Genomic DNA, 1,153,433 nt, shown 5'->3' on the forward strand with positions numbered 1-1,153,433 from the left:
TTTCTGAACAGCACTGCAGTGTATGCCTTCTAGGGCAAGCTTGCTTTTAACAACACCCAGCAGATGCTGCAAATGTGTCTTTTGTGTTAGGCAGGGGTTACTTTATCTGCATGTTGGCAGCCGCAGAAAAGGGATTAGCTGAGAAAGAAAGCAGGAGCGAGGGAGCTGGATGTAGGCAGCTCCTGGTCTTGATTTCTAAACTTCCAGGTGGCCTTGAACCCTTCTTTCCATCGGAGGGTTTCCTTGAGACAGGCGAGCTGCTGGGTGGTGCCCCCGAGTGTGAACAGAGGAGCTGTTCTCACCCTGCTCTTGGGAAAGCTGATTCAGTGAACTTTTTGTTGTTACCTTAAATTACCTCTTCTGTCTGCCTCCTGATGCTAATGGATAGATTTTTAAAAGAACAGAGTATAGTGTATTTTCAGTTATGTTTGCACTCAGTTATGGATCTTGGAATCAGCTAAATTTGGCAGAGTGCAGCAGTTCTCTTAATGGTGTGACTCTGGGTGTAGCAGAATGAAAAGTAGGGTTTATTCCCTGAACAAGCACGGCGGGATTCGCTTGCAGCCGGCCCTGTCCTGCAGGGCCCCGCTCGGAGCCGCTCCCTGCGCGGACCCGCAGCGCTCCGCGGGTGCTGCGGCGGTGCCGCGTCCGCAGCCCCCTCTGGAGCCCCGCTGTTCAGGGAACTGCCACAGGAGCCTCGGCATCCCACACAGCGCCCTGTGGAGCTCACTGCATTGCCATTTTTCTTTTCGGGGGGGGGGGGTTATCTTGTAGAAAAAATAGAATTGGCCCCCCCCCGTACCTGGGGGCTGCCCCGCTGCGGGCGGCCCGAGCAGCCGCGGCTCGGCCGCCCTTCCGCGGGGCTGTACTGGCTGCGCGCCCCGCTCCTGTCTCCCCGCAGCGCTACCTTAAGGGGCTGGTTGACATCAGCCGAGTGGGCTGGGCGGTGTGGGTGGGATTTCCTGTGCTGGAGGTCAGCTGCTCCCGTCCCTCTCCCGTCCCTCCCAGCCGCCCGGGTCCCGCTCTCCCCGCGCCGGAGGGACCCGCATCCTCCCGGCTCCCTCCTCTCGGGTTGGATTTACATAGTGATGTGTAAACTACAGGATGCCCAGCAGCACTGGAAAGAGGTTTAAACCTACGAAATACATCCCGGTCTCCACAGCAGCTGCCTTATTAGTGGGTTCGACTACTTTATTTTTTGTTTTCACGTAAGTACCGCTCTGGCGGAGGGGGGGCCCGGGCTGGGGCCGCCCGGCGCGGCGGGGGGAGGCGGCTGGGCTCGACAGTCCTCCAGGCCCTGCCGCTGCTGGTCCTGCTCCCCGCCTGCCTCCTGCTATCCCTGCCCGGCTTGCTTTGCAGAGGCTCACGATCTCTCCGTATCATAAAATGTGCCTGATAGTCTGATCCACCATTTCATGGCACGTAAAACCCCATCAGCCTCCCGCAGCTGCCGGCTGTGTGCATCAGAGATGCCAGAGCCCCGCAGCCCCTCTGCCCGGCTGTGCAGGGCTGGTGTACGGGAGCGGAATGCAGCCCCGGCCGCCGCGCTGCCGACAGGCGTGGATCCAGCCTGTGTCTCAGCTGGCCGGAGTCTGTGCTCCGGGAGGGAGAGCTGGCCTCTCCCGTCAATCTCTCGCGTGTCTCAGGGTTTATCCGGCACAGCCTTTTGAAGTGGAAGGAATCCTATTCTAAGCATTACCGATTTTACATATTTTTATGTAACTGTTCCTGAAAGCTTGAGGAGCTAATGAACAAATTTACATTTGCTTGAAGGAAAGACGAGGAAACTTTTCCCCTCTCTGTTTCTTCTTCTCTCGTTCTTTTCTCCCTTAAAAGCAGAATGGAGCTGCGGCTGTCGGCTTGCAGCTCTCCTGTAGTTATATTAATATGTGAGTGCTGTGGTGCTTCGGCTGTTTCCCTGTCCGTACACTCGAGTTCCGTGGCTCGCTAACCCTTCCTGTGCGGGGGTAGCGGCACCCTCCCTGCAGAGGTGTCCGTGTTTCCAGAGATGCCACAGAACTGTGCTCTGAAAGGAAAGGAGCTTTGACTAAGCTGCTTTGGGGAAGGTGAAAACATGGATATTGCATATTAAGATTTATTGTTTCACTTATTTTGGAACTCTGTTTTCCTTGTTTTGCCGTTGCTATTTTTTAACCAATCTTAGTGAAGCTGTTGGAAGCAGAAGGCTCTGTAAGAGTGGGAGTATGTGTCTGTGCCATTATCTCTTGTGGTTTGGCTGTGATATGATTCTCGATGTTTCAAAATGCTTGTCACTGGTATGGTAATCTCAATGTAGGATTTCAGAATAAAACGTAAATGTTGTTTTGTCTAACAGTTTCTTGAATCAGAACAGATTTTGACACTGAGTTTTGCTCTTGACTTAATGTGCGTTGATTTTTATCCTTGCTTGTTTTCAATGCATTTGATATAGTTTGGTGCTCACAGGCAAACACAGGACAGAAGTTGGCTGTTGTGATGAACTTGGTTGTCACTGGAGTGGTGAATATTAAATGGTAAAAAAAAAAGGGGGGGCCTTAATGTCAGCATTTATTTTTCCGGCTGCTTGAGGAATGGATGTATGCTAAGGTTGTTTTGGAAGCTGTATGTTTGTTTTCATATGATACTTCCAGTGTAGAGCTGCAATAGTGATGTAAGACTTTCCTGGTAACACAGTTGTTGTTGAAACATCCTTTTGGCAGCAGGACATCGACTGAGATGTTCGTTTTACAATTTGTACAGAAGAAGCAATTGCCTCTAATGCATTATCAAATCTGAAACTTCACTCTGCTCCCTCTGTTATCAGTGAATAATTACATGTAAAATGAAGTATTTTGAGGATCTCTCCATATTGTAACTTGGCCTGTGTATCTTGAAGTGCTAGTAAATTTTTCGAGGATTGTCCCAGACATACGTTCTCTGCTGCTGCCAAGTCTTGTGTGTAATAAAAGTAACACATAATTGAGCAACTGTTGTCAGGCAGAATCTGAAGTCCTGTCCATTCAAAAATACTCAGATGAATTTGTATGGGGTTGGTGTTGTTTTTCATGCTGAGCAGTGTTCGTGTAATCTATCTTTGTTGTCAAGCCATATGCATGTGATTAGTTCCTTTTGTGTGGCAGTGGGTTTTTTCCCCCTTCCTGAGCATTTCCATTTTTTATCTTTTTTCCACAGGCAATGTTTTATCTCTTGAAGATCTTTTTGTTGTAATATGTTATTAAAGGCTGAGATAGACCTGAATTTTCAGGTGTGTTGATTTCTTCCACTCGTTTGATGTTGGATACAGCTCTGATATGCAGCAGTTGAACCACTGGCCTGAAATTGTTTTAGCAATTTTAGCAGTGCTTTTGATACAATCCATGCTTGTTTGTCATATCACAAGAACTTAATCAGATGAAGATTTACATGTGTTTACATTAATTAAATGTTTATATTAATTAATGTTTACATTAATTACTTATTTGTGTCATTAAGCTCTAAGGCTGCTGTGTCTGTTAATGAAGTAACCTGTGTATAAATACATGAATCTGATGATGGACGGGATTCCTATCAAATTTTGGGTGCAGAACACCTCAGTGGGATGTCAGGGATTAGAACAACTTCAGCGCAGTGGAATTGAATAGTAGAGGACAATATGTGTGGAAAAATTCAATAATAACTATTTTTAAACCACTTACTGAATAGAAAAAATAAGCTTTTTTAGGGCACTGGAAACATTTCTGAGTAACACGTACAAAAACGGCCTCTGACTTGGCTTTTTCTCTAGACACGTTTGTGGTCTCATGCCACACATTACGAGTGTCTTCTGCTGGATGAAAAGCTCTTTGAACTTGAAGGCCAGGGTTAGCTTTTTAGCAATGTGGTCTTTATTTTTAGCTTTTTTTCCAAACACCTTTGCTAAAAAGCAGCACATGAAGAGTGTTTGGAATACCCAGTGTCTGCTATTAGTTCATCATGGTGCTGATCACTGGTACTGGTATACTTTAGGAAAATTCCATTTTAGACTCTCCTTTATTTTTTTCCCTCAGCTAAGCATTTCGGATTCACTGTATCACTGCTATATTTCTTCTGGTTTTATGAGGGAGAACTAAACTATTTAGCTATTAAGATTATTGCCTGGAAAAGCAACTAAATATTGAAGTTGTATTATTGCAGGCTTTTAGCACTCCATGTGTGTTCCTTCAGTAGTAAATACAGTGTCTGAGTAGGTGGTCTAATTTGTCACAGTGGGAGAGTAAATAAGCATTAACTCTAAGCATTATGAAGGAACTTATCAATAAAGTTGTATAGAATGATTAAATTAATTTACTTATATGAGCAAGTCAAATGGTGTAATGAAGGAAGAACTGATTCTTCTTAACATAGGGCAAATCCAGTGATTCAGTTCTAGCAAACCTGAACTTATTTCTACTAAAATAAATTTTTCTTCATATTTCTCATAAGACATTTTGTTAGGAGTAGCAATTTAACCTATTTCAGTGAAGTCTGGGCTCTTATGCCTTGGACTACCAAGTGCTGTGATGTAAATCTAATGGTGTTCATTCAAAGACCCTGAGTTTCAAGAACTTCCCACCTTATTTTAGGTTGTACAACTTCAGTGTTAGCAGAGAATGCAGCTTAATTATCAGCAAGCAGAATGTCACCTGTGAACAGTTGCAGTCAGTGATCTAAAAGGACTTTTCCAAAATTATTCTGAAATTATTCTGGAGCTAGTAACTCTTCACCTGCTTAAATTGGCTACTTACTGTAGGTGTTGGTGCTGAGAACTTCTGAGATAGTTCAGCAGCTGCAATGCCTGTATCTTGAGATTACACAGCCAGCTGAAAGCATATGGCTTTAAGGGGAAACTGTGGCTCATTTTAGTAAGGAGAAAAATGCTCATCATTCTCTCACTGAATATTGTAGGCCTGAAGTTTCTAATAAAATACCCATTTTCAGACTATTTTCTGTAGCATACAGCCTCTTGAGCATCTTTGAAATACAGTGGAAACATGTAATTCATAACAAAGATCTAGGTGCCACTGCTTCTCTGATATAATTGTAGTAACACTGCTGTATATTATTTCTTTAAATGGGATAATAAAATGGGTAGTTTTCTGGGTGAAGTGAAAGCACAAATAAGGTGAAAACTCATTCAGTCAGTACTGAAAATACAAACTACTTTGTTCTTAAGAGTCATAATGGGAGATAATCATAGGTACACACCACAGACATCTGCAATTGGCCCTCTAATGCAGTCTGTGGCATAGGGAGTCTAATATTAATAGCCTTCAGGAAACAATTGAGGAGTGATAAATTGGTGTAGAAGGGCAACTGAAGTTGAAGTCACAGTAGGGATGGAAAGAAAATAGAGAAGTAGCCTAAACCTGTGCTGTTCAGATGGCAGAAGGAGGAAGAATGGCTGGTGGACTGTGCTCTATAGCAGGGCTGCTGGATTTACCTTAACAGGGAGGAAAGCTTGGTTCTGGTTGATGAATATGTAAAGAAAAATTGGTGCTCTCCCTACATTTGGATATCATATTACTGCATTTCATGAACTGGAAAGACTCAGCATTTCTGCAGTTAGACATGTATGAATCCAGATGCACTTATGATAGGTAGCACCCCTTAAATATGATAGGATGCACCCCTTAAATCATAAGCACTACCCCCTTCCTGCAGTTATCTGATCCTGCACTGGAACAGCCCTAAAATAAACAGGTAATAGCACTTTGAAGTTTAAAACTATCATAACTATCCTGGATGTTGGTTAATGAAAAGTAGTGATATGTGTACCTAGAGTTCTTGAACTGTCTGTTAGATCTTCTCCTCCCATGATTTGCATTTATTCACAGAGGGAAAAATCCAGTCTGCTGTTTTCACTTGGGTTTGTTAAGTCACTAGCAAAGGCCAAGCTAATAGAAGATCATCTTTGCTTTAGTGAATTTGATTTGTATCCAAAGATGTTTTCCTTGCCTGAAGTATCTAGTTCCAGATGTGCAGATGTTCACTTCTGCCAGTTCAGTGCTCTGATTTCAGTTAGATCAAATGATAAAGTATGATTTAAAATTTATATTGCAGATGTTACGGGGCTTCATCTGTAACACAGGTGTGTTTTATACCAGCCTAGAGGAAATAGAAGTGAATGCTGAGAAGTAGATGCACAATAAAGAGAATAAAGATAAAATTGTAGCTCAGATTGTTTTATCTTGATGTGCTGCTGGACAGCATGAATTCTGCTTAAGAGTGTGGTCTTACATCCTTCTTACAGTTTGGCTTCTGCCCAATAACTTGCTGAAGGCTGCTTGAGGATTTGGGAGAGCTCTGGTGGCAGTTGCTTGTGCTGTGTGACGCCAGAAGCTCCAGGTGTGCTGTGGTCTGTATGGAGCACATGGAAACACTGCCACTCTACAAATCCACTTCCCCCCATCCTAACCAGATGGTCAGATCAGATATCCTTGGCCTTCTGAAAACTTTGGAGCACAAAGCTCCTCTACCTTGTCTGTTTCTAGCTAGGGGTCCATTTGATAGTGGTAATGCTAATTATGAAACAGAGCAAATTCCCCTCTCCTTGAACGTTCTCTCCACACCATTCTTTGCTACTTGCAATATTAATGTATTTCTGATTTTTCTTTGATCTTTTTGCTTTCCATATGCCAAACCAAGAAATCACTGGAACTGGTAAGGGAGCAGCTTCACTGACAGCCATGCAGGTGACACTGTACAGGGAAAAAAGAATGTGCAAAAAAGTGTGGATTAGTTTAATCAGATGAATTTTAAAACTGTCTTCACAGTCACATACTGATTTCAAGCAGTGCAGTTTGGCCTCCTGAGATACCTTAACATTTTCCATGTTAAATGCATTTTTAATGGCAGGTTTTTCCTGTCCACTTTACCTGCAGTCCAAACGCTTGCCTGGTTGACCTGAGTCATCTCAGTTGTCATGTCTGTAATCTTCTGAAAAATATTTACTTTGGTTATGACAAGGAAATGTCCTTTTAAGCTGTGGCAGTTTCATCTTGCTATGAATTTTTTGGAAATAGAATCTAGACAAACTTGTCATTCTAGATAAGATGGGCAGTCTCAAAAGGAAAATATATTTAACTGAAGTGTGAAAAGTTTTTGGTTTATTTTTTTAAAGCCATAAGAAGCCTGAGTTTTACTACTTTTAGCTTGTTAATTTTATGATCTTTGCTTCCAAGGGCAGTGATCTTTGCTACCAACAGCTAAGTTGGCAGTATAGGACCTTTCTGAGAGCTATTAAAATTCATTCCTTTAGGAAAAAACTTGATATTTCTTATCAGTGGGAATATTTTATTCTTCCTGTAGTTTGAGAAAGTAAAATGGAGAATCATGTTTGTTGAGGGCAGTAAATGGCACATGTTCAGCTGTGGATGCAGAGCTTTCTGCAGCCGCTGCAGTGGCATTTCAGTGCTCACTGTAGATCCACTTTGAAAAAGGCAGAAGAGCTATTGGAATGGAAGTTATTGCTGTATGTGGGCTACAGCTGTAGTCAGTGTGTGACTTATGCCAGTAGCAGCCTCCTTTCTATCTTTCCTAATAAGCAGAGATTAAGGTCATATGGAAATAGGAATGAGAGTGTCTCAGTTAGATCAGGGTGGGCCTCTCAGCCTTTGTACAAGAATATACAAGCAATTTTTCTTTTTGTCTAAAGTCCTTTTCAAGATGGTAATTTAAATACTGTCCTTGTTTGTCCAAGTATGCCACATGTGTATCCTTTTATAAATAGAAACAATCTCTACACGATTGTTCAAGCTCAATTGGTTTGTTAGTAGTGTCAACTAAGGAATGTTATTGCCAAAACCACAAAACTTAAACTGAGAGATAAATACATGTGGTGACCTTGGAGATCTGATTTTTGAGATTCATTACCTGGGATAGTCACTAATTATATACATAACATTATTGTGTAAACAACTTATTCTGCTACTAGCTGCTTCTCAGCTGAAATCAGCTGCAGGGCCCTGTGGTGTGGGGATCTCTGGGGGACCTGTGAGAAATGACCTGGAACAGGATTTCTGTGCTCACGTAGTGTATAAGCTACAAGGAAACTTTTCAAGGCCAACAAAGGAAAACCGTGAGCTTTGTTCAGTTTGCATTGGAAGATGTCTGAAATACAGCAGTAAAGTGGTGTAAGCCAATTTAGAGCATGAAGGAGATGCACATTGGAGTGGGAGAGAAGTATTATAAAGCTACACAAGATACACTTGTGTAATCAGTGCAGAAGTGGAACACTGATTTACTGTCCTTTGGTTCAAGCCAGTAGATACAACACTCATTTCTCTATAATCCAAGAGTAATATTCAATTTGGCTGCACTGTTACAGAGATACTATTAGTTGATCATTTGTCATTGGGAACAGCTAATGAAATTGAGAGGAAGAGGCATGGGGGTTGAGACAGAAATGCTGCAGTTTTTAATGGAAATTCTTTTGTTCTTTTGCAAAGAATACCATAGATTGGAAAAACCTACTCAGCCTTGATCTTATTTTACCATGGAGAGGCAATTTTAGGAATCCTTGTTAGGTGACTGGAAAAATTAATTCCAGTGAGTACACCACAGTGTAGTAGTGTCTACTACATAAATCTTCAGCCAGTAATCTGTATCCAGAAAGAGGATTTAATTAGTCACTGATTGGTTTTTTGCAATTACTAATGCAATTTAGCTAGACTAGCTTCAAAGCTGTCCAAAGTGCCAAAAATTCTGCACTCTAAACTACTGTGCAAACACTAGTGGGTACCTGATCCTTTGTTTTTCTCAGGATGGATATTATGGAATAAACTGTGCAGTAACCCATATTTAGATATTGCAGTGGTTACCATGGTTCTTTGTGGAAGTGTAAACACAGAATTTGTGCACTTCAAATGTGAAATCCTTATGAAATACCTGTACTCTGCTGCTGTGTGTTGAGATCATCCAGCAACAGAAGACAGGGGTGCCAGGTACAAGAAAAATCTCTCTTGAATTTGAAATCTAAACACCAAAGCAGCTGTTTCCAGTGTATGTGTGCACCATGAAATGACTAGTCCCCAGAAAAGCTTGGTACACTCTCAGATTAAAGTAATTGCAGAATATTCTTAAATGAACAAATTACTTTTTAAGTCAAAGCCCAGCTAAGCAAACTTGAGACTGCTTAAATATATAAGGGCCTTCATAAATAAAGCCAGACAAAGCATTACTCTCCAAGGATTCCTAAAACTAAATTGGCATTTACATTAGCTCTTATTCATGTCTTCAGGGAAATAATGTAATGTAATATCAATATCAACGCAATTTAAGTACAGTTCTGGGAATAAGGAAAGCTTGGACATTTCTATAAACAAGCATCATTTTAATTTAAACTTGGGTCAATCATAGAAATGATTCAAAATGGAAAAGTTCAGCTTAAAACTTTTCTTCTTACTATGATCCCAGTCAGCAAGTAGAGGTAGGTATTTTCTTATGGAAAAACACTTCCTCTCCCCCTTTTCAGCCCGTTCAGTTTCAAAAGTTTCTTAGGATTATTTTCATTGTGTATAACATCCCTTTCAGTTCTTTCTCATGAGTGAGATCTCATTTTGCATGTTTAGCTTTCTCTGAAGATTAATGTTTGCCCCAGCAATAAGACTCTCCAGATGTGTTATGATCTAATAATGCTGTGGTTAACCCTTGTCTGCTGTCAGCAGCTTGCTGAACCACCTCCTGTGTTTTACCAAGCCCCAGCATTTGATGATGCAGTTTCCTGGCTCCAAGCAGCAGGAGCCATGAGTTGTGTAGGTGGGCAGCTCTCCCTCCATGGGGTTTGTGTGGCACTGGGCTCAGGAGCCACTGCCTCGAGACTTCCCTGTGGAACCACACTGTTAACTTGGCTTGTCCTCCAACATTCCAAGGCACAATGATGGAGCAGGATCTTGAGGATGTCTTTATGGTCATCTTCTCAGACCTGTGGCTTTGACCAGGAACTCTAGATCTCTAGGTTCTTGTCTAATTTCTCTGTTGTGTGGTACATCTTTCTTTTCTCTTTGAAGCTGGCTTTGCACATACTGTATCTTTTGTAAATGGTTAATGAGTCTTTGTGGCAAAAACAGTAAGAGCATCAACAGGCACTAGATTTGTTTTAATTACTAGGTTTTGAGAATTCTGTAGAAAGGTATATAAAATGGCTGCTTTCTGATACACTGTACAAGTCAAACAAGGAGATATGAAGCCTTTGAATCTAATGATGTCCAAATCATGTATGGAAGTTGTAGCATCTGCAGCTACAGAAGGAAGTTAGTTTCTGCTACAGAAATTTCAGTGCAAAGACAAGGCAGGATTAAAATAACAGGACTTTCTGGGTGCAGCCATTGAATCAATGTGATATTTTTTTTACTTGTGAAGCAAAGCTTCTAATCCATGTCTAGATAGTTTTGTATCAGAAATGAAATGCCAGGACCGTCTCAGCTCCTCTTGGCAGAGCTCTGCTGAGAATGTTCCCTCATTTTACATAATCTATTAATTTTGAAATCAAAGCCAGTCTGTATGAACAGTGCTCTCAAAACTCTGGTGGTCAGTGGAGGAGGACAGGCAGATACAGGTGTTTTACAATATTGGAAGGGTTGGTTCCTTGAAATGAAATGGTTCTGGTTGTGTCATCTTTGTGTGTTTTAGAATAAGGCATTTGTCAAACAGATTGCAATGATAATAAGATACAAGGTCTTACATGTGGCATTGAATTTGACCTGCTGATGATAATAAACAGGTTGGAAAACATCTGCTTTCCTTCCCTGCTTCAGTTGAGAAGACTTTGCTGGGGCAAAGCTGTGCTACCTCTAAGAAGTCTCTATCCCTACTGGTCTCTAGTATTGCAACTTGTGAATAAGGTCATCAGTGCTATGATCCTTGTTAACATCTTAAACTGAGGCAGAGAGGCACTGTAAAACTGGAGTGCTGGTGCTTAGCAAGTTTTGCACAAATGTTCCAACTCCAGACTGAAGCCCTGTCAGCCCAAGACTGAATGGAGATCATTCTTTCAGAGAGGACTTCTGAAGATTTGCTTAATTCTACAGTTTTTACTCCTTCTAATGTCATTTTGGACCATCCATCATGCAGCAAGACTGTTTTGTTTCTTGGACACTGCATGAATGTATGAATAGAGAAATACATGTACTAAAGCTTTGTTGTCTCTCTTTAAAAGTTTAATGGTAACATTGTAGTCTTTAAATTTTTATTTGTATGTGATTCCACAATGAGTAGTTACTTTTGCAAGTAATTTTTCTTGCATTGTATTACAATGACTAGTGGGATAGAGCTAAACATGATATCTATGGTTTGAGAACTGAAAAATTAATGATTTCTCCTCTAGCCTGTTGTGTTTGATTTATAATTCATATCTGATAGGAGACATTCTCTTCTGAGCCAGCTATGATCTCTCCATTTACATCTAGAAGGGGTATTTTTAAATTCTTCCTGTGGTGAGTGCTGGGGGGTTGTGAATTTTGGGCACTGGAGTGCTCCTGAAGAAGGTTTCCAGACACACATTTTCTCCACCTCTCATTTCCCACGAGACTCTTTATCCTCTCTAGGATCTGGCCCCAGGGCTTGTGTTGACCCCAAACGTCACAGCTGCTGTCACAGCCCACTGCCATGACCCATGACTTTTGGCATAACCCAAGTACATGGTTTACCTTTCAGAGGCACTTGAAGCAGAAGGAAATGGAGAACTATGGGGGTTTTAAGTGTCCTGAGTAGCTGCTTCCAGCCACTCTGCCTCTCAGGAAGAGGCATGGCTATGGACTAAGCTATGAGCCCTTTACAGAGCACATCTCTCACTACCTATGTTTGGTCTTTTCCATCACTCTGGCTCTTCCTGGGCTTATGTGGCTGCATCCTGTGTGTCTCTTGTACTGGATTTTGTTTGTTTTTTGTTTTGGTTTGGGGTTTGTTTGTTTGTTTGTTTGGGTTTTTTTGCTGTACTCTATCTCTCTTGACAGGTGGTCTCAGAAGTTCAGTTTGTTCAGGTGGATAAGGCCCTTTTGCCCAATACACCCACAAAGGGTGATCCACTGCTTGTTTACCCTCTGAAATGCCAGAGCAGAGGCCTTACAAGATGCAATTCAAAATCTAATCCCATCTGTCGAGCTGGGGTGGCTTTTAGGGGCTGATGAAACAACTCTTCTGTATTGAAACTGTACGTGCTCTCAGTGGGCCACTGTCTTTATCATGACTCACACATATTTGGCATCCTCTCCAAAGAAGCTGACCAATATTTCTATCTTCTTCCCCACTAAGAAGTTCTGTATTCTTGGTGAATTTATTTGCTCCAGAACAATAAGCTGAGTCGCTGGCTAGTCAAAAGGGAAAGAGATGTGTAGCAATTTGCCAGTAACATTGTCCTCCTCTGAACACAAGAGAGCCCTGTTTAGTGGAGTGAGGCACTGATCCTGCATTTTTGTGATTAATATGTTTAGTGCTTTTGTTTGTGTCTTTGAGAATGACGTTATTTATTTTTGTTGCTTCAACTGTTTTGGAAATGAGAAAAAGCTATTTTGAGTGCAATATTGACTTGGCATCATTTAAAAAGTGTCTCTTCTTGCCAGTTTTTTTCTTGGTTCCCTAGAAATACATTGCTTTTTGGGCTGCTTCTGCCATTGTGTATGTTGTGAAAAGTCTCCAAAGCAGCACACTATGCATGTGGATGCTTGCATGTCTGATGAGGGATTGATTCCCCTGGGCATGTGAGTCCTGCCAGCTCCTCAGTTAGAAAACTTGAGGTTTTAATATACGTTCTGTCTTTTAGTCCCAGTTTGGCCTCTTCTTTTGGAAGGCATTTCTTTTCCTTTTTAATAAAAAAAAGCTTGCAATTGTATTGAGCTAGTTAACTAAACAGCCTGCATCTAATTCAGATCTCTCCTCTTAGCTTCCTTCTCACTTTTTCTTAACTGTGCCTACTTAAATAACCTGATGAAGCTGTGTAAGAACTACTGAGATGGGTTGAAGCCCATCTAAAGCTAGAACCTGAATCTGATCTCCTGACCTGCCCATTAAAATCTCACTGCAAAGTGATTACTCCAAGATAGTCAAGGGACTGACTGCATGCTTGGTTTAGATCCCTTGGAGGGCTCTTGGTCCTCCTGGCTTGGCTGATTGTGTTCCTTCAGCAGCCTTTAGCATGCACGTGTCCTGGGCCTTCCCCTTCTGAAAGATGACTGTCTGTGGCCCAAGGACAAGATCCTGTTCTGTAGCTCTGAAGGGATGAGCTTTTCAACAGGAGAAAAGAATAACATTCGTCAGCTTCCTCTTGAAAGCATCTGAATCGTTTTGGTTGAAGCCTTAATTGGGACAAATACTTTGCTTGAAGGGCAGAGATGGCAGAAAGGTTGCAGCCTAACAGTTAATTTGGCAAACTGATTCAGAATGGAAAATATGCAATACTGCTTTATACCTGTGCCTTTTCAGTTCCATCAACAGATATCTAAACGTATTTCATCAGCTTTTCCAGTGGCTGCTAGTCTTCAGATGCTTCTCTTCACTCCTTAGTTATCAAGTGTGTCTTTCTAAATTTCAGGAAATACTGAGTTTTCCTTCTGAAAGTCAGTTCTCTTAAATCTGCTTCTTCCATAGGGTGACAGTCTTAAAAATGCATTGTTTACTCTTTTTGTTCTTCTGAGTTCAGAAAACAGTGATTTAAAGCTAAATTATCTCTTTTAGAGGACATTTCAGACAATTTGCAGTCTGCACCCATTGAAATGGTAGGGGGCGGGATGGAAAGACAGGAGAGTATAAAATAGTGCTATGATCAATTATTGTGCAGTAGGCAAGGATTTCTTTCATTCCCTCCCCCTCCCTCCCATCTTATGTATCTAAGGGAGAAGTTGCAGGGTGAGCAGGGATATTCTGATTTCCATGGCAGTAACACAGAAGGAATTTTCTGTTTTCTCCAAGAGTACACAAACACTTGACTATCACTTTCCTGACATTACCTGTGATATTTTGAAGGCTGTTGGAGAGGAGTACATCAAGGGAGGCTTAGACTGCAGATTCTTACTCTGTATTTGCCCAGCCTTGACTGGGTCCATGTTCAGAAAGCAGAAACCTATCAAAAGTCAGTACATCTACACTGAATTTCCAAATTACTGTTAATATTCTACATGCAGATTAGCTTTCCTCTTGTGCTTATTTACCTGTATCTTGGAAATAGTCTTCTAAAAATATTAGCAATAGATGAGTACAGGGTGAGTGCTGCGCTAGGCACACTTAAAATGCTCTCATGTATACCAAATCTAAAATTCTTTATTTCAAACTAAAGAAAATAGAAGGGAAAGAAGTCAGAACCCCTAAGGGGAAAGTACTGCATGTTCAGGTCTCTTGTCATGGCCTATTTGATTTATAAATATTAAAAAAAAAAAAAAGTTTGTGTTCTAGAGCTGTGTCTGGTCCAGTGTTCTTTGTTGTTCTCCCACAACGTGACAATCATCCAAAAAGCTTGTTTCCATGCGGCTACCATGGGGCTTTAGGTGCATTATGATATAAATGCTTATCTGGATATAAACTGTCAATCTCCATATTTGGGTGAGCCTTAAAAGAAGGTTCAGGCACAAGAAAATAGACTTGTTTAGTGACAGTTCCGCATCACTTTACTTGCCATGTATGATCACCCTATCAAGAGCTGCATCCTGCTGCGATGACAGTTTGCTGGAAACTCTCCACAGATTCATTGGAAGTTGGCTGAGTCCCAGCTCCACAAATTACTGGTCAGAAGAGAGTGTTTGTAGGGCACAAATCTATCCAATTTGTAGTGTTGATTTGATTCTTTTTTTAATTAACACTTTAAAAGTGTGTCAGCAGAGTGCCAAAAAGACAAGAAATGATCAGCTAAAACACTTTATTGCAGCATATGATGCTGTTCCATATTATCATGGAAACATGGCACTTAGATACAGAAATATTTTATTTCCTGTTACTTTTGTTCATTTTTCAGTCAGCAGCAATTTAAAATAAACGGTCTTCAAAATAAATGCTTGGGTTTTGCCCTTTTTTCTTTTTACTTCTTGATTCTTATCTCCTTTCCCTGTATTCTCATTAAGTCAAGTATCTTATTGAATCTAAAGCTAAAAAGTTGAATTTTTCTTTTTTTTTTTTTTTTTGTGAGATGCTTTCTGTCTTATGTTTCTGGCTTGAAGAGGTGATTGGCAGGAATTACATAAGGAGTACACTAGTCTGTCGTCCTTTGGAGATCCTGCAAGTACAGTCAGGATTAATAAAATCTGACTGGCTGTTTTTTGATGAAATCATCTTCCTCTCTTTTTTTTTTTTTTTCCCTTTTCTTTTTAAACTGTTGCTTCCTCAGTGCTCTGTGTGAGACCTGTCACTCCTCCATCCATTCCTTCAGTCTTGGATTGTGAGGGCAGTGAATGTCAGCATGAAGGATCAGAGCTGGTGCTGACAGCAGTTTAAATGCACCCTTGCTTATGTTTCCTATAGAATCGCTGGTTTATAGCTACACATGCTGGAAATATTCTGTGCAGGGAGTCTGTTCCAGGTGCTGGAGCCGTGGCTACAAAGCAGAGTTAGTGCTGTGTAAGGGCTTCATGCTGCTCGCAGCCCAGCGTGGAGCAGCCTGGGCCCGTTCCCATTCCCAGCTCTCCCTCTGCCCTGCCCTTCCCGGATGGCCTCGGCTGGCTGCGTGCCCGCCCAGCCGCTCTGGCACTCTCCCCCTCACGGGACGGACAAAATGGGATGAAAAACCTCGTGGGTTGAGATAGAGACAGGCGTGGGTTGAGATAGAGACAGGGACGTCACTTACCAGTTGCCATCAGAGACAAAACAAACTCAACTCAGGGAAAATTAATTTAATAATTATTAAATTACATTTGGATGATGAAAAGCAGGATAAAACCTGAACACCTTCCCCTTATACCCTGTTTTTTGCAAGCTCAGCTTCATTCCTCTATTCCCGACTCCTTTACCTCTTCCTGCCCCCGAGCGGGGCCGAAGGGCGGCGCAATGCGGGCTGTGGTCAGTCCGTTTCAGCCCCTCTCTTGCTCCAGTGAGGCCTCTCCATGGGCTGCGGTTCCTCTCTGCTGCCGTTCCCTCAGGGGATACCCCCTGCTTCAGCACAGGCTCTGCCACAGGCTGCAGTGTGGATTTGCTCTGTGCTGGCTGCCAGGGAATCCAGCACAGCCACTCCCAGGGACATTCCTCACACTTTTCCCCTCACTCCAGGGACATTCCTCACACTTTTCCCCACACTCTGTGCAGGTTTTGCCCTTTCCCGAGGTGCTGCGGCCTGGCTGAAGGCTCCCCTCACAGAGCCCCAGCAGCCCTCAGCGTCTGGGAACAGGCACCCAAACCCTCAGAGTAAACTTTTCTACATAGATGTTCCTGCAGTTCTACATTTAAATGAGTCTTTACATACAGAAGAAGGAGACTGTTACCAAAAAATACGGATTTGACCTTCATCGTCCCCACCTGTACCTCAAGGTCAGTCAAACAAGTGGGGAGGAAAATGGATTTGCCAACTTTTTCTGCCTGTGAACGACTTGTTTTTCAGTAGCGCTTAACAATCTCTCTTCAGGAAAATTGCTGAATGTCAGAGTGCAGCAATAGCTCACTCTGATTTATGAAATTCCTCAGAATTTCCATTGTGATTCTGTGAGTCACAGTGTGGCTTCTTCAGCTGTGACTCGAGGATCCTCCATTTGTGTGTTCCATTGTAGTTTCTCTGTCATGGTCTGGGGGTTGTTGGAGGCCAAGCACAGGACACAAAGCCCATCAGTTCTTGTGCTCTACAAGCTGCTGGTAAAGAGGGTTCACTGGTGGGAGGCTGTGGCTGAAAACATCCCCACACCAGGGACTGGGAGTAAGTAATTAATTCTGTGTAGCCTCATGAGCCAACTGCATTGCTGCTGAAAAGCCTTGTCTCTCCTGCTAATCCCTGAGAAAACTTGATGGGGTTAATTTTATCCCCTCTTAAATACTGGGGATTGGTTATAGGGCTGAGATTTTTAAAGGATTTCTAGAAAATAGCTGCCTCTTCTCTGGGGACTAAAAAAGGTTTTAAGATGTGGAAACTTCCCACACTAACATCCATGTAGTAGGACGAAATGTGAAACATTTACCACAGTTTTACAGGGATATGTTTGGGTAACTTTGGCAGCTGTACCCTATTATTGGAGACTACATAGGAAGAGCCAAGGAGAAGTAATCATCTTCTGTCAGGAAAAGTGACTAGGTCAGAAATTCTGAGAAATGAAGTTTCCAGAGCAGAAATACTAAAGCTTCAGCCCAGTTCACAGTTGTCTCTTTTCCTGTCCTGGAGCACTCCATCATAATTGCCTTTGCTCATAATACACCTGTCAAGAGATGACACTGTTATGCATTTAGCTTGGTAGTGTGACAGCAATGCGTTTTGCCCTGCCAGAGAAGAGGTGGTTTGTGCCCATCTTCTTGCTCAGGTCTACCAGCTTTTTTCCCCCCTAATTTAGAAATAATGCCAAACAGTAACACACTGCGTGTAAACCAAATTGACTGTCCTTCCTGGGCCCCTTTAAAAATACTGGAGAACTGCTTTTAATGCCACTGTTTATTTTGGTACAGCATCCAGACTGCTGGAAGTGTGTTTATAGCACAGTCTAACAAGCTGAGGCTCCTCTCTAAGATTTCAGTGCCTCATGGCTGGATAGAAAAAGCCAGTGCATTCTAAATATGTATTTGTGTCAGACTCTGGCTTGCAGTAATAGTTAATGCCACCTAAGCTAGGTTTGAGCAGCAGTTTTTCCTTAGCACATGATAGAGTGATCCTTGTTACTGTGGTGCTCATTAGTCACACTTATCAACACCTGTGGTTGTGAGCATCACCAGTTGCGTTAGGTCATCTGTATTTAAGCTTGATCACTTGATGAGAAACTATTTTAATTTGGTGTCTACCTGTGCAGCACAAATTCCGGGTTAACTTTGAAATCTCGTTAATGTTTTAGTTGCAAGAAATACAAGTATATGAAAATAGTGTTATCTACATAGAACTGAAATTATAACTCTGCTGTGAGTGCCTGGAGCAAATATAAGTGAGATATAAGCTGCTCTTTACTGTGCTGATGGCCTTTCAATCCACATTAATGCAGTGGGTTTAATCTCCTACTCTTCACACTTTCTTTCCCAAAGGAAGTGCCTTTAGCTTGATGCACAAAGACTTCATTAACTGGAAGACAGTTTTGAAAATGTTTTATTTCTTATAGAAATATCTTCCACACAGGGAGAAAGATTGAAACATAAAATAAATTATAAGTTTGCTTTGAAACACAAGAATTATTCTCAACATTGAACAGATAATCCTGCAAGAGTGCAAGATTGGAGTTGTTCAAACTTGCTGCTTGAAGTCGTAATTTGTTTCCAAATGGTTTAAAAGCCAGTTTGCCACATCTGCTCTCCCTGCCTGTGTGAATATCCTCCTGCCCCAGTTATTCATGGCTGGCAAGGAGTTTGGTGCTCACTATCACTTTTTTGTCCGGGCTCAGACCACTGAACTTGTCAATTCTTTCTCACAGCCTGGATGATACAGAAGAGTGATCATCCTTTTCCCTTGCTCTCCCAAATCTTAAAGCCACTGCAAAAGCTTTGCTGTGGCTGATAGTTCACTGACATAGAGTATGGAGAATTTTGCTTCCGTGCCTGTTGGAAGGAACCAAACTTTTCCAGTGTGCCTCTGAAAAGTGCCTCTCTCGTGTTCACTTTTAAAATCTCATGCAGTCCCAAAGCTAATATTAGCAATGAGCTTTAAAGGCTGACTGGAGATGAAAATTGATTTGGAGTATAGAATAGCTCTTCTGTCAGTGTTTTGGCCAGCCCTGTGTACTATGGCCAGTAGTTAAATCTTCCGGAATTTCCAAAGAATGTAAGCATTTAAATGATTTACAGGTTATTAAAAACATTGTTATCATATCATGACAGCATTTTAATGAATTACTTTTTTAAATTACAACTGGAACTAATATCTGCTGGAGTAGGGGCTCCTTCAGTACGTAGCAGAGTTGTTGCCAGGATTATATTGAGTATCTGAAGCCCAAATTGTGTGTAGTGAGCCTAGTTGGCTCATTCAATAAGTTATTAGCATAAAAATCCTCCTGTAGCAAACTCATCCCGGGCTTTCGAAGAACATTCCTGTTCCTTATTGACAGAGTGAAGATTGTTTAAGCAGTTTGGGGGTTTGGAGAGGAATGTCCTTGTGCATGCTTTGGCAGCCCACTGGCTGTCTGGGGGGTTTACAGTGCTCAGCTGTGTGCTGCAAAGTGCTCGTCTTCCTCACCACGCTCCTTCCCCTTTCCTGTGCTGAAACTGCTCAGAGAGCAGCAGCTCCCCTGAGGCACAGCCCTGGCTGGCACCTGCTGCACCTGCTGAAAGGAAGGACAATATTGCTTAGGGATGACTCACAGGAACCTTAAACCTACTCTGTTACAAGCAGGAATTGCAGCTTCCTGAGGCAGACACACATGATTCCTGTGTACCAAGTTGCATCTCAGGCTTCTGGCCTTTTCTGAGCACCTGGCAGTGCCGCAACCCTGTTGACTCGTTCTGGTGTGCACTGGACTATCCCTGTTTCACCTGAGTGGGTTTTGCTTAAGCAGATGAGGCCCAAATGAATACATTTTGGGGAGGAGTGACTGGGAACCAGTGGGTGTTTAATCTGTGCTTTTTCAGCAGTGCTGTTCCTCACAACAGTGGTTTTTGCTGGCTTACAGGACAAACCTGCACAGGAGAGAGGAGGGAGTGAGAGGTAAAGTGAATCTGAGTGCTTCGCTCACTGTTCTGGATTTTCATTTAGCATTGGCAGTTTCAGAAAGGTGCTCAGGGGCTGGCAGGGAGATTTTGCTCCCCAAGGAACGAGGCATGAGAGACCTTCATTTGAAGTCTTTGGGCAGGAAGAAAGCAAGTCTGTCCTGCTGCCTCCTGTTTGTTTTTGGGGTGGAATGTGATCCAGAGTGACCAGAGACAGGTGGGCAGTGTCAGAGGTTCAAAAGAAGAGGCTAATAAATAATCAGATCCTAAGGCTTAAACGTTTTTTACACACATGCCAAGCTTTATAAAAAGCCTGTCCTTCATTAGCTATTTTAAAACACATTAGAAAAATGAAGTGACTCTCATGTGCCTGTTGGTGACTTTAGTTCTTTGTGTATACAAGCAATTTCATTGATTTAAGGTAGTGCAAAAGAGTATTTGAAATTTTAGTGGAACTGATGTGTCTCTTTGTGTCATACTGAAAGAATTATGAATACTTGAATGAGGAAATAATGCAAAGGGCTGAAGTTGTCATGGTATTTAACACAAGAAAGGAGACCTAGTTACAGTATGGGGTTTTTGCATACCTGGTCTGTCACTGAACAGCAAATACATACAGAGCAAATTTTTTTTTATTTGGCTCATTTTCTTTCATCTGCAAAAAAAAAAGTGATAAATTGCACTTCAATGATTACCAGTCTCATTCCTGTAGCTGTGTGAACAACTAATCTTTGTAAGTGGATGGAGAGCAGAACTGGAAATTCTGTGTTGTAATTTGCAGCTTCTTCGATCACTGGTGTTTACTGCATGATTTTTATATTCTAGTTACAAAACTTGAAAATACAGGTTCTCAAAAAGTTATGTTCTTAATAAAATGTGTAATTCACTTGCTGGTAGTTTGTCTGTCCTTTTTATCTCCTCTGTGGTGAAAGGGAGTAAGTACTTGGCCTTGATAAACTCTTGTGCCAAGTGTTCTTTTGAAAACAAAAAAGATATTATGGCTCATAGTTATTTTCAGCATAGCCTTGTTTGGAAAGCAAACAGAACTTCAAATTAAGTAATTTCTCTTCATAGATTAAAGACATGTGAGTTTTCTTCTCCCCTGTATATTGCCTACTTGTTCAGTACTTCAGCTTATACTAAACTCTTCAGAGCCAGGATGCTGTTGGGCTAATTAATGAAAATGGTTTTCATTGATTGCTGTGGAAAGAAAAGAATGAACTGGTTTAATTAACTCAAGACTATGCATATCTAGAAGAGTGACTATTGATCTGCGTGTGTTTAATTAAAATAAAGGACTTGCAATTTTTGCAGACCTTGTCACCTCACTCTTTGAGTAGGACTTCAGAGTCTGGGTGTGCCCTTTCACAGCAGCTCCATTTGCAGACCCTCAAACTGCAGCAGCTGGGACTGGCACCTGGGCATGAGGGAGCAGAGTACACAGCTCCAGAGAATCACAGCAGTGTGAAGTGATGCTGTAATTTCTGCTCTTTGTCCTCCCATTGGAGCAGCAAGCTTGTCTGGAAATGAGATGACTAAAGCTGTAGGAAGCCACTGTTTGTGCTATGTACTACTTCTAAAATAGAGCACTTTCAGAGGGGGAACCCTTCTGTCTGACATTCCCAAGTTTCTCATAGGTTAATGAGACAGGAGATCCAAGGTATTATTTAATGTCTCTTTTTACTGTTTTTTAGCTTCTGTATTTATTTAGATCTGTCAAAGTAGCGCAGATCACTTATCCAAATCAGAGCTTTCTGTGTTGCCACCAAGACTTGCATTGGATCAAAAACTGCCCAGCTTTCTACTGCTGGACTAAAAATAGTAGTTGTAATGTAGTCCTCTTAAAAGCAAGTACTTTCAGAGGCTTCTTAAGCCCTTTGTCAGTATTCCTGTCTCTAAAACTTGTTTTCCTGGCTTCCATCTGGAAAGCTTCCAAAAGTAAGGAAACTGAACAAATAAAATATGTAGGCTGTGATTCTAATTTTTGCTGGCCACTTTGGGTACTATGTGAATAGGAGGGAAAACATGCAAAAACAAGACTTCAGGCAGTGAAATGGATTTGGACAGGAGTGGCAGACAGAAGCAGCCAGTGGAATTACTAAAAGCTGTGATAGTTTTTGGAACATTGTTTATGATTGCAGGTGACTTATCCTGTGCTGCTTTTGAAAAAGGTACCAGACCATACGCCCTATGGCATCCCCACTGTGTGCCAGCACTGATGGTGGCTTTCATCAGGTGTGCTGTTGTGCTTCAGTTCCTGTGTAGCCAATAGCAGAGAGGGTTGGTTCTGTGCTCTCTCTGCTGTTGGCATCAATTTTTTGTGAAACTGTGCCCTGAGTCTCCCTTGTGCATGAAATCACTGCTTTGAAATTTAAATTGCAGGTTGCAGTGTACCTTAATTGTAATTATCCCCAACACTTGCACTGTGAGACCTGAGGTTTAGTTCTGGCAAATTTGCTGTTTGGGTGAAGAAATACGCTTCACACCAAGGGGTTTTTGTGTGCTTAGGCTAAACCAAAATGATTTAAAAAAATGTTTTGCTATCAGAATCAGAAGTTCAGCAAGACTCAACCTTAAGGACTTGAAATGGGACAGGATTGCTTTTGTGGTTGGACTTTTTCTGCCTCTACAAGAGCAGTGGGGTTTGTGTTCATGGGCAGAGTGCTACAGTCTCTTGATGTTCACCCTCACAGGGTATGACTGGTGCCTAGGGCTTCTGCCCTGCCCTGTGGAGGCAGCTCTGCTCGCTGAGGAGGAGACGTGGGACTCTTTGCCCAGGTTTGGATCCTGCAAGCAGCGGAAATGAGGGCAGAAGCAGATGTTTCAGACATAGTCCTTTGTTTTCTCAGTGCTTCTAAGGTGGGCAGTCAGGGAGCTGGGCAGGGGAAGGGAAGCAGCCTGCGAGCACTTGGGTGAGCTGGTTTGTCACCTCACAGTGACTGTAGTCTTGGTTTGTTTGCAGAGCGGTGTCATCTTGAACTTCCAGCGCTGAGCAATACCAAGTTCATGTTATGTTGGAGGTGCCCCTTTCACTGTCAGTGCCAAGGTCCCTGAAAAGTCAGCTTCTGGGTGACACACAGCATTTTGGGTTCCCATCTGCAAAATCCAAATGAGATGGAGAGATGATAACAACTCCTGGGGTGCTAAAATGATAAATGCTGATGTTAGCAAAGCACTCATATGAGGTTAATTATAACAGAACATCCCAGAAGGAGAACAATTCTATATTGAGTACAGAATGTGCACGGCATGCAGTGAGTATGGCCTGAGGCCACATGTTGGTGGGGTACAGTGATCCTGAACAGTACCTGCTCAGCCAGCATGCAGAGCAGCAGCAGCCCTCTAGGGAATACAGGCAATAAAGAGATTAAATTTGGCCCTCTTGTTACATGCAAGGGGCTTTAAAGATTCATGGACAGTTTTATTCCAGCAGTCCAATTTTCTGAGCACTTGCCTTTATGCCAGTGTTGTCACTTGAATGTATTTAAAAAATATGGTGGTGAATATGAACTTACAGTGTCAAGTTGCAAAAAGAAGTGTTGGGCTTGGGGCTGTTTTTTTTTTCCTCACTCAATTAATCTGAGGAAGGTGAGAAATCCAATATTATATCTATAAAGTGGAAAAGCTTAAAGGTTATAAATAACTTGGGTTCTCTTGGATTGATCTGGACTGTTTCAATGCATTTTTCTTCTTTATTGTCAAAATCATCACAGCTGATCTTGGAGCAAGTAAAAGATGTTAACTGCATGCAGAAATATTTGGAAAAATGCTTGCTTCCCCAGGAATTACAGTAAAGTCTATTAATCTTAGCCTACAGCCTATTTTTTCAGATAAAATTATGGGTTTCAGTTTGTTGTGGTCACATTTCTGCAAGACTATCTTGGATGCTTCCATCTCTCGCTTCTAAAAAGGGATCATATGATGTTTTAAGCAGTATCATAAATATAAGTCTTATTTTTAAGAACAAAACCTTAGGCCTCCTTGCGTTCTCCATGATGTTTAGTATTTCACAAGTTTGACTCTTTTGCAATCCTTTATGACTTTACAAGTTGTGGTTTTACAGATTAGAGTTCAAAAACTGGTGGATTTTTTATAACTTCAAATGGATTGGGTGAAAGTAATTATTATTCTTTGAAATAATTACAAGCATGGCAACTATTTGAGGCAGAAATAACTGGGATTTCAAATTCTTACAGGCAAAGCTGCTAATCAATCAAATAAATCAGTCCCTGATGGGAAGGGGAGAAGGAGCAATTACCATGTTTTTGTAGCACGATAAAACAAGGAAGATATTGAGTCCTAAAAGTCCTACTGCACAGATTTAAGATACCTTTTTTCCTTTAGTACTTTTAAGAATTAGGGAAAAAGAAGAAGCCAAACTCTATGTCTCTCAGGCTTTGAGATAAGTATAAATATTTTTCTTGTCTAAATGTAATTCTCTAAAAATCTTCAGAATTGTTTTTAGAATAAAAAATGTAGTGTGTATGAGAAGACTAAACAGGCTAAAAATCTGCTAACATTTTGGGTTCCATGAAATTCCATTCTTTAAAAATGGCTAAGAAAGGAACTTTATTCCCACAGGAATCAAACTGGGGTTAGTGGCAGCAGTGGGAAGGGTGGGCAGGAGTAGAATGGGAGGCCTTGCCTGCTGGGAAAGTGGTTACAATTCCAATCGGGAATAGTATAATCAAAATTTCTTTATTCTATAGCAAGAAAGAAGCTTGGGAAGAAAAGAAAACAAATTGGTTTATATTTAGACTTCTTTAAATCCTTGTGTTTGTTGGTTTGCATTGTGAGAATTGTGGGTTTCTGTCTGTATTGACAGCTGTCGCCTCCGTGTCTCCTGGCTGCTTGAGCAACCAACCATCTTCTTAAAGCTTGTTCATTTCCCAGAGGGCAGGAGAAAAATTTTGGACCATTTATTTTGAAAGATAATTATTGCTTTAAGCAACCGCTTAAAATTGACACTATTACGTTGATTCGAGTGTAAACATATGAAAAATGTTATGATACTGAAAAAGAACATTTAGACTGAGAACGTCTGTTGTGAAACAGTCACAAGTTTTAAATCACTGTTGCTCTAGTAGGAGTCCTGTTTCTTTTCTCTGTAGGATTATGGGTAAAGAGTTCAAATTTTGATTGTTAGAACTCAAGCTAGAGGAACAGTTCAGGGAAGGATAATTCTACTGTGGGACGACTTTTCTTGGAAAGAAATCTTCCAGAATGAAGCACAATATTCTGTAAGATGCCAAGCCACCCTTTCCATAGCAGTGGATTTTTCAGTTCAACTCCTGCATGTCAGCAGTCTGCTGTTAATCTAAATTTCATATAAACTTTAAATCTGGTTTGGCTTTAGCAAAAAAAAAAAAAAGCATAATGAGCTTTGGTCAATGTCAAGATGATCTCCAATACCAAATTAAGCATTGCTTTGACTTCAGAAGGGTTTGTAATAGTTTCGTGTGTTTATTGCTTGTCCTCCTCCCTCTCATGTAATTTGTTTGTTGAAATGTAAATGCCCTGTAAGTGTTGAATCATCTCACGAGAAAAAAAAAGCTATTCTAGCTTCTTTTGACAGGGGAAGGGGAGGAAAAAGGAAGAAAAAGTCTGCACAGTCTACACTTAGGAAAGCATTTTTTTTGGCAAACTTTTCAAATGGAAATGATGCACATGGATCCTTCTATCTGCTTCCTGTCTTTCCGTGCTGGGTACTGGATGTGTAGAGTTGTTTTGAAGTTCAGCGCCACTTAACCCTCCCTGCCCCCAGTTATGCTTTTTTTCATTAAGTAATAATTTACAACAGGATACGATGAGGTTGTCCAGTCTGGCCACGCCTAATCTGTGCTGGGACACACTGACTTCATTCACGGGTAGGTGTGGTGGTTATTAGACACTTTGTCACCGCACCCTGGAGTGTTTTATTGCAAACATTTAAGTGGTTCAGCTAAAGGAAACATCCCTTTTTCTAGCGGAAACAAATGGCAACTTTCTACCTCTAAAAGAAGTCATTCCAGGAATGTGTAGTGTAAAAATTTCGCAGCCTGGAATAATCATTGAACTTGTACCAAATATACAAAGAATTGCATGGCTTTTTCCATTGAGTAACAATGTACTGCAATATTTTAAAATAATTATCTTGGTTTGTATGGTTCCAAATTTTCATCAGATCTTGTGTAGAATGGCTGAAAGGAGGGCTCATACTTCTTTTCTTCGTCTGGCATGCAGAAAGGCTTATTTTATTGTGTGAACTTCTTTGTGGGCAATCCAGAAGGGAAACTGCAGAGCTTTAGAAGTGGAAATATTTTACTTTTTGGCTGGTGGGTTGTTCATGACACAGAGCAGCATTGGAGGGTAAAAACAAATAGAGCTCATGTGTATTTCTGGTGAATACCAATGTTAATCGGGTTTTAAACATCAGTTCAGTTTACAACACTCTTTTGCTTGCTGTTAAAAGAAGCCTCTAACTTAATCAGAAATGATAAAAAGAAGCTGTTGTGCCTTGCAGAGCAACAGAAATGTCACTGATGAATGACCAGTCTGAGGTATTTTTAAATTCAGGCTTGCTGGAGGGAACTGAACTTGGAGTCACTTCCAAGTAATTAAATTAGAAGGAAAGACTTCTTTAAAAATAGTGTAAGGGATGAACCATATTAAGATGTGCTAGTTTCTTACTGTGGATGCAGCTACGCTGCTGAAATGATTTCCCTGGGTTATAACATGGGGAATTGCTTAATACTAACCAGCTGGAGGTGTGATTTCCTGTAAAAGTAGGAAAGGACAGAAAATCTAGTTTAAAGCTGATTTGTGACCTTGAGGAAAACAAGATGAGACAAATGATAGAATTTCAGGAAGTGATGAGCTGCTCATTCCAAGCACGTGGCCACCCACAGGAGATATTTTCCTCTGTCTTTTACTCCATGCTTCATCTGCCTTGTTGTAAGCCAATGCTGAGGTTCCAGAACAGTGCAGGGTAGCTGGGCAGCAAGAGCTTCAGTCCCCCTAAAGCAAACTTGCTGATCTCTCCCTGAACTGAGTTTAAAGCATGATAGGAAGTTGGGGATAGAGGCACAACTGATAAAATTCAGTGAACTTGATAGTCTTGATATCTTGTAAAGAGGAATGAGAAGGGAATGACACTGTCTGACAAAGCTGAGCTGTGATGATGGTCGTCCTGGAAAATGTTGTGTCTTTGTAATAATTTTTAGAAGGGGCTGACAGCTTTGATGGCAGGGAAATCTTTCATTTCATTTATTTCTGTCATCAAAAATCTACTTTTGTTGATGCCGTGCTGAAATATCCTTTCCCAAGTCCTTACATCTGTAGTCTCCTTTCCCAAAAAAATTAACACTGGAGAGAGAACATGCTAAACTGGACTGTCTTGCTGTTTGTCACAGATCAGTCCCATTTCTTAAGTTTTTGCTTATAAAATAAGATGTAGAAGCCAAATATGTTTGCCATGCACATTTGGCATATTGAAGAAGCTATTTTTGTTCTGAGTGGAGGAGTATTAAGAAATCGTGATGGAAAATGTGGAGAGGCAGCAACACTGCAACTGCTTTGAGGCTCAGTAGTAACATCTATGTGCTGGTGATTTCTCTGCATTTATCTACATAGTGATTGTGGTCACCACCATTCTAAAGCATCCCTTTTCCTTGCAGTTAGTTTTTCCCAGCTGCCAAACTATTTCATGTGTCCCTCTCAATGGGAAATCCCTTTTCCTATGCAGGGAATGTAAAAGAAGCCAAGGTCTGCTCCCCTTTCTTGCAGCCATGAGGTGATGTCCAGCTCCTGTGCTGCACTTCTTCATCAGAGGAAGGAAGTCTCCTCCTCTGTGTGAGTCTGCCAGGCAGTCTGGGGAGGAGCACAGCAGAGGATCTTGAGAGGCATTCCCCTGGCCAGTTTTCTTTTCAGGAACCTCGAGGCTGGAGGAACTAAGCAAAAGATGTTTGCATACACCTGGAAGATAAGATCTCTTGGGTGCTGTGTAGTATTTTGGATGATTGACATTTTTTTAATGCTGGAGGTCCTGTAATGCCTGAGTTTTGGGCAGTTTAATTAAAAAATGGACTCTTGGCAAAAGTGGCTGTCTCCACATCAAGTGTCTGGGCTGCCTACTTGTAAATCACAGACATTTCCTAAGCTACCAGCATTTAGGACAATTCATATCTTTCAGTTCTCTTTTTATTTTTATTTTCTTTTTTAAAATCACTTTGTACATCTTATTTCTCCATAAGTGTAAAAATATTGTCTGGAGAGCAATAAACAAATTAGGAGCTTCTCTGTGCTTGTATACAGTAAGGCAGGAAATGAACCTCCTAAATGTGTGTGCAGGTGTGACCATAAAAATGCTAGAATGCTATTGTTCATTGGAAAGGAGTTATTCTGGTGAAAACCCTGGAGCACTGGAGTGGTTTGGAACCAAGAAAAAGCTGAACTTGGCAGGGCTGTGCTTTACAGCCCCGATAGCCCTCCCTGCCCCTTCTCTGGCTTGTTTCTCATCTCTGGGTTACTGATGAAGATTTTTTTCCCCTTGAGTTACTGGAAGTGGTGCGGGCCAGAGAGCTCATCTTTCCTCTCCACTTGTGAATTTGCCTTATTAGGAGGTAGTCACAGAATTTTGTACAAGTGTGTGACTAACTTTGGACTCCTTTTTGTAACGCTTTTGTCTATAGAAACAATTAAACAATTCCTCAGGCACAAAAGAAGGAGGACAGGCATGCTGTTTTCCTTTAGTCCCTTCCAGTGTGTCCCTAATAAAGGACTTGACCAAAGCATTTTGCATCGCTGTTATACAGCCTAATTGTGGAAAGGGTCTGATTCTGATTGTAGTGAAATGATCCCCCTCAAAAGTTGGCAAAAGCAGGCTGGCAGCATCTCCCATTTAGACTTGAGTTTTCTCTAGAAGACACTGCTGCTGGACATGCTTCATTATGCTTAGAGATGCAGCTGCCAGGCTGTTTCACCTTGCATATTTCAATGGGAGAACTTTAAAGTGGTTTTAATACCTGCACAAATTGTGCAGGTAAGAAACTCTCGCTCTTTTTGGGGCTAAGACTGAATATTTTGTGCAAGGGAACAAGAGCTTTATAGCAAGAGCAGTTTCTCTGGCAGAGCTGTAGAAATAAGACAGCTTAGCAGCACTTTTTTTTTTTTAAGTATGCTTTATAAAACATTTTCTGGAGGGAAACTTCACATCAGCAGTGATTTATCTTCCTCTAGGGGAAGGACTAGAGGCAGTGAAATATTTTGCTGTTTAATATCCAGTGGAAGAAATGGCTTCACTCTCATACTCATGATGTTGTGCTAGTATCACTGAGGTCATATACCTCTGTGCCAGCCACTGGGCGAAGTTCATTGTGGGCTCTTATGGAAGCTAAACAGTGTTTTTTCTCTTTTGGGAGGATATTCTGTCTAGTCTTTGGCACTTGACTTTGTGTTGGAAACGTAACAGTTCCTTCCTAGTGCACACATGTTTTACAGTAATATCCTATTCTTTAGGTATGGAGCACAAGAATGTGTTTGCAGGAAAAGGCCCTGCCTTAGTAGGACTGTAAATTATGTGTAAAGGTGCATTATGGGGAGGCTGCTTTTTCAAGATTTCTAACAGACCATAGTTGTAAAGCTTTCTAAACAAATAAAAAGAAAGGCACTCTGTATAAGTGGAGCCTTTTGTCCAAGTTACAGCTTGGAGAAATGTTTCATTGGGATGCTAATTTTAAAGGATTTTTAAAATTCTAAGTTTTCAAAAATTTTATTTGTATTAATAAGTTCTTATTTATTGCTTCATTTTAATTGCAATGCTGCAGTGAATATGTTTATAATAGTCCTAAAGAACAGATACACAAAGATTTTTTGTGTATTCCCAAGCTATAGTGAGGGGATACCAATGAATCAGCCAACAATTGCCTTGGTTGTTGCTTTTTCAGTAGGAACTTTGAGAATTTAGAAGCTGTCTGCCCTTACCAAGCAAAGTATGTATTTTGAAAGCTCTTTTTGAGCTTTGATCAGCAAATGGTGAGTTTGCTTTTGGCCCAATTAAAGGTCTGATCCAAACCCTACTGAATTTAAGTGGAGTGATTCCAGTCATTTTGAAAGAGTTCTGGATCTGGCCCATAGTTTTAGCAAAGAGATGATGAAGGGCAGTACCTCAGCATCTGTCAGTTCTTTCTAGCAAGGCCGCATCTGGGTTCTTTTGTAGTTTGCCTCTGCTTTATCTTAGACTTCAGTTCCCCTCCTGTGGGCCAGGAGCCCAAGCTTCTGTTGTTTTTTATACTCATGTCCTTCCCCTCTTCTTGAACACCCATCATGAAGCAAGCAGGACAAAGTACCGGTGTAAAAACCGTAAGATCTACCAGACTTTGCATGTTTTGGCTTTCTTTGTGTGTTTTTCTTAAGTTTGTTTTTGCCAACATCTCCCTCCTGTGTCTCTCACATATTTACTGTTTTTCTGAGATACTGGAGGAGTGTTTTTAACAAAGAACAGCATAGATGTAGCTACAAAACTGGCAATACATTCCCTTGCTGGAAAAAAAGCTATGAAATGGTTTGCCCAGATAGGATGTTAAGGGAATGATTTTTCCTTTTCCATGGTATCAGTTTGTCTTGCGAGTATATTGTAAGTGGGAGGATGTGTTTAGGACACATGTTTTAGGAAAATGTATTCTTATCTGTGTAGGCCTGACTGACCAGGCCAATTTCATACTCCTGATAGTTTCTTTGCAGTCAAGTGGATTTGGGTATGAATTAGTGCATGTCTTTAGTGTACATCTGAGAACTACAATTTCATAAGGTTTGAATTGTATCAGAGGTGATGCTGGAGCACTGGTGGATATTCTCACACATGTCATAAGTGTTTAAACAGCGTTGGGTGTAAAATTAGCTTACAGATGTGTTGGGCTGAGGAATCAAGAGCTGCTGATGCCTCACTCTTCTGGCAGCCCTTGTGATTACTGTGCTTATGTAATGCTCTTTGAGGGAGACACTGTTGCATAAACACCTCTGCATTGCCTTGCTGAAGGTTACTGCTTTTGAGCCACTCGTTCTTAGTACCCTGCTCAAGAGTCTATTAGGCAGGATTAAGATGTGGCTTTGTACACTTGCTGTTCAGCTGCTGGGATGTTTGGAGGAGTCAGGTGGGAAAGAAGGGGACAGAATGCAGAAAATATCAGAAAATAGCTGCAGGGAGAAATTACTGCAAATTCATAACTGTAAAAAACTGTCAAAACCTTTAAATAGCTTGCAGGGCCAATAAAGCAAAGTAGAAATGCATTGCTGCAGAGCTCAGTTCCAGGCAGCCTCAGTGTTACTAAAGAATGAGGAGTGATCCTGTCCCTTATGTCTCTCTTTGACTTAAAAAAGATTGCTAGATCCATTGGTTATGGCCTAAATGGGCTGTGAATAGGACCCCATTTCTTGTGGTGATGTTTCTGGAATTGAAACACTTCAGAAAATGTAATTTTGGATGCCTTTTGGCTTCCTGGGACTTGTGAAGATGCTTCAGTAAGGGTTTGAGGTAATTGGGTAGGGAGCTAGGAAAATGAACTTCTCTCTATAGTGTTTTTAATGGTTTATGCAGCGTTAACATACATACATATGCATATATATATATATATGAATGAAATATATACATATACACATATATATGTAAATAAAAGCACCCATGATAGAAGTAGGACAGTTATACTTTGTTCAGAAGAGTCAGCAGTTCAGTTTTTTCCTCATCCTGTGCAGTTTCAAAGCCATCAAACAGGACCTGCATTTCTCTCTACTTTGTTTCTTCATTGCTGTGTTTGATCCAGCACAGTTTGTTGTTCCCTCCTTCTGCTGCACCTAAATGGATTTTTACATAATTTGCGTATGAGGGATGTGTGAGTGAAAGCCATGTCCAAACAAGAGATAATGTTTTGAACTTTTCAGGTGTTGGACTAGTACATTGAAACTACTCCAGGATTTTGTTTGGTTTGGAAAAAGAAACTGTGGGGTTTTTTTTCTCTTAGTAATAAAATCTCCAGGGTGAATTTTGATGGCTGAGGTCTGTTTTTCTGAGTTTAAGCATTCAGCCTGTGTAACTGAGATTTTTGCCAAGGCAACTGAAGCTACTGTGTTGATCCTATGGAAAATTTTAAAGTGAGGCAGTACCAGAGTGTTACAGGTGTGTTCAGGGGCTCATCCTTTTAATGTACGGTTTGACTTTGGTCCAAAGGGTAAAAGAAGATGTGGGTGTCTGGACAATATGCTGGATAGGAAACTTGACTGAAAAAGCTCTAACACAGTCATTATGTTACTGGACATAGTCAGTAATTGTTTTTAATACCTTTATTTTGGATTGTGCTACAGATTACTTGTTCTTTACCGGTGGAGCTAATTGGATCACTGAATGAGAAGGATACAGAGAGAAAAGAGGAGTAACTAACAATACCCAAGTTGGCATGTGCTGTGGACTTGCTGTCTGGTTGAGGAAAGGAGTGGAATCCATTGAATGGATGCACACAAAGCTGTCTACCAATGGCTGGGAGCTGCTTAACTGCTAATCCAGGAGCTGCATGCTGCTGGCTCTGAAGCTGCAGGCTTTGCTTGGCAAGCAGATTTAGAAAAGAATGGGACTCTTCTTCTGTCCTTGAGGATGGACACATGCTCTTTATCATGGCTATATTGTACCAAGACTGAGAAATCAATTCTGAAAGAGGAGAAAGAAATTTGCGCAGACTTAAACTTGTAGTGGAAGTGTAGGAACTCTACCTGTGTAAAAGATTAGAGGACAGTGTGCACCTGGAGCACTGCTTGGTGGTGTTCTTGGTTGGGTAACTTAGGACTTTCCAGTCTCTCAGCACGTGCAATGGCCTTGGGGTTTAATTGTGCTGTACTTGGGAAAAGGCAAGGCTTTGGCCAGACACTCAGCAGAACCATAGTGAGAGGTCTGGGCTGTGCTGCTGGGGGAAATCCTCTCCTGCTCAGCTCTACTCTGAAACGGGCTGCTTGTAGATATAGAGGGAATAATTCATAGTGAGAGGGGATCTGGGAACAAGTTAGTTTAAACTCCTAAGCCATTCTTGTCCTATCCATGAGAAAGTGGTATTCAAGCTTCTGCAAGAATTGAAATCACCTATAAATAATGGGATAGGGTGGCTTAAATCAGAACATGTATTTCTGTGCTGACAATGCACAGCATCTGCTTCTGCTTTAAGCAGGGACTGAAGAGACTTGGCAAAAAAAAAGCCTTTGGCATCACATGCAGGGGGAGCTAATAAAAGGCTATAAATCGAGCAAATATATGGGCCTCTTCACATTGACAGTTGCCTTTGAGAAAGTAATTAAGGATGGGGATGAAATTTTAAAGAAAACACATGCACTGGGAGACTTTGAGTGGATCTCAAACAACAGAAGAGCAAAGAATGTATCAGTACTTTCTTGTGGAGTATAAAATAACCAGGGTTTAGAGTTTGAGCTGGAAGTCAGAAATTTTGCCCCAGACTCTGCTGTCTGATTGAGGAATGGCTTAGCCTATGGTATGTCTTCCATTTCTGATGAATCTTTGAAGTGAACTGTGTTGCTGGATAAAACACATGGTATTTATGTTTCGACAGCAAAACAAATACCATGTATTCATATGCTTGGACACTAATCTTTTGAAGAGAAAAACAAAACCCAAACTCAGCCGTGATAAAATCTTGGCAGCAAAGTAGACCCAGATGAACTGTATTTTGTATGCAGTACAAAAAAGCTTCAGTTTTTTCTCCCCCTTCTGTGGCTGACTGGCCTTAACACTTTCCAGTAGATAGTTTGCAGTTGCTTCCAGGTTGTTTCACAGGCTGTAGTTATCTTTGTGATTACATTCAATATTCTGTCAGTGATAAAATTCCCCTGATGATTTTAAGGAGAGTCCGTGAATGTGAGATGCTACAGGACAGCTAAGCAGTGGAATTCCTAAAGAATCACTCTTGACTATGATTCAATTTGTTTGCAATCTGTCCTAAAACTCACCAAGACTGTATATGCTTCTACAGTGGCTTTCTCAAAAGGGTATTGTTTCACGGGTAGTAATTTCAGGTGGGACTGCAATGAAGGTGGTTGTACTAGACAAAGTTATAGTTAGAGAAAAATCTGCAAGATTGATTTCTCTTTTCTGCTTTGGCAAGAGTGTTTTTATTCAAGCAATAACTGAAATAATATTGAGCAAATTTGAACTTCTCGGGATCAGTGGGAAGAAACGGTGAGAGAGTGGGAAATGGCTCAAAGCCACCTCATGTTCTTTCCTGTATATCCCTGATATAATCAGGGCTTTGAGCTGAAGCCTTGATTTCTAGAGGTAGGAGCTCTTCTAGAGGTCTTTTTCTGTAGAGAGCTTTTCTCAGACTGCTGTGCAAGGCTGATGACATTCCAAGAAAAAACCCTGCATTAAGGAAGGCATCAGCAATACTTGTGCTTCTTTTAAAGTCTGGGTTTCATTTCTTTAACTCTTTGTCATGTTCTAGCCCCATTATTTCCAGTGGGATTTAAATAGACTTTTCACTCTAACACAGGGCAGACTTGCTGGCCTTTGGTTAGCAAAAAGCAGGAGTTGAATTAATATCTTTTCTGACAGTACCTTGAGAGTTTGAATAGCCATTAGCAGTAAATGACTGGTAATTACTCTGGCTTCCTAACCTAGCAGAGACCCTGCTGCTGTATTAATCTCCTGGCTGTGGAATGCAGCAGAACGGTGTTAGGCTGTGAAGGCTGCCCTGTGCAAAGCTTGATCCAAATCTCAGTCAATAGATGAGCATAACCAGCTGCTGCCTTTTGATCTGGAGAAATGCAGGACTTCATTGGCTCAATAGCAGGTTATGCTCTCTTTAGGTACCAAGTAATGTTATTTCTTCATCAGATTTCTGTAGAAGAAATTTGCAGAAGAAATTTTGCAGTTTACACTGCTTGGTACTGGTCTAAGGAGAGACTTTACAGGACTCCTGTATTTTCACACAGCTCTAGCCTGGGAGCTGCACTCCAGAGATGTTTCAAAAGGAGCTCTTTTCAAAATGTGTCTTTATTGTGGTGGCGAAGTTCTGCAGAAGAGCTCAGGAAGGTGTGTTAGTGGGAAGGATTTGGTTTAGAACTGCTGACCAGCTTCCCACTGTTTCAGATCTTAGTGTTCAGGAAATCAAATGTATGCTTTGCTTTATGAGTCAGCACAATTGAGGCTGTATATCATTTTATAATGAACCATGTAATAAAGGAATGAAAGATCTCATCTGCAAGGAGTGCTATATTTAAAAGAAGGGCTGTTGGTCAATTTTAGTACATTGAAACAAACCTGTGGATACTTTTTAAATCTGCAAGCTTCATGCAAACATCCAGTTATGCTCTGTAGATCATTTGCTGGCCAGGGGTGTTTTTGCTAACACATTCAAGATGGGCATTTGGCAGTGTTTACTTTGAACTGCCCGCATGGCTGAAAGGCCGAGTGCTTTATTACACATCTCATACTGGGACTGCTCTCAGTGCTACCAGAGGCGTGTCAGTTTTTCTGTTGGTAAAGTTGCTAGTAAAAGTCTTGGAGTGTGTTTTGGCCAACTAAAAAGTATTTGAAAATCTTGTCCAAGAAACAGAATAGTGCAATCTGTTATTTTTGTGGGATGGTGGGTGGATTTACAATGCAGTTGAACCAAATAAGATCATGCATAAGCTTCTGAGTCTCTGTAGTAATTCTGCTTCCTTCAGAGCTCAGCTTCTGTTTTGTCTTTTTGTAAACCTTCTCAAACAGTAGGGATTTAAACCTGTTTTTGGAATTGAAATTATCAATTTAGATCTGGGAAAAGCTGATCCAACAGTAAATTGGTGTCAGTCGCAGCCAATGTGTTCAGACCAAAGGCTCTGACTTATTTACCTGCTGAGACCTGGACCACAGGGAATGCCAAGTGTTGCAGAGCTGAATCAGTGATACACTGGAGTCATAACACCAAAATTACTGCTTACTTAGGTATCTGTATATATAAATAAAGAGATTTAAACTTTTGAAGCAGATTAGAGTGACCTTTTAGGCCATTTTTCAGTGGTACTTATGAAGATGGCTGGGTAAGATTCTACAGAATATTGTATGTGTGTTTGGGTGATAGCAAAATAAATTCTTATGGTTTTGTACTTTCTCCCTCCTCTCCCTACTCATTGGACTTGAGATCTTGAAAAGTGCTCAATAAATCCTTATTAACATCTCAGATGTTCTAAAGCTTAGTCCCAAATTCTGTGCTTCAGTCTTGTACAAGAGTACCCACAGCATGCATCAGTTTCTCCAGAGAGAATCTGTATCTCTGTACTGCATTCCTAAAAGACTGGAAATCTGTTTCTAAATTCCATAAAATACCCAATGGGCTTTCCTTGACACTAAATATTGATCATACACATAATTGAATATTCTATTTCTGGAGTTTATGTCTGAAACAATATAGAACAGACTGCCTTAGTTTAGCATTCAAGTATTGAAAACTTGGCCTACATTTTGAAACTGCAGGCCTCATTTCCCTAATATTTCCCACAAAATAATGCAATAACTTGGGCTTTTGAAGCACGTGATACAAGGTGTGATCAGATGCAGTCTGCCTAATGTTTGCTTACTTACCCCAGCTGTTTCCTTTCAGGGACAGGACACTGGTGGACCTAATTTGTCCTTCCCAAGAAGTGTGCCTGCAAAATACAAAACTTCCTGCATTAGGTGATCTGTACAAAGTCTTTTGCCAGCAATGTCTAAATGCAAATGTAGAAATTGAGAATTTAGTGAGTCTTACTAGCTGAAAGCTGAAGTTTGTTTTTCTGTCAATAAAATAGGTTATGCTCATCATAAAATTAGCTGTTACCAAGTGTGCCACGGTGCCACTTTTGAAGGAAGTGCTTGTGGTAATTGAGTGTTGATGTTCTGAATCACTCCTCTGCTTGTACCCCTCTTAAAGCACAGGAGAGAAAGGTCTGGAAAGGGAGGCAGCATTTAGTTGGGTGGACAGAGTTTACAGGATAGATACTGAAAACGCAACCAAACATGAGAGGCAAACACCTGAGAGATTTTCAGATGGTTGATGTGGGTCCAGTAGGTGTTAGCACATTGTCCTGCTAAGCACAGGTGAGTAGTAAACCCCATTCTTTCTACTCGCCACCTGTTTCTTTGAGTTTTTTTTCTTCTGTCCTGCCTCCTCTACAGGAAAAACCCAACCTTTTGTTGATGGGAGTACAGCAAACAGGAAGCATTATTTCCCCATTTTCCCAGGAGGTGATTTACTCATGAGCAGTAAAACCCCAAACTGTCTGAACTGCAGGTTTACCCAGATCCCGGAGTTGAGTTCAGTCCTCATTTTGATTTGTAAAGAAAAGCATTCTCTCGTGGAGAGGGTTAGGAGACATCCTGCCTTGCATGGGCTTTCATAAGAATTGAGATGCATTTGAAATACAAAACAGATACATCTGAAATACAAAACATTCTCTTTTCAAAGTATCTTTTCAACTGTGGATAAAAGTCAGACCTGATGGGGTGGATTAGCTTTATCTAGGGTGAGATTTACTCTTCAGCCTAAATACTGATGTTCTTCTCCTCTGGATTTCCTGGGCTTCAAACTGAACTCAGAAGAAGAAGGATTTTCCATAGGTGGCTGCTGATTTATTTTACCTCCTCTTCAGAGCAAAGTGCCACCCTGTAAATTCAAGTGGATAGAAAGTGCATGGTGAATTGATTGTAATGGGGTGTTTTTCTGCTCTCTGCTCTTTCCTCTGTGCCTGTGCAATCCAACCAGGCTTGCAACTGGTTCAGAGCATGTCAGTTCCTAGATTCCATGGGGCATAAGGCAGCCAAGCAAATAGTACTTAAATCTACCCAGTGATTTGTGTCCCCACTTAAACTGAAATTCTCAGTGTCAGGCCTTTAAGCTGGAGGTTGATCAAAACCACCTTTGTTTTCATGTTGAGTTACAGGGTCAGTCTTACAGAGCTAAGTTTTTACACCGCTAAAATGCAGGTGCTAGGCATATAGACTTATATTTGAATTAATTACTTCCATTTGTCATATATTGGCTGTATAAGTCAACAACAAAATAATGAAAGGACCTGTCCAAAGCCTTTAGGGAGCTCATTTAATGTCTCACGTAAATATTGACTTATATTCAAGTAAGTGAGTATAAAATAAACAATAAACCATTTTCTAGATTTGTGATTCAGTGGCCAGCTAAAAGAACATAAGATTTTCATGGAGCTTGATGTTCTGCATCCCAGGAACTAGAGATCCCAGGGGTGGGTTGCATCTTTAGTATGTGAGTCTGTGTTTGGTGCTGTTGGATATTGAGAGGGTAAAACAGTGAAAGAATGCAAAAGAAATATCACCAGTTCATGATCATTTGAAAATGGATTGCAGTTTTGAGGCCTAAATTTGACAATGTCCCTTTATTAAATATAATCATCATTTATCCTGTGCCTAATAAGAGGTAGAATATGCCATGCTCAGTGGATGTAAGGCACCAAAGAGAGCCATGAGGGTGTTGTTATGGATGTGAGAGGTGCAGTAGGTGGGATTTGAAGATGCACAAAGCACTGCAGATAGAATGAAAAATCCATCTGAATAAGCAATGCAGTTAAAGTCATTTGCACCAACAGATACCAGTGGTCAGAATGTGCTGGTTTAGAGGCTCCAGAGTCATGGTGACACTGACACACAGGGTACCAACGTTTCAAGGTTCAGGATAAAAGACCAGTGGAAGAAGGAAGCCCTTTCTTTACAGGGGGAGCAAAAGTAGCTTAGTAAGCAAAACAACTGCCACGAAAAGATCCGTGACCGTCTCCTGCACGCTTGACTGCAGGTAAGAGAAAGCTCTGAGATTCTTTCAGAGAACAGTAATATCTCTATATTTTTAGCTGTCATAAATGGTGTTCAGGTGTGGTAGAACTGAAGGAGAAACAGCCGAAACAAAGAGATATTACAGACAGTTTTGAGCAATATGTAAATGGTTAAGCTGAGGGACAGACACTTAGAGAGACTGTAAGGAACAAAGGCTTTGTAGTGGCTTGAGTGCTTTAAAACCATGGGGGAAAGAAGCGGCTGTGTGTATGTGTTGTAATTGTTTATTGAGCAGAAACTGGCTGTTTGTAGTTAGTACCTCTCAATGGAACTCTGCTTCCCAAAGACCTAAAAGCCTTTGGAGCTTAGAGCACATGTCCTTCTGGGAGTTGGGAGCATTAGAGAGCAGTTGGAAGAGAGTTTTGTCTGGGAGCCTGGGCAGAAGGAGGTCAGACTTGTGTTAGTCCCTGTCAGTGTGATACAGCTGCAATTGCTGTCTCTGCTGCACTTTTCAAATGGGTCCCATCCCTGGGCTGTGTGGCCCAGGGTTGTGCACACAGTGCTTTTCCATTTGTGGTTCCATGAACAGCACTCTTTTTTAAAGCTGAAGGCAGAAATGAGTGAATGCAGCTCCAGATGGGAACTGACAAGTTTGAAAACATGTCGGCATGTGTATATTTTTAATTTCAAAGGCATCATGCTAGCATTAGAGTTTCTTTAATTCTAGAAGTAACTCTGTAGAACTATACAATTCCTAAACATCTCTGCCATAGAACAGGCATGTTGGCAAAAACACAAGCTCCTGTGAGCCAGTTAATCTGTGATGAAGGTGAAATATTCTTTTTCTGGTCTTTTGGACTGATCAGCCACTTATTGAGGATGTTGTTGTTTGGACTTATTCTGACATTAGGTACATCAGTTGCAGAGAACTGAGGAGGAAAAATTTATTATGGATACCTAAATAATCTTGGCTTTTGGAATTCAGTCCACAGAGTTCGGTAAGGTTGAAACTGAAGATTAATCTAAACAGATTCTATTAATAGTGGTGCTGCTAGGAGACTGAGCCTGAATTCTCTGTACAACAGCTGATGTGTGCTCTGAAATATGTTTGGTGTTGGTGCTTGAGATGTAGATTTGGAGGTGGGAAAGATTCTTAATGCAAGCTTTCCTCACATGGGGATTATTTTATTTCCTAGTTGACTCTACAAAGTGACATTGCCCTCCAAGGCCATTTTTTTGCCAGCAGGGATGCTCGAAGGGAATGGAGGGTGTGCCTGCACTTTTGATAATGGAAGTCAACATATTGGACTATTTACAACTGCTTCTCACTTCCACTGTTCTAGACTGACACAATAAGCAGCAGCTCTGGAGGTCGTATCTGCTGTGCCTTGTGTTTTGGCAGGAAGGCAGTGAAAGGTAAGATTGAGTGCTCAGTGTCTGTGAGTATTTGAGACCTTAGGAATGCCAAAATGTACGTTACAGTGAGGTATCTAAACAAATAGACATCTGGGTTCAAACTTCCCTCCACACCTACACTCGATTTGCTGAGCTGTAAGCTAAAGTGAAATCTGAGTGCCTGATTCCTACACAACATCTCTCCTGAGCTGGAAAATATTTGGTTAAATAAATTGTTAAATAGAGTGCTATTTCACAGCAGAAAGAAGGATTTTTTTTTTTTAATTTACATACCTAGAAAAATGGCTGATGCTGCTTCATCATGGCCTTCACTAACAATGGGTTTTGTTTCTTTGGTATAGTTTGTCAGTGTCTCTGCATTACTGCTCATGTGCCATAAATCTTAGAACAACGACCTGTGATAGTAACTGGTACAAAATGTCTGCGTCAGTGTCTCCATCAACTGCTTTCATCTTAGTGAAAAGAACAGAAGAAAAGAACAGAAATAGGCTCTGCTGTAGTGATAACCCGAGGTCCTGAGGCAGCCATTGCTTTCTGACCTGCTTGCACAGTTTCCTTCATAAGGAGACCCATTTCCAGAGCACAGCTTTATTTCAGGTGGGTGGAAAGCCTGGAGGTGCTTGGTTAGTGGCCCCTGGCAACTGACCCTGCAGGCCTTTGCCTTTTCTGCTGGGATCATTTTATTGCCTTCCTGCCTGAGAACAATGAGCTTTTAGTTCTGACACTTAGTGAGATTAGATGTTATATAAATGGCCCTTATATAAAATGCAATAGAATGGTAAAATCACCTAATTAGTAACACACAAAGCAGACTACATAATTGCATAAGAAGTGAAAACTACAGATGTGAATACCTGGCCATGCTGTGTGGTGTTATTGTAGGAAACATAGTTATAGTTTCTGGTTTTTTTTAATGAAAAATGTTTATTGAGCAAGTTCTAATCATCTAACTCTGCAGAAGAGATTAAACCAAAATTCACCTCAAAAGATAACAGAAACTACTAACATACTGTTAGGCCAGGTTTGAAATGGCTTACTAAGGGCAAGCTGTGTCCAGGTGGATTCTCCCTGATGGTAAGAACTAACCTGCCAGAGGTCTGGTGCTGAAAACCACTGAATGTTACAGTTAGAGTTTGCGTGCTGCTGGGATGATTCCGATACTGGTATTTCCCAGCTTCACAGATATCTGCAAATGTTACATTCCTAGTTTCTGCTTTTAAAAAGACATTCCTATTGAGCAACTTCTTATCTCTCTTTACTATTTTTGGTATTCCAACCAAAGATGCCCAGATTGAACTTGAATACTGTATAAGGCTATTTACTCTATTTTGACTGCTTCCTAAGGAAATGCCAGGATCTGGTAATTGCCCTGTCAGCTGAATAATTTCTGAATTCATTGGTCAGCTTTCACATTTGAGAAGAGAGCTGGAAGCCTGGAACAGCATTGCTCTTTCTGAAATGGAAGGGTGACACAAGTGAACATTTCTGCTCAGGAGGAAGCAGCAGCATTTAGCTGTTGCACATCATTTGGCAGGAGCTGACCAGTGAGTTGGCCAGCGTGGACAGATCATCTTTACTTAGACTTGTCTCTTTATATATGAACTATATATACATATATTTCTAAAACAATGGGAAGAGCTGTAAGAAATACCTGAGCCTGTCAAATGAGACCAAATGACAGAGAGGAGACTACCTCAAACCTGAAACACATTTCCTCTGAAATACAGCTGTGATCCTTGGGTTGTTTTTCTTTGGGGCTCATCTCACTGCTTGAAGTCAAAGAAAACAAAGTGCTGTTTGATTTGATATTATTGCTGGGAGGAACTTCATGGGTCATCAAATCCAGCACTATGAAAAACGTGCATTCAACCAAAAGCACAGTTGATAGATGTACCTGCCCTTCATCTTGTGTCTTGAACTGCTTCAAATTTCTGATAGCTCAGATGTCTTGCTTTGAATGAGAATGGACTATTTTACTGTTGGTGCTAAATTATGAGCTTGCTGGCTCTGTCTGCCCTGAGCTTTACTGTCAGTGGCACAAGAATGCTGGAATAGATAAGAAGTGATGAATGAGTAGTTCTTAGGGGTTTTTTCCTAAGCATGTGCTGTTGGCTGCTGTTAGAGGTAGGAGCCTGAGCTTGCTGAACTCATGCTCTGCTATCAAACAAGTGTTATTTTCTTAAGAATTTTGAAAATCCTCTCTCCCTCTGAAGCAGAGGAGGGGAAGGAGGGGGGTCCTGCATGACTGGGCTGCTGTAATGCATCATGCTGGGGCCAAAGAGGAGGAGGGCTGCAATTCCAAGCAAAGCATTCATGTTGCCTCATGTTGGCTGCCTTCACCCAAGGACTGATGGCTGCACATCGTTCCTGTCAGCAAAACTCCACTATCCCTTGGACTTTCTCAGGGAATCAGCTTTGGCAAATGGCTTTTTCCTCCATCATGCTCAAGTGTCAGAGAATATCTGTGGAAATGGGAGGCTGCTCCATCACACTCATATTTTGAAGGAGACCTGGAAACTATGCAGAGAGATGATCAGAGGTTCATTACCCACCACCTTGGAAGCAAAATGTTTGGTTTTATCTTTAACTTTGCAAAGCTGTCTATATCTTAAGCAGAGATTCTGTTGTTTTCTTTGAAAGGCATGACTGAATGTGAAAAAGACTGAATTGGGACCTGTGTATACAAGATTTAAGACTGTAAATGTTTGAATCTACCATCTATCTAATATCTGAGTTTCTAGAAGGATCTCTAGATTTCACTTGTGCCAGTGTGACCAGTTTGAACATCTGAAATTGCAAATAAACAAGTTAAGCTTGGTGCTATGTTTTCACCATAAATAGTTTCTGAGTTTGCTGATTTATTGGTTCACTGCTCTTCCTCCCTCCTTGATTAATTTGAATGTCTAAAATTTCCTGACTTTAACATTCATGAATTAAAAAAAAACCCCTGATCTTACAAACACTTGCACAGACACACATATGGGGTCACTTTATCTTTTGACATTAGAGCTTCGTGAGCAGTAAAAACATTGACATAATCCTGGTGCATCTGTTTCTAACTGGATGATGAGTCCACTCCTGATTTGATAAGGAAATAAAGGGAAGCAGTGTTTTGTATTTTAATATCCAGGGCAGATATGAGTGGAATCATCTCTCAAACTTTTATTTTTTTTCCTTTGTAAATATTCCAGTTTAGTAGGTTTGGGTCTTAAACCTTTCCATTACTCCTTAGGGGATTGTATTGGATGAGCCTTGGACAAGGAACATGTGATGCTTTTTAATATTGACTGGTCTTGAAAGCTCCTGAATAGATTAAATGTCTTTTTGCCTTCTTAGAGATGGCCTCCTTGCCCTTTTTAGAGTTTGGATTTAATCCAAGAAAAGGCTAGGACTTAGCTCAGCTGCAAACAAAACCTGACTATGGCTGCTGAATTATGAATTGAAACTTCACATAATGGAAATTTGAGGCCCAGTAGTCTAAACATAAAAGTTGCCTTGCAGTATTGTTTTTGAATGAGTGCAGGTAGTTTTGCTGGTTTTTTTTCTGCATAGCTTTTGCTTCCCTTCCTGTTTCATTCTTACTTGTTTTAATACCTAATTGTAGGCATACAATATGTAATTAAGAGGCTCTGGTACAGGAAGCTTTCAAAATGCATGTGAAGTTTGGAAAACATATCTCTTTAACTTAATGTTTAAGGTGCAGTGTGATAAGGGTCTAAGAGAATGACTGCAAGAATATGTAAATGTGTATATAAAATCCAGCCAGCTGTAATACCTTCTTGTCCCCTATAATGTTCAAGGGAGATTTTAATATTGATTTGGTATTCCCAAGTGCTAATTTTGGCTAGAAAATGTCAATATTAATTTAATACCTTAATGTTTCTGTCTGTGTTGTCATCATAGCCTTGAATTACTTCCTTTACTTTCTCCACTCTCAAATTTAATATTGAAGTAACTCAATGTTTACTTCATATCCAGCCCTTACTAGAATGATACAGGTGTACATGCCCGCAGGTATACCTGAAAGTCTGTGCAGGATCTGGCACAGATGTAAAAAAAGGTACAGCTAAAAGGAACAATTATCTTGTTTCACCATCTCTCACCCATGGGCATTCCCATATCCTTGTTGATTTTTCTGAAACGCTGATAGTTTTGATCTAATGATACCAAGTACAGGATTCGATGTTTTACTTCTTGTTTTCTTCCAGTAACTAATTCTCCTCACCCATAACTTGGTATCATATTTCTAATTTGTCTTGCTTGAACTGTGCAGCAGCTTCTGGGACTGAGCCCCATTGTGTCAAGAGTCCTTTAGCATCTCCTCAGGATTACTTCTTGCTGTTTATAATTGTCACTTCCCAACAGAAAGCATCTTTAAAGCCTCCTATAGAAACCTTTTAGTTTCAACACAGATTTTTTTCATGGTGGCTTCTTTTCTGCCACCTTCAATTTTCCAATGCAAATTTGAAAATTTGGATACTGTGATTTGAACGTAATACATCAGTGGTGCCACGGAATCACATCCTGACTTTCTGTTTCCTTATTTCCGAAGGCTGAAGGCTCTGTGAGTCATTTATTCATTGTGCTGTGGCAGTGGCTGCTCCTGAGTCACTCACCTGCCAGGATGCTGAAGTTCTTTAAGACATCCTCTTTGCTGGAGCAGTTGCCTCTGCTCTGTGTTACCAGAGGTGAGGCTCTGTCTCTGGCTTTGCCTGTTTTAACCGATGTCGACTGAATATGTGCACATTTTTCTTTCTTCTTTATACTTTTATTTTTTATTTCATTCTGCCAATCTATGTGTTAGCAGAACATTTCTTCCAAGGAACTGGTTATATCTAGACTTCAGCATTTTTAAGTATCTGCATGAGCATTTGACTAACTCTGATAAATGCAAAACCAAACTAAAGCAATTTCATTCCCCAGTGATTTTATACTGTCAACTACTTTGAGATCTGTCAGTTAGCCAGCCCTTAATCCATTTAGCATGTGCTTTATTGACACGAGCCAAATTTGTAGTCAGAATATCATGTGGTGTAAGTCACGTGCCTTGAAAGTCTTAAGTACTCAATCAACTCTACCAGCCAAATATGTGATTTCAAATTCTGAAATCAGGTTTGTTTGAATATTGGTATCATAAACACCTTGAGATTGCCATTAGTTGCATTCCTGCCCTTTAATAGAAACCTCTGCAAATTTTTCAGTTTTAGTCCCGCAGTGGTTTGGGACCAATGAGGTTCCAGTGGCCAAGGCATGGAGTTAGCAGTCATTTCTTCTGGGAGCCGAGGAGAATTGCATCCAGTGAGATTTACATTTTAAAAGGAACTCATTACAGGCTGAGTATTGGTTTATGCTGTTAAAAACTGCAAACAGACTGGAAAATTTGGAGCTGATATATTAAGTGTTGGGTGAGGAAAGTGTTTCAAATAGATCACAGGCTGCTGGCTTCCATCAAGGCATTGGTGACTCTTGTAATTGTGCTTCGGTGTTCCTAGTGCCTGTCAGAGGTCAGCATCTCTGAGAACAACAGTGTTTGTACTTGATGTCTTTGTTTATGCTTTGATTCACAAGTCTAGTTTCTTCTTGTGTTTTCTTCCGTGGAAAGAGATGCTGTTAATTAATGTTCCCAGATAGGAATGCCCATCACAGTTTAGCTAAACGTAGTATGCACTTCTTAATAAGAATGCTGATCACAGTTCAGCTAAAATTAACATGCATTTCTTAAATCTTAGAGCTCCTTGAGTGGAGAAACTGGCCTGGCCTTGTAACCAAAAATTAAACTGGGGTTACTGCAGATTCAGCTTGATCTCTTGCTTTAGATTCTCGAGTTCAGTGGCTGTTGCAGCAGCTTCCCAGGACCCAGTATCTTGGGAAGAGGATCTCACTGTTAACATCACACACTGAGGGTTTGGGAGGAGAGGTAGAGCTGATTTGTTGAGATAACTTTTCTGCTTGAAAGATAATATTGAGGAAGTTTCAGAATATTCTAAGGGCTACCCTCTTTGCAAATTTATATCACTTTACTGTAATTTCAAAAGAAGAATCTGTTGCATTGTGGGAACAACGTCATGGAGTTTAAAATCAAGTCTATTTTAGTTTTGCATAAATCCATCCTTACTAATCTTAATCTGCCTTTACTAATCTTGCCAACCTTCTGCAAAATTGGAAAAGGCTGGTTCGAAATCAAAATGGTGCAAACTCGAGTCAAAACCCTCTTTCTGAAGCCAGCTGGTGTGCAGTCAGCATCCTATATGTGCTTCTGATGGAGCTTCTGATAACTTGAATTATCCATGACTGATGTCTTTATCACAGCCTCCATGCTGTAAGGTGAGGGAAAGCCATCTGCTCACAGCAGGATTAATCCAATTGATGGCCCATGAACACAAGCTGCTGCTTCATGGATCTGCCTCTCTGAGTGATGGGAGAGGCCGTTGCTGTCATATCACTGGAGAGACAGACATGTGGCTCACTGCACTTGAAAAAAGTCCCCCAGGATGCCCAAGCTTTGTTTTCTACATCAGCAGCAAAAGAAACACTTGTTCAGGGTGTTCTCACCTACGGCTTGTACCTCAAGAAAACAAGACTGGAACTAAACCCCATAGTATGCTCAGTATTATCTCAAAACTGAACCATGGATTAAAACCTACTTTGTTTAAGGAGTATAATAAATATTCATTTTGGGGAAATGGCAGTCAGAAGACTTAAGTCAGCAGAAGACTTAAATGCAAAAAAAATACTTTGTGATTTCTTCTTTTTCCTTTTAGTTGCTTTGAGCTTTTCCTTTAGGCTTTCATTATTAACAATGAAATAGCAAACCTGCTCAAGGGCGGAATTGTGCTCTGAGAATCCTAAGTGTGGTTATAAAAACAATTTTTTTCCTCCATAGTATACCAGATAGCTTAAATTTTAACCCTGTAAAGCAGGATCCATGAACTGGCCCATATGAATTTTTGCTGATAAGGCTTTGAATTAATCCCATTTTGTACAGACCTGTGGTTGCAGAAGCTTAAGGAAATTCATCACAGTTACAGATTGTTTTCCAAGTAATATCCTCATGGACTATGAAGCCTATCATTTTATGATAAATGCATAAAGGTTTTGCTTAACTTCATTTTTGAGCCACTCCATCTCTAATCTCCGTTGCTCAGTTTTTAAGCAGGCTTTGGCAGCCTGGCTGAACCTACAGTAGTGCTGACATTGAAATTGCACAGTACCAGGTGGGGGGAGGGACATGAGAGGAGGTTCACTGTAGACACAGCTTGGATTTTTCCTCCCCTTTGATACAGCTGAAACTCTTACTTCCTGCACAGACAAGCAGTCAGCGTGATTTTTGAATATTTGGGTAGAGGATAATATACAGCAAAGTAATTCCACTGTAATCCCTAAAGATGGGATAACAAATAACATCCCTGCTGTACAGGCAGCTAGAATTATTCAGAAAGTGTAAAGGGGCTTTAATGTCGTGAGGAGCTGCCTGTAAAGGGTGCTTTTGAGTAGGCACATCTGTAACTTTGCAAATGAAATCAGAGGCAGGCACAGACGAGGCTGCTGGGTTGTTTGCTGTGCTGAGGAGGTGACTAAGCATCTGCAGCTGCTGGCAGGTGAGCTCAGAGATGCAGGTGGGGCTTCCAAGGCCGCTCTGCAGAACAGGCCTTTGCTCACAGTGATGGAGGCATTGTTACCACTGCTCGTTCCAGAATAATCACTGTTGAGATTACAGCTTAAGTAAATATTTTCCTTTATATTAGCGTTATTATCTTTAACCTGCCTAGGTAAGGGGGAATGACAGTAGTTCTGGGAAGAGCTGTTGTGGGGAACTGGCTCTCAGGTATTCGGTTCAGGGCTGTTCTGCTCTGTGGGGCTGTGCCAGGGCTGAAACGGGGGCAGCAGGGGGATATTCGGGCCAGGATTTAAGCTGCCACTGCCAAAATCTGGGCCAAAGCATGAATGGCTTTGATAATCAACATTTCCATTTTAGGCGTGGTTCCCTCTTGCTTACTGTAGCAGCAGATACTAAAGTTTGAATTTCTGCAGGTTGAACTATTTTGAGATAACTGCAAAGGGGAAGGATTGTGTGAAGAGATACTGATATACTGTTCTTGTTTGTGAGTATGCCTGAGGAGGGAACTATCCAAACATTTTTTGTTATCTGTGGTCTGTAACATGAATTTGCATTACATATCTGTCTGTGAGGCAGATGACAAGCTTTTACTAAAAAAAAAAACCCTAAAACCCGCCCCCCCCTCCTCCAGATCTTTAATCTGTCTGATTGTAGCATCCATCCAAGGTAGTGTTTGTTAAAAGTGATTGTTAGTTGTACAGGAGTGTATTGGCCTGTTCCTTTTTTCCTGGTTTGGGTTTTACAGCCTGTAGTGTGGTGTTAAGCTCTGGCAGCATGGGAAGCGAGGAGGGTGTTGGCAGGCAGGAGCTCCATTCAGTTTCAGATAGCCCAAACCCCCACCCCAGGTTTATTTATCTTTCTACAGGCTTGTTCATATTTCTACAGGTTTCTGTCCATTTCCTTACTTCTTACTGTCATTTAAGTTATTGTATTTATGCTATGTAGGCTTATATGACAAATAGCAATGAAATGAAGTTATGCCCATGTGGGTGCTGTTAATTTCAGTTATAGTCACTGAAAGGCTATGAAAAAATTTAAAGGCTTGGGGTTTGTTTGTTTGTTTTTTCCCCTAAGAAGGTATAAATGAAAAGTGTACCTTCTAAACAGATGGATGTGTGAATGATGAGGAGGTAATCTGATCTATAAATATAAATGGAATTTTGTCTACTGGCTTCAGGCCAAGAAGCAATAGGTTTAAAAATAATTTTAAATCAAAAATCCCTGCTTTAACTTGAAAGTAGTTTTTCCTCTGAACAGAGTATTTCACAGTGAATGACCAGAGAGGCTCTTGATGAGAATTGCTGTTTGACTGAGGAGCTCTGTGAGGCATGCAGATCTGGAAGTCGCAGCATGCTATTCAACCCTTGTTGCCAAAGTTCTGCAGGCCAAATTATTCCCAGTATGACACCTAAAAAACTTAATCTGTGTTGATATGTATTTCCTCTTACAGAGCTCTTTTGCAACTATGAATTCAGCTGTGCTGGGTCCACCTAGCCCTATATCCTGTCTGTGACTGTAGACAGTAGCAGTTGCCTGAAAAGGAGTGTTGGAACAAGCCAGATGAGATGCTTGGCCAAAATACTGTCCCTGATTCCCACAACTGCAGTCCAGAGTGCTCTTAAATCAGCAGTGGTGCCTTCTTTGCACAGTGTCAGGCAAGGATCGCAGAGTGTGTTGTGTGTTGCAGAGAGTGCGCTGGCGGCGCAGCTCGTGCCAGGGCTGGGGCTGCCAGCTTTTGGCTCCTTGTGTGGAGGAGTCAGGAGATCCAGCCCCAGCTGTCTCCATGGAGAAGCTGTGCTGGTCCCCAGCTGGGGAGGGACAAGTCTGCTCAGGTGAGCGTGTGGCTCCTTCGTCACCAGCAGGGCCTGGGCAGCAGTCCAACACCACAGCTACTAGGAACAGGCCTGGGAAGGGAGTTTGCTTTCCTGAGCTCAAGCAATGTTATGCTTTGGGCATAACTGAAGAATAATAGGTTCTTAGTCTAAATAATTGTTGTAAGAAAGCTAAATAAGTTAAGAACACCTGTATCAAAAACTATTCAGCTGAAGCGGAGAGTTGAAATATGCTTAGGAAAAGCCTCCTCAGATAAAATAAAGGGCAGCAGATGTTATTAGGATCTGTTTTACTATCACAGAAGTGCTGATCCCAACTCTCCATTGCATTTCTTTGCCGGTGCTTTTCTTCTGGGGAAGGCAGTGAGGGTCACATGAACTGTGCTTCCTGCTAACAGCCCCACTGTTGAAAACTTAAGAGAGCTTTTCAATTTGCAGGCTTCTGGTGAAAGGCTCTGATCTGCGTTACACAATCGAGCCTCAGTTCGTGCGTGTCGGAGGCCGGTAGCTGGTAACATGTGGGCAGCTCCAGTCTGCCTCTGAAAGGTTTTGTTCAGTGTGTGCCTCTGCTCGGCCCCATCAGGCCCTTGCTTTTCAAAATGTTAAGTGCTCAGCTTTGCTCCAGTACATTATCTCACAAATCTTCTATTGTTTGGCCCTTTTCTGAAGAGCACATTATGTGTGGTGGCACAAACCAGGCTAAGCTGTGTCTGCAGTGTATGCAAAGGTGCTCTGGGCTGGAGCTGGTGCCACCCACCACTGGGTGGTTGGGTTGGGGGTGCTTTAAACTTGTTCTTCTTGGCCTAAACTTGTCAATGAAAGCATAAAGTCCTATGGCTTTGTTCACTGGGGACAAGCAGTGACAGGTACATAATGTTCCTATTCTTGGAGTTGTCAGATGGAAGGGAGCTAATATGATAACCCATAATACTTCTGTGATCTTGAGAGATAGCTGTGCTTATGCATCTGATTTCCACTGGAGAGGGTTGGAATAAAGTAAAACAATTCCTGTTAAGGCTCAAATCCAGCCTAGCCAAGCTGCAGAGTTTTCATCAAAGGCAGGAAACAGATGGATGGGCACAGCTGCAGGAGGAGCTGCACCTTCTCTGGAAAAACTACCCAGGCATGTGCTACAAGCAGGGACACCAGGACAGAACTGCTGTTCTGCACAGGCCCTCAGCTCCGTGCTAGTGGATGGATGGTCCCACAGCCCCTGCAGCTCAGGGAGATGCCATTTTGGGGAGGAACCTGCCTGGCATTTCTCCCAGCTCTGTACACTTGCCTGTTTCCAGGATTTGCTCACTGTAGTAGAAGAAAAATGCATCAAAGACTTATTTATGTTTCCAAGTAGCATTACCTCCTTTGCAGCAGCACCTCATTGCCCTGTGTCCCTGCTGAATTCTCCATTTTGGAGTGGACAGTTGTGTGATAAAGAGTTCTTGTACCTTGGTGGGCTCACAGAGGCAACCAGAGAATCCTCTGGGATTCAACACGCTGGGGTGTTGTTTCTTATGTTCTTTGTGAGGCAGAAAAGAAAAGAAGGTCCAGCACCACGTCCCTGGTGTGTGCCCAGCCACTCACCCAGAGCCATTCTGACAGGCAGTCATTGCTCCTGTGAAAAATGACTCTGTGCATGTTCTTTATCTGGCACCTTCAGGCCTTGACTCCTCCTCTTTACTTGGAAGGTGCAAATATTTACATCTCTTCCAGAACAAATCTGTGTTATTGTTATTTAGAAGGTTTCTTTTCTTAAGCAGTTTAGCTTTTTTCTTCTTTTGTGTCGTTTTTGCCAAAATCAAAGATTTTTCCAAGCAAGAAGCCTATGTAAGCGCAACTGTGGTAGTGGGGAGAACTTTTCTTAGCATGCTTTCCCTTTTCTAAAGACAAAAGAGCCTTATTGAAATGTGCTTCCTTTCTGACTGCTAATGGCTTTTCCTTCCTTCCTCCTTGAAATGATCTTAACATTCTCCCATCCTGTTGGGTATAAATTTCAGCCTGGACTGTTTTCCCTGTAGAGGTGTTGAGTCACTGGCCTTGAATGGGAACCTGTGATGAGGCAGGGAGAAGAGAGGGCTTGGGAAGAAAGAGTTTTTCCAGCAGTTTGGTGGTACATGGAATGAATTTAAAAAAAAAAAACAAGGGTAAGGGGCTGTTCATTTTAGCTTGGGGCTGCTCATATACTCTTTTCCTCGTTTTATTTCTGGATGCTTTCTGATGATGCATCTGGATAAATTCCAGGATATAATACACAAAATACATAAAGGAAGAGCTGGTTCCTGCTCAATAACAATATTCCATTTTAAGCTGTCTCAGGTTAAAGGAGAAAAAATATGATGCCATATCACTCAAATCCATTTGTCTCCTGGAGGATTGATGCTGAAATCTTGTTTCAAAGGCTCTGTGTGGGAATTACGTCCTGAAGCCTGGATATTCTCCAAGGCTTAATTAAGCTTATTCATAGAAACCCTAAACTTTATGAACTGGACAGCAGATCTCTAAATTTGGCTCTAAGTGCAGAGAGGGTATTGTTTCTGCACACTCTGATTAGCAGCACTGAGCACAGACATACATTTTGGAATAATTAGTAAAATGGACAGGAATTAAATACAGCTTCCTATCTGTATTTTTCTCTCTTAAGTAAGGTTGTATTCTGTGTGGTGTTGGGTTGTGTCATGTGGGATGTATCTTCTCTCTCTGTCTTCCATCCAGAAATTCTTTCTGATCTAAAGTCCACAGTGGCAGATTTGAGACAAAAATCTGCATCTCCTCCCATATCTTCTTGCTCTGCAAGATGCAGAAAACAAGGATGAGCAATACCATTAAACCAGCAAGAGTAAGGTTAGGTTAGTGCCTCTCAGAGAAATCTGAACCCAAATATCTTTGTTGCTACTATTATCTATGCTTTGGAGGTTTCTTTTGCCCTTTTTTCCTCCCCCAAGCAATATGGCTGAGAAATTAACTTCTAAAATCAAGACTCAAATTATTATTGTAATTACTGTAAGGTATCTGAGCTTGTGTGAAAGCAAATTATTGTTCAGTTGGCTTAAGCAAAAAAGGGTGGGTTTTTTGTTTGATAGAAAAGGAGGTGAGACTTCAAAACCAGTTGAAACCAATGTGTACTGCTGCTTTCATGGATTCGTTTCATTTGCAGTCCTCCCTCTGGAGAGCCAACAGTGCAAGAGGGTCACAGAAGTGGTTTAGAGGACTTTTTTGGTGGTGTTTGAGGGTTTTTTTAAATTGTTCTGCTTTAATTTCAGATCATTTTATAGGAGATAAGACTCTTCAGCAATACTTCCTTTTTAGAAAGCTGGCATATAGGTGAAACTGAAGGGTTTGCTTGGGGTTTTTTAAGAACTTTACTTTGAAGGAATAGTTCCTTATTTTTTGGTATTACTTAGGTTTTATTAGGATCAGGATATTTTTTTACAACTATTCTCAGAGCATCTTAAGTAAGTGTGAAAAAAGCTGAACAGAAGTATCATTTGGACAGAGCGAGTTGTATGCTTTGCTGTTGTCAGAGTTTTGTCAGTGTTGGGGCAAATAGCAAAATGTCTTCTGTTCAGAATTTTGTCTACCCAGAATTCCACTCAGATTAGTTTTGAAACTTCCTTCTCAAAGGAATTTAAGAAAAAATATCCTATGTGAAATTAAAAAAAATTTTTTGTAGTGTTAACAGATAGAAATGTTGATTGACTTTATTTTTTTAATGTAAGTCATAACATTTAGACATGTAAAAATATAAGTGCTTTTTAAAATGTAAAATAGCTCCATGAGACTGCCTAACTCTCTGTGCATGACATCTCCAGGCTGCTGAAGTACTGTTTGCTTTGTTAGTGAGATGAAACAAGGATTTGAGAATGAAAGACAGTCGTGGTCTGGAGAAGCAATTGTTATCAGTGAAATTTGTCTCTTGGAGAATGAGGCTGTTAGAGCTGGAAACTTTGGCTTTGACATACTGGAGCCCATGTTTCACGCAGATGTGCAGGTCCTGTTCGGATGACCAGGAGTCACTACGGATTTCAGTGAGCTATTTCAGCTGCCATCCTGCTTGAAATCATGCACCTTCCTCCTGTCTGTGCTTAAATAATGAGGAAAGAACCACAGGCTGGAAAGCAGTTTAACTAACCCAGGTTAAAGAGGCTGCAGTTTGGGATAGCTGAGGTCTCCTTACTATGGCAATTGCCTACCTAATATGCAGAGTGTGAGTAAAGTGTCATTACAGCTTTCCCAAGTCTTGCGGCTGCTGACCTGATATTGGAAGATTTTAATCTAACATAGAACAAATCATCATCTTTCATCTCTCTGAAAGCAGCACTATGCTCTGTATCTTTTATGTTTGATCCTTGCAGGCACTTTGAATGTGTATCTTATGCCCAGTATCCTGCTTTTGAATCCGCAGTGCAGTATCATAGCACTCCATCTTTCAGTGAAAGAGCCAGCTGTAGGATGAAGCCTAGGAAAAACCTCGGGGTTACACTCTCTGTCTGAACTGCTTTAGAGATCAACCCAGCTGAATTCTAATTTAGAGAAGAAAGCTTCCCATGCTACATTTGCACTGTAAACATTTAGGGAGGTTTGTAAGAGTTGAAGTGTCCTTTAGGCTGATGGTTCTGTTTTTATGAAAATTTTGTTTGTGAGAGCCCTTGAATACACACTAGGGAGGAAAGAGGTGAATAGAACTAGACCACAGAATTCTGAATCTAGATAACATCATCTATCAGGAGACTAAACTTCGTAATTAAATATTGAACAATTCTATCCAAGCCTTTTCACAGCTTAGGTTTGAAGTTCAGTAGTGTGGTGCTAGCTCATCTTGAATCATATATCCATCAAAAAATTCAAGGTCAAGAAGACTCAGATCTACCAATCAGTTCCTTTTTGGTTGGGAATGCTTGTAAGAAGGCTCTTATTTAGTGTCTGACATTGGAGATTGGAACTGGAGTGGGTGGAGGGATGGAGGTCCTTACAAAAACATCAGACCAAGCAACAAGGCTGCTTCCCTGAGGAAGGACACAATGGTGTTTGGCTGCCAGAGTCCTGGACAACTGCTGGCTGAGCAGTTTCTGAGTGGAGATCAATGCAGGGGATTCCCATTCTGTATCTTTTTATTGAGCACAGTTCTATGGGCAAAAGTAATTTCAGCAAATCTAGGATGATTTGAGTTCTTTCTCTGCCCTTTGGCTTAAGGCTGTAATTATCTGTAAACTGAAAACACCATTGTAAAAATCCAAAATCACAACCCTCTGTAACAGGTCGCCAGCCTGCCCCTAAGGAAGTGGCCATGTGTGAGAGGGACAGGTCTGTCACCTGGGCAGGCAGCAGGGAAGTCTCATCGACTCTTCGGTGAATGGCAGCATCCTGAGATGTCAGGCTCATTAGGGACATGCTGCTAATTTGGTCAGGCAAGGGCTGCCAGGCTGCATTGTGTGGGGTTAAGCAGCGTGAATAGAGCCCCTAAGCAAAGCTGCTGGAATCTGCTTTTGTGTTCCCTTTGGAAGCCTGTCCTCTGCTGTTGGCTTCTTTTCCAGTTCCAAGTGGCCACGTGGAGTTTTGGCACGGTGAGTGCTGTCCGTAGATGAGTTACAGATTGCAGAAGTGATCCAGCTTGTGCTGAGAGGAGTTACCCAGCTTCTCTTCTCAGCTGCTTTTGCATGCATACGCTTAGAATGTCAATTCACTATTTCGTGGGAGTTAATTAGAAATGGATTAAGCCCTTTCTCTTTAAAACCCAATTTGAACTGCTATAGGTATTTTCCTTATCATCCCTGCTCACATGTGCTAGGCACTGCATATATAGCAATTAAAGTTTGCATTTCTTTTCTACCGTCAAAAGGTAACCTTCCTCCCCTTCCCACATGCCATGGAGTCCTGCAGGTGGGCTTGCCGGTCTGTCACTTGTGCCTTCCACACACATTCCAGTCCCTGGAAGAGCTGGGAGGTTGTGGACTGACCCTTTGGACCCAGGAGATTGGTGTTGGGGAAAACATGCCCCCATGCAGCCTGGCTGAGTGGGTGTGCTGGCTCTATGTGTCCCTGGCTGGAGCGATTCCTCATGGGATTGTTGTGAAAGGTTGAGCAAGGAGAAGAGATTGTTTTCATTCTCATAAAGGGAACAACCAGATTGTCTCACTGCTGCCTTTCCCCAGCGTGCGTCAGAATATTGTTAATTTAGGAGTTGGAACCCAGTGGAGGATTTTCTGATTCTCTACCATGTGTTTGCCTTTGTGACTCCAGTTTCTCTCTCATCCTTTGGGGATGTTTTCCCCTGACATTTTCATCCTTACCAGAACTTATTTTTGTTTCTGCCAGAGAAAACACTGAAATTAATAGTTTTTGGTAACCATTTTCTACCTCTTCATCTGATCGATCTGATTTTGTTAAGGCTGAGTCAAATACTCCATTAAGAGTTTCAAATGCTCTCAGAACTGAAGCAGGAAGAGGTTTCCCAGGAGACTGACAGTGTGTGCCTGTGTGGAACAGACTTGGTGGGGATTTGGCCAGTGCAGTTCCCTGGCAGAGCAGCACAGCTCCAGCACTTCTGTCACCAGATACCTGGGCTGGGAATAGACACCTGCTGGGTCAGGTTTTTATCACACTGGGGGCTGCCCTGCCCTCCAGAGACAAGGGGAATTCATGCTGCCTGTTCATGTACAGGGATATTGATGTAATGCAGTGCCCCATTTTGGGAAGCAGTGTTTTTCCAAGGGTGGAAAAATGCTGGCTCTGTGGGAGGGAATACTTCTTGCAAACAAGCACTGAATTTCCTCATTTTACTTTACTAGGGATTTCTTTTAGAAAATAGGGCTGGAGGGGGGAAGTTTGGAATGATTCTGGGAAGCTTTGACTCAGAAAGGGGAGAATGATTCATATTATTACTGTTGTTTATTAAGGAGAACAGACCATGAACCTGATCTTTTACTTATCTTTGGAAACTTAAAGCACTTATGCAGTGACCCCAAAAGAGTTTGTGGGTTTGAACCAAGGTCTTTCAACATAAAAGCTAAATCCCAGCTGTGGGAGCTGGCCCACAACATTTTAAGAAGATTTATTCGTATTACCTTCATACTTGATAAATATTTGAATATCCTCAGTGCATCCCTTCTCTGTTTGTGAAATGGGGCAATAAATAAGTCTTGAAACTTGACCCTTTCTGTGCTGTGACAATGGTCAGTTTATCTCTGGTTGTTGCTGGAGTCTTGATGTAAGAGGTCATTCATTTGAGAGTCAGTCTAGTTTTGATGGGGAGAATTTGATTACTGAGAAAAGCAATTTGTTTAATAGCAACGTTTTTTGTCTTTTTAATTTGGAAATAAACATTTACTTCTCCAAAAATAACTTTGCTGTTAATAATCAAAACCTAAGATAGTCAAAGGTGTACATTAGAAAGAAGGTTTTAAGCTCCATCTTAAGATAATATTGAGAACTGTGAGGTAATTTATGTTTGTGTTTGTATTCTGGTACTATGAAAAAAAGATAAGTGCAATCTAAGCAATGTTTTAATTATATTTGGCAAGAGGATTTAAATAAGGAAAAATCAAAACTTGACACAGTCTGTGTCCCACTTGTAACTTCATTCTTGTACTTCAGAAGGTAGTATAACTTAATCTTTTAGCTAATTCCTTAGGTCAGTTCTTTAAAGAATCAGTCAGACAAGGTTCTGTCTATTTTATGAAAATGGAAAGGCCACACTGTGGCCACACAGTTTTATCTTCTCCACTTGTAGTATCATACTGTACACCCCTAATACTTCTGGTTGTGCTGCCAGTGACTGAGAGTCCGAGAAGTTAAGAGAAAGTTTTAACTTGTAGGTTTTAACTTTTAGAGTTTGAGACTGGAACAAATATCTCCATTATCCTCCTCAAAAATCCTGTTAGCAAAGCAGTCCCATCATATCTAAGTTACTGGCTTGAATATTGCTTCTATTGTCTGTTAAAGTATAGCAGCTTAATCTCAGCAGAGACTGAGAAAGCATGCGAAGACTTTGCTAGCAAGAAAAAATGGATAGAAAGGACAAATTGTCACAGCAAGTATAGAAACTTGAACTTAGACTCTATTTTACTGCACTGGGGAAGGCAGAAGTCCTCAGCTTCCACAACTGAATCAAACACTTCTGACCAACTCAGCATCCATCCCAGAAGGATTTCCTTACAGGCTCAAGAAAACTTGACTTATGTCAATTGGAATAAACACACTGTGCAAAGTTAAGAGATCTCCAAGGCTTTGGATAATCAACAGAAATCTTAATTATGTTCAACCCCAGATAAGAATTTATCAGTAATTACAGGCATTTAGTTGACCTGTAAGCAGTCCTGTGAGTTCACCAAAAAACATTCCTTGGCTCATATCTATTAGTGGAGTTGAAAGTTTTCTTTGCTTAAAGGTCCAAAGTAATGCCGATCACACGGCATGGAAGAGATGTGATAAGGCATGGAAAATCCATCAGTGTTTTCTTCATAAAGCTGCAAAATAAACACATTGAACTCTCCTGTAGTCAGTTTATGCCTGAAATCATCTTGTCCTGTGTCCTGTCAGAGAGTCTGAGTAACTGTTATGGTAGAAATAAGATCCTCTGTCAGGATTGTAAATACCTTCCAAAACTGAAAAACAGAGAGCCATGCACTCGAGCACTGGAGTCTCTGGGTGCCATTACAGGGAGGGGTGTGTAAGAACAAACATATGTCAGACATGTTGTAGAGGTTTCCTCCTACTGGGCTTGGACTTCGTAGCTCACTCAGGTTGCCAGAATTGAACACGGTGCAGAGTTTGTGGCTTTTGTGTCGGATTTCTTAATGCAGTGCCTGATGTACAATACTGCAGCAAAATACAGGGATCTATAGTTACCCTACCACGTGGCCTGGCTCCTGTCCTTGATTTGACCTCTGGAGCTCTCCTAGGCTATCCTCGTCTCCCTCCCCAAATCAGCAATCTCTGCATAAAGAAAACGAACATCAAGATCATTCCCAGCAAGAAGTATTCTCATAATAAGACCAAAAGCTCCATTTCATGGAAACATTTTGTGAGTCAGCATGCTGAAATCCACAGTTCAGGCAGTACATCCCAAAGATCATTATTAAGTAGTGTGGTTAAGAACTGTTTTCCTGGTGACTTTGCTGCTTGGGCAAATCTCTCACAGGTGCAGCCTATTAGGAAGTCCAGACTGCTTCCTATAAACAAGCAAGCCAAAACAATTCAAAGGACAGCAATGATCTCTTGCCTTGCCAGCAGGGAAAGTCCAGGAGAAGACTTGGACTTCAGTAGAAGTAGAATCTGGGCGGGGGGTGGGGGGAGGAAATCCATAGTCTATAATGGGATTTTTTGGAAGGACCCATTTATTCTGTACAAAATTGTCCAGTCAAAAGAGCTGATAAGTTTAAGGAACAAGCAGAAATACCCAAGGAAAAGCTCAGGCAACCCAGCCTGGTTATTGAATTGAATGCAGCCTTCTCTTTGTATGGTACAGGTGGGCCTGAGAAGAGAATTAAGTCATCTGCTATGCAACATGCATACTTTGCCATAGCCAATTTCACCTGCAGCAGCCAAGACTGATTGTTCAAGTGGGGTAACTCCAGCATTTGCAATCTGAGAATGCAGCCCCCTTTTTTCTTTCTTTTTCTTTTTTTTTCCTTTTTTAATTGAAGATGATCAAAAGAACCCAAATTACAGGGACCTTCCTCATCTGAGAGGCACAGAGTTTGGTAAGTAGATCTTTTTGACAATTCCCTTAAGAACACCCCCAACTTCAGCCCGGTGGTTCAACACTGATATGTTCCTCTTTTCTCCTAGGAATGAGAATTCAAGTACTAGCAAGAAGGTAAGCTGTGTAGTGAGTTATTACAAATTTCACATCCATTCCAAAAAGAGTCTTCCTAGAAATCCTTTGAATATGAAATTCAAGTACTGTTTGAAGTCAGTTGTCTTGGAAAATTTTCTGGTCCTTTTTTTCTACCCAGTTCATGTAGAATGTGATAATTTATTCTTTTGTTTCCTTGGCTGAGGGGAATTCAGTGTGTATTTTTGCTTCACCCCACTAGTTTGAGTGATTCATCATGCCTTCCAAAGTGATTACATGTCCATCAATCCAACCACAAACCCGTTTTTGAAAAATCCTTGCTGCTGTTATATGTACTGAATAAATCCCAGCCAGACTACCTCAAATATATGTTTCTGTGACACAATAAAATGATTGCAGGGATTATAGCTCTCTGTAGCTGCAACTGAGAGCTATTTCAACACTGAGCAAATAACCAAACAACCTTCCCATTCCCCACCCCACTCAGCAAAACCACTGCAGAGTTTGTATAACCTGTATTTGATCTTTTTCTGCAGCATCCAGAAGAGTCTGTGGAAGCAGCTACCTGGAGCAGCCCTCTCCCTGTTTTCCACCTGCAGCCTCATGAGCCTTGTCTCCAAATAGCTGCACTGGGCCTTCCTCCTGGCACTGAGTACTCTGCATGTTGTTAAACACTTTCCCATCTGGTTTTGGCTCTGCAATGGATTCCTCCTGAACCCTGAAAGCAGTGAATTCTTTTGAATGAAAATGACCTGACTGAAGCAGAATGCAATTTGAAGAGTCTTCCACATGTTAGTGCTATATCCTGGAAGCCTCCCTTCAGGATTAGGGGTTCCTCAAATGCTTCAATGGCCAGGGCTGGCAGTGCTCTCACAGGCACAGCGCCTCTCAGGTGGCCTCGTTGGCTCTGGTTTTACCTCAGGTTATTTTCACTTCTCTTTCCTCAGGGCTGTCTTTCCTCATCAGCTCCTCTTCTTCCTCTTTTACTCGTGGGTGTTGCTCTTCAAGAGCAAATTCTCATAAACTTACATCGTGGTTGCTTTGGCTCCACATTCTGCTCTTTGTATTTCAGTATTACATTTCACTTGTTATGGTTTATTTTTAATCAAACCATATCACATTACTTTTTGGGCCACAGAAGCGTGTTTGACATGTTTAAGTTGCCACTGTGAGGTTCTTCTCCAAACAGAATTCAAACCATTATGTTGCAATCTGTACCAGAGCCTTTCTAGCAGCTGTGTTTATACAGTTTCTAGTAAAATGGGTCCCTGATTAGGATTTTTGAATAGCTCATTCACTGAGAAAATGGTGTTTTGAACCAGCTAAAGCTATTTTAAAAATTGGGATAATATATGATTAAAAGTTTTGGTTTGAAGAAATCAGTGGCAACACCCTGCCAAATTTTAGGCCCCAAACATCATCACCATTAGTATCGTAAAGATTAAGTTACTGGATTTTAACTGGGCAGGAAGTGGTTTTCTTTTGCTTGTTAAAAAAATTAACTGAAAAGGACATTTGTCACAGATTGAAAATTTTATGTTCAGTCACCCCAAAATTGTTGAAGTTTGGTACATTAGATGAAACTGAAGACAAGTTCTTTTTTTTGGAATTGTCAAGCAACAGTGATTTGAGGGCAACTTGATGTAGAATAGAAGCTGAACATGAGGCAGTTCTGGGGTTGCTCCACAGTTACCAAGACGAGCAGTTTGAAAAACCAAACCCCATCCTCAGCTGAGTGACACTGACACACAGCACAGACTCTGTGTGTTGGGCAGGTGGGTTTTCAGGAGCTCGCCTGCTCCTTCCATGCCAGGCAACCTCCTCAGGAGGATGGAGAAGCAATAGCTGCTGTGGCAGCAGCAGTTTTCTGCAGGGAACCCTGCAGGCTCTTCCTCCCACTGGTGAGGCTGGGGGGAAAAGCTTCCTCATCTTTGCTGTTCCCCACGGTGGAGGTGGCAGCTGCATTCCCACAGTTCTGCAGGTTTGGTTGCTTGTGTTCATGCTGCAAACACTGGCACTGTACAAAACCAGTAAGTGCACATTAAGGCAGGGAAACACAAGTGCTGCTTCTGCTCCATTAAACTGGAGCTCAGGATTAAAGGACCAAAAGCTACTTCGACTGACAAACTCCACATTTAAATGTTTTTTAAATCGTAAACTAAGAGCAAAGATTTATAAGTTTGTGTCATGATCCATAAATCTAAATCTTGTCCTTTGCCTCTAGACAAATGGCTTGTAGAGGAATTTGTAGGGGTTTGGATAAGTCTGGGTTTCAGCAGTCAGCCCTCTTAAGTCAGACATACATGAAACATCTGTGATTGTTTGAGGAATTTGGCTAACAATCATGTACTTAAATCACATTTTCCCCTTTGAAAGCTGGAAATGTCCATGTATAAATTAGACACACAAGCCACATAACTCTGCACTTGTGATTTAGACAAGGTATCGACCTGCTGTTACCTTGCAAATCCTACTGCAAGATAAGAGCAAGTTGATACCTTGCTATGGGGAAAGAGACCAGCTTAAAGTTCTTTAAAACTGTGTGCCTTTTTTGTGCCCCAGAATAAAATCTAAGAGCTTTAAGGGAAGTTGCTGCTAAATGACAGGCTACTTTAGTGTTCAGAATTTGCCAGTTAGCCAAAAGACTAAGACTGAAATCAAAAGGTTCTTTGAGTAAAATTATACAAACCCTCCTTTGCAGGCGGAATTGCTGAGTTACGTGTGTAGTTGTCACATGCTGGGCCCCTGAGTACATTCACCATGTAGTTGTGCAGAGTCTGTCTAGAATCATCTCATCCTGTAATGAGATCATGAGAATTCAAAGCATATTAAACTTAATCCTAGTTTTCAGGATTATACCCTATAAATTTAAAATTGTAGAGTATAAAAAACACATAATGTTCTTGACTGCTTATTATAAAAAATGGGGCCCAGCTTATTGTGAACCAGCTTTGGTTCTGCCACTGAAAGCAGAATTTGGTGAAGGGACTTCAGTGGGAGATTCAAGCTGATGTCTGGTGACCTTTTGTCAAGCAGAACAAATGATTGCTGTGTTTGCTAGAATTGTATTAGTGCTGGATGCTTCTGGTACAGCCTGAGCAAATGAAGTTTAAAAGTCTGGCTGTCTATCAGCAAACTTTGCCTTTTGATTGAGTCTGTGCTGCAGCATGGACCCTCCAGGCAGGAACTGAGGCTCTGCTTTATTTGATGCCAGGTCCTTCAATAGTTCCAGAAAGTAATTTTGCTTGTAACAGAAATGCATGATGAAAACAGACATAATCCTGAATAACATGTTAAAATCAATTCCTGTGTGTCAGATTCCTGCATAGCAAATGTTCTTTGGTACACACAGGAGTTGCCTGGACAACCCAAGGAAAAGGCTGTCACACACATACAGGCTGCACCTCTGTGAACTCCGGCTCTGGAATGGCAAAGCAGAGCTATCAACTATTTAAGCTTAACCTAGCTCACAGTGGACACAGAGCCAAAGCTGGGCAAGAGAACACCCCCCAAAAAAGAGAAGCCAAAATTTGCAGCTAGTCGTTGAATAACCTCTAAGAGCTAAAGGCTACATGATTCTGACTTGACCACTGAAATGCTGTAAATTTACTGTGGAAGTGCCCTTGGTAGCTTTGAGCTTGAAGATGTACAAGATTTCTTAGCAGCACTCAATGACCTGTCTTGTGTGATGCCAAGCATTTCCATGTTCAGCTCCCTGCTTTATTCTAAGGACAAGCTTAGTTGGTTGCCAGTAGTCCTTCTGAGGCAGAGGTTTTTACTGGGCCTGATTGAACAGCATCACACTGGAAGGAAAGAAGGTGGAAGGATTGTCTTCCCCAAAGCCATTGCTGGAACAAAAATTACCCACACTGGCTCCAGTATGTCACTGCTGTGGAAAACAGGCTTATTGTTTTCTTGCAGCTCTTTCTGCCACCTCCTTTACCCTTCTTTCCTTTCTGTCTTCTGTACTTCGGCCTCACTGTTCTCTCCTCTACGTCTCCCCCTGTTTTCGCTTACTGTTCCTTTACACATTTAATTCAAGGCAGTCAGTTCTAAACGGGGTTTTTGCTTTATTCCCTGGGAAACATCTATATCCTTTCTGTTCCCTAACCCAGGGGCTTTTTTTTAATGCCAGCATTGGTGCATCTCAGCCAGCTGCAAACTTCCTTCTCCTCCAGCTGAGCAAGAAGTTGATAGCAACAGCCTGGGTGCCTGACTGGCCTCAGCTGAGCATCTCCCCTTTGGATATTCCTGGTGGCTGCTACCATGCTCCCCCCTTTATGGCCCAGTTTCTCTCTCAGTGCTGAGGGTGGCAGGGAGGGTTGGCACAGAAAGTGCAAACCAACCTGGCATCGTCCACAACTTTATTTTTTAATACCTTGAAGAATATAGGTTTCCTTTTAACCTGTTTGGAAGGTATTCTTGACATCTGTGGGGTAATGCAGTGTAGTATTTCTCTTGCCAGCCTATCTGAACCGTTTCAGGAGGTTGTGGCTGATTGGCAGCTGTCAGTCACTGGCTGGACATTGTCAGTGTTTTGCTTAGACAGGCTGAATTGCCTGATACAGCTCTCTGGAATGTAGCAGGAGGCAGTGCAGCATTTTCATTTAATTGCTTGTGGAGATAGCTGCAGGATTGTGGTGTCAGAAAATATTGCTAAATCTCTGAGGATTTCTTGGCATTTTGTTGCCACAATAAAGTCATAGTTGTCACAGTGGCTTAGTACAGCCACCAATATATGTACACTTATTTATGCAGCTTGAAAATGTAGTGCAATAATAAAATACTCTATTTAAATTTCTGTGACTTGCATTCATTTGAGTCTTCTTATGCTACTTTCGTTTTTCACTGTATTGTCTAAATGCATATTTCTTATATATGAAATTTATAAAGATGTTAAGAAGAGTTGTCAGTAAAGTCACATTTTGCAACCAGTCTTAAACATGATCCTGCTTGTGGGTTTGTGTCTCTGCTGTTTTTATTACCTAAGCATTTCAGTTTTGGAAATCCATATTTATAAGGAATTTGTTCCACAGTAGAATTGCCATGGCATTGTTAATACCAAGATGACAAGTGGCCTGAAAATGAAGCGTTGAGCAAACACAAGCAGTTTCCAATTTAGCTTTTTTTGACTGTCCTGAAGCCCAGCCAGTCCATGTTGTGGAGCATTTGCAAAGTAAGATTAATGCAGTGCAGAGCTGCTGCTGAGTTACAGGAAGGCAGTCAGTTGAGACCAAAAAATGAGGTTCCCGTGTCTCCAACTCTCCCCTAGCCAGTCAAAAGTTTGCTTGCTTTGAGAATCTGTTTTTCTGTGTGTCATAGTTGAAACCTCCATGCTCAGGGTTATGTTCACTATATGCAAAATATTAGCCTGCAGGAGGGATGGATTTTTCCAGTAGAAATTACCTTAGTTGCACAAGTGTGAAAAACACTTGCTTTATATGGTGTTTTTGAAGATCCTTTTCTCACACTGTATTTGTGTCTGTTCCTCTTGTCTCCAGTGAGATGTTTCACTTAAACCATGATGGATAAGTCAGAAGAGCATCCATCCTGTGAGCAACGTGGAGTATATTCCAATTATCTTCTTACCCATGTCTGTGGGACTAAACCATGAACATCCCTGCCAGGTTGCTCTGTCATTCTGGCCCAAACAGGACTGCTGACATGAGTAAAAAAATTCAATGGGATCTTGCAGTGCTGCTTAACAAAGTCATGGGCACACTGGTCATGGTAGGGTGTTATTGGAGGAGCTTTCCTCATGCTTATCTGTGCTTTTACTCCTTTCATTTGTCATTGCCTTGGTGCCTCTTACTTCTGGGTTTTTCTTTAGGATTAGTTTTATGTCTCTATTAGGTTACATTTGTGAATTCACTGCTTTTTCTCACAGAACTTAAACTGGAGAGAGATGTTGAGTATGTCTTACAGAACAGATGTGAAATCCAAGCTAATCAAACTAATCTGATAAAATGGGTTTTAGAATTAATCTAACATCAATCTGCTGCTCTGTAAAAAGCACACATCAGTAGTGCTTATTGTCTGTAGCCATAAGAGAGGGAGAAAAAAAGTCCACATGCATTCAGCTACTGCATCAACAAAGACTCTCCTTAGAACAGTGAACATGATAATCACAGTGCAGTGTGTTAGCCTAAACTTGCTAATAAAGGTTTGTGCTCAGACCCAGCCTCTCTGAGAATGGAGAGACTGAGCTGAAAATCATCCCTGGAAACCTGTCAGATTTGTGAGTTGGGTGAAGAGGAAATAAAATATGATTTTTAGGCTGTAATGAAAGATGGCTTTGGAGGACATGTGCATGTGCAAGGAGCCTGAGGGAGGAAGTGGAAGATAGGAAATTCTGCGTCTTTGAACACTGACAAATCACCTGGCTTTGCTTAATGATCTGACAGCATCTTCTCACCAGCTGCATCAACATTTGGGCTATCCATCACCTTTATAGATTCACAGCATTAGGTAGCACAACTCTTCTATCAACACATGATTTTTCCTGCCTGGTGAGCTGCAGAAAAGGTTCTTACAGTTCCTTTGGTAGAGGAAGCACACAAACAGGCAGGTAGTACTCCATGTCAGATTATGGGATTTATGTCTCTGAACCACTTCTGTCTGCCACAGCCATTTCAGATTGGAGACATTGATTCCAGGTATTTTGTCATTCTACATCAGAGATTTGGTCAAAGTTTTCTTCTGATCAAATTATTTGTGTCTTCATAAACTTGCCTCTCAGTAAGACTTCTCAATGTCCCCTGTGATGAGTTTAGGAATGACTGAAGATCATAAAAAAAAATGGAGAGGTTTTCATAGAGATAGCATTCGTTTGGGGAAGCAGTGGTATCTTTACCATTTATTACTGGGAAGCAACTTTGTCATCACATTTGTTGGGAGGCAGCTGTGTACAGCTGCTGGATGGAACTGGTTTTTGGAAAGCTGGTTTATAAGAAGTGACATTCATCACTGATCCACTGAAGGGCCTTGGTGTTGCCAAGACTAATGGGTACACTGTAACATCAGCAACCCTATTGAAATAAAAAATTAGGGGTCTGGATTTAATAACTTTTTAAATGTTTTTGTATGAAGGTGGTGTTGATGGTTCTGGTGGTGATGTTATATTGGTCGTTCACGTGATTCGCCCTAGATAGAAACATAGATCATAGAATTTGGGAAAGATCTTCCAGCTCAAACAACAGAGCCAGCCCCTGCTGTTTATAGTGTGGAGTTTATGTCCTGTTCTCTAGCACAGCAATGGTGAGAAGCAAGTCAGGAACATGTTCTGATTTGACTGAGCTAATGAGCTTTTTTGTTTTCATTAATTTTATTTGCATATCTGAATTTGCCTAAGAGAGACCGGCTAAGCAGTGTTTAAATTAAACTTTACCATTTGCCAGAATAAAAAGGAACATTGTACAAATGATGATAAAAACTACAGTTTATGCAAGTATCAAGGAGGACTTTGGCACAACACAGTACCCTATGCAAATATTCTTAGTTGAAAAGGCATTGATCCCTTTCCAAAGGGCCAGCACAAATCTTTGAATGGCACATAACCCTGCTTTTGAGGGAGCAGGTGCTTAGCAAGCCCTGAGGATTCTGATTTCCAAACTGTACACTGCATTGATCATGCAAATACCTTAAAAACAAATTTCCAGACTCTTATTCTCTTACAAATTTGCTATAAACTCTGTGTTTTGTGAATTTAGATGTAACTTGTATGGCATGCAGAAATTCTGCAAGAGCAGGATCATGTCATTCTGGTACTCAGCAAAATCATCTTTAAGCTGGGGTCAAACCAAGCTGTAATTGAGGATTGGCCAGGTCCATTTGCCAAGCTGCTCATTTTGATCATTCATTGCAAGACACCCTTATTTTGTAAAAATCCTTTTGTTGGTGAAGAGAGCAGGCAGGTTCTATTCTGTCCTCGAAGAAGGTGGCTTGGTGCCAGTGTCAGCAGCCAGCAATCCAAAGTGTTTTGTTTAATCACAAGATTAATTTTTCCTTTTATTGGCTTTTCTTTTCAATATCACCAAGCATGACATGTTGTAAAACAGAAACAGTGGTTGAACAAGGGTTGGCGAGCATCTCTGAGCCCCCTGGCTATGTTGATAGCAAAGTGAACATTTGGCTTGGTGTGCAGCCATTAGAGACTCCCAGGAAACCAAACTGGGAGAGCTCTCTTGTCAAGGCATGGGCTGTGTGCCTGCTGAGGAAGGAGGGAAGGGGAAGCAAGAGCTATGCTGGGGCTCATGTGCTTTTCCTCCTTTCACATTTCAAGCATCCGCAGTTTCAGTAGCACATCAGACACCTGAGTTTTTGTGCTGTAGATCCAGTCCATGGGTGGTCTGTGGTTCCATTAGAATGTATTTATTTTAGCCTTAGTGTGGCCATATGCAAGTTAACTTTTAAAAGGAAATGGCAGAGGATCCAAATCAAGTTAAAGATTTGTACTCATCTCACTGAACACAAGGGCTTGTGCCTTGCATTGAATCATATAGGAAAAAAATTACTTTTTTTTTTTCAGAAGGATGATGTTAGATTCAAAACTTCTTTATCCTCAGAGTTTTCAGCAGTGACTGGATTAGCATCTCTGGTGTTCTGAGCCATCATGCAGAAATCTGGCCATGGGTGGGAATGCTTATGGTGGAGAGGCTCTGTCTGTCTGCTCCTGTATCTGCAAACAACCATGTCTGTTCATCTTTATTCAGGGGACTCTGGTGGTCTGGTGGTCTTGGAATGGAAAATTTAGCAGAGTTTGGTGTTAATGCAAGAGTGGATAACTGCTTGGCAAAGAGTTGTGAGCTTCCTGAACCCTGCATTTTGAGGGTTATTAAATATTTTAAAACTTAGATGCTTCTGTTTTTCTACAGTCTGTATTATAACCTGTGAATGAATATTGTATTCCCAATAGTCAAAGACAGATGATAGAACTTTACTGGGTTTAGAGGAAGGTAAGTGCACCTTCAGGGTAGTGTCCCTTTCAATTAAGATTTCTGTATAATAATTTCAGTATAATAGCATGGATTTGCATGTACCTTTTCCAGCCAATTTTGATTTATTAGCTTTTCACAATCAAACAACAGGGCAAACTATAATGTTAATCTCCTGTATGAATAATACAGCTGCTAAAAGATCAGGGACCACTTCATGGTACAGGCAGATGCTGGTAATTTGTCAAGGTCAGGCTCCCCTGAAAACAAAGGTTAAAAATTGCTGCCCTGACCTATGGTTGTTCCAAGTTCCCCTGCCACAAGAGCTGCTCCTGTCTATTTTTTCTTCTGCTAGAGATCTTTCTGCAGTGAAACTGTTCCGTGATTTATAACCTTGTGAAAAGATTTCAATAACTCTAAAGTAAAAATTTACAAATGTCCCTTCTTCGAACAGACACCATGTGGCAGCTCTCAAGGAAGAGACCTAATTTTTTGTTTCGAGGATTAAACTTCTAAGCCCCAGTTTCCACTCTTTTGCCTGCTCTCTCAAGGAGCTGAGACTTGAGGGTGGGGGGATTATGTACTGTTATGCATTTGTGTAAATATAAAACATTGACTGGAAATTGCAGGAGGAGACTGCAACCAAACAGCTGTCTTTGCAAATTTAATATTTATTGCAGAGTTATACAAAATGCCTTATTGTTTAGAGCACTATTTGCCTTGGGCATTGGCTTAGGCAGACGCGTTGGCTGAAAAGAATTTCCTAACTCCCTTTTCCACACAACAGAAGATTAAGTAGATAATAGCAACAATTGGCTGTTTTGATCTGGCCTTGACATATGTTCCAAGCATCTACTTCATGATTCAACTACATTATTTTTCTCTTTCATGGCTGCAGCATTTTACTCCTACTTTACCATTGCTGCCACTTATGAGCCATCAGGGGCTTCTTTCTGAGCCTTCTTTCTGGTCAGAAGTAAACAGTTGTAAAAGATTCTTGCTGCATAGTGTGTAAATTCTTTATGCACAGGGAGTATTCCTGACACATTATTAGTATGCAAAGTTTTTCAGAGTTAAGAAAAAGCTCCATTGAATGAAACAAGTTCAAATCAAAAGTTAGAGGAATTGCTTGAGGACAAAGGCCCAGAAGAGTTGTGGTGCTCCATGGTGATGGTAATGAAAGTGGGAGACAATGAATGGCAGAGTATTTCTGTACAGAGCTTTCCCCTGACGTTTCTCTGGCTGTCCTCATGCACCATCTCACCGTGTGCTAGGGAGAGGCTTCTGATCAGCAATATAAGTGGGTCACATAAGTTTCCTGCATCTTGCCAGGCCCCCAGGCAGCTGTATTCAAACCTTTTTCAAAATGCTTACTTGGTTTCTGAACAGAATTTATCAGCTGGCAGGGAGCAGTGGTTTAACTAGTTCTCTCCTTGATGCAAATGGAAGTTGTAGGAAAAGCTGTAGAAGTCCTGCTTTCCTGTCTGTGTGCTGCTCTGTAGACAGGGCCAGCTGGTACAGCAGGATGTTGGTGACAGTGTTGGTGCCCATCTTCTCTGGAAGGCAAAAGTTTGAGGCTTCTGTCTGTCCTTTTGACCAGGCTCAAGGCTGGCTCCAGCTGGTGCTCAGCTCCAGCTGTGCTGGAAGGTAGTTTTTTGATTCCTGTGCTTGTACTACATCCTGTTGCTGTCAGATCTTGGATCAGAAGGAAGGGATGCACTTAAACCCAAGGACAATTGTCTTCCTGTGTGCTTAGGCACCATGTTAGTCTCTTAGTCTGTTTTATGTTATCAGTGAATTGCAAAGTCCACATTGTAATTGGTTTAAATGAGAATATGGAGTAGGGTCTGACACAGTGGAGTTGCAGTGAGTGGTTGCCAAAGCTTTGAGGGGCCAGACTATGCAGCCACATTAAGACAGGACATAACTGGAAGTATCTGAAAGTTGAGGGTGTATCTTTCCTTGACCCATTTTCCTCTCACACAGCTGTAGTGGCAGGAGATGAGGGAGTACTAAGTGATTATAATACCCACAGCACTTTATGTGTTTCTTTATGCTTATTTAGTTGCTGTGTGTGAGTCTCTGAGCAGTCTGCACACACTGCAGGCACTGCCCCTGTTTCAACACAGAGCACTCAGTGGCCAAGAGCTAAGGTCAGTTTTGGAGAATCTGCCACAGTGTGGAAGATGCTGAGCAGCAAACTAGTAGAGTTGCTTCAGTTACTGAAATTAAAATACTTAAGCAAGCAGACTAAATAGGCTTCTGCATCTGCATTGCAGATTTGCACTGACCTGGTAGATCGATGCTAGGCTTGGCTGTGCTAATACAATTTTTCTACCAGACTGCAGTTAATTACCCAATACCGGCTGGCAGCATCCACTTGTGAGGGTGTATCCACTCTGCAGAGATGGGATGCTTAAGGAGCAAAACATTTCAAGGTGACTCTCACAGCCAGGCCTCCACTTGAGAGTGTTAGAGTACAGGAAAGTCCATATAGCACTGGAGACAACAACACTGATGAGCTAAAATTTATGGAAACTGAAAATTGAGAGGAAGGTGCAGTAGCACAGTGTTACAGTGTTGGCTTTCACTGAGTATATAGAAAATGCCATCATAAAGGACAAAGGTAAAACATGTTTTTCCTATTCACTAGAAAAAGGACTTTGTGCTTACTGAAAAGTCCAGAAATTTCCAAAACCCAGAAGTTTCCAGAGAAATAATGAGCAAATTTATGTGTCCTTTGTGAAAACAGTTTTTGATCCAGGAGATGCTGTTCTTATTATGCCTGTTAGTCTTTGTGAACTTCTGTGAAGTCACACTACAGTTAGACTAGGTGTCAAGCCAAACACAACTGTTAGTAATATTGTTTGCACACAAAGCAAGGTGTGGTGTTAGAAGTAGTTTTCAGCAGAAAAGCAAATGACAAACAATAGATTTCACTTGTAGAAAAAAAAAAGAATTGGGTTGGTTCAGCCAACAACTTTGCTAGTTATAATAAAAACTGCCTGAACAAACCCTGTCCTTTCTGATGGAGGTTATCCAACAAATCTTTCACATTGTTATCAGTCTGCAAATCAACTTGACACAGTCATTGGTTCCTATAATTTGAGATCAGGTGGTAACTGCTGGATTTTAACTGGCTTAGGACCCACTAGCAGAGCCCCTTGGGACTGGCACTTTCACCGTTTGCCATGGCTCTGGGAGGCAGCTGCAGGTCATTTACTCTGCCTCCTGAGTCACAGTCAGGGAACCCTTAATCCAAAACGAATGCTGGAAATTGTCCCCTGTGGACCTGGCAAAGTCATCCAAGCTGAAGACAGATGGGAAATTACAACAATTTGCAAGAGAGATGTTCCAGAGAGGTTCTGCTTTTCGTGCTTTGTGCTCCTAACTCGGGGAGGGGGAGCTGGAGGTTTAACTCTCTTGCAGACAACTGTGAGCCTGTGTGCAGACTGTTCTGGAGCGTCCAAGCTCCATGTGGTGTGTGTGTGTGCATCGTGGGGTGGTGGAAAAACAAGTCACGCATTCTCTAGCCTGTCACCACGGGCTTTCTTCCTGTTTGAAGGGCGCTGAGCACTTTAAGTTCTTTTCTTTGTCACTGGCTGTGGTGTTGTAAATGAGCAACACAAGGCTGTGTAATTTGAACAATTCAACGCCCGCGTGTTTGTGCAGGCGAGGGCTCGCAGTGGAGTCAAACACGTAGCAAACAAAATCCTGGTAGAAAGGGAATCTGTTCTCCTTGGCTGCTCCTCCCCTCTGCCCAAGCAGCCCTTCTGCCAGAAGTGCACACCCAGGTTGGCTTTTCCGAAGGGCGCAGCGTTGCTGGGATGGTTTAAGTGCAGGGATACAGTTAAACCATCACTTAAACCATCACTGAGAGGCCCCTCGGTGTCTGGAGCGCTGGCACAGGGGCTCCAGTGGAGCACACCCTCTGCACAGGCTCTGCTTTTTCTACATCTATTAGGATGTTCTGAATTCACTTTAACCCCTTTTTTGTTTTGCTGGCACAAATTGAGAATAACTGAAAACAGTTCCAGTTCAAGGCAGGGTTCTGCTGTCTTGGCATCTGATCTTATTCAGAACAAGGATACTTGCATTTTCTTGCTGGCTGTGTTTACTCTATCTTTAGCATAACCATATCATTCTCTCTAGCTGTTATTTTTTTTCCAACATCCACAAGAAATCCCTGGTTAAACTAAGCCATGGTTATGTGAATTTGAGAGAAGCAAGGAATACCAAAGGAGTTGCTGCATAGCAGTTACTAAAGAAACAAGGCAGATGCATTTTCTCATCTTGCACAGTTAAGACAACTAACATGAAGCTTTTATTTTCTTTCTAATAACCTTCTGGAGGAGGGCTGTATTCCCTACAGCCTTTGCAAGCATGGAGTTTTGCAATTCAGAAATACTAACAATTCCTAAATAATTATTAATTCGGCAAAGCTGATTGCTTTTGTTCATGGCAGGAAGGGATGCAGTCAAACCCCAACCTCCAGATGTCCCAGGGACTGTGGTTTGCCTTGAGCTGTTGTGGGGAAGGAGAAGAGAAAATATGATGCTTTAGAATTTAAATACGGAGTTAAACTGCTGTATGGCAGTGCTCCATTTTGAGGGAAAAGACAAGATCCAAACAATCTTATGTTTAATTACAAAAAATCAAAGCAAAGCACCATGAAAAGCAAGCACATTTGTTAACTTGTCAATGACTTGCTGGATCTGGTATTGTAAAAAAAAATAAAACCTGCTGATATCTCTGTCTGTTGTTGAACAGCAGATGTTGACGAGCTGATAAAATGAGTGTGTCGCTCATGTCCAAGGAATAAACAATGTTGAAGGCTCTTTTCCTCTCAGTAGTGTGTGGAAGCTGGCCTGTAAGAGTGGCAGAATTAATATCACAAGCAAGCTTTGGGAGGGCTGTGACAGAAGATGAGGAAGAGGATGGGGCCCCACTCCTCATCTGCATCTCCATGCCCAACCTTCAGCAGAGTAAATCTCTTGTTTAAGGATGGACTAGTCTCTTGCTGAGAGTCATTCATTTCAGCCATTCTTTTAGTAAATCTCTGTCCCTAGTTGGTGAACCTCTCTTGGGACAGGCTATAGTCCTTTCCAGTTAATTTTTATTGACATATCTTTGTATTGTTTTAAATGGAAAACTTGCCAAAATTGCTGAAGTTAATGTTAAAAGTGAGGTGTTTCCAGAGGGGGGGGAAAAAAGTGCTGAATTGTGGAATATATAAACAAACTTATGAAAAAAATAACCCCCAACCAGGTCACTCGAAATACCTGACTGTGCTTCTTCAGGTAAATAAGCAAGAGCCTGTTTTTAGTCCATTGGGTGAGTGAGAAAAATATTATCTGGATGACTCAAATGTGCACCCTGGAATTAAAACATTAAAAAGCCACTCTTCTGGCTCTGGAAAAGAAATTGCTTTTCATATTCACCAAAGGGTACTTCAGGGATTTAACTCCCCAGAACATGGTTCATTTCTACTGTGTTCTTGACCTGTGGAATCAGGTGCACTGTACTACAATTTCAGAAATTACAAGGTTTTTTTCTTCAAAGATTTCCTCAGAGTATGAATTGCAGCTCTGTGCTTGAATTTTCTGATTACTCTGATTTTCTTTTTTTTTTTTTTTATTTTGTGCCCCCCAGTCAAAGGAGATGATGGGGAAGTTTCATCTTAGCAAGCTTTGCTTATGTCTCTGTGGCTGTTCTCCTGTGATGTGCAGCTCCACACTTCCCCTGTCCACTTTGACAGACTCATCTGCTTTTAAAGAGGCAGTGAGGTATCCCAGAGTTAAAGAAGTTTTCTACTATAAGCCAAAATTAGTTGCTGGTGGTTTATGACTTTCAGGAAATATTCAAGGAAGAAAGGACAGGAGGGATAAGGGATTCATTCAGAAAAACTGAACAATAAATTATTTTCATTGCACTGTGTTCAGCAAGAACTAAATGTTCATTTTTTTCTGAAAAGCAGAATGATGGTCCCTACTCTTTAAATCAAAGGAAAAAAAACCATTAATTAAGAACTTAACAAAGTTCAGGAGCAGCTGGATATTTTAAAAGTACACATATTAGTGCAAGCTATTGCCACTGGAAGCAAGGACAGAACTCCACAGACAAAGCATCCTACAGTTCAGATCTGTAGGCAGACCTCTTGCTTGCTTTAAAATTTGGCCTGGAAATTTCTCAACAGTTAAATCATAAGATGCTTGACACTCCTCATTCTCGTCCCAGCTGGGAATCTGGAAAGTGTAATGTTTAAGCTGAATATTCACTTTGATTCTTGGAAATGGGAATGAGTTACATCAAGAAACTGTTTCTTTTTTTTTATTTTTCTTTTCTTTTCCATCTCTGAATTGGTTTGCCTATTGCATGTCATTAGCAGATGGTGGCACATAGGTCATTTCCATAGTCTTCTATTTTGGTACAGGAGCTGCTAATTGTCCCATTTTGACTTGGGAGAATTAAGCTTTGTTAATGCATCTCAGGTAATTGTAATTAGCTTATGTTCCTGAATTATGGCCACAGAGTTGGAAGGGTTTTCATTCATCACATCCAGTGCATAATTGTAGCTTTTCTAGTGACTCTGTGATTCTGCCAAAGAAATGCACCCCAAAATGGCAAAACCCATGAGCTTTTAGTGAACAATGAGGAATTAATAGGGAAAACAGCTACCCTGTGTCCACTGCACTGTGTGAGCAAGCTGTTCTTCTGCCTTTAAAAGTTCTGAGTTTGGGGGTATAGTCAATAATAGAAAAGTAAAGCAGTGACACTTCCCCACCTTTGTGGCTCCTGGGGGATCCTCGCCTTGTGCACTTTGGAGTGGGATTGACAAGAAACAAATCTATATACCAGCCTGAATCCCATTTCCCTGTCCCTGTAATTAAGATGCTATCCCCTCATAGGATGTTTTCTAAGAAAGTAATTTTGTTTTCTGTCATCCTGAATTGAATACCTGTGCTCCAGCACAAATATTGGAAGACTGGCTTTATATTTTGTCTAAGCTGACAGAGACACTTAGACCTAAGGTGGTGATGCTGCTAGGTTTCATCATTTAAATAAAAAAAAAATTACTGTTAATGTGACAGTCACTGTGGTCTGTTTTAGGTTTTTATTGCTCCCCAAAAGCATTTTGGTTTTTGATGGGTTCTGTAATAAGATTTTCCCTGCAGGAGAAACTGCCTCCAGAAGCCTGCCCTAATCCTGTTAGATGGTAAGCAGAGATGTTTCAGTCATTGATGTGCAGGCAGGGGAGTCTTGGGACAGTGATTTAATAGTTTGAGAAGGCTGTGACTGTTCCCTCTTAGTTTTTCTTCTTGGTATAGGTTGAGAGAATGCATGGGAAGAGCCACGAGTCCTCTGCATGTGTCACCTTTGCCCTGAGCCTGGGACATCTGTGTGCAGCTCTGTGTGCCCATGGGCTTCCAGACCCGTGGAGGCACCTGAGAATGCCTTTGAGTGGCCACACACCCAGATTAAAGCAGCAGCTGCATGGTGCTGCTCTGCTGCAGGAGGACGTGTGGGACTGCTCAGTCATTTGATTTAGAACAGGACAAAGGGAGGGAGAGAAGATGAAACAGTGTCTGAAAGTCAAGGAGATCCAAGGAAAGGAGAATAGTTCCACAGAGGGAAGAAAAAGGCAGATTTCTTGTAGAGCTGTTTAGAAAAAGGCTCTTTGGACTCTGCTGCTGCCTGGGGGTGTCCTTCCCAAAATTAGAAAGGGGAATGAAGATGATGTTGTTACTAGGGGAGGGTGGAGATAATGAGAACAAGCTGAGTTTGATGTGTTTCTTCATTTGATGAAAACAAATGAAGAAATGTGTTTAGTTTTGTACCATTTCCACCAGGTTAGGCAGTGGAGTTGTGGTTTTGCACCCTTGGTTTGGTTTGAACTGCGTCTATCTCTCACTTGCAATGTAGTCTTACACATTTGCTTGCAGGCTTGTGTGCCCCACTACCCTCTGCTGGAAGAAATGAGGATTTTTCGCCTCTGTCGAGCCCCAAAAGAGTCCCAAATCTCCAGCAGAAATAGGCTGGGAAGCAGTTTGGGAGGACCCCAGTTCTGCCCTGCTGTTGCTGGCATCCACCCTGCAGGGAAGAGATGTGGGGTATAAAAATGTGTGGCTGGATTTCAGAACAGTGCATGGCCAGGAGAGGTGTGCACGTGGTGTCTGTGGTAGTAGGGGGCTGAATGGAAGGGGTGTCCTGGTCTGTTTTGTTACCTTGGCCATAAATGTCAGGTCTGTTCCAGTTTATGATTAAAGGTGTGGCCAAAATAGGCTGAATCACTGATGATTCTCCTGTGATGTCCAGTTTCAAAAGGTGACTGGTACCTTCAAGCTGGTGGCTTGAAGAATGGGTGAAACATCCCAAAGCAGGTGGCCACAGAAGCATGTTCTTTCCAGATGCAAAGTTTTAGATGTTGAAACATGACAGTCTCTTATATTTTTCTTAAATCAGCTAAAATAATTTTGATTTTTCATTCCCTGCGTAAAATCTTAATATATTAAGGCTTTGTATCTGCTGTGCAAATGTTCTTTTTCAGTGTAGTGAGAATGAGGTATAAAAATGTCATGCTCCCAGTTCAGGTTTCCATAAAACCCCTTCAAGAGGATATTCCAGAGGGAAATTAAAGATGGGATTCTAAGAGAGACCTTTGTTTTATTATTATATATTTGCTCCAGTACTTGATATATGAGAATGTTTACACTTTCTACCCTATCTTCTGTATCTATTTGCAGTAGAGGCACCTTTATCTCTTTGTTTTGTTCATCTCTTCTGTAAAATATGAAGTCCCTAATCATTTTGGTTCACACAGGGGAAGCCTGCAATAACTGTAGTAATTTTGCTGCTCCATATGTCTAGAAATCTTGAAACAAGAGAGTTCAGATTGGAACTGGTTTCGTTTCCCCACATGGGCAAGCGATTGCATAGATGAACAGTCTTGTGTAGCAGCTCTGAAGCATGTTATTCAGGCCGTGGACAGGTATTGTTTCCAGATTTCAAAGGCAATACAAGATCCAGACAGGTCTGCAAGCACCTCTGGTCTCAATTAGTTGTAAATTTCCTGAACAGCATTTTCCAGCCTGGAAGAAATGTAACAGTTATCACCCACCTGACAGGATTTTCCTGCCCCTCCTTTGTCCAAGTCTCTGAGTGCCCCAGCTCTGAAGAGCAGCCGGCAGATCTGTCAGAGCCAGCTGGGTTTTGGGTACACTGGTACATTTGGGTACATTGGTACATTTGCCCTGCCAGACACCTGGGTGGTGGGGGCAGTGTCAGACCTCACCTGCAGTGGATGGTCCATCCTGTCCCGGGCTGCTTGTGGGCTCCCTGGCAGGGCCGGCTGGGCTCTCACTGCTGGTTCTTGGAGGAGTGGCACCTGTGGTGGAGGGATGAGATCCTCCAGTGAGATATTCCCTGGCAGTGCCCACTCCCCCAGGCAGCCCTGTGACTGCACCAGGACACCCAGGCTGCCCAGGATCAGCCTCAGACACCTGGGCTGGCTCTGCTGGTGTTCCTGCTTTTCTTCTTTTCCCCTGCATTTTTGAAAGCACATTGTGTTACCCTGTTCTCTGCTAATCCACCGAGGACACGATCACAGAGTTCAGAGATCACACTGAATGCTTCTTATGCATATTGGCTCATTGTTAACTTAAGTGGCACATACTTTAATCTAATAGATGCTGTCTTTTAGTTAGGTAATTGCTCCAGTAGCTGTAAAGGGATGGTATCTTGTGAAGTTTAATTTCTTTCTACTGAGCTCATGTGGAAAAGGAATAGCTAAAAAATCAAATTAACTTTTCAACAAGGGTAATATAGACTGCCTTTTCACTGATGTCACCACCTCCCTCCTTATATCATAATATTTCTTGTTTCTCTCTCTCTCATCACCACATACTTAAAAAGAGCTGCCTTGTTTCCAGTACCCCACTATCATGAACTCAAACGCTGAATGTGTACTAGAAGTTCTGCCAGTCTGTGGTTGGGGAATACAGTGAGCAAGTGTACAAATCCTTGAGTGCCAGTAGCTGGGATCACCTCAAGGGTCTGAATTAGGCTGCTGATAATTTAAACTTGTTTTAAAAAGCAACTCTGTAGCAGCAGCCCACCTTAGCTTTCCACATTGCTGGACTCATGTGTATTGAGAAGGATGAAGACAATAGAGAAACAGGAGAACATCCTTCAGCCAAGGAGGAGCTATCCTGTGTCTTTTTTCCAACTTGGGATCTGGCAAATGCAATTTCTTCTATCCAACCAAAACCTGTGTTACTGATTGCTGAGAGGTCTGGAAGGTCACAAGAGTCACTAGTGGTGACCAAATAAACCATGTTCTTCATTGCTCAGGGAAATGGAACTCTGGAGGACTCAGGATGAGGTGCTGTCCTTTTTAGCACTGCTGTAGTCAGTGTGACATTCATTTCATAGTTTGATGTTTACAAATTGGAAGCACAGGTTTGCATTCCACATGGTGTTTTCAAAAATGCTCAGAAAAACTCAGCTTGTGTAGCACTGTGTGTCCCTTTCAGACCCTGGGAGGCATCTTCTGCCCTCCCTGGACAGTGGCTTGGGCAGCTGGACTGTCATTATTGCTGGAAGTGGTGCACATGGGGGCACAGACAGGGCAGTGCAGCCTCATGCACTGAGGACTCTGCTGTGTTATGAATTACTGGTTCATACAGCATCTTTTGGAGATAATTCTCTGATTTCCCATTTAGCAAGGCTTCCATGGCTTGCCGACTCGCTTGTGTGACCTTTGGAATGGGCTGGAAGTCGCTCAGCTGTTGCACTGCAGCATGCCTGTGGCCAGCCCTGTGCAGGCAGGGCTGCACAGGAATGTTACTGAGTAGCAGTTCCTTCTTTTGCTAACCAAGTTGATTTAAAACTTTCAGTGTGACAGGCAACTAGTGTCTCTCCTGCTGTGGTTATTTTGCAGTTACTCCTTATTGCTCTTCTCTTCTGTCATGACCCAGTATCACCCATACACTCAGCTCTGTCACTGGCTGCTGGGAAAAGCAGAGTTCATTTCCAGCTGCCCAGCATGGTATTAATAAAAGGTTGATGTACGTCTGAGAAGCCCTGCATTACGCTTCTCCTTGCCCCTTCCAGCATTTTAGGCTTTGCAAAGTCCAGGATTGAAAAAGCAAACAAAAGCTGTTTTGTCTCTGGATTTTTGAATTCACCCCAGGTGCCTGCACCCAGAATCTGCTCTGATTTGCCCAAGCACTGGCAATTGGCTCCTTTCCTGAGGCACCAGAGCATTCTCTGCTGCTTGGAGTGATGCTGCTCACAGCCCATTGGACACTTGAAGTGCCATGAAGACCTTCTGCCTCACTTTGCTGTGAGCATCATCCTTCTCCTTGTACAAAAATGTTCCTGTGTGCCGTGTTCCTGAACTGCAGCCTGGCTGCACCCCAGATCAGTGTGCAGTGGACACCTTCCTTTTGAGGTGCAAACCAAGAGCTGGGTATTTCAAGTGCTGCTGCACTATTGCAGCATATTCCTTTACAAGCACATCAAAACCTCTGTCCTGGGCCTTCCTGTAGTCAGTAGGTGCAAACTGACTCTGAGTAGGGCCTTAACTGCCTGCAGGACAGTGCACATTTCTGAGCAGGATTTTGCTGGGCTGCTGTGTGAGCCCAGCCCCTGCCTGCCCAAGCCCTGCTCTGAGCAGTGTGAGTGCAGCTCCTGGCAGTAGCCAATGGCTTGGCTACAGCTGGGCTTGCTCTTTCAGGTTCCTGGGCTCACTGAGTGTGCAGAGAGCATCTCTGCAAGGCCTCAGCACTAAGTCCAGCCCAGCCCAGGCCAATCTGCTGGCTGTGCACGTGGTGTGAAGTCACACAGTGTCACAGCTCACACAGCACGTGCTGCCCACTGGCTGCAGGGTCAGCCTGTGCCTGGACTATAGGTCTGGGGTGGCTGGACAGCTTCTGAATGTGAGGGTGATGGGTGGGTTTGCACCTCTGGTGGTCTCACTCAGATTGGGTTATTGGTATTCTTGTTCCTTCTCTGTGTTTCTCCCACATCAGTTCACATGACAGTACTGGCTTTTCTCGGATATTTGGAGACCGTTAAAAAAGGGAGGAAGGGAACATGATCCAGAGCTTTCAGGCAGCTTTGGGAAAAGAGTAGATTGTGTTTTACTTTGGGGGTGATGTATAGCCCGGATAAGATTTTTCACCAAGGACCATTACATCTCAAGTTGGCTTTTTAATTGATTTAGCTCCTCTGATCTGTGAGTTGCCAGACATGAACCACTAGCCTTTGGATGGAGTCCAGAGTGTAATGGAAAGTTCACTGAAACCCCATCAGCTCTTGTTAAACCTGAGTGAATTCCAGCCCAGCACATTTCTTGTGAATAATTAAACACATTTAAGCAGGTGATGGATTTGAACCTCTGTCTCTAGTGTTCATCTATTTCAGTGAGCAAGGGACTCATGAAATTAATGAGGTTTTTGGTGGTGGGATTTGGGGTGATTTTTTGCCTCTTCTGCTGGATAACTGCACCTGAAAACTCAGGGCAGATGTTTTGGTAGGTCCTATTTATCACCAGCATGAGCTGTTCTGTGTAGCAGTCAGCTCTCATCATTTACTGCTTTTCAGTAATAAATTTTCCAGTATTTACTTGTCCTTTTCCCATTTTTTGGTAACATTTGGATTTGTTATCCTATACTTTGATATCACTTTCTGTCAGTACAACTGCCATACTCACAGTGAGAGTGTAGTGCTATGGCAACGATGTATTATCTGCAGTCTTGCCAATGAGTAAGATATGGTGCAGAAATTAGTTCACTTATCAAAATCTGATGTGCAGAGCTGAGCAAAGAACCTGGCAGTCCAGAACCTCCTGCTATTTTCACAAGACTTGCTGTTCTGTTTCACATTGGTTTTGACACTCACATAAATTCTCTCTGACTGTTTCCAGTGATGCCTTGTTAAATCTACAGATGTCTCAGCACCTTGGAAAATATTTTTAGACGTACAATAATCTTCACGCTGTCTTTGATAGTGACAAAAAATGGAAAATGAGCAATTTTTTTTCTTCTGTTACTATTCCAGAAAGGTACTTTTCTGTGATTTCGGGATTGGAAAAAGTATATAAAAGTATATAGAAAAATCTCGCCCAGACTGGGAAATGTGAGAAATGTTTTAGATTAACACTGCTAAAGATTAAGAGAGCTCTGCCCTTCTCTGCTCTGTGGTGCAGACTGGGCCATGCACAGCCTTCAGGATGTGTCTTGCACCTTCTCTGTTCCACATACAAACTGGTGGAATGATTTTTCACAGTACAGTGTTTACATCCAACTCCAAATCCTTCCACAGCGTGGGTGTTCAGAATCAGACAGTTGTTAGCCCTTTCATTTATGTTCCAGCTGATGCAGTGCTGGTTGAGGAGGACTTTTACCTCTGTGGACCTGTCCCTGCTCTGGTGTGTCCTCTCAGCCTTCCTGACTGTTTTGCCTTACAGGGTAGGGCAGCTTTTGGACAGCCCAGGGTAGGGTAGGGCAGCTTTTGGACAGCCCAGGATGTTGGTTCCAGCTCCCAGGGTTGATATTAGAAATGTTAAATCTTTGGTTAGATGATTAGAAATTGTTTATATGGATTTTGCAGTGCAAATATGTTCTTAGCAGTCAGGGTTTGGCTAGAAACTCTTGGAAAGGAGTCAGGGACAGGCTTCTACAGTCTGTGGACATTGTTTGAAAGTTTCCAGTGAAATTAGTACTTGTTCTTAGTCAAATTATGTTTGCTTGTTGACCCCTCTTATCTAATTAGTCCCTACTTTGCTGAGCTGCTTCTGCTTGCATGCACTGAATCAGCTATTCCACATTACTCTTTTACTGCTGTAATGGCAGAAGTACCTTTGAGCTAAGAGATGCTTTCTTTTCCATGTTGTTACCCCATGCCTTGTGATTTGTGGAGAAATAAATTGTTTTGTTGTGCATCAGCCATCTGTTTGAGGCTGAGGGGAAGGATGTGTGGCAATCTCAGATCAAGTATTAGGTGCAGCTGAGCACCCAATTAGACAATCCTTGAGGGTCTTCTTGTTAGGTGTGGATAAGTGTCCAAAGCTTGGATGCCCATCTCTTGAGGTCCCCACACCTCTGTGCACTGCACAAGCAGCTTCAGGAAGGGGCAGGGTTGTGGCCTCCTGCCCCGTGTCCTGCTCCTTGTCTCTGGCCTCCAGACGTGCTCACGTGTGCTTGAGGTGCTGCAGGCAGGCTGTAAAAGGAGCCAGCCTTGTTTGCTGGGTGAATCACAGACCCATCCTCACACCACTGCCCTGTTCAGGGGAGGCTGCTGGGTGCCCAGAGCTGCCTCCAGGGACACAAACACCACAGCCACCAGCCTGGCCCTAACAGAGATCTTTAAAACTTTCAAACTCTCTGCCCTGCAGTGGGGGAGGTGATCTAACAGGAGTTTGGTCTCATTTGCAGAATATGTAACTGGGGTGGCTGGGGGGGAGTAGGTGACTTTTGGTGGCTTGTGGGCCAATGTCAGAGCCAAAACTAGAACCTAGTTCATGAAATCCCAGACTCCATTCTCTGTGGCCTGCTGTCTCTCTAACATTTTTTTAATGAAAAATACAAAATCTTAATTTACAGCAGGATTCAAGAAAAATGTCCTATTCAATTACTTAATCATAGGTGAACTATAATTGTAAGACACAAACATGTCTTGCTACAAAGCACCAGGCAAAAAAGCAGACAGGATTATTTGTTGTTTAATTTAGCAGAGGAAGGCAGCTGATCATGCTAAGTCTATCTGACACATAGCAAGTTGTGTGATCCTATTTGTTAATCTTTTTAACTTTCCGTTTTATTAGGATAGGGTTTCAAGAGCAAATAGGATAAATGAGATTAAATCTGTCACCCTGAATTACTCTCCACTGAGTTATGAACAGAATCACTCTGTGTCAGAGTAGTGTAATTATGAGGGAAATGCTGCCTGAGTAATTGTGTGCTTTGTTTGGAAAAATTTGAGATCTGTAATTATCCCCAGCGTGCCATGGTGGCGTGTGCTGGCTCTGAATCTCTGCAGTAAACAAAGCCAAGGGAAGTTTCTCTTTGGAGCAGTCCTTGGTGCAGTATGGCTGGTACCTGCAACATTACCCTGCAGGTCTTCTGGTTCAAGGGAGGGATCCAAATTAACTTGGAATAGGACACACATTGTACAATTACTTTATCTCAGAGAAAAATCTGGCGGTGCTCCATTAGGGGATTATACACAGGTACTGGCTCTATGTAATTCATGTAGCCCTATAAAACTTGTGGTACCCTTCCTGATATATAATTCCACTGTGAGATGAGTTAAAGACACAAAACTGTAGCCTCTTGAAATTTTGGGTTCACCAGCCAAAGAAAGGTTTAAATTGTACGTGCTGTTTGTCTGGATTCACAATAACTTCTGTTAGGAAAAAGGAAAGGAAAAGTTCAGCTCTAATTGTTCCTATATAATAGGCATAATTGCTGCTGGAAATAGATCTCCTGGAGAGAGAATATGCACAAAGTAAAAAGAAACTTGCTACAGGTAGGTCCTGCTTGAACACTTCTGCAGCTTTCTTCTTGAGGCAGAGGGGCAGAAGCCAGGCTTTCACATGATGGATTAGTGATAAAACAACCTGCTAGGCTCAGATTAGAATTTCTGTTATTTTGCCAAAAATCATATGTGCATTAGTGAGGGGCAGGGAGGCTGCATCATTTTGGTGAATCCTATTGGAATTTTTTTTTTCAGACCTCTTTACAGTTATGAGCCAGGACTTGATCTCCACATCTGTTTTTATTGGCCAGTCTAGTTTACAAATGAGGCCCCTTTTGTCCCATCTAATTTTATGTAATCTGTGATGCTGCATAACAATTCTGGGAAGAAGAAATGGAAGGATTGTGAACTGACCTTGTGGCTAGTATGTACAGTGACTCACTCTATTCTTTATTTCAACTTCCGTGAAGTCTTTTCAGATACGCTGTTTACCCATTAAATGAGCTGTGCAGTTTATCTTATGGCTAAAATTCTTCCTAATATTTTGATATATTTGTTGGGAACATGACAAAATAAATCACAAATGAGAATGTTAAAAAGTGCTTACATTAATCATCTGAGACAGTCTCTCTCATTATAATCTCGTTCAGAGTAACTAGTTATCTGCAGAAAGGGTTTCCTGTCCCTTGTTTTGCCAACCTACGTGACTTCACTGCCAAGGACATCTCTCCTCTATGCTTGACAAGCAATGGGTAACTTCATAATCTTTCTCTGTGTAGGCAATTTCTTCATGGGAAGAAATTAAGTCAGTCATGCCCATTACTGAATCTAATTTTACTATAATTTAGAGGGAAGAATTCTTCCCTGAGTAGAATTGATTTTATAACCGCTTACTTCAGGACTTATTTTGCTTTCCTCCAGAGATGTGGCAGAAACTGTTGCTAGTGGCAGGCCTGCGGTTTGCTTGGCAAGGTCACTGCAGCAGCTCCTTTCCTGGCAAGTGAGAAACTTGTGCCTTGCTTTGGTTTTCAGTCATCAGCATCTGCTCTGAGGCAAACTAAGCAAGGCATCGAGTCAGTATGATCTCACTACTTGTTGACATTCCACCTTTTGGGAAACATAAGGTTCCTAGGGTAGGTACCTCCTGGAGTAAAGCTGTCTTTGGCTGGTTTTTTTACCTTCTCTCTTAGTCAGCCTGGAGGTTTGGCCCTGGCCACAGACGTGTCTTGCTCATGGCTTTACAGTTCATTCACCCTGGGTAGGACTTGTCCATCTTTTCCTCAGTCCAGGCTAGGCTGAGTGAAGCACACGCAAGGAAAGGTGCTTTTAAAAGCAGTTTCAGCAGTGCACTGATAAAAGCCCAGCTGTGAAGAGGTGGGGAGTGCAAAACAATCTCTTTTTGCCTGCCCACGAGGAAACAGGAGGAGAAAACGTGGTGACTTCCTAACACTGGTCACAAGAGCACGTTTGACAGTGTCCCTTCAAGGTCAGTAACACCATTCTCAGCTGTTCAAAACAGCCTCTTGGTAGCAAACCCAGTGCAAATTCGTGGAAGAAGGGTGCTTGCTTGTTGTTTTCTCCTTGTTTGCACAGGCTTCAGCCTGGCAGACCCACCTGTAGATGTAATGCAGGCAAAATACCAGAATACATGGGCCAGAGTGTGCTTTATGCTAATGGCAGCAGGCACTGCTGAATGTCTGCCTGCTCAGCAGCCTTGGAAGAGTCCTTGGCTGTCAAGACAAGTGGAAATCTAAGGAGCAACTCAGTGAGGGGTCTTTTTTTCAATTAGATACTTTGACCCACATTCTTATTTATATTTGCAAGCGTCATGAGATTGATCAGATTTTTCTCCTCAGTGGCTCTGTAACACCAAACCTCCTCCTGCAGACTGGAGAAATGAATTTGGTGGAGTGTTCCGAGGTTGTGAATGGCTGAGTGAATGCACACTGCTTGTGGTGAAGCTGCCTGTAAGGCAGGCTCTTTTCTGCCTCATCATGCCCTTCTCTGCTGGTGGGAAGTGTTCTTTGCAGTTTGAACAATTTTCCTCTAATAAACAGGCATTTCCCCATCCTCTTTCCAAAGTCTCCTACTCGTTCTCCTTTACCCTTTATCTTCAGTTCCTCTCAGTGACACTCACTGGTAAGCAACAAATCTTTCTGGTGCTTCTGAACATTGTTCACATGGCATATGCCATCTACTTTCTTTTTGATACTGCATTTTCTGCTGACACCTGCAAAGCCTGGTCTCACAAAACTTTCCCCCAAGGAGAGGTTTTGTAGTGTTGGTTCCGAGTGTTGAAAACCATGGAAGCTTAGTGAAAAGCAAATGTGATTCTCTTTGCCCCTGCTTTGGGGATCAATGGTTTGAATCCTATTGTGCATTACACCAGGGAAAATTGAAAGTAACCCCAGCTGCAACAAGGCAGTAGAGAAGGTAAAAGAATTGCAACAATGGGATGAAGCTGCTACACAGAGTAGTAAAACGCCAGGTTGCAGATAAGACAATAGGGTTGCAAAGCCCAGTGAACAATCAGGGCTTTCTGTGCTCTGGAACAAAGCAGCTTTACAGAGGGTGTTGCAGTGATCACTGAAACTGGCTCCGTGGAAATTTCTGCTACATTGCAAATTCAGCCTTGCTGCACGGCTGGGGTGGCCCAGAGTACTTCTCTGTGTGATGGTAGTGAGTGGGAAGAAAACATGTGTTACACCTGAAAGAGCCCTTACCCATAACTTTTCTTCTCCACAGGTGCCCCTGGTTGACAAAAGCCATCTCCCCAGCCATCCCAGTGTACAATGGACTCGTTTTCTTGTTTGTGCTGGCAAACTTCAGCATGGCAACTTTCATGGACCCTGGAGTTTTCCCACGAGGTAACAGAAATGGGACTGTTGCAGGGGTGGGGGGGAGGGGGGACATGGAAAATCCAAGCCAAAGGAGGTGCCAGGTATCCAAACACACAAGTTGCTGATTAATCTTGTAGACTTTATTTATTTCTTTGCTGTACTTGACTGTCATTAGGGGTGGGATGGCAGTGAAATGCTGAGTACCCTCCAGCTCCCTTCTGAGCTCCTGGGTGTCCTCACACTTGCTCAGACTGGCACTCGAGGGCACAGGGTTGTGTAGAACGGTTCTCCTTGGATAGCTCTCCTGAGTGATGTGATTTTGATTGCTATCCCCTGTGTCATGCTGGCACACTGGATTTAAGTCACTGTCTTCACAATAGGTAGCAGAGCATGGCAGAGGAGAGAGGCTAAACTTCCTGCAAGTTTCATCAAAGCAGTCCTTCCAGAATACCTTAAAAGAAATGCAGAAGCATTGAACGCTAGAACAGATAATGATTAAGGCTTGCCTTAGAGTGTCTAAAAATGTATACATTTAGAAAGATATTCCTGCTTAAATTAGTACTGATTCACAGCTGATTAAATAGGAGAGAGATCACTCAGCTTTTGTAATGGGAACCACAGTGTAGCTATCTCTTTTAACACATCCTAATGAGAGAATTATCACCTCATTTTATCTGTCTTCCAATAATTATTCACATGCAGTTTGCAGCAGAGACTGCTCTAGGCAGTCTGTCTAAACCAATGGATCTGTGCTGTCTGCAAGCTGTGCTTCTTCACCTCTATTCACCACGTTCAGTGTCTGTTTTGAATTGCTACCTGACAAGAGCAAGGTACCAGTCCTGCTGGTTTCCCTGAATAGCAAGGCCAGGTTTCTCCAGGTAGCATGGTGTAATGATGAGCATCTTTCTGCCATTCCTCTCAGCTGAAGCTTCTGAACCCCTGATTAAGTGTTGCAGCACTCCAGTTAAGGGAATTATTGTGTGTAAAGGCAATCTAAGGCAGAGGCAAGATTCAGTCACTTGTGTAAGATCAAGTGATACACTGTATAGATACCTAAAGCTACAAATGCTCGTGATTTCAAAAGAACTCACGCAGGTAGAGTTTTAAGGAGTTTCCTGGACTTGTTAGTTTCTTTATCTCAGCAGAGATAGCAGTGGTTAATTAAACATTAAACATTATCAATCTGAGAATCCAGTGTGTTTGTGCAGGGCAGTTCCCTCAGGGCAGAGCTGGACATCACCAGGCCCAGGGAGTGATCAGTGCTGAGTGTATTGTCAGTTCATACCTTCCTCTGGGCTTCTCTCACTTCCTTTTGCAAACGAGTTCTTCATTTTGGACTTTGCATTTAAGGAAGAAAGACAAGGGGAGATCAAACAAAAACTTGGTCATCACCTTCCCTCCCATCCCATTTCCCTTTACACAAGGGAGTCAGGAGCAAAGCAGGAAGGGGAGGAGTTCCTAAAGTTCACCCCTCGACTGTCTCTCACTTCATTTGTGGCCTTGGCCTTGCATCTCTGTGCCTGGGCTTTGTCAGGAAGATGCTGGGAGCAAGGGGAGAGAAAGGCATTCGTCCTGGGAGAAGGTAATGGAGTAGGAGTTTAGATGTGTGAAGGAAGCAAACTGGTAAGGGAAAAGATGGAAAAGACTATAAATACCAGTGCTGGGAGGAAAGAGGAGCAGATGTTATTTCAGATCACAAGTGTGCATGTGAAAAAAATCTTATCACCACCCCACGCCGCCCGCAGAGCTGCCAGCGCAAGGACTTCAGGAATTGTAGGAGTGACTTAAAATGAATACACAATCACTCTATTTGCTTTCTGCTGTTGAAATTAGGTTTAGTCTTCTTGGTTTTCAAGCTTCTTAGCACATTTCTGATAGTTAGGAATTTGAATTACTTCAAAACCAAAACAACAAATAAGCAGTACAAAAGCTGAGACTCTAGTGAAATCACACAATTCCTTAAGGAAACCACCAAAAATCTGTTGAAAAATATGAGACTTGGCTGCTCCATGTCAGTGGATCAGTGTATGAGAATCTGTGTAGTAAGATACATTCCTTTGTCAATGTATTCTTCTGCTCAGGTCTCTGGAAACTGGAAATAAGCACATTTCTAGCTATATTATATGAGCTTGCAGGTCTGGCAGACAGAACTTGGCCTGTGGGGGGAAATGATAAAAGTTGGGCTGCAGAAACCCAGCTTGTTGAAGAGGAGCTTAATCAAACTCACAGCTCTGTTACTCATTTTTTAGGTTTTTTGGGGTTTTTTTTTTTTTTGGTTTTTTTTTTAACTTGTTGGCTCTCTGAATCTTTCTGGTATGAATCAGTATTGGCTCTGTGTGAGTGAATTTCTGGTAATACACCAGAATGAATGAGTAGGAAAGGAAGTATCAAGTAACTGAATTTGGGGCTGCCTTGAAAAATCTGATTTACAGTCTAGGCTGAGACTGGCAATGTTCTTGCTGGCTAATTATAACAACTACAATCGGCTTTCAGTATTTTTGATGTGGATCTGTTTTGTACAAACTCCGTGTTTGAATTCTGCAAAAGGAACATGTTTAAATGCATGTAGGTATATATCACGTACAGACTTTTTGTCTGCATCATCAGATTTTTTATAAGAGCTTCAATGGTTTGACTGTTCCAGTGTCTTTTTTTCATCTGCCCACATGTATTATATGGCTGGGGCAGGTTTATAATGGTATTGGAGAACCTACAGACTGTATTTATAGAAGTGCCTAAGGGATTTAGAGTCTGGCTCTCTCTAAGAGTCCCACTGACTAGTTAGGAAAGAAAATTATAGGGAATGGTGCCAGGACAGCACTCTGCTTCCACGCACAAACATGATCCAGAGAATACTCTTGCAGATAAATACTGTAGCTGAGCCAGATCCCAAGCTCATCTAGGTAAAGGGAGAAATTCCCTCTGAAGTCAATGGAAATTGGATCATGATAACACATCTAGAGAAGATTTAATATAGAACTGCATGACAGTAATTGATGCTCCTCTGGGACAACATTATCAAATTCCACCTAATTTGGAGCCAGTCAACCAATGCCAGCTGCGCTATAATGTTTAACCAGGTGTTAAATAGATGTGAACTTCTTAGATTTTCTGTCAAGAGGAAACAAATAAAGATCACAGGAATCTAGAATAATATTTTTTCCTCCCAGTATATATTCGTCTGTTCTAGACTGGGGGTTTTTTTGTGTATTTATTTTTAAACGGACTCTTTTCTTAAAGAGGGCAGAGGGGATAAACCATCTGTCCTCTGCACTGTCCCCAGTAAGGGACTGTGCAGTGTCCCTGTGTCCCGGGCACTGAGAGGATCAGCTCTTTACTCCTTGCCCTCTGCTACCTGCACTAACTCTGAGTTTTGCGTTGAGCAGCAGACGAAGATGAGGATAAAGACGACGACTTCCGCGCGCCGCTGTACAAGAACGTGGAGATCAAAGGAATCCAAGTACGGATGAAGTGGTGCGCCACCTGCCACTTCTACCGCCCGCCCCGCTGCTCCCACTGCAGCGTCTGCGACAACTGCGTGGAGGTAACGCTGCTGGGCTGCCCCGCCCGGGCTCTGCGCTTGCCTCTGCTGCTGGGAACAGCCTGCTGGGCTCCCCAGAGTTCCAGTTCTGGGCAGCTCACGGCTGCAGCCTCCCTGGACTCCCACTGGGCAGTGCCATTCAAAGCACAGCCCTCAGTTATGTGTGTTACAAGTGCAGCGATGCTTGGTGTCAGCCCTGTCGCCAGTGAGGATTAAAATCAAAATTTAGAATGCTGGCTGCATCTTCCTTGAGGTAGCTAAGGGATTGTGAATTTAAAAAAGGAGTGAATGAGAGAGTTGGGGCTGAATTCTAGAGAGCAGGAAATTCAGAGTGAACCATTTCAGCTTTTCATGTGTGAGCTTAAGGTTCGTCATTTAATTTGGAGCAAACTGGTGCCTACATTAGTGGCCAAGCAGAAGCTTCAATGGTGTGTGAGTTCAGGAGAGCAAAACTCGGAGTTCAGCAAATGGTTCTCCAGTCAATAGAAGGAGCCCATGTGTTTTTCAACCAACCCAAACTCACAGCATGAACTCACTCATGTTTCTAATGTTGATTGCTCTGAATTAGGGGACTTTCTTAATTCTTGTTACCTTTAGGGCACCACACAGGATTTTTAAAAAATAACCCTAAACAGTAAGATGTGCTTTTGGGCTATAAGTGTCTCCCAGACATGTAGGTACAGAGCACTGTATTCACAGCAGTGTATTGCCAGGGGACTTTTTATTGCTGAGCTAAAAATTCTACTTCTAAAGGATCATTTCTGCTGCAAGGTCTATTTTTTTTCAATAGAAAGATGAAATCTTAATATGTCTAAAATATATTCAGCTGTGCCATTAAAATGAAAGGAATTACTAATCAGAAGGGGAAAAAATACCAGAGTCAGCTGGAATGCTGTATACACTACCTTTGTCCTAATCCTCTTTGCCATAAGCAAGGGAATAGTCCCAAAGAGAGCAGCACAGTTACCAGTGAGAGAAAGGCTGCCTGGATTTATCTTGTGTCAGTCATATATCTAAGTTATAATTATCTGGAAGCAGTGCTGTGCCTTGTAACCATTGATAAATAGGACAAGCCTGGAAGGCTTTAGAAGGATGTGGGATTTTAGAAGCCTGAGAGTGAGGAGCTGCTAAGGTCCCTGGGTAGAGGGAAGTAGCCACAGCTGTTTGTAAGTTGTGACACACAGTTTGTTTAGACTGCTGTGAATTGTTGCATAGAGCTGGATTTTTGGTAGAAAACCTGAATCGTACTAGTTACTAGTTTTAAAACATAAATGTTTTCACTAATTCTAGGTTCTGAGGATTGTTTAGATTATGATAAATTCTTGGTTGTTCCATGGAGGTTCTTTCTTCCACCTTCCCCGGTGGCTCAGCATAAAAATTCATTTCCAGGAAATGAAGTTTTCTCAGAAAAAGATTGCTCAAAATTCAGTGGTATAAACACTTGAAGTTTCATGCTGATGTAAGGCCTCCATGGGAGTCAGTTCTGCAGCAGAAATGAAAATGGGAGAGAATCCAAAAGGAACCTGCATAAAATAGCAGAAGCAAGGTGACTCTGGCTAGCTCTCCACAAGTTCTATTGATAGGTCAGCTGAATGTTCCCTGCTATTCTGGTGCACAAGTAAAGAGCTCTGCTTGTAATTAAATTACTATTGCTGTGAAGGAATGCAGGCAAAAAGTATTAATGACTTCTGAATCGATAAATCATGGCCTTAAACATGTTTTATTGATTCTTGTGATGCTTATTTCTACTCACCTGTCATATTCTGGAAGAGCTTTGAGACAGTAACAGGAGTGACTCTGCTGGCTTTCCATGTAGGATCCACTCAGTGTTGTAGTTCACATGTTTTCACTGTCAGTCTAGAATGTACAATAAAAATTATTTTTCCAGGTATAAAACTTCTGAACCAGTTTGATAAAAATTAGTAAACAGCAAAAGCAGATAACACTTGCAGAAATAAAACAAATCAAAACTTAAAGTATGCTGTTACCAGAGGGACCCAAAAATGAATCTGTCACAAAAGTAGTCAGATTTTTGTTTTCTTAATTGAAATGTTTGCAGTGAGTACTTAACACAATTTCATAATCCACAGGTATTTTGGGCTGCATACAGCCAGGTTTGCATAACAGACAGATGTTATGTCAGCATCTCAGATATAGTCTGAAATGATGTTAATATTTAAGTTGCCCCGTCATTTGCTAATGTGCTTTGAGAAAGCTGTAGTCCATTTTTTTGTATTTTGTAATTTTTTTGTGAATTGTGCAAAACTTAGAAATACAAAACCCCCTGTGTCATCATTGAGCAGTGCTTAAAAATAGCATTGCCACAAAGTGAAGAATAAACAGTTCATTTGTCAGTGCAATGAATGTGTAATATCTGCTCTGAAGAACACAGAGGTAAGAAGGGTTTATTTCTTGCACCTGATCTTGTCTTCACGTCAGGAATAATCCCGTTGGAGACAGTGGATTTACATGCTTACAAAACTGTGTAAAGGCACTTGGAGGGTGTCTGTGGCTTGCCCTCATTATTAAATCTCCTGTTAAAAGGGATCTGACTTTGTAAGGGACTTTGGACTTGTGACTGAGACAAATAGTTAGGTTTGGATTCATGACTTAATGAACCTGTGCATAAGTTTGCTTCTGTCTGATCCTGCTGTTCTTTTTCTTTGTGACCTGCTTGGTAAAAAGGTACTTTTGTGTTCAAAATGGACTCATTGTTCAAAGTGGACTCATTCAGTGGTGTATAAATACTGAAATGTGGGACAGGGCATTCTGCAGCCCTATTGCATCTTCAAACCATTCTAGGTTATAATAACTTCATTGTAATTGACTCATGCTAAGGATGATAAAAAATGAGGGCTTCTGCTGCTAGCAGATAAATAGCCTGTCCTTTATGATTGATATATCCTTTCTTCAAACCTTATAAACACTCAAGTACCTCTCCATTCATGGAAAGAGAAACAACTTGGTCCTAAAAAGTCTTATAAAAGAAAGTCAAGCATTTTGTAAAGCTGCAGAACTAGTCTGATGTAATTTTATATGACAGTGGTTCAGATTCATCTCCAAGGCAATGTATTTTCTTTCACTGTTTGGATATTTTTCCCTATCTCTCCCTTTCTTTACAAGGATTTTGACCATCACTGCCCATGGGTCAACAATTGCATAGGACGGAGGAACTACCGCTATTTTTTTCTCTTCTTGCTGTCCTTAAGTACGCACATGGTTGGAGTGTTCACCTTTGGGCTCATCTTCGTGCTAAACCATATGGAAAAGCTGGGAGCAGCTCACACTACCATTACGTATCCTTCCTTTTGGTCTTTCCAGACTCAAGGTGACTGAGGAAAATGGGCAAGAATGAATCTGAATATTTGTTCTCAGGGAGCTGGTGGAGCCTCTGCTCATCCCCCACTGCTCTCCTGTAAATGAGCAGTGCAGGTTTTCCTCTGTTCCCATTGTACCTGTGTGAGCATGGATTGCTCCAGAAACTGTAGGTGACCCTTTGTCTTTCTCAATCTTTGTCATGACAACCCAGCAGAAGGATGAGCTACCTCCTGGAATTTTACTTACAACCCAAGTGTAGCTCTCAACTGCTGTTTGCTGTGTTTAAAACTCTGTTGCTGTGCTTTGGAGCAAAGTGTGCTCTGGAAGTAGCCCCTTGCATGCTGGTGTAACACGTGAATTCCTGGCTCTGAGGGGTGATACTGCTCAATAGGTTAGTGCAGAATATTCTTTATAAGGTAGAAAGGTAAAGCCAGAATCACTGAGTTCACCTTACTTTTTAACCATCTCAAGGGTGAGGACCTAGGCTAGGAGCAGATGGACTTAACTTTGAGATGAAATTTAGTTAGACCTTGCTAAAGGTGAGGAACACTCTACTCTGCACTCATGAGACCCCACCTGGAGTGCTGTACCAATATCAGAAGGATGTGGAGCTGCTGGAGCAAGTCCAGAGGAGGCTACGGAGGTGCTCAGAGAATCCCTCTGCTCTGGAGACAGGCTGGGAGAGTTGATGTTGTTCAGCCTGGAGAAGAGAAGGCTGTAGGGAGACCTTAGAGCCCTTTCCACTGCCTAAATGGGCTCCAGGGGAGCTGGAGACAGACTTTGGAAAAGGGTCTGGAGTGAAAGGATGAGGGGGAGCAGCTTCAAACTGAAAGAGGGCAGGCTTAGATGAGATATTAGCATGAAATTCTTCACTATAAGGCCCTGGCACAGGTTGCCCAGAGAAGCTGCGGCTGGCCCTGGATCCCTGGAAGTGTCCAAGGCCAGGTTGGACAGGGCTTGGAGCAGCCTGGGATAGTGAAATATGTCCTGACAACAGGGGAGTTGGAGCTAGGTGATCTTTACGGTCCCTTCCAACCCAAACCATTCTATGACACTGTGACACTCCCCTATTTTTTTTCTCCTTTTCCTCTCCCTGTCTTTTTCCCTTCACTCATCCCAGTTTCTTTAACTCTTGGATACAGAATGGCTGTCATGTGTGTGGCTGGGTTATTCTTTATCCCAGTCATTGGTCTCACTGGCTTCCACATTGTTCTAGTGGCCCGAGGGCGCACCACGAATGAACAGGTAAGAAGCAATCCTTTCTCCATGTTTGTGGCTGAGCTGTTGAGGTGGGAAGGAAAGTCAGCAAGTCAGCTTGGGTAAAGTTGAAGATGGTCCAAATCTTACCAGTAATGCTCTTATTGGAGCTTTTGTGAAGATCTAGGAAGGTTGCCTATTTTTTTGTTTTCAGATTTTTTTTAATACACTGCAGACAAAGGTTTCCCTTTTTTAGCCACAGAGTATCACCCCAGGCTTATTTATTATTTAAAAATCTACTCATGACCTTGAAATAGGTTTTATATGGTAAGTACCATAAGTACCATCAAGCCCAGAAGTTCAAACTTTATGAGTCAGACTGAACAATCCATGAGATTGAGTGAAAGAAAGAAAGGAAAAGATTGAATCATTTGCACTCTCTCCTGGTATTTTGAACTCCCCCAGCAAGCCCTCACTGCCCACAGTAGGGTCTGAGCTAGCTCTTTGTCTCCCTCTGTGTCTCTCTTGTTCTCAGGCAAATGAACTCACACACACACACAGTGCTGTTGGACCCAACTTGCTTTGCTTCTCCAAACCAAGTTCCAACATGACACCTTGTGCCAAAAAGGCTGTAAAACTCCAGTTCCCCTGCAGTTGCTCAGTGTCCATGACCCACAGTCCCTGTGGTTGATGCAGACCTGCATTCATGTGCACATTAATGGCTTGGTGTGGCTGGTAGAGATCAGAGTGATGGGATCAATAGCAGGTCCCTGCCACCCCAAGGACAGTTTGCAGGTGTGACACTGGTCTCAGCCCTCATCCCAAGGCTCGTGAACTCTGTGCATTCCAATGCTTTACCCTTCCACAGCTCCAGCTCCAAAGTGCCCCTCACATCTGGGTTTTTTTCACATTTTTCCCCACCATACTTCTTTTCCCTTGTGGTTTGGGGTTTTTTTCAGATGGGTTTTTGCTGCCCTTGCCCCCATGGGTGCTCTGCAGCTCCCACTGCGCTGTGTTGGCTGTCCTGGGGGCTGCTGGCTCCATGCTGTGGAGCTGTCTGGCTCCTGGGCAGGCTGTGAGTGATGAAAACATCTGTCTGAGGCCAGGCCTTCGTAAACTGAGATGACATTGTCTCCATCCCACAAGAGACAATAAAAACTCTTATCCAGAAGAGTGTGGGAGGTTTACATAAGCAAGGAATCTGAAGTCATCCTGAACAGTTGCCTAACATGGCCTTTGAACAAAGCAAGCTTCCATAGCTGTCATCTTCAAATGCTTTTCTCTGTCCTGCTCAGAATCATCTGCTCTTCATTTTAAAATTAATTTTGGCCAAGTATTAGATTTGATAGTGCTAATAATAGTAGCATGAAACACAAGGCATTTTGATCTCATAGCCCAAATTGTGGTTTGCCTTAGGCTCGTCTTTGTGCAGTGATAAAAACTCTCCATGAAAATTTTAGGCTGAAAAAGAAGGAAAAATTTAACTTTCAAAAAATGTAAAATTTAACTTCATATGTTTGTGACTGCACAAGAATTTAGAAAAGTTGAGGATTTTTCTGTGATCAAAATAACCATTGGAAAATGTATTCTAGCTTGGTTTGGTTTCCTGAGCTACCAAACCACTTGAGATTTATTACATCTTCCCATGCCATTTTGAAAATTAAATATAATCTGGTCTTAATTTCTGCTTAGTCATATGTAGGGGTTATCTGTAACTGAAAGGATGGATGTTCCCAGCCCTGAGGTCCTTTCAGAGGAAGCATATCTAAGTAATTAGAGCACCAGACCAGGAGAGATGGATATGAGATCTGCTCCTGGCTTTGCCACTGTTCTAAAACATTCTCTTTTCTCCTGCAGTCTCAGTGCTGATTCTCTTTTCTCACACTGGTAGTTATCTACTGTCAGCTTTGCAGTTGCAATGTGCTCAGCTCATCTTGTTCTGTTTTCCCAGTACATTTTATAGGCCAGTGGTACAGACATTTTTGGGTTTTTACTGTAAATTTTGGTGTTTATTCGTTCTGGAGTTTGCAAGTTCTGAGCATTCACAGTAGGCAGACTGTGATTGAAAAGTGCATAGTGGCTGGGTTTAGATGTTTCTGAGCTTTCTGAATGCCTCTGAAATTCTTTTATGGAATAAAAATAACCCATAACCCAACATCTGCTCATATTCTGGTATTTTTAGTTTCTGAATAGAGTAAATAAATACCCTTCCTTCTTAGACTGCTTTCTAGCAGTGATTTTCAAACTACTTTAGAAACCAAACTGATATAATTAGTACTGTAATCTGTGAGTTGGAGAAATTTTATTTTCATACTGTGTTTGAGAAAATGGGCACAGAGATATGAAATACTTTGCCAGCATCTGGCACAATTCAGCATGAGCCTAGGATTGAATGCAGATGTGCCAAATGTCCCAGGCCCATGTTTTCATCAAAAGGTTGCTCTTCCAAATCTCAGAATTTCCAGCCTCTCTCTCGGCCTCTTAAAGAGCTTTATGTTATATCAACAAGGCCAGCATAATATATTGCAGAATCATTTAATGTTGTTATTTTATGTGCAAGTTATTAAAGTATTTCTGGCGCTCTGTAAACTTGTTGCTAGATCAGAACTATGAGCTGATTAAAATGCTTTACTTGCAAACAACAGCAACAGCAATGCTTTTAATGGCAACCACTATTAATCTCCCTGGCTTTATTGGTATTTATCCCCATATGGTGACTTTTGAGCATGTGCCTGTAGAGTACAAACTCTTTATAATGCTTATGAAGCCTTGAATAGATCCCGCCAGTCTAATGAGGCTTGGCTTTTATTAAACCTGCTCGTTTACAAGCAAACATTGTAATCACCAGGGAGTTCCTGGCACCCTCCCACATAAGGCAGTGGTTTGTACTGATTGCAGCTCAGGATGGGATCTGAGAGAGAGGAAACATTGCTCTCATCCAGCATTTGGGAACGTCGATTCAGCTTTGCTGTTGGTTTGGAGGGGACTCGCCAAGGCAGAGGAGGGGAAGTGATGGGAATGAAAGAGACTCAAACAGGATGTCTGGCTGGGAGCAGACACAAATCCAGGGCAGGAGCAGCATGGAGAGGTGAACACATCACTTTGAAATCCAGTCACATTCAGCAATGTCCTTTTGGGAAGGATCTTGAGTTGAGTGCCTCCTAGCTGGAATTAGCTGACAGAGGTGGTGTGTTACAGCTGGAGTGAAAAAGTGCAGCATTCAGAGAAAAACTATCTGTTTGGGAAGGACAGAGGGGTCAGACTTGTTCTTGGCTTTCTGAGGTTTGGATGATGACTTTTATATAACCAGAGGTTTGAGCACTGTCCTGAACATGTTTCCAGGTGACAGGGAAATTCCGTGGGGGAGTGAATCCTTTTACCCGTGGATGCTGTGGAAACGTGGAACATGTGCTCTGCAGCCCCTTGGCTCCCAGGTAAGAGAAATGCTCTCAGCTGGGAATGAGGAAGCAAGAGTCCCTGTTGGGACAGGGGGAGAAATGTGCTTGGCTGGGCTCACAAACCAAGCATCATTGATGGAATAAGAGGAAAGCAAAGCAAAACAGTCCTGAAGGTAGAGCTCTATGATAGCTGCTTCCCTGTTGCATGGCTGTAACCTGTAATTTACCACCCTTATCGCAGAAATACTTTTTTGGAATGAGCTTGTCAAATTTTGTCGAGCTCATACCCTTGTCTGCACCAGCTTGTTTATCCAGGATTTTGGTAACAAGGTAAATATCCATATGTATATATTGCCCACACTACTTCTTACACTGTACAGGCAATGTCCAGTCTGCTAGGGAGAAGGAAGGATGCTAAAAATCACCCTTTCTCCTTAAGACTTAAATCTAATGTAAGGCTGCTGTGGTTTTCAATCTCACTGGCACTTTCATTATCATAAAACAGATTATCAATGAGATCTACATCATGAAACTTGAGATTTTATTTATGGCTTTCTATTTTTGGGGAAATGGAGTTATCGTTTCACATTTTGAAATCGGGATCTTAATGCAGTAGATCAGATGGATTATAAATAATTCTAGGTGCTGAGCTGTCCAGCCTGCAAACATGTTCATAATCTTACTACAAGACTTATTTGAGCCTTTTTGGGGTGTTGAACAATTCCAGACCCTGACACTCTTATCTGCCTTTTTTTTCCTCTTTTTTTATACAACAAATAATTCCTAAAGGACTGTTACATGTGTTAAAGACATTGGAGTAGCTGCTTCTCAGACCTTCCAAAACATGGAAATCAGGTCAAGGTGGATAGAAGCGCTGGGTATTAAATGCTGTGAGACACTTGTGACTTGTGTTCCGAGAGGGGTTGTGAGTTCTATCATCATGGCTATTCACAGAATTGTAACGAGCAGAACATTTGTGTTCGGGAAGACCTGGTCAGACTGTTCTGTATATTGAAGGTCCCTGAGCCATCACTACTAGAATGTCCTGTTCACTACATAAAACAGAGAAAGCTGGTGTGTGTATTAACATTTAGGCATTGTACAGACACTGGCCAATTGCACTTAGAGAATTCTATTCCACTGGAGGGAAATTAGATATCTAAAATCAGCCATTTCCTCTTAGATTTTTTGCTTCCTGTAGACTTGGCAGTCTCTTTTACCTCCATTTATTTTAACACTAAACATGCTACAGAAACAAGTCACCATGTGGTAAGTTAGAACTGGCAGCACATCATCTTCTCCATGGTAACTCCCCATGTGCTGGGTCTTGTTCCCCAGTCACTGACTCCCACCACAGGGCAGCTGTTTCATGTTACCTGGGATGATGTAGTCAGTCACTTCTGTTGGTAGCAGGTCTCTCTTGCTCTCTTTGTTCTCTTGTCCATTAGTGCTTTAAAAATTGCTGATTTTCTTAATGCATCTTCTCCTTTTGCTCACTAATTTATTTTTTTTATTGCTGCTTAATTCATTCACTGCTGCTTTCATTCACTGAAATAAATGGAGGTTCTTACCTAGATTCTGACACATTCTTAAATCACAACCTGGAAGTGGGAAGATTTTTAAGCCTTTTCTTAGGTTATTGTTTATTTTAATGATGACTGTTGCACAATTAATCAGGTACGTGGTTGAGCCCAAGAAGAAGCAAGCTGTGAGTGTGAAGCCTCCTTTCCTGAGACCGGACTTGTCCGAGCGACAGATCACGGTGAAGATCAGCGACAACGGCATCCAAGCCAACCTCAACCGCAGCAAGGTGAGGAAATCTCCCAGCTCTGCTTTTGGAGGGCATGGATTGAGCATTATCAAGCCTGGGAATGAGTCTGTCATTGACAAATCTCTTTGAGATGAGGCAGAAGCTGGAGTTTGAGTCCTTGTCACATACTTCGTGCTCTGAAAGTAACGCAGGGTCAGTAACAGCAGCTCTTGATCCAGTAACAGGCAGCTCTGGCATGGAATCCCTCTGGGCTTCTTTTGGAAGAGTTGCCTGTTCTTTGCAGTAGTTATTTTCTGTCCCAAGAGCTGTCACCTCTTGGTGTTCAAATTAATTTTAATGAACTCTTGTACCACCAGACCAGGTCAGCTGTTCTGCTTCAAAGAATGTTCTGAGCTTCCAGGCTGCAGGAAGGCTTGTGGGCCAGGGCAAGGAATATTGACTCAGAAGCTGAGTTCTCTCCTCTTTTCAGTTTCTCCTGGCATGAGTAATAGAGAAGGATTTATTTAGTCCCATAAAAAGTGGTGGATTCAAACGAAGCCAGCTTGCAAGATTTTTGTGGATAGTTCCTTCCTTTGGAAGTAACTTTGGATAGTCACTTGCTGAGAGCTACCTGGAAAGTTGCTGAAAAATGCTAGAAAGCACTATTGTCTTTTACCACATATTAATTAGCATGATGATTATAGTACTTAGCCTGCCAAGCAGACCAGGATAGTGCATTTAAAATTCTACTGGCTGGTTATGACAATGCTAATTTTACATGTGACAGTCCTTGCCTGCAGTGGATGCTGAATCCTGTTTGTCATTATAGGTATAGGTCATTCTGGTTCTTTGGTACATCCAGCACTCTGCCACATGCTGTTATTTAACCAAGTTGCATGTAGTGATTGATTTTTTGGGATCATTTTCAGTCTAAAATCAGCCTGGAAGGTCTGGAGGATAAGAGTATGGATGTGCAACCAACTCTCCCACCCAAAGGAGATCCAAGCAAGTACTCTGAGCTAAAAGGGCAGCTGGGCACCAGTGAAGGTATAGTTGCATGATCAGTATTTTATTTTTATTTATAAGAAACTATTTTAGCCTCTTCAAAATGTTTCATGTATTCTTTCAAAACATGGGATCTGGGTGAAGGATTTTTTTCTATTTATAAGATTTCCAGACTAGGGGAATTAGCAGCAGGAAAGGGAGAGAAAAGCCAGCTTGAAGTGGTTTATTCAAGCCTAGGTTGAATTTTTCATGTCAGTTTTGCAACTTCTATAAACTCTTTTAAACCCCTTAAATCAATTTTTTAATTATAATTGACTAAGGAATCAGAAATGCTAGGCATTGCAGACTGAATTAGGCACGAAATTCTTAGGCATTGCAGACTGAATTATTTCATTTGTAAGAATGTGAACTTTATGCTTTGATACTATTAAAAAACCCTTTTTTTTTCAGACGGAACTAGTTGCTGGATTCAACCCAAACATTTAGTATTTCAAATTAGGCAAAATTTCTGCTCACCAAAACATATCATCCCACTCAATATATTGTGTCTTGTTTCTTCTTCTCTGTAGATGGCTGATCTGGCAGCAATGTGCTGTTACTGCCATAGGGACCCCATTGATTTTGGTGGAATGCTACACAAAAGTACTGCAAGTTCTATTCTCTCCAGAACAGCTCCGTTTGCAGAGCACGATGGATGGCAAGGAATTATGGCCGACAGCTTTCTGACCACACACATTTTAATAGAAAGTACTTTTTTTTTTCTTTTGCAGAAGGTGGCCTCTCACCCAAACTCATCAGCCCTCCCACTCCTGCCATGTACAAATACCGACCAGCTTTCAGCAACAATCCCAAAGTCCACTACCACGCCACGGCCGAGCAGGTGAGCGAGCCCGCGAGTTCCTGCTCCCAGCTAGCGCCAGGCACTGTGGAGCTGAGGAGGAATTCACTGCAGGGCTCCAGTGAGTGCCAGAGTGTAAAAGTAAATAACAACACTTGGCACTGTTGTGTGGCAGTGTATTATTTTCACTGTGCTCCTTATGGAAACGTGTCTGGTTTCACAGCTTCCCCCTGCTGACACGTCTGTCCCGCTGCCAGGCGTGCACTGCTGCTGCTGCAGTGTCTCAGCCTGATCCTGGGGTGCTGAGAAGTGTCACCTCCCGTTGGCTTCTCCTGGCAGAGGTGCCACCTCACATTCCCTTCAGAGAGAGCTGGGCATGCTGAGTGCTTCCCTTAGCCAACACTCAGTGTACTCACTGATTCCTTAAGATGTCAGCTTGCAAAATAGAAAGAACTTTTAAAGCATCCCAAGAGATATTTTAGTGAAAATTAACAGAAAACTCCTCATGTTTATGTTTGACCTTCCTTAGCACCTATTCAGTGCATTTGGATTATATGGAAAAAAAAACACCTTCCTAACTCTTGGCATCATTTTCACCTATGAAGAACACTGAGGTCCGAACAATTAGACAGATTTTCTGTGGAATTTTGACAGTTTTCTCTTTTGCTTAGAAGTTAGGAAACTTATTTCTCATGGATTTATTGCAAATATTCCTTGGCCCCCAAGACCTGAGAACAGTATCTGGAAAATCACTGGTCTAACTTGTATATTGGCAATAGGTGTCCAAGTCTTCTCGCACCAGTGGAGACACCCTTAAAAAACACAGGCCACACACACAGTGCAGTTTTCTCAAAATTAATTTCATCAGGTCCTTCAGTATCACTCCTGGAATAACAAGAAGGAGGTTATAGGAAGGAGTATTATGAAAGAAGTAAGGAAAGGAAAATATGGTAGATAAAAACAATTGACTGTAGCAACACTGTAATAAGACAGAATGTTCCTTATATGACAAGGAAGGCTTTTCCTGAATCCTTCTCATTTTGAAAAGAAAGATGGTGATAGATAGTGGAATTCCAGCTATGACCAAGTTTAAGTTTTAGTCTTGCTGCAGTAATGGTAAATCTTATTCTCTGGATTTGTCCACTTAATGAAGAAACGAGTGGCTTATGAGAGGGAACACAAGAACAACAGTGTGTTCACTGCGTCCAAAAAGTTTAATATCCTATCATTTTCATTTTATTACATGAAAAATGGCTTGACATCCAGTTCAAAATACTCTATTTACAGGCATCATCTAGCAATTTTGAGCTGTGGAAGCCACAGCATTCTGAGTCATAATGACAAAAGTCAGAGAGCCAAGGAAGGTAGGCTTGTTGTGTTCATCCAGAGATGCAATATAGATACAGGGCAGGTTCTAATTAGGCCAGGACTGGGCAGTGCTGTGAAATGACAACAGGGAACAGCACCTTCACTCTGAGGGTTGCTGTTTCAATCCTAACCCAAAACAGTGCTGTTGCTGTTGCTGACTGGTGCACAAGCTCTGGGGACTTGTTCAGTTTTATAGTAGTCACAACTCTCTAGTGGTCAACGGGGAGTATCATAAAATGGGGTTCACGTGGTGAGCTGATAGGAAGGCATGGATTTGTCTGCCAAGCCTAAGTAGGAGGCACAGAGGGAAAGAGGCTGGGCTGTATGAGGAATGCCAGGGTGTCTGTTCTGTATCAGTTCTTCAGCCTGACAGTGTAATTCTGCTTTTGAGCAGTGAAAGCTGCTAGGAAAGAGGCATTGGGACAAAAGGATAAGTAGCACAAATATACTTAAAAGCTACGTCATTGCTCTCATCCTCCTTTACAGGCTGTCACTTGGTCTCCTTTTTCCAGAGAAGGCCAAATTTAGCACCATGCTCTAGAAGAGAGTGAGCTGTTTTGCATATTTCTCTATCTTCTAGCTGAAAGAAAAAAGCTTTTTAAAAACATCCACAATAAACCCGGGGTTTGTTATTCCATTTATTTTTTTCAATAGTTTTCCTTTAAAAGAAACTAAAGAACAAGCTGTGCCAACTGCATTTCTGATTAAATATGTGATTGATAATAACTCTCTGTTTGCAGAGCCAGTGTAGCCAATTTATTGTGCATTGTGGCAAACTCTTCCTTAAAAATAACAGTGAAAACTGTTTGCTTAGCACAGAATGGCATTTTAAGTGAACAGAACTCTGAGCAATTTTCACAGAGTAAAACAAAGTAAAGTCCTATCTATTTTCAGAGCACATAAATAAACTATGGGCTTTGTTTCCTTTTTTGATGTGGCCACTTTCTCCTACATAGGCAATAAAAAAGATAAAATTGCTTCATTTAGTTGTCTAAATGGTGGGAAGGAGTCTCTCTGCTTTAATTAAGGTTAAGTGCCTAATTTTGAAGACCTATGACCAGAAATTCAGAATTACTGAATATTCATAGTGCAGAGTAGAGTGGATAAGAGTGTGCTGGTCCCCAGCGTGTTGAAATGAAGCTCAAAGTATTTCTGTCTCAGCACACAAGACCAGACATCCCTCAACTCAAGAGCTATTTGTAGAAAACGTGAAGTGCAGTGCTTTTTCCAAGGGCAGTATTATCAGATAACAATCTGATTTACCTTGACTGAGACTTGAGTCTCAGCTTGGGTCTCATTCAGTGTTTTCACTGTCCATGTATTAACTTACTTTTTACTGTCAACGTTATTTAGCACTTACTATGAATAACTCCTCCTTGCTTCTAAGGTGCTAATCCATATGTGGAACAGGAGTCAGGAGATTTTTTTGTAATGAACCTGGGCTGACAGTCAGAGGGAAGACCTTCAGCTCTGTTCTTCCCATGCACTCACCAAGAAAAAAAACCTGTACTTACATGTCACTGGCTTCTGTTTCTCATACTCACCTCTGTTTTAGATCACCTTGCAGGAGGGACACAGTCAAGGGGCTCTGATAGAAGAGGATGGCAGGAGCCTTGATTACCAGTCCGAACCCAGCTTGGACATCCCCAGCTACCGGAAGAGCTCCCTCCACAAGACCTATCAGTCTTCCCCACTCCAGATAGATTCCTTTGCCATCAATTCACGATCCCTGAGCCTGAAATCTGCTGGCAGGAGAGGGACAGACAAAGTGCCCCTTCATCCAATGAAGTCTGAAGGAGCGGCTTCCACCCCTTACAAAAGCATCTTCTCTCCCAATTCCCTGTCAAACAGAAATGGGAGTCTTTCGTATGACAGTTTGCTGAACCCCATGTCTCCCTCGGGGAGGAAGTGCATTGCCCATTCTGCAGTCAGCTCTGTTGGGTACCACTCCCCATATTTGTCAGCCAAAATGTGCCACCTCCGGGGCAGCGAGCTGCAGCGCCAGCCACCGCAGAGCTTCAGCCCGGTGCTGGGCAGCCCAGCCCCGCATCAGCGAGACCCCTCCCCGGTGCGCTATGATAACCTTTCCAAGACAATTATGGCATCCATCCAGGAGAGGAAAGAGATGGAAGAGAGGGAGAAGCTCCTCCACTCGCACCCTGATTCGGTGTTTGCAGACTCAGGTGTCTATGACACGCCCAGCTCCTACAGCCTTCAGCAAGTGAGCACGCTCTCGGAAGACCCACGCAGCATGGCCATGAGATACGGATCCAGGGACAATCTGATGGCTGCTACCAGCTTTAGCACAAGGAACCCTATACTGCAGTCCTCAGTGTCTTCACTCTCAAGTGCAATGACAAGAGCCCCAAGGACTTCCACAACCTCTCTGCAAGCTGATTTAGCCAATAATAATGTGCAGTCCCATCAAGCACTACAGGGCAGGGTGAGCAATGGCTCCTACAAATCCCCAGGCCACCAGGCCCCATCGTCCCCCACAGGGATGCCTAGGTCACCCTCTTACGGAGGCCCGAAGGCTGTGTCGTTCGTAAACACTGTGGAAATTACAGAGGTGCAGTCAGTGGGAGCACAGAGGTATGTATTGCTTGAGGGGCTGAGAGCACTGGGAATCTGCTTGCGAGCAAGGGCTGGAGCTGGAGCTGCGCTGGAGGCACACCCTGATGAGGTGTTTGCTGTGGGCCATGATGGGAGGTGGGAGATTTGTGGGTGCTCTTCAGTTCTGTCACACCCCCACAGCAACCTCATCATGACAAAATGTTTGCACTTCTGCTGTACCTTGAACTGCAGGTGGTCAGTTTTGCTGTAAATTCATAGTGATACGGTGCCATAGCTGAACTGGGGAATTATTTCCGAGGTGTGAGGCAGATTATTCCTCCCCTTCCGCACGAAAGGGTGGAACTGTTCTACTTTGCAGCCTGAAGGGGGGCTGACCCAGACATTGCATGGATACAGAGGCAGAGCTGGGACCCTACTTGTGCAACATACCCTCCACTGAAGGAAACAGGCTGAGATCCTGGTGCTTGGCATAGAGAGTCTGTATTTAGCCGTGTTGAGTGTCCATAGTACCTAACTGCTGATAAAAGCACAGAGCTTCATGATATTACCTTAAGGGCTTTCTGCTTCCTTCCTTTCTGTGAGAAAGCATGGAGAGAAGGGATTTGGTGTGCTGAAAGCCTCAGCAACTGCCACCTGAGTAAGATGCTCAGCTGCAGCTACTGCATCTGCTTCTGTTTTATTTCTGGAAGCCATGGAGCTTGCAAAGCTTGAAGAGATCATGATCCTGCTGAGGATGCGGTATTTCAGCTTAGTTGGGACATGGAGGGCTGCTCTTCAGAAATATCTAAGTTGCCTTTGTATCTGGTACTTATTGTGCTGTGCTGGCCTCTGGTTAAGGTCCCAGGTTTCTCTCTCCTGCTATCCAACAGTTTTGGAAAACTTGCTGAAATGTGGGAGAACCATTATTGTTGATCTCCTGAAGTTAAGTGCAAACAAGTTGTTTCAGAGATGAGCAACTAAGTTGTGTTTACCTGGATATTTAACTGGAAAATGTTTTCTCTGAGAATTTTTTTTCTGATTTTAAAACAGTTTGGCGTAAGGTCAGTGGTGAGCAGTGGTAACAGTTAAACTCTTCTGCGTCCTACAAATGCCTGTACAATTAGTTTGGAACAACAAAGCATTTAAGCAAGTAATTAAATTAACAAATATTACTCAGGCGTGGTCCACTACCCTAATGGCCAAATTAATTCTCTCATTTCAGTGGCTTTTCACTGAATGCACTGGCTTCAACCAGCTTGCTCCCAGGCTTGAATATTTTGCAATGCTGGGAACTCAGGGTGACAGGGGTAATTGTTTATTCTGAATGAAGCCATTCTGTATCACACTTTGTCACTAATATTGCATCTTTTGATATTTCTTTTGATGCAGGGATGACATGCAGTTGAAGACACCTCACAGTAAAATAAATGGACAGCCAAAAGGAATAGCCAGGTTGGGTTCAACATCAAGTTCCCAGGGGACGCCAGTCAGCCCTGCTAGACACTCAAATGTTAAGAAGGTGTCTGGAGTTGGTGGAACAACCTATGAAATTTCAGTGTAAAATAAAATGAATTAAAAACAAAGAGCCATCCACTCAGCCAGCCATGAAGCTAGGAGCACTGTGAAGACTCAAACAACAACAAAGAAGGAGCAGCAGCAGTCGGCCACTCTCCTTTTCTTGTTTTGGGTTTGTTCTGTTTTCATCTTTCTCTTTTGGCCAAAAACCAGCTGCAGCCTTATTCTTGAGGGAATAATAAAATTGTGCAGTCTATCAGACTCTTCCTGAACCGACAGGCGGGAACTGGCTATGACCTAAGACCACCCCCGAGCGGAATTCCTTCCTGCAAGAGAGCGCTAAAGCCATTGTGCGTGTGTCTGTCCAACCACTCTGTTGTGTACCAGTTGTGCTGTGAAACAGTTCTGTCAGCCAGGATCAGTCAGTTCTCCCATGCCCCTTCCCAGTTCTTCTGGCTAGCGATGTGTCTGGCAGGAGCCAGAGGACCAACTGCTGTTTTCCTGCTGACATGGAAAGTAGGGTTCCTGCACTGGGCAGGAGCTTCTCCTTGTCCCCCTGGCACTGCAGCTCAGGTTCCTCCTCGTGGGAAGGAACAAGGCAAGGCCACTTGGGCTGCAGACACCGTGTCTTCTTTAAAAGCCTCCCTGGTCCCGGATGGGGGCAGGAGAAAGGATAGCAACGGCTTCTCCCTGTCTGCCATTGGCCTCCCTGTGTGTGAAGCTGTGTGTGTGTGCGCGTGTTTGTCTCCACGGAAAAGGACTGCAACACCAGCGAGGATCTGCCACTCTGACCTCCTGCTCCCTCTGTGTTTGAAAGGCTTCTCTGACCCAGCAACAAAACCAAGCAGATAAAAAATGAAATGTTCAGATGGAAACATATTTTAAACAGTCATCAGCTGCTTTCCCTGCACCCTCCTTACCTGTTGGATTTAGGCAATAACAGAGTTTACTGCCTTGCCCTGGTGCCGTCAGTGTAATCCCGCAGCAAGGTTATCATAAGCTGTCGAATTTACAGTGTGTGTAACTGAGCCAAGCGTGCATCTAAAGGATATAAATTTTCTGTCTGCCTAATTACTAGCACATTCCCTCTGGTCTTCAATACTGTTAGACAAAGGATTTTCAATTTGGGTTTTCCCCCCCCGGGGAACAACTTTTTAAAATAATATCAATCAAATCTATTTAACATTCTGAGGTTTCTTTTTCCTGTCTCCAAAAAACTACATTTACTTTGTTGGATTTAAAGACAACTTTACCGTAAAAAACAAGAAAGAGGTGCATTACTTTTGTCAAAAATATGAGGACTCTGGCAAAGCTAATTTTGGGACAAATGGATTTTTATTTCTCTATTCCTTATCTCCTTTTCCTTACCATTCAGTTACCACCTCAGAAGTCAAAAGTACTGAGATCTGGACCAATGCTGACTAGCCAGATCATGTGTGCAATTAAGAATATCCTGAGCAACTGTTGCCAAAGTCACTAGAAATTATTATTTATCACTGAGCCAGTCAGCATACAAGACCTTGACTTCCCACCTGGTTCTCTTGGTGAATAGTTTTGATTAGAGATCTAAATCCATCATTTTTCAGGATATTGTTTCAAGGGGTTAAATCCTTTTCAGTCCTTGACTATAATGGAACACTCTCCAGGTATTTGGTAGCAATTCAGAATGTGTTCATAATATCTTATTTGTTTTCATGTATGTTGAGGTTAATTATTCCAGAAGGCCAATATTGACCGTAATTTTGCCTGGTTACGATTTATATTTTGATTTGATTAATCTTGACATCTGCTGCAATACATGGTTATTATGTCCCTTGTATATCACATTATTTTTTGGAGACAAAGGTTGAAGAGAACGTAAGAAAGTTAATCATCTCTCTGTGTAATGCTCTGTGTTGCCTGAAGGAAGAAACATGGAAAGCAATGCATCTGCAGTGGGCTAAAGTTCTGAGAAAGTGAAGTAGAAATCAGTGTGCATTTTATTGCCTTGGTGATATTTTAAATGCCTGGTGTTGCAGAGCAGAGAAGCAATAGTCTTTCTGTGCAGATTTGCTCACTGGCATGTAAAACATTGTCTTTAGTTGGAGGCACCATGGTACCAGAAGGATGCTGGCAAACTGGATCAGGTATAGATGCAGCAATATATATTAACTGGATGGGCTGGCTAATGAGAAGATTTGAAGGGCTAAAACATGCCACTGGCTAAGCAATGAAGTGGAATTTGAGTATGATAATTTTACAAATATGTTACTTAAAAGTTGGAAAACCAAAGGCAAATCCAAGGGTTGTCACTGGTAACCAATGGTCTACATTTAGAATGGGGCAGAAAAGATGGAGAGGAAGGGGCAGTGAATAGTCTTCCAAGCAGAGTTTTGAACAAACTGTTTAGGACAGTCAAACTGTATTTGGACAAGTCATTAAAAAATTTCGGTGAGAGGTGAGTCTGTAGGGACAAGGGGTAGACCAGATGGCCTTACAGATTTCTTCCATCTTTAACTGTTATTAATCTGCAGTCTACCCTGATGTTAGCTCCTCAGGAAGATGCAGTACTTCTTTAAGGACTGGAATTCACTCTGGTGCATAGAGTATCACAAAATTACTTGTTTTTAAAGTATCATGTATGCCATATGTAAGCCCTGGAAAAGAGGGGGTAGGAAACACATGGGATTAGGGAGTGAGACAAGGGCACATTTTATCATGTATCTTTGAATACGTACATGAAATTCATGCAAGCAAGGCTGAAAATTTGCACCAATGTAATATTTGAGATTTGCATCCCAGTGATGCTCCTCTTTGATCGTTCTTTCTCTTGCATTTATAAATGAAAAAGCTACTGAGGAACTTGAAGGGCCAAAGAGCCTTTGAAGTTAACTACATTAGTTCATGAGAGAATTTCTCAGTAAGACTAAACACAGTATTGTGTGTATAAAGCACTAATATCCAGGGTTATTTTGACATAGTTCACAAGGGGTAAGGGAGAAAAAAAGGATGCACTGTGTCAGTACAGGTTCAGCAGTAAGGATTATGTATTTTGTGAGTAGTTTTGCCCACAGTTGAGAGACATTCAACTTTTTCATAGGTTTACAATGGTACCAAAGTATTGTTTGTTTTTGTTTTTTTGTTTTTTTTTTTCCTTTTGAGGTTTGCATTTAATTCAGTGCACATAGCCTGGAGTAAATGATTCAGATTTTCTGAAAGAATAATCTAAGCAGAACTGTTAACAGGAGATTGCATGCAGCAAATCCAGCCTCATTTCCATCCAAGGCACTGAACCTGCAGCTATTTACTCATAAATGTAAGTGTCTGTTCCATAGTTCCTGTTGTGGGACTGGGGACCTATTTATTAAATCTAATTTTTGAGCAGAATCCAGCCCATATTAAAGCATAGCTCTTTAAGCAGTTTACAGATCAGCAGTAAAGTTCTTCTGTCAAGATACCCTGTTTTTACAGACACTGCAGGCCAAATCTTCAGCTTATGTAAATTGGTGTGGCTCCATGAAAGCTCATTTAATTGATTCTAATTTATAGTAGGTGGGGATCAGCCATGAAAATCCAGCACGAGTTAACACATCCTGTAAAGTAGCTTCTTTATTTTTGTCATGCTTATTTCATGTTTCAAAAGTCTTAAATATTTTCAACATGTTTTTATTTGTAACTGTGGATTGTATTACTTATTTAAAAAAGAGCAATAGGGTTTTTAGTTTACGCATCAGTTTTCATTGCATATTGCATTTTATTATCCGTTTGTTCCCTGTTCATATGCTCCCATTTAGCCTCCAGGTTTTCATTGTAGTACTTTTCTGCCTTGAAAAGTTGGATCTCTATATCTTTAGTTGTATAATGTATTGAGTATTATGGAATTAAATGTACCTTACTACATGGGTGGGAGAGAGAGAAAATATTTTTACTTGAAGCCTTAATATTTTCTTTTTTTACTACTTTGTTTGTTGACCTCATAGGAAAGTCTGAATAGCAAAGACTTTGAAACTCCGGGCCAAATACTGCACTGACAGACAACCAGCATTTGGCCCCCATGTCAAAACTGGATGCAGACATAACCTGAAGTGAACAAGGAAAAAAGCCTCAGGGTGGCATATTTTCCTGAAGATCATTAATACAGTCTCAAAATATGTCTGTAAGCAAGTACATTAAAGAAGTCTTCAAGTCTTGAATTTTTAAGAAAGGTGATAGCAGGAACTGCCCTAATATCTTACATCTGGTTGTTTTTGGTTTGTTTTTTTTTTTTTTTTAATTAAGCAAAACAAATGCATTTACTCAGTTTGGTTCAGCCAGCTCGGGGGGTTGCACAGAGCTCTGTGTTGGTAGCCATGTGCAGCACATGAGCTGTGGGGTGTTGCTGTTCTAATTCTAACCAAGCATGATGTTGTGTCAACTCGGCCCACGAGGATCCCTCCCGGGCCTTACAGTGGACGTTCCTCAGATGATGCCTACTCTCCTACAAGCCTAATATGGAAATTGCAATGTGGTTTTCTTTGGACTATATCTGTGGTCCAGACTAGAGATATATAGAGAGATATATATATAGTCAATATTTTTTTGTGTGTGTGGGAAAGATGGGGTCAAGCTTTTCTGTCTCTGACAGTCTGGAAAGTTAATGTCGAACCGTTTTTATGGTCTGTATTTCACCTGTTCTGCCACCTTGAATTGTTGGAATGTATCCGTGCAGGCTTTGTGGAGCTCTGTCTGTAACCTTTTTTGTGGCTCTCGTAATACATATATATTTTTTAAACCTTTGAGTCACTTCAGTATTTTCAAGTGTCTGTTTCTGCCTCAGCTGCATTCGTTTGCTGAGGTGGTTCACGGTGCGCTGCCATTTCTCACTTCCACTTGTGCAAAACCTGAACTGGAAGAGCAGAACTGGAAAGGCCAGTTCCAGTGCAAAGGACAAAACTGACAAAATATTAAAAGAAGTAACTGCACGTTAAATCTCATTTTCAAGATGCCTATGGTAGAGTAAGAGATATGGTGAGTCTTTAAAAGAGTGTCTCCCAGTTGTGACCAATGAATCATGTTTGGGAGGCCACAGCAAGTGGTCCATGTAACGGCACAAAATGAAGTTTTCTGTACTGTTTAATTAAGTTGTGGAGTTAATAGGGATCCTGTGGGCCAGCACAGTTTTGAATCACTGCCACAGAGTAACTGGAAACATTTTTATATTGGTATTTGTTGAATACATTCTGTCCAGGTCATGTGGGTTTATAAATCCCAAACATGCGCAATTCTTAATCTGTCTTCATCTGTCTATCTGTTTCTAGTCTTTGGAAATATGTCCATTTGATCTGTCAGACTGTCTTACAACACACACAGCTGCCAAGCCCTGCAGCTGCTGCAGGATTTTTGATGCCATAATTTGCATATATAGGCTAATTGCATTAAGCAAGGATCCATTCAAGCGTGTTGGTTATAAATGCCAGTCATATTTGTGTGCTGTTGTGTCCTCACGTGGCAGAGATTACCTTTTATATAAAATGGCCCAAACTGTAATCACCACGCTCCATGGATGTTGCCTACATCAAGCAGGATTATATAAGGCTGTGATCTGTTTCAATACATTTTATTTAAAGATATCTTGACTTACAGCAATCTTGGTTTTCCTCTCTCTAAATAATGAGTAAATTTTCCAAGTTTGTATTTCATTTTTTCATTGTTGTTATTTTTCATTCTGCAGGACAAGTTTAGGTTCACATTTTGGAACATAATAAGGAGAGACAAAGGAAACTATTTATACAGGTGAATATGTCTTTTAAAAAGAGAGAATCAGTTTTACAATAAATAGATTAGAATTACTGTCAAAATTGGTTTTGTTCATCTTGTCACAATAACTTGAAATTTAACATAAGGCTTATTTCACAGCCAATATCTCTAACCCTGAAATATTTTTTTAATTGTTTAAAAACATTTCAAATTATATGAAGAAATATGATCTACTTTTAAAGATTAAAACAGTCCTGGAGAAGTGATGGTACATTTTACAGTGCCTTATATATATGTGTATATATTTATATGTATATATATATATATAATGCCTATATGTATATAATGTATATGTAACTGTGTACATAGAGTCAGGTAAAACTAGTTACAGGTGTCTCTCTCTGATATATTTTAAATGGAACTGATCTGTCTTGATAGAAAGAAAATGGTTGTAGTAGCACCAAAATACAAAACCAAAATTACTTTAAAAAATGTAAGCAAATAAAGTAGACTGGAAACAGTGTTTCTGCCAGTGGTTATGTTCCAGGCTATGGAAGACTGGAAGACAGATACACCATTTTAGGGGATATTCAGAGAGAAGGGAGGCAGTGCTGGAAGCTTGGAGAAAGTAGACAATATGTAAGAGCAACTTACCTTAAAATTTGTGTTGCCATCCTGTTCACCTTTTACACATCCATCCCTTGTGTGGATTTTTCAGACAGTAATTTATAAAGCACTGACATAGTCTGTCCATTGATATTGGATGTAGAATACCCCTGGCCTGGGATGGACAGTGAGCACTGTGGGCAATGCTGAGGTTTAATAACATTTCTAGACTGTGTTAAGATGTTCTGTCAATCTGCTCCTCATTAATGGAAGTAATTTCTGCCTTTGTGGGCATGGGCCAGTTTGATCAGACTACAGAAGGGCAGAAGGGCACAACATGGCTTAGGCAGCAGATTCTGCCACACCAGGAGCTTTTCTAGGGGTTTAGTTGCATTGCAGAAAAAAGGAGTACCACGGGTAAGTCTTTTATTTTAAAAAATATCCCCTTTCTGCAATGAAATTCTTTTATGAACATCAGTAATTCAAAAACCTTTCTTTCAGCAGACTTGGTGAAGTATCTGCCATGTAAAAGCCATAAAGGCTGTGTGCTGCCTTCTGAGGTTTATTTCACGCCTTTTAACTTCCAGCCTCCACATGGGGCTTGGACTATCTATCTATATCTTTAATATGGGGTACGAGCAGGATTTTCAAGGATTTATTTGAGCATTGTCTGTGTGTGTGTGAAACCCTCCCACTGAGTTCAGTGGTAACTGAAAGAAATAATGGGAAGGAATTGTGTGGTTAGCCAGAGAATTGGCAATGCCTGGAACTCTTTAAGGGAAAGTTGCCTTCCATACAAGTGAAGAACTGTCCTTTACTTAGCACTGTTGTTTTGGAGCTAAAGCATGCTCCTGGGTTTGGCTTCAATAAATCTTACCATTGCATACAGCCAGCCATGAGGACTCAAAGTAGGGCTTTCAGCACCAAAACCACAAGATTTGATACCCCAAATGAACACCTAAAATGAGAATTCCTGCTTTCAGAATAACAATAACATATCGAGCTCATGGATGCCATGCCTAGCTCCCACTGCTATCTTACTTCCCCTGAAATCAGTAGTAGTTTTTCCTTTAATAGTGCCTCATTATACTTTACATGCCATTAGGAGTGGCACCCACAGGAATTTGCTCTCTGCTGTAGTTCATTGACATTAGGATTCTTCAAGCCTCTGACATGGAGCAAATAAAATACTTGCCATGGGTTTTGTTTTGTTTTTTTTTTTTTTCTCAAAACAGCACAAAGGGAAAAGTGGAATTTCATAAACACATCCCATTCTAGGGGTCAACTCTATTTTTAATGGAACTTCTGTCCCTACTCCACAGAACAGAGATAGTCTTCACAGAAGCACTTTTGAGTGGCAGGCAGCAAGGAGGAATTTGGGATTAGTGGTGGAGCAGCAGTGTGGGCTCTTCTGCCTTCTGGCTTGTCCTTTCATGCACTGTGCAGGGGAGTGGCTCCTGGGCAGTGGTTTCCTCCTACGTTCACTGTTCCCATGGATATGAGGTGGATGGCTCCTGGTGTGCCAGTTGCACACTCATATATCTTGAAAGCCTCTTTCAGTTACATAGGAGCAGAGCACATGGGGATCTTTGGGTCAGAGCTGACTGTGGAAGCTCATAAAGTTGCATTATATTCTGGTTCTAGTCACGGGCACAGGTGGTTTAGCAGAATACAGCTTTGCTGTCAGCTTTTTCTCCTGTACAGTCATTGGAACAGATGGTGAAAGGATTGTTGAGGGTCTTTTTTAAATACAAGCAAGGCTACTTTTTCTTAGGAAAAGCTCTTCTTGTAGAAACTGCAGTGTCTGAGTAAATTCAGTGAGTAACAGCATAATCCATTTTTTGCAGCCTGTATATTATGGATCCATCTGGCCTTGGGATCAGCCCTTATTGTCTCATTGACAGATACCTAAAACAACAGACTTAAAACCAGAGAAGTAAGTTGTTATAAATAGGTGGTACTTGGTTATGACTAATTTTTCGAGCACACTGTGACATAGTGGAGACAAACTGCTCTGTTGTTGGCCACAATCTCCTCCATCAGAACTCACATGCTTTGCACTGCTGTTGGTGGGAGCTCCTCAGCTTCCAGCTGTGACTCACAGTGACAGAGGTACCAGCCAGATGTTCTTCTCCAAACACAGGCTGCACGTGAGGCACAGGAATGGGCTTCAGGCCTTCTGGCAGCAGTTCCTGACTCCACTGCAGATTCCTGCTGCCTCGTTTGTCTTTCTGTGCCTCTTTGCTCCATGTTGGATGGGGATGTGAGTTCCTGACTCACAAATGTGTTGTGTTTGTGAGAGGCTCAAGCCCTACTGTTCTGCAATCAGCTCTGTAGCTGAAGACAGGCAGATGCCTCCCATAGGTATCCTGGAGCAGTAGGAGCTATCTGGGGCACATTTAGCCTCAAAGGAAAGCATCACTTAGGTAGTGTACTTGAGGAGGAAGTCTTTGGGTGTTTGTGATGGGTGTTTTTGACAATAATCTTGGTATTTCACGCTGACTTTGGCAAGCTGTTTTAGTAAACAGATAAAGACATTTCTGCCTTGATCCTTCCACTGACTCCCTGCATATTTCCCTATAATCCAAAGCCTCTGCACATTACCGACACAGCACAATCCTCATTCCAAGAGACCATATGCTTCATTGCCTTAAGCAGTTCTGCTCTTCCCTGCCTGCTTCTTGGAGCAGTGGTACATGTGTATAATAATATCCAAAATGACTGAGCAGAAATGCAGTAAAAGAAATGGCTGTAGCTTGGGAGTGACCTCGAGAAGTGGGGACACTGGGATGTGCTGGTGAGGCACAGAACACATCAAGAGCTGAGTTCCACAGACGTTGACATGTCGTGGGCAGCTGAGGAAACCCAGGCTTTCACATCTCTTGAGGGCAAGGACTGAGCTGCTGTGTTGCCATGTGAAAAATGTTACTAATTTCTGTCTTTTTTGTGTCTCTTTTAGTGTTGTACAGAAGTACGTATCCATTTATCTACATTGTCAAATTAACAGCACATAAAGCTAGTCAAAGAAGGAATAATGTCTATTAGTGCACAAAATTATTCCTTTTCTAGTATGGTCTTTCACTCAAGGAGCAGGAATAAGATGGAAATTATTAATTCCTGAGATTTTAACACAGGAAAGCACATCCTGATTTAAGGAATAGGAAAAATAGGTGTGTCCATGTGTAAACAGAAGTCACATCAGTTTATTTAACTGTAAAGGCAAAAAAAAATCGTTCCCACTTATACTGAACAACAAAATAGCTACATTTTTAAAAACATGTAAAAACCTTTGTATGAATCGTAATAATAGAAATTTAGTGTATTTCTCCCTCATTTTAACAGAATTTTTAATATGGTTCTCTATGAATATTTTCATTTCTTTTTGAGAATAATATTTTTATTATATATGTACTCAAATTCTAGGGATATTTACACAGCTTCTGTTTATGTATCTCTGAAGACCTGGATGCTGCAGGACTGCATTTCAGCAGTGTGACACAAATGAAGGCAAGAGTCCTTTTTGGGCATAAGAGACTTGGGGGTGTGCTCTCTGCTTTTGGTTCAGTTCTATATGTATAAAAATACATACACACTCTGCTTCTATTATTAGCAATCCCCTGCATGGGTTGGGAAAGCAACGCTCTCCTTAGCCTGGGTTGACATTACTTGATTTTTGAAGCTGAGTTCCTTGGATGCTCCATGACTGCCTAATCCTAGGCTTACGGATAAATTAATCACTTGAATCCTACAACTAGTGACTTGAATAACTTACACTAATGTGGTGCTCAGACTGGCTCAGTGCAGCAGGCTGATTTTCACCTGAGGGTCCTTAACATTTCCCTAGGAAATGCATGAATACATTAGTGGAAATTTGATGGAATAGGTTCAGTAACATAATTTGGAAGAGAGGAAGAACCACAATGCCATTTTGTCTGATCTATACCTATAGCAATTTCCAAGTTGTTACACACACAGAAATATACACATACATTTACATATATATGTATGTGCCCAGATATTTATAAAACCAACCACAGCCTTTCAGTTGTGTGTGCTGTGATTCATCAGCAGCAATAGTTTTTGGCAGGGACATAATTTCAAATCTTCTGCTGAGGATGCCTGCCAAGACATTGTTGGACAGAGATAGGATGAGGAAAGTTATTTATAAATGGGGATAATTAGGTCCCGTGCTTATTAGTGTTGAGGATGAGACAGAAAGACGGCATGTGTAGTAATGAGTATTGTAATATGAGAAGACACTCTCCATGATTTTCTAATTGTTGAGAGAAAAAAAATTGTAAAAAACCCTCTCAGGTGAAATAACATCATTATGTGCTGCTCCCAGCTACGAGATTCAGACTTGGAGTTCGTGTGCTATGCTGTAGGAGAGGTCTCAGACTAGTGGAACCTTGGAATACTTCCACAGGATCCAGGTGCTGACTGTCACAACTGAAATGAGATTGTTTCCTCCATCCTGGACTTCACAGTTTGTGTTCAGGCGAAAACAAACCCTGATCAGACATAGGAACTGCATTAGCTCCTTTTATGTGGAAGCAGTGCTCACAACTGCACCGTCAGAAGAGAGCACTGTGCTGCCTGGTGCTCTGCTCATCACCTCTGTCAGCAGAGGCAAGGCTATTTCTGTGTTCCAGCAGTCATGTAGATGTGTGTTACATCCCTTTTTTTCTTCAAGAGATACTGTCACTGGGACAAATTCTCCTTTCCACTGGTGTTCTCCCTAGAGGTATAAATCCAGTGAGCACAGTGTGAAATTCCTCCCTGCGGGGTCTGGAGGGCACCTGTGCTCACACAGACTGCACAGCACCCAGGACAATGCTCTCAGCCAGTTAGCTACAGAAGAGTGGTCACACAGTGAGTCAGGAGAATAGCCATTAATATTAAAGATTTCTTAGCTCCTGGCTTTGTACCAAGCTTACTAGATAGTGTGACTAATGTGGAGGAGACACTGAAGCACACATCTGTGTTGAAACAGTTGAATATCCCATTAACTTTTCTTACTTCCAAGCTATTTGGACTGGTCTCACAATGCTTGGGATTTTTATGGCCTGAAGCTCCTGCATTCTCAAGTAAATGGTTGCTCTGGGGGTTTCTGAGTTTTTCATGAGAGGTGAGGGGAAGAAATAGTCTTCAGCATTTCAGAAAGAACCTTGAAATACAAAAAATGGAATCTCTCCAAAGGTCATTATTTCCCTGCACAGTGTGGGGTTTTTTTAAACTCTGGCACAATACTGACAAGGTCCAGTGCTTTCAGAAAGATTATTCATGTATTTTAAGGTGGGTGCAGTGTAAGCAAGTTCCTGGCTTGGCCTGGGCCGTGGTCTGTCTGAAGGGGGAGTGGTGTTGGGAGAGCTCATTTGGCTAAATCGCTGCCACAGCTGTATTTCTGCCCTGTGGCCAGCAGAGAATGTCACCTGTGTGGCTGAGTATCTCCCAGGCTCTCCAGACCTGGAGCTAGCATCACTTCCCCTAAAACTATTTCATCCCAGGGTTTTGCCTACACATCCTCAATGCAGCCTGTATGTGAAAACACTGCATTTAAATGCTGTTGCCAAAAAAAGAATCAGCAGGGTTTAGACAGTCTGTGCCAAGCTCATCTCTAGGGTGATATTTCTGAAGTAAAGCAGGGAATATCTAAAACAGCTCCTGGCAGAGAGATAGGAAAGAATATTTGAGGGAGCTAGAATTTTGCCTTTGTATTTCTTGTAAAGCATTAAAGGGATCCTTAGAACTAGAAATCTCTTAAAGTGTGTAATTATGTACGTCATGGTGTCTCAGATGGTTCTGCAGGCAGAGCACTCTCTTTCCTGCTAAGGGAATTTTGCAGAGCAGTTTTTTTTTTTGTGGTTTGCAAGGGCACCTAAAAGCAGTGCTGGGTTTACAGACTGCAGTGCCTAAATATTAAATGCTCAGTAGTGACAGTTGCTATCAAACACAATAGAAGCCACCACTGTCAAGCCCATAACAACTATTTATTTTTCTGTCTAAAACAGAGAAGTAAAGGAAAACGCTGCAAAGGGAGATCAGCTGAACCTTGCAAATCAGCATGTGCTATTGCAAAAGCAAATTCTCACTTGCTAATAAGGATTAGGAGAAATGCCTGAGTTGTTTCATTGTTGGGAGCTATCAGCAGCACCTGTGCTTCATTAGCAAAATCAAAGTTTACTGTTATCTAAGACAAAAACGTTGGGGGGGCAGGTGGTCCTTGAGGCAATAATATCAAATCCCCTTTTGTTTCCTGGAGAATGATTACAGTGAAATACTTTGCTTATGTTTCCATTCTTTAGACCATCTGTTTCAAATTAAACCCTTCTGGCAGGATACATCATCATTTATTAGAGCGTTACATTAGATAATGCAGTGTTAGTATGGCTGTTATAAACCCTTAGCTTCATGAGCGTGGCTTCAGGGACAGAACTGGGGTGTTTACTTAATGAAAGGGCCAGAGACTGTTAATAAAACTGGTTTCCCAGCTCAGAAATGATTTTTTTTAATAGGTCTTTCACAATTACATTTCTGGTGTGTCTTGATCTGCAACTCTGAACGCGTTTGGTAGAGTGAAAACTTGTGCATTTAGATGACTGAAAGCAAAGGTACTGAGAAGGACTTGTCAGAAACAAACTGTGAGACACCTAAGGCTGGAAACACAGTCCCTGCACAGGATGGGGTGACAGCCATTTCCAGAAATCTCCAATGCCCTGTAGCATCCAAGGCACACCCCCTGTGATTCTAGAGCACACAAAGATCTGGCAGGTAATACCCCCCCCATCTGAAGGAATTTTCTGCATTTTCATTGTTGTCCTCTGTAGAAACTCTTTTTTTTCTAAGCTTTCCTGCAGAGGCAAAGCTTCACATGCCAGTAGACAGAAGACTGGCCTTGGTCCTAGAACTGTCCTGTCACTGCAGTCTCAACCATTTGGGGACAGTTTAAGAAACACAAAACCTTGCAAGGAGACTTTTTTTTAATTCTCAGTCCCAGTGTACTGAAGAGGCTCACTCACTCCTTACTAAAGGAGTAGGGAAAAGGATTCAGTCCCAGGAAATGAGCAGTTCTTTATCGGTGTGTTTGAGATACTACAGTTACCACTGTTATTAAAAAAATTCTTTCAATCTACTTCAATTAGAAAGATGGTGACTGTGAGAGCAAAATTAAGAAATAGATTAATCATTGATGATATAAAGACTTTGTATGCTTTAGATGAGGCAAAGCCTGCTTTTAAATATGCTTATAGAGAGTGTGCCTGGTGAAGAGGACAAGTCTTTCATCTTAAAAATGTGCTTCTCATTTTTTTTCTGGTCAAAGGAAATCTGAAAAATCCTCTAGTAGGTGATTCACACCACCTAGATTAAATTCAAGACCTGAATCACTGCTATAATATATACATGTAGAGTTTCTTTCATCCCACAATCTCCCAAATTTTTGTGCTGTATTTAACCAACACAGTATTTGTCCTGGTTACCCTTCAGTGATGCAGTCAGATGCAGTCAGGAAGCCAGCATCTGCTTCAAAATTATTTTTTTAACTAATCAAATCATACTAACCAAAGTTGCTTAAAACCGGTATTCTCTCTTGCTCCATTAAAAAAAAAAAAAAAAAAAAAAAGTGAATTTAAGTAGCATCATTTTATAACTCAAAAGTTTAGTGTACCATTTAAATGTTGCAGGATCTGAAGCAGGCCAGGATGACATCAACATTTCCTTTAAGAAGGCCAGCAGTAAGTCCACAGTGTATGTCTGAATACATGTGGTTCAAATGACATAATGTTAACTTTTTTCCTCTCTCTGTTGTTCTTTCGAGAATAAATTTACACTTTTTTTTTGGTTTATTTTTTTTGTAATAGTGGGAAGGTGATACATAGTGAGTAAAAATTTTTAAGGTCATGAAAGAGGCTTTCAAAACCACATTTTCCTTGTTTCAAATGCCCTTTTATTATTCTGTTTTGTCTAAAGAAAAAAAAGCCTGAAAGTTCATAAACTTTTGCTTGCCAGTTGTAGGCTAGAGACCTGCCTTTGCTCTCCCTCCAGCTAATGGTAAAACATCCAAACACTGACTCATCCCTGTGCTGATCCAAGTCCCCTCCAGAGATGAGCTGTTTGTATTTCTGGTGAAGTTAACCCCGAGGGCTGCTGTGGGCCTGCTTCAGCCACAGGGTTTTTCTGCCTGCCTGGGGAAACCATTTGTTGGGCCCCACCTGTGCTGACCTTTCTGGAACCTTTTGCTGGCTTTCTGACTTCTCTTTTCTTTGTTCTGGTCACAGCACAGTTCAGAGGCTGCCCTAACCTTGGGCATCCTCCTTGAAGGTATGTCTGCATCAAACCACAGAAATGGGATAAGCCCCTGGGAATCATCCCTGAGGATTGGACCTCTGGCATCGGTAGCGCAAGCATTTACTGTTTTCACTAACAGAATAATTCCATTAGTGGGCATCAGTAGATTGTTATCCTCTTAGATGGATTTTCTGCTTACAGATGAAATACAACACAATAAAACTGGATTAAAACAGCAGCAATATAAATACATATAAAAAGAACAAAGAGCAAGAAGCTGGGTAGTTATTGATGGAACACAGGACTGTATATTCAAGCTAGTGGTAATCTTCAACAAATTATTTCTGAGGTTTTCTTTACCTAATTGAATTGCAAGGTTTAAAAAGTGGTAAACATAATCTGATTAATAACATTTTTGGACATGCCAAGGAAAATCTAAGACGTCAAAAGACTTTTGAACATAAATTGTCTAAGTGTATTAGTACCTAACCCAAGCAAAAATAAACTGCAGAATGGAGCACAGGCACAGGAGATTCCTGATGGTGAAGTGTTAGTGCAAAAGAATGACAGCCAAAATGCAGCACTGAGGCAAACAATCAATATTTTCCATTTTCATTTTCTAGCATAATGAGATTGCCCAGATGTTCAGCAATACTTTTTTTGTGCTGGGGAAACAGTTTTGACTATTGCTTAATAACAGTCTGAAACTTTTCTGGTGGTGAGCAGAGCTCAGCCCTGGTGCATTTGGTGACACTGTCATCCAGAAACTTGCCTGTGTTTATTACGGGGATTTTGATCTCAAATGGCAGGTCCTTGTGCAATCAATGCACCTCAAATGGCTCTGAGATTTCAAATGGAACCATAGGATTTTAGAATTCAGTTCAAGCTACTGAGAGATTTATCAGGAATAGTTTTATTTGTCCGATCCGGCTTCAGCCTGTCCCTGTCCCCAAGTGAGTGATGCTGTCTGGTGCAGTTTTTTCCTTCTTTTGTGAGATGCTGGAGGTCAAATGGGATTCAGTGAGAGGGCAGGCTGGAGAGGAAGACGTAGGACACAAGTGGGAGCATTTAATGGAGAATAAGTATTACTAGGGACAAAAGAGAAAAGGCATTCTGAGAAAGCATTTGCACGACTGTGGGAGACTGAGACCTGGGGAAAAGGGACCATGCTACTTTAGGAGGAATTGGATGTGAAGTTTTGAAACCAAACTTTTTTCTTCTGGGCTCTTGGTAAGAAAGAACATACACAGTATAAATACACACACCTGCTTATATAATAAGATAAACTGAAGGAAAAAAATTAACATTTTAAAGCTATGTAAGAAAGAGAAAGCTGAGTATCTTAAATACAGAGAATGAGCAGGCAAGAAGGATAAAGGAAGGTGTATAGCAGATTTTCATCAGGGTCTGATTTACTTATGTGACCCCTAGGAGCCACTGTCAGTCTGTGAAATGCCCCAGGGCCAAAGGACCTGTGCTCCAGTCAGATGTGCCTCCTCTGCATCTTATGTGTGTGAGACAGAGACACGGAGTGGTGGGCAGGGGAAAGACACTCCACAGGGAAAGCTGGAAGGTGGCTTAACTTTAACAGAAAGACCATTTTCTTTTGGGCAAGCACAGCGTCCTTGTGTACCCCTGCTGTTGGTGCTGCAGGATTGTGAGCCTGTTAACTCTGGGCTCAGGGGAACACATCTCTGTGTGCTCGGCAGGGGACAGGCTCTGGTCTCAGTGGCTCTGGAGTCACTCACACTGGCTGAAATTTGGCAGCTGGAAACTGTCTGCCCAGCTGGTGTGCCAGTGGAATAGCAGGAATAGTACTATAGAATTTGTGGTGTGGGGAATGTGGGAATGGAGTTGGAGCTTCAACAGGTGGACAGAAGTGGTAAGAATGCATAATTAAATAAGCAAAGGCTGGATAATGGAATCTGTAGAATCTGCTGGCATCCCAAGATTCACATTCAGGAGCAGTTCTGTCACCATTTGCAAACCACTGAATCTGACATGTAGAAACCAGTGCTGAATTTGGGATGTCAGCTCAGAAAAAGGGGTCTCTGTTCTGATTCTCTCTCCCTGAGGCCTCTGTTGTGAGGTTAAGACAGCACCATTGGCCATCTACAGGTAATTAACATTCCAGTGTGAGTAATTAACATGCAAGTTCCACCTGTCTTTCTTCTGCACAAGGCAATGTGTGGAGCTGCAATGAGCTCTGGCTTCTGAAGGGAGTCTCCATGTGAAGAGAGGAGCAGCGTTCAGGCCAGAGGCACAAGATGGTGGGAAGGGAATGCCCAGTGGGTGCTGCCAGCTCAGCTCTGCTGAGTCCACCTGGCTGGTGACCACTTTTATTTCCCAAAACGCAGGTTCCTGGTTTCCAGTGCCAGGGCCCCAGTGCTGCCTGTAAGAGATCTATTCCAGTATGACAGAATCACAGAGTCATTGGGGTTGGAAGGGACCTCTGGAGATCATCCAGTCCCACCCCCCAGCCAAAGCAGGGTCACCGAGAACAGGCGACAGAGGAATGCATCCAGGTGGGTTTGGAAGGTCTCCACAGGAGACCCCACGACCTCCCTGGGCAGCTGTCCCAGTGCTCTGCCACCCTAAACGTAAAATTCTTCCTCATGTTGAGGTGAAACTTCTTGTGTTCAGTTTAAGGCCATTGGTCCTTATCCTGTCACTGGGCACAAGTGAAAAAGTCTTCAGACTAAACAGGCCCAGCTCCCACAGCCTGCCCTCATAAGAGATGCTCCAGACCCCTCATCAACCTTGCGGCCTCTGCTGGACCCTCTCCCGCACTCCTGGCCTTTGTTGTACTGAGGAGCAGCTGGGCACAGTGATAAGTCTCAGGGCTTGTAATTAAATATGACGGACCCGGCAGTGCCGGGTTAGTGGCTGGTCTCAATGTACAGGTCTTTTTCACCCTGAAGGACTGATCACACCAGGCGATTAAACGAGGCAGGGCTGGCGGGGATCCCCGGGGATCCCACCCCTACACGGTGACCCGCCATGGGTGGAAACCGCTTTGGGAGCGGCCAGGCAGGACCAGCCCCTGAGCCAGGCCTGAGGCGGGCGCAGCTCCGCGGGCACCGCGGCCGGGGGAGAGGGGCCCGGGCGGGGCCCGGAGGGTCTGTGAGGGCCGGGGGGTCGGTGGGCTCCGTCGGTGCAGCCCCGTGCTCCCCGTTCGCGGAGGAATCTTGCCCCGCACCGCGCTCCGTCCGGGGCGGGGCGGAGCGGGGCGGGCTCGCCGGTGAGGGGCACGCGGCCGCCCCGCCATGTCGGTCCGCCGCGCCCTGGCGCTCGCCGCCTGCGGGCTGGCGGGCGGCTCCGTCCTGCTCTCCGCCGTCGTCGTGGGCAAGCAGCCGGCCCGCGGCGGTGGCGATAGCGAGCCGCGCCCGGGGGGTTCCGTGCCCTCCGCCGCGCCGCCCGGCTTGCTGCTGCTGCCGCCCACCGCCTCCTGCCCGCCGACCGCCGGCTGGATCGAGAGACCCGCGGGCACCGGCAGCTACTGGGACAGCAACTGGGACAGGTGGGCGCGGCCGGGCTGCGGTGGCGGCGCCGCCTCCTCGCCCGGGCAGGTCGCGGCTGTGGTGAGGGGCCGGAGGGATCCGGGGAGCGGCGGGAGCTGCCCTGAGCCCCTCTCCGGAGCCCCGCGGGCCGGGGCAGGGCCCCTCGGGGGTCGGGAGGCCCCGGGCCCCCGCGGGAGCAGCCCCCGGCTCGACGGGTCTCGTTTCCCGGTGAAATTGCGTGTGGTGACCTGCTCAGAGCAGAATCCAGCTGAAGTTCGTGAACACCCATGGAGCGCTGGAGCTCTGGTAGGGTGTGCGGGCGCTGGGTTTTGTTCGGACAGCTCGGAGACTTACCCTGTGCAGATCCCTTTATTCGGATGCTTTCAGCCAGCGAGACTGCCAAGCCTCAGGCTTGTGATAAATGTAAGCACTGGGCAGAAGCCTGCCTTTTTTTTTTCTTTTTTTTTTTTCTCCCAGCCATGCCTCGGTGTTGCTGTGTGTCCGCACCAGGGTTTTTCAGCTCGGCAGCAGCTCCCTGTGGTGCCAGGCGCTCTCGCGTGCTGGGCAGGCAAGGCAGGGGCCTGCTGCTCATGAAGCTGCCTGGGCTTAAATCCTCGTCAAGGCAGTGTGGCTTGGAACCCAATTCACTCATGTTCTTCAGCGTTGAAACACATTCACACAAGGGTTGGCTACATTTTTTCTGAATCTTTAATTAGAGTGTGCAGATATCTGCGTGGAGCTTTGGCTCATTTGGCTTCGGTCTGGTAGAATTATCTCCCAGGGAAGACTTATGTCAGGCTCCAGTTTAATCATAGTAAATCCAAACCTAAGCACTAACAGATTTTTATTGTATAATGCATCATTTTGGTTTTTGAGAGGCTACAGGATCAAATGCTCATGTAAATAGGGCTATGTACACCCCAGTGATAAAAATACCTTCATTAAATAAGGTTACAGCTGGTTACAGAATTATACCGTGGGAGGTACTAAAGCTGCTTGTTTAACTGCAGCTCCAGGCCTTCCTGGTTCTGCTAAATGGTTGATTTTCGTCAAGGATTCTACAGTACTTTCAGACTCAAGTCATTTTTTTAAACCAATCCAGGAAGTAGAGATTGTGCTTTAGGTTACAGAGCTGTCACCACTGCCTGAGCAAACATGGCCAGGTGATAAGTCCTAGCAGGGCAGGATAGCGAATCACCATTCACCACAGTGTGCAAACAGTGGCAGTGGAATGTGTTACTTACCCCAGATCAATTTGTTTTCTGCTGCTTGTGGTCTACCAGTTGTGGCTTAGGTTGTGCCTGCTTGAAATCCTAATCTTGACTTTTGGATGTTATTGGCAGAAGCAGTTAATGTGCAAAGTTGTTAAATGGCTTATAAATACACAGAGTATCTGACCACTGTGCTTTGGGGCAGGGATTGTTTAGAAAGTCAAGTCTTGAGCAGATAACTGCATACTACAATATTCTTGACAACCAATGGCTTTTCAAGTTTGAAACAAAGAAATGCAAATATCAAACTTGTTCTTGGTCTGACAGAGTATCACACATGGAGTGTTGGTCTCTGCCCCTTGCAGAGGAATTGTGCAGTTCAGTTCTCAGGACAGATCTGGTTTCATTCATGTGGAATACCTAATGGCAGACATCAGATGAGTTATTCCCCTTGCTGCTTTGCTAATGTGCTTGAATTGATTTTAAAGATTTTTTTTGTTTTCCTATTGTATCTTGCCAGCAGTACAGTTTCCAGTGAATCAAAAGTATCCTGTGAAGTAGCAATAGAACTTGTTACTGGCCTGTTGTTTCACTTTTAATGCCTTGCTGAGGAATTAGCAGCTTGAGGAATGTGCAGAGCCTCATTGTCTAATGGAAATCATGTGTTCAGCAAAGCAAAATGGAGGCAGGAGGGCTTTGTACAGCCAGTCTTGCTGTGAGAAACAGGTGTGGGAAGCAGCAATTTTCTGTGAACAAATTACTTTGTCCCAAACTGAATAAAAATTCTTTTCCATTAAAAATTTGCCCTCAGATAAACAAGTTTAATACTGGAAGGAGTGGGGTGTGGTGTGAATAAAATACACTCTGAGGTGGAGTGACGTAGAAAAGGATTTGCATGAATGGGGTGGAGGACCAGTGCAGAGAGGGCCCAGGCTAACGTGGGAAGGTTTGGGCAGGGTTTGTGCTGATGGGGCAGGGTTGGTGCTGGAGGTGGGAGGTCTGTAGCACTAAACCTGGGAGAGCAGAGAGAGGGGGAGATCCCTGTCCTCAGGAGGAACCGGGTCAGCTCTCTGGGTGCTTGTGTGCACTGTGACAAGTGGAAGAGAGATGAAAGTGGCATGAGGGGAGAGAGTGCTGAAAAGATGAAAGGATAAAAAAAACACTCCAGGCTGAAAAATAAAAATTTTACTGGAGAGACCTGATGTGACCTAGTTTCAAGCAGAAAATAATTCTCAATGTGCACTGCAGAAGGTTGGAGTCTTTCTAGGATGTTGTTGCAGGGGTGATTTTTTAGTCATTTGATATAAATGGGATTGATAAAATGCAAATTTTGTAGGTGTTATCACAGGGCCTTTTAGATACAAAGCATTTTCTTTCTTTAATGGTCAGTCAGCACCTTTTCTTCTTTTCCTGGGTATCCTTCCTTGTTATTTTTTCTTGTCAAAAACCATACTGTTATACCCTACAGGTTTTTCTGTTGCTCATTGCTTTTTTTTCCCCCAGTAATTAATTCAGGTGGCTGGCACTAAGTGGCAAATTTACTTTTGTCAAGTTACGCCCTTTAACCCATAACATTAACTTTTTTTTAAATGCAGGTTTTTTTTTTTTTTTTACTTTTCAAAGGTTTGAATCAGTTTCATGATACAAGTGGCTAAACTGTCAGTTCTTCAGCTATGTCTGGAATAAGGCAAGACTACATATCTGTAAAATTCCCCTGCCTCTCAGTCTCCCCCTATCTAAAAATGACTCTTTCAATGTGTTTGTTTAGACGGGAACCACTGGCTCTTATCAACCTCAAAAAGAAACATGAAGAAACTGGGGAAGAAGAGCTTGCCTCTCGCTTAGATCACTGCAAAGCAAAAGCCACCAGGCACATATTCCTGATCCGTCATTCCCAGTACCACCTGGATGGCCGGGCTGATAAAGACAGAACGCTGACCCCACTGGGTAGGTATCACTAGCAGCATCGTGCTTTGCATTTTGAGGAAATGATTTTTTTCCCTGATGAGGTCAGTAACTCAGCACTGGGTCTTGCTGCCAAACCTCAGTCTACTTTCTGTATTCCTTTGTGGCAGAAAGATGTCATGAATAAGTTTGTTTTCTTCAGTTTTGATCCAAACATTACTGTGTGATTTAGAGAGTTATAAACACACTCAGTTGTAAAGACACTTGTCAAAGGGAACTCCAAATTATCTTAAGGTTCCTGTAGCAAACTTTTGTGCCAGCTGATGTAATTCCTAAGGGCTGGGGCTTTTAAACTTCACTGAGATGGATTTTTCTTATGTTTCTCTTAATTTAATCTGCTGATTTATTAAAAAGGAAAAGTCTCTGACTTTCAGCTGGAGTGTTTGTAATTAAATGCATTGCACTTTTGCTGCTGTCACTGTTTCTGAGAGTACTGCTAATCACCTACATGAAATGAGGATAACCTTTGTGTTAATCTTCACTCACTGATCCTGTGACTAGGTCTCAGATGCTAATTAGTATTACTTTTAATAATGTACTTGAAAAGCAGTGAACACTTCCTTCATGATATATTTGCCAACACTGTTTTCAGAGGGGGAAGAATTATTACTGTGGACTTTTTTCCCACCCACATCTCAATTATTGGTGTGCAAACAGGAGTGAAATGCTAATTGCAGGCCTCAAGTGCTATCTTTAACTGGTAACAAAGCAAAATGTTAATCCTGTCTCATCCTGTGCCTTAAGTAAGTGACTTAACCTGTCTGGTGTCTTTTCACCTGCCTGCCTGAAAGGTGGGCTGAACCTTCCTGAGGCTGCCCAGGTGCTGTGAACTGTGCCAAGCTGGTGTTGCCTTTGTGAACAGCAGCACACTTTCAGGCCTGAGGGGGATTGTTGCTTCCTGGGGATGGGGCTGGCAGGGATATTGAGTACTTCAGTGAAAGTTGCTGAGTAAGTTTGGGGTTTTGGATTTTTTTTTCCTAATTGAAACAAAGAATTTTTTTTCCTACTGATGCAAGTATGGCTTGAAATTGTTCAACCAGTAAGCTTGGCCTGAGTAGTGGCTCTGATGAAAATGTTTTCCAGTTGCTTTTTGAAAGGAAAAAGTCCAGCATCGATGTAGACCTTTTATGTCTGCTGGACAACTCTCTTGGTAGTTTCTGTGAGGTTCCAGTGTCACCAGTTTATATAATGAATGTGCTTTTTAAAAAGGTCGAGAGCAGGCTGAACTGACTGGACGCAGGCTGGCAAGCTTGGGATTAAAATTTGATCAGATTATCCACTCCTCCATGACTAGAGCAACTGAAACAACTGAAATCATCAGCAAACATCTCCCAGGTAGGAGACTTCCCTAAATTTTTCATTGTCTTCTGATCCTTAAAACTGCTTCCAGTAGAATTCTAAGCTTGTCCTTAAGGATGAGATGTTATTTAGCCATTTCCCAGCCCTGTGTGAATGTCTGTATTTATAAAGAAACCTACAGCTGTAATTCTGCTTGTTTCCAGTTTATCTTTAAAAGTACAAATACACTTTTCCAAAGTGAAACAGGCTTCTCGTCAGTTGGAATAAATTGTCTTGCTGATGGCAAAACAGTTTTGTTGGGGAGATTACTGTTGGGGAGTAAGCCTTCCTCAAAGAAAGACCGTGAAAAATGTATTGATTGGAGAGTTGTGGGGCTGTTTGTAATGGCATGTGAGCAACTTGTTTCTGAATGTGTACCTAATATTCCAGGAGTCAAAAAAATCAGTACTGATCTGCTGAGAGAGGGAGCACCTATAGAACCAGACCCTCCAGTCTCCCACTGGAAACCAGAAGCTGTGGTAAGTTTTTCTTTGAAGTTTTTTTTTTTATTATTATTATTTATGGTTTGGGTTTTTTTTCAGTATACTCTGTATGGACAGTAGCGATAACTTGCAGTGTTTGAGCTGATGTTTGTTATCGCAGCCCTTAGATAACTGCATTCTTTCCTCCTCAGTAAGTGTGCAGAACAGTTAAATAACCTGCAGTCCTTGAGCGTTAGTTCAGCCCAAGCGTGCAGCCAGTGAGCAGGAGCTGGTGAGGAGGTGAGGCGTGCGGGCAGTGCTGCTCTGAGCTGTGTGTAACTGTGACCTCGGTGCCCTCAGCAGTATTACGAAGATGGAGCTCGGATTGAGGCTGCTTTTCGAAACTTCATTCATAGAGCTGATGCCAAGCAGGAGGAGGACAGCTACGAGATCTTCGTGTGCCACGCCAACGTCATCCGCTACATCGTCTGCAGGTACGGCCCGGCTGCCCTGCTCTCCTGGGGCTGCTCCAGGGAGCCTTCACTCTAACACGGCTGGCTTGTGCCACCACTGAGGGAGCAGATGTGTTGATTTCACTTCTTTGAAGTGTTGGAGATCAGTGCCTGCATTGTGAGCAGCTGCTTCTGCAGCTTCATCGAGGTACATTTGATAATTAGAACACTTTAATTCTAAAGCAAAAATGGCTAAGTCAGTGAAACTTAACCTTTTCTGTACATCTGGACAGTTACTTAAATTCCTGTATGCTTCTGCTTCCATAAACCTGAGGGTAGTGCCTGTTGGGAAAGATTACAAATGGATGCATTATTGGATGCATCTCTTTGAGGTGACATGAATTTAAGCTTACATAATTAAAGATTGATTCCGTTTTGGGAATTCTTTACTAATGGATATTTTTGAGTTATGTTGAAGTTGCATTAGTGTGTTTTTGCAGTACCATCCAGTATTGGATTAAAGGGAGAGGGAGAGTGGATCTTTCCAATAACATCAAGGTTGTTCATAAAGGAGAAAACAGTTCTGGATATTTGCCTGTCTCTGTATCCAGTCAGCTGAGTCTATTTTATTCCTCTTGCCCATCAACAAAGCACTGTCTGTAAGATAGTTTGTTGTGAGCAGGACAGATGTGATTAAACTTTAATCTGATCAATACCTACAGCAGTTTCAGTTAGCTTTTTTTAGCTGAGCTAGGTAAATACTAGCCTGTCTGCTCTGTGGGCTGCTTTAGAGCTTTTCAAAATTGCTATACTTATTGATCAGGTAAACAGGCTATTCCTTCCTGTGCTAAAAAATACCACGTTGTTCCTGCCAAGGCTTATCTGAAATACTTACATACCTTTTCTCTTTGCTGTTGCCTTCCTCTTCATTTTTGTATCTCTTCTGTGCCTTTGATTGCAGTCAATCTGATAGTACAATTGAACACAATCCATGTAACATGTCCTTCAAATCTAGCTTGGCTGCAGCTGGTATTTAATTTTTTGGGCTTTCTACAAGACTGTCATAAGAGCCAAAACCAAGTTATTCCTCAGTATCAGAGGCAAAAGCTGTTTGATGCAACATGGTATTTTTTCCAGCTGTTTAATACAAGTGATGGAGCTCCTGAGGCTGTTGAGTTAGGAAATTCCGAATGGCTGCAGGCCAGCTGTGATGCTGTGTTTCTGTGGAAGGCACAGGGTACTTGTCGTTGTCCATCCTGGGGAATGATGTAGCCGATGCAAAGTAGTTCCAGTGAATTTCTTCCCTAGGGACGTGCAGGCCACTGGAGGCGCTGCCTTGCTGTGCAGGTGTGGCCGAAATGGAGTGTGACAGTCACTGTTTGCCACATCCAGGTCCTCTCTGCTCGGCCAGTCCTTGGGTGCTGAGCCAGCTCTGCCTGTCCCACCTGCACAGCTTCTGTGGTGCTGCAGCCTGGCTGGGCCATGCCCTGCCCTGTCTGTGAGGGGCTGCTCAGAGCACTCCTGGCAGCCTCACTGTTGGAGCTGCTGCCTTCTGTGCACTTGAACTAATCCTGTCAGCAGTAATCACACCCATCTGCTGGACTCTGCTTCGCCAAGGGCACTCTTGGCCCCGCTCCAGTTACCAACGCTGCGGTTTTACAGCTTTTCCACAAGAAAAGGCTTTTATCCAAGGCTGACTGGGGGCATTGGTATGCAAGCTGCACAATGCCCACTAATTTTGAGTTTCCCCTTCCTTCTCCCCCTATCTGGGACAGAAGGTGATGCTGTGAGGGCTTGTTCATCTCACTGTTCATAAATTACTAATCTATGTGTTTCTGTCACCAGAGCACTGCAGTTCCCCCCGGAAGGTTGGCTGCGACTGTCTCTCAACAACGGCAGCATCACGCACTTGGTGATACGGCCCAACGGCAGAGTGGCCCTTCGAACACTGGGTGACACAGGTTTCATGCCTCCCGACAAAATCACACGCACTTGAGTGAGCCAAATGGATACAGGGCTGTCCAGGAGCTGCCTCTAGTCTCTTTGCACTAGCACATTCTGCTACAGTACCACTAGATTTTTATTACGTTGGGGTGTGATGCTGTCTTAAAATGTCCTTTAGCTCCATTCCTCCTTCATATTCATATCTGCCTTTCAGTCCAGAAACGAAGAAACCTTTGTAAGCCTGAACACGTCCAGTCCTTAAGTATTCCCCAAAACTCTAAGCTGAGCGTGGAATACAGGTTGGATGTCTGCTCAGCAGTTGCAAGAGCACTGACTTTTCCCTCACCCCGCTGTGAATTTCTCTAACCAAAGCTTGCTCCTGTGGATATTTTTCTTGTGCAGGAAAGCGACTGGTGTGGTAACAGCCTTGTATCACACTGCAGCTGAAACAAAAGATGAGCCAGCTTGTTCCAGCTCCTGCAGAAGTGACAAACAGGGAATTCTGCTGTCCAAAGGACAAAGGGATAAAGCTTCAGTTTTTGTAAGCTGTTGAGTGTGTATGTTGATGTTGTGTCAGTGTTCCCCTCTGCCCCCAAAAAAGCCCATGTAAACTGTGCCTGGAGGTTATGAGCATAAAGGAAAGAGGGTAAAAAAACCATTTGCCTCAGAGCTGTGGTGCTAGAACTAACTGCTGCTTATATTAAGTGTTCCACCATCCTCAGGATGTCTTTTAAGATGTTCTTTAAGAATATTTTTCAGTCTTGTAAAGCCTTTAACCAAAACATGGTCTGGAGAAGGCTGTTGGGATGAGACTGTAGCAGTAAGATGGGAGGAAAGGAAAGCAGCAACCTCCTCAAAGTGCTTTCAGTTACTGACGTATTTTTGAGTGCTCTTTCCCATTGATTTGTGTTTGTTGATACCTTACTTTCAGAGTAGAGCAATACCACCGCTGAGTTCAGGGTAGTGATGGTGCAGGTCAGAGGTGCTGCAGCACTGGAGCAAACTGCTGTTGCCAGAATGGTGAGCAGGTGGCCATGGGATGGCTTGTCTAGGGTGGAGTGTACAGGACAGGCATGGGGCAGAATGCTTCAAGGGCCTCCTCCTCTGATGCTGCTGGGCCTGTGCGAGGGGAGGCCGCAGGAGCATTCTGAAGCTTGCCGGCTGCCCTGAGCCAATGTAGGAACTTGGCTCGGTTTATAGTGGGACAGCAGACATAACTAAGTTGTTTGACAGGTTGTCTGATCAATAACGATGTTGATGAGATGCTGAACTTACTCCTATCAGAGCTGTATGAAGCATAATCAGGGCACACAGCCTATGGAGAAGAGGATTTAAGGGCTTGATATGGAACTGCTGCTACATCAGGATAAGTTCAAGGAACAGGGTAGGGAACAAACTGATTATTGTGTAGTGTAAGATGTGGGGGGCAAGAGGAAACCATCATGACGTATCTCTCATTGTACAATGAGAATAATTTATCAGTTTTTGTCTATTAACTTTTTTAAAGTTTTGAATAAAAGACTTTGTCTGTCTGTCTTTCCTGTCTCTTCAGCTGAATGGCTGCATGGGCAGCTGTAGCAGGTGTGGCTGGAGCTCTGCAGGGACTGCTGGTGCAGGACCTGGTGTGTCCCAAACTGCTCAGGGCAACAGCTCTTTCACCAACCCCCTGGAATGTAGACTGGAGGTGGGAGCCAGAGCAGTTAATTGTCATCAGCCTCAGAGCTGCCCGAGAGCAGAACTGCTGTAGCCCAAGCACAGCCCTTTGCTGTGTCACCACCCCGAGGAACCAGCACCTGTGAGATGAAAATTCTGTGATTTTTAGTGTTGTGTGGGTGCACATCTCCTTCTACATCCCCTGTGTCAGTGCACGAGCTCTTGGTGAGCAACCAGAGGACACAACACCTCTTTGCACAGGTACAGAAATTAACAATAGTTTTGGTGACACTTGAGGTGGGTGTGGAAAGTGTGAAATTTAAAATTATGTCTTTTTTACCACAGTCTGAGTTCCTGTCTCTTCAACACCGTCAGATTCTTCTTTAAAGTCTTTGGTGGTGTAGTCCATTGTCACATTGTCACCAAGACACACAAAAGCTGCAGTATTGTACAAGCAAGGCCTGGACAAGCCAGTGAGTTGCCCTGTCATGCCCAGCTCCTTCTCCCCACATCCCATATTCAACACAGCTATTCATTTCAGCTATTCGTTTGCTTTTAATAGAAAGTGGGATACTTCTGTATTTTTAACATGACACTTTGCTAATTAAAAAACAACCAACAAAAACACAGCTATTTTGCACCTTTAAAAGTGAACTTTTGGCCAAGAAAACACAATTCAAGCACTATCACTCTGATTTAGTGTCTCCACAGGCTCAGTGTTGAAGGGCTTTCTTCACAAAATCACAAATGATCCAATTGCTGCATAAATTGCTATTTTTGTCATAGCTGAAGTAACATTGTTAGAAAAATGACCTCTTAAGTGAAGTACAACTGGACTAATGCACATTATATAACACAGTTAAAAAAATACTCTCCTGACTGGACCAAAACAACATTACAAAGTGAAAGGCAAGGGTGTGGTGGGTGTGTGGGGGGTGTCTGGCTACATGTACATACCAGTAACATACATTTAAATATTAAAAAAATTAAGTGAAGCATAATAAAAGTAAAAAGGACATAGAACTAGAGTGTCAGTCTCAGTCTCCTGGCTCAGTAACAACCTCTTAGCAAAAGGGCAACGCTGCTGTACCACGGCTCTGAAGGACCAGGGTGGAGAACAGCAGCTGCACCCACAGCAACTTACCCCAGCAGTTTGGCTCTAACATGGTATTAGGCAATTACATCAGCTGATCAATTTCTCCAGAATGATAAAGATGTAATTTACAATAAATTATTGAAAAAACCCAACCACCCAGAAAAAAAAAAAAAAGCCAATCTCAATCCTTTTGGAGTAAAAATTTATGTATGTGGGATCTTAAAATATTTTGCAACCATGGAGCCTGCTACATAAAAAGAGTTTTTTTTTTAAAGACAACAAAAAACCCTTATGAAATAAGTCAGTTAGCATACTTAGTAGCAGAAGGTTATGTTTTTGGTTCTGGGTTTTTTTAAAACATATTTCCTGAAGTATGACACCCCCCAGGCCCCTGGTACTTGTCTGGAATATGATTGAATGAGAGGCATTTATGTAAAGTAGCTCTTCCTAATGACCAGCTCCATAGAACTAGGTTCAATTTTAACAAAGAGCAAAATAAGCCTTTTTTTTTTTTTTAAGAATAATTTCTAAAAGAGGAGTCTCTCCTCCCATGGAGAGCTATCGCACCAAATAATCCAACTTAAGAGACATTAAAAGACATCCTGTTCAGAAAGCCCAGAGAAAAACTGTATTTTATCTGCCCATAGTAAGTGGATGCCACTTTTTTTTAAAAAAAACTTCCAAAAGAACAAAAAATTTAATTAAAAAATATATTACAAAAGGCACTACTGAGCTTGCAAAAGCATTAAGTGCAGTGTTTAGGTTTGTACCAATCACGAACCTGTGAGGGTGCACAGTTTGTGTAGAACAGTCACTGCCCTGTGAGAGCCCCGGGCTCTGGAATGGCCCCCAAGGGGTGGGACCCTCCTGCCTCCCACCGGTGTTTGCTCAACTCGGTGCCCTTCTCTTCCAGCCCTGCCAGATGGCTCTGAGCTCTCACTGACTGTGTGGCACCAGCCCATCCTAATCCATCCCTTCTCCCCAGCACAGTCCTGCAGAACTTCCTTTCTGATCAGATTTATCTTGTAACAGTGGATAGGTCTTTCTTCTTTTTTTTTTTCTTTTTTTTTAACCTAGAGAGCTGTTTCTGGAAGCCTTTCATGCAACATTACAAGCACTAGGCTTGATATGGAAAACTCTCTGGAGTTTTGAAAAGCTTTCTTATTCTCAGCATCACACTGTCAAAACAAGTCATTCTCACAGAAGGCTGCAGAATAAAATTATTGACTGCTGTTACAAAAACTCATTACCACATCAACACTAGAGACACAGTAAAAGCTCAGATTTCATAAAAATATTTTGTCCTTAGTCCTCTCTCTTTACAGCTGGGAAATAGCCACCTCCTGGGCCACTGGCTACCATGCTAATATATTACAAACCAGACCATTACGATAAAGTGTCTTGCTGGTAAATTTGCTGAGATTATTGCTGATGTGCTTTTGTGTAGTAACTAGTCAAATCTGCTAGTGTTAACAGCTTCTCTGGGGAAAAAAATAACCAGCTAATTTTTAAGCTTTTCTTTTCCTTAAATCTTCCCACTACCACTAAAGGAATCCCAATAGTTTCTACAGTGCCCTGTTTCTAAAGCACTCGGTAGATCTCAGTGTCTGTAACAGCCTCAGAACAAGCAGAGACTCGAGGGTCTCTGTGCAAATCTGTGCACACACATGGACAGACAGGTGACGGTGGCTGTGGGTATGAACTGCCCAGCCCAGCTGGCTGCTCCACACTGCAAAGCTTTCCTCGCATTCCCAGGCATGTTTTAGGCTTTTCCCCCTGCAAAGCAGGAGAATGTTTCACTTTCTGCCATCAATCTCCTCTCCCACATTCTGTTTGCTGATGATGCATTTCCTCGACTATCCAAGGTCAAGAAAGGCAGTTGAGGGCTGTGTGTTCATTACAATGAGGATAAGTAGTGACAGCAATTACCACCACTGCTAAGGACAGTTCAGCCCACCGTGGTACTGGCAACAAGGGTTAATTCAGCTACTGGACAACTGCACTCCAAACTTCTTGCTTATCACCAGTAACAATCTACCTCGTATGTGGCATTAAGACATATACTCCATTGTTTAAACATACAGTTGTCCTCAATTGAGGAAAAATAAATAGCTGAGTACAAACCTCATGTCACCTTAGTAACATTGTAGTTTTTCCTCCACTCTAACAATGAGAACAGAACTGAAGTCCCAGCATGAGGAGCTGCATTCTAGTGGGCAGGAGGCTCTGCAAAATAGCGCAGGACGCAGGCGGGGCTGTAGCGCCCAGGGCTCCCGGGCTCCGGAGGGAAGGAGGCAGCGCCGCCGTGCTTCCCCGGACTTCCTGGTATGGGACTGCTTCTTCCTGAACTGGGGTACACCGAAGCATTTGGAAGGCCAGCAGCCATGGACTGGGACTGGAATCTTGCCTTCAAAGCTGGACTCGGCCAACTGAAAGAAACCAGAAGTCATTGCACACGTTTTAAAGGAAACTGCAATAATGAGAGCAGCACTTTCACTCAGAATCACTTTTGATCTCAGAACCAGTGCACCAGCTGAGAAAAATCCTGTCTGGTAAGAGACAGGTCTGGAAGAAGAGAAGGAAGAGGAAGAGCACGAAATATTCCATATAGATGTGTTGTTTAAATCAATAACATAATTGCTTTCAAAATGGCCTGATGACACACACCATCCTTCACAGGAACAATTCTTTTGGACTGGGGTAATAAAGGGTAAAAATAAAAACACTAATAAAAAGATGCCTAAAGATATTAAATTCACCTTAATATCCCTCAGCGCAATGTAAGTACCACAAGGCAACAAACACAACATTCCTGCACTGCACCAACAGCAGGGATGAATGACAAACCAACAGCACAACTATCACCGAGTCCACTGAAGGATCCAGGTACCAAATCAGTAAAATGAGACACTGGCCAAGTGGAAAAGTCACATCTGATTTGTCTGTGGAGACATGCTCAAGTTACTTGGAACAGCAGCAGAACGGAAAGAACATGACTGCGGCATCAGGAAACTCCTTATCAATAGACACCAGTCAAAAAAGGCTTTGGTGATTAACTTCAGAACACAGTTAATTCTGCTGAATTTAAAATATGGGTTTGGGGGCAACAAGGCCTGAAATTCTGCTATTCAGGCTGACCCGCTAAAAATGTACTTCAGCTCCTGTGACTGAGTTTGCAGCAATACCTTTGCCTGTCAGATGAGGAGTAGGATTGCACTGCGTGTTTCCATTTGTAAATCATTGGGAATTTCTGGGGATCAATCTCTGCTCCTTCTAAAGCTGCTAAGACATCACCATCCAGCTTCGAGGGCTGCTCCCTAGAATGGAAACAGAACTAGATGAAAACACAACCATGTATTTATTTGTTCAGGCAACGAAACACCCCAATTCCAACACAGTTTTATATCAGCAAAGATATTGTCTGTGCAAGTAAGAGTTAAAAAAGGCAATTCTTACCCAAGAAGGAATAACTTTAAATTGTCATTTGTGGGTGAAGTCTTCGAAAGAAACTTCTGGGAAGAAAGTTCTTGACGTTGCTGTGGCTCCCTAGTCTGAATTCCAGGTTCTCTGGACACTCTTTCCTTTTCTAATGGTATTTTGTGGTCTGTCCTTAACTTGGTCTCTCCATGTTTTCCTGTAACACTTGGCTCAGAAGAACTTGCCAGCGACACTGCAGAGTAGGTCTTGTCCAGAACACCCTCATTCTCAGTTTTTTCAGTGATTTTATGAGATACTCCTGCAACCTCTTGTTCTTGGAATGACATGCTTTCAAATTCTGACATCAAATTGGAAACAGGTGACACGAGGCATTCTGACCCATCATGCAGCTGCCTTCTGTCACTGATGATCCTTTTACTGGACACAGGACTGCAAAAGCCGTTTTTGCTGGCAGCAGCCCCCTTCTCATAGTGCCGAGGGTGAGCTGAGGTCTCTATGATGTTTCCTGCACACTCCATGGACAGGATATCACACTCAGCATCTCCAATGGCATCAATGCTGGGCTCCTTGGACACCAGAGAGGGGCTGATATTTCGTGCTGCATTTTGTCTGTTTTTAATTTCTTCTAAGCTCATGTCATCATCATCCTCATCCAAAAATGCTCCAACAGAAATGGAATTGCAGGACTTTTTGCTTTTGCCTGTAAACAATTTTAACAAGAGCAACACATAAGAAGACTTTAAACAGAATGTCAAGTCCATAAGCTAGGAAAAAAATGCACAATCCTTATGCCTTATTCTATTTCCTGAAGACCTCTCTGACTATATGTAACATCATGAACTCACCTGACTAAAGCTACAAATGTAAAATACACACATGGCAAGCAGTGGTCTAAGGTATAAAAGCTTTCCTGGGTTTTGCTTCTTGTGTCTTTTCAGGTTCACAGTTGTAAAGAATTATTCTTTTATTTTTAAAATGTTATTTATTCCATATCTGTGGATTACAAAATTCTACACTTTAAGATGAATGCCCAAATGCTCTGAGTGAAAACATACTGAAGATAGAGGTTTTCTTACAGAGATTTCATTCAGGGGCTACACTCAAACTACTTCACATGAAAGATAAAGACTGTACTTCTACATTCACAGTGCTGTGGGCTCCTTTTCTGATGCAGTAATCAGACTCTCTGGATAACAGATGAATAATAGCAACCACAACAGGTGAATAGTGCTTCCCCTGGGCACCAAGCTTTTTCTGTCCCTCTTCTCCCCGGGTACAACCCATTGTTTGCAGCATTTGCCCTTTTCTTACCAGAGGGATGTGGAGTTTTATATCTATTGCAGGTTTCATTTTCCCCTGTTTCTGGCTGAGCCTTTTCGCTCATTTCACGATGACTCAGGTACTCTTCTAACTTTCGCAGCCCCTCCTGGGAAGACAGATCAACAAAACAGCCCAGAAATTCCCAGTATTCAACCCACGGGAACCCCAGTTCATGAGCTAACTCCCTGCAATAAATAAAATAAAACGAATCATTTGTGAAGACATAAATATCAGTTTGACAACAACTTTTCAGATTACAATTTAACAGCTACAAACAGGAGCACAAACGTGCAACCAGGCAACACAATCCCACCACAATCAACAGTCTGCAAAAGCACAGACACATCTTTAGCAATCAAAGTATCACCTCATTTGTTCTAAGCATTTTTCACATTTCATCTACTATTTTTACAGTTGGCAGCATAAACACTGCTATCTTTAAGCTGACTGTATCTAGACATCAGACAGAGAAGAATCCCCAGTGATACTGCATGCACCAGCTTTTTCTATTTGGGAATGGGAGAGGGAGGAGGAAGTGAGGGATTATTTTAAAGAATGAAATGCATCAGCTTTTAACAAAGTATTTTTTCCATATGTTGCTGACAGAAGGTATTTTAGGTGCAAGGACACACCACATGTACAGAGCTGTTATAAAACAGCAAATTTGTATTGGGATCTTTTCATTTTGCTCCCTTTTAACAATCCCTCCCTTTCACAGAACAAACAGGCTATCCATAATTTTAGATCTGACAAATGAGGCAAGAAAATGTCTGTGAAAAGCATTCCATACATACCATCAATAACAGCTAAAATATCTTTATTGCCAAAGCTAAGAAAGCCAGGTCTCACATTTTAACTATCTTATTTACACAAAAAAACAGTAAAAATCAAACTGTAAAATATTTCATGAAATTTTTCTGCAGTAGCTTTTGCCCCAAGATATTGTGCAGTGAGCAATAACCGTACTCTTGGCACATTCTTTTGCTTTTACATGCTCTATTATTAAGTTTTTATATTGACAGTCTTTTAGATACCTTCCAACTCTTTCAACACCTCTCTCCAGATCAGATTTCCTGACATTGTGAAAGAAGCCAGCTCTCTCTCGAGGTGGAGTCTTCCACAGCCGGCGAAATTCTTCAGCCTTTAAAAAACAGGAATAAATTCAAAAACTACCCCCCACAGTATGAACTAACTCAGTGCTGGCTACACAACTACCTACAGGTCTAGAAGATCTTCAGCTGTTTGCTGTCCACAAGTGCTGCTCAACTCCAGCTATGAAGGATCTCACACTGGATCTAAAGTTACTCCTTTCTCTACTGGTGGTTACTCTGATCTCTTAAGTGCTCATGAAAGAGAAGGACCATCATGTACAATCATCTGAAAATCAACTGCACAGACACCACATCTGCCTGGTTTTAATGTGTGTGCAGCAGGAAACAGAAGTGTCTTGTGATTTTGCCATGTCATTCTGTTTAATTACAAATGCTTCCTGGTCATTGCTTTCTAGGATGCAAATGGGATATTTTTCATGTACAGACTTGCTACATTTATGTACAGACTTGCTTCTATTATTCTTATTTTATTAGAATAAATTCTTGCTGTCTATTTTGAAATTGGAATGCCTCAGGGGAAATTTTTTCCAAAATCCTGCACTTCACTTTATATGACAAAGATCACCACGATGACTAAGAATTACATTCAGACACTAAAAATTCATGTCAGCAATCAAAATTATGAACTGTTTATACCCTAGAGAATATTTTTTGGAGTATAAATTATATTTAAATTTCTGTCAGTTGAACAGAAAATTGATCAAGAACATTTAGAGGAGAAAAAGCATTAAGCATTTTGGCAGAACTCAGTCTTAAAGAATGCAACCATCAGTCCTCCACTGTATTTATTCACTGTTTCTAAAGCTGTCATATTTGCAACATGTTCACATTAAATAAATGAGTCAAACACCTGTAAGTTTGGAATATATTTAACAGATATCTAGGTATTTCTTCTGAAAACTGAAGATTTTGCTTTTCCACTATACAGACAATACATTTCCAAAACCATCCCAACACCTACTACTTGGTTGTCACTTTTTCCATCTAGAAAAATATATGTTAATTCAATAAGCAGAGGTTAACATCCAATGGCAACTTCTAGAAATGAGATAACGATACAGGTAAGGTTTTAAAAACTGATTCATAGCTGCTTTGAAAGGCTTTGCTTCAGGTGAGAAAGTTACAGCAATTATCTGTAAGAAATGAAAGGTTTGCCAAAGGTGCTCTTTGAATAGATTTCAAGAGGAAAAAGAAAACCGATTTTGACCGAACTTCTATTCTTCTTATTTATACCACATTTCTGTTTTCAGCAATAAAAAAAATATTTACAAGTTTCAGTGCTTCTCCATGGAGGAAGATCCATCTCCTCAGCAAAGAGAGAGCCACAATCTGTGCCAGGAGCAAGCTACACCACACAAGGAACCCTGTGGGGATCTTCTTTATTCATAAAACGGATGAGTACGGGCATTGGAGCCCCAGGGAGTTCTCTCCTTACCTTTGAGGGGCTCATGGGGCCTGCAAAAGCCCTGATGGACAGCACTGGGTCTTTGGGGCTGCCAGGGTATTTAGGCCAAGTTCTCTGGGGGCCGTCGTCCGTCTGGTCGGGCGACCACGGTGCCCCAATGACCGGAGCTGAGGAATTGTCCTCTGCCCTCAGGAGTGGGACATAATAGCGACCTAAAATAAATCATACAAAGCCTTCTCATTCAGTTTATGTTACATCAGCCTGCTGCTTCTTCCTGGACTACCAATGCACCCGTACGCTGAACCAGCTGACTTTACTTCATTTGTAAAACCACTTGGAATTCAGACTCACTGCTTCAGTGATTACAGATCACATTTATGTGTAGGTTCCCTTCTCTTTCAAACACACTTGCAATAATCCATAAAGCCCTTCCCTCAGGGTCTTTAACATTTTTCACAACCTCCTTTTGCAAATGTCTAAACACACACATGACAAAACTGAGAAAGTTCTGCATCAAGGAAATTATAAAATGACAGGACTCCCCAGCGTGACAGGTACATCTCTTGCCCTAAAAACATAAAAAAGTTTTTAGATTTTTTAGTTCAGTCTTTGAGATTGAGCACTGCTCCAGGCTTACTGAATCAGGGCCTTGCCTATGTTACAGAGCCATGAGGGCAACCTTGTGATCCATACATTAAGAGTTCTGACTGTCATTTAAAAGACAAGAAGTTCTCTGTCTCTGCTCAACGTTAGAATTTCCCCTTGGTTTTCAGAGCACTGTACAGCAGCATCATTTATGAACTCAGATCTACAGAAAACAAACAGAAGACAGCCAAGAGCCAAAATACACGCCTGATATAGTACAAAACTCGGCATACAGACCTTTCAAGTACTCTCTTATCTTTTCTTTCAATTCAGCAGATTTGTTCTTGCTTCTTTCACAAACTACCTGTTAATAGAATTGTACTTGTTAGGGCAGCATAATAACCTCACTGCACGCAGCAACGTGTGTTCTCCCTGAGCAATCACATTACTGGCCCCCACCCATCTCACCCAGTACTTTCAACTCATAGTTTCACTAAAATACATCCAACTTCATCAATTTTAAAACTTTTCCACAGACACAATCAGCTTAAAATATTTTTAATGTTATACAGAATTGACTCCTTAATTATGACACTAGCACCTTAGCCTTCTGTCTATGGTTGTCAGTAATGTCTGAAGATGAAAAATGCTGATCAGGATAACATTTCTGGGTTTGCTGTGCACATGGAGAGACTTACCTCTGCTGGAGTTTGATCGTATTTGTTTCTTGGATTTTTTACAATGGCTGGGTGCGAGGTAAGCACGTTAACCACATCCACATTCCCAAACTTGCAAGCAAAATGCAACGGAGTATCAAACCACTGCAGTGGGAAAAAGGGAAAAATTCACATGCACTTAGAAAGATTATAAAGGCAATACCACATATTTAATTTTGAGACTGAGGAAAGTAAATACATGTCATGACTAATTATCTCAGCTCTGAACAAATCTGTTCCCACCACAGTGCAGAATAATGATTACCAAAACCCAAAGAACTCATGGACAGCTTCCCTTCTCTTTCAGCCTCCCCTACACATCCTTAACCCCTTCCAGTAATAATAATAAAAATGATGATGATGATAATAATAATAATAACAATAATAGTAATAGTAATAGTAATAATAATAATAATAATAATGTAAGGCCCCCAAATCCTACCATTTTATCTGGAGTGTTCAGGTAAAGGTCAACAATATATTGGATGCGTTTCTTCAACATGACATCGTTATCATCTGGGTACATCAGCCGCATAAATTCTGGATTTTCCAGAGTGTCCAGCAATAACTGGCAGATAGCAGGCTGATTCTCCTTGGCAGCAACATGCATGACATTGTACCTACACCCTTCCTGGAAAAAAAAAGATCAGTATTAGAATGAACCTCAATCTAAACAGTTTTCTTACACCCAGAGATGCAACTGATTTAACTGTGAAAATGCATGGGTTCCTACACTGAGTTTAATATGGATATTTTTGTAAAGACTCATCTTTACACCCAAATTACTCTTATAATTAATGGAATTATTCTTACACTCAGAGCCTTTATTTAAGGAAAGAATGTGGCAAAAAGGTACATTAAAATATTACACACTAAATGGAGGTAGGAAGTTCATTTTAGATAAAGAGCAGGAAAATGGGTATAGATATAAAAATTCAGCTGCTTTGCTATATTACATAAAAAATTCTCACAAAGCTGGTCTGATATAAGTTGAAGTAAGATAGTCAGTGTTTGCTAAATGGCACCTTACACATGGTTTTGGAATTTAATAGAGGTGCTTAGGTAAGCAATGCTGTAGGAACACCTAATTACAGCCTTGGCCCTACCCTGGTCCTTAAATTGAGTCTGTTTTAAAAAAGATTGCAATGACTTGGAGGAGACCAAAGAATAGAACAGAAGACAAGACTATTCTTGCACCACTGAATACAACTATCCCTCCCATGAAGAGCAGCACACTCAGTTCCTTCAGCTCTGCTGGAGCAAAGGGAGTTCTCAGGGTGACTTACAGAGAAGTGCCCCAGCTGCTGTCAATGAAGAGAGAAACCCTGCCCTGGGTGGAACGAGGTGTCTTGAAGGAGGAGCAGGAAACATCACTCCTTCCACTTCTGCTCTCAGCCCCCAAAAGCTACATCACTAAACCAGAACACAGATTTTCCTGTTTTGTTTTGGTTTTTCACCTGTACAATCGTTGGGTTGTCTCCTGACCCGATCAGGTAACGAGGGTTACTCCAAATAAGGTCTGAAAACGTTGCTGTGTCTCCTTTCTCCACAGCTTTCCGAAGCTTAGCTGTGAGATCTTGAGTCCGTGGACTTTTGTAGCTGTTGGCTCTCTCCTTATTCGCAGTGTCGCTCTCAGGGGAGCACAAACCATCTATCAAAACATAGATCACTTCTTTCTAGATACATTCTTTCCAGTGATCACCATCTGCACATCCAGACCATTAAAAGTATGCTTTTAATCCAAACCACGTATTAATCTGGCATCTTTAATATACAGGAGTAAGGAATCTGATCTCAGTAAAAGGACATTTAAATACACTAGTAGTCAGTCATAGGGAGGGAGAGGAAAATGATGAATCAACTTGTAAAACTGTTCCAGACTTTAATAGGGACAGGTAAACTTTGTAATCACCTTATTTAAAACTTTGTAATTATTTTAATTAAAACTTTGTAAAGTCTGCTCCTATCCAAATTTAAAAGCAAAATTCAGCAAGAAACAACCATTTTCTGATTATTAAAATTGCTTCTGCAGTTCTGTAACTCCTAAATCACTTTAATCTAGCAGCTGGGAACACTGTGAAATATGATCAGCGCTTACCATTTTATTTCTGAACTAGCAAATTTACTTAAGAATTGAGTACAGTTTTAATATACTGTGCAATTTTACCAGCATCTTACTAAACCTGAAAATCCTGAAGTCCATGAGTAAAATTGAATCCTAACAAATATGACCATGGAATACTAAGCAAGGAATCCATGCAGCCCATTACCTACATTTCTACATTTAAAATAAAAGTTATTTTAAGCTTCAATTTATTTAGTGCTTCACCTTTGAATTTTTTCTGTTATTAGTGTATTGGTAAGGCAGTTGTTGCTTCTCTCACACACAAAAAAAAAAAAAATGCTATCTATTGCATCTACTGTAGAGAGATGAAGTTCCCCACTTACCTCTGTTAAATGATCCCATTTTCACTGGAGACAAACATAAAGAGGACTTGCCTGGAGATGGGAAATAATCACAGATTCCTTTAGCAAATTTCTCAGCATCCTCTCTGTTTGTAAAAGCTTTAAAACGGGAACCCTTAATCATCTTAACAGCCTGGAGAGCTTGCTTCCTATCTTCATAAACATGTATTCTCTCTGCAACAAAGAACCACCAAAGTTATGTTGTTTCAATAATCTCGGATTTCAACTCCTAGACAGATTACAGAATTTCAAGGCTATCATTCCAGCGTTGGTCTCAGATAATTTCTCTTCCAAACATGACATAAAGGTCTAAAGTCCTATTAAATCTTGTCTCTTGGAAACTGAGTAGGCACCTCCCACACACTCCAGGTAATGTCAGGTGATCCCATCAATCAACACCCTTTTAATGGATGGGCCACCTTCAACAAAGCATTTCACTTCCAGATGGAAAAGCTAACTCAGAGCTTATTCACCCTGCATTACTTTTGATGCTGCCTTGTTCAGAAAGGCCAACTTTGTAACTGATCCACAACTTTAAGATCTCTACAGAGAATCTTAGATAATAAACAAATCCTTCTCCTTCTCCTTTAAATGATATCGTTCAAATAAGGCTATCTTAATGTACCTTTTCTTAGTAAGAATTCTTACTACTCTCTCAGAGGAAATGATCCTGTGCACTACTCTACTCCTGTCAGGAACAGAAAGGAAAATGTGAAAATTTTTAGAAGAGATCATTTAAGCTTCAACTGATGACAATATAAATAGTTTTTTGATTGTTTATTTACAAGATTACTTTTTATTCTTGAGAGGGATCTGAGCTACACAGGGCAGAGGATCCTCATATGTAGGAACTGTAATGGCAAACACCTGGGATGTCCTGAACTGTTGTTTCTTTGCCTCAGAACAAACACTATTTATAGGAACAAAGGAATACTTCAAACAATGCTTACAATACTAATGCAGTGGTGTTGAGAACACCTGTTACATAAAACAATTCTACTCAGACGTGCCTGAAATGCCTATCACTGGAAATAAGGGAAGTGAGTATTTACCATTCCTGGCCAATATGTCGTCATAAACTGGGCAAACACCGTAGAATAGTGGAGGATCTCTGGACGGTGTCTGAGCAGTGATTTGTGAATCAGCACCACAGGCTGGAGCTGAACAGTTCATGTGTGTCACAGCATCTTCTTCTGGAGGGTTCAGACCCACACAGTACCCAAAGTCTACCTCCTCAGAAGCACTTCCATGGCCGTTGTGATTCACTGGGACATTCCCAGCAGCCTCCTCTGACAGAGCAGACCCTTCCTCCTCCAGTGCTCCTTGCTGCTCCAACAGTGCCTGAGCCAATTTCTTTTCAAAAATAAACCTTGTAGTTGCAGTAATGGGGCCACATTTAAGTCCTGCTCTCACGATCTCTTCTCGAAGCTCATCGTGGCTGAGCTTCTTTAATCGGGATAATATTGTATCCATTGTTATTCCACCTACAGGAAAGGCAGAAAAGAAGAGGAGAAAAATTTAAAAACCAAAATCTTTCTTCTGCTACTTAAATGGGGTATTAAAGCCAAGGAAAAAAATGCCTCTTAGCAATTTCTTCTGATTCTGAAGAGATCCTTGCAGTGCAGAGAAGACAAATTTTCAATTTTTCAATTCAATGTTTTAAGCTACCAGACCCATAACAAGTTTATTTCCTCCTCTCTCGACTACTTAAAATAATATTTACAGCTTACATTTTGTTCTTGGTAGTCCTTTTTCAATTTTTTCTGGAGTGAAAATTCAATCTAGAGCATTTACTCATTAAAATTTATGACAGGCTGAGAAATATTTGATTCCTGACAAGAAGGCACAATCTATTTGTGCAATGCAATACAAGGACACGAGCACCACTCAGCCCCAAGACAAGGGGCTGCACCTCCAGCTAAAGGCACAGAACTATTTCTAGTGTTTCCCTAGGACTTTCTGGCTGACAGAAGTCTAGGGGACAAGCACAATGCAGCAACCAGGGCAGGCTTTCTCTGGCTGTGATGCAAGGCTGGAAATATGTACACAGCATGTTGTTTCCCAGGCCTGCTTTGAGAGCAAACAGCCAGAAGACAAAAACAACTGATCTTTTCAGATCTCCCTCTGCAACAAAAAACAGAAGCTGGGAGAATTTCTCCATTTCCAAAGGAACATCCTTCTCTCTGCTATGATACAATTCCCCAGGCTCACGTCCCTCCATGTAATCCACACTGACAGCTTCCACACTGGTCAGCAAGAAGATACTAAAGCCAAGCTGATGCCAACACAAATTCCTTGCTCTGAAAAACACAGCTGAAAAATACAGGATTTGGGCAGCTCAAAAACGTAAGAAGCTTTCTCATTATTTCATCAGTGCTGCAGCCATGTACCTGCACGCAGGCTGCGACTCCCCTGGCACACCCTGCTCAGGAAGGGAAGCTCCAGACAGGAATGATTCAGCTGTGCTATTCCCTCAGCTTGCCTTCACTCCTGCCTTGTGCTGCCCCCTCCTCCAGTGCTGAGCCATTTCATGAGGCTTGGACTGCTTTGAACAGGGTGCATGGCCATTTTAGTACTTTATTTTCACTTTTAGGTTTCCTCCTCAGTTAATGAAACTTAAGACTACTTTTCATATACTAAAAAAACCCAAATGCACACAGTAAGTTTTTGTAGCTTCCAGCAACAATACAGCACCACATTAAGTTTCACTGCAATCTGAGTTAGAACAAACACACTCCAAATATTAGGAGACACTATGAAAATGTACTTAATGCCAAACTTCAACAGTCCTTCAATTATTACAAGTCAACAGTCATGTGAGTTTCAGGGCTGTTTCCTTGGAGGGACATTTTCTTTGAGAGCTGTCTCTTTTTTATGAACATCTTATTTTGAATGTCTGTGGTTAGAGAACAACATAACCTCAGCCCTGAAGATTTCACAAGTATTAACTGGAACCTCACTGAAACAACGAGAAATGAGAGTATTTCCAAGGAAAAAACCCCACCAAACAGCAGCAGAGCCACAGCTGATGCTGCTGAGCCACTTCCCCAAGGGACTGTAGTTCCCCTGTGATTCCTGAGCTTCCAAGCAACCTCACTGTTTCAATTATCTGACTTCCCCACAAGACTACAACAACAGATATGAAAGATCCTCTTCCTTGTTTTTAATTCTTAATCCTCTATTTTTTAAAATAAAATTTGATACCAGTATGTTTTAATCAAGGGATGTGCCCCTAAGGCTATCAAAATATCCAAACTTGCTATTCTAGGGATTTTCCTTTTGAGACTGCATAACTGTAAAATTACAAGAAAGATGAAAACTCAGGGGTGAGAAAGTTCATTGCAAAAACAGCTCAATGAAAACACTTTGAGCAGTCAACATAATGCCTTAAAGAATTAGCTGAGAAATGCTCCTATTTTTAGGGTTCAGAACTAGCACAATCATTGTGCAGAAGAGCAGACCTGTACGTATATATAATTCATGTATGGAGAGTAGACAGGAACATGCAAAAATCCTTCCTGCCTTACGGTTAAGCAAAAAAATGCTGTGAGGGAGTGATTTCTCATGTTTTGACAGAACCTGGTACCTAAATCTTAGTGCTCAAAATTTTGTCTGTTTAAAAAAAAAAAAAAAAAAAGTCATTTCTTTTGTGTGTCTATTACAACTCTGGCACAGCTGAATCAAAATGAGATGGCAAAGCAGACCATTCACCAAGCAGTGAAGAATCAGGTTTAAGATCTGCTCTTAGTATGAGGAGTTTTCTACAGGGCATTTGGTGTGGAAAAAGGGAAAACACTGTTGGAGTGATAACACAGAATTCTCACAAAATCCATTTGTGTTCTGACAATGAGATTTCAGCTAACTTAGATAAGCATTATTGGTTTTTAATTTCATTACCTATTTTAATCCGTCCAAAAGAAAATGTGTCACTTGCAAAGCGGAGAAACAGCAACTGCTCATATTGAGACAATCCTTCAACCCTTTGTTACGTGCAGGTGCAAAATGAGATTATTTGAACTGTAAAATGTATTATATAACTACAAATGATCCAGAGCACAGCCAGCACTGAGGTTGCTACCTCTTCTAGTTCAGCATGTAAGGCCTTACGAGTTACCTTTGCAAATATGAGTAACTGCTTTAACAACATCATGTTCTAGGGTTCTTCCAAATCGATCAAAACCTACAAGAATGGGCAAGAATCGTATTTTCCTTTATCTCACTGGGTCAGAATGAAACAGCAGAATCTGCTTTAAAAAAAAAAATTAAGACTACAGCCATGACAGAATGAACGACTGACTTCTAAGGATGGCAGTATTTTATTTTACTCTACTACCCTCCTTAAGTCTTTCAATAAATGAATAATATAAGAAAAGTACTCTTTTTGGCTGTGTTCTTTTTTCATTTATTTTTTCCGAGGCAGGAATGGAGAGTCACATCCTGTCTTTGGCTGTATTCGGCTGATAGGATTTGCATATGTTAGAGCAACCGCGGCTCCCAGATGGGGTGATTTGTCTGTACCGCCTGTGGGCAAATGAGCCACCAGTTATGAACTACGTGGCTGAAAGGGAACTGCTGAACAAACTTGAAATAAGCCACGGGAAAAGAAAAAAGGGAAGGGAAAAGGGACAACTTTTCAGGGAGGAGAAACGCACAGCTACGTCTCGACGCGGGCCGGGAGGGGATGCGGGAGCAGCAGCAGGGCCGCGGGAGCGGGGCCGGGGCGGGGCGGGCAGAGCCGCCTCTGCCGCCGAGCCGGAGCCGGCGGGGCCCGGCCGTGACAAAGCGGGAAGGGGAACGGGGCGGCGGGGCCGGGCCCGGCGGGGCCCGCGGGCGCTGGGGCCGCGCAGGGAGGCGGGCAGGGCCGCGCGGCCTCCCCGGGCGGTGCCCGGTGCCCGCTCCCGGCCCTCCCGCGGGGCGAGGGGCAGCACCATCCCCCGGCCTCCCCCGAGTCTCTCACCTGGGCGGCTCCCGCTGCAGCGCTGGCTCCCCGCGGCGAGCGGCGCCGGGGCCGAGTGGGGAGCCGGGGTCGCGATGGGGGTCGGGGAGGAGATGGCGGCCGCCGCCGCCGCCCGCCGGCCGCCCGGCCTCCTGTCCCGCAGCCGCAGCAGCCAGCCCACGGCGCCGATGACGGCGCAGGCGGCCAGGAGCTCCCAGCACGGCCATCGGCCCCAGCCGGCTCCCCACAGCGAATCCCAGCCCGCGGCGGCCCCGACCCACCGCTCCATGCCCGGCCCGCGGCCCGCCCGCCGCACGCCGGCCGTGCCCGCACGCCCTCAGGGACGGTACCTCCGCGGCCTCGCGGCTTCCACCTCCTCCGCCCCGCGCCCGCCCCCCAACAGACGCGGCGGCGGCTCCGCCCGGCGCTGACGGGGCTCCGCCGCCGCCCTGGGCCTCACCGTGACCGCGGCTCCGCTCGGCGCCGCTCCCGGGCGGCGGGGAAGGGCCGGGGAGGCCGGGGGAGCGCGGTGCCGCTTCCGCCGGAGCTCCGCGCTGCAGCCGCAGCTGCCGGGCGGGCGGGCGCGGCCCAAGGCCGGGACGGGCGGGCAGCGTTTGAACTGCACCAGCCCTGGGGACCGGCAACGCACAGGCACTTCAGAGGCCGCTGTAGAAAGGTTCCGTCCGGAGATTAACCTTAAAATGCTGCCGCAGCCTCGTATGAGGCATGCAAGATGGAAAACAGAGGGAGCAGGAGGCCTCTGGTGCATGAGAAGAAAACAATTCCCTGCACAGATGTGAACCAGCCCTCCCAGCAAGTGCAACATTCCTACCTTTGGGGTACAGGCACCTGTGCTATGTGCAGTGCAGTCACTTGGTGGTTTAAGTTGTTGTCCTTAAAGAAGAAATTATTGCTTTAACTCACCCTGTTTAGTATTGCGAGGAAGGTACAGGAATTTCTCTCCTCATCATTTTAACTGGCTAAGTTAGAACGAAGATTACATTTCTGCATTGTTCTATTTTGTACACTCAAACTCCTCAGGCTGATAAATTCAGGCCAAGGAATTGTGTTTCTTCCCTGATGAGTTCAACTTACCGAGAAAAAGAAAATATAATGGAAATACAAACACAATGAAGTTTAGCTATGTGAAAAATCAATACACAATAACGTTGTCCTTCAAAATAAGATTTTTTTTTCCCTTAAAGGTGGCTCCACAGCATATTCAGGATCCCAACACAAAAATTACTGTCGAAAATTGAAGAGAAAATGGTAACTCTTTTGAAGCAGAAACAACATGGGGCCCTTTAGCAAAAATAGTTTATTGCACAAAACTTTTAAAGGAATCCCTATGCACATAATTTTTATAATCAACATGCTTTGTATGATCATAAACATTAATTGTACATAGTGTAACTCCCCCAGCCCCTGGGTTATCCATTTTTCAAGAACATGGAATTATTAACTTCTATCTTTACAAATACAGCCTAAGCAGACATTACTGAATGTCATACATGAAACAGAACCATTCCATTTACAATATCCAGAACATCTTTCCCTCTCCTAGAAATCTGTGCATCTGTATTGGAAATGAGGCTGCCCAAGACCCAAGTGTTGCTCATTAGCAGGAGGCAGAGTGATCAGAAGATAGCTGATGAGCATTAGTAATTCCTCTGGACAGCAATTGCTTTCACAGGAAAATACTTAAAGGCTCTGATCACAGCAAGTCACATGCAGCTATTCCCACTGTCCCCACGAAGTTAATAAAATGTACATCACAAGCTTCTGCATCACCAGGAGTGAATCTGTCCTCTTTAAGGTAAATTTATATTGGTAATACCACCTGTCCCCAGCACACCTTTGATGTTGTCACAGCTAACACTAAAATAGCTGTGCCACTGCAGTTCTGTCCCCTGAGGAGGAATGTATAATCCATGACAATATGAACACTAGAACATTCATCCTGGACATTACTTTACACGGGTGAAAGTCCCATAGATTTCTGCTAGGATATTGCCTGAATAAACAGTATGGGATCAGATCCTCCCGCTGCATGAGTGGATAGGGAGCTCAGCTGATCCCAATACAGTGCACAAATATTTCCAAGAAATCTGGAAGACAGCAGAATGGAGCATTATGCAATATTCAGCAATGCCAGAGACTCAGTAACATTTTATTCTATTGTAGGGTTTGCTGGTCTCGGTTGTGATATTTTTTTTAAATGCACAGTTATTCAAGAGCCCTCAAAAACTCAACAGCATCTTTAAAAAAAATGCTGCACCATCTACCAGCTTTCAGCACTGGGGAACACTCTCACATTGCAGTGACATTTCTCCTTCATTAACTAGATTTGGTTTAGTACGTAGCAACCACTGAAGAAACACAGAAAATACATTCTATTGCAGTGCTTGAAAAGGTAAAATAAAATTTTAAGAGATTATTTTTCAGATTCTCCTGATTATTTGGCAGTGCTGTGACAGGCAGAGGGGAGACAATTTTCATTCCTACAGCTGAGTTATTTTATTGCCTAGACAGCAGTGACCTGAAGCTTTGTAGACTGAGCACGCTCAGCCTCAGGGTGAGGCTTTTTAATAAAGCAGCAACTATTTCTCTGGGTCATTAAAATCATAGTTGATGAGCTTCAAAGAAATGGCCTTGCCTTTATCACACACTGAATGCTCCTTCTAGAAGACCTCCCAAAGACTTCTGTAACTTCACTTAGTACCTCACCAGATTTAGACCCTCTAAAGTCTCACTGTCCTTCATTTAAGTAAATGACACGGTGTTTGTAGAAAAAGCACATGGTGAATGTAACAGGACAGTACCCAGTGTCCAGGTACTGCCAGCAGCAGCTGGGCCAGTGCAGGAATCTAATCCACAACAGCTCCCTCATCTTGGAAAGGGAAACACACATCTAAGGCTACTTGATTGTGCAAGCTCAGATGTCTTCAGGAGCTAGTGAGAAACTGCAGCAGGATGCAGAATGGACACAAAAAGGAGAGCTGACATTCAGAACAACTAGGAAAGTTTCTAAAAATTCTGGCTTCTTTGATACCAGATAAAACCTTTATCAATACAACCACTGCTGAACTAACAGATTAGAACATGGTGGATTCTGAACTGTAGGCAATGTATGTAATAAAGCGAACAGCAACATTAATGCTGCACAAGTAGTATTTTAAATCCTGGACATTTGGTAGTTTCTTGAACTGAATATATTATTCATTACAGTTTGTTGTTTTTTTTTTCTTTAACAATACTGTGGTTTGTTTTTTTCCTTCTTTGAGCTTAATATACAGGCAACTTCAAGAACATGACAACAGCGAGATAATTAGTACCATTTACTCTACAAAGCAGACTGCAGCAGTGTGCAGACATGTCTTAAGCTAGTTTGTAAAGCTTTTCATTTTGAATTGTTTGGTAAATCCATCTGATGGGCATCTAATGCCACATCAATGCATTTCTTCCTTTACCAGTTGCAAAACCTTGACTGTCAGCATCACTTGACTTTGATCCCAATAAAATCTAAGTTAAAATCCAGTAGCTGCAGGGCATGAAATCATTCAGTAAAAACACTTATAGTGCAAAGTGTTCAACTGGACTAGAGCTTGAAGTGAAATCAGACTATGGATAAATATAAGTGGGTTTGGGAGTTTTGTTTGGTTATTTTTCGCCTTACTGCTAAACAAAATGCAATATCCTTCCCCCTCCTCTGCAACAACCAAACCCAAAAACAGCGACAGCCTCTTTGGAAAAATACATGAACTAGAATTTTTTTCCCCCAGCCTTTGAATCCACTTGTACTTAATAGATTTTTTTTTTTTTTTTGGTGAACGCCAAACTACAGTGGATATAATTGACTTGTTTTAAGGACAAAAACATTCTAGTACATGAGTAACCACTAAATCTTCCAAATACCCTAACACTGAATTTTAGAGCTTGTCACTGCACTATGAGCCACATGGAGCAACGGGACCAAAGATGAAGGACACTGAAGTGAGCTGCTTTAAAAATAACTTAGTCAAGGTGCTCTGCAGAGGGACTGCCACAGTACCAACACTTCCATTCACCCTGGACACCTTGGAATAGAAGGTGCAAAAAGTAGAGGGAGTGTGTGGGAGAAGATAAAGCTATTAAAAAAAATAATTTTATAGGCATTATAATTATGTCTTTTAAAGTAAAAATAATTACATATCTAAAAGCTCTGGCTTTAGGGGCTCATTTCCCTAAGCCATTTGTACAGTATGTCAAAGAAGAGCAAACTTAAACGTAACATTAAAACAAGGACAGTAACAAAACCCCTCATTGTAGCCTTAACTTACAGTATATAAGCATATTAAACCAGATATTCAAAGTCAGAAAATTATGATTTTTTTCTTATGTATATATATATATATATATATTTTACACACGTACTTTTAAATGGGTGTCTACTTCAAAACTTGAAATAAAAAGGTGCAAAGTATTTGTGCAGTGAAGCAAAGCTCACTACTGGCCTGTGACTGTAAGAGAAAAACATCAGCAAACGTGCCAGGCAAATCTGCCAAAGATACCAACTGCTCTGTGTTGCTTGTCTTTACAGTCTTGTTTCTTCTGCTATAGGTCAGAGGTCATCTTCAAAACTGGAAATGGTTTACAATAACTTATTGTCCTTCAAATACAGATATTTATAATCTGAATTTCAAGAGTAAGAGATTATAGGAGGGACAAGAGAATACTCAAGCAGAGCCAGTTCTCAACCACTGCTAATGGCTGAACATGAGAACCTATTTTTCTCTGTAGTTTGGCTACAATCCAAGATGAGGGAAAAATACATCCTACTCCCACAAATTAAAAAAAAAACACAACCAAACAAGAAAACCTAGATGTTACATAATTAACAGTAATTCCTTAACAAACTCACCCAGATTGAACAATTACATACTTGAAACCAGATGCTCCTCTTGACCTCATTTTAAATCTTCATCTCAATCTCTTACTAAACCCTCAAATGAGCTAGATTCACCACTTGGCAGTACCCAACATGACAGAATTGTTTCAAACAAACCCTTAGAATAGCACATTCTGCATTTACTATTCCATCAGTTTCTCAAATCAGTGCCCTTTGCTTCTAAAGGCAAAAGCACAACTCTGAACACCATTTAAAAAAATGAAATAAATAATTTTTATAAAGATTTGTTTATATTCTTAAAGCAATAGGAAGAAAGACAACTGATGAGGAGGTTATAGTGTCAAAGCTTCCTTGTCACTAACACTACAATTCTCTTTCTTTTCATCTGCAGTAGGAGTCTCCTGCTGGTCTGATGCAGTTGTAGGACTTGTAGACGTAAGGTCCATTAACTTGCCCTCAATCTGAGTCCATGAAGACATTGATTCATGTACTGTAATGGTGTGTTCCTCCATCTGGCGCTGAAGACTGTCCATTTCTTGCCTTTGAATGTATTGAGAACAAAAAAAGCAAAAATTAGCAAGCAGAAAACTGCTAAATGCAAGACCAAAAAATTACTTTTCTGATTCTTGATACCTACTCCAAGACTACCTAAGATATAGCTGTATACAAGAGAAAGAAATCTACAAGAAGCTTAGGAACTGTCTTAAGAGCAAAACAAATATAATGTGCTTAATTTAAAAATATTAATAGCTGGTTTTGATTTTTTCTGCGGTGTACAATTCAGGATGGACATTTTATTTAGTTTACTGTAAAGTATTCTTTCACTATGGCAATGACCATATAAGCAAGCACTTACAAAGACAGAACATTCTACTGTCCTAAATATAGTCTCAATAAATAATTAATTTTACAAATCCTTTTTTCCTCATGGTGGCAGCTGGCTTCCTGAAAACATTTTTAAGATTCCTTAATGTGGTTTAAAACAACAGGCCATACTTCAGTTGCCGAAGACAGCTGTTCAGATTCTTTAGAGGCTCCTTGCTCACAGCTGTTGGTTTCAGCAGCTCTTCCAGCAAGGCAGCAGGCACTGGACAATCAGGAATCTTGACTGGAGTCACTGGATTGGAAGAGTTATTCTCGCCTTTCAGTTCTTTCCTCTGGTAAAAGGAAAAAAAAGGAGTCAGAAACACAATTTTATTTCATCAATATAACTTTTCCCACCTAGAAAGAGTCTCTGATCGCGCTACTGGTGCACATCTGCACTGAGGAGCAGGAATCACAGGCACATTCATGTTAGGTTATTTAAGAGCATTAGCAGAGAACTTTCCTGTACTTTACAAAAAGTGTTCTTTCTATTTAAATACCTTCTTCATCTTGCCATGCTTCAGGTCCAACTTCAGCTGCTGGTTTTGCTGCAGCAGTGACTTCATGCTGTTCTTCAGTTCAGTCACTTTAGCCTGCAGCATGAACTTATCCTTCTGAGTCACTGACAGGTCTTCCCTCACCATCTCCAACTCAGTCTTGATGTTCTAAATGGGAAGAGAATCAATGTGATGTAGAGAAACAGCACGAAAGTTCCAGCCAACTAATGTTTTTATAATCTTTTCAGTTTCCAGAGGAAACTAGAAGAAAAAAAAACAGCAACACTATATGAAACTGTTTGCTGTTTGAAACAAATTTGCCAGATTTGGCAAATGGCAGAAAATCAGAGGTTAGGTTAAAAGAAAGTCAGTAGCCTATTTTAATGGCATAGAAGTTGAAGAGCTACAAAGGTAACAGTACAGTCAAAATAAAAATTCAGAAAAAAGTGTAAGTATGCTTTTAAAAAATAAAAATATAGTTTTAATTATCCCCCTACAGCAATCAAAGTTTCCATCCATCAGAATTGGCTCGATTAAATACCTGCAAGACAACTTGTATCCCTTCTAACTCCTTGTGGCTGCGCTGTTCAGTCATGTCCAGCTGCTGCTTAAGTGTTTCAATTTCTCTTTCTTTTCGTTCTACTTCCCACTTCAGGTCTTCCACCTTCCAGGGGAAAAAAAATATATAATTGGAATTATCTACAGGTGCAATCAACCACAAAATCCGAAATATATTCTTATGTCTCATGAAAATCTTCTTAAGAAAACCTAGCAAAACTTTATTAAATATGCTGAAATAAAGGCAAAGTCATACCATGCAATAGAAATACAGATAAACACAGTAAGTGTTCATTTTTTACCTCTTGGCTTACTAGAGGCTGTTCACTAAGTTTGTCATCCAGGTTTTTCTGCAGAACTTGGAGCTGAGATGTGGCTTCTGCCAGCTCTTGCTGGAACTGAGATACCTCCTGGGAATGTTTTTCATCCTCTACCCTGCACAGCAAGATTAACAGACACAGCAGTTACTCAATCTGCTCTTTAAAACAAGAACCTCACTGGGTTAGCCAGTTAACTATAAATGACATGACTGTGCATGGAACCTGGTTAATCACAGCTTTGACTGAGGGCTTTGCCAACACATTCACAGAGCAAGTGTTAAATCACAAGAAGATTTTATGAAAGATATGTATAAATATTAAATATTGAAAAAAAATTTATGAGATTCTTGAGCACCGGTAATAGTCCAATTACAAACAACAGATTATGCAGGAAGAAAAAAAACAAACCAAAAAACAAAACCCTGTCAGCAATTTTGCTTTGTTTCTGGAGGAACAGAGTTAGGCTTATATCCATTTTCATGTAGGTCTGATAGTTTCTTATAATTTAAGAAAAAATTTTATATATGAGCAAACTGAATTTTGATACACTGTGGAACATAATCCATAATCAAATTAATTCTCTATGTAGTTCCTCAGGGATGTAAAAGAAAAGAATAATAGTATATATATATATATATATATATATATATATATATATATATATATATATATGCAATGTGAAGTAGTAGAAGTGTGTGGTCAAAGAGAAAAAAAAGCAGATAGTGAAGCCTAAAAACAGTGTACCTCAGGCCTAACTGAATTATAAAGAGAGACAAATGCAAGTATTTGCTCAGAGTCCAAACAAGCATCCATGGTCAGGTTCTGCTGAGGAACATTCAACATCCCAAAGGGGCAAACCCAAAAATTCACTGATGTATGGCTTTTTGAGAGGATTTGTTGTAATTACTGTTCTATTTGAGACATTTACTTACTGCAGCTTGTCCACCTCAGCCTGCAGGGCCTGGACCAGCAGCTCTTTGGCGTGGAGCTCCTTCTTGATCTCACTGAGCTCCAGCATCGCTGCCCGGTGGTGTCGCCGGTTATGGGCTGCATCTGCTTTGGCTGCTGCTTCCTAACAGGACAAAAAGATGCAGTTTTACTTTGTTTTTTCTCTGCAGGTGAATCATAAAGGGAGCTTAACACAGGACACAACAGAGGAGCCATCAGGTGATCTTTCAGCCACTGGCCATCCTGACAGACCTCTGGAGGAAGCAGGATGTTACAAAACATAGATTTCATTTCAATATACTTTTAAAATACCTTTAAATTGCTTTGTAAGTAAATAAAAGATGAGCCATTACCTGCTTCTGAAGGGCTTTAACTTTTAACTTTTCCTTCTCTAGGGAAGCCTGTAAAGCTTGAATGAGTTGTTGCATTTGCTGATCCTCTTCCTCTTTCCGCTTTAAGACTGCCTGAACCTGTAACAAATCACAAAAACAAATGCACACTTTGTGTGGGCTCACTGGAAGTAGAGGAAATATAAACACAAGCCAACACAGGGATTGCAGAACAACTCTCTGCTGTTCATTGATTACTCTCCACACAGTACCTTCAGCCTTACAAGTAGCTATGGTTAATGGCAGCTCATTGCCTATGTCCACATGAATGTATTGGAATAAAAATTATTTATCTCAATGAATCCATATGTAACACATGTGGATTTGGTATGCTCCAACTAACTACACTTTATTGCAAATATTGTAGTGCAATTTTATTAATTCTTTTTCTAAAGAAAACTCTTTTTAGTGCCAAGTCCCACTTCTGATCTCTTGTCCAACCCCCATATTGATCCTGCTATGCAACACGCGGGGGACCCAGAACTGAAGAAAATGCACCAGCTTTGTATCATCCAAGCCAACTCCCTTCTGAAGTTATTGCATCAAGAAGTCAAATACCTGTAGATTCAGTTGTACCAAGTCTGCCTCTCTTTTTGCTAGTGCTGTTTCGAGGATATTATTGTGTTCCCGCAAAGCAGCGTTGGACTGGCTGAGACCTGTAAGTTTTCCACGTTCATGTTCCAGTTCAAGGGCCAACTTCTTATTCATGTCTTCTAAACGTTTTATCTTCTTCCTGAAGCCTCTAGATTCCTGAAGCTATAGTCAAAGAAAAACAAACACAACAAATCAACACACAACTCAAACAAACATAACCAGCTTTGTGCTACTATTATAAAAAACTGTGAGTTAAACTCATTAAATATCTTGTTTGGGAGTGGGATTTCTTTTTTTTTTTTTTTTTTTATTTTTTAAATGAACATTAAAAAATAAGTTCACTTTGGTATTTTTTTCCTGTTGGAAGACTAAAATGCTTGCCAGAAAGAATCCAGGAGTACTGTTCAGGTGCAGATCCAGAGCAGTTGATATATATAATTTTTTTGTGCCACTCTACAACTGAACACCATCACCTGGCCCCCAGCGTCACTGGGGATCTATGACTCCCAGCAGTTCCAAAAGCGAATGGTTTATGTATCCTCACTGTCTCATGACCAGACACAGCTGATATCTACTACAGGAACTACTCTTCTCTCTCATCCTCTTTCCCTATAGGACAATGACTCATGAAACCACAAAGAACAAACACAAGGCAACAAAATTTGCGCGTACCACTGACATGATGTTTCCTATCCATGATTCTGATTTTCTCCACCATTGGAATAAAATTTTGGTACTAAAATTTTTCCCCGTCTCATAGGCACTGTTTACTGTCATATGCCCATCTACCAAGCAAATTCAAGCAATCACCTCATCCTCAAGTTCCAGCACTTTCTCTCTGTATTCTTCAAGCTCCTGGCTGGTCAGTGAAATCACTTCTTGCAACTCTTTTTCCAGCATCAACTTACTGCCACTCAGAGCTCGCAGTTCTGTCTTCAGAGCTTGAATCTTCTCCTAAAGACAAAGGGGTCAACGTGATTAGTGCATCACCCATCTTCAGGAGTCACTTCTGCTTTGGCTAAAAAGCCTGCTTCTCTAGCAAATATGAAACAAGGTGCTAGTGTTTAATTTAAAGGTCTTGCTCAGAGTTTTCCACCTCTGCATCCAGCTACTGCTGTAGGTGTATTTGATATCTTGCTCCATTGGTTCAAGAAATTGGAGCTTGCCTTAGTAAATTAGTTTTCTTGTTACAGGCCTAACATATATAAATAAGCTATGGCTACCTTGAAAAACTTTTAGCTGTCTATGAGAAAAAAGCAGTAAGAGCTAAAATCTTGGAAAACTTTCAGATACTAACCCTTAAAAAAAAATTAACAATTCCACCAAAAAAACCAACCAACAATAAAAATTTAATCAGTAAATCTAGCTTGCCAAATCACCTCTCAAACATAAAGAAGTTCTCAGTGTTCAGAACCCTGACATCATGCTCTTATTTAGCTTTATTTTCCAAATATTTTCATCACTTCAGGGTGAAATAGTATTCCAAGACTTATAGCTCTGTCTTTGTACAAATGGACATCTGTCAAAGGACATCTGCATACCTGAGCAATCTGGTCATTCCCACCATCAGTAATTTGTGCTTTTAGTTTGCTCAGCTCTGCCTCAGCAGATTCCTTTGCAGTAAGAGATTCCTGCAGCCTCCGACTGAGAATGCTGACTGCATTCTCATAGGCTTTGTGCTTTGCTTTCATCTCTTTCTGAGCACTCGTCAGGTCTGACCCGAGACGCTTCATTTTCTGTTTCTGCTCTGTAATGGCCCTGGTGTGAAAGGAAAACACCAAGTAAAAACAAAAGCTGCTTGACAAATAGTACTACAAGATTAATTTTTCACATGACCCAACAAAACCCAACATCTGAAAGCCAAATACGAAAACCAAATGCTGTAGTTCTTTTGTCTGTACTAGAAGAACACTTACTTTTTTGCTTCTTCTTGCATTTGTTCTACTTGTTGTTTTAATGCCTGATTTGCCTCAGCAAGAGATTCCATTTGTTCCTTATCAAACTGCAAAGACTTAACAGGAAAGAAAAGAAGACCCATGAGTGTAAAAACAAAAGCATGTTTGCTGTGTATGTTTGATTATAAAAGAAAAATAATGAAATTTCAAAATTACTTCCATCTCTAAATATAAATTGCTCTCCAGTCCCCAACATTCTCTTTCCCTTTTATTTTCTCTTTAACTCTTTCCTTTGAAGCTACCACTGTTAACACATATGAAGAGTGTTTGGATCTTGTTCTCAGATGGAGCTCACTGTAGGACCAAGGAACCTGCTTCCACATCAGTCTTCTACCACTCCTGTAGTGCTTCTCCCCACTGACTTACATGAGATGTTAGTAAGCAGTCATGCATTTACAGAATTTTGGTAGGTATATGTTGAAATGTCTAGACTATTTTAAATATATAACCAAGAACATTAACTTGCAGGTGGCCATTCTGTTTCTTTGCAAAGTTAACAGACACAGCAGTGTATCCTGGATGTACACTCTCCAAAGCCTTACACCTTCCATACCTGTAGGCGTGTTTCCATATCATCTCGTTCTTTCTGCACTGACTGCAGATGATTTTCTAGTTCCACCATCTGCTGGTGAACCTGAGACACTTCCTTCTGTAGTTTTGAATGCTCAGATTCGAGTGACTGTTTCTCAACTTGGATTCTCAGCAGCTCTTGTTTTATCTCCTTCAGCTCCGAGTCCAGCCGCTTCTTTGTAGCTTTCAGCTCACTGATGAGCTGGTCCTTGGAACTCGCATCTCTTCGATAAGCTTCCACCATGACCTTGCACACAAGAGTTTCAAGAGGACAATGTCACCTCCGTTTCAGCTTTGCAAATTTTTTACTAATTTACTAGAAAGTATTTACTGATATTCTTTTAGGTTGGGGGGGTGGAGGTGTCATGCAAACCAGCACCAGCTTTTGTAAGATATTTACTCTGGTTCAAAGGCTTGATATCAAATAACAGTTCATATTAGCAGTTTATTAAATGAAAACCTCAGTGTCCTCTGCAGTAAGGGATACTCTTCTTCATGTTCTTTATGGAAACTGCATTATGTGCCACTTTTAAAAACCAAAGTGATTGTAAAAAAATTACCCATCCTATGCACATAATTAGGAATTTTGCCATGAGAAGAGGGCTTAACTATGACTGACAGTTTAAACAGCCTTCCCAAACTTAAATACAACAAGCTAAAACAAACTTTGACATTGGATTAATAAGCAATCAAGCAGCAAATTAATGGTGCCACCTTATAAATAAGACACATATATGTGCAACACCAATGACATATCCATTTCAAATTACTGTTTCAGAACTGTGTAAATTCAGAATAAAATTTGCAGTAAACCACTTATTTACCATCTAATTACTGAAGCAACTATTATTTTTCAAAACCGCAAGGAAATGACAACACTTGAAGATTTCCATGAGTGCTTTTGCAAAAGCAAACCTAATCAACAAATCAAAGACAGATTTTCTATGGTGGATCACCTGGCAAAGGCCAAAGCCCTATCAAAGCATGCATTTGTTGGTGGATCAGCTTTCACATTAGTTACAGATAGAAATTCAACTGAAAGTCATACATTTTCTGTATTTTAATGTCACAAAGTTCTGTGACACAAAAAATAGATCTAAATACCCTCAAAACCTTCCCAGAAGTACATGCCTTCACTGTAAAAAAAAAGGTGTATTCTTTGGGTTAATGTATCTGAAATTTCTTTGGTTTTACTTACCTTCTCCTTCAGGAACTGTTCCTTCACTTTTTGAAGCTGTTTTTTGAGGCTGGCATTTTCTTGTTGCAGATTTTCCACCTGCCAGAGGGGAAAAAAGCAAACATTGCTTTATGTGCCAAATGTCATATTATACCTGATTTCTTCGGTGAGCTTATCTGTCTGATTTGTAACAATTACCTAATCTAACAAGGATCCTGTTTCTGACTAAGTATCTCATTGGTTAGATAACACAACATTTTATACAGAAATACACTCACTAGGTCACCACACTGCGAACTACATTACTGCACAACAAAGATGTTTGACCCACAGTGCCACAGAAAAGAGCACACTACAAGTTACTACCCAAACTGTGACCTGTACTCCAAATTCTTGTGTTTTAAAACTGGTAAGATTTCAGAAAGATCATTACCTGGCTTGATTTGACTGCCATTTCTTGCTTCAGCTGCTCCAAGATTTGTGATGTTACCTCTGTACCTTCTCCAAGGCGTGTTGCCCCTTCATCAAGTTGCTCTTTACTTGCTTTTGCTGCCTGCAGAGCCACCTCCAACACAATCTTTTCGTTCTGCAAATACTGGATGGTGTCATCCTTAGAAGCAGCATCACTCTGGAGCTCTTCTAGCCTGGCCTTCAGTTCATCATACTGTGTTTGCAGGTCATCCAGGGACTGCTCTTTGGTGTGTAGTGTCTCCTGGGTTAGAGTCAATTGCTTCATCAGGTCGAGGTGTTCTTGCTGCAAGGATTCAAGCTGCAGATCTCGCTGATGCAAAGTCAACTTGACCTGACAGGAAATATTTTAAAATTAAATTAATACAAAACAAAGATTAACTTTGCAAAAGCACTCTAATAAAAATCAAGTATTATATTTAATATTTCAGCCTGTAGGAGAAAATAGCAGAAGGTGAAAATATTTTTCAACTTTCCTAGGCCACTTGTATTTGCTCTGTTAATTGTATCAACTGCCTTGTTACCTTATAGGCTAAGCAATCACCAGAATGACAAACCTAAAATGTTCATAATATTCACTGTATTCGAAAGTTTTACTTGAAAAATGTGTCCACAGCAAATTCAGGTAAATTCAGCATTATTAATACCATATCATTACATGGAATATAGTACTGAGCTATCACACATTTCATGTCACTGCAGCCCTTGACATGCTGCCAGCATAAGGTTACAAGTTTAAAGCTGGGCTCTGTGAGTGTAAATGTATGTAATGATATCCTGACTGCCTAACAACTTTGAACATGGATCTGTGGTTTTTGTCTATGCTTACAATAATCACATACTGAATTCACAAAAAAACCCCAGCATCTGGCAAGACAGTAGTTACGAAATTTTTAAAAAGTATTATTACTGACATGGTTGGAAAAAAGGCCTTTTCACCTGGAACAGAACGATTTTAGTATGCACTTCATTTTTGCAGCAATCTTTCAGGTTTCAAAAAGAAGTTTGGAGGTCAGCATCTATTTACTATTGCTTTTTCTGCCAAACCAGTATTTCCCTTGGAATTCCTGGGAAGTTGATTAAGAACAGTCTACCTGTTCCAATTCTTGCTCCAATGTTGCTGCAGAATCAGCCATTTTCTGGAGCTGTTCTTTCTCATCCTCAAACTCCTCTAGTTTTCTCTGCAAGTCTTCTTCCACCATGGTTTTAGCCTCCTGGATCTGCATGAAGGCAGCTTCCTGATCTAACATGTCAGCCTGCATAGAAAAAGCATGGAATCAACTTCTACAGTGTCAATGGAGGGGAAGGAGTGGGAAAAAAATAGGAAAAGAGAAGTAAATTATCAAGAAAATTTGTAGAGGAAAAACACAACAATAATTCTGATGTCTGCCTTACACACCTGTATGCTTTTACTGAAGTCACTCATTCCTATACTTAAAACACCCTGGAGTAATAGTGAATGTCTTGCATACTTGTGACAATATGAATTCCTATTAATTAACACCTTGTCCTTTCTCAGTTGATGAGCAAGACATGAAGAAAAAGAATCTTTATTAAAATGAAGCTGTCTGGGAAAATTCCAAACCAAAAGGGATTCCTTGGACACTGTAGCTACTCAGGAAACAGTCCTGTCATTTATACAAGCTGTCAGTAACACTGCAGATGGGTGCTTCCACTAACCTGCTGCTTTACTTTCCTCTGAGACTCAGAAGCAGAAATGTCACTGAAAATCAGGGGATTTTAAGGTTCTAAGAGCTTTGGAAGTGACTGTACTGCACTTTAGATTTTACCCAACTTTTCTTACTGGAGGGAAGGAAGGGCAAACCTGATTACTGAGCAATTTCACACACTTAAAAAGCACATTACTGGTTTAGATTAACTTCCAATTAAGTTTCCTCTTGAACAAGTTCATGGATGGGCAAAGGACAACATTTACATTTGCCTTCAAAGTTCAATTAAAAACAAATACCAGAACTGAAAATGCAAGTATCACCTTTGAATGGGAAATATATGGCCTTGTTCCCTCTAATTGTTCATAATGCCATACAAATTTATTTGCTCTGAAATATTTACTGCTTTTATAATGCAGGGTTTGAACCAATTAATACGAATTCTATGTTACTTTGCCAGAATAACCTTGATTTTGCAAAACATAAATACACAACCTAGGCAGAACATAACTCATGAATATCATCTACAGCCATACCTCAATATTTTGTAGTTGTGCTGCAATACGTTCCTTTTCTTTAATGGACCTGTGCTGGGTTTCAGTCAGCTGCTGAGACAGGGCCACATTCTCTAGTTTGAGATGTTCCAACATCCCTGCTTGAGTCATCTGCCCAGCCTAAAGGAAGGAAAAGAAAATCACAGATAATACCAACAAGAATTTAAGAGTTTAAAGGGGAAAAAAAAAAACCCAAAACATGTTGAAACTGTGTGTGCCTTATTTCAGCTATTATTTTCATGGCATTGGTACAGTCAGGCCACTGCAGAAGGCCACTAGGTTGTCCTGTGGATAGAACTGACAAAAAAGAGATTCTCAGTTCTCCCATATGCAATAAATCACAATACCTGTATATTGGCCATCTCACTCTGCAGCCTGACACGGGCCTCCTGTGCCAGGACCAGCTGCTGCTGGTACCACTGCCTCACATTTTGGAGAGATGTGATTTCTGTTTCAGATGCCTTCAGCTTGTTGGTCAGTGTGGTCCGTTCCAGCTGCACCTTCTGAAGCTGGGTCTGCAAGGAAGCCAACTGCTGTCGCAGGTCATGAACTAGGAAAACAAAAATAAAGAACTTGGACTAACACACCCCATTGTGCTATTTTTATGCACACTTTTCCAAGGATTATTGCTGTATTTGTAATTTTATCTATTTTTCCTTAATTGTTGAACAAAAGCACATATGCCTAATTATAGAAAGATTGGCTTTTCCTGCCAAAGTGCTCGAATCCAAAGTACCAGGTCATAAGCAGAATAAAATTAAACTAAATGAATCACTTCTGTAAGCATTCACAGTTCCTTAGAGGCAGAAAATATGAACTAACTAAACATCAGGAAGTAGGTGTCCTGGCACATAGAGTCATCATTACAAATCAGCATTTGTACAATTTTCCAAAAAAACAACTAGGCCACTGTCTGGACTAAATATTTATGCCTCCCTCTCCAGGCTGACAGTGGCAGCTTGCAAACTGTGACACTTCTGTGACACAAAATCAAAACCAAACACCTTAAAATTGAGACCATTTTATTAATAAACACAAGTTTAAATTTCTTCTCCTTGGACTTCATAATCAAGTTGGAATAAAATGATTTATGGAACAACACATTTTAAAGACTGACATTTTCATCATCCCACCTGTACTGTCTCTGGTGAGAACATTTTTTTGCATATCTTCAACCTTCTGCAGGAGTCTCTGGTACTGCTCCTCTGCTAACTGCAAATCATTGTTTGAAGAAGCCAAACTGGCATTCTTTGCTTCCAAGGCATTTTGCAGATCAGCCATTGCTCGTTCCAGATCCCAGCAAGACTGCTTTAATGTGGCCACTTCTGAGCTCAGGGATTCCTGCTTCTGCTGGCTGTTTTGGCTGTGCTCCATCTGTGCCTGAAGCTTCATGTTCAAAGCTGCAAGTTGGGCTTGTAGCTCAGTCTTCTCTTTGAGAGCCTGAATGTGTCCAGAAAATCAAAATGCAGGAGTCTCATGAGAAAATATATTGGTGGCTGACTAAAAAAGATGCCCAGCAAAGTGGCTTTGATAAGGCAAAGACCAAAGGACCAATGCTCTGGAGCTGAGATTCCCCATCTCTGTCCTCATCTCAACCCATGAGCCTCTCATTGTCATTTCTTCTCTTCCCTGGCCAGCTGAGGAGGAGAGGGACTGGCAGCTTTGGTGGACACCCGGCATCCAGCCAGGGTCAGCCCACCGTGGCATTCTTTTAAAGTACCTCATTCAACAATGTTTTTACAAAACACAACTCCACAAGTAATAACCAAGAGGTTCTTGAAAATTAATTAAAATCTTATTTTGATTTGCTGAATACAGAATTCCAAATTCATTTTCTACCTGATTGGCTTCTAGTGAGAGTGCTTCTAGTTGCCCTTCAAGTCTCATCTTCTCCTTCATAACCTGCAGCACCTCGTCATGAGTTCCTGCGATAGAGCTTTCCATAGAAACACTGGAGACAGAGACAGCACAAGCACAGTTACAGGGTTAGAATACAACACTTGTCTAGTTGAAGAAAAGTGGCTCTGAAATTAAGAGGTACTCAGAATCCATGTGGCTCAAACTGCAGGACATTTTTTCCGGTTTATGAGAGATTCAGAACACAGTGTAACAACCTCTGATAATAAGAGAAAGAAATCATATTCCTGCTAAGGTTTTATACTTTAGCTTCCTGTACTTGCAGCAACTAGAATCTAGTGTGGCACCATATATTCGTTATTTTTCAGAACTGCAATCACTGACTTCATCATATTCTGTATTTACAGATCTCATTTTAAGCAGACAACTGGACATGATGGGATCACAAAACCTTCACGGTTATTCTCATAACTGTCTGCTTTAATGTGCCTGAAAAATGCCATCAGCTGCTGCAAAAGAAGGAATAACAGGTATTTGGCATAAGGGATTCCTTATGCTGATTCCTTGCTGTACAGCCAAGGCATCTGGAGAAAAAGATCTTTTCTCATTACCATAAGAAATAAATCTAAGCCAGAATAATAATCAACAACTGATTGTACACCTCAACATATTTGGGCACGACACTTTATTCCAATAAAGTGGGGGGAAGTAATTTCAAAAGTAGGACATATAAAATATGCATCTGCAGACAACTGATAAAAAGCACACATTGTTAAGGGCTTCACCAGTTATGCACTTGCTTTCTGAATCAGTTTAATACCTGTCATATACACATAAGCTTGGGAAACTAAATCTCATTCTCAAAGGGCTGAAGAGGATAAGATATCTAGGACAAGACTCTTGGCATTCCTTAACTATGTGAGGTCTGAAAGGTACATGCAGAGATGAGGAAAAAGACAATACTAAATATCATTGAGACAGTCAAGTCTGTACTTTCAGATTGATAGACAAAGGCTCATGAGTGACTCGGTGAATGAAGTCCTTCTATACAGACAGAAACAACTGTGTGCAGTACATTTAACAGAGCCAGTGGCAAAAATATCTTTCTCCAAAGATATACTTAGTAAATAGGTACTCAAGTGAAGTGACCTCTCAGATTCTTTTAGAATTTGTAAGCTACTAACAGACTCAATAGCAGTGTAAGTTAAAACTGGATCTAAAGTTAGTAAGAAAGAAAAGCAATAGGCTGCCTATTCCAAGAAAATACCATTAACTAACAATAGATATTCTTACCTGCTGGAAATACTGTCTCTCCTGCTCCGTACCTCTCCATTAACTTCTTGCTCTTGGGCCTGATGCTCCACTGCTGCAGCCTGCAGCACCTCACTGATGGAAGGAAATTGCCCCATTGCTTCAGGATGTATCTTCTGGCCATTTATTGTATATGGAGTGTCCTGTTTGCCCTCTGCATTCTGCAAACTGCTATAAAGCCCTTTCCCTGACACGCTGCTGTAGGTAGAGCTGTCGCTCTCATTTCCATCCAGCCTCATTCCCACTTCACTCCCGTCAATCTCTGAAATGCTGTCTCCTGCCAAGGAGGAATTCTCTACTCGATCATCCACGTCAGAGGGCAGACTGATCTCAGACACAACTGATGTTGGGCCACTTCTGCTTTGCATCAGAGCCCCCCCAGGTAAGTCAGTAGCCACAGAATTCCCAGTAGCATTTCGAGCATCTGAATCTTCAGTTCTGTAGTCAGCCAAGGACCGGATCTTGCTGGCCTTAGATTTTGAGCTTCTTCTTTCTTTTGAGGATGCTGGAAGTCCCAGGCTACCCAGCTTTGGCCCCCTGGGGACGCTGGTCCGCAAAAAGGAGTATTCTTTTGTCATTGCTACAGTGCTGGCTCTTGGCAGGATTTCTGGATTTAACATCAGCTCAGGATCCAGGGTGCTGGAGGGACGGGTTTTGGATGTAGACTGACTCGACTAAAAGAAGCAAAGAGTCAACAATAAATTCCAGAATGTTAGCTTTGAAATAGCATCAAAGACTTATTTTGCTGTAACTAAAGATATAAAGCTCTACACTTTTACACTGATATTAAACATACGTCCTTTCATAAACAAGGTAAATTATACCAGCAATGAACCCTATCAAGCTTCAGTATATAGATGTTGAAAATGTTAATGTGAGACTCCAAAAGGCAACTGAAAAATATAGGCAAAATTGAACATTTAGGCTACTCTAAGTTTGGTGTCTGTTTTTCCCTCCCCTATTTTAAGTAGCACAAAATGGTACATTACTGATGAGGTAACAGAACCAAATTTTGCCTGTCCAGAAGACAAAAATGCTTTCTCTCATTTGAGAAAACTACTGAATGTTTTAATTCAGGGAATAGAAATGGTAAAATTTTCAAGCTTCTCAACAAAACACAATCTAGAAGATGTGTTGTGAAGCACTCACTCTTTCTTGGTGTCTCTTCACTCGGTACTGTTTGAGCTGTTCTTCCAGACGCCTTCTTGCCTGAAGTCTGATTTGTTCTTCATTTTCCAGTGGCAGTGAAGACTCTACTGAGCCTGTAAGGGAAAGGCATCTTCACAGTCAAACAGAAAACTCCAACGCAGATAAAAGGGATGCAAAAGATAAAAGCCCCTTCTACCATCAGCAACATGCTTCATGCTTAAGCAAGGAACAAAAGGAAAGCCCACTGACATGCACCTCAAATGACCCTCTTCAAATACATCCTTGTGTAAGCACTGATAAAGCCTGTGGACTTCCACTGCTCAATTTGCAAATGCTATAGTTCCTCCACAGATGGAGGAGATGACAAGAGATTATACAACAAGAAAAAAATGTTGCTGTCACTTAATCTCACCTGTCCTGCATTTCTGACAGTACTAAAATTGTAAAACTAAGCAAGACCTACACAGTCCACTCATTCCCTACAAATAGTGGAAAATGGTTCCCTAGATATATTTTCTTACCTTTTATTAACTGACATTAAACCTTAACTCACATTAAACCTTTCCTGTAGTATAGTAAGACTTTTAGAAACCATAATATAAAGACTTTCCCTTCTTCCCTGCTTCATTGTTCTTCTCTCCTTTCCTTTTTTTCTTAGCTTAAAATCACCTGGTTCTGCTGTTCTTTTTTTTTAATGTCACCTGTTACTTCTAATAATCAAGAAGATTAGAATAGCTTCAGCCCCAGAAAGCGTGAATTCCCCTCCAGTGAAGAGCCAGTTTTAAATGGTAAGGCACGTGCCTTAGCTGTAGCAGAGGGTGGTTTACTGAAAGAAAATGAATTGAAGTTCTAAGTAAAAGTTTACTGCAAAAATGAAGTTTAGTTCAAGCTTAAATGATGTTACAGAAGTCCAGAGCCAGGCTCAGAGTATAAAGCTTTATGCAGCAAGAGAAAGCAGGGGCACCATCATAAACAGATGCTTACACAATTCAGTTTCTTGCATTGGAAGACTTAGTTTGAGAGACTGCAAAGCTTCTTTTCTAAGAGCTATGCCCTCAGCACTAGTTCCCTGAGACTTCCTTAGGCTGTCATGGAAACCAGTCACACCTGGGGATGACTCTTCACCCTGCTCACTGCTGGTAGGATCAAAAGATCCAGGAGAGTCAAGGCAGAGCGACTCTGGCCCATTCTGGCAGGCATCCACTTTGCTGTTTATCTCCAGACTTCCCTCTTCATTTGGCACTTCGTTGATGTTATTACTGTTAGCTGGAAAAGAAAGTTTTACTGAGCTACAACTTCAAGCCACTTAATTCATCTTCACAGCTGCACCCAAATACAATGCCAGCACTACTGCCTCTACATTGTATGAATACAGAAACTGCTACTGACAGCAACTGGCAGGAGACATTTCAGAGAGGATTTCTGATTCTTTACTTTAAAAGACCAGAACAAGTACTTTTCATTTGCTTTATTATGTTGCCCTCAAGCAGGACCTCAAAAGTCATCATAAAACATATCTTCAAAACTTCACAGAGGTTTTTAAATCTTGTTAAGTTTAGAAGCATGAAAGACCAAGTGTAAGGAACTCTGAGGGGCAATCTACTACAAGTAAGCCTCAGCAGCTGCAGGCCTGTGCTGAATGATTCAGCTCTTTGATGTGCAGCTGGGCACTGGGGAGAAAGCATCCACCATCCTGATTTCCAGCCTGGCCCAAGCAGTTTCTCAATTTTAAACTGAGCTTACGTTTTTTCAAATAGGATATATTCATCAAAAGCACAGTAGCAAAGCTCATATGTATCAGATAAACCAACCAATTAAAATGCACTTCAAGAACCACTTCAACACCAGTTTTATGCCCACTTACTAGTATTTTTCTTTTCCAGCAGGAAAAATGCATATTCAAAACCAGATAAACATTTCACAGGTTTATACTCTGGATTTCTCATTTTATTTCACTTGGCTGGGGACTACTAACATTTATGAACCTGCTGTTGCAAAGAAAACATGTATCTAACTTTAAATTAATTGTTGTATATATCAAATGAACAGAGCACTGAAACAGCCACTGCCTTTCTGTTCATTCCCACACCATGTTATCACTGAATTAACTGCAACCCACTGGAATAATATGCAAGATTTAATTTTTTTTCCTAAATATGGTGGGAAATATTTGACACTTATGATCACAAAGTATTTGCAAGTGCAAAAATCAAGTTCCCACCTCTGCAGTGCATCTTCCCTCAAGCCAGCTCAGTGAGAACCAGCATAGAGGAAACTGAATGAGGAAACTGAATTTGGGTAGATATACAAAGCTTTCAGACTTAGGCTGCCAAAACTCCTCAGCTCTAAGATTAGAATAAAATACTTCTGAGAATCTTATTTGTCATGCAGACAATATTTCAGGCCATTTAGCCTTAATCACTTCTCTGATTTAGATCATCATGTCACAAAAACAGTTGCAGACATGATGGAAGGGGTGAGTTCAACAAGGATGTAAAGGAGGACAGAAGGAAAGACTGCTTTTTAATGACTAACATTTTAAAACTAGAATATTAGCAAAACTGAATTTGAAATAGGTGTCAATGCTAAGAATAGCCACAAGAAGCCAAAAATAAGATTACAGGTCATACATTCAGAAATACTGTTTCTGCCCATCTCAGAAACTGCATCAGGTTTACACTTTATTCACATTTTTTCTTCCCAGCAGTGAGTGGTACACATATACCAAATGGATGCTGGAGCAAAATTCTGGAGGAATGGTTTCCTGTCAACTTCCTGAGGCCAGGAGACACTCAATATCTAAACACTCCTTGAACTAAAGTAATTTAAAGGCAGTAGTGTTAATACAGATGCAGTCTTTTTAGAACAATGGGCAAGAAGATGCAATTAGAATAAAAACAGTAGAAAGACACACTATCTATTTGTAAGTCACAATTTGATTGTCCAACACAGGAGATGACAGGAATGTGTGATCTCCAGCTTCAGAAAAGATGAACGAATCATCACCTAACTACACTCTGCCACTCTGATAACAGGCAGAGTAAGAAAAGCAAATAAAGTGTCAGGGCCTCCTCTGCTGCCTGTGGCATGGTGACAAACCTGTGCTACCAGAAGGCCCCAGCCTCACCACGTCACCCCCTTCACATAAGGAACCACTGTGGTTTTGTGTATCTAGGCAGCCACAATGTACACACCTCTCCACCCAGCCACCCCCACATCTTATACACCAACATATCCTCAGGCTCCTGCCAGGAAAACATGGAGATTTCAATTCAGGGCAGGGAAAATACTTTCACAATGAAAGCAGTTAAATACCGGAATGGGCAGGGAGGCTGATGAACCTCCCTCTACAGACACTTTCAGAATTCAACAGGACATGGGCCTGAGCAACCTGATCTTGCTCCAGAACTAGGTGTGCTCAGTGCAGCAGGTTGGACTAGATAACCTGCACAGCTCACTTCCAACTCAAGTTTGATTCTATAATCTACTCAGATACTGGACTCTAAACAGTTTCTCGTAAACAGCTGCATGATTATTTTATTATAGAGCTTGTCTGTGCATAAAAATTACTTTGAGATAAACTGGAAAGTACATGCCAGCATCTCTCTTTCATAAAGGGAAGCAGAGTCAGACGTTTTGGGTTTTGCCTAAGTGATTTAATTCATTAGGAAGATTTCTTCTGCCAGAATAAAGTACTCCAGTCACAAGCTTACTCTGGAACAGTCATTTCAGAACTGATCGTTCTGGAGAGTTTCAGGTGTACACTCTTGGAAACATTATCTGAAGGCAGGCTGACACCCTGAACAATAAATACTCACCTGACAGCTGATAGTATTTAAGTTAATAGTTTTGTTTTGCTTTCAAAAGAACAAGTTCTACAGCTTAAAAAAAACAGTTTTACATGCACAAAGAGCCATAGACTTCACCAAACTTGCTTAAAACTGCTGTACAAAAAATTCCTGACCCCAAGGAAAAACTTCACCTGAACAATAACACAGATGATTATATATAGCCTGGGTAAGATAGGAAATTATTTGGTGCATATTAAATAACTTACTGTTAATTTCATCTGTAGTAACTAGCTGTGACTTGGTTTTACAATCTGAAAGTTCTTCGGAGCTGCTGGGAGCCCCATTACTGCTTCTGCTCTCCAAGTGAACATCCTGCTGGACAGATGAGGAGTCCATGGTAAAAATGATCCAGATCCCTGGAAAGTTCTTCTTCTCAACAATTTGCCACCAAGTGAACTACCAAGTCCTGTTTCTCTCCATCAGCAAGAACAGCATCAAGGTGTCACCAAGAGCACAGCTCTGAGCTGTCGAGCTGTTGGTGTGCAGCAGGCAGCTGCTAACTCCACATCACGGGAACAGCTTGCAGCCAAAGTCGTAATCACCAAGGAGCTGCATCCTCTAGAAACAAAATGTAGTGAATTTACAAACATTTACTAGAGCTCTGAAAATATGAGTTAAAAATAAAGTAGTGCCCACAGACAGAACCAGGACATGCGGTAACAACAGAGACAATGAAATACAACCAAGTATCCAGATCTGGGGATAAAAAGTGATCTGTTTATGCTCACTATTTTAGTACCACTGATACACTGCAAAAGGATGCAGAAGGATTTAGGCAAGACAGCTGATTTAGAATCATTGTCCCTTTTAATGGAAAGATCTCTTTGGCCTGTGCTTTAAGAATAAAGCCAGTAACAGACTAGTATTCGCCTCTGTAAATTACAGTATATATATGCAAACATGCTATATATTTAATTTCAAGGAATGTGTTTCAATATATCTTGTTAAAATGAAGTATGGAATTCAGATTTAACTTTTTAAAAATTAAATTACATCATTACTGTTTACTTGTCTACAGAATAACAAGTATGAATCACTGTACAGACTCTGAACTACTCATTACAGCACAAGCTGGCAGTCAGAACATGGCCTGGACTGCAGCTCAACATTGCCTTCTCCTGTGACCAGCCAAGAAAAGCATTTCCAAACACAGTTTATGGAATTTGCAAATGATTCTTCAGGTATTCAGATCTAACTTCTGAATACTTAATCTAACCTCTGGGAGGAAGGGGGGGGTGAGGGGGCTGTGGTTTTGGAGAATGTCTAATCAGGAATATTTTGACTGCATTTTTACATGAACACAAACATTTTTGACAACATTCCTTCCATATCACCAGGGAGCACTTGTGTAACTGCTACTATGCCACACTGCCCTGGTCACCCTGCAACACCATCATCACCTCCAAAATGTTACTGAAGCAGCAAGCAGCTCAGGATACATAGGAAAACACGGTTATGTAGGTGATCCTTGCAGAGGTGAGCTGTGAAGGAGCAGAAACCTGCAGCACCTTTCCACCAAACAAAAAAAAATTAATACCTTCACTGTGATTTGTTACTAATTTTAAAAGATTTTCAGTATAATAAAGCTTTCAATAAAACTCCTATTAGTGCTACTGTACTGTAGCCGATAGATGCTATGTGACAGGTTACCAAGAGGAACCACAGACAAAAGGCAAGCAAGATTCTGGCTCCTCACACCTTGTCAAAATCCAGCCAACACGAGATGATTTGTTTTTCTTATCATAAAATGCGTTTAAATGATAAAGGTGATGAAGAATGGCTTTCTCTTGTACCGCCCATTCCCAATATTAAACGGAAGAGTATTCTGGCCTCCGAGTCCTTTTGTATCCCTGTGCTGCGCACAAGCAGACACACACACACACATAAATGTAGGCATGCCACGGGAACACAGCAATAAGCCCATATGGAAAGAGCTGTATAAAAGTCACCGATTTTGCTTAAAACACGAACAGTCAGGACCACAGCGGGTCCCGGTCACAGACCGGGAGGCACCGGCAGACACGGCCGCGGGGTCTCTGGGCCGGGCACGTCCCTGGGAGCCAGAAGAAGCAGCGGGAGGCCCGGGGCCGCAGCTCATGGAGCCGAGCCGAGCCGAGCCGAGCCGGGCCGGGCCGGGCGGTTCCCCGGTCCCCCGGGCAGCCCCGAGCACCCCGCGGCCTGCAGCGGCCCCCACACCCCCGCCCCGAGCCGCCCCCGCCGCCCCCATCCCGGCCAGCCCCCGCAGACCTGAGGCCGCCCGCCCGGCGCCGGCTCCTGCCCGAGACGTGGCGCTGCCTGCGCCGGGAAGGGGCGGGCGGGGCGGTGCAGCGCGGTTCTCCCTCCGCCGCCGGCCCGGCGCTGCCGCCGCTGCCGAGCGCGGGCCCGCGGGCCCCACGGTTCTGCCGCCCGCGCGCCGCCGGCCGCGGCCCCCGCCGGGCACAGTCGCGGCCGAGGCCCGGGCGCTCCGGGGCGGCCGCGGGGCCGCCGGGCCCGTGCAGAAGCGGCGGCTTTTCCAGACGGACCCTTCCGGCAGCGCACGGAGGGCAGGGAGGCACGGAGGGGGAGCGGCTCTCGGGCCGGGCCGCCTCAGCGCCCGCCCCGGGCTGTGCCGGGGCACTCTGAGGGGCGGGGAAGTGACCGGCCGCTCCGTTGGGACCCTGGGGCCGGCAGCCATGTGAATACATTAAAATTAAGTTGTGCATGAATTAAAAACTAAAATTTCTTTGTGAAGGGGGTGCTCCCCTCGCAGCCTCGTGTATCTGCATCATTCATGTTCCTGCATTAGCGTTGCCTTTTACAGGGTCTGAGTCAGGAGAGCCCCGTGACATGTCCTGTAGATGTCACGTTTTCAGCGTTCCCGATTGCCCTTTCCTCATAAATCAGTCCTTAGAGTTTCCAGCGTCTTTCTGGAGCCGGGCATCCCACAAGTCCTTTGGGGTATTGGGAGCTGGTGCATCGGAGCACATAATTTCATAATGAAAACTGCTGCTAATGTCATACTGCCACCCTTAATATAATCCCCAGGTAAACAGTGTTCGCTTTGCCAGATATTCCTCTGTTATCAACCTTTCCAAATTCTCTTTATTATGAACACGAATCCTCTGAGCTGTTTCTCTAGGAAGACAGGAGGCTGTTCCACAAGTCAAGAAGGTTGATAAACCAAAATACCAGCATGTTGTTTGAGCTGCAAACCTGTTAACCGAGTTCCTGGATATTGCCAGCAACTGGGTGTTTTCCTGCATACATTACACAGCCCTCTAGGTATTATTTGGAAGAGACCATTACTTTATAAACTAAGTCAGGAAGAGGACTGTTCTCAAGTGCAAATGCATGGATGTAAGAGAGGCTCCCAGCGTGATGATCAGAGGTATCCAGATAAGTGGCTCTGGATTCACAGGACAGCCTCCTGCTGTTCTGCTGCCGGAGCCAGATGCCGGTATGAAAGGGCAATCCCGGGCTGTGGCTCAATACCACATCTGAAGTTTGACCTTCTTGGCTGCGTGCACGTTTGGCACTGAGCTCATAAACCATATGTGGCATTTGAATGCGTGAAGGGGAGCTGAGTGAAAGAGAGCGAAGCTCTGCTGAGGTATGAGAGGAAACCCTGAGAATTGCATGCGTGAATTGCATGAGTGTTCCAAATCTTTAGTAGGGACCTTCACTGGGTACTCTTACACAGAAGATGTCAAAAACAATATGGTGAGGAGGACTTGAATGCTTGATCTTCATTTGATCTGGTTTTGATTTTCTTGTAAGAACGTAAGAGCTTGGAGTTTTGCCTCTCGCAGAGAACTCAAAACCAGAAAACAATAACTAACAGAAAGCTCAATTGTTGAGTCACTGAAGTAGCTTTTCTCTTCAGTTGGAATATTTGTCTATGTTTGCTTCTTGACTTTGATCCCATCTCTCTAGAAAAGTGTAATGCTTGGGTAAAGCTCCAAAGTATCTCTTTTTTACTTGCTACTCTTCCACATATCACCAAAGCCCCAGCTACAGGAACAGCCACTTGTTTGGAGACTATTGCCCAAGAAAGGCACAAAGCTGCAACAGGCTTCATCAGGCTGGCTGAAAGTGAATCCTTCATACTGAAAGATGTCTATAATCAGTAATGTAATTTTTAGCACAACAGAGGAGTGTTGTGGTTTAAAAAGCCAGAAAAAAGTCAAACACTATCACAAAAGGAGGCCTTCAAGGGAAGGAACTCCTGTAAATTTGCAGGAGACAACTTGTATAAAGTGCAGTCTCTGTCTCCAGCAGTGAAAGAGCCCATGGCTTATCCCAAAGCCTGTTAGAGTTCTTGTTGCTGAGCACTCTTTAATTCTTCAGGAAGAAAGTTCAGAAGGTACCACAACAAATTCTTTAACCACAGCCAGCTGCAGCATTATCTCATCCTGCAACTAGACTGCATACAGGAGCTGCCATGCTGCCTTCTCTCCAAATGAGCTCTGTCACACCTTAATAGAAATTGTCTTTTTCAGGGCCTTGTTCCTGAAAGGGGAAGGGAAATTTATTCATATTTCCTCTGAGGGAAAAAAAAAAAAAAAAAAAAAAGTGGCTTATAGTGCAATTAAAGAGATGACCTAACAAAATTACCAGAGAATACGGGCCATTTGTAGAGTTCCTGTCCAGCTGGCTAATTTTGTAACTCACTGCATGAGAATTGCACTAGTGAAAGAAGAAGAGTCAGGTAGGAGAGAAAGGCTCCATACTCTGCAGGAGCAGAGGGTGGCACTGTCTGCACAGCACAAAGCCCAAGCATGGTGCTTTCCACTTACAGTTTTTATAGCTACAAACACGTTTCTCTAAATATTTCCTTAGGGAAGTTCTTGCTCTCTAGCCACTTACAACACAATGTTCCAATTCCCTGTGCTTGCTGCATGTTTTTCTGCTTATATATTTCTATTATTTGGTGTCACTCAGTCTGCAAAAACTTCATCAAAAAAGAAACCTGTGCTAACCACATAAAAATAGCTCTATTGCTGGCAGATTGCAATCAGACTCAGGCATCCAGCTCGCCTCTCACACCCTCTGAGGAAAAGTATGGTTTTGTATTAAATACAGACCATGGAACTAGAATGCAGGTCTTCAGAAACATGTTTTATTAGACATTGCCTTAATATTAAATTTATGCATTTTGTTTACCCATAAATTTTATTTATACATGTGAAACATTTTTACAGCATTATACCTAAGCAATTTTTAGCATGTCTTTTCTAGCATGGGTAAGTATTTAAAATGTTGCTTTCCTGACTCATTTCTATAAACAGTGAAGACAGATGCAACTGTGGTGTGTCTGATATAACAACAGAGCTCAGAATGGATTTAATCAACCTTTACTGTACCTAAGAGAAAGCTGAGAAAGCATAAAAAGCCATGTTGTGTAACCATAAGGTTTGCATATGGGAGCTCTTGCGTCTAGGGAATAAACTAAGATTTAAGGCCTTGTTACTGAAAGTATCTTGCCAATGCCCTCCTCCTGTTTAAATCTGGATTCGGTTTGGTCACACCAGCTGTTTTGAAAAACAGAAACTGCTACGAGCTGCATTCATTTCTGTGGGACGTTCTACAATAGTCTCTCTGGGCGAGGAGAGTTACTTTTGGTATCAGGATGCCTTGATATTCCAGGAAATTAATTCAGAAAGTTCTTTCCATGTATCTCTGTGTGTGTGGTAGAGAAAGAGTTGATGGAAATTACTGGGGTTTATTTCAAGCTCAGATTTCCCACAATAAGTGATTTTTGCTGCCAGTCTGGAAGCAGTAAGTTTCTAGGTTTTTTTTTTTTCCCTGGAAATTACTTTCCCAGCCTGGAGCTACTGGTTAAGAAAGTGCTGCCATTACACACACAAGTCCTATCCACTGACTTCATAAATGTCACTATTCTACTGAAATTGGTGCTTGCTTCAGCATTTCAGGAGCTCTCAAAATGGCATGGTACAATAGAAAACATTATCCTTGGAAGGACTTGCTAAAAGAGCATGTAAACCCTGAAGTTTTCAACAGGGAGTCCAACACAGAGAACAGGACATTTACTTTCTTAAAGATATCTCAGTGACTGTGGAAGAGGCTTGGCCTTTGTTCAGGGATGTGCACAGTTGTTGCCCTGTATCTCCCCTTCCCTGATGTGTGGTGAGAATAGGCTACAGCTCTGATCTGTGTGGCAACTCTGTGAGATGTGAGGCTGTGGGGAGTGGGATGCGGGGAATAAAGACTAGGCAGGAAACAAAGTGCCTTTTACCCTTCTGTCCTTTCTTGATCCTCCCAGTAAATCCTCCAGCTGCCTGACACATCTGTCTAACAGGCAGCTGTGACACTGGGGGAAGGCAGCTCACCTGGAAGAGGTTGGCAGGTACCATTTGCAAGCCTGGCTTCGCAGTTGTTACCTCCAGTGGGCAGTCAGACACCTTTTGGAGCCAGGTGCTCCTGGCTGCTGTGGGAAGTTGTTCAAGCCCATACAGAGTCCTCCTACCTGCTCACAGAAGGAGATCATAAATATAAAACATAATCCTCATTAAAAATATGGTTTGAAAAGGTCAACAACCTGAGCTGAAAATACTTTATGAGCAGACTACTGTACGTTTGATCCTTAATTCTAGATGCTAAGTCATTGCTAAGCTGTAGTGATGAAATGTGGTGTGGACAGGTTCTGCTAGCAGAGGGATGCTGAGATAAGGGAACAAAGACATACTGACAGAGCATGTGAGGCCAACAACAGGGCAAACACAAACTTGAGAAATCAACATACAGCTGTGTCTGTGCTACATGCCCAAGGTCTACAGCTTGGAATGGCAGTGTGGCCCACAGAGCACCCTCTTTGCCTCCAAAGGATTACAGATGCCTGCACTCAGATGACCCCTGGAAAGGAATCCAAATATCAGGGGTGTAAGATCCTTTAAACAAGAGCTGCTAGACTTGGACTCGTTCTTTCCCTTTCATTTAGATATTTTTATATTATTATTCCAGCAGTGTCCGAGCAAAGAAGGGTTTTGAATGTCCTTTTCTGCCAGCTAGTCTTTGACTTACATCCTCAACAACTGCACATCAGCATAAGGAAACAGCAGATGGAATCTCTGCACTTACTTCTTGTCACACTGAGCCTTGTGGAAAAAAAAAAGTAGATTTCTTGTTTCAGGGATTTTTCAAAGCTTAACAAACATTTATGGTGACATCGCCCTGAGATTTAACTGTGAGTGTTGAGAAAAGCAATGTGCCACAGTGCTATGCTACAGAGACCAGACTGCCCTTCAGGCAGAAGTGTTCTGCTCAGAAAAACCCTCCTGCCAAGGATGCCAAGTGTCCTGGGTTTTGTGTTTATTCAGAACAGATAAAATGTAGTTATAAATTCTCTGATATATGCTTTTTCATCTGACAGGTAACTCAAAGAAATATTACCCAGGAGGAGAAAAATGTAAATTCAAACACAGGCAGTCACATTAAATAACTGACAAGGTCAGAGCTCAGGAACACCCTTTAAAAGAGGTTGCCCTGAAAAAAAGGAGGGTAAAATAAGAATTGGTCACACAAAGAATTATTTGCATCTTCTGCTTTCAGTGCAAGAAGTATAAACAAGCCAATTAAGCTATCAAGACATTCCTTATGTGTCCTTCCGTAGAAGGGCTACTTCTAAATTAGCATATGTACATTTCCCAGGGAGGCAGCATGGTTCCTGTGGGCAGTGAGCAGTCCTGTCCCTGAGCCTCCCTCAGCCTTAGGCTAATCATGTTGTTACTTTTTGTAGGTGTTCAGTAAAGGCGAACAGGCAGCTTCATTTCACGAGCACTGGAAGGATTAGGTGGAGATCTGTTTCACTTCTTTGGGATTCAGGCATTATCTCCTACAATCAGGACATCAAACCCACGGAGCAGGTGAATGGCCTGGACTAGACATGAGGTCAGTGCCAGGATGCATTCAACACAAGACTACATTTATGAAAAAACAAAATTTATTTGACCCCAGCCCTTCAACTTCATTCTTGTTATATGCACCCGCTTGGACACCAACTGAAGGTGTTATCCATTTTTTCCCATTGATTAAATTGCTGTCTGACACTCACTGCAGGATGTGGTGTGAGTCAATGGGTACAGGAGAATGTAAACCAGAAAGCTGCATCAGAAACAAGGAATGTCCCTTGCCCTCCTATCACCTTCAGAAAGGTTAAGTGGCTGCTGTACCCTGGCTGCTGGTTTTTGTGCAGGTCCTGTGCTTTGGGCTCCCCAGGATGCCCGTGAATATTCCTTTCCCGTCCCTTGCTTCGTGCTCAGATGAAGCCGTGGTGCTTTTAGCTTGGAAAGACCTGAGCCCTTTTCCCATTTCTCATTTCCCATTCCTCTGACCGTTCACTCTCCTGACTGGGCTCCAGGGTCGGGCAGGGGACTGGAGCAGCGGCCGGGTGCGCTGCCCAGGGCAGCCGCCCTCTCCAGGGCCAGCACCGCAGCCCCTCCATCTCCCCCGGCCCCGCAGGAGAAACTTTTCCCGCAGGAGCCCGCTCCCGCCGCTGCTCGCAGGGGCTGAGCTGCCTCCAGCCCGGCGGCTCGCAAGCCTGCCGAGGATGCAGCACCCCGGGGAGGCTGCTCGGACCGGGCTACCCCCGCTCCCCTCCAGCCCGGTCCCCGCCCGTCCCCCGCCGAGCTCCGCGCCGCAGGTGACCCCCCGGGGGAGGGCAGGGGCCGGGAGCGGCCGGGGGAGGGGGCGAGGGGCGGGGAGGCCGGGCTCGGGGGGTCGCTGTCAGCGGCGCCGCTCGGGGCACGGCTCGGCGCGGCAGCTGCGCTGGCTGAGCGCGGCGCGGCACGGCTTGGCGCGGCTCGGCACGGCGCGCCATGCTCCGCAGCGGCCCCGGCGCGGGGCTCGTCCTGGCGGCGGCCGCGGCGCTCTGCCTCGGCGGGGCGGGAGCCAAGGTAACCCCCGGCAGCGGCGGCACCGGCCCCCGCCCGCTCCGGGCAGGGCAGCGCGGCAGCGGCGAGCCCGACGGGGAGGGGGAGCCCCGGGAGCCCCGCCGGGAGGAGAGGAGGGACCGGGAGTCCCGGGGCGAGGGGTGCAGCAGAGCTGCCGGCAGCCCGGGCGAGGGGTGCGCCGGTGCTCCCGGGACGAGGGATGCGCCGCGGACACCGGCAGGAGGGATGCAGCGGGGCGGCCGCGGCGGGGGCGGCTGCGGGTCCCTTCGGCCCCTGCCTCTCGGTGTTTGGGGTGTGGGGTTGGCCGGGGACTCGGCTCGGAGTGCGAAAGGCACCGCGAGACGCGATGCTCCGGGACTCCGGATCAACCCCACCGCTCCGGTACAGCCGGACTCGAAATCCGGTGAAAGCCCAATGACTACGGATTCCCAGCAGAAAGGAGAACGCTTGCCCAAAGGCATCCCTGCCACGGGCACAGCCTGGCTTGGGGAGTCCAAACCAAATACCTGGTGCTGTTTTACAGTGCCCGCTCTTGGCACCTCGGCTGGAGCTGGGGGAGCAGGTAAACTCTGCAAGTGACAGGTACAGCTCCCAGGGCAGGGATCCGGGCAGAGCTCAGAGCAAGTGGGCACGGGGAGCTGAGAGAGGCTGAGCACGGGCGGCACCCGAGCTGCGGTGGGAAGGCAGAGGAGGAAACACCGAGCACCCCACAGCCAGGGGCAGCTGCGGAGCAGTCGCTCTGAGCTTTGGGAAGGATGAGCAGTCCTGGTCCCGCTAAAGGGAGCGGGACTTTTCCTGTGGACCCTGATAGAACCACGGTTTGACGCTTCCAGTAGAGATTCTCAATTCTATAAAACATGAGCCGCTAGAGTATAAGAAAATATAATTCCATACATTAATGTCTTGCTACATATATATGTATAAAAATATAGAAAACATATATATATAAAACATATATATATATATATAAAGAAAAAAAGGTGTGGAGTTGCTTTCTCTGATGGCAAACAGCATTATAATTCTGCCTGATAAAGTCATTCCCTGCCACAGCACACAAACACACGTCAATGACTGTGGTTGAAATGAAGATATTTTATCTCACTTTGGTATCCTAGTGAAGATAGCTACAGTGAGAACTTAATTAAGCCACATTTCTGGCCCTGAAATAATAAATTTACCAAGATCTATTGAATTGTATGGTTGTAATTGTATGGGGCTTTGTATTTTGTTTCTCTTTCAAGTCAGGATTGCATTGCAGAATGCAAGCTTACCCTCATCCAGTTGCATACCTCTCTTATTAAACTACATAACTTGCTTGCTTCCCTGAATTATTGCATCCTTCCTGTGCTGCTTCTCTTCTGCCTTTGCCTGTACAGTCATGAGGAGCAAGTACTGGCCGTGTGCTGTGCATTTGGGGGTGAAAGGCAATGGTGGGACTCTGAATGCATCAGCAAGCTCTCTAATTTTTGCCATTTTTTCTCTAATGTTTCCTAGTCAACTTCAATTTTTCTCTAACTCTGAAATCAGGAGTGTTTGATTTCACACCAGGCAGTAACTCAAGTATTGACCAAGAGCACTATAGAAAAGAAACTGCCTTCTCAATGAAGAAGCAGCAATCTCCTGCCTGCTTTCCCCAACTTGACTTCTTGCTGTGTCAATTATTCTTTTGATCACATTGTTTATAGGCTCTTAACATACTGGACAATTTCTTTTGCAGAATGAAAAGCATTTTCTATTGCTTATCTTCCTCAATGTGACAGGGAATTCTGTGTCCAAACAGACGTGTGTGTACATCTCTTGCTCCCTGTTTTTATTATTTCTTGGAGTAAGTTGCACTTGCTCTTCACTCATCAAGGACTGCACTGTGCTGCGTAGGCGTCACTATTTTTATCTTTTTGGCTACACTGATAGTGTTGCTATGCTAGTAAAGAAATATACATCCCACTCTAAGTTAGTGGTTCAAATATAGTTCAATTTATCAGTTGAAAAAAGGTATTCAACGATTTATGAGAATTTTTTTGTCTTCTGGCTTAGAGTTAACAATGTAAAAACACAACAGAAACTCCCTTGGCAAGGGCAAGTTCTGAATGAGGTACGGGGAACTGAATTGTTCTTTTCATCCAGGAAGGTGGTCTCTGCCAGTAAGAGCTGAGAAAATTTGTGACGCTGTGAGGTAGCGTGGATGTTTGCAACATGTTTTGTGGCAAAGTAGAGCTCTCTCTGGAATCCTTCACCAAGTACTACAGCAATTTAGAAGTAGGAGTTAGATCAAATGAAAGAGGGTTTGAAGATAAGGTGCATGATGTTTCCTCCTGCATGTCTGTATCAAATGGAACAAGATGTGCAGATAAGCGGCTTGTTTATCCTGAAGGAAGAATGTAAGCCTGATGAAAGAGTAACACAGTCAAAATTATGTTTCTGTATGTCCATTAAATATTATCTGCTTAATCAAATCTCTATGGAGGAGTTCTCAGTGCCATCCTTCATCTGGTATTCTTCTGTTCACTTGCTGGCTTAAATAAAAAAAATCAAGCCTTTCTTGTTCTGTTTAAGAGAAGAAATCTTAGCAATCCTAGACCCTCTAGTGAAAGTCTTAGTCCTTTACCCAGCAAGAACTATGGCAAAATTCCTGCTAGTTTCAGAGGGAGCAGGATCCTTCCCAAGATCAGTGAAAGATTAAAAAAAAAAAATCAACTACTAAAATATGCACCTCAATTAGCAAAGAATGTGGCCTGATTAGTAAAGTGTATGAAATTTCAGCTATTAAATTCTACAGCCCTGATCAACAAAGCACGCTGCACAGTTGGCAATGTATCCAGAATCTCAACTACTGTACTAGTCTCCTACCAGATCAACCAAGCATGCAGCTGAATCAGTAAATTATGCAACTGGAGCAGCAAAATATGCACTTCTGATTGGGGCAGGAGGATAGGAAACGTCTCAAACGTTTTAAATTGACACACAATAGGTCTGTCAGTGGTCAGCATCTGCCTTTAGAAAAGTAGGGGCAAAATAAATAACTTTTGCTAAGTCTTTCTGGACCCTTGCTGGAGTGGAAAATTACGTCCCTCAAATAGCTCGGTGTTTGTTAGCAGCAGTCCCATTCTGTACCAGATGTACTGCACATCTGGTTCCAATCCCAGCAGCTGCCAGGTGTGGAGGTTATTTTAGTAACACTTTAATGGGATTTTTAGGTCCAGGTAGCTTTTGCTTTATTTCTCACTGTACAGCACTGGGCATGCACACCAGGCTGTTTTCCTGTCTCAAGAGATGAAGCCAGTCAAGACAAATAAGGCACCTTCAAAGAACCTGAAAGTTTTGCTGGCAGTGGACTTAATATCTATTAATCTCTTCACTGTTTGTGAAAGCATTTTGTGCTTGAGGAGCAGAGAAATGATAGGTCTTTCCTGTTTTCTTTGTATCTTGATTAATTGCCATAACTGCATCCTATTGTGTTTACAATGTATCTTGGCAGATCAGATGTTTACCATGCAGAGAGTTTGGATGTTTGGCCAGTTTGGGGAGCAGCTATCTTCATATATTCTGAAGCAGTAGAGCTGTTTCTCCCTAGCCTCTGTGTACGTGCCTTAAAAATCCAGTCACAGGGGCTGGTTCTGAACTTCAGAAGCTGTTTTTTCTTTAAATTATTAATTTTTCTTTATACAGAAGACCTGCAGGTTGTCCTATTTTAATAAAAAAAAGCAGTTTCAGGGTTTCTATAAACCACTTTTTTTTTTCACTTTTTTTTTTTTTTTTTTTTAATGTCTGGAAGTAAATGGTGTTAAACTGCCTGGCTCAAGGAAGGCGTGAGAATTGCTTTGTTTTATTGTACTGTTCACTTTAGTACCCAGGAGCCTGAAACTTTATTTGAGTCTAAAAATTATCTGGACCTGGGCTTTTTTGTTGTTTTGGTTAATTTTTTTCTGGCTTTGGTTTGACTTTTTTTGGTTGTTGTTGTTTTGCTGGGTTTTTTTTAATCCACTAAATTTGGTTCATAAAGCTGGCTTGCATTGGACTTCTTATTTACCAAATTTCTGCCTCATTTCCAAGTCAGTTCAATGAATGATCCTATTTAGTTCTTTTTCCTGTTTAAAATATTTCCTACTGAGTCCAGAGCAGTGCCCTTAAAACATAATTGATTTGGGTCATTGAACCCTTATTTTTCATGCATGTTAGTTTACATCCCGCCACTGGTCTGACTGGTATTTAAATTAGAAAATTGCAGGCGGATTTCTTCTAGAGGCTAAAGTTCACATGGAGTCTCTGGCAAAATAAGATCCTGGAGTACATATCCCTGGAACTGGGCAATGATTTGTAACTCTTTTTTAATTCTGTCTGGCCTGAGTGTTATAAATCTGGCGCTCGCTTGTTAGCTTCACGCTAAGCAGCAATAATGTCCACAGTGTTTTAGTCCTGATAATTCTAATTACGGAAGCACTGGAGAAGCTGAAAGCTGAGAAGATGGACAAGGCTGGCCTCAAGTCCTGCACAGCACAGGGGATTCTCTCTTTGTAGAGCTGAACCATAATTCTCGTTCACCAAGGCCAGCAATGGAAGCAGCAGCCAAGGTAAGAGAAACAAGACAGTAGCAGAAGATTTCTGGAATTGTGTGGGTAATTTTTGCGCAGAAGGATCTAAAAGACTGTTGTGCTGGTAGAGATACAACCATCCTTGAGGTGAAAACTCTGAAATATTTTTTTTCCCCTTACTATCCAAGAGGTTGGAGCAAACAATCCTGTTGCACTGCTTTGCAAAGACCCAGCAAACAAACTTTCCTGTGGTAACCAATAATTACTATTCTCTCTGCTTTTTTGTGTGACAGACCAGGAATGGTGGTAAAGTATTCAGGTCTATTTCTTCCTGCCTCCCTTTCTTCATTAAAAAAAAAGGAACTCATGGCATATTTTGTACCAGAGAGTGGCTACCCAGCAGTAGTGTAGCTAGACCAGGTCTGGTAAAGCAGTTCTTGCCATTACACACTGTCCTTTGTATGCACTGATATCCCAGATCTATAAATGATAAATATTCAGCGTGGTGTTTAGATATTTGCTTGAGTATGGGAAGTAGAACATAGAAAAGTCCTCTTCTTGTACAAATTCATGGCAGGAGAAGAGCGGAGCAGGGACAGGGCACTGAAGGGACTTGCATTAATATGTGTAACAATCTTACAGCTGTAGGGAGAAGCCTGACTGTCAGTCTTGGTTTTCAAACTCAGTGTTAAAACATTGTCATTCCTCTTACAAGCTCTCAGCAGCAAATGGCCCCATGGTCCATTTTGAATAACCTTACTCATGTCATTGCCAATGGAAAGGAGGTTCCAGTTTTGAGAGGAGCAAAGGCTAATTTGCCTGTATTTCCTTTCTAGAGTTCTTGGAGCCCTACTGGAGATCACAGAAGTAATCTGAGATTTCAGGAGGATTTAAATCAGGCCATAAGTACTTCTGGCTTGGATTAGTAATGATGTGCATTGAGGACAACATCTGTATTTGGGTTTGGGCGGAGCCCTTTCATGGTGGAAGAGTTGGTAATACTTTTACAGTACCTTTCATCAGAGCATTTCAGAGTTTCACAAATATCTAATTACAGAAACTATTAAACTAAGTGAAATCCTTGGTCCTGGGGGAGTACAGGCAGTACCATTATGCTTCAATAGAAAGCAGGGGTGGGTGGTGTTCAAAGTGGCAAAACAAAAGCAATTTTTCACATGCAAGCCGTAACCTGCTACACTATCTCATTTTCATCCTGTGTTTTACTCCTCTCATTTCTTTATATTAGCAGCCAGGTTTCAACACTAAATGAGCTCAACAAAATGGGCTGCCACAAGCCTCCATTCAGAACTACTGTCAGCTCTTAGGAAGGGATTTTGGAAGTTCATCCATCTCTTACTGATCTGTTTTTGTAGTATTTGTATTTATTTATTCTGTTAAGGTGTAGCAGGACTTAGCGAGGGTCAGGTGCCAAGGAGGCCAATAATGACAGCTTCCTGGGTACAGGAGCTCTGGGATGACATGCCTCTGAAAGTCCAGGCTGATCCAAATCCCAGAAAGTTGGTCACTCAGCCTTTGCAAGGACAGTGTGCCTGCTCTGTACTGTGCTTCATTTGGGATTAGCAGTGGGAGATCTAATCCATTTATTCTACTTAAGTCCTTCTCTCACCTGGTCTTGGTTAGTAAATATTCCACTGTTTAGAGACTGCGTTTTTTATTAAAGGGATTTTTTGACTGAAAATGTGAAGCCTTTACTGGTAGCACTGAGGCTCAAAGCCCAGGCTGCCCATGCCCTTGACTTCCTCCTGTGCTCTAGATCTGCATGGGTGGGCACTTCAGGTAAATCTGAGCCTTCACTATTTGAATACAAGGGCCCCAAGGAGCTGCTCATCAAGACTAACTTTAAATGCGAGCTTAGCAGGCTGAACACTTTGATTTGCCTCTAAAATCAACAGTAACTTATTCCAGGTTTCCTGGTTGGAACTTGAATGGGGAAGAAGAAAGGATGTCTGCAAAGCAGATTTATTTAGGAAAACAAAGGGCTCACTGGTTGGGACCCTGTAATAACAAACCCAGGCTAAGTTTTTCCTCTGTCTGCAGTATCTGTGATAATTTTTTCAGCTTTCCCCCAACCCTCCCTGCTGTGCCCTCATGGTCTCTCCTTATGTGTAAGCAATAAAGTAAAATTTACAAGCATCCTGCTCTCTGAAATCCTGGCAAAGACAGGGTCTTGGAAATTTCCCTTTCCAGAGTGCACAAGCAGAGAATAATCCTGGGAGAACAAGGTGAAGTGCTGCTGTGTGTTTACCATCCAAAAGTAAGGATGAGCACTCAGACCGTAGCAGACCCCTGGATGCTCCAGCTGCAGCTGCAGCAATGGCTCATGTGGAAGCCCAGCTAAAAAGATTGCATGAAAGGGAGAGGGTATTTCTTTGCTTGCATTTGGAAGATCACTACCAATGTCTTCTGCACAAGCCCTCCCACCTGCTAGTGACATTTAGTGACACAACAACCTGGCTCCCAAAAAGCTGGGATAACAGCTCTACAGCAGTAATGGTGACACAGAATATTTGCAGGTTTGGCATTCACATATGGAATGTTTTCTTCTCCATATGTTTGTACAATAGGCTTCCAGCATGTGAAACATCTGAAGTGTCTGAATGAAACAATAGGGTCACGTAGCTGGAAGTCCAAGCACAAACAGCTCTTCTTTTGCCAGGCCAGTTTACATGTACATGTGTGTGTTTTGTTTGCTTTTAAAAGTCCAGGTTTAGTTCCAGTTTGCTGGCCCAGGAAGTGGCCTGGAAATTTTGCCTGGGATTGCCTTTCAATTCTCCTTTCTCCTGTTTCTTGTCCTTTCAAAATGAAGCATAACAGTTTTGGGCACCTAATCCATATGGATTTCATTATTTAAATCTCCCCCATGTATTTGGGAGGTGATATAGATGAAGTTAATTTGGGAACATTCGTTTTACAGATTCCTATGGATATACATAACTTGTTCAAGGGTGTTCAATTTTTATGCTGAACTCCACAAGTAAACTTTTACTGCAGGACTATAGCTTTTGTTTTGTTATATATTCCATCTGGTTACCAAGCAGTAGAAAACAATCTGACCATGTTTTCTACTCTTTAATTTGAGCTGCTTTAAACTGCTCAATTTATAGAAAATGAAAACCAGATTGATGTTCTGGAAATTGCCCCATCACCCCTGCCAGTTCCCACCAACCCTATCATTTACTATTAATTTTTCTATGGTGTGTTGTGTACACTTTGTTAATGAGAACTTGCTCCAGTAGAGAATAGACCTATGTGACCTATTAAAGCCCTGAAGCAAATGGCCATGGCATCTTGAACTCTTCATTACACTGCCTTACTTTTATTTACCATGGTCCCATCATATTCAGGATTATTTGCCTGAGGAGACACTCTAAATGATGTCTTTGTTTCTCTTTCTAAGGCTTTACATTTTTTTGTATGTTTGAATGAGGGTATTTTCTGAAAAAGGAACCCAACAAACTAGAACATGGATAGCAGCTTTGTGTAGATGAAGGATCTTATTTGATAGGGCATCTTGCATCTTTGTTGGAGAATCTCTATTTGTTTGCTGAGTGTCCAGTCACAAGAGTTAGCTTTGTTCTTCCCCCCCTGCAAGGATTAGTCTGAAAGGTCCACAAGAAAAGGCTGAGAATTCCAGCACTCCCTGGTGGATGTTATGTCAGATATGTTGTATGCTTCCTTGGGATAAAAGCTGATGTTGTGATGAAAGGGGAAAGCCGATGTTCAGACTGCTCTCCTAGGGACATGGATCACATTTGTTGCATGAGCATAGCACAGTAAATTTATGAGACAGTTATGAGAGGTTTCTGCTTAAAATAGTTCTGCTTTCTGGGTGTAATGGTTACAATCCCCAAGGGAACATTGCCTAGTCAAGTGGGTCTTTCCAAGCACTGGATTTGCGTATTTTAAATAGATTTTTCAAATCATTTGATAGAAAAACAATCTGGCTTTTGTCCTTTCAGACTGAAATGAGAAGAAGGAAATTAATATTGTAATGTGGGACTGCAGTCAAGGTAGAGAAAAGTTCAGAATAAGACTTGACACTTAGTTTCTAGTAAAAGCACCTGGATGTAAATTAAATTAAAGAAAAACCTATGCCTTGGCCTAGGTCTCTTCCAGAGCATTTCTATCTGTATTTCACACTCCACCAACATTTTATCCTCTTCATAAGCATGTCTGCACCTTGACATGTAACAACTATTGAGTAATCAGTGAATGCTAGGATTGCTCCTGTAATGATATCTTAAGTCTGAGAATCTAACAGGTAGCAAATGTACCCATGAGCTGCCAAGCCCAGAGAAAAACTATTTAGCATAAGCATTTCTAGCTCTAAAAATATAGATCATAGTTGTAACTTGTAAGAGATCTTGTAGGTGAATCCAACTCCACCCTAATTAGAGAATTGAAAGGGGAGAACTTACTTAAACTTCTGCCTATTTGTGATGTGGTGGAAAAGAACAAGAGTTATTTTCAGTGTTCTGAGACTTCACCTCTGAGCTCTTATGTGGCTGAGTTAGCAATGAGCCTCCTGCAGTCCCACCTTTGCTGAGAGAGGGACATACTCTTCCAGAGGGCTGTTAAGACCATCTCTGTCTATTGCTCTGAATCTCCCTCTGTAGGAAACAACTCTGGCTTCTGCCTGCAGAAGGAAATGAGCTAAATTAGGCAGCATTCCTTGCACCCAGAGCTGGGTGTTCCTCATTTAATATAGGAATCTTGCAGCAGATACTCAAAAAAGGTCTATGGCTGCTGCAGAAAAATCTGCCCACTGCTCATAACTATGGTTGGCATCTCTGGCCTAATGAGGATGAACTGGTTTTCCTTCTCACCAGAACCTCCCAAAATCAGCAGAGCATTCTGCTGCCTTTACTCTGCATGCTCTGAAGGCAAGCACAAAATGTCAATGTATGCTCAGGCTGCCTATACTGCTGATCATGCTATGGAAAGCTGGGCTGTTCCATGGGTGATTGTTCACAACACAGCCCCTGCTTGTGTCCCTGGGAACAAGCATTTTTTTGTTGTTTGGGAACAAGCATCTCTGGAGTTAAATGAGGAGGGCTGTTGTTCTCCACAGAGCTGGAGTGCGTCGCTGTGCCTGGTGGTTGTCGGAGTGCCCGTGTTTGTTTTCTTGTGATTTTCCTTTTCCCCACCTCCTGTTCTGAGCGAGGATCAAGGAGGAGGGATGGTGACCTCATGGTGCAGTTATGCAATCTGCCAGAGCCAGGTATCAAAACACACTGCAGCTGTGGAGCTGGGACCTCGCTGTGGCTGGGGGCCCTGGCCTCCTGGCTCTAATGAGATCACTGACCTTCTCCTGCCACTTCTTCTGCAGCTGCTTTGATTCCCAGGGATTTGTTGTGGCCATGCCTGCCTAACGGTTTGGAAAGCTGCTGCAGGGAATGCTGCATCCACAGGCCGGCGCTGGGAGCTGGCCCTGGAGACCTACAGCAGGTGAGGGTACCCTGAGCCCTGCCAGCCTCTTTCCATCCCAGCAGGGCTTATTTCCCTCCATCCAAGGGTATGAAAACATTCCTTCCCCCCTGATTATTGTTTTTTTCGTAGAAAGTGAGGAGAAGGTTGCCTGTTCTCCAGTGAAATAAAGCAGTGCCTTCCCAGCAATCTCCTTGTGATGCTTGAGCTGCAGCAGAGTCACATATGGGAAGAATAAGGGAGAATAGCATGTCTGCAGTCTGAGGCATATTTGGGCCTCCAAGTCCTCAAGTCTCATTCAGACTTTGCATTCTTTGCTCTAATTGCTGAACTGCATTCCTGCTTCCCTCCCCTACTCTTCTAGCAGTATTTTTGTTCTCCTTGTCTCCTTCAGTAAGAGGCTTTCACAGCCTCCTTCCCTTCCTACCTGCATATTTGTTCTCTTCAAATGTCCTGCAAATTATTGAAAACAATAGAAAACTCAGAGATAAATGTGAGAATAGGGCCCCGTGAAGCTGTCTGATGTGTGCCAAGAAGGAATACAAGACAAGTCCTTTTCCTGAAAATGGGATTTGCAGAGTGGAAATGTCACATCCATAATCACTTTCAAGGGGTGGAACTGCTGCTGCCCACCACTAAAATAACAGAGCATCTGTTAAAAAATGTGGCTTTGGTTTTGCTTAAATCCAGCAGGTTGCACTCATTTCAAGAAGTTTTAGGTCCTCGTTTAAAAACATGAGTGCAACTGCTCTGGTACCATAAATGTATTAAAAGCAAATGTATGCTCAGCCCAGCTTGAGTCCCTCACTGAGCCCTGTTCAGAGCTTGTTTGTGTGGATGGCCTCAGGGAGCAAGGAGAACACACATGTGTGCAGAAGGTGGCTTTGTGTTGGGACAGGGATATGGGGAGGGCAAGCAAGGTACTCTCAAAGTTGGTGGAAACTCTTTTGGAGATCAAGCTGAAAAATAATTACAAATAAAGACTAAAAAAAAGGAGACAGGAGAAGGTAATAACTAAGCAAAGTGTCAGCAATATTTGTTGGGCTCTGTCAATCCCATGTCTGATCTGCTTGTGCTAACTCTGCTACTTTCAATCATCCAGAGACACTCGAAGAGTTGCTCTAATGTGGGATGAGAGAGTCTCCTTTTGCTCATGCTTCAACAGCAAAGGCAATTTGGCAGAGAGGAAAGTGGCGATTCCAAGGCATTTCTAGGAACTCTTGTACTGCCAGGTGGAAAAAAATAGGTTAGATGTGCTGCAGCTGTATCTAGACCATTCTAATGGAAGAAAATAAACCTTGCATGCAATGATGAGCTGAAAATGCAAAATTAAATAGAGCACTAATTTTCCAAAGTCTGTGATTAACTTTGTCCTGTGCTTGGAAAAAGTCCTACCAGCTTTGATCTCTAGATCAGTCAGCTAGTGAAGGAAATGTGGTCATTTCTTAAACCAACAGACTGGAGTTTTCTATTTCACTCTAGGGATAGTCTTTCCTCAGATCCTGTATTTGATGAGCATCCAAAAAGCTCAGACTTCCCTAGCTTGGAAGTACTGTGAGAGGAAAACTTGGGGCTTTTGCTGGGAACCACAAGAATCGTATTTCTGGTAGCTTTGCAGGGAGTTCCAGCCATGTCAGCAAGCAAAGACTTGTCTTTATTTTGTTTTTCCCTTGTAAGCTGGAATTGTGGAATGACAACTTTCCCTTTTTCCTTCTCATTTTCTTCTTAAAGCCCCAAGTTTAGCATTTTCTCCCTGCTCTGGCTGAATGTTTGGGCCACTTCATAATTACCCCAGGTGGCTGGCTCTGTTCAAATGTCCTCAGGAGCCCGAGTGATCTTTAACTTGGAATGAACTTCCAATGTTTGGAAGGGAGAAGGGGGAAGTAGCTGGGATGCCATACCTCTCCCTCTGTGTTTTGAGCAAGATGTTGGTGTAGCCAGAGTTTTAAAGAGGTCCCTTGGGCAGGATAAATGTGAAGGAGCTGGTGAAGGAGCCTTGAAGCGTTTCCAGCTCTTTGAAAGAAGCACACGTGTGTGTGCATGTGTGCACATAAGATGTTTTTAATTTTGGAGGGGTTAGTGATCCCAAATAAAGCTTGCTGGATTTTCATCCCACTGATGCTATGTTGAGCTCAGAAGGCTAAATTTAATCATCCATGCTGAACAATCTTGGATTCTAAGACTGCATCCATCTCTGTGCAGAAACTATTTGCTTACCCCTGTGGCTTCTGTGGAATCAGTTGTAGGCTGACCAGATAAGGCTGCTGTGGGATGCCCATGCACTGTCTGTTCTGGCACTAGGCAACTGCAGTGGATTTTGATTTTTAAATTAAGCAAAAAAAAAAGCTACCTCTAGAGGAGTTCTTTCTTTTTTACTCTTAGAAGTGTTTAAGTTGAGGGGCTGTTTTACAGGAAGGGACAAAACAGAAAATAACCCTCTGATTCAAATCATGGGATCATAACCAAATATCCTCTCTTCAGAATGATTTTTTAGAGGGCCTACGATCTGCATGAAAAGCTGCTATCCTCACCTCCACTAATTACTCCAGTACTAGTTTTTTTCCTTTCAAGCAAAGACCAAAAAGCCCTTTTGCCTGGATAAGGAGTTAATACACATCTGTGCTTGAAAAGACTAATAAATGCAGCACTTCTTAATGTTCAGTCAGCTGGAAATATAGTGGATTATTCCTACGCTTGTTTCTAAAAAGAAGTGGAAGTGACATTTTTAAATCTGCCTGAAACTCGAAATACATGTGAGAAATGCACAGAAGTTGAGATGTGCATAAAGCATTAATGAGGACAAAGTGGGTTATGAACTTTGCACATCATTTCCTTGCAGGCCTGCAGCTGGGTATCTCTATTAGGTGAGGGTTTTGGCCCCAAGGATGTAGTGGAAATTCAGTGGCTCAGCTGTGTGTCCCTTTGCTGAGCTTTGACTCTGGTTATGCACCACAAGAACTTGCTATTTCTTGGGTATTTTATAAAAGAAAACAAGCTACATTCAATAGGTCCCAAGCCGGAGAATCTGAGATCGTGCTCACAGAGGAATATCAAACATCAAGATAGGATGTTCTCCTTCCCCTTCTTTGAAATAAATACACTTTAAAAATAAACAGTCTTTGGGATGCAAGTGAGACAGTGTCCTCTAGGATGTGGCGACCAGCAGCTCCTTGTAACCAGCATTAACATGAATGAAGAAAGAGAAGCAAAATCTAAGAACACAACTGGGCTGAGGATTTCCCCACCCAGGGCCTTGCATCACTTTGTTTCCACTTCTCTTCAGCAGGCCTTGTATCTGTACAAGCTGAACCACATGGCCATGGTCACCTTCTCTTCCCAGCTGCATCTCACGGCATCCTCCACGTTCCCTCTGGGTTCCCAGCATCACCTCAGGCCAGCAGCGCTTCTCTCCTGGAGGCAGGACAGGGAAGCTTGAGAAACCAAGCCATGCCTGCTCCCTGTGGTTGAGGCAGGGGCTGGTACCCAGCACTGAAGAGGCTGTGGGCCAGCTAAAGGCTGCCACAACTTGCCATTCGTGGCTTTTTGCAAGACCTCTGCAGGTTTTGAGCATGGGGTTGCTCTGAGCTGCTGCAAGAACTTGTCCTGTCCTGGCAAAGTGAGGAGCCTGCTTCTAGTCCAGCTCCAGCCTGGTGCCTTCTTTGGCAGTAATTGTGACTAAAGGGTGATAATTATATTATTAAATTAAATTAATCTTGTAGAGTGGGATTCCCTTAGAATGTGTTGATTCCCTGACAGTGTTCTTACAGGAAGAATGCAGAGGCTCCAGGCCTACATTTGTAGGTGTTGTGTGAGTGGAGAACAGAGTTAAGAGTTATATTATATATCAGATGATGATAACTACTCTTCCCTGTGAATATTCTTGGGTGGGCCTTATGGTAAAATCCCATCTGGCCAAAACAATAATTTTCTCCTTTTTATGCATGGGAATTCTGCTTTTCATCAGTGCCTCCTGCTTCTCAAGAGCTCTTTGATGTACAGAATCCAGTTTGCAGCAGGGACACGCTGGCTTTGTGCTGCACCCCTGTAGAACACAGCAGGGGCTTCTCTGTCTTGGGGAGCTGGTGCTCCTCAGGAAGCAGCTGCTGGTGTCTGCAGTGAGATTCCTGAACAGTGTCCTGCAGTCACTTCTGTTCCAACCCAGCACAGCTTTATGTGTAAGGAAAACTCCCTGCAACTGCATCACACGTGGGTTGGCTGCAGTTGTGCTCCTCAGGGGGCAGCAGGGAATTCTCAGCACCACCGGAGCACCACTTCCACTGTCACCTTTGAGGGACAAGCACCAGGTCATCCTTGTACTCCTTAGCCCTGTGTTTCCTGGTGCAGAGGCTTTATAACTCCTTACACATGTGTATCTTAAATAGCTCAAAGCTGATGTCAATATTAACTTCTCAGTCCAAACACCAGCACAGGAGGAGGTAAGTACATGACAATGGGGCATTTTTTAGTAATGGCACAAGATTTAAGCTTTTGAGTGGGCTGTGTAGTGTCAAAGGGGGAAATGCAACATCTTGGCATGTTCTGAAATAGCCAACCATTGTGTCTATGGCCGAGCAGCAGTAGCTGAGATTTGAGTTACTTCTAAACATACTAAATGCAGTTCCCCAGTTCCCCCAGTACAGAAAGCTGATAGGATTTGTCTGACCACGATGGACTGGAGGTTCAGTTCAACACAACTGTTGGAAGCATTTGGAATCTCTGGCCAGAGAGGAAAGTACTGGAAAGCAGACAAACAGGACTGGTAATCTGGTTCTCCCCGCTCATAATTCATCTAATTCGTGTGGGCATATATCAAATGTTGGTTTTAAAAAGACAACAACCTATCATTTGCAAAGATTAAAAATGTGCCAATTTTTTTTGCATGCATCTGTCAAAAGCCCACAAGTCTGTAGCTTGCTGCAGAAGGGAACATCTGTCTCTAATTGGCAAAACTCAGGGTTCATAATGGGTGATTCAAATGAACAAAACCATTTTGTCATTCATTCAGTTGGGGATTATAAACTAATCAGAAATCCTTCCCCCTCCCCTTCCCTCAGATCTATCTTGCATTTCCTCTCCCTTGTGGGTTTTTTTCCCCTGATCTCAGAGCAAGTCTTCAATCTTTTTGGTCTCACAAGCCATAATAAATTAACAATTCCCCCACTGCCACAACCTTTCAGCCATATTTCTGGAATTCACACATTGCACTTCCCCCTCTGCCCAGATTTGGGAGTGCAGGGCAGCTCTTGGGGTTTTTATTGTAGCCAGCTGGTGGCTCAAGAGGCGTCTTGCATCTGAGACTCCTTGGATGTACACAGAATGTGCAAGATATTCCTCCTCAAATGATGACAGTTTGACAGATCTGAGTGAAAGTGAAGGCAGGAAAGGGAGCTTATCCTGAGGGTGGGGGCGAGGGATTTGTGGGGGAGGCACTTCCCCATTCAGCACTCTGGTGCTGAATCCCAAGGACCCTCTGATCTGGTGGCTGCAGCTCTGGGGTGTTAACAAAGTCTCCTGGTAGTAGAGGAGGGGCTGTGAACGCCTCCAAGCGCCTTCTCAGTGTCTGAAAAAAGGCAACTGGATCAGTTCACATACTCCCCAAAACAAAATCTCAGCCCTCAATCACTGCTAATTTAAGGAGGCTTGAGCCAATCTGTGATCCTCCCACATCCAGGAGTGCCACCCTGCGAGAGCAGCAGTTCTGGTGCGCATTCTGCCTCCTAAACTGGGCACATATTTTAGTGCAAAAGTTAGGTGGTGTTTACTGTTTCTTCCTATGCAAATACTTGTTTAAAAGTGAGCTCAGAAGATTAGTGTGGAGCAAAGGCAAGACTGCACTGGTATGCTGGGATGAAGGGAAGGAATACAAGAGAAGTGTCAGAAAATCCCTCTATTCTTCCAAGTGTAAGAAGCATCCTCTCCCTGAGGAAAGAGGAGCATATTCACTGGAAACCAGCAAGTTTTCAGTAAAATCCAAGTGGCAACAACTGTGTCTACAATTCTGATGGGAATTAGTAAATGGATCTGTTAGGACCTGTAGCCTCTTAAATTGACATAAAGTTTTGCTTTGCTTGTTTCCCCTGGATTTTTGTAATTAATTAACTAATCCAGACTGAACCCCAATACTTCACCTCTTGGAGAAAAGATCAGTAAATTTCTATTAATATGTTTTGGTTTTATATGTGGGACTCTTAATGCATTAGACAAAGAATAATATGTGTGTGGCAATGAATGTGGTTTCTTTTCCACTTGAGACTTCCAGCCATAATCCAGCCCAGGTGCCTTAAATGAGCAGCCTGTAGTTTATTCCACTATAATTAACATAAGCTTTGATTTAGATGACACTTTTACAAGTCAAATATTGGATTCCAAGTTGAATACAGAGCACAGTTTCCACCCACATTACTGTTTTGGTCCTTTTCTGTGGCCATCCTGCATCCACCCTGAAACCCCCCCAGAATATGAGCAGCACCTGCTGGAAAACAAAGGTTGTGCCTCGTAGAACAGGTCTGGCTTTTTGTTTCTATTTAGGAGCTTTTAACATTTGGCATTGCATTTTTTTTCTTTCCATTTCAATATGAGCCAAGGGGAGGGACCAAGAGAAAAAAAATCTGGAGTATTTTGATCTTTGTGGCTTTATATGGACTTCATAAGCTTCGTTTGTTCTACTGCCAAGTTCCTTTGTGTTTAAATAGATAACAGACCAAGACAACTAATCATTTCCAATAAAAAACCACACCAAACCCAAAGCATTCCCTTTCTTTTCCAATTAATGCTCGTAAACCCATGCTCCTGGACCAGGCTTGTGACTTAAGCACTTCTGTTTTGTTTTTTTTCTTTCCCTTTTCAAAAACAATTGCCTAAGGCACAGACTGGGCTCTGTGCTCTGCAAATTTATGAAAGAACCTTGAAAAAAGTCATGAGAGTGGCTTTGGGAGAAGGTAGTTGTAAATATGATGTGCAAAAGCAGCCTCATGCACCTTTAGAAAAGCAGAGAATGGTGGTTTTTATGGCCACCATTTATGGACTTCCTTCCTCCTTGGAGGCTGGAGGCTATTTGTGGAGAAGGAAGAAATAGCAGATTTACATGGAACTGTCACTGTGTTATGTAAAATGCATGTTGGTTGCTGGTTTACTGGTGAGAGTGGTATCTGCTGTCACTATTTTGAGAAGCTTTGCACTTGAAAAAGAGGCAATTTGTCCAATCAAAAGCAGCTACATTTTACTGAAGTAAATAAGGCTGAATGTCCTTGAAACAGAAGATGAGTTGGTTGGATGAATCATGGGTGATCATCAATGCAAAGGTTCTTTTTTTACATGAAAACGTTTTTGTAAGGAAAATAACACAGAGTTTTAAATGCTGTGACACATTTTTCCTTTAGCTTCTTAAGGTTTTTTCTCACACAACCAACTGTTTAGGGCAACACATTTGTGTGGTCAAAAAGTTGTATGTTTGCCAACAGCACAAATTATCAGTAGTAGGAAGTGAGAATTATGTGAATTACTTATGTGGGTTCTATTTCTCTTGGAGGTTGACCATCCAATATGCACTTCCATAGTCTCTAAGAGTGGCTTCCCATATTAGATTGATGCTCCACAAAAGTAGGAGCTAAGACTTGCACAAGCTTAATGAATTTCCCTCTCTTGGGGGTATCTTAAACCAGTCTCTGAAGGGAAAGAAAAGAGCTGGACCTTCCATTGGTCTGGCAGACTGCATGCTGGGTATAATCTATGGCAAGATGTAAGAGTCTTTGTTTCATTTCCCAGGTGTATTACTCCTGTGGTGCAGTGGTGGAATCAATGGAAAGAGGCCTGATTTTGTCGCCAGGTTTTCCCAACAACTACTACCCGGGGACACACTGCGTCTGGCAGTTTTTCATTCCCATGAGGACCCATCTCATCTTGGAAATATTTGACTTTGACATTTTTGAGAGCTCTAGTGAAACTCCAACCCCCTGGGATGGCTTTTCAGCCCCTGCTACAACAGAAAATCAGGACATGCCTTCTCTTGAGGAAAACCTGGACTTTGCTGTCCACACCACAAAACCTCCTCTGCGGACCTCGACATCAAAGGCAGCTCAGAATCTGAGCAGCCCTGGAGACCAGTCAAAGGACCTTGCTGGTCACCTGGATGAACTTCCAGGAACCATCTCCAAAAAAAATGAAGCCAAACAAGCATCTGAAGAAAACCAGTGGAAGCAGATGAAGGAACCCAAAGCAATTTCCAAGGCTCAGCCAGAGGAGCTGCCACTCCCTGTGGCTGGTAGTGCCTCAATGCAGAGGCAAAATACCAGTGGCCTGGAAGCAGGAGAGGATTTTGAAGGGAAGATGTTGCTTGCCCACCTAGCTGCTAGTGAGAGAGATGAAGTCACAGCAGAGAGCTGGACACTTCCCTCAACAGCACTGCCCATGGAAATCTCCTCCAGCCCTCAGTCAGCAGGGGATGTATGTCCCCATGATGTATTATATGTTTCTGATCTCATCACCTTTTCCTCTCGCTTCTGCGGCCCAAATTCCCCTGTAAACAAGACCATGGTCTTTGGTTCATCTCTGGAAATGGTCGAGGTTATCATGGAGCTGATCACCACCACGGACCGGGGCCGAGGCTTTGCGATGCTGTTCGAGTACAGGAACATCACTGACCCCAGCACTGTGGATGCTGTGAGGCAGGAGAGGAAGGAAAACATGATGGTGCTGGCAATTGTAACAGGGATTGTTGTCTTTGCTCTCGCTTTGCTCTCTGCCCTCTGCATAGCTTGCAGGTAAGGTGATGCCAGAGCCTTGGAAGCATGTGATGTTACGTGTAGGGAAATGACCAGAGAAGAGTTACATTTCCAGAGAAGAGTTACCTTTCCTTTGCTCTGCCAGCTCCTGCTGTCCTCCAAATATGGTAGAGTGGGTACAGAGGAAATCAGTGCCCCTCACTGCTCCTGCCCGTGGCTCCTCAGTTTTCTTTCCTACTTCTACAGCTCCTGTACCTCAGATTTATTTTCTTTTTCCTGCAGAAATACCTGAATAGTCAGGACTTTCCTGGGCATTTTTTTGTTTCAATGGCAGTGGGGCCTTTGAATCTCAGCTTTTGGCTGATGGACAAATTCAGCAGAGAAAGATCATCCTTCCCTGAGTCTCCTGAGCAGTCTGAGCTGACAGTCACTGCATCTTTTCACAGAGATCCCACAGTTTGGCTCTAACTAACCATCACTAGCACTCTGCAGAAAAGTAAATAATAACCAAAGTATTACCACATAGAATTAAGATTTAAAAATATTTTCCCATCTGTAGCATATTTTATCCAAGAGACTGTGCAGAAATTCTAAATCCAATGCATTCAGTATGTTCAGAAGTCATCTGCACATCCCTTTGGTGCTGGGGAAGAGCCCAGAGCCATGCTGCAGTAGCTCTCATTGTTCCCAAATGCAATCCAAAACAATCCAGTCAAATGAGCTGATGGTCAGGCTAGGTTGTGGCTTTCCAGGTCCTGATGCTAACTAGTTAAATGCTAACAGTTACACAAGCATGCCTCTCCAGTCAATTGCTTTTCTTTTATGTATTTCTTTTCTCTATATCTATCCAAGGAACACTTCTCCGCCCCCCAGCATATGTTTGCATTTTTCTAACTCCCTAGTGAAAACATTTTTGTAGAAACCGTGATTTATTTCTCTCCCTTCCAACAAATTCAAAACAGAGCCCATTCTCCCCAGGTTTTTGTCAAAATAAACACCGTTTTCCAAATGATTTGACTTCCATGAAAACATCAGGTAAACTGAAACAAACAGTGCCCCTTGCAGGGCTCCACTCTGGGCTGGGAATTGGCAGGAGTGTTCATTTCCCAGAGCCATCAAGCAGCTGCTCTGGTTTCTCCCTTCCTGCATCCCCTGCCTCATCCAGTGTGAATCCTCCAGCCCCAGAGTCTCAGGATTGCCCAGACACTCTCAACACTGGGGCTGGTTTGGCAGAGCAATTTGGTTTTCCTTGTCCTGATGGAGGCTGCATTTTGCAGCTCTGGCAGAATAAACATGAAATGCAGGCCAATCACGCTGGGCACCAGAGAACATGGGCACAGTGGTGAAGCTTAAATATCATCTCTGTTTCTGTATACATAGAAATTCCTGCTTTAGGGATCTGAATTTTTTGTAGGTGTAAGAGTTAAACTTGCATGTACTACATCTAGCTAACCTTTTTGTTTTTAAAGAGCTTACAGAGCACTAATTTAGACCACAATTTTTTGCTAGCTCTAAAGGAAAAATCTGGTGGAAAATGTCTTCCAGATACCAAATACTTTTTTTTTATACCCTTGCCAATCTTCAAAAGAGACAGAAACAGGCTCCCTTTGCTATGGCAGCAGTCTGGGCTGATACACATGTTGAGTAGGCTGTTCTTGCTCCAATACCCCTATTTAATTTCACTGTAACGATCCATGAAGCAGAGTATTATTCAGCCCAAAAAGTGCACTGGCAATCTGAGGCTCCACTGGCTGAGGTTTCCCCTGCAAAGCCTGTTTAGAAAGTCAGGCCATGCTGCTCACACTCACAGTTTGGCTTTTTGTTTGTCAGATGTTTACAAAATAATGTTCTGCTTCTGCTGACCAACAGAAAAAACAGTCCACAGGGCTTCAGCCCCACACACCAATGTTTGTGTGTTCTGGTCGCTGGGAACACTTCCTACAGGGGTCCCTATGGCACAGGATTAGGCTTGCTTCTTTCAACACTGGCATTTCTGCCTCTTCATTGCTCTGCAACTCTTTCTCTTTTTTTTTTCTTTCTTTTTTTTTTTTTTTTTTTTTTTTTTTAAGAAGATACCTATACCTCAGCCAGCTATTGAATCGAGACTACCCCTCCTCCTTTAGCCTCTTGACAGGGTGTTTACTATCCCAGCCTCCTGTATTCCCTGCATGCTGCTCCTGGAAGCCTTGATTACACCACTCTATTTGTCAGACTTAGAGCGTTCAGGTGAGACCAGGTGGAAGTGATGCCATGACCTGTGCTGAGTTACCTCACCTGTGTTGCACTGGAAGAACCTTTTCTCCCTCTTCACTGTGCTAACTGCTGCAAGGGTATTGGTCTCTGGCTCAGAACCACTGGCACTGGTTGGAGCTTGCCTACAGCTGGCAGCTGTGGGTTTTTAATGCAGCTCAGAATAAGACTGCTGAGGCCATTAAGCACTAAACTTCTTTTAGATTGAGCCCATCAAGCTCTATTTTATGCTTCTTGTCCTAAATAGGGGCTTGAAATGAGTTGTCAAATGTGTATTAGCCACAGTCTGTCCTCACTGCAGAAAATGTCAGGGAGACGTGGGGTGGGCTCAGGGGGGAGATGAGGCTGCTTTACCAGTGCAGCACACTCAGAACTGGGAGCAGCCCCCTGAGGCACAGGGACACTGTCCTGGCTGGACTGGGCACTGCAGGGGATGCCAAGAGGAACCTGGAAGCTCTTGGCCTTGTAAACTTGCCCTCAACTTTCTTTTCTCTTCATACTTTATTTATTCCTCTGGTACCAGGTTCAGCTGTTGATTTTTTTTTTTTTCCATTTCTATCTGTTGCTCTTGCTTAGCTAAAAGTAGCAGGCTCTGCCTTGCCAGGAGTAGAAATGGCCTGGGATGGGCTTGGCACCCGCTGCCACTCCGGTGCACCAAGTCATCAGCAGTATCTGCTCAGGCTCATTGCATTGAGCAGGGCAAAGCTCTCTGGGGAAACTCCAAGTCTCTGCCACACTGCAGCTTTTGTTTTCTACTTGGGGAGGGAATGAAAGCTTCAGTTGTTAGTTGGCCAATAATTCTAATTACTTTTGGCCATGAAGCCTGGCTCGAGTAATGGGGGATTTTTTATTTTCTTTCCCAAGCCCCAGGAACAACAGATACGTCCATCTTATTTAATTTTAATCCTGTCCCGTGCAGTCAAACTTTCCCTGTATGGTTGCAACCCATGAATTGCAGCTGCACTTTACACCTGCATCGCCTCCCAGCCCTTGAGTGTGCAGTGACTCCGCCAAGCCTTCAGTGTTGCCATCTCTCCCCACACAAGCCGCCCTGCCCGTCACTGCCTGCTGCCCACCCATCACCTGGGGTGAGAATTTGCCGTTGCAATACCCTGGGTTGCATCCCATCAGTCAGTGCCTAATGCTCCCCCGTGTCTGCATTGTCCCCTGGAGAACCATTGGTCACAGGCTACCCTTGTTTCAGTCATTATCACCAGTGCCAGCCTATCTTTGTGATATCTTTGTCTTATTCATCCAAAAGATTATAACACTAGTTGTTTTGTAATCTCAGTTTTAGTAAAAACATGGAAAAACGGTTAAGAACATGCATGTGTCTCCCTTCAGCCAAGAGGCACGTTCATCCCATCATCATCTGCCACGGCGCTGCCTTTTACTGAAACAGTCACACAAATGAGCAGCATCTGATGCTCTCTGCTTGCTAAATATAACCCAGTATGCAGCATTAGCTATGCAGATGAGATATTCTGTCTAGCAGGACAAGAGGGATGTCACTGCCCAGACTGAAGGATCTCAGTCCTGCTGTTCAGTTACTGATGTGGAAGGGCAGCTGTCAGGGGGGAGCCTGGTGGGACTTGGCAGAGGTCTGAGCTCTGCTGCTGCTTTGCAGCGAGTAGAGGAAGAGGATGACAGCTTCTTCTCTTCTTCAGCTGACTTTCCACCACATGAGCATATCATTTTCTCCCCTTGCTTACAGGCCTTGCTGCCTTGAGTCTTGGCAAGTATTTTGGATGCTCATAACCTGCTGGGTTCCCCTCGCAGGATGAGCAGAGCCGAGAACTTTCCTGCTCTGGATCTTTAACTCACTCGAGGGCTTGTTGTTGTTGTTGCTGTCTCTCCTTTTCAGGCAGAGAACGTGCCCCAAAAGGAGCTCATCCAACGCATGCAGTGACCAGGAGGTTAGTGCTCATGGCTTCAGCAATTTCTGTTTCTCTCTTTCATGTTGGCTGTTGCACTGTTTATCTGACGATGTTTACTGGGGCATGTTCTGAGTTGTAGAACAGGATCCAGAACTCCACTGTCGATATCAATGAGCTCCAGCTGGTGGTGCCAAGCCGGGAGAATGAAAACAACAACCACTCTGTGAGCCGGGAGCAGGCGGGTGAGTGCGGGGCGTGGGCCGCAGCGGGTCAGGGCACCCCGCGCCCCGGGCCACTCCATCGGATCCTTCCTGCCCCAGCCCTCATCACTGTCTCACCCAAGCACAGCTGGAGAGCTACTCCACAGCAGAAAGCCTTTGTTCTGGGGACTGTCCCTTGCTGCTCCCCCCTCCCTGGTCGGGTAATTCCCCTGGCAAGAGCTCACGCAAGCAGAGCTCCAGCACGCTGCCAACACAAGCTGTCACAGCACATGGCACTGCAGAGACACTGGGTTAGCAGAGCAAATGCGTTGGGTTCAGGCTGCTACAATCAACTTACACAGACCCATAAACTGGGGAAGAGATTGACCTGCCCTGGGCCTAGCTTTGTCCAGAAAGGATGGGTTTTACGATGCTCAGATTGCCTCTGGCCAACTCCAGCTCCCAGAGCTCCGTGTTTCCGTGGGTCTGGATGGATGGAGGTGCTTTGGGTGACATTTACCTCACAGTGTCCTTCCTGGAAAAGGCATCCCAGCCAAGCTGCAGAGAATGTCACGTGCTGCAATTCTGAGTCACAACACATGAACTGTCCCAGTGCCCCTTTTGATTAGTGGAGGCCAACAGGGAGGAACTTTGTGCTGTGTAGTGACTCACCATCAGGTTCCCAGTGAACCATCAGCCACTACACACTCAGCTCTCACAAGGATACCTCCATAAAAAGCTAATCCTGTACTCCCAGCCAGGACAGCTTCCCATTTCCTTCTTGAGGAGGTTGTGGCCAGAGTTCTCCTTGCCTGGACCAGATGACAGGCCTTGGGGACACACGCAGACACACATCCCCCCCTCCATGGCAGTCCCTGGAGCATCAGGCTGCCTGTAGGAGCAGATTCACTGGGGTTTCACCAAAAGCTACAGCTCCCAATATTAGCAGGTATGAGTAAATAAAAATAAATAATGAGTTGAGCGAGTTTGTAAGTGTCTGATCTGCAACATAACCTCATGTGTTTAACACAAGGAATTTCAGTTCATGTCTGTTTTTATTAGAAAGCAGACCCAAGGGTGTTTCTCTTCTCCTCTTTTGTTTTGTTTTTAAAAGCTTGCAGTTTCAGGAGAGCTGACTGTTGACTGGAATTTTGTTCTGGCTGGTGCAACAGCTAGCCAAAGGCTGTTCTAGATTGCCTGGTGAGGGAGGGAGGAGTTGGAAACAGATGTTTTGGACTCTTGCAAGCAATCTTTATTGATTTTCTTCCTTTCTCAGTGACTTCCTGCCGAGGCAGCACAGAACGGTCTCCTCAGGACACTGACCCAGATGTGCCCTCCTCCATCTCTGCAGTGACCACTGAGACTGGGAGTGATGAAGTGTTCATCATTTCTGCTGGACCTGGCACCAGTGGGCTGAGCTTTACCACCTACAGGATACAGGTACATCCCCCAGCATCTCTAGCAGGCTGCAGGATGTCCCTTTTGGACAGCACTTGTCATACCTGTCCATTTTTGCCTAATGCCCACTTTCTAGAAAGGCAGGGACTGAACCAGGCAGTTCTCCTACCCCTCAAGCTGAGCTGCCATCAAACGATGTGGACTGTGATCCCCTGAGCCAGTATCTTCCCAGCTTTGGGAAGAGCAAATGCAGAACCCTACTGGCAAATAATGGAGATGTTTGCCAGCAGACAGTAGGACCAACCTGCAGAAGTGTTAATTGGCAAAGCTGAGGTTCCATTAGAATTACCACCTGTAGCAACTGAAAGACCTGAGAGTCAGACCTACCCCTGCCCACTGCTCCAAGTGATCAGGGAAGTTACTCAGCTCCTCAGCTGGGCAGAAAGTGTCTCACCAAGCTGATGTGAAAATTAACAGCTGAGGCTCCAAAAAAAATCAAATACTTCAAGGGAAAGCACTGAGGTCCTCACAAATTCACAGACAGAAACCTGAATTGATTCAGCAGGTTCTCTCTTATTTTAGCTCTTTCCCCTGGACTCCTGGTCCTTTATTTGTCTAGAAGCAGATGAGGGCTCAGAAGCCTCAGGTCTGGCTGTCACCTCTTCTACCTCGAGTGAGTGCACACAGAGCACATCCATTGCAAGTGTCTGCTAAAGCCTTTCCCTGGTCAATACTCTCTTCTCCAGTGCCCTGTCTCTTTTTCCCACTAGAGGATAAACAACCAGCACAAGGAACTCACATGCCCAGGACAGGCTGTGTAATACTTCTGTCACCGTTTACAAAACAAAAGCATTCTGTATCCCTGCATTTGATTAGGAAATTAGCCAGGAGGCCAGGCTGGTCAGGATTTTCCTACACTGGTGTAAGACACGTGCTGAGCTTTTCCTCCAGCTGGCCATGCTGATGAACAAAAAGAGGGAAAGAAGGGAAAACAGCTCTGGAGCCCTCCCTTGCCTGAATGTGACCTTCTGTGGAGCAGGGCACTGGGAGTTGTAGCCAGACTGGACACCCTTGAACAAACACCTGCACTCCCCACTCCTTTCCAGAGCAGAGAGCTTCACCTGGTGGCAGCCCCACACACATCCAGCTTCTAGGCAGGAGGGAAAACCATTTTCCTGCCCCTTTTCCCCACTTTAGTCAGAAGGAACAAATACATATAACACCCCCGTTTCTATTCTGACATTGCTTCTGCAAGCAACCTTCAGAGGGCATTTATACATAAAAAAATAAAAGAGCATTAAAACAGTGAAAGCAACAAAGAAATAAACACATTAAGTCAGAAAGCATCTCCTCAGTGATGCCCATGCAGCACACAAGTGAGGCAATACTCCCAACCAAATTCCTCAAGGAACCAAGGCTGGAAGCACGGCAGGACCTTTTGAAAAGCTCTGGGCCTTTCCCCACAGCTGAAGACCATCCTCTCCAGGGCTGTGGAAATTGAGCACAGCAGAACAATGACAAACCTGCACTCCAACGGGTTCTCATCAGGCCGCTTGATACTGAGGGCTCCTGGCTGTCAGATGTGTTTGCAGTTGAATTTTGAGGTGTGTATTTTTAGGGTGTGAAATGCTGCTGGCCAGCCAGCCTCCAGCCTCACAGAGGATGTGGTGTGTGGCTTTGTGGCCAGCACCAGGCAGTGGGATGAGATATCTGCTGGAGCACAGCCCGTTCCTTGGCAGGAGCTGAGCAGTTATCCCCTTGTGAAAACATGTGTGAAATCCTGAGCCTTCACAGCACAGTGAATAATGCCAGCAGACTCACCTCATGCAAAATGCTTGACTAGAATTTGTTAAATTATAAGGAGCTTTCATTAAAAAAAATTATCTTGACCTTTCCCTGAGCAATTGTGTCTGGCTGCTTGGTCCTGTGCTGCCCACCAAGTGTGAGCCTGAGCTCAGCTGGGCCCGAGCCAGTGATTAAATGGCTTTTGCTCTGCAGCTTTTCAAACCTATTTGAAGACACCAGTCCTGTGTCTTCACAGGGAAGGGAAGAGCTAGGAGAACAAAAAACCCCTCTGCTTGTGACTGGTGTGAGGAAACAGAGGGTGGGATGGCTTTTGGGGAGATTCCAGGTGTCCTCCAGTAGTCATGGCTTGCTAAATCCCCTTTGGTTTAAGGCATCATTCACCCTTTGGCTGACTTATGACTATGATCTCTGACTTCTGATCAGACACTGCAAGTTTCAGATGCAAAGGTTTGAGTTAAAAGTATGATCATGGAAGTTTAACAAACATTTATTGCCAAAACATTTTCCAAAGTTTAGAAAATACACTGTTCATCTTCCCAGTTACTTCCAGTGTACCTATCTCAAAACCAGAGGCTAATTTTTGCATCAGTTTGGAGGTATTTATAATAATATTAGAAAAATAAATCCTAAGACAGCCTGAAGGGGCCACTAAGGAGAAGACAGGTGGATTAAATTTTATAAATAAAGATTGTCCCTTTAATAAAATCTTAGACTAGAAGCTTAATATTGAAACCAACTTATCCAGAGCCTGCTGCCTCTCCTGGCTTCCTACTGAGTTTCTTTTTCTGATCTAGTGCTAATTTCTTGCCTCTCTGCCCATCCATTTCCAATATGACACATTCACTAAATAGTTTCTTTGATTTGCAGAAACTCGGGAGATTCAGATTCTCAGAAATAACAAATTACATGTTTCTGGTTTCTCAGGATTTTAAAATCCAGGACACTGTGGGATTTATTTCTCTTTAAGGACTGTGTAAACTTTGGAAATATGGATTTTGCATTCTTCTCATGACAACCATATTCGCACAGCTGAAAATTAAAAATATGTATAGAGTTGTGTAACGGGAGGCTTAAATAACAGGTGAAGTATTAGTAAGAATGAAAGGAGATTCACAGGAATGTCAGGAATTCTCTAACTTTCCTGGCTCTAAGCTCATATCAATACTAAGGACAAAAATTGGGATTTCAAATGCAACACCACAACTCATAAAGTATGGAAGAGCAGTTTGTCTATAGTTTATTCCCATGTCTGGTCAACTCTGCTCATTCCCAGGGCTGGTGACAGCAGTTTAATGTAGTCTCACCTTCTGATGATGCCAATTTTACAGCTGTCTGGATGTCTTGTTCTGCTCCTACAGCATGTTGTCCACCTGAAGAGCATTTTTTACGTGAAATGCAAATCCCCTTGGCTCCAATCCAGTTCTTGTGCTTCATGTTCTATTCAGCACAGACACCGAGAACAGATTATTTCCCTTCTCTTTATTTTTCATTATTTTTAATTCTTCCCTTACATAGGATAAAGAGCACCACTTACTTCAATCTTTTCACCCAAAGTTTGCTTTTTTGAGACTTCTGATTCTCTTCTTGCTTGCTTCTGGAGTTCTTTCAGTAGGCTCCACCCCCCTTAAGTTTTATTTCCCCAGACAGACACACCAGGAGCCTTCCAAGAGCCAAGCAGAGTGGAAGAATTCTGTTTTACACAGTGAAGTTTATAACTCTGCTCTGTCAAATACTTCCAGTAAAATTAAGCTGTAGATATTTCATATATTTAGTGAGGGTTGTAGGACTATATCTTATGTCACTGAATTTTCCCACTTCAGCTTTAAACCTGAAACTGGGGGAGCAAAGTAAAACTTTCCTCCAGTGTGGGGGTACCAGTTGTGGGTTTCTCTTGGTCTGGATTGAAGGCACTTGAGATGGTAGTTCATGTTTGGACTCAAGTGTTTATTATTTCTTAGCAGTAAAACAGTCTCACTTCTGTGAGTTTGGCAGCTTTTCATTAGAAGGCACAAAATGGCCAACAATCTCTGGTTACGAGGTCTTTTAAGGCTAAACTATCCAATTAAGAACTGACCCCTAGATTCTTTTCTCTTTTAACCCAATAACTGATCCCAAAGAGCCTGCAATGGGGACTTTTCTGCCCAGTTACAAAATGTCACCCAAACCCATGAAGAAGAATGAAGGAGAAGCATGAAGAAGAAACCCAGGAGCACCCTGTGCCCTCCATCTTGCTCCCATCCACAGCATACTAAAAATCCCAAACCCTCAATTTCCCACCAAGTGATACACCAACACTGCTCTCTACAATCTATTGCACACTTTTGTGGATTCCAGTCTATCTTGAAGCCTAGGAAACTTTCTCCATGAATGAGGGTCAAAGTCAGTGCTCTCCTGGGGGTCAGGGCACCCCAGAGCAGAGAAATATTCCCAGTGCCCTGGGTTTCCACACTCCTGGGAAGCCAGTGAGCTTCAGGCAGCACACTGGGAGAACAACGAGGAGAAGTTGCATTCCTGAGTCCTCTGAGAACGACTGAGTCAATCAGTCTCTTGCACTAACAGCCTGTTTTTAAAGTGTTTAAAAAATGTTTTGATGCAAGATGCCTATAAACCATCTTTGTTTACTCTTTTCAGGACAAAAACCTGAAAAGAAGCGTCACAAGCCCGGCCTCTGTGTCAGACTGGCTGAGCTCCCACCCCACGGCTGCAGGGGCAGAGGCTGCTGAGAAGGGGAACGTGCAGCTGGAGAATCCCTGTCCCAGGCAGCGCACCTGGAGCGCCCGCACCTTCCACGACCTCCTGGCTCCAATTCCACAGCTGCAGAAAAAATGGTGCAGCTGGAGCACCAACAGCCCCTTCACAAAGCTGGTTGACAGCAGTGTGAGTCCTGCAGGGAGGGGAGCATGTTGGGGTCTCAGCTCCAGTATTTCCCCACTGTTCACTGATGGAACACGTTTTCCCCTTGGCCAGTGCCTCACCTCTCTGTCCTGCAGTGCAAACACATCTCAGTCCATCTTCCTTGGTGTATGGGAAACTCTCTGGCCTAATTATATTGTAATTTACCCAGGCTTTCCTAAAATATTAAGCAGCTGTATTTTCCAGCAGTTGGCACCTGGTTAAGAAATTATCCCCAGTCCAGAAAAACATTAAAAAATGCCTTCAGACAAGATTATCTCATTGAGTGTTCTGACATGTGCTTTTTTCCCCCTGGTTATGCCTTGAATTTATTATAATTGATGTATTATTATTGCACTGCAAGGAACCCATAGGTGTGGCAGGGATATCTGGGTCTCACTGACTGTAATCATCAAACCAACAGCTTGTTACAAAGCTAATAAAGGATGTTTCTTCCTTTTTAAGGTAATAACACGGGTTTATCCTAAAGAATGCATCTTACCTCCAAAATAACCAGGAAATTTAACTTTTAGTTCTCTCAGGATCAAAGTTTTGAGAGAGAGCTGCTTTTCATGGCATGTCTGCTAATTTTTGTACTATTTTGTGCAGGGTTTTTCTACAGCTGCAAGACCCCAAGGTGTGCCAACCAGGAAAGTAATCTCAGCCACTGAGATAGAGGGAGCATCAGAGACTGTTTACTCCGATTCATCTGCCAGTAATGCCTCATATCCCCTCACTCTGTCTGCACAGAGGCAGCGAAAGCTGACCTCCTGCAATTTGAAGAAATCCAGATTTGGAAACCCTTATTTTGGATTTTTAGCCAGTTCTCCTGACAGCAAACATATGAGGTCCTTGGATCCCTCAAGACATCTAGGGGCAGCATCTCCAGCTAACAGCCAAAGCCCCAAAAATCTTCTAGAGAGCTCCAACCCACTGAAAATCAACTTGGTCAACGGTTCAAAAACAAAGGAGCTGATGGTAGAAACAGATAAAAACAAACCAGTTTTTGTTATTTCTGAAGAAGGGGATGATCAGCAGCCTCTGGTCCTGGCGGAACACCTCAGTCAGTGTGGAGATCACCTGTCAGAGCAAAATGCTGCGTATGCTCCAGCCGTGCCAGAGAAACAGCCGGCGGTTCTGAGTGCGGAGAGGAACAGCTCTGCCCCCTTCACATCGAGCCTTCCCCTTTGGGCTAAATCCCCCACTTCATACAAAGGCCATGGGAAGGCCCCCAGCTCCTCCAGGGACCAGCAGAGCTCAGCAGGTGGAGATGCCAACACTACTGAGCCCTCACAGAACTGCAGCACCCCCGCTGCTCCTACGCTGTGCCAAGCCTCAGCCCAGTGATGTCCTCGGAAAGACTGAGACATCAGTTCCCAAAGCCAGAGGGAACAGGGACATGAGCAGAGCAGAAGCTGTGTCCAGCAGTTGTGTGGCAGTCACATATGGCAGCTTCGTTGAGAGCAGTCTTTGCTTCCCACGTGTTGGGACTGAGATACAAGGATACAAACCACAGCACAGCACCGATGCCACCTCCCCTTCAGCTCACCAACCTCATCTCTCTTCTCCTGCATGAGACTTGGATGTAGTTTGTACCAGAAAGCATCCTCTGAAAAGGTACTTCAGACTGCAGAACCCCTTTTCTGGGATGGGAATGAAAGTAACCGGGGGCAGTCACACCGTGGTTTTTATCTGAAATGTAAATCAGTCCCCTGTCCCTGTGGCATCACTTGAGTCTGTCTGTTGGGAGCTCTGAGTTAGCTTCTGTTTATAGCTCTGCCTGTACAATCCAAGCCTTGCCAAGCCAAGGGTAGGAATTCAATCATGCATGTTTGCATACAGTTTTGTAAACTTCATTTTAAGTATTTCATAACTTCTGCAGTCTACACAAAGCTTACCAAGCATTAGCAACTCTAATATTAAACAGCAAGATTATCTCATCTCCTAACTCTTTAGAGAAGTGTACAGACAAGCTGAGCAACCCAATACCAGATGCTTGTTCTATTAAAGTCTGATGTAGCTTTATCTTTGCTAGGTCTACATAGGCTCAGAACACCTCAGTCCACTACATTAAATGACTCCTCATGGCAACGGGAGCATGTGTACAAAAACATTGAAATACTAGGAATAGTCTTCAGCATCCAACACTTGGATATTTGCAGCTGCTCTGATCCTACATTCACCAGCTATTTATTGCTGGTAACGCACATTGACTAGAGAACTATTCCCCTTCTTTTAGCAGGCAAGACTTGAAAGACAAAATTAAGGTGGGGCAAACTTTGAGTGCTCACTTTCTTTAGAAATTAACCCGACATGGCTGTGCCTCCCTGAGTACAAATCCAGGGCATTCGATGGAACACTGAACCAAAGGGAAGCCTGCTAGTCCTATTGCCTTTAATAACCCCATCAGTATTTTAATTTCCTCCTGGTGATATTTTCCTATCTTTGCAAAAGACTCCTGCATGCTCGTCCCACAATTCAGAATTGTTTTTCTTTCTTAAATGAAACAATTCCCTCTTGAAGCTGCATTTTGCAGCTGAGACAGCACATTGTTTTAAAGCAATAGTATGTCATAAAACAGGTGTCAGAAAGAAATCTTCTGCACAAGTCTTCCCCTGTATTAGCTGCAGTGTGCATCCAGTTATCTTAATCCTTCTCTGTGAAGGCATTTAAGACTGATTGCTGAAATATTTAACTGAATTATTTATGATTTCACCTGCTGTTACAGCTTCCATTTGCCTCCTCTAATGTCTGAGATATGCAACACACGACTATAGGTTTTGCCTTAGATTTTCTCTGGGTGTTTACATGTCTACCTAGACATAGAAGCTGTGCAGCTGGTAGCAGTGGAAGCAAAAACACATTTGCCCTTTAGCAGTTGACTCAAACATGAACAGCAAACAAGTCTCTGCCTTTATTATTTCCAGACTGTGTTCAGTGCCAAAGTCTGGCTCCGTGTTGGTTGGTTCTTTATTGGTGGGTATTTTTTTTTTGTTGTTGTTGTTTTAAATTAATGCTACTTGATTCAAAGGGAAGAGATTAATATATTTATGGTTTTAAAAATATTTAGAAGTCTTCAGTACTCTAACAATAACTTCCACTGCATTAAGTTCATATACATCTTAATTTAATGTTCTATTACATTTCTAAAGTTTGAAATACTAAAATCTACTTTTGAAAAGTACTTGTGTTCAATTATTGACAATAGTTACATTTGAAGGGCTGGAAAAAAGCGGCTTTTTCAATAAAAGCATGTTTAACCACTCATTCCTATGGTGCAACAACACTTAATTTGTTTTGCTGAAAGCCTGAGTTGTGCCTCAGAGCACCAGGAGAGCGTGTGGGGTACCCCAGTGGTGGCAGACACAGAAAAGCAAACACTCCTTTTTAGATCCCTCCCAATTTCTCCAAGGCTGAAGATGAGGTGGTTGTTTACACCGACCTCCTCCACTACCTGTTGTGTAACCAAAGCCCAGACTTTGCTCACCAGGTTTGTCTAACTGCTGCCAGAGGAGGCTTCCGTGGGAGTTTGTGTTTCCTTTCAGATCCATCAGTGCCTGCTGCAGCAGCATATGGGCAATGATCCACGGGACTGCACCAGGCACCCTGGCTGCAGCATGGCTGCAGCATGGACTGCACCAGGCACCCTGGCTGCAGCATGGGCTGCAGCATGGGCTGCAGCATGTATATATACATACCTGCATGGACTGCACACACACAGATGTGTGTATATACATATCTACATGGACTGCACACACACATACACGTGTGTATATACATATGTGCATGGACTGCACACACACATATATGTGTATATATACATACATGTATGGACTGCACACACACACACACGTGTGTGTATATACATACATGCATGGACTGCACACACATACATGTGTGTATATACATATATGCATGGACTGCACACACACACATACATGTTATATATATACATACATGCATGGACTGCACACATACACATACATGTGTATATATATACATACATGCATGGACTGCACACACACACATGTGTATATATACATACATGCATGGACTGCACACACACACATGTATATATATATATACATACCTGCATGGACTGCACACACACACACGTGTATATATACATACATGCATGGACTGCACACACACACATGTATATATATATATACATACCTGCATGGACTGCACACACACACATGTGTATATATACATACATGCATGGACTGCACACACACACATGTATATATATATATACATACCTGCATGGACTGCACACACACACACGTGTATATATACATACATGCATGGACTGCACACACACACATGTATATATATATATACATACCTGCATGGACTGCACACACACACATACATGTGTATATATCCATGTATACACACACACATTTGTGGTGAGAGAGGCCCTGCTCCTGATGAACATGCAATGTTGAACACTGCTGCTTATTCCCTGAACAGAGGTGCCTGATTTACCAACTATTTAAAGGTGATGCCTTCTGGCACTAGAAGATGCTGAAGCCCAGGGCCTGCAGGTGGGTGCTGCAGGTACCCCAGGGGAGACTTCAGTTCCTGACCTGCCTTTTGAAGTTTTGTTTGATTAGGGGTTTTTTGGATTTTTTTTTAGGCAGATCACTTAAATTAACTGATAAAAATGTATTTATGTTATATTTTGTACCTTCAAAAATGTATAAAATATTTTCCTCCTCTTATAGCTAAAGCAACTGTTTTGAAGATCTCATATTTTCTTTTTTTTTCCCCCAGGAACACAAACAGCTTCTACCTAAACTCTTCCAAAAAGTCACAGTGCAGAGTTAAGAAATTCTGAAAGCTCTGGGTGGGATAAAGCACTTTAATACTCTCAGCTGTAAATATTGACTAGGATTAGTTTTTAAATAGTATTACTTATGGCATTTATTTTGTTCCTAACAGCTATTATTACTTTGGAGAGCTGTGCTGCCACTTTTAATGACAGAAAACCTCATCCCTCATGCATGGGCTTGGATTCAGTTTTACCCCTGTGTAGTGCAGGGTTTGCTGCGTGATTCTGTGCTCTGTAAGCAAGCAGCATGGGATAAGCACTCCACTCACTGAAGAGGGGGAAATATAATCATTCCAATCACAATTGCATGGGGAAAAAAATGTAAAAAAAACATTATGGAGCTAGCAAAGAGAAGTATTATTTTCAACAAAACTGAGTAATATTTACCTTTATTCTTTTTAAAATTAATTATTCTGGAATATCCTATATTAAACCCTCTAGCCAATGTATTAGGTAGACTAAATAGAACAAAAATATGTGGGCATTCCCTATTTTTCACTGTACAAACAGTGCTTCAAAGTAGCTTGAAGCTATACAAGCTGACAAGAATCTGGTGTGCTGAGGTTCTCACTGTCAGGTACTTGAACTGGTTGGGAATGGAGGCTGGGAAAGGGAAAACAACACATTTAATATCGAGGTAATGCATTCTAACTTGGAAGATTTAGAATAGCATCTAGCAAGAAAAACCCACCTATAACTTAGTAGGAAAACATGAACTGAGGTTTCCTTTCACAACTCTAATTTTTGTTAAGAGCAGTTGGTTGCAACTCTTTCTACTCAGAACTGTTTTGTTGGGGTTTTTTTTCCCTCAGGAGGGTGGCACATGAGCCCCACATGTGCCAAAACACATTTGACTCAAACAGTCCAGTCAGTAGATTTTATTCTAAACAATTAAAGATTATTTTGAGTTGCAAGGGAAAAGAAAAGGTAAGTCCTAAGCCAACACTTACCTAATGAAAGCAAGTGAAACTCAGCAGCACTGAAAAGAATACCCAACAGAGACTAAATACAGCTTCAACATATATTCATGGTCTGTCTAGAAATGTCTTTGATGTTAAACCTCATATGGCACACTTAGCATTTTTTATAATTCATTTCCTATGGAAACTAATGAGCTTAAGGGTGAAATTACCTCATTGAAAGTCAAAATGGAAGTGTGAAGAAAAGAAGGATGACCTGGAAAGCAGATTTAGAAGCAATCTTTGCATATTAAGCATTGCTGTGGGAAATAGTATAATTAGTTTTCTTCAGAACTTATTCCTTGGAATTGTATAAGTGGTATTTCAGCTCCCAAACATCATGCAGAAAGAATGTTAGATAAAATAGGTGGAAAAAATGCAAAGCCCTCACATGTTCTTAAAATCAAGATTTTTTTCCCTAACTTTCAGTGACTGTTGACTTATTTTTAAGAGGGCAGACCATAAAAAATAAGGCTCCTTTCCAGCAGACTTCTAAGGGGCCATATGAAACCAGATTTTCAGAGCATAATTTGGAATAAGCATTCACTTCCCAAATTCCTAACTCCTTTTTCTTGAACCAACTTATTTCCCTAAGCTCTTGCTGCAGGCTAAGCCATCTGCCCTACACAGTTCTACTGAAGACTAGAAATTGGTACCAAATGCATGTGTCTTGTGAAAGAGCTAATGGTTAACCTTGGACTGTCAAACACCAAGTTTTTCCTGTTAAATACAATGAAAACAGTTTCAGAATTCAAGCAGAAATTATCCTGTAGAGTTTGAGTACCTGAGCCACTCCAGGGCTCGAGGAGCTGCCAGTGGCCATACGTTTGCTCCCTTCAATCCCACCAACATTTGTCTTTTTTCTTTATGCAGAAAATGCTTGAAAGAGCTTTGGCTGTGCCAGACCTGATCTCTCAAGAGTGCATTAATCCCAAATCAGCAGCTTCCTCAAACTAAATTAGTTACAAGTAATTTGTGGACATAATGGAGTAGAAATCATTTAAATCCACCCCTGCAAGTGCAAGGCCAGCCAAAATTACCAGTTTTACAGGCTATCAGCTCATCTTTCTGGGGCACTGAACAACACCATGTTTTCACTTTTACAATACTCAAACTGAGTTTGAGTTTCACTTAAATTTAGCCTGACAGCTGGTTTAAGAACAGCAACATAGATTAGCTACAACATTAAAGGGTATCCAGCTTCAAATACGAGAATGGCAGCAGCACAAAAATCCTGGGATGCTAAACTGCAACTTGAAGCTTAGCAACTCTGGCATCACTGTTTTCCACCTCAGATACAACAGGGTGCAGGAAGTCCTCCTATTTACTCAGCAAGGCTAAAGTTCTGTGCAGAAAAAGTTGTACTAACAGTAGTCATTTGAAACCTTATAATTTATACAAGTGTAATAAAGATGAACACAGTATTACAGTAATTTCATCCAGGCTGCTGTTAAATCAGGTGGTAAAATACTTGTCACTTCGGGGTTTATGGTGTTGCAAGAAACTGAAATAGTAACTACTTTTTAAAAAGTAGCAAGCTTTTTAATTTGTAAGCATCTTGAACTTACTTCTTTTTAATTTGTAAGCATCTCTTACTTCTATTTAATAATCTCTTGCTCATACAATTTATTATACATCCTGTAGGGATACTGATGATCCTTTGCAGTATCATCTGACACTTTTAAGGATGTTTGAGAATGACATAAAAACTCATGTCATTTTCAGTTACTACAAGTTCAGGGATGGCATTTGCTTGTAAAATCTCAACATTCAAATAACTGAAAGCTTCAGTGAGTATTAGCAAGTGTTGCATACATCCATTTCTGTGGTGACAGTACATGCCACAGAAGAAACACAGACAACTTCAGAAGCTTTTTTTTTCTTTTTTTAATTAATAACTTCTTAGTTCAGGAAAAAAAAATAAACCACAAAAGAGAACTGGAAGAACTACTCTCCACCTTCTTTATAAAAGAACTTTTCTCGAAGAGACAGACTATATACCTTGTTCACCACTATGTCAAATCCTATCATAATCACCTTGGTTTCCACATCTATTCTACCACATTTCATGCTCAGCTTCCAAACATCTCTTATAAAGGAGGTGGGGATGTGCTTTAGACAGGTTAAAAATATGCTGCACCTTTAAAGTATTTAAACAATTACACCAAGCATAGTTCATACATTTATCACATTAACTATCACCTGGTAACCATACATTTAAAAAGGTCTAATGTAGAGTATGTAATACCCATGACAGATACTCTTACTTACTTAAGAGCATATAAAAATCAGGATTTATTCACCCTCCCCATCTGCAAGTCAATTTCTGATCTCTTCCTGGTACAATATAAATGACAAAAAAAATCCCTTCATTCCATTGCACTACTGCAACCCTATATGCATAGAAAGGCAGATTAATTACCTGTGACAGGGAAAAGGAAGAGGGGTTTAGAAAAAGAATTTGAAGAACATCTACTGCACACAGGTACTTTAGATGTTAAGCACATGAGTTCTGCTGTTTGGGTTTTTTCCCCCATTTTTTTTTCTTATGGTCACACAGTACACCCCTAAGCAAACATAACTTGAGTAAGTGCAAGTTACTCCTGACCAACAAAACTTCAGCACAAGAGGCTTGAGCACCAGCACAGTGACAAGGCTGTGCTGAAAGCCCATCTGGGGTGTGGGAGTGGTGAATGAGAATGTAAAGCACATTTCTGCATATAATGTGCAAAGGCTTGATCTCCACAACTGCACTCAATTTGCTACATGCACAGCCAGAGATGAAATGAGATCAAAACCAGCTGGGAATGGTTGTCCTGAGAAGATACAATAACCATTAAAAAATCTAAACATAAAATACAAATACAGAAGCAACAGAACATTGTTAATACTAAAAGACAGAAACACACTGTTGTTGTTAAAAGAAGTTTCAAGTAATATTCCAGATCCAATTTCAATCCTACTCACAGGAGAAAATGCCCAGAGATTAGGAAGAGAAGTCCACACCAAAGTGTATTTTTAATAGCATAAGGGCATGGTCAACAGACCCATCCTCGCGACAGCTATTTTCAAAAATAAAAAATCTAAACAGAAAGACATCATTCTAATTAGCATTCATATCAAGATGTGCATTACTGGAAATAGTTGCTTAATTCATTGCAACCAGTAGACACGATGTGCTGCATCATTTGTGCTCCATTATATCACAAGATACTGTGTGTACACTTTTTAACATCCAAGTATAAATCCTGCTCATAAAATAAGGCATACTTAAAACAACATGGTCTCTACAGAGGTAACTGTGTATGCTTTCTTCTCATTCTGCTTCACTCTTCTAGGTATGATGAGAACAAAATTGGTCCCAGTCGAGGTTTGTCAACATTGGCAACCAGATTATGGTCATATCAATTTGTAGGGAAGGGGGAAAGTTGGGATTTCTTTATTTTTAATGACACTTGGGACATCGCATGAATGAGCTCTGCAGAAGGCATGAAAACAAAATCTACATTTCCCATGTCAGTGACACCAGTGTGCCCCTTCATGATCCCTATCTCTATCCCTATCCAGAAATGCCTCCATATTGCTACAATTTGTCCAAATTCACTCATTTTCTGTAAGATTGTTCCTTCCAGTAAAGCTGCTATATTCTGTTTTAAATGATAGCTTTTTCTACATTTTCACCAGTGTATGCATGCTGGAGAACAGCTGCATTGCAGAGGTACATATTTAGCACATGGTATCAAACCAAAAAAGAAATACAAAAAAGTGAACCAGTGTGTCCTACTGGCTGCTCTATGTCAAAAGCACTGTTTGGTCTTCTGATATAAAACACTACAGAAGTAATATTAGCAGATGTCTGTTCTGCTTCAAGTATTACCCCAACTTTTAATGTGATCTTCCAATATTTGTGCAATTCTTTTTGTAATTTCACGTGAATAAAAACACCAACGTGTCTAATCTAAGAAAGGAAACTACCTCCACTGTAACACTGCACATACGGTAGAAGCTTGAAGTTGAAACAGCTGTTTATTGGATGGATTTCTTAAAAAGGAATATTAATGTGGTTTCTAGCCCAAATGCAATGGGTAGCAACAAAATATTGGACTACCGCAAAATGCAGTTACAAATATACACTGACAATATCCTTCTTAAATATTAATGGCTCTTGAAATACCCAGCAGATACTTTTACAAAACCTCTCTATTTTAAGTCTAACGATTTTTCTTAGTTTCTTCACAAGTAGTGCAAATACACTCCTTATTCTTAGGTCATCCCAAGATATGGCTGGTTTTTGTGAGTGTGATTGGTTTGTGTTCTTCACTGAAGTGACACAGGGACACTGTAGTCATGAGCATGGAATGCAATGCTTGCTGGACTACCTTGGAAAAAAAAAAATCTACCTTATTCATGTACAGCTGTAAAATTCTACAAATTAAAAATTTCCCATCAGGTTACCTGATGGAAAAGTTAATGATTCCCTGCTATGGGGGAACTGAGCAGATCCCCTGAAACCTTAAACTGTACAAGCAGTGTAACAGGCTTTTGTCCCCTCTCTACAGACTACAAGTTTTCAGTTCTTGAATCTTGTTTGCTCACAAATGTGATTGAATTTCCTAAAATAAAGAAAAACATAAGAATATTAAAATGTAACAAAGTTCTCAGAAGTCCGGCAACAAAAGCAAGTCAGCATTTTGCACAGGGTATTTTAAATGTTAAACAGTCTAAAGCAGACCATTTACACACTAAAATCTCTTTTTCAGAACCTGTTTAGATCATACTTTACTGTCATTTCACATGTAACAAGATTTTCAACATCTCTGATGCCTAATTCTCATTAGTTTTATTATGCACACAGAAAACCTGTTATTAAAAACCATTTCTCTATACTTCTGCATACTTCAAACCCAGAAGGCAATTAAAACAGGAATCAGTGATTTAATTTTCCCCTGCAAGGTGTTAGTAACTTTTAGTAGACAGCATTACACAAGTCATTAAGAACTAGAATTAACTAGGCTATCTTTACATTTCAACATAAACACATTCTCTGAGTGGCTTAGAATCTTCTGGAAAGAAAAAAATTTTCTCAGCCTGTATTATGTAAGTTTTATGGGAATGGCAAACCTGTCTTCATGGATTAAACAGATAACAATTTAGTACCAAGCACTTCCTCCCACTTCTCAAAAACACTTCTCTGTTCCTTGTTTTTCTCTTGCTTGGGCCATGCAGGCCCTCACACACAACTGAAACAGAAGCTGGAGTGTTGAGTGTGTCACTACATGTGGAGGAAATGGTGCAAAGGAGACCCTGAATTTCCCCCTCAGCTAGATTAGATCAAAGATCAGAAAAACCTTGCTCACATAATCTAACTACTTAGTAGAACAATTTAGCTCAATTAAAAAAATTAAATGTTATCTGGATATAAAGGAGTGGTATGACAGGACTGTTTGCTTTTATGGATTTTAGGAACTAAGAGCAGCAGGCAGTAAAGTTCTAGGAAGGACTAATGCTTGGGGAAAAAAAAGAAAGAAGGAAAAAAAAGCAAAAAACCCCTGAGTCATTTTTATTCTAGATGAAATTATCCACAACATGAACAAAGATGACTGGTGAGTACTTTGATATTGAATTAACGCTAACATTTCAAAACAAAATCTCCTCTGGGAACACAGACAGTCCTATAATGTGAAGTTACAGATAGCAGTGGTACTTCAAATTACATCTGCAACTTAAATCCAAAATTATTTTTGAAAGCTATTTGGTAAAACCCTTGAATTTGTAAGAGACTGCAGATTAATATTTTACAAGTCTGTCTTATGATCTGCTTGCCTGAGCTGCACAGACTGGTTATTTTCAACCCACAGTACCTGAAATATTAAAGGAATTATGCTAAGCGGGTATGTACATTGCAACATTAGAAAGATACTGCAGAATCTTCTATTCATTAAGGCAATTTCTCAATAAGGGGTAACAGCTCCTCTATTTTAAATTACACTGAGAATTTAGAGAATTATTCATAAGGCAAGAATGATTTTTCAACCCTCCCTGAAACCAGTTAGTTCTTAGGAAGAAAATTTTCGTTTTGTTTTATGAGTTTTTAATATTTTTTTACTACATGTGCAATTTTTTATAAGAATAAAACTGCACTGGCCATCAGAGGCCTTGATATTTTTATTCAAGAAGCTTGATTTACTTTGGAAGGACATTTCTCACCAGATACCAGGAGTCCAAGGCTGGTATGAAAACTCTTGACAAGTAGAGGGTTAATCTCTTTTCAGACTCAGTATTTAATTTTTGAGGCATGCAAGATTCCTTGGGTCAGAGATGTAAGACCTAGAAACTCCTCGGGAACCTGCTGTGGCTTATGTTACATGCTCCAAGCTGCTCCTGTTGCTAATTATTCCCACCAATTGATCCCTTCAATGGAAGCTGCACTTCACTAAAAGAATCCTTCCACCCCAGTGGGTGGAAAAACAGACTCAAGAAGTGTCAGCCATGGGTTACATCGACTTACAAGCGCTGGCACTGCCCTTGAGATGCACGGAGGGCTCATTTCAAAGTTGTGTTAAGAACAAAAATGACAAAAAATTCCCCGATGCTCACCCAATCCTGCTTTATGCTGCAAGTTCTGGCATTTGAAAGGCTGCATTTAGATTGTTGTTGGCTTGGTTTTTTTTAAGAAACGCAAAGCAAAATCACCTTCTAAAGGGTACAACTTACATGGCGTGGTGTGCTTTGACCTGAGTTCGACAGTTGCGTCCCCAGTAGCAATCAGGACGTGACGTGACAGTCACTACAAGAGGAGCAAATGAAATGCTGCATTTATTACAGAAGTCATTAAAGTGACCCAGATTATTAAGCCACTGCTAAAGGTGGTTACTCATCAGAAACAACACATGATTGGCAAGAAATGACTGTAGAACTATATTGTTTCATCATTCTGGAAACAAAGCAAACACTCTGTGAAGGACAAAAAATTAGTTTTTAATGTTAATACAGACATGATGAAAGTATTTGCTTCTCAGTGCTGTCAACTGAAGTTTTACCATTTATTTTATTAGAGATGGACTAGATTAGACACTCAGCATTTGTCTAGATGCACTTCCATATAAAAGAAAAATTATTAATTTGGGTAGAGTTTGCTGCTTGCCTCTGCCTTCACATACATTACAACTCAGCTGTCCAGCAGCTGAAGTGAAAAGCAATGCTAAGGGCAAACCAGGTACACAATTTTTGCTCATTATGCACAGCAGCAAAAGCAGAGTTCTCAACAACTTAAGACTGGGAAGCTGTTGTTAACAGCAAGAACTAAGTAATATTTAAAAACGAACTGTTGGAACAGCTTCTGTCCCAAACAAATTTAGGTCTGAATGAGGGACAGTTGCTTGCATGCCATTTTATACTAAAATTGTAAATGCAAAGATTTCAGATCAGTTTATGAAAGCATTCTTGTTCCTTGTTGAGAGCTGGTAAAATGTTAAATTGTTCAGAAGATGCATCATTTTATGCATTTAAAGGGGAAAAAATTTAATTACAGCAATTGGTTCCTATATTGCTAATTGGTTTACTATATTCTGATTTTACTGAGTTCCTCTTTTCACTCTGCAGATATACTTATTCTACACATGAGAAATGATACTGAAAGAAAAGGTTCCATTAGGGAGTCTGAAAATAACTATACACAAGCTTTGCAGCTGACAAGTAAAGCAAGGAACTAAGACATTAGCCCTGCCAAGTGCCAAAAGAACACCGATACAAAGATAAAACTCATGTTAACTCTTTAAATTACTTTTTCCCTCCTTACTGTGCAAAACAATCCCCACCTGGCAATTCAGCAACAGGAATATTCTGCCTGTACTGGTAGGCAAGTTCTCGAAAGCTGCGAAGGCCACAACAGTAGCAAAGCACTGTGTTCCCAGTAATTCTGTAATCTGGGGAGAAAACCAGTTTGTAAAAATGTAAAGCTTAATAAATCAGGTTTAACTAAAGAGCCAGGACTGCACTGGTTCTGTACACAGAACTCCAAACTTCTTGACAACGTTGCTGAGTTACATCCAGACAAGGAGTCATGCACGTGCAGACTGAACACAACACATACCTGACAACATAAAAACTCCTCTTTGAAGAGCTAAGAGACTTTCATTTAACATATTTTTCCATGTCAGACCCCTGGATGCCAGGTAATCCTGAAAAGAGCAATTTTAAGTGTTTAATCTAGAAATCTCCAATCTTTAAGAGTAAGCAAGCCATTTATTCTCAAATATTTCCAAATCTACCAGTAACTACATTTTCAGAATGGGTTTATGCTGATGACAAGTAAAAATAAAATACCTGTAACTTAATTAGCATGATACATTCAGACCACCAATAAAACCTTCCACTAAGTATCTTTTTTTCACCTCTTCACTTTTGCCAGAAGTTTGCAAATAGATTCGTTCCAGTCACATTCTCATTTCCCTCAAATCAAGATTCCATCCAGTTTACCTAATTTAGGCAACCCTGTTATAGTATGGGCAAAATATTTTCCATACAAGTTAGTGTGAAATTTAACTAGTCTGGGACAAAACATTTAATAATCATTGCTTTCCTGGCATGTTTTTATTTAATTATTTTTCTCTTAAACAGTATTTTGGATGATCATTTAGAGCTCATTTAATCAGCCTTTCAGAATCAGGTTCTGCAAGTGACACAGTGCTGCCACTGTAACTATTAGGCAGCACATCACTTCCATTTCATTACTGAGTACATCTTAAAACTTTGCACATTTGTTACTATCACACACAATGACTTTTAAACATACCTTTAGGATATCTGATTCATAGTGGTTGTTATTCAGGACGCCATCTAAACACTTATCACCAAGATTTATTTCTAATCAGAACGAGAAGAAGAAGAAAAGTTACTATTTCTTGCCCAAACCCTGTGGCCCTCACACATTTTCTGAAGATTCTTCTGTTTCCTGAAATAATATGCGCAGGCTCATGTGAGCACCAAGTACATGACTGCATTCAACATGTGCTAATGCATGTGATTTGTAGCTTCTAGTGGCACAGACAAGATACTGAGATTTTAAAATTTCAGCTTCAGTCCACAAACACTAGCAAGCTGCACAAATCACCAGTGCTAATAAAGCATATTCTATTAGCTCCAAACTGCAGCCAAGCCATTGTAACTGTTCTAATTTACTTTTTTAAAGGTCAAAAAGCCTTGAGTTTCACAAGTCTGCATGTTTAAGAGGGCAAGATTCTTTTCTAATCTGATACCATCAGGTGTTCAGTGCTTTTGCACTGGTTTGTAGGATTCTCCTACTAGACTGAAATACAGCATAGTTTTTTACACTGGAAAGAACTGTGCTCGGCAAGTGTAGTTTCTAACCCCAATACTGTATGAAGACACAAAGTTAAATCCTCTCAAAGTTAAGACACGTGCCACTTCAATTTTTTGTGTTTGTGATGTGAGGACAGAGGCCTTGCTTCTCTTTGCATGACTGTGCTACAAACTAGTCTGTCTCTTAAGTTCATTAAAGTTCAAGACAGGCAGACATTACTGCAAAGTGAACAGGCTGATAAGCAAAAAATTACTCCACAATACCACAGAATGGTGCCAAGCAGCCAAAACACGCCACGCGAGTGCAGCCCCAGTACAAGTGACAGAAGGGCTGCAGACAAACTGTGCCTGTAAAATAACAAAGAAAACCCCTGTAAGGACCTGAACACAACAGAACTCAACAGTTACCATTCTCATAAATCAGCAACAACAGAGCCCTAATAAACTTGGTTTAAAAAAGGTACAACTTTCTCAATTTTTTCAATTTCAATGAATTTAAAATATATTCTTTAAAGGACTAATAAATTCTTTAAAGGAAGATTCTTGCATGCTTTCACTACAAGTGTCCAAATAAAGAAGATTCATATAAAAAACAGTCTTCCAAGTAAATTTAAGTTTAATAATAAATAAGGAGAGGGTTCTGTAGAAAATAAAATAAAATGTGTACACACATTGCTGAGGAGCAACATGAGGATTCTGTTCACGCTCTGCTCTACGGTCAGGCATTGGCTGAAAGCAGCAGGTGCATATTACATGACTTCCTTGAGCAGGACACACGTACTCCTGAACAGCTGGATGAGTTAAAAAGGCAGGAAAAAAAAAAAGATGGAACAATTTACACAATTGCAATTTGGATGAGGAATCTTAGGGAATATTAACAACATAAAAATCTTGAAGTAACAAGCAACCTTTTTACAAAGACTCTATGAAGCAGCAGGAAAACAGCATTCAGACTTCTGAACTGCACAAGTATGTAAAATATTTCAGTATATAGAAAAGGTTAAAGGTTTTCAACCATCTCATCAAGCATCAGCAACCCATTTTGGACAAACACAGCCAAACGCTGTATCTGCAAAGATGTTGGTGTGGAGTTGTTCTCACAGTCCTGTGAGAGGGAGCTTGCTTAGGTCTAACTTAGTTCCCTGTTGTAGCACAGCTCATTGCTTAGCTCAGGGGAGTTGGAGATGATATTCAAGGGTCCCTTCCAACCCCAGCCATTCTGTGATTCTGCCCTGAGTGTCTGAGTTGCAGTATTTTAGTGCTGCACTGCTGGGGCAATGTGACACTGACCTGCAGGGAAGTTGGCAGAGGTTGATGGAGCATCTCCCAGAGCCTGCATTCCTCCTGCCTCTGTCTCCTGGCCTGTGCCAGGCACAGTTGGAACAGAGTGTCTTCGGTACCCTGGGCACTGTCTGCATACTATATATGGCTGACTGAAAGAACAATATGAAATTATACCAAACAAATGTAAATACAACTTTCATCATTATGCTAGACAAGGTTGGTCAGACTCTCAAAGTTTAAATTTAGGATTTCATCCTTCAGTAACAGATGAAAGTTTATGTTACTCAGTACCTAGCTCTGCTGGAGTTGTGACAGATAAAAACTTTGGGTTTTGTAGAATTCCTCAAGAACTTTTAAATAAAAGGAAAAGGAAAAAAAAAAAGAGCAATGTGACCAAAAGAGAGAAGAACAAAGCTGGAATAGTTATCTACAAGAATCCTTCTGTTCCTCTGTAGACATTGAGCAAAAAGTGTTTGCTGTTGAAAAGAAAGAGGAAGTATTTTGGTACTTGGGAATTCCTAGAGTCAAGCACCAGCTGCTTTAGTACCATACACCAAGTGAAAGCAGCATTCCAGTCACATAAGAAAGCACAATAATTGCAAATACATTCATAGAATCATGGACTGCTTTATCTCCTGATAAGATCTTAGCCAGAAACCTGTCTTTTTTTATTGCACAATTCAACATAGAACTGTTGGTCACAAACTGAATCTTGCTGGATTTCTAGGAAGTTCTTATTTCTGGTGATTGCTCAAGGTTCAAAAGGATGGCCAGCAAAACTACCGAGTTAATTACTGTCAAGAATGAACTTAATCTACAAACAGATTCTGGCAATGATCATGGAAATACTATCAGCAATACGAGCATTTGTGAAACTAGCTCAGTTTGTGGGTCTGTGCATTCAAACACAGGCACACAACTTAAAAACAGACATACCTGATATCTGAGGATTCACTATCTACATCAGACAATTCCAGTAAATCTTCAGAACTTCCTTCCTCATCTGAAAAAGATCTCCGCACCTTAGGCTGCAACATGTCTTGAGTAATTTTGTTTCTGGCATCCATGCTCCGAACATCATCTTCATTGCGACATTTATCTGGCACGAGAACCAAATTCAAATTTCAAGAGAAAATAACACCTCACATCCCTTATCTGCACTCTGCTTTCTTAATGCAGTTACCATTATTGTGTTTTCATTTCCATAAGACTTGTTTTTGGATGAGAGAGCTCTAGATCATCTTAGTTAAATTCCCCTCTCTGTTAAGGAGGTCCAGTATCAGGCAACTTAAGTTTTGTTTTCAAGAGGCCAGGATCAAAGTTCATCAAATCCACATTTAAGTATGTTTTTCAAAAGTATCCTACTCATGATTAAGTAACAAATTAAAATGAAGCATTCTTAGCACACTCACATTATTAAATCACCTTCTACAGGTTATTATGTCATGTTAAATACACTTGTTTTCTGACAAGCCATGTTAGAGAAAACAGCAGGGTAGAAAAGCACACAGGTATTTCATAGATAACAGTGTGTCCCAACATCAGTTATGCAGCTCATGTGTGAAATCCATTGGATTCTGCCACAGACACTGTTCAACTTGCCTGGATGCTGAATCAGATAAGCTTCAACCAAGTTGTTCAATATATGGTTTTTACAAATACGTTCTACTGGACAACGACAAGTTGGACACAAAGAAGATCTTTCCATCCATCCTGAGTAGCAGGCAGCACAAAAAGTATGCATACAAGGCTGCAAGCTGGAAAACAAAGAAATGGGGTCAAAATACAAATCTTTCATGTTTTTCAGATGCATCCATTTCCCTGAAAAAACTATTTGGCATTGATTTGACTATCTACATAGGGTAGGAAAAGGAAAATCAAGAGGGTCTGTGAAAATGCTGATTATCCTGACCTCCTCAAACAGCTGTCACTCAAGGTCTTGCATTTTTACCACATGATGAAAGCTTTTGTCACTCTTACATACCTTACACAGTCATGCAGCAGTTCTTGGCAGATAATGCAAGTTAACGTCTCTTCCATCTTATCTGGTTTCACATTTGATGTTTTTGCATCTTCAGAGCCAATTTTAATTATACATTCACTTGGAGCTGCTGGTGAAAGATTTGGACAAGTATCTTCATCTACAAAGACAGAAGGAGATAGATTTTAAAGCTTTTTTTAACTTATTTTTATTCAAGTATTAAAAAAAATCCCTGAAAGATCTGCACTGATTCACTGTTCACTGGCAACAGTCCCAAAAGAGGCTCTTGCTTTACACACTACAGCTTCTGCTACTGGAGACATTATTTTCATGGGACCAAAAATCAAGTAAGTGAGACACAAGAAACAAGCTGAAGGACTGATGACAGCTGCTGTAATTCAATTTGGAGTGGTGGGGGTGAGGGTTAAGTTGCAGAATACTATAATATACTAGCCTCCTTTTAGTTTCTTCTTAGCAGGTTCCAAACCTTCCTCCTCCCCTGTTCTTTGAGAATCTGATTCTGCGTTTTCTTTGTCAGTGATTTCTGGAGCAATTGCAGAAGCTTCAGCATTCACATCCACCTTTTCATGCTTGGCATGCAGTGCTCTTACACACATGGATTCTAAGATGGGGAAAGCAGGCACAGGAGTGACAACTGAGGACTGTGATCCTATAAAATAAAAACAGAAACACGAACATGGCTGCACACAGCTATGGGATGTGTGAAAACAAAAGGTACTCAAACCCTGACGTGGCACACACATCAATCCAAACATCTGAATAGGAAAAAGTGGAGCAGAAAAGCAAATCTGCATAACTTACTAAACACACTCTGAACCAATCTGCTAATTGGAAAACCTGGGGGGAGAACAACCTATTAGTTGTGTAACCCTACTTAAAATCCCCATTCCTCTTTCAATTGGAGAGTATTTATTCTTAAGACTATTATCCACATCAGGTCTTCCTGACAAAGATGCCAGGCTGGGTTATGCAATACTGATCATACGTAACAGGTTGGGATCACAGCAAAGGGAAAGCTTTGTTTCCATAGGAGCCAATGAGGTCCCAATGAACTGCTGACAAATGCATCCAGGAATTCTCACAATTCCTTCACTCGTCCATCAGGATGCCCTGCCTGCCCACAGACAGAAAGTTAAAATGCACATATCCACCTGGTATTTTCACTAGAACTTTACAAAGCAAATTCTAAACTGAGATAGGGACAAGAGATCAATCTGTTTAAACTAAAAACTGGACTAACAGTTGATGAGCTGGACTCGGTGATCCTGATGGGTCCCCTCCAACTCAGCATATTCTATGATCGTATGATCAAACGTCACTCGACCCCAGCCTCACCAGATGTAGACGGATTATCCTGCTGAAGAGATGCAGACTCAACCGGAGAGGTAGGAGAAGCATTAAAGAGGTTTGATGTAGAAGTAGATGGCTGTGGTTCCTCATAGCAAGACTGAGTAGCTGACAGTGATGAGGTAATTTGGGTCTCATCATTACTTCTTCCTGTACTTGAGGTATCTTTGGTCACATGGCATTGGTCTTCTACATTAACTTCTACAGTTGGAAAGGGGGAAAGGAAAGAAAAATATCTTTGTGACAGTCACCACATCATGGCTTCAAAATTCCAAGAAATCAAACTCTCTCAAGAGTGTTACATCAGTCATTGGAGCTTAGCTCCTCTGCATGGGTCTTTAATTACTTCCTTACCTACTGCTTCTTGAGTTGCATCATGTTTTGTGTTTAAGGATTCATAAAGATAAGCAACATCTGAAAGAGATTTAAAAATATTAATCATGCTCTTTAAACAAAAATTCACTTAATCCCACATAAACAACTTCTATTCACAAGTGGCTGCATCCCTAAAGTGTCTGACAATGGAAGAGGCAAATGAGGGGTCACCTCAATAGTACCATGTTAATACTCCTACTTAGGAGGCAATTAGGAGCAGCACAGCAAGATCTTTTCTTCCCAGGAAACCAGGCAGAGCAGCTTTTGTGTGACGTTTAACTTGTGCCAGCCATGGAACCAGAGGCTTAATCATTTCTTAAACCTAAAATCTGCTCTGTCAGAACAGACTGTATTTTTACTGATACTTGAATCAAAGTTCTTCGAAGAAGCTTATTACTTCTGAGCTCACTTCTCAACCTCTTCAATCAACATTATTTCATTTCTTTGTGAGATACATGAACTCTCAAAAATACAGACTGGGACATGTCATAAGTTTCAGCCAGAAACTAATTTAGAATCTATTAATAAAGCCAACTGGATAATATCCTTTTCTTTTCAATCTTACTTGAATTTAATATTGTTCCAAAAATTCCTCTACCTTGCTACCTTTTTGTCACCTACAACCACCTACAAGCAAATAAGACTGTCTTAGTTGGCAGCAATCCTTTTTCTGATCAGAAGTTAAAATATTGTCCCCTTCAGCAGGACTTAGACTGGCCAAACAGGCATGCCCTATCCCAATTTTTCTCTGTGTTTGAAATGGACAAGCTGAAAAAGCAAAACTGGAGGCTTGGTAATTTAACTGCTTATTAACCCAAACGGAAATCAGTGATTCAGTTCATTGCCTGGAAAACTCACCCAAGTGATTCATCTAAGTAGCATCAAGTGCAATAGTGCCAACTCAGAAAGGATTCGTGAGAGAAACTCCACAGACAGAAAAATACAGCTTATCACTGCTTCATGTAACATTGACACCAGACAGTATAAATCTGTCTGTATATAAATTAACAACAATTTCATAAATGAAGTATTTAAACAGTGCGTATGTATCTAGAATTTTTTAATTAACAGTTTATATCTTTATTACTGTATGGAAATTGTAAATACAGCATTGTTCCAGGTTTACCAATTCTACTTTCACTGTAGGGCTCTCCCCCCCATTTTGCCTCTTCCCTCTTTAAAACAAAAAAGCCAACCTACACACACAAACCAAAAAGCTTCTGCAGCCTTTCCTACTGGTGCTAAAAACTGTTTCACTGGGATATATAAAGTATCACTAACTACCCCTGCAATTTGACTTCTAAAAGAAGCACTGGACATGTGATTAGAACCTCATTACTTACCATTCCATGCATTAGTTCTACCAAAATTACTTCTAGGCACATTTAAATTTCAGACAGTTGCTCAGATTTGTCTCTGTAAAAACTGGCACATCCATGACCTCTTCTCTAGAGACTTGTTTTTAAACACATTTCTCTTTAAAGCAGAACTACTCAATTTTATTATACAGATATTTCTTTTCCCTCATGACTCAAAAGAAAATGACTAAGCACACAATTTAAAAAGTATTATTCACTTACTGTTCTCTGGCTCATTTTTTCTGTAAACAACATAGATCACATCCCCAGTCTGTAATGGGTATGTCTGCTTCTTAACCACTTTCAGTTTATTAATTACTGTTCCATTAGTACTGTAAAGAAAAAGAAAATATAACTTAGCATAAATGTTTTCATAATTACACAGGAGAAGGAAGGGAAAACACAAGATACATTTACAGAGGAAAAGCTATTGGCTACCCCCTAAAAATGTAAGCGGACAAAAAAAAACTTTTTTAAAAAAAGGAAGTCTAACAACAAAAAAATTCTCCCAAAGACAGAAATGCAGAGCTACTGGAACTTCAAAGCTCATTTGCAACTACTGGTAAAGAGAGGGCAGCTGACAGACAAAAGACCCCTGATATTTGGCCAATGTCTCCAAATAATTAGATGATTGTTTCTGTACAATAGCATTCACCATTTAAGTATAAAACCAAAAGGACAATATGAATTCTATTCAAAAAGTTCCAGGCTGTGTTTTCCATTTAATACTGGAAATCTCCTGAGATGTTCTGTGACAAAGGAACTTCTCCTGTACTCCTGTACAGTCACGGATGCCAGGCAGTGTTAATTTATTTGCCCCCTCCTCTTTCAAAAAGGAAAAAAAACCCTAAAATTGTGAGGTTACTTGGACTGTTTGCAACTTGAAAGTGAGAAGTTAACAAGGTGAAAAAAAGTGATACATAATGAAAGATGAATTGGAATGAATTATTTTGATATTGATAAAAAATTCAATACTTGTAGAAGAAATTAAACTAGGGAAAATGAAAATGCAGATCATTGCTGATTAATTTCTTTATCCCCTTAACTATGGGTGATGTTGTACACACAAGCCATTAATGTTTTATAACCAAGTCAAGTTATTCAAGTACTGAATAATTCCAGCTCACTTGCAGTAAGCATCCTTCAGGGCTGCAGCCCTCTCGAATTACAGACTTCTGCCACTCAAAATCTCAGCAACTGGTACCAAATATGAATGAACAGAAAATAACTGGTTTTTTTCTGCTTTTCCCTCTCTGCAGAGCAGCTGCAAGAAATAACAGCAAAGCTCTGCTGCCATCTCCTGGAGGCACGGCCCATGCCCAGGGCACAGCAGACTGTCCCTCACTGCAGGGGAGTTATCTGGAAATAAGCACCTTCCCTCTCCTCTTTCCTGACACAGAAGTATGAATTCAAAGTTCAAAAGCAAAAACAAGCCCTTTGTCTTGTTTGGCCCTTTGGAAGCACTACAGCAAGTCGTGATCAAAGTATTAGTTCTTGGTCTTGCTGCTGCAGCTGCTTCCACAGTCTACGTGGCTGAATCAACTAACCCAACATAAATGAGATGCTACTTTAAACTTTCAAGAAATGAAAAAAAAAAAACATTTGGGCCACACTGATGAAATTTCAAGCTTCTCCTACAAGCAAGAAAACTATTTATAGCAGTTTTGACTATACAGATGACTCGGCTGTAAGACATAAGCACTGAAGAACCAGCAGAACAGAGAAATCACTAAATGACTGCCAAAGGTTAGCAATTAAGAGGAAAACAGAATTTTAGTCACTCTGTTAAAAACAACACTGATTTTTTACTTCATACTGATGGTAGTGATAACATTTTAAAAAATTATGTTGAAGCAAAAAATGTATCTCCTTCAATTGCCAAATAAACAGTTAAGTTTACACCAACCTCTGAAACCTGTCAGAGGTCCTTTAACAAAACTAGGAAACATCAAATTTGACCTCTCAGTTTTCCAGAAGGCATCTCCCATCTGCCCCAAGTGTTCTAGACCTTCTTTTGTAATAAATCAGCTAAAATTCAGTGAAAGACAAGTCTTGTTAGTTGAATTTAACTTCTACAGGCAATGCCTAGCCCAAACATTTCACTAAGCAAAGGGGGGAAAATGTCACAATCATGTATTTTATGAAGTAACTCTGTCATGACTGCTGAGTTCCAAGATTGTTCTGGGGGACAATAACACAAGGTATTTTTGGGGAAAGGAAAAAGCCCAAAATATCACACATCTAGTAACCACTCAGGCTTGGTTTCACAAAGCAAGATGCAGAAATAGCTATGCAAGACCCCAGTCATCAAATTGACCACAGACAGCCAAATCTTTTCAGTTCTGTAGTTACACAGACTTCAATGAGAGCTGACTAATGAATTATTTGGCACCCATGGACCCAAATGAAATAGGAATGAACGGCTATCACTTAACACAGAAAAGCATAAGCTTTTCTTCAATGCATTAGTAAATGAAAGCAGTTGTATTTATCTCTCAGCCAGCAACCAAAGGGAAAAAATTATTCAACTATCCCAGATAATTGTATCAGCCTTTTACTTCCAATTCTAGGCTTTAGCATGAGGTTTTTAACAGATATGGTGACATTCCAGATTAATGTTGTGGGTAGACACACATGATAAATTATAACTTTTATACTTTATTCTGATGTTTCAAATTAAGCTCCCCATAAAATAAGTAGAAAGTACAATGAGAATGCCAAATATGAAGGCCATTCATTAGGACTAGATACTGAATTGATGCCAACTGGCTGTACCATTTTTCAAGTGGAGAAGAAAAACAGTACTATCAGATATAAAATGTGTTGTGAAACTATGTCACAAAAGGTTCCAATGTCACTTTTTCAAACAGTTAACGAAAAAAATCAGGCCTTGACTCAATTCCAATATGGTTGATGTCTCTACAGTTTCATTAATGAACCATAAATTCTGTTTACTTCCCAATCCCATCTGCTGTGCAGAATTGATATGAACAGCTTCACTCAGAACAGGGCTACTTTTGAAGTAGATGAATGATCTATGTGTTGTAAAAAACTTTCATATCCTTCCAAGAAAAATGCCAGTCTAATAATTTCTAATATTTATTTGTATCCATCCAGGAAAAGAATGTAGTTTATGTTAAAGCTTCTGGGTTAGCAGTTATCTGATATTAAAGTACATATAATCCTGAACACACTGTAAACTGAGAGTTTTGAATTCTCTTAAGGTACAGAACCCTTCTGTATTGTAATTCTCCACTCTTTCAATGTTCACAGACATAGTTTTGACTGGAGGGTGAAGAGAATTCAGTAGCAGAAGGGACACCAGCACTAAGTGCAGATCAACCTCTGATTTACCCATAGAAAGGGAGTATCTGCTTTCCTGTCATATGAGCATCAGCCTTGTCTAAATAGTATCCTGATCAGAAAGATCACCTACTAAGAATCTTAAAAGGAAAAAGCCTACAAAATAACAAGAATTACACTAGTTGCCTTTAAAATTTCTTTTTCAAAATGGAGAATCTTACAACTGCTTTTACTGGGAGAAATCCAACTGCTGCCTCCACTGTATTAGGTCAGCTTGTACAATTTGTTTTCTTTCAAGCAGTATAAAGCAACTAGTGCATGGTTTGGAAAATAAAGCAGAAACACATCCCAAAAAAGGGCGAGTCTGAGTATTTTATTTTACTGTTTGCTAACTCTTGGCTTTTGTTACTTCCAAACTTTTATTTACTCAATAATTTTGAATGCTCTACACATTTTCTTTCACCTCCAAATTTTGGGGAATTCTTTTCAAGTACATTCAAGAACTCATTAGGCTAACAGAACACAAAATGTTGGCTGTCTACATATATTTGATTAAATTCTTTGGATTAGGCACAACAGAGAAACAAAGTCCACTTGGTTTGACTGTCCCACACTCACTGCCTCCTTCAATGCATTCCTCTTCACCAGAAAAATCTGAGCTTGACCACAGCAATGTTTCCAAATTATTTTCCACTTCAGAGAAGAAGAAGCTGACCTTGCAGTATTTTTCTGTGACTCTAAACATCTGTACTGCCAACTCAGACATTCAAGAACCATCTTCTTTCAGGCTGACTTTTTGGGACTCATCTGCTATTTGGCACAAACATTGGAAGACCCAGAAGAACCAGAAGAGTCTTGGGCAGGGAGTCATATCAAACCTGTTTGGTTTCTTGATTCAGCAATTGGCAGCCACACTTCAACACAAGAGGGGGAGCACTCAGGGATTTACTCTTTGTTAGAAACACAGAAGTGTAACAGGCACAAGCAGCTCCCTGGCAATGCTCCGTGGGTGCAGCCTTTCTGCTGTACTACCTTGTAACAAGCCTCACCTTTTCATGAATATACCATAGACAAAATTAACTTTAATTTGGCTTTGCTAGTATTCAGCTGGCTGCACCTTCTGCCTCAGGGGGTGGGTAAGGGGAAAACAAAAATAGGCAGGAATGTTTCTGCATCATGTACAATTTATTTAGCTTGTTCTGTCATAACATTGGTCTAAACCAACTCTGCCAGGGACAGTTTCTCAAGTGAGATTTATAGCTACACTCTGAGACTGCCATGATAGGCAAACATCGTTTGGTTTGTTGTTTGCAACATCCTGAAATTTAGGATTATACTGGAGCATGACAACTATAAACCTTTCCCAGACATCCCAGTGAATCTTTTTTTCCCCAAAAATTTAGCATTCTGTCCTACAGTTTCTGGGAGTATAAACCCTACAGGAATCTATCCTGGATCTATCCCTAATTACAACCTTGAAGAGGAGAGGAAATACACCCTTATCAGGTTTGCAGATGACATCAAAGCAGGGGCAGAGCTGGGGGCACTTTGGAAGGCCAGCAGAATGTGCCCATGACGTACAAAGATAAACAGGAAAGTTTCATATTTGAGGTTGTGAAGGATATCATGTTCAATCCCTGTTTCAACCCTGAAGGCAATTAAATATGTTGTTATGGTCACTCAGGGTTAGTATCACCTGCTGAGCTTTTGACTAAAGTCCCTCCAAGAACACTTTGAGAAACCAACCTTGTATCTTCCAATGACACTTGACCAGACTCTTCATCCACTATGATTTTACAGTGATCTCCAGACACCAACTTGTTGCCAGGGAAAGATAAATCACAGCCTTAAAAAGAAAGATTTTCCAGCAAGCTTAAAAATACACATTACACAGTCAGATCAGCATTCTACATGGCTATAAATGCAACATAAACTGACATCTGCAATAGTTCAGAACTTCTGCTGTCACACAGGCAGCAGCACAGCCAAGAGTGAGACACATAACTACAAGGAGTGAGACAGCCCCATGTGCTGATATAACCATTTCAACCATGTGAAGATGTTTCAGTTCCCTTCCCCCCCATCCTAGCCCTCAAAGATGGAAATCAAATCACAATTACTCTGTTCTAGAGTGCTACAGAAATATCCACACATATCTGAGGTGCTCAATTTAACTCCCAAAGGCACACTTGTCACAGCACTCACTTCTTTTTCCACATCATTGTAATACTGTTTCATTGGATTTAACTTCTGTTTTGTTCTGGTGTATTGGGGGGAAGTAGTGGGAACCAACCAATAACTGATTAAAAAAATATTTAAAAATTCTTATCAGTGTTCTATCTTACAGTCTTTTGTTTGTTTTTAAACAGGAAAGTTTTCCTCATCTCAGTTGACAACATTATTATGTTAACAAAGCTGAAGAGAATTACAAATCCAGGACTAGGATTTAGGGATACACAGGAGAAGAGTCATGATGATGTAATAAAAACCTTCCTACCTCCAACTCAAGGACTCTGAGAAAATCTTGTCTTTTTAACATTGAATATTCAAAGCAACACTCAAGGTTCTCTCACAAAGCACTAGCTTACACCAAAGTTATAATTAACAACCACGATTCCCCTCCACCTATACACACTGTGAATGAACTGATCTCAACAGATCCAGCAGGAAAGCAGCAAGCACTACCTCATATTGCTATAAAGTCACAATGTGGTATTCCAATAACCATCCATTTAACTAATCCATTAGCAAACAGCTATGGAAAGCTGTTTGCAACTGAACAAGAAAGAATTCACCTTTTTTTTCTGCCAGACAACCCTCAAACAGACATCAGCTTGAAGAATTTACCCACAGCTTAATGATAAACAATCTCAATAGATATCACCAACTGTAAATTTGCAAAACGTTTTTCCTTCAAGACACTGTCTGCCTTTCTTACAGAGCTATAGCATCTGGTGATTGTTCACAGCTATTTACAGGAAGTGACTGATCGGCCGAACAGCCTGGACTGATGAACAGGAAAAAGAAAATTAGCACTGCCAAGGCAGCACAAAAGAAAGTTAAAACACTTCAGTCCTTGTTTCAAACACTGTGAGCATGAAATCCTTTAAAATAAAGGCAAATGGTACAAGTCCTAGACTCTGGGAATAAAGCTTTCAAATCGACTCTCAGAGAAACTTTCAGTACTTGCTGGCAGTCTTTATATGGTCAAAAGAATTAAGGGCTTTTATGTGGGTGTTTTCTTCCCTGTGAAGCCAAAGCATTTTGCATTGCAGTTCCAACTTATTTTAACCACAGAAACGAAACTAGAAAGTAAACAAGACTGAAGCACAGAAACTTCTGAATCAACAATCGGGTTTCCTTATTTACACAAACTGCCACAGACTACCTAAAAGGCACACTGACTTTAAAACGTGTCAAAAGTTACTGAAAAAGATCACCATAAAATTACTTATTCACACAGCTAAGAGGTAAATTGGGAAGACGGGGGAGTCTGGCAAGCACCTCCAACAGCTGGAAGCACCAAACCCAACTAGTTTCAGTCCACCTCCCAACGCTGTGAAGGCCAGGAGGAGGGATGGCTGCTGTCCCCCGAACACCGCCCCTGTCCCACCTTTCTTCCGCCCAATGGTCCATTCTCTTTTCAGCAGCAGGACGTGCGGCTCTGCCTCATCAGCACCCAGCCGGATCAGCTTCCCCCAGGGCTGCGGCTGGCTCTGCTCGCCTCCTTCCGACTGCTCCATTTGGATTCACATCTGACAAACAAACAAAGCGAACCCAAACCCCATCACCACACGGCACCCGGGGCGGCACAGCGCTCCCCGGCACCCCCGGCACCCCCGGCACCGGGCCCTGCGCGCCGCTGCCCCGCAGCCCCTTCGCACCCCCGGGGCTCCCCCGGCCCCGCCGCTCCCTTTGGTGCGGCGCCGCAAAACCCTCCCTCCGCCTCGGCCCCCCGCAGCCAGCCCAGCGCCTTCCCTGCGCCCCCACCCCGCAGGGCCGCTCCCCGCCCGACGGGGACCGAGCCGGGGGAGCCAGCGGGGGCGGCCTCCGTCCGTCCGCTGCCTTCCCTGGAGCGGGGCGGGGGCGGCCGGCGAGGCCCGGGGGTGCGGCGGCCCCGCGGCGCGGCCCGTCCCGGGCCCCTCACCCCAGCGCCGCGGCCCGGGCGGCGGCTGTCAACAGACATTGCCCCATCAGCTGATGCGGCCGGGGCGGGCCCGCGCGCCCATTGGCCGGCGCGCCGCGCGGGGCGGGCCTTCCGCCGCCCGCCGCCGAGCCGGCCGGAGCGCCGCCGCTTCCGGTGAGGCCGCGCCCCGCGCCGCCCGTAGGGAAAAGCGTGGCTGAGGCGGCGGCGACGCCCCGGCGGCCATCTTGGGTGTGGGCACACACCTTGGGTGTGGGCGGGCCCGCCGGCGGGACAGGCTGCGCCGCCATCTTTGTTACGGGCAGATCGGTCGCCTCACTGCGACCGTGTGTGCCCACAGCCGGCTGAGGTGGTTTCAGCGGTCTCATCCACTAAAGAATTGTTGATTGGAACAAGAACTCTTGGATGTTGAGCAGGCATTGGCTTGCCGGCAGCGGCTAAATAAAGAACACACCCTGCTGGTCCAGGGCCAGGCTTTAAAAAGCAAGCTGGGACTGAGGCAGGGTCCGGGGCCGCTGATGAAGGGGTCACGCACGGAGGGGGCAGCCCCAGTTTTGCTCAGGAGACTCTTATGAAGTAAACCCCGGCATTGTCGGGGACAAGAGCGGGGGACAGAGCTTTCCGAACTTTGAGACTCGTCACTTGTCTCTTTGTTACCACATCGACCACCTCATTGCCATGTCCACTGCTTGGTGGTCCTTTGTGTAAAACAGTATCACTGCTGTGCACTTGTTGATGTGCTCGTTTATACAGGTTTTGTTTCTTTTTCGTGGGACATTTGTACCACGTGCACCATAATTTGTTTAGACCAATTAGCGCCCTGTATAAAGTGGCTGCCTGGCCAAAGGAATTGTGGTCCTTTTGCGCAGCATTCTTCTAGCGACAGATCTCTTTATTATATTTATCTGAAGGACTCCATACAGTTTTATTTTCATAAAAACAGAACAAGAAGCTGAGCTATCCGGGACGTCCCTGCTTCTTAAATTAGTCATCTAATATATACAGAGGCAGTGGCACCTTTTTTTCCCCTTCACTAAAAAGATTCAGAAGTTTGGACTAAATGACAAGACGGGGAAGAAAAAAAAAGAAAAAAAACCAAAACATTTGTTTTGTTAGGGTTCTGAAAACCGCAAAGCCCAGAGCTCCAGGCACACTGCAGCCGCAGAGGGCATGCCAAGGGGAACAGAGCAGCCACAACATGGTTGCCTCCACAGCTTTATCCTTGGAACCAGCCTTAGCCCAAGGCTGCTTTTACTGCTTGAGCTCTCCGATTTTGGTTTTTTACCTCTCCTGGAAGCCCTGCAGATCCCCTTGGCCACAGAAGTTTCACTGTAATGCCAGCCTGTGCAAGACATCTGTACAGGGCCACTGATAGAAGCAAAATTATTCAAATACTGCTGTGTTTGGATCTGCAGTTTTGACTGATACCTAACATAGTATTGTTCCACAGTCCCAATCACATGAGCCCCAGGTGAGGAAAAAAAATATAAGCACACGAGTCAAAATTGATGCATGTACTTAAGAGCTTTGTGTTACTGACCTTAGTCTATAACTCTTCCCTTAGTAATAATACTGTGAAAAAATGGTTCTTTGAGACCTGAATGTCTACATTCCTCCAAAAGGATTTGTCTGTAAAATACCCTGCTTGCTTTCAACTTTGTCCTCACTGAGGAATAGAGCCTTTTATACATTTCAAGAGAGGCATATCAATGGAAGTTACAATCACTCAAAAGCATTGTCATGGTGCTTCATTTTTATTACTGCTCACAGTGACTGGTAATTGTTATCTCTGAGTGGCAGAGGAAAACACCAGCACATGGGAGATGCAACTAACAACCCAACAACCAAATCTTTTGTGTAAACTGTAGCATTAGCTGAGAGAAGAAGTTGTTTTGTTATATTGTGGCATTGAGAAGACGTATTTTTCAAATATTCCTGCCAAGAGATCCCTCTGCAATCATACCAAGGAATTACTGCACCTCAGTGATTGCACAAAGCAAGCACACAATTGGTTCAGCTCCTGCAGCTCTCCCATAGTATCCATGTAAAAAGACAGCAAGTGAAACATACAGCTAGCTTAACGAGTCCTGTGTGGCTAGGAGACTCAATTAAAATTAAATTATACAACAAATTAGGTTTTAAATGCTGCACTGCTTAGCCAGCCAGACAAATAATAATTAGAGATGTACTGATCTGCTGTGTGCAGTTGACTGCTGTAACTGCTCTCCATGTACACTCACCACACTTCCCTCCCAGCTCATGGTAGTTTTATACCACATTCCAAATAATCCATCTCTCAACAGCCCCATTTTGTACTTGTCACCCTCCAGAGCTGGGCAGAATGGAGAGGATCTCTTTCTAGAGATCACCTTTCCCATCTGTTCCCTCAGTTAATGTTTGTTTAGCAATATACCTCCCTCTCTTCTTTGTTCCTAGCTTTGTTCAAGCTCATTCTAGATGGAATCAGTTTTCAGGCTCTGAACTGTGTAGGTACAGATATACCAGGAGAAAAAGAAGCTACAAATATTACTTCTTTTTCCCCTACAAGTAGTGATACACAAACCAGCAGTTTGAAAATATGCCATCATGGATGGAGGGGTACAAGCTAGAAACTGTCACCTCTGATGCTGGTTCTAGCAAAAGAAATTTAGGGCATCCTTACAGAGTACAATATAAAAATGAGTTCCGTTGAAAAGGACCTGAAGGCAGCTACCCAAATCCTACTGTAAATGTTCAAATGCATTTGTATTGCATTAATGTTTGAAGCTCTCTATCACCATGTAGATAACATTCAGAAAGACTGGTGCTGTTTAATTTTCTCCTCAATTTTTTTTCCCACCTCTGGAGGAAGCATTATCAAATTCTTAATATCAGATCTGGAAAAAGCAACTTGGAAAACATATTTCATTATTAAACTAATAACTATGTGTTCTGCATGGAAAATAAAGTATTTAAAATCATCCTAAGCCAGCAAGAGTAATGCTATCCCACAGCCATCTTCAGCTGTGTTTTCTGACCACTGGCTGCTTGTCTGTAGGTAAGGAAAAAACAATTTTGTAGTGCAAAAGAAAACATACCAAGGACATGCTTTTACTCAAGCATTTTCCCAAATACTGATAGCCGAGTCCTGCAGATAATCTATGTTCCTGCTATGCTGTAAATGAGAATACACTATTAACATGAAGGGTTTTCCACGTCAGGCAGCCAGCCCCAGATTTCTTCCTTATATGTGGTAGAGAAAGGAAGGCAGCCAGAGACATCACATGCAAAGGAAAGAAGAAAAGTGTCACTTATGTCCTTTTTCTTATGCTTTTCATCCAGATATCCATTACTGACCACTGCTAGTGTTTGGGACACTTTCAGAGTGGGGAAAACCAGCATGGAATTACCCATGAATTGCAAAGTTAAGCAGCAATGAGTCTAAGTACCTCCAAAGGAAGGACTCCCTGGGAAATTAAGAGGACCTTCCAGGAATGCAGTTCCCAGGGAGAAGATCCTCTCACCAGGGACCAAGGGACCACAGCTGAGTTTTGTTGCTGGGGGAGAAGGAGCAATGAGGAGAGGCTGGTCTGTGCCCAACTGGCAAACACAGATCAAAAATAGTGCAGCTGTTGTTCACACTTCCCCAGTGAGCTTCACTGGATGCAGCACTGATCAACAACACTCCTAGTTGTCTCTGAAACCATTTTGTAAATGCAGCCAGGTATTTCCCAAAGAGAGCTAATAATAATAATAATAATTTAAAGCAAACCTTATTGACGCTTAGAAATTGCTAACAACTATTTTGTTACATTTAAGTAGAATTTTAAAGCTGTATAAAGACATCTTTTGGCATTATTTACTCCCTTCTCCTCAGGCTGGTGGGGGAAAGCAGTTCAAATTCTTGAACTGAACATCAAACTCTGTAGGTAGCTTGCAAGCCTCAGCAGATGGTCTCTTCTGTCTAATAAAGAAAGCAATTCCTCTTGATTTGAAAAATGGAACTATCCCTAATAGCCTTAGGTTTTACAAGACGTGGGTTTGGGTTTTTTTTGCAGATCCAGGCTCAGCCCTACAGTAAAGTCTTCCCCCATCTTACCTGACAGGAGCCCACCCTAGCCACAAGCATATGGGCATACATTTATTCTCACTTTTGGACCAGATTTACACAGACCTTTTTGATGGTTCTTCTTGTCATTTATAGCTGACAGTCCAAGTTTTCTTTTTGATCACGGAATTCATGAAGTTTGAGAAATCCTCCAGCATTTCATCAGTAAATCTTAGATTGACATGTTTAGTCTAAGGAAGAAGAAAATTGCATGTATTATCTCAGGATGAAAAGCTGCCTACAGAAAAATTACATTAGTACTTCTGCAAAGAATCTGTAGAAAATTGGGAAAATTTACAGTCTGGTTGCAGAATTGATTGCATCAAAGGGGGTTTTTAAAATATTCCTTTCCTTTGAGTGTTTTGAAATATACTTCCTCCAGGGGGTGCCAGATTAACACCACTGGAAAATAAAAATATGTGAATTATCCACACCAAGGACAGAACTGTCCATCCTGCACATTTCAAAGTACCTCGTGAGTGATGCAACCCTCCAGTCTGAGCCAAAGGCTCCAGTGTCCAGAGGGAAATTTTTCAGCTGTTCACTTGTAAAACTCTCTTGAAGTCAGAAACTGCTGACTGGTCCTACAATTAATGTCACACACATGTTCTGCCGAGTTCAGATAGGCTACATCCCTCAGAAAAGAGCTTTAAGAGTGGCTGAGTGGAGAAATACATCCATCTCAGCCTTTGAAAAAAAGAGACCTCAGGGAAGGAAGAAGTAACAAATGCAGTGGCAGCTGTATGTAGCTTCAACAAGCTTATGAATAAGGACAGAAACCTGGACACAAGAACTAAAATGACACAGAAAAGCTGGAGAAAACATGGTCAGGAGTGTCATCAGGTTTTCTGTAGGTCTGCAGGGAATGTCAGCTATGAGTAGGATGTCTGTAAATGTCATTAGAGCAGTGGAGAAGTTTCACTGGCCCAGAAAATAGAAATCTGTCACTTAAAACAGAAACTTTGCCTTGAACAGGCGACTGCTTTACTCTTAAGGAAACTGATCTAATCACTATTTCCAGACAAAGGAGCAAGAAAAAAAAGAAAATTGTTGAGAAGTCATATAATAATATCAAAACCTTTTCAACATTTCACTGCTCATGTTTTTCTTTTATCTACACAGCAGCTAAAATAATCACACAGTCAAGCCATTCTGGTTCCCACAGAAATATTACTGAAAAAGTGCCTGGTTATCTTCTACTTGACAGTAAAATCTCTGCTGAATAAGTATTTAAGGAGACAATTTCTGTGAGGCTCCAATACTAAAAGACAAAATCTCTGAAATATACTTAATTTGACCTCTTACAATTTTACTTTTCTTACTTTGAGATTAGCAACAACAGTCCAAGCTAGCAGTGAAAACCAACATAATTAATCCACAATATCACATAAGTGTGGACATTGTCAGAATGAAAGGAGACCCTGAATGTTATATTAATCCGTTATTAGAGTGATGTTGGACCCAGGGCTGACAGTTAACACCCTACTGAGATGCAGAAGAGATGCTTATTCCAAAAAATCACCTCACTCAATTCTCAGCTGCTTATAACAGTGGAGCTCCAGCGCAGTCGCTGATCAGCAATTTTTCATCAGCTAAAAATATGATCGCTTGTGTAGACTTTGAATTGCTGTGGAAGCACAGCGAATTCATGAACCAAAGCCTTGAGTGCTGGGAGTGGTTTCTGGGACCGTGTAGGGAGCTGTGCCTGGTGTAGGCACTGAAGCAGAAACAACAGATAATAATTAAAAATCACTTGCAGTACATACCTGGAAGTCTAGTGATGGTTTTGGTAAATGATAACATGCCCTAAATAGCATGATCTTCAGACCAGACACTGGGATTAATGGAACATTTTACTTTATTCCTCACTTTCTCTCAATGCCATATTCTAGAGACACGTTTATATTTTTCTTTGGCATTACCTTTGTAGGTGCAGACTGGTGCAGTTGGTTGTAAACTAGCCTGGTTTATGCTGAACTGTCCCCTGAGAAAGGGAAGGCTCTATCTTCTATGTCCTGTACAGAAACAAAAGGTCCCATAGCATCTTTTCTGGCCTATTATTGGCAGGGAGTCAACCCTGGGGGATGTGGCGACATTTTTTATTTGTTATTTGATTTCTTAAAAATCCCTGCTGTGGATATTAAGAGGAAATCAGCCATAATTCAGGAGCAGTAGTTCTGATGGACAGTGAGATGGAAGGCTTCATATTAAAGCCTTAGGAGGCCAAAAAGAAAATTGAAAATCTGGAAGTATTGGCTGATGGACACTGTACTTTCATTATAAAGCACACCAAGTTCTATAAACCTCTTGGCAGGAGGGATAAGAACAGAATGAAAACAGTGACCTTGAGATCAGTGTCAGGCTAGAGAATAGTAGGTTTACAACAAAGGCCAAGTAAAGGAGAGGAAGAGGAAATGCAGGTCAAGACATCATCTTCAACTTCGAACTCATTCTTGGCACTCCTGGTCAAAAGATGCCCACATTTATAGTTTCTTTCTGTAAACCAAATCAGATGTATGGTTTCTCTCCATCCATGGAGCTGGTACCCATAATTATGTTCTCTGTGCTTTGCATCTCCACTGCTGCATTATTCTCTCTGTTTTTTTGCCTCATTCCTTTTCCTAGCCAGTGGCCTGTTTTGACCAAATCACTTTCTATTTACAACTCTCCTTTGATTCATCATTCTTTAGTGCAGCAAGGAAAAAGCTACTCTATTAATTTTTGACCCAAGTCTATCCAGGTTATAATTTTAATTAACTTTTAGGAGTCAAAGCTCACCTCTTACCTGCCACTTTGTCAGTCTGTATCACCTCTTTGTTCCATTTCTCCACATTTCCTCCTAAGCCTGGTCTCAGTCTAAAGAAATCAAATTGGAGACTGTTATTTGGGGTAGGCTTTGAGAAGCCAAAAAGCCTTTATTATCTGCTGGCTAACTCTGGAGGCAACTGGCTATGATTTATGGGGGTGTTGGAACACCCATAGCTCAACATCCACAGGCACTGAGAGCATGGGACAACGAGGGTGTTGGCACACCATCACCATGTGGCTTTTCATATGTGAACCCTGGCTACTTAAATACCCTACATTCAGCTTTGACAGACTGTAAAGTACTGGAAGTCACAATCCCCAAACATTGGTCTTGTTACTCGTTTTATGGCATTCTCATCTTTTACAGCAGTGTATTTGTGGAGAACCAATGGTTCAAGAGCTCACCTAAATCATTGGTTTGCAGTTTATGGTCTGCAGAGCCTGGCAAGCTCATGAGAAACTTCTAAATAATCTGAAAAAAAAAAGTGATTGAGAAAAAGAAAATTAATATGTGCCAGACAGCAATCTACATATGTGAAATTCCTAAAGGAGTCTGCACTACTGCTGGAAATTTTTTAGGGGTCCACAAATCAAAAAAATGTTGAAAAACCACTGACCTAAATCTTCTGCAACAGCAAAAGACCTAGAATTGCAGCAATATGAGAACTTGGCACTAAGAAATGGCATGAAAGCTAAGCAGCCCAAAATTGCTGCAGATTCTCACAGATGTAAGTGGAAGGGAATAGGACAGGCACACATCCGTTTTGCCTCTGTATTTGTTCAGGGATTAGTGTTAAAACAGACACAGAGAAGAAAAAGGGCAGTCTGTCTCAATGCTAACTAAGTAATCTTAACTACAGAATATGGCATGCAACAAATTTGGAGGTGGATGTGTTCCTTATACAGATTGGTCATTTCAAAGGGTCATTTCAAACTTCCACTAATTTAAAAAATAAAATCAGGCAAGCACAATCCCTATTAAGGCATCATGTCATTATTTCAGATTCTCTGGAAATAAGCTTGTTTCTGTGCTAATTTTTCTTCTGGCAGAACCAATTCATTCTTGGCCTTTACAAGCTGGTCTTTTACATTTGATTCAAAATTGGATTTGGGCCTCTGGAGATATCTGATGTCAGCCTTCCTAATGTAGTGTCAACATGAAGACACAAAGAGATAAAAAGTCAGTTTCACTTAGAGTTTCCTTTTTCCAGGGTCTAATCTGGATTTTTCACTCTCTCTCACATTTGCAGCCTGGATCATTGCATCTTCTTGTTGTGAGTCACATTAAGCAAGAGGGCAAGAGAGTGCTTAGCCAACCTCCCTGGTTTATAGGCAGGGTCACTAACACAGCTGGAACACATACTTATGCTTCATGATATCACCTCATAAAACGATCACATAGCAGACAAATTTTAAGTGCATATTGGAAAAGCAGAAACTCTGGGGTCAGGGTGGCGCAGAGTGGAGGAAGGGTAAATGTAGGCTACAATGAGAAATAATGAGACTCTCTTTGCTGGAGGAAATGGTCAAACATTAGCATTTCAATAGAAGAGGTCAAACCATTTCATCCAATACAGGATGTCATTCCCTGCAGACCAAGCTAATACAACCCATAACATCTGTACTCTGTATCATACTTTTAAAATATGACATCCAAACTGTGGGTTGCTCCCCACAAAGGCTTCTATTATCCCTCCTGCCTCCTCCCTGGCCCAGCATGCAGTCTGTCCTCATTTGAATCATATGAATTAAACAACTAAAAAGGGGACACAAAGCAAAAAGAGCAAGAACATAGACCATCTCAGACGTCTTAAGGAAAACTGTGTAGGCACATAGCTCAGGCCTATCATAACACACACAGAGAAAGACTGAATTACAATTCTTTGGACAACCTGAGGTCTATCCCATCCAGGCAGGCCATTTACTCTTTTCTTGGAAGTGTGAAATGCTGTGACCAAAAAAAAGAGACCCTAATAAAACCAGAACAAAAAAACTCAAACAAACCAGAAAACCCCCACAAAACATAAAAAAACCCCACAAAAACCAACCAAACCCTCTTCCCCCTACATTTCCCAATCTGCAGCACATTCATGGTTCCAAACACTTAGAGACTCAAACTTTTGCTATCATCACCACCACCACTGAAGAGCAGAAAGTAAAGCTGCTTTTTGCAGTCTCTTGCTTAGCATGTTGTATTTCACAAAGGCAGTAGAGAAGGTATTTTGTTCCAGGTCTCACATACGGCAATTGAGACAGAATTTTAGGCGACAGGTAGAACATCACCTTTCTACCATATTGCCTATCTCTTACCAACATAAGGGAAATCCTCATGTTTAGACAAGCTGTACATCTGTTCAGTTTTGCAGAAGTCTCGAGCATTTTCCTTGATGCTACTTTCTCCTTTGCTTACACCAATGTCTAATTTAACACCTCCTATTTCACTTTTTCCCAGCAGTCACTGCCCAACAGCACATCCTCCCATCAGCTTAGCAGTGTAAACCAGCCAAGAGCACATTAAACATTTGATTGGATTCAGCTGGATCTTTCTGCATTGTGGGAAGAGCAGACAAGATTTTGAATAGAGTTTCTGGGTGTTGGTCTGGACATCCACATCAATCCCTTGCCAGAAAGAGAAAAAGCAGCATCACATTTTTCATAGTGCTTTTCTTTAGTGACATTTCCTTCCTTCCATTAAGCAAATGTCCAGGGGAGATAAATGAATTGCTTTGTATATCTAGAGGATCTTTGAAACCCTTGATCTAGCAAGAATGAGAAAAATAACAGGGTGTCGCCACATTTCTATTCAGAGAGAAAAGCAAGGCACAATTCTTCCCAAGAATATTTCTGGGTTTCACAGTCTCTGAACCTCAGAGAAAGAAAAAACAATTCTTATCTCATTTACTGCTCACTTGTGTTGTTCACAAGTGGAATGCATCGTGGAAGATTGTTTACCTGAAGGGAATTGATAACTGGATTCTGGTGTGAGTGTTTTGATTCACTGACCAACTGGATCCAGGTGTGTGTGTTGGGAGTGTGGCTGACAGGAGATGCTGTGCAGGGGAGTGCAGTGGAGTGCTTGGCAGATTCAGTTTAGATGTAATGTAATATAGTATAGAATAAGATAGTATAATAAAGTAATTAATTAGCCTTCTGATAAGATGGAGTCCTCCCTGTCATTCCTCTCCTTCATCGGGGGCAAAAATATCCACTATAACAGGGAGCTGAATGGAGGAAGGAGATTTAAATACAAAAATTCTCAGATAGAAAAAAATAATAAAGAGTTAATAAATGGAGGCATGCCACAAGACAATAACTCAGACATAGGGATACTCTAAAATAACGCAGTTGATAGAGGACAAAAAAACCAACACAAAGGGACCTCATGCAGCAAAGGAGAGTTGATGTTCGGCAATGCTCAGAAATTTTAATACTGATGTGTAAAATTAAACCATGACAGCAGAACAGGCTTATCTGCAAGCGTCACGTTACTTCCCCTGGGATCACTACCTTCCCACTGGTGCTTCTGTCATCTTCTCCTCCCCCCTCCAAATCTCACTTGACCTGAATTCTCATGATTTGACTCCATAATCCTCTGGTTTCCACTGTATGCACACAAAAGATTATTGTACAAAAGCGAATTCCCAGGGCCTTGGGCTTTGCTTTCCATTTAGTTAAAGAATTATCCTACAGTAGTTTAGATGCTGGGAAACTTGTCCTGTAGATTATTGCCTACAGGGCAAATGCTGAGGAGGCTGCTAACGAGAGAACAGATGTTCAGTGGCTTATGAGCCTTGCTGAATGTAAATATCTTCAGCACACTGCCTGTCAATAAGCCTCTGCCTGAGAATCACAAACCTTATGGACAAAATTCACCCCCCCTCGTAAATGCATGGGCTTACGCAGAATTACACCGAGGAAGAAGCTGTTCCTTCATCTGCACCAGAGAGCCAGAGTTTAAAAGCTTGTATAGACATTGAGACTGAATGTCATGAAAAGTTTATATTTTTAAACAAAACGTTGTCTCTTTCCAAGAGAAGATGCAGCTCTTGGATCTGTTATGACACAGCAGGGCTAAAATAAACAGATTTCAGTGAAAAATTGATATTAGGGGTGAAAGATCTTTCAGTGACTGGATTTCTAAAAGTTTGCTTGTCTCCATAAAAGGTTGTTTTGCTTACAGGGTTTCAGCAGGTGATGTTTTTCCAGAGAGCAGTAATGTAAGGGAAGGTGGGTACCTCTGGACTCTCCTGAGCATCACTGTTCATCCCTGCATACCCCTCTGTCTCCCCCCCGTGACACCTGTAAGACCCGAGACAGACTCCTAGGCAAAATGTGGAAAGAGTGTAAGCCCCCTCTTCCCCCCAAGCTTCTGAACACCTGCAAACATTCCGCTACCAAAGCAGTACTCTTCTCCCTTTCATTGCCTGATGAGTGACCCTCAGAGCACATACACTCCTGTGAGGGCTGAGAAACTGATCACAATCAGTTGATGCTTCTGAGTGGCTTTTTCTTTATGAGGTTTCCTGGCAGAAGACCAAGATATGCAAGGATGACTTTTGCCCTCAAGCTTCACCCCTTCCAGCCATCCTTCCTGGGACAAGAGCAGGCTGATCTTGCTCTGCACCTCATCAGTTGTACCTGCATTGCTGGAAAGCCCTGAGTTCTTGCTGGTCACAGACTGTCACTTCAGTGTTGAAGTGTAGTAGCTGCACACTGTCATGAAGATGCTTGGTACAATTTTCAGGAGTCCTTTCAGCTGAGTGTGCCACATCTCTCTGCCTTTGCCAAGTGGTTCTCAGAGTTCCCAGTTATGGCATGAGAAGGGAAGGCAAGTGAGCAGGGTCTCTCCTCTATCACTGAATCCATGAAACCATGTAGGGGCTCTTTTTTTTTCTGGGAGTCCTCTGTTACACGAGCATAACCACAGTCTGAAAAATAAACAAAGTCCACCATGTACGACATTTAACTGAAAAGACTGGCTGGCAAGCTGAAACTTGGGAGACGTGGGTCAGCTACTGAACTGTTTTATTATGTGGAACAAATCACTGTGCCGTGTTCACTCCTCTGTCCCGTCCCGATCAGATTGCCAGCTCTACACACACAAGCCTTGAGTTTTATTAAGCCTGCATACTCTACTGGGCACACTGCAACCCTTGTGTCACCTGAGGCTTCTAGGTGTTCTCGTAACACACATAATAACACTTTACAGTTCAATCTCTTACGGTGGGAAGTCCCATGAAAAATACTTAGTATGAGCCTTTTTGTGTATAAAAGTGATCGGATGAAAGGACACCACAGAAAATACTGTAATTACAGTCTTGTCTTTTGGAGGTAGAGATTTACTGCTGCAACGTGCTCACCTCTGGGGGGAGAGCGCAGGAGCAGCAGCAGCACTGCCAGGACAGACACACAGGGTCTGCACCAGGAACAGGCCGGCACCCAACCTGCTCAGCCTCTCCTTCCCCTCCCTTCTCCCTGCAGGCAAACCGCAGCTGGCAGAGCTGAGCTATCACAGCTGGATCCTGGCTGTTGAGGTGAACACCCCAGTTCTCACCAGAACTGTCACCATTTATTGTTACCTGACCGAAGTGCTTTGCAGCACCTCAATGCTCCTGTGGGCACTAAACCTGCACCCACCCAGCCCTGCTTGGCACCGGGGCAGAGCAGGGCCACAGCAGCCGGGCTGAGGGTGGGTAGGTAAGAAGAACATCAGCATGTAAAGCTCCATGAAAATATAGAAATATTCAGTACTTCAGACACTGCAGAACCTCATTTCAGTTGCTCTGTTGATAGGATGAGCTTGTTAGTAGCTGTAATATTTTGCTCTTAAGCAAAGCTATTTGCACGTTTCTTAAGCCCTTCAGTGTCCGCGGGACAAAGCAGGGTCTGTGGCAGGGCTGCACAAGACTCGCTGAGTTTTGGCAGAGCAGCCCAAGATTTACGGCCCCGCCTTGCGCTTCCGCAGCGAGGGGAGCTGCGGGCTCCAGGGCGAGCGGCCCGGGGCCACCTGTGCGATGTCTGCCGCTGTCCTTGTGCTCCGGCGGCACTAGATGGCAATGTGGCTCTTCAGCAGCCCTGCGACGGCAGCCCTGGGGGAGCCCGGGGGGTGGGTACCCCTGGGCACCCCGAGCATCACCGCGCATCCCTGCACGCTCCTCTGCACCCCGCCCTGTAACCCCCGCAAGAGCTCAGGCAAAACGTGGAAAGAAATGCTGCTTGGGTGTCTGTCATTGTCCTGTGCCTCCATCAACTGCCTCTTCCCAAATGAGATTTTATCCAGTGCCAGAAATAAAAGCTGCAGCCAGCAGCAGAGCCCTTCAGTGCTGGCCGTGCTCCTGCCGAGGGGAGCAGCATCTCCCTGCCCAGCCCAGCCTGCTACTGCCGGGGCCCATGGTATCCATGGAAGACAGGATGTGGCATGAAACCCATGTGCCAGCATTGCATTTGTCCCCAAATTGTCACCAGGCCACATAGCTGCGGCTCTGCAGGCAGTGCTGGGGCATACCAGCCTGGGCACCACCAGGCACTGCCACCACTAGATGCCTTCTGCAGATTTTCTGCCCAGAAGGAGTTAACATTTCCTTTCCTGAGTCCAGAATAACATTTCTGAGAGTTGGTTTCTGGAAATTTTATTAATCACCCTTAATCCAGTGAATTTTTCTTTAAAAGGAAAGCATTTTTCTTAATAAAAAGTCACAGACAGAGCCTTTTCTATTGTTGCCTTTGGACGGAGTTTTATCTGTCAGTCATGGGCAGGTTTTTAAGAGGAAATTTTCAGATGAATGATAAAGGACACCCTGAACTCTGCAACACAGAGATGATCTGCCACTGGGTTTCTAGCTTCTGTTTAGTTTTTAGATCTGCCATTCCAAGGAACATTTCAGTTTCAGAATTAATGGGCTTATCCCCTGTCTTATACCTTACTTCTTAGGGTTGCCTCCCCTCTGAGTTCTCTCTGTGCCCATGGCACAGCTAGAATTAGCATTTCACAGCAAGAGCTGTGCTCTGCAGGAGTATGGGATGAACACTGGGCTGTCAGTCCATGCAGACAAACTCCCCAGCCTAATTTGTGCTGCCTGTTGCACCAGGGACTTACCATTAACTCTGTTGTCATTCCTTGTCTGCTTTAACATGATTGCTTTCAAGATTTCTCTCTCCAGGAAAACATCTGTGTTTTGGATTAGTTTTCCCTTGACAGATTTACTTACAGTTTTCCACATTAAATCTCCCTATTTTGTTGCTTTCTAGTCTATCTAGGTCCTTTTTTTGTTATTATTCCTCCAGGTGCATTAAAAAATCTCCCCATTTAGTGGAGTCAGCAGAGTGCTCTGGTATCCCAATTTACTCTTTGTATTCAGCTATGAATGAATCACACATTCCTGGATGTCCTTCTTTAACACAGTGCATTCACTTCCTGCAGTCCTTTGTTTACAGTTCATGCTTTTGTCATCTGCATGACTGTGCCAATACCCAAAAGGATTTAAATTACTGTTTCCATCAGTCACATATGAAAAAGCTATAAAAACCAGAATAACTCCCCCAATTGTTCTGCTTATCAGCCATAATTACATTATCTTTTGAATGTTAAAAGATTTTCCTCTTAGTATCTGCATTATTTTACTAAATATAAGCTAACAGTAACTTCCAGATTACTTTTGATTCCTGTTTGAAAATTGCTTGCATGTTTAATTTTCACCCTATTTTCTGCCAGTATAATATCAATTGTCCATTGCTTAGTGGTAGCTAGCAGAAAATATTATTTTGTCCTTTAATTCATGGATATAACATTATAAATAGGCCCATAAAATAAATGAAAATTTTTGAATGGCAGCAATCATATCTAACAACAGAATGAAATGAGATGGTGAGTGAATTTAAAGAGTACATTTTCCACCCTTTGTTTAATCCATGTATTGAATTCAGGATCAGAGCATATGTAGACTGTGTCCCCAAAACCTACTTCCTCTTGTCAGCATTCCTGTATTCCATCCAGATATGCTGTTATTTTCAACCCTCGTGCTCTGAGGTCAAATGCTACACAACCTGTCTCGAGAAAAAGGAGCAGAGCTGGAGGCTGTGGCTGTGCCAACAAGTGGGGCTGCCACAGCCCCTAAAGCTCCCTGTTAGGACAGCCTGTGAGAAAGCTGCCCTTGAAGGACACAGAGATGGCAGAGCTGCCCAGAGTGCCAGTGCAGACCAGTGCATCCCAGCGGCTGCGGGGCAGCCCCAGTTCCTGGTCTGTACAGCTTTGTTGGCCCTAGGTGAGGAGAGGGAGGTGGCTCAGTGCTCACTCCCCGAGCTCCCTGCTGGTGAGCACTACACAGCACACTCACATCATTGTCTGCTTGTGTCCCAGCCTTGCTTACAGCCAGAGCTACTTCCATTTCCCTCTGCTCTTTTCTTAATGGAGGCAGACCCTACATCTTATGTTCGCTCTTATTCCCAGTAGGTTTGCAATTTGAGCACTGCGCTGTGACTTTCTCCAAGGTCTTGTTCTCTCAAGGCATTTCACTGCTCTTTCTTTGGAATGCACTTGAGAGACAGGACACAGGTACTGTGTCCTTCTGATGAGTCACAGGAAGAGGATTTTTACCTCTACAGCTGGTCTCATGGCCTATCATGTTGCCCGAAAACCACAGCAAGACTCCCCAATTTCAATACTTTTCCCCAAACTCAAGTACTCCATTGCTTTAGTATCACCAAGACAGGACTCACCCCCACTCCATTCCACTCCCTTCTGCAGGGCTTCTAATGTTCCTAAGATTCCTTTGTTCATTATTATTTTAAAGCTCAGCATGGGGTCAAGCAGCTCAGTTCCCAGCATTCTGGAGGATGTGGCCAAGACACTGGTGCCTTCTGCTGCCTTCCATAGACTGTGAACGCATCCTTCATGTGGGGGAGGATGGCAGTGCTCACCTAGAGACTTGCTTAGCCTGATACTGATCTTTGAGGCTGTTGTGCTTTGCCTGATGTCCATTCTCTAGATCCTCCTACTCTTGCCCCTTTATTTTCACTGTGGATGGTAGTGAAGTCTGGGCACAGTGGAAGTTGAAGGTTCACTGTGATCATTTGCAAGAGCAATTAGCAAAAGTCTGTGCTCCTGCAAAGGCTCCATGGTATGACAGAGTGTAGGGCATGTCCTCCAAATCCCATCCCTGCTCCAGGCTGTGCAAAGTCCTGTAGGATCAGAACTCCCAGCTTAGCATTGCTGACAGGCAGACAAAGGCAGAGACAGATAGTCCTCATCCCTCATCCTTATTCAGCTGTCCCTCCTCCTCCTCCTACTTCTCCTCCCACCTGTGAAGCTTTTGCTGTTAGATCTTAGAGCATTCAGCTGTCTTCCACCTCCATCATTGCTTTGATAACTGATAGCAGGGAAGGTATTACTTAAAGAATCTGGGTGACTGTTAGCAAAATAAACAGGAGATGAAAGATAAGGCAGTCTCCTTGGTGCGTAATTACCTTAAAGGAAGGTCTGTTTGCTAATACTGTTGTTTTGATGTGCTAAATAGCTTGGGCTTAACGCCCCAGCAGATACTAAAACTGACTAACTAATTCCCGATGATGTCATCCCAAGATTACAGAGGCTGGGGAGGTAAGGGAGGAGTATCCACAAGGCAGTGGTGTGTAAGGAGTGTTCCCAAATCACCCGATGTGGCAGACGGGAGTCTCGTCCTCACAGACAGCTCTGCTGTCAGCACAACAAAACCCCACCAAGCAATGCTCCAGGGTGGCTCTCTCAAAGTCACCTACTCCCTTCCCACCAGCCTGCTCTTGAGGAGATGCTGTCAGGTGTGCAGCAAGGAGAGCATTCACTCTGCAGTGCTCTGCCAGGGAGCTCTTGCTCCCCAGTTCTCCCCATCAGGGGGATTCTCTCCCTCCACTCTGAACTGGGTTGGAAGGAGCTGCAGCTGGCTCGTAGGCAGCTGGGTTACCTGCGTGTGTGCATCATCTGAACTGTGTGTGACTGCAGGGTCCCTCTCTTTTATTTGTCTGCCTGGAAGCATGTTCTGACCTAATTATGCCCGCAGTTGTGTCACTTGGCTTGTCCTGCGTGCTGAGTGGCATCGCATGAGCAGGGCCCGCTGTGCACACGCTGGCACACAACTGAGCTAATAGACACTGACAGTGGGTATCGGGTTTTTTAAGACTAAGAAGTCTCCTGGGGTGTTAGTGATCCCCTAGAGGTGCCATTAGCTTATGATAACCACACCTTTGAAATTGTTTTATTGCTTTAATAATGTGGTGGTGATGGAAAATGGGGAACATGCCACATTTATTATTTATGCTGGTAAAAGATGAAAGTTAGCAATTAGAAGCTTTAAACCACAGGTTCAGCAGAACTGCATGACTTACATTTATTCCTTTTTGGACTGTGCACTCCAGCACTGGGATGCCCTTACTGTCCAGGTTTGTTATGTTGAGCTGCCTACAGAAACCACGGCAAAATGGCAGGGCCAGCACAATTAACATTGTAAGATGGATACACATCTCACTGCAGGGATGGGTGGAGATTTCCTGGTGGGGAGCTGTTGGAACAGTGCTTTATGATATCTGAACTAATCTTGTGCTACGATAATTCTGTCTTGCTTAAGTGCTTGCAGCCTCTGTGTGCTGCGCAGTCATGCTGTGGCAGCTGCTGTGTGCATCTGATCCAAACTCGCTGCTTCCCCACACACTTAATTGGTAAAATTGCCACATATTGTTTATAAAAAAGTGTGGAAAGAGTGAGCAGAATCTTGGTCCCAGGACTGTAGAGCAGTGGCTCTGCTGCCACACAGCTGGGAATCACACTCTGTCAGCTCAAGGCAACACAGAGAGGATGTATGTTGTACCATATGTGTCATGACACCTACATCTGGGTAGAGCAGCTCTACTGGAGTAAAAGAAGCTGATGCAGCTGATGGTAGAGTACACCATCAGGCCCTTCAAGGCTGCCATGCTTCCCAGGTGTGGGATTTTAACCTCACCACCCAGAGAAAGGGACACCAACACCACAGCAGAGCTGAAGGGAAAGGTAGGAAAAGTTAGGCTTGTCATAAAAGAAACATGCCAAGACAGCAACTGTCCGTGCCTGGAGCTGCAATGGAAGTGATTTCACTAATCTGCCTTGCAGGCCACTTTCTCATTCTGTGTGATCCTTCAGCGAGGCTGCAAGCGTGTTTGATCGCTTCACCTTAGGATCAAATAAGCAGAGGGCTGACTGCGTGTTTTATCTGCAGTTGGCAGAAAAATGGAGGTGAGAGAGAGCAAGCGAGTGAGTTTCTATTAAGAATAGAGAGATTAATGCACCCAAATTTAATTGGAATTGCACGAACAGGCAAGAGGTGTCAAGCTCTGAGTTCATGCATAGATTGTGTGGGTGTCCTATGTACGACATTTTGAACATCTGCAGCATGGCTCTCTCTGCCTTGTACTTTGGTCCTTGCTACGAGCTTTCATGTTGGTTACTGATGTTGTACATCCTTATTTCTGTTGTACTCCTTTGTGCCCTTTGCCTCGTTGCACTGCACCACTCCCACTGACAGGCTGTGTGCAGACAGAGGTGAGCCAGGACCTCGTCCATGGCTTGGTTTCTTCTTGGCTCCAACAGCCTCAAAGTTATCAGTGTCACACCTGAAGCAAACTTAGGCCAGCTATAGGTTACGTCCAGAGCCTGGTATTGTGAGTGAGCAACACTGGAGTGCAGCACCTGGCTGTGCAGGGCAAAGCAGGACCCCTGAAGTCATTAACATCCTTCTATTAATTGGAACCCATGTTGCTCCTTTTGAAGGCTGATCCCCTGGCCTAACACAGGAAGATTGCACTAGCATCAGTCACTGGCACCCACATTACTCAGGCAGGAAGAAACCACTTATGCAGCCTGCATCCCCCACCTGACAAGCTCTCACTTTGCAGGACCTGATTCACTTGGTGTGTCTCTTTTTCTCCAAGCAAAGTCCTTAGGGCTGAACATCCCTTCCTAAAGAAACTGCAGATGATTCCAGCCAGGCTGGTGAAGGGCTGGAGCTGGGGCAGTCAATACTGCAAGTGTGAGCTGCTGCCACTTACAGAAGGGAATTGGGTTTAGGGCCATTCATTGCCCTCTCACATGAACATCACCCTTTGACAAACCCCATGCTTTTGGTTCAGGTTATTCCTGTGAGGCTGGAGCTCAGCAATCCCCATGGGCAAAGCTCAGCCAGGAGACAGGTTTTGTTTCTTTTCCTCAAGGTTGTTGTCAGCCTTGGCTACGCTCAGGGACCTTCCCTGGCAGCACCAGTGGGACAAGGAGCCCACCCTCACTCGGAGGATTGTGCTGTGCAAGGAAAAAAATGTTTCTGGCTCTTCTCATGTGTATTTGGGGCAGAAAGAAGGTGTAGTTTAGATTAGAGCACTGCAGCTTTATCAGTGTTTATCAGTGTAGGAGTTCTGCTCCGTGTAGCATAACAGCCTCAAGTCCTTTTAAACCCTGACATCAATATGTGGTGATAAGATAACACTGGTTATCCTGTACTGGTTGCTCTAGATAAGATAAACCCTTTTATGCTTTAAAACTGGACTCAAAGTTTCTGCTATGTTTTCTTTTCCTTTTAATGTAGCAAACTCCAGAAACATTTTATTTCTAAGGGAGTTGTATTTGTTAAGAGCAGATAAAAATAGTACATACCATAAATTAGACTTTCCAAACTTGCCTGAGGAGCATGAAACATTTTATTTCAAAGACTAAATAGAAATGAGCTAGTAGGAGGTAGATTTCAGTGTCTTAGAAAATGGTTGGATTAATTAGAAGCTAAAATTATTCCAAGTAAATGGTCATGCCTACATTTATTTTGTCAGAAGTAAGTCCACACAGTGATATTTCAGCAACAGTGGATGTTAATTTTAATTAACATGAAATAACTTTGGTAGTATTGCTTGAGACAGCAGTAGTTTGCATTTAAATCTGGGACTGAGTATCTCTGTACAAGCTGGCATATCCATAAATCTACAGCACTGACTCTTCAAGTAGAGACAATATCTTCAGAGAATTTAGAGATACATCCATTCATTAGTGAGTTAAAATTAATAACTAGGTCCTCTATGAAATTTAGCACTTTAGTCTTGTTTGTCCCAAATGATTTTAACAATGGAATAACAGACTATTCACATTTTCCGTATAATTAAAAATAATTGAAATGACGTGCATTAGTTGTAATTAAGCTATGCAGCTAAGAGTGGTTGTATCTAATTGCTATGATTATATAGGCTACAAATAACCTCAAGGAATGAAAGTGGAGTTATTATGACAGAAGAACTCAGCCTCTCACCTCCTTCCTGTGACTGATGGTCTGCACAAGGGGAAGGATGTCTCTGGGACAAGTGCTCCATCAGAAGGGGATGCTTTGGGAGATGAGCTGGCTCAGCTGCCCCTGTTTTTAAGTTCATGTGAGTGCCCCAAACCAGAGCATTAAGGGCTGCCCCTTTCCTCTGCTTTAGGGTAGCACTAGTGAGGGCGACAAACTGAAGTGGAATGCAACCCCTTTAAAGCGCTGCAGCCTTTGGCACAGGGTCTGGCATGGTCTATAAATCACTGAATTAGCTCCAAATTCAGCTCCACATTCAATCCATCCCCACATCAGGCATGCCCTTACCCCAGCACCAGGTGCACTGCAGGAGCTGTACAGCTCACAGAGGGTGACCTGTGGTGGCAAACTCCTGGTTTTAGCTCCAGTGATTTCCATGTCCCTGTGGAAATGTTTTGCGGCTGCAAAGCACCTCCAGTCTGCTTTGTCCAGCTGCTTCACACCAAAGCTGCCCACAACAGTGCCAAAAAGGGTCAAGAAAACAAAAAAAAACCAACATCCCCCACTGTTCATTGCTTGGAAAGCTCAGTCTGAAGTGATCAAGCCTAAACCACAATCCTGTAGGTCACCGCAGGGTCAGGTTGAGGTTGCTGGGGATGTCATACCCATAAAATCACCTTTTTGTTTGTTTGTTTGTGCTCTGCTTGGGCTTTTAGAGCAGTGTCTTGAAAATGTGGCTCAAATTGTGGGTTCCTACATTTTTAATGATTGTTTGGGGAATAACAATTCCCTTATATTAGTTGTTTTTGGTTTGGTTTTCTTTTTTTTTTTTCACTGCCTTGGAAATATTGAGCGTCATTTCATGGAAAACCCAGGGAAAAATATTTGTAGAGTTTTTGGTATGGGAATAAGCCCAAAGATTTGAAACAATGCTGTTGTAGTCTGCCCTCTCGCCACCTGCAGCTGGTTTGTGCATGACAGACCCCAGAATGCAGGGCTGTGTCATGTCTTGCAGGGTGTTAGAAAAATGAACATTTCAGCAAGGTTTTGGCCTCTACAGCACATACATAGGAGTGGGAGGGATATGACTCTGCTTTGCCAGCTGTTCACGTGCCCCATCCCAAGGCAAAGCAGCCCCCCTAAAGCATTTGCCTGGTACACCAGCAGGGCAGGTGTAAAAGTCTGTGCTCAACACACAGCAGTCAACAAAGAGTTATGAACTGCCCAAATTTCCCTTCTCAGAGTGCATTGGGAATGATTGACAGGGCTGCCAAGCAAAGCCTCTTGGAATGTGCAGCACATGGAAACCTTCCTGGTAATTAATGGGGGATTGTGCTTTGGGCAAGTGGCTCCTGGAGCCTCTCCCACCCTGGGTCTGTCCCTAACTTACGGCTGCTCTCTGCCAAGGAAGCTCTGTTTATTCCCAAACTCCAAACACTCCAGAGGAGGATGTCACCTTCAGGCAGCCACTTTGGCCAAAACCTCCTGGCATGCTTCAGCCTGCTCCACCATGAGATCCCAAGAATTCACTTCATAGCCCAGCACTGCAAGATCAGTTTTATCCTTGAAAGACTCAGCTGTCTACCTTCAGGCTTAGCCACATGACTGCAAGAAAATATTTATTTACACATGGGTGTAAATTAGTGACAAGTATGGCAATGTGACTGATTTCCCTCTTATAATTTCTTTGATAATCTGCATCCTGTGAAGATTAGGGTACAGATTTGGACAGCCTAGGGGTAACCACATGGCCCATGTGTGCTTACACTAGAATTGTTACCATGGGGAAGTAAAGTCTTTAAAAAAATTTAAAAAGCAACCCAAAAGCTCCACTCAGGATGGGAAGACCATGATATTGGTTGGGGGTGGGTGAAAGAGTGCAGGAAAGTGAGACAAACCATTTACATTTTGCACCGTTAGTCAGGAGCCTGGAGACCTGCTGTAGCAAATAAAAACCCCATATAATTTAGTCAAGGGAATTCAGCCAAAAAAAATTAGAAGTTTCTTTTTTTTAATGTAATAACTTTTTACTCCATTTAATTTCTAGTTTAGCCATCTGAATAGATAATAGAAAAGTACTGTGAGCTAGGGAATAATCTGAACTGAGGGAGAGAAAAAAAATGCTGAGAAACTTTGAGGCATGTTCACAAACAAGAGTCATCCAAGATACCAGAGAAACCAGGAGGCAAGTAAATGAGGAGAAAACCAGATCTTCCTACCCCATCCCAAGAAACACAAGGAACCCGCTGTGCATTTCCATCTGGCAGGAATGCAGACCAGCACAGGATCTGTGTACACAAGATCCCATCAGCAACCCCTGGGCTTGCAGGTTCAGTAACTCCCAGTCTCCAGCTATTGCTGCTGGAGAGATCAAGTCACAGACTCAGCAATGGGTTTTATTTTTATTTATTTATTCTGTTTAAAAGCTAAAATGCTAGCTTTTGTACAACTTGTGGCTATACTCCCATTATTTTTGCTAATAAATATCTTGGAATGGATAATGATATCCTCATGATACGTTCTTATCCTCCTCAAAACATTGAATACTTAAGAGTAATCAAGAAGCCACAGCAACTGCTCCTGGCAGGAAGCTGCCAAGCTGTTATCCAGAAGCCTGACCGGCATTATTTGGAACAGATGCTCTTTCAGCTTTGTAATTTTCAGCCAAAAACAATGGCAGTAAGTGAAAGTAAAGCTGTGGGTCAAAGGAAGGCTAAACTGCATGAGAATCATGTGAAAATATTTTTGATTTCACACATCCTCTCATTTACAGCACATGCTTCTGAAATGGTCTGTGAATGTTAACGTGCAGCTGCAGGTTTGGCCCTCACGTCCATGGCCTGGATGTGCCAACAGTCGAGGAAGCACAGGGTCACTGTCCTGCTGGAGCCCTGGCACAGCCTGTGCCGCGGGAGGAGCTCCTGTGCCTCCCCAGGCTGGGGATGGGCCACACCTGAGGCTGTTGCCACCTGCAACCCCTGCCAGCCCTTGGGGAGGGCACTGCCTGGCACTGTGGGGCAAGCAGGGGGAAAAATCTCCAGCCCTACCTGTGAGCCCAGAGCAGGCACCGATGCAGGCACATGTCACCACATTTCTCTTCACAGAGAAAAGCAAGGCACAGTTCTTCCCAAGAATATTTCTGGGTTTCACAGTCTCTGAACCTCAGAGAAAGAAAAAACAATTCTTATCTCATTTACTCTCCTGTGTTGTTCACATGTGGAATGCATGGTGGAAGATTGTTTACCTGAAGGGAATTGATAACTGGATTCTGGTGTGAGCGTTTTGATTCACTGACCAACTGGATCCAGGTGTGTGTGTTGGGAGTGTGGCTGACAGGAGATGCTGTGCAGGGGAGTGCAGTGGAGTGCTTGGCAGATTCAGTTTAGATGTAATGTAATATAGTATAGAATAAGATAGTATAATAAAGTAATTAATTAGCCTTCTGATAAGATGCAGTCCTCCTCATCATCCCTGCCTTTGTCGGGGGTGCCTGAAAATATCTGCTACAGGCACACAGGAGGGAGCTGCTCTCCTGCACAGCTTCTCAGCACCAGGAGCTCACCTGGCTCCAGGAGGCAGCTCCCATCCTCAGGGGCTCCCAGGGCTGCACGGGACAGGGCACAGCACAAGGGCTGCAAGGCAGGATGAAGCTTTCAGTTATTCTGGCCAGGCAGGCAAAGCCTGGTCTCCCCAGCTGGGCTCATGCCACTCCCTTCCTTTGCTACGCAAGCTCAGTTTAACAGAGCTCAAGAAACAAGCAGGTCTCAGGAAATAAATGCTTTCAGTCTCTCTTTTTTATTGCCTGTAAAATAGCAGGAGGCTTTCAAAGCAACAGCAAATCCTGTTAAAAAAACTAGAGAAAATTAAAGAAATGTTTCTTGTCTCAGATCCAGCCCTTTTCACCTTAACTTTCCATCATGGTACATAAAATTTTGTATATTTTGGCAGAGCAGAGAAATAACTTTTCCCCTTTCTCTTCCTTGCACAGCCCAGGAGCTCTGAGTGAGCTTTAAACCAGTTTTGCACAAACAGAGAACTGCCAAATAATAGAGCAAGAAAACAGCATTAAACTTCGTAGACAATCAACTTTATTCTGTGCACAGCAGCTAGTTTCTCCTGCTCTCAGCAGAAATAAAAAATTTACAAGTGTTCTGGGAAAGCATTAAAAACCAAACACATCCAGACAAAGTCTAGTGCAAACTACTTGGAAATAGATCTGTGCATCACCTTCTGAAAGGCTCATTCCAGCTGTGCTGGTGTAGCCAAGCTGATGGCGGCCAAAACAAATACACCCTGTGAGTTCAGGACAGGATTGGAGGGTTGAGATTTGGGTACCAGTCATCCTTGTCTCCCAGAGAGGCAGTCACAGTCCTCTGCTTGTGAGAATCTGCTCATGAAAGAGGTTTTCCACACCATTCCTTGCACACTGGCACAGAGTAAGGATGCCTGTGTATTTGGGAGAAAGTGGAACCTCCCAGCACCAGGAGGAAAAATCCAGCTACTGCAGAGAAGTGATCAAAGATAAGAGGGCAGGATGCATTCCCAGGCCCACACCCCAGCCCTTTCCACAGGGACCATATTAGGTTTGCTGTACGCTCTTATTGCACTGAATGTCATCTTCCAAGCATAGCAAATAACATTTTCATAAAGCACTGCTTTTAATCAAGCACAACCCTCACATCCCCAAAGGAGCTATCTGGAGTCTATCCCTTTTCTCTACTGTTCTTTTTTGCCCCCTTTTAACTCCCTCCCTTAGAGGCCTGTGCCTGCAGCAGGGAGGGCTCCGTGTGGCTCCCTTCGGAGCTCATTAACGCGGGTCCATCCATCAGGCCACGAGTGAGAGCGGAGCCGCACGGAGCCGGGGCCCCGCGGGGCCGCGGCACAGCCAGGCACGGGGCTGTCACACGGAGCGCTTTAATAACCCTGCTGAGACGGGGAAATGCTGCCTGGTGCCTGATTACACAGCCCCACGCAGGCTGGGACACTTAAGCAGGATGCCAGTCTTGATGGAGCAGTGGGATCCAGAAAGCCTTGTATTAAAACCACTGAATTCAGTGTCATCCAAGCAGAGTGGGCTGTTTGCATACCCAGACGCTGTTGCAGCTGGGGTCGGGTTTGAAACCGCCTAAAATGCATTTCAGAACATGAACCCAAAACAATACTCTCATTACGGCAGTAATGGAGAGCAGCCCCTTCCCAAACCCCACTCCACGGGCTCCTGTGTGCTCCCGAGTTGACTGGCAAGCAGCTTGTGTGGCTGAGGGTGAGACCAGCTCCCCGGAGTCAGAGAGTGATTTCCCGCAGGGCAGACGCTTCCCATTCAGCACAAAGAAAACGCCTTCCAACTATGTTTGTTTCTTTATCAAGAACTAATGCCTGGAGTGAGGGGTTGAATCCCCTTTGCCCGTAAGTGCTCCTGAGCAGAAAGGCAGAGCCGCCTGTACAGAGGATACGCTGATGGCTGATGAGCACAGCCAGGCAGCTCTGATATAAGCACACTCTTAGCTAAACACAGAGAGTTGCTGGTCAGATTTACCTGCCCTCATGGCTGGCTCTGGGCAGAGCCCATCATCCCTGAATTTCGGAGCGCAAGGACTGATCAGGAAGGAGACGGAAGGCTTGTGCTCTTAGGTGCAAATGGTTCATTATGGCCTTTTTCAGACTGTGCTGATGAGAGGAATCATTCTTCATTGATGAGAAATCCTGCATTTTCTTCTCTGGGAGAACACAGCTTTGTTCCCTTCCCCCATTTAATAATGCACAATTTATCAGGCTAAATTGGTGAGCCTGGTAGCAAGTGATTCAAATCAACTTCAGGGGCTATGAGCAATCACATGTACTTGAAGAAACCCACTTATGCCACTTTCAGTAAAACCTGAGGAAAGCTGGCTATGAATGCACTACCATATCCTATTAATGCTCAAGAAAACCCATTTAAATGAACCTCTAATGGCTGATTGAAACTTCTATAATGAAACTCCATAAAGAGTCAGCTCCTTCCTTCAGGCTGGGCATTCCAAGTGCCTCCATGGCTCTCTTGTTAGCTGTGGGTGGGAAAAACAAATGAACGGGAGCTCAACTGTGCTGTGGGGTCAGAAAGGAGGGAAGGCTCCTTGCTTTCCAGGGCTGACACTCTGAGCCTCACCAAGAAGGGCACAAGGTACTAAGTCTCACTTGCATCTCCTGGTACTATAACAATCAATTTATCAGACTGTGATCACTGTGCTCTGAAGAGCTGCTCAGACCTTCCCCCTGCACAAAGCACAAACTGCCTCCAGTCTATAAACTCCAATATTTCTCTGCTGGAAGAAACAGAATTTCTGTGTCTCCCCATATCTTACGTTAGCCTAGCGTTTTAAGCCTGCCCAAAACTGGAGAGGTTGCATAGGCTGAGGGTGTGGAAAGAGAGGGGAAGGCAGTCCCTGCCAACCCTTGTGTCCTGCTCCTTCCTGTCTTAGGGAGCATCCAGCAGGGATGGTCAGCAGGGAGTTGCTGTGCCCTGTAGGCTGTTTAGCATGCAGCAGGCTCCCACACTCAGCAAAACAGGAAATAAATGGCCACAAACCTTTCAAAAGCATTTACATGCCATCCACCCACCTCCTCTTCAGGGCAAGAGGACCCTAATGGGGAAACACCCCTTTGTTCAAAGAAGAGGAGCTACGGTTCCCTCTCCATGCCTACAGACCCACCAGGCTCCTGATGCCTCCCAGGTGCCCCTGTTCTGGGCAGACTTGCCCTTGCAGCACCTGGGGGGGTTTGGTTTGCCAGGCACCAGGCAGCTGGCAGCAGGATCTGGAAAACCTGGGCTGCAGCACGAGCCTCCTCCAGAGCCTGGCCTGCCCGAGCCCTCCCTGGGCAGCAGCCACCAGCCCTGGTGTTCCTGAGGACTTGCATCACCCTGCTGGAGTGTGGGTGGTCATCAGAATGGGGATGGGGCATGCTGGGGCCCTCGAGCTGGAAAGGCCATGGGTGCCTCTGGAAAATGGGGACTGTCCTTCCATTGCTGCTTTTGTAGTAGCAACTGCTGTGCTGAGATAAAAGCTTTTGTTTGCCTTTTCTCTCCTACATTCCTAATCTCCCTCTGTGCTGGTCTCTCCTATAGTCCATCAAGCACTTTTAATCTCTAATTGCATATGACTGATGAGCCTGAACTCCATACACAGCGTTGCCAAGAACCACTTTTTCGGAGCCTGCTTTAGCTCTTTAGGCCAGTCATAACACACTGCAGGACCATTAAGAGTTTATAGTTTGTATACATAACACCCTGGGAGTACCAAAGGGTGGTTTATCCAAACAGAAAAGAATTGAGATGAATGAATGCAGAAATGACTTTTGGCCAGGAAATACTTTAATTTTAATTAGGGGGGAAGGGGGTGAGAGAGGAATGAAGAGGCTTTCTTCTCTCACAAAAGACAAGACTAATGAGTTTACAGCTGCAGGCGCTGACCTTGGAGCATCCCATATAATGCTAGTGCTGAAATGTTTGGATGTGATGTTAGACCCGATAACCTTGCTTCTAAAAGGAAGAAATAAAGGGAAATGGCTGAATGGGGATGGATTCATTTCATGGGGATGTACAGACATATTTATTTATTTTTCCCCCTCTTGCATTCCTGTTCAACAGCCTTTGGCGACACAGCCGTTCACCCAGCTGCTGAGCTTCATGTGGGCCTCATCTCTTCTGCAGGAAAAATAAGTCTGTTGTGGCAATTTCCCCATATTTAGGACTGTCCCTCATCCCAGAGCCTGTCTCACCAGCCCCACCTCTCTGGAGCCTGTGGCTGGAGTGAAGGGGGTGCCAGGGCCTGGGGGAACCCCACGCTCAGCAATCCGTGCATAAGGGAAGGTGCACCCAGGGCTTCTGATGCACTGGCTTGAAAAAGGCTGAAAGCCTGAGACTATCCTTGTGCAAGCATGTTGTCACCTGCTTCAGCTGGTCACTGCTTTGTGCCACCGGGGCCTGTGCTGGTGCCTGCAGTGCTGGGCTCATGGCTGTCTCCAGCCCAGGAGGCTCCTGCTCCCGCCCTGGCAGTGTCACGGCTCTGCTGCCCTGTCCTGGAGAGCAGCAGGAGCAGAACCACTGACACAGGGCTGAGCTGACACCAGCTGCCCGTAGGGTGTTCCCAGGGCATGTGCCAGGGCAGCAGAGATGTGTCCCTGGGCCTGGCAGGCTCTCCCTCCTGCCTGGGACACAGCTGCAGGGGTGATCAGGGATGATCTTGCACCTCCATCTCTTGGCAAAGACCATGGCTCATACGTCTTCCAAAAGCTGCTGCTCCTACCTCCCTGCCCAGCCTGCTCCTTCTGGGCTGGGGACCTCGGCTGTGCTCTCCCTGGAGCTTCCAGGCATCCTGGCATCTCCTTTCATCCCCTGGAGCCCTTTCCGTGGCCCTGTGAAGCATCATCTAGCCCTGTGGATCCTCCCATGGGTGCTGCCGTGCTACAGCCAGAGCGATTATTAAACTCTGAGTGTGAAGCTGCTGTGAGCTGCTGTGGCTGTGGAGCCAGCTTGGCCTCCAGGGAATCAACACCCCCTGTCCTGTGAGCTGGCAGCCAGACTGGAACAATAGTGCAAGTTAACGGAGCAAAACAACCATCGGTGTTTCCTATTAAAAGTATTTTTATGATGTTGATTATTATTAATATTATATAGAGGCTGTAATTTTCTCCCGACTCACTCCAACATCTCACAAAATAAACAGTTGCTGTATTATCCCCTTGTAAATGAGACCACAGGATTGTAAACTTTAATTTGTTACTTTTGGCCGCTCTCAGGTTTGGCAGACAATTAAACCAATTCATTAGTTCACAGAGGCACATTTTTGGCCCTGTCTGGCTGCGTGAAGTCATCTAGTGAACACATTGGAGGCAGGGTGTAGAAAAACCGTTCTGTGCCTCTGCCACGAGATCTGTCAGTAATGGCTCCAACAGGCCACTGTGGACTTTGCAGACCCAGGTGGGAAAGGGTGTCCTTGCTGCTGTGGCTCTGCTGTGCCCTGGGCAAGGGCCATTAGCAGCCCAGTGCCCCTGTGTGCTGGCCAGAGAAGTGGTGCTGGTTCTGTGTCTGACAGCAAAGTAGCTGCGTCGTGCCTCAGGCTTAACCTTTAAATTCTGCAGTTGGACAAGTGAAACTCCACAGGACATGGCAGAAAATGCTGAGCTCTTGGAAAGGCTAATCTGGCCATGCGTGATCTCCAGAGCCAGCCCCAGCAGCTGAATTAATTCCTTCAATAGCTGGGCTGCTTTGGGTCCCTGCTTTCCCAGCTGCAGACACATGGTTAACCTGCAGAGCCCCATGACAGCAGAGAACAGCTTTTGGCCTTTTCAGGTATGTGCTGCGAGTTAAGATGGGTTTCTTTTAAAGGGAAGCTGTAACTGTGTGTTTTATGGTACTACCACCACCCCTGTCCAAGTGGCTTAGTGCAAATCACCTCTCAGATGAGGTTCCCTTGTCAGACGTTTTTCACTCTCTGTAGTTTCTTAGATGTCCATTAACAAACCAAAAATCCTGAACCATCTTAGTTTTGAAAAAAGCCCCATAAAATTAATCCCTTTTCCTTTGTTCCCTCCACAGGAGGAGGCTTTTTAATAGCATTCAAAAAGGAAGGAAAGATTTTTGAATACTGAAACCTAACAGCTTTCCCAAACTAGTTCCTCACCATTGTGTTTTTCTCTGGCCAGCACTTTGAATCTGGATTTGCTGAATTCTTCTGCTTTGCAATTTCCTCTGGGTGATCCCACCACCACCAGCATGTCTGGGGAACGTCGCTGGGCTCTGGCCCTCCATCAGCTGGAAATGCTGGAGGGAAGGGAGGCTGTGGAAGGGAATGAAGCATTTTTGAAAAGCTGGTCACTTCCTTCAGTGTCTTGACTGAAATAATTGCCTTTTCCTGAAATAATAATATTAGCAGGAGTGGTTTTGATAAAACAGTGAGCAAATGCTGCAGAAGAGCTAACTATGACTTCGTATATGACGGCAGCTCCTCTGGAAAGCAGCTGCAGAAACCTGCCCGCCCCGCTGAGCCGCAGTGGTTTTCTTCCAGGGTTCCTCCTGCTGCTGCTGTGTGACCGAGGCCGGGGTGGGTGTGAGCCGGGCCGCATCTCCTTTGGGTGTCAGACGCATCCTCTGCTCCTCAGGCTGCTCTGGGGGGATGAAGGGCTTCACCCCGCTGCGGGCAGCTGCACTTGGCTGCGTGAATTCCAATCAGGAGCTGGAGGAGGAGGAGGACGAAGCTGGCTGGGTTTGGAGTCAAAAAAGAAGCCCTGTATTTTTCTCCTCTCAGCTATTTATCAAGGCTCAGTGCAGAGGGCCTGACACCCGGCCAGCAGAGCCCGGCTGCTGCGATGCGAGTGACACACGAGCCGGTAATGAGGGACCTTCTGCTGAACGGCCAATTGAGCAGCCGCTGCCTCCGACAGCTTCATCTCCGAGGGACGGCGGGTGGATCTCTATTTTGACACATCCTCGCTGAATGAGGAAGAGAACAAGCAGAAAATGGCTGATGATAAATGCAGCAATTAGGGAAGCTTAATGGAGCAGAAGGTTTTTTGTGAGAAGACAAAGGAATTGCCGTGCCGACACCTGCAAGGAGGTCCCAGGCGCTGCGCAGGGAGCCTCCAGCTGTGCCGCAGCAGCAGGGGCTGGGATGAGGGGAGCCGACCTTTTTACTTCACACACACATCCCTCAAAGGCTTTGGAAAAATATTTTCCAAGTTAAACTTCAAAACATCATTTGATTTTTCTTTTTCTCCATTGTGTTCAGAAACGGGAGCCTGTAATTTGGGCTTGGTGTAGCCTTCCCCCACTCCTTGCTTTTTATTCAGTTTCACATAATACAGTGCACGACTAGGAAAGGCATTTTCCTGACGAAGTATTGATCTTGGTGCTGTGGAAGAGCCGTGGCCTCAGCAGGAGGATGCCATCTTGCTGGACACAAGTGCTCAAGAAGCGGCTCCCCGGACAATGCCGCTTGCCCCCAGTGATGCCCAGCTTGAGGCTGAGCCCATGACCTGCCCTGCCCTTCCCAAAGCTCCGTGTTCCCTGGGCTACCAGCTCCCCAAGATTTGAGCAAAAAAGCTAAATTTCTTTGCCCAAGCCCCATTTCTCTTTATTTCCTTAGCTGTTGGCTTTCTCCCCAAAGCCAGCTGCCTGTGCAAAGGGGCACCAGGAAGCACTGGGGAGAGCTCTGCGAGGGGTGTTGGCATGGGGACACCCTTGGTGACGGGTAATGCCAGTTTGGCCTCTCACAAGACCATAACCAAAATCCCCCAAAACTGCAACACAACTATTTTCTTAAGACTTGGGCAAAAAGGAATTTCCTGAGGGAGGTAAGGGAAAGTTTTGTTTTGTTTTTTTTTTTTTTTTTTTTTTTTTTTTTTTTTTTTTTTTTTTTTGCTTGGCACAAGCCAAGGAAAGCACACATCTTGTTTTCCCCTCTGTTGACGGTTTCTCGGCTCCAGCCTGAGCTGCACACCACTGATCTCTACCCCTGCTCTCATTCTGGCACTTGCTGGGCTGCCCGAAGCACAGCTGGTGTGTCTCGCTCTTCCCGGAGCTCTCAGGACACTGCGTTCCTGAAGAGTTGGGGAGCTCTCAGGACACTGCATTCCTGAAGAGTTGGCTCCTTTGGCTTTCCCTCCTCTGGGCCCAGGTGGGCTGGCGTTGCAGACCTGCCCGTGGAAGCTCAGCCTGCTGCCGAGCCCTTGGGCTCCCTGCATCAACCCTCTGTTTGTCTAACTCCAGGCCACCAACAGCTAACTACACATTTATGGCATCTATATAGGCTGGAAAGGACAATTCCCATACGCTTATTTTAGGCAATAAAGCAGGCTTTTTGGGGAAGCACTAGATCTTTTTCATCAAGGAACAGTTAATATTTTTGACAAGTGATCTGAGGATGTGTCACAGCTTTACAGATTGGCTTTTTCCCTCACCCCCTGGTATCCTGGTTGTCTATTTTACTGACTGGGCCAAGAGTGACCCCCATTAACTGAAGCTGGTGCACACATCTTCCATGGAGCCCCAATGGCATTTTGGACAAAAGGTAATGTAAGTGCAACCACTGGTCTCCCTCCTTACGGCTTCCTGAGTATCTTTTTAAACACAGGCTGCCTGAGGCAAGCAATGAACCTTCCAAATCCCATCTTTTTCCTCCCACCCACTGTCATTTGTTTGCTAAATTCCACCCTTTTTTGGTGACTGAGGGAAGTCTTTGGGGACACAGCCAAAAGTAGAATAAAAATGGTGAAAACGGCACAAAATGAAAGCTGAACAGTGGTAGAAATGCGTAAAACCCAGGAAGTCCTTCTGTACCAGTTCTTTTAGCAGAAGGCAGCTCAGCTGGGGTGGCTTAAAGGAATAAGGCTGAATTAATTAGTTTCTCTGTTTAGGTAATAATACCATTAATCATGATGAACCATTTTGCGAGAAGGCTGATACTCGACACTGTGCAATTCCACAGGAATCCCACTGTAGTGCAGCATTATTGATGGGTCATCCTCCGAAGGCGTGAGAGCAATGCCTCCTAATACAGTAAATGGCAAACCACTGATTTTCTTTTAATATTCAGACCACCACAACATCAGTCATGATGAATTCTTCTGGCACCAGGGTGGCTGCAATAAGCAATCCTTCAGGAGGAATGCCAGGGGAGCATAGCATTGATTTAATGCTCACTTTTTAAGTCATACACAGACCAAATGCTTCCAAAGGGTATGGCCCATTTCTGCATTTCTTTTTCTGAGGTTTGCAGTAACAATCTCCTTGCTCGCATGTACCTGCACTAGGAACATGCAGCTATGGGCTCTAGCAGAGGTTAGGAGGGCTCATTTATGCAGATCCATGACAGAAATGGTGTTAAACAAGATCCCAAGTCGGACACTGGCACCAGGAGAATTACAATCCCCCTGAGCCAACATTATGAATCTTAATGCCGAGTCCAACACGCTTTTCACATCCACCATGTGTTCCATGTTCCTCCAATTTCAGCTGGGAGAGCAGGTGCTGATTTTTAATGCCTATTTTGTTTTAAGCCTCCTTTCATCAGATTAAGGACCCTGCTATTTTATTTCATTTTATTTTTTCACGCTCAGTAATTCGGTCACACGCGGGCTTAGACCCAGGAGCTGTACCACGCTGCTGGAGCCCCGTGGCCCGGCGCTCCGTCAGCCGCGCCGCGCGGGGGCTCGGCTCCATCCCCTGCAGACGGCTCAGCCCGGGGAGAGCCTGGGCAAGCAAACGGGAGTGCAGAGCAGCGCTGGAGGTGGTAACCTTCCCGTGGTGATGCCAGCAGCAGGGTCCCTCACACGAGCTGCTGCACGCAGGCCGTGCTTCCTTTGCTGTCCTTCCTTCCCCTGGCAGGAGATGCTGGGTCAGAGCCCGAGGTGCCCCCGGGCTGTGCGGTGGAGATGCTGCAGGGCTGGGGGCACTGCTCTGCTCTCCTCTCCAAACCCCCAAATCCCGACCTCCAAAGCGTGTTCCTTCTGCTGGGAAGGATTCACAGGCAGAAGCAAATCCCTGTCCCAGCACCAGCCCCTTCCCAGCCGTCAATAAACCATTAGCCTCGAGTCAACAGCGCTGGCTACGACACACAAACACTCAACTGCCTTTTTCATCCAAAATCAATGTTGTATTTATCTTCATTGATCTACAAGGAAACTGAATGTTTAAAATTACAGGGGGTGCAGGGGGGAGGACGGGGAGGGGGGGGAAACAAGAGTTACAGAGCCAAGAAAATAGTAGCGGATGGCTGAATTAACTAGAGAGAAAAAGCCCAGGATATATAAAACATGGACACTGAAAAATAAAATAAGGGAAGGGGGGATGGTACAGCAAGTAAAACATGGCAAAATTTACATATGGATGAAAAGTAAAATTGGAAATAAAAAATAAATCATGCCAAAAAGCAGTTCAAGGCAGAACCACACTGAAACAAACATTTGCTTATGGTCTTCATGTACTATAGATAATATATCAGAATTTCTTTTTTTTTTTTTTAATCAACCATTAGACTTTTTTTTGCACTCCTAAAATTCTACTTTGTCTTGTATACAGATTCCAATAAGAACACTGCACAATTAGCACAAGGGGTCCACGGAAAATTGTCCTTGCTTGCCAGCGATCCTGCCCACAACACAAAAAAAGAGAAAAAAAAAGGAAAAAAAAATAAGGAAAGGGTCTGCCGCATGGTACTGTGCCAGTTCCATCTGCTTTTGCCAGCTTGAAAAGTAGGAAACCAAAATTCCCTTCCAGAAGCGTGTGTCTTTCTCTTTCCTTGACGAACTGTCCCTTGTGTTTGTACAAAAAAATTCAGTCTCTCTTTTTTTTTTTTTTTTTGCTAAACACAAGCATCCTTCTTCCTGTTCACATGCCATTGCCATTTTGTCTCCAGAGTTGCGAGTTGGTTGTTTTTGGGTTGTTTTTTTTTTTAAATTTTTTTATTTTAAAACCTTCCTCCCCCCAACATCCACTAAGACCTGCCTCCGAGTTCTTGCATAGTTGAAGTTTATATGCCATACTGAGCTTTCTGAGTGTGAATTTCTGACTGTGACAAGAGTATGAGTTGTAACCATGTTAACAAATAACCAGAGTGGTTCTAGAAACCATTTTTATAAAGTCTACCTATGTTAAGAATTTAATATTGGTGTACATTTATATTAACAGAATATTTACAGTTTGTTTTCTTTTTTTTTTGTTTAAAACAAGAAGTCAAAAAAAATTCCTCTTAAATTTCTGCATAATATAATAAGGCAAAAAACAAACAGTTTTGTACATTATTATTATTATTAATATTTTAATATATATCTGTAACTTCGGTTCCAAAGTACCAAGGTAAGTGATCAATTGGCCTCAGAAGGGAACCTCACAGTGGACTGTAAAACTACAGTATTTCCATAAATAATACTTTTAAGAAACCCTGGGTATTTTTTTTCTTAAGGATCTGAGGCCTTTAAAATGCAAATTTAACTAAAAACAAAAGCAAAATTTCTTCTTTTTTTAAGTGAATAAAGAGCACAAAATTAAAAAAAATACAAATCCATTAAAAATGTTTCTCACATTTGGGAAAAAATGTACAAACTTGATATTCTTAACTCATTTTTTTTTTTAGCACAGAAACAAAAAACAAAACCAAAAATCAATACCTATATATTAAATTCCCATTCTCAGCAACCTTCTTGTTGGAAAGTCCCCAACCCCGTAATTTATGGAAATGTGCTTAACTTCTACAAATTTTACATTAAAAAAAAAAGTTTACAGCAGTGCATTTTGTAAAAGGTTTGTTGTTTTCTTTTTTGTTGTTTTTTTTTTCCTGTTTGTGTTTTTTTTTTTGTTGTCGCTTGCTTGTTTGTTTGCTTGCTTGTTTTATGTACAGGTGGGTTTAAAATTCAATGTTGGGGACTATCGTGCCTCTACTTCTTTGGGGTTCCTAGAGGGGGAATAGTCCCTGGACTCTGAGTTTGTGAGTGGAGTAGTCCTGCGAGGGGAGGCAGGTCTGGTGCTGCTGGCTGGTACGAGAGGCGGCGGCGCGCTCAGCGCTGCGGTCGGCGGGTTCCTGTTCAAAATCCCGTTGTGCATGGCAGTGGATGGACTCAGTCTGGGGTAATGCATCCCGCTCAAATGAGGCATGAAGGATGGCACGTGTGCCAGGTGGCTTTCGATGGGGGACGAGTGCAAGTGGTGCATTCTGGCACGCTCAAGTTCTTCCCGTAAGTGCAAGCGCTCGCGCTCCTCCACTTGCCGCAACCGCTCCTGCTCTCGGCGGGCTTCCAGAAGGTTCTCGTGGTTGTAGTCGTGTGGTTCCCTGTCTCTGTAGGAACGCTCGTGGTCATAAAAGCCAGAGGTGGTAGGAAACCTATGGATAGGATCTGTCCGGAGCTGGAAGTCCATTCGACGGTGCAGGTCTAAGCTCCGGTAGGCATCTCGCAACGGGTCCCTCATCGGGTCCCAGGAAAATCCGGGATGCGGCAGCCTCTCTCTTCCTGACAAAGGGTTCATGCCTATGAGCGGGGTCATCATCCTGCTGCGGTCCAGGACATTCATGTTGTTCATCTGGTGCACGCTGCCCATGGAGATGGGCATGGAGGCAGCCATCGAGTGGGGCAATGATAATCCGTGGAGAGTGGGTGGTGGGGGATGCTCCACTGACCGGGAGTGCTGGGAAGGCTCAGACCCAACCACTAGCACATCACTGTCTTCCTTCCTCTCCTCCTTGACTTTGATGTCATTCTTAATCTTCTGGAGGTCGCTGGGAAGCTCAGTCTTTCTCTCCATGTCCTTGCTCATTAGATTGGTCAGCTTCAAGCTCTCACTTAGTGCAGGTTTGCTGTATGGGGATACAGACTGGATTACTGGCTTTGTGTTGTCCTCAGAGGGTCTCTTATCATGGCTTGGAGTTTCCTTCACTGGGGAACGGCTCTCTTTGATCTTGTGTTCAGCTATGGGCGGCTCTCTCAGCCGGTCAGGGTGCTCTCTCTCGGGCTCCTTGGACCTCTCCCTGTCCCCAAGGCTGACCTGCCTGATGGGCTCGCTGGAGCTCTGGCTGTTGCTGCGGATGAGATTGCTGATCTGGTGCGTCACTGGGGCGGATGCCGGCGAGGATCTGTTCGAATGTCTGTTTTTATCCATGAGGTCTCTGCAAAAAGACAGAAGGTGCGTCCTTGGTTATGTGTGATGTTGGGCATGCACAGTGCTGTGCTCAGTTGTACACTTTGAAATTGCTCAGGAAAGGATTTGGAAAGCTCTACAAACATCAGCTACAGCTGTGATGCGATGCTAAGCGATACGCACAATCTGCCTTTACATACCTTAAAGACAAAAAAAAGTTAAATGCTCACAAATGTAGGACTAAACTGGGGATGTGGCTGGAAAAATACTATATTCACCCTAACACCATTTCACTGAGAAATGTAGGGAAAGAAGAATTTTAGACAGCTTATTTTTCTTTAAAAAAAGCTTATTGTGTGCTCATGTGTACATCTTGCTGCTAGGCAATGACCTTCTCAGCTGTAAAACTTGGGTTCCTTTCCTAAAACACAGATCAGGCACACAAAACAGAAGCCTACAGAAATGTATGCAGGTCCTTCCCAAGTCAGCCTCATTGACTGGAAGCAGCCATAAGGTGAAACTGATTTTCCTACAGAACTGCAAGAGTTTTTGTTCTTGGCAGTTCTTGCAGGTAAGCCAGATGCTTCAGGAGAAACACCCTTGAATCAGCCATGAAACTGAGCAACTGAGCTGCGTTTCAAGAGGACCTGCTGTGATAAACAAGGGGTCTGATGACAATATCCACGGTTTAGAAAGAGAGGCACAAAGGTTTACATTTCCAACTGCACCTCTGCCTCTGAGCAAGCCAATTAGTCACAGTAATCCCACCTTTTTAACAGGGGAATAAATAATGCTCACCTTCTAAAAGCACTTTGCGCTGAATGAGAGACACTTTAAATGCAAAATATGATCGTGTGATTGAGAGAACTGCATTATGCAGCTGAGAGGCTCACTTTGCCTAAGTTTTATGTTGTGTTTGTTTTTGAGAGCTGTAAGACCTGAGTGCTGAAAGCTGGAGATGTTTTGGGGAGCTGTGTAAGTATTTATCCCTTATGATTACATTTGCTAACCCAGCTTTCTTTCTCGGTGGTAGTCCTGATTGCTGGTCAAGGATGTGGTTTATTAAAACCATGGCCAAATAGGGATGCTGGGGACAGCTTAAGCTAAATTAATAGAAGTGTAATAGAGCTGTTAACCCCTGTGTGAACACTCCTGAGAGGAAAGTAACCTTGGTCTGCAAATGAATTTTATTAGAGCCAAGAAGGGATACCTTCCCTACCTGAACAAAATCTGTGCAAGGATGTGAGGCAATTTAACACGTAAAGCAAGAAGATTTTCAGCCTACTGCTTCCATATAATCTTGTTCACAGGTACTGCCTGAAGATCTCATTAAAAGCACTCCAGCAAACTATGAACCCCTATCACTAGTCAAGCACACACATCTAAGACTTGCAGGCTCTTATTGCCTACAAAGAAGTAGCCTGTTGGAGACAACTGGGCTCTGAAATATAAAGGGTTTCACAGATTCAAAATTGTATAACTGGGAGCTAATGAAGTAACTATAGCCCAGGTGATACAGGCCTGTCATCCGTAATAAGGATTTGCCCACAATGCAATTTTTTAAAATCAGTTTTGCTAATGGATTCATGCACGCTGCTCCAGATTCAGGCATTTGCATTGCTATCTTGTTAATGTCCAGCTAACATTTGAATTCATCAGCATACCTGTACATTAATGAGAACTATGACAGTCTCCAAAGGACCCATCACAATTTCAGAATACACAGCAATCCTAAAGCAGCTGCACTGAGAACAACCAAGTTTTCAGTACACTGAAAACAGCACCACACTCAATTCCTCAGCCTGGTGTGATTTGTTAACCAACTAGTGGGGACTGGGTTACTGTATTTCCACAGAAGACAAATCCTAAAAGGCAAAGAGGAATTTTTTTGGTGCTGCTACTACTTGTGCTCATCTGGGGAAAATGCCTATCAGCTGCTTTAAGGATCAGCAACATTTTAGGGAAAACAGAAAAAATATAGAGGAAAAACAGTCCCAGGAGGAAGTGGTCAGGCCACAGTGCTCACCTCTCTTTGTCTCTGTCGTCCTTGCTCAGAGAAAGATCCCTCTTCTCGGGCTCCCGCTCTCTGTCCCTGTCATGGTTTGTCACCGAGGAGCTCCGCTCCGAATCCGAGGGCTTGGGCCACTGGGGAGGTGTTGGGAAGGACGGCGGGGTCCGGTGGAGTCTATTCCATGGCTCATGGGGGTTATTGAAATTCTGCAGGTTTGGGCCATCTTTGTGAGTAAAAATGTTGTTGTGAGCTAGAATAATGGCAGGGGGAGGAAGAGTTAAAAATAATTCAAAGCCAATCATTATACAGACATTTTTCACACTATTAGTTACAACCAGAACTGTCCTTTTAAGGCTTTTTAATGGTGAGGGGGAACTACTCAGTGAGTGGAGACAGATAATTCCAACACTGGGTGTAAGATCCACCAGCTCTTTAAAGGCCGTTGTTGGAGAAAGCTTTATACATTTCAATAACTCAGAGACTACTGAAAATGCCCAGCTTCTCTTTTCTCCCCCCACCCCAGGCAAGGGCTCCAGCACAAAAGCAGTATTTTTCCTCAGCTCCTCTCTCTGGCAGAAACTTTAATTTGTGGGTAGTTACAAGCAATCAGCTGCCTGCAGCTGAAGCTTCAGGGACTTTTTTTGTAGAAGAACCCAGACTATTTGGTGGTATGTATGTGCGTGTATAAACACAGAGCTTGGCTGCAGGCTTTCAGAACAGTCACTCGATTTTCCTCCATCCATCTTCAGCTGATTCCTGTTGCACCATGAGATGCACAAGCATGCTCTCTTATGTGCTCTCTTATGTGTGGCTCTCAAGCATGTTTTGCCTACAGGTAACGTGTTTTTGAGGTAGAATTGTTTTATACAGGTAATTTAAACTTCAGCCAACGGTTACAGAGGATGTCTACACGAATTAGAAGAAGTATCAATAGCTGCTCCACTGTGCATCTTCGCTGGTGAAGGGTGTTACTTTAGGTGCCCACAGGGTCCCAGAGCTCGGGGTTTTGCAGCTCCAGTGCCTCTCTGAGCACTCAAGGTACCAACCCTCAGCAGTGAGGAGGCACAGAGCACAGCTACTGATCTCTGTGACATGCAGAAAAGCTCCCACCGCAGAGACCTGGAAATCTTAGGTGCAGTGTTTTCAGATAGGAGAATGGAGGTTAGGAATTAAACTTCTTTAAAAACTACCACCAGCTGCTGTAAATATTAGCATGTGGCTTTTCTGGAAGGGATGTTTGTCTGCAGTAACCCAGCCAGTACTTACTCAGAGCATGACTGCCTAATCCTCCAAAGGCATTGCTGCCTAAGTTCCCAAGGCCGCTGAAGGTGCTTGACCTGCTAAATGGATCTGGAAAGGCAAACAGGGATTTAGCAGGCATTTAGCCAAGAATGTTGGAGAATGAAACGCACCCCTCCCCTTCTTAACGGTTTGAATCCAAGTAGGATTAGGCCAGACTTTAAGCTGATCCTTCTCATTGCAAGGTTCTTTGCACAGAAAATTCCCATCATGTTAAAATGGAGAAGGGATTCAGTGCTCGCTCTGCAAACAGGTGCTGTAATAAACTTTTGTATGCGCGTCAGAAGTGAGTTAGAAATTAAGGTCTAATAGCTGAAATTAGGGTGGCTGCTGAGCTATAACTCTCTTTCCTTATCAGTACTAGAAGAAACATTGCAATTGCCTTGAAAGAAGAATCTCAGCAGGCCTCTAGGCCAGCACCGAGGAGATGACTGTCTTGTTTCTGCACTTTTTTCCCAGTAAAGGCACCCATCACCAGAAGAGGTTCCTCTCTGAGGGCACATAGCCCATCTCAGGTTTCCACACTCCAGAGACAGCTATGGGTTAAATCCTACCAGTGTACCTGTTTTCGTTTCTACTGGTCATCACTAAACAACTCCTCCTGCTGGCTTTTTGACTGTCCCCTTCAAGCCCTTAACTTGCCATGTTTCAGGAGGTAATGCTGCTCTCCACTTCCTCACAGATATCACATTTAAAATATCAAGGCAAGTGGCACAAATAGCTTGTAGCTTAAAGCAAACTGCTATTTGCTTATTTACTTATTTAAAACAGTTCTTGTCCTTCCTCTTTGATCTTAAATGGCTGAGTGACTCGGTAGAGATAGTTAATTTTGACAGAATGTTCAGGAATTGATGTAAATCTGGGTATTTGCAAGAGAAAAAAGTCTACTAGGTCATGTGGCATGCCACATTTACTGATTGGATGAATGTTACTAAAACATTAATCAACAGAGCTTGAACTTTAATTGGCAATGAGCTGCTTGTGAGGTTCTAAAATGAGGAAATTTGACAAAATCAGGCTTTACTTACTGCCAATTAGGAAACTGAAAATCTGGCAAAATGTGCAGAACATCTACTTGCCAGGAACTGTTCCCTGAACTCTTTTAAAGAACCTGGTCAAGACCTTTCACAGGTGGAAAATGGTACAGGAGGAGCCCATTTTAAGCTGAGGCTTGTCTGAGGTATCTTTGCATAAATTTCCCCCATTTCTTCAGGCACATTCAGGAGCACAGGACTCTACATGTCACATTTGGGCTCCAGTGCAGTGTCCCAGCAGTGACAGATGTGACAGCTCTGCACTGCCCTCTCCTTTGGGGGACAGTGAGGGCATGTGCTAGGAGCTGGCAGGGATGAGAAGCTGGCCAGCTTCGGGATCCTCAGGCAGTTTAAGCCTTTCCCTCCCCTAGTGCAGGAGCACACTGAGAGCCAGGAAGGGGGCAGAGGTACAGAGGTGAAGGCAGGGCTACTTCCACTTACCTGCCAAGTGGTTTGTAGGCAGGAAACTGCTGTGGTGAGGCGAGGGACCAAACGGGGTGGTGGCTGGATGTGTTGCACCTGTGAGAACAAGGTCCCTTTTTAGTTCAGGGGCAGGTGACTCCTTGTTTACACAGAGCTCCTGGCCACACATCCAAGAGCTCGATGCAAAGGCCACATTTAAACAACAAAGGCAGGGGAAGACCCCAAACCTTGGCTGAGTGAGCAACATGGATCTCCCTGGGAGCCCTACCAAGGAGTCTAACAGGGCCCCAGGAGGCAGGAGGAGACCTTGCATTGAGAGCTGCTGCTCACCTGGAGAAACAGGGAAGCCAAGCTCTTTGTCTGACATTTTCAGTCATTACTCCATGTTTACAAGAAAAAGGGTCAGCCCAGGTTATGAGCCCAGCCAGAAGGTGCTCAGAAGTGACTGATTAGTGTGTATGAAACACCAGTTAATGACAGGCACACAGGGAACATCAATCATGCCTCTCCCATGAGAGCTCCAGCTACGTTCTCACATCTGTCTCTGCATCCACAGGCTCCCCCCTGGTATTTTTTCTCTTTCCTAGACACTGCTCATTGCCATGGTGCCTCACTTCCTTGTGGGAAAGAACACCACTGCTGAGCATGCTGGATTACACCAGGCTGAGGAGATGGGAAGGAAGGGCTGAAACAAGCAGGTCTGCCCTGTATTTCAAGGTGGACCAGGCTCATGCAGAAAATTCTGCTCTCCTTTCAGAGCAGAAAATGAGAGATTTTCTTCCTTTCCAAGCGGGCATGTGGCAATCTGAATGGGCTCACAACCTCAGTGTGAGAAGCACTGGTGTCACCTGTCACTGGGGTACTCGGTCAGCCCCTGACCTGGCCTTCCTTGGAGACAGAGCCCAACCCCTGATGGCTGCTGTGAAAAGCACTCATGTGTCCAGAACATGAGCAAACTGTGAAACCCGAGAGGGAGACAGAGCTCTGTGTCCCTCACCAGCTTGGGCACCTCAAACCTAAGCAGCCAGAAAATGAGTTGAAGAAACTTAAGAGAGACCACGGCAAGGAGACCTATCCAGTACCTCTCTATAAACATTCTGACTGCTCCAATGCTTCAAGATGGATGGAGACTGTCATCTTTCTAATCCTTTAAGATTTCAGAAGGTGTATAATGGATGGGAGATTTCTTCAAAGGAGACAGCTTACAAACTCCCCTACATGGGCTGATAATAAAAAATCCTCCGGAGAAAGCCAGGAGCAGCATTGCAGGCTGTCAGGCAGTTATTAAAGAGACTGTCTGCCAGGCAGCCAGCATCCCTCCTGGAGACAGGTGGCCCTAAGATAACTTATGCCTCCCCCAGTAACCAGGCAATGCAGCAGAACCAATGATTCACACCAACTGCACACGTGCTCAGTAAGGTGAAAAGAATGCCTCAGATATTCCAGAGTAAAAGCTTTATTCCTCCACGTGTTCCAGCTGCAGTGTTTGCTCACACTGACAGCACTCTTTACTTGGATTTACTGTGTGATGGCTCTTATGATTAATACACTCACAGACAAGTTGTTGTAAGGTTGTTTCTCTCTAGTGAAAGTTTTCCATTAGTTTGCCTTCTTTAATGTTTCTATTTCATACTATTTTCCCTCTTGCTTTTACGACTGAAAAGCAAGCCATGCTTGCATCTTTTAAGGGAAAAAAAACTCCAGATACCAACTGGACTGGTGCTTTTCTGTCTGTTAGGGTAATTCTGTCCAGAACAGCCTACAGTAGCAAAACCAGATATGAAACAAGATTCTTGTAATGACAACACAGGACAGTGATAGGGAAACATCTACCACAGGAAAACAGCCAGAGGTTTGTAAATAAGCAGTGCTTATGCATCCAAGTAGATGCAATGAGTATCTTGACCTTGTACTATCAAAGCACCTTTATAGAGACCAAAATACAGGGTAGCACCCTACAGTGTAGAGCTGGTACCAGCACTGATTACGTGTGGTAGAAGCGTGCATTTGATGCTTAAGAATTTCTATCCACAGACAGAGCAGAAAGACAGACTGAAGCACTGGTGGAGTTCCTGAAGGCTATTTGGCATCTGCATTTGAAACTCACTTCTCACAGGAATTTCAGCTTGATTGTCATCTGTTGCTTTTCTGTCACTTTTGGGACTGAGTTCAAAACTAAAGTCATTAATTTCCACAGGGTTGAACCAAGGCTGAATATGACCATGTCTGCACTGAGTTAAGGTGATTATGCAATATTGCATCATAAAACCAGAGTAACATTAGGGAAGAAAATTACATTATTTTCCAGTTAATCCCATACATAAAGAGCTAAGTTACATATCGTCAATTGATGCAGCTCATTCAGAATGCAGACTTTGGCATCTCTAACACAGAGAGAAAATGTGAGGAAGCTGAGAAGAAAGTTAAGTTTGAGAATAAAAACAACATTTAGCATTTTGTAGACAGGTGTCCACATGAATCCATGCTGCCATCCTAGACCAGAATGGTAGAGATGCAGTCTCCCATGGTCAGAGCCATCCAGAACAACACAGTGAAGGTTACTGTCCTTTGGTAATTGTGTAATTGTAATTACTTCTCCAACATATTGGAAAACAATTGATCAGTGTAAACTGTATTTAATTCTTTGGGGCTCCTTGTAAATTCAATATATCATTTTAAGCCTTGAACTTTGCTTAACTTTGTAACACATAGAGGAATTTTCTATTTAAAAAACAAACACTTGACAAATACACCTTCTGTGAAATTTTCATTGCTGTTATTGAAGTTTTCCTTTTACAAAAAAACCCTTGTTTTCAGAAAACAAACAGAAACTCGGTGAGTGGAGGAGCTGAGAAGGCTAGCATGGCAAATATAAAAGCAAGAAACAGACTGGGGCCACTTCCAATCCTGTGCAATGGAAACATTTTCAAATGTTTTGTCAGAATCGCTTTTAAAAAATCACTCAATAGCCTACTAATCAGGCACATAAGAACCAGCTGCACACACAGGACTGTGGGCCAACTGCTGCAGCTCAGTGATGTGCAGAGGATCCTGCACTGGAGGTGGTGGCAGAGCCCTGGTCACAGCAGTGTCTCTGCACCCCTTGAACCAACCTTGCTTCTATTTTTGAGGCCTATGTAGCTGTAAAGTCATGCACGACATACACTGACTGTTTCTTGTTTGTTTTGGTTTGTTTTTAATCAAAAAGGAATGATCTTCCCTTACCTGTGGTAGAAAACAGAGGCCTGGCAAGATCTTGTGGGTAATGGAAGCCTGGAAACACTCCAGGGGCAGGAGGTCTGCTGAACAGGTCAAGTTTACCACCTATCTCTAGCTTGTGGGGATCCAGCTGCATTTGCTGTCAAATGATACAAAACCAATCTCATTACACACTTCCTTTTTTATGGGAAAACAAGAGAGGGAGTTAAGGCTCATTCCTCCCTAGCCCTGCCAGGGAGCGTTAGCCAGAGTGACAGCAGCGTCCCCGCTCACGCAGCGCAGCCGCGGCCGTGCTCTGCCAGGCTCTGCAGGGCCACCCCAGCCCGCAGCCTCTCAGCTGCCTGCCCCGTGCCAGGCTAAGGTCAGCGGGGAGCACTCAGCCCCCAGCACAGGCAGGAACGTGACACACCGAGTGCTTGGCACCCCAGGGGCAGCCGGCGCTCTCAGCCTGACAAAAATCCTCTGCAGGCACAAAGCTGCCGACAGAAGCTCGAGAGCTGGGTGATGGGCTCGTCTGTTCTGCCTCTCCAGCTTGAGAGAGACGTGCCCATACTGTGCCCTTCCTGCAGCCAGGACAGCTCAGTGTGCAGGCCAGGGACAAAGGATGAAGGAAGCTATGAGGCTTCTCCAGAGACTGTTTTTATCCTTGCCCTGTAGAAGTGAGCGTGGCCAGAACTGCACCTTAGTCACAGACACCTATGAATAGCTTAAAGATTATGTATTTGCTTACAAAAATATATGGACATACACTCCTTTCAGAGGCATCTACTTAAGCAGAGAATAGCCTTCAATAATGGGACAAAAAACTACTCTAGGAGCTGTGAAAAAATAAAACCTACACAAGTCCCTTTATCAGCTATTCTACCTGCCATAGGGGATCTAAAGCCTGCAACAGCACCCCAGGTACCTACATCCTGTTACCTCTAGAGTGTTAAACCCCCTCCCTCTGCCCACCATCACAGGAAGCCCCACAACCTCCAACACTGATGTTATCAATCTACTCTGCTGCTCTCTGCTCTGTAATGTTCTTCACTGCATTGGCCATTTCATTACCTCCTCCACAGGAGGTACTAATGCAGAAGGGAAGCGACATTAAATGTGCATGCTTTGTAAAAAAAAAGATTGACTTGGGGAAATTACTCTGCCCCTCACTTTCTTCCTCTCTTTCTGGCTGTACACCCTTCCACCCAGCTCCTCTGCCCTCAGATAAACTTTACAGTTGCTACAATAAATGTTAAAGGAGTGTAAGTATTAGTTAATCAATACAGGCAAGCTTGAGAATCACCACAGTAACTGCTTCCTGCCCATTACTCACTCAAATACAATCTGTAAGCTAAAAGACTTGGCTGTGCTCCAGAAACCATCTGAATTACCTTTATCTTTTGCTGGTGATGGTAGATCTGCCAGGCGATCTGTACATGAACCGCACACCACTTCCCGGGTTTCTGCAGTGGAAAGCACAAGAATTCAGATTAATTTATACGTTAGCAATCTACATCAGATAGAACATTTCATTTCCCTTACTGTCAACCAGGCAGCTAAGCAATGAGAAAGGCTGATTACTAAAACGGCACAATGGGTGATCAACATTTTCTGCTGTACTGCAGCAGATGATGTTTAAATTAAGAAGGAAACAGGAAGAATGTGGGCTATCATCCCCATCTCATGGACATCTGAGATCCTGCCTTGTTCTTTCCTACTTGCGCTCCCCCCTTCTCAAATTGAAATGAATGGCAGCAAAGAACAGTATGCCATGCTTAAGAGAAAGCAACTAATGGCTGAGAGTTCTGTTTCTGAAAAGAGCCCTGTTCATTCACCCCTGCTGCACTGCAGGCTAAGTCATGCGTGGTTATTATGGCTACTGGCTTTTGGGGAGGGAAAGGGTAGGGACAAACAATCCCCAGGATGAGCAGTGCCACAGCTGAACAAGTCCCTGTTTTCAGCTATGGTACTCACTGTTCCACTGTTTATGTGGAACAGCAGCACATTGACCTAAGCCACCGCCGATCTGTTCACTGGTGAATGTCTGCCCATGCTCGCAGTCATTTACTTCCGTGACCCTCATTTCATACTGTGAACTATTAATGCACATAAATGGATGCAAAATAAGGCCGGGATTCAACCTAAATGGTATTAATCAGAAGTGGCAGAGAGCTAACTGACATTTTGCTTGAAGTAAAGGATGAGCATGAGATTTTCTACTGGATATGTTAAATTTCAAAAGCACATGCACAATATTCCAAGTGTCTGCGTAAAAGTATGTATATAAAATCCCCCACAAACCTTACTTACTCTTACTGGAGGCCTATAAGGGTCTGACACCTATGGAAAAAGCAGAAATAAAACAATCAGTCTTTCTAAAACTAGCCAATATACAGAAAGGTGGGGAACTTCCTTCCTCTGAACAAGTGAAAGCATTTAGAAAGCAACGTTCCAGAGAAGTCCCCTGTGACACGGGAAACCTAAAAGGTTTAAAGAAGGCTTAAAACTTCTCTTTCATTCCTTCAACCAAACTCAGCAGAATTTTATGATAAACAAAGCAGCTTCAGGCCAGCAACTGAACAGTGCCAGTGCTTTTCTGAGCCTTGTAATTATTCTGAAATGGAGTGCATGAAAGTACTTTCCAAGCAATACCTAGAGGAAAGACATTGAAGGGGTTTCCTGCCCCATTCTCTTTTGACTTTTGAAAGAAGCCAATACATCCTTTTGGATTCAGGACTGGTGGAGATTGCTGTCTCACCAGAAAAAGACAACTTCTCTCCTCACTGCATGTTCCCAGTCTAGAAGACCAATTTGCTCACCAGCCTACTCTCATTTTTTTATCAGCAATCACTGTGTTTACTGTACACCCAGATAAGCTGAAAAGAAGTTTATATATTGTTGCCTACCCCTGGAGTCTTCTGCAGCAGCGTATGGTGGACTGTGCCTGGTCTACCTGCTACATCAATAGGGTTTGAAGTCTGAAAGACAAGAAGAGAGCGTGAATAATACTGTATCACACCAGCGGTACATTTAACATCTCTATCTGATGTTAACAGCATTAATTAGTCCATGTTTGCACTGTGCTTTGAGCACGCATATTGCTACATTAGTGCTAAATGTTATCTCTTACTGACAGCCAACAGCATTTAACCACCATGGCATTTATTATTTCTGAGCAGCAGTAACAGTATTCCAGTAGCACCCCTAAGCCCTGCTGAGATCACACCCCGTTGTGCTGTGCATGTGCATGGGTAGAGACAGACCCTGCCCCCCAAGCTTATTCTTTAGACAAAACAGGCAGGAGGTTGGAGAGAGAACAAGAGAGGTGGCCTGACTCCCTCCATCTTCCAGGCAGCAACCAGCACAGCAGACAGGAACAGAACAACTTGAGCATCCCAGTCCCATATTGCACACGCTGGACCATGGCCCCTCTCTGACTGGGGCCAGGTAACACAATGCCTCACCAGCAACAGCCCATCTATTTGCTTCGACAAGGCAAAAATGAGAAACCTTAGAAGGCGCTTGTGGGCCTTTTACAGCTTTGCATTGTTTACCCCATCACTTGCAGCAAGAATTAAACACCTCATTGAACGAATCCCTGCTCCTCCTCCTCCGGATCCCACCTGTTGTCCTGTCCTAATGATCCCCAAGAACTCGTCCATCTCCTCACTCCGGCATTCATCCATCTCCCACTCCCTCAGCGACTGCACCTGGTGCCTCTGCACAGCTGAGTGCAGAGGGGTTAAACCTCATTCCCCAAGAGATTATTTCACTCATGTTTTAGGTCAAATTGTAGCAGATTTCAAACAGTACGAGGCATGAGTATAATCCTGGGTGTAGGAGGGAAGGTAAGTTTTAGTTTGTCTAAGGCTATGTAACTTCCAGACTCATTAAAAAGTGAATTCTCGTGTGTGTGTGTAGGTAAGTCAATGCACTCCCCAGGCAGATTGGAGCTCTCAGGGCCTCTCTGACAGCTGAGGTAGATATAAGGTGGCAAATAAGTTACAGCTTTCATACAGGCAAGAGCTTAAAGATCACAACATGTTAATAGTATGGTGTCATCCTGTCCCTTTGTCCCCTGGAGAAAGACGTGAATGCTTCCTCCGGCAAAGCAAACTGAATACTTCTGACCTTTTCAAGTTCTTAGCTTGTGAGAAATGGCCTTCAGGAATCTCAGAGAGAAATTCACCGTCAGCCTGGATTTATGTGCAGTGGACTCACACGCACAGCTGTAGGCAAATGACATGGGAAGGGGAAAAACAAAGCCAAGATCTCTGCCTTGGAAAGCAAGAAGTGCAGGAGTCAGAGTGCTAAAGCCAAATCATCAGGTCTGTGGTGATTATGCAGGCTTTAGTCAAACAGCTTGGGAGGGAGAGACCACGGAAGAACGATGCAGTAACAATGACTGGAGTGGCTTCGCCTAGAGTTCAGCTCTGCCTCCTCTGGGAAACTGGAAAGTAACATGCCAAAGCAGCAGATACATTTTTCAACCTATCCCTCTCTTTTTCAGATGTTAGATTGTATGTAAATACTGCACTGTGCAAAGATCAAATGATGTCAGTGATTAACCACAGCACCAGAGTGTGACCTTGCACTGCTTAAACTCAAGCTAGCAAATGCTGGATGTATCTAAAATGAATTAAAAGGCAGTTATAACAGCACTAGGAACTGCCTAAAAATGTAAAGGGTCTGTGCTCACTTTTTCCTTCTCACCATGTCACTGCTCCTTGGCCGAATGGTATTTTACAGTGAAGATGGAAAGTAGAAGAATGTGCCACTGGTGCACCAGCAGCTCCTCATGAGCAGGAAGGAGCCTTATGGCAAAACAGCCCTGGCTGCACGTGAGCAAAATTTGTCCAATTCCACCTTATTCCTGCAGCTCCTTTTCTTGGAAAATCAAGTTCACACCCTGACTGCTCAGGTTCTGTAGGGACTCCCTGTTACCCCTTGCAAGAGTAACAACCATTAACAGTGGCAGACAAACTCCATCAAGGGATGGCCATGCTCTGTCCCTTTTGCCCCCTCTGCTTCCATGAACTGCTCCTTCTCTAGGCCTGCAGCCACCACGTCCAAAACTGCCTCTGAACAAAGCCACTTTAGAGACTTTGCTATTTGTAATGTATCCCTAAAACATTTGCTATTTTAGAGACTTTGCTATTTGTAATGTATCCCTAAAATAAAAGAATGTCAAGGATTTGGTGGGCACTGAGGAAATCCTCTGGCTTCCATTAAAAGCATTAAGGGGGCAGGTTGTAAAAGGCCTTTTTTGCAGTTGCTAATTGCTGACTTCCACTGACATCAGTGAGACTGCTGAGGGAAGCACATCCCTCAGACCTGCCTGGTGTGGATATGAAAATCACCTTCAAAATGCAAACAGGAATGGCCTGGCTACAGTGCTCTCCTTCAAGCCTTCTTACACAGTAGCAGAGTTCTATGGAAATGCAGTTCAAGATAAGAAATCTCTAGAATCACAGCATGTGAGGAAGCTGAACATGTCACCTTACAAATGGAGTACATGCTCCACTTTCAAACAAATGCTATACAGATACAATCCATTATTTCTTGTCTGGAGAGATTTAACAGTTTTGGTACATTTAAAATAGTTAATAAAAAGAACACATCTGGGAGGGGAAAAAAAAAAGCAGTGCACACCACAGAATTTGCCAAAAAATGGGGGTTATGATGGCAACATTTCCAAATGCCAGTCAGTGCTAGTTGTAATGACATGTTACAGCTGCAGTGCACCTTTCAAACACATTATCTCAAAGAAGCTTGCAGGCATTAATCAACCCTTATAAAACCCACTGCAAGATAACTTTATAGATGAGGAAGCTGAGGAACAGAAGGTTTAAGCAACTTGCCCAAGGTCAGACTGTGTTGGAGCTGGGAATAAAAATTCAGCTCCTTCAAATTGCTCTACCCATTTCCAGCAGTCTCTCCCTATTGTTCCCACACTTGTGCAGTCAAATTCTCATTGTTTTTTCTGGGAATAAACACAGTTTATCTTTTGCAATCGCAGACCATTAGATTTATAAAATGATTTGGGACTCATTGGTCTATTATGAGCTGTAAATATTTCAATCAAAATAATGCACTTCACTGCATGTTTCTCCTCCAGTTTCAGCAGACCTCCCAAGTGAACCACTACATCCTTTCCAAGGAAGGATCTGCAGTGCCAAGAGAAAATTTCTGCTAAAGTGTTGGCTGCTTTGTGCAGGGGATGCTCACAGTTCTGCGGGGTGATCCTTTCCAACCCTGTGCTGCACTTCTGCTATTCAAATCATGTGCTGCAAAATCACCAGAGACAGGACTCTGAACACAGTTTCTCTCCCAGCAAAAGAACAAAGCCTTCAGAAGAAGAAGTTTGTACCTTCGGTTGAAATGCTCCCTGAAGTGACCCAAAGGGACCTGAATGTGGAAGCATGGGTGGCATTCCAGGCATTGCTGGAGGATAGGTTGGAAAGAACTACAAAAGAAAAAGAGATGCTTATGTCACAGGATGACTTGAACAATAATGGAGGTAGGTGCCAAGCCTGGCACATACAAAAATAGTACTGTGCTGAACAAGTGCCACAGTGAAAATACACAATAAATTTGCTTTCAAAATTTTTAAGAGCAAAGCCAAAACTTGAAAAATGCACTCATCTGCTAAATTTTCTAGATAGTGCTGAATGAATGTGTCTTTAAAAATTGTGGACTATTGCAGGAAGCACAGAGCGTAATTTGGGGTTTATGTTCACTTTCCATTAACTTTGCATTTTTCTGCTGTTGCAAACAAATAGATCCTGTTTTGAAATGTGACCTGCTTTAATTTTTAAAGCAAAAGGAACCACAAGATGCTGCACTGCACTCTAACCACAGGCAACATGCACACCACCTTGTAGTTGTGTAGGCTGGGTGAAATTTTGCTTAGGCCTCTCCTGAGCACACACAGCAGTTTTACAAGTCCCAAAACATGTAGTTTTTTTGTGCTTTGGAGCAGTGGGGAGCACCAGGAAGAAACCACCAGTCTGACTTACTCCTGTGACCTGAGCAAAACCTTGTGAAAGAGCCATGCACTCCGGGCTGCTGCACTGGGAGAAGCACCAGCTGCAAAGGTACTGCAGTGACCACTGACAGCAATTCCTGCGCATTCCCTGCCATCCCAGGCACAGCCATACAGAGCCGCAGCAGCAAAAATGCAGGAGACAGAGAATTAAAAAAAAAAAAAATTAAAAAAAAAAAAAGCCCAAAGAAAACTTGGTACCTTAAAAACATAAAAAAAAAAAAATCAAGACAGAAAAAGAGCTTTAGAAATGAATGGATCAAAACACTACTCATCAATTGAAAACAAGCAAAAGAAGAGCAAGCAGAACCGTTAACAAAGAAACCAATGAGGAAGGTGAGCACTCACGTTGGAATGTCGAAAGTAAGGGTTGTCTAATTTGGGAGCGTACTTGTCAAACTGGAAAGAAAAGAGAAAAAAAGGAAACGGGTGAGTTTGGTTTTGGCAGGAGCAGACACATCAGGATTTCAACACAGACAAATAATCATGGCCCGTGTGTAAGCGTTTGACAGAGTAGAACTGACTGGTTATTCCATACTCGCTCATCAGGGAGATGACTGATTTCCCCAGGACAACAGAGGAGCCCCCGGGCCACGCTGGGCGCTGCCAAGGCTCGCTGCAGAACCCTGTCTCAGGCACTGCAGGAACAGGCTCCTGCCCTGGGAAGAGAGCAGTCCTGATACTGCAGCTCAGTGAAACACAGGGAAGTTCAGCTCCAGGCCCACAAACAGGATCTGCCCCTGGATGGCTGAACTAGATCACAGACTAGCAGGTAAGAAACATTTCCCATTAGACCCCAACATCTACTGTGGGGCAGCCAATTCCAATTCCCAGTTTCCTGGGCTCCTGTGAGCACCAAAATTCTTTGGGAAAGGGCTGAATTACTTTAGATACACAAAACTCGATATATTTGCCCTCCCCTTTAAAAGGGAGAGATCCCCAGAGAAAACGTGACTGTAAACTTTTTCCATTCCAGCACGGGGTTTTAACACCTCCATGTCTGTAGTCTGTGCCCTGTTTGTCCTGTACCATCTCGGAAGAAAACCCAAAGCACACAGCCATTGCATTTCTGAACAGTATGTACATTCTGCTGGGGAGGAGGGAATGGGAAGGAAGGCAGGGAAGGGAGCTGTAGGACCCCAGGAAAAGCTGCTTATTTGGCAAGTCAGCTGCTGTTTCACACTCCTCTATGTGCAGGAGAGTAGATTTGTAATTTCATTAATTACAGTTATTACTGGAGCCATGTCCCCTCCAGTGTAAATACCATAAATTACCAAACACATGCAGCTGTAATTTCAACACTCTTCTCTGGTGTTAGGATTAGCAGACCTGATCTAGTGGAATAGAAGATGTGAGTGAAATATAACAAAAGAGCCTTGCAAGTTGTTTTTGGTCTGAAGGCTGTCATCAATGGGCATGGGTGGGAGGAGAGGGAGCTGTTCAGAAGCTTGGGTATCACAGTTCTTAAATAACACAGGAGACTTCTGAGAAAAGATTCAGGATTGTTTTACACAGACCAAGCAAAGAAGGGAAGGTGTTTACACACAAGTACACTGAGCAAACACCTGGGGCTGGATTTTGGGTGGATGATATTGCTTTTAATTGTCTTGCTGCTAAGCAGATTACAACCCAATAACGTCATTGAGCAGTCAGCAGTGGGAAAGAAAAGTGGGAAACATTATGCTCCTTGAGTCCTTGGTAGTTCTTCCCAAAGGCTGCTTTTGCTAGCCTTAAACAGGGTTGTTTCTGCATTTTGGACACAGTGTGAAACTGAGAGGGGGAAAAAAGCTCAATCTTGTGCTTTCAATCTCACAAAGTAATTGCCAGAAATGGGGAGAGAGTGCATTTTAAAGTACTGACAAAATCCATTTGTAGCAGATCCCTAACAATTTTGTAACAGCTGCAGCAAAGTCCCATTGTGTTACAAGCAAATTCAAATGCTTATTACACGGCCAGGAGGATCTCTCCCAGCAGAACCAGCCACACACAAATTAGTGCTTGTTGATGTAATCAAGTAATAAAATGCCTAAATCAATACAGATCAGACATTCGGAGGAAGAGGGACAGAACTGGTATCAGATGAGATGCTGCACTGTGGTGAGAGCTCTGGGTAAGCCAGCACTGTCTGCCCTGCACCCAGCAGTTGTGGAGACAGTGTTTGGGGCTGGAAGCCACCCATCCTGGTTGGTGTCATCTTTTGATGTGTCAAGGCAGCTGGCTCTGGGAAAGGGGGAATAGAAATACACAGCAGGACACACAAAAAGGAAAATAAAGGGATTCTAGACTTGTCTCGTGGGTGCTGTATCTGCTCATGGGGAGCAGCACGGGGGACCAGGAGGCTTGGCGTGGGGGCTCTGGGTGGAAAGGGGTCCCTTTGGGAGCGCTGGCCTCCAGATGGGAAGGGCAGGGACAGCACACCTGGCTGAAATGAAGAGGGCTGGGTTTTGTTTGACAAGAGCGGGTTAGGCTTTTTGACCAGAGATGCTCTACTTATCCTCACATTTTGGGCTGGGGTACGCACCATGGGAGGTGCAGAGGGCGGCATGAGCGGCGTCTGGGGCAAGCTGGATGGAAAAGGAGTGAATGTGTGCTGGTGGGTGTGTTGGTGCTGATGCGTGTGTTGGTGCTGGTGAAACTCCGCTCTCAGCAGCGGCACCGGGCCAAGTGAGGCAGCGGCCCGGTCCGAACTCTGAACCAAAAACCGGTTGTTCAGCTCTTGCCTGAGCAGTTCGTGATCTAGAGGAGAGAGAGAGAGAAAAAAAAAAGACACAGAGGCCCGTGGGCCTGTGAGTACCACAAAGACGGAGGAGAAAGAGTCAATATTCACCTGGCATTCCCTGTTTCTGCAGGTCATGCTGTGGTGGTTTTCTACGTGAGGACTCATTGGTGGAGGTAAGAGAGATGCCTGTGACAAAGTACCAATCAGAATCCCCGAATGAGGCTGGCAATACATGATTGGTTGGTTGAATGATATCAACAGGCTGGTATCTAAAGACAAGAGAGAACACCATGAGTCATCACAGCAGAAAACATCATCGGGGCTCGCACTCCGCCCGGCCGCCCGCCCGCCCGCGCCCGCCCGGCTCTCCTCCCCGCACCTGCCGCAGCCAGGTGTGTCCGGGAGCGTGCCCCAGAGGCCAGCCTCCCCTCTGGGGTCACACCTCAGGGATCCAGCCCCACCTCTGGGGTCACACCTCAGGGATCCAGCCCCACCTCTGGGGTCACACCTCAGGGATCCAGCCCCACCTCTGGGGTCACACCTCAGAGATCCAGCCTCACCTCTGGGGTCACACCTCAGAGATCCAGCCTCACCTCTGGGGTCACACCTCAGGGGTCCAGCCTCCCCTCTGGGGTCACACCTCAGAGGTCCAGCCTCACCTCTGGGGTCACACCTCAGGGGTCCAGCCTCCCCTCTGGGGATGGAGAGCTGCACCTTCCTGCACCACCGAGGTGCTGGGGAGTGCTCTGGAGGCCAAGAGCTCACTTTGAAATGAGCAGTACTGACCTTCATCCTCTGGGTGTGTGACAGTCAGAGGCACACACACACACAGACACACACACACACAGACACACAGACACAGACACAGACACACACACACACACACACACACTCTGAGAATTGATGTGTGTTAAGCTCTGCCATACAGGCACTTCACAGGTAGCATCTTGGTAAGATCTGCAGTGCAATGAGATAACTGTGGGTTTGGGTGGCTGGAAACTGCCTGCTTGGACATCCATCCCTGTGCCATCCCCCCCCTTCTCAGCTGCAGGACATGCACACAGTGACCAGAAATATCTATCCTATAAATCAAGGCCTTCTTTGCAGTAAGGGTTTTTTTTTTTTTTTGAGATCTTAAATAGCAAGAGGTCCTTTCCTCAATTTATAAAAGGCTGTAATTCTTGTTTTCTGTTGTTGCCTCTAGGCTTTTCTCCTCTGAGAAAATACAGAGGAGGAATCAGTGGGGAGGGAGACAAACACTGAAGTGGCTCAAGATCTCATCAAGGTTGCAATGACTGCTGAAACAAAATGTTCCACCATATGATGTGGCCTCTTCTCAGCATCTTCCTCTGGAATAACAACTTGCATTGAATGTGCAGGGCAGGGGAAGACATCTGTGCTTTAGAAATGATGGCACTGAAGACAATAAGGACCAATGTCCACTTCTCCAAAATGTCTGCTGGTATAACAATTAAATCTATCTGTGGCTTTGCTTAAGAACTTTAAACATCCAACATGTTATATATATTTTTTAAGTGAAGACCAACCTGTGTCCCCAGCTGTGGATGACACACACCCAGTCCTGACTGATCTACTTGCTTCTGAATTTACATGAATCCACTTCTTTCACTGTAACAACCCCTTTAAACTACAGCTCTGAATATAAAGGGGCAAAAGAACACCTGCACTTTAAAGTTTTATTTCATGTTCTGCAGGGATTTCTTTCACTTCAATTTTTACAGTAACATTAGAAATGTCTAAATCAATCACTTTCTGAAGTGACATGGTTAAGATCTTTAAAAACAGGCACTCTGATGGGGAACTTCAAGGTCTCTACTACCACTTAGAAGACTACAATTGAAAGTCACATTTGAAAGCAAATTTTGGGTGCCTAAGTAATTTGCTTTTCAGTAATAAATTTACCGCTAAGAGCAGGTACTGTGTACTGCTACAATCCATATAATAATTAATACAAAAGCAGAAAGTATATATATTTGTGATACTGAAGCCTAAGGCTCTGGAGCAAAAGAGTCTATAATGGGTTCTCCTTGGACTGAGCAATAAGAAAAAACTACAGCACTTAGGTCCAAAACCTAACCTCTTTAGAGAATATGAGCATGATTTCACGTGTGCGTGTGTTTACGCTTTTAAATCTGGCACGATTTAAAGAAACTGAATCCTTCTGTTAGCATCAAGATAATCCACTTTTCTGGAGGGAGAGATAAAAGAGAGCTGGCAGTTGTAAGTGCTCTGATATCCAATTTCTTTAAGAGACTGGAAGTCAGACTGATAGATTTGCAGCTGGCTCCAGCCCATAGCCCTCTACCACAACTTTGGCCTCCCTGTCAGGAAAAGAAAAGGCCTGGAGATGTTTGGAGAAGCTGAGTGGCACTTGGAGGAGTGGCTGCTTCATAGTAAGGATGGAATTGCAAAGGAATAGCCCAGCTCTGTGAGGGGCTCTGAGCTATGGATCAGAACTCAGTACTTGTACCTGCCAGTGATGTCAGGTCCAGTCACACAGTGACACAACCAGGAGCAGGGTGCTGAGCAGCCCTTGGGACCTGCCAACACTGTCCTGCGTGCCCACACGAGCTGGGCATGGCACAAAAAGGTCACTCCTGCTCACGGTGCCCTCCCATTCAGGAGAGGAGAGACACAGACCACTGTTTCCTCTGGGTATCCCACATCAGGGCAGCCCTTGAGCAGACAGCAGAAGCCCAGCAAGGGTTGCTCCTAAGCTACTGTATTAGTTTTAGGTTTCAAAAAGAAGAAATGCCACCAGAAGCGCATTCTTGTCTCACTCTTCAGGGCTGCTCAGCAATATTGTTTGCTTTTAAGGAAGTTTTATGTGAATGACAACAGAAGCTCCTGGCTCTGCAGCACTCTGTATTGATTTTATGATGTGCCATTTTGCAGGCATTTCACATAGTGCAGACAAGAGGCATTTCACTGTCTGCAGGGTTAGACACCCAGACCTTTCCCTCCACTAACTTCGGCTTCTCCTACTTAAATTGCAGGAGAAATCCTTTTAGTAGGAGCAAGACTGTTACTGTTTCCTGGCAAGCTGCTGAATGTGAATAGGTCACTTGATCTTGCATCTCCTGAAGTTAATGGTGAAAACATACTTGCTTTCAGTGACTGCAATATCATGCTTTTAGTGAGAGCTCTGCTATTTCCTTTTGCTAGGCTTTCAAAGTCTCCATCACAGTAGTCCTTCGCCTTAAACAGGGGAAGCAATGAATAGGTCTCCCACAGCGCTGCCAACATCTTCCCAGCCATGTGGTTGAAATTCTAGATGGTGCCAGGGCTCGTGACAGCTGCCAGCTTTGGCCTATGTGGTCCTGTCTCTGGCAGGGAACCCACAGCACTATCATCGTTCTCAGAGCTCATTTTGGACCAATTCATACTTTTATTTTTTTCACTTAGAGAAGCAGTAATAAATAATGAGACATTATTTAGCTCCTGGAAGCAAAAAAGGGAGATGGAAGACCATCAGATTTTTCCACAGCAAATCTGTCATTTCCTTATTCCTTTAACTGACTTCATAGGAAACAGAGAGTGTGTTTTTTGCAAAATGCTTGTCCTGTTTAATCCCTGCTGAGTTAGTTGTGGATTCAAATGCCAGATCAAAAGGAGGCCCCAGTAAGTGAAAGTTGCTGGGAAGTCTCCAGCTGCCAGGGTCTCTTCCAGGGACAGCTGTAGGCTAATGGATAAGCTATAAACAGGGCATTTAGGGCAGAAGTGACAATAGAATGGGGGCCAGGGTGAACAATGGAAACTTTTAAAAGGATGCAAAGATAGTGAGAGTAGAACAGCAGAGCTTGTCAGCTGAGCTGTCTCTGACTCAGACTGAAAGGCAGGGAGCCGTGGGCACAGAGCAGTTGTGCTGCTGCAGGCAGAGGATCCTGCTCTGCCAGCAGGATGTGCTGCTGGTCGAAGGATCAGGCAGGGGATTCAGTGAGATTCAAGTGCTCGGTTAGAGCAATTGTAGAAACAGTATTTTCTCATCAGTTCTAACAGCACCAGCTGTCTTTGGAGAGGGGAGAGAGAAGGAGAGAATGGCAAACTGTGCATCACTCCTCCGTTAATGTAAAAAATGTCTGATGACTATGGAATGCCACACTGGACAACTCATGCCCTGAACAGGACTTTTTTTTTTTTTTTTGAAGCATTTGTTTTGAAGACTTCCTATAGGAAGTGATGTGTCTACAATCTCTCATCTGGTAAAGCATGTCAAGGTCTCCTACCTGTTTCATGAGCACTGTCACAGTTCCAGCACACACTGAGGGGTCCGTGTCAAGGGATTTCACCTGCCCACCAGCCAGCCCATCTCTCAACACCCTCCAGTGCATGCACGGCTGCTTAGCCCTGGAGAAGAAGGGACCTACCCGCAGGGTGTCCTGGTATCACGAGGCTGTTGGTGGGTAACGCTGGTGGAGGTGGCAGCGTGGGTGGGGTGGCGAACATGGCCGGATGGTGCTGGTGCTGGGTCTGCGATCTGAGAGAGAAGTGCGAGGTAGCAAGATTAGAGATGGAGAGGGGCAGAGCTGGGCCGGAGGAATGGTGTGGTGGAATCTGGGGAGACAGGGGCAGGTGCTTCGGGAGGCTGATGCTCGTTGCACTGCTAGCACTGCTGCTCCGGCTGCAGAGAGAGAGATGGGAGGGAGGGAGACAGACAGACAGACAAAGAGTGTGTTACAATGCGGGACTGAAACGGTGCAAGAAATACACTACCAGAAACAACACAACTATGGAACATTGATCTCCCCAGGCTCATGCTTTTGCTGTCTTAATGGCAGTGGAGATAGTTAGTGAATCTTAATGAACGTCTCCAGCAGGGCAGAACGGGCCTTGGGCTCTCTGGAGGGACATCTCCTCCTGTGCTACAATCCTCAGAGCTATCTGTAAGTACTGGTGAGGGCCACAGAGGCAGCGGGATTTTGCACCTTTATGGGGCCTCTGTTGGCCTTGCAGTGTCCAAGCGGATCCTTGTGACCAGAGGACACAGTGACAGCAATTCCTTTTTCTGCTGCTCTGGGTGTGCAGAGCTGCACAGCACGAGTGACTGGGACCCCGCTGGATCTGCTGCTCATGTGCTGTGCAGTTGTAGTCACACAAGCATGCAAATGCACACCATGTTAATAATTTTTCTCATAGTAATTTGTAATTTACATCTTCTTCTGTTATTATTACTGCACTGCAAGTGATCTAAGTTTCGTGGGCTGAAACACACTATCACTGCAGTTATTAGTTGTGTAATCCCCACAATACTGAATATCTGTTGCAAGCTAAACCTCAGAGAGATCTTGAATAGCTTGAAATATTATTCACCATTTATACTATGGTGGCATTTACAAGATAAAACCACAACAGAGCTTAAGTATGCAGGATACTTAAGGAAATGCACATTGATGGCAGCTCTCTGTATTCATATTTTGACCTTTGTGCAGTCAAATATTATGCTTTAAATCAGTTTTCTCATCTTGTTTAAACTAGTCTAGCTCTTGCTTGGGAGGCAAGGCATGTTTTCTGTACCAGCAAAAAGACTATACAGGTTCCAGATGACTGACTAGACTCTTTTCTCTAGAAACATTTTATCCATACCATTTTCACCCACCCTCCTGACTGGATGGAGGCAATTTAAACAGCAGAGCTAAGCCTCCTGCAAGATCTGAACATGTCAGATTGAAGCAGAGTTTTCAGCCCACACGGGAGCCCTGGTCTCCAGGGACACAGCATTTTCCAATACAGATCACAGGATATTCTGAGCTGGAAGGGACCCACAAGGATCATAGTCCCAGACAGATATCCCTCTTTTGATGCTGACGAGCCAAAAAACCTGAGAACCATGAGCAGTGGAAGTATTTCTGAATATGGAACAAAGGTGTTGCTCAAACTCAAACCACCTTAAATGTCTAAGTCAAGAACTAGCCAGCTCAGACAAGACCATGCAAAATTTTACTTGAAACTGGGCTGAAAGGAACACGTTCCTTTCTCCAGAAGGTGTGCATTTATCCCCTCATTTATCAGATTTCAAATGCACTGATCCAGCCAGCCTGGGGTCAGCCATGAAGTCCAATATCCAAAGCTCAGACCATCTCACCCCAGGTGAGCGCTCGCTTTGCCTCCCAGCAATTTCCACCTATTGGAAACACAAACTTTAGCCCTGCAGCCCTGAAGCTGAGGCGAGCACCCCTTCCCCCTACCTGATGTTATTGAGTCCGTTGTGGGCCACCTGGTGATGCACTTGGTAGTTGAGAGGCGGAGGGATGTGGCTCGGAGGCTGGCTCCGAAGGTCAGGGATGAGCTGAGGCTGCGACTGCGGCCGAGGCTGCGGCTGGGACTGCGGCCGGGGCTGCGGCTGAGGCGTGAGCCTGGGTGGTGCTGGTGCTGAAATCACTGGCTCCTTCTTCAGCAGGGGGCTTGCTCTGGCACTTGACGTGGGCGCTGAGGAAGTCGAAGTGACGACGGCAGCGACCGGCTGGGGGCTGGGGATGGGCAGGGCGAAGGGCACGTCGGTGCTCAGCTCCCGGCTCCGCTCTAGCCCAGACACCTTTGGGACATTGGCTGCTTTTGCTTCAGGCTTGTCATTCAAGGTGGGACCTTATGGAGCAACAAGAAAAAGAACAAAGCGCACGCTGAAAGGTTTGTGTTTCTTTCTGTGCTTGGTAGAACATATGCCTGGGAAAAAACAAGTCATGTTTCAGCTCGTGGGAGCGCCGTGGGAGCGCTGCTGCTGCAAGATGGATGTGTGTTTGAGTCTGTCCTTCCGCTGTCCTTGACTGGCTGGTCCACAGCACTTTCAGCATGTGTGCAAGAGACTTAGCTGTCATTAAATGAATGCATGCTACAGAGAACACACAGCTTTGTGACTTCTTCAGGGGCCCAAGGTTATGCACAATAGGAGTGTGAACATGTCTCAAGTTACTGCTACAGTATTTCCTGCTCAATGTAAGTTTCATGTTCATGCGACACAGGCCTCATCATTAAACATTTCATTTTCTCAATGCTCTTTCAAGGTAACCCACATTGGATTTAGGCTCAACTCCAGCTCCAATGCACCAGGAGCCAAGCATCAATCCTTAATGCTAACCCTACCTGTCTTCTAGGATGGAGACTACCTGAGATCTCTGCAGCCAAGGATGGGACAGCTCTGAAGAGAAGCTGTGACACTGCTGTCCCCTGGCCACACATTTGTGTGGAAGAACAGAACAGAGAAGAGAACGCTGGGAAAATCCAGTCAGAAGTTCAGTGGGCACCCAAATGTAGTTCTGCTCACCCTAAACAGCAAACTTCTGAATGCTCAGCATGCTAAAACTATCAGGGATGCTGCAACCTTGCAAAATGCACCTACAGAGAGAATTCCATAGGGAATTACTTCTTCTGTGGTGCCAAACCCTGCCATTTTTCATAACTAAGCTAAACAAAGCATCCCAAAGAGTTAAAAGGCTGGAAAGGAAAAAGGGAGGAAGGAAGAGATATTTCAGATCAAGCAGTATCCAAAAGGTTGAAGACGACTGAAAAGACCAACATGAAAGCAAATCAACTCCCACTGTAACTCCCTTTTCACCCTAATCTGTGTATCCCTAAGTGCACACATACGCACAATTACAAGAGAAGCTCTTCATGGGCTACAAGGTTGTTGGTGTGTTTCACACACATCCCACTGTGCACACACAGCACCTCTGACTTTTAGGAGACGCTTTTGTTACCCAGCAAAACGTGCTGGGGGCTGCAGGCATTTCGCTGCCTTGCAGACACGCAGGAGATGCTACCTACACTCATTACCACGCTCCCAACACCCTCACAAACAAATTCCACCTTTGAAATTCTCCCGTCTCATCAAAGGACCGAGCCAGTTCCTGATGTAGGAGGGTGTGGAAATAACACACAGCACACCCCATGAGCTAATTCTGGCCGTGCAGAAGCTCTGACCAGCATTTGTGAAGCAGCCCCTGCGAGGCCAGAGCCCCCAGTGCCACTTCCACAGCCTGAGTGCCACCGTGCTGGCCTCAGATGGGAGGAGGACAGCACTGAATCAGAGCCTGCAGCACAGCAGCTCATGTTCTGTACCCAGAATGCCCACGTGGTGATGGCATCTCCTCCCTTGAGATAAAAGGCAGCTTCCCACACTGCTTCTGGCTCTGCCTGCACTCTCACCAATGCACCATTTCCCACAGCCATCAGTCAATCAGCTCATCACTGTGTATGTAGAAATTCAGAATGCAAGAAGAGGATGAATGGAAACATATGAACTATATTTATCAGCTGAAAATGTCTTGAGGTCTTGGGGCCTCAAACCCACAAGTAACAGGAACAGAAGCCTTTCCAAACACCAGTGTTTTGGCTGGCAGCAAGTACCATCAACACTGTACTTTCCAGCACCTTATACATCTTTACAGGTTTGACACAATGTCTGGAGATCCTAAATTAATCTCTACAATAAATACCAGCCTCTCATTCCAGTGAATTTCTTTACCAAATATGAATTCATGCATCACAGGTAACCTGGTTGTGTGCTGTAGCTAGACTTGGTTCCAATGCTATTCAGAATTTATTTTTGAAGTAAAATTCTCAATGCTTTTGCGCATCATTATTTTTTATAATACGTTTGTAAATTTTCCTCAGTTTTTACTGCTAACAGTTGAAAAATTGTCATTGTCTAGTCAAGCCAGGGCTCCCCACACTGCATTTTGGAGCAAGTGTGTTCACAGCTGTAGATTCCACTATTTTTCAGGAGCTACCCATTAAAAGCAATTGGGTTTCATTCCTGAGCATAGGTTTCCTCAGAGCCCATTAGCTCTTTGCATCCAACAGGCCTCCTCCTACAGAGTTAAACTTCATATTGTGTAATTATAGGCAATGTAGACTAATGGTGTATATTCAAAACACACCGGCACCACCAAAGTCAGTTGAGTAAAAAGTCAATTAGATCCAAAACAAATCAATAAAGTCCCACATTAAAAGCAGCTGTTTGACCAGTTTTATGTGCAACTATTGATTCCCTGTGGTTTCAGCATTAGTTCTCATTTGCAATTTTCTCAAAGCAAAAGCTCAGTCTCCCTTGCTGACTGAATTGACCAGCCAAGCCTGGTTGTGCTAGTTAGTACTAGGGGTACATGACTGATTCCTGCTGCCAACTTCCATCTCTCAGGCTGCAGTACCACAATGTTTTTGCATTTCATTCTCTACAGCAATGAAAATATCCACATGCCAGTTTCCCCTTCGCCAGAAAAGCTACAGGCACGAGTGGGAGTATCTGTTCTCCTTTTGCAGCCATGTTGCACAAAAGCAGAAGCACTGAGAAGGGAAAGATACGATGTGAATTCATGGAAAAGAGGGGAAAAACATCTGAGGGAGCAGGCCCCAAGCCTTCCCAGATACCACACAGGAAGGGGAGAATCCTGGTGTTTGGTGACTTTGTCATTTTTCCTCCTGATGGCTGCAGTGCACACATGGAAGTCTCTGACTGTCTTTCTTGAACTCCCTCAGAAAGTTAATCTTAATGATTTTAATGAGGGATGTTGCCCATTCTGATCAGGATCTCAAACTTTGTAGTTTCTCTGCAGGATGCTTGAATATTCCCCCTAAGAGAACTACACTCCTGCATGCCCAAGCTCTGACCAGGTTGACTGCTGCTCACATATGGAAATATCCCAAGGAAAGCAACCGAATACTCCCTTTTGTGTGAGCTGGATCAGGCTGCATTGAGATCCTTTCAGAAATTTCTGTTCTTGGGCTGCTAATCCAGCCCTCCTGAGCAGATGGATCCAGGGAGCTGAGCACAACTGCCCCAACAAAAACACAGACCCACCCGACCACACCACAACGTTCTAGAGGCAAAAATGTGTTTATTTTTACCAAGTCCTAGAGTAATTTTCATGCTTAATGACAACAGGCTGAGCCAATTTGCCTAAGACTTGACAGTCAGCTCCAATAATTCAACCTTAATTAAACCTGAACGCATGTCAGTTCAGCTTGTCCCTTCACAGGAAATCTGACATTTGTAATGATTCATGTTCCAGCCATGCTACAGGAAGGCTGGATCACATCTGCCACTCTCCACCGTGCACAGCGCTGCCCCTTTTGAGCATGCCAACTTTTGTTTATTTTCTAACCAAGGACCTTGGACTTCTTCCATTGAGAGGTTTTCTTAAATGAACAGACAGTGAAACATGTCTTGATCTCACAGGGATGAATGATGACTGAGTGTGAGAGACAGGGAAGAAGAAAAGGCTGAAACTGCTCTAACTAGAAAAAAACCCCAACAACCTGGGATTAGTAATTCTTACCTCCCTGATCGACTAATTTGTTCATTTGGAGTGTTGCAAAAGGTTAACCTCCCTACGTCTTGGGCTACATCCAATTCCAGCTTCAACCGGTAAAGAAGAAAACGTAACAATTTTTAAAAGCACAGGGAGCTTTAGCTCCTGCTGTGTAAATCTGCAGGAACCGGAGGTGAAGTTTAAGGGAAACCCCGAAGTCAACAACAGCTGAAATTACTGCATAAAGCATGCTTCAGGAGGAGTTACTCAAAGCTGAGAGACCCTCAGCCAAGACCCCATCTGAAATCTGCCTGAATTCTGGATCTGTGGCTGCAATAACCGTGCACTGCCCATCCCCAAGGCTGCAGAGGGTGACATGCCTGCCACTGTGTAACTACACGGCATTGCAGCCTAAGCACAATACAGAAAGTCCCAGACACAAATTAAACCTTTCTGTTACAGGAATTTGCTTTCAAGCTGATTAAGAGTAGCTCAAGTGCAAGGGATTAAACATGTAAAGGCTGCTTTGAGAACTCCAATAAGCAGTTACTGTGTTATACAAACAGTACTTAGGGCAACAGCAGTTCCAGCCCTGCCTCTTGCTCTTTGCAAGCTGCTGGTTGCTGCTGAAAGGGGACTGTCAACACACGTACAATGTGATTGGAAATAATCTAATCTTGCTTGCACGCCTTTCCTTTGTCTCTTGAAAAAAAGAAAAGTGGAGTCATTCAGACGTCTTTCTGCAGCCTCCCTCTGCAGTCTCCCTTGTTGCATTCAAACAGCAAGGGTGATGGGGTGATGTGAGAAAGAAATTCCTCTCCTACATCCATCAATGACATCTTTACCAATGGCAATTTCCCAAGAAACACAACAACCACCATCTGTAGCCCATCTATCCGCCCTGAACATATCCTTGAAAACAGACACAGGCCAGACTGGCTATGGTGAACCCTGCTCCATATTCCAGCAAGAAACGCTAGAAAAGCAGCACCACAGGAATTACACATGGCAAGAAGCTGAGAATTTCAGAGTGAGTTGATGAGTCCCGGAGAAGAGTTCTGCAACATCGGCAAGGGGAATGAGTAAAGAAGAGCAGGACTTTACAGCAGTATGTCAAACAAAGAAATAACTAAATAAATGTCAGTAAACATTTTGTGGGTTTTTAAAAAAAATTATTTTAAATTCAACTTTTAGGCTGCTGCATAATGTATTGTGGATATGGAACATATAATAGGCAGAAGAGAGAATAAAGCATTTTGCTTTGACAACGATAACACTGATGCTGGTAGAATGCTTACAAGTGAAAATCAATATTTAAGTGCTAATTCTTTATCCCTAGATGGCTTTTCTTTTATATAAATGGCATTTTCATTGCATTTTAGGAGAGTAGCACTACTTAAGGCTTTAAGCGATTAGGCTGTTTGCAAAGGTAAGGCAAGCAGAGCTACAGCACAGAAGCTCCCCAACAAAGGGAGCACAGAGTTCCTCCACCTATTTTAATGCAAATCAGCTCAAGATAAGACATAAAGACGTGGGACTTGCACATAAAACTACTGTCTGGAAGGGTCCAAGGTTGTGCAACACAACGATTTTTAACGCTACAGAAAAGCAAAGGCCAAGTTTCCATCACAACAGCAGTACTACACATTAGGCTGCGTCAAAACAATGTTCTCCAGTGCCACGGGCTCCTCTGAACATCATGGGCTCCTGGAGGATTTTCCATTAAAAATTACAGTGCTTTCTCACAGAGAAAAGCAAACTGTGAGCACAAGCCCTTGTGCCCAGCTCTGAACCCGTGTGCCGAGGAGCTGGCCTTTGTTCCCAGTGCGGCTCCCACAGCCCATTCCCAAGACCAAGTGGGGAGCTCTTCCCAGCCCGTCCGGACTCGTCCCCTCTCACTCGGCTCATTTGTACAGAGCTGTCTGTCAAGTCACATCGCCCGCTGCAATCTGAAACACCCTCCCAACAGCTGCCACTATCAATTACTCTCCCAGGCAGCCCTGACTATCAGGAAGAGAACTGGAGCGAGCACTTGCCAGTTTTAATAAACTGTGTTGCCCAAGTCATTTAACCTGCTAGATTGCTGAATGCTGGGGCTGTAACAAGCCTTCAGCTTTTCAACCTAGAAGAAAGCAACAGTGGCAAAAAGCTGTCAGCTTGGTCCTCAGAATTAACTTCCAAGGGTATCCTCCCCCACCCTCCCTCCCGAAGTGCCCAAGTTTAAAAAGTGAAATATCTTCGAGTCATTTTCATAATGTCACGACACAGAAAGCAGCTCTCATTTTTATCACAGAGCCAGCAACTCCCAAGAATGAAAGGCTGACGTGCTCCACGATTTCCATGTTAGGGGCACACCTGGGCAGAGAGTTCCTCTCTCCTGCACCCACATGGACACATCCCGTGGGCACTCCCCAGAGCAAGCTCTGGGTCACCAACACCCCGGAAATGCTGATGAAACCCAAGGGCTTCAGGGTACCCTGACTACCTCAAGGGCTTTGCAATCCCCCACTCTCAGTATAATAAAAGTTCCTCCCTCAACCAAAACCTCAAGCTTGGCAAATTTACATTTACTTTGACTCTTCCAGAACTGGCAGGAAAGATTTCTTAAAGAAACACCTAGTGTTTTCAGTCTGTGGCTCACATATATACCAAGATGTTTGTGAATGTTAATCAATAAGAAAAGGTCTGCCATCACTAGAATTAATTTGAACATAGGAATCTGACATCCACCAGAAAGCTTACTGGGCTCTATAAATCAAAAAGAAAATTCAAACACACTACACTGCATGTTTTCCTCAGCCAGCTCTATAGATAAGAGCCTTTGTTGAGAAAGCTTGAAGCACAGAAAGCTTTCACCCCCTCCTGCAGAAACTGAGGAGCAGCAGCAATAAGATCTATGGACTTGATGCCTATTTGCTGCTCCATGCTTCTTTAATGGGATGTTTTATTCCTAGAGATTTGGGAGCTTTCCATGCTCTATCGAGGCATGTTAGCTGTAAGCATGCATGATGACACACCAAAGCTGCAGGAGCTGAATGAAAATGGGTGCCAAACACAAGGATTGGGGCCACAGCATACAGAAGAAGGATCACCATTCAAATCCCCCCAAAGTAAGTCACACTGCATTTTCCTAGCAATGCTGCTTCTGGCAATATCTCAATGCAAAGCTGGAACTGGATTTGCAGCTAAATCACCTACTGTGGATGCTGGCGTTGTAATGAGATTGAAAGTTTCATACAGGCTTTTTAATCCAGGGCTATAATGCTGGATCAAATGGGTTAAATCTCTTCAGCAATGCTCCTAAGCAGATGCTGAATGCCTACAAACCAGTGACGTAGGAGCCACTCTGCTTCTCTGGCCAGAAAACATTATTAAAGCTTCTTGTAGTTGTATGCTAAAGGTGTGTTTGTCTTGTTCTGTTTTTAATGTGTGAGGGCCTCTTGTACACCCAATGTGAGTGACAGACAAGCAAGCAACAAGGCAAATAAGTTATTTAGAAAGACACTCCTCCAATATGAAAGCAAGCAAGCACACACCCTCAACTCCAGCTGTAAGCTTTTTAACAGACAGAACTGTTATAAACCAAGGAATCTTTTGATTTTAATTAGGCAAACAAGGGCAAATAATAAACCATCAACTACTACATTACCAGAGAAAATGTACTACTTTTGCTGTTTGAAATCCATATCGATTCCCATCTAGCCTGCGAGTGAGTTATTAATCACTCCAATTAAATCATGAACACAGGTCTTTACACTGAAATTGAACCCCCACCAATAGATCAATAACTCAAACCTCCAAGAGCAATTACTGCTCAGCATAATAGAGCAGCCTGTAACACAGGGCTCCATGCAGACCACAATTTTCTCTGTCATATCCTTCACAGGCAGTGCAAACAAACTGGGAAAAGAAAGATTTTATAACTATTATTTTCAAAATAAACAGACATCTGCTTAGAGTTACCTAATCTCTCACATCACAGAGGCAGATCTGCCAAGGTCACATTGGAGACATGATTACATTTTTTCACAATTTGTTATTCTAGCAAAGCCCTGATAAGATTGAACTATTGAAGTTCACACTCTGGTTTAATTTCAAGAGGTTAAATGCCAAATCCTTTTCTTATTGCTACAAGGAAGGGATCTGCCAGGCTGCATAATACCCTGTGTGGGCTAAGACAACAATTTTGTTTCATCTGCACAGTCTTATGAAGGTTTTGATTCTCTTTTTTTTAAATGACATCAGAGAGCTCCAAACTCCCAAAGAATGATTTAAAGTAAAATCAGAAAGTGAGACTGTTCCGGAGGAGCGTCAGTGACCTTTTGGATCTTCCAGCCTGGAGAAGTTAAGTCAACGTCTGGCTGAGAAAGCACACTTGCTAACCAAAACCAGAAAAAGGCAAGAAAGAACATTCTGAAAAACCAGATCATCTCTGCTGGGAACAGATGATTGTCCTAACCAGCCAAGCATATGCAGGGTCACAGAAATCCCCATCTCTGCCTTGGAAGACAACTGATGCCTGTCCTGATGCAAGGAAAGAACTGTCTGTGCTCAAGCTCTTGGCTCTCAGTCCTTTCCAGGTGAGGTATGTTCTCCTGAGCACCCTTGCTTCTGACAGGCTGGCCCTTTGCACAGCCCTGGAGCCCAATCCATCATCCTTCATTAGGGGAGCTATTGGCAGCCAATTAAGTGGTGATGGACCCACACCGCAGAGCTAAGCAAGATGAGTTCATACCTTACCCTTCAGCCCCTGCCTAGCTGCTTCCCCTTGCTGCTGGCATGGAAAAGTGCACCAGATCAGGCACCACAAGAAAAGCAGCAGGCAGAGGGGCTACTGCTGGGGTCTCACCATGGCTTCCCACCACCACGCAGCTTTTACCAAAGGAAGGCAGGGAGATGATCTATTCCCCACTGCAGCAGAGCCAGAAAGAGCCCCAAACCCAGTTTTCTTCCTCCCCAAAGGGCGGCAAACAGATCTGTTCAGAAACAGCCTCAGTGAGAGAGACTTGAGTGAGGTCCACACCTGATGTTACGGCTGGAGCTGTGAGAATGCAAAGCTGTGCTGCAAGGTGACAGAGCCTCTGCTAAGCAGGAACCCAGAGGAGAGACCGACCATGCACAAATTAACAAAATCCCATCTTGTTTATTTGTTATGTCCAGCCCTCACAGCTCAGTAGCTGCTGTCACATTAGTGCTAATATGCTCATGATTTGTGAAAACAACACTCGAGGTCGAGTGCTTGTCAAGTGGGGCCACTGCTTTCCAACCAGCAGCTCCCCGTACCCTGCATTCTCCCACTGCCCTCCCTCTTCATTCCCAGGCACAAGGAGGCCCCTTTCAGGCAGAATCCCTCCATGGATTCTGAATCCATGTAGCTACCAAATCCCTCCCATGGATTCACCAGCATCACGAACCAACATGTTCAGCTGTTACCCAATTGTCTCCATTTTACTAGCAGCTGTGAAGTAACACCTCTTTCCATTAACTTGGTGGAGAATGTAGGGTCAAGGTGAAGAGAAACTGGAAGAATTTTCCTGCAAGTTTAAAAGCACTAAGGCATCACTTCTCTTTGTGAGGTCAAAATCCAGCTCCTGAGATGCTGGAATGGCATCTGAAGAAAAAATTGAGATATTGAAACTAACAGACTAAATACATTCAACAACATTTCCAGTTGCACCATGGATAATTAAAATATTTAAGGGACAAGCTGCAAGTTGTTAATCAGGGAACATTTATTTGAATGGTATGTGCCCTTTGGATTTGGTCCCTATGGCAACCAAAAATTCACTCCAAAAGGATATGCTGGAAGAAGCATGTCAGGAGCTGCCTCAACATTTCAATTCACAGAGTGAGCAATGAATAAATACAGCTACTGACAGCACAGCACAGGCAAAAAGATGTTTGTAAACAGCATCACAAAGTCACAGATGGCCTTTTGCTTTTTAAGATTGAAAAGTTCACTCTACCTTTAAACATGCCTACTATCAAGAAAACTGGACTGTGTTGCACATGAATCACAGTTATTAACTACTGATAACAAAAGTTCCAGAACAGAGGAGCTTTCCTTCAATTCAGTTCTCAACCCTTGATTTTTTGTGATAGTGTTTCTACTCCTCACATTGGAAGGTGTTGCATCTTCTGAAAAAATCTTCTCTGTCCCACCTGGTTCAACAGGAACCACACTTGAGAGAACACAACAGCATCTGAGGGATGGCTTTGCAGAATGCTCGAGAAGGAAAATGTGAGGGATGATTGGTTTTTCCTTCTAAACAGGAAAGAGTGGTTTGGTATGCAATAAGGGAAAGAAAAGAACACTTCACTGCACTGCAGAAGGCAAACTCCTTCAGCATGATCTCAGTGTGTGAAGTGCAGCTGCAAAGCTCCTTCCAGCTTTCTCCTTTGATGAAGTGTGAATTCTTCAATGGGCAGTAGAAATTCTGGAAATATTTTAGTGCTGGATATGCTGGAGGATAATGTATGATCTGGCATCTAGTAAGGCCTAACAGAGGAACACTGTGCCGTGCATTGCAATGGAATCACACCCTATTAATGAAAAGGTACTCTTGAATCTCTTCTTGTGTGAGGGTTTATGGCTGTGGAAAAAAGTCTTATGAGGCTGGAGGGTGCAAGGCAGCACGGACTGCTGCAATGCCAGCCTGGATGTCCAAAAAGCCTGGAACAGTCCCTCAGCACTTGAAAAGCCAAATGTGTGCTCTACACTCTCTTCCCACTGACTCCTTGGGGTCCCTTTACACCCACTGCAGTGTCCCTGCAAAGATCATCAAGCACAACTATTTCCACAAGGCTGCTGGATGGAATCTGCTGCAGGTTGTCCAGGCCATGGAACACCCTTGTGATTCTGCCATGCCTGAGACTACTCACTGCAGGGAGGGAAGTCATTCAGGAGAGTATTCACTGCCCTACTGACTGAGGCATTTGGCTTTCTTGGAGCCTGGGGTTTGCAGGAGCCCCAGCAGCCCACAGCTCTGAGCTCTCCCACTTCCCAGGCAGAGCCACAACTCTCACAATCCCCACGTTACCCTCTGAGCTGGAAATGGGCAGGCACTGCCACATCTAACCTCTGTGCCAGGCAACAAACACGTACAGGCTCAGACTTCTGCAAAGATAATCACAGGAATAGTCTGGTCTGAAACTGCTGCACATTTCCATTTCAATATTGGGTGAAAGAAGAGAGACAAGTAAGTATGTGGGCTTAGCCTGCAGATACTTTTCCGAGACAGTAATTGCTGCATAATTCATACTCTTGTTTTTACATGTTTGCCATGTGTACCAACAATCCCACTGAAATCACTCTAAATTTTTCCTTCAAGTCCTCTCCATGTCACAGTTTTTCCAAACTGCACACAGAAACATGCCTAGAGTCCAGTACTAAGCAGTTACTTGGGTTTGGCAAATTCCTGTATTCCCAGATTCTAGCACATTAGGAGAGGACAGTGGGGTCTCAGCTAATTCTTGAGAGTTTCCACTCCCCATTAGCACAGCAGACATCACCATTCACTCATTATATCTGTATTTCCTTTCAAGCAGTTCTCTGTGAAGTCAGAATTGAGCCTTTGCATCTCTACCCAGAGCCACCTGGCTCCCCATCAACTCCAGATCCCACAGGCTGGAGAAGTGCTGCCCTCTGCACGAGGCAAGGCTCAGAAATAGAAGTATTTGCAACTGATAGGAAATCTTAGCCCAGTAAGAAGCAGTTCATAGTTTCTGTACCAAAGAGGCTCACAGGGAAGCGCAGTGATGTAGTTCCTCATCTCAGCCCTGCAGCAATGGTTTGAGGTGTTTTTGCTCATATTAAACTAACTGGAGATGACATCATAGATCCTTGCAGGGAGGGGAAATGCATTTCTTCTAATAGACCTCAAAATGGTTAATCAATTCAACAATTACAAATGAAATGCCTGATCTCTCAAGGGGCAGAATCCAAGGGCTGGTGCCACTGGTTTTGGTTTTGAGGACACAATATGGTTTTGTTTTTGAGGACAACACTCCCAAGTGCCAGCAGCTGGTTTCAGGGAAAACCACCTCCTCCCATATTAACATATTCATTTGCAAAATCTATCACATATGTTGCGTGCAAACTGGCTGAGAGTTGATTCAGCTCTGACAGCATGAGAGCCTCTAGCCCAAATATCTGAAAGTAATAAAATCCACACCATCCTCCTGATTCCTCACCCTAACAGAGAAGTGACCTATATTTGCTTTGCACTGCCAGTGCTCCCAGAAGACAGAAAATAGTAGCACTGGCCCATGCTGGGGTTGTGGACCTCAGAGTGGGGTAATTGTCACAAGAAAAATACAAACAGGGCTTTAGTTACAGGTTATGCTAATGGCAATGACTGGGGCATCACATTCTACCTTATGGTCACTCCACAAACAGGAATTAGGCCAGGAGGGACAGAGCACCCATTATTTTATATATAGAGATGGGAAGCAGGGGAAATTATGGAAAAATCTCCCACAGACAGCAAGTACTCCTGTGCTTTTAAGAGGGCTCTCCTCGGCCCTTAGTTTTGCAGGCAGGCTGGCTCTGAGCTGGGCTGTTCCCAACAAGCTCTCAGCCTGCCAGAGGCTTGGAGAACCTGCTCTGAATGAGTATGTTCCTTCCCATGAATTTGTTAAAACCAAAGCCAGATTCCCCTTATGCTGGGTGCTGCACGTTTCTGAAAAATCCTGTCCTCTTTTAAGGCTGAACACAACCACGAGTGGCAGGAAGGAAGCAAAGATATTCCCCATTATGAAGGAAAAAGACAACGAGGGAGCATCAGCCTCTCCGATGCCACACCACATCTCTGGGGACTAAAGCCTTTCTGCATCCACAAGATAAATCCACCTTCTCCCCCTGTTCCCACAGCAGCAGAGAACAACTCCCCAGTTACCAGTGCTGGATGCCAGTAAAGGTCTCCCTTTTCTTCCTTGTGTAAGGCATTTCCCTCCCCTTCATTTTACAAATTACCAGAACAGACATTTAAATGTTCAAGAATAATCTTAACAGAGTATTCATGCCTTGGGCATTTTCATGCTCTACAAGGAGTGAAACAAAAGGCCCTCATTTAATACCTCCCTACAGCATTCCCTATTCCTGCCCTTCCCTTGTGAATCTCCAAAGGCAAATTCTCAGTGGTTCCAGGCTCCCTACATACCCCATCCCTCCCTTCTCCCTTTTTAAGATGAGCTTCTAAAGCAAATCTTGCTGGCTGACAGGAACAGGTGGTAGGAATCCTTCAACAGGAGAGAAAAACCATTTGTAGCCAACAAAAGGAGAGGAACAGTCTGATTCCCGTGGTTTCACTGAGCACCCCTGGGGGTCGCTCGGATGGCGGGCACATCCTGCAGCCCTGTGTGCTCTGTGCCCCCCTGGCACCCCAGCCCTGCAGCTGCAGGACAGGCAGGATGAACATCTCCCCGTCCCTGCACCCCTGCCTCCCGGGGTGCCAGGGAGCAGGGTGGCTGTGCCTGCTTTATGGGGGATTTCAGGAATACTGCACCAGTTCCAGGGCCTGATGGGACAGGCTAAGGGCTGAGTCTGTCTTCTGCCCTGGATTTGAGATCTAGCTTTACAAAACCAGCAAAAGCCTCTATCCTTTTCAAACGTATAGAAACCATGCAATGTTTGAACAAAGTTTTGTGCTAGATCAAAAAGCCAGACCTGCAAAACCCTCCTTGGGGCTTTGCTTTTATTCTTTAGCAAAACCCTTCTACAGTAACTTTCTGATCTTCAGCCTTGGAGAGAAACATCACAATACACTGAGGTGAACAATACACCTAAATCTCTTGCCTTACACTTCACAGGTAAAGAAGTCTGACTTGGAAGGGACCCCCAGGACACAGCTGGCAAAGGCTGGGCTCGCTGTGTGGCACTTGGAGACAGCAGCTCTCCTGGAAAGAACTGCAGCCCCGGGACAGCAGCTCGCTCCCCAGCTCCCCTCTCCAGCCCTGCCATCCGCCTTTCTCCTTCCCTTATTGTCAAAACTGATGAAGGGAGAGGCGACAAGCTGGAAAGGCATGGCCAAGACTCGAGAGCGAGCATTCAAAGCACCCCTGCTGTGCTCCAAAGTGCTGTTATGGCTGCTCCCTGTGTGCAGGCAATTAGGATATGGTCTCCAATCCAGCTACGAGCAAAGGAGGCAGAGGAATAGATGTGCTTTCTGCAGAGACCTCAGATATTACTTCTTTCCTGTGTTTGCTGGCAAGCACAAGGTGCAAAAACATCCACGACCAGGAGCAAATGCTGGAATCCAAGTTTATCTGGATGTGATCTGAGGGATACTTCGCTATGGATGTGGCCAATGCAGTTGTTTGTTCAAGAGTTAAAAGGAAGGGATATTTCTTCCTATGGAGGAAGATCAGGAAATTAAACCTGGACTTGACTCAGCTCTTCCTCCTTTCTCATATGGTCTTCTCTCCACAAAGAGGGGGTGGCAGTGGGTTTTGAATGTTCTCCAAATGTGTTTTTCCCCTTCCTCCACAAGAAATTTATAGAGAAAAAGGTCTGAAGTCCTTGCAGTCTTCTACAGATATGCCACATTTAGAAGCTCTGGGCTTCTCCCCGTATCTTTGGTTCTCCATACCAATTCTGCCTGTTCACAGCCTGAAGTTATACCCACCCCACCCCATGCACTGCACATACATTTGGGAAAACTCCATCACTGACCAGCTTTTCAGCAGCCAGCCCCACACCAGTGCCAGAAAGTCCATTTAGTTTGTAAGACTACAAAAACCCAACACACTCCTTTGCAGAGCCTGGAACAGCACTGCAGTATTTACATCCCTTCCAAAGAACCACAGAAACATTTATCACCGTATGGTCACGCTCTACTTGTCACACACCAGCACTGGCATCCTGGAGAGGACTGTATTACAAACAAGCACCCACCTCAAGTACCTTTGGGGTATTCAGCATGTGGTGGCTGCACTGAATTGGTTTCTGACCAGAAAAGAGAACACTTTCTTCAATCACTCTGTAGAAATGTTTTCCTTATGGGCAAACTTCAGAAATATCCACCGCCCGATACTGAGGTTGGTTTTTCTAAGAGCTAAGGGTCGTAAAGTAGCCACGTGTTTAAACAAGAGGTCATTATCCACCAGCACCAGGGTTCAGTGCAAGCTTCTAAGCAAGAAGCAATTTGAAAATAGAGCTGTTAAAGCAGTAACAGTAATTTAGTGTAATTTAAGTTTCTGTTTTACTGATTTTTCTGGCTAAGATTCATAGTGCTATCAAATTAGCATCTGGTTATCTTGCTGAGGGGAGTGAAGTCAATAGTCTAACAGGCCCATTTTGCTTCTCCTTACTGCTGCAATTGAATGACTTCATTGATACTAAGACCTGAAGGCAAAGGACACAAGGACAGTGCCCTATGGCAGATGCCAAGCTCCTATTTTGTGTGTGATACAGCACAGTCCAACAGATGAGATTTCAGTCACAGCAATCAAAAGAAACTATTTCGACTCAAGATGCCATAATACCAAAGGCTTAAGACTAAACTTATTAGCTACCACCCAATTAGGAAGTGAGATTTTTCACAGGCATGAAGTCACCAAGAGATTGAGAGTTTGACCCAAATCTTTAAAAGCTTTGTAGCAGTTCACCTGCACCAAAACCTGGCAGCATTTCAGGACCAACAGTAGCATATAACAACATTTGTTATTTAAGTAAATGTGCTCTCCTAGCTCTTTGCAGAGAAATCTGCTTTACCCAGTACCAACCTCCTCAGTCTCTCCAGCTTCATCTATCCAGTGTGGTAAGAAGCTCCTCCACACCGTTCCTTCCTCTCCCTCTCCTCCACCTCTGGACAGCACATCATTTTCAGCGTCGGTTTGTGCTGCCCTCGGCGTTCCACACTGCCAGACTGGTCAAACCCACAGATGAAAGGAAAGATGCCTTTCCAAGCCCACCTCTGGAAAGATGCAGATGTGGTAGGAAAAGCCCTGCAAGCTCCCCTTGTTCCCTTTGAAACCCGAGGAGAAGAGATGAGCAGCACATTTGAAATTAATTACAGCAAAACCTACTGCATTGTTCTCTCCTCCCCTTCCTTTTCCCCTGACCCCCCCTCCTCGCAGAGCTTTCACTGGAACCTCTGTGGCGTGTATATTTTCCTAAAGTTGCCAGGGCCAAAATGGTACAGCTGAGACATTCACAGGAGTCAAAGAAAGTGCAGGCCCAGGTTAGTGCACAGGGGTACAATAGTTCCTTAAGAGCGAGCGTCTCCCCCGCTGCCGCCCCCCTCCTCCCAAACCTTCCGTCTCTAATGAACCTTTGGTGTCTGTCCACAAAAAACAAACATCAATCAGGCAACAGGCTGTTCCTTTTCCCCTGTTGCTAGTCTGAAATAACAGGCATCCCCCGCTGGGCTGGGAACGCCACTTCCCTCTCCAGCACACATACGGGATAATAAGGGGGAGGCGAAGGAGGGAGGAAAACCCGCTCCGAGGTGCCAGAATACACAGCGAGACGTGCCTTTCAGAGCCAGAGAAAACTTGGGAACACAACAGCTTTTGATTCCTCCTGCCCCACTGGGTACGTTAATTATTTAATAGTTGGCTTGTGAATTGGTGGTGGTGGTAGGAAAAGGGGGGAAGGGAAATCAGGCTTTTCCCCCCCGCCCCAGTCCCCTCCCTGCACTGGCAGAATTGCACACACACACACACACACACACACACACACGCACACACACACACACACACATATGTGTGTGTGTGAGGCTTTGGGCACGCCTAGCAGCCTCCTCTGCATCCTGTCCTCTCTCCCCAGCCACACAAGACCCTCCTTGTTGGCCTGTGACCACAGTGGCCATAGACAGCATGGGACAGCATCTGGATCAAATGATGCTTGGGGCAAAGAAAACCCATCTGCTCTCCCTTTGGAGGCAGATATTTTTCACTTATTATGCTTGGGGGAAGGGCACTTCGAAGTTTATATTGGATTTCGACAGAGCTGGAAATGGAGCTGCAAATCAAACAGAGATCAGCTTATGATTTGCAACCAGGGCTTTCTAGGTGTCTGAAGCAACACTTTGGAAGGAGCGTAGGGAAAAGGAGAATGTAACTACATCTCATTTGGACGGAGAGGACTCACAGATGTTAGGAATATTTTTGATCAACAGCTTTCCTGGCACCGATTGTGGTGGAATCCACAACCTTGACGGCTAGCTGAGTAAGAAAGTGCTGGCAAGCTCCTGACTGCATGCAGGCAATTTGCAATGCTGCCAGTCAATATTTCAGTGAAAACAAAATTGCAGGGATCATATTAAAAGAGAAGAAAACAGAAAATAAAACAAAACAAAATCCAGCCTTTCCTTTTAAAAGAAACTCTGACACAGACTGATGGGAAAGTCCCTTCCAAATCAAAATGCAGTCTTTGTTTGTTTAAAATTAACACGCTGTGATGGGAGCCCTGCCGTGAGCACGCAAAGGCAAGTCTGCCAGCAGCAACAGAAGCAGACACAGCAAGAAGTGGCTTTACACGGGGACACCTGGGTGGCATGTTTAGTACAGGCCTGCAGGAAATGATGCAGAAAGAGGTTTATAGTTGTGTCCATTTGGTGGAGAAAATGTATGCAGCAGGCAGGGGTCTGAGCCAAAAACCTAGACCCAGTTCTCTTCAATCTTTGGGAGGAGAGAATTGCTGAGAGAAAAGGAGAGAGCTTCTCTGGCAGTGTTTTCAAGCTCTGGCTCTTCTTGTAGCCATGCTGGCCTATTAGTGTGAAGCAATGGTATTACTGTGAGAGACTGCAAGCAGTGTAGCCCGGGCAGTATCTCTCACAGGACCAGCCTTGAGATGACTCTTGGGCCATCTGAACTCCTGGTACAGCTCACAGAGCCATCTGGAGTACCTTCAGAGGTCTCTGAATTACTCCCATCTGCGTGGCTGGCAAAAGGGTGCTCTGCTGCACACAACCACTGAGTCAGGCCTTTTCTGCCCTGGCCTCAGGACTAAGCTTGGCTGAGTGTGCTGCCAGTCAGTGGGGAGTCCCCAGATGTCTGCTGAAGGCAGCTTTACAGCACATACTGCTAGAATGACATAAAGAGCCCAGAGACTGGCCTGTAACACAAAAATATTTCAGGCCAAAAGGTATATTATGCTCAGAGAACATTTTTGTTGATACAATGAAAGGCATAAAATAATCTGCTCTACTTTGGTTACTAAATTGATCAGTACAGAATGCAATGAACATATTCTAGTTGTAGGTTGCATATTTCTAGCTCAGTTTCAAAGACTGGTTCAATAACAAAAATAATGACATGTTCTTTATTGTATAAACATTCAATGCTCAACCTGTAAATTTCTTCCTCCAGCCACTATGCCTGTATTAAATCAGGTTGTCTCTGCAGAGTTTGCACTGTGAGCACCTCTCCTGTGCCCAGAGAAGGCCAGCCGTGTATGAAAGCAAGTGGCTGGGGACAGCTCAACTGTTTGGAAGCCAAATCACATAATACTGAGAAACATTAAAATGCTAGCTGCTGCATCCAACAAGGCTGGCCCTTTTCTGTCACCCTGCTTTGCACAGAGCTTCCCAGGGAGCAGCTCTGGCTTTGCAAGCCAATGCAGCTTGAGGTGGGTTTGCAAACTCTGATGTAAGCTTTGGTGATGCTGCCTGGTCCTGCACTTCCCAAGATGTCCCAAGGATGAGGACTCATGGGACTGAAGGGACAAACTAATCTTCCACAGGTTTCGCAGTATGGGACCCAGAGCATTCAGGCAGATCTCTCCCAAAACTGGATTGTCAATAAATATGGAAATGCAGAACAAACCTAGCAGACACCAGCAGCAGATGCAGGTTCGTAGATGTCTGCTTATTACCAAGCCTCACTCCAGCTGAGACTTAAATAGGCTCCTTTATGCACAACGCGAGAGGGAGCGGAATGGAAGGAAACTGGCAATTACACAATTTCATTTCCCTGCTAGCCCGTGTGCTGTGCATCAGGTGGCTCTGCACTCACACACCAAAGGCGCTTGTGAGCACTAAGTGAAGCACAAAGCCAGCTTGATGCTCTGCTTTCACTGGGAGGAAGTTTCCGTGTGCTTTTCTGGATGCGGTGCGAAAGCACAGTGAACGCATTATTTTGCATTATTTTGAAAGCACCACGAGTGCCTGAGAGACAGGGACTTCCAGGCTTCACTGTGTCTCTTTCTGAGAAGGCTGCCACCTCTTTTTAACATGATGGTGCTCAGAAACAGATGCCAGGGTCTAAATTTAACACCACACCAGGATTTAGCTGTATAGATGCATCTGCAATCTTCTTCCTTACCTTTTAATACAAACACACTTCCACTTTCTAAAATCTCCACCCTAACTCCAGCGGGGTTGACTGGCAAAGCACCTAACACAGTGCTTGATGATGTACTTGGGTGCAATCATGCTCTCCCAGCTTTGCCACTCACCTTGCTGACACTTTTTAAGAATGTATCTCCAACAGGACAAAACGTCAATGTCCACTTCATTGGAGAGAGATCTGGAACTCTGACTACTCCCTTACGGATAAGCCTTTAAGAATTTATTAGTGATGAAACCAGTGGGTTTCTTCAGAAACTTAATAGGGTTCCATAAAATTACTTCAATAACTTTAAAAATTTAATGGTGAACAAGAACCTTTCCAAAGGCTTTTTGAACTGTCCGACAGAATCCCAGAGTGGGGATATAATTCTGCAATAAATTTTGCAGGATGGTTAAAAGATTTTAATTTCCTATTACCTCCTGCAAGTCTTTGCCATCCATTTAAAGCAACTACATGAACTAAAAGCACTGTAGTCACTTTTCTGTCCCAGCGATTTACAAGAAAATATTTACTGTTTGGGGAAAAAAAACCCAACAAACTAGAACAAGTATCCTTTTGAGAAACACAGACACGCAAACACAAACACTCTGCCAAGTCCTGCTCTTATACACTGGTGTAAACCCAAATAAATAGAGGGAAGTGAATGGAGTCAGTATGGCTTTACCTGGCTGAACCGAGGCCGGGAGCTGGGGCCGAGTGCCCAGAGCAGCAGAAATGGAAGGAAAGCCTCATGCTGTGAGTCCCCAGGCAGCTCGGCAGCAACATTAACAGGCTCCACAGGGAATGTGTTCAGCCCTTGTTAGCAGGAAGGATGGCCAGCGAAGCACGGAGGTGAGGGAAGCAGCGAGCACATGCGTGCACTGCTCACACGGTTATTAAGGAAGAAAACGGCAGGAACCCCATGGCTGACAGCAAACCCCGAACCTGGCCTCCCTCCCACAGGACAAGAACAGAGAGCTCCATCACTCACAGCACTGATTTCAAATGAAGCTAATACAGAAAAATCAAGCCCAAACCAGAACCAGCATGAACTGCTGCAGGCTGATCAGGACAGCAGGGTCCTGTCGTCAGCCCCAGCCCTGCCCCGGGAGGATGGACTGGCTCAGCCTCCAGAGGGGCAGTGAGAGGAGCAGGAGAAGCAGCGACATGCTGACAGCATCCTCTGTTCCTGAGGTCTCTTGCTGGGACTTACAGACCTCGCCAGCACTGCACACAAAAGAGTAGCCAGATCCATTTGCAATTAAACAGCACGCCCTGGTCTCATTGATCACTCCCATTGATTGCCCAGAAGGAAACACCAGCTGACCCAGGGTCAGATCCAGCTCCCCCCTCACCAGCACTGCTTGTCAAATCCCTGGTGGATGGCCAGGCTGCCCTGTTCTGTGCTGGTGAGGGGCTGCTGTGTCTGCAGCAGTCCCTAATGGTCTGTCCCAGAGCTCAGCTGCCCACGGGTACCCTGTCAAAGTGCTCCACTAACACAGGAACAGAGCCCAGGCTGCAGAGCGGCTCGAAAGGGGCACTGCAGAGCTGGGAAACCAGCACAAGCCTGGGCTGAGCAGAGTCTCAGGCTGGGCAGCTGGAGAGAACAAGGACTCTCCTCTGCAAGGAGCAAGGCTGATTTAAATCCTGGGGATGTGCTGGGTACAGCTCAGACCCATACCAGACACCTCCCCTCATCCTGCACTGCTCGCCCTTTGGAAGAGGGAATCAGGTTTATACCCAGCGTTTAATTTCTTCAGAAACTGAAGCTTTACAAAATCTTCCATGAATAAAACATGTCTCTGAGGTATTTTAAAAGCAGAATTGAGAAGACCCAACAGTTTGCGGGGGTTGCAACTGCTGCTCTTAACATCACCCCCCTACAGCATCCTTCTGTGCTGAAATGCAACCAGGGACCACAGCTGGAGACAGCACTGAGACTTTACCCATTGGCTTTTGCTACTCAAGAAAAAAGAAAAACAAACTACAAACAAGGAATAAAAAGATGGTATCTTTCAAACGTCCTTTAAAAGCCTAGGCAATGTAAACTACTACAGGCACTTGGAAGCAATTTCTATCTTTTTCTTCTGATTTACAGTTTGATGGTCCTTTTATCTATTTTTACATGAACTGAGAAAAGGTAGAATGTGCCTACTCAATCAATATGAGCTTGTGCTGGCCCGTTCAGGATATATAATATTTTGCTTTTATAGTTTATTTTAAATAAAAAGTATAATTAAAGAAAATAAACCACCCACTTCATAACATTTATACAACGAAGACTTTATTTATTTTATTTTCATTTTGGTGGGCAAGGCACAGCATGCTGTTAGCTTTCTGTGATACTTAACAAAGCCGCATTTGAAATTTAAAATCTTTAAGGAAATTAACAAATTCTGTGGAGGAAGGGCAGTTGAGCAAAGAGACTTCTTACATTACCCTAGATAATTGTGCATATATACATTTCTGTGAGTCTCTCTCTACTCCAAAAACATATCCATGACTTGGAAGCTTTAAATCAAAAAGCAATTTCAGTCTGTAATTCTCAAATAAATAATTAAACACATTTTATCTCCTACACTATTGCTTCTATTCATTCTAATCCCACTGACAGGAATGCAGCAACATACTCCACCACATCCTTAAAGTAAGAAAACAAAACACAAGATACCAACCAGAAGGCCTGGAAATGTTTATAATTCAACTTTTCAACTCTCCTGGCTGCAGCCTGAAGCTACAAAGAAAGCTCTATGCTGGCTCAGTGGAAGGGGAGAAGCCTGGAGATGGCTGTGCAAACCATATGGCCACGGGTGCAAGCAGACCCTGCTGGCCTGCACGAGGTAGTTCTCACTCTGGGAGCCACACAACACTCAGTTTGTGTCAAAGTTAATAAATTATCCACTTTTGCAGTCTGAGTTTTACCAAACTAACCGGACAGTGTGGTTACAGTGAATGGGCTCTTGCTTGTCCATCATAATTTCACAGACAGCTGCTGCAGATAGGGATGGCTACAGCCTGGACTAATAAATACACACAAAATAGCTAACAGGGGGGACACAGAGTGCATTCCCATTCCCAAAGAGAAGGCTGAGCTTTCCACAGCCTAGCCTGCAAAATAGCAAAACTACAATACTAAAAGACTGCACCTAGTTTGCTACTTTCTGTGTTTAGTTTTGATTTGAAATGTGGGTAACTGGCTGTGACTTGGGTGATTATCTTGGTTACCCATGCTTTTTGAAAATCAAAGTCCTCCTTCTCAGACCACTGTATAATTATGTCTATACACATGCAAGAAAGCTAATTTGCTCATCCTGGTGGCAAAATCAGATAGAACTTTTCAAAAAGAGGATGCTGGGATGGGCTCACACACTGGATTTATCATTAAACTCTGGGTATCCAGTACTGCCAACCCCAGAAGCATTTACAGATCACAAACTATCTTTAAAACAAGGTTGAAACCAAAGTATTTCGGCTTTTTTATAACTGTCTGCTGGCTCTGAAGCACAGAAGAATCAAAAATTCTAGGCTCTCCTCTGTAGTCAGGAAGACTGAAGCCTTGCCTAAATAACAAAATTAAATCTTAGATTTTGGTACAATCCTCTGAGGGCCTGGGTTTCATGAAAAACACAGGGTCTTGTAAGCTTGTGATAAAATCACCAGAGATGCAGCATGGGGAGCAGAGCAGCTGCAGAGCATCCTGAGCACTGTATAAATCACAGCAATATGGTTGCTATCTAAATAAATGCATTACTTATTTTATTTATTATTACAGATGCTGCTGTGGAAATTTTTGCATGCCTGTAATCATGGTGGACTCTTGTCCAAAGGTTCAGCTGTAAATTATCATCCCCCTCAAGCTCCCTGGCTGCGCAGGTAATCAAGCACAAGATGGTGACCTCATCAAAATCTAACTAGGACATGGGGATAAAACTGAGATCAAGAGACAGGATGCAGCTCAGATCCCACGGTGGACCCCACACAAGAAAAGTGGGAAAATTTATGGCATCTCTCCTGACCTCCATTCATGTAAAACACAGCTGACTGCCTGGCCGGGTGCAGTGAGACTTGTTTGCTCTGTCTGTGCAGACCTTGAAGTGATGGAAAGCCCTCTCTCCTGGCACAGCAAGGTAAAGCCCTGAAGGAGAGGTGGACTTGATTACAGGAGATGCTTTCCCAGCCCAGACAGGCAGTCTCTGACCCTGACAACTGGAGACAGAGCACCGGGGGACAGGACCAAGGCATGCAGGCAGCACGGCGAGCCCGGGAGACACTGGGCTCCTGATGCCCTGTCAGTGCTGAGCATCCTCTGAGCTGTGCTCTGCAAACCTGTGCCAAGCACGGTGTGCTGAGCTCAGCTGCATTCAGGTTGTTTTCTGCTTCACCAGGCACTCACAGGTTCCTCCTGGAGAGCTGACTTGCTGCTCTCCTGTCCTCCCCTGCCCCCCTTGCCCCTCCTTTCCCCTCTCACCCCATCTCACAGTAATAACCATCAGTTTTTAACAGCATGTCCTACACTGGAGGTTTTGTATTCCAGCTTTTAAAATGATTTAGTGTGACAGTTTAGTGCTGAATTAAAGAAAAAAAAAAAAAAAGAAGAAAAAGGAAGAGAAGAAGCAGAGAGAAAAAGGAGAGACAGTCCCCTTAAGGCAACAACATTATGGAGCAGTGATCTCAGAGGAACAAGGGTTCTTCTCTGGTTCAGATGTGCTTGTCAGAGCTCAGTGTCGTCTCTGAACAAGAAATCTCTCTTGCTGGCCCAAGGCACAGTTTTGTGGTCAAGAGGACAGAAAATAAAGGGAGGGAACTTCAAAGAAGCATAAGCTGCATTAGCCCGCTGGGGCGGGTGGCTGCGGCACATCCCATGGCTGACAATTATGACCTGCATGCCGAGAAAGCTTGCCTCCCTCTTGTCAGAGGGATAAGACACAGGCTGTGAGCTTTAGAGCTTTGAGGATGTGTACAGTTCATGATGAAAGATAGCACTTCAAAGCCCTCTGCCTAGAAACCCAGGGAGAAGTAAGAGCGGAGGGTAAGCAATCTTTTTTCCTGGGGGGTGCGTATGCGGGGGAAGGATAAGACTTACTTTCACTGTCATTTATTATTGCCATGAAAATGAAGCCTTGCGCTGTTTATGGAATCTCTCATTAAAAGGATCTCTTGATAAATCGCTTGACAAACATTCATTAATTAAGTCTCTGAGCGCACTTGGCTGACAAGCATTAGTCTTCATTTTGCAGGAGGGGGAAATTGAGGCATGGAGCTCAGCGAGCCCCCAGCAGCCAGGGCAGGGCTGGGTCCTGGCCAGCCACTCTGTGCCACCAGACAGATGGATTACACTGCTCCCTCCGTGCCCAGCTTGATTTGGATCCAAAGACAGGAGCAACATACTGTTCTCAACAGACTTCAAAGCTCTTTTTCCCCTCATTGCTGCCCAGTGCCTCCTGGGGCTGCAGGGCAGACGCGGCTGTGCAGGTCTGGCTCCTCCATGGGCATCTCATGCCCCAGGGACTCCTGGACACCTCTTTCATCTCACAGGCACCTCCCCACCCACAGCCTGCCCGGGGTTATGAATGAAGAAACCCTGGCTGCTGCCCAGGCTTCACTTTTCGATGGAGGTTTTCTTCCCTGGAGCCTCAGACCTATCAAACCAAGCAAAAGAAACAGCTCCTTTAAGACATCCATTTCACTTTCACTGCTGCAGTGGCCTTGGGCTCAAACACTGGGGACTCAGCAGGTCACCTGGGCTGCAGCTGCAAGGCTATTGTGGTACAAACCTCTCCTGCTTTCCCTGGCATACAGCAGCTCTGGAGCAAGGACTGGTGCAAGGAAGCTCAGCTGCCTCCAGCCAGACCCACGAGGGAAGCCCACAGCTGGAGGGAGCCAGCAGTGAGGATCCAACGGTCAAGTCCAGAAAATACCAACTATCCTACCCCATACACTTCAAAATACGATCACAGCAGGCAGGAGGAGGTCCTTGCAGTGACTTAGGGGTGACTGTCCCTCTCACCTCCTCAGCCACACAACTCATCTGACCGTCACGCCTCTGCCTCATGCTCCTACCTGGAGACAGAGGGACAGACTTGGTTTTTGCTTATGCTTCCCCTGCCTTTCCTGGCACTTGCCCTTCAGAAAAAGGAAGGGCTGGCTGGCAGATTCCTGTGAGAAAGGAGCTGCATGAGAGAGCAAACAGACCTTTATTATTTGTTCATTGATTTATTCTCCAGGAGGATGTAACACCCGGCCCTCGGCAGCAAATGCCCTTGTAACTCTGTACTGCAGTGACAAGTTGGCCAAACAAACACTTTTCTGCGTCAGAAAACAAAGACTGTCAGCAGAGCAGATCAGGGCTTCTCTGCTCTTACTTTTAATTATTATTTCCTCACACGGAGGATTTAATCTCCTCTTCTGCTGGAAGCTCAAAGTGCCCCATTCAGCCTATTTCACAGCTGTGACTACTGAGGTCACCCTGGGTCAGGACACCTCTCTCTGCAGCATAATAGTGCCTGGTCCCCGAAGTGGACATGCACGCCGTGCATCTGCTGCTGCAGATGAACTGGAGTCAGCAGGAGGAGCACGGCCACCACCGCGGCCCCGCCGGGGAGGGGGCAAAGGCAAACGTTACCCAGAGAGCCCCAGACAAAAGACGCTGCTCCTCCGGCCTTTTGTGGAGCTCTCAAATGCGGTCAAAGGTTACATTTTACAGCTGTTCCAGGCTCAAATAAGCGTAACCCGCCTATCTTAATACTTAATTGCATCGCTAAGCTGCTGATAAACTAGGACGGCATAAAACAAACACACAGGGCCAAACACATCCCCAGGGAAAGTTTGTGGGAACAGAGGGAGTTGCACCAGACAATGGACTGGGAACACGGGGAGTTGCACCAGACAATGAATCCACTTTGTGCGTTCTAGAAGCCTGGTTACCTTCAATAAAAGCTGCAGCATGGATGCTGCATGCTTGCTAGCTAATATCTCTCCAAAAAGGCCGCCAGTGTTTACAAAAGAAGGGCACAGTGCAAATGCCCACGGGAGAGGACGAGCGCGTGCCGCACCATGCGTGTGCCCATCAGGAAACTGTGTTGAGCTAATCCCCTCCCCACAGAGCCACCAGGGCTCCTGCCCTGGAGAACACAGGCCTTAAATCAACGCTCTTATCTCACAAAAGGAATTTAAGTGCAATGCTTTGAAAGTCACTTTCTCCCGGCCATATGGCATCCCCGAGCCTGGTCGTGTAGGAGCGGCGTTCATTTGCATGTGCAAGAGACAAATCTGGCTCTTGTATTGCGGGAGTGATAACAGGGCGAGGGGAAAATTTAGCACTGTTTGGGTTTCTGCACAAAATCTTTGCCGAGGAGAACTTCTCTCACCTGTCAAGCCAAGCGCCAAATGCTGAGGTAGCCCCAGGAGAGCTTGCCCACGATGGCAGGCCATGCCATAAGCGAGGTACACCGGTACAGGGCCAGGGTAAAAGAGAAAACTGAGATAAAACCCATGATCTGAACCCAAAGCTGGCAATGTCTACACCCACATTAAAGCAAACAGGAACAGGCTGAAATTATAGGGATATAAACAGCACTGAACACAAACTTCAAGACAGCAAATTCGCAGGCATTCGCACATTTAACTTCCTGATAGGGAGGTATTTTGAAAACTCATGTTGCTGAGCTGCTCCATGATATGAAGGGGTGGGGGTTCTTGGGCTTCAGCACAAGGAGGAGCCAACAAAGCTGCTAACGCTTCAACATAAGCCTCTCCAGCAGATCTCTGTGCCAGGCATTATGCAGGATGGCAAGATTTTTGTTTTGCCGAGGCAGTGCCATATGGGCAATCTGGTTTGCCTTATCAGCAAGCCAAGTGAGAGAAGAGAAATGTTCTTCCTCACCATTTGTTTAAATTTCCCTCTTTCCCCCAGATAAAGCTGCATACTTTTGTAAAAATATCTACAAATGTAATAACATAATGGGCTTGTCATCGGTTTCCACATTTGGCATTGAAAATCTGCAAAGCTTGGAAAGAAAGAGAATTCCTAATAGTTACTGCTGCTGAAGAGCCCAGCTAAAAACTGGGCCTGGATCCAGGTGATGGAGCACACAACCACCAAAACGCCTTTCCATGTCCGGCACCTACTCCTACACAACTGCAAATTGTTCCTTTCTTGGCCCCACTGAAATAATGCAAGAAGTTTATTTTATCACTTCTTGCTGATGGGCCTCATCTCCCCTCTTTGGGGTATTTGCATGCCCCTAACATCCACTACTGCTGTGAACTGATTTTATTTTGCAGCTCAGTGCAGAGGATGCTGCAGACAGCCACAAGCCCTGGCAATTAATTTGGAGCCACACAAACCTCCTAGCGTGGCAAAGCGGAACCATTCCCAGCACAGCGCTTTCCACCATGTACCACAGTTTGCCTTCTCCAAGGCTGTTTCTTTGGCATTTCTGCCCGGTATCCATCTCAATGAGATTATCCCTGGGAACACAGGAAAGCAGAGCAGCCCGGTTTTATGGCTGTGCCGAGCCCTCAGAGGAGGGCTGGGCGTATTTAGAGATCTGTGGCTGTGCCCCCCAAGGGGCTGTGGAACGAGGCAGTCTCTTAGCAACACCCAGTGCCTATCACAGGTAACTGTCAGTAACAGCAGGAGCGGAGCTGCACCGTGCTGAGCACCCTCCACCGTGGCCTGGAGAGCCAAGATGTACAGGCACAAATGCTCCGTGGGCACTGGCAGGGGAGGGATGCGCAAGCCCTTGTCAGGATGACACAGACAGCACTGAAATACTGATTTGTATAAAAGAAATGAGGATTTGATTGTATTAGAGGAAGAAGCACATCCCCTACAGTAAGGACTGACTTCTCCTTTGTCAGTAATCCCTCTCTCCAAGACACTTAATACAAATCTTACTGGAAGGGAAGAAGTCCCACCCCACACTGAGACAATGCAGCTCTAAATTTTAACTTAAATCATCACAAGCCTGTAAAGCTGATCTTTATGACAATGTGTGTGGCCAAGCTACAGGCTCTGGCAAAAACGGATGTCCTGCTATTCGCACGACACGGATTCACAACCCAAATCTCTCGCTGTAAGATAAGGAAAGCATTTCTCCACATCACTTACCTTTATTTGCTGCAGGGGAGAACAGCTTCTCAGAGCCTACAGAAGCCTGAAAAAGGAAGAGAAAGAGAGGGTGAATAATTGTGAAGGAGAAATTCGGAAGGCTTGCTCACAAAAACACAGCTCATAAAACAAGTGGGTTATCTGGAGACCTGCAGTTGCGCATTGCACCTGGAGGGTGCAATGTTGTGCCATTAAAGAACGAGCATGCATCCTGAGGAGATGAAAGCCAAGCAAGAGGACTGTCCTGATCTCACCCAACTACATCCTCCTGTCTCGTTTGTTTAGGCAGCCATGCAATGCACAGCTATTTTATCCATGATTCCTCATATAAAAACAAAACCAGTGAAACTGCTATCAAGCTGAAGGAAAAAAAAAAAAAAGAAACCAAAACACATTTCAAAGGCTCTCTCACTGAAAATAAGCTCAATTCTTGCTGAACATGCAAAATGTAATTTGTGTATTGGAAACACAAGTTGCAACTGAACACATCTGTATGAAGGAGGGTGTTGTTCAATATTATGCCAAATGATAGGTACATGCTGCTATGCACTTAGTTGAGTATGAAATAAAATGACTTCCTCTTGGAAGAAGCCCATTTCCTTGCAGACTGGGTTGCACTATGCTGTCTGAACTTCACAGCAGTGTATTTGTGCTCCTCACAGCTCTGGGAAACAGTTAAAGAAATCCAATTAACCTAAACCTTGTAAACAGCTTCATGATAATCAGGGTCATTGGGTTACAGACAAGATGATAACGACAGACAGGGAAAAAAGTCCATTCATCGTAACTAAAGCTTTTATGAGTTAATTTGATGGCTTCCTTTCCTCCCCCCACTGATATCAAGCAGTCAACCGATTTCAGCATAAGCTTTTCCTCCTCGCTATCTGATAAAATAGCAAGCAGCCTCTCCAGAATCAAAGCTGATCTGGGAGCAGGAGCACGATCAACATTACTGCCATCTACAAGAAAGTATCATCAACGTGTTGGCACTGACTGCTGCATGAATAGAATGGGTGAAATACAAAGCTGACGAGCAAAAGATACTGAAAGTGAAAAAAAGCCTTTTCCCCCTGGCTCTGCTTTAAAAACAATTAATTAATTCAACACGTGGCTGAACTAAGTTGATTTTATTTTTGATTTTATTGATTTTATTCTAAGGTGCCTTAGGAGATTTGCATGATAAAGAGCACTACAAATTATATTACATTGCTATATATTTTAAATGACGACTCAGAAGGAAAAAAACAAATAGTAAAATGCAAGAAGTTCTGCATGAGATATAGTAAGAAGCAAGAGTGATCCATTAATGTTACTTCTAAGAAAAGTGGCACTGCAAGCACTGAATGTCTTACTTAATGCAAATGTATAAAAAAGAGAGGGAAAACAACATGAAAAATAGGTTGAGGCTGAGACACATAAGAAAAAAATTCTGAATTATGTCCACGACAAAGCTGCACGTGTAGCTGTGGCATGTATGATCATTACACAGCTCAGCAAAAAGATCCTAAAATCTTAGGGAAAATCAGTTACCTGCACGATCCCTTCACTGCATGGATTAAAAAGAGGAAGAACCAGGATTAAACAATGTTTTGCCTAGGCTGGTTTGCAAAGAAAGTGTAACAGTGTCACACAGCAGCAACAACAGTGGTGCATAAAACGTTTGACAGCCAACTCTGAATTTACGACCCATTGTTAGGAGATTTTTCACTTATAATCACCACCATGCCACCACGGACGCAGAACACATCTGCAGGCTCTGGGAACTCACCCCTGCCAACAGCTCACACAAAGCCAGGGCCTACTCTCAAAGCACTCCACAAGCACTCGGACACGTGGCAGGTGGATAAATAAGATTCCCCCATTTTACAGGCAATGAAACTTCAGCGTGGCTTGCACTAAAGCCCCAGCAGTAAATCGGCCGCTGAGCCACGAATCCTAAGTGCCGGGTCCAGATGCTGGGGTGTGCAGCCCTCCAGAGGAGCCTGCTCAGGAGAGCCCTTCCTGGGGAGCCAGCCACTGCTGCAGGACCTGCTCAGTCACCCCAGCTGGGAGAAGCTTTGTGCTTCCCCTGCTCTGGAGAGTCCGGGCTCACGGCCCCACGCTGTGGCAGCCACCAGCTCAGTCCCTTCCGAGCGCCTCGGCACCGCGGGCTCAGCTCAGCCGCGAGCTAAAGACCTCAGCGCTACAGGTCCAGACTGTATAAAAACAATGTTTAAGGAAGTCAAGCCAGAAAATTCACTTTAAAGACAAAGTAAAACAGCCGGATTATTGCTCAGTCTTCTGCTATCAGCATGTGCCACCGCCTTCCACAATCAGAGTCAACATTGACAGAGCAGCGTTTTCAACATCGCAGCTTCAGTTCACAGACACAAACCTTCACACCTAGAGTTTACAGTAACTTTTGCTCTCACTTCTGGTGGTTCCTAGCTCCAGATCTGAGCAGCTTTTGGCACGAGCACCATTCTGAAACAGTGAACGCCTGTGCTATAGGATATTCTGCGAGCTGCTGTAAAGGCAGGAGGGAAGCTGGGGGAGGAAGAGCCTGAATACATCATTCAACCCTATCAGTCACCCTTTAAAGAAAGCGTACAATAAAACCTATGTGTCTGAGGGAGCCCACTAATGGCTGAAAAAATCCAGCAAACCAACACAACTGCTAAAACAAGTCCCCTCCCAAATACTGCTGTTCCAAGCAAATCATTTGCATATGTTTAAGAAGGGCTTTAAAAATAATATTAATAAAAAGGAATTCTTCCCTTGTGAACAAAACCAGGCATTTGGAGTCTTTTAAGCAGAGTTCAAGCCATCACAGGAAATCATGTGTTCTTTGATTGCAAAATGAAACTAAAAATTTCCTTTTTTCCCCCTCTTGTTGCCTCCTGCCTGTCTCCATCTGAAGGACCATTTCACAAACCCCTGAAATTCCTTTTTGTTGCTGCACAAGGCAGCAAGACCTGCCCAGCCTGAAGCTCACAGACAGAAGACACCTCCACCCTTCCTTGTTCACTGGCTGCTCATCTCCCTTGCCCCAGAGCACAGCCCACAGCCACAGAACCCACCACAGGCTTGTGCTCATAAAAATGCTGCTTGCACAGTCCCACCCTCATCCCCAGTAACAACAGTGGCACTTGAAGCACATCTGACATCTGTCCCCAGAGCAGCAGTTTCTGAGGTAACCTCATGTTGCTGAGATCTCTAAGACCCAGCATCCTTTCGATGACACCAAGCCTTCCAGGTCCCCTTTGTGGCCTGTTCAATGAAGTTACCAATCCTTTGTCGCCTTTTGATTTTCTTTCTTTTCTACTCTAGACCTAAAGGGAAAAATGCCTCCACCCAGTTGTGTGACAGCTTGAAACCAGGCTGAATACACTGCAGAGGAAAATAACATTTCTGCCCTTTTCTGCTTTGTGGAGAGCAAGCAGAGGAGTGGTGCTGCAGTCCCTCCCCCTTCCTCCCCTTGAACCCAGCACATATAAACACTGATTCAATTTTCAGCACTAAAAGCTCAGCAAAGGCAACTTCCTCCTCAAATGTGAGGTGGTAACCACAAAGGATGTAGCATACCCTCACCTCTGAAGGTGAGCAGTGAGGCATAATGAAGTCCATGCCTCATCCATCCTGGTTGCAACCAACCCAAGGCAGCTGAAAGGTGCAAGAGCTCTTGCAGATTAATAATTTAATGGTTATATAGAACAGAACAACATCATCTGACAAAGACAGCACTATAAATTATGTCAGGCCTCACAACAATTACTTCTTTTCGTCCCCTTTATCCGTAGCCTATAAATGGCTAACGGGGACTAGAACTGCTCCTTATCACCAACAACAAAGGCTCTGTGGACCTTCATGCCATCTCCTGGAGCACCAAATGCCAGATCCAAGCCTGATACTCCAGGAGCCTGATAGCAAGACTGCCAATAATGCTGCAGTCCTGGTTCACAAGGAACAAGCAAAGTAGTGTTGGGGACCTGGTATGTATGTCATGTACAGGGCAAAAGGCAAGCATTCCCTCCAAGTGAGTCCAGTACAGTAGGCAGAAGAAGGAGACAGTAAAATGCAGTTTAAATTTTAGATCTGGATGGCTGCCTATCTACTAGACAGCCAAGGGCAGTCTCAAGAGAGACTGTTTGCACAATTACTGAACTTAGCAAGCACTAAAAAGCTCACAAGAAAACCCTTCTCTGGGAGATTTCCAAATTAGAAGTGCTGGATACGCTTCAAGAAAGTTTTAGCATAAAGCACGGACACTACCTGAAAATTCTGGATCAATTTTCATTCTTTCCTTTGATCTGTATCCCTTGCTTTTACCAACCACTCCAATGCCACTTGATCGCTTGTCCAGCAGAGAATTTCAGCACGTCGGTACTGCTTTACTACTCTGCAGTTCACTCTGCAAGCCATTCATACCAGACCCCTCATCCAGTAATATGAGAATAATAACTAAAACAGGAAGGTATTGTTTGGGTTGTGATTCTTCTGTAGGAAATGGAAATTGATACATATGGAAAGGTGCAAGAGTACCCTAGAAATAGCACACATGCACACAAAACCCCAATGTAAAAATCCCCCTTAAGACCAACAAAGTACTCTACACATTTCAGGATATAGAAGCAGCCCATGGGTAACACTGCCTGCATTGTGAGGGGATGTTTCAAGGTAGCCTACAGTCTTTCCAAAACCTGCATTAGTTTTGGAGAGAAACTGCAGCTCAGTTAGGAAGACAAAAGAAAAGTAAGACCTGCAATTCAATCATTTTTGTGAACCTACTAGGAATATCCCTCTTTGAGGTACATAGCTGGCGGGGACACAGCACAGCCCAGCTGTGTGAGGGATTAAGCAAGAGGGAACAGGACTTCCACAAATCCACACAGTGATTATCTTCCCACAGAATTTATAGACTGGGCTTTCAAGAGGGCTCAGCACTCAGCAGCTGCCTTTGGGGCATCAGCCTGACTGGAGCTACTGGGTATAGAGCATTTCCAAAAATCCATTTAGAAACCTGAATGGTGACCAGGTGGTTTTGAAAGAATTGGTTACAGCTGATAGTTGGGATCAACGATGAAATTCTGTCTGTTGATCTCCAGCGCAAATAAGGATAATAATAAATAATATTTCCAAAGCAAGAGTCTCCACCTTTCCAGCAATCCTAACGACACACTTGTACCTTCAGTTACACCATAACACATCACAGTGAAACACACAGCACAAACACCCCAAACCAGCAACTACTTATTGATTTGGCAATGCCTTAAATGCCACAGATACTTCTAGTTCAATTATGATTCAAGGCCATCCCTGAGAGGTAGTGATGGGTCTTCTGTATCTTTCGTGAGTTTCCTCCATAGAAAGCTCACCAGAAACAAAATGTTTCTTGGACTGTACCTTCATACAGCAACACGCTTGTTTAGGTTCCCACCTACATTCATTTAGCACACACATATTCAGTACTGCTCTGCTCCTGGAAGGGACTGTCACCATGCACTCGCCTCTTTGTCACATTTTCTTCCAAGAATGCTCATTTCTCTCAGCAGTTTATATAACCATGACTGTTTTTTGCAACAGCCCCTTTGAGAAGCTAGCATGAGTCTGGGAACACAGATTAAATTAGGCCATAGAAAGCCTAAAAGCAGAGATCACTGGTCCTAATTCACCACTGAATTATGCTGACTTTACACAATGGCAAGTGGAATGGGAGGCAAAGTGGATGAGGACTGGAAGGCACCAAAGGAAACTCTGTATGGAGCCTGACTCAGTCAGTGCAGGGCAGTGAGGAATCAAGCTCATTGCTTCTCCACAAGTTCGACATCTTGTTTTGGTCCTCTTTCGGCAAGACAGTGGTAAGCTTAAACTGACAATGTTTTGAACCCTGAGCATGTTCCTCATCATTTTACAACCACCGTGGGACTGAACAAACTAGTTCCAATCGAGCAGCAGCAGCAGCAGTAATTCTTAAACACACGCTGCTGTGGTGTGCTGCTTATTGCACAGATGTGCCTCTTCCCTGACAAAGGGTGACTGAATCCTCTCATACAGAGGGACATCTGACCTACAGCATGTCTGCCATCAGAGCCTCGGGGCACAGGCCTGCTAATTCCTCTTCCCTCTCTCCTCAAACCATCCCCCAAGCCCCTGGGGAACGGCTGCAGCCCAGAGTTCTCCCCTTCCCATCCCCTCCATTAGCAATGCTTTATGATTCATCTTCCTCTGAGCAGTTGCTGTCCCCCAAAGGAAAAGATCAAACTCCCTCTCCTTCCCAGCTCAGCTCCAATAAATAAATAAATAGATACATGTACTGAAAAAAAATTTAGTGAAGGAGATGGGAGGAAGCTGGGGAGTTCCTGGACCTCACCTCGTCAGACAGCTGCAGAACGTTCCTTGGCTGTTTCCAGCAACACCAACAAGAAAAGAAAATTTCCAGCTGTCCCTCATTAAAACCAGCCAAAATACTTGCTTAATGTTAGTGTGCCTGTGTGTCCTACTTTAAATTAGAGTGCACTTGGTCCTTATCTCAGGATCTTCCTCCTTCAAACCTCAGCTCCCCAACCACTACCAAATCTACCTTCGCTTTACACTCCTGCTATTTTCCACTTTAATCAGCACTGATTTCCCCATAACACATGTTCATATGCTCCTGGGTGTTCTGGTCTATGAATGGTATCCAGAGGACAGTCCTTCCCCCGTGCTACTGGATAAGGCTGCAGCTTTCAGTGTAAGTAGGAGGCAGTGATGTGTCCATCTTAAAGGCAACTGATACATACCACAGTCAGGGAAACACAGATTTCCATGACACACTGAGAAAAGGGCTTTGTATGGTCTGCTTTAAAACATCCCAAACACCAGAGCCCTCATGCCTTTCTCTGAGAGCTGAACTCCTCCCAAAACAGACCTCAGCCTACACTTCCACATTCAAATTTTTTTTTTATTGCCCAGATAAACTTGGGCAAGCACAGATTTGATTTATCTTTTGCTACAAATATGAAGGAAAACCTACCTCCAGGTAGGGAAGGTTGGGAATGCTGTGTAACACACTGCTACAGCAGTCTGTATTATTGTCATTACAGCTTGATCCTATCTGGTCAGCCCATCTATTTGGCGGGGATATGGCTTTTTATTTGCACTAAATCAAAGGGAACGGCGAGCGCTCTTTGCAGAACTATCTAAAACTTCTTATAATTCAAAGCTGCGCTGTAGGAAGAGCGATGGGGGAGAGCAGGGACTGTGCTGCGAATGACAGGTGGCAGACTGTTGTTTGGTACCTACCAAATTACTCTGCTGCTCCCAGGGCTGCCTTGGCATTTCATTATCCCAACTCTCTCCTGGAAGGATGCGGACATAAATTCACACCTCATGTCCTGGTTTCCGTCAAACTGAGTAAGAGTGCAAATGCTGGCACCAACTGGGAATGCCAAGCAGGGCTTGGCATGCTAGAACAAACTCTCAGCTGTGGTCTTTGCCAGCTACCTGCATTTATCATTGTAATGGCCTGCCAGACAGGACTTGGCAAGCGACGGAGGAGGGCGGGAGGAGGAGGGCCAGGCTCTGCACTGCCAAGCAATTCATTCCTGTAGCTCCTGCCATCACTGTACCAGCAGGGCAACCTTCATTTTATTTTATCTTTTAACCAATTATGTGTCACCCAAATCCCACCTGCAGCTTTCTCCAACACAAATGGCTATAAATCACAGTTCAGAGACCAAGAGGGTTTTGCAAGACATTTGATTTCATAAAAAGGTCACTGTCTGTCTGAGGATTGCTGCAGTTCAAAAATGAACTGAATAACAACCTGCATTGGCAGACAGGAAAGGAACCGCTTCCATCGTCTGTTGCACATTGTCAGATAATATTAGAACAATTAGGGAGGCCAACAATGGCAGGATCATTAGGATTCAGCTGAACCAAAGCACTGATAAAAATTCAGTGAAATATCTCCTCCCTTCAATTTTTGAAGAAAACATAATCAAATCAATAAAAAAGGGAAAATTGCATGAGCACACCAGAAACATTCAACATAACCTCCTTGAGCAGACAAGCAGAATACATGCCTGTCATTACTGCAGCCTTTTCCAATCTGCCTGGATATTCCAGAGCTTAACTCCCAGCTTTGCTCTTTCTCAGAGCACTACTCTGTGGTCTCAGACCTCTCAGCATGGTCCGCTCTCCAGGAAAAATGCTGCATTCTTGTTTTAAATCCATACACTGGATACATCGTGAACTCCATATAGAATTCTATGTGAACCATATCATATCACAGAGCAAACATTTAAGGATGCCCAAAAATCATTTGACACTGATGCTGTTCTGGACACCCCTAGTGTCCATCCCTTCCTTGCAGGTGACACGTCATGCCAGACAGCCCTGACAAACCAGCATCAAATTGTCTGAAAAGCATCAGGTTAACTGCAGCGAGTACATGAGGCACAGAGAAGATGGCATTGTCCTCCTAGCCCAGACCATGGCACGTGACACACGGACATCCCTGTGACACAATTTCCCGCTGGGGATGCAATCCTGATGTGGCCCTTTCCTGGGCCTGGGGGGTCAGGGAGCTTATCAGGAAAGCGGCTCTAGTCTGCTGCCATTGAAACTTGCTGTCTTACCCACAGCAACCTCAAAGGAGTGCCTCTGCAGAAGGCTCTTTTGTTGTTGTTGTTTCTAATTCACTGCTCCAAAATATTTCTTGGCTGCATCCCAGGGCTGAAGCCTTATCTGCCCATCCCCCCGGCAGACACACAGCAGCTGCAGAGGCTTATCACAGTTGCCTGTCCACTGAGTTTACAAATTAACACCCTATCGAGGCTGCACGAGGGCTGATTAATCAGAGAGAGGCAGTCTGAGGGCCTTTATCACCATAAGCGGCTGCTGGGAGAGAAGTCACAAATCTCTCAGGAGGCCAGAGATGCCTTACAAATGAAAGAGCAGGAGGCCAGAGAGGAGGAGGGCCCGGTGGTAGGGGAAGCAGATATTTTAGAGATAGTGGTGGTGGAGGTAATGGAGCAGTGGGAAGGGGGGAGCTGCAGGCAAACGCCAGTACATTATGACAGCTAAAAAAAAAAAAAAAAAAAAAGATAATTAACAGCCTATACCTCATGATTCTAGCTTTCCCTCCCCGGGCTATAATTTAGCCTATTGCTCCTTTGCTCCAGAGGACAATAAACATTTATTATGTTAAACACATAACTGTGCTGCACAAAAGCACCGTTCTTTCCCAGGTCCACTCCTTGCACAGCTGTGCAACCCAGGAGGATGGGGCTGCTGAAGTGGGCTCCCCTTTCATGCAGAAGATTACTCAGTTTGGACACAAAGCACATCCCTGGCTTCAGCCACAGCTGCAGCATGCTGGATGTGTTCATACTGAGTGTGAAGGCAAATCCCGTGAGAGTCAGAGCTCTTGGATGGGGCCACTGGCCCACCGGCAGCTGACAAGCAGCGTCAGGATGCGCCCGGGCACGGGAGCACTGGCAGGCAGGAGCAGCTCCTGCAGAGATTGTGTGATTCAGGCAGGCTTCACCACCTAAGAAGTATCTCCTCTTTTTAATTCAGCAACCTTGCTAAGAGGTTTACTGGGAAATCTTCATTCCCACCAGAATTATGTGTAGGAGAGATTCTTATTACAAGATGAATATTACAGTCATGTGAAGCATACCAGAGCAGTGCTGGCCCTGCCCCCTCCCAGCACCTCAGCTGCTGTAAGAGCACAGAGATTTAGGAGATTTGCCTCTGCTAGTGGACTGTGGTTCAGGGATTACCCTCCTCTCCTTCAGTGCTAGTACCTGCTGCAGCCCTCCAGCTTTGTGCTTGTGGCAGGACAATGCAAAATAATTATAAGAACCAAGGGGCTCACACTAAAAAGACTTAAAATCTAATACAACTTTAAAGGAAACCAATTTGGACATCTGTCTACATTTGTCAACATTAATTTCTAAATTTAAGTTTTCAAGTTTAATCCTTGAGACCAAGACACACAGCTGGATTTTTCCTTTGAAGTGTAAAATGTGCAGAAGCTGAGATTCCCATGCAGCAACATGACTCCAGAAGGTAAAATTTTAATAAAAATGTTACCAACATGAAGACATTCATAATAAGCATACAGTGCAGTCACCTCCTACCCAGTGCTTTCTATTAACACACCAGTAAAGAATTTAACAAATAACCTCTGGATAAAGTGTCATTCACTGCAGCTTTACCACCAACAGCGCTGGGTGTGCATGATCTTGGGAAATGGCCATTCCCATCTTGCCCATGGAAACTGCAGAAATAGAGGGCTGCCACCTTCTAACTTAGTATCTTCAGACTAGCTCTTTTCAGACAGCACCAGAAAGCAAAATCAAACAAAAATGAATGATCATCTGCCTTCTCCTCCTCTCTTGATCCAGTGAGGAAACTATTTCCCAAACCACCTGGATTATTGGTCTATGAACCCTTGCAGATGCCCAGTTTTAACACCATCCATTAGGTTAATTAGAACTGGGCATGTAGATGCTGAGTATGAGTCCAGGAAAGGAACGACAGCTTTTTTATTTGAGAACTCCCTGCCAGGTTCTGTGAAGCAGACAGCTGCCCAAGGTCTTCTCATGGCTCTCCTTCGCCAACAGACACCAGATTAATTTGAGCTGGACTGGACCCCCCCTCATTATGCTCAGCACACCCTGGGTAATCAGATGGAGAAGCTACAGGACTACAACACCTCCTGTCACCCCCATCACGTAACAGCAACTGTGTACATGAAGGAAGCATCAACCAATCATTAGGTAAACAATACGAATGCGGTAATCCCAAAATATGGTGAAATTCTAGAAGCTGTCTCTCTGGTGTTTATTAGATTGACTCTTTTAACTTCATTATCAAGTCTGCCCATCAACACTTCTCCCTCTGTCTCAGGTCTCGTGTTTCTACATTTTGGGGGAAAAAAGTCTCCATTGGACTGCCTGTTCCCCACAGCTCTGTTCCCACTGGTGGACACCCTCACCCACCACAGAAGGCACACCACAGGACCAAGTGTTTAAGGACCCAAAAGAAGGGATTAGGAACACCTTAGAAAAGGACAGCATATAAATTTCCCTACAAATGGAGGCTGCAGAGGAAAAAATATGGAAGGAAGCCTATGGTTCACATCTGCAGAGCACCTGGCTTCCTATCCCTCCCTCGTTCAAGGGCAGTGAAGTGCACTCGCCTACTTTCTACAGGAAAGGGTCACCAAGCTTTTCTCCTGTGCTATTCAGCAAGTCAAGAAAGAAGCTCTCATTGTTGTACCTTGATTAAAATGGCATTAACTGAACTCATCTTCTGTATGAGAAGGTGGTGAATGGGGCAGTCCCCCATTTGCAGGCAACATATAATCTGTCTTCTCCAATTAGATACGCTTTGCAACAAGTGTGGTGGATCCATTTATTTCCATACTGCAATAATGCAGATAAATCCAACTTTGGCTCCAGTCCCACCACTTTCAAAGCTGGGGCTCTGCATTTTCAATTGCTGCCATTTTTTTTCCCCTTTTTCCCTCCCTTTCTGCTGCAAAATGTCACCAATTTACTTTAGCCTGGGGGCCCATTTCGAATTTTACCACCAATATATGAGAAATGCATTTTTCAAGCTGTTACCACTTAACTGTACTGATATCAGCCACTCAGGGGACACAATATTGTTTACACATCCTGCTCTATGGAATAAGCACGGATGCCAAAACTCTGCCTGGGTTGTGAAGGAGACGTTTACTCTCTGTTTTATGAGATTTCCTCGATTTGTGGCTGCCTCAATGGTCGTAAAAACAGCTGTAAATCAAAAGAGCACCACAAAATTGCAATAACAACTGTCGAACTCGGCTCTAAAAAGCATAACTCCCAGCACCAGAAGGTGGAAGGCTTTTCTCTGATTTAATACCAGGTGTGGGGGAGGCTGATCCAGCCTATGTGCAGCAAAACCCCTTACCCAAACCCCTCTATTTTGGCTGCTCCCCTATCGTTCGCCCCTACTCTGCCCCACGTCGTTCCTTCCGGCCCCTTTCCTCCTCTTCCCTGGAAAACAGAAGTCTTTTTCAAGACTGGAGGATGCTTATACAAATAACTGCTGAACGCACAGCCCTGTTTAAAGCATTAAAACAGACAGAAAGCGAGCACGGCTGCGCTCTGCACCGTGGCTGCTCCGCAGGACAGCGATGGCTTTAGCAGATGACCTCAGCCTGTCACCTTGCTGCTGGCCTGCCCGCAGAGCCCGAATTCCTGCACAGTCTCCCAGCCCAGTTTTTAGGGAGCGGAGTGAAGGAGGAGAGGGCTGATGAGACATGAGTTATTAATGACCTTCTTCTGGGAGCTGATTCGAGCTAAAACAGTTCCAGAACAGGCAGCTCTATCTGAGCCTCCAGCGAGGACTGGCCAAGCAGCAGATGCATGAATTCAAAAGTTTCTGTTACTCTGTGCCACTGGCTATAGTCCAAACCAAAGAGAGAGTTTCACCCGTGGGTAAAACAGCCTTCCTGGATTTTTCCATGCCCCATTCCAGCTGCTTTCACAAACAATCTTCTCATCCTTGTCTCCAAAAATCCTAAAAGACTCTCAGTTCTTGCATCTTGCCACCCCCTGCAATCTAAGACTATCTTGGCCAACAACAAACTCCCTTCAGCACCTCCCAGCTCTGAGAAACCAGCTGTGGCACCAAGAGCCACACTGTAAACCCTGGGCCAACAGAGTTACCCAGGCTCTTTGTGCCCTCTGTCCAAAGCACGGAAAGCTTTCCTGGCCTCGCCAGCCAGGCCTTCATTCTCTTTTTAAAACTTCCTCTTAAATCAAACTTCTTTAATGGCATTTAAACAACCCAACTTTCTCCATTACAGAAAGAGGTCTGTATGTGAATAAGCCAAAGTATGTGAAGAAATTATGAGAGAAAGTCCATGGGAAGTAAGTTTAGCCAGTGCTCATCTCAGTTTTTCTATAGTCTGCAGCAGACTAAAGTACACTTGGGTTCCAGGGTGTTACTGTATCTCTGTCTGGCGGTGTGTTTTTTCAGATGCACATCCTAATTATGCTCTTCAAGCAAATGCCCTGTGGAGCGGGGTAGCAGAAGAGAAACCCTCTTTACAGTCACCACCATGCTGTGATCCATTCTGGACAGGAACTCCCCCCTGCATTTAGAGGACAATTTAATTTCCATGGACCACTTGATGCAAAGGGAAAAGGATCTATATTCTTTTGTCTGAACCCCACAAAGTGTCAGCCCTTCTTTCCCCATTCTTCTAGTAGATGTGTACATTCACATTCTTGAGAAAACTCCCAATAGACGGGAAGAGTCTTTCACTTCCAATACATTATGCCTCCCTGCTATAATCTTTTCCTTCTTGTACAATGCCTCTTGACTTTCCTTTGACTCTTTTCTTTGCAATTTTTCTTTATGAATACAATCAGAGAGACAAAACAAAAAAATGCCCCAAACCTAAATGGACAAAAAATGTCATTCAGAGCCTTTGCCAATGATGTTACTGGCAATTCCAGTTGAGAAACCATCTGTACAGACATGAACTGATCCGACATAGGGAACAGTTAGTTTAATTTCAAAAAGCTGTGTGCTCTTAATGTTCTGGGTACAAGAACTCTACAGGCCAGCTGAAGCTAATAGGGTGAATATGTGATCATCTACACCCAAGCAACTCTTCCAAAATTATTTCTTTTGTACTACAGTGAGTATTTGGGTGGGGTTGCAAAAACTATTGAAGCAGTCAAATGCATACCATGCCAACTGCTGACCACAAAAACAGGCCATTTCCTCACGCAAAAACTATAAGAAACATCTCCAGTAATTGGTTTGTATCACTAACCAGCTATTTCCAACAAAAACATGGCTCTGCTCCACTTGGAACGTGGTGGTTCTCAAGAAGGATGGAAGGGTGTAAGTTTAGATGCATGACTCGTACGGGGAAGGTGGTGTAGCAGGACATGCCATCTAACAGCAGTTGCTTTGATGAGGCACAATTGCAGGGCAATTACTAGGTTAATTTTCCATATATACCAGTACAATTTCACCCATAAAGTTTCATTTGCCTGTGGTGAGCGATAGATGTCTGTCTGTTTGGTGTTCTAAAAATCTCTACTGTGCTTGCTCATGGACCAGTGAATTTGCAGAGCACCACTGGTTTGGCTTTGCTCTTCTCCCTTCATGGTGATGTCTGAGGGGCAAGTGTTTTTTTCAGTCACTGACTAATGCTTGCCATGCTCAGCCACCAGCTGGAGAGTTTCCAGCACACTCACAGACATGGCTTGCCTTGTTGTTGCCACAGGCATGGCCATGGCTCTGGGCAGGAAAGCTATCCAGTTGGAGGAGGAACATCACTGGTGTGTGTTCAACCACCACTTTGCAGGGAGATGCTTTTGGAAGGAACAGGAGAGCAAAAGCTGTACTCGACCCTTCCTTGGCTGACCATCTGCTCGTTGGCCAAGGCATCAACACCTCCATTCAGCTGTCAGGTCATTAAATCCCCCAGAACACTGCACCTCCAGGAGCCGAGTGCTGGGCTCCTGAGCCTTGGTCCTGGCTGATCTCCCTTTGGATTCTTTGTGGCAGGGGAGGCTGAAGCCACTGCCCTTTCCCTGCCTCTCTTCCAAAGTCCCACGACCGCTAACAGCTCATTTTACTGGAGTTTATTTCTGGACTGGAAGCACAAATGGAGCATTGTAAGAAACCTTTGTGATTTTAGCCCAGACATGACTGTGCTTGCTTAGTAAGGAGATGAAAAGCTTACAGCGAAGAAAGAGGCAGAATAATCCTGCATGCTAATACACAGTGACTAACACTTTCCTGGTGACAATCTCCTTGTAGTCTCTGCAGAGGGATGTGTGTAATGATCCTCCAGAGACACTATCTTGGAAATGCACAAAAGGCTCCCATCAGACCTCAGCATCTCCCGATTAACTTAGCAAGAGCAGTGGAAGGGACATCAATTTTCTAGAAAGCACATTCAGAAAAGCACTTGATCAAATGCTTAGCTCCATGTATGTGCTTAATCTCACTATAGCTGAAGCACTTTCCTAAACCAAAGCTTTGTTTATTCCTCCTGTGAAAAATAAAATGGTGGAAAGACCACCAAAAAACAAAAATGTAGACCTGAACAGTCAACAGTTTAGAAAATTTCTGAATTTTTGTGGCTTTCAGCTTATCTGTAAAACAATTTGTAAGTGCTGACTCTGGCAAATTGGAGGAGGAAATAAATAGAAAATAAAGAAAAACAGCCAGGATGGATGAGGGTATGTTATCATACATAAAGCCTAGCTTAGTGCAAAGCAAATGTATGTCTCTGTTGTTGAGTATAACCTTCCTGGGATTTTATTGTTTTTTTCCCTTTGCTCAAACAATCCCACATACACCTCGATGAATCTGGCATGCTGCAGCCAATCCATCAGCTTCTCTACATCGGGCAGACTGCAGAAAATGGAATTTTGCTTTCCCATTTGCCTGCCATTTGTCTCACTGCTGCTGCTCCCCACGAACACTCTTGCAAGCCCTTCCCCTGTGCCCTGGCTGGTGCAGGCTCCTGGACTCGGAGCAGATGGCTGATGGAGCTGGGACTGCTGCTGCCTACGCACTCCAGCGCTTCCCATCAGACCTCGGTGTCTCCTGCCCAGCTCTGCAAGAGCACAAAGCAAACCGTGCAGCACTTCTACACCCAATGAGCCAAAGCCACTCTTTCAGCTCATTTAAAATATTTGACTCGGTATTTCTCAAAATAGGCACTTGTATGCACAAGCTTAATGAGAACAGCAAAAAATAATCTAAGGCACCTAAATACTTTGGATTTTTAATCTTCCCCCCAAACATATCTGTTGCAACTTTATTATTTTGGACAACACAATTTTGTGCAAGACCACAGGCACAATTCTACCAGACTAAGCTTCCCTCTAGCACAACCAAGGAAATGCTTGGTGTTCTACATCCAGCCCAAAGCTTTCAGGTCCCAAGACTTATTGGTGTATGCAAAGAAGTCAATCCCTATGCCTCTACCTTAATCTCCAGACATGTAATTCCAGAGCCCCAAGTTCTCCTCCAGCAACAGAGAGCAGCCTGAAGCATGTTCTGAGCTGGGCACTCGTAAAGAACCACTGTGGGTTTTGTTGTCTTTATTATGAACACTTCAGGGCAATGACCACCTTTAATTTGTGCCTTCCATAACATCAAACATGATATTAAAACCTCAGAAATAGTTGTGCTTGTGCATGATATCCTGAAGGCTTTTTTTCTCTAAACCACTTCCAGCATGTACAGACAAAAGAAATAATGTCATCCTGCTTCCAACACTCCCAGCCATCAGAGGCAACATTAACCATAACTTTGCCTCTGTTCCTCATGAGCGTTTCAGTGCATTACAAATAAGCGCCTTATTCAAAGCTCTCTCCCCAATTTATTTCACTCCAAAAAAGGAGACAGATGGTAGAAGACAGAGGGTTTTACAGTAAGAGGGGCTGGATTTTTTTTTTCCTCTTCATTTGTTCCCTGTGCTGTTTCTTATCCTTGGGGACCTGGAGTTTCTTTTGATAGCACTGTGCTGCCTAATAAACACGCATACAAGCACAGTCACAAGTATACATCTATCATCAAAGAGCCCTTCTTGTCTCCACTCCCCACAAAGTTGATTAATGATTACGTGTTTAACACATACATTATACATGGGAGGGGGAGACGAAGAGGGTAAATCCAAGCCCCTGTATACATTTACATATATTTACATACTCACATATAAAAAGCAGAAGAAAGCAAAAGAGGGCTATTCCCATTGGGATAAAAATCCATTTTGGTAAACATACCTCCTAGCTCCCATTTTTCAAAATACAAAGGCAAAGGAAAGGCTTTACCTGGCCTAAGGAAGAAACTGAAGCTTGAGCAAGCAGCCCTGTTTGGTTCCTGCAGCTCAATCCCAACATGGAACTGATAACTGTGTTATCAGCAGTTGCATTACTTACAGTTTGTAAATGGGATCTAACAGCTGCAACCCAGTTTGAGAGAAAGGAAAGGGGTTTAAGTTTTAAGGGTGTTCCTGGTTTGTACTATTAATTCATACAGTTAAAATCCCATTTCATCTAGCAATAGATTAGGTAATTAATTCAATGAAATGGCACCTTTATGTACATAGAAGAAACTGTCTGTCCTGTCAGATCAGTCAATACCTAGAGAAACTGGGAGCATTAATGGACTCAACATGGGGTGACTACAGATGAACCACAAAGCCAGGCCTGACCCTTAAACACAGATGAGGAAGAGATGTGGAAGGGTACAACACAGCAAACCTCCTTCTGCATCCTTCCAGACCAAGCCAACCCTTGGACCTGGGTAGCTGCCCTTGTAAAATAAAGCTGCCTGAAGGCTGCTTTAATCATGCTGACTGCCAGTGGTCTCAAGCAATTGTTCCAGCAGCTGGGAGGAGCAGTGACACGGTAAAGGACTCCCCTGACAAAGTCCCTTCTGGCAGCTGGGACAAAGCTGGCACCGAACCCGCTATTGTGGCTCTCTGCTCCCCAAAGTGTCCCTGTGCAGAGTTAATCTTCCAGCCACCCGCTCTGCTGCCTTTCAGACATCTTTTCAAGGTTCAGATTTAATATGGGGCTCTTGTGGCACAGCAGTGGCATTAACCTCTGCTGAACTGATCCATCCCATCTTTCTGCTCACTCAGCTCCACCAGCTGCAGCCACAGCACAAGTGCTGGTGAAGACAAGGCGAGAGCAGCGGCCATTGACAATGTTTAAAGCATATTTCCCTAGTATCAATCCTAAAGAGTGAGAGGGATAAACTGAAGGATCAACTGGAAAAGAAAAGAAAACCTTCCATACACAAGGCTGGTTAGAGTCCTAAGGCTGTGGCAGCTGGCCAGACAAAACTCAACTACTTAGAAGGCATAAATAAGGAACTCTATTTTTTTCACTTCTTTTTTACCCTGTAACCTTTTGAGTCTGAATCATGACCACTGACTCTAGGACTTTACACTTTCTATTATAGTAAGGCTCAGGGCTGGCACTAACAGAGTCACTTTCTTTCACCTGCTCATCCCTTACTCCAAATATAAACATTTTCTTTAGCTGTACAAGAATGGAAGAGATTTGTCTTGAGTTTTCCAAACAGACAAATTCACAGCTGTTCCGGAAGTCCCAGCTAAGACACTCCATTGAAATTCAGATAACTGCCAGCAGTCATTGCCTCATCTGTATCCCTTCCTTTGCTCCCTGATCTCTCCAAGTCCTTGCAGACCAGGTTCTTTCAATACACTTCACCACGCCACAAACTGAAGTGGATGCAGACAATGCCACAAACACATCCTAACACAAATCTGCAGCAGCCACTGTAAAGTATTCAGTTCTTTTGTGCTGAAACGAAGGAGTCCAGGGTGGAACTGGAGTCACAATGCATGGCAGCAAATCCTTCTGGTGTGCAAGAATGAACACCAAGAATGAACACCAGCTATAGGGCCAGGGCTTGCATCAGACACGTGTGTTTTTAAGGGCCCTCTTTATGACTGTCTCATAAACCTAAGAATACTTCTTTTGCATTGCTACTGCAGCATTTTGTGGTGGATATTTCACATCTACCTGGGCTACAGCCAGGAGATCTAGCCTTTATAACAGGGAAGTAATTAATGAAGAAACACAGCACTATCAAAGCATTCTTTGTTCACCTCCATTAGTACAAACATACACCTGATCTCAGCCAGCGCTTATCTGTTTCCCAAATCCATTTTCACACAATGGAAAGAAAAGCCTGGTAAAATATAAAAATACTAAGCTATCCTTTTCCCAGTCTAAAGGGAGTGAGCCATATCTGGCTTGTCTGAGTTCATATCTAAGTGGCCTCTGAACCAGAGCCAGACTTCTGAGATGACAGGTAAGAATTTAGACACTTTTGATTCTGAGACGGGGAAAATGATCACATTAAAGGTGTCGTGACTCAAGTAAGATACCAGGTTCCTTCCACCCCTCCCTGGCAGATGGAAGCCAGAGAGCTGTGTTGCAAAAGCAGCAGCAGCAGCAGCCATGGGTTATGATATCAAACATGAGTTAAGTGACCTATGGCTAAAGATGCTGCCTGCTTCATGAGCCTGCCTATGTATGGGGTTTGAAAAGCACTGTAATCAAATTCACTTTTATCTTCCTTGCTTTTAGATTTCAAGTTCTTTTACTTCAAACTGACACTCACTCTGGAGACTGTTCAACAATGCATGGCTGAAGCCTCAAGACTCTCTGATGTCTCCAGAGGCAAACCTCTTGCACAACTCTGGCAGCAGAAAAATGACTCAACTTGCAGACTCTGGGGACTTTGGGGTTGAAGAAACGACAAACCATGCATGAAAACACCGTGATCACTCTTTGCACCTTTTATAGGAGGGAGATACCACAGAACAAAACCGAAAAGCCAACAAGAGCCTCACTGAAGAGTGTGCAAGACAAGGAAAGTACCACAGCTACGAAAAAGGTACCAGCACGCCTGCACCTGGCCTGAAGACAAGGTTACACCTCCAGCCCAAACAAAATGACATTTTTAAATCAAAGAGATTTTGAATTATCTTAAGGCACAGATGTCATGAAAATATGAGGCATGACTCCAAGATCCCCAAACACTGTTTGAAACAAAGATTTTGCTCTCTAGAGTAACTTCAGGGAGCTTTGTTGTGCCATCTTGCCAAAACATAAAAGCCATATCAAACTGCAGTGGGAAAAGGGCCATCTTCATCCTGCTGTTGGGTAGGTAGCCAGAACAATGCCCCGCAATAACCACACCTAAGACATGTTTCCAGAGGCAGCAGTGAAAAGCAGGACACAAGCAAGCAAAAGGGGTACATCAAGTCGATGCAGAGAAAAAAAAATGTGTTTATCAGATTCAGGGTTTGGGATTATTTCACATTTCGCACGGTGAGAGGCTTGTGAGCTCACATTAAACACAAACACAAGGAAGTGATCCTTCAATGGGTTGGGATCTTGCCTTGGAGGGAGCGATGCGGGTGCGCCCAAGGTGACCAAGAGAAGTGTGTTCAACTCTTCCCTGGGGCTGAGCCACAGCTTTGGAGGGAATGCCAGCAAAGGCATGGGAACAACGTGGTGTGCTGCCAGCATGGCTGCACCTCTGCTCTCTTCAGCCATGACAACCCCAGAGATTGCTGCAAGGACCTTCCTCACTACACAGAGACAAACTGAACACATGAAAACATGGGTGGGGAAAAAATAAGTGCCTCATGAGACAGGAAGGGCAGAAGTTCCCCTGCTGTTAGTGCTTTGGGTGGGCAGTGAATCCAGTGCTCTGTACCAGAATGAAATGAAGCCAAACTAGTAAGAAACACGGAGCACACCATGGAGCACTGCTGCTGAGGTATCCAAGAGACTGAGCAAGGTTTAAAGCTCACAGATTAGAGCGCAGTACAACAGAGTCAGCAAGGTACTCCAGTGCAGAAGTGACTCCAACCTTGACATTTTGACTTTGAAATTCCTGTTCAAATATGAGTTCCTCTACAGCTACAGAAGCAATGAAAAAATTTCATAGCCATGTCTCAAAAAACCCCAATCGGCAGCACAGAATCCTTTTTTCCCCACCATGTTTGTACAGAACCTGGTGTGGTGAAATCCTGGTCTGCCACTCAGGCCTTCAGGTACAACTAGAATGCAGAGAGTAATAAAAACACCCACCCTTTGAAACAACAGTCTTGAAAAAAACATTGCCCTTGGTACTGCAGATACCCCTGCAATAATCAACACCATAATATGAAAATGTTACCATTGCACCAGGAAGTGCTGGAAATATTTAGTACTGCTGTTATCAACCTGGGTTTAGTTTCATTAGAGATGTGGTAATGAAGAACCCATTCAATTCTCTATCTCTGCTAGTGGTACACTTCATGGGCTCATGGAAAGCACACATAAACCTGTTATCTCTGACAGGAATGGACACATGTGTGCATGTCCCAGATTTGCAAATTGCATTGCAGCGAATGCAGCCTTCATGTCACTCAACTGCATAGCTTAGAATTTTACATTTTAATTTTTTTGATGTCTGGGGAGATTAAAATGAGAACTGGCAGCATGTGCAAGGGATACTGCACTTTGAATGCCTTATCTATAGTGATTCAGGCTTCCCGGAGCTCCAGATGAAGCAGGTTTTTCACGATGGAAGAAACCACATTACATTGCTCCCTAGGAAGTGAAACAAAACAATAAAGGACGGTTAATCTCTTCTCTAATTCTGCTCTGTGGGACAACTCCTTCAGCAAGCAGCGCCTGGCTGTATCTACCTGGGAGGGGGTCATTTTACTTCGGCTTCCTCTTCTGCTTGCCTCTGTCCCTGGGAGCGCTCTGTCTCCCTGCTGCATCTTTCAATGGCTTTATCAGAGCTTGCACCAACTCAAGCGTGAGAAGTAGCTCTGGGCCCAGCAGGGAGAGGTGGGGGAGTGTGTCTGTGTGTGCCGCGGGGGGGTGGGGGGAGAGAGGGGAAGACGAGGGAGGAAATGTTATTCTGTCCTTTGTCTTTTCAACAATTTCTTTTTAATGCAACTTGCAGAGCAGCATATAATTAGGGGTCTTGCAGAGCAGGCTTAAACTCAGGAGTAACCCTTCTAACGACCTCAGCAACGGATAATCAGGTGCGCGGCTGTGGGGCGCAGCACGGCTCCCCACCCGCTGCGCCGCTCGGCCTCGTAATTAGAAGCCTCCACACTCCGCTGCATAAAGGCAGATTGCAAGGACAGCGTGAAGCCCTTGTTTGAAGCTGGGGGCACAAAGATTGCAGTGCCTCTGATGGATGGAGACAAAGACTCCGATACTGGAACGCTTCCAGCAGCCTCCGAATACTCGCTGCGTTTCTGATGGACATTTTCAGGATTTCTTAGAGCGGCGAGGTTTATTCTCCCGCTCCCCGCCACCCCCCCTCGCCTCAGAATTCCTCCACAGCTCCCTAAGCCAGGGATGTGGATGTGCCACTGTGTGTGCACACGTCTCCAGAGATGCTTCCACGGTTATATTATGAGAAAAATGCATTGCCTCCTTTCCTCCATCTATTTTTGTTAGTTCTCATTCCTGACTGGAAGAAACATGGTGACACTTTAAAAATGCTCAGAACATGGGGCTCCATCCAACCCCTCCCAAGAAATTCCCAAGCTAGAATGGTGCTTTAGCTAAGTTCACACCGATTTGAAACTGTGGTGGCAAGTACTATGTTTAAGTTGCAGCTGATGTTAGCGTAATTCCCCTCAACACTCTGGCATGAATTAAAAAAAAAGCCCCTTCTTAAAATCACATCTCTCTTTGCTGATCACAACTTGCTTTTCTCTATTTACATTAACTTTAGGCACAGGACTAAATGAAAATTGACACTACAGTGTATCCTAGCTACAGGAAGGAAAAAGGAGGAGGAAGAAAAGGATGGAGGACAGGACTTTGGGTGAGAAGAATGTAAGAGAGTGAGGGCAGTGTCAGTCTGTGTCACGTAGCCTGTTATAAAACAGTCACTGACTTCTATTTAACCCAAATTTCACCACCTTTTTGCATCTTCTGAGCTGCAGCCATGGCTTGTTTGTGGGTTCCTCTGCACCTGACCCTCCCCAGCAACGCTGCAGCTTCTGGTCCCACTGCAGCAGCAAAGCAAACGAGAGAAAACCAAACCGCTCAGGCAACTTGAACACAGCACAGCAACAGACTGACAAAAAGCAGCAAAGCCAAAAGTGCTTGAATAATAAAACTGAGAAGAAAAAACCCCAGTAGAGCCACTCAAACTGTAAATTGCCAGACAAGCTCCCTTGGAAAGAGCATAAGAGGCAGGTTCAGGGAAGAGCAATATCCATAAGGCAACACACTGCCAGTGGTTTTTTCCCCTCTATTTATAATGACAAGTTAATAGGGGCTGGAATAGAACAGAACATGGAAGATTTTCATAGGAAAAATCAGGACACTGTGCCAAGGATGGCTGCCCTGAACTCAAGTTATCCGTGGACTCACATTTGTAGGCATTTAAAACCTAGCAAGATCATTAACAAGCTAACAAGAACCACCAGCAAAAGGAACATAACCTGGATTCACTAAAGTGTTTCATTCTGAATGATGAAAGGGCAAAGGCATCCAGACACTGAGTTGCCTCAGCTAAAAAAAATCTAACAAAAGATGTGATGCACACTACCCTGCCTTTTCCATGCCAGTACAAATGCTGCTACATCAAAGTTGTCTCCATCCTATTGCCAGTCTGTCTGTCTTGTGCTCTCCCCACTGTTCAAAAAGGACAGTAATTTCCTAAGTGCTACAACATCCTCCAGAAAAACAGACTGGAATAAACACTGCACAGCTCAGCTCAAGAATTTCCTTTGTCCCTCTGCACAGACCCACTGAACCACTGAGCTCCATGACCATCCCACTGCTCTTTGGAAATCAGCAGATCACGGGAGCAAGGCAACTTTAGAGTGTGGGATCTGCAAGGACATCTCTTGACTCGTGACTATTTCTCATTCACCAGGGTTTGAGGAGATACGCTATGGGTAGTCCTGGTAGTTCATGCCAACCTTGAACTCTGCAGTGGTTTTGCTTTGGTTGGCAGCATACAGGGACAAACCTGTTTATGCCTTCCCTCTGAAATGATCTTACAAGCTTCAGATCCCCTTTTATGCTGGCTGTATCACGTATTCCAGCAAAGAGGAGCATGGTTTCATCACACGGCAGATCTGCTCCACTTTTTCTGCAGTAAGACATGTAGTCACCTGAACAAATCTTTTCACCAGATCTTTCTGGGGAACTGATGATGAATACAAATTTGGGGAACTACAAAGAGGCAAGCTGTAGAGAGCTTTTGAATGTTTATAAGCCGATCCAGATCTGTGGCATGCAGAAACTACATGAAAATACCTTCACTTCTTCCAACTTGCCATGCTACAAACAGTTTGCATAAACTATTTCATAGATCCTAAATTTATTTATGAAAGCACCTCTGCCAGCACCTTTCTTCCAGCCCAGTTCACAGTCCCTGCAGCTCTGTTCCCAAGAGGACATGCAGTAAATCCCGTCAAAGCAGTGGGAGAGCCTGGCCTGGCCACGGAGCCCATTTTGGCATGGTCAGAAGAAAGGCTCCTGCCCATTGTGGAGGGGCAGGGGAGCAATCCTTGTCTCCTAAGCCTGGGCTCGTGGGCTCCCAGCCTCCCAGAAGAGCAGGCCTTCTGATTCATGTGCCTGTGCTGCCAGCAGTGAAGCCATGCAGACAGAGCTGGCACGGCTCCTGATGACCTTGGAGATGTGGCTGCTCGGCATCAGGCGGAACTGTACGAGATGAGACAAGGAGGAGAACAAGAAGGGAACAAGAGATTCCAGAGGGCTCTTCTGCCTCTGAATCTTGTTACTGTTGACTCCTTTACTGTGATTAACTCCTTGACATCCTCCTTCTGTGACAAGTGGGGGAGGACAGACTGAACTCAGTGATTAATTTATCAGTGAATTGCCTCCTTCCCTTTAAAACCTCGCCCCCACTGATGATCTTTATGATTTAGCACTACCTCATGAGAGGTTTACAGCCTGATACAGCTTCGGCAGTTCTCACTTCAGCCCTGAGAAACTCCATTTGGGACATTGCATGTTCCTTCAACAGAGCTGGTGGTAATAGTTTGCAAGCTGCAGCCTACCCCACAAGCTCTGGATGAGGAAAAGAAATCCTCTCCTCCTGAACCTCTTGCTCAAATGACAGTAATTAGGGAATCTCATCACTCTAGACCTGGAGAGGGAGGGGACTTTCACGGTAATTGGAGACATTATACGAAGCCACACTGTGCTGACAAAAAAAAGAAGAGTAAAACCACACACAGAGGAAATCAGCCCCCTTCTCCCAACCTGGCTGGCATTTCCTGAATAAACTGCCTTTTTTCAGGCACATCGTGTGCTTTTTAATACTGGAGACTACTGGAAGGACTCCTGCAGCCCGATTAAGTGTAATGCAGTGTAAAAAAATAGGAAGGAGGGGGAAAACCCTTGGAAAGGCAATCGAAGTGAAAAATCTATCAACAGCACGGGGGCTCCAGTGGAGCCAGGAGTCCTGTTCTGAACATGCTCTGACTTCCCAGTCGTTTGCTCTGCCGGACACTCCGGGGACCCCAGCACAGCAAACTACAATTTCTAGTAAATATATCCCAGGGACACAATTAGTTTTTCAGCTGGGGGCATGATAAATTGGTCATGCATAATTCAAGGCCAGCACAGACTATAAACTGCTCGGTGGCAGCTTCCAGCTCCCTGACAGGAGAATGCAAATGTGCTGCTGGCGCAGGGGCTGCCGGACCCACTGCTGGCTGCACCTCCCTGCCTGCTCCCCTGCCCAAAGACCACTCCAGCCCTTCCTCCTCTGCATCTCTGGCTGATTTTAATTTCACAGCCATGTATCCATCACTGTCCAGTGGCCTTTTGGGACCCCATGCACATTGTTATCACAACAAATACCACTCTCTGCTCGATCTACTCTGTTTTTTCCATATGCGGACACAAGAGAATGGTTTTGGCACAGAAAGAGGCCGAGGGACTGTGTGGTCTATTGTCAGCACTAGATGGCCTGGGGCAAGCAATTTCCAATCTGCTTCAGTGTTCCCATCTACACAATGGAGATAATTCCAACCACGCAACTGCAGAGCTAGCGAGACACGAGACACGCTCAGTTTGGAGGCTGATAAAGGTCTGAGAGGTCCTGAGGATGTGCAGCCTCACAAACAACAGTGCCAAGTTCTCTGAACTTATTTTAGGTATCTAAATAAATACATCTGCCTGCTCAAAGCAGGAGCAGAAGAGAACTCACTGCTTCACAGAAGCTGGCTTAGTGATAGGTGAAGTGAACACTCCAAAGAAACTTTGGGAGGCCTTCAAAATGATGTCCTCAAGTTTCTCAGTGCATTCCAGACACTGGAAAATTCTGCTAGAAAAATCATTACACATACATTCTCAGATACAGCCACGTAACTGAATGCTGACAGACACGTTTCACCAGCTGCAGTTTTCCTATCTACCAAAATCACAAAACCACTTCTCTGGATCCATTGCCATTTTCTGGCATTTTAAGTCCAGTTTATGGAAAATATTCTCAAAAAGCAGGGCTGAAATGGAACAGGGCATTAATAAAGAAAAATTTTGTTTAATTTTGGCTGTGTATCTGCAGATACAAAAGCCCTTTAGTTTCATGGCCAGTTGCACATACCCAAAGAGGTGAGTTTGATATACCTAAAAGTGACAATAATCCAGGTCTGTCTGTTCATTTTAACAGAAATACTCTTTGGGTTTTTTCCTGAGATTAATTCTCTTGCATAGAGCTGGGTTCTCCTTGAATGAAACAAAATAAAATCTAAGCTGTGATGCAGAGGTTAGAAATCCATGGAGCACAGATGTTAACCATGGTTAAGACTAACAACTTTGTTAACTTCAGTCACACTATTCTGCCAGTACTCAAAGTAACCCTACTATTGAGTCCAGGGAAAAAACCCAACAGTAACAGTAAGGATACTTTTTTCTTCCAATTTATTTTTAAACAAGTACTTCTTATCCAAGGAGTCAGGACCCTTTTGGCAAGATCACCACAGAGGAAATCTCAGTGCTCAGTTCACTGCAACCCTGCTTTGAAAGGGCCAATGCCCTCTGTCATCCTCTTGTAACAGATGCTCTCCGAGCTCTTGTGACCAAGCAACATGCCACCTTCTGACATCCTTTGTGGAGAAGGTAAGAAGTCTAAAGTAGCTGAACATTTCACTCAGTCTTTGCCTTCCTAACTAAACCAGTGTGCACCTGTGTGCACACATACACACATGATTATCTGAAAAGCTATTACAAAAGTAAGTAGGCCAGACTAAATTTCCTTTTGGACTAGATTAACTAAATTAGTGCTTCAGAAATAAACCACATATTTAACTGAATTTCCAGAGTTTTGTATGATTCAGCAAGTCTGTCTTGTGTGGACACCTTAACCCCTGAAAGAGATCCTTCAATGACAAACCATTTATGAGGCTGAATTACAGGGACAAGGGTGCCGGTGCTCCTGAGGCTGAGACATTTGCAGGACTGAATCTCAAGACTGGATTTTGCTCCCAGAAGGTTTTTTAGTCACTAAGAATATGAAGCTCTGACAGTTCCTGATGTTTGCCAGCAGACTTTTGAAGAGCTGGTGAGTGCAACAATTTCACCAACAATTTCAAGTGATGCCAAACTAAATTCTGGGCTGGAGCATAAGCCATTACAGAGCAGCAGCTGAGGCTGAACTGAAGGATCAAATCACTCACTCTTGGTAAGAATAACACTTCCTGCAAGACACCAAGCCCCTTCCTTTCCCAATTAAACAAAAAATATACAAACCTTTTAAATTTTAAATAGTGTTTCAAAGGTCAGCTCTGTTCACATCAGCCCATAGGGATTACATTAAAAAAAAAACCCCACTATGAACAAAGTTTTTTGACGTAGTGAAAACAGCAGGAACAAAATAGTGCTAATGAGGATTCTTATTTTTACACACATTAGTAGGCTTTTTATCTTCACATACAAAAATCTTCTCCATCAAGACAAAATTTCCTGCCACAAAAGTTGTTGTCCCAGCTATAAGAGCTGTCCATCCCACAGCAACTCATAGAAACACAGAATGGTTTGGGTTGGAAGGGACTTGAGATCCTGTTTAGTTCCAGCCCCTTTGCCATGGGCAGGGACATCTTCCACTAGACCACACCGTTCAAAGCCCATCTAGCCTGGACCTGAACAATTAATTCCACCTGTGGAAAAAATATCTCCTCTCAGCTGGGCAAGGTAAAAAGAGCAAGGAGGAAGCTTCGAGATGCCACAGCAACACAACACTCCCCTGGGATAACCACCGCAGAAGACTGTCCATAAATATGGTGATGCAGGGAGAAGCAATACCTGTGTAGTCACCATCCTGCAGACAGAATTCTGCATTTCATTTACACAGTTCATATCTACAACACACAGTAAGCGGAGCCTCCCAGGCATTTACAAGGCTAGAAAATTAAAACTGCAGTTTGGTCCGAAATACTAAAAAACCCTTGGTAGTTTCATGAAGCCAAGAGCCTCTGAGAGAGGCTGAACCAGCAATTCCTTCCTGAGCTTCCACTGGAAAAAGATTAGAAGAACATTACATATAATATACCCATATGCTTTGTTTTGCTTGCTTTTTGTTTTGCCTTTTAAGAAACTTCCCCTCCAGAATATTAAAAGTAACAAATTTTAAAATTTTTTTTAACAAACACTAACCTCAGATCATTAGCCAACCTGGCAATAGACCAGAGAAAATTTATAGCCGACGTGCAACATCAGCTTTCATCCAGAAATGCTAATTTCAGTAAAATGAATAGTGTGTGGGCTTTTCATACTGCTTTGCATTTGGCTCCTCACAGCCCTGTTTAAAGCCTGGGAACCGGCCATATAGTTAAACTGCACAGATGTTCAACAATCTGTACTTGTGTTAATTACCCTAATGTGAGCAGAAACTCAACAGATCCCTGCTAATGAAGGAGAAAGTTTTCCAGTGTGACTACCGTATGTTTCATTGTCACTGTATTACCAAGCTTCTCCCCCTCCTTCCCCTGCCCCCCCAGCTCCCATTCTCTGCAGCTCCTTTGCATTCACATCACCCTCCTACCTCAGCATGCATGAATTGGACCAACTAATGACTGTGTATTCGCAACATGGCAGACACCATTAGGCTGATCGGAGGTGCGGCTGCTGAATTTTAACAGGCAGTTTTAAACAAGGTAAGAAAAACAGATTCATCACGCTCCCCGATTCTCTCCCATCCCCACCCATCTGCCATTCTTCTGCCCTTGCCACAGCTCAGAAACACTCACGAAGTGCAAACACACTTCCCCCTCCATAAAACACGGCGGCGTAAAAAGCAATGCAAATAGATGTTGCTGGGCAATTACTGGGGGTGGGAGCCCAGAGCCGGGTGCATCCGGGAGGCCAGGCTAACGAGGCGGCTCAGGAGGAGGAAGGCTGGCTCAGGAGGAGGAAGGCTGGCAGCATGGGCTGCAGGGAGCAGCACGCTCTGCCTCGGCGGGCACGGGCTGCGGCTGAGCTCGGTGGATGCTCCTGCCAGGGAGCGAGAGCAGCAAGGAGAACGTTCATCTCCACACAGGAGGTAAGACAGGGCTCCAAAGGGCACGATGGGAAGGGTAAGGCAATGCTCAAGCGATCAGTGCTGCCAGTAGCAATGAGCCAATACTGCTGTGCAACTTAACCCAGCATTAAAACATACTCGACCTCTGAAGAGCTGCCTTTCCCACTGAGGTTCTCACTTTCTCCTCCAGCGTCTGTCTGCTCTGCTCCCTGCTGCCAATCATCACCTCCAGCCACCTCTCTCAAAGCAATCTGCCCAGCAAGCAGCAGGCAAAGGGGGCTGGGGAAGGGCAACTGACTTGCCCCAGTAAGCCCCAGGTGACCTCTGAGTGATACCAGCCCTGGCCTGAGCCAGAGTTCACATCTCCCAGGTGCCACCACTGCGCAGTCAGGCCCGTCTGCACCAGCAAATTGTATTACAATGACCCTCACGGGAACAAATGTACTCGCTGTGCTTGACTTGACTGGCAGACTCCCACTACGGAGGAAGGGGGGGGGAGGCAGTCAAATTTGCTCATTTATTAGATCCACCCTGCTAGGTCAGCCTCTTTGTTGTTCACAGAGCCAACAACTGCTAAGTCAGAGATGGGGCAGCAGCTGCCATCCAGAGAGCTCAGCGTGTTTCACCCACACCGTTCCACCCCTCTGCTCAGGACTGGGCACTCGCTGCCAGCTCTCCACCCAACAAAGCTCGAGCTCCCTCTCAAAAACCTCGTTCCTCATGAATTGAGGAGACGGAGGAGAAACGGCACACAAAAAGGTGGGGAGGGGATCCAGCATAACCCAGAAAGAGGTGAAAATTATTTAGAGAGCACTTGGCTCTTTTCTCCTACCTCTTCATCATTAGCACTGGAAGCAACACAGCTGTCTAATGGCAACTTCAGACACCCATGGGCCAGCAAAGCGACATTTTCCACACTTAAATAACACTGAGCTGATTTAATTACTGCACTTAATAGTAACAAAAGATGTCTCAATTTAATCTTCAAATGGTCCTCCAAGATCAAAACACAGCTGGCTGGATAACAAGATGGCCTAGGCCAGCAAACAAGTAGGTCCAATTTGTTCAAGAGCTGCATCCACTCCTCGGTATGAAAGGCCAAGGAACACTTGTGTGTCGAACGAATCAAAGGAAGCAGTGCTCCCATCGCCCCCTCCCTCCCCACCCGACTTCTGTTATAGAGGAAAAATAAAAAGGCAGCTGATTCACGGGTAAAGAAATGCAACATGGTAAAGGAACAAATGATTATGTTTGGGAGAGAAAGAAAAGAAGTAAGAATCAAGATTTAACAGGTTTTGATTTTATAATCCTTCAAGATGATTAGGAATGAATGAATCAGATTAAAATCACACGGAGACAAAGGGAGGTCTCTAACTCTTTTGTTTTTCTTTCCATACTGGACAGAAGGCGATGGCTCATTAAGGAAAGCCCTCAAGACACAGCTACAGTGAGGAACAGCCAAGCTTCTTTTTCAGGCAAGAAAAGTAGAAAAAAATTAATGATTTATTTCTAATATTCTCTAATTGTCCATACTGGGCTGTGATTGTTACTTTTTGCAAAAAATTCTAAGAAATGTCCCTCTCCTGAGCAGCTTTCAATGCATACTCCTGCCAACACAAGGGCAAGGCCTCTGCAGGCACCTTCCAGAAAATTTCAAGCTTTTGCACGTTCCATTACAGCTAAACACAGAAAAGTTACAGCCAATCTTTCTGCCACTGCAATATTTCTGTGATCCTGAGTGGCAGGGAAGTCCAAATAAGCTCTCATCATGTACCCGGGATGTAGATTTCCAACTCCCCCTTCCAGCTAGTGAGGGCAACACGAGTGGCTCACAGCTGACATTTTGGACCTAATTTTAGCACTAATTAAAAACAAGTTTGCTATAAACCAGGTTGTTGAGCTTTGTGGGGTTACTCTGGATGAACAACAGCCTGTGGGATATTGTTGCTGAAAGCTTAGAAAGTTTTCTCTAGTAATTTTTCCTTAACTTTTTCTCTTGATGGAGAACTAGGATGAGGCAACTAAAGTGTACAAATTTTCTTGGAGTCCTGGATCATGTTTCTGGGGAATATGGGTTCTTTGGGTTTTGTTTTTCATTAAATACAGAGCTTATTTCATCAACAGCAGTTCTTAAGCAACAGATGATGTCATTGGCCACTGTACCATGAATGTGGAAGGCTGAGGATATGGGGTAATTCCCTCTTAACTCTGGCAATTCCCCCCTCTTCTCCCTGGACTCTAACATGACACAGGAAGATAATGTCCATGCTTACAACAATCAGAGCCAGACAAACCACTGGTTTGCTCGAATACCCTGGCAGGGATGAGACATCTGATCAGTCACTGAAGTAGGAGGGGCTGGGAGAGGTCCTGTGGCTCTGTCTCCTCCTCAACAGGGCTAAATCTATGTTCAGTTGGGTTTTAAAGGGCCCGGGTTATCTGAGTCTGCATGCAAATTTCAGGCTAATTCCTTCATTGTTTATTTAAGTACCTTTCTTTCCCAGTGACTTTGACCCTGGACAGCCCTGTATTTTCAAAACCCCATTATTTTGCAATAAACAGCTGAAGAAATATACTCATTGCTTCAATTTACAACCTCCCTCCTGATCTGTGTTCAAGCTTAGGGACCGAACCTTCATACTTCAAACTAGCTGGGTTCAGACATCTGAACGGCAAGTACGAGTAAAATTTCTCATTTCTCTGCCCAATTGGTTTCATTTAAGCACGACTGAACTTCATCTTAAAGCCACTTTCCCAATCAGTTTAAGTTCTAGATCAGTAACAAGAGATCTCGAGGAGGCACTCGCTGCTGAAGCCTGAGCATGTTTCCAGTTTGCATGTTTGTTTAAGTAAGTGACAAAGATGGAGGGACCAAAAGCAATTCCCTTAACTAGAATTCACAAGTGCAACCAAGTAGAAAATCTCCCTCCTGCCTGTGAGGAGGGAGTCAGGCTTTCTCAAAGGCTGAAAGAGGCTCTGCTCAATGCCCGGCAGTGCGCACAAAGCGCCAAGTGTGGAATCCTGACCCCGCTGAAGTCAGCAGCAAAATTCCCAGAGATTTCCTCAGGGCCAGGATGTTCAAACCTGTTCAGACAATTCACAAACTACCATTTCGAGGGCACACCTTCGCATGAGATTCCCAAGGGCCTTCTGAGTTTTGACTTAAATGCTCGGATTATTTTTACAATTCCAGTTATGGGTTCTTTGTTCGCAGGGAGTTAAGCAATACAAAGAACACAGCGAGAGAACAATGAAGGCATTACCATGCATGATTTGTCTTTAAAAAAATTCTTCTTCTTTTCATGAAGTTATAGATCCAATTTCAGTCTTTATTATCACTTTGCCATGTGAGAAAGTGGTTCTTAATTTTAATAAAGGAAGGGAGCTTCATATTTCAACAAGAGCTTAAATGCTTCCTGCAATACAGGAGGTGGAAAGCTCTTTTGCTAACAGTTACCGCAGGCCAGATTTATGGAGGGAAAGGGAAATAATCTGCCTACACCGAGTAAATAAACCCTGTCTAGGACATACCTAACACTGGGCAGTAGCCCAAAGACATCTTGTCCAATGAGATCATTTCTGCCCCCTCCATTTTAAGGGAAATTAAGAGCTTGCTCTGCCAAGCACATATTAACATTTCACTTATCACTAAACTTGGGGTCCAAGCAAGTACATATGCTACTGCAGTCTGTGGGGCACAACTGGACTGATAAAAATCTTTCCACCATGTTAACCCATCTGGAGAAAGAACTATATATGCAGCTTTCACTAAGATTACTAGATAATTATCTTCCTCAAATCTGCTTTGCCCTTAGAAAGGAGTCTGCATTATACCTAAGGAGGTTCTCATCTAAAGCTTAAATGTGTTCTATTTCATGTGAAGAATGACAAGTTTAACCCAATTCACAAAAGTAAGTGTCCCAATTCAGAAAGGCTTGTGTAGTTTACCTTTGAAAAAATGCTACTAGTGGCCCACCGTTCCACTGCATGCTACCATAGCAATTTTAAATCAGAATTGCTAGTTGGGTTTGGCCAGCCAAACCTTCAGAGCTATTCCAGTTTGAAATCTACTATGGAAATTTCTTTTTCCCCAAACATGACCAATAGGCCTATTATTTTACAGCATTTCCCATAAGACTCTGTTTATGTTAGCACTAGAGCCATAATACCAAAATCTGTCTTTAAATACGGTCCTTGCTGGTAAAAAGTAAATATAGTTTTGCAAAATTGTTTTAAAATTTTGTTCCATCTCTGTTCTGGCAAAGGAAATGAAGCCACTTGTAACCTCAGTACCAAGAATCTGGTTTCAACACAGCCCATGCCAGAAGTGAAAGAAAAATTTCATACAACACACATTACTCACATGATCTGTGACACAACTTGGGCTGTGACCAAAAGACCTGACCTGGGCTGCAGCTACACATTCATCCAAACAAACAGGACTGTGGACAGTGCCAATACTCCCATTTTCCACTTGAGAACCTCAAGATGCACAGCCAGGTGAGGTGCCTTGCCCATCAGGGGTATGCTGGAGAGGAGCACACAGCACAAGTGGGTGACCTGGCCACTGGGACATGCCACCTAGGTGCTTCCCATACTGCATCAGCACAGAGGGGCAATATGTTATTTGTTGCATGTGTCATTCATTATTAATTCCACACTCTCAATCTCTGTACAAGGGGGAAAAAAACCCCTAAGAAACTGAGAGCCATGTATGGAGCACAGTCCTACTGAGAGAGGACTAACAAGAAAGCAAGACATGTCCTAGCAAATTTCAAGCCAGAGCCAAAGAGAGAAATGGAGAAAAAGCAGCAGCAACTATCATTTTTATCTTCCAACTCGCTTGCATACAACTCCCAGCAAAGGGATTTAGCTGTGATAAAAAGGGCTGCAAGATACCGAGGCGAGATATGGTGGTTTCATGACTCTTTTCAGGTAGCTGAGTACGAAATCCCGGCCCCTTTTTCTCCTGGGGCCATTCATCTTCCCCAGGTGATGGAAAGCCAATCTCCCAGCAGGTGGGCCAGCTCTCGCAGACCTTCATGCCTAATTGCCACAAATCAATTCCAACCTTGATGCTCAGGCTGCTGCTACCCCATCCCCATTTCCACCCCTTTCTCCTCACACTGATTGCAGCCCGGGATCCTCTCATGTTACTAAATCCATCTTTGGACACAGCACCCAGGAAAAGCAAAGCTCCAGATGCTGCTGACTGTGGCCAGTGCCACGAGCTGACCTTACACAAGAACAGCCTCAAAAAAAATTCAGCTCTGCGTCCCTGCGCACGTGTGCACACACACATGCCTTCTATTTTATTTTTTTGTTCAACTGGAATTAATCAGGAATGATAAACAGTGTTTGTTTCCTGAAAGCAGCAGTGGGGGGATGAAATATGCCTCTTAAGCTTATCAGCTTCAGCGCCACTGAAGAGAAAGCTGGCTTCTAAGCCCAGGGATAATGGGCTGTCCTTTCAGGAAGGTATCAGAGGTCTCGGGAGAGGGAGACAGCACAATGGTGTGACCTTCAAATAATAAAGCCCACCCTAGAGTCCAAAGAAGCTTGGGGAATATTGACAAAAGTTCATATTTACAACAGCCTGGACCCTTTCCAGATACCATTACCAGTCTAGAGAGCTGCAGCCTCTGTATGTACACTCACACAGGCTTTTATTCTGCCTCCTCCTTTCTTTCTTTGTTCCCATGCTAGCAAACAAAAAAAAAAAATTAGTCAGAAAATGGCAATTCTTCTGCTAACAAGGCTCCAGCAGCATCCTTCTTAAAGAAGAGAGTTATTTAAAATTTCAGTTTCAACCTCAGCCCTACCCTACTTGAAGGAAACTCAAGGCCTCTTGCAAGGATTCTTGGTGCATCATCGTGCTCATCAGGAAGAAAGCATATGTGTTTTTGTGGAAAATCTGCTGATTTATTTATAATTCTTTAAACAAAAAGGCAGCCAACATATTGTAAAATGAGAATGTTGTAGAGTTTTTCTTCAAATAGGCACTGGCAGTCAATGCAGCCCGTCAGAAATACACGCCCAAAGCATTTTCAGGCAGAAACTGATCCCCCCCAGTCTGCGTTGTGGTTGGCAAAATGACGTTCAGCCCATAACTAGAGTGCACAGGCATGACTGGAATACAAATAACAATAATATTTTAAAAATTGTTCATACAGTGAAAAAAGCCCATTTCAAAACATAAAAACTGTTTGAAGCTGGAGTTTCATTTTTCTGCCTCCTAAAATAGTTCCAAAACAAATATATAAAAAAAAAGGTTTGGAGGAAATCTGTTTTCAAGGGTAATTCCACTGAAATCAATATTAACTCTCAAAACATTTAATGGAAATAACATCTTCAGTGACAGAACTATTTTGACCGCACTTTCCAGTCCAGCTATATGCCAGTCTGCCATTTTTATTTATCTGCTTCATAATTCATCTTTGCCATCCTGAAACTAATCCTGTTAGGGATCAAAAGGGATCCAAAAACTGGAACAGGTTAGAACTTACCCCAGTAACGTCTTCTAAAAGATGCCTCTGCATCGTGGTGGTCTCATTTACCATGCCAGTATTTGACAGGCAGGAAGAGGGCTGAACAAACATCTATGAAGACCACACACTTCTCACTTTTGCAGCTTTTTTTTTTCCCCAGTGAAGAACATGCTTCCACCAAGTGCTACAGTTACATCAGCTACACAGACTCACAAGCAGTTTTCCAATTTCCTAGAGTTATGGCCCAAGCAGGCATTTTATCCTTTCCCCTTAATCCCATCCAACCATATTTGCTATCAGGAGAGTTCAGGTGATGGATTGCAGCCTGTCTGAATCCAAAGTAGTCAAATTAGCTATTAATGTTGTGCTTAATGTGCTCACACAAACAAGGTCATTGGTTGCATCGAGACTAATGGAAGATGACACCCATTGGGACTGCACATCTCAGGGGACTGCAAACAGGATGAAAAAGTCTTTGGTTTACTGCCACTACTTCAAAATCAAGCTACAAATGATGCTACAGACATCCTACCCCTGCTCAGCAGTCCAGCTGGGATCCACTCACAGCACAAACCCAGGGGAGGAACACTTGATCCTCTGTCACCTCAAAAAGAGTGCTATTGGCTTAACTGCAGCCACATTTTGAACCCTGTAAAGATTAACCATCCTTCCTCCTGGCCCCCAAACACTGCTCCAAATTACCTTCATCCTCCCTCTTGAGATGAGCTAACAAAATCCATCAGCAGCAAGCAGCACTGAACTCAGGAAGTGGTGTAACATATCCGAAGAAAAACAGAAAGAGTTAACAGTGCCATCAAAAAGATGAAGCCATGTTCATCTTGGAAAAATACCAGTAAATTCACCTGTGGGGAAATAGTCCTCAGGACAAGTAGGAAAAGTGAAAGGTACTGGGTTCCTCCGGCAGGAACCTGGAGCTCTGCTTGGAAAGCTGGAGCCCCCTAGGGCAAAATACCCATTACCAGCCCACCTGAGGGCACAGGGACACAGAGAAGAGGTGCTACACATGATAACATGAAACACTTGGAATCAGTTTCAATTTCTCTATGCACTATTTAAAGGATGAGAAGTGACACCTCCTGGCTGCCACCAGGGCCCTCTCCAAGGGCTTTTCATTGCCTAAACCTCTGCACCAGCACTGTTTTAATAACTATAACAGTGAGCTCCTATTGAGAAGATCCAGAAACAACTATGTCTGGTAGTAATTTTATACCTGTTTTCCATGGCAGAACCCCCTGGCTCTCAGGAAACCATGGGATATTAAGTGTATCCCAGAGAAAGAGGCAGATCCAGGACACGTCTTCTGCTGCAGTGGATGGGCAACTGCTCTGAACTGCTGCCCTCTCTACTTCCAAACCACAAATGCTCAGAAAATGCCTTGCTTTTAGGGTACAATTTTAATAATGAATACTGGAGTTACAAGGCTGAAAAAGCAAGCTCCATTCTGAGGGTGTAATAATCCCACCTGTGGCTGTTCCCAGCACGCTCTCCTGCACCCTACCTTGAAGCATAAAAATGGCAGGCATAAATGGCCTGCTTGTGATGTTACATTATATTCCACAAGGCTTTCTCTTTCTCGAGTGAAGAGGTGAAAGAAAAAAAAAAAAAAAAATCAGGGCTTGAAATTGCAAAGAATTAAGCCTTAATATCAGCCAAGCTGGTGACTGGATCTCGGAAGCCTCCTCTGAATTTCTCCTTGCTGCTGTGACGTGCTCACACTGAAAATTTTCCCCTGAGCAACTGCCTGACTAAAATACGGCACACCCTTACCATAAAGCCCTTTGTTAAAACATCTTTGCCATAAAGCTGCAAAACCTTGGCTCCCAAGTACATTAAATCGTTATAAACCTGCCTTCGTTTTAACCACGCAGTATTTCAAAACACAAAGTGCTTCTTCTGAGAGACAGCACTTTAATGAGTAGAGGGGCAAAATATATAAACCAAACCTCATTATAGCATAATTTCCAGGAGACAAGCATGCTGTTATAAAAGGAATCCATGGCAATAGCATTTCACATAGCTTGAAGATTTAATACTTTTAAACAGCCACCGCTGCTTTCAGCCTTTGGTGGTGTTTTGTTTTGAATGTAAGAGAAACAACCAAAATTATGGGTCCACTGTCAGCTATGTATTTTATATTCTGTAAATTGTTGCAAATGGTGGATTCAACTCCAAGGCACGCTCAAAAAATGTAACAGAGTCAGTAAGAGACTGACTACAAGTTACTGTGTATACTTTTTCCTTTAAACTTCTGCATTCTTAAAGGTTGTTGCTTTAAACACAGTGACGCAGGATGGACAGGGTAAATTACCCAAAACAGATCCAATCCATACTGGATTGAAAGTACTTATAATGATACAGTTCGTTCATGTGTTAACAGTGAAGCCAAAGAAACCTATCACACTACAAGAAAAATCTGGAGTATTAACAGACAAATGAAAGTAATGGATATAACGCCATTTCATACCACCTGTCAGATAAATCAGGGTAACTGGCACATCAAAGGGACTGCAATTAGTTTCCAAAAATGAGAATACTCATTTTTCTTTAAATCTGAAACCTGATTGCTTTCTACAGAATGACAAGTGGATCAGCCTCCCCCAGCCAACGAGAAAAATGTTACTGGAGAAAACTGTTCTTCCTAAGAACAAATTATCTATCAAAGGAGCCTCCTGAATTACACTGCTCTACAAGACTTTTAAACTTAATCTAATAAGAATTGCCATTATTGATTACAGTTCTTCCACATTAGTCTTCCAGTTGTAACTTCTGAAATGAAAGCTTAGCAATGATTAGGTATTTACTGCAGTCAGTAGAGAAAAATAGTGAAGAAAAAGATGACCCTAAAGGCCACCAAAGAAACAATGTACTTTTTTTTTTTTTTTTTAAGAGAAGGAAAATGAAACAAGCAAAAACTCCAACCCCAGCCCCCCAAATAATCCCCATCCCAAACCCAACAACAAGCAAGGGGAGATGCACTTCATGGCAGCTTTGACTTAAAGCACATGTAACATTGATTGATGGATACTGAAAGCAGAGACACCTGTGGAAAATTAAACCCAAGCAAGCACCAAAACTGGGACAGTTTTTTTATGTTTCTTGGTCCTGCTTTAGAAATCTACGCAAGAAGGATCAGAATTTCAGGAAATGATCATTCTAGCTACTGTCACAGATCTGGGTCAACAGCAGGGTAAAAGTTGACCTGTAATTGATGCCTATAACCTGGTTAGGATAAGCATTTCCTCTTATCTCTTTGCTGTGGCTTATGACAAATGATATTCTGGACTGAAGGGTGCTTATGCTCCCTGATTACCAGAAGGTTCAACACTTACTACATGGCTACAGCGATGGAGTGGCACTTCTGACTGCAGTTCTCAGAGAGGTATCTGAACAGAGCACAACACACCAACCCTTTTCCTAAATCCAACATCCATGATTTTGCCATTGAAGTCCTGTTTCCAAGGTACTTTTTACAATTTTCATTTTTACTGATGTGACTTGTTTCCAGGTTTAGAGCAAAAGGATAACAGATTCCTCCTTCACCGTCATCACTCTCTTGTAAATCACAAGAGATGTTTCCAGCTCTTACCAACTTTAGCATGGCAGAAGACAGCAGGCTGGACAAGTCTGAGGCAGCATGTCAGCACACAAATTATAACAGCATGTCTGGTGTTAAGGTAACCCAGCCTAGCATATGCCTTCCCTTAGCTCAACTTTAATATTTTTCTGCTTGGCTGTGCAACTAAACCTCGAGGAAGAAGACAGCTGCAAGCAACTGCACATGCTACTTGTGTTTTACAATCTTCCCACTTCCTCCATTAATAGCTGAGGGTTTGGGGTGCTAGAAACAAGAAGACTTGTCACAAATGTGCAATGAAACCCTGAGCTAACGGGTTAGCTGACATGGAACTGTTAACAGTGAATTGGCTTGGAGACAGTGGGGGAAAAAAAAAGGGGAAAAAAAAAGGGAGACAGAGTGAGAGAGACAGAGACAGCAACCAATTCAGCTGCAAGAAATCAAGCTAAATCAGTCCCAAGTGCCCATGTTGGAGAGACTTGATCTCATACCTTGCTTGTTATCAAGGCACTCCTGATACGAGTCAGCTCCAGTTCCGTTGCGGTCTACAGACAAAACAAAAAGTTTCATTCATATCAAACATAAATATTAGAAACGTCTCAAATGGCAGCTCTGCTGGAGCAACAGGTTAGGTGCAAACAGCGCTACTTCCTTCGGAGGCCACGCTGGTTGGCTGACAGAACCTGTTACAGACAAGGTACAACAGACTGACACCAGCCCTGGGAGGAACTTCTTTGAGTCCTGGGCAGGAGGTGCTCCCAGCCCTGCCCATCTGTCTCCACACTGCTGACGGCAAAGGGGAGGGGGTTACAGCTCCAGCTGCTCCGAGTTCCTTAAGCACATGGAGGATGGAATCCTTGGAGTTAAATCCATCATTGCACTGCTCTCTGAAGGCCCTATGAAAGCGCTGGTTTGAACCAGCAGGACTCAAACTACAGATTGGAATAGACTTCTCTGCAGCTGGTGGTGCTGGGGTCCTTTCTGGGTTTTGGCTGCTACATCATATTAAAGGCAGCTGAAGATACAAGAACATGCTTTCCAAATATTACTGTTCCATGGATGCAATGTTACTGCAGGTACCACTGGGGTTATCTGACCCAGCAGCAGCAGGGGAGCTGGTCTGTGCCATGAAAATGGAGAGAAGCTAAGACTCTTGTACACATGTGTGCTCCACACAGAGAAGAAAACAGCTCCCAAATACAAGTGTGGTCACACGTGGCCTCTCACATCCATTGTGGATATCAGCTAACAAAGCCCTTCATCTGCATTAGAGGTGCAGTTAGATCTCATCATCTGTGTGTAAAAATGGTTTCACCTGCAGGTTGGCAGAAATCAGGTTACAACATGGTTTGGACCTCAAATAGAAACCAAAGAATTTTCCAGCACAGCTTCTGCTCCTGCTTTACAATTCAGTTCAACCATAAAAAATGCCTGGATGGTCCTTGGAAAAAAAAATTTAAATACATCTGTAAACCCTGGTAAACGAATGTTCTTTCGGCAGCTTACGTACACCTTACACACTGTGCTACGTATGAGGACTAAAGCCATTGAGTCCATGAGGTGTCTGCACAACCTCAAAAAGCAAGGTTTTCTACATCACACATCTAAGAATGCACCTGGTGCTAAAATCAGTCCTGTGTGTAACTACCAAACCACTGGATCAGGTCACCCATGGCACATGCTCCTGCCATAGCAACCCCAGTGGCACTGGAGACAGCTCCTCTACTAGAACAGACTCATGAGGTGACCACAATTAATGAAGGAGCCACTCCACCAGGCCGAGCTGGGTGGGCAGGCTATCCATAGCAGTATTTCAGCATCACCATCCAGGGAACCAGTGCAACAGCAGTGTGTTTATTTCTTTCTAAAGATGCTGTTCAGGGCCAGAAGTTTATAAATATAAAAGGAAATAAGAGGAAAAAAAAAGACACTGCGGAGAACCCTGCCACCCAGGCACCTACAAACAACTGCATTTCTATACCTCCAACAAGCGACTGGTCCCTGACTGTGAGGGCTTGCTGGCATTGCTCCTGTGTGCCAAACACATTCCCTCATCAGCTGCCCCTCTTATCTTTGCTCAACCATCAACTGGTGATGGGTTCTTGAAGAAGAAGAGATCCGGATCCAAGTTAAAAGGCTTCACATTCAGCAATAGTATTTAATGAACAAAGAAGCAAAAATTGAAGTTGCCCCACTGTTTGTGTTGTGTAAATCGCAGATAATAGATCTCCCTAATCCTAATGAGGCCTTCCTATTAAAATCTTTATTAGCTTTCAGTTCTGCAGATTGCCCAAAGGCTCATCAGTTTCCCTATCTCTCAGTACCAAGATCTGCTTTAACTTTTACAAATAGCTCTAAGATATTTCTCAGCTTATCAGCATTGCCAAGCAGTCTGTCTTATCATTACTATTGCAGATAAAATAAATGAGCTCACGATGATATGAATAATGGCATTTTCTGTAGGCTGGTTTCCCATTACATTTTCAACAGATTGTAAACTTAAGCACAAAAGAGAGAAAAAATAAAAAAGAAGACAGTATGTGTGTGTGTGGCGGGGAGAGTGGCTTTTTTTCCCCTTCCCATTTACCTTCAGCACTTCAGAGCATAGGCTGCATTTTTAAGCTCACCTGATGAGAGCTAGTAATTAATTTTGAAAGGGAGCAGAAACACCTCGGCTCTGCTTTCTCTGAAGACCAAAACCCCAGTCACTTCTGGGATGTTTTTTCAGCTGCATTTATTGGAGAGAAGCAAGGGCTAAACCACGCTCTGCCTAATGAAGCCATCTTCATTAGTTTGCTCCTTTCCCTCGCAGCCTAGGAATACCAGTCAGATTGGGAATTGAAATCATGAAAAGCAACAGAACTGCGTTTGAATTAAAAGCCTAAGCTACAAAGGTCTCCGACGGCTGCTCGGGGCTGATTAGCACGAGGCGCGCGTGGCACCGCTGCGGCACAGGGCGAATTTCGCGGCGCGCGTTCGCTCGCTCGCTCGCGGATAAAGGCGAAGCGTCCGCGGGAGAGCCCGGAGCCTCTCACGGCTCTGCCTGCCCGTGACAGCCAGCACGGAGGTCATGTTCTGGCAACCATTTTCTGCCTGGTCCCTGCAGCAAGCAATACAGGGTTAAACACTTTTCCGCTCCCCCCCCCAGATTCCTCGCCCTGTCACTGTATCAAGGTTATCTATTATTGGCAGTGACAGGTGAAAATTAATCTCCTAATTATTTCTTGCTGCGTAATCTGCACTGAAGGAGTAATGTAAAAGGATTACAGTACACCCTCTACGGAAGGCTTTGCTAGAAAGCCAATCATCCAGGGAGATAGAGGGGATGTGGGAAAGAGATATTTATGACGGATTTCCAACCATTTTGAAGGCGGAATGCACTATAACTTTATAACCGACAGCTCTGGAGTGAGGATATTCTTGCAGGTATCTTAATAGCCTAAACACTTTTTATTGTTGATTCCTCCAGGAAAAAAAACCCTAAGATTTATATCCATTATTGTCCCTGATTCTCCTCTGGAATAGCAGTTACTGCAGGAACAGCACCCGTGTACAGATGTTTTTTACCCCCCACAGAAACATTATGGCAAACAATGTACCCAGACTGCTTCAACTCAATACTAAAAATCTTGCAGCTACCTTCCACAGTAATTTAACTGTAACACTTTTTCCACAAGAACAAAAGCTAGACTGAGTACTTGCAAAAATAAAAGCATTAAAAAAAAAAAATCTCATTTTGTAAGCAAGCTAGAAATATCTTTGGTAACAGCACAAACAGCCACCTTGAAATGCTGGCTTCGTGTAAACTCCAGCCCTCCTCTTACCACCCACCAGAAAAGAAGGTTTATTTTTATAGTATTCAAGATCACACATTTATCTTTAACCCTTCTCATGCAGCCATATAAGGCAGAAATGGGTGTTTTCAAGAACCTATCTGTCTACGTCCATGCCAACAGCACCCTAGCTGAAGTTTGCAAGAACAATCAATCATAGTGCTCAAAATTACATTAGCTACCTTGAGAGATTCTGTCACTACCAGTGCCTCTGAGATGGTTAATGCAGGGGTCCCTGTCTGTGAAGCCCTAACAGGACACCCAGCAAGGAAAATCACCACTTGCAATCAAGTCCTGACACCAGTACCACTCATGCTTATCTTCCATTTCCTTGATGACAACGGTGCAGAAACAGTTCCTACACGGTGCAGAAACATCACTAATTCCTTTATGCAAACTCTCGGTGCGGAAATCCAGCACCACATTCCTAATTTTTGGAAAGCCACCTGGACAGTAAGACACATGTCAGCAGTGAGTGGCCAGGACTGTGGTATGTGCTTCCATGGACCAGGATCTCATGGCTGAGGATAGGTAAGTGACACAGGTGACGCTGCCCCGAGCTGGGGCAGGGTCTTGCAGCTGAGGACAGGTAAGTGACACAGGTGACGCTGCCCTGAGCTGGGGCAGGGTCTCGCAGCTGAGGACAGGTAAGTGACACAGGTGACACTGGCCCGAGCTGGGGCAGGGTCTCGCAGCTGAGGACAGGTTAGTGACACAGGTGACACTGGCCCGAGCTGGGGCAGGGTGTCGCAGCTGAGGACAGGTTAGTGACACAGGTGACACTGGCCCGAGCTGGGGCAGGGTGTCGCAGCTGAGGACAGGTAAGTGACACAGGTGACACTGGCCCGAGCTGGGGCAGGGTGTCGCAGCTGAGGACAGGTAAGTGACACAGGTGACACTGGCCCGAGCTGGGGCAGGGTGTCGCAGCTGAGGACAGGTAAGTGACACAGGTGACACTGGCCCGAGCTGGGGCAGGGTGTCGCAGCTGAGGACAGGTAAGTGACACAGGTGACACTGGCCCGAGCTGGGGCAGGGTGTCGCAGCTGAGGACAGGTAAGTGACACAGGTGACGCTGTCCCGAGCAGGCGCAGGCCCCGCGGCCGGGGCGGTGCTGGGGCGCCCCTGGGCGCAGTGCCCGCCCGCGGCCGCACGGTGGCGCAGCCGCGCTCCGAGCGCGCCCGGCCCCAAAGCCGCCCGGGCTGCGCGCGCCGGGGAGCGACCCCCAGAGCCCCACATAGCCCGGGGCCCCGAGCCCCCAGAGCCCCACACGGCCCGGGGAGCGACCCCCAGAGCCCCACACGGCCCGGAGAGCGACCCCCAGAGCCCCACATTGCCCGGGGAGCGACCCCGAGAGCCCCACACGGCCCGGGGCCCCGAGCCCCACACCGCCCGGCGAGCGACCCCCAGAGCCCCACACGGCCCGGGGAGCGACCCCCAGAGCCCCACACCGCCCGGGCCACTGCGCCCCCAGAGCCCGGCTGCCAGAGGGAGCCGCCAAGCTGGAACGCATTTGCAACTCCAGGGACAGAAGCTGGCCGAGCCATCTGAAACACTGCTAGAATCACCAGCACTCGAGGTTTTAAATGAGCGGCTCAAATTAGGCAAATTCCCCAGCAGTGACAGAGGTGCTAAGGTTGCTCACCTTTTCCTCTGTTGGTTTTAACACCTCTGGGCCAGGCTGTGGCTCCTGGAGTCTCCCTGGACTCCGAGCATCAACAGTGCTGAAGGGCAGGTGTGTGGAAATGGATTATTTACCACCTCAAGGCAACTGCTACTAAAAGAGTAAGACTATTAAAGTAACTTTTAACAAGCGCTTGCTTCTCCATCTGAAAGACAGCTCCTAGGTGATCCTCGGGATATCACAAAGACTCTGAAAATATGTGTCCAGCTACCAAGTTTTGCTGAATCCGCGCATCACCTGTGTATGTTTCTATATATTTCATTTTCATCAGCATGAGGGTAAGGCAATTTGAGTTTCCCTCAATAAGGCTACTGATTTGCTTCTCCTCAGGACCTATTTTCAATAGAAGAACAGAAATAATTTAACAAAGCCTAGAACAGAACATAAGCCCTTAATGGTTTACCCTTGGTGTTAAGTAAATGAGGAAATTATTCACTGGCATCTTTCATTCTGCGGATGTTTCAATCTTAGAGTTACCTAATCTCTTCCACAGTAGTTATGAGAACAAAAGAAATGTGTATAGAGGCAAAGCACCCACCTACTAACGTATCAGTACTTCTTCGAACAAGTCTGTTTCCCAGTAATATGTTTTCCTGATGGAAATTTGAAGAACAAATTCCTATCCATAGGCATTTTCCCCAAATGCTCCATCATCAACCTCATTATGCGATACAGAAATTCTCCCAAGGGATATTATGTAATGGCAATCCCTCCTTCCTCCCCCTAAGGAGTATATTTCTCATTACATCTCCTAGTAATTGATCAGTCTAGGAAATCATTTCTGGTAAAACCATATGTTTCTTTACCTAGTTTAGAATTTCCATCTTTATTCAGAAGGTTAAAAAACAACTTCCAGGAGATCCTAAAATTTCCGTTTGTGATGTGTGATGCCAATCTTTCCTCAAACATGCTATTAAGCAAGGAGTAACACATTCTTACACCTGCCCGACCTCAAATCTTGCAAATTCATAAAGCCATTAAAATTAAGCATCTTACATTTCTTAACCTGATGATACAAATAATTTCATTTGAATGGATTTTAAAAAAAAAAGACTGTTTCATATTCCAGTGTATTCAGATACCACAAGACCTAGATATTGTGGGTCATTCAACATAGGATGCGGGGAATAAAAAAAATAAAGGAAAAAAAGAGAAAGAAAAGAAAGAAAGAAAGAAAGAAAATACTTAAGGCACAAAATGACATACACATCTGTGCTCTCCAAAAGTACCATACAGCACAGACCAGCCAGCTGAAGAATGCAGCCCTTTTCACTGCCACTTCTGTCAACATATCACCACCAAACATCCTACCAGGTTTTACTTCAAAAAGCAACAAAAGCAAACACGAATATTTATACCCCTTGTTCAAAGTTAACACTTCAAGATGGCACATTCTTGAAAATCGGAGGAAAATAAGTATCAACTACTGCTAAATATCTGTAGTTTGTCACTGGAACTGGAGACATACTCCAATCCCTTTTTAAACCCCAAAATACCAGAGCTATGTGTGACACTGCTATTTGATTTAGCCAGCCCAGGCCACAAGGTCCAGCAGATGACTGCACGTCCTGATAGAATAACACTGGGATATATTTTACTGCTTCGTTTGTTTATGAGAACAGACTGCCCCTCTCAGATAAACAAGGCTTAAGGTTTCACTCAGAATAGCCCACCTTCCAAACAAAATTAAAAAAATAAAACCCCACTGTATACCAGTGAAAACTTGGTATCCAGCTAAATAAAATACTGCCTGCCTTGTCTTATAGCATTAATCTCCACTGGCAAAGAAAATCAGGCATCTCAAGCTGGTGCCTTTTGGCTTTAGCACAGGGCAGTTTTAGGGAACTGCTGTCAGCAAAGAAGAAAATTCTTGAAGAGAGCATTAGGAGCCTGCCACTTGTGGGAAGTTAATGCCGTGTGTATAATTCAAGCAGCTCACCCTTGTAAGTCTGTATGTGGGGAAAATCGGATTTATACATAAACATAAACCTCTGAAGTAAATTCTGATCAGGGATGACCAAAGATTTAACTCTCCAGAAAGAAGAATGGTAACACTCTGTTTTCCTGTAATACCTTGGCAGCCTTTTCCAGTTGAGCAAGGCTTTCTTTCAAGAATTGATAACGAAGTAAATAATTCCACTTTCTGCGGCACAGGGGAGACCAGTTAAGGACGCTCTCCAAGACCCAAAGCAATCATTCAGAACAGTAACTTACATAACAAGAAATTATCTTTGTTACAAAATTAGGTTAAAAGGACCTCAGATACTGTAACGTTACAAAAAAATCAGGACATGCCTTGAGAAGATTAGCTGCCAAGCAGCCTCCTGAGATAAATTTGCAACTTCAAGAAGATTTTACAAGCCTAAAAACCAGTTTAAATTCCAGAGAGAAAAACAAGCCTTTGCCATTTAAAAAGGTCCTTCTTTCCTTCCCTCTGCCCTCACCTTATTCCCCAGCTCTTTCTCCAAATCATCTTTAGTTAACCAGTGACCTGGAAATCTTATTTCGCCTCCCCCTCCCCTTCTCAAATTTGTCACTTTAAACATACAAGGTTTAATTTCTTAATTGGATTAAATTTTTCATTCAGGCTAAGCAGAGGGGCCCCGCAGCAGGCGCGGGGAGGGGAGCAGAGCCCGGCAGCCCCGCACCCCGCGATCCAGCCTGGCCCGCACAACCTGCCCGGTCCGGGAGCCGCGGTGATTTCTCTGGCCAAAAGACACAGGGAGAGAAAAAAAAAAATCCACGACGACCATTTTCAGACTTGCTATTCCTTGCGAGTAGAGGGGCTGTGGCCGCACCGAAGGGGTTAAACCGCCGGGCACGGATTTTTGAGTTTGTTACCGTTTTCAACAGCCAGAAATCCCAGACCAACACCGGCCTCATCCGGCAGCCGGCTACAGCGCCAGCCAGCCGGCAACACCCGACAGAGCCAAGTCGCGATATTCCGCTCAAGGGGACACCGAGGCGCCCAGGGAGCCGCGCTGCGGGGCCGGCACGGCCACCCGCGGGTGGCAGCAGCCGTGTCCGCCGGTCACCCGCGCTGCCCGGCCCCGGGGCTGCCGCCCGGAGAAGGCAGAGCTTCAGTATTTATTATTCACCCTCTTCGCTCCCGTGGGAAGGGGGATGCGGTCGCACTGGAGGAATGTACGAAATAGGGTGAAAAAAAAAAAAAAAAAAAAAGAAGGCAGCTCGGGAGCGCATCGCATCCAAGCAGCTCCGCGCTGCTGCGCCTCTTTCTTGTCTTCTGTTTTATTTAAACACACCCAGTTTCTCCCGCAAAAAAACCCTCCATAATTCTGCTCGGAGAGCTCCTCGGTTCGCCTCCGGGAATGGGCAACGAGCGGCTCCTGCCCCTCCGCATCCCGACCCCCGCTCGGGAGAACGCGGAGCGAACCACCCCGAGGAAGCCACCGGGGCTGGCGGGGCCGGGAAAACCGAAGCAACCTCTCCGGCTGCACCGAAAACGGCGCAAGAGGGAAAGAAGAAAAAGAGAAACACACAGAGACCGCACGCACGGAGCCACCACCACACCGGCGGGAAGCACGGCGATTTCCTCCCCTCGGCTGACCGCAAAGCCGCCAGCTCGCCGGCTGGAAAACACTTCCCCCGCCGAGGAACGGGACTCGGGGAGGGGACAGAAGTCCCCGGGGGTGGGGGGTCCCACCCGCCCGCCGCTACTCACCGCGCGGCGCGCAGACCATGGCGAGCCCCGCCGGCCCGCCGGGCCCCCGCGGGATGATCCTCCGGGCGCGGCCGGGCGGGCGCGGCGCGGAGCGGAGCCGCTCGGGGCCCCCCCGCAGCAGCACAACGCGGCTCCCGGCCCGGAGGTGCCCCGGGGGTCCCGCCGGCCCCCGCCTCCTCCTCCCGCCGCGGTCCTCCGCCGCTCGCTCCTTCCCTCCGCTCTTCCTGGGGCTGCAGGCACAGCGTCTCCTCGCTTTTTTTTCTTCTTTTTATTTTTCCCCCCTTGTTTGTTTTTTTTTTTTCTCTCTCCCCCCGGTCGAACACGGGGCTCAAAGTTTGCGCCCCCGCGCCCGCTCAGCTCCGGAGCCGCCGCGCAGACGGCGCTACGGGTCCATCACCCGCGGGGCCAAAAACACACGAAGGGGTGAAAAGCCCTCAGACGCACCAAAAAAAAAGGCAAGAAAAACAGAAAAAAAAAATAAAGAAAAAAGGAAAAAGCAAGCGACCCAGACGGCGGCTCCGGCCGGCATCCGAGGAAGGGAGCACGGGAACGCTCAGCTCCGCAGGCAGCGCCAGCCCGGCCCCATCCAGGGGCTTCCCCCGGCGGCGGGTTTCTTTCTTTCTTTCTTTCTCTCTTTCTTTTCGTGGTTCACGCCTCGGTAGCCATTATTCCCAAGCATGGACGGGGAGGCACCGCGCCGAGCCCGCTCCGCTCCGCGGCGGCGGTGCCGCTCCCCGGGCGCTCCGCGGCGCGACTGCTCCGCGCGGCCGCGGCCGCCGCGCCCCGCCCCGCGCCCGCCCGCCCGCGCCGCGGGGCCAATCCGCCCGCGAGACGCGCGGCCCCGCGCCGCGCCCGCGCGCGCGCCCGCCGCGCCCCGGCCCCGCCCCGCCGCGGGGGCGCGCGGGAAACGCCGTCGGGGCAGCGGGCGCGGGGCGCGCGCCGCGGGAGCGCGCGGGCGGGGGACGCCGGAGGTGCGAGAGGGAGCCCGAGTTCAGCGCGGGTGCGTGAACGGCAGCGACCGTGCGCGGGAGCAGCGGCGCCCGCCCCGCGCCCTGTGGCTGTCTGGGCGCGCACACGTGCACAGGTGTGCAGGGGCCGTGCGGACGCGGCCCACATCCCGGTGCACGGGGTGTGTCTGCGTGGCAGGTGTGCGTGAGCCGTGTATGCGATCTGTGTGTGCACTGTCCTTGTGTGCACTGTATGCGTGCACAGTCTGTGTCCGTATGTGTGCAGTCTGTGTCCGTGTGCAGTCTGTCTGTGTGTGTGCAGTGTGTGTCCGTGTGTGCAGTCTGTCCGTGTGTGTGCAGTGTGTGTCCGTGTGTGCAGTCTGTGTCCGTGTGTGCAGTCTGTCCGTGTGTGTGCAGTCTGTGTCCGTGTGTGTGCAGTCTGTGTCCGTGTGTGCAGTCTGTCCGTGTGTGTGCAGTGTGTGTCCGTGTGTGCAGTGTGTGTCCGTGTGTGCAGTCTGTCCGTGTGTGTGCAGTCTGTGTCCGTGTGTGTGCAGTCTCTCTGTGTGCAGTCTGTGTCTGTGTGTGCAGTCTGTGTCCATGTATGCAGTCTGTGTCCGTGTGTGCAGTCTGTCCGTGTGTGTGCAGTCTGTGTCTGTGTGTGTCCATGGTCTGCGGCTCCGTGCAGTGCGTGTGCCGTGTCTGCGTGCACAGCCAGCATGTGCACGGCGTGTGTGTGTGTGTGTGTGTGTGCACAGCCGCTGTCCAGGTGTGTGCATGGTGTGTGAGGTTTCTGCCTGTGTGCACACGGTCGAAGGGTGGATGAAGCATGTCAGTGCTCTCCGAATGCCCGGGTGTGTGCATCCCTGGTGCGCGTGTGTGCGCACACTCCCTCCCCCTACCAGCCTGTGGATGGGCTGAGGTTGGGCTCCTTTCCCTCTATTTTCCATGTTAGTTGCAGCCTCCTGTGTCCCTGAGATGCATCTGGACCCCCAGGGGATCTGGTTCCGGGCAAAGGGAGAAGAGAAAAGCAAAGGAAATATTTAATCGTGATTAACCTTCCCCATTGCAAAACAGTTGTTAGTAGGTATATTTAAAATATAATTACTATTGCCGTGATTCACAGGTGCTTTAATAAATGGTTAATCAATGGCCACAGGGCCGACAATCCCCGCTGCCTGACATGCCTGGTTAGCACCTGCTGCAGTAAACGTGATTCATGGGGACGGGGCCAGCCCCTGCCCTCCTCTCCCCGTGTGGGATGGGGGTGTCACTCCCACGAGCCTCCAGCACCGCCCGTGTTCACTCAGCCTGCACCCCCACAGCCTGTTCCACACCCCAACACCCCGCTCTGCACTGCTGGCCCTCGCTCAGCAGGATTTTGGGGTGTCCCCAAATGGCCCCAGCACTGAGACTGCCTTTGGGGTAGGGGAAAGGAGCTGCCCGAGCTTGGTCTTCAGCTGGCCTGCAGAAATTATCTGAAAATCTTCAGGGAGAAAGGCGGTAAACATCTGTATACTATTAAATCCATTAGATGTGTTCATTATTTTATATTGATTGGTATATCACTACACAAAGTTAATATATTATGATTATTAGTATATTGTTAAATCATTAAATACGACAGCAGACGCAATAAATAATTTCCAGGGGATCTCAGCTGACATTTAGAAATTGATGGGAATGTTTTTCCCTTTGCATCCTGGCTGGCTGCAGGACTGCAGCGACGCTCTGGCTGCTCTGACTGATCTCATTCCCCGGCTCTCCTCTGCAAGTGAAGGCAGCAGAAGGAGCCTGCTCTGCCATGCCCAAGTTTGCATTTTAAAAGATGATGCTGAATTAATACGAGCCCCAAAGAAACCTGTTGGACGAGGATATTCAAACCACTTGCGTGAAACAGGGAGCCACAAGAAGGATCCACACTGGAGGCTGTACCTCGGTGTTGCTCAGGGAGAAGAACACCCTCTTGCAACACCAACAGGATTTTCATGTGAAAATGCAAGGATGGAGCTGCCACCTGCCTCCAGCAGCTACCCACCCCGACCGGGGAGCACGAGCATCCCCAAACCCCCAGCCCAGACGGCAGGTCACAAGGGGGTTGTGGATTTATGGCACAGCTCCTCGCAAAGCAGCAGATGTTGGAGAGCATGCACATCTGTATCTTTACAGCAGGGGAGCTGGATGCCAATCAGGGTTAATTCGGGATAAATTTACAAGAGCGCACAGCATGACCCAAGGTACCTCTTTATTGGCCTACTACAGGCCTGCTAAATGCATTGGCCAACTACCACACATTAAAGCCACATGAGCTTGTATGTTCAAAATGTATTTTACAGGAAGACACAGGGACAGAAAAAGGAGGAGACCCTGTGTCACAAATGACATCCAGATGTGAAAACACTGTAAATACAAACATCAAAAGGCTCACCCCTCCACATTCTGCAAAGACAACATTGGAGAAAGGACTTGCTGCATTTAAACAAATATTCTCAGCAAGGAAACCAAGGAGCCTGCTGTCCCTGGTGCACAGCAAACCCCCATGGATCCGAGTGGGAATTAGCCATTTGTCAAGGCAAATATGCAGCAAATATTATGCCATCCTCTAGACAGTTCAACCTTGGATCAGGGGCAAGGAAACAGGATGGAAGGAAAGGTGTTTTGCTAAGAAGACCAGAAGTTTAAATCTAATAACTCAAATCTGAAAACTGCACTCCAGAAAGCTGTGATTATTTACATAAAGTCTCCAGGGCTATGACATACTTCTTACTAGAATTGATACCATTCAGGGACAGGACTTAAGCCTTGCCATTTGTATGAAATAACTAAATAAACAGGTGCCTTTTTAAGCCTTGTTATTTGCTGCAGTGAACTGGAGTGATAGCCTGGAAAATCTGGGATATCTGGTAAACCACTCAGTAACACTGCTTTAAGAAGATGTGGGAAATGAAAGGCCATTCCCTTGAAAGGGCACTGAAGAGCTCCAAATCTCTATTTGCATGGACCTACAGAGGAACTGGCAGTGAGTCACCACCAGTGAAGGACAAGTGTTCCTGGAGCCAAGGACTCATCCCATCAGTCACCTGCCACATCATCCCTTTCCCTTCTTGCCTGCTTCTGACTGCAGTAGAACACAATGGGGAACAAAGGTGGTTTGAAGCAGCACAGAATTAATCTAAAGTAGCATCAATGGCAGGAGAAACCATATAACACCCTTCCAGAAAGGTGGGGATTGGTGGCTAAGTGCACACAGAGTGCAGTATCAGATGCTCATTTTGTGTTCTCGGTTCAGCCCTCGAATGTGCAAACCACGATGACAACATTGGGTGTTACTTGCTTGAACTCTCAGAGCACCACGGCCAGGCACCGAGCTGGGGCAATGTGAAAGCCACGCTGAGATGGGGTGTATTCTTGTTTTCTCATCTTTTCAAGATGCTATCTGACCACCAACACCTTACACACAGCATGAGCAGACCTCACGAGGGACTCCACACCGAGCTAGTGCTGAGTGCTGGGACGCCAGGGTGTGGGGCCAGCAGGATTGTTCTCAGAGATGAGATGAGATGAGATAGGCTGGGGCTATTGTTTTCACTCAGGCCTGACTCAAGGCTGCAGGATCACAGCCATCCACTCCACCAGCATATCTGTCTCAAGTGGAGAGCTCTCCCTCGAGACAGGATCCATCAGACCAGACCGATGCTTGAAGAGAGCACGGAAGACTCTCACCCCAAGACAGAGCACACTTCTTATTTTGGAGCTAAAAGCTTCAAGCAGTTTGATACTCGCAGTGCTGACAACAGACAGAGAAAGCACTCAACCATTGTGTTGCATAAAGATATCATGAGGAAATCAGGATTATACAGTAGAGAGAGTAGAAAAACACTCAGGAAGAGCTTGGATAAACTCCGGGCGAGATTCAATAACATGCTGCCGCCTCGTGTGTCCCCACCTGGGCTTCTGCTGGGAGGCACCTGGAGAGGAGTTTTATTGAATCTGTTATTGAGCCTGCTCCCAGGCTGAGGCTCTGCTTTTACCTTCACAGGGCCTACAGCAGAAGTGAAGTTACATAGGAATTTGCAGTGCAACTGTTAAAATATGCTCTGATTTGCCTTAAAGCTGGTGTGTGCGGGGCAAGGGAGTGCCGTGGGGCTGAGGAGTGCCAGGGCTGTGCAGCCAGCACCGGAGCAGGACTGCAGCTCTCCATCCATCCATCCATCCATCCATCCATCCATCCATCCATCCATCCATCCATCCATCCCAGAGCCTGCTGGCGACACTCAGCTCTGCTCCCAGGCCCAACAACACTGCAAAACTATTTAGCCATTGGAGGATCACATTACATGCAAAACCTATAACTGCTCAAGAGCTTAATTTTGACATACAATTTTCACTTGCTGAACAGAAAAGGGAGGGGAAGTCTGAAACTGTCTAAACAAAAGAATGTTTTTTTTCCACTGCACTTTCAAATGTTCATAAACCGAACAGAATACATTTAGAGACGGCCCTTCGCCTCGGGGCATCCAAGGCTATGGCTCCAATTAAAGAGAACAAGGATACGGGAGGTGGTACCTCCAGTCTGATTGCTCTCGCCTGGGGCAGCTAAGCCTCATGAATAAACACTGTTGACTCTAACTCTCAACAAAACAATTACACGTTTGTTTTTAGAATCCATTTTCTTAGCCTTTCCACTTGCAATTTTTGCTACTATAAACTAGCCAGGACAAGAATAAATACCTTTGTGATTCTCTAAACATCCTTGTAATTGCAGTGTTTCACTCATGAATGTGTATTTCGACATCAGAAAAGATCCTGAGCGATAAGACAAAATGTTTCTTTGAAGTAACCTTTCAGAATTAGATGCAAAATATTTACAGCTAATTATTATTACAAGAGCTCCTGTACACACACTGCCAGCCGCAGGAGTGAAAACCTTATGTGCAAATCCAGTTACCTTTGAAGAACAAAACCACAAGGAGACGGGTGAGACTTGTATTTTTTTGGACTCTTGCCAAGCGTGGTGCAGCCCCCGGGGTTCCCCATCTCCCCATGGATCTGTCAGCCCTCACAGACCTCCCTCCTGGCAAACCATCCCCAAGGGATGCTCCTGAGAGATTGGGGGTGCTTCCACACCTCAAAAGTGCCAGCTCAGCTACCTCCTGGATGCAAATGAAAGGAGTGGCAGGATTTCTACTGCTGGGAGAGTCTAAACAGAACAGGTAGTGGATGAGTCGTCCCTTAACTGCGTCGGAGACCCAACACAGCTGTTACAGCAGCTAGGACAAAACCTGGAGCTTTCACAAGGACAGAAGAAGACAGCTCCAGCCAGCCCTTCCTGGGCTCAGGTTACTTGTAAAGATGGGTGCAGAAGTAAAGCAGAACTCTGGCTTCCTGCTGAGGATATGGTGATGGAAGGGGAATAATTATTTACTCAACTTTTAGAGGATTTTTTCCAGAGAGCTATTGATGCAAAGGAACAGTCAACCACCAACCACCATTTCAAAATGGCAAGCCTTAAACTGCTTAGCACAAAAGATTTTGGTCAATAAATAACACCTTTTTTTTTTTTTCCCCTTAGAAATGTTTCCAAACTGGATTATTATCCTCCTTCTCACTGTTAGTGTGAGGATGAGAGAACATGGAATGGGAAAGTAAGGGAGAGCCTGCTACCCTGTGGAGTTGGGAGCAACTCAAGCTATCCTTGACAGTGCTTGTTCCACGTTCCAAGGCAGACTACAAGAGATGTTGCCTGCTCCTATATGTTATTTATACATTGTGTTAAGCAACAATGTGCAAATGAGCTGGAGTACAACACGTCAGACACGGCAAGATGTTGCAGTGCAGTACAACACAGCAGAACACAGGGAAGCGACTCTCCCTATGGGGCCCTGTATCCTAGGAGTGTTTATACTCCATTGGATAATTGGGAGCTCAGCCAGCTCATCCTAAAATACACAGCATGAGTATGGTTAGGCATCGCATCTGTAACATATACAACTTTAGATGTCAAAGCATCTTTGTTTGAAGTCAACAGCAATAAAAACTACATTTGTACGAGAGCTTAGCATGTGGGAATACATATTGCTAAACCAGGATGTTAACACATGGCCCTCCTCAGTTGGCTGCTGCCAAAAGTATGCCTTTCAAAATTGGGATGAGCATGCCAATAATCTGTAGGATATTTTAAAACTTGGAGAAATCTACAGCTATCATCCTGTATTGGAGAAAACTCTTTCTTGGGCACATTCACCTTTGGTGGAAACTGGCATAACTGGCTCTACTTGGAAAGATTTGGGTCCTTAGCATATATGGACATGTTATGTGTAAAAAACACAGAAGGATTTTTCTATCCTGTTTCATTCTGCAGAAACTTGGCTCAGTCACTTAGTGTCAAATTATTCACTCGTGTAAGTGAAACTTTCAAATGTACACAAACTTTCAAATTAATACAAACTTACCTTTCAAGGTTGCTATCTTGCTATTATTTCATTAAGGCATACTGAAATTACACTAGAACTGTGTTAAGCTTATGGGATTTCTATGAATTTCCTTTCTGTATATTAAACTTTAAACAAATATTATGATTGTATTCCAAAGGCTTGAATGGGCTGATGATTTTGAAAGTGCTACTTTGGCATCACTGTACAGCTCCATTCTTTCATGTATGTTTTGTTGTAACACAAAGAAGCTCTATTTATGAAAAGCCAGTCTTAAATCTATAGTTTGTGAAGCCATAATTTGTGGTTGCAATTGTGGTTAATTTAACAAAGCAAGCCTTTTGGTTCACAGTGCACCATACTTACTATTTTTCATAAACTATCAGAGCAAAAAAAACCCCTTCAACATGTCAGATATATGATGATCCAGCAATGTTGCAATTTTCCAACTCCTATTTTGTGGTATACCATATTATATGCACAGGAATGCTACATAATTTATTCTGGAGCACAGCCCTGTAATTATTGCTGGCAAACTACTAATTACATACCGCCATCAAATCTAACCATTTTCCCAATAAAAAACCCCTACTTTCGTGTGGAATACAGCAAATCCAGCCCTGAGTGTACGCATGTTTTTATTTTAACACGCATGCCATATGGTATTGATCCTCCACTCACATATACTTCACCTAAAATATCTGTACTGACTACGGGATTCTGCAGGCTTTGTGCTGTGGCACGATGCCATGCAGCAGAAAAGGTCTCAGCTCTGGTTCTGCACCAGCACCTTCCCCCTTCTGAGGGCCAGACCTCTCAGCTCACACGATTTCTGGCTTGGTCTAAGTCAGATTCAGGCCCTGCTACAAAATGGGGGTCTAGATCTTGAGTTCCCCAAACTCCAGGATTGGGGTGTTTGGAATTTTAGCACCAGTTCATCTTTAAAAGCTACAATATGGCTCTGCTTGTGAGTCCCCCCCACGAGTACAGTGGTGAGCCCTGTCAGCTGGTCACAAACCTGCTCTCTGCATCCCAAGGAACTCTATGAGCCGTGGCACATTTCAATTGCAGAACTGCACAGCTTTGAGATGCTTCTGGGGAAGAAAAGGAGGGATTATGGGGAAGAGGGAGCATGCAACAAAATTCCCCAAAGATACTGCCCTACATACGCTGACATTTCCAGAAATTGGCCAGCCTGCAGAAGCCCCAGTGCTCCCATGCAGCACGGGAGGAGCACGGGCAGAGAAGCAGCAGGGACATATTGAAATTTGGATTTCAGTGTTTCTGCTCCAGGCTGTGCGTGTCCAGCACACTCGGGGGGTTCAGGGCACGGCTGTCTCGTGCCCAGGCTGCCGGGGCAGCCAGGGAGAGCGATGCTGCAGCTTCCCAGGAAAGCACAGGGTGAGGTGGGAGCTGCCTGCAGCGCTGCAGGGAGCCAATTACGGATCTGAGGCTCCAGGCTGCTCGCCCGCAGCATCTGCCCGAGCGGCTGCGGGGCTCCTGTGCTCACAGCCGGCACAGGATCACCTGCAGCGATGTGGCCCAGGCCAGCCCAGCTCAGCAGCGCAGGGCAGATGGGGCCGCTGGCTGCAGGAGCTGCTTTCCCCCAGCAGCATTCCCTGGAGGGCATCCCAAAAGCTCTGGGCGGCCTAGGGCAGGGGGGGAAGCCCAACGAGCATCAGCTTCTATGCATCATTTTCCTTTGTTCACAGAACCCCCTCCCGGCTTGGGGGGCTGTTCTGTCCCCCAAGTTGAATTCTCTGGACTTTATCCTCCTGAGCAGTGCATTTCTGACTTGGCAATCAAAACATCTGTGAGGTTCGTTCCCTTTTAAAAACATGACAAACGGCATAGGTATGTGAGACAATTTTCTTAATCTTTCTCCATTTTCTCCTATTTCCAAGCTGCAGTCTGAATTGACTGCAGAGCAAACCCCCTCTCTCACTTGTCTGAAGGTCTGGAGCACTGCAAGGAGCTTGTTGCACACTTTGATGATAATGTGTGAAATGAAGCAGCCAGGGGCGCTTGTGAAGGATGTCAGAAAAATCCCACAGGAGCACAGTAACCCCAGCGCCTCCGTGGCAGCTCAGGGCACGGGCTGCCAGCACAGGGCTGCAAAGAGCTGCAAAATCTGGCCCAGTTCTGGTAAAACATGGACTATTTGCTTAAGTTTCTGGCATTTGCTCCGCAGTATCCTTAACAGCTTTAACAAGAATAAAGCGTGCTTTGCATGCCAAGCAAGTTGGCTGATCTTAGTCATGGCCTTGGTCAAACACAAGGAGTTGCTTGACAAGAAAGAACTGCCACTAAAAACATTAAAATATGTTAACAGAACTCGCAGCTTGCGAGTTTAGTGTTGCACCTGAAGCCTGAAAGTCTTTGGGAACTACCCTCAACATTCATCTTAGCAGGTTCAGGCACCAACACTCCTTTTCCTCTTTATAACTCTGTTCTTATTTATTTCACAGCTACAGAAATGGTCTGTTTAAAAAAAAAAAAAAAAAAGGAAAAAAAGTGACAGGTATAAGACTCAGCTCATATGGATAACTCTGGAAAAAGAGATTTTCTTCCCTGAGACTACTTTCAGGTTTGCTGCTATCAGCCGAGGATTAGTCAGCTAACATGGCATCTCTGTTGACATACATTTTCTCCCCACAGCTAAGACAGCTTAACTACTTTATGCTCCAGAATATTGCAATGGTTAACCAGATATTTTCCAAAAAAAAATAAAAGCATCTCCTACTTATTAAATTGTAATTCTGCTTTTAGTATTGAACTGGAATCCACAGACAAAGAAATAAGCACCTGAACACCTCTTTTGCCTCTAAAATATGCTCAATTGAAAAGCTTGAAATATGGTTAAATAAATAAATGAACAGAAGAAGTTGTTTGGCCATTCTCACAAGAGCACAGAATCCATTTAAAATCTTGCATAAGTTTTCTTCTTCAGCACATACACATTACAAGGATTAAACAGAAAGGGAAACTTACAGCTTTAGACACACTTTGTGTCTCAATACCAACTGCAGCACCAGCTTCTCTGTAAGGATTATCAAGGCTACAGCCCCATGCAGCTGTCAGTCCCTGGGGCTGTAATTCAGCTATCCTGCTCTCACTCTATCCATCACATTTACACAAATCCCCAAGGTGGACTGCCTTCTAAATGTCTTTACCTTGTGCATTATCCTGGGGCTTAACAATCCAATATTGGTGCAGCCAAGGATAATTACTCTCCATTGATGATAAAACACCCTGAATCCTGTCAGGCATGGCAATTTGCATCTTACAGTGCTGAGGATCAATAGATACAACAAAGGAGTGAAACCTGATTAGATACTGCTGCCTCTCAATGGAAAGGGAAGAGCTGATTGTTTTGCAGGGTGTAAGTCCCGGTTAAAAGGGAAACAGAGGTCTCCCATTACAACACAGTCCCCAAGCCTGCTGTTCACCTAGAAACTGCTGCAGGGAGTTTGAGACTCCAGGAGAAAGTAGCTGAATGAACAACCAGGTCTTACAGACTCCTGGTAAAAAAGGAGAGTTATTTACTCGGGCTAGCGTGGCTCGTGCAGCTTCACTGGCACCCAAGAGAATACAGAGGGTCTGGATTGTCTGGAGCTCCAAGAGGTTCTACTTTCCCCCTGGTTTTATAGATTCACAGCATAAAGAGGACATGTTCACACACTTCCTCAATAATGAGCCTGGAAATTGGCTACTGGCTCTGCAAATGGATCTCTTTCTGAGGAATCCTCTAGGAGTGTGGGCTCAGCCAAGCGCTCCTGCCCTGTTGAGGCAACAGAAATGTCATATATATTTAAAATAAGGGATTGCAGGATTTTCCAACCACAATTAACCAGGTAAGCAGATGCATGAAGGTGGAGGTGGAATAAAAAATTATCCCAACAGTCTTCAGTCTTCTGACACTAATCTAACAGTGAATCTGATCGAAGATAAGAAGCGTGGTGGGTGAACTTCGGTTCCCACATTTAATCTAGAGAGACATCACAAGCTTCCTCCTCTTCAAGTCTTTATTTGGAGGCCAGTAACACATTGACAGAAACCCATGGTTTGGCTGACAGCACTGCTGGGCTACAGGCAGGGAACGCATTCCCATTTGGACGTGATTCTCCACCACTGACACTCCTTGGGCTCAGCTGTGCCCATCTCCCACAGCCTGCCCAGATTAGTGATACCAAAGCTCAGCACCAAGAGCTCCCAGAAAGGATGTAGCTAACTGTGTTAAATCTGGGTTTGTATTTGGTTTGTGGTGGCAGAGCCACATTAAACAGGGACTGCATGTCTCCATGTTCTTGCTTGACTGAAAGAAATGCAGTTTTCTTCCATGGAAATTAGCAAAGGAAAAACTGAATTTGGGGGATTCCCAACCATGTGAAAGATAATGTTTTAAAAAAGGCCTCAAAATGTGCAGGAAATAAAACAACATCAAGAAAAGAGCTGGGCACATCTTTTCAGAATGTGTGCTCTGAGGCTGATGAAGGGCTCAAAGCAAGAGAGAAGGAAAACAGAGAAAAAGAGAAAAACTCTTCAGAAACCAGCTGGGAATAGTCTGTTCTTATCAAAACACGTTGCTGACACAGACCTGTCACGGAGCCAACATCTGCTCCCAGCTCGCAGAGTCAGTCCGAGGCAGGCTGAGCGTCTCCTGCACAGGAACACCAAGAGTTGACTTGGCACGACGGACGTAGATGAGAAGAGCTTCTGAAAGCACCAGTGAGCAAAACGGGAAGGAAACTTGTTCCTTTGATGAAAAACCTTTTTATTTTGACCTACAGGCAAACTTGCAGATTTTTTTTTCTGCAGAAAGGCATCTCTTCCAACATGGGAAATGAGAAAAAAAGCCTGATTCTGGACATCTGATGCATATGGTAGTGTCTGCTAAAGCCAACGGGGGGTTGCATATGGCAAGCCTGGAAACCTGAGGCTCATTAACATTATGGCATTGGATTATCACTATTTTATGGTCATAAGGCTCTGTCTCTTTCATCCTGCTGCCTGCTGAGTGATAGTGGATTCAGATGCCCCATATTAACCCCTAAGAGCAAATACAGTATTGGAGAGATGTAGCAAGCCCACATCTAAAATCCTTTTTCTCCACTTGTGCAGTGGGGTAGAAACATGCTTTCCCACCCTGATCTCCTCCTGAAACCTATTCCAACCCTTAAAGGCTTTCATTCCCCGTGCCTTCTCCAACCTCCAGCACTTTTGGGGTACTGGAGAAGATTTGCAAACAGTCTGAGACAGCATCACTATAGAACAGATGGCAGCTATCCCACCTGGGGCGAGACACCACGCAACATCCGTTGGATTCTCACATGAGCATCCAGCTCCTGGCACTGCTGAGCCTCTGCAGCGGCACTCGGAATCTCTGCTGCCTTGTGGGAACCCATCGCTCCTCGCGGAGAGAGGGACGTTATTACGGTTTCCCATCTGTCAGTGCAAACTGAAATGTGACTTTGTATTGGGCTCTCCACTCTGCACTCAGGCATGGAAGATTTAGAGCTTGCTGCTCTGTATTTGAAATGGGAAACTGGAGCGGAGCTGCTGAGTCATGAGAACAGGGGGCCTCTATCACCAGCCCTTTCTCCCTGGGGAAAACCTCTAATCCTCTCTGCTGCACCTGGGTGCTATTGATTCCTCAGGATTCCCGCACACTCACACTGCCTCTGACTGTCGATGACTGTGCATTGATTTGCTCAGCAGTGGAGAACAGAATGGATATAACGGAGGTGATTTTTAAGGTGATGATTGCTATGGGTGGGTGAAAATAAAAGCATATTAAATAAGCAGCTATTAGAGCTTAAAACTGAGCAGCCTGCTCCTGCCCTCGGAAAGGAGGATGATAACACTCTCACATGCTCCAAGAACAGGTGAGCAGAAGCCTAATGAATTCACAGGGTGTAATAATCCTGGTGGAAACTGGCTCAAAATGCCCTTGTGGTAATAATGCATCCTCTTGCATCACAGTGCACTCAAGGACATTGTCCTCATGTCAATGTTATGTATGGTGGAAGAAATCAAGAGGAGAACATAAATGTAGGAACGTTATACACAGCCACGACCGAGTCCCACATGAGAGCATCCTATCGAAGACAACGAGGCTGAACCCTTGAAAACAAACGTAAGCCTGCAGGTCAGTTTGCCAGGAAAGTTTCTGCTGATCGTTAACTGCTCCATGCAATTGGAGGGGAGAGGAAAAGGGTCAGGGTAAAGACCTATTTCCTTGTCATTTCATCACATCACTCTTCATATAAGCACCCTGCTGACCAGCCTTCTCCCAGAACTTCTCAGCGATTAGCACCATGCTGTTTCTTACAGTGAATTCGAACAAGAGTAGCACAAAGCTATCAGCAGGGACTTCAGTGATCAGAAACTGCTCAGCCAATTTTCACTATCATTTTTTCAATGTCAAACAAATGCCTATTGTCACCAGGCCTACTCCTGTGGCATGTTGAGAGCTTTGCAAATTGCAGAGCCCCCTGTCTCTGATTTTAAATCCCTAAAATGTTAGCTCCCACCTTATGACTAACAGATGAGCAAAGGACAGGGAGCCAGGAGCTGCTGGTGGTAATTCTGGCTATTGATGCACAGTATAATATCCTGGGTACCCTGCCACTGCCTGCATAACAGGGATGGAAAATATCACTGTCTGCCCTGCCACAAGGCAAAGGGAAGACAAGTTTTTTAAGATGCAAAGTGCTAATTACTAATTCAGACTACAGGTCTTGGCACTGGAATTAGAAGTAGCAGAACTATGTGAGCTGCTGTTGCACCACACACAACAGGCCTGCAACAGAGACTTCCCTATGATCCTGTGCTTGTGAGATCCCTATCAGCTGTGATGGGAGTGTTGCACATTGGTGGGATGTCATCATTCAGCCACAGGACTCTGGTGGAAGTGGAAAGAGAAGGAGTAGGCAGGCTGTGAAGTGTTTAACGCTGATTTAATGCCATTAATGCAATTTGATAATAAGCAGAGGTATTACAGGCCTTACAGGAAAACAAGGGAAAGAGAAATGGATTTAAGCAAATAAAGGATATGTTTTAGAGCTTCCTCCAGCCTGCATATTTCTTTTCAACAGCACAAATATTGCATATTTTCTAACAGCCACTGCAGGGGCCAAGCCATTGTGTAACAAGAAGAATGGTAAAACACAATTTTAATGTGTCTAGTAAGGCAGAGTGCAATACTTATATATATCAGAACAAGCAATGTGCCAAAGTGCCTGATGATAAGGAAGAAATGTGTCCTCGATCAAGAAAAACCAGTTTAATGTGCACACTGGGAGCAGAGTATTACACAGATACAGCTTTCTCCTGGCCATGTGAATTTAAGGAACCCCTGCTGGTAACTGAGATTCCTTGCAGACAATCAGACCAGAAGCAAAATGTTATAAATTCTTAAGGTACTGTATGACGTGAGATACAGCCTCACATTTTATACAAAACCAAGAAGAGGAAGATAGCATGTAAGCATCTGAACTCCCATACAACAAATGCCATTTCAAGCATCATTTATTATGCTGCCTTTCACCGACTTTTACAATCCTCAATATGGTTAGCAATTTCAGCTGACTCGTAAAGCGGTTTTAAAATTCATCACTGAAAAGAATGTTTATCTCTGTGTTTCCTCCAGTTCGGGAGTAAAATTAGACTCTTAAAACCTGGGGATGGTGTGTCTTTAATTTTGTTTAGAACAGAAAATAACTGCGATATGAAAGGTTTAATGAGGTTAGAAATCTAAAAGGAAATGGAGTGGGAATAGATTATCAAGAGAAATAAAGCCAACCGCTGGAGAGTACACTAATATTAAATATTAGGTTTCTAAACCAAATATATATAATCCATTTAGGGACTTAATGGTGGTTCTCAGAAGCACATTTATCTACAGCTTATGGTTCAACAACCAATATTATAACTCCATTTGTCATTGTTAGGCGAGCGGGATGGATGTCAGGGAGGCGAGGGTCAGCACACGAGGCGGAGCTCGGGACACGCCGCAGCCGCACCTTACGGACGGCCCTTGGGGGAAGAGTTCACCTGCATGTTCCTGGCTCCACACTGAAGACCTGCCCTGGAAACATCTCCTCACAAAAATACTCCCACTTTCATTTTCCTCAGGAAGAACAAAGGCAACACATTCAAGCAGGGATTTGTCTTAAATTAGGCTTTATACCCATTTTTCATTTAGAAAGATACTTACACGTGTGCCTAACTAAATGTGGGATTATGCACTTGATTAAAATTAGCGACATGCTTAAACTACTTGATGAATTGGGTCATTAGATACCTAAGTCAATATGAGATAAGGAGCTCTGAAAATCAAGACAAATTGAAAACTCAAAAATGGATTTTGGTTCTTAGCTTTTTACACCTATATGAATGAATTTACAGTACAGGCAAAGATTTAACTAAACCTCCTGATATCAATACCCAGAATGAAATCCCTGCTTAGGAAACATCTGCTCCCTTTCTGGCTCTGCTGAGACTCCTGGGTGGGGAGGTGACCAGCTGTGGGACAGCTCTGCCCTCTGCAACTCTACTCAAGCAGCTGCAGAAAAAAACTTCCACCATTAAGAATAAGAGATTTAGGAGATGAAGTGTTTAGGGGAAAAAAATAGAGAAAGATGCATGAGTTGTCACACTTCCATTTTAGAAAAAGCCACAAGAGCCTTGTGTGGAGACAGCAGCTACCTGGCAACATGGAGGGAGAGCTGCTGGGTGACCTGCAATTCCTGATCACTTTAACCCCTTTTTGCCACCACAAGCACAGGGTGAGGTTTATAAGCAGAGGTAAATTCTTTTGTTGTACTAAATAGTTGGGCAGAACACACAGCCTCTGCTGTGGCCTTTTTGTGAGGGCCGTGTGCCAGAACTCTTGTCCTTCTGCCGCAGTTCCATCTGCTGGCCAAACACCAGGCACCCTCTGCCTCCCTCCACATCCTGCCTTGCTCTATCCCATCAAAGAAGGAGGCTGGTGCTCCATTTTACACTTGGGATCACTGTGTTATTTTGGTTACTCTTCGTGTTTTCCCTGTCTTTTCCTTTCTGAAAGGATGCCTGCTGTCAGGGACCCACCACTTCCAAGTGAGTGCTCTGCCTGCCAGCTCCAGGCTTCTGGATGCAGCCAGCAGCTCTCTGAGGACTCCCAGACACGCTTCCTTTCTCTTTTCACAGGACAGGAGGGAAGCTGAGCTGGGAGGATGACACAGTAGGAAACAGAAGTGTGCTCCTTTCTCTTGAAAGGCTCCAAATCTGCTCCCTCTCCAGCCCCACAGCACTTCTTGTGCCAATTCGACTGAAATCTTGAAATGTCACCAAGAACGGGAGAAAGCCAAAGGAAAACACTTGTTTGAAGTGGTCAAAATGAAGTAAAACATACTCCACTACAAACAACACTTGGCTAATTCCAGCTCGAATGCTTTTTGCTATCAATGAAATTCTGAGGGAACAGGACTTCAGGCAGCACCATATGTTGGCTATCACTCTGCTCCGGCTGGGTATTAGTGGGTTTTTACTACTAACACCATCAATAACAGCAACTGAATTAGCTGTAAGAGTCAGAAATCCATCTTTTGAGTGGTATGACCAAATTCTTTCACATAATTTGCCTGACTGACAGAAGAATATGTTGCTAGTGTCAAACAAGTCTGGAAACTTAAAATGTTTTTAATTCTGCAAAAAAATAATGCAGAGCTTCTTGACTCTAGAGAGCTTCAAATCAAGACCTCATTTCAGAAAAGTGCTAATTCTGATGTTTGAGCTGAAATCAGTTTTGCTGAATGAAACCTGCAAACCTTACTTTACAGCAAACACAAGGAAGCAGTTTTTCCACATTGACATGTCATTAAATTGTGGAATTCACTGCCACAGGATGTTGCAGAGGCCAAAAATATAAATGAGTTCAAAAAAAGATTAGACAAATTCACGGGGGATAAGTCCACCAGTGGCAATTAAACACAATGGTCTGGACACGACCTCTGGCTCAGGAAGTTCCTGAAGTGCCGATTGCCAGACGAGAGGAGGATCAGACTGGGGCAAGGTTCACCCTGCACAATCCTGCTGCTCACACTCCCTCCCAAGCCTCTCCTGCAGACCACTGATGGAGCAGGGATTTCTGTGCTAGACAAACCGTCCCCAGATGGTGATTCCTATGATCTCCACAACATTTGGATCCCAACAAAGCTCTAAAATTTGTTGCAAAGCGGGGAATTTGGTCACATGCAGAATGCTGCCATTTTTTCTTCCCAATTTCTTCCCAGGTTTTCCACAGCTCTCAATAAAAGACAAGCATTACTAATCATTTCAGTGACAAAATATCTCACACTTCTTGCCATCCAAGTTCAAAAAGAAGATCCAAATAAGATATTAAACTGAATAAATTGTTCATTCCTGTGGGTATCGTGCAGCTGCTCTATTACTGTGATCAAATTCTGGTGAAACAGCTGAACATATTCAGCAGAGTTTTTTGACTCTTATTCCTCTAAGTAATTTAAACAATGCTGTGTCCAAATGTCTTGCAAAAGTAGAATTATTATGGCATTTTATGCAGGAGGAGTTTGCTTCAATAGGGTGCAGATGAACAGGGACATAATTCTGAGGTCTAGAGCTCCTTCTCTGACTTATATTCACAGTGCAATTCTTAAGTCTTATGATTGTTGTTGTTTTTCTTGAAGCCCATCTCTAAGTGTAATTCTGTGGGAATCTTGGTGTTCAATGAAACAGAAAATGATAAATTTCTAGCACTGTGAAGCTTAAAAATGTGATCTAAATGCATTCCCTCATCACCCAAAGGCTGGGGTAAGGCAGAGAAAAAGACCTTATTTAAAAACCAAGACCTCCCTGTTAAAAACAAAACATTTTCTGGGAAATTTGATATTCGAGGAAGTGACTGAAATCTATTTATTAGACTCAACCGAGTACCACATTGCAAGCAGCAAATGTAACTTAAATTTCATATTCTGTGAACCCCAAAATGGCACAAGTTCTTAATCACATTCTTTAGTCTCATATCTCAGTTACAAAGCAGAGCCCAGATTTGGAATGAACCTGTATAAGTTTGGTGCAAGACATAATGAAAACGTCATGATCCAAAATCCTTGGCTAACAGTTAGCCAAAGCCATCTAATAAATTAAATAGCCTAATTCACAATAACATCCTGTCTATGTACAAATTTCCACTGTTTTAAAAAACAATTTTGCTAATGCATGGCAAAACTTAGGTCAGTTGTTTCAAATTCAATTTGATTTAAGCCTAGGCAAATTTAAATTAAGATCAAGATAAATCTATTTAATCCTGGTTTAAAAGGGAAGAAGAAAGTCCATGTTGAGTTTTGCATAGTTTAAGCTCAATGATTTAAGTCATGTCCTTAGTTAGAGACACTAGTACAACTGTGAATACAAACAGTGCCTAGGTGAGAATGTATTTTACTTCTTAGCACTTGTAAAAGTAATTCTTAGAAAAGATTTTAAAAAAACCAACAAAGGCTCATTTGTGCTTTTAGTGTTACCTTGTGCTGTACAAAGATGGTCTACAACTTTTTTTTTAACAATACATGTATATACCTGCTGAGATTTTATCCACTGCACTGCTTACACAAGAATCTTGAGCAGCAGAAAGCCTAAACAGCTTGAGTAAAACTATTTTATTCTTCTAAGCTTTCCATCCGATGATCCTTCCTGGTCATGTAATTTCATGGATTCCATAAGTCCTTAAGAGTCAGCTGGACAATGCACGACCAGCAGAAAATTTACAGATCAAACCAAGATTTACAGACCAAACAAAACCCCTAACTCCCCTAGTCAGCCTTTGGCTATCTTCATAAATCACAGGAAAACACTTCAGCCTCTTTTTTTCTTTTTTAAAGCTACCACCTATAAACAACACCACCATTTGTTCCTTTCAGTTTCTATTAGTCATAAATTTTGCAAAATTAAAGAAAAGGCATGAGCAGGGCCTGAGTATGGAAGCCAATTTGAAGACAGACGTCAAGATGAATGCTAACACAGCACCAAGTTCCACACCATCAGCATATTCTTTAAGTAGATCTAAATTATTTTTCAGTGCTGTTTTATTCAATTTCTTGCCTCAAGTTTAGTTGTTTTCAGGTCAGATACCAGGAACCATTTGGTAATAGAACATCTCCTTAATTTCAATCTGAGCCATGCTATGCTAATGCAATTCTAGCTGGTTTAATTTGTTGTTTTTCCCTAATTTGCTTTCAGTCTTCTAGTCCCACAAAAAGTCTGTAAGACATTAACATTTCTTCTCATCCCCGTCAGTTGGGAACATACTGGAATCTGTAAGAAGTTATCCCCCCTGTGCTCAAAAGCATCAGAAATCAGTGTGGTGACCCCAGCAAAAGCCAAGGAGAGGCAGTGGTCCCCAACAAACCTCTTCCTCTGGTTGTCTCTCTTTCCTTGCCCCTCATGGGGTACTTTTCTCTTATTTATTTGGAGGCAATGGGAAGGCAGGAAGAGGGTTGTTCAGTGTTTTTTAAGAAAAGTTTTGTTTCCAACCCATGGCAGTTTCCATTAGAAGAGAAACAAAGAGAATGAGCAGATCCTGTTGTGGTGACGTAAAGCCTGAGAGATATTTCAGGGTCACCAGCTATCTTATATAGACAACATCTGGCAAAGCCATCCAGCAGCAATATGGACACCAGCCCCAGGAAATACTACTACACATAGCCAGGAAAAAAATATACTATTCTGGGGTTTATATTTTAAAAAGAAATCTTTCTTTTTGTCGAGAAGAAAAAAGTGACATATTCACAAACGGCAGCGGAGACTTCCCGGCGCAGGCAGTGATAGATGAGGACTTTTGCTCACTCTCAGATGCATGGAAGAGAATAGTTTTTTGTGTTAAGAGATCATTACAGCTTCAGCCCTCCTACTGCACAGTTTCCTCTGAAATCAGGGGCAAGATTAAATCTGTTGTAGCAGAGAGCTCTGTAATGGCTCTGACAGACGTTGTTTTTCCTCGGCCTCACATCTGGGACTTAACCAGCAGAGCGCTTGAAACCAACCAGGTCAGCTCTTTAGTTGAGTTTCGTGTCTAATCAGCCAGGAAGGCTGAGGCCTCAGGTCACACATGGAAATCACTAGAGCTATTTAAGTCGCCAGAGGTTATTAATAAATCTCCCACTATTTCCTTAAGTAAATAATTGGAGGCCCATCTTTCAAACAAGTTATGTCTGGCCATGTTATGGTACCAATTTTATCCTTCCTTTTTTCCCTTCACCAAGCAGGAAGAACAAATCTCTGGTGACAACAATGGCAAAACTGTGAATTATAAACATCCATGTGTCTCTCATTTGAATGCCTCCTCAAGTTTCCTTGACAGCTGGGGGAGAGAGAGGCTCTCAGTCTTTCCACCAGAGCCTGAGCCACTGAAACTGCTCTTGCACCAGCAGAGACTTTGGGGGAAAGCTGCGCAGCTCTGGCTGAAACAGGAGCCCTGCTCTCTCCATTAGGTGCAGTTAGGTAGCCAAGTTCAGGTCCTTCTGGGCTGCCACCAGGGAAACGAGGGGAAAAGCCTGACTGTGAAACATGGCCAGAGGGAGAGCTCTGGGGGTTCTGGAAAGGAGGAGAAGAGCTGAGGAAGATGGGGCTTGAGATGCTGCATCCTCCCTTCAAGTCATGCACAGGGTACTGCACCCAGGCTTGACACACACAGGTCCTGTGAGACCCACAGCCATTTGTCCCATGGCCAAATTCATCCACACCACAAATGACAAGCCCTGGTTTACCAGAGCCCCAGACTTTCCTGGATGTGCTCCTCTTTCAGCTTTGGAAATAACATTTGCCCACACTAAGGTCCATATGCACGTTCTCACACGCAAAGAAATGAACCAGCCCTGACCACTGGCCATTGTTGAATTGCACCAGCAATCCTCTGCAGGACATTTTTGCAGAAGCATTCCTGCTCAGCCCGGCTCTGACAGAAAAATCCAACACGAGATGGCTCCTGCCTGCCCCTCCTGTCCCTCCTGCCAAGCTACTGCATCAGGCTCCTTGCAGGTCTCGGGGATATTTATGGCAGCTGTGATAACCCCAACGCATCTTCCAGCTGCCAGATCCCTTCCACCTCTCTGCTGAGTTATGGGTTGTCTTTGTTTGAACTTCTTTCAAGATGATGCAGAGTCTCAGGCATTAGGAGTACAGAATGGGTGCTTTAAATGAAATGAAAGACCACATGGAAACAAGTATCTTGTGCATATATATGTGTACACAAATACATCTGTCCTTTTACAGCAAATAATCTCAAATTTGCCTCTGAACAAAGAACACCAGCTCCATCCTTCAAATCACATCAGCAACCAGCAGGTTAATAACCATCACAACCTTCACACATACGAAACTATTTTAAATTTGCAACAAAACCCTTTTCCCCCCATTTTTTAGAAAATGGAGGATCTGCTCCCTCTTGTAAGCACACATTTATTTTTTGTGATCTAAAAAATGTTCATACTTGAATAATGTTTTCTTTCTTTCTTAGTTTTTTCCCTCTCTCTCTCTTTCTTTTTCTCTTTCTCTCTTTCCTTCCCTCACTCTTGCAAAGATTAATGCTTCCAATCTAAACCCCAGCCTTTCTGAGGGAGGATTCTCCTCACACCATCATTGCTTTGCAGCATTTCTAACAGGGGCTATCGACTTAATTAACTCTAACTTTAGGTCTGAATCTCCCAAAGGAAAGCAAATGTGAGCTGGAGCTGCTTTAGCCGAGCAGTGCCTTTCAAGCAAGCAACACTGAAATACAATCCTCGTGTGCCTGCAGAGAAAGGTGGAGGGAAAAGCAGCCCTACCTTTGGGGTGTGCTCAGGCTGCAGGAGGGGCACGCCAGGGCTGGACCCCAGGAGTCCCCAGGCAGGCTGGCAGAGATTTGGGGGCCCTGGCAGCACAGCTTTGTTCCAAAAGTGACATATTGAGGCTGTGTGAGCACGAATATGTGGGTGGGGGAACGGGGGGAGAGGTGCAGGTAGTGCAGCGCTCTGGCACCCGGGCTGTCGCCCAGGCATCACTGATGTGGGCACTGGAGGGAGTTGCTTGCCAATCCTTCTGGCAGAAGAAAAATTGCTACAGATGGCAACTGCCAGCAGGGAACGAACAGCAAAAACAGAGGAATTCATGACAGAAATTATGGAGAGGAAGAGGGAAAAAGCGTTTCCAATGTACTCGTTTCGTCTTTTCAGTTAAAGGAAAACCTGTTATCAAGAGCCCAAATGAGCAGCTCCACTAAAGCTGAGGGTGGAAATCACTGCAGAGCCATCAGAGCCACGGAATGCCTTCAACTAAAAATCTTCCATGTGCTTGCACAGGCAGCACACACATGTAATATGTATATTTGCTTGTAAAGATGTGCATGCACCTACTGAATGACAGTATTTAGGCCCATATATATTTTTGTGCCCCTGGCTCAGAAACTAGGCTGAAGACAAGCAAAATCTATGGAGTTTGCACATCCTTCCTTTCCATGTGACAGAAGGTGCCAGAAGAAGATATTTGCTGTCCTATTCACTTAAAACAGCAAAAGTAAGGAGCAGGAAAGGAAAAAAAAAAAGAAGGAAAAAAAATACAGCAAGCAGAAACACTTAAAATGAGTTACTATGTCTGGTCACTCAATCCTTTAAGCCCTGCCAACACTTTTCTGTGATTAGTTAGTAAATCTGACAAGGCCTGCGTTTGTTCACAGCTTATTGACAGAACTGTATTGATAAAGCAATATCCAAGCCTGGGGAAAGAAAGCCCTCAATCTCATTTTACTTTCTCAAGTCTTCATTGCACAAAGGTGTTTTTCCTGGATGAATTCATTTTCTTGAAACTAAATTTTGAATTTTCTGAGAGTGCAGCTCTTATATCATTGCTTAATAATTATTTATTGACTTGGTAGCCATTAAACACAGGAGAGAAAAAACATGTCACACGAATTTATTCGTGCAGATTTCTGACCTGATGTTCAGAGATCACGAGAGACAGAACAATGGTAGCTGTGGGGGTGATAATTTTTCCATCCCCCAGAGATATCCTGTGCTTTCCTGTTCCCCATGCCCCCACTCATGCTGAGGTTCTTCCTAAAACCAGCCCCAGTCTCCCCTGGAGGTTTGTGTCATGGGCATTGCATCCTGGATGAGGCTCCTGATGGGGTCCCTTGAGGACCCATTAGTGCTGCTCATAAATTAGCCAGATGGGGTTTGCCCTGACCCAGCTGCAGCAGGTTTGCTCTGGAGGGGATGGCTCCCACCCCATGCAGAGGGAACTACATTTCCAAAGATTAGGAGCAAGCACTGGGATATGAAAAAGCAGGAATGGACAGGATTAAACCAGTGATGATTTCGTGTTAAAACCACATATATTACTGAAGCCTAATTGCAGCATTTCACATCCAGTTAAATTTTATGAGCTTGATGCATCTGGAGTATCAATAAAGAAGTGGCAGTGTGGGATTGTTCAACTGGTACAACCCAAAATGCAGGGAAATGGGCTCAGTAACAACCACTGGATACAAACACCAGCAGAGAGCACGAAGTGGTGAAACAACTTTGCTCCAAGAGGCTGGAGAAGACACCGAACGCTTATTATTATGTGCTCCTACTGGAGACTGTTCAGTTTAAAGAGATCTAACAGCCACTGCTGAAGCTGGTAGTTGAAAGAAATTGTTGAAAAAAACCCTATTAGCTAGTGTTTCATTTACTTTTTCTCTTTCTCTTTTCTGTGGGTAGTGGAAATTGGCAGATACAAGCCAGCAAAGAAGTGGAACATCATCACCGAAACACAGAGTGATAGGGAAAATCCCTTTATCATTTGAGTTAAAGCATCACCAGATATCAATGAATCATATCACAAAAGCCTATTTAGGCTTTCTTGGCATTACAAATCCAGAGTGTTCTCTGGGCTCCTCTGCAATTGCTATTGATTATGACTTTAAAACCAAAAAAGTCCTCCTTGTTTACAATAAAAAAAAAAAAATCACTCCTTCTAAACACAAAATAAAGTAGTTTTCAAAAATGGGCTGAAAAAAGGTACACATGTATCTTCAAAGGCTATTTTCACTACTGGAAGCATGCACATAGTAAGTCTTCTAAAATTTATGAAGGAAAGAATAAGTAGGAGAAATCATAACCAGTTGGAAAATGGGCTGTGCTAGGAAGAGGCTAATAAAGTATATATACTTCAAGGGGTGACATGTTTAGTACTAATAATCTATAACAACATTGTCCCTTTATTCACCAGTGTTGTATTAATAAGGAAAGTAGTTAAGAACCTACAGATGTTACATGTGTTTTGAAAGGATTAGTTCACGTACCAATGACTTTCTGAAAAAATGGAAGTGTTACTACAGCTGTATTGCCCTGGGCTCCTGCAACTCCAATTCAGCAGTGAAACTGGAGAAAGAACTACCTCCAAGTGTGTGCTCACAGCGAGTGCTGAGATGTGGCAGAGCTCAGCACTGCTCTCCCTCCCCAGGTATTGCTTCCTCAGGAGCACATTCCCTTCTGGCTGAGTCCTGCTGATCCTCTCCAAGGAGAAACCCCACTCAAAGTCTGTCAGGGGAGAGGTCATGGCAGGCTGGAGACACGACCCGGCCATGTAGGGTCTTAAGAATTTTCTTATTAATACAACACTGGTGAGATGCCACAGCTCTTGCTTAAGCCAAGCAGGGTTGCAGTCTCACAATTCTCATTTTGACTGTAAACAAAGAGCCTGGCCCTCTGTGGTAGGGATCTGGGGATGACTTATTGTTAGAGCTGGATGTTGGAAATGATTGCTGTGGCAATACTTTGTTCTGCATCGAATGCCATTTCATAACACAATCAGCTCAACCCCACCACAAACATGGATTATGCTCTGTTCAGGAGAGATCTTAACAGTTTGACAAATGATGTTTTACATCAGTTACCTCCAGTCTAGTCTGCTGCTTCATGCACAGTTGGACTGGACAGAAGGAAAGAGAAATGAAGTTGGTATCTGAAAAGTCTGTAGCAGCACTGTGGCACTAAAACCAGTGTAGGCTTCTCCACTGCAGCCATTTCTGAGCAATATAAATCAGAATCTCCTCACTACCAGCTTTTCAAAACACCTTCAGATTCAGATTTCCTGAAGCAATTCACCATTACGGTAAAAGACTCAACATTCTTGCTTTTTAGAAAGTTTGAAGAGTGCAGACTCCAGGAAGTGGAAAGTCTGGTTCCATCGAAGTCTCTCCGTATGGCTCTGGACACAAATATCAGAATCACAGTTTCTAAGAATAAAAATGGCACAGTAGTCCAGTGTCCCTGAATTTCTGGATTTACTTCTTGAATCCCCCCTGGCCCAGCTTGGAGAGGAGCTGGGCACTCGCAAACCCCTCAGTGGCCACAGCAGAATCGAGTGCTCAACAATCTCAGTGCCGGGTATTTTAGAGGACAGGTCTAAAAATCAATCTCTTTTTATTTGTTGTCAGTCCTTGCTTTTCACCTGTGCCATCCTAAAACTTCAGTAGTTTAATCTCCATCCAGGGTGTATCCACACTGCAGACCAGACAGACCCAGGCAGCGCACACCTGCTACCGCAAAGCGCATCGAGCCAAATGTGCCAGGCCACCGTCATTATATGCTCAACTACAAGCTCTGCTTATAACAGTAAATATTCACTAATTGGTAACATAATTATTCACAATGCAAGGAGGAGGAGGGCTGCAGAGGGGAAAAATGTGCCCCTTTTATTTTCACAGTCTCTCTGAAGCCATGACACATCTACACATTTTCCTAACACATGTGCTGATCTAGAACTAAGGACGAGATGGATGCTGAAGAGAGCCATTTTCATCATCCCTGGAGAGATTTGTAAAACAAGAGGGAGGGTTTCTTATTCCCCTCTCACTGAAAGAAGCATTGGCTCCTTTCCACTTCCAATTTCACCATGGCTGCACACGACTAAACATCCATTTTGACACTAATGCGGAGTGGTGCTCTCTGCTAGGCTGGGTCAGCCAGCTCGCCTGCCTGACTGGCCAAGTGATTGTAAAATCAGTAATGGTATATTTTACACCCCATATTTCTTAAAAAACATAATTACTAGGGAAATTATTCTTCTTTTACTCTAGGATTTTTTTTTTACTTTTTTTTTTTTCCCAAAGACACATCTGCTCACTCTCTCATAACATTGAAAATGAAGTCAGAAACTTGCACATATGTGGCTGTGTGTGCTTTCTCCTCCAACCAGAAATGACAAAGCAGAGTTTGGCAAGGCAATAAAGGAATGGCCACAAATCAGCCAGGATTATCTGACTTCCTTTAAGAAAGCCATAAATTGTTTACAGCAGCATTGGTCTTTAATGGAAGAATGGGGCGTGATGGAGGAGAAAGCTTTAATCTAACAATTTCAACACATTGCCAAAGTCCTTTCCTGTAGTTTACAATAAAAGAACCTCCAAAGCATCTAACTTATGTTGGCTGGACTTTTTAATTTCAGGGAAAAGATCCTTCCCATGCTCCCTTCTCCTTCAATACAGAAATAGACTGGAGTGTAATGAGGTTAAGTTTTAAAGCATTAGGCATTTGACAAAAATGCTTGCAAAGATTTTAGCACCAGAAAACCTCTAGAGAAACTGGACAGAGCCTGGGATAATACACAACAGACTCTTCCAAGCTTAATGCACTGGGAATTGGAAGTGCATTAGGATTTTGGCTGCAGCTGGGCTTTTTACGGCCACTGGATTCTCGGCACCACTGCTGCTAATAATACATAGGTGAGGGGACATGGAGACAGACAGCTTGCTGTGACTGCCACTCACTGTACACCACAAAACAGCTCCTAACAGGAGAAGGCAGCAGTCTAAAAAAAAAAAAATGCTTTGGAAATGGAGCCAATCTGCACAGTTCCTATATATGAATTTCCAACACTTCCTCCTTCTCCCCACAGTGCAAATCTACATTCAAAGTTGTTTGGGCCTATCCCTTTGTTCTTGCTTGTCCTAGAGGGCAATTATGAAATCCAGAACCATCATTGGAATTTGGACAATGAATATTTGTAAAGTATGAAGGTGCCCATAGTGGCATTTTTAGAGATAGGGTCTATGGCTCCTGTATCTCTTTGTACACTCTGCACTTCAGGGCTATTTCTCAGATGGCACCACTGTGCAATGTGCATCTAGCACAAAAAATGCAAACTTCTCCATTGCCTGGTATGGAAATCCTCTACATCTTTTCCTTCTGGGATCATCCCTGCTGTGGTACTGTACCTCTTTGTTCACATGCCCCTTTTGGAAAATCCATTTCTGCTGCAAAACTGATGTAAATAAGTACAGAACAGCTCACATGGTTTGAGGAGTTTGTAAACAGAAAATATCCATTCCAGACTACTGGCTTCTGAGAACTGGAATGTTTCCAAATCTATTTATCACATCACTTTATAGAAGCTCTTTCCTCCCTCCTCTTGATATTTCAGAAATTTATTTGCCTCCCATTATAAAAATAAATACAAGTGCTTTCCCTCCCCAATGCCCAAACAGTAATTAGTTATAATGATTGTTATTTATGTTGTGGCAGTGCAGTGGAGCCCCAGACAGAGGCAGGGACCTGATATGGCTACATGTTTATAATCCCTCCTCTACATGCTACTTAACAGCATATTGCTCAAAAGCCAGTGAAAGCAATTTCTTCAAGTATCACAAAGGAGACTGCCAGCAAAGTTTCCCCAAAGCTTTGGATAAAATTCCCATGAAACTGAGTGGTTCCCCATACTGCAACTCCAGCTCTAGTGAGAGCCAGTCATCCGAGCTGAATTTTTTTGTTTGGCTGAAAACAAACTCACAAGGCTGAAGTACAAAAAGGCAAATGTACAGTCTTTCCAGGGCAAGAGGGAAACCATGCCCCTGTTGAAAAGCTTTTCTTTAATAATTAGGGCTGAAAAATTACTTGTATTTTCCCATGCACTGATGAGAAAGTTATAGGAAGGAAGGAAATGCAGGAAGATCCAAACAGCACAGAAGCATAGGATGAAGTACTTTTATGGATAATTGCCATGCAACTCTCTATTTTGTTCCTGGTGCTTAGATATTATTAAGTAAAACTAATTAGAAATGCAATAGATAAATGTACTCTGAATTCTTCATATCCTCTAAGTGGTTCCAATACCACCCATCAGGGACTCTGCGTTTGCTGGGTAGGCAAATGATTTTCTCATAAAAAGCTGGACGACTCTTACCATGGATCATTTTCTCCTTTAACCTGCTCTATTACTGCTCCTCCTCTCCTCCTCCTCCAAAGTGAAATATAATATCCATCAGTGGAGTAATGATTCCTGAACTAGAGACACAAGTAAAAAGCAAACCCCTCTCCCCAAGCCCTCAGCACAGAAGGCTTGATGAGCACAACTAGTTAGCCCTTCCTCTAATTAATGCATTTTGCTTTTCCTGCCAGGTGTGGCCCCATTTCTCACTCACTGGTTTCCCTCCCCAACAATTTACTCTTAAAAACAGAAACAGGCAATGGAAACAGAACCTGTAAAATAAAAATAATGGAGCAAATCAGTGTTGTTGTTTTGTTGTTTTTTTTTTTCCATGCTGTTCAAGAACTTTAAAGATGTTTGGGGGAAAAATAAAACAAAACAAACCACAAAAAAAATCCCAACCAAAACAAAAACCTTTCCACTAAGTAATTGAGTCTGCACTCTTGTATCAGACATTCAATGCTAATTTGGAGTCCTGTCTTATCGCATTACAGACAAACACAGGGCCCCTTACATCAAGTGCAACAAAATAGCTACACTCGGCATTATTAATGAAGTAGATGGATTAATTTCCTATTTATGAGAAGCTAACCAACTGGCTAGCTTGCTGACAGCACTATTAATGATCCTTAATGCCCCACAGGCGGTAATGGGTCCCGCTGGGAGATCTAGGAGCGCTGCAATTTGTATTGAGGATTTAGACATAACAAAAAAAAAAAAAAAAAAGAAAAAAAAAAAAGCAAAAAAAAAAAGCCCTCCTGGGAGCAGGCAGTTGATCAGCGGGCGCCCCGGCGGAACACAGCAGACAAATAATAAATGACAGCCTTGCGATTAAATCAAACCTTCTACTTTAAGTGTTAAAGTGTCTGACTGTCACTAACAATCTAGTGGTTGTTAAAGCCTCCCGGGGCCTCCAGGAACAGACGCAGTGAGCTGGAAGGTAGAAGGGGGGCGAGCGGCCACGGCGGCAGCGGGAGCCTCGCTGGCTTGGGAAGGGAAGCTGCTGCAAGGCAGGGATTTACACAGCCACCGAGCTCCAGCTCTGCTTTTTGAGGTACCACAGACCCAGGGCATGGGACCCCCAAAAGTTTACATGAGCCATACCTGGGAATGAGACAGCCTAGAGATTCCCTACCCCATCTCTCCAGCCCTGCTTACAGTGGACTCACAGCCCAGTGGAAGTGGGAATTCCACAAATAAGATCACGTTTGTTGTAAATGAACGTCTTGGCTGCTGCTATCTAGGAATTTTAGTTTCCATTCATCTGCCTGTGCACGCAGGATGGAAACCAGAAGGCCATGTTTGTAGATTCAAAGGGGACAGGTTGAGGTGTGAACAGAAGTCCTGAAGGCAACATGGGTTTCATTCACTTAGTCTTCTTGATAAATACAGCCATACACACGCTATCTTCCTTATATTTAGTTTCCCTGCTGCCCTAGACTGATCATATCCTGAGGCTGGGTGACAGCCTGGAGAAATCCCAATGCCTTCTCTTCTGGAGATCCATGTTCACAGATAGAGATGAAACAGGAAAGTAGGTGAGATGAAAATAAGCACTGAAAAGGTCCTTTGCCCATCACCCTCTATCAAAACACCAAAGCAAGAGCCGAGGCTTAACCAGTTAAGGAGGCACAAAGCCAACGTTTTGTACTGTAAGAATAGTCTCCTTTCTCTTTGTCATCTTCTCTCTGTGCCATGACCAAGTGTGGGCTTCTGTCTTCTTAGATCTTCTCCCACCCCGCTTAAAAGTCCAGAGCTAGATATAATTAAGATGAATAACATGATGATCTCAAACAAGGTTAATCTATCTTTAAAGAAATATTTAGAATATCAAGGGGAGCTGGATGCTGTATACCTGCCATCAGCAGTAATAGAAATAAATTCTTGTAATCCCACTCAGGTAATGTCAAATTCCTTCTAGATGCTCAGTAAAAGCTCTGAGGAAGATTTATGGCTCCTATAAGGTTTTACAGGCACTTAAAGTTGGACATGACACAGAGGGGCCATGTAGTGGATCCCCCAGCCCATAGAGGAGCCCTTCATACAGCACACAGCTGTGAGGAACAGCAGACAGGAGAGGGAACTGGAAACTCCAAGAACCCACCAAGGGTGTGGGATGGTATCTGGTCTGCTGTCCTGCAGGCAACTCTCATACAATTTATGTCATCATCATACCTTGACAGTGCAGCATGGGAAGAGAACCATAAATATTCAGCTCATACATATCAAATAATTTATTAGCAATTCATGTGTGTTTTCTGGCAGAATCAGTATTTTTTAAATCATACAACTTCATAACAAGTTGCTGAAGAGAACCCACTGGAAAACACAGCAGCCAATTAGAATTTCTTCCCCTTACGTGAGCTTCAGTAAAGAACACGTAATAGAAAAAATACAGTACATGATGGGGAGCTCTGGTGAGCATTGGTTGCCAAGAAGGTAGCATGGAAGGAACCACACATTTATCTATCAATTCATACAAGCTGCTCTGCTATAGCCTCTGGGTGGGGAAGCATTGATTTTTAAACATCACAAGCTAAAGAACAACAGATCTGACAAAATGTCAGCATGGAACAGAGGCAGGGAAGGCAATGCACTGCCTTTGCCCTCAGGCAGAAGCCTCAGTCCAAAGGGCGAGAGATGCGCCCAGAGGCACCTGAGGGCAAGGGGAGGCTGCTAGGTGCTAAAGCTGCCCATCAGACCACAATCAGGGCTTGTCATGGGGGCAGCAAGCAGGGGTGGCAACTGCCACGCTTTCCTGGCTCCATGTCAGACATCACCTGAATTAATGCCATGCCCAAAAGGGCACAGGTAGGACTGGGCAGTGCCAGAGCGGTGAGGGGGTCCCTAGGAGGTGGTGGAAGCACCAGCACGGGAGGGTAAGGGCCTCTGAGTGGCTGTAGCAAGGACACAAGTTTTGGGTAACGGTCGACAACTGCTCATCAGCTTTATGAGCCTAATTAGGAGCTCCAGTTTCTCCTGGTAAGACCACCAAGTTTTGCTCTGGCAGGTCATCACCTTTGGACACGTGGATCACTAAAGGCAGGGCTGCACATATGTCAGATGACAACAAAGTCATTATGTACAGAGAAAATGCTCGTCATAAGGCACCTTCCTCTCATTCATCACACCAAGAATTAAGACACACTGGTAATTTCTTTGGCTCTCCCCTCCCGTCTTCCTCATGCTGGCAAAAAATTGGATCCTGAGCCTTGTTTGCTTGATCACGCTTCCCCTCCTCCAACCTGTCCTCGCCCCTTGCACCTCCCACCAATTTGCCCCCACCATCCTCGCTTGGATGGGGAAGGCAAAAAATAATAGTGACAGCCCCCAGGGGAAAGCCAAGGGGCCCCTGCAAAGTGCACTGCGAAAAGGAGCGCGCCTGCTCACTCATCACATTTCGCATTCGTTCTGCCACTCGCTGTCAAATTAAAACGTGGCCAACAACTCATTTCTCCTGCTCTCACAGTTACAAATTAGTCCATTAAGCTGTCTGCAGCAAGCCTTTTTTCCTCTTCCCAGTAATGGCCTCCGAGAATTCCTTCATAATCGCCAAGTCCTCCTGGGATGCCCACCGAAAGCAGATGGAGAAGCTCCCGGGTAATACAAGGCACTTTTTAATGACACAACATGCTGTGGGTCTTTTTTTATTTTGGTTTTTTTTATGTCCCTGTTCTCCCTTCATCATCTTTCCCCCTTCCCTGCTTTCTTCCACCAGGATGATTAGGAATTGAAAAAAATAAATAAAAGAGAAGTGTGGATGGAGGAGCGCGGATGCTCCCGCGCAGAGGCTGACAGCTACAGGAAGGAGTGTGGGGGGGAATCAGCTCCAACTCCCTAATTAAAACCTCCTAATTGAATTATCTTTATTGAAAAATTAGATCTTCCATTGGAAGCGTAGAGATCTGGGAAGACAGACGATCAAGTCCTCCTGTAGATGACTAATCTGTTTCATTTATTGTGTCTCCTCCTCCCCAGGCAGAGGCTGCACAGATGACGACCGTCTCTTCCGCGGGCCAGACCTGTCGCAGAGCGAATCGCTCCTGACAGAACAAGTTGCTTAATGCAGAATCCCCTCTCTTCAGGGATGTTTTGGAGAGCCAAAAGGACTTGAGTGTTATTAGCAAGTAAAGGGCTAGTACCTGCTGGGAGTTGTCTTTATTTATTTAAAAGAGCATCTTATAAAGTGAGGCTGTTGCAGCAGCTTGTTCATGCAGGTGGCACAGGGAAAGGACTGTCGACCCCAGCTTTGGTGAGGGTTCTGTAACCCCCACAAAGCTGCTCTGTATAGAAACATGGCATTTAAAACAAGGCAAACAACATTTTCTGTACATTGCTGATGCACAGGAAAAAAATACACTCACTAAATACAGCCAGCTGGAATCATGCTGTATGTTAAATAATAGCAGCTCCAAAGAGATCTTTCTGGTCCACTTGTTAACCCAAAGTTAGTCCTGGACATGCTGCTCTGCTCTCCCACAGCCCGTGCAGCAGATGATGGTGGTGAGCACCTGGTCTGGAACATGGCTGTGCCCAGGTGGGACCTGTTCTGAGCTGGCATTGGTGCCCATTCCCAGCACAGAGCTTGGGAGCCTCCTGCCCTGATCACAGCAGCTCTCAGGGCATCACCTTCCACACTGCCCTGTGCTGAAGAGCTTGGCCAGGAGGATGTGAGGCCTTATACTGTGCAATAACAAAAAAAAACTTTTGGGGAAATTGGTCCTTCCTTTCCAGGTTACTGACATAAATTGACTTCAGCCTGTATTTGATGTTTATGTGAGAAGAACAGAAGAAGCTGTGAGAAGGGGCTGGATACACCCCACATGGAGCATTCACCTCACAAAACCACAGCTGGCCTTTGATGGAAACCTCTGGAGACAGAGGTTAGTGTGCGTGAGAAGATCCTATGCTAATTCATTTTTAAATTTTTTTTCAAAACAAGGAGGAAAAGCTCTTCCCTGTAGGAACTACCAGAGGCATGTTGAAAATTCTTGTTTCCAATGAACCACCAAAGGGTAGAGAACAGAAATCAATCTTTGCCCATTTGCCTTCCTCCCTTTCTCCCAACAAATCAGAAGATTGGCTTCAAACTTGGAAGATGAAAACATAATTAAATAAACACAGTGAGCTTTCCTTCTATTTGCTCGCTGACTTTGCAGTGGGGTCACTCCTATTGCCAAGTCTCCTTAGTGGCTGCATGGGTTAACTCATCTTTTGCAGCAAAGCCCAAATTCCTAATCTCATTGCAGATTTCCAGGAGCTGTGCCTTTAAGGGTATGTTTTGCAGCAGAATTATAAGATTTGGTGACACTCCAGTAGTCCCTCTTCAGCCTCCTCCCACACCAAATAAAATTCAGCGACTCGGCTGTCACCCCGCCGCTCTGCTCCCCGCTCTGCCGTGAGTGACAGGCATGCTGTGCTCTCACCATCCTGGGGAACAGCCAAAGTATTCATGGATCTTATTGCTAGACAGGCTGTGATAAGGCTGTTTTCATGGCTACACACCCCACAGACAGGCAGAAAGGGAAACAAGGAGGCGGCAACACAGAGTAAAGTCCTCTCAACACCTTAAGGAGATGCTGTGTGCTGGAGGGTGAGAGAGGCTTTCCATGGGCAGGAGCTGTGTTATGAATGTGTGTGTGTTGAGGTGGGGAGGGGAAGGAATAAACCAGCTTCCTGGAAGTGAAGAAAAATTGGCTGTCTTTGCAAGTCTGAGGCCAGCTGGGAAGACAGAGGCGTGATTCAACTTTTTGTTTAAAGAAAACCCACTCCAAGTGGCAGAAATATCCCAAAAAACCCACAACCAGCCCGAGCCCAAAACCCCAAAGTCCTGCAGCAGGAGAAGGAAAAACACAACTTTCTCTAAACACAGACAAGTCAATGTGAATAAAAAGTGTCCTTCATGCATCATAAATTATTACTTTAGGAAGAAAACAGACAGTTTCTCTTTGAACAGGAATATACAAATATTCCCACTGGCACAAAAAAGGAGGAAAACTGCAAGTAGATCTCTGCACCCCTGCATTTTCTTACCGCTATCTGCTCATTTATCCTCTTTTCACAACACAGACTTTCTGATTGTATTATGTTTATAGCAAATATGAGACAACATCCCTAGGCTTTTTCATAGTGTTTTTTCCTTGTTCTTACAATAAATTCTGTGAAAGAAAGAATTCACCTTTTATCATCCCTATTTACATGTGTACTCTAGACAAAGACAGACAACAGCTAGAAGAAATCAGCTAGTAGCAAGAAATGCCATAGAGTTTAGTAGAAGGTGAGGGAAATAGGCACATGTGAGCTTGGACAAAGCAGGAGAACACCCATCCATGTGGGCTCTGATTTTGGTGCAGACAGTTAACTAGAGAAGGCTTGGCCAGCATTAAAACAAATTCAGTGGCATTTGCAAGGAAGTCTGCTAGCCCTTCACTGTTTCTGTTGCACTGTTGTCCCAAAACATAATGAGAAGAGACGTGCTACTGGAAATGCTAGTTCAAATAAAAAGAAACCTCAGTCATCGACACTAGGGCTGTACAGATGCTCATTTTAATGCCCCTGCCATATTTAAAATTGCATGAAAAATCCAAGTTAATCAGCTGAAGTCCCACTCACTTTCTGCAGGAGTCAAGTTAACACCTTTGCCTTGGCCAAGCAAGAAGGACTCTGGTTTAGCTGCTTGTGACAGCCATTGTGCACACTGATCTATTTGCATACACATCTTTTTTAACTGGCTCACTGCTCTGTTTAAAACATTTCCTTGAAATAACCTTGAACCTACAGCATACGTGCAGCGTGCATGCCCAGATATAAATGCACGTGTGAGTCCAGTGTTATCATTATAAAAAAATTTCAGTAGAGTAGTGCTTCAGTTAAGCATCAAAACTCCATAGCTTACAATTTTATTTCATTTCTTGGGGCAATTTCTGAGAAATACTTCAGTATTTTTAACAGTAGATATACTAGAGGCCATATACACCACTGCTGGCCTCTTGCTTCCATAAATTTTTCAAAACCAATATTTATACTCCCACGAAGGAGTGCTGGCTGCTTATTTTCCATCTCCGTAAAAGTGGCCAGATCAATAGCTCTGTGTATGTTACTTGGAAACATGTCACAGCAGCCTCTAAAACCTCTTTTTCCTTTGTCTGAAATTGATTTCTGTAATATGCAAATATTAAGAAAAAGGAAGCTTTAAGTTTCCTCTTAGGATCCTTTGTGAATCCTTCGGTATCCAGACACCACTCCGACGGAAAATTAAAACCCTGCCAGCAGTTTACCGTCTCCCCTGAGCGCCAGCCGTGCTGTGATCCTAACACTTTGCTCCAAGCCATGAAATCCTGAAATTTGCATATTCTTCACTTTGGGATTGTTTCAGGAAAAAGGTAAAACACCGTGGAGCTGCCTGCCTGCAAAAACAGCCCTCTCCTCCGACAACCTTCCTCCCTCTGAAGATGACAAAGGAGGAGCAGGAGGATTTCCTCTGCTCCTCTATGCCAGTGGAAAGATAACACCACTCACTCTCTTGCTTTAGATGTTGCTGCACACCCAATTTTTTAGTTAGTATGCAGGATCAGGAAAATTAAACTTGTGTTATGGGCTCTTACTTTGAGAAGGAGCAAAGAGATGTGCTATTCACTGGAGCTTTTTTGTGAGAGACTTGATTTCCCCCCCCCCCCTTTTTTTTCCCAGCACAGCTTGAGCCCTAAAGCTTTTATTAAAAAATAAAAAAGGGGGGAAAAAAACCCCAAACCAAGCAGTGTACAAAAGTGGGGGGAGTAGAGAAGGTTTAACAAGCTCCAAGTCATAGATTATAAGCCTCTGCTAAAAATTTATGGCTGTTTGGATCTTTGCCACACTGAACAGATTGGCAAGCTGATCAGAATCGCAGCAGGCTGCCTAATGAGTCCCACACAATTTTTCACCCCATATTTTTCCAATAAAAAAGCAGTTAAATACCAACCGCAGCCACAGCAGAGCCTGCCATCTGGCTGCTTTTTTCTCCAGCCATCATTAAAATGGTTCTTGGCAGTTTACACCTCGCTTTTTTTCTGTACAGATGTGGAACGAATTTTCTGACAACCCTTGGATGAAACAGGGGGCTTTATTGAGCTTTACAGATTAACTGCCTAACTTCTGGTCCTAATTTTAAGTGTCTTAGCACACCGGAGGCATCATTTTAAGTGAGCTAATTGTACGTATCTGAGCCCACCAGCAACATTTGGTTAAGTTAAAGTGAGATTCAAAATCAACATTTCGAGGAGCTGTGTAACCCACACCACCACGGTCACCAACATCCAGCCCGTGCTGTGAGTTCATAGGGATTAAAAATAATAACTACAGGCACAGTGATTGAAAGTGTCTGCAGAGGAAACCAAAGACTTATGGCTGAAACCCATTTATTGCAGCCAAATGAGTACGAGCAGCTTTATTTCTTGTTCTTTGCTTTGCAGCAGCTCGGTCAGGGGTGTGAGGAGCCCTGTATTTGTGGTGACTCCACTGACCTGGCACAGCACAATGAAGCTGCAGCCCTGGGTGTCTGCTCAGATGAGTTTGAGCCACTTGCAAGCAGCTTCCCTGGACGATGAGAGTGAGCAGAAGGAGAAGAAAGCTGATTTTGGGGCACAGTGTTTACACACCAATTATCTATTTTTTACAATCCGTGTTCGAAAACAGAAATGCAAAGCAAAGGTCTTTTAGAAACCCGGAAAAATCAAAATATAGGCAAGAAGCACATTTAAAAACTGCTTGTGGGCCAAACAGAAGCAGGACAGGCTGGAGATGGATACAAGTGGCTGAAAGTCTCTGGACAGTTTTGATTAATGCAGTCTGCGAGGCCGGGCAGTCTGGGGGGATGGGAGCAGCAGGGCAGCCAGCTGAAGTGCAGCTAAGATGCTTTGAAAACACTGTTTCAGTCTTTCCCTAATGACTTGTCAAGACCACAAAAGAAGCAGTGGAAGTGCAGGGCCTGGTGCCCAGGTCCTCTGAGGGCAAAGCTGGAGGGCTGTCAGACCCCTCTTTCTCCCAAAAGGACGACAAACAGCAGCAGAACATCAAGGAGGCTTTTTATCGTTTCGCTCTCCTTCGCATCCCTAACACAGATTATTACTTATGCCAATCATCTTATAATGACCAGTGGATTTAAAAAATGAATAATTTATAGGAATGTTGATAACATTTATTTGTTTTCAGCAAGGACTTCATAGAATCATAGAAATGCAGCACAGAAAGGGACCTTAAAAGGTCATTCTAGACCCCCTGCTCTGAAAGAGATTATGTGCATAATAATGTAAATGACCCTATAACTGTACTCCAGAATCAACATTTTCATTAAGAAATATATTGCCCTTGTAATCCTACTGGTTGGGTAGAAAACCTTCGAGCACAAGCTGACGCAACCACAGCTATCCAGGCTGGAAACAGGCAGGAACAGTGACCCTGAGACAGCACGAGTGGGCATTTATTCAGAAACCTACCAAGCACAGGCTGGAGATGAATACAACTGGCTGACTGTGCAATGATAGCTTTAATTAATTTACACTTCTGTGGCTGTCCAAAAAGGATGGCAGTTTTGGGGGACAGGGGCAGCAGAGCAGTCAGGTGCAGCTGTGACTTGCTGTGTTGGAGATGAAGGGTTCCACTTTCATGCTCTGCTGCTCAAGTCATCCTTGGCCCCCAAACTGTGATGTGCCCTATCCCCATTACTGGAAATAGCTGTGCAAATTGCTGATGAAAAAGAGGAAAAAAATTACCTCCATGTCTTTAGTGGGTGCTGAAAGCTCCAATTTATCTCCTACCGATCGACCTAAAACACCAGTTCACCCTAAAAGCACTGATGTACTTTCAATGCACAACCCTGCAGCCCCTGCAAACCTCATGGCAGTAATGAAAAGAATTGACTTGATCATCAGTAGTCAGGTCAGACAGTTCTGGGGTTCCAAACTCTATAATTTGGGCCCAGTGTGCAGGCTAGGATAAAGGACCTGATTTTACAGCAAAGTAAATTAAAGACTAACCAAATCTGTCAGAGTAACTTTTTTTTTTTTTTTTTTACTGTTACACTTCTGGTAAATTTTGCTTCTAAGAACTATTACTGTATGAAGAGTTATTCACATACACACTGCCTTGACATTTGCACTTTTAATTATAAACATTTTTACAATATTCCATTACCACAGAAAGCACCAGCATATAGCCAAATCCCTAAAGCTGCTAACAATCAAGGCTGGCTCAGAGTCGCCTCTGAATAACTTCCATTTCTTCCATGCTTTTGCACAGCAGGATTGCTAATAAACAATTGGGCAGTAAAACTACAAGTCAGCCAGTACCGCCTCTGTCTTCTCCAGTTCAGGGAATTGCTCTAATACAATGTGAAAATATATCCTGTGACCAAGCAGCCTCCGGGAATTCTTACATTTCAGGTTGGATTGTCTTCATTTGGGTTATTTTGGGATATCCACAAAAATGAATCCCAATTCCCTTTCCCTTGCTCTCTACCCCCCACAGTCATACACTCCACCAAGCAAAACATTCTAGCTACTTAAAATGTGGTCAGGGAATAAACTATTTCAAGGAAAAAAAAACCCCAGTCTCATCTTAAATGGTTTCCATCCAATCAAACAATTTAGCCCAGAGGCTAAAATGATTTAGCCCTTACACAAGTCTCACACAATAGCGTTTGCATAACTTACTCGAGCTTTCTCTGCCCCATGGAGAGTTCTCAGCCCCCTGAGAAGACACAAAGGTAACTGTGCATTTGATCCAAGGCTAGTTTTCATTCTATTTAGGACTCACCTGAACTGTAGGTCTGCTAGGTTACCTGTGTACAGCAAAATGTGTTCCACAGGCCCTTCAACCACCACATCCTCTGTGGTGCAGCCCCAGTTGCATTTTCCAGCAATGGGGCCAATGAAAAGCAGGAGCAAGAGCTTCCAAACAAAGTAGGGGGGCAAGGTGCTATACAGCAGGTGTATCTTCATGCAGAACACCTGACTGCAGCAGCACTGGTCAACCACATCACTATGGAACGTTCCAAAATTCACATTTCAGGCTTTCGTGCTTGTTTCAGCCTTGCAGTATGCTTTGTTTTTATTGCTTATTATTGCTAAGTCAGTGTAACCAACATGCAGCCTTTACAGATAATGTTCTCATGGTGAGTCTCAAAACTAGTTTTAAGGTTATTAATGACCCTTTCCTCCTCACTATTTTTAAGGGTTTATACGTTAGAGTTGAGATTTCAGCTGTTGGCAGAAATATGGTGGAAATTGATCCTAGAATTTTTCCCCTCGATCCTATTAAAAATAAATTTGCTTTATTGCAATGGCACCAGAAAATTCACAGTGAAAAAGGCAAGAAATGGATTAGGAGTATTTTCAAGTCGTTAATTTTCACTCAAAAAAACAATATATTGAAACCACATTTTATTCCTAAGAAACAAGGCTTTGCTTTTGTCATTCAAAAATCTCAGCACTTCAAATGGGACGTGTGTGAAAAAAAGCAAAGTAAATGAGCAGAGGCTCTTGAGTTCTAAACAGAAGAGCTGGGCTCAGAATCTTACAGCCAGCCATTTGGATGTCTTGGGGTTATATAGTTCAAATTCCGCATTTATAGGCACCAGCAGGAGTTTTGCCAATGACTTAACTGACTGTTGTGCTATAAAGCTAGAATGATCCATTTTGATTAACTGCTCTGACCTCCTGCATAACACAGGCTTACAGCACAGGGCCAAGATTTCATCCCAAATCTGGACAGAAGAGAGATGCACAACATATGAGTCAGCAGGACAAGCACAACAATTTTAATTTTAAAATGCCAGATCGTGCTGGCAGGGGAAAACAGGGTGGATGATGGACAGTTCTGGATACTGAGAGGTTTCTTGAAATATTGGGAGATACTTGGCTATGTCAAGCAAGCTGACTGAGCTAGCTTTCATCTCTTGTTTTTAATTATCTTCACTCTTTCAGAATTTCCTTGTTGTGTTAAAAGTTGTCCCGGTGCAAGCCTCCTCCCCAGATCTAATCTCTTTGCTTGAGGCAACTGGGGCAGGGTTATTTTGACACGCAAACGAAGAGGACATATGTTGCATGCAAATGAAAGGGCCACAGCTCAGAGCAGACAGATTTTTTTTTTTTTCCCCTGCCCCAGGCACTTCTGTTGTTGCTTAACAGGATTTCCTGGGGATCTAGATCAACACTTTCACAACAGGGTCTCTAAAGTCTGGCTCCCCCACCCAGCCATCCAAGGGCAGCCTGGGGAGGGGGTCAGAGACAGTCCAGCCGGGGTTCCTGCCTTTGCAGGGAAAGGACAGGGTGCTGCTGCTGGCTGCAAAGACTCAGCCCCACCGAGCACTGAGCTCACCTTGAGCCAGGCTGACTTGAGAGACTTGCTTGGGGTAAAGCTGGCCCAAGGCCACCAGCCTGGGCAGCCTCAATCGCCATTTGTTGTTCTCAGGTATTAACGTTGGAAAATTGGCTACTGTGCACTGGCAGTAACTTCTCAATGTTATTTAATACATGTTATTGTATTCACATTGTAAAGGGCCCACACCCTGTTCTGATTCAAGACCTAGATACAGAGTCATTATGGTGCTATAAACACCACTTTTAAAAGCCTGACTATGTATTGACACAGTTTTTAGTATGTGCAGAACAGACTCTCAAAACTACTCTCAAACATTGTGATGACATTTTACACTGGGCTCATGTGTCCCCAGGATGGCATTAAATGAAATAGGACCCTGAAAAACTATGAAACAGCAAGATCTGTGCAAAATAATCCAGCTTCAGAGATAAGAAATCAAGGCAACTTGGAGAGGAGGCCAGGTCCTGTGCTTGATCCGTCATCTCTGCTTGCCAAGATTGTAACAGACATCCAAGAGTGAATGTCACCAGGGGAAACGTTTGAGAACTTGCCTTTTGCTACTAAGAAAGGTGCTTGAATTTCAAAATGCCAAAATGGTAGGCTGTCCATACCCAGACAAAAGTACTGAATACATGAATATTAAAAAAAAAAAAAAAAAAAAGAAGAAAAAGATAGTCTCAAAACACTTGGCACAAATCACACCATTCATTGCAAGGAATCACTTCTGGCCAAGCGATCCCCATGGGCTTCGAGGGCTGTCAGCAAGCAGCACAACCAGAATGAACTTGCAGGTCCCTCCCTTTGGCAGGTCTGCTCCAGCCAGGACGGGACTGCTGGCTGTCAGGGATGGGGCTGGCTTTTTCAGGATTAGCTAATTATATCAAAATACTTGTCCACCACCCTCAATAAGGCAGATTTGGAACAGAAGCAGAGGAAGAAAATCTTACAGATGGTACTGTCACTCGGCAGCTTACAACAAGGCTTGGGTGCCCTCCTGACCTTTGCTGGCTCTCCCCAGAGAGCAACCCCACAGGCACAGGCAAGAGCAAGTCAGATGGGGTCAACAGATGGCTGAGAATATGGTGCACATTAACACACATTGTTCATGAGCCTGTCCCTGGCCCAGGAATAAGCAGGAGAGGGATTTGGCCCCAGAGCATTCAGCAAAGTCATGGTCAATACTGCACTGAAAGCTCTACTGGCATCCACCAGGCAGAGAAGCGCTTGCTGCCAGACTTAAATATCTTGTTCTTAATGCACTATGGCATTGCTTTTGTGGTTTTGAGAAAGGCACGTTATATTCTCTTAAAATGTGCTAGGAAAGCCCCTGGTGCACGATCTGTGTACAAACAGATGCTGCAGCGTCGTGCACGGCAAACTGTGCATGTGGGTAACTTGATAATCATATAATTTGCCTTGACGCCTCTCTAAAAAGACATCATTGTCCCTCTAATTTTGATTCCTTGTAAATAATCTATCAATTAGCTAATCTGCTCAAATGCTCCCCCCACCCTTTATGTTTTCAATTAAAAGTGTGAAAGGCAAGTGCAGACAGATTTACATGATGTGCAAGAGGCAGTAATGGGTATTTTTTCACTGATCTTATCAGGTGCCCTTTAAGTACACTTGGGGTTTCTTGTGATCTTGGCTGCTAAGCAATTCTGAGCATTCATTTTTTTTCCTGATGGAAGACACGTCTTTATGAGGCTGTCTTTTGGAAAACTCCTTATATAGAATATCCAGCAAACTACTTAGGAAATGATATTTTCCTTTCAAAAGCCTACCTGTGTTTTCCTGAAACTCTTAGAATGTGCAAACTGATCCTTCTGAGAGTACTCTGATTTGGCAGGACTTAGGCAACTTTTGTAGGGATAGCAAAAGGTATCTGTCTTCCACAGGGCTAACTCCTGGCCAAATTTCACATCCTTGCTTCAAAGTTTGCTAGTGTGCAAGTTCTCTAGCAAACTATTTGCAAGCACTTATGACCAAACCAATTTATTTCTCCCTACCTTATTTTTTCAGGCAGCCAAATCTTTCTATTTGAACTTTCAAAGAAAAGGAAATCAGCTGCAGGCAGACACATGACATGGAAAATTTCAGCTCCAACAGTTAAAGTTTGGCAAAGCTACAGGCAATTGTCAACAGCCCCGCAAGGGAAGTGCCAGACAATCCCCACATCGGGCTGGGCTTCCAGCTCCACCTGCAGCCTGGCCAGGAAGGCATGGACATTGTGTCAGCTCCGTGCCCTCTCCCAGGCAGCTCTTTAAAATGAGTCAGGAGCAGTGATTTGTGGTGTGTATTGTGAGTGGATTGCAGAAGGCACAGCCTTACAACTGGGGGGGTTTATAGCAAGGGAAGATGGATCAATCACGGCTGGTCCATAACACTTGAAAGACTCACCCATTACTCATACAGATTTGGAGTCTACTTTAGACATTTTAGGTGACACTTGCTGCAATATAATATAATGTTTACATATAATGTTAAATTATATCTTCAGTCAAAAGGAAATGTTAATTCCTCAAACTGTGAAATAACAAGTCAGGATCTTGCTAAGATAAAAAATCAAACAAAGAAAATGAATTAGAACAACACAAAACTGAGCAGCAACTGGAAAGGCACAACACTTTTCCCCAAGCCAAAGGCTTACTCATGTACATAGTATGAAATAACTCTTTCAGGAACTGGCTAAATTTTTAAAATTGAACACAATCAAGCTTAATAATAAATTTTATTCTTCTATAAGGGGCAAGGATATACTTTCTTAGCATAAAGCATTAGTGGTCACACTTCTCTGTGTTCTTCAGATGAGAGGTGGCATTGCCCCGTGGACCAAAGATGGCAAAGCAGGTAAGGCATTCACATCCCTGTGGGGTTATTAATTCCTGGGAGCACTGAGGCAATGCCACACTCACTTATTTCTGCTACATAACTACCCTAATATCCTTTCTGTGACACAATCATTGCACTGGAGCTACAAAGTGCAGCTACTACCCTCAGAGCATCAGTCACACACCTCAGTTATTTCAAGAGAAAATCTAGTTGCAAGGGGGGGGGGTCGGGTCTGCACGAATTTTAATGCACCGAGATCTCACCTTTGGTATCATTTTCCCCTAATAAAACAGGGATGATCACACTTGCATATCTGTTAGAGTGGGACAAGGACAAGTTAATGTGCGTTCCGCATTCTGAATGTGGAGCATAATAAGTGCATGAATTATTTATGTGTATAAATTTAAACTCTTTGATTGAAATGTAAGACTGGTTGATTAGAAATAAACTTCCTTCATCTTTGATACCTAGATGCTCTGCCACAGGAGCTTTAAACAGTGTGGGCTCCCTCACTGTGGGTTGCACGTTCCCATCTCCTCTTCAGAGCCAGCACTGGAATTCATGAAATAACACAGAAATCCAGAGCTCTCCCAGATGAAGAGAAGACAAACAAAAGTACCCTAGTCCTCCAACTTTTCAGCTAGCTGAGTTTCCTGGAGCAGCTCACTGCACAAACACAGAATGGTGGCAGTGCCAGAGGGAACACGTGGCTGCGACTCAGGGGCCATCAGCTGCCATCAAACCTCACACCAGGTTAAACACCAGTCACTAGCACATCCACCTCCTCCTAAAAATGTTTGTTTTTTCCTGAAAACATGTCTCTGTATCTCTAGTTATCTCTCCCAGTAGTACAGTAGCTTAACAGAGGCCCATCAGTGATCTCCTGCACTTAATGTTTAAACCACCTCATTTAATAATCTGAAGAAAGGAGAAAGTCCCAGACAATTAAGCGACACAGTGATTTGTTATCAGGGGGTCTCAAAGGAAGAGGAGCAAGAATAAGAAATATGTATTGAGAAAACAAAGTCACACAACCAACAACACTCTATGTGTAGATAAGGCCTCTCAATTAAATGTGCTCTCTTGCTGGTGTGGCTTTAAGTCAGAGCTTTCACAGCTCCTTCCTCCAGACACCAGGCAGGCATCAACTAAAATGTAGCTTCCTGTAGGAAAGGCATAACCCCTAATCTGAAAAAGCGACCTCTTGTTACCCCTTGGGCAGCAAGTTTTCCTGCAACTTCAGATCCTGTAGATACAATTTATTTCCCTGGTATAGCACTAAAAGCAGTACCTGAGTACCCATCCTGACAGAGCAGCATGCTCAGTGAGGGATTATAAGCAATTTTGTAATTTTGCCTGTTTTAGTTGCAGATGCTGAACAGAGAGTTTGTATATAATATGAAAAGGAGTAAGAGAACATCAATTATTAATGCAGCCTCATGAAGCAATTAATTTGCTGGGTCATTAACTCACCATCTACACAGAATTCTAAAATCCCACAGCAGAAAAATGCTGGTCTGAGTATGGCTGAAGGCATTTCTGTGTGGGGCAGTGTCTCCAAAGCCCAAAGCCAAGAGCTGCAGGAGTTTGTGGTAAGCCTGGTGCTATGAACCACATGAACTGTAATGACATTTATATTCCAGGAGATGTGCATGACCACCTCAGTGGAGATCATGATCCATCACTCCTCTGCTTTGCTTGCAACTTTCCTCATTAATCTCAATACATATTTAATTCCAGTTCACTCAGTCCATGCTTTATACTAACCAGAGATGCCATACTGGGTTCATCTTTTGTTTCCAAAATACATTTGGCTCACTGTTTTTAAGCAACACAAGTGGCATTTGTGCACCAGCACGCCAGACTGGACTTCTAATACACGTTAGGTCTTTCAGAACAGCTCTACAGCACAGCCAACAGAGCTGCTGGTGTCACTGTGATAGCTGAAATATTTATTTTTTTAAATTGTTTTTCAAAAAAAAATTATGGTCTTCACACTTTCCTTGACACAAGGTAAGACATGCTGTCTTCCTTGTACCTAAGGCAGCTTTCCCTCCCAGCCATTATCAGTAATCACCGTTCCAGCAGACTGATGCATATGCTGGCTGGCTTTGCCACATTAAGTCTCTCTCTGCTGGAAGAGGCATTAATTATAAGCAGGCAAGAAGAAACTTCTGCAGCATTGATGGCTGCTCTGCTGGGTGCTTTTCCTTGTACTAAGCTTGTTTTCATTAACTTTCCAAATAAATGATAAAAGGCACAGGCATGGGCAACAGAAAGACAAAGCCACAATCAATGGAAGAGCTGGCTGGCTTCCTGTGTGTGTGTGAGGAAGCTTTGTTTGGATCCGTGCAAGCGCACACACACACAGGCTTTCCTGCCGAGCTGTTTAACTAATCCAGCCAGGAGTATAAAATATTAGCTCACTAGGAACTCCAGCACTTGGCTGCATTCTTGGTGTCATGGTTCCAAGCTAAAACCAAACTTGCTCGGCGTAGGACGCTTCGTGTTCTGTCTCCAGGCTTGGTAAAAATCAGCCAGCAGAGAGGTGAATCAATGCATTCTGTTCTTACTGAAATGCAATTCTGACACCTCTCAGGATTTTAATATAAAATGCTGATAACTGTTATATTGATTATGTTGATTAAAACTGTGATTATTAACTGTGTTGAATAATTACCACATTTTATATACATGTTAGAGTCCCGAGCATGGACCAGAAAAGAGACTTCCCTCCAAGTGCTGCCCAGAGAGCGAGAACAATATCTGACTGAAGTTCTGCTTTAGAAGTTCCAAGTTTACAAGTTTTAAAGGAGCGCTGTGCTCGAGCAGGAGGCACAGCTTCCACAGGCAACTGCAAACTAATCTTCCAGACCTCACAGATAGGTTACAGAAAACCTGCTGTACCCGTCACCAGAAACACTCAAAAGAAAATTAAAAAACATACCCCCAATCCAATGTGTCGTTCTAAATAATGATTTTTTTTTAAGAAAAATCACATTTTTTCTGGAGCCTGACTCATGATTTTTAAACATTTGGGGTTTGCCAAACTGCTGGTATAAATCTGGAACCACTCCACTGACGCCACTGAAACTGCACCAATGTAAAAATGGCATCAGGGAGAACAGAAACAGGCTGAGAGAATTGGACAGCTGTGACCACTAACACAGGCTGCACATTAGGAAAGATCAAAGACTAATTTTTACAAAACATTTTGGCTTGTTTTTTATTTTACTGAATTAGGGTAGAACATGGCTCACATTTGCTCTCAGCAGCTTGACAGGCTAAAAATTCTTCCCTGACTTTTGGACACAGCATAATACCAATGGATGTTTAGCCAGCTATTTTTCTGAGAGGTATTTTTATCTCCTGTTAGGAGACTTCAATCACTCGAAAAACAAGATTATCTTTCCTCCCAACTGCATGGCTGTGGTGAGGATGCCACAGCAGATAAACACAACCCTCTGGTCCAAAGTCCCATCCTGCTCCTGGACTTCATTATTCAGAAACATCCCCATCCTCTTGGCAAGGGGAACAAAGACCAACAATAATGCCTCTAAAGGTTAAACACATGAACCTTTCGTCATGTTGAAAAAGGGGAGGAAAAAAGAGCACGGGCATTGGAGAGCACTACAAATCAGGGCAACTGACTGCTCAGCAGAAACAGAGGGCAAAGGGTGGGTGCATCATTATCCAGCAGGCAATGGGCTCTCCAGAACCACTGTTCACACCTGTCTGCAGAGAAAACAACCATCATCCTCAAAAGCCCCTCAGAGCTGGCAATTTTAGGCACAGCCTCTGTGTCAGGAAACGCCTGATCTTGGCAGCAGGCGTGTTACTGATAGGAATGATAAACCAGCAGGGTTATATGAACATGTTTCTCTCCCAGGCCAGAAGAAAAGGAAAGCTAAAATCTCCAAGGCCCTTTTGAGGGAATAATCATAAAAGCTACAGACTGCATTTCCCGTTTTTTTTGGTATCATGATTAAATCTGTTTCTAGCATTACACCTTTAAGAAAGATCAAAGGGAGGCAGTGAGGGAAGGAGGTGCACAATGACTTCCACTAATTGAAGCAAGCTGAAGCCTCCAGCACCTTCTGGGTTTTCCAGAGTTTCCCCCTCTATCTCAGCATTTCCTCTGCCCTCCCCAGCGGCCTCCCTGCCCCAGCCTCTGCAAAAGCATCCAGATGACTGACACAACAGAGGTGCCTTTTATAGCTGCCTGGGTACACAAGAAGGAACAAAACCATCCCAAATCTCAGTATAATCACTGGCAGAAACTCACTGCAGTTCTTCCATTGTTTCACTTCCATAACTCCTCTTTTCTGTCTTGAAGAAAGGACATCCAGGTTTAGAAACTCTTAACAACTTATGTGTATTAATGAGTCAGGAACACTCATCCCAAAGCAAAGCTGTCAGGAACACCTACCAAAGCAAAGCTGTGCTGCGGAAAAAAAACAAACTAGTTTTTCAGCATAACTGTATGTGCAGCAGGAGTTTTTGCCAATCTCCTCCTACCCCAGACCAACCTAATTAAGCTGCTAGAACTTGTAGTGTAAAGATAACCATGGCAGCCCAAGTGGAGCTTTGTAATAACCTGACTCTGACTGAAGCGCGATAACGCCGAGAGCATCGTGGATTCTGCACTCAGCCAAACAAATGCTCCTGGATACCCCTATCCTCACCATTTACCTTCTCCAGTGTCTCTGCTTCCTTCTCTCATCCATCTGTGCCTTGATTATAAGCTCTTGGGGAGCTCCTGGGAGGTGCTGGCTTCACAGGAGAGGCTGTGAGCCAGGGTCTGCACCCGCCTCTATGGAGGCTGCAATTCCATCCATTCATTCCACGGCCCTCGCACATGAGCAAGGAAGAGAGCTGCTTCTAAATGCCTCCAAGGGTCAAGTGCAACTTTGCCTTTGATGCTTAATAAAGTTTTGAAATCAAAACCACCATGTAAATGTTGTTCTTATTATCAGGTAGGTGTGCTCTGGTTTTCTTCCAAGGGAGCTCAGCTGCTGAAAGTGGCTGGTGCTACAAGAAGGTCTTGGATGTTCGACATTCAACTTTGCGGGGAGTAGACACATAAGAGCTTGGCACACAGCAATGAAAGAGGATGCAATCTGATTTGGCAAATTAGCCCCTGCGATGATGCAGTTGCCATATGTACCTAGGTGCCAAATTTCAAATGGAGCAGAGTGACCTGACCCTGACCTTTAGCTCTGAGCGCTAAATTCCCTCTCCAGGGAGCCTCTCTGGCCTGAAGCGTGTTTCAAAGCTGTGAAGAGAAAAAATGTATTCACCTGGGGGATATTTACAGCAGAACATTTGTTTTCACTTATGCTGAAATCTAAGGAGAGTTTTGGTAGAGTCCCTGCATGTCATTCATTCCATCAACAGGTTTTGCAGCTCTTCTTATGCAGGTGTCTGAGGCCTGTGCAAATCTCTCTGGCTGACCACAAGTATCTGATGAAATCTCTGTTCTACACAATAATTTGCTCAATTTGGGGTTTTTCAAACAGAAGCAAACATTGTCTTCTTTCTCCCTGTTTATCAAAGACACTGCAGGACAAGATAAGGAGGCCACCAGCTACAAAAATTCACCATTCTTAATAAATACACTCAAGAAGTTTACAAGAAGTATTGTAAATAACTTAACCCACACTTTGGAGAAGCTAAGTGTTTTGTTTAGTTTGGGGTTTTTTTAATCATGGCACTGCAAACTAGTAGTTAACTTGCTAATTAAAAACAATTACCTAATGGGTCATCAGGCAGCAAGTAAGACAGGTTAGAAGGAAGAATGAATGTTAACTAGAGGTAATGCTCAGAACTTTCTGAGCATCAGACCAGTGTTATGATACCCAAAATACAGGTATGGCAAAGAAAGGCAAAGGAAGGCAAGCGAAGGTTCAAAGACAAGGCAGATTAGTTAAAATAGTTACACAACTCAAAACAACTTTAGACCTTTACAGATCAGTTCAGCGATGAACTGATTCTTTCATGGACACAAAGCCAGAGATCATCTCAAACTCCTCTGGAAAGCAGTGTCAGTTCTAGAAACAACTGCCTTGCTTTTTGCCAATCCACTCAAACATTGATGGTTTGTAAACTTACCCAAACACTTTCAGACTCAGGTTGGCATGAAAGAGATTGTGGAAGTATTCAGAGCAAAGCTGAGAAGAGCTGCATGCAGCATTATGGGCCATGCAGTAGCTTTGGGAAAGGCAGCAGTATAGATGAGCCAGGCCTCCATCTAGTCAGCTAGCAGAAATACATCTTTATTTCAAGGAACTGAGTCACTTCTGAAATGCACCATTTGTTTAAATTACAGGAAATAAAGGTTTACAATCAGGGACGAGCTTGGCAAACTTTGTTAAGAAAAAACAATGGTTTGTACCATCTGCAGAACCTGATCTCTGGAAGGCTGATACATCCCTAAAAGCAGCAGCAAAAGATGAGAGATGGCTTTGCTAAACTTGTGTTCCTATCCAAGTTTCACATAGAGAACATCTGTTTGCACCCAACAACATACACAGGCATTTGATAAATACTTTCTTGCTTCTCACTTTAGGATGGCTCTCTAGCTCATACAAAATGTAACACTGCTTTTTATATAGTCTCACTTATTTCAAGTACCATAAAACCAGGCATGAAAAAAGCAAATGCTTAAAGATGCAATGTAAAGCACTTCAAAAAATCTGGAGAAAAATACTTAGGGTTGTCCATGCAATCTTAGTTTAGCTCTCTTTTGCACACATGCTGTAGCTGTGTTTTGTTTTCAAAATCTGGCTCCCACATTTCCTCAGCAATCCCTTCACAGGCTCTGGTTCCCCAACACCACATCAGGCCCACACCTCCACCCTGCAGCACCTGTCATCTTCTTCCACACTGCTGGATGCCAACAGGAAAAGCTGTAAGTGTAAATGGATGTGCTTTTGCCATCTACCATATTCGCTGCTCCAGATCTTTGCTGGCAGCCAGGAGAACTAAATGGAAGATCTCACTCTGCTGAAGTGTTTCAGCTGAAATTCACCCAAGTAATTCAGTCTGAAGAAGACTCTCAATAAGGAAATTCACAATGACAAAGTCTGGGCAGATTTTAAGCATGTAAAAGCAGGGCTTCATGGTATAAATTGTAGGGTAACCTTGACATCTGGCTTTCCTTCCAATCCTGTTTACAGGAGGGTGGAAAAGACCTCTGTGTTCTGTGACTTGAGCAGAATGAAGAGAACATGTCTCCAAAGCTATTCCAAAATAAACAAGGATAATTTGTGTATCCAGGATGACAGCAAAGCTTACCAGTAAGAAGCTTTGAGCAGAGAATGAAGTCAGCTGCACATGACAGAGACAAATGCTCTTTCAAGGAAAAAAATTTGCAGAGATTGGACGAGATTTTCCATGCTCCTTTCCATTTTGCCTTTAGAAAATAACCCTGAACTTTAGACTTAACAAGAACACACTGAGAGACAAGCATCTTTTACCTTGCCTTGGCAGCTTCAGAAGAATGCTAGGAATAAATCACAGGAACAAACAAAATAGTCATAAAACCCCCTTGCTGCATGACACAGACTGGAGCAGAGGATGCACTCAGACATGAGCAATGCTCCTGGAACTGCTATTGTGTCATTTCCCAACACCTCCCAATTCCTACCATCAGGCTAGAGCAGCAATTAAAGAAGTGGGAATGCTCTGCAAGCCTTCCCTGTCTGTAACAGGCCCACGTCCAGCTATTTATTAGGTAATCCAATTACTGTGACGTGACCTCCCTTCATGCATAAATGTCTAGTCAGGCTGCAGGACAGCCTATCAGCCTGGGTGTTTCTTAGGACACAAGCTTCTGTTCCTCTAATAACAGAGGTTGTTACAAAACACAGCTACTGCACACAACATTGCACCTCCTCTGCATCTCCTCTCAGCATTTTCCAGTTCTCTGAGAGCCCAACCACAGTGGGAACAGGTTGAGACCAGTCTCCTGCACCCACTTCTTGGACCATGCTCTCTTCCAGCCTCCCCTCACAGCTGGGAGGAGCTTCCCACTGACACCTACAGACCTGCCTCATTATCCTTCTCAAAATTACCTTAATGGCAATGCCACAGACAGCTGTTAGGCCTTCCAGGTCTGACAGAGCCACTCCTCACCTTGTTGGCTTAGGGGATCTCTTTAGAGCTCATGCACACTCTGCCTTCTCTCTGCTACATGAGCTACCTGTAGGGGGGACAGCCTTTTTGTGACCTAAGTATCCTTGTGAGGATGTGGTCCTTGGCCAGAGCTCCTGAGGGCTTTGATACAACACAGGGGTCATTTCCAGCATCACCAACAGAGCTGTCTTTGAAATCAGTGAAAAACCTGCACGACTGACTACCACGACCCAGGAAAGTGACACTGAAGAACCTGGATTCCTGGCTAGTGTGTGAGGCAAGTCCTGTTCATACTCCATTTGAAACAGGCTTTTTCAAGGGATGCAGGGCTTTTGCTTGGAAATAAGCCAAGGGAGGACCTTGGGCTGTATCCACTGACCTCTGATGACAGAGATTAGATAACAAGAGAATGGAAGTACTTTCAGCACTGTGTGCTGAGAGACATTATAAAGAGCATGTATCATGGCAATAGTCAGCATATATTATCCCCTGGAGAGACTATCCAGTGAGAAAAAGAGGCTTTGGTATGCCCCTGTTTGTTACACTGATTTTCCTGACTTTTCTGAAGGAGAGAATACTTTCCAGCTCATTCCTGCTCTGAAAAATGCTACAGCCTCTGCAAACTCCAGAAGAAAACTGCAGTTCTTGATGCTCAAGGGTCACTTCAAATCACCCTTTATTTCCTTTGATTTGATGTTTTTCACACTATGCTTTAACATGAAATATCTGATAAAGGAGCAACCAAAAGATAGAGGCACAGGAGAGGAAGATAAGCAGGTGGAAGAGCAGGTACACACCTCTGGCAAGTGAAAATGATAAATCCAAAACCACTGAGGGAGTTTCTAGACGGAACAGATCACAGCAGCCTGTCCAGTGGTCTGTCAGGGAGGGCTCACAAGCAACATCCGAGCCACAGCCACAGGTACAGAGCCTAAAGCTGCTCTCCCTGCTCTGTCTCTCCTTCACCCAATGCAGGCAGAGGCAGCTGCTATGAGGAACAAGGAATGTCTCTTCCCTGTGTGAAGCTTTACTGAGCCCTGGAAACATCAGAGAGGCCTTCGTGGAGCAGCTGATGTGGACAGGAATCGCAGTAATCAAATCACGGCGGTGGCTTCAATGCGATTCCCCCAGCACTGTACGAAAGGCCACCGGCAAGGATTACCCAGGACAATTTAATTATGTGTGAAAACAGCTGCAAAGCTTTATGGGGTTTTAGGGTTGTTGCTCTTTGGATAGGAGGGGGGAAAGGAGAGGGAATCAGACATGGAGCAAGCTGGCTGGGAATGACCTGTGATGGCAGGGAAACACCCTGCCATACACACGAGCAAACGATTAAGGGCTGATATATACACAGCCAGTTTTTCTCAAAGGGTCTGCTTTCTCATGATTTGTCACCTGGAATGGGGCCAGTGTGACCTGCTGCACCCCACATCCCCAATGTTATAAGAGATGACTGCTCATTTCCTGCACACACCTTCATCCAGAGAAAAGCCAACTTTGCTACTGCTTGCCTGTGCACCCATGTTAAAAGAACATGATGGCCTAAGGGACAGTGAGTGCATTCTTGCTGAGACTAGCTGAAATCTTGGTCATACTTAAATGAAACAAATCTTATTGCTGCCTTCGAAAAGGCCAGAGATTCACCCATGAGAATACAGTGTCTGGAGAACAGAAGGTAACAAAGTCCAAGGAAAAACTACACATTGTCTTTTAGACCTTTTCCCTCCTTGATTCCATTAAAAGGTCCCCGTGCCTTGTAAAATATCTGTAGAGGAAAACAAACCACCACAGAAAATACTTCACTGGGTATTACTCTCCTCAGGCATGATGAGAGCTCATCAATGCAGTCTGTAAGCTGTTTGATTTAAGGACTCCACCAAACATGTCTCACACAAAAATTACAATACATGTGGTATTTATTTGTTTTTGTTTTTATTTCAATTTTATTTCTGGATTCTACTTTGCTCTGTAAGTTATTTTTCTTGCATGACAAGCAATATCCAGTTATTCATGCACTGCCTTTTTTGTTTTAAGTTTTGACATTTTGCCCAAATTGAAGACAACAAGATGCTTCCTAGAGGTTCTCCTAGCTTCAATGAGGTCTCCCATACTTCTGGCATTTAAAAGCTAGTACATACTAAACCTAATACACATAAAACCAAGGCACACAGTTAGTGACACCAGCCACAATTTCCATTCCACATGTGTGCATGTTCTCTGTCTATGCACAATGGTGCTTCCAACCTGAAAACAATGCATTCAAGGAAAGAAATATGGATTTGTGTGATGGGATTTCCAATGGAGCCTCAAGGACTTTGGTATCCCTAGACTATAAAGAAAGTCCAGAGAACAGAATGCTTAACATCTCCAGCCTCCTTTGAATTCCCAGCCTTACTGAACGAAGAATAAAGAAAGCAGGAATCCACTAATTAAAGAGAAATGGGGCTTATTTGTCTTGGTTTCTGAAGTCACAGTTCTCCACTTCTGAAAACACAAGTTTCTCACCAGTTCTTTTCTGCCCTAGGGCTGTGACCTAAGCAGCTTAAATGATACACAGATTTTGGTCGAAATCTGCTCCTTATTTACTGGACTTCAAATGTGCAACCAATTACTGAATGGGTCTCGTTTATTGAATAAAAGTATTTAGGCATTATGTTTACAAAGGCCTAGAAACATTAAAATCTAGTGAAAAACAATTACTTTTACAGAATACATCTGCAAGCAATATGAAGTCATTTTGTTTTTGTAAATTTCTCCGTAATAGACTTATTGTTGATGTGGAAAATGTTCACATTGCAGCAGTGAATAATTTTGAAATGCCAAACTTAATAAAGGAGAAATTATTGCAAATAATATCACAGCCCTTAAAGAAAAAAAAAAAGCCAAAATACCAGTGGTTTCCTGACTAGTCAATCCTCTTCAGATTGGCAGAACCTCTTCAAACTAATCAGGAAGAGTTAGACAAATAGTTACTTTATTATAGAGGCTGTCAAATAAATCAGAATCTGGCAAGCAACTGTTTTTGAGCCCTGCAGCCGGCCTGGCTTCTTTTCCTGTAAACCCAAGGCAGTTACAACAGAGGCACGGATGTGTGTGTTTGTCTGCAGAGCAACGTGTAGGCTTCAGGCCTCTAAACAAAACTTCTTCCAATTCTGGGCCAGCATTTTTCTTGGCTTCCTCAGGTTTTGTTGTGGAACATGGCTGAGAGAAGAAATGTTTTCTAACCAATTAATTCAAGTCACTGCTGTTATTTTTAATGGAGAGCTCTGAAGCTCAGCTCACAGAGGGTAATGAGAAAATAATGTTTTAAACAACATCATCAGAGGAATTAGGCCACGGACTTGAACTACATTATCCAGTTCTCACCGCAGAGTTATTCTGCCCCCCCAATGTTTGCTCTTTACAATGGCACGATGAATGGGAATTTTGCCTAAGGTACAAGCCTGAGACACAGCCACAGCTGAAGGTCAGAGAACAGCGAGTTTCAGCACTCAGCCACAAGAAATGGCTCTTGTGCTGCTACAGCCCCGACTCCAAGCACCATCCCAGCGCCCCTGGGCTGTGTGTGCTTGGGAGGGAGTGAAAACTGAATCTGGTTTTAGCAGGGCACAGGCTCAATCCACTTCTCACAGCTCTTCAAGGATTCAAACTGATGCAGAAGAGACTTAGGTACATGATTAGCATTGCTCAGTCATTCTGCTCAATAGAGGAAGAAGAGTAACATTGAGAGGTAACCACATCACCCTTCCTGCCTCCATTCAATCCTTGTTGCTGTTTATCTGCCTTGGACAGCATTAACTTGAAAGAACCACAAGGTAGAGGGAAGGCAAAAGGGAGACAGGGTAGCGAGGGAGAAGAAAGTTTGAAATTATAAGACAGAATGGATTTTATGATCACTGGGGCTTACAGGACTGTTTGAAATGTTTTCAAGCACTGCTACTGTACCAAATATATCCACCAGCTGAACAGCCAAGAATTGTAGCTGGAAACTGCAAGATTGTCCAGGCAAGAACTGTCCTTCCTCCTACCTCCTTTACATCCATGGCAATGCAAACTGGCAGCACTGACAAATCAATTCAACACCAGTGACGATACAGACTAAGAAGGGGGGATATAATAACTTTTGAAGCTAATAAGATGGCTTAAAAAGATCCTTTTTTTTCTGCACTAGATCACATTAAAAGCAAGTAGCACAGACAGACTTGCACCTGCTTCCAGATGAAAGTGGCAGCTAGTGCAGTGCTATTCTTAATATGAATTAACTGCTAATACACATCTGCTTTAGTTCTAATTGACTTTATAGTGCTACTAAAAATAACTGGCAGGCATACTTCTCCCCTTCCCTGCGTCTCAACATGGATTCTCTGTCTTATGGATCCTAAAATGCAACACTAGAAATACAAACAATTACTAACTGCATACCATCCTATATAAAACATTTGTTAGGTTTTGTAAGGAAGAGCCACAGATTGGTCCTTGAAGGCAGCCTGTCTCATGGAGAAAACCACCAGCAAGAGATTGGCACCTCACAGCCCAGGGCCAACAGCACGGGCAGAGCAGAGGAGGTGCCACTGCTGCTGTCAGACAAAAACTGAGAGATGGGAGGAGACCTTCTTGGTAGGATATATGATGTTTTATGGGAACAAGCTCAATAATCACAGTACAAAAAATCTTACTTCCTTCAGCTTCACCTTCTGCAGGCAGGGTGAGGTTATCTACAAATTTAAAGGGGTGAAAATGGCTGCAGTCACTCAGTAACTGGGATCTGAGTGTCCATAATATATAGTGACATGTATAACATACGTTGGTCACTTCAGTCACCTTTGTGGCAATTAATAAAAAGAACAGACACCTTAAAATCTTTGTTGGTTACCAAAGGTTACCCTGTGCTTTTATCCTTGCATGATATCTTAGTTGAGTTTATATATGAAAGGAATCCCCTTCAATTTTAGGCTAATATTCTTTTATATTTATAATATTCAGGATAGCGACACATGCTTGATTACCTTTAAAACACTTATCATGATTCCATTTAAAAATAAATGAATCCCATTTAAAAGTGACTTGTCCCCATCTTCTAGTATTTATGGACAAGGACATATGGGGCTGATTTCCCTCATTATTAAGAAGCACGTCTGAGGCTTAAATCATTTAAATTATTCATTGACAGCAATTGGGCTACTCATACAAACTCCTACTTACAGAAGGAGTCCCACTGATAGACCAGTCAAGTGGATGAAGATGGCTGAACAGATTTTGGGATGCACAGAGCATCCACAGATACTGCTGACTATGATTAGGGTGAGGAGCACTTTTGAAAATGGGGCCCCACCTTCACTAATTAATGTAATTTAGCTGAGACTTTCAGCATGGTTGTTCTGAATGACTTTTTCTTCACAGGTCACCATGACTGAGGTCCTGAGGGGTGATCAGCAGCAGCTGGAGGAACAGGAGTGACTGTGCATCAATTACCTCAACAAAACCCCAGCCTGTTACCAGACATTTCCAGAGCACTGGCTTAGACGAGGCTTCCCCTTTTGGTGGGGGTTCACAGTGATCCTGAGAGCAGCCAGACACGAGGTGGGCATCTCTGCCCAACCTGGGCTCTGAAAGATTTCACCAAGAACAAAGCCAATTCTAAGCAAATGAAGAAAATCCTCTCCAAGCAGTAGAAAATGCCCATCTCTAGTGTGACTCTTCCTCTTCCTGCAATACTGAAATTAGAGACAGGAGATGGATAAATCAACTGCATTGCTGAGCTTGGACTGTAACAGTCCAAATAACAAAGGCTGTAAGCATTTAAAAATCTGCTATAAAGAGACTTTCCAGCCTATCACAGACTACTGTGCTCTCTGACCACCTCAGCACTGGAAGACCTTGAGCTAGCTGCTAGCGTGTTTCCAATCAGTGGAGTCACTGAGAGAACAGGAATCATCCTTCATGGAGAAAAAGAAAAGTTATTGTTATTCTTTGTAACGTTTTCTTTTTAATTAAAAAGACATGTTTCTTGCTCTCCTCAGAATGAGCCAAAGGAACATTCACAGTCGTTTTCATTATATTGCACGTATTGCAGCTCATTTCACAGCTACGTGGGCAAACTACTATTTTTCGGCACAACTAAATCATTATCAAGGTAAAAGCAGACAGTGAGCACCACCAACACCTAGAGGTTACCATATATTTTAGGAAAACATGGTCTAGCTCTTGGAAGAAGACACTTTCATATTTCAGCCATTTCTCTCTTCCCTGCCCAGCCCCAACTCTGATCCCCAGCACATCCTGGACTTTGTTCCTATATGTAATCTTGATGGTAAAGATATTTTTTTTGTTTCTGTTTCCCCTAAGAAAGGCAAAAAGGTTAGTAAGTCCTTAAACTCTCAGTTCTTACGGCTGTTAATATTTCACATTGCCAGCAGGGAAAGGAATTAAAACTGCCAGTAGCTATCCAGATAGATTTTAAAATCCCCTTCCCTCCCCCTTCTCTCTGCCTCCCTCAGCTTCAGAGGATATTTTCCCCGCAAATTGGTTTTAAATTAAGGAAGGTGATGAAGGCAATGTGCCGTCTCAGCATTTTCCCAGGTGCACTTAATCTAATTTCATTAAGGAGATCAGGACAGATGATCGCTACAGTTGAAACATTAAGTCTGTCCATTTTTGTATAAAAAAACCATTAAGTCTGTCAAAGTGTCGGCGGGTGGGCTGTTTATTATTGGAGATGAAGGCACGCTTTGCTTCCCCAATAAACTGTCAGGAGTAGTAAACCACAAATTAAGTCAGCTGCTGCCAAAGATTTAGGCAAAGATCTCCAACTAATTTTGACACAGGTGTGGCAAAGGCCAAGGAAAGGCTTGGAAACCTTGGAAACTGAGCCTGTTATGTGAGATATTTCAATCTGACTATCCAACAGTGGAAGACTGGGCATCAGTGGGTGTAATCCAGACCTGCTGATGCCTGTGACACTCCAGACACAAAGCTGATGGGAGCTGTGCTGCACCGTGTGCCCCAGAGCACAACCTGCAGAGCTCACCTTAAGCAGACAAGAACCCACAAAAGCTTCATTCAAGCCACTGCTCTGTTTTGAACTTGTGCACAGCTGTGACTGAATGTACATTCCTCAGACAGTCATACAGGTACCAAACAAAATTAGAGCAAACTCATGAACAGGCAGAAACTTTGTAAGGTCAAGAGCCATACCAGGAATTAAGCAAAGTTTTCAGATACTACAAAACCAAATGTGAGCCATTGGCTAAGGAGAACATTTTCCTTCTCAAGAAAAATGCAGCTGGGTGGAACTCAGTATTAAAGACCATAAGGAAACATTAAAAAGTGTGAAGTATTAACTGGAATTACACAATCTTTACAGTACACACAGAGAAACCAATAATGACTAATATGGAATCAGAAGTGACATTCTAACTTGAATTTCACGCTGAGGGTAAAGTACCATGTTTGCAGATATTGTGCTTTGAGCATCAAGGGTGGGCAGGGCAGAGGAAGGTTCATTTTCCCACTCCAGGTGCAGCCAGGGCAGGAACAGAGCCTGTACACTAGAGCTGTATCCTTTATTCCTGCCCAGGGACATGGTGCTGCACACTGTGCCCTTCTGTGTTACCTAACCTGGCCAATGATTTTGGAATACAGGACTGAGAAACTCTGCAAGCCAAATAAGGGCCTGCAATTGTGGCTATTGGAGCATGCATCCTCCAGAATTCTCATCTCCTTGGCATCTTTACGGTTAATTATATAATTCAATTTAATTAATTGAATTGCCTAACTCAGTTGCCAATTCCTATCACCTGCCTACTCTGTTATGTTATGTTCTATCTGATCACCTTCCAAGGAGTTCCTGCCATTGCACAGGCAGCCCTTTGGACTCAGACTACCTTACCATGTCATAATGGTTTTTCTTGATATGGGCAGAGAGCTGTACACAACTGTTCTCTTCTTTGTTGCCTCATCTGAAAAGTTTCTTCACAAGGTCCCTGGTAAGATAAGAAAATGCTCCTGGATGGGGAACTGGAACAGGGAGATGTTAAACAATGGAGAAAGCAGGGAGCCAGGGACATGCTGACTGCCAGCAACAGAACTGGTATTATCCTGTTGTGCCCAAGAGCTCTACATAAGATCTCTTCAAGCCTTTCATGTGAATTGATGATGGATTTTTTTTCAGCAAACTAGAAGGCTCTTCTCATTGTTTGCTCTGAAAACTCTTTTCTACATTTTCAAGAATGAGTATGGGCACCACAGACTGTGATGACTCAGCTTGTTATATACAGACTAATGTACTTAAAATTTGAGGTTTTGTCTGGATAAGAAAAAAACACAAAATCTCAGTAGGGGGGGAGCATATTGGTGCTGAAACTTTGACTCTGTTTCATTTTTTAACTGCATTCTTGCCTTATTTAAATATAGAGGTCAAGAAGGGCTATTATTACTAATAATATTTACCAGAGCTGTAGTTGAGAAGCACAACTTGGAAGGCTCCTCTCCCTCTGGAAGGACTTGCAGGGCTTAACTCAGCTGCCCCAAGTCTCAGTGGGAACCTTTGTGTCTGCTCCACGCACATGGTGGGTGGAAGGATGGAAGCCCAGGCCATGCCAAGTCTCTCCCCCATCTGGCATTTCCCAAAGAGCAACTGAGTGAACTGGGTATGCAGTGGGCTTAGAGGATGCTATTTTTCTGGTGAATCTATTCATGGAGAAGGACTAAATAAAACAAATTCACTGAGTGGTGAATTTTTGTCTTCCTGTATTGGCAACAAGATTACATTTGCCTGTTTATAGCACCCAAATCTTTCAAGGGCTACAAGGTTATTTTAAATTCAATATTTTGATATTGTTTAAAAAGCAGATCTGTTTTTAATAACAACACACAGATTGTCTGTAAAACAGAGGCTTTCTTCCATTAGGAGAACTAACAGTCTTTACCCAGTTATTACTATACAGCAGAGAGCTTTCTCACTAGTTTTCACTCCGTATCACTGGGTTTTCTGTCTGTAAGAAATAAACCCCAGCAGAAGCCCCGATTCTGTGCATGTATGTGCATGCACATGCATGCATGCATCACTACAGCAGGATGCCAAGCCTGCAGCGGAGCCCAGCCACACATCTCCACAAGGACATTCAGCACTGCTGTCCATAAGCCAGAGCATCCTATGGTAAAAACCACTTCAGCTCTGTCTGAGAACCCAGCTGGGAAGTAACTGGCAAATGGAGATTTCTCACTATTAGCCACAGCTGAGAACTGTCATAGGCTGAAGTGTAATGCTAACAGAAGTGCAAATACTGCCATGTGAAAGCCCTTAGTTCAATTTTATGTTTGATCTTTCCCTTCTGCTGCAACCAGTATGAATGTCAATTTCTGGGAAAGTACCAAGTTTAATTTCTCAGAGAAAAGGACAATTGAGTGATGGACAAAACCAGTTTGGGGACCTAGGTCTGGGTAGGCTTCAAAAACAGCAAATAACAGATTACCTAAAGTGGAACTAAACTTCCAGCCTCACAAAAACAAATCAGATGGAACCCACCTTTTCCATTGCCAGATAAAATGTAATGAGCAGAGGAAGAGAAGCTCCAGCAATAGCACTGGAGGGGGCTTTTCTTATTGCTAGGTAATCTCATACACAAACAGAGTGACCATTCCTGCTAGAGCAACTCCTAGGCCTCTCTTCATTATTGCATCCCTTCCTCCTGCTGCCTGATCTATGATTTTTCCTGTGGGCTTGTGGATATCCTTTCAAGGTCAACACAGCTGAAACAACAGTGATAATTTCATCCCCCAGATCTTCCATACAGTTTATTCTTCCCATTGCTTCTACTCCTATCACCTCCATCTCTCAGCCAAGCCCACGGTTCTCAGCACTCTCTTTGACTCACAATACTCCTGACATCAAAATATTCAACCTATCTTTTAAGTCCTGCGTATCTTCGTTCTCTGTAACATAATGAGCATCCTCTCTTTATCCACACAGCTACATTCTTGGTCAAGCTACCTCACCCTTCCTCTACCATTTTGTCTTTCCTTTGGTGACAGCAGATGTAACTGTGTCCTTGTGCCAAGGAAAAGTTGCTGCAAGATCATTTTCCTAGTCTGTGGCCTTGCTTCCTACACAGCTTCTCACTTCCTGAATGGCAAACTGAAGAGTCAAAACTTTGTGTTTTGACTCCTTCACAGCTTACTTCTTCTTCCCAACACTGACATTCAGCATTGCTGCAAACTTCCGTCTCTCACTGGTCTCATTCCATCACCCCTTGGTAAACTTTCAAATAAGCTCCTCCTCACTATTTACCACTGTGTCTTTTGCTACAGAGAATAACTTCCCATTCACAGCCATAAAGCTACCTGACTTTCCTCTCAAATGCCTCCTAAAATGTTATATCTAAACGTATAAATCCCTTTAGATCAATGCCTACGAAATCAAAGCTGGACAACAACGAGGCTGCTGGCATACCGAAAGTGCTGCTGTTGACAGTGTCCCCCCACTCACCTGGGTCCCTCCTCTCTCACCTCATCCTTAAGCCATGAGCTGTTCTGTGTTTCTACAGCACGCAGCAGGATGGGAACCCAGCCCCAGGTGGAGGGATCCCAGCCCCACCGAGCTGCTCCCCTCCCATCTATCCCAGGCTAAACTGCACCTGCTCTCCTGTGGCTGCCGACTTCCAGGCACCTCCTGGGACGCTGGCATTAGCAAACTACAGCCTGGCAAGGCTGATTCACTTTGCCACAAGCACAGCCTCAGGAACTCACTGGGCTGCTGCAGAAAGTTGTGAGAAAAAAATGACTTCAAAAGTTTTTGTCTCCACCTTGGATTTAACTTTGCCCGTCTCAGAGGTTGTTTGCTATAGCTAAAACATAAACTACAGAACGAATATACAGTAAACACTGACTGAACTTAGAAACACAGTTCCATTTTTTTGCGCATCTTACTTAGCACCACATTAAATGAAGAATGCTTGATATCTAACCCCTGATTTGGAGAGCTCACTTACACGGCGGGGCCATGTAATTAAGCTGACAACCCACAATTTCACACAGAGCAGACAGAAGTCCAAGACTGAAAGAACATGAACACTGAATTACTTTTAAAGAAAGAAACAGGCGCCTTTTTTTAATGCAATCTTGAACACTGTTATTAAAAAAATGAGAGCAACATTTTGGAGTAACGAGTAGAGATTACTCATTCCCTTGTTTTACACAAGTTGACTTTTGGCTTTCTGCAGAACACCATTTAACAGAGCACATTACCAAGCTGCTAGCCACTTTTCACAGTGATGCTAAAGCAGGTAAGAGACAATAAGTGGAACTGTTGATGGTTTATATTACTCTATTATGTTAATGTTCACTAAAGTATGCCATAAGCTCTCTCATTACATGTGTATAAACCAATTCTCTGTGGTGTTATTCCTGTGCTAAATGCTATAACTACATAAATCTTGAATTAATGGAGACTTTATAGTTCCTGAAAATGAAGGGTAATTGCTATCTGTTAATGCTGTTGTTGCTATTAAAGGAAGTATATATTTTCAGTAACAATGTTTATGGACCGTGAGCTTCACATCTCAGCTAGTGCACAGAGAAGAGACAGTGTAATACAAGTATCAGACTGACTCCCTTTCTCTCCCTCCCTCTCAAAAAGCACAGCATCATTTCCACAGCTTCAGCAAGCACCACTGCAATCCTCCTTACAGCTGCAGAGCCCAAACCAACGTCCTTCACTGAGCACAGAGTAAAGGAAACAGGATTTGCATTTCCATCTCGGGGAATGCATGATTTGCTGAGTTTCTCACTTGGTTAAATGGCTGGACAGCTCACTTTATTAGTTTGGGTATCTCAAACAGTTCTGTGAGAAGCACATGGTGACAGAATGATAGGTGTGAGAAAGTATCATCCCACTTACTTCCTCTGAGATTTCAGCAGTGATGCAGAAGTGAAAGGCTATACTTGGCCAGAGACAGTTCTCAGAAAGTAGATGGGCTTGACAAGTCCCCTGCCTTGAGCTCCTCTTCTCCAATTATTAAAAACAGCAGCGCAATGTTTGGAAACACTCACAATCTGCTGTGAAACTGTACCTTGCACTAAAGTAATGGCTCCTCTTTCTGATACACTGTACATGTGACTGACTATGCTCAATTGCTTTTCTCCCCTGGAGCCCTGCACAAGGGAAAAAAACCAAACCATCAGGAGTGTGCTTATATTTTACAATGCAGTGAAGGTAAAACCTTAATTTTACCCTAACATCTATGTTTGAAAACATTAGGAGCTCAATAGCCCATATACCAACGAACTAAATAAATAGTGGATAATTACTAGCATGGTACAGAGAGAGAAGTAGGGGGTGGAAAATTTCAGTTTTGCTTCTAGCTCAGTCGCTGACTCAGTTTGCACTTGTACATGAACTTTTTTTTGTCTGCTTTCCTCGTGAGTTTTATGCAGGCAACACTGACCCGCTGTTTATGACTAACAAAAAAATGTTATGCAAATCAAAAGTACATTAGTAATTCCTGCCCTGCCCTTCCTTAGTGCCAGCATGTGTAGGTGTACCTTGAGAAAGCTGGTTCTTGCTGACCAGGCAGCATTGCTCTGCAGCAGTGGGGAAAGAAGCCGACCCATCACGTAATTTGGGGAGGCTGGTGCTGGGCTAGGCACTGTGCTGAATCCTCCACCTGGCTGCAATAGCCTCGGAGCATTGGCAGGAGACACATTTTGCCATCACAGGGAGGAGAAAAATGAGTGTAGTCCCTCAGGACAGTCACACCAAAATTTTTACAGCTCTTTGTTGCATCAGTCAGGTTAAGTTTGAGACAAACACGGAATGAGTTGCCAGGGGAGTGCAGAATGTCAGGTACCAACACAGTGAGTCAGGCTGCCCCTGTGTTCCCCAACTGGAAGGCAATGTTGCCCTTACATTATCCCCACGAAAGGTTTGAAGCATCTTCACTTCAACCCTGGTGAGTTTATGTGGATGTGCCCACATCTTTGCTGACAAGAAAAACAACCCCACTTAATTCCAGAGACCTATTTAATAGGACTGTGTCATGTTTCACATCTCTGCAGATCAGGCAAGAGATAGAAAGATGATGATCTTGTGCTGCTCTCCTTATGAAGAAAAGAAATGTTATTATTAAGGCAGAGTCACCTTACGGAGAAGGTAGCTGGGAAATAGGTGAGCCTAGAAAGTCAAATTACAGTTACAGAAATGTAAAGAAATGTCATATTAATGGTAAGGAACACTATAATAGCCTTTCATTTTCTGTAAAGGACAGCAAGTTACCAGCCAAACACAATGCAGCTTCCTCTGAAGGTAACCTCAGATCCCACATTCTGAAAGCTAATCAATGTTGTTCAGATTTCAATTTCTTCTCTACAAGGTGAAGTCAAACCTAATCTAACAAACGTCAGTCTCAGATGTAATGCCGCTAGCTGGGTCTACCAGTGTAATTTAGATAATCATTAATAGCATAGCTGTATAATAAAACTACATGTCACTTACAACTTCATCTGAGCTTTGACTGGCAGATCTTTAAACAGTTTTCAAAGTGATTGCTTTTACTTCCTTTGATTGGGCAGTCTGAGAAACGTTTTAACCCCATGGTATCTAAGCTTTTAGGGAACAATATTTCACCCTCGCCACCCCTGCTGTCAGCTCTGCTGCTGTGTAACCTTGCAAGAAAGAGAACTTGGGGAGAGGGGAGGCTTCAGCGAGTGACTTTATACATATATACTCATATACATTAAAAATAATATAAAATAAAATATGTACAGTATCTTTCATTCAACACGATTTAAATGTTTCTCTTCAATCAAGCTGCCATCTCAAAACACAGCTTTTGCCATACTCCAAGAATATTTAGTATCCCATGGGATTTTTAAAAGAAGAAGTTGAAGAAACCCTAATGTTTCTAAAGCTCTAAGAATACTAACAAAAAGCTTTCAGAGTAGTCTCTTGAACTCATGGTAACCTCTGATGCAGCCGGGTGTGCTGCTGAGGACACAGGGCTACCTGAAGTCAGCCTTTACTTGTGTAATGCTGATCCAGGAGAAAACTCTGTGCCACAGCTTCTCATCACTGAATGCAAGAGACTGGACAGCCAAAATATAACAAAGGTTTGATGAAGAGCTGACCTGAGACTGACAGGTTTGATCTGCCAGAAGCTAGCACAGAATACTCAACTCTTTTGTATATTTGATTTTTAAAAGCATGGTGCCACTGGTGCTACACAGTGGAAGTTGTCTGTTCGCCTTGCAGAGGTGAACAAGAAATCCCCAAACACAAACTACAACCTTTCAATGACCAACCTCTGTATTCAAAAGAAGGTCAGAAAAATCATTGCTCTGTGATAAATATGCATGCAACACGACAAAACACTCCTTGACAGTTACCACACTGCCTTGGGAGGGCAGGTCCCATCTTCTAACTGATTACAAAGCTGACATCTTCAAAGGTTACTATATATAAAATATTGGCTCCTGACAAGTTATCAGAGGAAACTTTCTCTGAAACAGCACTAATGCTCTAACTCAGGTCTCACAAAATGCTCACATAATAATCAATAAAGACTATTATGTTAATGGGACTCTCTTTCCTCTAAATAGAAGCTAGTGAAGATCACAGAGTAGCTGATCTGATGCTTTTTCATTCAATTGTAGATATTTTTAAATTTGACATGAAGACTGGAGGAAAATGTTATTTTCAAATCCATTCTTATTTTGACTATCAGGGAATTTCCAAGCATATGAAATAAGAAAATTCAGTCTTACCTTATCGTCAATATCGCTCTCGCTGTCACACTGTGGATTAGAGAGAGAAAAAAAGATTTTGAGAAACACCTTTATGTATAGGGATCTTTTGCATCATCCTCTTAAATCTTTAGGATAGCTGTTTATGATGTTCACAGTTCAATGAAACACACTTCTGATGTCTGCAGTAATGCCTTTTACATTGCTAGCATAAACCAGACAAAGCCAGATCCTCTCTTATACAATTTATGGTGTACTCTTACTTGCATGGGGGAAAGCAAACTTTAAACAAAAAAGGACAATCAGTGATATTATAACATTATAACAACCACTGTAACACGAGTACCACAACAGAAAGCATGCCTTTTTATCATCCCAAATCATGGAATATATAGTAACAGTTTTGCATTGCTTCACCTTGATAAGCACTTTGTCATCTAACAAGGAAAGTGTGAAACTGGCAATCAATTTCTAATTTAATGAGTGGTACCAAGAATAGTAATTAAAATACATCATAAATTCTGGTACATTTTTTAGTTTGAATGAGATCACGATCCCAGGAGGAAGTGTTTACGTAAAGAGTTTTGGAGTGCAATCTCTTTCGGGCTCTGAAAATGAAATGCTCTATTTTCACAGCACAAATGATGGAAAGATAACTTGAGCACTGAACACTTCAGGACATGCACATCTTGCTGGCTGGAGCTCCGAGAGATTTACAGTTGGGAGCAGCAGTAAATCTCTTGGTGTCTGCTATGCTGACAGAAGTGGTCAGTGTGTTCTGTAGCCTTGGTGCCCAATGGGAATTTTCTCCTCAGCCAACTGCTGATGGGGATGGCCTGGTGGGTTTCTGTAACTGGCAGCACCCTACAGAGCTCACCGGGTCAACAAGAGGGACTCTGCAAGCCAGCAAGAGTCAGGTTGTCAGGAGGACAACCTCCAAATGTGGAAATGGTCCATGAGAAAGCAGCACATGATTCGCTGTCATGAATGTAAAAGAAGGAATAGATCTGTTTGGTCATTTTGTCCAGATTTCCTCCTGGAGTGGGGAAGGCGGATCTTTCCTGTCACATTCTTTTATCCTCAAGTCACACAGCAGAAATTTCAGTTGTTACATTCTTAATTTTCTGCTGATTTATGAGAGAATATTTAATCTCCTCTTCTTCTATTTGAACCTTTTATTTTTAAATTCTCTGAAACACACCGAGCACACAAACAGCCCTGATATATTGGAGGAATCTCCCACAGTCATTCTGCAGTGTAGAGTGCTCAGCTTCCCAACACACACCTTATTCCCATTTTATTGCAGTGAAAATGCTTGGTTTAAGGAATCTGTTTTTCTGTAGTCTTGACTAAGCAGAACTCTTTTTCTTTCCAAAGGAAACCATTTTACACCGCCCCACATGATCCACAGCACGTTTTTCACAGAGAAATCAGACTGTTTAGCAGGATGTGCACAGATCTGATTGTATGTGCAACCATTCTGGAAAAGAAAGAACCTGAAGAAAAATGGAAGAAGTAATAGGACACTGCCTTGCAGGGGCCAGAAGCTGTGGGTGGGGAAGTTCTATGGGAGAAGCCAGAGTTAATACCAACAAACTGCACAAAGTCCCAGCCAATTGCTTTGCAGCAGGCAAGAACATCAGATAGCCATGTCTTTAGTAAATACCTTGCCATAAGCCATTTGTGCCTTTTTTGTGACTTTTATTCTGTCACTGACCTTTATGAAAATTATTATATGAAACACAGTTTTTTCACAAACCAAAAGTAAACGCAATCCTGACAAATCACCACGAGCAGCCATCTGCTGACTTCCCCAAACCCGTGTCACGCAACCACGAACAATTAGAAGTGTCTGCTCTGGGCTTGGAATGGGACTAATTGTCCATCACATTGAGACAGGCTGAAACAGGTCTGCTGGGCAAAGGCTGCCCCAGTACCTGCTGCATTTGTGCTTGCCCAAGACAGCGATAATTCACGCTGACAGAGCAACACATTCATCAAGACTGAGGTGGGGGTGGGGGAAGATGCAGTCACAGCAGCCCACTTCTTATTATTTACATGCCCCTGAGAAACACTGGCCGAGTGGAGGGAAGCCCTTCACCTCCACACAGGGGGAGCTCAAATCAAGCCCTAATGCTACAGGGACTCCGCATTCCCCCAAATTATTGGCATCATGGAGTGGGTCACAAAGAGCTTCTTATTTTACCCTTTAAAGCTTGTCTACACTAAAGTATCCTAACTTACCATTTTAATCTTGGTGCTCATTGACATGAACACTCATATTTTAGAGCCAGAATATTTTGACTCTGTGATTTATAGTTCAGACTAAAGCATGTTACAGCAGAATTACATTTATTGCAAGAATGGCATAAAAATAAGTTAGCACACTCAGCCATGGGTTTCTTCAAATTGTATGCTTAGGCAATATCAACACCAATTTTAATTCTAACAGGGGCCTAAAAATTATACACTGCGGTAATAAAATAACCAAATAAATTAAACTTCAAAATCCATTGACTAGAAAGCATTCAAAATTATCACTAAATCTCAGATACTTTTGCCTATGAGTCCTGGTTTAATAAAACCTTAGTACTGTAAACATTACCAAATTTAGCTTAAAAATATTTGAGACATAAACAATTTTTTTGAACTTAAGTAACTATTATTATTCAAATACAAGGTAGCATTTTAGTCTTCTCTAGTTTTGTAACAAACTTGTCTTCATAATTCTTACTGCATTATGAGGTTAAAAAAAAGACAAGAGGGTTTTTCCTGTTGAAAACAGATGACCTCCAAAATTTGTATACCTCTAATGAGTATAAAACCTTCTTACAGATGGTTTACATTACTAAAAGGTGCAGAACTGCTTTATTTAGGTGCCCAATTTTGCTTTGTACCAATATGCAACTTTGTCTCATGTAGATAAGTGAAAGTTGCAAAAAGCCAGTGAACCATCAAATCCACATGCTAGATTTTATAAACAGACATATGAATGAAGCAAACATCTGCTCTCTGAGGATACATTTTTCCCCATTCAGGATCCGTAAAGACTTCATAATTAATTGCTTTTAAAATGGAAAAGACAGCAAAGAATTTTGTTTCATTTTAGCTTACATCTTCCTTACTTTAATCATGATTGCATCAGTCTGGATACTGCAGAAGGCAACTGGGCTGTGGACGCAGATCCACATGTGAATGTGGCTCCATGTGGACACAGAGCCTTCTGTGAAGCTGTGACTGCAAGATGAGTGGTTTAAAAACTGCATTTGTGGCAGTGAGTTGCCTAATTTCTTGTTTGCCTTGTGAAAGCAAATCCTCTGCCCCCTCTGCAGCTGTGTGGGATCACTCACACACACGAACTGTCTCTTCTATTGATTCCTACCTGGCTTTAAACCACTAAAACACTTATCTTAATCCATGTGAGAATGCTCCAAACTGGCCTAAGGGATCAGAGATCATGGGGAAGACTTAACACATTGATATTTATAAAATTTGGACTTCTGCGTAACATACAAGAAAACAAAAGCTTGAGACTCATGGCTACCAACAAATGCTAACCTCCCACCAACTCCTGAAGAAAATACAACCAGCTCTGGTGGAAAAGACCCCAAGCTTCAGTATTCCCACAGGTTTTCTTTGTTTCATGTAAAAGGAAGAGGCTCCCACACTTGCATCAAGAAACAGGAACCCAGAGGCTGCTGAACGAGCAACAGCACAGAAAAACCAACGCCAGCAAAACCAAACGGGCCCAGACAGAGCTGTGAAAAGCAGAAGCACTGCTGACCCCTCTCCCACCCCTGGGCTGGGGTGTGCTTGTTGAAAAGCCCCGGTTTCGAAGGGCTGGTTCAGTTTTTTTGGGAACTCCTTCAGCCTCACACGCCTGCTCTGCTCCAGCCTCCTCCTCACCCCCGCCCCGCAGAGGCTCAGCACAGAGGCTGAGGCAGGAGCCCTGCATCCCCGGGATGGTGGAATGAACAATGCAGTCATGGGAGAAACCTTGGTTCGGCCACAGAGGATTTTCTGTGTCTTAAAAGCCAACTTATCCCGTGTGAGGAGGAGGAGGAGGCCATGCTGCCAAGGCTGAGGCCGCCACCCGGCCAGGCTCACCTCCCACGCTGCTGTTGTTGAGGGACAAAAGCCCTTGTCAAAACAAAAAAAGTTAAAGAAAATGTGGAGAATGGCAACTGTTGAAAGCAACGGGGGCTCATTGAAAGACAAAAGCTCCAATTACCTGGATTTTTCTAAAGTCCTGTTAACACTCCTGGTCTATAAGCAGGACTGTAAACAGCCATTGTACAAGGTTCATAAAGGCTCCTAAAGGGATTATTCACTGGGTTGTGCCAATTGCATCTCAATTCCACCAGGAATGTTTGCAAAGTCGGCCCGTAATTGCACAGCTTTTTGGAAACAATTTCTTGCAGTGACAGATTCCATAAAAGGAAGCCTCCCATGAGGTGAGGATCAGCAGGACAACACAAAACTCAGGAATCACGACCGGGCATCCATGTGTGTAGACTGGGCCTTGTGGCTTCTCATTTTTTGGATGCCTGGGGTGAAATCTTTCTTTCCAAGACCCCTCTCCATCATGGCTTTCCAACCAGGCAAGGAGCTGTGATGCACTCCATCACCTCCTTCTACAAACCACCTCAAGAGGGGACAAAGATGGACTTATGGCTACTGTAAAACAGGTAACAGCACATTTGGCAAAGGATCTTCTCTCACCATTAGACTGGCATCGAGCTCCTTACAAGCTGTATTAAAACTACCATGATTCTTGTTGTTTTCTGGTGGGTGTAGGAATCAGGAGAATGTCCTTCCACTCTTTTTTTACCCCCAATGTTTTAACTGCTACATCATCCAGCTTCTCTTCACATAACAAAAACACTACACTGATTAACTGACAGCACTTAGTCATGTGAACGGTCTCATACCAGGAATAAGAGCTTCAAGAAATGAAAACAAAACCAACCAAGTCTCCTAAGATTGCAGCAAGACTAGCAATACCTGGATGTTATGTCATGATGGGTGCAGAGAAATATGGTTATTTCAAATGGAGCCACTTCCTCCAAGCTTTTGAGAAGTCACCTCAGCTGATCCACACAAACATGGTTATCTCCTACTTCACCCAAACCCAGTGGTTTTTGATTTAGGTTGTGCCTACACAGTCCCAAGGCTGTGGGCCCTGTTGTGCCAGACACTGCACAGCACAGGAGTTACTGCCCAGACAGCTGAGAGAAAGGCTTGTTTTTTTCCTCTCCACATAAACACATATACCTATAGATATTATTTATATTATGATTAAGCAGAGGGTGATAGACATCTAAGCTAGCCATGTGAAGAAACAGATCCCAGCCCAGAGGGACATGCAATCTAACCAGTCTACCTGCAGCTAGACCTGTCTGGGGAAGTGCAAGGCTGAGAGGAGAGGAGGGAAAATATTAAATACCCTGCCTATAACATTACAATGAAAGCTGGCAGGGTAGAATACGTATGTAGAAAGTTGCACAGAGTATCTGAACAGTGTAGACACCTATGCAGCCTGCATACCCACTCCACAGCCATGTTACCGCTACCTTATTATTTCCAACCATATTTAGTTGCTGAATTTTCTTTTAATAGCAAGGCTTGGGGAAGTACTAAGCTTAAATCCCGGGTTGTTAATGTTTCTTTTAAAGGAAGGAGTAAAATCAAGCCTGTTCTTAAGAGCCCTCCCTTCTCCATGCCCTCCTAGCTGACTTCCCGGGAGCAGCGGCGGTGCGTATGGATGCGTGCTTGTGTGTGCAGGGGAGGGTGTTGTTTCCTATTAAGTCTGGCATCAGATTCATGTCTGCAGGGGCTTGCTTAAGATGATAGGAAGAGAGAGTTTTATCATGAGCCAGACTGACAGAAAAGCTTGCTAATGGGACTTGAGGCATACACAGGAAAGAAAGTGCCAAAACATTAAGCTACCGCCAAGTGTCAGAGGGCCACTGATTTATTGCAGCAATTTTGCCACTGTGTCCTTTATAAGGTCCCACAAGTCCTTCCTCCTGGCAAGAAGCTGTGAGCTGCTGCAGCTCGGGGAGAAGTTTAGATCCAGAGCACAGAAAGTGTCCAAGCGAAAGGCGGGGGCCGGGGGGAGGACGGAAATCGAATGTTGACTTGAACTTGCCCCAGGCAGCAGAGTCCTCTTAGCTCCACTGCCTCCCTGACAGCTTGATGAAATGAGTCAGGGCCTCCCCATGGCTAGACCAGCTCAGGCTTCCAAGTGCCGGGGTAGAGCTGTAAGAAACAGATTGAGCCTCAGGGCAGCAATTTTTTTTTTTTTTCCCTTTCTCTCCTCAGCATTTGGCTGGGGGAAGGGGGAGGTTATGAGCACTACAGATGTATAGGCTGAGCCTTTGTCTGCAGAGGGGGAGGGCGAGGGGGAGAGAGAAGAACAGCAAGAGAGTATTAGCTATGGCAGCCGAGAATAGCCCAGAGCACTATAACTAATTTTGAGGGGCAGTGATGCATTGTACGGGCTATGTGCTGTTTGGTCTGAGGGGGCCCCTGTTGTGAAGCAGCAATCAAGAGGACATTTTGTTAAGTGACCAACAGCTGTCATCTGCAAGCCCAGAGTGGGGAAGGAGGGAGCAAGGGAAAAGGGGAAAAGAAAAAAAAAAAAAAAAGAGCATTTGTCCCTTGGAGGCAGAGCACATTAATCCACCAATCTGCCACAGCTTTAACTCTAAACGTGCTCGGTGCCTCCAAAGACTGAGCTCCACTCCATCAGCCACCCAGAGAGATGGGCACCTCTCAACCTGCTCCAGCCTGCCGGATGCAGGGAGCTCCTCTACCTCTGTGGGTTGAGAAACCAACGCTAAAAATACTGTTTAAGTCTCTTTTCATTCCATAAAATTGAGTTGATCTGCTGCAGCTTAGGGTCAATCCCTCAAGGACTGTTTTTCCCCCCTTCCCTTTTTCACAGCACTCATAAATTAATCAGGAAGACCCTGACTAAGTCATTTCATGCTGTACAACATAAAAGAAAGTCCCCTGATGATCCATGCAAGGATCTATTAAAAACAGGAGGAGGGAGGGAGGAAGGGTTAGGGAAGAGGGAGAAAAGGGAGAGGGGGGGAAAGGAAAAATCTCAACCTTTTTGATATTTTAGGATAAAAGCTGGAGGACTTTGTTACGAATTCTAGCCAACATCAAAACACCTTAAATAATTCAAAGAACATGTTAAAGGGAAGAAACTGAATGTTGCTCTGATGTTCAGTTGATGCAACGCAGAATATTACCCAAAACAGCACAGCCTGTTAAGGGAGACAGCAGCCTTGAGCATTTCAGTTCTTTAGAAAAATGTCAGAACCTGTAAAAATCATAATTTCCAGCAACTTTTTTTTTTCTTTTTTTTTTTTTTTTTTTTTTTTTTTGCATGATATAAACTCAGCGAGACTGAAATGTAGGTTTCTGACAAGCTGTTAACAAGACAACTTTAGAAATCTGTCTGGAGCTCTCAGGGAGATGGGCTGCCATTTCACTGCTTCGAAGAAGTTCATGACATGACAAGCAAAAATCAGGGAACAGAGACCTAAAAACCACGGTGTAATTTTCATTTGCTTCTGTCGTGAAAGAATTCAAGCAGAAATATTAGAAGGCTGCACAACTAAAAAAGCCAGGAACTGGAAAATCATTGCTGTGGTTTGACAAGCACATCTTTTATGCTGAAAATGGTTCCTTTATTATTATACCTATACACAGGAAAGCACTTTGGAGAAAAAGGGATAATCACAAATTATTCCTTGAGATCTACAAAATAAGATCTACAGCTGCCTGCTTTCCAGCCAAGTCTAAAAATTACCTAGTTCAATGGAGAGAGTGACCGACCTATCTTGAAAAAGCTGCAAGAGCCACCAGATTTCTCTTCATTTCCCACATCCATGCCCTTCTCCCCCAGCAGAACAGGTAAAAAGATCTTTCCATAGTGCAGTCTTTTACTGGAGCCTACACAGATGAATGTTGCTACCTAAATGCTTAATAAAGACACATTCATTAAAAACAGAAAAGTCAGCATCCAATGCCATCTACACACCAGAGCTTGGTACCACACTCAAGAGAGGCCTTCTGGCTGGTTTACCATATTATAACTCCTACTTCAGGCCTTAATATACCAGAAGAATGCTTTGCCATAATTTTTTTCTGAATTAATGATGTTCTTTCCAGAATCAGTCTATTCCACTCAATGGTCAGAAAAAAAGTAGATCTATCTATCTATCAATCATCTATCTGTCTATCTAATCTATCTATCTATCTATCTTTCTATCTATCTATCTATCTATCTATCTATCTATCTATCTATCTATCTATCCATCCATCCATCCATCCATCCATCCATCCATCCATCCATCCATCCCCATAAAATACACCTCTTTCAACATATAGTCTCCCTCACTTTCACTATTTGGACTCATTCTAAGTATTTAATGGTAGGCTGATGTGGCTGCCTGGAAGTCAATTTACTGACTGTGATTGACTCATTATCTATGGTTGCAGAATCTCAGCACCCTTGGGAAAGCTTGGGAAACCCAACATACAATTTTATGCTTAATTTCAGCCCATATTTGCCAAGAAGGAGAGTGATGGGACAATGCAGGAGGTAATTTTCACTTGTACTGTCTATGACTACACCAAAGGGCAATGTGAATTTTGGACCACACTTAGCCCAGCATTTGCAGGGATCACACAAATAATGAACTGAAGCTCTTTCACCTCTTTCCTATCTCTCCTTGTTTCCACACCATCTCTGGTGGTGAACCCACAGCCACACTTGGGTAATTGAAAGAACAGTGCACACAAAGTTGAATGGTTGATGCTGCATTTCACCAATTTATAAAACAGAGGAAACTCTGACAAGAAAAGGGACGCAGTCTGCTTCTCTTCTGAAGTGCTCACAAGCTCTTTTCACTCTTCCCTCGCTTGGGCATTGTGTCACCTGTCACTCATTTTCTTTTCATTAGACAGACACTCTTGGAGACATTACAGAAGCTGTATATGGGTTTTCACTAAGGAACCAGAGAAACATCCATTCCTTTCTAATTCTCTTGTTTTAGGCTATGACTAACACCATGTGCTTGCGAGAGACATCTTGCCTTGCTGCCTCCCCTCTACCATGAGCCTCCTGGCTCAGAGTTACCTGGACCCCTGCCCCAGCTGCTTTGGTCCCTCATGCTCTCCTGGGAGGAGCAGAAACCAAGATGGGATTTGCAGTGGCTCACTGCACAGAGCAACTCTAATTTTGTTTAATGCAAGGATGCCTAGATGATATGTCCAACAGAAGAAAAATGGCTAAAAGCCATTATTTATAACAATGAGAGGCTGCTGCTGTTTGGAGAGGGGGTTATAAGCTCTCTCTAAAATTAAGGAGTTCAGGACTTAATATGGATATAGTCAAAAGCCACTTTAACCATAATGATCTGTCTAGTAATTCCCCATCTATTATAAACATCAGTTTTCTTCTATTTGGATTGCAAATCTAGTCTATTACTGTGCCATGTCCACGTCACTGTGGAGTCACCAAAAACTATTGGGCCAGTACAAAACAACAGAATTTGTTAAAGTACCCTCCTCTAATGGAAAGCATGTCACCCTGATTTTCTAAGACTTTGCTAAGCCTTCTAATGTTTTCATTCTTATAACGAACTTTCTCACACACAGTTCTGTAAACAACTTATGTTTTGCATTCTTTCATGGAGGAGGAGAGAATTGATGGACTCTTAGTCTGTCCAGTGTCATTAGAGAGGTGGCACTGTCACCCTCCAATCCACTGTCACTTTTAGAAAACTATAAATGTTAGAGTCAAAAAATAAAAATCCCTTTTTTATTCACCTAGAGAGCAGCAATGTTCGTGTCGTCTTTTCGTGTCGTATTGCGACAGAAAGCATTTAGTTATTCTCAGCTATGGGACTCCATGGTATGTGACTCTGTTTGGGAGCTCCATTTACATATTTATTTAGTCGGGAACATGCATGGCTGTCTTCCCTCCGTGCAGAACCATTATGAGCTGCAGAAAGCTGTTAGAGAGGATTTCAGCATGAAACTCGGGAGGAAAGGCATTTCCAAATACCTCCCTATCCTGCTTAATGACAGCCACCCTCTGGAATCAGGGTGATGGATTCCTGGTTATGAAACTTGCTGTGGTTTCTTACAGCTCATTCACGTGAATGCTTATTTTATTTCATTTATACATTTAATGTCTTCATGTGTATATTTACACACACACACTTTTTCTCATGCTGCCAACTTCCTTTCCTCCTTACTTCTCCCTTTAAGTCCAAGTGGTGCAGCAACAAAAGAACACACCAGGTTATGTATGAACCCATCTGAGAACCCCAATGTTCCCCCACAGGTATATTACAGCTTTTTGCATTCAAATTCAAGCTGATGGCCCAAAAATGTCTAACATGAACATTCAGAAGAGGGGACTAATTTCAGAACCAGAGCTGACATGACTCAGATATGAGGGCAAATCTCTGGCTGGAGCTGGCAGGAGGAGTGGCTGAAGGCAGGCTGAGTTCAGGTGGGTGAAGCTGGGCTGACCAGCTGCACACCTGGAAACACACCACCACCCTGGTAAATAGAATATTTTAGAGCACTGTTTAATCAGGGATTCTGGACATGGAAAACAATCTTTGTGTTCTCAAAATACATTAATTCAGTGAAAAGAACTTCAGCTCATTCTTCACTTAATGAATATATGAAGGTTATGTGAATCAGCTGCTTTGTTTTGCCAAATGCCTTTAGTCACTAAAAGTCCCTGTTGCTGTCAGGGACAAGATTAACTCTACTTATATAAAATTAATGTAATAATTAATGTTATTTAATTCCACTGCTATTTAACTCATAGCAAGGTTTATGTTGTTGTGGGTAAAAAATAATAAGCTTACGATAGCTACCATTGATGTTTGCATCATTGAACATTAAAATTCAAATCTGGTAAAATATTTAGCACAAGAATTGAGACATCTACAGAAGGCCTATTCCTCCAAGGAAACCCAGAGCATGTGCTTACAGATTTCAACCACTGCTTTTAAAATAAACCTTAAGGGATGGCTGCCCCACTCACCACAGGTGAACTACCCTGGAACAAAGAAATTCACCAAGAGAGATATAAAAAAGATTTTAAATATGAAAACTAAAAACCACCTCTGCACACCCCCACACCCCCAATATCCAGCAGTTGTCATTAGCATAAATACAATGCAAATTAAGTCTGCTTTATTTCTTTCACTCCATTTAGATCTTAGAACTATTGAAGTAGATAAGTCTTGGAAGTGAAGGACAAGCATTGCCTAGGACATACCTCTGGGCATCTTCAATGTAATCTAAGGAATATAGCACAGACTTCAAGCTAATTTGATAAGAAAATAACACACTTATTCATTCTTACAGAATTATGTCCAATCAAAGCTAAATATAAAAGCTTCAAGACCTATGCCATTACCTGCAGAATATTTCTTTGGACCACTAAATGACAAATCTTTGAACACTAAGTAATTTTGAAAACATATATATCCTACTTCAGGTAAAATTGTAAAGGCTTCCCCCTACCTTAGTATGTCTGCTCTTCTCTTTCAAAGCCCCTAGATACTCATTTGTTCTTGTCAGCCCCTAAAATGCCCATGATTGATGGAAATGTAATGATTTACAAATGGAGCCTCCTACCTCACTGTTCTGCTTTCAGACTGCCAAGGTAGCTTGAGCAGCACTGACCCCAAAGACCAAGACAAGGGTTGGCCCTACATATTGAAAGATGGGAATGTGAGTATCCTCAGCTAAGCCATCCTGAAACTTTCTGAACAGGCTTGGGTAAATTTATGCTTTCTGTTGTCACTTTTTAAATTTGTATTTTCCTTCCAGAGCTGATGAGGAAATGCTCAGCTCTGTGGATAGATGTCATTTATGAACAGAAGCTCCAACATGTCAAAGTGTTCCCTCAGCACTGACGACCCCCTGTACGTCTAATCCGGACTTGAGCAATTAGAGAATAAAAGAAAGAGAAAACATCTCAACAGGAGGGGAAAGAAGAGAAAAAAACCAGATGATTGAGGAGTAAAAATGGAAAAAAACAACTTACTGCTCTGTGGACCAGTAATGAGATGGGGCTACCGACACTGTTGGGGATGGACTCTATCACCTTTCATCAGCACAAGGAAATAATAATTAGCTGGAATAAGCTATTATGTATTTGTCACAGAGTCAGAACACAATGAATTTTACAAACCTTTTATTTTCCAGTAAGTTATGACAAACAGAGGCAAATGTGAGATCCGTTTGAAGGACTGGAAAACACCTTGACCAGGATATTTTAACCCCTCTCAGTTTGTGTGCACTGTCACTATGAAGCAGGCAAGTTTTCCTGCTCCAAGGGAAGCTGTGGCACAGTCAGTTGTTCTTTCTTCACTTGTGAATGTTGCTGTATCAGCTGTGATACATCAACCAGCTCACGTGTGGTTTGCAGCCACACTCAGCAATAAAATGCATAAATAGCAACTCACGATAATGCTATTATTAGTACGTGTCCCTACTGCATATCAAATAACAACAGGGGTTTTCACAGACTGCAGAGTAATCAGCTGTCTTTAAATATGCTTTAAAGCCTCTTCATTGAGTGAGTGAGGGGAAGTTCTTTTCAGAGTTTATGCAAAGTACTTGCACAGGTAACTGAAGGCTCAAGAGCTTCTGGGCAGCTTTTAGAAGCACAGGCTGAGAATGACAGCACTACTAATCAATGTACAGCAAAAATATTCTTTTAAATTCACACCTAATACTTGTTCATGAAGCAGTAGTAGTATTCAAAACAAACCATTGTGTTAGCTCAGCTGGCTAATGAATAATTGCCACAATTACAAAAACACATCTTTGTTTTCAATTTTCAGTAAGCAGAGCTTCAGAAGAACAAACTGCTCTTGAAAGCATGATAGTTTTTTTTCCCTAAAGAAGGAAAGAAAGAAATCCTTCCTAGCAACTGCAATTATGATACTTTCATGTCAAATGAATTATATTACAGAAAATAAATCTTTCTAAGATGCACAAGAGGGTTATCTGGCTCCAGTCAGACTTATGCATTACTGGTTTTATATGTTGTACTCTACTTGATTAATATAGGTAATCAAATTATACTGCCTTCCACTGTGCTCTCAAATTCAAGGCTATAATGTTTTCAATGACAAAGTTCATAGAGTTGTATAAAAATGTACCTCATGCTGTACCAGCCCTTTATTGCTGTAGTAAAACACCATTTTCAATTTAGTAATAAGTGATATAAAACAGAGTGTCTTGATTGGCAGGGTCGTATTCATTATGCAGTGCCCTACGACACAGCACAGTTCCCAGTGAAAATTTAAGGATAGAATCTACCACAATCTCAGATGTTGATACTTAAGAGAATTAAATGATTCCTTTCTCATGAGTTCTCCAAAGGAAGGACCAGAATTTGAACACAAACACACACAAGTAGATGGCAAGGAGAAAGGGGAAGGAACAGACTCATCATAACATGCTGGCTCTCTTGCACCAGAGCCAATCCCATACTGCTGCTTCCCGCCTGGAATAGGAAAGAGGAAGAGAAAATAACAGAAAAAGAGAAAAAATGACACTCAGGATAGCAGCAAATATTGGATAAATCTTCCTGGTTCTTCCAGTGGCCTGACCAGTGACCAGAAGAAGAGACTCTGAGCGTTTAACTTGAGGGGCCTTAATGAAGTTGTGTTATCAAGTGCTCTTCACTTTATGAACATCAGGATTCTCTAAAGAGCTGTAAATTAGCCTGTCAAAACCGGTAACATCTTAACTTTGCAGCTATCTTTGAATATGTAAATTGTAACCCTTCCCTTCCTTCTTCTCCCTTCCCTAAATCAGGAATAATTTACCTTATCTGTGAACAAACCAACCAATCTGTGGATTCCACGGAGGCCAAGTATTCTGGTGCGCCTTGTCATCACTGTGAACACTATCTAGAGGAGCAAGAATTATAAAGCCATTTTCTGTTGAACTAAATGGCAGAGATATTGTCAGCTGGTATCTTTTCTAAGCATGTACAGTGAGCAAATGATATGATCAGGAGAGACAACTCTCGGAGTCAGGAATTAGTAATGTTATCTTAGTTTTGTTTCCTTGGCAACTTGACCTTTCATAATTTGCCCAAAGGCAAAATATGGGCAGCATATCCCTTTCAAATCATACCTCAATAATCTTCTGATTAAAAGCATCACCAGAATGTGGCCTTGCCATAAGATGGAGAATTAACGACTCTCTACTAAATGATCCACTGATGTTGAATCTAATTTAAGTAGCCTTGCAAGAATATTTAACACTTAATGATAGGCTCTGTATTAGAGTAGGTTTAATCTAGGATGCAGCCACAGATGTCATAAGAAGGAATTAATCAGCATTGCTTCCACTAAAACAGAAATGCAAAATTGCTGAACAGAATGTATTAGAAACAGATTAAAGAACTGGGACTTAAAACATAAAAGAAAGAGAGCTGATACCACCCTCAGAGAGCTAATTTTAAATACAGGAAAACTTAATTCGCCTTTAACTGAGGAATTGGGGTGTTTGAAGTTACTAAAGAGAAGCTTGCGTTATCAAGAAGCAAAGAAAGGCAGATAGTCTTTTCCTTCATCAATTAAAAATGAAAGCCCAACCCAAATATTAATGCCTGCCTTAAAATCCCAGCAAAATGAAGTTATTGATGCTCTAGGGACTATCGCTGTATCCCACATGATGCTCTGTACTCAACGGAGTGCTGTGGAAGTTTCATTGATTTGAAAAACTCCTGCCTAATTTAGACAAGTTACCTTTCAGAAAAGCAAATCTTGGAAGAAGAGAAACAGACCCTATGGTTATTGACATGTGTGCAGGTGGGGGAAAATAGGAAATACTGTGTTTGAAAAATCACTCTATATGCCCAGTACTGAGAGAACTTGCCCATCCAAAAGTTTGTGGAAAGATCTTCATTACAATTAGTTGTTGTTGCATCATTCAATTTATGTTCTCCCCTGTTGTCTGAGGACCTCATGCTGCCCACAGGGTTTTTGCTGCCCAGTGTCTTTCATTACAGAAGACATGTTAAAGCATAAAGGCAGAAGGGAGCACAGAGCATCACTTCAGAGCATCCATACAGCACAAGTCATTACCCTTCAGACAGTAACTCTCCTCTGTTCTTGATCTGAAGATATTCAGAGCGAATCCCCTAGTCATATGAATCTTTAGAAGCACATGCCATGGATTAAAAATTGCATTCCTAAAATCTTTTAGTTACATTTAATGTTCCTGGTAATGACATGGAAAACCTCAGTTCAGCACAGTTTTCTTCTGAAAATATCAAGGTGTGTGCTGAATACTCCAGTGACCTGATTCAACAAGTCCAATTCCTGATTTAGTATCATGGCTATTAAATGCTTTTGGGCTCAGTTGAGTGTCCCTTCATTGAAAAATTATGAAACAATCTAGCTTTGGTCCCAATTTTTATTGATAGCCTAACAGAACATACAAATAATCTCAGTGCTTGTTCCCAAATGAATGAAAAACTTATATAAAGCTTTGATCTTGATGGAAGAATCCATCAAGACTTCCCATTTGTCTCCCTAATTACTTGCTTTGATGCTCATGGCTTGCAATCAGTGCATAAGTTAATGTCCTGGGGTTGCCATGGCTACCATTAGTGAAGCAGAGTGAGACATGGCTCTGCACATCAGCCACCTTTGCTCCAGCTTTGCCTCCCTTCCCCGGCTGCTCCTCCACCAGGATGGTGGGAAGGTTCTCCTCTACTGGGCCAGAGTTAATAAAATAATTCCTGCTCATGTTCCTGCAAATGTTACTGGGAACAGCCAGTTCACCTTTCTCTCTGCTGCTCATACAGTGGAGGTCTGGAAAGCAGTGAAGTGGTCAGAAGAGAAGAGTGCAAGCAAGGACTGGATTCACTTCCTAACTTGAACCACAGATTGCCAAGTGGTCCTGAACCTTGATTTTCCTGACTCTTGGAGGACAACAGTGATGCATCTTTCACCCCACAGTCCTAAGAGAAAAGGAGCAGTAATATTCAATTTTCACTAAAAATTTGCTTAAAGTGAGTTCCCTGTATTTCTACAACTTTCTGGTTATCTAAAGACCTTTCATTAAACCTCTACACTTCTTTTATAATAAAGGACACCAAATAAGTAATAATGCATAATATACTTCAGCATTACTAGTAATTGCTCATTGAAAATAAGAAACGACAAAGCACTTTCTTATTTGCTTATCTGATGACCTCTAAAGACAATGACACACATGATAAATCCAGTGTGATGTATTTCCTCATTTATTGTTTTGATCTGATTTAATGTAATATCCAGAAATGCAGTACTAACCTATTAAGAGTCAACAAAAGTTATATTTTGTTCTGAAGTGTATTTGTAACTTAAGTCCACACACAAATTTTTGTACTTTGTGCAAGTAGTTCACAGAAGTTTTCAGCACAATCTGTTCTCAGAAATTTCCATTCTGAAAAGGATGACAAACAAATGAAATATATGAGTGGGAACCACCATCCTACCATATTTCAAATAACTAACCAAGGATGACTGAAAAATTCCTACAGCAACAACACAGTGCTGCTTATTTTAGTTATTAGGAAGACAGATTACTTCAATACTCTGTTCCTGCCAAAGTCTTATGCATTATTTTAAGTATATGAACTCTGAATCTTTTTTGTTCTGAACACAGTATTTTCCTCTGGGAGGTATAGTACATGCTAAGTATGAAAAGTTAACATGTAATTAGCAGGGTAATGTCTAAGCAAATTGCATCATGCTAGAGTTAATACAGGTTCATATCAGAAATTCTCCTCTGAGCACAGGCAGCAGGAATTATAACTTTCTGCAATGCTCAGTCACCTGAAAACCTTCAGGATCCTAAAGCACCTGCCAAACACCCTGGTATCCTCAGATGCTCTGCTGCTCCTTACCAAGCTTTGGTCCTCGGCACAGCTCCACAAGGATTTGTCCTGAAGCTTGGAAATAATTTGGCCACAGCTTTTGCAACGAGCAAATGGTTGGTGGGATGGTGGGAAATGACAGCACTCACATGCTACAGGACCAGGCTCTAAATATTTACCCACAGTATGACACCAGGACACTGATTAGATGCTCTCTTGCTGATTTCCCTCACAATTAAATTCACTTATTTTACTCAAGGAGTGACTATTAAAAATAAATCTACTGCATTTTTATTTTTGGTAGATCTTGTAGTTAAGTCAGGCCTGACAAGATGTGATCAGAACCACTGCACAATATCAGGGTTGCATTTGTAACAGACAGCCCTGCCCAGTGCCAATGCTCTCACTGAACCCACCAGTACTGCAATCCTAACAACTTCTTAATGTTTCATTTAGAAACAAATAGCAAGGAGCAAGAGGCAGATCCCACATTAATTAAATGGGCTTAGGGAAGAAGAATCAATTTGGGCACAAACACTACATGGTGTATTTTTTTAATTAAAGCAATGCTACATTCTGCTTAGCAGCTCCAGGACCGACACAATGACAGAAAACAGCTCAGTGAAGCAACAATCAGAAGAAGCAGAAATCAGAGTGAACAGATTAGAGCAATCATAATTGGACAATCCATAGAAATAAGGACAGTCATTTTTCAAATGACTACTGATAGTGCCAAATGTTAAAGACAAGGAAGAAAAGCAGCAGGAGCTGTATTGAGACAACTGCCTTTCTTCTAAAGAACACAACACTGAGGAGCTTGGATTCATCTCTCCAATACCATGGCTCATAGTATGATGATTGTAACACACAGCACATGAGAGAGAATACATAAGCCAACATGAAATTCAGCATGATTAATATATGATTAGTTCACGTTTGTACAATGCTTTGAAGATGTAAAGTGCTAATTAGAATTTCTGGCTTTGGCTGGTTGAAGCCCCAATGCAATCCAGATCAGTAAATAAGAAACTGCAGAAGTTTAAACTATCTGCCCAAAGACTGAAGAACCCACGAGACATAAGGAAATGCTTTAAATTTCAAGTGGATAAACAAATATATAAAAGGGAGAGAGAAGGAGTATTCAATGCCCCAGTGAAGATATTTAAGACAGACAGATGAAAATATTTAAGATAGAAAGATGGAGCTTATAATTATTTGAAAAACACTGTTTTACCTCCCTCTACCATCAACAGAAAAACTCCCATTGGTTTGTGAGATACAGAGATATCTCAGGAATCAGTAAACATTTGCTGAAATTCAAAAATCTAATGGCCTTAGTGGAACATAAGCAAATATGTTCCCAAGAGCTGTTCTGTAGTAATGAGAATGAAAAAAATATTTAGTCTGACATGCACAAAGAAAAAAAAAAATAATGTACCCCCAGAATGGAGAGTGGAAAAAGGGAAAAAGAAAGGAAGAAATTCCTGCCCAGCTTTCATCAGAAATTTTGAAACTGGACTTCAGTAAGGTGGTAGAGAATGAAATCTGTATCAGAAGAACAGCATGTGGCAGAATATGTAAAATCATTTACAGCCAAAAGGCCATCCCAGTACATCACTCTCGTGGGACCAATGCAGAGCCCGGGATCAAACCAGAACGCCATCCAACAGAGAGATGTTGACTCTGCTACTGATCTGGCCTTTTCCTGCTTAATTAAAGCCACTGAACACTCGAGCTGGAAACCTGTAATCCCCATTAAAGTGCCATTCTAGCAGTAGGTGATCAGACCTTTCCAGCTACACTAAGTAATTATGCTAGCAGGAACCACGAGGAGTATAAATGTGGCCACAGGAAGGCTCTTAATGTCCAATCTGGTAACCTCTGAGGATTACCAGGCAAACTAGTACCTGCAGCTCCAGCCATGTCTGAATGGAGACTGAGGTCCCAGGAGGCAGCTGTATCCAGTGCAATGCAGGGAAATTGTGTGGCTCTAATCCTATAAAAGTACTGAGCAAGACTGGGTAACCACATCTGCGGGAGCAGGCACTGCATGTCGTGGTTTGAAATAAAATAAAGATGAAATGTACCAAAACAGTAGGCACTAAACAAGGAAATACTCAGTGTGTGAATATTTACTTTTGATCTCCATTATGATGCAGAAATAGACATGGAGGCTCAGAGTACAAAAACTGGGTTTTTTTTTAATGGAATAAGAAACGTGACCAAGGAAAGTCCCAGTAATCCAAAAAACATGCAGAATTAAAACCACTACAGATGCATCACAGTTGCTCTTCAAGCTTAGCAAAATCTCTGTGAGCTAATGTCAAAAATAATATTTGGGGACCAGGGAAAGTGGGGTCCCCTAGTGATGTCCTATGGTTGGAAGACAGATTGACATGATGCAGAAACCACATTAAACCACTCATTCTCCAGTGCCTGAATTACTGAAAAGAACTGAGGCAGAAGAAAGACAAAACAAAGCAAACCTCCTAATTACTGTTAAAATGAAACAAAGGCACTTTCTTATTATGCAGGATGCACATTTGTCTGTAGTGGGCTCTTGTAGAGGTCTAGGACTATCACTCACATAATGTATGAAAAGATGTAATCCCTAGGTATATACAAATCTTTGCCAAGTGTTTTTAAAGCTAGAGTCTGTAGCAACACATATTTTGCAGCAAATATTTAGAATGAAATATTTCATAAAGTACTTCAGCACTTCTTTGAGTGTTTAATTTATCTGACATAAAAGAACAAGAGTGTATAGCATTTTCCTGTAAGTGGATGTAAAATACGCATTGCATGGATCCCTATAATTAAAAAAACAGCAAATCATTGTCATTAATGCACAAGCAAGATCATAAATGAATACATTATTAAGTCCTACTGAATTAATGTTTAACTGCAATAGAGTTGAAATTGAATGAGGCAATTAATCAGAGTAAGAACTGAAAAAAAAAAAAAGCCACATCTGTCTCACTTTGAATACATTGAGCAAAACGACCTTCAGAACGGCACTGCCAATCACACCACGCCGCCCACTGATTTGACAGCCTTGGTGCCACCACAGAGAGAAAGTTTAGTCAGTGTAACAGAGACAAGCTTTCCATCTGAGTCACTTCATGGGTACATCTCACCCTGAGGGAATAAAACATTATGTCTCAAGGGCCTTATTTCGTAAAATCATGAATGTTCAGATGGTGAAGATCATGCTGGTTATAAATGTGAACTACATCTGCTCAAAGTCACCAGAAGATGAAACTGGGGGAGTTGACATACATTAATGATAATTTTTACAGGCTTAATGCTCTTCAACATCTAGGGGAGGCTAAAAAAATTATGTTCAGAAGCTTTTGTTCCATGGATTGTGCTTTGATCAACTAAAATACATTAATTTAAATTTCCCCTCATCAGTTTTCAACTCCGTAGTGGAATTTTCTTTAACGGGTTAATTAAACTCCATCAGGTTCTTAACTGTTGAAAAGTCTTAGTTCAATTTATTTCAGAGTTTAAGGAGGAGTAAAATGATAATACTAATGATGATAATGACCCTTATCCTAGCTAAAGCTTTTTGCACTTCCCATGTAGAACAGTACCTATTGTTCACCAGTCCTACCTTTGACAGATCGGTAGGGATATGTACTTTTCTTCTGTGTAACATATTATGAATATTAAACAATATTTAAAAAGAAAAATCCATTGGTATTTTTGTAGCAAGTTCTTAAGCAATAATTATCTTTGAATAAAGATTTTTTTTTTCACCCTCAATGCAAATGAACTGCAAATTTTCCAAGCCACAATTGTTTTACTACATTGCATTGATGGAGCGACTGGCATGAAGGTAATTCAGCATACTCCCTTCCCTTTCAGCAGCAATAAGGACTAGGTTCAGGATTTTCTGGTTAAAAAAAAAAAGATTTCTCAGATATTCATTGATAAAGCAGCTAATAATTAGGGGTTAGGAAAGTTTGCCAGAGAACTGAGGAGTGGTTAACCTGTTCCTACACTCCTGCTGTAGGAACTCACACTAGTGAGTGTGTTAAAGTCATTGTATTACTTTACATTGCACAATAATTTGTCATTTATCACAATATATTGTTTTTTGCACCAAAAAAAAGCCAAGTCAGGCTATACTGTTATCTTTCCATTAACATTTTGCAACCACACATAATGCCCACGGTGCCTAAACTGGCTACTGGAGGTCAACATGACTGGATCTGTACAGCACCTCGGTTCATCAGGGGGAAGCTGGGGTCTCAAAGTCACTGTAGGCTATGAGGAAGGTCAGTAAAACTAAAAGTTCATTTCAGCTACTGTAGAAAGCCTGAGGAATACAGACCTCATATGCCTTCTCTGAGGTCCTGTTTATTAATGAGTATGGATCAGAGAAGGCCCTGGGAAGCATCAGGTCTCCTTTCCTGAGAAAAGTGACAGCTGGCATGTGCCAAAGCTCTCACTGGATAAACATTATTCCCTTAAAGGACAGGGAACAATACTCTTCCATATTTTAAGGCCATTTAGACAATTTCCCAGGATATATTCTCAGGCTGGCAATCTTTTCTTCGGATACCAGCGTGAGATCTAGGCATGAGCTGTGACAGAGGATATCACTTTGGAGGAGCACAGCAGGATGGAGCCATTGCTGCTGGAACAGGACTGCTTCAGTCTTGGCTGCCAGGTCTAAGATATCTTGGCTTGTATTAAACCCACCACAACAAAACAGTTTAGCAGCACCTAAACACCAAGGAGGGCATTGATAATGCCAACCACCTGCAGGGATGGTTAACCCATCCTGCTTCATGGGAAGGTGCAGGATTCAAGGCAGAATCCTGACCTGATCACAGCCAGTGGTGTGCATTTTGTTGGCCATGAGACTGTTATTGGGATCTGTAATAGAAAGGGTGGGTGAGGAAGAAGGAAGAGAAAGAGGAGAGCACGAGTGGGGGCTTCACTGACACACACAAACCCAAAAGATAAAATCAACACAGCAATTAGGCTTCAACAGAAACAAGACAGTTCTTTTTGTTTTGGTTTGGGGTTTTTTTTCCAGTGTGAATGTTAATTACCGTGCCTTACAGCAGAGATAACGAGAGGGTTTTACTGCCTAGCATTTTTCAAACAAAGACATGAAAAATTCATGAGCAGGGAAGACCTTGGTGTTGAGCTTCAGTTTTCTTGTCAAATATTTCAGCTCTGGAGGTCCTTGGGAAGGTTACACAGCAATATTCAAGTCTAAAGGATGCCTGTCAGCTGGATCTAAAGGGAACAGGAGTTTTATAGGCTACATGTGACCTTGTCAACGTATTTCCACTGGCCAACAGCATCTTCCAGCATCATTCACTCAGTTTACAATAAAAGAGAACACTGAAATGGCTGTTCTGCTAAGGGCACAGCTCTCACTACACCAACCTGTCCAAAACACAGCAGCTAAGATGGTGCATCTGGTGTCATGAAATGCTGATGTCTGCATATTGCTCTGAAAACAGTCCAAATGTACCTTTGTGCTGACAATCAGATATTGGGCTCCAGGGAAACTTTGTCCGTCACAAAAAAATTTATCAGAACTCTATGCAGTCCAAAATGTCACCTTTTAAATGGGAAGCAAGATCCCACTATGTCTGGCATGGCTTCTAAGAAGATCTAAACCCTCTTTTCAAGTAACTGGCTTTAGACACACGAATGCTTTGCAAGTTGGCTGCGCCTTTATTAAAACTCAGCTGAGGTGTTTTTTTCCTTAAGATTACAAAAGGAATTGCTGTTTGCTGACATGTAGGTCAGGCATAGATCAAGTGTGAGGAGAACAAGGCTGTTTAGTGGACTAACAAGAAACAAGTGTAACACAAAAGCTTTTGGGATCATGTGAAACTCCTTCCCTTCCCTTCCCTAATCAAATTCACCACAGCAGAAGCAGGAATTTGAGGAGGCCTTCAAAGTCTGAACCGCTCAATGTTTTCTTTCCTTGTTAGTTTAATAAAGAGAAACCCCTCAGGTGAGTCACTAAGAATGACACTTCAAATCAAAAACTTCCCTAATCCGTTTTCCCATGCTTTTAAAAATTATTCTGCGTCAAAATTCTCAACATACCACCTCTTCCAGAACAGACTATTGGACAAAGAAAGCCAACAGCCTCACCACAGTCTGTGTGCTCTATCTGTGCTGATCTCACAAAACCACCACATATCAGTAGCATGGAACACGCTGCAAGAAGAGATGCCTGAATTGTGAATTTGAGGTAATTTCTTAATTAATCTCACTTCCCAGAAAGCTTTTTTGGCAAGTAGACAGATTTAACATATGCTTAAGTCTCTGAACTTAGGCAAGAACCTTCAGCTAAAAATATTACTAAACAAGGAGAAGCCTCTCATAATCATGACAGTGTGTTTAAGATCTCAGTGGAGCCAAAACTTCACAAATGTATACTCAGTCTCTCCCACAGCCCTATTTTGAAGCTAGACTCTTCTTTAAACCCCAGATTTCCTGATCTGAATGGTTTGCAGAATGGTTTGTACCTGTGTTAGGCTTAGTTTCATATGTAACACCATATTGCTGCTTGTGACTCAAGAGCCTGGGAGGTATTTCTCTTGCTAGTGTTGGTGCCACTAAACCCAGAAGGGTTTTGGCAGTCACAGAGGTATTTATCAGAATTTTCTAATAATGACACTGGAATTGGAAGGCAACACTTGATCAGGTTTCCCAGTGCTGAACCTTTAGGAATAAAGCTGCAGCCCATCAGTTAAAGCAGAAGACTCTGAACACTCATGAGTGATGCAGTCAAATCCCCCAAAGTGTCTGCCACCAAAATCAGGACGTTTTAAGTTTCCAAGAACTACAAACCCCTACAAGCAGCAAACTCTTCAGTCAATATACTTCCTCCTTCACATCTGCTAAAATTTTACTCAACTATTGCCATCGTGTTCCTGCCTGGAAAAGAAATGGGATTCAACTCCTACTCTAAAAGCAAAAAGTTATTAAGAATACCAAGTCTTTGTTTTACAATTGAGTGACAGAAAAGAATGCTAGCAGCTTCTTTCTCTTCTTTTATAAACTGTTGCTGATGAGTGCCATCCTGGCCTTTGAAAGATAATCTGTTGATGTTTAGAGGAAACACAGTAAACAAGAGATGAAAAGTCAAAGGCAAAGTAAATAAACACACTGGCTTCATCAATTCTGTATCTTAGCTGGGTGATAAAGAAAGATGCAGCGCATTTAACCTCGGCATGCCTCTCTCAAGCACCAACACTGCCCTGTGTGACAGCCACAGGCTCTGAGCTAACCACGCTCAGCTCCCACATCCCGCTCCAGGGCACGGAGCTTTCCAGCACGGCTGCCTCAGCCAGCCCCTCTCAGCTCCTCTGGGTGCAGCAAGGCACAGCACTGCTCTTCCCAGCTGCTCTTCTCCATGCTTTGCTCCCTGGCTGCACTCCTCTGAGCAAACAATCTTCTTCTTGGGACGTGTATTTTTGTTGCAGGAAGTATCTTTCAGAGATTTGCCTTCCTGGCAAAATTGTGAGGATGGATTCTCAGCTGCATTCTAAATCTGCTGGGAACAGCGAGTGGGGATAGACAGCTGATGTAAAATTACTAATTTTGCTTTTCTGAAGCTGACACTGTACTCACTGTGTCTTTTGGACAGCCTACACTTGCAAATCCCATCCACATACGGCTGCTTCAGTGCTTGGTAGACACATGGAGAATTCAGCACCGGGTGTGGAACATTTTGGAAGTTTCTGGTCCCAGTATGAGCCTGACTCCAGCACACCTCTAGCAGAACAGTACTTTTTGACTGCTAAGAAAACACCTGGCCTGTTAAAAGCCAGAAGAATTCAAAATCCATTTACTGCTCTTGTGACCTGAGCTTGCATGTCTTCATCATGCAACACTGTGGTGACCCTCAAATGAAAAAGAAAAAATAAATATACCTCTATAATAATTTCTGAGTCTGCACTGGGGAACAACAGAGCAGGGTTCAGGTGTCAATCCTGCACTGATGCTGAGTTTCCTCTCTCTCTGAGGTTTCTGAGATCCTGACCAGCTTCCTTCTGAAATGAGTGTTTGGGCTCCACCACTCACTTTCAGCATCAGTAAGCACAAATTCTTCGCAAACCATTTTGTTTCAGTCTTCACTCCTGCCAAATGAAGTGCCTTCTTTTTCTGTTTGTTTTATATTCAACAAAGCCTGTTCTTCCCTTCCCTTCCTGTCTGTTCCTGCCATGGTGGGAAGTGCTGTCTTTCATTTCGGATCACCACGATGTTGCAGGTGAAATCTGTTAGATCACAGAGCAGCTCATGCACAAAGAAGTTCTGACTAGAGAAAAGTGTCCTGTAGATTTTCATATCAGTATCTCAGCTGGACCAATTTGTAGCTGGTTTGTGCTCTGGAGCTCCTCACTGAGAACATAATGGAGCAAATGAGGGCAGGTTTTGTCCATTGCTGCTGGCCCAAAACATTCATCAAGCTTGAGCTGCAGACCCAGCAACTGCACCACTCTGCTCCAGTTTTAAATAAGAAAATGTCTCTATGTGAGTCACCAGTGCTACCAGCATGACCAATTTGGTTTCTACTTTACCAGACATCCTGTAACTAATCTCCAAGGGAGAAGATAAACCTAATGACTGTGTATAAAAGAGTGGATCCCTCATGTTTTTCCCAGATAGTCCTAGACACAGAGAGCTTGAGCTGAAACAGTGCTGGTAATGGCTTTGTAAAACATTAAAATTTACTCATATACAAAAAGTAAACAGGGAACTTAAAGCTGGCCTATCCTTTGCCATGGAAAAGGCGTTTACTTTAGGTATAAGGAGAACTTCCATGGTACCAAAGCACAGATACTCTGGCTCTGCTTATACCTTCAGACATCTCTGCCTGTGTATTTTTAAATTACTACCCAGTGCATTTATTTTTCTGGTTTGGGTCCAATCTACAAGAAAAAGTCTGATTGAAGAGATAGAAAGGACAAATCCTTCAGCAAAGACAAGAAGATCTAAAGCATGTCTGTTCACAGATTTCTTTCCTCTGAGAGGTTTATTTCTGTTTATTACTTTCTAATATGTTTAAACTGTGTTGATATCTTACCTTGACATTTTAAAGATCTATGTTTAAAAACCCATCTGTCTCTACTAGTAATGCAAATAGGATTCAGAATCACAGATTGATCTCCAGGGAAGCGTGTCCACGTCCCCAAGACACGAGACACCTCGGTCCCGCTGGGGCCACGGTGGCTGCAGTTAAACCCTAAATAGCTGGGGCAGTTTCAGGTCCCAGCTGAGGCTCTGAGTTATGACTGAGCGCCCCAGCAGCACCTGCACGTCCCATGCTTGGCTACCGCCCGCTCTCTCGCTTTCATGAGAACCAAAATTCAGCCTCCTACACATCCACCACAAAGAGGAAACTCGACACAGACGCAGCCAAATCGATCGTGGCCAATGGTTAAGCAGAGGGGAATGTACCAGGCAAAGCCACCAGAAGAGTGACTAATCTGCTGGGTGAAACGTGGCCAACCTCCACCATCCTGAGCTGTGAAATCACGGAGTCCTCCATCCCAGGCTGATTTGCCCGAGAAAATAACGCAGCTGCAGGGTCAGTTCTATCATGGCTTAAGCTCTTTTCCTGCTGAGCTTAATAAAAGATGGAGATGCAATTGAGGCATCTCTTACAGTGGGTTGGTGACTCATCTGGGTTTAGAAAGAATTCAGGGTTTTTCCTTGCTCACAGGCCTGTATTTCAAACAGTGTTTTCTTTTGACTATTCTTGTTTTCATTTCATCTGGTTTCCATTGAGTAAAATTAGAAGCATAAAGCTTAAACTATATTGTGGACTGGTGAAACATTTAAACACACAGAGGAGTTTGTATTGAATGCAGGCCATTTGCTGAGGCTCATTATCAGCTAAGCATTGCCTGACGAAGGCTGCCAGATTAACTGTCCTCAGCCACGCAACAGGAGAACATTTCCCTTGTCTCCAGCTGCCTATCCAGGATTTTTTTCATTCATAGATGTGGCTTATAGCTACATATAGAGACTACTAGACACAAGAGCTCAGAGGCACAGGTGGGCTGCTTTGGTTGTACTGAATGTAATCCTGAAGGAATCTTTGAACATTTGATACTTGCTGTTCACCAGCATTAGAAACATGGCAAGGCACAGGTAACACAAAAGGAAAGTGTATTTGGCAATAACAGTAAAGGGAATAAAGTAGATTTGTTTTCAACATACTGAAAAGTAAAGCAACTTTCTGGAGTTTAGAGACATGGTTCCTCTAAAATCCAAATGGTAGATCATCTTCATACTGAGCTAAATGTCTCAGTTAATCCCCACATTCAGCTGCCAGAACCTAAACCCCAAATCCATGCAATTCACTGGAAAGGAGACTGAAAAGGACTTAAATAAGAGACCCTATCCAGTATTACTGCCTTACCCATGTTAAGCATTGAATACATAGCTTACCCTGTAAGCTATGAATACAAACTTTCAGGCAAACTCATTTGAGAATTTACCAAGCTGTAAGAAGCCTGCACTTGTGTGCATTGTACTGAACTTCTTCAGGGCCCCATTAATAGAAAAATGGCTGAGAATTGGCTTTATTAAGCCCTGTAGGGTGCAGAAAACTCTTCCTATTGAGAGAACTTTGTGCTGCTGCAGGTAACCATGTACCCATTTGGGAAAAGAAAAGTCAAAGAAGAAATCCAGCATGACTGCTCAGAAATCCAGCAGACTGCCTCAGCCACGGCAGCACTCTGCAGGATTTGCCCAGCAGTCCACAGCCTAGCAAAGCCCAAAGGAAACCTTGCAAAAGAGCACCTGAGATGTTTCAGTCATGGTGGCTTTGTTAATTTTTGTCTTATAATTGACATCACAAACCTGGAACCTTCCTACTGCTAGTAGTGGAAGTTGCTCTTTTACCAAAATATTGTATCATTTCTGACATTAGCAGTATGGGAATTCACTGTAATAGAGATCTATATTCCCAAGCTGCTTTTAGATTGGGTTAGCAAACAATGAATGAATGCTGAACTATTCCAACAGATCTACTATTCCCACTCTTTCAAGAATAACAGAAAAAAAATGCAGTTAGGCAGGCAAAATCCTCTGTTTTCTATATGAAAAAAACATGTAATGAAGAAACACTCTTTTTTTTTTTAAAGGCTCCGGATTAAGTCTCAAGAACCATCCTATCAACGCAATATAAACATTCTTGCTAATTAGGAAGAACTGCTTATCTATTTGAAGAGAACTAAGAATGTGGTCCACATTATCACACTCTTAAGAAGGATGTTGTGCCATGATTTCCACATGGGAATGCTTTTTTTTCTTAATAACACCACAACACTTCTTTAAAATGGTGTGACAAGTGTCATGGCTCTTAACAACACTTTGTTATCTGAGCAGCTGGCTTTGGGAAGGAGATGTGGCACCAGGAACTCGGGCGGCAGAAGCAGCCTGTCAATCACGGGCACATCCCATAGCCATCGCTCCATCTTTGCCATAACTCGCCCTTGCCCTGTTTCAAAAGAAGGCAAAGGACTGGAATCTGTTATTTAGACGGTATCTGACAAGTCTGTTTAACATTCAAGCCGTTCTCCAGGGAATCAGGGCTCTGGGATCCACCACAGCCACTGAGTCCCCGGGGAGCTGCCGGGCCGGCCGCCCACCGGGGTCACAGCTCTGCCTTGGTCACAGATTGAGAGGAGCCAAGTGCAGGCATACAGCTGAACTCATTACTATATTTTAAATGTTTCAGGAACCTCAAAAACACATTAAGTAATGCAATAATAAAACTCTCAGTGAACCTGTGCAATAAAATCCATCAACAGAGGAGATGGGTAATATAATCTCTTTAGAAAAAAAATCCTCTGCTCTATGCCTGAATTACCTTGTGCACCACAAGATAGAGGATTTAGACTATGGCAACGGACTGAAATCTCTCTTCAGGGACATCCTTCTCATAATTGTACATTCATGCCTCTCTCCCCAGTAGTAGCCTAAATACAATTTACCGTTGCACACATTTTTATAGGGTTTCTGCAAATCCGCCACTTTATTACCACCCCGGTTATAAGGGGCCACACGGCAATTCCTAAGGGTTCACTAACTGAGCAAGATATTAAGCTTGAATAAAAAGAATCAAAAACGTCTATCTACAATTTATAGTTCTCTATAAAGGACCTTGGGGAACCGCAATTTGAAGGTGAAAAGTAAATGGAAAGCAGATTTCAGCTGAAAAATTCCATATGATCGATGGAAGACTTACTGAGAATTATCCAGAGAGGTTTTTAAGGTGTGCTAGAGGTAAAAAACATCCAACTCCAAATTACACACAAGACACACAACATCCCGCTGTGGATACATCTGATTAATCAGGTCTATTCAGAGCTCGGTAACAGCTGCCTTCTTTATGCACACCTCGTGAAAGCAACCCTATTTTACACCTTTCTTCAGAAGAAAGAAAGGTAAAAAGAAGATTTGAAAACCTCAGTGAGACCCCAGAGTATCTATCATTCTCCCAGTTTGTCTGTGAGATCCTGAGGTGCAGAGGTGAAATCTCTGCTCTGAACCAAGCCATGACCACTCGGGACTGGAGCAACTGGCCTAACTCAGCTGTGCCTTGCTTTCCCTCTTGGTTAGTGAGGGAATTTCAGATCTTTCACCATTTCTCTGTTTTCTGAAGCTGGCATGAAAATGTTATAGGAATGAAATCCATTACATCAGTGTTTTTTGTCTTCCTAAAGTTATAAGAACAATAACACTGTGACATCTAATTATAACCAGCAAAAATGGAGAGGAAAACTACGCAGTTAATTATAATTACCTACAGAAATTGGGAATAAAATCAAGTATTTCATATGAGCAAAAAGAAGTGAAGTATAGATAATGTGGCAGATGCATGCTCTTGCCAGACTCAGAAGGTCTGAGCATGGCAGTCCATCACTAACACCATAATACCTTGTAACACTTGAAAATCAAGATCGGATGTTTTAGTGAAAGATAAACTATCTCTAGTGCTCCAACACCCCTTCACGTTTGGCTGAGTGCAGCCCCCCCCCGGAGCACATGAGGATCCAGGAATGGAGTCCTGATAAATGGTTCTTACTTCTGAAGAGAGAGGCCAAAACCTCTGCTGTCTTGTTCCTCAGCTGCAAAGCATCCAGTGATGTGCTTGGCCCACTGAATCTATGGAATGGAATGTGCCTACAGGAATGAATCTGCACTCAAATGTTTTTTTTTCCCTGATCCCAGCCACTGCTCCAGTACAGGATCTTGTAGGATGGAGGGATGGGATATTTCCAGGCAGTGAACTTTCTTGTTGATGAGAAGCAAAATATTTATCTCTGAATCTTTGGCAATTTTTGAATAGTGTCATAATCCCCAGAATCTGTGGAATCTGAAACACTGACATATGGTAATTAACCCTCTTTTCATCTCTTTTTGATTCAATTGCACAGGATAAGTATAGTAATACATAACAGGTGGGAAAATTTGTATTTTATTTATTTATTTTTGCTTTGAGGTGATGGAGATAAAAATCTTAGACTGCATCTGATGCAGAATCAAATGAAGACGTGGTGCACTCAGGCTGCTGTATATCCATTCTGCCATGATGTTTTTATTAGTTCTCCTCCTAAGGCTACTGTTAGGTCCAGGAATAACGGCTCAGAAGCTGGGCTGGGAAGGTGACACTCTTCTGCATGTGCTGTGACCTTTATGCTGGTGCTCTGGACAGCAGCACGGCTCCACCAAGTCACTTCCCATTATTTATGACAATTTGAGCCTTAATAAATCATGCTCAGAGACAGTGTGATTTCCCAGCTAAGGAAATGCATACAAGGAGGAGGCAGGTGCAATCAAATGTCTTGGGAGTCCATGGATGATGGGCTATCAGAGGAAGATGTGTGGGGAGGCAACCTTGGTTTTACATTGGCAGACTTTCAGTGGAGGTTTTTTCTGGAAATCACATTCCCTGCTGGCGCTTGGTTCGTCATCCAACCCTCCTTCCTACTCCTCCTCCTCTCCCATCCTGCTTCCCCCCTCAGCTATCGAGAAGGCTCTTGGCAAAGACTGTCTCTAATATGTGCTTGCATATGGCAGAACATCTATCTGGATGGAAGCAACCACACATTAATGTATAACACAAATAATGAACAATGATTCATCTGAACAGGCTTGATGGGAAGGGCTGCTTTTTTCAAATCTGGGCCTCAGTAAAGCTTTGAAGGATAATTTCCACTAAAAATTGGATCAAGTCCATCAAGAAGAACACAAATCCCTGTTTCCTCCAGATTGTTTCACTCGATTCACTAAAATGTTTATTCTACACTGAGAAAAAAGTTGCTGGAATTTCTAAACTGCATTAAAATTAATCCTTTGCTTCTTTACAGTTGCCTTTTTCAGTGCTTCCTTTGTTCCAAGCTGGCGCTTACAGGAGCTTTCATAACCAGCAGGCAATCACATACATCCTTCCTGTTTGCAGTTTTTACTGTACTTTACACAAACAAAAAATGTGGAACAGTCCAAAGTACATCTCAGACATCTGAGAAAGAAGAAGGTAAATGCTGCTAACAGTTCCCAGCAGAAGACAAGATGAGGATAAAGCCACCTAAGACTTGAAATGGAGCTGCCTTATTAACTCACATGTACCTTGTGAAAATAAGCTCATGGGATAACCCAGCAAGACTCACACAACCCCACAGTGCTCCTGAAGCACAGACCTGCTCTGAAGGGACCATTCAAACACCAGGATAGCGGCCTTACAAAGGGAGGTGGAAATTAGTACTCAGAAATCCCATGCCAGATCATAAAAGCATTGGTCCTGGCACCTAGGAAAGGACAAGGCTTGCCCTACAGCATATCTAACAAATTAATCTGTAGAACACCAGAAGCCTTCACTCCCTGCAGTGCTCTTCAGCTATCTGGCAGTATTAGGCTCTAATTCCAAGTGAGTTTTAATTAAGGACTCTTTCCAATGCATACCTCCAGCAGGTTGGAATAGCTTGATTTCAAGGTACTGGTCAGCTGTGAGAAATGCTCAGTGGCCAGTGACACTTTTCTGTCCCTCTGCTTAACACATGGAGACCAGATTCAGAGAATGAGCAGCGAGTCACACACTGGCTGACAAACGTCCTTCCCCATCAGCTGACACTGAAAACAGACACCCACCTCTGCCGTGAGCACTCCAGGATGGTTAACAAACCCTTATTACCTTTTGTGAACCTGTGTCTCATCAAAATTTAAGCAGACACGTTGTCACACTTCAAAAACATCCTATTTCCTGCCGATGAAACAGCGAATTGCTGCTTAATGTTCTCCAGCAGTATTTGTTATAGAGCAAGGAGCTGGCCCTGCGGTCTCTGGTACCCTACAAAACACACTCGCTTCCCAACAGCCCTGTGCATCTGAAAATAGACAGGGCTCAGGTGTTTTTACTACAATGCCATGAAAAAAAACCTTGTCTACGTGAGCATTTGATTTTGTTAGCCCTGGTGCAGCTGCACTGCTGCTGAAAACAGGACAGAATACCCAAGTGTGCAGGGGCCTTTAAGGAAAAAAGAAGCTGTATGGTTTTACGCACCTATCTGATACACATCAGTGGGAAAGGACTGGCTGATTGCTACAGCTTGAAAGAGAGGAAATACCTTTAGTTGCATTCTTATCCTTCTACCTACCGACTCGCCAATCTACCTGTCTGGTGATACAGTGGGAAAAAATAGTTCTCCATCATTTGCCCTTGCCCAAGCTTTGGCTATATGCCACATCAAAACATCATAAAAGACATTTGCTGCTCCAAAGCTAAAGAGGCAGCAGGGAATGGCCATGTGCAGGGTTGCAGAAGCTTTGGAAGTGGAGCTGAAGGCTCTCAGTCCTGCTCTTCTAGCAGACCCACCACCATAACATCATGCCCAGTGCTTCAGAGACGGCTGTTCATTCTTTTTGGGACAGTAGTAGCAAGTACAGAGGGATGGAAAGAAGCTTGACTCCAGAGTGTACTAAGCACCTGAATGGAAAGCAGCATCAGAGGGCAAAACTGCCTTTGCTCTTGCAGGAAAGGTCTCTCTGAAATTATGGTCCCACCAATGTACAGGGTTTGCTGCCACACAGCTACTGCTTGACCATCAGCCACTTGTTGCCTGGGGAAGTGGTGGAATTTCCATCCCTGGAGATGTTAAAAAAATGTGTGGATATGGACTTGAGGTCATGGTTTAGTGGTGAACATTTGGTGGCAATGCTACATGGATAGCTGGACTTGATGATCTTGGAGGTCTTAACAATCCTGTGATTTCTATACTTTACTCTCTTTGGAGGAGGAAAACAATCCTTTAATTATGGAAAACAACAGTTAAAATGTCTTTGCAAAAATAGGGGAAGAATAATAATGCATATATGTATGAAATGTTACACAGTTGCAGTGGACTCGAGACAATTCTTTGCTAAGAGGCTGCAATGGGAACAATATGCAGTCTGGATGCCTTTCTTCTTTTTATTGTTTATTGCTTAAATGAATGATGTTCATAAGGTTTCCCACAGCCCCACAGAGTACTGACTGATATCAGTGCCAGCCACACAGGTCAATAAAGAGAATTTCTCTATTACCACAATGATTCATGAAAGTCATTACTCCCACTTTGACTCGCTTCCCAAAAAAATCTGCATGTAGCAGCACACTTGCCAAATGCTCTGTGTGTGCTCTTGGTGAAACTGGTGCAGACATGGTTTTGTGAAACAGGACTGGAAATACTGAGAAATGTGGAGGACACAGAGCACATGCAATCTCTAAGGATAATTTTTGTGCTGCTGGACTGAGCAGGAGCAGCTGCACAGTGGTGTCTAATGGCTCCCCGCTCTGTCACACCTCCTGCCATGAGGAATACAGAGAGATGGGATGAAGTCAAGAGCCACTGAGGAGCTTTTGGCTCTGTCTCCAGCCCTGCTTCAGGATTTCACTAAGAAAAACCATCTCTACACAGCTGGAACCCAGACCCTGCCCACCACACCCAGCATCTCTGTCTGTCTCACACACACTCGGGCTTACTTTCTTTTTTCCTGCTGGCAGGAGACACCTTATCTAGAAGGTTATGCATTACTGTGATACATTTGCTTTTGAAGTACTGAGTGGCTTTTAGAGTCTGGCATTTTGAACTTTCAGGAGGAAGAATGTTACTCTCACAGCAAACTTTGAAGTCTGTTTCCTGAACACATTAACTGTTTACTCTCTTTTTCTCTTTCTTGGCCACTTTAAGCTCCTCTAGAGTAAACACAGTCCTCAGACCTGAAAAATGTTATCATCCAGGTATCAAATAACATCCCAAACACAAGAAATTAACCCACCTATTCAAAACACATGCAGTCTGAGAGAGGAATGACACCACATCTGTAACAGGGGCCAGAGTCCCCTCTTCACATACTTGTCATTTACATTCTACGAATGTGGCATCTTTTGCCAGTTTAAATGCACATCATAAGAAGCAAAAGCTATGACCAAATATTCTTCCTTTTCCAAATCTCCTCAACACGAGCAAATCTGTACCTCAACTCTTCTTTCAAGGTCAAGCATTTTAGTTCCTAAGCATCACCTGTGTCCTGCGGATCTTTAACAAAAGCTTAGTTGTGTGTTTAAAACCTACAACTACAAAAAGAAAAAAAAAAGACCACATCAAAGAAATCTTTGGCTGTATTTGTGTATTTGACCACTTCCAAAAAAACTAGGTCATAATTTCATATTCAGTTACACAATCACTAAATCCAGCAATGACTACAGAAGAACCTGATCCTGTAATTTATTCTATTCCAAACGTAAGTTTAGGATAACAAAGATTCAGCCTGATAACTTCCCTCATTTAATGTAATTCTCTGTCATGAAAACAGAAACAAAAACAAGTTCTTTGCGTTAGGCTGTGTTGTCAATTTAAATACCTTTGAAAAGACTTTTGTGGTTGAGTGACCTGGGCTGGCTACGTGCTCAAAACAACCAGCCCTCCATTAAAGAACAAAGAAAAGTATGCTTTACTTTTCATCTGATAAACTTACATCCTCATCTTAATTGGTAAGACTATTTTGCAAAATTTGACTTCTTTTGCATTAAAGAAACAAAATTTCTGACTGGAGTTGGGCTGTTTATTTAAAACTGTCAATTTAGAAGATACTAATGTTAACAAGCATAAACCTGCAAAACTCCACCCAACACAGACAGTGGAGTTTTGTCAGTGAGTCACCCATTCCTCCTCAGCAGAATTAAAATATATATTGATTCTTTAGCTTCTTTGCAGTAAAACACATTCAAAGCAAGTGTTAATAAACATTTCTCAGTTTCTGCTTCAACCTGATTGTCTGCTTCTTGCTATCCTTCTAAGAAACAGGAGGAGGAAACTTGCTCAACTCACTGAAAACAAATGGCTTTTGCGTAACTGTAACTTCAAGAGAAAACCAGTGACAAAACCAACCCACAGAAGCCTGGGTGATGGTGTAAGCCAGGCAACTCCTCCTGCTGCAGTGAATGTCTGAGCTGAGGAACACAACAAAAAGGTGCACAGCAGAGAAGACATAAGCCCACCTTGCTCATACTCATTCCCCTTTTTCCCTCTGCCACAAGTGCAGGCAATGAGAATTAATCAAGGAAACACATGTACCCAAGATCTCCCTCTGGAGTGCCTTGATCTTATGAGTACATTCCTTCCACATGTGTATCTTCTCAATCTTACCATATTGTTTTCCCTGTGAAAGCTTATGAGAACATTCTGTGCCTTCTTTTTGCTCCCACCCTTCCCAGGAAAAGAGAGATGCAAGAATCTCAGAGCTTTTGAGCTCATACTTGCCCTCCACATTTGGGCAGGATTCCTACTGCTGATTCAGGAGCTTCAGAAGATGGAAACTACAATTATATATCTTTTCATATGCTGGACACAAGGGCTTCTTTGCTTTAATCCACAACTAGGGCCACAATGATTATAAGCTAATCACTGTTGTTTCAAAATTTCCCTCACTGGGTTTGAAGAGATTGATTGGCAATATAATTGTTTTTATTCCTGGATGAACAGAAAACTAAACAAGAAATAGTGAGATAGTAAAACTGGACAAATTCAGAGATCTGGAGCAAGATGGTGGGTCACCGCTGCTGCTGAAATATGAAAAATGAGAAAGAAATCCAGTGGATTTGAACCATCCTGAAGACAAGGCCAGAAGCAGCTGTGCTATGCAGTATGCACAGGAAAGGAGGCCAAGAGGTATCTGTCCAGCTGTCCTCCCAGAACACTCCCTGCCCCATTCCCTGGCCTAGCTGCTGTGGTTCATCACTGCTCAGAGTCTTCTGACCCAGAGCAGGAGAGCTGAGCATGACGTGAACTGGCCAAAGCCAAGTTACCATGCTTACAAGACTGAAATAATAAAATTACCTGGTTTGGGTTATACATAAAGTGTGAAAGGAACTGGTTCCATCTGGCCCTGAAAACTACTTTTTTATGAAAGAATATTCTGTACTTTACTATGTTGGCTTAAAACTCCCTAAAGCTCTTAGCCACCTGTATTTGATCACCTGCAGTCTGACTGCGAGCTGGCTGCTCGGCATCGCTCATCCAAACACCCTCCCTGTGCTCAGCCTGCTCTCACACCCACAAGCCCCCCATTTCACACCTCCACGGCTGCTCTCTGAGTCACAGGGATCGCTTTTGTCCTGAAGTTTAAACATTTGCTTGAAAAATTGGGATGTGAAAAAATGGCAAAAAGAAATAATTAAAAACTGGCTTGAGAATCCAGAATTTTACGCTTGCAAATGCTGCGCTGGCTTGCCTGGTTTTTCTTAAAAAGTCATCCCCTCTGCCCTGAGAATGTGGTTTTCCTAGAAGGAGACTTGGGGGGCTGTTTTCTTTTCCAAAGCCTCAGTGCCACCAGTGCTGGTGGCTGCTGCTCCTTTGCAAGGTGACAGCCCTGTCCCCGTCCTGTCACCGCGCGTCAGACGCCGCTGCGCTCAGCCTGGCTTGGCCTCTGGCCTGGAACCTGCTCTCAGCTTCCTGGCTGCCATTTGGCATGTTTTGTCTATTTCTGTTTTAACTCCTTTTCCTTTCTTAGAACATTTTCCAGGCTGGGAAATTCAATCGGAGGCTGCCCCCAGTGGCCTGGCTGCCAGCAGGGAGGTTTGCCAGCCCGGAGCTGGCAGGGTGAGAATTGGATGCTTCCGCTCCCGCCTCCTCATGGACCTCGTGCCCCCGGCTCAGCCTGGGCACTGCTGCAATGGCACTGAGAATATGGGGTGTCTCTGCCTCCCCATTTCCCCCGGGGAACACGGCCAGGACTCCTGCTTTTTCAGTAACTTGGCTATTCCAGTCAATGACAGAAATCACCAACTGAGAGGCACAAGGAAAAAACATGTTAAAGGAACATGGGACACGTTCTGTTGCCTTGAAGAGGCTGTTGAAGACTCAACACCATTGAATAAACATCAAGAAGGTGGAAATAAACCCAAAAGGTCCCCAATGTGTCACAGGCCTCCATTACTTCACTCCCAAGTTGCCACCACTTTGGTGGTTTTCCTGACACAGAAAACTTGGACACTTTGTACATGAATGTCTCTCTTTTCCTATGAAAGATCTACACACAAAAGGTAAAAACCCGGGGTGGAATTGAGGCAGTGCCAAAGGACATGGTCAAGAGGGAAGAGAAGCTGGACTGCAGTTTCAATGCTGCCATGTAGGTCACAGAACTGACAGCATGTTAGGCATGAAGAGTACGGCACTCAAAAATCCTAAGTAATACAAAATATTGGAATTTGTTCCTTTGGCAAGAGAACTTACTGTAAGAACATCAAAATCTTCGATTTAAACTAAGTTTCCATACAATTTTGAATCAAGTTCAAAGCCTTGGACCTTATTGCTACGGCACTCCCCGGCTTACATCCAAGTTATCTAAGAGATTATTGAGTGCTCTGGGATGACAAAGAAAATGTTGACATATTTACAGTTAGCTTTCTATAACTTTTAAGTTATGGAATTGATGTCTGGTATCTGCAGACAAAGTGCATGATACAGACACTGAAAAAAGGTATTTGCTCATTTGCTCCTTAGACCTTTCACTGCAAGCATTCACGATATAAATAAAAGCTACAAATATTATTTCACTCCCAATACAATTATTTACGTTCCCCTACACAGCCTAATAACAAACATATTTCTTTTCAGCCAAGAGAGATCTCAAGTGGTTTAAGGGCTATGCTGCTTTTATCAGAATGGCAAAATGAGCTGCAGCCGTGTCGTAGGGCAGACCCAGCCAGCACGACCCTGTGGGTTATTAGAAGAGTTATAAATACATTTAGACCACACAAAATCCATGTGTGTGTGGATTTCTTTTTTGAAGAAAAAGAGAAACAGACAATAAGTTTTGAAGGCCCAAGATCAGAACTGAGTTTCTTTCCTGTGACTGAGACAACATAGGAAAGCATGTGGTCCATCAGGAGGGTCTTGTCCTGGGGATGCTCCCCTGGGGAAAGGGCAGGTCACCATGTCTGCTTCCAGCATGAGACACCTGGATCTTTACTAACACGCTCACATTTGCTGGATTTCCTTTGGCAAAACCCTGGCGTGGCATTGCTGGCCCTTGTGCTACTGTTCCCTGGGAGAAAAGTGACATTCCCACCTCCTGTAGGCACAGCAGGAGATCTGGAACAACCCAAGGAGGGTAACTACTGTGACACAAGAAGCAAATACCACTTTTTCTGCTTAAGTCACGAGCTGTTGCCTATCTTGCTTTAACTGTGTGAGATGCAAGAGAATTTAAAATAAATTACTGAAAAGCTTTTTACTTTTCTCACAGAAAAAAAAGTCAAAATAAAAGCCCCGAACACCAACAGTTTGACAGCAAGAGTAACCTCCAGTTCAGTGTCAGCTTTAATGGAAGAGAAAACATAAGGAAACGTTTTCATTTTGAAGGTCCCAAGAGACTCTTCCAAACAATACCAAGAAAAAACATTGCAGAAGTGCCAAGAATCAGGGGAGTACTCCATTTACTTATTTTTATGGTCAGTCACTGATCATGCTGATATTTGTCTTTGGCTCTGAAATCTTAGCTGTGCTAAAATAAAGATAATATACAACTCAGGGTAAATCCAAAAACAAACTGAGACATTCACAGAACTACTGTTGCTATCTCTGAATGCTGATTTGTAGTTGGTATTTTATATTTTTACCTTACAGATTTCTAGGACAGCGATATCTTTCTGTATTACATTCCAAGCAGTGGATAATTTTCTGTTAGATTTCCTATGCAAGTAGCTAAAACACTTATTCTTTTGACAGAAGAACAAATCTGAATTAAGACATTAATTAATTAATTAAAACCATCAAAATGCTTACCACAAGTTGTAAGACTCTCAGTGGCATCCAAAGGCTTTCAATGAAGTATAGGGTGCCACAAAACAGAAAAAGTAAAGGCAGGTGGCCAAATAAAAAAACTCCCAGCTTGCCACAGGGTCCTTCAGACTATGGCATTTACATACCTTCAGACAACAGCCAGCACTGGAATTATCTTTAAGATATCAGCTGTCTCACTTGCTCAAGCTTCCACAAGCATTCCACCTGTGCAGTGCCTGGGAAAGCCACAGACCCTGGGATGGTGGCCAATGGCCACTGGAACTCTGCAGAGCCCATGGGGTGAGTGAGTTACAGAGGCAAAACTTGTCACAGCAAATGGTCCCGTTGTACCTGGTCATGCATTATACAAAAATCACCATTTCTACTGTACTGCTGTCCCTTGGAGCAATGGGGAGATCTGCCAGTGCTCAGATTTGTTACCACCCACTGAACAAAGCACTCAAGGTGGCACACTGCTCACTGCTGAACTGAAGAGCTCTGTTCTAATTTCACAGTGTTCCTTAGATGAAGCATCTCATGGTGTCTCAGTGACTCTGTCTGGGTTTATTTGATGCTGCCAAATTTCCTCTTCCAATCCTGTCTATCTCCTCTCTCACTGGCCTCCAAATTAATGAGACTGAGCTAACAGATTGTGGCATGTCAACATGCTGAGCTGACATCCTGCTGCCCCCTCCGTGCCTGTCTGACTTTTAAGCTTTTTCTTTCCATTTCCCTTCTGGATTATGTGTAACATGCTCTGTAGTCCAGGAATGCCTCTTGCTTTGGCTGCCTTGCCTCTCTTTTTGGCATGCTCATGGAGCCACAGGGAATCTTGCTGAGGCCGGCTAAGTCACATGTTTGCCCTTTAATGAACATTAAACAGAAAGCAGAATCTCTGCCATTTTGATGTTTCTATTAATACAGGCCACAAGAAAGCTCAGGTTCCTGCTATGAAGATCACAAAAAAACAAAGGCTTCTGTAGCAGCTGATGCAGAAGGGCTTGATCATATTGCAAAGAAAAGATCAATTATCAGGCAATACAAAGCACGTGCTCAGTTTAAATTTGTTCAGCACAGCAATTTGGTAAATTTTGCTGTCGCTTTCTGGCATTTCTGAGCTTCGTCTTGAATGACCTTTACTCAAGGATTTATCTTCACTCACTGAACTGAAGATGCTCAGCACAATGGAAAGATGGCTTTGGGAAGTCACTTTATGGGATACATCTTGAGATCAGGAGCTGAAACAGCGTCATTCTTTCATAACCCTTTCCTCCCTTCTCTTGGATCCAACACAGCGGGAGAACACTGAGGGAGTTATAACTTGCTTTTCCACAGATGCCCCACACAGGGACATCTCTTCTGGAGAACAGCAAATGCAGGAGTGCAAAGACTATGGGGAGGCAGGGAGAGGGAAGGACAACATCCCAGCACCTCAATTTCAAGTTCAGCTACAAACACGTCCAGAAAAACTCAAACTCCGTCTCTCTAACAGTGATTTGCTGTGTAAAATGCAACCACCAAACCAAAAATATGACCGTGTTCAGCTGGAGTGACCTTTGCAAGAAATCTAGGGGAAGAGAAAAGAGCAGAATCTTTCCTTCCAAGGGAGGATTGTGAATTGTCTCCCAACTGCACTCCTGAGCGTGAATCAATTTTCTTCCAGTCGATAACTAGCGCAAAGGTTCTAACCTTCATTTGTGCTCCAAATACTCAATCGGGGATGTAGAACACATACCAATTAAGCAATTCAGCTAAAATAAGAAGGCCGTGAACCAACATCGTTGCTGCAGCTGCCCCTGAGGGATCGAGGGTTAGCAGCTTGGGGAAAAGGTAATTTATTGAGCTTAATACTCTGCGAAATGTTCTCATGATAATAAGATTGTAAGATCGTTTTAATATCTGAAGTCATGTTGAAAAGGTCATTTCTCACTTTTTACGCCTACCTAAGTCATGTAAATTAGAGCTACTCAAACAGAGTTGAGGATGTTTGCAGCCTAAGTTTTCCTACGTTTCTGGATGACAGAGAAAAATGTCAGTAATCCTATGTGGTGGACACAACCAGACAGTGACCATGAGTTTTAGAACAGCAACAGTAATGGAAGCAGCTACTTTTGCTGTGCATTAGGCCAGCATTTCATCTTTGACCTAGCTATAGCCATACTATTCAGACTTTTGTCCTCCTTTTTAATGTTGTGATTTGTTAGAAAGTTATTTCAAACACACTACATGTAATCTGAAAGGGGAGGGGAATACGGCTGATGTCTTTGCCAGAAGTTTTATAACCCAGGGAAATGGGACATTGGCAATTTCACAAAGTACTTGCCTCTTTCCCAACATGCTTTTTTCCACAAGAGAATTAACTTGGAGATTCTTTTTTCTTTCCTTTTTTTAAAATGCTTTCTAGGCAGAAACTTTGTAGACTTTGCCTCCTCATCTCCCAGCCAACATTCCTAAATCACAACTTGCAGCTGCCCTTGGTATTGCAGCCTCAGAGCCTCCATTTGGCAGAGGACCAGCATCATGCCAGGATGTGATGTTTCTGCGATGTGCACAATTACCCAACAGGGATGGAGCAGAGATCCCCAAACGCATTTCACTAAGGCCCCTGAATCATATTTGAAACCAAGTCTTCAAAATTTATAACAGCATTAGTCTATCTAGGCCCTTAGTTTCATTTATGTTTTGAAGCTTCAAATCCATCATACAATGGAGCTAAACGAGGGCATTATTCAGAGCAGTAATGCACTTGATCCCATGGAGGCTAAATGATAGAAATCCCATCCTGCTCTCTTCTTTTATTTTCCAGCATCTCCTTTCCTCATCTTTCAGCCCCAAGTCTCGTCCTTTACACAGCCACTATAAAAAACAACCCTCTCAGGAAAACCTCCCTTGCCACCCCCCTTCCTAGTAATTTTTCCACCTCCTTTCTGCTGAACCACTGCCCCATTTGTGACTCCTCACTGGCCACAAGCTTTTCAGAGGAAAAGTCTCCTGTTTTTCTCTACTTGGCAGTGTGCTCCAGAGGTGCTATGCAAACGATTTATTATAACAGATTATGGCCCAGAGTAATTTAATAGACTGGAAAGCCCAGCTGAGGAGAGGCAGCCATTCAGCATTCACAAAGCGTGCCACGCTTGTATTTTTCAATACATAATACATAAATCTCTCTGCTGCTGTGGCTCTGTTTTCAGATTTGCTGGGTTTAGTATGAGAAAATTTTCCGACTATTTATCAGCTTGATCTTCTCTGTCAGCCTTTATCATTCCTTACAGTCCTCCTGAAAACTCCCTGAAACAGAGAGATCAAGGCAGCTGCCAAACAATGTCACAGCCTTCCAGGGGTGGGGCTCTGCAGAGGGCTGTATCCCTCTGTGACAAAACTGTCACCCTTATTATGATACCAGCAATAATAACAATAACATCTAGCTGAACCACTCTATCTCAGCAGAAAATCTGGGAGGGAGAAGAAATGTCTGCTTGCTTGTCTTTTGTCTTGCTTGGTTAGGTCTGAAGGGTTGGGGGCAAGACACTTGGGAAAAAAAGAATCCTCCTCTGACATTTGGGGGATTCACTAAGGACTCTTCCATGATAATGCTTCACTCCATAATGATCTGTTTTGCTATTAATTGGCCACACCTAATAACAAGCCTACCAGGAACTTCACCAATTCCCGTGAGAGCCCTTAGCTGACAAGAAGTTCATGCCAGCATCCAGGTAACACCCTCCTCCCCCAGCTCCATCAATGCTCACTTTGCTTTTCAGGCTCAGTTTTGCTAAGGAACACGTGGCATCCAGCTAGAAAGTTTTTCCACTATGAACTGTGCTTTCAAGGAAGGTGATTCACAAATGAAAGACGGAAAATATAATCCTGAAAAAATGAGAAAATGGAGATCCTGAGCAAAAGTGAGAGAAGTTTTCATTTGGCCAATGGATTAAAGGTTAAACCTGAAACCTGCCTTTCACTTGGTTAGATAAATGTGAGAGTGTATTTGCATGCAAGGCAAAAAAAACCACAAAGAGCTCCAGTTTTGAAGAGTGTCTTCAATGAGATGTTCCAATTTGGATGTTGACTGCTCCTAACAGACCACCACAGAAAACTCCTGAGCACTGGTGCTTACAGGGCTGTCTCCTCCTTTCCCCCTCTCCTCAGCAGCTACCGAGCAAGTGAAGTTTCCAAAACACAAGCAGAACTTACGCAACTGTGAAACAATAAATCACGTTTGCCTCGCCTTGGCAGTCTGTCTGCTTTGCAAATTTGCACCCTGCTTGGGACGAATGTGGCTGTAGGTATTTCATGGGCAGAGCCAAGCAGTGGTTAACGGGAAACCTGCTGTCTACTCCTTCCAGCACGTGCCAGGCACTGCAGCCTGAGCATTAATAGATGATGAATTGCTATTTGGGAGAAATATATGTTTTACATATAGCTTAATATGCGTTCATAAAGAAAGGCTGAAACCTGTTAATTCCCGGCATTTATGCCTTCAGCCAATTAAAAAAATTCCTGCACAGTTTTGGAGGAGCCAATATTTCCTTGTAGACTGGAAAAATCTCTGCAAAAGGGAAAAATAAACCCTTGAAGTACATGAATAGTACAAATTACAGAATACATTTTCTACAATTCTCTAAAACCTATCTGGAATGCTACTTTAAAAAAGGGTGAGGGTATAAGGTTACGTGGAAAAAAATACACACCTTTCACACATGTTTTTTTAGTCAGCATTTTAGGGAATTTCGCAACATACATTAAAAAAGTGCAGAGAAAGGCAAGGTATTTCAAATAGCTTCATTCTTTTCATTAAGATCACTCTTTCCTCTAATTCTTTTTATAACAACAGCAAAGTCTCTTCCTGAGTTTTTATAAGTTTGGTATGGCACAATCTCTCAAGAAGTAAAAACAATAAGTGATGGTCTAGTGGAGTTACTGCAGTCAACATAGAAAAGGAATGTTTACTGCCCAATTAGTGACTTCAAGAAATGCCAGGCCTGTGAGAGACAATGAAGACAGGATTCATCTGGCTATTGTAACTCCAGGCGCCTGGTTCCTAACTCTGGCCAGTCCCTCCTTTAGTCCCAGCCCTCCTCACCATCAATAAAAGGACGAGGCCACGTCCAGCCGGATTCTGAGCACGAGAAAACCACAGCCACACCACCAGCCAAGCCCTTTCATGCTCCAGCGTCTCACAACACAGCAGCAGCTACGTGGCAAACTTCTGCACGTTACAGACAGATGGGTTTTAAATAAAAGCACACACCAAACCAGATCTCCAAGAAACTCTGCTCCCAGGAGGCCATCCAGAGCCAACCTACGATGCTGGAGGGAAGAGACTGGTGCTCTCCTTCACAGACCATTCAGCCCTTTGCTAACTGATGCCTGTGCAGAGCACAGCCAAGAAAGCAACCATAGACAGTGCTGAATCTGGAAAACGTGAAGCATGAAAGAAGTGTTTAACTTCATATATTCAAGCAGATCAAAGATTTATAACTCAAACTTTCTATGCATCAAACTTTGCAGCTGTTCCCTTTATCAGCTCACTAGGAAAACGTCTCTGTGGATTGGTGCCATTCTTCGTAAAACCTCAATTGCTCTGCAATAAAAGAGGTCTAATTTTTACAGCACAGTTCTGCTTATATTTAGTATCAACATCTGACCACAAGTGCCAAATATAAAAGTTACTGGGACTCACTTTAATTGCGTTTCGTGCTCTCTTTGTGCACCAAATCCTTTAGCCTTAGTCAGTGAACACTCAGGCAGCTGACATTTGCATCTACCAGTAAATACTTAACTTCCCTTCAATGTGGAAATCCAGTATTAACTTCCATTGCTTTAGACTGGAACCAAAATGTTCTCCACGTATAAAATTCTATGTGCAATATTACATGACGAGAGCGCTATTCTACCTCAGATGTCTTCCCTTTAAAATCTTCTCTAAAGCAAGAATAAACATATTAAAAAACGCACCAATTCCTTTCTTTCTGGCTCTCCTCCTCTTGAGGAGTTCTCAAAGCCAATTAAGACATCATTAAGCAGCCAGGCCCAGCAGTGGAAGGCAGAGCACCACGGAGCACCTACAGCACGACTGCGGCCGCTCGTTAGAGCAGCGGCCGTCATCCCAATTAAGGACATTCACTGTTCAACCCGCATGGCAACTGCAATCCTTTTGGCATGCAGGACTGTGTGACCCTGGCAGCGATGAGGGTGCTGTGATCCTGTTTGGGAGCACAAATTAAGCTTCCTACAGTTGGGTGCAAACAGGGTTTCCATTAACTTCTTCCTTTCCCAATATTTAGTTTAACTACCTGTGTTAAAGCCAGGGGGACTTTTACTGCTAAGAACATTCATTTGCAGGCCCATCTCTTGCCCAAATACCTAAAGCAGTACAGCAATAGTTTCATGTTAATGCACATCTTGGTTAAATAAACCAGTTTTCCAGGCTGCTGGGTTTTCATTTACATTTCTGGTAGATTAGTCTGAGCTGTGGAACTGAACACCACTTTACCACGAAATGGGAAGAGGTAAATCAGTCCTTTCTTGCACAGCTTCCCACCTAAGAGCCAACTGGCTCCACCAAGTCCCAGCCACTAGAGTTGCCCATGAACCTCTCTGCTTCTGGAGGCAGTACACAAACCCCCTTAGCCATGGAATATAGGCACCACCCTCAGCTAATGAGATACACTGGAGGCTCCTTCCCTGGGCTTTGAACTGGGATGTTTATCCAACCTACCTGAGGCAGTCACCAAGAGGAAAAAAAAAAAAGAATGATAATAAAAGGTTGATTAATTATGTGCAATAACTGGGACAGCATATCATGAAAATTCCATTCTTGTTTACTCAGCTAATTCACTTTTTATGAGTGTTTAGGCTTTAAAGCAAAACAAAGCACTAATTACCCAATTAACGAGCAATTAAGTTACTGCAGCCTAATAGCCTGTACAGTGGCTGCCTTTATGAGTCTGATGGTGAGTTAGAGACCCATTAAACAAATTTATACACAGCTGTAGCAAACATTACATTTCCAGAGATGTTACATTACATGCTAATATTTTCACAGCCTTGAAACATCATTCACTGGTTTAGTGAAGAGTTTGCCAGTTTACTCAGCCGAGCTCTGACAAAGGGAAGGTCTCTCAAGTTGTACCAGCAGCTACAACCCAGGGATGGATGAGAAGTGGATGCCTGAATTTCTAAGCCTTCTTGAAAAATCAGGTGGCTTTTAACCAAGGTAAGTAATATTCTCCTTAGAATTTTAAATTTTGCCTTAATTTAGGAAGCAATCACAGTTCAGTTGCTTTCAACAAATAATTGCACTTATTTCAGGAGTCTAAGCTGCTTTCTGCAGCAGGTAACATTGTACTGGAAGTTTTAGGTTGACAACTGGGTTGTGAAGATGAGGACCTTTTACTGTGTGGAGAGACAAGATGTTTCTGTAAACTCCAGTAAGACAGATAGGATTACCTGTGATGAAACACCACAGCCCTGAATGATGGTGCAGTATTAGAAGCAAGCTCTCCCCTCCAGCACACTGAGCAACCACAAAGCACAGTGGCATGAAAGCTAAGGAAGAGTTTGGTCTTAGCTCCAGTGCTCTCTTCCCTTCAATGACTACATCAAACCCACCATATCATATCTGTATTTCAGTGTGGTTCAATTTTCACATCAATAATGGGTGTATCTTTTAGTGCAATTTTGATTGCATGGAGAAAAGCTCTCTCTGTAAAACAACCATTTCATCACAGTTTAAGAAAATACATTTTTTTTCTGAGTGAGACTAAATGAAACTCAAAATAGATCGATCATTTCTTTCTGCCCACATGAGACAGGTTTCCATTTATCTATGAGCACACAAAAAAACCTTAGCTTACCTCTTTCACAGGCATAGTAACACTTCAAAGCACAGGCTGCACTATGTAAATAAGGACTGTTTCATAGACCAAAATCATGTAAGCAGTGCAGTATTTCCCTACCAGGCTGCTGCATTTCCCCAGGAACTCCATGGAAACATGCTGTAAGCAGTAAAGATTATTGGGCATCGTGGTGGCCTGACTCTAACCTGATATTAAAGACAAGCCATTACTTGGAAGTCCAGGAGCTGGAAGTATGTATTTTTTTCAAGTTGCACAGACACACATCAAACCTTCGAGCTGGTATCATCACAGTCCCACTGAATTCCACCAACTGCCCAGGTCTGGCTCCTGCATGTTTGTTAATAAATACGAGACGCACCTGTGCTAACAAATGCAAAAGCATGAGGAGACCTCATCTGTCCTGTGGATAAACAGAGCTCTGCTCACATCCTGTCCACAGACACTTCCCCAAGCAGAATTGCTAATGAGGCCCCACTGCCTTTGGCCTGTCCTTAGAGTTCCTTCTCGTGTAAACTCTCTGATATCTAATAAGGCGTAAGCTTAAGCTTCAACATTTTCCCTATGGGACTACTGAAGAGGTGTTCTTTTCTTTTTTTTTCCCCCACAAACACTGTAAGTTTACTGGGTTTGAGATATTTATTGTTCCATCAAATTTGATAGACCAACTCTCTGATGGGATTAAAAAAAAAATATTAGACTGGGGAAGTACAAATACACACACAAGGACGTGATTGCACAGACAGTGCTTTCTTAGGAAAGCAGGCTAAATGAGAAAAGCAGCCATCTCCTTTGGTAGTAGATGGCTGCATGGATAAGTGTTTCAAGGCAGGTTTTGTAAGGTATTTAAAACCAGCACGGCATGGAAAAAGTAAGGAAAAAGATCAGGAGCAACAGTACAAAGCCAGAACAACCCTCTTTTTTGTGATCATAAACAGTGTAGGAAGGTAAATGTTGAGCCAAAATGAAAAATGTGGAAAACAAACCTGAGGGCAACAAATAAGAGTCAAAGCAACTACATCTCACCTAAATAGGGACATATTTTAATCATGTCTTTATTAATGCTTTCTTAAAAACTTCATCACCCATCAGCCACTCAAACTGGCAGCCCAGCAGCATCTGGTTTTGATTGAACAATGTCTCCCAATTTATCTTTAGTCTTTCATTTTTTAATTTTAATTTTTATTAAAGAAAAGGTCTTACCTGGCCTGTTTTGTATTGTTCTCTCTGCTCACTTTTTTTTAATCTAAAGTAATTTCAAAGAGTGAGCGTCAGATATCAAACCCAATATCCTTTTTCTCATTAGCACTTTTCCCGTGCAGACCTTCAAATGTGGTAATAATTAATGAGTCTGTGTCAGAAAATGAATAAAAGATGGCTCAGATGCTTCACTGTTCAGGGCTGACCTTTAGCTGAGTCTACTGTATTAATATATTCTTGTGTTGTCAGACTCAAAGAGCTAACTGCCTTATGAATTATTTATCAACACAAAAAGTCTTAACCAGAAACAGTGTTAACATTAATTTCTAACCCTCTGTGTCACAGCAAAGCCTGCCTGCACTGCATAATTGAATTTTAGTTTTAGACAAGCAATCAAAGCACAAGTCACTGTTGTTGTAAGTGTGGCTGCCTATGATAGCAAGAGGAACGGCTGCTCTTTTTGCACATCTGGTGCATTACAGGCAGCTCAGGTTTCTGTGAGCAATAAGCCTGACTGCAGACAAACGTGGAATGGGTTTGCAGGGATGAGGAGAGCTGTGGCTCCCTCCTCCCCAGCACACTTCTAGATGCTGAGCTGCTTTTTACCCTGCTATTGCCACTTCTGAGCAGGGCTGGTATGGAGATGTGTGAAGCCTTCTCAGCCTGAGGGGCTGCCTGCCACACCTGACACATTGGGGATGAGGCTTGGAAGACTCTGATGGCTCTTGGTTTTGCTCTTCCACCTGGTCTCTCCCAGGTGAGAGTCCATCCATCTCCCTGCTCTCCCCTGTGTGCTCCCCAAATGCATGAGCTTCCACAGTCCCATCATTTGCAGCTGCTGTAGAAGTGGGTTTCAACTGCTATGCCCAGCCAATTCTGAGTAACTGGCAAATTGATTTACAGGTTAGGCTTAATTTGTATCACACCAACCCTACTAAGGCCTAAGATTCAAGGGCTCAGTCAGGACTTAAGGGCTGCAATCACAAGTCTTCCCTGCAGGAGAGTCTTGGGAAATTATGCTTGTGCTGGACCAAGAGCAGAGATGTAACAACACATGCGTAGGAGGGAAATGACTCTATTCCCTGGTGGAACACATCAGCCTGTGCTCACAGCTCCTGGAAAAGCAGCACCAGGCTAGTACCTTTTTTTTCAGTTCACACTCAGTGACTGAGGTTTGTTCATCCCTGAAGAAACAGTTCAGAGATTACCAACAGAGCATGAGGGCCTTACAGAAATGAGACATGGCTTTAGGCTCTAAATCCTGCAACAACTCAGCCAAGGAGCAGCTTTGGTAGCTTTCTCCCTCTGTTCTCAGAGTCAGCAAGGGCAAAAAGAGAATTAAATCCCTTTGGCTCGTTCCCATCTAAGTAAAGAATGAAGTGGGAACTCCTTAGTCCTACAAGATCTCTTCTCTTACTTTTCCTGGGAGCTTAAACCCAGAGGCTGAATGAGAACCAAGAAAGGCCAGCAGAGAGAAGCTGCTGTTGCTGCTGGACCTCCATAGGAACTCAGGTCTGAACAGGGATGATGGAGAAGCACCAAGGGTTCAGACAAGTGACTGCACAGCTGAGGAGAGGAAGACAGACACCCTGTGAAGCACAAACGCTGCAGCTCCTTCAAGGGAGAGTAACTCCATCCAAAGAGGAAAAGGAAAGCAGTCCTGTCATTCAGCTGCACATCACCTCAGTGCCTGACACAGGGAAGGAGTTTGACTATGTTTGCAAAAGCTGTTGTGGCTCACACTGAACCCAGCTCCCTCCCAGCTGGGAATGCTGGGATCTGGAACAAAACCTCTGAACTACAGGTACACTGACTCTGAGGAAAAAAAGCTGTTTTTACAAAGCTACCAGCAGGATCTGGATGCTTAGTTCAAATTAATGGAAACTGGGTGCCTTAATCCCCGAGATCTTTGTGAAATTTTAATAAAGAAGATCTCTACTGTCTCCAAAGTGAGGAATGAGCACTACTCCTGACCTAATGACTGACTTGGTAATCAAAGGTTTGCTCTTCCCAGGAGCTGTGTGCATCATGCCTTTGCAAGAAGAAAGCAGACGAGTGTTTTAATCTGAGCTGAAAAGTGCTGAGCTTTGCGGGTGTTAGGCTGTGTGATTCTGGGTTTTCCATCCAAGATTGCCAGCCAAGTTTCAATGGAAAACAAGACACGACATTTTTCAACACTCTGCTAACTCTTCTTAAGACTAATCTTTTATAGGCGCTGGGATCTTCAGAGCAGATTATTTTCTGTAGTTGTTTTTATTTTTACTCTGGAGCCTATGATGGAATAAATCAGTCTTTGCCAAACCAGATACTTTTCTTTGGCAGACATTTGCATATTAAATCTAAAATTGTTTGCCATGACACAGTGAAAAGCAATTCTTGAAAGCCACTTCACATCCTTCCTGCAAGATCTCACTAGCACCTCTGTAAGTAACACCAACCTGTTTTTTTGGAGGCCTGATAACCTGGCACATTCAGCTGTTCCTTGTACTCTTAGTGCTCCAAGCAAAATCGATGATCAAAGGTCTGGAAGACACGCACTCCTGCAGTAAATCCCCAAGACAGCTCAGGTCTCCCTTCAATTTGGTATTTATTAGCTTTTTCCCCAAATACAGCACAAGATGGTGACGACTAATTCCCATCTGTACACGCCTGCTCCCAAGCCATGGAAAATGACTCTACAGGCCAACTGGAAGCTGAATAGTTTATCCATGAGCCAAACAAGTGAGATTTAAGGATGAGTGATACGCTGGGATTGACTCTTTGCCCCACCAAAGGCTCTGGGAGTATCTGGGAGTATCCTCTGCAGTACATCGCAACGTTGGCAAACAGCTGGAAACAGCTCCTTGCTTTATGGCTATTGCACCAGCACCGTGACCTGCTCCGGATCCTGCTGCTTCCCATGTCCCAAACTCTCTCTGTTGGTTGTATAAAATATGTTACAATTGGGGATATATATATTTTTTTAATCTTCCACTTCAATATACCAGACTAAGCTAGTAAAAAAATGAGACGGTCATGCTCTTTTAAAATAACAAAACACCCACCCTGGCAGTTATGACATAACCCGGCAGATTTTTCTTGTTACTTTGCTGTTTTAAGTGCCTCACTCAATGTGAATCCAATTACCAAGGCCTTTGTTTTCCCTAACAAAGGGACTGTGTTTCGGGGCTCCGACTCATCTGGCTTTAATCATCTCTCATGAGGGGAGCTCGCTAACAACCACCTTGGGATACCTTTTATGACAGATTTGGGAAGGCGCATGAAAGAGGGGGTGGTTGGAAGAAAAAGGAGATGAGGTAGATCCCCTGCTCCCTTTTTTTGTTGTTTTTTTTTTTGACAAGTGCATAGGCTTTCCACAGTGCTCCAGTAAACTCGAGCATGACATACCCCCGGCCACGGATGGAAGTGATTTTAGAGTGGCTATTTTTTTGGACTGAACTGTGGTTTATTTTAGAAGTCTCCAAAGTATTCTGAAAGAAGGAAGGAAGGGAAAAAGCCCAGCTCTGGATCTTCCCTGGCCCATGTGGCTGAAAATTACCCATTTTACTACTACGCAGGCCTGTGCCAGTTGGCCAATCTGGACAGACATGTTTTCTTTCCCTTTTAGGCTTATTCTATAACAGATTTTTCCTCATAAAAGTTACAACTGGTGCAGCTCCTCTCAAGTTTGAAAAGCAAAACTTTTGAAATCCATAGGACTCAATTCATGTGGCTGAGCACCAGAGATCCTTCAAGCGACACAAGGAACGAAACTTTGCTGTGGTAGAAAATGGGAATTTCATTCTCTCCCCCTTCATTGCAGGAGGCAATCAGGGTTGCTCAAGTCACGCTTTAAAAGTAATCATTTCAATACCAGACTAGTAAACAAAGTCTTATTCCATCCTGAAATGTTGTATTTAAAAGGGAAAACCCTTCCCCAAAGCAATCTTTCCCTGCTAATTGCAGTGTAAAAGACCATCAAACATACTGTAAGTATTATTTTCTCAATGTTGCATGGAAAATTTACGGTGCAATTTCCATTGTATTCAATAACTAGCACAAGGACTAGTGTTAAGCCTAGAAAAGCTTGTTTTAATCACATATTAATCAGTTGTTTTGCTTTCATTGGGTTTAATAATTTTTCTCAAAGGGCCATGAGCTGGCTACAGCAATTCCCAAATACCTGATAGGGAAAAGTACTTAAGGTTTCTGGGTCAATTCTTTTTCACTGCATGTGACAAGGACAGGAATCTGCCAATTATCCTTTCTCTCAACATTTTGGTAACCCCAGTAAACGGCCCACAGTCACACAAAGTCTTCTGAAGGCTGGTCTATTGTCTCAAGGGTTCCTGGCTGTTGCAGCACTTGCTCTCAGAGCCTGTTATCCCCTTGTGTACTAGGGAAAAAAAAAGAAATCCCCAGCTGCCATGGTAAAAACCTCTTTTTTTTTTTAAGGGAGTACAGTAGAGAACTATCCAACTTTGATGAGAATCCCAAATGTTTCCTGAAGGCCACAAAATTAGAAGATTTAGGAAAACAGTGGGAAGTAGCAGACTCCAGGCTCTACCATCCAGCTTTGGCGTTTGACCAGATAAACTGGGATTTTTGGGAAGAACTTCACCCTGTAGTGTTCACAGCTCTGGACAGGACCATCTAGTCCCTCCTTTCCTGCCTGCTCTTTGCTGGAAGGATGGCGACCTACCCCAGCACCTCTGCTTTTCCCAAAAGCTTTGGAAAGCCTTTCATGTGCTCAGTTTGCCTCTGCCTTTGAGAAATTATTTTAGATTAATACAACCATTCCAAAAACACAGGGGAGAATTTCTGCTCGGGGACAGCCTATTCACAATTTCTTTTTTTTGGGGTCGGAAAACAACACACAGACCTGTACCAGGCACAGCACTGCACTGACAACCCCACACAAATCACAAGAGCTACTGTGTTAGGCTAATGTGGGCAATGACCCAGGCAGCATGATTTACCAGTACAGTAACTATCATACATTTCATGTTGATTTACTAAGTCCTTACATGAGTGCTGGAACTAAAACTTACACTGGATGTTGCAGAACTCAAATGAGAATTGTTCTGGTCTGCTCAGAGTGCAGGGGCATCCCCAGTGCAGGTCTCTAGCTGAAGCCCTTCCACTCCAGACCCTTCCTCCTACTGATCCCAAATGTCCACAGTGTGTTAAACATAGAACCATACAAAGGCAACCGAGTGAATCACAGACAAAAAGTCAGTGGGTTTCTCCCAGAGGAAAAGGTTTACCTAGTTATGAGCTTTCCCACCCAGCTTAAAAAGTCTGCTGAAATGAGATTGCTTGGCCAGACTTGCAGTAATGCAAGGGGATCTTCAAAATCAGCTCTGAAGGTTCAGTAGCTGAGAAACATTCAGTTACCATGAGCTGATAGATGCAGTTACAGTTTCCTGATGCTTCAGCCGAGACTTCAGGAGACCACACTGCTTGCCACTGCTTATTATTATTATTTATTATTACACAAACTAATCTGCTAAACCTTCATTTTATTAGCTTTCATTTCAAGAATTTTACCTTCTCTTCTTGAGAAACATATCTGCAGGGCTAAAAGAAGCCCAGGATTGCTCCACAGTACAAAACCAAAACCCTGGGATACAAAGAGTTTACCTAGGATTTTGATGAAAGTTCCTACACCTCCATCTCTCTTGGTTCTGCCCTAACCCCTTGTGCTTGTAAATAGTTGACATCAGCTGGACAGTGGAACCATCTGGGCACAAGGTAGTTATGCCTTGGTTTTGTGGGTATTTTACTATACAGAAAGATCAAGGCAGTTTCCCCATAAAACACTACTCATTCCAACTGCCACTACGAATAATTAAGAGCATTAATCACATTTCAGGCAAATATTTCCATACAGTTTATTAATATATGCCAATCAGATCAGAAAGGCTCAAGCCCAGTAATAACTGAGATTCTAAGCCCTACTAAAAGCAGCTTTTTAAGACATACTGTGGTTCCAGATGTTTTGCACAGCTATTTATTTAGCTTGTAAACAAGCCACCAAAAACATTCCACATAATGATGGGAGAACCGCAATTACATTGTTGTGGGCATTTACAAAGAGCTCAGCATACTTTTGTGATTTAGAGAAGAGAAAACTCTCATTCTTTCTGAGAGCTGATTTCCAGATTTATGTCTGTGCCGTGAAGTGCCCTGGGAATCATTAAAATGGTGACAAAGAAAAGTGATTTTCTTTATTAAAAGAGGAATGAAGGAGGGGAGGGTGAAAGAAGAGAAGCCTCCCTGCTCTCCCCCACAACAGATTACTTTCCTCCTTGTCACGAAATTTATGTGCAGTCAAATGATCATGAAGTAGCAGCGATACTCTTCTGCTTCAATTTTTATGCATATTTATTAACAACAAACTGCTAGAACAGCTGCAGTCCAGTCTATCCTACGACAAACTCCCTCCTCTGCCTCACCAGGCCCTGCTCAAGGAATGGTACTAGCAGTGTGCCCACCCCACAGCCTCTTACCCACATGGTATCTTTGTGGTGCAGGTGCTAAAAACTGGAGAAGTGGCACAAAATTCACTGCACACCGTGGGAGGCTCTTGCTCCCTTGCTGTCATGTGGCTGCATCCATGCTGGGGATGACCTCAGCTGCTCCTTGCTCAAAGCCCCATCCAACCTGGCCTTGGACACTCCCTGAGGCAGCTGCTCTGGGCAACCTGTTCCAGCACCTCAGCAGCCTCACAGGGAAGAGTTTCTTCTGTGTATCAGTAAATGCTTCAGAGAGCAGAGCCCAGTTGCCCTGGGGCCAGTGGCACTGCCAGAGTTTGTGGCTAACACAAACCACCTGCTGGGACACACTGTGCTGTCACCCAGAGCATTTTGGGTGTTCAACAGGCATCAGGCAGCTACAGGTTTTAACTGATTCTGATTTGAGCTGCCCAGTGAAAATGGAAATTTCTATATGCCACTAGCAGTTCCCTGAGCTGCAAAGACCTCATGATCACCTTATCTCATTTTGTCATTTGTAATACAAGCTAATTGCTCCAAGCCAAACTGAGTTCAGCCTTCATCTCCAGGTGCTCTCTTTGGTCCTGCAAAGGGTCACTTCAGTTCAATGTTCAAACCTTATTCTACTTTGACAGCACAAAAAAATAAAACCAGATATTCCTCTACAGAAAAAAAGACCAAAGAACGAAATCAGCATTTCCAGCACTTCATAGATTTGCTGCTTTCATTCAAATCCAGCCCAATGGCTGTGACTCCAACCTCCAGCTCTGGGAAATGCTCCTGTTTATGCTCCAAGTCACACGTGGTGATGCCACACAGCTCACCTCTGTGCCCTGACCCTGCCTGCCACTGCCAGCAAGGGGGGACAGCACATCCTCAAACCCTGCCCTGGGGTCAGGATCTAAAGGCAGCCACCTCCGAAAACAAACACTGCTAAATCCTGCTTACAAGGACACAAAGGTGCCTTTCTAATTTTTTTGAGCTATTTCAGTAAAATACTTTTATAACTCCTGGCTATGTGGTGATAGCTGAAGGTGAATATTTTAATCTTGACAAGGGTGCAGAGCCCCAGGGGAGGACAACTGCTGAGCTGCAGGTGATCTCCCAGGGATGGGGCTGACCTGTGCCTGGCACCCTGCAGGGCAGGTCCCTGTGTCCCACTGTGCCCAGCCAGCACTCTCTGCACAGGTAAATCCTGAGCCTGCTGAGGTAAATTAATGAAGAAGTGACATCCTCACCATAATTCCTAGGGAGAGAGTGATGAGAGGCCTTAAACATGATTGCTTTCCATCTGTATATGTGCTTAAAGACTGTAAAATAAATTAATGGGGGAATCTAAAACATAATGATAAGGATTCCCCACTGAACAGGTGTTTTTTCCATCCATGAAATTACAAGTTGCCAGGAAAAGACATGGGCCCAGCTCAGCTTTATTTCAATCTCAGCTCCTTCTGTTAAAATAATAACAGGCTTTATGTTCCTGAAGCTGTAATTAAACAAGTGCTTTGCAAGGAAGACCTACAGCTTGTTTTACTGGAAATAAAAGGGAAGCTACAACAAACTGCTCGGATTGGTCATTTCCACTTCTTCTCCCTGCTTCCTGATGTGACTTTCTAGACCAAGATCTCATTTCATGCTGCTGGGTTTATTGGTTTGCCATCATATTGTTACCCCCTCTCCTTTTTTAAATGGAAAATATGCAATCATTGAAGAACATTCAAAATCTAGCCAGAACACACAAACTAGAAATAAAGTAGGTCCTCCAAGAGCTGCACAGACAGTCTTTGCCTCCAGTATGTGACAGGGACACCCAAACAACTTGTGCACAGCACTGAGCATCCTTCCAGTCACTCAGAGTGTAAATGATGAATTCTGCTCTCAAACATGTAACATAATGTATGGTGTGAAAAAAGAGAAAACCCACGGGTGCTGTCTCTGCATATTTATGATATAAAATAAGAATTAGCATATGGGAGAGCTCTAAAGGGAAAACAGCACAATTTTCTTCAAATTTAGGACAATTGGATCAGTCTTAGAATCCAAGACTTCCAAGGGAAACATGCATTTTTACTAAGTCAGAAGTGAATTAACCTGTCTATAAACCCCTTAAATAAAAGATTCCCCCTTCACCATGCATGACAGGAAAATAACATAAGGCAAGATGCAGTTTAACTTATGATTTTTAGTTTTAAAGTATAATTGGAGAAAGAAGATAAGGAGGATTTTTTGACTCCTCTGCCCATCCACTTTTCTAAGGAAATATATTTATGAAGCAACAATGAAACAGAGAGAACACAGGCTATAAAGTGATGATAATTACTAATAAGCAGCTACAGTGAAATCTTTACTTGCATGCTGAGTGCAGAGCTGCACATCACCAAATTAAACATATTTATGACTGGAACTCTCTACTAATACGTGCAGCTGACCTATAAACATCTTGCTCAACAGAGACTCTAATTATTAAGGTTTACATGATTTAGCAATACAATTGAAATGCAGAACAATTTAATACTGTGGGAAGAAAGAGGCAGAGAGTTCCCGAAATACTGGGAGCCCATGGCTGTGGAGGGGAGGTCATTCCACCAGCCTAGACCCCCAGGAAGGACTGACCCCCACCTCCAGTGGGGTTCAAAGTCCTGTGTGGGAATGTTCTGCAGCCCTTTCTGCCAATATCCCAGGAATAAAACCACAAACCTCTGCAGCCTACAGCATGGACTGCTGCAGCATGAGCACAGCCAAGGCTCTGCAAGCAGGGATGGAAAGCAGCACACCCACTGCAGACTCCAGCTAAGGAAAAACCACCACAGGCAGAAAAACCATCACCCAAGCCAAAACCCACGACTGGTCAAGCCAAATTCCACATCTGCTGTGTGCAGGTTTTCTCACCACTGGGCAAAAGGCAGAGGGCAAGCCCTTGAGCTGGGCAATGTACAGTCCTACAGGGAACATAAACATCTGTACAGACTTCAGTGAAACACTGATGAAATGAGCCCTGCCTGCTTGCTGCAGCTCTGCCATTTCAGAGTGCCCAGAAAATCACTGGAAGTTTTAAAAATATTCTCTTCTGGTGCTTCCTTAAAGACCCACAGCACGAGGAATTTCCACCCGCTCTGGCTGTATCTTAATTGTTGCCCAAATTGTTTCCTAACAGATATCTACATGCAAATGTAATGTTTTGGTTTTATCTTTCAGCTCCAAGATAAGGCTTCAAATTAAAATGGAAGGGTTGTGCTCCAGCCTTCAAGAAGTGAGGTATAAATAACGTCGAGGTAATTAGCAGCGTGCTGATAGGTGCCGGCACCACAACGACAACCCTCCTGCCTTCTGTGCTTGGTGAGAGCTCCTGGACTGCTCAGAGCACCCTGCTCCTGACCAGCCCTTCAGAGAGGGGCACTGATATGGGCTATTTGTGAGGGCCACAACAGGGCAGATGGAAACAAAGGTCCCACAGGCTGATAAAGGCTCAGCGCCGTGGAGGAAAACGCAACCTCAGGAGGCCAACAGTGAATTTATCAAAGGTCCCTGCAAGCTTTGCCCACTTGGAAAGGCAGAGCAGGCTCTTGCCAGTGGGAGGAGAGGAGGAGACCTACTGCAACTCTGTAATTTAATGTTGTCTTTTTCAATAAAAGTTAAAGATACTTGGAAGCTCAGGGTACATAAATGTTGGAATTTATAGCTGTCTCAGAGACAGCTGCATGATATACACTTCAACGGGAAGGCCACCACAATTAGGCTTCCAGGATTATTTTATTGGAGGAAGGGGGTGATAGGCACTGTTTAGAAAGTGGGAAGTAACAGAGAACAAAGTCTGTGTTGAGAATCATTTTACAAGCCTGTGCAAGGATAAGGTGCACATACAGGCAGCTCCTCTGAGCAGGGAGAGTCCCTTGGAGAGTGTGACAAGGGAGGGAAAGCAAGGCAGCATTTGCTGTTCTAAAAACACAGTTTTCTGCTGCAGGATTACCACTCTTTTCTTGAGCTGTCCATTATAAAGACCTGCACTGCAAAACTCCCTCGGGAGGGTCAGACACAACACAACTCAGCTCAGCACAGCCACGTTCCTTCTCTGGTGCCTGCAGAGGGAACACAATGTGCTGCAAAGTATTTAGGAATCTTCAGGCCATAAGAGCACAATGTACAAAGAAAAGCATGTGGGTCTCATAAAATAATTAATTGCTAGAAAGTTGCCTTTGTAAAACTCACCCCTCCTTCCCCTCCGCCCAAAAAGCACTTTGCAAATACTGTCAGGATGTGCAGAGGAGGTAAGGAGGCACAGATGGTGAGCACCCTGTCTGAGGTCACACTGGGAAGATTTTATAGTGTTTGCAACTGGGGAAACACAGAAGTGAACGTCAAGATAAAGGCTGTGTATGCAGGACTGTGTGTTTGACGAGTTTGCCTGTTTAACTTTACTTTATTGATTTTCATAATTCCATTAAATTAAATTTATATTCCTTTATGTATCTAGCTATACAACTTTAAGTATGTTACAATGGAGTGCTACCTGCACCAGGTTCAGAGCTCCAGTACAGATCCCACACCAGCAATAAGGGGAGGAAGAAGCTATCATGGCCAGGGAGGAGTGTGGTTGAAAGGCTTTTTTTTTTTTTTTCTTGAAAATAGCTATTTCAGCATGCATAACAAGTACTTTCTGTGTCACTTAACACTAAGCCACTTCCCTGTCCATGCTAGGATAATTATTCTGTTTTCATGAAGAGCTGAGCCCTCACAGATCGAGGCCACGTTGAGAGAGCTTTGAACCACACGGTACACGTTCCTGGTGTTTGTGTGAAATACCTAATGCCTTCTGAGAACACAGAACCACCTAGCAAGGGAAAAACACGCCACGTTGTGAGCTCCAACATGATAAATTAAGCTGCATTTGCTTTTGCTTCTCCGTATTTTTTTTCAATAAGACTGGAGGTGCTTGAAGACAATAAGCTCATCCCATTTGCCCGTTCCTAAGCTGCACTCAGCAGGAAGTTTGACACTTCTGCTCCAGACCTAAAGAAGGGTTTGTCTGTTTTCTCCAGCTACAGCAGTTTGCCCAATAAAAGATCGTCTAGGTACCTCACCTCTTCCATAACCTTTCCTGAGAAAGCTTTTTACAGACATCTCAATGGTAGGCAAAGTGAGAAAAGGATAAAGCTACAGCTACTGACTTTTAGAGGAAATAATGGAACAATCAATTTTAGGGGAAAAAAAAAAAAGGTCAGGATTAAGCTAGCAGGGCTTCAAATCCAAGAGCTGATGTGGTTAAACATTATCATCAAGAAATGGTGACAGGTCTGTCCTCTGAGTGAAGTACCCCTGACCTCGTCCTCAGCTGCACCAAGGCCATCCCTGCTACACTGAACACCTTCCTTATTTTAACTCTGTTTTTCATAATCATGAGCCACATGTGATAACAACTCTATTTGTCCATAAAACAGGATTAGTCTTATCTGCCCTCCTTTGAATCTAATTGATGTGATAATACTTGCAGCATGTTCTGTCTCGTTACCTATAAAGGTAAGAAAGAAACCAGGATGACTGAGAGCAGCTCCCAGCACCAACGCTTTTTGGTTCTCCCACAAAAGAAGCACTGGCAGAAATTCCACTCAGCTCATGTGAAACTTAAGGGAGGAGTAAATGAATTGCTCTTTTATCATATCTTATTAAGAATGCTCAGTATATAATCCATTCTTCAAATTATGCTCTGTTGAAACAGTCAGATAATCATATTAAAAAGGTGAATGGAAGAGGAGAGCAGCACAGTTAGTACCTGTCACTTTAGTAAAAGCAGATGTAGGTATGCATAATACATTTGTTTCTTAACCAGGACTCTAAAATAGTGTCTTTTAGAGCCTTACATTTCACTGAGTAATACCATGTACTGTGATAACACACTGTAACATTGCTCAAACTGCTGTCACAAATGAAAACTAGAGCTCTTGAATATTGAGGAAAAAATTGGCTACTATACTGCAGTAGCATCTCCTCAGTCCCCCACCCCAGATCATGGCAACACGAGGGAAGTAGCAAGGCACTGGGGGAGAGAAAAGAGCTCACAGAAGGTCACAGGAACGCAATGGCACCATGGAGAAAGCACTTCCAGTCATTTGAAAACAGAAATTTTGAAGCTGGAATAAAATATCTTCACCTTTCATTGATATACAAGTATCAAACAGTAAAGTACATCTGTACAACATGTATTATGCAGCTTTATTTTTATCACAGGGTTCTTCTTGCTGAATGAACAAACTGCTTTGCCTCTGCTGTCGTGATTTATTTTACCACCCCAAAACCCCATACAAGGGAATCTTTTGTCTGCCATTTGACGAGCTACAGGCTCTACTTACTTCACACTACAGCTCAGCACAAGGATGTTGTGCTGTTCTTCCATCCAGGAGAGCTAGGCTGAGCTTTGTGACTCTCTAGTCTCTTCTCAATTCTGCATTTCTCCATGTGAACACCTGCCACGGTCCTGCTGACTGCTCTTTGATGCTCAGCACAAAGGGTCACCAAGTGATTTCACCCTTCCTGCCTCTCCCCAGAGATGACTTCAGAGTCCTCATCCAGCTGGCTAATGAAGAGCTGCATTGCACTGAGGTGCTGGATCTTTTTAACAAGAAAACACATTCAAGCCTTACACATTGGCTAAAACTCTACTTACTGTGCAATGCCACAGCTCTCACTGTGTAAGTGAAGATTTTATAATGTGATTTCTCACCTACGTCCTCAGAACATCTGGTTTAGGAAGCAAGTGTACTTTCCAGTGCTTACAGGAATGTTCTGACACCAAAGGGAAAAACAAGCATTCCCTTATAAAAGTTAAGGACTCCCCAGATTTTTAAATTTCTCACTTTGCATGTTCCATCCAGGCTTTCCTTATGTCTTTGCACCTTCCAACGGCAGAGTTTCCTCTCCCACACTTTGATTCTGACTGAGACAGCACTTGTTTCTTATCCTGCTTCAAGAACTTTCTTTAAATGATCACTGAATCATGAAATACCATTTCTGCCAGTCCTGAGTACTTCACTGTAGTGCTCCCACTAGATTTGCTTATCAAAGGTCATAAACCTTACACTGCTGCTAATAACAGCAGCAGCTCTGTGCTATTGTTCTGTCAAATTTCTGTATGCAGCTGCTGGCTGCAGTTAAACTTCTGATCCCATTTACAGCAGATAACAATGTGATACCATTTCACCTGGAAACAGCTGTTCAAGTGCTGATGTTTTGGGGGGTAACTTTTTTTTTCTTTTTCTTTTTTTTTTTTTAGCTTTTTTCTCTTTCCCAAAGAAAAAGCTTCTTTAGGTACAGTTCTGAAGTGGGAGTCTGGACTTCTGGTTCCTGTTCCAGTAGTGCTGCTCAAATCACAAATTTCCATGCTAAGAACCCGTGGTTGTAGCACTATAAGGTTATCTACATACAGAACATATGCATTCCCATGTAGATTGGACATGTGCAAGTATACCTATGTGAACTCAGACACACAAAGCTGGCAGGTTAGAAACAAAGCTGCTTGTCTTTTTTGTCTTAATCATTGACAAACCTCCTTAAGAAGTCACCAGTAAGACAAGTAAGCTAATCAGTCCACTGCTAGTATTAAGTCTAAAACAATCTCCAGCTGAAATGTGATTAATCCATGCATGACAGCTTAAAGGTCAAAGCTAGAATGCAGAGCTTCTTGACTGCAAAGAAAGAACTGACTTATTTTTATCTCTTCTTTAAAAATTACAGCAGCCATGAAGTGGCTCAAGGAGCAGTGTAATGAACGTCATAAACCTGCCTCATAAAAATGGCATTCATGCAGTAATACAGCAGGTCAGATGAGCAGGGAACATTTCATTAAAAATTCCCCTTCTTGCCTACCCAAGAGAGACTTAAAACTAATCATATAAAATGGCTGAGTGACACCATTAACGAGCATTAATATTTTAAAGCTTTAATAGTACAACAGAGCTAGGCTGTTACATCAAAATTATACAACCTTATTAGACAGTGCACTTGGCTGCATTGTACTTGAACTGTCACTACCCTTGATTGGAAATATTAAGGTGGCCATGAACCACAGCACAAATACCTTGTTGACTGTCCATACTTTGAAGGTTTGGTAGTTTCCTCACATAAGACAAATTCTGTATGGTTTTGTGAAGAACAAGCTGATTTATCTTACCCATACCAAAGGAGAGAGACCTTTACTGTGAGAAATGGGAAAGGCTGCTTTCAGAAAGCTGGTAATTTTAAAAGGTCCTGATTAGAATTCAGATTCTTGTGACCTGGATTACAGTTTTGCATGAAGTTAGCACAACCATGTGAGCAGAAAAACATCTAAACTTTCAGCAGCAAGATGTGAAAGGGAGGACTGGAGAAAGCAGAGAGACTAGAATATGAGACAAAGGCAAATGTCACCCATATCACTCTCCTGGGGACAACTAAGGATGTAGTAGACAAGGTCAACTAAAACCTTCATTGGGGATTACCTGGGGTCACACACAGTAATTTTGTGAGTTACAAACATTCACTTAATAAGGAACAATTTCCAACTTTGCCTCTTTTCCTTGTGGCAAGATCAAATCTCAATCATAGTTTCTGGACATGAAACACATGAAAGGGAAGGAGAGGAGATACAGACAAACAGAAGGTTTAAAAGAAGTAATTTATCAGTATTTTATGAGTAGTGTAGATCCTATCAAGCATCCCAAATGTATGAAATGCTCAGTGCCTCCACTGGTGCTCTCTTCCATGATGCTGCACTTCTAGGCACACACAGAGTAGTGGCAACTAGCACTGCTCCTCTTTTAAACTGTAATGACTTGTAGAACAGTAATTAACCCACTGTGACCAATAAGAGAGCCTGACACTGCAGCCTTAGCAAGCATCCTACTTTAGGATCATCTGAAAGATCAGCAAAGTTATCATTTAAGAGAACCTCTTAATTACTCTGGCATTATAATGAATGTTTCTGATAGGCACCCAGCTGTTTTGTTTCCTCTTGCATAGAGGCAGAGAAATGAATTGCTCAACAACTGCCTGAGCGATAAGACACTGGTATTCTTAAGATTGAAGGGATAATGTTGATGACTGTGAGCTATTTCCCTCTCCTAAATGCTATAATTTTAGTGAGCAATTCAAGAAGGGATTTCTCAAACAAAAGAGAAATGGAAGAGTTGGCTCAGTGTTGGTTACTTAGGCAATGTTTATAGTAAATTGATGCTGTGATTTTCAAGGAGAAAAGAGATTTAAGAAAACTGCAGTAATCCAGCACTTGACAGCCTTGTCTTTGCTAAATACTGCACATAATTTTCATCAGCACAGCTTTCTACACTTCATGAATGTGGAAACTGAAAGAAGTACTAATATCTCACATCTATGAACGCTGTTTGGCTCAGGTAACAAATTTTCTTGGCCCTATGTAATTACAGATGACCAATTCTTGAGTCTGTTGAAGGAATCACATCTAATAGCATCCCTCTCAAAATGCATGAGCATCTGACAACATGACAATTCATGGGGTAAATCAATAAAATGATAGAAAACTGAAGATGCTGCAAGAGACCTTTCTTCAAAACAGAGGAGACAATAAAACCAGGAAATGGGTAGCAGTAAAAGTGGGTTAAAGGGCTTATATTCAGTCCCATATTTTCAGCACACACCTGTGGCAGCCTCGTAAAATTCTATTCCTTTGCTCATCCAGAAGAGGTAAGCTGGACACATACACGTAATGCTGCAATATTTTTGTCTTCTGTTGCCATCATGAGCATTAACATCAGTCTTAGTTAAGACCAGCTGGCTGGGTCATACATTTTCAGCTCAATACACTGATTGAAAAAACTTACAGCAATGATGCATCACTGTGACGTATGAGCACGCACTGCATGACAGAGAAGGAGAGAATCCATCATTTTGTGTCTAACAGCTTTGACACTGCTCAAAGACCATGGCCAGCAACAGACCTTCCTGAATTACAATGATGCTGCTCAACTGGAGAGAAACAAACAGCAAAAATAATTAGGGAACTGAAGCAATCTCTTCATGACTTATGACAGAATGAAATGAACGAGAAGGCCTTGACAGCAACAGCCATGCAAAAATGCCATGCTGGAGGGGAAGTATGTTGTCATTAAATCATGTTAAGAAAAACTACTACTAACAATATACTGAAACATAGCCACCTAAAGAGGGGAAACATTAAATCTGTTATTCTGGCTTGTCTGCAATGGAAAAATACTAAGATTCATTAAATAAATTACAATTTAGAGCAACTGCAGGAGTTCAGCAACCTTCCCGGGGGAATACAGAAAGGCTGCTGCTGCTTTGGCCACCAGCAGCCAGGCTGCATGTACAGAGCTGGGCACAGTCTGATCACCTGCAATGGGACAAACTTAGACAAACTGTCTTTTCCATCTCTATTTTCCACCATCATTTGAAATTCAAATCTGACCTGCCTGTAAATAACCTCTCTCCCAGCTAGAAGATAAAAAATCATAGAAAACAGAACTTTTCATTTATGACTGCTTTAGGATTCAGACTCCCCTGGGCTTTGTGTACTTGGTTACACAAGAAAGCTGCAAAAGCAAAGAGAAACTGCTGCTAAGTGAGCTGACAGTAGCTCCACTCAAACGTCAAAAGGAACATAATTGATAGGACTGTTTGGAAGCATACAGGCTGAGAAGTATCTTTGACAACTGAAACTGTGCTAGAAATATGTAGTAATTTGCCAGATAGAGTTTACAACCCATAATCATTTCAGAAGTTCCTCTTTTTCAATAGAGCTTGACTGAAAATTAGTACAAGACCCGCAGGGAGCAAACATCCATTATTAGTAGCATGTAAGTGTAGGGTAATTGCCACAAAGCAGGAGCATGGCTGCTTTGAACTGCTAGAGGGGAAGAGGGAGGTGGGGTAGGACACCTGAATTCAGGAACCAGTGGCCTGGCTTTAAATATGACATTTCAGCCCCTGCCAGGCTTGCCCTGTGTCACTGATGGATTTGCTAAGCAGCTGCTCCTCACAATTCTCCCCCACACCTCCAGGTTCTCTATGCCCTGGCTGGTAAGGAAGAAATGGGAAATCAAAAAGAGAGCAAAGGGGCAGCAGAGAAACCAGGCAAACATAAAAATGCCAGAGCTTTTATCGAGTGTGCAGACTTCAGGAATCATGGCATCTCAGATGGCTCTGGAGGGCAGGGATGTGGTTTCAATCAGCCTGAGCAGACTCTGCTCGTCACACAAATGCAGAGTAATTTCAAATGTTGTCATGGGGGCACAGTCTTCCTTGCTCTTCAAAATACTTACAGAGTAATACAGAAAAAGAAATCTTTCTCTATCCTCTCTTTTTGCTTTTTAAAGCACTCATCGGGTTAACTGAGGAAAGATGTACTTCAATCTGATGTACACCCTCAAAAGGAGTAAAAAAAAAGAAGGGAGAGAAAGTCATCACAGCCCTGCTGCTGTTAACCAGGTCCAGTTTATGGCATTTCCAGCTTAAGCCTGTGTTTTGTACCACATATTCTGAAAGGCCCTCAACACCTCCACTTCCCAGTTTCACCTTTGTTTTTCTTGCTTTGTTCCTAAACCGAGTGACAAGAAAACACAAGGATGGTTTCAGTGATCGAATCATTATAGATGGTATTGCTTAAAAAATAAAAAAAGCACTGAACTGTTCACTTGCCTGAATAATTACTGAGGATGAAGAATCCCCTTCGTGGGATCTGTGCTCTGTGGTGGTGAGGACGGGAGGCAGAGACAGTCTATCAATCAAGTCAGACAGAAAGTGTCTGTCCTTTTTTATTCAAAAAGGATTTTGCATTTCCAAGTGTGTTGCTCCAGAGTAATGAAACCAGTGGCTGCGAGCTCCCATGTAGCACTTCAGCTCTGTGCAAGGACATGCAAAGCCTTCCAGCCTTTTACACAATTTATTTCTTTATCTAATAAATCAAGTCAGGCCTTTTTGAGTAAAGCATCACTCCTTGTGAAGGAGTGAAGCACCGCCTCATTTGACAGTGCAAGGAAGGGGAAAAAACCTAATGGGGGAGCCAGCTTCATTTCAAGGTGACACTAAGCAGAGAAGGAGGAGAGGCAGCAGATTGGTATTCCGTGAGGCTCCACGCAGGCATTGGACAAGAGATTCCTCTGAATTGAGGGAGTCTCACTCCATTAATTCAAAAACCGATTGAGGTGGAGGGAAAGTAGAGCAATATGCATTATGTATTTGTTACAAAACTATTGTGTCAAAGCAATATTTAGTGGTAAATTATGGCACTATCAGGAGTAGGATGCCACATACATAAATCAATTTGTCTCCTCTGCTGGCAGGAGTGTGACAAAAAGATAAGAGCTCATCAGTGCCATTATTTCCCTGGGCTGGAGGAGGAGAAAGGACGAGGGGGTGGGGAGGAGCTGCTGGGAGAGCCCAACATACCAGTGATTGTAAGTGACAAAAGGAGAAAGGCCTTTAACTTTGAGAAGCAGAGTTAAGATGCTATCGCCAAGTTAAAACAAAGAAACCAAACCCCCACTAAGGGAAGGTTGTTTAGTACAAATAAACTTGACTCTTCCCCACAGGAGAGGGAAGGGGAGGACAGAGACAGACTACTCAGTCACCCTCATTTATTTTCCTAAAGTCAGCTTGAAAAATTGATAAAAATTGGAACAATAATATTTTCTGTGGCAGAGGGATGAAATAAAAAGAGGCTTTATTAGAATAAAGGGAAGTACAACTAGCGGCCTGCTAAATGGTAATTACGCCTTTATGGAAATATCCTGTTAATTACTAGGTCATTTTTTGTTTTACAATTGAGTTGTCAATTTGCAGTTAATTTAGGCCATGCCAGTCTAATAGCTATTTACAGATCACACAATTGCCTATACGGGAGGAGCATGTGGCCTCCGGGCAACAGATGCCATTTTGGGAGAGCTGGAGGTAAAGTATCATTGAACAAATGCAAGCCATCAACCCGAGGCGGCTCCAGAGGGGGGACACAGCACAATAACAATAAACACAGCGAGTGCAGTGACAGAGAGGCTTCTTCACTTCGCTTAGTGCTCAGTTTATGGTAATCAGATAGAGCAGCATGGTAGAGAAGCTATTAAATAAAATCATAATTATCCCTCTCTTTAACAGCACCAAGCAGTTGTTAGCTCTTCTCTAAACATAACACATCTGAAGTTGCAAACCCAAAATAAGGGCACTAAAAGCTACGGAGACACCACCACAGTCTGTGGGGATCTTTGCATAAGCTTGGCCCTGAGACAGGTGGAAGCATCCCTACTCCTGGCACCTGCTTGGCACAGGTGCCTTCACAGGGGGGTAACGGGCACAGAGCAATAGGATGAGAGCCAGAGATGTGGCTGAGAAGTGACAGCTGAAATGGCTCAGAACTGCCAGCCAGGTCACCATGAAAGCCTGGGCCAAATGACCAATTTGCCACAGTACCAGGGAACATCACTGCCACTGAGCTCTTGGCTGCTGAATGAAGTGCACATAAAGTATTCCCTGAAATTGCTTTCCTCTCTGAAAATACAAAGATTCTTGAGGCATCCATAGGAACAACATCTACAAGCCATTTAGAAATGTAAAATACAACCTCAATACTCAATGCTTTTCAACAGGCTCGTTCCTCTGTCCCCAAATACAGCTTTACATATTTCAAAGGATAAATCGCTACCCTCTGTCCACATAATGACTGTAAACAAAAAAGCCCATTATTGTCTTGTCATAAACTTCAAGGAAACCCAAGAGTTCCTCCAGATGTTCCCTTCCTCAATGTCTTTGAAGGACAATGGAAACATGGAAACACGTTTTATTGCTCTGACCAAGCCTTCCATTCTTCAGGAATTTAAGACAAGTGAAGTGAGATGGTTTCTTGCCAACATCTGCTTGAATAAAAGGGATCTCACGCACCACATTTCACATGGAGAACTGTTCCTAAGACCTCCTGAGGTGCTGTCATGTATATTAAAAGTTAAAGCCCTGGTTTTGTTTGATAAAGTGAAGTAAGGGGCTCTATTCTTAGTAACGTGTTGAGTCAACAACATGAATAGTCTTGACAAGCTGTTCTACTTCCAGCTTAGTCCAAAGCATGATATCAACTTCCCATAATAACTACAAATGGAAGTAATGAAGGGCAAAGAGGAAAAATACAAAATAAAATACAACAAACAACTCAAGCAGATTAGCAGGCACTTTATGAAATTATCAGTTTGCAACAGTATAAACAATTTTAAGTCAATTTATAAAAAATATTCCCAGAAGGCAATCAAGTAAATCAGGTAATTATATCCTGTAAAGGGAGATAACATCAGGAAAATTAGAAACACTTCTGCACATAAATCAGAGGAAGGAAAGCCTTCACACTTCATTTACTCATTATCACATTTTATGTATTTCTTTGCAGAAGACAGGGAGCTGGCATGGTTAATGTTGGCTGCTGGGTGCCCCAATTATCATCTGTACTTATGGAAATGGCTTGAGGTCAGCTTACATAATGTTGTCAATCAACAAAACATGGAAAAATTGACAGACAGATGATGGAGGAAAGTGACAAGACTTTATTCCATAGGAATAGGAGTTTACACTGCGAATACTGACATTGGGAGAGAGGCTGGAAGCGCAAAATAGAGCCTTGATGAGGCAGGATTGAAGATACCCAAGGTTTTGGAGGAGCTTGGGATCTCAGGCTCCTAATTTCACTTCAAGTCCTGTCAGCAGCACCTGCACTATGTCATTTTTCTCCCTCTACCTCCAGTCAATCATGGCACATCTCCATGTCTTTCAGTAACCACAACCATGAGGAATTACTGTTTCTCTTCTCACCAGAAAAAGAACACCAGTGTCATGTATCTAAAATGTAGCTCTCCACTCAGCTGAGCTGCTGAGTATCTATTTAAAGTTAGGCGCATGCTTAAATTTCATTAAATTTAACAGGACTTAAAGTGCCTGGAGCCAAGAATGTTTTAAGTGCTTTGTTGAATAAGAATGTACTTAAGCAAATGCTTAAATGCTTCCATGAATTGGTGTCAAACTTATATTAAATCAGAGTCCTTGCTGTTTTTATATCAGTATGTCACAAGTCATGAAGAAGAGAGAGTGTTAAACCAAATCTTCCATTTTTTTTCCTTAGGATACATAAGAGTTGTCCTACTTCCTGCTGCAAGCAAAATATATAAGAGATGTCAATGGGGAATTACTAGTTGCTGAAGCATCTCTAAGATATTATGGCAGATAAGCCTTTTAGTAGTTAATATTCGTCCCCAGCCACATCCCTGCTTTATAGATTATAATTTCTCTTTAATAAAGGAAAACCCTAAATCCCGCAGCTTCAGCTGGAGATGGATTTTCATTTATTTGGTTGCAAGAAACCAAATTAAGAAAATTACTTTCTAACTAATTTTATAGTGCTAAAGAACATATGATCATATGCTGGGGAAAAGCTTCAAGCTTTCTGGACGAAGCCGTTAAGACATGAGTAATAATTGGAAATTTACTGTGCATAAATCTTGATGAAATTAAACTGCATTTAAGTATGTTCTATAAAAACCAGGTCAAATGGCAAATGACAAATGCCCTGTGTCACTCGGTGTGGAGAAAGGTATTGCAGAAAATCAGAATAACTAATTCTTCCAAGAACTAAGCACAGGCAAAACCGTATTTTTCCCTGTGTACAAGAAATCTAAGCATTAAGTTGCTTAGATTATTCTATTCCTTTCTTTATTTATTCTATTTCTTTCTTTATTTTAAGTTGCTTAGATATATTTCTGTCATTCCTGACTCATAGCCAGCTCTGGAGGGAAATGGCTGGAGCTGCACATGGCACAGGAGGAGAGGAGATACAGCCTCCCTAGCAACATCCTCACTGTGATTACCCAGTGCTCACAGACTTCAGCAAATCAGCCCAAGTGCTCTTCACACAGAGCCAGGACTTAGTTACATTGAAATTATTCCACAATCATTTTCATAGGTTGGTCCAGACTCTTAACTGGTGTGAGCCAGTGACAAGACAGCTCAGTCATCCCAGCTGCTGACCTGCCCTACTGTACAAAGCCCAAAATCTCCCAAGGATTCCCAGATAACTTGCAGATAATGCACAGGTGCAGTGCAAACCAAAACCCAATCATTTCTGGCAGAGGTTTAAAGTAATAACTAAAAAGGAGAAGCTCCTGCTCGACTCCCATGGACTAGGATTTTATTGGCATCTGCAAAGCATTATCACTACAAAACAAATATTCTGAACACAGACATCTCTCTCCTTAAGAGAACAAAAAATAGTTACATTTTTAGAAAGGACAAAAAGATAATTCAATCATGAGCTACCATCCTTCTAAAGACTGTCACAGTACATTAAAACAATAGAAAACTACAAATGTGATAATCAAATGTTTTTGTAAGTTAATAATTTCGGCTTACAGGACCGATTTTTCACTGGTGAAAGCTGCCACACTCAGTTGAAATCAATGGAGCTATGACAATTTACTCCAGCTAAAGGTCTGGCCCATTGGTTTTTGAAATTTAAGCTGAATTGGAGGAAGAAAGCATAAATTTACAAGCAAAAAAGATTGAGAGAGGCAATGAACCATCCTGACCTTTACTTTCCAAGTCACACACCAGAGAGCACAGCCCAGAATAAGGCACTGGGGAAGAACCTGTGCTCTTAATTTACTTCACTTGCACAGGTTGCATCATCAAACTCAGCTCAGCATTAAGTTACAAAGGCATCTTTCTAGAAATCCCCAGTCAGAATGATGGAAGTTGGGACATGGGAATACCAGAAAAAGAAAGAGAGGGCATGGGGAAAGAAGATCAACTATCAGCATGAGACACACCTGCATTTTGATGGAAAAGACAATGAAGCTGTGACCTGCACCTTCTTCACTGATGGACTGAGGGCAGAGAAGGGACTGACCTGGGCTTTGTTTCCTGCAGCCCTACTGCCCACCCAGGCTTGGAGCTGAGCTGCAGGGGAGGAAAGAAGGCTTGGGAAATTCTGTGGACATAGCTCAGACTTCAGCATGAAACAAAAATACTCCAAGTTAGCATGAAGGGGAAGGTAATTCCCAAGAAAAACATTCATACTGTCCTTTTATGAGATTATGCAGCAAGTATCTACTCGTAGGTATGTGTTAAATACCACTAGTTTTTCCTTCACAGTATGTTGCATTTGCTCCTGTGCAGTTAAAAACAAAAACCCTGCTGATACAAACCCTTTCAAGTAATGTCTGTTGTGTTTCTTGTTGCTACTATTTGTCCAGTAATACTTTGCCATAGCAATTAGGCAAACTTGTAATGGAAAGTGTCTAAGAAACCCTACGGAGACTGGCCCAGAGCCCTGTCCCTGCTCTCACAGCAGCTTGGGTGCCCACCCAACTGCAAGGCATCATTACTATTTTAATCTAGACAAAAGGAAGCTAGGAGTGATGCTATTGATCAGCCCAACAGACCGTCAAGACCTACCAGATACGTCTGCTGCTAATCTGTAATTTCTGGTTCACAGGAAGGTAACTGCACATGACGTATGTGCCATTCATCTCTGATAATGTGCTGAGAATAATTAGCTCGTGACATTTCTTTGTTCCAACTTATCTTTGTGTCTCTGCCTATCTCTATTTCCTTTCCTGAGACATCCTTTTAGACTACCCTATTTCTGATATTTATTTGCCATGAGCACACCATTGGCAGGCATTGTTAACTTTAAGGCACCAAAAAGAAAGAGCTCTGTGCTATCTGAATTATTTGTCGTATTTCTTGGCTGAATGTGGGTGTTTAAAAAATATATTTCAGAGCATCAAACAGGAGAGAGAAGGATGAGTTACCTGAAAAGACTTTATAAGGGGTTTGGGATTTAGTAACATCTGCTCACGAGGAGACTGCGGATCTTTTAGGGAAAGTTGGAAAGCAGCAGCCAAGTCTGTGAATTGCACATTATACCCTCGTGAATACAGACAGCTTTGTGGAAACAGAACATCCTGTCAGCACGGCTATTTGACAGCCTCAGGTAGCACTTGCTAACAAGGATAAGCTTTATTTATTTATTTTCACAGAAACTCATTTTTGTGATTACCCAAACCAACGTGAGATTTTGGGATTGAGTTTGAGAACTATTATCAAGTGCTGCACAAATGCACGGACTCTTCCTGGAAGGTCACGGCTCAGTGAAACAGGGAACCAATTATACACCTGCTCCCACAGTGTGTGCTCAGGCTACACAGACGTACAATGACAGTTTCTTCCTGTAAAGATTGTGGAGAAATCCAACCTCGGAACAGAAATCACCGTGCCTTTAGACAAACAGGGCTGCAGTTCCCTGGACTGAACTGTTCAAGTCTTGTTTTCTTTAGGGGAAAGGATGAGCCCGGCAGCTTCCCCTGGGGTCAGTGCTGCTGCAGACCCAGGAGAGAAGGAATACAGAGCTCTTGCTGTACCAATCAGAAAATGGCTCCGGCTTTAGACTGAAACATGTCTTGGTGACATGAAACAGCAGCTCTCACTGCCTTCTGCCCAATTATTCATCAGCACCTACCACCAACCGAGCCGGTCAAAGGCTGCCTCCGACTGTTTGTTGTCCTCCAAGAAGTCAGCAGCAGGGCGCCGCTTTTACACTCCAGGTTAGGTTTCCTCTCCCATCTGGCCTCTGCTATGTCTTCAGAGAGAAGATTTCATTTACAGGCTCTCTGCCACGAAGGAAGGAAACAGCCTGCTACTTCTGTTCTCTGCAGGGATGATGATACAGCATGCCTGCATGCCTGCTCTCTAACTGTCTGCTATGCCTTTGTGGCACACACAGAAAAAGCCTATTGACTGCCACTGCCTAGTAAAAATACTCATGAGAAAAACAACTCTTTTTCTCCCATGAATGTGCTGCTCTTGAGTTCTCACTTGGATTCAAATTGGTATTTTCAGAGGCAGCACGTTGGCATGGGCAATGGGAATGGAGAAATAAGGGACTCCCTGTTACTTGCACTTCAGCTTTGTATGGAGGAGATGAACACAAGTTTTTCCTTGTCTTCTTGTGTTCTCTTCAGTCATCAAGTCCAAGGGACTCCATCATGGTTAAGAAGACAGCAAATACTGCTGCTCTTTCTTTTTCATGCCTGGTTCTTATTTCCTCTGAAAAACACTTTTAATCAGCATGCTGCAACTCAGTACCCTGGATAGGAGGAATGAGAGGAAAGAAGATCTCTTGCCAGTGAGGGTTTCATGCATGTGGCACAGCCCCATCACAGATCTCCTAAGGAACTGGCATGATCTCCCTGTGGACATCAGACAGCTGTGATCCTCTCCCATCCTTTTCAGTTTAAAGTGTGTGAAACTCTCCCCTCAGCTTCAGCTTCCCATGGCTCTGATCCATGGAGCCAAATTCACATATGCATCCTGCTCACATTTAAGACAAAGGGATTTTAATGATTAAAGTTGTGAGAATGTAGCAAAGGATGTTAATCATTTTCCCAAGAACCTGAGCCAGAAAATCTAACATTTATGGTTTGAATTCAGGTTTAGGCTTGTGGACTTTTTTAGCCCTCCCTCAGGCCTGAAACCCTCTAACAGTCCTGTTATCCTCAGCTGAGCTGAGGCGCCTGCTGTAAGCCATCAGTTCCCTCCCTCCTCCTTCCACTTCCACTGTCTCCTTTTAATCGCACCAAATCCCTTTGGCACTTGCCTCAGGGTAGTACATAACTCTGCAGGAATTCCATTGTCATGTAGCATTAATTTAATGTCCACTTATTACAAAGTGTTATGGAGAAATAATACACTGCTCCTGGATGAATTAGAAACCTGCCTGCATAACGAAGATGCCGTTTTGCGAGGTGCCGCCTATTGTTCAGCATCTTCGGCTCTGCACAAGGAAAGTGCTGCTTGTTTTGACAAGCAACTGAAATTTCCGTTTTCTGCTTTAACAGCAATGTTTTAACTGTCATTCTCCAAGCACAGAAATGCTCCGTAGTTCAAAACACACTTTTCAAGGATTGATTTGGACACACTTACTTGCCTGGTTTTATATCTATGTATATATTTAAATGTCAAATTAGCTTGCAAGTTTAATTTTCTTGCCCTGGTTGAGAAAGGATTTCGGGGCACAGGACCCAGCAGCACCTTAGACCAGACTGGTATGTAACTAAAGGGCAGCCTGCAGCTCTCAGTTCGATTTTCCTTTAAAAGACAGCTCCCACCATCCCATTTTAATAAATGTACTTAGAACAGGTAACTGGGAGAGTATATAGCTGTGCTACAGGATAATTATGGACTGATACGGTGGTGCACTTACACTAAAATGCTTTTTTCTGAAGGGGAGCACAAGGCTCAGAGAGGGCCCCTGCACAAGAAAGGGAGCAGGGTTTGCCTGGCAGACACAGGGCTGTGACCCTGTGCCTTCCCAGCTGTGAATCCATGGCTGGAGGAGCAGGAGAGCCCTGTCACCAGCACTCACCTCAGCCACAGCTAGCCAGGAACACCATCCTCAGCTGCAACTCCTCCTCTGCTGGCAGAAATGGAGTGCCCACTGAGTGGGTGTGCATCCGCCTGTGAGGGCTGTAAGAACTGCCCTGGATCATCATTTCTGAACCAGATTTGGTGTGTACTGGAGGTTAGTTGGACCCTGGATTACACTGTTTTTAACTTCTCATCTGTGCCCCATCTGCACTGGCACATGAAAAGGAGATATTGGTACTTCTCTAACCATAAGCAAACAATTATTGAAAGACCCTCATGTCTTTGGCAGCCAGTTTGAGGAATTACAGGATTACCAGTGGAAGTTCAGCAGAACTGAAGAGGACAATGCAGTCCTAAACAACACAGGACACAGCAATTCATGTAAATGCGATCGTTCCACACTGCCACAATCAACACAATTACTAAAAACAACAGGAACACAAAAATAACCAAATCCACAGGCAACAGTTTAAATAAATACAACTGAGGGAGCACTGAAGTTGCTGGAACAATGCTCCTTCATCCCGTATTTTCCGGTTTTCATTTGCAATATCGCCAACAATGTGAATTTCACAACAACAGGCAGGAGACTGTGATCCTGCCAGTTAGAGGACTTTAATTTTTGATGCTGTGAGATATAACCAAGACACAAGTTTTTTGCATTAAGATGCTCCAGTTTGAAAGCTGGAAGTGCTTTTCTAAAGCAAAAGTCTTTTAATGATCAGCATTTCAGGATGTCACGGGATGAAGAACAATAATCACACAGCAAACCCACCACACTGGCTTCCAGTGTCCCCTCTTGTGCCTATCAACTCCTTGGTTTAGTCTCACAGCTATGGAACAGAAATGAAAAACTACGAACAGAGGCAGGAACTAATTTAATGTCAATTTGTATTTAACCCCAAGGGTCAGTGTAAGAGGAGGGGAGACTGCAGGCATCACCCACTGGGACACAGCAGAGCATGAGTAATGTAGCATCTGTTCACAGCAGGGATATGTGGCTTTGGTGGCACTTAAGCCATTTTCCTTCCAAAAAACTAGGAATAATTTTTTGTCTTGTTCCAAAGATCATCATTTCACACATAATTTTAAGGTGTTTTAACTTAATGAAGTCAATGGTGTGAATAATTAAAGTTACCTGATAAAAGAGAAATCCAAAACCACTTTCCTCCCAAGTCTGAAGCAGTTACAGGATATTAATTAAAAAGTAACCAGAGGAAAAAAAATTACATTACTCTCAGATAAAACTCCCTGAATATGAAGGGCTGAAGTGTAACTAAGAAGATCCAGGCAAGACAATGCAGGCAGCTCCTTCCAGTTTCTCCAGAATAGTTTTTGGACAATAAAAGGAAGTGTTGGAAATGCCGTGCCTGCAACTTTGCTAACAGTGACAAAGAGCATATGTCTGTTTAGCTTGAACGAATGCTCTGTACAGACTGATGGTAAATAGATGGTTGTCTGAACAATTAAATCAGGGCAATCGTGACTAAACCCTCTGCCAAAGTTAAAGCAGAATGAGACAGACACTCAGCCCCTCTCCGCACTCCCCTCCTGAGCATTTTGCTGGGTGGATGCAATTCCCCTGCATCACAGCCACGGCAGAGAGCAGAGCACGGAGAGATGATGGACTGACCCACGCCACGGGGACAATCCCATGCCATGGAGCCTGCCTCTGCCACCTGCCACAGCCTCTCTTCTTGCTGGTGCATCAGCTTTCCTCTAACTCAGGCACTTGACCATGGAAATGAATTCCTGCCCAGATCCCTGCCAGGTCTGATGGCAGCACAGCTACCCCTGTGCACTGGCTGCATCCCAGCAGCATGCTGAGCCTGGGCAAAGCCCTGTCCGGGGGGAAGGCAGGGGCATCTGAGGAGGCTTTCAGGCTCACACAGCAGCAGCACTTGGAAAGAGTGTCTCGACTGACAGCTTCAGATGCTCACTGACAACTTACAGTGGCGTATGGCAACAATCCACCAGCACAAACCCGATGTTGCAAGTTATCACAACTATTTAGAGATGAGTGGCAGCCAGGAGAGCTCCCAGCAGAAGGGAGGAGGTAAGGGAAGGTTCTACAATGAGAGAGAAAACACAAGATGGGGAAACAGAGAAGGAAAACAAAAAGCTATTCCAGTCTGGTTTTTTTCCTCTGTTATGACTGTTACCTCTTCCTTCTAAAAATGCAGCAGGCTGTCAGAGACTCAGAACTTACTGGGTCTGATGGAACTGAGGGAGATCTGTGTAAGTCACCAGGCACCAGGGTATGTGCACACAAGCTGCTGAGGACCAACACCTCTGCTTGATCCCAGCTACATGGGAGAATTCTATCACAGGGAAGGAAGTACTGTTTGGAGCTTGTTCCTGTTTTGAATCGATGAGACAGTTTTACCCTAACCTAAAGACCTACCCAAAATGTTTTAGGAGTCCTTCTCCATTTGGCTTTTGCTATCACTGAGTAAAACAACCCACACAGGAGCAGGAGTGAACTGGACAAGCTGATGGCAGTGGCTCTGGCCAGCAGCCAGGGAAACGAGTTCTCTGTCTCACCTTACCAATTTTCTGCTGTTATTGCAGGACTCTCTACATCACACATGCCTTGTGCTCCACCAGTTGTACCTTGGCAACACAGAATTCACACCCTTTTTAAAGGTCAATCTCTAATCACGCAGCTGCGCAGCTGTAACTGTAATGGTGCACAGAAGGTCCACAGTGCTCTCCAAAGAGAGTAAATAGCAGCCAAAACTAAATATTTCAGGGTTCAAAATAAATTGTCTTCTTCCATACTCACTGGGCTCCAGTCCAGTAAAGTCTTTTTCAACTTGAATTCAATACAAGACTCTGCAGTGGCTTTCTCAGCACATCTTGAGAGCACACGGGTACTTGCCAGAGTAGTCTGCTCCCATGCATTCCCTGTGTAATAATTTCTTTCTAGTATAGATCACCCCATAAATGTATTTTTCAGTGCTGCAAGGCAAGATTCTGATCTCAGTCATGCTGCTGTAAATCTGTTATAATTCCACAATCTAGCCTTTAGCATTTTTAATTTCTAAGAATGCCACTGGGGTATATTTACTTCCTATTTTCTACAGCCTGTTAGGTGAGAATTATAGTCATGTTGTCCAAAGCACACTCTAATCTTATATGCATCCATTAGTGGCTAAAGAAAAAATAATCAGACTGTCCAATCAGGCTAACAGATAACACACAAGCCATCATTTACCTGTTATCCCTTTCTGCAATATTGTGATTTCCACTTGGCCCCAGGGTAATATACTATCGGTATTAGCAATTTTCCTTGTAAATTAATCAGAACCACCTAGCAAATAATTACAAACTTCTCTTCCAAATCTATTATCTTCAAGTTTAAATGTGGGCAGATGGTAGGCCTTAGGGCATGTTTTATTCCAGGTATGGAATTAATTGATGATTTCTCACATTATAAACAGAGAACTTCAAATTATTGTTGAACCTCTAATTTTTTTCCCTCTCATCCTATTAATGTTCATCCTAGGTAAATGTCTGGCAGCAATGAAATGTGCATTTTAAATACTTGGCCAATTTTGATTCAGGTGTGAGAATCACAAGGTTCTTTCTCACTAGCACACTGATATTCAGAGCTTCTCTGTAACACTCATCCATTGATGGGTAAAAATTAATTTATTCCTCAGGCTGCCTGCCCTTGAGTGGAGTTGGATGCTTTTCTAAATAGGACTTCAACATGCACAGTACTTTCAAAATATAAATAGTCTAAGACATTTGTGTTTGAAAATAAATTTTTCCTTCAAATTGATACCCTAGAGCTGAAAACTGATTACTTATTAATTAATTAAGCTTTCAATGAGCACAGGATCTTTGGAAGCCCAGAGGGCGAGGGGAGCTCGTGGAATACCTGGTCCAACACACACATGGAATATCTGACCCTTATGATTTAGGAGCCTCTTCTCATTAAGCCAACAAACTGAGATACCACGACCCTTAAAACCAGCATGTAAAGAGAGGCTCATGCAAAAAGCTTCCCTTTTCTGTTTGACAGGTTCTGAGTCTCAAGCGTAGACACCCAGGGACCTGGGAGTCTCCACTCAATTTGAACACCCACTTATTACAGAGTTCTACAATTAGGTTTGCCTCAAAGGCAATAGCGTTGTTCTGCATCATTTAAAGCCACCAGATCAACTAAAACAGTTTTGTAATTAAGAATGGGTCATGCTCAATACCCTTCCCTCAGAACAGTGTGGTACTTGATATTCTTTATTACTCATAAAATGGGAATATTAAAAACCCCAAAACTACTGTCTGATGCCTAGACTTTGAGCATGAGTACTATTGTCAGCTTAGAGTTACCTACTGTATCCTAAATAAAATGAATGTGAGCAGATCACAAGCAGCCAGGAGCCAGTATGGACACAGAAATACTTTATTTTTAAACATTATTATTATTTGTCTTACTCTATGTAGAGATGTAAGAAATAAATAAATACCTCTTTATAAATCACAGCCACACAACAAAGCACTGAGAGTTGAATTCATTGCTTCCTTCCTTTATTATTTTTCTTTATGACTTCCTCATTTGGAACTTCTCCTATTTCATCACTCACATGAATAAAAACGATCTTATGCAATCATCCATCACATTTCCCACTCTTTCCTGGAAGGAGGGGGAGGAAACCGGCTCAAAACAACTGAAACAATCAGAGAGAATTTCCCAGTTGAGACAAGTGGCAAATGCCTAGCCAGCACAGTGTCCCACTCACTATCATCTCCCTACAACAGCCTATCAGCTCTGCACATGGGAATCCTAAACTCCTGCTACAGCCAAGGAAAAACCCAGCAGAACAGCTATTAGAGAGCATTTGTTCTTAGACATTTTCAAGAACTATAGCAGTATTAATAAAAAGCCTGGGTAAGAGAGATGGTGTGAATGCAAAGCTTGTTCTGGCTTTTCACTCGAGGAATGCCTGTTCTTTCTCAGCAATTCACAATCAGCAAAACAAAATCAGAACGACTAACTGGGTAAAAGACAAAACGACAAACAGCTTTTAATAATGTAGAAAGTCGATCACAGCACACTCCCAAGGCTGAGATCCAATGCCTCGTATCCAGCAAACAAACCACCATGGCTGTGTTAATAGAAGGTGCCTGATGCACAAGGAACATGATTAATTTTAAACAAGTAACTTCACTGACAAAGGTTCTCAGGAGCAACGAGTCATGTCAGAACACCCAACCTTTTCCTCACTCCTGTTTACAACTCAAGATGCTTTAAGAGAAGCCCTAATTTCAGAGTAGGAAAGCTTATCTTGAAGTACCTAGAGCTGTAGGTGGGAGGGAGTGTTTGGCACTCAAAATTGCTCCTGGTAGCCAAAACAAGAAGCTTTCTTTGCAAACAGGAGGTACTGGGCCGAACAGGAAGGGCACTACAGAAACACTCACATTATGCTGCTCAAAGCAACAGCCTGAAGCTGCATGACCAGACACATCTCCCAGTGAGAGTGGTGAAGGATTCTGTGATGGCAAATAACTGCTTACCAAGCTGACTGTGTATCCCAAAGGGATGAGGAGGGATGTCTAAAGAACTAGAGTTTAAGAAGCACGCAAGCAAAAACATCAGGGTTTCCATAGACCAAATTCAACTTCCTTGAACAGGAAAAAAATTGATTTTGTTTATTTAAGTAATGAAGCTTCTACTGTCTCTCCTGTCCTTTTCACTGATCCTGTTTAGGTAATGCTTGGACAGAGAAAGAGAGATATAACCAGAAACCATGAACAGCACTCTCCCAGCAACACATTAGGCTCTTTGAAGAAAACCCGGAACATCTAATAATTCCTTTTTAAATTAAAAAGAAGGATGGGTGCAACTTAAATCCATAATTAAAGGGTTAATTTTATGCATGATAAAAATAAGTTTTATGTTTTACCATGCACACCCAATCCCTATAATCTGGTCATAAATAAAAGGGCTGGTGATAAGGAAAGCTGCAGGCAGGAGAGCAACTCACCATCTTTAATGGGCAGTTATATGACATGCTGCTAGTACATTGGCAGTAAATCAGCAGAAACATCTTTTATAGAGTTCTAGTTTTTATGATGTCATTAACTTTCCTCCTTATACTTAAGGGATAATGAAATAAAGTCATGAGGAGGGATCAAAGGATGAGCCCGAACTGTGTAGTTTGAAACAGCCACAGGGGAATGAATTTTGCCCACGCTTTCCTGCAGACATTTTGAGGGCAGAGAGCAGTGAAGAGTGGAGGAGGCAAGACAGACCACAAAACTTTTGGCAAACCCTGAATATCACACATATTAATGAGCTGTTTTATGAGAAGAGTTCTTTAAGCAATATTCCTCTGGCTTCAAAACACTGCAATTTAATAATAATTTAAACACACGAGGTGGTGGGATCCACACCATGTTGAAAGAAATGGCAAGGCAGGCTGAAACATTAGCACACCCGTATTGCAAAGATCACAGGCACAACAACACTGTCTCATCCTCTTGTGTAACCAGCAGCACTGAGCAGGTGCCATCAGCAGGGTAATGTACAGCACCCAGTAACCAGTGCACACCAGTGATCTAAGGCAGTAACACTGGGAACACTTGTGAACCACTTAGGTCAAGTCAGGCATCCATCTAACACAGATGGAAGAAAATGTTGCCAGTGGATCTGTACCTAATTAAAATATTAAAGCAAACCTCCCCCCTGTCACTGTGATTAAAATCCTTCCACGGGGTACCTATCAGACAAGCCTTCAAAAACAGGACAAAGGCTCTCGATTTAGCTGATAAAATTGTATCCACATCTAAAAACTGGCAGGAAGAACAATGTCTTGACTTCCTGATCATTCCTTATTCTCACTTATTCACATAAAAGAGGAAATTTTATGTCTTGCCCTGAAGATATCCAGTGCTGTTTCTTAACACACAAATTACATGTAGCTCAGGTCTCCTCCTCCTTACAGCCCAATGTTTTCTTTCACTTGCTTTGCATAACTCTGTTTAGTGGATTTTGCCAAGGAAATGAAAATGGAGAAGTTAATTAGCCCATCTTAGGGATCTGCACGAGCACGTGGGAAGCTCGAGGTCAGCGCATCTGTCTGCAAACACAGTGGTCAATTAGCACGAAGAACATTTATCAACAAGTGCTGCTCCATTTTCCACAAGCAACCTTTCAGCAAACTCCCAGCCCCGTCGTACAGCAAGGCTCAGACGTGTTAGTTAAGATTCTGGAGGCTGCTCTCCCCAAGCACCGACTCCACTCATCTTCCCATTCAAATTGAAGCTGTCTTTTGTCTGACGCATGCACGCAGCGGGGCGATGGAAGAGTAACCCATCCTGGCTGCCATGGAATAATAATGGCTGTGTCAATGTGCCTGTCCATCTCCTGCCTGAGCACCTCTCACGTGCTCCCCATCTTCCTCACAACTGCAGCTGCGATGGAAGCTCAGCCCTGACAAGGCAGCGTTAGAGACGAAGGGAAGCTCCTCTCTGGTGGTAGTAAGAGGAAGGGGAGGGAATGGAGGAGCTAATTGTGCACACTGCAACTCCTTCTGAAAATAGGAAACTGAGTTATCTCGGTGTTTCTTATAGGGCTTTATGCATTCAAACTTCTCTAAATGAGGAACTACACCATGCATTACGCATCGCCATAGAGATGATTGTATACCATTACCCAAAATTGAACTGAGTCTGTTCAACCTACCCTGCACTCCAATTTGTCACAGAAACAGTTTCCCCGGCCCATTCATGTAATGAATGTGGATATGAAGTTAATGCCAAGGAAGATAAGCACCCTCAGGGTTATTTAAGCCTACCCTTCTCTGTCATTCCCTGCAATATTTCTTAGGCAGCATTATATAGGAGTTTTTTAAAAAAAAAGAAGCAGAAGTGGAAACAGGCTAGTGGCACATCATTCAGATCTGATGCCAGCATTTACAGTGACCTTGCTGGGTGGAAACTATTTCACTGTTACCTATTTCAAAATCCAACAGGATCAATCTTAAAATGTTTTGGTTTTAGAGAAGATACTGAAGGACATAGCACAAAAGCATACTTTGTCAGGCCAATATCGCTCCTGCTTCTACAGAAAACGTCTCAAATTCTTCATATAAATCACATCCATCCAGTGAAGTGTGAAATGCAGACCAGGTTCTACAAAGCATCAAGTCATATTTCAGAAGCTCTGCGCTTTGTTAGGGCACTCTAGATAAAGTCCTGTTGGGGTGAAAGGAAAGGCTCAGCTCCCATGAATACCATTCAGGTGAAAATTTAACTCTCTTATTTGTCCCTTTTAGCTGCAACACAGCCAAACAGGCAACAAGGCAAAGTAAAGCCCAGTCTAGTGACTGCGTCAGACTCAGAGAGGAATCACAGTTCAGCCAGCCTTTCCAGCCGTTGTTGAAGTCCATCATCACATCCAACCCTGAGATGATGCCAACACTGCAAAATTTTGCAGGATTCTCCATCACTGAAGCAGCAGCAGTGCCTGTGTGCTGGATTGAGCCTGTACTTGGAAGACAGCAGCAGGATTTAGGTGCCTTGAGATGCAAGGCTTGTAAGCTGGGAGGTTAAAAGCAGCATTAGAGAATTAGGTGTCCAATTCCCACTGAGAACTACTGCTAATTAGTATCTACAATAATACAAAGACCCATGCAATTAGTATGCAAAGATGCTTGTGCAGAGGGCAGGCTGGCTGAGATTTAATTTTTAGGGTTTCCACAGCAATTTTATTTGTGACCTAACACTTGATTTTTACCTTCAATATTCCTCTATATCCCACCTACCCTATCCTTACAGCACAAGCCAGTAAGATTACAAACCAGGGCTTATCTACAAAGAGCGTTGTCCCTCAATTTAAATTGCAATGGTTTCTTCTTTGAAGGATTGCTAAGTGGCAAGAACAAAACCTATGACTGTCAGGCTCTAAGCATCACAATTTCTTATGGCTTTACAGCAGAACATTAGGACAGGATGAAGAATTAGCTGTGTCACGGAGAAAATTTGCTACTGTCAAATTTGTTTAGTTATTCGGAGTTACAAATATGATTTGCTGCTACCAAAAAATCAACTAGGCTATATTAAAAGTGTAATTTGATACCCAGCTATAAATCTCTTTAATAAAGGTGCGGTGGGAATGATGTTATCCATATATAAAGATTAATCTCTATTTAAATATATATAAATTCAGGAAGCTGAACGATGCCAAAGCTGAAAGGTGTCTTCTGAAGTGCGAAGGTGCTTTGTTACTCCGGGTAAATGCTAATTCTTTTTGCTGCCACTTGGTTGTACTTTACATTTAACCACACAGTCCTATTTATTATTCTCACTCTGAACTTTCACGGCATCCCTTTCATCAGTTAAATTCCCCCTTTCGAAACAAACATCTATTTGAACAAAAACAGTCTTTAAAAAAAAAAAAAAAGAAAAAAAAGAAAAAAAAAAGAGAAAAGAATCAAAGCATTTTTAGTGAAATGAAGTTTTCTGGACTGAATTACCCAGCCTACACCATAGCATGCTCAGCCAGTGGAAATTATTTAGGAACAAGCGAGGGATGGGGCCAAAGGCCCGGGGCCTTTATCTGGGCGGATGATTGATGTGCTGCGGGCCCCGCTGCGGCCAACAGCGATTTTTATCTGTTGCCAGCAGCAACAGGCCCGGGGCGCAGCGTGAGGCCCGCGGCCGGCGGGGCGCGGCAGCGGCCCGCACACAGGGACACACAAACGGCCTTTTCAGCCGGACAGCTCTCGTGGGGGGCTCTGACATAAAGGGCCCTTTGCAAAGGCTGGAATTGTCAGCCGTTTGATGGCCGCATGCTGGGCCATTAGCTTCTGTTACTAATTTGCGGTGCATGTGAGAGGGCAGAGCGGCGGGAACACCTGCGAGCGGCTCGGGCGCATTGTGGGACGGGTTTTGTCAGGAGAGACGAGGAATAAAGGACGAGGCATAACCCTTCCCTCCAAAGGGCAGATGACACAGGCTATTATCGTTTCCAGCCATCAAAAGGACGGCTCTGAAGTAACATCAAGCCGTCTAACTCAAACCTGGAAAAGCGAGGGAACTAGGGAAATTCAGAGTTAACAAGGGGCCAGCTGCAACAAAACGTGCCAGGCTTCTGCAGGAACTTTCTGGGGAGAGGCACCCTTACACACCAAGATACTGGAGAACAGCACATAGAATTCAAAGATAAGCCATCATCTGTGGTTGTACTGAAAGCCCACATCTGCTCAAGCGCCTGTGTGCAAAACACATAAGGGGGAAAACAGTAGTGAAGATGGGGGTGTTCATGGCAGATGCCAGCCCTGGCCAGAAGTGGAAGAAATGCCATTTGGAACTGTTGGGGTAACTTCTAAACCCACAGATTCCTGCGTGCTGAACACAATATGACATTTTTCCACCAGCAATCCCGTAGAGCATCAAAGCTTCCACACAACTGGACCGGTGAACACACCCAGAAGGTCTCCCTGCCCCACGCATGAGCTCAACTGAGGCGCAGCAAACAGCACGCCCCAGATCCCAGAGTGAGATTACGGCAGCGCTGGGAATACAGCACAGACCTCCTGTCTCCTCCTCCTGGCTTTGAACACAAAACCTCGCTTCCTTTGTTGGTTAATATTCAGGATGCAGAAATTACAAGCATTCAAGGCCGAAACTTTAAAGATTAATATAAAAGCAACTTTTGTATTACATTTGTGCAAGCAACCAGAAAAGTACATATTGTAAAATAATCCACAAGTTGTACTACTGTGGGCCACTGCAGTGACTAATGAACATGTTAACTTTCAGGCTGAGTTTTGCTGGAAAGCAATTTTTCCCACCAAATTACAAAGTCTACTTGAGTAAAAGAATAATTTACAACTCTCACGGCACCATGGTGTCACAAAAATACCACTCCAGCAAAATTAAATAGGCGTCAGAAAGCACCACAATATCCAAACAAATCCAACCCCAACTCCAGTCAGAAGGAAGAAAATCCACTGCGGTAGACAGAGTCTGCACTGACACTGAAGACATACTTTTATTGAACAAAATTTCTATAAAACATGGTTTGCACAGTGTGTATTCAAGCTACAGCAGAGCCAGGAACCAAAAACAGGGCCCCAATGCTTTAAGCTACTGGTTTTCAGCCCTGGGATATGAGACCTCCAGCTTTGCTGAGTACTTCTTAAATGAGCTGTAAAAAGGTAGCTAAGAAAAGCAAGCCTGTGGTCAAGATGGCTTTGCATTCAAAATATAGGGCTCTGCAACTTTAGTGGTGTTTTTCTTAGGTTGTTTGCAAATTGGAAGAGGTTGAAAACCACCAGCAAGACTCCAAGTGAGGTATGAGAGAAACCTACCATTATAAAAGAGGTTTGGGTAAAATGGCAACAGACTTTGACCAAACTGAAACTCAAATAAATATTATAAACACATTACTACGAGTCTGGAATCAGAAAATGCCATCAGCAAGGCTCCAGGAAGTTCTGAATCTATCTCCTCACCATGCAACTTTAATTACGAGTCTTTTGTACCTGTGCTTCCAGCTTCACAGCAATTGAACACATTTAAATGTCTGAAAACCTCAAATCATGGGATCTTGATCAAACCACTGTAAGCTTATTTTCAATGACATGTTTGCCTTAAGTTTCTCAACCACCGATTAGAATTCATTCCTTTTAAAGCAAATTCTGACAAAATCAATCAACTTGAGAAGGTACTGGTGAGTGAAAAACACCACACTCAGTAAAGCCACAAGTCACAGCCGTGCTGTGGTCCTGCTGAGCTGACAAAGACCCACTCTGTTCTCCAGATTGTGTCTTCTTGGGATTCCTGCAATTTTCTACTGCTGTCATTGACAGAGATGAAAATCCTACTGTTCTCCCACTCATTGTCCAAGGCCAGTGAGGTAAAGAGCTACCTGAACAGAATACCCACAAGGATGTTTGCTCAAGGCAGACAGATCAGAGATAAGATTTTGGTCAGATCAGGTGTAAACCGGCCCTGATGTGAAGCAGAAACTAGTCCTATTGAGGATCTTTCTTTCACACTCCATTTCTGAAATAAAACAAAGGAAAAAACCTCTAAAATCCCCCCTTTTCCCCCCCAAAACCTCTAGATAAACCAGTTGGTAGTGCCAAATGTGCTGTTCAGAGGCTGAACCATTCACACACCTCATAATTATCATCCTGTCGGCCCCACACCTCAGAGCTGTCAGGCAGCCTCCAAAGCAGCTTTGATTTTGCATGTTTTCACATTACTCAATCCCTCCACACAACCATCTTCTGCTCTCTTTCCCTGGCTGTCCAGTAGAGCATTGAAGAAAATTAATGTGAAAGTGTCTTTCTAATTTTTGTCTCTCTTTGGAGAACCTGCCTTCCCTTTTGGTCTCTCCGTGAGCCTGTTTCCATGGGTGACCCAACCACCTGAACAGAAACCTTGAAGCACAAGTCACTGAGGCAGTGTGTCAGAGCACTTTGGGCCAACAAGATGGGCACCATGCTGACACTCTAGTTAAAAACACGCCAGACTCCTCCTTTCTAAACACCAGATCAATCTAAAGTTCACTTGCATTGCTCTACCTGCATGTTTGAACACATCCTCTTAATTTAAACTGCATTGCCTAAAACAACTTCCACTATTTTTATCATTTCTCTGCAGTAGTACTGGAAACTTTTGAGGGATTGATTTCCTTTACATTTTCCTTTACATTTGCATTTTTCCTTTTACGTTTGCAAATTTCATTATTCAGTTCCAAAAGCCAACTATCACATTGATTCTGCCAACCCAACAGCTCATTGGCCATCATTCAACTGAGGAACTCAATGGAAATACTTTCCAAAATCCCTAAGCTGAGTTGCTGCTTCCCCCTTTCCCCAAGATGATTTAAAACCCCCTGAGGTGAGGGATGAAGTCGGGCCTGACAGACCACTCTGCCCACACTTGTGCTCTCTGCAACAACCAGGTGCAGCCCATCAGTGCTGCAGAGGGTAGGTGTCAGCTTGTGCTAACCATTCAGATAAAACCATTATCTTTACATCATTCATTGGCCTTTATACAAATAAAGTCACTGAACTAAAGCCCTGCTGCAGAATCAATTTCTTTTGGTGTTGATAACGAAGGCTTTGGTTTTTATTTCCCACATAAATGTGTACTTTATTTTCAAGAAGGAAGGAAAAAAAGAAAGGAACAAAAAAGGAAGGACTTTTCTTCTCAGTAACTATTGTAATTTCCTTGAAATATCAAGTAATTCTTACCCTTCCTTCTCACATGTGACCAGATATATGTAAGTGTGAGAACAGCCCATTTAATTCCCTCCCTACAAATGCTCTAAATAGGGTCCATGAATAGGATTCATATAATGAAGCTGATTCTGGCATGCCTGAAGAATTTCTACTTGTTAAGAAAAATATTTGAAGAATGATGTACTGTGAGAAGTACCATTGTTTGCGAGTTCTGAAATGCAAATATGCAAATGCAGACACAATATATTTTTTAAAATAAACAAAGTCTTAAATAGCTGCCCAAAAATAATGCAGCCAAGCTTGAGAAATAGATGTAGATATGAAACTTATAATTATCCAGCAGTAGGACTAATCCAAAGAGATTAGCTGGGAACAGAAAAAGAACGAAAACAAGGGAAGTGATAAACACATGAGACGCAGCATTTGGTTTCAAAGTGGGCCAGGTGGCTTCCTTGGCACTCTGGCAGCAGGGAGTTCTTCAGACTCTCAGCACATTCCAAGGGCAGAGAAGCTGCCTGCTCCAGCTCCAGCCCATTGGGTGGGCACAGGTTCAGGGATCATTCTCCCTATCCTTTAAAAGCAGCTGAATTAGAATGCAACCACAGAGACCTTCATACTACCCCGCTGCCTAGCAAATCTGGGCAATAACTCATGCCACTCCAGGCTGCAAGCTAATCTGAATTAGGCATCTGATATTCTACTTCCAGTCATCACACAATCTCCAGGAGAGCAAGACTCCTGGAGCAGGGATATGCCTCAGGTCAGGATGAGCAGTGGGGAGTACTTGGAGAGAGCCACCAGGGCCAAGGGAAATGCCAAGGAGCATTTGGTTCTGCAGCTTCACAGAGGCATGGCCTGCTGTCACCAGAGCTGGTGACTCCTGTTCTGTCTAATGTCAGTGCCTTGCCCTCTGAGGTTCAGCTTATGCTCCACACCATCCCACCCCTTGGAACACACTCTAGTGGCAGTTTCAGATACCATCAGTCCCTGTTGCTGGCAGCCTATATAAACAGGAAAGGACACTGACCTGATATTATCCAAGGCAAAGGGCTGGGAAGAAGACAAAAAAGGGGGAAGGAAAAAAAATAAAATAGTTCAGTTTGTGGGTAGTGTTTCAAGAATGAGATCTTCTCAGCTAATCCCTTCAGGTGCCCTCCATCCCCCAGCCTTCAAAAAGGCATGTTCTGCTGCAGTAATGAGATTCACAAGGTCTGGTGTTCTAGGAAGGGCAGCAGTTTAACCACCTCCTCAGTGTTCTGCACAACAATTAGTAGGAGGTTCATTGCTGTACATCAAAGATGTAGTCTGGCTGTGCATAATTTTTCATAGAACTCTTAAAAGTGGTGAGTTAAAAGCATTTATCAGAAAAACCAGTGTAACGACAACAAAACCTGCAAAAAATAAAACACAAGAAACCAACCACTCAGGCACACACATAAGCTTCCAGACATTTAATTACAAAATAAATGCATATGACAGACATCAACAAGCCTACAGGAAGATTCCTGCTTCAGTATTCAATGCAGCCTCAATAAATATTTCAAGGTTTCAAATGGATGCTTTGCAATAGCGCAGTTTCCATTTGCACAAGTGCCAGAAGGAAGAATTCAAAACAGGCTTAAAGCAAAACCAGAGTATTTTCCTGTAAAACTTTAATTGGGAAACTGACACTATATAATCTGTACATCATTGCCTTCGAGCTGTTGTTAAAAAATTAAAGCTGTATCAAAAGAACTGCTTTGTTAAATTAACATGTTATGCATACCAGACATAATCTGCAGCAGGAAAGGAAATAGCTTTGAGTCCAAAATGCACTGATTGCTGTGGCTGTCGTTGACAGAGGCTGAGCCAAACAACGTCAGCAGACTAAAGCATCTCTCATGCCTCCTGTATGGACTCACTCCCTTCCAAACACCCAGCTTTGATTTCAAAACCTGGACAAAAGCAGCAGACGAGCAGGGTTTCATCATGGTGACTGTTAAAGCTACAAATCACACATCATATTATGTGTATTCAGTGTCAAGTTTTGAGATGTACAGGTATGGGGTGAGGCTGTGCTGATGGAGCCCGGCTGCCAAGCCCACCTTTCTTTTAATTCCAAGGCCAGTAGTGAGGAAGGGGCTGGAATGCCCAGGGCTGATGTGATGGGCATGAGGGCTCTGGACCAGCCACGGGAGCCTCTCTCCCATGGAAAAAGACATCCCAGCCCTTTGCTCCAGCAGGAGGCAATGCCTTTCCCATGCTTACTCAGCAGCAGCACAGCCACTACCAGGACAGGCACCTGCAGCATGGGGAGCTTGGCTGCAAGCTGTGGCCTGGGACAGAAGCTGAGGGGCTTGGTTTGATGAGAGAGGTGATCAGACAGGGACATGGGACAAGAAGCTCCTTGTATTTTAGGCACAAGACAAAAAAAAATTAACTGGATCTTCTGATCTGCCTTACCTATTTCAGTAAATACTCAGTAAAACACTCTCCCATCTACACACCTCAAGAAAAGACCTGAGTACCACTACCACATTTTAAGGATAGAGACACTCAGGCACTGAAGCTCAGAGGAACCTGCCCAAGGCTCTTTGAAAGTACTAATTTAAAATCTCATTTACTTAAGGTTTCTCTCTGAAATCCATTCTGATGCTGAAGTCTGCTCAGCAAACACATGCCAAAAACAAACCAAGTGCCCTAAGCCATCCCCAGGATATGACCACCTTCTCTGCTTAACCTTTGCAAGCCCTTGACACAGTCACCATCACTTGGGCTTCAGATCAATCCAGGCTCATCTAACAGGCTACACTTTTGAAAAGTGATTCATCACTTTGCATGCCCAAACTCCTGACAACAAGACAGACTCAAGGAGGACAAGTTTTCTAAAAATACGGAGCACGCTTCCTCAGAAAAGCCCGGTTCTCTCATATGTTTCAAGTTGTTCACCTCTGAATTTGAAGTGGCAAAGTAATTTTGGAAGATCTGAACGATAATGTTTCCTCAGTAAGAATTTACAGCTCTGCACACATCGGTCTGTACTTCACTCTGTGCACTGGAAGTCTGAGGCAGTGCTGTGGTCTGCAGTGGTGAAGGCGGGTTAACAGTTTTGAGGCTTTCAAGATAAGCAAAATTTCCTTTGACGTTGTAAACTCTTCAGGTGGTTAGAGACAACAGTTTCTGTTTTTTTGATGTCTTCTCAGAAAAGAGCTCACATAATTTTATCAGTTTCTGGGGTGACCATCAGATAACCAAGCTATTCCTGCCGGAACCACTCAATGCATCTCCCCCTTCCTGTCACTGGCAATCCACAAGACGACCAGGGGATTCGAGCTAACCACAGGGCTCACAACTTAACTGATTAAGTAGGTGGGAACTGATGCCAGCTCAGCTCAAAGTGTCTGTCTCTGCTAACCAGAAGCCAGCCGCAAGCTGTGGAGGGGAATGACCACAGATAACACACTGATACTGAAACCGTTTGGTGAAGCTGCAGCTTCCTGTTCCAGTGCTCTTGCAATCTCTTCAAAATGAATCTTCAGCAGGAAACTGGCTGCAGTTAAATAGGCTGTTTGGGTCGTCGTGTGGCGTCTATTGCTGCCTCTTGTTTTCAAGGGACCATTTATTATTCTCTCCTGCCCTCTTCCCCAGCTTTCTAGAAATGAACTGAATAAGGGCTCCTCAGAGAACAAGTCTTTAGAGGAAAGGAACATACTTAGGCAAAGGCTTTGAGCACCCCGCACCCGTTACAGCTCAATGCCTGCCAGTTAGACAATCCTCTGTAGCCTCGGGCACCTCCACTGTGACATCCTAATCTGCCTGACTAGAGCTCTTTTTCTCTTAAACCAGGATGCTACTAGATGCTGTTAAGCAGCTTTGGAAGAGACATGAATACATGGGGAAAATGTGTTCTAATGTGTTCTGTGAACTGGTTTGATCTAACTTTGGTCACGAGCCTTATTATAACCTTGCTCGTGTCAACACCTGCTCATATTTTGCTATGAGGAATGCTTGCAGAGAAAGCCTTTTAGACAAGTGATTTTTGAGATCAACTTTTGAATCTTTGGTTCATTACGAGTATCCCACTAAGTTTAGCTTCTCAGCTGTTCAATGCTGCTGCTACCCTGCAGGTGATGGCAGAATTTCATCAATGCAGTAAAACACATATATGCTTTTCCCAACTCAAATGCAACTCTTTTTCCCTTTGGTGATTACCAACTGGTCTGAGAATGCTGCTGCACAAGTTCAAAGCACACACTACACAGTCTGTACCATCCCTCATCTACAGCACTCTAATTGCTACAGGATGTCCAAAAATTGTCCTGCTTTGATTAGCTGATTTCAAGGGCACCATGAACCATTTCAACCCCCTCTCCAGAAAACCCGAGAACCACGCATGATAGCTTCTTAATCAACTCCAAAATTTCTTATTGTTTACACCTAACAAAATACCAGTCTCAAAAAACTGAACCGAGGTTTGTAAGTAGCCAGCAGCTACATCTAACATCTTCCCAAAAACTGCCAGTGTCCTGAGGCTTTCTGGTGAACACGTGGTGAATTAATCAGACAAGAAAATTCCTCAGGATACTGCTACACATCTAGGCTGTAAGTGTTCAGGCACACAAAGTCTTATCCATCATATAGCACAGAGATGAAATGCAGACAGTAAAGGTATGAATCAGGCTACATTCCTGTAGAGATCACTGCAGCCATGTCCACAGTGATGTAACTGTATGCCAATTTTCCATCATTCTGGTTGCAAACCTCTAAATATTCACAACCAGAAGCACGGCATCTGCAAAGTATCTATAAATAAAGCAGTTAATTCCATTAAAATCTAGATGTGATACCACTTGAGTGTGTAACTCAGCAGCATTGTGTAAGGATTGCTAGTGCTTGCTGGATTTTTTACGATATTTTTGAAACACATACTAACTCCATAATCAAAAGCAATTTTGAACACAAAACTGACCTCAAGGTCACAAGACTCTATGGCAGACTGTTCCCTTTCATTGGAACTACATTGTACAGCCAGGACGTCAGCACATCCACACCGGATGGGCCACAGGCTAATTAAAAAGCAGCTTTGGTGGTTGTGTCTGTTCCTAGAGCAGGACAGTAAAGCAAACTTCATAACAAGTAATGAAACTGAAGGTGCTACAGAAGCAGACAATTCCCACAAAAAACAAAGCAGAGCTCAGAGTGATGAACAATTGTTTTACTCAACCTCAATGCCTTTGAGTTTCTGACCTGTGACGAGCTGAGAAAAGAGAGAACAGCTACACTCACCTGAAAACTATGCTGAAACACAGGGTATTCTGAACTGGAACTCAAATATTTCTCCATGAAACTAAGTATCATTGATCCAAGGGTTTTAAAACAAATTTTGGATACAGCAGTGCCTGAATTTCAGAATTAGACCATTGTCTCCCTAAAGGTATTTAATAAAACAAAGAGACAGGGAACAAGCAGAGAGTATTTGGCTGTACCACTCGCCAAATCGTATTGCAAAGACCTTTCACCCCTGTGTGATTCCTATCTCACACCCAAGTTACAATGGATTCATTGACATTTCTGCTCTTGCCCTGCATTCCCTGGCTTTCTAGAACTGCAGTTGGTCCTTTTGCATCATGTAGGAAGGCTCTTACAGTTCCATTTATTTATTTGCTATAAAAAAGAGAAAAGAACACCTTCTAAAAAGGTGGCTAGCAGGTCATGGTGACTGGGGCTTGTGTTGACCATGAGTAGCTGTGATGCTGAAATGCTGAGGCAGCAGGAAGTGAAAACACTGACCCTATGTAGAAAACATCTCACAGGGTTTCCATCTGAATGCTCCTCTTCCAGCCATGCAAGCACGGCAGATCAGAAAGCTGCTCTTCACCAATAGTTCTGCTGTTGCAGTAGGAGCTGAGCAGTTCCTGGAAAGGCAGCCCAGAAGCTCAGGCTCCTGCCTGAGCCACCTGCACAGGGACACCAGCACAGAGCCCCTCTGTTCTCTCACCCCACAAGGAATGGAGGAGAGCTGCCTTCCCACTGCAGAGGAGCCACATGGCCCAGTATATTCACATTTTAGCAGCCAGCTCGATTGCATCCAGGCTGAAACACGAAGTGAGGAGAGAAACCTCAGCCTACAGCAGATTTCTACCCATTTGCAGCTTTCACAGCAGAGCCCCCACACCTTCAGCATGTTATCAAAAGTTTTCTTTGGTGTGAGAGCTGACTTAGGGTTGCATCTGTTGTTTTGCTAAATTAAAGTTGCATTTTTGCCTTCTGTTAGGGCAGGAAAGAAATGAAAGATCTCTCTCGCCTATAATAACAAATCCCAATTAAAAAAAAAAAAGGTGACAAGGAAGAAATACAAGTGATGAAACTGAGTAAAACCCACCAACCTACAGGAACCCTTCCCTACACTCCGGGTGTGCAGTGACTAGTTTTACCATCACCCAAAGAACTTACCCTCTCTGGACTATTTTATTTCAATACAGTTTAACATAGGGAAAACCATTTTGGGACCGATAGCAATCAGGGTATTCCACTGAGCTGCACAATTAAATATTTATGATGCTTCAAGATGACAGGCTGTGTTCTCTAATGCCAATAAGAGCCACAAAGTTGATGCAATCGATCCCTTTTCCTTGATCTCTCTTGTTTACCAACTATCAAGGCCAACAAAACATGTTCATCTTTTATTTCTACAACTGCATTCTACAGTGGCACTATTATTTCCTCTGCTGCTCCCTTACATGCCATGGTTTTGGGTGCAGTGAAATATGAGACAAAACAAGAGAGTGTGAAGCCCTTTTCCACCCACCCCCGTGAGTTTCCTCTGAGGAACCCAGCAGAGCAGCCGGCACAGCAAGCACCAGTGCATGGGCAGCCCTCAGAAATGGACTATTTCAACCCTCTCTGTAATTATAAAACACCACAACTGCCCATTCTCACTGCACAAGACTATCAGAGAATTAAACAAAAATCAAAAGCAAATCCCCCAAGAGGCCCCACACTTAACCCCTGCTCACTGTGGTAGTTAGGTAAGAAGCCCTGATCCTAATCAGCTGTCTGCTTTAATCATCTTTTTGTTGGCTTTGGTAAAGGGAAAGGAAAGAGAGTTAAAACGAGGCAATGGATTCTAAGGAAAGAGAGTCATGAGAGCAAACAACAATGTGAAAACAGCTGAGACAGACAAGAAAATACCCTGCCCTGCTACACAAAGCTCCAGCACGTATATGACACAACTGCTTCAGGACAGTCTTAATCAAAAAAGGTCCAGAAATAAAGACCAGATATTCTCAAAATCCTCTGCCTTTCTTCTTCAGCAGGATGTAATCCTTTCCAGGCTGGTGAATTCAAGATGGATTTAGGACAACTCTTCATTTTAGCGTGCAAGGCCAGTGACAGCGAGGTTATCCCAGCCCAAAAGCCAAGGAGCATTGGGAATTTCGGGGGATGCGTCTGTTTAACAATAGCGCCTTTCTAGTCAGATTAGAGGTCTGCTCCCCCCCGGTGCCCCGAGCAGAGGGCAGCGGCAGGGAGATTAAAAACACGGGCAAAAATCACACACAAGTCATATGTCCCATCCCTTGAGGGGCTCACGGTGTCAGCTGGCTGTGCCTCCTGCAGCTGGGGGGTTTATGGAAATCGGGATCAGCCCGTCCCGCTCCGACCACAGGGACAAAGGGGCACCACTGCTGAGCCTCCGAGGCAGCCCCTCTGCCAAGGCCACTGCTCAGGCAGGGGGAAACTCAGACAGAGAGGGCCCTTTGTGCTTGCTTATGGCTGTGGAGATGAGTGAAAATCCATGGAACTTTTCATCCTAATTAAAAGCAGAGGTCATCTAAGAAGAAACAGACTTTCAGAAAAGGGAACTTCTAAAGGAAAATGTGTTGTAAGGAAGTTCATGGACTTCAATATTTGTAAAGCTGAAGTATGTAGTTTATTTATGTTTGTACTTCTGCTTAAGCTTTTCATGGGACATTTCAAAAACCCTCAAAAGAGCTCCCACGGATCTGGAATAATATGTGTACTAATTACTCAGCTCAATTTGAGCTCATGGCTTATGGGATAGTCCCTGGAGCCAAGGGTCCAGCTCCTCAGCTGGCTTACAGCAACCTGGCTCCATCCCACGCAGCACTAAGAGCAAACAAAACTCTATTTATTCAGTGAACTCAGCCTGTCCAGGTGAATTCAAGCATGGGGATAGTTTTTGTGAAGTGAGGCTATTTAGGAACATGGGAAAAGAAAACCAGCAGAAGTTAAATGCTTTGGACTGACACCCACCATTTTATTCCTGGCTCTCTAAAACTCCTGGTATCTTACAGGGAAAACTTCTTTCAAAATACTTTATGCTTCTATTCCATATTATTATTTTTCTATCTTTTAAAATCCTTTGTGCTGTCATTGCACTTGCAGGCTACGTCACTTTTTTATAGTCCCTTTTTCTTTTCTCTGTCTTCAAAGAAGACAGAGTATTGTTCCACCTGAAGGGGACCTATCTGACATTCTTTTTCTTGTCCAGAAGAAAAAGACAATTAGAGTCCCTCTCTTATGCTTGGCATCATGGCAAAAGGAGATTGATACTTATTTTGGAATTAATACTCCTTTATTCATAAATCTTGTCCAGAAAGTCTTGCTCACATTGCCAGCCCACAGGCACACTATTGTAGGAAATACATATTAAATTCAGTTTTATCATTTACCTTTGGCTCCAGCTCAAGGAGTTTTAGAGTCATAACGAGAGCCCTGTTTCCAATATTGATTTTTGGCACAGAAAAATGCTAATTTATCAGAGGTCTTAAAATACAATGAATTTTCCAGCCCAGCCAAGAAATGTTACCCACCTACAGAAGATATTTTTCATTCGTGTGTGACAGAGCAGCAGGTGGAAATACCCTGTTAGTCACAATTCCAATGTGCCTTTGGTCACTGAGCGTGCTTCCACACCATGAGGGAAGCATGCTCAGGAATTCCCAAACAGAAGTATGACATGCTTCATTGCAATAATTTTTTTAATCTTTATGTAGAAATTTATCCTTCTCAGGACATCAGTTCCTCCATGGCCATCTAAAAGATGTCAAGGTATACAATCATCCCAGGGGTCCATGTGGGAAATGGTACTGACTCAAGGTCTGTACAGAAAAGATGCTGTTGAAGGTACTTTTCCATGTGATAATTTGGTTCCAACCTAAAGCACAAGAACAACCTCAAAGCACAGAGTAGATTGGGGAATGCTGGTGGTGGGATCTTCAGTGAGCCCCTGTAATCACTGCACCAAAGGCATGAACCTGCCCATGCTCACACCGAGGATTTCTGGCCTGAGAGCAGCCTCCTTAGCAGGCACCATCTGCTTCAGAGTTTCACAGAGCTGCACTGAGCTGGCACAAAACTGAGAGAGGCCATGAAAAGAGCTTTACAGGGGATATAAACCTGCAGAGTCAACAGTTCCTCTGCTGATGATTTCCCAGCACTTTGCAGCCATTTGTACCTGTCCTCCCTCCTACTGAGGTGGGCACTGTCTCTGTGCTGCAAACCAGGGGAATGCAGCTCAGAACTGGCTGTCCCAGCAAGTGCACTCATGGGCATGAGCCAAAGAGATCTGACGGGCAGGGTGGTTGTGGGCAACTCTGTTGGGCAACAGCCCCACTGTACAGCAACACTGAGCACACAGCACAGTAGAGGAGTTGAATGGCTTTACAGATCTTTGCCAGCAAAGATCCAAGCTGGTTGGAAAGCCAGTTCCAAAAATGAACAAGATTATTTGAGAGAACAGCCAGGAAGGGCAGACTGGGGTCCAGGCAGACAGTGCAGTGGGCTGAGGGTGCTCAAAGCCCACCCTGCACTTGCCTGAGTCACCTCAGGTCCAGCTTCACCAGGGGGACGAGATAACTGTTCTCATGCTACATCCCCAAGCAGGAGGAATGAAGGTTGCAGATAGCACTGAGCTGACTCTGGATGGCCCAAGAGTCTCTGCAAGCCTTCTGGTGTTCTGCACACTTCTCTCTATCCACGAGCTCCAGCCCGAGTTATCTGAGACACTGGTTTCCTGCGCTCAACAAGGAAGATGTAAAATCAACAGAATTTGATCAGCTGCCAGGGATTTGACTAGGCTACAAAGACTTTGATATTTTACAGAAGCTCAGAATAAAAATCAGCTGCTGCTGTAGCCAAGTGCATGTTACTGTTTTTATTTAAAAAAAAAAAACCCTTTCAAGAACAAATAAAACCAAACAAAGACGTCTCATCCTCCTGTACTTTTGTTCCAAGGCACACTCAGACAGGTTGGCTCACTGGCTATCCGTTTGCCATATGCTTTCAAGTTCATTCTTTCATTCACTCCCATATTTTAGCCCCTTCCAGTTCAGAAGACGAACAGCTGCACAGATGCTCTATAAATAAACTGCATAATTTATTGGAAGAGGTTTTTTGTTTATTTTTTTAAGCTACCACATATTCCCCAGCTCTATCCTTTTCCATCCTCTCTGCAAAACTGAGTCAAATTCAGCTGCAGCTTGGGTTTGTTTCTACAGTGTGCTCAACCTTATAAATAACTGCAACTTTTTAGCCATTAATAACAAAATGTATGTATTATCTTATATTCATTGTAACTACTTATAACTATGTTTGGTTCTAAGTTAACTACCAGAAAAAAACTTGACAAACACCCACAGGGTGGATATGTATCAGTGATGTATAAAAACCTCCACTAGCTCTAATTTCTGATTCTCTGTGTACTTTTTAACAAATCAGTGCATTTTCAGGTAGACAGGCCTCTCATCCTGTAACCAAAAAGAGAATCTGTTTTGTCTGCTCAGAAGACAGACAGACCTCTCTGACTAAGATCACTAATCTCATTTGTGCATGCAGGAAATGTGACAAATGGCTGGAGTAGTTTATCACACAAATGTAACCATCAAGTCATAGAGGGAATGAGATATTAACCTCCATAAACAAACTCGTGTTCTATTTCTCAGCACAGCGGAAGTATACATTTAATGAGATAAGGATATGAAACACATGCTGCTGAGGAGAGAAAGAGCTGCAGCAGCAGTACAGACACAGAAATGTTTCGTCCTATCCAAGTAAAAGTAAAGACCATTTGAAAATTAATTTTGGGAAATAGTGTTTTAAGAGATTTTGTCTGCGGTATGTACAGGAGACTCTGAAACTATGTGCCAGGTCACTGTTACTGCTGGTTTTGAGGCTTAAATTAAATCTAGGTGCAACTGGAGTTCATCAGATGTAACTTCAACGAGACCAAAATTTCACAGCTATTGCAAGCATGCTCCTTATTTAGGCATTTAGGCACCTAAAGTTCCATGGGAAGCCTGAAGTCAAGGAAGTTGCTGGAATATCCAACCCTCAGGAGTTAGTTATTTAGACACTTGCATTTAGTTTTCTTCCTGCCTCTAGCTCCAGAGTCTGCACTTCATGGATGAGGCATTTGCTGAGGTTTTTCACCAATGAGCCTGCTCTGACTGCCTGGACAGGCCTTGATGGCTCAGCTGGACGAGCCAAACCTTGGGCTGAGATTTTTTCATGCAAGATTCCTACTGTAGGTTTTAAGTTCTCTCTTGGCAAATGCTCATTTCCTTAAAATGTGCATTTTCTACAAATGTTTCTGAAATCAAACATCTCTGCAAGGACAGCTGACGCAAGTGAATGGAGAAGAGTGAGGATTCAGAACGAGGTAATTAAAACTGAGCACGCACAAAATAGTTTGTGGTATTTAAACAGCTGCTGATGGAACCCAGTACAAGAACTTCACCAAGTAATGATACAGATCATCATTCCACAAGTCTTCCTCAACACAAGCCATCAGCACAGCTACCAGGAGGAACACCCAGCACAGCAGTGTCTCCACTATGCCTCCTGCTACCACTGCTCTCACCATGTCTGGGGAACAGGCCGTCCCATGTAAACAGGGGCAGAGCCAAAACAGTGACTTAATGCTTCATAGACAGCTGCTTTCGTGAGAAAATGAGGACTGTTATAGATGCCATGGACAACTCCTGCTGTGGGGCCAGTTGTCTGGATCTGGTGGTTTGAACATCTCTATGCCGCCTGCAAGAATCAGCTTCCCATGGGAGTTTGGGCCAGTGGAAGTGGCAGTCTCTGACTTTTGCTAAATCCAATTAGAGCAGTGTCGGAGTCTTGGGGGAAACAGTCAGCCTCAAGAGCTGGCACATGGTGGGGCAGGAGGCAGCTTAACAGGGAAAATGACAATCCATAAAGAAAAGCAACACCATTTCACACTACTCATGGTCTCAAAAGACTGCCCTGGCATGCAGGAAGCTCTTACCTCCCTTGAGAAGTTATGGGTTGGCAAAATAAGAGAACCTTGTCCCCACACATGCACAGAGAAGGAGCTAGTAATTTTCTCAAAATCATTTCTCTGAGAAACAAAAGTAAATTTCTGAATAACCAGCAGGGGAAGAAAACAGTCCTATGATTTATTGGCCTTGAGACTCTGAGAAGAATTCTTTGGCCTTTTTCCATTACGATTTTGCAACCTATGTTATAGCCACTGGGAAATTGTTTAGTTCCCAAACCAGGCCCTCAGCCATAAAATCTGTGAAGATGATTCATTATTATTTATGTGGTGCCATGGGCATGCATGGCATTTTACAGACAAATAGAAGATAAAGCATCTGCCTTTAGAAGCTTAGGTGAATCTGATTCTCCAAATGTGTGGAAAGCAGCACTTAATGGGTCCTAGAGCAAACACTCCTCATCCCTCAATAAATTAAGCAATGATACTCACCTGGGATACCTAGTAAACATGTAACTACTGTCTAAAAATTCGTGACATTATTTAATTAAAACTGTGAGACTTTTCAAGTCATATGTTATTTTGTAATGGTTTTATGATGAAAAGGTACTTAATCTTGTATTATGAATTTCTGATAAATATGCGTGGTAGCATGGGACAGTGTTGCTATGAAACTGGACCATAAATTCTGCACTGCCTGGCAATTTTTTCTCTTTGTGCACTGGGTAGAAGCTCAGCAAGTTCCATCACCCTAAACTTACAACATAAATTATTGAAAGTAAATAATTCTGGTGATTATGGTAAAAAGAAATGTGTTCCAGGCCTCCACATCGACTTTCTGAAGTACATAAAATCCACTCTTGTTCTGGTTCTATAGAGAATGAGCAGCTTTAGCTCTTGGTATGAAACAGTTTGGGACCACTCACCTAGAAGGCAAAACTTTATCATGGCAGAGGTTGTGAAAACAGCAATTACTGTCAATCAGTGCAGGCAGGAGTTGTTTACTGGACTGAGATATCCACGTTCAGATTTGCATACACCTTCATCTAGAACCTTTGCACTCTGCATGACTTACTGTCTGAACAACCAGGGTATCATATCTCCCCACCATACATTTGTTTTGAGAGTCAGATATAATGTGATTCCAGGAATTTTCATGTTGACTTTGCTAAGCCTCTCACACCCTCTCCTATTTCTGTATTACTCACTGATGTCTGTGCCTGCCTTTTTGGACAGCTGAGCAGAAAATGTACCCAAAACAAACAAATTAATCCACCTCTATATGAAGAAATGTCATTTTTGCACACACAAATAAGGCACATATGAACAGAAAAGGACAATTAAACATGTCTGGTACATTGCACACACAGGCAGATGTGTCCTGACCCTGGTAACACCACCCTCAAGCATTGTGGCACTCCTGTGAAGGAAACACCAGCAACACCCTCCCCTGAAAACAAGCGAGCTTGTTTTGTAACTCAGAGGCTTGTAAATAAGAGAATATTGACTTTCTTGTTGTTCACAATGGTGAGGGCCGTAATTCTTTGTAAAATGGGAGTAACTGTGTATTTGATTATCGTATTTAATACACAAATGAAAATGTGTATGGGGGAGGGAGGAGAGGAGTGAAGCATCTCCTGCTGGTGTTGAAAACTCTCTCCACTCAGGTCTTGTAATTCTCCAGAGAATTACTATCTAGCTGAAATACACCATCAACTGACCAAAAAACCCCTCCCTAGAAGTATAACATTAAATTAAGAAGCCCCCAGGCTCTTAATGCACTCCCACATGTCAGGGCTGTCCCCTGCCAGGTGCATGACAGTCCTGTGCTCTCACCCTGTTTCTGTTCTGCATTTCTTCCATGTCAGTGGCTGTGCAATAGGTAGTGTAAACCTCTGCAATCAACATCAACAGAAGTGAAAGAATTAGCTGTAAAATGACTTACGGAGTAGCCTCTTCCTGAAAGCGATTGAGCAGAACTCTGTGGGAGGAAACAATATGCCACAGTAAGTAATGCAAGAGATTCTGTGTAATGTAAGATAAGAATCATTCTGCGATTCCCTCCCCCAGCCCAGTATTCCTTAGGGGAAAACTCCACAACCTCAAATGATCTCCTGATACTCTGTGTGCTGCCACAGGAGTAACAGGCAGAGAGCACTTCCAGGTGAGGGCTCTGGGGCTATTTCAGGCAGGGTTTCATGAGCCAGAGCAGGGCTTCAACAGCTCCTCCCGACTAAGGTAAAAGCTCTCAGCGTGGGACACGTCTTCACAGCAGCAGGACACACACTTTGAACCATCCCTCTTCAGGACGTGACGGCGCCTTCCTGGGAACAGCACGCACATGTAAGGATGCTCTCCAGAACCAGGCTTGCACATTTTGCCTCATCGACTCCAACTCTCAATCACGTAACCAAATATCCCACTTTCCATTCCCCTCCATGAATCTGTGAGCCTCCAGCCTTCACTGCTGCAGCATTACCATATGACAACTCTATCTGAAATAACAATAGCAGCAAAGCACTAATTTATCATCTCTCGGAGCTTTAATAAGCACTCTGTCCCTTTTGAATAAGTTAAATTACATTGTTTACTCCTGCTCTTCATTTCAGCTCCTCCTGCTCCTTTCTCTACCACATCCTTACCTCTTTCACATGCTGCCAAATCATTTGGTTCTTTTCCTTCTCATTACACCAGCTCCAGTCACTTGGATCCCTTTCCTCTCTCTACGACCAAAGACTGTTGAGCTGCTGGGTTTTTGCTGGCAGTGGCTTTCTCGAAGCAGCTAAATGAATTGCACCTCTAGCTCCAGCTGCTGCTATATGCCTTCTTTTCGGAAATTAAAAAGGAGCCAGGAACACACGACACCACATAACCCAGCAAGTACTCTGCAGGCCAATTTCCAAGTGTGATTTATAATCACGATGCCCTCACTACATGATTTTATTAAACAAGATCCAGGGAGTCTTAGCAGTCCTGTTTCTAAGACTGATGTTCTAGTGGGCACCAAAAATACCGAATTGTTGCAGGCTGATGGTGAGGATTATTTTGTCTTTTTGCAGCAGTGCCAGAAGTTATCACGTTACTAAATCAGCACAGCACAATACCCCAAAGAGATTGATGCAAACTGATTGCAAATACTTGTAATTTTTCACCAGCAAGATAACAGTCCCTTTGTACTAGCAGTTTGAAAGCCTTTTGATCAGAGGATGCCTAGATATACACAGGAAACCTTTTCCAGACTCCTGCTCTCAGTGGAAGACACAATTGTCTTGTTGCTCTGCCCATGCAAGCTCCGTGCCACTGGCTTGCACCTGCCTCTGACATCAGACAGGCAATTCTCCAGCCAAATGCCCATGGAGAAAAGCTCCCAAAGCAAAGAAGAGACGAGAGCAAAGTCCCACAGTTATGTAGGTGTGGGAGGAGGGCTCCCTGTTAACCCTCTCACCAGCTGGCACAAGAACAAGGGGCCAGACAGAAGGAAAGATGTGACCCAGCTCTTACACACAGGTCTGTAGCCAAGGAGTGGCTACAGTCCCCACCCCTGGCATGCTACACCTGCACCTCTGTCCTGTTGTAGCTCCGGAGACCTCTGTGCTGCTGGACAGGGACAGCTCCCACAGGGGAGCCTGAGGCAGCAACAACACTGATAACAGCATCTGAATTCCCACCTTCTGCATACTGAACACAGACTTGGCCACTGCCGTCAAACATTACAAAACAAGTAGGGATTTATTTATAAACATCCTAAATATAAACTGCCCAGAAATAAAGCTACAGACCAGTGAAATGAAGGGCAGTGGCATTTACCTCTATTCTTGAGAAACTATGATAGACTTATACCTCTCTCTATGTGCTCTATACCCCAAAGTACTCATGAAATTCAGCCTAGTATAGAAAAAGGTAATAACAATATCCTGCTATCTACATAAGTATGTCAAACAGCTGAACACAATTATGTGTTCCAACACTTTGGAGAGCTTGACCAGGCAGTTCACCTAAAGTAAACACAGAAATGATGAGGAGGCAAATTATCTGCTTGGAAAGGCAGGAGGAAGGAAGGAAAAAAGGTGGAAGTTCTCATTCCAGCCCTCCATCAACTGAGATTTAACCAAGAATGACAAGGTCTAACAAATTGGAAATAATAACCAAAAACAGAAACAAGAGGTTTCATTAGAAGCTTCTCTCTAGGGAAACAGCCTGAGAGCATTTTCACTCTCACAGTTATTTTCAATCTTTGAGCTTTGTGCACACGCAAAATGTTTTCCTGGGATGGAGCAGACTCTTGGACAACAAACTCAAACACACCAACAACAGACCTGCTTTTCTTAAGGCAACTTTCAGGCATTCCAAGCTGTCCAAGAACTCCAGGAATCTGCAGACCACTGATTTAAAACCACCGAGTAGAAAACAATAAAACCAGTTGTTGGGTAAAATGTTACATCAGAAATAATGAAAACTGAATGGCAATTGACTCTGGTATTTTTCACATCCAAGAGCCTCTTCTCTCTTAAAAGTTTTAACATCAAATTTCCTGAAAAATCAGTGGTGAAAAAGGGTGGATTTTTCCCCCTCCCTCAGAATTTTTCTTGCATATATAAAATTAGTAACTGGTGAATACTTTGGAGTCAACTCGTAAAATCTTTTCCAACAATTAGTTTTATGCACAACCATGCCCCACACTCTCCAGGGCTGTTTGCATGCATTTTCCTGCACATCTAACAAACCACTATTGCTTTTTTGGTTAGCTGGGAACGCTGCAGCTCTTTAGGCAAATCCATACCAATTGTCACATGTAGCAATTCTAAAAAAACCCCAGCTAATATCAGCTACGAGTGCCTGAGCAGAGCAGTTTGCATGCAACTGTGATGGATGCTCCTAAAGAAAAAAATCTTTGGGGGTTAATACAAACATGGCTCAGTCCGTATGTCTCTATATCAAGATCAAATAATGAGAAAAGTAATCAATTGTGGCTGCAAATATAAGAAATCTTAGTGGAAGTTTAACTTGGCATCTACCCAACGCTGAAGAAACCTCCTTTCACAGTGAATGAGTGCTTGTCTGGCAGGAGTAATTACTGGGGCAAGCCTTCAGCTGGAACAACTTACCCAGGCTCTTACCTACAAGGACAGGAGCACTTACATGGAGGGCTGTCAGACACCTCTCACTCTCCAAAGAGGCTATTTGCTGGTTTGGTCAATTTTCTCCTTGTCAGGAGGGCCTCAAGCAGCAGGGGACGATGGTGCCCGTGGTACCCAGCCAGCCACACTGCTGTTGGTGCTGCTCCCACCAGCACGGCACCTGCCTGGCACCTCTGGCTCACCTGAGACTGAAACCCAAGCCAGCTTCAACGCAGGCAGCCAAGAAGGCTCAGCTCTGGCCCTCAAACACTGCCTGGAGAAACCACGGCAGGCAGGAAAAGGGCTGACAAACACACAGTTCAAAGCCAAGACTGTGACCCCACCCAGCCAGCTCCCTGCGGCCAGACACTGAATGCCAGACCTCTGGCTCCAGCTGCACAGCAACCCTGAGCAGAGCCTCAGGGAGGGCAGCAGCCTCTCTGCCTGCTGAGCACCAGCTTCTGCCTCTTCCAGGGCTGTTTGGAACACCCAGCGTTCCTAAGGGAGACTGTTATTAGTTAGGGGCACAATGAGTATGGTCTGTGCATTTAATGATGCAGAAGTGGAGCTGCACTGTTAGGTGGCATTTGTGCATAAAGATAAATGGCTTATAATATTTTGCAGATGATGTGCTCTTTTACAACTAAAGATTTTTGGTTCCTTTTAAGCCCAAGGTTAAAAACAAAACCAGACAGCACAGACAAGACATTTCAGTTATGTCACAGAGTGAATTATTTCTACCCTGGGATAGCTCTCGTGTTAATTACACTGGATATAAAAAAATACACCTTTCTGGAAGCAAAGGCAAAATCTTACTGCTGAAAGACTCTACTACCCCCCCACTGATGTCCTTGAGAGCCTGAGTTACACTGCTATCTGCAACTGTATTTAAAAGATTTCTTTCTTTCTTTGTGATAAAAATGGCAACTGCAATTTAGAAAAGAAAATAATGAGAAAATCTCACCAATAACCTGCAGCAGGTTTTCCAAGATTGTCTATTAAATCGACAGAAAATGTTATTTCCCTTATATAAATAAAAGCATGGCCTTCCACTGCTCTCATGATGCAAAAGAAATTAAGACACCCTCTGTTCGGTTTCTTAAAGCTATTGGGTTACTTATTGAACTCGAAAGACAGCAGGAAGGGCTTTAAAATCAAGTAATAATCAAGGTAAAAGGGCACCTCAAGCCAATTCCCCACTCTCAATGGGTCAGGCAGGTTTCAAGTTGGATCTTTTGTGTTCTTGACATAAAACCTAACTATAAGGGGATTAGTTAAAAGCAGGTGATGGCAGCACAACCACAAAACTGGGTCATTTGTGGTGCTCCATTCCATCCTCTTTGGCTAAAGGACACAAATTAACATATTCCAGAAATGTCAAGAGTTCATGCCTGCTTTTATGACATGTGCCATTTCATTGGGTGAAACCAAGAGTGTATCAAGTACCTCCAAATCAGCTGTTGAAATGGCTGTTTTCAGCCAATAGCTATTCCCACATGGCATAGGACAGTCCCCAAAAAACAGCCTCCAACCACTACTGTGGGTTGCCATCCTTGTGTTAGTGTGGAAACTGAGGCAGGGAAGGACTCAAATGTGCCCAGTGGCACCTGAGGGGCCCCGGCAGAGGAGGGAACTGAGGCAGAATTCCCAGCTCCTACTTAGGACCAAATCACAGGCCCAAACTTATCATATGCCCCAGTGCTGCAAAAGCCTGATTTGCTTGGTTAGCACTCAGCAGAGGTAATCATGAGTATATAGAGAGAGATCTGATTTTGAATTCTGTTTTATAGCATTTGTTCAGGATGACACTCACCTCAGCTGTACCCATCTTCCACTCTCCTAATTCCACAGTCAGGGAGGGCAGAGGCACCAGGAATTGCATGTGTTTACCCTCCCACTGGTCATTCACAGAGCATTCAACAACAGAATATGACTTCAGCTTAGAATACTGGAGAAGTCTCATGTTTCCTTCCCAAACAAATCCCTTATAAAACTCAAATATCTTGGAATGAGAAGGGTAAGTGGAGAGGAGGGCAAAAAGAGCCAAGGGCAGGAGATATGCCAGACCTTAACACAGAGACTCTTAATGCAATTAATTTCCGTAGCCACACTCCTGTCTGCTGATACAATGAGTTCAATTGACGTGGCAAAGGTCACCAGTGCATCTGATGTTAGCTGAGATTAGAACCCGGACCTGACAAGATAACCACAACACGTGATGAATGATCTGCATGTCATGCAATGCTTGAATGTGTTCCTTCTTGAATTCACTGACTTTTTTCTGTTGGATAAACAGAGAGTGTTATGCTTAGAAACACTGCAAAACCAGTCTGGTAGAATATCAAACTACACAAGGTCTGAACATCTGTAACTGGCTCGATAAGCTACAGAACAGCTTCCACACAAGACACTTTTATTCCTACAGCTGATGGCTGCAGACAGCAGAAGGAAACATGCCCACTGACCAGGAATGAACAAACTGAGTGCAGTTAGCCAGGAACAACAGGAAAAGACCTCACAGAAATGCACAGAACCTACACAGAAACTCCTGTTCAAACCATCACCTCTGCCAGCTTCACAAAACTTCTCCAGACTTTCTTTCTTCCTAAGTATCCCTCACTGAAACTTCAGGCCAGTCATTAGAACTAAATTTCTGCTGAAGCCTTTTCCATGCAAGTATTTGGGGTTTTGTGGGACGCAGAGAAAAGCAGACAGCATGCAGAAGGGATGGGAATTTTTGCCTCCAGAAGAATGGGATTTGCAAGGTTTCATGATCCTTCCATGTATATTCAAACCAGTTTCCCAAGAGTCATGGTTTGTGGAAGGGGTGTTAAAACTATCCTGTTGCTACTCTTTTTGATTAGGATGTTCTTACTCCACTCTTCAAACTGCAGATCAGATCATAGTGTGTCACACATGGGAAACAATGGACAGCACATGCCACAAAGAGTTTGCAGCCCACATGGTACTTCCCCAGGCCTTCCAAAAACTCCTTCAATGTGCTCTGTGACACCCCTGACCAGGGCTCTGAGGTCCCACTGCCACGCTGCTGGAGCCAAGACCAGGCATCCCACATGCACCAAGGTTTACAGTGTGGACAAACGTGGAGATGTGGTGTGACTGTGGTCCAATTCTTACTTCAGAGGCTCATCTGATTGTGCTTCTGGCAAGGTACTTCAGCCTGAGGCACACAGGAGGGACCTCCAGCTTTGTACTCTGCTGCTGCTCTTATCCCTGTGCCCCAGGAGGGGAAGCGTGGTACGGGAAGTAGGAGGGAAGGGGGAGACAGTGCCTGTGATGGCACACAAAGAAAAGCAGATCACAGTGAACTGCCTGAATTAGAAATCACAGAAGTTATTTTGTATTCATCTACCAGAGAGAGAATTTTACATCTAGCCTATACAATATGCTAAACACTTATCAAAGAACATTTAGAGAGAGGAAATTCTTTGCTTTTCCTAAAAGACTGCTTTTTGCTTATTATTTTTAAAGAAAAACAAACAAACATATGAGGATAGGATGATGAAAAATTAGAAAAGATAGCCTGGGGGATGAGAGGGAAAGGCTCTCAAGAACTTAGTAGCAGTGCTTGCTGGTTTTATGCACAGCTGAAGCCAATCCCTTGAAAAGGAGAGTTTTGACTCTTAAGTGGCCAGCACCTCTTGCAACATATTTCCTAATCAGCGAGTATTTATGGTCGATATTTTATATTTCCAATTTCCCCCTAAGGGCTCCTGAGAAAGCAGCACACCTGCCAACCTTTTCAGCTGGGCCAATAATTGCCAATTTGCTCTTTGCCTTAGTATATCACTCAATTTAGCCCTGGCTGTGCCCTGCATACATCCTCATTCATCTCTGTGCCCCCATGACAATTAGAGTGTTAGCTTCAGCTAACTAGGGCAACTATTCTACTAGGGTTGGAAGACAATTATTAGTCTATTTTCCCATCTTGTGGCAACAAAATTGAGAATCCATGACAATTACATTCAGCAATTCTGCACTCTGCTGCCTGTTCCCCCTCCTTGCCCCCACCTTCCGAATATTTCAAATTATCACAGCTCTACTACCACATTCAAATTTTCCATGTTCACAGGGAGTGAGGCTTCTATTTAAATGATAATGAGGGACGATCCATTCAATTTAGTGAGGGAGAAAATCCATTAAAAAGCAGGCAGTTCTTAAGCTGATGGGTCAAGAAAAAGATAAAAACCCTTTTTTCAAGCCATTATACAAGGCTCTGTGTGGATTTTTGGACTGTTCAGGACATCAGAAAAGATTAGGACAATTATGGAACATGGGGAAAACCAAAACAAAATGCCCAAGCTTTCCACTTTTACTTGGGTCAACACAACAAAATAGCAATATGGCTTATCTGGCTCTTAATTCTCTGGCAACTTCCAATTACCTCACACTGAAAAGCAGCAGAGGAAAATCCCATTTTGGAGAAAGGCTGTTGACTCTGTTTTGGTTGTAGAAGACCTGAGAGTACATGTGTAACAAGGATGTTAGCTCTGTAGTAGTTTTTAAGGGAATTTTACATCAACACTGGGAACATAAGCAAGTGGCAGATTCCCATCTCCTCTCTGCACCACAAAATCTGGGCTAAAACTTCAGTTTTTCTGCTCTGAAGTTTCATCATCCCAAAGAAGAGCCCAGCCTCAACAAATCAAACCTCTGCAGCCAGAGATGATTTCACTAAATTATAATAAGCATTTTTTCCCCCAATGACCCATAATAAATGGCACTCGGTGTAATGTCTGGAAAGACTTACTATACAAGCCAGACAATTACTGTTTCACTATGAAATTCTATCATTCTCTCCCCACAGAATTTTTACTTGTGGCAAGGAAGGAGCAAAATGCTCTGTGTTTCCTAGTGGATGAACGAATGGCTGTTTGTGTGTGTGTGTATGTGTGCACAATATAATCAATCATTTGCCTCAGTTTTCTTTAGAGTGCAATTATTTCACGACAGACCAGGCCACCTCTTGACTTCACGGTCCATTAGAGACTAATGACATGCATTAATGTAAATAAAGAACAACTTGCTGGCCTCCCACTGAACAAGTCACCTCAAGAAACAAATGGCACAGAGGGTTCAGAACAGCACCTCTGAAATGGGGACCAGTGAAGCTGGAGGGAGGATCTAGTGCTCCTGAGATGGCACCACTACAGCTGACACTTTGATAGGCACATTCCCCACCACACCTGCTGTGTGCTACCCTACAGCAGCCAGGCCTGTCACCTCCTGCCTCATTCCCCGCATTGTTCACCTCAGTGGGGAAAGGCACGGGAGGGAAAGGCAGCACAGAGAGCAGTCCTGAAGGCCAAATGCACCAAGGAACAGCAGGAGTGAGAAACAGCCCAGGTGCCTCCTGCTGCAGAGCATTTATCTGCAGGGACACTGCTGGGTGCTGGAGCTTCAGTTATTACCAGCAGCCTCGAGCAAACACCATCCCTGCCTTCCCTGGACATCCTGACTGCCCTGTGCTCCTGATCCTGAGGACATGCAAGGACTTGTGCCACTCGAGTGGCACAGCAGCTATTTAAACTGTGTGCTGGGACACACAGCTCCAGAGCCAACAAGGACCAAGCACGGCTGGACAGAAAATCCTGCAGGAATCAACACTCAGGAGCATGTTGCTGTCTCCTCTCCCTTTCCCTGCTCCTTCTCTACAGTGAGAGAACCAGTCTGCCTCCTCATCCCTTTGCACAGAAATGGGGAAAACCATCTGACTGCACCCGTGGGACTTCCTAAGACTTTGAGAGAGTCGCTAAATAGGCTACAGAACATGTACCAGTACGCGAGGCAGTGTTATATGTAATTAAAGCTAAATTGCACTCATCAAATAACGAACGAAGAGCATTCTGTGATTCATGAACCTTACTTTTCAAACTGTTTAATTACTAATTTGAAAAATTCTCATTTGCGAAGGGTCGCCAGGTCACGAGAGCAGCTCCAGCAAAGCTCTGAAGTGTGCCCCGGCCTCCAGGCACTGCCCAAACATCTCCCCTGACTAAAAAAGAACAGAGTGCCTATTTCCCACTGAATTTCACTGGCTGCTGAACAGGCTTTGAAGATTTTGCAGGAATTAGGCACTCGGAGTCAATTCCTACAGGCTCAGTCTGCAACTTTGGGGGCAAAGGGAAAGGAGGAGAAATACTGGAAGCTCATCAGCTTAACAAGAAAAGTCTCCAAGACCACTTAACGCTTTGACCTAAGCTAATGGCTAAGCTGGAATATGTTATTCCTTTCCTGCAGCCCCACTCTACAGCTCCAGTGCAGATCCCGGGCTCTCCTGCTCACACACCCGTCAGGAGTGGCCGAGGGGAGGGGAAGCAGAGAATCCCATCGGTGTCCACATACATAAAATCACCACCATTACTGACTAAAACACAGCCAAAGATGTCCCACAGCAAGGGGATTTGTCCCGGGGCCCCCCCGGCTGCCTGGCCCCACGGCGGCGCGTGGGCTCGCAATCCTGGAAGCAGATCACAGGACATGTTATTTTTCTCTTCCTCCCACTGCGTCGGCTGTTTACAGCGCCCCATTCACACTCCAAACATGTAGAGAGAATTTTCCCCCGTCACATTTCCCTGTCAGAGCTGTCAAGCTGAATCCCGCTTTAATCTGCCAAAAGCACTTTTCTGCTGACATTTTTAATAAATACTTTCAGCTTTTAAACACATTTGTGGGAGCCATTTTTTTCCCCTTTTTCTCCCTTTTCCTCCTGTAGAACAGGCTCTGAAAGCCTTAATAGCAAATACATTACACTTATCAAAGGCTTTCCCCCCCTCTTCCTTTTGCATCCTGAAGCGGAGGTAGTGTTTTCAATTTTAAAGCTAAATTAACTGTCCAATTGAATTTAGCTGGTGTGAGCCGTTTTCTGTGACAGGTTTTAGTTATGAAGCATATTTTACATTAATAGAACTCAACATGAAAACCACTCGCTCTGGGATTTCTGTGGCTTGCCATTGAAATGGCAAATTTAATATTTCAGACATGCTCGTGCCAGCGTTTGATTATTGTTCTTCATTTAAATCTCTCCTAACGGGAAAGGTCCTAATTAGTAAAAAATCATGTTTTAATGAAGGCGAAATGCTAATTGCTAACACAAAAAGCCTTCGTATAAAATTATCCCAGCACTGCCATTGATTTCTTGGGGACTCAAAAGCCCATTTGTGTGTTTACACACTAAGGCACCATTTGCTTTTGTTTTATCATAACATTTCACTCAATGTACCATCGAATTTCCTGAGAGAAAGACAGCTTTCCCCCAAAACCCTCTCATATCTTGGCGTCAGGAAGCATAAAATTAGATGAACTAACTTTGCACCCAAACTATGTGATTACGTGCAGCAGTTAAACCCAAAGATGCTGTAAAAAGCTTTTTAACACAACTTCTTTGAAAAAACAAAACAAACCACCAAGCCATTTTTCCCCAAGGAATAACAATTCCATTTTGTTTTCCCATCTCTGATCTTTCGCTTATCATATTATTTGCACCATGATTATAGTGTTTGCGAGGCAGCTCAACCACTTATGCCGTAACACTCAATCATGACATAAAAAAAAGTTATTACACAGTGACCTCTGGATGCCAACATTTGTTCAGCAAGATTTATGAAAAGCCATGTCAGCAGCGGGAATTGCTGCAATGAAGCGATGCTTTCTCCTGAACGGTACTTACATCACTGAGACGGTCCCTTGAGCTGCTCCGCTGAGAGCTTGTGGCCTCCCTGATGCTGTCTTCCTCGCTATTTCTGCCACTTCTGCTTGTAGGGACCTTCATCTAGAGGGAGAAGAAGGAGGGGGAAAAAGGAGATTTTCAAGCACTGCTCTGCCACCTGTTCCCGAGGTTGCCAGCAGCAGTTCAGTCAACGTTTCACTCCTACGCCCACGGCACCGTGGAAGGGATGGGATGCAGGGGGCTCCTCTGCAGTTGTGCTTGGCCACGAGTGTCCACACTCCTCCTCACCAGCGTGGGAGGGAAGGTGCTTTTGGCACTCCTGGGAGCAGGCGAGGTTGTGCCAAAGTGCTCGGGCCTGATACGAGGGGGAAGTGGACAGACAGACAGACCCCCTTCACTCTGCTCCCAGCACTCCTCAGCTGGGACACTGCTGGGGCTGCCTGACCCACCCAGGCCATCGTTCCCAGCCCAGAGATGTGCCCTGGGGCCACCCCAGGGACTGCACTCAGAGGTCATGATGGGACACTGGCCTGAAACAGCTTGCTTGAGATACTGCACAGAATTTGGAGTAGGTCAGGATTAACTCTTACAGCCAGGGCTGGTGCTTTGACTGCTAAATCATCCCACTCCCTTCACCTGAAGCTGTGCTTGCGTTCGGATAGAAGTGAGGGAGCCCATGTTTGAAATCACAGCAACCTTCCTCTTACATCTGCAAAGAGTGCTCCAGGGGGAGGAGAGGGGTAGGATAGATGTCATTCACAGCTTCATTCCTGGGCTCATTTACTAACAAATTATTCTGCTAATTCCCTCGTGAAATATTGGGTGGAAAGAAGTGTTTAATTTATTAATAGGTTCTATTCATATCAGTTTGGTTCCATTTAAATTACACTATTTAAAATGTCGGCTTGTACAAATTGGTATTTTTAATGGCAATAAAATCCCTTTGTTTCTTGCTGTCCTGTTCCGTGGTGGTGCTGGCAGCCAGCAGGCTTTGCTCCTGGTGCTGATGTAACCCTTGCAGCCCTGCCCCTGTGGCACTGGGCACACTGGACATGCTGTCACCATGTGGGCACAGCAATCTGAGTGCTGGGAGCACTGATCACTGCACTCCATGGATGTTTGACAGTGCTGCCAGCTAAGTGCCCCAACGTCTGTCAATATTTTAACAAAATGTTCTACTGTGTGGAGAATGAGCTCCAGTTCTCATCCAGAGTGCACAGCCCTGTATGGGAATGGGTAGCAGAAGTAAAAGGAAAAGAAGTAGAAAGAAAATATCATGCTCAGTAGATTTCTGACTAATGTCCCTGCTCTGCATGCCTTTCTGCCACCTTACACCTCACCAATACAGTTTCTTTTTCAATATTCTATTTCAATATTCTTTTTCAATACAGCTTCTGCAGGATATGACTTTTAGACACTCCTAAGTGATCGTACATCACCTCATCATACAACCACCATTCTCAGTGCAGTGCCCTGTCTCACTCCTTGTCCACCACCTTTCAAATATGTTGCCCACCTGAAAACTTTTATCAAGACCAATACTTCATCTTTGCTCCTACATCAAAATGTTCAAAAGCACAGCACAGCAATGAGAGGTAATCCCTGCTGGGATCTGCTAGAAGCATTCCCAACAACAGGGAGCTTGCATTTGCAACTATCCACCATACATCAAGGCAAGAAATAATCCACTTGAAGTTCATGATGTTCAATCCATATTGTCTGTTTCCTTAATAACTAGGTCAACAACATTGAAAAGAGAAATCTAACTATACTACATCAATATTGGCCATAAGCCACCAATTTTTAAATTCCACATATAATTAAGTAAATTTGGTAAGATTTTTTTTTCCTAAATACATTAAATGATTGTCATTCACTTATTTTATTCTTTTTGAGGTCTTTATTAAGCAATTACTACTTCAACTATGCCATTATCTTGCCTAGGATTGATGCCAAGCCAATAAGACAAATGGTAATACCCCATTAATTACAGCCTTTCGTAACACTGGCACTCCAGCTTTTTTCTGTCATCTGGGTCTTTCTACACTTACTCAAAACCCAACTCCACTGGTTTCGAGTCATCAGCCAGCTCTTCTGAAACTCTTGGATGTAAAGTATCTGACCTGCCAATTTTCAATCCTTCCAGACACAGCAGGTGCTTTGTTTCGCCCTGAAATAGGAACCACTTAACCATTACAGGGCAGAGTTACAATTTCCCTAATACAGTACAGAAATGCCCACTGAATTCTGCAGCTTTCTGACCCACAACCTTCTCCCTCCCACCAAGGAACGTATCAAAGCCTGTCAAAATTATTACACTTCTGACCTAAACAACTCCTAGACAGCTGCAAATTAAAGGAAAAATAAATTATGCCATTCCAAATCCTTTCACCTTCCCAAGTGCAAATCGTTGCTAGAATTAATTCAAAAGGACTAAACTGCCAGCTGTTTAAAGTTAGCACAGACTCACCCAACCTGTTACCAGACTGGATCCTTTTGCTGCTTTTCTTGAGTTACAGTCAGCTCCAAACACCACCTGTTTCTTTTCTCCAAATTTCATTAAAGGAAAACTACACCTACACACACAGTAACAAATTGAGACAATTTGACCTGACAAGGTCTTGCACAGGCAAGCAAATTAGAAGCATCACTGCTGCCATTAACCTTTCCAAGTAAATATCAATTATTAAACTTGCTGCACTACCTCTGTCCCCAGTTTGCTGCTGTGAATTAAGAGGGTCATCAGCCTTTTTGACAGATCTTGTTCATTTACACCTGCTGCCTGCCAGCAGGGGAGCCCGCACACCCGCAGCCCCAGCGCTCAGCCAAGCTGCCTTAATTCATCAGTAATTACCCTAATGAGCCACATGCAGGACCCAAGGAGGAGGACAAGTTGTTCTGCTAAATGGATGCATTGGTTTCAGGGGCACTCTCGGCAGACCTGGGTATTAGCAAACTGGCCAAAAGCTTCTTTCCCAAAGTTGCCACTGGCTCAGCTGCTTGATTTCTAGTGATTTTCTCTGGGTGTTTTTGCTTGAGTTCTGGAAATTCCTCCTGACCACGTTCCCCGATCGAGTTTTACTCTAAAAACTAGTATTCCTCTCCCTTGGAAAAAGTCATTACTGCTCCAGAGGCAAAGTGGGCTCCTGGCCCTGCTCTCAGCCTGGGGATGTCATCTCCTGCTCAGCACAGACCCAACCAACCAACTCCCCAAATCCACAGGCAAAACGCGCTACACGTCCTCTCATACAACACATTGCCAGGGCCTTGCAGAGGCATTAATGCAACACCAGCCATGGGCATTAAACACCTCAGGTGGATGAGCCAAATATCCCATCTAAAACTTGAGCAGCCCATTCTGATTGTCCAGGGTCTTTACACACAGTGGCAATGTCCTTCAGCAACCACAATTACGTATGCAATTCAACATTACAGGCTGTTCTCACCCAAAATCCAATCCTTTTGAGACAGACATTGCACGTCCCCATCCCTCTGCATTACCCACTGAGTGCACCCAGGTCCTTGGGCAGAAATAATCCTGCGGATGGGTTTGCCCTGCTTGAGGCTGGACAAATCCAAACTGTCTTCCAAACTGGAACTGGAGGGTTCCAGCCAGAGCCAAAACAGAGACTGGGGAACAGCAGGAGGAAGAGTGTGGGCCAAACCTGAGTGTGTTTGATAGAGATACCCTTAGGTCTGCTCAAAGTGTTTTGGCAGCCATCTGAGAAGCAAAACGTCTCAAAATAACCCTGATGCCCAAAGCTCTGCAGAGAAGGGTTGAAAAGGTGCTCCTCAGCCTCACTTCCTGAGGGCTGGAGGTGGGAGCAAATCTTGCCTTAGACAAAGGCTGGCTACTGTGTCACTGCAGGAGAGCACAGCTGGAAGAAAATAAAAAGGCACATGGGGACAACTGAAGCTATTTGTTAATTTATCTCTTTTAAAACCTAAGACAGCAAGACATAAATGTCCACACATATGAACTGAAACACTGAATAGGAGCTGAAGTTTCACTCCAGAGCCTGTTTCATTGTTGAAAGGAATTCTCCAAAAGCATTAATTAAACCCAAAGCTGCTTAAAAACCAGACCAATGCAGTCTCCTGCAAGATAAATAACACCCCAGACCCACCACACACAGCAGAGCAAAGCTGGTGGCAGGCAATCCTGGCTCTTAGCAGTCAGCTTTCACCAGGAAGGACAGATTTGTGTCTGGGAACGTGGAAGAGACCGTTGCCAGCTCAGTGGGAGCGGGCCAGGGCTGCAGGCGGGGAAGGACCAGGGGCAGGTACAGAGGGTTTGAAAGGCCATGATCAATTTGCATCCTGCAGGTGCTCATGGACAGTCCCAAGCCACGCTTGGAGCCAAGAATTATGAACCTTGCGCTGTTGGACATCATGTAGCATGATTAAATATCATAACTCATCCCAGTAATAACTCCAGCTCTGCTATCCTGGAATGCTGTTGCCTTTCCATCTCCCCCATCCAACTTCCCCCTCCCTACTTCTTCCTGTGGGGTGGGGGTGGAGGAATATATGAATGGGCAGAATGGGCCCTGCTTCCCTAAAAGGGCTTTTTCATTACCACTATGTTGGCTCTCAGCCCCTGCTTTTTAATCATAATAGATCAGCCTGCTCTCCATTTACTTAAGCTTTTCTGATGTCAGAAGGAAGCACGTTTTTATTTGGCACACCTATTTTCACATCGTGGGCACGCTGCCCCTGCTCATTATTAATAAATACACTTCGATTTATCACAAGCTCCATTTGAGTGCCACGGGGAGCCTGGGGCAAAAGGAGACAAATTCTTTTCTTAAGTTGTTCTGAAAGGTGCTGGGCTTGCCGACCCTCACCCCCATTAACCCAGCACAGCTAGTGTGCTCCTACTGGGAGCTCCACGGCCTGTGCAGCGGCAAACTCGGACTGATCTTGTGCCATCTCAATATATTTGTTCATTATCTTGCGCACACACAGAAGCATTTGGAAATGTACTCGGGGCACAGGCCAAATTGAATCATCTGCCTTCATTTTCCACACGATCTGAAGCTACAGCTGCTACAACAGGCTGTGGGATTTTTTATTTTCCTTCCTTAACAGTTTTTTTTCCCTCGCTCTTAAAGTCACAGCGGTCTCATTTTAAACCCCTCACTGTTGCTTGGGTTTGTATCTGTGTTGTATAAAACGGGTCTTGCATACACACAGGGCGGGAAAAGAAATTCCCAGCAACCTCTCTCTGCACAGTTCTGAAGGAAAGACAGAAAGCAGAAGCCTCAGGCAGAGACATAATGAAGGTATTAATCTCAGACATGCCTGTTCTGGTGGCTCAGATGGGTCTATTAATCCACTAATCCTGTCCCCTCTGCCAGTGGACAGGCACCAGCAGGAATGGCACCCACTGACTTTGTGCTGCACTCTGGAGCCAGGAATGAATGGTCCATGGAAACAAAGCTGCCCTCCAGACCAGAAGGGCAAAGAGCTCCACACAGCAGAGAGCCAAGTTACTGCCTTTCAGGAACACTTTAACTTTGAGAAGAAAGTTTAATTCCTTTTTAAAGCTCTGCAAGATCCACTTTGTCTTGAGAGAGAGGACAGACCAAACACAGCCTTTGGATTTCCATGTTACTGACTTCATGGTAAATCTATTTTGGCAGGAGCCACTTGGAGATAAGTGGGTAGAGCTGAGAGGCGTCCAAGTCCCAGAGTTTAGGTCCAAGCTTTCAGATCACCAGAGACAGGGATGAATCAACCTTATCATGCTCATCTATCTAAACTAATGCTGCTCAACACCACTTTACATCTCATCAGCAGGTAATGACTTTATCATCACCTCTGCCAAAGGACCCTTTTTCAACTCTTTCTACAGGGCTGAAGACAAATTTCCTGCAGGTAACAGGTTTCATTCAACAAAGATCATGATTTCCTATGGCTGCAAGAATTGATAACACCAACTGTTCCAAAAACTTATCAAAAATAATTGTATGACCTGTCCCCTTCCCAATAAAGGATGAAAAGGATGCTTAAACATTATTTTGGGGGACTTTTTTGATAACATTTGCTTGCATTTTATTATGAAGTCCCAGATAAGCTCATGTTTCTCTGGTAGACTATCAGCAGTAGCAGCTTTCTGCAGCAGGAGATAGTAAACTGCCTTAATAAATACAAATGCACAATTTAATTAAAATATATTGGAGACTTGGAAAAAGTACTATTTGTGGATGAAACAGTCTGTTAAGGGATTGCACTCAGGGCTTACTCAGTGTATTCTAGGCAGGCAGCAGTAAGTGGCAGTGAAAAAGTGCACAGACCAATGATTAAAGACCACGCCGAAATTATAAACATCTTGTTTTCCAGAAAGTGGGGGGGGGAAGTCACCCAGTTGCCTCTGGTTTTAATGTTGGAAACAAAACAAACCATTTGGCTTTAAAAATGTACTTCTTTAAACCTGAAAAGACCCACGTATCAAAACAAGGTGGAATCAGCTAAACACATTACTTCTGATTTGTTTCTTTGAAAATCCAGCCTTAATGCATTCTAACAAAATTTATCTATCCCAAGCATACCTCATAATGAGATCAACTGGGAAAAATATCAAGCTTGTTTGTATATTTTATACTTGCTCTAACTTGGCAGTTTGGAGATTATGTATTCCCTAGGTCCCTCCTTAAATCGTTTCACACGCTACAATTTGATTTTCTTTGCTTGCCCTTTTCCACAATTTTTTTTGATACATTTTATTGAGTTCTGGCTCAGAGGGAAACGTTTCCTTTGAATTAAGGGTGCAATCATTTTTTCTCCCCTCTAAATAGGGACATATGGCATAGAAAGCAATGTTATGGTTTGAGTATTTTATGATTGAAGTAGGGCTCCTTTAAAAAAATGACAGTAGCATCAGGTTGGGTTAGAGTAGTTTTTCTAATTGGGTGGTGCTGCTGTGGACACTGTGATGGGCTATCTTGGCCATAACTCATTTTAAACAGGACATGTCCGTTTTTACTTACTGTGATGAAGAAGCAAACAGCAGCAGTGTTACGATACTGAAGGAAAATTGTCCTTTTTTTTAGCAGTCACTCAGTTCCATGATGTTTCCAAGGTTAGTGTTTGCACATTTACCTGCTATGCAGACTACTGGTTCCCTAATCCTGGTTTACCAGTTTCTTTTGGCTAATTTACATCAATAACCTGTGTTGCAGCCAAGAAGTCTGTAACACAGTGGTTCATTTTTAACCTCTCCCTGGGATGCAGAAAACTTGAATTGATGCTAGCAAAGGATTTCTGAGCTTAGACTGAGTCAGCTGCTAAAGCAAGGCAAGTACAACACAACAACTTCTCCTAATAAAAAGTATTATCAGTGAAAAACCAAAATATTCAAAAGCCACTGATAGTTTCTTAGCTACTTGAGCAAAATTAACCACTCACTAACAACCTAACTTTACATCTTAATGCTTGCAACCAGATACGAGGGTCACCTGTTTCTAAGAGCAAATGAAACCCAAGCTGCTTTGATACGGGCAGCTGCCTTTGCAGTTTTTGGAAGAACTCCTGCCTGGTGCTGTGATGAGCCAGGGCAACAACCTGCAGTGAGCTCAGCTTCAGCTCTCTGGGAGACCCTTCTGCAGACCTGGTGCCACTTCTGACTGGGGAGGAACTCTGTGTGACCTGATGGTTCTTGCCAGGTGCCATGGAAAGAGCAGGCCAGCGCCACGGGGGCCTGGAGGAGCCTTTCTCCCCAGTGCCCAGCACACAGGGGCCGTAAGGAGCAGCAGGGCTGGCTTTTCTGCAGCTCTGGAACTGCTGCAGTGATTTTTCACAGCTTCTGGGCTGGCAGGTGGCCTCGGCTGCGGGGCAGAGCCGGCGCCGCTTCCCCAGCGCGGCCCGCGCTCTCAGGATCGGGAGCCTCGCTGCCGTGCGAGAGCTAACGCTTATTTTGGAAAAAAGCTGGTGCTTAAGCAGGCAAAACTGCTCGATTTTACAGCTGCCATCAGGCCTGCGTAGCAAACTGCACTCTGCATGCCCCCAGCCGCACTTGGCAGATGGCAGCAGACAGCTGGGAAAATCTGGGTTTGACATACGTCAGTGATAAAGTGTGTCAGCCTAGACCTGCTTAGGTTACAGGCAGGCAGCGCGTGTGCCCGAGCGGGACTGCGACTGCCCGGGGGAAACAGCATTCCCAACCTTCTTCACCACAACCGCCTGCCACAGCAGGGCACGCAGATGGCACCTACGAGCCCTCGGGTGAGCCAGGCAGGGCAGCACAGGGGCACGGCTCGGGTTTGTGTGGCAAAGTCTGGGTGGCAGGGTGTCTTCTGTGAGAAGCTGCCAGAAGCTTCCCCCGCGTCCAGAGGAGACAATGCCAGCTGGCTCCAAGAGGGACCCAAAGCCAGGCCCATCAGCAGTGGTGGCAGCACCTCTGGAACAACACAGTTAAGAAGGGGAAGAAGGTGCTGCACAGCAGCATTTGCAGCGAGAGAGAGGAGTGAGAATATGCGAGAGAAACAGCCTGCAGTCACCAAATCAGTGAAGGAGGAGGAGCTCTAGGCAGCAAGAGCAGAAGTTGCCCTGCAGCCTGTGGTGAAGATCATAATGAGGTGACAGGTCTCAAGGAGTAGCATCCAATAAATAGCCCATGAGAGAACTGAAAGCTTCTGAGCCTCTCAGAGCTGAAAACCTCCGTGCCTCTTGAAAATAAGATTTGTAGCTTCAAGTTTCACATAAAGATGATTTGGACCTGTGACTCTCGGTTATAAAATGCCATCCAATATGCATCAAATAGAAAATTGATTCGGCGCGGGGTTTTTTGGTAATGGGAAAGAAATGGATACAGTGAAGATGAGCTCAGAACTCTTAGAGCAGATGCATCAAGTGTTACCAATCTGGTGCAGCGGACCATAGCAAAAGGATCACTGTAAGGGAAGTAGCTCCAAGCAGGACAGGGGAATGATTGACTGAGCATCCACTTAGCAAGGAGAGAGCTGCGTTCAGCTGGAGCCAACGGACTAAATTGGGCTGAGCTTACACGATGCTTTTAAACACCATGTAGGAGGCAATCAGAATTGACAGCTTTAACATTGCTGCCATCTATGCATACAGATACCATCTATTAAAGGCTAATATCAACAGCTGTGATGTTCAAAGCAAAAGTAGATTTAATATACATATTAAATTGTCCAAAGCTGCAGGAGATGTTGCAAAATATATTAGTAAATTCCACCAAGAAAAATATCTCTGTATATTACAGTAGTTCTCTTCTGGTAATGCTACTCCACAAAACTGAGGACTTTGATTTCAATGTGAAAGGTGATGATAACCTTCAAAAGTTATTTTAGTAAAAGAAGATCCCAAAAAGCAAGGTAGAGTTATTGCTAATTATGTCAGGCAAAGCATTCAGTGCAGTTCAGCCTGAACCTTGGGAAGAAAATGGACATTCCCCAGCCTTCTGATAGCTAAAGGAAGATATTAGATAACATTTGCCAAGAACAAAGTCCAGACCCGTGGCACAAGCTATAGAATGGGAGATCATGTCACACAGATGTTTCAGCTGATCTTGGAATATCCACTGAATAAACAGACAAAAGACAAGTATTGGAGACATGTTTCAGAAGAGCAACCAGGCCTGGCTGGGCTGCTATAGGCACAGTGCTGTGATAACAGGCTTGAGCAGCAGAAGAAAAGAAAACCAGAACTGGAGTAAATTGACTCAAATTATTTCAACAAGATTTGCTGGAAAATTATTCCTCTTGAATAAGCTTGGTTTCATTTCTTCAATAATTTTGGCTGAAAAGGAAACTGGATAGATGTGATACATTTAGGATTCTAGATGCACTCATACTACAAGGCATTCTGATAAAAGTTAGTGCTATATAAATATCAATAATGCATATTTTAAGTGGAGACCAGATCAGCTGAGTTCTCAGAAAAGTAGTGTCAATAAATAAACATTAATGTTCACTACAGAAGGTAAAAGGACTTAAACAAGTTTGAAGCTATTCAATAGTCACATCAATTTCTGAGAAAAAATGTTATCAAAACCACTGCAGATAAAATTCATAGATGCCAATGGTACCTTTTTAGAATAAATAAGGAAGAGGAGGGGAAGGCAGCTTTAGGCAGCAGCTTGAATTCTGTGGAAAACACACCTCAGGAGAAAAAACATATCCCAAAGCAGGGCTGCACTGTGGTCACGAGCAATGAGAGCTCCTGCAGAAGAGAGGCTGTGCTGCCAAACAGAGCCTGTTGGGAAAAACAGGGAGGTGACCTGGACTAGCGTGTCCTTATGGTCTTCCTGTCTAATGCTACACCCAAAGGGAACTAATCCAACCCCTCAGAAAGGCAAGAGAGGCCACTTTCTCTCAGATACAGCATTGACAGGAATGATTTTGGAAGGTCTTCAGCCTCCCCAATGCACCAGCAAGACACAGCTCTACTGTACAGACAACGCATGCTGGGTACAGCCTAACCCATGGGACAGACTTGGAGTGCTGTCCTGAACTGGTCCAAGTCCTTCTTATGGTGATCACAGAGACCAACTAAACCACCATTAAAAAAAGCAAAAATTGCCAGCAGCTCTCCAGGTGTGAGGCACTGCAGGTCTCTCCTTACCTAGAGCTGGGCGCAAAAGCTGCCCCCGATGCTGCCCAACAGTGAAGGCAGCCTGCAAACCCCTTTGGGTTCTCGTCCACAATTCAAGGCAGAGACAAAAACACCCACATTCTTGCTCAACAATTCGCTCAACCCCTCCAAGTGTCCCATGTGAAAAAGCTGTGCTTAGTACAGTTGGTTTTCAAATTCATTGCTAGGACTCTGAGGCACCACAATAACACAATTAAAACACCACCAGATGTGTGTCATATAATACATGTTAAAAAAAGAAAAGACATACTGTGTGCAGATACAACAACAATTTGCTGTTCAAATTAATTCAGGAATCAGTACCATCCCTATAAACCCAATATATAAAACATATGCTACTGTAGGCATGCATAAATTGCATGCATTTTTATCCAGATAAAGCCACACGTGCAACTAATAAACCAAAGTGAAAAAAGAAACAAAGTAAATAAATAAATGCAAAGGCTGCCTAGGGAATAATGAATTTTGCAGAAACTGCTGTCAAAGATCACAGTGCTGAGCAGAGCCCCAGCCGTGCTGGTCCCTACCCCCAGCAGGACAGTCACAGCCTGGCCCTGGGCCATGGGAGCAGGCAATTCCCATGGAGTAGAAATGGACCCCAAACCAGTTCTCTTGCCCAGCACTGGGGTGAGGTTAAGCTGCAGGGGCACAGTTTAAACCACAGGAGAGAGTCTCCCCCATGCCCAGGATCTGGCTGGCATTGTGTGTTTTCAGCCATCCCACAGACCAGCCCACAGTCACGTCCCTTTTGTGGCTGGCAATCCCCTGAAACCCAGAGCAAGGCTCCAGCCTCACAGCAGCTGGGGGAGCTGCTGGCATTAAAGGCAAGAAGAGAGCCACCACTTCAGTGTGGAAGGAACTGATGGCTGGCTGGCACAGGGGGAACTTAGCAAAGCAGAGACAATTCCCATGCACACCACCATGAGTAGTTTTATTCCAGCTCCGACCTTGTTCAAGCCAGACTTACAATTTGCTTTTATTACTAATTCAAACTCTACAAAGCCCCTCCTTGAACTCTGTCTAGGCTTTTGGGATCTGTCCTTTCCCTGGCAGAGGTCTTTGTCCCACAGCCAGCTGTCCCTAGTCTCCCAGAGGCACTGGAGAGCTGACCACAGCTGCTTCTGTTCAACAAGAGCCAGAGCCATTTTTATCTGCACTAGCAGATGAACCAAGGCAACTCCGGCAAAAATCAGAGCAAACCTCACACCTCTGCAGGTCTGGACTTGAAGCAGAGGCAACCCAAAACAGCACTGCGTGTCTGGTTGTGATCATCCATTGTGATCAGTCACAACTCTGGAGTTGTCAGGGAAACTTTCAGTAAGGCCACGAGCTCCTACACCACCAGGGCAAGTCTTCTGATTTGAGAAAAGTGTTGAAACTATCAGAGGCAGCACAGCCAGCTCCTCTAGGAAACACAGAAGCAATTTCCTCTAGCTGCCCAGGGGACATCCTTTTGCTGATTGACATCCTGAAGAAAACAAAAATCTCAGAATAATTAGAGGCTAAGCAACTAAGGTGAAGCCCTTTGGTAATTTTCAGTCCTGAGTCTGAAAAAGGGGTGACAATTATTTTAGCTAATGACCGCTGAACTTTGAGATTAATGGTCACAGCTGAGGAAGGGGAAGCAGCTCTTTAGAAGGCAGCACTGCTGTCAGGCTGAGCCCAGAGTCCTTGAAATACCTCACTGATACTTGGCTACCAGCAAGGGACACAGGGCACTTCCCAAACACGCAAGGAACTAAAACCAGCACCAAAAGCTCAGTGCAGGTGGACTGGGATCCTGCCCTACCCTCTTCCCACAGATTCCAGGAGTTTATGGTAGAGAAAAATCCTTGTTGGGCCTGGCTGTACAGTCATGATGTGCAGCACAGGAGTGGCTTGGCACTAGCTACACATTCCCTAAACCAGTGGTTTTTACCATTTCTCAGTCACAAAAGGACTGGCTGACACTCCGTAGCTTTGATACAGCTGGAAGGGCAAACTGCAGAGGTAGACACCAGGCAGACATTGAGGGTTATCCAGCTGGCCTGAAATGCTCCCTGAGAGTTTAGACAGCCTCTCCTCACTGATTCTGGAGAGAAAAATGTAATTGGTGCCTTCCAGAAAGGGGCCAGGCTGTGCCTGGGGATGAGCTGCGTCCAGAGGAGGGGAAGCCTGCCTAAGGCAGGCTCAGAGAAATGTGAGCCACTGCACCTGCACTGTTTCACAGAGGGCACAAAGGCTTGCCAAATCCCTAAATAAACAAGTCCACTAGTTCAACAAAAAGACTGATTTGAAGTTGATTTAAAGCATTGTAAATGCTTGTCAAGTTTTAAGTCAAACCTTCATTTTGCTCAGGTTAAATAAGTTATCAATCAGTTTAACTTGAACTGGAACAAGAAGCTTCTAAAATGAAATTAAAGTAACAGCCCAGGTAATTGAGCCTGCTGCAGTCCTTCCCATAAGGATGGTCTCAGCTTCAGGAAATGCTCATCTTCCTTGTCACATTTGGTGCAGAAAGGTATTTCAAACAGTAATAAGCATCTGCTTTCTCTGCTTCTTCAGGGGGAAAGTCTAGAATTATATACACAGCACCTTAGAGGATGCTGTAATAGCAAGATGCATTTATTAATGATCCTACTAATGTTTCCTGAGAGCATCTCCAAATACTCTGCAAATACCCATCAAATTTAAAGAGCAAGGATGTGCAGTGGGTAGTATTATCATCCCTTCTCGGAAGGCATGAAAAGACCAGATGACTTTGGGAACATCAAGCAATGAACCTGGAATAAGGCTGGGACTACAACTACAGAGAAAACAGGATGGTTAAAAGCACTGCAGCTTTTAACAGCAACCATCTTGCATCTTTACCACAAGATCATTCTCCCTGGGTGACATGTAAGCAAATATTTCTTAAAATGAAAGCATAATGTTAATAGAGTAGAGATTGCTGAGAAAGCGAAAAAAGGAATTGCTGCTTTCTTGGATACTACATGGAAACCCTACACCTCCACAGGAAATATTTTAGTAAAAAGAGACATAGAGTTACAGCACAGAAAAATGAAGCCACCAGATAAGGCAGGTTTTGAGAAAAAGGGATAAGGGAGCATGGCCTTTGCTACTGGGCAGATTTGGTGGGATTCAGGACTGCTCTTGATACACGGGTCACTGAGGTTTAACTGTGGCACAAAGATCTGTGTCTGAGTGCTGCCCAAGGCAGGAGGCTTCCAAGTACTTGGATACAGATCTGGGAAATGACCAAGGCCTGTCTCACCACGGGATCTTTACCAGCAGCACTGGGGCCCTGAACCAGGGGGAACAGAGCTCAATCCAGAGACCAGAAGTCAGAAAAAGGACTTCTCTGAACTGTAGCTCTTCCTGAAAGAGCAAGTGTGGGAGAAGGAAGAAATCCCAAAGTAACAAAACTCATGAAGGCTCTATGGGTAGAGCTAAATAACCAGGTAATTATCCAGATTTTATGGCTCCTTTGTTGCTGCCTGCAGATGAGAAGAAAGAGAACAACAGAAGTAGCAAGCAGGGATGGCCAAAGCCTCTAAAATATTGATGCAGAAATTGAACATTTCTTCTGGAGATGTGAAACTGGTCTCACATGGAGCTTTTGTGCTAATAGTTGTCTCAGTCAACATGCAAATTCTTTATAACAATACACATCCAGATACCACTGCAGTGTAAATACCCTTGCTCAAAACACTTTGCATCTTACAGCTGCTCACGCTGTACCTGGCAGTTTCCTATTTAAAACAGGATTACTTGCTAAAGGAAACCATTAACAGAGGGCTAAAGGAAACAATCTTATTCACTGAACCAACACTGTTGTCTCAGCAAAACAAAGCAATTAACATCTGAGTTCACAGGAAAATATATTAGCACAACAGATGCATGTGCATGTATTTTGGCTCTTTGGTAAAATGTGCTGTTTTGGGGCCAGATGTTTCTGCTCATGCCAAAGAAGAATCCAGCTGCATCAAGCTGTGAATATTTCTTCTGATCTGTCAAAATCTGCTATGAACTAGAAGAGAAAAAAACAGTACTGAAGTTTGAAATAGAAGTCTGTTTTCCACTGGGGATTTTACCACCATCTGTATTTTAAAAGCTCTAGTACAACTTGACAGAGCCTGAAAAAGTTCGCAGCACAATAGGTAAAGCACATTGAAATACCATTCAAGTAACGTTTCTGGTAGAGTTGAAACATATGGTAAAAGACTAGTTTTATGCATTTTTCCCCTTAAAAATCAATTTATACTTATTAGTTGGATTTACAACATGTTTAAATTGTATGGCCTTTTTTGAAATGTTCTGCCATTATGAGCTGAACTCTCATTATTGAGATGATAGAGCAATATTGAATTACTGGGCAAACAAGGTCCTTTTTCAAAAACACCACAGCATTTGCTTTTCTCACGGTTTCTAAAACCAGGTGTTGTTTTTTCTTGCATTAATAGAATTACTATGGATTTGCACTGATGCAAGAGTAAAATCGTATCATTTTACCAAAGCCATAAAAAAGGAGCCAAAATGGAAACAGAACAGCTAAGCAGAAAACATGAAAGCATCTCGTAACTCCATTAAGTTCACAAACTACAACAGATTTGTCGAAACTTGGTGTTGTCCCTCCTAAAAATCGTCCACCCAGCAGGACCAGCATGCTCCCACCCCCCAGGCCACCTGTGCAAAAGCCTGTAACTCATCTCACAGAAACTTCTGTTGTTTTATCCCCCTAAACCATCTCCTTCTGGCCTGGGGACAATGCAGTGGCAGGAGCAGCCTCAAACTGTGACTTGCTCGAGGTAAGTAGCTGCACCATTATTTCCTGGCAAGTCCTAAAACTGAGATTTTCAAACCACAACTTGATTCCTACAGGCATTGAGATGACAATCTCTCCTGCTCTATGCCCAAAATGACAGCCTTAACCAAAAAAATTAAAACTTCTGAAACAGATAAACACATATGGTCCAGTACAAATGAAGCAGAATGTAGCTGGGTATTTCTGAACTGAGCTCAGTTTTCCATTCTGCTCTTCTCAGCTCTCCACATTCATCTGCCAGCAGCCAGGCAGCTGTGCTGCCTTCCAGGTGTGCAGCACAGCTTTGCCACTGACAGGGTTATCTATTTTACAAAGAATTATGCTGGCAGTGAAAATCACAGTAGAATTGTTTTGAAAGAAGCAAGCCTCAGATGGACAATTTAGATTTCACAGAAGTTGAAAAAGGATTTGCAGGTTCAAATTATTAATCAACACCCTGCCAGGCAGGGGCCAAGAGCAATCTGCTGGCGCTGAGTTTTCTTGGACTTAGACTGTAAAATCTGGATTTTAGATTGACTCGGTGAGGAGAAGGATTTTTGTGCCTACAGCCCTTTGCTTCTGCAGTATCCAGGTAATATGGATCCCTGGATTTTAGGGGCAAATATGAACTTAGGAATGGTGGGGTAAATCCTTCAAGGAAATTAGGGATTCGGAGGCTTTCTGAGCCAGAGGACACACTGCACATGACAAGGTTACTTCCCTGTTCTTAAAATCATGTTCCAGCAGTAACAAGACAGTATAAACTGCCCCTGGGGTCACATGGGGCCTTTCCTTTGTTAGCAAGAAATGTGGAAAAAACTGGCCAGAAAAAAGCAGGCGCTCGTGGAGAGTCCAACCTTTTGCTGCAACATTTCAGCTCTCCCCCGTGCCAATCAGGATGACACAGGCTGCTCTGGAAGAAGGGATTTAATTGTAATAAGCACCTAGCAGAGTGTAACAATGGTTAATCACAGAGAAGCACACAGTGGGTGCCCCTGGTCACATCAGGCTGCCTTCAGCATCCTGTTACAGGCTTTACCTGTCAAGTTACGTGCTTTCAAAATTCTTCAGGGCCAAACTTAAAATAAAAAGGGGGTGGGGGAGAGAAGAGATAGAGAAAAAAGGGAAATTATCCATTAGCCTTTGTAAAGAAAATGGTAACTAATGCTCTTCTGCAAACAAAAACGGAAAGCAGGTAGAGAGACAGTCCACCATTAGCTGCCAGTTTCTATAAACACCATACTATCTCCTGGGGAACAGCCTCTGACAGCAGTGAGCAGCTCCTCCTGCTCTCACATCTGAAGGCCCTGAGCATGCAGGGTTGGATGTTTCAGGTGCAAGCAGGACAAGGGCAGGGGAAGGTGAATGAACAGGACAGGACACCCCAACACATGAGCCAGAGAGCACCTGGTCCAGCTCTCCTCTCTCCAGCACATCTCTATCACAAAGAAGCGTTGCAAGATGAAAACTGGGAGCTTGAGGCCAAAATCAAAATAGAAGAAAGAGGATATGCTCCCACAGACCTATGTTGAAAGCAGTGATTTATTTTTATTTTATGTTTACCTTACACGTGTCTCAGAAAGGCTGTCCACAGAAGCATCACACCCCAGCTCCTGCTGCACTATATTATAATACTGCTTGTTTCCTCTTGCCAGCTGCTCATCAAGGGTTACCACCAGCACAGCCCTTCGTTCTTTCAGATCTAGTCAGAAGGCAAATTAGTTGCAGCCTGATGGGGGAGTGCTAAATTTTTCATTACAATCTTTCTCTGGAGGTTTGGTGTTTAATAATTTGTACTGTATAAAATTTCACATATGGGAAAACATGGCACCACACAGCCTCTCCAGATGCCGTTTTTTTTTTCCTTGCTGCTAATCATGTGAGCCCCCCAGCTAAAGAAGTGGATTTAGGGCATAATTAAAGCTTTATACTTTAATAGTAATATGGGTAAAGCTCAATTTTATTTTTGAGAGGAACATACCACATTTGTAAATTCCCATTTCACTGAGGATCAGTTTTCACACAGGCTTTGCACCCGGGCTGCTTTGTTGCTGATATACCATGGAACATAAACCATGTAAGCAGCTCGTGGTGCTGTGAAAGGCACACACCCCTGCTCAGCCACTGCAGAGGCTCTTTAATTCCTTATGATCAATCCAAGAGCAGTGGTGGCTGTACAAGGGACATCTGTAAGGAGCCTTCACATCGTCTGCTCTGGTTTTCATCACATAATTTTGCAAGGGAGTCTCTCAGATTGGTCACATGAACTCCTAACTTCTGGAAGTTTTACCTACAGCCCTAAACAGAGCTGAAGTGATTTAAATTGGCTGCTGCTCTCCTAAAAGCCAGCACCCTCCTTCCCTCCCCACAGGGCTGCTGTCATGTGTGGGAATGCTGAGCCCTCTCCCAGCTTCCCAGCCCTGCTTTCTCCCCCTGTTTCTGATGAGAACAGCAACCTGGAACATGCTTTTGGGATTAGCTACAGCTGCACACAGAGCACAAGGTTCACACAGGCTAAGAGCCCTGAAAGCCTCACCATGAAGTGGGACTGAAGTGGGACCCAAGCAGGGGACAGACAGGAGGGGCAGTGAAAGGGAAGAAGAGGTGCTGGCAGAAAGGCAGGAGACATTCCTTGCATGGCTGAGACAGGAATAGTTGTGCCATGGTCAGCATTCTCAGGACTAATTTTAATTATCTGTTGAATTCTGGAGTATAATCCCCTTAAAAAAGGAAGCACCCCAGGGATTATACTCCCAGGATGGCAACTTGGTATTTTAAATCCTTTCCCTCTTCTCCTAAACATCCTCCTAAGTGAATTCAGAAAATGCAGAGAGGAGTACAATGATCACCTTTCACAATATGGTTTTAATTCAATCCAAGTTGCTCCCATCTGCTCAAGAGACCTACACACTGCCTTAAAATGAAGTCCTTTGGTGCTATCATGGATTTCTGATTTCCCAAAGGCAAACCAGGTGATAAAGAGCCAGTTCCAACCAGCATGGTAAAAATCTGCACTGTTCTTTGACAAACCCTGTGCTTCAACAGGAAGCAGGGATTCCAGCTCTGCCATTAAGCATCTCTGTGCCTCTCCATGGTGGCTGAAAGTCAGGTTTTACTCTACCAATCAGTAGCAACAATGGGTAGGGTAAAGTAAAACTGTTACCATGGATAAGCATCTACTCAGCTCTCAGAGCCTGCAGTATGCTGGCAAATAAATCAAATGACCTAGAACTGAGAAATAATGACCTTGGAAGTGAGAGCTTATTTCTGTTTTTATCCATCTTTACTATCACAGCTTAAACTAAATCAACCGTGCATTTTAAGATCTATATTGTATCCTTCCAAATCTGTCTGAGAATGCTGAAGTCTTGAAACACTCTTTGTTGAAATGAAGAGCTTATTACAGGCCAAAATTTTACTTGCTTTGTAACATTGAACCTTCTTGGTGACCATGAGACTTCCAACATAAAACTGTGGTAATGGAATTTAAATATAAGGAAGGAATGTAAGTGCTTAAAAGTGCTTTTTAAAATGCCTCTGAGTTCCAGTTTCACTGACAAGTCTAGTCCTGCTGGGTGAAGACTCTCAGCTCAGTGATGCTGTGTTTTCCAGCACAGCTCCAGGAAGGTTTGACTGGTGCCCAGCTGTGAGGGGCAGTGCAATGTACCTGCTCCCAGAGCAAAGTGACCTTGAGGAGCCTCACTCATCCCAATGTCTGACAGCCATTTCCATGAAATCCCTGGGCAGGAAAATACACATATGGAGAGATAATAGAGGCAAAGCCTCCATGTCAAAGAGCAGACTGGACTCTTGCCATCAGGCCTGTGACAGCAATCCCTAATTCTCCAGGACATCTGCTTATCCAGCAGAACACAAGCTGTCTGTCCAGCAGCCAGGACAGCACAGTGGCTGGCAAACAGGCAGAGTCAAGTTCTACCCCAGCTCTGACATCAAGCACATTCATCTCCACTATCATCCTCCCTCCCTTTTTTTTTCCCCTTCCCTAAATAGAAACCAGTTCTACATAATGTCATTATGCTCAGCTTGTGAGGCTGAGTTTATCTGTGACTGCCAAAAGCACTGTAATCTTCAGCACCAAGTATGATTACTCTGCCATCGTGCATCTCCACAGATAGCAGTGCTCAGGGTATCCTCAGAGAGGGAAGAGGTCAGACCACTGATGTTAAACCCGTGAGGCCTGAGAGCTAAAGGATGAGCTGCAGTATCAGTTTTTGCCAGAGGAAACTCATCCATGTTCTGATTTGTCAGGAGAAGGATTTATATCAACTTATAGCAGATAAGGAACATGGGAAATAAATACCTAAGTCAGAACTTACTAATGGGTATTATTTCTCAGATAGTAGCAAGTTAATGCTATATAGCTAGGCAACAAAGCCATCCCATCCTTGATAAAGGCATAAACACATTAAAGGAATAATCCCTGTGTGACATGAGGTTACTTGTGCATTCGTAAAATTTTCACTGCTTCTGCCAGTACTGCCTTTTAAAAATCACTGCTCTGTCCCAGCTTGATCAAACCCTGCAGCCCATGATCTGCTCCTCCTTCAATCCTCACAAACATGCAGAGAATCCCATTAGAAATCCTTTTCTACAGGAGAAATAGAAGCCTCTTGTATCACAGACAAACAAGCAGCTTGACCTAATTACAGGGGTTCCACATTATTTCCAGTATCAATTTATCTATCAGTTACACTCTGCCAGGAAACACCAGGGTCATACTTTGCTCCCCTGGCCCAGCTGCAGAGAAGGAAGAAAACTTTTTTCACTGCCTTAAGGACACTGAGAAAACTTGCAGAGGATCCAACTAGAAATGCAAATTCTCATGATAAAATAGTTTAAGTTATTCTTTTTCATTAAAGAATTAAGACCACAATTATCTTTCATTACAGAAACACATATTTAGCACTTAAAGACCTCCTGAAGGGACAAGGTATTTTCTAAACTCCTGTGCAACAAGACAATTCAAAAACTGACCATTTACAAGGTTTAGGTGCTCTCCTCATTTGTTATTGCAAAATATCAAATTGATTTATTCCTGGCATGCACATTTAAAACAAACACCCTGCTTCCTTAGAAGTTCAAGAAGGCCACACAAGTAATAAGCCAAGATTCACACATCAGGATCTGAGCTGCCAGAGCTCTGCTAGCACCACTGACTGGTTCAATTCTAGAGGGACAGCAACGAAAAGAGAAGCCAAAACAAGTACTCATCATCACAATAGAGAGGATTACATAGAAGAGCACTATTTTGAAGCACCTTTTTCTTCTCTAAGGATGATTAATATAAGACAAAAATAGAGATATTAACATTACATTGTCTGTGTGTAAAATGGAGAGAGGGGAAAACAGGCTATGGCTGAAAAATGCATTGCCATCTCCATCTGCAATCCTTTCACTTCCCTGAGAATGATGATATCTCAGGGCAGAAGAGAAACTTCTGTTGAAATTTCACAGCAAATGGTTTCACAAGCTCTGTGTTGCTCTATCAACTATTAGCAAATCACTTCAATGGGAAAATTTACCCCAACTTGTATGAATTGCCTCATTTTAGGCAAACTGTGAATGATAGTGGTTTACTGAACAGACAATGTAAGTGATCTAGCGTTGAACATGCCTCTCTCTTTCAATAAATAAACTGCTAAAAACAAAACACTGATGCCAGTTTGTAAGATTTAATGAATATGCAGAATGGTAAATTAATAGACTTGTGCCCCAGAGCTGCTTATTTAGAATTCTGCTGTTATAATAAAATTAGGTAAGTATCCAATGAAACCTCAGGACCCTGGGCTGGTGCCATCTAATTGAAGTTTACAACTTTATTGGAGATTCCTTGCATCTTATATATTTGCTTTGTAGAGTTCAATAGCTGGTGGCCTTGGCTCTAACTTAATTACAAAGCAGAAAGGAAGGTTGTGTCAGCACGATAACATTTGGCTAGGCTGAAATGTCACTTTCAGGCATATTTCACCTGTTCTCATCTTGATTTAAGTGGACTAATAGGTACTAATCACACAGAACAAATGTGAGTGAAGTCTTCACTTTAAAGTGAAGACAAGAAATTAAAGGGCCAGGTGCTGCATGTCTTTGATCACCAGTGAGAGCAGAGTGGGGGGCACCAGTGCCCATCTAGCAGCTGAAGATAAGGACAGACAATGTTGTGAGTCACAATCACAGACCCAGGAGGGCAATAAGCCCCAGCTGAAGCCTTGTGAACAGCCCTGTTTGAGCCTGGAGACATCCTAAAGGGGAGAAAACATCAGGTGTAAAGCAAAAGGGGCAAAATGGCAGGTGAAAATGGTGATTCCAGTCACCTGCCCTCAGTTAATTCTCTCCAGGTCTGAAGGAGAACAGATTTCACCTGGGACCTGTTGCAAGGGGCAGGGGGGAGAGGTGGGAGGGTCTTAGGCAGGGCATACCCACAGCTTTCACATGTATTTTTCCACAGTGTAGCAATAATCTGATGGAAAGACTTGATTGGCAGATGCCAAGTAAAACACTTCAAAAAGATTTAAAAAGCCACAGGAAAGCAAGGCTGTATAACTTTCTAAAAGATAAGATGGAGCATGTTCAGTATAAACAAACCCACCTCCACATCCCACATACACATGGCACCGTGTGGCAGTCCATTAACACTCAGTGTTCCACTGATTAAAAAAAAAAATAATACATCTGTCGGAACACAGGGACAGAATAAATATCCTTATCGTTTCATTTACTGTAAATAATACTTAAGTGCAAGTCAAATATTAGCTATATTCAGCACAGCATCATAACAAAACAGGCACTGCTAACATTATGGTCCCAAACTGTGTTACTTGTAATTAACATCTGACATATATCTGCTTTTGCAATCACCCATTACTGATTAAATGACAAGGCACAATGTCAGATGCATAATCTGATTGGTTAGCTCTCAGTTACCAAGGTGTTACATTTGGAAATTGCCTGTGAATTGATTTCTTTTATTGAATTAATAAGTGTTATCATACTGTACAGAAGGCAAAATTGCTACTGAATGTGAGCGATAACATATAATTACAGAAAATCAAATCCTAATCTGCAGAGCCAAGCCAGGTGTCAACATTTTAATTGTAGTTGGGGAAGCACAGTAACACCACAGAGCAGGGGGAGGATGGGAAGAGATCTCTCAAGTGCAGGAAGAAATACATTGCATAAAGAACCAACTTTAGTTAGGCATGAGGGATGCCAACCACTTGTGTGCAGAAAAATTAGACTTAATTTTTCATTTTTGACTACAACCCCACAGGCTGGAACACCTGACTGTCATGCAGACCCTAATCTATTTCTCAGTGTCTTAAAACTTGCATTTCTTGGAGAAAGTTTCAAAAGATTTTAGGATTTTATTTCCACATAAAATATGGAAATCATGCACTTCCACTATTCATTCCATAAAAATGAAGAAAACAATATCCCTTCTGTCCCCAGAAAGATCAAGTCCCTTTGAGATCATATCACAAGTTTCTGCTATGAATAAAACCACAAAGGTTTTATTAATTTTATTAGTTTTGCACACTTTTTGAGTGAAAAATGCCTCTTCAGGCCTTTTCCTAGTTGCTGTCTCTGTTAGCCTGCAAACACTGCACTAATGCAGCTACTGGCATTGAGATTGATGATGTTAAATTGGTGTAACCCTGGTGCATGGACACTCTCAAATTAGCTGGTTCCAATACATTTGATCTATCTCAGCCACTCCTAAACCAATTTGAGTGTTCATGCTAAGGAACTGCACCACTTTAACTACACGTGCTCAGAAAACGATGTTGCTAAATTGCTGCCATTTCTTTGGATTAAGGAGGCCTCGGAGAGCCCTGGCTTCCTCTGGGGGATGAGCCATTCCAGCCAGCACAACCAGCTTTTGGCAGGCTGTGACTCTCACTCATCACTGCACATCCAAAACCTTGCCATATCCCCCCTGTCCAGGCACACTGTGCAATTCCAGTCCCAAACACCTCCAGGCTTGCTCCTCTCTGCTGCTGCCTTCCCACCATGAGCATCTAGGCTCCTTCTCCCCCTCCACCCCAGAGCTGTGCTGCTGCTCCTCCTACAGCACAACAGAGCTGCTCACAATCAGGCACAAGCTGCCAGCTTTTGCTGCCCTGAAGGTCTCTCCCTTTGGCAATCTGTGAATTCTGTCCTTTTGGAAAAGGACCTGGCTAGGCACAAGGTGGGAGGCACAGACAGGAAGCACCAGGGGCAAATGACAAAGCTTGCTTCAAAGACCACACCACTCCCCTACTGCACACAGCCAGCTCCTAATTTGCAAAACATCTGTTCAAATCATCAGCTTTTTCTTTTGTTCAGGGATAAAGAGGAGAGGTTAAGTCATCCTGTTGGCATACAGAGAGAGAAGTTAAGCCCCATGCTACTACCACCCAGCTGGCAAGATATCTTGGCAGCAGGGTGGCATATAAACATTTTACATGAAGCTCTTTCCAAATGCATTCCCTTTATGCTCCTGTTTTCAGGCTAATAGTGAAAGTTTCATTCTTGAGTTACAACCCCTGGGCTTAGCTGTGAGATGACCAGGCCAGCAAGTGTCTTCCCAGCTTAGTTACACTGCTGGGCATGGCTTTGTGTCTCAAGAACCACGAGTGCATCTGGCACATACAGTTGTCCAGGGTGGTGAGGAAAAACAGCAATCTAGGCAAGACTATGCAGCTTGATGAAGTGAGGTGCCTGGGTAAGCAAAATTTTGGCTAGGTACAAACAAGCCACCATTGCACAGAAAAGGGAGAGAGCTGCACCTCTCCAGCCTAAATACATCTTAATTCTGTACATTGGCCAGTCTTCCAGACTCTAATAAAGTTGTTGGAAGAAAAGAAAAACCCAAACAAACACTTATTACTGGAGCTGAAGTAACATACTTTTAAAAGAAAATTTCTACAACATGAGATGTATAACTTGGCTCTGCAGTGACCAGTGTGGGGAAAATAACTGGTAGGAGTTGCTATATGCCTGAAGAATGTGAATTCTGGAGAGCAGGAGGACCCAGACTCACAGGAGAAGTCTGAACTACTCTAACAGGGAAAATCCAGCCATACAGAAGAGAAGCCTTCTTTCAAATACTTTTTTTTTCTGCAGTTAAAGGTAGTGCTGGGGAGCAGGACTGCAGGGAGTGAAAGGCTGTATCGACTGAGATGAACTGCACCAACCTGGAGGCCTTTTGCTGTGACGAGCAGCAGCACGACCTCCACGCAGGAGCTCCGGAACAACCACAAGCAGCTAATTGGGTTTCCTTTCCAGTCACTCAATTTACAGCCACTTCCTGACCTCAGCTTTACAACGTTTGGAGCCTTGGTGGTTTAATGAGCTCAAATTCCTGCTTTTCCACAAATGGAACCTGCCCAGGTACGTTTCTGTATCTTTCCTAGGCTGTGCCCACTGCAGAGCAGCAGCAGTTGATTGCTGCTCCCCAGCCAACCCTTTTTTTTTTTTTTTTGAAGACCATGGGGAGGATGCTGCTTCCACTGCTCCTTCCCTGCAGCAGGCCTGGAAGAACACAGGGAGTGGTCAGACAGAGCAGCACCAGGCTGCCACATGCCAAAGGAACACCTCAGCCCAGCCTGATGCACTTCTTCCATTCCAAGGAGACAGAGCCATAACAGGCCAGACGTGACAGTCCCGTGGCAGCTTTAGGTGATGTGAGTTATGATCTATCCAATTCCCACTCCTCTCTTTGCCCCCAGCCATATGTTCCCACCTTCTCTCTTGCACCCGTACCTTTATGACTAAGTGCTGAGACAATTCAGGAAATTAGCCCAAAAAAAAAAGTAATTTTTTTTTCTCATCATGTTAGCTTTGGGCTGGTTGAGCTCCCACCAGCAGTTATGAACACTTGGCTGAGGGAGAGGGAACATGTGGCCAGAAGCATCAGGGAGGGAGCTGGAGACCCCTCTCCCTGTAAGATGGACCATGCTGGAAGCACAGCAAAGGGAAGGCTCTGCCTGCCCTGTTTTACAGGGATCTTCCAAAGTTCAGAGGATGAGGCTGGAACCCAACCTGGTCGTTTAAAAAGTCTGATGTCAAATAGACAATTAGCTGTTTTCTGCAATAATTACTTTGAATTTTGCTGAGCAAAACCACAGTTACAGCTACTCCAGATCTTGCTGTTCTGTGGGAGAGATTCCCAGGATGCATCTCCCTCTGATAATCTCCTGTATATTGCTGCAACTGACTTGGGCACCTACTTAATCTGTGACCTTACAGCTCCTGTCAAGCAGACTGTGACCCTCTCTAGACTTGTATTATCCATTACCAAATTTTCATTTTTATTAAACTCAGCAGAGACTTTCTCCCTTCTCCTCTAGGAAGCATGAATTCTCTTTTGTCATTTATTCCACGAATGATTTATACCAAGAGCCTGTCAACTATAGGAGGTACTTGCTTGTGCTTACTATACCTGCAAGTAGCTCTGTCCTTTCTGGGTCATTACTAATAAAGCACTTATCCCTCATACAAGCACAAATGCCTCCCTGTGCTCTCATAGGTATTTATCTGAGCACTTCAGAGTCCTCAGTGGATTTATCCTCACAGTGCTCTGGCGAGCTGGGCACTGATGTGATTTCTGTTACACAGATAAAGAACAGGGCTTGGAGACTGAATTCAGCTCTTTGCTGCTTCAAGAAGACCTAATCTCCTGGTTCAGGATGCTGCAACCACCCATGATTCTGCCTCACTCCCCCCACCTGCTTCCTCTTGGGACAGCAGGAAACTGCTCCTGGTTCATCCCACATTCTCTCCTTTACCAGGCAGCCCCACTCCAGCAGAGTATTGCTGCTCCAGCCTGCAGGAGAGAAGCCTTCAGCCCGGGGCCATTTCTTATTGTTGAAGTGCTTATGAAAGAGAGCATCACACCCCCACCTCCCAGCCTGCATGACCCAAATCATCACCCTCCATCCTGGCTCCCCGTTCACAGATGACTCATGAGATGAAGTCTCCCTGCTGCTCAGCACCATCACTCCGCAGCCAGCCAGATTTCGTGAACAACAGTAAAACAAATATATTTGTCTTGCAACTACAGTGCCAAGACAAGCAAGGAGCAAAGCTGGGGGCCAACTGTAACACCACAGATTTTGGCAGTCAGCCCTCTTTCCAGCTCCTTATATATTTTTGTCCCAACTTTCCACCTAGGTCTCCCTCTTTTTGGTATTTCTGGGCAGATCATAACACCCACCAAAGAGCAACAAACGCCTGCGTGGCTCAGTGCTTGCCCTTGATGAATTAAGGCATCTCCACACTCTCTCCTCTCCCACTCTTTCCAGCACCACTTTATCACAGGCAAGGCTGAGAAACCTGTTGCTGCTGTGTTTCTCTTTTAAACCCTAAAGCCAACTGGCAAACTAGAATTTAACCACACAGCTGCTGAATGCAGTTCCATTAATACATGGTGGCCAAACAAAACATTGCTTTTAAAATGCAATTTGTGCTTGGCACTGGACACTTTGGGAAAATTCAGAGCAAGATGCACTACAGACCAGCTCATAACCCTCTGCAGAAAGTGCTTTGATGCCCCCAATTTACATCTGACAGCCTTAATGCATTTTGGAAAGAGGCAGCAGAGTAGAAAGCCCCTGCACTAGTCACGATTGATGTAAGAAAACTCATTTTTGCTTCTATTTGGTTGTAAAATTCTATGTGCGCACACACGCCATTTTCCAAAATCTAAAAAAAATCACAGCAAAATGGTGGGAAAAAAATTGAGAAATTCTGGCAAGTTATACTTTTCAGCCTGAGAAGTCCTCCTTTATTGATCCAAAACATACCTTGCAGTTTTCTGGTGGCATGGGGGAAAGGAAGGTGTAACAAAAAGCTTTCACCTGTGATTATCTTGCCTGACCCTCATGCACCTCCATCCTGCTGTACTGAGCTGCAGCTGTGCTCATCTGCACAGGTATTTATGATGAATCTCTTGCAGACAGAATGCTTATTTCCCTACCACAATAAAAGTCAGTTCAAAGCAGGCTGCTCCCATTGAAGTCCATGGGAGATTTTTTTCCTTCCATCAACGTGAGCAGGAGTTGGGTTGGGCTCACTGAGACAGTTTGCTCCAGGAAAATCCTCACTTGTTGATTAGGGCTCAGCAGGAACAAACACAAAGAATATTTTATTTTCATTGGTAACTCCCATTCCCCAAATAATTTGAAATTAATCCTCCAATTTAATTTCAAGCTGCTTTTCTGCTGCGCTTGGTTGCTGAAGGAGAAAAGATTCTGGAGAAAGCAGCACAGGTGAATTACATTTGCTCAACATTTTCAGCATTAAATAATCTGCACATAACTCAGGCTCACTCGAATGGTACACTGCACTGACCTGACATAAAATATAGCTCTGCTAAGCCAAAAAAGATAAAACAGGGATACCTTCATATTTAAGGGAGAAACAGTGAAGGATTTCAGACTTTAACGAGATACAGATGCCGACCACTGAATGAATCACTCTGCCCATAATTAAAGAGTCTTCTGATGTCTGAAGACTCTTCCTGTCATGAAAACTCTTGGATGCCATTTCATCTCCATCCTAAGCCTGATTTCAGACTCAAAGAGGGGAATCCAAATGTTGATGTCACCCCAGACACCACTTATATTCTCCATTTCCCTTTTGAAGAACTTGGTATTAATTTCTGTCTATTTGGGTTTTATGTTTTTATAGGTCTTCAGGCACCCTTAGAGCTAGACAGGAGATATGAAAAATCAACAATGAACCACGGAATTTCCAGGCACCACGCTTCAGCATTTCATGCAAACCAGCATTTAAATCAGGGATTTAACCAGTATTTAAATCAGGGGTTTCTCTCACTAATCCACGGTATAAAATCAGAAAATTCCACTTTTGTATACAGGAACAAAACAAAAACATTTCACAGTTTTGTTGATGTTTCAACTGTAACAATTTAAGGATTCCAGGCAAGTGAAAGCCACAAGAAGTTGGAGCTTTATTACTATTATTATGCAGCTGGGCTAGCTGGGGGTAAAAATAAAAAGAAAGGAAAAAGCAGTGTCCAGGTACACAGCCTTTACATGAGATGCCCAAAAGCTTGTGTCTTACCTGATAACTTGCCTGCCCAAAAAAGTCCCTTTTTTTGCCAATTAGGTTGGAATTCTCTATTTTCATTTGCTTATCATTACTACTCCCTGGGCATGAATAAATCTCTCAGCTTTTCTGCTATGAGGTAGAAGAATGATTTAAAAAATAATAAATAAATCACTCCCATCTTGAGCTGAAATATCACCTGGGGGTCCTCTTGCTTCGCTGCAGCTGCAGCCTCCCCAGGGAAGCTGGCCCCCATGCTGAACTAGCTTTCCTGCTGCAAATTTCTCCTAATGTCTCTCCTGGCAGCCTCTATCCTCCCTGAAGGGTGATGCTCAGAATGAAATGTACTGCACCCACCACCAGAACTGAAGAAAGGGAACTTAGTGCTTTGAATATTTTATAGAGAACCGTATTTCTATTTCCTGATGACTTGTTTCCCCCCACAAAAAGATGCCATTGTGGATCCCAGGGCATTTAGTGATCAAGCTCCTGTCAACCCCAAACCCTCCACTCACACTTGATCATTTCTGGTAGAAGAGGCACCTGACCACTCCTGGTCTTTTACAGTTCATTCCTTCTTTGCTTAGCACTGCTAAGCTGGAACCCACCTTTTTCAGACCTTTTCTATTATTCCAGGTCTCCTGGATCCTGGTCCTGAACTTGGCTGTGCTTGTACCTGTCTCAGCTTGGCAAGACCTGCAGAGTAACTGTGATCACTAGAGTTTCTTCCAAGTGTTGATGGAGAATGCTGAGGGAGCTCCACCTCTTCCAGGGACTGCTGCCTTCCTTGTACTTAGAAACAACTTCATCATCTTTATCATACTTTCCTGAAAAATATTCCCTAGGCATTACAGGCTTCCCAGCCCACAGCTCCTCCCTTCCTCCCTTTTTGAAAGATATCCCATTAAATTTTCTTTTCTACAGTCTTCTCAAGCCTCATTTGTCCTCCACAGATTTTCAAAGATTATCACTAATGGCACTGAAATCACTTAAGCCAGTTTTCTAACTGTCTGGAGCTGAATTCCTCCAGGCTCTGCTGAGCATTCAAACCTATTCCTTCCCTTTTTTTCTGAGAGCACGCTGGCTGCAGCTGACCCTCTCAGGAAGAACAGAAGGAATAAAAAAGTCATTTAGTACTTCTGCTTTCTCGCTTCCATCTTCTGAGAGCTTTTCCTTTCCACTGAGCACTGGACTAACTCATTCCCTGGCCCAGCTCTTGCTGCAAACACATTCATAGAAACCCCTCTGGCTGCCCTTTTTGTCTTTTGCCAATTGTGGCTCATTTGGACCTTGGCTTCTCAATTTTCTTTGCATGTTCATGATAAAATTATTCTCAATAGTTCTACCTACTCTCCAATATTTTTATGTTGCTTTTGAGTTTCGGGTCATTAAAGACACTGTGATTTAGCTGAAGTAATCTCTTACTATGTTTCCCATCTGTCCTCTCCATTAAGGGAGTTCTACTTGTGCATTGAATTTGCTTCTCTAAGAAACCTTTAACTCTCCCAAACTTCCTCTTCACTCAGAGCAGCTTGCCAAGACTGCAGCTCTGAGCTGACTGAAATCCACTTCCCCGAAACCCATTGTCTTCCCCATGCTGCTCTCCCTACTTTCCTTCTTAATAATCAGCAGTCTGGCAATCCAGAAATGTTTTTGTTTTACAAAGGCTATTCAGCCCAGGTGGACTCATTTCCTAAATTTCCCAAGGACTGAATTCCACTTACAGATCAGTTTGCATCTGTTCTGCTTTGGGTTCTGGAGATGAACAAGGGTATACTTCAAGCACTTAAAAGAAATTTTCTTGCCAAAGCATCACAGCCAAACCTGTCCTGCTACAAAGCATCACCCCAAAATAGAGAACTGGCAAAGAAAGAAGGGAGGGGGATAAAAAAAAAAAAAATCAGATTTTTCTGGAAGGACAGACAACACATCCTCCAAAGCATCTGAATCTTGAGCTCAGTGTCCTTAGAAAAGGCTGCAGAATCCGCCTTGCTGCTGGCAGAAGATATAATGAAGGATTTAAGTACAGGTTGTAAAATTCTAAGTGCTGTCCTAGATAATTTATACCTTTCCAAATGATGCCTCTCCGTTCCTCAGATACGGGAGATCACCCTGGAGGAGTCAGCCCTGACCCCAGTCCTTTCAGCATCCTCCCTCTGCACAGGGGACACTTCCATCCTGCAGCCGTGCCTCGCTCACAGCAGCAGTCGATGGGAAACAGTGACTTAGACAGAGGAGCTCAGAAAGAACAAATATTTTTATAGCAGCCCCCTAATACTTCGAGCAGGATGGGGAGACAACAGCAAGTACAAGGGAGCCATTGAAAACAGCACCGCTCCTGACATGTGCTTGGGAAGATATCTGTTATCTGGGGCTTGCCAGCTGGCTCCTGTGTGCACAGCATCACCCTGCCTTTAACTCTGTTTGCTTTGCCGTTCCCTCAAATGCAGTCTTTGCCCTGCACAAAACCCCCTCCTGCTGCCAGCTGTGATCAACCAGCCCCAGGAGCCCCTTCCAGCCAGGATGCAGCAGAGCTGGCCCCACGGGAAGCACGGCTACCCCAAACAATCCCCCAGCAGATGAACGCTGCACTGAGAAGGAAGCAAACTCTACCCAGGTCTGTGTTAATCCCACCGTCCTTCCCAACACCAAATCTGTCAATGGCTGCCTCTTGCAGCTTCGCACTGAACATCCCTGGGAGCGCCTGCACCCCACCTCCAGCTCCACCTCATCCTCCAGCAAAGCTGATTCTCCTGCCCCCACTCCTGAAGCCCAGTTACCATCCAGAAGAAATTCTCCCTGACCCTTGCAGAGAAGCAGGAGACATCATCAGCCACAAGATTAACAGAGCATAAGTATGGTGCAAACAATGAGTTATCCACAGCCTGATCCACACTACAAGCTCAATGTCTGGCTGCTCCCCATTGGGCCATACAGCTTCTCTGAATGTTTTAAGCTTCATCTTAAGACAGTTGAGGTCCTTGCTCTGTTCCAATCTTTGGCCAAACTCCACTCCTAAGAACATCTGGACACTGTCAATTTGCCCTCTCATGCAAATTAGGACTATTACATTCCCATACAGAAGCTCCATTTCTTCAATTAATTTGCTTTTACCCAACTATTTGCACCTCCATCAAACATCCTAAGCTCTCTGTATCAATATTTGGGTTGCCAGTTTATTTTTCTTTGTAGCTTGTTTCCATTTATGGTGTGCTTCTCCATTTAGTATTAAATCGACAGTGACAGATCACCACCCTTCTTCTAAATTCACTAAATGGTTTAATAATATAATTTTGAGAAACAGATTTGTGGCTCGCACGCACACACCAAGGCAAAATAAAGATGACAGCGCATTTGAACAAGGCAGCAATAAAACAGTGATAGTAATAAAGAATAAAAATGCTATATCAGGTTGCCATGGGAACCAGCATTCAAGGACTCCAGGTAACGTTGTAAAACATGCCACTGAGCATAAAGCAGCTAAGCAGGTTAAGAGGTTATTTATTAGGCTGCGACATGTTGTGCAGTGCCCTCTGGTGAGAGCGCAACAGAGGCACAAACGGGCTCAGAACCAGGCTCAGGATCCAAGAGTTTGTGCCCCAGGAGCATCACCCAGGAACTGCCAGCCTGGCAGCTGCACAGCTGGGAAGGAATGGCACGGGCCACGGGCACTGGGCACAGGTCAGGCTGGAGCAGAGCTCGAGGGGTGACACCAGGACACGCACCCACAGCTGCTCTCACTTGCCTCCTGTCCCGGCTGCGAGCACCACAGCACTCAGGGAGCCACCAAGGGCTCCAGGATCCATCTCCATAGGTGGGACGTGCCAGACTCTCCAAGGGCTGCTGCGCCTGCTGAGGGTCACGGGCCAGCTCAGATGAAAGCCACAGCAGGTATGATTAAAACCAGTAAGCACAATCCTTGGGCACGGCATGTTTTCTTAAGGACTCAAAGTAGAACTTGTTCCATGCCCAGAAATTTCACTAAAATTAGCAGCAGCTCCCCACGTGGAGGGGTTCCAAACCCAGGCTCAGAGTCCCTGGAGCTCATGGTCAGGCACCACCTCATGAGGAGCACAGAGGAATGGCTCAACAGGGTGAGCAGCCCATGTGCAAACAACAAAAATCCAATTCTGTAATTCAATTCAACTCAAGGTTAAACCAACCCAAGGTGTCCCATCCTACACAAGACAAAAATACATAGATACCAATCAAAGACAAGATGTTCTTGGGCATCTTGACAAGGTAGAACACCCCCCCCACACACACACAAGAGAGGATGCTGCAAAGCCGTTTGAGTGCCATGTGCTCCCCTGCACCCTTCACCACGACTCTCCAGGCTCCTGGGGACATGTGGCTCATGGCCATGCCCACGACTGCCAACAGCAGACACTGAGCCTATTTCCAGGTACCTTTAGTTAACACTGAGCAGTTATCTGGGGGAGCAGAATAGACTGCTTACAAATATCACAGCACAGGGTTTTCTTCTTTTCCCACAGGCCTTTCTGTAGGGAAATCAATACAAAATCTAGTTAAATGATTCTGAATAAACACTGTTAACGTTTTGTATAGATTGGCTCCTCCAAAACTGAATCAGAGCTAACACCATCCTGATCCATCATCCTTCCTGCTACACCTAAAATAATAGAAATCGTAACAGAGAGAGAGGATGATTTTTAAGTCTGCCAAAATGTGCTAAACACAAGGCATGGCTGGATTAGCTTTTTCTATTAGCAAAGCCTATTTAGCCTAATATTCTGCAGTGCTTTCCATGCAGCTTTCCTGTTGGGATGAGGGTCAGTGCGTGCCCAGCCTGCCAGCACTACTCTGCCTACAGCCAGCTCCCAAACCCACCACAGCTCTGTGGCTAGCAGCAGATTTGGATTTGTCTTTAAACTGCAGAAATACTGCTGGGAGGTGGAGGGGGGCTGGAATATGAAACCCATCTCTCCTTGTTTTCCCCTGCACCGTTAAAGCTGTCAATTCAATTCTCCTCCCACTAAGTGGCACCAATGCACCGCAAACCACAACGAAAACATCTGTACAGACAGCTTATAAATAAATATTCCCCTGTCTTCTGAGCCTGGCCCGCAGCAGGGGAAATCAAACAGGCAGGGGCTGCGTGCGGGAAGGGGCGGTGGGGCTGCCAGGGCCAGCTCTGCCCAGCACAGCCCACCAGGTATGGCCCTCCTCCCTCATAAAACCTTTAATTACCTTTCCATGAAGGAAACGCAGCTTACAGGGACACAAGGAAAGGGAAAAAGTCCAAGAGGTAATGTTGTGTTAGTTGCACACCCAATACCTGCTCTCTCTGTGAGAAGAAAAGCAGGGCAGGGACAGTAGCAGACATTGAAACCCATGGATTGCTGAGCCAAACCCAACCCAGAGTCCCTGCAGCTGAACTGCATTCAACCCACACCACAAATCACACCCTGAACGCCAGGCACTGCAGTTTTTCTTCCAGACAGCCCTTGTGAGGCCCTTTTGTTCAGGAGAGCTGTAAGGACTGCCCTGACTTCCTGGCTGAATCACCCGAGGCTCTGCCCAGCAAAGCCCAACACTTGTGCTACTGGACAGCAGGTATGTGGGGCAGAAACAGCTCTGCTGGAAATCAAATCTACTGTAAAAAAACAAATCTATGGCTCAAGCTTACTGTAGCTGGGAAAAGGTTATGAAATAACAAGCCCCACTGCTGCTAACCATCAGGCAGGAACAGAAACTAGAAGGAAAAAATGTCTAGCAAATATCTTTTCACCAGTGCTCTTGAGAGAAGTGGCAATTAGCCAAAAATAGCAGTACAAATACCAACAATGAGCAGTTTGGGACATCACAGTTTCCCTTGTCGTGGTCTGTCCTTTGGAGGAGTGATGCCCATGGTCTCTCCAAAGTGTGGAAACAAAGCTGTGTGTTGAGCAAAGAGCTGAGCAGCGCCTGGACGGGAGGAGCAGGGCCCAGCAGCAATGGATGATTGGTCTTAGTGGTTCCACCACCATCTGCCTCACATTTGCTCCAGCAGAAAGCTGCTAGAAGACAGCAGCTCTGTAACACATTCCCATGCAGGCCAGGCTGGCCAGACACACAGAGCCCAGTGCTGGAAGCTGACACACACTGACTCCTCCAGCCTAAGGGAACTGCCTGTGGCTGACAGCCACCACACTCCAGACCAGACATACCAATCTGCCCTCCTAAATTAGCAATATGCAGTGGCCACAGAGGAATAACTTGCCTTCATCTACAACAGAGCTGAACAACCACAATCACCACCTTTTTATACAGCAAGTCTGAGCAGTTATCCCTAAGGGGAAGAAGATATCCCTAAGGAGAGGGAAAAAGAGTTCATAGGCACCTCCTGAGTTTGTTTTTAAAACAACACACACAGATGTAGTACTGGCATTAAACCTCCTGTGCACTGAAACCAAAACAGGGAATAAAAGAATCCCCTCGGTCTTGAAGCATTCCAAATATCCTACACTGAGCACTGGGGCATCAAGTCACTGGCCAGGGATGTTGACTTGCTTCTTTATGCTCCCTCCACCTCTCCCCACGCAATATCCAACAGCAGATTATTCTGTTGTTTGCAGTAGACTGAAGTAATTAAGCTTAACCCCAGTCCTGTGGGAGTCCCAGAGAAGGTTAGTGATCCACAGGCATGACACGCTGTTATTTATAGCTGATTAAGTTCTATTTATCTACATTTAAATGTTGCAGGAGATGGGAAGAGATCCCAAAACACATCTGTGTCTTATTAGAAACACCAGCTGTGTGTGGTAGCTTAAAGTTTGCCTTCCTTGAGAGGTTATAAGGAAAAGAAAAACCAACCCTGAATAACTCAAATTCTTCACTGTAGCTAAATAAATTGGTGTGGTTTAGTCATAATCTTCAAGATGTAAGCCTGCCATCCCATGCAACTGACCTGCTTCTGGGGTCAAACTCGAACCCAAAATTAGCCAGGCTGCTTTGAAGCAGTTCTGAGCACTGTAATTGCATTTAGTTTTTACTGTAAGGCTGTCCATGTCTTAAGAGACATGAAAAAGGTGACCAGCAGGTCACAAACCAGATCTTTAGAGGCACAACTTCTGAGCCTCTGTGCATTTCGTAACAGCACTGTGGTTTCACTAGTTAGACCCTCCTCATGTCTATGCTCCATTTTCACACACACACACACACAGAGGAAGACAAGCAAACTGAGGGGATGCAGTTCTGTCACCACCCTTTCCTCCACACAGATGTGGTGCTAGGGCCCACAGCAACCACTGAGACTGGTATTAAAACCTTTGTGCAATTTGAGTTACTGCCTTTTTGGTGGCAGAGAACAGTAAAAGAATTACTTGCTTGTAGGATGTGCAAAGAGTTTCAAGAATGGTATCATCACAACTCGGAGTCAGGCTCTAAAGGAAGGGACACCACTGTCTTGTAACTATTTTCACCAAATCACAGAGGTAATGCAGAGTTCACCTCCTAACTGCCAAAGCAGAATGTGCTGAAGGAAGCAGAAAGCTTAGATCTCCTTCTGTAAGAAGTCCTAGTTGAAACATCCAGATAGCATCAGGGGGACAGAGCAGGAACATCTAGCTCTTGTGGCTGCAGAACTGTAACTCTCCCTAAGGTACTTCTTAAGAACCAGAAGAATTACACATCACCTTTGCCTTTTCCCACTGCAAACCATTTGTGACCTGCAAGACTTTTGTTGGTAAGTTCCAGCCCAGAAGAGCTGGCTGAGTTTCACTTTCAGCATCACCTGAAATGGAGCTGAGATTCAAAATGAAACTTTAAGGTAAAAAGCAAAACTTCTGAGTTTTGCAAAGAATGCTTTGAAATGCCTCACCTTGGCTTTGACACCTTCTTCTTGCACAGGAACCAGCGAGACTGTGTCCACAGGAGCTCTGTGAAACTGCATGTTGAAGGAAAACCCACAAGGACCACATTCACCCCAGCCACTGACTGCAATCTTCTGATGGATGATTTACTGTCAATCATCCCACCACAGACCGAACTGCAGCTCACTTTGCAACCCTCACCCACAGCTTGGCCTGGGGGATAAAAGCCACTCTGCTTTCCCTGGGCAAGTTCTCTCTGAGCATCCCCGTGCAGTGCAGAGCTCCTGGCTCCCTCCAGTCCCAGCCCACATCTACTCGAGGGATGCAGCCGTGGGCTGATGTTAACAGAGCGTTAAACCTCAAATTGGAACATGGCAGGAGCAAGCCTGGGATATTTCCAGTTTCCCCTAGGAAGGCAACGCTGCCAGCTCTTTGTTTTGTAGTGAGGCATGTGATAATTTGGCATCATCTTCTAAGTTCTGAAATTTGCTGGAACAAAAGAAATGTTGAGCTTTCATTAAGAGGAAAAAACAAAGTGTACAGTCTCAAGTCATAAACACAGACTTGCAAATACAGCCCATGAGTGCCTGAATACAATTAAGAAGACTCTACACCAGTGCTCATTAAGTATCTCGGCTGCTGGATAGCTTATTTGTTCATTCTTATTACTTGATTGGATTTGATAACTCAAATAGTTTGCAGTAGTATTTTCTGCTGTGGTTCATCTGTTGCTAAATTCCTCTTTCACAGGCCTCCTTGACAACCCTAAGGAATTCAGGTGGTCACCCTGCAGTGACATTTTAAAACTGATGTTTTGAGATATACTAATATAGAGAATGACCAATCCCTGAAATTTCATTTCCTGGTGCTTTTACATGACATGTTTCAGCAGTTGCAGGCAGGCATGGGCATACATTCAGTAAATCAAGTGCCAGAAAGGTTCCTCCCATATTATAGGAAAAATAGAAGCATTTCAGCTTAAAAACAAAGGAAAAAACCCAACAAAAACAAAGCCAACAATGAAGCAAAGTCTGGTTATTCCAGAGTACAGTTTCCCCTGGTACTTTGTGTTGCAATTATTGACATATCCCCAGATAGTCAAACTTATGTGGTCCAAAGTTTTGTTGTGAACTTTGTAGAACATGTTGTGCCTGAGCCAACTGGAGCAGACTTTGTGTGTTATCACGCTGACCAGGGGAACAGGGGACACACCAGATTTGCTACTAAAAGGGAAAAAAAAATCATTGAGCTACACAAACCACAACCAAATGCAAAACCAAATTTAAGCACAGTACAAGAGGCAGGTCCGAGTTGCAACCACTCTGACATCTCAAGACTCTTTGGGTGGATGAACAGCACAAGGAACCAAGATCAGGAGGCACCAACACCTTCCACTTCTCTGTCACTTCAGCTGCAGCTGAATACAGCTCCTGGCAGAGCCACACCTCATAACCACAGCACAAGAGAATCTCCAGGTTCACACAACAACAGCAGCAGTCTTTCTTCCTCATGCTTTTTTCACAATGTTTTAACTTTATTCTTTGGCTGGACAGGCTAAAAACACATGAGTAGAAATGGAATGCCTGGATGCACTGCTTTACTATTAATCCTGATAAGCAGAAGCAGAAATCTGAAAGCAAACACTACAAAGGGTTTTCACCACAAAAATTCAACCTCAATTTCCATTTTCTAACCGTAGTCCTAACAACTTCAGAATTTTCCTTGTTGTTCTTATGAGTTCCTCTGTTTCCTCCTTTCAAATTATATTTACACAAAAAACAAACCAATCTGAATCATTCTGGAAAACTAAGAAGCATATGCTTTCAGATGTGCAAGAGCTGCTGATTGCCTAATTTATTAGAAGAAAAGCAGAACCAAAATACAGCCATCCTGCCATACCATATAAATCACCTTCAATAGGAACTAGACAAAAACAGCACACTGCTTTCTGTAACCCTGTTTCTGTCCCATTCATTGCATGCAGATGGGATAAGCTCAACTGCAGCTTGTTGCTAGTCTCTATTTAAAAATAACCCCACAAAATCACAAACCCCAAGAGATAATACAGTCAAAACCAGTATGAAGAACACAAACATGCTGCCACAAGCACAGCATCGATTTTTAAGGGCTGGTGCTTTACGTCCCCATTCAATGCATTGCTGTAAAGGAACAGATTGTTACAGGAACTTTGGGGAAGCACCCAGCAGAAAGCTCCCCAGCCTGCTGTGGGACCCAGCCTTTTGTATCCTCACAGCTTGTGAAACCGCCCTGCTCAGAGCCTGCAGTGGGATCGGATGGCAAGAGGGGCAGCAGTACCTTGTTCTTCTTCTCTCAGCATTCACCTCCACTCCTCAGCACGGGTCCCTTCCCCAGAAGTGCTCAGAAGAGGCTGCGTGGCTCAAAATAAGGAGGATCTAAACCAACAGCTCAAGCACTTAAACAAAAACATGAAACAAAAGAAGAGAAGGGGGGTGGAGGAAAAAAAAAAAAAGTAGTGGAATAAATCCAAGCGTAGCTCTTGCAGCTCAGAGCCCCTGGCAAGTGCCAGCAGTTTCAAAAGAGCTGTAATCTCTAAACTCTTATCAAGGTTTTATCGCACTCCAGTTCTTATCTAAACCAAACAATCACTAGAACAGCAGCTGATAAGGCATCCTGACAAGGTAATTTCAGCAATTTAAATCCACTGCTACAGCCATCATACACGGAGAATATTTTAACACCCTTTCCAGTTTAACCTCTAATCTCTCTTCCTCTGTTCTTTCCAAACAGCAGGCCAGTTTTTCTCTCCTGCAGCCAGGCACACTTCCTGCCATGGCTGGTGTTACAGGCAGGTGCCCTTTGAGCTCTGCCCTCCGGTGCGCGCGGCCCAGCCACCAACGCCAGCTTGCTTCATCAAAAGGATCATTATTTTCCCTCTGAATTCAAGTGGCCATTTTCCCCAGCTTGACAAAGGTCCCGTTAAAAGTGGTGGCTGCATCTGTCACAAGCTGCTGTGTGGGAGAGGAGGGGGAAATCAAAGGCAGCAAACACGAGGCAGGACCAGCCCCGGCCCTGGCGTGACTGGGTGTAACACAGTAGAAATGTGCTCTTTGTAGTCCCGTGAGATTTTTACCTAGATCATCTCACCCACAAGGCAGGATTAGCCCACTGGCTCATCTTCCAAATCATTCACTGGCCAGAACACCCAGTGTCTCTTTCTACATTTCTTATATACAGACCTTTTACATCAGGCTAGACTTTGCTATATGGGACATCTGAAAACACTTACTCATGCTAGATGTAGCTGGCAAATGACATACAAAACCAAAATAAAACCAACTACCTCCACTGGACAGAAGCATCAGTCCATCTGATGCAATGTCCTCTGGTCACTAGACACTGCCTTGACACAATTCCTCACAATTCCTAATTATTTCTCTCTTTATGCTGCAGCAGAGGAGAGATGTTAAACTACTGAGACATTGCTATGACTCCAATGCTAAGCAGCCTATATCACATAATGTTTATGTACACAGGACAGGGCAGAGCAGCTTCAGAACCAAAGGAGTTTACCCTGGGCTTCCCACAGCTCCCACGAGGCCGGGGAGCTGAGCTCAGCTCTTGTGCAATGGCCCTGGGCACACCCAGCACCTGCAAGTGCAGCAGAGCCACCAAAGTCACCCAAGTGACCAGAGGAGAGCTCCTGAAGGAGCTTGGGGCCAGGTCCCTGCTGTGGTGCTGTCACTGAGTGTGCCAGGGGTGTTGTCTTCATATGAACAGAAAGGGAATGGTGCAAACTAGAGAAATTTCTCAATCCCCTCAGGTTGAGCTTCCAAAATCAGGAAAGCGAATTCAAGATTTCTTGGTATAGGCACACCAGGGGGGAAAAGAAACCAACCAGATGCTGCAAACCCCAAGAAATCCCTTTGCTAAAAATGGAAAATTCTTTTTATACTCTATTTCAAAACCCTTTTTCAATCAAAAGTTAATGATTCAAGAGACATACCGGATGCAAACTCCTATTTTCCTCCACAAATCAGTGTCTGATGTGAAATGCAAACTAATCTGTTTACATTACAAGACTTAAATGTGGTTAAAGAAATAAAAGAGTGTCTTCAGTTTTAATCAGAATATATCCTGAGTTCCAGAAAAACTATCCAGCACAGGTAGCAACAGAACCCTAAATATAGCATGGTAGCCTTCATTAGCCCCAAGAGAGAGGAGTTATTTCCTTTCTCTTACATTGTGAACCAATATTTTTTTCATCCCTGAATACCTCTGACTGGGAAAGCATTGGGTCTCTTACATCAAGGAAACCCACCAGTTTGATTCACTGGGTATGAAAATCTGGGTGTGTATGAATATTGCTCTAAAGGAGGTGACATCAAGATCTGGACAGCATGAGTGTCTACCACATAGGAAGAAAGTGATCATCTGGTCATAAAATACACATCACCTTTGTGTTCCTCCTGCAAGGCTTTTTTGGGAGGTTATTTGGGCTGGATATTGTGTTCTAATGGGTTTCTTCTGTGTAATATGTGCAAGGGCTGTGTATTACCCTGGGTCCAACTGCTCTGCTCCAAGGAGAAATGAACATCACAGTTCAAGCTGTTTCTTCAGCCATCCTGAGTGCTCAGCAAGCTCACCTGTGAAAGCACAGTTATGATGCAGCCACTCAGCATTTAAAACTTCCAGCCCAACCCACCATAAACTGTCACTTCAGGCATTTATGGCAGACAGTAAACACATGCTTATCAGGGAACTGCACCCTGCAAGCTCAGCCAACAGAGCAGTATTTCTTATCAAATCAATGGCTTATCAGGGAACTTAACAAAAATAAAGGTTACGCCATACAGTCTCCTCCTTTTCACCTCTGCTCCATCAAGATGTACAGCTCCAATTAAAGCTACATTGCTCAGACTTTGTAGATCTGCTTCCTCCTTGCCTGCCCTTGAAAGCAAAAGCCTGCCTTTAAAGCAGATCATATGGGAACAGTTCCCTGCCCAGCTGTGCTGAGCTGGCCAAGCCGTGCATGGAGCCTCGGCTGTGCCCACCTGCTCGGGTCGATGGCCCCCGTGGCACCCGGGACTGCCCGTCCCCCTGGGCTGCCCCCAGGGACAGCACCAAGGTCAAGAGCCAGCAGGAATGAGCGAGAGGTGTCTGCACACCACTGCAACACAGGGAGACCGCTGCTGCTGAGGGTGATTTGGTTAACTGAATTACCACAGGAAAGGAAACACCCCGCAAGGAAACAGAAAAGAACTCGGATTCCCTTTTACTGAGAGCTGCCTAAACGTGTGAGGTCACACTGTAGGAACAAGGGCTCTCCTGAAGCAAGCAAAAGTGACTATATTTGTTTGACTAATTATTAAAGCTCCTTCAGAAGCTACACTTCTCCACACAAAATGAGTCCTTCCTCCTCCTGTGGTTGCTCTGTCCCAAAACACAGCCTTTACTCTCTTACTGCCAAAGTGACAACAGAATTAACTATTCTATATTTCCCTCAACCAGAATAGGTTGGATGCAACTTATGGCCCGTAATTTAAATGAACTTAATTAACGATCTTAATTAACAGCAGTTAATTAACTGCTGTTTAACAGTTGATATCATTATTACATCATCTTCCATCCATAAGTTTACAGCAGAGGCACTGGAAAGCACCCACAAAAACAGCAGCCAGATGGAGACTGAGGAGCAGGTGTCTTGAGTGGTTACTCATGCTGTTACCTGAAACAATTGTTATAAAGTGCCTTCGCACATTCACACACGAAAATTCCTAAATTGCAAAGGATCAGAAGAATTTCAGGTGCTGAGCTGCTGAGTTGCCAAGATGATCTTCACACTAACCAAAGACTTCTCTGCTTCAGGGAACAATGCTGGTGAAGTTGCTCAGCTCAAGAAAATGACCCTCTTGATTTTTTCTTATTCAAATCAGGATTTTCAGATTACAAAGCAGCAGTCAGTACTATCACAGTGAATAATGACTTTTTAAAAATTCAATAGAAGCAGCCCAACTACTCACTCACCACTTTACACTATACAGTTCTGGTCAATCCAAGCTCCTAATCTTGACATGTGAGTGCTCCTTCTAAAAGCTCTAGCTCATCAGATATAAATTAACCTGGAAAATGGAATTACCCTGTAAAGTGCTCTGCTCTTTCCCTCTACTTTTTACAAGATCTAAGAATAAAGCACGTGGGGCCTATAATCTGTTGCTGACAACACTTGATTTTGCTGAGCTGTACAGTCTGGAACAAGAAATATTCATTTCTACCTAAGAGACAGAGGTGGATTTTAATCAGTATTATCCAAATTGCTGCAGCCTGAGCTCCTCCTTGGATGACTAGGAATGCTTTCCATCTACAAGAGCTTTCCTATTGATTAGCTGTTGTTTGGGTTTTCTTTGTGGAAATCTAAAAAAAGCTACTCATCTGTTTTATCAATATTAGTGACAACTTCATCGTCAAGTAAAAAAACATTAAAGCCCTTGAATTTTTTTTTAAACTTCTTTAAACTATTACCATATAAATCTGAACTGTCTTTATGGATTACCTATGCGTGCTGTTGTTACCAAGCCAGGTTAAATTTAGTTCTAATGTAATGCACTTACTTTTCAGAGAACTCATAAACACAAACCCCCCTTGATAAGCAAGCAATAAAACCCTGTCCTTTATTGCCACCAAGGTAATTCCAACTTTAATATATCTATTATTTCAGTGCTAAGATTATTTTGCTGCAGCAAATTGAATTCTTCATGAAGGAAATAAAAGAAAATGCATGAGAAATGTTGAAACAAAACTCAAGGTTCTGTGAGAGACTAGAGAACAGAAAATTTCAGAGAAATTGAAATTAGTACTGATATTACAAGAAAGAATAACTCAGAATAACATTATTTCTCACAGTACTGCTGGGATAATTTGAAGAATGTCAAGACTAAGCATTTTTATACTGCACTTCATCTGAGACTACCAGAGAAGAGGCATTAAACAGTTCACTTCCACACTGCCTCAAGGACAGAGCTTGCACCAAACCAACCTGCAGCAGGCAAAATGCTGCGAGTGGAACCTGAGGTCTTCTTTCTGACTCACACTTTCTCACTGTTGCAAAATCCTTTCTTTTTTTTTTTTTTTTTTCCCCACAGCCTGGGTCTGATTTGCAAATTACTCTTTTCCTATCATGCAAAAAAAATTGGGAATGGGTTGAAAGATCATGGATAGTCCTGAGAATTTATTCAATTTTAGCAAAGATTTAGAAGGCAAGTCAACCATCTGCTCTATGTTAGAACAGCTGAGACTCAGAACTCTTGTTCCCCTTTGTGATCTTAACTCCACAGGCTCCAGAAATCTTTTCATTAACACCAATTTTGTATTCAGAGAATCAGACACAACCATCATCATCCTAAACCCCTGCTCCATGCTTTGCACCACACAACAGTTTTTAATCAATACTAATATGACTCACGAACTGATAGAGGATTTGGAAATGTGGGCAGAATCTCCCATCAGAACATGAGTCTATTGCCACTGAGCAGTTCAAGCTTCCCCTTCAGGTGCAGATCTGCCACAAGCAATTAGAAGAGTTTGCACTGTATTTTCATGTTCCAGTCAGATGACTAGAATGTTTCTCAATAAAAACTGAAAAAGGACTGAAAACAGCACTGGGATCTCTAGAGTACAGCATAGTGCTGTGTACACCAACTACCACCCCAACAAAACCAAGTTGGAAAATGAGGAAAATAACAAGAAAGAAAAACCTTCTATCTTCCACCATCTCACCAAACCGAAATCAAAACATGCTGGCTGCACCCACACAACAGAGAAACTGAAGGGAAAGGCAAGACCAGAACTATTTCCTTCCTACCTCCCACCTCCAGCTGCCCCAGTTCCCCAGGTCTGTTTTCCCTGACTGCCAGGAAAGCCCACCTTGCCCAGCCACAGCCTGGCTGAAGCTCCCACAGCACCAGGGTCTGTGGTTATCTGGGCTGGCCCAACCCTGCAGGGTCCCCAAGAGCCGGGGAAAGTTTGTTCTTCACTGCAGCGAGAACAAGAAATGCTGGAAGTCACGAAGATGAGCAAAGAAAGAAAAATGTACAACTGGAGAAGTGAAAGCTGCAGTCCAGGACAGTTAGAGAGGCAGGTTAATTATTAACCCTGAAGACTTGCCATCCCCCAGATCTTTAAAAATGTTTAACTAGCAGAGCCACAGCAAGGAAAGTGCATGGTTGGGTCTTCTTTCCATTTTGCAAAGGAGGAAACTGAGGTGAGGAATGAGCTCTTAGAGCCACAGAGAAGAGCACAGCAACGGGAATAAAAATGTGTCTGGCCCCTAACCCTGCCTGCTGGACTGGAAATCCTCTGCTCTGGCTTATCCTCCTCTAAACCTTGATCAGGAAAGTGAGTATCAGTATCTTTTAAGTAACAACATTCTTACTTGTGAATTGAAAAGCACCAGCTACAAGGGACTAAATGAAAAAGTGGACCTTTGACATTTTTGAAAGCTCAGTAAAAGGCAATAGGAAGCAAAATTGTATCGTGCACCAATAAACCATAAATTATTTTATGATATGAGAGGTTACTTAATCTAAAACTATAACTATTAAGCAGAGTGATAAGAGATAAGGAAGGTAAAGACTCAGGGACTTTTCAGCCTCTATCTTATCTCTTCTGGTGTATTATTAACCAGCTTGATTCACAATATCCCAGTTACTTTGTGATCTTTCCACAGTTGAAAACTATTACCAAATGTGAAGTATCCAGAACTTTGTTCAGTTGTGCTACTAAAACAATACAATCTTGTTTTTGATCATACATTCAAGTCACAGTAGCACCAACACAGAGAGTTGTAAACCCTGTAGTTTTGGTTTCTTCTTAAGCCTGTGTAAACTTTATTTTGATTTTACTCTGAAAAGGACAGTATGAACACTTACTACTCCTCTCCAGTCAACCACTTTTTAATCCACTTTGCAAAGATCAGAAAACTGCTTTTAATAAATTGCTTTGACATCTCTCTAACCAATTACACAAAGTTTTCCAGCAGGCATTGATTTATGTTAGATGTCCACAAGAATACTCACATTAATAAAGCTGATTGTGTCTCTCACCACACAAATTATTTAATGACAGAAGCACCACGATGCACATTCACCTGCACCCAAAGGAAATCAATTTACCAGCTGAACCACCCACCTGCTGTTAAATCTTTTCTTTAGCTTGCATTGTTATTGATTTTAATTGAAAAAATCAGGATTTGTCATAGCTTGTACTGCCTGAAAACTAAAAACTCTTTAATGTGCTGTTAAAACTGCAGGTTGTCTTGTCCACAGTGGAAGAGAAGAGTATTGCTTAACTCACAAACCTGCAATCCCACTGCACCTATGATTGTTTCAGCTGTTGTAAACCATTGTGGTGGGATAAGGCAGCTCCAAGCAGAATACTGGGGCTTGGAGAGAAAGATGTATTGTTTTATTAAATGCAATTCATCCTCCTCCCCTCTAAATCCTCTATCTGGCCAAGATTTATTCATATAAAGAATCTCTCAACTTCAAGAGGTTAATGAGGGTAAAACATTGGTAGCTACTACAACCTTGGGGAGGTAATTTTACAGGGACTTCAATGCAACACAAACCTACAGAGGCCAGCAGTGTGGGATCTTCTCCAGGTCACTGCTGCTCCTGCACCTCAGCAAAGGTGATGGTGACACCAGCAAACTGGTATGGCTAAAAAAAAAAAACCCAGAACATGGAAGAAAAAGACAAAACCAAAACTAAACCACTAAGAGAGAACCCAGTTGACTCTGACCCTAACCCACAGCTGTCCTGCCCAAGGCAGCAGCTGGCATTAGGGAGAAGCCAGGTGGGAAGAGGCAGCAGCTCTGCCTCGCAGCAGGACCAGCTCAGTGCCTAAACAATACCTTAACTCCAGACCTGTGTGCAATAAATGGCCCCCACACAGCATGAAGGAGAAAACTCTTTCTGGAGGTGGCTATTAGGTGGCTATTTTTGGCCAACAAAGCAAGAATGTAATTTTCTCTGCTGCCAAGAGTGCTGTGTTAAAGAAAAAGGGCAGGCAAATAAAATACAGCCCAGTCTCTGCTCTTCTAGCACAAAGCTCTCTCCAGCCATTTCACATCTGGCAGCTACTTGGCTGATCCTCACCCATGCTGCCCAAAATTAGGTATTTCAACACACTCTTATGTTGCAAACAACATTCAAAAGCTTTTCCTTTTGTTGCAACATTGAACCAAAACAAACTTTGAAATCTCAGAAGCTGCAACAAAGCAGCTTTGTCATTCCCCCAGCCAGCTTTAATCCTCACCCTGGAGGAGCCTGATGGCAGAACCACAGACACATTCAGGGCTGGATGAGCCCTCTTTCAGGCAGTTCCTTCACACACGATGCCACCAGGAGCCTCTAACACGAGCAGATGGGGGAAGCCTCAAACACTTTATATTTCTCAAAGGAAAACAATGCTCTGGTTTTCCCCACTGAAGGCTGGATGGGGAAAAACAACCTGTGAAGGTGGTTTTCAGGCAGCATTACGCATGCAAAGGCACAAACACTTCCCACCTACAGAGCTCACCCTTAACACCCCTGTCCTGAGCAATTCTCCCACTTATCTTCTTGCGTTTCCTTCTTGAAGTTACACCGCCTGGAATTATGCAGCTAATACAGAGAGATGGATGCATTACATTGCCTCACTAGATTGACAACGGGTATTTTATAAAAAACATTTTAATGCAGCTGCAGAGGAGGTAGAGGAATGAGAACTGACCTGCTTAAACACTGCTGCTGCTCCCCCAGCTACCTTCAGCTCTGCACAGCAATAACCATTACCTCCATTTCTCTCTCTCTCTCCCTTTTGGTATAAATACTAATTTAGACCCAAGAGCCTGGTCAGATTTGAGTTGCTATTATATAACTTTTCATTTGACACACACACCCACCTCATTGAAGATGGGTTTTTCCTCTTGACAACAGCCCTAGGTGCTGTGTGTGTGGGGAATTACAGAACACCCACCTCTGCTCGGCTACAGAACCTCTGCAGCATTTCAGAAAAACAATTCTCTGTCAGACACTTCACCCAGCTACCACCAGGAGAGCAGGGAGGCAGGAACCCTGAAAAGCTCTGTCAGCTCCCAACACTTAATGCTCTCTGACAATGCCTGCCTGGAGCAAGGGGCTGTAAGTAAGAGGCTATGAGACATTCTTCAACTCGGAAAGAAACAAGGGGAAAACAGAGCTGGAAGTGTCCCTAGGCTTTCTAAAATGTTAAAAAAATGTCTCCAGCTTGAAAGAACTGAAAGATGGAAATCTCCCAGCATCCTGCAGCAGCAGCCAGATGGTGTTTCTTCACTTATGGAGGCCCACAAGAGCCATCTGAGCTAGAGGGCAAAGACAAACAAGCTGCTGTAATCACACAACTTACCGGCACCTGGCAGATAATAAATGCTACCACTTAACAAAACTAGAGAAAATAAGCTACACTGGGCTCCAGAGCCTCAGCTAAAGGTAGCTACAGGGTGCCAGCCTGTAACAGACACTCAGGATGGTGCTCTTCTATATCTTTTCCTGTTATCTTGGATAAGGAAACAACTGGGAGGTCTCCTGAAAATCATCACAGTTAAGGATTCAGTCAGGAATCTTCTGCTTAAGAAATGTGACCAATTCAGGACAGGAAATAAATATTTACCATTTCCATGAAGCCCCTAGCTGCTTTTTGAGCCCATGTGTAATGAATGCTATCCAGTATCAAAGCACATATGACATCCTGCTTTTTTTCATCCCACAGCAACCAGGAAAAGAAGTAAAAATGTGAGTGGAGAAGGCAAAGACTGGAAATTAAGGGTCACATAGGAGCAAGCTGGACTAGCAGGAGACAGCAACAAGGTCTTAATCCAAAACAAGCAATGTCAGGATATAGGAGATTTGCTTTTCTTCTGTCCCCTCCATACCATGTACTTGCTGATACCACCTCCTCACTGTAGTCTGGTTTCTTGTTCTCTAATTTCGGTTATGGGAACTCTTCCCTCTTTTTCTGTTTCTGCATCAATGACTAAGCCTGCATCAGAGATGACCAACCCCATGGGCCTTTCCTCTGTGATACAGGGCACCAGTGCAGCCAGAGGTTTCAGAGACAGTACCCCTGCTCTTGCACAGGTATTCCAGGATGCTGAAGCCACATTTAGAGACAGGAAAACACAGCAGGAGCCTGAAGGAGAGAACTTTCCTGACACACCAGTGTGGGTGTCCACTGACCCAGCAGCAGATCCTCTAAGGGTCAGGCTCAGCTTCATTCCCCCTGCTGAATGAATCAGTGGTTTCTCAGTCAGCACTGCCAAAAGCAAGCTGGAGCCAGGGAGTGCAGATGCTGGCACTCTGGGAGCTGGACTGGATCCACTGTCTCGTTCTCTAAGTCACTGCACAGCTGTCAGACAGAACAGCTATGGCCATTACTGAGCTGGGGGAAGAATGGAGCCAGATAACCACACAAAAGTGACTGTATTTTATAATCAACTTTGAGCCATACGTTGGTATTTACTCCACAAAAGCATTCAGAGATACTCTAGTGTGAAATACAAACTAGCAAATTTAAGATGCTTCTTTGTGAGACTCATTTTTCACTGAAGTTATTTACCTACCCAAGCACATAGACAGCAAAATGATGCTGAAACTTCACCTAACTCCATTCTCAACAGGGAAGTAAATAACTTGAACTAAGGTTGTACTCATGCCTCGTTGATTTAGAAAGTTATTAATTTATTGATCTCTAGTTCAGCCTCTCCAAAACTAAGATTAAAACCTTAGTCCAAAGAGGGGTTCTGGGCCATGCACTGAGGTGCTGGGAACAGGAGTGGGGACATAGTCCATATTTGATTAAAATGTGGGTTTCTTTCATTAAAACATCAGTTTATAAGCACTAAATGTTGCATGTTACCTCTATTCATCAGCCATGCCAAATCCAGAGAACACACAACACCAGCTGGAAGGCTTTATACTTTTTTATTCATGTCGATATAAAGAAATCCACAGCATCCCCTCAGTGTCTCTCACTTGTGCAGTACATTTGCTTTTCTTAGTAGAAATTGTTTACCTTGTTAGACACTGTTAGAAACAGCCCTGTGTTTTATGCTCCTGATTCAGAGGTACATTTCTTCTGGATTTCTCTGGATTTGTGTATGCTCACAACTGGCAACAACTGCAGATTACTGCAAGCATTCTCCTCATCACCACTGCTTAAACAAAGGTAGAATAAACCTAGACACCATTCCTCAAAAAACAGGCTTTCCTTTCTTTCTCCCTAGAATTCTCTACCTCCCTCCCTGTTTTAAAGGCCCACAGCTGAACGTGAGCACAGCCTCACCCTGGCCTGGGCATGGCAGCATTGGAGCTTCAAAATAAACAAACAACAATGTAAAACCCACTGTGGGAGGGTGGAAGATTGCAGGTAACTGCCAGCTAAAGAGCAATGTGCTTGTTTATTCAAGTTCAACACAAATACAGCAGAAGCTTAGGGACAAGACAGTTGAGACAAAATGTCTCTGCACACATTTGAAAAACCTTATGAACTCTCTTTCTTTCTATGCAATCAGACTAATTGCACTTGTGTAGAAGTCTAATTACACCTCTGCATTAGCTGCCAGTGAAGTATTTCTTGGGTTATTTCTGAGCAGCCTACAGTTAAACCAGCCTCATCCATTAACTGACACTTTGTGTGTGTAGTCTCACTGCTCCAATTATGTACCTTGAATCAGCCCCTGAAAATCCTCCTTGCTGCCAAAGATATCCTGGTGAAAAATGAAGGACGTTGGAGGTGGCTTGAAAAATACTTCCAGCATTAAAAACAAATGCTGTTATGCAAAGCCCTGCGTTTTATTTAAATTTGTGCTGCTTGAGATGCAAACAAGATTCATTTCACTACATGGTTGTGCTATCCATTTATTAACTATTCCGCATAAAATCCATTTCTAAATGATTTCACCAAAGTTCATAAGCCATTTTAAAACTCAGAAACTGATGAAAAAGGAAATGATCCAGCAGTCACAAGCATTGAACTAAAAGCCTGATGGAAATAATTTTATTTCTTAATTTAAACAGCATATGAAATTGGATTCAATCCCAAAATCATTGCATGCTCATTTTAATTAAAACTTATGAAGGTTATAGCAAGTGGTTATACTTTCAGAAGGAAGGAACTGAGTTTACTGCTGTAGTAGCCTATGACTAATATTTGGCAACAGACAACAAGTGAGGCACACAGAACTAAGTTTCCACATTTTTTACTTTGGTGATACACACTTTGATATCCAAACCCTGGCATTAACGAGCACTGTGACTTCAGCTAAGCCACCTCCTCTGTTTTCTAGGCATCAGTAACTCAATGTAAACAAGAAAACCCCCAGCAACAGGCTGCAATTTGCTCAGTGTCATCAGCTCCCAGCTCTTACAGGGGATTCTGATACACTACCTATGAATAGCACTGACACTAATGGGTGTTGCAGGGTGGATGAAGTACTTTTTCACACATTTATTTATTTATTATCAATATTCCCACTCTATTCAAGCAGGTTCCTGAGCAAAGCAGAGTACAGATGTTGTCACATGCTCCAACACCCAGATCTAAGGACATGCTTACAGGAACAAGTGATTCTCCAAGCTCTTCCCAGAGCAGCTATGAGGGGAAAGCCACATTCCTCACAGAGCTCAATGGGGCACTCAAACCACTTGAGCTGGAAGAGACACATTGGTGCCTTGCCTAGGTAAGCAAGAGAGCTGCATGGTGCCTCTACAGAGCTGTGTGCCCTGTAAATCCAGAAGGATGACTCTGGAGTCAGCTCAGAGTACCACACACGGCTCACACAGTGCCATCATCCCAAAGGCTTTCTGTCTCCTGCATCCCACCTTGCCATGAACTCCAGCACCAGCCAGTCCACAACCAGCACACATTGTATTTCCTTAACCACAGTGTCTTTAGAACACATTCTGCTTCTCTGTACCAACACCTCTCTTTTCTTTCCACACAGGTGAGCACTCTCCCAGCACTGCCCTGCACACCCTTGGCCCCAGGACAGCAGTGCCATTTACTGTCCCTGTCACTGCAGGCCCCAGCACCCCTCCTTCAGCCACTGCCTCAGTCAGTGCTGCCAGGCACACCAACCTGAACAGCTTCTGTCCATTCTCAACACCTCCCCAGTCATCCCATAATCCATGTTTTCCAGCATGGACTCGTTCATCTTGCAGAAACCCAAATTATACCATCGCCCAGTATCCGTCTTGGAAAAGACCCACAGTCACAAAGTGATGCATTTATTCCATGTGTAGTTGTGCTTACAGAACAGGAGGTTGCCACAATGCTAATTCCCTCTCTCAAAGAAATTAATGGCAAGTGAAACAGCACAATGCTGAACTTCTATGCTGTTCACTGAGCTGCAGCTCAGGAGCAAAGACACATCAGCCAAAAAGCAACAGAAGACTCAGCCACGAGCCCCTTTCTAAGCAAGTACTCTGTATGCAAATCAAATCCAACTGAAGATATCACTACAATGTTAATGAAACCCTGAGCACTGAAAAAATAAGTGTCAAGGGAGTGTAAATGCACATTTTGAAACCACAGTGTGCTATTACAGAAAACATCTTATGACTACCACGGTCACCTTCGCCCAACAGACTTTGCATAGCACAGAAACATTTGCCATCTGCAGTATCACTGAACAGGCGTGTTCTCATTGCTCTATTAAAAAAACCTGAAGCTTTCCTCGCCTGGGTCAATAAGACAGCTGTTAAAAATCATACCATGCTTTCAGAAACAGAGAGAGATCCTTTCAAGACCTGGTTTCTTCAAGTAACTTTGATTCATCTGTGAATGAGCAGCTGGCTGTAGGCCAGAACCAGTGCTGCCAGTTCCCTTTTGCAGAACATTCTGTTTGTATCTGGACCTGCAAGGAGCAGATTTAAAGACGATCCTGATCCTGCATTAGCACTTCACTATGTGTACCATCAATAACCCCACTGAAATTACCACCTGAAAGGTAAACAGTAGAGTAACTTCTGCAAGAATTTCAGTGCTACACAAAAAGCTTCAATGGACAGGATTGCTGGTGCAGTGCCAGAAACAGTGGGACTTTCCTTTAACTCTTGGTTTGACTTAATATCCACCAAAGGCTCCACTTGTGTCAACTCTGAAGAGTGTAGGGTCATGCTCCTGCCTCAAAATGCAAAAAGAGAGCCTCTCATGAGCTACCTCCCACCCTGGACATGCTGAATGACTGTATTTGAAACTTTCAGAGTGAATGTAATGGATAATCAAATCCCAGAAATGATACAAAATCCTTGTGTAACCTAGGACCTCTGTGATATAATTGTAAGATGAAGATTATTTAAAAAAACAAAGTCAGGGAGCTGATTAGGGTAAAATACAGAAGACAATTGTTTGCAAACTGCTTCAACTAATGTATTTGAGGCTTTCCAGTGACTGAATATGTGACAATAATGCTCCTTCTACAGCTAGTTTTGCACCCTCCTATGCTTCATAACCTGCTTTCTTTATAAAACACTTTCCCACCTTACTAACAGTGCAACTTACCTTGTAAAATCCCTCAGAGAATAAGGACCAGCATTCTAATGCAGCACAAAATGATCCAACACAAACAGCAGTAAATTTGCATTTCAGCATGACAGCAGTGATCTCAAGAGCAATGCCACAGAGCATGAACAAGTAGGTTTGTTTTCAGGTTTGGACAAGTATTCTAAACCACCTCTGCAAAATGATGACTTTACAGGAACTTTGCTTTTAGGACAAAATCTCCATTAAATGTGCAACCTGGGTACAAATGCCAAGTGGGAACCTGCAGAATTCTTTCCTCTCTTCCCTGCTTGACCTCATTATCTGCTCAGAGCCCACTTAGCAGCTCAGTCTAACCACTGAAACCTCACAAATTAATAGCACTTACAAGAGTGCATGAACCATAAGTCACCTGGGGCAACCTTTCAACAAAAAGGAGCTGCCACAAAGTCTCACAGCATAGCCTGAAATGAGGTTATTCTAACAGCAAGGAAAAAACCCTCTCAGAAAGCTTTTCCCAATTCTTACCAGCACCAATTTAAAATAAAGTTATTCACATTAAAATTAAGTGAGAAAACAAGGCTGGTTTGGCATACTAATAACCTTCCTGAGCTCAGTGTTTCTGTTCAATAATCAGCAGCTTTAGAAGGGTTTAAGCATCTTGTTTTAACACTGCCCTGACAGTGAGGATCTGCCTGAGATGGTGCTTAAGCACTTCAGCAGTGTGGGATAGGTCCATGGCAGCAGCTTTCCCCTCTGCAGAGCAAAGCTCTGCAAATCACAACACTGCTAATCCTTCAGTGTTTGCAAATACCAGTTCAACCAGCAGGAAACCAAATCCCCAGCTGGACTGGTTCTCAGCAGCACTCCACATTCAACAACAAACAAGGCCCCAGAGCCAGGCCAGGGCAATGAGCAGAAGATGCTCACCAATACAGGTACAAAGGGTAAAATATTATTCCAGAAACACCTGGCTCATTTTATGCATAGAAAATAACTCAGGCTAAGTTTCTTAATTGGTTTCACACTCAAGGATGCTTAAACTTCGTGTTACATTTGCTGCTGTCTTCATTTCACTTGGCAGGATTCTTTGGGTAAGTGAACATCATTCCCCCAAAACGTGAGCTTTCTATGCGTGTCACAACCCCAGGACACTCCCTCAAACTCCTGTTCAATGACACCTGACTACAAGGCCTCACCCAGAGCAGGTGGTGGAACACTTTTGTGTTCATTTCTCAAAGTGCTTGAGAAAGGAGAACCCAAGGAGCAGAAGCAGGAGCAGCAGGGATGAGCTACAGGCAGTCACGAGGGAGAGAGAGGGTCAGGAGAGCAGAGACAGAGCAGTGTCTGCAAACAGAGGTGCAGCTTACCAGAAGGAGACCTACAGTGCATCTTGCAAAACCTTTGTATCTGCTCATCTTTGAAAGTCCAAACCAAAATCACAGCCTCCAGGATGCTATCTCACTGTCTCCATGTCAAACAAAGCAACCAAACATTTCCATCTCCTCTCTGCCTCCTCATCTTCGTGTCTTGCTGCAGACCAATGGACATGAGCTGGGGTGACAACTCACATGCTGGTATTAGGAATGCTCTATCACAAGCAAAATCTGTTATTTCACTGTAAGAGGAAATTCCTAAAATTTAACTTCCTCATAAAGTTTATTTTTAATGACCAAACACTACCAAACATCATGTACACATGTACACAGCAGGAGTTCTTATTAGGAAAAGAAAAATCTTTGAAAAGAATCATGATCAGAATAATGAAGACTGCTGCATGAATTTTTATTTTCCTTCCTAAAGCACCGTTGAGATATGAAAGAAGCTCAAGCTTTTTAAAAAACAAACAAACCAGACACACCGAGAGTACATGGCATTCCTTTCTATCAGGATGGCCTCATTTCATCAGAAGATGGAAAGATGAAAAGCACTGGAAGGAAGAGACAAGAAAGTCTGACCTCAGCAAGTGCACAGCATGCAGCTCAGGCTGCCCTCACTTCTCCAGCAAGGGGCAGAGACAGCAGCACAGCCTGCTTGAGCTTTCAGGGATTTCAGAACTTGGAGCTTCTTTGAGGAGGAATTCCATGCTGAAACACTGACAAAAGAGCAACCAAGTGTGGCTTTTTAATCTGTTTCTTTCTACACTGAGACAAGCAGTTGTTTCTCCATGCAGAAGTACAGGAGGGAGGTGCAGACATGAGAAACACCAGTGGCTCAGCTGTCTACAGGGACTGCTTATGCAGAGAGAATTTTGTTTGTTATACTTAGAAAGCACCAACATAGGGAACAATAGAAAAGGAACACTCTGCCTCACATACAGCTCTCCATCTTGCTAATGAGACAAATTAACAAAGAGTCATTTCACAGATCTTATTCCACGACCCATGCTGAGATTGTAAGGCAGTTCCCTCAGCTGAGGGGGACATTTGCTGACTAAAGACATACTCCAAATCACTGGATAATCCCTTGAAATGTATCCCCTTTCACTAAGGTGTGAAGAAGGCAGTGTGCTGCTTCTCCAGAGGAGAAGACCCTGTGCATGCCTCCCTCCCTGCCTGCAGACCTTCACTGTGATCAGAAGCACTCCCTGTCCCTTTTCCAGGAAACTCTGGTGTGGACTAAGGGACCAAATCCTGCCCTGGTCCAGACCCACCAGCAGCCTCTGGCACGGTTTGAGCCATGCCATCACCACTTGGCACTGTCCCCAAGCACACCAAATTAACCTTAATTGAGGCACTGAGCTGCTAAAGCTCTGCCTCTGCTGGGAGGGACAGAGCTGGGCATGAGGCTGGCACTGCCCCAGGCACTGCCAGCTGCTGCTTCTCCCCTTTGGAGCTGGAACTGCCTCATGCCTTGCACGCACCAACACAGAGCATCCAGAGCTTCCAGAGGGGAAGAGGAAGGGCAGCGTGGGGCTGGGACACCATTCCTGAGGAGCTTTCAGCAGCAGGTGCCTTTTACAGAAGCCCAGCATAAGTCTCTCCATTACAAGACAATGATATCCTGGGGCTGAACTGAGCACCAAATCCCTCTGACAACATCACTGCCACTCTTACAAATGCACCAAATATTGCTTAGAAATAAGCATAAGATTATTACAATATGGGGCCTTTCCTTTTTTTTCATCTCAGTTTTCTGATTCATATTTACTGCCTGGAAAGAGGAACATCAATCTGTAGGTTCTATGTTAGAACTGTGCATGGAAAAGCAGGAAGAAACTGGAGTGGATTAAAAGTAACTATTACAAAGTCACTTAAATTCCCCACTTCTGGAGAAACCAATTAGAAAAATCCTGCATGCATGGACATTTGAACTTGTATTTTGTCTGCAGCACACTTCTTCATTCTTACAGATCCTAAAAGGACACTCCTGAAAGTCTGGATCCAAAAGTTGATGACAGGATGAAGTGCCAACAAACACCCAGTAACTAAGAAACCAAATACCATGGGGAGCATATGTATTGTGTAAATACTTCCTGTACAATCCACGTTTTGCCCAAGAACATCTTGCCAAGCACACACCACACTCTAACAGGCAATATAACATTTAACTGGTGGTAGGTTTCAGAGATAACAGCTCTACACCAAACAGAGGCATTTCACACAGTTTAAAACCACCATTTCTTGCTGTAAATTGAAACAGACAGAAATCACACTGTGAATTCAATGCATTGTTTGAGCTGGGCACAAACCCCCGCTTCTGAATTCACAGGTATTTTGGATGACAAGATTTAGCTCTGCGTTTCTTCTGAAATCAAATCTGAAAACAGCCAAATGATTGCTGTGCACCTGAAACGTCCAAATTTACTCAGAAATCCACCCAGAGCACCGGCAGGAGCATAAGGTGGTAATTCAATGGTATTGGGAGAAAGGAATGAATAATTCACTGGGTTTAGACAGTCAAAACTTACCACTTTTGGTGAACTTTACCTCTGAGATTTTAGGTTCACTCAAACCCAAACCACAGCTCAGCAGGTGCAAATTCATAAAAGCAGGGAGTTTGCATGACTCGCTCCTAACTGAAACTACCATCATTTTGCAAAGCAGCAGCTGTGGCAAGCGCTCCAAGAGAATAAATATTTATTCCTCCTTAAATAAAGCTGCCTTCCCACCCACAAGTGCAGGCAGAACAATCAAAGGCTTCTCAAGGACAATTATAGGAAAAACTCCTGCCTGCCAAAATCAACCAGTGCCAGCAGAGTGAAACCTGGGACACTTGCTCCACAGCTCCTTTGACAAAAAAGGCTTCCGTTACAAATCCCAGAGGATTTCAAGCTTGTTTCATAGCCACAAGGATTATTTCCCTCCTTTCCTGGCCAGCTCTTCTTTCAGAATTCATCAGTATCACTCCTTGCTGCTATGTAACATCAACATGATGCATCATACAGCAGCTTCTCTTCCCAAGGGGCACAAACAGCACACCAGTACTAACTGTATTTTTAAAATCAGTTTAGCTATTTGCTCTGATTCCTGCTATTTTTATATCTCTGACTATTCATCTTCTAAAACAGTCTTTTGTGATGACAAATAACAAGACAGATCAATTCCTTTTTGCTCCAGATGTTAAGATAAATTACTTTAGATAAGAAACAGCCCTTGTCACTGAAATTGCTAAAGAAGCTCAGAACATAACAGCTGAAACCTTGTACACTTAAGTTGATGTTTTTAATTGGATTTTTATTGTTCTTTATTTTTTTCAATTGGATTTTTATTGTTCTCTGTTGATTTTTCTTGCTTGTGCTTCTGTGCACTTACAGATTGGAAGAGCAACACCCAGCTGGAGACGGCAAGCAGCTGAACTTGTGGGAGCTGTATTTTTGCAAACAAATAGTTCATTTCGAGACAGTTTTGAACCACAGGACATGCATGTAGATGGAGCCTTCACTCTCCCTAAATCTGAAGGATGTCCAGGCTGCATGCAGCTTTGCAAGAGTAGCAGGGCTGGACTCCCACAGAACCCCAGGAAACCTACAGGAAATGTCCCAGCTCTCGCCTCCTGACTCACTGTGTGGACCTCACACCAATATCCTCCCCACAGCCGTTCATCCTCCACCCCTGGAGCCCCCTCTGCACAGCCCCAGGAAGGAGCTGATGGGAGATGCAGAAGAACCACTGGACTGGGCAGCAGGGACCCCATGAATATTCCTGCTGGGGCAGCCAAGCCCCAGCAGGATCACACTGGGCAGGGCCTGTGCCAGAGGCACAGAAGAGCCCCAGCAGAACAAGGGCTCCCTGCAGGGCTGTGCAGCTTGGCACAGACCCCACGTGTTTCATCAATGCTGCTCACATAAAACAAATAAGAATTAAATCAGGGCTACTGAAGGCTCCTTCCCAGCTCCATCCCGTTTCATCACTTTTTTATTTGCCAAGGGTGATGTTATCTGCACAGGATTCACATCCAGATTCTTATCCTTCACGTGGCAGAATTGCAAATGCAAATTCCTGTTTTCTGTTCACGAGGAGCAGAGCAGTGACTGAGCAGCCACACACACGTGATGTCAAGCCCTAATGAAATCACAGACTGCTCCAATACCCTGTGACATGTTCAGACTGCAATCCCGACAGGGCATGTAATGGCAAAGGCAACTGCTGAGAGCATCCTGGACCACATCCAGCCTCTTCCCCAGCAAAAGAGGATAATTAGGCTTTCGGGTACGGCCTGGAAACGCTCCCTCATGCAGGGTTTTCCCAGCAGAGGGCACTTTTGATTCACAGACCACTTCAGAAGCTGCTTTTTGTTCTTCTCCATCGCCATCTCGGAGAGCTGAAGCAGAGGTGGTGCTGTCTGCTTAAAAATAAAGACATCGTTGCTTTAGCTCCACTTTCCTGCCTCCCTCTCCCCTCCAACAAGTTTTATTAAGTTCTCATCTTTAATTCATGCCTGCAGCAGAGCTGATGTCACTTTTTTTTTTTTTGCTATTAAAAAAGAATCCATGAAGCACAAGCCAAGCTTGCAGTGGTAATCTCACCTACTTTCCTTCTCTATTTTTATTTTCACTTCCAGTGATTTGTTAACATTCATTACCCTCAAAAACTGAAAAGGTATTTCAACAGAAACACAACTACAGCACTTGGAAAAGGAAAGCAAACAAACCACCTATTAGATTACATGCTCCGTCCCCTGCAAAGGCAGGACACAACCCACCAGAGACATCTCGCAAATTAAACCCTCCAGCTGTCGGCAGGAAATTGCAGGGTGTTAGGGACCAGTGAAATAAACAGCTTAGCAACCACTAAGGTGAATTCCCCTTTGGGAAACTGTCGTTTCACAGTGGATGCAAAGTGAGAATGAGGGAGGATGTGTGATAAGACAGTGCGTGGGGAAGAAATTTCCACCAAAAGCCTTGGGAGTCGAGATGTTTTCAACTGCTACAATAAAAAGCAATAACAACAACAACAAAAAAAGAACATCTGAATCAACTAACACACACATCTGTTCTAAGGTAAAACACTGGGATAACCAATCACTGTGGTTTTGCCATAATTCAGCTTCATTTGCATACAGCTGGGATGTGGGGTGTAGGTTGGCAGCACCGTGTAGCTGAGTGAAGGCCAGACAGTCTTAGGACAGTAAAGATGCCAGGAGTGCTGTCCCAGGTTTTCCTGCCAAGAAATCCTGTGTCAGTGCCTACCAGGGCACTGTTCTGGAGACTAACAACTCAGCAGAGTTGGAATCTGGATTGGAACCCAGCAGCCTCCACTCCTGCCACTCCAGCCTCTACCGAGAGCCCTGAGGAACCTGTGGGCACCAGGAATTCTGTGGAGTTGGTCAATGTCACGCTGCAGACGAGGAGAAGCTCATTCAGTAGTAAGCAGCCCAAGTGAACAAGTCATTTCCTCTACGATTTATGTAATTTAGAATCACTCTGGTTCCTCTTGGCTCATGGATGAACAGTTTTGTTTTTTCAGAAGTCAGAGCAGCGGGTGGTGTGGTCATGTTGTGTAAGATAATACAAAGAGCAGAACAATTACTGCCAAAGGAAAAGACACTGTATCACAGGCTTTGTGTTTTTTACCGTGTTTTGTTGAGCAGGACTTCTTGCAGAATCACTTGTTTGTTTGTGTCATGTTTTACTGGAACATACGTTATTACCAACCATCTCTCCAACCCAGGAGAAGCTGTCATAAACATGCTTAAATAAAGAGCAAGAAAGCAATCGAAGTTCAAAGGGATTGCGTAACATTTGTGTAATAGCAGACTGGGGAGGAGGGGTATGAAAAAATCAAACCCCAAAACCCAGAGACTTGCTTTTGAAGTAACAAAGAATGAACCCCAAATACGTCAGTAGCTGTACTGAAGTCAACAGGGCTAAGCCACAGTAATTCCCCAAATATTTTCTTCACCTGCTGCAGGGAACAGACACATTATTCAGCTTCTGCAGGGCAGTGAGCAGAACTGTACAAGGCAGCTAAGCTGAAGTGTGGGCTCTAGAAAAAAAATTTAAAAATTTTAAAAAATAAAAATTAGGCCCTTTCCTTGGTTCGATACTTTGCCTTCAGGGCTCGTAACAGGATATTTAATTACATGATTCTGTATTATCGTCTCTATTATTTTACAGAAGCTGTAACTGTTGATAACAGATACTTGAAGTTACACCACACATCAACACAATTCTGTGTAAAGCCCAGCACCAAAACTGCTCCCAACATCAGCACCAGCTTGCAAATCATTAACAATTTTGGGAAAAGAGGATATTTCCCTGTTGGCTGTTAATCAGTAGCAGGCCTGAACATATATCCAGTAGCAATCATCTTAAGAAAAATACATGAAATCTGCAATAAAGTGGTGTTTGGCTGGCTTCCAAATCCTACATAGTACACAGGCACCTTTTCTGCTACTTTAAGCATGCTCTGAACCACACAGCACCACGGGCTGTACTGATGGAGATGCAGAAGAACCACTGGACTGTTCTGTAGTCCTTACAAAAACAAAAAAACACCCAGAAAATCCTCACATCCACCAAATTCAGTTCACACACAACACTAATATCTAACTGAATATCCAATAAGCTTCAGGAAAGCCTGGTGTCTGTACCTGAATTATGGAATTCAAGCCAACGAGGTAACAAGGAACAAAGTGGTCCCGAGACTCATGGCAGTAAGATGGGTATTTCAATACAGACATATCTGGCAGCTGCGTGGTCCCACAAACTGCTGTCATCACCATTGAGGGCACAGTATTGGCACCATGGCCAGAAGGAATTTTTATCACACTGCAGGCTTCTGGAGTGATAATAACAACAACAGATTTTGTGCAAGAACAGTAAAAGACTTTTTAGGAAACCTTCTAACACAACCTTCTGCCCCAAGCCCAATCCTCCTGCTTTGCTCTCCTTTTCCCTGAAAACATGGCTTATCCCATCAGCTGGCCAGTGGTGCAGACTGATCATAAGGCAAAATACATCTGATCTCAGCTCCTCCAGGTCTGCAGCAGCCCAAAGACTTCAGCTGCTTCCACCTACCAGCAGCTTCTCCAGCAAAGGGAGAATGAAGGGGTTTTGCATCTCTCCACAGCCCTGAAAAGCTTCATGCCACCACTGAGCTTTTGCTGAATAGACACTGTGCCAGGGAGTCAGTGCCTGTGAGCTCCTGCTTGTTTTCAGGCCTGGCAGTGATGGATTACGTACAACCACGAGTTGGGCACAAACCAGCTGTCTATCTGTCTTTTCCAAACATCTTGCTCCAGTTTCTGTATTATAGAGGTGCCAATGCCTTGTTTCAGGATGCCTACTGGATAAAGAGCACATATTTCTCTGAATATTTTACTGTCACACAGAGGGACTGGACTGTTTTTTGGTGTTTTTTTTAATGCTGTTGCTCCTTCCCCAGCAAGTCCCCATAATAAAAGTCTCTCTGTTCCCAGAGGCCTGAAGCTGAAATGACAAACTGCACTACAGCTTTTCTCTGCACAGAAGCCCACAGGCAGATCCTGCTGTCACATGAGAAACTTGTGCCCCACATTCCCAACCCTCCTGCCAGGGCACTGTGCCTGCAACTGCAGCACCTCATGGTCCTGCTGTGTTTCCATCGTGGACTAGAGGGATGAAAAAGGAGAAACACAGCCAGCATTCTCCTCCTGGCCCTTCACACAAACACTAAAGGGCAAAGCACTGCAACAGCTTTACACAGAGTCTAAACCTGCCCTGTCCAAGGCTGCACATAATGCTCTGTGGCAATGTAGGCAGGCACTGCGTGTACCAGCACGCACACCAGTCTGAGTGCGATTCGCTTACTGCAAAGGACGTCTGGGAGAAAGGCTATAAGCAGCAGCTAACCTGGGAGGGGGAAACAAATCACTACTTATTGAATTTAGGTTATCAACCACCAGGATTAAGCACTGATGGTACTTTGAAAACCCTTCCAGCTTTGTGGGAAAAGCTGTGCTAACACTACCGTGCTGTCCCGCAAAGTCAGAACAATTCCCAGGGAACAGCCTGGATCTGGCTGCAGCACTGCCTACATAGCAAAAACAAAACCAAAACACAGATGAAAGATGTTTCCCCTCTTCTCTCCCTGAAGGGAAAAAAAAAAAATCTCAAAAACATCCTTCTTAGGTTGAAAAGGAGATCACAGGGAGGAAAACATGTAGGAGTCCAGACGAATGATAGAGCTGTAGACCAGGCACTGCTGCATCTGCTCCAGCTACACACAGTTGTTTCAGAAAAGCATTATGAATTTTTTCTCTCTCCTTAGATGTATTGCCTGGATGCTTTAAAGCAGCCTCAGAGGAATGTGCTCTTGGGGCTGAATCCCATAGGAAATTATCCTTTGTGGTGGATGGTCTCCCCTTGGGGCCTGTCTGTGTGTTTTGCTTTCATGTAATCCTCCCACCTTGGTTTTCTAATGTAATGCTATCCACATTATTATAGCTCTTTGATACTCTCAAATGGTACTTACTCAGGCTGTCATACTTTCAGCTCTCCCAGACTAAGTCTGACTGGCTTGGATGGCCTGTGGCTCATGCCATAAATATTAAGTCACCAAAAGATACCATGGAGTGTTTGTGTGCCAGGGGCAGACATCATATACAGGAGAGCCTGGGCCATTTGCTCCTTCCAAGTGGGATGTGCTCTACAAGAACAACAGAAATGCTCTACAAGAACAACAGAAACCTCACTCTCTCAGGGTTACTGACTAGCTTTTTGTCCTAGTTCCCTTTTCTTTCTACAACTTCTGCTCCAAGAAAGTTCAGCAGATTACATGCAAATTTTTAAGATAGTTCCTATGTTTTAGCTCAATTTTACCAACAGCCCAGCAGGTCCAGCACCCTGACCCTGCAGACAGGACTCCCTCTACACTGCCCACCACTGAAACTTTCTCAGAAGGCACAAACCTTCACTGCCACTACTGCTCTCATTTGCACAGAGCAGGGGTTTGTGGTTTCCTTTCCAGTTCCTCTGCATCACCCAACCTCAGCACTCGGTTTACATCACCTTTGTTGTCTGCCCGATGCACCACGGGAATTTACCCATACAGCAAGCCTCCACTTGGAGCGTTCTCTTTTCTTCATTCTGGCATGAATTTACACCCTGACAAGTTGGATCTTTAATATCCCTCCTACACACACGCAGAGAGACAACTTCAGTGCCTCCCCCGCTCCCCACAGCGGATCCCCTTAAACACATGAATCAACGTTTACCCGCAGCTTTCCTACAGTGCTATCTAACTGCAGCACTTATCGCCCGTGTGGAGGAACAAACTCAAACACCACTGCATGGCTGACTGCTCTCCTGTGGTCTCGCTCTTCAGAGTTATCTCCACTCCTAATGCAGGCTCAGTAGCAGGGAGGAAAGGCAGTCCCACCAGAGCAGCTGAGAACAGGGGGCTGCAGTCTGCCTCCAACCCTGCCCTGTCTGCTGGATACCCACGGGGAACCCAGCCCCACCACAAGCCTTGCCTCCGGCTTTCCCATCTGCAGCACCGCAATAAGAACTTTTCTGCAGAAGACTAAGAAATTGATAGCAAAAGGTAAATTTTGTAGCTACTTGATTATTACCAAGAGTTATGTTCTGCACTCCAGCTTCAAGGTTTTCATCTAATGCAGGGCAGTATTTCACAAACACAAGGCTGATAAAACTTCACGGCATATGTGAAGAGGTGACAGTAACCATGCTTATTAATGGCATTTACCCTTAAATCTTGAAGGCTTCTCTGAGGAAGAAACTCAGTCTTGGCAAAACAACCCTCTGATCACATCCCAGTGAAGTTGGCCCATTGCTATATAAGCTTCACTGTTACAGATACATCAATTTCTGGCCTGAATTGTTTTTAATTCTAGCATTAAAAGATGCAGAGAAGAAATACCAAGTCTCTACATCACTGCCCACCCTGCCACCTCCCTCATTTATTGTATTTCAGAATACACAATATATTCTTGCTACATTGTATAGATTATTATTTTAATTAAATAATAGAACAATCCACAGCAATAGGACTTAAGCAAAACCTTTTGTTTTTCCCCTCTCTCCCTTCCCTAAGGAGGGCTGATACAAAGGAGAAATGGCTCAGTTCCCTTTACCAGATCTGTCCTGAGCTGGTGCTCAAACCCTGTGGTGTGGCAGCCATCCTCGGGCCATTTCACCAGAGCAGTGCTCCAAGAACAGCAGCACAGCAATTCTGCTTTGTCTTACTGTCAACTCTGTTGAAAAGCAGCAAAGTAGGAAGGTTTTGCTTCATTCTCCACTGCGCAGCAATAAATTGACATAGCACAGCTGCAGTCTGCTCAAGCTGAAGGAAGGAAGAAAACAATTTGGGGCTCACATCTGTGCAGAACTATTAAGAGAAGCCAGCCATCTCTGTTCCACCAAAGAACTGACCCAGCTATGCAGTTCACTTCTGCTGATGACATTAGGTTTAGGAAATGCTCAGCATGTTTATTTTGCAAACAGCATTTTGCTTGGAAATTACAAAAGAATCAGAAGTGCCACTTGCTGTTAGACAACATTATAATGCAAAATGAAGCACAACCATTGTGACAGGAGAACACAGTCATTAACTCAAGAGAGTTGGCAGTCTTCTGATATTTAGTAGATTTTTCTCACATTCAACATCCTGGAGTCTTGGGATCAGAAAATCTAAATTTCGTTCCTTTCCTAAAGCCTTTTAAGCAGCCCTCATAACTGCAGGATTTGAAAGTTATGTACCTAAATGGCAAGTATACAGATTTAAATATTTTATGCTGAAGTATCATCTATTTTGGGGACAATATTAGGATTCTGAACACTAGGTTTGATAACTCTGAACAACCAGCACACAGGACTTCCTCATCTCTAGATCAAAACTCAAATCTTTCATTGATTTATCTTCTCAAGACAGTTTATGACTGCTTACAAAACAAAAACACAGGAATTCTCAAAGCCTTGGGCCTAACTTCCATTTTTGTTAGAGCTGCAAAATTGTGATGACTTGCCAACAGTTGTGATTGATATTAGAATAATGCAGAAATCACAATCAACTAATTTTTACATGATAAAATGGTCTTTTAAACTTTCTAAATCCATCTCTGATCTGAAAATACCTCTGCACTTTGAGGATATTCACAAGGGCTTTGTCTGTGTTACTGTAAAAGTACCCAGCAATATTCTTGGAAAACTTACTGCCTGGAAAATGTGTTTTCCAAATAGGGTCCCTGAAAAGAACACAGATGGATCTATGAAAAATCTGGTACTTCTGTAAGAAGCCAAATAGGACATGTCAAGTGGCAGAGGAACAAATGGAGATGGTCACATCCATGAAGGTGCACCAGCTAAAATCCACTGAAAACAACACAGGATTGGCAATCACTTACTGTCTTCATGCACCACTTATCCTAAGAACCAGTAGCTCAAGAAAAGTCAAAGGAAAAAAAAGAAAGAAACCGAAACAAAGATAAATAATCTAAGAGTTACTAGCTTGCAGTATATTTGGAGTGCCCACCCTTTCCAGTGATATCCTGGGTTTATGCAGCATAGGGAATATTCTCCCTGGCCAGGCCACTGATGGGAAACATCAGCAAGTTGCCAGGACTGAGATGAATGAAACTTAATGACAAATGGGGGAAAAGTCCAGAATATTGACTCTGGTTTCCTTCTGCCTTGCCCAGTTTGCCTGCACAGTGACAGTGCCTCAGCCCTGCTAGTGCTGCTCGCACTAATTACATCTGCACGGCTAGAGTGGAACATATTAAGGTTAAGAAAAAAAATTACCCTCTGAACCCACTAGTACATATCCAGAGGAACTATTCATTTAAACTTCAACTTAAATACGTATTTATCTTTGTGCTCTGAAGTCCAATATACCTCATTTTCAATTTAACCTCTCCTCTTTTATGCTTTGTAGAAGTAGTACAAGATCATTTATGCAGAGACTTTAATATTTATAAAAAACTCCAGCAATTGGAAGAGCCAACATTTCAAAGGGTCAGCAATCAATGCACACAACCCCCACTGCCCTTCCAGCTGGAGAGATCCAGACACAAACAGATCCGCCAAGTGCACGTTGGGAGAGGTTCCGGATTGCACATCCCTGGCACTGCGAGAGGAGGGAGAGCTGCAGAGAGGGGAACACAGGTCAGACCCTCGGGCAGTGTAAACTGTGAAAATATCTGCTCTGACTGCAACCAGCTCGCAGTCAGCCTCCAGCACTCACTGGAGTCACTGGGGCAGCCCGCAAGGCAAAGCAGCTCTCAGGAGGAGGGGGCAGATGGGAAGCCATGTGGGGAAATCTGGCATTCCAAGCTGGGAATCAGGATGGAGACTTGCCCTGCTCTGCTTCCCTGAGCTCCACCTCAATGCTGATCTGTGCCATGCTGCACTTCCCTTCTCTTCCCTTCCCAAGGAGTCCTGCTCACCAGAGAGAGCACAAATCAGCACGTGCCAGGCTGATGGACCTACCCCCTCCTACATTTTTGTATTTTAGGGTAAATCAGGTATCCATCACCCAGAGATACCTTCCAGGTGCAGACAAAAAAGCCTACATATCTCACAGGCTGCATTCTGCCCACGGGTGCAGTTGGAAAGTCACCACCTCTCCTCTGCTAAGCAGCACAGAGTAATTCAAAGCGAAAGCCCAGCATGAAATCCCCACACAAACCTAACAAGGTACTCTCAAAACCTCCATTTCTCCAACTTTGATCTTACAGCACTTTGACAGAGTCCAGAGACTGCCATCTGCACCCCTCATCCACCAACATCCACCACTTACGTTATTCTGTAATCTGACGTGCAGATTTGAGAGCTTTATATTAGGGGTGTTCTGAAGGGAGTCTGAAAGTCAAATTCCTACTCCTAGCACATGGAAGGTTAGAGTGGTTCTTTTTATAGCCTATCCCAGTCTCAGCAATATTGGAATATGTAATGGTCACAAAATGTCAACCTGCAACTCCTGTGTGCAATAGGAAGGTGTTATGCCTGGCTTCAGATATAGAACAGTTGGGAACAAAGTACCTTAAATAACCTGCTGAAGGTCATATGTGGATCTAGAGATGACCCATACACCTTCTGCACCTCACTCGAGAAACCACCTTTCTTCCTGCTATGATTAAGGGGATTTTCATATAGTATAAATCAGAGTGAAGTATTTCTTTCCAGTGGAAAGGCCCCAAAACTACAGGCACACATAAACATCAACTTTTAATCATTTCAAGAAGCCTTGCTTAGAGGTAATATTGTAGCCACTTACTTACAGTAGTAAGACACGGTATAAATATGCAGTAGAACAAAATTACTTAATTAAGGAGGAAAGCAGCATATGAAATTCAGAGTGCCTGCCTCAAAATTAAAGATAAAACCATTTCAGCTTGACAAACAATACTAGAATTGTACTTTAGCAGAAGCTTTCTTAATTTCTTTGCACCCTCTCCTTCATTCCTTCTCCTTCCTATCCCACCCCAAATATCTTTTCTGTGCTGATATCACCAGAGAGCTGTAAACTCTCAGTGAAAGGCCAACAAAAAATGTGAAACAAATACAACGTGAGATTTCAAATACAAATTGCAAGTATTAATATGCAACAACATTTCCTTTTCTTGTTTGGATTTACACTGAGTAGAAATCCAGTCCCTTTCCTGAAGGGAGCCAAGCAGGCTCTCGGTGTCATACGTGACAGCAATCATAAGTTAATCAATGACAGTAAGTTTACAAAGCTCACAGGCAATACTTGATCCTAGAGCTCTTTTCCCGTGTGAGTGGTTCTATAAGTAAAGAAAAATTAAAGCAATATGCCCATTTTGTCTGAGTAACTGCCTGCCCCAAAAGCCACCTGTGCCAGGGCCGTGGCAGCCCCGGTGCTGCAGGGCAGTGTCAGGCAGCACCCTTGTAGCCCAGAGCTTACTGAAGCTTTGCAGATGGGAGATAAGCAATACTTTATATTTCACTCAGATGTAGATTATGAGCCAGGGAAAAGAAAGCTTAAAAGGTGAACGGCTTCTTTTGGCATTAGCTGAAATCTCTGCATAGTCTCCAAAGAAAGCCGACAGCGAGGTCAAGCTACAGTATGGGAATTCTATAGGCAATAAAAAGCCCTGTTTTTTAAGCTCTGAGTCAGAAAAATTCAATGTGGATGACCACTTATTGAAAGGGTCATCATCCAACAGAGAGAAAATTGCTAGAGCAACAAAGAGCCCGGAAGTATTGCTCAGTTTATAGAAACCACAGAGAAGGATGAATTCTAAATCCGTCTCCTCCTAGAATTAATCTAGTTTGCTTCTAAGGATCAATCTACCCAGTAGAAATCTCATTGTGATGGTGCAATCAAGCTCCTTCTCCAAAAACTGAGCTTGAATTACAAAACAAAACTGTTTTATGACCGCATGCTGACATTTACATATTTATTTAGCACTGAAAGCACAGCTCCAGCACTGCATTGACAACCAAGAAGGACAAATGGGGGTTCTTGTCCCAGGATAGGTTTTTTTTTTCCAATTTTCCTCCATGGAGCTACTTTAGCTATTCTCCAGGTGACTGCACTGTGTGTTGGCATTCTCAGGATGTTTACAGAAACAGAGCTGAGGAAGACCACATAGAGATTTCCTGGGGCCCTGAGGATTTCCCTCGCAGGCAGGAGTTTCAATGCACCTGTGTATTGACTGTGCCCATGAGGCTACACCTGCACCTGCTCTGCTAGAGAAACATCGATGCTAGCACAGCACTAACCTTGCCCAGGCACTCTCCTACCCAGAACATCAAAGCAACGCCTGAATAGGCTCCTCATGGATCCTGTAGCAGGACTTTCCATGCATTAAATGACTCACTGTGAAACAAAGCCAGTTCAACGAGTCTTGTAGCAGAATGTCCCACTGCAGTGAAATAAAAACCTCTTGTACCTGCAGGCAGAGATCCCTCCCCCACAAGAACAGCTTCCTGCAATTGCCCCCCTTTCTGATTCTCATTCTCAAACCAGTTATATCCTTCTGCTCCTCACTTGCTCACACTCCTGCTCCCAAAGCAAGGAATTTGCTTTGCTAATTAGTGCCATTAGGGAAGTTGGGGAACATGAAGCACAGATTAAAAAATTATTCAGGCTGGGTTCTTAGCACTTCACCCTTGTGATATAGCCGTGTTGTAAGCTCTGCACTGAACAGCACTTGACTCAGCCTCAGTTTGCAGCAGAGAGAAATTAATTGCAATCTAATAGGATTCAAATTGGTACAAGGGATGCCATCATTACGGGACAAGACAGAGTAAAACCGCAGTACATTAGCAGCCAGCAAACGGCCCCGGTCAATGCAGTGGAACAGGCAACACCATGCCTCAGACATGATGGATTGAGACCTCAATAACTGTAATTTATTAGCTGGTGCTGCTCAACTGGCATAAGGACCAGGTGGGAACGGGCTGAACCTACGCGGTGTTTGCGGAAGGAACAACATTCCTTGTGCAAGGTCTAACTTGAAATCATTTCACACTGAAGTGAAGATGTGTCATGGCTTAATTCAAGCAGCAGTTATGTGTACTGAAGGATCAAAGTGTAAATCAGCAGCAGACTGGGAAGCAGAAGGCTCCTGATATCAAATGTCAGTGGATCTGCTGCCTTGCTTTGCAGCCTTTGACAAGTCACTTGAACCTCTGGTGCTTCAACGAAGGCAGGTACAGCACTGGGTCAGGAGCAGGATTCCCATCACAGGCCACATTCATCCTCTGTGCTTGCATCTGAGGTAAACTGCACTCCTCTCCTCACTGTATTTACAGCTGACACTGGAGCTAGTACAGAGACTGGCCCGTGGATATTTAAAGTCATGTGTGACAAACAGGCTTTATGTAATGAATTATGGTTAAGCTGCAAGAGTAAACCTGACAGACATGCACATGCATTCAGTCACACAAAGCCCAACTGTCCCACTTCCACATGAGCAGCTCCACAGGAACACGTACAAAGCAAAGCCAAGGTTGGGCTGTGACATGGATGAATGCACCCCAGATTTCCTTCCAGGTAGCACACCTGAGGTAGCAGAGCTCAAGGCAGCCCAGGTTAACAAGCTGGGATCCTCATGGGCCTTCATTCCTGCTCCTCATCTCTGCTGAAGCCTATGCCATGAATAGTCATTACTTGCTGCTAAATGAGGCAATCATTCCCATGCCTAGGAATGCCACACTCCCCATGGATTTTGCTGGGCAGGCAGAATTTTAAGAATTTGGAATATTTTCCAGTTAGTTTCAGCAAACAGAATGTAAGCCACCAACACCGGAGATGCCAACACAACCCACCAGCAGCTGCTATTTCCCTCCCATCTTCTGGTAGGAAAAATCTTTTGGATGCCAAACCCCCTGAAGCACAGATCTGCCACCCTCACACCCAGTTAGACCTTGACAACTCCTTTTGCCCCTTCCCACCTGAGGTCAGTGAGGGCTCCTGCACTCACTGCAGGAGGACCAGAAGACCTGAGAGGTGGTGGCCTGGGTCTCTGAGCTAAGGGCATCACATAAACAAATGCCATTTCTGGGAAGAATAAAATAAATGAATTAACACTGAAATGTAGATTTTTTTTTTTTTCTTGGCAAGCCTGTCTAGCTCACTGCAATCAGCTCTATGTACATTTCATACTCTAAGCTCATAATCAAGTGGGGCTATTTCAGAGCAGTAGATACCTGAACCCTCTTTCAAGCTTCCTTGACTGGAACTATTCCTTCCTAAAGCTACCAAGGACAGAAAACCACAAAATTACACATTCAATACTTCTAACTAGCACTTCACCCTAGAAGACTTTTAGAGGGTATATAATTAAAAAAATAAAATTGTTAGGCTTAAAAACTGGCTCAGCGAGTTTGCTATCAAGATCCTTGCCTGGGTTTGTACTGTGGAAACACCCTCAGTACTCACACCTAGTTCTCAATCATGAGATGATGATTAATACCAGCATTAGATCATCCTCAGCAATTGCCAGAGCTTTCTGCAAGGTTCTTGCTGGATTAAATCACTGAATGGTGCTCAGCACCTCTAAGCAAGTCCTTGAAACCTGATGCTGGCATCCATCCTGGGCACCTGACCTGGCACATTCATCTGGCATGATGCAGAAATACTGACTTGGATGGAGTCGCTTCTCTCCTGTCCTCCATCTGAACCAGCTTGCCGTGCTCTGAGTCAGCTCTGAGCTGATGTGCCAGTGCTGCTTCCAAATCCAGACAAGTCTGTGGATGATGAGGTTCCACAACTTAAGGCTGACCCCTTACATCCTGCAAGACCCCGACTCCTACAGCAGTGACCTCCTCTCTTCCTTCTTTAGGTTGAAAATATAGTGTTGTATTTTTCTGTACGGTAATACAATAATCATCATGTCCCCTGATACTTTTCTTCTGTGTATGGCAACCATTTAAAAATGAAGTAAAAATTATTTTGTCCCCATTACAGATAAGCAGCCACCACACAAAGGGTGGCTAAGCAATTAATCCTCTTGCCCAATAATCTAGTAGCACAACTTGGTAGCAGAAATCCTTTAAACTCAACAACTTTACCAACTAGCACTGCTGGCAAGAATATGGCATCTCCTTGTCTCCCAGACAGAGTTATTTTTTGAGAAGAGGTTTTAAAGTTATGTGTCTGCAGAGTCTGGAAACCTAAAAAAACCCAACTCGGATACCAAGTACCATCATGCTAGAGATCAAGATTCGTATTCAATACAGAAATAAAAATATCACATACAAGTTAATTCCTTACAGAGAGACTGTTAGGTGAAAGACACTATCTGATAGTGAAAAAGAATGTAGCACTTGCTTAATTTTTATTGTAACATATATAGTTCAGCACTGGAAACAGCTCGTTTTTTGGACAGGTAGAAAGAAAAGATTGACTTCTGCTGATTAAATCCTAATTCTGTCAGAACAAGCTCCAAGTCAACAAGTGTGTCAATACCTAACTAGGAATTAACTAAGGGCTCCCATTAGTGTAGTTGTATTAACAGCCTTTGCTGCAGGAAGCAAGTGAAAAAGCCCTTCAGGTTTTTAGCAGGTTTAGCAGATCCACCTGAGGCTGTGACAGCTCATCTCCACAGCTCTCTGAACAGCAGGATACACCTGATCAATGTGGGCCACGTGCTGCTGAGGGCTGCAAAAATCCTCTCCTTTTCTACATCCTGCAAATGAACACAGCTGCAGCAGTAGAAATTCCTGTTATTGCCTCTGTAAGTTACAGATAGTCTGCCAAAATAAAAAAAAATATTAACCATTAGGAAAATGAGCACATGATGCCACAGAAGGAAGCCTCTGAAATGATCAGAAATCCTATTTTGAGTCTCATCAATGGAGCACAAGAAACATCTTAAAACAGCTTGTACATTTTATGCGCCTGGACCTATCAAACTAGAAGTAAGACATTTATTCTAGTGAAAGGTGTCAGAACATGAAGTTAGAAATCAGAGTAAACTTGATATTAGGGATTTGTGTAAATGCTGAAATTACCATGGGGCACATTGCATTAACTAGTCACTGGGATTTAGGCTCTCAATTAACTGAATCCTTATGGGGGCAATTGCAGCCCCACCCACCCAGGACCTGGACACTTCCAGGGATGGGGCAGCCCAGCTCCTCTGCGCAGTCTGAGCCAGGGCCTCCCCACCCTCCCCAAACTCCCAACATAGTTTATCCTCTTCTGTATTTTTTAATTCATAGGAAGAACACATAGATGTGTTCAGACTTCACAAGCACCAAGTCTCAAGCCACTGGAACACTCTCAGAGAAAAATAATCATTTGTGATGACCAGCTATCATGGGACTGTAAAGAAATTACTGCTCTTAAAGTACACAGGCAGGTCAGTAAATGCTGAGATCCAGAGTGGTGGTAATTGTATAAGTGGAGAAAAGCTAAGAAAAATATGCAATTCAGGCAACTAGGACTCAAAAGCTGCAGGAATAAAAATGGGTTTTTGAAATCATCTTTACAAAGCTACATGGTAGTTGGATGAACACAAAGCCTATAAAGATAGCCAATTCCTGAAAAATATTCTTTCCCTGTGTCTTGGGTCAGTGAAGCCTCAACTAACTACCGAAATATCTGCTTTTGGCTCTGCCTTAGGCTTATGCCTATTGGAGGTGACCCAAGGTTATCAGACAACAATGCAGCTCCTACTAAATAACACACACACTAAACCCCACCAACACCAACAAAAAAACCCACCACAAAACATACTGCTGTTTTGTTTTTTTCTCTGGGACAATGCAGACTTTATTACATCTGCTATTACAACGTGCCTATAACAATGTTCTCTAACAAGCAGCCCTAAGGTCAAATATGTTCCTTGATCAATTTACTAGAGGTCCCTGGTGCTGCTGCTGTGGGTAGACTGTCTGGGGGAAAAAAATATAATCCCTTTATTCCTTTGCTTCGCTATAAGAAGAAAAAAAAACCTGTCACAGAGACATTTTTATTCTCCCTCTGCTCTTGACAAGTCAGGTAAACAGGGAGGAAATACCCAGCTGTAAGAGACCAGCATTTGTACAGGCACATAAAACCACACTGTTTATTTACCAAGCTACTCAACACAGCAGGATGATTCAGAACAAGGCTATGGGGATTTGGAAGATGTCTTAGCAAAACACCTGCAGTACTTTGCATGAGGACAAATAGAAGTCACTCTTCTGGATGTGAGAGTGGTGTGGTCATCTTCTTACAGGAATTTAACAGCTCAGTACATTGCTACAGTCAAATAACTCTGACAAGCAACAGTAATAATTCACAGATGCTCTGAGCAGCGCAGTCATCACAATAACCCTCTCCTAGTTTTGTCAGTAAAGCTGTGACTGCTGGTCTGGTTTTGCTCAACACACCAGTATCGACCAATAAGCAATAACTCTACCCAGAAAAGCAGATTTGACACTGGCAAACGTGCTACAGAAATCACTTCAGGCTCGCATCAAGCAGCAGGAAAGGAGTAAATCTTGTTGGCCACAATGCTGAGTACCACTCTTACTCATGCCTGACTTCTGTTTCATATGTTGTGATTTATTTCTTTTCACTGTGTGATGGTTTGAGTCATAGACTGGTACCAGCATTAAGGGGAACCATCCCATTCAGCCCCCCAAGCTGGAGTGAGCCCGGATTCCATGTGCCTCTGGTGATTTGTGGGTGATTCTAGGGATTGTCTCTGCTTGCTCCCATCACTCCTGAACAAACATGTGAATTTCTGCAAACAGCCCCTTTAAAAGACACCCCCCTCAAAAGAAAAAAACCCCTTTGCTAATGGCCCATAATGGGTCTAAATAAAGCCTGAGCTGTTCCTTACTCATGCATAACTTCATTGCTTCTATTCCCTTCACACTCTGCCCGGCTGGCATAATTTGCAGAAGGGTTTTAGCATGGACAATTGAAACACCCACATGCTGCCTGAACTAAAAAGCTTAATCCTAGAGCCCCTTTCTTCCTGTGTGATAGCTAAACGTGGCTTTTATTTTGATTACACCAGTCCCATCTGCACTGTCAGTTCAACCCATGAAGGCTGAACTCCACCCATATCCCCACACAGATTAGGACGGCATGGCACCCACCACAATGGCTAGAGAAGGTTTAAAATCTGGCAGAACTCCAACTTTCACATTTCATATGGCCAGAAGTCCCCCTAAAGTAGCAGACTCCAGGGGTGTAAAAACCCCAGAGTCACCACACCAGGTAATTAATTAGCACCTTGGTGCACTCAAAATCAGGACGTTGACAAAGGATGAGCAGGGGCCACAAAGAATAGTTGGCAGCTTCTTCCAAGACCACACATTCCCATTTGGGTGCCATGCCCTGAAACAATTTTAATCCATCTTTCTCTTTAAGCAGAGACAGCACTGCCACTGACGATGATACGACGACAGTGACAAAGGAGGGCTGAAATTCAGACCAAATTTGTTATTCCCCTCAGCTAGGCAGTTATGCACAAGAAACACTGCTTGTAAACACTTCTTTGTCAAACACTCAATTACAAGCTGCTTTATGAACAAAATCAGGCAGTGGCAAGGAAAGTGAGAGACGAAAATGGGGAAGCAATCTCCAGTGGCTTCCAGCCATCCACGGCCCAGGGACATTCCAGGTGACACTGCCAGCCCCTCTGACAGAGGGCATGGACACGTGGTGGGAAAACACCAAATCTAGCTCTGCAGAATGGGGTTTGGGTTTTGAGGACCTCTACTTTGTTGAGCCGTTATGGTTATTTCCTATGCAGTAAGGAAAGAATAACTGCTTTATTTTTATATTGTTGCTTTTTGCAGTCTGAACCAGGAAGAAAAGGAGCACATGTACAAATGTGGAACAAGTTCAAAGCCCTCAGTTCAGGCAACACTCACAATATGACTCTTTTTGTCATCCCCATTTACACCTTTAAACACTGAAATTGCTCCACAGGAGCTAAAAAGTAACTGGAAACCGGAACATTCCCTTTTTTCATGTTAAAGCTGCAGATGTACTCCACAATGTCCAGCTGAGCTACCTCCAGCTTCCATCCTAAAAGGACTGAAGCTCTAACTCCAAAGAGATACTTCTTATAAGAAGTATAAGAAGTATCTTATAGAGCCAATAAATGTCATGTCAAATTATAGAATATTGCCCTATGACCACTTGAAAGCTTTGAGAACCAACAGAAAAACAACTTCATGAGATCTAGTACCACTTTCCAGGAGGCTGCAATGTTACAGCAGCCAGGGCTGTTCATCATGGCACTGCTATTCAGGCTGCCCTGGACAACACCCCCTGCTTGATCCATTACCTCCTCCCTGGATTCTTTTAGCAGTATTATTCCAGTGGATAAGATTTCCCCTGGAAAGAGCTTTTTCCTTGTTTTTACTATTCAGTTCAATGAGTCAACCAGAGCTGTAAGAGGAAATGTCAGAGAGCAAAGTGAAATCCATTGCTACCTCCAACTTCAACTGGCAATGGATCTGCAGATGAAGGAAGAATCGAGCCTGTGCTCCTTTCCCTAGAGCTGAACTGAAACCCTTCAACCAGAAGAAAGTGGAATGGGGAAGAAAAGGTGAAGATAAAATATTTGGGTTTAAATTTAAAAACCTGCACTCATTTACACAATTAACTTAGACACCAACATTCAGAATCCAGCAGCTTCCCAAGGAATACTTTGCTTTGTAATCTCAACAATTCCAACTGCAGAAAAAAGCAAAATTGAAAGAGAGCTACCAGAAAGAAAAAAACATCAACTTTTGCATATAGCGATAGCAAGAATTGACAAGTATAATTCCTAAAATTAATACATGAAACCTTGCTAGGATTTTTTAAAATAAATTAATTTCAAGGCTCAACTTCAAAAAAAATTTAGAATCAACTTAGAGTGCTAATAGCTGGAAAAACCTACATACAGACACAACATATTTCACCTCCTGAGTTAAAAGATACTTACCCAACTACATCTTAGGACTCTACTGACCAGTACCTTTGGAAGAGCTTTAAATCTATCACAAACCCCTGCTGGCTTTACTTAATTTTGATGTTTCTTTAAGACAAAACATTAGGGAAAACAGATTGATTCTGCCAAAACAACTGTGCAATGGCATTCACCTGAATAGCTACTAATAACCTTGCTTGAAGGAAAAATGCAAGTGCTTATTTTACCTAAGAGATGCCTTGGAACCGAAGATGTGCTCACTCAAGCTGTGCATGTTCTCAACAGCTCATGTAAACCATCCATCAGGCAGAAGTATGACAATTATCTGCCTTAAGAATCCTCCCAGAAAGAAGCTGGGGGATGTGGGTAACACTGCCCCAGGCTGCAGCTTGGGAGGGAGGAGGACTGAGAGGTGGAACACAGCTCAGCTCTGGGAGGCTTCCACAAGGAAAGCCAAGTCAGCTGGACCAGTGCCACCGAATGACTTCAGGCAACGACTGGCAGCTGCCAAAGCAATCCTGGCACACTGGGTATCCCAGCAGCCTCCTGCAGAAGCTGAGATCCACGGCCAGCAGTCAGCAAGGACAGGTTTTCCATGAGGAAAGTAACAGTACCTCATGAAAAAGGTATTTCTCCTGCCTCAACCGCGTGTGACATTGGGATGTCATTTTGTTTGTTTGAAAGGAGCTCAGATTTACACTGGTGTGGTGCAGATGGTTTAGTCATCACACTGGTAAGTGTGCTAGGAGAAGAATATTGGCTGTCTGCATCAACTGTGCTTATTTCACACCAATAAAAATACCTGTGATCATCCCAAATATCACTGCAGACATGTGGTGCAAGCAGAGGAACAGAGGCTACAATTAGGTAACAGATCCCAGCCTCTTCTGCAAAGTTAGCTAAAATATTGGGCAGCTAGTGCTTAAATCAACATGAAGTAACCTTTTAGATGCTTCTTGTCCAAATCAGAAAAACAACATCCAAAAAGACTGTGGCTCCTTCAGGGCCCTAGCTCCTCTTGCAGCATCCACACTGAACCCGGGAATAATGTCTCTACACATCTCACAGGACACCTGGAACATGTCCTGGCTCACAGCTATGAAGAGATGTACAATAAAAACCTCCAGCCAGGGCTCTGAATCTATTCAAACAGCCCACACTACTCCATTTTTCAACTTGCTAAAATCACAAGATCCAACAGAAGCGCTTTATATTGGTACCTTTCCCCCCAAAAAAACCACAAATAAAACAAAGTGAGAGGAAGGGAGAAGGAAAAGAAAGAGGACTTTAGTGCATGGTGTCAACCAATCATATTCAACAGAGAAAAAGACACAAGTGGTTATAGCTTCCTGTAAATTACTTCATGTAATTAAATCCCCTTCTCTAAATTACAGACCATTTAGCTCTTCTTTTATAACAATGTAACCAATGACCACCACCAACCTTTTTTATAGCATCTAATGCCACATAAGTTGTTAGCAATGAAATTTCCTTTTTATTTCTCCCTTTCAAAAGAAGCTGCTGTAATGAGATTCATTCACAGCTACTTACAGACTGTCATGAGAAGAGAGGATCGCCTTGTTTCCCTTTATTCTGCTCCTCTCTGAGGCTATATTTAAGCAAACGTGACCTAAAGTCCTTATCAGTCATCTCAATGCAGGCAGAGAAGTTAAAGGTGACCAGCAAGAGTTTTAAAACATGGAGCTCATAACTGGTTTGATTCTCCACACACACACATCACTTCCTAACACTGCACCAGCGTGGCTTAACTATCTTCCCACCACTTGAATTTTCTGACCTGTCTCAGCATTGAACCAGCAGGAACATCAGGTTTGCAAGCCCCTGTTTGCTGGGGACGAGTCCTGCCCGAGGGGAGCAGCTTCCCCTGGATTGTCCCTGGTAGGAAATCCCAAAAGTGTGTACCTGCAGCTCCAGAGCTCTGCTCAGCCACGCTCACTGGGACTGCAGCTCCTGCCTCTTCTCCCATGGAGCCCAGATGGAGGCCCCTGGAGCCACTGCAGACAGCCCGGCACAGGCAGCACTGGTAGCATCCAGTGCTTTCATCACTGTGCTCTCCAAATCTACTCCAACACGTCCTAAAAGTGCCAGCAGCCATCTGCAGGCCTGAGCACCCTGCTGCTGCCCAGATGCTGGCAAGTGGGAGAGGTGAGTGGGGACAGACGGGGATTCTGGAGCAGGGGAAAAGCAGGGACACAGAAAGCAGAAGCCAGTGCTGCAGGCAAAGCCTTGGGGTGTAGCTGCGAGCACAGCATGGTTGGTGTGTAAGAGCAGCACTCTGATCCTTGGGCACACAGCAGGGAGCAGAGTGGACGTGGCAAGGCACTCGTGCAGCACTGCATCCCCATCCCCACAGCCCCCGAGCCCTGCCTGCTCTGACACCCAGGAACAAATCCCCACTCAAGAAAAGCCCATGGCAGTAAAATGCTGGCCAGGTGAGCCAGCCCTGCCCAACCCAGCACAGGCAGCTGAGCCTCTCTGAAAGAATCAGGAGAGCTCTATGGAAGCAGAGACAAGTGGGGCACATGGAGCAGCCATACTGGCTAAGGAGGGCCAGCTACAAAAGGGGAACCCACTGGTCCAGACAAGCAAGAGTTTCACTATTCAGTGAAAAAGACAAAGCCACATTCTCTCATATATCACACTTCCAGCAGCCAAAACATGCTTCACATCACTGTTCAGAAAATAATATTTGCAGTGTAGTAAAATCCAGCATACGCGTCTGTTTCATTCTTCAGCATTAGTCTAAAAATAACTGGACACCCCACAATTCCAATGAGCATCATCTCTTCAATTTCTGTTTCCCTACCAGAACTGCAGAGGGTTTTGAAATACATTTTTTCTGGCTTAAGCCGCCTCCTGTCACAGTTCCCAGAGGGTTTATGGCACTGTTTTGCACCACTCCTGAAGCAGCGTGTTACAGAATTCTGTTATGGAAACCATTGCAGCCCAAAGGTGGCTGCAATCCCATGATGAAGTTACCTGTGCCACAGCTATAATGCAGACTTTAATGGTCTAGTGTTGGTACAGCATTTTAAACAAACTAACACTGCCAAGTTCTCCCTCTGCTGCAGAGCAGGCTCTGCAGCCACTTCAAGAATCTTGATGAATTCTTGGATAAATTTAGCAAAAACAACAGCACTTCTTTGTAATAGCAGGGTTTCATTTGGGAAATAAACATCCACTTTTTATTTACAAAGGATTTTTCCTCCTCCTGCCACTGCTGTGCTATGCCCACTGCTTCCCTCTACTTTGATCCAAAAAACAGAATACCAAGTGCCTAACCAGGACTTAAAGCAGATTTTTAAATTAGTTCCTGACAGTGCAAACAGATTGCTATTGATTGAAATGAGGCTGATTTCAGGCCTTGGATTAGCAAACCTAATGCCTGGATGCTGTGCTGCCCATTTCGGTGCTCTGCACCGCTGCTCCCCAGCGGTTTCCCGGGCAGCTGCGGAGCCTCTGCAGCTGCAGATCAGCGTGAGAGCGCAGGGCAGGGCCAGCTGCGGCTGCCTGCAGCCTGCTCAGCCCCAATGAGGGCTCCTCCCGAATCCCCGGGGCCGGGACCCTGCCCTGCACCCTCCCAGGACCTCTGGATCCAGCCAGAATCACAGAATCACGAGGTTGGAAGAGACCTCTAAGATCATCAAGTCCAACCTATGTCCTAACAGCTCAACTAGACTATAGCACCAAGTGCCAAGTGCTTTTTTTAAACACATCCAGAGATGGTGATTCTACCACCTCTCTGGGAAGACAATTCCAGTATTTTATTATTCTTTTGGTGAAATATTTTTTCCTTATATCCAATCATTACCTTCCCTGACGTAGCTTGAGACTGTGTCCTTGTGTTCTGTCAGTGCTGCCCAGTGGAAGAGACCTACCCCCACCTGTCTACAGCCTCCCTTCAGGAAGCTGTAGAGAGCAATAAGGTCACCTCTAAGCCTTCTCTTCTCAAGGTTAAACAGCCCCAGCTCCTTCAAACGTTCCTCACAGGGCTTGTGTTCCAAGCCCCTCACCAGCCTTGTTGCCTGCCTCTGGACACACTCAAGCATCTCAACATCCTTCCTAAATTGAGGGGCCAGAACTGGACACAGCACTCAAGATGCAGCCTCACCAGCGCCGAGTACAGGGGAAGAATGACCTCCCTGCTCCTGCTGGCCACACAATTCCTAATGCAGGCCAGGATGCCACTGGCCTTCTTGGCCACCAGGGCACATTGCTAGCTCATATTCAACCGGCTGTCGACCAGCACCCCCAGGTCCCTTTCTGCCTGAACACTGTCCAGCCACACTGGACAGTGTTCACCACCAGTCCCCAGTTTGTAACGCTGTAGGGGATTTTTGTGGCCAAAATGTAGAACTCGGCACTTAGACTTATTAAACTTCATGTTGTTGGACTCTGCCCATCCATCCAACCAATCTCAGTCTCTCTGCAGAGCCCTCCTTCCTTCCAATTGATCAACATACGCTCCTAGCTTAGTGTCGTCTGCAAAGTTACTAATGAAGGACTTGATGCCCTCCTCCATGTCATCTATAAAAATATTAAATAGAACTGGTCCAAGCACAGAGGGACACCACTGGTGACTGGCTGCTCAGAAGCTCAGGAGGGAGTTGGTGTTTGGGAGGGTTTTGCCGGAGCCCAGCACCACGGCTCACCAAGCCCGGTGAGCTCCGCTCCTGCCACGGCCACTCTGATGGAGCAGAGCTCTGGGGGCAGCCCAGCCCTGGCTCTCCTGTCCAGGCAGCCTGGCCAAGCCTGGCACAGAGGCTGCACACAGGTAATGGCACTGCTGTATCAGCCCTGATCTCACAGCCAACACTTCTTTTTTAAGCTTTCCCTGCTTAAAAAAAGAGCTTTCATGTCCAAATTGTACAGTCTTGTACTCACAAAGGTAGAAATGGATCCTGTTTTTAAGCAACATTTTGCTGATTAAAAGAAAATGGACTTTTTTCCTCTTGCTTTGTTGTTTAGTTTCAAAGAACGTTTAAATAACAATATCTGCTAACAAAAAAAAAAAGGGTAACATAATTAGAAACAAAAAGAAACTAGTTTGTATAATTTCTGTGTTCAAAAGCAGTGAAAGTCAAACACCAAAGCAGCACACACCAAACCAAACCAATCCCCAAAACCCACATTAAAGGCAACCTTTCTTCTTTTTCTTATATTTTTTCCCCTGTAAGCTGACTGCCTAGAATTCACTGGGTTTTAGTAGCTGAGATACTGAAGGTAACAGAATAAGTTACTGTCATATCCAGACCCTCTTAGACACAACTCAAATGCTTCCAAATGCTACATTATTAAGCCATGGAAGAACAGGCATACCCATGTCCTCTGGCTAAAGACAAAGACTCCAAAGGTTATTTTTCAGACTCACTCTCCTATATGGCTGCTGAACCTCAGCTAAGAAAGGGACATTTCAGCCTCTGAACCGTGCACCACTAAGCACACACTGCCTCCAGCCCACAGTGGCTTCAAATCCAAGCATGATAAATACTATTTACCATTATCTGAAAAATACAAGTAAAACTCAAGCAGCTACACGGTCCTATTGCCCAACTGTCAGCACAAGCAATATGATGCCAAAGGAAATTTTCCACAGTATTTCACTATCCAGACGAGTTTCCAGACCTGTCTTGGGAAAGGCCCCACAGCCTTTCAGTACCAGCACCAGGCACAAATGGGACCAAGGGTACGTAAATGGTTTGAAAAGGAGCTATCAATTTTCACCTAGACATCAGAAGAAACAACGTGCATCCTGGATGGAAAAACTGACTTAGTGTATCACCTTTAGCTCAGATCAGCAGTAACCCAGAGCACAGCCCTCCTGGGGGGCAGGGAGGGTGTTATATCCATTAATGAATGTTGGATAACGAGATGATGAGCATCACAGAGAAACCACATGAATAGGTAATCAAACTTGTTAATGCAATTTAGCAGTTCCAGTCCAGCAAGAGCCACGGCAACACGATACATTAATCACCACTAGCACTCAGCAGTTTGGGGAAGGCTGGGCAGTGAATGAGGCTGGGGAATTAGCTGTGCCTTCCCTCCCTCCAGGAAGCTCTGCTGAAGTCTCAGAGATGTCACGCCTCCGGAGCAACACGACCATGTTAACTCCCCTGCCCTCTCCTCCCAGGCTCCAAACCCAGCAGGCTATTTATGAGCACTAAATATGTGCTGCACCACCCTGCTCTCCTCAGCTTCTCTGAGACTCTGCCTCATCTCGGGTGATTTAAACAGTGGGTGAGAAAAGGAAGGAGGAGGTGTAAGACACTAATCTTCGTGACAAATGACTATCTGCAGAACACTGTGTTATTACAGCCGCATTTAACAGCTAAATATATTCAACACACCATGATGCTCCCAAGCTGACTAAACAGAGAGCTTGAGGTTAAACTGACTGGAAATAACAGCAACTCTTTCCTATTAGTCCCAGCTCTTTTCAGAAGGTGGTCGTCATACAGAAAGGGCAACGTGTCCTAAAGCCCAGAAAAAAGAGGAAAAAAACCCCAAAATTCCAACTGTTCTACGTCCACAGTGCTCAGATATTCAGAGGAATAAGCAACTCTAAAAATGAAACCAGAAAATAAGAACAGCTCAGCTCAACATAATCAAAGACTGACTCAAAGTTCAAAGAGTGACTCTCCAAAAACTAGAAGAACAACATAGGACACATAAGGGAGCACAAAGAGGTTTTCATCTTATATGTACCTCTTACTTAATCTAATCAAATTATACATCCAACCCTTTAAATCCCTTAAAGGGGGTGATAGGCTGCTCTCCCCCACCAGCACTGTCCCTTTCCCCCAACCACTGGGTTAGCTTTGGCCATGGCCTTTTGAAAAGGCAATGAACTCAACTTGCAGGGAATGCTCCTGTCTTGGAGCTACAGCCTTTCAGAGGGGCTGGATTTACTGCAGGCCACTCTGGCTACACCAAAATACACCACAGCTCAGAACACCTTCTCACTCCTTGACAAACCAGATCCTGGTGATTGCAAGAGCTTTTGTTGATCCCCACCGTAGAACGGCAGTTTCAAGTCAGCACCTTTGGCTGTGTACATGTGTTGACAGCAGCCCCAAACTCTGACAAATCTAGGACAAAAGGACCATTTGAAATGCCTTTTTCTCCCTCTGCTTAGTTACAGCGAGAGATAAATGTGTTTGAATGATTTTTATACCCAGTTGGGAGTAATAGGCTGGAAAGGACAGATTGGTTCCTGCAGCCCTCTCCCCATAGCCTGGGGTACAGAGCAACCAAATATTCAGGAGCAACAGCAATCTGGATGCTTTGTCAAAGGGAGTGAAGTATAAATCTAATTTTCTAAATAAAGCAGACAACCTGGCACTGAAATCAGCTTACCACTTTGCACCTCTCTACAAGGATTAGCAGAATGCCATAATTATAATGCCCAATTTGATTTATTAGAGGAGGCTGCGTAGAAAATATGGCAATTCAGTAGCATTGTGAAGAGAAGGGATGAGAGTAGAAGGAAAGCTTCAAATTGAACAGTAATTTCTAAGCAACATCTCAATACAATTAGCATTAATTACAGTAAGCTATCCAAATTAGGTATAAACCTATGTTTAATAACCCTGAGATGCAAAATTCACCCCCCAAATTCCAGGAAACTTAATATTACAGCAAATTTGTCCAGACAGCTGGGCAGGAAATGTCAGAATTCTAGGTGTGAACTTTGTGATTACAGAAAGAAAAATTATTGAATTTGTCTGTATCATTTGCATAATGAGTTTGAACTAAGAATAGCCTAGTTTATGTAGCTTGGATTTTGCTGCTACTTTCATCAAGTTTACAGACCTCCTAACTTGTCTGGTTTTCACAACTGTATCCTCTAGGATAATAGCAGGTATTCAGAAAACTTCCCTTTCCAACAAGAGAGGAATTCTAAGTGTGACTTATTTAAAGAGGCGCCATGTATTAATGAGTCACTCATCACAGGTTTTCTTTTATACTCTTTGTGCAAGCTCTTTTTAGAGTTTGTTACTTATCCTTACAGGTTTAAAAAAAAATTAAACAATGGAAGTTGAATTCAAGTTTTTATGAATGTGGCAGCAAATCCCCTATTTAACCACTGATGGCAGCCAAATACTATTCAGAAGAAATAAGTAAAAACATCCTCATTTTTCAAAGCTGAATTACCAATAAACTAAATATTTGGTAAACTAAAGCAGCAGAGTATGAGAGAAATCAGAGTCTGCCAGTGCAACGAAATCTCTTACCCCAGAGCCTTCTAGGAAGTGCCATGAAATCCCTAGTGGACACAACCATGTGAAACAAGAGTTTTAAATTTCATGTAGAAGATGTCACTGTTAACAACCTTTTCCTCCTGCAGGAAGGGGGAACCTCCCCAATGTCTCACACATCCACAACTATGCAGATCCCTGCCATGCACTGGATTTCCTGCAGTGTAATAGAACTGAAGAAACAAATTTCACCAGACCATGAGAATTTCTAACTTAAAATGTGATGAGCCCTTGTAAATCAATATGCTGAAACACCAAAGAGTATGCGGTGGAGAAGTTATAGGGGAGGGTTTCATGACATAACCTTCACCATATTTTCAACTGTTAAAGTATTGCAAGTCCGAAAAAAACATTTCCAGTAACTGGACAATTCAATCTTTGGCTGTCTGGCACACACACAGGATTAGTTTCACAGAACAGAAGGTGGCTTGAGTTAAACAGCTCTTTTTCTGCTGGAGAAATGGAGAATAAAAACCACTTTTTCATCCTAGTGTCTTTCCTAGCTCGGAACAAATGCCGGAAGGTCAAGTACACTGGTGTTCCCACTGGCTGCCACTTGGCACCCTGTTAAGGACAACTGGGAAAGCGTCCACGGAGAGATGCTGCTGTGCCATGGGGATTGCCAACCCATCAATGCACACTAAGTCACTGACAAATCTCCCTGCTGAGCAGCAGTTAAGTGATAAAGAGCCTGCCAGCCTCAGTGCCTTTTCTTTGTCACCTGCCCCTCTGTACGCACTGTGGCTCAGATGGAGTCTCTGGAATAATTCCCTCCAGCATCACAACTCTTCATTCATTAATGCTCTAGCTCATTTTAGAAGGGTACACAGGAAAGACTGCCCAGAGCACAGCTTCCTGCAAAACGACTTTCCACTTCTAAAATGCTTGAATAGTCTCTCCTCCTCAACACTCTGTTTTGGGATAAGTCAAACTCCAGTCATGAGATGGACACAGAAGCTTGCAGCTTCCAGGTGCACACTGCCCAGCACAAATCCTCCAAAGGAGGCTAGGATCTGATGGATGATTCCCACTTGTGCTCAAGACCATCAGGGCCACAAATCTACCATATGAACCACTGCACTGTCCCAAAGCTGCAGGCACCAGGGAGATCTGCTCCTTCCTGCCTACATGACCCAGTACACCTGGCTTCCACATCAGCTTATGGAACCTGCCCTCAACACTGGATTTGTGCACTTGGCCACAAGCCTTCTACGAGGCATTGTTTTCAATGTTTTCACCAGCTCAGGTAACCAGAGAAGCCAATTACATGGACAACCTCACCTACCAGCAAGGACAACACTTCACAGTGCCCAAGGACAGGAGAGCCTCTTCAGGTGAGAAGTATTTCCCTACCTGTTTGGACAGCTTCAAGGGGAGTTTCTTCTTCATCCGCTCCTTGCCTCTTTCTGCCTCTCTCTCAGAGCTCCCAGCATCATTGTTGTGGCCATTCTCGCTTGGCTCAGCAGACACACAGTTTTCAGATTCTCTAGGTTTCTTGCCTGGATGCCTCTCCCATTTCTCCTTCCGCTCCTGAGGCTTTAGCGACATGTCCTTCTGTAAGGGAGATTAAGAGAGAGAATGTTAAGTTCTTTATGTTCTTTGCAGCTACCTTTAAGCATTAAGCTGTATAAATATTGAATAAAAACACAAACAAGACAGTATGTATCTTCCAGAGATTACTTAAGATGAATAATTAGGAATGCACAACACAAGCAGTAATTTTAGATTAGATTAGGATGAATATTCTCCAGGCTATGTGTTTGATTAATTTCAGTGATGCTGAAACTGGGTTATGAGCTCGCTTCAGATTAACTCAGAAACCATACATCAACAGCACATGAGCAAATCAGCAACCTGAAGGGAAGCCTTAAACTGTTCAACTGAAACAGGGGTGGGTTTTGTTTTGTTTCTGATCTGAGAAGTATCAGACCCCCCCTTGGGGCTGACAGTCTCTGATTCACAGCAGCATTCATATGGAGAAAGGCACTTCTAAAGCCCTACCACAAATTCCCAGAGCCAGAGAGATCAATGGGATCCAAACACACAACAGAGGTTGAACACTTCTAAGTGTTAAGTGTCTGCCCTGAACCAGGCTGCAACACACAATCCAAGCACAGTTTAAAAGCAGGTATGTCATGTCATAATGATTAACATTGGAAGTGAGATCAGAGAAGGGAATTACTCTGCTATCCCTGGCATCTCTGAGGACTGGAAGCTGAACTGCCAGTGACAGTGTACCAAACTCTCTCCCTGTGCACACCACGTGGAAAAGGAGTTGAAGAAATAATATGACAGATCACTATGACATTGGGTCACTACTGCTAGATACATCTTCCCTTATGTCTTTTATTAACTGCTCAAGGATAAAAACTGAATTCTTATGGGAATATTTTGCAGGATATCTATTCCAATTATTTTTTCATGTGAGGTAAATAGATTAGGAAATGCCCAAAAAGCGCTGCTTATTATGCCAAAACTCAGCCACAGATATTTTTCTAAATGCCTCGCTTTTGACTCAAGCAGTTACATGACAGGTATTTGTATCTTACATGAATGGAGATCACAATACAACTGCTCACATCAATGCACACACCTTCAGTACTGCAAAAGAGCTCATGAAAATCATTAGCTCTCTAGTCTCTCAAAAACTGAAGCCCAACAAAAAAAGAAAATTAGGAACTGGAGTGAAATGCCCTGCTGATTGCTCCAGATTACTTCCTCCCCCTCTCCTTTAATTAGTGAATTGACTGCCTCAGTGTGCAACATGCTGATTCCACTCCAAATCACTCACTTGTTTAAAGTTACCCTTCCCTGGGAAGTGAGATGATGCATAGGCACTTTAGGGTCACAGACACATTGAAATTAGAACCAAGGCAATAAAATACAGCTGTTTCAATCCCAGCCCAGGCTCCCAGAGGATCAGCCAGCACCCACCCTCTGTACGCCTTGCACAGGAGTCCTGGGGGGCTGGAGGCTCCTCTTAGGGCACACACAGATACATCAAGTTGAAAAGCCCCAAAGATACAACTCTTCCACCAAAATTAAAATAACTAGCACTGTCTTGGAGGCACAGAACACAGCTCAGCTTGCCAAGTCCATTACTAGGGAAAGAGCAAGGAAAATACCTATCTGGCATTATCTATGAATGATAAAGGAATATAAATCAGTGTTAACTTCTCACTTTGGTTTTTAGTTTAAAGACAACACTTTAAAGCAACAGTTCAAGATGCCAACTGAAGAAGGTCATATTGTGCTGGGAAGCTACTGAGATAAAAATTGCTAATAATATTGCTAATCCTCAGTAACTAATCAAAAAACTTGCCATGTGGAAATGATATCTGCTAACTGATATTCAGCAAAACATTAGAAATAGGAATCACCACAAATATACACTTCTTCACAAAGCCAGATGCAGCTTGTGATGTGACAGCAGGTGCAAGGAAGATGCTACATGAGGTGACATGGACCCCTGATGGGGGAGAAAGGAGGCTGGGGCAGGGAAATGTCACCACCTGAGAGCACCAGCAAATCATGCACTCCCTGCTTGAGGGGCAATATTCACTTCTAAGGATGCCTTCAAAGCCAATAAATTACCATTTTGGTCTAAACTCTATCTGGCTTCACATGGTGTTTGGGCCTCTGTTAATGCTTTAGGGAAAGTCTTCCCTTGGTACCCACAGCACATTCACTGCAGGTTTTCAGATGATTCCTTTCACCACAGAACTGCAAATCTCTGTTTTTCTCCTTACTGAATCCTACAAAATTTCCTACTTCGAAATGCAGCTTTTCATCCCTATTTTGTCTGGAGATTTAAGGCTTGTCTCATCGCTGAGCTACTAGCAAAATTAATTCATGAAATACAGCTACAGCTGGATCAAAGCCAAGGAAATAATTCATTCACTTGTAGTGCCATCCAAGAATCTCAAGCACTTTCCAAACAGCCGTGAATTGAGTCCCAAGGCTGCTCCTGCCTCCAGTGGGGGGGACAGAGGAGGGAGACCTGGGGCCACAGGGACAAAGCCACGTTCGTGTGACAAGAAAACCCACTCCAGAGCCCCTTTTCTCCCTGCTCCAGCAGAGGACACAGCCCACAGGACCTTTTCCTGGGAAGGCAGGACACCAAACTCAGCATGTCCTTGCAGACAGAGGGTGACAGCAGGCTGTTCTCTGGGCTGCTAAATGCAGACCTCTGCAGCCTCAGGCACAGAGCAGGAGGGGACTAATGGGGTTTCTGTTTTTGCCTCCTTTGTTTCCTTTCTATTTCCTCCACTAAAAGAGCCTTCCAGTGATTGCTCTTTTACTAAAGTTTATGACCTCCAAGTTGGGGACCTCACTTAGCACAAGAGCTTACTATTTTTGGATGTGCATCTGTGCTTGTGCACAGGCAATTGCTGGAAAATTTAAGCACATCCAGAATCTACAGTACATCACAAGAGTGGATGTTTATTGATGCACCTTGACTAACTTCAATCCAGAAATCCCAGCCTGCAGGTGAGACTGGCCTCCTGACAAACTGCCCCACTGGAGCCTTCCCCCAAGGCAAGCCCAGAGCAGCAGATACTTTCACCCTCTGCACATCAGGTAAATCCTGGAGATTCACACAGTGACAGTATGTGAAGTCAGACCCCAAAGTCAACAGGTTTTCATATCAGCCTTGTGGTTTCTGCCCAGCCCAGGAGTCTGCAGACCTGACCACCTTGGCTGTCACAGGTGCAGTAAATCCCCTTCTCCAGGGAAGACTGGCAGGTCCAGGCCCATCCTCTCTTCTCGGTTCCAGAAACAAGACTGCTCAATCTTGCTCCAGAATATGGAAAACTGTTTTGTTCCTTACTACTCATTGTTTCCAGGACTGTCTCCTACCTGTCCTCACTTCAGAATTTCTCTGACACCTTCCAGGGCAGGCTACAGCCTCTCCATCTGCAGCCCCTTGTCTGTCTGGGCTGCAGACGGAGTGCAGATGGTTCTAATTGGCTGCATGGTTACAGATAAGGAAGAATTAGGCCCTTCTTCAGAGCCTCTTTCCTGGCAGTTCCTCCATGAAACATACAGATTCTATCTCCCTATTTGTTTATGGGGATGTACAGACACCAAAGAACACTTCATCTGAAGATGGGGTTGTGGTGCCTCCTCCAGCACTCCCTGGAACACTTCACACACCAGCAGCTGTGAAGATCCACTCACAAAGACCCTGGCAAAGGCTGGCAACCCAAGCTGGCCCTGCAACAGATTTTGGGAGTCCGCTATAAAAACCTTTGTGATTCTTTTTCCATGACTATCAGCCCGAGCAAGTTATGCAATTGCACCTCTGCTTGCAGCAGATTTGGCAGGAACCCTTAATCACTTGGAACACTCCTTCCTGAAAAGCCATTTTTCTTCTGTCACCAGGACACAGCTGCAGTCTCCAAAGACACTCAAGGTACACACTGCCCAGTTTACAACTAAAGCTGGGAATAATGCGGGTGCACAGCCCTCAGCTCTGGAACGAGACTGTTCTTACCCCTAAAATGCCACAGCAAGACACTTCTGCACAATGGACTCCACGTCTTCTGCTTGATCAGGAAATAATGATCAGCCCTGGAGGAGCCTGGCACAAGCTCACATCCCACAGCCATCCCCTGGCTGGAGTTATCTCTGCCTGTTTGCTCAGCCCAGCTCAATCTCAGCCTTAATCCTCTCAATGTACACAGCTCTGAGATCTCAGAAAGGTGCAGGGGAAGACTGTGGTTGTAAATACCTTTCATACACAGGGAACACTTAGAGAACCTGAAGAAAACATCCAAAACCCACACAGCCAGATGAAAACCCTCGAGTCTGCTGCTGGGATGCAGCGGGTAAAAATATCACCTACAGATAATGAAATAACTATCCTTAGCCCTCGAGCATCAGTTCAAAACGCAGCCCTGGTGCAAAATCAAGTCCATTACAATCCCCTGTCCCCAGGGCCCATCGGACACTTCGAGGCTCAGCCAAGGACTGGTTACACTCCATTCCTGCCTGACTGCCTCTGCCAACTGCACAAGATTATATGGGCTGATTTCCCAGAAGGAAGACAGCCTCCAGCTTCTCTCTCCACAGCTCTTCACTGCAGCACTTATTCCTTAAGTTGGGCAATGTGAAATATCCAACTGAACATCAAAGAGGAGAAGGATCCACACAAAGGAAATAAAACACACGGCTGCCTCTGAAACTGACCCTGCTTGCCCATGCTTCTGCCTCCAGCTTCTCTCAAAAAATTGCAATGGAAAAGCCCCTGAGGACCTGAGGACCATCTATCCTTGTACCAGCTTTATCATGCAATTAGCAGTAGGGTAGTCAGTTGGTTAATAGTTCAGGGAGAGATGCCGGCTCAGAAAGGACCTGAAAACAGATTTATTTTTAAGCGGGTTAATTTTAAAATATTCCTATTGACCTGATACTCAGTTTATAGAACAGCACCACAGAAACAATTGCTGACAATGTTCTCGTGCTTTCCAAGCAGACAAAGCACATTACAGACAGGACCACTACTAACACAAACCTACTGTCCATTTATTTGCATAAAGGGGACACAGGAGACAGCAATTCAAATGGAAAGATAATATTGGAGATATACATGAGAAATGTACATGAAAGACTAACTTTAAAGTGTGGATTTGAAGACAGGTCTAGAAAGAGAGAGAGAAACCACTGCACAAGAACAGGAGCCAGCACAAGAAGAGATGAATAGCCAACAGGCAAATGAAATGAGGTGAATAATAAGGAAAGAAAAAAGAGATAAAAAAGGACCACTGAAGGGCATCAGGTAGGATCACACCAAGGTGACTGAATTGGAACTCAGCAGGGTGAACAGGCAGCAAACACCACTGGAGACCTCGAAAATTAGTAGCAGCACATTTTACAGTGGGAGAGGGGAGAAGTTTGAGCTGTGCCTGGAGAGCTGTGGGCAGGGTTTGCTGGCAGTGAGGGCAGCCAGGGGCAGGTGTGTGGAAGGAGGGCTGGCCCAGAGCTCAGCACTGTGGCTCCTTGCTGGAAGCCCCATGGCAGGAGGCCAGCCCAGACTCACTCTGCAGAGCTCAGGGCACTTTGGGAAGCAGTCTGCTGGCACGCCCAGCCAGATTCCCAGCGATGGGGAAGTTCTCACTTCTCCTGTAATATAACACACGCTTGTTTGTTTTACTTTCCAGCCCTCTCTTCTCCCCCACTGTGAACTTCACTGCAAACATAACTCAAGCCCCCCCCAGCCTCTCAACCAAAGACACTAAAGCTGTTTTAAAAGGCAGAAACAAGAGTCCAGATTTGAAGTGACTTTTTTGCTTTGACCCGACATTCAAGCAGCGCAATCAATATCAATTAAAATGATTGCAAATGAAATCCTTGCTTGTTTAACCTTGGACTGCAATTCTCCTTTCACAGCTGACATATTCCAGATGAGTTTAGGTCCTGCTTTTTAAAATGCATCACATTTGCTCTGACCCTGTCACATGTTTAGCTCCAGAATAAGATGACTTTTTGACAGGACAGATTTGGAAATGTTAAGACATTTGAAGCTGACACAGGTTTGCAGGTTTATGATACATGATTTAACTTAAAAATACAAGTGGATGAACCAAGAAACTTACTGTAATTGAAAACTCAAATTTATTACCAGAGGATATGCTACTGTCACCTATGAATAGCTGAAGAGCAAGCTGCCATACTCTGCTGAACGCCCACTTGTTATGTCTCCCAAGAATTAAGACCTTTGTTGCTTCTAGGACCTCAAAGACACAGTACCAAGTACAGAAAGCTTGGAACAATGTTTCTTCAACAAAACATAGTCAAAAATGACAAAAAGGAAGGTCAGTTCACTATTCTTTTAAATGCATTTCAATCTACGTTGAATTTACAAGGCTTTGGTTGCTCTTTTTGTATGCACAAGACCTGAATAAACAATGATACAGTGCTGAGCAGTAATTGTTTTTAAATACTGAGGAGAAAGGGGGTGATACTGTTCCCTTCCTTTTCAATTACTCAGGGAAAAATCCAGTCCTCTCCTGCCTAGTAGGAAGGAGTATGAAGTAGTAAGAAGTACCTGGAAACAGTGTTTAACACTCATTTAGGGGACAATAAAAGTAAGAATGCACACAGCAAACACCTTAAAGGAAATCCGCAGGAATGCGAGCTGTCCATGTTTCTGGTATAAATCCTTGTCCACCATCACACATGGGGGAGGTGGATAGACAAAATCTCCCGTTTGAAGCTGCACTCTGTGAGCTCCATGGGCAGCCAGGCATGACTTTCTCCCTCTCCTCCAATTTCCTCCTGAGAGCCTGCAGGCGCCTGGCTGCAGAGAACTGCACCATCTTCCCGGCTGCCTACTCACAGACCTGCACAGCTATTAGGACTCCCACAGGTGCTTGCTGTCCATCAGAAAGGAAATGATCCCATTTGAAGCCATCAGTATTTCCTCCAGTGATGGCAGTAAATGCCCGACGAGTGCTCGCAGAATTACTGTCAGTGGAAAGTGTGTCAGAGAGCAAGGGAGCTTAAATGATTGAAGGGAAGCTGGGGCACCATTTTCAGGTAGATGAAATGAGGCATATTGCAAGTGCAGCCTGCCCAGCTTTTACAGCCTGCAGGAGTGCTGAAAGGTGCTGCTGCCCATGCACCAGCAGGCCACCCTGCCCAGCTTTCACTGCAGATAAAAAGCACATTTTGGCTGAAGCTGCTTCCAGCCAAGACTGGGAGCTCAGCCTGCCCGGTTTATGTCGTGTACAAAGGAGCTGGAAAGAGCTTGTGCCTGTCAGGCAGCAGCTTCTCCAGCTGATTTGATCACTGCACTGCCAGGTGTGAATGCTGAGCAGTCCTTCCTGCAAGCTCCCATCCTCCCAGGAGGAGCTCCTTCCCAAGGGACCCATCAGGGATGGCAGCAGCAGCACCACACAGTGCCCAGCATCCCACAAGTGACAGACTATGCAAAAACATCCCCATCTTGAAGAATGTCACCTGGGGCCATCAATTTCAAGTAACTTCCACAGGTATCCAGCAAGTAAGCAAAGTGACACAGTCAGGCACACACTCCAGGTCCAATGTTTTGGGAGGACATTCCTCAAGTGTGCCAAAATCCAAGGACACTGCTGAGCCCTCACTGCTGACAGCCAGCAAACACATGCTTCTTGACAGAGCAGCCTTTAAACACCTAATCTGAACTAATTTCCCTCTCCCCAGATGATTCAAACAGGCACTCCTTGAATTTAAACAGCTCCCACCAAGTGGCAGAATTAGGACCTGAAGAAGCAGCTCCTTCCCTAAAGCAAATGTGGGCATTGCATCCCTCATTTCCAGTCTTGCCAGAATGGTAACACAACCCCCAGTCCCCAGCTGGCCCTAAGCTGCCAAAGGAAAAGGCATGAAGATCCTACCAGGACAAATTGGTATGGCAGCTGGATGCATTCATCATTACCAATTTTCAGCTAAGCTAGTCAGATAAAACCAGAAACACAATGCTGAGTAAAAATGCCTCCAGCCTATTTATTACATATAGACAGGAATGCTTAGAAATACTACATCTCCCTTTAAAATTAGAAACAAAAGGAGAAGCCCCAACTGCTTGTACCTCTGCTGAGGGGGATGTCATGCTTCCATGAGCTGGACTCTGGAAATGGACTTGAGCCAAGCTGAGGCTGGGCAGATGGACTGGACACATGGCTCATTTACCAAAGGCAGGGGCCTAAATTGCTCTCGTCCATCTATACTCCTGCATTTCAAGTGCTGATCTTCACAGTGTGAAATACACAACAACCACGGTATGATTGTCCTGACTCCCCTGTGAGTAGCTTCATATTGAGACTGAAGAGCTACAGCTGTAACCTTAGGTAGCTCGGTCATGACTTCAAGAACCTCAGCCCGATTTCCAAAGTAATTCAAGGCTTCCACCTGCTAAATATGAACTTTTCCCTCTATTTTTCAGGATCCCACCACACGTTCACTTCACGGTACACACTTTTAAAACACAGCCTTGAAAAATGTGCTGCTCTTAAGGCACCTAGAGCATGGAAGCTCCAGACGAATCTCCCACACGGCGACAGCCTCAAACACATTCACTCTACCAGCACCTGCAGGCGTTTGGGGACTCTGCTCCCAGCCTACACTCCTGATTCCCACCCTCCAGGAAGGGTGCAGTTCCCAGTGCTGCTGCAGAACAGAGGGTGAATGTTCCTCAGCTCCAGCAGAGCTGTGAGCTCTGCAGTTGGACTCAGCCAGGAGAGACGAGAGCGCGCGAACTCCCTCCTGCCAACTGTGCTGTAGGGGTGAGAGTCTCCAGAAATAAAAACAGCCATATCCTGATCCCTGGGGCTGCGTTAGAAATTAATTTCTATTTAAGCACCATGACACTAGAGGCATTTTTTTACCAACTCTGCAGTTGCCCTCAGTGGTAGGCAACAATTTTCAGTTCAGCTGTCATGAGCTCTAGAATGTGTATTCAATAATTAGTCCTCTGGTAGTTTTCTTCTGGCTGGGAAACAAAAGACAAGAAATATAAATGATTCAACGAGAGGAAATATGTAGAAGCCAGCCTCCTTCAGAAACAGCTGCCCACAGCACATCACTGCAACCTAAGGGGAAAGCTCTGAGCAGGATGTCTTCTAGCAGAGAGAGATGCCTTTCTAGCTATCTAAATGTCACATGTGCTAATGAAAAGCCCAGGACAGTGCATCTGTGCCACCCTGGTCACTCCTGCCCTGCTCCTGTGCTGCTGGAGAGAGGCACTGAACGGTGCAGGCCTGCAGCAGTCAGTGTGGCCAGCAGAGATGTTCTCCCACATCCAGGGGCTGAGCACAGCACGTGCTCCTGAGCAGCTCTTCTCTAACTGGTTTGCTTGAACAAACAATGAGCAGCCAAATGTTTCAATATATCCTTAGGGCTTCCTAGAATAGTTTCAAATAGTCTGATATCTGTGGCAGAGGCAAAACATTCATTTATATCCTAGGCAATTGCTGAGAAATGGAAAACACTATAGTAGCAGGCAATTTTAATGTGTTCTATGTTACAAAACATTTTCAGTCAGAGAGCTCAAAGGTCATTAATAGATTTTCATATGTTTACAGACAGCAGCAATTTCAAGCTCTGTAATTTTAAAACTGCATGTCAGTCTCTCAACTTCCAGCTGTTATTTTAACATTAGATAATGAACACAATGCAAAGGTTACACAATCGCTTGAACCAGCTTATGCAGCAGATCCAGTCACACAAATAATTATTAAATTCTAATTACACATATATTATCACTCTTATTATAACAGCAGGGCAAATCCTCTTTTATAGATAGATCAACAGTTTAGAAAAAGAGGGCAGCAAGGTTATGCTTTTAGAGCTGCTCTTCTCTCTCCCCCATCACCTAAAGCACTGCTGATTTATGAGTCTCAGAAACAACACCTTGTTAACACCTCACCAGCCAGTGCACATCCAGCCACCAGCTTCTGTTTTACTTAAGTCCTTTACAGATCCCTAATACAGACATTGATGCCTACTTAAAATATTCATCTTTGATCAGAGGGACAAAAAAGCATTTAGTGGTTACCCAGTTTCCTGTTTAAATATGCTGGTTTTTCTTTATACAACTACTTTGATACTGAGAAGACATCCTCCAAAACTTTGAGATTTCTCCCAAGGAGAGTGCTGTTATCTAAGCTAAAACTTTGCAAGACATCAGGGTCCCATAACATAGATCTTTATTTTATTGTAATTTTGGAGCAGATGAAATTATTGTAATCATCTGACTCTTTTATCATGCAGCCAAATGAGCAAAATCACCCAGCTGGTGTCTCAGGGAAATTTTGGATGTGCACTAGCAAACTATCCTCTTACCACATCAGAAATTCAGCAGATTATGTTTTGCCCATCTCCCTCATTTTTTCCCCTCTCTATTCCCAGGCAGTGCAAAGTGTTGCTCGCTCTGGTTTATTCTGCCCCAATCCAGCTGTCAGTCACACAGCATGTAACCTCAATGGGAATTGAGGAATCTCATCCCCAAGATTCAGCTTTGAAGCAGGACACGGCAGCAATGTCCCTTTGTGTGACTGAGGTCTCCTGCAGTGACAGCAGCGCTGCCCTGGCAAAGTGATGTCTCTCTAATCCCCAGTGCATCCTCAGCCAGCCATGAATTTCACACTGGGAAATTCCAGGCTTTGACATTTAATAATTCCAGCTGGGATTTTCAAAGGATAAGAGATAGGAGTCCAATCCCATCACATTTCAATAGGAAGCCCTTAAGGTTTGGTTTATTTTCTTTTTAAGAAGGAAACCCATATTTCATTCTCATTTCCAGCCCGGTTTCCTCTGGGACATGAAATTGAAAGCAAGAAAGGGAGGGCAAGTGCAGTGCTAATGGGAAGAGAGACTGACAAATGACACCACCAGATCCTGGGTACATCAGCTTGCAACGGGCCATGCAAAAGGAACAGAAAAATCAGCACATCCATTACTGCTCCTGAGCAAAAGGAGCCTCTGTGCTGTGCCTGGTCAGCCCCACTTGCCATGAAGGAATGAGTAACCAAGCAAACACCCACCGAGGACAGCAGACAATTAAAGCATAAAAGCAAACAAACGCAGCAAGCTGCAGGAGGAGAACATGTGCAGCATGGGAATGATGTGATCCACTCAGCCAAGCATGTCAGATCCAGCCCGGGGCAGGCAGAGCTGCCAGGACAAGGAGCCACTGCAGGGACAGAGCTCACACTGTCACTCACTCCTCGCTCTCTCACCAAATCCAGAGCCACTGCTCCAGGTTTCCATCGGCTCTCACACTCTCCATCATGCTTAGAGGACCTCAGTCTTCCCCCAGCCAAGAGGTGCTAAGCTGTGTCTTTGCAACCATTTCCTCAATTGCCATGCTAAATTACAAGTTTCTCTTAATGCTTAGCTTTCAGATACAGAAACATCTATCTGCACTTCCCAGGCCCAAAACTGAAGGCTGGCTTGCAGGACATTTTTCTTCCTTTCTGGAACAAAACTTTGCAAGTCAGAGACTAGAGAAAGGGGCATTCATGCAAAGTTTTCCATTTGCTGGTAGCCCTCAACTTTGAAACACAATAGGGAATTAAAACATGGTACAGAGCAGCAACTTTCATCCCTGCTGACCCACTCAAATGAATTAAGAGCACTTGAACCTCTGATTCTTGTGCATCTCAGAGTTCAACTTTGCCGCTCATTTACTGTTCACAGCACCTTGTCAACAGTAAACATCACAGAGTGAGAAATACAGATGCAGCACACAGCATTTATTTGTTCAAACAAGCATAACCCTTTGGCAAGAACCAAAAAACCCAGTCGAGGTGAGAAGGTTAAGATGGAACAGATGCAACCAGAGACTCTGGGGAACAGCCTGTGTGGAAGCAGGGTTTCTTGTGATTACTTCTGTCTTGTAGTTCTTAATAACCCACATCACAGCTGACATCTCCACCAGCTCTCTGCTTCCTTATGCAGATAACCAGAAACAGAAAAGCTGACATGACAACTATATTGTACACACACACACACACACACAGTGCCTAACAACCCTACAACAGCACAGGCAACAGAGAACAAGCACACCTCACGTGTGAGATACTTGGTCTAAAAGCTGTTTTAAAACCTGCTCATAACATCAGGTAAAAGCTGAGGCACAGATCAATCATGCAACCACACAAAGAACTTCCAAGATGACAAAGATCTGTAAAAGCATTTTGCAGCTCCTGTTTGTTAATAAAGCTCAGATCTCCTTCACAGCTGTAACCCAGGGGCCTCATCCCAGCCGAGCAGCAGCACTTCAGCATGAGCTGAGGAGACCCCGGCCAGCAGAGCAGGGACATGCTGGGGTGCAGCAGGCCAGTGTCCCCCCTGCCACCTCCATCCCGGGGCTGCTGATGAGAGACAAAGTGCCAGGGGATGCCTGCAGAATCCTGCAGCTCTGCCCCACCAGTGCCTCAGTGCTGTTCCCAAACTGGCACCCAACGGGTCACAGCATCTCTCCTGGAGCCTTTGATGATCTGGCTTTTGTGTGCAAAGCAGCTCTTGTCAAGGAATTCAGGGAGCCCTATGATAATAAAAACTGCTGATAAAAAGATAATATCAAGAGTACTCCATTTCAAAAAGCTGATAGAAGGGCACAAGGGGAAATTTCACACATCAGAACAGAAGTGCTCACTAAAGCAGAAAGGGGTTTAAAAACACTGGGGTTTTGAGGTATTTGTTTCCAGTGAAGGATCTGGATTTCCCAAGTTCCCCACTGTGACCGAGCAAAATTGTAAGCATTAGTTCTCAGATTTCAGCAGAATCTGTAAAAGCAAGTGACTGAAACACCAGCATTCTCTGTGCAAATATATCAGAGGCAAGTGTATTCTTAAACCTTACAGATCCGGGCTGACAATATAAAGGCTTTAAAAACCAGAAAAACCAGTTTCAGTGTGCACCCATCCCACAGAAGGCAGCAACCCGGGGAGTGCAGGCCATGTTAATTAACACGTGCTTAATGGCACTTAATTCCCCATCTCTCTCCACACGACTCTCTTATTGATACAGATGGGGTTTGTGGCTTTCACATCCCATTAGCAAAAGTCTGCCTCTAGGAAAAAAAATAAAATCAAGAAAAAGCATGCTGAGAAGGTGAGGGAAAGTTCTTCCATAATTTATAAATAACATCACAATTTGGCTTTTATCAAGCTTTTCTCATTAGCAATTCTTAAAGCACAACACAAAGGGAATCAGCATTTTGACCTCTATTTTTACAGAATGAGAAATTAACAAATGCAAAGCAGCTTGCCCCCAAATCAAACATCAGTTCTCTGGCAAATCTTCATCTCCCAGCTCCTAATCATACTGTGCTGCAGGAGAACCAACAGTCAAACACTGTCAAAATCTCCTTCTGGCACTGGGAAGGGTTTCATGGTGGTGGTAGAGATTTTTCTAGGACACACAGTATGTGCAAATGCAGATATTAACTACAGAGTGGGCAACAGGTGGTATCTGTACAGCTCCAACCTTAGATCCCTTTGAGTGTCTTAGATGAAATCAGCTTGAGAATAGCAAGGACAACACGATCAATATATTAAGTCAAGCTGTTTTTTACCAGAGGAGCAGAACTGGCAGCACTTCTTGGCTTTTGAAACACGACACATAACCTGGCCTTTCTAATGCAGTGCTTTGGATGGCACCCAAATCCAGCACCATCTGGCCAGCATGGGCATGTGTATACAAAGAGGACAGAAGAGACTCCTGGCTGACAGATAAAGTGACATATCAGTGCAGCAGCACAGACTCCAAATCTCTTCAGCCTTTGCAAAGCCAGCTCAGCATGCAGCAAACAAGGGGCCAGTTAAGTGACTTCAGGGCAACAGAAGGGCTGAGAATTTCTCATGCAGGTAAGATCCAGGTAAGCATTTGTTTTGTTTGTAGAAAGCATTGCCAACAGTAAAAAACAAACAAACCAACCCCACAAATAAAACCAAACAAAAATGCAAAATGTGTTTCCTGGGGTAGGTTTGAAGCAGAGGTTATCACACTTCTCTGCCCCAAAACTAATCCACAAATTTGAAAACCCCATTTCCCCCCCTCTATTTTTACATTCACTCTTGTATGACATTGTCCTGGCATCACACAGCAGACAAAACCAACATGTTATTCCACGGCTTAGAACTCCTTAAAGCTTGGCCTCCCAGCCATGGCACAGGCCACTCCTTCCTTCTCTCCTGCAACCAGGACTCAATGCACTAGACTGTTCTAGTTTCAGTTTCTAGCATTTCAGGGATGATTTGGCAGTAAGGAAGTGAGAATACTTAGGTAACAGCATGAATTGCAATCTGTTCAAGAGAACAAGTGGGATGTCTCATATCACATCTACCATCCAATTCTGCATTCACCTACATGGTTTTATGCAGCTGTGAACTCCGCTGAGACAAGGAAAGTCACAATGGTGGAGAAGAGAGAACAATCATGATCTCAGTTTAAGCCAACTCAAAAACCCCCCAGGAATCACTGAGTAATCAGACCAAATGCCTGTTACAGTGTAAGAAAATACAGACAACCTATCCATCTCCTAGAACCCCAGTATTTTACACGGAGCAGTCCAGCCTTGTTCTGAGCCTGACCTGTTTTCATTCATTCCCAGAGATCAGCTGGCTTTACAGAACAAGCCAATTATCCCTTCCTCAATTTTGCAGTGATACCTCTGCCAGCACAGTGCCCTCCCCCAGCTCCAGCCCCTAATGCCTGGCCTGGGCTTTCAGGATCCAGCACTTGTCCCAAGCCTGGAACGTGACAAGTGGTTCCAGGGCCAAGGAACATGGGGACACGGAGCCCAGCCTGCACCCAGCGCTGTCCCCGAGCAAAGGCTCCATCCAGGCAACCTCCACCAGCTCGCAGCACACACTTGCTTCTTCCCCTTATCTAATCTCACTTTCTGGTACTTGACAGTATCGCAGGTCTGGCATTTAAAGCATCTGGAAGAAAAACAGCCTGCAGAAGCACCCAGGGAGATTAGAAGGAAGGTGCTAATTGTCTCTGCGGGTAGTGAGGAGGTGCTGGCCGTGTCCCATCCCTGCCACCCATCCCAGCTGTGCCCAGACCTGCTGAGAATGACCTTGAGAAAGCCTTTTCCTTTATCGGGGTGATGGAGGCACCCGTGGGACCACTCAGAATTCCTTTATCACTCCCTGCCGCTGCAGCAGCACCAACATCTGGGCAGCAGCACTGAACCAGACCCGTTTGCTGGCCCAGGTCAGCAGCAGCACTGGCACCAGGCAGGGACAGCTGAGCTTGGCAAGCAGGGGACAAGGCGTCTGTGACTGCCCCAGCCAGCAAAGGCACTGACAAGGTCTTTAACAAATGATATCCTCAGCTTAAGTTGAAACGTACTGCGGGATGAAGGAATGAAGAGACAGAAGACACACAGAGGAAGTGAAAAAGGCAAAGTCCCTTGTTCCCCTAGCACACCAAAGTAAAAGTAATTAGGGAAAAAAAAAAGACATTTTAAGAGGATGCAAGGGATGCACAAGGGAAAAAAAATCCCCCAAACAAAACAACAACTACAAAAACAACCCACAAAACAGACCACTAAGTTTTGTTCGGGTTTTACACTTCCAAAACTTTGTACTGATACAAAAATGGTCATAGAAAACTCCCAGTACATTAAAATCAGACATCAGTCACAAAGCTCCTTACTTGCATGAAACCAACCTATTGCCTTCTGTACTTTTACACATCTAAACCAAAGCACTTCAGTAATAAAGGATTTTAAACGCCACCATTATGAACAAAACACTAATTCTCAGGACCCTCTCCCCCTTTTTGATTCTACAGAACCTCTAATTCTTTAGGGCTCTCCCATCTTTGCCATACCTTCCTCAGATGGTTTCCCTGTCCTTTGCTATTTGCTTCATTACAAACAGTTTGGAGGATTGGAAAGCACAGTATTTAACATTTTATAGAAACATCTGCCAACGGAGCTGCTAAACACTCTTGTAAGAGAGACAGAGATGTTTATTTAGACATGCTGCTGACGTTTCCTGTTGCATTTTGATCCTGAGGCATATGTAGTCCTTCCAAACAATTTAGCATGTACTGTGGAAGCACAGTTCTCAGAGAAGTGCAGCTGAAAGTAATTGAGATTGAAATTTCAGGTCCATCGCGGGAAAACCATGACTGAGGCTCCTCCCAAGGCTCCAGGCAGAAGCAGCACCTGGCAGGCAGGACACATCAGCAGCAAAGTCTGGGGCTCGGGCAGGACAATTTACTGGCTGGCTCCAGTGATGCTGGTCATGCTGGCCAGTACCACAGGGCTGCCAAGGGCAGTGAGCTCCTTCCACAGCCCAAACTCCACCTGTGCAACAAAAGCTGCAAAATTCACACGCAGCACCGACACACCTGGGGCACCACAGGTGTCCTGACCTGGGTGCCACTGCCTGCAGCAAGCCACTGGTCCCTGTGCTGAGCCATCCCCGGGCACTGATGGCTGCAAAGGTGTGTCCTTAAAGCACCTGTCCCTGCGACCTGAGCTAGATTTCATTACAGTGGCTGGGAGAGCTCTGCCCTGACTCCTCCCTGCCCTCCTGCTGGAATTTACCACCCACAAGTGCATCTTGAGAGCACAGAGTCACCCAGCCCGCAGCCCCTGGGGTTCATAACCTGATGGATTACTGCAAACTATGAATTGATCACAGTTAAATCACCTTCAGCTGCTGCAGCAGAAGCCCTCAGGGACAATGAACCCACATCCCTCATCTCTCTACCCTTGCCTCTTATGTATTAAAAGAGGAGTAACCCCTCATTACCAAATTAAAACCATTATGTTGGGCTAGAGTTTTCAGACAGTTCTTAAGGAAGAGTGGTTTATCCCACATTCACTGAAGAAAAAACCCTAGAGTTGCAGCAATCTGAGGAAAAGCAGAGAATTCCAAACACTCTGCTTTTGACATCTGATCCCTAGAAGCAAAGGATAATACTTTCAACAACAGATTATAAATCTGTGTATACAGAAAGGATTAATGCAGCTTGTTGGTTACAGAGATGAAGGAAACCTTAAAAAAAAAAAAAAAGGAGAACTGTAAATTCAAGCTAACCACACAAAAATTAAGGGTTTATTATGGGTTACAGATTTAAACAAGCAAGCAAAGTACTGTTGTGCAGAAAAGGAAGAGGAAATAATCTACTCCAGCTGAACTTACTCATTCAGACCTGCGGATTTCATTCTCCTCCCAAGGAACACTTTTGCACAAGTGGCTGATTTTACCTTGTGTTTGGGCTGACAAAACAGTGAGGAAACAGCATGTCATTGTTTTAAGACCCTCATAACTTCTCCATGGGGTAAAGTGGATCTTTGCCTGCAAAGACTGACCCAGCACAATAATGGACGTCCCATACACTGTCTTTTCTTCTGATGCATGTTTTTAAGTTATTTGTGTAAATAACCATCCTGGTTGCCCCCATCTGGCTTCCATAGGGAAGCATTTTAACAAGGAAGAAAGCAACCCCCAAAAACTGGAATACTGTGAAAATTTGCTTTTTCTGCAACTGCTTTCAACAAGAACCAGCCCAGGAATTTTCTTTCACTTGAGCCTCCTTTAGTAATGCTCATTTTTTGCACGTATTCGTGTGGAGCACATTACTCCAATTAAAAAAGAAATGGCACTGCTAGATCTAGCCATATGCTTATAATTACTCTGAAAGAAGTAGGTTTCTTTGGATTCTTCTTCTGGGTCCAGAGGTTTTAAATTCTTGATAAAGGTCAAATCATCTCATTCAGAAGTGATGATGAAGTTTCACCACTGTTTGACTGAAAAAAAGGTCACCAAATCCAAGTGCTCTCAATATTCTTTAAATAAACTCATATGCCTTTGCTCAAGTGTTAAGGGTATTTAAGGACACTACAGTAAAAATGTATATACTTTATTTCTACTCTTATCAGCCAGAGGTTGCATTAAGTGGCTGGAAATCTGAATAAGAAACTCCTACCACTGCACGTTTTTCTAAGTTCCTTGTTCTACAAGGAACCAAAAAATCCTGATGCTCTGGGTATGCCAGATATTATGATTTGAGGGAATGCAAAGATGCTAAGGAGAGGTAAAAGAACAATAAACAGAGCTCCATGTCTGAATCTTTTTATAACAAGATTAAAAGGATTAACTAATAGCACCAACTCAGAGATTCACAGCCATAACTAGCGAGCAAACACTGTTTTAGAAGCAGCATGTGCACTAATTTTATAACACCTGATGCACTTGCTTTTACAGTAATCTGTTCACACGTACTTGCAGGTTTTCCCTTTTGTGATCACAGACACCACCTTGAGCAGACAAGCCCAGAGTATCAATTATCTGTTCAACAAATGAACCAGTACGTATCTAGCTCAAGAAACACAGGACTGAAATTTGTTCTGTCCAGCAACTACAGGGAAATTCTGGGTAGGTCAGTTCCTGAAGATCTCCAGCACACATCAGCAGTGAACCTTTGAGCCACAAAGACCTGCAAAGACTGAAGGCAGCAGGCACAAGTGATGAGGTTATAAACTAGTCATGTTTACAGGTTACAAATCAAACATGACTGAACTTCTGACCAGCTTCACAGCACTCTGCTCCCAGTGCAGAGCACAAGTGAACCAGATACAAAACTGCAACTTCAAGTGGCCAACAAGCAACTTCCAAAATCTGCTTTTCTTCTTCACTGCCCAGCACCAAGCATCTGGATTTGTACCACAGTGTATGTATTTACAAAGTGACAGGATTTAGGGGATCTTGGAACAGCTCTGTGCTCACCTCCCTGCAGCAGAGGTGGCTGTATCACAGAATTTTTAACAAAGCCAGTCAGTGCAAAATATCTTCCCTTTCCCTGCTGCTTGATCCCCAGAATATTTCATTCTGGATCTTTGCATGATAATGAAGTAAATAACTTGAGGCTGCATGTGCAGCCACACACACAAAGTTAATCCCAGCCTTCAGCCAAGATAGAAATAGGTAAGTCAGTGGAAGGGAAGTACTGAGAAGAAGAGAATATGGATATTGGGAAGGGAATAGTAAAAGGAAATAAAGTTCATTTTTCAAACAGCTGGGCTACAAAAACGATCCTCTATCTCCTCTTTTGAGGATAGTGAAGTAGTTTGATGCACATATCCCCCTTCAGCCTTCATGCCCTCTAAGGAAAAGGGATCTGGGCTCTCCAGCAAAGTTTGCCCACACAGAAATCTGCTGCTGAGCAGCCAGAAACACAGACCCCCATGCAGGGACTGGGGCCAAGCACCCTTCACAAAACCACTCCAACGGGAGTCATCAGTGCTCCCACAGGTTTCACTTGTCTTGTCCCTAAAGCTCTTTGTGGCATGAATTATTTTAGGCACAATTCAAATGCCTTCCTCTGAAACCACTTCAAGCACGCAGCAGCAGAAAGCCCCAAGCAGGCTCTCAGGTAAGGCACTCACTTGAAAGAGTGAGCAGAAGCACGAGGCACCTGCCAGCTGAATTATTCAGGAGCCATGTGCACGGGATTTTCAACCACTGCTGACTGCTGCTGGTGCACCCCTTCACCTTCAGGACAGATAACTCAGTGCTGGGCTCAGACTGACACAAAGAGAAAAAAGCCTTTGTGGAAGAACTGAGTCCCTCTCACGTGGCAAAGCTCAGGAGCTGAAGGACAGAAATACAATCCTGTATATATCAAACAAGAGGGCACAAACACCATTACAGGCTCGTAATGAGAGACTGGTTTCTTCCACAGCAAATTATAAACATACCACCACTAACAGTTTCTGCCCCCTCTCCCCCTTTTTTAAACAATTTCTGCCAAATTTGGTGTTTATAAAAACAAGTGGTGCAAAATTCTTCAGAGCTTCATCCAGACACATTTCCCCACTGAGCCTTATTAAAACACATTCTCTAATGCAGCCTTTACTCAGGGAAGGTTTTTGACTGCCAGACGAGCCACACATCATTTGTAACGTGGACAAAAATCCACTAAGAATTAGTCTAAAACCAAACTCATTTCCTTTCTAGGCTTGGGCCAAGTTTTGCATCAAAGTCTCTGGAGACAAAAATCCTACAGCATTATAAAGCATCACCAGCTGCCTGTTTCCCTTCCTAGCATAGTTTCAGGTTTACTTGAAATCCGTGTCTGTGTAACACTAAACAATTAGTAGGATATTTCAGATTCAAGAGACAAGAGCAAAGGGTTGCTTTGGAGGTCTGTGAATTGAAAGTTTTGTACTGTTTGCATTCATCAGTGGATTTGTTGTAAAACAAAGTCCTGAAATGAATTCATGATCATTTAATCACAGCAGCTTTGATTCACCTCTCAGTCACAAAACACAAAGGTATGTCACGATTCTGTATTTCCAGGACTTAGAACACATTGAAATCCCTGGATAAGCGTTAACACCCTTTTATTTTGCTAACTGAACTAGTAATTTCACTTAGAAAATAGTCACAGGTGCAGTTTCACATCTCTCTGTATTGTTTATAGGAGCAAGGGCACTTGCCAATATTAACAAGTATTTTTTATTTTATTTGCAAGGTTAAAAACTACCCTGGATATACACTAGGTAATAAATTTTAATAACTTAATCGCTTAATTAATAAACCTCATATCTTTCCTTTACCTTGTTACTTCTGATGGGAGAACTGAACCATACACAGACTACACATGAAATCAGCAGACAAGTCAGACCCAAAATCACAGCTCACAGAGATCCCACATCAAGCCTGGTTCCTTGGGACATTCTCTCTGAAAATCTGGCTTACATTGTGTCTATCCCTATCAGCTTAGGGGAGAAGGCACCCCCAGCAACAAAATAAAGCTCAGCAGTGGAGGAACCCACTAAAATCAGGGAGATGTTGTGAACTGCTGAGCAGCTCCAGGCATGGCCTGGCTGGGGCAGACAGCTGGCAGGGCGTGGCGGTACCAGTTGTGGGTTTCTCTGGGTCTGGATTGAAGGCACTTGAGATGATAGTCCATGTCTCTTGTTACAAGGCCTTTTAAGACTAAGCTATCCAATTAAGAACTGACCCCTAGATTATTTCCCCTTTTAACCCAATAACTGATCCCAAAGAGCCCACAGTGGGGACTGTTCTGCCCAATTACAAAATGCCACCCAAACCCATGGAGAAGAAGGAAGGAGAAGCATGAAGAAGAAACCCAGGAGCACCCTGTGCCCTCCATCTTGCTTCCATCCACAACATCCTAAAAATCCCAAACCCTCAATTTCTCACCAAGTGATACACCTACACTGCTCTCTATAATCCATTGCACACTTTTGTGGATTCCAGTCTATCTTGAAGCCTAGGAAACTTTCTCCATGAATGAGGGTCAAAGTCAGTGCTCTCCTGGGGGTCAGGGCACCCCAGAGCAGACAGAGGAATACTCCCTGTGGTGCCCTGGGTTTGCACAGCAGGGAGGCTGGCGGCAGCAGGGTGGGCTGGGGCTGCATTCGAGGGGTCCCAGGACGTGGGAAGAGATGAGAATTTTGACTCTGTTTTTCAGCAGGTTGATTTATTATGATATATATTATATTAAAAATACTGTACTTAAATTATACTAAAAGAGTAGAGAGAAAGGATTCATCAGAAAACTGGAAAAACATAGAATAGAATAAATAACAAAAACCTGTGACTCTCAGGTTGTCGACGCAGCTGAACCATAGCTGGTCATTAAGTAGAAACAATTTATGTGAGACCAATCAAAGATGCACCTGTTGGTAAACAACCTCCAGACCACATTCCACAGCTATCAAACAGTTATTGTTTACATTTCCTTTCTGAGACTTCTCAGCCAGAATAAGAGAAAAATCCTAGCAAGGGATTTTCATAAAAATATCATCGTAACAGTGGGCAGCACGGGAAAAGCCAAGGCCAAGGTCCCCCTGCCACCTCAGCATTTCCCAAGCTGTCAGTGCCGAGGCTGCTGCTGTCACCGAGCCCTCCCTGCGTGCCATCAGCCAGCGATAGCAGGCCTGTCACAGCCACGGGGAGCGAGGCAGAGATGACAAATCGCAGGGAATACGTGTCAACACAATCAACTGGCCCGCAGACAGACAGCTGGTGCGCGAATTCCAGCACAGGCAGCACCGCTTGGGAAACCATTCCAAGGCATCCTCGGCGAGCAGAGCTCTCAACAACAGCCCTGGCTGCTAAAAATAGCCCGCTGGAGACTTGCTCCAGCATTAGCAGCACTGGCTGAATTTGAGTCATGACCCACTTGGTGACATATAAGCAAAACAAGCACAAACCTCATCAAGAAGTGAGAGATTAGAGTGCTTAGAGCCCCAGCAATTTTAATGCACCTATATTACAGTGTTTTCTCCACATCATCAGTGTCAGTGGTTAATAAATTCCCCCAAAATCCTGGACAGGGAGGGAGGCAGGCAGGATCCTCTACAGCGAGATCAAAAGCAAAAATTCAGTTAATTCTTCAGCACAAACATCAGTGTAGTTCAGTGCAAACCCTCCTCACTGCAAACAAAAGGGACCAATGCATCAAAGGTGCCAGGTGTCCCCATCTCTCCCATTTCAGAAGCTCCAACCAAGCATTCATCAGTTTACAAAACATAACAGCAGTATCAGGGAAAAAACAGCAAACATTGTTACCCCAATGGTTTTGAATCTTGAGCAGCAGAAGCATGACAGGGAAAGAGATCTGCTTCTCTCTGGTGTACAGCTAACCTCAAAAACGCAGTTTTCCTAGCAAAAGCTGTAGCAGCATCTGCAAGTTGGAACTGTTCAAGATCTTTGAGAACAACATTCAAAAATGGTAACTGCACAGAGAACTCTTAAAACTCACATACCTGGGCAGCAGCTTTGTCTCCTCAGGTGTAAATTAATTCCCAGACTGTTCCAAGAGAAAAATATACTGCCTCAAAACTGCAGGCACACTGCCACAACACAGGCCACCAAACTTATCTGAATTAATCCCAGACTCAAACACAGCCTCTTGTTTAGAAAGGTTCTGTTCAGAGATATCCAGGGATGGAGTCATCACAACCCTTGGTAAACTGCTACAGTCATTAATTATTCACCCCAGTAAAATTTTGCAGCTTATCTCTTGTCTAAAAGTATCAGTGTTAGAGCCTTCCAGCCACTGGATCTCCTTACAGTTTTGACTGCCAGGCAGAAGAGCTCTCTATTATCAAATTTCTCTGCCCTGCACAGGCTGTTATAAATTGTAGTCATGTCACCCCTTGCCCTCCTACAATAAAACAGACAGAGCTCCTGGAGTCCTTCCCTGCCAAACAGATTTTCTGAATCTTTAACAGTCCTCACGACACTTTTCTTGAAGTTTCTCCAATTTTAACCAATGTTCTCGAACTGCAAGCATCAGGATGGAATATAGAATTCAGGCTGCACTTGTGTCAGTGCCAAATACAGGGCTATAACCACCTTGGACCTACTCAGCTCAGTTCTTCCCTGCCTACACATTCAATCTCGGGCACAGTTAGGCTGGGAAAACTCCAGTTCAGATGGTTATCTGCCTTGACACGCCAGCCTCTCTCAGGCTAGCCATTTCCCAGGAGACAGCTATCCCTCCTCCATCTCCTCATTATACCAGAAGGGCCCTCATTTTGTCTCTAGAGTATGGCATTTTATTGCATCAGAACACACTGTTCACAGAGCAATCCCAGTCACTCAGGCCCTGCCTTATCTTGCACTCCACCTAATCTGCGTGTTATCTGAGAGCTTTATGAGTAATGGTTTTATTTTTTCTGCTCCAGGTCACTGATTAAAAGAAGTTAAATAGTGCTATGCTAAGAACCTAGTACAAACATACCTTCTGGAGACTGCTTTTGTCTGCCTGGTTTTGAAACCTTCCAGTGGGACAGCTTGGAATGCAGCTCTCATGCTGCTTCTGTTCACTATCTGCATTAACAAACAATAATGCTGGGACAAAACCCTTCAACTTCAAAATATATTGAACCAAGTACCTGGGGCTTTCAGATCTCAGAGAAAAACAGAGCTCCCAACTACCATGTAAATAACTTCAAGCTTGTTCAGTGTCCAAGAGCCCACACTCATCCACCTACAGTGTCCCTCTGGAGAGCAGAGCTGCACATTTGGGGGTGTGACAAACCTGCCACGGGGCTGGGAGGAGCCCTGGCAGCAGAGGAAGGGAAAGCTCCTGCTCCCAGGAAACTCCTCAGGGTTATGTAGGGTGGCCTTCTGGGATCAGAGAAACCAGGGCTGTGCCTCTGAAGCACAGAGCAGCTGGTCCCCTTGGCTCCTCTCAGCGGGGTCCCCAGTCCCACCATGATAGAATGAGACTATCTGTAATGGGAGGAAATTTAGGAGCAATAAGAAAAGGCTCTCCAGAGGAGCAGGAGGCTGTGCAAGATGTGCCCCATCCCTCGCACAGCACGAGCAGTCCCAGAGCTCAGGCAGCTGCACCGTGAGCTCCCAGCCTCAGCCACCCATGGCAGCTGCACAGGACAACCACGCTCTGCAGCCACACTTCAAAAGAAGGAGGTATTTGAGCTTGCTGATCCATAACATTACAAGTTATTTTAGGGGGTTGTTGCACAGCTTCTTCTAAATCCTAGAGAACTGAACAGGAGGTCACCCAGACTAGATGGTGAGTGATGAAATGCACTCCCCTCCTCTCTCATCTCCACAAAACAATGCATCAGGAAACCAACCAGTATATCTACCTGCCACCAACCAGACTTCACATCCTCATTTTGTGCTTAAAATAGATTTCTCTGTATCAAAATACCGTAATTGCGAGGTCCTTCTGCTGCTCGGCAGTCTCTTTGAAAAGCCACAACCACAGCCAATGTCATGTTTCTGCAAGTCCTGCTGGAGATAAGTCCCGGACAGACCAGCAAGCATGAGAAAAGGGATGCAAGGAATGCATCTAAATAATATCTAAATATACACAGCTGAATCCTCTGGGCTAAAACCCAAAATTCATCCTCGTGACAGCAGGGCCCACCACTGCTGTCCTCCCAGCAGCACCACCACGCCTGCACACTGCAGAAATCAGTGCAAAGTTCTACCATTTGTCTCTTACATCACTGCTTGCTCTCAATCAAAGCCAACTCTACTCTTTAAGAAATGCTCCTGATGATATAAAACCATACATACCTTAACGTCTCAAATTACCCTGATCTTGAGCCACTCCAGAGCTAAGATCAGGAAACTACATACTTCAAATGCTGCTAAGAAGAAGGAGCAAGGAAAAATATGAAACATATTTTTGGTGCCTCTGTGTGCCACAAAGAAAGATGCCCACTTTCCACACTAGTGACACACTTTTAAAGGATTTCTGGTCTGCTGTGAAGTCTCACCTGCGCACAAAGACAGGGATGACTCAGGAGTGAGGCACATCCTTTGTCTTTCTGGGGTTTGTCCTTTAATGAATCAGTAACACCAATGAAAACAAAAGCAAATTCACCTGCCAAATAGTGAGGTTAGGACTTTCTGGTCCTTGTCAGTGCTGAGATTCTGGACTAAGGATGAGAATAAAAGGCACAGAATTACATTTAGGCGCAAAGAAAACCTAAGATTAGCTGCAGAACAGGTGTCTCTAAATCCCCTCATCTAAAGAAATTAAATCCATGCTTAGATTCCTCTTCCCACTTCCCAAAGAGCTGTAAAGATAGCCCTGGATAAACTTCCCAGGGGCGACAATCTGGAATTTCTCATAAGAACAGCATGATAAAGCTGTTAATGATAAATTCATGCAGAGGTGTAGGAAATCAATGTAAAATGGCAGTTTCATGGGCAACACTGCGTATTACACAGCACTGAGAGCCTGAAAAGCACCTTATCCCCAGCACGGAGCACATCCCAAGGCTGAAGGAGAGTGCTGCTTTTCCTCGTACTTGGCAGGAACAGCCTGGAGCAGGGCAGGGAGCCTGGGTAGGCAGGGACTGGGAGCTTTCCTGGAACATCCAGCCCTGGAGAAGCTCCCTCCTGTCAGTCCCACACAGCTCTGCAAGCAGCTGCAAGCTCACCAGGGATTTGTCCTCATGTTCTGCCCACCAAGGAAGGTACTTGGTAAATTTGGCCATGTCGTTTTTCAGTGGCTTTCATGTCACTAGAGCTGACAAGCCCCTTATCCTGCCTGGCAGGAACAACCACGAGGACTTCTTGAAGTGAGTCTGCAATCAGACCAGGCAAAGCTCCTCCTGGTCTACTCCTTTAGCTGCAGTACCAGCTCTGAAAGTACCACGATTCCATGTCTTCCCCACGCTAAGTTTTTGTTTAAACACTCCTGCAATTATGATTTGACTCATCTCTGCAAAATGAGGTTCTGAATATATTAATAAGAAGAATTATAAAAAAATTATATAAATGAACTTTCTCGATGCTTGCCAATGTTTTTAGCCATGTCAGTGTAAAGCCTTTATCTTGTCTAGCAAAAGTTGGCAGGTTAAACCCAACCCAGACCCTTGAGACTGAGGAAAGGACTGCTGCCAGTCAAGTAGCCAAAGCATCAAATCATTAAGGGCAAGCATTCTCTCTTAATCATTTAATACTTCAAGGCAAACAATTAACGAGCCTCATTTCCCTGCAAGTGTCTCCCTGAAACTTGGCTGGTGTCATAATTTCATTTTCAAAGACTCTTCCTTTCAGTTCCACTGCCAACAGACTTCCCAGTACTCTCAATGTCTTTTCATTGGTCATTTGATTCAAAACAAGAAGAAAAACCCCACAAAAAAACCCAGGTAAAGAGTCCCTCTCACCTCACACTACTTTATGATCTAGATCCACAATAAATTGAAATCTTCACAATAAATTGAAAATTATACTGCATGGTAAGAGTAGAGTATTATCTACACAGCATAGGGAAAACCCATGAATAAAAAACTTACTCTGAAGAGAAGCAAGTAAAAGAGTATCAAAAGCAGATCAAGAACAGCTCAACCACGAAACACAATCTTTTCAAACTTTGGAAGAGAACTGGAGTGGCCATAAACATCTAGCTAATGAGGGCTTTAAATGGGATCTGTGCTCCTAACTCCTTCAAACTGCTAGGAAAAAAAATAATCTCTGAACGTCAACAGTGCCAAAATCTTCAAGAATTTTATATTTGCCCTGCTTATGCAAACGCCAGAAATTCTTACAACCATCCATTCCCCTTGCTCATAAATATTTATCTAGTTGGAGCCAAGTGCATAAATGAACCTTCTATCCTGCTTATGGCTGTTCTCCCTTTAATCCTTAATCCCTTTGCACTATCTTTCTTGTCTCTAACCTGCAGAGGACTCTGACTGTTTGCATTTAATTCTTCTTACACATGCCCTGGAGCACAAATGGCTTGTCAGGTTAAAGATAAAGCAAACATGTACTGCCACCAGTAGAGTAACCAGCCTTTTTGATATCAGAACACCTGCAGCCAAGGCAGGCTGGGGAATGGAAGAACGAATAAATAAGTGATTTGGCTGAGATCTCCCCACTCAGCAAACACACAGAGTTTTCTAGGACAAACCTCTTGTCCACTACTCACACTCATCAATTCTGAAGTTGGTCCCTTCCTTTTTTAATCTAATGCAGCAACACCAGGGATGGCATAGCCAGAGATAAGCCTGAGAGATTATGTCTAAATTGCATCTTGAACAACTGTGCAGGCAGAGCAGAGAAAGGAAAGGTATAAAATCTGTAAGAGGTCAGCAGTGAGAGGCTTGAAGCCATCAAGAGATGAGAAGGACCTGGACAGTGTTTCATCAGCATAGGCAGAAAGGTCAAGGCAGGAGGAGCACTTGGAAGAAACATTAGTATTTAGCCTTGGAGAGGGTCAATGGAACAAAAAGACAAGGGTTTGTCAGAGTCAAGAGCTTTCGTTCCTGAACAAGTCATTTCCATTTTCCTACTGATCTACATTTCCAACCACAAAGACTTTCAACATTTTGGAAGCTACACTGAAGTTAGCCCTCAATTTTAAACCCAAGGCAAAAATGAAGCCCCAACAGTTTTCCTCGGTAACACCATGTCTCGTTAGTGCTGAGGACTTGAAAGCTGCTCACCTCCTTCCCTTGCTGGAGCCCCGACAGGCCATTGCCCCAGGACACTTGTGGGAAGGCGCTGCCAAAGAAAAAAGGTGCCAAGGCCCTGCCCACACACTCCTGGGACTGAGAGACCATGGAATTTTTAATGGGTGTTTCTTTCTGTTGTTCTTTCCAATCAATTTGTTACTACTTTTCCTTCAAAACAGGAAAATTTAAGGTTTTGGAAAATTTATCTAAGCATGCAAGTGCATCATCCGGCACATGAGGCATTTCAGGGCAATGATAACGTTACATAGATCATTGTGATGATCCTGTTGAAGCACAATGTTTCCATCCTGTTTCTATCCTGAAATGTCAGGCTGACAAAAAATGTATCAGATCTTGACATCATTTGGAAAATATTTATCATTATTCCTCTTTAAAATCCTCCTTTAAATCAAAGCACACGAAGCACATGCACGCACCCCTGCAACCACAGAAAACCACAGCCAAAACAAGACAAAAAGTTGGGAAAGTGATGGTCCAAAGAGAGCAAGTAAACCCCTTTAACTGCAGGGGCCCCTGGACAGCAGGGCTGTATTTGCAGCAACACCTCCAGTCACAGGCTGAGAGCTCTCAAACAGAGATTTGGAGTAAAAGTACACTCTTGATTCTCTGATAAAATTAACATTGCTTGTCTCAGCAGCAGTAAAAACAGGCTTTTGCCCGTTAGCAAGACTTTTGGCTATGCCCACTGTTGTTTACTCGAATGGAAGGCTGAAGGGCTAACTGAAGCTTTTCTCCCTCTGTTGTGAGAATTTCAAACACTGTGGAAAAAGTATCACTTCATGAACAAACGTTGTGAATCGACAAATCTAAACCATATCCCTTAAAAAAACAAACAAACCTCCAGAAAACCAAACCTGATCTAAATATTTTCTTCCAGCGTTTCTCAAAAACCTCCAAACAAAGCACACAGCTGTCACTCAACATCTACTTATGAAAGTCTTTGTGAAGCCTTTATGAAAATGCATCCATGTGCCTACATCCATTATTGTGTTTTTACAATCCTTATTGGAAACCTTAACCTTGAGTAAATAAATATGTGAAAATGTCTCCTTTTGGCAGAAGTGCTTGCTGCTGTTTGAGCCATAACAGGAGGATGAAGCTGTGCTGCAGCTGCTGGAAGCTTGCAGGTAGGAACAGAGAGGTGATGCCCAGAACAGGTAAGGCAGGGGCTCCAGACAGCTCTGCAGACTGCCAAACACGTGCTAGAGCAGAAGGGGTATATTCTTCTGATTGCTGCAACAAACCCACCAAAAGCTGCCAAAGGTGACCCAACACCTCTCTGCAGTCCACAAACTTGAGAGAATATCTAGATAAAAACCTGCTGAGTTTTAACTCACTCTTTCTTGAATTTATGCTTTTGTTTGACTGCTGCTTCCTCCTTAAAGGTGCAGATTCAGGACTGGAGAAATTTAGGGTGAGAAATGGCTCAGTAAAGTCACCAAGAGCTTAGTGGATTGAGCTCTCTGCAATTACTGAGGTGCAGAGCCCACAGAGCAGAGTTTATCCCCCCTGGGATCAAGAGCATCAAACCCTCCCTGCAGTGGCCCCGAGGGCCAGGTTTGCAGGGCTGGCAGCCAAGTGCCAGCCTGGCCAAGCCCTGCCTCACACCTGAGACCCATGGGCAGCAGCAGGACCCCAGCAGGATCCTGGAGTGCAGGAATTGATTGGCAAGGCAAAAGCAGCAGGTTTATTTACAGAGGCAGGACCTGCATGGAGAGAGATTCTAAAAGTTGGTAATTTGGGAAAGAAAAACTACGCACAGAGAATTGGGACTTTGCAGAGGCATTTTTTCTTCTTTAATCAGTATCTGAAGTTACCTGTAACAAACCCAAAACAAAGGACTGCCCAAACCTAACAATAAACCCTGACTTCACACAATTAAGCAGCTGCCAAGTCCTCCAGCACTTTCTAAGTGGGTAAGCACAAAGCACTAACTACTCTTGCCCTTTCGCCTCAGACAGTTGGCACAGGAGTTCCCAGAGTTTAAGCCTCCTCTTTCATAGCCATGGCCCAAATTTGAGGCTTTTCTTTATATTTTTTGCTCCATATAGTAGTACTTTTTAAAATCACACATTCAGTAACCCCATTGAGCATCCTTTCACTGACACTCCATTACAGGCTGAAACAATTGGAGGATGGCCTGGTTACAAATTCACAGGACAAAGTATCTGCTGCTTTAGCTGCTGCCCCAGCCTGGTTATTAAAACTCCCAAAAGCTGAGAAGGCAGAGGTCCCAGGACACTGCCTGCCCGCAGGAGCAGCCAGTCTTGATGTGTTTAAACACCATGCTCTGCACTTCATGCCTCCACCAGCTGCTTTCATTTAGATGCAGGTCACATTCACACAGACTAGAAAGCACCACAGACCTGTACAAATTGCTAACATGGGAATTCAGGTCCTTGAAACTCCTGCACTGCAGCCAATGAACAGTCTATAATTTCTCCATTAAATATTTAAACAATACTAACAATACTGCTATTAATAAATAGAGTACCTTTCTCTTTTAGTACAGGTTCCTGATGTCTGGGATAACAGCGCTATAGATTTTTTTTTAATACTTATTTTAAACAGACTGAAAAATCTATAAAGTGGCCATGGAATAATAAAGTTCAGTCTTCTGAGAAGACATGGATTTTCTTGTCAATCCACTAGTCGTACTTCATAGATGCTTGCAACATTTCAGGAGTGGGGGAAGGAAATTTGGGGAAGAGCATCAGTTGAAACTGGTTTCCAATGGCAGATCAGAGAGCACACAAGGCAGCAGCAGAGAAACATATGTTTGAACTCAAGCCAAAAATCTGGCTTCCTTAAGAAGTGTAGGATGACAAGCCTCTTGTAGCAGTAATAGTAGGCTGAAAAGTGGGGGTGGAAAAATTCCCCTCTCTTCATGCAGAAGGCAAATTCTGTTAACATCTACCTAACAGCACTTAATTTAGAGCAGCTGAGGTTTGGAAAAAGCCTTCAAAATGACCCATTAAAGACAGTCAAAAGCTTCACACTTTAATGCTTTGGTATTGCAGTCTCTTCACTCACCACTGCTTTATGGGGTATTTGGGGAAATGGTAAATAATACACTGGTATCAAAAACCTGAAGCTCTTGGCAGGACAGACACCCCTCCATTACTTGATAAATGTCTGTGCCTTTCCTACATTAACATTTCCATGGAATTAGGCACATGAAAATTGATGGTGATCAAAAGTTAATTACAGTGTTTATGTCAAGAATCAAAAGAGCAGAACGGTGACTTTTAGTTTGGGTGTTTCCTTCAGCAGGCTCAGCTACTTCCAGCAAAAGACACTCCCAGGGAATGGCATTTGCTCTTACCAGCAGGACTGATGGTCTGGTCTATTCTATCCATGGTTCACAGGAGACTAATGGTACCAGCCTAGAGCTGAAAAATGTTTTTATGATAGCAGTCCTACTGCTGTACCAAGAGGAACTCTGCATGCACCCAAGTACTGGAAAACTGCGTAGTCAGGAAGATAATAAAAATAATATTCCAAGGGGGAAAAAAAGGGCAGAAAAATAAGGGAAAAAAATAGACACAGACCCAAGTTCCACTGTTTCAGATGGCAATAACTGCAATTCCCCAGGGGGCCAGTACAAACTTTGGCTGAGGTCATGTCCAACATCTGTAGACTTAGTAAAAGCTACTACTTGGCTTTTTTTTTTTCTGCTGCATGCCCTCCTCCACCTTGAAACAGACTGTGCTGATTATCAGTTTTGTGCCATTTGATGAAAAGATACTCCAGCAACTGGCTCGCATAGCTGCTTATACAGCAGCAAACACCATATTTGTGGAGTACAAGGGGGCAGAAAGACATCTGCTTGCTTGCCTCCAGTAGGTACAAGTGGCTCATTCTTCGGGACACGCTTGTGCTTTCTCTGCCTGAGCTGCCTGGTCTCGGATGGCTGAGCCCAATCTCTTTTTGCATATCAAAGAGTTGATTTCAGCAGGATTGCAGGCATGCTCAGAGGCTGCTGTCCAAGGCTTGTGAGATGCTCCTGTGCACCTGCACAGCTCACAGACTGTTGGCTACCAGCCCTGAACACAGGGAGTTCCTACACCCCACCTCCTGCAGCTGCTTACCAGCTTTGGGACATCCACACCACTTCTGAAGGGACTTCAGAGCAAAACTACTCACAGTTCTTTAGGAAAAACCCCAGTGGATTATAGCCACCTCTCCAGTCCTGAATCCAGCTGCAGCTGTCATGGTTTTTCATGGATTAACATCCTTAAAAAAGCCCCAAAGCACTGAAAGCCTAGAGCAGGCAGCTCCTCAGGTGGGAGGCAGTGTCCCCAGGACACGCTGCTGCTCTGTGCCAGGGATCACTGAGCAAGGGAAGGAACCTCACAGGAGTCTGTCTTCCTGCCTGGACATTCCTGTTTCATCAGCCTGATCCACCCCAAACCCGAAGATTTGCTTTTTAAAATGTGCACAAGTTCTCAGCTCGCTGCTGCTCCGTGTTCCTTGAAGAACAAGCAGCACTGATGGCTATCTGTGGCTCAAGACTGCCCAAAAGCAGACAAATTATCCAGAGAGATTCTGTTTTCAGGTTAGCACTCATGGAAATAAACAAGCAAAATGGAGAGAAAAGCAGAATTTTTATCTATTCTAGACAGTAAAGCTTTCCACCAAGTGTCAGCAGTTTGCAGGCTGTTGGAAAAAAAAAGAAAAAGGGAAAAAAAAAAAAAAGGCAAGCCAGCCTTAACCTGTTTTTTCATGGCCTCAGTGAAAACACACATGCAAAGTGAGACCAGAACTGAGCTTGTCAGGGGTATTTCTCCATCCAAGAGATGACCAGGATGAAGCCTGAAAATTAAGTCTTCATAAAAAGAGTTTCCAAAACTGCCAATTGCCCCTACTTCAAATGAAAGCAAGTTTGACAAAGAAAACACTGCTCTGCTTTAGCAGGCCAAAAATTAAGAGAAATCTTTTTTCTTACATTAAAAGTGTTTCAATTCCTTGCTGTTTGTTTGGAAATCAAAGGAAATGCAAATACAAGACAGGAGAGGAATAAGAGCAATACTTCTTAACAGGAGAGTTTTTTCTTTTTTTTTTTTTCCTGACATAAAGGCAATACCTTTTGGTACAAAATATTCATGGACCGATTCTTAGAGGGCCCTCCTCCCCATGAGCAGTCCAAGGAAAGCCGGTTTACTCCTCATTTTTTGGGTCTGTTTTTCTTTTTAAACACAGTAACATTTCATCTGAATTTCAGCTTGCAAAGCTAATGTGCATGCTCAACTGCTGAATAATCCATGGATTTAAGTGTCCCTAAATACACAGTGAAAAGATGGATTACCCATTAGGATAAAATAATATACACAAGCCTCTAAATACACATGTACACTGTAATACACATTTTAAATAGTCTCTGCGTGTGAATTTAAATGATAATATGCATGCTAAAAAGTTTCAAAAGACATCTTTACAAAGAAGCCATTACCACTGTGTAAATAATACATCATTTAAAATAAATTCGCTGTACTCCCATGAAAGATTTTCTTTTGGTCAACATAAAAAGAATAAAAGAAACGAACACATGTAAAATACAAATAGCACTGTGGGATCAGTTTCAATCTGTAGCAGAGTGCACATGTGAGGGCAAGGGGTTATTAAGTTCCTAACTCAGCATATTTCACATTCCTTCACTTCTGCCCAGAAATCTTGGGGAAAAAAAAAATAAGGCCTTATTGATTAATAAAGTGATGAATTACAGTCTTTGCAAAGGGTGGCCTCTTGCCAGTGGACATCTACAGAATTTTCACACCCATCCCCTGCTCTACAGCACACACAAACTTGGGATTTTCAATTGGTTCTCACAGACCCTTGATAATTATCCACAAATTCTAGACCAAAAAGGCTCAAATGTTCCTTCCAGATGTGCATGGAAGAAACACCATCCTCACTGCTGCCTGGAAGGAACAAAACCCAGCACTTTGGAGGAGGGAGGCTCTGATCTGGAAGGCTTGGGAAGGTGTGATGCTTGAGAGACCAGTTTTAGGAGGATGAAAGAGCTATGCAAACCAGGGAAGTCTCAAACACCAATGATCAGGTTTTACAACTTTTTTAATTCCAATTTTCAATCAAGTCTGTTTGGTGTATGCAGTTTTGGCAAGTCTAAGTCTGGTATAATATACTGGAATATGCTACTAAAACTTACATTGCTGAGCACTGAGTAGGGAGGGAAACAAATCCGTTTTCTCCCTTTCAGGGGTAGGACAGAGATGAAAACAGTGCCCTGGGGGAAAGAAATAGAGCTGTTCCAACATGATCCTGCCCAGCTCTGCTCTGGCATCCGAGGAACTTCTGCAGGGTTCAACACTGCAGAATTTGTCCCAGGATCCTGACACAACCCCAACCAGAAGTTGGCATGTGCTTTTGCAAGTCAAGATGTCACTTGCCAGGAGATGCGCCTGTGCCAGCTGTTGCTGCTGAAAGCTTAAGCCTGCAACTGTTTGGCTTCATTTTCCTGACTGCTCTTAAGTTAGTTTTTATTCTGCTTTTCCAAAAGTGATTTAAAGGAGAATAAAAGCAATAGAAGCAGAGAAGAGCTGGTATGCCTTCTTCCAAGGGAAGCTAAAGAGTGACAAACCCTTTGTTCTAAGCACTGCCTATCACAATCTGCACTCTGAATTCTCTGCTCTTGCCTATGCCTGTGCCCTGCACCCTCCACTTGCTGCCAGCTCCCGTGTCCCACTACCAGCAATAAATCCCATTTCTCATCAGCTCAGGGTGGAATCAGGGGAATCCCACTCGACCCAGGATCAGCATTATTTGCCCAGCGTTCCCCAAAGGGCTGCAGCACCTGAGCTTGGTGGGGAAACACAGGAAAAGCCCTATTTCCATTGGTAACCAAGGATGCCTTCCCTGCTGAGCAGGTGAGACAGATTCATCTAAACACATATTAATAATTAATACCATTTGGTCTAATAGTTAGCAGTTGATTTTCTTTTTGCTGACCTAGCCTGAGTGCTCAGCCACAGGAAGCCCTGTGGTCTCATAAGGACACATTAAAAAGCAAAAAAAACCAACAAAAAACACACCCAAAGACCCAGAAAATTTGGAGCATGGCAAAAGGAAAAACTGACACAGAGTGTCTGCTCTGCAAATTATTTTCCAGCTGCCATTTCCCCTCGCCCCTCCCTGAAGACTCCCATGCAGTCTGTGCTGTTTGGGCTCCTGGAGCAGCCAGCCCCACACAGGGCAGAGCCACACAACCCAGGAAAGCCCTTTATTCATAAAAAGCAGGTATTTACAGCCCTGAGCACATGCTCTGAAAGAAGGTATTTGCCCACACGGCGCTGCTGAGAGGCACGGAATAAAGCGATTTTAAGGGCTCTTTAACTGGAATGTCGACATAGCAAAGGTGAGCTCAGGCTTTAGATTCAATAAGCTGCTGCTCCACTCTTCCCTCTTGACAGCTTGGCCTGAAACAATCCCAGGCAATTCCTCTAAGCCAAGCACGATTACTTTATGACACCATGCTTCAAACTGATTACAGTGAGCAAACTCAGCTCCACTCCAGGTCCCTGCAGAGGGGAACCAGTCAGCGTTGCAAGCTCTCCATCGGCACAGGTTTGGGGGTGCTGGGGAGCATCCTCATCACCTCTGGTGCTCCTGCAGCTGAGCTGGGAACCAGCTGCTTCCCCAGGCTCAGCAGAAAGGCTGGGACTGCACTCTGCCACACGCGAGGCCAACTCTGCAGCTTCTGCTGCTCCTGGCAGGGAAAAAGTGAAACCTCTCCTAGGAGTGAAAGGGCAAATGCAGAACAAGCAATTACAAGCAAGATCAGAAAGTAAAAGCTGAAACAGATGCCTTAAACCTTTGCCTACATTAGGTCAGGAGCGTCAGCAATATTTTTTTCCAGTTAAAATCAGCCTAACTTTGTTTATAAACAGAGCTCTAATATACATTATTCATAACTCATGTGATTCTAATACTGTGAGACCTCGAAAACAAAAGGTGATTCTTTTGCTAAAGCAACACTCCCCAGGAAACTCACACTTTAAAATCAGATTCTACTTTCCTTTGCTATTATTTAAGTGTAATAACAAACTCATGTAATTTAACTTTAAAAAAATCAACAAACCAAGATGCAACAAAAATCTGGTAAATTAAATAAATCATTAAGGGAATTTCTAAATCTCTGTTCAATGAAACATAATAAATTGGGTTGTTTCTGTTCTTCAATTTATTTTGTAAATTAAAAGTGACTTTTGTTTTTTAGAGTTTTTTTATTGTTTCTGTAATTCTTAATGCAGCAAAGCTCTGCACAGAAAATTCAAACTCCTAAAGCATCCAAATTTCTGCTTAACCAGGTAAAAATCTCAAGTGCACAGGTCTCAATTCCTCCCTGAGCACTGCCAGGACCAGCCTGCAGCCTCCTCAGAGGTGGGTGAGAATGGGATGACCCAGCTGAGTCTTCTCTTGGGGGACAGCTGCTGTTTCTTCTGTGGAAGAAGCTCCGAAAAAAATCTACATTCCCTCCTTCTACCTTAGTGCATTGATGTCTTTGCAGGCAGAGCAGAAGAATAGAGTTACCTCTGTGTCATCTTAGAGGTGCCATCTGAATTCACTCTGGTCACCAGTCTGCTCTAAGAGATGGCACCAACCTGCAGCATTTCAGCTACACCATGACTTCTGCTGCAACTCTAGAAGCACACATTGCAATTGTGAAATTACTAATAAAATGAATAAAGGGGGGGGGGGGGGGGAGCTGCCCAAAGTTACACATCTGTCTACAAGCAATAATATATTTTAATAATATTTTTTGCGGTGCAAAACTCAAACAGTTTCTGCAGCCAGAACTGGTGAGTTGATAAAGGTAATAAATCTTGAGCAAGATGAAAATTTAGCCTACAAAACAAAAATCATTCCCATTTTCCACGAGGACAGGAACTTGCCATCTTTCCTCTCCAATTCTGACTTTTGTTCAGCATTGGAAGAAAATCTCACTCCATATTCTACTGTTGGTTTTAGGCACCAAAGATTAATTGCTGGGTTTGTTTTTTTAAAGCAACCATTTGTATGGATGCTTCCCTCTTTTGAGATGGAAAGCACAAAAGAAACTCACTTGATTCAGAGCTTGTCATGTGCTGCTTCCCTTTATCCCTGGAATAACAAATTGTTTTTTTAAGCAAAGCAAACAGAGAGGATTTAGTAGAATACAATTTCTTTTGTTTTATTGCTCCATTAATTTTATTTATGTTCAAATATGCTGCTTTTATCAATTTGGTACGAGCGAGAGAGATGCATCAGGAGGAAGGAACATGACTGTACTTCAGAATGAGGCATTGGGCAGAACAGGAGCAGGAGATGCCTGAACCACCTCGGATGATCAGTCATATTAATGCAGCACAGCCTTGATAGGCAGCAATTACAGGGTAATAGATAGCCCAAGCATTATTCAGAAATCTACTGCAACCATATGTTTAGACCCCTGCCTTTACATCCCTTCCTGCAGATATACAGGCAAGCTATCATTATTTAGGAAACAAAAAACAACCCAAGCCTTCCTTAGCAGCGTATTTTGGATTTTCTAATCTGTGCCTCTTGCAAGTCTGCCACTGCAGAAAGTCACTCTGAGTTCCCCAGAGTTATTTCTTTACACTGTTAATTTTTGATCACTCTGCTGTGCCTCAGTCAGCAAAACAGTAAATACTCTTAAGAAATTGTAACAATAACACCTCAATAATACCTACTTGAAAACTAACTAAAAAAAGAAATACAGAATCAAACAGCTACTCTCGCTCGCTGAGCCCACTACACAGAACACCTCTGGGTCAACATCCTGCCACAGAGTTTTTTCTGATGTGATACAAAGGAAAAGCTCCTTTTTTACAGCAGCATCCTTTACAGAGTGAATTGGATAGAAAAGGCAAAGCACTTGGCTACAAGAAATGAATGATGATGGAAACCCTGCAAAAGGCCTTTCCTAATGACAAGATATTACTCCACAGGTTAATGAAAACCAAATACCAATTTAACATGCTAACCTTTGAGCAAATTGAGTTCAACTAATCAAGAGCCCTCCAAAAGGGTATTTTGAGCTAAGAGAAAAGACTGGAAAAATCATTTACATAAGATGGCTGGTAATGGTGCATTTAATGGCACTGGTGATAGGGAATTATACTAAGGAAATGAGCACATCATGTATGACCCGTTCCCTAAAGCATTTAATAGGATGTCTCCAAAGAGCCAAATTCTGCCCACTGGTAGTGAAACACAATTTCTGTTAACGAGGAAAGCAATAACAGGCTCTTCCTCAGGACACCCCCTTCTCAGAACTTTAGACAGAAATAATACCTACCATCAAGCCCAGACTGGAAAAAGGGGTCTCTACATCAATTTTGGGAACTAAAGGACAGTCCACCTCTGAAGTGCAACTCCCCCAGCACAGAAGGATATTTATTACCCAGGATCTCCTATTCTTTATGGACCCTTTATGTAAGGAGGATGGGACAGCAACCTCTGAGTGCCTCTGGCTGAAGACTACTGGATAAATAAATCCTCCCACCATTCTTTTGAAAAGATTACCTTGACAAACATACTCGGGAAATATCCTGAGTGTGTGCAGGCACACACAAAAGGTTGTGTATGTACCTGCCTTCACCTTGTCCTAAGCACCTTCTGAAGCTATTTTTGATGCCCATTTAGCATGGCTCAAGTACAAGAAAACAAATCTCCCTGGCTCCTCTCTAAAACTGAATGCAGTGCAATTCTTAGGCTCAAGCACAAGAAAACAAACCTCCTTCATCCCTCTTTAAAATGAAAGGCAGTACACTTGTCAAAAATTTATATAAACAGCTAAACAAAAAGTGGTATTTATATATTTTGTAACAAAAAAGTAACTCCCATAAAGATGAAAATATGTAGCTGGCTTTCCAACCTCCGTGCACACAAACAGGAATGGCATCAAGGGCTTTCTTCTGCTCTTTCCCTCCTGCCCCCACCAAGTCTCAAAGCCCCAGAAACCAGATTTCAAAGTCTGCTTTGCACCATCACCTCCACATATTCTGAAAATTACTGGAAACAATCCAGCAGTCCCCAGCTAAGCACCACACCTGTGATTTATCACTTACCACTCACACCGTGGCTACGTATTCTTGTTTGTCAAACAAAACAGCATCAAATTACACGTTTGGGAATGTGTCCAGCATCTCATAACAATTCCAGGTCTTGACAGATCCAAGATGTTACATTACAATAAAATCAGGGTACATCTTTAGGAAATATACCTAAGAAGAGTATTAAGCTCTGCAATATATTATTTTTTATAATATCAGATAATTCAGCCCTTTTTGAGGAGGGCAGGCATTTCTTCCCCAAAGATTTCTAATACTGCAGGGAATAGCTGGCAACTAACAAATGCTTGCTTTGGCAAAGGACATAACGCTGCTGGTTTGTACATTTGCTGATATTTTCAAAGTCCTTAGAAATAACCTAACCCAGCAGGCACCTCTGGCCTGACTGCACAGTGCTGTTGTCTTCAAGCACTCTCAGTCTGGCCAGACAAGTGCCCGGGGGAAGGACGAAGAGATTGTCACCTAGATGGACACTAAAGCAACAGATTACAGGAAATAATCTGTACAAATACAAGGGAGGCAGCTCTAACTGAGCACATTTAGTAAGACAATGTGAGGCCTTTGCCCAGGAGAGCATCAGTGAGCAATGGGCTCCAAACCTACAACAAAGGCACTGCAGATACTCCACCCAGCAGCAGCGGTGACTGAGCTCCAGGGACACTCCCGGCTCACTGCATTTAAGCCTTTCATAAATTGGATTTTTTTTTAATTTAAAAAATGTCATCTGCTGACTTTCACTTTGGAGAAGTCCTGAACTATTCTAACAGCCACCTAATGGATGCACTTTAGTGCTTTCTTGAATTAGAGATATCCAGAGAAGTCATCAAAAAAGACACTAGTCACAGGTACATTAAACTACTTAAATCATCTTACATTCCAATGTATCATGCTGTAAGTTTATGAGTCAGACACCCTCCTCCCTTTCAGTTCAGCTAAAGTTTAAGTACTGTGATTCTTGCTGGCTGCACTGAAGGACTAACCCAAGACTTTTGGCTAACAGCTGCCCTGCAATCTTTTCATGCTTCTCTTCATTACTCACTCCTGTCTCACTGCCTGAAAATAAGAATCACAATATGAATCTGCAGTTTTCCAGTATTGGGAACCCTCACATTCCTTTGAAAAAAGATCCCATGGAAATGTGCCTACAAGTTAATAAAAGACCCAAACCTTTTGTGGAACTATACCTTGCAGTTAAGGGATTCCATAATTAGAACATAATTACTGAGCCATATAATGTGTCAAATTATGGAGAATGACTATTTGTAAAGCTACAGATAAAGAGAAGAATTAATAAATGTGGAGCCACAGATAAAACCAATTAAACTGAAGTCCTTCCCTTCAGCATTCCTCTAACACTTTGGAGACCATCTCTGTACCCAGTACTAGTTTACATGCACAATTGCTGTGATAAAACTTTTACACTATATCCACAGCATAAATCCCAGTAGTAAATAATTCAGTACAAGAAACGGCAGCAAAGAAGGACAGCTGGTGCTGACAACACTATCAGCATCTTTGCTACTACATGACACACAGTCAGCTATGAGTGGAGTAAGATTATGGAGAAGACAACACAAATTTCAGGTGAAGATTGGAGTTGTTAAAGGATTTCACTTGTAAGTTGAATAGGAGCCAGCATCCTTTAAAGCACTGTTCAAAATTAAACTACCTGTCTTCAAAACACACGGAGAAGGTCTCGCCATAGAAATTCAAAGCACGCAAACAGCACATTGAAAACATGTAGGGAAAGAAAACACTCCTCTTCCTTTGGTGTAAATCCTAAAATGCAGTTATTGCAGAGAATAAAATTTAGGAATTCAGTCCAAGAGAGGGTAGAACCCACAAAGGCACAACTCTGATGCCCGGCAGCGTGGGCAGGGCTGGGGGGTCAGTACCACAGACACCTCCTGCACCAGCTGCTCCCAAAAGCAGCTGCCTGTCCCCAAGGTCACAACAGACCTCAGCACAGTGAGGACACCTAGGGAAGCTCAGCAGAAACAATAAGGTATGATAAGAACAGAAGATTTAGAAACAGACCAAGAGGAAGAACTTACTTCAGATTAAAAGCCATACACATACGGTTTAAATCATCACCCCTTAGTTATTCTGATTTCTAACTTCATCCCAAAAGAGAGCCTTCGTTCCTGTACATGCAGAATTAGAAATTTTTAAATTAGATTTTCTTGCAAATGCACCTCTATTTTTTCCTATTCTCCCAAAGCTCATTCAGTCACAAGAAGAAAATGTCACTTTTGGTTTTTAATCATACACAGGGCAGTGCTTTTCCTCACCCAGGAGAACAAAGTCACTAAGAGTTCTTTCAGCTTCCAACAAAACCAGACCTCAGGCACCTGCTTTTCTCTGCCCCTCCAAACACAACAGTACAACTCCTGCCTTCATACAACTTCAGCAAGGCACCATCCTTCCAGAAACTGAAGGGGGGGTGACCTCTAAGACCAGCATTATAATTCTGTAAGGCACAGATGAAAATCAAGAAAGGAACTGTGTAAAGTACACTGAGAACATAGCTGGTCATAAATTAGGGATCCACCATCTAAATCAGTACAATAATTACATTCTCTTTCAAAGAAACTGAGGTGTGAGAGACACTAATGTAATTTTTTCCTGTACAATAATATAATATTGACTTTTTTAACTGAAAGAAAGCAAACTGCCTGACCAAGTCAGAATATGAATCATGGCCACTTTAGAGGCCCTGAATGCAACGCCAGGCCACACTGCTCACATTGTGGCAATTTAAATAAAGACAAATGCAGTCAATGTAATCTTTTAACTGAGCTGTGGGATTGGGAATCGATGGAAAAGGCTCCTAATCTCAGCACCTGACCCAGAGGCCTAACAGCATTATTTCTGTAGCTTAAAGAAGGACCAAGCAAAACAAATACTGTGTAAACCAGAGGTATGCAAAATATAAAGTTTCACTTATATAGCTGCTTTGAAAAATACATTCACTGGTATTTACTGTTTAGAGATTATACTGACTTTTCAATTGGAAAAAACCTACAGCAAAGTCCCCCAAAATCCAAATCTGTGTTAGCAAAATCTTACAGCAATATAAAGTTCCAAAGGCAAATTCAAAGTGAGTAAACAAGAACTCAGTCGCGCAATAAATGTCCAAACCAGCCAGAAGACAACAAAACCAAAGGAAACACTGAAAGCAGAGCTCCACCCTTCAGTCACTGTCAGAGGAGTGGAAATGTGCAGGTGCAGTGTCCCTGAGTCACAGCAGCTTGGGGCAATCCCTGCCCAAGGGCTCTGGGGCCAGCAGCACTTCTGTGCTCCTTCACCCACCCCACACTCCACTGGGTCCCTGCCAGAGCCCCACAGCTGCACAGGGTGTGTTAAACCCTCCCTGCTATGGAAAAATAAAAGCCATTTATAGAAATGTGGCGTTTAAAAGCATTTTTAAAAATAGTTTCCTAAAGAGGTGTTTCATTTCTTGCTCTGCTGACCACTGTCATCTTCCCACACCTGAAACCCCCAGCACTGATTCTTGTTTTCAGAGAGGAATTCCTTCTCCAGTACCCACAAACAGCATGGGACACGTTAGAAAATGCTGAATAGTTCCCAGTTACTTCTAAAGGATCTTAGAAAATTCATGTATCCCAGGCCATAAAAATGCACTTCTCATCACTCTGGTTAGAATATCATCAAAATACCATTTGCCTTTTTACAAGCCCAATTAGCCCCCAGATCCTTCTCATGTCTCTAGCTTTTTCTGGCTGCTATCAGAAATCATTATATTTAAACCTGACACAGCTCAGAAGGAAACCAGAATGGCTGAATCTTTATATTTATTAATATTGAATAAAGACATCAATACCTCAGCAGCATGTAGTTATTTAAGATTATCTGTTATCCTTATGCAGAAAGCAAATCTGCACTATACCAGAAGAGTACATATGATCCACTACATTGCTGCTGAAATTCACATGACATTTAGATATTTTACTTAATGTGAGAAAAACAGCGTTACAAGCTAAAACAGTTAAATGTCTATTACACAACTTGTGCCATAATATAGTATCAAATTCAACAGCACTGAGCACACCCATCCAAGCTTGATTTATTGCAGCTAATTGCTAATTAGGGTTATTTTTGAAGCACTGCTGTTTGCATTGCACCAGATTTGCACTTGGGGAGGAAACAGGATTTACAAGGTCAGAACGAAGTTTAAACATTTGTATACAGACTGTTTCCCTCCCCTCAGTATTGCTGAAAGGTCTCAGCAATCTGAAGACAACAGTATTTACACATGTGATGTTATTAAAACCGGGCACTCCCAACTTTGTACAAAGCACTTATTAACATGCAAAAATTCAAAGTAGGATTGCAATTGTTGCCCAGACAACTTTCTAATTAAATAATGGCAGTAATATCACTATGCTTCCATGTACTACATTAAAAATTGAACAGTGCTTCACTAATAATGCATTGGCCATTTGCATAATCTAAAGACCCTGGCTGTCAGAATCAGCTACAGACCTTCACACCATTAACCACCAACACGCACATCCCACACCCCCTCCCTGGCCAGCAATGCCAAAGAGAAACACAGCACTAACTCATGGGGACTCCTGCTTCCAACTCCTGCCTGTTCAGACCCATTGCTGGTAGCAGGATGATCCTCAAGATCAAAACTTGTCTGTTTCTTTTAGAAACCAAACCCCTCTGTGGACTCTCCTACTGCCAATTTCCATATCAACCTTCTCATTTCCCTAGCAGATTATTGACTGGTGTTTTAGGCGCCACAGGAGTGTGTCTGCAACCAAAACACACCACAACTACAGCCCCAGCCCTGAGCCTGCTGTGCTGGATGGATTCCCCAGTGCTCCTGCAATCCTCTGCCAATTCCCAACACAGCCACGTCCATCTGTACTGCAGGTGAGCTGTGCTGGGGCACAGAGAGAAGTGAGGAGGACTAATCCACCTTTCAAAAGTCAACTACAGCTGTCACTAACTATAAAAGTAAACTGGCAGGGTGCTACAAAATTTAATCCCTTGAAAAAGGAAGCTTCAGCTCGGTTTTACTGGATACAGGATGCTAACACACAGGCTGTGCAGAATTAACTGACTGTAGAAAGTATGCAGGCTGAGTGACCTCTAATCAGGAAAACATGACGTGCCTAGACTTACCAAAGGTTCCTCTTGAATTATGACCTCAGTTCAGATTTATTTTTATGATTTGCTATAACTCTTTCCAAATCTTCTCTAATCATTAGCTGTATCAGCAGTATGAGAGCCCTATGAAAAATAGTGCACTGTTATTTTTGGTTTCAAGAGACCAATTGCATTTCCAAATATACTGCTAGCATAATCCAGCCAGGCTGTGGTTTCATAAATCCAGAGAGTTTTCCTGGCATATTATCCCAGAGCCAAAGACAGCTAGTAGAAAACCCCAGGGAATGGGGATTCACAGCTTTGACTTCATGAACTGTAGCACAGGGTCACGTTTCAACCTTAAAAGAAGAAACAAAATGTGGTTCTTTCTATGCCTGCCCAAGGAGATGGTTCGGAGAATGTGTTTTCAGGAGGAATTAAGAATGTGAGTCTGTCCCACGTCCCTGGAAATACATTCATATTTTGGCAGCACGCAGGAGCCTGAATGAAGGCACTCCCCAAGTAGAGTGCTATGGAGACAGGATAAGGACACTTTTCCAGCCCCAAAACAGCATCAGATCTTCCCTTAGTGTGGGTACATCGTTCCCAGTTGTGTCTTAATGGAAAATCCACTTGCATCAGTGGACAGCTGCTTACAGAGCAGCTGTTCCTTCCTGTCCTCTGCTTTGTTTTTAAAGGAAAGCCGCACTTCTCCTTCCTATCGTCCCCTGCCAGACTTGTGCAGGCACAAAGGGACTGCAGCACACGCCAAGGGTCAGAGCTCTTCAGCACCAGCAGACAGGAAGGGGCTGGAAGCCACAGGAGCTGGTGTCTTCCTCTGCATTACACCACATGCCATACACATACGTTGCTGTCTTGAATAATCCTTTCCAGTCAACAGACACTCTCAGAACCCTGCAATACAGCAAATTTGGCCTCCCCACTGTTCAAGATGTTTTTCATCAGTTACTTCAGCTATTTCCAGTGTTGATCAGGATCTCAAGGCACAGAGATCTCCACGCAACTCTGCAGCAGGCCAAGCCCCACAGTCGGTCCCCACCATAACCACGCTGCCCTGAGACAGCTTTGGACATGCTGTAGTCAGTGGGAGCTCCATCCTCGCCCTGAAAGGCAGAGCATGGTTTCAGTCCCTCACAACACAGAGAAGACTGACTCAGAGGAGTACCCAGAGGACTTACAAGGAGGTGGAATGGGTAGAGAAATACATTGTAAGAAAAAGGTATTCCCTTGACTCAAGGAAAAAAATCCAGCCTTGTTTGTAACTTTGAATGAGGTCTTCAAACTCATTTACTTTTGCTTACTCCACTCTGCTGCACAAGTTCATACAGCATCCAGCAGCATGGACCTTCTTTAAATCTTGTGGGCTTTGCTACAACATAAATGTTCAGACTCAGAGCAATTACTTCTGACTGCACTAATGAGACAAGCATGCTGTTTCTGTACTATATATATACATTATACACAAATTTCATTTAACAACTATCTTGGCTGTGATGTAAACCCATCCCTACTTAATTTATGTTTGCAAACATTTGGACTGAAAATTAAAATTAATAGAAAGCTAAAATAAATAAAGGAGCTCCTGCTGCTCTGTGTGAATGTTCAAGAAAGCAAAGTGCAGAAACACTTCCCCCAAGCAGAGAGTTAGCAGATTCCTGATTACTGAACAGCCCTGTCAGACACCACTGAGTGACTTGGTGTGGGGGGTGACAGAAGGGGTGCAGAGAATAGAGGAATTTTCTCCTTTCATCAGGCAGTCCCCTCTCTGTACAGAGTGGGGACTAATGCACGTAAATCCCTGGTTCATCAAGCAGTGAATAGACCTTTTGTCGCAGTCTATTACAGTTATAAAGATTCTGGCCACGCTTCTCTCCTACCACCACCATCCCCTCCACCAAAATGAAAGGTAGAGCTTAAAAACACAGAGACAGATCAGGATTCAAAACACGCCAGAACAGCCTGGCTGCACCAAGAAGAAGAGAAAAAGCCCTGCCAGCCCCCCTTTCAGGGCCTTACGACACCACTTTTGAGAAGTTTTGCTCAGGCAGCTGACATCCAGTTTTCGTCTTCTCCTGCAGATGTGCGGCTTTCCTGCACAATGGGCGCCTGCAGCCCTGGCGCTCCTCCAGGTCCCACTGTGTGACAGTAACAAAAGGCGAAGCTGGAAGCCCTCAGCTACAGCACAGCTCTAAATGATTTAGTGACCACGGCGTCCAGACCTTGGCAGCAGCTGCTGCTTTAAAGGGACATTACCCAAGGAGTCAGTAAACCACAGAGGCTGGCGGTTTTTCACACTGGATTTGAAAAGTTCTGTCCAAAACTGAAATGGTCCTGCCATGTTTCTTTAAAAGTCCAAGGCAAAGAGCAGGGAGATGGGAGAGGACAGGCAGGGATTGTCACTGGAAGTTGTTAATGCAATACCACAAAGCCTAAAGACCATCCCTTACAGCACACTCCACTTAAGGGCTTCAAGGCACTCTGCAAACACTAGTGATGGCAACCCTCGATCTCCACAGCCATGTATTATTTTTCTTTTGAGTTAGAAAAATAAATCTGTGAAATTAAACCAGCCTCTAGTGACCAGGACAACTTAGACCCAGGATGACACTACATGGACACCGTTTCTCCGAAGAGTGTGGAGAAAATTCCCTCTTTGCATACTACACCACATCACATTAGGTATTTTCATTTTTTTGGTGCATAGTTGTACACCACTAGGATGTCACCAAAAGGGCTTTTACAGAGAATCTTCCACTAAATGCCATCTCTAGCTTGTGAAGGGGAGGTATTTATGAGCAACAGCTTGCTCACCACCAGAAATCAATGCATCCCACACCTCAACCTATGCTGCCCTTGCAGAACTGCACTGTCAGTCCCCTGCAGAACCCCACAGCAGTTTCTGATGCCTATTCCAGAAGGATATGGGCTAGAAGAGCTGGGTTGGTTTTTTACAGGGTACAAGAGCCAGGCAAATCCACAAATCCCTTCAAGCCCTGTTGGATATTTTACTTCCTCTCCAAGCCAGGGAATAGCTGAGCTTTTGCTACAAAACTTCTCACATGTATTAGAGGATTAATGAAAGTGGCAGTGCAAGCTTCCAAAACCAGCCAGTGCACACAAGGAGTGCTGTGCTCAGCATTCAAGTCCTTCTGCCCATCTTTTCTTTTCTGCCTTCTGATAACACACAGAGTGGAGGCCGTGACACAGAGTGGGTGCTTGTTTAGCTCTGCAGACACGTCCTGACACCTTCCTTCTCCAAGCCCTCCCTGCAGCCTCCCCCGGGTACACTCACCCTGTGGGTCAATCCAGGGCTGCAGGTCCAAACCTCTCTTGGTGGAGCTCCAAAAACAGGTGAGCCCAGCTTAGTGCCAGAGCTCAGCTTTCCTGCTTTGAACCACCACGGTCTGTAATGTAAGTACAGCCTACAGCAACCCTGCAGGGCCATGGAGGCAAATGACTAACCAAAAAAGTCACCAAGGGTCTGGTGGCAAAGGGGAATCAGTAGCCAGCTGCACTAAGTCCCATCAATAACTTAGTCCAAGAAATAAACATGTAAATTCAAGCTAAAAAAAAAAAAATTTACATGAACAGTAACTACTGTGCAGCAAATACTCAAAATAATTTCTGTCAACAGAGCACTAATTAAGATGGATAAACACTCCTTTTGCTAATCTTCCTCCTCCCTCCAAAGCAATTTAGTTGCCCACAGGGGAAAAAACCATACAAGAAGAGACTGATAAGAGAGACAAATCAAAAAGGTGCACGTAGTTCTATATGCCAGAAGCAAGTAACAGCTCTGCTAGAGCTCTGCTGGAAGGGGAAAAGGTACAATTTTATATTTCTTTGTGGAGTCTGAAAGTAATTTTAAAAGGACCTTTTAAAGCCATCCTTCACCACCTGCAGTCAAGTGGTCATTAAAAAAGACACACTGTAATCAAAGCACCCAGTAACTGCTGAGAAACACTATTAATCCAGCAAGCAGCACTTCTCCATCCATTCCCTCCACAGCCATTCCCGGAGAGTAAAATGGAGCTCCGCTCACCGCGTGGGGTTTCAGAGAGAGCAGAGGTGGTGGGAGGGTGGTCAGGATGTGTCTGTGCGAACCCACAAACAACAGCAGATGTCACCAGGGCCCAGGATGGCTCCTGGGGTCACACCTTGGGCCAGCTGCCTCCTCCAGAGTTTGGGTGGCGGTGACAGCAGCCCATGAACATTCATGAGCTTGGTTCTGCACCTGAGCTCTGCTGGTTTTCAGCCCACAATATTGAAGTGGTGTGTTTGTCAATGACTTTAGCGCGCAGGGAAGGGAAACCAGCAGGAGCTGGTACGTGTTCTGCTGGGCCTTTCCTGCTCAGAAGGGTGGGAGGGAGGGAGAAAATGCCTTTGCAAAACATATGGTTTGAGCAAGAAGGGGCAGAGAGTGCTCTGCTCTGCCAGCACGCTGCTACACACCAGCAGACATCAGTGAGAGGCGGGCAGCACAGTAGCAAATCTGGTACCAGGAAATGTCGCACAATATCAAACACACAGAACAAAAGAATGATTTCCTGCTCCCCCAATGGAATATATCCTATGTAGCCTTAGACTGTGCTCTAAAACACGACAGCTGCACGTTCAACCCAGACATCATCAGCTTGGTAGGATTACAGATATTTTTTCCACCTCACTGTAACAAAGGTCAGATAAATGGGAGCAGCAAGACCAGGAGCACCAAGCTGGGAATCACGAATCAATGCATCTTCCGCACTCCTGCTCGCCAGACACATCAGGAATGTAAGCAACTAAGAGCTGGAATGGGGGAAAGGGGAGGGAAAGGAAAGAGATTCACAACAGTTTTCCAGCAGTAATTTGTCTTTTAACAGTTCTGGATGGGGTGCTGACTGACCAGTCAAAGAGGTTTTCGCCTAAGCTTGGAGGGGAATAGGAACAGTGCAAGAAACCAAGAGCAAGGAAAAAAATTTTAAAAACCTACATGAGGATCACCAATTCTGCCTTGCTAAAGAAAAGAATTTTTACGTTGCACAGGTGCCTGTGACTTCAGGTGACTGAGGCCTGATGATCTTAACAATGCTAACAGCAGCAGTTGCTCCCCCAACACATGGACCAGATGTCCCAGTTGTTCCAAAGGGCTGGGGCTGTGGGAGGAAAGCACTGCTGACCATTTGGGTCACAGACAGTGCCTGCCTGCTGCCAGCCCCCACTGCTGTTTGACGGGCAGTGTGGAACAGCAGAGCCATCGATGGCATTTCTGCACAACATGGGGGGCAAGAGACAGGTTTATCCAGGGTAATTTCACAGCATTCTCTTGCTCCATTTCCTGGTTGTTTTCCAGGTCCACTTTGTTCTGCTGTAAAAGCATTACATGCCTGTGATCATGGTGACAAGACAAACCATGACGGTAGTGCAGTTAAAGGCAGCAGGCTCTGCAAAAACAAACAGACAGGTCTGCCTTGTTCTCAGCAGTCAGCTCCCTGTCCAGCCACCAAGAGACAAAACGGGTTTCCAGGGATGGGGTGCCAGGTATCTCATGCCGAGCCAGTGACTCAGTTATCTCATAGAGAAAAAAAATCACTATCTGCTTTGCACCACATTTACCTTCGTTTTGCAAACGCAAAACTGGTTCTGAGCCCCTTCATGTTTACATGGAGAGAGGTGGAAAAGGCTCATTTTTAAGAGACTTTGAACTCATTCAGCAGAAGGACCATGACTGTTCCAGGTCCACAATATTATGAAACTCTCATATTTCCAGCATTTGCTAGGATCCCAGCCTGACTGCATCAGCTTAAACCCAGCCTGGAACACATGCAGAGACTCTCAACTCACCACCCACTCCCGGAGCTGAAAGGAGCGAGGACTCCAAAAGGTTGAACTGTAACAGGCAAATGTATTTTTAACAAATTCTGTTTCTATAAATATTACAAAGCTTTCTGCTCTTCGGAGGCTGCTCTGCTCCCAGTGCTGCTGACATTATGGTGACATTTAGGAGGCCTTCACATTGCCTTACTGCCTTTCGTATGCTGGTTTTGTTCGAGGGATCAGAGGGACATATGAAGACACAAGGGCTGCTTATTCAAACCCTGCTCACTCGCTGACCTGCTGCTCAGGAGCACAAAGGGGCTCTCCATGTCAAGTGTGCTGCCTGCTGCTGTCTCCACAGCTCTGGAATGCATAGAAATGCAAAGGACACTAACCCCGAGGTGCCACCAACAAGGCACAGGGGCGAAGGGATGGGGAATTCATTCCTAGAGCCACATTAGTGCTTCACACAGTCCCAGCTGGTACGGTGCAGAGTCCACACACCATAAATACTCTCCTTCATTTATTAATTCCTGCACTTGCCCTCTCCTCTCCTCTATTTTCAAAGCTGTTCTCTCTGCATTCTGTGTCCTCCCCCTCCATTTCTCCACTTTCTTGCACTCTCTGGAGCCCGCTGCCAGCGCAGCATGAATGGCACCGAGCTGGCACGCGCCCCAGATGCTGACATCACCTCCTCTCCTGCCTCAGCCTCCAGATCCCACACCTAAAGCCCAGCAGCCAATGCCCCTCTGCTGCCTCTGCCAGCTTCAGATGGAGCTCTCCTGGGAATAAAAAATAGGGCGGGCACACAGAAAGAGAAAACATATACAAATACACATATATATATATATATATACATCTCACATATATGTGTCTATATATGTATACATATATACCCATATATGTGTGTATATACACACATGTACATTATACACACATATATGTGTATATATTTCTGTATATACATATATATACACACATATATATCTGCATAGATGCATATATACACACATATATATGTGTGTATATATATATATGTATATGTAGATATGTATATATAACCCAGTAACACTTGGGTTAGGACCCTTTAGATACCATTTCACACACACTCCATCCCAAAACACACCCTGCCCCATAAGGAAAATGACTCCTACTTGAGCGGGTGCTAAGTGATCAGTTACCAGGATCACATCTGTACTTTTTTTTTTTTTTAAATGCTGCAACTGTTATAAATCCAGCTAATAAAAGAAATAGGCAAATAAATATATAAGTATCAGAAACTCTCTTAGTTATCTCCAGGATTCAGCTGTTCAGTCTCATTCAGGGTGAGCTCCCACTGGAATATCCAGTAACACTTTCAATTAAATTTAAGGTTACATGTTCCGCACATCACAGAAAATCTAGTATTGTGCATACACTGTACTGTTACCTTCTGGCTATTCGGAACAGAAATTACAGGGTGATACTCAGGGTGAAGAATCCATGTTCTCACTTAAGCAGAAACTTAATTTTAGGGATGAAGAAAGCCCTTAAACAAACAGAACAGATCCAGGACTCACTGTACAGTGTGTTCCTTGGACTTTGTTTTATTTTATATAGGTATCTGCTGCGCTCTCAATAGGAAACTTCATCAGACTTCCTTTTCTGATTAGATGGCATGAAAGTCTTGACAATGATGGTGTCGCAGCTCTAACAGAATTCTCCCATTGCAGATAAAGAAAAAATAACACATCCCGCTTCACTTTGCACCAGCAAAAACAGTTTGAAGACTTGTTGGAACACTTCCCAAGATGATTTTGGCCTCCTATGACATTTAACATCGGTATTGTCATGCTAAGAGGATTGTGATTCACAAGAACTGCATAGTTGAATAGGATCATTGCATAAAAATTTCCATCTACCTTAGAAAATTGCCCATTGCTTTTTGCAATTCAAACCCCCGGGCACAAATACAGTTATTTAACCTTTCATCAAAAACTGCGAATATCTGATAATAATAAGTACAATCTATAAAGGCTTCAAGTCAACACCTTCTATAAGCAGATTCGTAAAGTAATAAATTTTCCATGACTTAACGATCAGCTTTGCCTATGAAAGCCAATGTTGTAATTCCCAATTGATTGTAGATGTTAATCTCACAAGACTCTTGTTCTTATGCTGTGATTTATTAGCTGAATTAATGACAGATTGCACTGTTTAAAACAAGCTGCTGCTTTACACAATCACCCAGGAAGCTCCATCCAACTGAGTCACGGCAAGGATGGGAGGAGGGTGGTGTGCAAGGTGAAACTGCTCACCATACCTGAGCCAATTTGTCTGATTGCCTTTGAAATGCAGCACTAATTGTTTAACAATTAACCCTATGACTGAACACCAGGAGAGCTGAATGGCAGCAGCTATTCAGGCTCTCTGCAGCTTGGGATTCACATCCAGTCTCTGCGATTCATTTACATCGAGGCATTTTGCTTTCTCATGGAAAACAAGAGAAGATTCCCCCAACCCCCCTTGCCACACACTCCTTTGGGCTTAAAGACGTTGGAAAAGAAAAATCCCTTGTGCTTCCTGTACATATGAATGTGACCAGAAGAGAACTACAGAGTAAGGACAGACCCAATTCCTCAGGCCTTATCTCACAGCTACCACAAAGCATGTGACATTATGTGCAATAAAAGCTAGACCCTTCTCTCCAACTTATCCATTCTCTACCTCTTCAGCAACAATTCTGGTGTATCGAGAATGTGCCACTAACATGCTGGAAACAATGCAGTCAAACAGAGAGCCAGCACTGGAGTGGAAACAGTGACAGCTCCTCCGATAGCCTGAGTCTGCAGATTTATCAATTGTGATGCTGTAACAAACTCAGACCTTTTACTGTCAACTTTGCCATCGAGACCCAACATGGGAGATGGGAGTAGGAGCTATGAACTGGAGGGGATGTCACACGGGGACCAAGCCCTATTATCTCAGGGAAAGCACCCAGAGCATTTAATTCTGTTGGGGGAGCCCCATGCTCTGCAGTAAATGGCTTCCCCCTCCACTTCCTTGTCAAAAGCTCGCCTCAGAAGGGATCCCTGCATTTTGCAATGAATTTGAACTTGCTCCTGTGCTTTTCCTCAAGTGTTGCAGTGACGGGAGGCACTTCCCGAGCTGTGGAGTGCCGAGTGCTGCCAATTCCCACGGAGCCGTGGCTTGCAGCTCCAGCGCTCGCTCTTCCCCGCGCCGCCCTGCCTGGCGCCAGCGCCAGCATATGCTGCTCCGTGCTGGGCCTCCGAGGTGAGCGGGAGGCAGAAATAAAAAAGGAAAACCCAACAGAGGAACCAAAAGTGATAAAAATGAGAGCAAGCTCCCGGTACTAAAGTGATTTCAGCTTTTATTATAAGAAAAAGAAAGGCCTAAAGCGCGGGGGCCTGCAGGCCGAGCAGGAGCGATCCTGTCAAGGATGCTGCAGCGCCGGCGCTGGGGCTGCTCAGCAGCGATGGCCCCGATGGAGCAGCACACCTTCTGTGGGTCAGAAGCCCCTTTTTATCCTGTTTTTGGTCCCTTTGGATTGGCTTCTTTTTGGATCCTTCGACTGCATGAAGGTTTACGGCGCTTGATTGGCCCATTACAGCTCTGTCCAGGCTGGCTCGTTTCACTGGGTTGGTGATGCACTTTGCTGAGGTGTGTTATGGTATCTTGAGTACCGGATTTCTTATAACTACCCTTTAACCCCTTTTACAATATAATAACCCAACTATCAGTACATGTTTAACAATCTATCAACAATTTTACAACCATTTCTAACCTATTTTTAACAAAAAGGATGGAGCCTTGCATCTTTGGAACAGGTGTAACTCCCAGGCAGTCACCCCAAATCCCTGGGACCGCTGCTGTTATTGGTTTTCCAAAACTGGCCCCAGCCATCTGCTGGTGGTCAAGCTCCATGATGTGGCAATCAATTACAGCTGTTATCTTGTCCTAGCTTTGACAGATGTTCCTCTCTTTCATTGTACAGTAATTACTAGTGAGCTGCCAGCAGGCTTCACACTTTAATTGTGGCGCTAATTTGAGACAAAGAGAGGAAAAAATAGGGAGAGAGACAGGGAAAGGCAAAAGCTAAGACAGCTATGGTAATTGGAGCACCCATGCATTAAACATTTCTTTACAAACAAGAGGTGAAGGGAACCAGTTCCCCCAGTAAGACTTTAAAAAGCACCATCCAACCACACCATGGCCTGCAGTCCTGCTTCCTTTCGCAGGGGGGAAGAGGGACACGTCCCTTTCCTTGCCAAACAGGCTATGCTAAAAATACCTGCCAGCCTTCTGCCAAAGCATGGCTTCACAGTGCCATGCAGCATGGTGCCAACCACCTCACAGGAGTGAAAATTGGATGGGTAAAGACACAGGGTGGGGTTTTCATTTGGGAAGGGCAGGTGCGTGTTAAACCTTCTTGGAGAACAATGAATCAACTTAAATTACAACACAGATGAGCTCTTATTGCAAAACACAAGCAAAAGCACTCCTTTGCCTTGCTAGAGAGCGAGAGTCACAGAGCACCTGCTCTGCAATCTGCTGTTCATGGAGAGCCTTTGGAGATGGGCAGGAGAGCACAAGTGCTGATGAGACCAGGAGCCAGAAAGGTTGGAAACCTGGCAACTCATTTCTTATGTAACCTGGGGCTCTAAAGAGTCTTCAGAAAAGGGACATGATTAGATTTATCCTTTTTGTTTGTGGCTGGTTTAGATGCAGCGTTTCAGTGCAATTTCCACAGCCATATTTTGTCTTAGTTTCTGTACACTCACTAATGATGCACACCCCGTTTCTGTACATTCCCAATGATGCACACCCCATACCCCCATGAAAGGACTCTGTAATGATCATAACCACATGCAAAGCTCCACAGTAAAACCCTCAACAGCTGCTTTTTAATGACAGCAGTTTAAGAAGTACTTATTTCCTCTACATGGACTGCAAGAGAATTTTCATTTTAAGGTGTTAAATAGTCAAAAGACTCTCTTCAAACAGGCTCCAGAAACCAAGTACCAAACTTCCACTGGAATTCTGAACAATAAGCAGAAAAATATCCAAACGCTAAGAGCAATTCTGCAGCAAGCTACAGACACTCTCCTACCGGATGTCCAAATCTGAATTAACTATTTTCTTTACAATTTAATTCACAATGGACATATCTCTGCTGCTGAATATTTAATCTTTCAGTAGCACTCCGGCTGTGGTTCTGCAATGTGTCTGGCAGTAACAGTGGCTTACAGCAGTTCCTGTCATGCTCTCCTCCCTTCCCTCCGCTGCCCACCCCATGCCCGGCCTCATGCCACTGGGTGCTCACTGCTGCAAGTTGCGGCAGTACAACGATTTCAACATCCATTCAGACCAGGAAATGGAGAATGGCAGAAGGAATTAACACCCTCATTTAACATTAAAAAAAAGGGGGGGGAAGAAAATGGGAGGAGGAGACTATCTCGTGCTGGCACAACTGATACTCGGGTCTCACAAAGCAGCTCGCTGTCACCCCAGGATCAGACGATTCCCTGAACTGGTGAAGGGGAGGGGAACCAAGGAGCTTACACCCGTGTGGAAGAGCTCAGCCATGTCAGAAACCTTCAGCTGGCACAGCACAACATGTGTGTAGGAAGGAGAGACACAAAACTGCTCGGACCGGTATGACTGAGAGCTCCTTCCTGTGCCCCCAGTTTGATTGGGCACCATCAAATGCAGGCATCTGGGCTGGAGCTCGTATTTCTGTGAGCTCAGATCCACTGATGTTTTCTCTTCACAACCTGTTTGTTTTTATATGCTCTCAGATTTTACATTTTAATGCTGCTTACTGACTTTTCCATTATTTTATTTTTCTGTCCTGCTCTGAAGGAGTGTTCGTTGATTTCCTGTTTTATTATTACCTTGTTGTTGGGAGAACTTCTGAGATCAAATGGTTGGAAAAAAGTGTGAGGTTTTGGTGGCTGCCGAACACAAGCAGCCTGGCTCCTGCCAAAAATGGCAGCATAAGTTAACTGTCTGGGGTCACCACACAGCAGCTGTCACGGCAAGAGGGGAAGGGATAAAGCCGTACATTTTTAACATGTTTCTAACATTGTAAATAGCAGAAGTAGAGGTTTTACAGCAGCAGAACTATGCGGTTCACTGACCAATGATTTGAACTGGCTTCAAAGCAGGAACTGCCATTTATCTGGATAACTGCTTTTTGAAAAGGGACTCTGGGACAGTGCTGTAAACATCTGGCAGGCAGTGAGATGTTGTGCAGATGGACAAGAAAAGTAGGTTGACCAAAACCCACTGGGGTCTTGCTACCTGATAAAGTCAAGTCAATGACTTGGAAAATCATATCACAGGAAGCATAACTACCTGGAATCAGCTTCATAGTCTCCTCATCTTACTTGTCAACTTCTACACGTCCTACAGGCAAACTGTCCTCTCCCTTTGATTCAAAGGGCAGGTCCTCCTCTTAAGAGACATATATGTGGGGAAGTTCACACATGTTCCCCATCAAATGAAATTCTGGATCACATCCCCCATGCTACCTCGCCAAATATGAGCAAATACCACCTTGAAATCTCCAAGTAACCCAAGAAACCAATTGCCAATGATCCCACTATGATTCCTCCTGGATATGGGTCCCATGATAATGTTCTAGCCAAGCAGCCAGCGAGGATCTCTCAGAATCCTACTTCTGCCACTCTTGTCTAGGACACCAGACCAGTACAGCAAGCACTACCAATTCAACTGCACTGCATCCCCCAGAGGAGAGGCACACATTCCCCAGGGAGCAGATCCCTGGCGTCAGAGGGTGCTGACCCCTGAGCTCTGTCTCCACCAGAGAGGACTCGTTAAATGCAAGGCAATCTCTCAACTGTCCTCAATGCTAAATAGGCAATTACTATGCTGATTGATTGATTACAGTTCCCGGTCTAAATGATACCAGGAGAGAAGGCAAACCACTCCGAGAACTAGAAAAATCACAGCCTAACTTCAGGCAAGTGCAGAGAAGGGTTTTTAGCAGTCTGAGTAACAGGCAAGAGGACTGGAGTCAAATCATTGCCCTGAGCAAACAGTCCTGAATGCCGAAGGATCCCTGAGCACAGAAAGGCTGGGCAGGGATTGCAAATCAGCCATGACCATGTCAGGCCATGACCTTTTGTGGGAAATTAACTGGAAGGGAAAAAAAAGGGAAAGAAAAAAGGTCTCCTGAGCCTGACAGTCCCAAAGTACCACAGATGTGCATCCATTCCCTGCACTTACTGCTGTGGAAGCAGCCCCACTCCAACAGGATCTAGACCCTCTCCCTTTCCTGCTACATTTCTTTTGTCTCTTCTGGTTTTTTTTCCACATTGTACCACTGGCTTGAGGATCTCTATGGTTTCCTTGCATCAACCAGCAGCTGGCAGGCAGCTGTCACAGGTATGGCAGACAGTTTGAAACCTGCTCCCTTTTCCAGAAGGCACCACAGCCTTCCAAACCCAAATGGGACCCCACCAATTCCGAGACAAACAGCCCTGCTGTGTCACTGCCAGGACCCAGAAGCCCTGGTTCAATGTTCTCAGCAGCACCTGCCAGGGTTTCACCTCACACCCCCACCACTTCTTTAAGCCTTCATTTCCCAGCACTGCTGCCCCTCCTTCCCTCCTGCTGGCACAGACGTGCTCCAAGTGTCATCCTCAAATAAAACCCCAGCACTTTTTCCTCACCAACTCCTTATTCAATGTCAGAAACTGCTCCAACTCACCTCCTACACCTTGCTGCCACTGCTCCCCTGGCAGGTGAGGCAGAGCTGGGCACTGCCAGGACAGCAGCTGGGTGCCCAGGACATGGCTGGCCTCAGGTGAGGGCAAGAGCGCTGGGCAGCCAAAATTCAGGGGTCAGGAACCTGGGGCACTGCTGCTGATGGGCACGGGCGACTCAGGCTGAGCCCTCAGCCTCCTCCCCAACCCGAATGTGACACGGAGCTGTGCAGAACCCACCCAGGAGAGATGCCCTGCCCTGGCCCCTGGGCTCAGGCCAGGCTTTCCTGACACTTCAGACACACGAGTCCTGCTGCGTGTCCAGCCAAGCTAACCAGACCAGCACAGCCTTCCAGCCACCACCAGACACAAATGCTGAATAAAACTTGCTGTGAGAGCCAGCCTTTGGTGCCTTTCTACCAATCCCTTCTCATTCAAACGCCAGCTCCAGGGGCAACGACTCCCCTTCCCCAGCGCCCACCATGGCGCGTCCCTTGCACGAGACCCCACAACAACCCCTGCTGGCTTTTGAACCGTATCCGCAGCAAGAATGAGCTTTCAGTTCTTATTAAGAGCTCCCTCACACACAGCAGGGAAGCCTGTTACAGCTGCCTCACCACGGGGCACTGCCACTGCCACTCACCCTGGTGCCATTCAGCCACAGCCACCCCGGCGCTGGGGACGCTGCACACAGCGGTTATGGCCACAGCTCCCTAAGGAGTGTTTCTGGGGGGAGGGAAGGGACCAGTGGATGAACTCCAGCTGCCAAAACTTTTAATTCCTTCTCACAGGACCAAGGCTGAAATGTTTGAAACAGTTTCTTAACAAAAACAAAAGAGGCGGTTGAAAAGAATAACATTATGACAGCTGCTGGAAAAGTCACCAGTGGGTGAACACCACTCACCTGCCATCCCATCACTGCACCACTGCTTACAGGAAGGAAGGGGCTTTTATATCCTGAGCTGCAGCCTGCACTTGTTATTTACTTTCCCCTTTCTCCCACAGCCACCCTGGCTGGAGCTCACTGCTGTCCTGTTTCCAGCCCTCAGGATGGCTTTCACCAGGTGGAAAGGAGGCAGATTTGCCAGACACCACGCTACGTTTGTACTTCAGCACTGACCATCCAGTGGCCACAGGAGACAGGCACAGAGTGGCTGACCTGCAGCCCTCACCTGGCACAGGCTCTGCCAACAAACATGAGACAGATATCTATTTAATTTCCTCTAAAGTATCGCTACATGAATAGGAAGTTTGGTTGGATCAGACAAACTTTGTGACATAAAGAACTCTTTCCTGCCAAAATGTTGTCAGGTGGAAGGTGTTTTCTTCAGAAATCTTCACCCTCTTTTCAAGGCCAAAAGCTTTGCTGCTCCTCTTACATTTTAGAATAGACTTGCTTGCTCTAAGCATATTCCCAAACAAAGTTTCCCCGCAGAAGAGAAAACAAGCCTGTGCTTCATTACAGAAAAAAAATAAACAGAGTTTCAAATGAAATTAAGTTAATTATGTACACCTAATGACAGGTATGTGCTTTTAAAACAACAGATGTTGCACAGATGTGGTTCAAGGTAAAGATGACAACAAAAGCTCTCCTGGTGCTTCAGAAAATGTTTCCACAGAGCACCCTGCACTGCACCACCTGCGCCTTCAACCAGATGTCAAATCTTGTTTCTTACCCAGGTACAGCAAAACCTCCCTTGCCCACTCCATACACACCACCTTGTTTATGTCTGTTTACCTGGGGGGTGGGGGTTGTTTGCTTTGAAACAGTCAGCATTGACAGACTTCCAAAAGATAATTTCCTGATCATCCCCACTGCCTCCAAGGTTATTCTACAAGCTTCTCCTGCCTCATCACCATCTAGCTTGTGCACAGAAAGCAGAACGTGTCAGAAATCTCTGTCCTGCCTTGCATTTCCCCTTGGTCAAATATTTTTCAGGAAGTAGTAGATCTGGCCTGCAGGATATGAAAACCAAGGTCAACCACATCGCTAGATGGCTGGTAAGAAAAGAAAATAATAGCACGTCTGAAAGGGGGCCAAGAGAATTAATTTGAAGGGGAAGTTATTTAGGATGAAGCTTTACAAAAGGGGAAAAACAGAGCTATTATGTTTCACAAGACCATTGTCACAATGAAAGACACTGTGGCACTAAGATACACGCTAACAAGGGACATACACATTCCTAATAAACACATTTACATACTGTTGCATGTGGTAATTGCTTTTATTCCACAGTCACTGGCTACATTTCCAGATCCTTTGATTTCTGTCCAACACAAAAACCTAGCCTGCCCTTGCTCATGAATTTTGGAAGCCAGCATGAAAATATTCCAATGTGCAGAATGGGAGCTTGTACAAACGTGCCAGTAAAACGCAGCTCTGTGTGATCTGACGCATTATGAACATAATGCTTGCTTTTTTTTTCATGCACAGGAGCACACGGTCACTTCATGAATCATAGGAGAAGAAAGAATAAAGAGGAGAAAATACTGGGGGAGAGTACCTTAGAAGTCTGTAGTTTTAAAAGAGGATTTGAGGAACATTGTGACATTTCAACTTGCATTTGATTGCAGTTTATAGCAGCTCTCAGCAGTGCACTGGGAAAAACAGAGCCAACTGCTAGCAGGTGAAGAGGAGCAAAAGAAGAACAGATCAGGGCTGTAACTTCTCCTCATTTTATCACAACTCTTCTCTGCCCCCTCACTGCTTCATCTCTCTGCTCTGCTGGACTCAAAAAATTAACCAAGGCACCCAAGGCTCTGATGCTGCAGCAGCTCTGGGCTCCATCTTCACCCCTCATCACCAGACACCCAAGAGGAGCAGGCAGCACCAGGTTTGGGACCAGCTCGCTGGGATGCATGCAGGGAGGAGCCCTATATCCCTGCTGTCTCCCACCCCGAGCAGAGCGCGTCTCTCGCCAGGCCCTGGCTGGAGTTTGGCACCTTTGCCTCTCTGCAGGCAGAGATCTCTCCACAGATGGCAGGAGAGACACTCCTGCTGGTGCTGCAAGGCTCTGCCAGCTCTCAGGAGGTGGCACCGAGGAAGGCATTAGCATGGAAGGGTCACCAAGATCAGGGCTCACTTCCCTGATCTCTGCCTCCTTCCAGAGACTGCAGGCAAGACTTGGAGGAAGGGCGGTCTCCAATCCTGGATGCCACTATCCAAGTATTTAAAAGATCTCCCCACATATCACGTGTCCTGCTTGATGAATGATTTTTTTATCTCATCTCTGAACAGCTGTTTATCTATTACTCCTTTCCCTGTACATTCATGATTTAATTAATGCTCCTCTCAACATTCTCCAGGGAAACTAACGGCTTTGGTGGTGACTGAAAGGTGCTGAGTAACTTGCACGACCATTTCCAGTTCAGATTCTTTGGAACACTGCTATCAGTCAGCCTTGTTTTACAACAAATTAGCAAAGCACATGAAAACGTTCAGCTATTCAGATGCACAGTCCAAATGTGCAATCTGAAGAGATTACAGCCTTCCTCCAGCACCACTTGTACTGCACTTCCTGCAGTCCTACACCCTACTCCTGTTCCACCAGAACACAAATTAGACTGCACTACAAATAAACAGAAAAGCTCCACAGATTTTTCTTTGCTTATCCTCCACAACATCTGCCAGAGCCAAACGGGAAGATCAGGCTTTGGTTTCAACTGAGATACTAGAAGTCCTCCAGAGCCTGAAAATCACACAAGGGAAAAATCAGATTTTAAGGCACAATAAACATGTCTTCATGAGATATTAAAAACCTTAGCAAAATAAAAATAAATGTTCATGCAAACCAAACACCAGACGTCATGCATTTCATCATCTGTAAGCCCGCATGCCCAGGAGAAAAAAACATATGCAATCCTATGGAGTACCAGACTGGGTGTTCAGGCAAGGCAGCTGCTATTTGTGTCTCCACTCCCCAGTCTTTTTGGAAATGAAAATTATCCCTTCTTTTTCTCTCTCTCTCCCCACTCCCACTCCTAAACAAGTATTTCCCAACTCCCATTCCCGCCTCCCCCATTATCTGTAAAACGAGGAAAATTAAACCAAATCCTTAAAAAGCCTCAACACCCAGAGACAAAACACACTGGTAAAACCCAGGTATTGTCATACAAAGTAAGCTTATTTAGGTGCTCAAGGATTATTTTTTGGGGGCAGATATAGTCAGATATCAAAAGCAGTCTTGAGAGAGCCCTACACTGCACACACGCTGTGAATCTGTAAACTTTTTGGTAGCCATTTGCACATTAAAAAAAGTATGTTTTAAAAATCCTTGCAGATCAAAGCACATCAGAACAGAGTTATAGATAAAAGCAAAGATAACATGGTATAGAAATTCCTAGAGTCAACCCAGCAGCTTTCATGACATTTTAGTCACATCTTTATTCCTTTCTACCTCAGAAACCCCAAAGGTCAATTTATTTAAATTGGTCAGAGATAAGCTGGAAAGTGAGAAAGACTAGAAGTAAATAGGGATTGACACACAGTGCACCTAAAAGATGCTTTTTCAGAGAAAATACTTCTTCCTGTATTTGTCAAACACATGGTACACCTGAGGCATTAAATGCTATTTCAAATAATTACCCAGGTAGGTTTGAAGAAGTCAGCTCAGGTGCATCATTGACCAAGTGCTGCTTCCTTGCTCTTTGATAAAATGTAAAATTGCTCACATGAACCAGAACTCTCATCTCCTACAACCTTTCCTGAGATACCCGTCTTCTGGACAGGTGGCAGAACAGAGCCTGAGCTGGTTATGCCAAGGGGCAGTGCTGGTGGATCAGCCCTGGGCTGGAGCATGATGTGCCATCTCTAAGGACACCAGGCAAAGCAGGTTCCTTGCTGAAAAGCCCTCACGGGAACAGAATGTTCTCTCCCTCACAAAGTACATCCAAATCAAATCATTTGCCTTTGATTCTTTCCAAAATCTGGCTCTGAACCACCATCAGGAGTGGAAAATGCTCCCAAACTCAGTAATTTACAACCCGACATTCAAATTCAACATCTTATGGACAGCTACAAAAAATCAGTCAAACAACATTACTTTGCATTAATCAACCCACTGTTGACATTTGACAGCAGTGAACACATGATTTGTCTAATCTGTTTTAATAGAGAACACTTCAATTTACTAAAATTAGTTTATTGAGCTCTACAGAAAAGTGTGATGTTCCTTAGAAACCTTCTGGATACCTTACAATTCATTTTGCTGCATTGTAAGGAGAATTCTTACCTTAGGTCCAGTAAAATAGAGAGACTTGCCCTGGTTTCAAACATATTTAGCTGAGACACAAAGGATACAACAGGGAAGCTCAGACATATAAACTGAAAGCCAGACACTCCATGGACCCATCAGCAGAGGATGCAGTATTTAAGAAAGCTATTTTAATACCTGATGGCCATTTTCACCAGTTTTAAAATTTCTCTTTGGCCCTTTTTATAACCTGGGACCCAGTTTGCTGAAAATTCCTGCTATGTAGATCAGCTTCCTAAAACACACCACGATTTGACCACCTACATAAAATGCATGTGTTTATGAACCATCTGTCACAGTCACAGGTCACTTCACAGTACTGGTTAGGACTTGAGAAAGCAGATGCCTGATGGGCTAGAGGAGAGCTATTTAAACAGGGCTGGGATAGCCCAATACAGGGCAGTAGGTACTATTGTGCTGTATTTAGGATTGTGAGGCTTGGGGTACATGCAGCAGGAGAAATGTCTGTGCAGTTTGCAAAATGTTTCATCATACCCACTGTACCATCAGCCATCTCCTGGCTCTTAGCCACCTTGCATTTTGTTGGGGTTATTTTTATTGCAGTAAGTAATACTTAATTTTTACCAGATGTTCATTCATCAGTATCCCCAGAGGCTGCTTCAAACACATTCACTTCTCCCTTAGCCTTTTCAAACCTATCAGCAACTCTTTCATTCCTCCCAGCCTTGCCACAAATCTGAGGCTTGAATGGATGAAAAGATGGTGGGGACAGCCTATCCCTCCCTGAGGGTACCAAAGCTGTGTCACTGCAGCAATCATCCGAGTCTCCCACTGCATCCATTTCCAGTTTGCAGTATTTTGATTACTTCTAGAAGAGTCTGTAAAAGGTAACTATGAACAACACAAGCCAGTCACCAAGTAAGGTTCAGTTCCCTCCACTGGGAGCAGTACCTCAGTGGTTTCTTTTTACAATATTTTTTAAGGAAACTCAAGGAGAAAAATATTGAAAGCTACTATTTCTTTGGTAAAAGAAATGTCAAGAGGGCAGTTAAGCAGCCCCGTGGGAGAGATGGCAAAACACAGGCCACAGAAACCTTTTTCTTCTCTCTTGCTTTAAAGGTAAAGTGGGTGAACACACAGTGTTTCTCTTGGAAGTAATACCAGTTGGCTCCAACTCTCCAAACATAAAATTACTGAGAAATGTATGCAAGTTGTACTATTACTTCAAATGCTTACAAGATGGCTGGGGTGCTGCTAGCCAAGTGTGTGGGTCATGTGGTGCTTTTATTTGCTAATGAACATTGAGGGTGGGTTGGCCCTGGGAACAAAAATCTGAGAAGAATCATAACTTGGCTCAGGGCACGCTCTGATAAATGCTGGGAACATGTATTTTAGAAGTCTGCTTGGAATAAAGCTTCCTCTCATACCAGGAATTCAGGCAGAGCTTTTCCCCCCACTTAACACCCCTTGGAAACTGGGCTACATTTTCTATCTGCAAGCTGATTTAAGACATCACCCCTCCCCAGAGGGATCTGTGCAGTCCTCAGGAGGCAGGGGATGCAGGAGAACACAAAGATTTTCACCCAGGCAGCCATCAGGGATTGCCACAGCACCTGAAGAGCTCTGGTCTAGTCTGAAACCTCCACTCTGCTGCCCAGACTGGACACAGCAATTCCACCCCGCCCTGGACAGTCAGATCTGCACGTCTGTGCTGCTGAATTCACGCTCTCACCCTCCTCACTCTCCCCTCTTTCAACCTATTTTTCTTTTTAACTACAAGACTTCGTTTAAACAAAAGGACACTCTTGGCCTCAAACATATTTAATGTTTTTTTCCCATTCCTCCTCTTGCCCTTTTCCCAGCAGAAATCCCCCTCACATGCAGGGTTTGCTCCGTGTGAAGGAACTTCCCACTCCCCAAGCTCACCCCTCCCCACCAGGGCTTCAAATCCCAGGTTTTATGCTGCCCCTTGCACTGCAGCCAAGACTGAAGAGAGGAGGATCAAAGCAGCTGTGAATAAATAACACGAATAGTAACGGTGGTGTTATGAACATTCATTATTAATACATTTTATTTCTAAACCTCCATGACAGTCTAGACCACCCTGCAGAGATGAGGTACATCTGTTACTCTCTTCCCTGAAAGCAAGGTTAGAGGAGGTGGTGGATTTGGGAGATTTGGATGGTGTCAGCAGACAGAAAATAACCCACTTTAGATAAACTCAGATTAACATCCCAGTCACTGGCCACTGGTTCAGCAGGCAGCACAGTGAGGAGTCCAGGAAACAAAAAAGCTTCCTCCAAAGCATGGGGGTTTCTAAGTGCTCTCTGAACTGAGGAATACAGTGTTTAACAACAAAAATTCAGGCTGGAGATGCCACTAGCCTGGTTTTGCTCAACTGCAGTGCACAATACATGATTCTGCTGTTGTATTTTCAAGAGATACTTAAACCATAAGCGCTAACATTTCAAAGCTTTAAAATATTTCTGGGCATAAAAAGTGATGAGCAGCAGGAAAGCACCGTGGTGAGGAGATGATAGATGATTTTTAGGTCTCACTGCTCTTTCAGCAAGGTGCTAACCACAACCAAGCCTCAGCAGCGTGGTGCAGCCTGTGTCAGTCTGCTCCTGGCTGCTCCTCTCAGTGCTGACCAGCTTTGTGGCCAAACAGCCAAACCAGAGCGCCGGAGGACACAGCTCAGTGAACAAGCCAGGGCCAAAGAAGAAAGGAAAATGGGTTCAAAAGCAGCCAGGTGGTTTTCCTTCCTGCTGCCTGGCTGGGCTCAGGGCATGGACAGCACTGGCCCCAGAGCCAGGGAGGATCTGTGGGATCTGGCAGTGGGATCTGTGTGCCAGAGGTTTGGCTTCCACGGCCACTTGTGCCTGCCATGATTGATCACTGCGTGTGCCATTACACACCCAAGGAAAAGGCTGTTTTGCATCCTCCTCCTCAGTGCCACAAACTGCCTCTTCCCTTAGGGATTCCAGAACCAGAATTTCATAGCCCTGGGATCTTCACAAGTTATATCTTCTCTGGAAGGAAAGGACTCTGTTCTTGCCTTTAGAGCCCAGGCAGATCTGGGCTTCCACGTCTCTTTCAGACACTTCTAAGAGACACAAAACCAAAACAAAAGCAACAAACTCACAGGGATTTGACAGGAAAAATTACAATTCAGAAGACAATACATTTGCTGGTACTATGAGTCTTTCACTTAAACATTTCCTCAAATAATTTCTTCCTACCTTCTGCAGGAAGAATACAGAATACCTGCTGTATTTTTTCTGTTTGAATGAAGGCCCTAGGAATATGCAAATGTGTAAACTGTTGGGAAAAGCTGTGATGTTAGTCATCACCTTACACTTAATTTCATCGAAAGGCAAACTGACATTTAAAAATGAAATACATACAGGCAGAATAAATTAGATAGAAAATACCGTAAACACTATTTAGACCAAACACTAATGGAAATGTTTTCCAACACAGTTTTCAAAATAACTCCACTGTTATAGAAAAGCAATTAAGTTGTACCTTCCTTCTCTAAAACACAAAGTTAAAGACGGCTATATTGATTTTTTCTGAATGTTTTTGATCCGTGACTTGTCAGCCAGTCATCGGTGGGGATGCTGAAAGCACTTCACATGTCTGTAAGACAAGAAGCCTTTCCTCAAGTACCAGAGACACAACCAAGGCTCACAGAGCTCCAGTCTACAGAGAGTCAGGCCATAACTTGGTTCGGACAGGTGGAGGATAACTAAAAGGCTTGACCCAGCCATGTGGTTCCACCTACTCAAACAGACAGGTGGGATTGTTCCGTGACACAGTAACTGTGTTCAGACTCCTGTGAGCAAGCTCTGAAAACACTTTAACGTGGTTTGAGCTTAAGTGGACTTATAGGTGGGAACTGAGCTGGTTTAGAATGCCCAGTCAGAAACAGGATTTTTGCATGTTCCTAAACCAGCTGTGTACATGCAGCTTGGGCAACTGGAATGCAAAAAAAAAAGGATTTATCCCTAAACAGTTACTAGCTTCTAAGTAAGAAGAACAAGGTGCAGGCAGTAGGGGGAAACCAATGTTAAATTTCCATAATTTGGTATAACAGTTGATTGCAGTGAGATCATTTTTTGTCTTTTTTGAGCAACAGGCTGTCACCAGAAGGAAAATGAAAAATCTCTGTAGAGAACAATATTGGAAACACCCATCAGGCTTTTTTTAAATTGTGAATTCTGTTCACTGAAGTCTTATCTGAACTCACAAAGCTCCTGGTAAGAGACACAGTCCTGTGGAAGTATCACTGCTGTGTCAATGGATGTTTAAAAACTGTTTTACCTGAAATAAACTTTACATTTGTGAATATTAGAAACAGCAAAGACTGAATCTACTTGTTCAGCACACACATGCTTCTGACTGTGCAAAAATATTTCCTTGTCCTTTCAGAGCATCCCATGGCCAGTGCTTATGGCCAGTTTAGTAGCTGCTTTTAATCATCTTTACCATTCTAACCCGTCCTTGCACTAATTCAAAGCACACTATCTTTTTCACGTCCCTTTTAACGGGCTGCAAGTGGGATCCAGACAAGAACAGCTGAAATATAAAACAGATGCTTTAATGTTAGTGATCTTCAATGCTTCTGAGTTTTCGCTACCATGTAATTTTAAGGGCTAATTATGAAATTACTGTCTATGCTCAAAAGAATTCTCCTCCAAACCAACATGCAATCTCCTTTACCAACATCCAAGTCACCCGCAGAGATATTTTAGCAGGGGTAACAGCCCCATGTTGAGCAGGCTTCCTGGCTAACCCTCACCCCCACATTATCTCCATTCCAAAAGCAAGATGGCTTTGGGTAATTTTCAATCACTAAAGCTGAGACAAAACAGATGCCAGCCTGTGTCAGTACTACAGTAAGCATTATAACCCTTAACACAAAATAGCAATAGTGTGGTAGATGACATTGGCTTGTCTTCCTGATGCTTGCATTTGAAGAAACCAAACTAAATAAAAATCCTCTTTCTTTAAATCGAACTTGACAGCCTTAGTTTCTGGACTGGAGACACAGTTGGTGGGTTCACACCAAGGGAGCTAGCAGTTCTAACTCAGGAGGAGCTGAGAGAAACAAACTCAGTTTTATTTTCAAGAAAGCTGGAATATAGAAAAGCTTAGAGTTTGGTGGAGAGGACACAAACCTTGGCCTGCACCTTCACTTCGGGCTAAATGATGGTTCATTTGACCTGTAGGTTCTCTTTCTCTGCTCTCAAACTCTCCACTCCCTGCCCCTGAGTTGTGATTCACTGAAGGCTTTACACCAAAATTTCTCAGCCTTCAGCTGCATGTGAATGATCCCTGTGAGAAATGCTCAAAATCACACTGTTATGATTAGGGATATGTTTACTGCCCTCTTAGTCAACTTTTAGAACCAGTTTGTGATCTGTAATCATAGTTTCAGCTAAAAGTTTTCAGCGAAAACATTTTTAACACCTCTGTTTTAACCAGTATAACTATACTCAATCAGCCAGGCACTTGCTACCACAAACTTCACACTTCTGGCATTGAACCCAAGAGGCCCTTAATGCAGGTAGAGCCCAAAGATAATAATTTGCAAAAAGTGCAAAACCAAGGATTCTGTAGGGGTGCATTAGCAGCCTGCTGCTTGCATCCAGCTCCTTGACTATTGTGCTCCTTGGAGCCAATACACACTTGCCAATCCCACTAACCACAGTCTATAAACCAATTGCTAGCAACAGGAATCATAAGCTGCATGCACACACAAAGAACTCCACAGCTTCCACAGACAGAAAAGAAATGCCAGTTTCTCTTATGCTATGTGAACTTCATCAAACATTTCTACAGTACTTGGAGTTGGCAAGGAAGCAGTAGGAAAGCACAGAGCTGTGCTCAGATCCATCTCCAACCACCTCGAGTCAAGGCTCCTGAACATCTGTGACAGGGATCATTTTGGCTGGGAACAGAACTGGGTTCCTCCCTGTGGGAATGTTGAGATACAGGGTGCCCAGAGAAGCTGTGGCTGCCCCACCCCTGGAAGTGTTCAAAGCCTGGTTGGACAGGGTGGAGGAGCAACCAGGTCTAGTGGAAGGTGTCTCCTGCCTGTGGCGGGGGGAAGAGGGGGCTCGGAATGAGATGATCTGTAAGATCCCTAATAACCCAAACCACTCTGTGATTCTGTATGTAACAAAGCCAACCATTCTGAATGTTCATGTAAGTAAAATAAGCTGCAAAAGTAAAGATTCCTTGGTCAGCCTCACTATGGCATATTCTTTTGGGATCTGTAATTACACTCCACCAGACATGTGTGCAGTTGCTGTCACACTCACACTGCAAAGCAGCTAATTGTGTCAACAAAGATAAAGCTCACTTCCAGCCCTGGAGAGCTCTCACAAATACAGACTGATACAAGGAGGTGAGGGGAGGAAAGATTTGAAAGCTCAAAGAGTAACTGAATTTAGAAAATGCACACTTTCCAGTCTCAGGGTATATGGCAACCCACAAAAACATGTTTAGAAATTCAACCAAACACACAGAGGGGAGAAAAACTCACCCAGGTACAGCAATGTGTCATAAAATGAGTAATGGTACCACTAAGACTCAATTGACAGCAAGACAACGACAAGCAAAATATATTACTTCATTTCATCTTTCCCTCCTGCTCCCTCAATAAATCCGAGGCAGGCAAAGCAAGCTTTGAAAGCATGGACTGGTAACAGAGAACAATGAAAAAAACCAGCAGAATCAGAGGAAAGCACACAACTAAGCAATGGAAATAAATTTCACTTTTATCTCTGCAAACCCATGACAGCGTGCACACTGCTCACCCAAGGAAAACACCACCAGTGTATCCAACACCACAATGCTGTGCATGTCCTCCCCAAATCCAGACTGCCCCATCTCTGCAGCTGGGGAGGATGGACAGGCTTCCCCATGCTCACTGCACACAGCTACTTATGGGATCAGCTTGGAAAAGACCTTTAAGATATCACAGATATTTTCCAAGTTCATGCCCTAACTTGTTCCATGTTGATTTACTCACACTCCTGTGTCTCCAAAGTTTCTTCTTGACCTTTTCCCTGACAGGATTTTTACAATTAGTGGTCAGCTTTTGCTCCATTAGAGCCCAAAATTATTTACCTTTTAATCAGATGACAGAGCATCCCTTTCCCACTCCATCCCAGGCATGAGGCTGTCCAAGAGAGTTATCAGTGCGCTGCTCTATTATAATTCTATTATAACTTCAGGGAACAGAAGCTGAGCTGGGAACACCTCAGCTGTCCTTAGTCACATAACAGTTTCCAACTTCTTTGCCACCCCTGGCACTTTACCATATTGAAAACGCTGCTCCTGCACATTCTGTGGCGTAGAACAGGGAGGGGGAAAAAGCACACTGGGCTTTCAATGGGAATTGTTTCAGTGGATTTGGCACGCGATGCTTTTGATGGGGTCACAAAACAAAGCTAATCCATTGATTTCAACTTCCATCTAAGGGTTTCTGCAGTAAACAAGTGCTGGTTGCAATTCACCATGAATTGAAAAGTTAAGAAGTCCAACAGGAAAGGACTACAGTGTCATTCAGTTCCAGGCCATACCAAGGGACATACTTTCTCAAGTGTCTTGGAAAAAAGTAAAAAATACCATGTATGTTTTCTAGGAATAGTTAACTGAAAAGGTTTGTGTTTCTCTGTTTTCCTTCAAACTCTAGCAGCAAAGGGGGAAAAAAAAATCTAACCTTTTACCCACTCATCAATTTAATGCAATGTCAAAAACACACAGGATCACTTGAGCATGTGGATTTGACTCCATTATTATACCATATAATTTCAACAGCCTGTGGTTTTATTGTCCACAAAAAGCAATAACTTACTGAAGCAAAAACAACAGCAGTATTGCATTTGTGGTACAACGCCCTCACAGCCTTAAAGCTAAAACTTGTTTGTATTTCCTCGTGTGCAAAAGTCATCAAGGCTTTTTGGGACAACTTCCTTTTCTCAGAAAAGTGAACAGGTGACAACACAGCTTTATATTTAACTAAATAAAAACCAAAAGTCATCATACACATTACAGGAATTGCCTTATCTCAAATGACTCAGCTGCAACCTGTCAGAGACCAGCCAGCACTGATACTGCTGCATCAAAACCAGATTTCATTCCTTCCCTTCCCTGTCCCACATATCTCTAATATTTATGGCCAGTCTGGTAATGGAGATTAGGCTATGACTTATCAGGCTGCAATAAGACATGTTAACATGGAATTATGGTCCTTTAGCATAACCAGTAATGATGGGTAATGTTATTTACCTGAAGAAAGAAACATCACTGTCACAGCTGCAGCTCATTCTACTGAGTGTAATTTAGTTCAATCATTTATAAATGCCTGCCTTGCTTATACTTTCCATTTTAATTTCCTTGTACTCCTTTAGCACTCCTTGTACTAAATCTCACCATATTTAGAAAGACAGTTTGGATGTCCTACATAATAACCCATGAACGTAACAAAAAGGAAAGCCTGACACACTCCATTCTGCCAAAGTGAGTCCCATTAACCAGTCACATCAAGTCAAGGCTCACAGTGCAAACAGAGCCCACACCTGAGGCACAGCCTGTCCCACGCTGCCACACCAGGGCTCACTCCCACTCAGCAATGTTTGCAGAACAGATGGAGACACAACGTGTGTCAACAGCTCTGAGGTCACACTTCAGCTCCCCAGCTTTTTTCCCCCCTCTCTTCCCCTTGTTCGACGCAGCAAAATGATGCAGTGAAAGCTGCATGCTGTCCTGCAGCACTGGAACACAACCACATGCACCACTTCTGACAAGTTCTGTCCTTTCTTCAATCCTTCAGCTAAACTCAAGACCTGTGTCTTGCTCATCTCTCAGAAAAGCATCTAAACACCATTAAGAGAAAAAGCACTGCCAAGCAGATTTGAGAGCTGTTGAGTCAGCCTCCCAAGCCCTCCAGCCTGGAGCATCTCTTCCCATCCCTCTGCCACAGGATGGTTTCCATCAACTGCGCCTGATTTGCAAAACAGGAAAGCCATGGCAAATCACAATGTAACAATTATGCTTCTAATAAGAATCACAATTTCTCTCCCTCCTGTGGATTTTTTCCTCTCAGGCAATGCCAGTGCTTTAGAAAACCCCGCTTACGCTTACCTGGCAAGCACTGGGGGGCTGCCCTGCAGCGCTGCTGTGAGTGAGATGTGCAAACCAGGTAAGCAGGCCAACACAAATTCATAATTATCTGGCATGATTAATACAGCAATTCTACAAACACCTCTAAAGAGTCTATTACATTTTGAGGTCCAGCACAACAGGTTTCACAGGAGGAACAGGTGGACAAGGAGTTCTTACATTAAAAAAAGACCTTGACGATGAGTAAAACGTGATAAAAATTCTAAAAAAAGCCAATTGGATTTTTCTTTAACTTCTCTGGCCAATTTTGTTAGTGATTAACAAAAGAAGCCCTTCAGAAGCCTGTTCATTCACAAGCCCACTCATTTATTCTCTGTATGCATGATGTGATCTTGGCACATATGCAGACACTTGAAAAGAGATTATATTCATCCGCCAATATAGTTATGACTTTGCTAATATGTCTTTCCAGTCCAGGATATTTTTAAGCAATCTAAAGACTAATGAATCATAGTAAAGAAGAATGTTACTGTGCAGAATACATAAGGCATGAAAAAAGACAGCTGAACAATTAATTTTCCATCACAATTAAGTGAGGATACTTTCTGAGAGCATGTGCTCAGAGAAGACATCACTGGGACTGTCGTCACTTTCTGTGACGTGAGCAACATCACTCCAACCAGGCAGGCTCACAGAAACAGAAAACATCTGGTGAATTTTACAGAATAGGCAAGTTAATCTTGCATACACAATATGAACATGCAGAGCAGAAAACCTAAGTCTCAAAACTGAATAAATTGCACACCTTAAAGCACAGACTGGATATAAGAGCCTGAGCTGCTCATCCCATAGGCCTATTCTGCTAAAGCATAATTATCATCATCCACCATCATCTCATGGGATTGCCCTGAAATGTTCTCAAAGTGGTTAGTAGAACTCTGGCTGTGCTAAATCATTTTCAAATTGGTGCTACTCTTACTGAGTAACTTATCATCTATTCAGAGAAGGGGAAAGTTAGATGGCTCTGTGTGACAATTTCCCATTTTACTTCAATTTAGTTAATACAGGGAGAAAAGAAGAGGGGGATTCAAAAGCCAAGGAATTTTAAAGAAAACAAAAACTGGATTACACCCATGAGATACTTAAAAGACAATACTGGATTTTAAGCTCAGAATTGCAACATTCAAAGAAAAGCAGGCTGGAATAGACCAGGAAAAAAAACCAGCTATGAGCCATTAAGTCAGAAGCAGCAAAGAAAAAAAAGTGCATTGGAGACCTTTTTAATAACTTTACAAGTATTAATCCCGATTAACTATTAATTATGGGGCTGGGGTTTTTTCTGAAGTTCAACTCAGGGTATGAAATACTGTCCAAGAAGACTACTTCTGGTGGGGGAGAGGAAGTTTTGCACATGGTTTCTTTGCTTTTTCAATGCCCTGGTACTCCCAGGCTGTTCTGGTGTTTCAATCACCAGCCCTGGTGAACACACCTGATACAACAGGAGGAAAGGGATGCACAAGTGCCTCTGATTACAAGTGCATGCAGAAGAAATAAGCTTTACAGAAAGGCACTGTTGTAGCTGAAAATAAATTCTGAATAAACAAGTGAGCTGCTAACTCGGGGTGAGAGCTCTGCACTACCTAGCAGTGCTGCACCCAGGCTTTACAAAACCATACATGAAAGCACAAATTCTCTTTAAGGACATACCCACTGAAATCCTAATTTTACAAAATGCAGGGCAAAGATGCTCCTGAAAGAGAGGAGTAAGTGCCCATAGAAGAAGGGGCATTATAGGGTTTTTTATTATTGTTACTGGAAGAGACTTTCAGCGACTGAGGGATTAATTCATCTGCTTTATGCATTCAATTTATTCACATACACATCATGTTTGTTCATTTACACCACTCTTTCAAACCACACACACACAGAATTCATTCCAAGCCTGAAACAACCCACCTCCGAGCAGATGCAAGACTTGTAAAAGATTAATAGGCACAACAAGCAATCTCGGCTGCAGGGGGAAAAATATCCCAGATAAATATTTCAGGGCTTTCATCAAACATCTGTCCTCTAGGCTGTGCTTGACAGAATGGCAAGGTAGCTGTGCTGGGTGCGTGTGGTGGGGTTTATGGAGGAGCTGGGGGTGCTGTAGGGGTGGCCCCTGTGAGGAGCTGGCAGAAGCTTCCCCCACGTCCAGTGGAGCCAAGGGCAGCTGGCTCCAGGACAGACCCACCACTGGCCAAGGCTGAGCCCATCAGTGACAGTGGGAGTGCCTCTGGGATGAGCAATTTAAGAAGGGGAAAAGAAAACACGGGCAGGTTTTAAGATTTGTGTTTATTTCTCACTATCCTACTCTGATTTGACTGGTAATAAATTAAACTAATTTCCCAAGTCGAGTCTGGTTTGCCTGCGATGGTAACTGGTGAGCGATCGCTCTGCCCTTATCTCAACCCACAAATCTTTAGCTGTACCTTCTCTTCCCTGGCCAGCTGAGGAGGTGAGTGACACCCGGCATCCAGCCAGGGCCAGCCCACCACACTCACAAAGATTAGCAGACATCTGCTCAACCAAAATCAGCCTGTTGGTGCAGTGCCAGCCGAGCACAGCATCCTGGAGGAACTCAGCACCCTGTTGTGAGCCTGTGAAGACGTTCCAGCATTAGCTCCCTTCAAAATGCCTCCCTCAGAAGATAACAGCACGGGTGGGGTTTTATGTTAATACAAAATCAGCTGGTATAATACATGTACAGCACACTGGGAGTCTGCTTCCTAAGGGTGGGAGGTAAATGGAGGCACAAATCCAGAGCTGCCTCACTTCTTGCTCTAACAGCCCTTTGTGAAGGCAGCAAACTGCAAGCAGCAGTAAGTCTCAGTGCCAGACAAACAAGGTTGCTTGGAAATGGCAGGGGCTTGTTTTTACTACCCTCTCTCCCAATGCTAGAATATAGGAAGAATAGGTGAGTTTTAAAACACTTCACACATATTCCAATAAAAGGGAGATGTGGAAGGACATTGCTGCTAGAGGGAGAAGCTGCAGGTTATATTTTACACATGAAGTGAGTAAAAAGGGATCATCACTCAAGCAGTTTCCTTCTGCAAGAGCTTTTTGGGCACCACTGGCCGCCACTGCAGTTTATCCTTCCTCCCTCCTGTGAGCATGTTTGCTCACACCATGCCTACCTGCCCTTAGCACAGCAATGCTCTCAAACATCTCCTATCTCCATCACAGTGGGACTGCTCAGGACTACCCCATGCCCTAAAAATACTAACCAGCTCCTCCTCAGGTAGGTCCCTGGGCAATACCAACCCACACACAGGAAAGCTGTAGGGCAGCCAAGCATTTTGGGGCATAGCCCATGGAAGCTCCATTCATAACTCGACCTGGAATAAACTAGGAGCAAAATAAATAAATGCCTTGGAAAAGCTGTGACCTCTTCCATTTTAAAAATAGTGTAGCACTGTGGATGTCAGATCACCTTGGGACCTGACAGGCTGCCAGGACACCCTCAAAGGAATCCCTAAACTTGGGGTTTCCAACTCACCTCACCTTGCAGGCCAGAGCACCAGGGAAAGGTGAAATGCTCTGCACTTCACTCCCAAGCCCAGAGAGAGGGTCACATCTGCATTGCTGCCCCAAGGACAGCCAGCTGCACCATCCTCCCCTCCAGCAGCAAGTCACTGTCACCCCCCACACAATCATCTTCAGCTGCTACAACCCTACACAGAATCAGGTCTTTAAAACATCCATATTTTCCAGGGCTCTTTAAAAACATTTGTCACGAGCTCAACTGAGACCCCAAGCACCTGCTTGGGAGAAGCGAGGGACTAAAAGGAGACACAGGGCATACAAGCATGGGAGAGCTTCTGGAAATGCCACGGGGGGAGCCTTTCAAAGCAGCTTCTGCCACCCAAGAACGGTCCTACCAGCCAGAGAAATAAAAGGCTGTTAAAACCTGGCAGGACCACTTATCCCTACACCAGTGTCAAATGACTTCTTGTGGCACGGTGTGACGCTTCCAGCATCTGTCACTCCAGAGCTGGGTTGTGGCACAGCTCTGGCTTGGGAGGAACACTCAAAGCCAAGGATTATCAACATACACCTTTATCACCTGGTGCCTCTTACCCAGCACAGCCTGAAGGGCTTTCCCTGAAGCTGTGAGCAGCACAGGAGTACAATTACCCTAACAGCAGCCTGCCTCCCAGAAGAGCCTGCCTGCTTTCCAACAGGCACTAAAAATAAAAATAATTTTCAGTGAGGCACCCAATGAACAAGCTGCCTTTTTTCTTAAATGAGAGCAATGAAGTACTTAGCATGTGTAACATTTAATAATATTTAAAATACAGAGGCAATAGCCAGGCTTTAACAGCTCAAAGCTGCCATTAAAATTAATAGGGCTACCTACTAATTACCTCTGAGGATCAGACCATTGGGTGCCTTGAGGATTTGCACTCCTCCTGTTTAAGAACCTGGCTTAATCTCTGTTTCGTCTTCCTCATCATTTTTTTAAATAAGCATACAACAGCATGCTCCTTTTTTGCCTTTTCTTTTCTTTTTTTTCTGAGCAGCTATATATTTCACACTGCCACTCACAAAACAAAGAAAACACCAGGCAGGACCACAAATGGTCACTCTAGCTGGACAAAGAGCAAGTCAGAGAGTCAACAGCCCCTGGCACACCTGTGTCTCCTGCAGAGACCAACATTGAGTGACCCCAAAGGCCCATGATTGCTGCCTCACAAGGACTCTTCCTGGAAGCTCAGCCTGTGTGAACATTCAAACACTGCTCCCATCCTCCTGTGGGAAGCCTGAGAGTCCACGTCATTAATTTGGCATCAAAGCCAGAGCGTTTCCTCAGCCGACACTGCTGAACACAGCAGGTCTGATCAGCAGGAGCATCTCCATAATGGGAAAAGCTGCAGTGAGTTCATATAAAACAACTTAAAACTCAAAGAAGGACCCTCCCCAGATCTGACAAACCCCACCACCAGCTCCAGAGCACAGCTGTTGAAGGAGGAGCACAGCACAAAGGGTGGTGGTGCCAGCCCTCAAACTCAACAACCCTCTCACAGCCAGAGCTCTGCACCTCCAAGGGGCAGACAGGTCTCCCCTTCTCTGGGAACTTCCAAATGAGGTTTCGTACTTCACTCCCAGCAATTTCACTGAAAATTTAATTATATCTTTATCCAGTTAAGGTCTGGCACTTCATCTACATAAAAGCCATATGTCAAAATACCCTGCTGAAAGTTCCTCGCAGAAATAGTATGCAAAACGGATTGCTTTCACGTCTGAGTGGCTCTCCTCCTGTTCAGGACAGGGCTATCATGTTTTCCGTAACTTGCTCAGTTTATTGTCTGCAGTCAAACAGCACTGCTAGCATTGTTACTGCCAAGTAAACCATGATATTATTATTCTCCTGAGAGTTAATCCACAACTCACTGAAGACAATGGAAAGCCGCCCCTTTGCTTCTACAGGCTGCACATCAGCTGGCTCAGCCACGCTGCTGGTCAAGTACACATTTATGACATGAAAGTCATCACCAATACCAGGCAGAGAGGGCAGACAGACACCCAGCCCCAAACACAGCTTTGTGCTGCTTCCTCAGCCCACCCATGGATTTCTGTCAGGCACGAAGATTATGAGAGCCTTCTCTTCACAGTGCTTATATTTGAATATTTTCAGCTCTCACACATCAAGCCAAGCCTCTCAACAAACTGAGGATTATTGTCTCCAGCCTAGGGCAGCAGTATCCAGCCCAGAGAGTGAGGATCCTGCACCCTCCCGGGGACCAAATGGCTCGGGTTGTCCCCAGGGGAGCACCACAGGCATTTAGCAACACCACTGGATTCATTAATTAAAGCCTTTGTGCAGAGTCACAGGAGAGCAAAAAGAAAACCTTCCAAGTTTTGCCACTGCTTCTCATTTTTGCCCTGCTAAAAGGCCACACCAGCACGTTTTAAGGCAGCAGGGAAAATGCACATTTCCACCCTGAACCACTTCCCGGCCATGCCACTCTCTTCAGAGCCACTATTTTTTTCTACAAACCATCTTAAAGCAGAGAAACACAAGCTTTCTCCTTCAAATACAAAGACCAGCTGTCCCTCTGTCTGAAATACACTTCCTTCTGTATTTTCCTATTATGTAAAAAAGGTGCAAGGAAATATTTAAAAGGCAGCAAATTAAAGACTTATAAAGGGAAAACTTAATCATTCCATGCAAAGCAAAGCCCATGAGACTTGATTCAGGGTGTGGAAAATTTAGAAAAATTCTTTAAAAGACAGAATATTTATATCAACAAGAGCATCCAGATTTATAGCAGCAGGAAGAAAAGAAGAAGGGAACAGTATGCAGCAATGCTTAGAAGGAATATAAATCTGCCTGCTTCAAGGGCAATTTAAGCTCTGAACTTATACATAAATACAACAGTTGGAAACTTTCTGTGTCAACACAGTCACTCCCTTCCCTCAGTTGGTTTTATTTCTCCTTCAAACACCCTGACAGCAGAGCTGTCCCTTCTCCCCTCTCTCCCCAAGCCCCTGCAGATGCTCCCACCTGCCCTGGGGATTTGGGGGACCCCAGCTCCAAGCCCAGTGCTGGCCCAAGCCACTCCAGGCTCAGACCTGCAGCAGCTTCAGGCTGTGCCTGCCACCAGCACCACAGCAAACAGCACACGTACATTGTACGAGGCTGTGTACCTGCAGATGCAACTTTCCAGAAAATTCAGCAGCCCTGCAATGAAAGGATCATTTTCAAAGCTTCAAATCCAGGTGCTTAGAGTTAATTAAGTCCATTATTTGACTTCAAAGGGAAAAAATACATTAAAAAAATCAAAACGAAAATAATTTTCTTTCCACAGCTAAAGCGCTACAAAATCCATTTTATCTTTACATATCCACATCCTCTTTACAATATTTTTGAATGCTGGGCATGAAATCCTATTAATTTATAGGTACTATTAAAAGCATCCGAATTTAATATTCAAATGGCCAAGTCTTTTTCCCCCCCTTCTGTATCTCAGCAGAAAAGCAAAAGCCCCTCTCATTCAATGTGCCTAGTGAAAACACAGCTAGGCAAGGCCAGCAGCCATCTAGCACTTGCCAGGATATTTAAACATCTATGACAATGTTCCTTGAACCCTAAAAACTGACATCACCTCTGATTTAACCACCTCCTTTTCTTGTGCCATGAAGTTGATTATCCTCTGCCCCACGGAAGCCAAGCCACATCCCAGAACCTCCTCCAAGCTCTGGGTTTCCACATCACTCTGTGGCTCAGCTGCTCCATACCATGGATCAGCCCTTCCACCCTCCCAGGAAAAGCTCAGTCTGCTCCCTTCCCAGTTGACCACCATGACTGAACTCCCCTTACGGATCCTAAATTCCTGTATTATCCAGTGAGTGCATAATTATTGAGAGAAGATAGATGGGAGAAGGAATCCATAAATCTTTCATTTTTCTCAGGGAAATGAAAGAACGCTGCAGGCAAACTTTCCACTGATGTTTTAGTTGCTTCATTGAAAGCAACTGTGTGTTTTCCTCAGACAGTTGTTTTGCATGATTCATTGTGAGGCCATTAAAACAACTGTACTCTTGAATTTTAAGACTGTTTGTACTACCACACATAGCCATTCCCCCTCTTCTCTCTCCTCAGCACCGACAGCCCTTGCTTTTGCTTGTCTCAGTAAGATGAAAGGAAACAAGGCACAGGAGAAAAAGCACCCACACTGTCCCATCCATGAATCAGCCTGGCAGGATATAATTCTCACAAGGCAGGGAAGGGGGGAAAATTCAGCTGCTGGCAAGTTTTCAGCAGCCAATATTCCTTAGAAACATATAGATTTGATTAAAAACGTTTGTTTTCTGTCCAAATCTGGTAGGAGAAAATGAATGGTGTTCTTTGTTAGCCATCAATCTTCCCCACTTGTCCATGTGCCAGATGGCACTGCACTTCATAGGAGGAGGAACAATAAGCAAAGAGTCAGTTGTGCAGTAAGTTTGCTTATAATCATTTCATCTCAAACAAGCAAAAGGAGAATAAGGATGGAAAGATGTAAAGAATAATATTAACTCATTATTCATTCACTTTATTTCCTTTTTTATAACTAAACCCCCACTCTTGACAATGCTAATTATTGACATCTCTGAAATTTTTATTCTCCCCAATGGATTTTGCATTTTAAAGAGAGTTTCAAATGAAGCATGACCAACTTGTTATTAAACAGCAAAATGGAAATATTTGTAACCTGCAAGGGCAGCCTGACTCCTTTGGCACTGACAAACACCCCGCTCCCAGCCCCAAGAGCTTCCCTGCTGCACAACTGAGACAGGAAGAGGGTGGGAGAGGAGATGTGAGCAAGCACAGCAGCCAGAAACCCACCCCAGCCCTGCCATTTCCCTTAAAACCAAATCCAGTTACAGGTTTGCTTCCTCAAGATGGCTGTTAAAAACAAACAAACAGCATCTTTCAGTTTCCAAGAGAGAACTTCACATGTAAGGCACCGAGACCCTGAGGAGGAGCCCCACGGTGCCATTTCACAGAGTCACACTTCAGAGCAGAGCTGCGCCTCGAGATTCGATACCGCTCAACAGCATCTGCTGGTATTGTGCCAATAGCATATGCTGGGAGCAGATATGGATTCCAATGCCAGCAACAATATATATTTTAAACCCAGCTATAGAACAACACAGCAAGGGGAGCAGCAAGGCCTCTCGAGTGCAAAGCAGAGCCCGCATGAACTCCCACAGCCAAACTCCAACCCAAAATTCAGCTGCGGGCCCGTGATTAATGGGGAAGCAGAGCCGTGGAACAGCTACACCAGATCAGAGCCCCAGGAGTCCAGAGGGAGTGGAAAATGAAGGGGTCTGCCCAAGCACAGGCTGCAGGAGAGCTGAAGTTCCCTGGCTCTCACCACCAGGATGCACAACTGGCTGCCTCTGCTGTTTATAGAGCTACAGAGCCCCAGCCCCATGGCTCTTTCCAGACCTGCTGCAAAAAAACCACCACCAAGGGGAAGGCAAAGGTGGGCGGCACAGTGAGCTCAGAAACAGCTCAAGGCTCACTAAACCAGCCCTCGAGTGTGCAGAGAAGCATTTTGGTTTTGCTCTTCAGGTATCACAAAGATGAGGTATGCTGAACCAGGGGCTCTCACGTGTTTGCAAACTGTTGGACGTGCACTCACTCACTGTGAGGATTTCGGTCAGTCACGACATATTAAAGAAAAAAAATTAACATAAAATAAAATAAAGCCTTGAAAATTTTGGCCCTGCCGTCCCTGGCAGATGAAATAATCCTAGGGGAAAACATTATTGCCTCAGCTCTAGCAGATCGGATTTAGACAGCCGGGATTCATTCTTTTGGCTCTGCTGTTGACCTACTGCTTCAGCCTATTCATCTCCCCTCTGTACTTCTGTTTGCTCATCTGCAAAATGAGCACGATACTAATCTCCTGTTCAAAGCGTTTTAAAACTGTGGATGGAACAGCTAAGTGCTGCCGGTGTGAAGAATCACATCACCCGCAATCTTTTTTCCAGCTGTTAAGTAGTTAATTGCTCAATCTGAAGTGATCAGATGGTTTCCTCCTCTAACCAGTCCTTTCTATCAAACTGAGATCTTGACATATCACTGAAAACATCTTGCGGAATTAATGGTCTAATTTCTCTACCAAATGTATTCATTCCTCATCTGACAGTTCAGCGAGGTACAAAGCCAGGCAGGGAAAGAAACTCTGGAAAAAAACAAGTGGCAGTAATATCACACACACCCAAAAAAACCCACAAAAACCAACTCACCTGGACACCAAAATGTCAAGAGAAATTACAGCTGCCTAATATGTTACAGATAACAGCAATAACCCCATGGTCACTGCATTATCCAGCACCAAACAATTTCATGCTCTGCAACTACATCATGGGGAGGAAAAAAAGTCACAGAGAGCCTTGGCAACATCTTAAGTGGAACAAAGTGAAAACCAGCCCGAGCTACAATGCGGGAGCTGTTCCTGTTCAAAGTAACTTAATCTTCTAATAGGGCTGTGTACTTTAAATGCACAGGAGGAAGGAGCTTTGAGGCATTATCTGCTGCAGGCAGAGGATCCGGGGTAAGCAACACTGGCCGCTGCTGCTCAGATCAGTGCTGAGCACAGGACGCAGTCAGGGCTGGCAGCAGCTGCAGAAAGTAAACTATATACCAAGGGTCAGCCATCTCATACAGGTTAAAATAAGTTGTTCTGATCGGTACAGACCCCAGTTTTAGGTGTGCAAACTGTGAGCCAGCTACAAGGCTCGCTGCACAGCCACGGTGTGTAGGTGCACTCAGTAAAAACACACATAGACAGCACTGCTGGGTTTAAATGTCTTCTAAATGATAAAGGCAGAGCAGATGCGAGTGACAGAGGGAGTTTTTTTAGTCTTGTTGAAAACCTTGGTAAGGGAGGCACAGGGAGATTAACCTGTGAAACATCAGAGCTGAGAAGTGTATTTAAATCCCAATCTCACACATGTAATCAGCCTCTCTCTAGTCTATTGAGTCTGAAACCGAGCACTGCTCAACACAGATCGTGAGAGAGATTCAGTTTCCCAAGATACCACCTCATTTGCTATCCTCACACCAACAAAGCAGCAGCATCTCAGGCTTTCACACTAGTTGCTAGCATTCCCACAAAGGAGAAACTTTCTTCTTTTCACACTAATTTCGTTTTAATAAGCTCAGTTCCCATTTCAGTTTCTCTGCGAGATACAAAGTTATCACAGGAGGCCTGGTAAATTATGCACCTTTAAGGATAAGGTGAACTTCAGACTTAAAAAAAAAAAAAAAAAAAAAAAAAAGACTTAAACCAAGATAAAGCGTTTTGCAGAGCAGAACTGCTGAAGACATTTAGTGTTACAGTGGGACCCCTCCCTCCTCCTGGAGCGTGAAAAGGAAAGTATCAAAGAGTGACAAACAGAGAAGAAAGGGAGTGTGCCTATCGGGCTGTCAATCTGCCAATAAATCCCAGCGCTCTGCTAATGCCTTCAGCTCCCCACACGTCTCGCACTGTTTAAAGACACTGTGATGTGCACTCTGAAGAATTCAAGGAGGTGGAAGCAAAGCCCAAGGCCTTTATGCTTAACTGCTGAGGAAGAAAAGGGAAGAGAAGAAAACCCTCAGCTAGGAGGATTTAAGAGGCTGCCGTGCTGAAGCGCACCTGCAGCCTCTCCCATTTATCACCTGCTTTTATAATTTATAGATTTGCACTTCTGCCGATGGCCTGATGTGGGAATATCTGTGCATGGCACAGGCTGAGGGAGTCGGAGGATCACACCTGCCTGCCCAGTATTCACCAGCCTGTGAAAAGAGACGTGGTGAAAAAAGCCAGCGTTGGACCACGGATTAAAAATTCAGGTTTATTTTTTTTTTCTTGAGTAGAACAAAACGCACCAGATCCCAAAACACTGAGCCCTGGGGGTGAAACTCTGCCTCATCCAGCTGACAGGGCTTGAAGCTGGCTTCAAAGCAGCACAGCTCATCAGAGCAGATTTCCAGCAAGCGCACAGAGCAGCATTCCTGCTGCTCATCTTCACCAGCACCGCCGGCTCACAGGGCCCAGAGAGGGCCAGACCTTGCTGCCTTTTTTTGTTCCACAAGACTTCTCATACTTCTCCCGAAGACTGAGCAGCCTGCTCCACGCGAGCTGGGCACCTGGCTCGGCAGGGGTGGATTAATAATCACAATAAGATATTTGTAAGGCTGTCTGAATGAACCATGTGTCCCCCAACTCCTGTCCTGTGCATATTCCATTTTAAATTTACCAAAAGTAGTTCAGTTTGGTCTTTCACAGCATATTTCAAGTACAGCACATGTGATATTCCTTTAGTCCCTTATCCTTACTTTTAAAAAACTTATCAGAAATATTTATGATTTTTAATTATTTTTCTTTTTTTACTGATTTTTAAGTTGTACTTACTGTCAGATAATATTATTTTTATTTTATTTTACATTTGGTTTTCTTTTAAAGCTATTTACATTTTTTGAAGCTGGTCCTTGACAGCCACCATGTACAGCTCAGGCTGTATAAAACATGTACCATGCTGTGGTTTCTGCCCACTGCAGTCAGCACTGCTGGAACGTTCTCCAAGTACATCCCAAGTTTTCCCATGGAAAGTCTCCAGAGCAAGAACAGCAAGGCAGCAATCAAACACCATTACAGCCAGACCCTTTGATATTTGCACACTGTATCAAAGCCAAAGAACAATTTATTTAAAAATACTCACCATGGGCTATTTTTAAATTAAATTTTAAATTTATAAAGCCACAGTGAGAAATTGAGATTTCTGTTTTATGAGGTGTATTTTTAAATCGTGGAAGCTGGGGAGGGGGTGGGGGGCAGAATAAATTTCTCCATTTTAATAAGGATACAATTGTAACTGCCAGCAATGCATTGCATTTGTCTGATGAGACTCAGAGCAACCCTTAACCACCCTGCCCTTCCCGACATTGATGGATTGTGTAATTCCAGGAAGTAAAATATAATTATGGAGACAGATGAACAGACACCCAAGAAACAGCATAAAAAGGTATTGCATAGCCATAAAAAGCAATATTTCATATATAACATTATTAAAACTAAGGAAATGTTATCTAAGAAAGTATTATCTGCATAAAGACTCTTTGCCTATTTAAACTCTAAAGGAATAGATGGAATTTTGTTCCATGCATGGTCTACCCAGAATTTATTTATACAGTCATTTTAGAGCAGTATTTTAAGATACCTGTATCATTATGTAGATACACTGTATGAACTTAAAAAAAAAAAAAAATAGATAGAAATTCTGGCAGCTTTGCTCTTTTCCCACCAGCCAACCTCAGAACACCTTCTGCACAACCCCTCTATGTAGGTGATCAGGCTCTAAGTTCCATGAAGGCAGACAACGTCTTGGGAAAGCAGGAAATCCCAGGGGAGCACATCTCAGGCTACAGATACTTCCCAAAGGTAATTCCTGAACTGATTTCTAAGTGATGGCACACATTCCTTGGCAAGGCAGAGCACAAATATTTCCTGCATGCATGAATTGCTGGGAGCCACCACCAGCCTGCTGCTGCTCGCTGTGACCTATTCAGTTTGCCAACCTTTCATCCCAGACTGTGAGCACTTTAAAACAGACAGTATTTGTTGCTCTTTTCCATTCCTTAACACAATAGGACTAATCCTTGTTCAACATTTAAAGGTGCTTCCAACAGGAATAATCTCCTCCTCAAAGCACAGTTGATTTTTACCCTAACACAGGAGTTTTGATGTGAGCAGGAAAAAAATTCCATTTTCTGACTAAAGAATTGGTCTATAAAGCTGAATTACAAAGTGCATTTTGCTGTCTACGTTTTTAATAGCCTTTAATAACTTACAGGGTAAAAGACCATTGAAGAAGGAAAAAAACTTCAAATAAAAAGACCCAAGCAGCAAACCAAGCACCAGGCACATGTATCTTACAGCCTCCCCTTTCAAGTCGCTTAAGAAAAATGGTTTCTAGACAGATGGTGTTTTCCCTGTCTTGACTCCAGTTCAAACCTCCTTTTTGGAGAGACCAAGTTTTCCACTGAACTGCACATTATACACCAACAAAGAATAAATAGGCTAAATATAGCTTGCAGCCAAATCGCTGCAGTCTTGCAACGCAGCATATTCCGGAGTCCTCTGAGGACAGCCAGCATGCTGGCAATGCAGCCTGCACTATGTTTAGGCCCTCCACTTTATAAATCATTACCTCCACATCAGTCAGTGCCATCCCCTGCAGAGCCCTCGTGAAGCACACTGCTCTCAAAAGCACAAGCACTGGGATATGGAGCCATCCCTCCTTGGCTGCTGGCTCTTTTGTTATGTTCTCCCAGTCAGCGGTGCCTGGAATTCGTTATCCCAGCGCTGCTCTCCTGGGAGCTGCACCATCAGGGCATGCCCATCCTCCTTGGAGCACACAGCCCACTGATGGTGTGAAGAGCTGAAGGTGGGGAAGGCAGCTGCTGCGGATCTCACCTCTCAAAGCATCTCAGAGTGACAGCTGAGGCTGTCAGACACCAAGGATCAGCACTGCTGCTAAGAACTGAAGAAAAATCCCCACAACAGCCACTACACGCACTCAGAAACATTGTTCAGGGAAATGCTGAGTGTCCATGCACTTTTTGTGATGCTCCCCAAGAGGAGTGCATTTCTCTCCCCTTAGGAAGCACTGCTGAATTTGTGGTTTTCCAGCCTTGTCTGTCTTTTATGTTTGTGGCAGCTTGTCTAAAGCACAGGTCACATTACACCATGCAGAGCACAGCACTTTGGCTCCACAAACAGCAAACTCATGTTCAGAGGTTTGGCCTCCTCCTGGTCCCCTCAGGGTCATTGTTGTTTGCTGCTTATTTTTTTGGGGTAGCAGTTTGCTACATGACCCACTGGGAGCCACCTGAGCCCAGGTGAGCTGCTGCTTGTCAACACATTTATTTATTTAGGATTTATTTTGGCAGGCAAGCTCCCTGTCGCGGTGGCAACGCAGGAAACGCTTATTGTTTTACGTGTTTACAAACAGCCCCTTCAGATCTCCCTTCCCTCTCTGTCCCCTGAGGTAATATGTATTGTAATAAATTCATAATTCGCATTAGGATGATTTAAACAGCTTTGGAGTGGCATGTTTTAGTGCCTTGATTCAATTGTGTGCCTCTCACACTGACAGCCCCGCTCGCTGCAGCTCCCGGGCGGTGGGAGCTGCTCCCGCCTGCAAACGGGGATAAACAGGCAGGGAGAGTTACACCTTCCAGGAGAGGAATTTGGAACAACCTCATGTGATCCCTTCACCAAGGAGATGGGATAAACCTGCTGTCTCACCCCAAGCACATTTGGGCAATAAAGCTTTCTGTTTGGGGCTGCTTTTGGGCAGTGATATCAAGCAGCAACTTGTCGTCCCATTTATTATAAATTCCTACCATCCAGGCAAAAAATCCTAGCAGGTTTATTACCACCAAGCCTCTTTCAATCCATACACCATCTTGCAAGATGTTTGTAAAGGAAGGAAGGCTGGGTTGCCACAAGGGAGAAAGAGATAAAACTCTTTGTCAGAGGGAAATGCCCAGGAGTCGCTCTCTTTGTTTAAGAATCTTGAGCAATGAAAATCCACTGACAAAACACCAGAACTGCTGCTGTTGCCACAACACAAGGAAAACTGTCCTACAGTGTGACAGCAAAAGTTAGCTTTTAAGTATTATAACCACTGCCTCGAAAGGTAAACAGCTGTATGTAAATACATAATGGATTTTGGATAACTGCTCAGTGTTTTCACCTTGTACCAACCCCAAACCACTCTCTAAGTACTCACCAGCTGTTAAGTCACTGCCTGCTCTCCCTACAGATGCAAGAATATGCAGATGAACAACAAAAGAATAAAAATCAATGTCACAGCTTTGCTTTGATGTTTTTAAAACTGCAAAAGTCAGTACGCATCCTTTCTATATTCATGTTGCAACTTTTGTAAGCCATGCTGGGGGAAGTATCAAAGCATCAGCAATTACAGTTGTGACAAGAAAACCATTATAAAAGGGTCACACTGTGATTAAAGCATATTTTGCTATTACAATCTGGATGTCTTTTTTTGTTGTTTTTAATTAGGTGCATTCTAGTAAAGATTAAAAAGAAAAGTTTTATTTTCTTGTCCTAGCACCCAACATAGAAGATGCTGTAAAGATTTGCTCCATATGGTTGGACTCGATCTTGAAAGTCTTTTTCTACCTAAACCATGCTATGATACCCTGCTTGAAGACACTACATCAACTATGAGGATCACTGATACTTGGGGTTAGAAGTGCTTTTTTTCCTCTTATCAGCCAAAGGAATCCACTGCACGTCCATAATCACAGAGGAACACGAGGGGCTGTTCCACCCTGAACCCAGCCCCAGGTACTGTGTGACTAACAGAGGTTCATGTAGCAGCAGCTCACCCTGGAATTACCATCCCTGGCTTTTCTATCACCTGCATGTGTTTCAGGGGGCCTATTCTTTCCTGCATTCACTTTTTTTTTTGACACACAGGACACATCATGTCCTAGCTGCAATCTCCCAGCCAAGAGCAGATCCTGCCTAGTGGTATTTGCTGTCTTTCCCATATCCCTCCTATCCCAGAGGATTCACCATCTCTGATCAATTATCACCAGCACCTTTTTCTCTCTTTTCGTGTATCATAGTTCCTCAGTTTGATTCTGTTTCCAGGCTCTAATCACAGAGTCTGGTGCTATTCTGTTTTACCCTCTGTTACACTTCTGCTCTACTCCAGATCAAACTGTCATTTCAAACTGCAATAGCAACAAAATTACTTACTGTACTGCAATCAGCCAACTACACAAGGATAAAACTAATCATTTAATAAGTCATCCAAGGGATTTTTTTCCATCTGTAGCAAAGGGCAGTAATACATGAGATCACCAATTAATCAGGCTCTAAGACATCATCTTTGCCCCTCTCCTTTCAACCACGGACATACTGTTTTCCACTGTCTCACATATTGCTTAAGACACTTTTTCTAAATCCAGCTGTCTTCAGAATAATTTCAATTACAGAATTCCTCCTTCCTCTGTCACAACCCTCACAGAGTTGAAGCACGTCATACTTGAAAACACCAGGATGTGACACCCTTCAATTCCATTAATGCTGAATAAAAACACAGCCTCAGAGTTTTTTCCTCCCCTGGTTCCAGAATCACTGGTAAACACAAGGGACTGCTCTGCCAGGGAAGTCATGCACAAAAGTCTTTAGAAAGTGAGAAACTTTTCATCCCCGCATCTCAGAAAATGCAAGGTAGATACTGTATTTTAGCACAATCCTCCAAAGCTCAGAGCAGGCTGTCAAACCATATTAGTACAGATCTGTCTCATAACTCATTTGGGAGGCACTCCTCAAAAATTCAAACCTCAGAACATATGTAGCCATTGAGATAGGGCATAAAATAAAATAATTTTTTTTTTAAAATGACAGAAAAGTCAACAACAGTTTATAAAGAAGGATTATGGATGCAAAGAGATTTGCATCTGATATATAACCAAATCCCAGTGATCTGGATTAAAGCAGGAAAGCCTCCTTTAGATACCCAGAAAGTCAGGGGGAAAAAAATGAACAATTAAAAATTCTACAGGGGCATAATTTAGCCCCTAATACAAAGCATAGTTTCATTATTCCAAAATTAAATGCAGCGGACATAATACCTCCCGCAGTTTGAAAAAAGGTGCCTGGAAATGCCAGGAAATGAGAATTGGTTTATGCAAAGAAAATTAAGGAGATTATATGAGGTTGGGGAAAAAGGCTAGGCCACACAGCCCTTTCTCCTTCCACCTTCTGGCATCTTTCATTCCCAGAAAATCAAGCCACAGCAGAGCAGAGGGTGGGGAAGAAATGGCCATAAATCATTCACACTGGAGCACTCCCCCACAAATTTCAGCTTTTCTCAGAAGCTGCATTTTAGCCAATTTCTCCCCCAATAATTCAGCTCTGCTCAAAGGCACGAGGTGCCCAGCAGAAGGAGGGTCAGGATCCAGCCCCCCCAGAGCCCGTGGCTGGCAGCAGTGCCCAACCTGAGCTGAGCTCTGCTCAGCAAACACGATGGCACTCCCCCATCAGCTCCCACGGCAAAGGGATGTTTTAATTAACACAGTGTCACGCAATAGAGAAAAAGCATATTTCGACCCGGATTAGCATATGCTTCACTTAACAATAATCACCACACTCACAAAGAGCCTGACAGCTAAAGTATACACTGAGCTGGGCCTAAACAAGTTTCTGACATCAGCAAAAAATGTATGAATTAAGAAAAATATTGTCTGTAGCTGACTTTAATGCCTTTTAAAATTATGTTGCTGTTCTCACATGCTATGGAGACTTCTTCTGTCCAACTCTTGTGGTGCAGACCAAAGCAAACCCTGAGCTTCCTTTAACAAACTGTATGCTCTGTGACAACTGGGGTTTTTTGTTTCCTAAGCAGAATAAAACTAGTTCCATCTGCACTGTAATGAAGAAAAGACTGCAGAGCTGGAATCCAAGGATGCCAATTGAGACTTTTTAAAGACACAAGGTCCTTCAAGCTGCTGCAACCTCCGCAGTGTCTGAGGAGGGGTGAGCTGTACAGGACAGCTGAAGCAAACCTGAGCAGCCTGAGCTCCAAATGCTCCCCTCTGTCTGACCTAGTACTTGGCTACCAAACAATTCACGAGCACACACTGAACTTACAGAAAGGAAATACACTTATTTTCTGCTTGGCCAAATAGTGAATTAGAAGAGTTAGAAGTTATTTGATAATGGCAGCAACCAGTGCAGCTCTTAATCACTGACAGTACAAGGTAGCTAAGTAAGCATCTTAAACCAGGAAATTCCCAATTCCTTGCAAAAGAGGGAAAAAGAAAAAAAAGAATCAATCACAAGCTGTCATGATATCCCATTGTTCAGCACTGTTAGCATTAGGAAACAGTCCCAGGGGATTAAGGCAGCAGAGAACATGTAGTAGTTCCTGAGTGCTAAGCAAATGCAGGCTGCCTGGTAACACATGGCACAGGGCTGTGATTAATCATTACGATGCGACAGAAGGCGAAGCACTGCGAGATAATGTCAGCAGCTGAACTGTGCCCTGCCTCTAATGACAAGTTGCTTATCCTAACATGCTCCACATTTGTATGACTAAGAAAGCATCCCCAGCTTGCTCAGTGCCTTCTGACCCACGGCCTGAGACGGGAGGATGCAGCCAGGGTGAGGGGACAGGGAAAAGACTCAGGGCTCAGTCCTTGCAGGTCTAAAAGCATCTTTGATGGGACCTGGTGGGGAGTGTTTCTCCAGGAAACCACTGGAAACCTTTCACACCCATGTCACACCACTTCTCCGGATTTACAGCAACAGTATTTTTCTAGATAGACTGCAATCGGTGGCAGCCTGTGTTGAAAGCAAAAGTGATATTTTTTTATTTCTACTTTATATCAAGAAGGAACCTAAGCTTCAGAACTTCCAGGAACTAACATCCATAACATACCTCGCAAAACAAATTTCCCTGAAACTCACTGAAACTAAAATTCAAGTGACCTCTGAAAACTGTACAGGCAGTTTGATCTATTCCCAGAATTGATTGGTTTTTGTTGTTTTGCTTTGGTCTTAAGCACATGGAACAAGAAAAATTCAAAAGCTCTGCACCATCAGCAAAGGAAGGAAGGAAAACCTACTGCATCCTTCATTCTGCCCACTGCCATGGGCCATTAATGAAGTTCTACTCTGCATTAACCAGCATTTCATAGGAACAATTATTTATTAAGGGTATGGACAATAGCATTGATTGTTACAAGTTTGATTGATTAAACAGACAAATTGGCACAGTTTCTCCCTCCCTGCCTGCCATATGTTTCTTCTTAAACATCTGGCAAAGTCTTTGTTTTTCCTTGAGTAACCTAACAGGTGTTGTACCAAATCCGTAATGCTTCAGTTTTCCCATTGGAAGCAGATGGGTGGAGGAGACACAAGAATACTGCATTTTCAACATCTCTCCTTCCTTCTTCTCTGTGGTGGCCTCACTAATAGCCTGAGTTTAAAAATAGCAGAGAGAATTTCAGATTCATCATTAAAGTGATCTTTTGATGTGGAGAAGACTTTACATCGAGACAAGGAAGTCAGACCTCGCTCCATTGATGCACTTTCCCCTGTTCCTTTTCACAGCACAAAGGATACAAAAACAAAGACAAAAACAAAGACTTTTATATCAGCCCTTCATACTGCTGTCATTAAAAATGAGTTACATTCTGCCTCCCATCTGAAGGGGGTTATCTGTACCTTGTTCCTGGGTCTCTACAAGCCACAGCCATCGAGTGCCACAGCCAAGCTCTCACTTGAAGTCCTATGTTGGGCACTGCACCAAATTTGTAATTCAAGCTGAAAGCACAGAAACACAGGTGCCTAACACTGAGAGGGCACTCTGTATTTTGAAAAAATGCAGCACCACTTTAGCTAATTAGGTCTTATCTGTTTAAAGCTACAGGATAGTTTGATAACAATTAGGAAGGACTCCCAACAGGCTGCTGGGATCAAAGGCCCTTTCTGCTACGACGTTTAACAAGGAAATTAACACTTTTGCCAAGTAATTTGCACATGCTGCCAAAGTTGTTTTAACTTGCTGTAATATTTTAGCTTTAAATATGTACCTGCAGAGATGCTGCTTTAATTCAAGTGTTCTGTGTGCCAGCTACAGGCTCCTTACCACACCACCAGCTCCCATTTACTGCTGGAGGGGAGCTTTCACTAACAGGATAACTCAAGTGCTTGTGTCTAGTCACTTCAAGAGATAAAAAAAGAAAACCAAAATAAAAGGAGTTTGGAGGCAAAAATTCCCTCACCATTTTCTTATTCATGAAAACTGAGTATTTCCAAAAGTCTACCTGGGGTATCTCAATCCTTAATGTCACAAGAACTAATGAGAACTGTGATGCCAAGATGCCATGCAGGCTTGGAAAATTCCAACTGGACTCTTCAGATGGGTTTTTAATATTTGAGACTGGGGAGCAGTCATGGCTCCAGAGAGCTGTAATGATGAATGGCTGAGGGACAGTGAATATAACGAGGGAAAAATCCAAATTGAACAGCTGTATTTCATAAAGAAACAATAAAACCATGCATAGCAGTTTTTCTTTTTTAATTCAGTGCAATGTTTAAAGAGACATTCTGATACCCAGTAAATTATGCTCACATATCCTCTGCTGATTACTCTTTAATAAGATCAAGCTTCCAGCAGAGTAGGGTACTTGTCTCCTGGCTCCTAGGGATGCAGGGCTGAGCAGCAGCACTCCCACTTGGGCCCTGGTGTTCCTTTATTTGAGGCCATCATGCTGCACCCTGGCAGAGCCACCCTGCTGTACCCTGAACCACGGGCATGCCACTGCCCTTTGTGCTGCTAAGCAAACTGCAGGATCCATCCTTGAAGGAAGCCTTTCCCCACTGCTGCTGTGCAGAGATGATTCATTCATTCAGCATTACTCACTCAGGTTAACAGCCAAGAAGCCAGAGTCTGAGTGCACCAACTCAAAGACAAAATTACATTTATTCCTTATAGTAAATCAAGAGCAGACCAAACTAAGAGAGACAACAGGACTGTGGCTAAAGTGAAGCAGTGAAATCTGGAGGACAGGGGACAGTCTGACACTGCTTTACTTCAATTTCCCTCCATAAGGAGGGCAGGGATGCCTTTCCTTGGGTGATGATGGCCAAGGGTGAACACAACAATGGCCTCCAGCTTTCACCATCACCTCACCCATGGCTACAGCATCACCTACCCAGCTTCTGACCAGGCAGTGTAGACAAAAAGGTTTCAGCTACCCCTTGATCCTAGTTAGACATTGGTCCTATTTCATTGAAGCATTCCATCAGTGACCCTGTGGCACCAACAGCCCTGAGATGGCAGCTCAGGAGAGCAGGAGTGAAACCTCTGCAGCACATCAATTTCAAGAGAGAAGATGAAGTGCCATCCTTGGATCTGAAGGCAAAGGGAAAACTGTTTTCAAATCTGGAACCACTAAATACAGACTCTCACCCTGCAAACGTACCACTTTCATGGACTAGACACTGGCAAAAAAAGCACTTTATTTTTACTAGCACTTCTTTTGTTCTCTTTAGTAACTCAGCCACATCAGTCAGTGACCCGCTGCAGCACTGAGCAGAACTAGCCAGGTCAGAGCAAGAGCCAGTGAGTCAGTGAGACACTCCCTGTGTCAGAGCCCAGGGTGTGCTGCTGGAGCTGCAGAGGTACAAGCAGCACAGAACCACATCCTGCCCTGCAGCAAACCCCACCACACTGCCACAGCCCTGCTGCCAGCTCTCAGAGCCACCTCCAGCCCTTCAAAGAAAGCTTCAAGTTCTCTGCTGCTTTTAACTAGAGCTCATAAAGTGCACCAGGTTCTCAAGTTTTTAATCACATAAGCTTTGTGAATTTATTAGCAAGACAGCAGACAGCATCAGACAGCATGAGAAAAGGAATTAAGAGTATTTGCAATCCTTTTGCAACTTCTGTTCAAATGTTGATCATTACATGCCAAGAGACTCACAGGGCTCAGCTTTACCATGCTACAGGAGCCACTGTGCCCTCAAATCAAGGGCTAGAGGCTTAAATCAAAATCAGAGTACTAGGTGCTATAAAAAGGCTGGGGAACAAAAAATAGCTTCTGACAAGTTCTAAGCAGACATGGCCAGCAAAGAATAAGGAGACATCAGTAGCTGTCACATACTTCTCATTTAACCTCAGGCAAATTGTTTACTTTTTGCCTCAATTTCCTATCTCTAAAATCTAACTGATAATACAGACTGCAATCAGAGCTCCCAGGCTCCAAGCCTTAGCCAATACACTCCATTTCTAAAAATGAAAAATAACCTTTCAGTCAAGTAGCTATTCATATTTTTGGATACAAAAGTTTCTGCTGATTAGTCAGGGTAGCTTTTGAACTGTAAACCAGTGTTTTATTAGAAGAATTTTCTCCCTGAAATTAATAATTAACTGAACACACTAACTGAAAGTAATATCTTATTTCAGAAGCAATATTTAATATGGCATATGAAGTGCAGGTACTTTCCTCAATCCTTAACTATAGCAGCATCTCTGACAAAACCAGAGCACATCAATCTGCTGTTATACTGGAAAAGCTGCATTCTAGATTTGGCTCAATACACACATCAGGAGACAGAGACTCAAATCACCAGAAACCTCACTCTTCAGAAAATGTTGGATTTCTGAGACTGAAGAGCTTTTTCTGGCTCATACATGTAGTAAGTGAAGTATAGCCAGGAAATTACTCACTTTGGAGGACAGGTCTTTTTTAACCCAAGCCAGAGAAGGTCTGGAGCTTTATTTCAGATGACAAGCAATTAAAACCCAAACCAACCCTTCCCCAACAGTTGCAAGAAGCCAGCCCCAGAGCACGGTAACTGGAGCCAGTTTTGCAAGATATACTTTCTGAAAGGTAGAATTTTGGCTATGTTCCCAATGTAAATTTTTCCCCAGGTGCTCACACGAAAACTGCACGCACAGTGAGACAGGTGCCCCCCACCTTTGCAGAAAAGGGCTGTATCCAACCCCTTGTACAGAGACACTTCATTTAGTAAATTCACTCTACTTCAGTTTTCTCTCACTTCACTCATACAGTTCCCAACAGTTTCTGTGTTACAGACATCATCTCCTGTAGCCCTTCAAAATTAAGGATGTTGTGCAGGTGTTAATTACTGGCATGGACAGCCAGACAGGCCCAAATAACACCACCACAGGGCAGACACACACCGGTCACCTGCTGCAGTGGTCACAGGCTCTCCAGAGCAAAGATTAGAGTCAGTCAGAACAGGACAAAGGTTTTCCCAAGTCAGTTTGACTGACTTTCTCTTTAAAACCCCTAGCTTAATACCAATGTTGAAAATAGCTTGGATTAACACAGCAGAACTGTTCAATCAGGTACTGATGGTACCAAAAAAGTCACCAGAAACATTAGCTGAGAGTAAGAAGATCAACTTCTGGGAAATAAATCAAATTTATTTCCTCAGAAGGCTCATTTCCATTTCTAACAAAAATAATTCACAGGGTAAGGAACACTCAGGTACAGCTAAGTCTCAAAGACTTCCTAAACCTACTGCTGGAGATTGAGGACTCAGGTTCAGCAGATCTAGCAGCACAAGATTCTGACCCTCACCTTCCACTGACTGTGAAAGGGGGAAGCCACAGAGAAAACTTCAAGAACAAAAAGGCAGTGGGGATATCCTTCCCCCACTACTGAGCACCTCTTCTTTCCTGGCTAACCAGAGCCAGGGCATCCCAAACAGCTCAAACCCCTCACTACCACACCACTGGAGACAAGCACCCTGTTACTGCTCCAAGAAATAACAGGAAATTTTGTGAGTATGTGGTGGCAGGCAGTGCAGTGAAGTGAAAAGCTGTTGTTGTGAGCTCTGGTGGACCCCTCAGCCTTCCCATTTGTGCCAGAAAAAGTAAGAGTTTAGACAAGCAGGCTTGGCGTGGTCATTAATCACCAGCAGCAGCAGAGCAGGTTCCACACCAGAGGGACGACCAGGGAGGCAGAAGGGGAATTTCACTTGGAAAGAAAGGGACTGCCCAGACCACAAAAGGCAAGCAAAGAGCTACAAAGCAACAGGAGTAATTGAAATACAAGTGTCAAGTGAAAAAGAAAGCTTGAAACACGAAGCCCAACAGAAAGTGTATAAAAGCACATTTTGAGCAGACACAGAATTGTGCTTAAGGACTGCACACCTTGTTTTCTGCTCAATACAGAAACACACAATGCATCCCAGTGTTTGACCTGTGCACAATTACTATAAAACTGCTCCCACCAGTTAATTCCACAGCCAAAATCTCACCAGCCAGTTCTAATCCTTTTAAATGGTGGGGGATTTCTGCTGATCTTCTATATCTAGGGATCAAACCAGCAATGCAGAAACAGAAGGGGGGAAAAAAAATGAGTTTGGTTTGATTTAGCACTGGGATATTTTGTACTGAGCAATGAAGTAAATGTGACATAGCTTTAAAATAAAATCCATAACGCTCTTCACTGCAAGCAACTTGGGAAGCCTCCTCTAAGCAGTAATAGGAGCAAAAGGACCTTCTTTTACAAAGTTTCCCTTTATATTTTCCCAGCTCAGGCTTACATGAGCTTAGGAAATCCCTGCTAGAGACTTGGATAAAAGGTCTCATTTTCACACCATTTTCTACCTAGAAAAGGTGCTAGAACACAAATCCATTCTGCCTCTACTGACACCTCTGAAGACCTCAGAAAGGGGAGCTCTGATATAAAGAACACAATGCTGCCCATCCAGGACTGAGGCAGGCTGCAAAGGGGCAGGTTCCACCACTGGCAATGGGAGTTTCATTGTGGATATTTTAGCTCCAGATGCAGTAGAAACAACCCCAAGGCTCCCCACTTAAAACACTTCCAGATCTGTCAGTAACTTCTAGAGTGACTGGGCTTTTTTTTTTTTTTTTTTTTTTTGCACAGATCTCCTGTGCACTGAAATGTCAAAATTGAAAATAATTGAGACCACATGAAATAAGTAGGATTTAATAACAACTGTCAAGAGAACAAAATTAATAGTCTTCCATTTCCACATTTCTATAACGAAAACTTTAATTTCTGGAAGAGCAGAGCCTCCCTGGTGTATCTGATCTGCTTCACTAGTTGCCAGTTTGGAATCGATGCGATCAGCCCATGGCAGGTTCTGTTATTTAAAGATGTGAATCAACATAGCTGCCAATGGTTCTCCTGAAGAGCTCCGAGATCCCAGGCACAGGAAAACACACATTAAACTGCAACTTGACACACTTGTCTCGTGGGACCTGTGGGTATTGCCCGTGACGCAAGCCCGGCTGCAGCTGGACTTTGCCCACTGGCAGCTCAAGAGCCAAGTGCCAAGTCACTCCTGAGGTTTACTGACACTGCACACTGGACTCAAGTCCGATTTAGAAACACTGCTCAGCAACTTTGGGGATACATTTTAAAGTAATTACACAACCCCACAGACTCAATCTGAAATTCAGCTCCACAGTCCAAACAAGTTTGTTTTTTTTTAAAATGGTATCGTTCCAAGACTATGAGGACTTTGATGCAATTCAGCTGCGGGGAACAGCATGCCAGCAAAGCACATCTGTCACTAATAAAAATAACAAAACGGAGCCCGGGTAAGGCCTACCTGTACTGCATCAACTTCCCCTCATTCCTACCAAGTTAGACTATTAATAGCACTACCAGTGCAACAATAAACTAAATACTTTGAATAGCTGTACTAGAAAGTTTACCAAACAAGCAAGAAACTGTGCAAGGGCAGCTATTGTACCAGAGCAGCAGAAAAAAGCCTTAGAAAACACACATACTGCTGTGCTACTCACTCTCATGTTTTCTGCAACTAACACAGTTTCATTCATCACCAAAGTCATCCTCATGATGATTTGGGAAGTTCTCTCCCCCTGCGTGAGGGAACAGCACAGATATGAAGACTGCAATAACACAGTGGACCAAGGCATGGGAGGGGACAGGGATGGGCTGAGTGAAGTCAAAGCTCTGAGCCACAGCACCATCAGGGAGCTGCAGCAGCCAAAATCACACCTCTGAGATCTGGCAGAAATAGAAACACTGAGGATGTTATTCAGAAGCAGCAAACTTTCATGCACTTTACTGTGGTCGGAGTCAAGAGAGCTTGACATGTCCAACCTTGGGGAAAAAAGGGCACATTCCTCACCTGCTCTCCCCTCTACCCAGCTGTGGGAATTGGGACAACACAAGGGAAACAGGGATGTGCCTTCAGAGGAGGAGGTGGCAATGGCACATGGCAACGTGAGGTCTTTCCCTGCACTCACCTCACACTGCAGACTCTCACACATAACATAACACCACCTGAATTTAAAATCAATTTCTCATTCGCAGCTCTCCTCTGACATTTCAAATTCTTATTTTTTCATCATGTGAAAAAGGCCAGTAATTGCACGAGGGAAATTCCTCAACTTTGGGCATGGCAGAGAAATCAATTAAAATGCTCTAGTTTCATTTAGAGGAAAAAGGGTTATTCTGTTTTAACCACCTTAGCACAGGAGTGGATGCAGAAACCAAAGTAAACCCAGGACAGATCACTGCCATTAGGAAGTGCTGACAGCACAATGCAGCTGCCATCCAAAGCACTCGTAAGTGAAATTTCTTTTCTTGTAAAGAGTTTTGGTAGCACACAAAGCAACAAAACATAACTTTCTGCATCCGTACGAAATTTTTTTGCATCTCCCAGCTGAGTTCCCAAGTTCCCCCATCAGACTGATTCATCTACAGTAAAGCTAAACAGACTGAGAATTATGCCTGGCAATTTCACTTCCTTCCCAGTTTCCACCCCTTACGATATTCTTACTTCACTAGAAATACCACGTCTCTCAGGCATGCTTCTACCAATTTAGCTTCTTCCCCATAAACAGCCAGCAAAGAAGCACATTCACCCCCACCTGAAAGCAGAAATGTGCTGCAGGAGCTGGGGGTAGTGGGGTTTTGTTTGGTTTACACGCACACATGTATAACCACCATAAACAAGAGAGAGTTAGAACCTCTGGGAAGCCTTTCACATGGCCTTAGAAAACTACACACTGAGGAGCTGAAGCACAACCCCTGCACTCTGGGGTTAATCATCTTTCATTCCTTTTTGTCCATCACCTTTGCTGTGCAGACCCTCGGGGCACAGCTCTTGGGGCTGTTGAGTAAAACAGGACCCGGTCGAGCAGGATTTAGCACAGCACTAACCTCACTGGGATCTCCCACAGCAACTAAATACTCCAGTATTTATTTATCCACTTAAATGTACATTTTGAGCCAGCATCTGCTTTAAGAGATATACACATATGCAAGTCAGCAGCAGGAAATTGGGTCTTCTGGGAGATCATTATCTCTCAGTGCTGGCAGAGAGAGGATCCCTTTGAGAAAAGCACCAGATCCTCCAGCATGATGCCAAGCACTGATGATGCACCTACAAGAGGTGCCTCATTCCACCTGCACAGCTGCGATGAGCAGTAAGCAATGCCTGCTGCCCCCAATCACATGTGAACACCTCCTCCTCCCCACGCTGCAAACCCAGGACTCATCTGCGAGGAAACAGCTCCCTTCTCTCCCACTGCTTTGGATACAGGAACTGACTCATCCGTAGGGGGTTTTTCTCCCCCCTTTTTCCTCATTCCAATGCAAATATGAAAAATAATAGTCTTCGTTTCAATATTTAATCATATGCTTCATTTAATAATGAGTCCAAGAATAATTTAATCCTGGCTATCAACATAAAAGAGATATTGTTCTTTTCGCTTGATTATGTACTAAAATAAAACCCCCTCTGCTCTCCAACTTCTCACAGGCCAGAATTTTGCTCGTTCTAACTTATAATATAAACACAAATTACTTTATAGATTTGATTGCACACACAACACCTTGACCTGCATTTGGAAAGGGACACGGGATGCTTCTCCTAGCAATTTCACCTGCCTAATTACAAATGCTGCCGTCTCCCTTGAATGAACAAACTCGCTTATGAAACAGAGAGGGAGCTGACATTTCATGGCACATCGCCTCGTGCCTCACTGAAGAAAAACACATCACGTGCCACAGATTTCTGGAAGCATCACCACTCCCTTATGGTACGTGATCTCTTGCCAGGAATAAATAGGACAGAGTCCAGCACTGGAATCACATAACATTTGGCTCGCACATCATTTTTCTGTTACTGCACGTTATTTTACCAAAGGCACTGTTCAGGTACTGGCCACTCTGGAAAAATCTCATTAGCTGTGAAAAACCTGGACTTGAGTATGAGGTGATTAATAATCTGGAATGTCTTGCTTAGATACCCAGTGAAAACTTGAAGAGAGTCCAAAGCTCTGAAGAGGGCAAGTGCTTTTGCATATTACCTTTATGTGATTTAAATGATCCCCCAAAACGTGCTCTTTCGAGGACAAATGGTGCCTGTTCTCTATACATTTGTTAATGCTTTAGAAATGATCTCCAAATATTTTAGGCATCTACAAAGCACAATAATGAAAATGCTGCTGTTTTGCATTAAATATTTTAACAAAAAATTTTCTTCTACCTTGGCAATATTCACACACTTAAACTCTCTGCTTTGTTTTCCTCTAAAGACCTTTAACTTCAGCTCCTCCATCTTTTTCAACCAAAAGCATTTCTGCTCAGTATTACACGTGTGCACTCCCACTCTTAAATCCTCTTTCCTCCTGTTTCTCATCGTGCATACGTCCTTTGGAAACATTAAGTAGGATTTATCACTTCTTTCTGGAAAAAGAAAGTGTTTAAAATTTGAATACAAGTCCTTCAGAGATAAAGCATCCCAGGTTAAATTTAATGATGTCCAGGGGAATACTATGCAAGTGATGAGCTGCCTGCTAATATGTCGGTGCTTTAGGGAAGAAAAATATCAATTAAATTTCATAGCATGCAACTACATACTGACCTTGAAAGCTATTTGTAACTTAGTTTAAACTTGAAAATTCAAAGTCTAAGTCAGCACTTACGCCCTAATTGGTTTTAACATCACTGAAGAAAGGCACAGCTCTGTAGTACAGAAATACTAAGAGAATCAATCTGGAGAAAAGAAGAATTCCCCCAAATCCTATTAAGTGTTTAAACATGACATTTGTGAGTGCATCTGGTCTCCTCCCGCCAATCTTGGGTTTTGGCCATTGCTTCAAGAGATACTGATGGTTCTTTTTTGCTTTCAGGCTCCTGATAATGCTGAAATAACCCAACAGTCATGATAGCCCAGTCTGTCAGCTCCACAGCAGTGTCCCCCCAGTGCCTGAGTGAGAATTTCTGTGACTGAGCAGTTTATTACCAAGAGAACAACAATCCAGCAGCAAGGGCCACACAGGAGAAAGAAATCTGCTGTTACCAACTGCTCCACCACTCAAAGGGAACCCAAAAGGGAAATCTCTCACCTGCAACCAGACTTCATTTTAAAGCCTCTCCCACAGCAGTGCCCTTTGCTAAGTAAGCTACAATTCACACTGTGCCACATATTGCACTGCAATTCTAATGGCAGGGGGTAGCTGGGGTGGGGGGGTTCAATTATTATTTTTACCTGCACTGACCTAGCTTCTCAGTCTGAGATTTCACCATCAGGAAGAAATGACAGTAGAATATGCACCTGTCTTTGCTACTACAGAGTTCAAGCAAAGAAAAAAATCCCCATATACTTATTCAGAATAAATATACCTAATTTCATCAAATATGTGTAAGCTGCATTTCCAAGCCACCAAACAGAAAAAGGGAAAGGAAATCATTGTGTATTTACTGAATATGTCTAGAAAAGCCCAGCTCCTTCCAGCTACAATCCAACTTGCCTTCTGTAGAAGTTTCCAGAGCACAGGCAGCCACAGCAGGACGTAACACATGTGTCATTGTTAGAGGCCAGCCAAGCAAGTCTTCTCACTGAATTCTTCTGGACTTTGTATTAGTAACAAAGGATTTTGAAATTCTTCCAACGTTCCTTGGAAGTTGAATTAAAATTTGCGATGCCTGAGCTGATGAAAAGACACAACGGTGAAACAGCACAGCTCCTTCCTCCTCAACTAACAGCACTTACTCTGGCCAGAGTCAGGTGGGAGCTATTTATTTACTCCGAGACTTAATGTGGTAACTCTTTTCAGGTGAGGAGCTCGTTTACATAATGACTAACAGCTGGTCAGAACACCTGGTGTCCTAACACCAGGTCAGGTGAGCAGGCAGACAGAGCCATTAGCCCTATCAGTTAACCCTTGGAAGGAGGGGTTTTTTTCCCCTTACAGCAAGTGGAATGGAAAATCCTTCACAATTAATGAGTTGTCCAAGAGCTCTGAAATCCAGAGCTCTCTGAGATCCAGCTCAACTGATTTTGAAGTTAAAAAACATGAGGAAATAAAAGGGTTTTTCTGATCAGGGCTCACAGACCCATTTATGTAAGACACTGCATGCTAGCTCAGCCTCTGCTTTAACAAACCTCTACCTGCAGCTTTCCTAGCACCAGACTGTGGTGAATTCTGCAGCAGCCTGAGGCACCTGGGGCATCCACATCCCATCAGACCCACAGCTATATACACATAAATACACACACAGCTCTTTCCCCTGCTTTGAAACATCCTGCAGAAGCCAAAGCATGAGCTCTTCCTGCAGAACAGCCTGGGCACTGTGTAACATATGAGGTTCCTTCACCATGAAATTTGCTCTCAGACTTCTTAAAGTCTGAGTAATTATTTGAAGAGCCAAAAGACAAATCAGACAGCTCCTAGCATCGTGTTAAGGATCCCAGGAGCAACAGAGCAGCTCTTTATTCATGGAGTGTGAGCACCGGGGCTCAGCTCAGAGGGAAGCCTGTGAGCAGACAGAGCAGGAACCCATTAGACTGAAAAGAAATGCCAGAAATCCGCATCAGAGGCTCAGGCAGATCCTCCTGGAGCACCAGTCCAGTGCAGCCCCAGCTCCTGCAGCCCTCAGATGGCTCTATCTTCCTTAAGTCTCTGTGTAACGGGATCAAATGAGATGCTGAGGTTCAATGACACAGCCCCAAGGGAATTAAGGTCTGACACGTCCCTGCTTAGAGGGGATAGAGATAAGCCTGCAGAGAACTCTTACCTAGAGCAATGCCAACAGGCAAAGCTACCACACAGCTTTTGGGCTGCTGCAGCACTTTGGGAACAAGAATATTCCATGTGAGCAGCTTGCCTGGTGCAGACACACAGCAGGGCTCTCCTGCTGAGTCACACTTTGCTCCCGGGGTATTTCCCTGCATTATTCGGGCTGTGGCCATGGAACAGCAGGAACACACCTATTGTCACACAGGTGTTCCTTCCATCAGTCCCTGGTGGCAGCACCTGCAGCCCAGTCTTGCTGACCCTCCAAGGTGGGGCTGCAACAGCTCCCACCTGGGGCTGGCACCAGCTGTAAAACAAGAGGGGAAAGTGGGAAATGGGCAGAGGAGGGGGATGCTAAGCACTAACAAGCCAAAGATAAGCTACGTTTGTGGCAAAAACTTTTACAATATAGCGTCTGATCACCTAGAGCTTTCACTTCAGGATTGTTTCCACTCTGGCTCGGGGAAGTAATGTGGCTTTGCTACACTGCATGGGCCATTAGTCTCCATGGAGAGTTCATTCCCTCATGGCCCAAAACTGGTATCAGGAGGGAATTTCACACCCTCCCCAAGGCACTCATCAAATCGTGCATCAAAAACAAAAGCCTCCCTGCAGCAGGAATCCAGTCAATTACACCCAGGGTTTTTTTACAGAGCTAGCTGTCTCTGGGATCAAACACTGGCATCTCAAAGGGGACATTTCTTTGGAGACTACTTAACCCTTTGGAAGGGCTTTGGTCCAGGATATTGGGGCCGTCCTCAGCCTTAGAGGGTTGGTGGTAACAGCCTCAGGTATTTTTCCATACCGTACACAGCCCAGGAGGGGACAGACCCAGACCCTGCTCCTCAGCAGCATTTAAGAAGCACTTTCACCTCAGGAAAAAAAAAAAACATTTAAAGTCTGGGCGCTTCTAAAACACATATTCAAGTTCCAACCTCCTTCCCCAATTTGCCCAATCACATTATCAGTTTTACCCCAACAGGAAAAAAAAACCCACAAAAACAAAAACCCCTTTGAGCATTTCATAACTGGGTGGGGGTTTAGTATCACTAAAGCCTCTCACTGGTTTTCAATACAGCTTTATTTTAAGAAAGCATCTATTATATGAAGCTTGGGCTTTGGCAGGCAGAGCAGAAGCCTGGCCAGAGCAGAGAAGGAGGACAATACTCAAAGTGCACTATTATTGTGTCACTTTTTCATATTTCTTAATACCAACTTAGTGAAGAAGTTTAATACTTACTGGAAGTTACTTAGCATATGACTTCTACATTATTCTGCAGCCATGATGCAGCCTCTCCCTTTCTATCCTCCTACACAGACTTAGTAGAAACATTTTCTAGCAGTTCATCTGAGCCAGCTTTTTCGTTTTTGCTTGGCAATATTTTCAACTAGAGGCAGGTCCAGCCTCCAGGAAAACAAGTTATGCAGCAAGAGGGTGGGACACTATCAGAGAACACATAATAAAGTAAATACTAAGTATGACCCATGAAAGGAAAACTAAGATATATTGTTTCCATAATATTGTAAATTAAGTCATTCACACTGATTGTAAAATGTGATATTCTTTGTGTGCTGTTTTTCATTCATGGGCCATAGAGGTGGAAGGCCAGAGCCAGGTCCAGAAAAAAGTACATTGTGAAGGGCCAGCACCAAACCCAGCCATGACCCAACATCAAAGCAGCAGCCCAGGAGGATTAAGGAAAAGATCCTCAACCCAGCTCATAAACCTTTCACTTCAGTCATGGAGTAGGAAAAACGTCACAGCCTTTTTTCCTCTGCTGCACTCAGGGTTCAATGGACCTAAAGCAGCTCCTCCATCAACCAGGTTCCTGCTGGTATGGATGAAGAGATATTGCTGTGCATTTATTGATTAACTTCCACCCAGCATTTTCCAGTTGCCTGAGAATCAATTTAATATCATTGCTGAAAGCAATAAGGATAAAAAAGCTGGATGGGTACCTTTGATCTACACAGTTTTACCAGGCACCAGCAGCTAAAGCATTGCTGAGACTCTCCTTGAGACATTTTCCCCTCCTCGGAATTATTTTGCAGTTCATTCAATAAAGCAGCAAAATAATTTCCTGACAAACTAGGAAATGACTGTTGGACTCAATTCAAGAACTTCAGAAAACATTAGAAACAGAGATTTAACAGAAAGTGCTTGGATCCCACTGACCTTACAGACAAGTCAGACTTGTCATTTCCTCAGCCATCAAACCCAACCTGCTCAAAGACTGGTGAGAGGGAAATAATCCTCACTGTGAGTCATGTTCCACTGCCTTCCACCTCAGACACACTTCCAAATGCAAGCCTGAAGGAGTCACACACACAAAAACCTCATCCACTAAGACCCTACCATAACACTTTGCTGCAAAAATGATGCAATTGGTAGAAAGTATATTTGAAAGTCTGAGTTGGGCCGGGAAGTCTCCACGGAGTAGGTGGGCAGGGGAATCACACCACCAAGTTCAACCTGCAATGGCAGACAAGTTCCTTCAAGTCCATGCCTACACTCTCCCTTCTGGGAGCAGGAACAGCAGCTCACCCACACAGACTGCAGCTCCCCAGGGAGAAGCTGCCCTTCTTCAGCAGCACAGCAAGCACAGCTGCAGGCAACAGCTGCACCTCCCTGCCCCAGACCAACACCCTCTGCTCCCCCAAACACACTGCACCACCCATGGGCAGTGCAAGGCCCTCCACAAACAGCTCAAATCCAATGCTGGGCAAGTTCCTCAATTATTAATGGTCCCTATTGCTTCTCCAGGACTCACATCACTGGCACCAAGAGAAAATCCCAACAAAAAACAAAACAAAACTCCCAAGAACCTAAGCAGCCAAAGCTTTATTTTACCTGCTGCAAATTAAAAACAACTGCTCCTACTTATTTCAGCTCTAGCAGCTCACTCTCCATCCACTTCTGACTCAGAGCAGTGCCCAGACAAAGCAGCATACCAGTGCTGCTCTGAATTGAAGATTGCCTGATTATTATCAATTATTATAATTGACTATGATCAATTATTACCATAACTGATTGAGGTTATTGTTTTGCTGTCAGACACGTCCATCTCTACGGTTACCACATGTAACCATGGAACCTGAAAAAGCTGGAGTTCCTTGGGGTTCACTGCTCTGGGACTGCTGCTGGAGGAACGAGGGAAGGTGCTCTCAGAGAACACACAACCTCCCTGTGTTTTCCTGCCAACAAACTGCACTATTTCTAATTCCACCCTGAAAAGGCCCAAGAGTGCTTTGAGCACTGGCCAGCAGAAAGGCTCCCCTCTGCTGCAAGGAGTGGGTGAAGCTCGCTGAAGGGAATGAAAAGACTACACAGGCTCGTTTATAACATTGCAGTATGGTTTATTCCTCTTCAGAGAATAACTGCAATGTATGGTAAATTGACTTTTTTTTTTTTTTTTTTTAAGAAGGCAAACCACATTCCAAGCTGTCACTTCCTGAAGGCTGCACTATGGACTTTGTGCAGGAGGATGGGGAAACTCCTGACTCAGCCCAGATGAGAGATGGGATCTGGTACCACACACACGTGGGGAGAGCAGGCAGCTGGGCTACCCTGTCACACTTAGGGGTCAGCTGTCACAGGGACACTGTGGTGGCCCATTCAAACACTGGCTAAAGCAAATTCTTGTCTTCTTGTCTCACTAGCAAAGTTTATGTCAGCAGCAGTGAAATGGGAGTCATCTAGGAATTGCTTCAGGGTCTTGTGAATAAGGAACTAACTAAAAGCACTGCTGTACAGTTTTCTTACAGATTTTAGGAAGTTTTGGCTAGAAAAATGTTAGTAGAATTTAAATTAAAACATGAGTACAGCATTAGCCTTGATCTAGCAGAGAGTCACAGCATGTTTCCAAGTATTTCCCCCAGCTTCCCATGGGACTTCCCATTTCCTTAACTGTAAACATGTGAGAAGTCTCTGCACAACTGAACTAAAAGTAGTACATCTACTTTCTCAACAGTTACACTTGCCTATTAAAATTTAAACTCCTATCCTAAGTATCTGAATATTTGTGTGCATTAGATTCCCCTGCAAGACCTTCTTTCTGGTCAGATGCTCCAAGAGGAACAAATGTAGCTGCTGGAAACCGCTCAGCAAATAATTTTTTCCAGAAATACACACCAACCATTTCCACCCAGAAATTCAGTGCTTCCTTTAGAGAGGAAATAATTCAAGGGTTTTTTGGTGGTTTTTTTTAGAAGTAAATATCAATCATTTCAATATTTAAATACTCAAACTGATGTTTAGTCCCACCATTTGGGGGGTGGGATACATTTGAATTAAGTGAACCCATTCAGCGAGCTGCTGCTACCTGGAAACTCATCTCTGGGACAGGGATATACATTGAAGGAAACACAGTAATAGATCATTTACTCTCTGCCCTTCCTTCCCTTAGTTTACAACCACAGCAGTTTAAATGTAATGTATGCATCAAACAAGTGTAGCTCTACCAACACCTATGTGACCATAGGCAAGCAGAAGCCTCCAGGATTTAAATTCACAAGGTGAGACTTCCTAACCTTAGGAAAAATGCACATGGAATGTACAAACACTCAGGCCCCTGAAATCTCAGAACCTCTGCTGAAGCTGAAATCTCAGCTGAGATCTCACCCACACCAGCCACCAAGCCTACCTCAGCAATGCAGTGACCACCCAGCGACAAAAAGGAGATAATTTAAAACACCAGTTTTTTAGGAAGATGGTCATTACTGATTCTCACAGCTAGGGAGACAAAGAGAATAATTTGAGCCAAATAGATCCTTAATTTTTCCCCCACTGAGATAAGATTACAATAGGCTTCCAATCTTTAGCTGCTCTCTTTTGTGAGTTGCACATATGTGCTTTTTATTAGCCTTGGGCTTTGCAATTAGATGGATTTTCAGTTACTTCCAGAAATGCTGCAGGATGACTGAGCTGCAGCTAATCTTTGCATCTCACTAAATGGGAATATGAAAAATGCAGCGGGGCTGCCCAGCACTACAGCCAGTGCATCTCAATTCTGCACTTCCACACAGAAATACAGGAATGCTGCTGTATTTCACAGCTGAACTCTTACACAGGCACCAACAAGGCAACCACAGCATAAGGAGAAAACTAGTTATAATCATTGATTTGTAGGGAGGAGAAGGAAAAATAACACAGGCATTGCCTGCCAGGAGATGACCAATTTTCCAATAGTTCTGCCACACAGAAACTCTGTAGAGATGTGAGCTTCCTTTCTTTTTTTACTTTAAAACCATTACAGCAAAACAGAAGATTACAGCTGCAACAAGCTATCCCTTAACTCTAATTAGAAAGTATTTGTTGTCTGGATTTAAAACTTCCCAACGTGGCGTTAATGAACTGTAACACTGTAGCAAAAGGTATTAATAAACATGCCAGACTGTGGGTTAGATAACACATCTCTGCTCCCAGTTCAGAGGATGCTGGTGGGGGAATTTTCTCTGCTGCTTCAATCCAGAAACTGTTAAACAGGGAATTCGAGTATTTAAAGTGGAAGACTGAGGGAATCTATTTACCTTGCAAAATTATATTTAAACATCTACTCTATATTCTGTTTTGAGAGAAGTAAGTTTCTTCTAATCTACAAACAAACACAAATTATGTTTTGGGGGTTTTTTCCTCCTGGAAAGAAAACAAGCAATAGAGCAATTGACAGGAAAGAGAACACAAAACAGTTTTAAAATGGTTTGGGTTTTTTTTGTTGTTGCTTGTGTGTGTGGTTGGGTTTGTTTGCTTGTGTTTGAAAGGGGAGGTTGGTTATTTTTCTTGTGGAGTTGATTTTTTAGTGCGACTTTTATCTCCTTTTAAGACTCCAGAGAGAAGCAAACAAAAAGTGGCTTTGAAAGTCACAGAGGCAGGGGCAGTAAGTCTCAGAAAGTCACAGAGGGGCAGCAGCAGCAGAGGATGCACAGAGGGAAAGGAAGGGGCTCTTTCCATCCACCAGGAAATACATTTGCCACCCTCCAGCAGATCTCCCTATTGTTTTCTAAGGAATTCCTCTATTTATCTTCCATCGGGGCCTTTCACTCCTCTCAAAAGCCTTCATCCCTGCCCGTGGCTGTGATCAAACCCCGGCATTACAGGACATGATCTGTTTCATGGGCTGTGTGCATGCTGCTGGCAGCGGGCTCTCTGCAGCCCTGTGGCCACTGCAGCAGCTCCTGCCGCCTCTGCCAGAGCTCTGCTGCCCAGGTCACTGCACTGGCCCGCTCTGGCTGTGCCTGGGAGGTTTCCTCTTGCACTGCTTTGAAACACAAGCAGCACTCCCTGTGCCAGGAGCAGCACAAGGGGCAGGCTCAGACCCTCGCCAGTGTGCAAGAGCCACCGAGCTGCTGCAGATGATTTCACCAGCCCAGCACCTTCCTCCCAGGGCCAGAGAAGTCCTCCAAACATCTATGCAGAAGGAAGAGAAGGGGGAAAAACCAGGAGAGAGAAACAGGAAAACCATTTACTGGTCAGTGAATCCGAGCTGTAACCTGACCCTGGCTGCATCTTGCCACCAGCAGCATTAACTACAAGCAGCTTCCATTCAGCAGCTCCTGCCAAAAATAAACAGTGCTGGCTTTCCTGGCTGCTTGCTTGGGTTTGCTCTCAGTGTTTTTCTTCTTGCTTCTTCTGGCTAATTGGGATACGCTACGTTTCCTCCAAGTAGTTTCTTAGTTTCTACCCACTACGTTACTAAAATTGGAGCAGTTTCTCACAGTACAGAATGAAAATAAAAGCTGTTTGATCAAAGATGGCCACAGCAGGCAGCCCGGCATTTTAGGGGAGAGATGGGAGGAGGGATACGGGGGTTAGAACAGGTACACGGCAACTGCTGAAGGTGGTGAGGATGCTCTAAAGGCATCACACCAATGCATTTACCTTCTGGAAAAAACTCCAGCAACCAACAGCACACACACCGGACCTGGTCTGAGTCGCAACAGGCAAAAGGACTTAAAAACCACCATGGCAAAGTAAGAATTAAGAAATACATGACCAGTGCTAGAGAGTATTTAGGAAACACCAACAATAAACCCAACTGATTTGAGCTTTTGGACAAGCTTGCTTATATAAAATCTCCTTTCTTGCTTCCCCTAGACCCAGCAATGCAAGCAAACAAAAGAGGAAAGAGCAGTTTTGTCAGGCTAAACAGTATGTTTCTGACCCAGCCACTGAAAAATAAGTTCAAAGGCCCTTTAAAACTCCTATTTTAATATGCTGTAAGTAGCACTCTCTGCCTTCTAATTTGTTCAGCTCTTTGAAACACCTAATTTCCCCTGCACTGTCACTGCACAGCACTCTGAAGCCTCATGGAGCCCTGCCACTTGATTCAACATCAACAGTCACGTTTCAATAGACAATTCCACTCGAAAGGTTATAAATGAAGAGAAAAAAGATGTCTTCAAACCAGAGAATGCAATGCAACACCATTTATTTATACCCAATCCTCCCTTCTGTTGCTGGCTACTGTAGGCAGGCAGAAGAGAAGGGGCGCTTTAAAGCTCAATAATTAATTCTAAGTGGTTTTAAAATGGCTAGAGATTTAAGGTAGACAAGATGCAACACTGGAATTAGAGTCAAGCTGCTGTGCTCTTTGCTCTGCTCTGGAATGCACTGTTTCCTCTGGCACCACACGAAATATATAATTGATTTCTCAAGGAAAAGAAATGAGAAAAAAACAGCCCCATAAGCCTCATTATTCTATAAAACAAAGGTAAAAGGGTGTGATCCAAGCCAAATCACAATGGTATTTCAGTAGGGCAGGAGAATTGGAACAGAATCATAATTTCATATTTATTAAAATTCATTTACTACAATTGCCATCAACAGGACCCCCAGGCTGCTAACAAGAACCTCCCTGGAGTCAGAAGCATCAACTTCTACAAGCATATTCAGATTTAAAGAAAAATTAAATTAAAAATAAATTTAATAATATTACTTTGGAGAACATTTATCATTGGTGACTGTGGGGAATTTTGAGTTGTGGGGATTTTTTTTTTCCTTCCCAAACTTTCTTATTAAGATTTTGTGAAATTATAATGAAACTTGACAATAAACCACATGGTGCCTAAGTACACTCCCAAATTAGTCAGTTGGTAATTGCACCAGATACACAGCAACTATTTGTGCATCCTCAGAGAGCAAGTGCTGCTCTTCTTGCCAAGGCCAAGCAGGATTCCAGGGGGTTTCAGAACATCCCTGAGAGAGAGCAGGGGCAAGAAATGCACCGTGCTGTTCATGGCTGGACAAAAAGAGCACTTTGGGGACTCACAAAGCCATCAAACCTGCTGGGCCCCTCCAGACTCAGCAGAGGAAGGGCAGCTCATGAGGAAAATGAGGGACCCACCTGTGCTGCACCCCACAAACTGGCCCAATTTTGCACACACAAAACAAGAAAAATCAGTGTTTGTAGGTCAGCTGAGTCTCAGCACTACAAAGTGAGCCAAGGCCTTCAAACACTCAAATAAGCAAAGAAAAATCTGTGAAAGTGCAACCGAAGAAATGCCACTGAAACCCCTATGACAGCAAATTAAAAACCAAACAAAACCCACAAATAAATGCAATTAAAGCAGAGAGCAACTACAATGCTAGCTAAGGGGAGGGGTCATAAGGAGAGGGACTTGTCAGAGTCTGCATCTTTTTCATATGTTCAGGAGTAATAATTAAAGGCAGAACACAATGAGATCCAATTTGTCACACAACACCTGCAATCAACTGAGCGAAAAAAACTACATAAATAAAATTCCAATCCAAAAAACACACTATTTTACTCATACATTGAAAAGTATACTTCATGATTGTTTAATTAAAGTCATTTTTAGCTTTGCATGGCTGCAATCACCAAACATTGTCTCCCTGTCAGCATTTGAGGGGCTAACATACTGTTGCCAACAATTAGCACAAATCTGGCTGACATTGTTTTCTCTAAAAATAAACCATGCATGTTAAGTAGCTTGAGAACAAACATGAAAACAAGATTTTAGGATAACATTTTTCTTCTCACTGGCAACACAGTAGTGCAGGAAGCCCAAGTAATCACATCAGTATCTAGTCAAGCCACCACCACACCTTTGCTGCTTTGCTTTATTGGGGGTTCTGAACACCTGTGATTAACAAACATTGCTAAACAGAGGAAAAAGATTAGGACCAGTGTCTTGGCCAAAATCCCAATTTCCTTTCTTTACCAGCAATGGTCTGAGCATGGGCATCATGGCAACAGAAGAGCATGCAAGAAAGCAGCCTTTAAAGTTCTTTTCTTTCAGAAAGGTGACTTGTGTCTTGACTGAAGCCATCAAGAAGAGCAACACAAACAACACCACAAGCATGCAAGTCACTGGGCTGGGGAAGGCAGCAGTCATCTGAAATAGGAGTAGCTGAGAAGCAAGCATGCAAACACTTCCAAGGGCAGCTTTGTTCACTGCCCATCTTCAATTTTGGGACCCAGCAGCTCACCCAGGGCACACTCCACCCCAGATGTGGTTGCCCAACAAAGATGGTTAAACGTGACTCAGAGACCAGAGATGACTCTAATTCTCCTGAAGAAATACTGTATTTAAATACAGACTGAAACTGCCCAAAAGGGAAGAAAACAGCTTCTTATTGTTGTTTGCAGCCAGGACTGTTCAAACTCCTGCACCGACAATAAAAAACTCATGAACCTACTCCAGGGACTGGAAGCAGATACATATTCCAGTTTTGAGGTCACCACATCTCCTCTCCTGTGCTTGCATGACACATGGATTAGAAGTAAAGGTGGCTTTGGGTGGCAGAGCAATAGGCAGGGGTCTCATCCATACTCTGACTCTTCCCTCTCACACTAAACTACACTATGCCATTACAAAACTAATGCTGGAAACCCTTAACCAGACCAAAGAAGTTAACATATTCTACTCAGTGGATAGCAAGTCTATGACTACTTATTTTATACCCTGTTCTCATCTCTGAAGGCTTTTATTCTCCAGAGCAAATTAATCAGGCAGCTTGCATTATATGTTCTTTCTCCAGGCCTGGCTCCTCTAGGCATCTCTATTGATCTTCACTCAGCAAGCCATTAGCAGGAGGTTTTGAAAATTTGCTGGTTTTACAGTTCCCAGAGAAAGCCAAGTCCAATTTAGGGGGATTGCCAGGTTCAGATCTGAGAGCTCAGTCCTTCAGGGGAAAGATCACCATTTCTCAAAACACTCAACAACACTCAGATCCTGCTCTGCTGTTCACTCACATGTGCCTGTGCTTCTGCTGCTCAGCGCTGCTGCCTGCTAAAGGAAGGTCTTTTTCAGATGGCCAAGGAGAACAGGCTTCAGAGAGAACAGACAAGTACCACATACCTAGAGTCAGCAAATAAGCCAGGGGAAAAACAGCCTATGAGACTGATGCAGAAAAAACAACAGGAGAAAGTTATGGAGAGAGGGGTAGGCAGGTGACAACTTTTAATACATAACTGTAAGCTTTCGGACAAATTATTTTTTCCCTTGGACTCCAAAAGGTCGTCTCTTCAATATACCTCTCCTGGGCTCCCATTTCTTCTCTAGTCCAATAAAGTCATAGTGGTAAAGAAAATTGGTCGAGCTGCAATGTATTTTTGCCACACTTTCCATCGTGTGTGTGAGACGACCTTTGCTCCTTCTTTTGTAAGTTGTTTTCCCTAGACATGCATGAAAGCAACCCAAGCTAAACCTGATCACCCATCCTTCCCATGAATATCATGGGAGGCCCTGCATAAGTGCTGAGCACACCAGGAGCCAGGCAGGCAGAGGGAAGTGCTGGCTGTCCCGAGGGCTCCCCGCACCACGTGCGTGTGCACACTGCAATTCTGTTGTGCCAAGTCTCCAGCTGACTTTCACACTGTGCAGACATTATCCCCTGGCAAACAATGGGGCTCATTCTCCCACCCGCTCCTGCTGTACACCGTGTGCCCCCATGAATCCAGAGAGCACAAATGCCAGCCTGGGATAACGTTCCCTGCTCACAGCCTTCACCCAAAGCCAGGCTCACTGCTCGGCCCATGCTACATGAGCTGAGCCTGGCTGGGCATCCCCACACTCCTAGAGGGAACAAAGTGGTGCAATGAGAAAAAAGAAGTTTCTGCAACAAAAGAAACCCTCTGCTTTAGACCTGAACTGGCCCAAAGTCCAGGGATATAGAGATTTAAATTAACAAGTAGATGTACTTTAAATTATTTACCCTTAGAGGCATCTAAAATATCACACTAAAAACAACCTGGGTGTGTAATACCAGTGCCAACTGCTCCTCTCTTTCCCCCACACAGCTCTGTGTTGTATCCCAGCCCTGACTGCTGTTCTGAAGAGTGCATGATTTTAAAACACCGACTCAAATTTGAGGTTTGACTCCTGCTGCAAGAGCACCAGGAGGGGCAGAGCTGTGTAACCAAGCTGGCCGAGCCCAGCAGCACAGCTGTGCCCCCAGCTCACCTGACCTCTCATGGCAAAACTTCTTTGTGGTCACAGGAAACCAGGACACAGAGCCTGACTTGCTCCTGGCACTAAGCAAACACACTGAGGACAGATCTGCTCATCTACAGCCCAGGCCCAGGGACAGCAGCCACAGGGCCACCAGGGGACCACCCCTCTCTCCTCGGCACGCTGCACCTCGCAGAGCTCCACAGGAACAACTGCACTGTGCTGCTGCTGGCAAGGCTGGACAGGAGCTTCCCTGGAGCTCCAGCACCCCAGGACCAGCTCCACTTCCACTTTTGGACTGCAGTCAGAGTGTTTTATTCAGTAGGAGCCGGGGTCAGTCACTCCTCCTGCCAGCCCCTGACCTCAGGGTGAAGGAGGCGATGGGTGTGGGGGTCAAGCATGGCCAGTTCTCCACCATTTCAGTGTTTGCTCTAACTGGACTCCCTGCCCTGTTTTCAGTCACAGTGGGCCCACGGGTGCCCCAGCCCACCCAGGTGTCTCTGAAGGCTCAGCAAGCCCAGCAGCACAGCCCTGGGGAGGCAGCAGCAGATGGAGGAGGCACAGCCCTGCCATTTCCTGCAGCTTGCTGGGACACAGTCACCAACCCACCAGCCCCAGTCTGGGGAGACAGCGCTGCAGCTCCTGCACCCCAGCCAGGAAATCCCAGCCACAGCCGAACTGTGCTTTTTCCAGCCCTCCTGAGAGTGAAGGGCTCAGGCTGTGATGCAAGCCCAGATTGGTCTGGCCATGCCACAGGGGTGATGACTGGCCCTGGCTGCTCAGCTCTGGCCAGAGGCCGAGTGGCGTCACAACCAATTAATGTGGTTTAGAAACATCTCCACCCTGCACCTACTCTCCACTGAAAGGAGGGGGAAAAAGAAATAAATAAAACAGGAAGAAGGAAATAAAAAGGCAAAGTGCAGCCTGTGTTCCCACTGCATGCATTTCCCACAGCAGACAGCGGTTGGGAAGGAAAGGCAGAATAAATCCCCTCCACAGGGGTATCCAAACTCAATTGACAGGGGAGATAAATCTGTACCCAGGAGGAAATCAAGCTCTCTCCACTACAGACCCAATATAGATTGTGTAATGAGGTGCTTCCTTGCCCACACCACCACAAACACAAGCTGCCTGCATGCAGAAAAATAAGTATATATAGTTTCCTTTAGAAATCCACCACCCATTTCACCTCCCCCTCACTTCAAGCAGTGAAAACAGCTTCTGTCCAACTGTCACGTGAGATTTAAGCAGAAATGACAAGAAAGGCAGCTTTGTGCAACTCTCCCTGCAATTTTCCCATCTATGATGTACACGGAGAGATGGAGAATTCAACGAAATGCAGAGGAAAAAACAAAATGACCAAGTAACAATAATACTGAACATAATACAACCCTGCCACTGACCCACAGACCAGCCACCTGCTTCTCCATATCTGGGTATTCTGCCGCTTTTTCCTGCAATTTATTGAAACAATATCAACAAAATAACAGGAATACAGTCACAAAGGAAAGTTTTCCCCCAATGGTCCTCTGCCACTGCAAAATCCCCTCTTTAGTCAATGATCTAGAGCTCTGGCAGGGTCCAGAGAGTGTGCCCTAGCCCAGACTCACCCTGATTTCATGTAAACACATTAATACCATGCTATGGATATAATTCTCTTGTAAAGGGATGCAGAGCAGCCCTGGCAGCAATCATTGCAGCAGCTCCACACATAACTCTCCTGATTATCCCAGCTACAACCCTGTTAATGTGGCCCTCTGCTCTTTTTAAAGGAGCCTTTCACACACCTGCCTAAACCATGATTTGCTCGTTTTGCAAGATCTAAGGCTTGTACCAGACAAGCTCTCTTAGGGGTATTTAACCCACATCACAGGTTAAACAGTGCACCAGTGTGAATTCTGGGGAACCAAATGGCTTACAGCCTTCATGATATGCATTACACAATTTGGGTGGGTTTGGTGTTGGGTGTTACTGGGGTATTTTTTATATTTTAGTTTAGATTTTGATCCACCATTGAAAAGCTTTCCAGGACACCTGCCCCAGTGGCCCATCATTATTAAAAAGTCCCCTAAGCAGGTATAAAAAAGCCTTTGAGATTTTCTGGCTCAAAACCACGAGGGAATGATCAATGGCACAAGATGATGAGCTGTGTTTGTGGAAGGAGCTGGGAATGAAGAACAACCCACAGACACACATCCAGAAATATCTAAATGTACAATCTTGAGGAGAAATGATCTTTCAGTTTTTCATCTTTCCCCTTGTCAAAGATTAAACATCAGTTTTGAATTTTGTCACCAAAAGGCTTTAAGACAGTGGATCCATCAGAGAGAAGCAAAACGACATCTCCAGTTATTAGTTATAAAATCATATCCCAAGGCTACCAAGCCAATTTCCCTCTCCAAAATTCTTCATCATCCACACAAACCTCATCCTCCTCCCCAATATTCCCAATATATACACAACATCCAGAAGAGCTGGGAGGTGGGAAAAACAAAGCAAGGCTGCTGTTGGATTTGGCAGAGCTCTGGAAGAGGAGTCAGAAATCCCAAGGGCAGAGGCCGGGGAAGGGCTGTGCTCTGCAGGGCACTCTGACATGCTGCAGCAATCCTGGTGTGGTTCCAGAGCCATCAATCCATGAGCCTTCTGCAGAGCCAAGCAGGGCAGCAACGGGCTGGGAGAAGGATGATCATCCAGAGCAACCCACTGCCCTGCCAGGCTGCCCTCTGCACTTTCCAGCTGATTGAGCCCAAGGATTGGGGGGAATTTCATTAAAACCTTAGAATATAGAGAAGGGAGGGGGAGGAGAGGACAGCAATGGCTGGAGGATGTTCAGCAGCGAAAGATGCTTTTTCCTGTTAGAGTAACAAAAATTCACAGTCACTAAACAAGTGGAGAGAGGACCTTTTAGCAGGAACAGAGAGACTGATTTGAGAATGAGAAAAAGACCATTTTTACAGAGTGAAAAGCTCTACCCCATGCAGCTATTTGTAGCTGGTAGAATACACTGGATTTCTTGCCTTTATCACCACAAACAAGAGGCTGTTTGTACTGTAAAGCTGCAAGTTACACAGCCAGTACCAATGTCTGTTCCTTTATACTTCATCCCCCAATTTTATCATAAGCAAACATGCAGCTTACAGTTGCCTATAAATTTCATCCTCAAACTCTTCAGAACAAAACACCGTATACTTTAATCTTAATGTACTCCCTATCAAAAAGATCCTGCTTGCAGGGTTTACAACTACTAAGCAGTAAAGTATCAGGAGATAACTTATCCTTGTTTTACAGAAGAAACAGAGGGACAGAGATTAAATAACTTATCTAGAGAGGGGGGAAAGTGACGTGCCCCAATTTTCAACCCTGATTTTTCCAGCTTTGCCCCAAGCTGTGCTGAAAGTGCTTTGGAAGGGCTCTTGAGCAGCTACTGCAGAGAAAATTATTTGCAAAAATTAAATTTCACACCCAGTTTTATTAAAATTTGCACCCTGATAATTCAATAAGCAGGATGTAAAAAAACTCACAAGTTTAAACAGCTCAGAGAATGTAAACCTAGATGTTTGTCCACCTGCAATTATTTTAATGGAAGGCTTTATGCAAGAGCAGGACACTTCACAGGTACTGCTCCACTCAGAAAAAAAATACACCATGAGTATTCCACTCAGTATTTCCACTCAGTGCCATGAGTGCTCAATCCAAAAGAACAGGAGGAACACGCAGGAGTTTACAAGCAACCTAACAGAGTTCCAACTATTTTAAGCACATATAGGAAAGAAAGCACATTTGATCATACATGATGTGCACCCACAGACACACTGATCAAATACTAGCTGGAACATGGTGGAAACCAGGGAACTCCTTCAGCTCCCAATGGAATTGTGTAACACCAGGCAGGTGGATACAGCTGCCTCCCTGGAACCTGCCTTCAGTTTAACACAGAGCTGTCACAAGAAAATAAACATATAATTTCCTCAAAATACTTCTTCACATGCAATCTTCAATCCCTAAATCCTGAATGATTGACAAGGCATTGTTCCACAGACCCTTGAAAAGGTTATGTTTATAAAAACCTCTACCTCTCACCAAAAGAGGAAATGCTCAAGCAGTGTAAATTTGGCGTAGCAAGAAACTTGCATACAGATTAGCCCATTTATTTGTTATGATGTTGCAAGATACTGTTTTATTAGCTTAATTTGTCTTTAGCAGCACTGGAGACCAAGGTAACTACAGCTGCATTGCTGGAGCCTATATAAAAAACCCCAGCTTTTGATACTTATTATTGTACTTGCAACTCGGTTTTATTTGTTTTTTAAAAAGGCTGACTTATTTGAAGGAAATGAAGCTTTAAAAAGCTGGGTGGCTGTTGGCAAATATTTTATACCATTTCTCCACTTCAAAGAGTGTTCATATCAGAGATTCTACAAAGTCCACAGCACGCTAAATTGACACAAATCCCTGACAGAAACAGAGCTTATGTGTAACCTACTAGTAAAATTCAGCTATCTGAATAATTAATATTCTTCAAATTAAGACTTCACTTAGCTCTCTAGGAGTACCATATTGAATATACTACCATTTGTTAATTTTCAGCTTCAGATCAAAATCAGAGAGCAGCCATGGCAATTTGGCACCAGAGAGGACAGAGTTTTGACATTTGCTTCAGCGAGGCACCATTTCACTCCTGGTCACTCCGAGCTGCTTCAGTTCAGTTTTCCTTCTTTCCTTCAGCTTTTTAAAAATTTTTCTCCTTTCTCATCTCTTCTGAAATGCACTCCAGTGAGTTCCCAGCCCTCAAACAATGTGCTCTCAAAAGGTGCAGCCAGGAACGCCAATACAAATGAAATCTGTGCTGCAGCTTCTATGGAGCTGGGACCACTTTACATCGCCTTGTCTGATATTAAAAAAAAAAACCAAACAAAAAACACCAACCTACAAGAGTGAGCCATCTTGTTTCTTTCAAGTCTGAAGAAGCTTTGAGAGTGCAAAAACAAAGCAGTTAACAGTAATGAGTTACACAGAACCCCTCATCCATGTGTTTTGCTTCCAAGGGAGCAAGACGAAAACGCAACATCAGATCCACATGAAATTCTGCACCTAATCTGCAAACCAGTTACCATGACTGCACATGCAAATTGGTCAGATAAAAGCCAGTCAGAGGAATAATTGGCTATTTGGAGGTACAAAATGACTAATTTATCACAGCCACCACATAAGTGGGTTTTTTTTCCCCTCTGCTTCATAATTGCTCCACTTAATTCTCCAAGTCCAACCTGGTATTTCAGATGCAATATGGTACAGTGAGTGCCAAAACAGATCCAGATCCATCCAGATCTCCACCACTATGTGACACAGGTCCAGAATCTCGTCTGTGCCCCACAGTTCCTGGCAGGAAGTCAAGGCACAGCTTCTAAAGATGACTGTAAAACACCACCCATGCCCAGCAGCCTTAACGCTTCTTAGTAGGACCTGTGTAACCTCTGAAGAAGCCTGAGAAGCCACCAGTGCTGAAAACCCCAGCGTGGGCTGCATCTCTGTGGTGTCACCAACACCACTTGTGAGCCTGAACCTCCTGAACAAAGAATCTCCAACGACCAACCTTCAGCATCATTTTCCTGATGCTGTTCAGACTGCGCTTCCTACAACTCGTAAATTTGCACAACTCTCATTTTCCTGCTTAGCAAAAATTTAGCACAAATATCAAACCCCATCAGAACCCAGTCTTCTAGTAACTACAACCAACTACAGCTTCATTCTAGGTACTCACAACTAAGGCAAGAGCAGAGCGTTATCATTTCTCTCCTCATCCAGGAGGTGACTGGGCATCAGTGACAAATTATGTTCTTTACTGGCAAACACAAAGACCAGACAGCTTCAACTTTAATGCCTCTTCTGCCTACTAAGATACCAACTATTCCTGCTGGAAGTATTGGTAATTTTCTTTTAATACCTTCTTCCTGGGGTATGAAATTAATTCAACTAAAGGCAGAATTGTAAAAGAATACAGGGGGCAAAGCAGAACAGATCTGTATAAAATCTGACACTGCAATGCTTAGACTTCAAGGATGCCATGGCATGAAGCTTTCTAATAAACACTTCATTCAAGCAGGAAAGCCAGCCTTAAATGTTCTCTCCTTTAGGCACAGAGCAAATGGATCAGTTGCTAGTAATTATCTGTTTTCCCTGTACTTCAGACACTACCATCTGTGAATTGGGCCTAATATCTTCACACAGTAATTGTGAAGTCTTACATGGGAGCCTATACACCACTCATTCCTTCTGAGGTTCATAACAAAACATCATCCTCTGCATATTTTCAGCCCAGTAAATAAGCACGTCAGCCTCCTTCCTGCATAAAACTGTACCTCTCACACCAAACCAACAGCTGCAGGTAGGATGCAAAAAGTACATTGGTGTGTGCAAAGCTGTAAGGGAAACCTGGGCAAAAAGACAGTTCTGTGCTCAAACTATCTCATTAGGAGATAACCAAGGCAAGTTTGTGGGGTCTTATGGTTAATTTTCAAGTCCACCCTCTCCTCATTGGAGCTGGGAGTCTGTGGTGTAACCAAGTGTTCTTTCTCATGCAGCTGGGGCCAAGAAAGCCCCTGGCTCCAGAGAGGTTTCTCACTGCTCTTCTGGCTGGTGCCTTCCCATCCCCTCGCTCCTTGTGCTCTCTGATGACTCCATGTGTGCTGCTGGAGATGGGATTTGGTGTGCTCAGGCTCAGAAGGAAAAACCCTCTGCCCAGATGTGCTAATCCCCTGTGGCAACCCACTTCACCACACATGACCTCTGATGGCAGGGCTTGACAAGGTCAATGACTGCTGTGCCACAGAGGTTACTTATGCTCACTGAAGTCTCCAATGTGCACACAAGAAGGGCCCTCCCACTCTTTTAGGGCAATTAAATGCTTTTTATTGAGAAATTTGCACAATTTACGTGCAATTTTCTCCCCACACAACCAAGCTCCATTAAAGCCATTTTCACGCAGCAGAGCCAGCATTTAGCTGGGCTCAAACACTGATCTTATCCTCCTGACACTTTCTTCAATCCCTCTGTGGGATTACAGCTGGGAAAATGATGCTGATTAGAAGAGCTCCTTCTTCCCCCACTCTTTAGATTTAATATCCAATACAGGCTTCTCCTTAATACAACACGTGCATGGGATACGGTACAGAAAGAAAGACAGCAGGAGAAAAAAAATAACAGAAGGATAAAAAGGAAGAATTATTGTGTGAACAGAGCTACAAATGCCATTTACAGACTGAATTGCTTTTAACTTTCTGCCATCAAAAGGGTTAGATACCTCATCCCCTCCGAGCAACCAGCCAAGCACAAAAAAGCTTGCCTCCTCTTTCTCCCTGTCACATTGAAACTAATCACTGAAAACAAGGTAGAAACTGTGTTCTCAGAGCAATTAACTTGCAAGTAAGGTTTTATCTTTCCCAGTAATCCCTTCTACCCTCAGCCACTCCCCATTACCCCGTATATGACCAACTTCAGAAGCTTAACCAAGACCAGAGTCACTCCAGCACAACCATCATTCCACACTACTCATTTCAGCGCACTTGGAAGACGACCTGAAACACAGGAAGAACATGTAGCTGTAATCCTGCTCCAAAGGCTCTGGCCACATTTGCATGGTTTCTTTAATCAATACACATCTGCTCTGCATGCCCTCCTCCCCTGTGCCAGAAGGGCATTTGCGTGGCTGTGCAGCGAGCCAGATCAGGCAACCAGGGAATTCGTTTTCCTGGCAGCATAAATGCTAGTGCTGGCACAAGGGAGGTAATCAGGACAAGCAGCCAGGGCAGGAAAGGACCATCCCCTTCAGCAAAAACACATACTTATGTCAGATTAAAGTGGTCACAGCCCCAGCTCCCTGCTCGCTCTCCCCCTGTTCCTGCAAGCATGGGAATTACCCAGCAGCGTGGAAGATCGAGTTGTTTAGCTTTCCAAAAGGGTGTCCATCTAAACACAGAGCTATTTTCACAGCTTGTTTCTTCTCTCACCAGCTTCTACTCCCTTTAAAAGCAAAAAAACAATTGAATAAAGGGATTTGGATGCCATCAGTCACCGTGTTCCTGTGCCCAGGGAGGGAGGAAGGCCACGGTGCTGGGCTGTACAGCAGCCCTGGGCTCCTAAATGGAAGGGTGCTAACATTTTCCTCTGGCAAGGTAAACAAACCCGGCAGTACAAAGATTGAATGACTCCATGGAACAAAAGGGAAAATAAGGTCAAACCAGAAAAAAAAAAAAAAAAAAAGAACAAGAAGCAAGAGAGATGAGAGAGATATGACAGATACAAACACACAGAGCAAAACCCCCAAGAGGCTGCTCGTTAGCTCTGAAGCTGAGCACATGGAAAAAGAGAAGAATTTACTTCTTCCTCAACTGGAATGTTTGCATAATTGTCACTTTCAATTCTACATAATTCCCCTTTCTACACATTTGTTTCATGTCTAGGCCACCATGCATGAAATAAATCCCTGTCTCAGAGCACGGCCTGTCTGTGTGACTCAGGGTGCTAAGGAGATTGGGTTTCCCGTTTATTCCTGTCTCACATTCCAAGAAGGTGTGAACAATGCTGCATCAGACTTAAAATATCAACCAAACAGATATCCACCTCGGCCAGGACCACTTTGCCTAGGCAAACGTTTCTAAAACCATAAAGCTAAGTGAGCATGGTAGTAGTAAAGCATTAATTAAATACCATTTTTCCCCCCTCCCTCCCTGGACATGCTCCAAGTGTTCCCAAACAAATAATTCAGTCTGAAGTTTAAGGGTTATTTCTTCCCCCATCTCCAATTAAAATTACATGCACTTGCTTTTGGGATAGGTTCAATTTTCTTCATATTTAGTGCTGATACCCAGGTGCCCTATTAAAAAAGCTAAATTATAAGCTCAGATATTGAAATATCAACACTAATTAGGTCTTTTAGACACACATTTTTAGATGCTGTTTAGAAAATCTACATTAAAAAGAGCAGGGGCAAAGAATGAACTTTCAAAATTAAAAGGAGCAGCACTGGGTAATTAGGCACCCAGATTCACATTCTTTTTTTAACAATAGAGACAAACACCATTTTAGTGGCCATAGCCTAAAGAGGACACAATATTATTTCTTTTTTGAGGCTGAAGGAAGTAGAAAACAAAGTTCAAATGCTGCTAAACAGAGGTGATATTTAAAGTTCATTCAACTTTGAAGCTTGGCAATGTATCATTAGAAGAATGAGAAAGTCCAAAAACATTTTTGCACATCACATCAAAGGTTTTACTTTGTATTCAGCTGCAACCCAAATTCTGACCTTCCTGAAAAGTACCTGCAAAAAGACGTCCCAAAGTTTCTCGTTTGGCAGCTGCCTGGGAAGGCAGAGCCAAAGGGATGCACCAGGTGGGAAGACCTCCACAGCCTATTTTTGTTCCTTTCACCAGCATCAGGAATATATTGAAAGATACCAAAATTTACTCTTTTTGAAAAGGCTTGATCCCCATGAAGACACAAAGCCAGGTGATTCTTTCCCCCCGTGTTTTCTCACCTCCAGAAGCACACCAGTTAAGGTGCACTGCTGGGAGCTGTCACTGTTCCCAGGGAACAGATTCCCATGGTGGGAAGGGACCCCCACACTCTCCCCACTTTCTGCTCCCTCACATCAAAATACCAATCTTACATCATGATTAACCTCCTCCTAACTCAAAATAAGTACTGGAATGCTCCAGCAAAATTGTAAAAGAAGCTACACTTTGCATTTCCCCCCATGTCTGTATTCTTACAGCATGCTTTATGTGTCTGGCTTTATGCTTTAGGCACAGACCCATTATTCCTACAGTATTCAGCAGAGACTCAGTGAATAATCACATTCTGCTTATGTTCATAACATTGTAAAGGTAATACTGGGAGAAAACACCAGTGACTTCATCTGCTAAACATATATAAACAGGGAATGGGAATTCTAACACACACGAGCACAAAAGGAGGAAGACATAAAAGAACAAAGAGAATTCATTTTTGTTTGAGACAAAAATCTATTCCCCCTCTTCAGTAGCTGCTCCTTTTTGTCCAGGTAAGTGCACTGAACAGTGAAAATTCACCTGCAGGTAACTAGCAGATAATCAGAAGCACACAAAAGAACAAATCAAGGAGCACCCCAAGGGAAGACAAGATTTGTCTGCAGGAAACACCAGAAGCTGCCCATTTACCAGCCCTGATGCTGACACATGCTCTGCATTACAGCATCTCACCACGCTGCTCAAGACCACCCCAGGTGCTGACCCCATCCTGTGCCACAGGAGGACAGCAAAACAAATTAATTCCATTTTTGGAATGGCCAGCACATTGTACTTAAGACAGACAAACACAGTTTATACTCTGTCCTTTTTTAGGTCAAATTAGTATCTTTTCAGGTTGTATCAACCTTACAGTCATCATCAAACATGGTCCTGTTTGGGCCACACAGCTCCATGCCAAAACTCCCCTGAAAACGTGCCACCAGGCGTGGTGTAGGATTGCAGACACCATATCAGCAAACAGCTATTTAGTAGCAGTCACAGCTAGCTGACCTTCAGGCAGAAACTCAGTAACCTGATGATGATGACATTGCTGGCCCTGGATTGTCTGCAGCATTTATTTTGGCAGCGGTAAAGAAAATCCAGGGATACACTTTGAGCAGGAAGCGCCGATCAGGAAAGCAGAGCCCTCGCTCCTGCCCGAGAGCCAGGCTCGAACAGCCTCCCCTGGAAACCCACACATGCCTGCTCCACCTGAGCAGCACAGCACATCCTAATAACCACAGGAAATGATATTAATAATCTCACGGTCCAGGCCTCAGAGCTGTGGCACAAGAGCTACAGTGTTTGGAGACCAGCAACTTATAATTATACAGCCCTGAGCATCTCCTGGGCAGAGGAGAACCAGGCAACACACTCAGAGACTCCACAACCCATCCATGTGTTTCTCAGGACATAACACAGCTGAAGGTAAGAAACCAAAGCTGCTTTCTCTGGAAACAGCTTGTGTAAACTATTTCTTTTTTTTCTTTTTTTTTCTTCTCTTAAGAAAAGTCCAACTTCAACAATAATTATTGGGAACCTACCAAGCAAACCAACTGCATATAGCTGTTTGTCTGAGGTGTCACCTGGGAGTTTGCATTAGTTTGCACGGGCCCAGTTACAGCAGTTCCATAACGTCTGGTTTGGAAACAGCCTGTCCCACCCCTGCCAGAACACAGGCTCATCTTCTAACCAGGGTAAATTATGTTTGACGTTAACATGGGGCTCCTCTATCCAACATCTGTTTAAAAGAGCATCTTTCCTTGCAGAAAGCCTAAAAGTTGTACAGGTGACTTAGTAGTGAGCATGGGAACCTTTTCTGACTGAGCCCTGCAATCACTTTTGCCTAGATGCAGCTAAAACTAATTTCCAAGTCACACCCTCTGTGTGGCTTAGCATCTTCCAGCAACGTGGAAGAAAAGTCATGTATGAGTATGAAAGAGCTGTGTGAAACCAAGTTCCAGACCCTGTTCGGCCCAGAGGCTCTTGCTCGTGTTTCATCACCCCTCTTCCCAGCACAAACAGCATTGGGAACACCAGTGCCTGTGTCCCTCCCTGCACAAGTCACACTGACCCTGCAGCTGCAGCCACCTGCACAGGCACGGACAGGGGCTGGGACACAGCTCAGCTCCACGCTGCCAGTGAGAACAGGCTGGGAACAAACCCCCACGGCTCCCCTCACTGCCAAACCCACCCCAGGGCTGCCCAGGGAGTGGGAACAGGGCTCCAAGAGAGTTATCAGTTTGTTTGATGTAATCAACAACACTGCCATGTGCGCACTGATACCAATGTACAGATCTCTGTGGAGTTTGATGGATGAGCTGATGGCAGGCAAGTTATAAAATCCATCTGCTTGGAAAACCATTGTCATTTTCAGCTAAAAATCATACCAGCAAACTTGTATCACAACTTTGTACTATTTAGTGCCAAACTAGAATACCAGAGTAAGTGGTGATGTTCTTCCCTGGGCAGATCTTGCGAAATACTCAGTAACTCAACACTAATAGCAGTATGACAAGGGTTTTTCCCTTTTTTAAAATGCACCAAGTGCTTTAGTTAAGCCTGAGAAAAAAATGAAAGGCGGTTTTTGATTATCTTGCAACAAAACCTCTCTTGAGATACGTCTGTTCTGCATCAGGAGAGTTTCCTAGTAAATGCTATGAGAAGCAAGATTATAAATCCAGAGCATCAGTAAGGACTGATGAAGCTTAGGGGAACTTAAGAAGCCTGAAGTCAAGGCCTGTATTTTAGCTCTGAGAGGAGAACTAGAGCTCAGGAAAATCTCAGGCTGCATTTGCACCATCAGCAGTGCCCAGAGCAGGGCATGGCACTGCTCAGGACGTGCCACAGGAAAGGCTCTCCCACAGCTGGTGTGGGGCAGAGGAGAAACATTTCCCTAGGAGTTTGTACAAGGAGATTCTGACATCAGAGGCTCTCCCATCACCTCCTGGTGATGCACAGACCCAGCACTCACGGCAGGTTTGAGACAGTTCCCACACGTCACAGGGGTGACAGGAGTTTCCCTGAGTGGCACATCCAGCTCCCATCAGGTAGCCCAGCAGTGGCACAGCCAGGGTGACACAGGCAGTGATGAAAGGACTTGCCCAGAGCTCCGTGAGAGGAAACTTGTGGCGGAGTCAGAAAGAAAACCCCGTTATCTCAACTTCCGGACCCCTCTGCTTAACCGCCAGACCACAAAACACTTTTATTGTAGGATAACATTTCAACAAATAGCTATTTGCTCTTAGCACAAAACCCACTTTGCAGTTTTACTTTTAAAAATCCATTTTTACTCCAACTCCCTAGAACTTCAAGCCAGCCCTGTGACTTGGCATAAACAATTTCTCCCTCCTTTGCATGCCCCAGTTTTATTAAGTAATCCCCATAAAAGCAATTACTGAGCTTTGGACTGAAAAATAACTAGGAAAAAAAAAAAAAAAAGAGAGAGAGAGAGAGACAGCAAATTCTGCATATCTTTATTTGCATACGGATTCCCTCCCTCCCCCTTTCTAAGGGTTTTGCCATGAGGCCTTTTATGTCTCTTTCAATAATCATATAATTATATGATTCCTAAAGTACACGCTGGCAACACTTCAGGGGATTTTAGTCATTACAGGTGACAAGACTTTTCTCTCATGTCTAATGCTCGCTAGGATTTCCTTCCACTTCATTCACAGATAAGATGAAGAACCAAGAGACACCCAAAACGCTCTCACAGACAGATTTTGGGGGAACCAGCCCTTTTCCTTCTCCATTACAGATGCAAGGAAATGGGCAGAACTGAACTGGAATGAACTTCAATTGGAATGAAACACTTTTTCAATTAAGCAGCCCATCATTTTTCCCAGGCCCCACATCCAACTATTTTAATGGCTTTCACATTTCTTCTTTAATTTTACAATCTGAAAGAAATGCCAAGGTTCCATCAAGGACTGAGAATGCCATAATTCCATTTCTTCCAATGGCTGCAAGTTATTAACAAGATGTCAAAACATCATAATTATTTTATATCAAGTATGACTGATTCCATAAACATCTCTTAGCTGCACACCATCCTGAGTCTCACTCCCCCTGAGTGCAGGTACGTGCTCAGGCTAAATGGACTTAAGAGGCTGCACATCCTCTTCTACAGCAGTGCAAGAGACATTTAAGAGCCACCAAAGCATCAACAGCAATAATGCATTTTATTATCTGATGCACTTGATGTCATTGTAAGCTTTGAGACGTTGCTTTTCTTTAAACTCTTTGGGGGTTTTTGCTCCTCTCTACAAATAAGAGCTCCCAGGAAAAAAGCTGCAGCTTCAGTAAGGAAGAGGAGGGGTTAAAGAAACGAGCTTGGTGTCCTTCAGCAGCCACCCAACAGGCAGCAGCTCTGAATTACCATTTGTTTCCCAACTTGGGCTGCTCCTAACTTCAGCATCTCATCACTAAGTACGGGTTAGGTCAGGGACACCCTAACACCAGAGCGAATCAATCTATATTTAAAACTGGGGGGGGGAAACAGCAAAACACCAAACAATTACTGTCTTATTTTTCTGAAGCTAGAAAGAACATCTGTTGAAGGGCAAGGTAACACAATGATATCAAACCACAAACACTACGAGCTTCACATTCAGACTACAGGCACAACTGCATCATGCATATGTATTTTCTGAATTCCTCTCTATGACAACCTGTGCAGAAGAGAGAGCAAGGCAGGCTGTGGGCAGAGGAGAGGAGCCCAAGCACAGCTCCTTGCCCTGCTGACCGTGCACGGCAGCCTCAAAATAGAACATTTAACTTCAAATTGCCACGTTTGTGTGGTACTATAGATAGCCAGCACAAGATTAAAAAAGCTTTGCTCTGAGCACAAAGGGAGAGACAGGAATGGTGCCATAAGCCCATGTTTTGCAGCCAGTGGCGCAGGGAAATAATTTTGATCCCTTCAATCCCCTTATCCATGCCAACCACTGACCTTGCAGATGCAACTTTTGTTCAAGTTCAGTCTCTTTTTGGCTCCAAGCAAGACAGAGCTACAAAGGAAACACTCTCCATTCATCCTGGATCATCCAAGCCCTGTGCACTCAGCTGCCCCGTGCTCCTGTTAGCCAGGTAATTCTGCACGTCACATCCAGTCACTCAGTACAAAATAATTAAGCTGCAAAGGGTGACACTCGCCTCTCTGCCCGTCACTGGGGCTCGGCACGGCTGGCCTGGCTGGTGCAGGTGGGAGCCCCACAGCTGGTGCAGTTTGTACCTGCCCAGCTTTCACAACTCTCGCACCAGAGGAACTGGACCGACAACCTCGCACAGGTCGGTTTTGCCTGGGCGGCTCGGGAGCCGGTTAACCCTCGCCTCCATGTGAAACGTTCCTGGGTCTAGAACATAACGACTGATTCTCCTTTCAGCATCAGAGCACTATGCTTAATAGTTCATTAGTTTTGAAAAAGAGACTATTTCTCGAGGAGATGGACCAGGGCTGGTAACACTGTGCTCCAACTCCCTCCTCTCTGAAGAGCATGGCTGGAACAGCCACAGCCCCCGTTGTGCTGAACACAGTAGAGCCAGGAGATATTTACACAGCAAGAGCCACTTCACCTACATAAAACTCTTTTATACATTTACCATGATAAACTGAAGGCATTAAAGTGCAGTGAATTGGAAATTGTTCTCACTTAGAGCTGGATGTTCACCTACAACCGATACCAAGATGCACACCCTACGCACTGTATTTCAAATCTTTACTTTAGAAAAACCCAAACTGCATCAAGCAGGAAACAGCGTTTCAGTTCTGCTGATACTGTTCTCTTTCGAGTATTTGCTGCAGCACCACAAACTACACAATATTCCCTCATCCTGCACCACCAGGACAAAGCCCAGATGCTGGAGAAGCTGAAGTAGTAAGCACATTTTGACAGCGCTGCACCCAGACAAGGTGCACACAAGTTTGGGATCTGTGTGCTTGCAAAGCCTGACACAGGGGAGCAGCCTGCTGCGGCTGTGCCTGGAGAATTCCACACCTCACCCAAAAAAAGCAGGGAAGCAAAAGGGGTAAAAACCAAACCAGCCCAAAGCCTTTCTATCAATGTGTCTCCAGCCACAGTACTGCATCTCTGTACCAAAATGAATTTTTTCATGAGTGCAGTTACATGACCATCAGCCCTTCTGCAGACCAAGCGGGGATCTACCAAAGAAACAACATGAAACACCAGGCTGATCTCATCCTACCCAGCTCCCTTCTTCACTGCTATTTTCCCAGAAAGTAGCATTGTGACACTCAGTCTCATTCTGTGAAATAACTGAGATAAACGATAAAAAGTGCATCTTCTTACAATACTGAGAGTACAGGAAAGTTTTCAGTTCTTACTAGGCATGAAGTCAAATGCACTACTGCAAGTAAACATTTCTTACCTGAATGAAGTGGAACACTAGTTCTATTATATCCTTTTTATTACAAAAAAAAATCTTACCTGTGCAATACAGAGTACCTTATTTTTTAAAAAATACTATAGATTCTAATTAATTTTAAAAGTGAATATATCTTCTGAATTTCTTTGTGATGTTTGGTCTACTTGACATTTCAGCAAACTTCACCTCATGTTTTGCCCCATGTTTCAGAGTGCTCGAGAAAGCCTGAGCAGTTATACTAGGGGAAACTACTTCAGAAGCACTGGTAGGATATTAAAAGGTCATCCAAAACACCCAGATAGATAGAATCAAGTGCAATTTGAGTTAAAAATGAAACCTCAGGTAGGGATGAGTGTGACCCCTGGGCTTGGTTGGGATTTCCAAGCAATCTCCTCTCTTCAACACCCTGCAGCACTAAAGGTGCCCTGACCTTGGCTGCAGGATGGCCCCAGGCAGGGGCTGCACTTGCCATGCACCCCATCACTCCTTGAACCCTGGCAGGTTTCACCCACGAGGCAGAGAATTCCCCACCCAGCAGAAGAGCTGGATCCTTCCTCACCACAGCCCACCACCACTCCACCAGGGTTTGCAGGGAGCATTGCTCCCCCCAGCTCCTGGCCCAGCTGAGCAGATCCTCCAGGCTTTCCAGAGCTCTCCCCCTCTGCTTTAATCACCTCTGATTCCTCAACAACAACAAAGATACCTTAAGTACCCGCTTCAGACAAGATGCAAAAAAAAAAAAAAAAAAAAAAAGAAAATCAACAGCTAGAACAAATCAATGGAGACTAGCAAGCCTTCAGGAAAACCAAAAGGCATTTAGAGCCTTTAGAGCATCATCCAGAAAATCATTAGCTTTCCTGGGGTTAAAAGCACTTTTAAACAGGAATAACTGGCCATCAGAAATGCTAGCTTGATACACCATCACTTGACAAGTACGCAGAAGGAAAAAATACTTAAGTATCTAGAAACTTGTATTAAAACATAAGCTAGCTATGGAAAAATCTAAGCTGCAAAGCAGGCATAGAGAGAGATGGTGACAAATCAGAAGTTCCATTGCTAGGTCAGTGGAGCTAACCCCTTGGAACAGGAAGCTGCAGTTAAATACATTGGTTTTCTTATCAATGAGAGATCAGAGCAGCAGTAACAGGACAGTGTACAGCACACATGTGAAAACAGCCTTATCAAGATGACAGCTGGAGAACTCATGGATTTTGTCCAGAAGTCTGCTAGGAGCAATAGGCTCTCTAAACTCTGCTGCACTGAGGCAGGAGCAGCAGAGAAGGGACTGTGAGGCAGCACTGCCAGACCTCTGGATACGAACAGTGAGAGTGGGTAAAGCATCATTCATCTCCTTGGGGCACAGCTGGGCCCCAGCTCGGCTTGTAAGGGCAGCATCTCCACTTCAACCCCACGTGCACCGAGTCAAGGTCTGCCCCTTTTCAGCTCGGGGATCTGCTCCTACACAACGCTCCACACACGTCTGAGCACGGATTCTCCACCAGATTCTATAAACAGGTTAAACATTCCTCAAAAAAACCCGTACACACATGCACACCCTCCTCAAGAAAGTTAAAATTTCCATTCAGGGCTCCAAAGCTTTGCTGGAATCTGTAAAAATCATAAACAACAGCCAAAAAGAAAACACAACCCCTTGTCTTTTCAACTACTTTGGGAGAACAATTGCTCTCAAAGATCGCATTCATTAACATTCTGATGAAGTTCCCTTTTAGCGCTGTTTTTCATACTTGAAAGGAACAGCTATGATCAGAGAGAGCCCTCAACTACCGACTCACTCATTTAGATTCTCTCGCTCTGATTCACCAATCACCTTCAAGAATAATTAGCAGCTTCATCTGCACGTAATGAATATACACACATGCTCACATCCACACCATTCATTTTGGAAGGAGGGCAGAAATCCCCCTTTCCTCAGCCCGCCAGCCTTCCTGACCCTGGCACAGCACCCATTCCTGATGGCTTTCCTGCAGCTGACAGCCGCACTGACCACCTCCAGCCAAGGGGTCAGAGCAAACTACATTTCCAGGCTAAGTCCAAAGTGGTGGTGAGTGGCCGGGTACTAAAAAGCCCCAAATAAAACACCACTACACACACATCAGCCCCAAACTGCATGAAACCTGAGCTGGATTTACACAGGAAGATCCAGGGGAAGGAAGAGAAAGGAGAAGTTTTAACTTCTTATACACAGAAAGAGGCTGCTGCTTGTGTGTCTGTGGGGCTTTCTTTTTTCTTTTTTACTTTATTTAAAAAAAATATATATAATCAACTCAGTCTTTATTTGGAAGATGGTAGGATAGGAGACAGATAAGTCACAAGTATCACCGAAACTAGACACGTGGTTTTCAGATGACAACTGCCAAAGGAAACATTGCCACGAGTTAAAATCTAAAATGCTTAAAATTCACACCAGAAAGATAAAGGAGACCTCAAAGCCATCCTTCAGTATTAACCTTAACTGCTCATACTGCCAGGTCAACACAAAGGAAGAGTACATACATTTATTCTATAAAGCACCCTTTATTTACAGGAACACCAGCAGTGAGAATTTCCTTCAGTGGGGAAGGGGAATTTACAATATGGTGAGATACAAAGAAAAACAAACCAAAAACCACCTTACCTCTCCCAGATGATTTTACCATTAAGTTCCACCTAAACACTGAGAAATTTCATTTCCAAGGGGAAACCCAAGCCTTGGCTATTCTATTAAACCCAATCAGAGACCATTGTAACATCAAGAAACAAACCTACCTAGAATACCACAATGAACTACCACATAAGCAACAAAAGCTCATTTTAGGATTAAAAAACTAAATAAAATACTTTTTTAGTTCAGTACTGTCCCTAAGCCATATACTCACTTCTACACTTTCTTCCCCCTCATGGGCATAGGTTTCAATTCTTATTTATTTTTTTAAAAAGCATTACAGCAGATTTTAAATCCTTTTTAAAAAAAAAACCAATGTACACCAAAATACAGATTTCCTCCAAAGCAGAAGAAAACCACCTGTTGCAGTCAAGCTCACCAGAGAACACAGCTCCACACCACACAAAATGACCTTGCCATTTCAGTCATTTCCATGGGTATATACTGCTTAAAAGTGCTTTTGCCTCAACCATCCCCTTCCCTTGCTGCTGCATGACTCTGCCAAACATCACCAAGGTAGTGCTGCAGGGAAAAATCCACACAATGTAGAGTGGTTTCTTCTTTCAGTTTCACAGGGATTTAGGAAATGCACCTGGTTGGTGTGAAAGAGGTGAATTCTGCTCACACTTCTCCCTCTGAGATGTCAACCACCATGTCGTTTTCTAACATGTTGGCAAATACACTATAAATCAGTTAATTTCAGGTGGTGTTCTCTTACGTGTTGGTAAATAGAGTAGAAATCAGATAATTTCAGGAAAGTGTTTTGGTACATGTTGGTAAATATACTAGAAATAGGTTAATTTCAGGTGGTATTCTCAGACATGTTGGTAAACATAGTAGATATCGGTTAATTTCTGGAAGCTGTTCTTGTACATGCTCGTAAATACAGTAGAAATGGGTTAATTTCAGGTGGCACCAAAGTTTTTTGCAAGAATTTTAAAGTGGATCATTTTGTAAAGACTTTTTTCTCTGTAAAGAAAAACCAGAAGTGCTTCCACAAACAGAAGTACCTTGGGGTAGCAGATATTTAAGGTCACTTTTTACCCTTGTGTACCTTATTATCAAGGTTTGGCTGATTCAATAACAAGGCTCTCCCCATCTGAAAAGCCCAGAGTTTTCCCCGTCAGCCTGGAGGGACTGCACTACCATTTGAATTCTATTTCCTGATAATGTGCTCATCATGGTAGAAAATTTCTGCAGGAAGATGAATTTTACTTTCTTCCCTGACAGCTCAGTAGAGACTCAGGGGTTTAATTGGACCTATCTGCTGATGCATATTTGACTAAGAGCATGCCCAAGAAAAAAAAATAAGGTTATACAGACAGGTCTAGGGCTTGGTTTAGAGGCACCCAAAAGCAGATTGCTTGCTCATTATCAGTTCTGCATATACAAAGTAGTCAGCTTTCCAGTCAGGACAACACCCCACAAATGACAGCACAAAAAGGCAAAAAACAGCCATCACCAAGCCAACACAAACCTTCTTGCCTCTCCAGCACCTGCACACCCAGAGCTGCTCAGGGACGGCTGGGCTAAATGTCCCTGCTGAGCAGAACCCCCGGCTCCCCCAGCAAGGGTTCTGCCACCAGGGCAGATGGCCAAGGCCACCACTGACACCTCCAGGGGCACACAGGGACCACCTCTGGCACTCTGAGGAGTCGGTCCTACAGGCAAAAACCTCCAGAGAACCACGGTGCCACCAGAGGCCTGCGTGGCAGGAGGGGTGGGCTGGGCAGCAGCAGAGCCCACGAACAAAATGGGACCTCACAGTCTGAGCCCAAGACATTAAAGACCCCAGGGCAAATCAGAGAATTCATTAGCCCACGCAGAACTCTTCACTGCTGTAACACAGGTTAACAGATACCCAAGTGGCAGGAAATCCAAAGCAGGGAGAGCACCCAAAACTTTGCCCACGTTTCCACCATGGTGTGTCAAAGAAAGTGGGCAAAAGCCCCAGAACTTCTCATATTTACAGGGAATTCAAGTTATTACACCCAACAAGCAACTTGTGAGGTGCTCCCTCTCGACAACTCACTACTTCCAACTGTACACAAACAAAACAAAAATCAAAAGCCAAAGTCATAGTTTGTCAATGCCCCTCTGAAAATATTAAATTTCCTGCTCTGCTTAACTTAGCTCAGACAAGGCAGGCAGTATTTGCTCAGCAAATATTGTTTGTAATAAGTTAGACAAGCAATATTTTTTGCCAGCCTATTAACACCAGAAAAATATGTACAGTCAACAAGAGATGAAGAATTTGTTCAATTACTTCAAAAATGGGAATTACAACCGAGGGATTATTATCCATTTAAACATCTCTTTTCCACAAAATGTCAAACACTAGCCATTTGCTAACAATCTCCGGAGACAGATAAAGTAACATTTTGGCAATGCAAACACAAACTCCCGAGCTGGAGGAGGGGGGAGTGGGAGGAAGGAGGGCGGGAGGGGGGAAGATCCACCATTCACAACAATGCCGGACCATCCCAACACGCCAGGAATATTTTGCAGCCAATTAAAACCCCAAACAAACATTGGACTTGCCCGAAGTGATGGCGAACACCGGCCGGAGCCGGGCAGAGGAGGGGACCGGGGGAGGGAAGGAGCCACGAGAGGGGGGGCAGCAAGTTGCCAGCGGAGCCGCGATCACCGGGGCCGGCCCGGCACCCTCCTGACCGCAGCCCCGGGATCCCCCCGGGCTGACACCAGGATTAATGCACGTTAATTGCTATTTGCAAAATTCAGCAGCCTGAAAGCGCCGCGCTTCCTTTCTCAAATCCTTTTTTTTTTTTCTTTTCCCCCGTTCCTTTTCCCTTCCAACCACCACCCCCCCCCTCCTCCCCGCCGCCCCAGCCCCCGCCCCGCGGGAGGGCAGAGCCCCCGGCCCCGGCGCTCTTACCTCCAGCGCTTCCAGGGTGTTGAAGCTGGCGATGGCGAAGCCATCGATCAGGTCCTCTTCCTGGGAGCTGGACTCGCGGCGGCGGCGGCGCGGGGGCCGAGCGGCGCGGGCGGCGGGCGGCGGGCCCCGCGGGGCGGTGCAGTTCTGGCCGCCGTTCTCCTTGCCGGGGCTCGGCTCCTTCTCGGAGCCCGAGGAAGGGCTCTGGTTCCGCGGGTCGCGGGCCGCCGCCTCCCGCCGCCGCACGCGGTCCCGCTGCGACCTCGACCTCCGGCTCTGCCGGATTTTCCCATCCATCGCCGAAGAAGAAGCAAATTAAAAAAATTTAAAAATAATAAAAATAATAATTAAAAAAAATTTTAAAAATGAAAATGAGAAGGCCAGGGGCGAGGGGGGGGTGGGTGGGAGTGGGGGGGGCGCGGGGGGAGAGAAAAGTCGCCCCCCTCCAACTCACCGCTTCCCCTCTCCAAACCCCGGAGCCCTTAAAAAATAATAGTAATAATTAAAAAAAAAATCAACAACAACAACAAAAAAATCCTGCTGTTCAGAGCCTCGGATCCAGGGCGATGATAATCCACAGAGCAAGGCTGGGTGGCGGTGGCGGTGGGGCGAGCGGCACACACACACAAAAAATATTAAATCCACGGAATGACCTTGACAAATTTCCACCCCCCGCCTCCCCCCACCCCCCAAAAAAAGCAACGACGGGAAGAGGAGGGGAGGAAAAAAAAAAAAAAAAAAAAAGAGAGAAGGGGGGGAAGATTTATCTGGATCAGGACGAGGACACCTCGGATTCACTCGGCGCGGAGGAGAGAGGCAGATCCAGGAGGCTCGACCCAGCTCGGGATAATCCAGGCGCGGCGCCCCCTCCCCGGGGGCAGCGCCGCTCCGGGGCCCCGCTCCGGCCGCCGCGCACCGCCGGGGGGGCCGCCGCCGCCGCCGCGCTCGCCGCCCAACTTTCTTGCCGCGGAACGAGCGAGACAATCCCTGGGCAGCCCCCGCCGCCGCCCGCCGCCGCCGCCGCCGCCGCCCGCCGCCGCCGACCCCTCCTCGCCGGGCGCCGCCGGCGGCTCGCAGCCCCCCGCCGGCGCGGCGCGGCGCCCCCGCCGCCGCCGCCCGCTGCCGGATGGCGCTCGCCCGCCCGCCCCAGCCCGGCCGCCCGCGGCGCGGCGCAGCCCCGGCCCCCAGAAGCCGCTCAGTCGGCGCTGCCCGGATGCCGCCCCATTCTCCCCGAGCTGGGACGCGGCGCTAGCACCGCCCGGCCGGCCGCGCATGAGCAGGGCTGCCAGCTGCGCGTCATTCCCCGGCGCAGGCCCGGCCGTGCCCCCGGCCCCCCCCCTTCCTCCTCCTCCTTCCCGCCCCGCCGCCGCCTCGCCTCCCCTCCGCGCGGGCCGGGGCCGCCGCCGCCCGCCCCAGCCCCCGGGAAAAGTTTCCCCGGCCCGGCTCCCGCCCCGCGGCCGCCCTGCCCCGGGACGCGGAGGGGGCAGCGCCGCGGGCCGGGACAGGGGGTGAAGGGGCGAGCCGAGGGGATGGAGGGGAGCCGGGGACAGGGGACGAGCTGCGGCGAGCGATGGGACACGGGCTGAGCTGCGGGATGGGCCGGGGGTCAAACGATGAGCCCAGGGGGAAGGAGTGAGCTGGGGGTCGGAGGGTGAGCCAGGGACAGGGAACGAGCTGCGGGACGAGTTGAGGATTAAGCGCTGAACCGAGGGTCAGGCTGAGGGATGACTTTAGGGTTCAGGACAACTTGAGGAGCACAGGAAGAGCTGAGAGACACGGAGAGAGCAGAGGGATGAGCTAGGGAACAATCCGTGTGTCAAGGGACAAGTTGGGAAATGAGCTGGTGCTGAGGGTGCAGGACATGGGAGCTGTAGGTGGGACGTGGAGCAGTGTAAGGGAATCGAGGGTTAAGGCTCATGGAGATGGAAGCAGGAGACCCTGTTCATTAGCCCCTGCTCCCCATCCATTCATCCTGTTGAGGTTTCATTTGGGCTCTGCAATGCGGGAGGGGGCTGTTTCCTTTCTTGATTCCCTGCAGTTTCAGGCCCTCTCCTCTCTCCAGCATTGCCTGGCCAAAGGCTTGGTGCCCAGGCATTCCCTTGGGACAGGGACTGCCTTGGTGGGCCAACTGCGCAGCTGTGCAGTGCCCAGTGCCAAGGACAGCACTGAGGAAGGTGTGCCTGGATCAGGGCTCCTGCACAGGGCAGTCCTACATATCGCAATGGTAGCAGGACTTAATCCTCCTGTTATCACCTTTTATTGCACCAGGTCAGATATTGCAGCATGCTACCATCACTTCTGGGTACTCTCTTCCTTGTGTGGGGCTGGCTTTGCTCCGTTGGACTGACTCACCTTAATTCCATACTTCTTCAGCTGCTTTCACCTTCCCTGGGGGGTAGCTGTTAGAAAGATGTTGTGAAATAAAGTCTAAAGAAATCCATTGAGATTCATGTATAAGGGAAAAAAAAAAAAACATGAAGGAGATTCAGAGTTAGTGGGAGCTGTGGAAGTAAGAGAAGCCAAAAAAATCTCCTGTTACCTGCTCCCACTGTGTTCCAGCTCAGCCATCACCAGGGATGGTGGTTTCCTCAGGCTGGTGGCCTCAGAAGTGGCAGGCTGGCAGCTGCATGTCTAACACACTCATCAAAGGTTTCAGTGTGGGCAATTCAATGCCTGTTTTCCCACCATTTTCTTATGTTCCTGATCGAATTGTAAAAATGGAGCAGTCAAAAATGAACCCCCTTTCACCTGGCCCAAACAGGCTCTTTGAGAAGGGCTTCTGGTGTCTGGCAACAGCATTGCCCTACCCTACTTAGACAAGTGCTAAAATGAATATCATCCTCTTAAAATGTAGCATAGAAACGTCATTTAAATTTAAGCCATTTAAAACCAAAGGTAGAAATCCCCTGTGTAGTGCAAAGCCTCTTAATGCAAATAGTCAGTCATGCATTGCATGCCTCAATCACACTCATATCGGTGTCATTTGTGTCCTAATAAAATCCTATAATCTTTTGCGTGCCAATTAAAGAAGGAAGATAGCTAAATCTAGCTTCTTCCTTGGGTAATTACAGGCTAGTGGGGAGCCAGACAGTTACCTGCCCTGGGTTTTGGAGGACTGTGGATTTCCAAAGGGTATTTCTTCTCCTGTTTCATTAAGTGACTGTACAGTATTTTTTTAAATGTATGGTATTTGAAAGGCACAACCAAGATCCCGGAGATGGGATGGGATGTTAATTAAAGGTCTCAGTTTAGATTCACCTAGTTTAACAATGGATTTGGTTTAACCACTGCATTTGCTTTACCAGTATTTTAAGGGACACTTTCTAGAAACAAGCATTTGCACTGAGTTCACTAAGTTATTTGTACAGTGGCAAGCCTGTCCTTTTATTTACAAGGTAATTCCTATGTTGCTTATAAGTACATCATAAGGGTAAGTCATTAAAAAGATAAACTGGGGCGTTTTTAACAGTTCCTCTTGCTAGGACTCATCTCACTCCCGTTGTGCTATAGGCCCTCCATCATTAATATGCATTTCTGGTTATCTTTTTGTTCATTCACTTCCAAATTTGCTGACCAACAAGGACAGTGAAAATTGCCTGTAAAGTCCCTTTCTTTATTTCCTGTCAGCAGGGTCATCAAGATTCTCGTCCCGTGTTTACGTACAGGAGTTTAATGTCACTGGGAACGTAAACCAAAGGTGCCTTCTGGGGAAAGTTGTGAATACCATTATTTTTTTCAATTAACTCCACAAATTCAGCAGCACTATGATTGTCCATAGTTATTCTCATTTTTGTATATATGTTTTTTTCTTGTTGAAAGATGCAGCAGAAGGGTCATCCAAAGGAATTAAGAAAATCAAACAGTCCACATGGGAAAGGATGCTTCTGCTTGAAACAGCATCTCTGAATCAATCATGCCTTTCCTTCCACCAAGGCAATTTCGTGTTTTCAATAGAAGGCAGACCTACAGTGGTTTTGTTTCCCCCCAGCATCAAATGGCATTCCCTACAATGATATTCATCATGTTATAACTCTAGGTGAATGATAATGGATCAGAGGGAATGAAAACAGATGGATGTTAAAACAGACAATTCCCTGCCACAAACCTGGGAGCCCTCCACTGCTGCCTAGTCCATTCATTCAGTGGATAATTGTATTAGACATTCCAACAATAGAGAGGCCTTCTTCATTAATCCTGAATTTACTGAAAAGAAGCTTTGCAGACTATAGCTCTTTTGGTGCTTAGACAACATCAGGCAAAATTTACCACAGGCTTAAATGTCTAAAACTCAACTGGATGGAAACTAGCACAGAAAATTCCAAAAGCAAGAGATGAGTGAGTGAGGCCAGGGGACAGGACTACCCAGGAGCAGCACTGCAGGTAGGCAGGGGACGTGAACAGAGCTGCAGCTCAGGTGATGCCAAGGAAATTTATTGAAAAGCTTTCCTCTGGCTGGAGTGCAGGTGCAGCTGAACTACCAATACTGGACCTGGGTTTGAGCTGATTGTCCCTTCCCAGCCTCCAGCTCGCCACATGAGCCAGTGAATGCCAATCCCTGCCATGTGATGGGGCACAACCGTTCTGTAACCCTGGTGTGCATCAGGTGACTGGGGCTAAGCAACCCAGATCAAGTCTCTTACCAGCTGTCCTGTGAGTCAGCCCTTGATTACAATATTGACATTAACATTTTAATCACATGCATGCTGCTGCAGATTTTAATGACAAACTTGCTATGCCTTTGCCTTTTGAGGATCAGAAATTGGACCCTGCTTCATAGCTGGAGTGAGCGTGGCATCAGGGCAGCAGCAGCAGCAAACATGGCATTGCTCTTGCCATGAGCCTGCCCCTGGACATTAACCTTGCTGGCACTGAGCACCTCACTGGAACAGGGACTTTGTTCTCAATTACTCCGTTCCTGTGTCTGGGCCAGTACTGGGAGTTTTGAAAAAAGGAGAAAGGCGGTGCTTTTGTATCCTCTGTAGCCTGAGGCAATGTGAAAATCTACCCAATCCCTGTGTAACTATCATTTTCGATTCCCAGGTACTTTAATCAGGGCAGAATAATCCAGAGATATTTCCTTCTTCCCGTGGAGCTTGGAGCAGGGTTGCTACTGTACTTTTTCTGCCCAGTGCCATCAGAGTGAGGTGAAGAAAATTCAGTGCAAATGAGAATCATGCCCCAAATCTGTGTTGTTCCTCTCACCCCAAACACACTCCACGATCTGTTGCAAATGCTGCAAGCTGAGTCTGCGAGGCTTTGCTTTGTTAAAGACTGTCATGTCCAAGGTGGAAGGACAACCAAAAGGTCACAATAAATAAACTGAATACAAAATTGCTTAAGGCAATAAAAGGAGACCACAGACATTCATTACAGCTCTGACATGCACCAGGAGACACTTCAGGATGTTAAATAAGCTGGGGTTTGTGTCCATGGGCTTAGTTGTTTTCTGTTGTTTCTTTCCCTGTTACACCAATACTTTGCCAAAACAATCAGGCCTTAACTGCTCGGTATCCCTTTCACAAACATGGGCTGCTTTTATCACTTGCTTCATCATGGTCATTTGCACTGAAAATACATAATCACTGTCAGAGTACAAAGAATCATTACGAATAATTAGTTACTTCCAATATGGCAAGTCAGTCTCATAAATCTTGAATATTTGGCTTTGGTTTTGGAAAGAGATTCCTTAATGGCTACACTTGTGAGACTCTGTTAATTGATATAAAATTGTATTCAAAATTAAATTTGTTTCAACAGATCTAAATCACCCCAATAAATCAGCTTCAGCCTATCTGCTCTAAGGGTTCAAGTACACTTTTTTTTTTTTGCCTTTGGGAGAGACTGTGGTCTTGCAATCAATGCTTAGAGAGCTGGATCTGACCCTCCCCTCGTTGACTAATTGCTTCCATATGCTGACATGGGGTGATTTTGCTGGTCTGAGGAGTCATAAAGGAGGGGGTGGAAGGTGCAGCCCCTCTGCCCAGCCCTCCTGCCAGGCTGGTGTGTGGGGAGCAGGGGCTTCTGTCCCACTTCCCCTCCCAGCCAGGGTGTGAGGATGGCATTGCCTGCCTCTGTTCTGAGTGGGCAAAGGAGAGGGATTTTTAATAAGAAAGAGAAGGAGTTCAAGTCTATCTGTAATAGTCAGATATTGAGGATTTGTGCTATTATAGGTAATAGCAGTGTGAATGGTAGCTCTTATGATGCCTTTTTTCCTTCTTCAGAGAAAACTGTCTTTTTCATCTGATATCATGGGTGAGAGAAGGTGAGAGTTAATAACAATAGCTTAATTTTACTTGACTGTATATACTCTATTTAGCTCCTGAAATTGTTTCAGGACAGGATGTTATTATCTTTATCCTTGCTTTAAACCACAGAAATGGAGCTCGAGAGACAAAAGCCCAGTGTTCCTCTCCCATAATGTCTTTAGTGGGCTGTATTCCTCACCAATGCAGCAGTGAGCCCAAATGCTTCCTGTGATCCTGTGTGGTAAAAATCTGTTGGAAGAATTCCTCATTTGCATCCTGTCTGCATTTGCTGTCTGTTATCTTAAATATCTCTCTAATTTTTTTTTTCCTTCTTCTCTAGAGATTCTTTCATACCTACTTCACCTCAGTAAAGCTTTCCCCACCCCTCTCACAGCTGTATTTCTGCCTGGCTGCTCTCCCTCGGGGGGCAGCCCTGGGAAGGGGATGCTCCGTGCGGGATTTCCATGGCATGGGCAGCTCTGAGGAGGCTCCGAGCCCCTCTTGCCTCACCTGGGAAAAGCCTGCAGAGCACTGTGCCTGCTGTCAGCCCTGCTAATGCTGTGTCTTGCTTGGCTAGGGATGCCTAAATCCTGTTGGGCTCAGTCATCTATTTAATGATGCTTTTGCTGGCCTTTAAAACATCGTGGGTGCGCAGCCGCCATCCTCACTGCTCGCTGTGTCCTGGCGCAGGGCGTTCAGGGGTGAATCAAAGTCACAGTCTTTTTGGTTTTATTGGGTGCAAGTGTTAAAAATTGTCCTTGGGTAGAAGTTGCTTCTGTTTCCAAGTGTCTTGTAGGTTGTGCTCAATTTATTCTTATATTTGTTAAAGCAATGTGTTTCATTTTAATCCCTCAGTGCATATTGTTAATCAGCTAATGCTCCAAAGAAAAAAAAAATTAAAAATTCCTAAATCAACAAGAGAGCCCTCACCCATCCACCTTGTGAAACCTGAAGGTTAAGACTCTAAGTATGGTTTTGTGTCCTAAGCCTGGAAAGTGAGGGGAAAGCTAGTAACAACTGATTCAGAGAAGGTATATTTGGAAGTCTACAACTTGCAGACCTCTCCTAATAAAGGCTGGCAGGGTGAGCAAATGGAGCTTAACACATGGTCATGATAAACAGGTGCTGAGACATTTCTGCAGCATTTCTTCCACTAATATTTTGTCTCTTTAAAGCAATCGTCAGGAAGTTGTATCATCTTAATTACAGAATCTGGGAGTGAGCTATTTACTAGTAGCTTTGTAACTTGTTAATAAAGGCTTCCCTGCAGTGGGATTTTGGATCTCTGTGTACCAGCAGCAGGCTAAGCACCGAGGGAGGCTGGCAAAATCACAATGATACATAATTTACACTGGGTCAAGTTACTGTTCGTAGCAAGTAGATGAGCTGGACAAGTGTTAAACAGGGCTTCACCTTCACTGCTGTCCATGCCTATGAGGGGAAATTTATTCCCAGAATGGATGAGGCTTAACTAATGACTGCATAGTTGTATGTCCTGATGTCTTTGGGTCACCAGACCAACTTTGCACGAGCCAAATCAGAATTGGATTCAAAGGCAGAAGAATATAATAGTCAAAAGGATTGGCTTGACTGCCTGGAATCATTTTGCAAAGAGAAAGGTAGAACTGGAAGTTAGATGAAAGGAAAACAGGAAGGATGGGAATGGCTCTGTTGGAGTGTGTAATAAGAGCTGAATTATTCTTAACACAGAGAATTTTTACATGCACCTTATACTATTGCTAATCTTTTGTTGTCCTTCATCTGATTCTCTGATTTAATTTCACTTCTGCAAATGAAGCAAGGAGCCTCAATTTATTGAGGGGGCTGTGAGGGCCTTTGGAAGGGAATGTATTGAATTTCAGAAAGCATTTTACAAGAAGGTAGCCTGCCACAGTCTTGTGCTGTAGGACTTCCTTTGGAAGCATATATTTCTCCCCCATAAGTCTTTTGAACAGTTTAATACCACACATGTTTCAAGAGAATGAAATCAATAACAATCTGTACCTTTCTAACCTGAAATGCAAGCTCTGCACGGCAGGAGATCAAGCTATGCAATTAACTGTTGTCCTTTCAAAGGAATTCTGACAGATATTTATAGTTTACTGTATTCCATTTTCCTGCCATTGGAATATAACAGTACAACTGAATGCAGCTGACTGGAACTATGAAATAATTATAGCAATAACTATTTCCTTCTCTACTGGGGAAATCTTGTAAAGTGCTGCATGTGGGAGCTGCTGGTGTTCTTGCCCCTCGAAATCCAGTCCTTACCTTCAGTTTATCATGCATCCCTGGCTAAGTCACCTGAGAGAGAGTTTTTGTTCCATTACCTTCAGCTTTTTCTAAAGTCATGTCCTGAGCTCACGTTCATCTTGATGTGGAATGAATCAACACTGTAGAAATAAATGCACTTTAAAAAGCTTTCTATATTTGTGCACGGACAGTGTGTGAAGTAGAAAGACCTCTCTGTAGTAAAATAAGTCATATCTTTGTGTGGGAGTTTGGAGCAGTCTATTAAGAGGAAATAATGCAATATTACCAGAAGTGAATAGATTGGCATTTGACTGCTAAGCACTTTGCAAATTTTGATATAAAGGCACTTATTTTATACCCTGAGCTGTCACTGTAACTTATGTGCTCATGCTGGTGACTTAGTAGCATAATGACAGGCCGTTGTTACTGAGCTAATTAGTTTTAAGCAATCTTTCCTAACAGTATGCTTGAGGATGACATTCATTTGCTGCAAACTTATGAGACGTTGATGCATCAGGAAAATAGTGATGCTGAATCTTTGTGGTCCCTCTCTTGCTGGCTCAGTAGGAGTGTCTTATCAGGGACAGTTGCTGCGTTGGGCAGTTTAGATGCCTCTTGCCACTAGTAATACCCTCAGCTATTTAGCTTACAACTAAAGACTGTAAACTTCCAGCTTTAGGGCTGTAAACCTGCAGAGGAACACTGCAGCTTCCAGCATATGGTGGGATTTAATCATTGCTTTGCCACATGGCCATTTTCTGTCACTCTGGTTGGATGCCTGCAGATGCTTCCCAGGACTTTGCAAACCAGGATCAGGCACATCTGGTGCTTTGGGGAGCAGGGTGGAAGGGGATTGTGGTGTCATTTAAAAAACCCAGAAGTTCAGAGTAGGATAGGTAGAAGTGGAAAAGTCTCTTCAAAGAAAGTATTGGAACTCTTTTCCTAACAATGTTCACCCAGGTATAGTAAAGATGTGTCCAGATGCCCTCTACCCACACGGACTGGGCGTGAAGTTAACCCCTCCTTCCAACATGAAAAGAATGAGAATAGGGAAGAGAAACTGTTCTCACTTCATTCTCACAGGTGGCACTGACAGCTTGTGGCTGTTGAGTAATACTGTATTGTGCAGCTGCCTTAGAAACTGGTGGTACTGAGTCATTCCCAGGTAATAATTTTGTTTTGGAGTCCCCCCAACTTGTATTAAGACTGGGTGGATAAGTGGTGGTACTGTAACATGAGGATAAATTCAACAATCAGCCTCACCCAAGTTTGCATTTCCTGGATCTGTTGTCATAAATGTGAAGTCCACTAGAAGGAAAGAAGAGAAGGAAATGGAGAACGTCCTCTAAATTAATCAGATCTGGGAGCTCCCCATGTTTTTCCATAAGGGGCTCTGGAATGCAGCTGGCTGACCCTCTGGTGTAGTAAAACCTGAGTCTGCACCCCAGCCCGTGTGACTCAGCTCCTGGAAGTTTGTGCACAGAGGGCAGATTTGGGGTTTCTGCACAGGGAGCTGTGTGTGTGCGCAGATCAATACCAGAGCTGAGAACTCTCCTCCTGAGAGGCCTGCAACAAACAGTACATTATTTATGTGCTCCTCTCCTCTTTCCTGTGCATTATGTAAACACTAATCAAGGTGAAATTGGACTCAGCCACATCTAATTTTGACTTTGGTTTATTTTTGCAATATCCAAGCAGAAATCATTCTAATGGTCTTCTAGAGAGGTCCTGAGGTTTTCTAAGACTTGGCTTGGGTTTTCGAAGACGTGGGCTTGAGGCAAAGTCCTTGTGTGGGCTCATAGCTGACTGTTGGAATCCCAAGAGCTGGTGCTCTGCTGCTCCCAAGCCTTGCCCTCTCCTTTGCCTACAACAGGAATGTGAAAAAGATCATGTCCTGTCCAGCCACTGCCCTCTGACCACAGCTGATGGTACTCATTCTGATAAGCAGCAGGGACTTGTATTCCATTTATCAAACAATCTGTTAACTTTGCATCCTCCACCCCACATCCTTGAGTTTTTCACTTTGTGTTTATGATTCTCTCAGTGAGTTTTTTTTCCCAGTTCAGCTGGGAGTAGGGGATTTCTCTGGGAATGTTTCACAGCTTTCAATTTGTTTTGTGGTTTCAGCAGTCTGGTGTTGGTTGTTCGTATTTACTTACTTACAGCACTGCTATATTTTTTACCTGTCTGTAGATCTGGGAAAAAAGGTGCTTTGCTGGCAGTGTTGCCAACCAAAGTCTCTTGTTCTTCTGTGGTGAGAGCTGGGGCACTGCAAGGCTGCCACGATGTGCATGGGTGTGCCTGCTGAGCAGGGCAGGTTCTGTGTTCATTAGTTCTGTGCATGATGATGGTTTCTGTGATGAGCATGACTTTCTCTGTTGGGAAATGAACTGTGAACACCTACTCATTTTTCATAGGCCAAATTACAGTGCTGTTTCTGCTCTCTGAATTGCCTACACCTCAAAAAGAACGTCCCTAGGATCCTTTAGTGCAATAGTAATGAAATAGCTGGGGCTGAGCAGCTCTTCTGTTAGCAGGAGCCACCTCTATAAATTTAGCCATTTGCTTTCTGCCTGGCAGACTTCTGATGCACTTGATGTACTTCTTCACCCTTTTATTTTTTTACACTTGAGGTAGCCTTTGTGTGCTTGTTGCTCAAGCTTTAACTGTGATTAAACCAAAGGAAGAGATTTTGGAGTCAGTGAAATTTTGCTTAGACTTATGTGTCACTCTGAAAAGCTCAAAGGCAGCAGCTTAGAGAAAGCAAATTAAAGTAGACATTACTATTTTTTCTTGAGGGAAGGGGAAAAACATTACCAGTAGCATTGCTGCTAAAATAAATAATAGAAATTCAGACCTTGGAAACAAAGGAGCACAACTTTCAAAGAATTCATTCCCAAGTTGGAATTCATATGCTTCCACTCTTGCGTCTTTGGATGATCATTAAATTCTGTTTGTGTTTTCTAGTCTAAGAGTTCCCCGGTGGTATTTAACAGCTCAAATATTTGTGCATGAGGGTTTTTTTTTATTTCCTTCTTCTCTAGTTTTGGGGTTATTCCTGAACTGGTCTAGCAGAAAAAAAAAAGATGATGAGTGGAGCTTTTGACTCTTGAGTTAGCAGGACATGGCCAGTAATAAACTTGTAGTGGAGCAGAGCCCAGCAGATGGAGGGGACAGGGCCCTCGATGAAATGGGAGCTGTGGGATCTGTCTCACCAAGCAACTGTCAGAGCTGCTTTCCACCTCCAGTCTGACCACGGACAATTCATGCCAGTGGATTACCTTCTCCCAGGGAATCAGGTGTGTGTCTGCATGCAAAGATGGCTTCAGTCTCTCTCTGATTTTCCTAATGTTACACCTCAGCCTGTGTGTATACACAGCTGTCTTTAGTTGACTTCAGAAAATAAAAATCCATTTTTTCTCGGTATTTTGAGGTTTGGCCACTATGATGAAAATTGTGGAAGGTTTTCCTTAAAATCAAGCTTTCCATTGCAGCAGGTCAGAAAGAATACTGCCAGACAGTCAAATTGAGCTTCAGAGCTGTGCAGGTACTTAGAAGTGCAATCCATCAGGTGCTCTGATCTACAAGTCTGGCTGAAATCTTGCAGCCGTCAGCATGACATTGCTCCCAGTCACATCAAGTGTGACGAATTGCTAATAGATGTTTTGAAAGGAGAACTTAAATTAGCTTCCCAAAATTCACCTCAAGAATATAGGGTCTGTCTGCAGCTTGGATGTTAAGGTGTGATTTTAGCCTATTTTAAAAAGTCACTAACGCCAGTGTTGTTTGGTTTTTTATTCCCCTCTCACCCCCAAAGCTGCCATTTTAACTCGTGTTTAGCTGGCTGTTAAACAATCCTGTGTTCTGCTAGAGCAGACAAACTGTGTTGGCAGGTGACTAAGATCAGAAGGAAAACTAGATACGTTTCTTTCTTCTTGGTGGCTGTGGCTTTCAGTTCAGAGCACAGGCAGGCGTGTAAAGCATGTAATGTGGGTGCTGTAGGATGTGTGTAGGTCTCACGTCAGCTCCCATTAACTTCGCTTGTACACAGAGTTCAAAGTAAACTGCCACGTGATCTGCAGAATGAACTCAAGCATTTGGTCATCCTGAGCAGGGAAAAAGAGCATGTTCTGATTCTGTACTCCTCCTGAGAGGGCAGAGGATGTTCATAACGTGCTTCCTCAAAGCAGAAAGAATTTGAGTCGGCATCTGCTGAGGGCAGAGGTCTTCACTGAGGCAAAGTTGCTCAGCTCTGTGCTGAGAAGATGCCCCTGAAAAACAAATCAGGATGAAAAGGGTGATCATCCAAAAAGTAGAATGAATGTGGAAAAGCAAATTTCCAGAGAGGGTGGGTGTAGGGATTTAGCTGTGCTGCTGCTAATGGGTTGCTCATGGCCCAGACTTGGGTTCCATGCCAGTGTGCCCAGAAGTCCGAGTGTCCATTATATGCCAGTAGTTTCCTTGCCTCAGTTGGCTTTTCCCCCTCGTCTGGATTGCCAGCTCAGCAGGCAGCAGCTGCAGGGGACAGTAGGACAGAGTGCTGGAACTCGTTTTTAAGTACCTGTTTTACGCTTTGCGAGAGCAGCTGGAGAGAAGGGATAAATTACTATAAATTGCCAGTCTATGCAAAAAGGTGTTTGCATAAATTATTGGAGAGCCCACTTGAACTTGTTGAGCAGTGCTCCCACCAGCATTAAGAGGTCACTTAACCCTCTGTGCGGCCCTGCAGCGGAGCCCAGTCATGCATTGCAGAATTCAATGAGTTCCACCATTTTTCTTCTGAGCATTGCCCAGAACTGATGCAAAGTGACATCTGACAGCACAGGCAAAGCAGTGACAATGCTCTGAGACACTAATAATAGCTGTAGAGCTAGAGCAGTTTCCCTCTATCCTTATTTTTTATTAGATTCTCCCCCCTTTGGTGAGGAAATGTTGTCATCCCTGGCACAGTTTATCCTTGGAAACCACCTTTGCTGAGCCATTTAATCACAAGGCTGGCTGCACAGTGGAGTCAATGTGCTAGGAATGCTCCCACCATAATCTCTTTAAAGAACAGCTGATACCTCATTGAGAACTTTGAAAAAAACCCCACATTCCTCTTGGGTGATCCTTGCCAGAAGTTAGGAGCAGTGAGGGGTGCTGACGGGGAGAGGCTGAATCATCTCTGGAACAGCGTGGCAGCAAACACCCCTAGGAAAGCAGGCTGCAAATCCTGTGCAGACTCCTTCTCTTCCCCCCTCCATTTCCTTTGTTACTAAGGAGATTTACATTGAAACGAGCTCTGCAGGAATCCTCAGGTTCCTTGCAAGGAGATCTTAATATTTCTACTCATTTATAATTAGTAAAAGAGAGAGGATATTAGAAAGGCTTCCTGTGAGGGATTCTTGGGGCCAAGGTAGAGTAAAAAGGGAAAAATTATGAGTAGCCCTCAAAACCTCAATTGTGTGGCTGTGGTCAATTTGATGGGAACCCAAAGGCAATCCCAGGGGCACAGCAGTAATGTGAGTTGCTTCACTAGGACAGAAGTAGATCAATCTTTGTTATTGTTTTTGTATTTTTGTTTCATGATCTCCTGCTGTAGTTGTTTGTTCCTTACACTCTTGCCTATTTCTGAAGGTAGTTTATCTTCTTATCTATTTATCTGTTATTTATCTTTTGTTTAACTGTTGGAGTCAATGCTCTTAAAGGCCTTTTCCAACCTAAACAGTTGTGTGATTTTATGATATCACCCTGCTGTACTGAAGTCAGCTGCAAGGCTGCAAAGAGCAAGTGAGGTTCCAGGATGCCTGGATTTATTTGGAGAGTCAGGTGTTTTTAACCAGTGCTCCATGGATAGGGAAGACAAGGGGCACTGATTTTTTTTTTTTTTTTTTTTTTTTTTTTTTTTTTAGTGCTGGAATTACAGGAAGGAATGGATGCCTAAGGAGGACAATAAGGAAGAGTTTAGGCACCTAAATCCTCAAGGATAATCCTGACTGCTCCCTCCTACTTCTGTAAGCAGCTGAGTATCACCACCAAGAGGGTTCCTTAGGTACTTAGAGCTCTCCTCTGCATGCCTAGAATCATCCAAGCCTTGTTGATGCTGACCTGCTCCAATCTGATCCCCCTCCTAAGCCTGTCAAGATTAGCAGGCCAGGCTCTCTCGTGCCTCCTGCGAGGCCGTGCTGGTGGCACAGAGCACTGTGCCTGCAGCTCTGCCCCAGCAGCACAGACAGCTGCTAGAGGCATTCCAAAGCAGGGGGAGAGTCAGGGACATCCTGCTGCTGTAAAATAGCACTGAATATTAAATGGCAAAGAAGGAGTTGTTGTGCAAGCAGTGGGGGTTTGTCCAGTCCTGTGTGCTCCTCTGCTGCAGCACTCTTGGCAGACTTTTCATTTTTGCTTTGCAAGAGCCTCATCTCTCTCATCTTCCCGATATCCCTGCTGCCATTTCCCTCTACCTCTGACATCTTCATGCATCTCTGCCATGTTCCTGTTGTCTTCCCAGAGCCCCTACACTCAGTTTTGTCATAGCTTCTGCCTTCTCCTGTGTCCTCTGGCTACTGCTGGGAGGGATAAAACCCAGTGGCTCGAGGGTGGGTTGTTGGGAGCAGTGTCTGTGCTGGGCAATGTGATATCCTGTGTGTGTTAGAGAAGTTCTGCATGCAAGGGAGTGCTGAGCACTTTTCCAGTACCATCTGTCTGAGTCCATGTGGCCATGGGAGGTCTGGAGTTTCTTTAAAACTAAAGCAGTCTAAAGTAATTTTGATGCAAGACAGAAATTGGCAGAGTTTAGTCCATACGGTGGGCAACATGGAAAATGCCTTGAGAATGGAATTGTTGGAGATTATTCAGTGTGAAGGTAAATGGAAAGAAAGCACAGAGAAGGGAGGAATTGGTAGGTTCCTGTAAAAGAGCAGCTGATATCTTAGAATGATAGTTTCCTCCCACCTCAGCCCCCATCTCATCTGCTGGTGTCTTAGTGTGTATTCAGCGAGCTAACAGCATCAGGTCCTCTTTCACCTTGGCAGCACCACTGGTGATACTATTATCCACCTCTATGGTTACTGATTCTTTTTGCCAAGTGTTCCACACCAGTATTTTTTTCCCATGTTGATTATGCAGAATCTTCTGACCTTTAGAAATATGGCACTTCTGAGTGCTGCAGTGGAAACCAGCCTTTCCGTTTACATCTCTCCTCAACTCCCTGAGCATTGCTATAAAACACACTTCTTTTTTTTTTTTTTTTTTCTTTCCCTTCCAATATATTATATTCTTGTAGACTTAACCCTCAGGAAATCAACATCTGGTACCAATTATTGTTCTTAAGCTGAGGTGGCTGAATCTCCTGCCTTAGAGCAGTGAAGGTCTAGAATTCCTTTAGCATGGGGAGTCCATCAGCAAAGGCAGAAGCTTTCTGTGAGATGAGGACATTGGCACACTTCCCAGCACCTGTTGGTAGCACAAAGGGGTATGTTACAGGCTGGGCTGTACAATCCCGGGGTAAAGAAACACCATGAGGCCATTAAACACCCACTTTAAATTGCACCTTTGATCAAATTCCTCACCAAAGGCAGCATGGCTGTGCAGTCCTGTGTTCGTGCTTTGCAGATTACATCCCCAGATGTACAGCTCTCAGGAGACCAGAGGGGAAGGAATGTCATGCACACAATAGAGCTGGAAAAACCTTCTGTCTTAATGGTGTCCCATCAAATCTTATCTGATAACCTCTCCTTTTGAAAGTATGTGGAAAGCCAAAAATAAGAACAAAGCAAACCATAGACACAGGCTTGCCCTGACCTGTCTTCTAGGCTGTATCTCTGTGGAGCTCTCCTTGCTTGCTCTACTTGTCTTGCTGTGACCTCTCTCTCTCATCTTGCTATCAAGCTCACTTGCTGGTGTGAGAAGCTCCCCCTCCCTTCCTCCTTTCCTCCTTTCCAGCCTCTCCTGTTTGTAACAGTCTCCTCATGCTTGTCTGCCTTATCCACTTTGTCTAATATTTTCAGCAGAGATATTTCTAATCTTTTCTTCTGACTCTCAAAGTTCTGAATTCCTCTATCTTCCTGCCACTGCTTATCTTGCTGCTGTATTTTTAAACTCTAATACACTCCAGGATATGGTTGTCATCAGGGACACTTGAACAAAGTAAAAGTAGTGTAGCAACCTTCCAAAATTCTCAGCAGAAGTGCTTTGTCAAAATAGTAAAGTTCAAGGCGTAAAAATCCATAGCTGTATTTTTTTGTTGTTGAATGGTGACACCATATGATAGCAGAATGATTTTGGAGCGTGTTAACTGCGTTCAACCTCTGCCTGGGATATCCACAGCTGCTTTTGTGGTAAGATCTGTTCTGCTCCGACCCATCACGTATTGTATCACTTCTAGTTTGAGGCCTCTGTGGTACTGGGAGGCTTGCAGCAGCTAATTACCAGCAGTGTGGAAGGCAAAGGATTGCTGTTAGCCCGGTCTTTCTGACTGCACAGATGAGGTGTTCAAGCAGAGGAGGAACCACAGCTTGTAGCTGGTATCAGACCAGGGAAATGAGCTCTGACTTCCCCATCCCAGCTAACAGCAAAGGCTGTGGGCCATCCTTCCTCTCCTCTGGGGTTCCCTCCAAAGATGAGGTGTGAGGTTCTTATCTGGGTGCTCACTACCAGTGAGTCCCTTGAATGCTTTGAGCTTAATGAAAAAGCCCTGAAACACCTCAGTTTGAAGAGTGTAAAGAAGAGAAGTACCAGACCTTATTGCCCTTCAGTTGAGGAGGTTGCAAACAGTTTTTGCTACAGGCTATTGAAAGTTTTACCCTAAAAGCTTGGGCTGACACCCATATGGCTTTGGAAGCCCTTACTGAATATAGACCCAGGTGCTCTCCATTTGAAAGTTTCTGGTTGGTCCATAAAGAACCTTTGTGTGTTTTACCTCAAATGAGGGCCTGCCAGGCATTGTGGGGGTGGTAAATAATAATTTCCTTTATTACTGCTGCCCACTTGGGATCATCAGTTGCCATATTCTGAACAAGGTTATTTTCCTTCTCTTTGGTTTGCTGCATTGTACCTGCCCTGAAGACAGCTCTGAGATACATATCTACCTTTTGAAACCATGCCCTTGCAGTGTCTGATGTTCATTTTCACACTGCAGTGCTCACGGCTGTTTTTAGGAGCCCTGTCATTTTTCTAGGACTGGAGCATTAGCAGTGTGCAGCACAGTGTCTGCACTCTAAGTTGTTTACAAAACCATTTTACTGTCTCTCCCCTTTCTGTCTTCTGCTCATTGTGGGTTCATCTCTCTCCTCATTTCAGGAGGCATTATTACCTTCTCTATGGAAGTGAAATACTTTAAAATGTGAAACTTGGCTGTTAGAGAATGGCAATGAGGTTGTGCCTCTGTGGGCACCTAAAGAGCACCTCCCCTCCTCAGGGGATGGGATGCCCAGTGCCTGCTCCAAAATGGGCAGCTCCCAATGGAGCAAGGGCCAAGCGTCTACCTGATGTTAACCCTGCAGCTCCAGTGAGACAATTCAACAAATCCCTTCTAATGTTGTGTCTATTTACTAGGAAATTAATTATTTCTTTTCTTTTTTTTTTTTCCTAACTGGTTTTATTTTAGGGATGGTAAGTTGTTGCTTTGCCATAGGAGGAAAAAAAATCAAAAGAAGAGGCACATGATTTCTGCTTCTTCTGAAATCACAGTTTTGTTATGCTGAATAGCTGCAAACTATTTGCATTACAATGTACTGTAAATAAGAGATGCCACCGACTGAAGTGTAAACTGAGCAAAATTTGGGGAGCTCTCAGCACAATGGAATTTAAACGGTTTAAGGTGAGATTGGACAGATCTCCAAGGTGAGAACACAAGGTGCTGGGTTTTGGGTCTCAGATAAGCCCTGTGGTCAGCAAAAGCCCTTACCCTAAGATGCCCAGATGATTTTAGTTTTCAGTATACGTAATGTAATGTGTCTGGTGTAGGTGCCAAAACCGTCAGGAAAAGAGGATGGGAGGGAATATGAAACCCTGTAGAACAGGATTAGGCAGGATTAAAGTCTAAAATGATCATGCTGCACCTTGTAGCAGATATTGCCACAGCCAGCTCAGGAAAACTCAGTGGGACTCTTGACATTGCACATTTTCAAGCAGCAAGTCTTAAATCTATATTCACGTGGAATCTTCTGCACTCAGCCTGGTGGGAACAGGAACACGACACAGCTTCAGGTGCTGGCTCAGGGGAGTAAAGCACAGGCTGCTGCCTTGCAGGGACAGAGCTCTGCTAGGAAAATGGAAAGCAACTGAATGATGTATGTAATTATGTTTGTTTGCAGGGCTGTGTAATTTCTACAAACCCACTGAGAATCCCTTAAACCTGAGATTAAAACCAGCTATAGATATATTTTTAACAGTTGTCTATATATAATTATATGTACGTACCTAGCAGTTGGTGTAATAGTGTAATACCTGCCAGTTCAACAGTCCAAAGCACATAAACATTTACCTCTATAAATTAAACCACACACTTAAATGCTTTGCTGGACAGAGAAGCACTTAAGCATTTTGCTTAAATGTTGGGCTGAGTCAGGTCGGAATGAATTCGACTTCTTCCCATCTCACTGTTGGTATGAAACTGCTCACCTTAGAGCTGACCAGTGTCAAAAAGGCATTCCAGAGATGTGTCCTTGCATCAGCACTGTGTGTTATCAGCTCTGTGCTCGTGGTGCCCGCGCTGCTGGAGCTCTGGCAGTGTGGGAGAACCAGGATGCAGGATGTGTGCAGCAGAGCTGGTTGCAGTCTGGAGCTCTTAGCCCGCTGTTCTTCAGGCTTTGCATCAAACAGATCTTTGAACTGTTGCAGACTCCAACCCTGCCAGCCCCTAACCATGAGGTAACGGTTTGCTAGGCCCAATATGAGTCAGAGATGGGGAGGATATCTCTGGTTTCCAATTAAAAAGAAAGAAATGGTGAAGCTCATAATCGTGAGCAAAAGGTCTCTGTGCAGTAATGGGAACCAGCTGGTGTGGCAGGCCATTGCAGGCTCAAACCTTTGTTCAAAACGTGGCCCCACCATTATCACGGTTGGAAACAGTCCTTGGTGCTGACACAGTAATGACAGCTTCATGTTTTAGACACATCTAATGGCACTAAGTCCTGATCTTAGCCGGCATTTATCAAGATAAGTAAGCCAGTCAGGCAAGAGCATGGTGGGCTGACTGTACTCCTTTTGATAATGGCATGCATGTTTCCTCTCTTGGAAGAATAATGAACAGAATATGACTGTCAAAATATTTCTCTCTGGAGAGATTCCAAAATAACTGACACTTACATGAGCTCAGTGCCATCAGCACTGTGAGCTTCCTCACAAACCTGGGAGAAGGGGAGCTGTGACCAAGAGATGAGAGGATTTATCCTCAAAGCCTGGGAGAATTGTTTTCTCACAACTTTCTCCCTGTTTTTCTCACCTGCAATTGGAACTCTCTTGGGAACAGCTTCACTTTCATGGACACCGAATGAGATAGTCCTTTAAAAGGACAATCCTGGTGGTTTCAATGAGGTTGATTCTCATGTAGCATTGTCTTACACTTGCTTTATTTGGAATTTTCACTAGAATTATCCAATCCAGCAGAGTGTCAGGCCCTGCAAGTGCGACTTTATAATTCTGGGATTTTCCTCTCTAATCTGACTGGGAAATAGCTCAACTAATGACTTGTCTGCAGAATAGAGTGCACACACAGACTCATGCAGAGCTTTATGTGCTTGTCTGGTGCAGACAAGCCCCCTCTCAGCTCCTTGCCTTTGAGAATTCTGGGAAGCACATCTCGCCAGCAAAGAGGCTCCTTCCAGGAGCAGTGGTTGTTTTAGGGAGAATCCATTAAAAAGGCATGGCTGGGAATTTGAAAGGCATTACTTAGAGTGCTGCTGAGCTTCTGTCTTACCCCAAGAGGAGTGTGGTGGGGCTGTTTGGAGTCAGCTGGTGCTGTGTTGGGCTGGAGAGGGGCAATGGCCCGTGCACTCGGCATCGCCGCTGGAGCGGAGCCGTGCGCGGTGCAGAAATGCTGCAGCACAGGTCAGGGCTGGAATGTGGGCACCAAGGGCTCTCCCTGCACAGCAGGTCAGGTCATGCTGCTGATTAAACATGTCCTGCCAAGGTGTCATAACGCTCTCCAGCCTGGGCAGCAGGGAATTAGGAGAGCAGGGCTTGCAAGACTGGATCAAGGCGAGTTTATTTGCTTTTAATTCTTTCAGATGTAGATTTGTCCCTGTTAAGCTGTGAGGAACTTACTTTTTGCTGTCAGCAAAGGGCTGATACTCGTGCTGATGGAGTGACTCTTGTATTTTTGCTGACCTCTGTTCCATGCTATTCTCTGTAGTTTTCATGAATTTTCTGTATGGGCAGCCAAGAAAGTGTCTTGTAGCTGGGGTTATGGGGTGTGTGTTTGTGTGTGCCTGTCAACTTTTCAGTTGCCAAAATTCCCCTTTTCCTGAGTGTTTCAGGGTTGTCTGAGGGATGCTGAAGATGACCAGGACAGCAGTAAAGTTATATTTATAGAGCTATGTGTTTGTGAAGGTGACTGTGGTTTTCTAGGTAAATAGTGCTGGATTATGCAAAATACTGTGTATGTCCATCAAAATCCTCGTGTCATGGGGAATAGCTCCCACTCAGTTTTGTAGAGAGCTTCTTTTTAAGTGCTGGTGGTAAACCTGTGATGCTACGTTACGTTTTTTTATAGCTTGCAAAGGTCCCTGATTGATTTTTCACACGTTTATTTCCACAGCAATAAGGTTTTACATACTGAGATGTGGGAAGGAAATTAAAAAAAAATATTCACAGGATGTTGAATGTGTTTCAAAACCTGAACCTAAGTGTCTGTCCTTCAAAGGCTCTCAGCCTGGGGGGTGGGTGAATTAACCAGATGAGAGGTGGAAAGTTTGCACCTTCTCAAGTAAGGGATCACTTACTTTCCTCAAAGATGAGGTAATTTGAGTGAATCCCTGATAAACTGGCTCTGCTCTGGCAGCAGAGCTTGGCCGTGCCTTGCCGTTCCATCAGCTCAAACACCAGTTGCTGCAGCACTCCCTGAATTGTCATTTGCTGCTATTTCTGTGCACTGGCAGGGCAGAGCTGAGGGGCTGATTGGTGCGTGGGAGAAAGGATCTGGTGATGTGGGCTCAGACCTGGCACTCCTGCTGTGCAGCCTCAGCCAGCCCCAGCTGTGCTCTTCTGCACTGTCCACTCAGGCTGGAAACCCTTCCAGCAGAATGGAAGAGAACACCTGATGGGATACAAGTGACAGCTGTGACCCAGAACCCACGCCAGGAATTGTCCTTACAAGTTACATTTCAGAGAGCTGCAAAGCCTGATGAAGTTTAATGGGCTGTGGGCGGTTTTGTCATTTGCATAGCAGACATCGTTTCTGGGGATATTTCCTTCCATTTCTCACAGCAGCCTGTTGCAAGACTGGAGTCCAGCCTGGCTCTCTCAGAGCCTCTGAGTAAACAAACAAGCATGCATCCTACTTAAAAAAAAAAACAGACTGGCAATTAAAAAAGACATCTTGCCTTGTGCAAACAGGAAGGGTTGTAAAACACACTTTGCAGGGAGTCAGTGGAAATGCATTCAGTCTGGTTTATAATCACAGCACAATGAAACACCCAGAACATAAATAGCAAGAAATCAATTTTCCTTAGAAAAAGTAAAATAAAGAACATTAAATGATCATTTGACTAGATAACTGCAGTTTGCTTGGTGGTATAACTGTCATCTTGCCTGTGCACAATAATGGAATTAATGCAGAGGGGGTATGGTTTAGATGTCTCCTTCTTTACAGTGACAATAACTCCCTTGTTTTCTCTAGTGAGTAGATGTTTATATTCTAATTTTGTCTCTGCAGGCTACACAGAGCCTTAAACTTGCAAAAGGGATTTGTGAGCAGCCTGCTTGTCAAGAACAAATACTAGTCAAAAGAAATGCGTGACTTATTGACCTTGGGTTCAGTGAACCTTCGTCTTGATGCTTCCGTACCTCTAAGGAATCAGCTCCTCTGAAAATTAAAGTTCCCAGATTAGAATAGAAGCCTCAACAAAGGACCTGTGTTGCTTTACAAATACACATCGATTAGAGGACTTTGGAAGAGCTTTGTTAGAAAAGTGGAATTATGAAAAGCAAATGTTTGAGAGGTAAGAAACCAGTTGAGGTCAAAGTTGATGAGAACCAGACTTTTGAAAATATAGAATTTCTTGCTTGCATTTTGGCTCAAAATCTTTACTCATTGTCCTTACCTGTTACTTTATTCATTTGGAGATACAGTGACAGTGTCTGGCTGCCTTGTTCATCTTGCCAAGATGGTGATGTGCTGTGGGGAGAGGCCTGACATTCAGGAAGACTCTTTTGGTGTGTGCCCAGTATTTGTTTTGTGTTATTCAATTCAAATTAGTTTGTTGCATCTTCCAAGTTTTTATAAGCTTACAGAAATATTTCAAATTCCACCTCTTAATGTCTGTGTTTAATAATTACAAAGCCATGACATCTTTTTTTTTTTTCCCTGTTCCTGAAGAAACATCTCTCAAGAAATCAGCCCAAAGATTTCTATGCAATGTCAGTCTTAACTTGGTGCTCAAACTTTTTGAAAGTTCAGAACCTCTTTCCAAGGCACCAGGATGAGTCTTTATGCTAAGATAAGATTTATAACAGATTAGTATTTCCTATAGAGAACTATGCAGAGGAAGTGCATTCTTCCCCTGCAGAACAGTGAATTTGTGCACATGTGTGACCACGATGTGGATGTGTTAAATACTTGTTATGTGTGTACATATCCACAAAACCTGATGGAATGCTATTTAAAAGCATACATATAATAAAGTTGCACATGCTTTTCATATGCTCAGGAAACATCTTCTGTGTGGACAGTAGTTAATTTTTCAAAATCAATTTAGTACATTGGTTCCAAGATTTTAACACCTATATATTTTACCTGTTTAATTACAGAGATATTTGTATGATGAGAAAACTCAGAAAACTGAGAAAACTCGTTTTGCTTACCCCATAATCTGCAGTTTGCTTTGATGATAGTATGTCATAATTCCTCCTGTGTGCCAGTCAAAACAAAGACTTTGCCCTGTACACAAGCAGTTCTTGTTTGGATGGTTTTGGTATTTTGAAATGTGGAGTAAAATCCAAGACAGACTATTTCCCTTCCCATAGCTGAATAAGGATAAGGCTGAAAGTGTGAAGAATCTTCAGGCTTAAAGGAACAGAGGATTCAATCCCCTTAACAGTGCCACTGTGACACTGGGCTGCATCACAGATAGTTTGAAAGCAAAAGTAGGAGGAAAAAAGCCTTCAAACCCTTTCAAACTGTCAACTTTTTTTGCTGAAAGAGGGTTCTTCAAATGCTGTTATCAATGAAACTGGATGGAAAAATAATTCTTTAATATTTTGAAGCTTCTAGAGTTGGATTGCATTTTAGAAGTACTTACATTATCAGCAATGTTTTCATATTTGTTTTTTAACTACCTTACCCCTGGGACTTGAATTATTTGGATACTGGGTTTGTCCCACCATCAGGAGTTGGTTATAATGGTACTGTTGAATTATGTGACTTAAACTGCAGTTGTTGTACTTATGTGCACTCACTGATATCTTTCTGGCTAGAAGAAAGCTTCAATTTTACTATTGAAACTTTTGAAACTTAGATGGCTGGACAAAACAAAGTACTCCATGAAATCATATATCACAAAACCTGACAGTGAATACTGTGAAATGCCATTTCCATGACTTGCTCATGACTCTGGTTCACTGCTGGAGCTGATTACTGCCTGTCTTTATGCTCCTGCTGGAGGATCAGTTGTCTGAGCCTGAGATTATGCTCATGTTTAAAGACAAGCTCAAGGTTTCTGATTTGGGATATCAATTAGAAGGCAAGGAGAAGGGAAACATGTTTAGTTGCAAAGTTGGAGGGCAGCCACTTGCTGTGTGTGTGTTCCCAAAGCAGTCTGGGGCCAGAGGGGGCTGGGGAAGGAAGGGCTGCCAGCTCAGGGCCTTTATCCCATGGTGTTTCTCTTCTGCCTTCTTGCAGCTTTCCTCAGCCAGCAGTGGAAGGTTCTCTGTCACACCGTGACAGCCAGGGGTTTCATTTGTCCTTTCTTGTCTGGAAAGCAGGAGTGATTTTCATTTTCTGATTTGGTTGAAAAGGCTTTGCAGTTATCAGGATTAGCTATCCCTTTAGTGAGTCTGCTTTTGACATTACTGAGCCCCAACCATCCAATCCCTTGCTTTGCTCTTTACTCTGAGTTCTCAGAAATTGCTGAGAATTAATTTTTAGGCTGAGATAGAGTTTTACAGCCTTCTAGTAATCTGAACTGAGATAATCCACTGGCTCAAGTAGAGGATAAGAAGAATAGTGAATGGCCTCAGACAGGACACACAATGAAGCTTCCAGCAACGTTCCTGAAGTGCCTTGGGAGAGTTGGTGGTGGGCACACAGAGAAACCAGCTGCAGTTTGGGCTGCCTGTGGTACCCAGGAACTGCACTAGCTGTGAAGCTTGTAACCACCAGGCAGAGGTGAAAAAAGGTCAGGAAGAATCTTGCTGTTCCCAGTGTCTGTCAGTAAGTAATCATGCAGATAAAAATCACACCACACCCTCAGCTCAACAAAAAATTTATCTATATATCCATATAACATTACAATACAAGCCTCAGGGCATCTCTTGTCCTTATCTAAACAAAAGTCTTCTCTGAAAACCTTAGTCATGCAAGTTATGGCATGAAATCACCCTTTCAGCAGAAAAAAAGGTAATTTTGCATCTGGAGTCAAAGGAGGACTGGCTTGGTGTACAAAGCTATTATGTTTCTCAGATCCAATCACCCTCAGTAATTCAGGAGCAACTCACAGATCGGTCTGTGAAGTTTTTTATTCAGTGCAGGTATGTATCCCACTGAACTGTGCCTGGGTTTTTCTTGGAGTCCTGCTGACATAGGAGCTCTGTGTAGGGTTATCTGCCTTCTCTGTGGAAAGCATAAGAAAAATTACAGACAAAAGAAATTAAATGTGAATGACCTGGCAAACAGATGCAAACACACAACACTGGATCATTGTGTTGTGAACTAAAGTGAGAAGGAAAAAAAAGGTTTTTCTAGGGAAAAGCAGGAGTTTGCTTGTTGAATATGATTATCAGTTTCCACTTTTTTGTTTTCCAGATTTGGTGCAGAGTAACAGATGTACCTTCCCTGTGGTGTGCTGGGTGCCTCTTCTGCTCCATGATCCCAGTTGTCAGTGGGCAAACACAGAAATGAAAAAGAGAGAAGGGAGTTGAGTGCCCTGCTTGGGCAGTCTCTGCACGGCTCTGGGTAGGCTGTGGAGGATGCAGGTAGGCAAGCAGATACAGCAATCTCCTGGGAGCCAAATCTGTGTGGGAGAATCCTTTCCCAGACAGAGAAACCTCTGTGGGTTCCTCAGTGTGTGTAGCATTAACTGGCACAGTTCACATTGAAAAGGATGTTAAAACAGTTCTTGACAATAATTACACATAATCATCCTTTTCTCTGTCTTCATGCTTTAAAAATAATTTATTTGCCCTGATTAGTGCAGGTAAGACTCAGAACTGAGCTGAGCCTTCCTTTAGATAATCCTGCTCCCGGGTGGCTGCATTGCTCACCCCAGTCTGTTCAAGAGGCAGCTCAAAGGCTTGGTTTCCCCTTCCTGACACCATTAAAATGAAGCCTGGAGCCTGTCCCCGTGTGGGTGGTGGGATGCTGGGCAGGGGGAAGGGGGCTGTGCCTGGGAGAGGAGGAGGAGGAAACCCTCCTGGCTAGCTGGGAAAGGGAAGGAAAATGAGCATGACCTACGGGGTTGCTGTCGTTGTCTGTAATGCCTCTGTTACTTTTTCCCCTTCCTGGTACTTCTGCAGTGTGCATTACTCCCTGGAAAAGATCCTGTAGCATCAGCTCCCTCCCTGCTCCAGACAGATGATAACTGGTAAGCTTTGATTTCTTTCCTTAATTACAGTGTCTCAGTGCAAAACTTCAAGAAGATCTTTAAAATACTGCTGATTATTAAGAACTGCGCTCCCTGCTTGCAACGTTATTTCTTGACATTGCTTCTGAATTGCCTTTTTTACTTCTTAGAGAGGTGAAAAGCAGGCTTTTGTAGTTTTCCTCTTTAGACTTTAAATAATACTGTGCTGCTTCTACTTTAATTTTAAATGTTTGCTTTCCCTCTCACTGGAGACCTGGTCTCCCACCCCCTCCTGCAGTCCCCAAATGCAAAGGGGATTTTGAAAGTGCTGTTTGTTCTTCTCACTTCATTGTTTATGATGCTGGGCAGTGATGCATTCAGATTATCACAGCACGGGTAAAATAATACCCAGATCTTCACTTACATCCTATTACTGCACCGCAGAGAGCTCTCTCACTTAGATTACTCAGGGGAAAGTCAATGACATACAGTCTTTTGATTTCAAATACAAATTGTTGTGTAGAGATTTAAAAGATACCCTAATTTATTTTGAAATGGCCTGTAATGTGCTGGTGCTCTTTTGATTGTTTTATTAGACTGTGATTTTTCCATCCAGCTTCTATTCCCAAAGCCTACCAAATGATCATGATTTACTTAGGACATCTGTTAAATGCTGGGCTGTCTGGGGAACAAAGCAAGGGAGCTGCAGTCCTGGTGGGAATATTGAAGGCAAGCAGTGGAACAGACTGTGATCTCCCAACCCTAGGGCAATTTGAGCCAAGCCTTGCTGCAATTCCTCCAGCTTGCATGGCTTTTGCACAGAAATGTGTACATCTCCAGAAATGCTGTGATTAACGGCTGGTAATAAACAGATTATCTCAAGACCATCTCAAGACATTCATATCTATTGCTTTGATATGTTTTTTTCCACAACAAGAACAAATCTGGAGCCTAAATGGGAGAACCGACAGGATGCTGGGACCTGCTTGATTCCCCCACCCACAAATGCAGAGACATTTCTGTTTTCAGCTGTCATTATTAGTGTTTTCTCACTTCTCCTCCCCTCCACCCTCAGTTGAGACCAGTGCTAAAAAGATTTTTTGATTCTTTGCTAGCAGTTGAAGCAAACCCTGCTGCATTTGAGCTTCCTCCTGCAGGACAGATTTACTCTCTGTGGTTACCCTGTGGTTGCCACATGTTAGTTACATTAAAGGCACTGCTCCCATATCTAATGAAACAGAAATCCATGAGATATAGAAAAACATTCTACTATTTTCAAGAACATTTCCTGTTCTTCCCTCTCTACCCTCAACAATTCCATTAATATGGGCTCAGTCTGTTGGAAAGGAGCTTTTTGTTAAAATATATCCACCCTGTTTGGCTCTCAGCAGTTGCAATCACCAGGAGCATGGAGGTGATACTCCTGTTTAAAGAGGAGTGATGGATATTTATCTATGAAATATGAGCCAGTATCTAGGGCTCTTAATGGTTTGATGGCATTGCAAAAAGCACACTGTGAGTCAATACAAGTTTTACCTGTGCAAAGATGATTGAAATCTGTACAAAAAGGGACTTTTCGGGTTTGATACCATAGCCAGAGATAGTGAGATCTGCTCTGCTTGTCTGTTTGCATCTGAAGAACAAAGTATAGTCTGAAGAGAGGGCTAGAAAAAATACTCAAGACAATTTCTAAGTGTGTTAAAGCATCAATCCTCTCAAAGTGTTGATGGAAATGTATAACTTCAGTCACAAAACAAGCAGCACCCTCTTGGGGACTTGAAATGGTCTGTGCTTCTGCATTTATAAGTTTTATTGTTGTCATAATAGGAAGTTTAAGAGCACACAGGGCAGCAAAAAAAGTTGGTGTGGGTTTGTTTTTTTTTCCCTGCTTATAATTTTTCAAGTGGGTGGATCAACCCTGTGTAGGAGGGTTCAAATGACTGAGAGCTGGGAACTGGAGCTGGGAATTCTGTTTCCCTCCAAGTGCTTGAACTCTCCATAGAGTCTGATCATTTTGTTTCTGGACTTCAATATAAGGTTTAGTCAGAGATGATGGCAACTGAACTTCATCATGAGTCATATTCTTAACCCTGCTCCAGAGGGCTCTTCCTTTTGCTGCATTAATCTGTCTGTAGCTCCCTTGTCTGGCTCTCAGATGTGTTGGTTGTTGCTGGTTTGGGTTCTTTCTAAATTAGGTTATTTTTCCTGTGCTTTCAGTTCTCGTGGTGGTGGCATTTTCAGCCATTGCAAGGATTTTTGTTACCTCTGCAGGGTAGCCCTGTCTTGTGCCATGCTCAAGCAGGCTGCTTCCAATCCTGAAGGGAAAACTGTCTGGGAGGTTTCCCGTGGAGAAGCTGATCTAATTCCTTTGAGCTGGTAAAAGATTTCTGAGCTTTGAAATGTGCTCTTCCTTACAAGTAAATTATGTCAATTCTGGAGCAAGGCAACAATAATTTAAAGAGAGGATGATATCTGCAGGTCTGTCACCCGAGAGAAGCTCTTCCATTAATGGCTAGAAGTTTCTATAATGAAATCCCAAACCCTGTGAGAGATCCCAGGCTTTGCTGCCAACCTGAAACCTGAGTTAGGGTTTGGTAGGTCCATGAAACTTTCAAGAGAACTGTGGCCAGTTTTTGATTTCAGCTGAGTTTCACAGCGGTGCCGTAGGTTCATTTAAATGCTGAATATGTGGAAATGAGCTCCTCTCCTTCCATGTGAATGTTAATTTAGTGCACTTTGTTTAGCTGCGATGGCAACACAGTTTTTGGAAGCGTTCTGTGTGCATTAGTCATCAATATCTGAGCGATGTTTCTATTGTGCTCATCTGCCAATGGTCCTAAAAAGCATCAGCAATTCATCTATTCCAGCTGGGACAAGAAAGCCTGACAAACTGCAGTGCTGCATTGAAAAGCAACTAAAAATGGAATCATAGGGCATGTTTATTGTATTTTCATGACTGCAGCAGTCAGGGACTGATTTTCTAGCATACTGCAGCATTTGGGATCACCGCTGTGGGCTGTCCTGTTTCATCCCACAGGATGAATCAGTTGGGAGTCTCTGCAGCTCGTGTGGAGCACCCTGCACATCATACCCTCTGGCTGGTACTGAGGGGGCAGAGAGCTGTGTTTGAGTGCAGCTGCCTGCCATGGTGCTCCTTCTACCTTGCAGCCTGGTGCTAGGGTGGCAATTCCCCATAAAGCTGAAGAGTTCGGGCTGCCACTTACAGGTTCAGACTGAGAGGATTACACTGGGAGATTCACCTGAGGTCCTGAGCTAGAACCTCATGAATCCAGGTTTGACTTCTGCTCTGGGAGCCTTGCCTGACCCTGAGCTCGAAGTGTTAGCAGAGGTTTCGTTTCCATCCGCAGGGTGAAGATGTTGTTTCTCCATCTGCCTGTTCTTTGTTTCTCTAATTAAATTGATGAGTGAGGATGGCCCTTAATCAATGAAACAAGAGAGGGGTCTCACAAAGCTAACTGTAGCTGGCTAGTTTCTTTTAGTGTCTGTATCTAATAGGCTTTTCCAGAGGCTGAATCAGGGCTGCTAAATGGCAATTCCTGCTCTGAATGCCTTGATTAAAGCTGCTCTTTATGAATGCCCCTTTTTCCTTCACACTTGCACCAAATGCCACATCTGCCTGGGTTTGGAGTGCTATTACATTTTTGCCATCTGTTTTCAAGGCAGTCACCTTAGAGAGAGGTATGTGTACCCTCTGCAGCCTGTGCCCTGCCTGGTGCTCCTGTACTGATGCCTGTGCTGCTGATACTGGGGAGCACCTGGTCTCAGATGAGTTGATTTATCTGCAATTTATCAAGAGGAAAACAAGGCATAAGAAAATCCTGCAGAGCAGTGGTGCCCTGCGTCTCCTCCTGGCTGGAAGTGCCCTGGCTGGCTGCTCCATCACATGCTTGTGAGGAGGGGGACTGGGACTGGAAGGTTTTTAAGGTCAGCACCATCTATTCAGAGCAAGAAGAGGAGGTGTGACCTTTTTCAAATGGTAAGCTTTGTCAGTGCTCCCATTGGGATTTTCCCCCAGGTGACTGCTTAAATGTCACTTGTGGTAAGCCAGGGCATTGGAAGCTCTGTGAACTTCCCTTTCTCCTTGGAGAGGCAGCACAGGGAGATTCTAATTAGCCACTAAACAGAGAACCTCCTATGCTTTCCTAAAGCAAAAAACATCAGAGAAGTGAATAGCGAAGTATTTTTCATATCATCTCTGTTTTGTAAAAGCCACACTTCTTGAAGATGTCAGTTTCTTTAGCAATGAAAAACCCCTCCTGTACAGCTGCAATTAACACTGCAGCAATAACTCAGTGGCATACATTCCTCGTGTTTATTGATTAGTGAACAAGCCCCCTGGGGTTTACACTGCTTCCAACATATTTGGTTCCAGCTGAATACCTGCAGTGTGCATTGATCTAAGCGTGTGATTTCCCCTAAATATCAGCCATCCTATTGCCCCAGCCCTGCATGTGCTGGTGTAGCTGCACAAAACAAATGGCTGAGAATGAAAAATTGTGTGAAAAATGAAAGGGCACCTGTTCCAGGCTCTGCTGACATCCATGAGCTCTCGCTGTCACATTGAGGTTACACCTGCATAACTCACTTGGCTTCAGCAGTGTGATTTCTGATTTGTATTTGCATGTGTGAGAAGAAACTGAAGTCCCTCGGGGGCTATGGCAGCTCAGGGCTTCAAAGAATCGGGTCCCTGCTGCAGAGAAGGACCAGATACCGATTGGAGGCTCATTTCTTTCCAGCTCTTGTTTTCTCTGAGCTACAGATCATTGCACAGGCATTTCCAGTATAGGTGTGGCTGCCGTAATTACTGCTTATTCTTTTGAAACCTGTGCTTACAAAACACAGCAGGCTGTGAAAGCAGATGAACATGCTGTACAGAAGGGCCCAGTGTGGCCAGCTGAAGTTCAAAGATTAGGAACAGAGGAATGAGTTGCTTGGCAAGGCAAGGGCTTCAGCAAAACCTGTGCCTGGTGGGCCCTGGAAGGGGCAGGTGGGCTCTGGCTGAGCAAGGACTGTGCTCTGCTGAAAGGACAGGGCAGGGGGCAGAGGGAGGCAAAGGGGACAGATGGATGTGAAGGAGAGGAAGACTGCAGGGAGAAGGTGGTGTTGGTGCTGTAGGAGTAACAGGCTGGATGTGTTTCAGCTCATCAGCCTCTCATCTATTTTAAAGTTGATAATAAAGTATGAAATAGCATGTGGCAAGCAGGATGGAGGTACAGACAAGCTTTCAAATCAGCATTTAGGGGCAGGGTAATTCTGCATTTCTATTCATAGCTGTGTAGCAGAAAAAGCAGAGGCTGCATGTGCAGGAGTGAGAAGAGCCTGATATGCAAACGAGGGAGCATTAATATACCAGAATTGGGAATTTCTTCTTTCAGCTGCCTGCAGTGTTGGCTCCTACCAAGTATGAAGGTTGCACACACACATCTGGCACGGCCTCTCCCGGAGTTTGCTGGGAAGGGCGATGCTGTGAGGGTCTGGCTGTGCTGTTCTGGACGTGAAGTGGGCTGGTCCTGCTCACTGCAGAGCTGCTCCATCAGGGTGCCTGTGCTTGGGCTGCTGTAGCCCCACAGGGATGAGACCTTCACCTCCCAAGTTCACTCCCAAACCTGCTTCTCTACAATCTAAGAAGGTGTCCCTCTCCCCATGACGTGACCTCACCATGGCTTTCTGCAAAGACCTGAAGAAATGTCCTGTTTCCGAAATGAAGGTTTTTTAAAAATGCAGCCTTTCTTTCTCTTGTGCTATGTTTTAATGAATGCTGCAGCAGCCATAGTGGAGAAAGCTGTGGCAGGACTGCAGATGAGTGTCTGAGGACGTTATTCTGTTGAAAGGCAGGGCTGAGGCTTTGGTGGCAGGAGGCTTGGCTGCAGAAAGCGAGGAGGGCTTCACCCTGAGCTCACTTAGCCCTGCTCACCCAGAGCAATCACAGCTGCTGCTTTGGGCTGTGCAATAAGAAGCAGTCTCCAAGGTTCATTAGGCCCTTGCCTATTAAGGGCTTTAAAAACTCGGGTCAGGACCTTGAAACAGATCTGCAGGCTGGGACTGAGCAGAGTATGTGCAGCAAGGGGAGCGTTTTGGTTCAGCTCCAAGTGGATCAGTGCCTGTGGAACAAACCCACCTGGAATTAATTGAAAGTGCTGGTGGCCACTTTTGGCAGAGAGGCAGGACCAGGCCTGGAGGCCGGGAACACGCTGCCCTCATCCCCCGGGCACGCTGGTGGAGCCTCTTGTGGGAGGTTTGTGCTGGCCCTTCCCACACTTTATGTGCTTTGTGAACTTTCATTTCCAGAGCTGTCAAGGAAAAGTCATTCCATGTAATACCAGACATGTTTTCTTTTCTTGTAGTGTGTTTGCATGTGTTTGTTTTAGATGTAAGGAAGAATTGTTTGGTTACAATGAATATGGTAAAACACTGGAATACATGGCCCAGATTGGTGGTGGATGCCCCATCCATGGAAACATTCAAGGTCAGGTTGGATGGGGCTCTGAGGAACCTGATCTCATTGAGTCAATGCAAAGGGATTGGACTACATGATCTCTAAAGGTTTAATCCAACTCAAACTATGCTATGATTTATTTTCACTCTAACCATGCAGTCCCAACAAGAAGGCACGGCTTAGAATGACAACAGCTTTTTAAATACAAATGTGGCTTTTCTGCTCTTAGGTATCTCTCTCCCCACAGGCCACGTGCATGGCAGAGTAATTGTGTGGGTACAGGACTCTACTTGTTAAACCCACGGACATGAAGCTCACCAGAAAACTCTCAGGTTTGGCCAGGATTTTTAGGTGAATTCCAAATGTCATTAGGAGGATTTATGGGCTTGTGTCTGATGAACAATGTGCTTTGTTTCCCTTCTATTCTTTGGCTTATGAATATGAAAGAATATCTAGCTGATGAGGCCACTGATATTTTAGTATACGAACAAAGTTGGGATGCTCTGAGTATTCATAAATGTAATCAAGGAGAATTATCCAGATGTCCTGTGCCTGTGTCATTTGGGAAGTACAACTAAGTACAGATAATAAAACAAATACATTCCAGCATTGATTTTTTTTTGGCTTCAGAATCCTGGAGGAGATGAGGGACCTCCTGCGCCAGGAGAGTGGCAGCTGGAAACTGAGTGGGGCTGCAGCTGCAAGTCTGAGGAGTGTAAGGTGGAGAAAGGACGCTCTGGTCAATGTCTAAGGGGAATTGATCATAACCTGCACTGGAGAAGCAAATTTAAGAATGAAGACTGACCTGTGCTGAGATCCAAGTCCTGCTGCATTGTGTGTCTTGGTGAGAGGGAGTGATGTGGCAACGCAGGGTTTATCATGCCAGTGGCAGAAGAAGGAAGTCTCTTGGTTCCAGCTCTGTCAACAAGACTGTTCATGGGCATGGACAGGCTACTCTGCCCCAGATTTTCAGTTCTTTCATCAACTCTCTCCTCCCAGCATCTCCTCTGGCTTCTTGCAGGCTGTGCTGTCATGAGGGAGACCTTGGATTCACTGTTCCTCTGTGGAGCTGGGCCTTTCCTCTCTGCCCTGCACTTCAGGCAGCTCTTGCAGAGTGGTACCACTGAACTTTCTGAGCAGGACAGAGATCTCCTGCCCCTGGTGCAGCCATTTTTCCCAGCGCTGATGCCCCTATTTCAATTAGTGCAGGTTTTCCACGTGCAGTTTTATGGTGTTTGGATGAAATCTGAGGCTGCAGCTCATACATACGCAGCTGCTGTCTCCTTTTCAACTCATAGCTCCAAATGAAATCTCAGAAAACCGAAGTTCCAGCTCCAAGAAGTAGGGTAATGGTTTTTTTTGTTTGTTTGTTTTTTTTTTCTCCTGTGTTGTGTTGTTCCACGCAGCTATGGTGGTTTCCTCTTTGCAGCAAAGGAGATAGGGACTAAGTTCTTCAAGGGGAAATTCCAGTTTGGGATAATGCAAGTGAAAACACCATGTGTGTCCTTTTTCATTCAAATTACATACAAAAAAATTGGTGATACGAGACATGAGCAAAGGCAGAAAGGAGCCTAGAGTCTTTAATCTTTAAAATCTATTTTACATGATTAAAAGGATCCTGCTTAGAGAAAAGCAAGACTGGCTATTTATATCTCTATTCTTCTCCCCACTGCTCCCCCTTTTTTTTCCCAGAAAATACTGCACAGTCTCACATTTGAAAGACCACGGCTGGCTGCCATTAATTTTAATGCTAAATCCTCATCAGCATTTCAAAACATTATGAAAATGTCTAAGAAACTGTCTTCTAGTAGCTCGAAAATATCACAGGCAGCAGCCTAAATAATATTCTAAGTGCCCCGGTAAGTACAAGAGCGCATGCTGGAAAGGAAAAGAGAAAAATAAAAGCCTTTAGACCACCAAGCACACGTCAGCTCTACAAAGCAGGCATAAATGGATTGCAGGATTTCATGGATGCTGAGAGTTTGAATTACTGGCTGAGCTACACCTCACTTACAGAAAATGTGGTTTTCTTATTTAGAGAACGCATCAGATATTGAATGCTAGCTTGCTTGTCCATGGACAAGTACATAAATAACCTTCCATGGAGGGTTCTGTTTAGGCTGACAAATGCAATTAAATGAATGGAATATGGCCAGGCCCCCCATATTAGTGCTCTGTTACACTGCAGTGGTGAGGATGATGGATGCCAATTAAATTGAAATGAATGGTCATAGGTTAAACAAATGATGACTCTGATCAAAGCACTCCTCCTTCAGCAAGGCATTCAACCTGTCCTAAGCTTAAATACATGGTTTAAAATCCTGCTTAAAATTGAGTTTAAGTAATTTCCTGCTTAGGGAAGGGCTGGACCATGGAATTTTGGGTTATTTTTGTTTAGTTTGGAATACCCCTGCTTACCTAGTCCGTTCTGCATATCCCAAATTTCACTGAGCTTTCAGGACCTGATACTGCTGTCTCATGCTCCTTTGTATTATAGTGCTCCAGTGGGCTTGGGGAGCTGAGTAAGGATTGCAAAAGCTCATGCTATTTGTGCTGTCATTGATGGTGCTTTCACTGAAGCACTGCCCTGCAAGGGATTGGCAGCAGAGGCTGATCAGTGGCCCTTCTCCCGTGGTAGTAAGTGGGATGTTGCCAGTTGAAGGTGATTATCCATATAATTAGTTTTCCTTTAGTGAGTATTTTTAAGTATTGCCACATCTTTCTGCTTTTAAACTGATTTTTTTTTTATCCTTCTCTTATTAAGAGGTTGCAAACCTAAAGTCCCATTTTAATAATTATTAAAAGTAGAAGAAAAAAGACATGTAATTTTTCAAGGGCAGAGGACTAAGAAACCCTATTGTTTTTCCCCAGTTTGCATAGAAACCGGGACAAGAACTCTCCAAGCAAACAGAGTCAAAATGTCAGGGATTGCTGGGAAATCCCAGGGTTTGGGGGGGAGAAGTGTAGAGCTCAAAACAAAGGCATAGATGTGAAACTTCCTTCAGCTCCTGTGCTGCTGCTTCTCTCTTTGATTAGACATCAAGTTGAAGTATCATCAGCAGTGTGAATTCTGAATACAAGAGAATGCACTTCAGGTTAGAAAGCCTGTCTTTTATTCAGATATTAAAAAAAAAGAAGCCACTAGACTATTCTTGAAATAAATCAGAGAGGGTTAGGCAGGGGCTGGAGGTGCACACTACATTTTTCATTGCCAGCTCCCTGGAGCCAAGGTGTGTTGTCAAGACCAGCCTTGGAGAAGCACTTCCCTCTGTCCTCCCGTGTGTCTCTCCATGGTGACATCATTAATGCTGCAGGCTGTAATCGACCACAAAGCACAGACCTTTAGTCCCCACCTGATCTTCCCCAGTGTTTATGCACTGCTGGCCTGGCCACACGGCAGCCTAATGAGCATTGCACTTGACAAATATTGTCATGCCTAAACTGGGGATAGCCATTCTGCTAAGACAAGCAGCGAGCCTGGGGGCACGTCGTGCTCAAATAGCAAAGTTAGGAATTAATAGTAATTCTTTTCCACTTGCCACCGGCCTGATCCAGATCCCTGATGTCAGTTAAGTCTTTCCACTGTGAGCTTTGCTCCTCTCCTATGAAGCAACACTTTAAAATAAAATACAACCAAGGAGTATAATAATAACTTTGACAGTAATAGCAGATGGTGCAGACTGTTTTTTATCTGGCATCAGGACTGTTCCAGTAGATGGACAAGGTACTGATTTGAGATGAAAAAACACAGGTCCTAATTCCTTCTAGATTTTACTGTCTGGAGTCTTGATATATGTTGGATAGCATTCCATTCCAAATTTTATGTGCTAGAGCAAGACATGGTGAGCAATTTAGAAGAAATGAGAACCTGTGATTCTCTTTGTTGCCTGTTTGCCTGTCATGTAAAGCTCTGTGTGGCTGCTGTAGCCAGTCTGCATGCAGAGCTTTGGGAAACTCCCCTCTCCCCACACCAAGGCTGCTCATAAATCCCCAGGAACTGTAGTACCTGTGTTGCTGTGTTGCCTTCCCCCTGCTGCCTTATATTAATTTTTCTTGATTATAAACAGCATCAAAAGTTTCAATTTGACTTCTTGAGATTTTCTTTCTACACGCTCTAGTTTATTTTTATTTTATATAATTTAAGATCGAGAGCGATTATTGCAAAATTAATGAGATGAAAAATTATGCTTGTGTCTAAATATCTTCTTGGTCTGTTTTTCTGGTGTCTAGGCCTCACTGTACTTTTTTCCTTGTCATAACTTGCCATGAGTTACTCAACTGCTGCCTCCTTTTTAATCTATTTCTGACAGAATCCTTAATATCGGGTAGAGTCAGATATTCCTGAAGCTTTGGGCTAAATTAACTAACTTAGCAATACAGCAGAAAAAGGTGATTCCACGTGGAGGGGGTGGCTGTATCTCCAGCCTGCTGCCGGGGGCTGATTGCTTTTTGCTTTGCTCAGAAAGGTTCTAACACTGAGCAGCAGATGGGCTGGACTTCCCAGGTGCTGCCTGGGTCTGTTCTGCTCTGCCTGGCCCCCGTGAGTGCAGGTCTGGGGCCAGCAGTGCCTGCCTGGGGGTTTGGGGTTACCTGGGTGTGTGTGTCTGTCTCGGTGCTGGGTTTTATCCCCTCTCCCCTGGCTCTGAAGCACACAGCCTCGTGCTTGTGCCCAGCTGCTGTGTGTGCTGACAGAGCCTGCCTCAGGGGGGTCACCTGGGATTTGGGGCACCCTCAGCCCGGAGCACTGCCTGTGCAGCTCCAGGCAGGAGGGAACACATTCCCAGCCAGCAGGGCAGCTCTGTGCTGACTCTGTTTGCTGGAGCAGTGTGATCCTGTAAGACAAAGCATTGCTGAGCGTTCCTGCCACCAGGTCCCCCTGTCTGGGGCAGCAGGAGGCAGCCAGCCCCTCTGGAGGGCAGGGAGCCACTGCCACCAGACTGACCTGGAGTCCTTTGGAAGCCTGTGCTGTTGACAGGAGGTGATTTACTGGGATGCACAGCCTGGGCCAAGTCAAACTGAGCCAGCTGAAGCAACTGGATCTCGGAATAGGTCAAGCCTAAATGCAGCCTGGAGTATTGGGCCTGCCATGGCTGTGGCTGCTGGGGCAGGAAGCAGCATTTGAGGGCACAGTCCCAAGCCCCAGCGGGCACTCAGGCTGCCCTGGGGCTGCAGTGCTTCCCTGGCCTCCCTGGCCATGTCCTTAGCCATTTTCCTCTGGGACAGATGTGATTCTTCACATTATGATCTAATTTGGTCAGAATATTTTGGGCTGAATAAAGAAAAATAAACTATTCATCGCTGAGAAGAGCAGGGACTCCTTTGCAGGGAAGGCTTTTCAGCAGCCCTGCTTCCTTCCCTATGGGGATGTGCTCGGTGCACCCATCCCCACCCCAGATCCCTGGGCCAGGCCCTCAGAGCACACTTGGGGCTGGCAGTGAGCAGTAATTGAGCTGTGCATTGTCACAGGACTGTCTTGATCCATGATGTTTGCTGTCAGCCAGATCCCAGTGGGAGCTGCTGCAGACATGTCAATGTTCTGCTTCCTCTGCAGAGAGGCTCCAAGCTGCCAGGGCAGTTTTTTATCTCAATATCACCTCGTTGCTTTCACCTGTGTGCTATTAAGCTGTTAATATATCGGGGGAAAAACTCATCCAGGCAAGTGTATTAGGGATACTTAAATGAGGTAGCAAAATATTATTGTTATTAAATGTTCCCACCAGCTACTTGTACAGCTTGCGTTGCAACTGCAAAGCTAACATTTAATTACAGCAAGATATATATTCATAATGGATTGCAATTTACCAAAATACACAGAGGGCCCTGGATTTGTCAGTGTGCATTTGCTCTGCAAGAAATGCATCTCACTAAAAACCAGATGTCAAAATTAACAGTAGAGCTTTTGCAGTGCAGGGAGGAAAGCTGACATTTCCGAGCTGGCATTCCAGCTGTGTTAACAGCATCAGGGGCTCTGTGTTCTTAAACACAACGTTTAGCAGCAGAACTGCATTAATTTGTTTGAATTATAAGTGGTGGGAAATCACCTACACTGTGTTGGTGGCAACAATTGCAATCAAGAGAGATTCTGGATCCCCTCCCACGCCCCAAATATTTTCTCCCTTTCCATTCACTTGCCATGTTCCTGTCTAGCAAAGTCGCAGGAGGTTGTAAAAATTAGTTCAGTTCTGAGGAAATTGCTGAGGATCATTGTCAGGGTCAAGATTTGGAGAGGAACGAGGGAGACAGGTGTTTGAAAGCTCTTGTAAATGTCTGAGTAACTGTTCTGAAATGTAAATTATTGATTCATATCCTCCTGTTTTTTAATGTGCTTTATCTTCCTGGTAATTTAACCTAGTTTCCAGAGTATTTTTATCTGTAGTTTTCTAGAACCTGTATTACCCATGTATTTTATCTCATCTCTTTCTCCTGTTCTTAGATGTTAGGTAGTGAGTCAGGGCACTGATTAGCTTGACTAATTTGTTGGCATAGTTTTCTGTCAGGGGAAAAAGGATGCACATTTTTAAAAGTGAAGATAATTAACTGTTGGAACAACACAAGCACCAGTGCCTCCTTCAGTGCTAGCAATAACAACATCAGGGTGTATCTTTTCCTAAGAAATGTCTCTGGTTTTCCACCGTCATTAATTTTTGGAAGCCCTGAGGCCTGTACTACGTGGAAGATGGATGATCCTGATGGGCCATCACGTTTTGGGACTTCCCAAACCTGGTGCTTGGGCACTCTGTTCAGTTCTGTTCCTTGCAGGAAAGGATGGGAGAAAGGGTTTGGTTCTGGATTCCCCCCCCTGGAGGAATGTGTACTGTGGAGCTGCAGATCTGCATCTCAGGCCACGTCAGGGGAAGGGCAATGAATTTCTTGTGAACTGGTGGGAAATCTTGGCTCCTGGGAGGCTCCTGGGCTCTCTAATCACTGATTGAAATGGGAATTGCAATCTCCTGGAGCCTCTGATTGTACTGGCTAGAGCAGGCGCTGCATCAAGGGGTGCTGATGTGGGATTCAGCTGCTCCCAGGGGTGGCAGTGGGAATATGCTGTGGGCACCTGTCTGGGGACACTGCTGCAGGCAGGGGTGCAGTGTCCTGGGACACCGTCCCCTCCCTGCTGGGCTGGGAGGCTGCACAGGGCGAGCAAAGCAGCCAAAGGGGGATGGCAGGATGGGAGGGTGCTCCTGGGGGACCCTAGGGGAGCTGATACCCCACTGATAACAGGAGCTGGTGCACTTATCTGTGAGTGCTGTGCTGGCCCTGGCCACTGGCATTTGAGCTCCCCGGGGAGCAGCCTGGCTGCTGTGGCTGTGCTGGCTGCAGAGGCACAGTTCCATTTCACAGGCAGCAGGAAGTGTTCGCTCACCTGTGGACAAGGGAGATATTCAATTTCAAGGCAAGATCATATTTCCTCTTTAAAATCCAGACAGATAGAGATGGCTGTTGACCCCAGCAGCATTATGTGACCTTATCTACCACACAGATATTTTCCTGAGGTTTTCTATTAGAGAGGCAGGCCTGGGGCTCCGAGGGTGAGCGTGGGGGTGATGCTGAGGTTTGAACCCACCCACCCACCCTGAGCAGAGGTGCCTGCTGGGGCACACGAGGTGCTCTGCCTGGCTGGCTGGGGGAAGCAAAGCGAGCATCATCCAGAGGAAAACAGCTCCCTAAAGCCAGTGTAGAGATGCTCAGTAAATCACTGGAGTGTGATCTCGAGCGTCTCTTGAAATGTTTTGCTGAAGGGGGGCCCAGCAGAGGAAAAAGTCCTTGGGCAAATCACAGTGTATAAATACCTCTGGTGTGGGTGTAATTAAGGCCACAGCCCTGGCACACGATGCAGTCAGCAATAAATAGGTTCCTGAATTAGAGAGAATCTCTGCTGTATTTCAGATGTGACTGTTTGAGTTCCGTGTATAAAATGGCCTTTGAAATAGCAGCTGTGTCTGCGTTATCTTCTTCTGAGAGATAAGCAATTATGAGAATGTTATAATGATTTCTTTAAAAAATGGATTTAAACAGCAATTGCTTTTCAGTGCAGGAGATATTTAAACATCAGTACCTTGAATTGATTAAAAAGAGCTGTACTGATAATGCAATTTTGTAGCTTGTGATTTGCACTGAGCAGTGCAATGAATCATGATGAAAGGCTGGAGAGGAGGTGTCTGATGGGACCTTCGGCCACTTGGGTGGCTCTGAGGTGCTGCGTTCACCTCACAAAGGAAGCTGCACTTGTATCAAACTCCTCATTAGTGCTGCTGTGTGTTTAGTGGCAGGTGGTTGTTCATTAACAGGGAACATGGGAATACCTTGCCTTGCTGGAGGGCCTCTTAGGAGAGCTGTGTTTCTAAGGGATACTCTGCATTCCTCTGCACACTGATGCCTTCTGTACTTGAAGGATTTTAAATATCACGCTTTTACAATTTGTATTTCTCCTGACTGTTTGTTAGTCAGAGTAATTACGTGTGTTTTTCTGACTTCTCAAATGCAAAATAGATTCCTTCCACTTGGATAGCTAACTGCTGGAAAACAGTCTCCCAGCTACCAGATAGTATCACTGAATTCTTGGATCACAGAAGAATTTGTATATCCTCCTTGGATCACGAGGCAATTTATTTATTCAAGCCCTCTTGGATTCTGTTCTCTTGCAGCACATAACTGTGGTGCTGGCTGATGAGTAAGGAGCAGAGAGATGCTCGCTGTTGGAGTGTGTTCATGTGTCTCATGGGCAGTGGCAGGATGCTGTAAGCAGATAGAGCAGTAACCAAGGTGAGCTGGACTCGGTCACTCTGTTCTTTTAATTCCTTTTTGCACTGTGTAAAAACCCAAGCAACAACAACAACAACAACAATAAACAACAGATGGGGGGGGAGGGTGTTTCATTTCACTGAGCTACACTCTGAGCATCATTAATTTCACTTCTGCTTGAGGTGACACTTGGGTCTAGAATCCTTCTGTACCCTGGCTCCTGCAATTAGTCTGCTGCCTCCTCAATGGGGTCTCAACCATCTAAATCCTTGTCTTCAAGCAAGTACTGACAGCCCCCTCGTGTTAAGTTTTGTAAACACTAATTTGTGACATCTCCCGTGGCTTAAATCAAAGCACTCAAGTAAAAGTAATAATACCACTGTTAAAGTGAACGTTACAGAAGGAAATGCCTGTCACCTGATGCTAAATGGAAATGACACTGAGCATGTTTCAGGAGAGGCTTCTAATGAGGAGGCGCTGGGGAAGCAACGCTGCCGCAGCCCCGGCTGTCAGCTCCAGGCCCTGCTGGGCACAGACAGGGAAACAGGGCTGCTTTCCAGCCTGGTTTGTGTTTTACTCAGGTGCACGTGAAAGGAGGAGAATGCTCTGACCCGGCTCCTGCAAGCCTTTGTGTGAATGGCAGCTGTGATCCAGTGGTGCACAGGAGCACAGAGAGCCCTGCTTGCGCTCGGCACTGCTCACACGAGTGTCTCCCTGTCCTGGGAAATGTAGCTCCGTAACCAGCAACACTTTTACTTGAAGTTATGCTTAGACTGTAGAGCTCTTTTCTATTTATCATTTGCCTCTCTATTTTATTTTTTTTTTTAATCCAGCCTTTCAGTCTTTCTTCCATAATCACATTGTACAGATTGAATGCATCTTTCCCCTTTTCCTTTGTAGTGCCCTGAACATTGTTGCTGTATTATATGAACTTTTCATGCCTGGCAATACTGGAAACAATAGGACCCCTCAAACCCAAAACTGTGTGTCACACTTGGTAATTTTCAAAGAAACTTCTGTGAGCATTCATAGTACAACCATAATACAGACTTTGCAGCAGGTAGCTGAGCTGGTTGTACCCATCTGCTGTGTTTGAGCCTGTTGAAGGATAAAATAAACCTCTGCCAGCACATAAGAAGCCCAAACAAACTGGGAAAACAGACAAGATTATCACTAAGAGAAACATCATGCTGTGTAAATTCCTATCCCATGAGAGGAGCAGGGAACAGGGGAGAATTCCTGAGGGTGTTGCCTGTGCGTGAACTCTAGGCTGGAAGGGGATGGGTGTCAGCACTGGGTGCTGGGTCCCACTGGGTCTCACCAGCATGGAAACTTGACAGGTGCTCTTGTGCTGAGGGCTTCTGCCTTTTTCCACGGGCATTTGTCTGAAACTGCCCAATGCAAGGATGGTGTGGAGCACAGAACAAGAGTGGGAGGGAGAGAATGCAGACAGGAGGAGAGGTGATGCCAGGAAGCAGTGTGGACAACTCAGCTGCAGCTGAAGGTGAAAAGTACGGCAGGAATACAAAAAACACCTCTGCACCTGCAGTGTAGGAGGAGGTGGTGGTTTTTCTTCACATGAGCCATGAGTGCCCCTGTGGCTCCCAGAAACACTGCTGGGCAGTGAGCCACTGCACCGAGGTACTGCCTGAGAGAATTGGGCCTGGGCGGTTAATTTATTCTTCTTCTTCTTCCCTAATTTATTCTTCTCCTTCCCCAGGCTGCCCAACGGGTGCTGTGGGGCCCCAGCTGCCCCCCTTGCTGTGACACCCTGCGTGGGGAGGAGGGCACTGTTTGTGGTGCCAGCACTCAGCAGCTGCAGCTTGGCCCTGCTCTGCTCCAGGCCAAAGGACCAGGGGCACAGGTGGCACTGGCAGCACTGGCACAGGTGGCACTGGCAGCTCTTCTGGTGGATCCACAGCAGCTTCCCTGGCTCAGCCCAGCTGCACCAATTGCCCTCAGTGAGTGGGTTTGGCCTCACAGGGCAGCTCCCGAGGCTGGGGTCTGGCTCAGAGCTGGGGTGCAGAGCAGCAGTGCCCTACACTGCCCAGCTCCTCCCCTTCCTAGCGCTCATTAATCCTTTATTCATAAAAGCATAGAATCAGTAAGGTTGGAATTAAATCTTTTCAGGCCCTCCTCTGTCAAGAATGTTTCTAATGTCTTTTATTTCCTTTCTAATTTAATTTAACTGGAAAATGCACTTTTTTTTTTTTACTTATTTCTCTATTCCTTTATGATTAGGGGAAACCTCATCTAGTAAGTCTGAATGCTTCTACCGTGGAAATATTTAGTACCAGCTCTGGCATATTTATGTTGGCTCCCTGATTAGACAATGTGCCAAGATGTCCTTCGTGGCCTTAATTATCACAACTTCAGGCCAGCGTTGCCTGCTTACAGCATAATCCCACGGCCTAGAGTGAACCCTGAAAATGCTTAATTAAATGACATTCCACAACAGATTAAGGAGTCAGAAGCCCAAGATAAAGAAAAAGGGAGACTGTGACCATAGGAGTGGCAGGTGCTCTTCCTTCTCAGGATAATGCTCCTGACATGGACTGTTTAGTTTTGAGCACATTAAAAAAACAATGTTATTTGGTAACAGTTTGGGGTCTTCACTTGGCTTCTTGCATTTCCAGCGTGCAGTGGATCAGAGAGATCCTGCCTTGGGATGCAGTGTGAATAGCACTGATTTTACATCAGCTGAGGATCTGCTCTGTGCTCAGACCGTTTGTTTTGGGTACCTGGATGAGGCCCTTTGCCAAAGTCAGTGGATGCCTTTGAAGTTCTGAAATACAGAAACACTGGGGTCAGACACCACAAATTTGTTGCTTTTAAAAAAACACCCCAAAACAACAAAAAAAAAAGCTACTAAAAAGCCCCCAAATGAAAACAACCCTTTTTTTCCCGTGTAAAATCTGGTGTGCAGTTATTTAGAGCAGACAGGATCAGAGTGTGTCAGGGAGCCCTGCGGGAACCAAAGCCCACGTCCAACCACAGAAGATCAGCACACAAATACAAATGCTGAGATAATGTTACAGTGCACAGATTAGGGCTCAAATCTTCAGCAAATCTGTTCAGAGCAAGGAAATGACAGCACGTGGGGCACGTGCAGCACACTGAGCACGTCTCATTCACAGGCCCATCAGTAAAGGCAGTTATTGCTGTTATTGTGTTTTATCATATTATTCCTCAATTATTTGCTCCAGCAACTCTCTTGTCTTAGCTAAATAAACCGGCTGTGCAGAAGCTGACCTGATGTGATTTCTTCTTTGTGAAGAGAGTGGGATGTGGTTGGGTGTCACGATGTTTCCTGGGGTTTGGTTTCTATGGTTTGTGTCCTTCTCCAGTTCTATAATGTAATTTCAGCAATTAAACTACAGGAGAAGGGAGTGAATTAAATGTCCCTGCTAACACAGGGACAGTCCTCAGGGGGAACAAAACACAGAGGAGCTGAGTGAGGGTGGTCCCTGGCTGGTGCCTGTGGTCAGGGGGAGGTGAAGTAGCCCCAGCCCATACCCCAGTAGGGTTACCCACAGTCCAAAATACACCCCATGCTTTGACACAAATGGAATCTTTGGGTGCACAGAAGCAAGGAGTTTTTTTATATTTGATAACAGAAGCAAGGCACATTATTCCTAAACCCCATCAGCTAAGCTGTGCAAGAGACCGTAGCACATCATTTCCCTATCTCTGAAATGGAGGCTTTTTTGCTGAGCTGGGCTATTCAAGTGATGAGTTTTTAGTGTGAGGGAGGCCTCTTGCTGCAGCTCAGAGGCTGCATGTGCTTAACCCCTTACCTGTGACTGCTCATGCTGGGTGCAGAGCAGAACCTGGAGCGTGTCCCAGCATGGAGCCAGCCCTGAGCCTGCTCTCCTCTCCTCTGAAATGCTTTCAGAGCCATCATCTGCCTGACTGCTCCACCACTTCACCCAGCACAGTGCATTTACCAACATTAACATTTATCATCTTCTCTGGCAGCTCTCCTTTCTGCAAATGAACAGTAGAAGAGTTAAAGAAGAAAGTGAAATCTGACAGCAAAAACCTCTTTTTAGGTATTCCATGGAGGAATAACCCAGGGCAATATGTGAAGCAGAAGTATTTTTATTTTCCTAGAGGTATTCTATGCTTGGAGTCAACAAGACTGCACTGATTCCTGTTCAGAGCTTTGCATGTGATAAAAAGCACCACCTCCAATTTGCTTTCTTTATTCTATGTTTACTATCACTCTTCAAACTGAAAATTTGTCTTGTTCCAGTCTGATGATGCAGATCTGCAGGTGTTAGAGCATCCTCAGGTTCTCCCATCACATCTCCAAGTGAGCAAGCAACATGAAACTTCTGGATGCCTTGCTCTCCAAGTGGGTGGAAGGTCAGACAGAGTCCAGAACTGGGGATTTCCCCCTGTTTGGTCTTCACGAGGTTTCTGTGTGTGTGTGTGTGTGTACAAACTGGGACTCCATCAGCTGCAGCAAAGCTTTGTGCAGGTGAAGCCCCAGCCTGAGCAGAGCCCAGCTGAAGGCCTTCTTTGTGGCTGGAGCAAAATAAAAGTCTTCAGATCCAGTCCTCAGTCTTGAAAGTGCTGCTTTGAAGTTTCTGGGCCTTCACATGTCCTCCAGACTTTCATTTCGTACTGAGGGGGTTTTTTTGTAGGTTTGTTTGGGTTTTTTTTAAGATTTCAGGTAAGATTTCAACAAGCTGGGGATGTATCAAAGTATAAAATACTTTGCTTGAGCCTTAATCAATCCAAACTGTTCTCTTAAGAAGGAAAAATAAAGGCTGTTAAAGCTGGCCAGACACAAGGCAGCAGATGTTTCTCTTTAGTGTCAGAGCAGCAATCTTTATTAAATACCAAAGAAAGCCCTGTAAATCCAGGAAGGCAGTTGGGTCTCTGCTGAGGACACCTCTTCCTGAGGCCAAACAGCCTTTTCTGAGTAATTTGTTTTTCTTGCTGATCTTTCAGTGGTGTTTCTGTGACATAAAAGCAAAAAGGAAAATGAATATTTAACTGTGGAAACAACCTTAATATTTAACTGTGGAAACAATCTAGTTTGAGCTTAAAAGGAGAAGGGAAAAAATGGAGATGATGCTGTTCCCACCTGTGCTGGCTCCTCCTTGGCACCAGGACTAAGGTGGGACCATTCCAGGGGACTCCTGGAGCTGCCCCAGGTGGAGCAGGTCTGTCTGGTCAGCACACAGTTAAAGGGCAGACATATCTTCTCCCAAGAACAGTCTGAGGGGAAGCAAACAGCTCGTTCCTGTTGCCTGGGAAGGGCAGAGCGAGGTCTCTGTAGGATGGAGAGAGCTCTTTCAGGGCTGTCTGCAGAGCTCTGCCCATAATGAGCCTGGTAGTTTTCATTAGCATTGCTAATGGCATCTTCCACTTTTAAGAAATAACAACAAGGTTTCATGAATTAATAAAAGGAAGATGGTGATTGACTGAACAAAGGGTGTGCCAGCCTGTGCAGCTGGTCTGCTTTAACTAGGTAATGTCCATAGATACGGCGTTAATTTAATTCTCAGTTGAAATACTCCAGAGGAAATGTCAGATCAATAATGTAGGAAAGGGCAAAGATTTGCTAAGCCAGGCTGGCTTGTGTATGTTAACTACCATGAGATAGATATGGATAAATGCTGAACATTAAGGTGAGTAATCACAACTGTCTTGGGTGTCTGAAAAAATTTTCTGCATAAACGCTGTACAAAACAAACATGTTTCAGGCAAGAGGCTGGGTAACAGGTTGTTATTTCATGCACAGCTCTGCAGTTTTAACATCCGTGGGCTTGCTTTTTTTTTCTGTAAGAGGACAAAAAGCCTCATTTCAAGCACTGTCCATTCCTCCCTAGTGTGGCGCAGAATCCCTGCTCAGGGTTCTGCGCCAGCACATCTTCGTGCCTGCACACATGTGGGTACCTGCTCTAGCTCTTGGTGGTTTTAAATTCTGCTTTGCATCTGAATTTAACCTTTTACCACATTACTTGTGAGATTTCCACTGGACTGGGTGGCAAAGGCGCTCAAAAAGCAAATCCCACCTCTCCTTGTTAAGAAGCACTTCTGTTACCAGGAGCTGTGCTCAGTTGTGGTCATGGCTGGCACGCTTTCACTGCAATGAAACAAGAACAGACACCTTTCATGGCCTTTGGGCCTAAATCTCAACTATTTGACAGTTGCACGGTAATTTTTCCATGCAGTCTTGGCTAAACCACTCAGAAACCTTGAGGATTTATTTATTTAAATAACACTATCTCCTCCAGCACTGAGAGCAAGGGCTCTCCCAGGACCCGTGTGTGTGTGTGGAGTTTATGGGAACACTGTGATTTCAGAATTGCCAAAACAAACAACAGGTGCCTGTGTTATTTTGCAAGTAGGAGCTGCTCAAATATCAGACTTTGGCAGAGAAGAGGCTTCCTTACCACACTGATCTTACCCCAAAGGCCCCTGGGAACCTGGGTGGTGTATTTATGCTAAAGGATGCCGAGTTGGAAAATATTTTGAAATCACCTTTGATGCAGAAGTCTTTAAAGTGCCTTCCCAGCTACTTGTTCATCTGTTTAATTTCTGCTTTTAACAACAGTATGGATCAGTATCAGGTTTAAGTACAACTGGAGAAGGCACAGGGTGACTCAGAGAATCCCATAATAGCCTTTTTCCTAGGGGCTTGGCTTACCTTCTCCAGGGAACTGAGCATGGGTGTAGCTACACTGAGGTCTGTACCAGTACAAACCTGTGGCTCAGGAACGGGGTGGGATTGGCAGAAATGCTCTCACCAGTGCTGGGAGCCCTCCTCCAGGAACTGTGCAGGCTGCAGGGATGTCCAGGCAGAGTTTGTCATGCTGGTGGCTGAAGATGGGTGTGCTGTGGGAGTGAGACTGTGCAGAGCAGTCCTTCAAGTGGGGCTTCTTCCCTTCTCCAAGGGATACAGAACCAGCTGCTGGCTTTTTTGGGATCTAGTGAAACCAAGGCACTCCAAAGAACCAGCTCCTGCCTCAGGAGCCACCCACTCAATATTTGCCATATCATGGCACTGGTTTCCCAGCAAGGTGACAATGGACAGGGTCTGTCCCCTGAGTGACAGGGAGCCCCTGCCTGGGCAGGACAGGGTGGGAGGTGTGTGCTGCTGCTTTGGAAAGAGCTGTGAGCAGCCGAGTGCCTCCATCCCCAGCATCAACCAGCCTCTTACTGGGGCTTATCCCAGCTGGGTTTTAAAAGGAGGAAAGAAAAGAGCTGACAGAGCTGGAACTGCTTTAAGGTGGAACTGAAACAATAGCTTGTGGCTGTCTGAATCAGTTCCCTTGTTCCATGAATTTGACTCAGAGCTGAGCATTTCAGAGCCTCAGAAAGAAAAGGCTTATTTCAATTTTGGTTCTAATAATGGGCAAAGGTCACAGCAGTTGGGAGGAGAGAGGAAATGAAAGGCATGGGCTTGGCTGTTTTCTCTGAACCAGCTTCACCCGTTCCTGGTTACGATCTCAGCAGAATAATAGCTGATCCTGAGCAAAGCCAAGAAATGAAATTAACACATGCAAAATTACATTACAGCCGTGTCAGGATCCTGCTGCCCGGCAGCGTGAGCAATGCCTCCCAGAGCACGTGGCAAGGACAGCACAGGAAAACTGATGGCTGGGAGCAGAGCACCTGGCTCTGCCAGGCACAGCCCATCCCTGCCTCTCTGGGCTCAGGGGCACCTGCAGCTCTGCCCTTGGGGCTGGAGATGCTCTGCTACCCCTGCACCCACAGCTCAGCCTCCTCTCAGCTCCCACAGTGCCATAATGTGCTGTAAATCCAAACCTGGAACCCGCCAGGAAGCTCGAGGCTGATACTTGAGCTTCTCCAGGGACTTGGCCGGCCTTCAAGAGCAGAGCATAGCACACCATGAGAGCTGCCTGGGAGGAGCAGCCAGGCCCATACCCAGCAGCAGGCACTTCCCTGGCTCTGATCCCCTGACCCTAGCCTGTCTTGAGGCGTGGGTGCTCATCCCTCGAGGCTGGTGTGCCCCACTGCCTTTGCTGGGCTGGGCTGGGAGCACGGTGGGCAGGATCCCAGCAGGGCTGAGGAGATGCTGGCAGGTGGCGAGGCAAACACTGGCTGTGGGGAGCTCTGGCCAGAATCTCCCACCTGCTCCTCCATTTCCAGCTCCACAGGAGCCAGCAGCAGGGTCAGGCCCCACACAGCTCGTCCTGCTGCCGGTACCAGCAGCTGGGAGCTGCTGAAAATGTGCCAGCACACCCACTCTGACCCCCGTGGCTCTGGTGCAAAGGCAGGTTTGCTCAGAGCTGGGAGATTAATATGACTATTCCCACGATGTGCTTAACGACATCATTTACCTCAGAGGCTCTTGGGACGGCGCTGACACTCGCTTGAGCAGCTGAAGTGTTTAATGTGTTCTCCAAGGCACTCTCTAAACACAGATAGAGCTGAGCCTCACAAATGTATTTGCAGAATGTTTTAGGGTTAGCACGCTCCAGAGCCATGCAATCAAATGATGGTGGGGGAATGGTTCTTTGAGAGGATCGTGATTCAGCAAGGGGTCGTGATTATTAAATACATCACAAGGCTCCCTCTTGGTATTTTTCATACCTTGTTCTCAAAGTATTACTCATATAATTTTCCCTCTGAAAGTTATTACAGGTGACTCACCTTTAACTCGAGTGAGCAAACATGACCAAGTGTTTATTCTGTTCACAGCTGAGCAATTTTAAGCCCAGATTCTGACCTTAAAAAAAGTCCCTGAGTGAGGCTGGTGGGTAAGACAGTACACCACTGGTCCCTGGAGCATCGTGACTCAGAGGCATATTTCTTATTAAAATGCTTCTGCTTTTAACTCGAGGCAGTCACATCTTGCTGACCGACATCCACAGCGAATTTCCCGTCCCACCCCGAGCAAGTGCTGGGCTGAGCTCCCACCAACTCCCCAGCTCCCTGCTGCTGCCAAAACTCATCAGCCTGCTGCTGTCCCACCCAAGTGCTGCAGGAAAATATGACAGGAAATGCCTATTTTCTTCCATAAGCAATTAATCTAAGTCAGGATGGGTCCACTTGTTGCTCCAGGGGGAAAATAAAAATGAGCATCTCTGGGCCAGGAGGAGAATGAGGAGCAGGGGCTCAACTTCTCTCCAGTGCTGCCCCATCTGAAGGCTAGTTTGGGTGAGATTTTCTCTTTAGATCAAGTTCTTTGTCTTTTTTTTCCCTTGGCACGTGAGATCAGCAATTTCACTTTGCAGTGACAGCTTGGGGAGGGCAGAGCATGTGCTGCTGTCCTGCCTGTGAAAGCCTCTTTGTCTCCTGCTGTTAATCTGAGCAGGTTTGCAGGCTCTCAGTGCTTTTGTCCCGAGTTTTGTTTTCAGTTTGGGTCTCACCACCAGTCCCACATGGTTTCCTGGCTGCCAGAATAATCTCTAAGCTCAGCAGACTGCAGGCTTGTAGTGTGCCCAACCAGCAGGCGAGGGAAACCTCACACCCTGCGAGGGGAGCGCCTGCAAAGCAAAGGAAAAAAGGCAGTGCAAAGGCTGGTGTCACAAACCCTCTTCAGGGCTATTTGCGGAGAGGAAGGGACTTTAGCAGGGGACCAAGAGCTCTGCCTCCTTGCATTGGTGCTTATTGCAGCAAGGAGAGATAAAGGGAGAGCAGTGACCTAGGCTGGGCTGGGCTCATCGCAGCCCCTGTGCCAAGGATCACCCCCGAGCCCTGAGACACAGAAATGTATCCTGAGCTCAAACCTGTGTGAAAGTGGCTGGGAGGAGGCTTAGACTTGGGAACTGGTGCCCTAAAAGCTTCTGAGCCCTGGCAGTCAGGTTTAATTATTAGCTAATTGGCTGGGATGTATCTCATTTGTAACAAATGAGGAGAGGAAGGTAGTGAGGCTGTGCTTGGTGGAAGCAGAGCTGGTTAACCCCTGGTTAAGCTGGTATAAGAAGCTGTTACCCTGGTTTCTGGGAGGGGGTTCTGTGGTGTGGTGATGCCTTATTCAGGTGTGTGTCTGCGAGAATTGGTGGATGTCACCTGCAGGCTGTCACCCACCAGGCTTTCTTGCTCGTGGACAAGGCTTTGGAGATTGCCTGCCACGGTGTTTCATGGGCTGATGCCCTCAGCAAGACAGCAGTCAGGTAATGTGTGTTACATTCTAGTAGCTTTATAACCTGGGAAATTGCCTTTTGAGAGGGTTGGGGGGGGAATAAAGCAGAGTAAGTGTAATTCTCAGAGCCCTAAACTCTGTGACAAAGCTGCTGTGGCGAGACTGAAATTTTTTGTCAGGAAAATATCAGTAGCCTTAATCTCTCATTGCCTTCTTTTATAACTCATGATTTAAAAACATACTAGTGTTATCTTTGTGTGATATAGGAAGCAGCCATGTAATATTGTCTCTCTGAAGATTGTGTTAGAGCTCACTATCTCTGCTCAAGTAGCTACAAGGTCAAATCCCAGCTGATATCTCAGAGGAATTATAGAACAGATGTTAAGTTGAGCTTCTGACTTGGGGTGTCTCCCCCCTGGCTCGGCCATAGATGCTTGTGATAGCAGCTAACCAAATTAATTTGTCTGTGCTCCCCTCCTGGTTGTGAAATTGGGATAACAGCACTTTGTTATCTTGGAGATTCTGTGTAGATGAGCCCAGTGATGAGGGAGTGATAATGGGATCCATACCAGAGCATGGGGAAAGATGGGGGGAAAAGGAATCAACAGAGTTTAGGGCTAAAACACAGCAGTGTGGGTTTCAAAATCTGTAATTCTCTGGGAAAAACTGATTTCGTGGTTTCGGTGTTGCATCTCGTTGAGCAGAAATGTTTCAGTGAGGGTGCTGAAATGTAATTAGCAGAATAATTCCAGTTGAACTGGCTCTGCCACCAGCTCCCAGAGCCAGTTCCCTGTGCTGTGTGCTCCGGACATGCTGCTGGGAAGGTGCAGAGCCCTGAAGCTCCTGCTGTCCCCCCCTGCTCCCCAAATCAAGCAGTGTCAGTCCGTGGCACTCAGTGTGAAGTGTTGGCCTCATTTGCTAACAGCTTTGGTCTCTCCATATCTGAGACAGGATTATTAATATGTCTTTTCCTCCCGGGCTGGCTGAGGTTAATTGAGATTTGTGAGGTGCTGAGAAGCTGCAGCAATGAGCAGGGCAGAAATGTTGGTATTCGAGGGAAGATTTTTAAAAACAAGTCTGGAAATCATCAGAAAATGAAAATAATCATTTTAACAGTAATTATTGGGAAAAAAGTTTGTACACTTTTAAACAAAATACTCTGCTTTTACTCTTATCTGATGGCAATGCAGATTAAACAGAACACTTTCTGATAAGGGTGATGCTTTTGCCAGTTGTTTAAATGAACACCTGCAAGCCTTACCTTCAATATTTGCCTGCAGAGATGGCAGGGGACATTGGCTGTCAGAGCCCAGGAGCTCTGCAGAGCTTGGGGAAGAGGCAAAGAGCCTGAGTGAAAATGGGAAATCCCAGGAGTTTATGTCTACATTGAGTTACCTTTGTGGTAGTGGAGTTAAAACCCCATGGAATGGGGTGTGCTGGGTTGGAGGACACCCAACCAACTCCCAGGAGGCCAGAGGAACACAGGACACATTTAAAATGCCAGTGGGTGTTCCATGAGGCTTTGGAGGGAGGTTCCTCCCCAGCAGGTTGGTGTCTCCCTGACAGAGGTAATTCAGGATGGTGCCCCAGAGCTGCCCTGCTGCTCCTCCTGACGCCCCGGTACCTTAATGAACCTGATGGTGAATTTCTGCTGCTTGAGCCCTAATCCTGAAAGAAGCCTGGAACACCCTTGGATCTGTCTGTTCTTCCCCATCTCAGGAGCAGGGCCTGCACTGTGACTTTGTGCTTTGCTTACTTGGCTGGTTTGGGATTTATTTTTAAGGAAAGAGGATGCTTTTGGTTTGGAACTCAGAACCAGGTGTGCAAGTGAAAGGTTTGTGCCTGATAAATGGCATTGAGAGCAGCGTGGGGAGAGAGCAGTGTGTGCCTGAGCTGCTGGTGTCAGGTTGGTTGATATGTTCTTCAGGAGGGCGAGGGTGAGGATGGGTTTGCACACACTGCTATCTGTCTGCCTCTGGTTTGCTCTCTGTAAGAGAGAAGTGACACGAGATGGAAAGGGAAAATGGAAGCTGGGATGCTTGGAGCTTGTGCAACTCAAGTGCCAGTCCTCATGCCATAATCTAATGGAAACCAGCAGTGCAGGAGGTGCCAGCAGAAAATACTTCTTGTCCTGGCTCTGTTGCAGAGCCACTGGGTAACTTTGATTGATGTTTCTCTGCTCCCTCCTCCTGCCTCTGCTCCCTCAGTGGTCTTGTGTTTCTGACCTGGTGCAGCTGTCTAGGTGGGGAAAGGGGAAATCCCCTCATGGTGTCTGGAGGTTCCCATCACACTCCCTGTCCCACTCTGGCTTCATCCCATCCCACCCTTCCCAGGGGCAAAGGTGCTCCTGTTCCCTCACTGCACTGGTCATGTGCAGGAGACAGCACAAACTGTCGGGGTGCCCCTGGCATCAGGTAAAGGATGGAAGGCTCTCCCCAGCCAGCCTTGCCCTGACACTCTGGGTCTGTGTTGCTGACCCTGTGTAGCTGTGCAGGGGTGACAGCTGGACTGGTCACAAACAGGGCAAAGCTGGGATGAGCCCCTGGACACTTTGGGTCCCCTGTGAGTGCCTGGCCGGCCGAGCAGCAGCACCTGCCCCTGGGCTTGGGGCACTTGGCACTGTGAGACATCACTCCTGGGAGGTTTGGTGACCTTGAGACAGCTCAGCGAAGGGCTGGCACCACATCCCTGTGGATTTCCCTGGGGTGCCACCGTCAGGAGAGCATCAGGCTTTGTGGCAAGGACGGGTGTCAGCAGCAGCAGGGCCTGCAGGGCTGCCCAGCCAGCCTCATCTCATCCCTATTTCCTCCTCTTCAGTAGCACAAAATGAATCCCTCAGAAGCGAAGTTAACTAAATAAACAAATATGGAGCTATTTATTTTCTATTGTCAAAGAAATGCTGTGGGCTCAGGCGGGATTTTGTATTCACTGTTCACATCTGCAGCCCTGCTGTGCTCGGGGTGGGGGAAAGACTATCCCTTTTATTTGCTCTGGCCTGGCCAGTAAATCAGATGGGAAGGATCCCACCCTGAAGCCTCCCCTCTCCAAACTCTCTTCCCTTTCTCCCCAGTCTGAAGGGAGTGGAGCTGCACCATCCACACAGTGAACACTGCAAGAAAAACAAATGCTTTTTCCTCTCTGGGTGGGGGGAAGAGAGAAGAAAAAGGCATTAGCAATGTCGTTTTCCCTCCAAGCTAAAATAACACAGCAGTGAGAGCTAAGGATGCAGCTGTGGTTCAGAGGGGGGTTATTTTTATTTTTTTAATACACCACTGGGAGTTCAAACAACGTGTCAGTGATACGTTGCCTTTTGTAGAGAGCGGCTTCGTTGTCTCCACCCTCTTTGGGTTTCTTCTTGTTTTTTTTTTTCATTTTCTTGAAGCATTTTAGTCACCCTGTTGAATACATAGCTCATCTGGATAAAAGCCTCTGCTGTGACATCCACAGGCTGGATCTGCAGAGTTGTTTGTTTCAAAGCAATAGTCTGGGAGAATTTATTGAGCTGGCTTCGCCTCCCCCCACCTCCCGTGTAAATTAATGAAATGCATGTTCTGTGGCACTTGTTAAAAAGCAATAAATCCTTTCCTGCATTTATTGCTTTGAAGGTAAGGAAGAGAAGATGTGATTTAGTCTTGAGGTAGGGTGGCTGGAGATGCTCTGGTTCCCCTGGTGCTCTCTCTCAAAGGTTAAGTGCTGTGTTTCAGCAGCCAAGGCAGCTTGAGAACTCGAAGATGCCCCTGGACCATGGTGGCCTGATGCTGTTGGCTGTCACCCAGCTGAAGCCCCGTCCCAGGTGCATTCAAATCCTGTGCGTTCATCTGGAGGCATCACATCTCCTGGTAAACCCAGCCCCAGGCTCAGAGAGATCCTCCAGAAGCAGTGGAACAGGGGGGCTTTTGTGGGCTAAGTGCCTCTTCATGTCTATAGGCAGCTCTGTACATCTTGACACTCTGTGATTAGAGATGTTAGTCTGCACTTAACAGTGCCTGAGTATCTCTCAGTGCTTTGCAAATCCTGATTAAACAAACCTTGGGTAATGGCTTTTTGATTTTTATAAACTTATTTTTTAAAAATCCTTATATTGCCAGGATGTGGTAAAGCTGCTTTCTTAATCCCTGAGCATGCTGAATCAATGGCAGAGCTGCAAACAGAGCCACGAGCCCTGGAGCTGACCACTGCTGGTGGCCACAGCACGAGGGCTGGGTGGCTCCTGTCCCTCTCTCCCAGGGCCTGGCCTGAGCTGCCTGGGCACAGGAGCTGATGTGCCTGGCAGTGACCTGGGCTTGTCCCTGTTCCCTGGGCTGGGGATGCCCCCAGTGCAGGGGAGAGGTGGGAGACATCCCTGCAGCCCTCCTGATCCGTGAGTGTGGCAGTGTTGTATTTGTGGGGTGTCCCGATGAAGGAAGGATGAATCTGACTCCATGTTCTCAGAGGGCTAATTTGTTATTTTATGATACTATAATATATTAATGAATGCTATACTAAACTATACTAAAGAATACAGAAAAGATATTTACAGAATGCTAAAAAGATAATAATGAAAACTCGTGACTCTGTCCAGAGCCCTGACACAGCTTGGCAATGATTGGCCAGAGAGTGAAAACAACTCACACCAGAATCCAATGAAACAATCACCTGTGGGTGAACAACCTCCAAACACATTCCACACGTGAGCACAGCACAGGAGAAGCAAATGAGATAATATTTGTTTTCCTTTTTCTCTGAGGCTTCTCAGCTACCCAGGAGAAAAATCCTGGGCAAAGGGATTTTTGCAGAGAATGTGAGTGCCACATGGCAGCTCACACTAATGGAGGCTTCTTGGTGTCCCCTGCATGGGACACTCATGTAGGGAGAGGAGCAAGGCTGCTGGCCCCTTCGGCAGAGTGAATTTGTAGTCAGAGGGGAGCTTTTGTGCCTCTGAGAATGCTCAGCAGGCTGGGGACAGGACAGGATGGTAGGAAGAGAGATTTGTGACCACAAACACAGTCTCTGCCTATCCTGTGGCCTCTGCTGCACCATCAGCCTGAGTCACACAAACAATGAGGACAGGAAGTCCCTGTGCCTGCCTTAACCTGACCACCTTTCTTCTCTTATTCTTTGGCTTCATCTTCCTGCCTGGCTGGCCAGAGGCGAGTGCAGTTCCATGGGCTGTGCCTGAGGGATGCCTTGGGGAGCTCTGGTAGTACTGGACCTTCACAGTGGGAGAGGACACAAAAGAGATGGGAACAGCAGCTCCCACAGCACCCTGAGCAAGCCTGAGCCCTTGGGTGAGACCTTGCTGTAAGGGCACTGGGGGAGGGTCATGTGAATTTAACTCCTAGCAGGAATGACTGGGAGGATGTGGTCAACAGGCACTTAATGCTTCCTTTGAAACCACAAACCCCAATATGCTTTTATTTTTCTCTGGGATCATGCAAAACCACCCTGGCTTGTGCCATTTTCTGTGAGTGAAACTGAGTTAAGGACTGGGTGTACACACCAAGAATTCTGGTGAGGGGGTCAGATGCCAGGCTTGGAGGTGGTTTTCTTGGAGCACTGCAGGTTTTTCCTGTTCCAGCTCCTGTTGTGGCTCTGATGAAAACAGAAACAGAGTGACCTGGGCAGAGCTTATTGGGCTCTCTGATTAGCTCAGAGTGGGTCCAGCAGAGTGGTGGGAGCCTTGCCACACACATTAGATTAGACAGTGAAAATAGATTAATTTCTTATCACTGCTTGCAGCATATTTTGCAACTGGGTTTTAAGTCCTCCTGTTGCAAAGTGCCCTTGGCACTGTAAAATGTGTGTACGTGCTGAAAGAAAGAGATCAGAGCAAATGTCACCCTCTCATCACCACCACCAGTGCAGTTGGCATTAGCATTTGGCAGTGAGGATCCTCCTCAGCATCCTCAGCAGAAGCTTCTGCTTTGTGCCCATAAGGGTGTGGGTTTTCTCTTTAGATCTGGTGATTTGGACAGTACTCGCTCACCACAGGAAGCATCTTAATTCGTGTTTCCCTGCAATGGAGCACCTACAGAAGGGATTTTCTCTCCTTCTCTGGAGGAGAAGGAACTCTGCTCTGCTCTCCTGGAGCACCAGAGAAGGCCTTAAACGGCCATGTGAGCTGCATGCTGCCTTTGCCTGCCAATGACCCCCTGATAGCAATCGCAGCCACGTGGTGGGTGTCCTTGATGGCCTTGTCATCGCTGGGCTCACGGAGTCCTGGCTCTGCCTTTCAGGGGCAGCCTTCAGCCTGATGACAGATGCCTGTCCTCCCAGCTCCAGCTGTGCTCTCTGGGGCCAGTGGGGCTGTGTTCTGCCAGCTAAATAAGGGTTTCAGTGCAGTGCTGGGCAAAGGCGCTGGCTACTCCCAGAGGTGTTTGATTCCATGAGAGGATGGGATTCGGGGCTCGGTGGGGTTGGAGCAGTTAATGAGGAGATGTCATCACATCACAGACACAACCCCTTATTGTATTCCTGGGGTTCCCCAGACCAAGGGAGGAATGATGAATCTGACTCCATGTTCTTAGAAGGCTAATTTTTTATTTTACGAAACTATATTATATTAAAGAATACTATACTAAACTATACCAAAGAATACAGAAAGGATACTTACATAAGGCTAAAAGACAATAATGAAAACTTGTGACTCTTTCCAGAGCCTTGACACAGCTTGACCCTGATTGAGCCAATAAGTCAAAACAATTCACATGAAACCAGTGAAACCATCACCTGTTGGTAAACAATGTCTAAACACATTCCAAAGCAGCAAAACACAGGAGAATCAAACGAGATAATTATTGTTTTCCTTTTTCTCTGAGGCTTTTCAGCTTCCCAGGAGCAGAATCCTGGGTGAAGGGATTTTTCCAGAAAATATAACTGTGACAACTCCTCGCCCAGGAGCTTGGGAGGCAAGCACCAAACCCTGTTTGGCTCTGGGATCCCAGTGCCTGTTGCCCTTGGAGGCCCCAGGCAGGACATCTCAGCAGGATTTGTCCCTCTTTAGGAATGCTCTACACTCAGCAGCAATATGTGGAAAGTGATTTTTTTTTTCTTTACCTATTTTGTTTACTCTGAGAAAAGACCCATTCCTTGTATTTTTATGGAACTGTGGAGGCTAATTTTTAGCACCTGAGGCTTTAAAACAAAATAAATAATAAAACCCAAAAAGGTTTATTTCTATTTCCAAAACATTCCTGTGTTTAATTCGGCAACATAAGTATGACTCTTGACTCTTTCTGTGAAACAAATTATTACCTGGTAACAGCAGGGAAAACCATTTCAAAATCTCTTCCAGGTATCCAGAAAATCACAAAGCAGAGTAACAGCCTGAAACTGAAGCCCCAAACCACTTCTGAGTGGCAGGTTTAAAAGCAGCTGAGGTGAGAAGATGCCTGAACATGCATATTTTGTAGGTGGATAAGCAGCAATGAAGTGTGGTGTTTCCTGCCTTTTGGAAGGCTTTTAGTGGGTTGGCTGATCCGGGTCTGCCGAGGTAATGAACAGGGATGGGAAATGGTGCCTGCAGCTGCAGGGAGGAGTGGGGAGAAAGGAGAAATAAATGAACAGGGTTTAGAGACTGGAGGTGTGTACTCCTGAAGGGCTCTGAGGGTTATTGCCTCTGCTGGTGTGACAGCCTTGTGTGGGTGCTCTGTGATCCCCCGTGGCTGTAGCCACCACAAACGCAGGGACAGCTGAAACCCAAAATCTGGTTTTAAACCAAACAAACATCACTGGCCTGGTGCTTTTCCACATTTTTCTCCAAGGTGTAAAAGAGCTCTGAAGGCAATAATTTTATGATATTGTAGGCAAAAAGCATGGGATGAGGAGCCTGATTCCCTCTTCTGTCCTTTGCTATATATGAACCAGAACTGTTCCTGCCCAGAGCTGTTTGCTCCAAGACTCCCCAAGTCCTGAGTAAACTTTTGATGGTTTCCCTCTGAGGCTCAAGCATAAGATAGTCTTTACTGATTTCTCTATGAGGTGTCAACTTTTTGGGTGCTGAGGCACAGGGGTGGCAGCACCTCACAGGGCCTGGGCTCCCTCCCCTTGGCCAGGATGGGTAACACCACAAGTTTTCTTGGAGCCTGTCCCTGGCATCACATCTGATGGAGACCCTTGAGCTTGCACTCGACTAATCACTAAAGCCTCACCTCCTTTGAAGTGAGATCTCTACATGGTGTTGAGATTTACAGCCTGCTCAGGGCTGCCTGTGCTGCCATGATGTCATGGTGTGGATGAAATCTGTGCTGGGCTCCCCTCAGCCTCACTACAGACCCTGGGGTGTTCAACCTGCAGGAGGCTGCTGTGACAAGCAGCACTGTCAAACCCTTCCTCGGGCTGCATTCCCTAACCTTGGTCACTTGGTTGGAACCTGAGCTGCCAAGAAGTCCAGTGCTGCTGGATTTACAGCGGGCACAGTGATCTGCAGTGCCTGTGTCTTGTGGAGTAAATTTTCCAGGGGGAGAAATAAAACAGAGCTTTCTGAGCTCTTTGTCTCCATCAGGTTCAGTTTGCCTTTTTTTTTTTTTTTTTTTTTTTTTTTAATGCAAAGTTTGAGCAGTAGAAATAAAAATAACTCTGAGGTTGATTTTGGTTTTTTTTTTGGTTTCCCCATCTCTTTGGCTTTTGGAGTGAGGGAGACCTGTATGTTTTGCCAAGAAAGATGGATGTTTGTCAGTGACGCTTCCCATATCCTGTCCTTTGAGAGCCATTGATGACACTTGGGAATTGATGCCTTTGAACCCCAGGAATTAATGCCTCCCAGCTGTTCACAGCACAGATCAGTCTCTAGATTGCATGTTTTAACTAAATTGGTTACAAAGCAAATCTGTCTAAACTGGTGTGAGCCCCTTTGTGTGGACAATCCTAAATCAGTTTAAGAGTGGCTGGTATTGATTTTAACTTAATGTGGTTTGTTACTGAAGTAAGCTGGATCAATAGTGCTAAATAGGTGCCATTTCTTGTGTTGAATATGCTATGGAAGACATGCAAAGAAAAGATGAGCAGAAAGGGAAAAAGATTGAGTTTCTTCTTTTGTGGCTTCCCAGTGATCATTTATCAGTTTTTATGGCCACTTTGGGGATTTTCCCCCAAAAGATACCACTTTAAACAACACTTTTGAGGTGGTAATAAAGATTCCAAAGCCTCCTTAGCAGGGGATTTCTGGGAATGCAAAGCTTTGTTTCGCTTATTTATCACATTTGCCTTTGAGCCAGGAACCCCTGCAGGAAACCAGCACCTAAATTTTCCCAAAAGCTGCAGGGAGGATGCTCCATTATTCATTTAGCACAGCCTGGAGCTGTGCTTTGCCATAGAATTTCAGCATGGCCCTGGGAAAACCACGAGGAGCCTCCATCTCAACACCCAGAGGTACTGATGGCTGTGTTTGGCCAATACAGAGATTCTCTTGCACTGATGGAATGAGCAGGAGAGCACAGAAGTACCTGTGAGGGTTTGTGCTCAGGCTTACAGCCCTGCTGCCAGAAGATCTCTGCCTTTGGGTGAGCCAGAGGAGCGGGATCTGGGGTGTCCTCAGAAAGATGGAGTGGAGGATGGTGTAATGACAGTGAGCTGCCCTGCCTCCTCATTAGGACTCAGATTTTACAGAATCCAATGGGATCTTTGCCTTCCACCTCGCTGTAAGCACTTTAGCCCTTGCTCTCAGTGCCCTGGGTTTCCCCCTCATGCATTATGCACCAGCCTTGCTTCCTCCTGCCTTTGCAGCACTGCTGGGTCAGTGCTGTTATCACAACCCTCTGAGTTTAGCTGCTCAATTTCATTTGTTGTAACTGTCAATTGTGGATCCATGCTGACCATCAGAGCCTCGTGCTGGGTCCCTGCTGGCCCCTGTGCAGCAGCAAGTGCTTCCCTGCCCTGCTGGCTGAAGGATGCCTGCAGGGCTGCTCCTCGCATATGGGGGCCAGGCTGGCTGTGGCTCCACACCCCTCCTGCTCTCACAGCCTGTGCAGCTGGAGAAATCCAAATATCTGCATCATTGCACCTGCACAGAACACCTCTGAACCTTTGGTTTCAAATAGATCTTAGGCAGGTTTCCCTTTTCTCCCCCCTCTTCCAAATCTCATCCCTGAAAGACACATGATGGAGATGCCCTCACACACTTGGCTCATTGCCATGCATATTGCAGTCAAAATCTCATTTTCATTCCAGAAACAAAAGGTCTGTCAGCTCGTTTAACTGCTCAGAAAACACCCAACAAGAAATAAAGCCCAATTAAGGATGAAGAGAAGGAAGAGGCTCAGTGTAATAGATTGTTTTGGTAAGTGGTTTCGTCAGCTCCATCTGTGAGCTGTTGCTATGTGACCCAGTGGCCCGGGCTGCTTTGGGGGCCGGCAGGGCTGGGGCTGTTCCCTGGAGCTCTGGGGGCAGTGGAGGTGAGGATGGTCTGTCCCACGAGAGGCTGTGCTCCCAGACCCCAAGTGCCCCATTTTTCTTGCCAAGAGGGGGAGCAGGAGCTGGGGTGTTGCTCTTTGACATCCCTTTGTCTCCCTGTGGGAGCTGGACTGGCTTTGGAGGCTCTGCCCAGGGAGCAGAAGGAGGAGGCCACTGCCACCACGGCTGGTGACCTTGCTGCAGGCACCACCAGGCTGCTCTGGGGGATGGCCCTGTGCTTGCAGGTTTCTCACCAGCTTTCCCCCTGACTTTTCTCTTCCCCTCAAGAGATGACCACTTCAAACAACGGTTCTGCTTTCTGATGCATTAAGACTTGGAAATTTGCCATCCATCACAGCTGTGTGTTTGAGCCTGTGTGATTATTTTGGGAAGTGAACCATGGTGATTTGTGTGTATGTGCTTTATTGGCGAGCAGGATGTTCCCTATCTACCTCTCCCTGGCCGTCTGCATTTGCATTGGTTAATAAAATGTCTGATGTTCAATGACTTTCTGATGGGTGAACAAGATTTGGCATACAGGATGTAGTAGTTTTTCACAGAGGCTAAAATTTCATCCTGGGAGACTGAACCCTCTGTGGCAGCCATACACAATCCATAATAACAGAAGCTTTTAACCCATCCATAATTGCTTTCATATAGAAAATGATTGCTGTAAGTTAACTTCATAATTCTAAATCAGTGGCTCTCAGTAGGAGTTCAGATGCTTTAATTTGCCCTGAATTATCTTTAACTCACAGGCAGTTCATCTATGCTCTTTTCTGATTATGTTCCTTGTCACTCTGACCCAAACTTTGTCTGTTTAATTTTTGTTTCCTCTTTCTGAAATTAGACCAATTTCCAGCAATATTTCACCAGTGGGGATGATAGTGAGTGGATGAGGCACTCCCACCTGCAAACCAGCCCATGCTCTGAACCTGTCCTGTGTCCCTGATGTGGCCAAATGGGGTTCTTGGGATCTTTCCCTGGGATGAAGGTGTGGGTACCCCCAATAGAGAGGGAGAGCCCCCCAAGCAGGGCCATCTCACTGGTGGTTTCTGGGCTGGTTCATGCCATGGCTCCCTTTCTTTGGCTGTGGGGAGAAGGGGAGGGCATTGTGGCTGTCTCTGTGTGGACCCAGCACGTGGAGGTTTCCTGGGCACAGCGTTTGATGAACTGGGATGGCACATACAGCACAGATGTGGTGGCAATCTAGGGGTGCCTCCCTAATGAGGACAAAGCTCCTGGCTGGGTCGTTTGGCAGTCCCAAAACAAGCAGGGTGGCCACTCCTCCCCTTATGGCAGCAGCCAGCTTGTGTGATTTTGAGTGACAGCAGATGAAGGGATTGCATTACGCCTTGTCTCTAGAACTGCACATCTGTGTCAGCTCCTCGCTAAATCAATACACAGGATGCTGAAGGAAAAATACTTTCAGGCTCCTCATGTCTTTATGCATCAAACTGATTGGGCAATGAGAATCTTGGGTGATAGCAGGGATTCTGGTGGCTCTGGGCTGATGAACTTCTTGTCAAATCAAAGGTGAGAGCTGGGTCCTGGAAAGTGCTGGCAAGTTGTTCCCCTGGTTGTGTGGATTCCCTACCAGTGGTAGTTACTTAGCAATTTGGATAGAAATCTTCGACTTAGGAGCCTGTGGTACAGCATCAAGAAGTGGAGAAAAATCACTTTGCATGTTCCAACAGACTAACAAATTACCTATGGAAATGCACTTGGGAATATTCCTCAGTAATTGGATTTCAGCTGTTGTTTCAGTGTATGTGCCCCTGGGCTGTGGAGGTAAAAGGACTCCACTGAAGTGCTTTGAAATGTTCTCTGGCACCTACAGAATGTGTTTACTATTAAAAAGTGAAACCTGCAAGTCAGAACGCTACTAAGTGCAGTTTAAAAACAAAATTGCGCCCCTGCAGCATAGCTCAGGGTGCTGAAGCATCTGGTTTATCCAGACAGTCTCTTCTCAGAAACATTCCTGTGACTTGAGTGGAGAAGTGTCTGTGTCTTCTGCCAGGCTAACATGGGCACAGCTGTGTTGGCAGCAGGGTGCAGAGCTGGAACCCTTGAACAATGGCTGCTTTGAGCTGGGAGTCCACAGGGCCTGGAGTAGGCTAAGAAACACCGAGGAGGCTTTGAAGGATGAACTCTTCTAGTTCTGGTATCTCTTGGATGCACTTGTCCTGCCCCTGGAAACAAAAGTGCTCTTACAGGCTTGAAATACAGAGAATTTGCTGCTTTTGAAGAGTGTGAGGAGCAATAGCTCCTTAAAGTACGTGCAGTGTGTGTGGTGAAGAGGAGACGTGCTCTTGGGACACTGACCCTGGATGTCTGGCACCTTTTTCTTTAAATGCTGGTGACATCTCCAGTCCTGGCCTTGATGCTGAAACCACAGATGAAATAGGGAGGAATAAGCTGTCAGTAACATCACAGGATGACCACTGAGTTTGATATGGAAGAATTTGAAGTAAGTTGGATAGAACTGAGTCTGGATGCCCAGAAAAAATTCTTGAATTTGGGAGAAGAAGGGAAGTAAAGCCTTTTTCCTTAGCTGAAGAGATGGTGGGGGTTTTTGTTGTTGTTGTTTTGGTTTTGGTTTCTTGTTGTTTTTTTTTTGTTTGTTTGGTTTTTTAAAGTGGTGATCCCAGTTGTCTAAATTCTGATTCTCAGTGGCTACATGCTGCAGTTGTCTGCTCACACTGGGCATCACTCAATCTTTTCCAGTGGAGATGTATACTGAGATGAAAAGGACTAGACTTGCACTTCAAGAGCTGTATGTGCAGTTCCAAATCTAACCATGAGTTTAAAACACAGCATCCTGAAAAGGTGCTGATTTTGAAGTGGGAGGGCTCCCTTGGGAATCTCTCTTCAAAGGTCACCTTCAACTTGTTTTGCACAGAAACACATTTCTAGGATTCTACAGAGCAATAAAAACCCAAACATCCCTAGCGTGAAAAGTAGGACTTTGTTTTTCACAAGGTTTTTGAGTGTAAACCAGAAGTTATTATGTGTGTGTTACATGTGTCGAAGAGCAGGGAAATGGGATTTTCTCTTCTATTAAAGCAGAGTTTGCCAGGTGACTTACAGAGCTGAATTCTACACCTGCCTGTGGGTCAGCCATAAGCAGAGGCAACTGGAAGATCACCACCTTTACCCCTAGATTTACTTTTTTTCTCTGAAGCTATTGAAAGCCTCCCATCTCCATCTGAACTCTTCGGCTCTCCCTGCCCTTTGGCAGGAGCCGAAGGCAAACTTGGCCCCGCCAACTGCCCCGGTTGGTTCCGTGGGAGCTACGGGGAGGGAAATAAATCTGCTCTGCCGAGCGAGGCAACTAGTTCTGTGGGTTTATAAATGCTGCAATTGAGTGTTTTGACACGGCAGTCAGATACAGTTAATCTTTGCCGTGACCCCGCGGTGCGCAGCGCGGGCTCAAACCGCTGGTTAAGCACGTCCGTCTCCTGTTGTAGCATTCGCGCTCCAGCGCCCCGGCTAATCAAGTGTAATATATCTCTGGCTAAAACACACACTCTGCTTTTCACAGCTATTTAAACAAAAAGCAGACCCCGGCGCGTTAGTTACGTACACAAATCACACAGGGTTGTGGTTCCTGTGGTTGGGAAAGGAGTTGGATGGGCTGGGCTTGTTCCGGGGAGGAGGTGTGGGAAAGGTGTGGGAAATGCTTGCTTCTATCTGCCCAAATATGTGGAAAAAAAAAAACCAACCAAACCCAAAGTGCACTTGGTGTCGTATCAAAGGCTTTGAATCCCGATGGGGAGGGATGGTTTTGTGTATGGATATGGAGAACAGCTGCTTGGCGTCATCCCAAAGGTTGTGTGTCCTGGTGGAGGGATGGTTATGGGCCCAGGGTCCTGCACCAAGAGTTAGGAGAGGTGGGTGACATCAGGAGGATCTTGTACAGAGGCTGCACAGATTATCTGGTCTCAGTTCCAGGTATTGATAAGCCTTTCCTACAGGAAAGGGTAGCTCAGGACACAGTCAAATTTGGGCAGGACACTGGGCGACAAGGATTAGAGGCATAGTATTAATTTAAATTGCTGGGCTTTTCTCTTTGGCAGCACAGCTGGATCTGTAAAACGTGCTGTCCACAGAGGTCCAGGATGACTCTGGTATCTCAAAGCAATCTTCCTTTGCAAATTCAGAGAGACCCATTTGCTTTTGTTAGACTTATTCATCCCAGCTTTGATTGGAAGAAACTGGGGATGTTTTGACAAGAGCTATATGAAGGGATGCTCTGTTTTTAAAGGCCTGAAACAGAGCATGTCCCTGTGCAGGGAAACCACAGGACCCCCAATCTCCGATGATGGGGTGACGTGTGGGATGGAGCCTGGAGGTCACTGAAGGGAACAGCATTTTGCCTTGGGCTGGTGTGGATGTATTTGATGGCACCTGTGACTTTGGAAGGTGAGGCCAAGGTGTTCACAGAACTTCCCATGGTAGCTCAGAAGTCAACCAGGAAGGAATAAATCATGCAGGAGATTAAAAAAGAAATCCAAAGAAGAAAAAACATGTTTCAGCATTGGTGCAAATCCTGGTTAGGTTTGCGTGTGAGGCAGTTGTGCCAGTAGTGCACAAAGTAGTCTGTGACTTCTAGATTAAAGTGTTAAGTGATTTTTAAAGGTTTATAAACACTGGACTGGATGACCTCTTGATACCCCATCAAGCTTTATATTTTCCTGTGACACTTTGACACTTTTCCCCCAAAGGATCCCAGATGCTTTCTCCTGTAATTTTTCTAGCCTCCTGTTTGATCTCCCTGGGATCCCGGTGTGGATTCATTGATGTATCTCTGTTAAAATTCAACAAAGCTTCTGCTTGAGAACTCTATTTTACAGAGCAGCTCATCCTGTTGGGTATCGAAAAATTACACAGCTCAGGATAAAATACATCCTAACCCACCAAAAGTCCCCAACGCTGAAGCGCGAGGCTCCTCCAGGCAGTACAATGTGTAAGCCCTATATAAACGTCTGTGTGAAAATAAGATGCTTAAATCTCTTTTGAATCCCAAGCCCATCACAAAGCCGGTCCACGACCTCTGCTCCTCCCTGCCTTCCCGGCCGCGGAGCCGGGCTCTCCTCCGGGGGCCGGGGGTGATGCTGCCCGCGCCGCCGCTCGCAAAGCCTTTGAAGGTGAGCTCCAGCGCGTACCTGCGGCAGCCGCCGGGCTTGCCGGCGCTCATTGCCATGCAGGGCATGCTCGGAGAGCAGCGCCGTGGCGGTGTGTTAACTGCGCTGATAAATCTTGTGTAAAAACAACACTCCACCGCGCCGCCAAAGCTCCCTCCGCCTGGGAGCATCAAAGCCCGACACAAGCGCGGCTCGGTGCTCGCAGCAGCTGCGGCTGCTCGGCGGGGCAGGGGGGCTGCGGGGACACCCCTGGCTCTGGCAAGAGGGACACACAGTTCTTGGGGTCTCTTAGCAAGGGGCTGTCCGCCCCACAATAACCATCTGACCCCAAGGGTCCATAAATATACCAAAAATATGCTGCTGGGAGCTGGCTGGTGTTCACAGGAGGAGGGGGGCAGCCTGTGAATTGCTACAAGCAAGTTCGGGTTTTAGCAATAAGAAAAAAATAAATGTAGGGCGTATTTTAAGTCTGTTTTCTGTGCTATGAAAGGTAATTGGATGCCATTATAAAATCAAATAGCAATGGATAGGAAAACAGTTGTGCCAGCACTGGAACTGGGTGCCTGTCTTGTGCAGAGTGCTGCAGGATTGCAACCTGTGCCCTCTGTTAAAGGCTCCAATGTCTTTTAAATGTATTCACTTCTCCTAAAGCTTTGAGTCCAACACAGCTTCAACATAGGAGGTACCTGCCATTAAACTTTCTTTTTCCTGTGGCTTGCAATAAGTTACTTCTGTTAAAGGAGATGGAAATTTCTCCTCGGGAAAAACCACCAGATCAAAAAATAATTTAGGTTGCAGGGGCCCTCAAGAGGTCACCAAGTCCAACCTTTGCTGAAAGCAGGGCTGACCTCAAAGTTAGATTGGGTTGTGATTTAAATGTGATGACATTTATTTATATAGTGATAATTGTATAACACTTGGGTGTCAATTTATGTTCAGTCTGGCTCTTCTGAGTAAAGGGATAACTGGAGAAAATGGATTTTCTGGGGTTTTTGAGAATTAAGTCTGGGTAATAATCTAACAATCACTGCCTTAGGATAAGTTTTTCCCAGCCTGGCACAAGGCAGGACCTGAAGGATGCTGTGCAGGGCAGGAGCCTGGGGCAGGTCCCAGATATGGACATGGCCATTGGGACTCAAGGAGGGTCCTGAGATTGTGCCCAGGTCCATCCCATGGGTATCCCTGTGCCAGGTTCAGCTTCCTACCCTGCCCCTGGCAAAGCAAGGGACACTTTTAATCTGTGCACAGTGACATCAGCCCCAGCTCCTGCAGCTCTGCTGCATCCCCCTCCTCTCCCAGACATGGAAGAGGAGCTGAGGAAGAACAGAGAAAGTTTTAGTTCAGCAAATCATTTCATTTGATAATTATTTATGAGCTAGATCAGAAGCTCATAACAGTAGCTCTTAAGAAAGGCTTCCTGGCTGCTGAGCAGTTGGCATAGTTGTCCTCTGAGAACATTAAATATGCATTTGCACAGGTGACTGTGGCTTCTTCCATTAACCCTTGGTTTCCAGCTTTCAGCCATTACTGCACTTCTTACACACAAGCATGTTAATTCTTTGTAATTCTACCCTAGGGACTCCATTAGGAGTGCAGTGCCCTCTCCCTGAGGTGTAGCAAAGGTAGTTTGTGTTGTCTCCCACTCAGCAGTCCTGCCTTTCTATTCTGAAAGCTTTTCCCCTCATACTATCTTTAGTGCTTGGGGATGGAGACTTCTACAGTGGGGCAGGACCAATGCAAGTTGCTGCTCTTGGCTGCCAAGCAAGGCAGCCAAATATGACCCTTTTGTCAGCTGCTGTCCTTGCTGCTCCTGCCATCTCTGGAATGTTTTTCAAGATTTTTCCCAGGTTTTTTTTTTTTGTTGATTTTTGTTGATTTTTGTTGATTTTTTGTTGATTTTTGATTTTTTTTTTGTTGATTTTTGCCCCAAGGGGAATCCTCCTGGTCCCTCTGCCAGGGAAGGACCCTGCAGGCCTGCACACCCTCCCAGCTGCATGGTGAGGATCCAGCAGCCACAGTGCACAAGCTGAGTGGGAACACAAGGAGTTAATGTTGAATGCAGAAGGGCTGCAGGGATCCTCTGCAGCTCTTGGGCAGCTTTGGCACCCTCACTTCATGGTGTCACTTGACAGTTAAAGCAAAGCAGTGCTGCAAAGAACAAACTAATTAGATTGGACAACAAGACTGGGAAACAACTTGACTTTGGAGTAATCTGATGCAGGAAGGGAAAGTATTTAATTGCTGGCTTCTTGGCTTTTTGTTTCAAACCAGACACAGATTTCCAGCCCTTGTGTGGGAGTAGGCAGCTTTCTGGTGTCCAGTAATGGTTTGGATAAGTGAGTATTTCCACTGCTGTGGAACTTGTTACTCTGCATGATCTGGGAAAAAATTACTGGGTTTCTTTAGTATTTAAGAATTCTGTACCAAATTTCCTCACTAACCTGGGAAGTCGGGCAGATCTGAGTGGCAAACGTGCCTGGGTGCCTGCCTTCCTGCCTGTCTCCTGCTGTGGGGCTCAGTACCAGCTGCTGGTTTGCACCTTTGATTTCAATTGAGTTTGACACAAAAGCTTCTGATTACCACAGAAAGTTTGGGAGATTTTATTGCACTTAAATCCAGTGGTTGTTCTTTTCTGGGACCATTTTGCACTTGGTGGCTACAGAAATACATCGCCAATTTCCAGGACCTGTAGTAAGGTGGGCATACCCACCCCTTCTGTGTCTTCTCCAGGTACAGCTCCCCAGCTATGCTGTGTTACCTCTCCCACAGCTGCAAAACCCTAAAAAGACTCAGAATAAAATCCATTCGAAACCTAGAAATCCTCTTCATTTCCTCCTTTTACCAAAAGCCTTTATGAAATCAGCTTTTATGCAATGAGCTTTACTGTGTAGATCTACTAGTATGGGTTACAGCTCCAGTTTCCTTTAACATTGAATATTAGTATTTATTATTTATATAATGCAAACAATGCACTAAACTCAGTGTAAGTGTCTTAGTTACAGATGATATAAACCCCTGATTGTTATTTTTGTGGCTTCATAAATCCAGAATTTCTGATGCTCCAGTTATCCACCTTTGACACGTGGAATCTGCAAAGTTCTGGTAGCGTTTGCTAAAGGTGGGAAATTCAGTTGATGGATTTCAGGAAGACTGTACCTGAGTCACCCTGCCTGTAGGAACAGACTTGAATGACACAGTTGCAGCACTTAGGTGCATTTCTTGGGGATGAAGGATTAACAGATGATGGATTAGGCAAATTAATCTACGCTTTGTCAGGACTACATTACACAAAGTTCAATTTAGTTTGATGGATTAATTATTTATTATTTATTATTTGCTGTTGCGTGTCAGTAAGTGGCTCTTCCTAACGTGATGATGTATGGGAGCAGCCCATGCCTGAGCTGCAGTATATAAAGGTCATGGTTTCTGTAATTAACCCCATTTTTCATGGACTTTTAATGCCAATACATTAATTTGTGCTGGTCTGGAATGAGACACAGAAATGCCTTTCCTGGAGTTAGGTTTTCTTCAGCTCCAAACCATAGGACTATGAGGAGAGTCTTTTGGGGTACAAGCACAGCCATTCTTCAGGAGGCTGCCTGTGGCTGAATTTCTCTGACCCAGCAATATTTTCAGGGAGACAGAGAGGACCTAGGTGCCTGCAAAAAAAGTTTTTAAAAAGGATTATGAAGCAGGGTGATAGAGCAGTGTAAACCTGGCAGTGCAAGGTGAGGCTGGGACCAGAGCCACTCTTGAATTTCTCCAAGGCCTCACACTGAACCATTGCAAACAGATCTTTGCAGCAGAGCAACATCCAGGTCTCACAGGCTGCAGGGCTGTGCTACAGCTATTTCAATGGCTTTTCTAAGGTGTGATCCCATTTCCTGCCCTCTGAGCTACCTGACTCCTCTCCTGCAGCCTCCTCATTCCTGCTGAGCTGGGTTTTCAGGATGTGCTTGGGGGCAGCAGTTTCTCTGCAGGGACACCTCCCTGGATCGTGCCCAAGGCTTTGGAAACTGCCACTCCCATCTCATAGCCAGCCTCACAGCCAGAGTGGAGTCCTGGAGGTGAGGTCAGTGGGCTGCTCCAGGTGGGAGATTTGCCCTTGCCTGGGTACCAGTATCCATGTTCCCAAACAGCACCAATAAACAGGAAAACGCTCTTTTTTCCTGGTGCAGGAATTGGGGCCAGCCTCTGTTGTGCAGCCCCATCTCTCCATCTGCCTGCAAGGACATGGAAGAGGCAGTGTCCTGCCTGCCTGGCTGCTCCTCACAGGCAGCAGCAGGTTCCTCTCTGAATTTCCCTGGTTTTGTGGCTTAAGTCAGAACCTTGGGGCTGGCAGAGCGCCTGCTCAACGATACCATGGGCTAATCATTTACAGCAGAATGCAAAGGCAAAGAAGTGTGGTTTTAATCTTTACAAATGTATCTAGATAAGCCAGGAGACAGACTTATCTTTTGTATTACAAGAATGGAGGGTAAAAAAATCCACTCTGCAGAACGTTTCTGTAGCGTCCTTGGCCTTTTCTTCAGCCTTTGTCTTTTCCTCTGTATCTTGCACTGTTGAATTAATGGGATATGAACTCTGAATACTTAAGTGATTTATTCATTTTAATTAGCCTCCTAATAGCTTCTGGACAGTGATGGAACATAACGTCGGGGACTGGGCTGTTTACCTCCCAAAGCTCAGGGCACTGTGAGTTCCCTGGGCACAGTTCCTGCCCTGCCTGAGCTGCCGAGCAGCCTCTGGGACCGGAGGAGTTTTGGGCAGGTTGCACGGGTGGAGGATGTGAATGCGAGGGGGTGGAGAAACACAGCTGTGTGCGCTGGTGGCTGGGAGCGCCTCCTCCTCCCCTGGGGAGCCGCCCCATGGCCAGCGCTGAGCACGGGGGGGATCCCTCTGCTGCTGGGGCTGAGCCGGTGGGATGCTCTGGGGGCAGGAACCACGGGGGGATGCTCAGGATGCAGGATCATGGGGGGGATGTTCTGGGGGCAGGAACCAAGGGTGGGATGCTCTGGGGGCAGGATCACGGGTGGGATGCTCTGGGGGCAGGAGTCACGGGTCGATGCCTCGCCTGCCCGGGGCTGAGCAGCCTGGGGCAGGCTCAGCTCTGGCTGATGGGATTCTCAGGATGCAGGAATCACGGGGGGATGTTCTGGATGCAGGAATCACGGGTGGGATGCTCTGGGTGCAGGATCACAGGTGGGATGCTCAGGATGCTGAAATCAGGGGGGGGATGCTCTGGGTGCAGGATCCCGGGTGGGATGCTCACATTGCAGGGTCACAGGTGGGATGCTCAGGATGCAGGATCACAGGTGGGATGCTCTGGGTGCAGGATCACAGTTGGGATGCTCAGGATGCAGGATCACAGGTGGGATGTTCAGGATGCAGGATCACAGGTGAGATGCTCACATTGCAGGAACACAGGTGGGATGCTCTGGGTGCAGGATCACGGGGGGGATGCTCTGGATGCAGGATCCCGGGCGGGATGTTCGGTGGGATGCTGCAGGGGCAGGAGGGCTCCTCCCCGCCCGGACAGCTCCACCGGCAGCCCCGAGGCGCCGGCCGGGCAGGAGCTGCCGGCAGATGGGCCTGTCTGGATTCTGCCGGCATGCTCAGCAGGAAGCATACGGCGGGAGGCTGGGGCCCGAGGTGAGGGAGCCAGCCGCGCTCCTCGCCTTCCGCTGCGCGCACGAAGCTGTGAATGGGAGGGAAGTCGGAGCTCTGGAGCAGCCGAGGCTGGGGGCAGAGATTCGCACCGTTCCCGTTTAGCGAAGCTGTGAAGGATGTGATAGATGAATCACTTTTGCAGCAACCTTCTCTGCCTGAGATGTTAAGCTTCTCTGTACGCAGCGTGTACTTGAGGAAAAGATAGAAGGGATGTTCTCTGAATCAAGGGAGAGGCTGACGCACGGAGACATTTTCAGGGGAATAATTTACATATGCATTCCCTTTCTAAAAATATCAGTCACAGTGTTGCCTCTATTTTTTGCATGCGAGGCTCTCCAGGCTGGTAGATGGATAGAACTGGGAATTTGCACTTCCATGGACCCAAATACCAAAGGGCCGCTGGGATGAGAGCATGGGATGCCTTGTGCTTTGCTCAGGGGGCAGAGTGTGGAGCTGGCTCAGCTCCAGAGGGGTGAATATGGATGTGTTCAGGGTGACAGTGCCCCAGATGTCATCTGTGCATGGTCTCATGAGTGTGGCCTGATGGACAAGGGGGGGAATCAGTACTGGCCTGTTCCCTTCTGGAGAAGGAAGCTGACGTGACTGAGCAGAAGGCAATGACCCCTTTGGAAGGGGCAGAGAAAAATGTAGGAATGCTTAATTTCCTTGATCAATGGCTAAGAGAGGTGGTAAAAGTGGCTGGCACGGCACAGTGATTGTCCTGGAGGCTGGTGGGTAGACATGGAAGGGCCTTTCCCATGGAAAAGCTGCTCCTGGCCTGAGCCCCATGCTGAGGGAGTGATGTCAAGGGTTTGCTCTGGCCCTGCCTCCTGGCATAGAGAGGAGAACTGAATTTTTAGAGGCTTTTCACATTGTCCTGCTCAGGTCCAGCAAAGCCAAAGATGAATTCCCTCTGACAGCAGTGGGAACACATCTGGGCCTGCTCTGAGCTCAGCCCACAGTTTAAACCTGCTGGACTTTCATCCTGGGGGGGAAGGCTGATGTGGGGCCAAAGCATATCCTGTCATTCCTTCATTTGAAGTGTGTCTGGGGGCCCCAACCAAGGAGTCTCAGTCTAAAGGGACGGGACTGTCCCTAATGTCCTTCCTGGGGACCTGTCCTGGGGACTGCAGGATAAGAACACCCACCTCCTGAGATCCTTAAGGCAGAACCTGTGTCTTGGCTTCATAATAAATTAAGTAGCTCAATAGAAACACTCATTTATCTTGAACTTCTATCATGTAACATCCTACAGAAACAAAGTGGAGGAGTGCTTTGATGTCACTCCAACAGCCTTCTCCATCCCCATCTGGGTCTCCCATCTGGAATTTACCTTAACCTTTGCCTTGGGCCTGTTAGGGACTGGTGAGTAAGGAAAGGAAAAGGAGGAGGGGAAATAAAGGTACAAACTGGCCATTAATGTAAGCTGGAAAGAAAACAGGCATTGCTGCCACCAGAGGCTTGAGGTTATGAAACAGCTGTGCAGCAACCCTGGCTCTGAGTGGTTTTATGATGGAAGCTGATAAATTTATGGAGGAGATTATACAGTCCAGACTTTGCGTTAGCAGGGACCAGACTCTCCCAACAAACTGCTGGGAATTTTGTGAAGTCAGAGCCACGCTGATATAAAAACTGTGTTTGTAACCCTGAGCAAAACCCATCCTTGGCCACAGCTCCACTGCAATGACTGATCTGAACCAGGGCCGATGCTCCCCTGCAGTGTCACAGCATCCTCCTCACACTGGGCACGCAGGGCTCTGACTAATGGGGACAGAACAAGCAAGGCTGCAGCTGAAACACCAGGGAAAAATTTTTAGTGTTTTTTTCTCTTTTTCTCTGTGGGTTTTGCTAGTACTCTCAGGAAGTCCCATTAACGCCCACTCACTCCAGTAAGACACATCATTTTGCACCTTATTGTGTCTTCTATGAAACGCTGGTACTGAGGAAGCAGTCTTGTGCTTCTTTGAAATCGTCTGTCAGAAAAAAACATCACCCGGAACAAACAAACAACCGCAGCATCCCCGAGCACGCCGAGATTGATTTGTAGCACTTTTCTCCCCCACCTTCCCTGTGCAGAAGTGTTTTGGCAAATCGTGAAAAATCAGAACCCTTTACTGTCAAATGCAATCTATTTCTGAGGGAGTTGCACTGAGGGCTCCGGGTGGATAGGAGGGCTCTGCCAAGGAGCTGAACAATTCCCATCGCAGGGATGCTTGTCCAGAAGAGCACACACAGCCAGGGAAGTGTTCTGCAGCCTGTGAACGAGGACAGGAGAGCAGCGAGGAGAGCTCGCTGTGCAGGCTGCAGAGAGAGCTCTGGGAAAGAGATGCCACACCAAATGTAATACAAATGGGAGACAACCTGCCTACTCATCCATATCTAGTATTTTTCTAAGTGTTGCTGTTTTTCTGCATCCCGTTAAGCTTTTTGATTTGTTTCCATCTGTTCGGTATAGATCACTTCTGCAGTTTACTTAAAACACAAATACCCTTTATGAATCTCTACAGATGGTTTTCAAAGACTTATAGAAAGACAAAGATAAGATCAAGAAAATCTTGAGTGTTTGCCTCAGGGGAAAAAAATGGGACAGTCGCTTTGCCTTGCAGCTGCAAGCCACGTCAAATCAGACACTTTGATATGTTTCATTTTCTGTCTGAAGTCTACATCTGAAAGGCAGCCTGGCTTATTTCAGTCAATGCACAATTTTGGTTAGTCGGGGCTCTTTCTCAGCTTCTAAAAAAGATGCTCATTTGCATCCTCGAACAAAGACAGCACTTTCCCCCCCCACATTCCGTGTGTCTTCGCCAAAAACTAATCATGCTGCAAAGCCTGTGTGGGTGTGTGTTTTTCTGAGTGGTTCTCTCCGGCCTTGCTGCTCAAACTGCCACAGGGATGGTGCTCATCCTTCCCCAGAGAGCCTCGTCCACTCTGTCGTGTTTGTGCTGGTTCTTGGTGGCTCAGGCAGAGCTGGGCTGTGCAGAGCCCCTTGGCAGTGATGCTGCAGCAGCAGCATCCCCTGCATCCCCCTGCGGGATGCACTGGGACTGTGCAGTGCCCTGCAGGATGGCACTGGGAGCACTGGGGAGGGAGCAGGGGAAGGTGCAGCAGGAGGCAGAACACACTGCTGGAGGACCCTGCTCCGCCTGGGCAGCTTCAGCTGCTCTTGGCATTAACTTCTCCTCAAGCCAAGGCTGTAACTGCATTAACTCTGCTGGCCTTGGTGGAGATGATAAAACCCGTGTCTGCTTGTCAGTTTAAAAACCCAATAATTTCCTACAGAAACCCCCTGAAGTATGGTAACTGATTAACTTCTACTACTACACTACTCTGCTTTAGACTCCTTGCTTGGGAGGGGGGGAACTCACATTTCTTCTCTTTTCTTTTTAGCCCTGCTGGGTCCATCCCAAAGCCATTTGACATCAAAGGGACTCTGCCCCTGGGCTTCAATAGACAGTGATGTGGGCTCTCAAAGATTGGCTAGAATAAAAATCATTGCAGAAGTTTGAATATTTGCATTGCAGACAGGGAACAATCACAAAAAAAACCCACTCCACCTTAAATGCTCAGCATTACTTGGAGCTGATCAAAAAAGAGCCAAACCACCAACTTGTAGGAGACACACATGTTAGCACTGGACTTTATGTGCAGAGACAAGGTGTGCATTGTTTGGCCAATTAAAGAGATAAAACCTGCAGACCACAGTCAGAGAAATGAGCTGTGAAATGAGTGATGACTGGCTGAACAGGCAGGTGCACGCACAAAGGCGTATGCAAACTGTTCTACTTATCTAAAGACACTTTTATTGCCTGATCACCAATTTACAGTACAGTTCAGTTGCTCCTGAACTGCCTTTGTGCTGGGCTCTCAGATAAACAGGACAAGGAGTAGCATCCCCTGTGCTTTTCCTGCCTTTTGGAACAGGAATGATCATCAAGAGCAGAAAGGAGGTAAGAGAAAAATGGGAAGGCCAGGGTTGTGCTGGGGCACTGTGGTGGCACCTGTGGCAGTGCCAGCCTGGGGCTCATTCAGTGGTGTTGGTGCTGCTGAGCAAGTTCCTCCCTGAGCATGTTATCCACTGGGAAAAATGCATCCAGCTCCGAAATGTGGGGATGGGGAGGGGATTCCTCCTGTGCCACTTAGTCCCAGACATAAGGAACTAAATTAGGGAGGATGAATGATACATTCAGCTGTTTTGTCTTGACCCCAGCAGAGAAATTTGAGAACAAAATGTTTAAAACTTACAATTCCTGTCCAATATGGATGCAGCCAGCTCTGTGTAAATGTGTGCTTGTAACAAATGTTACTGGACAGAAGATGGCAAACCTGGTACTGAGCTTGGATTTGGGGCAGCTTTGCCAGTGTTTTCTTGTGGGAGCTGCTCACCCCAGAGTTTTTTGGAAAAAAGGGACATTTCCCATGTGTGCAATGCGAGCAAGAGGTGGCACAAGCTAAAATGCTGAATTTAAACCTTGGTACGATAGAAATACCAGCAACTTCTATATAAATATGGGTACATATTCAGTGTAGCTCAGTGTGATGTTAAAATGGTTTTGTAGGGAAGTCAGAAGACAAGAATGTTGCTCTTGATCTTGAACGCTGAATTTGCAAATGAAGACACTTCCCCTTCCCAGCTTTCTTTGTAAGTCAAAGACAGTGTGCTTCCTGCAAGAGTTTTACAACCATATAAATCAAGCCTTTTCCAATGAAGATCTAGGATTTGCCTCAAATGGATAATTTTATAGTTTGCATCAGAAGTGTCTGCTTCTAGAGATTAATAAATCTCATAAGCTCAGCTGTGAGACTTTAACAAAAGTCAATTTTGGAATCATTACTGAACATTTACACCTGGAAATGATAACTATATTCGAGTATTTTGCATCCATAGTGAGCCTGGAACCAAATAATTGTTGGAAAGTTTCAAACTGCTTGAATGGAGCATGTATTCCATGATGAATAACCTCATCTGATGAGACTTCTCAAGAAGTAAGAAACTTCTCAATAAACAGCTTCAACTTGATTGTTAGCTGCTGAATTCACCACTCCTGATCTTGAGTAATAGAGACAGATGCTTTTTAACCAAGAGGTTCAGGAAATCCGAAGTTCATAAAGCCAACACATCTGGTGGCTGTGCTTGTGATGGATTTCACACTCCAGCCTGGCTCGCTGACATTTGTCTCCAAACAACATTGATTTCAAAAGCAAGGGTGAGAGCATGGCTGTGACAAATTGGTTATCAAATTAGACTGATTACAGATTTTTTTTCTTTTCTTAACACCCATTCTGTGAAATTTCCTTTTCTCAGTCTTTAGAGAGACTCATATTAAAGCTTCAGATCTAAGCCCTGCCAAACCTCCAAGTTTTTTTTCAGTTCTGCCCCCTCTCAATTTAAGGGAACTGCAGTTTCCTCCTAAAGAGACCCTCTCCTAAGGCAAGGCAGCAGAGCTGCTGGAAGCAGCTGCACTTCTGAGACAGGGAGAAGAAAGAGGGATGATCAGCCAAGATGAAATTCCAGGGGTTTTGTCCTTTGGCTTGCTGAACAAAGTTTTATCGTAGGACAAAGAAAGAAAGGAGTCCTGGCCACTGCCTGTGAGGTTTTTTAAACGGTGTGGATCAAGCAGGAGTTGTTTTAGATAGATGAGTGTGTGCAAGGGTGCCCACGTGCATAGTGCAGGGGAGGTCTCTAGAGACTGACACCCTAGGAAAGAGGGGAAATACCAAATATTCATTGTCAAGTTAATGCCAGTGTTTAGTTGCTGCATGGTGGAAAAGGAGGAGTGTTGTCATTGCCCTCTAAAGGGTCCTGTAACATCCACCCACCTGTCCCTCATATGCTCATCCCTGTGAGTGGGGGAACAGCCTCCCAGATCCCTGGAATGTCCTTGCCTGGGCACATGGATGCAGGAGAACTCGGTGAGGCCTTAGTTAACTGAAGTCTGTGGAAATGTGTCACATGTTGTGCCAAGCCTGTAGGTCTGCTGTGACGTCCTTATGTGTCACTCCAGACAGAACAGTGATTTTGTGAAGTTCACTTTGGAAAGAATTGACCTCATTATCCCAAGGTAACAGCTGCTCAAGCACATGGACTGTCAGGACTCACTCCTGGTTTCCAACATGTCTCTCATGCTGCATGTTGTTGTTTCCTGAGAGCAGAGGAAAGGATGGAGAAGAGGGAAGACAAGTGGGACTGAATTATGTATGTCACAGGGTATGGCCCTGTGACAACACCAGATCCTGGAACTCCTCAGTCTGGGAACTGTCCCTGATGTAACACGGCCCATAGGGACATCCACGGCACTGACCCTGCACTTCCATGAGCTGTCCCTGATGTAACACAGCCCATAGGTACATCCACGGCACTGACCCTGCACTTCCATGAGCTGTCCCTGATGTAACACAGCCCATAGGTACATCCACAGCACTGACCCTGCACTTACACTGTTATTTGCCAATTTTTAAAAAACGTGTCCATATGCAAAAGAGTCTCTGCTTCTGATATTTCAAATCTGCCATTGAAATCAAGAAAATCAAAGCCCCCAACTTTCCTCTTGACTTTGCATGCACTTGCCTGTTACCCCTACCCTGCACAAGAGCCTTTGACAAAGTGACACACCGTTGCTACTGCTCATTCCTCGCCACTGCAGGCTTTGGATGAAGCTGAGTTACGACCACAGCTGCAAAACACCGTATGGTGTTGATGATGTGGGGATGTGGTTCTCATAATGAATTCAATTAGAGCCAGTGTTAAAATGCACAGAGTGCAGCTCCACATCCCCCACTGCTCTCAGTGCTCCCAGCAGCTGTGTGCTGTTGACTCCGTGCCCTTCGCCTTGGAGGGTCGCCTCACCTTGTCTGGGCTTGTTCCCATCTGGTTCCCTCTGCAGTGGAAGGGGTGTGGGCAAAGGATGCAGCCCTAGGATGCTCACCTAGGGCAGGGTGAGCACAGCAGGGCCTTGCTTGGAGGATGGAGGTGACCTTGTAGAGTAAAGGCAAGGCAACCCCGACAAAGGGAGAAATGACGCGTCCGACTCCATTGATATCAGAAGGCTAATTAATTACTTTATTATACTATATTATTCTATACTATATTACACTACATCTAAACTGAATCTGCCTAGCACTCAACTCCACTCAACTGGCAGAATCTTGTGACTGTCAGGTCACTGTCACCTGACTGTCCCCACACACACACGTGGATTCAATTGGTCAGTGAATCAAAACACTCACACCAGAACCCAATTACCAATTTCCTTCAGGTAAACAATTTTCCACGATGCATTCCACTTGTGAACAACAAGAGGAGCAGCAATTGAGATAAGAATTATTTTTTCTTTCTCTGATGTTCCTCGCTGCGATTCCCAGAAATATCCTTGGGAATTTGTGCCTTGCTGTTCTCTGTGAAGAGAAATGTGGCCATAACCCTGTGTGGTGGAGAGGATGTTTGTGTTCTCAGCAGTGCCAGATGAAGGATTTGGGGGCAGGCAGCAGTAAGTCTTAACTGGAGGCAAAATATTCATGCAGGGAGACAATTTGTGAGCTGAGATTTTAATTTTTGCCTTTCTATTCCTGACCTTTGCTATAGGGAATTGAACAGAGCAGTCATCAGTTCCTCCCTCCACGTGGAAGAACACAGTTTTTGCAATCTATCCTGAGCTTTTAGGACCTCTGGGGAGTCCTCACAGCAGTGTTTGAAACAAGTCCCTCATGCATAAAGCAATCAGGTTTTTCCAGTCACCTTTTAGAAACCCCCTCTTGGTTCCCTGCTGGGTTGGGATGCTCTGCTGAGGGGCTGTGCCCCAGGAGGGAGAGAACAATAATAACACAACTGTTCTGTGATCACCCTCTCCTCATTCACTGTATGCACTTGTTCACCTGGTATAGGGGCACTGCCAGGCTTCAGGGAAAAAAAAAGAATTAAAATCGAGTCCCACCACTGTAGCACTGGGACTTTGTAGCACAGCTAATAAATGGTGCTTGGAACACACGTTCACTCTATCTGCAAAAGGAGGAATGTGTGGCATGTGTATTTATTTTTAAGGAAGCAATAACGTACCTTGAAAGAAATGTTTTAAAATGTTCCAAAAATTCCCCAGCTGTTTGCAATTCTGCTCAACTGTTAGAAATAAAATGCCAGTTGCATGGCACGCTGCTGCAAGGAGTCAGCTCCTTCAAATGTCCTTCTGAGCCTTGGTGTCGGCTTATTCAAGAGCCACCCTCAGCTGAGAAATCTCTAACTCGAAAGATCATTTCCCCCTCTGTTACTGAGCACCAGAATAACCTTTCACAGCATAAGTCTACCCTCCCACATATGAGCTCAGCCACTATTCCCTGAGCTCAGATTTTCTTGGAATTTCAGCTCTAACCTAAGTTCCCGGGTGATTTGTAGCAGGTCGCTTGATATCTGTCTTGGAAATGTTTTGGTGAGATGCAGTTGGATGAAAGATTGCTATTTCCAAAGCATTAGCTTCAGCTGACCCACTGGAAGAGCTCATACTCCCAGTTTTGTTATTTTGCCTCCAGCAGTTTGCTTTATTGCGAGCTCTCGAAAAAATTCTCATCCCTAGGAAACATCTCCATCGGGTCAGACAGCAACTGAGCCTCATCCCAGCCAGATACAGCAAGGCTGGCCTTGCTCACACAGCAGGAATGTGGCCCTGGGAGCCCCCTGCCCCACTGCCACCAGGGCCCATCTGATGTGGGGAGCCTGGCCCTGTGCCCAGCATGAAAACAACAGGGTTTACCTGGGTCTGAGCTCTGCCTTGCCCTCACAGGAGCTGGGCAGGGCTTTGGGCTGGGCCCTAGGGCTGAGGTGGCCTGGCTCCAGCAGCTTTTCCAGTGCAGGATGTAATGGCACCTCAGCTGTGCAAGAAGCAGTATTAGGAAGGCAAGGTCTCCGTCACTCTGCCATAAAACAGGAACAGAGCTGTTTTTTTCAAAAGCTTTGAGGGTGACTGGACTTGTCAAAGTCCCTGGGTCACACACAAGTCCTGCTTCCAGCCCCAGGAGACCCTGGGCAAGCTGATCTTGATGTTTGACATGTCAGGTCTCTGCCTCAGCTCTGGTTCTGCACACACGCTACAGGGATTCTATCCTAAATCTTCTCATGTGAATAAGCAAGGTTAAAGTGGTTTAACGTGAGAATTTCTCACTTCAACAAATGCATTTCTTCCCCCTGGTCTGTCTGAATCATAGAGGAAAAAAAATTGTCAGCATTTCAGCTACCAAGGATATAAAGCTGGTATTATACCTTGTAAAACAAGTGGTGCAAACCAGAGCCCTGTATAACGCTGAGTGGGCAACTCTGCAGCTGAAGTGCAATAGATTATCTCAAGCTCGAGCAGTCAGGACCATCAGTCATGTGGTTTCCAAGAAACTGAAGATTTAGACAGAGAAACGACTTGCAGAGAGAAACTCTGTGACCACATCAGGAAAAAAAAAGCACATTTAGTCAGATCTGCTAACTAACATGGCCTGGGCACCACACTTCAAAAATAAAGAGGTTTTTTTCTTATCCTAGGGAACTGTATCTGTGTGGTTTATCTAAATTCCTGTCTTGCCTCCAAAGATTCCGTGAAGAATATTGAATGAGAAGCAAGTTAAGCCCAGGCTGTAAGTGGCTGCCTTACAGGATTCCCAGGGCTCTGGGGCCCTTGGCTGGCAACCACCTCTCCTCTCCCCTTGCAGAGGCAGGCTGCTCAGCACAGCAGAGCAGAAGAAAGGCTTTTCCCTAACAATTAATTTGTGTGACAAGATGTGCTGGAAAGAAAAAAGCAGCAGAAGAAAGGAGTTTTCCTTTTTTTGCTTGTTTATTCTTGAAGCACGCTCTGTGCACCTGACACGTTTGCTGGCTTCATTCTGGATCTAATGCAAGAAATTGGCACAGTCTCACTGCTGTGGTTAATTTTAAATGCAACAAGATCATGCTACAGTACTTGACACATCTCTAAGAGCAACATCATGACACTGTTGACACTGAATGTTCACTAATGGCATCCGCTGCCAAACTCCGATGTAAAATGAGTGGGATAACAACAGCAGCATTTAAAAAACTTCATTCAAGGGAGCATTTAAAATTTTATCAGGTCTAACTGGCATGGTGGATTTGCAAATGTGGAGAATATCCAGTTTCCTTTGCTTACTCACAAGCATCGGTGTGCAAGCCAAGTACAGCTCCATCCCCCAGGGCAGGGAAACCCAGAGGTGCAGCAGCCATCCAAACATCTGTCCTAGCAGCATGTGGTGTCTGGCTGGACTCCTGCAAGGACAAACTCCTGGTATTTCTAGTTCTGAAGAAAAGCCTCATTATTGGGTTATTAATGGCCTTAAAACGGTTGCGTGGATAAGTCAGAATGTAACCAGTCCAGCTTTTCAGTCAATAAAATACCATATAATAAGATGAAAATCAAAGTTCTATAAATAAATATGGCTGAGTTAATCATTAGCTAATGATCTGTTGGTGAGGATGTAAGCAGAAAAGAATTACTGGTTTTCTGTGTGATTGCTGTGAACATTTCTGTGTGTGGATGCAGTTATATTGGCTTAAATTTTATGCAAATACAACTTCATTCACACTTTTGCTAACACAAGCTACTTTCCTGAAAAGTACTCCTATTTAAATATTTACACCAAAAAAAAATCAGTGGGTTTTAAAACACATCCTTAGTTTGGACACTCTAAGTCACTCATTTAGATTGTCAGGACTGGGTATAAACAGGGCTCCTATCTTTGGAGCTGGTGAGAAAAGAATTGTAGGGAAAATCCTTTTTTGTACTGATGTTTCAAATCCTGCTCCCTCCCAGCAGGGAACTGTGGTAGAACTAATCAAAATGCTTGAGTCCCAATGGGTTTCCAGTATCTGTATGTCAGTGGCATTTGAAATGTAAACATTGTGAATGTTGAAATTTTTATTTGGGGGTAGGTCATGGGTTTTAATCTTTTTAAAGTGGTTCTACTCACAAAAATAGGGTTTGAAGGTCTTCCAGTAGTCTGGGGCCAAAGCAGAAAGGAATCTATTATTCTCTCTGTGCAACCTGCAGTGGAAATCCTGAGTGGGGCTTTGCTGCACAACCTCAATTCAGTGATGATGATAATAAGTTCCTCCAGTTGTTAAGTACGGCTAATAAAGTTGAAAAACACCTTTTGAAAAATGATTAGGTAGATAATAAAGTATGTCAACTTGAAAATATGCATTCTTCATGTGATGACTGGAGATAGTTTATCACTTTATGAGTGACACATCCATTTATAAATATTTATTCTCTCCGGTGGTACTGATAAATCTTTTGAGCCTATAAGCCCATTGATACATACACAGTAATATCATTTGTCTTTCCAATGCATTTTATTTATTATTGACTAATTGCCTGCCAGATTGTAAATATGATAGGGGTGGCATTGTGCTTTGATTAACTGTATGTTAAAGTACCCAGAGGAATTTAGTTCTAGCTCTGAGCAAAGACATCCAAGGCAATAAATTGTATATTTTGAAATCAGCTATGCAGTATGGAGCTGCAGCACTAGTTAAACAAGCTGAGCAGAGGCATTTTCCAGAGCAGTTTATTTTGATTAATGGGTTCCCAAAAGCCTCTTGCTGCTGTTTACAATGGATTTGCTGTAATATTTACAATAAACTGGGGTAAGTCAAGAGAGTTTTAATGTACTTCGACAGGTTACTTGCACTTCACAAACCCAGGGCCAGGAGTATGGTACAAAGTCAAACAGGTAAATGTTTTGTCCTCTTTTTGGCATATGTTGGGATTTTTTTCTTCTTCTTCCTCCTTTAACTCCACTCAGACATTTTCTTAGCTAAATGTTCAAAACCAGCTTAACACATCGTGAACCATCTCAGTGATGACTGGAGATAATTTATCACATTAGACCTGACACACCATTTATAAATATTTATTCTCTGTGGTGGCACTGATAAATGGGCTGAGCAGTGTCGGCAGAGGCTCGTGGAGCTGCTTCCCTCTGCCTGGTTCTCCTGGAGCAAAGGCCTCTGGCACCAGCACCTTCCTGGGCTGGCAGGGACACAGCCCTTCTCTTGATCAACCCCATCAGAGCACTTCCAATTAGGACACTCAGGACCTCATTAGCCAGCTGCTCTCAAGCGTCCCTGTAATGAAATTCAAGGTTTTCAAGCTGCCACAGCAGCAGTTTTGTGTTCTGGGCAGCTCTTGATGCCCACCACAAATACACATGCTTGCTCACCTCTTAGTTTTTGTTTCTTGAAGTCAGAAGGGACAAAAGTCATTGTCCTGCCCAAATAAAAATCCCTCTGTGGTGGCTGGCTGCCCGAAACACGGTGCAGGATGAGGGGTGTGTTCACATTGGAGACGCCTGCCGGCACTGCCAGCCCCTCCACTCACCCCCTCTTCCCTAAAAATTGAACTAGTTTGTCAGGCTGCACTTATGCACCGTGTAATTTGACAGGAATTCTATTGTAATTAGCACCCGCTAATCACTGCCAGCCATGTTAGTTAGCTAATTGTACCTTGGGCATTCAAAACTCGGGCAAACCCAAACCTCACACATAATTTTGTTGAAATAGATGAAATAGCCAAATCTGTGTGTTCTTTTGAGGGATGTGGCTCCTTCTGAGTCCTGCAGAAACATCTCCCTTGGGGACCTTCTGGACCTTCTCCACAGGTCCCCCAACCTGGACCTGTGGGCAGCGTTTGGGTGGTGCCCTGTAAGCAGGCAGGGGAGGGGGAACTTTGTAGGACTGGTGCAAGAAATCCCCAGGGTTAGAGAGTTCCAGAAGCAAAAATGAAAGCTGCAGCCCTTGACAGATGGGCCAAGTTAAGGAGGTGTTTGGCATTTCCAACCAGGGGAAATGATCTTGCTCAGATTTTTTTTTTAAATTCTGTTTTTAACACTTGTTTCTTTACAGTTAAAGAAACAGGGAGTGCCATCACCACGGGCTGTGCAGCAGCCTTTCCTCCATGGAGGCAGAATAACCTAACTCGCTTTGATTTCCATTATGCTTTCCAGTGGATCTGAGATGTAATTAATTAATTGATTTTTGCTGCCAGTCCCCTAATTAACACTAAATAAAAATTCATGCCAGGGTTAATAGCTTTAAAGGTTGGAGGCAGGAGCTTCTGGTGCTCAGGTCTGTTGCCCGTCGAGCAGTGCATTTGGGTTATATTCCCTGCCATGCTTTTAATTCCTAATCAATTGAAAGTTAATTTTGTTCTTAACTGAAAGGGAGCCAGAAATAGGTTACTGTTACACAACTGGTTTTGTTTTATGGCCTTACAGGGCAATATTCACAACAGTTATAGGACCACTGGGCAAACTGGGATAGCACGGTAAGGACACGACCCTGGTGTAACACAGTCCCCAAACCAGTGAGATTTATACCTTGTGGTCCCAGTGCTTCCCATAAATGCTGCACTCTTTGCTCTCTAGTGTGCTGGAAAATTACCAACACTTAGTATTTGTGTGATGCTTCAAAGCTCTGAAGTGCTGGTTAATTTTATGTGTGGCCAGTGGAATTTTCCTTACAAAAAGGTCAGGTTGTTGTTGTCCATTATCTCTTACTAGACAATAAAATTGAAAACTAGACAGAATTATTGAAAATATTGCTTTATGTGTTCATAAAATGAATTATCTGAACCATCTCATTTCCCCTCTAGAGCAGGCATGTTAAACTGCCTCAGAGGCCTCGACTGAACCTGGGAAAGGTGGGCTCCTGGATTTTGGTGGTCCATTAAACCCCTAAAAACATCTCCATGTAAATGATGAGAAAATTGATAAACCTTCTCTAGTTGCCTTAAAAATGGAAGAGAAATAAGAATGAGAATTTCTATCTGACTGCGGCTTTCACTTTTATGCCCCTCTGGCTATTTGGGTCAACATCTTCCCTTCCCTGGACATATGTGGGGCAATCCTAAAGAGTATCAGGGAAATATCCATAGCCAATATCAAGAGCAGTGAAACACAGCCCTGTTTGACAAAAATGAGGTTGGATAAAAACCTCTGCAGGGTGGCTATGAGATGGTGTATTTACATTCTTTTCTACCAATGAAGAGCTTGGTTTATGAAGTGGGATTGAAGCAGTTCAGATAGGAAAGGCAAACATTCTGTAATTCCAATTGTTGTTCGTTGGGTTTGGGCAACCCCTTGAGAACATCCATGTTCAACAGGGCTTTTCCTCCTCCTAGTTTTTGTTAGCAGTACTGTCCTCCTGAAATATGGAAGCGTTCATCTTGATAATTTCTCTTGCATTTTCCACTTCTGTTCTCCCTTGCCCTCATGCAACCACGGTGTGAGCAGCTGTGCAGCTGCTGTGCTGCACCTCAGTGCTCTCAAGGTGCCAGGGCTCAAACTGGTGACGTGGTACAAGCAAGAGGGAAATTGAGCTAAAATCTCTGCTGCTGTCTCTTCTTTTTGTCTGTGTTTGGGCATTTGCAGCACTGAGCAGCCTGGAAAGACAAAGGAGCAAAAAAAGGCTATTTCAAATAAGTGCATAAAATACTATTTTTTTCCCAGCCCATCCCTCCTAGGCTTTGAAATATTATAGTATTTTTTAAGCTACAAGGTGGTGCAAGCTGCAAGGTGTTTGCCAGAGCACAGCACGCTCTGTCTGAGTTGGGATCACTATAGCTAATCCCTGAGCATTCAACTCTGATTTTATCTTTTTGTTATCAACTTTGTTCTTTGATCCAACTGGAGTATCAGCTCTATTCTCTTCCTTTAATGATCTGCTGCTCATTTGCTTCTCTGCTCAAATCCCAAGCTCTGGATACTGCCAGCCTTTAGCCCTGGCCACACTAATACATAATGCAGATGATAAAAGCCAGTGTAACAGAAAAGAGGTCCCAGGGAGAATACAAACCATGACAAAATAAGAAGGAAGCAGATGGTTAGGTATTAAACTGCAGTAATAAAATAACATCTGGCAGAATATCACACACACGCACACACACACTGATGCCCATCTGAGGAGTGCACTGATTTAAGTAATATGTTTCTCATTTTGGTGCAATTAACACCAAAATTTGCATAGCAAACAGTGGCAGAGCACACAGAAACTTCTTTTGAGAAATGAAGTCCAAATATGTCTTTCCTGCAGGGAGATTGGGCATAGCAGATACTGATGGATTTCTGTGGTGTGGTGTAAAGCAATTAATGAGTCATACCTTCCTGCTGGCCAGAGAGCCCATTTCTCTGCTTACATGCAGCATGGCAGATGTACTTGTTTGCAGGCTGGAAATTAAAAGATAAAGGGGGAATAGGACTTGACCACGTGGAGAATCACTCCTCCCCTTGCTATAGAGAGGAGGCTGTACAGACTAGGTAGGTCCTAAAAACCCTGGTAGGTCCTAAACCCTGGTGCAGAGGTAAACCTGACTGACTCAGCTCCTCTCCCGAATTTCCCTCTATGAGAGCTAGGGAAAGAGAAACCTCGGGGCTGCGTTTTTCAAAGGAAGTTGGAGGGAAGATGAAATCCCCGTGGTTTGACAAGGCAGCACCAGATACCCTGCAGGCAGGGAGGTGCTGCCTTCACAAGCCCTGGCCTGCCCACAAAAGGAGCCCAGGGCCAGCCCAGCCTGATGAAAAAAATATTTAATTTGTGTTGCTGAGCACATTGGGATGCTGGGGAAGGGGTGTGCTGGGAAAGCTGCTGGTGAGGGCACTGGGGGGCTGCAGGGTGGTCGGGACAGGGCTGACATCAGTGCAGGGCTGGTTGGAGCTGTGCTCTGCTTGGCCATTAGCTCAGAATGGGGCTGATCCATGGAGAAACCCTTCACCCACAGCGTTCATAACATTTCAGCGACCAAATTTACAAGAATATTGTAATGGGGGGTGGAGGGAGCTGTCTGAGGGCTCCCAGCAGGACCTTCTGGCTGTAGACACCTGCCCAGCCCTGGGGGACACCTCGGCCACCCGCTGACCCCACACTCCACGGGACAGGAGTGTCTGCAGCTCAGAGATGGAGAGCTCCTGCATCTCCTGCGTGCTGGGAGCTGTGTCTGAGCACTTGGGGTGCTCCACAGCTGGATGTGGAGTGTGAACTTTCCTGAGGGGCTCCAGCAGAACACACAGAACTGCCCTGTGGAAGCACCTGATTAAGTCAGTGCTTCATTCATCAAAAGCCCATGCAATTAACAGCAGGTTGCAGATAGCAGATTCCCAGTGTGTGACAGAAGAGATGCCCTGTGCTCTGCTCCAGCCAAGGAAGCACTGGATTTCCACTGCTCAGGGCTGGGCCACACTGCAGCCTCCCATGTGCTTCAGCATAAATGACATTTCCTCTGGAAAACTTCCAGTCTAGCTTGGAATAAAAGCAGCTTTGTTTGGGAATTCCCTAGGAAGTAGAGTTCTGAGAGAGAAAAGCATGGGAAGAGCTTAGCCTCCATCTACCTGCTTGTCCTTAACAGGAGGGGGGCAAATGTTTATCCTCCGCTCTGCCATCCAGACAGATTTGACCATCTGAGCTGGGCCTGGCTGCTGGAAAATCCCATACACTGAATTTTCTCAGTGTAATTGGCTTTTGTGATGTCCCAGCGTGCTGCAGCTGGCACAGCATTACCTGTCTGTGCAGGGCAGGCAGGCTGGCCAAGCAGCAGCAGTATTCCAGGGAAGGGAAAGTGTATTCCTTTCTGTTTTGGTGTGCTCAGTGAAAGGCCTGATCTTGCTTCTTTTGAAAACGGTGACAATAGCCCCATTGATTTCCTGAGAAGAAAGGAGTGGGAACATGTCTAAAGTTCTTCTTCTTCCAACAAAGTGGAATAAAAGGGGTGCTTTCAACACACCTTTATTCCAATTCCTCCTGCCTTTTGTGCAGGGGTTATCTGCTGGAAGTCTGCATCGCCCCATGCACAGAGAGATCCACATTTTGACATGAGCCCTGAATGCCAGCACATTTGAAGTGAGAATGCAGTGATTTACTTCCCATCAGTACAGCATTTAGATCGTTGGTATCTACTTTCCTATGACAATCTTTACAAGGAATAATAAGGATGCTTTCCTGGTAGCAGATCTAGGACACTAACAGGAAAAGCTGAGAGGTGAAAGCTACAGGGGTATTTATGGGTGGAAAGGGTTGTTTGTATGAACAAAATCTATGAATTGCCGCAGGACTTCTGAGGAACAAAAGGCAGAATTTTTCAGTTTTAGGGGCTGTGATGTGAACAGCAAGCTTTTTGCAGCAGTTAATTGTCTGGAAATCTGATTTCCAAAGGCAGCAGCCTTAATTTCATTTGTTCTTTGCTAGGGATCCCATGGGAGTGTGAGCTCCAGTCTCCAATAAATCAGGAGAGCAACATGCACTGTGGGCTGACTTGGGCTCACTGGGAATCTCTCCTTCCTCCTCACCGGGCTCTGGGTGGAGTCTTTAATTCTAAAATGGTTAGAATAGCCTTAATTCTTATTTCTAAGGAAGCAATGCTGCCACAACCAGGAAATGAAGGAGAGCCCTGCACTTTGCCTGCCAATTTGACCTCTGAGAACCAGTGTTCAAAGGATATGTTGGTGCCAGCTATTCCCAAAACACCTGGCTGCACAGGCAGAGCAGGAGAACAAGCCAACATCCTTCCCAGAATAGCTCCAACCAAATCTGTACAAGCAAATCCCTGACCCAGGGACCCCTGGAGTCAATGAGCTCTTTCTGCTGCAGAATCTCACACTGAGCACATAACCTTTACTTTTGCTGCGTTTCTGCTGGGTTTAACCATTCCACTGTAGTGCAAAATGGGGCTCTGATGGTGCCTGAGGAGCAGGTGGAGGGGTCAATGTGGGAACATTTGCAGAAAAACTGCCTGCTCCAGCTCGTTTTACCAGCATTTTGCATTTCCCTGAGTTACTTTCTGAAGACGGTGTAATTTCCTATGTGATGCCTGTATTTTGCTTGCATTTCTCCTCTTCAGCCCCCCCTCAGTGATATTCTGGTGCCTGCCTTCTCCACAGTAATAATAGCTGCAATATATTTAATAGCTACCCACTGCCAGCCTCTCTCAGCCTTCTCCATGGATTCCCCAAGGTACCAGATGCATAATGCATTTCCCAGCTAGAAATCAGACCTCTCCAGGATCTGCCCTCTCAAAAAAACCTCCTTCCTGGCAGGTTCCCCAGCTCTGTGGGAATTAGCAGCGTGTGCAGGGGCACACAGAGGTGGTTTCCTCTCTCTGTTTGGGTGTGAAGTGCAAGGCGTGGAGCTACATCAGCTGCTGCAGACAAAAAGGCTGCCCCCCACCCAAAGCACTGACAAAACTGCGTGTCCCCCCTGCAGAGTCCCTGATGGGACATGTCATCCTGTCCCCAGCCATCCCAGCTCTGAGGAGTGGAGCTGCAGGGATGGAGCTGGATGGTGGGAGGGAGATTTTGGTATGAGAAATAGGAAAATGCAGAAAACAGTGCAGCAACAGCCTAATTGCAGAAAATCTGTGAAATATTCCCAGAACTAACCCATCTAACCCAGGCTGACCTGTCCAGCTTTGCACTCTATCCTAAAAGAAAATGCTGGATGTGGCAGCCGTGGGGGGTTACAGTTACCTTACATTTTAATTTCTTCAGGAAGAAGAAACTAATTTCAGTATTTATTTGACTTTCTACACAAGCAAAGAATGATTTAAAGTAATTTGCTTGTATGAATTCCTGCACCTCCTGGTGTCCTTCAGGACAGGCTTGTTTTCAGAGGAAAAACCCATCAAATGACTCGATGAAGGTTTAATAAAAAAAAAAAAAAAAAAGGGAAAAGAAAAGGCCATGGTAGAGCTGGGAAATGAACCCAGGAATGTTGACTTTGAACTACATGAAACCAGTTGCACTACAGTAGCATACTTGGTAGTTTTGCTTGGTTTTCAGCCACAGCTTTAAAGTTTGGCCAACAAAGTTAAGAAGTCAGGAAGGGGGTAATTTTTATTCTTCAGATGAGAAGAGTGAGAAATCTAAAAGCCCGGTGCTCACAATAACTTATTATTGCTCTTTATTTGATGGAGTGACTCATATAGCACATAGCTTCAGGAGCAGGTTTGGGGGAAGCTATAGCTGAAAACACAGCCAGCTGTAAAAAGCTAGCCATTTCCTACACAGCATCTACTTCAAAGAATAAAATAGATGTCTTCTCTTTTCTGTCCAAAAAGTCACTGCAGAAGCAGCTTTCTTTTGTTATCTCCCAATAAATGTGTCTCTGTAATAGTGGAATTTACTGCTGGGGGTGTGTGTTTCTCACCGCTGCTTCCCCTTACAAAGGAGCTAATCTATCTTGTGCTGGGAGAAGGCAAATGATGTCATGTTTCCTGTATTTCAGCCTACTTTCCAGCTGCTGCAGAAAGGCAGGGCTCGAGGTAAACACTTCACTCTGCAAGGGCAGAGCAGGAGCTGCTGCCTCTGCCTGGGCAGGGCGGGTGCTCCAGGAGCGGAACCACAGTCAGGACATTTCTGGCACCTCCACGCCAGCCTGGCTTGGCTTTTCCTGCTGCTTCCCCCTCGATGGGCAGCCCAGGCACACGGGATGGGTGGGAGGCAGCATTCCCATCCCTGTGCCCTGCTCTGGTGGGGCTGGAGCTCGGCAAGTTGGGGCACTCAGCCTTGGCCCAGCCCCATGCCCGGAGTTTGCAGAGCGCCGCCTGAACTGGTTCTCCTTCCAGCTAGAGAGCCCTTGACATTCATTAAGGCTAAATCCACTCTCACATTTTAATCAATGAGATGGAAAAACAACAAAACAGGAATGCATAAGCAAGTCTGACTTCTTTTTAATCTTCTTTTTCCCCTTTCTATCAGCAGTCTAACAAGCCCAGGATAACACCCGCCTGCGAGCCGGGTTCGCCCAGGCAATTATCACCAATGCAGATTGAGTCATTATGCATGCAAAGGCTGCTACCTGCCACATGCAATGACTCAATCCCTGGGCAGGTGCATGTGCTGCCTCCTCCCTCCTGTGCAGCAGGGCCAGGGGAGCAGCTCAGCCCATCAGTCACTGCCCTGTGTCCCCAAGCAGTGCTGGTGGCCATTCACTGTGCCTCAGCCCTCCAGGGGGACCTCCCTGGTGTTCTGGGACCCTCTGTGCTGGGTGACAGCAGATTCTGCAGGTTTTCCATTAACCCCACTCCAGAGGCAGTGCTGAAGGATGGGTGCCACCCAAAGCCTGGCCTTTCCCCACTGACAGCAGACCTTCCTCTGTGGATTTGCCACCAACAGTGCTGGCCCTTCCCCAGGACTGCTGCCTGCAGCCCCACGGCTCTGCTGCCTGCAGCTTTCCACTCTGTAATTCTGCCCTTTGCCGGTGCACCAGCAGAATATTACTTTCTTCATATATTACACCTTGAGTGCAATACAAGAAAATAAAAATGAGTAACAGCTTGTTTCCCAGCCCTGGATGGAGCAAAAATTTTGATGAATGGGCAGACTACTTGCATGAAAAAAGAGCATGAATAATTTGTAATGAATAATATTCAAGTGTTACCTTTTTTTTCCACTCATAAATTGCTTGCAAAATTTCCCCCCACCCCGAGCTGTTAGTCACCAGAGCAGCTTGTTGGAAGCATTTGTTTTCTGCTGCTCTGAGCTGTGGTTAGATGTACTGGTCACTCTGATGGATGGGGAAACTCATCCTGATATGTTTCTTCAGGTGACACTTTGTGATTTCCAGAGCTTTGCATATATTTTTTGTCACAAGCAATGGCAGATGCTGAAAAAGCTGTTTGTTTGCTACTGTTAGTAATTTATAAATTATTGCTTCCACAGGTCTCAACCAATACTGGAGCTTGACAGACACCTGGGTTAAGAATGAATTATGTTATGAAAGCATATGTAGATATTTATGCTGCTGGAGAGGCACAGTTCACCATTTCCCTCCATTTATCTGGAGTTTTGCTGTTAAAAAATAGCACCCCTGTATTTGTGGAGAAGTTTTGTGGAGGTGGAAGGTGAGGGAGGGAGCAATGGGGCATGGGTGAGGTATTCCTCAGCTCTGGCACTATTTGTCCTGGTTTTATTAATACAGCAGGCTGCCTCTTCTGGGAGTTCAATTTCACCCTTCCACCCCTGCCTGTCCTCAGGTTTGGGCAGGGACACATGATGTCCCCCAGGGGTAAGCTCTGTCTCTTCCATATTTTCACCTTTCCTCCCACCAGGCCAGCACAGGACAGGCTGTGGGGTGGGTCTGCAGTGGGGACAGGCTGTGGGGAGGTGGGAGAGGTGTCCCCACTCTGTCCCCCTGTCCCTGAATCCCTGCCCTGGCCTGTGCTGGCAGCTGCACCCAGGGCAAGGACAGAGGTCAGCCCTGACCAGTGGCTGGTTATTTCCATGAGAGCTGCATCTCACCCGACGTTTTTCAGTTTGAAATTTGGATGGTTCTGAAGAAAACCTGTGCACACCTGTGTAACCCTGCCCTGCCCTGCCCTGCCCTGGCTTCTCTGGGTGAGCTGAGGCCAGGAGAGGGTAAGGAATGTGCCAGGGGTGGCAGTGTCCTGACCAAGCTGCCCTGCTCTGCGTTCTGGGCATTGTGTGGATGCTGCAGTCCAAGTTATTTTGGGATCTCTCCCCCATCTCTCCCATTTTCTAGTCCTTTTCCACTGACCTCTTCTAATCAGCTGAGATACTTTACTGTTTTCTTTTTTCCTTGAACTCAAAGCAGTATGAAAGAATGACCTCTCCTCCATGCACATGATTGCATTTTAAACTTTAATAGCTTCCATGCCCTTTTCTAGGAGGTGCTCTGCTCAGCTGAAGCTCTGTACATTGCACTCACATTCAGGGAGCAGCCAGAGGATGATGCCAAAGCAGAGTTTCTGCATCAGATCTCCTTCTGCATGATGGACACTTCAAATTGAAGCTGCACTTCTTTCTAAGTTGAACATATGTGAGGTTGAGGTTCATCTGATATTTATTGACATTATGCAGCTGTAAAGAGATCTGGTTTGCCTATGAAAAAATTGGAGTGTAATGTAGTTAATGCTAATTAAGAGATATCTTAATAATGCACAGTGATTTCTTAATAGATGCCAAGAGAATAGGCTTAAGGGGAGATAGGGAAACACACCCACAGACCTGCTTTTGCTCTGTCACAATCCCTCCTCTGAAGTGCAGGGGAATGTTTGATTTCTGGGTGTGTGTGTGTCTGGCAATGGAAACCCAAGCAGCTGAGATTACAACAGTTCTGTTTATCCTAAACTGGATCTGGGATTTTTTGGATATTCTGCATTTAATGACTGATTTCCTCTTAGCACCCAGGGAGATGGCTTGGATACACCAGGAATGACCTGGGAAGAGTGGTTTGCTGACATGGGTCCCAGAATGGAGAAGTTAGAGCCCAAATTGCTTCCTGGCTGTGAGAAAGGTGATCAGCTCCTGGGTAGATAGCTCTGTTATGAACTGTGATGTTACGAACTTTGATGGGACAGCAGCTGTTCAAAGCGGGGGGAAAGGATGTGTGAGAAGTCTGCAAAAATCAGAATAAGGGTTTTCAGCTTATTGATGTTGTTTTTTTCTCTCTTGGTGAAGTTGTTTCTACTCAGAGGTAATTACATCTAGGACAGGGATGAGCTGGAATCCAGCTTGCAGTGGCTGAAACACTGGAGAGGGGAGCTGGTCCCTACAAACCCCTCCCAAACCCCTCCAGACCAGCTCTAAGAAGCAGCTGGCTTTGCTTCCAGCCCCAGCCGAGCTGGCACACCCCAGCCCTCCAGCAGCCCAGTGCTGCTTCTCCTTTTACAGCTGTTCCCTGCTTACATCAAGCACTTCAGCCCCTGGGGTTTGCTTTTGATGGAAATGCAGCCGGGAGGGCGTGTTGGGGTGGGCAGTGAGGATGTGAGCTCAGCCCACCTTCCAGTGGGAGAGCCCAGCGAGGGTGAGCAGCCCAAACGATTCTGTGACCTCTGCCGCCAGAGTTTGCATTGTGCAGCCATGAATACCTAATCCATTGCCAGCCAGCGGGAAATGCCCTGCTAGCACGGCACACACATCCTCAGCCCGGCGCCGCAGGAAGAGAGGAGGTGCGGGTACGAGAATTAAAGACACACAGCCCTGCAGGAGGGATGTGGGAGATGGATTCTGAGTGGGAATGGAGCACCGTGCCTGTTTGGCTGGATTCTTTGCGACTTTTTTTTTTCCTTTTTCTAATGCAAGCATTCAGCACTACTGATGATTTTCCATAATTTTGCACCCCCTTTACTTCTTTTTTCCTCTGCAAACCAGAAAGCAGAAGAGCTGAGCTACTCCTTGAGAAGACATTTGCCATCACAGGTGTTCTGCCATGTGATCCTGTATCTCTCATTGCTGGAGGAGCTCCTGTGTCACTCCCAGGCCTGGGTGAGGATAACTTTCCTCCAGTGGCGTTGCTACAGCGAAGGCAAACTCCCAGTTCAGTGTTTGCTGCAGAACAAGTAAATCCTCTCTGTTTGGAAGCATCCCTGTGTGCACTGAGACCTTGTCTTTGAGAGGTGATAATGTGAAAAACATCCTGCCACGTTTTGCAACGAAGATCTATTTGCATTTGTTATCTGGGAGTCGTCCCTCATTTCTAAAATTGTCACTTCTGGGTGACTCTTCTCTCCGGCACTGTGTGCCAGCTTTGTGCCAATAATCTTGGATGACAGTTATGGAGGTCTAAATTCACCCCTCATTTCTGTTATATACTGCCTGTGATTTAAAGCCACTTAAATATATATTGCCTCTGATATAAAGTCACTTAATTGTCTTGTTCCTCATCTGTAACATAATACTGCATTTTTCCTCCCTGTCATCTGCCTGCTCTCTGTGGATAAGATTGTGGTCCAGGCAGGGCTCTCTTGGTTGCAGGATTCTCAGCAGACTCTTTGGAATCAATAAAGTACTTTAGGTGACTAACTTTTGGATTTGGAACGTCAATTTCCCCCAGTTCACTGCTAACCAGACTGAGATCTTCATGAGATTTTCTGCAATTTTTAAATCCCAACTTCTTGACTTCACTGATTTTTTTTTTTTTTTTTTTTTTGAGTATCTTGGCTCCTGGGTTCTCTGGATTTTTTTTTAATTGCCTTGTCTTTTAAAAGAACATCACTAGCACCAGTGCAAAAAAAGATCCATCCCCAGATGGCTGGAATGTGCTAAGTCTTCAAACACAAAGAAATTTGGGCTGATATCGTGACTTTCCCCACACTCAACTCATGAGTCTTGTGCAAGGGGATGTTCTGCTGTGCAGAACCAGCACTGGAGCCCGGAGAGAAGCTGCTTCTTCTGCTCTAGCTTGGAGCAGAGAGTCCCTTGGAGCTGACACTGTCCATAAAAACTGAGTCTCAGCAGTTTCCTTTGGACAGCCTGCTGCTCTAGAGTTTGTGTCTTAATAAATATTTCTCTGATGTTACCTGCTGCTACAGTACATATATTGGGTATTAAGTTCCATCTGGGAAAAGTGATATATACATATTTAATGGAAGTATTTTAGAGCCCAGAAAAGTCAAACCTTTCTGTTCAGGCATCCCTCTGTGTGCTCCAAAACTGTCACAAGAGTTAAAGCAAGTTAGGTATGTGTGATCTCCTGTCTTAAAGGAGCTACATTCATATCTTCCATTCTCAGCCTCCATCTCCTCCTATTCAATTTGCAGTCTAGACTCTTTAAAAATGCCTTGTTATTGCTTTGCTTTTTCTTTTTTCCTGTGGGGAAAGGGCACTTGTGAGACAATGCTCTCAACTGGAGATTACACAGAGTTATTGCATGTTGGTGCATGATAACAGGAGAGGTTCCAGCAAGCCCCAATATATAATAAACTGCAAAGGCATAAATTGCATATGATTACACCTTTGATGGTGGGCTGTTAGGAATTCCCAGTGCAGCGTGTCATTCTGCCTTTTACATCAGCCCCTACAAGAGCACTCCCAGACTTGTTGGCTCCAAGGGGTTAATTATACATTATGGATTAAAACAATGAAGGATGCTTGTTAATACTCAAATCACTGCATGGCAACCCTGGCTGACTCCCTCACCGCTGCTGCCAATTTGCAGCACTCACCTGGGGCAAGACAGGAAAAGCTTGTCATTTCTCACCCCTCTCCCTCTCCTCCCCTCCTCCTTGCTGTTTTTTTCCCCCCATCTGCAACATCAATTTGCTTGTCAAGGCAGGTGACAGGTGAAAAGCCTACCTGATTATTGAAATTGTGAGGTCAAAAGCAATTGGATCCATCTGCCACGGATGGCAATTTACAGCCAATGCTGGCCCAGTGCACAGTTGAGGGACAGGTGAGGCAGGCTGGGGAGCCCTGATGGGAGTGATACAGCAGGGGCAGATAAAGAGGGTCAGGGAGGAGGCCCTGGTTTCTTTCCTGGGGCTGAGGTGTCTCAGCCCTGGGTTTTCAGTCAAAGCCTTGGCTGGGGAACCTGGATGGTGTCCTCTGAGGGACCAAGGAGCTGCTAATTGTTGTCCCTTCCATTTTTTCTTCTGACTCCAGAAGCTTGAGTGCCTTTTATCCGCCAGAAACCAGCAGCAACATCAGGGAGGAAAGCTGAGATAATGTGTCTGTCTAAATGTTAGATACTAAGTGGAGATGTTATGCCATGAGGAACGCTTCTAGAACATCTGGATTCTCTCCTGTTGCAGAAGATGTTAACATCTATAAACCTAGGATTAAGTTATTCTTTCAGCAGATGCAGGCTTTGTATTTTTGTTCTTCTAAATGATAGCTGGAATGAAATGAAACTCTCAGGAAACTCTACTCTCAGGTCCCCCTCCTGCTTTGGGTAAAACCCACCCCACTGTATGATCACAAATCTGAATTTGTGTTCTTTGTTTGTCTTGTTAAGCTTTCCTACCTTCAGCCTGCAGGTAGCAGCTGGTCTGAGTTAGTGAGGCTCTCTAAACACTCCAGCAGATTTTGTGCTGGGTGAATCTGGGATGTTCCACATGAAGCTGGAGTCGAGCAGTTGAGTGATGCAGAAAACCTTGGTAACAAATGTTTCATCCAAAGCTTTTCATTTTCTCTCCCTTAGAATGGTGTGAGATTTGTCTGGAAATCTGCTGCCCTGGTCCTGGGGAGCCCCTCTGATGAGGGTGTGTGGGAGGCTGCTGCTTGTGCTGCTGTCAGCTGGCTCTGGACAGCAGTGATTTTCCTTCTGCAGTTTCCAGAATGGCTCTGCATTGGTGTCTGTGTGGCTCCAGGAGAGTGAATCAAGTGCCAGGGTGTGAGGATCCCAGGGAATAGCTGGGGAGGAAGAATTAATCTTCTGGAAGTCAAGCTAATTGAGCAGTGATGGTGTTTCTGTGTCCACATCCCCATGCAGCCACTAATCCCTGCCAAAACCCTGGCAGAGCCTGTCTTAGTCTTTTTACAGACTGATGGAATGTTTGATGGATTAAGGAAGAAAAAAAAAATAAACAAAAAAACCCAACTGGAGGGTAGCATACAGTAAATAAGACTTTGACCTTATCTCAAGTATTTCTGTGCACTGAATCTCGCCAAGGACTCTTGAATAAAACAAACCTGAAGTTTCTAGGTCAAGTAGGTTTTGAGATATGGCTCCAGGATAAATTGTTAGAGGAATATTTCAAAGGCTGAATTGCACCTCATTTTTCAGAGTCCCATATCTCACAAGCACCTTGTCTGATCTGCCACAAACTTTGTCAATAAACTAAACCCTGACTACTGATTGTGTATGCAAAGTTGTGAGCAAAAAAAACCTGCAGGAATCTTCACTCTTATCTTAAGCACCTCCCTTTCAGGATATATCTCCCCTCCCCTAAATATTGGCAGAGATTTTGGGGTTAATTAAAAAAAAAAAAAAAACCAAAACTGTAAATCCTGAAGTGGTTAGTGCTGAATGGAAAGGCATAGAGCTTGCTGTTTCCAAGTTCTTAATTATGGGAACTTGGATAAATAGGAAACTTGAAACTAAGTACTTTACAGTTTCTTTATGTTGTGCGTGAACCCCAGGAAAATAAAAGTAGAGCAAAGGAAAAACCAAAGGGATTTGAGACAGGAGCAGTGAGTAAGTCTAGGACTTAGGGCTTAGTGTCATTCTCCATAACTGTTATGGATAATTTTTATTATAAATGCTCTCTGGGCATTGTGGCTCTCTGGCAAATGGGCCTAAATAAGGGCTTAAATCAATAAATAAATCTGTGCTTCTGTTTCAGAGGTGTGGATCAACACTTCTGTTTGGTTTTCCCCATTTGTACACTTGCAAAGTCAAGCCTTTTCCAGTGTCTGCACTTGGATCCACGAGAGAGTTATTAATTACTCTGGCACTACTATCCAGTAGCAATGGGACAATGACCCTGTATTCCCAGTAATTTGTTGTGTGATATTATAAGGATTCAAATTATTTAATCATTTAATAACAGACTAAGGGTTCTTTGGATGTCTAGGATTATGATTATTATTTCTTTTAGCACTGCTTGCTTCTAGTCTTCCTTTGGCTCCTAAGGAAATAGAGGAATCATAGATTTTATTTTTCTTTATAGCTAGATCCTGCCTGGTGCCCCTCAGTTTTTCAGGGATAAAAATTTCAATTAAGTATCACAAAATTAACAATTTCTCAGACTGAGCTATTTAATCCACATTCTTCTGTGTGTGACACTTGCAATAAATTTACAGAGAAATCATTGAGGAAATACCCACTTCACCGAAACATGAAGGAGGAATTTGGGACATTCTCTTTTAAGATCTCAGTAATCTGTTCATATGTTTCAAGTCAACATTTCTATAGAAACAAAAGTAACTGAGTTGTGGAAGTGTTTTCATGTGCAATTATTTCAGCACTTGCATTAACTCTCAAATTGAAATCCTATCCATCCTCATTATACAGATATAATCAATATCAGTAATTTAGAAGTTAGGAACTATCTTCATTAATATTCCCTGTTAAGTGGGCTTTAAAAGTCATTGCATTATTATCCAGCTATTATTTTGTCACAGTATGAGATTTAAAAGTAATTTTTCAGTGTGTTGCTACACCTTGCTAACCCATACCAAGCTGATAAACACCTAAGAAATCAGTGAATAAACAGGCCCCACTTTAAATGCTTTTTTTATCAGACTTTTTTTTTTCTCCAAGCTGCTGCCTAATAGCAGCACTTCTAAGAAGAGCTATCACTCCACATTTATTTAAAACACTATTGTGCCTTTTTTTTTTTTTTTTTTTTTTAATGTGTGTTTCCTTTTCTCCCAGCTGAAGCTGCTGGGCTAACCCTGTCACTGCTGATCTCAGCGGTGCTCCAGGTGTGGAGGTGGGACACAAATACCAGTTCCTGGAGATGCTGTGGAGCAGATCCAGGCTATAAAACCACATTGTGGGCAATGGCTGCTCAGGGGCTGGGCTGAGATAAATGTGTGGGTGCTCAGGGCTCTCTCTGAGCTGTTGAGGTCCAGCTGTTGCAGAACTAGAAGTGAAAATCATGGGGGTGGATTGCTGGAGAGGGCTTTGAGCAGCACACTTTGGGGTTTGCTGCTGCCACCCAAAACCCCTTCTGGTTCCCCTTGGGCTGCACAGAGTGACCATACAGGGTAGCAGAGGGGACTGTGCTGGCAGGGTGCATCTGGAAACTTGTGTGGGAAACTGTCCTGCACTGCTGGTGAGATCCAAGGAAACCCCTGATGGAGTGAGTGTGTGGTTTTCAGGGAAAGCTCTGCATGAGTGGGACTCCAGTGACGGCCCCATCCATCACAAGTCACAGCTCTTATCTCTGCAGTGCATAAGAGATATGGTTTATGAAAAAGCTCTAGGTGATTATTTGTTTTTCTTCTCCTCTGCATATGTGTCAGGAGTTGCTTGGAGCAAGCTTTGTGTTTGTTGGTGGCATGTGAAACAGTATCTTCCAGGAAACTTCAGAAATATTTTATGAAGTGTAGTAATAAAAATAACCATGTGGTACAGCCCATGCAAAATAACACTTTTGGCTTGGAGCAGTGTATGCAGTTTCTGTAGTGCACAATGCTTCCACCAGAAACACTTGCAGATGGATTTCATCTCCCTGGTATTTTAATATCCATTACTCAACCCCAGAAAGCTTTCCTGGGGTGGGTGTAGGAGCAGTTCTCTGTGACAGACCCTTCCAGCTCGGATCAGGGCTGGTTTGCACTCGGGCTGGCCCTGCCAGGTTGCATCCAGCTCAGTGCTCCTGGCTCTGCTCCTGCAGATCCCCCAGCAGCCACGCTGTTCCCATTAACCGGGGGCTGTGGGGCCCCTCTGCAGGGCTGGAGCTCTGGGGACAGGGTTCTCCTGATGGGATGTGCAGGGCTGTGGGAAAACTGCTCCAGGCAGGGTGGGAAAATCCTGCCAGAGAGGCTTTGCTTCCTGGGAGGACTCTACCAGAGGGGATGGCCTGGACCACCTTTGAAGAGGAAAAGATTAGAATAAACTCAAGATGTATCAGCTAATTAATGGAGCTCAGATATGGGGTTTGCTTTGTAGCTTCTGCTGCCGTGGCCCGTGAGGAGTTTGCTACATGCTCGATAAGGATCCTCGTGTGGCAGCAAGTACCAGCTCTTACTGCTGGTCTTTTGAGGTCTATGAGGTTTGACAGGATATGAGCAAGGCTGGTATGCCCAAAGGACAAACTGGGCAATTGTTCAGGGCTGACATTTCTAGATCTGATGAGGGATTGCATGCAAATTACCACTAATAAATACTAATTACTGGGGAGAACATATTTTGCTTGATTCTTTTTTGGCAGCTTTTGCAACTGTGTTTTTATATACCTGCTACTTGAACCGTTTGATTTAAAAAATAAGAATCCTCTGTAATTACAATGGCTTTATTAAAGGTTGCAGGGCTTATATGATCTCTGTAGTAAAACTTTATGAATTCTTCTATCGAGATAGTGATCTCCTGGCTCTTGCTCCAAAAGAGCAGTGCAGGGTTTGCTAACCACTCCTGGATTTATTTGCCAGCCTTTCCCAGTTTGGATCCCATGATTTCTAGTAACTGGAGCTCATGAGGGCTGAATATTTTTGCCAGGATGTCTGTGGGTGGAAGCCAAATCATCAGCTTGACTTAGTCTTGATGGTGACAGTGGAGGTGACTTCCCTCTGTACAGCTCAGCTTCCCATGATTTGCCTCATGAGCAGCTGGGACATCAGCTGAGTTTGAGCCAAACTGCAGTGGAGATTCCTCCTGGTCCTGGGCGTGGCGAGGCAGCAAGATGCATCCCCAAGATGAAAAAGAAGCGAGGACCTGCTGCTTGTGGTGCTGTGGGGAGCAGGAGGGGCACTGCAGGACCTTAAGCTCTAGTGGGTGCCAGGGTGCTGCTTCCAGCTCTGCTTTCATGATTTCTGTGGCAAACCCAAGCCATGGCTCTGCTGTAAGAGCTGGGATGACCCAGCTATCTCAGCTGGTCAGACAAGATGCCCCACAGTCCACATCCTTTTGTGCCCAGACTCAAAAGGATGATGAGGTTTAGGTTGCCCTTTGGGGTACAGTTGCTGTACATCATCACCTCAGCATTGTGGGTGGGCAGGAGGAAAGTTCTGCCCTCAGAGAAGTTCTGCTCCCAGCCTTCCATCACAGCCCCTTCTGAAAAAAAACCTGTGCCCCAAACTTGCTGGTTTTCTGTTTAACTGTGTGACCTGAGAGCGCCCCAGCTGTGCTGGCTTAACCGGGCTTATTTTTGTGGTCTGTTTGAGCAGTTATGTTTCCTTTTCATAACTCATCTGGAGGAACATCTGACTTAGTGAGGCTCTCTGTGGTGAGCTGCTCCTGGGCAGCGCTGCAGACAGGTCAGGCGTTGTGTTTGGCAGGGCTGGCACTGATGAACATGCCAGCAGCAGCAATTCAGAGCCTTGTGCCCATTTCCACTGCAGCTACAATCACTGGCTCGGGGACAAGTTTCCCATCCTGACTCATAGTTGCTGAGTCATTTTTTAATTTTATCTCCTTTTGAAGGGAAATGGCACTTGGTCTCAGGTTTCTCTATGGTATTATTTTTAACGTATGGCAAGGTTTAATAGCTTTTGGTTCACACTTTATTTTTGCTATTAACACTCTTCCAGTTTCAGGCTGGCTGCTGCAACAGCACAATTGCATGTTGAGCTCTGAGCTGGGGTCACTTGTTGGAATAACTTTGGAGTGTTTCGATATAGCAGTTCCTGTGTGTCTCTCCTCATCTCTGGCCTATGATAGATAATCTGGGAAGATTTTTAAAACCTACAAAATGCATCCATCCCAAGCATGCATTCAAAGGACATTTTTCTTTCCCCACAGCAGGAGCTTGTGTATCCCTTATGGGGTTCTGTGCTTGTTAATCACACCAATATTTAGGTTGTTTATTCTTTTTAATTTTAGCAACACTGAGACCTTGTACATATTTGCTCCTAAAAGAATTTTACCCAGCTCATGCATGTGATCTTCTCCATGCTTTGATTTATGACAGTACTGATGGCGAATGGACCTGTCTATTGCCAGTTGGGTGGGAGAAAGCAGTAAAGCCCTGCTCAGATGAGCCTTGCCTGGTGATTTGGGGCACTGTATTTCCATGATGCTGTGTTACTGCCAGAGGATACAGAGCTGGAGCTCAGCAAGTGAGTGGAAACACTTTCTTGGTTCAATGAACCCTGCATCAGGCACATAAAGCTCAGCAGCTCTAGGAAGCCACCATGGAATTTACCTCTGTAGTTCAACAAGGTGTATTTTTCAAATGGCAGCCGTTTTCTTCTTTTTGTTAGTGTTGGAGGCACGAGGCACTGAATTCTCACTCCCTTTGGGCTTGTAGCTGAGATAAGGTGTGTAGGTTTTACTGTTGCTCTCAGATAGTAGGTAAACTGCTCGAGATGCTTAAAATGGGAATATGCTAAGTATTCAGGAGTGAAGAGCCCTGAGCTCCAGGGAAAGTGCTTGGGAAGTGGAATAATTCAGCGAGTGGCAGAGCCAGAGGCAGAGCTGTGCCCCAGCTTTACCGCAGAGCCATCTGTGGGCAGGATGAGCAGGAGCGGAGCAAACAGCAGATGGAGGGGAGCGCAGATGGCAGCAGCCAAGGTGAGGCCATGTGGGGGTGAGAGGACAGGCTGGCTCCTTCCCAAGGGACTTGGGTGCCTCCCAGACTACCCAAAGTTGTTAAAAGCTTGGCTTGGCTGCCAGCCTTGCTCCGCAGAGGGGGCTGGAGCTGGTGCCGGAGGTGGGGGCAGGATCAGACCCTCCCTGCGGGGACCTGCGCCGGGCTCAGCGCCTCCCCAGCACCGGGGCTGGGATGGCTCAGAGGGATCGTTCCTGTGCTGTGCCCAGCACCGGGGCTGGGATGGCTCAGAGGGATCGTTCCTGTGCAGCACCGGGGCTGGGATGGCTCAGAAGGGCTCTCAAGGACCGTTCCTGTGCTGTGCCCAGCACCGGGGCTGGAATGGCTCAGAGGGATCGTTCCTGTTCTGTGCCCAGCACCGGGGCTGGAATGGCTCAGAGGGATCATTCCTGTTCTGTGCCCAGCACCGGGGCTGGGATGGCTCAGAGGGATCGTTCCTGTTCTGTGCCCAGCACCGGGGCTGGGATGGCTCAGAGGGACCTGTTCCTGTGCTGTACCTGGACAGCACCGGGGCTGGGATGGCTCTCAAGGATCGTTCCTGTGCTGTGCCCAGCACCGGGGCTGGAATGGCCTGCAAGGACCGTTCCTGTGCAGCACTGGGGCTGGGACGGCTCAGAGGGACCGTTCCTGTGCTGTGCCCAGCACCGGGGCTGGGATGGCTCAGAAGAGCTCTCAAGGATCGTTCCTGTGCTGTGCCCAGCACCGGGGCTGGGATGGCTCAGAGGGACCTGTTCCTGTGCTGTGCCCAGCACCGGGGCTGGGATGGCTCAGAGGGATCGTTCCTGTGCTGTGCCCAGCACCGGGGCTGGGATGGCTCAGGGGGAGCTGTTCCTGTGCTGTGCCCAGCACCGGGGCTGGGATGGCTCAGAGGGATCGTTCCTGTTCTGTGCCCAGCACCGGGGCTGGGATGGCTCAGAGGGACCGTTCCTGTGCTGTGCCCAGCACCGGGGCTGGGATGGCTCAGAGGGACCTGTTCCTGTGCTGTACCTGGACAGCACCGGGGCTGGGATGGCTCTCAAGGATCGTTCCTGTTCTGTGCCCAGCACCGGGGCTGGGATGGCTCAGAGGGATCGTTCCTGTGCTGTGCCCAGCACCGGGGCTGGGATGGCTCAGAGGGATCGTTCCTGTGCTGTGCCCAGCACCGGGGCTGGGATGGCTCGCATGACCGTTCCTGTGATTCGCACAGCGCCTGGCTCCCGGCCAGCAGCAGCAGCAGCTTTTCTTTCCTGGCTAATCGCTGATAAAACAGGAAGACCTTGATCATCCCTTTTGACATGAATAACGATGTTATCTCCTGTGATGTATGACCCAGAGCCAGATAACGTCCTCTGGCAGGCCTTTTTTCTCATGAGATGTAAAATACAATGATTATGTTACAAGGGGGAGATAAAGTGGCACAATCTTCACTAGTTCAAATAACTAATTGAAGCAGGAACTAGTGGAAATGGCTTCCTTTGTTCCCCAGCCATTGTTGATATAACAGTGCTTATAATGAAAGCTGAAACTGTTGCCCTCTTTTTCTTTTTTTTTTTTTTTTTTCTTTCCTTCTCTATTTTTTTTCCTTTTCAACTCAAGTGCCTTCAGTTGTGTTTCCCCCTCCCTGTTTCCCTGGGGGAGCTGAGGACAGCAGTGATTTCTAGCAAGGGGTCCTGTTTTCCAGCAAGTCTTGTGTGTGAGTGTTAGGAGGATGAAATCAATAAGTAGCGCTTATTCTTTGTCTCCCTAGAGGACTTTTGAGAACAGAAAAATTTAGACCAGTGCTTTCTAAACCGTAATTACACTTTTTGTTTTATTTGCTTTCTATTTTTTTTGAAAGCAACAAACCTAATTACCTGGCAGGAATGGTGGCCAAGGGTATATTGATATTTCAGTGAGTGTACAATGCTTACCACAATTGAGTTCAAATATTAAAAAAAAACCAAAACAATGAAGCAAGCCAGCCCTAAAGCAGGCTGGTGTAAAATGCAGGAGGGGTGAGAGCAGAGTTTCACACAGGGAGTGGTGATGCACAGTTATGGTACACAGTGATTAAAGGTGTTGGGAGGTTGCAGAGCTCGGTTTGATCACCAAAAAAGCTGCGATGCTTTTCCTCCCAGGTGGGACAACTGAGCCCTTTTGAACCAAAACTGACTTCAAATGTGAAACAAGAATTCCTTGGTTTAAGAAGCCTGAACGTATTCCTTAAAATGATTTAGTAATGTCCACACCACACAGAGGCCAGCATTAAATATGAGCTTTCTATGGAAGGCTGAGGGCTGCGGGTCTGCAGCTGCGGTGGGGCCGCACTGCTGAGCAACCGGCTCTGCTCTGATGACTTGATAACCTGCACACATGAAGTCAATAGAGATGTTTCCTATCATGTGGCAGAGAGACAGAGAATTTAAGAGATTTGCTCACATTCCTAGATGGCTGTACCAATTCTGTAGTGAAATTAGACTGCAGCTCTTGTAATCCCATTACCGCGTCAAAGGCCTACCTGTCATCTCTCAGAAACTTTGATTTTATCAGTGTTCATTTTATGGCACTTTTGGCGAAACATCTGGCTTGTGTGATGCACACTCATTCCAGCTCTTTGTCCTTGGATTGCAGAGGCTGCAAAGCCAGGAGGTCTGCACGTGGTTCTCCCTTTTCTTGGGTCCAGTCCTGTGAAGTTCAACTCCCACAAGCTCCCACAGCTGCAGAGCCCAATAACCTTGCCTTGAGACCAAACAGGTGAGGTAAAGGTCACACTCAGCTATCTGAGTGTCTGGGCTTTGCAAGGCATTTGAAGCACCCAATTTTGTATTTTATTGACCATAAGATGGTTTGGGTTGGAAAGGACCTGAAAGATCACAGAGTTTCAATGCCCCTGCCATGGGTAGAAACAGCTTCCACTAGACCAGGTGCTGGAAGCTGGTCCCATCCAGGCTGTCCTTGGCCAATGGCTGATTTTGGGTGCAGAATTTTCAGATGTTACTCGGGTACTAGGAAGACTTTGCCCACAGGTATGTGTAATACTGGAGCCTTTCATCAGACAGCAGGAGTTGTGGCCTCCCTAGTGGGAGACATTTGTTAGGGCTGCAGAAGGATGGTTTTCCTTGCAGATTCCACCTTTCACTTGCTTCCAGATGACCCTCTTGATGCATTTCTTTTTGTGTCAGTATAAGGATGACCGTGGCAGTGCAGCAGCAGCCCCCCCTGAGCTGCTTTGGTGTGCATCAGCCTCCCTGCTGCAGAGATTGTGCTCTTTGCCATCCTGAAGCAGATGCAGGACAGGCCAAACATTGAGTGTGTTCAAAACCTGTTTGTATGTTCCCAAAATGCTGCAGAAGCAGTGTGAGGAAGCTCAGAGCTGGGCACCTGGGTGCTATTTATGACTGAGCTGCCGTGCGACCTTGAGCAGCTCCCTGCACCTCTGAGTCCAGCCCTGCCTCCCCAGATGCCGGGGAATGGGATGGTAACACCTACTTCATTTGCAAGGGTATCATGTGGTGCAATTTTGCAACTAATTGAATGTAAGAAAAGAGGTTTTTTCTCCCCTCACATAAAGGCTGCACTGCAATGATCTACCCTCCCAATGCTTCCGTGCAGGCTGGGCGTGTGGCTGAACTCGTTGGCTTCTAGAGGGTGCTTTGTTCCCCGTAAGTGCAGGAGGAAATATTTGCAGAATTGGGACTCCTGTGAAAAGTTTTATGAGTTACCACATGGCCACTGTGCAAATCAATTACTGTAGTAGGTCTGTAATGAGGCTAACCCACAAAACAGTTACCGATTCTACAGCAACTTGAGCAGATGCCAAAAAATGTGGCCAATAATTAGTGACGGCCTGACGGATCCAGGGTTTTCAGCAGCATTTGCTCAGTGCGTGGCTCACAACACAGCAGATCCTGGAGATGGTCCTGCTCCTGAGGTCAGGTTAGCTGTTGTTTTTTAAAATGTTTGGTTTGTGTCAGTCTTTTTAGAAACCTGGTTTAAAACCTTTCAGGTGTAAGTATAAAGCTTAAAAGCTTTTCCACAGCTCCACCCTTAAGAATGGGTTTAATCCTTTTAACAAAGCTCTGATCTGACAGTTTATTTCGCTCTAGGCTTTAGCTTCAGTGGTTGCAGCCAAAACCTGACAAGTTCTTCTTGTTAATTCTGAATGTATTATCCAGTGACAAATGTATCTCCCACTTATATGTGACACTGAGAATGAAATGCATATGATCAAATTTCTTATAGCTGGAGTGGGGCTGGTTGTTAGGAACATCTCCATATCTTTGCAGTATGACAGTCAATCTAAACCCATTCTTTTTCAGCAGCATATCTCAGCCTGGTTTGGGATACTCATGATGGGTTGCAATCTGCTGCCATACTCTGCAGAGATTAAAGAAAGGCTAAAAATAAACCTGTCACTTTCCCTGGACACTTTCTTGTGAAATGCAGAGAGATACCTCACTAGAATGCAGAATAAATTCATATAGAATTTTTTATGCTGTGTTTTTTTATGGACAGATGGAGTCAGTGTAGTTTCTGATTTCTCATTTCTAAATACAGTGGTGTTATGTACAGCCTTCCACCTGAAAGCTTGTCTTGGAAGCCAAAAGAGAATGAAATAGATTTTTACAATAAAGCCAAATAAGTCCTTAATTCTTTGAAGTTCGCCAATATATAGGATACATAGAATGTATTTAATGAACTCTGCTCCAAAAGTATTGGCACCATGATGAAATTTATTTTCTGGAATGTAGTCTCTCTCAGGAGGCTGGGGTTTTTCTTTGTAAGACTGATCTTTTGGTAGTATAGTAACACCTCAAGAGGAGAATGATGCCTCTGTGCCGTGGACTGACAGCCAGAACCCTGCCCACAGTCTGTGTGACCCTGTCCTGCACTTAATCCTGCTTAAGCAGATCTCCTCCTGCTGCACATCTCTGTGTTTGACTGGACACATAACCCACTGCTATTTTTGAGTTTCATTGCTGCTTTCCTGTGCTTTCCTGAGGCTGCTGATTGCCAAGGATGCAAGGGATCTGTCTCTTCTCAGTGTTTATCTGAAAGCAGCTGCATTTTTCGAGTGACTGTCCCATTTCCTCTTCCCCCAAACGGTGCCAGGAGCTCTGTGGCTCTGCAGATCGATGCACGGAGGAGAAGTGCTGATGGCAGGATGTCTCTGGGCAGCGCCGGCCGTGTCGCCGCAGCCAGAGCGCGCGGGTGACGGCGAAAGTCAATTTCCTGGCAAATTAGCTCGGCTGTTTCTCTAAGAAAGGTGGAATTTTAATGAAAGTGCCTATTAATGGATGAGCCCAGAGGGAAGTGGGTTTGTGGTGAGGCCCGAACTTTATAGGGAAAGCCTTACCTCGTAAAAGGCCACAAAGGATCCTTACAGGCCCGAGCTCGGCCTGCTCGGGAGCTGACTGCTTGTACAGGGGACAGTCTTCCTTTTCCCATAAAACATGCATTAAGGGTGCCAACTAAGTTGGTTCTCTTTTATATCAGTCACAAAAACAGTAGGAGGTTTAGTTCCTGTCAAATTTTATGGGCCATTTACAAGGAGGCCTTCCCCAAAGTATTTCACAGGCCAAATAAAAATAAATGGCACTGAAAAATTTTATAACACAATGCACGAACTGTTGTGGCAGTGGGAGAACATGTGCTGGAGACCTTGTCTCCTTCCCCTGTGCAGAGGAATTAAAATGGAATTTTAATTATTGTACCTTTTATAGGCTTTTTCATTTTCGAGCATTACTGTAGTCTCATGGTTGCCTTTGGGAGAAAAGGATTGTGACTTTATCATATTTTCTCATCTCTGTATAGAGGTACAGTTTCATGGCCCCGGAGAGTGGCATCTGCCCTGCAGAGAGATAAGGAAAACCACGGGAGGTGGGGAGTGATGACTTGAAGAGCTGAGAGGGCTGTTGAATCTGGGTTTGATGTCTGATATGTTTGGGCACCCTGTCTGAGACCTTGGAGATGGGCCGAGAGAGGCAGACATGGCCACACAAGTGCTTATTGAGCCCATTGGTCTGGGTTCTCTAAAAAAACTTGGCTTAAACTGGGGATTTGGTTCATGGTGATGTGGCTTCGCTGGGAAGATACTTCATCCTGTAGCTTCATTTTTCTGGTCAACACAGGAGGGCAAAGGGAAGGAGGCAATTTTCCTCGATGCTAGGATCAGATAAAATATTCAGAGAGGAACAGTGTGGCTCAGCTTACAGTGAGAAGCGTGTTAACAGGAGTAGCTGCAGTTCCCAGTTTACAAGCTGCACTTCTGTCAAGGGAAGAAAGCAGCACCTAAAAACCCACGTGGAGAGGGAGCAGCTCTGGGCAAGGTTTTTAATAGACATGGGTTGAGCAGTCTATGCTGCTAGGGCTGCTTCACAGCTTCCTCCCTGAACTGCTGAACTCTGCATCTCAGTGCTGAGTTTACCACACCAACAGCTTTATCGGAGGAGTGAAACAACAGCTTGCTTCCATGGGAAGGGAGAGGAACAACCTACCCCTCAGCAATCAAATGGGCAGCAAGCAAAGATGCTTTTGAAAGGGTTTCTCTTCCCCTCTCGTGCGTGTGTTCTTGGCAGCCCTTGGCAGAGGTCAGGGGTTCAGGCAGAAATGCAATCACACCACTGCTGCTTCAGATTGCACATTTGATAAAAGATTAACAGTCAAATCCCCTCGCTGACCTTACAGTATGAGAACTGCTGTTGTTTTGTTAATTGTTTTTCCCCATGAGGGTGGTCTAGCACTGGAGCTGGGGCCCAGAGGGCATGGGGGATCTCCATCCTCAGGCTGACTTTGTGTTGCTGTGGTGCTGTATTTGTTCTGGTTCAAAACTGAGTTTTCAAACAGGACATGGCATTGAAAGGAGTCCCTGAGGTAAACAGAACTATAAAGCAGTGTTGTCGATAATATTGCATAACAATTACATTATCCCCCCTCCTCATAAACCTGTGGCTTCATGACTTTTGAGTCAAAGCTTTAAGATGGGTTTACACTAACCCAGAAGATCTGAATGCTGTGAACACACAAGTATCCAATCGCTTACTGGTTTGGGCGTCAGGCTACAAAAAAAATTTCCAACTAGTAATGTAACACAAAAGGCATTGTACTTGAAGTGACTAACTAGATTCATTTAACTTTTAATTTGCGCTGGGTACCATCAAAGTAGCAAAAGTGTTGTTAATCTTCCTGCTCTGAATAAGTGTCTGCTAGCAGGGAGGTGTGAGGGCGGGAGATGCCTATTAAACGCTTTTAATTAAGTGAAAGTGTCAGTATTACCCAAGGAGAAAGTGCTGTCTTTTATTCTCTCCCAAGTGGTATCTGCTTGAAAACGTGTGGCAACGCCCTGTCTGCCCCAGCTCTCCTGGGGCTGCAGGAGCTCAGGGGTGTTGGTTCAGGGATGCTCGCAGTGGGGCTGAGGCCGCAGTGTGGTGATAAAGGGGTTTGTGTTTGGGGACTGGCTGGGTGCTGAAGCCCAGGTGTGCTGCAGGCAGCCAGCTGCTGCTGGAAGGAATCAGTTGTGCCGAGGGCATCAGCAGCACCAAAGTTGATGCCAGGTGTTCCCCCAGCTCCCTGCAGGTGCTGGGAGATGGAGATGTTTGTTATCCTGCCGCTGCTCTTTTTCCTGCTAAGCTCATCATCTTTCTGGCACTTATAGGCAGAAGAATGACATTTTCCACTCTCCAAGATAGTCAGTATTAACAAACAGACAAGAATTTAGGGCCTTCCTGCCATGCTCACACAGCCCCACCGATGAAAAAGGGCTGCACGCCTGTAAAAGGAAATAGAATCTAACCTGCAAGTGAGTGGGTGGGAAGTTGCCTTCCTCTTCCTCACTCCCTGTGTGTTTGTGGGAGAACACTGATGCTTCTGCCTGGTTTTTTAGCCCTGTCTGCATCTAACCAACACTTTTGCCACAGCAGCAACTCTTTTTTTTTTTTCCCCCTAATTTACAGCATATATAAATTGGAGGATGAATAACATTATGACCTAGCAGATTTCCTAGTGAATGCTTTTCTGCATGTCAGCTGGGTGCACCAGGGCTCGTGGTGGCCTTTGCACAGCATCTTCTTCATGGGGAAGAATAGTCCCCTTGATTGTCGTGTGTTTTGCTGAAAGCAACCAAATAACTCAAGGACCTTAATTTTGCAATCTTTACTCTCACTGTTAGCTTTGTAATTAAAATGAGTCCAACAGAGTAAAAAAACCACAACAACAAAGGAAAAAAAAACAAACAAAACACAACTCAAATCCAAGCTGAGCCAACCCAGCCCTCCAAAAAAACAAACTGCTGCTTTTACATAGGAATTATTTTTAACTGTATTTTCATTTTGCTAAAGTGTCTGTCAAAACTATTTGCTTGTCAGTAAACTGCTTAAAAGTTGTTCTCTGCTGGCACAATGAATTTACTTGTGTGTGTATTTAAAGAAAAACATGTAGAGAGAAAAGTTGAGATTTTTAATAATTTTTTTTTTTTACTGAAGAAGGTTTTTTTTCATCACAAACTTTGTAAATTTTGGGAGTTGTTGATTGCTGAGCAGATTTATCAGGGCTTAGAGTCTACTCATAGCTTAGAGCAGAGGTCATAGGGTCAGGTTTTCCTATGTGACTCATCTCTCCTTCCCACAGGAAGCAATACCTTTAAAGCTTGTGCCCAACTGGGCAAGATCTGAGTAGGGCTGTTTGTGCTGTTACAAAAAAAAACCCACGTTGGGAGTTAATTTGAGTTAATATAATCTCAGTAATCACTGCATTTATTGCCCAGGAAAACTTAAGGCCTTTCAGTCTCTGCATTCGGCCAAAAGCTGAGCTCATGGTTTGTGGGCTTTGCTGCTTTGTACCGACAGGCAGGTGCTAATCACTCCCATACAGCTGAGCCACAATTTGCTGGCCTCTTCTGTAAAACATTCCAGCTTTTCCCAGTGCCCTCTTGCATGCACTGCTTTACAAGGAAACTGTAAATTCCAATTAAACCAGCACGCAGTATATTATTTTCTCAGCTGATAGCAGAGTTGTTTTATGGAGGGAGCACGTTAACGAGATGCCTGGGGGTGGTGGCTCGGGGTGTCCTGCCCTTCTGCGCCTCAGGCTGGGGACAGATAGGAACATACAGCCCTCATTGAGAATCAGGCTGCAAAGGGCTCTGTTGAGTAATTGCAGCATTAGTCTTCTCTAAATGAAGCTTCAAAGTAATTTCAGCTTTTTATAATTACAGAGCCAGCGGACTGTAACAATTTCCAAATGTTTTGGAGCTGATTTTAAAGCTGATCTGCAATGCGTAGTTAAGATAAGTCTCGAAGACCCAGATCCTTTTGCTTTTAAGGAAAACCCTGTTGGGGAAATCTTCACTGATGCATGTAAGATTTACACTGACCACAAATTGGCCTGGATAAAGTGGCACCTCCAAATGGGTTGGGGGGAAGAGGGAGAGGAGGTGCAGAGAGGATACACAGACACGACCAGGGTTTTGATATTAGGAACACCATATTGACAATTTTGATGCAAGCTTTATTAGAAAAAAAAATATAATTTCCCTCTTCCTTTTTATGTATCTCAGTGGATGATTTTGAAGCAAAGACCATTCTATTGACTAAACCCCCTCATTTTTCAGGAGGTTTGGGTGGCTCATGGGGTTTCTGTGCTCCATATGTAAAGGAGAGCTTGTGGATCAAGGCTTCAGCGGTAGTGAAGTGCTTATAGCTGGTGATGAGTACCTTAAGGGCGTTCTCAAAAGCACCTGGACAAGTTGACTCATTCATTCTTGGTATTTGTGCATAAATAAACCTGCAAACTGGGCCTGAGGGACGCAGAGGGTGGCCATCACCTCAGTTGTCCCATTGTGGTGACCTAGGCTTAATGTCTTTCCCAGTAAAGCTTTTCATGGCTGAATGTAAAGCTGGATATATTCATGCACTTGACATTCATCCAGTGAACAACCCTCCACTGCTTTTCAGAGTTGTAAGGCTTCAATTACCACATCTAGGATTATAAAAAATAGATTGTGATCTCCATTGTTTCTCAAACTGCCTGAAAGCTGTAGGAAATATTCTGGGAGAGAGCTTAGGAACCATTAGAAGAATACCTGGAAAAGAAGGGGGGGAAAATGATGTAACTGATTCTGGCCTGGCAGCTATTTAAATTGAGAGTCTGACATGTGGTGTGGGGAGGGAATTGAGGAGGTTCCTGGCCAGCTCAAGGGAAGGAGATCAGGTTAAAAAATCTTTGCATTGGAAATAAAACAGCAGTGGGACAAAGGAGTAACATGGAAATGGCAGCTGACTGCAGAACTAAGTACAACTAGCAAAAATCTATTTTCTTCCCATTTTGAAGCTATTATAGCAGGGCAGTGATGCTGAGCTCTATTTCTCCTGCTTTGTGCGCAACACCTTGAAAATTATGTGTGAAGTGCCTTTGCCTCCTTCTCTTCCAGTCTTCCTTGCCTACTGCATCATCTTGAGATTGGAACTCAGGGATATCATCCTGCTTCTCTGTGTATATTTTCAATGTGGAAAGAAACTTTTATTGGAAACAAGAGTCTTACTTAAAATAGGAGAGAGAGCAGAGAATTTTTATCCTTTCATGAAGTTGATCCAAACCTTCAAAGTGTTTTGGTAATTGTGTTTATGGCTAAAAGATTGATTATTTAAGTCTGTGCTAGAGTATACTTTTTGGTATGAAGTAATGGCTCATGACAAACCAGTTCAGGAATGCTTTTGAGTTTTTCAGGAATTTTTTTAAGCTGGATGAGGAGGGAAGAGTGTGAGGCACTAAGTTTAGCATTTCAAAACATCTGGATCTGCTCTATGGTTTATTTTTTAATGTGTTTTCCATGAGTCTAGTTAAACAACCACATGGCTTGATGGCAAAATGAATGCAAGTGTAGTGTTTGGAAAGGGACCCTGGATGAAAGTTCTCTTGCTAACTAGAGGCAAGTATATGCTCTTGTTTCTGGTTAGGTTGTGTGGATTCAGAGAGAGCCCATCTTGGCTGCTGCTGTTCCTTTCCTCTGCCAAAAGCTGCTAAACATAAAGCAGGCAAAGGAAGTACTAAATTACAGAACACCTAATCTTTAGTCCTTTGTTTAATCTCAAATGAGTCTCCCAGATCTCATAACTAGAAATGGGGCCAGCACACAAGGCCAAGCACAAGATGCTCCAGAACCTGCACTGGAGCAGAGGGTCTCCTGTGGCTGCAGGGGCAGGAGCAGAGGGAATGATTCTGAAAATGGCTTTTTTAGCCTGTGCTCTCACAGTGCTGCTGAGAGCTGTGCTTCTGATGGGCTGCCAACACACCAGCAAAGTGTAGCTAGTAGTGGTCCCTGTTTAGCTGCTATCAATTTTGGGCACACTGAAGGTTTTTGGGTTTGGTTTTTTTTTTGGTTTTTTTTTTTGTATTAAAATAGATATGGTTGTGTTGCTGTGAAATTGCTCATTGCTTATAGACACTGTCAGAGGTAAGGACCTAACTTAGCTCTGCTTGCAAGTGATCTTTAGTCAGTGCTCTTTTTCCTTCCCCTTGACATCCTTTTTCTCACATCTATTTCCCCCCCTTTTCCCTCTTCCAAGCATGTGTTTTTCTTCTGTTGTTGCTTTCATCTTGGCCCAAATGCTGTTGAGGCCCTGATGCTGCACTTGTGTCAGGAGAGTGGGGCTGGTTGAGGTACAGCTGGGGGCAGCTCTTGATGGCTGCAGGGTCCATCTCCAAGAGAAATTTAGAGCCTTCCCTAAAAATCCCTGTCACTCATTGCCATTCTGTCTTAACAGTGACATGTGGTGGCAGCAGGACGGAACAGAGGCAGTGTCACTTTCTCCTGCAGACATGTGCACACCTCAGAGGGTCTCAGTGCATCCCCTGTCCCTGCACAGGCTCTCTGAGGGTTTTGTTGACTCTCAACCCCACAGAGTTGGGCACAGGCCAGTGCAGGCTGAGGGTGGAGAGAGGTGTATAGGCAAGAGGCAATGCCCTTTACAAGTTAAAGATGGGGTTTTTTTGGTTTTACAGCATATGGCACTAAAAATTCTTGTTCTACTGATATTATTACAACAAATTATCTTCTCTGTTCTTTTTTTTTTTTTGTGTGTGTGTGTGATGCTGTTCTCTTAATCATCTCCTCCATTTTATGCATGTGCACACACATGCAAAACCACTCCAAGTGCTCCTGTTCAAATCCTACCTGCTAAAAAGTGTGAGCTGCTGTTGGGTGCAAAGTGGGTTTCTTTGCATCTCAATGTGATTTGTAGAGGTCATTCTGAATGACCTGTATTTGCCCAAAAAGACTGGAAATTGTGTTGAATTGATCTGTAGAAAATTGATTCCTTGCAAAACGTTTGCAGGAAGGATTGGGTGGCTGGCTATGTGCAGGCAGCAAAGGGAAAAGATTAATTCCTCAGGAAGGAGAGGATGGAGCACCAAAGAAACAAAACAAAGCATATTGAGGGAGAGGTAGGTGGCAGGAGGCTAGAGAAATTCAGGTGTTGATACCCTAAAAGAAGTATTCTGAAGTATCTTCTGTGCTTCAGGGTTGCAGCCAGTCTATATGCCTGGAAAATAAGGGATGTTGGGGTGCAGATGTGAAAAAGGATGCTGGAGATGGAGCCAAGGATGCTGCTATTTGTGTTCAGTGATTTGTACAGATTCTTGAGCTGAGGAGTTAGAAGGGTTAACCACTCTGTGTATTAAGGCTACAAAAAGCTTTTCAACCAGGAACATAAATTACTGAAGCTGCTATTCACAAAGACACATATGAGACATAAAACAACTGCCACAGCTTTTCACATGTCTTATTGTACTTCATCTCATGGTGATGACTGGAGTGCTCTGGGACTACTTTTCAAAGTATTCTCCTTTGTATCTCAAGAATGCACAATGTCTCAGCCTTGACATCCGTCTTCATATGTAGGGAGGCTGATAGGTCACCAGTGATACAGCTGCAAACATGTTATCAAGCATCTTCTGATTGCTTCCAAACAAGTGTTCTTGTCCTGCATGACAGACAGCATTTAGATGTTCCCTTCCTGATTGTCTTACTAGATTTTTATTTACTCTGAATTATGGCAAAACCAATCACTATACACTTTTTTCTACTTTGTGATTTGCAGGGAGTCAGTGTTTTCAGCGACTGCTGGATTCCCTCATTCCCAGGAGTGCCCTACTCTGGAGGGAATGTGCAGAAATCACAGTCCTAGAGAGCTGCTGAGGCCCAGGTCTGGAAGGGTAATACTCAACAAATCAGATATTCAGGCACTTCTGTCCTCTCTGTTTAGAAGCAGCCAGTTGCTGCCCTGGTCTTTACCCAGTCAAACTGAACAAACAAGGAATTAACCTTGCTGGACCAGGATTTTTTGTTCCCTTCCCAGTTGCTATCTAGCCAGGGCAATCACCAGCTTGCCAGCCTTCTGCATGCCCTGCATTTATGGTTGGGAAGTTGCTGGTGTGGGTATGCAAAACTGCTGACTATCAAGCTGAGATCTGCTGGAAAATGGGTTCTGGGAAACCTTGTGCCAAGAAGAAAAATATCTCAGTGAGTTTAATATTTAGCACTCAGCTAAAGAGCTCATAGCTCCCCTCATGCCTCTGAGCTGAAAAGAAGCCCAGTCTCCTGAAGAAAGTGAAGTTAAAAGGCAGGGCCAGGCTCCTGTTTGTGCTGTGGCAGACGGCTCTGTCTGCTTGGGTTTGTATCAACAGACACAAATAGTTGACTTCACCTCTGGGTGTTTATCTCCTCTGTGCAGGCTGTGTTTGCTCTTGTTGCCTGGGAGGGATGACAAGACCAGGATGTGGAGCAGGTTGGCTCTGGTGCCCTGGCTGGGCAGGGATGGGCTCTGGGGGTGCCCAGCTGGGTCAGACCCAGACCTGCAGTGCTGGGCCTTAGGCAGGGGAACACTTCTGTGTAAATATCTCAGACCAGGAGCTCTGCAAGAAACAGGTCTCAGAGCACCTGGAAACATCCAGCCCTTGCAGCTCTGAGGCTGGTTGGGTCCAGCAATGCCCAGTTGTGCTGGTACTAATATTAAATATAAGCAATAGGGTTTTGCCAGCCTCATCCCTCAGGCTAGCCCTGGTTTTTAACAGCTCTGCAGTGAACTGTCCTTACCCCCCACCTTTTTTTCTTTTTTTTGCTTACCATAAAGTAAATCAAAACTGGGGTTAGCCACAGTTAAGTGACCATGAAATGCTCGGAGCTAATCCTAAGGCCCTGGTCCTTTCAGGCATTAGCCCTGCTGTGACTCTGTAGCAATCTCTTCTAGCTCTGCAGTTTTCAAAATTACCTTACTCATGTCCAAACCCAGGACCAGAAGAGGGGCATTTAGCCCCGCCCCCATCAGTTCCCTCAGACAACTTGTGTGTATCTGCACGAACCAGAAACAAATCTCCCTCTCCCACCCTTTCCCCAAGTTTTCCTTTCTCTGAATTGAAGTATGGTAACACCTGCTGACACAGGTACACATCCAACGTTTTGGGTCCACAGATGCAGCAGTGAACAGGCAGCTTCCCCAGCCCCAATGCTTGGATTCAGAACCTAGTGTGGAGCACAGACAGATGACCTCTCCCTGCAGAATAAGCTTTTTATTTTTCCTATATTATTTCCTGTCTTACATGCTGATATGGCTCAGGCACAAACTGAACTCCCAAGTGCTGACACATTGCAAGGGTCATTATGAAATCTGTGTTTGTCCTTATCCTGGAGAGATTAGCTGCTTGTTCACATTGGTAACACATCTACAATTTTTGGGTGGCAGAGCTGATTTTGTGTCTCTCAGAGAGACCCAGTTTCCAACAGATTTACCATGCCCCGCAATGCTCAGTGGTGAATTCTGCCTCTGTTTCTCCCAGTATTTGATGGCACAGTAAGTCTGAAACAATGACTCAAAGCTCACAGAGTTTTCACTGTGGTGTTTGAGGATGAAAACCCTTGGGGGATGTTTTTTGTCTCGCTTTCACTCAAGTACAGAATCAGAGGATACAAAAAAAAATATAAAATGTTGCTCTGGCTCTTGTTTGGAGTTTACTGCTGCTGTCTGAGGGGAATTTAAAGCTGAGTAATGTTGAGATGGGGCAGGACAGTGCTGGTGCGAGATAGGGAAGGCTGTTTCACTTCCACAGTCAGATGCTCCCTGTCTGCAGGGGTGGCTGGTTCTCCAGGAGGATGATGAGGGAGCACTGTGAGGAGCTTCTAAGAAGGTGCTGAGTTAATGATCACATAGTTGTAAAAGCCAGGGAGCATTTCCACCATGCTGAGCACTGAGCTGAGGCGGTTTTTGGAACAGGCTCAGCTGGTAGTATGAGAACATGATGAAAATAAACAAGGTATTGTGTGGAGATTTGGTTAGGGAGTTGAAAGTCAATTCACCCACAATTCATCTGCTGCATTTGTGACAGGAGAATAAAACAAAATACCTTGAGAAAGAGCTTGGGGTCATTTTTTTTTTTTTCTGGGTTAAAGAGACTAAATCAGAGGACTACACCTTCCATGGAAGGCAGTCAAGCTCTTTTTCATCAAACATTTGGATGTCAACATGAGCAGCTTGAGCCTATGTAAGATTATAGACTTTTTCACGTGTCAGTCAAAATATCCTGGGGAGAAAAATGTCACATTCTTCCTCTGTGTTACTGGCACTCGTGTTTTGTAAAACACATAGCTTTTTATTTAAAATAGATCTGCAGATATAAAAGCTGAACAGAAAATATCAGGAAGTTGGCTGGTCTCTAGAAGAGATGCCTGCTGAGAATGTAAAATTAATTTGCTGCATGTGAAAAATGCTGGCAGTGGGGACAGATGACAGGGAAGGTGTCTGAAAGAGAACAGCATGGGTATGTCTCCTCTCCTCACAAAGCAAAATAGTCCAGTTCTGTTCACAAAGGACTGCTCCTGAGGTAAGCTGGTAACCTGATCTTTGTTCCTTTCACACTGGTTTACTCCTTTGCTGGTCTCTGTCTTCCAGCACAAAACACTTGTATCTTACATAAAGACAGAGGTCCTGGTGTCTGTGAATGGCAGGTGCCTCCCTCAGTCAAGAATGATATTGCTGGTCTCTCTAAGATGCTCAAGGCCTCTAGGTGATGTGTTTGTCTGTGTTTCCCCCCACAGAAGAACCATTCTGACTTGGTCCAGAGAGCCATCTTAAACAGAAGCAGAAAAAATAGGCTGTTCTTGGGGTGAATTACTTGTTCCGTTCCTCCAATTAAATAAACTGAACCATCAACTTCTTTCCACATTTATGAGAAAATTGCATAAGGTGTTGAGGAGCACAGCAGAACCAGCACTGACCTTTCCTCTCAGCTCTGCCTGTGACATCTCTAGTGTCTTGTTTCTCTTGCACCCAACTGCATTTGCCCCAGGTGAAGGGCTCTGCTGGTGCAGGATCTCTTTCAGAACCTGGTTTGACTGTTTGGCTCCATGATGTTTGGTGTGGGAGGATACAGATGTGTCTGTATCTCTCTGGTGCTCAGCTGAATGTCACTTCTGGGTTTTGCAGCAGGCCATGATTTTCCTGCTCTGCACCAGACTGACACACAGAAAATGTGGAGAGAGATGGGTGCTTAATTGCCAATTTGAAACAAGAACGAGTAAGGAAAAGTACATCCTTATTTGGTTTTCAGAGGATTTGAGGTGCATGCTTCAACCCAGCTCCACCATCAGCACCTGTGGGGTCTAGCCTGGAGGCAGGGAACCAGGAGATCCAAACTGTACTTTCAGGATCCTTAAGCCTTCTGGGTTGAGCTGAACATTGCTTCAAATTGATTGTTAGATCAGGGAGTGTGGGCGTAGCTCATTCCATTATAATCCCCACAAATTGCTTTGTAATCGAAAGCTTTTGTTCCAGTGTCAAGTGGTTAAGCACCAAGTAAGAAGATCTATTTTACAAGACTAGACAAGATCTGACAGACAGCGGAAACTTAACTTTCAACAAATATAACAATCAACATGAGAGAACCAAAAGGTCCTCATTAAGCACTGCTGTTCTTAATTAATTGGTCCTTCAGATTTACTTCTTTAAAGCTGCTAACAGCCTTAAGCCTTTCCTAGATTAATTACAAAAGACGAGCAAATCACAATAATTAGTTTAGCCTCAGGCTCTTGCCAGGCCTCTGACCTATGTGTGTAGGTTTGCTCCATGCAGGGTAGACTGGGGGATGCAATTTGCCTTCTTGTCTTGTTTCTGAATCAGAATTTCAAGCAGGAAGTGGTTTTTTTTTATTTTCTTCAGTTGTTGGAAAGTGTAATTTTCCTTCCCCCGATAGATTCTTGTCACTTAGTTTAAAATGATCCCTCTGCTGTAACGACTCCCACTTGGGCTGGAAACCCTCCTTCACCAACAACAGCTCAGTCAGTGATGATGACTTTCAAGGCTTGTAATTCTTGGCTTATGGGCCTACAGACTCGGGGAAGTATCATTAAAAATGAATCATGCTGCTCCCCTGGGGATGTGCCTGCTCCCCGGGATGCATGTTAATGTGAATCCACCACCCTCCCCTGCTGCAGAGGGCTGGGAAGTCACCAGAGTGGTGCAGGAATGGATTTCACAGAGCAACACGTGCGTTGTACCTGGTGATGCAGGGAGAGAGACTTTGTGTGTGCCTGGAGGAGCAGAGCCATGGCTGCACCGAGCAGCTGCTGCTCATGAGGTCCTCCCTGGTCTGATCCACCCTTTGATCTGCAACTCAGGCTTTTGGGGCTGTCCCTGTTCCCTTCATCCTCCCGTTGCAACTGTCACCACCTTGATTTGGATGAGTGGTCACCGTGAAAAGGGAAGGTTTGTTTCCCGTGCCTCAGTTTCCCTGTCTGTAGAATGGCACAGAACCATCCCTTGGAGATGAGCTACATGTCTTGACTCACTCATTCTGTAAATTGCTTTGAGATCTTAGGCTGATGAGGAGATAAGGGAAAATTATTGCAGTTTGTGCTCTTGATTAGATAATCATCTGCTTAATTTCCTGTGAGTTCAATGAGGCACCTAAGAATTATGCTAAACTGTGGTTTAAGAAGTGACATCATCCCAGTGCTGTACTGTTTGACAAAACTGAGTGTAGCCATGGATAACCACTAAAAAATGCTGTTCTAAGATAATCATCTGTGCCCCTCCACGGTGCCCTTCCCAGCACTGAAATGAAGTGGGAGGTCCTGGGCTGAGGGCACACGGTCCCTCCACAAGCCTCAGCCCAGAAGCAGAGTGCAGCTTTGCTGCCAGGAGGAGAAGGTTTTTCCACTGCAAAGGTCTTTTCTAAGCACAGCAGTGCTGTGTTAGCGTGATGTACTGCTGGATATTTTCTTCCTGAAAATGAAGGGAGCATAAATTTTTCATTGAAACTTACCTGCCCTCTGTCTCACTGCTGCTAGATGCAGGTTTAAAAGGTGTATTTTTATTTATTTTTTTATTTTTAATGCTCTTAAGGTGTCTTATTTCAGGCCAGAACAGGCACAGATGAGCTCCTGTGTGCTGAACTGCTGGGCATTGCTTTATTGCTACCTGGAAGCTGTAGAACATCATCAGCTCACTGCTGTGCCCAGCTAATAAATCTGTGCTAGTTTTTTTTTTTGCTAAAAAAATTCCATCTGCTCTGGCAAAACTATTCAAACCAGTGATTTTTTTTCACCTTAAATAGTGAGTAGCTACACTGAGGCAAATCCCCATTGGGAAGAGGCTTTGCTCACCTTCAGGACAGTTGGTATCAGTAATGCCACAGTCAGACATCAGGAGGGGATCACAGCCCAGGCTGGCTGTTCCCCCTCCCTCTGGCTCCACAGTCAAAATCCTGGCCAACATAGTTAATCCATTTCCCTTTTATTGCTCTGACAAAAAGAAAAGGATCCTTATCTCTCTAAACTAGAAGTGGAATGGGAAGCAAGCAGAGGCCTTCCTCTTCCTTCTACTTATCAACTCTTTGTCCCTCTAAATTTGTCTCTGTCCCTGGACCTTAACCTCCCACTCCAAGGGCAGGACAGGGCAAGCTGATAAGCCCTCTCTGAAACCACTGGTATTGAAGCAATTATTCAGCAGCTGCAGCCCTTTGCAGCTGAGCAGAGATTGCCATCTCTGTTCATGGGAACGCTGTCCTCGTGCCTCCCCAATGCATCCTGGCCTCCCGACCTTATTTATGGCACCTTCTGGCTGAGCTCCAAAATGACGCAGCTCGGGGATCTTTACTGTGATTTCTTTGGGCTCTGTCCTCAAAACCAAGGTAATTTCTATTTCTTTTTTTCCCCCTTCACTATCTATAGCTGCTCGTGCTGAATTCTGTTCACAGGACAGCAGCACTCCTCGCTCCAGAGAGCTGGTCCTGTGTGTTTGCTGTCCTTTGGGGATAAATGCAGTGTGACACAGGCAGATGAATGCTGCTGAGAGCTAATATTGCCTTAGTTAGCAGGCTTCTTTCATAACTAATTTGAATGCAGTTGGGGAAATGTGTCTGCAATATTTCTATGGAGTTTTTTTTAAAAAAAATATCTATTTATAGTTTCTAGGCAGAAATAATTGCAAAAAGCAGATTTTTACATTTCAAGTTTTGTAAAACTTAGCTTAGCCCAGAAGTGGGATTGGTTCCCAAGACTGGGAGTGCAACCTCAAATACTTATATTCACCCTCTATTCAGAGTTGGAAAGAAACCTTTCTGGGTGTTAGCTTCCTCTGCTTAGGGAAAGAAAAGCCCCATGGGACCATGAAACATTTCAGCAGAGAGATTAAAAATTTCAATATATGCAGCAGTGAATCAAAAAGCCACCAAAAACTTTTAAACCCAAAGCCCCCAGTGGTAAAGATGGTGGTGGTGCTGGCAATGTGCAACTGACAGAAAATAAATGTGGTTTTGGAACGTTTTTTTCCAAAAAAAAAAAAAAAGAGCAGACTTCTGCTTTCATTTGCACCTGGCATGACCTAGACCTGTGTCTCTTTCAGTGGTGCAGCTCCCCTGGGAGTGTGGGATCAAGGAGGGGCTGGGGCAGGGGAGGGAGAGGATCAGGTCTTTTTTTCTGAGTTATGGATTTAGCAATAGACAATAACGATTTCCCTTTTATATAAGCACCAGTAGGGGAAACAAAACAAACCCTTTGCCTCATTTCCTGTTGTGTTTTGAGGTTTTTTACCAACACTGAAAACCACAGTTTATTACGGGAAGTTTTAGTGGTCTGGGTCTGTCAGTGTTTTAAATCAGTATTTGGCATCAGCAAATGAGACACTTTTCCCTTGAAGTTGGAGGGGAGTTTCACTCTTTTATGTGTGCTTTGTTTGAGAAACAGTGTATTCACATTTCTTGTCCAGTTCCTCATTTATAAGCGCTGTGTAAAGCTTGCTAACAAAACCAGCAATGTTTTGAACAGTTTTCCTTCAAGCTGGATGAATAACACTTCACCATTAACCTGCTGCTTGCCAGGGGCTGGGGAGTGTGGCAGCCACTGGTCTGCTGTCAGCTCAGTTTAATATCACAGCCTCTTTGCAGATGAGTTTTCATCAGTCAGCTTGTTCTGGAGGGAGGTATGAGATTCTTGTTCTGGAGGGAGATATGAGATTCTTGTTCTGGAGGGAGATATGAGATATGAGCTTGAGATGCTGGTAAATTTTTATGGAGTGAGTAGGATTATATTGTCCATCTGGGATATTGGGATGGTGTGTGAGGGGCTGTACACACGCATGGCTAACAGTGTGGTGTCCCCTCAAAACCCAGGAGGAGCTGGCAGGAAAATGAAACACAACTTTTTAGTTTTTGCTCCCTAGTTCCCAGTCTTTAAAAGGAGTAGGAATGATGGTATTCATCTGATTTTGTGGAATATCCTGAGATGCTCAGATAAGAACAAGCACAAGAATGGCAGCAGTGCCACAGGACTCCCTGGACGGGTGTGTCCCTCATCAGTTGTTCTCCTCTCTGGGCAGTCAGGCTTCAAGCTAAGCCAAGCCTCTGTCCCAGACTGCTGTGAGAGCTGTGCACTGTGAGGAGCCCTGATTTTATAGTGTAATGCATATAAACTGGCCTGCTCCCAGCTTCATGCACGTGGCCTAGCAAATGTCCACCAGAAGGACTGACCCTGCTTTCCTGAAAGGAAGAATTTTAGCTGGGAGCATCCCCATCCCTCTGGTGGATGGTTGGCCATGCCAGTAGAAAACTGCTGAGACTGTCCCAGTTTAACTCCTGTGTGGGCCATACAGGTGTGGAGGCAGCTCTTCAGCTACACCATCTCACTCCTCACATCAAGCCCCACGGGACTATGAAACATTTCAGCAGGGAGATTAAAAATATCAATATATGCAGCAGAGAGTCAAAAAGCCACCAAAAACTTTTAAACTCAAAGACCTTAGTAGTAATGATTGTGGTGGTGGTGCTGCCTCAGAAGAAGCTGTCTCTGGGTCAGAACCTCCAGAAATAGAGAGCTGAGAATTGTTTAGAGAAGATGAAAGTGAGTGTTGCCTCCCTGTCCCTTTGGAGGAGCAGGCTCTGGAGTGAGGTGGCTTTGCTGCTGTCCTGTCTCTCCATGGAGACTGTGCAAGCCCCCAGGGAATGTGCTCTGCTGCCACGGGTTAAGTGTTTTAGAGTATGGGAGGCATAAAACAAACAGGCTGAGTGTTCCCATGTGCCCCAAGATCCATTTAATTCGGTAGCACAGAGAGAACTGTGCCTTGGCACCTTCCCCACCTCCACCAGCTTCTCACAGAAGGGATTAACACAGGATTTAATTAATAAACAGAGTGACTTTTCTGTTGGTGGTTTGTTTTTTTTCCCTTTAGCACAGTGTGTCCTACCTGGACGTTTCCCTGTGCTGTTCAGGCTAATGCCCCTTTACCTGGGCACAGGGAGAGCCACACCTGGCCCTGTGTAGCCATGGCATGTGAATCCAGCTCCAGCAATCCCATCTCACCTCCTGGAAGGGATGTGGCCAGTCTGCAGATGAGGAAGGCAGCAAACAGGAGGAGGGAAAGGTCACACTCTAAACCTCCTGCTTTCTGTGACACTTTTCTTTGATCTCTTTGCTTTAAAAGGGAATAATGCAAATTTATTACATCCCACACCCCTTGAAGTCACAATAGGCTAAAAAACCCCTCAAGTTTTCCAGCTGAAACTTGCATGGTCCTTGGCTTTGGTGCCAGATAACATGTTGCTATGCCACACACTGCCAAGGAATCTGAGAGCAGGGACACTAAAGATGCCACACAGAAGGCTCTGCATGCTTGCTGTGTTTTTCCATAGCAACAAATACGCCTGATTACAGCACATTCATATGCTCTATATAATGAGTATCCCATAGGAAATTTATCACCGTGCATCCTGCATCATAATTAGAAATCAGATTGGGGCAACTGCAGCTGATTCCCCAGGCGTGGGATGTGTTTGGTGTGGAGAGGGCAGTGGGGAGCACAGAGGGGAGGGTGAGAGGCAGCTCTGCTGAGTGCCTGGCCCTGATGCTTGTTGCCAAATTTCACAGCTAATTCTGAAATATTTGTGCTGTCCCTCCTGGCAGTCTGTGTGTGTGAGTGAGGAGAGGTGTTTTTGAGGGTTTTATTTTCTCTTGTTTAAAAATTAAAGAAAACCCCCAAACTTTCTAGCCTAATTTCTCTTCTGGTCCCCTCTGGCAGGGAGAAACTGAAACCAGCAGAATTTAGAGTTTAGTTCCATAGGCAAAGTGTGTTCTCCTGGGGGGTTTCTGCTGTGGCTTGGTCCAATTGTTACTGCCAGATCACTTACAAATGTTCTTAACTACTTCAGACAAATTCAGCAGCACTCTAATGAAAAAATAAAACACGTAGGCAAAGTTTCAACTGGGAAAATTTAATAAAGAATTTTATTCACCTGACAAATCGAATCAATTTTCACCAAATAAGGCAACATTTGGCCTCAAGGCTAGGAGTTCACTGTGCGTGCAGTGTGTACATCCTTACAGGTTCAGTGGACTTGGGTTTTGTGGCTAGTGCTGAGTTCCAAATGAAATGTTACCAGCAGGTCAAAAGCTGTTTTGTAGCACAGCAATTGTGTTGGGTGTTCATACGGTTCAGGCAGTGATGACAGCTATTAAGGTATGTACTTATATTTGCCATCAGCACTGCATTAAGGTTTTTTTCTTACATGATGAGATCTGTTCAGATGCAGGTAATGAAATTATCTTTCTTTTCCATTAACCTGTGTCACTTCAGTTTATGAACAATTGCTGCCCTTGACTGTAGCCTGATCTGAGCCCACAGGCTTTCACTGTACCTCCAAGGACAGAATTTGGTCACCTTGGGTGAGTAGAATACAAAGGGGAGACACAAATAAACACAATATTGAAGCCCTACATAAATATACTAATAATTATGACTCTGTAATTAAATCAACTCTCTTTGTATCCAGAGGTAATTTTGTGAGGCCTCGGTGAGCTCATGGTCAGAAGTGGGCTGGAAATTGTGCAGAGGAGGGATTTTCCACACTGAGATTTATCATGTTACATCACCTGCTGTTGCAGGGGCAGGTGGGAGTGGATCAGGTGCCCCAATGTAGGTGTCTTGTGACATTTTTGATGCTCTGCAGCATTTGAGACGTGGCCATACTGCTGGAATCTAGGATGCAGGAGATCTGTGCCCATTACAACAGGCACAGTTGAATGTCAAAGTGGCAATAGATGCTTGCCAGCTACTTGAACTGCTCCCTTCTACATAGAATAATGATATTTATTCAACAAATGGGCTAATTTAATGCCCCAGAGATTGAACTGACTTGAGGCATGATACTTTACATTTCAGTGAAATTATTTAGGATGGCTCACCGAAGTTCACGAGGCTTCTAGTTCTTCCTATCTGTGCTAAAAAAACCAAAGCAAAATGCTGCCAAATTGAACTGCATTTTGCCTGTGTAATGGCTCTAAGTGATGCAGTTACAGCCTTGTGAGAGTGTAATGTTTCAGACCACTGCTATGGAACAGTGCACTGTGTGTGTGTGAAGCAATCACTGAGACTTTCATCTCAGTTTCCCCTTGCCTCCCTACTCAGACATTGCCCAGGTTGTGGTTTGGGGCATGCAAAGGGCAGCCTGCACCTAACCTTTGCAATGACACGAAGATTGCTGAGGCCACTTTGCTATTTCATGGGTGCTGGAGTGCACACAGAGCTCTCTTGCAGTTTGCTGTCCTTATTGTGACTCTCCTTGCAGTTTTCATCTTGGAAATGACTGATTCACGTGGTGGTTTGAGGTACAAGAAGCAAGGCCAGGTTTCTGGGACTGGCATTGTAAATGCTCTGGTAAGTGAACTATTCTTCCTTTGCCATCAGCTGGGTCTTTTAGCTTAGACTCGCTCTGCTGACAGACCACTCCTATCACACCAAGCACAGCACTTTGTTCCCCTCTTCTCCAGCCTGGAACAAGGAAAATGCAGTAAGCCTCTTTACTCCTTTCCAGGAGAATGCCAGCGTTTGCAAGAGTCCCACAGCTCCACAGCATTAATGAAATCACTGGATGGTGTACTGTGTATTGGAGTGGCCAAAACATTCTGTTGTAACCTCTGAATTAAGTGCTGCTCATCACAGCCCAGAGGTGAGGCAGCTGGACTAATGGCCTGGCAGCCAGCCCAGATGCCCAGTGGGCACTTGCTGGGCACCAAATGGTCAAATGTGAGCTCTTTGTCCAAATGTTCTGGCTGCAAAAGGCCCTTTTGCACAGTGCCTGCCCCCGAGGAAGCATCTTTCTGTCTCAGGAGAGGATGCTGCAGCAGTTTCTGTGCCATTTGTTACCTGCTTGCGCCCTGAAGCAGCCAGGTTAGGTAGAAGCGTGTTTTCATCAGGAGGAGAAGCTGCAGGGAGTGCTGATGTCTTGTTTGGCAAGGGTGAAAAAGCACAGGTTTTAGACAGGTCCTCAGGCAAGGGACAATGGTTACAAGTGGCTGCCATGTGGAGGGGAAGGGTAATTTCCACCCCCAGGTCGTTTCCCATTATGGGGGGTACCAGGCTCCCTCCTGTTTGATGTCAAATCTTGCTGTGATTTATTGTAACTGTACACGGCTCTAAAATTCTTTCCACAATTCTGTGAAGCTGCAAGTAAATTTTACTCATTTTGGGGAGATTTACTTGATTACAGACAACAAAAAAGTCCACTCCCGTTGGTTGGCACATTTCCTGCTAAAGGTCCAGGCAGTGAGACAGATCCCTGGGGGCTTTTCCAGGTTTGTGCTGCAACTTGATCTGCTGAACTTGCAGTGACCGAGGGATTAGCATCCCCAGTGCTCCCTGGGTTAGGTTTTCCTCTGGAAGGGAGGTGGTGTTCTTCTCAATAAAGCCAGGGCAGGGTGTCACAGTGGCACCCTGCGTTGGTTTAGGGTGACTGGACTGACAGACCATGTCCTTCAGCACTCATTGTAGTGCCCATCCGGGCAGCAGAGCAGGTTTTGAATCCATCTCCACATGAAACGAGCTTGGTGCAGCAAGAATAGATCAGAGCAGGAAAAGAGAGATGAGTAAGGAGGAGGGAATGGGAAATAGGCTGATGTGTCTTTGGAGGGAGGAAAAGGAATGTGTAAAACAGACACAGGAGCAGTAGATCAAAGTAGCCCAGTGGGAAGAGGAGAAAGAGCAAACTAGTTATTGCATGAACAAAAATATCATCATGGCTGAGACATGAAGGGAATGACAGGAGGAAAAGAACAGAGATTGAGAGTAAAAAGAAACATTTTCCTCTTAGAAAATAATAGAAGAGTAATAAAGGATAGGAGTGGGAGGTGAAAGGGAATTAGATGAAGAGAAGGAAGGCTGGAAATAAAGACATTCTAAAATGGTTGACTGTATGACCCCAGGGGAAGATCAGCAGCTTGGAGATGTATCTTGAAATTCACTTTGGGTATCACATCATGAAGCTCAAGCTCAGGCAGGAGCTCTTTTCTTTTGGGAAAGAGCAACCCATGCCCACATGAATGTCAGACTGGTGTTGGTGCAGGTGGGGGCTGAGAAGCGAGTTTGTGGCTGGAGCCCTGGAACAGGCTCTTGTTCAAGGGAAAGAAAAGAGCCCAGGGAAGCACAACCAAGCTGCTGTGGTTCAGTGAACCAGGCAGCATGTGATGACATTTCCTTTAAAACCCTGCCTTGTGACGAGCTTGCTGCAGGGAAAGCCCAGGCAGTGGCAGCCTGCAGCAGAGCCGCGCTGGCTGCACAGTGCCCTGTGGGATGTGCCTGGGCTCCCTGCCTTCACTGGAGCTCTCACACAAACTCAATTCTAGCAGCTCCTGCCTGGCTCTTCCTGCCTCTGGCTGCCTGCCCAGGATGGCCAGAGCCTGCCCAGGGTGGCCAGGGCCTTCCCTTGGGCACTGGAGCTGCTGCTCCTCATGCTGCCCACGTGCTGCTGGCTCTTGGGGTGGATTTGTCCCTCCTTGGTTATCTCCAGTGCCCAGTGCTCAGTGGAGCAGTTTGCTTCCTCCCCAGCTGTAAGTGGCATTGTTAGTTCTTTGGCTCTAATAATCTTCATTTGAAGCTCTAATGGATATCCACACAGATAACATGCTAATTTATTAGTTCAGCTCAACTGGGCTGCAGGATGAAAAATGATTGCAGAAGACTTTTAATAAAATTCAAAGGGATTTTATAGGTCTCAAGCCACTTTTAAAATGCAAGGGAAAGCCAAGAGTATTACTTTGTTAACCCACATAATTCTATCCTGCCTAATGAGGTCTGGAGCTAATCTTCAGTGCTCTGCCCTGGGATCAGAATTATTGGAGCAGGTAAACACTGCTAAGTACCACACTGCATCTCTGAGTTGGGCTGCATTGTCACCGTGACTTTCTGTTCCTTCCCTTTTATGAACTTTTCATAAAGCTCAGAATAGAGATGGTTATGTAAAAACCAAGAGCTGGCTTCCTGTAGTGAGTGGCACGCAGCAGCCTCCTTGCCTCTGTTCTGCTGGGCTTGAGGCAGTGAAGGGCAGCACAGCGTGTTGGCTTGGGGGAGAGCACAAGTCTTGACTTTCAGGCTGCTTTTCCAAAGGGATGGAGAGAGATCAGCCCGTGACAGGCACCACTCAGCTGTGAAACTCATGCTACAAGCTCAGCTTAGGCAATGTAGTTCTTTCCCATGACAACTTCACATTTCTTACTCATTTTTGCAGAGCTATTTTGTGTTTTGGGGAAATGAAGGGTGGGCTCTGAGAGATACAGGAGAGAAATTATCTGCTTAAACCTGTTCTGGAGAGCAAAATCTTCTAACCTGAATGTGGGAAGACTGCTTATTCTCTCCCATGTATATGTTTTGGTTTTTTTTTTTTTTTCCTGGTAGAGACAATCAATGCAGTTTGACAGAGTCAGTGTCAGAGGACAGAAAATATAGAGCAAGACTGACAATTACTGTAAACTGGTGACCCCACTTGATTCAGGGGAGTTACTCATCCACACCATCTCAGAACTTGCTTCCCATTTGAGAATCCATAATAAACTCTGTTTCTGTCAGCAGTATTTCAGCTCAGACCTTGCCTCTAAAACCAAACAAAGCATTAAAAGTCAGGCTTGTTGAAGGTTCCACAAGCTGGCCATGCAGTTCCCCACACCTGTATTGGCTGCGAGGAAAAATATTTTGATCAGAGTTAAAAACAAGGCAATTGAACACCAGTTCTCAGAACGGTTTGGAGAAGCTTTTCTGGTTTCCAGAAAATTGCACTGTGTCACAGCAGGCTCCACTTTGCTGTTTTCACAGCGTGTACAAAGCCATAACCAACCACAAAGCAAACCTGTGTGAGTACAGAGTTTGTCATTATGCTTACTAGCCTAATACAGCAGCGTGTGTCCTGTGTCCAGGGCAGGTTTTGCTCAGATTTATAAGAATGATGACATTAGTAATCCTTTTCCTGAGTGTGTAAGCAGTGCTTGTCACAGTCACCAGCAAAGCCCAGTCTCAGATGTGGTTTGGATGCTGGAGAGAGTTTTGTCCAACCAAGTGACCTCGTGATTCACTCTGCTCCCATTACTCAGGGATGATAGTGTGACCTGGGGAATGTTAGCCACAGTCAACGCAGAGGAGGTTAAGGTGACCACTTACCAGGAAAATGTAGCTTTCAGGGTATAATCTGTTTACAAGCATTTAATTGCAGTAAATGAGCCAGGCAGAAGGTGAGGAGGATCTGAAACACAGAGGAATAATAAATTGACTCATGTTTATTTAAGCATTTATATCTTCTGAAGCTGGGCTTAGCCTGAGGATGCAAAGGGATTAAGGCATGCTTGCAAAGCCCCTTGTCTTCTGCATCCTACTTTTCCCCTATAATGCCAAATCCTCTATCCCTTTCCAGTGGGGTCTATGCACTTGTACATAATTTTTTTTTTTTTTTTTTTTGCTTAGAATATTCTCCCCTGACATCTGCACTGTTCAGTCCTGTTCATCTCACTCCCTCTCCCAACCTATTCCTTGTGTTTCAGTAAATACTGCTCTTTCAAGCTGGTTTATCTTCCCCCACTTCCCTTCAATTTGAATGTAGAATTATCTATCTCCATGCCTGAATGTGTTAACTGGGTTGTATCACTTCAGGCCAGCTGAAAGCTGTACTTTCCAGAAGGGTTCAATTAATTAAACAAATCTCAACCCCAATTTCATTTTGACCTAAGTTCTAAAATGCTTGACATAAAATGGATCATTTTCTGGAGTTTTCCTCTTGATGAATTTAATATTAAACTAAAACTAAACTATTTTTTTTCCCTTGCAAAATGTCAACATTTTCATTTTGAAAAATGTTGAAACAAAATGTTCTGACACCTTGGAAAATCTATCTCCTCCCATACCAATTTACCATCCAAAAACCTATCATTAATGTTTTATCCATGAAAATAACCTAATCAGCAGTTGTAGAAAAGCTTCATCTCCTTTCAGTTCCACAGCTCATCGGATTGCAGGCCCACTTGCATTTTTGGATTGCCCTTGGATGGAAGCCTGAGCTGGGTGCAGTGGGACATGATAAATGGGAGATGTCACTCCCGTGGCAGGGGTCACACCTTGCCTGGGGTGGGTCTTGCACCCCAGAGCAGCTGTTTTTGGATGAGTGTGTGAGAGCTTCACCTGCATGTGATTGATGACGGGCTACACCTGGGGTGCAAGAGCCTGGTTTGGCTCAGTTTGGGGCCATCCTGCCTCCCTAGAGATGCTGCAGGGTGTGCCCAGCTCTGCCATGGCTCCACTCGGCCAGGCAGCAGCCTGGGCTGATCTGTCTCCATCCCACAGCCACAGAGGTGCCTGGGCTGGGCTGCTCCTGCAGCTGCCCTGCCTTTCACCCCATGGGGCCTTTATTTCCCTGAGCTCAAGTCCCAGAAGATCTCTTAACCCAGTAACTGCAGACCCACAGAAGTGTTTTACCTGTCCAGCTAAGGAAATATTGCTGCCCTTGCTATCCTTTCTGGATGCAGAAAGGAAGTGTGTTTTCCTAGTTCTTGCTGATTTTCAGCAGTTTCTTTCATTTTTATGACTCATTATGGTTCTCATTTTCTGGTTATAGTCAAAGAATATGCTTTCACCGTGATTCTCACATTGCCACAGCTGAAGAGCCCAGCATGTGCTGTGCTGCACTCTCCTGCCCCCTCCCTCCATCCCAGGCTTCCCACCTGGCTCCTGCTGCTGTGCTGGGAGGGAGCCTGGCCGGGTCCCTGCCTGAACTGCTCAGGCATGCAGTGCACAATGCAGCAGCTTGTTTTCTAGTGCCTTACAAGAGCTGTGTTTGCTGCCCAGCAAGCCCAGTAACACCTCTGAGGCTGCAGGGACGTGTCCTGGGCTTCCATTTCAGCTCCAAGCCCCCTTTTGTCCCCAGTGTGGAGACAAAAGCGGAGCGAGCAGCGAGAGCTGTCAGGCGTGTTAGTTATGATCCCATCAGCCCTGTTTATGATCTCATGATTCAAGTCTCTGGCATGGGGAGCAGTGGTGCTGCTGGGCTTGTTTTAACAAGCTCTTGCAGGATGGCTGCTGGAGGCAGTTCCACCAGAGAGGCAAAAGCCTGTGCTGGGGGAGCAGAGCAAGGTGACCTGCCAGGTGTCTTGTTCCTGAGATTTATCCCAGACCTGGGCTGACTGCCTCCCTTGACATTGTCCCCTGTGGTTTATGCTGTCTCTGCAGTTGGGGATGAGGCTGGAGGATGCACTGCTGAGGAGATCTCCTTGTGGGCTGCAGCGTGTGGGTGGCTCACACGTGGGGTGTGTGACACAAACTGCAGGGCCAGCACACTATGCATCCTGGCACCTATAAAATGTGCTTAGGATGGGTGTGTGCTTGTCCTGTTTGTCTTCATTTATCAATCCACAATAATTAACCTTCACAACCTCCCAGACAGCCCGTGGGACATGGCTCTGGTATATCTGCTCCATGCTAGCTAGCCAGAGCTGGGAGTAGCACTGTCCAGGGATGCAAAACATCAATCACTGCAGTCCATTCCCCATGTCTGTTGTCTCAAGCCTGGGGACTGTTGCAAAGCCTTGAGTTATCCCAGTGTTTAGTTCAGTTTCTATTAAAGCTCATGAAAAGATTCCCATAACTGCAACTGGACTTCCTCGTTTGACTTTCACTTTCTAAAGACCAGATTAATTGCATGGGATCTGCAGTGGAAAGCTCAGCTGTGCCAAGAAATGTAGACAGCTTTGCAGGAGCAGACATTTCAAATTGCTGGGCTGCAAACAACTTGGAGCAACTTGTAAAGCCATGTGAAATGAAAACAGTTTTCCAGTTAATCTGCCAGTTGAAAAAAAAAAAAACACCAAACCCTAAAAATGTCCCAGTGTTAAGGGGAACAGTTTTTTGGCTTGGGCTGTGATTTCAGTGGGTTTAAGATGATTTATGTGGGGGCTCCTGGAAACTCTGTGCACTGTTTCGTACAGAGTTTGTTTTTCGTGCTGCTCCTTTGGTGTCTACTGTGCTCAGACAGGGCAATGACCATCAGCCCCTGTGGGGTGGTTTCCTGTTGGGGATGGAGGTTAGGAAAAGATTTTTCTGGAGCAAAGTGTGCAGGTTGGTATGCGTGCCATATAGAAAGGACAGTGCTTATAGAGGGAATTACCTGGGAAAGTGCAAAGCATGAATTTCAGAGCATTTGGCTGTTCCCTGCTTTACATCCTGTGGTGAAGCAGATGCTCCTCAAAAGCCCTGGACCAGGCAGGTGCCCAGATGTGCCTGCATTGCTGGTCTAGGCAGACCAGTGACCCAGCTGTGTCTGCACTGCTGGCCTGGGTGCAGCAGTGACCCAGCTGTGCCTGAGCTGCTGGCCTGGGTGCAGCAGTGACCCAGCTGTGCCTGCGTTGCTGGCCTGGGTGCAGCAGTGACCCAGCTGTGCCTGAGCTGCTGGCCTGGGTGCAGCAGTGACCCAGCTGTGCCTGCACTGCTGGTCTGGGTGCAGAAATGACCCAGCTGTGCCTGAGCTGCTGGCCTGGGTGCAGCAGTGACCCAGGTGTGCCTGCACTGCTGGCCTGGGTGCAGCAGTGACCCAGCTGTGCCTGCACTGCTGGTCTGGGTGCAGAAATGACCCAGGTATGTCTGCATTGCTGGTCTGGGTGCAGCAGTGACCCAGGCCTGTCTGCCTGCTGCTTCCTGGGTGCTAAAGTCCAAACTTGTGGTCTGCAGTGTCAAAGGGTAGGGCAGGGAAGGGAAGTGAAACAAAAAACCAGAAGCTGAGGGAGTGTTTTAAAGAAATGGGTGTCTCTCTCATGAAGCAAGGGGCCATGACTGGGCTGAAGGCAGTGCCCTGCTGTGATTTCCCTGATTCCAGGACGAGACTTCTTTCAGTTCCTTCCAGACACTTGAGAACAGGGAAGAGTGCAGAAGGGCTGTGGGGAGCCTCAAATTCACCTTCAGGAACAACTGCTTGGCCTGACCTGGTAAGAAGTGCCCCTGTTGGATGTAGCTGCCCTGTTCCCCAGGAGGCAGAAATTTTCCAAATTCAGAGAAAGTTCATCTGAACAGCAAAAGGCCTGGGAAGACCATGTGGCAAAGCTGGGTGATCATTCCCCATTGCCTTACAAGGTGTGTGGTTGTAAGTGTCAGAGTTAATTTCTGAGACTTGCTGAAGGTCATCTGAGCTTTAATGTGATTCATTGGTGGGGTTTTAATTCTTCTTGTGAGCAAAGTCCCACCGCTATACATGGGGAAACTCAGCTGTGCTGCCTGGCACAGCATGGCTGTGACTTTGTCTCTCCATTTATGAAATAAAGGATAAACAAAGGCTGTGAGGGAAAACTGTGCAAGAATTTGGCATTTTGTTATTTGAGTGTTTTTGAGAAAGGGAAGCTTTTGTGTAGTAGAGCCTTTGAGGATAGATACCTATCTAAAATAGGTAGAAGATTATTTTACATCTTCAGATAACCCTGCAGAGAGCTAGCAGGAGTAGCCTGGCGAAGGACAAAATTTAGAGGTGTCATTTTTCTTAGCAGACATCCAGTTTGCCTTCAAGTATTCCCCCAGCATTTACATGAGCACTTTCCCCTTTATTTATTTGTTTGTTTGTTTGTTTATTGTCTGCCTAATGGTTTCAGCCTTATCACAAAGAATGATAGCAGCACATCACTGCAGGAGAGCTTGCAGTTGCTCTTGCAGTCCCAAGTAAGTAGTAAATAGCTCACTCAGAAAAAAATAAATGCTACTTTTATCAGTCTGTCCATGGCACCCATATGTCCAATTTGGGATTGATCGCTCATGCAGAAAAGCTAATAACACTAAGTATTCTGCTTTTAGTCTCCATACGCAGAGACAGGTAATGTGACCTCTGTTTGCCCCACAAGCCTGGTATGGTGCTGCTTCATCCATTGCCAAATTTTGTTTTAAAGAGGAAGCAGATGTGGAGCACAATGAAGGGAACTGGATAAAAAAAAAAATCAGGCCTGGTTAAGAGAACTCTAAATGTGAGCAGATCTAGCTTTCACCTTATACACCACAGACTAGGCACAATTCCTCTTGAAGATCTCTGTGTCAGACCTGAGGAAGAGGAAATAAAGTAAAAAAAAATAAATCCCACTGCCCAGAGTTTTGCTGTGCTAATCTCTTTGTAAAAATGAGAACATCTACAAGATTTGGCCCTGACTCTTCTGACTGGAAGCGGAATGGTTAAATAGCTAAATAATCCCTACCTAGAGCCTTTGTTTCTTGATTTTACTAGAGAGGGAGAGGTTCAAACCTCCAGGTGATTGCTGTTTGTAGCAAGGGGTTGTGGTTGGTTGGTGGTTTCTGTCTGCTGTTATGGACAGGGACTTTCATGGTCCTGGGCTGTCCAGAGCCCTCTCATGTGTTTCTTGGTCATTCAGTCTGTTCACATGGATTTAGGGTATTTTTGAGCTCTGAACTGACATGTGAGTCAGGTGGGAATTCATGATGTGGTGTTTAAAGAAAGAAAGAAAAAAAAAAAACAACAACGAAAGAAACTCTGCTCTCAGCCCTGCCAGAAATTGAAGTAAATAATACACCTGTATCAGCAGTTTATTTGACAACATAACTACAGGTTGGTGACAACTGTTAAAAAAGAAAAAAAAAAGACATTCTGGTTATATGTTAGCATCTCCAGGAATTAGGGAAAAAATCAGTACTAGGAAAGCAGACATAGCCTGGATCTTTGCAAATGTTCTGTAACAGCACAGGGCTAAAATCTGTCAAGGTACTTGAAACCCAGGATTTAATTGACTTTATTATAACAATATCACAATGCTGAGAGTAGGGAAATTCAGAGTGACAGGTGCTTCATAGCTCTCCAAGGACCAAGGTGCTGCAGGAGGAGGCACAAAGGCACAAGGTGTGAGCTGAAAATGTAAATGCTATTTCCAGCTGTAATAATCCCCTAGAATTTCACCATGTGCAGAGCAGTGCTTGGGGCTGGTGGAGCTCCTCAGTAAATGGCCAGGCTGACCTGGCCATGTGCTACCAAACTGCTGGAAAATGAGACCAAACAGCCCAGTCTGCATGGTAATTATACCAAGAGAGGATTACTGGGTGCTGGCCTGCCCTTCCTTCAGGCTCAGGGCATCACTGCCCAAGGGAAGAGCAGCCTGAACGCTCTCAGCTGGAATGGCCACTGCTGAACTGAGGCTTCTGTGCTGGGAAAAGCTGTGGTTTGGCTCCTGCAGGGGTGTGCTGGAGCTGTGGAGACCTCCCTGTGCAGAGAGGAAGCCTTGCCAGCACCTGGCTGTCCTAAGCATCCATTTACAGACCAGCTTAATTCCATAAGGGTGAGTGCAAGGTATTTTCAGTTTACCCATTCTGGACAACTTTTTTGCTGCTGAAGTAGACAGAAGTGCTTTGTAGAGGTTTATAATAGCTCTCAACCTAAGTGTTTCTATTGGATTCAAAGAGCTAATTATCCCTTTTAAATGCCTTTCCAAAATTGTTTTCAGACTTCTCCTCCATTAGAACTGAACCCAAACTTGAGTGTCTCATGTATTTGTAACAGGTGTCATAGGACACCTTCTCAAAAACAAACCCCAGCCAACAGCTGATGCCACAAAGATGCCAACAGCTGATGCCACAAAGATGTCACTATCAAAGGCAGCATCTTTGGGATATTTAGTCTCTTTTTTGGCAGAGTATATTCTATTCTAGTAATGTTTCCCTTAGATTTTGTTGGTTTATTTTCCATTGGGTAAATGGCTTGTACCGAGGACCTGGCCTTTTCATATGGAAAAGAAAGATTTAGCACAAAGATTTATCTTCATGAGCTAGGGGAAAATTTCCTCCTTTTAGATGGACCCAGCCCTTTAAAGCCTCTGCAAGGAAACCAAATATCTTCAATTCCCAGGAGATATCTCAGAGGATCAGAGCTAAAACATTACTCTCTGAACTATTACACACAGAGACCTCTGCATGACCCTTTGTGTTTCTGAGTCTCAAGGCTGTGGATTCTCCAGAAGAACCTATTTCTTCTACAACCAGAGGCTGAACAAGAGTGCACCATTACAGAAGTTTAAATAAACCCCATAAGGTCATTTGCTGCTTAAATCCTTGCTACCAGGTCTGTAGATATTTTTGCTTTGTTTCTAGGCAAGCTCAGAGTCCCAGTGCCAAAGGGCAACATGTAAATTGTGTTGTTATTCTGAAGCATGCAAGGTAATAAATGGTGCTGTCAATTGTTTTCACTCAAGTGACAGATTTATTCTCTTCAAAACCAATGACCAGGAATGGCCATTACTGCAAAAAATTCACTATGTATCATCTTGTGCCTGTTGTTTAACAAATAATGCTAAATCTAATTGCCTTCCTCTGTGGCCAACTATCTAAGAGTTAATGTTTTTTTTTTTTTTTATCAAAGACGTGTAATTTACCATTGCTTTTGATGTGCCATCTGATTGAATGTCTCTGTGAATCACATCTGCAATCTAGCACTGCATGTCCCAAAGGAATACCCCTTATCCCATTGTTTTCTCATGATCTGGGTAAAAACAGCCTTGATTTTTTTTTCCCCTTAAACATGAACTATTAAGCTTCTGTTTCCCAGTTTCTAGTTTGATATTCCTGCTGCTGGCAGATGCACTTAAGTTTAATAAATCATTTGCATGTGGGGATGTGTGATGTTTTATAGTACTAGAAATGGTGGGTTTAAATCTCAGTGGCACTTTTTCCAGAGTAAACATGGAATTAGCCTGGAATCTGATCCTGCAGCTCTGCCCAATCTCCCTTGGAATCCAACTGCAGCCCTTTTTGATAGCACCCTGTTTTTCAGCAAGAAAATTCAGCAGATTATACACTTTGGGATACAAACATTACTGCTCTTTAAAGATCTTTTTAGTGATTCAGCAATGCCTGTTTTTCTACAAGTCTGTTCCATTTTTTTTTTCCAGTCAACATTGCAATGTTTGTAATGTTTTAGGAGGTTAGAAAATAGCTTCTAAAATTGTAAAGCTTACATAAAGCTTGCACTTCAACAGCATATTTTAGAAAGAGCTGAAGGCAGACAAATGTTGAAGTTAAAGCCTTGCTTCCTCAGAAAACAATACAGCTTCACGTGCCAAAAAGAAGGTGATGGGGAGGAAAGGTAAAACTTTTATCAGCAAAAATCTTAAATTTTGTACCTATTGAGGTCTGTTGTAGTTGAGAATGCAGTGAAGAGGTCCCAAAAAGATCCTCAGAGACGTGAAGAGGTGACAGAGGCAGCTTGTGGGCCATCCTCTGCCCCAGGCACTGCATGTCAGGATTCCCCTGTTACTAAGAACTGCAGAAATGCAAGTTTTGTGCTGGTGTGATGGGCTGAATTAGACACACAGGGATTTATTCTAAAATTATTCTGAATGCTCAACTAATTGAACTCTCCTCCTCACAAAGATGGCTGATACTACTGGTAAAGGTATTTGTGGCTTTCAGTTGTGTTTTTATGGCAGCATCAAACTGGATCAGTCATCCTGGTGTAAGTTACAACAGTGTGACTTCTCCATGCAGATACATTTTTGGCCAAGTCTTAAGGCCAGGGATTTTATTTAATGCTGCATTAATTGGCTTTCTCAAGCAGCAAAAGCCAAGGTCTGGTTTGCCAGTAGGTGGGTGTTAAGAAGGTGAAAGGAGATGTGGAAATCAAAATAGGGGATACAGGTAGGACAGGAACTGTGAGTTGCCTTGCAGTCATTCAGAAGCCAGTGGAGGCACTGAGGACAGTCCCAGTTATCCTTGGCTGGGAGTGGAGCCCTCCAGCAGAGGGGTGTCTGAAAGCCCAGCAGTGGAAGAGGGATCCCAGCCTGGCAGAGCAGCATCCTGAGGGGGCTCTGCTGGGATGCTCTCTCAGCAGGTTATTCCCCAGTTACAGCAATTTGCCAGCAGACCCCGAGCACAGATTGCTTTGTTCTGTTAAAACAAATATCCAGGAAATTCAGCTACAAACTTTTGCTATCACTTAGCTCTTATCTTGCTCTATTGCAATAACTATTTGATGACCTCAATAGAGGCCTTGAATCCAGTAATCAGTTCTTCAAGTTTGCAACAAAAGCCGTTCTTTTTTCTAAACAACTAAAAGTTACAAGAGGTTGTCTTGGCCTTTTATCTGTTTTGAAAAATGAGGGCCTAGACCTCCTCCTCTGCATGCTGATCTGCTCTTGCAGGGTCTGGAAGGAGGATGTGGCTTGGCTCTCCAGACTCCTGCCTCAGCTGGGACTCGCTGTCTCGTGCAACTGCCTGGCAAAGCAAAGGAGGGAATTGCATTCCTTGCCCGAAAGGCAACAGAGGCTGCTTGGTTTTTATCAGGCCTGCCACCAAGAAGTTCAGCTGGTTGATTTGCATAGATAATTTTTAGCTCCTGTTTAGCTGAACAGGAGTGATTTGGAGAGTAAATGATCTGAGTGATTCACTCGAGGCAATATTCACCCTGGTGCTTCAGCCCTGAGAAGCCAATGATGCTGGTACCTTTTTGATCCAGCTGTGAGCCTCTGTTTGGTGTGGAAGGGGTTAAATTTGCAGCCTGTGACTGCAGAGCATTTGTCTGAGGACTGGGAGCTTCTTATCTTTACAGTGAAATATTATCCCTTCATGGTTAACAACCAGCAGCAAACCTGCTCATTGTGGAAGCAGTTTGGCATAATTAGCCGGTTAAAGAAGTCTGCCTATTGATTAACTGAACTAAATGACCCATAATTAAGAGCCCAACTGTGGAGCTAATCTATTTGGTGGTGCTTTCCTTCTCCTTACAGGTTTGGAACCTGCAGCTCTGTTGGCTGTCAGGGGATGGCTTGGTGTGGGTGGTAATTGCATCCCAGGTTGGTGCATCCCAGGGCTCTAACGCACATCCTGATGGGTTACAGGGGGCTGCTGGCACATCGCTGTCCTCTCTCAGACCCCAGAGGTGCAGCAGGAGCCCTGCTGGCTCTGGGAGGGTTTGCTGCCTTCTTCAGGGCTTGCTGGAGCTGTCTGTTCCATGTCAGATTGGATTGATGGGGGTTTGGGGGAGCTGGCTCCATCCGTGCAAACAGGCCCCCGGGTGTGGGCTGTTGGGAGAGGGCCCTATGAGCTGGAAGGGGACCCAGGCCAGGAGAAAGACAAAGCTGGGGCTGAAGTTGTGGGAAGTCATTTGTTTGGTTAGCTTGCAGTGTGGTTTCCTTGCAAAAAGTTGTCTATTTTTAGTTGCAATTTGTGTCTAGTGTGATGCATCGTTTCTATAAAATGTATTCAGACTGGAATTTAACTTGGTTAGTTTAGAGGAGCTCCTGTTTATACCTGAATATTATTGAATCTCTCATTACCCTCTTTGTAAGATACCGCTTTCTGCTCACACTTTTTTTCCTATCTTTTACTAAAGATTTACTAAAGATGATGCCAAAATGAGTACATTGCTTTGCCCTCCCTTTGAGGCAGTGCCATAAAAGCAGGATCACACTTCAGTGGTGACACCAGCCAGCTGCACAGTCCCAGCTGGTATCAAGCTGCACCAGGCCAAGGGATTGATAACATTAAGCTACAGTTTCAAATAGTCACAAAGAAAACAATGGTTTTTTTTTTTTTTTTTGAAACTCAGCTCTTATCTGCCTCTTCTTCTCAATCAATCCTCCCCAAACCCACAAAAGTAGCAATCTGAACAGATTTGGTCTTGAAGATTTTAAGGTTAAAGGACTTCTTAAGGACTTCTCTTTCCTCTGCTGGGCACACTGAAATAACTGGGAAATATTTTCACTGACTTTACTGGGTGTTAGAATAGGCTCCCCAAATCCTCATCCTCTCCTGCATTGTGGAAAGCTTTTGGCTTTGTGTGTTTCTGGCACAGAAAGGAGATTCTTTCTCCATGTTTTTTCCTTTAATCTCTAAAAGGTTTCAGCCATCCCCAGTGGAAGCTGCTGGTGACAGATTTTGCTGCGCTGGCATCCTCAACCTGCACCAGTGGAGGAGCAAGTCAAGAAAGAAAGGCTTGGATCTTGGGTCTTGCTCTGGTCACACAATAGTGGGGGAGGTATCAGCTGATAATGGGGAGGTTGTGCAAGGAGCAGAGGTACCTGGTGGATGTGGTAGGGTGACACAGGTCCCCCTCCTTTGGGCCGGGGACTTTGTGCTCTTTCCTTCATCTCTGTTTTGCTTCAGAAATATCTGGGTCCACATGGCCCCCAGTGTGGGGAGGCGTTTTCTAGGCACAGACCCCACTGTGCTGGACTGAGCTGTGTGTTTGGAAGCTGGACTCGTGTCCCAGCTGTAAAACACCTCTGTGTCAATCTGGCCAGGGAATGGCCTTGCCCCAAAGCTGGTCTGTGAGAATTGTGCAAGCAGTATAGCTGGAGCTCTGGAAAAATGTTATAAGCAGTTGCAAGAGAGCTTGTACAAGAACCTGGCTGAGGATAAAACCCTGCAGCTGCCATTTAAACTTGATTTTATCCCATTCTGGCCTTTTATTCTTCCTTTTGTACACATTGCTTTGAGGAAAGAGTTAGTTACCTCCTACTAATATCTCAAGATGTTCATGCAATGTCTGAGCAGCAGAGCTGGTTCCTGCTGCATGTCTGACCATGACACCTTGATTTGATGCAGTGGTGGGAAGCAGGGAGACAGTGGGCTATTTTCTTCTCCTAGCTGCAAGAAAGTCATGGTGCTATTCACATCACCTTGTTCCCCTCCCAGCTGGAAATCCCTGGAGCAGCTCACACATTTATCTACCTGCTAAGCCCTTTGGAAGGAACTGAATTAACTCCCTGCAAAGATGCCAGAGACAGCTCAGAGTTGCATGAAATCTCACCAGGATTCCCCTACACCCAAAACCCTCCAGTGAGGGATCAGACCCTGGGGAAGGCAGGGATCACTGAAATGCCTGGGCTGGCTTGCTGCCAGTGTCCTGTTGGGAAGAGATGAGATGTCTCCTCTCCTCTTCTTACTAGAGTGCTACTTCTTGCTGTATTTGCTCCTTTTTAAAAGTTTGGATTTGGTCATAAGCACTTTTGCTTTGGCAGTGAGAGAGCAGCTGCTTCCAGGAGCTTGCAGAATCCCCAGCAAATCTTGAACTTGAAAGTTTCTATTATTTATATATATCTGTAGATTTATATATAATATCTGCTTATTTAATGTACATATTATTAAATGGTCTATGACTGTATCAGCAGTCACTTCTTAGCAGATCATGTTATGCTTCATGTGTCACCACAGAGGATGCAGATAGTCTGAAAAGTGCCTTGCTTGCACACCAGAGCTTTAATAGCTATAACAAGACAATTAGTACATTGTTCCACTTGAACTTTAATGTAATAATTGGCAGTAAGTAATTCCCCTCTGATGTGATACACAGCCCGTGTTGTGAACAAATACCAGAGCAGCCCTGTGTAGGAAAGGGAAAATAAAAGTCACAGCTGCTGATTCTGACCAAGGGGGCGGATTTGGGGATGATGTTCCACAGTGAGGGATGTGGTGTGGACGTTGGACATGGCCAGGAGCACTGGGAGGGCTTCCACTGGATGTGATGTCCTGATCTCTGTCCCTGCATCTCTGGATGAGTGGGATGTACTGCACAGTGCCTCAGGGGAGGGGACACATTTATCCCCAGGTGTGCTACTGAGAGGTGCAGACAAGGCTCTTCTTTCATTCTCCCTGCCCACAGAGAGAATGTCCCTTTGAAAAAAGGGACATTTGGATAGCAGAGACACTTTTTGATAGTCACTGAATCAGAGCCTTGGCAGACGCCAGCACATCCTGGAGCAGAATAAGGATTGCCTCTTTCTCAGCATGACCCCAAACACTTCTGACTTTCCAAACATGTTTCTGATCCTCTCTTGCAGTGAGGTCAGTGGGGAAATACAGGCTGCAGCTTTCTGATTTGAAGCGTGGTGTCTAAATTGTTCTCTAATGTATCAGGGAAAAGCATTTGTTTCCCACCATAGATCAATGCCAGCAGATTGCTCCTTCTGTGCCCTGGACCTGAGCCCCACTGCCCATGCCTGGTCCTGGCTTTCTGGAAAAAGCACTGCTTGGGTCAGGAAAGCTCTTCCAGGCTGCCCTAATGACGTTCACATGAAAAGAAAAAGAGAGGGAGGGAGGAAACATCTTAACCCATGTCGGGTATGCTCTCTCCTGTGATCACATCCTGTCTGATCCTCCCTTCTGGGTCTCTGAAGTGTAGGTGGTTGGAGTGTGTTTTCTAGAGCTCTCTGTTCAGTTCTGTGCAGTGCACGGGTACAAAAGGCTGCTTCCCACGGGAGTTTGTGATCTGGAGAAAACAGGAAATAACACTTGGGCAGTGCTACAGAAGATGGGTTTTCACTGACCCCATGTTTTTGAACAGAGTAATCTGCACTATTTTCTAGGACCAGATGTGTAATTAATGATTTATCCTAGTTCTTGCAGATTTTTATGATGTGGGCACCATGTTATTGTTTCCAACCAAGAAAGACAAGGACTGTGTTTCCTAAACTTCTGAGGTAACACTCAAATGTGGACAGTGATAGCAGTGAGAGAAAGTTGCCCATGGGCTGGTTATTTGACGTGTACATGATGGTAATGCTGACAGAAAGCAGGGTCCCCAGTGCTGGTATTGAGCTGTAGCACAAGGGGTGACTCTTCTGGAGCTCCTGCTCAGTGGGGAGTGGGGACACTTTGCTGGGACCACGATGAGGGGAAGGTGCTGACCTTTATGTGACAGGAGCTGGGGAATCTCAGGACCTCACCTCCAAGTCCCTCATGAGGAGGTTCTCTGCTGTGCCAATGCTGAGAACAGCAAAATTCCTCCTCCAGCACAGGCAGGGATGGATGGAGGAGGTGTCTCCAGCTGTCACAGCCCCTGGCAGGAACAGCACTGCTGTCCTGGGCAGAGCTGCAGGCCAGGGCACCCTCCCCTCCTGCTGGAGCAGTGCAGGCTGTGCTGGCAGATGCAGGCTCTGGCTGCTCCCCTGCCCTGTGCCTCGGAAAAACCCCAGGGATTCCCTGAACTCTTCCCCATCCCAGCGTGGCAGGACCTGCTGTGCTTGGCAGGACATCAGGTGAACAGTGAGCAGGGGAATGGGAAGAGGAATGTGCTGGGGACTCCAGGCACTGCTCTGCTTCCACCCAAATTCCTCTGGAAGCTGCATCTCCTGCCGCTCCTGTTCATAAAAAGCAAATGACTTCTCAGATTTATTAGTTACCTCCAGGTGCAATTTATCAATCCCAGGCTGGGCCCTGCCCAGGCAGCTGGGGAGAAGCTTGTGTCTTTGATTAATGTGCTCTCCCCCACAATGGTGGCAGATTTCTTACAGGGATTTAATTCTAACAGATTCTTAAAAATAACAAGAAGCATATTCAGTGAGCTGTTTAAAAGGATGCAGAGCTGAAGCACAGTTCATTCTCTAAAGCTTTGAAGTATTTACAGAAGGGGTTGAGGGAGTCTTCATGGGAGCTGGGAGGGTAAAGGAGGAACTTTAGAGGAGGGTAAATTGGAATGGGCATAAAAAAGGAACAATGACAACAGCTCATAGTGGAAACAGGAGACTGAGGGGTTTCAAAGTAGAAATGAAACAATGGGAGTGAGATCTCAATAAGAATAAGCAAAAAAATGTTAAAGACTGGGCTCTTGCAAACACAGGGGTTTACTTTAGCCAACACAATTTTTGTGTCTGAAATTGTTGTGAAAGGGTAGAGGAACATTAAGTGGGAAAAATCAGAAAAACTAGGAAGATAAGAGGAAACTAGGAAGCCCCCAAATCATGGGCTGCAGTGAGGAAAACCTCTGAGGCTTCACTGCAGCCATTCCCCTAATGCATCAAGAGGATGCCTTTTCCCATCTTTATTTTCTTCACCTTTTAGCCACAGCTTAAAATGAAAACATTATGTATAGACCTGCCTTTTGGAGACTGAGCCAACAAGAGCTCTTGATCTTTTGACCCTTTTTCCACAAATGGAAATATATTAACTCACCCCCCCCTTTTCAACAATGCCAAAGCTGTTTTCTCACCGTTCAGGGTCTGTGCTGAAAAGCAGTTTGCTGTTTCCCAGTGGGATGAGGATGCTGGTTCAGGATGGCTTGGAAAAACTCCACCAGCATCATCTTGTCCCCTCTGTACCTGAGTTGGCTGCTGACAGCCCTCCTAGGTGCAGCAGCTTAGATTTCAGTGTGACAAAGTGTTTTCACACCCTTTGGTAAGGAGGAACATCATAACCCAGTTAAAGGGCAGGATGCTCCAGGCTTTCAATGCATATTTATACTGTCTATTTTAAGTAGCTACTTTCAGATCTTTCTATATGGTCAGTGCAAAAAAAAAAAAAAATCCACATCTCTAGAAGGTGACTCATGACACCTAAAATAGACTCCTCTTCTCAGACATCCTCTCTCTGCACTAATTATAGCAGGAGGCTGGAGATGTTTAGCACAGTTTCAGCACGTGAAGGTTGATGCTGCAGGAGAGAGCAGCAATACCCACTTTGCTTTCCCTGGTGCTGGCAGCGGGGTGCCTGCAGTGAGTTGTGTGCAGGTTATCTGCAGCCCAGTTATGGCCTCCCTGCCCTGTTTCCCCTTGCTCCAGAGAAAGGTGCTGAAGCCCACACAGGTACTGCCAGGCCTGTCTGGGCTGATGATCTGCTCTGTTTCTGGTAATGCTGAGCATGGTAGAGGGAGTGTGGTCACAATTCCCACCCAGGTCACGCTGGGACTGCTGCAGGATGCTGTGGGAAGTGGGATGAGACACCTGCATCTCCCTCAGACAGGCCTCTGGAGAGGAAACCCACTGTGGTCTCCCCTTGTGTCACAGCAGCTGTGACAGAGCCAAGTTGGCTTTGAGAAGGGCACAGAACCACAGGAACGTGTAGGAGTCATCCCAAGGCTTGGGGCTGCCATTCCCTGGCTTTCCTGCTGCTGATGGAAAAAACCCAAAACTGTGTGACTGTGGGTGAGCACGGGGTGCATTTGCCCCACCATGTTCATCCTTCAGAGCAGGGCTGCCACAGCTCAGAGTGGCACAGCGTGGAGTTAGTTTCTCCTTCCCCTCACCCCCACTTTGCATAGCCATCTTTGGAGCCACAGTTGGAAATTAAGCCCAGAGTTGGCCATTTGTAAACCAAGCTGACAGGAAATTGCTGGCTTTGTGCTGAAGAAGTCATTACCTTAAGCTTTATTGCCGTGTGCAGAGTTTACTTGTGACAAAGTAAATGTGCAGAGATGTCTGTAAATAGGGCTGGGATATTGCTGCGTTAACAGCTCCTGGTGAGCCATCAATCAGCAGAGCAGTGTGGAAGGAACCATCACAAGCCACTGCTGCAGACACAGAGCCTCTCCCACACCCTGCACCCCACTGCCAGGTGCTTCCCTGGCTGGGCAAGCTCCCTTCTCCTTTGGGTTTCAGAGGAGGCTTTGCAGCCTTGATGTGTCATGGGAGAATCACAGAATCACTGGGTTGGAAGAGACCCTCGAGATCATCAAGTCCAACCCATGCCCTAAAACCTTAACTAAACCATGCCACTGAGTGCCATGTGATGCCACCTGGGAACAGAGGGCACTGGGCAGTGCTGAAGGACCCACCTGGAAGAGCATGGGGTGTGATCTTAGGTCCCTCTGCCACTTTGGCTGGAACAGCAGAGCTGGTGAGAGAGCTGCTTTGGGGTTTTGGTTCTGTCCATTAACGTTATGGCTCTGAAAGGGAGGCAGCTTTGTTTCAGTAATGCCAGCATAAATCTCATTTAAAATAAATGAGGCAGCGAGATGCACCACTCGTGCTGCTTGAACTGCAGAAGCTGTGCTGGGGGGGAAAGAGATGTATTGAAAATAAGCTGGTGTCTGTGTGACTGGTGTGTGTCTAAATGATCTTGGTGGTGCCTTGAAGGAGCATCTCCCCTCCTGCTGCTGCTCCTCTGTCACTGGTGAGGAGCTGCTGGCAAGCAGGCAGCTCTGGCTGTGGAGTGCCTGAGTTCTCCTCCAGCTCACAGAGCTCTGGCAAGGGGGAAATGGGGGTTTCTGGCTTTTCTGTGTTTTCTCAGGGTGGCTGACAGCCTGCCTTAGTTGTCTGAGCACTTCAGGATGTCTGGAACTTTTTATGTGCTTCTTCCCTCAGAGTCAGCCCCCTACTCCTGATGCCGTTTTGATTTTTGCCAAAATTGTGGCAGCTCAGTGCAAGCACGCGTTTCTGGTCTTTTCTGGCTTCTGCCACTTGTGGGAGTGATAAAGTCAGACAGGGAATAGAATCTCACCACTTAGGGGTCACCAGAGGGGAAGCCTGGAGGAATTTTCCAGGCATTGGCTGAGCAGGGCTGGATTGTTGCAGTAGTGAACAGAGCCCTGTGTTTGCTGTTGATGGCTCTGCTTCCTCTGGGGCAGCAGAGCTGTCCCAAGGCTTCTGCAGGTGCTGCAGCTCGGGGTGGTGTGGGAAGGGAAAGGGAGGGTTTGCAGGTGGCAACAGGAATCAGGTGATGCTGCAGATTTCCTCCCTGTCACAGCTTGTGCCCCGCAGTGCCCAGAAGCTGGGAGGTTTGGCTTGGGTTGATGAACCCGTGTTTGCCCATGATGAAATCCTGACCTGATGTGGGGCTGCTCCCACCACTTGGCCAGGAGGAGAACACACAGAGCTGTGCCTTCTGCTGCCTCCAGCTTTGGCAGTGCCCATGGCTCTGTGTGGTGCTGAGGAAGGGCTTCATTCCTCGTTCACTCTCCAGCTGCCCTTTTGCTGCAGGGCAGTCCCTTTGGCACCCAGCTGTAACTCAGGGTTGATTCCCTGCATCCCAGGGCTCTGGGAGCAGGGCTGCTCCTACAGACAGGCACCTGCCTCTGGCTGGGGAGTGAGCCATGCAGAACTTGGCCCAGAATGTGCAAATTTCCTGCTGACACAGAACTTGTCATCCACAGCCATGGCAGCCTCGTGAGCCCAGTTAGCCTGGCTGCCATGGTGCCAGCCTCAGAGCTGATTTCCCCCTTGCAGCCTCTCTTCCTGGACCCTGCCTGAGTTTGGGAATGTGGTGCCAGCAGCCCCCCACCCACTCACCCCTTATCAGAGGGAAGCAAGAGGCTTCTCTGGAGCCTCTGCTGAGCTGAGGCATCTCCAGCCACTGCTGGCAGAGCCCACAAAGAGCTTTGAGGGACCCAAAGCAGAGCTGAAACTCGGTGGCACTGATAACCCCAACTTGCTCAGCTCAGGAGGCTGTGGGAAGGACAGCCAGCAGCTCCCGAGCCCCACCCAGGGCAGGGACATTGGCTGGCTGGTGCCAGCAGTGAGGGCTGGGTTCTGCTGCCTGCCCAGGCTCAGGTGCTTTCCCTGGGCAGTGCTGCTGCCTGGGAAGTGTTGCCCTGCGGGATGTGATGGCAGGAGCTGCTGGGGAGCCTCCCTATCACACTCTTTAAGTCAGAAAATGCTTACCTTTCCCTTCCAAAGCTCAGCTCTGTGGGAATAAGTATCCTGATTTTATACATTTGAAACTGCAGTTTTATCATCAAAACAGAACTCACCCACCCAACGGAACGGCTTTTTCAAATTTGAGCGCTCAAACTTCAACGGATTCTTACCAAAACTGCTTGGAGAATAACCCTGGTGCTCTGAGGCTGCTGGATGAAACTAGTTTGCTCTGGGGTGGTGTGTCTGGGCTGCTGAGGCGGTCAGGAAAACTGTTCCCAGGGTTGGGGTCTGAGTGATCTGCAGACTCCTTCCCTTGAGGAATATCTAGTGCTGATTCTCAAGGCTGAGCTCACGTTGCAGTCTTTTGTTCAGTTGAGGTTACTCATAACATCTCTCTCCTTTACGTGGATGTTTATTTTTGCAAACCTTTGAGGAACTGAATTGTCTCTGAGGTTGTTATCTCTCTGTCAAATTTGGCTGAAATTGCTCAATGAGTTCAAAGTTGTTGAGGGAGACACAGCCAGTGTGAATGTATGAGCCATAGGAAATCAGACTGACAGGCTGAAATGAGAAACACTTTAAAACTGTCAAAACAAAAAGTCTTCCCAGTGGTCTGGCCTGACTTGTCCAGATTATTGGTTCCTAAAGCATCACAAGATCCTGCCAGCTACCTCCAAGCCTGAGGAGCTTCTGAGAGCCCCACTTTGGAGAGAACATCATTAACTCTGCTGACAGCAGAAAGGACCTTTGGGATTAGCAAGAGATTTGCCACCAGCTTTTCTTGTGGCCTCTTGAGTCTGGGGAAGTGGAAGCCCATGGCTAGATACACATCTGTACATCACCAACCACCCCGAGAGGTGATGGCACACCAGACTCATCTGATTTGTGTTCCCTTTTGCCAAATGACTTTGATTGAAAAGGGATCTGACACCAGTTAATTAGATGGAGGGGCAGGTTAGAAAAACAGTTGCAATAATGAATCTGCATTTACTGGTCCCTGCTGCTGCTCCAGGAACGCTATCACAGCCCTTCACAGGATGGTTAATCTTTCAGCAAGTGCTCTGAGCGTTTTGTGCAGGGAGCTATGCACCATCAAAAAGAATGAATGACCCTGTTTCTCTTCCCTATCGTGGCTATCAACCAGAGCTGTCTTTGGCAGAGCTTCTAGGCTGATTTCTGGTTGAACATTAGAGGCAGAATTCATCTGTCCAAACGTAGACATCTAATTGTGAATGTCTACATCTGAGTTACTTGTCTAGACTCTTGTTTATAGGAAAGAAATGGGCACCCCAAGGACATGAGTCATTGTATGCTAGAGTAAATGTCTAAAATAGGTCAGATGAATCATTCTGTAAATGGGTCCTTTTCTCTGCTGTGCCTATAAAGGGAGCCCAGGCCATCATGAGGGGGACAGAGATGCCTCTGAAGTACAGTGAGATGCATCCCAGCTCAGATACATTTCTGGGTATGCACAGTCAGCTGCTCTTATATTTGCACATTGTCCTGACATCCTCTGTCCTCTTCTTCTTGCTCTTCCCTTTATAAATTTACCTGAGGCTGAGATGCCATTTTATCCTTGTAGCTCCTACTGCAGGATGACTCCCTGGTACCTGCTTTTCCTTTCTCTGGGTCATCAGACTGGAGTCACCTTTGCTCCAAACCTATGTCTGGGCCTGGAGCTCTGCTTTATCCTCTGGTGAATCCCTCCATTCCAAAGGCACTGAAGCACAGCTGGGGATCTGCTTTCCCTGCAGTCAGAATGTTCCCTGTTCAGACCATCCACAAGAGCCACCTGCACCCATCTCAGGTGCCCTTGTGTTCTCCAGGCCAGCACAACCTGCTCTGGTTTACTCAAAATTTCCTTAAACTTCTGGTAAGCTGACAGAGTCCCTTCCTGGGCTTTGATTACTGCCTTTTTCCATCTGTGTTGTATGTGCTCTGGGTGGGCACTGCCACCTGAGAGGGACTCTCAGCAGCTCAGTGCCACCCCTGCTGAGAAGAATTGCCAGAACTGATGGTGTTGGTGCACAGTCTCTGCTGGGAGGTCAGGGTATCGGCCTCAAGCTCCTTCACAGATTTATTCCCATTTTATTTCTATTTGCTGAACAAAAGAAATGTATAATACTTACAAATCCTTCCAAATAGGCTTGGAGCCTAGTTCTAGATGTAGCGTTATTTTAACAAAACCAGTGCTGTGCTGATAAATGGGATAGTGGGAGGAGGGAAAGAAACTATTTATAACACACAGTGCAGGAGATGAGGGAGGGAAGAAAACTGAAGAGTGCAGATAAGATTTTTGCTGCAGGTGTTTTCTCAAGTTTTGGCTTGGAGACAAAGGGAAACCCACAGACCATCCAGATAAGCCCATTAGGTTAGCTGAGCACTATTTCATTACTCAGTAGTGTTATCTGGGCCCTCTGGCCTCAACAAAATCCCAGCTTTATTCTTTCCTCAAATACTATTTTATTAAAAAATCCTCTCTGTGTGAGAAGACTTTTAAAAAAGCCTATTTAAAAAAATACATTAGAACATGGGAACTTTCAAATGCTGGCAAGCTGCACCCTTGTGTGAATGTGAATAGGACACAGTGTGCCTGCTGTCTCTTGCCTCTGTGTTCCTGAGACTTTCCTTTTCTTTTCTCAGCTGGGACCAAGCCCTGCATCCACAGGTCTGGCTTTCACCAGGGGAGATTCAGCATCTGGAGCTGATGGGGGCTGAGGGATGTGGGACCACATCAGGGAGCTGTGAATATTTGTGCAGCACCAGGAGTGCTGGGAATGTTTGTGAGGAGAGGAGGAGTTGTCCTCTCCCCTGGACCTGAGCTATGAGGAGGTTGTGAGACAGCAGCCACCGCTCTGGGAAGCAGCTGGGACTGGGAGCTGGGGAGTGAGGGGCACCAGCCTTCTGAGTGGGTTGGCTGAGTGTTTTAGGGGGGAACCCAGCTGATCTGCCTAGCAGGGAAGTTAAATTATGTCCCAAAATACACATACTCCTGAGAACAGGGCGGGCAGGAGCACTTGCTGGAGGCGAAAGCCAATGGAACGTGCAAACTGGAACCACAGTGATCCTCGCTCTGCTCTGAACCGTTTCCCACTAGGAAATTCCTGGCCACAGCAGCCTTTCTGTTTGCTCTGCAGAGTGTGGGCCATTTGGAGGTGGCTGTGTGGCAGGAGGTGCCCCAGGAGGCTGCTCCCTCCTCAGTCTCTGCTGACAGTAAACAGAGCGGGGATGACTCAGAGGTGCTTTCCCTTCCACCACAGAGCTTCCAGACCACACCACGTCAGTAATGAGCGAATCTCCGGCGTTCCCTGAGGGTGCTCAGTGCCTGAGGAGTGGCCAGGTCCTGTCTGGTTCTCAGTGGCTGGCACCTGTGACAGCTATGGTGTAGAAAGGGCTGTTCTGACACTCTGAGCAGACAGGCTGACCTTTGCCTGCAGTCCTGCCCTCTGTAAGGTCATTCCTTCCACTAGATCATGATGTCTGTGTGGACAGACCCGCTCTTACACCATTCCACACCTCTTTGTCTAACTCAGCTCTTCTGATGCCTCACAGTCCCTCTGTGTTTTCTTCTCATATCCAGAGTTAACCCCACAACTAAAGCTCAGCAAATCTCTTTAAATCCACTTGTTCCTGGAAGCTTTCTCCCTGCAATGATACCTGTGTGTGCCATTGTCCTGCAAATACTGAGTCAGAGATTTTCCCTGATGCTAAGAGATGTCATTACTAAACCAAAGCAGATGGTGGAATGGGGTTGAGGTAATATTATGGAGATTTTCCCAAGGTGTCATGTATTTTCTGCAATTATGAAGCACTCAAATGGCTCACATGAGGAGGCTACAAACCCTCCATCTTAGGAAGGTTTCTAAAAAGGGTGAACATTTGTCAGGGATTACTTTGTTACCCAGACTTTCCCTGGGGAAGGAGATGAACTGTGTGTTTTCCTGAGGTCTAGTCCCAGGAAACCCAACCAAGAAACTTGCCAGATGCTGAAAGTGCTTGTAAGGTTTAGCAATAGAGAGGAAATGTTCAAAGAAAAAAACATACCTCGGATTCAGAGCTGCTTTCTCAGCAGTACTGCTGAGTTTGATTAGAACAAATCCTGCCACATTTGGCATTTGAAATGCTTCAGTAACAAATGATATCTACTTCTCAGGGCAGGAGGAAATCAGAGTGCAGAAGAAATCAACCTCCTTGGGGTAGAGCACGTGGGACTTTGCTTTGTATTGTCTGACCCACACTGGGGCCATGTACAAACAACACTTGAAATTGGCTCCCAGCATTTAGATATTTCTTAAAAACAAAAACGATATTAGATGGGGAGCAGTGGCTAGGCTCAGTCTGATCCCAGGGTAGTTTGCATTAAATGGTTCCCAATTCTTTCATCAATATTGTTCTCCTGCCTAGCCTGTGTGTGCTGCTCATTTCCTCTGCTGGAGGAGTGAGCAGCACATGGCAGAGGAAGCTGAGCCAGCCAATAAAAGTGATGTGGAAGAGGGAAAGAGAAGAATGTTACAAACAATCCCTGTTTTGGCTGATAAAGGCATCCTCAGGAAGCTTGCAAGTTGTAGGAGTCTGTCATTTTGCTGGGTTGGGGAGAGGAATGGGGAAAAAAAAATATATGCACAAAAAAGGCCTTTCCCCATTTAATGCAATTTCCATAATATTCTAGAACTCATTCTACTTTTGCACAATGTGAGGCAGAGATCCAGCTCTCCTCACCTGAGTCTGCTGTTGCTTTGAGAGGGATGCAGGACTTGCAGTCTCCTCTTACTGTGGTCTCCAGCTGTGGGAAGCTGACCTGGAGTGAAGTGAGGGAAGAGGAAGCTGCTGCAGCTGGTGTAACCTTATTTTCCACATGGTTGTGTTTGCCCAAAACAGGTGCCACACTGTCAGAAGGATGTCCTTTCTGAACTTCTGGCATCATTTAACAGGCACAGACCAGCATGGTGAGTGAAGTCACATCCTGGAGCATCACGCTGTGCACCACAACTACATGCTGCCACGCCAAGAAGCCACCAGTGGAGCTCTTCATCCAGCCCCCCTGGTCCAGGCAGGTCCCTCGCTGGGTGCCAGGCCCTCAGAGGGCAGGGCAGTGCCAGGGTGAGTGCATTTCATCCAGCCCCCCTGGTCCAGGCAGGTCCCTCGCTGGGTGCCAGGCCCTCAGAGGGCAGGGCAGTGCCAGGGTGAGTGCATTTCATCCAGCCCACCAGTCCAGGCAGGTCCCTCGCTGGGTGCCAGCCCCTCAGAGGGCAGGGCAGTGCCAGGGTGAGTGCATTTCACCCAGCCTCCTGGTCAAGCAGGTCCCTCGCTGGGTGCCAGCCCCTCAGAGGGCAGGGCAGTGCCAGGGTGAGTGCATTTCACCCACCTCAAACGCTGTGAGCAGCCGTGCCACGTGCAGCCGCGCCATCGGAAATCCCCACTGTGCCATGGCACACACAGGTCAGAGCACAGCCAGAGCAGAGCTTTAAACATTAAATGCTCCATTTGTACACACCAGTGGCACCGTGCCAGGATGAATCCAAAATGATTCCATCTCCAGCCCGGTTTGTTCCTTTCACGGCAGCAGAAAACATTTCCCTCTGCTCGTCAGCGTGGCGATGCTGTGCTGAGGACAGCGGGCTGGGGCTCTGAGCTGTGCTGGTGTCACATCTGTTACTGCAGTGCCTCTCTGGCTGAGACATCCCCGGGGTCCCCGAGCTCTCACTGCCACTTGGGGAAGATGCAGAGCAGTCTCCAGTGGCCACACGGCTCACCTCAGCCTCCCTTGTCACCCGAGCGAGACAAAGGCGATTGGAAGGCAGAGAAGAAAATAACAAACTGTTGACCACATCGTAAATCCAAAGACGTGGCAGCAACAGGGCTATGCTCATTCATGCAGGAAATATTGGAAATGAAACTGCAGTGTTTGGATACAGCGTTTGCTGAGAAGGAAATCTCTTTTGGTAGCTTGCACCTGCTAGATACAAAGAAAAGAAAGGGACTGGATTTCTTAATTTTGCAGGAATATGTTTTTTTTTTCTTCAAAAGACAGCATATTTATGACTCTAGTAAAACTCAAAACTGCTATATAAAAAAATCCTACAAGAAGAAGAAATTGATTTCTGGAACTGATCAGAGGAAAGCTCTTAATCTTTGCTCCTCTTTTACAGAATTGCTGCCTGGACACCTTCTTTATGGGCCCAGGACCTAATGCTTTTTCAGTCCATACTGAATGGAAAACTGTCAGGAAAGGGAAAGGATCTTAATTTATTCTCTTTTCTTGATTAGAAAAGAAATAGAAAAATACAAAGATATTCAGATTGATTGTTCTCCTCTTTTCAGTGCTTCTCAGGTGACAGGAGAAAGTGAAGACCTGAACCAAGCATTTCACAATAGCACTCCTCAGACAGGACTTAGGTGGGTCCGGAGGTGCAGAGATATGAGCTGCTGATCTTTTTATGAATGAATCCCCTTGCTTTGTGATGTGAACATGTAGCAGAGGGAATCTTACTTCACCTGTAAGTCAAAGCCCTTGGGGCTTTAAGTAGCAGCAGAAACAAGTTCCAAGAAAGGCCCTGGAAGCACCTACAGAATCCCCTGAGGTGCAACCCTGGGTCAGACAGAGCTTTGGTCCCAAAGAAGATTGAGAAGCTTCAAGTTAAAGAAAAAAAAACCAAAAACCAAACAAGCAATTGGATCAAGTTTTATTAGAATAAAACTAGGGACATTAAACTTTGCAAGTGGAGCAAATGCAAAGCAGCTGTTTGCACCTTCCCTGCCCACAGGGGGGTCTTTGCTCCCAGAACTGGTTGATGCTCTGTGACCATCTGAGCTGCAACAGAGAGCTCCTGGGTGGGAAAGGGGCACCACAATGGCACACTTAGGAGTAGGGTGTCTGGAAACTTGGCAGGAAACCTCCTCTTCAGCCTGGCATGTGATCAGGAGATAGTCAGGCAGCAGCAAAAGAAGGGAAATGAGCATCCAGGTTTGGCTGCTGTGGCTGCAGGTGAGGCAGCCGGGTTCAATGGTCGTGTCTCTGCCTCAGCCTCTGTCCCCTTGCCTCTCTCCTGACACCAAGGTCTCACAGATGCCTCCAGCAGTGCCTCTGTGTTTCAGATACCTATTTGTTAATAAGGTTAGAAGCTTTGAAAGGTCCTGTCTGACTTAATCCCTATTGATCACAGAGCCTTGATGTGAAGGAATTTTAAATTTCCAGCTGCTGACTGTTTAACAACTTCTGACTTCAAAAGCTCTAGGAGCCTTCTCCTTTTAAGTACACTTTCCACTTAAGGAAAAAATAGTCAGCCCCTCATTAATGTGTGCTTCTCCCATAATTATACAAGTGTTTGTAGTGCAAACGCTCTGCTCTGTGCCATGTGCACATTCCTCATCCAGGAAATCAATAGGCGATAAGCAACATCCATTTCTGATCTTCATAGAAGTCCTTTGCCACAAGGGCAACTTTCACTCAGTTTGACAGTGTAGATGTAAAATAGATGATCTTTAAAAACACCCAGGTCCCCTTAGCTGACAGCCCAGCGTCCCCCAGTGATCCAGGGCATATCTCCCAGTACCACCTTGGCAGCTGGGAGGGCACCACTGCTCCAGGCCCGTGGCACCTCCTCCCTCCCAGCTGGAACGGCCTGGGGGCTGGTCCCCAGGCAAACTGAGAGCTGCCAGGGGGCCTCTCCAGCACAGAGAGCGACAGTCTGAGTTACAGCTCTGAGTCAAGGAGCATGAAGGGACCTGGAAATGATTAGGGAGCATACGGGGGAGCCTGAGCAGTGGAGAGACTGCAGAAACCATGCTGATCCCTGGGGAGCTCAAACCATATAATTTACACCGGTCTATGCCTGAACTTACCTTTACAGTCATGCTCTTGAAAAAGAGTTTACTTAAAAGAGAGGGGATACATAAATCTCTGGGACTGAAAGAGCAGCAGAGCAGAGCCAGGTTTATAGGCAGAGATTTGCATGCTTTCAAATTCACACAGCCTCCTTGTGTGTTGTATGGCTGGGATGGAGGCAGTGAGGGGCTGGAAAATCTGTCAGCTCTGCCCTGCACTGGTCTGAGCTCTGTGTGACTGCAGGGACCACAGGGTGAGGTGATGCTCAATGGAAATGGATGTGAGGAGATGTTAGTGCCAGCAGGAGACAGAGATATTCTAGATGCAAATGCTTGGGGGATCTTTGTGAAGAGACTTGATACTTCTGAGGGTTTTGGGGTTTTTCTGGTTTTGTCAAAAAAGAAAAGGAAAAATTCTCCCTTCCTCATGGCTCCCCTTCCCAGACCACTAGGGCAGCTGAAGAAAGTGAACTAAACATACATGCAAAGCGTAATGTGCACCTTCCAGCTTCTGAAACTGGTGGAGCAGGGTCCCAGACACAACAGCTTTCTTCACTGGCCAGTTCTGACTCACCCTCCTTCTGCAGAAGCCATGAGACATAGTGAAACCCCGTGGTCTCAAACTGTTTACAAAATGTACAGGAAGGCACTAGTCCAACTAACTTAATGCTGGTTTTTGGCACTGAGACACACTCAGTTGTGCAGCCCGAGACAGAAAACCAAACTCTGTGGGTGGAGTGAACTGGAAAGCTGCACCAAGCTACCCAGGGCTGCATGCAAGCCTGGGACCAGCCCTGGGCATGACAGGGAGCTCCAGCAACCCCCAATTGCACTTTTCTCTGAAGTTGGCAGAGAGGACTGTCACAGAACTGATACTCAGTTTTTTCTCTCTGATTATGTTATTTTCAGATCCATGTGACCAAAAGGCAGTGGCACACAATCCAGAGGGCCTTCGTCTCTGAAGCTGAATGCTGTGGTTCAGCATGATTGCTGCACTGGATTTCAGAGCTGTAGGGGAGGAGGCTTCTGGAGCAACTCTCTGGATGGTACCCTCAGTGTACACGGCACAGGGAGCTCTAGCACTCATCCCAGTGCTGGCAGCTCAGTGACAGGCCCTGCAGGGACCAGGCTGTTTGTGTGTGTGCACCCCCTGCAGCAGCCGTGCACAGCTCCTGCACTGCTGCCCAGCAGCTCTGCCCTCAAGGTCAAGTGTTCTTCTATCATGCAGCATTTTAATCTCCTTTGGATATCTTTCAAAACCTGAGCTCGATGAAACTTTTGACAGGTGGTGAATAACAGGAGCATTATTAATTTATGTCAGATGGGACCGAAGCGTTTCTTGTTTATCCTTCCAAAATGGTAAATGAAAAAATGGACTTTTTCTTTGACCTTGGTTTTGGTTTGTGCTGTTCATCCCCAAAGAAGAAAACATCTCTGTAGTAAATGTCTTATTAACAGAAAGCATCTGAAGCAGGAAGAACAATGTGTTCTGGCCCAAACTTGCAGCTGTGGCAACCAGCTGTGACAGCCCTCTTGCTCCAGCTTTGTCTTTCCTGCATTATTTCAGAGCCTTAAAGAACTGAGAGGAGAGCCCAGGAGAGGCTGGTTTAGAAACAACCTGCTGCAATCTGCAGAAAAACTTCTGGGTCTGTGAAGGGCTCCAGCAGCCCCAGGGATAACCTGACACTTGGCTCCAGGGCCCTTGCAGGCAAGCCAGGGAATGCAGGGAAAATCTGGGTATCTGGTGAGTGGAGATGTATTTAGTAGCAGGAATGAAGTGTGTGCCTTCCAATCACATAAATTATAAAGACTTTGGCCAGACTCTAGACATCCCACTGGAGATCATTATTGCTCTCTCCCTGTAACTTTGGGTCTTTCATACTTCAGTTTGATTTTAGACATTGGGAAGTGTTCAGAGATCTTTGGCATGGGTCTTGTATGGCCATTTCCCAAAGAGCTGTCTGCTCCTCGGGTTTTCTGTGGCTGCTGGGGGCTCGTGCCAGCACTTCCAGTGCTGTCCTCTGGAGCAAGGGCTGCAAAGACCATTTGGCACTGACTGCAGATGGGAATACCTTACTGTCTACTGATGATTTGTCTGACCTGCTCCTCTGCTTTGTCCACATGCTGCTGACTCTCCCCTTGGGAGTTGATTCAGAGCAGGTATCAGGAAGTTCTGCTCTCCTGGGGTCTCTATGCTGGTGGCCTGGCAGGTTGTGCTGAGAGGAAACAGTTGTCTGCACCTTTTGGACTGCAGCTGCTCTTTACAGAGTTTGGGTGTTGTTTTGTTTGTGAGCTGGTCCTTGAATATTGTTAGAATAAAACATAATATAAATAAGTGAAAACACATTTGACTCACCTCCAGTCATATAAAACCTGTTGTGTATAGTTTTCTCTTACATAACCCACCTGACTCCAAGAACAAATGTCCCTAATTTCTTCTAGATGATAGGCTTTCTGGAGATTTAAAGGGCAATTTCTCTCTCCTTCTCTTAGCTCTCACAAAGTATTACAATAAGGAACTGCAGTGACAGACAATACTTAAAGGCATGGTTTAGAAGTGATTCATCTGTGAAACACGGTGTAGCATATTTTATTGTATTTTAGCTAGTAAAGCTGTGCCTTCTAGCTCAGCTCTGTCATGCTGCATGGTAAATTACACTGATAGGAATCCCAGCCACACAGCTGAAAATAAGTACCCTCCGTCCAAGAGTTAATGTGGTAGACTTGTCCTTAGACATGTATTTGTAAAATATTTAAGCTGCACGAGAAGGGTGTCGGTAGGAAGATGTGATTACAGGATCACAGAAGTGCAGCACGGGGCTGTCATATTTTAAGGTTAAAGAACAATCATTAGGCTTTGGTGGAGGAAGGGAGCCCTTTGAGTGGGGACCAGCCTGGGTCTTGCATGTGCTGCCCCAGCTGCGAGTCAGCCCCAGCTTGAAGGATGGTGTTTTTACTCATTTTGGGACCCTCCCATATCCCTGTCTTACGGTAGGAGAAGAGAGCTCCAGGAATGGCCTTCTTGTGGCAGGACATGCTTTATGCCTGCTACCATGCAGGCAGAAAAGCACAGCTGATCTTCTCAACTTTACAGCAGTACCTTGTCATCCCAGGGCTATGAGTGCCTTCCAAACACACACAGCAGTTTTACAAGCTCTTCAGCATGTCTGGGCAGTGCCCTGTAGCCTCTTGGCACAAAGCAGTTCAGTCTGTAGTGCAACAGCCTTCAGGAAAGCAGAAAACCAGCACAGGGGTCCTTATTGCACTGGGGTGATTTAGTCCTGCAGGGAGAAACATGCATCTCTGTGCCATGACTGCCAGCCTTGAATCTCCTGAACTCTTGGGTCTTATCTATTCTCCTAGTGCTTAGCAGTTTTCCAGCCAAATGGAAAGGAGGACGTATTCAGGTGCTACAGTACAAGGTAAAGTATTGGAAATTTTTGATTGCTGATTCCTAAATCACACCCAGTCTAATCACACCCAGTCTAAATAAGCTCCAATTCACTGAAGTGTTTTAGCAGCCTTCCCTTGACTTCTCTGAGCTCTAAGCAGATGTTTAAACTTAAGTGCATGCTTGAGTTTTGCTGAATCATACAGCAATAAAATATGCAGAGCTGGTCTTTAATATAACCTCCTGATTCATGTGAAAACTCCACATTTCCCACAAAGCCTCCTTTGAGTTAATTAATGAGCATTAAGGACTCACATTTTTCTAGTGAAGAAGGGCCCCAAGGGATCACAGCAATTTGTGTTCATACCCTGAACGATACCAGTACAATCTTCCTATGGAGACAAAGCCCCAAGCACTCCCTCTGTGATAACCAAGCACTTCCATTTGATGGATGGCTTTTGGCTGCCTCTGACACCCCCTGGGTCAGGCGGGAGGACCTGGCCTCTGACCCGTCCCTTTCATCCCCTCTGGCTGGAAGTGTGCCCACTGCATGGCTGAGCTTGGGGGGACGAGGGCAGTCTGTGCCCTGGGAAAGCAAGGAGGGGAGTGGAGGGGCTGCCTTCTTGCATGCAAGTTCCCAACATCTCCTAAATCACACCAACTCCCCTTGCTGTTGTTACAGCCTTCTCCACTAGCTTGACCAAAGGGGCCTGTGATCCATGTCCACAGGACATGCCAGCCACAGGAAGCCCCGGCTGTAAATTTATTTTGGAGCAGAGCACAATGAATCAGAGCAGCTGGATGTGACACAGGGGGGCAAATTGAGTGCCACTGGAGTCAGGGACTGCCAGCCCTATGGCAAAGCATCCCAGGACCTTGTTAAGGTGGGACTCAAGCAGCCCCTGCCACAGGAGGGATGGGGGCACTCCTTCAGGACATAAAGACACAGATTCCCAAAGTGCCAGGAACAGAGCTGGAGCTGAGTGCTGCAATGCAATTTTCTTGATGACCACTTTGTTTGGCAGCCAAGGTTTTACAGAAATGACCCTTGGTGGCTGGGAGCTGCACAGCTCAGTGCTTTCAAGGAAGTCACTGGGTGTTCCAGGTTGTGGAGACTGTCTCCATCAGCAGATCATCCTATAAGGCCCATCCCTATAGACTGAACAAACTCCATCTTAAAACTACATAGCTTGGCTGAGGGTTTTTTTTGTCCTTGATATTTACTCCCCACTACTGCTCTCCCAGGCCTGTTCCAGAAGCTTACTCTGCTGGTGAGAAACTGTTTAATTTCCACTCAGACTTATGTCAACATTGCCTGGTAGCTATTTCCCTTCTCTCTATTTATCCTCCTAGAAATCATTGCTCAGCCCCATTCCCAGCCCTGTGTGGTCCCCCTTCAGCTGGAAAAGCAGGGGAAAAGGAGGAGATTGTTACGGGAAGCACTGGAGCAATAAAACTGGTGGTTGTGGTAAAATGTTTAGGAGGAGTGAGCCCAGTAAGGACACACACCTGGAATGCTGCTGGAAGGTGGGACTTGGGGAGAGGAGTGTCCCAGGGAAAGGAGCTGTCTGTCCTCAATGGGTGAGGACAGATCCTCCAACCAACTGTTCCAGCAAAGGAATTAAGGATGTTCCAAATGTCTGCAGTTAGGAGGAGCAATAAGACAAGGCTGATCAGAAGGAGAATACTATGATATTTCATGAAGCACTGGAGCTGGACTTGAAACAGAGAAGTATGTTCATCAGTTGTCAGCTATTTGGCCTGAGAAATGACACATTTCTCTCTCTTTGTCCCCATAGGTGAAAAAACAGGATAATAATAGCCAGTCACCTCTCCCCAGGGTATTGGGAGGGTCAACGTCTGTAAAGGGTGTGGGCCATTTAAAGCAATAAAGAAATGTGAAGTATCATTATTATTAACCTTCCTGTGCCTCAGTTCCCCATTTGTAAACTCTCACCCAGCACATTTTGATTGTTTCCTCAGGGAGCTCTGCCCAAGGGAATCTCAGTTGGAGCTGAGCTCTCCAGCTCCTGCCCCTTGTAAACATGGCCCACTTGTCAAAGATGCTGGGACGTGCTGAGATGGACCAGATCAAAATGTGAAGCTGAGGATCAGAGTCTTAACAGGATTTTTTTTTTTTGTTCTGTTAGTGCTGAATTCTATTTACTTGTGCAGTTCCCTTCTATTACTTGTCTTCTCTTTATTTTCCAGTTGGTTTCTTATGTGAGGTTCAAAATAAATTTCTTAGAATGTTAAGGGAGTGCCTTGTAGAGGAGTAATTTCACCCATCTCTGCAGTGACATTTCCTATCCTTCAGGACAGCAGAGGTGAACCTCCTCTTTCAGCAGCACAATTTCAGGTATGTAACCACCTCTGAGCCACAGAGCTGGAAGTAAAAAATACAAGGCAGAGGGAGAAGGCTTCAGGAGATGCAGGCCTGGGGATAGAAAGCTGAGTAATGCTCCAGGCTTGTAGCTGCATGTTGATTTGCATGTCTTCATTGTGCTGCTCTAAGGAGGTGCAACTTTTCTTCTGCACATTTCCTAAAATATGGTGTTACTGATCTTTGCAGTTGGTTCAAAATGTGGGAAAGGTTTTGTGGGTGTCAGGTCTGTTTGTTTATCTGCCTCATCTGAAGCCTGACTGCTCTCTTGCAGTGAAATGAGCCTTGTATCTGGTGAGCCGTGTGTCACTTCAGTTCTTCCCAAAACCTCCTTGCTGTCTTAATCTAGCAAAGTTGTTTTTCTTGAGCTTGGTTTGTTTGTCAAGTGAAGCATCATACATTGCCTGGAGCCAGGATGCAACTCTTGAAACCCAATAGTTTACAAGCTGCTTCTTCAGAAAGCTCAATTTACTTGGGATGAGTTATTCTGAAGTAATATTTTCTTTCCTGTTTATTTTTTCTGACAGATCTTCTGCTTTCCCCATGCCCTGTCACATTAAACCATTTATGCACAAAGTAAGCAGTTTGGGCTTGCCCTTGTGACTTCACAGGAACCAGTTGCTTATTCTTATCACGATTCTGCCAGCAAGTGCTTCAGCAAAAGAAATTGCAAACTACCCACTGCAGCCACTGCATTTCAGTGCAGTTACAAGTGAAATCACATCCCAGTTTTAGGTTAATGTTTGGATATATGAATGCTGAAAGCTTTCTGAGTTTCATCTTATGAAATGCTGCAGTGTCCAGAGCAAGGTGCAAGTCTGAAGGAGAACACACCCTGTTCAGAGGGAGCTACCAGCTCTGCAGTGGTCTTCCCTCAGAGGCTGGTAAGGGTGGTGTCACCACTGGCAAAAACACAAGATGCACTCAGCCGATGAAGAAAAACAAATCTTGAAATCCCACCAACTCGTGGCTGAGTCTGACCCCTCTGTCTTGCTTCCATGGGCTCACAGAAACATTTATTTCTTCTTTTGCAAGGGTGTTTGAAGCATTCTTTGAACAATAGTTTCTGTTAACTTTCGCAACACTAGAAATAACTGGAAGACAATGCTTGGTTTGTTTTTATTTCCTCTAGATTGCCATATCCAAATGTCTCTTCAATCTATTCTATCTTAATACTTAAGCAAAGAATTACTCATGGGACTCACTTTTTTTTTTTTTTTTTTGTTTTTTCTCTTGAAGGCAGTCCCTGTTACTTCACAGCATGGAAACCAAGTGGGAAAGTAATCTATGCAAATTACATGTGCTTTTCTGGTTGAATCACGTTCCCTTCACTCACGGTAATGAGTCACTTGGCATAAAGTGGACTGTTACTATGAATGGAGAAAGCACATCAGGGCTCTGCTTCTCAAGAATTATTTCCACTTGCTGCATCTCATCTGGAACCACAAGGGGTGAGACTCTGCTGTCAGCTTCTCTGCACTTGAGGGACTGTAGCTCCTCAGATTTTCACTGAGTCCTAGATTTTGGTAACTGCTGGTGCTGAGGGTGGCGCCTCATGGGCAGTCATCAAAGCTGTCTCACACAGTTCCTAAATACTGGCCACAGAGCCTTTTCCTGTAGTAATACTGAGACTAAGCCAACAACTGGCCTCGTTGAAGAGGAAGGCAGAAGTGAGTCCCATCCCATATGTGGTGTCTGAGAAGTGACTGCTCAAAATGCAGCCTGTCTGGCTGAGGGACTGACTTCTGCCAAGTCAGCTGCCATCTCAAAACTGGTCCTGTTTGTGTCAAGCAGGGCAACCTAAATCAAATTATCGCTCTGGAAGATGTTTTTTCTTGTAGTTTTTCCTATATGGTAATTAACCAAATGACCAGATGGTGAGGTCTGGTGCTTAGAGTGAAAACACGGGTGCCAGAGAGCTTGGATTTCTTGCTCTAGGCTTCATATAAGCACTACAGCAAAAGCAACTCCCATGGGCATGACATGTTACACCTCCCCTGACCTTACACAGGCTTACACTGCTTTTTCTTGACTAGAATACATAATTCTTATTTATTTATTGTAATGGAAACAGACAACTGACACTGAAGTATTATGACACTGCTGATTGATAGTTGAATGACAAGCTGCAATGTCACTTTCTTACGAGAATAACTATGCTGAATTACAAGGGTAGTGAATTGAAACACATCCTTTAGAAAGATGCCTAATCCCATTTTTAAAACTCTGAGTGATGGTGAGCCTGCTATCTTGTCAAGTAAGGTCTTTAATTGCCCTCACTGCGAGGACAGTGCATCTTATATCAAGTTTGGTTTTAATCTAATGGCATTGACTTGCCTTGTGACCTTGGAAGAAAAGGGATGGATCAGTTGTTTAAGGCTAAATTGATCCTGGAATTTATGTATTAATACACCTGCTCTGGAGAGCCTCCAGAGTTGTTTTGAACAGGCGAATCCTGAGTGGAGTTTCAAGTTCAGGTCTTAATTTTTGTGTGTCCTTTGTGAGTATCACTTTCCATTATTATTAGCCTGGGGTTTAAACTTTGTTGAGCAGCTGGCCTGGGCTTGGTCTGTGCAGTGGCAGGTAAGACACTTGATCAAGCCTGTGACTCCTTTGTGCTTCCTGAGCTTTAGGAGGATCAGTGGGCATGAGCCTCTGTGTACTTGTGAAGCTGTGATGTCATGGTGAACACCTGTAAACCCCAAAGAGAAGAAATGCCACAGTTATGGTTTTGCTGCAGCACTAAAGTGGTTGGAATACCCAGTGAGAAGAAACAGGTACAGTCTGAGTGACAGCCCAGGTGAACTGCCGCACATCTATCATCAGAGTAGCATTTAATTAATTAGGAGATAAATGACGATGCCATTCGGAGTGTATTGAGACCAGTGAGAAATGTTCCAGTGTTGATAAAACAGCAGTCACTGAAATAGCTTCTCAGGTCTACACTGTTTTCGACGTGTTACTGAACATTGGGGAGCCCCTAAGCTTTAAAGTAGCATCTCTCTACCCTGATCTAGACAAATTACTTTTGTACCTTGATCTAAACAAACTCTGATCTCTTTGCTGCCGTTGAACTCACCTTGTCTGAAGCCTAATCTGACTACTTTATTCTACCTCTGTGCTGGGAATTCACTCTATCATTAGCATTTCAATCTATTTAATTCACTGAGGGTCGCTGAGCAATGTAACTGAATCCATGCTAAGCTACCACTGGCAATTTAGCTGTCAGATAGTCTCACCTTCTATTTTTAGTTGCACTCAAATTCCTTACTTAAGGGGGGCACACTGAATTTCTGGATTAGCTTCCCCCTGACCCCTCTATTGTATCACTGCCAGTCACATTTAGGTTAGAGCCCTGTTTATGTTGTTCTGTTACATTAATTGCAGCTTGTCCAAGGCATGGACAGTACTCTGGACAACAAGTAACAAGCCAGTAACTCTGCTGACAAGCCAGTAACTCTGGGATTAAGCCCTCACATTTAGAGCTGACAGAAATCTGTATTAGGGCAGTGGAGAAAGTCTTTGCTAGGGAAACTTGTTAAACTGCAAAGCCAAGACCTCCAGAATCTTATAACCCAATGCTTCGGGCTGGATGGGCAGTCTTATCTTTGGCTCTCCATCAGGCATTCTGTAGTGCCAGATGCTTACACTTGAGTAGGGCAGGAATAGCATTGCCAAGGTTCATACCTTCAGAGACAGGAGGTTAGGTTAAGGCATGCAGCTGCACCATTTATTTTCTAAAGAATTATTTCAAGCAGCTGTGCTCTCTGGCCTTCTGTGTATTTTCAGTTATTTTCTCTTGCACAGATCCCACTACATCTTATTTTTATATTTATTTTCTCCTGGCACAGCTGTCTCCCCAAGCTTTGTGTTCTAATGACCTTCTTAGCAAGTACATATGCTGTGGTGTATATTTAGTTTTGAACCAGCTTATGGCTCTTCTTAGGTGCAGTTCAGGGCAGGAAGCAATTTGTTCCTGTTAACAGAGCTGTGTACACATGCATGCTCTGCCTGTGTTAGTTAAACTTTGGTTGCCTGTTGAACTCTGTATTCCAGTCACCTTGAAGTCTAATTTAAAAATTAAGCAATTGATGTGTATATTAAGCTTTCAAGAAGCGTCTTTCTACCCTGATCTAGACAAATTACTTTTAAACTTCAATCTAAACAAACTCTGATCTCTTTACTGCCCTTCCAACATACAATAAATATGTATATAGGCAGAAGGCAGGCTTTATTGGGAGGAAAACAGTCAGGCTGGTAATTTAAGGTGTAAAATTCTTGATCTGTCCTGTAACTTTGTGGTCACTTCGCTTCTCTTCCTTTCTTCAGGCTTCAGCTGCCATGCAGCCTCTGAGTCCTGATGCTGTTTCCTGTGATAGACGCCCAGTGCATGCACCAGTGAGTCCTGCTGCCAGCTGGGCTGCCCCTGTGAGGCTGCTCTGGGGGCTGATGCTCAGAGGTGAGTGATGCCAGACTGCCCTGCTTCCTCTGATTCCAGCTCCACCTGACACCAAATAAATGTTTTCCTGTGCAAAGACGAGTAAAGAGCTGTGGCTGCTCCCTAGGAGGGTCGTGGCTGGGGATGAAACTGGAATGTTCATTGGGAGCCTCTGTAATATCCAATTCAGATTGCTGATGAATACATCCTGACTTTGGGCACATACCTCCTGTTAATACTAATGGGAATGTCACACATGAATGCTGGAGAATATTGCCCATTATTTTTGGTCTCAGAGCTCTGAGCTGAGAGATTCCCAGAGAAAAATGGCCATTTGCTGTATGTTGCAGGCTGCAATTCATTATATACAGTGCTTGGTGACTGTTATTTACCTTACAGAACTGTAATGTGATAAAAAGTCTATGTAAGCCACTTAATGGTCTGTCTACCTTAAAGAAAATGTGTACCTGATCAGCCTCTGATTTATGCCACTTTCACCCCAGTGCAACTATATTGGCTCCACTGGTGTTACCCCTGATTTATGCCAGTCTTAGATGGACTTCATGAGTTTATGTACTTTATGTGACTCATGTATGCGAGGAGAAATGTAGTCTAATAAAATACCCGGCTGTGCATCGTAGCTGCAGGTTCCTTGCAGAACTGTACAGGAGTACAAGAGAACCATGCTCTGCTCCTCTGCAGCACATATATATTTCAAGGGGTTATATCCCATATCTACAGAGATATAACTTAATGGTCTCATATTTGACTAATGTGCTGCCTCGCTGGCACAGTGTAGAGTTAGAGCAAGGCAGCAGGCAGGGTAAACCTGTGCAATAAGAACTTAAAACTTGACTGTGGGCTTTTTTTTTTTTTTTCACTTGGTAGCTGAAGATTTTTGCCTAGAAACAAAGAACTTCCCACAGATTGGGTCCCTTCTCTCTGAAAACAACTGTTCTTATCTCAATCATCTTGCTGCATCAGCACTTATCCTTTGGCTTTTGGGTAGGAAAACAGTCACTTTATGATGTTTATATTGCAGTAACAGCCAGGACATGTAGTCTTAGATGCAGGACTCCTTGTTCTAAAAAACGTGTAAACAGACCAGGAAACTGCTCTCTGGCTCAACCATCCTGTGCTCCTGTTAATGAGGGCTTCTCTCATCACCATGGCAGCTTTTATCACCTGGCCTTGTCTGCAAGGGAAGTGATCATTCCTCTAATCTCTGGAGCTGGAGCATCAGACTGAGCTCTGGTGAAGTTGTTGGGGTGATATCCATTACCTCTGCTGGATTCCAGGTCAGCTCACCTTCTCTGGTACTCCTGGCTCCTGCTGGCCAGAGCTGACACCTGAGCCTGCTCTGTAGTTGATCCTTGTTTCCTTCACCATCTTTCCTTTCAAAGTTTGCCTGCTTTCCTGTTAAGCTCTCAGACACATTTTCATCTAATGAATATGAGTGACAGGTACACTCAGGTGTCAGATGTGAAATACAGAGGCTGGGTGAATTTCTCAGGGAAAATGTCAAAAACTCTTTGAAATTAATTCTGTACTGCAGGGACAGCATGACACCTACTTAAACCTCAGAAAGGTGCATTTTGGAGACACTAGTAATCCTAAACTTGTTTACTAGTCTGCACAGGTTTGTGGACAGCCTTTGCCAAGTGATGGTAAACTGAGAAACTCTCAGATCGTGCTGCACTGTTTTACCAACTCCATTGACTTGTTCCATTACAAAAAAAAAATTAAAAAATTAAAGCTGCTAAGTTCTTAAAATGGAAAGTGCATCTTTCTTGGCATTGTAAAACAGCAAGCTGAAGGCTTGCTCTGCCTGTACATAGCTGTAATTTATGTTTATGCTCTTGTAAGGGGTCTGCCTGCCCTTGATGCATGTGCCTAAGTCCCATTAACATTAATAGGAGCTGAATGCAAGCAGGGAGGTTTAGCAGGAATATTAGGAAACATTTCCTTACTGAAAGGGTTGTCAAGAATTGGAGCAGGCTGCCCAGGGAGGTGGTGGAGTCACCATCCCTAGAGGGATTTAAAGGATGTGTAGATGTGGTGCTTAAGAACACGGCTTAGTAGTGGCCTTGGCAGGGGGTGGGACCCTGATATTAGTATTTTCTAACCTAAACCATTCCATGATTAGCTGATGCTGAATTCCCGAAATGCTGCCTTGAGTTCTAAAGCCCAGACTGGGTCGCTGCCTCTGCAGCTGATCGGTGCCTCACCACCCAGAGCTGCTCCCTTCCCCTCTGGCCACACAACAGCCAAAGAAGGTTTTTTCCAGGGCTGGAGCACTGCAGTCATCCTCCTGTTATGCAGGCTGGGGTTGTGCACAGGGGTGGCTGCTGGGAGGTGTCCGCCTGCCTTGGAAAAGCACCACAGGAAGGAGATTCATCAGCAAGGGGGTGTTTTCTGCTCAGCTCACACTGTAATGAGCCCAAGTCCCTGGGTGGAGAAAAGAGAGGTGACAGGAGGAGATGGGGAGATGGGAGGGGAACAACTTGTTTCAGGCAACAAATCAGTTGCTAACTCTGCTCCAAAGCCATTTGCATCCATGATGTTGGCCCACGGTGTGTTGGAAATATAAAGCGCTCTGTAGACAGCTGCCCAAGGGAATGCTAATTAGCTGCCAGGCAATTAATAATTAATCAGACTTTTGTTCATTGTGAAGACAGTGTTTTCTTTGGCAGCTTCATAGTGTTCTGAGTTTGCCTTGCCTTTCTTTCACAGGCTGATATCATTGTGCTGGAACCCGGCTTTGCGGCGACATGCTTCTCCCTCCCTCTGGCATCCAGCTTGCCCTGGCCACATGTGCAGCCCAGGCCACGACCTCGGCTTTGGCTGGGCTCTGATGGCCCATTTAACAGTCACAGGCTGGAGAGGGAGTTGCTGCTGTGCTATTTTTAACCAGCTGGACAGTTAAATAATTCAGAGGCAGACACACACAGAGTGGTCTGGGCCGTGCCTGGGATCTGGGGGGAAAGAAGAGCATTGTATCGACCCTGCTGGGCTTGCTTGACCTTATCAAGCATGGGTTCTCAGGCTCTTTAACACAAACACAAAACAAAAACCAAACTTTCAGAAGTGAAATCCCTGCCTCACTGACGTCAATGGGACTCCTGGCTCTGACTGCAGTGGAGCCTGGATCACACTTAGCTGCAAGGCAAGAACTGTTCAGTATTTCCTTGCTTTCTAATGCTGCAGAACTCTTTTTCCATGACAAACTTATGGTGAGTAGAATCCAGAATGGGAAGTGTCAAAATTTCTGGGGGAAAAAAAGGATTACGTTTAAGAAATCTCTTTTGAAATGGGATGTCCCATGTATAGCTACTCCCCCTGATTTTGGACTAAGAAGAGATCTACAGAAAATTATTTTCTCCCATCACTCCAGCCCAGTCCTTCCTGCAGCTGTCCTGTGGAGTGGTCCACAGCTCAGTGGAAGGCTGACCCTCTCAGGGATGCCAGGGAGAGCACAAGACCTGCCAGCAAACCTGCTCCAGCACAGAACTCCCACAAGGTCACAGCCTCTTTTGGGCATCCCCCTGCTCCAGTGTGGGGTGTTCCCCAGGCTACAGGTGACTATCTGCTCCACCATGGACCTTTATGGGCTACATGTGAACAGCCTGCCTCACCAATGTCATCATTCATTATGGGATGCAGGGGAATTTCTACTCCAGTGCCTGGAGCATCTCCTTCCCCTTCACTGATCTTGGTGCCTATAGGGCTGTTTCTCTTGTTTCTTTCTCCAGTTGCACAGGCACTCCCACCCCCCATCTGCTCCCCACCACCCCTTTTTAAATCCCCATCTCAGAGGCTTTAGCACAGTTGCTGGTGGGCTGGGCCTTCGCCGGTGGTGGGTCCGTCTTGGAGCCAGCTGGCTCTGACTCTGTTGGACACAGGGGAAGCTTCTGGCAGCTCCTCACAGAAGCCACCTCTGTAGCCCCCCCGCCACCAAAACCTTGTCATGCAAACCCAGCACACTTGTCCGTCAAATAAAAAGGCACAAACTCAGTCTTTAGGCACGAGGGAATCCACAGAGGAGCTCAACTTTGAAAGACAAATGCGCAGCAAACCAGGCTTCACTGATCCTGCTGTTAATAGGGCTGCTTGTTTCCTTTGATTCCTGTGTGTTAGCTCAGCTGTGTTTTGGGACCGAACAAGATCTTTCCACTAGTTCAATTTCAAACACGTGGCAAATGACTCTGTGCCTGGAGCACCCAAGGTTCCCGGGTGGTCTCTTTGCAGACACCAGAGTTGTTCCTGCTGCCGAGATCAGGCAAAACACAGCTCCCGGTTCCAGCATAACCAGTGCCTGCCAGAGCCCAGCTGATGCTGAGAGGAGGAGGAGGAGGTTGCGAGTCCCTTGTGCCTTCCACACTTAAGGTTCTCGCTGTGTCTCCATGACCCAAATCATCACGACATTTGCTAGCAGAGGCGTGTGAAGTCTTGTTAAAAGAATGTGGCTTGTGATGATGCTCGGTGGCTTGAATGAATAATTTGTGGCCAGGGTGACTCAGGCAGCACGGGCTGGCAGCCAGGAGCGGGCAGAGGAGCCAGCCATGGGCTCGGCAGCACGTCCGGACAGCGTGTGCTGGGAGCACGGCGTGTCTGAAAGGCCAGCTGTGCAACCCGTGGGAGGCCTGTGTCTTCCTGAGAGCCCATCAGGAGAATACCAGCAAGGAAAAGGAATTTGGCCTCAGAGGTGTGTTTTTCTAGCCAAAAAGTATAGGCAAGTGTGTGGGAAGGCTTGACATCAGAGTTCATGTTTGCAAATGGAAGTGATAGTGCAGTTGGAAACTGACTGGGTTTATCCTCACTTCTTTTCTCTACAACCGAGCGATGCCTGTCCGTCCTTCCTTCTGAGCTTCAAGAAGACATTCCCTTGGGAGGCAAAAGCCCTGCCTGTTTGACAGTGCATGCAAAATAGGATGCTATGCCCTGTACAGTGCAGAAGTTCAGTTTTCAGATAATACAGAATTGGGATGTCTTATCCAATACTGCTGGCAGGCTCTCCCGAGAGTCCGCACAGCAAAATTTACCTGCTTAGTATGGTGAATTTAAATCACCAGAGCCACACCGGCAAAACTCTCCTGTGCAGAACCTCATTCTGGTCTAAAGTCCTTGAGTAATTATTCTGTAATAAAGTCACTTAAATTCTAGAATAGAGTGTCCATGTGGAGAAGTTATACAGGCACAGCTATAACAGGATAATTATTTTGTTATAGCTATGTCAGTCAATTTCTCAAGGCGTCAGTCACATGGGAAAGTTGAAATTATGTATTTTTTACAGTCTACAGCAATTCTTCATTTTTTAATGTCCATTAGTGCTTGACTAATGCTGAATGATAGTGGAAATTCTCCAGAACAAAGACAGTGCTCAGAGTTTCCTCGTGGTTATCAAAGGAATTTGGATCTATTCTGGTAAAACTAATATGTAATGAATTGGCAGTGATTGGGGGTTTATAGCTGAATTGACTGGGAATTATGAAACCACAGTTTACTAAATTCAACTGAAACAGCTGAAACTCAGAAATTTGTAAAGTCCCTATTTATGAGTTAAGAATTCTCAAGATTTTTTAAGAGTACACACAAAACCAGATTAAGATACAAAATTTTCTTATTCCCACACAGTGTTGGATGTTTCATATTTCAACACAGGACTTTATGACTAATCATACCAGTTTTGGGGGTGTCTGAAACAGTTTAGTTCCTGAGTAAGTTGTTGTGAAGTCTATTCATTATGATTCATTATTAACTGTGGTGAAGACAGTCCTTTAGGATCAAACTGTACCTTTCAAGGACAATGGCAGACATGAGCTTTCTATGGAGATATGCCAGAGCTGGCTTGAGTCTGGAGATTAAAGCATAGCAGGAATTAGGAGCCTGGCTCCCCTCAGAGCTGTCTGTTGGAATGCTGGATGGAGCAAACAGGTGCCAACTGAATTTGTCACAGTCACATCTGAATCTGAGCTGAAGAGTTACCAGAACAGGGAAGGCCAAAAATCTCAGTGCACATGAATGCACCGTGTAGTTCCTGCACGCCAGGCTGGGCACACAGAGAGCTGCCTGGGGAGCTGGGGCTTCTGCACAGGGAAGCAGACCTGGTATGGGCTTAATAGAAAGCATGACTCAAAATGAAACCTGCTGATGGCTGTCAGCTCTCTTACAGCAAAATGGTACCTAATTACATGTATTACATCTCCCTTCCTGGAAAAGGGGCTGGGTTTGAGGTGGAGGATGCCAACGTACATATCCAAGTGGAGATGCCAGCTGGAAGGTACAGAAGGGCAAGGACGGAGCGCGGTCTGTAGGGCCACAGCTGCAGGCACATTTGGGTACATGGATGGCTTTCTTGTCCCATCGGTGTCTCCTTGGGCACAGCCCGTTTGTACCAAGGATGCTCTTCTGTCACCTCTTCCAGTATCACCCTGCCAGAAGGAAAGGGCTCTCCAAACTCAGCACTTCTTGCACACAAGCTCTACTAGATCCAGTATGGTAGGGTAGACCACCTCATTTTAATTTCAGTTTATCTCCATACATTCCCCTCTTTGGTTCTTTATCTGAATTTGGGTTTTTTAGGGAAGGGGGAGGCCCATTTTGCACAGGGCACAAGGATAAAAAAAGGACTTCTGTTTCCAGGGCTGCAACACAAAGGCTTAATCATGTTTCAGAATAACTGGAGTTATAAACTGATGGGGCATTTAAAATGTTATCTAGTTCCAAACATCAAATGTTCAAATTCTGCCTTAAGGGGACATTAGCTGATTATCAAATCACAATGAGATTCTTATAACTTTATTTTAATAAACAGTTTTCATAAATGTTAACATTTTAATGGATGATTACATTCATATTTAGCTAGCAGATGCATTCATGTTGATTGATGTTATTTCCGCGAATACCAAAGGAATTAAATAATGACTTGTCACTTATGGCAAAGAGCCGCTCTAGTATTTTTTAAATAAACAACATTATTTGCAGTGCTTGATCGAATGGTGATGCTGGGGTCAGCTGTAGGCTCGGGGGGGACCCCGAACTGCTGGGCAGCTCCCAATAGAGCGGGCAGACCCTACAGCAACACCCCAAACACGGGGGGACCGCGGGGAGCAGGGGAACCTCCTGCAGCCCTTCAGAGGCTGCCGTGCGCCCCTTGTCCGGCCCGGGCACGGCGGAGGGGCCAGCCCAGGCGGAGGGCGAGGGGCCGGGCCAGGAGCGGCCGCGGTGGGCCCGGGGAGCGCGGCCGGGCCGGGCCCGGCCCAGTGCGGTGCTCTGTCCCCCTCTGGTGGCCGCCCCGGGCCGGTGGCTGTGCGGGACCCGCTGCGGGCTGCCCCAGAGCCCCGGGCCGGCTGCTGGCTCCTGCCGCCCTCAGGGGCCGGTGGCTGTGCGGGACCCGCTGCGGGCTGCCCCAGAGCCCCGGGCCGGCTGCTGGCTCCTGCCGCCCTCAGGGGCCGGTGGCTGTGCGGGACCCGCTGCGGGCTGCCCCAGAGCCCCGGGCCGGCTGCTGGCTCCTGCCGCCCTCAGGGGCCGGTGGCTGTGCGGGACCCGCTGCGGGCTGCCCCAGAGCCCCGGGCCGGCTGCTGGCTCCTGCCGCCCTCAGGGGCCGGCCCGCACTCGGCCCCGCAGGCCGAGCGAGCGGCAAAGCCAAGGCGCCTGTGGCCGGCGCCGCACCGGCCCGGGGTCCGGCAGCTGGGTCGGAGCTCCCTGGCAGGCTCATGTGTTCCCAATAAAGAACAGATTTGGGGTTTACGTGGCTTTGCAGGGCAGCGGCGGCCTCAGAGCTCCTGCAGCCGCCTGCTGCCATGCCCAGCCGGCGTGGGAAGGGGCACAGAGCCCTGCCGTGCAGGAGTTCCATGGTGGGGATGGTGTGAAGAACCCTAGAGAGGGGCTTCCATTGTGATGAAGGCGTGCAGAACCTGTTCCATGCAGGTTCTGCTGTGATGAAGCCTGCACAGCCCCACCGTGAGTTCTTTGGGATGCAGGTCTGCAGAGCTCACTGTGTGATCCCTGTTGGGATGAAGGTCTGCAGAGCCTGCTGTGTGATCCCTGTTGGGATGAAGGTCTGCAGAGCCTGCTGTGTGATCCCTGTTGGGATGAAGGTCTGCAGAGCCCGCTGTGTGATCCCTGCTGGGACGAAGGTCTGCAGAGCCCAACCACGAGGTACGTGGGGTCTGGGCTGTTCAGTCCCAGTGCCCTAGGGAGTGCTGGAGGTTTTGTGGTGCTGTGTTAGCTGGGATGATGGTGGATGAGGAAGAGCTGTACTGCAGATGACCTCTTTTTAGGGTCAGTTCTTCATGGCTGACTTTTGGATGGCTTGCCAGGACAGCCTCTTGGTGTTTTATCCTTCCATGTTTCCTGGTGATTGAGTTTTTTTTTTCAAGAGACCTGAAACAAACCTTTGATGCTCTGTAGTCCTTTTGGACCTTGGTGGCTCCTGTGTGCCTACACTGAGACGAGTGGCTGTGTCTTTAAGAGGCAGATTAAGCAAGTGTGTTTTTCTCCTGCTTTCCAGAAGTAGTTATTAGGTTTGAGGAACCAGTTATCTGATCCAGCATGACAGATGGATGCAATGTTTTTGTCTATGATGACTAAACTTATAGAGATTGCATAAATAACTTCAAGGTACATGTTCTGATTTCATTGTAAGTGTGTTTACATGTAGGTGTTTGTATATACTTAAAAAAACCCAACAACAAAACCAACACAGAAAATCTCAGTGGTGATCCTCTGCCACAAATGGCTTGAAAACTTTGCCCTTTTTGCATTTGTGCCCTAATTTCTTTGAGTGATGCTCCCTAACATAGCTGTGAGTTAGTCTGCTGTCCATGAACTGTCTGAGACTTTCTGGAAGGCAGCTCCAAACTCATTCCCGCTTGTTGCCTGCAGAGATCCAGGAGAGCTCTGAGTGCCAGCAGTGATGTTTGCTGTCTCAGCTCCACTGGCTCAGGGTGGAAGGTTCATTCATGGGGTGGCATGGTCCTGTCCCTGGCTGGCAGAGCCTGATATCTGGTACCCAGTTCTCTGCTGCAAATAGCTTGTGTTGCTTAAAGTATTCAAATCCTACTACAATGTCTGAAGTAGAAGATACAGCTTTGCAGTACTGAAAGTACCCAGAACTGTTTGGTAAGTCCTGGTTGCATCGTCCTAGTTAGCAGCCTGGATGTTTCCTGTGGGATTTTATTTTACCACACTGTGGACCTGTGTATCTCGTGCATTTAAGCATTTGACTCCTCTGCAGTTATACTTGTGTTATGTCTTTCCCTGGTAATACACTGTGGAGTTTCTGCTGCTCACTGAACTCAGGCACTGTAGGTAGTGGCTGGTTGTGAAGCTGTGTGCTTCTGGGGTTGCTGTGTGTTTAGCAGGGAAATTTCCTGGATCAGCAGGAAATCTTGGGCTGCTGTTGTCTGCTTTAATGAGCAAAGGTACCTGCTGAGACCCCTGCTGAAAGCAGCATACCCTAAAGCGTGGTTCAACGATGAAGTGCTCCTGGGAGAAACTGCAGACGTCCAGGATCACTGGAGCAGTTCTTAATCTACTGGAGATCCCATCTAATGCTGGCAGGCTGCAATTGCTGTGCTGCAACTGCATTTCTGCAGTGGCAGGAGTGTCTTGGGGGACTGAAATGTCCTTCTAAAGAGGTTCCCAGGCTGACTTCTGGGACCAGCCTCTTCCATTGTATTTTTTTTTTTGTAATCATCCACCTAAGCTGCTTGGAGATTGAGTTGCATTGCACTTTGAGCTAGTTCACAAATACCAGTTGAAATACAAAAAGGGATTTCTAAAACTGTTTATGAAATAGTTTGCCTGTGAGACCAGTTTCTATATAAACAGATTTTACTCAGATTCTTGTGATGATGATGTCATAGGACATCACTGAAGATCTTTACAAGAGTCATTAACAAATCTTGACTACTGATTTTAAATGGCTGCTTTTGGTCATAAGGAAAGACAGGCTTTTTAACAGCTGATCAGGCTGTCAATATGGTGTATGTATTGTGGTTTGTGTGTTTGGGTTTTTGTTTTACCCCTGAATGACTGTCAAAAAGCAACCAGTGGTACTGGATGGAAGAGAAGAACTGTTCCAGAGAAGCATGTTGGCCACCCATGACTTCCAGCAGACATGGATATGGGCTTTCTTGGGTGGTGGACAGAGTAAACTTTATACCCAAGTCAACCAAAATAAATTGCAAACTAAATTACAGCCTTTTAAAGGAAATCCAGCACTGAAAAAAGAGGCAAACAAAATCCCAATCACTAGTCACAGGTCCCATAGCTAGAAAGAGTATGGTGAAGATAAAAACCTGGTGCTGCAATCTGCTGTGGACAAAAGCAGGGTGGACAATTTGGCTGTGCTTGTTCTGGTGTACTTTTGAGGGTAGCAGGTGCCATTTTGATCTCAGACTTTCTCTGTGAAAGCAAACATTATTAAACAAATGCTGGCCTGTATTTCTCCCATGCAAAAGTAGTCATGTTTTGGGCTCTCCAGAATGGCCACATGGCAGATCTGTCTGTGCCTTGGAGCCATTTCTGATGGACGGTTTTATAAAAGCCAACTGCAGAACTCCAAACTATTTCCCACACACTTGAGAGGGATTAGCTAATGCTTCAGTGCCGTGCTTCAGTGATGAAGAACAATGTTGTCATATTGCTGGCAGAGTTAACTCTGGACTGGAAAATCCATTGAGCAGGGAGTATTATTTGTTCCTGGCTCTGCTGTACCATTTCATGGGTGCTCTTAGGCAATGATTAGCCCTAAGAGGGGATCCCAAAAGGCTTTGTACAGAATGGAGATACAGCTCCAGTCTTCAAGATCTCTTCTCAGCTTCTGGCTGATCCTCATGATTCTGACACAAAGTGATCTGTGGCTGGAAAACTTCCTGAAAGTGTGTGTAGACTTCTTACTAAGAAACTGCTTTTACCACAGTGAGCTGCTTTGTGCTCAGCCCCAACCTAAGAAAACTAAAAAAGTGAACCAGTTCCAGTCCTTGCACAAAGACTTACTACCCATGCTGAGCAGTAAGACAAAGGAGGGTGGCATGGAAAGAGGGTACTAAGCACCCAGTCTTCAGGGAAGTGAATTTTGCAGAGACAGGAAACAGGAGGAGAGAAATTGCTGTCCTACACCAGCCCTTGTCAACCAGAGCAGGGGTACTCCCCCTCATCCAGAGGGGTCTGCTTGCTGTGAAGCAGAGTGGTCCAGCTGACTCATGCCAGGACCCTTCCACTTCTTATCACCTGTGGTTGCTTTAACTCCATAGTTTGTGTCGGCTGTTTTTGACATATTTCATGCTGGGAGCTCCTCAGCCCGTGGTGGCCAGAGGTTAACTCAGCTGAGAGCTGGCTTCCACTGAAATGTGCCTACTTTCTCAAGACTAGGTTTGTGCTTTTAACAGATGTCTAATTCTCTTTTCCCTCTAGGCCAGGGAGGTTAATTGGAGGAAAGTGACTGTACATCGGGCCCAAGAGCCTCCTACAGAGATACTTGGCACAAATAAATCAGCCTATTTTTGATGAATAACAAGGCCCCAAAGGCTCTAGTTCTTGCTGCCTGCACAAATTGCAGGTATAAATTTCACAGCTGATCACAGGGACTCCAGAATTCAATTAACTCTCAGCTCATTTAAAAAAATGCTGCCTGCCTATTTAATTATGAGTGTCACTGATACTACACATGCTGTTCAGGAAAACTCCAATTAATAAAGCATTGCATCATTAATATGACTGACAGCATGAAGCCTGTGACTCTCTGAGGAGTCTGCCTTGACCCTCTGCAATGACAGACTTGGGATTTAATGGAAAGGAGAATCCTTTTCTTCAGGTTTGGGTGATGCCGAGGGAGCTCCATGCTTTGCAGGCTGTTCTGGATGCCCTGTTTTGTGGTTGGGATGTAATGTATGCTGGCAACTGATGATTTAGATCTGGTACTTGGGTAAACTTCTAGGGTCTCTGATTGTGGGGATGGGGCTGCACAGAGACACGTGGGGCAAAAATCTGCAAGGATTTGTGGAAGGAAAATGCAAGGATTAACGTGTAAGGCACGGTGAGAAGAAGACGGCAACATTCTTCTTGCACTGCCTTTACCACATTAAAGTGCATTTCACTGCCAGGAAGGGTGTTAACCAAAGCTGTACAAATAACCACATCTCTGCAGAATGTTTCATTTTCAAGTGCTCTTGATTTAAATTTAGCTCAGTCTCAAAGATCTATCAATAAACATACACGTTTCATTTTGACTTTCTAACGTGTCTTTCATTTGAAGCCCAGATTGATCTGATCTGGTTATTCCATGCCTCTGCCTGTGCCCATCCTGCTTCTCTCTTGATTTCATACCTTGAAAGTTGTGTTATTAGAAGTGGCCTCCATTTTTGCAGCTGCCTCCTTCCACTTCAGGAGGGTGTCTGTGCCAAACGGCTCTTACCACAACTGAAGTGTCAGAGTGATACACAGAAGGTACTTGGCCTGTCTCCCAAACTGTGTCACTCTTTCCTCAGTCACTATGTGTGACCCACAAGGATCACAGGCTGGCATTTTCTTTATTTGCTCTACAGATCACATCCAGTTAGCACTTCAGTTTTCTGAATAACACTGAATTCTGCTTTCTCTTTGCACTACTCCTTTTTTTTTTTCTTTTTTTTTTTTTTTTTCCTGAGCAGCTCTGTTCCTGACTACAGCAATCTTCTTTCCAGCAGTGGCAAAAAACAATCTCACTGCTCTAGCCCAGAGGCACATGTCACCCCAGATTAGATGTCATGGCTCCATCTCTGCTCCAGTTCTTGCATCTTCCAGGGATTTCCACACTAGTCACTGGTGCATTCAGCACATGTATGTCCAGATGTTATTCCAAAAAGCTGGTAGTCACTTTGATAGCCTCAGCTTTCTCCAGTCCTTTCATAAACTGCTTGCCTTATTGCCCTGTTCTGTGTGCTGCTGTTCCCTGTTGTTTGTCAGAGCTGCAGCTTTCACTGCCTGTTTGCCACTTTTAAGTAGAATGTCTTCACCATTTGTGTTCAGGCACACACTTGTCATCCATTAAATATCTGCAGGACCGTCTCTCTTGTCCGCAGTATTATCTTAAGACCAAAACCAAAAGAGAAGCTTTTCCACTCTCTCTCATGCCTCTGCCTTTCTGGTCCATCTCTAGCAGCTACTTCAGTGCTAGAAGAGCGAGTGGGTGTTTTGTTCGAGTTTATTTTTGCACAGTGAGTGGCTGCACAAGCCCTAGAGCTGTTCAAGGGCTGTAGCTAGACCAGCATTTCTGACACTAGTGAGAGTTCAGTTTAAACCTATTCGCTGCCATCATAGGACTGCTCCTTTCATGCTACCCACTTTCATTTTCTACCTTACTTTGTTCTCCTGTTGCTTCATCTTAAATTTAAATAATCTCTGTCCTGGGCTTGAAGCTACCTGTCTGTCTTGTACAGCCTGAGGCTTAACAGGGCTCTTATCGATGGCATGGGGCCCTGGGCACTGCTGAGGCACAGCTCTTGGATTCAGACTCTGTAGCCTGCCCTCTGTGTGCAGTGCAAGCCTCCCCTGTCAGCAGGGCTGGTGCTTGGCTGTGACCAGACTCTCCTGGGACTCGGCTGAGCAAACTGTGGGAAGTGACTGTAACCCACCTGAATCAGCAGGGCATGGTGGCTGCTGCTACAGCCCTCGGGGGGCAACTTCCAGTTCTCCTGCTGCAGCTGTGCAGGCCCTGGAGAGCACTGATTCCTTCCCACCTTGCTTTCTCAGCTGGGACTTGGTGGCTGTAGCACAGTGCTTGTCTTAGAGAAAGTGGCTGAGGGTCGATGGAGGCAAAGGGGTTGGATGCTTCTCATGAGAAGGCTGAGGTTCTTCTTGTTTTCATCCCCTTTGGAGGTCTTCACTCAACTTCCTATTTTCTAATTACTGGCTTTCACCTGCAAAATAAGGATATCCCTGTAAGCCTCATGAACTTTAATTGTGAATAGCAAGCATAACAGTTCAGCAGTTGCCAGTGATTGAGGAGAATAGGGCTCAAGTCCTTGTTTTGACAGAAGTGTGATATTTTGGCTGCCTGTGGGAAGTCTTGCCAACTCTAGAACCTGTTCAAACTGTTCTGCAAAATTTTGATTGTTATGAAGTGAAACTGCAATGAAAAAAACATATGGCCACACTTCCTGACCAGCTGCAGCTGGGCATGGAGCTTTTTGCCATTGCTTGTCTTGTATGACTACAAGGCATTGATTTACCTGCTGTTTGTCATCTTTTGGCCACCTGTGGGGGTGAGGGCTGAGCAAAGGTTGTGAGCCACTTCAATCTGTGCCCCCTAGGCCAGCACAGAGTTAGCCAGTGGGGCTGTGATGTTTATCCAGCCTCTCTGCACATCCGTCTGTCGGAAAGCATTGCTCACCTGCAGTGAAACTCCTTGCGATGCTGGAGGAGATGGAATGTGAGACTGCAGCACAGAGATGTGCAGGTAACAGGACCTCCTCCTGTGAAAAGCTGAAACCTTCCAGAACTCCTGCCTCTAGCTTTCCTGGCTTTGAAGTTGGACTCATGTGCCAGCCTTGCAAAGGTGTCACTTCATCCTGAAAGCAGATTTCCTACACTTAAAGAGCTCCTTCTGTCTTCGAAGCACACAAACCCCGGTGCAGCTGAAGATAACCCCCACACTGACTGTAGCTGTGTCTGGCCCTGGCTGGTCCCATCTTTGCTGGTAAATGCAGCTGTGGACAAGGTGCTACCCCTCAGCTGAGGTTGTTGCCTCACCAGGGTACCAAGTCCTCCAGCCCCCTCAGGATGACCCTGAGCTGCCTTGTTCCCTGCATTTGTCAGCCTCAGGGCAGCTTGTTCACTTTGCAAGGCACAGCCCTTTTCTCAGCACAGCCCACAGGCAAAAGGCAGGACTTTATTTGTCTGAGAGTTAGAAAAAAAACACATAAAAAAGCTCTTTGTTCTCTGTATAATAAGCCTTGGCCTGAGAGAGCTCAGGAGCCAACTTATGGCACTCATTGTGCATTTTAGGTCTCAGTGAGCTGCTGGTGGAGGGACACCATGCTCACTTTCTCAGTTTTGTTGAATATTAGGTGGGGAGGATCCTGGGTGCTTCCCATCCATGAAACTGCTATGTATTCCTATTATGGAAGGAATGCTCCCCGTGCTAAAAGGAATGTGTGGCCACTCGAGAGCTGCAGCCTCCTGTTTGGAAGCCTCCCTTTTACAGCATTTGGGAGCATGTGGCTCAGGAGGGAATTGAGACCTGCAGCATCCTGGGGTTTGCCAGTTTGAGCTGCTGTAGAAATTTAGCATTACAGTGTTCTCAGCCCTGAGTAGAGTCCTTAGCCCTGGCTTTAAGGGAGCAGCAGTGACACACGCTATATCAAGAGCTAGTTGTACCCTTTAACAGGCTGGAAGGAGAGTCATGCTCCACACCCAGATGCTATTTTCCTTTGGTTTGATGCTCTTTACTACCCCAATAATCCAAAGAATGTCAGGTCTGAGCACTATTGACCAAGTTCCACCAGAGCAACTCCTCTGTGACTGCATGTATGACTACAGCTGCTAAGCACAGTGTCATAAGCTAGACTTGACCTAACCCCAGAAACCTGGCATTCTGCTTTGGTTTGGCATCAAATGCAGAGGCTGATCTGAACCTGGAGGATGGGAATCCAAAGCATGTGAGTTTCCTGGGGAGGCTCCTAAAACTTCTGCTCCTGTGCTGAGCCTGATCTCCAGGTATTCGCTTTTATTTTCAGCATTGGGTTCCAATCCCAGCCTGAAATCAGTTTGAGTGGTTGAAGTATGACCTCTGTGTTCCCTGACTAGCTGCACACTTGGGCTCTGCATATATTTTCCTTTACATATCTGCTTGTTCTAATTAGGATCAACCTCTAGATGAATAAAACTGACTTGTGTACTTGCCCAAACTGTGAGGATTTGGGGTTTGAGTTTTGATGAAGTGTGGTGCAATTCACTTTAATGTTTCCGCAGCTCTGTGGTATCTGGCTTCATCTGGGATCAATAGCAAAGGTGCCAAAATAAAGCAGGAGTGGCTGGGGTTGGGATTTTCCAAGCCTCACAAAGAAAATAAGAAAGTAAGAGGGCCTGTTGTTAGCTGGAGTGTTTTCTTACATCACTGTGGAACAATCTGCCTTGAAGGAATCCAGCGGTCCAGATCAGCATAGAGCATCTTTTTCCTTCCAGCCCCTTTGGGAAGCTTTGTGAGGATAATCAAGGGACTTTATTTGAAATATTAATCTCTGTCTTGGAGGCATTTGGCCTCTTAGATAAATTGCTGAGGAAGGCACACAGTAAGACTTTTTTTTCTCCTCCTTCTTGTCTCTGGAGAGACAATGAAATAGCCACTGAGTCCTTCTGCTTGGAAAGAGAGGTCACCCATTGTGGCTCCCAAGGAAGGTCCCAGCCCACAGAGATGTTGCTCAGGTGAAACCTAAATAACAGTTACTGGCATTTGAGAAACATGCATCACTGCACCACTAGAATGTTTGCCAACAAAAAATACCATAATTTCTCTGAAATTATGCTATGTTTCTCTGAATTAAATTGTAGCAGCAGTTCTTGATGGGTAGGAAGCTTACTTTTTTTTATTGGTTGGTTGTAGTGCAGTGTTTAGAGTTAAAAAGAGCCCTCAGCTTTTCCACTCCCTTTTTCCTGGGCTGAAAGCAGACTTCCCCTCCACCACCCTGGCTGTGCCTTGACGTGTGTTACCTGAGGAGTGCTGTTTTGGGAAGGTGGGTGTGTGTGCAGTCTGCTTGATGGACTAAATAAATGGAATTCATCATATTACTCTGTGTTATGCCTGTTACTAGAGGTTGCTAAGCAGTCCCTAAAGATTGCAGATAAATAAACTGTGTCAGGGCCTTATCTTGAGCAAACTGGACTTTTTTCCTTTGCAGAAATTGCATACTGTAGTGTCAGCTTTGCAGGGGATGACAGAAACCAGGATCCCCAATTACCATGGCTTGTGGCTAATTCAAGTATTTCACTGTCAGCTGAAGCTGAATTTCCTCATATTCTAATTAGAAATGTTAGCTGGCTGGAAGATGGGATGGTTTCACTGGAAGCACTGGCAGTGCACCTAAATAAGCAGATTTGACATCCTGCTGTTTTCCTCCTATAGAATGTTATTATTTGTTGGGCTGATATATAGGGAGTGGAGGAATAGTGTCTTGCCCCCGCCAGCTGCAGAGGTGGGAAGCTGGGTTATGGTGCAGGCTTTGAGGGTTTGGAGCTCAGCCCTGTTCAGTGTTCTCACTTGGGAGAAGTGGGAGCAAGTTAGCATCCCGTGTTTGAAACAACTGTTGGTATTAAATACACTGATTCAGGAATATCTGGTAATATGGGATTTGAAAGGGAGGTGACATCCCTTGTATTTCTCTCCAGCTTTTCTCCTCTGCAGACTTTTGCTTTTCTGTTCAGAAAGGAGTGTGAACTTTGCCACATACAACCAGAAATACTGGTTCAGCATGAGTTGCTGGGTCTTACCAGACTTTGGTTTTCCAAGTCCAAGAGGTTGACCTTTCCTATAGAAATCTCAGCTTGTATTATTTTGATGGATTAAATCCTATAGATGACTTTTTGTGATCCAGTGTAGGTGCTCTGGTCCTCAAGTTCAGTGACCCGCATCTTGATTGGTGGTCATATGATTTTTTTGTTCTTCCCACTCAATATCTCCTCACAGGTGGAGGACAACTATGGAGCCTTTAAAGGCCTATTAACATCTGCAAGACTTTTGAAAAGAGTGCATTAAATCAAATTGCAAGTGTTGCTTTGCTTAAGGAAGGCTGTTTCCCCACACAGAAAAAGTCAGGTGAAGGAATGGGTGCTTGCAGGAGAAGCAGCAAGTCTCTAAGTCACCCAACAGCAAAGCTGAGGTTGAAAATACCACCTGGGAATGATGGGTGTTTCTGCCAGACAAGGTAAAGTGAATATCTGCTTCAATTACACAATATCTGGCTCAATCATGCTGGTGGTGTTGCAAGCATATTCTTGAAAGCTGGACTTGGCACTGCTTGTTACCACCTCACCAACATGACTTGGTGTGCTCTGGCTCTTGGCACTGCTACTGGAAATAGGGTGGAATAATACTGCACAGCAAATCTTTTAAAGCACAGTAAATATAGGAGGTGGAAAGGTCTTTAAATGGCTGATTGAACTTGTCTGGAACAGTCATGCAATTCTGCTTGGAGCCAGAGCAGGGTAAATAGCCTAGGTGTCCCTTTTTTCCTTCATTCATATGTATTTCTGGAGGGAAAAATAATTCAGAAATCTTTCAGACTAAACAAAACTCTTTGACCTCTTGTTATAGCCTTTCTTCTCCCCTTTTTGAAAAAAGCTAACAGTTTGGCCATGCAATGATTTGCAAAAGCTTTTTGCCTTGCCAAAATTCTACACTCCACCCCTTGCTCCCCCAAATTCACTCTGCTCCATTTAGTAGAGTTTGTTGGCAAAAAACTGACTTCATGCTGTGGAGAATATTTGTTTCTTAATAGAAGATGGAGCAGAAGTGGAATTGTGCTGGTTGTGTATATTTTGCCTTCTCAAGATTAGCCCCAAGCAATTATCTGACTATGGACTGTGCCAAAAAAACACAACAGAACAATTTTAGCAGTGCCAATGAAAACTCCAGAATGCGCTGCACTCAAGAGTGTAATTTTAGATTCTGTTTTCAAGTAGTATTTCTGTGACATCATTGACTTTAGGAAAAATAATACCCCAGGGCTTATTTTACAAACAGGATGGAGCTTTATGATTTGGCAGCTTTCCGTAGGCAGAAAGACAAATGTTCATCACTTACAAACCTCTGTATGACAACGGGCTTTGCTTCCTATCAGCAGTTAAAAGTAATGAGAAAAAGTAAAATCTGATGTGGAAAGGGAGTTGGTAGGCACCTGCCTGCTGCCCTGAGGGCAGGGATGCTGAGTTACCTCCAGGAGAACCTGAGCTGTGGGAAGATTTGTTCTGGGAGTGAGAGCACTTCTGGCTAAATCCCGTGTGTGGAGTTGCCCCGGGCAAGATTTGGGAAATACAGTTGTTCCTGCTTGTGCTGCCTCTGGTCTCAGCTCACGACATACTCAAATCTGGTGTCAGGATGGGAGGGCTCTGCTGGTCCCCTGAGCAGGCTCCAGCTGCCTCCTGGAGCTCTGTCATTCACATGCAGCCTGTCTGGGGTGTGCTTGAGAGATTGGGATGTTGTGGTGACACTCCCTGTGTGCCTCAGCCAGAGCTCTGCCATCAGGAAACACTTTGAATTTCTTCACCATTTCTTTTCAGAGTTTTCTGTTGATTGTAGGACTGGTAGGACAAGTAACTATCTGGTCCTTTTTTCAGACCATGTGCATTTGGGCAATTCTTTGCAGACCTTCAAAGCTGAGGTGCCATGGCATCTCTTATTCATAAATTTTGTTCTTTCTGGTAGGAAGGTTTTTCTTCATTCTGACTCACATTTTCCTTTCTGTGTTTTTAAGTCTGTCACTTCTGTGTTCTGCACGTGCATTGCAAATAGGAAAGGGGTTTTGCAGCCTGCAAAAGTCACTTTGTGTTTGACCCTTACTAGGCCTTTCCATTCTTCCCCTACCCATTCTGGTTCTTTCCTGAATATTCCTTTCCTGACTAGTCTTTGTGCTGTCTTCCCCCCTCCCTTCTTTTCTCTTGGAGGTATTTTAGAAAGCTCCCATAGAACCTGCATCAGACACTTGCAGGCAAATTCACAGTGAATTAAAGAAAAGATAATATCCATATCAGCCTCATTCATAGTGGAAGGCTCTGTAAGCTCAATGGGTGCTTTCGAGAGAGTGAAACAACTTGTTTCCCTTCAATAAAGATTTTCTTATGAAAAACAAGAAAGGGTTCTCTGGCCCTAGGGCAAACTATGGTGCAGCTTTCCTTCACCCTGTGCCTCCCTCCAGCACATGCAAGTGGAAAACAGGTTATGTTCATGGGGATGAATCAGTTGTGGCTTGAAGGCAAAGTGATGACACCAGCTCTGTTGGCAGCCGGTTGATTCAGCATTTTCTCAGGAATTCAACAAGTTCACAGACTCAGATTGCACACAAATTTCTTTCACAATCAGCACCAGTGACCAACTCCAGTGGAGCTGCTCCCAGGGGGTGTTGGTGCATCTGGCACAGGATGGCTCTTCTGTTGCTCCACCACAATCCTGCTTGGCAAGTTTGGGCACAGCAGCCATGATCCGAATGAGTAGGCTCATTGTTTGCTGGAGTGGGGAGATGTAGGCATCAGGTTGCCTCTGATTGTGTGAACTAATAGCTCTGTTCCAGAAAAACACGTGTAACTCATGCTGATTTCCATGAAAGTGAGTAATTTGCTATGAGCGTGAACCTTGTCAGAGGGGGGCTGCATCTTCCCCTGAATATGTGCAATGTCCAAAAATCTTGGGCACTGTTATAATATAAATAACAGATCCTCATGGTCTCATCAGTTCCTAGACTCCCTGGGGGAGCTTTGCATTCTTCTGTAAATATGAGCTTTGTGGGAGAAGTCTGATGCTACACAAGCATGTGAGAATTTCCTTCCCAGTTGGCATGAAAAGACTATAAATCTGTGGAGACACAAGCCCTTCCCCCAAGACCTTCCTATAAAATTAATGGGTGTTCAGTTAAGCCAAAACAAAGAGTGGTTTCCCTCAGGCAAAGTTGTCCTTAAAAAAAAAAAAAAAAGGCGTTTTAGCATACAGATAGAAAACCTTGTTTAAATCCGTGTTTAATAATGCAGTAAGTGTCCAGGGAAAGGAATTGTATTTTTTGCCCTGCTTTGGGCTTTCAGCTTCCTGGGAGTAAAGGTTGGAAAATAAACAAGGGCTGATGCTAATGGAGATTAAGGGTGACCTTGGCCTGTGGGGTGACTTGCGTGACCCTGCAGGGATTGAGTTGTTGGATAATGGAGACTTTCAGACTACCTCTGTCAGGCAGGGAGGTCAGCTGTGTCACTTTGACTGCAGTTTTTCTCTCTCCTTGCTCCCTACCTCCATGTTGTAGAGATGTTTTAAGGGACAGTGGCAGAGAGCTAAGAACAGGAAGTCATTAAAACTTCAGTTCTCCTCTAAAGTCCCTTTTGGACGAAGTGGTGGCAGCTGCCAGCATGGAAGTGTGGTTTTCTCCTGGTCACATCCTGAAGAAGGTGATGGGAGGGTGGGGAGGTAACCACCTTCTCTGCTCCTCCCTGACAACAGATAGCTGGCATTAATCTCAAACTCATCTGGCTTTGAATCCTTCCTGTCACTAATTTCTGGAGGAGAAACTGTGCATGATTCTTCATTTCCACTCTACCTGGTTTTGTATTCCTCAGACTCTCAGAAGAAATCAAAAGATATAGATCTCACTGGTTAGGAACTAGATGAGACTGATAGCCCTCAGTACAAAAAAAGCAATTGCAGAATATTTTAAGTTTGTATCACTGCTTGGCAAACGAGTCAATGACGGCTGTCTCCAGCTTTGGTAGCAATGTGAAGCCTGCAAAATACAACCCACGCTGGGAGCCGAGATGCAAAATGCCTGCAAGCATATCTGGATATTGAAATGATAGGAGTTGTGAGTCGTTTCTTAGGGTGTGGGTTTGTGTTTATTATCACAAGGAATTTTTTAAGCCTTTGTGTAAATTTTGTTTGGTTTTGGAATATTCAGGTCTAAGTGGATGTCCTGATGGAAAGGGGTTTTATTTATTTACTCATTTTGGATAGGTGAAATAATGCCTTCTGGGGCTTCAGATACTGCTCAATAATTTATAGCAATCTAGAGGTACAAACAATTTCCTAATAGAACTAAAGGCAGCTTGAGGGCAGGTGGGAGCACAGTGAATGAGGAGGTAACTGCACCCAGAGGATCAGAGGCACAGCTGCATTTTGTGCTTGGTAATGCCCCGGGGATGTGATTATCTTTTGATAACAGAACTCCTGTGTGCCTCTCTGCCTGGCAAGGGTTGGGAAGGTGCTGGAATAGCTCTTCACTGAGCAGGATTCCCTGCAGAGGATCCCTTTGAAAGCATTTGGGAACCTGAAACAGCTTTTTATTGTCAGGAGGGTTCACGGTTCTGGAAAGCCCAGTCTGTGACCCTGCTGCCTCTGCTGTGTGGGTGGGAGAACACCACCATGGGGGGCTGCCTCATTCTCTTGCCTTCTCTCTTTTCTCCTGGTTACGACAGGAGAAGCTCGTCTGTTGTGCCTGGAGCCAGACAACTCCATTTTCTTATATGGCTGCCCTTGGGCCATTTCAATTCAAACCCCCTCTCTAGGTAGAGTGTGTGTGATGCTTTTCTGCTCTTTCCCTCTCTCTCCATTTGCTCTGCAGCTGCTCTGAACGCAGCTCGCTGCTGGAAGTAGTTGCTGAGAGCAACGTGATACAGCCAGGGTTTCATTTTTGCTGCTGTAACCTTCTGTACCCTGCTATTGATGGAGTTTTGATGTGTTTGACTCCAAGTATGGGATTCTTCACCTTCAGGCACCAGTCCTGCTGGATCCCAAATGTGCTAATGCTCATTTACAGCAACATCAATTGGCACATTGCAGCGGAGCTTTGATCCTACAGCAAGGGCTTATCTGCTAAATGACTGCAAGGGTGTTAGTGTCCCTAAGGGTTAGGCTGAGCATATGCTTGCACAGGAAAAGGGCAGCTATCTGAAAATGTTTTTCAGCGTTTTCTTGGATAGGTTAAGAAGGGAGACAATGTTACACACTGCTTTTGGAAGAAAAGAAAACCCTTAAGCGCTCAATTTGTAACCCAAGGTTACAGATCCCTTTTTAGACAGTTCTGCTCACGATCCAGGGAGAGGAAGCGAGAGGTAAGGTCGTCTGCCTAATTTTTCTTTTTTGTCATCCTCTCGCAGTGAGTTTTTGTGCTAGCCTGCAGACAGAGGGAAGAGCTGGGTGGGTGGTGATGAAACAATCATCACTTAAAACTATTTGCTGATAATGAGTCACTCTTCATGGAGTCCCAATCTGTTCTCCCTTCTGTCAAATACAAGTGCAGCAAGTCTGCCTGCTTTGCTGAAGAGTTTTACTGGTTTGGGGTTTTTTCCCCCCTGAAGGATGGGTTCTAGCAGGAGGACTTGGCAAGAAGGATGAAAGAATGAAATGTGTTTGTGGATGAATATTAATAAAGAGGTTTCTTTTGTGCCAGATCTGAGGATGAACCTCCTAGCAGCTCAGATGAGGAGCTGGGAGGGTTATGTGCAGTCTGTAGGCTCCCTCTTCTCTGTGGCACAAGTCTTGCCAAGTCCCCATGGCTGGAGTTTAATGCTGAACTTTCAGCTCAGGTGGTGAGGCACAGGGTTTCTCCTCCTGATGGGACGGTATTTAAAAACAACTAAGAAAATTATTGAAGACAAACCTAGGGATGACCCAGCAAAAAATAAAATAAGGCCTGTGAGACCCAGCATAAAATAAAACAAAGCCTGCATGATCCCAATGGGTCCCTAGGCCTTTCCTTCTCCTGCAGTTCCATTTGCAATGATTTATAGTCTTGATAAAAGTATCTTGATAAATGCCACCCTGTGTTAAGAGCTGTCTGGCTTGTGTTGTGTGAGGGTGGCTGTGATGTCTTCCCTGATGTGGTTCTTGCTATAATAGGCCAGTCCTGTGATTTTGATGAAAATTCAATTTTCTTATAACAAGGTTTAACAGAAAGTTTATTGAACTATTGATAATGGAGAATGCAATAGATACATGTCCCAGAGTTCATATATTGTAAGACATTAAAGGATACATTGCATGTTTATCACTGTCAAATCCAATTAAGGTTTTAATTATAAATCAAATTAATTGGCCATTCAAGCATGGGAATTTATGATCAGGGAAGGGCTAAGCATAGGTTCGGGGTCAGATTGGACAGAAAGAAACTGAAATCAAGAGAATTAAGAGAGTTTGGTGTTTCTTCCCAGAACTACATGGACTTCTGCTACAGACTAAGGCATACGTTTTGTTCAGTGACCTGTCAAGTGAGTTGGGGGCTGGCAGTGAAGTGGGCCTCTGCCACGCACTGAAATCATCTCTAGGAGGTCTGGGGCCTTCTTCCAATGTGTGAATGCATTGTTGTTAGTGCCAGAGGGATACACAGCTCTGCATCTGCTCTGTCACAAATCCAGTGAAACCTTCCACCAGCATATTTTACTGCTTTTCAGTTCATCCTGATTGTAGTGAGCCCGCTTCAAACACAATAATCCTTCTTGCAGATCAGATATACAGTAATCCTCCTTTACAAGCCCCAGCACAATGGGCCTCTGCCGTCAGACATGATGTAATCCTGCTGCATCAGATAGAGAATTTCTTCCCTGTACCATGTGAAACACTGTCCTCTGCCTTCTTACACCAGACTGCAGCCTTTTCCCATCAGGTAATTTTCACGTCCATGCACTGTGGTTCTTCTCTAGGTTCTAAGCCATAAATTCCCATATTTCCTTGTCACACTCTGCTACAGCACAGACATTCCATGTCCCTGGGAATGGGAGCAATGGGTAAAGTGGGAATTTCTACGTTGCGTGTGATGTGCTCTTTTGGGTCGGGACTTCTCCTGTCTTCTGCTTGTGCAGGACCTGGAGCAGTCAGAGGCAATGAACCCTGGGTGTTAGGGGAATATAAAAACCAGCTGACTGCAGGCTCTCTGGCTTGCAATTCCCTGCACTGTACAGGCCTCTTAAAAACTGTGAAGCTCATCTTCGAGCTCTGCAGGTGCTCGAAGATGAAAAAAAAAACAGGTGCTGTGGTTTTACCCCAGACACAGTGCAAATTGAGCAGCTGGCAGCTCCTCCAGCTGTACCTCCTCTTCTCCTGGTAGCTCAGGTTTGTTTGCACTGTCTTGCACAGACTGCTTTAAATAATTCTTCTGCTGGGGATGATACAGGAGAGTTGTCTTTTGTATGCATGTTCTCTTTAACCTTTCTCTAATCCTTCTTGTGGGTCCTGAGCATTGCAAATCCTCTTCCCTCCAAGTACAGACTCTGCTAGTTTCTTGATCGGGGAGGGGAGAAGAGGGAGATGCTGTCATGTGGAAGGAAAGGATGTATTCTATCGCTCTCTTAATCCTCCAGTCTGTTAGAAAGCAGCTACACATCCTGCCTGATTGAATACCTGCCTTGTAATTCAATCTCGGAGTTCCGCTGCCATTCATAAATAGATTACACTGCTGTGCTGCAGGGCTGAGCCAGGGTTTGTGTGTTCCACCAGGCAACCCATGGCTGGGGGATTCACCCTCAGCTGAGCAAGAACTGAGTTGGGGTGTTAGAGGGCAGGGATTGCCAACTTTCTTGGCTTTAGTGCATGCACACCCAAATATCCCCTTCATGTGGCTCAGAGCCACACAGATATTTAGATATGGATGAGATGGCTGCTGTCTCTATCTGCTTTTAGTTTGTCCTGTTAAGTAGATGTTTGGTGACTTGCACAGTTCTGACCCTCTACTTCCCCAGAAATGAGTGCACAGTGAAAAGTGACTAAACTGTGCTCTTCTGCCTTGACCATCCTCTGCAGTGTCCATCAACACTGGCTGGCACTTCTTTGGTAGCATCAACACACACTTCTGGCCCAGTGGGACAGAGGGTGACAGATGTGGCTTTCTCACACATGGACAAGCTCCACTTCAGATTGTGTGTTGCCACTTTGAGAGACAAAGTGATCTGTGTTTGCAAAATGCACGTCTCTGTAATCTGAGAGAGTGCAATTCAGAGCTGATAAGTAATAATCAGATAGACTCAGCAACCAAAGAAACTTCCAGGTTTTTGCTGGGATCAGAGCCATGAAATGATGTTTGTTTGTGGACTCCTCTTGCATTTGCAGGATCTTGTGCTGTTCTAGGGCCATGCCACAATGGACATGGGGAACTGAACAGGGGAAGCTGGTTATGTGGTGCTGTCTTTGTGCCTCTTGGGTTATGAAGTGGGAGATACTCATTCCTGGAGCAGAAACTGAGCGTTTCCTTCTCAAGAAAGTTCTTCCACGGCATCTTTGTGAGCAGAGTGAAAGGATCTTGCTGCAGTGTAATTTTTTTTCCTGCTCTTTTTCTGTTCATTAAATGATATATATTCTCATGGAGGCTCTAAAATAAATTGTTGTTGCAGAAGCACCTTTTAAAACTTGTCAGCTGTGGGTTTTTTCCCCAGTACCTTTGCCTCTTAGGACCATAAATGGCTTCCTAAAGCAGGAAAAAACCATTATTAATTACACTGCCTAATGAACTCATTTGGCTTTCTGCCCAGCTTCCAAAAACAGCAGTAGCACCAGGCTGGATACTGTTGTCTGACTGTAATTATGTTTATATGGAAAGTTAATTTTTGTTTTCATAAATTGATTTGAGGCTTCTGGAAGCTATTTGGAGATAATTAACTTTGCCCACACAGACCTATATAAGGGCGTTTGTTTACAAGGTAGCGCTCGGTGCTGGAGCATGGAGGTAGGTTCCTGGGATCATCTGGAAATATTCAGTTAGCAGCTCAGGGCAGCTGTTTTCAGACACAATTCCCTCATTTTGGGCAGCAATAGCAGGCAAACACCACAGCCTTGAGATTTTTCAGGCTGGTAACAACCCTCAGAGTGGACCTGCAGTCCCTCGCTGCAATCCAAATGAGCCGCAATCCAAATAATTCAAGCACTGCAAAAGCTGGTGCTGGAATTACAAACTCCCTCAACGTGAACGACAAACCTGACAGTCCCAAATGGAAAAGGCCTGTAAGGAATGAGACCAGACCTCCACAAATAAGCAGTTGTGAGGCAAAAGCAGTTCCCATATATCTTTTATAATGGTGAGGATGGAGAGCAGGCAGCAGTAGCGCCAGGTGATTTAATGGGGCCTTCACCAGCAGGATGCACGATGTGATGCTGCAGAAGTGACTTATTTGTTCAGTCATAGGCGTGTGTCTTTGGGTTTCTAGCCCCTGCAGTGAACTCTTCCTTCAAATCAATTCATTAATGAGCTAATTTATTATGCATGGAGATCCATTAGAGAAATGTGTAATAACCTCAGGATGCAGAGCCCTGTTCCCAGCACACGGCTACTGAAGAACAAAAGAGAGAGGAAAAAGCAAGGGCTCCTTGGCAGCTCTAAGCCTGTTTGGGAACTCTTGTCTGACCCCTTTAAAATGCAGGGGAATACATAAAGGACTGTGGATGGTGTCTAATAAAGAAGTGGATGGCTTGGCTGAGTGCTGCAGCTTGTGTAGGTCAGTGCCCAGGGTGCTCCTTTTAAAGCTGCATTTTTAAAGTTCCTGTGTCAGTGCACCATGGGCTTTCTTCTTAAAGCAAAAAATTGTAACTCAGAGGCCTGAAAATGTACTAATTTCCTACTGCACGCTTCAAAACCATGGACAAAGCTGCATCAGAAGGCCTTCAGGGCAGGTTGGTGTAAGATGTGTCTCTGCTTTTACTGGTGGAGGGGCTGGATGGTATTTAGAATTCATAATTCTGGGTCTGCAGAGGATACTGTCTGTTCTGGGTGTCTTGCTCTTAACAAAGAATGACTTTTCTCAGCCCTTGCAGAAGACTGATGTCCACACTGCAGCCAGACTGCCAGCAAGCCCATAAATTCCAGCTTTTCCTGTTTGGATCTTTACGTTCCCGTCTCTTGAGCAAATCCCCAGGGTCAGTGCTTTGCAAGTTTTATCTAGTGCGTTGATCAGGATCAGGAAATTTCTACGGATTGAAGGTCAGCATGCTGGAACAACAACCATGGGTGAGATCAGAGAAAAAAGGAACTTCCAGAAGATGCTTGTGGTGTTTCATCTGGTTATCCTGTTGCTGTAAAAGAAGAAGTAAAGTGTGGTGTTAATAGAGATGTTACAGATTTCCTAAGGTTGTTCTCCATCTTCCTGCTCTTCCTTTCCCCCCACTTCCCCTCTTATGCAGCAGCAGGGTTATGAGTTTTATTCCTGATTTGCCTCTGCACTTTCTGTCAGTTAGACTTAGGGTCCAACATCTTTTAACCTATATCTATGACTCTGAGAAAAAAGAGTATTTTTCTGTAGAGGGAACTTGCCCTTTTCCTTTTATTGATGGATATTTAGGCTCCTGCTGGCCAACCCACTTCTCAAATTCTGTCCTGGGATTAACCAGCACCTTGAGAGATGTGGCAATTCAAGGCTGACAGCAGCTAAAGTGGAATTTCCTTTTGGATCCCGTGGTTTGGACACCAGATGGTGAAATGGGTCGAGTACACATGTGCACTTAAAGCACTAATGTTAAAACAAAAATCCTGGAAGCAGGTGTGGATGAAGGGCTGTGAATTGGAAGGGCTGCTCCTTCCTCCTCCATCTGCTGAGCTTTCCCAATGATAGGTGAAGGGTTTACCCTTCATCTCTCCAGTTATTTGCTTCTGTATTTTATGGAGACTGTTTATTGTGCACTACAGGCTGCTCCATAGCTGTGTTCCCATGCCAACCATCCTGCAATATGGTGTACATGCTCAGTGAAACAAAGCAACTTTAATCCTCAACCTTTGGATGTCTCCTGCCCATCGGGGCCAAGCCTCCAAAGAGGAACCCTGCTGCTTTCAAAGTGGAGCTCCAGGTTCCAGTTAATTGGGTCCAGTCATTAAAGGAAATTCAGTTTATGTCTACTGGGACTGTGAAGGGAGTAGATTTTTTAATAGCAAATATCTACAGTGTGTATTGGTTGTCCTCAGGTTAAAAAAAATAAAAGCAAACTCTCAGCAGAGAAGAAATAATTCTAATTGCTTGCCGTTGGCAGAATGGCTGCCCTGCTCTTTAGAAGCTGTATTTATATCCTGTAAGAACCAGCTCATTAGCTCTATTGCTCACACAGATAATCAACAACATAATTAATAATTATTTATATGACACCTGTGGCAGAGGGCTTGGGATCACACAACAAAACATCATTTCCTTATGATCACTCAGGCATTTCTAACTGTTTTGGTTTTGTTTTTTTTTTCCTTTTTTCTGTCTGTTCTTGACTTTCTCTGGCTTTTTCTGCCAGTTTTTAATGTTTGGCACAGGTTTTTTGGTTAACTTTCCACCAAGTGTGTTCTTCCCTATTATAAACCTCTCTGAAGTCCCACTTGATTGACAGAATTTTTCAAGTGCCACAACTTTGTCACCCTGTAGAGCAACCTGGATTGTTATGAACAGCTAATAGTTCTGTTGACTTCAGTTGCATTATTTGTCCTGATTTGTGAACTGACCCCTGTCTGCTCTTGGATGTCCAAAAGCAGGATTTCTCTTGGTCAAGCACTCCACCTGTTCTGCATTTTCCCAGGCCAAAGCAGGGCTGGGGGATGCTGTGTTTGGGCCACACCCAGGATGTCTGTCCTGGGGAGGACTTCTGATCAGATCATTCAGATGCTTTCTCCTGGGTGGGATTTTATCTACTTGAAGCAAAGATTTTATTCTCAGAAAAAAGCCAACCTTCTGCTAGGTTTCCCTGGCAGTGCTTTGACTCACATTATGCAAGGCAGCTCCCATCCCCTGACCAGCAGGGTGACCCATGGGGCAGCTTTCATTGTGTTTTGCCAATGTGGGGAATTCTTGCAGCTGCTGGCATCGAGGGTGACGTGCATCAGAAATCCTGCAGTCACATCCCATAAAGCCACTTCTCCTGCAGTGCTGTCAGCCTGAGCTGTGTCAGGGCAGCAGGGACAGGTGTGGGACAGCACAAGTGAGCCTCTCTTGCGGATGATCCTTGCCCAGCACAGCAGAGGACCTCCAGGAAAGAGGTAAAGCTGCTGTGAGCTAGCACTTGGGACAGGCTGACACTGAGAAAGGTGAAGGGGCTGACTGGGAGATGGGATGGAGTGCAGGAAATCAGGGAGCATCCGTGTAATGGGACGTTTGTAAGGTGTAGCTCATGCTGCAGAGACTCATTTCTTATGAACTTTGGAGAGCAGGTCGGGTGTCAAAATGCATTTGGGAGAATTCAAAGACTTGTTTTGGATGGGGAGAGAGGGGGGAGGAGCTGGTGTCTGACTGGGGATGTTGCTCCTGTGCTGGAGGAAAGGTGTTCTTGCACAGAGCATCCTTGTACTGAAGGAGCAGAGCAAGAGGGTGCATCTGAATAGGATTGCAGAAGGCAGGAGCTCCTAAAGCAGGTTGCTGCTGTGTGAAGCAGCCAAAAGGGAAAGAGGTGTGCCCTGCTGGTGGCACCTGCCTGCTGTGGGGAGGCTGCTGTTGCCCTGCCCTCTCTCTGGATGGCTGTCTGTGGTGTTGGGAGCCCAATGTGCCTTTGCCATATCTGTGAGCCTCAGCCTGAGGCTTGGAAACTGTTTGCTGGCACCATGTGTTGCTAAGCAGATGGGCCTCTGCGTTTGTACCCGCTCAGGTTTTTCAGAGAGGGTGGCTTTGGTGTGGCATTTCAGTTATTGTTGCCAGCACAGAAAAACAGAAGGAAAAGCATCTCCAGTTCTTTACCACCTGCGTTCTCTTCCTCTTTGTGGCCCCCATCCAACACCTAAGTAGGTGCTTGCCCACAAAATGCTCTGGGAGGAAAAGGAGAGAGAAAAGATCCCCACCCAGGTTGACTGCAAGATGCAACAGGTGAAATTCTGATGTGAGGAAATACCAGAAAAATCTTACCTAAGCCTGCTAAAAATACAGGAGGGTGGGGCAGCTGAGTTACTAGAGGGGAAACTTGAATTGCTGAAGGAGCCTGTGAATGGTCTGAGTGTGTCTTGCCAAGGCATTTCCTGATCTCTTTCTCTGAGGGCAACTACCAGTTGGGGTGTGTAGGGGATGGCAGCACTGTGGGACATGCCATCCAGCCCCTGCCCACAGAGCTGGGTGCTGCAGGGAGGCAGCTGGCTGGATTCTCCATGCCATTTTCCTTCTTCCTAGCAGGGCAAGGGCTCAGTCTGTTTCCATGTTCTGAGTTTTATAACAAATGATATGTAGGATGTTTTTTTGTTTAACCACAAGGGTTCCATTTGAAGTGTGACACAGCAGTGACGCTGCAACGAGTCTGTGATGTTCCATCCTTTGTCAATGGAGTGAAAGAGTTAAGAATGATGCTTCAGAGTTAAAATATAAAAAGTTATCCAAAATTTTTCGGGAATTCTTACCTTCTCTCATTAAGTTTTCACCTCCTTGGTACTTGAGGCTTCTCCCCCTTGGTTAAGGAGATTATTGCCCCTGAAAAATGCATTTTGACAGATTGCCTAGGCCTCAGTGCCTGATTGGATACAAGCTGACTCGTTTCTCTCTGCCCCAGTGAGTGATCCATCTCTCTTACCCATTGATTTTTATTTCCTTGTGTCTTGAGATTTATGGAGCTAGATGTATCAAAGCACAAATTCTGTTGCCAAATCCTTGAAAGATCAAAGTGGTTTGTATTTCACATCTTCAGCACCCTCTTCTTCTCCCTCTGTTCAGTAAGGAAAAATAAACCATTATGTGTTAAAAAACATGTAGCAACAGATTTCTTCATCACCCAAAGGCTCTACATACCAAAACCAGTCTTTGTTGCTTTTTTGTGTGTCCATCCACCCCTTGCCATGGGAGTTAATGCAATTCCATGGTTTGTGAGCTAAACAGGCACTGAGCATATGGGAGAATTGTGAGTTACATAATTTTCCTTTTTTTTTCCTAAATGTAGATTTTTTTACCAGATCTCTAGCTGATGAAGAAAGAGACATATTGGGAAAGAAGGTGTGGGTGAAACAAGGACAACATTATCCTTGTGCTTGGCCACATGGGTAGGTTTGTTTTTGGAACGCCCTCTCTTGCAGATGATCTGCCCATAAGTATCTGTTGCGCTTTTTGGTGATATTTTCTCCTCAGCATTGTTTTTCCTGCCTCTAACATAAAAATGCAATGATTTTTTTTGTTTGTTTGGTGTGTGACCACATTAAACACTTGAATCTTTCCTTCCCAAGGGAGAAGAACAAGTTATCTTCTTCCTCCTCCTTTGTTGTGCCTATTTCCGATTACAGCACTGGGGTGGAGACTTTTTTTTGCTGTGCTGATGAACAGAACTCCTGTGTCACTACAGATGTTGCCAAGAAAGAGGCTGATTAAAGATATATTTTAGAATGTAAGTTCTGCCTGAGAAGTACCACTATATTTCTGCTGCTTCTGGGAAATTCAGCTGCTGCGATGCTGCCAGAGGAGTGAATGCACTCCCTTTATCTGATCACCACTTCACCCTTGCTCAGTCCTTCATGGCAGCATCCAGTGAACACACTGTGCATAGCTGATGTCTGATATGTTTTGTTGGAAAGCTGAATGATGCATTGCATTGTTCAGCAAAACCAGTTGGTGTGTTTATTGTGAATGTTTGGAGAAACAAAATCGATAACGTTTATGTAACATTCCTGTCATCCACTTCAGCCTCTCCCTTGTAACTGTGGATGCCTTTCCTGAAATGAGTAATGAAATGTATTTAATTGTTCGCTGTGATGGTCACAGGACAGCAGCTCCAAAGCTGTTTTGATCACCCCAATGTACAATAAATACTCCAGCAATTTTCACGTGCAAATGAGCATAAATTAGTGCAGTGTCTTGTTTGTAAATGAGCACAAATAGCTGTGCTGCGTTTATATTTTTACTGTCAAGATTATTATCCCTCTGAAGGCATGGAGCTCTTGTTGCAGCTGTTTTACTGTGCATTCTGCAGGAAAGGTCCCTGGCTGAGCAGAGCAATCCTGTGCAAGGCAAGACAGTTGTGCTGCCACTGAATCATGGTGTGGCTTTTTTGCTTTTTTTTTTGTGTGTCTTGTATTACATGCCTCAAAAAGATCATCTGCCTGTGTCACTTTAGCCTTGCAGGGAGGAGGTGACAAGTGGCTGCAGTTCTCACTGTCCTGCACAGAGAGGGCCATGCTGGGCTCTCACTGTTCATTTCTGCTGTGACAGAGAGCACATGATAAATAATTTTTTCTTTCCCCATGAGGGAGTTCACCTCCAATACTGTGCAACAGAAGTCTCTTTACTTTTAAAAAAATTATTAGAAATTAGTTTCAATCTCAACTATGTCTTTGTCACTGTAGATAGTGAGGAATTGATGTTCAGGTCATAGTTTACTAAGTGGATCTTTCCCCTAAAATAAATAGATCACCCATCTAGACTGGGGTTTTTTTCAGTGACCTGTAATAAACTGAAACTCCTTCATAAATGGTAATTAAGTGAAAGTCCTTCAAAAATGAGCTAATGGGTTGGCATAGGTCAGTGATGTAGGCCTGTCATGAATCTCAGTTTGCCCCTCAGTTGGCTTCCCTTGGTTTGCTCAGAAGTGTTCTATGTACCATAACCCGAAACCCACTGTGTAGATCACCCTGAGTTCCAGTGACAGGTCAGGGAAGGTAGGGGATGAAATCAGATTACAAATGTTCTTGGCAGTCCTCTCAGCTCTTTGAAGAGATTGCTGCTTGTCTCTTTACTACTCATTTTGTCTTCTGCTGCTGACTGCAGTGTAGGAGCATCTGATTATTATAGAAAAGATGTGGGATTATCATACTGAAGCAACTAAAACAGTGAAACGTGTTCTTGGCGTGATCCAAAGCCTGTTAAAGCTGGTAACAATCTCTGCTTTCATTGCTCAGCCTTTCCTAACTCTGTCCTCCATAAGAAAAGCTGTGTTGGAACATCTGAAGAGCCTGGTGGGTGCGTGTAAAGAGCCACAGGCTAAACAAGTCTGTGCAGTATTTACCAGAGGCACTGAAGCTCCTGGTGTAACTTTAGTGCAGTCAGCCTGGCAGGAAGCAGCGTGCTTCCCTGGATTCGGGGGTCAGCTGGGCACTGTCCTGTGCTTCAGCCACTGGGAGCTGTTGCTGGGATGAGGGCAGTGTGCAGGATCACTGGCATTTGGGTCATGCTGCACATCTGAGTCTGAAGGGGCCCAGGCAAAATGTCCTGTTTGTAGTGCAGACAATGCTGGCCCCCCTGACTGGAGGAGCTGTGGTCAGAGGGCTGGGGAACAGCAGTCCTGTGGCTGGAGGAGTGCTGGAATGCTTTCCCTGATTGCAGGCTGCAGCACAGAATGAAGGGACTGTGTGGGAAAGACATTTGTGTCCTGTCTCTGCAGCTTCACCCTGAAGCTGTGATGGGAAATCCTACAACTCATTAGGGACATTTTCCTTAGCAATGTCCTTAATCACTTCCCAAGATGCTATTTTTTTCCTTCCATTTCTCTTCCTGCTGAGGAGGTAGCTTTCTTCTAAGTGGGTTATGCTAAGAGTATATCCCATGTGACTCAGCTCAATCCACTACGTGGTCTGTTCTAAGTCAGTCCCTTCCCAGGAATGCTGTGATCATTGTTACTGGTAGAGAGCTTTAACTCCAGCTGGACAAAGCTGGCAGCTTTGGGCTTGGAGTCATGTTGTCAGGGCTGTGAACACAGCAGGGTGGGAACCTGTGCCAGGCATTGGGATCTGCCAGTGGCACCAGTGAGGTGCTCAGCATGACTGGGAGCACCTGCTTGAGCTGCAGAGAGCCCTTACAGACCCCCTTCCTGCAGCTGGGGGGTGTCCCAGCTCAGGGTGTGCCTGTGCTGCTTGGTGGCTGCTCTGGAGGTGCAGGTGTGCATGGCACTGGAAGGGCCATCTCCACGGAGGTGTTGTGACAGAGAGGTCACTGTGACCAAAAACAATATTTGAGGCTGTGTGTGTGACAAGCTAAACCAGTCTGTGCTCATGTTTGCTGAATTAGCTGCAGAACCTGAGGTGACTTCATGTGCTCCTGCACCATCTGTGGAAGGACAGGCTGAGCTGGGACAAAGCCAAGCAGCACAGTCAGCCTGTCCTTATTGCTGTGGGCCACCAAGGTGAGTTTGTCCTGGATCAGCACAATGAGGAGAGCAGGGCTCAGGTAACAGAATCCCTAAAGAGCTACCTTGCCCTGTGGAGAACTGAGCAGTCCTTGGCATTATTTTGTACAAAATACTGATCATGACAGCTTCTAACTGCAGGGGATTTTCAGAAGCCTCTGGGGATTTTGTGTGAACATCTGTTTTTGGTAAAGCAGTTCCTTTTAAGAGAACAGCCATGCAAACAAGCTATTCCTCAGTGTGTAGGATTGCTTTAACTTCATTTGCCAGGTAAAATTCTCTGTTCTATGTGGGTACGGAAGAACACTTTTGAGACATTTCTTTCCTGCAATCTGTTCTTCCATGGATCTACAGCTTCCTGCTAGCCTTAACTGGCTGACGTGTTACAGACTGTCACCTTAGCCTTCTCTTTATAAAGATGTTCTTCACCTGTTTGCTCATGGGTCTTCCCTGCCACTCCAGAGGTTTGAAAGAAAAAAATGAGTTCAGGTTAAATTACATTAATGTGCAAATATGTACTGATTTCATCTACAGAACTCTCTTACAGCTTCCTCCATAAAGCTGTACAAACAGCAGTAATCCTCCCCTCCCTGGGACCCCAGCAGTCACCAACAGTCTCACTGAGATGGTGAACTTTCTGTGACACCAGAAAGTCTTGCCTGTGGGTGTGTAATGCTCTTACTGGTGCTGCAGAGGTAGGTGTAGGGTACTGGAAAAAATCTCATTCCTTGTTTCTCAGGCTTGCCCTCATCTACTCACTGAACAACATCAGCTGTGGGGCTTGGTGTCCACTGCTTTGCTCCAGGTATCAGATGCGCAGGGAGGAGGGCAGAGGCCCTGGTGATGAATGAGGCAGAGCCCAATTTAGCCGCTGAGATGTTCTTTGATAGACAGCTTTCATGTCATAAAAGGCTTTTGGCATGTAGGAAAGGAGGAGCGCCTCAAGGACACCACTGCAACCTTTCCCTCTGTGGCTTTCCAAAGCCGGGAGCAGCAGGGTAATTTACAGTGGCTCTCTCAGCCTGTGCTGCTCACCATCTGGCAGGGATCCCCTCTGCTCCTCCTGGCAACACACAACACACAGGTGCATCAAAACCAGGCTTCTGCAGAAGCAGGAGCAGGTCCTTACTGAATTTACCTCAAAAACAAGGCTCTGTCCAAGGTTTATAGCAGATATGGCTTTCCTGAAATACAAGGCTGTGAGTAAAATAGGGACATCAGTGGAGATGATCACAAAGCATCTCCCTTTTGGTGTGGAAGCTGCTAAGGCTGTGCTTGCCAAAGCACAAGACTTAGTGTTGATCTCTGCAAAACCTGTTATGCCCTGGAGGCCTTTCATGTGCCTGTTTAATATTGCAATTACACTTGTGTCTTTGCAGGTGAAGGCCAGGGGCTTGTTGCACTGAACTTAATTATATTAGTACATGATTTCTCTTCTCCAAGCCTTCTTTAAAGGATGACTGTGTATTTCATCCTTGGTGCCTGAGGAAAAGGACTGTCTGCTAAAGAGGTTTTTAATGATAGAGGTGAACAGTTCTTTAACAAGATGGGATCTTCCTTGCTGAGACACCAAAACTGGTGACAGCTTTAGCTTAGGCAGCCAAGTCAGGGAAATGAGCTTTGTAGATTTTAAATTGTGGCATCTTCTTGGAAGGTCCTGTTCTCTTGCTTTCCTCTTGTGCATGTGTTTTCAAGCCAGTGCAGTGTAAATCCCCGTAGAGGGGAAGCTGTAGAAGGGGATCACCTGAAGCCTAAGCTGTGTGGAATCCAGGATGAGATATTTGTTTAAGCATCTCTGCTGTATTTGTCATGACCCTTGGCTTGCTTAGTGCTGCGTGTGACTCTGGTGGGTAAGAAAAGCCACTCACTAAAGAAGTGCATTCCTGGAGAGCAGCAGAAAGATTTCCTCACAGTTTGGCTCTTGTATCTCTGCACTATCTGTGAGCTGGATAAAAGCCTTGGAGGAATGATTGTCTGAGCAAGATTGAATCTGGAAGAGAGGCTTATGGATCCCAGGAAGAAACTGGCTGTCAGAATGTAGTATTGACTTGAAGAAGGAAGTCCTTGGAGGCACTATTGACTGTCATTACTGATGTAGTGGAGACTGCCTAAAGTGCCATTTCTTGAGAGTGGCATCATTTTTTTGCTGTACTTTTTTTGTCTCCTCCTTTTTGCTTTTGAAGAGGTTTGGCAGAAAAGCAACACGAGCACGTGTCATGAGTGAACTGACAGCACATGCTGAGCTGGAGCCTGCTGAGGGACTTCTTCTGAAATGAAGGGCAGAGAGGAGGTCCTGGGGGACTGATTCCCCTCTGTGCATACCAGTCTGGAACTGGAAGTGTTTCCAGCCCTTGTTTGCTGAGAGTAAACTCTTCTCTGGATTCAGCCAAAGGCAGGAGCTGTGAGGCTTTTTCTTTCACCTGCCCACATTAGATTTTGCCCTCAAAAGTGGGGCTTCCATTCAGGAGGTGCAGTGCCAGGTCACAGACAACCTGGGACAAACCTGATGTTTATGGTAGAAAATGTAGAGGGAGGAGGGTGAAGGATCTCAATATTAATTTGAGACTTGGCAGAAATAGCCCTAGGGAAAGTGAATACAGCTGCCTCCCTCCTGTTTGTCTCTGGTATTCCTCCACTTGCTCTCTCAATGCTGAGCCTAAAACAATAGGGGGAAGAGCTCATGGCCCTTTGGGAATGCTGGCTCTTCCCAACTCTTACAATTAAGCTGGGCAGAGCAGCACTAATTGAAACAACACTGTCCCAGCCCAAGGGCCATCTTGGTGTTTGGGATGGAAATTTCAAAGCCACTTGGTGGACATGTACTGTTTCTTTTTAGTGTTTTTTTTCCCCCCCCCATGTTTGTTTTCTTTTTCTCTCCAAGGAGGCCTATCCACATTTCTTTGGTGGCATGCAAAATATGAATTTTAAGTTCTCTGGCTTTAGTAATGCATTTCCTGAATTTCAAAAATCCCTCTTTGCAAAAGTTAGTAATTTTTGGTTAGGGTTCTCTTTCCATTTGTCTGCTTTCAGACAACTCAACAACTGCTTCAGAACGTAATGACTTTGGGCTGTGCATTCCACAAAGCTGTATCCAAAACGTCCTTGTGAAGCACGTGGACGTCTATTGGAGCCATACACCAAAATTCCAGTTTCTCATGTACTTTCCTAATGGCCCAGTCTGAGGATAAGGAAAGGAATAATATAATAGGCTTGTGCATGTTAATGCTTTCCTTATCCAGCATTTAACTTTGTACTAAATAAGTTCTAAAGTCCTTCACCCCTTAATGAGGTGCCTTTGGGAACTGAGTACCTATTAGTAGCCTACTGACCTGTTCTGGTGTCCTTATCTAAAACTGGGGTAGGATGGCAATACCCAGTCAGCTACAAGCAATCTGTGCACACTGATGATTATTCTCAGGATGTTAGATAAAAACAGACATGCTCAATTCCCAAAACAATGTAGGAGGGATGGGAAAGGGTTGCTGCCCAGGCTGCTGGAGATAGTGAGTAGTGTGAGGATGAAAAGGCACGAGAGATTGAGAAAGGGTGATACAAGATCCCACCTCTTATCACAGATCCTCACTCTGGCTGGCATTGCCCCGAAGGGGGCTCTGCCCCAGGGGGGTGTCTGGCATTGTGGGGTGTCCCAGATAAGTGTCTGGCTTTCCTCCCCCAAGGACACACTGGCTGGGATACTGAAGTGACTCAGTGTTTGGATGTCTGGACATGCTTTCAGGCAGAGAATTTGCTGTGCAGTCCATGACAGAGATGGTTTTGGAGAACCCTGTTGTCCAACTGTCTGGTTAAGGCTGAGATGTAGCTAGTCCTTGTTTTGTTCATCTAAGGAGATGAAGGAAGCATTTTGAGGAGGCTGTTAAAATCACATTCTTGATTTGCAATGCTTTTTCTTCCTTTTTCTTTTTCCAAAAGGAAGATGCTTTTTTGGAAGTGATTTTCTGCTTGTCCTTGAAATCTCTTTTCCCTGTATTTCCCCATCTGGATGCAGTTAGGCTTTACATCCTCTTCCCTGTGACTCAGCATGCCTCTGTGGCCTCAAGCCCCAAGGCTCTGCTCCAGGGCTCTCTGGGAAGCACCGTCCCCTGTAGAGTGTGGCTTCCTGGCTGCTGCCATTTGGCTTGGGAAACTGGGTCTCACCGACTTCAGCAGCTCTGTCTTATCTTCAAGGTACCCCTCAAGGTTTTAACTCAAAGCCTTGGCAATGCTCTGGCATCCACGTTATCTGCAGAGCTGACTCTGCTGCCATGGCAGCTGAGATCGGCTGGACAGGATTAAAAAAAAAAAAAAAAGAAAAAAAGAGTAAAACTATTTTGGTCCTAATTAGAAACACTGAGGAGAAAAGAATGGAGGAATATGTGTTAAAAACTGAGCTAGCTCTGCTCATGGCCTGTCTGGGAGTCAGGGAGACACTCAGAAGGCTGTTGGGTCTCAGATTCTCTTGCTCCCTGGCAGGGGCTGTAGTGACCAGCCCAAGCTGAGCAGGGATGGGAGGCAGAGTGGGTGGGGGGCTCTGTAGGATAGGAAACCAGGGCACCCAAGTCAAAAGGAGTTTGCCAAGGTCAGAGGGTGGGTTAGTGGCAGGAGTTGACCTGAGTCATCTGGAGCCCTTTTGGGAAGGTGGGCTCAGTTCCAGAGGTGTCAGAAAGCAGACATAGCATCTCGTGGTGCCTCAGTCCTGGCTCTGGAGGCAAAGAGGAGGCTGAGGCTTTGTGCCCTGCTGAGGAGGAGCTGCTGAGCATGTTTTAACCCTGATACAAGGCACTTGATTCCCAGGGAAGTTTGCCAGAATCCTGGCAGTGACTGAAGGTAGGAGTTAAAGTAGGGATGGGGCTGTTTAAAACAGCTCTGCTGTTGCCTTCTGGAGAAGGTCACCAAAGGGAGGCGAAGTGCACATTTGCAAGAATTGATACTTGACTCCCCTTTGTGTCTGAAAAATGTCCATCCTGGATTCATTTTTCCCCTGAAGGGGAAAGCTGTGTGCTAGACTGTCCCATTACACTGCAGCAGACATGGAGATCTAGTTAATTTAAGTGCCTCTTACTTCAGCTGAAACATATTTGCAGTTGGAATACCATTCCTGCTCACTGAGCAGAGTCCTGGAGGCCACAGGCTTTTGTGTGAGAGATCCAATTAAAATGCAAAAAGAGAGATGAGGTGAGTAAAACTCTCCCCACAAATTCTGGGAGGGATTTCCTGCATGAGGCCAGCCTTGACCTTGAGCATTCCCAAGTCCTTTCCCTGGGATGCTGACCCAGTATTCATAAATCATTTGAAGCATGAAGTGATCTTTTTATTTAATAAATAATAAAAAAAAGTAATTGGATTGACATAAATTAAAGCTGAGTTAACCTGTCTGGAATAATTGGATTGGTAATAATGGGCAGCAGTGTGGATTGAAGTAGGTCACAGTTTAACCCGGAGGCCTGCAGAGGCTATTTTTTTTCCCTATCCCTCCCTTCCTCGCCTTTTTTTTCTTTTTTCCCCCTCTGAGAGCACAAAGAAATGTGATGGGAGGTAGATAACCAGTGTGTGCTGTGTGCATGGGGCTGCTCATATCTGGGGAATTGCTTTAGGGGAACTCCAGTTCCAAACTTGGATGTTCCTGAGAATAATGTTCCCTGCTTCATTGCTGGGAAGTGACAGACAACTGTGACAGAAGCTGTATTGTACATGGTTGCAGTGATAAATCATTTCACAGGGATTAACCCTCTATCCTTGCCATACTGTCCTTACATATCACTGATACAGAAAAGGCTGGAGGAGCTGCTCTTGAATTGGGGCTTTCAGTGACAATGAAATGTGTAAATCACTGGGGTTTGGGGTTGCTCCCTTCTATTATTAGCATATCTGTAAATGCCCCCCCCGGTATTCTATGCATTTAAGTTTAACTGGACTCTTCTTGTGTCCCTGGGTGACAGCAACAGTGATAAATAACCATAGTGTTGAATAAAATCAGGAGTTTTTTAACTCAAAGTAGCTTAAAGCTATTTTACATTGCTCTGCTTCTGACTTGAGACCTTCAACCCTCTTTGACTACTGGTTAGAAATGATGAGTACTGCTGAAGTGCATCCAAAAGGAGTGATTCCTCCAACCCCTTGAAAAATATCCCAGGCTTGGGAAGTAACTCTAGGATATGGCTTCAAAGCAGTCGCATGGTCCTCTCCCAAGACCTTGATTGGAAGCATTGCTGCATTTGACACCGTATCCTTCACTCCAGTGAAATCCAAATCCATCCAGGCACAGATGTTATGCTAAGCACATGAGAAATCTCGTCTCCATTGGGATAAAAACATTTCCAAAGGAACCACTTCCCTCAGAGTGGCAAGAGGCCAAGAGTACCACTCAGACAGTTGAAAAATGAGCTGTGTAGAAATCCTCTTGAGATGAAACCCTCCTCTGATCCTGAAGCAAGCAGGATATTGAGAATATGTGCTAAGGAAAGGCTTGTGTAGGAAAGGTTCATGTCCCTGTGGTGTGCCCTGGGAAGGGCTGTAGAAGTGGACATGCTGCGAACCTCGCTGGAGATGTGGAGCCAAGCAGGGATGAGGAGGCAGTCCAGCCAGACCAGGCCTCCTTGCTCACCCAGGCCATTTGGGTCTTGTTTGCTTTATTCTGTAAGAAATGGATGATGGTTCTGTAGTTGCAATAGCTGCTTTGTTAGGTGAAGTTAATTGGATTGTGTTCAGCTCCTGTGGCCAAACCCTGATGCCTTTCCAAAATTGCCCAAGTAGTTCTGACTGTCATGTTAAAACCACTTGCTGCAAATGGCTTATTTGGAACAGTGGTTGGTGTAAAACATGTCCTTAGCCATGCTGTATCACCTGTTTGGCAGGGAAAATAGGTTTGGAAGAATTACTTGCCACTCTAGAACTTTATTCTGCAGCCACACCCTGACCATGCTGGACTCAGTGGTAAAATTCCTTGTGTTTTTGGTGGGACACTTGGTACAAGCAACAATTTTCTGTGAGCAGGCAAGTGCATCCATAGCTGGAGCAAGGGCTGTGCTGTGCTGGGGCTGCCCCCTCACTGCCCCATTGCACTCTGTGCTGGGCAGCTCCTGGGGGAAGCATCAGCAGTCCCTGTGCCCTGCCAGGACAAGGGAGGGCTGAGGGACAGGGAAGGCTTCAGTGTCACCATCTGCTCAGGAGCAGTCCAGCTAGATGCCTTTCTTTGCCTAGAGCTGATGAAAAAGTCACAGCGTGGACTTAAATAATTAGGAGATGCCTGGCTTTGGAGCAGAGAGTCACTTCTTTCCCTGCTGACCTTGGCTGATTAGCAAATATTTGGTATTATTTGTAGAATCCTATCAAAGCAGCCCAGAGGTATTCATCTGCTTAAAAGCCTCTGGGAGATCTCTCTCCCCCATGGGGGTGTTGCCCATCCTGGCTCTTCAAAGCAGGTTTTTTGATGAGCTGACGGGAGATGCATGTTTAAGATCTTGTGGTTTTTTGATGCCTTTTCTTTTTCTCCCCACCCCCTTTCAAAGAAGGGAGAAACTTAACATCACACTAGTCCCTTTGTGGCAGTTTGGAAGTTAAATTTACCAGGACCATTATCTTTAACAGCTGCTGCTGTCTGACAGATTGAGTTTATAGTCAGTCTTATAGGCACTAAAATCACTTTTATCCTTGTGGGTCCAATTTCAGAGCTATTCAATTTATTATCTCTAACAGCTTAACAGCTGTTCTCCCCACTCCCTCGTACCCCTCTGCCCCTCACTCCCTCTGGCTCCCCAAAGCTCAAACCTAAGGGTCACCCCTTAATCCTGGAGGCAGGAGCAGGGATGTGCACGTGCTCTTCCAGCAGCGCCTGGACCTTTTCTGGAGACAGGCAGCCTGCACGGATGGAGAAGGGCCCTGCTCTGGCAGTTTTTTCCAAGTGGAGCACCAAGCCATGGCCACAGCAATCTCACAAGAGCTGTTCCTTTCTCAGCACCTTGGCAGAGCAATCTCCGTGCCTCAGTTCCCTCCCAAGCAGAGATGTTAAAGCTTTGTCTCTTCAACTGGTGATGCCACCGTGCACCTTGGCAGCAATTAGTCAGCTGTGTTAATGGGCCAAAGGGAGGCTTGTTCTTGCTGCAATTACTCCCTGCTCAGCCATGGCACATGTTTCCCCTACCACCTTTCCCACCCGCCCCATCCCCTCATTTTTCTCACCGCTCTGCAGAAGCATTGATTTATTGTGTGAGTAGACACTGTGATGATGAGATATATTGTGAAAAATTGCTGAAAATTAGCAGTGAGAATTCCAAGATGGATTTCCCTTATTTCCCTGTAATGGTGGTACATGATCCATTACACCTTGGCTGGGGCTAAGTTTCCCTGAAGTTAATGGGAGGCTTCCTGTTGACACGTGTAGTCTTCGGATCAGACCTGTGGAGTTTTGGCACTTGTCAAGCGATAGCAAAATCTCAGCAAGTCTTGTGGCACAAAGGAGACTATTCAGACCTGTCACTGAGTGTCTGTTTCATTCTTTTAATCTTCTCCTCGGTTCTATTCAAGTTCTTATGCTGCTCTTGTTCCAGTGGTGCCCGAGTGCCCTCCAATGGTGCTAATGCTCCCACAAAGAGATAATAATGATACCCGGCTGCTTCAGAGAGTTCCTTTCTGCTCTGCTTCATTTCCCTTCCACCTTGCAGACAGTCTGATTATACCCCGTGGCTATTCCTACTCTCTTGTCAGCTTCAGAAAGGAAGAAAGAAGTCATTAGAAACACACGAAAATGTTAATTGTATCATAAATCTCTGAACAGAGCAGCATTTCAGCAGTTTATTCTGATTTGGGTGTGTGGCACTGCAGCTAAATCTTCTTTTCCTTTTCCTGTAAGTCACTGAAAGGCTCAGAAAAGATGGAGGAGACAGCCTGGTTTGCCAAAGCTGTTTGCAACGTCAAATAGGGCTGCACAGTCTCAGCATTTAAGCCTTAGACCTAATTGGGAAGCAAGACTTAAAGAAGTACTGAATAAATTCTGTATGGTTTTTCTTTTTATTAGGCTGAAATAGGTGTTTGCATGCTCCTTTTCAGTGTGTGTTGCAAGAATGGCTTTAAAGGCTTATGGGACTGAGAGCACATTCAGCACAGTAGATCCTCTTCAGAAGAGTTGGGCTGATGCATCTTCCTAGCAGAGGGAAGGCATCAGTAATAGTGTGACTGTGTGGCCATGGGAATCACTCATTGTGCCAAATAAACTGCAGAATTGGACTGAAAAAAAGAGGTCTTGGGCTGTAGCAAGGGGTGCTGGACTAGGAAGAAAGGCTCAGAGTAGAGGGTGCTGCCAGCTCTCCTTGCAGATGCTGCTGGAGCATGGAAACAAGCTGGTGACCTTGGAGAGACCTTAATCCGTGGGGTAAGGGGTATAACTGGGGGTGAATTGAAGGGAAATCACTGAAGTGATTTCAGATGGATAAAAAGGATAAGTGTGATCTGCACAAGCTCAGGGAGTGCTGTTTGCTGTCAGCACTGGGATTATGGAAGTAGAGGAATGCTTTTCCTTCAGGCTATTGTCCATCCAGAGCTCCCACCTATGCTGGGACTGTCCTTAGGTGTGGCTGTACTGAGGAGTCCCACATCCAGCCTGTGCTGCCCTAGATAAAGCAAATTACCACTGATTGATAACTTCAGCACAGACTTGGCAGAGCCAGGGGGGATCTCGGGGCTCAGGTGTGGCACACACCTTGCAGGCAGGTGGGTGGCAGCCCCAGGATGGGGACTGCAAGGTCTGTGGAGGGGCATAGCCCCTGCTTTGCCTTCCCCATCAGGTTCTGATGAGTTCGGGTTCAGCTGTTCTCCACCATGTGCACAGGTCTGTGGATGCTTTGTGCTTCACCCTTTTTACTTTTCTCCCCATTTCAATCCAGTTTGACTGTGGCCAGTCCCTGGTAGACAGGAGGGAGGGAAGAGGAGGGTTAATCCAATCCTTTTATCTTGCCCTTTGTCTAATTAAAACCACAACAAATGGCACAGTTTAGGTTTAAATGTAATTGTGTTTAATGAAACATTAAGGGCAATTAAAGGAGTTACCGTGGCAGCCTCTCTATACCCTCCAGGGTTATAATGGTCTGATGAAGTGCTCGTACTGGCTCTCTTGGCAGGGGGCTGTTAATTGTGTTAGAAACTGATAGTAGTTTTCTTTTAATACTGAACTTTCTCTGAGTATCCATCTCGCAGGCATTTGCTTGTGATCAGTCTCTGGAAGTTGGGAGCAGCACATGGGCACGGTGGCTGCCCAGGAGGATGGATGGGGCACTGGGGGTGCTGAGGCATCCCCTCCCTTTGGCTGAGCTCCTGAGCTTTGGTCTGGACAGTCACTGGAGGTGCCCATTGAAGCCCTGAGGCCTGGGTTCACTTTCTGGCCTAATATTTTGCTGGCTTTATTGTTCATGGGAGACAATGCCTTATGGTTTTAGCCTGGGAAAGGTTGTCCTGATGTAGTCAAGTTTGAGAGTTGTCAGCAAAAGGGAAAACATATTGTGCAAATTGAGCAAATTGAGATGATTCATGCTTGTAAATATTATATAGTTACTATCAATCTCAGACTTTTAGAAGAAGCACCTAGAGGTCATTGCTGGAGATTTCACAAACACAAAATTTGGCACCTTCCTCCTTAAAATGCAGCCTGAATTTAAAGCCAGTTCTTCACATTTCAAGACTTTGACTCATGCCTGACTCATGCTGTTTTTAAAAATACAGATGGGAGTTGGCAAGAGTGTGATAAACTGAGGCGTGGAGGGAGAGCAAAGGCAGCTCCAGCACTGCCACTGAGGTCAGGCTTCCCCCACACCATCCCCAAAGGTAACCCAGAGGGAACCAGGAGCAGAGCCAGGAACAGGATGCCCAGCTCTAATCATTTTCCTGCATCTTGAAGAAATAAGCACTGCCAGGGCAGCAAAATAAATACCAGTTTAAAAAACTGTAAGTAGACAGCAAATAGTCCCCTTGCAGAAAAAATGGGGCAGACTGGGTTCCTTCTTTGTCTCTGCTGCCTCTGTATATAGAAACTGTGGCTTGAAAACGAGGTTAGCTGCTGTCTCCTGAACATGGGGCAGGTTTGACAGCAGCTTTGTGGCAGCAAGGCTGCCTTCACATCCCTGACAGGATGACTGTTCTGTAAATCTTAGTAAAAGATGTCACAGCAACACGTGTCCCCCAGAGACTGGGAGGGGAAGACAATGATATATGAGCGAAACCTGTCTCTAGAGTCCTGCCATCTATTTCTCAAGCCTTAAGAAAATGCTGCCACTGTGCTGCCTCCATTTATCTCAAATAAATATGGAGAGAAATTTCTAAAATAAGATGTCTTTAAATATTTTTTAAGGCAGAGGTTATTTTTTAACACAAAAGACTTTTTTTTTTCCCCTCTCCTCAGCACATTTTCCAGTTGCTTTCATAAATAAATAACTTAATGCACCTCCTTGTCTCCACCTGCTTCCTGCCCCATTCAGCGGGTGCTTCCTGAGGCCGTGGGGAGAGCCAGGCAGTTATCTCAGCCTCCAGCAGCTCCTCAGGATCCTCCAGCCTTCCCACAGCACGATGGGGGAACACGTGGACCCTTATCTCCATCTTGCAGGCCAGGAGCCAAAGCCTGTGGAGATCTGGGACTTTGTCATGCTCACTCAGGAAACCTGGGGTTGATCAGGAGCTAAATCCTGTTCACTTCTTTGGGGGTAGGGAATTCTGACTTGGACAAAACAACAACTGTATTTTTGGGTGGTGGCTTCCCTTACAGCCATTGTGGACTGGCTGCCTGTGGAGGTTTGTTTTACTGGGGTGTGTTTGTGTGGCTGTGTGTACCTCAGGTGACAAGGTGCCTGTGGCTTGTGACAGTGCCACACAGCTCTTGGTGAGCCCAGTGTGCTGTGGTGAGGAGCTCTCAGTAACTTGTGCTGGTCCTCAGTGGTGGCATCCAAGGAAGGATCTTTCCTCTTCCCTGGTGTTGAGATAACCAAGGAGGTATATTCAGCAGTGGCAGTGTTTTTCATTAAAAGGGTTTTTTCCCCCCAAACCCAAAAGCATTCTGAAAGTGTTTCTACCTGAGACTTCTGTTAATTCTTTTCCAGACTTTGTGGATGCGGGATGTCCAGACTTGGTATCACCCATGCCTACTTGTTCCTAGCAGTAGGAAATCAAGGAAAACAAAAGTGTTATCCTGCAGCTTTCCTGCCATGGCCCTTGGGATGCTCTTGGGTAGGTCTGCCCGTGCCTTGAGAAGCTGTTTTGCATAGCAATATGAAGAGTTTTTCTCCTGTTTCCCCATCCTTTCATGCTCGAAGAGCTCTGTGGCAGCAGGAAATTGTCTCTAAGGAGGATTGATCTTGCCCTTCACAGGGATTAAGAGCCTCTCCTTGGTCTGGGATGAACTCCCTTGCTCCCAGGGAAGCTGCAGGGACTGCTGTGTTTCACTGTGATTATTATTCTTTTTCTTCCCCCATTTGTGGATCCAGAAGGCTGTTCCACAAACCCCTCACCCTTTGTGCTCCAAGATCCCTCAGTCCACCTCCCCTCACTCCTCCTTGAACCATTCTTCTCCCAATTACACTGGCCTGTAGAACAGTGGACATGTGAAAAAGGGACAGGGAGGATAAATTAGATCATCCCCACTCGGGGTACACTGATTCTCAGCATCTCCACCCCCATCTCTGGCCATTCACCATTCCTTCTCTCAAGTGCTGCGGGAACAGGGACAGGGCATTCACACTGCTTAAGTAAAACATAATGATTTAAGTTTTATTTAATTTAAACAATAAAATGGCCATTAAACAAGTTATGCATTGACCACCTTACCATGCCCTCTAGTGCTAATCCTGATTAAGTGTCTTTATTACTTGGCTCAGTTGGCCTTTTTTAAATGACAACGAAACACTTGATATCACGAGTGCAAACTCTTTCCCTCTTGGCAATTATCTCCCTTCCTACTGAGTTTTGCAGGAGGAAGGAGAGGGGGAGAGGGAAGGAGAAGGGAGAGCGGGTTGGCCAGGGGAGGAATCCAGCAGCACCTGATCCGTTTATCACACAGATATGCCATAGTGGAGGCTTAATGGAGATTTAAATAATTCAGAGCACTCAGCCCCGCTAAAGCTGTATAATGAGCCTTCTGCACTGTGAGCCACTGCTCGGCTGAGCACACGAGCAGGGAGGTCGTGTGGTTTTTCCATGCATAATTAAAGGGATAAAAGGGGATTTAGAGCAACAGTGTTACAATGAAGCATGCGGACAGAGGCTTCACTTTTATTTAACTTGGAAATGCCAAACTGTTTTTGACTTGCAGAATAAGCCTCCCTCTTTCCTTTTATATTTTCTTTTTTAATATATAGAAAAAAACATAGTTTTATATATATTTCTCCCGTTCCTTACTGACCTGCCTCTGCTCCCCTCTGTCCCTTGAGCATGGGGCTGTCTCTGAAGAGGATTCACAGTGATTCTCGTTTCACACTGGGACAGCAGCTCTCAGCTCTGTGGCTATTCAAGGTGGAGCAAGCAGGCAAGAGCTGAGAAGCCTTTTCCAGCATGTTTCATGTCCCCTTTGTTTCTGCTGAAAGGAATGGCTCCAGATGAAGAGAAGGAAGATGGGAAGAATGTTGGATGTCACTTTAACTGTGTGATTTACCATTTCCACTGTGTTGTTTACAAAATCTGGGGTAAAATGTGCTGCCTGGATGAATGGGTCTGAGACATCTTGGTCATTCCTGGGTTTTATTGCTCCTTTCTGCTCCTCTGCCCTGTTCTTTCAGGAGCAACCAACCTTCACAGCCCCAGAGATGCTTTGTGGGGCACTTGGCTACTTGCCTGCTGCACAGCTGGGCCAGGAGTGGTGTTTCTCACGCTGCCCTTCAGCAGCTTGCTGTATCTGATCTGCCCCTCAGCCCGTGCTGTTGACAGAAGGAGAAAATGGCTTTGCATTATCCCCCTCCTAGGAAATGGAAGAGGATGTTTCTGTGCTGAAAGTTGCTATCAACCATGTCTCAAAAACTGTGCATGTCTGTGATGGTGGCGGTGATAATTAACACATCTTTCATTAACCCCTTATCAATGGCCCAATCTGCTGTGGGAGAGCTGCTCAAAGCAAACAGGTCTGGTTTCATCACAGCTCTTCCCAGCTTAAATGAGTCTCCCTGCTCACCTCCCTGTGGAGTGGGGACAAGCTGGAGACAGCTCCCGTGTGGAGTGGGGACAAGCTGGAGACAGCTCCCGTGGTCTGGAGGATCCTGAGAGGGCTGGGGAAGGGCAACCATAAACTCACCTGCAGTAAGATGTTGCCCCAGGTGACCAAGGACGGTGAGCTCGGTTTGGCATGGCTGCAAAATGAAGTTTGTGTTGTGGGTGGAGGTTAAAGGGACTAAAGACACATTCAGGCTAGCAAAGCAAAGGTTGAGAGGGGTTCCTGCTGCTCCTTGTACATAGGGTGGAGAACCATTCTTGCAGGTCTAAATTAAGACCAGACATGGATTGGTGAGTGCCCAGTGGGAGCAGTGAGGTCTAAAAACCCAACTGGCTTTAAGGAGACGTCATAACTTGCAGAAAGAGATTTTAAGATGTTTTCCCTTGCAGAGTACATTAAATCAGGAGGTCCTTTCTGCCCTTTGATCCTTAGTAACCCCCTGCCCCAGGGCTGTGGGAGGTACTGCAGCAGCTCATGTGCACAAATGTGCCTGTGTTCCTCAGGTCTCCCCTGCCTTCACCACTGTCCCCAGGTAGAGCTTCAGAGCTGCTTGTCACTGTGATGTACAGCCAGGAGCACAAGCTGCTGCCACACTTAATCCCTAGAATTAATTCATTATTTTCCTTTAGATAAAGGAAACAAGAAGGAATCTGTGGCTACTGCATTCACCTTAATGCCACGTGTCTGTCAGTTATTTGTGGCTGGGTGGGAAGCCAGGGCTGCTGTGACATCTTGCACGGTCACCGTAATGGAAACATCCATCTTGTCTCCCTCAATGCACACTCTCCATTTAGGAATTTCGAAAACACTTCTGTCAAATATCACTCTCTGCACAATCCTGTTAGCAGGGCTGATGAATGGAGTCTCAAATTAAGACCGATCCCTCTGATAACCACAGTGCTGTAGGAGAGTCATCTGCTCAGTCAGAGCTATTTATTATATTTGATTAGCCGGGATGGCAATCTTCACAACCCACTGTAAATTCTATTAGGGGCACTCTGAGGCCCAGAAATGCAGATTAGACTTCCCAACACACATATGCATACATATCGCCTCTCTTCACAAATGGGTAATTTCCTCACATTTATTTCAATGTTGTTACAAGAGAGATGTTGATGCCTTTCCTTTGCCGGGAGGGAAGGGAGAGGGATGAGGGGGATACTACTGGGTGGTCAGATAGCCCTATATTCTCTTTACTCTTCATTGTGAGGCCCTGCATGGCAGCAGCTCCAGCAGATATGTTTTGTGAGCCCATGGCCTTCTTCCTCCCAGCTCTCGCTAGCCCATATCCTACAGGCATCCCTATCCAAATGGGTGCTCAGGAGCACAGGTCTGTGCAATGCTGGAGAAACCTCGTGGGAGACTGGCCTGAGGTGAAGCTGTAAAGACAGGGCAGGCCCTTCACTCTGTTTTGTTTCTCCTTTATTTGATGCAGACAGGCCCCAGGCAGCTCCAGCTGGCTACGTGCCACCCAGTCAGGTTGAAAGCTCAGGGCTGGCTCTCCCCTGGCACAGCAGTGGCCACAGCAGCAGGATAGGGTAGGTTTCCTGAGCAGCTCCATTAATAATCACTGGTCAGGTGTTCTGAGGCCTGTGCATAAAAGGCACATTTTAATCAGATTGTTTTTGTGGATGATGTTGGTGCAGGTCATTGAGGTGTCTTTGACTCCAGTGGTGCTGGCATTAGGCGTGTCCTCTCAGGAAAGGAAGGCTCTGTTCCCTGGGCAGCTCACAGAATAGTGCATCCACAAGTTACATTTGTTTGTGGTGATTAATTCCACCAGTAACTGAAGGAATTTATTAAGGGCAAGCAAAGCAAAGGTTATTTGGGGGCTAACAAGCAGCACTGTTGGTGGTGTTTGCTTTCTTCTTTTGGTCCCATTTTAATAACAGTTTTCATAATGGCTCATTAATGTCTGCACTACAAAATCATTTACTAATACACATCTAGTAGTGTACTATCCATTGATCTGAGGGTTAGGTTTATCAAAACTGGTTATTCTGTGAATAATAGGTTTTTAAGAAATCCTTTTTTTAAAGAGTGACTAAACCTCTTAATAACACTGACATAAAATCTGATCTTTATCTTTTCCCCACCTTAAGTTCTTATACCTGTTCAGTAGGATGCTTACAACATGTGTCCCTTTGATATGCTTCCCATTGTGTGTGTTTCCCTAGGATTTTTATTAGGACAAGCTGCTGCAATGCTGCATGGCTAAAAGGAAATCCTTATAGAGCTGGAGGTACCTGGCAGTGTATTTGAATCTTCTTAAGCAGTTAAAAAAAATAATTCCCAACATGGTGAATGAAAATCTTATCTGGGCATGATAAGGATCCCTTGGTCCCTGTAATACAATGTAGTTTGTTTCTTCCAGCCTCACAAATGCTTTTGTTATCTTGGCTTTGATTTTTTTTCTTCTCCCCTCTGTATTGCTTTGATTTTTTTTCCCCCTTCCCTTTTCTCTTTCATCACTGTTGCTTGTAAATCCTTCCCTTGGTAGAGATTAGAGTAGGAATGAGTGATAGATGCTGTCAGTAACAGGAGCTAATTTTACCCCTGATAATGGCTCTGTGGTTTGTGCAGACTTTGCTGATGCAGACTCACACCTGGGGGCCCATCCTGTCTGTGCCCTGCTGGGCACTGGGGCTGAGCTGCTGGGCAGGATGGGCTCTGTCCTGGCAAGGCCTCACACTGGGAAGAGTCTCTGCCAGTGCTTCTCACCAGTGAAGAATTCCCCCCACGCTCACAAATACAGCAATAGCCGTTTTGGGGTTTTCCATGAGGAGTGTTTTGCCTTCTGCACGGGAGTGTGCGTGTGGTTGGAGTGGGAGAGGGGGTGATTTGGACTGGGTTCAGCCCCGTGTCTTGGGGAGAGGATTTCCCTGGCACCCACACAGCTCCCAGCCCAGCCAGGAGGATTTTGGGGTGTCATGGGCAGGTACCATGGCAATGGCACTGGAAACTCGGGTAGTAACACCACCAAGCATTGCTCAGGGTGGCACTACTCACTGCTGAGACCTCCTTTTGCAGTTCCTACAGGCACATTGCTGCTGGCATGGTGCCAGCTCTCCCTGTGAGCCACTCTTCAGACACCGAGCCCTGGGAGCTCAGAGGCAGGGCTGTCCCAGCCTTGTCTGCCCAACAGGGTGGCCCAGTGCTCCATGGACGAGCTCCCTGCTGCTGCTTTGTCCTCGTCTTGTGCCACCAGCAGGGAAGGAGTGCCAGGCCAAGGGTGACAGCAGATGCCATAGACCACATGTCAGGAGGGACCAGAGCTAGGAAGGAAGAGGGCTGCAGCAATCAATCCTTAGCTTTGCTCTCAGTGGACAGTGGGGGAAGAACACTGCTGGGCTGGCTCACCAGTGCCCTTGACCAGCTCTTCCCTGGTATGCCCTTCATGGAGGATGGTGTTGAATTTGGCTCTGCTCTTTCCCTGCAATCAGTCAACACTCAACAGTTCATTTTTGCTGGTGTTCTTAAAAGGGACTGAGTTCTGGGAGGGGATTTGCACAGCAAATGAAAGATGTCTGAAAGGATGTAGGAAGTCTGAAGAAGTCTTGAAGAACAGCTGTCACAGCCAGACTCCAGTGCAGATGGTTGTGCTCTGCTCGTTTGAAATTGCAGCTGCAGTTCCCATGAGGGAAATTCCCTCCTCTGGCCTGTAGTGGTGAGTTTGATTACTGTGGGTCATGTTCCAGCCCCAGAAGGGTTGCAGTGATCTTGGTTAACTGCTTGTCCTTGGATAAAGGCTGAGAGGAATCTGCTTTATTTGGTGTGACACAGTCACATCAAGCCTTTGCACCATCACCAGTTGTAGTGACTGAACAGATCCAGTTAGGCAGCTCACTGTGGTGCTGTCCCCTTTTTGCTGCTTCTGAAGCAGAGCCAGGCCATCCCTTTATTTTGAAGTATTTCAGGTGTGGCAAGGTTTATTCTTCATGAAGCTGTTACTGGTTAGAGAGGTGGAGGAAGGATAATGGTACAAAGCTGTGACACAGCTGTTCCAGCCCTGTTCCAATATGGGCTGGGAGCAGCTGATGGCCTCTGATTGCTGGTGTTTTTCATAATTATGGTTGGAAATAAACAGGAGGTGGATAGAGAGCACATGCCATCTGTGAGGCCAAGTCTTCTGCTACTTGCAGGGTCTGTGGTAAGGAGAGCTCTGCTATGAAATAGTTTGTGCCTGTTGGGAGTGTTTGGGTGTTAATTCAGTGTGGTTTTGCTGCCTTTTGATGGGGTAATGGTAATCTGTGTAATTACAGGGTAGTTTCTCGTTAATAACTGCTTCAGTCATTTCTCCCTCCTGCCTTCCCCACCAGTTTCTTTTCTTCTGCAGCTTAGAATGATATTACTCATAGAATCACATGTATTTATTTTGTCTAATGGAAATACATGCAGTGGTATGTAAATTAGGTACAGGACCTGAATGCTGTAATGAGTTGGTCACTGGTTCAGGCATCGTTCACCCCTGCACTGTGGAGTCATATGGTGGCTGTGGGAGAGGAGCTGCAGGTGTTTTCCAAGCCACTGGTCTTATCAATTGCTCTCCTCACCCCTCTGGAGCACCACCAAAAGAAAGTGGGTTTGTGCACCTTTTGGTCTTATTGTGGTTGCTTTGGACCCAAACTTGGAAGCACAGAATCATTTATGTAAGATTACTGAGTCCCACTGTTAACCTAGCACTGCCAAGTCTTTCATTAAAGGAAATCCAGTTTTTGACCTGTTTGGCTATGCAGGCTTTTTTCTCCTGTGTAATGTTCTGTCCTTCATCTCCTTTCTTTTTTTTATGGCATCTTTGCATTTTCAATCATATTTTCACAGTGAGCTGAAAAGGAAATCAAGATTCTGCCAAAACATTCATCATCTCTTTTCTTTCCAAAATAGCATTAGAAGTCAGGCCTGATTCAGGGCCTGTGCATTGAAAATTATGCAACCCAGAGCTGAGAAATTGAAAAGTACTGTGAACATTGGTTTAAATTTTTAACCAAATTTCTGTCAGCTGCATTTCTTCCTTTTATATATTTTCCTTCTATTAATATTCTAGCGAATGGCTTTACAAGAAACAATGAATTTTAAACAAAGCATGGAGGACTTTCCAGAGAATGAATTTCAAGTCATAGATGTGCATATTCTCGCTAGGCTCTGAGAGAAACCACTCTCTGCAGAACAGAGACATGACATTGATTCCTACATCCAAAATCAGCCAGAATATCCTGTATTTTGAATACACCCAGCAAAGAGCTTCGGAGAAAATGGGTATCTTCTTCTCTTGTTTTGCACCAGTAAAACCAAAAGAGAAGTGGACACAGAATTCATTGAATCATTTCTGGGGAAGAGACATTCACGTAACTCAATTTTTGTCATGAAAAAACTCAGTATCCTGGTGGATTCTGAAAGGGCTTTCTGTTTAGGAGGAAATGGTAGAGTGCCTTTCTTGTGAGCTCCTAGGTGATTTCTGAAGCTAAAACCACGTTGTCTTCAGAGGTGCTCTGCACCTGTGGCTCCTCCTGGAGTTGGTGTGAATCAGGCTGGTGCACAGACTCTGCTGTCATCTTGAGGGATCTGCTTTTTTTCCTTCTTTCTGGTTGTCTCCTGACGAACTTGGGCTCATGTGGTTAGATTTTTCTGCTTGGTTTTCATTTCCTTTCTGCAGAGGAACAGTTTGTGGGTTTTACATCCTGCCTCTTCACCACAGGTTTGTAACAGATTGGTGTGGGGAGCCAACCAGCATCCCCAAAGGCAGCACTGAGCGAGCCTGAGGCTGCACTGGTGGTCCTGGCACAGATGTTTCCAGCCATCATCCAGGCCTTATTAATTTCCAAACATCCCTTAAGATAATTGTGTTCCCCTGAGGCAGGAGGTGTCCAAGAGGATCGAGGGTACAGCTCGGAGGTGAGATGTGTTAGGGAGGAACAGCTGCTGAAAGTCATCTTCTGTAGCAGGAGGGCTGGGGTCACCTGCTGGGAGGCAGGGCAGTGGGGCATCCTTCCCCAGAGCTCTGTGCCCTCTGCCTGAGCTGGAGACAAAAATAAGATGCCTTTAGCAGAACCATGACCTTCATGAGTTCAAACTTAGATAGACCTAGCCCATGGGATCCAGGGTGAAAGAGTGATGAGGAGAGGCAATTACATCCTGACACAGAAACAAATGTGAGAAGCTCAGTGCCAGTGTTCCAGTGCATGAGTTCACCTTGGGACTTGCAGGCCACTCGAGTTTTCTCTCTGGGCCACTCACCCCATGGTGCTTCTCCAGAGGCTGTGTGGCGGTTGACATTCACTGTTCAGCTCTCCCATGGAAGAGGCTGTGGGTGAACAGTCCAGATACTTCCCCAGGGTCCTCTGAGGGTCTCTGGGCTACAGAAGGTGCAGGTTTAACCTCCATTATCCATTGCCTTCCCAGGCTGCTCTTGTCTTCTTGAAATTAGGCATCACTATTAAGGAGAGAGGGGAAGGTTGTGTGGGAGGGGACCTTTCCTCTGCTTGAGGGATGAGCTGTCGTGAATCTGTGTGAAACCAACTCTTTCTGGCTCTCGTGGGTGAATTTGGGCACCCCCCCCCTTCCTTTCTAAGCCCAGCTTGCCTCCTGCTGAGCCAGCCAGGACCAAATGCTCCATCCCCCCTGGCAGCAGAGGCAACCTGTGCTTATGTGATGCAGGTCCCACGCTGCTGCTCCACGGCCGTTCCATCTGATTTGCTGGGAGTCTCCCTGCTTTGAAGGCAGCCGCTGTGTTATCATGTCAGAAGGTAATTAAATAGACCCCAATTCTTCTAATTACTGCTCTCTCCTCGGTACATGCCTGCACACAGGGGTGAAGTGAAGGGTATGGAAATAATCACTGACAGATCACAGCTGGAAATCCGTGGCACCTTGGATAAACATTGAAGCGAAGGCACCGCGCGCAGCCCAGGCGGCTCAGCTCTGCAATTACTGTGAAATCTGTCTGGAGAGATTGGGGCATGGAATTGCAAAACACAGCAGGCTCCCTTCTCCAGAGAGCAGGATGTAACAAGGGGCTGGCTGGTGGTGAGGAGAGGCGTACCTGAGACACAGAATGGGTTTTGTTGCTGTTGGCAGGAATCTTCAGACAGAGGCGAGGTGAAATAAGCAGGTTAGTGAGATGCACCTCGCTGCACAGGGGCAGCAAGGTGAAGGAACACTGAGATCTGGCAGCTTATTAGCTGCCATTACATCCCTTGGCATTGTTGTGCTGGTAGATGCTAGGAAGGTGGATAAGCCCTGGGTTGGGTGTCTCGGTGCTTTCTCTGCCTGGAGACCAGAGCTGGAATGAGACAGAAGTGACACCAGACCCTCCCAAGTGCCATCCTTTATGCCAAGTGGTATGAGGTGATAAAAGCATCTTTGGCTTGCACCTGTGCAGCTGTTCCTCACATAAGGTGAAAATGTTGGTATCTTCAAAGTTACTGAAGGTTTTCCTCCTAAAAGTTAGGGAGAAGGGTTTCATCTACAGTCCATCTCCTGGTGAGGTGTTCCAAGGTGGTGGATCATAGGGAGTTGATTTGGCAAGGCACAGATGCTCCTGAATTGTCATGCTGCATACAACATGGTGTATTGCTTCTTGTTGTCTCATATTTATGCTGCAGTCTTTATAAAACCATCAGCTGCTGGTATCTGAATGCATTGCTATTGCAGGGCTGGTGGAGGTAGAATAAATGTTTCAAAGATATGACCAGAAGCATCTTCCTGGGGACTAAAGCTTGGCTGTTCGAGAGCCAATTCTGCTTTATTACCTTTCCCTTTATCTGCCATTCTGGTTCTAAAAAGGTCTCCTAATGCCTCATGGGGTTAATAAACCAGGAGTGGAGGCAGGAGACTTAATTTTGAGTCCTGTGCGATTGATGGGCTGGGGAAGCTGCTGCTTGCCAGGCGTCCGGAAGGCAGCAGAGCAATGGTGCCAGCAAAGGCTGCATGCAGCTCCTCTGCTCTGCTCTGCTCAGTGGCACCAGCCATGGGGGAGTCTGAACATGTGTCTGTGGTACTTAGAGAAGCAGAGAGCGAGCAAAAATGGGACTCTTTCCCCTCCCTTACCTGTTGTTTTTTATAAAGGATCAGGCCCTGATAAATCAGTCTCTGTAATCTGTTGCCCTCTTGATGAAGCTGTTTTGTCCTTTGGAAGAAGAAAAAGCCTTTTTTTTTTGAGCTCTGGGGCTCATGGAGTTAAAACCAGGACAATAACTGAGAGCCAGTGGTGCTGGAATGGGCAGTGAGGGCAGGTTTAGCTCCTGAGCTGCTGCCCAGCCTTGCCTGCAGGCTGGGTGGCCCAGGTCAAGGGCAGGAATCAGCTCAAGCTCTGGGCTGATTCCAAAGCCTGGGAGGGGTGATACCAGCCTGGCTGCTGCTGGGCAGAGCTGCTGGCGTTCATGGATCGTGCTGGCAAAAGCAGCCCTCTTCTCTGTTGGATGCTGGTCTGCTTCCAATGTTTCACAGGAGATGCTTCCTTCCCTGGGCTGCAGTCACATTGCCTTTTATCCTTCTGGGATTGGCATTACTCATGTCCTCAGAATCCACTTCCAGACAAAGCACACGGGGCACTTATGCAGGAAATTGTTCCATTTTTTGCCTTGTTTTTTGCTGTGTTGATTGTATTCTCTCCAGTGTTGTTTGCTTGAGGAAAGGGAAACACACAGTACCTGAGCCTGAGGGAAAGATATCCAGAGCAGAGCTGTCTAATTCCCGTGGGAAGTCAGCTGGATACCATGCCTTGGAATCCTGCTAATCTTAATGGTCTCTGTGGGTTTAACCAGGGCTGATGGGATTAGGGTTTGTGCAGATCGTGTTGCTGTGTGCACAGCAGGGGCTTCCTTCACAAACCACCCCTGCTTTTTGATCCTGCACCCACCCCACCCCACTCCAGTGCATGGTCCCTGCAGAGCCTGCTCTCTTGGTGAAGGTTCTTCCTCCTTCAGAGAACCTTCTGGGATCAGGGTGAAGAATTCTGAAGTGTGAAGGGTCATGAAAGCAATCCTAAATTTTTAAAATAAAGCCCTTTTGGAGCAGCACTTCTGGTTCGAATCATTTGGGGGTTACACCAGTAGCTATGGCAAGAGAAGGGATCCTGCATTTTCTTTTTGCCACCACACCCCTCCCTGGTTTTCAGCCTGATTGATGAGTGTCACAGACCAGCTAGGCCCCTACAGGTGACCCTGGGTATCTTGGCACTATTGAAAGAATTCCACAGCATGGAAACAGCATGGAGACTACAGACAGAAAATAGCTTTAGCCTGTCTGACCCCTCACCCCCTGTCTAATTTTCATGGGTATTATTTACTGCTGCAAAATACTACATGCTTAAGTTATAAGCTGATTTTAAATCAAGGCAATTCCATGGCCATCTGTGGACCTACATCAATTTACACCTGCTGGCAATCTCAGCCAGTGTTGATGTATCTTCTTGGGTTCCATAAAAAATGATTTTTTCAGAAGCTGACTTGTTAGCTAAAGAAGCGGCAATGATCTTTTAACAACGCTGTTAGGCTGTTCAATGCAGCATTTTCATTGATCAATGTCCTTAATGTGGCAGAAGGATGGCTCCATTTTTCCATTACTCCTGTGTATCCAGCCTGGCCAGCCAAGCACTTTGGTGTGTGGCGAGCACTCTTGCTTACCAAAACCTGGTGTTAGGATACAGACTGGTGTGCCCGTGGCAATTGTAGGCTGAGGGTGGAGATTTCCAGCTGTGAGTGCATTTGTGCAGAAGCACAGAAGTAAAAACAGCCATGGTGTGCTGACCCACCCAAAAGGGGAAGGAGGTGCTTCCTTCCCCACACATGGGAACTCTTTTGCTTCTGCTGTCTCAAAACAGACACGGATGAAGAGTTAGTTTGGGTGGGGAGGGAAACATTTGCAGTAATGTCCTCTTGCCTCACCAGTGAAATGGAAAAATGTTTGGGATAAGTAAAGAAAATGAGAGTTTAAATTGTTTTGGGCTGCCATTTCAGAGGTGATCAGTTCTCAGCAGACAGATTGTTTATCCTGTCTGGGCCTCCATTTACACACCAGCTAAATGAGTTTAATAATGGCTCCAGCAAGGCCCTTATGACACTGTGATGTTCTCAAAGAGCTTTGAGGTCTTGCTTATGAACACACAGCATGGGAACGAGTGCTGCTGCCTTACAGCTGCTAAGCCACTTCTGCTTTTGGCTCCAAGGACTCTCAATTATTTCAAGATGCTGAGATGGGAGTGTGTTCTGGTTCAGTGCTGAGCATGTGGACATCAAATATCCTCTTGTGTCAGAGCAAGAGGTTGTAGACAGCAAGTGTCTCTGAAAGGAAGCACTGCCTATCCTCTCCAGGTACAGATCTCAGGGAAGCAGCTCTGTGCTTTGGGTTAGAGGCTGTGATTTGAGAGTAATGAGGCCTTCCACACTGGCAATGCATTGTGGTGATGCTGAATTTAATGGATTCCTTGGGGTCTTTGCACTCTTTCTGCAAACATTTCCTCCTCAGCCAGACATTTAGAAAGCATTGTACGTTTCCTCCACCCCTTTCCTGCTCTGCAAGCATGATTTTTATATGGATTTGATGGGTTTTGCTTAATGGTTTCTTCATGCTGTTTGAAGGATTTATGTGCCATGGGTTAAGACACATTAGTGTTGTCATGGATTTGTACCAAAAGAGCTTTTGTTCTCAGCCCTGGACTTCAGGAAGCCTCCTTGAGTAGCTCCCAAATGGTCTCTTACATCTTGTTGGAAAACAAGCTCTTCTGACCCCTTCAGCTCTGAGGTCAGACCCAAAAGTAACAGCACCTTCTGGTAATGCTGGGGTCCTGTTATGGGCAGCATGTCCTTAGGTGGAGGCTTCACTCTCCAGTTAGTGAAATGCTGGCAGCCAGCAGGGACTGCAGAGAAGCCAGGTAACTCAGGAAAGTGAATCTGTGCTTACCAGGATCAGCAGCCAAGTTCTTGAGGCCTCAACCTGTGGTAACATGTCCTTTCTCAAGCAGAGGGAAGTTGGCTGCCCACTTGCCAGCACATCTTGCAACACTGGCAGACTCCATCTATTTTTCTTCTCTTCATTCTCATCTTGTTTTTCTTTTTCCTCTCCTCCCAAATTTTCATCTCTCTGCAGGGAAAGCATTAACTGGTGTGAGGAGTGCCAGCAATACTCTAAAGGGTGTCCTTCCTTTCACAGCCCTGCCTCAATGCAGAGGAACATTTGCCTGCAGGTTGGGTGGTGATGTGCAGACCCATTAAGATTTGTCTGTTAGCTATGACAGCACTTTAAGCTGTTTCTTCATGTAGAAAAGGAATACTGAGTGCTGGAGGGACTAAGTGAACCCAAAAGTTGCAGATAGCTTTCAGAAAAGCTCATATGTGTAGGAGTCATCCATGGTCTCCTTGCCTGGGGCAGCAGAGCTGAGATTCTCTTTCCTGTGCCACCTGCTGACAGATGCAAATGGCAACTGTGTAGAAATAGCCTGGGGAATAGAAATTTTGTATTTCTGCTCCAGATCTTGCAGAAAAGCTTTTGGATGGTGATCAGGGATTAGCTACCCTTATCATCCATCTGTCCTCAGTGCAATAACAAATCAGAGCCTTGCTCTGACCAGCCTTTTACTAAACTGCAGGAGTGGCACTGCTCTGCAGTGGGACAGCCCCAGGGATCCAGATGAAGATGATCTGCTGGGAAGATGATTGTTGTTCTTGGTGCCAGAGATATAGTCTGAGTCACTTCAGAAGGATCCTGTTAGATCCTGTCTTCTTCCACTCTTCTGCCCCTGTCTGCCTGGAGCCATGCCCATGTCCAGAGTGTGGGACCATCTCCTGTCAGCTGATGCTGATAGTGAGGACAGGTGGCTTGCTCCAATGATAAATCCAAATCTGTGTCTTTTGAGTTATTTGATTTTTAAATTAAAGGATGTAAGACTATATCTCCAAACCATCCCCAAATTTTACACCTGTAACTCCTTTTCATATGCTCTGCAGAGGAACCCTATGAAACTGGGTCCTCCTCTCCCAGTTCTTGTTCATTCATTGTTTAATTTTGCAGCCTGGCCTAGTTAGAATGTCCAGAGGTCTGGAGATGTGCCATGAAATCAGGAGCCCCTCTGAAGCCAGAGACTGACCAGGGCTGTGCAAATGGATGGAAAAAGGCTTGCAAAGTGGAGACAGTTTCTAGACAAAGGCGGCATGCAGTAATCCCTGAAGAGTAAATGGAAAACAGATTACGTTTGTTCTCAGATCTGTTCAATAATGGAGCAGCAGGCAGCTGCTGGCCTGCCTCCCCCGGGTCCCTGGCAGGAGCAGACAGCCACTACATTATTAATTGTCTGCTGCTGGCAGTCCAGCGGGACGCAGCGGGGCTTCTGGAGAGGAGCCTGGTGCTTTGGGAAGCAGCCCCTTCCTCCTGTCTCCAGGGCTCTTAATAAATGTTTCTCTTCCCCTGCAAACTCCTCCTCATGGCCTGGTGTCCACGTGGCTGCGGTCACAAGCACTGCTGCAGCCACAAGGCAGGGAGATCACCCAGTATTCTCCATTTACTGTGGTGCTGTGGCACCTCCCCTGCCCTGGGCATCAGCTGCCACAGCCACAGTGAAAGGGACTGGGCAAAGCCAAGGCTGTAGCCTCGTCCTGTGTGGGGGAAACTGAGGCACAGTTATGCTGGCACATGGATACAAAGACCATGGATGTGCAACACACATTTTCTCATAGTATTCTTCTTGTTAGAGCTTGTCCTGGTCATTGGGAGGAAGTCTGAGGATGGTCACTGTCACAGGTGGTTTTTTAGCAGGGATGCACCAAGTCCTCTTTTTTTTCAGGGTTCCAGTTTTAAACTGGGAAGTGTTTCCCTGCTCATGGCTCCAGGGCTCTGCCAGCCAGTAGTTGGCCTAAAGAGCTCTTTCTTGGGCCACTGTTTCCCCTCTTGTCACCAAGCTTTTCTGCTCCATCTTTTGCTCCCATGCCCAAAATTTAATCAACCACTTTGGCTGCACAGGTGATTCTTGGTCTGACCTGCAACGTGGTTGTGTCTTGGGTGAAGGACAATTTATTTCAAGTCTCTAGTCTGTAATGAACATTAATTGCTTTATCTGTTTATCTTGCAACAATCCCTGTTGATCTTCCAGCCAAGGAGTGTGCCTTGGCCTCTGCCCTGATCTTTGTGGGAGCACTGGGATGCTCACCTGATTTAAAAGCTTGTTTTAACCAAGTACATAAGTCACACAGAGGAGTCTGTAACCCCAACATGAGCTTAATTACTGAGTTAAAAGTCAAAACACACATTTGGTGACTTTCACATTGTGCCCCCCCAAAAAAGAAAAAGCTTTACTAGGAGACATCCGAGCATAACAATGAAAAATTGTTGTAGAAACTGGGAATGTTCTTTGGCTTTTTCTTTTCTTGTGTCCCTTTCTGCTTATGCACAGTCCCTGAGCTGATAACAGTAGTGTATTTGTGTGAAGAATTCTTAATTTCCCTTCCTGCTACTGCTTTCTTTTATTTTTTTTTAATTTGTACTTTTTCAATATAATATCGCCTCACAGTGGCTTGCTTGATAATTTTTGCATGAAATTCTGGAAGGTGCCTCCTGTGAAAGCTGGCCTTCTTTCAAGAAACTGCCTTGTTCTGGCCTTTTTGGGGTTTTTTGTTTATGTTTTTTTAAAAGTGAAACCAACAAAAGAAAATGTTATCTTTTCCTCTAGCACTTGGTGTAATTGGAATGTTGCTGTGCTCCTAGTAGGGAAGTGGACTGCCTTGGATTACAACTTTACCCATGTGTATTTTTGACTGCATCTCACCTAAGCAGTAGCTCATATTTAGAAAACCACCCATGGATTTTTTTTTTCCAGCTGGAAGAAAAATAGTTTTCTTCTTTTGTCTTTTTGACAAAAATTGAGAATGTTTTCCCTCTGGACAGGGATTTTCTTTCATTGTTGTGCTCTCTCTCATCATGAAGTGACAGAACATATCCTGCTGCCTTTAGCAGAGCTGCAGCCAGAGGGGAATCTGTTGGGAGTCCATGCAGAGAGGATTTCACCAACGAAAGGTGGTGGAGACCAAGTTATCAATGCCACCCTGGCAGCCTCAGAGGGACAGGGTTTTGTCATCTGCAGTGTCTGGGGTTAAACCCCAAGATGCAGGACACACCCCACCAGACCAGGACAGGCCAATATCCCAGTGTCCTTGAACACCTACGGGAGGTGTTGTGGCAGCCTCAGGAGAAAATCACACAGGGGAACTCAGCACTCCAGATCTCAGGAGTTACCAGACAACATTTTATCTGCTCTTTGTTTGTTTTTTGTTTTTTTTTTCTTTTTCCTCCAGTCTGCCATCAGTCTCTCGTGTCTGCAGCTTCCCTGCAGTGGAAGGGGAGGCAGAGTCAGGCTCTTTTGTTGGAAGGGGAAAGAGGATCACTGACACCACAAGGATGCTTGTGTGCTTGAAAGAGCTGTGCAAACCCATGAATGTCCCTGAACCTGAAGGCTGGATGATCCATGCTTCTTTTTATTCTTTACTGGAAGGGTGCAGAGTACAGAAATAGAAGTCAGAGCAGTTACACCCACTGAACAAACATAATCTGCTCTTCTGATAAGCCCTACATTAATGATATGGTAAGAAAGCAAGGGCCACCCATTGTTTTCAGCTCTGCTCCCATCCTGGACAGATTACTGGGCCCAAGCAGGAACTTTTTATGAGCAAAAGAGTTTTTTACACAGCTCCCAGTCAACCCAGTGATGGGAGAGGGAAGAAGGAGGCAGCTCAAATGCTCAGCCTAGTGCTGTGCATCTCCAGGGAGAAACAGTTAAATGGAGATATGAGGGCTTGCCTTGCTTCACAAGGAAATAGTCTCTTTTATGTGTATCTTGCCTGTGTTGATATTTGAAAGCTATTTTGGGCCACAACAGCAAATTTAATCCACAGTTTGTTCTCTCTCTAAAGTATTGTACCGTAAAAACTCAGATCAATTTTGACAGCTTCAACTATTTAGATTGGAGAGGAAAGCCAAACAATGAATCACTCTGAATATTTACAGTTGAATTCATCCCAGGGTACCTGTACCCACCTCACTGAAATGAAAGCATTATCTGAGAGATGAGCAGAGGCTCCCAGCTGGCATGGAGTGGTGTTTCCAGGGCTGGGAGGTGAGGGGCAATCCAGGGCTGATGGTGCAGAGGGGTTGATGAATTCAGAGTGGTCCACATGCTCTCTTTGGGAGGCCTGGGGATTTATGCTGCACTTGATCTGCTGAGAGTCAAAGCACTTGAACCTGAGTAAATAGAGCTTTCTCACTTCCCTGGAGGTGGCTGAAAATGTGGGAAAGTTGTGTTCACAAATAATTACACAGCAGTCAATTTTCAACAGTCCACAGGAAAAAAAGTCACAACGAAAAAAGCCCTCACAGTAAGTTATTGAATGAATTATCTTGGATATCTTATCGTGTTATAGCCTGTGGCTATGACTTGATATGCAGGAATCAGTGTTCAATTCTCAGCTCTGGTCCCTTCTTCCTGTGGTCTTTACCCAGGGTGCTCCTTTTCCCTCCTGTCTCAGCTGGAAAATCTCTTCTCAGGTTTTTTCCTGTTGCCCATCACTGCAGCATCTTCCCCATTAAATTGATGGCAATTGCAAAGTCCTTTGCAGCTTTTATGGGCTTCATAATACTTCCTCACAAGGAGCTCAACAGTCTATATTGGCTATCACTGTCAGCCTCTGAAATACTGCTGTCATTCACATATGTAAGGTCCCCAGTCCCAGAGGGGCTGCAGCCACTGTGCTAACTACAAATCAGTGCAGGGATTGCTCTGCTGTTCAAATGCAGCTGTGTCCTGAGTGCACAGAAGGAGCTGCATGGCTGAGTTACCTGCAAACAGCTTTTTGCTCATTTCTGGGAGGAGGTGACCAGGAGGAACAATTCCTTTTACAGGCTTTCCACCCTTAATGAGAGCAGGGTATGCTGATGTGCTGATTTTTGGCCAGCCTCTCAGGGCTGTATTAGGTGTTGTATCCCTAGTCAGGTGTTTAGGTGTTGTGAATTTTTTTCCTCTTCACTGTGTGATTTTTTTTTCCTCTCCTCATTTTTCTGCTTCTGTTTCCTTCCCCAACCTGTCCCTGTGTGAGCCTCTTTGGGGTTACTTCTGTTTGTGTCCATCAGTGTCTCAGTGTGGCCTCTCTGAGGCCCCTGATACCCGAGTACTTCTAAGCTCTGGCTTGAAACAGTTGTGTAAGATCCTTCCAACTCAGCTCCTGTGTGGCTGAAGGCACATCTGCCCACAAAGCAGGGATTAGAATGGTTAAACTGTGAACAGACAGGCTGTGGGATGGACAAAGCAGCAAAGCTCCCGGCGTGCCTTTCCCTTAATCCAGGGCCTGCCTGCAAATGCCATGGATAGCACAGGCAGGACAAGGGGGAGCTCAGATGAAAGGAAATGTAGGGGGGAATCCCTGAAAGCATGTCTGAATTACTGCTCTGCTTATTCTGCACTCTTTATGTGGGGAGAGGGACTTGTTCAACTTCCTGGTGTTGGTGGTTTATTGGAGCTCAAGTCTCACCTCTGCTCTAAAGTGCCAGAAGGGAGACATATACACCTTAGCAGGAAATCATAAAAAGCACCAATAAAAGTCCCGTGTCTCACACAGTGTGGGGGTGGGAGTGAGGGGAAGCATCAGTGCACTGTGGGCTGAACAGGGCTGAAGGGGTTTGGATGGGGAACGGGCAGGGAGTGATCCCACTCTGCAGACAGAGGCTTTGTGACAGTGCCACTGGAGGGTCAGGCTCATTGGAAGCAGTATTAGGGATGCTGGGGTTGGATGTTGCACAGCTGAATCCCTCCCTGGGGAGGGAATGTCCCATGCCAACCACTGTACACTGACAGAGTGTGGAGGCAGTGGGAGATGCAGCCTCTGTTTCTCCTGTTTTTCAGGCTTGGAGCATCCCCTCTCCTTCTAACAGGTTTGGGGTGGTGGGGAGAGAGTTTCTTGTCTGTCACAGGGTCAGCAAAGACAGCAAGTGAGCCTGGGACTCCACGGCAGAAGCTGGTCCCCTTTTACCTTTCCATTTCCCCACTGCTGCATTCATGGGGATCCCATGTGCTTTCCTGTGCCCTCCCAAAGGCAGCTGGAGAGATGCAGAGAAGGGACAGACTTATCACTGTCCCTGGGAGCCTTCCAGCAGCACTGAAATGTGCACATGCCATCAGAAAGGGCTAATTGCCTGGAGCTGGAGCAGGGCAGGACAGGAGCAGTCCCGTGCATGGATGTCCCCATGTCACTGTGCCTTGCAGAGCTCCCTCACAATCCCACTGTGCCAGGCAGCTCCTCTGGGCAGTGCTCACTGATGCTGGCATTGCATCCAGGGAAGAGCCCTGCTGTGTGGAGAGTAAACAAAATGCTTAATTTACAGCCATTGATTTATGGTGCTGTTTGCTCAAATGATATTACAGTTGGCTGCAAACTGTTTTTCATGCTCTGATAGTGAGCTCCCATCACCACACTGCTGCAGAAGCTCTTGCTGCCCACCGAGAGTGATGCCAGCAGGAGGCTGGGAAATGCCAGCTGCAGCTGGAGAGGAGGGTCACAGCCTCAGCTGGCACAAGCCAGGGTAGCACTGCACCAGCTGGCATTTGCCCATGCCTGGTGTGCTGCACTGGAGGGGTCTGGTCCTTGCACAATACACTTGCAGGCTGTGGGCTGAGAAAATTCAGTTTAACTCCTTTCTGTTGATGGGTATTGAGGGAAAATAGTTGTCCTAAATGCAAAGAAACCTGGAGGAAAAGGCATTTGTGTTTCTTTTGTTCAGTAGAGGTTCTCTTAGTCTCTTTGCTTAGTCCATGTCTGTTCCTTGTTATATATTTCCAGTTTAGCCTGTCTATCACTGAGGGAAGGACTCCATGAGCAGCATTTTTTGTTTCCAGTGCCCTCATCACTGTGGAATCCTAAACCTCTCGTCCATCCTGTGCATACAAATTAAATAAAGAAAAAAACCAACCCACTGTGTGTGGTTGGTGATCAAAGGTAGGGAGCTTGCAGCCCAACAGGCATTTAAAACAACAATTGAAATTCTCATTGATCTTTTATCATTGCCGGCTGAGCCTGCCAGCTCTCTGGAAAGCTGTGGTCTGTGTATTACATTTATTGTGGCTCCATTTGTGACAGCTTCTTGGAGAGAGGCAGGGAACTCGTGGGGCAGACACTGGATGGTGGCCAGAGGAAGGCAATACACACCAGGAAGATGCTACAACTCATTCAGTGTAATTGTAGTGGCAGAAAAACTTGCTGAGGTCGGTGATGAGAGATGACTTGGCAAACAAGGTCCAATTTGGAGGCTGTTTCTCCTCTTCTCCCTGCGTGGGCATTGCCCAGGTGTGTGGATCTCTGAAAAGTGCTCTTGTGTGACATGATGGATTTGCCCTGAATGGCTCTGTAATGGGATACCTTGGAGAAAAATGGCATTATCCTGTGAAGCACTCAAGGCTGGATTGCTCAGGGGAAGCCCTTGAGCTGCAGCTGCACTCACTGAGCATCCTTCAGGCAGGTGGGCAGAGCCTGCCCTCCTGTGAGTGAAACTGGGGGCTGGCCAGCCAAAACCCCCTGCCAGCAATGCAAACTGGTGACAGCTCAGTGCCAGCAACCCCAGGCCTGGGGTAACTGAGTTCTGCTGCCTTTTTATGGGTCTGGGCTTCAGCCAGGAACTGATGGAGAATAACACCTGAGCATCAGGGTGTCCTTGGCGAATGGAGGGGGGGCTGCAGGGCAGGCAAACCCCTTCCCTTGCTGCCTGCCTGTTGCCTGCAGCCTGAACACTGTGCTGAATCCACGTGTGGGATTTATCACCAGGGCAAGATGCTACCTTGGCATTTAGTCCTGCAAACCTCAGCTAGATAAATTACCTCACTGCCCGGCCCTGTCGGTGCTGCGCGGGGAGCAGAGAGGCAGCAAATGTCTCCTTGCCTGTCAGAAAGGGCTGCTGTGAGCCAGCACCAGCAGGACTCCAGAAAGTGCTGTCCCCTGGATGCCTTTCCCTCCCTGGGAGGCAGGTTATTAGGTGGAGAAGCTTTGTGGCAGCAGGGAGCCTGGCTGCTGCAGCGAGAGGATTGCCTGGCACTGGGCTGTGCCGTGCAGGCTGCTGCTCTTAAATCTCTGCCCTGTTAAACGGGATTGGCTTGTCTGAGAGCAGGCAAAATGCCCTCCTAGCACATGGGCATTAGTGAGAGAGGCTGAGGCTGCCAAGACATCATTGCTGATCATTAAGTGTGTTTATAAAGGCAAGGCCAGGAGCCAGGCAGGCCCTACTGATCCAGCCCTGCTGCTGCAGCAGAGCCAGTGGCAGGGGATGCAGCCTGAGCACTTCTTCCCCCAGCTAGATTAATTTATAAACTAAAAAAGCCAGATGTGAGTCAGGCCTGAGCACTGACTACGCTGGCAGCACTCCTCACTGAGCTCCTGGAGAGTGCTGGCCATCACTAGAGCGGGGACAAGGCTGCACTCCTAGCACCAGTGCCATGGCACAGGGCAGCAGAGAGGTGCCTTTAGCCAGTGCACAGATCCTCTGCCTGCCCACTGTGATGCACAAAGTGCAAAGTTATTTCTTATCTCTGGGAAAAAGCACTTGTTTCCCTCTGCGACTGGCAATGGAAATGAAAAGCTCCTTGGTGGGGAGCTAGTGTGGCTCTGTGCTAACGTCTGGGAGTGATGGATGGCACTCACAGAAAAGGTGTCACAACCCATCACATGCCTGAGTCGTGACAACAAAGGGGCTGTTCTTCCATGCCTGTCTTCTCTGCTCTGGCAGTGCTTGCACACATCGTTCCTGAGGTTGAGATCATTCACGCTGGAATAACTTATAAAGCATCAGCGTACCACTGGGATTTCAACTTCTCTTTCTCTGCAGCCTTAAAAGGAAGGAGCTAAAGGCAGGATACACAAACTGATGAAAATTACTGATTTTATTCACTATTTTTACCACATTTTCCCCCAGAATAAAATTGTATCTGGGTGATTTAATAATCTTGAAGTATTCTGGGCGGGGATGCAGAGCTGAAATGCAGTCAGCACTCAGCACTTGAGAGAACTGAGCTGTATTTCTGGTGCCTAGGGACTGGTTTAGGATTGTAACTTTAGCTGATTAGACAACTGGCTCCGACACATTGCTCCCACCTCATTTTCTTCACATTTTTCATAGCCATTTTTTTTTTCTGCAAGCAATGTAATATAAGCAGGTTGTATTCTCCTGGTTTCTATGAAGTGAACTTGCAGAAATGAGACTGGAGCACAGAGATCTTTCCCCATCCCCACCTGAGCAGTCAAGTGGGACAGTATTTGCTGTACTTAGAGCATTTGGGGGTGGAACGGGGCCGAACATCTTTCCTGGCAAAGTGAATTTCTTCTGGTGGAGCCTTGTGGGATGCCAGGATCTAATTAAAGCTTCCGATCGCCTAATTAGCGTTAAAAGAAATACAAAAAATAAACTCAGACTGGTGTCTCTTATGCTGAGCTGGGTGGTAGATTTTGGGCAAATGGGCTAGCAAGGCAGGAATCCAAGACAAGTGGCCAGCTCACCTTCATGGGCTCCCAGCCCAACCCCAAGCTGTCATTCCCTCATTGCTCTTGCAAGGGCTGTGTTCTGTCACTGCCTCTGCTGCTGAGCTGTGTTAAATGCTGCTGCTTCAGAGTGAATGGCTTGGCCTCTGCAGGGGGCAGGTAAAATATATGTTCTTCCAGAGATACTTGCTGCCAGCCACCTTCCCTGAATGTGGACATTTATTATTGTCCCAGGAAGGTGAAGGATGTGCTGCTGAGGGATGTAATTCACCCCAGCAGAAGCCTCCTGCCAGAGGCCTCATCCCTGTGCTGTGGCACAGGAACAGGCACAGTCCTTGCTGTAAATAAGGAGGCTGAACCCTCAGCCTCTTCTGGGTGGCATCGAAACAGGGCAATGCCCCCTTTGTGCTGGCATTGGCTGAGGTGATTGGAACCAGGGGTGTGCCTCAATCAGTCTGGCATGGCTGGTTCTCAGAGCCACCCCTGCTGTCACTGCAGCAGGGACTTGTCAGGATGATGGCAACTGAAGACCTTAAGGGCAGGTTTCGTTGGGATGACCATTGCTGCATGTCTGAATTGCATTTTAAAGCGTGGCTTAAGTGAATAACTAACGTCAGCACTCCTACTCCACCACAATCTCTGTGTCTGCTTGATTAGTGGATAGAAAATTATTAACTAGGAGATCATTTCCCATCATATGGTTTTGTTGTTGTTGTTGTTGTTGTTGTTGTTGTTGTTTTTTGAGGTTTTTTTCTTCCCAAAAGTCTGGGCCTGTAGATTATCCTGGCTCTCTCAAGGGCAAGCAGTTTCTGACGTCCTTGAGAGTAAATGCCAAACTGCTCAGGCTTGGCTGCAGCGCTGGCTTTATTTGCCAAGGACTTCAGAGCATGCCTCAAGAACAGAGAAGAGGGAAGAGGGAAAACAGACAAGTAATTCTGACACACTTTAGTATTCCTGGCGGTGCTGCTGCCATCAGCTGTTCTATCAGCTTTCACAGCCCATGCTATAATTAAGATCTGTCAACACTGATAAAAGGGAGAACATTCAGTCAACTAATTAAGTATCGCTTTAATACTCTAATATTTAAATTCAGGTTCCTAAATCAGCAGAATAATAAAATGTTTTATGTCTGCTTAAATGGCAAGGGAACAGGATGTGAATATCTCAATAGTGGATTTAATTATCAAATCTGCATTTCCCCCATGGAGCACAGGAGGTCTCGGTGCCGGTGCAGAACCAGGATCCCTGGCAGCTGTGGAAGGAGGGTGCAGAGCTGGCTGGAGAGCAGGCCCTGGGCTGGAGGGAGCTGGGGAACCCTGCAGCATGGCTGGGGTGGCAGGGCTTGCAGCCAGCCTGGCTGGGATGCAGGTGTTTACTGTTGAGAGATGTCCTTTCCAAATGTGCCAGGGCTGGGGATGCTCTGCATGCTGAGGAGGAGGCAGTGAGACACAGACACAGATCAGGGCACCAAGGGGAGCATCTGGAGTTGGGATGCTTTGGTGTGTTGTCCATGGCTCCAGATAAGTGAAAAGAGCTGAGCAGGGAGCAGGTATTAAGTTGAGCAAATGCTTCAGAAGGCCTGGCTTCAATATTACCTTTCCTTTGTCCTTTTTGTGCTAGCTTGCAGTGAATATTTTAGTGAGCACGTTTACTGGCAGGAGTGTGTTCATGTGAAAGGGAAATATTTATTCAGTTAATCTCCAAGAGGACTGCAAACTGAGATATTTGAAGTATTTGCAGTAGAAACTTGATGGTGACTGCTGCACTCATCCTGGCAAGGAGCACAAGCAGCTCAGGAGCACCATTAACCTGAGCAGGGAATTGGGGTTGTAGTGAGGGGCTGCTGCTAGTGATGGCTCAGGTCTGGTGGGGAGCTCTGGCCAGGCTAGGATGCAGGACCTGGAGTTCTTTTAAGATGTAAAGTTGCTCTCAGAAATTGCATGGGATGGAAAAAGGCTTGGGGGGTGGGGGGGGGGTGGGGAATCAATTTGGAAAATCCAGCTCTGTTCACACATAATTTGCAAACTGGAAAAGAGGTGAAATTCATCAAGGAAATGAATCGTTAAAAATGATTTGTTCAGCTGTTGTAGGGAGACGATTTATGAATATTGATCTATTTGTAATTGTGAATAACTCCCTGTGGAAGCTGTGTGCTGCAGAAGTGTTGGGTATCTGAAATCGACTGAGAAAGTGCATTTTTTTAACATTGCAGTTACTCCAAAAGGTTTTAGTCAAGATTGCAGCCTCCTTGTGCTGTTATTTGTAGAGGTTACTGTAGGAATTAATGCTTGGCCAAAGAGTTTTCAGAAAATATCCTGATTTCCATTCTCCAGCAGGGCCCCTGGAATTCAAAATGACTTGCCCAAGGTCAATTAAAGTCTGTAGCAGACTTTGGGAAAGAATCATGGTTTATTTTGGTTTCCTTTGGTTTGTGGGAAATAGTCCCAGAGCAGGAATTATTGGCATGTCTGCTGCAGAAACCCAGCTTTGCAAAACTGAGGATTTTTATTGGAATGCTTGAGTTTTGAGGAGGTGGTGTGAAATCCTGTGTAATTCCTTTGCTCTGCAGGAAATGGAGTGTGGGTCACCCCCAACAGGCAGCTCAGCTGCCAGGGAAGTGTGGGAAGGTGGGATGGATGCATGTCACCCAGAGGGTAGGCATGGGCACCTGCAGGAGGTATTTTGAACTGAGCAGCAAAGGAGAAAGCATCTCTGGAGCAGAACTGCCACAGAGGATTCACAGCCCAGCACGGGTGTGCAGCTCGAGGGCTGTTACCCTTCCTCCTTTCACAATTATTCTCTGGGTGCTCTTACCCTGTGACTCTGGCAGGGTGCTTTATAGCAGGTGATTTTCTGCTGTGCTGCCCAGTCCTGAGCATGCCACTTGCTAAGTGAAAAGGGATGACCAGCAAAAACGTGGATTATTTGTTTTAAAACTGAGAAATGTGGCAATTTTTCATACCCTGCGGTTCCTTCCTGACAACTCATCCTCCTGCATCACATTGCAGTGAGTGACAGCAACCAGAGGCTATTCATAAGGGTGGCATCTCCACATGTAATAATCATAATTACATGAAATAATAACTATCTAAAGGGCAGCACAGTGAGTGACAAGCCAGAGAATATACCTTGACACCTGCCAAAGATGTACTAAACACACAGAGAAATTTTCCCCAGGATACTGTCACTTTGTCAACTAACAGAACCAGCCAGAGTTAATAAAATTACTCCAACAAAGTCAGGCAGGGCTTTTTCCCTTGCTGTCAGAGCCTCAGGTTCACAGGTTCACAGAATCATTGAGGAGCCTGCTCTGGGTCTGGAGATGATCTTGTCGTTACTATTTCTGGCTGTAATTAATTGGAGAAGTTTCTCTTCATGGAGTTTAATCTGATAATTATTAAAGATAATAATTGATAAAGTGCAGGTAGCAGCAGGCTTGAGGGACCTGGCTAAAAAAACCAAAACCTGGAAAGGTTTGACATTTCCTTCGCTACCATTGCTTCTGATATTTCATTCTGCCTGTGCGTAAGGGCTAAACCCTGGGATGTGGAGTCCTGTGTGGCAGCTGATAACACTTACAGACTTTATCCCGAGGTGCAGCAGCAGGTGATCTTATATTGTGCAGTGTCTAATCCTTTGTGTAAAGCAAACATGGAAATTACTGGGACAGACCTTCCTCCCTGACAAAATGGTTATGGAAAGGGGAATAGGAGTGGGAAAGGTGTAATGTGTGTAGATAAAACGTGGACCACTCCAGCTAAAGTTAAGGGTATTGTGCCCCACACACATTTTAAAAAAATCATCTGCAAGTTATCCCAATTAAAATGAAACAAAACCTGTTTGGCTGAGTGCTGGCCTTCCTGCCCAAGCTCCCTGGCTTGTGTTGTGGGTGGGTTTGGAACAGATATTCCCAATCACAAATATCTAACAGGAGTCAGAACCCTGGAGGTGGGACTGTGCTTGCCTTGCAGAGCACAGGGAGCACCACAGGAATGGGAGATGCAGAGCTGGTTTTTGCAAGGCTCGTTATAATTAGATTATGTGCATTCTGAGTGTCTCTTTAGTGCTGTTCTTAGACACTTAAATAACAATAAGGATTGGTGGCAGGGCTGTTTTTGTTCACTGTGGTTGTGAGACGCGGTGTTTGACCGTGTGTTCCGTTGCCTGACATGGTCCCTCATTTCCCTGGTTTCCCGTGTGCCCAGCCTTGGCCTGTTTTTAGGTACAAGAGGCAGCAGCAGTGTCCCTGCAGCACAAAGAGAGAGGCACCTGTGTCCCTGATGTGGGTGTCAGACATCTCAGCTGTGGCACAGCACACGGGATGAAGTTCATGTGAGAGGTTTATTTATACTCCTGGCGGGATGCACCAGTGGTTTCCATGGGAATGGGAAGGGCTGCACAGGAGGATGGCTGCTCTTACTGCACATGATAGAGAGCTAATGGGGAGGGCTGCAGCCTCCCTGTGCCCTCATTAATCCAGCCCCCTGCCAGCTTCCCAGCCCTGCATACCCTGCTCCAGCCCTCATGGGCAGGTCATGGGGTGTGAGGTGAGAGGTGCAATTTTTAGGAAACAAAAGCATGTTGCTGGGGCAGTGAAGGGGTAAAAATAAATTTTTAGTGCACCCTTTTTGGCGGTTATTATTTTGGAGAGTAGAGGTGAAGAGGGCGTATTTGTTCAGTTTTATTCCTGTAATGAAGGTTCCGTGGGAAAAAGCAGAACTGCAAGGGGAGTTTGCTTTGTTATCACTGGGTCTTGCTGCTGTGTGGCTGCCCAGAAAACCAGGGGGAGAGCACAGGTGAATTTGGCATCAGCTGCCATGTGCTGGTGGAAGTTGTTTGTCCTCTAGAGGAGAAGCTGCTGGCCAAATCCTGCTCCTGGGCCAAATTCCCTGCAGGCATTCCTCAAGTCTGTAGCACAATCTGCCCCGTGCCTGGTTTTGCAGGGAAGACATCCTAGAGGGAAGAAGTGGCCACAAACTGGGCAGTTCTAGAGCATCCCTCCTCTAAATGCAGTGGCTGCAGCACCTCCCCTCTTGGTTGCCTTGGAGCTTTTGAGGGAAAGTACAAAATCCACCTTTCTTGCAGTCAGGCACCACCCCACAGCTCAGGCTGGGCTCCATGGAGGGGTTGGGGTGGCTGCACCTCACCCACCCAGGACCAGCAGCCCTCCTGACCAGGGGGAGCTGCAATCTCAGTTTCTCTTGGGCAGCCCTGGGGGCCTCTCAGCATCCCCGAGATGGTGTCAGCCAGAAACAAAATCTCAATTACCCCCCATCTTCTCGGAGGGAGAGGATTTCTGGGAGCGTGTGGGTTTCCTGGAGCCTCTGAGTGCCATCTGCTGGGCGAGGGGCTTTGGTCTAGGGGCTGTGGCTGCGGAGAAAACATCCACAGGGAAACACAGATTGGCAGGGAGAGGCCAAGGGCTGTTAATAATACAGTAGGTAGGGGAAAGCCGAGGATAGAACACACCAAAAATTGCATTCAGACAACATAGATGACAGTTATTTTGATTTGTAAATGTCTACCTAGTTGGAAAAGCTGCCATAAATAATACCCAGCTGTCAGGCTGTCCTGATCCACAGGCTGTGTGCTCAGGCGTGGTACTGATGGGGGCTATATTTTTCTCAGTGTATGTACAGGATAAACACACACTCTGCCTGCACATGTTTGTCATTGAGAAATCCCCGCTGCACCTGCCGTGTTCAGTCACTTGAGTCTTCAGAGACAGCACGTTGTTGAATTTAATTTTTTTCCCTTATATAATTTTCCTTCTTGTCCCTCATCTAAGGCAAGAAAATTCCTCATCCCACAGCTCTGCTTCTGTTGTAACACAAATTGGCTGCTTGCTTTGGCTGTGCTGGAGCAGGTGGCAATCTCTGGGTACCCAGTGCTGCACTGCACCACTCATTTCTTCTCCTCAGGCTGGGGAAGCACATAAACCTGAGCCATTTCCAGGAAGGTACTTGGCTCCTGCCAAGATTTCACCTGTTTTTTGGATAAACAGAGCACTTCAGGGCTATCAATATTTATGGATTAATGTGTTTGAAGGCTGAGAGGGAGCGTTCATCATTATCCACTCTCCCCAGTGCAGGTTGTGGAGCAGCCCCAGCCCACCTGCAGCCCAGCTCTCCAGCAGAGCCTGTAGGCAGTGCAAACAAAACCTTCCTCGCTGTCAATCTCAATGGCAGATTGGGGTATTGGGATCAATTCTTGATTGGAGCAGGAACCAGCAACAAGGACAAGGGTTTCCTTGGTGGGGTTTGCCTGAATTTAAGCTTGCTGTCCCTTGATGTGATGAAGGCAAGCTGCCTCCCTCCAGGAGCTGCCCACAACCACTCATCAAACGCTGCTCAGAGCTGCCAACTTTCTTCTCAGGGAGCAGCAACAACCTGCAACCAAAACAAGGCTTCTGTCCAACAGCATCAAAGGGCTCCTGAAGTCCTGAAATTGCCTCCTGAAGGCACTGGTTGGTGAGCTGGCTTTATGTTCAGGTAGTAGGTGAGAAGGAAGAGATAGTAAGGAGGTTTTTCGCTTTTCCCCATCAGCTCTGAAAATGCTCAGGAACAAGCCCAGCACCCTGAGAGAGTCACCTTAGCTCAGCTGTGCCCTGTGTTTAGAATTCCGTAAATAAATAGCTGAAAAGTCACCTGAAAGTTTGGGAAACCTTTGGGGGCAGCCCTGGATGGATTTATAGCTTTCTGTCAAGAACCACATGAGATTCATAGCTTTGTGTGGCTTTGCTTGGATATTTGACTGAATTCTGCTTTGCATTCTGGGCTCAGACAGATTTGCAAGAGAAATCAGGGGAGACAAAGTCTGCAGCTTGAACCGAGCACAAAGTTCACACACCCTGGGGAAGCAGCAAAGCTTCTGGGTGTTTTTCACAGCTGTGACCTCCAGACTTAGAGGGAAATTTCCCAGTTGAAGGTGCACAAATCCTCTCCTTTATTCTAGGTGCAAACTGCTACCAGTAAATGCCACATGCTGAAAATGCATATTGCACCGTGGCTGTGTTGTGCTTTGTGCCCTGTTTCAGCTGGCCAGCCCTCCTGGGATCACCAAGCAGAATTTGCTGTTAAATCATAGTGCCTTTGTATTTCCTGTGCCCCGTGACTGATGTGTCTCATCGTGTCACAGAACTATATATAGCTTCTCCCTACCAGCCCATGGAGTGGCTGCTGCTGGCTGTGTCACCTCAGGTCGGGTTAATTAACCCTGACATCATCCATTTTCATGGACAGAGATCCCATTCCCTGCTGCTTGTCAACAGAAGCAGCTCAGGGGTGAGTGCAGGCGGGAGGTGATGGGGAGGCTGTGTAAACACCATCGCTCTGCACTGAGCCAAGGCATTTCCAGTGCCTGCTCAAAAGAGCAGAAGCCAACTTTTCATCTCCTTGTTTTTCTTAGGGCTTAGCAAGGAACCAGTAAGTTTGCAGCAGCTCTGATTACAAATATTTGCTCTTTTCTTTGGCCCCTGATGACTCTGCTGTTGGCTTGGTGACAGTGTCTATCCAGTGCTGGTGCTCCAGCACTTGGCTGGGGTCTCCCAGAGCCAAGCTGTCCCCAGTGCCTTGTAGGAACAATGAGGCTGGGACTCCCTTTGTAGGGGCTGTTTTGGGTGCAGTGTCAGCCAGGGAACAGGGGCTGAGGAGCCTGGAGCAGCTCCAGCCTCCAGCTCTGACAGGCTGTAATTGCTCTCCCAAACCTCCTGCAAGGGTTAAGGACAAGGGGCAGCTCCAGCTCTCTAACACCTCTTTGTCAGTAGGATCCCTCCCTGCAGCACTGCTGTGCTGTGCCTCGTGGGTCAGCATTGTTCAAACTTGTGCTTCTCATCTCTCCGGGCATTGAGTGGCCTCTTTTGAGAGCAAAAGAAAATCTGTGCAGTTGCAGGGGGAGCTCAGGCAGCTGGGGCTGGGGTTTAGATCTGGGTGGGTTTGCTGAGTTGGCCCTGGCTTGCCTGGTTGACCTTGGGATAACTCCTGTAGCTGACCCTGCTCTGGCATTTCTAAGCTGTAGCTTCAGGCTGTCAAAAATAAGCTTTTTTTTTTTTTTAATTTGGAGCTCTTATTAATGGAAGCACAAGCACTTCCATTTTATTAGAAAATACTGCTGAAGGATGGCAGGGGAAGAGAGCACGAGAGATTAAGTCTACTCATGGACTGGATCAGAGTATGATATTTTGTCTCCCACTGTGCTACCAGCTGTATTAGACAAAAATGTCAGAAATCCTGCAGCAGGCAATTAGAGCCCGATGTGGGCTGCTGCTGCCTGACCTCGGGTAGCCTGTGCTTGGTTTCTGTCTTGAAACAAGGAGTCTTTCTCCCAAAGCTCTTTGCCTTATGCTGTCTCATTAGAAGTCTGCACTGCCTTTGTGTCCCTCAGTATGACCCATGGAAAAGCTGGGGCTGGTGGGAAGAAGGAGAGAGCTAAGCAGGGGTGCTGGGCTGGCCTTGGAGAGCACGGGCTGGTGTCAGCTCCAAGCGCTCCCCTTACTGTGCCTCAGCAGCATCTTCCTTTTCCTCAGGCTGCTGCACATGAGATTTATTCCTCCAGCCTCCACGGTATGCATTAACTCTGCATTTTTTTGGCTGGAATATCATTTTGCTGCTTCATGCTAATATTTTGTGAACTTCACCAGGCCTGCTATTTTTCTTTGATTTCTCTTTGCAACACTTTCCATTCTGGAATGATCCGAACTTAATTCATGTGCCATTTGCTCTGTGCACTACTTTCAGCACATTAATAAAAATAATTTAAATTGTATTAGGCTCCAGACAAATCCCTGTAGTATCCCCTGAGTATCTCCCTTCAAGTTGATGCATTTCTGGTCCTTATTTTTCCTTTGTTCCTCGTGCTTAAGGCAGTTTTATACAGGGATGGAGGTTTGTGTAGCTGAGCCAAACTGGAAGCTGATGAGTAATAAAAAATTGCTCTGCATTTTTGAAAAGAGGAATAGAGTAAAATAGCTCAAGGTAAAAGCAGCTGGCCCATGCTGCAGTCACTGAGCACCAGAGGTATCAGTCCAGCCCAGTTCTGTCCCTTTTCTGCTGGCTCCATGTCCACGTGGCCATGAAGGAGGGCAGGGAGCCACTGAGCCTGTGCCACCATCAGCCCTGAGCGTGGAGAAGTGCATTTTTCAATCAGCATGTTTTCTTTATTTTTACAATGTACTTCACAGAAAACTATTACACCTAATTTGTTCTGGATTACTACACAAACAGCATCCAGACATCACTTGTCACCTTGGGAATAGCAGATGATGCACAACGAACCAGCAGCAGCATGCTGGGGCTGAAGGGCCTCATGCTTGTATGTTTTGTCTTCTTTTTGTTTCTAAATGTGACTTGCAGAATTAAAACACACAGATTTGAAGCGAGCAGTTCCTTGCACAGATCTGTTTTGATTTAAAACATTAAGTGTGTTCCTTTAGCGGATCAACCTTATTTTTCTGCTCTTCTGATGCAGTGCCAGTAGTGTTTATTTTTTTAGCTGAAATGATTTCCTCAGCAGATTTGCTTTTGAAAGGACACTGCTCTGTGCATATCTTGTTTAAACCTAAGCTCATCTAGCTACTGTTCTCTTCCGGTAGATATCTTGCAGATAGGGAGCAATACTATTGGGAGGCAAATGCTCATTTCCAAGCCATCTTAGAAGTACATCAAAATCTGGATGAATGAGGCTCGAAGCAAATGAACTTTAAAATCCTGGGTTTGATTATCTCAGAGAATCCCTGCTAAAACTAATAAGGCAGCATGATGCAAAAGACATTCCAGGCTCAATGTTACCAAGTGTTAATTATTGTTATCTCTTTGCTAGCTGATAGCAGTGGCTGCAGCCCTGCAATTTAGCTTTCCATCAGAAAGAATGGTATTGGAACAAAACTGAAAAATAAAGCTCAATATAAACATACCAGACCTGAAACAAAAGCTGTCCTGGTGCACTGTGGCTCCTTCCCCAGCCCACAGCCTGGTGTGCCTCTCTTTAGAGTGGCTTTAAACCCATGCAGGGAGCAAACTGCTGCTGCTCCCCTGGTAGAACCTTTCCTGGGCTGCTGGGGGTGAGGGGAGGCCAGAGGGTGGGCAACTGCAAAGTTCGAGGTGTCTTTTCAAGTCTACCATGTGCATGTGGGATGACTCTGTACAACAGTGACATCTGGTGATACCCATCAATATTTACTGTTTCACTCTGCTTCTTAAGAGGGTGGAGTTAAAGTCTGCAGATCCCTTATTGTTTGAGAAGGAAACCGGAGCAAGGCACTTGGCTGGGCTGCTCCTGGCAGGCAGCTTGACCTGTTTTTGGCTTGGGAATGTGGGTGCTTCCTGGGCAAGGGCCATTGGAGGTGATAACATATCTTTCCTCTTTCCTAACTCAATATGGCCCTGCTGCTTGGTTTGCACCGGGGATGTGATCTGGTGCAAAGGGCATATTTCCACCAAATGGTGCTGGAGAATGTTTAATGACCCTTCTGTCCACTTCTGGAATTCTATGTGCCACAGAGGTGTATATTTCCTTTCTTCCTCCTTCCTTGCTAGTATTTGTGTAAATTAAAACAGTTTTAAGAAAGGTTTCTATGGGCTGATTCAAATATGTGAATTGCAGGAAAGAAATCAGATTATTCTCCCCTTCAAGCGATTCTAAGTGGTGTCTGGAGCACCTCCCAGGATCAGTGCTTACCCGAACCTGATGCCTGCTGTTACATCTCTTGGAAAAAGAGAGAGCTGTGCTCCTCAGGACAGGGACTGGGCACTCTCCTGTGCTGCATCAAGCACTTAAATGATGCTTAACAAGAACTAATAAGAAAAATGATGGTTTGGATGTGCACACATGAGGGACAGCAGGAGAGGTCTGTGGTGAGGCTGAACTCAATTTCTTTATTATTGGATATTATACATGCACAATAAGCAGCCTTGGTGTGATTATTCCATACCTATTTCTTTCCAAAGAACTAAATCACCCCTTGGAGAGCAATAGGAAGATAATGTTTTCACACCATTAGTCAGATGTTAAAATACCAAGGCAGTTTTTCTTTTCCCTGGTAACATAAAACTGGAAACAACAGTTAAACAGAAAGGTAACCCCTCGTATGCTGCCCAAGGAGGTTTTTTTCAGTTCTGGAAACTTTGCTATAGGTGAAAGCTGCAGCTGCTGTATGTTTGTCCCCAGAAAGTCCTGATTCTTCAAAGGAATCTAGTTATGGTTGGACTCCTCACGGGATTCCCTGTAGAGGCTTTTCAGTGAATTTTCATCAAGGACTAGAAACCTTCAGGCTTGCTTGGGGGAAGATGGGGCGAAAACTGATGCAGCCTCTTCCAAAAAGCTCCTCATTTATGAGAAGTCTGTCCTGCTGCGAGCTCTTGAGCATCTCCTTGGCTCCAGTTTATCTCACTGGCCCCAGTTCATCTTTCCTGAGCCGGGCTTGAGGTGCTTTGGCAGGGCTGCCCTCTGGATCTCACACCCCCTGGGCCCCTCTGCCATCTGCAGCACCAAGGGACAGTGACTTTTTTGTGCAAGGAACCTTTGTAGCTGGATTTCCTCAGGAGTCTCCAGGAGCTGCTGCTGCTCCTGGGGCTGTCCCACAGCCTGTGCCTCCCTGTATTTCATCTCTGTAAACCCACTGCTATGCTGGAAACCAAAAGTTCCCTCATAGTCCCTCAGGGATCCTTATTGACTTTTATGGTCTTTAAAAGACCTCTGCATGGATTTGTAATCATTCTACGTGTACGCCGAGAAACACTAACATAACTGGTAATTAATTTGTTTTAATTGTTTTTATATAATCCCCGCGAGCGACCTCATGTTTTGTTTTGCATCTGTTATGTTTCTGACTCAAATTTTAATGCCTTAATGGGAACAGTGCCAACTGCTGTTACTCTGAGCTATGAGCAATCTCCTGGCACACTTCCAGTCCTTTATTGTGGAACTAACTATACAGCACTGTAATTTAACTAGCAAAATGTGGCAAATCACTATTATTAATAACAATAAATCTATTTCTGCAGGTTGACAGCATTAAAATAACAAATTATTCTGCAAGGAAAGCTGGTAATTTTGGGTGCTTTCCACTGTGATCATTGCAGAAGTATAATATCCATTATTAAGAGCCTTTTGGTGTCTCATGAAGGAGCTGTTTGCACATGACAGTGCATCATGGTACTTGCTATGGGGGAGGATACAGAGGCCTTGACCACGGCTATTTCAGCAATTCATCATTTTCATTTAAATGTTAATGGCAGGATGGGGCAGGTTAGGGAAAATTGCTTTCCTCCCCTGCTTACCATTCCCACTTTTTAAATAATCTTGTCTCATTCAGTTAGTCAAACCTTAAAGCCCAAGATCTTAATTTCTGCTCCTCTCTTCCCTTCATTCTCTCCTCTCTCTGCATTCCTGACTCCATGGTGCCCTGCAGCCCCCGAGGTTCAGCTTTGTGCTTGGTTTGGGCAAGGTTTCCACTGTGAGAGCAGTGCCCAGCAGATGTTGGAGGGATAGGCACTCTGTGAGCTTGAACAGGAGATAAAATACTATGGAAATGAACACCTGCCTCAGAAGTTGTAGGCACCACAGCGTTCTTGTAGAGTCTGTCTGCAAAGTTACTGTTTGTCCAAGAATTTGTAACGTACCCAGGGGTTTTATTCGCCTTCTGATTATTCTTTCAGGATGGTTTATATCCAAACCACAACAGGTAATGGAGAGGTTGTTACTAGCCATTGCCTCAGCCCCTCTGCTCATTTGTAGAAAGCTTCCAGCTGTCATTAATGAAGAGGGAATGGGAGACAGGAGTGCCTGCTGCTGCTTTCTGCCAGCTGATGAGTGTTCCCTTGCTCTGTGAGCTCTCCCAGCCTCAGTGGGCAGGTGTCCACAGGGGCTGGAGTGGAATCATGCTGGAGACCTGCCCAGTGTCTTCTGCAGTCTGTCATCTGCTGTCAGCCCCTCTCTAGGTGATACCAATAAACTCCTCTGCAGCTTCAGCATGGGTTATGTTTAGTGGGTAACACGGGTGAGCTGCAACTCACAGCGCTTCAAAATCCAGCCTCAGGCAGGGCAGCATATGCTCAGAACAGCGTGGAGAAGAAAGGGGGCGAGGGAAAAGGTCAGTAAGAATAAATATGTGATGTGGAGATAACTGGATGCAGAAAAATAGGATGGGAATAGAAGCAAAAATATTTGTGGGGAGTGAAATTATGAAGACACATGCAAAGGTGGTTGATCAAACTACAAGAAATGCCAGGAGCAGGGAATCAGGGAAGAGACCAAGGTCCTAGAATTTGGTCACCAGGTGTTTCCCTCTGCACCAAAGTCCATGAGTGTGGAGCCAGGGTGCTGGGAAATCTCAGATGAGCAAAGTGGCCCAGCTTGTGAAGTGGGGTTTGACCAGAGCAGTAGTGAGTGTGAAGGAGCTGACACCCCTGAAAATCTGCTTTTAGTGCAGAAGCTGCAGCAGTCTCCATGGGGTGCTTTGCAGTGAGCTGCCGTGGTCCTGCTGAACTCCTGGCATGTGAAACAAGGGCCTCAGAGCTGCTGCAGCAGGGGATTGCTGCAGTGGTTTGGTCAGTGGTCTCCCTTATGTGTCTAGTTTCAGTATTGCAGGGGGAAGTGGGGAGACTGGCAACCTGTCTGACTCTTTGTGCTTGTTAAAGGTGGAGGGGATTAATTTCCTCACCCAGCTGGCATGCAGCAGGATGGAGCCTGCCTGCTCCTCCACTGTTAGGATGTCAGTGGGTGGACACCTGTGTTTGGATATTCTGTGGGTGGATGTTCTGTGTGTGGATGAGGGCTGCCCCCACAGAGCCCAGCACCGCAGCTCCTCAGGCGGTCTCTCCGAGTGCTCAGTCCATTTTCTCAGAGGTTAAAGCCTCTCCTGGTACCCCAGTGGGCTGTGCAGGGTTTAATCCTGGCTGTGTGCAGCCAGGGCAGGCGTGGTGCCATCTGGAGCTGTTTGAAGGGGCAGCTCCTGGCTGTGAGCCAGCCCAAGCTGCCAGGCACACTGGGATAATTCCAGTTTAGCCAGTGCTGCACCAGCTGCTGCTCTCCTGGGCAGCTCCAAGGGTGGCAGTAGGAATGGCTTTCTGAAGGAGACAGAATGGTCACCCATTCTGCTTCAAAATAAAAATTAAATCCTAGTTTATTCTCTGTTATTTTCGATCTTTGCATCCCACCCTCTGCTTTCAGCCAAAGATCCTGTGGCACTTGACCAACAAGAGGAAGGCACTTGACCCTTCTGAGTGTTTTCATCCTGTTGATTTGCAAAGCAGCCAAATCCTTGGTCCAGCGTGGTGGGCAGTGCTGACGTCCCCAACCCTTGCTCCACCATTGGAGCATTCTGTTTGGAGCTCTACATTTTCTGTGAGGGTTTTTTGACTTGTTCAGCTTAGTTTCTGTTGCAAGTGACCTGAACAAAAAAAAAAAAAAAAAAAAAAAAAAAAAAAAAAAACCCCGAAAACAAACCAAACCCTGAAAACTGTCCTTTTTACACTTTGTTAGAAACTGCTCTGAGAGTGCAGGACATGGTCATAAACAGACACAGAGCACAAATGTGCAGTGGTGAGAAATGAACCACTGATCTGCACCTGTCTGGGAGTAGCTGCCATGGGTTGAAGCAGCCTAGTTGAAAGTGGAGGGGTGAGATAGCAATCGAAGTGATTAAAGGCTGGACTCTTTCATCTATAGATGCTTGAATAACTTTCCATTACTTTAAATTGGGTTGCAAATGAACATCCCCTTTGATCTATAATGGGACTTTCCAATCAGTGAGGCCTGAGCTCAAAACATGAAAAGCAGTTTACATTGATGAGAGCAGTAGGAAAGATCTGAACCCTGAAGAACAACCTGCTCCAGCACTGCTGGAGATAAAAGAAAAGTGGAGGTGGCTCTTGGGGAGGCAGGAGGGTCAGAGGGGTGACCTGGATTGCCCAAGGGCAGAGACCCCACTGTGGTTATGAATGACCCTCATTCCAGGTTTAAATCACTAGTGAGAGGGTCTTAGCCAGGCTCCTAATTCAAATGAAGAGAGCATTTTGGGGGGATAAATTGACTGTTTTGTGGGTGGGGTTGGAACATTGGGTGGGTGTTTACTGCTCCTACTCATGCAGAACCAAAACAGGAAAAAAATAACCTATTTCTGCAGATGCTGACATTATATTGGCTTTATTGAAAAACAGTCAAGTACCTAAATAGTGTGGTTTATTTTATTGGTTGGTTCATATCTAGATGATATTCCTTATCAGGTTTGACAGGTCAGCTCCTTGGCCTAAGTCACTTAACAGCACCTCTTTATTGCTGAGTTCCCAGCTTTTGTTGGTCTGTCTCTCAGCCAGGGTGTTATCTAGCCTATGGAATTTGATTTATTTCTGTGCTGGCATGTCCAGAAGAAACCGTGTAAAGAAAACAAACTGCATGTCCCCTTCACGGGAGATCTTGGCTGCTATTTCTCTAGCCACTAAAAGCTTTATCACTCAGCCTTGTTATTACCATGCTAAACGGAACACTTCAGAGCTTAGCAGCTTAACAAGATAAAAACATGCTTTGTGGTTAATGTGGTTACTGCAGGCATGCACCGGGGCCGGGAGGGGAGCTGCTCCCTTCCTGCTGGGGCAGTGCTGGGAAATGCCTGGCCTGATAAAGCCTGTCAGAGCAGGCAATTCCAGACAGATATTTCAGCTTTATCAGGCCAACGTGCTGCAGGCTGACCAGAGGGACAGGGAAGTATCCCTTCCTCTCCTGCCTCTTGTGTCTAAAGCAGATCTGGGCCTGTTCCTGTAATTCTTTCTCTAGTCAGTGCTGTTGAGTGCAAGGGTGTTTTCCAGCTCACAGGGACAGACTGGGATTCCCCTCCTGATACCAAGTCTTGAAAATAATCCAAAAGGTCTTTTTCTCCTCTGAGTAGTGGTTGGCTTGTGCTGTCTGAAATGAGCAAATTTTGGAAACTTCCCTACATGACTTGCTTTTTGGCAAGCTGTGACTTTGGGTACAAGGTGAAGGGAGATGTCTGGGTCTCCTATTGCTAGAACTTCACAAGTACTTAGTTTCTGATATTTCCTCTTCCCAGAGATCCAGGTTTGCTTCTCAGGATAACATCAGAACACACACACACACACACACACACACACACACACACACACACACACACACATTCTCTTGAAATTCTCCTGAACTAAATTTGCAAAGTGTAACTCTAAGAACCTTTTTATGTACCTTCCAGAATTTCTCCGTATCTCTTGGTTTTATTTAAAGCATAAAAAAGGCAATAATTAGACAAAGCTGCAGATGATGCCCAAAGTCAGCTTTCTATCCTAAACCCAGAAAGCAGGACACCTTATGTTTTGTCTCTTCTGGTGCTGTTTGATTCAGTGTTCAGGAGGGATCTGATTTTTCTTACAAGAGCACAGTCAGTCCTTCTTCCTCCTTCCCAAAACTTCCTGGATGTGGCTCTCCCATGAGATCTTTTTCAACCTTCCTTGTCTTTTTATTGCTGTTGCTGTTAATTTTCCACTTTTATTGCCTCCTTTCTCATCCCTACACTTTGTTCTCTCTTTTTTTTTTTGTGCTGAAGGATGAGCTGTCCTCCCACAGTGCAAACAAATTTACTATGCTGAGGCTCTTTGCTTAGACAAGGACCCATTTTTAACCAAATGTTTTGTAAGCAAAAAGAATATTCGTTTTCCAGGACACTGCTAACAAGGACATTTTTGTGGTTGTCATTGCTTAGTGACTTCATATCAGCTGGAATTTCTGTGAGCCCAAAGAGAGTCCAGACTGTTCATGGGCTGCACAGCACTGCTGCTCTGCTCTTGCCATCCCTTCTCAGCCTGGATACGGGATCAGCAAAAATCCTAAGCCTGAGGATGGGAGGGGTGGTGACAAATTGTGTCACGTTGTGCAGTGCCCTCATTTCATGCACATACACCAACACCTTCCCCTACCAGCTCTTGTTTCAAACACTGTTGCTCCTGCTGACAGCAGCAGAGAGTTCAATATTATACAGAAGTGATGTTTAAGTGTTTGAATTAATACTTGGAACAGTTCAGTTTGCTGTGGAACATGTTTTTCATGCACACAGCATGCAATAAAAAAGCAGCTCAGCAGTTCCAGAGCACAATTCCATCCCAGTGGTAAGGGCAATCTTTCACTCCCCAAATGCCCAGGCTCATTCCTAAATGTTCCACTGTGGAAGGAGTAATAACCAATTAACAAATGTTATTGATGTTTACAGAGAAGGCAGTGTGTGTGCTCTAACCATCAGGAGCAGGTGTTGCAGGTAGGAAGAAAGGAATATTGATGAGCAACCTCTTGAATCTTCTGCCTTGTGACCTGTCTGGGAGCTTCAACTAAATTTGATTAGTGCAGCCATTAATCATCTGTTAGTGCTTTTGATTACACTCCCTTATATAAACAGTTCATAAGGAGCATTCAGGTGTTTCATTACAGCTCCCATGCAGTGCCACGATCCTCCTCAGCCTCCTGTCCTGCGGGGTGGCCTTGGTGGGCTGGCTCAAGCTCTGTGTGATGGCCAGAGCTGCAGCCCAGTCCCTTGGGTGGTTACAGGACAGCACTGTACCGTGTGGGAGATCCTTGGAATTCTCCTGTGTTACGTGTCAGGCTGCCTCTCTGTTCACTCCCATTTGTACAGCTGCTGTGTTCAGAGCCTTGGGGTCCTAAAAACTCTGTTTGGTAAGTTATGGAGACATCTGCCAGCAAAACCATGAGCCTGTTGGAGTGGGAGCGCCCATTCTCATCCTGGGAGCTCCACAGGCCCATTCCTTCCCAGGGGTGTAGGTGAGGAGGTGGTGAAGTGCTGGTGTTCCCCAAACCTGCCCATAACCTTTCCCCAGTGCTCACCCAGAGCTCTGCAGAGCTGTTCTAGCCCTGGTGACATCCCACAGGAGGAGCAGGGGGAGTCTGGGGAGGGACATGCTCTGCTCATGGCTTGTGGCTCCAAAATTCACATTCACAGGTGAGTCCTGCCAGGGACGTGCTCACCACATCAATATCTCCAGTTCATGCATTATGCAAATTGTTTGCAAGACAGAAGTGCTTAAACAGCTGAAAAAATTTGAGTTTTGTGCACAATGTACACTTTGCTTTACCTATACTCATAGCAACGTATCATATTTAAATTAAATAACTATGGAATGCAAATTGTAATACTAGTTGATTTGCAACATTTATGTAAGCCTCACATTTTGTAAGTATTTGAATTTCATATTAATTTTGCTTTGGACACATTTTTCTATATACTCAATGAAATTTGTCTCACTGGTTGAAAACAGAGCTGGTCTCTGACTGCATTTAGCTACAGAAAAATTATTTAGGTACCCGTGGGACACCTTGCAGAGTCAGATGCTCACACAGGGAGCATCCCAGTTAAGCATGCAGGAGGGCAGTCTTTGGCTGGGCACAGGCCTGATATTGCAGGGCCTGAGGTTCAATTATCAAACCTGCATTTGAGAGCTTTTCTGTGTCCCTTGTGCTGTGATAGAATTCCCATTTCAAGGTGCAGTCAGCTCATTGGGCTAAGCCAAATGTGACTGTAAATTCTATGACTGATGTGAGCCCACCCCAGCTCCCATCTCCTGCCCACTGGAGGAACACTCCAGGAGCCCCCAAAGGCACCCCCTTTCCCTGTGCTTCTCTCCCAGCTCACTCAGAGCCTCCAGGAGCTCAGGTGATGCATTCAGGTGGCACTGAAGGTCTGGTAGCTCTTGGTGGCATGTCAAAATGAGTTTTGAGTCAGAATTTCAATATTTAATAAAATAGATTTCTCAGGACAGGGGAAATAAAAAAGGCAGCCAAAAATAATATAGTGAAATAATTGCTATCTCTGGAAGTTTCAATTATCAGTCAAAATATCCTGAAATCAAAACCTTACTGACATTCAGCCTCAATTATATAAAAACCATTGGGGATATGGAATATGTTCATATAAATGAAGTCTCTGATAACTGAGGGAATTTTCAATGTACTTAATGGATGTCAAGAGACTTGACCCTGTTTTGAATACCAAGGAGTTTTGGATAATTGAAGTTTGGATAATCTAGGTTGAACTGTGGAATTTAGCAAATTAAGATAACGTTGAGAATCTGTGTGAGTTAATTTTAGTTCTGACAAATGAGACCAGTTTAACTAGCTTGGAGACTGGAGCCAGCAGACAACACAGAGGGTGCCACAAGCTGCAGTTATCCCAGGCATCATGTGCAGCCTCATTAACACTCTCCTGGCCGGCCCCTGTAAGGCTCTGTGTGCCCAGATGAAGGATGGTTTCATTTCTCTGGGCTGTGCTTAGCACACACTCTCAGGAGGGCTTTGGGCTGGTACAGCATGGCTCCTGTGAGGAGGATTTGTGTCTGCTTGGAAGGGAGCAGGGCTCAGTGAATTGCAGCAGAACAGGGGGTGTGCAGGGGCTGTTGGGGATGGTTTGGCTGATGAGACTCCAGTGCAAGGCAGAGAAGTGCAATCCTCCCAGCAGTGCTGTCTGATGCCCCCAGTGCACACGTGCCTTCCTCTCCTCTCTTCCCCACCATTCCTCAACATGCATATTTTAAATTAATATTTTAATGTATTTCTAGGTTTGCAGGAAGGAGGAGGAATAAATTATTCAAAATGAATTATAGTGGTTTAAGGATATAAGAGCTGTAAGGTTTGTGGGGAAACAGACCATCCTGCATTAAATCAGCTGACAGCTCTTACCCAGCTCTGATAAGCTGGCAGAAATGTCTTTATCTGACAGGTCTGAACAGACTCGGTGCCTGGAAGTTTATTTTCTCCTGTCTTGTCTTAACAAGAAGCAGTACCTCCTTCTCCTTAACACCTTTGGCTGGAGTACTAGACCCTGGAATATTTCAAGAGAGAACTGCCTGGGGGCAGGAGGGATGTCCATGAAGTGACAGTCTGGGAGCTCCTGGGAGCTGTTACTGATTTCTTGCTGAGCTGCAGCTCTTGTGCAAGGCAGTTGACATCAGTAGGAGTTGTCCCCTAAACTCTTTAGCAATCTGGGTCTGAAATGTGCCTTTGACTGTAATATTGAGGTGTTAATTCTCCTTTTACTGGCTGCAGAGGGAAAAACATTACACAGTGTGGTGTGTAGAGGACTCAGATGAGGATTATATGAGAGGCAGTGGAGAAATTTTGGACAGAGGCATGGATTAAGTATTTGGTCAGTACATTGTGGATCACAAAACCTCATCTTTCAAAAATATATTCTCATTTTTAATAGAAGCCCCTTTGGCAATAGGAGGGTGGTGACAGTGTGCTAAGCAGTTGTTCTTTGTGAACCTTTTCACTTGTCAAGGCTCCATGTGTCTGCAGAGTGTTTATCAGAGGGCAAAACTGCTACACAGCATCACTGAAGGATGCTCTGCAAGTGCTCTGAGTTGGTTTTATGACACTGGCAGCTGGAAACCCCAGATCACCAGGGCACTGTGCTGGGATGTGTGCAACCCCTGTCACTTAAAAAAAAAGGCTGGAATAAATTAAAGAATTGTTTTATAGATGGGAATGGAAGCTGTTGTGATATCAAGTGATACACATAAGGTTAAACAATAAACTGTAGAGAAAATTGTCCTTCCCAGCTCTGGTCTAGGGTTTTAAACTTTTTCTTGTCCTCTCTTGGATCTCAATTCAAAACCCACTGCATTAGAGGGGATGGAAAATTAGCCAAGAAGGTTAATCCTACACTGAAGGAGCAAAAAATGCTCAGTTATGGAGAGACTGAAAGATAAGACACAGCAAAACTTCAAACAAATGCTCTGGAGGATGCTATCCAGATACCAGAGACTTGTTGGAGAACTGATAGGAGAGCAGTGTGTATCAAAGCACAGAGGGGAAACACCAGGGGAAGTTCAGATCAAATGTCAGGGGGGGCTGCTTTAAAGAAGAAATGTAGAAATAAAAGAAGCTGCATTAATCTGCAGGGGTGTGATAGCTGGAAAGATATTCTCACCATTACAGCTTTATTAGAGATAGCTTTTCTTGCAGACAACACCAAAAAAAAGGACACCAGACAATGTCAGCTCTTTTCTACTGCAAAATTACCATGCAGAGAACCACAGGGAAAATGCCTGAGACCGCGAGCTGTAAACAAGCTGAGCCACTGTCAGGCTCAAAAATCAATGTTTTTTTAAAGTGTATGTTAAAACCAACTTTGTTTACTTAATTGCAATAGAACATTGTATTTTCCTTAAGAGAAAATTGAGAAAACCTGGAGGGTGATTCAGTGGTTGGCAATAAATAAACACAAATGTGAAATCGAACACTACCCAAATTACAAAAGCTAAGTACATGAAACACCCCCAGTGCAGACTTGTCACTCAAGTGCCAACTGTCAAAGACTGGATACTTTTCATAAAGCATAGTTTTAGCCTTTATCTTAATGTCACTACTTTGTTATGATTGACCTTCTTCTGGCTGGAATCCCACTTAAACTACACAATGCTATTCTGTTCTGAAGAGGGTGAATAGAGAAAGCATTGTTACTTGGTAAAATGCCTTTGGACCGAGTCCCAGATGGGAAGGAAGTGCTGTAATTACTGTACTCAATACACAGCACTGTAGGGGCACGTAAGGCAACCAGTCTGCAGCAGGCAAGGAGCAATCCTACACCTCTGCTGGCTGGGAGGCTCCACTGACTGAGCAATTTTCATATTAGGATTTTATTTGTTCTGCTTAAGCAAAAAAATCTGCACTTGATCACTGGAAATTAAGAATTCAAACCAGGCTCCCTAAGCAAATAGGAGAAAAGACTTAAGAGCCTGCTCATCCCCCAGTGCCTGTTTGGGAATGGTGAGCCCAGTCACACTAGGCTGGTTTATGTTCTTCTCTACCTGTGGAAGGTTATCTGTACTCTGTTCCAAATCCCACAAAATTTTCCACTGATTACAACTCTATTAAACATAGTCTGTGCTATGAAATGTGTCTGGTCCCAATGCTAGAATCTCTGCTTTTGAACTTGTCATAAAGTAACATATAAATGGCATTTTAACATGTGTATTTATCATGATATGCATTTCCCTGAACACTGTTTTTATGAAATAGCACAGGAAGCACATTCATTACAAAGCTTTACAGTATTGTGATGAGAGACTTCTCTTTTAAGTGGAAAATGAACTCAGTTCCACTATTGTCATTCAGCTTTATCTTAAAAGCATCTCAGCAGACAAGTGGGAAAGGTGAATTATTCCAGCTGCTGTATCTACTACCCATTGTGAGAGATGCTCTTTGCCATGCACAGCTCAGTCTTAATAGAAATGGGCAAAGGACATGGGAAGAATTATTATTGCTATTTTACAGAGGGGGAGCACAGACATACAACTGCTTACAGTTGCTTGGGAGGCTTGACATAACCAGCAACTGAGTGCAGCCTCCTGAGATGCAATCCAGGTGCTCTCCTGCCCAGGAAACACCTAAAATATGTCTTTACCTTGTGTTATGGGGTTTGATCTCATTGAAAAGCTAAACCAGGCTTCTCTTCAGCCACATATTTAGGTTTTTTGGTCCTCTGTTTGGTATTTTTGCTGCTGGGTTGTACCAGCCCTGTGATGCCTTACACTGGTGTGCTGGGGGTGGCTGATGGATTGGGCAGTTATGTTGGTCATAAGCATTAACATTTATCTTATGTTAGCACCAGGGTCTGGCTATCCTTTGAAAAGGTATAAAAAGGTTGGTTCGTAACCCTCACCAGTCCCTGGAATCAAGTGCATCCCCTAGCTCTGTAAATTCACCCTTCTGGTTGGAAATATGAAGCAAAACCTGGAGGGGCTTTGCCCTGTTTTTATGCAAAGTGCAGCTTGAATGGGTTAACAGCAAAGAGCATGTGACCCAGCTGAAAAGAACTTCCCAACCAAAACACTTTTAATTTGACTGCAAAAAGTGTTGGGATCTAGTGAACACCTACATGCCTTCCTAGGGAAAAAGCCAAAGTGGTCACAGCTCAGCTCAGGAGAAAGATATCCTGCTGTGTGTGACATCTTCTGTCCTTTCTCATGCTGAATCCTTTGGCCTTTGCAGATGAAAATCATAGGTTCCTCATTAAAAAAAAAAAAAAAAGAAAAAAAAAAGCAAGCTATAAAAAAGAAGAAGAAATCTCCCTAATTCCCATTTGTTTTTCATGCAACTTTTTCCTCTAGAAGTAACAGGGAAAACCAGAAAATACCGTGTTTTGAATGGACACTTTGTTTCAATGTGAAAGAGGCAGCTCCAGCAGTTTTCTGGATCCCCAATATGTTTTTGAATGGCATCCAAAGTTTGGGTCAGGATAGACAGGAAGCCAGATGGGGACATTTCTGTATTTTCTGAGTCAAATTGCTTCCCATGCTGTAAGGAGTTTTAGTCTCTGGAGAACCCAGCTGTGATGGAGTCTGAGCTTTTAATTCCTGTGATGCTGACAGATCTACCAGACGCTGTGATGAAGACATGCTCACTGCCTGGAGGAGCAGGCAGTGCTATCCTGTGTGTTTGAAGGGGAGTTCAGTTCTGGAAAATTTGTGCGAAGACAAATGTGTGGTCCAGCAGGAGTGAAGGGTTTGGTGCCATGTGCAGGAAGATGTATGTTTTCATGCATATGGTGATTATTTGAGGCAATCACTGGCTTAGTGCTTAGCTTTCCTTGGGGAGTATTTTTTCATGATATCTGGTATTTTCCAAAAGCCTGTGTGCTTAGACAGAGGAGCTGGAAGTCAGCCATGGTGATCAAAATGAAATGGAAAAAAGATGCAGGGTTTTCAGATTTATTTTTTGAGGATATTTATTTAAGCGTAGCAGTTCCACAGAGGTCATCACTGGTGTGCACAGAGGCATTTTAGCAGGGAAGCATTCTACCAGCATGGCTGTGCTTTATTGCTGGTGGGATTATTGTTAGATTAGGAGGAAGATTGTGCCTGAGGGAGGGGGGAGTTTGGTGGGATCTGGAATTTGGATAGATCTGAAGGGGACAGCTCATTGCTTGAGTTGCTGCTGGTAATGAAATTGCTCTTGACAAGTCAGAGGGAGCTGCTGGCCTCCCCTGTGCTGAGGTATCTGCAGTGCTCAGATTGCTCTTGGAGGAAGATGAGGAAAATCCAAAAGGCTTCATTGTTTTTGCAGAGGCTGCAGGTGGGTTCAACTCAAGCAGCAACGTGCAGAAAGGATGCTCCTGACAGCAATGCTGGGGGCATTCAGCACTTCACTGGCAAATCCTGTCAGCCAAAACGAAGATGAAATGCATTGAAAACACTACAGAGAGCGAGGATTTGGTGCATTTCATGCCTGTCCTTTGCATTTCCATGGTGGGTGGCTTGCTGCCAGCTCTGCTCCCAAGCCCTGCTCCCAGCAGGTCCTGCTTCCCCCGGGCCAGCCCAGCATGGGCAGCTCCCCATGGCTTTGGATTTGTGGGCTTTAGAGAGCACTGCTGGACTGGGGCAGTGCCCAGCTGGGGCTGCTGTGGGTGAGAGGAGCAGCCAAAAATTCTCCCTCCTTCAGGTGCTGAGGGTTCTGGCAGAAATCTTCAGAATTCAGAGGTCTGAAAGCACCAATTCAGTGAAAACTTTGCAGAGCTTTGGAACACCACCTCCTGCTCCCTGACTGTGACTTGTGAGGGGTTTGAGCTCTCAGGGCACGGTGGATCCTCAGGGAATTGCTGCCCCATCCCTGAGCAGTGCTGGAGCTGTGGGCAGCAGATTCCCAGCTGCTTTCCTGGAGGGAGAGCCAGGCAGAGCTCTGGGTGATCTGCTCCAGCCCAAGGTACAGGCTTTGCCATTCACGTTCCAGGCAGGGCAAGAAGCTGAAGAGTTGAGTCTGACAACTTGGAAAATATTCTATCTCTTGCTAACAGAGTCTCATGCAAAAAAAAAGAAAAAAAAAAAGAGTTTTTAATTACTGCCCTCTCTTTCCATGCTGGCCCCTTACAAGCAGCTAATTCCTTTCCAATGGAGAGCATTGCAGTGTGAATATATATTTTTCTCCCCTCTTTCCCCCGCCCCTAACCTACTTTAACTAATTTTCAGGATGCTGGCAATTGACATGCATTATTTATACTGCTGCAAACCTTGTATTTGGGATGAGAAATCCTACTGTCAGGCCTCCTGCTTCTAATAAGCATTCCTTTCACTGCATTATCTCCTCTCACAGCCCAGGGCTGCTCTTGCCAGGGACCCAGCTGGTGTTACTCGATGGCTTTGTGGCGTGGGGAGCCTGCCTGGTGCAGCAGATCTGCTGGCTGCTGTGCTGCTCATCAGCACAGAGACACAGGCTCCTGCTCTGACAGAGGGAGGGGGTGAGGCAGAGGCAGGAACGCCCCGGGATTGAGTGACACAAGTCCTGATTTTCCGTGACCCGCTGTCTTGCGTTGCGAGTCGAACCTGTGCAATCTGAATTTAAAATGCTCCCACCTTCCTCCCCTGCCACCCAGTGTGGATGAAAACAGAAGGTGAAACAGGAGGACAGCCAGTGCAGCCCCTGGAACAAAATGCTTTGAGGTTCTCAAATCTGTCTCTGTCACACTGGATCAGTTGCCAGGGCCTGTGCTGCCACCTCTTTTTGTTCATTTGAAAGATAACTCATTCCTTAACAGCTGAAATGGCTTCTGACAAACCTCCCCTTTGAAAATTGTGCTCAAGGACACTGCTCTTCCACTGTTTGCACAGGCAAAATATTCCGGGAAGGATTTCTTCCCCCCCTCTCTTTTATCTGAGGCAGCATAATAAAATACCTTAGATAAACAAATTTATTCTTGGAGGGATGTTTATTAGGCGCTGGCAATCCCTATGATAAATAATTTCTCTGGGAGGAAAAAAAAAACCTAAATAGAAAGTAGGCCAAGGAAATGATGTGAGTGCAGGGGATAAGGCAGGGGGTGGAGGATGCAGAGGCTCCTGTCAGCTCTGGGGGTCTCAGATGCTCCTGCAGTGCCATCTGCAGGGAAGCCCATGGAGAGGGGCACAGGGGCCTGGGGCAGGAGAAGGGCTCCCATATTTGCCTGCTCGTTTTCTGAGGATTTGGGAAAAGAGAGGCAGCGTGTGGCACCAAATCCCACCATGGGAGAAACTTTACAGACACCTGGTAGACGGTCACACACAGCTTGGGCTGTGCATCACCTGCTGGGGGAGTGATGCAAAAATGTGTGAGAATTGCTGATCTTCTAGTACAGAAACCAAAGACAGGTTTCAAAGTGGGATGAGTGGGGAAAAATGATTCATGTTGGTTTGAGACAGATTTTTTTTGGTTTGTTTTGTTTTCAGTTTTTCAGTGAAATTTAAAACTTTCGGGTCAACCTGGAATGTCGATTAGGTGAAAAAAATGAAGCAGTCTTATTTTGATATGGGGTTATTTATCTCCTGCTTTTCCTCTTAATTTAGGTGGCTTTTAGTGTGAGGAAAAAAAAACCACTTCAAACAGAGAAGCCAAAAAGTTTCCTTTTGAAAATATTATCACAGAATCACAGAATTATCTGAGTTGGAAAGGACTCACAATGACCACTGAGTCCAATTCTTCTGTGAATGACCCATCAGAACCCATGACCTGGGCATTATTGGCACCATGCTTTAACCAGCTGAGCTGACTTCAGGGATACATTTCATCCTTCCCAAAATGAGGCCTTGATTTTAACAGTCTTGTCCTGAAATGAAGTGTCTTGAACTCTTTTTTTAGATTTCCTTCCTAGGAGCAGCCTCACATCCCCTCACCCTCTCTGCTAACAGCAACAACCATCCCCATAATTCATCTGCCATTCACTTGCATCTCTTTACAAATTGGTTTCTCAGCAATTTTCTGTCAAACCTATGTTTGCTTGAATGAATACAACATTTTACTGGTAAAGAAGTGAGTTACAAAATGAAAAATCCCAGATAATGTGAAGAAGTGTGTGGCAGTCCCCCTGAGACTTGGCCCTTCATTGTGCCTTCCCACAGCCCCTCTTCACCCAGGAGCTGCCCACACCAGCTCCTCAGTGAGTTGATGTGCAATAAAAACCAGCTCTCGTGTACCAGGGCTGCACGAGGATGTGATGCTCTGATTGTGGGTGGAAGCTGGGTGAATTATTTCTTCTTTGAGGTGTGACTCTGCTAAGTGGTGTTGGCTGCACAGCAGAGGTCAGCTCTGGCCACAGAACGCAGCCATGCTCCAGGAGATGTGAGAGGTGAAGAAATCCCTTTCAGTTTTACTGCTCACCACTGATCTGTGGTTGGAGAGAGCTCCAGGCAGCTATTTTGGCATAGAAGAGATTGGTTAGATTGATACAGAAGGTGCGAATTCCAAAAAGGCTCAGATGAGCAGAAGCATGGCAGCACTAGGACTCTGTGCATTTTGGGATTTTCAGAGAGGCTGAAGGCATACCAAAATCCCACTGACTGGTTAAAGCTATGCCTAAGTTTAAAGCACAAAAGGGAAGTGGCTTTGGTCAGAGGGAAAATCCAAATTTTCCAGAGAAGAAGATGAAGTCAGAATGCTTGTAACTGAGCAAAAGAGGAACAGGGACCGACTTCTTACAAATGCAGAGCAGTTTGCTTTATGCAAACGGTATCTGGGGTTTCCTGTGGGTCAGGCTGGCACAGGTCCTCAGTGAAAGTGCAGTAGCAGCTCCTGCTGGTGAGCAGGCACCAGCTCAGGAGGCAGCTCAGGCTGCTGAAATGTTGCTGGTGCTGCCAGCTCTTTTGGAAGAGGGCTTTCTGCCTCCATGTGTATGAGAAGCAGTGGGAGGCTGTTACTGCTGCTGAGAGACTGCAGGCAATCTTAGTTCTGGGAGTGTTTTGAACCTTCAGGTATTGAGGTGGAGAGGGAAAGGAGAGAATCAGAAATGGAAGGAGATTAATTCTTGAAGCCTGTCTGCATTTTTTTACATAAATTCTGCTCCACATCCAGACGTGTAAGGCACAGGCTACAAAAATCCCTGCTTCTGCTGTAGGCAGAGCAGAGGATAAATATATATGGATGAATAAACAAGGCAAGTAATCCAATCTCATTGCTAGTATTCAGTTCCTGCACTGTTGCTCTAGGCAACCAGCTTGAGTGGGGATATTGTCTATAACCTTAAAAACTGATTATAGGCTACTTCACTGCCTCATACGGTCTTAAAGAGGATTAGAAGAGAGTGTAAAGCTGGCTTAGGCACTATGTTAACAAAGCCTCAAAGGCATCTGCAGATTTCCTTGTTCATGAAGTGATTAACTTATTTAGTAACTGTGAAAAAATGTGCACATTGGGGGAGCCAGGCTGGCAATAATTAAGAGATGTAACTGTGTCTCCGTGAGCTGCGCTCAGGCTGACAGCGGTGTCTGTCCACACCAGCACAGCACTTTTGTATTTGCAGGGATCCCCGTGGCAGGGAAGAATGATGAATCTGACTCCATGTTCTCAGAAGGCTAATTTATCATTTTATGATACTATATTATATTAAAGAATACTAAACTAAACGATACTAACCAAAGAATACAGAAAGGCTACTTACAGAATGCTAAAAAGAGAATAAATAATGAAAACTCGTGACTCTTTCCAGAGTCTCGACACAGATTGGCCAATGAGTGAAAACAACTCACACCAGAATCCAATTAAACAATCACCTGTGGGTGAACAACCTCCAAACACATTCCACATGAGCACAACACAGGAGAAGCAAATGAAAGAAGAATTGTTTTCTTTTTCTCTGAGGCTTCTCAGCTTCCCAGGAGAAAAATCTTGGGCGAAGGGATTTTTTTCAGAGAATGTGAATGCCACACAGCACACCAGCCCAGCTGCCTCTCCGAGCTGGGGCTGCTCTGGCTGCAGGCTCAGACAGGCTTCCCCCGTGGTTTTTCAGTGCAGGAGGAGGAGTGTGCATGGGGGAGAGGAGGAGAGCCCCACTTGTGCCTTTCACTGCTCTGCAGGGCTGTCCTGTGTCCTGACAGGTGTGTTTGGGTTCTGCCTGCACTGCAGCCACTGGCTGAGGCATTTGGTGACCTGTGCCCATGGGAGGAAGAGGAAGCACACACCACCACTTTGCTTCTTCCTTCAGCTGCTTTTAAAGTAAAGAATAAAAATGACACTGAAAAACGACACCCTTATCCTAAGCTGGTTGAGGCAAACAGCAAGCAGCCACAGCCAGGGTGTCAGGTGATGGTAAGTGCAAGGTGAAGCCAATCCTGGTTTTGCTTCTTCACAGTTTGACAGCAAATGCTTTTCTTTGATGATAATAAAGCCAGCAAGCCCAGCAGAGAGGGCTGTGATGGAGCCCCTACCTCAGAGGATGCCTGGATCTGTCACCAGGGTGGGGGGTCACAAGTGTCGAGTGCCCTGTCTCTGACAAATGAAGCTTTCTAAAAATGAAAACATGCAAAAATGTTTGGGACGGGGGATAGCTTGGCTTGTATCCATCCTGAAAGTAAAACAAGTAAAAGTGGTTTGAAATAATGACAAAACCAAGCCTTTGGTTTCAGTGTGTTCTCCCTTTGTGAAAACCCTCAGACATCACAAAGATGAATGAGAGAATCAGAAAGCACAGATAAACACCATCACCAGTGTGATGGCCACTGGTGGTGATGTCAGTGGGCAGATCTGACATGGGTCCTGCATTTATGTCAGTCCCAGTCTGGATGTAAGAACTCTTCTATTGATGTACAGCCCACATTTCACCTAATGCTTCTAATTTTCATTTCCCCCCCCGGATCAATGTGTTGTTATTTAGTGAGATGATTTCATAAATTCCTACAGAACTTCCAGGAAAATCTGGATTAATAATGAAAAAAAAATAAAAGAGATACGAGGACAGCTTGTGTCTTTATAACACACTGTGGTTAAAACTCAAGCTCTTTACCATCCCAAGCTTACATGTGTGTAAAGTGACAGGGGGATGAGAATTATGCCTGTAGAAGGGAAAGCAGACACTCTGAAGGAGTATCATAAGAACAGTTTCAAATCAGGAATTATTTAAACAGAGGGAATTTAATGCTGCATATTGAATCATCTGGGAAGGTCCAAGAGGTCTGTTAATAGTCCACAAGATTTCTGCTAGTGGATGGAGATGTGTTTTATCTCAGTGGAATGGTGCTTTGTGTCTTCCATCTCTCCTCTTGTTTTCCTGTCATTGCTTCAACCCCAGGTAATGGATGGGATTTTCAAAGTCACACAGCCTTGACCTGTTTGCTTTGTCACCAAACTCAGCTCAAAAGCTGAAAATTCTGCCTGCCTTTCTATTTCTGTCTCTCCCAGGAGAGGGGAATTCATGAGAGTGAGTGGAAAGAACTATTGGTTTAAGGAAAACAATTACAGCCCTCTGTGTTTCCCCACTTAGCTTCTCCCAGGAAAACAGGTGCTTCCAAATGCTGCTCTTGTGTTAACAGCTCTTCTGAATCTGTTATTGTAGCTACCTGTGGTTCATTCAGCATCTTAGGAAGAGACCAAAATAGCATATCATGGATGAAGAATGTCCATTTTAACCTCTACAAGTGTCAATTGTTCTAAATGTATATGCAGCACTTGGCATCAGGGCTTACTTACAGTTATTGACAGCATCCCTTGCTACACTTGAAAATACATTCTTAATACATGTTGGCTGGAAAACAGCTTAAGTGCTTAGTAGTTCCAGTCCTATTTGCTTTTATTCCCTCCTCTCCTTTTTCGTGAACCACTGTGCATTAACAGTTTTCCCATAACGATGGCATTTTACCCACTTTCCATCCGACCAGAAATACTGAATATGTTTAGTGGCTCCCAGGGTGTGGCACGAACGCATCTGGATTAGTTGATCTTCATCTTGAAACACCTTGCAGTAGGCTAAGTGTTGGATTTTTCTATCTTGTTTCACAGGAGCTGTATTTATGTGCAACAAAGACCAGTCTGCTCCTTTCACACAGCTCTGGACAGTGTCAAAAGGCAGTTTTTGATTTGGTCTAAGAGGTGATGAGGCCAAGAAAGATTTCATCTCTCATGATCTGCTTGTGTGAGTCGTGTCTCTGAAGCTGATTTGGTTAGGATGCTGCTGGCAGTGTGTGCTGGCATGGGAGCTGGTGGGAGGAATGCTCACATCAGGTAAGATCCTCCACATGTCTCCTGAGGGAAGGCTTCACAGAGCCTCTGGGTTTGCACTGGTGTGCTGCTCAGCAGAGTGAGAAAGCTGCCAGTGGCCCTCATGTGTTTCATTATGAGAGTCCTGGAATAACACTTTAGGCCTGGTTCAAAGCCACATTTTTAATGAATGAGTAATCTTCTCTCTTCCTCTCTTTCCGAGCTGTTAGCTCCTCAGCACATGATGAGAAGAGGCAGGGAAGTTACTTCTCTTGCAGCTGGAGGGCTGAGCAGTGGATCCAGAGGAGCTGGGTGAATATGTCACCAGCCACTTGAGCAGGGACAGAGACCCTGCTCCTTCCCTTTGAGAAAAACAGATGTGCTCTCTCCACCTGCAAGGAGAGCACCACTGTGAATCACTTCATCCCCTGCTCCTCCTGAGGGTCATTGGTGCTGAGTTTTGAAGCCATTCCATGGCTGAAACTCAACCAACCATCCGTGCTCTCCTTCAGCTGTGGATGGAGCTGTGGGGGGAACTGGATACCCTCCAAAACAAACCCATTCCCGTGGTCCAGCCAGGCTGCAGCAGCTGTGGTGGGAGAGGGGAATGTTAAACACAGTGAGCTGGGGTTTGACTGAGCACTGCCAACTCCTCTTTTGGGCTGAGCTGGTGCTCCCCAGGCACAGCCATCGTGGCACAGCATGTGGGAAATGCTTCCTGTGCTGCTGTGCAAAATCTCTTATGAACTCAGAGTGAATTCCTGTGCTTTCCTTGAATGTTCCATGGGAAAGAGCTGCAGCAGGAATATTTAGGTGGTGTGTTCTCTTCTAGCCATACTTTCACCTCTGTCTATTCGGTATTAGTGGAAATCTTTATATTAGCTCACTTGTGAGCTGTGGCAGCTCCCCAAGGAAGGAAGTTATTTCAGTAGCAGGGGTGTGCTTTGTGGCTGTGCTCAGTATCACTGAGAGCCAGGCTTTTCAGGCTGGGAGAGTTGCCCATCCTCTGTGAGCAGGTAGAAAAAGCTGCTTTTGTGCCCCAGGTGTGTGGGGAAGGAGGTCTGGATTTTTTCCATCTGTAACAGGATGGCTTTTCATGTGTCATTGGGCAAGTCATTCAATCTCCCTTTACAGCATTCCTCCACTCTGCAGTGTCTATTACAATCTTTATCTGGTTTTGTCAGCTAAGAACACATTCTTTAGGACAGGGGATTTCTTCCTATGTTTATGTGTAGTTGTGTCATAATTAGGGTCTCTGGGTATTGCCTTAATTCCCACCATAACATCACCAAATTATACTTGAATAAATTACACATCATGGATATTAAACGCTCAGCTCAGTTTCAGTGCAAAATAAAAAGCTCAGATGATGGTAACTTAAACTGGCAATAAAATCGCCAGCATTACACCCGTAAATACTTAATTTGCAAATGTTTAGAGAATTAGGCACCTGCTATAAATCTTTATTGTGGGCTTTGCACCCTGTTGGCAATCGGTGAGCTATATCTCACTTCATTATGCATGAATGTGTAATTTTCCAAAAGCATAAACGTGGCCTCCAAGGGCAGGCACATTAATAGCCTTCGAATGAACCAATTTGTTTCCTCCCCAACATGTTTATCTCCCAGCTCTTGGTTGCCAGTGCCAGTGGAAAGGTTAATGGCTCACAGCTCCCTGGCAAATGATGCACTGGTTTAACCTCTGCCAGGGCTGGATTTTTCATTGTCTTTAGCCCTCAGCGTGTTGAAAGTTAACAGCTGCACCCCGTGTGCTGCCTGGGATGGAAGAGGGGCTTCTTTAAATTATTGCACATGTCCAGGATTAAATGGGTTCCTGTTTCCCTCTTGCTGGTTGTGGCCTGATTCATTGGGTACACTCTGCTCTGGGAGCACTTGTGCCTGCTTCAGCAGAGCCTTTGTGCCTTTTTAAACACACAAAGAGCCACCAGAGCAGCTGGGGCTGGTCACCTGCCAAAAGTCAGGCAGCTCTGAGCTGAATCCATGCACAGCATTCCCAAGTGGAAATACCTGGGCAGGCATGAAGGGAATACACAGCCTGAAAGGTAATGTAGGCCAGTGAAATGTTGGATGTGCCTTCGGTGCTGTCAGAACCGCTGGGCAGCACAAGTTCATGCTGAAGTTTCAATATTAACAAGGCTCAGTTTTGACAAACTGGGGGCCAAACCACATAGGAAAAAAATTTGTAAATTATTTTAGTTTTAGGAATTTTGCTCAATTTGAATGAAAAATCAAATGAAATGTGCTTTTTTCTTCCTGTGAAGAGGTCTCAGACCTAAGCTCTGCTGAAATTTGTTTTCAGCCTCTCCAAAAATGAAGATCTTTCTTTAGGTGCTTAAATACAACTGGGAGGGTGGCATTTTCAAGGCAACCTGAGTGAATTAGGGGCAGAGCCATGCTCAAGGATAATGCACCTCCTCAGGCACTCACATTTAAAAACTACAGCCCAATTAGAAATGCTCCAATTATTACTATTATTTGCTACTTAACAGCTGTCACTGGAGGTTCGGGACAGCTTTGTGCTGGATGCTATGAATACATAGAAGAAGAAGAAAAAAAAATAACCTGAAGGCTCTTAAAATCTCTGCCTGAGAGACAAGAATAGATGCAACTGGCTGGGAAGCCAGAGGTGCTGGGAAATAGCTGTGGAACATCTCATCAAGTCTGAAAAGAATCCGCTGTTGTCTAAATCTGGACTCTGAGCTATTACATGGAGTAAAGTAGCATTAAGTAGGCAGGAATGGCTGTCTTTGAGCAGAAGGGATATTTATTTCTAAGCTTGAGTAATAATTACCATGGTGAAGTCAATGAGTTTAAAAGGAAATAATTAGGCCACAATTACAGGGGTGGGATGAAAAGCCAAACCATGCAAGTCCCTCTTCCTCCACTAACCTCTCCCTTTCTTTCCCTGCTGTCCACTTGCTGCTTACCCTGGAATTCCAATGAAAATTTAAGTGTATCTAAATGTAGCTTTGCCCCTGGGAGAGGGAGTGGATCTGTCATCAGGGATCTGTCAGAGTCAATAACATTTCCCCCCGAAGCCCCGAGCCATGCCTCGAGATATAACATTTCTGTCTGAATTATCAGCTAATGCTCTGACAAATTGCCTGTGATTTTCTTTTTTTCTCCCTGAGTGGATGTGCCTGGTCTGCAGATTAGGTAAACACGGCTGGGCTCTGGTGTGGAGCAGAGGCTGATGATTTCCAGCCATACATTTCTGTCAAGCGGGGCCGGACACACTGAGCTCGGCTTGGGGCTTTTACAGCCACCCACCTGTCCTGGGAGATACCCACTCACCCTGCCAGCCTGGAATGATGGGCTTGGACTGTCAGGACCTGACAGAGACTTGGAGTAACAGGGCTGTGAGTGAGGCTTTGCTGCAGCTCTATAAAATGGGTGAGTTGGAGCATAAACCGTGCTGCTAAAATGGGCGGCACTGCTGGATTTCTTCACCTGGCAGAAGGAAACAGCTCCTGCTGCCTGAGACACTGAGGTCATCACAACTGCCATGTGCGCTTGTAAAATGAAATCATCTTTGCAAAGAAAAGCTAGGGAAATGCCCAGAGAGGGTTTGTTTCTCTGGCCACAAGGTTCCAGCCCCTCTTGGATGAAGGAAACCATCACCATCACTATTGCCTGCTCTGCTCCCAGCTGTGTGAGATCCAAGCATCTCCGTGTGTGCCTGCTGCAAAGTGATTTTCCTTGGAGCATGAGCTGGGTTTTAAGCACTGTTGGTGCAGTGGCAGCCTGAAATACTGATCGCGAAGCAAGATCATGAATGAAGGAGGGGCAGGAGGAATTCTTCGCTGAGCTGTCATCAGGATTTACATTGGCTGTTGCAAGTCTCTTCTGTGTCAGTCAGGTGGATGCACATTCCCTGTCTGGCCTTTTCCCCATTCCTCTGCTCATATGCAAACTCCAGACACCACCAACACCCTTTTCTCCTGCCTGAAGCAGCCACCCAGCCCCTCTGCACAGCCCTTTCCAGTGCATTTCAAATTCCAGCTGCAAACACGCTTTGCCCAGCCCTTCCCTTGCTAGCTATTAAGTAATATGATATTATTATTATTGGCTCTGCTACGAAATATTTGGGAATTGATCAACTCTGCAATCTTCCTTTAGGCTGAGAGTACTGCTCCCCCAAACCATCAGTAGGATTTGGGTGCTGGATTTGGGCTCCCTTAGCAAATTTCAGTTTTTACAGGACAGTGGAGTAGTAGAAGCACTTTGGGGGTATGTGACATTTTCTACTCCTTCTTTAGGGGTGCATCTAAAGGAAAATGAAACCTCTGGGACGACAAAAGTTGTGGGACTGGAGACACACACACACACTCTAAAGTCACTGAAATGCTTGAGAGATGAGCAGTGGCACCACCTAGAAATGCTCCTGTATAGTTCTAGGAAGCCAAATAACTAAAAGGTAGAGATATTTATAATCTTTCTCCACATAAACATGCACAGTAGCCAGGAAAAGAAATGCAGCTCTGGATTCTTTCTGAGGAGTCTCAGGCTGGGCATGCTACTCTTTTATTACAGGCACTGCAAAGATTTAAAGAGGGAGGGGTTGAAGAGGAAGGAGAGACAAAGGCCTTTGCAATCTGGAGTATCCCACTTAAAATAAGTGTTAGACATAAGTCATTAAAAAGAAGATACTTGTCAACAATGTTTGATAATCGAGGGATAAGGAACACCAATGAAATTATTAAAATGGAAAATAATTGCAGAACTACCGTTCCTTTGTAAAAAACCATTTTTTTGCCTGAAATGCCAGATGTTCTATATGTAACATTTGAAGTGCCCAGAATGAAATCCCTGTCCTTTTCACAGAGCAGTGTGTGCTGAGGCACAGAGATAAAATCTTCAATGCCGTGGAAGATAGATTGCGTTTCAGATGGGCTGGAGACTTGGTAGTTAATAGACACAGCAAAGGCCACCTGAATGGATGGAGGGGAATGAATGGGTTGTTCATTCTGAGAGGCCCTGTGTGTGTGTGTGTCTGTGTGTGTGTCTGTGTGTCTCTGTGTGTGTCTGTGTGTCTCTGTGTGTGTGTCTGTGTGTGTGTCTCTGTGTGTCTCTGTGTGTGTCTGTGTGTGTCTGTGTGTCTGTGTCTCTGTGTGTGTGTGTGTGTGTGTGTCTGTGTGTGTCTCTGTGTGTGTCTGTGTGTGTGTGTCTGTGTCTGTGTGTGTCTGTGTGTGTGTTTGTGTGTCTCTGTGTGTGTCTGTGTGTGTGTCTCTGTGTGTGTCTGTGTGTGTGTCTGTGTGTGTGTCTGTGTGTGTGTCTCTGTGTGTCTCTGTGTGTGTCTCTGTGTGTGTCTGTGTGTGTGTCTGTGTGTGTCTGTGTCTGTGTGTCTCTGTGTGTGTCTGTGTCTGTGTGTGTGTCTGTGTGTGTCTGTGTGTGTGTCTGTGTGTCTGTGTGTGTGTGTCTGTGTGTCTCTGTGTGTGTCTGTGTGTGTCTGTGTGTCTGTGTGTCTGTGTGTGTGTGTCTGTGTGTCTCTGTGTGTGTCTGTGTGTGTCTGTGTCTCTGTGTGTGTGTGTGTGTGTGTGTCTCTGTGTGTGTCTGTGTGTCTCTGTGTGTGTCTATGTGTGTCTGTGTGTGTGTGTGTGTCTCTGTGTGTGTCTGTGTGTCTCTGTGTGTGTCTGTGTGTCTGTGTGTGTGTCTGTGTGTGTCTGTGTGTGTGTCTGTGTGTCTGTGTGTGTGTGTCTGTGTGTCTCTGTGTGTGTCTGTGTGTGTCTGTGTGTCTGTGTGTGTGTGTCTGTGTGTGTCTGTGTGTGTCTGTGTGTGTCTGTGTGTGTCTGTGTCTCTGTGTGTGTGTGTGTGTGTGTGTCTCTGTGTGTCTGTGTGTGTCTGTGTGTGTGTCTGTGTGTGTCTGTGTGTGTGTCTCTGTGTGTGTCTGTGTGTGTCTGTGTGTGTGTCTGTGTGTGTGTCTCTGTGTGTCTCTGTGTGTGTCTCTGTGTGTGTCTGTGTGTGTCTGGGTGTCTCTGTGTGTGTCTCTGTGTGTCTTTGTGTGTCTGTGTCTCTGTGTGTCTGTCTGTGTGTCTCTGTGTCTGTGTGTCTCTGTGTCTGTCTCTGTGTGTGTCTGTGTCTGTGTGTGTCTGTGTCTGTGTCTGTGTGTGTCTGTGTCTGTGTGTGTCTGTGTGTCTCTGTGTGTCTGTGTGTCTGTGTGTCTCAGTGTGTCTGTGTGTCTCTGTGTGTCTCTGTGTGTGTGTGTGTGTGTGTGTGTGTTTTCAAGGTTTTTCTAAATACAGAAATAGTGGACGGCTTGGGCCAGAGCCTTCTATCCCATAGGGAAGCTGCATCCTTCATGAACCCCACCTGCTGGGAAGCCCATGCAGAGGCAGACCCTTGGTGAGTGGGTCACTGAGGTGGGAGAAAGCTCTCAGCTGAGTTGGGTTTTATTTTCCTCTGAAGAAAATACTGCCTTTTGCTTGGCTAGAGTGTCCACTTCTCCCTGATCTAGGGGCAGGCAGAGGTGCTTGGGTGAGGATGGGAGCAGCAGGTGCTGGGAAGCAGGGCTGTTCCTGTCCCCAAATCCAAGCATGGACCAAGAGGGTAACAAAGGATCAGTAGCCAGCCTTTTGGGTAGACAAGAAGAAAAGGGAGTTGTAATCACATAAAAGAAATATTTTCTTGATTCTCCTACTTACTTTCACATTAAGTTAGTGCAGGCAGGATGGCAATAAAGAATTTGCCAAGTGCTATTTCTCTTGCCATTAAAGTTTCATGAAAAAGTTCCATAGACAGGTCTTGCTCCTATTTATAGGCATCTTTCTTGCCTTCAACATTATTATTAAACTCTTTTGTTATAGAAAACCAGTCTGAAAATGAGCTGGCCTGGTAAATAAAACACTTGCTTTTGCTAGCATACTCATCTCTGCACAGCAATATACCCAGGAATATTTTCCTCATATGTTTTTGTCAACATGTTATTGCACATGCCTATTTAAGCAGTTTTAATACATTTCCAGAGCACTTGCTTTTCCTGTTGATTTGAGGTGGAGTCATGAGCAGGCAGCACTGCACAGTTCCTGACCCCAAAATCCAGGAGGAACATGCAATGGAGAGAAGGGGAGTTTATTCCCCATACATTGATAGGCAGCCCAAGTGTCTGCTTGGGGTATTGTGCCCCAATTGTTCCTCCACTTCTGAGAGCCAACCTACAGTCTTCACTAGAATGAAACATGCTACCAAAAATTTTGCTTTCAATGCTCATTAATTATTTTGTTAAGCAGGTTTTTTTTGCTCTGTATTATTAGCAAGGCAAATTAAAGCAGGGGTCTCTGATGCCTGGAAAACATCTGCTCAACAAAAATGAAACACTAAACCCAAAAGCTCTCCTCTGTGGCTTGCTTTCATCCAGCTGTGCCTTTTTCAGGATGCCTCTGCTCCCCCAAGGTGTCCACAACTCAGGACAGTTGTGGAAAATACCTTACATCTGTCTGTAACTAGAGTGAAACAATCCCCATGCAGAAAATCCCAGTAATTCTGAGTACTTGGAACCCTAATGTCTGTATTCTTCTGGAAGTTTTTCCACGAATATGCATGAAAATATCTCTTTAGTCAACTCTATAGCCCTTAAAAGATAGACATCTATCAGCTCATCCAGCTTTTTAACCAGGAAGCATTTTGGATATTTTTGATGTGGGGAATCATTGAGAGTTTTTTATATTTTCCTATGTTTGTAAAACACATTTAGTAGCTCCCTCCAAGATGTCGGGAAACAAAATTCTTTCTCTGTTTGCTTATTAAGCTCTTTCCTTATCTGGCAGAGGGTGGATGGTCTGGCCCTGATTCTCTCCTAGCAGCTTCAGGAAGCCTGGTGGAGTGTGTTGACTGGAGTTTGTGGCATGGAACCAGATGCAGTAGATAAGGTATCTTATCTCCCAGAGGAGGATACAAACAGCCTGACTGCGGGGTAGGGTGGGAGCTGGGCAGCAGTGGCTTTTCTCTGCAGCTTTAGTGCTTTAATTTGTGTTACCTCCATTCCTTACAGCCCTGTGTTTCTTTGGCAAGGCCTTGCTCTGGGTACTGGCTGATTGTTTCTTGGGCTGGACCTGGGAAATGGCAATGCTGCTTTGCAAAACTTTAGTGAATTAATGATCTGTGTAGAAACAGCATTTTCTTAATAGAAAAAATGTGTGAGGATGTGAGGAGCTCAAACTTGGCTCCAGAGAGATCCAAAGGAAGTAACTCTGTGGCTCACCTGGAGGTATTTCTGGATTTACAGCTTTTCACAGCCCCCTCTGCTTGATGGGATGAAGCAAGAACCAAAGAGCAACTCTCTGTGTTCTGCAATAGCTCAATGACTGCAGCAAGTGCACTTCCAGATGTGGGTAGAGCAAACTTTCCACCATTAGAGTCATAAAAAGAGCCTATGACAGCATCTAATCTAAATCAGGTCGTGAAAGATCAATCAGTGATTGTCCCTGCCATCAGTGCTAACATTGTCTCACTCCAGTTGCTTTGATGCCAGGGATAATCTTGACATAAGAACCACAGATCTGAATTCAAATGGGGGAATCAAGAGGTTATTTCTAGCTTGATTTTTCCCCTCAATCTAAGCCCCGGATATGTTTATTAGAAACTTGTTCCTAGCCTCCTTGATGGCAACTCAAAACTCCCAGTAACCCACACTGGTGTGCTCTGCGCCCTTTGCTGGAAATCAGCCTTTAGAAGGTTCACCAGCCGAGCAGAGAAGGTTAAAAAACAACAAAAATCCAGGTCAGAGATACTTGGGTTGCCTGCCCACAGTGGCCCAGCCTCCCTGTCTGAAAGGAGCCCCTTTCCAGGCCTCTTGCTGCTCTCTTGTCCTGAGTCCAGGCTGCAGGGCCAGCCCCCTGGACACCCTCCACAGCCCCTCACAGCCAGCTGGGCTCTCCAGGGGCACAAGGTCCCCTGGCTCAGCTGCTCACAAGCTGCACCAGCAACATCCTCAGGGGGTCCTCAAAGAGAGCAAGGGAATATAGAACCACAAGCACAAAAAAGTTAGCACGTGCCTGTGCTGTTGTTTATACATTTAGATACTGTGATTAAATTACATACATAATGCATAGTGTTTGTAATACATTATTAATAATAATAATACTGTCTTGTGTTATTCAGCTAGAAGAGACATGCTCTGAGTGATGGTTCATTGGTCTATTCACACACAATTTTCATACATCTCTAAAGATTACCATTTTAACAGCTTTCTGTATGGATACTGCCAGGCAGTTACATTTAACAGTGCATAAATCTAATTCCCTCCACACTCAATTTTCTCAGGCAGCAGAATCAATTTGAATCTGTCAGGATTTTATTCTAAAGTCTATTAATGCCTCCTGCCTTTTTCTGTATTTCCTTTTCTCTCTCTCTCTCTCTCACACACTTAACAATCTCAGTCTTTCATGAATTCATTCAGCTGCAGAAAAAGATGCCCCACTGATACAAACACTCTTTTATCTCTTTACAACAGAAACCTAATTAGGTGTGAAGGAGACACAAGAAAGGTCACAATTAGCCCTCCAGCAATAAAGGTTAGCAGTTGTAAAATCCTATAATAATGCTGTTGAACTTTGTTATTATCAATAATGACGGCCTGTGACAAGGTCAGGTTCATTATTCTTAGCAGCTATCACCGAGCTGCTGAACATCACTGAACATCCACCTCAGCAGCCCCATCCCTTCCCCTGCCCCCTCCTGCCCTGGCTCCTGCCACAGGACCTCTCACTCCTCACGTGGCAGCTCGACCCGTTGGGCACATTTCAAGACGTGCTTTAATATTTTTTGTATCGAGCTGTGCCAAAGGATCCCTCGCTGAGCCTTTTAATTATTGGTTAAAATATCGCCTATGGGGTTTTTTTTTCTCTCTGTGCTTGGGTGGAATGATTCTGCCTAATTAAGAACTTAAATGGAGATGGTAACAAGAAAGCAATAGGAAATGTGTCCTGGTAACAGCATTTTGGACTAGAGGAGAGACAATTATGTGCTTTGCCATTAAAAGCCAATGGATCTCTGACATCTTCAGCTAGTGGATTTTTGGGTTGCTTTTATGCCTGTTGAAGAGGGCTTCCCAGGAACCTGACTCCACCAGAAATGTTCCTTTTTAGTAAAGCTCTTGAAGAATCTGGATGAGCATGCCTTCACTCTTTCACCTACTCGTTCTTGAGCTTTAGGGGTCAGGAATCATATTTAACCTTTATTTTCCAGTTCACCTGGAATTTGAACAAATAGTCAGTGATATGTAAGTTGGGAAACTCCTGTCTTAGGCTACTCCTAGACTCAGTGGAGGGACAAAGGGCAGCAGAGAGAGCAGCAGTTCAGATCTCAGATGGGCTGAGCAGTCCTTGGAAGCTGCCTCTCTTTCCCTGTCATTGAGGGAGTTTTGAATAATTACGCTTTTAACTTAGACACCTTGGGAAAATACTAATTTTAACTGTAAGTGGAAAGCTTAAATTGCAAAGTAAAACCAAAAAATTAGTATTGAGTATACAGGGCCAGAAATACAAAGTATTTGATCTACATATTCAAAAAGAAGTTACAGATGAACATGGATGTTTAGTTCTCTCACTTTTACCACCTGTCAAGGCAGATTCTTGTCTTCTCAAGTGAGAGTTTTGTATCATGCTGCCTCCTGCTAGGTCTCCAGATAATGCTGCATTTGGACTTTTACTGCCATTAAACCATATCTCATCTGATATTTGAAAAAAATAATAAATTTCAAAACACTCTATCTAACCAGCCAGCAGCAAAAATATCAATAAACCAGGATATTCTTGAGATAATTTATGCTTTATAGAGAGGACTGGGTGCTGGCACAGGCAATTGTACAGTTTCAAAAGTTTGTGCGAGCAGCAAGCTCAAGTACAGAAGCAGAACAGCGTTTGTGCTGCCCACAAACCCCAGGATTTGTGCAGGGCTTGACAGGGGAAACATGTGCTAAGAACAATCCTTAATTCATGGCTCCAGGCTGGAGTTCACACAGCATTTTCAGAGTGCAGACACAGATCACTGGGCTCCTTAAGGATGTTCTGCAGTTCTCTTGCTCCATTGCCTCCTGCTCCCCTGTGCCTCAGGAGCCCATTCTGAGCTGGCTCTGACTGACACCAGGGGAGGCTCTGCCTGGGTAAACACCACGCAGCTGGAACAAGGAAAAGGTAGGAAAGTTGATAACAGAGGCCAAAGCTGCTGAATAACTAAAATGCCAACATCTGTCCTATTACTGAATTTCACAAAGGAATTAACAGCTGCCAGGAAAACATAGAAATTACATTGCTTGGGTATAAGCTTTGGTAACGTGGCTCCTGATACTTTGAACTTCCAGTTCTGAGAAAAGCAGAATGTTGCACCCCAAGCTCATTAGTCTCAGGACAAGAATCCTGCTGCCTCCTCAGACATCCCTGTCAGCTGTACCTTACACACCACTGCACCCTCCTGCCCTCCTCTCCCTGACAGAGCATACAATATGCAAAAACTTCAAGACAGGACATGTTGCAGCAGAAAAATGTGACTTTTATTTGTTAAGTGGTTCAGCTCAAGGAGGAAGATTAAGCTCTTTAGCTTCCCTGTTGTCCTCGTGGCACTCACTGGGCATTTATCTTGCTAATGTTTCTGTATTGCTATTACTACCCAGTTGGTAGGAGCTTCTATTTGCATAAGGCAGCAGATTTTTTTTAAATCTATAAATCCAAGGATGTATCCTTGTACTTCAGCAAGAAGTTTATTGGCAGACTGACTTTAAATATCAATTTTATCAAAATATTGATTGGAAAAATTCTTGTGCTTCCATTGTATCCTATAGCTACATCTAATCTCAGCTTCATCCAGCCAGTGCAATATGTTGCTTGCCAGACTAGAAAATGATGTATGAGCCATCTGGGCAATGGGCCCAACCCTGGGCAAGATTAGTGCTTCAATTAGCTGCTGATAGCATTCCATTAGAATATTGGTTTCAAAGAGCACTAAACAAGAATGTTGTGCTTTGATTTTCAGATTTAATTACTTCCATCAGGGCTATAAATGAACTCATTAGTCTCAGTGGCTCTAAACCCTAGAGACAATAGCATGTTATTGCTATTGTTCTTGGGGGCTGTGCAAACACTGCTTTCCAGAGGCTCTTAGGAGTGGCCATCAGCCTCCCCTCCCTTCCTAGCAGGGCTGGCCCCGTGGAGCTCCTCTGGTCATCTCTGCGGGGATCCAGGGCCTGCTCCCAAGTGGCAGCTTTGTTTGGGGGTTCATTACACACTGAGAAAGCTGCTATGGAGTAAACTCACACCGTGGCACTGCTTGGCTGCTTTTCTTCTCAAAGTCATTTTTGCATTCTCGGTTTCTTCCTCTATTTTGTTGTAAGTTGGCCAGGGCTTCTGAGATTTCTTGAGGCTTTTTTCTTTTTTTTTTTTTTCTTTTTTTAAATCCACTGCGTCAGGCTTTCAGGACACCTTTGTCCCTAATTATGCAGAAAATTTTCCTTTTTTGTTTAATTTTATGGCCTTTGCCTTTTCCTCTTGACCTAAGCAGGCAGCGCACTGTATTCCACAAGCACCAAGTTTTTCTTTGAACATGATTCTGGCCCTGTTCCTCCTGAAACAGAAGGGAAAAAATGAATGGAGAAGGGGAATGCAGGTGCTGACAGTCACTCCCAGCTGAGCAGTTTGTTCTGGTGAAGAAACTGTCCCAAGAAACTCAGGCTGTCGCTGCAGTCAGCATTGCTTTGGGCAAGACCAGAACGTCCCAAAGTCCTTCCAAATGAAATTGTACAATAATTCTGTGAGGAAAAGGGCAAAAGGAACCATCAGCTCTGAGGGGAAGGGGCAGTGCAGGATTACAGAATCAGAACCTTGGTATTTATTGATATTAACCCCTCCAACACAATGATGCCATTAGTTCAGCAGCACGTGATGCTGTTTATTAAAACATTGAACTTTGCAGAGCTTTTTTAATCTGAGGTGAATTTCACTTAGTCAAAGTCCCTTTGTTTTTTCTTATTTCATTCTGCAGAGGAAGGGTGCCATGTGTAAATAAAGGATATGATGCTCTGCACCACTGACTTTTATTAAATTAAAGCTGTAATCAGTACAGTATGTCTCAACCATAATATTAATGTGGCTAAACCAGTAAATGCTCTCGTGTTTAAAGCCCAACACCTGCTTTCCATTAGCATCTGGACAGTTATTTGATTTTTCATTTTTCATTTCAATAGTAAATTTTTTGATGAAATCCATAACTCAGCTGTAACTTTTAGTTCCCAACTCTGCATAAATCCCAGAATATGATTGGAAAAGCCTACTCTCACATCTTAAATAAGTTTCTCCTAAAGTTTGCCAGACTGTTGGGATGATGTTGGGAGCTCAGGAAAGTGAGTAAAAATGCTGAATCCTTTGACATCGCTCAGAATTTTTGCCCTTGGCTTCCAGCAAGCGCATCCTCTGCAGTTCAGAGCAGTGGACATCCCTCCTTTCAGGGCTTCTGCTGCTCACACACCTCTCCCCTCTATCCTCCTCTTTCCTGCAGCTTGCTGGGAATCTGCAGCAGGAATGCCAATGTCCACAGGGCTTGGAGACAAAATGAAGAAGGGGACAGCAGCTGGGGCAAACCGGGCTGTGCTGCTGCGTGGGGCACGGAGGTGAGGGCATGGGGAGGGGTGGATGCCAGGCTGGGCAGTGCAGCAGCCTTCTCCCAGGTCTCAGCTCCTCCCTCAGGTCTGGAGAACATGAGCCAGCCCATGGAGAGGGAGAGAAAACCTCCCTGCCTCCTCTGGGGTAAAGCCTGTGGTGGAGCCAGTTGGAGTTTGGATGTACTTGGGTGATTTTTTTAACTGAGTGCTTTCAATGCCATTCTCAGTAGTTCTGGAGCCATTCTCAAGTGTTTAAAAATAGAACAAAGTCTCTCTCTGTGTCTCCCTTCTTTCATTTCCCATCTTCAGGGGAACAGTCTGCTGGATGTGTTTGCTTTTCTGGTTCTGCTATGCTGGAAAGATGGGAAGAATGAGGGTGAGGAGTCTTCCTCCCTGGTCACTGTTTTGTCTAGTCAAATTTCTGTTCTCTAGTGCCAGCTCCTGTAAAAGTTAAACTACTTCTATTTTAAAGACTATTTGGGCTAGAGAAAATCAGGCAGATTATACATAGTTGTCAGTTTCTGTCAGCAGATGAAACAAGATCTCTGTTGGCTCCTGGCAGGTATTTCTGACTCAATCCCATTCTGCTGCTGCTTTCCTGTGTACCCTGGCCCCGCAGTGCTGCTGCAGTCAAACCTCACAAGTTTCTCATCTCCCACCGTGGCCATGGCCTGGGGTGAGAGGTGCAGAAGTAGAGAGCAGAGAATGGCCACACTGGGATGGCAGGAGGGACTTGCATTCCTCGTGACCCCAAGCCTGAGTGGTTCTTGCAGCTGGCTGGTGCTGACAGCAAATTTCAGATCTGGCACAGAGCAAGCAGAAGGGAGATATTGTGTCAGCAGTGTTGAAAGTGTGATCCTGCCAAGAAAGGGAGAGGACAATGGCCACAAGGAAATCCCAAGTCCTGTGGTGGCAAGAGGACAGACCTTGTCATCACTCTGCTCAGCCTGGCTGCTAATCCTGGCCTTGCAGGAGGACACAAGTTTAACTGAGTGAATGAATTAGCAGAGCTCCTGTGTAGCTCATCCAACACCTCAGGTTTAGCATTACCAACCCAAGGCTGGGGCAGAGTGAACTCATTAAAAATCCTGGGAACAAATTAGAACAGACCCAAATCCTAACGGGCCGTCAGTTTGAGATCCAGAGTGTCCCAACAGCGCTTGCTCTGTGTGTCACCCATCATGTGAGGCTGAGGAATAAACAGCAGATGTTGGGAACAGAGGTTTCTCCCCAGCAGGCTGTTGCCTCCAGCCAGCAGCTGCTGCTCCCGGTCACGTTCAGCCCCAGGGCTGTGCTGGGCTGGGCTGTGCCCCAGCCCCGACTGCAGCTCGAGACCTGTCCATGAAATCACTGAGGAGCTCCTGTTTCCTAATGACAATACAGCAGTGGTTTATTTAAAGGCTGAGCCAATGTTGTATCAAAGCCAAATATGTCTGGCTTGGCACCACGAGCTCGCACTGGAGCCAAGCAGCTGGAGCAGACTGTACATGTATTTAAAGAGAACAAAAACAGAGAGACTCTTGAGTTATCTCCTCCAAGAGGTCAATCAGAGTGTCAGATTGCAGTGCCAGGTTTTGCAGCAGGCTTTCTCTGGTCTATCCCTGTACACCTACAGGCCCAGCTCCCAGCCTAAGGCTTCATTCTTCTCTAATTTCCCACCTCTTCCTGGCTTTCTTTTTGCAGCCTGCTGATTACAGGAATTGTAGTTCTGTTGGTATTTTGCCCCTGTACTCACCCCTTTTCTTCTTGGAGACAGGTCCAGTTCATATTCTTTGCAATCCACACCACCACAACAAAAAGCCACTCTGGGGTTTTTGGGATGGGCTTGTCTGTGAGCTGTGTCCATCTGAGCACTAAGGGGGTAACCTCTGCCATCACACAAGAAAAAACAGTAAGTGTTTGGCTTCAGGATTCCAGTCATCTTCTGTGTGTGATCCAGTCAGGGATCTGCTGCTGCCCCACTGGCTCCACTAAATGATGGCCTATGGGATAACTAATGGTTATTAAGGCTGTAGCTGACTGCAGGGGGAGAGGCTGTGTTTGAATGAACATCAAAAGGATTGCTTTCATTCAGGGTGTAATTCATCACTAATTTAATCCCTCTTCCTTGAACTAAGATGTGTTCAGATGCTGGACAAGATGGATCCTCTTCCTCCTGGGCTTCAGAAATGCTTCAGGTCTGTCTGAACCATGGGCTGAGAATGGGAAGGATTCACATTGGATCACAGGATATTATGAACTCAAGGCAGACCTTCTCTTGTCTAATTAACAGTTTTACCCATGGTATTAAATCCATGTGTGCTCATAGCTCACCACAAATGGGAAATCTGGAAGCCCATTTTCAAAGCATTTTCCATTATGTAGTAGCAGAAGATGTACCACGGTTTTCCAGTAAATTGGTTGGTAAATTGTTTTCTCTCTCATCTTTATTGCTGTAACACAAAAATTATAAGTTTAGGTCTCTAGTTTTGGTTTGGGTTTTTTGGTTTTTTTTTTGGGGGGGTGGGGGGAGGAGAGGGGTGCATTTGTTTGCTTATTTGTGCTCCTATCCATTACTTTGAATCAGGGAAGTAAAACAGATGAACATGTTTGACCAGCAAACAACTGCATGAATAAAGGGCAAAAAGTAAATCTTGGAGAAATCCCGGTGGCAAGGTAAATTGCCACATCCAGTGGTCATTCATAATCTTGCTTCAACATGTGAGTGCTGAAACTGCCCTTGTTTCATCTAAAATGTCCTCAGCTGCTGACTCCTTCCTTGCCCTGAAATCCCCAGGGACCTGAGGTGCAGCCCAGTTAAAGGTAATTACCTGTGCCCAGTTTCTGCTCTCTGGATTGCCTGTGAGATTCACAGCCCTTGAAATGAGAAATCTGAGACCTTTACATAAAATGTTTGCTCAAGACTCTTTATAAATGAGAGAATGTGATTGAATTGGAGCCCCAGTGAGGGTGGGCTGATTTCAGTTGCACTGCATTAATTTTGCATCAGATGAAGCCTTCATTCTGCGGTACTGCTGGAAAGCTGGTGCCCTTGCACCTGAGGGAGGGATGGAGGATGGGTTTGGGGAGAACCTCATGGGGTTATCCCTGGTGTTTGTAAAGCCTGAGCTGTTGGAATGATCCTGTGTAATCCTTGGTTTGCTCTGGCACTTCTCTTCCAACTGGGTCCTGTGATGGTTTGTGTCAGCTCAGATTTTTAATAAATTCCCAGCAAATCATCTGTGTGGAGAGAGGGAGCTCTGGGGCTGTGGCTGAGCCCACATCTCTCGCTGTGCTCCTCCTGAAGCAGGCTCTTCAGATTGTTACCTTGGAAGATAAATGGGAATGTCACCAGCCCCACGGTGCTTAGGAGGTGAAACACCCTTTCAAGGTTCCTTTTTCTGGCATCGGGGGGCTTTTAGTGATCACATAGATCTGCGTGGAGAAATAGAGGAGTAATGTGCATAGTGGGTGTTGGGCCTGTTATCTAAATATAGCTAGCATTGTGTGTATTATCTCTGTTTGTTTAGCCAAAGTAAGATGGGCATTAACATTCTGTTTCAGTCTTAATTAGTGGCTGATAAAAGCACAAGGTGATACTTAACAGTCATGACAGTGTAATTCATCTAAAATTTCCTAATAATATGGTTGCAGCAGTCTTGGAAGGACTAATTTAATGACTTTCACACACTTAAGGTTTGGTACCCACAATATCCAATATGTTCGTTGCTTAGGAGACAAAATTAAACAAGGCTGAACACATTAATTTTCTCCTTTTTTACCACACTGAGGATTAACTTATTGCAGTATTTTTCTCTATTAAATGCCTAAGCTTGAGGTGTTTAAACAAATGAAAAAAAAAAAAAAAAAAACCAAAAAACCCGAACCCAACCTAACAATCCAGATCCCCTATTAAATCAGCAGATGGCTCCTAGAGCCAAATTAGGGACCTTTGATAGATCCATAAAAGCTCTGCTTTATACAGTGCACATGCTCAGAGTTGGCAGTGTTAAATGAGACCTCCATGCAATCTGCTCTGAGAAATAGCCTGACTGGCACTGACCCCTTCCTTTGTATAATTCAACACTGTGTCATCAGCTGCAATTGCACAGACGTCTCTGCAATTTAGCAGACCTTGTAAGGACTGACTTTCCCAATATTTGTTTAAGATGAACTGTATAAACTTGTTATTAGCAGTCTGCCGGGGTAAGGGAGATAACAGTGTTTGCATTAGGCTACAGAAAACACAGCACCTGGGCAAGGTGCACCGAGCCCGTTCCCAGCAAATGTTCTTGTCTCAGGCTCTGCTGCTGATCCTGATGAAGGCAAAAGTGAAGTTCCCAGCAGCACGTCAGGGCAAGACCATGTCTCTTCTATGCTGGGCAGAGGCTCTGAGCTTGTATGGCTGAGTAATTACATTTAATAACTTTTAAAAAGTCTCTGAATTCACCTGAGCAATGCAGGCAGCAGAGTGAGGCTGCAGTGGGGTCTGGTTGATCTCATCTCACTTTGATGTCTGTACAGCCCTACTGATTTCACGGACAGACCCTGGCACTGCTCAGCCCCCCACCCAGCTTCCCCACACATGTCTGTGCTCATCCTCTCTCCCCAAAAGCTCTGAAAGGGGGGTGGGATGCCAGAGTCTATCCCAGGGCTCCAGGGAGGATGTGAGCAGTGGCCACTGCAGCTCAGCTCCAGCCTGGAATTATTTACAGAACTCACAAAGCATCTCTGACTTTCCCAACCTGATCTTAGTTCAAGGAAGGACAGAAAACACTCCCGTTATTAAAACCACGTTGGTTTTTGCAGTTGATCAGAACAAAATGCTTGCTTTTTGCCTCCTGCACAGAAAGACTGGGATAGGGAGGAGTGAGGAAAAAGCCCTGGAACAGCAAGGCTGCTGGTAGCAAATATATGGGCACTATTTCATTTTTCATTGAGTTTGTCTTTCCTTTCCTGTCTATCTCTTCCTCCCCACAGTATCTCTGCATTGATTTTTCACTCTGCCTGTTTATAAATGTTTATAAAGCATTTAGGGAGCCTAGGGAAAGAAAGGTCTCCAAGTACTTAGTGGAGTAAGAAGTTAAACACTGGGCTGCTGTGTTCCTGCTGACACTGGGCAGTATTTCAAGCCCTGCTCTGGGGATGTGGTGCTGCTTGTTGGGGATGGCTAAAGCAGGCAGAATCTTAGCTCAGCCTGTGTGCAGCCACTGCAGAGCAGCCACTGGTGCTAAGAGCAGGAGGGCTTGGAACAAAACAGCCATTTACAACTTGAGCAAAACCAACACAGCATCAGATGATAAAGGAAACAAGCAGACATTATTCCATATTTACTGTTTGCTTTGGGCAATGAACTTTTTTTTCACATGAAATATTAAATGACCTCCTTGTCTTCCCACCCTCTGAGTGAAGCCCTGATGAAATATGAATGGAGATGTTATTAGGCCAATAAATACATTTATTGATACCATCATGCTGTTCATTAGAGAAATGAAACAGATTAGGATCTTCACATAACTCACAGGAAAGACACCAGAATTCATCTCCCATGTTTCTGATACCTGGGATGTTGGTGCAGCTGCAGTCCTGCTCTCACACTAACATTTCTCTCTGCTACTTTTTGTGTATTTCTAATTCCACATCCACTGTGGCAACCTTACAGCACCCACATTCCTAATGCTGTTGGAAATCTGCATTTGTGGAGGTGGAAATGGGCTCTGCCTGGCACAGGTGCAGGAAGTCCACAAAGTGCTGGAGGAGCTGGGTCATCTCTTGTGCATCAAGCACTGGTTGCAGTGTGAGCTTTTAGCACTGTTGAAAAGCAAAGCATTCACTGTTTCAAAAGAGCTGGGGAGTGAGGGAAATCATGAAAGGTTCTTTTTAAAATCCTATATCCCTGTTTCCCCCTCATCATCCTTCTTAAACATATCAAACGGGGCATTTTTGAAACGACTGAGGCTTGGCTGATGCTCTGTTCCCCACCCCTTTCACACTACTGCATCCAATTAGTCCTTGACTGGACTGGCCCAACAGCTCATCAGGGGTTCCTGCCCTTCTGTTTGATGGTGCTGCCCTGGCATGTGCTGACCTGGGCCCTCTGCTTGTGGATTTTACTGGGGTAGGAATCAGGAAAACAGCCACATATCTGTGTTGGAGTTGAGTGGAGTGAAGGGCTGTGACTTCAAGTTCCTCCTGTTTCTCCAAGCCTGCCTGGGGAGTTCTCCCTTTACTGGAGATGCTCAGCAGGACCAGAGCTGGGTAAGTTGTAATCTGAGAGGCAAAGTGCCATCAGTGTGTTTGACCCATAGCCAGTGGGGTATTTTGGAGGGGTTGAGGTTGTCTTAACAAGGCAGTGAAATTTACAGCACTTTCCTTCTGTTGCTCTGTGTTGAATGCTCGTTGTTTTATTTCTAGAGGGTTCACTTTTAGCAGAGTGTTATTTGTCTAACTTCTGTTGATCCCTCTGCTTTCATGTTGTGATGTTCCAGTTTTTGGGGCACTGTGTTTTTTGGAGTCTGGGTGCTGAAGGTGCCCAGATAATTGCACTGTTCCAGCTGAGGGGTGGCACGAAAAGCACAATTTCTGAGCCACAGTGGGTGATTGTGTGCCATGGATCTGCTTACACCTGTTCTGTGGAGGAAGCTGCCAGAGTTAGTATCTTTTATAAAGCAATTTTCTAAAGAAAGCTCTTTTTTCTTCTGTAGCTGAAATGTTTTGCATGAAGGTGTCTATTTCACCTTCATCTAAAGATGTTTTGACAGAAAACTTTGGAAAGGAGTATTTGTTTTGACTCCTTTGTTTTGTTTGAGCTGGTTTTTTTCGGTGTTTCAGTGAAGTGGTTGCTTGTTTCTAAACAGAAGCATTTTGAAATTTCTGTTCTGCAGAATGACTGGAGATTTTGAGGTTTTGTTCTAATTCAGAGTAGAATTAGGCACACCTTGGAAGTGTCAGGGCACTCAGTAGGTTTAGGATTCATCCATCACCAGGTAGGAGATGACATCATTTTGCGTAAACTTTGCAGTTTCTTCTGCTCTCATCTCTGTAGGGCTCTAGCTGGGGACTCAGTTGTTGAGAGTATGGTTGCCAGAATGCCTACAGAAAGGGTCTTCTGGCCTGGGAAGTGCATGGGCTTAGTTATTTATGCAGTTAGGTGTTTTGCTTGCAAAAAGAACAAGATCAAACCCAAAGGATTTTGATGGAACAGTGCTGGGAGAGGAGAGAGCCGCATGGGCAGAGCCTGAGCCTGGGTGGGTTACATTCAGTTCAGGGTGTTCTCCTGTTTTCTGCTCTCTTCTCAGAGCAGCCAGCACTCTCACTGTGCTCAAGTCCCTCTCTTCATGACAGAAGTGACAAATCGGGGAGGTGTTCTGGTGGGGGGGAATGGGAAAGCCCTGCTGGGAGGAGGCAGAGGAGGAGCTGCTGTCCCAGGCCACCAACACAGGGCATTCAGGGCTCCTGAATGGCAGGATGTGGCCCCTCTGAGATCCCAGGTGTTCCTTAGGCTTTCGTATCTTTACTGTATTTTGTTAAACCATTAAAGCTCAGAATCATCTTGATTTAGACAGTCCAAAACTTGAAAACAGCTGGACTAACACAGTCAATAAACCAAAACTGTCTCTTCAGCACTGCACTGACAAGGCTCAGAAGAAAGACACACAGAGAACCTCTCCACTAATATTAAACTGATTTGGCCATTTTTATTCTATAAAGGAGGCTGGTTATGAGATTTAAAAAGACTCATATATCATGCTGCCTCATTAATTTTCCATTTGGGCTCAGCTGTCAGAGGATACCATATTAAACTGCTGCCTGGAGTAGTCTTCGGTGGCAGAGAAATGATGTTTGATACCCTTTGCATTTCACACAGTCTGTATAAAAGGTCTCCTTGATTTGCCATCCCTATTATTTTCTGTCAGAGAGCCCTGCACAGCCTCTCCAAAATAATATCACCTCTCCAAAACCCTGAAGGTCTATTTGTGGTTTCCATGGTGACAAAATGACCCATAATATTCTTTGACTACTTCAGTAAATGAAGGACACAACTGGGCCTTTGAAGAATAATAGATTTTTTCTGTTTCTTAAGAAAAGATGTACTTGTGGGCTCAAAGAGGGGAGGGGGAAAGGATGAAAAAGATATTAAGGGAAGAGATTTGCCTTGTAACTCAAAGGACTTGCTGCAAGTGTAGCAGACAGCACTTGTTGAAAAATAGACCTTGAGCCATCTGGTACCAAAACAGGAGTGGGATATAGCCCTTGTGATGACTGAGATGAAGGAGCTTGTGCTGTAACTCATTTTTACAATAGCTGTGCTGCTTAATTCTGAATTCTGTGACATGCAGGGCCAGTCTGCAGGTGCAAGTGTGTGGTTAAAACATTTTCTTCCAGGAACTGTCAAACCCCTGCTCTGTGCTGTGTGGGAGGGAGGATGGGATTTTCCAGCAGAGCTGGCTTGGGGGACAAGTGGGTGGGAAGGAAGCAGTGAGGCTTTTCTCAGGGTGTCTGTAGAGTTTGTGGGGAAGCCAAGTTTGCAGGTGGAGCTCTGTTAATGACCTGTCCTCATAGCAGAGCCTGTGCTGGGGGTGCTGAGCAGGGGTTGAGCTGCTGGAGCTGCTGCTGCTCCCTTCCCAGCACTGTGGCATGTCCAGGCTGCTCTGCCTGCCCCCTCTCTGGGGTGGGAGGCATCCCTTGCTGCATGATGAGCTGTGAGCAATGTGTCCCATGGCTGCTTTGCATAAAACCAGTAAGAGATCTGTAAACTTCCCAGTCCTGTGAGAGCATTCACAGTGTGCTCTGGAAACAGGATTTTAAACAAAACCAGGTCTTGCAGGTGAAGAAACTGAGGCGGCAAGCAGGTGACTGAGCTCAGCAGAGCTCTGCAGAACCTTTGTGGGTGTGCTGGGGAGGAGAATCCAGGCTGATTGTTCCTTCCCCCAGGTGCTTTGGGATAATGCTCTTTGCTTAGATGAGCTGTAATTCAGTTTTCTTTAGCACATTCCCAGCCTGCCCAGTGGTGCTGTCCATGGCCATTGGCTCTTGGGGCTGGCTGGGTCACATTAGCTCAGACACTGGAGAAAGAGTGGCTCAAGTGCCCCGGAATAATCACTCAGACTCCTGGGCTGCAGGAGCAGGCACTTCCAGGTGGTTCAGGTTAGCCTGGGTGGGTAAAATACAAACAGCTGAATTATCCAAGCACTGAGGGGGCTGCACTGCAAAGCACAAAAGTTCAGGATGTTCCCAGGAGCCTGTCAGGAATTCCTGCTTCTGGAGTTATCAAGCTTTTCTTGTGTTTTCTTTTGGGTGTATTCTAACACTTTGCCTCCCAGTTCTGGAAGAAACAGGGATGTAAAAAAGATGACTAAAACTGGAAATTTAATTCCAGAATATCCTGGTGTTTAGCAGATGTCCCTGAGATGACTTTAACAGCTCTTCCCACCTCTGAGTATGCTAGTGCTGCAAGAGGGGACCAAAGTCTGGGTTAATGAGTTACTCACTATTTATCCCATATTTTGGTGGATTTTTTTAGGTTAGGCATGTTTTTTGGCCTGCTAATAAGTTAACAACATTAAAAAGCCCCAACCAAACAAAAACATTTGCCTGACTGCTTGCTTAATACAGGAATGTAATTGAGGCAATTTAATATAAACAAAGGAAGAAACGAGGGCAAGATTAAGCCAATAACCAGTCTAAAACCACATTTACCACCAACCTTGATAATCTGAGGCAAAATCTTGCCTGGTTCCTCTGTTCCTCACATGTGCATGCCTTTGGCAAGGATGATTAAAGTCTGTGCTGCTTCCCCTCTAATGTGAACAAAGCCCTTCAGAGCCCTATTCTAGTTTCCTCTTAGCATCGTGTTTGGCTTCCTTTGGGACTGACCTTTTACTGCCCACAGCCCACCTCCATCCTGTTAGAGGGCCTGCAGAGAGTTACTAAGTTAAACATCATAAATCCCACTATAAATGATTACACAGAGCTTTTCACTAACAATCTTCTGTGGGGATATCAAGCTTGATAGAAGCATAAATCATTTAAAGAACATCTGCCTAATGAGGGGTAACCTGGAACTGCTTCCCTGAGCCTGAATGTACCAAGGGAAAAAAGAATTGTAGGCAATGGGCCTATTTCAGCTGGTGCCTGCTGGATGCAGGTTGGTTTGTGTTGTCACTACTGGCTTTGCTGGCCACATGGGACTTGCCCACATTCCCTGATGGTGACATTTGCTTTGCCTGCAGCCCATGGCACCAAGAATGAAAGATGTAGGCTCAGTTTAGTGCTTGTTTTTGTAAAGAGAGGCTGATTATGTGACTAGACACGAAATTCTACAGAGGCAGATGGGTCAGAGGAGGAAACCCTAACACCTAACAGTAACATCTAAGCATGTGGCTTCAAGGCAGCCTGAGCAAGGACATGATGTGGTGTGGGAGCTCTGTTTTGGGAAATGGCAGCAGAACTGGGGAGGCTGAGAGCAGGAGCCATGGTTTAGGGGGTGAGTAGAGGATGGAGATGCACTCACCTTGCCAAGGCCTGGCCAGAAAGGCAGGACACGAAACCTCTGTGGTGGGAACATGGGAGGGTGCAGAACACAGCTCATCACCAGGGCAGTGCTTGGGCTTGCCAGGCAAAGAACAAGCTGAATTTAGAGGAGGGAGTCTAATAAAGTTAAGATTCAAGTCATGACTAATAGATCAGGAAAATGTTGGTAAATAAAAGGGTTGGGTTTCCAAGGGAGCCTGATGCATTTCCTAGGATCCACCATGTGTGAATCAAGGCTAAGGAGTCTGTTTTTAGATAATCCTACAGGCAGAGAATAAACCTGGCACTGGAGAGGCTCTGTGTGTTCATCAGGGGTGATGGGAAGGGTTTGAGTTTCCTGTTGACAGTCACAGCTAAGCCAACCTGTGACTCTGACCGTCTGAGAGACACCTGACTGCCAAACTGATGATGGAAGGCCTATGGGGTGAGGAGTAGCACATGGCAGCTTTTCCATTTCAAAGCACTGGATCATCAGGAAAGGTGTAAATAAACAGCAGCAGTAACCTTGGAATGCAATTGAATCACTCCTGCTGTGTAAATTTGACTGCCAGATGCTCATGGCAAGTCTTCATATCATGGTTTAAAGCTGCTGCTGCCTGATGATAGATTTAGCAGATGTGACTAGCCAGGAGCAGGATCAGGTTTTTTTTCAAACTAAAGTTCTTGTCACACAGAAGTGGTCATGAGATTTCAGGAAATCCATTGTGCCTCTGCATAAATAAACATGCTGGATGTGTGAGTGGTCAGTTGGTGGGGTCATTGCTGGGTGCTACTGCTCTCTCTGACCTGCAGAGATGGGGCCTGGGATCTCACCACTGTGATTAGAACTGAGACAGGGGGTCAGGAATAGTTCAGTCTTCTCCTTGTGCTGTTGAGGCTGAAGTCAATAGGAAGTAAATATTATTGACTGCTGTTTTCATTCAAAAATCAAGATTCATTGAGGTGAATCTGGGGTCAGTAGAAGCTCTCAAGGGGAGGAGACCAATAAATCATGACACTGGATAAAACAATATTTGTAATGCAGCTAATTTTGGATATTGAATGTTATTTGATCTGGTGGGCTTTTCTGTAGTCTTTTTTATTTTTATTTTTTTTTAAATCCTGTTAAACAGATTGGTAGGTTGTACCAATAAAAAAGACTGGGTAGTCAGGTAGCAGGGCTGATTAATCTTGGATGACATACTTCCCTGGGTGGAGCTCTTTCTCTGTGTGAGCCTTACCTGGATGTGATTGAGTTCTCTTCATAAAACTGCTTTGTGGAGTGGGAGCATTTGCAAGTAGGGCACGTGTACGTGAGATAAGATTTATTTTGGGGAAGGATGCACAAGCAGAGAGGGAGGGGGAAGTGTTTAAAGTACAATCCTTGGCAAGTATGAGTCTTTTATAGCATCTTTTAAATGGAACCAGACAATGGGTTGGACAGTATTCTCACTACATTTGACAATTTCTTTTGGAGAGAGTTTGCTTTTTTTCCCATATGTGTGTTCATGGCCTTGACCTGCACCCTGTGGCTGGGAGCTGGGTACCTTCTCTCAGGCCAAAGCAGGGCAATTAGATTAGATTGTCAGCTGCTCTGAATAGCTGCTGCTCCACAGAAGCCAGTGGAGTAAAGCCAGGTTACGCCAGCTGAGCTCGTGGCCATCATTTTTCCTGAGTCACGTTTCCAGCCCTGTTGTGCTCTGAGATTCCTGAGCTGGAGCCAGCCCGTGGTAGCTGCAGGGCAGGGCTGTCAGGAGCATCCAGCCTTGGCCTTGGCAGCAGAGGTGTTTGTTGTGCTCCTGCCTCCAGCCCGGGCTCTGATGGGCTGGATTCAATTAGGCTGGAGCTGCAGTGCCGAGGAGCTGCTCCAGTCGTGGACATCGGGGAAGCTGGGCTGGTTTACAGCTGCTGGGGATCAGCTGCTCCTTCTGCCCGCAGAGGAGGGTGAGCAGAGGCAGGGAAAGCCTTCTCCTTTGTGTCAGTGCATGTCCAGCCCTGCCTGGGGGTGCTGTGTTGGGCTCCGGCCCCCTGGGATGGCTGTCAAGAAGCAGCCAGTGCCAAAGGAGTGGCATTGCCTCCTGGCTGCTGTCCCCATGTCCTGGCAGCTGTTTCCATGGCCCTGCCACGTGCTGCCAGAGCTGCAGGGTGTGCACAGATCCATCTGTGGGCACAGAGCAGGCATTCAGTGCCTGGTTTGCCATTAAAGAGCATTTCAGCCCTTCTGCACGGTCAGCTGCCCTCTCTGCCTGGTGTCTGTGTGGGACAGCAGCTCAGGCTGCCTTTGTGGCTGGGAGCCTCACTCTCCAAACAGGTATTGCACTTCTAGGAGTGCAGCTTCTGTTTCTTTTTGCCTTTTTTTTACAGCCAGAGGTTGTTCAGGGTTTGGATTTGTTGTTGCCAGTCACTCAAAGCAGGAATACCAAACAAGGGCTGGCCTCTGGTTGGCTCTCACTGAGGCTTTTGCTGCAGGATTGCCAAATCCAGCAGGGAATTCAGAGGAGGAAATAATCATCTGTGCACTCCTTCCTCCAGTCTGCCTCCTCCTCCAGCGTTAGAGAGCATCTAGAAGGAGCTGCCAGGGCAGCTGCTGTGCCAGTGCAGCATCCCCCGCTGGGGCCATCCCCCAGCAGCAGGTGATGGGGTGAGGGCCAGAGAGAAGGTGGCTGTGCTGACTGACACACCACTATCCTAAATGGCACCTCCTCCCTCAGCAGCCCGTGCACAACCCTGCCCTCTTGCTAGGAAAATTAATCCACAAACACCACAGGTTTATGTCCAAAAAGGAGACAGAGGAGTCCTTTGACTTTATGGGAATAAAGGGAGATGGGGAATTCCCCTGGGATCTCTCAAATTTTTGGAGGACACAGCCTCCCTTTTTATTCCAATTTCCCAGCCACATTTCCCTTCTCTCTTTCCCCATGGCTGAGGTACTTGAGAGGCACAGACTTCCCAATACTCCTGATACCAAAGATATCCCTCTAATATATAGCCCTCCCTTTTAATTGTTAATTCTTATGGAATTTAGGGGTTTTTCTTCCCCATTGTTTCTTTCATCTTTCAATGTCTACTTTCATTCATCAGCAAACCTAAAGTTCCTTTGCAAAAGCAAATATCTTTTTCCATTCATCAATCAGTGGAATCCTTCCCATTGTTTCTTTCATCTCCATGGTAGTTTTACTACTGTGGTAGTTTTATCTACCAGCAGACCCACAGCTCGTTTGTAAAGACAAATCTGCTATTCCTCTCACTCTCACCCAAAGCATGACGTGGCTTTTACCTTTCCCACTGTGCTTTTACCAGCTTGGAGGTGCCAGCACAGCTCTGCCCCTGGCTGGGTGCCACCAGCTCTGTGTGACACAGGGTGGCAGCCTGCCAGCCTGAAATCCCAGAGGGTAAATTCCAGCCGCTTCAGTGGGAAAGGGAGCGGCTCCTCTGCGGCTGGGAAGGGCTGGCACTGCCTGGAAACTCAGCCTGCAGCAGTGTGGGACACACAAACCCCTTCTTGTGGTGCCTGGGAGTTGGGGTGTGCAGCTGGAAACCCCAGCCTGCTTCTCTGGGGGTGATAGCCTGCAATGCTCTGCTTCCTGAGCTGACCTGAGAGTGATTTGTGGGTCAAAGTTTGTGTTCATTTAAATTTTGTGAAGTCCAGAGTTTTGTATTTGTTTCATTGCTTTTTTCCAGTGTTTCATATTGAGGGTTAATGCTTGATGAAGGCTTTAGGACAGCAAAAGATGTACCATTGTTTTTATGGTGCATAATTCTGTATGAGCTGTGGTAATAAAAAAAAAAAACAAGAACAAACCCAAAACAGGGAGTACCTTGAGATAAAAAATACATTTAGGATGCTTTTTCTCTGCTGTAATTGCCAAGCCCTCCGACTTGAGGTTGGATCTTGGAGTGAGTCAGATCTAGGGCACTGTTTCAGCAAATTTTGAAGTGTTGTGTTCCTCACTCCAGCAGTTTGGTTCATTTTAGGCTCTGGCATGTCCAGCCCTGTTCTGCCACTGTTTGAACGTGTGGGACATCTGCTGCAGGACAAGTGTGCTGGGTTTGGGCCCTGCTCTGACTCAAACAGGGCTCAGCAAACCTAGAAAACGGCAAAGATTCTCCTATTAAGAAAGAAATAACCAAAGAGGATATCACCAAGGGCTGTAAAATCCTGAGTGAAACAAGGAAACTGAATAGGGAGTGACCATGCATTTGCTCTTTTAGGGTGGGATTTAAGGGGGATTCGAGGGCAGGCCCAAATTAAAAAGGACATCCTTCTCACAGAGTGTGCTGACACTGCCCCAGGGGTGGGAGGTGTTGAGTTTTTGTGGGTCAAAAAGCAATTGGATGCATTGAAGGAAGAAATGTCCATTGAGAGCTATTAAATGTAAAAGCTTTCATCAGCTGTGACCACAGCATGGGCTCACAGCTCAGGCACACAGTTAACAGGTTCCAGCAAAAGGGGCTTTGGGGACTGCTCTGATCACCTCAACTAACTTCATGTATCTCTCAGATCCCTGAGAAATATTTCCAGTGCTAACCTACATATTGTACCAGTGACCCACCACCCCTGCTCCCTTTGCTGCCTGCAGAAAGGTCAAAGATAATGATTAAAAATAAATAAATAACCCAGGAAAACCCCCACTGCTTCCCTCTCAGGTCGTTCAGGCTTGAAATAAATCATCTTTCTATTTCTGAAGGCACAGATGACTTAAGCCAAATTGCATTCAGAGCCATTATCCTCACACTTATTTATGCTGTCGTGTCTTGTGCTAACACTTTGTGAAATATTTATTTGCTCCTGGTCTCCTGCAGCTTAGCTCTGGATTCATGAGGCTCCCGTGTTATGTCTCTATTCTGTGCAGCTGCATTCTGTCAAGGAAGGAGGAAATGAAGGCTCCAATCTGTGTTTTACATTATAAAAATATATTGCACATCACCACAGGTAATTCCATTCAACAGGTGGATGTTTTGTTTGCACGTGTCAGGCACGTGGGTTGGGCTGGAGTAACTAAATGAATTTGTAGTCACCTTATTGTCTGATGATGAGCAATTCTTCTGTAATTCTTCTTCCCAAGCCTGCCCTTGTGCTTGCTCTGCAGGTCCCAGGTAACTTGCAGGAGGGATTTTCAGAGAAATAGGGCACATCCTAAAAAATATCACATGATTTTAGTGGCTCAAGAGATGAGGTAAATACAAGAGTAAGATTCTCTCTGTATGAAATGCTGTAAACACCTTTATCTCCAACTCTGTGGTTGGAGTCAGCCCCTTCAGCACCTGAAATGGCTTCCCCAGGCACAGTGCCAGCTTCCCCCCCTCAGCCTGCAGGGGAAATGGGCTGTGGCAGGGCTCTCTGTGGGCTGGGAAGATGGAATCTGTCTGCTGGGCTTCCCTCCCCTTGTCAGAAGCACTGGTGTGAGTGTCTGCTGGAATCTCTGCAGGAAGATTGACTCTGTGTGCTGCGGTGGCATCCGGCTAGCAGCTGATTTAAGGTGCTGAGGTGCAGCTCTGACATTTGGCTGAGGCAGCAGAAATCTGCTGGAGAGAAATTGTCCTGTTTCCAACTGCCAGCCGAAATCCAGGCTAGCAGGGACGGCCTGTCACTTGTGCTGGATTGGCAATGATCAGTGCAGAATGTGCTAACAATCCTCAGCCCAGCTATGGCCAGGTTTATCCAGTCTGAGCCCCACTGGCAGGGCTGGGCCCTTGTCTGGGCAGAGCTGCCAGGGGCTGAGCCAATACTGAGTGGAAACTGCCTGCATCCTCAGGAACAGCGTCCACATCATGTCAGGCTTGTGGCACACCATTGTACCGTGTTGATTCTGGTGCTGTAAAATCAAACTCGCCACTCTGATGTCATCACTGGAAAACCTTTTGCAGCCTAAATCCAATTTTAGATAGATCTGGTTTTTATATATGTATGGGGAAAAGAGCTGCTGTTGCTGCTTCCTGGTGAATTACCCCGACAAGCTCCTTCTGGTGCTAGCTTGAAGTGACATTTGCTGTGTAAATGACACTGACATTCAAGCTGAGATGCTGGTTCCTCCCAGGGTGCCCTGGAGAAGAGCCTGCAGCAAAGAGCTGCTGCTGCCAGCTGGGGCTGTTTGGGGAGGAGGGTGAGCCTTGTTCTCACTTTGGTGCTTTTTCCTTCCTTTTGTGTCTCCAGAAGACGTGGGGACACTTTGATTTAGTCACCGTGTCTGCACAGGCAGTGAGTGCTGCTCCTGTGTGCAGCACAGCACCAGGGGTGTGCTGGCCTTATTTACCCAACACCTTTGGCTGAGCGTGGAGCCAGGGTCGATGGGCTGTGTTTGCACAATTGATCATCTGAGGAACAGGAGAACAGAACGACTAAAAATTGCTGCACAGTGTGTGTGCACTGATCCTCTAAGGGATCAGAGATCTGTCTCAGGTGATGCAGAGCTTTGCTAGAAGAAATTGGCATTTATTTATTTATTTTTAACCAGAGGACAAGCTTTCAAAGCTGCAAGCAGAGCTTTTCAAACGACAAGTGGGAGTTAGTTGCCTAATTCACACTGACTTTTGGGGAGATCTGGCTGCTGAGCTGCTCTTTATGCCTTTCAGAAATCTCCCTTTGGTCCACATAATCTCTCTGTAACCCCTTTTTAATTAGCTTGTCTTTCTGGAAGGGGAGACCAAGAAGTCACGTTCAAAGATTATTTCTCTATCCAGCAGCTGCTAGGATAGCTCAGTTAATGCTGCAAAATCTCACTGCAGTCCCAGCAGCATGTCTGGTCTGCCTGCCCGTTTTCATTTGGCCAGGGGATGTAAACTGCCCCCAAACTGTTCTCCAAACCCATTTCCAGCCTGTGATACTCTGCTGTAGCACCAGCTGGCCATTATCCAGAGAGCCTGGCTTTGAATCTCTTGGCAGAGCAAAATATTTGAAAGGGAGAGAAATGAAAGGCTGGGGGTGCTTCAAAAAATGAATGCCAAGAGCACGTGGATGCCAAGTAGGAGATAATGGTGCTACCTTTACTGTCCCAGGCTCTCCATCTGCAGTTCATGCCACAGCCTTGCTCCTGCTGTTTGGGATGAAGAAGAAAATGTCAGTCCTGCAGGCAGCATTTGAAGATGCAGCCTTGAAGCTGCACAGGAAAAATCAAAGTCTTCTTAATGGCAGGTCAGGCTTCTCCAATGAATTTGGGATGGGGACAAGGAGAGATTTTTGAAGCTTCTTGATTTGTTTTTACATCTGTAATAAATTCAACTCAGAATTTGTATAATGAAATTTAAACACTGAAGGTGGGAGCCTGGTGAATTTGGATGCTTGAGGGAAAATATACAGTTATTGTCATGAGGAGACAATTCCCTAAAGCAGATGAGGGGAAGTGGTCCCAGGGGCTGGGAGAGGCTGAGAAAGGAAAGAATGATGAACTGGTGGCTGGGAAAAATCCTGGGTATTGCACATTGCAGGGAGAAAGCTGATTTTTGTGTGCTGAAGTTTTAAGATTCAGGTCTTTACTTCCTGCTGTAATTGCCAGCAAAGACAGCTTGGTCAGTCCACATGAAATCAAACCCTGCAATGGTTACACTTCAAGCAAGGGCTCTGGGAGGTGCAGTAGAGTTTGGTGTTGTCACTAAAAGCTCTGCTGTTGGGGACCTGTCCCCCAAGTGTCTGGGAAGCATTTTAAGATCTTCAAATGGAAGGCACAGCACAGATATAATGTGGGTCACCAAAAAATGTTACTTTTTAGTTCTTCTAGTACAAAAATATTGCAGAGGAGGCTTGGCTCTGTCAATGACCACCCCAGAGACCCTTCAGGCTGAACTGGCTACTGTCAAGGTGCTCTAAGGGGAAAATCAGCTCTCCTATATCCTTGCTCTCAGCAAGTCCTTTAAAACATCACCACATCCTAAGCACATGAGCTAGAAAAACAGCTGCCTGCTCCACTCCTTCTCTGCCTGATGAGGTTAATAATAACTTTGAATGCATATGTACAGCATTAGCTTTCATGGTAACATGCATAATTCAAATCCCCTAAAGAACAGTAGAGCTTTGAGGAAGCAAACTTCCTTAATGTACTGGGCAAGGATCCAGCTTTTACCAGCTGTTGAGGGTTGATGTACAATTTTTGGTTAAGTGAATAATTTATCACGGATATTATCTGTAGTGTATCACATCCCAACAGTTTGTAGGCCTGTGCATATGGCTCTTGAGATGCCACAACACTGCCATATGCTTCATGGCCCATTACCACTCACTCCCTTAAGATGTTTTCCCCTATGTTAAGCATGTTAGAACTGCAGTGGGACCACTGGCTCAGTGCAAATGCTGCCTGGGCTTCTCCCCACCAGCCTCCCTGTATTTAAAAAAAAATTAAAAAGGAAAGAAGGACTGTTCAGACTCTCCCCAGCCTTGTCATTTTAAATAAGCTGCCTGCTGCTTCACGATACAGATGTGGATTAAAAATTCTGCAAAACACCTGTCCTGAACTCATCCCCAGCTACCCCTTGTAACAGGGTTGTGTTGTGTTGTTACAAATCTATTTATTGTAGCTCCAGTCGACTGCATAAATCAAGGCTGCTTTAATCAGGCCGGGAGGCTGCTCTGCCCCTTGTACTCACAGCACCAAAACAGAACTGGGACGTGCTGGCAGCCTCCGAGAGGGGCATGGAATGCTGTGTCCCAAATTCCAACTGCAGATGGCCTATTTCCTGGTCAGGAGAAGGAATGCTGAAGCTGAAGGACTTCATAGTTTATGTAGCTGCTGTAGTGCAGGGGGGGGAAACATCTGGGTTGTTTGTCAAGTTGATTGCTTATGTAGGAAGCAGCTTCCTATGATAAAAAAGACTGAGTGAAGACTGAGAACAAGCAGCTGCTGAGCAGTAATTATGGCTGGGTGTCCATCCTGAGGATGGCTGCAGCTTCTTCAGCTACAGAATGTGCTGGTTTTGAGTTTGGTGACTTCATGTCCAGAGAAATACCTTTGTTCAGTTCATCTTGAACTTCTCTGGGGTGCTGCTGGTCAGAGGCCACCAGGCTCCCTGGTGTAGGCTGATGGCTGTAGCTTGCAATAAATGAAATAACCCCTGCATGAATTGTTCACTTCTGAATGTGCCTCAGGAGAGTAAGTGCTAGAATGGGATCTTTCATGGATGCTGGATGGATTATTTCAAATTCAATGTTACACATGGTTTTCCTTCAGTAAAAAACGGCTCTCTTTCCACAAATTGCATCTTTAGATCTGTTTATTACCCTGTGGTTGTTTCCCTGTGAAAAGATTGTGCTCAGCTTTCTCTTGTGAGTCTGTTGCTTGTGCAAGTTGCTCTTTTTTCCTCGTTCTTGACTAGATTAGAATTTTAATGTTTTCAATATTTTTCCTTTCTTAGTGGGAGTATTGGTCTTTAGATCATCACTTCCACATCCTTAAACATAAGAGCTGCTGTGGGAAGTGGAACAGGAGATGGCCAGCACAAATGTGATGTGTTTCAGGTGACAGGAGCACATCTGCTCATTTGCAGCCACCAAGCAGGCTCTGGCAAAGGGAACCCTCCTGCCTCTGCAGATCAGTGGGAGGAAGGCAGCCTATCCCATGCATGCTGGTTATTGCACTCTGTTCAGGGACAAACAGGGAGGGCTGTGATCAGTGAACTCCTGCCTGGCTGCAGAAAGGCACGAAGGACCTTGAGGAGCAGCCTTCAGCTGGAGGAGCTGGCATTTGGGACAGCTCTGTGCCCCTGTCCCTGAAAGAACTGAATGCAGGGAAACTGCAAGGTGGAGAGGGGCTGGGATAATGCTGCCAGGATGGGAACCTGTGCTTCTCTGAGCCCTGCTCCTGCCAAAGCTGCTGCCTGGGGAGGGGAGGCTGTGCCTGTGCTGCTGTGACCTTCCCTGCTGGGATCAGCTCGGGGGACACAGAGCTGCCTGCCTAAGTGCACTTGCTGCTAGCAAGGGAATGTTTATCCAGTGTTTTGATTAATCAACCTTGAAAAAGGGTCAGATGGATTTACTCACGCATCTAAGTAACCTTCACAGCAAAAAATATAAATCCCTGTGTGTTAAGGGCTGTCTATAGCCCTGGCCTTGGAATAATGAAGTCTGGACTCTTGAGCTTTTAGAGCAGCATGGTCTGGATCTGACCCCAAACCACTTCTTGTTTCTGAATGCACACCAGTTCTGGCACGGTGTTCACTGTGGCCACGTGTAGGTGCCTTTCCTGAGGTGCCTGATGCTGGCAATCTGAAAAGTTTTTTCTCAAATTCCCTTTGATCCTGGTGTCCTGTCCTGCCTGCTTGCTGTGCTCTGTTCCCTCTGCAGTCCTGCTGCTTTATGCCTCCCAGTTCCACCCCTCCTGTTGTTCCCCCTTCACAAGAGGAAATTGGAAGCATTTTAACATGTGGGTAGTGGTGCACATTGTCTCCATCAGAGTTTCATTAAATAACAAGACCTTTAGAAATACAATTTCATTTACACCTCCAGCTTTGGCAAATAGGAGATGACCAAAAAACCCTCAAATAAATAGAGCCTCCCCACAATAAAGCACTGCTTTCCTCTAATATTTTTAGAGGGATTAAACAATGCTGAGGATAAGATCAATATTTAAACAAGAAGTTCTTGAAGCCTGTGTTCCTTTTAAAAAGATTATATACTGGGCTGAATTATGAGCAGACCAGTTCCTGTCTCATAGTGGAGGAATTTGGCATGTGTCTTCTCCCATAAACATTAAGCCAAATATATTCTTGTGGAACTATCATATTAAATTAAGATGTAGCATCATGGCAAGGTCTTCATTCTTTGTGGCAACTGGCATAACAACTAGAGGAAAAAATAAAACCCAAACAATTGTTTCAACTGAAAGTCCAAGAATGACATCTAGTGGCACCATGTGAGACTTCTGGGATAATCTTTGTGAGAACAGTGAAATGCATAGTGAGGGTTTTCCTTGGCTATTCTTATGCTAGAGATCCAACTCCTGATTTTCAATCACTGCCACCTACCCATTTAAAAAAAGAAATACTGCAAGCTTGAATGCTTGTTCTTCAGGTTTGTTTGTTGTTGCTGGTTTTTGGGGTGATAACTTCAGGTTAATTGAGGCTGTGATAAGCTTAGAAACACTTTTTGCTCTGTGGCTAAGTGAATGCTTGTACACCACAAAGCTAAACTAATACTTGTAGTTGCTTTAGCTTCTTTGAGTCAAAGTAAGAGTAAAATCAATGTCTATGGGATTTCCAGCACCAGGTTTATCTGATGAGAGCAGAAGTATTTATCTAGGAGACAGAAAAACTCTTACACAGAGGGAAGAGAAGAAAACTACCTTCTCTGACTGCATTCATAGATTTAAACTAAAAAAAGGTGAAACTTCAAGTAAAGTATTTTTAAAAGACATAAGTGCATCTATTTTAGGCTATGAGAGTCAATTATTTGGCAAAAGGTAGAACCCAGAGGATGGAGTGTCCTGGTCTTCTCTGTGTACAATGGAGAATTGAACAGCATGTCTGACCTTCCTGCACCTTCAAATCCCCCAGGATCTGATGAGGATTGTACAGCATGTTCATCATAGCAAATGTGGTGATCCCTGTGTGGCACACTTAATCTCGGCTGTTTAATTTGTGTTCTGCATGTCTGCTTTGGAATTAAGGCTCCACCTTTCCTTGTGCTGTTCCAGTGGTTAATGTAGCTCTGTCCTCTGCTGGGAAAGGAGACTTTGCAGTCTCATTAGGAATTGATTTCACTCCCTCTCTTAGAAACAGAAAATGGATTTTAGCTGCTTGTTTTAAACTTGGAGCACATACCTGGCTATGACACCACATAATGAGGTAACTAGTTGCTGCATAAATGCTCTGGTTCCCTTTAGTAAGAGACAGTTTAAATTGACACAAGTGGAGCCCTTTTATCTTTTTACCCAGCCGGCAGCAAATGAAGTGGGTTAATATCTCTGGAGGAGGGGCAAACTGGGTTATAAAGGGAAATTTTGCTGAGGATATAAAACTGAAAGAGGGACTGTGAGAAGAATGGCAATGTGGGAGAAAAATCCCACAACTCAAAACTAGGCAGATGTCTTGACAGCAGAGGCTCAGCTTTAAAACAGGAACTTCAAGCAGCACCTCAGAGTCTGAGAATTGTTCCAACTCCCACAGGACATTCCCAGTCATAGCTCTGTCCTCATCCAGGCTCTGCCTCTGAGAGGGATTATAAAAGAAGGACAAAATATAAAACTGTAGTAAAAATTCATTGCTTTGCTGATGCTTCCCTCAGCTAAGACAGGAGGCAGCTCCACTGCTAAGCATCCTCTGGAAGAAAGGTCCAGTGCTCAGTGGTCTAAAGGCAGGGCCTGGTGACAATATTGTCTTAGGAGCAGGGTTGGAAGAAAAGCTGATGGTGATGAGCAAACAGAATGACATCTGGATGCAGACCTAAACACTCTGATCAGGAGTATTTGCAACTCTTGGTGGTTTTAGTGTTTTCTCCCAGAAGAGAATTTAGTGATGGATTAGTGTCACCAAAAGTTCCTTGCTGTGGCTTTATTAGGAAGGGTTACTTTGCAGAGGGCAGTAGTACTAATAGGTGATCTCTAAGGTTGGTGTTCTGTGGCAGCTTTAATTAGGAAAAAAAACCCTGGGTATGTGTGCCAATGAATTTCCTGCCTGAACTCTTCACCCTTATTCAAAATGAGTCTTTCTATTGATTGCCAAAAAGAAATATCTGAGATTTAGTAGGTGAGGGTGTGATAGACTCAGCTCTATCCCTGAAAATCTGTGCAGACTGAAGGTCTGGCAGTGCAGAGGGAGCTGTTGTCTGCCCTGGCCGGTGATGCAGGTGATGAGGAGCAGAGTGAATCTCTGGTGTCTCTGCCCAGGGGACTCAGCCTGCCCTCCGGGGCTGTCCCAGAGCAGCAGTTTGTGGCAGTGCTCTCTCGGATGCCCACTAGGTGACGGTGCTGTCCCACGGACTCTGTGTGCTGGCAATGGGCTCTTCCGTGGGGTAATTCTGCTGCTCCCACGGTGGGGACAGCCAGGCTATGCTGAAGGAAAAGCAAAAATCAGCACCTTTACCCTCCTTAGGTTCCTGTCTTCTTTTTATTTTCCCCTCTGAACTGAGAGGCAGTTTTCACATCAAATGCAGAACAGTTCAGTTCATTCATTCTGTTTAATTTGGGATATTACGCCTGCATCACTAAAGAGAAATGAGATTAAAACAGTTGTGCCACCAGTGCTCAGGGTGTACTTTGGGTGCCTTCACTGAGTTTCATTATTGGTGATTATACCAGGTGTTTGAACCATGAAAACTTGTTTGGAATAATGTGAAATACTCTCTGCATGCACAGATGTTTAGTACATAGCTCTGTCTTCGTGGTGGCCCTCCATGATCTCATTTGGTGGATGAATATGAGCCAAGGTACCCCTTGTTCATTACTGCTTGTCAGCAACTCATTGCAACAAGGATTTTATTGTTTGGTTTGGTTTGGGGTTTTTTTGGGTATTTGGGTACTTGTTGGTGTACCCCTGGGAACAATCTCCTGAGGGCTCTCATCACTTTGTAGCAGGATGTCTGGTGTTGTATCTTCCCTCACCAGCATCAGTGTGGTTATGGTCAGGATAATAGTCCAGAAGAACACTCCTGTTGATCTTGAGACCTCTAAATCCCCTGGCAGTGCTGCAGGGCTCTGGATGTGTTAATTCAATTTACAGCCATGATAAGGCAGCAGCAAGTGGTAAGAGGGCTGTAAAGTAATCTTTGTATAAGTGAGTCTTTGCAGAGACTGCAGAAATTTGGCAGGGTTTGCTCAAGAGACTCTAATTTTTTTAGTCATTAGCATTAATCAGGAAGAGAGTGCTGCATTTCATAGCTTGGTGTTTCCTCTCCATGATACCCTCCCCACCAGGCTGGATAGCACTCTGATTAATGTGGAATGATGAAATGGAAGCTGGAGCAGCATGGTCCTTCCAGGGTATCTGCTGGAAGGGCTTCCCCTCAGATCCAGCCGGATGGACCGAGAGGATATCACAGCCCAGGCTCGTAAACAAACTCAGCTCCATCTGCCTGGGAGCTGGATTTCATTCCCAGTGATGTAATCCTCACACCAAGCTCCCTCCCTGTGATCCACCTTCCCCTCCTGTGTGCTCACCCTGCTCCTTTCAGAGGGAGGGGTTTGCTGTGCCGCTGCAGAGCCCCTCCTGGAGCCCTCTCTGGTGCTCACATCCTCACAGGGGCTGTGCAAGAGCCTTGGAACCCACCTGCCCCAAAATTCCTCAAATCGGTAAAAATACAATATTTAATGCTGGAAGATGTTGATGTTCACAGGAACCAAGTTAAAGGAGATTCACCCCAATATAAATGAACAGGGGGGGCAGTGGGAATGAGCCTGGAGTTAGAGTTTGCACCATTAGCTTTCCAGCAGTACTGCCATCACTCTAAAGGGATGATTTCCATTCAGAGATGAAAATGCCACTTTTTTTTTTGACCTAGCTATGTTGGCTGCCTCCTTTAGGGCTTATATCTCTTACTTCATACAACCTTTTGCTTCTCCCTCTTTTTTTTTTTTTTTAATTTTATTTACTCCTTCCAGCATTAAATATTTACCTCTTTTTCAGCTGAGAGCACAATTTGGGCATGCTGGAACTGATGTCAAATTTCTAAATTGCCACTGGTGAAACAGCTCTGGCATTAAAACAAAATGCCTTGCATCTGTTTGTGGCTATCTGTAGTCTTTTAATTATCTGGCTAACATATTGCATGGCAGAGAGCTGGTCTGCCTGGGGCAAGGTTAAAGATTATTTGGTGTTCCATCTTTAAACAACAGATTCCAGAAAGGAGAACCCAAAATGCCCTGTTGTGACCTCAGCTTCTCAGCTCATGTACTGGATACACGGGTTTGTCCTGACAGTGCCCTGGTCTAGCTCAGCATACATCTAATGAAATGCCACACAGATTATTTAAGATTGATTTTAATTAAAGCCAGACCTCTGACAAGGAAAAAGTCACGTGTATGGGGTTAGCTAGGTGCAAGGCACTTGTGGATTCTTTGCTGTGTTGTGCTCAATACCTGTTAGCTCTACTCAGCCCCTAGCTGCATCGTCTTTTGAAAATAAAATGTGATAAAATTCTTGTTAAATTTGCTTCTAAGCTCATCCATGTTCCTTCTGAAGTCACCAGGAGCTCTGTCCCTGCTCTCAGCATCCTGGTGCACCTTCTGGCTTGCCTGCAGCCCCTGCTGTGACCTGGCTGGAGCAGGGCCCTTTGCTCCCCAGTGGGTTCAGCAATGGAAGGGGGCAGAGGTGAAAGATCACAGACACCCATGCAGGCTTCTCTGGCAGTGCTCCCCTGTGCTGGCAGCATTTGTACAACTCCCTGGGCCTCTGTGGAGTTCCCAAGGCAGCTGCAGGAGTGGGAACAGGTCTGGGACTGTGCCTGTGCACTGAGGGAGCAGCTCCTCACTGCTGCTGGAGTTCCCTGCACGGCAGCTCCTTCCCATGGTAGCAGGGAATGTGTTCTCACAGTGACCTGACAGAATCAATCACTGTGTTTGAAGGAGTAATATATATATTTATATAACACAGGGAAAAGCATTTCAGTTCAAAGCTTGGCATAAATAATACATTAGCTTTCCTGCCTAAGCTGTGGTTTACCATCATGCTGAGACACAAATGCAAGGGTGGGGGGGGGAACCTATTATACAGAGCTCAGCAGGCTTCCATCTTGTTACTTATACATAAACTGAGGGTAGGTTGCCCCTGTGTTCACATTATGAGGTGATTAGCATGTTGTTTAACATCAATTATGCATGTTCCATGTTTACAGGCATGTTAAATTATGCAAGCTGTAGTCTTTAGACTTTTTATTTAATTTGTTGGGGGTGGAGGGAGAAAAACAACAGCTAAACAAACCTTTTAATTTGATGGCCTTCCTTCCGTTTCCTATTTACAGTCTGGCTTTGACATCTGAGCAACGTCAGAGATGCTGCCCCATCACTTTCTGTCATCCCCCATCTCTTGGAGACTCATGGCCTGGCTGCTGGCCTGGCACAGGGGCTGTGGCAGTGGCAGAAGGTCTTTGGAAAATGTCTCTTGTAGCAAAGACCCTTGGGCTGCAAGTTCTTTCTCTGCTTCTCTGCAGTAAACTTAAAAGAAAATTAAACATGAGCATAGGTGGATCCACTTAAGAACACTTGCCTTGAATGCCTGGCACAGGCTGGATCTTGCCCTTTGTAGGGCACAAAAGTTCTTTGTTTTGAAGCATGGAATACTTGAACTTAAATAGAGTCTCCAGCACTTGAGCCCTGGGCTGTGTTTAATGGCAGTTTCAGTACTTCCAGGAGTACTTTTCTGGTAGTCATTGGAGTGTCTTCCCTGACACTTTAACCTCACTCTGCTCAGATCTGGTTAAGTGGGCTCCTGACCCTTCCTCCAAGTACATGGGTGCTTTTGAGCTGCAGCATGTGTTTCCCTGATGATTAAATTACATTTGCTGCTCATCCTGGTGTTTCATCTGCAGGGAGAGGAATGCTCACGTCCTAAACAAACAGGCTGGTCTGCAAACTCTCAGAGGAAATGAGTTTTCTTTTCAGCTCTTTACTCCAACTGAGAGAGGCTTTCGACTTGTGGAAAGACAAGTTTGGAAAGAGCTGGGGGTGGGGGTAAATGCAGTGTCTGAAAGAATCCATCCTCCATGGCTTCCCACAGTGATGAAGCACAAAATACTTCCCTGCACAACTTCAAGACTTGAAATAAAAATCACAAGCTACAGCTATGGTGTGCTGTAAGAAAAGAGCAGGAGGGCCTGGAGGCATGCTGGAGGTCAGAGGTCCCTGCAACAGCAGCAGCTCAGTGAGGTGAAATTCCCAGCTGAGGACCTAAGAGGAGAAACACATCCTCTGTTATGAAAAACCACTAAAGGGCAGGAAAAGGCGCAAAATCTGGTGAGGTGTTTTAACCCTTGGCTTGCCTGCAGAATGAATCACCTGGGAATGAATCCTGCATCCTGCTTTGTGCTGAAGGGTGATGGCTCTGTGAAACAAGAGCTTTATGTGCTCACTTTTTAAACCCTAGCCAGAAACATGGCAAGCACAGTGCTGTGAGGATGTGATGGGATGGTTACAGTCACAAAGCCCTGCCTGTGGGACCAGCAGTTCAAGCAGGAAATACCTGGCTGCTATTTCTTTGGCTAACCTGAGTCCACAAAGCCATCTCAAAAACATTAATATAAGGTGTGGGTTTGCATCCTGTGCTTTTTGTTATAACAAAGGAGCCCTTGCAACCTGATCTTGCCCCAGTTCCTGAGTAACTGCTCTTGCAGTCTCTGGGCTGCTGCCCACATCTGCCCAGCAGGGCTGCTTTCAAACCCTGACTACAGGGACATGTCAGTATGAGGCCCTTTGTTAGTGCTATGGACACTTATTAATTTTTCTTCTTTTCAAGGAGGTGGAGAATCCATTTTATTCAGGGCCAAGCCCAGTTAGGACTGACCTTTATTTAATTGTGTCAGATGCAGCTCCCCAGGGTACTGATATCAGGCAGGAGGCTTGGGCAGGGCAGTGATTCCTCACTCAGTATTTCAATATTACAGGTCTTTGGCAAACAGATGAGAAGGAATGTGATGCTAACCACCTGCTTTACTATCAGCATAAAATCCACAATAGGAATGGGCCAGAAATTGAGTCCTAATGCACACGAAGAGCTTGTAAGCTCAAACAATCTGTGCAGCACCAGGGAGAGAGCTGCAGGCTGTGATTCAGAGCGTCCAACATGATTCATTGTGGTCACAGGTACGAAACAGGGAGCAGGAGCAGCAGTGAAGCAGATTCAGAATCTCATTTTCCTGACAGGCTGCATGTACATGCTGTGCACTCAGCAAACACACACCTGTCTGGGTAGTAGCTGGAGAGAGAGATACACACAACATGCACACACATCTCAGAAACAGATGGGGAGGCTCATAAAGTAAGTTTATGGAAAGGCAAGATTAAGCTGGAGAGGCAACAAAATGCTCCAGGAACTTAAATGAGAAATATATGTTGGCAATGGGACAGTGCTTAGAAAGAACAGAAAAATCAATTGTTGTTTAGCTGCAGCAGAGGATATGGATCATTTAGCAAGGGCTGGTAGAAAATATCCCAAGAATAGTAACAGTGCTTCCAAGGGCCTCAAAGACACCAGCTGTTGCATGAGTTACAGCTCCCAGGGACGTGCACACCTGCCCTGGTGTGCAGAGGGCAAGCCTGCAGAACCACATTGGACAGGGACTAGAATAGATCAGAGTTTATTGTGCCAAGTGAGAGGCAAGCAGTGAGGCATCTCTCAGGACCTGGAGGTCTGGGATGCTGGAATTTGTGTTGAATGTCCCATGTTTTGCAAATGATTTCAAATATGAAACAGCTTTTTGAGGGGAAAAAAGTCTTATTTTATGAGAGCTGTATCTTCAAGACCCACTTCTGTGATATCTGTTAGATCTAAGGCAATTACTGATAATTTTAGTGTCTTGAGCAGAGTTGGGAGGTCTGCTGATACATATTTATTTTTTAAAGAAAGTGTGGGTTGAAGTGATTTAAAGTTGTGATCTGTACCACCTTACCTGCATGATGTCCCTCTACATGCATTTCACAGGGGCTCTTTACCCTTTATTGTGTTTATGATCCTTTGAACCTTTTTGCCCTAACAGGATTGTGAGGGATTTGGTAAGTTTTAGACACTGTAGGACTGTGCAGGGTCTCTTACTCAACACCCCCTTAGTGCTGCTGCTCTAAAAGCAAATAAGAGCAGTAATGATGCAGAATTACTCTTGTGAATTACCCACATAGAAATGTGTCAGGCTTGCTTGTGCGTCAGATGTGTGTGCAAACCAAATGTCAAAGGACAAGAAATGTTAGAGACTTCCATGCTGCATCTTGAATTTGAGCCAGGCATTTGTGAAGTAAAGAAAAAAAAACCAAACCATGGGGTGTGTGCCTTTGATAAGCAGTAAGATTTCTTTATTTTGTCTGTATTCATTGACTGCCTTTGTTTGGTTGGAAATTTTTATTGAAGAAACTGAAACACATCAGTAATGGCCCAGCCTCTGCTTAATGTTAAATGGTTCAGATGCTAAAACTGTTTTCAGTTTGCTCCCTGAGAGTGTTGTGCTGCTCTCGAGTCCTTTCAGTTCCTCACTCCTACCTCAGCTGACAGAAGTCAGTTCTTCAGTCTCTTTTCGTGCATTTGCTTTTGACCAGAGCACTGCAGGACATCATCCAAGTCACTCTGCTCAGTGACTGGTGAGTCTGTGTTCTCTCTCTGTTACATTTGTATCAAATACTGTAGATGCTGATTGTCTGTGTTTTACAGCACTGGGCTATTTACAGTAATGTTTTCCTAGCAATAAATTCTTGGATGCACCTGGAGAAGAAGCACATCCAGGCAAAGCTTTGCCTGATCCAGGTTATAAATTAAAAATGGGCTTATTAAATTGTTTAATATCTTTCCTGCCCTTGGCACATGTTATACACATGAATAATTAAGAATTAGTTTGAATTCATGGTATACAAAACTCTCCAGAAGCTGTGGTGTTTGGTGACTGTCTTTTATTACAATGTGAAAGAAAATACTTTCTTTTTAAGTTCCAAGCTGAAAAGAAAACCAGAACCTTACAGATAGGAGTGATCTCTGAGGTGCAAATGCTGTGGATTCTGGGACAAGAGGCTTTTGATCTGATATTTAAATTCATAGTTATAAGAATGTTTTCACCTGGTTTTTAACACAGTTGCTAGTTTGGTTTCAAACCTTAAAATTCAGGATTTGTCCATGTACAAAGATGGTTGTGTAAGAATGCACCTGTGTCTGTGGAGGTCACAGGAGAATGTCCATTGTGTTTCTGGAGCTGTTCACCGGAACACTGACAACTACAGCACTAAATAGCACAGTGAGAGCTTGCTTTGGTTTTATTTCCAGTGTCTGCATAATGTACCCTCAGTATTTATATTTTCATGGAGCATCTCCTACTTTGCTGCTCTTTTCCCCAAGCATTTAACCTCTCTCAGATTCTTTACCAGAAAGACTTTGTTCCTGGCTGATCTACTTTGCTCAAAGGCACCTCTGCTCTGAGAAAAGCCTCCCAATAAAGTGAGAAGAGGATGTGTTAGATTTAGGTATTACAGAGTGCAAAAGGTGCTTCAGAGCAATAAAAGCCTGGGAATTTTTTTTGGCTCTTGTGTGCTCTAATTGACACTTACCAAATGTCCTTGCAATCAGTCCAGACTTTTAAAATCACCTTTGCCTAATCTGTAGTTTGTGATTACAGGCTTGTGGGCTTTTCAAGGACTTTTCAATAATTATTGGTGGAACTAGGGGGGAAACAGAGAAAAAGAAATGGGGCACAATCAGAGGGTTGAATGAAAAGTGCTGGTAATGGTGTTGGGGGTTTATGACTGAGAATCATGGCTCAAAGTCCTCAAGAAAGAATGGAATCTGTCTTGTCTCTTCCTCCCTTAAGGGGGTCTTTGTTTGAAGATACAGCTGCAGGGATGCTTTGTGAGCTTTTTCAGGTATGTGAGTGTGTGGTGCTGCTTCATTCGGGACAGGATTTGTGAGAAGAGTATGAGGTCACTGCAGTGTAGATCTGTGGTATAACACAGCTGCTGGCTCCTGTTTAGCCTTACCTAATTCAGTGTAAAATGCACTTTCTGCTGCTGATCAGTCCTGTTTAACCTTTCCTGTATGGCACACGTTGCTTCAAATTAGGAGCAGTGTAATAGACTGGTGAGGAGTTCTCTAGGCTAAGGATGAGCAAAGATCCCTTTGGGGACTCATCTCTACAATTGCATTTTGCTTTTGCTGTGAAGTACAAGTACTGCTGCTGTCTAAGACCTCATGGAAATAAGACCCAGGAAATTTTAGAGAGGGGCTGTGTCTGCTTATGGATTACAGGAAATTCTGCCTCTCTGTGTATTGCCACATTCCTGTGTCCAGTCCTTAAACATCTCCCTTGTGTGGGTTTCTTGTGCCAGTAAGGAGCAAAACCTGCATCTTCATTTTTTTTCAATGCACCCCAAAACACAGGTGACTTCTCTGTAAGAAATGCCAAGTGGTAGAACAGCAGAACTAAGCAGGAGGCTAAGTTCACAGCATTCTTGATAAAAACACAGGAGAGCTGATCTACAAATACAAATTATTTCTGAGTTTCTCCTTAAAGAGCAGAACGTACCAACAAGTTTATTTTAGAGCCTTCTTCCATTTTCTGTTCTTTCTCTAGGTAAGAGCATGCAGCAGTGCACTTTGCCTCCCTGTGGATTGTCCTTAGGCAAGACAAACTTTAATTATCTTATTTTTGAGCCACGTGCACTGCAGCCTTGCTCCCCACTGTAAAATGGCTCCTAGCTCAGCTCTGCACATCCATGTTTCCTTGCTGTTCTGATGTCCTTGGCATCTGCTGCTGATTCCTCAAGACGGGATAAAAAAGAAAACCCATGCCTTGCCTTGTGGAGTCTCTTTTGTTCATGTTGTTTGTGTGCTGACACTCCTGTTCCTGAGAACTGCCTGGAATCTTGTGTGGGCACTTGAGGAGTGCTTGTGAAATGTGCCCGTTGTGATCTGCTCAGACCCGCTCAGGTTTTGTTCCACTCCAGCAGCTGAATCCTCACTCGGGGAGCTGCATGTGTCACTGTGACACACCACTTTGATACTGATGTAAAACCATGTGAATTATGGCAGAATAAACCCACTTAGCACATTAGTGAATCTGACCTTTGTGGTTTGGTGGCCTGAGGAGACAGCAGCAGCACTTGTACAGGTATCTCAGCAGTCACTGCAATTTTCCCTTCCTTTTTTCTTTGGGAGAGAGGGAAGGGGAATCTGAGGCTATTTGAAAAATGAAGCCTATAGAAGAAACAAACAAACTGCCTGCTCTGGTATTAGAGTCATCAATCTTGGTCAGGCATTATTGCCAAAGGAGAACTAGGCTGGAGAAATATGCCTGTCAGTATTCAATCATTATGTCCATTAGATACTGGTTGGCATTGATACATATTAAATAAAGGAGTGTGAGTTGTAGCTGCTCCAGTTTTCTCTGTGTGGAACACCCAATACAGTGATAACAGGCTGAAAACACTCTCAGCAGCTCATTTATTTATGTGTACCTGGAAAGGGGGGTTGGCAGCTGGGCAGGCTTTAACACTGTAAAGAAGAAATTTGGTTATGTGCCAGGAGATTTGTAGTCACAATCAACAACTTCTAAAGGATTCAGCTCAGGAAGAGTGAAGGCACGGAGCTGGGGCCAGTTGAAGCATTTGCAAAGTGACAGGAGAAATATTGTTATATATAAATATTAAGGAGAGAAATTGTGATGATTCCTGTTGCCTTAGAAGCCAATGGAAGGCTTAGAAACTCGTAGGAGGGAGCTGATAGCCATTGATAAAGCTCCATAGGAATTTCACCTGCAGATTTGAGCTTGGGAGTGATGCCAGAGCTGGAGTGGGAGGGAGAATCAGATGGCACTGGGTAAGAGAAGAATTAAGTTAATGGGCTCAGCTGTCTTTTGCTCAGAAGCTCCTGCAGCAATAGGAACAAACCGTGCCAGCAGTCAGTGCTGTGTGGTGATACAGAGCAGCATGGACGGACAGCACAGACAGGAGAAAGTCTTCAAGCTCAATTGCAGGCTCCTAGGATGGGCTTGGTTTCCTACAACAAAGCCAATTTTATAACATGGTGACTGCTCCAGAGAAATGTCTTTCTGGCATCTGCCTTGCAGCTGTTTTAGAAATAAGCACGCAGACCCAGGAGCCTGTGCCCACAGAATTGCCTCCCTTGCAGGGAGCGTAGCTCACACTGGTGATAGATGTAGCAAAGGTGACCTGCTTCCTTCTCAGCATGTTTCAAGGCTTTAAAAGTGCAGTATTACCTTTCAAAAGCTTTCCATGGCTTCCTTGATGCTGCATCTCTGGGTGATAGGAATCCTTGGCTAGAGAAAGGCAAAGGTCTGAGCACAGCTGTTCCTCTCCACAGAGCAGACTGAAAACACAGTAGTTAAAAAGCAGAATTTTCCTTTTGAAAAATGGAAGAAAACATTTCTGAAGCCCTGATGGTGCTGAACAGAAATACCTCATTCCTGCAGAGCCAGGTGGAAGCTGTGCTTTGAAGCCTTGTGCTTGTGTCTCTCTTGCAGACTGCAGCCTCTCATCATGTTGTGTTCTTCAGCCCAGCCAAGGGCTGAAGAAATCAAAGCAGGGATGGGATCCTGCCCAGCCAACCCAGCACAGCCCCAGGCAGAGCCAGGCAGTGCATGCCTTAAAGTGAGGAATTTTAGTGACAGCAGCAATGCCCCTGGCTCTCAGCATGACAGAATGGGGGACCAGGAGGCAACTGCCTCATTGCCCTGTGTGGAGCTCTTCAGTGCTCAGGATCCCAATTTAATGTCATCCTATTCTCCATCTAGATTACTGAAGCTGACAGTGCAGTGGATGTCAGCTGTGCCAATGAATTTACTGAGCATCAGCTCTGCTGACCACACTTTGCTACTCTGAACTGCAGTTTTTCTCCCTAGCCCAGCAGTGTTTGTGCTTCTTCCATGCTCATTTTGTTGCTGGACCTTGGTGTAACTATTCCTTCATTTGCGTTCATATCCTATGGAACATTACACTTTGTTTGTCAGGACACAAAATATACATATCTCGGGTATTAACATTGTTTTCCAATGACACTGTGGACCCTCTGCTGCTCCCATTACTCGTGCATCCCATGTAAGATTAATGTACCTCTTCCCCTCAAACCATTTTCTAACATAAAAACCCCTTCTGTTTCACAAAGCACAATTTCCCCTCTTTAACAGGGTTTATATTTTGGCTTTTATTTTTCTTCTTCCTTCTACTTTCCATTCCATAGTGCTGAAGCTTTGTGAAATGTCCAGAATCGGTTTGCTTTGATGAAGGGGAAGTTTGGAAATGCCTCTGAAGGCTGAGCTGTGGGCACTTTGATTCCACACAAGTGTGTCTTGACTGTGCTGCCTGACAGCTGGGTGCCAGGGAACCCTAACCCCAACCCAGATGTTAGACCTGTATTTCCCTCCTGTAATTCTGTCAAGGAAACGCCAGATGTGTTAACTTTTATTGTTCATGGTCCTCGTGTGGATTAGCAGCAGTAGAGCCAGGTATGTTACAAACATGGCTGGCTGGGGCCCAGGAAGCTGTTATTCTGTTCTTATTTTTGCTCCTGTGGACTCCCATAAAACCAGATATAATGTCCTTTTTGATCTCTGTAAAACATCTTGACATCTCAAGATGGAAATTTCTCCAGTGCACTCCGCTGCTGTCTCCCTTGTTTTCCCCAGTTTTAGAAAGCCTTCATCTAAATCCCCTTATCTGAAATACATGAGAATAGGCAGTGGATTTTGATAAATTCCAGTGGTGGGTCGACCCTTGGCTGGTTGCCAGGGCTGTTCTCTCACTCCCCCTCAGCAGAATGGTGGTAAGGAGGAAATAAGATAGAAAGTCTTGTAATCGAGACAAATGGTAGTTACCATCATGGGCAAAACAGACTCGAAGAAAAGTAATTTAAATTTATTGCTAATTGCCATAGGTTTGGATAGTGGTAAACAAATAAATTAAAACAACACATGCAGGGAGTGAGGCGCTCCTCTGTTTTCACAGCTCTGCCTCTCCCTCCTCCTCACAGCTGGGATCAGGCTCCCTAACAGCAATCAAGGAGTCTTTGGGTACGAAAAAATGACTTTTATCTGCACTCAGCAGCAGGCACTGCCTGAGTGACAGCTGGAAAGGAGCGCCGAGTCCGAGTGCATCAACTACCCAAGCCCCTGGGAGCCCATTTCATATCTACTTCCAGCTCCATTTCAGAATGTACAGCTCAAATTTCTGGTGTTGTCCTCGGGATGGGAGAGAGGGAGTCAGTCCAGTCTGATTGGAGGCAGCCCAGGCTGATTTGTCAGGCTCCCTCCCTGCTGTTACTCTCCAGCTGTCAGACGCGGCCGGCGCCTGAGCCACGCGCCGCAACGACACCGCGGCTGTCAGGAGCACTCAGTGTCCCGTGGAGCTTCCCTGGCTGGCCTCAGTTGTGTTCTAGCTCAGCTAAATCCCCTTCTGCCCATGGTGGGGATTGTAATCCATCAAATTTGAGTGACTTGCCTTGTCAGGGAGGTGAATGGTCTTCACTGAGTGAAAAAAAATTCAGGTAAACGCTGGGTTTGCACATGGGCTCTGGTCTGTCTTGTGAGCAGAGACACTGAAATGTTGAGCAGAAATTGTTACCACAAAATGAGTGAGAAGGGGTATTTACAACATCCACAGGGCACGTTGGGTGTTATGCCCTCAGTACAATGCTACTTTCTTCCCATGCAAACTGAGGATGGACCAGGTATCGACCAGCAAAGAGGTTCTGGTGATCTCCTCAATATTGGGAATGATTTTTGTCCAAGATGCTGCTGGATGAGCATGATTCCACAGCACTGGCTTGGTTAGATGGAGAAATGTTCCTCTTAGAGTTTCAGTAGTTGTGAAAACCAGCACATGGAGCTGAAGTGACCAAACCTGTCTGGTATGGTTTATTAGTTTCTCCAAATTTTAATGATTTTCAGTGAATTAGGCTGACTTGGTTAAAAAGATGCAGGCCAATAGGTAATGTCAAAGGCCTATAGGATAATCTGCTGAGGGCACAGGCTATAGGAGGTTTTCCCTGAAATAAATGAATTCCATCCATCTTTGGTGAGTGGCGGCTGAAGGCAGCCTGGTACATGGTCTTCTTCCTTTATTCTGAAATACCAGCACATTTTGACTCACGGGAAATCTGAGTCAGGTTTTGACTCATGGGTTTATTCTGGTAGATTTTGCATCCTCCTGGTTTCTGGACTGGAGCAGCTGTGCAGGGGAGAACTGCAGCTCTGCATCCAGGTTTTTCCTGGAGTTACTGTCCTGGGGGATGCAGAGCTGTGGTCCTGCAGGTGCACCAAGCATGGCTGTCAGTCTTAAAGGATTATTCTGCTATTTGGCCACCTCTTTGTAGACCTTGTGTACTCCAGAAGCAGCGAATTATGAGAGAGATTTATAGTTAATTAAGAACTTCATAATCTAATCTTACCTTTTATTGTAACTCAGGCTAATGAGCTCAAATGAGTGATTCACATACAGAGGCCAGGCCTTTGACAGAGGGTCCCAGCTCTGACCGAAAGATGCAGCTGAACTCACCACATCCCTCTCAATTAAGCTCATGAATAATTTGCTTATGATATTCAGGGATGCTTACAGTGTATAAGAAATTCATCTTTGTGTCTGGTTTCCCTGAAGAATATTCCCCATTTCCTGAAAAAGCAGCAGCTTGTGCTGGATGTGCACTGCCTCTCTCCTTGTCATTCATTAGAGCCCTGCTGAAACATTTCCGGTGGTGAGGCAGAAGCAGAAATGTGCTGTAAAAGTGCCAATCTCAAATTGCCTCTGCTGAAATGGACATTTTAGTGAACTGCCCAAAGTCTGGAAATTATTCATGCTGCCTATTTGGGAAATGCTTTCAAATAATGAATAAATTTGCAGGAATCAGGGATTGATCATGAAAGATAAATGACGGTAGAGAAGACCTTTTCTTTCATTTAAGTTTCAGCGTTAGGTCTCTGGTTTGTACATCTGCTTTTGAAGTTGCTGCATCAAGGCTGATGCATTCAAAAGGAGAATTAGGTTTGGAATAATTTCAGGGACTATATTATATTTAAGGGCATGGAAAGGAAGAGGGGGCAAACCCACCTATTATCTCAAGGAAAATGTTACCTAATTTCTGATTTGTAGTTTTTACTTTTGTTTTATTTTACACTGCATTTTCTTTGTAGGGGTTAATTAAGGCTATGCTATCACTGAAAGTTATTTCCTTCTCATAATTAGAATGTGATGTTCATTTTCTTATACTCTTTTATTCTGGTCAGTATTCATTTCAGTGCTTAATCATTTCTCCTCCTGTCTGTTTATAATTTTGCCATTTGCAAGAAGCATTGCCCTAGCATTGGTGTTGGTTTCTTTGTTCCTCCAGTGTACAATGCAATCACCTTTGCTCTGGGTTACACTGGGCCTGGTGATGGAGAAATCTGATTTTTAGGGTAACAGGTACTCAACTCTTGAACAAGAGATTATCTCCTTAATCTGGCATCTGTGGGAAATGTGGATACATGGAGCTGTGTGTCATATGAAACTTTTGATATGTTCATGGTTTAAGATAGGCTGGGGTCAAGCACTATTTATTGAGGGCTGCCTAAAGTATTTCCAAAGAAATCTGAGCCAGTAGGGCCTAATGCTCCCTGGAGAGAAGGGACCATAAATAAACTGTGGGAAGACTGGAAGTGTGCCTGAGAGTTGAGCTGTGGTGGATTTGGGAATCCAGCAGAAAAATCTAAAGCCTGAAGCCTCAGCTGAAGGTGCCCTGGTGGAGTCATGGCCAAGGCTGGGGCTCAGTGTCCAGGGGAAAGTGTTGGGTGAATCTGGAGGTTAATGAAGCTGCTGCTGTGTGTTTCATGTGTGTGTGTGATGCTGTGAATCCTCTGTGTGTGTGTGTGTGTGTGAAACCTGTGCTGCTTGCGACTGTAAAGGGCCTTGCTGATCAAATTGTGGGATTTCTGAATCAGAGAGTGAAGTGCTGCTTGGCACAATGTGTTTTGTTGCCCATAATGATAGGCTGGACTGCCATGCATTTCCAGCTATTCTTTTTTACCCTGAGCCATGTTTGAAAGGATTTTGGTGTAGCTTGGCTGATAACTGTGGAGCAGAAAGGAAATGGTTTCTTAAAAACAGCTGAGCCTACACTAGGGAGCTCATTATTTCCACTGTACTGAAAGACACTCCATTCACCAGGACAGGCTTCCATCAAAGAACTCATCAATGAGTCTGCCATCATCTCTCAGAATACCTTGTTCTCTTCTCCATAATTAAAACACAGGAAGGCCAGTGCATTACCCCCTGGCAGTTTGTTCCCTCCTGCTTGGTTTGTGCAGCCTTGCTGAACAAGGGCCAAATGCTGCTGGGGAGTTCTTAATGAAGGCCCTGAGACTGGTACATGAGGGGATTATAATTCCTCAGGAAAGGTAAAAGTGTCTTTGGGTTGTTACAGGGGAGCTGCAAATACATAATTTCAATTCTTGCATCATAAACCACTCATTTCCATTTTACACTGTATTGCAGAGGGAAGACTGAAATGGATGGAGCTCAGCATTCCATGTGTTTCTGCACTGTTTGAAGCCACACAGTCTAGTCACTTGTTTGATTTCCTTGGCTTTACCAGTCACCAAGGGATACAGCATTCTGTGAAACCAGATGGAGTGTGTGTGAACTGCTGGACTAACCTCCTAAGCAGATTTAATGGATGACAAATATTGAGCAGAAGTGAAAAATGCTCCTCCATTGTGCTAGACAAAACCCAAACAGATCTGGAACTCCACTGTGATCTCCCAGCTTCTGCTGTCTTCCTATGCAATTTAGCTTTTAACATCCTAGAGATGAAATTCTCTGCAGTACAAACTAGAGGGTGCCCATTAAAATACTCACCATGGCATGGAGCAATTTTGCAACGCTTACTTCTCTAGCAATCAGCAAGTCAGTGCTAAAAGAAATATCTCTCCCTGCCCTCCCCCACCCATTTAAAAAAATTCTAAGTAGGATTCATTGGTTTGATCTCTTTTATAAGCACATAGTAGAGATAATGAAGATAGAATCCAACTTTTTCTTGACACAGCTGGCTGGGTTGACTATGATTTATTTGCAGTATAGCAACAGTCCATTTTCTTTGCATACTGCTATTGCTGCAAAGTTCTCACAATTAAACTTTGGAAATGAGGAGCACATATTTAAATGACAAGTATCTGCAGAAAGGACTGACTGGATGTGCACTGAGAATAACCTCAAAGCATCAGTAAGCTCTTGTCCTACTAAGTTTGCTAAGGCACAAATGGAGAAGGGAAACAATGGGCTGAAAAGGAAGAAACGTACCTATTGTGTTCTAGAAACAAGAAGTTCACAGAAGTAATCTCTAAGTACAGTAGAACTGGAAGGTGGCACTGCCAAAAGTAAATTCTGTTGTCCAAAGTGACAAAATTGCCACTGCTAAGGAATGCAGTAATGCCGGTGGTGAAATTTACCTTGTGTTGATTAATTATTCTCTCCAAATGCCATCTCAATCCAATTAACCATCCCTTTTCTTTTGCAGTGTCACTTTCTGTCCTTACATGCACTGCAGCAATATGTGCATTTCTAAAGCCCCACACCATTGCTGCAAGAGTTGTTCTCTGTGCTAACTGCACAGCTCCCTTTTCTGACACTCCAGAGTGTCAGGAACTCGATATGAAAGGAGAGCATATGGTTTTCCACTGAAATGCTCCCCAGAGAGTCTTTTCCAAAATGGGACTCCACCATCCACCTCTCATTTCTCAACTACCCGTGGAGCTGCACTTCTCTTCTGTCAGCTGCAGTTTTCCACCAGGAGAGCCCTCCCTGTTTCCGTGCTGGGGAAATGGCCCAGATGGCTGTCCCAGAGCTGGCACAGAGCAGATCTGGCTTTTGATGAAACTGGTCCCAAGGGCAGATGATGCCAGATTTCTGCCAGGGGATCCACAGGACCCTGCTGGCAGATCAGGCTGTGTCTGGCCAGGTCTGCTCTGCAGAGAGGCTGTTCCTGGGGGCTTCTGTTTGGAGAGGAAGGAAAAGCCAAGGACAGCATTGCATTGTGAGCCTTGGGAGAAAACTGTTCACATCTGTCTGGGAAATGGGCTTCCAAATGGCTCCCTTCTTCAAATGGCAGTCTGTGCTGTGTGCTCTGTGGGCTCTCTGCAGAGCACTGATTACCCCAGGCATGTGTGAACCCCAGGCTAATGAGATGTGATCCCAGAAACACAGGGCAGGTGTGTCTGGCTGTGATAGCAAGTGACAGAGTTGCACAGAAAGAGCTAACTGTAATTTTTAATTTTTTTTTCCTCCCCTTCATGCCTCTGAGATTATTCTGCATATCCTCAGAGGATATGGAGCTCAAAATGAGACCTTTGTCTCCCAAAGCTCCTGTTTTAGATGTGAATGGGGGGAAAAAAACACTTTTTTTTTTTTTTTTTTTTTAGCATAGAAGAGGAAAATGTTATTTTTCTTTGCAGATAGGCCAGGCTGCTGTGCTTACAGCTTCCCCTGACTGAGTTATTACAGACAGTGGTATCTGAGGTGTGAATAATGCTGTGCTCCTGCCAAAAGGCACACGACACATTGGCCATAGATCTCATAAATGTCAGGGTATGTAAGGAAGGTAATCGTCGATAGCTCAAATCCAAAAAACAAAGAGGCTGAAGAGGAAAATTTGGCTTTGTTGATGTTCATCTTGAACTTTTATAGACTTCTGAGAAATGGGTGTTCTTGAAAAGCAAATTGCAATTACAGTTTAGCACTGATTTATCTCAGGGCAGCTTAATGAGGGAGTTTCACCGCTTGCTCGTGGGCTGGTACTGAAATGCAGCATTAAATCTCCCAGGCACTGTTAGCACCCCATACTGAGCCAGGCCTCTCTTACCCAGCAGAAACTGCAGGCACAAAGCTTTAGGAGATTCTGAAGCAATTTTACAACAGTACTGAACAGACACAGGGTGCTCCTGGTGCTTTCCTGACTGATATTTGCCAAGTTAAACTTGATCAAATATTTCTATTTTTTTCCCATGTTCATACACTAATGATTTTAGCCTGACACTTGAGGTCTGTCAAGGGCTACTGCAAAATTCTTGGGCAGTTCTTATTGCTCTTTTTTAATGTGAAGTCACAGTGCTCACCCAAACCCCTCTTAATATGTAGGTGCTTCAGTGCATTTCTGATCCAGAGAATTCTGCCCAGAGAAGCCTCCTGAGAGTCTCAGTTCTTTAGTGAAAAGAAAATCTCAGGAAAGACACACAGCCTTTGTTTTATTTTAGGCTAAATGAAATGCAAAAATCTCATGGAATGTAATGGGTTCAATCATCCTGAGAGGAACCCCTAATGTTTCATTTCATGTCCTTGTGTTCTACCAGGCTGTGCCCTTCACCAAAGGAAGCTGCTGACAATGCAGCTGGAACTGCTCATTGCTTGGTAGAAGAAACAGTATGGTTTTTAAAAGTTTGGGTGAAACTAAAAAAAAAAAAATTCAAATCAAAATGTTCCTGCAGGTGTTGTATTTTCAGGGTTAATTCTCCTGCTGGCCTCAGCAGCCTGCTCACTCTGGCTTGCTGAGCTGATGAGCAGGAGGAGGGTGGGCTTGAAAGCAGCTCCTACCACTGGGGCACTGTCTTTTCTCTGAGTACACCATGGAAACAATGATGAAAGGGGAAAAAAATCTTCTAATGCCTTGTCATAATTACTGTGTTTTCTTCATTCATAAAATCATCAGATAATAATAAAAAGCTTAGCAACATGGGTTGCTGTTACTGCAAATGCTTTTCATGGGACTTCTGACTGCTCTGAACCTTTCTACCAGAAGCTCTGATCCAGATTTGAATTCCAGCATTGTGTGTCTACTTCCAGGTTTTACAAATTATGAATTAGATGGGGAATTAGGAGCTGAACTTAAGTGCTTTGGTAATTCAGAAGAGTCAAAGTAATTCAGGGATTTGCATCAGACTCGTTTCTCGAGGTTGGAGGCATTTCTAATCTAGAGACTGCTGCTTCTCCTACTGTGAGGACTAACAGGCAGAATGTGATGACAGCTGGCAGCATGTCACTGCAGAGTGCTTCTCCTGGGTTAATGAAGATGAGGAGGGAAAAGCTCTGTCTCCTTCATGTTCTCTTAACTTGGTAGGATGAAGATGCCTGACAAAGTCTTTCAGAAGTCTCTGTGAACTGCTTTGTCTGTCACCCATTAATTGTGACACTGCAGGAACTCCTCCAGGACACTCCTGGGGCTTTGCTCAGGGCAGTTATTTTAGGGAAGAATAAACCTTTAGACCACTCTACAGGTGACACCCAGGATGTAAAGATGCTGATCTTTGCTGTCTTTAGATTGATCTCTGTCCTGAATTTGCAGTGGTATTGTGCCGCCAAGAAATAGATGAGGAGGCTGATAGACATGCTCACAGAATGAAATGCTTGACCCCATCTCTCTAGGTCAAGAAAGAAGTGAATTGGGAAAACTGTTGAAAGGAACGTGTTCTGTCCCAGCCTGCAAGGTACTTGCACTGTGCAATAGTGCTGAAAGTCCTTTGACTGAAATATTTATTGAAGTGGGCATCAGGATTTTTACTGTTCTGTTAGCAGGGCAAGGAGCAGCTGCAGTGTGTGCAGTGTGAGTAAATGAGGAAGCAGAAGGAATCCCCTGCACATCAGCTGCTCCCATCCTGCAGGATTGATGCTTTGGGGTCTACTCAGGCTGCAAGCAGGTGTCTGTCTGTCCTCACAGAGAAGAAATAGTGATGCCATGAGAATTTTTCTATTCTTTCTAATCTCTTTCTGCTTTTACCTTTAGCAGTTTGTTCTTATTACAGAAAGCATCTTGAAAATTAGAGAAGGTGCAGGAGAGATTCACTAGTAGGATAAAAGGTCTCGATGGTTTAGAGCCATATGGAGAGGTTAAGAAAATTAGGTTTGAATTCATTAGAAGAAAGGAAATTAAGAGAGGACCTGATTCAAATGTAAAATTCTAGGGAAGGTGGTTGGACTGAAGCTGTGTTGGGAGCAAGTTAGAAATAGCATGTGAGCTGAAACTAAGAAACAGAGATGGAAGAAGATAGAAAAAACTACTTTGAAAAAGTGGATTTTTCAAGCAATAATTTTTAGACAAAGGAAGAATGAACTGTAAAACCTGTGAAAATGCATAGCCAAGGAGGAAGCATTGGTAGGATGCCTCTTGGAGCCTTAACACCAGCCTGATCTCATCTGTGTCTGTTTTAAGTGGAAGCCAGTGCTCGATATGGAAGTTATAACTCATACCTGATTCTACCTTCAACAGCAGGGAAAGTGCTGGGTTAATTACAGTTAGCATAAATTGGCACTAGCCTGATTAAAACAGGCCAAAGTCCTCTGTAATAATGGTACCTCCTTTCATCTAGAGATTGAGCCTGTCCTCGTGGTCCTGAAAGCTCTGTGGCTGCTGGGTTTAGGGACTGTGAGTCCTTTTGGGCTGTGTCTCATGGAAATGCACAGACATGCCCATGTCTGCTTGTGGGGCCAGCTCCCTGCCCTCCTGTGCTGTGTTTTCCTGGTGGGTAGCAGTGAACCCAGCAGTTGTGCTCGCAGTGGTTTTGGGTTTGTTCCATACGTGCTCAGCAAACCTTTCTCGTTAATCAAAATGAAATCGCTGCCTTTCGCAGATGCTACCCAGCTCTCCAGGAGAAAGTGCCAGAAAATAAATGAACCTTTTTCTCACCTGTACACAAGTAATTTTAGAACCCCCAGGTGATCTTGCAGCTCGTGAGATTTAAATTGCAGCCAGGCCTAAAAAACAAGCACTCAGTTTTTTTGTGTGTCACATTGAATTTTGTCCTGGTTGTAGTGGAGTTCAAAGAAGTATATTTCCAGGAGCTGGCATTTCCTGAAGCCAGGAGCTGGCACTGGGAAGAAGGTGGGGACGCAGCTGCTGAGCATGTGCTGCCTGCAGATGCAGGAAGGAAGGAAAATGTAAAGCCTGGAAGGATGCTCCAGACTATCATTTGCAGAAACACTTCAGAGGGAGCCTACAAAGAATTGAGTTTGTCAGATTTCCCATCCTCTCTGCTATTTGGAACAGGGGTTGGGAACTCAGCTCCCGTGGGACCAGCAGTATTTACACAGCTGACAACTTTCATTTGGAAGCTGCAAATGAACAGTTAACTCCACAAGCAATAAGTCCCAGTGAGGTGAAAGGGCTGCTGTAGAGACACATTAATTGGCAGACCTTCTCCTTGCCAAAGTCACATTGTCCTGGTGTGTGCTAATGACCTGGGGATGGCCGTGCAACTGGGGAGAGCTCACTGTGAGTTATACAGTCGATGTTGGGGAAGAGGCCAGAGTGTGGCCTGATCTTTAAAAGACAACCTCTCATGCCTGTCCCCTTCAAAACCTCCCCAGGGCCCTGCTGCAACTCCACCAGTTGCTCCAGAAAGAAAGCACAGGAAATATCTTCCTTAAGCACAGTTGGTTCTGCAGAGCTGCCATGAAACCAGCCTGTGGGATTATGGATTAGGGGGCAATCCTCAGGTGAATCCAGTGTTTGCCTGTGCTGATTCTCTTGCATGTTACTCACTCCTGGATTCAAGAGTGGCCCCTTGAGGACAGTGACAATCTGTGTCAATTGAAGTGGTCCCTGGCACAAATCTCAGCATGCCATGCAATGTCTGAATGCTGTAGGTCAGGTACCTGTGCAACTGTACCCAACAGATGCCTTTGAATACCCTGTTGTCCCTGCTGGTTACCATCTGGATCAAAAGCTCTGAGGAGACTCCCCATAAAGCAAATACAAACCCCATCCATTAAACACCCCTCTACTCACATTTGCTCTCACACTTTGTGCTTGCTCCAAGATGGAGAGGTTAAAATCCTATTAGCTCAGGGCTTCTTTCTGACAGCCTTATCACACCATTAAATGTAATTCAGGATTGCCACTGGTTCTCAGTCGAATGTTAAAGAGAGGAATTTGGACAAAGGCTGGGAATCGTGGTGCTCTCCTGTATTCCCACAGCATCCTTCCCTGCCTTGCCCTGGCTTCCTGCAGGGCTGGATTGTTCTCCTCAGCGAGGCTCCATTCCCTCCCTGGGAGGGAGCTGTTCACACAGCTGTGTGAGCCTGGGGGAAAGGCTGCATCCTCCTCTTAGCCCCTGCCTGGTGTGCAAGCTGGATAAATAAATAAGCCTGCAGCCTCTCATAATAAAATACTGCTCCAGCTCTCCTGCTGAGCTATGACTTTGGGAGTCAGAGTAGCCTCTGTGTGTTCTGTGTGAGACCCATGCAGCTGAGGCTGGTGATAAAGAGCTGTATTTTACATGGGTGAAGCTCCTACTGTAAATTGTACCACATTAACTGCTGAGCTCTTTGCTTCTGGGGTCTGTTTAACATTTGGCAGCACTGGAAGGAATAGCAGCTAAGACGGGAGTGGGAGCACTGTACTGTCAGGTCAGCTAGAAGAGTTCTGCTGCCTTTTCCACTGCTTCAATTCTGAACACCAGCACAGCTGCAACTACAACCTGCAGTCTGAGTAAGATGATGTGATCAAACACCTTTAGTTAATTAGTGGCAGTGCCTTTACCATTCTCTGAATGTTGCATTTTATTGGACACCAATCAGGCTGTAATTTTATATGATCCTGGACTGCTTTTATTCTGTTAATTTCATGCCCATTATTGTCCATCTTCTTTATATCTAATGAAATGCTCACTTAGTAAAATTGATGAGCTTTTCTAGTCACATCTGCAAATCTGAGTGACTCCAGTTAAACCTAGGCTTCCTGGCAGTACTGACTCAGGTTTTTTTTGTCTGTTTCCATCTGGGAATGCATTTCAAGCTTACCAGTGTTGGATAAAGGGAACTGTTACAGATGCTCACATCTGTCAGTGTAACCTTGGTCACATCACTTAACCTGTGCCTCACTAACAAATGCCTCATCTGTCACCATGTCATTTGTGTGTTGTGCTTTTGGAGGCAGAGCCTGCGTGTGGTGCAATTGGCTTCCATCCCTGTTGCACTGTACAGGTGCCTCTTGTCACAAATATCACCAATAAATCCTGCTGGGGTGGCAGGAGAGCTACATCTGCCCGTGTGCACACAGCCCCCTCACAGACAGTGAAGTGCTGTCCCCTGTCCCTCCGTTGTTCCCTGTTCATTTTGTTCCCAGAGTTAACTGGGAGCTGTTAATTGCCCTGCAGGTGTGCTGGGTTTCACTGCAATGGGGGGCACTGCTTGGCTCAGCACAGCTCCATGCCAATGACCAGCAGGACTCGTTTCCTCTGGCAGGGTGTCAGAAATGCGCTTTTCCAGCTGACTGTGTGTCACAGTGCCCTAGTTGACATCCCTGGGCCTTACAGGACTGTATCCTGCTCCTGCTGTCTCGTTGGGGTGGCAAGGAACTGCTGGAGTCCTCTCCAGGAATGCAAATGCAGCACACAGCTGTGTTTCCACCACATCAGAAAAGATCATCCCATGCTAGCAAAAGCTTTCACAGGCCAGCAGGCAGGAAAAACGTTCACATCTTCTCAGGCAGAAAGCCATCAGTCGTGTGCTGGTGCTAATTAGCAAAATTCTGATTAAGTCATTGGAGCAGTGCCAGCTTGTACCAGATGAGGAGCTGGTCCTTGTGGAGCTGGTGGATGTGGCATGATTCAGCGTGGGCTGAGAGCACCCTGGGGATGTGGAGTGCTGAAAGCAGAGCCCAGAGCAGCAGTCCCACTACCCATTTAGTCTGGGCTTCTTTTCTGGTACTTTATTTATTTGCTTATTGTGTTTCTCTATCTACCTACCTCAATTTAAAATGAGAAGTCTATCTATGTGTACACAATATATGCGTTTCCCTACCTTCCAGGTGTACACTGAGGGTTCTTAAAGCCTGCAAGAGCCAGCAGTGTGTGGTTCAGCTGCACTCAGACATGCTGGCTGCCTTAGGGGTCCCCTCAGGGAGAAGGAGTATGGACACTGTACTCCAGTCCTAAGGGACCTGGTTAGGAAATACCTTTGTTCCCCCTGCAGCTCACCAAACTGGTGATTTTTAGGAAATCCTTTTGATTTATACGTAAATCAATCAAATACAGGCAAAACATGGTCATTAAGTTTCTGGGGACATTTTCAGCTCTGATCATAAGTGTATGTTCTTAATATAGAATCTTAACATTTCCAGCTATCCATCACAGGAGTTCTCCAGTTACCCCATACCCACACAGACACGCTATTCTGCTTCAGTGTCTGGAAATGTTTCTAGATTTAACAAGTGAATCATCATCTGCAGAAAGGCATGAGTTTACAGTGTTAAAGTTTCTTGCATGAAACTTATATCTATCTCCATTTTTCCTTCTTGATCAATACTGATACCTACATTCAGGTATGGGAAGCTTAGGGGGGAAATTTCACAAGGTGTTACTTTTTGTCCTTGCAAGTTCATTACAGAGATGTGTAGCAATATTAATTAAACAAAAGTGATCACTAAGATACTCTTAAAGCACAAAAGTTTGACCTATTTCTCTTCTTCCTCCTTTAGCTAAAGCCCTCACAATTGTACCCTTGATAATCATTCAGTGAAAACAGCACATTATAAGTTTGAGCTTATTAAAAAATGGAGACTAGTGTATGGCCCTCTGTTGTTCTCTCTAGTGGAGGAAGCTGTCTCCAAAGAAGATGTGGACAAGCATGGGGGATCTAATAACTTTTCTGCTGTTGATAGAAAATTTTCCTTCTCATGCACTGCTCATTGTCAGAATACTGCTTTTATTAGGTACTTGCCTACCAGGACCTCTGATTTAAATGTCAGGCTAAACTGAGTTGGGGCATGAAATTTTTCAGGCTGTGGACTGAAAAGCCTCTTGAGCAGCCAAAGTGTCAGTGACCACATTTGCCTTTCCCAAATAACCTGAGTACGTTCCCTCTTTCTGGGGTGAGATGCACAAGCAATGAGATTGCCCCTGCTTGAGCAGCCACCCTGTGAAGCTTCACGAACTCTGGTCATTATGATATCCTCAGTCTCATGCTGGCTGGCTCTGCAGGGTACAGCTGCCTAATCTGCATGCACAGGATTCCCTTTCCTTGTCATTTAGATGGTGAAGCCTCTGGGATGAAATGCAGAAGCTCTGTAGCAGTGCTGAGTAGTTACTTGGCTGCAAAAAAAAAAAAAAAAAAAAAAAAAAAAGGGCACAAAACCAGAAACTTGGAGTGCATTGAAAAGATGGAGTGTCAGAAGAGAACAAATGCCTGATCATGTGGCAAGATCGAAGAACTGGGATACTTTGTCACCATGTCTCTGGAGATTGCTCTGGTTTTCCTTCTCAAGAAAATGAGCGTTTCAAATGCTTCATTTGCAGTTTTGTGCAATTTCTATCAAAGACGAGAGGCTTCATTCAGTGTTGTATTGTCATGCTGGAAGAATGTTGGTGGCTCTGAGTCTGCCATAGACTGAAATTATGTTTGGGGTTTTTTTCCCCTGCCTTTTGTGATGGATCCCAACCAATTATTTGACACAGTGAAGGTTCAGCAGGTGTGTAAATGCTCCTGAGTGTTCATGAGCAGTTTAAAAGACTCTGCTGAAGTGAGAGGGGGATGGGAATAATAAGATTTGCACAACTGTTGTAGATGTTTTTTGGTGTACTTGTTGCCATCACAGCTCTGGAATAAGAAATCAAAGTTTGGAAGCACAATTCATCCAGGGCTATGGGAATATCAGCTTAGGGTTGTAAGGCTAAAGGCATGACTTGCTGGAGAGGTGTAATGGAAAGTGCTCTGGGAATGGATTCAGCAGCTGAAGAGCCCTTGGATGCAATGAAGCTAAAGGTGTAGAGAGACAAATCCGTGACCTTTCAGGGAATTGCCTTTCCAAATCATCTGTGAAGTCATCAAAATGACAGTTCCCATCTTCACATCAGCTGGTGCTTGAGCATTATGGAAAGCTTGAGATGGAGATTCCTTGTTTGGCTCGTTCAGGTGGGAGGATGGCTCACTGCAGCCTGTGGTGTCTGTGACAGTCAAGGACAGGTCTGTGTGTGTCACACAAAATGAAATCCAGAGCCTGGGTTTTTTTAGGTAGAATTCCATTGTAGCCCCTGGTATCCCCTCAGTACTTGTGTTGATGGATGGTTCTCTTTGTCAGCCAGCATGTGTTTGCTCAAAAATGGGTTGTTCAACCTGTGAGCCTCAGAGCTGCATCTGCCCTCTGAGGTGTGTGCTGTGGGGAGGGAATGATCTGAGCAGTCCAGGGGACAGGAGGAAATGCAGCTTGCAGGTGTGTGCAGCCTCACAAGGAACACGTGGCTGGCACATCTGCAGCCACAGGACCATTCTTCACTTCAATGTCTTAGGAATCAACCACATTCATTTAGGTTTTGCTGCACTGGTTTGATAATACCACTGAATTTCTATGTTGGTGGTAATTTTTTCCCCTCTTTCTCCTCTGGCAATTACACAGAACAATTTTCCTCATCCTCTATTTTTTTTCAAACAATGAGCTGGAGTTCTGCTCTATGGAGCTCTGTTTCTTTTTTCCATGCTGTTCTCTGTGATGAGTGTGGTGGGAGCATTTGTCTCCCCCAGCTGCCTTCGTTGTGGCCAGCTGCAGAACAATTGGTGAGACACCATCTGGCTGTCCCTAATTTTCACCAGCTGTAGGTGTAATCAGCAGGATGATTGCAAAGCCCCTCTTCCTTCCATACAAAAACCCTGGAATGCAAATGCAGCGATGCATGGATGTGTAATGGGAGATGGAAAACACGCCTTGGTTTTCAGAGGGGTACAAGACCTGAGTGATGTTATTTTTGTACAAATGTAAAAGCATCTGGGTCAGGCTGTGCCTGGTGGAGGAGCTGCTGGTGCTCAGCTGCTGCAGCTCCTCTGGGGCTGGCTTTTCTCCGTGCAGGTGACTTGGGGCACAGGCACAGGGAGGTTTGCTCTTTGTGCCTCCTCCTGCTCACACAGAGGGCTCCCTTTCTGCAAGTTGTTGCCTGTTCAGATGTGTTTAGATTTTAATCTCTTAAATCAGTGAACATTTTCCAAAGTGTGCAGCCAGTCAGGACTTGCCATGTTACCCCACATGGAAGCCAGCAAGGTGATAGTTAATTTCTGTTTGTTTTGACTCAGTAAAGGGTCAGGATTAAGCCCTGCCTGTGGTACTCTCCCCACCCCACGTTAGGTGTGATATTTCAGCATCTGTAGCTCCCTTTACCTCAGCTGCCCAGTCATTCCGTGACCCAGAGCTTCCAGCCCTGCCAGAACTGCAGGGTTTCTCTCGCTGGCTTTTATCCAGCAGTGTACCTGGATTTTAGCTGCTGTGTCTGTGTTTCCAAAACTAACCACTGGTGTTTTCCAAAATTAACCACTCCTGCTCCTGCTGTCCCAGAAAACCAGGCAGGGCATTCCCAGAGGTTTGAGGTCCTGCTGGATGGGTACTGAGGGCTTGTCTTGGCCTGGTGGAACTCTGTGTGACCAAGCTGTGCTGGAATTCCTCAAAGCCATGTCTGCTGTAAGCCGCTGGAGCAGAGGCTCGTGTAATGTTGTGTTTGAGTATTTAAGTAGTGCAAAGTACAAAGAGCTAATGAAGCACCTTAATTGTAGATTGTAGGACTAAGGATTATGATAAACCCGCACAGAGGTGTAGAGGAGTAACAGCAGGGAAGGAGGATTATTTCAAACAGATAGTATTATCATCTGTTATAATGCCAGTGTAATTATATTTTTTTTTTTAGCTAAAGCGATCAGTACTCATATTTTTTTCACATCTTCCAAAAATCATTGCATTGGTAAAAAAAAATAAATTAGGTTTCTCTCCCATGGGACTGAAATTAATATTGACCAGGAGGGAATTGCAGATACTTCAGTCTTTAAAATCTGAGCCAGGATGACTCCTTGGTTAAGCCCAGCCTGCTCATAGTTGAGATGGAAGATTGTATGGCAAGCAACAGTTACCATATTGATTAATGTCATATGGAAAAACCACTGTGTTTGGAGAATAAAATCAAAGGCAAGATGAGGGTATGTGTTTGAGTTTGGTAAGAACAATGTTAATTTAAAAAAAACACATAAAGACAAAAAGGTGTTTAATAGAGAGTGATCAGTTCTACTCATATCAAGATTATTAATCTTGCTACTAGTTCAAAGCAAAAACAACTGCCAAAAGAGCCAAACCAAAACGACATAAAATGTCCTCCATTGTGCCTAACAGAAATAGCTCAAAAGCTCTTCAGTGGAATTTAAATTTCTGATTAATTAGACTGCAGTGTTAATTAGTGCCAGTGTCCTGAGACAAATCTGGTAATTAGTGAGTTGCATATCCAGTGGGGAAGCCCAGCAGAACACCTGCTTCAGAGTGGCAAAATGGACACAAATGGAAGATTTGCAGAGTTGTTGCACTCCTGTTAATTTTCCTCTTTCTGTGGCTTGTACTGCAACCATCTGTATGCAAGTTTGAGCAATATCTCTGAAATGATAAACAGCATGACCTTTTGTTAGGCTGGTAGTGCTGGGCCAGCTATTGCCCAGCTAATGTGAAGAGGGTAACTGTGGATCTGGCTCATGTTATTCCCAGTTGTTCAGACTGCAGTAATTAACAGTTGATCAGGCTTGGGTAAATGGATTAACAGCACCTCAGGCTCTCAAGACAAACGTGTGTAAACCTCACACCCCAAAATGAATCTGATTCACAGAAGGTTTAAATCAAAAAACAAGCACGTGAATTCTCTTAAAAAACATGTTGGATCACGTGAGGTTCCTCCTGGTTTTTACCACTGTGACTGAGTGGCTGTTGGCAGCTCCTGCTCACCTCTGAGAACAGAGCTAACCACAAACCTGTCAAAGGCAGGTCCTCTCATTCCTGAGACTCTTGTCTGCTAAGAACTCCCTGTGTGGTTTTACATGTTCATACCAATACTGATAAATGAGGAGTTGTTTCTTAATTAAACTCCTTTGTGTTTTGGCAATTTTTTGTTCTTCTGAGAAGGGATTTATCTTTGACTCTGTTAAGTTACAGAAACAGACATTACAGATCTGAGGCTTAGGAGAAGTTCAGTGTGAAGCAATAGCTGGTGTCTGCTGCATTAAGGGAAGGTGTTTGAACACAGCTCTGAGCACTAATTAGTTGCTCCAGGAGCAGAGAAATACCATCTTCATTCCTACCAAAGGTTTTACGTTAAGAACAGAAACTTTTGTACCCTGAGCAGATGCACTGTCTGCTTGGAAATAATGGTCTGTCTTTTTTTTTTTTTTTTTTTTTTTTTTTTTTTAACAACAGGCACATCCAGGATTAAGATTTCAGTTGGCCTTAATTAAGGATGTCATTGGTTGAATAAAAAATGCAGGGCTGGAAACGTCCAGGTGCCCTTTGGGGCAGGGTTCATCCACGTTAAATGCCACAGGTTCCTCTGGGTAATGATCGCCTGCAAGATGAAGCATTGTCAGCTGCAGGGAAGGCTGTAAGAAAGGTGAGATTCAGGGCAATTTGCTCCATCTGAATTTGACACTTAGTGTTGGCACAGCTCAGCTCCGATTAAGGTCAAGAGGCAGAAAGTTTGTGTCAGTGTGGAGTGGTGCTGAAAGCCAGAGCTTCAGAAGTACCAGAGAAGAAGGAAATGGGCTTATTTAATACTCTCTTTCTCTACCAGCCTGTTCCCCATCAACTTGGATATAGGCATTCTTAATTTGATACAAATAGAGAGGCAAAATGCATCCCTTGGCCAAAAGCCAAGCAGACTCAGCAGAATCTTGAAAGAAAAATAAAGCACCAATCAAGTTAGCAAATAAAAGTGGAGATTTGTGTCTTTCCTCTGAGAACACTTGATGGTTTTTAAAAAGTCTTGTGATCAGAAACCTTAAAATTTCCTCTCAGCCAGGAAAAATGTTCCATGGCAATACTTTGGTCTGTGTAATTTCCTCCCCCCCACTGCCCTCCCAGGAAAACTCAATCTAGTTTTATAATATTTTTTACAAGCAAATAAAAATACCATGTAGGACACAAGTTAAAATACTGTGACAAGCAACCAGGGTATAGGCCAGGACCTCATCCTGTTAGTGCCTTAATCTCTTTGTGGATGGACATTTATCTGTCTAAGTACCAATGGGAGAAGGTGTGGGCAGTGTGTTAGGTGGGGCTGATGTCTTTTGCTAGACCCATGGATCTCTTTATAGGAGAGGAAAATGCAGTTTGAGGCATTCAGGCCCATCCTTTTTCCTGAAATACAAGCCAGTTCAGTGTTCATGAGCTGTCATGTGGAGGTGAGAGTGAACTCTGAATGTCTGGCAGTGCTTTGTTTTAGTGGCAGTGCTGGTAAACAGGGGTAGAAATGCTGAAGGAAGTCCTGGATACCAACTTAGCCACAGTCTGGTCAGATTGGTGCTGTCAGGGCCTTTCCATGGCCTTGTTACACGTCTTGGGGCTGGATGGAGCTGTGTAGCTGAGGCTGGAGGTCACCAGCATGAAGTCACCTCATTTGTGTCCACACGGGCAACTGCTCTGTGTTTCTGCAGAGGCAAAGTGCTCAGTAAGAGCTGACAGCAGACCCTGCACCAAGGCTCCTCAGCAGGCTCTGCTCTCAGCCAGGCTGGGCTGGGTACCTGGCTGCAATTGTTAGCTAAATGCACCTCTACAGAGCAGCTGTAATCACAAAATCTATAATTGTATGGAAATCAGACCGGAGTGCAGAGACCTTGTGGGCTTGCAGTCTATCATAATGACCTCTCCAGGTCGATAAATGCTGTGAACAGGAAGCCAATTCCATCCTTTCTAACCTATCTCAGCTTTGAGAAAGGGCAAATGCTAAGGTCAGGTGTAAACAACACCCTGATGATGGGCATGATCAAAGGGCCTGCATGCAAGGGCTTGGGATTAAAATGTCTCAGAGTCATTTAGCCTTGTTAATAGGGTTGTCCTGGAGCTGTCTAGGTAGATGACAAAACTGAGATTTTTTTGAAGGTTTCTAGATTTGCTGGAGGCCTTCAGCCTTCTGGGTGTTACCTAAGCTCAGAAGGAAGATCAAATAAATCTTTAACTTTATGATAATGGTGCCAAGACTTTTGTTGGTGCTCCCTGCTCAACCTCAAAATGCAAAAAAAAAAAGTCTCTTAATTTCTGGGGGGACTACAGGAAAAAAACCAAAAACCCTAGTACTTGAAATCTTCTTTTTGCTCTAAAGAAACTTGTAGCAGATACTCTAACATAGACGTGGGATTGAGCATTCTCCTTTAATGTTCTTTCCAAGGAGGGTTTCCACAGAAATGAAATATGCCACGGTCAGTGATAGCTCAGCTGAAAAAAATTGGCCAGTTAAGGAGAGGCTCAGCACATGTGCCCCTTTGCACCATCTTAAATCACTCTTATGCTCTGGATTGTCTATTCCTGATAAATCTGTCCAACGCTGCTAGGTTTGAAGTGTGTGGCATGAATGCATCCCTATGGGATGTGTGCCAGCTGAATCCAGCCTTGTGTAATTCATGGCATTGGAAGTGGCCCAAAGTCCCAAAGTGACACTTCTTCCTTTGTTAGTTTTGCTTTTTTTTTTTTTTTTTAATTTTACAAAAGGGCAATTGCTATGCAAACAACCTGTGAGAGCTATCAACGTTGGAGATATCTGCCATTGTAAATAAATTTGGAGTGTTTGTGGCTTATCTCAAATCATACTGTAAACTGATCAGAGTAGAGGCTCTGAATTAAAATGGATGAGAAATGAAACCAAGCCCTTTGTTTTGATTTACCCGGGTCATGAGCTGCTGATGTGTGAACAGTTCCAAGAAGATAACTAATGAAAAGACACCCTTACTTGGTGTTAGAATGAATTCCACAAACTGCCTTGTCCTTGGTGCCTCTTCCCAGAATCCTGTGTAGCTTCCTGAGCCAATTCAGATGCATCCCTGAGTGAAAGGAAAATAAGAGAAACTGGAGGAAGTGAAACTTCCACAGGCAGTTTGTGAGTTGAGAGCTGCCTCTGTGTGCAAGCAGGCAGTGAATGTACTCAGAAACAGGGCTGAGATCAGCCTCTCAGGGGAAAAAAACCATGGTGCTAACACCTAAATGGAAACACTTTCTAATTAGCTGCATACTCTATATGATATAATGTACATTATATATTATATATTGATATGAGAGCTGCGTATGGGCCAGGGCAGGAGCCAGGTGAGCCCCTTGGGGCAGGGAGGTGATGGCATTGTGGTCCTGCAGCCTGGGCTCAGCCCTGCTTTGGAGACCTCCCCCCAAGCCCTGACAGGTTGCTGTAGCTTTCAGTCCCCATCATGCAGACTTCTGAGAGCTGAAATACCTGCCTGGTGATAAATACTCCTAATAACAGATCACTTGAATGCCTGTGGTTTCTGGCTAGGTCATTTGGAAGCAAAACTCTGGGCTGGTGGAGCACCCTGGTGATGAAACAAACCTATTAGTGCTTTAATTAAGTGTAGAGGGCTGGATTTGCTTGACTGGGGGACTCTGGAAGGGATCCAGCTCTGTCAGCCCTGGACTCCACTAATTGCCCTAACGCAGGGAGTAATTTGGAGAGGTTCTGTGGAAGTTCTCCACCAGAAAAAATCTCTCCATTGGGAAAAGAGAACTTGATTGCAGAGAGCCTTTACAGCTGTAGTTCTGCACTGCCTTGGAAGAAGAAGAGGGGTTCCTTCCCCAGGACACTGCACAGAGCTGAGCCATCCAGCCCAGGCTGGGCTGCTGGGGCACAGCCTTCTGCTGCCTGGGCAAGGAAATATGCTTTACTAGAAAATGTTGGTGAGGTGGCTTTTTGGTTGTGGTGGGTTTTTTTTGTTTTGTTTTTGTTTGTTTGTTTTTTGGTTTGGTTTATTTTTTGTGGGTTTTGGTTGGTTTTTAGGTTTTTTTTTTCCCTAGAAAAAGTTATTATTCCAGTTCAGCATTTGTGCTCACAAGCTTCTTTCACATTCCAGTCTAATGGTCCTTATTCAGACAGAGGCATGCCTTGCTTTTACTTTGGGAAATCTGCTTGTCACTTCATTAGACGACTTACAGCTGAGTGACAGGGAATTTAATTTTCTCCCTTTCTTTGCTGCTGTTGAAGAATTCTCCCCCATCTCTCGTGTCACCCTGTCACACGGGGATGATGTTTGTGGAACAGAGATGCTGTGGCACAGCCTCTCAGCTCACAGCTAATCAGCCATCTCTTATTCTGCCTTGGTATCACCCAGTCTTGCTTTCTGTGTTACAAAATCCTTGACTCATCTGTTGCTTAAACAGCTTCATGATTTGACACCTGGTTTTCAAATCCTCCTGGCAGGGCCAAGAACATGAACACAATGTGGGAAATTTGCTCTGTATCCATTGGTTTCAGGGGAATAACCAGTACCAAGATCTGAAGTTTCAGGTTCAGTGCCAGCTAGACTGAACAAGCCCCTGGTGCCTCCTGGCCAAGCTTCTCCCTCCCCATCCTCACTTACTCCTGCACTGGAACAGAAAAGTTTTATTTCCATTTTTTTCTTCCTCCACTCCCCTTTCTCCCTTACCCCTGTGATCCATTCCTTCCTTTATCTATTAAATCAATGAACTCCAGTCAGAGACTTTCCTTATCTCTTGTCAGTTCCAGAAACTGCCCTTGAAATGCTAGAATCTGAGAAGAGAGTGTAGCAGAGCATCTGGAAAACTTATCTTCCACAACTTTGTATTGCTGCTGTATTGCAATTTTCTGCCTCTGTACTCTAGCTGACCTATACGTATAATAGAAAACTTTCTCCTATATTTCTCATAGTCAAAAGTTGTCTTATCTTCAAGGAAGAAGAAAATAGGTTCATTACTCAGAGAAAGACAAGGAGATGTCATCCCATGGTAGGGTTTTTTGAGTGCTTTGTTTGGGTTTTATAAGTGGCCACTTACTGAACTAAAAATTGCAGGGAAAAAAAAAAAAGCACAGCAGCTTTTCCCATTACTATTTTGTTTTCTAATTAATCCTGCCCATTCAAGCTTTATCTGCTTTGCTCATGCAGAGTTTGCTTTTATAACTTAAAAAAAAGGGTTGGGGAGAGGTGTGAATACCCTCCTTGGCTAATGCATTATGATTGCTTTTCCCCCCCACTGTTAGAAGGCTTTTAGAAACACCAGGGCTCTTAATTTTTCATGTGACACTGGTTTCCCACTGCTCTGGGTCATTCAGCTTGGTAAACATTGTGCCTGAAGGATTGCATTTCCTTTGATGCACAAGGTGGTGAGCTGAAAGTTCCAGCCACTGTGATTGCTTTTGATGAAGACATAATTAAGACAGGCTAATTTGTGTGAGTGTGTGTGTGTTTTTAATAACTCCTGAATCAGCCTGGTGGAAGTGAATGGTTCCCAACGCTAATCACAGCAAACCAATCATGTTGGAGAGAAGGAATTCCCTGTGATGGGGGATACATGGCTTGGCTTTTGCTTGGCTGGTGACTCCAAGTCAAGCTCTGTGGTAGCTGTGTTTGTGGGCATTTTTGTGGATAAAATTATCACGCTGCTCTGCTGCCTGTGGTCCCTGCACAGCCAAAGGTTTTTTCATCCTTGTTAATTTGTGAACTTGGTCTGGATTGTCAAATTTTCATTGTGTAATAATATCTGGTTGTTATATCTGTAATATCTGTAATAGAATCTGGTTGTATTTTCTTTGGAAAATGGGGTGCTGTGTGAGTAACTGTGCACGGTCCTTCCTGCTGCAGCAGTCCCTTTCTCACCAGTACATTTCTCTTCTAGAAAAAGCAGCTTTATCAGAATTCAACTTTGCAGTATGTGGCAGTTGGGTGAAACTAGATTTTGGAAGAAAAATGTAGGTGGAGTATCTGAAGAGGATCAGCTTTTAGAGCTAGGAAGTTGTGGAGGAGACCTGATACTGGCATCAATTATTTTCATGACTTTTCAGCTAAAATGAAGCAAAGTGTGTTTAAAAATGCCCATGAAATTAAGTTTTTAGAAGAATTATTATGGCTTGGAAGAGAAACTACACTTCAAGAGCATTTCTTCTAGAGCAGAAATTCCAATTTTAGCTAATATTGGTGATACAGAAGAATATACCTATCTCTTTGATGTGCTATGCACTCATAAATGAGTGCCTATAACACCTCAGAGTTGAATAGGTCCATGTAAGTGCTATTATTGTTTATTGCTATTTAGCATTAGTGGATTTAGATCTCTCAGAAATCCAATTAAAGCAGAAATAGTGATATTCAGGCCTTCATGTTCCTATTTGTCTTTCAGTGGGTTTTATTTCATTACCTTTGAGACTACTTAGGGAATGATTTCTGACCCTCCCTGGGTAATTTTCTAATCTGTTAATGCTAAAATATCTTGGAGGGTCCAGATCTCAGACTATTTTTCTTCCCCTAAATGTTTCTTTGAGCCATTTGAAAAGCCCTTGGAAAGTGTAACAACAGAAGCTAGGCAGTGTTAGTATGCATGACTTTAAATTATCTAGACCCTAATTCTGTGACAGACAAATCCCTCTTGGTATGCAGCATCATTCTCCCCTCTGCAGCTTCCCTGGCTAAAGCTGTCAGGGCAAAGTGCATTTCAAAGCTGAAATGTCTCAGTGTCAGAGCAATGCTGGTCTGTCATTGCTCTTCAAAGCTTAATGTGATATTTAGAGGTGAGATCGAAGAGATGCAGCATCCCTGCAGCTGCCTCTCTTCTAAACAGCTCAGATCCTGAGGGCCCTTGTGGTGGTGCCGTCTCCAAGGTGCTGAATAAGAAACATCCCTGGCTCCAGCTGGAACGCAGTGGTTTGTTTCAGAAGTGCCCTGTTGAAGCTTGCCAGCCTGGGCCAGCCGGGTGAAAGCTGTGGCACGTGCCTGTGCATCCTGGAGCTGCAAATTCCAGCTGCACTGCAGGCATTCCCTCAGGAGCTGGGGAGGTTCAGCTCTGTGCTGCTGGGGCAAAGCTAGGCTGAGGAAATTACTTTGCACAGTCTGAAAGCAGAGTTCTCTCTGATCTGATTGTACAGCTCCGTGCCCAGCTTTGGAGTAATGGCATTTTCAGACTGTTCAAGCCTTCCTTCAGGTGTTGATCATATTGTTGCTCCATTGCCATCTAAATGGTGTTGCTGCAGAGACAACCCTTGAGCTGATTTGGAAAGGATGCAGGCAGGGATGAAGTTTGGGAGTGACGTTCATTAAATAATGCCCAGCTCCAATTGTGTCTTCTGGAGCTGGCAGATGTGGTGGTGAGGGCTCTGCTGGAAGGTTTATACCTGTCAGAGCCAGAGACACCCTGCTGAATGCATGCAGATTCCCTTTGCTCTGAATGTAGCTGGTGAAGCAGCAAGGAGGTGAGAGCTGTGTTTCTCCAGCCTGGCTGGATGCCTTTCCCTGTCTTATTCTGTCAGTTAAAGGTTCTTGACTAATCCCTGCTCTTCACAGAATAGCTCTGGGAGTGTTTCATAGGCATTTCCCTTTAGTGAACTCATTTTTCTCATCCCTGTTATGGCTGGGCCTACTGAGCTGGGAGACTCCTTTTAGAAGAACTTTGTCCTCTTGGTTGTGATAAGGAGAAATTGAGGTGTTAATGTTTGTGTCCACTTTTGGGTCCTGGTCCTCAGAAGGAAGTGAAAACATGAAGCAGCCAAACTGTAATTTCCCTGGGCAAGGCAGCAACACTTCCAAACCATAACTGTTCTGCTTTCAGGGACAAAGGTTCAGCTTCTCAGCTGGAATAGGAAGCAGAAATTTCCACTTGAAAAAAGGATATATGCAGTTGTACTTGTTTTTCTCCAGAACCTTCTTATATCACTTTCTTGTAAAGTGATAGCATTTTTTTTCTAAAAGGTAACTTGTTTACCTTAAATTCAGTGTACTTTTCTGTTCTTTGAAATTATCTTGCTTCCTATTCACTGCTGCTGTTGCCCAGCTCCTGTCCTCTGTTAAATGTTCTAAGACAAAAAAAATTGGGTTGTCTTTGGTGGTGAACAAGGAAATCAAAATTGTCCAAATTACAATCATATCCCTTCCTTCCCCTTTCCATAAGAAGCTGGATTTCCTCCCACATTGAAGTCTACAGGTTTGGTGGATTTGATTAAGAGGAAACCTATGGATAGTAGGAAGAGGAAGTAAGATGCTTGGTTAATTCAAATTGGAACCTTCCTCTATATCTTTCATGTTTTAAGGCTCTCTGAAATATGTGTTTAACAGTTTGATAGGTAGAACATTGAAAATCCACTGTTAAAACTCCCTGGAGGTATTACCCTCCTGTGCAGAAGGCAAGTCGTGCTGATGCTTTACACAGGTTGAACTTTTCTCACTGCAAGCCACAGTCACAGCTGATAAATGATCCTGCAAAGCCTGAACTTTTGTGTGAGTGCATTATCTGCCACTAGCTTCTGGGTTCAAAGCTTCTCCAACACACACACTTCTTCCTTTACCTGCAAAATAGGTTTGGGGTTTTTTTGTGGAGCTGCTTGTTCTTTCAGACAGTGTCTTCTCATGCCCTTTGCCTCTGGCTTGAGGAGGCACGTGTCAGACAGGGGCCTGTGACCTTGCACAGTGCACAAAGCAATAGGTCCTGGCAGCAGGAAATGTCCTGTGTGTGGCTGGCTCTGCACTGTGCTCCTCACCCTTCTCCACCGTCGGGATGCTGGTGCAACAGCCTCCCAGGAGGATTCCAAGAGGCTGAATATTATAAAAATGAAGTAAATAGCATCAGAGTTAAACTGCACAACAGTCCAGACTGTAAAGTATTAGAGGGTGATTGTAACATGATAAACTAGTTTAGTGATAAATCACGAGGCAAAATGCTGATTGTGGACGGGGGGCATTTCATCAAAGCTGCTCATTGCCAAGGATAACTCAGAGGCCCTTTTAATTAATGTGTGTGATGTGAAGCGATGTGTTAAGTGGTGGTGGCAGGGGGCTGGGATCCTGGCAGGCGTGCTGCTCATTTTGCAGATGCAGCACAAGGAGCACCCCAGAACTGAGCAGCTGGGTCTGGTTTTGAGCAGGACAATCTGGTGACAGAGTTATTACTCCCTGTACAGCTCAGAGGTGTGTGATGGTGGGATCCCCTTCTGAGGTTGATGTCCTAGTGTCACACACTGGGTAAACTTTGCTGGAATAGGTTCTTGCCAGATGCCTGTGCCTCCCTCCCTCTGCCTGGCCTGGTGATACAATGCCAATCAGACACTCCTGTCTGCAGGGATGATGAACTCTCCCTTTAACTTGACCAGCTGGACACGTGCTAAGTAAATCTTGCCAGTATTAACAAGGTCTTTAAGGGTGTGAGTCCCAGCTAACTCTTACAATCTGTCATTGCACCTTTAAATCTTCATCAGAGCTGGAGCACTGAGCCTTCCCAGGACTGTATTAATTGGATTTCATGCTACTGGGAAGGTGTGTGGTTTGTGTCTTGCATAGCAATTGCAGGCACAGCCACTGAAGATTTTAGTACTCCTTGTTTAATTCCTCCAAAAGTGCCATTGCTCTTGAAACTTTTAATAACCACCAGCTTACCTTTTGTGAATCAGTGATTTGAAGGAGTAAACAGAAGTGGAATAGCTTTTCAGCTAATGCAAGTCACCTCTGTTTTTGGCTGACTCTCTTAAACTATGTTTCTTTCTTTAACCTTTGGATGATTTTCTTTGCCAAGGGACTGCCTGGCACCGAGGTGGCCTTAGGTCTATAAAACAAAGTAAGCATAACTTATGCATCTGAAAACTGTCATCTTTAATCTCGATTTCCAGAGTGCATTGCTGACCAAACTGCAATTTTAAAAGCTTTATTCCCCCTTTTACTGTCGAAGAGGTCTAGTCAGAAAATCGTGGAGAACAAAACCGTTTTTCAGCCCAGATGAAGTGCATGAAAATTATAAATTGATTTTTATAGTGCTTGTTGAACTTGCTTGCTCAATAATAAATTATTTCAGTTGTAATATAACCAATGCATTCCTTGTAACTACCCACTCTCTGAACAGTGACAGTCTACAACTTGTATTAATATAAACCATATTGAGCAACAGCAGATGATATGCAGTGTTTCAATGCAACATCAGCACTGAAATCATGATAAAATACTTCAGGGTGTCAGGCTGCACTGTGACAGGGGCTGGTAATTTGGTCTGGTCTTCAGGAACTGCAGTGGAGTTAATAGGAGGAAAAAAAGGGTTCACTGGCAATAAAGGGCTGAGTGGCACTTTATTTGTCTGTTCAAATCAAGTATCAGATGCCAATTAAAAGGGTCTCCTGCAGTCACTAATTAAGCAGCACTGAGGGATTGATTAGCCATTTACCAATGACTGTCAGTATAAATGCATTTGTTCTATTATCCCAGCATGTTCTCCAGGGAATCCACCAGGTTCTATTAATGAGCCTGAGCATGCTCACGTGATAAGCACAGGACTCTGGCATTTCATTTGTTTTCATATATAAACCATTAATTTTATTGACTGGCCTATGCTCTCCAGTCATTGATATGCTTTCTATTTGCCTTCAGAAATGACTCACCAAAAGGAGAGGAGCCATCCCAAAAAATGGGTAAGGGTCAAATTCTTGTGTGTTCCACTGGTATTCCACTGCAACACCCCTACACTCCTGCTGCATTTCTGGGGCAGAAAGGTGAAGATAGAAAGCAGGAAACTGGTGGTGAAAAATATGGTTTTGAAAGGCCCAAGTTGGGAATCAGTGTTGTACATCTGTAGCATCGCTCCAGCCTGAATTTCTGTGGCAGGATTTTGGGCAGTTGGCCCTGCCCTGGCCTTGGCAGCACCTCCACTGGAAGGTGGAGATCCTGAAATGCCAAAGACTTCTTGGATTTTCCATGCCTCCATTTCCCTCACAAATGTTTAGGTGATGAAACAGGAAAACACTGAACATTTTGAAACAGGAAAATACTTTCCCCCTGTTTATCTTGAAAGTCACCCTTTCATTTTTGTTCAATTCAAAGAAAACACTTCTTTTGTGTCAGAATTTCCCACATTGTGGTAATGTTTGGCCAATATTCCTGCCTCACCCTCTTAAGTTTTTCTGCTGGAGCTCCAAATGCAGCTTCTTCAGGAGATATTCAGGTTCTGAGACACCTGTGAACCCTTCCATGTCTGTGCTTAGAGTTGGTGAGCAAAGAAATCTCTTGGGAAATAGATGTGAGAGACCAGCTGCAGCCCAGGGTTTTTAAAGGCACATTTAGTCTTGCTGTGACAGGGTGAGTGGTTTTGCTTCTATACCTTCAGTGGCAGGTTTTTTGCCTGACTTCAGTAGGAGATTTGATGCATCTTGGAAAGGGAAGAAGTTCAGCATAGGTGGAATACACTGCCTTTATTTTCAGAATTCAAAGTCTGTTTGATATTAAAATGCAAATAAGCAAGAAAACAAAAATCTCCTCAGAAACCACGATGCCTTATTCAAGATGCTGCCACTTGATGCCTGTTCCAGACTTCATCCCAGTTTTAGCCATATATGAAGCTTTTTCCTAGTTCTGATTGAATGTTAGGGGAAATTAGATTTGGAATGAAAGATAGTAGGAGGAAATATTTCTTAAATTTGCTAGTTGAAAGAAATACCCTTAATCTCCCCTCTTATTAGTACTAAAGGAGCTTTCAGAGAATAATGAAGCTATAGCACTAAGCTCCTTAATTCTTTCCTTTAGTCATTTCTTCTCCTGTTTTTCATTTGCTTTTTTTAATTCTTCCAATATTAATTTTTTTGTCCTCTTTTCCTCGGCACTTTTCACCTTCTTTCCCTCACTCCAGCATTCTGTATTTACTAATCTTTCCCCCCACTTTACCCTATCTCTTTTTAAAATCTCATTAATTTTTTTCCCCCTGTTGTCTCCCCTCTCTATTTTGTTTCGTGTTCTCCACCAGAGCTCAGTCTCTGCTGCCGTGTCTGTTCCTGTCAGTGTGGTCAGGGTGGGTACCCATGGTGGGCTGTAGAGTGGCTGTGCCTGTTTTTCTGAGAGCTCCCTGCCTGCTCTGCTGCTGCTCCTGCAGGACAGCAGCAGCCTGCCTGCTATTGCCAGAGGTGTTCTGCCAGCTCACACCACTCTGGTGTGGCTGTGTGGCAACAAACGTGCCAGCTGCTGGATAGCTGGGAGTGTTAGGGATAATTCTGGTGAGTATTTTTGCTCCTTCAACTTGGTTTTGCATTGTTCTCCTCCTTATCCTTTGGCAGGAGCTCTGTGCAGTCCCTTCATTGTTGGCTTTGTGTGTTAAAAAGCTGCTGTGAGAGAAGGAGGTCACCCAGATGGCTCATTAGAGCCACAAAGTCAGGGGAGGCAGGCAAATTGAGACTCATCTGATATGATAATCCTGCTATTGTGGCTAAAAGAATCATAATAAGTATAATCCTTGTGTAATAAGAGTGATAATCCTTCTGATATTTGCAATGGAAATGGTTACAAGTATGAATAACTTTCATTCAAAAACAAAGTTGAGGCTAATCAATCATCAGGTGGATATTTTCATGGTACAGCTATGCCACCACCTCTGTGCCTTATGGCCCCTTCCTCATTTATCAGTTTCAGTCATAGCTGTTGGACATCATTAAGTGGACTTGATATGCAAATTGAGCTGAATATAATGATCTACAAAGAAAAGGTTTGGATTAAATATAAGACACAGTTCTAATACTAGGATTTGGTGGCCCTAAATGCATATAGTGCCTGAAATTAATCTTAAGATTACAACACTTTTGTTCACATTGTAGAATAGAGTAAAATGCTTTAACAAATGCTTTTTGATAACCATGATCCTCTATAGTCATACAAACTTTACCTGCAGTCATGAAAATACAAAGAATAACAATAATTCCCCAAATCTGATGAACAGACAGCCTCGGTGTCTGCTGCTGAAATCCAGACTGCTGGTTTGGCTCCTGGAACCATTTTTATCTTGTGTCTGTCCCTCAGCCTTTGGATGGTCACTGTCCTGACTAAGTGGCCTGACTGAGGGCCTTTGCAGTGGGATATTGTTGAAATTCCAAGTGGCAGCTGCTGCTCACACAGGGGCCAAACTCACCTGGGCTGTAAAGACTGTTGGAAAATGCCATTTGAGGTAGCCAGACATTGTGAGCTGACCATCTGCTTTGCAGTAGGTGTTCCTGTGCCTCATCAAACCTAATTGCTCCTGTGATTGTTAGTAAAGAAGGGGGGGCTACTTCTCGTTGTAAACTCAGTGGTGATACTTTCTGAACTATAAATATCAGTCCCTCTTCAGATATCCACTGGCTCCCATTTATCAAAGTGACAGCTAGCCAGCCAGCGAGCAAACCCTCAAAATGGGGGATAAAATTAGCTACAATCAATACTCCATTCAAAGTAATACAATTAAGCCCACAAGTTTGTGTTTAATTTCATCTTGCAGAGGACTTGGTTTCAAAAGAATCTGATTTTTGCAATAGCCAGGGAAGATAAGCACAGATCACTTTACAATTCTCATTGGACAATTGCACTTACCAGGAAAAAATGTTAGGGAAAGTATGGCTGATGTGTCTGTTGAAGGGAGACAGGTATCAGCTACCACAAATTTCAGGGCAAAATAGCAAAAGTTCTATAATGCAATTTTAAATTTTTTTTTATGACTCCAAATTATGTTGGATGCTGAGAAAAAAACACTTTCAAATTCATCTGATCACTGGTGCATATCAAATATAGTGTGGCAGAATGCAGGTTGGTATTTATAACTGGAAATATCACTTAGAGGTGCATATAGCATGCCAATTGATCTTACTACCAGCTGAGTGAAGAGCTTGGGCAAGTATCTCAATTTTGAATATTTGAAATAGGGCAAGGATAATAGTAGGACTAATTGTTTGGGAGTTACACTGGCCATAAGTAAAAGAATTTTCCAGAGTTTGAGTCTACCTCCATATACCTGATGGTTATATATTTTCATCTGCTTTACTGTTGATTTTCCCTGATAGCTGCCCTTGGGTCACTGAGATGTTTGTGCAGCACCACTGATTCATTGCCAAAAAGTGCTGCTGGCTTTCAAAAATTCTCTGTGGGGCATTATACCATTGATGTTGGGGTTTGCATCATTAAGGTGTGTTTGAACAAGGTCTTGAATAAGAGAACAGGGTGCTAGTAGTGGTGCTGATGCCTTTTTTGAGGTTGTAAGATGCCATTCTGCTCCTTGTGTTCTCTCCCAGCTTTGTGCACTTCATCCTTCAGCGTTCCTGTGCCTCCTCCAGCCTGCAGTGATCAGCCTGCTGCTGCCTTGTCACTGTCCCCCACTGCTGTAATGCTGCAGTGCAAGGTCAATGAAGCCATAAATCAAGTCTGCTCTGAAAGCAGATACTTGTAGAAAGCTAAGCATCCCAAAAGTTCTGCACAGCGCACAGCCCAGGCTGATCATTTCTTTCCAAGCTGATCCAAGCGAGATGTTTCCTTTTATAAACTGGGGGTTGCTGCCGGCAGAAAATTCTGTGCAGAGAGAAATTCTTTGTGGGATTTGTTCTGTTTCTGTTTGATCTGTTCCTTTGCCTGGAAAACCCTTTCCTTTTGGCTCTTGGATTGAGGTCCTGCTGTGGGTGTGGGGCAAGGTGTCAGTGTCCAAGAGGAATTGGCAGCAATTGCAAAAGGGAGTGGGGAGAGTTTGAGCAGAAGGGTTTTGGCAGCTCCTGCTCACAGCAAATCCAGAGTGCATGATAACACTGACAAAGGAAGTGTCAGGAGTCAGTGCCACATTAAAGAAAGCCTGAACTAATCTTTCAATTTGGGCTGTGAGAGATTTTTACAGTGGTGGGTGTACGTGTGTATGCACGCTGTGTGCTTCTGTGTGTATAAATAAAAACTGGCCTCTGACTTGTGTAATCCCTTCCTGCTGGAAAAAAAATGTCATGGTATTACATGGATTTTTGGTCAATTCAGAAGAAGTTGTGTATTAGCACATTTCCAATCAATTGGTCCTGGGAACATGCCTCTGACTGCACCTGTGTGCTGCCTTTAGCCACTGTCTAGATAGGCAGCTAGCCCAGGAGCTTTAGCTCTGCCCAGGAGGACAGCAGTATTTTTTGAGCTCTCCTGCATGCTTTTGTTTAGAAGTGATCATGTTTGTGTTACAGGTCACTTGGAAATATTCTCTTCTGAGCATGTTTTTCTGTTCAAGTTATCATCTAACCCAGAGCCCAGCCATGCAGCTGCCTCTTGGGTAAATCCTCTGACAGCACAATTCTTGTCAACTGTTTCACGTGTTCATCTAGGTTGTAATAATCAGAGCTGCTGATGTGTGCTGCTATCAGCAACCCTATTGGCCTGGGCATATCAGTATGTAGAGTGGTTAATTAAAAAAAATGAGCTGATCTCTGTTTGCCCTGAGCCAGGTTAAATTGCAAGGAAACTTGCAAACAGCAAGGCCTCTTACTGGATGGTTCCTGACATTCAAGGAGCAGATGCTGGGGATGACTTTTGAATTCCCTATGCAGCTGGAAATGCAGTCATCTCAGAATGACAGGGATGACAGGACTGGAATTACAGCCTTGTTCGTGTCAAGCTTTGTAGAGATGTGCTCTGGCTGCCAGGAGCCTTGAAATGGTTTCTTCCTTTAGTGGATCACTCACAGCAGAGGCTATTTCTGTTGAAGTGCACATCAGGTTTGGGAGGTATATATTCCATGCTTTGGAGGCATTTTTTTGGCAAGAACTGTCGTTCATAGTTGAGGCAGGGCTTGCTTCCTGGGCCTTTGCTTTGTCAGGAATGGGTTTGCTGTGCAGAAAGACTTGAAATGTCTTTAACTCCATGCTCTGCATCTTGGCTTCAAGGGATCTGCCCATAGCTCAGAGCTACAAACCCTTTCTTCCCCCATGTCAGGACTGGCTCCTTTGCTCTGCAAAGGGAAATGAAGGCTGCAGATTGCTGTGACACCAGCCATGGCCTGTGCTTCAGCAAAGGACAGCAGAGAGCAAGGCTCTTCTGGTCTCTGATGTGTGCAGGCATCTGAAGGGTGATGTGTGCTGCTGTGAGTCCCTGAGAGGTGATACCTGTGAGGATCCATCTGACTGTGCAGCCTGCTACAAACGTCACAAAGATGGATTAATGAATAAGTGTTCCTTGGCTATAGCTGTGTTCCCCGAGAGCTTGTTTCTCCAGAACGGGGCTTTCCAAATGCCACCAGAAGGATGATGATGATAACTCCATGTCAAACACTGTTAAGTGGCAAAGTATTCAACAAATTAGCTCATGGTCTTGGAAATCAATATCATTTAAGATGTGTGTTCCAAACAGTGGCAGCATGAATCTGAAAGTGTTCCCTGATTCAGCAGCTGAATGGAAATACCCATCAGAGAACAGGATGCTTCCTACTGTTCAGCCTACGCCTTTCTCTTTTTTGGAAGTTATTCATGTTCCTTCACAGCTGGTGAAGGCAATGAGCTCCTGTGTGTCTATGAATTCCCGAGGCAGGAGGAGAAATACTGACATAAAGAATCAGCAGAAGTGTGACTGTGACAGAAAGCTACCAATTAAGATGAGCAACCAGCTTAGCTTTGGTGTTGGACAGGTAGGATTTGCTCCTTCTTGGGGACAATATGGTTGAACGTGGGGTTTGGGCCTTAGAGGCATTGACTGGACTTAGACAAGGATTGGATTTAGGACTGGGAAGAGCTGTTGGATAGGAGTCATAGCTTGGGTAAAGGACAGAAAGTGCCAAACCCAAACACTCCTATTGGTGACCCAGGTCTGTCTGGGCACATTTTGACCTGGGACTATGAGATTTTGCTGTCATCAGCCTGGGGCTTGGTCTACCAGGACAATGGGGACTGCAAGGTGGGTAGAAATCAATGCTGCCTTGTTCTAGGGCTGGTTTGAGGCAGGGGTTGGGGACACCATGCTGGATGGAAACTCTGTACATGGGTGAGAGGCATCTAGCCTGGCAATCTGTATTTCCTTTAAGCTGAAGAACTCCACGGAGTTTTGAAGGAGCATTTAGGATAAGCTGGGCTAGTTGGTGCCTGCTGGTGTTTTCTTGTACTAAATATGGGCCAGAAAATAATCTGGGTCTGGGTCTTCATTAAGGAAGAATATGGGTCTTCATTAAAACTAATCACTCATATAGAAATCAGTGAAACCATTTTTTCCCAAGGGCTGCAGTAATTCAGCTCTCCTGACCAAAAGGAGTGGTCAGTCCCAGAGCAGCCTCCCTGTGTCACAGTCAGCTTTATTTAACCTGACTAACTTGCATTTTACCCTAAGCTGGGCATGGCTTCCAGGCTGATGGGCACTGCTCCTGGCTGTTGGGTGCAATCCTGCTTCACCACATCAAGCTTCATGGCCCACTCATAAAAGCAGATTTAACAGCAGCAGAAGCCTAAATGCAGCAGCATAATTGCAAAGCAATCCAGGCTTCAGCCTCCCTGCTTCCACAGCCTTCTAAGAAGCTTGGCTAGAAGCAACCTGACAACTGTCCCAGGGGCAAACACAGCATTAGAACAAAACAGACACATTCTGTAGGGAGCAGCAAAAAGGCATGCCAAGGGGAACAGAGGACTGCCACAAGACAGCTCCCTCCACGCCTTCCTGCTTGGCACCAGCCTCACCCCCATGAGGCTTTTCCAGCTCCTCCTAGGGTTAGGTTATGCCTAGGGTTAGGGTTCAGAGCATCACAAAGCCCAGAGCTCCAGACACACTGCAGCTACAAAAGGCATGCCAAGGTCAACACAGGACTGCCGTGTTGCAAAACAAACAAAAACATTCTGTAAGGAGTAAAGACTATTCTTACCTCTTGTTTACAACTTTTTGTTCTACTGCCACACAGGTCCACATATATCTTATGCCCTATCACTCTAGGGGAGATATAATATACTTTATTTTCCAGAAAAAAAATCCTTCCACCCCTAAATTCTCATTATAGGATAGAAATGTCTTCATCCCTGTTCTTTGAGAGAATCATTTGGGAAGTCACTGCTTTAGTCCTACTGCAAGCAGCAATAAGTGCAGTTGAGACTTTGATAAGCTGTGTCTACACAATTTCACTGCAGAGTTTTGTTTCTTGATTTCCCTGTGCCGTTCTGCCTGTCCTGGTTGTGCTCAGAGGATCTGTTTGTTCTTAGCAAGACTGCCCCAGGCGTTATTTCCCAAATGGTTCCAGCGCAGCCTCTGAAAATCTGGCAGAGGAAAAGCTAAAATCCTGTCTCTGAGAGGGGTTTGGTAGCAAAGGGCAGCTACGTGCCCAGCCAGTTTCTCTGGAATGCCTTTTTTCTCTGGAATCTCCTTTTCTCCCTGGCAGGGTTCACCTCTGGGGCTGACAGCAGCACAGTCCCCAAAAGCTGCCCCATAGTTTGGAGCTGCTGCACCTTGAATGCAGAAATCTGGCAGCTGGAGCCAGACTGGAGGGCCTAGCAGTTGGGAACTAACTCCTTGCCAGCTCAACAATGCAGTCCCTTGACTTGTTTTGAGTATAAAAAAGCCTAAACAAGATTCATCAGCTGTTGGGTTTTTCCCTCCTTTTAGGCTCTCCAGAAGCCAGGAAGGCATTTGTAGGGCATTTGGGGAGTGCTTTTCTGGCCATCACCACTCAGTTTGTTCTGCAGTATGTGACACATACTGTTTCCTTAAACAGTTCAGTATCATTCAGGATTGGGTGTACATGAATAAATTTAATTTTGGATGCTCCTTTGACAGTGGCTAAAGTCTGTGTGAGCCCAGATGAGGTGTTAGCAATGGGTTTGTAAGAGAGTGAGTGTCCTTAATGTAGTGATGGACTCTCCCAATATGCCATTTTATTCCTCATGCATTGTGCTGATACTGTTTGCTAGTGGGTGATCCTGAACACTGGCAACTTGTTTTGTAGTACCTTAATATTAAACATGTATCAAGCAGTTTGCCTTTACACAGTGCCTGCTGTCTGTGGATGCCTTTTGAACCAAGCACATTATCCAGACAGCAAACAGCATGGCAGGCTGTGAAAACAAACCTGTTCTGAGTTCAAAGGGAAGTTACCTCCATTTTCCCCAGGGCATGTGAGTCAGCACAAAGCCTGGCTGAGTTTTCCTTGTGTCCATCTAAGTACTGCTATAAAACATTGATACATCCCTATTGATCTCCACTGTGCCCTACCAGTGCATCTAAAGCACCTGCTAGAGAGGGAAAATATTAATTAAATAATGAATTTATTTATTTATTCGTAATTACTGGGCAGCCCATGAAACCCAGTTTGGCTAAGATCAAACTGCACCCCTGTCTCAGCTGCATCCCTCTGGCTCCAGCCTGGCTCTGTAAGACAAAAGCCATTTGCAGGCCAAGGGCTCTTCCGAGCCAGCAAGGAGTTTTCCCCACCAGACAACCACCTTCCACAACCATCCTGCCTTTGGGAAATCAGGGATGAACAAGGCTGAGTGAAGGCTGCAGAGTGGGTGAAGCAGCACCCTGCCTTGTGTCGCCCTGTTCTTCGAAGTTCTTCTAAGTTTTCTGATGTTTACATTTTTGTAATGGAGTTTCTCAGGCACTTTTCATGTAAATAACCATTGTTTTGCATTCCTTTCTGGAGGAGGAGAGAATTGATGGACTGTTAGTTTGACCAGTGTAGCTGGAGAGGTGGCAATTTCACCCTCCAATCCATGGTCACTTTTAAAAGTCTATAAATATTAGAGTTCAGAAATAAACTACCCTCTTTTTTACCTTTGGAAAAAAACAAAACAAAACAAAACAAAAAAAAAACAAAAACCCACCAAAACCCAAAAAAACCCAAAGAACAAAAAAAACCCCAAAAAACAAAGGAAAAAAACCTAAGCAAAAAATTCATGTTCAAAAAATGTAAATACCACAGCCTTGGGTTGGTGGCTGCAGGGACACCCCAAGGGTGAGTGTCCTCCACCCCGAGCCTCTGGCAGCTCAGGGCAGTGGGGAGCCCTGGCTGAGCAGCTCTGAGCACACCTCCCTTGGGGGAACACTGGGATTCCTCAGGCAGCTCTGCTCGAGGCTCATAGATCTTCTTTTCCTCTTAATGCTGGAAATTTACAGTAAAAATGAATTTTGTGAAGCTCTTTTGCAGCCAGCCTGGGCTTCCCCAGAGTGTGGAGGCACAGGATTGGAGCTGCCTGAACCAGATCAGACAGCAGGAGCCCCCAGAGCAGGAAAAGCCACTTAAAACTCTTCTGCTCAAATCTCTCACTGCTGAACTTGCTGTGGGGGTAGATGTTAATTTAATGAGTACTCATTAAATTATCTTACAGTAGCTCAGATAGGTCCCAGCAGGTTCCTTGAACATGACACAGGATTTTGTTTTGTATTGTTTGGGCTTAATTAGTTTTTCTGAGGGATGGTTATAGTCTTAGCAGAGAAGGGTATGAAAATACCATTGTACAAAACTTTGTGGAGAGAACTCATGCTCAATTCCACCTATGATCATGCTACTTTTAGAGTAATACTTAAAATATAGTTCAGCTTTCAATATTTTCTCCCCAACACTCTAACTGAATTTTTTTTTATGTGTTAGAAACAACAGCTTGAAACAAAGAAAAATAACACAAAGAACAAAGAGTATATGTGACTTAAATGAATTTAATGGAAATCAAGACGGTTTTGCAGGTGTTTGCAAAATGGGAAAAAACCAAACACATTTGTCTTGGGGTCCATCACAGTTTTCAGATTTCCCACAGATAGAGAAGATGAGTTGTTCACAACGCTACGGTCAGTGTGAGCTGGAGAGACGAATTCCACCTGGGATGCACAGCTATAGGTGAGGTGTGACACCTCTGAATTCCACCTGGGATGCACAGCTATAGGTGAGGTGTGACACCTCTGAATTCCACCTGGGATGCACAGCTATAGGTGAGGTGTGACACCTCTGAATTCCACCTGGGATGCACAGCTATAGGTGAGGTGTGACACCTCTGAATTCCACCTGGGATGCACAGCTATAGGTGAGGTGTGACACCTCTGAATTCCACCTGGGATGCACAGCTATAGGTGAGGTGTGACACCTCTGAATTCCACCTGGGATGCACAGCTATAGGTGAGGTGTGACACCTCTGAATTCCACCTGAGATGCACAGCTATAGGTGAGGTGTGACACCTCTGAATTCCACCTGGGATGCACAGCTATAGGTGAGGTGTGACACCTCTGAATTCCACCTGGGATGCACAGCTATAGGTGAGGTGTGACACCTCTGAATTCCACCTGGGATGCACAGCTACAGGTGAGGTGTGACACCTCCAGCAGCAGCAATTAAAAAAAATTAGGAAAAAAACCCCAGTGCTTGGAACTGTAGAAAAGGAGAAAAAGTGAGAGATTGGAAACAGAGAAAGTGCCTGTGAGTGGTCACAAGTGATGTTTTCCAAGGCTGATTGGAGATGATTGGAGAACAATCTCGTGTTAGAGATAACTGGGGACTAATTAGCAGCAGGGATGGCTGTCCCCAGGGATGCAGTCTTGGCCGAGCTGGATGCTGGGCAGGAAGATCTCACCATGTCCAGGGCTCACTCTGCAGGGTCACTCCTGGGACACCTGCAGCTCCTGTCTCGGGGATCCCTTCCCTCCTGCCAGGGAGATCCAGGTGTAACCTGGATTTGTGCAGAAATGGACAAGCCCTCTAAGGCTGCTTAAGGTCCTTTTCCTTGCTGGTGTGGCTGACTTCAGCTCTTCCCTTCCTGGATGTGTGACATCCTCCAAAGCCTCCCCTGTTATAGGTGGAGTGGAGCAAAACACCCTGGGGGCCCCCAGCGCTGCTCTCTGCTCCTGCTGTTTTCCATATCACTGAGTGAGACAGCTCAGATCTGGCACACAGTGAACGAGCAGCATGTTCAACAGCTAATTTTATGTTTAAAAAAAAGATGATTTTTTCCCCCCTTATTTGGGCTTATCAGAGTGAGTCAGGCCTGGAGAATGAACACTGTGTTACACGGGTTTACATATAAATTAGCTCCCATTTTCTCACAGGCAGCCTGGGCATTTTCTGCTAGTTTAGCAGAAATTTCCAGTGATTGGGGTTTTGAAGGTCCATGCAGCCTCTGCAACACAAAGACTTGCTGATGGTAGAATTCAGTTTTTATTGAGATGAGGTGTGGTCTGTGAGTTTATTAACAGCTGAACTGCTGTGCAGCTGGCAGGCAGGTCAAACCTAAGGCAACATTAGTTAAACTAACTCAATACTCCGTGGTACATTTATTTTAGGGAAATATGGATACAGTTTCCTCTCCCTCTGATAAATAAATAACATCCTAGGCTTGAAAACTGTATTTTAAAGGAAACTTTTAGGTTAGTATTTCCATGCTTCTGAAACGGGCACCCAAAGTAGGCTTCAGCCAGTGAAGTGTGGGGAGGAACATCTTGAATCATTTGCCTGTAGTGATGAATTTTGGATGAACTGAGGTTTCCAATGGCCATAGCAACTGAAGATATTTACTTGAAAGCCTTTCAGTAAGGAAGGACTGTGATGAACTCATTGTGTGGACAAGGACATTCCGTATCGTGAATAATTCCTGAAGTGCCTAAACCTGTGATAGAAAGTACAAAAATGACAGAGGCAAACCTGCTCCAAGGGCCATTGCTCAGCACTCTGAACTCCTGTGGGTATCAGCAGCATCTTTACTGAGATTGATGCCAGAGGTGTCCAAGAATCACAGAACAGATGCAGCTGGGCAAATGCGGAGCTGTGGTGAGAGAGGGCAAACCAAGGCCTTGGGGGGATGCTTGGTAGATCCTGGGCTGAGAGGAGAAACTGCTGTATTTCCTTTCCAAGGTCGTCTCAGAAAGGGGCAAGGAGACCTCCAGAAATGAGCCAAGAATGGGTTTTATTACAGGTCTTCTATTTTCCAAATACAAACTCTGTGGCTGTGTCTGTGCTTACTTTTTAAGAGTATGTGTAGTACTAACCATGGTAAACCTGTGGTTCTGGTCAGTTTAATGATGCTGTAAAATGTGGTTTAGGGGTGACTTTCTCTGTGTTAATGCCTGGGGTGCTTTGCTTTTTTATTTTTTTTCTTCCCTTTTTTTTTGGTTTTTTTTTTTTAATCTCTAAGAAAATCAGACAATGACTGTTCCTGATTTTGTGGTTGAGAAGTTCCTGATGCCTGTTTTTGTTTATTTGAGGGGACTTTTAGTGGAACCCTCAGTGCCTTTCCCAGGTGCAGCAAAGTGGCTGTTTGCTAGCTTGGTTTATCAAGCAGTTGTATCCACATAAACCCTTGCTTTGTTATCTGCTTCCAACACTTCCAGAATGGAACTGGGATCTGCTCAAATTCAGGGAGATCAGATGCAAGCTGACGAATTATTGTAGGAATTTAGTGCACTGTTGTTAAAAGAAATTAATAAAACATTAGTAATGAACTCTTAACTTGTGGACACAGAACAGTTCTCCAAAATACAGATTGTTTTCATACTTCAATACTTTCTCCATTATGAAGCAATTAACTTTCATCTGTTGTCTTTAAAGAACAGAAGCTTTTGTTTCAAACGTGGCATCTTCCTCTCTTCCCAAATATCTTTTTGCAGTTTCTTAGTCTTTACTGTTTCAGATGAAAGATTCTTGTTCTCCTTTGTGTCACAGGAACAAGAGCTGAATTCTGATCTTTTCAATTTCCTAGAGCACAAGTATTGTTTAAGATTGAATTCCTAATATCTCTTTTCCCCCAATAGAATTAATATTTATTTCCTTGCTAAGAAGCAATTGCAAAAATATGGGAATGTCTGCATCTTCATGAGGTGACCCATTTTAGCAAATTATTTTATTTACTTCAAATGGTGATTTCCTCTAATCATCCTAGCAAACCTAGATTAGCAGTGTGATATGCATTGCAGAGTTTTGACATCTGTAGTAGATCATAACTGAAAATGCTTGACTTTGCCATCTTATTTCAACATCTTTCTCTTCCACTGCCTGCTCTTTGAACCGGCCAACAGAAATCAAAATCAAAGTGCAAAAGGGGCTGTAACTCAACCCATGCTTGAAGAAACAAAAAACTGATTGGTACTTTGGTGGAAATGAAATACAATTTAGGTTTCTTTATACAACAGCAACAACAAAAATTCAGCAACAGAAGGGTCATGAATTTAGTTCTAAGATAGATTTGTGTTGAATTGGATAACTGCCTCGAGTGTTGGAGGACATAAAAGCCTGATGTACCACTTCCTAATTTATAACTTGTTTGTTTGTGTTCAACTGGTTTGATATTATTAATATTATTAGCCAGGGCAAGAAAAGATGTTTTTATGAATAATTTTAATCATGACAGCATTTTAAATTGGTGTTGTAACCGAAGCAGCATGTAAGCAGACCTTTGAGCAGTTTCTGGTGATCCTTGTATCGGGATAGTATTCCAGAATTCTTTGGGCTTTTTTTTGTTTTCAGGCCCTCTTTTCACCAGGGCACAAGGTAAATTGTGGACTTTAGGCACAATAATTACAATTTATTGCTGCTGATCCATTGCACGCCATACTTTTGTCTAACGTAGCTTGTTGGTTTGCCCTGCTGAGGCTGAAAACTCCTTTCTTGTCCAGTTCTTTACATTTCTCAACCACATGTGACTGGTTTCAAAAAGAGACAACTTCTTCAGGGAAATTTCACAGCTATCTTGACAAGGCAGAACAGTAATCTTTGAAAGGCTGTTGCAAAGGATTTGTCAAACACACGTGTAGGTGTGTGCTTTATCCACCAGGCCACGTTGCTGGGAATTTTCTGTTTTGTCATGGATTTCTTTTGGTCATGGCTTTTTTTTTTTTTTTTTGAGCTGTACACTTAAATCACTGTGAAATGTGAAAGACCTTAGGCTGAAATGGTTCAGAAGTGGGATATAAACTCATCTCTGCCACCTCCCAGGTCAGTGATTTCTATTCTAGATTATAGAATTATAATTGTGGAATTATTTGCTCTAATTTTTTTGGGTTATTTGGTTGAGGGTCTGGGGGTTCTTTCCCCTCTCAATAACAAATGAAAGCAAGTGTAAATCTCAAAATTTACAGAATAAAAAATGATATTTCTGCCTGTGTCTTGTACATAGTGTTAATTCTTGGAGAGGAATCTGCATAATATCCATTTTGACAGACTGAATAAGTCTTTGGTTTAGGTGCTGTGTATGTTATCCTAATTCTCACTTTTAGTCTTTCAATCAACCCCCCCCCCATTTATTAGCACAAAGCTCTATGGGAAGTACAGAAGTCCTACTGTAAACTCTGCTTCCTTCTTTTTTTTTTTGTTTTCCCTCTGCTTTTTTTAATGCCAGAAAGCTTCAAAAAGACACTTGAAATCCACAGGGGAAAGAGAAATTAGACTCCAGCTGACAAGACTGAATTTTAAACTGCTAAATATTTTATAGTTAGATTAGATAATGTGAGGTTCCACTAAGCACAGCATTGGGCTGTTTGGGGGTTTTGCTTTTAACTCAATCTGTGCTTCACCATCTTGATCAAAACTGCTGCAGGACTTGCAAAGTTGAGAGAATTTTGACCTTTCCCAGCATTTCATAAGTGATCTCAGCTTTGTGCCTTGCTGATTAGGGTTCACCTTATTCTTCAGGAGCAGCTGAAAAAACCCCAAAGTGCTTCCTTGGACTGGCTCTTTCTGGTTCCAGCTGATAAAGTGGAGGTGCTGTGTCTGTCACTTCTGAAAATGGCTGCAGACGGCAAATCCTGCAGTTCTCCTCTCCCAAATGATGTGGCAATTCTTTATCATAATGCTTCCTCTGACCCCTCTCACAGTCCTGCTTGGAACTTGGGCCCAGACTGGGAATTCTGCTGGGTATTCACAATTTTTTTCTTTTTAGAGAAAGATGGGATAATCCAGGACTAGCCTGCTGAGTTGGCTGATCCAATGCAAATAATTACATTTTTCATATTTCTGAAAAGATGTATTTAATTGACTGAAGGCAGTGTGGCTGAAAACACACTCCACTTACTTACTTTGATCTTTTAAATATGGTCACAAATGTCTAAGAGGCTCAAGTGCAGTCAGACAATGCTGAGACACCTCCCAGAGCACTCTGCTGTGAATTCTTTTGGACAGAAAGAGGTGAGGGCGAGCACCAGGCTTCTGCTGCTGTGGGCCAGCAAACCAAGGGTGATTCTATTCTACTTTTTGTTTTCATTCATTCAATTTAGATTGGAAAAATAAAATTCAGTTTGGAAATCTCTCGTGACAACAGCAAAACCTTCCAAAGTGCCTGGATCTTGCTAAGGAATGTTTGTGGGCATGCTGTGCCTTTAGGGCAGCTTTGGGGTTCTGCTGTGAGAGGAGACTAATGGGATCTTTCTGGTGAATCTTTGCTTTCTCTGAGGCAGCAAGCAGGATCACAGAGCCCTCAGTCCCACGCTGATAATTATTTCTCTGCAAATGCTGATTCGTTTGGTCTGCCTGCTTGCTGCAGATGGGTCTAACTCTTCAGAAGGGACAGGACATTTCACAGCTTGAGGATTGCAGAAGAGGCTGCTGTGTTGGAGGTCAAACAGTGTTTTGGTTTTTCCTTCTCTCTGCTGAGGACAACGCACAGTTCTTATTTCAGCATGTAAATGTTGAGCTGCCACAAGGGTCTGGTGCCTTTTGTGAGGTCACACTTTGGTGACACAAGACACTGAGGCAGTGCTGGGTTACTGGAGCACAAAAACTCTTTGGAATGGATTTGTGCCGCAACACATGCTCTTAGGAACAGCAGAGTAGGTGAGAAGGTGTTTTCTGCCCTCAGCAATCCTGTGTGGGGAGAAACAGGGATCCAGAGCGTTGGGTTTTGTAGCAAGAAACCAATGTTTTCTATTCCTCATACTCCTTCAGAAGCCCCTCTGTTGGTCCCCTCCTTGCCCTGCAGCTGGCTCCCACAGCCTGCTCTGAAGTGCCTGGACCCAGCCTCTGCAGCCCATCCACACAGCTCTGCACTGCCTCTTTCCCCCTTCCTCTCCTGGGGAGCAGGTGTGTGTGCAGGAGCTCCTTTGGCCCAATTTTTCCCCACCCCTATAGAGCCACCATGCCTTTTACATTGTGCTGATGTGCAGAAGCTCAGGGGGACATTTGCATATATGCAAAGTTTCGCAGAATGTGCTGAGGGATGTAACCTCATCTTGGTTGAGTTATTTGCTTGCCCAAGAGCCTTCCTCCATCCTGTTCTCTCTGTTTATTAAAGGCACTCTGCACCTCCCCAGCAAAATAGCTATTATTTTTTCCCACAGCAGTGGCAGCCTGTCATCTTCTCTGATGAATAAATCTTTTTCTTACATGTGCTGAGAGATTGTAGAGTGAAAGAGGATGATTGGTTCCCCCCCAGCTGCTGGGGAACACCTCCCTCCATGGCACTGGGACCAGAGCAGCTGAACGGCCCCAGAGGGGGACGTTTGCAGGCCAAATTTAAAGGAAGGTAAAGTGTTTTGAGCTTAAACAAGGATGAGGCTGTACTGCTGAATTTTCATGGGAAGAGAATATGATTAAGGATGTTTGAACTGCAGTTGTTTCCAAGGTACTTCTTCAAGTTAAAAGGGAAGCTTTATAAAAGCTCAAAAATCGTATGCTGAGTATCACACATACAACTTTTTCAAGTCTGTAAGAATCTGTAAAAACAGCAGAAAAATGAAGTAATTTATTCCAATGCTTGGTATTAGACAAACAAGAGGTGCAGTTCCCAGAGCAGTTTCATTAAAATGCTGAAGTGCTGGATGGAGAGGAGAGAGGCAGGTTTACAATTATGCTGTATTTGATATCAGATGTTATTGCAATGTCCAACCAAAGCCACCCACCAACTCCACCAGCAGTTTATATAGATGGAAATGTGCCTCGTGCCACTGCCAGGTTTTGTCACAAATTGATGTGAATGAGGACCAGGCTATTTGAATATTCAGCCTGAGAGGCCTTAAAAAGCTCTTTACTGAGAGTGCTGCCAAGCTGCTTGCCTTAGGATGTTTCAGCACTGGAGGCACCTCCAGCTACTGGAGCTTTTTGAAAATCTTGGCTGTGAAGTCTGAAGCTGTGAATATCTAATATGTGATGGCACCAGGCCCAGCTGGAGTACAAACACACACATACAGAAACACATGAGACTATGAACAGTGTTAACAAGATAGAGATACTGTGCTCTGCTGCTGCTCTCGTCCCACCTCCATAAAATAGTGTATTGAAAAGGAGAATTTACTCTCTGTCCATCTCTTCTAGCCTTAGGGCTTAATTCTGAACTTTATGGGACTTTCTGGTTTCCTCTGCTTTTCATCTCCCCTTTTAACTTAACATTGCCTTTTAGTTTTATTATCTTGAAAGCTCAGAGAGACTGAATTTTGTCTGCAAGGAAGCTCATTTGTTTTTAAATGATTTTCAGTCTGAAAGTTGGGAGATTACAGGCAGCTGTAAAAAAAAAAAAAAAAAAAAAAAAGAATCACCAGCGAATAAAGATGAGTTTCTTGGTTACCTGAAAACCAAAATAGGTTTAAAAGATGAGATTCTTTTGGGTAGTTGACCAATGATTTTGCACCTGGAGTCCTGTTAAGCAATGAGAGGCACTTGGATTTCTCCACCTCATTGTCTGCCAAGCACTGAGCTGTGGCAGGACAGGAGCCCTGCTGGGTATCAAGCAAGTGCAGGAGATCACTTACTCTGGGGCACTGCTGCAGTCAGCTTTGCAGCTAAAAACCTCCCAGCAGTGATAAGGGATATGTGTCCCACTGCTCTGATGTGGCAGGGACAGCTTGGAGGGTGACAAGCACACCAAGACAGGACCCCAGGCCCTGGGTGAGGTACCTGGCTCTGCTGAGCCCTCACTAATGGGGAGAAAGGACAAAAGCCCCCTGTGCTCTGGTGGAAGTGTTAATTCTTACCATTGCATTCCTATCCCCAGTGATTCCAGCTTATCAAAGTTTGGGAATATGATGATACAGACCCTCATTTATCCCTGGGTTTCCTTTGGCATGAGCTTCATTTCATGAAAAAGGAGTGAGCAAGTCAGGAAAATAATATGGTTGTCAGGAGATTTTTATGTTTTGAGAGACAGGTGATATTAAAATACTTTTTAATGGATGGTTAAGCTTAATGTGATTAATAGATCATTTTCATGTTCTGCAGTTAGGGATATATAGGAAAAAGCAGAATAGAAGCCCTAGGGAAGTAATATTTTCATCCCAGTTTTTTTTTTCTTCTGGTGTTTTTTGGTTTCTTCTTCTTGCACCTCTATTTTTTCCCTTCTGTTACTTTACTGACATCGTTTTGCTTTTAAGGAATGATAATTGTGAAAAGAAGGAAATTTAAAATTAAGGCATTTCAACGTTAGGCTTCTACTATTTCTAAGGAAACTCAGATTGCCTATGTTTTCCATTTCAAGTTCTGTGCTGTGCTGTCCCTGATAAGAGACTTCAGTGGCTTGAATGAACACCAAAGTATTAGCCTAAAGCAAGAAAACTGGCAAAAAACAACTCAAGGCTGTCTTTTAATGGACAATGTTTGTTCCTTTCTGTGGTGATTCCCCCATGACTGTGATCAGGAATTCTAAGGACTGTGGTACCTGCAAGTAATCTGGTACAGAGGCACAGTGGGAGGAAAAACACTGCATTTGATCTGAGGGATCAAACATTTTGGGGAATCATCTGATCTCAAGGATATCTGCTCCTTTTTCCCCCCCACATTATTTTTTTTTTTAAGATGCATCCCTAATCAGGCTTTGCCACTGCTCTGTAAACAGCAGGCCTGTTAGTGATGCTGAAAGATGAAGAGATTGGCAAGGAAAGACAAGGGAGCTTTTCTTCTCACTTGTGCTTTAAATATTTATTCTGGATGTGTGCTGGACCACTTGCTTCTGATTTAGAGAAAGGGACCTCAAACGTGAAGTGATCCAAAAGCAGAGATTTTTATGCAGACTGCAGTTGATGTTTTTTATGTTCCTGTATCATATCCTCCCTGCTGGGGACAGAGAAGCTGCTCCTTTGGGACACAGCCCTTGTCCAGTCTTGTCTCCCCTCTGGCAGTGGCTGGTGCTGGACACCTCCAGGTGCACAGGGCTGGGAGGGCTCTTGGAGCAGCACTTTTCCAGTCCTACAGGCTGAGCAGCATCTTCAGTGCTTGGCCAGAACTGCCAGAGTTTGGGTGGGGGTACTCATTCCTCTGCAAAGCCTCCCTACCCCTGGCAAAAAGTGCTGTAAGTGTGGGCCAACCTTCCTTCCCATGGAGTCAAGCAGCTTTCCTACCTCTCTGTCCTTCAAGACACCTGAATTCTTGTACTGCTGAAGCAGTTTCCAAAGCTGTGAAAGCATTTCTGCAGTAGGTCTATTAAAAAACAGGCACAATCAAGACAGGATTTTTTTTAAAGTCTTTCAAAGGTAATTTCTGACTTATCAATGTGTCAAGGTGCTTGGAACAGGTTTCACTGTGTATGTAGCACTAGAATTCCTTCTAGCCTTGACGTGTATTTAAAGAGGAAAAAGTGTATTTAAAAAGGAAAAGGTGTAAGTTCCCCATTCAGCTTCACAAATAACAGCCTCACAAATTGCACATGGGATGATTTATCACTGGCTAAAAAAGCAGTGGGCTTTCAACCCTTAAATGTCTGTTTCCTGCATAAATCCAGCAGTCTGACACTGATCTAAAGTGCTGCAAGGAAGTCACACACAGTTCTTCTTGTTTGTTGGGAGCATCCAAAGCTGACTTTCTGACTGCACAGCAGAAATACTCTATTTGCTACTTACATGAGCGTAATTTTGCGACCAAATTACTTAAGTCAGCAACTAATTTCACTGCTGCCTCAGACCTGCTTGAAATGAACAGGTATATTCATCAATCAGCTCCCTTCTTCTTTGAGTACCAGCCTAATCAATACTGGAAAGAGCTGTTTAAACACTTTCCTATTAAAAAGGAAAAAAAAAATTGCAGGTAGACAAAACAGCAGAATAAATATTAGAGTGAATTTTAGGGACAGGCATTGAAATTTGATGCTGTTTTGCATTAGGACTTTATAAATCACTAAGCAAGAAGGATTATGCAATGGTACCATTCCACCCTAAATTACCAGGGCATGGTGATTGCAGAGTTGTGGTTGCATAGAGACATCTGACAGCTTTGGAGCTTGGAGAGTTTTTAAAATACCTCAGTGTAAAGGAATCACATTTTGCTGAGCAGCGTGAGCATGGAAAGCACATCGCTGTCGTAAAAGGCACAGGAAACTCTGGAGGTGCTCTGTGCTGGCCATCAAATGCTCAGATGCAAAGTGTCTTGCTCAAGACTCATCTGTGCTGGGAAAAGGGGCAGAAAGGGGTGGGGTAAGGTCTCTGGAAGAGCTGTGGTGTGCTGGGTCTGTCAGACCCCACCACATCTCAGTGAACATGGCTGGTGTTGGTGCAAAGGCAACGCTGTGGACTTCTGGCAAAGAGCTGGGTTTGTATTTCTGAACTGGTCACAGCTGAGCTCTGCCAAAGGTTCCCTGCACAGCCTGCTGGCTGCAAAAAGTGAGGGGTTTTAAAATACAGGAGTTACTGTGCAGTGATGCCTAAGCTGTGCCCAAAGATGTATTTATGATTTAGCTCTTCATTTCTGATCTAAACAATGATTGTTGGCACAGCAGTCTGTGCATCAGGGCTCCAGCAACACCAGGGGTTCCCATTGTGTTCTCACAGGGGGAGATGTAACACAAACCTCGTGCTGAGAGCTCGGGGGTGGCCTCAGTTTGCAGGAATTGCACAGAAATGGCCACTGGCACAAGGAGGATGTGAGACACCATGTAATTGATAGCTGGTGGTGAAGAAATCTTTGCTACCCAATTAAAGCCCGCAAGCCCCGCAGGGCTCTGCATGCCACTGGAAGTTACCATTGTCCTTTTCATCCTGTATTTTGCAGTGTTGAGGAGTTTTTGGTTTATTGACTTATTTTCTGCTCTCGGCTCTTGTTCTTGTGCAGCATAAGAATGAAGGGGCTAAAACGTGTTTGCAAACCAGAAATGCTAATTGTTAGAAATATAATTATCATTTCTTTTGGAAAATTAATTAGAAGCATGAATTAATGCTTTAATATCATGATTCATTTTAAAGAAATGTTTAGTTAGATATAAGCTTTGTTTGCATGTTCAGTGTAGTAAGACTGAGTCTGAAGTTCTTGCATGAACAATATCCTTCTCTCTCCCTCTTTGTGTTTAAAACTCCTTACCTACACATTTAACAAAATGAAGGTTTAATAACTTCCTTTTCTCTCCCTAAATGTACCAGTTAAGTCATAGTAGTCTATTTTCCACCTGTAAAACTGCATTTACATGCCTAATCACAAAATCTCTTAAACCCATTATTACCTGCAGCAGGGGCTTTTATAATCAGATTTTTTTCCTCTTTCAAAGTAAAAAGATGCTTCATTATTCAGAAAGTGGGGGTGTCTCTTCTGGATATTGTGTAGAAGAGGACATGCTGCTGCACGTTAAAGAAACATGAGCTGTGCAGATCAGCTTCCCTGTGGAGGAGCCAACAGAGAATCAGTGTATTAAATGCAGCTCTTTATTTACATACCTCTGTGAGTGCTGGAGCAGAGGCCACCACAGAGCAAGTATTCTGACAATTCTGCCTTCCAGAAATGCCATCCTGAAAGCTAATGACACCTTCCTGGGACTCTTCTCTAGCCTTACAGATTTCGAGGGCAACAAAAATCCTAGGAAAAGCAGCCCTGCTTTCCTCCAGGGGTGACTGCTGAGCAAAACTTCCAACTAAAGCTGTCTGTAAAGATTGAAGCTTTCCTCACCTGTTAGGGAAAGAGAGATTTGCCCTGAGCGATGTGAGGGCTAAGTCAAAGACTTTTCTTTGCAGTAGTTATCCTTTGTACCATATCTCAACCCCTTTTTTCCTTCATTTGAAAATGTCTGGGGCTGCTTTTCTTCTGGTGTTTGTGTATACTTTTAATAACCTGCAAAAATCAGTGCCTCTAAGGGAGGCTTCATTTTCCTCAGTGCAGCAGGGCACAGCTCTGCCTTCTAAAACCCTGGGTTGGCAAAACAAAACCAAAGCTGAAAGATTCCCACCTCCTGCTCCTCTAAATCCCTGTTGATCTGTAGAGGATGGGAGGAGAGAATTCCTCCCTTCAAAGACTGGAGCATTCAGATGAGGAAATTTTAAAGCTGCACGTTTGTTTCAAATGGATCCTATTTAGCTTGACAGTAAAAGAGCCACGGGGCTGAATTTTATTAGACATTTGTGCAACAGGCATTAAATGTTTCATGTTAGGAATATATTAAATTCCATGAGAAAAAAAAAAGCCACATTCATAAGAGATACAGAAAAGGAGTAGCATTCCTCTGAGATTTTTGTGCACTGAAAAGCTGAACATTGAAAAAATAAGTGATGAAGGCAATATGGAGGGTTTTATCACATTTCCTGCCTTAACTCTGCTGGATGGGTTTTTTTGCTTGTTTTTATGTTTAGGTTTTTGGGGGGTTGTTGTGGGTTTTTTTGTGCATCTGAGTTTTGGCTTGTTCAGAAAAGCACCTTCAGAGGTATCAACAATCCCATCATCACTTCAGCTCTTGCCATGAACTTGCAGGGCCGAGCCTTTTGGAAAAGCCAGACCTGAGCTAATGCTCTCTGAGTGGCGTTGAAATCAATTTGGAGCATCAGCCCTGAAGAACCAAATCCTCCCATCTTCCCTTTTGTAGCCTCTTTGATTTGGGTATTGTCACGGATTTGTGCTCAGTGAAGGTGAGAATTCTGCCTGTTTGCAGAGAAAGCAGCTCTTGGGCACAATGAAATGATGGAAATGGACCTGATTGAGACAAGAGGGGGAAAATTGTGCAGTGTTGCAACTCCCTGACTTGATCTTGAATTAAAGGAATCTTTTCACTGCAGGTGGCTGTGATGTTTGTGCACCCTCAACTCTGAGAGGAAAAATATTCTCCAGAATGTAGGTGTGGGGCAGTTTCTTGCTGGAGTCTTCACTGTAGTGTGTGGTGGGGTTCTCTCCTGCCTGCCACTAATTGATAAATGTTTTCAGGGTAGGATTATTTGGAGGGTTTTGCTCCATATCCTCTTGCAATAGCAAGTAAATGTTCCTCAGCACTGAAACAATATGAGTGTGTTCCGACCTGGGGAATCATAGGCAGGCAGATACACAGATTGCTAATTGCACTGCCCATAATCATCTCCATTTCATAGACAGCTTACACCCTGCATTCCTCTGCTCCCATCTGGCTCTGTGCATCCCTGCTTCTGCCTTTAGCCACACAGCATTAACTGTATTGTAGATGCCAGGGTGGAAAACATCATCCTTGGAAGCAAGTGGGGGAAGAATGGTGATGACTGGCATTAATCACGCTGCAATCAGGTTTCCTTGTTGAGATCTGGATAAGTCTTTGGGTGACCAAGCTAACAGACTGCCAAGTGGTTCTCATCACTAAACTCTCTGCTGGTTTGTATCAGCTCTTCTCAATAGGAGTTGCCTTTCAGCAATTAGAGGAGTAATCGGGGGCAAGGATACAAATACAAATGTGTGTGCTGTGTATGGGTGGGATCTAACCTTCCTGGGCTTAGTTCTGATATCACGGCACCTCTAGTGACAAATACAGTGGGACTGGAGCAGTTCTGAGAGGGCACTGCAGCCCCCCGGGGTGATGTTCACATCTGGCACACAGCTGGGAGCATGGCAAAGGGCCCCTGGTGTTCGAGGAGGTTCACCTGACTGATTCCACAGCAGAGCCAGACTATCACTGCTGGGCCTGACTGCCCAGAGCGAAGGCCCAGGGTTTCAAAAGGTCCAAAAGGAAGTGGTGGCTTCCCCATTTCCAGCAGTCTGTAGGCTCAGCAAGGTTACTTCCTGAAATAGAAATTTTGGATGAATACAAGTTCTGAGGGCAGCATGGGAGCAGTTCAGTTAAACAGAAGATCTTTGCCTGTGTGGAGTAGCTCTTTTAATCTGGTCTGAACTCTGTATTAGTAACAGCAAAAGAGAAGAAAATGCCTTCCAGGTCTGTAGACAAGAGTTTGCTTTGAATACCTTTCCTGAAGCACCAGAAGTCACATGTCTGAAGGGTGATGTGACATCTTAGCAGATGCTGAATCACCCAGGATGCTTTCTGCAAGTGGGAAGCCAATGTGACTCATGTTTTAGCTCCAGAGGTTTCTCAAAGCAAAGCTCTTTTGACAGCAGCAGTGTGGCTTTTGTGTTATCCTTTGGTTTATCAGAGGAATTATATCTTAGGTTTGTTATTAATATTTCATTTCACTATCTGGGAAGCCCTGACAGGTTATGACTATTTGCTCATATCAATGACTCAAAGTGCTGCATCTGGACTGGATTATTTTCAGAGGCTCTGTCAAAGATGTGGAACTAGGCCTGGACCATAACCAGGTATAGAGGGGTCTAAATATATTATTCCAATCTCTATATCTTTATCCAGAGTAAAGATTTGCCTTAAAGATGGCCTTACAATGTCTGAATAGTGTTCTTTTGCCTGATGTCCCCTCATAATCATTTTATATTTCCTCTTGTTCCGTGCACAGTAGCAAGTGCTGACTTCCATTTGTATTGTGGGAGCAACAGGGTCATTTATTACCATGGCCACTGTGCTGAAAAGCTGATAAAAGAGATAAACTAAGGATGAAGTGAGCATTACCTACGCATGACTGACAAGATGTGGAGCAGGGAGAAGGATAGCTCACATCTGTGCTCAAGCTGCTAATTGGCTAGCGATATCCAGGATTTTGAATTAGATCTTCTCTTCCTTTTCTTTGCTGTGAGAAGGCTCTTCTGAGGCTTTTCTTTGCTGGCATTCTAGGGATGATAGGCACAGTCTATAAATAGTGTGAGCCATGGAAATGATTCTACCATCCTTCCTAATCTAATGGGTAGCTAAGCATCAAGTTTTCAAGCACCCCATAGGACTCTTTTTTTTTTTTTTCTTCCCTTGGGATACTGATTGACAGGATTTTTCTCTATCAGTTTTAACAATGGCTTCACGTCTCAAACATGTTTCTCCAAGAAAAACATGTTGATTGTGCCTGAACTTTTAAATCTCCAGGTTTTTGCTGTGCATTTCAAGGTCAACCTAAAGCTTGAATGCTTTATTTATCTGAATGGGTAGAATATTTCAGCAGGTTATTTTCATTTACCTGTACCATTCTGGTGCAGAACAGAACTGAAGAAGAAACTGGGGTGGCAAGTAAATATGCTTTTCTTGTTCCTGGAGAGCCATCAGCTGTGCACAGCTGGCCTCAGGAGAGAACAGGCACTTCAGGCTTCTCAGTGAAGGATAAAGGAACATGGTGGTTACTGTGTGATTTATCTGTCCAGCTACCCTGCCCTTCTTAGGCAGTTCTTAATTTTATGTGGTACTTAAGAATAAACCTCTATTGCTTATTCATCCCCTTAGTCAAGGCAGAATGAAAAGTAAATCTGAATCTTCTCCCCCCCTCTATCACCAACTTCACTTTGTCTTGGCATTCAGTGGATGTTGAAGGAAAGAGCTGAGTGACTGGGTCACACTGAGGCAGTAACAAACCAGATGGCATCTCCATATGTGACAGACCAGGAGGTTTTGAAGCTGTGCATCTGCTTTTAAGAATCAAGTTTAAACTGAATTGACAGTCCTGTCAGATGGGCAGCACAGAGCTGCTCCAGCAGGTGATAAAGCTGCCACAAGGCAGAAGGCTGCTCTGAATTTCCCAGTCTGGAGTTTGGGTGCGCTCAGATGAAATCTGAATGTGAACAGGAAATGCAGAGTGGTGCTGTCTGGCCAGGCCATTGTCTGAGACGTGCCCTGGAATCAAAGGCAGAAATTTGTCTAGCTCTTGCAGAAGTGCTTGGAATGTGCCTTCTCTGGAACTCAATGACCATTTTTACTTCTCCAGGTACAATGGTAATGTTTTGTCAGCAGAACTCAGCTTGATACTGGATCCTTGTCCACCTCTGACTAAAGGATTTCTGCATTCCTTACAAATCAGATCATTGGGACTGTCACAATTTCATGGACTGTGTTATTAATAAGACTTTGTAGCATGTCCTACTTTAGGAACAGGAATGCAGCTCTGCAGTTCTCTGTGCCCTGTGTACCCAGCAAAGTCTGTCCTGCTGCACAGCTGGGCCAGGGCTGCTTCTTGCTAACCAGAAAGCCTGAGGAGTGTAAAAATAATCACCAATTTCTGCTGTCTGTAAGGATGGA

The 1,153,433-nt window shown here is 44.3% G+C and overlaps 7 protein-coding genes and 1 long non-coding RNA gene across 46 annotated transcripts; 3 read left to right on the top strand and 5 right to left on the bottom strand.

Moving 5' to 3' along the window:
• The first annotated feature begins 977 nt into the window (after positions 1-977).
• ZDHHC8 (zinc finger DHHC-type palmitoyltransferase 8) lies at positions 978-113,434 on the top strand. 5 transcript variants are annotated; one of them, XM_038151953.1, is made up of 14 exons: positions 1,091-1,208; positions 59,014-59,070; positions 59,159-59,186; positions 59,702-59,956; positions 86,324-86,445; positions 89,805-89,962; positions 93,083-93,255; positions 94,420-94,522; positions 97,817-97,908; positions 99,550-99,682; positions 100,552-100,669; positions 101,398-101,507; positions 104,389-105,425; positions 106,776-113,434. In XM_038151953.1, coding segments are annotated over exons 4-14 (2,220 nt in total). In that variant the 5' UTR covers positions 1,091-1,208; positions 59,014-59,070; positions 59,159-59,186; positions 59,702-59,954; the 3' UTR covers positions 106,948-113,434. The 5 variants fall into 5 exon arrangements, 3 of the variants coding, with proteins under 3 accessions (XP_038007879.1, XP_038007881.1, XP_038007880.1); XR_005258726.1 differs by lacking the exons at positions 59,014-59,070; positions 59,159-59,186; positions 59,702-59,956 and having other exon boundaries at positions 978-1,208; positions 106,776-110,196; positions 110,861-113,434; XR_005258725.1 differs by lacking the exons at positions 59,014-59,070; positions 59,159-59,186; positions 59,702-59,956 and having other exon boundaries at positions 978-1,208; positions 106,776-108,547; positions 110,043-113,434.
• An 11,253-nt stretch (positions 113,435-124,687) lies between these two features.
• Positions 124,688-135,039, top strand: PGAM5 (PGAM family member 5, mitochondrial serine/threonine protein phosphatase). 2 transcript variants are annotated; one of them, XM_038152487.1, is made up of 6 exons: positions 124,688-125,028; positions 127,988-128,166; positions 129,394-129,519; positions 129,913-130,001; positions 130,308-130,438; positions 132,242-135,039. In XM_038152487.1, the coding sequence occupies exons 1-6, from the start codon at positions 124,775-124,777 to the stop codon at positions 132,390-132,392; spliced, it is 930 nt and encodes a 309-aa protein (XP_038008415.1). In that variant the 5' UTR covers positions 124,688-124,774; the 3' UTR covers positions 132,393-135,039. The 2 variants fall into 2 exon arrangements, with proteins under 2 accessions (XP_038008415.1, XP_038008414.1); XM_038152486.1 differs by having other exon boundaries at positions 124,691-125,028; positions 130,305-130,438.
• Positions 134,529-151,682, bottom strand: ANKLE2 (ankyrin repeat and LEM domain containing 2). Of its 4 annotated transcripts, none has more exons than XM_038152483.1 (13): positions 151,089-151,467; positions 147,184-147,615; positions 146,165-146,305; positions 145,123-145,316; positions 144,108-144,296; positions 143,648-143,770; positions 143,247-143,313; positions 142,395-142,576; positions 140,882-140,988; positions 139,839-140,032; positions 138,546-139,227; positions 138,275-138,406; positions 134,529-137,518 (listed from the first exon to the last, which is right to left on the bottom strand). In XM_038152483.1, exons 1-13 carry the CDS (start codon positions 151,354-151,356, stop codon positions 137,299-137,301), a joined length of 2,931 nt encoding a protein of 976 aa, XP_038008411.1. In that variant the 5' UTR covers positions 151,357-151,467; the 3' UTR covers positions 134,529-137,298. The 4 variants fall into 4 exon arrangements, with proteins under 4 accessions (XP_038008411.1, XP_038008410.1, XP_038008413.1 ...); XM_038152482.1 differs by having other exon boundaries at positions 146,114-146,305; positions 151,089-151,356; XM_038152485.1 differs by lacking the exon at positions 151,089-151,467 and adding an exon at positions 151,528-151,682 and having other exon boundaries at positions 137,299-137,518; positions 146,114-146,305.
• Positions 151,683-152,367: 685 nt separating this feature from the next.
• On the bottom strand, positions 152,368-177,225 carry GOLGA3 (golgin A3). Of its 4 annotated transcripts, none has more exons than XM_038152525.1 (24): positions 176,935-177,224; positions 174,894-175,245; positions 171,944-172,102; positions 170,837-170,949; positions 169,670-170,361; positions 168,359-168,470; positions 167,653-167,959; positions 166,867-167,069; positions 166,502-166,639; positions 165,390-165,551; positions 164,261-164,629; positions 163,849-163,926; positions 162,634-162,897; positions 162,042-162,136; positions 161,667-161,883; positions 160,936-161,079; positions 160,090-160,287; positions 159,496-159,612; positions 159,127-159,266; positions 158,177-158,309; positions 157,858-157,980; positions 157,320-157,484; positions 156,952-157,112; positions 152,368-156,495 (listed from the first exon to the last, which is right to left on the bottom strand). In XM_038152525.1, the coding sequence occupies exons 2-24, from the start codon at positions 175,021-175,023 to the stop codon at positions 156,288-156,290; spliced, it is 4,428 nt and encodes a 1,475-aa protein (XP_038008453.1). In that variant the 5' UTR covers positions 175,024-175,245; positions 176,935-177,224; the 3' UTR covers positions 152,368-156,287. The 4 variants fall into 4 exon arrangements, with proteins under 4 accessions (XP_038008453.1, XP_038008454.1, XP_038008452.1 ...); XM_038152523.1 differs by having other exon boundaries at positions 156,288-156,495; positions 171,821-172,102; positions 176,935-177,225; XM_038152526.1 differs by lacking the exon at positions 171,944-172,102.
• Positions 177,226-183,473: 6,248 nt separating this feature from the next.
• On the top strand, positions 183,474-216,290 carry LOC119707403. Of its 4 annotated transcripts, XM_038152343.1 has the most exons (8): positions 193,281-193,346; positions 193,455-193,573; positions 201,317-202,311; positions 206,387-206,438; positions 206,539-206,641; positions 207,876-208,039; positions 212,435-212,680; positions 213,305-216,290. In XM_038152343.1, the coding sequence occupies exons 1-8, from the start codon at positions 193,316-193,318 to the stop codon at positions 214,040-214,042; spliced, it is 2,448 nt and encodes an 815-aa protein (XP_038008271.1). In that variant the 5' UTR covers positions 193,281-193,315; the 3' UTR covers positions 214,043-216,290. The 4 variants fall into 4 exon arrangements, with proteins under 4 accessions (XP_038008272.1, XP_038008274.1, XP_038008273.1 ...); XM_038152344.1 differs by lacking the exons at positions 193,281-193,346; positions 193,455-193,573 and adding an exon at positions 183,474-183,578; XM_038152346.1 differs by lacking the exons at positions 193,281-193,346; positions 193,455-193,573 and adding an exon at positions 183,608-184,137 and having other exon boundaries at positions 213,305-216,289.
• A 4,073-nt stretch (positions 216,291-220,363) lies between these two features.
• Positions 220,364-241,747, bottom strand: CHFR (checkpoint with forkhead and ring finger domains). 8 transcript variants are annotated; one of them, XM_038152352.1, is made up of 18 exons: positions 241,629-241,747; positions 241,095-241,236; positions 239,228-239,327; positions 234,401-234,510; positions 232,800-232,859; positions 232,434-232,646; positions 231,532-231,699; positions 231,081-231,237; positions 230,699-230,853; positions 230,033-230,195; positions 229,103-229,245; positions 228,484-228,603; positions 228,077-228,160; positions 227,286-227,356; positions 226,584-226,671; positions 226,309-226,416; positions 225,206-225,278; positions 220,364-223,104 (listed from the first exon to the last, which is right to left on the bottom strand). In XM_038152352.1, exons 2-18 carry the CDS (start codon positions 241,222-241,224, stop codon positions 223,062-223,064), a joined length of 1,986 nt encoding a protein of 661 aa, XP_038008280.1. In that variant the 5' UTR covers positions 241,225-241,236; positions 241,629-241,747; the 3' UTR covers positions 220,364-223,061. The 8 variants fall into 8 exon arrangements, with proteins under 8 accessions (XP_038008280.1, XP_038008275.1, XP_038008279.1 ...); XM_038152347.1 differs by having other exon boundaries at positions 231,532-231,747; XM_038152351.1 differs by having other exon boundaries at positions 231,532-231,747; positions 241,552-241,658.
• A 33,644-nt stretch (positions 241,748-275,391) lies between these two features.
• On the bottom strand, positions 275,392-782,852 carry FBRSL1 (fibrosin like 1). 18 transcript variants are annotated; one of them, XM_038152187.1, is made up of 20 exons: positions 781,735-782,852; positions 645,482-645,682; positions 559,245-559,346; positions 548,383-548,418; positions 445,799-445,828; positions 370,412-370,465; positions 330,771-330,816; positions 302,327-302,723; positions 300,509-300,762; positions 295,902-296,389; positions 293,750-293,800; positions 292,727-292,822; positions 289,263-289,334; positions 288,658-288,696; positions 287,748-287,819; positions 286,381-286,513; positions 283,174-283,251; positions 281,666-281,749; positions 280,415-280,649; positions 275,392-278,416 (listed from the first exon to the last, which is right to left on the bottom strand). In XM_038152187.1, exons 1-20 carry the CDS (start codon positions 782,026-782,028, stop codon positions 277,183-277,185), a joined length of 3,996 nt encoding a protein of 1,331 aa, XP_038008115.1. In that variant the 5' UTR covers positions 782,029-782,852; the 3' UTR covers positions 275,392-277,182. The 18 variants fall into 18 exon arrangements, with proteins under 18 accessions (XP_038008115.1, XP_038008129.1, XP_038008116.1 ...); XM_038152201.1 differs by having other exon boundaries at positions 295,902-296,137; positions 300,509-300,618; positions 781,735-782,850; XM_038152188.1 differs by having other exon boundaries at positions 295,902-296,137; positions 781,735-782,848.
• Positions 782,853-910,997: 128,145 nt separating this feature from the next.
• Positions 910,998-929,345, bottom strand: LOC119707511. The gene is made up of 3 exons (XR_005258774.1): positions 929,216-929,345; positions 914,440-914,521; positions 910,998-911,836 (listed from the first exon to the last, which is right to left on the bottom strand). It is a non-coding gene; the product is annotated as an uncharacterized LOC119707511 (long non-coding RNA).
• Between the last annotated feature and the right edge of the window lie 224,088 nt (positions 929,346-1,153,433).

This window comes from Motacilla alba, chromosome 15 (genome assembly GCF_015832195.1).
Source record: "Motacilla alba alba isolate MOTALB_02 chromosome 15, Motacilla_alba_V1.0_pri, whole genome shotgun sequence".
Classification (NCBI taxonomy): domain Eukaryota; kingdom Metazoa; phylum Chordata; class Aves; order Passeriformes; family Motacillidae; genus Motacilla; species Motacilla alba.

Excerpts from the sequence above, each read along its gene's own strand:
- ZDHHC8 (XM_038151951.1), top strand. The coding sequence starts at position 1,105 with ATGCCCAGCAGCACTGGAAAGAGGTTTAAACCTACGAAATACATCCCG. Across the intron at positions 86,446-89,804 it reads CCCTGGAGTTTTCCCACGAG|CAGACGAAGATGAGGATAAA; the intron begins GTAACAGAAATG and ends TGCGTTGAGCAG. Across the intron at positions 89,963-93,082 it reads TCTGCGACAACTGCGTGGAG|GATTTTGACCATCACTGCCC; the intron begins GTAACGCTGCTG and ends TTTCTTTACAAG.
- FBRSL1 (XM_038152187.1), bottom strand. The coding sequence starts at position 782,028 with ATGGATGGGAAAATCCGGCAGAGCCGGAGGTCGAGGTCGCAGCGGGAC. Across the intron at positions 330,817-370,411 it reads GTGCCTTGATAACAAGCAAG|GCTTCTGTAGGCTCTGAGAA; the intron begins GTATGAGATCAA and ends TTCCTTTTTCAG. Across the intron at positions 292,823-293,749 it reads CTTACTTTCGACATTCCAAC|TTCTTTCCAACCTATCCTCC; the intron begins GTGAGTGCTCAC and ends TTTCTTTTGTAG.
- LOC119707403 (XM_038152343.1), top strand. The coding sequence starts at position 193,316 with ATGGTGCAGTTATGCAATCTGCCAGAGCCAG. Across the intron at positions 206,642-207,875 it reads TGTGAGCCGGGAGCAGGCGG|TGACTTCCTGCCGAGGCAGC; the intron begins GTGAGTGCGGGG and ends TTCCTTTCTCAG. Across the intron at positions 208,040-212,434 it reads TTACCACCTACAGGATACAG|GACAAAAACCTGAAAAGAAG; the intron begins GTACATCCCCCA and ends TACTCTTTTCAG.
- ANKLE2 (XM_038152482.1), bottom strand. The coding sequence starts at position 151,356 with ATGGAGCGGTGGGTCGGGGCCGCCGCGGGCTGGGATTCGCTGTGGGGA. Across the intron at positions 143,771-144,107 it reads TGAACACTCCAGATAAAATG|TGGTTTGATACTCCGTTGCA; the intron begins GTAGGATTTGGG and ends TTCCCACTGCAG. Across the intron at positions 142,577-143,246 it reads GATAAGAGAGTACTTGAAAG|GTCGCTATTATGTCCCACTC; the intron begins GTCTGTATGCCG and ends GATTTATTTTAG.
- PGAM5 (XM_038152486.1), top strand. The coding sequence starts at position 124,775 with ATGTCGGTCCGCCGCGCCCTGGCGCTCGCCGCCTGCGGGCTGGCGGGC. Across the intron at positions 129,520-129,912 it reads CATCAGCAAACATCTCCCAG|GAGTCAAAAAAATCAGTACT; the intron begins GTAGGAGACTTC and ends CTAATATTCCAG. Across the intron at positions 130,439-132,241 it reads ATCCGCTACATCGTCTGCAG|AGCACTGCAGTTCCCCCCGG; the intron begins GTACGGCCCGGC and ends TTCTGTCACCAG.
- GOLGA3 (XM_038152524.1), bottom strand. The coding sequence starts at position 175,023 with ATGGACTCCTCATCTGTCCAGCAGGATGTTCACTTGGAGAGCAGAAGC. Across the intron at positions 165,552-166,501 it reads CACAACTACAAAATATTGAG|GCTGACATGTTAGATCAGGA; the intron begins GTATGGCTGTAG and ends TTTTCTATGCAG. Across the intron at positions 161,080-161,666 it reads GGAATGACCAGATTGCTCAG|GAGAAGATTCAAGCTCTGAA; the intron begins GTATGCAGATGT and ends CTTTGTCTTTAG.
- CHFR (XM_038152347.1), bottom strand. The coding sequence starts at position 241,224 with ATGGAGCAGTCGGAAGGAGGCGAGCAGAGCCAGCCGCAGCCCTGGGGG. Across the intron at positions 234,511-239,227 it reads GTGTCATTGGAAGATACAAG|TACTAATGGAACAGTAATTA; the intron begins GTTGGTTTCTCA and ends TTTTCTTTACAG. Across the intron at positions 228,161-228,483 it reads TCATGTTGCTCCTCAGCAAT|GCACAGTTTGTCTGCAGCCC; the intron begins GTGTGTACACAT and ends GTTATTTTACAG.